The sequence below is a fragment of the Giraffa tippelskirchi genome, chromosome X (assembly GCF_054371585.1).
Source record: "Giraffa tippelskirchi isolate mGirTip1 chromosome X, T2T-mGirTip1v1.2.pri, whole genome shotgun sequence".
Lineage (NCBI taxonomy): Eukaryota > Metazoa > Chordata > Mammalia > Artiodactyla > Giraffidae > Giraffa > Giraffa tippelskirchi.
In genome coordinates, this window is record NC_137289.1 from 102,844,696 (window position 1) to 103,653,462 (window position 808,767).

Sequence of the window (808,767 nt, forward strand, 5' to 3'; positions counted from 1 at the left end):
TGTGTGTGTGAATAGTGGTGATGGTAGTAGGATGTTGGTTGGAAAATACAAAAGCAGTGTTCTCCACAGTTCAGGGTTCCCTGAGTGAGGACTTGATAGGAAAGAATGATTAAAAGTTCCAGTGAGGCAGACTGAATGAAGTAACCAAAAAGCAAGGGACAGCCAGACAAGGGGGACTGAATTTGAAAGCCAGAGGGACTTAACAGAATCTCATGTGATAATGGCAGAACCTGAAATGCTAGAGTCTCCTCTTAGCCCTTGTCCAGCCTCAAATCATCTGTATGTAATCACTCCTTGACAGGCAGTAGGGATGGTTACACACAGGAGTGGAGAAGAAAATGTCTCTCTTTGGATACCCACTCCCCCTCTCTTCAAATTTCATGCCTCCCCAACCATGGCCTCTCTATTCCTCTAATAGAAAAAAGCTAAATGCAGATGTTATTCACACTTCAGTGTGAATTTGTTGGGTGTATTTTTCCTTTTGGAGTGTTTATATTTTCAAAGATCAGTGGATTGTTAACAGTGCCAAACCTACAGGTAGACTTCTGGTGGACTTACAGTTACCCTGAGGCCATGAAGAGAAGTAACTAAGCTTCTCATAAGGCTTAATATCACTTTCTTATGGGTCAGGTGTATGTACCAGTGTAAAACCATTAAAAAGGTCAATCTAATAAACCATACCACTGTCAAGTAAATTGGAAGTACACTGGATGCCAGACCTAACTTTTCAACTAAAGAAATAAATAATAGATTCCTTGTGAGCAGTAATGGAAACTTTATTCTTACCACAAAAGAGGCAGAGCTATCAGAGAAAGCTTTCCCTATAGGAGATGTGGGGGTATAGTCCCCCATAACAGCATTATTCATGGGCTTACAAATTATTTAAGCACTGATATACAAAAATATCTTTAATAAACTTAATCTCCTGAATTTTGAGGCCCATAGTCACCCATCTACAACCCTTTGTTTATTTGCATAGACTGAATAGACAGGGGTTAACAGTATGACTGTTGAATATTGCATAGGCCAGCAACGTTGATCTATTCTACCTGGGGACACCTGAAAGGAAAATACTCCCATAGTGGAGGGAGCACACTCATCCCAAAGGTTATTCCTCAACCTCATCTTGTTGAGGAAGCACAAAATAGACACAGCTTGGGAAATCAAAGACCAGAAACCCCTATTGGCTCCAGGGAAAGTCAAATCAATACTTTAGCAAGGGCAAGAATTGCTTCACTCACAGTTAAAACTCCAACCCCAGGCAGGGTAGGGAGGGGGTGCTCATGTGACTTGTACTGAAATAGGGAAGGAAGGGGAATGTTAGATGAGACTGGGAGTCTCTGTGAGAGATATAAGGAAGAAAAGGAAGTAAGCAAGCACAGACTCTGGAAGCCATCAGGAGTTCATCTTTTTAATATCAGGAGGCTAGAAGAAAGGACAGAAGTGGCTCTGGCTGTGATGGAGCTCTTACTGGGCCTGCTGCTCCTGAGCCACCTACTGGTGGTCATCTATGGTAAAGTAGCAAAACGGGGCCTGTCTGCCACTGTTGGCACATGCAAAAATGGGGGAGTGGGGAGAGGTGGGATTGAATGCCTGCTGAGGAAAGCCTACTCCTGCTAAATGAGTGACTGTTGTCAGCCAATGCTCCAGAGTCTCTCAGCTTTGGGCAGAAGGGAGGGAAGTGGCTGAAGATTATTGAAGAAGCCAGGAGATAAGTTTGGGTAGAAACTGTAAAGGATCCTCTCCTGTAAAACATGCACATTATTTTCTAGTATTTGTTGTATCTCAGGGACATTAAAAATGTGCCCAACACCACTCAATTCCCTTCCCCATTTACTGTCCTTCACCTAAAATTCTACCACTATATGTTTACATCTATGCTCCCTGGTTTGGATCTATGTTAAGATATACAGTCTCTGAATAAGTAATGTTGTTAGGAGCTAGATAGGACCTTAGAAGTAACCTAGACCCACCATTCAGTGTTATGAACAAGGGCTCAGAATATTTGTTCACATACTTGCAGTGACTGAGAATCCACTACCTGTCCAGACCATCTAGTTTATCCAAACAACTGTTAGAAAATTCTTCCTTGTGTTGAACTAAATCAGTTCCCTTGTGGCTTCTATCAAAGAATCCCAGCCCTGTTTTTTGGAGACACAAAGAATATATCTTCTCCATGTTGTGACAGGTCTTTAGAATGCTGTGGACAGAAACCATGTTCCTTTGATTCATCTCTTCTCCAAGCTAAACAGCTTTAGCTCCTTCAACTGTTCTTTACAGGACTTGGTTTCTTACCACTTCCTGGGATGACTCACTTCCCTGTGGACATGGCCCAATTTGTCTGGGGTAATTTGTCCAGCTTAATGCTGGACTTATACACAAAAAGAGGATTAACTATCTCATAGCAACATTATTTTGTGAAATCTTACTGTATCCTCATTTACACACTTGAGAACTGAAATAGCCTTTTAGGAAACTGCTGCTGCTGCTGCTAAATCGCTTCAGTCGTGTCCGACTCTGTGTGACCCCATAGACGGCAGCCCACCAGGCTCCTCTGTCCCTGGAATTCTCCAGGCAAGAATACTGGGAGTGGGTTGCCATTTCCCTCTCCAATGCATGCTAAGTCGCTTCAGTCATGCCCGACTCAGTGACCCATGGACAGCAGCCCACCAGGCTCCTCTGTCCACGGAATTCTCTTAACAAGAATACTACAGTGGGTTGCCATTTCCTTCTCCCTTTAGGAAACTAAGTCTGAATAATAGCTAAGTGAAACTCATGATAAGGTAAAAGGATCCTTGATTCATCCCTGCTTATTCCATATCCTTAGAAGGAGAGACTAGATGAGTGCTAACTTGGTGCTATTTATATGGTTAGAAAGAATCCAACTTTCCATAACTGACTTAGATTAAATCACCTTGTCCTGGGTCTCTATGATCCATCAAATTCTAGAACCGCAGAGTTAGAAGAGACACTGAATTAAATCATCCAAGAAGGAAAATAATTTGCTCCAGGCCACAGAGCATTAGCAGCAGAGTTAATGCTCCTAAAAATTAGTGTTCTTTCTACAACTACAATATTTTCACTCTCTAATACATTTTAGCGGAGAAGGCAATGGCACCCCACTCCAGTACTCTTGCCTGGAAAATCCCATGGACGGAGGAGCCTGGTAGGCTACAGTCCATGGGTCGCTAAGAGTCGGACTGAGCGACTTCACTTTCACTTTTCCCTTTCATGCACTGGAGAAGGAAATGGCAACCCACTCCAGTATTCTTGCCTGGAGAATCCTAGGGATGGCGGAGCCTGGTGGGCTGCCGTCTATGGGATCGCACAGAGTCGGACACGACTGAAGTGACTTAGTAGTAGTAGTAGTAGTAGTAATACATTTTAGAGTGCACCTCTCTACTTTCTCCAAATCAGTTGATTTGAGTTGGGAATTAAAGAGACAGGACTGGAGTTCAGAGGACCATTTTGTAAATGTTAAATTTAAACCATGTATGTGTGTGTGTGTGTGTGTGTGTTGTTCCTTCCACAGCTTGTGGAGGTCATTTAGACCTAGAAGCAGGTCTCTCATTTGTGTGGAGAGTCTTACACCACAGACCTGAGACTGTGAACAAACTGAATGGCTGATAATACCTTCCTTCTCCTTTAATCTCAGTGTCCCCAGCTCATCTGTATAGTGAGGAGATCAGTTTGGCTGATCTCAAAACACCCTACCAAGCTCTGGAGGACTGTGGCTTCACTTCTAAAAAGCCTCTCAATGTAAGACATATGTTGAAATAATAAAAATAAATCCTAACATTTGAGTTTCATAAACACTATAAACATTTTTCAAATATCTATTATGTAAGCTAATCCTCTATTGAGTGAGCATTCTAATAGGGAGAGAGAGGCCAGACACAGATGTTCAGGGTCATCAGAAGACCTCACTGCCTGTTTGATGATGCAAAGATGAAAATTTTAAATGGAGCCCATAATGGATCTCATAAAGGGGAGATCCAGTCAAACCAGGCCTTTCCTTGATTTAGGATCATCACATAAGCCACAGCTCTCTTTACTTTTTAAAGTCCAGGTCCCAGGACTAGTTTGGGCCCCAGTACTAGCCCTTCTTTCTCAACTCAAAACGTTTTCCAACAAAGCCCTTTGAGTCAATGCCCAGCTCTTTTCTTTCCTCTGAAGGGATGAAATATTTGAATAATATTCAATCTCCTGAGGGAGGAGAGCTAAGCTCTGAAGTTCTGGGAAAGATTTCTCAGAAAGCAGTTGGCAGATGAGAGAAATATTTTTTAGGCTGTCAGGAGGATATTTTCCAGCCCTGGGATAGCACTGTTAAACCATATCAAATAGGCCCAGATAACAAGGTGCTGGTTTCAGTTGTGGCTGGTAGATTAATTAGTTTAAAAAGTAAGGAGGCAGTGTGGCATCTGAAAGACTTCATTCTAGTCCTCCAGGCCTGGCTGTGCCCCTACTTTCTGTATCACTTTCTGTATGACTTTGAGTAAGCATCGTTCTTTCACTGATCCTCAGCTTGTCCATATGTACTATGAGGGAATGTGACTAGGTGGATTCTAAAAGCCCTTCTAGCTATGTCATACTGGAAGTCTCCAAATTCCATCCTGCCTGGTACTTCAAACCCTGTTGTACCAAGTACCTCACCATTTGGTGGTTTGCAAGGATCCATAATGGGCAAAGTGTCTCTCCAAGAGTTGGGATTTTCCTGAAATAGATTTTCCCCTACCCAACTTTCCAGGAAAGTGATGAGTATTTCTTAATTTGACCTACATTTCACATTGGCTACCAAGCCGCCTTATTGCTAAAGTGTCCTCTCTAGTTTCCCTACAACCAAGGGATGACTATTACCTGTCCATAACTTGGTAGGTCCCAGCAGGTTGTAAAGGAACTGTACTAGAGTCTCTGTTTAGGGCACAGGCCAAAGGCTAGACTTTAGCGTTCCCATTGGTAGAAGCCCTGGTATTTGGCAATACTTTCTGGGAGCTAGAACACATGCCCCCACTCTATCTTTCATCTGTTTGATTAAAGCCTGGGAATCTCAGGGTATATAAAAATCTTTTATTTGGTAAGTGTTTCCCTGGTGGCTCAGATGGTAAAGAATCTGTCTGCAATGCAGGGGACTTGGGTTTGATCCCTGGGTCAGGAACATCCCCTGGAAAAGGGAATGGCTACCCACCCCAGGATCCTTATCTGGAGAATTCTGTGGACAGAGGAGCATGGTGGGCTATACTCCATGGAGCTGCAAAGAGTCAGATACAACTGAGCGACTAACTCTTTTACTTTCTACACTTTGAAACTACCTCTCCTAAGAGAGATATAAAGACATATCTAAATACAATCCCTCATTCCTGACTCCAGTTAAATAAAACACAAAATCCTCAAGATATGAGCTTATGAATGGAAATTGTTGATGGAAGGTGGTGTCTCTCTCAACACCCCCAAATTTCCCTCCTTAGTTTCCTTTCCCAGCAAGCCAAGAAATAATCACCCTTTGGCCTTACCACCATTCCTACCACAATCAGCTTTAGGATTATACTCAGAACCTTTTCCCTTCCAGACATTTTCCTCTCCATTCCTCCTCAGGATGAAATTTTCCAATGTACTTTTGCTGAGAACTCAGAGAAACCAAAAAGAAGATAAATAAAGGATAGAAATCAGAAAAAATGTCAAGCTTACAAATTGCCTGTTTTTAATATTTAACAATAACTAATGATTTTTCCAAACAGAAATGCATCTTATAGAAGTTTCCACTCTGAGAATTGTCCTTTGCCTGCCTCTTTCTTCCCTTCCAGAATATGATTTTAGTGCAAGGACCCAATCACTGAGCCTTTCTGAGGGAGCAGTGAGGAATAAGCAGGGTAGATAGTCCTTTCTTTCTGAACTCTGAAGCCACCGCATTTCTCCAAGTGCATAATTACATGCAGTAAAATAGCTCAGACCCCATTGCTCAGCGTTTGCTCCCATACTTTTGGAAAATGTTGAAAGAGGTTTTTTTTTAAGGATTTACAGAATATTAGAGTTTTTAGGATCCTTAGAGATCATTCCATTCAGAATTTCTACATAGTATATGAAGATAGTAGGTCCACCATGGTGTAAATTGACTTACACGGGGTCACTTCAAAGCAAGGCAGTGACAGGAAAAGAACTTGAAACTCACAAGTGCTAAAAAAAAAAAAAAAAAAAAAACACTTTAGAACTTTCCTTCTAAGGACTGGTTCTGATTGATGAGAGAGCTGGCAGAGAACAAAAGAGCATGGGAAATCTGAATGTATGAGTTAAGGGTGTGTTTCTCAGAACCCTCTTGAAGCCTGCCACTGCCATCTTAGCTCTCAGATGAGTGTACCATCTGTGTCTTCTTCCTTCTTCTGTTCCCCCCTCTTCAGGACATCCCATCCTGGAAGTGCCTGAGAGTGTGACAGGGCCTTGGAAAGGGGATGTAAATATTCCCTGTACCTATGGTCCTCTGCAAGGCTATACACAAGTCTTAGTAAAGTGGCTGGTAGAACGTGGATCTGACTCAGTCACCATTTTTCTACGTGACTCCTCTGGAGACCATATCCAGCAAGCAAAGTACCGGGGCCGCCTACATGTAAATCATGAGGTTCCAGGAGATGTGTCCCTCCAACTGAATACCCTGGAGATGGATGACCGGAGCCACTACACATGTGAAGTCACTTGGCAGACCCCTGAAGGCAACCAAGTTGTGAGAGATAAGATCATTGAACTCCGGGTCCAGAAACGTGAGTCACTGTGGGTGTTAAGAAAGTACTGGTAAGCAAAGACCCAATAAAGGACTGTAATCCTAGAAAATCCTGAGAAACCCAGAGACCTTAGTTTACCTCTACATAGTCTCTCTTCAGTTATATGTGCTAATCAGAGGTAGTGAACAGGATATTCTCAGGGTTATCACTCTCATGGCAGAATTTAATAAATGTTGGGAAGGCTTTCTGGCCTTCAAATCTCTACTCCTTCAAGTGTCCCAGAAATTCCAGCACCCATAGCCTGATTGTATCCTTGGACTCTCTTAAAACTCATAAAAATAAGTATATTGGATCAGGTTATCAGAGAATGGATAAATGTTGGCAGAGAAACTCTGGGGAAGGGTATGCATGGATTAGTCAAGATAAGCTTAGCTAGCTTGACAATTTTACAAAAGTCTGACCCCTGGTAATCCAAAACTTCAGAGAAACCAAAAACTCCGAACAAAAACAAGCAAACAAAGCAAAATGAAAACCAAACCAAAACAAAAAATCTGTTTGGGCTTTGTTTTAGTCAGTTGATTTTTTTTTTTAACTCCAAATAGCACAAATCCCCAAATAACACAAAATGACACCTACTCTTTCAAAGGAAATTCTTTTTATTTAAATTGTCTTATTTCTTTTTGTTCCCCACATCAGCAGCCTTTTTTAGTTCCCTTTGCAAAGATATTCATAACTGTAGACTCAACATGGATGACAGCCTTGTGTTCTCATATCCTTGTAACTTCCCAGAGTCTCCTCTTTTGTCTTGACTGGCAGTGGCTATGGCTTCACGGTACCCAAAGGAATGAGGGTTAGCCTTCAATGCCAGGCTTGGGGTTCTCCTCCCATCAGTTATGTTTGGTACAAGGAATAGACTAACAACCAAGTACCCAACAAAGTAGGAATCTTCAGTATCTTACTCTTGAAGCCTGCAGTGGTAGATGACTCAGGTTCCTATTTCTGTACTATCAAGGGATGGTTAGGCTCTGAGCAGCAGTGACACTGTGAAATTTGTGGTCAAAGGTGAGCAACATTCTTTCTTGGTGAGAATCTCAGTGGATTACCTTGTTCCAGAGATATATCAACATAATGCCCTTATCTCCAAGAAAATAGATTGGGGCAGAGTGGGGAAGGGAGTCCTGGGTTGTTCAATTACTAAAGAAAAATTCTGACTGGTGCAATAACACTGGAGACATTGCCTGTCATGTTGTAGGTTAAGTAGATGAAGATGGTAAAGGGAAAAGTAACATTTACTAAGTACCCTTTTTGCCATATACAATGCACAAGAAGTTGGCACATGTTTTCTCATTGAATCCTACAATTATTTCATGATATAGCTATCATTCCCCTTATTTTACAGAAGAAGAAACTACAAGTCAGAAAGGGAAATCTACTTGTCCAAGGGCTTACTGCTTGGAAGTTCAAGGCAGAATTTGTACTCAGATTTCATGTTCTTCCACTATGTCTGATTGCCTCTCATGATTGAACCTATACCAGTTCCTGGGCACCCTTTGGGGTACTTTTTATTAGTTTGTTTTTGCTGTGCTTTGGTGTTTGTTTTTTTTTTTTTTTTGCTGTTGTTGTTTTTTTGTTGGTTGATTGTTCAGTTTTGCTTTATGAAATGAAGCCCAGGTCTCTGCACAGTTTCTTTAAATCTCCCCTCTTTTTCCCTAAAGCCAAATGCAAGTTCTGGTTGAAGTTTAATCAAGGTCTGAATGTTTATTATAGAATTATTTGAAAACACTGCAAACAGTGTACATAAAGATTGTAGACTGGGATTTAAATGAATAGCCCAGCAGTGATATGTCCAAATGAATCTTGTTACCCTTCAAGAAATCTCCTTGGAAGCAAAGATACTTATTCCAAGAAGGTTTTTATTTCCCAAAACACATCGAGGGATAACTTCCTTTAGGAGATTATCCTCAGAGCCTCCTGAAAATTTTTATCCTCAGAGGATATCTCTGTGTAACAAAAGTAAGCAAACTGTCTCCTTCCACTTGGGTTAGGAGGCTGATATTGGTTTGAGACTCCTGTTTGGCCTGCAGGGATTTGTTTGCCAAAGTTTAGATGTAGTGAGGATGTGTGTGCTGTAAGTTTTGATCTGTTAGTTTAGGAAAGAATAAGGGCAGTCTCATCCTGAGAAAAATTTATGGACACTGATCCATTTCTTTGAGAGATGACAATCTTGTCAAGCAGAGAGAGAAAGACATGGCCAGAAAGTGGAAAAAAAAGTGTACTTCATAAAGAGACAAGTTTATCATTCTCACCTTTTTATAAGTGTGTTTCTAGCCCATTTGGGCATGACCTTGCTCACAACCAATCAGCCTGTCTATTCCTTTTCCAGTCCATGTTTACAGGTAATAAAACTGTTAGGTAGTGCTCACAACTGACCTCTACTGACGAATAAGGAAATTGAGGCCCAGAGAAGTGACATCCTTTCCTGCTCTCTGATCCGAGTTACTTTCTCTTGGCTTCCTCTACCTGCCTTCTCTTCCACCTCAACATGGTTCCTTAAGTCTGGTCACCTGATTCATCTCTGTCCTACATATACGTTACACTCTATGTTATTCCCCAATTCTGGAAAAAGTACAGAGATGTATTGGCCCCACTTTAGTTTCATACTCTGTGTCATCTACCGCCTGTCCCTGGCCTGTTTGTCAATCAATTTGATCATCTATGTCCCATTCCTTATAGCAGCTATTCAGAACAATTTCTGCCTTATTTCATGTTTCAACCATGCTCCCAGAAGATGAGGTCACCTTCTCCTTACTTGAGAAGATCCAGATCCTCACCCTCAGTTGTTAATTCTATCAAGCACCCTCTCTGCTTCGACATTCCCCTGCTCATTTCCTCTTGGCTCAGAGTAAGATATATCTTATTCTCCACAGAAAAATCCTCTACCTCAGCTCGTAACCTCAACTACTCTAACTCCCTGCTTCACCCATTATCCTCTACCTAAGCCTAATATATATACATATATATATATGCATAATAGATGTATATGTGTATTATGTAAGCCTAATGTACATATATATGTAAATATCATCCACAGTGGCTCAGATGGTAAAGAATCTGCCCGCAATGCAGACAGAGAGATCTGGGTTCAATCTCTGGGTTGGGAAGATCCCCTGAAAGAGGACATGGCAACTCACTCCAGTATTCTTGCCTGGAGAATCCCATGGACAGAGGAGCCTGGCCGGCTACAATCCATGGGGTCGCTGAGAGTTGGACACGACTGAGCGACTTCACTTTCACTTTTCCCTTTCATGCACTGGAGAAGGAAATGGCAACCCACTCCAGTATTCTTGCCTGGAGAATCCCAGGGGTGGCGGAGCCTGGTGGGCTGCCGTCTATGGGGTCGCACAGAGTCGGACACGACTGAAGTGACTTAGCAGCAGCAGTATTTAATCTGTAGATTGTTTTGTGTAGTATAGATATTTTAAAAATATTAATTTTTCCAATCAAGAAAAATGGGATATCTCCTTATTTCTTTGTGTTTTCAATTTCTTTTGTCAGTGTCTTACAATTTTCATTGTACATGTCTTTTACCATCTTGGTTAAATTTATTTCTAAGTATTTTAATTTTTAATACAATTATAAATTGGATTATTTTCTTCACTTATCTTTCTGAGAGTTATTAGTATATAGGAATGCCACAAATTTCTGTATATTGATTTTGTATTTTATTATTTTACTGAATTCATTTATTAATTTTAAAAGATTTTTGGTTGTCTTTAGGATTGTCTTTATATAGTATCATGTCTCTTTTCAAATAGTGAGAATTTTACTTCTTCCTTTCCAATTTGGGTACCATGTTATTTTCAAAATTGTTTCCCTTATTTTATTTTTGGGTTGTTCATTGCTAGGGTGCAGAAGTACAACTGATATTTGTATATTGATCTTATATCCTACAGTTTTGCTAAACATTTATTCTCTCTAATCATTGTTTTGTAGATTCTTTAGGTTTTTCTATATATGATTTTGTCATCTGAAAATAGAAATAATTTTATTCCTTTCTTTCCAATTTGGATGCCTTTTATTTGTTATTCTGGCACAATTTCTCTGACTAGTACCTACAGTAAAATGGTGAAAAAAGCATGGCAAGAATGGAAATCATGGTCTTCTTTCTGATCTTACAAGAAAATATTCTTTCTTTCAACATTAAATATGATGACAGATGCCTTTATTTTGGTAAATGCTCCTTGGGTTGAGAACATTTCCTTATTCCTAGCTTTTTGAGTGTTTTATAATCAAAAGGTATTGAATCATGTCAAGTCATGTTCTGTGTCTATTGAAATGATTGTGTATTTCTGTCCTTTATTTTATTAAGAGAGTGTATTATCTTGACTCATTTTCAAATGTTGAAGCAATCTGCATTCCTGGAATAAATTGATCATGGAACAGAATCCTTTTAATATGCTGCTAGATTTGATTTGCTAGTATTTTGTTATGGAGTTTTGCATCTATATTCATAAGGAATATTGGTTCTTAGTTTTCTTTTGTTTTGATGTCATTATACAATTTCATGTGATGTGATAAAAATGGTCTCATATACTGAGTTAGGAGGTGCTACCATACCCATTTTTTGAAAGAATTAGTGAAGAGTTGGCATTATTAAAAAAAAAGGTTTATAGAATTCACCAGTGAAACCACACCTGGGCCTAATCTTTACTTTATATGAAGTTGTTTGATTAGCAGTCTAATCTTTTTACTCATTAAAAATCTGCCTTTTTGATTTCCTATTTCTTCTGTGCTCAGTTTCAGTAGATTGTGAATTTCTAGGAATTTACTGTTTGTATCTTAGTTAATCCATTGTCATACAGTTATTCATAGTATTCTCTTGTCATTCTTTTTACTTCTACAATGTTAGTAGATATGTCCCCACTTCCATCAAAGATTTTAATAATTTGAGCCTTCTTTCTTTCTTTCTTTTTTAGTTTGGTCTTGCTAAAGGCTTGCCAATTATGTTGATCTTTTTCAACAATCAGACTTTGTTTTTGTTGATTTTCTTTATTTATTTCAATTTTCTATTTCATTTATCTCTGCTAAATATTTGATTTCTTCAATATGCTTATTTTCTGCTTAGTTTTCTCTTCTAGTTTTAATTTTCTTTTTAAGGTGGAAGATTAAGTTATTAATCAGAATTTTTTTATTTTTTGGTGTAGGTATTTATAGCTAAGTACTATTAGCTATAGTACCTAAGTAGTACCAAAATACTATTTTCACTGTGTCCAATAAGTTTTGATATGCTGTGTTTTTATCTTCAATAATTTTCAAGCATTTTCTAATTTCTTAATGATTTCTTATTTAACCCATTGGTTATTTAGAAGTGTTTAACTTCCACATATGTTTGAATCTCCCTAATTTCCTTCTGCTATTTTTTTCTAATTTTATTTTATTATGTTGCATTATTACAATTTCTTCAAATTTATTGAGACTTATTTTATGGCTTAACATATATGGTCTATTCTGGATAATGTTCCATAGCACTTAAAAGCATGTGTATTCTGCTGTTGTATTGTGGAGTGTCCTGTACATGTCTTTGGGTCTATTGGTTAACAGTAGCTTTCAAGTCTTTGAAGTCCTTGCTGATCTTTTATCTAGGTATTCTAGCCATAGTTAAAAATGTTGTATTCAAATTTCAAGCTATTATTTTTTAATCATCTACTTCTCCCTAAAATGCACTCACTGTTTGATTCATGTGTTTGGGAGCTTTGTTGTTAAAAGCATATATGTTTATAATTGTAGTGTCATTGATTGACTGATCCTTTTATAATTATAAAATATGATTCTTTGTCTCTAATAACAATTTTTTGCCTTTAAGTCTATTTTGTTTGATAGTAGTATAGCTACTCTGGCTCTATTTTGTTTACTGTTTACATGGCATATTTTTTCCATTCTTTTAATAACAAATCACTTGTGTCTTTTGAATCCTAAATACACATAGCTTGTAGTTAAATTATGTTCCTTATTCATTCTGTGAATCTCTGCCTTTAAATTTGAGAATTTAATCTGTTTACATTTAATGTAAGTTCTGATAAGATAGAGTTTATGTCTGTAGATGTGCTATATATCTTGTCTTTTCTCATCCCTTTATTCCTTCATTACTTCTGTTTTTGGTTTTAAATAATATAGTGTACTATGCAATTCCTTTTGTTGTTTCTCCCATATATATTTTGTAACTTTCTTGGTGGTTGTCATGGGGATTACCATTAATTCTTAATTTACTACAATCTAGTTTGAATTCTTGCCAACTTAATTTCAATAGCATATACAACTTTGTTTCTACATAATTCCATTCTCCCTCTTTATGCTGTTATTGTAACAAATTACAACTTTATGTATTATAACCATATTAGCATAGGCTTTTAATTATTGTTCCTGTACTTGTCTTTTAAATCAGATAGAAAAAAGTGGTTACAAACAAAAAAATATATTTATACTCTCTCTACATTTACTTAGATAATTACCTTTATTTGTGCTTTATTTCTTAGCTTTGATTCAAGTTACCATCTACTGTCCTTACATTTCATCCTGAAGAATACCTTTAGGATTTCCCACAGTACAGATTTGCTGGTGACACATTCTCCCTGTTATTGTTTATCTTGGAATGTTTTAGTTCTGCTTCATTTTTGAAGGATAATTTTGCTAAATATAGAACTATTGATTGATAGAATATGTACTTTGAATGGGGCTTCTCAGTTGGCACTAGTGGTGAAGAACCCGCCTGCCAATGCAGGAGACATAAGAAATGAGAGTTTGATCCCTGGGTCTGGAAAATCTCCTGGAGGAGAGCATTGCAACTCACTCCAGTATTTCTTCCTGTAGACTCACATGGACAGAAAAGCCTGGCAGGCTACTGTCCACAGGGTCGCAAAAAACTGGACACAACTGAAGCAACTTAGCATGCACATACTTTGACTATGTAAGCCCTCTGCTTCATGACCTACATTGTTTGCAATAAGAAATCATTTACTGATTTTTTTTATGGTTGCTAATATTTTATTTATGATTTTTGCATTGATTTTATTGTGGTATATTTGGTGTACAATATTAAGCTTCTGGTGTACAATGTAGTGATTCACAAATTTTAAAGGTTTACTCCCTTTACAGTTGCTATGAAATAGTGGCTATATATTTGGGGTTCTACCATATATCCTTGTAGCTTATACATTTTATACATAGTAGCTTGTATCTCTTAATTATCTAACCCTTCTTGCCCTTTCCTCTCCCCATTCACATATTCTTTAATCCATTTATCTGATGATGGTCACTTAGGTTCTTATCATGTCTTTGCAATTGTAAATGGTGCTGCAATAAAAATTGGAGTGCAATTTTTCTTTTTTTCAAATGCCCAGGAGTAGAATTGTTGGGTCATGTGATAGTTTTATTTAGTTTTTTTGAGAAACTCCCAGTTTTCCACAGTGGCTGTAAAACTTTTACATTCCCTTCAAGAGTGTTCTACAGTACCCCTTTCTCCATATCATCATCAACACTTGCTATTTGCGATCTTCTTGATGATGCACATTCTGATAGGCATGAAGTGATATCTAAATGTGGTTCTAATTTCCATTTCTGGGATGATTAAAGATGCTGAGCCACTTCTCATGGGACTGTTAGCCATCTGTATACTTCTTTGGGAAAAAAAAGACCATTCAGATCTTCTGAAGGGAATGGCAAACCACTTCAGTATTCTTGCCTTCAGAAACCCATGAACAGTATGAAAAGGCAAAAAGATAGGACACTGAAAGATGAACTCCCCAGGTTGGTAGGTGCCTAATATGCTACAGGAGAAGAGTGGAGAAACAACTCCAGAAAGAATGAAGAGATGGAGCCAAAGGAAAAACAACACCCAGTTGTGGATGTGACTGGTGATGGAAGTAAAGTCCGATGCTGTAAAGAGTAATATTGACCCAGCAATCCCACTGCTGGGCATATACACCGAGGAAACCAGAATTGAAAGAGATGCGTGTACCCCAATGTTCATCGCAGCACTGTTTACAATAGCCAGGACATGGAAGCGACCTAGATGTCCATCAGCAGACGAATGGATAAGGAAGCTGTGGTACATATACACAATGGAATATTACTCAGCCATTAAAAAAAATACATTTGAATCGGTTCTACTGAGATGGATGAAACTGGAGCCCATTATACAGAGTGAAGTCAGCCAGAAAGAAAAACAACAATACAGTATACTAATGCATATATATGGAATTTGAAAGATGGTAACGATAACCCTATATGCGAGACAGAATAAGAGACACAGATGCATGGAACAATTTTATGGACTCTGAGGGAGAAGGTGAGGGTGGGACGTTCCGGGAGAATAGCATTGAAACATGTATGTTGTCATATGTGAAACAGAACACCATTCCATGTTCGATACATGTGACAAGGGCTCAGGGCCGGGGCAATGGGATGATCCAGAAGGATGGGATGGGGAGGGAGGTGGGTGGGGGGTCCAGGAAGGGGAACACATGTAAACCCATGGCTGATTCATGTCAATGTATGGCAAAAACTATTACAATATTGTAAAGTAATTAGCCCCCAACTAAAATAAATAAATTTATAAAAAAAAAAAAAAAAAAAACAGAAGGGCTTAGAACTAACCCAGTCAAAATACTTCATGAGAGCTAAGCTAGAGGCCAGTTCCACCATTTACAAGTCCTGTGGCAGAGGGCAAAGACTTTAGTACAAGTCTCATTTTCTTCATATGTAAAGTCGAGGTAACACCTTGGACCAAGTTATGAAGATTGAATAAAAAAGTACATCTCAAAACAAAAAAAAAAAAAAAAGAGTAATATTGCATAGGAACCTGGAATGTTAGGTCCATGAATCAAGGCAAATTGGAAGTGGTCAAACAGGAGATGGCATGAGTGAGTACGGACATTTTAGAATCAGCGAACTAAAATGCACTGGAATGGTGAATTTAATTCACATAACCATTATATCTACTACTGTGGGCATGAATCCCTTAGAAGAAATGGAGGAGTCATCCTAGTCAAAAAAAGAGTCTGAAATGCAGTACTTGAATGGGATCTCAAAAACGACAAAATGATTTCTGTCCGTTTCCAAGGCAAACCATTCAATATCACAGTAATACAAGTCTATGTGCTGACCAGTAATGCTGAAGAAGCTGAAGTTGAATGGATCTATGAAGACCTACAAGACCTTCTAGAACTAACACTCAAAAAAGATGTCCTTTTCCTTATAGGGAGCTGGAATGTAAAAATAGGAAGTCAAGAAATACCTGCAGTAATAGGAAAATATGGCCTTGGAGAACAGAATGAAGCAGGGCAAAGGCTAATAGAGTTTTGCCAAGAGAATGCACTGGTCACAGCAAACACCCTCTTCCAATAACACAAGAGATAACTCTACACATGGACATAATCAGATGGTCAATACCGAAATCAGATCGATTATATTCTTTGCAGCCAAAGATGGAGAAGCTCTATACAGTCAGCAAAAACAAGACAAGGAGTTTACTGTGGCTAAGTACATGCCCTATTTATTGGCAAATTCAGACTTACACTGAAGAAAGTAGGGAAAGCCATTAGACCATTCATGTATGACCTAATTCAAATCCCTTATGACTCTACAGTGGAAGTGAGAAATAGATTCAAGGGATTAGATCTGATAGACAGAGTGCCTCAAGAACTTGGACGGGGGTTTGTGACATTGTACAGGAAGCAGGGATCAAGACCACCCCAAGGAAAATAAATACAAAAAGGCAGAATGTTTGTCTGAGGAGGCCTTACTAATAGCTGTGAAAAGAAGAGACGTGAAAGGCAGATGACAAAAGGGAAAACATACCCATGTGAATGCAGAGTTCCAAAGAAGAGCAAGGAGAGATAAGAAAGCCTTCCTCAGCGATCAGTGCAAAGAAATAGAGGAAAACAATAGAATGGGAAAGACTAGAGACTCCTTCAACAAAATTAGAGATACCAAGGGCACATTTCATGCAAAGATGGGCTCGATAAAGGACAGAAATGGTATGGATCCAACAGAAGCAGCAGATATTAAGAAGAGGTATCAAGAATACACAGAAGAACTATACTAAAAAGATCTTCACATCCCAGATAATCACGATGGTGTGACCACTCACCTAGAGCCAGACATCCTGGAATGTGAAGTCAAGTGGGCCATAGGAAGCATCACTATGGAAAAAGCTAGTGGAGTTGATGGAATTCCAGTTGAGCTATTCCAAATCCTAAAAGATGATACTGTGAAAGTGCTGCACTCAATATGCCAGCTAATTTGGAAAACTCAGCAGTGGCCACAGGGCTGGAAAAGGTCAGTTTTCATGCCAATCCCAAACAAAGGGAATGCCAAAGAATGCTCAAAGTACCAAAGAATTGCACACATTTCACAACCTAGTAAAGTAATGCTAAAAATTCTCCAAGCCAGGCTTCAACCGTACATGAACCATGAAGTTTCACATGTTCAAGCTGGTTTTAGAAAAGGCAGAGGAATCAGATTTCAAATTGCCAACATGCACTGGATCATTGAAAAAGAAAGAGAGTTCCAGAAAAAAATTCATTTCTGATTAATTGACTATGCCAAAGCCTATGACTGTGTGGACCACAACAAACTCTGGAAAATTCTTAAAGAGATAGGAATACCAGACCACCTGAACTGCCTCTTGAGAAATCTGTATGCAGGTCAGGAATCAACAGTTAGAACTAGACATGGAAGGAGAGACTTGTTCCAAATCGGGAAGGAAGTATGTCAAGGCTGTATATTGTCACCCTGCTTATTTAATTTATATGCAGAGTCAGTTCAGTTCAGTCATTAAGTCGTGTCCGACTCTTTGCGACCCCATGAAGCGCAGCATGCCAGGCCTCCCTGTCCATCACCAACTCACAGAGTCTACCCAAACCCATGTCCATCTAGTCAGTGATGCCATCCAGCCATCTCATCCACTGTTGTCCCCTTCTCCTCCTGCCCCCAATCATTCCCAGCATTAGGGACTTTTCCAGTGAGTCAGCTCTTCGCATGAGGTAGCCAAAGTATTAGAGTTTCAGCTTCAACATCAGTCCTTCCAATGAACACCCAGGACTGATCTCCTTTAGGATGGACTGGTTTGCTCTTCTTGCAGTCCAAGGGACTCTCAAGAGTCTTCTCCAACACCACAGTTCAAAAGCATCAATTCTTCGGTGCTCAGTTTCCTTCACCGTCCAACTCTCATCTCCTTACACGACTGCTAGAAAAACCATAGCCTTGACTAGACGGACCTTTGTTGGCAAAGTAATGTCTCTGCTTTTGCTACCTATCTAGGTTGGTCATAACCTTCCTTCCAAGGAGTAAGTGTCTTTTAATGTCATGGCTGCAATCACCATTAGCAGTGATTTGGAGACCAAAAAAAAATAAAGTCTGTCACTGTTTCCACTATTTCCCCATCGATTTGCCATGAAGTGAAGGGACCAGATGCCATGATCTTAGTTTTCTGAATGCTAAGCTTTAAGCCAACTTTTTCACTCTCCTCTTTCACTTTCATCAAGAGGCTCTTTAGTTCTTCTTCACTTTCTGCCATAAGGGTGGTGTCATCTGCATATCTGAGGTTATTGATATTTCTCCTGGCAATCTTGATTCCAGCTTATGTTTCCTCCAGCCCAGCATGTCTCATGATGTACTCTGCATATAAGTTAAATAAACAGGTGACATTATACAGCCTTGACGTACTCCTTTTCCTATTGGAACCAGTCTGTTGTTCCATGTCCAGTTCTAACTGTTTCTTCCTGACCTGCATACAGGTTTCTCAAGAGGCAGTTCAGATGGTCTGATATTCCCATCTCATTCAGAATTTTCCACACATTATTGTTATCCACACAGTCAAAGGCTTTGGCATAATCAATAAAGCAGAAATAGATGTTTTTCTGGAACTCTCTTGCTTTTTCGATGATCCAGCAGATGTTCGCAATTTGATCTCTGGTTCCTCTGCCTTTTCTAAAACCAGCTTGAACATCTGGAAGTTCACGGTTCACGTATTGCTGAAGCCTGGCTTGGAGAATTTTGAGCATTACTTTACTAGCGTGTGAGATGAGTGCAAATATGCGGTAGTGTGAGCATTCTTTGGCATTGCCTTTCTTTGGGACTGGAATGAAAACTGACCTTTTCCAGTCCTGTGGCCACTGCTGAGTTTTCCAGATTTACTGGCATATTGAGTGCAGCACTTTCACAGCATCATCTTTCAGGATTTGAAATAGCTCTACTGGAATTCCATAATCTCCATTAGCTTTGTTCATAGTGATGCTTCCTAAGGCCCACTTGACTTCACATTCCAGGATGTCTGGCTCTAGGTGAGTGATCACACCATTGTGATTATCTGGGTCGTGAAGATCTTTTTTGTACAGTTCTTCTGTGTGTTCTTGCCACCTCTTCTTAATATCTTCTGCTTCTTTTAGGTCCATACCATTTCTGTCCTTTATCTAGCCTATCTTTGCATGAAATGTTCCTTTGGTATCTCTAATTTTCTTGAAGAGATCTCTAGTCTTTCCCATCCTGTTGTTTTCCTCTATTTCTTTGCATTGATCGCTGAGGAAGGGTTTCTTATCTCTCCTTGCTATTCTTTGGAACTCTGCATTCAGATGGGAATATATTTTCTTTTCTCCTTTGCTTTTTGCTTTTCTTCTTTTCACAGCTATTTGTAAGGCCTCCTCAGACAGCCATTTTGCTTTTTTGCATTTCATTTCCTGGAGATAGTCTTGATCCCTGTCTCCTGTACAATGTCACGAACCTCTGTCCATAGTTCATCAGACACTGTGTCTATCAGATCTAGTCCCTTAAATCTATTTGTCACTTCCACTGTATAATCATAAGGGATTTGATTTAGGTCATACCTGAATGGTCTAGTGTTTTCCCCTACTTTCTTCAATTTAAGTCTGAATTTGGCAATAAGAAGTTCATGATCTGAGCCACAGTCTGCTCCTTGTCTTGTTTTTGCTGACTGTATAGAGCTTCTCCATCTTTGGCTGCAAAGAATATAATCAATCTGATTCTGGTGTTGACCATCTGGTGATGTCATGTGTAGAGTCTTCTCTTGTCTTGTTGTAAGAGGGTATTTGCTGTGACCAGTGCATTCTCTTGACCAAACTCTATTAGCCTTTGCCCTGCTTCATTCTGTACTCCAAGGCCAAATTTGCCTGTTACTCCAGGTGTTTCCTGACATCCTACTTTTGCATTCCAGTCCCCAATAGTGAAAAGGACATCTTTTTTGGGTGTTAGTTCTGAAAGATCTTGTAGGTCTTCATAGAAACGTTCAAGCTCAGCTTCGTCAGTGTTACTGGTCGGGGCATAGACTTGGATTACCGTGATATTGAATGGTTTGCCTTGGAAACGAACAGAGATCATTCTGTTGTTTTTGAGATTGCACCCAAGTACTGCATTTTGGACTCATTTGTTGACCATGATGGCTACTCCATTTCTTCTAAGGGATTCCTGCCCACAGTAGTAGATATAATGGTCATCTGAGTTAAATGCACCCATTCCAATCCATCTTAGTTCACTGATTCCTAGAATGTCAACGTTCATTCTTGCCATCTCCTGTTTGACCACTTCCAATTTCCCTTGATTCATGGACCTAACATTCCAGGTTCCTATGCAATATTGCTCTTTACAGCATCAGACTTTGCTTCTATCACTAGTCACATCCACAACTGTGTATTGTTTTTGCTTTGACTCCATCCCATCATCTTTCTGGAGTTATTTCTCCACTGATCTCCAGTAGCATATTTGGCACCTATTGACCTGGGAAGTTCATCTTTCAGTGTCCTATCTTTTTGCCTTTTAATACTGTTCATGGGGTTCTCAAAGCAAGAATACTGAAGTGGTTTGCCATGCCCTTCTCCAGTGGACCACATTCTGTCAGACCTCTCCATCATGACCCGTCCGTCTTGGGTGGCCCCACAAGGCATGGCTTCATTTCATTGAGATAGACAAGGCTGCGGTCCATGTGATCAGATTGGCTAGTTTTCTGTGATTATAGTTTCAGTGTGTCTGCCCTCTGATGCCCTCTCGCAACACCTGCCGTCTTACTTGGTTTTCTCTTACCTTGTAAGTGGGGCATCACTTCACGGCTGCTCCAGCAAAGTGCAGCTGCTGCTCCTTACCTTGGACAAGGGGTATCTACTCATGGCATCCCCTCCTGACTTTGAATGTGGAATAACTCCTCTCGGCCCTCTTGTGCCCACGCAGCCGCTGCTCCTTGGACATGGGGTAACTCCTTTCGGCCACTCCCCCCGGCCTCTGGCGCGGGGTAGCTCCTCTCGGCTGCTGCCCCCGGCTTCAGGCGTGGGGTAGCTCCTCTCGGCCATCATGACAAACGCTGGGCTGGATGAAGCACAAGCTAGAATCAAGATTGCCAGGAGAAATATCAATAAGCTCAGATATGCAGATGGCACCACCTATATGACAGAAAGTGAAGAAGAACTAAAAAGCCTCTTGATGAAAGTGAAAGAGGAGAGTGAAAAAGTTGGCTTAAATCTCAACATTCAGAAAACTAAGATCATGTTATCTTGTCCCATCACTTCAGGGCAAACAGAATGGGAAACAGTGGAAATAGTGAGAGACTTTATTTTTTGTGGGCTCCAAAATCACTGCAGATGGTGACTGTAGCCATGAAATTAAAAGACACTTACTCCTTGGAAGAAAAGTTATGACCCACCTAGACAGCATATTAAAAAGGAGAGACATTATTTTGCCAACAAATGTCCATCTAGTCAAAGCTATGGTTTTTCCAGTATTCATGTATGGATGTGAGAGTTGGACTACAAAGAAAGCTGAGCACCGAAGAATTGATGCTTTTGAACTGTGGTGTTGGAGAAGACTCTTGAGAATCCCGTGGACTGCAAGGAGTTCCATCCAGTCCATCCTAAAGGAAATCAGTCCTGAATATTCATTGGAAGGACTGATCCTGAAGCTGAAACTCCAATTCTTTGGCCACCTGATGCGAAGGACTGACTCACTTGGAAAGACCCTGATACTGGGAGAGATTGAAGGCGGGAGGAGAAGGGGACGACAGAAGATGAGATGGTTGGATGGCATCACTGATGCAAAGGACATGAGTTTGAGTAAACTCCAGGTATTGGTGATGGACAGGGAGGCCTGGAGTGCTACAGTACATGGGGATGCAAAGAGTCAGACTTGACTGAGCGCCTGAACTGAACTGACCATTTTCCAGTCATGTTATTTATTGTTTTTTTTTTGTTATATTGACTTATATGAGCTTTCTATGTATTTGGGGTATTAGCACTTTATCATTCTTATTTGCAAATATTTACTCTCATTCATTAGACAGTCTTTTGTTTCATTCATGGGTTATTTTGCTGTACAAAAGGATTTAATTAGGTCCCGTTTGTTTATTTTTACTTCTTTTTTTTAGGAGACTGATGGAAAATAATGCTGCTATGTTGTTGTTCAGTTGCTAAGTCATGTCTGACTCTTTGCAATGAGACTCCATGAATTGCAGAATACCAATCACCCCTGTCCTTCACTATTACCTGGAGTTTGCTCAAACTCATGTCCATCGGGTCGGTGATGCTATCTAACCATCTCACCCTCAGCCACTAGCTTCTCTTTTTGCCTTCAATCTTTCCCAGCATCAGAATCTTCCAATGAGTCATCTTTTCACATGGGGTGGGCAAAGTATTGGAGCTTCAGTGTAAGCATCAGTCATTCCAATGAATATTCAGAGCTGATTTCCTTTACGATTGACTGGTTTGATCGCTTTGCAGTCCTAGGGACTCTCAAGAGTCTTCTCCAGTACTACAATTTGAAAGCATCAGTTTTTCGGCACTCAGCATTCTTTATAGTTCAACTTTCATATTTGTACATGACTACAGGAAAAACAGTAGTTTTGACTATACAGAACTTTGTCGGCAAACTGATGTCTCTATTTTTTAATATGCTCTCTAGGGTTGTCATAGCTTTCCTTCCAAGGAGCTAGTGTCTTTTAATTTCATGGCTGCAGTCACCATCACCAGTAATTTTGGAGCCCAAGAAAATAAAATCTGCAACTGCTTATACTTTTCCCCCTTCTAATTCCCATGAAGTTATGGGACCAGATGCCATGATCTTTGTTTTTTGAATGTTGAGTATTAGGCCAGGTTTTTCATTCTTCTCTTTCACCTTCATCAAGAGGCTTTTTAATTCCTCTTTGCTTTCTGCCATTACAGTGGTATCACCTTTGTCAGTATAGTGATGTCTCTGTATTTTAACACATTGTATGTGTATTTATTTAATGTCTATGCAGAGCACATCATGTGAAATCCCAGGCTGGATGAATAATGAAATGGAATCGAGATTGCCAGGAGAAACATCAACAACCTCAAATATGCAGGCAATATCACCCTAATGGCAGAAAGCAAAGAGGAAATAAAGAACCTATTGATGAAGAGGAGAGTGAAAGAGCTAGCTTAAAACTCGGTATGAAAAAAAATGAAAATCATGACATCCAGTCCCACTACTTCATGGCAAATAGATGGGCAAACAATGGAAACAGTGACATATTTTATTTTCTTGGGCTCCAAAATCACTGTGGATGGCAATTGCTGTCATGAAATTAAGACATTCTCTCCTTTGAAGGAAAGCTCTGACAAACCTAGACAGTGTGTTAAAAAGCAGAGACGTTACTTTGCCTACAAAAGTCTTTTTAGTCAAAGCTATCATTTTTCCAATAGTTATGTATAGATGTGAGAGTTGGACCATAAGGAAGACTGAGCGCCAAAGAATTGATGGTTTTGAACGGTTGTGTTATAAAAGACTCTTGAGAATTCTTTAGACAGCAAGGAAATCAAACCAGTCAATCCTAAAGGAAATCCATCCCAAATATTCATTGGAAGGGTTGGTGCTGAAGCTGAAGCTCCAATACTTTGGCCAAGAAGACTCATTGGAAAAGATCCAGATGCTGAGAAAGATTGAGAGCAGGAGGAGAAAGGGGTGACAGAGGGTGAGATGTTTGGATGACATCATGGACTCAATGGACATGAGTTTGAGCAAGCTCAGGGAGATAGCGAAGGACAGAGAAGCCTTGTGTGCTACAGTCAATGGGCTGCAAAGAGTCGGTTGGGGCTGCAGTCATTGGAGTTGCAAAGAGTTAGACACAACTGAACAAGAATAAAAAAGTAATAAAAATTAAAATGTCAATAAAAATTAAAATGTCAACAGTTTTTTGACATTACATAGCATTTTAAAATATTTTGTCTATACTTTTCTATCCTCTCCTGTAACTTCCATTATGTGTATATTGGTACATTTAATGGTGCCCTGCAGTTCTCTGAGGTGCTGGTCATTTTTCTTCATTCACTTTCCTTTCTGTTTCTCTAATCTGCCAATTTCAATTGTCACCAGTTTTACTGATTCTTTCTTCTGCCTGTTTAAATCTTCTTTAGTTAATTTTTCTTTTTAGTGGGTTTTATTCTTTCAGTTGGGGCTTCCCAGGTGTTGGAAGTGGTGAAGAACCCAACTGTCAATGCAGGAGACGTAAGAGATGCCAGTTTGATTCCTGGATCAGGAAGATCCCTTGGAGGAGGACATGCCTACCCACTCCAGTATTCTTGCCTGGAAAATCTTATAGAGGGAGGAACCTGACAGGCTACAGTCCATAGGATTGCAAAGAGTCATAAATGACTGAAGCAACTTAGCATGCATGCATTTTTTCAGTTATTGTATCTTTCATCTCCAGGATTTCTAGTTTGTCCCTGTTTTATAATTTTTGTTTAATGACATTTTCTACTTGGTTTGAGGTTTGTAACGTTGCACAGGAGGAAGTGACCAAAACTATCCCAAAGAAAAAGAAATGCAAGAAGGCAAAATGTTTGTCTGAGGAGGCTTTCCAAATAGCTGAGGGAAGAAGAGAATTGAAAGGCATGGGAGAAAGGGAAAGATATACCCAACTGAATGCAGAGTTCCAGAGAATAGCAAGGAGAGATAAGAAGGTCTTTTTAAATGAAAAATGCAAAGAAGTAGAAGATGACAATAGAGTGGGAAAGACTAGAGATTTCTTCAAGAAAATTGGAGAGATCAAGGGAATATTTCTTGCAAGGATTGACATGATAGATGACATAAACAGTAGGGAATTAACAGAAACAGAAAAAATTAAGAAGTGGCAGAACTCTACAAAAGAGGTCTTAATGACCCATATAACTCTGATGGTGTGGTCACTCACCTAGAGCCAGACATTCTGGAGTGTGAAGTCATGTGGGCCTTAAGAACATGACCACAAACACAGCTAATAATATGATGGGATTCTAGCTGAGTTATTTAAAATCCTAAAAGATGATGCTGTAAAAGTTCTGCACTCGATATGTCAGCAAATATAGAAAACTCAGCAGTGGCCACAGGACAGGAAAGGCCAGTTTTCATTCCAATCCCAAAGAAGGGCAATGCCAAAGAATGTTCAAACTACCATACAGTTGCACTCATTTCACATGCTAGTAAGGTTATGATCAAAATCCTGCAAGCTAGACTTCAGCAGTACATGAATTGATAACATCCAGATGTACAAGCTGGGTTTAGAAAAGGCAGAGTAACCAGAGATTAAATTGCCAACATTTGTTGGATCACAGAGAAAGCAAAGGAATTCCATGAAAATATCTACTTCTGCTTCATCGACTACACTAAAGCCTTTGACTGTGTGCATCACCACAAAATGTGGAAAATACTTCAAGTAATGGGAATATTCATTGGAAGAACTGATGCTGAAGCTTCAGTACTTTGGCTATCTGATGGGAAGAGCAGACTCATTGGGAAAGACCCTAATGCTGGGGAAATTTTGAAGAGAAAAGGATAAGAGCATTTCAGCAGTTGAGATGGTTAGATAGCATCACTGACTCAATGCACATGTATTTGAGCAAACTCTGGGAGACAGTGAAGGATAGGGAAATCTGCCCTTGGGGTCACAAAGAGTCACACACGACTGAGTGACAGAACAACAACTTGGTTTGAATTGCACTCATTATTTTAGTTTTTTGGACATAGATTCCTTTGATTTCTTTTTTTTTTAAATAACAAATTTAGTTGATTTAAAGTCTTTTTTTCTAATGAGTCCAGTATCCGTACTTCCTCAGAGAAAATTTCTATTCATTGCTTTTTTTTAACATGTTTATGGACTATATTTTCTAGTTTCTTTTTTTAAATTTTAATAAATTTATTGATTTTTAAATTAAACAAAGATGAATATTTTTAAAGATAAAAAGTACATTTCACAAAGACAGATATCATAAACCATGAGATACCTAACAACAAAGAAACAAACATACATAAAGCAAAAATCTCAGAAAAAATAAAAGGGAAAAGAAAAAATATATAATCATAGTGAGGAATATTAACATTTCTCTGAGAATATGTTATCAAATGCAGAAAAAATAAGAATAGGAGCATCTTGATGATGTAATCAATAATTTAAATGCACTTGATTTCTATTTATATGAATTTACATTAACTTTATATCATACAAAATGTATTTAAAATTTTATATCTCATATGTTGCTATTAGATGTCCATAGGACATTTAGAAAAACTGGTAAACAATACTAAATTTCAAAACATAGAATATTTTTGTGTGATTCAGTTATACATATATGCATATATTATCTTTGAAATTATTTTCCATTATAGGATAATATAAGATATTGACTATATTTCCCTGTGCTATACAATAAACCTCTGCTGCTTCTTGCCTATCTATTTTTTTAATTGTAAATCTAGCATTCTATTCATACTAAGTCAAATAAATGAAATCAAACTCACAATTTTTGTTTTAGTTAGGCAAAAGTTCATAAGTTTTCTAAAATATATATACTATGCATATTATTTATATATATGCATGCAAGAGCTTTTCTACTAAGTTTGATAAAGTCTTGAGATAGAACATGAAAAAAAAGAAGAGATGGAGAAATTAGAAAACATAAACTAGATGAAATGGGAGCACTGAATATGAAATAGAAAAAGTGAAACAAACTAGATAAAAGTAAAAAATCCTCATATAGTCCAATTGTTTTAAAACATGGTTACTCATTAGAAGCATATCTGAAGCCCTGGCCAAAAAAAAGCAATATCTGGACATTTGTATTTTTCAAAAAAATTTCAGTATAATTCTGATGTGAATCTTGGTTTTAAAAAGTGATTACAGGTTTTTCTGTGAAACGGTTTTATATGTTTATATTCAGTTGCTCAGTCACGTCTGACTCTTTGTGACACCTTGGACTGCAGCACATCAGGCTTCCCTGTCCTTCACCATCTTCCAGAGTTTGCTCAAACTTATATTCATTGAATTGGTGATGCCATCCAACCATCTCATCCTCTGTCGTCCCCTTCTCCTGCTGCCTTCAATCTTGCCCAGCATCAGGATCTTTTCTAATTAGTCAGCTCTTCACATCAAGTGGCCAAAAATATTGGAGCTTCAGCTTCAGCTGAATGAATGCTTCCAATGAATATCCAGGATTGATCTCCTTTAGGATTGATTGGTTTGATCCCCTTGCTGTCCAAGGGATTCTCAAGCATCTTCTCCAGCACCACAGTTCAAAAGCATCAGTTCTGTGCACTCAGCTTTCTTTATGGCCCAACTCTTACATCCATACATGACTACTGGAAAAACCATAGCTTTGACTATATGGACTTTTTCAGCAAAGTGATGTATCTACTTTTTAATATATTGTCTAGGTTTGTCATAACTTTTCTTCCAAGGAGTAAGTGCCATTTAATTTAATGGCTGCAGTCACCATCCACACTGATTTAGCCCAAGAAAATAAAATCTGTCACTGTTTTCATTTTTTTCCCCATCTATTTGCATGAAGCTATGGGGCCAAATGTGATGATCTTAGTTTTTTTGTGTGTGGTATAGAATTCTATTATTTTTCTGTTGAAAGATCATGATACAATGGTATTAAGTGAGTAATAGTTGCATAATCACAATAGTGAAAGATGTTTATCAGTTTTCAGAATCAATAGCCAGACCAAAAAAAAAAAAAAGATAATTGCAATTGCAAGCCATAATGGGAACATGATTAGCCTAAAAATATAAAATAATTACGTACAACTCAGGGGAGAGGATCAAGCAAAGTGATAAGTGGAAGTGCATACATGCACATATTTTCATCTACTCAGGCCGTCTATGTCTTTTGTTTGGCGCATTTAATTCATTTGCATTTAAGGTATTTACCCTTTACAGTTTTCATGTTTTGGGTTCATTTTCTGTAGGTAGATCTTTTCCTTCTCTTGCTTCCTGCTTGGAGAAGTTCCTTTAGCATTTGTTGTAAATCTGGTTTGGTAGTGCTGAATTCTCTTAACTTTTGCTTATCTGGAAAGCTTTTGATTTCTCCATCAAATCTTAAGGAGAGAGTCTTGCCGGGTAGAGTATTCTTGGTTGTAGGTTCTTCCCTTTCATCACTTTAAATATATCATGCCATTCCCTTCTGGCTTGTAGAGTTTCTGTTGAGAAATGAGCTGATAGCCTGATGAGAGTCCCTTGTATGTTGTCATTTTTCCCTTGTTGTTTTTAATATTTTATCTCTGTCTTTAATTTTTATCAATTTGATTACTATGTGTCTTGGTGTGTTCCTTCTTGGGTTTATCCTGCCTGGGACTCTCTGCCCTTCCTGGTCTTGGTTGACTATTTCCTTTCCCATGTTAAGGAAGCTTTCAGCTATTATCTCTTCAAATATTTTCTCAGATCCTTTCTCTCTCTGTTCTCCTTCTGGGACCCCTATAATGTGAATGTTGGTGGGCTTAACAGGCTCTGTGGTCTGGTTAATGGCAACCCAAGAGTATTTACACCAAGGGGGCCTTCCCAGACTGATGTTGCCAGTACCCCCATCCCTGTGGTGATCCCCTGCAGACCCACACCTCCACAGGAGACCCTCCAACACTAACAAGTAGTTTTGATTCAGTCTCCTGTGTGCTCACTGCTCCCTTCCTCTGAGTCTTAGTGCACATAAGCTTTTGTTTGTGTCCTCTAAGACTGGAGTCTGTTTCTCCCAGTCCTGTGGAAGTCTTATAATAAAATTCTGCTGGCCTTCAAGGTCAGATTCTCCGGGTATTCCCAGTCTGTTTGTTGGGTCTCCAGGCTCAGGAATCTGACATGGGGTTCAGAATCTTAAGAACAGTGGGAAAAGTTCTTTGGTATGATTTTTCTTCAGATTGTGGGTCACTCACCCAGTGGGTAAGGGATTTGATTTTATTCTGATTGTGCCCTTCCTCCCATCTTGGTATGGCTTCTTTATCTTTGGATGTGGGGTGTCTTTTTTTGGTAGGTTCCAGAATCCTCCTGTTGATGATTGTTCAACAGCTAGTTTCGATTTTGGTTCTCTCGCAGAAGGAGATGGTACTCTACTCTGCCATCTTGAACCAGAAGCTCCATACTTTCTAGTTTTTTTGCATGTCTCTGTCTCTCTTTCCAGGGCTTGCTTTTCTCACTGCTTTCTGTACTAATTGCTATTTGTTTGTTCAATAACTGTCTGGCTAATTCTATGTAGTCTCTTGTATTCTTTGTCATGGATTACCACTGAAGCCTCTGATCAATTTAGTGGTCAACGATTGATTGGACAGATATTTCTGTAAATACTTGGAATCAATAAAACTCCAAGGGTTCTGTTGCCTGTTTAACTGTTTTCAATGCTTACCCAGGAAGTTTATAACTGTGCTGTAGCCTTCATTTCCTGCTAATGCAGAGCCTCGAGGCTAGCCAGAGATAAGAACATATGACATTCTCATGTATTTCCTGAGCATGCACAGAATCCTATCTATGCATGTCTGTGGCTTTCTGGATTCCAGGAACATGTCAGAGATTTTCAAAATCTCTGAACATTTAATTACTTTTTTTTTCTTTTAAGCTTTTTGGCAAATCTTTTGTTTACCTCAGTTGTCTAATGTTCAAGTCATCTGTCTGACAAATACACCCCTTCCCTGGCAAGAGTTTTAGCACTGGACGATCAATAAAGACAAGACTTTTGAATCAGGTCTTTCAGGGAATTGCCACAGAAGTCAAATAATGACAATTTTTCAAGGAATTAAATCTGTTCTGTTCAGCCTAGCACCTTGAACAAGGCTTATTTTCAAGGCTACTACTGGCCTGGGACAGGGTAATAGAGCTGGGGTAAATTAAAATGCAACAATACTTGCTGTACTTAACAAGACTGGAGTGTTTTTCTTCCATAAATGCTACCTGGATTGATTCAAATCTTTGGCTATTTTTCCAAAATCTTAAAGAAAAAAAAATTACGAAAAAATTTTGCCAGTCATTTCACTGCTTTTGTGAAGAAGTAAGTATTTAGAGGTTATTACTCTATTATCTTTACTAACTCACCACAGCCACCTTCTTTGTAATACTTCTAAGACCCTCTCAAGAGAATAAGTAGCTAAATTTCAATTGGAAGTTAGCTAAAACAAAATGTTTTCCCTATCCAGATTAATTAAGTATCTAACTGGCCATTACTTATTTCCCATTTTTTTCCTAAAACATTCAATTTTTCACTCAGTAGTGCCAGGGCCCTTGAATGGATTCCCTTTTCCTTGCAGATTTCTCAAAGCCACTTGAGACCAAGACTAAGTCACTTCCAACCATGCAAACCCCCTTGGAAGGTGAGTTTTACTGGGGTTCTGTGGAAATAGGGAAAGTCTGAAATTGTGTCATGGAAGCCAAGGGAGGAGGCTCAATGCCATTAGACAGATAATAAGAGGTCACTGGGTTCTTCAGAAGGAACATAGTAATAAAGACATGGAAATAAAAAGACTTAAGGGTCATGAAGAAGTGAATCATATATATATATACATATATATATGATTTTGTGAAAATGTCTGAGGCAAAAAGGAGATAATTTGAATAACCCTATAGGAAAAGTGGGAAAAGAAAACTGACTTCTGCTCTGCTCCTAGTCTGAATTGCTATGGGCCTTTAGGTATATTTTCTCTCCTCTATGGGCCTTCTTCCCACCAACAGTAAAAAAAATAAAATAAAATAAAATAAAATAAAATAAGCTATCACATTATTGTATTGAATTGGCCAAAAAGTTCAATCAAGTTTTTCTGTAAGATATTATGGAAAAACCCAAATGAACGATTTGGCCAACTCAATAATAGTGTTCAATAATACGGCTAGGAATTCTGTAAATCTTAGCACAGATACCCATAGAAGAACTGCAATCTTTGTAGCCACCCTCCATCTTGAAAGTTCCTATCTGTAAGAGAGGCCTCTGACCCTAATAATCCTGTTGTTATAGCAACATCCACAGCGAATACATCGTGGGGCAGAATAACTGAAGTGGATGGTTATATTGGAAAGACAAGTGCTGGACAAGGTAAGGGAAATGTTAACACTTCTATTCTTCCTTTTTGGCTCTTAACTTTGCAACAGAAACTTTCCACTATACACACTATTCTATGTCATTCTACTCTGCAAACTGTTACCTCCTATGTGCCAGGCTATGATCAAAGGTCCTAGAGACAGAAACTAAGGTATTAGTCAAAAATCTGATTAAAATCACTGTACTTATTCTTCTATGACTTCTGTGTATTTAGCCTTCTAGGACTGCTAAAAAAAAAACACCCCATACTTAGCACCTTAAAATAACACAAATGTATTATCCTATACTTCTGGACATCAGAAGTCTGACACACTGGGCTAAAATCAAGGTATAATTGGGCTTTGTTCTTTTTGGAGGCTGGGGATAATCAGTTTCTTTGTCCTCCTTTCAGTTCCTAGAGGTTACCTTCTTTCCTTGGCTTCTGGTTACCTTCCACCATTTTCAAAACTAGCAATGTAGCATCTTCAAATATCTCATTATCATCCCCTCTTCTGTTTCCTTCTTCTACTTTTAGGAGACCTTTGAGATTCCATTGAGCCCACCCAGATATTTCAAGATAATCTCCCCACTTCAAAGTCAATGAATTAACAACCTTAAATATATCTGCAACCTTAATTCTTCCCTACAATGTAAACTAACATACTGGGGATATGAATATGAACATCTTTAGAGGACCCTTATTCTGCCTACCACAGTCACACAGCAAATAAATAACAGATCCAGGACCGGAAGCCTAGTCCAGGGGTTTCCTTCAACTTGTAGGCATGATTTAGATAGGTAACCCAGGAGACTCAGTGGAAATATGTTTTGAGGATTAAGAAACCTGAATACTTGGACAGAGTGTTTGAATAAAAGAATCATTGTGACTAGAAGTAATTGATCATAATCCCAATAAGGTAGTATTTTTGTGAAGCTGGGAAGCACTTTCTCCTAAGAAAATATGAAAAAGGTCTTGTCTTGGCCCCACGGAAAGCATGGAGTACTGGTTCAGATGCCCAGGCCAATCAGTCATCAATGAGTGGATCTGAAATAACTTGCATATACATGGAGTCTCTAGCTTCTCTCAAGTCTTTCTTATGGATCCAGGGTTTTGTTATTCTCTCTGGTTAGCTAAGAAAGGTAGGAGAAGATGGAAAAGAAAGAACTGTGAGCTAGTCTGGACTGATCCTTGGAGTCTCTGTCTCTGGACTGTTTTCAACCAGTTACCACTTGGTCTTGTTTTGCCCCCTAGGAAAAGGCCTGTCTATCTTTGCCATAATTCTCCTCATCTCCTTGTGCTGTATAGTGGTCATCACCGTGACTTATATCATGGTCTGCCGGAACACATTCCAACAGGGTGAGTGATGAATATGAATGGGTGGCTTTTGCTTATTCTTTCATTCAGCAGTACAGTTGAGCATAAACTCTGTATCAAGCACTAAGTTAGGTACTTCAAAGGGTCCCCATCCTATCCTGAAAGTGAGGATAGGGAATTCATGGAGACAGACATGCAATAAGAATACAACATATGAAAGTTAATTCACAAATCTTTTTACTCAACCTGGCACAGCATTTACATAGTGGATTTTTTAATGAGGATGCAAGAGAAGGAGAGGTCACAATTACTTGCCTCAAGTTATTTACAGTTTAATTAACGGAATCAAGGTAGAGTCATGGAGTTTATCAATAACAATACATATCTATTAAGGCTGTGAACTCAAAGCTTGGAGAAGATAATCAATGCTAAAGGGACCCAAAGGATAGGAGAATCAGTTAGGGGTAGAACAGTTATCAAGGGCTTTTAGAAGGAGGTGGGACTTAGACCATACCTTGGGGGATGAAAGCCAATGAAAGGGGGCAATATTCTACAAATACATGAAATTACATGAATAAAGGGATGAAATTGTAAAAGATAAATGCAAGTGGAGTCATCAATAGAGAAAATTCATGTAGCCAAGCAATAGAGAAATACAAAGGAAAAGAAAAGTTCATTCCTGATTCTAGAAAGTCTTGAATGACAGGTTAAGGAATTTGGAATTTCTTCTCTAAGCCTTGCATTAAAAATCACTTTAAAAATTTAAGCTAGGCAGTGACATGACTACAGTGTAGTTGTCAGGGTCATTTAACATCTGTTGGCCAACAGAGGAAAAAGAGAATCTTAATGTTTATTTCTAAGTAAAGCCTAACTACACCTCAATTCTTTTTGCACTAGTCATTTTAACTAGCATTTGCGTGTGTCTTCTTTTGAAGTAGCTCCTACTCCCTAATAGTCTGATTTCTACCATAGGTGTCTCCAACCCAAAAAGAGGAGGAAGCCTTGAGTTTCTCCTTCTCCTGGGTTTCAAGTATAAACTCTTGTCTTGGCCAATTACCATGGCTATGATCCATGAGGCTATACTTGGAAGTGGAGATATCTTAAGTTTCCACAAATCCTAGGAGTACTGAAAGGAAAACATTCATCATACTCTCCATAAGACTGAGTATGAACTATAACCATATTAGATTATTTCCCTTTCAAAAACAGTACAGGGCTCCCCATGACTCAGAGGGCAGAGGTCAAAACGTAGCATCCCATTGAAGGCCCTCTGTAATGTGGCTCTGGCCTATCTTGTCAACCCCCACCATTCTCTTAGACCTAATTTCATTCCCAGTCACTGGAGTCAAACAGGCAAATAGGTGACTCATGTCTTTATACTTTTTCCTTCCTGGATTGCCTTTCCAGAATTCCTGTATTCTATCTCCCTATAAGGGAGACAGCCTCAGGGCATCATCTCAATTTAACATGTAGCTTCTGAGTACCTACTGTGTACCATGCACTAGGCATATAAAAATGAAAAAGATCCTACAGTATGAAAGCTGCTGGGCCAATCAGGGAGGTAAGACATGGAAATGTAAGGCTTTATCACAAAACAAAAGACCTGCAGCATTCTGTTTTTGCTTTGTTGTGGTTTAATGTATACATTCCCAGTTGCATCTCTGAAAGATTACAAACACCTAGAGGGCAGTACTAAGAGACATCCATCTTTGCACCAGGCTGTAGAGCTTTTAAGCCTCCATGGAATGTAGATACTTCTCCACAGACACTAGGGGGCAATGGTGACTTATTCCAAGATCTTTCCTGGATGCAGGATGGGGATAAGTGCACTTGAGAATGACTCAAGCTATAGTCCCGGGCATCAGACTGATAATTCAGGCCCTTTTGTCTGGGCTCTTAATGGCTGCCAAGTTTTCCATAAGGACTCCCTGGAGGATCTTTGGCAAGATTCCTGGGTGGAGAGTGGATCCAGTTCCAGTGTCCCTCCCCCCATCACACCAAGCTCTAGCCCAATGTCCAGAGTCAGAGTGTGCCAAAGATGACAGTGATCAAGTGTGCTTCCTTTTCCTTTCCTGGATAAATCTGCATCTGTTGAAAAACAGGTAAATCTGTATTTCAACCCACCTTCCTAACAGCTCCTATTTGTTGGAAGGCTGAGACATATTGAGATCCCCCTTTCTGTCTCCTCTTCCCTTTTCTTTTCACAAGGACTCGTGTTTGGCCCTTACCCATTCCCTATGGAGACTTCTGACCTGACTCTTCTTTTTTTTTTTTTCTAGATCATGTCTATGAAGTGGCCAGGTAAGATAGCTTCTCATCTTCTATCTTCTGACCTGTTCCTTGTCCTTGAGTTTGTTGGTTATTGTCATAGAGGCAAGGGGGTTTGGTAGAGACCCAATATTAAGCCCAGAGGCCTTCAAGGTCAGGGCATAACTTTCTTCCCTCTCAGAAGCACCTCCTGTGGTACTGTCCTTACCCAGTGAACACACAAAATAATCCAAGTCCACTAGCCCTCTGTTCCCAGAATCCTTGGATGGCAAGTGCCTGATGGTCAGTTGTCAATAATTGGGGCAGAAAAGTGGGAAACCAAGGTACCAGATTCAAGTTTCTTCTCATGGGTGGTGGGCTCTTGGACCACAGGTTTCATGACAAGGAAGCCAGTGACTCTGGTGAAACAATGAGGGTGGCCCTCTTCGCAAGTGGTTGCTCCAATGAAGAGCCAGCTTCCCAGACTCTGGGCAATGACTACTCTGATGAGCCTTGCCTGGGCCCGGATTACCAGATCATCACCCAGATCAACAGTGACTATGCTTGTCTGCTGCATACAGATCCCCTGGACTACGAGCTTCTAGCTACCAAGGGCAAGAATGTCTGCTAAAAACATCCTACTGGGCTGGTGTCTATTGACCTAATTGCCTATTCAGCCCAGGCATTCTGCATGGCCCCTTCCCCTGCTGTTTCTTCCTGGTTAGTCCAACATGTCTTCCTTGCCAACAATGGGGTTGCTAAGAGTAACTGGTTTTGCCAAAGAAGTTGCCATATGTACCTCAAACAAGCCTGCTGCTGAGTCGTGCCCTAGACCCTTCTAGTATTCCTGCCTACAGCTTCCATTGCTTTTCTCCAAACACCAGAAGAAAGTGGCCATAGCACTAGGACTTGGTCACCATGCCTCCAGATGCCACTCAACTTTGGCCTCTTACCACTGAATGACCAGAGAGAGGCTCAGCTCTGCCAGCTCAGAGGATGAGTTGGGTTCAGGGTCACTTCCCTTTCTCTAGTGCCAGATAGCTTTGAATCAAGATTATCATGAAACAGACCAGGGTTCAGTTCTGCTCCTGTACTTTGATCCTAGTGCTCTGGTATTCTTTTGATGCTCAATAAATATCTAAGCATAATAACAACATTGGTCATATTGGTCCTCTCTCAAGTACCTACCAAGAGTGATTAAAGTGAGACTAGTTGAGATAGTTGAGGCCCTGGGAGTATGGCTAGAACCTTTGTTTTTTTGGTTTTTCTTCCCTCACACCCATGCTATCCTTACTTCATTTCAGCAGTGAGCTCACTGAAACACAATAAATCTTTGGTAAAAGAGTATTCAACTGCCTTCTATTCTCCTCTTAATCATCCTGCCAGCTCCACCTGGGTGACTCTTCCCAGGTTAATTGGAAACCGTAAAAAAAAAAGGGAGTCTTTCTTCTGCCTTGGGGGCTGTGGATGCACAAATAAAGAGCTCTCCTTCTTTCCAAACTATGGATGCATCACCCTCAGGGATTTTTACCTTCTAGATTCCTGAAATCTTTGGAGAAGTTATATTTTTCATAGGTCATCTTTATCTCCTGACCCCTTCTTACAATGTGGGGTGAAGGTTACAGCATGGAAGTCTTTCTTCTTAAGCAGGAATAGAAACTAGGAGTGTGAGCATTCATGTGTGTGTGTGTGTGTGTGTGTATCTTTCTGAATATGTGCACACGCAATGTACTTTTGAAATCATTCTCCTCAGTGAAGACCTGTTCTGGGCAAGTTCAACTTTTCCTCAGGTAATTCATGTCAAATCAACTTCTTCACCCTCTATGGAAGCTGACATGTACCACTTTTGATTACAGTGCAAATCCAAGGTCATTTCAGATTTAACCAGCAGCTGCCCCCCCCATACACTGATTACAAAAGTCAAAATTATACACAAAAGTGAACAAGGAGCCCTTTGTTTTACAGGAAGGAAAGTAATGAATCAAGGAGCACTCCCATCCCCAGGGCCTGTATGCCTTTTGTTGTTGCTACATAAATTGTTCCAGAGTAGAAAAAAATGAAAGTAAACATCTAAATTATTTTAATGATGCCAATTAACATGGATACTACAAGTTGATTAAATGTCACACAAAAGATAAAATTACAGACCTGAGATCATATATGTATTACAGCAGGAAACTTACAGAGATCATCTTTGTCCAAAACCTGATAATCTTGTACATACAAAATAAGTCAGTAAGAAAGTCCTAAGCATAGACCTAGCCCAAATATACAGGATAAGCTGAACAAAAATGATGTGATAACATTGGACCTGTCTTAGGCAAGTAGCTGGTTGGGAAAAAGATAAGATCTCCAGAAGAGAGGAAAAATATAAAGTTCCTCTAAGGTAGTTTCTCAAATTTTGTTCCATGAAATACAAGACCCAGGAAATGGCCCACAGAAAAAATTTCCATAATCAGATAGGCATAGGAAATGTTTCACCCTATGGCTTTCTCTTGGAGATTCCCAAGCAATATTTCAATATTAAAGTCTCTGAAAAATCCTGCAATAAAGTATCTATATAACTTTTTGCTACCAAGTGATTCGAAAACTTACTTGCTCTCTGAGTCTACTTTTTTACCTCCTCCTCTGACTCTTGACCCTATTTCTCAGGGATAAAACCCTCCATGTTGGCAGTTACCTCACACACCCTATAGCATTGTGGTCACCAAAGCTTAATTGCTTTTTCACAAAATTCCTGGGTAGCATTTGACCCAAAGGCCCAAAGCTAAGGGACTAGTGGAAAATATTTCAATCAATAAGCATTTATTAAATATTTTCTGTAACTAGAGTACTGTGCTGAGATTGGAGTAGGGATGGAATAGGGAAAGAGCAATCACAGAAATAGTATTGTTCTCTAGGAGTTCACAATCTAGTGGGGGATTAAAAAATACCCCCCTTAGAAGTTCACTAACAATTCAAAAGGTATCATTGGGCAGTAAGAGATAAATGGGTACATACAGGCACCCAGGCAAGGAGTGTGTTGAAAAATGAAGCAGGAAAGAATATAAGTTAACTTTCAAATGTCTTTGGAGATGCTGGACTTTGACTGAGCCAGGAAGTATGGGAAAGAATTGGATGAGAAGAGAGAAATAAAGAAGGTGTTCTCAGGAGGAGAAAGAGCATGAGGAAAAGGAGAGAGATAAGTAAGATCAAAGTGTGTTTAGAAGTCAAGATTAAGTGTCAAGAAATTGGGTGCCTAAGTCCTGATGTCATTGTTAGGTGACTCTGGGAGGGGAATGTGAAGGAAGAAAGTATGAATCAAAGAACATTTACATCCCTTGAAAATGCCCAAATGCCTTTTCAAGACTATTGTGTCCCCCTAGGGCTCCCACTGTGTGTAGCAGAGCTTCTTGATTTTTCTCCCACACCTTCATGTATAATGGTTTATTTCCCTCAAAGTCACCGAAAATAACTTCTGAGAACTTAGTTGGTATTTGCTGAGTGTTCTTGTATCCAACTGTCTCTCTTCTGTTGTATCTCAAGTGTCCCGGCCTGGAGCTGCTAGGCATATGCCGCACTTGGGGTATTTGACAAACTGACACTACTACATGGAGTGTCCAACTCAGCTTGTCAAATACACGGAGTGTGGCACTGCAGGAGGCTGGGCCAGGGGCTTCAATGGGGAGGCGAGGTCTTCCTGGAAGAGGTGACCTTGGAGGGAAAGAGAGAGAAAGGAGTCACACCCTGAGCACCAGGGAAACTGCAGAGGCTGTAGGGACTAGGTGAATCACCAGAATAAGGAAGTGAACAATACAGGCAATAAGGTTTCTAACCAGAAGAAGGATCTTTATGGTATATGTGGAAGGCCAAGTTGATACTCCAGGTGAAGTCCCAGTGCCCAGTTGGGGTGTACTCAGGCCTGAGTCCTATAGCTATGGCATTTCTAGGGGTCCTGAGCTACAGTGAGGTTCTCTGTGCAGGAAAGGACCAGGTCCCAGAGTTAATGTCCATGTCCCACCTTCCTATGGTTCTCATAGTTCACACAGTGTTCAATGCTATGTGTGCTATGTGTGCTACTCAGCGTGTTATGTTGTCACAGGGTTATGGCTTTGAACAAAGGCTTTTAGGCCAAGTGTGGGCATGAATTCTGGCTCTTGATTAAGTAGCTGAGAAATCTTGGGTAAATCATTCCATCTCTTAACTCTAGTTTTCCACATCCACAAAATGGGTGTAAGTATTGTTGGCAGTGGACTTGGCAGTCAGGTATTGGGATCATTCAATGCAGTCATCAGAAAAATAAAGAAGCTACCAGGAGCATGATCATGCACGCCTGGAACTTCTGAGAGAATTCCCTTAGCAATGCCCAAATGCTGTTGCTAAAAGTTCCGGGGTGTCTGTGTCAAATTCTTCCCCTTCCTGGGTGTGGTAGTTGATCTATGAGAAAGTAACTGGCTTATGTTAAATACTGGCATGAAAATTGCAAACATTCCAAGGAATATAAAACCGCCCCATGAGGCCAGAAGGCCTTATCCCAGATAAGACGAGGCAGAGGGACTTCTCTGTCAATAAAACAGCAGAGTGCATTTTTGTTAAAAAAAAAAAAAAAAAAAAACCTTAATTCTTTCAGTTGAATATATGTTGGTAAGGGAGTGATGTGTGTGCATGCATGCTATGTTGCTCAGTTGAGTCTGACTCTTTGCAACCCTGTGGACTCTAACCCACCAGGCTCCTCTGTCCATGGGATTCTCCAGGCAAGAATATTGGAGTGGGTTGCCATGCCCTCCTCCAGGGGATCATCTACCCCATGGATCGAACCCACATCTCATGTCTCCTGCATTGGCAGGCAGGTTCTTTACCACTAGCACCACCAGGATGCCTCAAAGAGGTGACACACTCCTCCAATTTGATATCTGAGAGTGACTTCAAACTTAAAGCTCTAAACAGTATTTTCCACACTCTACCTCTCTACCTACCCAATCATTTCCCTCTCTACCTACCCAATCCATTCCAAGTGACCCAGAAGTGTGGCTTTTTCAGCCAAAACAATAATCATGATCACCAGATATGCCATAGTGGAAAGAATCAGACAAATTTTGATTTTAACACTGCTGTGGGCACCAACTAGCCAACCATGGCTTTGGGAAAGTTTTCCCTTAGGCTTCAGTTGTCCTTTGAGCTTCAGTTGTCTCCCCTGAAAATGAGAACAAGAAAACTTACCTGGCAAAAATTGTTGTAAAAGTGTCTGGTGAGCTTTCCAGAGCCTTTTGTATAGGAGCTCATGGACACCTTAGCTCAGTCCCTGGAGAAGCCAGCCAAAGAAGCTGATTAATAGAGTTTGAGTTCAGGGTGGCAGGAGAGAGAGAACTGTACTGATGCCCTTCTTCTATTATCATTCTTATTGACTACCAGCTTCTGTGAGAAGACCTGGATAAACTGGAGGTGCCCACAGCCTTCTTAACACCCTTTCTGACTTCATCAAAAAGGAAGAGAGATATTAAGAGGTTAAAGATTCTTTTTTAGTGCATGAAATTTAAGAGCCTTATAGACCATTTTCGGAGACGGCAATGGCACCCCACTCCAGTACTCTTGCCTAGAAAATCCCATGGATGGAGGAGCCTGGTAGGCTACAGTCCATGGGGTCGCTAAGAGTCGGACACGACTGAGCGACTTCACTTTCACTTTTCCCTTTCATGCACTGGAGAAGGAAATGGCAACCCACTCCAGTATTCTTGCCTGGAGAATCCCAGGGATGGCAGAGCCTGGTGGGCTGCCGTCTATGGGGTCGCACAGAGTCGGACACGACTGAAGCGACTTAGCAGCAGCAGCAGCAGCAGCATAGACCATTTTACCCCAGTATTAATGGAAAGAGTCAGTAGTTGAGCTGAAACTATATTGGTTTTATTTCCACTTTTGGTGTTCTAGTCCATGCCTCTCCCACAGAGTATAACTAAAGCAAGTATAGCTGAGAAAGGCTGGCCAAACCCATAGGAAGAAGAGGTGGATATCTGGAAGAAGAGGTGGATATCTACATGGAGTCGTATTGAGGGACACTGAAAGCTTTTCTCTTGGTCTGTTACACTACATAAAATATCTGTTCTCTGCCTACCCTGGGAAGTCTAACACACCAAGTAGTTAAGACTTGCCCTGCAACTGACCCAGCTGGGCCTCCTCATACTGGGAGCAGTATGGATTTTTTTCAAGCATAGTTAAACCCCCTGCTTGGCCCCGCCCAGAGATATTTACTCAGCATCACTCTCACATCCCTTCTCAACAGAGGGCTGACAACCATCAAATAAGAAATATAAAAACTAAAAGAACCTCTGGACACAATTCATCTAATCCTCCCCCTCCTCTTTTTTGCAGAAGAGGCCAAAAATATGTGTCCTAGAATAGAGAAAGGACTTGTTCAAAGATACATAATGGGTAAACGGAAAAACCAGAACTGCTATTCAAATATCCTGACTTCTGGTTCCAGAGAACATTCCACTCCCACTTGGCTGTCTCCTAAACTGTCTGTTTGGGGAGGAAATTTCATCCTCCTTTATTATCATTTTAGGCTTCAGGACAGAAGGGGACAAATGGGACCCTTCTTCTCCCCCACCCTTGATCCAAGATTCATGAGAAGTGTCCAAAGAGAATAAGATGAGTAGATCTAAGCCACCTTTAGTAGCCATGGACACTGCCCCAGTTTGGGAACTCAAACAGAGAGGGCAAGTGGATACTATACCTGTTACTGAATTGGTGCCTTCATCTTGTAGGAGGCATAGGTTCCCTGGTGATGAGCCATCCTGCAGAAGTCAGAGGGAACTGAGCTCTATGCTTTGAGGAGGAGGGTCCTATGTTTTGAAGGGCCTTTGGTGTCTTCAAGAGGAAACAGAAATGAGGAAGATAAGGCTGAGGTTAGCCAACGGAAATCTGGGTGCAAAATGACAAAACAGTGTCGTTGTGAAAGGGTCTCCTACTGCAGCAACAGTCCCCACTGCCATGTCCTTGCCCACTGCCACTGAACTCCACCAGGTACTAACTCCTCAAGCTTCAGAAAGTCAGAGTAGAGAGCTCTGGCTGCTCTAGGTTCTGCCTATGGCCAGAGAGGTTTCCTCAGAATTATTGAAGGAGTCCTGAAATGTCAAAGCTGAGACATTGTCAGATGAAAATGTCCATTGTCAAAATTGAGAAACTGATCCTCTGAAGGATAAAAGGAAGTGTCTGATATAGAAAAGCAAATTAGTGGCATACATAGAACTTGAATCTATTTCTGTCAACTCCAAATTATGTGTTCTCTCACCCTGTTGGAATATTTCCTGTTCTTGAAACATTCATCTTAACTTCATTGGCACAAAACATGATTTACAGGGGTAAATTTACAGGTACAAAATGAAGAGCTCCTTGTTAAAAAAAAATCAAGATGGTGACAGCAGAACATTAAGCTAAATTTGGGGTCTTTTTAAGCATGAGGCCCTGTGAAACTACAGATCACATACCTTTGAAGCTGGCCTTGCTAGCACAGTTCTGCCCACAGGTTGCATTCTGGCATCTAGGGAACTTAAGACAGAATGAAAAAAGAAAATTCACACCTACAAAGCATTTATTATATGTTTTGCATAATGCTTTTATTATGTGTTTTACATGTGTTATTTAATCAACAACCACCTGGTATGGTATTATCATTATTCCTATTTATAGATGAGGAAACTGAGACACAGAAGTAAAGTGGCTTGCCTAAAGAAACAAAACTGGGAAATAATTGAGAAGGCAGAATTTGTACTCAGGTCTTTCTGATTCCAAATATTAGTCTTTTTCTACTCTCTCATGTTGATTACGAAGAAAGTAGTTGACCTTGAGAAGGAAAAGATAATGCCAGACCCTTAAGTTCAACGGTGACCTTCAGGATTCATGAGGAACATGATAGTTATGAGAATAAAGTAAATGGTTTCCTAGATCCTCTTGTTTGCAATCCTTGGGAAGTCCCCATTCACAGCCAGGAAGACTGAATTCCCATTATGCAGGACACTACATCATGAAACCTGATGACACGGCAGATGACATGTCATAGAGGCAATTCCTGCTATGCTTTCGGCTATATTTGCATGATCACTCTTAATGATTGCAGTGCCCAAATCTCAGTCTTTAGTCTACAGAGCAGAAATAGGATTCTTTGCAGTACTCCAGACTCAGTGAATAATCTATCCAAGCCACATACAGTAGTATAAATTCAGGTTCAAGAGAAAAAAAAAAATCCTGGGAGCCAGGAGTTTTGTGTCCTACTCCCAGATCTGTCAGCTCTGTTCCCTCCCTTAATCTCAGTTTCCCATTTAACCAACCGAGATTGAACTAGATGATCTTGGTGGCCTTTCCAACTCAAACATTCCCTGGTTCCTTTATAACCCCTTTCATTGCTGCCCTTCTCTCACCATGGTCTTCTCTGCATATGCAGGGCCTAGAGGCTCTAGGGGATAGCTTGAATAGGGATTCATTCACATTCACACTGCTCTGTAGAAAACTTTCTTCTACCAGAATAATTTGTTGGCTTAGTCCTTGAGACTAGTTTCCCCAGATCTATCTTCTAGAAAGATTCAGTTCCTTTTTTTGTTTGTTTGTTTCTTACTAAAACTTGGGGTGGAGTCAGGGTTGTCCCTTGAACACTATCCTGGGGAGGGACCCTTCCTCTCTACTCATAGCCTAGAGATCAAGTAATTTCAGCTACCCACTCTTTTTTCTCATCTATCAGTTAAGGTACTCTTCTAGATTTTTGACAGGGACCCTCTGGAAACAACATCTTCAATTAAAGTAGCAATTGTTGTTATTGAGTTGCTAACTCATGTTTGACTCTTTGCTGTCCCATGGACTGCAGCATGACAGGCTTTCCTGTCCTTCACTATCTCTTGTAGTTTGCTCAGATTCATGTCCATTGAGTCAGTGATGCTATCTAACCATCTCATCCTCTGCTGCCCCCTTCTTATTTTGCCTTCATTCTTTCCCATCAGAGTCTTTTCCAATGAGTCAGCTCTTCACATCAGGTGGGGAAGTATTAGAGCTTCAGCTTCAGCATCAGCCTTTCCAATGAATATCCAGGGTTGATTTCCTTCACGATTGGCTGGTTTGATCTCCTTGCTGCTCAAGGGACTTTCGAGAGCCTTCTCCAGCACCACAATTTGGAAGCATCAGTTCTTCAGCACTCAACCTTCTTTATGGTCCAACTCTCACTTCCATACACGACTACTGGGAAAACCATAGCTTTGACTATACAGACCTTTGTTGACAAAGAGTTGTCTCTGCTTTTTAATGCTGTCTAGGTTTGTCATAGCTTTCTTCCCAAGGAGCAAATGTCTTTTAATTTCCTGGTTGTAGTCACCATCCACAGTAATTTTGGAGCCTAAGAAAATAAAATCTGTCACTGCTTCCACTTTTATCCCTTATATTTGCCATGAAGTGATAGGACTGGATGCCATAATTTTAGTTTTTTGAATGTTAAGTTTTAAGCTAACTTTTTCACTCTCCTTTTTCACTCTCATCAAGAGGCTCTTTGGTTCCTCTTCACTTTCTGCCATTAGAGTGATATCATCTACGTGTCTGAGGTTGTTGATATCTCTCCCAGCAATCTTGATTCCAGCTTTTGATTCATCCAGCTTGGAATTTCATATGATGTACTCTTCATGATGGCAAATTTGAGCTTCATAGTAGGTCCATGAAAAAAGAGTGTTCAGAGTCAGGAGGATCTACAACTCATGCCTACTTTGCAAAAGGTCTGAATTACAGCAAATAGCATGGGGCTCCTCAGAGCCTCTTTTTACCTCACAAACACAAAGCATGCTGGGAAGGGCCAAATTTGCAGCAATACACAAAAGGGACTTTTTCTTTAGGTCTGTTGTCCAACCAAAAGACATAGAATTCTTTCATTTTGGATATTCTTTGGCTTGACTATACTTTTGAGACAAGATATGGGGGACAAGAGGTGGGTAAGGGGAGCAGGCAGACAGTGCTGGAGTCTCACACTGTAGACACATTCATTTATTCACTCAGTGCTGGAATGAAAAAATAAAAAAACACTGAGTTTTGAGTTAGAATTCCTATGTCTTAGATGCTGTATTATAGCCACTAGGTTATAGATTCAGCTCTGAAACTCAATAATTATATATCCTTGAAAAATCATGCACATCTTGTTTGAGCACCAGCCACCACATCACATTAAGGAATTCTCAAGCTAGAGAGGAGAGGGATGTAGGCATGCATCCAAGGAAATAAACATTTCTACAGTATGAGACAAGTTATTTGATGAAGGTACAAAGTGCTATCAGAAGAGTGAGTGAGAAAACCATGATTCTTCCAGGGCAGGGAGTGAGAAGGTGGTGGTGATTAGAAAGGTTCTTAGAAAAGAAGGATTTTACCTATGTTTTTAAAGATGGAGAGAGAAAGTAGTGATGATTACCGCCCTTGGAAAGCCTTCTGTGACCACCCACCTCTTGACAAAATTAATTGCTCCTGGCTTTGCCTGCCTCTTTGCCAGACCAAGAACTGCTAAATACAGACTGTGTCTGATCCCTTCCTTTCTTCACAGGACCAAGAATGAAATAGATGCTCTATAACTGTGAGTTGAATAAGTGAATGCATCAGTGCATAAGCAAATGAAGGAGCCCAAGATAAACACATTCCTTAGCCCACTTCACCCTCATAAAAGAAATGAGAAGCCCCTCTCAACACTGAGTTCAACTCCCTGCTCATTTACCCCCACTCACTATAGGAAGCCTGTCAAGAAAAAGGCCCCAGGGACAATTGCAATGCTGAGGCCACTTCCTGTGCAAGAAGCCAGTGTCCACACACTCCACCTCAACCTTGGTGATTGTTGTGTATATGATTGCACTGGGGCTTCCTCTGAAAGGAAACCCAAAGGCTGATGCAATGCATAGGGCACCCTCAGGCCAAGATTGAAGAACTTCATGTACTCATAAGCTTGAGGGCAGAGGGTTCACCGTGAGGTTCCCCAAAACCCAGTGAGACTGACAAGAAACATGACAACAATTAATATACCAACTATAGCTCAAGTTTATTCAACATGCGTGTGTCGAGTACTTATCAGCTGCAAAGCTCTATAGTTGGTAACAAGGGAAAAAAATATATATATATATACACAACAGAGCAGTAGTATACATCTAATAGAAATATAACATAAGCCACAAATTTTCTAATAGCCACATTAGAAATTTGAAAAAATAAATAGATGAAAGCAATTTTGGTAGTATATTTTATTTAGCCCAATGCATCCAAGATGTTTTCTTAACCAGTAAGCAATGAAACCATGTTTTAATGAGGTATTCTACACTCTAAAATGTTGTGTGCGTTTTAAACTTACATTTCATGACAATTTGAACTAGCCGTGTTTCCAGTATTCAATCACCACATGTAGCTAGTAGCTACCACAATTGGACAGCAAAAGTACAAGATGTAGTCCCTGCCCTCAAGGAATTTTCAGCCTATCCTAGGGTCCAGATTAATACAAAGAACAAGTACTATAGTGGAGTGAATATAAGGAAAAGAGCACCTGAAGTCAGGAGACCTAGACTACAGTCTTCTCTGCCACTGATTCTTTATGTGACCTTGAGTAAAACCCTCTCCCTCTATGAGCCATATCTAAAATGAGGCTGGACTAGATTCATTCACTCAACAAATATGTTTTTTTTTTTTAATGTCAAGCATGATGCAAGGTACTCAGAATACAGAGAACAAGACACATACGATGCCTCCCTTCTTGGCACTTTCAGTGTGGTGAAAAACAGTTGTTGAACAAATAGTTACAGGTAAATATAACAAGAAAGGGGAAATCTCAGAAAGTTAGAACACAGGGAACCTAATCCACAAGGCTTGGATATGTCAAGAAAACCTCTCAGAGGAAGTAACTTTTGAAGTGAGACTGAAGAATGAGAAGGAATGAGCCAAGCAAACAATTGGTGAAAAGCTATTCTAGACAGAAGCAACAGCTTATGTAAAAGCTCTAAGGTGGGAAAATATGTGGCATATTCCAAGAAGATAAGGAGGTTGGTGTGGTCTAGAATAGAGTAAGGGAAGGAAAGAATAGCTCAAAGCAATGTAAGAGAAGTACAGAGGAGATCAAACTGAAGAAGCCCTTGTATACTGTTGAGAGTGTGAAACTTACCCAATGAGACATGAGAAACCAGAGAAGGTACAGGTGGTGCAGTGCTCTTTTTTCTTCAAGACAAGAAACTCTAGAGTCAAGGGTGTGGAAAGAAAAATTAATTCCAACTGCTTGGACTAGAGACTTCACAGAAGAGGCAGCATTTAAAAAGAGCCTTGAAAGATAATAAGATCAGTAGTCAAAGAAGGACATTCCAGGTAGAAAGAAGAACACAAGTAAAATTGCAGAGGTAAAAAAGAACATGGTGAGCTTGTATGAATGGAGGGACCACTGATACAACAGGGTAAATATAGCCTAAGAATATCTTTGAATATCTATAGATGTACTAGAATAAGAGCAGCCCCAAAGCCTGTCCAACTCACCAAACGTGTTCTGGGAGAAACAAGGCAAAGGCCTTTTACTTATCAAGAAAATTTACTAAGTGCCAGGCACTATCTAAAGCCCTTTGTGTGTATTAGTTTATGCAATATCCTCACAACAACCTTATGATAAAGATACTAAAATTAACCTCATATGACATATGAAGAGCTGAAGTTCAAGGAGGTCATGTCACTTGCCCAAAAGCTGTGCAACAATTTATAAAGGGTGAGATTTTTAAAGCAATCTACAAAAATATTTAATATGGCTCTGGTTAACAAAGAGCAAACTCAAGTCAGTTATCATGTCAGTCTACAAGCGTAGTCTTATCCAGAAAAATCTCAATTAATTTCCAATTTATGACTATTAGAGGGTCTGAGCTGATCTTTGCTTAGTTTCTTGGAAAGAAAAAATTAAATGTATGAATGGAAATTCCCTGATTGTCTGGTGGTTAGGACTCCATGCTTTCACTGACTAGGGCACAGGTTCAATGCCTGAAAAGGTAACTAACACTCCACGAGTCAAGCAGTGCAGCCAAAAAAAGTAAATAAGATAGGAGTTCTAGAGAGTTGTTTAAAGACTTAGAAAAGCAAGTTGGTTGTCTTCTTCACTTCTTCTTTTTAAAATTAATTAATTTATTTAATTGGTGGATAATTATTTTACATTATTGTGATGATACCTTACCACCAATCAGAGTTCTTCAGAAGCTTCCATTTATGCCAGAACTAACTGAAGAAATAACTAGCCAAATACTCCAATCTATTTCCTACAATGGTTCACCTAAAGGTAAAAACCCCTAGGCAACAGTTGTGGACAGTGAAGGAAGGAAGGAGGAAGAACTTGTCACAGCCCATTGCATATATTTGGAAGGAATAACATTGCGTTTCTTTAAAATATATAGTCTCTAAATTCAGACTGGGATGGGTGCCCTTGGTATCACTGACTTGGCGTGCAAACCATGTTCATCCCATTTTCATCTTCCTAGTGTTTCCTCTGACTAAAAAAAGGGCAAGAATGGTGCATTTGTGGGGACAAAAAAAGAATTTAGGCCAAACCCTTGTGCTTACACCACAGCTAATAATCACCAGGAACTCTTTTCCTTAATGTTCCTGTCCTATATTGACATGTTAGTTTCCACAGACTCATCTAAGGACTGTCAGCAATTAGTATGGCAATAGGTAGCTCAGAATCTCCAATGAATATCCTGAACTTTTCTAATCCCTAAGAAGGTACTAAAATGTAGATGGTCAAATGTCTCTTGCTAATAGTGTTACAGTTAGATTAAGTGACAAATAACAAAGATGCTAAAAGCAGGCACTCGATTGGTGGCAGGCATTGCAGATTGTCACCTAAAGCCTTGTACTATAGTGACAAGAGCATTGAGTTTGAAGTTCAAAGACCTGGATCTGAACTTCAGTTTGCCACTTTACAGCTGTGGGTAAATTACTAAAGTTTCTGACTATGCATTTCCCCATCTCAAAATGGAACTAATAAATAGGTACTTCATGGGATTCAGCAGAATGACATAGCTGAGAATTCCTTCAAAAATTAGTTAAATATTTGTGGAAGAATAGGCACTGCTCCTCTATTCTCAGTTCTAGATAGAGTGATATGTGGGAAATGGAAGGAAAAAAAAGTATTCTTGAGTGCTTATTATATACTTCATACTCTCACATCTATTTTATCACTCCTCTCAACAAACTTGTAAAATTAGAATTATTCCCTGTTCACAAAATGAGGACACAGAAGCTCAAAAAAATTAGGCAATTTCCCTTAGAGTCACATATCTAGTAAGTAACAGAGCTGAGATTTAGACTCCTATTAGATGTGTACCTAAGAAAGCATGAGAAGGGCTACACAAAGCTCACCATCCCCTTTGGTCTCGTAAAACCATGCAGTACAGCCACTCTCCCTAACCTTTGAGAAAAGGGGGGTTCACCCACTAGATTACAAGTTCCATGAGGTCAAGAACCATCTCTGTAATATCCACTTTTCTATAAAGTTGCTGATTTATTTTTCCTGTGGTTGAGAGTTCTTTGTATATTAGATAGATTTCTCCCTTTGTACATAATAAGAATTGCAAATGTGTTCACTAGTTTACCATCTGTCTTTTGACCTTGCTTCTAACATTTTATATTTTTGTTCATTGTATGTGTCTTCTACCAAACTCCAGGAGGGCAGTTATTTTAACTTATTCACAGCTATAACTCTAGTGTCTTGCTTATAGTAAGTGTTCAATAAATATTTGTTAATGAAAAATAATTATTCCTGTTGTACAGGCCTGAAAATGATGTGACATGTAAATACTGAATGTCTTGACCATCCCTTGACCCTGGTTCCTAATGACCTGGGATCTTAATTAATCAAGATTAAAGATTCATTGAAGAAAGCCCTGGACACAGTGGCAGGAGAGCTGAGTTCCAGGCTCAACTATGCCATGGCTTATAATATGAACTTGGGGAATTCCCTTCTTTGCTCTTTTTTATAAATTTGGTAGACTAGATGATCTTCAGGGCTTCCCTGGTGGCTCATTCAGTAAAGAATCTGCCTGCAATGCTGGAGACCTGGATTTGATTTCTGGATTGGGAAGATCCCCTGGAGGAAGGCATGGCAACTCACTCCAGTATTCTTGCCTGGAGAATCCCCATGAACAGAGGAGCCTGGCGGGCTACAGTCCACAGGGTCGCAAAAAGTCCGGCACGACTGAGCAACTAAGCACAGATGGTCTTCAAGAACCCTCTTTTCTCATTTATGAATTTGTCAAATTGTCTGAGTTATAGAGATACCAAAGATAATACAGTTGACCAGGACACTACACTTCCAGAATTCTTGCTCTAGTGAGAGAAAACGGTACTCACCAAACAATCTCACAGTAAAAAATTAAGATTTATGTAGGAAAAATATAGAGCCTTATAAGAGAAAATAATAGTAAATCTAATTTTGCATGAGTTTAGGTAAGTCTTCCTTCCAAACTGTCTAAAACTGAGATCTCGAGGATGACCCAGACTAAAGTTCTCTGGGTTTTGTTTATTTAATATATATGCGTGTATGTGTTCAGCTTCTCAGTCATATCTGACTCTTTGCAACCCTGTGGACTGTAGACTGCCAGACTCCTCTGTCCATGAGATTCTCCAGGCAAGAATACTGGAGTGGATTGCCATTTCCTCCACTAGGGGATCTTCCTGACCCAGGGATCAAACTGGCATCTCCTGTGTCTCCTGCATTGGCAGGAGGATTCTTTTACCACTGAGCCCCCTTGCAAGTCCTTATTTAATACACACATATACATTAAAATTAATTATTTCATGTATGTATTGTATTCATTACTATATATATTTATTATATAATTTATAATTTTATTATAAACAATATTTATATTAAACACAAACATATACACATAAATCCTAACCAAACTTGTGAAATAAGTTTTCTAAACTGTAAAATGATACTATGAATGTGAGGGACGACATTTTTCATGTGGCTGGGAATTTCTCTGAACCTGTTTTGGGACTTTACTCTAGGACCCTTTGAGGCTGAACCTGAGCCTGAACCTGAGTCTCCCTGAGACTTGTAGGGGGATCTACTGTTACTTTTAGTAGTGTAAAGCAAATGCCATCTGTCTGACAGGGAAAGACCTGTTCAGAAGCCTGAGAGTCTCTAACTATTAATTAGGCCCACTTCTCTGACCCACTGATACTATCAGACATCTTGGAAAGCTGTCTGGTTTGTCTCAGTGCTTGGTAAAGGAGGTGGGATGAGAGGTGCTCTGTGGGCCCCTCTGGACAGTTTGACTCTATCCGAGACATCTCAGCTCTTGTACATTGTGGCATGGATTCCCAGCATCCACAGGTTTTCTCATATTTTGATTATCTATTAAGTATAAATAGGAAGAAGAAAGGGGGAGCAGTATCTGGAGACTCAAGCACACTGTGTTGATAGGACTAGGGAAACAGAGGAAGTGGGGGAAGGGAGCTAACAGTTGGCTAATGCCTATTATGTCTGAGGTGCTGTGCTGGATGCTTTATGCACATCCTCTCTTGTAACCTTCACAACCATTCTAGGAGGTAGGAGTTGTTCTTCCTTTTCCACAAATGAGAAAAATGAAGTTCAGAGTGCTCAAAATGATTCATGTCAAGTCATTTAGTTAGCAGCTGAGTACTTGAAGATCAAATCAATTCTCTTACTTTCTTCTATACCAAATGCCACTTGGAAGAGCCATTTTAGTAACTTCTGTAACTTCTACTGCCTCCAGGCTGGATAGTAACACTTTTTATTGCAAAGTATAGGGAGAATTATTTATAAATTTTGGGAAGGGATTGGAAATATAGAGTTTCTCTCACTTCTCTTGCTATGAGCTATGCTCCACTGGCAGGAAGTTGATCCTCTCATCTCATCTGAACCATGCCTGTTGCGGTTTAAGTCAACTTCCTCTCCTTATCCTACTTCTCCTCCAAATATTTGTCCCTGTGTTGCAAGCCTCCAACTCCTTATGCCCTTTTGAACCTCCCACTTTGACTCCTAAGCCAAAGAAAGTGGTTTCTGAACTCAGATTAAGGCCACTCTCACTTCACCTGCTTCCATTACTCCACTGGCTCTGCTTACACAAAGCTTACCAACCCAATGGCCTCTTCTCAGATGTCATTCTATTTGGTGTTTCATATGTTGATCACAGTCAACTTTTTTTTTTAATAAATTTATTTATTTTAGTTGGGGGCTAATTACTTTACAATATTGTAGTGGTTTTTGCCATACATTGACATGAATCAGCCATGGGTTTACATGTGTTCCCCATCCTGAAGCCCCCTCCCACCTCCCTCCCCATCCCATCCCTCTGGGTCATCCCATTGCCCCAGCCCTGAGCATTTGTCTCATGCATCGAACCTGAAATGGTGTTCTGTTTCACATATGATAATATACATGTTTCAATGCTATTCTCCCAGAACGTCCCACCCTCACCTTCTCCCTCAGAGTCCATAAGACTGTTCTATGAATTCGTGTCTCTTATTCTGTCTCACATATAGGGTTATTGTTGCCATCTTTGAAATTCCATATATATGCATTAGTATACTGTATTGGTGTTTTTCTTTCTGGCTTACTTCACTCTGTATAATGGGCTCCAGTTTCATCCATCTCAATAGAACTGATTCAAATGTATTCTTTTTAATGGCTGAGTAATATTCCATTGTGTATATGTACCACCGCTTCCTTATCCATTTGTCTGCTGATGGACATCTAGGTTGCTTCCATGTCCTGGCTATTGTAAACAGTGCTGCGATGAATATTGGGGTACACACGTCTCTTTCAATTCTGATTTCCTCAGTGTGTATGCCCAGCAGTGGGATTGCTAGGTCATATGGCAGTTCTATTCCCAGTTTTTTAAGGAATCTCCACACTGTTCTCCATAGTGGCTGTACTAGTTTGCATTTCCACCAACAGTGTAAGAGGGTTGCCTTTTCTCCACACCCTCTCCAGCATTTATTGCTTGTAGACTTTTGGATAGCAGCCATTCTGACTGGCATGAAATGGTACCTCATTGTGGTTTTGATTTGCATTTCTCTAATAATGAGTGATGCTCAACACAGTCAACTTTTAAAAAACACTCACCTCATCATTCTTCACTTTACACAAAGTTTTTTTTTAAAGTAGTTTTTAAAAATTGTCTCATTGTTTACTTTCCTAATTCACCATAACTTAACTTTTTCTTTTCTATCGCCATTTCTGCACTGACCCTGTTGTCTGGTGTCACCAAATTACCATGAATGCTTTCTCAACAAAGCCAAAAGCCTCTCTACTAGCTCCCATTCCCTTCAATGTCTCCGGAACTGATGACGCTGTCAGCCATCCCTTTCTTCTCAAGTTCCTGTGGTTTATAAGTTAACCTCCTTCTTCAAAATGAATTCTGTCATCAAAGTCACACAAGCATGGTTCAGATGAGATGTAAAGATCAACTTTCTGCCCGAAGATCATAGATTATGGCAGTCACTGTCCTCTTCATTTGTTTCCCTACTGCCTAACACAGCACCCAATCCAGAGTAGTGTTCAATGAGAATAGTTGAATTGGCATGCCTACTTTTCTCTGATTTATCTTCCTGACCACTCTTTTTGGTTTTCTTTATAAATTCCTTTATTTTCCTGCTCCTTATTACATGTTAAGTGTTTCCTTGAGTGCTGTATCTTTCTATGTGTGTATGTTTCTGTGTCTACAGCTTACTCACTCTATATCTCCCCCACATCCACGTTAGTAGATTCAATTGCATATTGAGCATATCTCCCTGAATACCAAAGTCCTCATATCCCTGACCCTATACCTCAAACCTTTTCATAATCCTGAAGGGAATCCATATCCCCATGAAAGGGAATCCGAGATAGAGAGATCAGTCATCTTTGACTACCATTATAAATTTTTATTAATACTCATTAGAACACTTCTTTTTATCATAACATTTCATGCCCCTGCCTTTCTCTCATTATAGCCTGGAGTTCCTTCAAGGACAAGGGTCTCTTGGATAATTCATGTATCCTCAGTTTGAGGCATAAAGTAAGTTACTATTTGGGAGATGTTATCTGGTAATGAGGTCAGCTCCCATAGTGCCTGTTTAAGGGGGGGATAATTTTGTTCTTAATGATTAAGATGAAAATGAATATATATATATATATATATATATATGAATATGATGCTTATTTTCAGTCAATGATGTGTTTCTTCTTAAAGTTTGGAATTTATTGTCAGGAGGGTCTTTTAGTCCAGTGCTTAAAAAGGATCAGTGGCTCTCCATTGCCTGAAGCTAAAAGTTGAAAATTACCCAACCAGTTAGCCAGGACCCTTCAAAATTTGTCCACAACCTATGTCTTCATCCTTTATCCACCTATCCTGTATTCCAACTACAATATCACATCCCCTATACTCTAGCAGTACATCTCTGACCTATCTATATGCCTCTCTATAGACCTGGAAAGTTTCCTGGCCCCTTCGCATATATCCTGAAAGGTGACCTTGTGTTTGTTCTTCAGGCTCAGCTCAATTATCATCTCTAGGAAACCACTGCTGGCTCCATAGACAAAGTCTCCTATACTACATATTCTTGTTCAGTCACTAAGTCATGTCTGACTCTTGCAACCCCATGAACAGCATTACAACAGGCTCTCTTGTCCTTCATTATTTTCCAGAGTTTGCCTGCTGCCCTCTTCTCCTTTTGCATTCAAACTTTCCAAGCATCAGGGTTTTTTCCAATGAGTCAGCTCTTTGCATCTTGTGGCCATGGTATTGGAGTTTCAACCTCAGCATCAGTCCTTCCAAAGAATATTCAAGGTTGCTTTCCTTTAGGATCGACTGGTTTGATCTTGCAGTTATTGCCTGATCACATTTCATTTAAGCTATCTGTTAACGTAGCTATGATGAAATCAGTCAGGGATCTTGATTTATTTGCTTTGGGATTCCCAGAAACTTAGGGTAAGTCTGCTTCAGACTTTCTGAAAATTCTTGTTAAATCTGATTAAAATACCGATTGAAAGATCCTTTCCACACATGTTCAGTTTCCAACTCCAATCCTACCCCAGTCAAAAATCTCTTCAGATAGCAGTTCAGTTCAGTTCAGTTCAGTTGCTCAGTCGTGTCCGACCCTTTATGACCCCATGACTCACAGCACGTCAGGCCTCCCTGTCCGTCACCAACTCCCGGAGTCCACCCAAACCCATGTGCATCGAGCCGGTGATCCCATCCAACCATCTCGTCCTATGTCCTCCCCTTCTTCTCCTGCCCTCAATCTTTCCCAGCATCAGGGTGTTTTCCAATGAGTCAACTCTTCGCGTGAGGTGGCCAAAGTATTGGAGTTTCAGCTTCAACATCATTCCTTCCAATGAACACCCAGGCCTGATCTCCTTTAGGATGGACTGGTTGGATCTCCTTGCAGTCGAAGGGACGTTCAAGAGTCTTCTCCAGCATCACAGTTCAAAAGCATCAATTCTTCGGCACTCAGCTTTCTTCACAGTCCAACTCTCACATCCATACATGACCACTGGAAAAACCATAGCCTTGACTAGACAGACCTTTGTTGGCAAAGTAATGTCTCTGCTTTTTAATATGCAGTCTAGGTTGGTCATAAGTTTCCTTCCAAGGAGTAAGCATCTTTTAATTTCATGGCTGCAATCACCACCTGCAGTGATTTTGAGAAGACTCTACATATGGACATCACCAGATGGTTGACACTGAAATCAGATTGATTATATTCTTTGCAGCCAAAGATGAAGAAGCTGTATACAGTCAGCAAAAATAAGACCGGGAGGTGACTGTGGCTCAGATCATGAATTCCTTATTGCCAAATTCAAACTGAAGTTGAAGAAAGTGGAGAAAACCACTAGACCATTCAGGTAAGACCTAAATCAAATCCCTTATGACTAAACAGTGGAAGTTAGAAATATATTTAAGAGACTAGATCTGATAGACACAGTGCTTGATGAACTATGGATGGACGTTTGTGATATTGTACAGGAGACAGGAATCAAGACCAAACTCAAGGAAAAGAAATGCACAAAAGCAAAATGGCTGTCTGAGAAGGCCTTACAAATACCTGTGAAAAGAAAGGAAGTGAAAATCAAAGGAGAAAAGGAAAGATATACCCATTTGAATGCCGACTTCCAAAGAATAGCAAGGAGAGATAAGAAAGCCTTCCTCAGTGATCAGAGCAAAGAAATAGAGGAAAACAATAGAATGAGAAAGACTAGAGATCTCTTCGAGAAAATTAGAGATACAAAGGGAATATTTTATTCAAAGATGGGCTCAAAAAAGGACAGAAATGGTAGGGACCTAACAGAAGCTAAAGATATTAAGAAGAGGTGGCAAGAATACACAGAAGAACTGTATAAAAAAGATCTTCACGACCCAGATAATCATGATGGTGTAATCACTCACATAGAGCCAGACATCATGGAATGTGCAGTGAAGTGGACCTTAGGAAGCATCACTACAAACAAAGCTAGTGGAGGTGATGGAATTCCAGTTGAGCTATTTCAAATCCTGAAAGATGATGCTGTCAAAGTGCTGCACTCAATATGCCAGCAAATTCGGAAAACTCAGCAGTGGCCATAAGACTGGAAAAGGTCAGTTTTCATTCCAATCCCAAAGAAAGGCAATGCCAAAGAATGCTCAAACTACTGCACAATTGCACTCATCTCACACGCTAGTAAATTAATACTCAAAATTCCCCAAGTAGGGCTTCAGCAATACGTGAACCATGAACTTCCAGATGTTCTAGCTGGTTTTAGAAAAGACCGAGGAACCAGAGATCAAATTGCCAACATCTGCTGGATCATCGAAAAAGCAAGAGAGTTCCAGAGAATCATCTATCTCTGCTTAATTGACTATGCCAAAGCCTTTGACTGTGTGAATCACAATAAACTGGAAAATTCTTAAAGAGATGGGAATACCAGACCACCTGACCTGCGTCTTGAGAAACCTGTATGCAGGTCAGAAAGCAACAGTTAAAACTGGACCTGGAACAACAGACTGGTTCCAATAGGAAAAGCAGTACGTCAAGGCTGTGTATTGTCATTCTGCTTATTTAACTTATATGCAGAGTACATCATGAGATACGCTGGGCTGGAAGAAGCACAAGCTGGAATCAAGATTGCCGGGAGAAATATCAATAACCTCAGATATGTAGACGATACCACCCTTATGGCAGAAATAGAAGAAGAACTAAAAAGCCTTATGATGAAAGTGAAAGAGGAGAGTGAAAAAGTTGGCTTGAAACTCAACATTCAGAAAACTAAGGTCATGTCATCTGGTCCCATCGCTTCATGGCAAAGAGATGTGGAAACAGTGGCTGACTTTATTTCTCTTTATGGTCTAACTCTCACATCCATACTTGACTACTGGAAAAATCATAGCTTTGACTAGACTAGCCTTTGTCAGTAAAATAATGTCTCTGCCTTTTAATATGTTGTCTAGGTTTGTCATAGCTTTTCTTAAAGGAGCAAGCAACTTTTAATTTCATGACTGCAGTCACCTTCTTCAGTGATTTTAGAGCCCAAGAAAATAAAGCCTGTCACTGTTTCCATCGTTTCCTCATCTATTTGCCATGAAGTGATGGGACTGGAAGTCATTATCATAGTTTTTTGAATGTTGAGCTTTAAGACAACTTTTTCACTCTCTTCTTTCACTTTAGTCAAGAAGCTCTTTAGTTCCTCTTCACTTTCTGCCATAAGGGTGGCATCATCTACATACCTGAGATTATTGAAATTTCTCTCTGCAGTCTTGATTCCAACTTGTGCTTTATCCTTCCCAGCATTTCACATAATGTACTCTGCATATAATAAGTTAAATAAGCAGGGTGACAATATAGAACCTTGATGTACTCCTTTCCCAATTTGGAACTAGTCCTTTGCTCCAAGTCCAGTTCTAACTGTTACTTTTTGACCTGCATACATTTTTCTCAGGAGTCAGGTAAGGTGGTCTGGTATTCCCATCTCTTGAAGAATTTTCAGCGGTTTGTTGTGATCCACACAGTCAAAGGCTTTAACGTAGTCAATGAAGCAGAAGATGTTTTTCTGGAATTCTCTTGCTTTTTCTATGATCCAGTGAATGTTAGCAATTTGATCTCTGCTTCCTCGGCCTTTTCTGAGTCCAGCTTGAACATCTGGAAGTTCTTGGTTCACATACTTTTGAAGCCTAGCTTGGAGGATTTTAAGCATTATCTTGCTAGTATGTGAAATTAGGGCAACTGTGTGGTAGTTTGAACATTCTTTGGCATTGCCTTTCTTTGGGAATGGAATGAAAATTGACCTTTTCCAGTCTTGTGGCCACTGCTGAGTTTTCCAATTTGCTGGCATATTGAGTGACGCACTCTAACAACCTCATCTTTTAGGATTTGAAATAACTCAACTGGAATTCCACCACCTCCACTAGCTTTGTTCGTAGTGATGCTTCCTAAGGCCCACTTGACTTCACATTCCAGGATGTCTGGCTCTAGGTATGTGATCACACTACCGTGGTTATCTAGGTATTTAAGATATTTTTTTTGTATATTTTTTCTGTTTATTCTTGCCACCCCTTCTTTTTTTTTTTTAATAAATTTATTTATTTTAGTTGGGGGCTAATTACTTTACAATATTGTAATAGTTTTTGCCATACATTGACATGAATCAGCCATGGGTTTACATGTGTTCCCCTTCCTGGACCCCCCACCCACCTCCCTCCCCATCCCATCCCTCTGGGTCATCCCATTGCCCCGGCCCTGAGCCCTTGTCTCATGCATCGAACATGGAATGGTGTTCTGTTTCACATATGATAATATACATGTTTCAATGCTATTCTCCCAGAACGTCCCACCCTCACCTTCTCCCTCAGAGTCCATAATTGCCACCCCTTCTTATAATCTTCTGCTTATGTTAGATCCATACCATTTCTGCCCTTTATTGTGCCCACCTTGACATGAATCATTCCCTTGGTGTCTCTCATTTTCTTGAAGAGATCTCTAGTCTTTCTCATTCTAATGTTTTCCTCTATTTCTTTGCATTGATCACTTAGGAGGGCTCCCTTATCTCTCCTTGCTATTGTTTGAAACTCTGCTTTCAGATGGATATATCTTTCCTTTTGTCCTTTGTTTTTCACTTCTCCTCTTTCCTCAGCTATTTGTAAGGCTTTCTCAGACAACCATTTTGCCTTTTTGCATTTCTTCTTCTTGGGGATGGTTTTGATCACTGCTTCCTCTATAATGTTACAAACCTCTGTCCATAGTTCTTCAGGCACTCTATCATACTTAGTCCCTTGAATGTATTTGTCACTTCCACTGTATAATTGTAAGGGATTTTATTTAGGTCATACCCAAATGGTCTAGTGATTTTCTTTACTTTCTTCAATTTAAGTCTGAATCTGGCAATAAGGAGTTCATGTTCTGAGCCACAGCCAGCTCCTGGTCTTATTTTTGCTGACCGTATAGAGCTTCTCCATCTTTGTCTGCAAACAATATAATCAGTCGGGTTTTGCTCTTGACCATCTGCTGATGTCCATGTATAGAGCCATCTCTTGTGTTTTTGAAAGAGGATGTTTTCTGGCATATGGTAAGAGATATCAAATAATACCTGGTGAATAAATGGCTGCTGTTCCTGACACAACATAAATCAAGATGAGAGAAGTTGACATTGCTGGGGTTAGTATTATGGTTATGCTGAATCAGAGACGTTGAAGGCAGGAAATTCCAAAGAGCTATTAAGTTGGATAGACAAAAGGCTCCAGCAAGAGCAGAGCTGAACCTCTTGGATGGAGGAATCATTAGGTGAGTGTAATTTAGCAGTTTAATAAAGAAAGAGGCTACCTAATGGGCCACTTCTCTGGTGCTCATTAATACAATATGTATAAGCTATATTAGTGTATGCATAATATAATGTGTAATATAGTATATATATAAACACCAATGGCAACATCCTCAAATGTAAAACAAAGGTCATAATCTTTGCCCTGCCTACATTGCAGGACTGCTGTAAGATCTGATGTAATAATAGATGTGAAGGAGGAAAGTAGGATGGGGTGGGAACTCACAAGTGGGTGGCTTATCAGTCACCACCCCTAGTCCAGGCTTTGCCTGAGGTGGCCTCTGTAACTGTCTCCCCAGCGGTTACTCGTTGCAGAGTCATTGTGAAAAGGAAGTCCCAGAAACAACAGTCTGGACTTCTAACCCATACCTCCTCAGTTGCTCAAGAATGGCAGTTGGCTTTTGCATCAGTCCCTCTGTATCATTCTTCCTCCACCCTAACCCCTATACTACCTCCCCAAAGCCTATATGTGGCAATTTCCAAGCTAGTATTTCCCCACTACTGTGGCAATATTCTGGTTTCTCAGAGTCTTAAGGACCCTGGGTTGGGGACCTCAGGAGATGGAGGTAGGAGGAATCAGGTTTTCTGAACCCCTCAGCATGACACCTGGTCTGTCAGGGAAAATATCTGTCAGGCCATCCTGCTTTCTCCTCAACTACTTATACTTTTTGGAGTTTAGGTTAATTTGACAACTTGGATTGGTCTTCATAGGGCCCAACACTGGTAATTCAGCTTAGATCAGAGCAGATCCCATAACTGGTAAACAGGTTAAAAGCCGAAGTTTAGCTATTCCTAGTTCTACCTCACTCCCATATCATTATCTTAATCACAAAAATCATATTGATCATGTTGGAGGGTGAGAAAGCAGAGACACACATCCTTGGCAATGTCCTTTTCATATTTTTATATTTACTAATTTAACAAACACATGAGTACTTACTCTGAGTCAGGTACCTGTCTAGTGAGAAAGATAGCCAAATTATCAAACTGACTCAATTAGACCCAAGTGTTCATCACTATGATATATAGCATAGTTTTTACATGTAACATAATATGTATGAGCTATACTATAGTATATACAATATAATAAGTAATATAGTATGTGTAAACTACGATGGCAAAACATGAGTGATCAACTTTCTGAGGAGGGCAGAAGCAGCTTCACAGAGAAGAATTTAAATGAGACTTGAAAGATAAATAAGATGATAGCAGGAAGTTTGCAGATAGTGGTAGAAAGAAGGGCATCATAGGCATTCTTTCTAGAAAAGTATCCTAAAATACACGTGCAGACATATATATATAAAACAGGTAATTTGGAGTGATTAAAATTCTGTGTGGTTTTATCACAGAATTTATGTTGAGGAGGGGCAGGAGATGAAACTGTATAGATGTGCAAGTCCACATCACTGGGGACCTAGAATGTTATGCTGAGTTTAGAATCTGTTCCCCAAATAATGGAAACTTATTGAAGGGAATACAAAAATTTATTTAGCAACTCCTTGAAGTATATTTTCTGAATGCAGATTCAAACAGTCTAACAAATGAGCATGTAATTATGAAAGCAATAAGACCAGAGTTTTAGATCTGAAACTATTTTAGGAAATCTGAAATCTATGTCTACCACATTTATGATTATCACTGCCTAAAGATAGAATGTCCAAAAGAAAAAGAAAAAAAAGATAGAATGTCCATTTTTGGATCAAAGGTCTATAAATACAGACCAAATTTTAATTTTGTATACTTGTTTCCAGAAAGCCAAGAGCCCAAACTTTCTCAAAGGATCAAATATTAGCCAAAAAAGGGAAAAGAGTTCAGCAAGAAAAATAAGATTCTGCCAGCAAGAGAACAACAAGAGGTTGCCAAGAAACCTTGAAATTCTAGGTTTGGGGTGAAATAATTGGAACCTGGGGGAATAGATATAAATACTAAATGACAATCAATATCTTGACCCCTCTCACCACACATCCTTCTTCTCAAGAATATCCTATTTACATGTCACTTTATGCAACTGTTCTCTATTTATTGAAAACTAAAAGGAGAACTAGATTCAGTCCAAGCTCTGAGAAACAGAGTACAGTGTCAAGGGCTGGGCTGCATACTCCAAAAATTCATATGTTGAACTCACAGTACCTCAGAATGTGATAATTGTATTTGCATATAAGGCCTTTAATGAGACAATTAACTTAAAATTTGGTCATTATGATGGGCCCTAATCCAATCTTACTGGTGTCCTTATAAAAAGAGGAAATTTAGACACTAAAAGAGACACCAGGAATGTGTACATGTGGAGTAAAGACCCTGTGAGGACACAGTGAGAAGTTAGCCACCTCCAGGCCAAGAGAGAGGCCTCAGGAGAAACCAAATCTGCTGACATCTTAAAGTTCTAGCTTTCTGATCTGTAAGAAAGACTTTTTTTTTTGGTCACCCAGTCTGTGTTATTATGGCAACCCTAGAAAACTAATCTGCAGAGACTGATTTTATTATATATATATATTTTTTTGGTCCACTGTCCACTGATGCCTTTCTCATGGCATTATGAGTCTCTGGAAAAGGAAGTCCTTCTTAGTAGTCTGCTAAAATCTCTTCCTCTTTTAACTACTATGACCAGGTCACCTCACTGGCAGCAGCACCTAAGCAATTAATCCAGTTTCCTGTATCTTCTACTTCAAGTCTGGTCAAGGTACCAAGTGATTTTGTCACTGGCATATTTTGTCTCCTCTGTGAGGTCCCCAGAAATAGTCAGAAACAGGATAGTCATGGCAAGAGTAGCATAGATCAGAGATCTCATCAATTTTTAGGTAAAGCCAAATGGAAAGGCAGAAGATTTCTGCATTTTTAGTTAAGAGAGTTTCTGTGTTCAGCTCTGCTCATAACTAGTTATGTAACTCTTAAACACAACCTTTAATCTCTCTAAACCTTGGCTTTCTCATCAGTAAAAAGGTGGCAACATGTATCTTATTGGACTCTTATAATGACTAAATGAAATGATATGCGAGAGCTGATTATTTTTAAATCTAGAGTAGTTGAATTTTGGATATTCATCCTGAAGCTGTGCCACAGCTCACAAGGATCACATCCTCCTTCCAACTCCACATCCTCTACTTGCTCATATAGAGACCAGATTAGACCAAATTTGATTATGTTTGGAAAATGAACCAAACATAATCAGCAAGAAACATAAGAGCTTAGACTTTTGCAGAAAGAATTGAGCCTAAAAAATAATTTGAACACATATTACTGGTATGAAAGTAAATTGAATGTGTCCCAAGTCTCAATCAAGAGACCAGGTTGTGTCCCAAGTCCAGTGATGAGGAAGATGCAGCAGGAATGGAATTTGATATACAGAAAACAGTAACTTATTCAATTATGTGTAATTTGGCTGAAGTTTCTGTTGTGTTGTGACAACAGAGAGGAGGTTGAGGGGAATTGTCTCCCTGGAGGCTAGAGAAAGAGGAGATAAAAACAAATGAATGGGTTGATGTGCTACTGGCGCTATCCACAAAGGGCCACTGAAGAGATGCGATTTAGAAACAGCATGTGTAATACAGCTTTGAGATTTCAGTGGACAGTGAGCTCAATATACGTCAATTGTGAAATGTGATGGCCAAAACCTAAAGCTGTCTTTGGCTGTATTTACAAAAATACAGTATCCAGAACAAGGGAGGTGACACTCTTGTTCTACTTAACACTGCTTAGACCACTGAATGTTTTCCCTTATGGGCACGACACAGTGGGACAGTTGAGGCCCCCATATTTCCCTGAAGTAGCTATGGGTTTAAACATTCCCCTGGAGCAGCCCTACCTCCAAGCTCACTATAGCCAAGCCCTGATCACAGACTAACTTCAAGCCATATTGTAAAGCTTTCATCAGCCAGAGAGCCATACGTCCTGGAGAATTTGAAGTCTTATATTCATCAGCTTCTTAAGCTTTTCAGTCTTAAAAGAATGAGTCAATTCAACTAAAGATCATTCTATTTTGTTATAAAGCATTATAAATAGAAACTATTTAGGCCGCTGCCACCTACCATGACACAAACTGTTTTCTGTGTTAGGAAGACTTTCCTAGGTCCCAAGCCTAGATGGGTTTCTCAGTAAAGCATGGAAAGGGTGGAAATGTGGGCACATAGGTCAGATAAAATGGACTACTTTTAAAAACATTTTGGACTTCCTCATATAACCGTTAGGAGTATTTCTTGCTCAGGATTGTGGTTTTTATCTCAAAGTGGATGGTGTCTCTCCAATGGATCATTGGAGTTTGATGGATCACACTCTAGGGCCACACTTAATCCTCCATTCCATGTTTCTTGAGGTTGAAGGTGGTTTCTTACTGCAGAGCATACAGAAGAGGCAAGCATCCTTGGGTATGATCTTACTGTCTTCTTGAAAGAGTAAGCACAAAAAAGTCTGAGGTGCTCTTATTATTCTCTGTCCTTACACTGCCTGTTGATGTGATTAATGTTGTTCTTGTTGATACTGATGCTCTTGTTTTCATGGATCTGGATATTCTTGCTACTGCTCTGAGTTTTGATGTTGCTAATATTATCGGTCTTGCTCGTGTTGATAATGCTATAATGGAGTGCACAGTTCAGCTGGATTCCCATAAGCAACAGTTTCCCTAGCTTCTTAAGAATATACTTGATCTACTCATTACCTATTTCTGCTGGTTTTCCTAGAAGGATTCTGGTAGTGGACTTGTCCTGGGGATATAGAGGATAGTCTCTGCCTCATTTTTGGCCAAAGATTAATAATTAAGTGCTAGATTATTCAGTTCAGTTCAGTTCAGTTCAGTTCAGTCACTCAGTTGTGTCTGACTCTTTGCAACACCATGAATCGCAGCATGCCAGGCCCCCCTGTCCATCACCAACTCCTGGGGTTTAACCAAACTCATGTCCATCTATTCGGTGATGCCATCCAGACATCTCATCCTCTGTCGTCCCCTTCTCCTCCTGCCCCCAATCCTTCCCAGCATCAGGGTCTTACCCAATGAGTCAACTCTTCGCATGAGGTGGCCAAAGTATTGGAGTTTCAGCTTCAACATCAGTCCTTCCAATGAACACCAAGGACTGATCTCCCTTAGGATGGACTGGTTGGATCTCCTTGCAGTCCAAGGGACTCTCAAGAGTTTTCAACGCCACAGTTCAAAAGCATCAATTCTTCGGCTCTCAGCCTTCTTCACAGTCCAACTCTCACATCCATACATGGCTATTGGAAAAAAAAAATAGCCTTGACTAGACGGACCTTTGTTGACAAAGTAATGTCTCTGCTTTTAAATATACTATCTAGGATGGTCACAACTTTTCTTCCAAGGAGTAAGCATCTTTTAATTTCATGCCTGCAATCACCATCTGCAGTGATTTTGGAGCCCCCCCAAATTAAGTCAGCCACTGTTTCCCCATCTATTTCCCATGAAGTGATGAGACCAGATGCCATGATCTTAGTTTTCTGAATCTTGAGTTTCAAGCCAACTTTTTCACTCTCCTCTTTCACTTTCATCAAGAGGCTTTTTAGTTCCTCTTCACTTTCTGCCATAAGGATGGTGGCATCTGCATATCTGAGGTTATTGATATTTCTCCCGGCAATCTTGATTCCAGCTTGTGCTTCTTCCAGCCCATCGTGTCTCATGATGTACTCGGCATATAAGTTAAATAAGCAAGGTGACAATATACAGCCTTGATGTACTCCTTTTCCTATTGGAACCAGTCTGTTGTTCCAGGTCCAGTTCTAACTCTTGCTTCCTCACCTGTATACAGGTTTCTCAAGAGGCAGGTCAGGTGGTCTGGTATTCCCATCTCTTTCAGAATTTTCCACACTTTATTGTGATCCACACAGTCAAAGGCTTTGGCATAGTCAATTAAGCAGAAATACATGCTTTTCTGGAACTCTCTTGCTTTTTCGATGATCCAGCAAATGTTGGCAATTTGATCTCTGGTTCCTCTGCCTTTTCTAAAACCAGCTTGAACATCTGGAAGTTCACAGTATGTATTGCTGAAGCCTGGCTTGCAGAAGTTGTCCCACAGGAATGAGTTCTAAGCCCCACATCAGGCTCCCCAACCTGGAGTCTGAAATCAAGAGGAGGAGCTTCCAGAGCATTTGGCTTTGAAGTTCAGTGAAGCTTGGTAGCAGGAACTCAACAGGACTGGGCAAGTAGAAACTCCACTCTTGGAGAGTGCACACAAAGTCTCATGTGCCCTGAAACCCAGGGGAAAAGTAGTGACTTCATAAAATCCTTGGCCAGACCTACATGGTGAACTTGGAGGATTTCCTAGGGATTAGCGGGTAGCTGTGGCTCACTGCAGGGACAAGGACACTGGTGGCAGAGATACTGGAGAGCACTTGCTGCTGTGAACTATACTGGAGGCTGTCATTTTGTTTCCTAGACCTGGCCCCACCCAATAGCCTATAGGTTCCAGTGCTGAGGGCTTCCCTGGTGGCTCAGATGGTAAAGAATCTGCTTGCAATGCAGGAGACCCAGTTCAATCCCTGGATTGGGGAGATCCACTGGAGAAGGAAATGGCAACCCACTCCAGTATTCTTGCCTGGAGAATCTGGTGGACAGAGAAGTCTGGCAGGCTACAGTCTCTGGGGTCACAAAGAGTCAGGCATGACTGAGCAACTAACACTAGAGATTAAGCTCCAGTGCTGGGATGCCTCAGGCCAAACAATCAATAGGGCAGGGATATAGCCCCACTCATTGTCAGACAGGCTGCTTAAAGTTTTCCTGAGCCCACAGCTGTCTCTAAACACCACTTGATGTTGCCCTGCCCACCAGAGAGACAAGACCCAGCTCCACTCACCAGTGGGAAGGCACCAGTCCCTCCCAACCAGGAGGCCTGCACAAACCTCTTAGACCAGTCTCATCCACTGGAGTGAAGACATCAGATGCAAGAGAAACTATTATCCTGAAGCCTGGGACTGAAAACTCAGAAAGTTAGACAAAATGAAACAGTAGAGGAATATGTTACAGATGAAGGAACAAGATAAAACCCCAGAAGAGTATCTAACTGAAGTAGAGATGGACCATCTACCAGAAAAAGAATTCAGAGTAATTATAGTAAAGATGATTCAAGATCTTGGGAAAAGATGGAGACACAGACTGAGAAGATACAAGAAATGTTTAATTAAGAGCTAGAAGACATAAAGGACAAACAAAGAGAGTTGAAGAATACAATAACTAAAATGAAAAATACCCTAAAAGGAATGATAGCTAAATAAATGAGGAACAAGCTGGAAGACAAAATGGGAGAAATCACTGCAGTGGAACAGATTTTTTTTTTTAAAAGAGTGTAATAGCTAATAGTTAATTCATGCTGTTGTATGACAGAAATCAAATCAATATTGTAAAGTAATCATCAATCAATTAAAAGTAAATAATTTTTCAAAAAGAAAAAAATATAAAGAAATGACGATAGTTCGAGAGTCCTCTAGGACAACATTAAATACACAAACAAATATATGAAAAGATATTTCATATGAAAACATGAAAATGGGCAATTTTACTACTAATCTGGGAAATACAAATTAAAACAATAATAAAATACTACTTCTGATCACCAAAATTTTAAAGTTTGATAATTTCAAGTTTGGCAAAGTTGTTGAAAATGATCTCAAGCACTGCTGATGAGAATTTAAATTGGTTCAGTTATTTTGGAGGGAAGTTTTCAGTATATACTAAATGTTAAAATAGTCATCCAAATTATATAATTCACTTTAAAATAATGTAATATATGTGGGGAAATGGAGTATAAATGAAACCAGTTTGGCCATGTGTTAATTATTGAAGCTGAGGGCTATGCATTCCATGACATACTAATTACTCTACTCATATCTATCCTAAAGGAACATATGTATACATGTGCCAAGCATATTTATTTCAGTGCTGTTTGTAACAGTGAAAGATTGAAGGAGTGTGGCGGCTGCAATGGCACAGGAGCGTGGCGGCTGTGACGGTACAAGAGCGGCTGAGAGGAGCTACCCTACATCCAAGGTCAGGAGCAGCAGCTGCGCTTTGCTGGAGCAGCCGTGAAGAGATACCCCACATCCAAGGTAAGAGAAACCCAAGCAAGATGGTAAGTGCTGAGAGAGGGCATCAGAGGGTAGACAGACTGAAACCACAATCACAGACAACTAGCCAATCTGATTACATGGACCACAGCCTTGTCTGACTCAGTGAAACTAAGCCATGCTGTGTGGGGCCACTCAAGATGGATGGGTCATGGTGGAGAGGTCTGGCAGATTGTGGTTCACTGGAGAAGGGAATGGGAAACCACTTCAATATTCTTGCCTTGAGAACCCCATGAACAGTATGAAAAGGCAAAAAGGACACTGAAAGATGAACTCCCTAGGTCAGTAGGTGTTACTGAAAGTCAGTGAAGAAATAACTCCAGAAAGAATGAAGGGATGGAGACCAAACAAAAACAACACCCAGTTGTGGATGGAACTGGTGATAGAAAAAAGGTCTGATGCTATAAAGAGCAATATTGCATAGGAACCTGGAATGTTAGGTCCATGAATCAAGGGAAATTGGAAGTGGTCAAACAGGAGATGGCAAGTGTGAACATCGACATTCTAGGAATCAGCAAACTAAGATGGACTGGAATGGGTGAATTTAACTCAGATGACCATTATATCTACTACTGTGGGCAGGAATCCCTTAGAAGAAATGGAGTAGCCATCATAGTAAACAAAAGAGTCCAAAATGCATTACTTGGATGCAATCTCAAAAACGACAGCATGATCTCTGTTCGTTTCCAAGGCAAACCATTCAATATCACAGTAATCCAAGTCTATGCCCCAACCAGTAACACTAAAGAAGCTGAAGTTGAAAGGTTCTATGAAGACCTACAAGACCTTTTAGAACTAACACCTAAAAAAGATGTCCTTTTCATTATAGGGGACTGGAATGCAAAAGTAGGAAGTCAAGAAACACCTGGCGTAACAGGCAAATTTGGCCTTGGAGGACAGAATGAAGCAGGACAAAGGCTAATAGAGTTCTGCCAAGAGAACGCACTGGTCATAGCAAACACTTTCTTTCAACAACACAAGAGAAGACTCTACACATGGACATCACCAGATGGTCAACACCGAAATCAGATTGATTATATTCATTGCAGCCAAAGATGGAGAAGCTCTACACAGTCAGCCAAAACAAGACCGGGAGCTGACTGTGGCTCAAATCACGAACTCCTTATTGCCAAATTCAGACTTAAATTGAAGAAAGTGGGGAAAATCACTAGACCATTCACGTATGACCTAAATCAAATCCCTTATGACTATACAGTGGAAGTGAGAAATAGATTTAAGAGACTAGATCTTATAGACACAGTGCCTGATGAACTATGAACAGAGGTTCATGACATTGTACAGGAGACAGGAATCAAAACCATACCCAAGAAAAAGAAATGCAAAAAAGCAAAATGGCTGTCTGAGAAGGCCTTACAAATAGCTGTGAAATGAAGAAATATGAAAAGCAAAGGAGAAAAGGAAAGATATACCCGTTTTAATGCAGAGTTCCAAAGAATAGCAAGGAAAGATAAGAAAGCCTTCCTCAGCGATCAGTGCAAAGAAATAGAGGAAAACAACAGAATGGGAAAGACTAGAGATATCTTCAAGAAAATTAGAGATACCAAGGGAACATTTCATGCAAAGATGGGCACAATAAAGGACAGAAATAGTATGGGCCTAACAAAAGCAGAAGATATAAAGAAGAGGTAGCAAGAATACACAGAAGAATTGTACATAAAAGATCTTCACAACCGAGGTAATCATGTTGGTGTGATCACTCAAACTCACCTAGAGGCAGACATCATGGAATGTGAAGTCAAGTGGGCCTTAGGAAGCATCACTATGAACAAAGCTAGTGGAGGTGATGGAATTCCAATTGAGCTATTTCAAATCCTGAAATATGATGCTGTGAAAATGCTGCACTCGATATGCCAGCAAAATTGGAAAACTCAGCAGTGGCCACAGGACTGGAAAAGGTCAGTTTTCATTCCAATCCCAAAGAAAGGCAATGCCAAAGAATGCTCAAGCTATTGCACAATTGCACTCATCTCACACATTACTAAAGTAATGCTCAAAATTCTCCAACCCAAGCTTCAGTAATACGTGAACCATGAATTTCCAGATGTTCAAGCTAGTTTTAGAAAAGGCAGAGGAACCAAAGATCAAATTGCCAACATCCGCTGGATCATCGAAAAAGCAAGAGAGTTTCAGAAAAGCATGTATTTCTGCTTAATTGACTATGCCAAAGCCTTTGACTGTGTGAATCACAATAAAGTGTGGAAAATTCTGAAAGAGATGGGAATACCAGACCACCTGACCTGCCTCTTTAGAAACCTGTATGCAGGTCAGGAAGCAACAGTTAGAACTGGACCTGGAACAACAGACTGGTTCCAAATAGGAAAAGGAGTATGTTAAGGCTGTATATTGTCACTCTGTTTATTTAACTTTTATGCAGAGTACATCATGAGAAGCGCTAAGCTAGATGAAGCACAGGCTGTAATCAAGATTGCTGGAATAAATATCAATAACCTCAGATATGCAGATGCCACCATCCTTATGGCAGAAAGTGAAGAAAAACTAAAGAGCCTCTTGATGAAAATGAAAGAGGAGAGTTAAAAAGTTGGCTTAAAGCTCAACATTCAAAAAACTGAGATCATGCCATCTGGTCCCATCACTTCATGGCAAAGAGATGGGAAAACAGTGGAAACAGTGGCTGACTTTATTTTTCTGGGCTCCAAAATCTCTGCTGATGGTGCTTGCAGCCATGGAATTAAAAGACGCTCACCTCTATGAAGGAAAGTTATGTCCAACCTATGCAGCATATTAAAAAGCAGAGACATTACTTTTTCAACAAAGGTCTTTCTAGTCAAGGCTATGGTTTTTCCAGTGGTCGTGTACGGATGTGAAAGTTGGAGTATAAAGAAAGCTGAGCACTGAAGAATTGATGCTTCTGAATTGTGGTGTTGCAGATCACTCTTGAGAGTCCCTTGGACTGCAAGGAGATCCAACCAGTCCATCCTAAAGGAGATCGGTCCTGGGTGTTCATTGGAAGGACTGATGTTGAAGCTGAAACTCCAATACTTTGGCCACCTCATGTGAAGAGGTGACTCATTTGAAAAAACCCTGATTCTGGGAAAGATTGAGGGGAAGAGGTAAGGGTACGACAGAGGATGGGATGGTTGGATGGCATCGCCAACTCGATGGACATGGGTTTGGGTGGACTCCGGGAGTTGGTGATGGACAAGGAAGCCTGGCATACCATGGTTCATGGAGTCACGGAGTGTCGGACACGACTGAGTGACTGAACTGAACTGAAAACAACTTAAACTCACATCAATAAGTGTCATAGTTGAATAAACAATGGTGCATCTCTACTACATGATACCACTAATCAGCTTAATGAAATGAGATGTGTTTATATATCCAAGTCATGATATTGAGTGAAAAAATTAATTGCAGACTAATATGTACAGTATGTCACAATTTATGTAGATAATAAACACCATGTATATCATCAAAATAATGTCTTACATATAAATCTCTAGAGAACCACCTGTAAGAACATACTATATACATACTATGATAATAGTGGTTATTTCTGAGGGGTGGGGGGAGGGGACCAAGACTTAGATAAGATGGGACTGCTGGTTAATGAAGATATTAATCTTATCTGTAAATTTTATATACTTCAGTTTTTAAAAGAACAATACATTAAAATATTATGTGAGTAGCTGAAAGCAATTTTTAACAGATCCAGAAATAAAAATATTCAATAACCTGAAAAGTTGTTTGTATTAAATTGCTAAGTGAAAAGACATGGTTACAAAACACATAATTGAATTATAAGGATAAATATACACAGAGAAAGATGTCTGGAAAGATGTACACTGAAATATTTATGGGGTTATCTTTAGGTGGTGGTGGTATTTTAGGTAGTTTTATTTTACCTCTTTTGTAGATTTACTTACCTGCATTTTTTCATTTGCCTATAATAAATGTACAATATTTATATAATGAAAAATAAGCTAAAAATAAAATATGATAGCCACTGAATTTGCCTTTATAAAGATTCAGGCTCCTTTAAAACAGAAGAAGTCAGTGATGTAAAAGAAAAGCCTAGATGGAAATCTTTAGGTAGAAGGGCCTCGATCTCTGCCACTCAAAGGTCCACTCAAAAAACACTGAAACACTGAGCAGTTTATTCTGTGTTAGGCCTATTGCAGGGCCGTGGGATTGGGAGTGGGAGTGGAAGGACTAAAACCAAATTCCTGCTCTAAGGTTGAATTTGTACTTGAGACTCCTTCACTGTACCTCCCACTGCTACTGCTCTGCACATGACCCCTCTCCTCCAACTCCCACCATTATAGAACATATCAACATAGGAAATTTGCTTCCAATACAGACACTTCAGGTTCTAATTTCCTCCTGAAAACCAACAAAGGAGCACTAATTCTTCTAAATAATTACTCCCATCTTTCAATAGGCTATCTTAACCTTGACTGCATTCCTTCTCTTCTAGCTCCTTGTCCCTCTAGCTGAAAGAACCATTTATTTTCCTTATCTTTCATTGGTGTTCTTCTATCCCCACTCCCAAGCAAACATACACATACAAACCTTCTTTTTTGTAAAACACTTTTTCTTTGTTATCATAAAAGTAAAACATGTTCAGAATAGAAATCTTTAAAAGTGCAGAGAATTAAATATATGCAAAGGAAAAAAAAATCCACAATTTTATCATCAAGAGGTAACCACAGCTAAATTTTTTAATACATTTTTTTGCCTGTCCTTTTCCTGTGTGTGTGCAATGGTTGTTTTTCTTAATTGGGATTATAAGCTCATACTGTGTTGTGTCTTCTTTTATTCACTTAACACCAAAAAAGTGACATTTTCCCATCTTACTAAATATTCTTTAAAATTATGAATTTTAATGGCTGCATAGCATCTCTTATAGCTATATCATATTTATTTAGACACTCCCCAGAACATTTAATGTGGCCTATTATAAATATTCATCTCTGTCTATAGATATCTAGATATAGATATCTACATCAGTTCAGTTCAAATCAGTTCAGTAGCTCAGTCATGTCTGACCCTTTGTGACCCCATGAACCGCAGCACGCCAGGACTCCCTGTCCATCACCAACTCCCGGAGTCCACCCAAACCCATGTCCATTGAGTTGGTGATGCCATCCAACCATCTCATCCTCTGTCGTCCCCTTCTCCTCCTGCCCTCAATCTTTCCCAGCATCAGGGTCTTTTCAAATCAGTCAGCTTTTCACATGTAAATATCTAGATATCTATTTATAATCTATCAAGTATCTATTCAAGCATGAATTTCAGTAAATCCACAAATGTGTGTGAACAGGAAAAATAACTTTTTTTTTATAATTGTATTTCTATTTCCAGTCTCCAGTCTGCTGAATTGGCAAAAATATAACCTCTGCAGCAATGAATATTCTTGTACATACATCTTTGTCAGATTAGTTCTTTAGGATAGAATCCTAGAAATGGAAATATAGAGTCAAAGGGCATGAACTTCTTTAAGGATCCTCATCTCTATATAGATATAGCTATAAATATGGATATAGATGTAAATATAGGTATATATGACCTCCCTGGTCTCTTCTCTGGTGGCTCAGAGAGTAAAGAATCTGCCTGTAATGTGGGAGATCTGGGTTCAATCCCTGGGTTGAGAAGATCCCCTGGAGAAGGGAATGGTAATCCACTTTGGCATTCTTACCTGGAGAATCCCATGGACAGAGGAGCCTGGTGAGCTACAGTCCATGGGGTTGCAAAGAGTCAGACATGACTGAGTGACTAACACACACATAGATATATATAGTATATATTCTTATATATACAGGTATAGCTAGCTAATTGACTATAAAACACTTTTTTAAAAACCCAAGCCCTTTTACTGATTTCACATTAAAGAGATTACCCTAAGTTTCCCTACCTATCTTTGTTCTAATTTATAATAAGGCACTGACTAAGTCTGTAGACCTTTTGGAAGAAAAGGGCACAAAACCCTGGCACTACTGAGAGAATTCAACTCTGCCCTGCTTTGGATATTTCTCATCAAAGATTGATCCTGGGTGAGACCCTCCTCCATGGGAAGTGCCCTGGCATGTAACAATGATTTTTTAATGGAAGTCTTAAGGATTATCTCATTCTGTAAGTGGGAAGTTATTCTCAGGGCTGCTGTGAAAATTATATGAGAAGGGTATGTGACATTTCCCAGTTCAGTACTTGGCACATAGTATGTACTCAATACCATAGCTCAATCTGTTTCAGTGAATTGTAGCTTCTTGCCCTGTCACAGAAATAACTCAGAGACCAGACAGGGAGGTCAAGAAAGTAAAGTGAGGATTTATTTAAGCAAGAATATGCCCTCAGAGGGAGAACAGGCAGACAGAGAGTAGCTGCCCTGGGTTTCTTTGGTAAGCTGGTTGTGTGAACCTGTGTGCATGCTCAGTCACTGAGTTGTTTCCAACTCTTTGTGCCCCATGGACTGTAGCCCACCAGGCTTCCCTGTGTTGGTGCACAATTAGTAGGTACTTCTTGTCTGCAAGGCTAATTTTAGTGTAATGAACAACAGATTCTATTATGACACAGGAGATTCCTGACTTTCTTCTAGGACACTCATCACCCAAAATGTATGGTTTCTTGTCGGTATGGAGGTTCCTGCTTCTGTCTGCCCAGGGATCCCTGTTGTTTATAAGATGCATGTTTTCCTGCTACCTGTCCCCTGACCCCTTTTCTCTGCTCATATCTAGCTACCTGTCTACTCTAACAGATCTGTTAATATTTTGATAAACATGAGATAATTACCTGATAAGGCAATTGATTATTTAATTGACCATTGATTCAATTATTTATTCCACAAGCTAAAGTCTACCTTGTGGGCTGGCATCATTCATTCCAGATTCAAGTAATTTGACCTGTTGTCAAACAGGTATTTGCTTAGATTTGGAAAATCAGTTCACTAGAAGTGTATATCTAAGTGTTGTGCTAAAACTGTGTGACTACCACTGGAGAAGTGTATCTGCTCTTGAAAAAAGTTAAGATAAAATTGAAAAGATATCTATCTCTGAATACTAAATGATCAGTGAAAAGACATTCTAAGATTCCATACTAACTGCAATCATGTTTTTCTGTATCCTGGAGTGCTTAAGGAAGACTTTGTGGAGAACTTAGGACTTCAAATTAATCTTCCAAATACCTGTATAGGTGCAGAGAAATGAAAAGAGGATGGTGTTAGTAGCGGGGGGAGCAGCTTAAATGAAGATATCGTCGACATTAAAAAACATATAATGTGAGAATTGCGAGTTAAGTTTTATTTGAGGCAAAATAGGACTGTAGCCTGGGAGATAGTACCTCAGATAGCTCTGAGAAACTGCTCCAAAAAAGGTAGGGGGAAAGGTCAGTATATATGTGATTTTGATGAAGAAGAAATACGTGCAATCAAGCACATATTTTTCCAGAAGGTTTCTACTAGTCTCATGAAACTCTACTAATCACAAGGAACAGTGTCACCATGAAGGATTTTAGTGCTTTTCTAGATATGAAAGCACCTGGCTCATAAAATCAGCTCCTGAAAATATCTAACTATCTAAAGACTTATCTTGCCAGTTTACTGGAGCACAGAGAGTGCCTCATTTGATCTCCTGTGGCCTCAGCCTGCAATGGCTTGGAGAGGGGCTTGGATTGCCAGCCAGAGATTGGGCTAGGTTGCAGCAGTGAAAGCACCAGATCTTAGCCACTAGACCAGTGGTCAGTGACAAAGGCCCTGGCCCTTTGGCTTTGCAGAAAAGAATTTCCACAAAGATGGAAAGTAGTGAAGATCGTAAAGTACTTAATAAGAGGAAAAAAGTACAATACATGTGGATAGGCACATGGGTTAATTCAGTGAGAGAAAGTCACTGAGTTGTGCCCTTGTGGTAGTTTCAATTACTTTTATGGAGCATATCTTCTGGGTTTCATTTGGCCAATCATTTTGATTTGCCTGATTCACAGTCCATATTTGGTATATCTCAGTGTTGACTAAAAAATATAGTCACAACCTGAAATTAAAGAGTTATTTTATTTGGTGGGAATGTTTAGGACTCTGAGCCCAGAAAACTGCTCCAAAGAGGAAGGAGAGGGAGCCAAGTTAGTTTGTAACAGAGGGGGCAGGCAGTCTGAACATCAAAGATCAGGTATCAAGTTAAGGAAGTCGGCATTCTATGTATGGGAAGATACAAGTCTCTGGGCTCACTAAATTCATTCCTTTCATATGTACCTCAGCTATCTGGGGCCAAACCTGTTTCCTTGTTTTCCCTGCTTCTTGCATTCCCCCAGCTCCTCAGCAATCACCATGGGCGGGGAGGGGTGGTGGTGGTGGCAGCATTTGCTGGATAACAGTTTTGGGAGCCCTCATTCACATTTGGAGACCAGAAATCGCTGATGGCTGTGACATGTCTTGTTTATTAATATGGCAGGAGATATTTTCATTTCACATCAGGATCCTCTCATCTGTGTGCATGCATCTCTTAGCCAAGGTGGATTTTACTGAAAAGGCATCTGGGTAGAACATCTCTTGACATAATTCCCCTTTGGCTTCCAAGGAGCCTTTCTGTGCATGCATGGTCAAGGAGGTCTCCTGACTTCAAGAACAAGAAATACATGGTCTGGGCAGGGCGTAGCCTCCTCTCATAATTATCCTGCTATTCTTGTCTTAGAGTTTTGGTCCATAAGGAATGAATCTCCAATTGCTTTAACGGGGGTGGGGGAGCACTTCTGTCTCCTGCCTCAATTTCTGTTCTCCACCCTGAACTCCTTTCAGGGGTATTGAATGTCAGGAGCTTCATCAGCATATGAATTAATCCTTATAGAAGTTGATGGCAAGTGCCCATTGCAACTGCCAATTTGTATTTGACAAGATAAAGGTTAACCTGGGATAACAGACTGGGACAAGGAGTGAAAGCAAGAGGTAAGAGGCCCTAAATTCTGAAATTAAAAGCAAGATAGCATGGATAGTGCTTTAGTATACAGCCTCTATCTACTAACTGAATGCAAATCTTGCATTTCTAAACAGTTTGACTTTTGGAAAAATAACCTTAGTATTTTGTAAGTATTTATAAGAAATGTATAAATGTTTATAGTTTGGTACCACCTGAGGATATGTGGGAGTCGCAGCAGAGAGGGGAGATCTTTCTTAGAGACAGAAACACACATAGAGTGATAGAGATGCAAGACACAAAAAGAAAGAACATTTAGAGAAGAACAATAGCAGATCCCTAAGGTCTATGCCTGAGGTCAAGAAGTACAAACAGAAAAGTCAGTTATCAAAGAGAAGCATCTAAAGGCAGAAGAATGCCTAAAGGTCATTGAATAAGGAACACTTCCAAACACATTCTACGTGACCATCATCACCCTGATACCAAAACCAGACAAGGACAACGCAAAAAAGAAAACTACAGGCTAATAACACTGATGAACATATATGCAAAATTCCTCAACAAAATTTTAGCAAATAGAATTCAGCAACACATCAAAAAGCTCGTACATCATGATCAAGTTGGGTTTATACCAGGAATGCAAGGATTCTTCAATATATGCAAGTCAAACAGTGTGATACACCATATTAACAAATTGAAAGATAAAAATCATATGATCATCTCAATAGATGGAGAAAAAACCTTTGACAAAATTCAGCACCCATTTATGATTAAAACTTCAAAAATGGGTGTAGAAGGAACCTAATTCAATATACTAAAGGTCATGTATGAGAAGCCTACAGCAAACATTATTCTCAATGGTGAAAAACTGAAAGCATGCCCCCTAAGATCAGGAACAAGATAAGGGTGTCCACTTTCATCACTATTATTCAACATCGTTCTGAAAGTCCTAGCTACAGCAATCAGAGAAGGGAAAAAAAAAAGAATCCAGATTGGAAAAGAAGAAGTAAAGCTCTCACTATTTGCAGATGACATGATACTATACATAGAAAACCCTAAAGATGCTATCAGAAAATTACTAGAGCTAATCAGTGAATTTAGCAGAGTTGCAGGATACGAAATCAATACACAGAAATCAAGTGCATTTATATATACTAACAATGAAAAATCAGGAAGAGAAATTAAGGAATGAATCCCATTCACCATTACAACAAAAAGAATTAAATATCTAGGAATAAACTTACCTACGGAGACAAAAGGACTATACACAGAAAATCATAATACACTGATGAAAGAAATCACAGATGACATAAACAGATGGAAAGATATTCCATGTTGCTTGGTAGAAAGAATCAATATTTTGAAAATGACTCTGCTATGAAAGGCAATCTACAGATTCAATGCGATCCCTGAAAATTACCAATGACATTTTTCACAGAATTAGAACAAAATATTTCACAATTCACATGGAAACACAAAATATCTTGAATAGTCAAATCAGTCTTGAGAAATAAGAATGGAGCTGGAGGAATCAACCTTCCTAACTTCAGATTATACTACAAAGCTGCAGTCATCAAGAGTATATGGAACTGGCACAAAAACAGAAATATAGACCAATGGAACAAGATAGAAAGCCTAGAAATAAACCCATGAACCTATGGGTACCTTATTGTTGACAAAGGAGGCAACAATATACAATGTGGCAAAGACAGCTTCTTCAATAAATGGTGCTGGGAAAACTGGACAGCTACATGTAAAAGAATGAAACTGCAACATTTCCTAATACCATACACAAAGATAAACTCAAAATGGATTAAAGACCTAAATGTAAGATGAGAAACTATAAAACTCTTAGAAGAAAACATAGGCAGAACACTCAATGACATAAATCAAAGCAAGATCCTCTCTGACCCACCTCCTAGAGTAATGGAAATAAAAACAAAAGTAAACAAGTGGGACCTGATTAAACTTAAAAGCTTTTTCACAGCAAAGAAAACTATAGACAAGGTAAAAAGCCATCAGAATGGGAGAAAATAATGCAAATGAAACAACTGACAAAGGGTTAATTTCCAAAATACACAAGCAGTTCATACAACTCAATGCCAGAAAAACAAACAACCCAATCAAAAAGTGGTAAAAAGACCTAAACATACATTTCTCCAAAGAACACATACAGATGGCTAACAAACACATGAAAATATGCTAATTATTGCTCGTTATTTAAAAATGCAAATCAGGGGGCGGTCTTAACATGGCAGAGGAATAGAACAGGGAGACCACTTTCTCCCCCACAAATTCGTGGAAAGATGATTTGAATGCTGAGCAAATTCCACAAAACAACTTCTGAACGCTGGCGGAGGACACCAGGCACCCAGAAAGGCAGCCCATTCGCTTCGAAAGGAGGAAGGACAAAATATAAATGATAAAAAGAGAGACAAAAGAGTTAGGGATGGAGACCTGTCCTGGGGAGGGAGTCATGAAGGAGGAGAAGTTTCCAAACACCAGGAAACCCTCTCGCTGGAAGGTCTGTGAAGAGTTTTGGAATCTCAGAGGGAAACATAACTGGGAGGAAAAAAAATCCCACAGATTACACACCTAGCCGCAACTTCCAGCAAAGAGGTAGCCCAGATGCTCGAATCTGCCAGCAGTGAGCGGGGGCTGAACAGGGAGGTGTGGGCTGCCTGACTAGGGTGGGCACTGGGCCTTAACGTGCTGAGGACAATCTGAGGGAGCTAAGGTGAGATAGCAACCCAAACTGTGGGATAGCCAGAGGGGGGAGAAAAAAAAGAAAGAGAGAGAGAACTTTCCTGCAACAGCCTGGCCCACTCACAGAACAAAGGATTGAGCGAACACCAGAGGAGAGCTAGCCGGCTGCACACCAGCCCCTTCCCCCACCTGAGGCAGAGAGGCAGGCAGGCTGTAGCCAGAGCCAGAAGGCAGAGGCAATCTAGGCCCCAGAGACGGCATACTCCACCAAACTGTGAGCAGGCTCCCAGTTACTAACCAGTCTTCCTGGGATCCTGGACAGTTGACATCCTCCAGGATGGTGGCAATCAGAGATCAGTCCCCCAAAGAAGACACATGGCACACCTGAGACGGCGCTCTCATGGTACACCCAGGAAACCGAGGGGCTGGGACCAGGGAGGTGATAAGATGCACCACCAAACTGGGAGAGTGAGGTCGCCAAGGACCTGGTCACCTGAGCTGCTTGGACCTGGGAAGGACACAAAACTCAGGCCCAACCGAGTCTGTGCCTTTCTGGAGTACCCGAGAAACTGAGTGGCTTAGGACTGGGAAGAGCACCCAACCCAGGGCCCACTTTAGACAGTTCCCCTGCAGAACAATCTGGAGCCTGAGCAGTGCAGACCTGGAAAGCACATATGCTGAGAGAGGGGGCAATCCCAGTGTGGCCCAGACACTGCGAGCACTCCCCCACACACACCAGTGATATTTGTTTGCAGGGTTCCTCCCTCCCCACAGCACAACTGTACAAGTTAGCCTAAATAAGTGACCACCTTCGCCCCCTTGTGTCAGGACAGAAATTAGACATTGAGCAGACTTGCAAACAGAGGAAGCCAAAATAAACAAAGAGGGAACTGCTATGGAAGTGACAGGTGCAACAGATTGAAACCCTGCAGTTAGCACTGACTACACTGGAAGGGGCCTATAGACCTTGAGAAGAAGTATAACCTGGAACAAGGAACTATCTGAAACCAAACTGACACAACACTGCCCTCAAAAGCTCCAGAGAAATTCCTAGATATATGTTATTATTATCATTTTTTAATTTAATTTTTTAAATTTTAAATTATTACTCCTTTAATTTTCATTTTTATAACTTACTATTACCTTGAAAAAAATACCTTATTTTTAAAGCAAATTTCCCATATATTTTTTTATAATTTCTGTGATTGGTTTTGTTTTGTATTTTTAATATTGTATTTTTGGGAATCTAACCTCTACTCTAGATTTTTAATCTTTACTTTTTGTTTTTTGTTATCAATTTTGTACCTTTAAGAATCCTATCTTTAGTACCCATTTTTACTTAGGAGTGTGATTACTGGCTTGATTGCTCTCTCCACCTGTTGACTCTCCTTTTTCTCCCCCAGGTCACCTCTATCTCCTCCTTCCCTCTTCTCTTCCCTACCCAACTCTGTGAATCTTTTTGGGTGTTCTGGGCTGTGGAGAACACTTAGGGAACTTATTACTGGTTAGATCTGTCTCTCTCCTTTTGACTCCCCCTCTTCTCCTGGTCACCTCTATCTCCTTCCTCCCTCTTCTCTTCTCTATGTAACTCTGTGAATCTCTCTGAGTGTTCCAGATGGTGGAGAGAATATAGGGAATTGCTTACTGGCTAGGTTGCTCTCTCCCTGCTTGATTCTCTGTCTTCTACTCTTGGTCACCTTTCTCTCCCTCCTCCTTCTTCTCTCCTCCATGTAACTCTGTGAACCTTTCTAGGTGTCCCTCACTGTTGAGAATCTTTTCACCATTAACCTACATGTTTCATCATTGGTGCTGTATGGATGGAGAAGTCTTGAGACTACTATAAGAATAAGACTGAAAGCCAGAGGCAGAAGGCTTAAATCCCAAACTTGAGAACTCCAGAAAACTCCTGACTCCAGGGAACATTAATCGATGAGAGCTCATCCAAAAGCCTCCATACCTACACTAAAACCAAGCTCCACCCAAGAGCCAACAAGTTTCAGAGCAAGACATACCGAACTAATTCTCCAAAAATGCAAGAACATAACCATGAGCATTAAAATACAGGCGGCCAAAAGTTACACCAAACACACAGACACCTCAAAACTCACTCCTGGACATTTCATTGCACTCTAGAGAGAAGAGATCTAGCTCCACTCACCAGAACACCAACACAAGCTTCCCTAACCAGGAAACCTTGACAAACCACTCGTCCAACGCCACCCACAGGGAGCAACCTCCACAATAAAGAGGAACCACAAACTGACAGCATACAGAAAGGCCACCCCAAACACAGTAATCTCAACAAGATGAAAAGGCAGAGAAATATTCAGCAGGTAAAGGAACATAATAAATGCCTATAAACCAAACAAAAGAGGAGGAGATAGGGAGTCTACCTGAAAAAGAATTCAGAATAATGATAGTAAAAATTATCCAAAATCTTGAAAGCAGAATGGAGTTACAGATAAATAGTCTGGTGACAAGGATTGAGAAGATGCAAGAAATATTTAACAAGGATTCCGAAGAAATAAAAAAGAGTCAATCAATAATAAACAATGCAATAACTAAGATCAAAAACACTCTGGAAGGAACCAAGAGCAGAATAACTGAGGCAGAAGATAGGATAAGTGAGGTGGAAGATAGAATGGTGAAAATAAATGAAGCAGAGAGGAAAAAAGAAAACAGGATTAAAAGAAATGAGGAATACCTCAGAGACCTCTGTGACAATGTTAAACGCCCCAACATTTGAATCATAGGAGTCCCAGAAGAAGAAGACAAAAATAAAGGCCATGAGAAAATACTTGAGGAGATAACAGTTGAAAACTTCCCTAAAATGGGGAAGGAAATAGGCACCCAAATCCAAGAAACCCAGAGAGTCCCAAACAGGATAAACCCAAGGTGAAACACCACAAGAGACATATTAATCAAATTAATGAAGTTCAAACACAGAGTAAATATTAAAATCAGCAATATAAAAAGCAACAAATAACATACCAGGGGATTCACATAAGGATAACAGCTGATCTTTTAATAGAAACTCGTCAGGCCAGAAGGGAATGGCAGGACATACTTAAAGTGATGAAAGAGAAAAACCTACAACCCAGATTACTGTACCTAGCAAGGATCTCATTCAAATATGAAGGAGAAATCAAAAGCTTTACAGACAAGCAAAAGCTGAGAGGATTCAGCACCACCAAACCAGCTCTTCAACAAGTGCTAAAGGATCTTCTCTAGACAGGAAACACAGAAAAGGTTTAAAAACTTGAAACCAAAACAACAAAGAAAATGGCAACAAGATCACACTTATCAATAATTACCTTAAATGTAAATGGGTCGAATACCCTAACCAGAAGACAAAGACTGGCTGAATGGGTACAAAAACAAGATCCCTATGTATGCTGTCTACAAGAGTCCCACCTCAAAACAAGGGACACATACAGACTAAAAGTGAAGGGTTGAAAAAGATGTTTCATGTAAATAGAGACCAAAAGAAAGCAGGAGTGGCAATACTCATATCAGATAAAATAGACTTTGAAATAAAGGCAGTGGAAACAGACAAAGAAGGACACTACATAATCATCAAAGGATCAATCCAAGAAGAATATATAACAATTACAGATATATATGCACTCAATGTAGGATCCCCACAATATGTAGGCAAATGCTAACAAGTATCAAAGGGGAAATTAACAGTAACACAAAAATAGTGGGAGACTTTAATGCCCCACTCACATCTATGGACGGATCAACTAAACAGAAAATTAGCAACGAAACACAAACTTTAAATGATACAATGGACCAGTTAGTCCTAATTGATTTCTATAGGACAATTCACCACTAAGCAATGCATTTCACCTTTTTCTCAAGTGCACACAGAAGCTTCTCCAGGATAGACCACATACTGGGCCATCAATCTAGCCCAGGATAGATCACATCCTGGGCCATATATCCAGCCCAAAATTTTGAATTTTTGTAAATTCAAAAAAAATTGAAATCATTCCAAGCATCTTGTCTGATCACAATGTGGTCAGATTAGATGTCAACTACAGGAAAAACTATTAAAAATACAAACATATGGAGGCTAAACAACACGCTTCTGAATAACCAACAAATCACAGAAGAAGTCAAAAAGAAATCAAAATACACATAGAAACGAAAGAAAATGAAAACACAACAACACAAAACTTACGGAATGCAGTAAAAGCAGTGTGAAGGGGAAGGTTCAGAGCAATACAAGCTTACCTCAAGAAACAAGAGATAAATCAAATAAATAACCTAACTTTACATGTAAAGCAACTAGAAAAAGAAGAAATGAAGCACCCCAGGTTTAGTAGAAGGAAAGAAATCAGAAAAAGTAGGGCAGAAATAAATGAAAAAGAAACAAAGGAGACCATAGCAAAAATCAACAAAGCTAAAAGCTGGTTCTTTGAGAAGATAAATAAAACAGACAAACCATTAGGCAGACTCATCAGGAAACAAAAGGAGAAGACTCTAATCAGCAAAGTTAGAAATGAAAATGGAGAAATCACAACAGACAACACAGAAATACAAAGGATCATAAGAGACTACTATCAGCAGCTATATACCAATAAAATGGACAACTTGGAAGAAATGGACAAATTCTTAGAAAAGTATAACTTTCCAAAACTGAACCAGGAAGAAATAGAAAATCTTAACAGACCTACCACAAACATAGAAATCGAAACTTTAATCAGAAATCTTTCAACAAACAAAAGCCCAGGACCAGATGGCTTCAGAGCTGAATTCTACCAAAAATTTAGAGAAGAGCTAATACCTATCCTACTCAAACTCTCCCAGAAAATTGCAGAGGAAGGTAAACATCCAAACTGATTCTATGATGCCACCATCACCCTAATGCCAAAACCAGACAAAGATGCCACAAAACACAGAAAACGACAGGCCAGTATTACTGATGAACATAGATGCAAAAATACTTAACAAAATTCTAGCAAACAGAATCCAACAACATATTTAAAAGATCATACATCATGACCAATTGGGCTTTATCCCAGGGATGCAAGGATTCTTCAACATTCGCAAATCAATCACTGTGAGACATCACATTAACAAATTGAAAGATAAAAACCGTATGGTTATCTCAATAGATGCAGAGAAAGCCTTTGACAAAATTCAACATCCATTTATGATAAAAACCTTCCAGGAAGCAGGCATAGAAGGAACATACCTCAACATATTAAAAGCCATACATGATAAACCCACAGCAAACATTATCCTCAATGGTGAAAAATTGAAAGTATTTCCCCTAAAATCAGGAACAAGACAAGGATGCCCACTCTCACCACTACTATTCAACATAGTTTTGGAAGATTTGGCTGGAGCAATCAGAGCAGAAAAAGAAAAAAAAAGGAATCTAGATTGGAAAAGAAGTAAAATTCTCACTGTCTGCAGATAACATGATCCTCTACGTAGAAAATCCTAAAGACTCCAACAGAAAATTGCTAGACCTAATCAGTAAATACAGTAAAGTTGCAGGATATAAAATTTACACACAGAAATCCCTTGCATTCCTATACAGTAACAATGAGAAAACAGAAAGCAAAATTGAGGAAACAATTTCATTCACCATTGCAATGCACTGAATAAAATACTTAGGAATAAATCTACCTAAGGAAACAAGAGACCTATATATAGAAAACTATGAAACACTGATGAAAGAAATAAAAAAAATGAATCAAATAGATGAAGAAATATACCATGTTCATGGATCAGAAGAATCATTATAGTGCAAATGAGTATACTACCCAAAGCAATCTATAGATTCAATGCAATCCTTACCAAGCGACCAGTGGTATTTTTCAGAGAACTAGAGCAAATAATTTCACAATTTGCATGGAAATACAAAAAAACCTCGAATAGCCAAAGCAATCTTGAGAAAGAAGAATGGAACTGGAGGAATCAACCTGTCTGACTTCAGACTATACTACAAAGCTACAGTCATCAAGACAGTATGTTACTGGCACAAAGACAAAAAAAAAATAGATCAATGGAACAAAATAGAAAGCCCAGGGATAAATCCATGCACCTATGGGCACCTTACCTTTGACAAAGGAAGCAAGAATATACAATGGAAAAAAGGCAATCTCTTTAACAAGTGGTGCTGTGAAACCTGGTCAACCACCTGTAAAAGAATGCAACTAGAACACTTTCTAACACCATACACAAAAATAAACTCAAAATGGATTAAAGATTTAAATATAAGACCAGAAACGATATGTTCATCGCAGCACTGTTTATAATAGCCAGGACATGGAAGCAACGTAGATGTCCACATCAGCAGACGAATGGATAAGGAAGCTGTGGTACATATACACAGTGGAATATTACTCAGCCATTAAAAAGAATGCATTTGAATCAGTTCTATTGAGATGGGTGAAACTGGAGCCCATTATACAGAGTAAAGTAAGCCTGAAAGAAAAACACCAATACAGTATACTAATGCATATATATGGAATTTGAAAGATGGTAACGATAACCCTATATGCGAGACAGAAAAAGAGACACAGGTGTATAGAACAGTCTTAAGGACTCTAAGGGAGAAGGTGAAGGTGGGACAATCTGAGAGAATAGCATTGAAACATGTATATTACCATATGTGCAATAGAACGCCAGCCCAGGTTCGATGCATGAGACAAGTGCTCAGGACTGGTGAAATGGGATGACCCAGAGGGATAGGATGGGGAGGGAGGTGGATGGGTTCAGGATGGGGAACACATGTAAACCCATGGCTGATTCATTTCAATGTATGGCAAAAAACACTACTATATTGTAAAGTAACTAGCCTCCAAATAAAATAAATAAATTAATAATAATAAAAAAAAACTCCTAGAGTTTTCCTAGAGGAAAACATAGGCAAAACATTCTCTGACATAAATCACAGCAGGATCCTCTATGACCCACCTCCCAGAGTATTGGAAATAAAAGCAAAAATAAACAAATGGGACCTAATTAAACTTAAAAACTTTTGCACAAAGAAGGAAACTCTAAGCAAGGTGAAAAGACAGCTTTCAGAATGGGAGTTCAGTTCAGTTCAGTCGCTCAGTCGTGTCCGACTCTCTGCGACCCCATGAACTGCAGCACGCCAGGCCTCTCTGTCCATCACCAACTCCCGGAGTCTACCCAAACCCATGTTCATCGAGTCGGTGATGCCATCCAACCATCTCATCCTCTGTAAGCAAACGAAGCAACTGACAAAGAATTAATCTCAAAAATATACAAGCAACTCCTGCAGCTCAATTTCAGAAAAATGAACAACCCAGTCAAAAATTGGGCCAAAGAACTAAACATACATTTCTCCAAAGAAGACATACAGATGGCTAACAAACACATGAAAATATGCTCAACATCACTCATTATCAGAGAAATGCAAATCCAAACCACAGTGAGGTACCATCTCATGCCGGTAAAAATGGCTGGTGTCAAAACGTCTACAAACAATAAATGCTGAAGAGGGTGCGGAGAAAAGGACACCCTCTTACACTGTTGGTGGGAATGCAAACTAGTACAGCCATTATGGAGAACAGTATGGAGATTCCTTAAAAAACTGGAAATAGAACTGACATACGCCCCAGCAATCCCACTGCTGGGCATACACATCGAGGAAACCAGAACTGATAGGGACACATGTACCCCAGTGTTCATCGCAGCACTGTTTACAATAGCCAGGACATGGAAGCAACCTAGACGTCCATTGGCAGATGAATGGATAAGAAAGCCATGGTGCATATACACAATGGAATATTACTCGGCCATTAAAAAGAATGCATTTGAATCAGTTCTAATGAGGTGGGTGAAACTGGAGCCTATTATACAGAGTGAAGTAAGTCAGAAAGAAAAACACAAATACAGCATATTAACACATATATATGGAATTTAGAAAGATGGTGACGATGACCCTATATACGAGACAGCAAAAGAGACACAGATGTAAAGGACAGACTTTTGGGTTCTGTGGGAGAAGGCGAGAGTGGAATGATTTGAGAGAATAGCATTGAACCATGTATATTATCATATGTGAAATAGATCGCCAGTCCAGGTTTGATGCATGAGACAGGGTGCTCAGGGCTGATGCACTGGGATGAACCTGAGGGATGGGATGGGGAGGGAGGTGGGAATGGGATTCAGGATGGGGAACACATGTACACCCATGGCTGATTCATGCCAATATATGGCAAAACCACTACAATATTGTAAAGTAATTAACCTCCAATTAAAATAAGTAAATTTTTAAAAAAAGAAAAAAATGCAAATCAAAACTATAATGAGATATCACCTCACACTAGTCAGAATGGCCATCATCAAAGAGTCTACAAACAAGAAATCCTGGCGAGGGTGTGGAGAAAATGAAATGTTCTTGCACTATTGTTGGGAATGTAAATTGATACAGTCAGTATTGAAGATGGTATGGAGATTCCTTGAAGAAACTCGGAATAAAAGCACCATATGACCCAGCAATCTCACTCCTAGGCATATACCCTGAGTAAACCAAAATGAAAAAGACACATTTATGCCTTTGTTCATTGCAACACTGTTTGCAATAGCTAGGACATGGAAGCAACCTAGATGTCCACTGGCAGATGAATGTTTAAGGAACTTGTGGTACATATACACAATGGAATATTACTCAGCTATAACAAGGAACACACTTGAGTCAGTTCTAATGAGGTAGATAAAACTGGAACCTATTATACAGAGTGAAGTAAGTCAGAAAGAGAAACACAAATACTGTATATTAACTCATATATATGGAATTTAGAAAATGGTAACAATGATTATATATGCAAGGCAGCAAAAGAGACAAAGATGTAAAAAACAGACTTTTGGACTCTGTGGGAGAAGGCGAGGGTGGGATGATTTGAGAGAATAGCATTGAAACATGTATATTACCATATGTAAATTAGATGGCCAGTGAAAGTTCCATGTGTGAAGCAGGGCACTCAAAATCAGTGCTCTGGGACAACCCAGAGGGATAGAGTGGGGAGGGAGGTGGAAGGGGGAGGTTCAGGATGGAGAAACACAAATACACCTATGGCTGATTCATGTCGATGTATAGCAAAAACCATCAAATATTGTAAATTAATCATTGTCCAATTAAAATAAATTAATTTTAAGAAAGCATTATAAAGCAACTATCCTCCAATTAAATATAAGTTTAAAAATAAAAAAAATAATCTTAATGAGTGAAAAAAAAAAAGAAACCCACTAGACTGAAGTGGTTTGAATGATTTAGGAATCTGTGTAAACAAACCAAAGCCTAAGCCTGTAATGTCTCAAGGATAACAAACTGAAACCTAAGGACAATGCATCACAAATAGTCAAGTAATGCAACTGCTTAAACTATAGCCAAGTAATGTTTTTCTTTACTTATGCCTGCCTCTTCTCTATAAAGTCTTTCCTTTAGCTCCTGTTAATGGAGCACTCTTAACCATTTTCAGTCCAGTACTGCCCGATTCCAACTAAGTTTTGCTCAAATAAGCTCAACGTTTGTAATATGCCTCAGTTTATCTTTTAATACTTCCATGCTTCAAAAACTCCAATTCTTTCCATTGTGATTAAGGTAAAATCTGAACTTCTCACCTATAATAATATGGTTCTGCCTACCTCTCCAGTTTTATTTTCTATGACACTCTCCTTCATATACTTTGCTATAATAACAATGTCCTCTTTACATCTCTTGAAAATGTTAATCTTGCTTCTGTCCCAGTGCCTTTGAAGGCTATTTCTTCTACCTGAAGTGCTTTTTGCTCAGAATTTTGCATGGTTGACAACTTTGTTCCATTCAGGTCTCAGTTCAAATATTATCTCTTGGTAGTTATTCTCCAAACATGATTCCCCAAGGAATCGCACTCCTTCATTATTCTTACTCTTGTATATCTCACCTCTTTAAATCTGGGATGGTCCTATACCTTCCTTGCAACTAATAGAATGTGACAGATGTGATGTTATATAACTTGTGAGGCTGTATCAGAAGAATATTTATAGCAAGTGTGTGGGACAGTGCTTTGCACAGAGTAGGTCCTCAGTATCTGTTCAACTAATGAGTTGCCACACTGGTCTATTGGAATGCTTATTTTGGGTGAAGCTAACCACTGAGTTAAGATGGCTGATTACCCTAAGATCACCATGCTATGAAGAAGCCCATGCTAGTCATGTGGAGAAGTCACAGGAAGAGAGAGAGAGATCTGTGAAGCCAGTGTGTCTAGCCATCCCATTTTGAGTCCTTTTAGTTTATCTATGGCCCCAGATTAAATACCATCCATGCAAGTAAAATCCTGGACATTTTACTTTCTTCATAGTATGTATCACCATTGAAACTACTATTGTTTACTAATTATTTTTCATTTCTATTGTATATCTTGTCCTACTAGTATGTAACATCTATGAGAACAAAAATCTTTGTATACTATTATATTCCCAGCAACTAAATCATGCATCTCAGACTTTTTGTGTGTACAAATCACCTGGTGATCTTTAAATGTGGATTCTGATTCAAAAGGTCTGAAATGGGGCCTAAAATTTCAGAATTTCTAAAAGGCTCTTAGGTGGTACAGATACTGCTGGTCTACAGACCATGCACTGAATAACATGACAATAGAGAGCTCTAGGTAGAAGTCAGTGAATGGGATCCATCTGAAAGAATTTGTTCTCTTCTGTGTGAACCTCTGGCTTTCTAGCTTCTCCTGAAAAATCAGAAAATTTAGCATCCCTCGGCTAACATTTCCACCTTGCAATAGTCAACTGGAGCTGGGTGCAGCTGCTCTCTTTTAGGGACATAGAACCTACCCTGTAGCTCCTGCTTAGCCCCAGCAGACATCTGAATGGTGACTTCTACTCTTCAGGACTCTCTGACCTTCATTTTTATTCTAACTCCACAATTCCAGGAGATCAAAACCAAAAATGTCTTCTCCTTCAAACAATTTTTTTCCTCTAAAAATGAAAATATTTGTACATTGTATAATATATTTCAGGAATGTGGTCTATCTAGAGTAGTGTTTCTAAAACTTTAATGTCCATTGATATTTTTTGTAAAAATAAACATTTTGATTAAGTGGTGAGATTGGTATTCTGTTATGTCAATACCATCAGTATGAACCACACTTTGAGGAGCAAGGACCTGAAGCAATTCCTACCGCAGAAAAGGACCTCAATATTTGTTGGACAAGTTAATGTGTTTCATATAATGACCCTATTACAATAAGGTTGCCTCAATTTTATAGACAAGGTAACTGAGATTCACAAAATTGAATAACACATCTAAGGTCACACAGTATGTAACAGAGTCTACACTCAAATTGATCCATCTGATAGTAAAGCCAACTTCTAATTTTCTAAAATCTCACCTGGACAACTTTATAATTGGGTATAGTATGATTTTTATAGACAGCGTGTGGACCATCAGATTCTCAAACCCCTCACTTCCCTAGAATTTCTTATATAGGCTATAAAATTGCTAACCCCAAGACTGAGATTTGAATGCAAAAACTTAGAGAAGTTAAGGCCTGTTAGAGAAGCAAGATAACCATGAACATGTCAGGATCACAAATAGTCAGTTATATCATAAAACATTGGGCACAGATAAGAGTAATATTCAAAATATTTAACAAATGTATGGCAATGGCCCCCAAATATCTGAATAAATATAAGTCTGTGATGTTAAAACAAGATTCAAGAAACATTACACCTTTATTTGCTATATTCTAGGAAAGATTAGGTGTTCCAGGTAAGGGATTAGTTCAGTAAGGGATATGTAGGGAGCTTAGGGTAGTGACTATTTACCAGCTGGTATAGAAAAATTTCAATATTTAAGAGATGATATAACTTTGAATTTCCTGAATATTAGCCCTGAGTATCAGAAAGTGGAGGGCTTCCCAGGTGTCTCAGTAGTAACGAATCCTCCTGCCAATGTAGGAGAAGCAGATTTGATCCCTGGGTCAGGAAGACCCCCTGAAGTAGGAAATGGAAACCCACTCCAGTATACTTGCCTGTAAAATTCTATGGAGAGAAGAGCCTAGCGAGCTACAGTCCATGAGGTTGCAAAGAGTCTGACATGTCTGTGCACATACACATGCAAGACCCAGATTCATCCACAGAGCAAGACCCAGATTTCCCCACAGCCAGTCTCTCCCATCAGGAAGCTTCCACAAGCCTCTTGTCCTTATCGATCAGAGGGAAGACAGAATGAAAACCACAATTATAGAAAGCTAACCAAACTTATGACAGCCTTGTCAAACTCAGTGAAACTATGAGCCATGCCATGTAGGGCCACTCAAGATGGACGGGCCATGGTGGAGAGTTTTGAAAAATGTGGTCCACTGGAGAAGGGAATGGCAAACTACTTCAGTATTCTTTCCTTGAGAAACCCATGAACAGTATGGAAAGGCAAAAAGATATGACACTGAAAGATGAACTCCCCAGATTGGTAGTACCCAATATGCTACAGAAGAACAGTAGAGAAATAACTCCAGAAAGAATGAAGAGATGGAGCCAAAGCAAAAACAACACCCATTTGTGAATGTGACTGGTAATGGAAGCAAAGTCTAATGTTGTAAAGAACAATATTGCATAGGAACCTGGAATGTTAGGTCCATGCATCAAGGTAAATTGGAAGTGGTCAAGCAGGAGATGGCAAGAGTGAACACTGACATTTTAGGAATCAGTGAATTAAAATGGACCAGAATGTGTGAATTTAATTCAGATGCACATTATGTCTACTACCTTGGGCAAGAATGACTTAGAAGAAATGGAGTAGCCCTCATGGTCAACAAAAGAGTCCAAAATGCAGTACTTGGGGGCAATCTCAAAAATGACAGAATGATCTCTGGTCATTTCCAAGACAAACCATTCAGTATCACAGTAATCCAAGTCTATGCCCCAACCACCAACACCAAAGAAGCTTGAGTTGAGCAGTTCTATGAAGACCTACAAGAGCTTCTAGAACTAACACCAAAAAAAAAAATGTCCTTTTCATCATGGGGGCTAGAATGCAAAAGTAGGAAGTCAAGAGATACCTGGAGTAACAGGTAAATTTGGCCTTGGAACACAGAATGAAGCAGGGTAAAGGTTTACACAATTTTGCCAAGAGAATGCACTGGTTATAGCAAATACCCTCTTCCAACAACACAAGAGATGACTCTACACATGGACATCTCCAGATGGTCAATACCAAAATCAGGTAGATCATATTCCTTGCAGTCAAAGATGAAGAAGTTCTATACAGTCAGCAAAACCAAGACCGGGAGCTGACAGTGGCTCAGATCATGAACTCCGTATTGCAAAATTCAGACTTAAATTGAAGAAAGTAGAGAAAACCACAAGACCATTCAGATATGGCCTAAATCAAATCCCTTATGATTATACAGTTGAAGTGACAGATTCAAGGGATTAAGTCTGATAGACAGAGTGCCTGAAGAACTATGGATGGAGGTTCACAACATTGTACAGGAGGCTGTGATCAAAACCACCCCCAAGAAACAAAAAATGCAAAAAAGGCAAAATGGTTGTGTAAGGAGGCTTTACAAATAGCTAAGAAAAGAAGAGAGGCAAAAGACAAAGGAAAAGGGAAACATATATCCATCTGAATGCAGAGTTCCAAAGAATAGCAAGGAGAGATAAGAAAGCCTTCCTCAGTGATCAATGCAAAGAAATAGAGGAAAACAACAGAATGTGAAAGACTAGAGATCTCTTCAAGAAAATTAGAGATACCAAGGGAACATTTCATGCCAATATAGGCACAACAAAACAGAAATGGTATGGACCTAACAGAAACAGACGATATTAAGAAGAGGTGCCAAGAACACAAAGAAGAACTATACAAAAAATACTCTAGAAGGAATCAATAGCAGAACAAATAAGTTAACAGGAAGATAGACTAGTGGAAATAACCTCTGAAGAGCAGAATAAAGGGAAAACAGTGGGAAGAACTGAGGATAGTCTCAGAGACACCTGGGAAAATGTTAAATGCACCAATATTCAACTTATAGCAGTCTCAGAAGAAGAGAATAAGAAAGGTCTGAGAAAAGTTTAGAAGAGATTATAGTGCAAAACACACCTAATATGAAAAAGGAGATAGTCAAGTCCAAGAAGCGCAGAGTCACGTACAGGATAAACCCAAGGAGAAACATGCCAAGACACATAGTAATTAAACTAACCAAAATTAAAAGCAAAAAGTATTAACAGAAGCAAGGGGAAAACATCAACTAACATACAAGGTAATCACAATATTAACACCTGATCTTTCAGCACAAACTCTGTAGGCCATTAGGTAGTGGCAGGATATTTTTAAAATATTGAAAGGGAAAAACCTACAATCAAGATTACTCTACCCAGCAAGGATCTCATTCAAAATTAATAAAGAATCCAAAAACTTCACAGACAAAAATTAAGAGAATTCAGCATAACCAAACCAGTTTTTTAAAATATAATTTTTTTTAATTGGAGGCTAATTACTTTATAATATTGTAGTGGTTTTGCCATACATTGAAATGAATCCACCACAGGTGTACATGTGTTCCCCATCCTGAACCCCCCTCCCACCCCCTCCCCATTCCATCCCTCTGGGTCATCCGAGTACACCAGCCTGGAGCACCCTGTCTCATGCATCAAACCTGGACTGGTGATTCATTTCACATATGGAAATATAAATGTTTCAATGCCATTCTCCCAAATCATCCCACCTCGCCCTCTCTCACAGAGTCCAAAAGATTGTTCTATACATCGGTGTCTCTTTTGTTGTCTCACATACAGGGTTATCGTTACCATCTTTCTAAATCCCATATACATGCGTTAATATACTGTATTGGTGTTTTTCTTTCTGGCTTACTTCACTTTGTATAATAGGCTCCAGTTTCATCCACTTCATTAGAACTGATTCAAATGCATTATTTTTAATGGCTGAGTAATATTCCATTGTGTATATGTACCACAGCTTTCTTATCCATTCGTCTGCTGAAGGACATCTAGATTGCCTCCATATCCTGGCTATTATAAACAGTGTTGCGATGAACATTGGGGTACACGTGTCTCTTTCAATTCTGGTTTCCTCGGTGTGTATGCCCAGTAGTGGGATTGCTGGGTCATATGGCAGTTCTATTTCTAGTTTTTTAAGGAATCTCTACACTGTTCTCCATAGTGACTGTACTAGTTTGCATTCCCACCGACAGTGTAAGAGGGTTCCGTTTTCTCCACACCCTCTCCAGCATTTATTGCTTGTAGACTTTTGGATAACAGCCATTCTGACTGGCGTGAAGTGGTACCTCATTGTGGTTTTGATTTGCATTTCTCTGATAATGAGTGATGTTGAGCATCTTTTCATGTGTTTGTTAGCCCTCTGTATGTCTTCTTTGGAGAAATGTCTGTTTAGTTCTTTGGCCCATTTTTTGATTGGGTCATTCATTTTTCTGGAATTGAGCTGCAGGAGTTGCTTGTATATTTTTGAGATTAATTCTTTGTCAGTTGCTTCGTTTGCTATTCTTTACTCCCATTCTGAAAGCTGTCTTTTTTCCTTGCTGCAATCATACATACATACCCTGGACAGGGATGCAAGTCCCCTAGAAAGCACAGCAGCTGGAAGCTGGAGTGTAGGGACTGGAGAGGAAATCCCAGGGTGAGGTGTGCTGTTGGCTGCAGGGAGATGCCCCAAGGGAATATGAAGGAGGAGATCATGGTTGAAAATGACTGTGAAGGAAAACCAGGCAGCCATGAAGGCAAAGTGATACTGTTGAGTCATGTACAGGGTGGGGAGCCAACACTGTAGCCTCTCTCTCCCACACACCAGCACCAGCAACTGAACAATAGAGAAAGACCCCAGACAGGCTGACCCTTTAAACTTCTGATGGGCCGAACAACAGAGAAGGACTTCAGCCAGGAGGGCCTTTTAAGTGCCTGATCAGGCCAAGCAAAAAGAAGGACCAGCCAAAGAGCCCCTCTGATCACCAGCTGCCAGAGGCTAGAAAAAGACTCTGACTGGGTCATAGCTCCTGCTGTTGAGGCAGTCAGTGTCCCTACACACTTGGTGCTTCCAGGGTCTCTGTGATCCAAGCAGCTGTGTCACCTCTATACTCAACACTTGCTGGGGCAGAGCTGCCAGAAGCTAGAAAAAACCCTAGGGTACCACATTTCGTGCTGCCCTAGCTGGTGGCTCCTGAGTACCTGGTGCTGTTGGGGCCCTTGTGATCCAAGCAACTGTGCCACCCTCACACCTGGTCCTCACTGAGGCAGACCCAGGTCCTCTAGGGCAGACTCAAGAGCAAAACCTTGTGGATGACTCACATACAGAAGTGGAGATAAAACCTCAATTGAAACACAAGAACAGTGTGGCTAAGGAAGGGGACCCAAATGCTTCCCACCAGCTATACAAGTGGCAGGTTAAATCCAGATGATCAACTGGGCTGACTGTGTCCTATGGGATGTATAAATGGACAATGAAAGTGCCCACAAAAGAAAATGAACTGGCTCTGGCACCTGGAGGTGTACATTGGAGGCAAGAACACACGGGAGTCAGACCAGATTAGAGTCTGAACTGCCACCACAGCAGGTCCAGAGACCAGTCCAATATTGGAGGGCATCCTGGGGAGGAGAGGTGGACTGTGACCACAAAGAGGGAAAAGATACTGACAGCTGAGATTCAAAAAATATATATTTATTATTCTTATATTTTGACTTTTTTTGCAGTTGTTTCTTGATTTTTCCCCCACTGTTGCTATATTTGTTGATTTTATTAGTACTATTAAATTCATTTAACCTTTTGATAATTTTTAATCATACTTTTTAATTCTTTTATATTCTTCTGCCTCTACAGTGGCCTTTTGCAGTTCTGTGGTATATATTTTTCTTTTTTTCTTTTTACAAAATTTTAAAGTTTATTTTTATTATTTTACTACATTTATTCTTCTGTTTGTTTTTCTTATTGTTATTTTCCTGTTGTAGTTGCTCTAATATATATAAATCTTTATCTACCTCTTTTAACTATGATTTTATATTCTTTTTCTCATCATATTGGTTATTTTGTTTTGTTTTCATTGCTTTATTCCCCAGTTGACACCTTGCTTTGGTTTCGTATTCCAGCTTGTACCTTAGTTTTGTTGTAAATGGTTGATATTATTTTTGATTTCTTTTACTCGCCAAGTCAATCTCTTGAACTTTATTTTTTTGAGGGGGGCTGTTTCCATTTTGTTTATGGGTGTATATGTGTATGTTATACACATATGTTCCATTATTTTTGTTATTATTTGTCTGATTTTGTATTTGCCATTTGTCTGGGTATCCCCTTTTGATTCTTGTTTTTGGCTTTTGTGTGTTTGTTTTGATCCCCTATAATGCCATAACAAACAACCTGTGAAATCTGCATTCCCTGGCCCTAAATCAGGCCCTGAGCCTTTGAAGTGTGACTGCTGACACTAAGACACTAGATTGACAGAGAGCTCCTAACCCCAGGGAGTACGAATCAGTGAAAACTCCCACAAAGACATCCACCAGTGTATAAAACCCAACTGCCAGAAGAACTCTGTGCAGGAGTTCTGCTATCACCCAACTGCCAGCAGAACTCTGTGCAGGACACCTCACCCAAACAACAAGAAAAAGCACAGACCAAATCATCAGCAGACAGGATTACCACCTCACAGAGCCCCACCCATCAGAGGAAAAAATAAATAAAAACAAAAACTCATGTCCTTCCACCAAACACAAGCACAAGTCACATTGAACGTGAAGCCTACACAAACAATTAGACCAACCTTACCCACCAAGTGCAGAAACCAAAAGGAAAAAGGAATTCAACTTCAAAGCCTGGGAAAAGGAAATCTCAAACACAATAAGTTAATAAAAAAGAAAATGCAGAGACATATTGGTAAAATGAAGGAACAAGAAAGAAACACAAAACCAAATAAACAAAAAAGAAATAGGCAAACTATCTTAAAAACAATTCAAAGTAATGATTATAAAGATGATCCAAAACCCCAAAAACAGAATGGAGAAAATGCAAGAATCAATTAATACATTTAACAAAGACCTAGAAGAAATAAAGAATAAACAGAGACAGACAACACAATCACTGAAATTAAAAATATTCTAAAACGAACAATAGCATAATATCTGAAGCAGAAGAATGGATAAATGAGCTGGAAGATGGTGGTTTGGTGGTTTAGTCGCTAAGTCGTGTCCGACTCTTGCAATTCCATGGACAGAGGAGCCTGGTAGGCTACAGCCCTTGAGATTCTCCAGTAAAGAATACTGGAGTGGGTTGCCATTTCCTTCTCCAGGGGATCTTCCCAACCCAGGAATCGAACCCTGGTCTCCTGCATTGTAGGCGGGATTCATTACCAACTGAGCTATGGAAATAACTGCTGAGGAGCAGAATAAAGAAAAAGAATGGAAGTAACTGAGTATAGTCTCAGAAACTTCTGGGGCAATATTAAATGCACCACCAATGAGATTATAAGGGTCACAGAAGAAGATAAAAAGAAGGGTTTGAGAAAAATTTTGAAGAGATTATAGTCAAAAATTTCTCCAGCGTTGGAAAGGAAACAGTCAGTCAATTTCACAAAGCACAGAGAGTCTCATACAGGGTAAACCCAAAGAGAAACACAGTTAGACACATACTAACCAAACTAACAAGGACTAAATACAAAGAAAGAATATTAAAAGGCAACAAGGGAAAAACAACAAGTAACATACAAGGGAAACCCCATACAATTAACAGCTGATCTTTCAGCAGAAACTCTGCAGGCCGGAAGGGAATGGCAGGATATATTTAAAGTACTGAAAAGGAAAAATCTACAATCAAGATTATTCTACCTGGCAAGGATCTCATTCAAAACTGATGGAGAAATTAAAAGCTTTACAGACAAGCAAAAGTTAAGAGAATTTAGTACTACCAAACCAGCTTCACAACAAATGTTAAAGGGACTTATTTAGACAGGAAACACAAAAGATGGAAAATACCTATAAAAACTACCCAAAATAATTAAGAAAATGCCAATAAGAACATATATATCAACAATTACTTTAAATGAAAATGGATTAAATGCTCCAACCAAAAGATGCAGACTGGCTGAATGGATGCAAAAACAAGACCCATATATATGCTGTCTTAAAGAGACCCACTTCAGACCTAGAGACACATACAGACTGAAACTTAGAGGAAGGAAAATGATACTTCATGCAAATGGAAATCAAAAGAAATCCAGAGTAGCAATCCTCGTATCTGACAAAATAAACCTTAAAATAAAGAAGATTACAAGAGATAAGGAAGGACACTACATAATAATCAAGGGATCAATCCAAGAGGAAGATATAACAGTTGTAGATATCTGTGCACCCAACATAGGAGCACCTCAATACATAAGACAAACACTAACACACAGAGAAGGAGAAACTGACAGTAGCACAGTAATAGTAGGGAAATTTAACACTTCATTTACATCGATGGACAGATCATCAAAACATAAAATCAATAAGGAAACACAAGCCTTAAATGACACATTAGGCCAGATGGTTCTAACTGATATCTTCAGGGCTTTCCATCCAAATGCAGACATATACACCTTCTGCTCAAATGCACATGGAACATTCTCCAGGATAGACCACATCATGGGTCACAAACCATACCTCAGTAAATTTAAGAAAATTGAAATCATGTCAAGCATCTTTTCTGACCACAATGCTATGAGACTAGATATCAATTACAGGAAAAACATTGTAAAAACACAAACACATGAAGATAAAAAAAATGTTTCTAAATAACAAAGAAATTACTGAAGAAATCAAAAGGGAAATCAAAAAATGTCTAGAACAAAATGACAATGAAAACAGGACAACTCAAAACCTGTGGGATACAGCAAAAGCAGTTCTAAGAGGGAGTTTATAGCAATACAATCCTACCTCAAGAAACAAGAAAAACATCAAATAGACAACCTAACTTTACTCCTAAAACAACTGGAGAAAGAAGAACAAAAAACCCCCAAAGTTAGCAGGAGGAAAGAAATCATAAATATCAGAGCAGAAATGAATGAAAATGAAATGAAGGAAATATTAAAGATTAATAAAACTAAAAGCAAATTCTTTGAGAAAATAAACAATATTGACAAACTTTTAGCCAGACTTATCAAGAAAAAATATGGAGAATAATCAAATCAATAAAATTGGTAATGAAAAAGGAGAGTTTACAACAGACAATGCAGAAATACAAAGAATCATAAGAGATGATTATGACCAACTATATGCCAATAAACTGGACAACATGAAAGAAATAGATTCTTAGAAAAGTTCATTCTCTCAAGATTGAACCAGGAAGAAATAGAATTTATGAACAAGTCAATTACAAGCACTTAAATTGAAACTGTGAATAAAAAAAAAAAAATCTCCCGTAAAACAATAGCCCAGGGACAGTTGACTTCCCAGGGGAATTCTATCAAACATTTAGAGAAGAGCTAATGCCTGTCAGAAAACTAAGATCATGGCATCCGGTCCAATCACTTCATGGCAAATAGATGGGGAAACAATGAGAGACTTTATTTTGGGGGGCTCCAAAATCACTGCTATGGTGACTGCAGCCATGAAATTAAAATATGCTCGCTCCTTGGAAGGAAAGCTATGATCAACCTAGACAGCATATTAAAAAGCAGAGACATTCCTTTGCCAGCAATGGTCCATATGGTCAAAACTATGGTTTTTCTAGTAGTCATGTATGGATGTGAGAGTTGGACTATAAAGAAAGCTGAGTGCTGAAGAATTGATGCTTTTGAACTGTGGTGTTGGAGAAGAATCTTGAGAGTCCCTTGGATTGCAAGGAGATCCAACCAGTCCATTCTAAAGGAAATCAGTCCTGAATATTCACTGGAAAGGCTGATGCTGAAGCTGAAACTCCAATATTTGGCCACCTGATGCAAAGAACTGACTCACTAGAAAAGACCCTGATGCTGGGAAAGATTGAAGGCAGAAGGAGAAGGGGATGACAGAGGATGAGATGGTTGGATGGCATCACTGACTTGATGGATATGAGTTTGAGTGAGCTCCAGGAGTTGGTGATGGACAGGGAAGCCTGGAGTGCTGCAGTCCATGGGGTTGCAAAGAGTCAGACTCGACTGACTGACTGAACTGAACTGAATGCCTATCCTTCTAAGACTCTTTGAAAAACATTGCAGATGAAGGAACACTTCCAAACTCATTCTATGAGGGCATCACCCTGATGCCAAAATCAGATAAAGATTGCACAAAAAACAAAATTGCATACCAATATCACCAACAAATATAGATGCAAAACTCCTCAACAAAATTCTTGCAAACACAATCCAACAGCACACTGAAAGAATCTTACACCATGATCAAGTGAGGTTTATCCCAGTGATGCAATGATTCTTCAATATATGCAAATCAATCAATGTGATGGACCATATTAACAAATTGAAAGATAAATACCATATAACCCATTCAATAAATGCAGAGAAAGCTTTTGACAAAATTCAACATCCATTTATGAAAAACTCCTGAGAATACGGGTATAGAAGGAAGCTACCTCATCATAGTATGGGCTATATATGACAAATCCACAGCAAACATTATTCTCAATGGTGAAAAACTGAAAGCATTTCCTCTAAGATCAGGAACAAGCCAAGGGTGCCCACTCTCATCACTATTATTCAACATAGCTTTAGAAGTCCTAGAGAAGAAAAGGAGTTAAAAGAAATCCAGACTGGGAATGAAGAAGTAAAACTCTCACTGTTTGCAGATGATGTGATACTATAAATTTGTGCATGCACGTGTGTGTGCTTAGTTGCTCAGCCGTGTGTGACTCTTTGGGAATCTGTGGACTGTAGCCCACCAGACTCCGATACTATAAATTTGTGCATGCACGTGTGTGTGCTTAGTTGCTCAGTCGTGTGTGACTCTTTGGGAATCTGTGGACTGTAGCCCACCAGACTCCTCTGCCCATGGGATTATTCTGGCAAGAATACTGGAGTGGGTTACCATTTCCTTCTCCAGGGAATCTTGTCGATCCAGGGATTGAACCCACATATCCTGCAGCTCCTGCATTGACAGGCAGATTCTTTACCAATGAGCCACTTGGGAATCCAAATATTATACATTAAAAATAAAGATATCATCAGAAAATTACTAGATCTAATCAATGAATTTAGTAGTCACAGGATACAAAATTAATAGAGAAATCTCATTCTCTCCTATACAATAAAAATGAAAAAAATAGAAATCAAGGAAACAGTCCCATTCACCATTGCCACAAAAGAATAAAATACACAGGAGTAAACCAACATAAGGAGACAAAATACCTGTATGCAGAAAACTACAAGAGACTGATGAAAAAAATCAAAGACAAAAACTATAAATATATCATGTTCTTGGATTCGAAGAATCAATATTTTGAAAACGACTTTCCTACACAAAGCAATCTACAGAGTCAATGCAGTAGTCAAATTACTACTAGAATATTCACAGAACTAGAACCAAAGATATCACAATTTGTATGGAAGCATAAAAGACCCCAAATAGCCAAAGCTTTCTTGAGAAAGAAATATGGAGCTTCAGGAATTAACCTTCATGACTTTAAACTATACTACAAAGGTACAATAATAAAGGCAGTATGGTATTGATACCAAAACAGATCAATGGAACAAGATAAAAAAAACTCTTAGATAAAACCACTCATCTACTGGTACCTTATCTTTGACAAAGAATTCAAGAATATAGAATGGAGAAAAGACAATCTCTTCAATAAGTGGTGCTAGGAAAAGTAAACAGCTACCTGTAAAAGAATGAAATTAGAACTCTTCCTAACACCATAGATGAAAATAAACTCGAAAGGTTTAAAGACCTAAATGCAAGGCCAAAAACTATAAAACTGATAGAGGAAAATTTAGGCAGAACACCGTTCAACTCAAATTGCATCAAGACCTTCTTTGACCCATCTCCTAGAATAATGGAAATATAAACAAAAAGAAATAAATGGTACCTAATCGAACTTAAAAGCTTTTGCACAGCAAAGGAAACTATAAACAAGATGAGAAGACAGCCCTCAGAATGGGAGAAAATAATTGCAAATGAAGCAGCTAACAAAGGATTAATATATACATAATATACAAGCTATTCAAGCAGGTAAATGTCAGAAAAACAACCTAATCAAGAAATGGACAGAGGACCTAAACAAACATTCGTATAATACAAAGAAGACATACAGATGACTAATAAATACATGAAAACATGCTCAACATCACTCATTATTAGAGAAATGCAAATCAAAACTACACTGAGGTATCATTTCACATTAGTCAGAATGGCCATCATCAAAAAATCTACAAACAATAAATGCTAGAAAAGATATAGAGAAACGCAAACCTTGCATTGTTGGTGGGAATGTAAATTGATATAGCCACTAGGGAGAACAGTATGGACATCCCTTAAAAGCTAGGAATAAAACTACCATATGACCCAGCAATCCCACTACTGGGCATATGCCCTGAGAAAAACAATTCTAAAAAGCACATGTACCCTCAATGTTTATTACAGCACTATTTACAATAGCTAGGACATAGAAACAACCTAGATGTCGATCAACAGACGGATGGATAAAGAAGCTGTGATACATATATCCAATGGAATGTTATGTAGCCATAGAAAGGAACACATTTGAGTCAGTTGTGGTGAGGTGGATGAACCTAGAGCCTCTTATACAGAGTGAAGTAATTCAGAAGGAGAAAAACAAATATTGTATATTAATACATATATATTGAATCTAGGAAAGTGTACTGATGAATCTATTTTCAGGGCAGGAATAGAGACCCAGACATAGAGACAAGTATATTCGGGGGAAGGAGAGGGTGAGATGAATTGAGAGTCACATTGAAACATATAGATTACCATATGTAAAATATAGGTAGTAGGAAGTTGCTTTATAAATAGGAAACTCAACCTGGTGTTCTGTGATAATCTAGAGGGGTAGGATAGAGTGCAGGGTGGGAGAGAGATTCAAGACCGGGTATATATACTTATGGCAGATTCATGTTGTTGTATGGCAGAAACCAACACAACTTTGTAAGGTAATTTTCCTACAATTAAAAATAAAAAATAAATAAATTAAAAAAAAATAAAAATAGGGGACATGACCAGACATGGGTAGGAAGTGGTGGGTTAAAATTAAGCTCAATTTTGCTTATTTTTGTCCCATGTTTTTTTAAGCTATATTCAACTTATTATTTACTAAAGTAATAAATTCAGAAACACAAAATTCAAAAACACAGAGGCCTTCCAGTACCTCTAGGTAGATCTTGGGACCTGCTGTCAACACTGTGAGGCCAGGTCAGACTGACCTGGCCCAATTCCTACATGTATTTGTCTCCTAATTCCATTGCTGCAAAGGGTAGACCAGTCTCAATTGTGGGAACAGAAGGAGGCTTACTCAAAGACTTTCAGTGAGATGGTAAGAGGCTAAATTTAGAATCACTTCACTTTCAGTTGAGCTCTTTCCATTGCTCTTTGAAGAAAAGCAATGCACAGAGTAGAACAGGGTCAGGTTTTATTCAGATATTCCACAGACACAGGATTTACCAAGCTGATCTCAGGGATTAAATTCATGACTTGTGCAGATGCATGGAAAGATTTCTGTTCTTCCTTAGTTTCACTGCCCCTGGGACCCAGCTTTGGTTTTGACCCCACTTCTGAATGTGCACCACCCTCAGGTGTTTGTTCCCTACCCAGACAAGAGGCAGAAAAAGCAACCCCCGCTTGGGGCACGCTTATTCACTCAGACTGGGGTATGCATGAGTTGCCTGTGGTAGCAGGAACTGTCAGTCAGTTGTAACCAACTGTGACAGCTCGGTCTGGTGGGAGTCCCTCCCAGTGTCTGTAGAGGCAGGAGTTGACATATGGGAGTGGTGGGAGCCATGCCCTCCTTATGCCTTGCCACAGTGGCAAATTTCCAGGCAGATCACGCTTACTCTAGGGACATTCCTGGCCCACACATCCCCTACCTCCAGTCCCATCTGCTGTATCAGCAGAGCCAACAGTGTTCTTCTCCCCAGATCAGTTCTCTCAACTCTACACTTTAGCACTCAGCCCTGGCCAGCATTGGTGGACTCTCATGTCAGGCAGGGGTGCCAAGGGCTGACTCCCAAGGAGACTTTGATATAGGTGGCATTCAAGCCTCTAGAAGCCTCATGGGCAGAAGAGATCCCAGCCTGAGGGGCAGGAGGACTCTGCTCAGAATGGAGCCCCTCCCAGTGGAGTGTAGGGTCTTTAAAAGCAAGGGCCATATCTTATCTCCCTAACTCTGTGGCCCACCAAAAGTCTTGACAGAGAGAAGGCTTCCCAATGAATGTTTGTTAGATGAATGAATGAAAGGATAGATGCATGATAAAACTTAATAGTGTAGTGTAGTGGGGAAAAAATAGTTTTTAGAGTTAGAAAGAGCTGGCTTCTAGTCTGCCTCGGACTAGCTATGTGACCTTGAACAAGTTATTTGACCTCTTTGAGCTTCAGTTTACTCATACCCATAAAGAAAACATTATCGACCTTTCAGAGTGAAGCTCAAATGAGATAACAGAAAATACTTCACAGACCATGAAGAGTTATGCATATGTTAAATGTTATTACTATTATCAGAGGAGAGCACAAAACTCGGGCAGGAACAGAAGGAGGCTTACTCAAAGACATGCAAAGAGACGAGAAGGGGCTAAATTTAAAATCACTTCACTTTCAGTTGAGCTACTTCCATTGCTCTTTGAAGAAAAGCAATGCAGAGTAGAACAGGGTCATGGTTGTTGTTCTACTCCATTGGCTCAAGGAGGAAAAAGTTTTTTAATTTGAAATTTGTATTGTGGTAATTGTGGATTCACATGTAGTTGTAAGAAATAATACAGATTCCTTGTAGACTTTGCCCTGTTTTTCCTAACGGCAACATTTTACAAAACTATAGGATGGTATCACAACAAAGATATTGATATTGATTTAACTCACAGATCATATTCATATTTCCCAATTTTATTTGTAATCATTGTGTGTGTCTCTGTGTGTTATGTGTATCCAGCCTCAAATAATTTTATCACATGTAGGTTTGTGTGACCAACACAACAGTTAAGTCACAGAACTGTTCCATCACCACAAGGATATATTATATTACCATTTTAGAACCATAGATTCCTTCTGTTACCCTTTTATAGCCACCTCTATCTTGCTGCCCTTCCCTCTCCTAACTTCTGGAATTGGGAAGTATGAGTTGGTGTTAATTATACTGTAAATATTTGGTAGAATTCTTGAGTGAAACACCCTAGTCCAAGCAGTTTATTTTTCCAAAGATTTTAATACATTTCTTTAATGATTGTAAAACTATTCAGATAACCTATTTCATCTTGGGTGAGTTTCAGCAGCTTGTGGCTTTCAAAGAATTGTCTATTTGTATTAAGTTGTCAAGTTTATGAGTGTAAGACATCCTGCCTCTGGGATATTCCTCAAAGTCTAGAGTTTCAAACCAGTTAGCCTTTTCTTACTACCTTCCAGGGCTCTCCTTTCTTGCCTCTTGTCATTATTTCTAGGGCTTGCGGTTTTCCTTAGGAGGGAAAAGCAGAGAGAATACCATCTTGTCTGATCTATGCCATCTTTTCTGGACCAGAAGTCTGAGGGGGGTATTTTTATGCCACGTTAGGCAAAAACATTCAGCCATTTGGAGTTTCTCAGGGCTCCATCCTAATGCAGCCATTCTACCATACCAGGAGCTTAGACAGAAAGAAGCAGGGGTAGAATTGATTATCCAAAAAGGTCAAGCCCGGGGCCTGAATTTCTTAGCATTTTAACATGTATGGACATGTTGTTAAGGCTCTGAGGCTGGATCTAAGCTCCCATCCAGAAGCATTTTGGGCTATGGAAGACTGCAGTTTGAGTCCCCATCCATTCCCATGAATCTTTTTCTTCTTTAGAAAGGCCCAAGAAGGCCCTCATCTAGAATGTTCCAGGTTTCTTTGGCTTTTTATCTGGGAGTTTCAGCTCTGTATTTTTAGCCATCACCTGGCCTTTAAGCCCACAGGCTAGGATTCCAGGTCTTTGAAACAGTCACTAGCCAGCATTTTCCATATTTCCAAACCATTTGGAGATAAAGGGGTTTGCTGGACCACAAGAGAAAAGTTATTCTGCTCAGGCATTCCTACCATAAAGCCAGGTCTTCATTCTCCATCTGGGTCTACTCTTTTGTCTTAGATTCAAGGACTTTTCTAGCTTAGAGAGTATTCACAATTCATACTGTCTATTCTTTTCTTTTTTTTGTATAACCAGAGAAGAGTAGAGAAGAGAAGGAACCCACCTGAAATTACCGAGTAATGCAGTGATAAAGATGAGGCTAAGACTTAGTTCTCCTGACTTTTAAATCTCTTCCCACCAAACTAAATATTAATAGGCATAGATTTTTAGTGTGATAGGATTTGGTGTAAGGAGATTTTGTAGTAACATGGGAAAACCAGATTATGTCCAAAAGGGATTAAACAGTCTGGGTAAGGGGCTTCTAATAAGGACCATGACTACTTTTGAAGGGAAAAAAAAAAAAAAAACTATTTAGTTTCTGGAGAACAGATTAGGGAGACATGTTCTCTATCTTTAAATCTTTAAAAGACCATCATGGGAGGAGGGAGCAGATGGGCTCTGGATGGTACTAGGTGATAAAGCTAAGGGCTATGAGTGAAAGCCACAGGGAGATAAAGTTCAGCTTAACAGAAAAATTAAATATCTAATGGTAGAGTTGTTCAGAGATGGATTGGTCTGTCTCAGAAAGAAGCAAGCTCTCCGTCATTGAAAGTATAGAGGACAGATAAGAAAACATTTGTAAGGGTTGCTGTAGAAGTGATTCAAGGCTTAAATGGGTGTGGTAGACAGATTGAACCAACAGATATTTGGAGTCATCTCCAACTATTTGTCTACAAATCTGTCATCCTGACTAAATTGTCTATTTATGTGATCTGAAGCAAATTACTTAACCTTTTTGGGATTCTATCACACTATCCTATTCCTCCAAATGAAGAAGATAACTGTATCAGGAGGAAACAATTGGCAATCCCTGAAAGAGAAAATTTCTTTCCATTGTACTTGGGAAAAAAAAAGCCTGGGTTCCTTTTGAGAACTATGCCTCCTCTTCAAGAATTTGACTGAATTTGAGGTCAAATGAGCCCTGGACTGACTGAAATTCTGGAAGTAGCAGACCACAAACAGACATCATCCTGTACGTGGTGAATCTATGCTTCTGGGAACTCAAAGGTGCTTCTGCAGAATGCAAAATCATTCCCCAGGGTAAGAGGGACACAGGAAGAATGGTTAATCCCTTTATTGAACTTGGAATTTGATTCTCAAAGAACTAACTGGTCATTTCAGACTTAACATTACATATAAATCTCCCCTCTAGAATCTGATCCCAGCTGAGTTTTGCACTTTTATCTCCTACTAACTCTTAATTATCACAAAGAGGTGCTCCTTTCTTGACATCTCCCTCTGGTGGCCTGACTGAAAGCTTCAGGACAACAGAAGGCTTTTTTTTTTTTTTCATCCCTGCGTTCCTCTCAGGACCCAACACACAGTGAAAACAGCTTTGATTGAATGTCTTGTCTCACTCCAGAGGTTACCCTTACCTTATATCTGATATCTGTGCACACAGCTTGGTATTGGGGCACATTCCTGAACCTCCTTGAATGTGTTATCCTGAGTTCTCCAACAGGAGTTATCCATTCTGCTGAGTGAGAAGACATGAGAGTGAGCTTTGCTGAATGCTTTCTATGTGTTAGAGACCACTCTGAGCACTTAAGCAGCAACTCCTAAATTCCTCTCAAACAATCTCCATTTGACAGATGAGAAAAAAAAGTGAGACACAGAGAGGTGAAATGACTTGCCCAAGGTCATTTTGGAACAAAGAAACTGGCAGAAGTTGTCTTTTAACTACAGTAACTGGCTCCAAAGAATCTTCTAAAAAATATTTTGTAAACTTTTCTCATTAAAAATAGAAAAAATAGTATAACTGCTAAATATAGCTGATGGATATATGGGATTTATTATTTTTTATTTTATTTTTTAATTGGTGGAGAATTGGTTTACAATGTTGTGTTGGTTTCTCTCTTACAGCAATTCAAATCAGTAATAACTATATATATCCTCTCCCTCTTGAGCTCCCTCCCCTCCCACCCCTCTGGGTCGTAACAGAATGCCTGGTCTGCCCATGCTATCTATTTCTGTGATCAAAAATCTTCCAACAAACACAGCCCAAGGCTAGATGGCTTCACAGGTGAATTCTATCAAACTTTCAGAGAAAAACTAACATCTATCCTGCTCAAACTTTTCCAAAAGATTGCAGAGAGAGGAAAACTCCCAAAGTCATTCTATGAGTCCATCGTCACTCTGATACCAAAACCAGACATAGATATAACAAAAAACCAAAATGATTGGCCAATGTCACTGATGAACATAGATGCAAAAATCCTCAACAAAGTTCTAGCAAACAGAATCCGATATCACATTAAAAAGATCATAAACCATGATCAAGTGGGGTTTATCCCAGGGATGCAGGAATTATTCAATATACACAAATCAATCAATATTATACATCATACTAACAAATTGAAAGATAAAAAGCATGTGATCATCTCAAGAGACACAGAAAAATCTTTTGACAAAAGTCAACACCCATTTATGATAAAAACAAAATACTCTCCAGAAAATCAGCATAGAAGTAATCTACCTCAAGATAATAAAGGCCATATATGACAAACCCACAGCAAACATAATTCTCACTGGTGAAAAACTGAAAGCATTTTCTCTAAGATCAGGAACAAGACAAGAGTGTATATTCTCATCACTATTATTCAATATGCTTTTGGAAGTCTTAGCCATGGCAATCAGAGAAGAAAAAGAAATAAAATTAATCTAGATTGGAAATGATAAAGTAAAACTCTGTTTACAGATGAAATGATAATATTCGTAGAAAACCCTAAAAATGCCACCAAAATACTACTAGAACTAATCAGTGAATTTAGTAAAGTTGCAGGTTACCAAATCAATACACAGAAATCCCTTTCATTCCTACACACTTACAATGAAAAATCAGAAAGAAAAAAGAGCACTTATGAATGTATTTCCAAGCTTGCTTCATCTTTCTTTGTGAAATTTTTGAAACTACAGGCATACTGACATTTCACCTCTTTTAGAATACATCTCAAAAAATTAGGACATTTTCCCACATATGCACCCAGAAAAACTAAGCATAATTTCTTAATATTTATTACATAGTTCGTATTAAGATTTTTCAAATTGGTTTTCCAAAATGTTTATTTTGAACCAGAATCTAATTAAAGTCTATACAATGCATTTGGTTGTTAGACCTCTTAAGTATCTTAATTTCCACCCTCCTTTTTAAATTATGCGACTAAATGGCAACCCACTCCAGTATTCTTGCCTGGAGAATCCCAGGGACACAGGAGCCTGGCGTCCTATAGACCATGGGGTCATAATGAGTCTGACATGACTTAGAGACTAAACAACAACAAATGACTTGTTGAAAAGACTGGGGAAATTGTTCTTGTAAAATGCTGCATCTTTTGTTAGCAGTCTAATTGCAGACTCCCCCCTTAATTGCCAACCCATGCAACTTTCCCATCCTCTTCTTGTCTTGACTTATTGTTTGGATGTTTTATTCCCCCAATAACAGGACAGAGATACTTTGATAACTTCCCAGCACTGTTAGCCTTAAATAATGCCTGTTGAGTATGCCCAAGGTGCTGACATGTCTTTCATTTTTCCAGTAATCCACACCCACCGCACCCCCATGCCTTTCATACCTTTCTTCTCATCTCTGCATCTTATCTTCCTGTCTTCTCCCTAGACCAATAGTTCTCAAGCTTAGTTATACATTAGAAACACCTAGAAAGCTTTAATATGATTTCTTTGATTGTCCAGTGGTTATAACTCCATGTTCCCAATGCAGAGGTCACAGGATCGATTCCTGGTTAGGGAACTAAGATCCTACATGCTTCACAGTGAGACTAAAGACTACATTGGGTCTTAGTTGTGGCATATGGGATCTTCATTGCATCATGCAGGATCCTTTGTTGTGGTGCATGGGCTCTCTAGTTGTGGGGCGGGGACTTAGTAGCTGTGGCACATGGAGTCCAGAATGCATGGATTACAGAGTGCTGGCATCAGTAGTTGCAGCACATGGGCTCTTTAGTTGTGGCATGCAGGCTTATTTGCTCCATGGCATATAGGATCTTAGTTCCTTGACCAGGTATGGAACCTGTGTCCACTGCATTGCAAGGTGGATTCTTAACCACTGGAATGCCAGGTAAGTCCTCCACCCATGAAATTTTAATAACAGAGTTTTATAGTATAACTCTTCATAAAACTATGATCACTTAGAGGGCCATAAGCCAGTGTAATAGCTAACATCTTCCCCTCAGCTTCCTAAAAGGTAATTTTCACCTGTTTGAGGACTATAAAACCCTAGTTGAGAATGCATGCTAACAACTTACTAATCAAAGTGTGGTCTTAAATCAGTAGTATTGGCCTCACTTGGAATTTGTTACAAATTCAGAATCTCAGGCCCCACTGCTCCATATAACTTCTCCCCCCTCCCATAAAACTGACTATTTCCAGTATGATTACTAGAAGCAGTAACATCCACACAGATTCAAACCTCAGGACTGAGATAGAAGTTACAGATATCTAGTCCAACCCTCTGTCATATCCTTTGAGTCTTTCCCCAAAAGCCCTGCCGTGTAGTCATCCAGACACTGATGGAAAACCTCTGATGATGGGAAATTCACTATTACTCCAGGTAGATCTTTCCAAGAATTTTCTTTTTTTTTTAAATTGAAGTACAGTTGATTTACAATATTATGTTAGTTTCAGGGTTACAACATAATGATTCAGTAATCTTGTAGATTACTCTCCATTGTAGGTTATTACAAGATAATTGATATAATTCTTGTGTTATACAGTATATCCTTTACTGGTCCTTAGCTATTGTAAATAGTGCTACTATGAACATTCAGGTGCACATAACTTCTCAAATTAGTGATTTCATTTTTTTTCTGGATATATATACACTATAGTGGAATTGCTGGCTCATATTGTAGTTTTAGTTTCAGTTTTTTTTAAGAAACCTCCATACTGTTTTCCATAGTGGTTGCACAAATTTGCATTCCCACCAACAATGTACAAAGGTTCGTTTTTCCCCACATCTTCTCTATAATTTGTTATTTGTAGACTTTTGATGATAGCCATCTGGCAGGTGTGAGATTATACCACAATTTTGTTTTGATTTTCATTTCTCTAACAATTAATGATGTTGAGCAGCTTTTCACATGACTGTTAGCCATTTGTATGTCTTCTTTGGGAAAACATCTATTCAGGTCTTCTGACCATTTTTTGATTGAGTTCTTTGCTGTTTTGACATTGGGTTGTAAGAGCTGATTATTTACTTTAGATATTAACCCTTTGTCAGACACATGGTTAGCAAATATTTTCTCCTATTCCATAGGTTGTTTTTGAGTTCATGATTTCCTTTGCTGTACAAAATCTTCTAAAAGTTTAATTAGATCCCATTATTTTTACTTTTATTTCTTTTACCTTAGGAGACTGATCCAAGAACATATTGCTACAATTTATGTAAAAGAATGTTATGCTTATGTTCTCTTCTAGGATTTTTACAAGTCAAGTCTTGCATTTAGATTTTTAAACTATTTTCAGCTTATTTTGTATATAATTGAGGGAAAGTTCTAATCTCTATTTTATATGTGACTTATTCCCAGTACCACTTACTGAAGAGACTGTCTTTTCTCCATTGTATAGTCTGGCCTCCTTTTCCTCCTTGTAGATTAATTTAACCTAGGTGTATGGGTTTATTTATAGGCTCTTTATTCTGTTTCATTGATTTATGTGTATGTTTTTACACCAATGCCATGCTGCTTTGGTAACTGTAGCTTTGCACTATAGTCTGAAACCTGAGAGTGTTATACCTTTACCTTTGTTATTTTCTCTTATGATTGCTTTGGCAATTCAGTGTCTCTTGTAGTTCCATATGAATTTTAGAATTATTTGTTCTAGTTCTGTGAAAACTGTCCTGGGCAATTTAATAGATATTGCATTAAATTGGTAGATTTCTTTGGGTGATATGGCCATTTTGCTGTTGTTGTTGTTCAGTCACTAAGTCATATCTGACTTTTTGTGACCCCGTGAGCTGCAGCACACCAGGCTTCCCTGTCCTTCATTATCTGCAAGAGTTTATTCAAACTCATATCCATTGAATCAGTGATGCCATCCAACCATTTCATCCTCTGTCACTCCCTTCTCCTCTTGCCCTCAATCTTTCCCAGTATCAGTCTTTTCTAATGAATTGGTTCTTTGCATCTGGTAGCCAAAGAACTGGAGCTTCAACTTCAGCATCAATCCTTCCAATTAATATTCAGAGTTGATTTCCTTTAGGACTGACTGGTTTGATTGCCTTACAGTCCAAGCGACTCTCAAAAGTCTTCTCCAGCACCACAGTTCAAAACCATCAATTTCTTTGGTGTTCAGCCTTCTTTATAGTCCAGCTTTCACATCTGTACATGACCACTGGAAAAACCATAGCTTTGACTGTATGAACATTTGTTGGCAAAGAGATGTCTCTGCTTTTTAACATGGTCTTTTTAACAATATTAAATATTTCAATCTAAGAGCATGGACTATATTTCTATTTCTTTGAATCATATTCAATTTCTTTCATCAATATTGTACAGTTTTCAGAGTATAGGTCTTCCATCTCCTTGATTAAGTTTATTTCTAGGTATGTTTTTATGTAATTTTATTGTAATAGCTTTTTTCACTTTTTCTGATATTTCATTATGAGCATCAATAGATAGAAACTCAACAGATTTGCATATTGCTGAGTTTATTTATTAATTCTAATAATTTTTATGTGGAGACTTTCAATTCTCTATATAAAGTATCATGTCACTCTATATAAAGTATCTGCAAAAATTGAGAGTTTATTTCTTCACTTCCAATTTGGATACCATTTATTTCTTTTTCTTGTCTGATTGCCATGGCTAGGATTTTCAATATTATGTTATATAAAAGTGGTGAGAGTTGGCATCCTTGTCTTTTTTTCTGAATTTGACAAGAAGGCTTTCTGCTTTTCACCATTGAGTATTATGTTGGCTACAAATTTGGCATAAATGGTCTTTATTGTGTTGAAATATGTTCCCTGCATAACCACTTTGGTGGAAGTTTTATCATGAATAGATGTTAAATTTTGTCAAATGCTTTCTCTGCATCTATTGAAATGATCGTGTGATTTTTATCCTTCCTTTTATGACCGTGGTGTGTCATATTGATTGATTTGCAAATGTTGAACCATCCTGGTGGCTCAGTGATAAAGAATCCACCTGCAATGCAGGAGACACAGGTTAGATCCTTGGATTGGGAAGATCCCTTGGAAGAGGGTATGGCAATGCCCTCCAGTATTCTTGCCTGAAAATTCCCATGGACAGAGGAGCCTTGTGGGTTGCAAAGAGTCAGACATGATTGAAGCATCTGAGCACGATATGATGAGACTGGAATAAATCCAAATTTTTCATAATGTATTGTTGGATTTGGTTTGCTAGAATTTTGTTGAGGATTTTTGCATCTATATTTACCAAAAATACTGGTAATATCATCACCAAGATATTCATCAAGATATTTCCTTTTTTTTTTTCTAGTGCCTTGTCTATTTTTTGTATCAAGGTAATGGTAGCCCATACAATGAATTTGGGAATTTTCCCTCCTCTTCTATTTTTGGAATTGTTTGAAAAAGACAGGTATTAGTTTTTCTTTATGTTTGATATAGGTCCTCTGTGAAGTCATTTTGTCCTGGACTTTCAATTGCTGGAAGGTTTTTTTTTGGTTGTTTGTTTTTTAAGTGTTATAAATTAATTTCTCTTCAAGTAATTGGTTTGTTCAAATTGTCTGTTTCTTCTTGACTCAGGCTTAGGAGGCTATATGTTTCTAAAATTTGTCCATTTCTGTATGTTATTCAATTTTTTGGTATATAACTGTTCATAGTACTCTCGTATAATGTTTTGTATCTCTATGGTATCAGTAGTTATTTCTCTTCTTTCATTTCTTATTTTCTTTATTTGGGTCCTCTTTTCTTCCTGGTGGGCTTAGTTTTTCAATTTCATTTATTTTTTCAAAGAAATTGACTCTTGTATTCATTGATGTTTACTATTGATTTTTTGGTCTCTATTTTATTTACCCCCTGACCTTGATTATTTCCTTTCTTCTGCTGACTTTTAGCTTTGTTTGTTCTTTTTCTGATTCTATTAGGTGGCAGGAGAGGTTGTTTGAGTTTTTCCTTGTTTCCTGAGGAAGGCCTGTATCACTATGAACTTCCCTCTTAGAACTCCTTTTGCTGCTTCCCATAGATTTTGGAAAGTTGCGTTATTTTCACTTGTATGCAGGTATTTTCTGATTTCCTCTTTGCTTTCTTCATCGACCCATTGTTTTGTTAGTAGCATGTTGTTTAGTCTCCACTTGTTCTTATCCAATTTCTCTTTCCGTAGTTAATTTCTGTTTTATACTGTTGTGGTTTGGGGAAAAAGCTTGATATAATTTCTATCCTCTTATGTGATCTATCCCAGAGAATGCTTCATATGCAATTGAGTGTGTATTCAACTGTTTTTGGATGTAATGTTCTGAAGATATCTATGAAATCTAACTGGTCTATTTTGTCATTTAAGACCACTGTTGCCTTATTTGATTTTCTGTCTGGATTATCTGTCCATTTATGAGTGGAATGCAAATATCCTACTATTATTGTATTATTGCCAACTTTTCACTTTATGCCTGTTACTATTTGCTTCATATATTTAGGTCCTCCTGTGTTGGGTGTGTATATGATAATTTATCATTATATAATGTTCTTCTTTGTCTTCTGTTATAGTTTTCATTTTAAAGTCTTTTTTGCCTGACTTGTGTATTGTTACCCTTGCATCATTGTCATTTCCATAAGATATCCTTTTTCATCCCCTCACTTTCATTCTGTATGTGTCTTTAGTGAGTCTCTTGTAGGCAGTATATTGAAGGATCATGCTTTTTTTTTAATCAATTAGCTACCCTTTGTCTTCATTGGAGCATTTAGTCCGTTTGACATTTAAAGTAATTATTGATAGATATGTGTGCTAAGTCACTCAGTTGTCTCCAACTCTCTGTGACCCCATGGACTGTAGCCTACCAGGCTCCTCTGTCCATGGGATTCTTCAGGCAAGAATACTGGAGTGGGCTGCCATTTCCTCCTCCAAGGGATCTTCCTGACCCAGGGATCAAGCCTGTGTCCCAATGCAGGGGGCCTGCGTTTGATCCCTGGTCAGCAAACTAGATCCTACATGCTGCAACTAAAGATCCCACATGCCGCAACTAAGCCCTGGTGTGGTCAAATAATTTTTTTAAAAAAATTCAAGTAACACTAAATTCAACGCTATACTTTAAAAACAGCATGTGCAGATTGAGTCTACTCCTGTTACAGTCACTCTATCTATGTAGCTCTCTATCCATCCTTCTATCTGTATTTGTTATAATGGTGTTCACCAACTGTGGATATTTGTAGTATTTCTGTGATCATAAAATCAGGATGATTTGAACTTAGGGAAAAAAAAGAAGAGACACCAAGAGATTGCTTGCTCTCTCTCTCTCTCCCCCTCCCACCATCTCCCTCGCTTTTTCCCCCTGCAAAGTCACCCAGGAAAGACCATATGAGCACACACTAAAAAGGCAACCCAAATGGAGCTCTCAGCAGACATCCACCCTGTCAACACCTGGGTCTCTACTTACTGACATTTTATTGTTTTCCAGTTTCTTTGTAGTTCTCTTTTCATTTCTACTTTTTGCTTCTCTTGTTTTGGTTTGATAATTTTCTTTTGTAGCTGGGTTCCTTTCTCTCTCTTTTTTGTACCTATTGTAGGTGCTTGATATGTGGTTACCATCAGGTTTATATATGTTGATTTATAATTAAATCTACTTGATATAAACTGATAGTCACTTAAGTTTAACTACATTCTAAAAGATCAACATTTTTACTCCCATCCCCCATATTTTGTATTTTTATCTCATATTTCACACCTTCATGCTTATCCCTTTATTGTTTATTGTAGTTACAGTTGCTTTTACATTTGTTTTGTTTTTAATCTATGTAGTTAAGTGATCTTCAATCCTTACTATACACTTGCCTTTCCTATTGGAATTTTCTCTTTCCTATAGATTCTTATTCCTTTCCCATTTAGAGAAGAGTCTTCAATATATTTTGGGGATGAGTTTTGAATTAATGAATTGTTTTAATTTTTGCTTGATTGAGAAGTTCTTTTATGTTGACTTTTACTCTAAATTATAATCTTGCTGAGTAGAGAACTTAAGTTGCATTTTTTTCCCTTTTAGAACTTCAAATACCATGATGCTCTGCAATGATTCTGCAGAAAAATAGCTGATAGCCTTATGGGGGCTGTCTTTTATAAGACTGTTTTTATCTTGCTGCCTATAGAATTCTCTTTTTAACTTTTGCCATTTTAATTATGATATGTTTGATAATTTTGATAGTCTCTCTTCTCCTTCTGGAACTGTATAATGCAAATGTTGGCACAGTTAATGTTATTCCACAGATACCATTTGTTGCTTTTTCTTCCATTTGTCTTTCTGTCTGCTGTTCTGCCTGGGTGGCTTCCTTTATTCCATCTTCCAGATCACTTATGCATTCTTTTGTGTCATTTAGTCTGCTCTTCATTGCTTCTAGTGAGCTTTCTAGCTCAGATATTGAATAAACTATTTTGATTTATTCTTCGTTATATTTTCTAGTTTTTTTCTTAAAACTATCTGTATTTAGACCAATTCTCTTTCCTAATTCAATTAGTATTTTTAATACTGATTCTCTGAATTCTTTGCCTGGTGGAGTGATTATTTCTGTTACATCACTTATTTTTTCATAGGTTTTCTCTTGCTCTTTCTATTTAGACATGACTTAGAGACTAACACTTTCACTTTTCTACTTGGAACAGTTCCTCTACCTTTTCATTTTACCTAACTTTGTATCTATGAAATCAGGTGAAACAGTTTCCTATTGTGGTTTTGAAGAGATGTTCTTAGGTAGGAGCAACCCTATGTAGACTGCATTTGCCAAATACCTTTGATGGGAAGGATAGATTTTATGCGAATGCCAGTCATATTTTTCCTAAGGGTGTGCTGGCCAATGTCACCTTGGTAAAGGGTGTGGCTGGTGATGGAGGAGCTAGTTTCTGCACAGGATATAACATGGGACTTCCTCTCTGCTAAGGGGCCATCACTGCCTTGTAAAGGGTCTGTTCCCAAGTTGCTGGAGTGGAAGCCCTGAGTTTCAGGCTCAGGCTGGCTTCATTCCCTTTCTGTGATTTTCCTTCTCCATGAACTAGGACTTTTGCCACAAAGGAGGAAAGTGTGGCAGCAAGTGTGGCCTCTGCATTTACAGAGGTCTCATGTGCTGCCTGTGTAGGCATCTGAGATTTCATTCAGTTGCAGGCAGTGGTAGCATCTTTTCCCATGTTGTGGCCACCACAGATCTAATTCTAAGTTGTGAGGTGAAGTAGGTGGGGCTGGAGCACTTACCCTGCTTGAGCTGGGGTATACAGTAAGGCAATCACAGGAATTCTGGCAGTCATGCTGCTGTCCAAAGTCTAAGCTGTTTAAGTAAATGCCAACTATGGCTGCTGCTGGCCTACACCCCAGGCTCCTGGGTTGCCTCTGTGTACCTCAATTAGTTCTTTGCTCTGATCCTGGCTGCCCTAGGTCCGGGGCCAAGCTGTGACATGTAGTAAGTGGAAGTTCATTTGCTCAGCTAGGGTGACAGGCTAGCACCTGTGCACTCCTCAGCATTGGAATTAGGCTTCTCCAGACTTTTTAATCTGTCCTAGTAGTTCCCCAGCCAAGAGACCTTGTCTCCTATGTGTAGAACTGGAGAAATTGCAAGCCTAATTTTTGACTCAACACTCTCCAGGGGGAGTGTTCATCTGTGTGAACCCCCTTTTCCTCTTATTCCCCTCCAGGGGGCACAGGTTCCAACCCAATGCTTTCTTTCCATCCTACCCAATTACATGGGTCAGCCTTGGCTGTATAGGAGACCTCTGCCAGTTTTAAGTTAGTTTTCTGTAAGAATTGTTCTGCATGTAGATGTATTTTTTATTAATTAATGCTGAGCTTCATTCCCTTTTACTCTACCATCTTGATCTCCCCCTCCCTAGATTTCCTTTAGAGAGAGATTCCTTGTATTAAACTGAAATGGTTCTTCCTGTGGCATTAGATTCTGTATTCTGCTCTACCCTCTGGGACCAACAAGAATGTATGCACTCAGTTCCATGACCATTCCAAGCTCTGAATACAGAGATCTAACTACCTAAGTCTTCTGTTCTTCTAGGCTCATTCAGCCGTTCTTTATAAAGTAGATTTCCTCTTAGTTCTCTGGACTTCTAACTTTCTTCTAGACACATATTATTCTTTCTGGGCCACTACTAAGGGACTGGGACTCTCAGTAGATGCAAGCTATATCCCTGGTATAGATTAATTAAAGACACTCATTTCCTTATCTAAGCCACGTTTAATACAGTTTACCAGAATTTGTCTAAATAAGGAGACTTAGGGCATGCCACTTGAGAGCAGCTGCAGCAACATAATTATATGAGGGAGAAAAAATAAAACAGCTTGAGAATTAAGAAATCTTATTTACAATATCCATTCTCTTTATGTCTGTGGCCTTAAGCAAATAACTAACATTTTCTGGATCTCCTTTTCTATATCTGTAAAATGAGCTGAGAAAGAGATTTAACTAAGTAATTTCTGAGATATTTTCAAACTCTAAGGTATTTTGAATGTGGGCTTTGAGGGCATTGATGGACCAGGAGAAAGCTGACAAAATTGTTATGCCATGTGACAGATAGAAGGATGAATAGATATTTGATAAAGTATAGTAAAATGTTTAAGATATAATCTAGGTGGAGGGCATGGAGATGTTCACTATAAAATTCTTTTAACTCTTGTATACATGAATATTTTAATAACAAAATTAGGGGTTGATAATCCAACAAGTAAGAGAAATACATTTTTTTCTTTGACATTGATGGTCACCTATTTATTGTTCTTAAAATCCTATGATTCCAAGAAAACATAGGTAGAAGACTATGACATAAATCACAAAAAGATCCTTCATGACCCACCTCCTAGAATAATGGAAATAAAACAAAAAATAAACAAATGTAACCTAATTAAACTGAAAAGATTTTGCACAGCAAAGGAAACTATAAGCAAGGTGAAATGACAGCCCTCAGAATGGAAGAAAATAATAGCAAATGAAACAACTGATGAGATTAATCTCCAAAATATACAAGCAGCTCATGCAACTCAATACCAGAAAAACAAACCACCCAATGAAAAAGTGGGCAAAAGACCTAAACAGACATTTCTCTAAAGAAGACATATAGTTGGGTGTTAAACACTTGAAAAGATGGTCAACGTTGCTCATTGTTAGAGAAATGCAAATCAAATCTACAATGAGGTATCACCTAACACTGGTCAGAATGGCCATCATCAAAAAATCTACAAACAATAAATGCTGAAGTGGGTGTGGACAAAAGGGAACATTCTTGCACAGTTGGTGGGAATGTAAATTGACACAGCCACTATGGAGAACAGTAAGGCGATTCCTTGAAAAATAGGCATAAAACTACCATATGACTCAAAAATCCCACTGTCACACATATATCCTCAGAACAACATAACTGAAAAAGATATATATACCCTAATGTTCATTGCAGCACTATTTACAATCCCTAGAACATGGAAACAACCTAGATGTCCATTGACAGATGAATGGATAAAGAAGCTGTGGCATATATTTACAATGGAATATTACTCAGCCATATGAAAGTCCACAAGCAACAAGTGCTGGAGAGGGTGTGGAGAAATGGGAACTCTCTTGTGCTGTTGGTGGGAATGTAAATTGATACAACCAATATGGAAGGCAGTACATAAATTTCTTTAAAAACTAGGCATAAAACTATTATATGATCCAGCAATCCCACTACTAGGCATATACCCTGAGGAAACCAAAATTGAAAAAGACACATGTACCTCAATGTTCATTGCAGCACTCTTTACAATGGCTAGGACACGGAAGCAACCTAGATGTCCATTGACAGATGAATGGATAAATAAGCTGTGGTACATATATATAGTGGAATATTACTCAGCCATAAAAAGGAACACATCTGAGTCAGTTCTAATGAGGTGGATGAACCTAGAGCCTGTTATACAGAGTGAAGTAAAACAAAAAGAGAAAAATAAATATCATATGTTAAATAATATATATGGAATCTACAAACATGGTACTGATGAACCTATTTGCAGAGCAGCAATGGAGATGCAGATATGGAGAACAGACTTATGGATATGGGAAGTGGGGAGGAAGGAGAGGGTTGGACGAGTGAAGAGAGTAGCCTGGAAACATATACACTATTATATGTAAAATAGATAGTCAATGAGAATTTGCTGTATGACTCAGGGAATTCAAAACAGGGCTCTGTAGCTATCTAGAGGGGTCAGAAGTAAAAGGGATTTTCAAGAGGGAAGGGACATATGTTGATGTATGGCAAAAACTAATGCAATATTGTAAAGCAGTTATCCGTCAATTAAAAATAAATAAAATTTTAAATAATCCTTCCTATTACTTCCAGTTCAGTGTACAGCTTTTCCTTTCCCTTGGTAGTGGTATATCAAATCTTCTCCACCACTTGGACATTCATATTAAAATAACTACTGACAACCAAAGGAGCAATGAAAGAAACTAAATACTCCAAGAATGGATGAAGAATAGGAATTTTCCAGATGGCTTTTGAGTGAAACCTGCCAGCAGTGGGTAAAATAGTGATTGAAATATTAAATCTAGCTCAATTCAGAACAACAAACATTTAAGATACATTTTCTGTGTACCAGGCACTCCGCTACATCTGGGAACCCTAAGATAAAAAAAGTATATTTGGCCCTTGACCTAGAGAAGCTCTAGCTATAACTGATCAAACTGATACATAAACAGATAATTTGACTTCAATATTATTTCAGCCTAACTATAAGAAAATAACTTCAAAATAATATGTGTTTTCTGCTTTACACTGCTGCTGTTGTGCTGATGATAAAATGAAAATGTAAAAAAGATTGTATCATGTAAAATGAGGCCAAACTGACAGTGAAATGTTCATTGAAAATTCATTGGCTAGAGAACTTAAAGAAAAGTGTTAATGCTCCATATAAACTAGTTTACATTTCAGCGTGACTTGTCTTATGAATAACAAGCAACAGTGATTCTAAAGCCACTGGTTTCATAATTCACTTCATTCAGATTTCCTTTATATCACAGCAAGAACAAAACAAGAAAGAAAACATAATTCAAACAGTACTTCAATGAAATACTTCAGTAAAATAAGACTCTCTCAAACCTCCTTAGGATTGGAATACAAGACACTAACAAATAGAATCGTTTTGTAATATGACCCATTCTATTCATTCATTAAGAAAAAAATATAATCAATAATGTATCAGTTAGTGAACACTTGTTATGTACTAAACAATGCTCCTTCTCTGTACTTGCATTGGTCCATAAAATCCACCTAACCTACTTAAAAGTTAGAAAGATAGATATCATCTCTACTTTTTTGAATGAAGAAAGTGGAGCACAAGGACATTAAGATCTTGCCCATTGTTACATAGCTAGTAAGTATTTGACAAGTGATTTGAACCTACTCTGCCTAATCCCAGACTCCAACCCTTAACCAGTGTCTCAAATCAAATTTTACTTATTTTTACATTATTTGAATTCCCCTCACAGGTAAGAGGGACTTCCCAATTGGTGCTACTGGTAAAGAACCCACCTGCCAATGCAGAAGACCCAAGAGATACAGGTTTGATCCCAGCGTTGGGAAGATCCCCTGGAGGAGGGCATGGTAACCCACTCCAATATTCTTGCCTGGAGAATCCCATGTACAGAGGAGCCTGGCTGGCAGGCTACAGTCCATAGGGTCACAAAGAGTCAGACACCACTGAAGAAACTTAGCACACATGTAAGCACAGGTAAGCTGGGGCTGAGATGGGTAGTCTACACTTTTAAGAAAATACTGAACGATTTTGGGAGGTGGAGCCAGGAGAGCATATTAAAGGTAGAGGTACTTTGTAGAAAACACACTTCATAGGTTGCTTGTCAACATCATCAGGAACTTGAGATAATTTTTGTTGCTGTTGTTCAGTCACCAAGTCATGTCCGACTTTTCATGACCCCATGGACTGCAGCACACCAGGTTTCCCTGTCCCTCACCATCTCCCAGAGTTTGCCCAAGTTCGTGTCCATTGAATCAGTGATACCATCATTTGTCACCTTCTTCTCCTTCTGCCTTCCATCTTCTCCAGCATCAGGGTATTTTCCAATGAGTTGGCTCTTTGCATCAGGTGGCCAAAGTACTGGAGCCTCAGCTTCAACATCAGTACTTCCAAAGAATATTCATGGTTGATTTTCTTTAAGATTGACTGGTTTGATCTCCTTGCTATCAAAGGGATTCTCACAAGTTTTCTCCAGCACCACAGTTCAAAAGCATCCATTTTGCTCTGCCTTCTTTACAGTCCAGCTCTCACATCCGTACATGAGTACTGGAAAGATGATAGCCTTGACTATACAGACTTGTTGACAAAGTGATGTCTTTGCTTTTTAACACATTGTCCAGATTTTTCATGTTTTTCCTGACAAGAAGAAAACTTCTTCAAATTTCATGGCTTCAGTCACCATCTGCAGTGATTTCAAAGACCAAGAAAAGGAAAGCTGTCACTGCTTCCACATTTTCCCTTTCTACTTGCCATGAAGTGATGGGACCAGATGTCATAATCTTACTCTTTTTAATATTGAGTTTTAAGCCGGCTTTTTTCAATCTCCTCCTTCATGCTCAACAACAGGTTCGTTAGTTCTTCTTCACTTTCTGCCATTAGAGTGGTATCATCCATATATCTGAGACTGTGAATATTTCTCCCAGCAATCTTGATTCCAGCTTGTAACTCATCCAGCCTGGAATTTCGCATGATGTGCTCTGCATATAAATTCACAGTTGAAAAGCATCAATTATTCAGTGCTCAGCTTTCTTTATAGTCCAACTCTCACATCCATACATGACTACTGGAAAAACAATAGCCTTGACTAGATGGACCTTTGTAGGCAAAGTTTTTTAATATGCTGTCTAGATTAGTCATAATTTTTCTTCCAAGGAGCAAGCGTCTTTTAATTTCATGGCTGCAGTAACCATCTGCAGTGATTTTGAAGCCCCTCAAAATAAAGTAGGCCACTGTGTCCACTGTTTCCCCATCTATTTCCCACGAAGTGATGGGACCAGATGCCATGACCTTGGTTTTCTGAATGTTGAGCTTTAAGCTAACTTTTTCACTCTCCTCTTTCACTTTCACCAAGAGGCTCTTTAGTTCTTCTTTGCCTTCTGCCGTAAGGGTCGTGTCATCTGCATATCTGAGGTTATTGATATTTCTCCCGGCAATCTTGATTCCAGCTTGTGCTTCATCCAGCCCAGTGTTTCTCATGATGTACTCTGCATATAAGTTAAATAAGCAGGGTGACAATATACAGCCTTTATGTACTCCTTTCCCGATTTGGAACCAGTCTGTTGTTCCATGTCCATTTCTAATTGTTACTTCCTGACCTGCATACAGATTTCTCAAGAGGCAGGTCAGGTGGTTTGGTATTCCCATCTCTTGCAGAATTTTCTACAGTTTGTGGTGATCCACACAGTCAACGGCTTTGACACAGTCAATAAAGCAGAATTAGATGTTTTCCTGGAACTCTCTTGCTTTTTGGATAATCCAATGGATGTTGGCAATTTGATCTCTGGTTCCTCTACCCTTTCTAAAACCAGCTTGAACATCTGGAAGTTCATGGTTCATGTACTATCAAAGCCTGTCTTGGAGAATTTTGAGCATTACTTTACTAGTGTGAGAGATGAGTACAATTGTGTAGTAGTTTGCACATTCTTTGGCATTGCCTTTCTTTGGGATTGGAATGAAAACTGACATTTTCCAGTCCTGTGGCCACTGCTGAGTTTTCCAAATTTGCTGACATATTGAGTGCAGCACTTTCACAGTATCATCTTTTAGGATTTGAAATAGCTCAACTGGAATTCCATCACCTCCACTAGCTTTGTTCATAGTGATGCTTCCTACACACACAGTATTAGTGGGGGACTTTAACAACCTACTTTAATCAATGGACAGATCATCCAGACAATCAATAAGGAAACACAGGCTTTAAATGACACATTGGACCAGAAGGACTTAATATTTATAGAGCATTCCATTCAAAAGCAGCAAAATACATATTTTTATAAGAGCACACAGAAAATTCTCACGAATTTGCCATATGCTTGACCATAAGGCAAGTATCAGTAATTTAAGAAAATTGAAATCATATTATACATCTTTTCTGATCACAATGCTATGAGATTAAAAATAAAAGAAAAAGAGTATAACACACATGAATGTGTGGAGACTAAACACTATGCTACTGAACAACCAATGGATCACCAAAGAAATCAAAGAGGAAATTAAAAAAAATACCAAGATTAAAAACGAAAATGAAATCACAGCAACCTGAAACCTATGGGATTCAGCAAAAGCAGTTCTAAAAGGGAAGATTATAGCAATACAATCTTAACTCAGGAAACAACCTAACCCTTGTAGTTGTTCAGTCACTCAGTCGAGTCCGATCTTTGCGACCCCATGGACTGCAACACACCAGGCTTCCCTGTCCTTCACCATCTCCCAGAGCTTGTTCAAACTTATGTCCATTGAGTCGGTGATTCCATCCAACATACTCACCCTCTATCATCCACTTCTTCTGACTTCAAGCTTTCCCAGCTGCAGGGTCTTTTCTAATGAGTAGGCTCTTCACATCAGGTGGCCAAAGTTTTGGATCTTCAAGTTCAGCATCAGTCCTTCCAATGAATATTCAGGAATGTTTTACTTTATTTTTTTTTAATAAATTTATTTATTTTAGTTGAGGGCTAATTACTTTACAATATTGTAATAGTTTTTGCCATACATTGACATGAATCAGCCATGGGTTTACATGTGTTCCCCTTCCTGGACCCCCCACCCACCTCCTTCCCCATCCCATCCCTCTGGGTCATCCCATTGCCCCGGCCCTGAGCCCTTGTCTCATGCATCGAACATGGAGTGGTGTTCTGTTTCACATATGATAATATACATGTTTCAATGCTATTCTCCCAGAACGTCCCACCCTCACCTTCTCCCTCAGAGTCCATAAGATTGTTCTATGCATCTGTGTCTCTTATTCTGTCTCGCATATAGGGTTATCATTACCATCTTTCAAATTCCATATATATGCATTAGTATACTGTATTGTTGTTTTTCTTTCTGGCTTACTTCACTCTGTATAATGGGCTCCAGTTTCATCCATCTCAGTAGAACTGATTCAAATGTATTTTTTTAATGGCTGAGTAATATTCCATTGTGTATATGTACCACAGCTTCCTTATCCATTCGTCTGCTGATGGACATCTAGGTTGCTTCCATGTCCTGGCTATTGTAAACAGTGCTGCGATGAACATTGGGGTACACGCGTCTCTTTCAATTCTGGTTTCCTCGGTGTATATGCCCAGCAGTGGGATTGCTGGATCATATGGCAGTTCTATCCCCAGTTTTTTAAGGAATCTCCACACTGTTCTCCATAGTGGCTGTACTAGTTTGCATTCCCACCAACAGTGTAAGAGGGTTCCCTTTTCTCCACACCCTCTCCAGCATTTATTGCTTGTAGACTTTTGGATAGCAGCCATTCTGACTGGTGTGAAATGATACCTCATTGTGGTTTTGATTTGCATTTCTCTAATAATGAGTGATGTTGAGCATCTTTTCATGTGTTTGTTAGCCATCTGTATGTCTTCTTTGGAGAAATGTCTGTTTAGTTCTTTGGCCCATTTTTTGTTGGAAGAATTAATATAGTGAAAATGAGTATACTACCCAAAGCAATCTATAGATTCAATGCAATCCCTATCAAGCTACCAATGGTATTTTTCACAGAACTAGAACAAATGATTTACTTTATGGTTGACTGGTTTGAAATTCTGGCAGGCCAAAGGACTCTCAAGAGCCTTCTCCAAAACCAAGCTCAAAAGCATCAGTTTTTCGGGGTTCAGAACTCTTTATGCTCAAACTCACATCCATACATGACTACTGGAAAAAACATAGCTTTGACTATACAGACCTTTATAGGCAAAGTAATGTCTCTGCTTTTTAATACACTGTCTAGGTTTGTCATAGCTTTTCTTCCAAGAAGAAAGCATGTTTTAATTTCATGGCTGCAGTCACCATCTACAGTGATTTTGGAGCCCAAGGAAATCAAGTTCTGTCACTGTTTCCATTGTCTCCCAATCTATTTGCCATGAAATGGTGGGATCAGATACCATGATCTTCAGTTTTTGATTGTTGAGTTTAAGCCAGCTTTTTCACTCTACTCTTTCACTTTCATCAAGAGGCTCTTTAGTTCTTCTTCACTTTCTGCCATAAGGGTAATGTCATCTGCATATCTTATGTTATTAATATTTGTCCTGGCAATTTTGATTCCGGCTTCTGCTTCATCCAGGCAGGCATTTCGTATGATGTACTCTGCATATAAGTTAAATACCAGGGTGACAATATACAGCCTTGCCATACTCCTTTCCCAATTTGGAACTAGTCTATTGTTCAAATGTCCGGTTCTAACTATTGCTTCTTGATCTGCACACAGTTTTCTCACAAGGCAGGTCAGGTGGTCTGGTATTCCCATTTCTTTAAGAATTTTCCACAGTTAATTGTGATCCACACAGTCAAAGGCTTTAGCATATTCAAGGAAGTAGAAGTAGATTTTTTTTTCTGGAACTCTCTTGCCTTTTCTAGGATCCAACAGATGTTGGCAATTTGATATCTGGTTCCTCTGCCTTTTCTAAATCCAGCTTGAACGTCTGAAATATCTCGGTTCACATACTGTTGAAGCCTGGCTTGGAGAATTTTGAGCATAACTTTGCTAGCATGTGAAAAGAATGCAATGTGCAGTAGTTTGAGCATTCTTTGGCATTTCTTTTCATTGGGATTGGAATGAAAACTGACCTTTTCCCATTCTGTTGCCACTGCTGAGTTTTCCAAATTTGCTGGCATATTGAGTGCAGCACTTTAGCAACATCATCCTTTAGGATTTGAGAAACCTCAGCTGGAATTCCATCATCTCCACTAGCTTTGGTTGTAGTGATGCTTCCTAAGGCCCACTTGACTTTGCACTCCAGAATGTCTGGCTTTAGCTAAGTGATCACACCATTCTGGTTATCCAGGTTATTAAGATTTCCTTTGTATAGTCCTTCCGTGTATTCTTGCCACCTCTTCTTAAATTCTTCTGCTTCCATTAGGTCCACACCATTTCTGTCCTTTATTGTGCCCATCTTTGCATGAAATGTTCCCTTGGTATCTCAAATTTTCTTGAAAAGATCTCTAGTGTTTCACATTCTATTGTTTTCCTCTATTTCTTTGCATTGTTCACTTAGGAAGCCTTTCTTATTTCCCCTTGCTATTCTTTGGAACTCTGCATTCAAATGGATATATATTTCCTTATCTCCTTTGCTTTTAGTTTCTCTTCTTTTCTCAGCTATTTGTAAGGCCTCCTCAGACAACCATTTTGCCTTTTTGTATTCCGTTTTTGGGGGGATGGTTCTGATCATCACCTCCTGTACAGTATCATTAACCTCGTTCGTAGTTCTTCAGGTACTCTATCAGATCTAATCCCTTGAATCTATTTGTCACTTTTACTGTATAGTCATAAGGGATTTGATTTAGGTCATAGCTGAATGGTCTAGTGGTTCCCCCTACTTTTTTCAATGTAAGTTTGAATTTGGCAATAAGGAACTCATGTTCTAAGCCACAGTCAGCCCCTGGTCTTGTTTTTGCTGACTGTATAGAGCTGTTCCATCTTCGACCACAAATAATATAATCAATATGGTTTCAGTGTTGATCACCTGGTGATGTCCACGTGTGGAGTCTTCTCTTGTGTTGTTGGAAGAGGGTGTTTACTATGCCTAGTGTGTTCTCTTGGCTAAACTCTGATAATCTTTGCCCTGCTTTATTTTGTCCTCTAAGACCAAACTTGCTTGTTACTCCAGGTATCTCTTGACTTTCTACTTTTACATTCTAGTCCTCTATGATGAAAAGGACATCTTTTTTTTTTTAATGCTAGTTCTAGAAGGTCATGTAGGTCTTCATATAACCATTCACTCCAGCTCTTTGGCATTAGGGGTTGGGACATAGATTTTGATTACTGTGATATTCAATGATTTGCCTTGGAAACGAACAGAAATCATTCTGTCATTTTTGAGGTTACACCCAAGTACTTCATTTTTGACTCTTGTTGACTGTGAGGTCTACTCCATTTCTTCTAAGGGATTCTTGCCCACAATAACAGATATAATAGTCATTATATTCAATTCGCCCATTCCAGATCACTGGTTCCTTAAATGTGGATGCTCACTCTTGCCATCCCCTGTTTTAACACTTCCAATTTACCTTGACTTAACATTTCAGTTTGTGCTTAGTCCTCAGTTGTGTCCAACTCTTGCAACCCCATAGACCGTAGCTTGCCAGGCTCCTTTGTCCATGGGATTCTCCATGCAAGAATACTGGAACGGGTTGCCATTTCCTTCTCCAGAGGATCTTTCTGGGCTAGGAATCGAACCCAGATCTCCTGCATTGCATTGCAGGCAGACTCTTTACCGACTGAGCTATGAGGGAAGCCTTAACATTCCAGATTCCTATGCAACATTGTTAATGATTCCTATGCAATATAGTTCTTTATACCATTGGACTTTACTTTCTCCATCAGACACACTCATTACTGGGCACTGTTTCCTCTTTGGCTTCTTCATTCCTTCTGGAGCTATTTTTCCCGCTCTTCTCCAGTAGCATATTGGACACCTACTTGACCTGGGGAGTTTATCTTTCAGTGTCATATCTTTTTGCCTTTTCATACTGTTCATGGGGTTCTCAAGGCTACAATGCTGAAGTGGTTTTCCATTCCCTTCTCCAGTGGGCCACATTTTGGCAGAATTCTCCACCATGATTCATCTGTCTTGAGTTGCCCTAAGCAGCATGGCTCATAATTTCACTGAGTTACACAAGATTTTGATCCATGTGATCAGTTTGGTTAGTTTTCTGTGATTGTGGTTTTCATTCTGTCTGCCCTCTGATGGATGAGGATAAGAGGCTTGTGGAAGCTTCCTGGTGAGAGGGACTGGCTATGGGTAAAAGTGGGTCTTTCTCTGGTCAGCAGGGCCATGCTCGGTAAATTTTTAATCCAATTTTTTAAACTTACACCTAAACAAACTAGAGAAGGACTAAATAAAATCTCATGTTAGTAGAAGGAAGAAATCATAAAGATCAGAGAAAAAATAATAAAACAGAGACAAAGAAACAATAGCAAAAATCAATGAAAATAATACCAGTTCTTAGTGAAGATAGACATAATTGATAAAAATTTGGCCAAACTTATAAAGAAAAAAGCGAGAAGAATTAAGTCAGTAAAGTTAGAAATGAAAAAAGAGAAGCTACAATGGACACAATAGAAATAGAAAAGATCATAAGAGGCTTGTGATCATAAGATCACAAGTAACTATGGGCTTCCCTGATGGTTCAGATATTTTTTTTCTTTCTTTTTTTAATTTTTTTAAAAAATTAATTTATTTATTTTAATTGGAGGCTAATTATTTTACAATATTGTAATGATTTTTGCCACACATTGACATGAATCAGCCTTGGGTGTACATGTGTTCCCCATCCAGAATCCTAGGAAGACTTGGTTAACAACTGGGAGCCTGCTCACAGTTTGGTGAAGGATGCCATCTCTGGCCGAGATTGCCCCTTGCCTTCTGGCTCTGGCTGTTGCAGGCCTGCCTCTCTGCCTCTGGTGCGGGGTTGGGCAGCTATCTCTCCTTTGGTATTCGCTCAATCCTTTATCCTGTGAGCGGACCAGGCTGCACCTTAGGTTAGAGCTTTTCATGGGAAACTTCTCTCTCTCTCTCTCTCTTTTTTCTCCCTCTGCCTATCCCACAGTTTGGGTTGCTATCTCATGTTAGCTCCTTCAGATTGTCCTCAGGGCATTCAGGCCCAGTCCTTACCAACTAAGCATGCAACCTGTGCCTCCCTTTCAGCCCCCACTCGCTTGTGGCAGACGCAAGTGTCTGGGCTACATCTCTGCTGGGAGTTCCGGTTAGGCGCATATTCTGTTAGTTTTTTTCCCCCCTCCGGGTTATGTTGCCCTCTGAGATTCCAAAACTCCCCACAGACCTGCTGGTGAGAGTGTTTCCTGCTGTTTGGAAACTTCTCCTCCTTCATGACTCCCTCCCCGGGACAGGTCTCCATCCCTAACTCTTTTGTCTCTTTGTCTTTAGTATTTTGTCCTACTTCCTTTTGAAGAGAATGGACTGCCTTTCTGAGTGCCTGGTGTCCTCTGCCAGGATTCAGAAGATGTTTTGTGGAAGTTTCTCAGCATTCAAATGATCTTTTGATGAATTTGTGGGGGAGAAAGTGGTATCCCCATCCTATTCCTCCGCCATTTGGTGGTTCAGATTTTAAAGAATCCACCTGCAATTCAGGGGACCTGGGTTCGATTGCTGGGTAGGGAAGATCCCCTGGAGAAGGGGACAATTACTGACTCCAGTATTCTTGCCTAGAGAATTCCATGCACAAAGGAAGCTAGCAGGCTACAGACTATGGGGTAGCAAAGAGTCAGACACAACTGTAGGACTTTCACTTTTCACAAGCAACTATATGCCAATAAAATGGACAGCCTAGAAGAAATGGGCAAACCTTTAGACAGACACAACATTCCCAGGCTAAACTGGGAAGAAATTTTTAAAATGGTAACAGGTCAATCACAAACAGTGAAATTGAAATTGTGATTTAAAAACTTCCAACAACCAAGGTCCAGGACGTGATGGCTTCACAGGTGAATTCCATCAAATGTTTAGAGAAAAGCTAACACCTATTCTTCTGAAACATTTCCAAAAATTGCAGAAGAAAGAAAACTCCCTAACTTATTCTATGAGGCAAGTATAGCCTTGATACCAAAACCAGACACAGATATCACAAAAAAGGAAAATTAGAAGATCAGGAAGAAGACAAGAATATCCACTCTTGCCACTTTTATTTAACAAAGTTTTGGAAGTGCAAGTTAAGGAAATCAGAGAAGAAAAAGAAATAAAAGAAATTAAAATTGGGAAAGAAGAAGTTAAACTGTCACTGTTTGCAGATGACATGATAGAAAATATTAAAGACACACCATAAAACTACTAGAGCTCATCAATGAATTTGGTAAATTTGTGGGATAAAAAATTAATAAACAGAAATCTGTTGTATTTCTACACACTAACAATGAAATATCAGAAAGATGAATTAAGAAAGTGATACTATATACCATTGCAAAATAAAAATAAAACACCTAGGCACAAATAAGTGATCACCTTCGCCCCCTTGTGTCAGGGCGAAAATTAAACACTGGAGAGACTTGCAAACAGAGGAAGCCAAAATAAACAAAGAAGAGGGAACCTCTCTGGAAGTGACAGGTGAAACAGATTAAAACCCTGCAGTTAACATTGACTAAGCATTGGAAGGGGCCTATAGACCTTCAGAAGAACTATAAGCTAAAACAAGGAACTATCTGAAACTGAACTGACCCCACTGCCCTCAACAGCTCCAGAGAAAATCTTAGATATATTTTTCCTATTCTTTTTTTAATTTTTAAGTTCTTTATTACTCCTTACTTTTCATTTTTATAACCTACTATTAGCTTTCAAAAAAAGACCCTAAGTTAAAGCAAATTTCATATATATATATTTTTTATATATAATTTTTGTGATGATTTTGTTTTGTATTTTTGAGAGTCTAATCTTTACTCTAGATTTTTAATCTCTGCTTTTTGGTATTTGTTATCAATTTTGAACCTTTAAGAATCTAATCTCCAATAACCAATTTTACTTGGCAGTGTGATTACTGGTTTGATTGCTCTCTCCCCTTTTGTCTCTCCCTTTTCTCCCCCAGGTCACCTCTACCTCCTCCCTCCCCTTCTCTTCTCTACTTAACTCTGTGAATCTCCCTGGGTGTTCCAGGCTCTGGAGAACACTTAGGGAACTGATTACTGGCTCAACTGATCTCTCCCCTTTTGACTCCCCCTCTTCTTCTCCTGGTCACTTGTATCTCCCTCCTCCCTCTTCTCTTCTCCATGTAACTCTGGGAACCTCTCTGGGTGTCCCTCACTGTGTAGAATCTTTTCACCATTAACCTTGATGTTTTATCATATGTCCTGTGTGGATGGAGAAGTCTTGAGGCCACTGTAAGAATAAGACTGAATGCCAGAGGCAGGAGGCTTAAATCCAAAACTGAGAACACCAGAAAACTCCTGACTCCAGGAACATTAATCAGCAAGAGCTCATCCAAAAGCTTCCATAACTACACTGAAACCAAGCTCCACCTAAGGGCTAACAAATTCCAGAACAATACATACCATGCTAATTCTCCAGCAAAGCAGGAACATAGCCCTGAGCATTAAAATACAGGCTGCCCAAAGTCACACCAAACCCATAGACACCTCAAAACTCACTATTGGACACTTCATTGCACTCCAGAGAGAAGAGATCCAGCTCCACCCACCAGAACACCGATGCAAGCTTCACTAACCAGATAACCTTGACAATCCACTCGTCCAACCCCACCCACAGGGAGCAATGTCCACAATAAAGAGGAGCCACAAACTTCCAGCATACAGAAAGGCCAGCCCAAATACAGCAATCTAAACAAAATGAAAAGGCACAGAAGTATTCAGCAGAAAAAGGAACATAATAAATGCACACCAAAACAAACAAAAGAGGAGGAGATAGGGAGTCTACCTGAAAAAGAATTCAGAATAATGATAGCAAAGATGATCCAAAATCTTGAAAACAAAATGGATTTACAGATAAATAGATTACAGACAAGGATTGAAAAGATGCAAGAAATGTTTAACAAGGATCTGGAAGATTTTAAAAAGTCAATAAATAATAAATAATGCAATAACTGAGATCAAAAGCACTCTGGAGGGAAAGAATGGTAGAATAACTGAGGCAGAAGATAGGATAAGTGAGGTGGAAGATAGAATGTTGGAAATAAATGAATCAGAGAGGGAAAAAGAGAAAACAATTAAAAGAAATGAGGAATACCTCAGAGATCTCTGGGACAACGTCAAACATCTCAACATTCGAATCCTAGGAGTCCCAGAAGAAGAAGACAAAAAGAAAGCCTTTGAGAAAATACTTGAGTAGATATTAGTGGAAAATTTCCCTAAAATGGGGAAGGAAATAGTCACCAAAGCCCAAGAAACCCAGAGAGTCCCAAGGCGAAACACCCCAAGAGACATATTAATCAAATTAATGAAGAGCAAACACAGAGCAAATATTAAAAGCAGCAAGGGGAAAGCAACAAATAACACACAAGGAGATTCCCATAAGGATAATAGCTGATCTTTCAATAGAAACTCTTCAGGCCAGAAGGGAATGGCAGGATATACTTAAAGTGATGAAAGAGAAAAACCTACAATCCAGATTACTGTACCCAGCAAGGATCTCATTCAAATATGAAGGAGAAATAAAAAGCTTTACAGACAAGCAAAAGCTCAGAGAATTCAGCACCACCAAACCAGCTCTCCAACAAGTGCTAAAGGAACTTCTCTAGACAGGAAACACAGAAATGGTTTAAAAACTCGAACCCAAAACAACAACAAAGTAAGTGGCAATGGGATCATACTTATCAATAATTGCCTTAAATGTAAATGGGTTGAATGCCCCAACCAAAAGACGAAGACTGGCTGAATGGATACAAAAACAGGACCCCTATATATGCTGTCTACAAGAGACCCACCTCAAAACAAGGGACACATACAGACTGAAAGGGAAGGGCTGGAAAAAGATATTTCACCCAAATGGAGATGAAAAGAAAGCAGGAGTAGCGATACTCATATCAGATAAAATAGACTTTGGAAAGAGACAAAGAAGAACACTACATAATGATCAAAGGATCAATCCAAGAAGAAAGGGGAAATTAACAGTAACACAATAATAGTGGGGGACCTTAATACCGCACTCACACCTATGGATAGATCAACTAAACAGAAAACTAACAATGAAACACAAACTTTAAATTATACAATGGACCAGTTAGACCTCGGAGAAGGCAATGACAACCCACTCCAGTCCTCTTGCCTGGAGAATCCCAGGGATGGCGGAGCCTGACGGGCTGCTGTTTATGGGATCGCACAGAGTCGGGCACGACTGAAGTGACTTAGCAGCAGCAGCAGCAATTAGACCTAATTGATATCTATAGGACATTTCACCCCAAAACAATGAATTTCAACTTTTTCTCAAGTGCACATGGAACATTCTCCAGGATAGATCACATCCAGGGCCATAAACCTAGCCTTGGTAATTTCAAAAAAATTGAAATCATTGCAAGCATCTTTTCTTATCAAAATGCGGTAAGAATAGACGTCAACTACAGGAAAAAAAATATTAAAAATACAAATATATGGAGGCTAAACAACACACTTCAAAATGCCCAACAAAACCAGAAGAAATAATAAAAGAAATAAAAATATGCATAAATGTATGAAAATGAAAACACGACAACCAAAAACCTAGGAGATTCAGTAAAAGCAGTGCTGAGGGGAAGGTCCATAGCAATACAAGCTTACCTCAAGAAACATAAGAGAAACCAAATAAATAACCTAAATTTACACCTAAAGCAACTAGAAGAAGAAATGAAAAACTCGAGGGTCAGTACAAGGAAAGAAATCATAAAAATTAGGGCAGAAATAAATGAAAAAGAAACAAAGGAGACTATAGCAAAAATCAACAAAACTAAAAGGTGGATCTTTGAGAAGATAAATAAAAAAGACAAACCATTAGCCAGACTCACCAAGAAAAAAAGGGAGAATCAAATCAACAAAATTTGAAATGAAATTGGATAAATCACAACAGACAGCACAGAAATACAGAGAAATAAGAGAATGCTATCAGCAACCATATGACCATAAAATGGACACCTTGGAAGAAATGAATGAATTCATAGAAAAGTATAGCCTTCCAAAACTGAACCAGGAAGAAATAGAAAATCTTAACAGACCCACCAAAAGCACAGAAATCGAAACTGTAATAAAAAATATTCCAACAAATAAAAGCCCAGGACCAAATGGCTTCACAGCTGAATTCTACCAAAAATTTAGAGAAGAGCTAACACCTATCCTACTCAAACTCTTCCAGAAAATTGCAGAGGAAGGTAAAGTGCCAAACTCACTCTATGAGGCGACCATCACCCTAATACCAAAACCAGACAAAGATGCCAAAAGAAAAGAAAAGTACAGGCCAATATCACTGATGAACATAGATGCAAAAATCTTCAACAAAATTCTAGCAAAAAGATTCCAACAACATATTAAAAAGATCATACATCATGACCAAGTGGGCTTCATGCCAGAGATGCAAGAATTCTTCAATATTCGCAAAGGAATCAATGTGATACACCACATTAACAAATTGAAAGATGAAAACCATATGATTATCTCAATAGATGCAGAGAAAGCCTTTGACAAAATTCAACATCCATTCATGATAAAAACCCTCCAGAAAGCAGGCATAGAAGAAACATACCTCAACATAATAAAAGCTATATATGATAAACCCACAGCAAACATTATCCTCAATGGTGAAAAACTGAAAGCATTTCCCCTAAAGTCAGGAACAAGGCAAGGGTGCCCATTCTCACCACTACTATTCAACATAGTTTTGGAAGTTTTAGCCACAACAATCAGAGAAGAAAAAGAAACAAAAAGAATCCAGATTGGAAAAGAAGAAGTAAAACTCTCACTGTTTGCAGATGACATAATCCTCTACATAGAAAACCCTAAATACAACATCAGAAAATTACTAGAGCTAATCAATGAATATAGTAAAGTTGCAGGATATAAAATTAGCACAGAGAAACCCCTTTCATTTCTATACACTAACAATGAGAAAACATAAAGAGAAATTAAGGGAACAATTCCACTCACCATTGCAACGAAAAGAATAAAATACTTAGGAATATATCTACCTAAAAAAACAAAAGACCTATATATAGAAAACTATAAACAATGATGAAAGAAATCAAAGATGCCACAGATAGATGGAGAAATATACCATGTTCATGGATCGAAAGAATCAATATAGTGAAAATGAGTATAATACCCAAAGCAATCTATAGATTCAATGCAATCCCTATCAAGTTACCAAGGGTATTTTTCAGAGAACTAGAGCAAATAATTTCACAATTTGTATGGAAATACAAAAAAACCTCGAATAGCCAAAGCAATCTTGAAAAAGAAGAATGGAAGTGGAACAATCAACCTGCCTGACTTCAGACTATACTACAAAGCTGCAGTCATCAAGACTGTATGGTACTGGCACTAAGACAGAAATATAGATCAACGGAACAAAATAGGAAGCCCAGAGATAAATCCACACACCTATGGACACCTTATCTTTGACAAAGGAGGCAAGAATATACAATGGAGAAAAGACAATCTCTTTAACAAGTGGATCTGGGAAAACTAGTCGACCACTTCTCTAAGAATGAAACTAGAACACTTTCTAACACCATACACAAAAATAAACTCAAAATGGATTAAAGATCTGAATGTAAGACCAGAAACTATAAAACTCCTAGAGGAAAATATAGGCAAAACACTCTCTGACATAAATCACAATAGGATCCTCTACGATCCACCTCACAGAGTAATGAAAATAAAAGCAAAAATAAACAAATGGGACCTAATTAAACTTAAAAGCTTTTGCACAGCGAAGGAAACTATAAGGAAGGTGAAAAGACAGCCTTCAGAATGGGAGAAAATAATAGCAAAGGAAGCAACTGAAAAATAATTAATCTCAAAAATATACAAGCAGCTCCTGCAGCTCAATTCCATAAAAACAAACGACCCAATTAAAAAAATGGACCAAAGGGAGGACAAGACCCTGATGATGTACGTTACCCTTGTGTCTAATTACGCAGGGAAGAAAACGTACTCACCAGTTGACTGACTGTAATCCTGAGACTACTCATGTTCCATTTGACAAAATTCAACAACAACAACTTTGGCAAACTTGCTTATCATGGCAGGTTGCCCTTGCTGATTTTGTGGGCATTTTAGACAATCACCCTCCTGCACATAAATTGTTACAATTTATTTCCCTAACTCCCTTTGTGTGGCCCAGAGTTACTAAGGCCACACCTATTTCAGGTGCTCTTACTTATTGTACAGGTTGCTCTAACAATGGCAAAGCAGGCATTACCGGTCCTGAGGAATGAGAAACTTGAGTTACTCCCTATACCCCAGCTCAGCGGGTGGAACTAGTAGCAGTAATTACAGCACTTGGTTCTAAAGATAAGGACCCTGTTAATATCGTTAGTGACTGCCTACGTTTTTGGAATGGCCAAGTCTATTGAGACTGCAAAAATTGAACATGTTAATTCTGAGGAATTATTCCTCCTATTTCTCCAGCTTCAAAAGGCCATTTGTTCCCATTCCTTTCCTTTCTTTATTACATATATTCGAGCTCACTCCCCTCTCCCAGGGCCTCTCACCCTTGGAAATTCTCAGGCTGATCTTTTAACGATGTCCATTTTTAAACAGGCTTACCAGTCTCATCAACTTCTTCATCAATCTGCCCTTTCCCTTAGACATCAGTTTAACATTACTAAATCCCAAGCAACACAGATTAATCAAGCCTGTCCTTCCTGTCAACAGGTCAGCGCTTATCAACCTCCATCACCTGGAGTTAACCCCCGAGGGCTTACTCCAAATGAAATTTGGCAGATGGATGTATGTTTCTATCGATACTTATTCTCACATGCTTTGGACTTCTGCTCATCCCGGTGAAACCACCATTCATGCCCAATGCCATTTATTAGCTGCTTTTGCTCATATGGGCATTCCAAATAAACTTAAAACTGACAATGAGCCCATTTACACCAGTAAAGCTTTTAAAGCCTTTTGCTATCTCTGGTCTACTAGTCACTCTACAGGTATCCCCTATAATCCAACTGGCCAAGCTATCATTGAACGAGCACATTATGCTCTGAAAAATCAACTTTTAAAACAAAAAGGAGAAATAGCAGGGAAATCTCCACCTGCATGCCTGCATTTAGTGCTCCTAACCTTAAATTTTTTCACAACAGATGACCAAAAGTCAACCCCTTATGAGAAACACCATTCACATACTCCTTCAGTGCAGCATCCACATGTCTGGTGGAAGGCACCAGAAGGTGGTCCATGGGAAGGACCAACCCCCCCTACTAACATGGGAACGAGGATATGGTTGTGTCTCAACAGATCAAGGCCCTTGCTGGATACCAAGCAGGTGCATCAAGCCATAACATGAACCCCCCATTTGCGCCACAGGAGATGTGGGATCCCACAGTGAGTGTGGTGACGGTGACACAGAAAGTTCAGAGGCTATGCCTGGTGGGTCTCCCTGAGCGAGAACCACGACCACACATTCATCAGGCACCTCCTATGACCAGGGGACGACTGAAGAGCTTCAGTCAGAAGAGCGAACAGATGCTCCTCTGCACTCAAACACCTAAAACTCCTGAGACCATGCTGCTGGCTATGGTGGCATTGGTATCCTATGTGGTAACTGGGGCAGATGCTGATTTGTATTGGGCTTATGTTCCAAATCCTCCATTAGCTAGACCCTTAACTTGGATTGATCCTTCCCCTTCAGCTCGGGCCAACGATTCTCACTGGTTCCCTGATCCTAACAGGGTGCCTCCAGATTTAGCACAAAAAGGAGCCTTATATAATTATTCTGGATTAACCTCCTTTTTGCCACTTTGTATAGGCAATGACTCTAATTGCCTTAATGCCCATACTCAAACTTGGATAAATATTGTGTCCTAACATAATAATCAAACAGCTCAAATATATATGATATTGGCTGGAAGTATTATAAAAGGCAGGACTACTCGACCTGTAGTCTCTATCCTCGGATCCACCTGTAGGCAACATAAATTATGGGATCCATTTGAACAGGTGCTGCATTGGGAGGACTGTATGGTCCCTCATCCTCATCAGATTCGTACTGCCAATCTCACATTTTATGATTGGGGACCTCATGGTCGAGCCCTAGGATGCAACTCTATAACCTTGAAATGCAGTCTGTGCATGTGCAAAATAAGACACAAGTACTTGTTCAAAATTCTGGTCCCATTGTTCAACATGAAGGAGGAATGTCTGCTCCTAAGATACAATATATTGATACTATACTAAAAAAAATTGGGTCCTTTACACATGTATACATGGAAGATAGCTCTCCCCTTCTATCCAGTATTTCTACTGGGAATTACTCTGAAAACAAGGATAACTACACTCTTACAGTGATTGAGAGTCAGACCTTAGAAGTCACTGTATGTGCCTTTCAGCTACAAGTATTCTTAGTAGGGAATCCTCATATTAAAAATGAAAATAATATATGGAATGTAACATGTATATCTCGCAGATTGTATCATTGCATAAATCATGCTGTAATATGGCACAATTCTGTGCTTGTCCTTCAATGCATGCCCGCTGCCTGGCTCCTGGTTAACTTAACTGAACCTTGGGAGACAACATCCGGCATGCATCCAATTATCCAGGCACTTATTCCCAGGTGCATCGCACTAAACACTTTCTAGGAATGTTGATTGCAAGAATTATATCCCTTGTAGTTCTATTGACTGTTACTGCTGTTGCAACTACCGCCCTGGTGGGGACCATGCAAACAACAATTTGTCAATGACTGGGTACAAAATGCTTCCCATATGTAAAACAACTCAGTTAAGAATTGACACCCAATTAGAATCTGAGTTAGCTGCAACTGAGAACACACTGCTATGGATGGGAGAACAGATACGGAGCCTACAGTTACACCAACAGCTTGTTTGACACTGGAATGTTACTCATTATTGTGCCACTCATCTTAAATATAACCAGACTGCACATGCCTGGGATTTAGTAAAAAGTCACCTCCTAGGAGCTTGGGGCAATGTGTCACTAGACATTGCCCATCTCCCGGAACAGGTTACTATTACCAGTCAAGCCCACCTTCAGGCCACCTCAGCCTCAGAAGTTCTGACTAAAATTGGAAATTCATTCCAAAAACTTAACCCTTTGAATGTAATCTCTTTCAGAATTTTCCACAGTTTATTGTTATCCACACAGTCAAAGGCTTTGGCATAGTCAATAAAGCAGAAATAGATGTTTTTCTGGAACTCTCTTGCTTTTTTCATGATCCAGCAGATATTGGCAATTTGATCTCTGGTTCCTCTGCCTTTTCTAAAAACAGCTTGAACATATGGAAGTTCACGGTTCACGTATTGCTGAAGCCTGGCTTGGAGAATTTTGAGCATTACTTTACTAGCATTTGAGATGAGTGCAATTGTGCAGTAGTTTGAGCATTCTTTGGCATTGCCTTTCTTTGAGATTGGAACGAAAACTGACCTTTTCCAGTCCTGTGGCCACTGCTGAGTTTTCCAAATTTGCTGGCATATTGAGTGCAGCACTTTCACAGCATCATCTTTCAGGATTTGAAATAGCTCCACTGGAATTCCATCACCTCCACTAGCTTTGTTTGTAGTGATGCTTTCTAAGGCCCACTTGACTTCACATTCCAGGATGTCTGGCTTTAGGTGACTGATCACACCATCGTGATTATCTGGGTCATGAAGATCTTTTTTGTACAGTTCTTCTGTGTATTCTTGCCACCTCTTCTTAATATCTTCTGCTTCTGTTAGGTCCATACCATTTCCGTCCTTTATCGAGCCTATCTTTGCATGAAATGTTCCTTTGGTATCTCTAATTTTCTTGAAGAGATCTCTAGTCTTTCCCATCCTGTTGTTTTCCTCTATTTCTTTGCATTGATCGCTGAGGAAGGCTTTCTTATCTCTCCTTGCTATTCTTTGGAACTCTGCATTCAGATGGGAATATCTTTCCTTTTCTCCTTTGCTTTTCACTTCTCTTATCTTCCCAGCTATCTGTAAGGCCTTCTCAGACAGCCATTTTGCTTTTTCGCATTTCTTTTCCATGGGGATGGTCTTGATCCCTGTCTCCTGTACAATGTCACAAACCTCTGTCCATAGTTCATCAGGCACTCTGTCTATCAGATCTAGTCCCTTAAATCTATTTGTCACTTCTACTGTATATTCATAAGGAATTTGATCTAGGTCATACCTGAATGGATTAGTGGTTTTCCCCACTTTCTTCAATTTAAGTCTGAATTTGGCAATAAGCAGTTTATGATCTGAGCCACAGTCTGCTCACAGTCTTGCTTTTGCTGACTGTATAGAGCTTCTCCATCTTTGGCTGCAAAGAATATAATCAATCTGATGTCAGTGTTGACCATCTGGTGACGTCCACGTGTAGAGTCTTCTCTTGTGTTGTTGGAAGAGGGTGTTTGCTATGATCAGGAGATGGGAATACCAGACCTTCTGACCTGTCTCTTGAGAAACCTGTATGCAGGTCAGGAAGCAACAGTTAGAACTGGACCTGGAACAACAGACGGGTTCCAAATAGGAAAAGGAGTACGTTAACGCTGTATATCGTCACCCTGCTTATTTAACTTATATGCAGAGTACCTCATGAGAAATGCTGGGCTGGAAGAAACACAAGCTGGAATCAAGATTGCCAGGAGAAATATCAATAACCTCAGATATGCAGATGACACCACCCTTATGGCAGAAAGTGAAGAAGAACTAAAGAGCCTCTTGATGAAAGAGAAAGAGGAGAGTGAAAACGTTGGCTTAAAGCTCAACGTTGGGAAAACTAAGATCCTGGCATCTGGTCCCATCACTTCATGGGAAATAGATGGGGAAACAGTGGAAACAGTGTCAGACTTTAGTTTTTTGGGCTCCAAAATCACTGCTGATGGTGATTGCAGCCATGAAATTAAAAGACGCTTACTCCTTGGAAGGAAAGTTATGACTAACCTAGATAGCATATTTAAAAGCAGAGACATTACTTTGCCAACAAAGGTCCATCTAGTCAAGGCTATGGTTTTTCCAGTGGTCATGTATGGATGTGAGATTTGGACTGTGAATAAAGCTGAGTGCTGAAGAATTGATGCTTTTGAACTGTGGTGTTGGAGAAGACTCTTGAGAGTCCCTTGGACTGCAAGGAGATCCAACCAGTCCATCCTAAAGGAGATCAGTCCTGGGTGTTCATTGGAAGGACTGATGTTGAAGCTGAAACGCCGATACTTTGGCCACCTCATGAGAAGAGTTGACTCATTGGAAAAGACCCTAATGCTGGGTCGGATTGGGGGCAGGAGGAGAAGGGGATGACAGAGGATGAGATGGTTGGATGGCATCACTGACTCGATGGACATGGGTTTGGGTAAACTCCGGGAGTTGGTTATGGACAGGGAGGCCTGGCGTGCTGCAATTCATGGGGTCGCAAAGAGTCGGACACGACTGAGTGACTGAACTGAACTTGAATGTAATCAAAGCCCCCAGAGGAGGTCTGTGGGGAACCTTAATACTAATGCTTCTTTGTGTTTTACTCCTTATAGTCTGCGGATTCAGCTTCAAATCAATAAGAGAATTCACTGAGACCCATCCATTATTGACCATGATGGCCTTGAAATCAAAACAAAAAGGGGGAGATGTTGCAGCCTGGCTGAGCAGAGACCAGAGCCTGCCCATGACTTGAGGATGCAGCAAACTGCGTCCTCGTGACTGTCCTAGTAAGCATGCCAAACGGACATCTTGGGGCGGGGTGTGCTCTCTGCTCTGCTTCACTGCCTACTCCTGCGTCCATCTCAATGGAAACAAAACAAGATATTCCTGATCAACAGCAGAGCTTGCTCCAATCAAACTCACCAGTATAGCTATTCCCTAATGATCTCATATGACTTCTGCCAATAAAAGTGCAGGCTTAAAGGAGCCATTTTGTCTTCCTGCCATGGAGAGCAGGAGGGCCCCCTCACTCCCCATTTGCCAAATTATATGTTTGTCTTTTCATTACGTACTCGCTCCTGTTTCAGCTCTTTCTCATCTGCTGTGCTGGACACGCACCCACAGAGGTTAATATGCATGCCTTCATTAAATTGGGAATTGAGGACTAGGATAACCTTAGAATCTATGCGTCATAAAAGCTCATTCTTAGGTGCTTACATCTGGGATGGCAGGTAGGGAGCATGAGTTCCCATGCCCATACCCAAGGCAGATATCACAAATCAGTTGTGGTACTATTTCCCTCTGAGTCTATGCATGGCTTCAGAATCCTTCTCTACACAGCCTTCCAGATAGGTGCTATTCAGTTATCAGAGACAGTAAATGAAGGGAAATCTTTAGCCATATATTTAGAGAGAACTCTGTCATTCATGAATGTTTGAACTGGATAGAGGAGACACCAGAAAGGAAACAGTAGATAGTCAAAGACTGGGTGCCCTAATGCTGGGGTAAAAGGTAAATATCTCTCTTTCCCTTCTAGGCCATGATAGCCTGTATAGGATTTCTGAAACCAACCTGTACCACATTTCCCAGAATACCACCCCCCTGGACCATTACAGACTCCATTGACCTCACATCTCTGAGTCTAATGCCATAAACAAGAAGTAGCAATTCATCTTAAGGCATAAGAGTGAACTACCTGGTGTACTGGAGAGAAATGAGAGTTGGACCACTGGTGCCAAGCTCTGTGTGTCCGTTAGGAATCCAGAAGCAATATCCGGGTCCTTTTCTCCAGCCCCTCCCTTCTCCTCTCTCTTTGGTGTCCTCAGCTTTCCCCATGTTCCCACTCCCCTGCCGCAAGTATTCCAATGACTGCCACCTACTCCTTCAACTTCTTTTGCAGTAGTACCAATCCTTTGTGTCCTGATTGGCTTCTTTCCCACCTTTCTACCCATAGAACTTAGAAGAAAAGCCTGAAGAAAAGGAAATTCCTCTTGTACTGGGCCCTGTGAAAAACCCTAATCTAGCTTTACAAAACTCCATGGTACAATTACCAGAGGAACAGAATGATCACAACCCCCTTGACTTGTACCTGTCTACATTGCACCCAACTGACCACCAGCTCAAGTCCATCATGGTAAGTCACATTTCATCAAAGCCATACAAGGAAATAAAGGAGAAGCAAAATTCTGAAGTTTGGGTGTCTATGATTAGAGAGTAAGTGTCTGTGGTTGTATCTGTCTTGAATACAATTCTCAGTGAAGACCCTTCCTCTACTCCTAGTCAAGACACATGGCTCTGAATCATGTCAACCACAGATTGCTCAGAGCTACTAATGTGGAAAGACAGCCACATTCATCATTGCCTGAACTAAGCTTTAGATCCCCAGGTGGCAGAGGGTGGGGATGCTAGACAGTACTAAATCAGGGGGAAGCATGGGCCCAAAGGGCATCCATTTATCATTAGCTGTTCCCCTAATGTGTATGGACCTAAGCCCAAGAGATGTGAATTTCACTCAGGAATTTCTACACAGTATTCCTAACAGTGTTCTGTCCTTAGGAGTCACAGCCAGTGGATGGCAGCCATGGAAGAACACAGAAGAAAGTCTAGTCTCTACAGAGGTAAGGTCATCATTCAAGACTCATTTCTGGGAGTTGGAAATGGGGCTATAAACCGTTCTACAGATGAAAAAATGGAAGAAATTGGGAGAGAAGGTCAGTTTTCAATATTTTAGATATTTTCCAACCAAAGTTCTTCATGCAAAGTGTATATTTCTATTTCAAGCTCTGCCTCAATCTGGCTGTGTGCCCTTGAACAAGTGCCTTTCTTCCTCCGAGCTTCAATGTCCTCAATCACTGTACACCAGTAGAGGATGAAGAGATGCTGTGGGTTTTCACACAAAACTAGTGCTCTGTCATTAGCCAAACACTAGGGGGAAGTACCTTAGCCAGCTGTCTCTCACACCACTCCCCACAGAGCTCCCACAAACATACACATTAAACTGAGCTTCCTCTTTCCTAGATCATCCTCCACCCTCTACACTCCATTTCCCACTGACTGGCAAGACTGGTAGTTAGCTGCCTAAAGGTCACCACATGTTACTAAACTACATCTTTGGCATTCTGAGTCATATTATGGCCAACTCTGAGGAGAACCATATGACAGCCTTCAACTTACCCAACATGCTGTGGTTGCCCAATCCCAAAAGGTCAAAGGATAAGAGCTAGACTATGGGCAAGCTAAGGAGTCCACAGTTCCTCTTCCCACTGCATCCCACAAGACATCTGTCTTCTCTCTATTAGACCTCCACAGACTATGTCATGAAAAGAGCACAAGCTGGGCCTAGGATCAATTCCAGCATTGTCACCTCACTAGCTGTTGTGAATTCTGGTATATCCTGTGACCTCACTGAGCCTTCATTTCCTCACCTCTAAAATGGAACATATAACAAGACCTATTGGAAGGGGAAAAGATGCCAGGTGTAAAAGGACGTCTGTTTCTCAAGCTACAAAACACAGAAAAAATATAAGGACAGGTGTATTTTTGTCTCCCTTACTGCACTATGAATCTCCTGAAGCCAGGGACCTTGTCTTACTCAGACTTTCACTTGGCAGCAGACACAGAGCAGATACTTCTTAATTTTCAACAGATAAAGGAATACATGTTATATAGCAATTTCATGGCTACAATCACTATCTGCAGTGATTTTGGAGCCCAAGAAAAACAAGTCTGTCACTGTTTCCAACTTTCCCCCTTCTATTTGCTATGAAGTGATGGAACCGGATGCCATGATCTTCATTTTTTGAATATTGAGTTTTAAGCCAGCTTTTTTACTGTCCTCTTTCACCTTCATCAAGAGGCTCCTTCAGTTCAGTTCAGCCAATCAGTCGTGTCTGACTCTTTGCGACCCCATGGACTGCAGTGCGCCAGGCTTCCCTGTCCATCACCATCTCCCAGAGCTTGCTCAAACTCATGTTAATTGAGTCCGTGATGCCATCCAACCATCTCATCTTCTGTCGTCCCTTTCGCCTCCCGCCTTCAATCTTCCCCAGCATCAGGGTCTTTTCAAATGACTCAGTTCTTTACATCAGATGGCCAAAGTATTGGAGCTCCAGCTTCAGCATCAGTCCTTCCAATAAATATTTAGGACTGATTTCCATTAGGATGAACTGGTTGGATCTCCTTGCAGTCCAAGAAACTCTCAAGAGTCTTCTCCAACACCACAAGTCAAAAGCACCAATTCTTCACCACTCAGCTTTCTTTATAGTCCAACTCTCACATCCATACATGACTACTGGAAAAACCATAGCTTTGACTAGATGGACCTTTGTTGGCAAAGTAATGTCTCTGCTTTTTAATATGCTGTCTAGGTTGGTCATTGTTTTTCTTCCAAAGAGCAGGTGTCTTTTAATTTCATAGCTGCAGTCACCATCTGCAGTGATTTTGGAGCCCAAGAAAATAAAGTTTGTCACTGTTTCCATTGTTTCTCCATCTATTTGCCATGGAGTGATGGGACTAGATGCCATGATCTTAGTTTTTTGAATGATGAGTTTTAAGCCAAATTTTTCACTCTCCTCTTTCACTTTCATCAAGAGACTCTCTAGTTCTTCTTCACTTTCTACCATAATGGTGGTGTCATCTGCATATCTGAGGTTATTGATATTTCTCCCGACAATCTTGATTTCAGTTTGTGCTTCCTCCAGCCCAGCGTTTCTCATGATGTACTCTGCATATAAGTTAAATAAACAGGGTGACAATACACAGCCTTTACGTACTTCTTTCCCAATTTGGAAGCAGTTTCTTTTTCCATGTCCAGTTCTAACTGTTGCTTCTTGACCTGCATACAGATTTCTCAGGAGGCAGGTCAGGTGGTCTGGTATTCCCATCTCTTGAAGAGATTTCCACAGTTTGTTGTTATCTACACAGTCGAACGCTTTGGACTAATCAATAAAGCAGAAGTAGATATTTTTCTGGAATTCTCTTGCTTTTTCAATGATCCAACAGATGGTGGCAATTTGATCGCTGGTTCCTCTGCCATTTCTAAATCCAGCTTGAACATCTGGAAGTTCACGGTTCACATACTGTTGAAGCCTGTCTTGGAGAATTTTGAGCATTACTTTGCTAGTGTATGAGTGTGTGCAATTGTGTCGTAGTTTGAACTCTTTTGTTATGATTTATATTTCTCTAATAATCAGTAGTGGACACAGGCCTGAAAAAGGTCTGTTTTCATTTGAATCTCCATAAAGGGCAATGTCAAAGAATGTTCAAACTACCATACAATTGCTCTCATTTCACATACTAGTAAGGTTATGCTAAAAATCCTTCAAGCTAGGATTCAATAGTATGTGAACTAAGAACTTCCAGATGTACAAGCTGGGCTCAGAAAAGACAGAGGACCCAGAGATCAAATTGCCAACAATCATTGGATAATAGAGAAAACAAGGGAATTCCAGAGAAACATCTGTTTCATTGACTGTGCTAAAGCCTTTGACTGAATAGATCACAACAAACTGTGGAAAATTATTAACGTGATGGAAATACCAGACCACCTTACCTGTCTCCTGAGAAGCCTGTATGCGAGTCAGGAAACAATAGTTAGAACCAGACAGGGAATGACTGACTGGCTCCAAATGGGAAAACAGTGTGTCGAGGCTGTATATCATCACCCTGCTTATTTAACTTATATGCAGTTAACTTATTAAACATCATGCAAAATGCTGGGCTGGATGACTCACATGCTGGAATCAAGGTTGCTGGGAGAAACATCAACAACCTCAGATACACAGATGATACCACGCTAATGCCAGAAATTGAGGAGAAACTAAAGAGACTCTTGATGAGTGTGAAAGAGGAGAGTGAAAAAGCTGTTTTGAAACTCAACATTCAAAAAAATCTAAAATCATGGCATCTGGTCCCATCACTTTATAGCAAATAGATGGGGAAAAATTGGAAACAGTGATAGATTTTATTTCTTAGGCTGCAAAATCACTGCAGATAGTGACTGCAGACACAAAATTAAAAGACAATTGCTCCTTGGAAGAAAAGCTATGACAAACCTAGACAGCATATTTAAAGGCAGTTAATTTTTGTGTGTGGTATTAGAGAATGTTGTAAGTTCATTCATTCCCATGCAGCTGTCCAGTTTTCCCAGCATTGTTTTTTGAAGAGACTGTCTTTTCTCCATTGTATATTCTTGTCTCCTTTGTCATACGTTAGTTGACCATAGATGTGTGGGTTTATTTCTGGGCTTTCTATCATGTTCCATTTATCTATAAGCCTGTCTTTGTGTCAGTCCTAACTGTTATGATGACTGTAGCTTTGAAGTCAGGGAGCCTGATTCCTTCAGTTCCGTTCTTCTTTCTCAAAATTCCTTTGGCTACTCAGGGTCTTTCATGTTTCCATACAAATTTTGAGAGCTTTTTGTTCTAGACCTGCAAAAAATGTCATTGGTAATTTGGTAGGGATTGCATTGAATCTGTAGATTATCTTGTCATTTTGAAAGTATATAATCACTTTGAAAATATTACATTTTGAAAATTATATAGTCTTTTTTAAAAAACTTTTTTTTTATTTTGTATTGGAATATAGCTGATTAACAAATAACAAACGTCTGTCTAGTCAAAGGTATGGTTTTTTCAGTAGTCATGTATGGATGTGAGAGTTGGACTATAAAGAAAGCTGAGTGCTGCAGAATTGATGCTTTTTAACTGTGGTGTTGAAGAAGCCTCTTGAGAGTCCCTTGGACTGCAAGGTGATCAAACCAGACAGTCCTAAAAGGAAATCAGTCTTGAATATTCATTGGAAGGACTGATGCTGAAGCTGAAACTCAAATACATTGGCCACCTGATGTGAAGAACTGACTCCTTAGAAAAGACCCTGATGCTGGGAAAGATTGAAGGCAGGAAGAGAACGGGACAACAGAAGATGAGATGGTTGGATGGCACCACAGACTCGATGAACATGAGTTTGAGCAAGGTCTGAGAGTTGGTGATGGACAGGGAAGCCTGGCATGCTGCAGTCCACGGGGTCACAAAGAGTCAGACACAACTGAGTGACTGAACTGAACGAATAATGTTGTGATAGTTTTAGTTGAGCAGCGAAGGAGATGTATCCATTCTCCCCCAAAAGCCCCTCTCATCCTGGTTGCCACATAACATTGAGCAGAATTCCATGCATTATACAGTAGATCCTTGTTGATTATCCATTTTAAATGTAGTAGTATGTACATGTCCACCCCAAACTCCCTAACTATCCCCCCATCCTTTTTTCCAGGCAATCATAAGCTTGTTCTCTAAGTCTATGAGTCTGTTTCTGTTTTGAAAGTTTATTTGTATCATTTATTTTTCTATTCCACATACAAGAGATGTCATACAATATTTCTCCTCTATCTGACTTACTTTACTCAGTATGACACTCTCTAGGTCCATCCATGTTGCTGCAAATGGCATTATTTCATGCTTTTAAAAAACTGGGTAGTATTCCATTGTATATATGTACCACTTCTTTTTTATCCAGTCCTCTGTCGATGGACATTTAGATTGCTTCCATGTCTTGACTATTGTAAACAGAGCTACAGTGAACATTCGAGTGCATGTATTCTTTCAGACCATGTTTTTCTCCAGATATATGTCCTGGAATGGGATTGCTGGATCATATGGTAGCTCTGTTTTTAGTTTTTTAAAGAACCTCCATATTGTTCTCCATAGTGGCTGTACCAGTTTACATTCTCACCAAAAGTGTAGAAGGATTCCCTTCTCTCCACACCCTCTCCAGCATGTATTGTTTGTAAATTCTTTGCTGATAGCCTTTCTGACCGGTGTGAAGTGATCTCGCTGTAGTTCTGATTTGCATTTCCCTAATGATTAGCAATGTTAAACATCCTCTCAAATGCCTATTGCCCATCTGTATGTTTTCTTCGGAAAAACATCTATTTAGATCTTCTGCCATATTTTGAATGGGTTGCTTGTTTTGATGCTATTGAGCATCATGAGCTGTCTGTAAATTTTGGAGAATAATCCCTTATTAGTCACATCATTTGCAAATATTTTCTCCAAATATTTGACTTCTCTTTTTTGTTTGTTTGTTTGTTTATTGTTTCCTTTGCTGTGCAAAACCTTTTGAGTCTAAGTAGTTTCCACTTACTTATTTTTGTGTTTATTTCCATTATTCTGGGAGACAGATTGAAAAAGATATTGTTGCAATTTACGTCAGATATTTTTCTGCCTATGTTTTCCTCTAGGAGTTTTATAGTGTTCAGTCTCACATTTAGGTCTTTAATTCATTTTGAACTTATTTTTGTGTACAGAGTTAAAGAATGATCTAATTTCATTTTTTTACATCTACCTGCCCAGTTTTTCCAGCACTATTTGTTGAAAAGACTGTCTTTCCAACATTATCTAGTCTTGCCTCCTTTGTCATAGATTTATTGACCACAGGTGCATGGACTTGTTTCTGGGTTTTCTACCCTGTTCCATTGATCTATATTTCTATTTTTGTCCCAGTACCACACGGTTTTGATGACTGTAGCTTTGTAGTATACTCTGAAGCCAGGGAGCCTGATTCTTCCAGCTTCGTTTTTCTTTCTCAACATTCTCTTGGTTTTTCAAGGTCTTTTGTGTTCCCATATAAATTTTACATTTTTTTTCTAGACCTGCCAAAACTGCTACTGGTAATTTGGTAGGGATTGCATTGACTCTGTAGATTATATTGTCATTTTGAAGTTACACAGTCACTTTGAAAATATTACATTTTTTAAATTATATAGCAATTTTGAAAATAATTGATTTTTTTCAACTCCAAAATGTGGTATATCTTTCTATATGTTTGTGTCATTTTCAGTTTCTTTCATCAGCTTCTTATAGTTTGGGTGGTACAGTTCTTTTCCTTCTTAGGTGCATTTTTATTCTTAGGTGTTTTATTTTATTTTATTTTTTGATGTGATAGTAAATGGAATTATTTCCTCAATTTCTCTTTCTGATCTTTTGTTGTTAATGTATAGAAACAGAACAGATTTCTGTGTGTTAATTCTGTATTCTGCAGCTTTACCAGATTCACTGATGAGCTCTAGAAGTTTTCTGGTAGCATCATTAGGATTTTCTATGTATAGTATCATACAGTATCATATCATCTGCAAAGAATGACAGTTTTACTTGTTTACCAACTTTGATTCCTTTTTATCTTTTTCCTCTGATTGCCAGGGCCAGGACTTCCAAAACTATGTTGAATAAAAGTGGTGAGAATTGACATCCTTGTCTTCTTGATCTTAGAGGAAATGCTTTCAGGCTTTCACCATTGATAATGCTGTTTGCTGTGGGTTTGTCATATATGGCCTTTATCATGTTGAGGTAGGTTCCCTCTATGCCCATTTTCTGGAGAGATTTTTTTGTATCAGAAATGAGTGTTGAGTTTTGTTAGATGCTTTTTCTGCATCTATTGAGATGATCATACATTTTTTATTGTTCAGTGTGTTAATTTGTTGTAACACATGGATTGGAAAATCCTTACATCTCTAGAATAAACTACACTTGATCATGATGTGTAAAACTTTTATTGTTGCATTCTGTTGCTAGAATTTTGCCGAGCATTTTTGTGTCTATGCTCATCAGAGACATTGGCCTGACCTATAATTTTCTTTTTTTGTGTGGTATCTTTGTCTAGTTTTGACATCAAGGTGATGGAGGCCTCTTTGGAAGTGCTCCTTCTGCAATTTTTTGAAATAGTTTCATAAGTATAGGTGTCAACTCTTCTCTAAATATTAGGTAGAATACGCCTCTGCAGCTATCTCATCCTGGACTTTTGTTATGGGGGAGTTTCTTAATCATAGTTTCAATTTCAGTGCCTGTGATTGGTCTGTTCATAACTTCTATTTCATCATGGTTCAGTTTTAATTTTTTCCATTTCTACTAGATTATCCACTTTCTTGACATATAGTTGCTTATAGGGAGAAGGGAATGGCAACCCACTCCAGTATTCTTGCCTAGAGAATCCTGTGGACGGAGAAGCCTGGTGGGCTACTGCCCATAGGGTCGCACAGAATCAGACACGACTGAAGCGACTTAGCATGCATGCATGCATTGGAGAAGGAAATGGCAACCCACTCCAGTATTCTTGCCTGGAGAATCCCAGGAACGGAGGAGCCTGGTGGGCTGCCGTCTATGGGATCACACAGAGTCGGACATGACTGAAGCGACTTAGCAGCAGCAGCCGCAGCAGTTGCTTATAGTAATCTCTTGTGATCCTTTGTATTTCTGTGGTGTCAATTGTAGCTTCTCCTTTTTCGATTTTGATTTCATTGGTTTGAGCTCTCACTCATTTTCTTAAGGAGGCTTGCTAAAGGTTTGTCAGGTTTTTTTTTATCTCCTAAAAGAACCAGCTTTTAGTTTCATTGATCTTTGCTATTGCTATCTTCATTTCTATTTTGCTTATGCTCTGATCTATGATTTCATTCCTTCTGCTAACTTTGGGTTTTGTTCATTCTTCTTTCTCTGCTTACTTTAGAGGCAGGGTTAGATTGCTTATTTGGAATCATTTGCTTCCTGAGGTAAATTGTATTGCTATAAACTTTCCTCTTAGAACTGCTTTTGCAGTGTCCCATATATTTTGGATCATTGTGTTTTATTTTCATTTGTTTATAGGTATTATTTGATTTCTTCAGTGATCCTTTTGTTGTCTAATAGCATATTGCTGCTGCTGCTAAGTTGCTTCAGTCGTGTCCGACTCTGTGGGACCCCATAGATGGCAGCCCACCAGGCTCCCCCGTCCCTGGGATTTTCCAGGCAAGAACACTGGAGTGGGTTGCCATTGCCTTCTCCAATGCATGAAAGTGAAAAGTGAAAGTGAAGTCACTCAGTTGTGTCTGACTCTTCGCAACCCCATGGACTGCAGCCTACCAGGCTCCTCCATCCATGGGATTTTCCAGGCAAGAGTACTGGAGTGGGGTGCCATCACCTTCTCCGAGTAGCATATCGGTTAGCCTCTATGTGTTTCTGTTCTTTACAGCTTTTTTCTTGTAGTTGATTACTAACCTTATAACATTGTGGTCGAAAAAGATGCTTGATATGATTTCAATTTTTAAAAATCCACTGAGGCTTGCTTTATCGCCCAGCTTGTAACCTTTCCTGTAGAATGCTCCTTGTGGACTTGAAAAGAATGCATATTCTGCTACATTTGCATGGAATGCTCTATAAATATCAAGTAAATCCACCCGGTCTAGTGTGACATTTAAGGCCTGTGTTTCCTTACTGATTTTCTGTCTGGATGATCTATCCATTGATGTCGTAGGGTATTAAAGCTCCCAACTATAATTGAGGACTTTTTTTATTTCTCCTTTTAAGACTCTTAGCATTTGCCTTATATATTGAAGTACTTTTATGTTGGGTGCATTTATATTTACAATTGTTCTATCTTCTTCTGAGATTAATCCTTTGATCATTAAACAGTACCAAAGGGAAATCCAGATCTCCTAAAAGGAATGAAGGACTCCAGAAATGGTCAATATATGTATGCATTGTGTTTGTGCAGACTCAATCGTGTTTGACTCTTTGGGACCACATGAACTGTGACCCAGCAGGATCCTCTGTCCATGGAGTTTTTCAAGCAACAATACTGGAGTGAGTTGTCATTGCCCACTCCAGGGGTTCTTCCCAACTCAGGGACTGAACCCACATCTCCTGCACTGTAGGCCAATTCTTTACCACTAGTGCCACCTGGGAAGCCAAATACATGTATAAATACAAGTAATACGATTTCTATGTCAAAAAACAAACAAACAAAGGGTCTTCTCCAACACTACAGTTCAAAAGCATCAATTCTTCAGTGCTCAGCTTTCTTTACGGTCCAATGATAAACCTTAGTCTTGACTAGACAGACCTTTGTTGGTAAAGTAATGTCTCTGTTTTTTAATATACTGTCTAGGTTAGTCATAGTTTTTTGCCCCCCCCCCCCCGCCAAGGAGCAAGCGTCTTTTAATTTCATGGCTGCAGTCACCATCTACAGTGATTTTGGAGCCCAAGAAAATAAAGTCTGTCACTGTTTCCACTGTCTCCCCATCTATTTGCCATGAAATGATGGGACAGGATGCCATGATCTTCATTTTTTGAATGTTGAGTTTTTTCACGCTCCTCTTTCACTTTCATCAAGAGTCTCTTTAGTTCCTCTTTGCTTTCTGCCTTAACGATGATGTCATCTGCATATATGAGGTTATTGATATTTCTCCCTGCAATCTTGATTCCAGTTTGTGCTTCTTCCAGTCTGGTATTTCACATGATGTACACTGCATATAAGTTAAATAATCAAGTTGACAATATATAACCTTGACATACTCCTTTCCTAATTTGGAACCAGCCAATTGTTCCATGTCTGGTTCTAACTCTTGCTTCTTGACTTGCATACAGATTTCATAGGAGGCAGGTAAGGTGGTCTGGCATTCCCATCTCTTTAAGAATTTTCCACAGTTTTTTGTGATCCACACAGTCAAAGGCTTAAGCATAGTTGATGAAGTAGAAGTTGATGTTTTTCTGGAATTCTCTTGCTTTTTCTATGTTCCAACTAGGTTGCCATTACCCCTACCATAGTATGGCCTCAGGCCAAACTACAGGGAAGAAACACAGCCCAACTCATCAGCAGAAAGTTGGATTAAAGATTTAATGAGCATGGCCCCACCCATCAGAGCAAGACCCAGATTCTCCCACAGCAAGTTCCTCCCATCAGGAAGCTTCCACAGGCCTCTTATTCTTATCCATCAGAAGGCAGACAGAATGGAAACCACAATTATAGAAAACTAACCAAACCGATCACTTGGATCACAGCCTTATCTAACTCAGTGAAACTATGAGCCATGCCGTGTAGGGCCACCCAAGACGGAAGGTCATGGTGGAGAGTTTTGACAAAATGTGTCCACTGGAGAAGGGAATGGCAAACCACTTCAGTATTCTTGACTCGACAACCCGATGAACAGTATGAATAATACACAATTTGTTACATTTACCTCATTGTTTTTTTTAATATTATTTACTTAATTTTTGCCATTTTAAAGACAATATGTGTTGGCATTAAGCCTCTTTGTGTTAATCCTGTTTGGGAGCCTTTGTGCCTCCTGGATGATCTGGGTGTCTGTTTCCTTTCCCAAGTTAAGAAAGTTTTCAGCTACTATACCTTCAAATATGTTCTCTGTACATTTCTCTCACTTTTTGCTTTCTGAGACACTTTTGAGATGAATGTTAACACGCCTTATGTTTTCCCAGTGGTCTATTGAACAGTTCTCATGTCTTTCCTTTTTTTTTTTTATTTTCTATTCAGCTTCAGTGATTTCCACTACTTTGTCTTCCAGTTTGGTTATCTGTTCCTCTGTATCATCTAATCTACATACCTTTTATTTCAACTATTCAGTTATATACTTTCAACTCTGGTTATTTTATGACTCTTTATTAAAAAGTTCAAATTCTCACTCTTCATTAAATCTTCTCCAAAGGTCTTTGAACATCTTTACAATCATTACTTTGAACTCTTTTTTGTTTAGATTGCTTATCTATACTTCAAGTAGTTCTCTTAAGGTTTTATCTTCTTCCTTCATTTTTAATATATCCTTCTATCACCTCATGTTTCTTAATTTACTGGTTTTTATTTCTATATATTTGGTAGGTTGGTTATGTTTTCTTACTTTAGACAAGTGTGTTTTTTTAAATATAAGCCCAAACTTTTTATTATTAGATTCAACAGACAAAATGACATTTCAGTAAACAATAGCAAACATAGTATAGGAAAAAAAAGAAGAAAATTACAAAAGTTACAGGGCTGATGAAATGTTGCTTGTAAGGCATAATGTCTACCTAAAGTGCTTTAGGTTTTGATTTGATAACACTCATAGTAGAGAAACCATTCTTGCAGAGGCTATGTCAATAGGAAAGGAAGAACAGATTTTTAAAGCAGTTTTAGCAAGCTCAGGATATTTATTTAAATCTTTTAATCAAAGTGAAGCAAGTCATCCTATTATTTTCAAACTAATCTTCCATCTTTTATCAGTCACTGATTTCAACAATTCTCTAGTATAGAATTTGCCTCTTAAAGAAAGAAATGATTTCTGAGTTTTATACACTGTTGGGTTATAGTTGATCACAAGTGTGAAAGTGTTAATATGTTGTGATGTAGACCTAGTGTATATTCCTGGCATGCAGCTGTGCCACACGTGACCCTGCCCATTAGTTTGATGGTACCCTAACTTGTCTATGACTTGTCCAATGAGAAAAGTCCACTGACTACAAGCTTGGATGTCAGGGCACTGTCAAGATGCTAGAAAAGTTTCTAACTGCTTACTTCCATTTCTGTACTTATCTTATAGACCAGTAGCAAACCACTGGCCAATAATCTTCAAGTATTATTCTTGAATAATATACATTCTTCAAGTATTATTCTATCTATCTGTTGTATGATTTATTCTTTTCTTCTGTGCCTATCCAAATCCTCCTTGGTAAGCCAGTCTCTCAGAATCTCATTTTTGTAACTTCTTACTATGTTCATTTGTTCTATACATAGACAAGTGTTTTTTTGTTTTTGTAGGAGACCGCCTATGCATCCCAGAAGCATACTCCCCCCTGGTCACCAGAACTATGTTCTCTAGGAGTGTCCCCTATTTGGTCTTCATGAGTCTTTCTGTTGTAGTGAGTAGACTACTGTGAGTAGTCTGGTGGGCATGGCTGCTCTGGTTGGTTGCTAAGCCTCACCTTATATAAAGGCTGCTCATCACTTGTGTTTGGGGAAGGGTGTCACAAGGCCACTGGATTCAGAGCCCTAGAGGCTCCTGAAGCTAGTGCTGGTCCAGGGGTATGTGAGCCAATTTCTGGATTGGGCGTTTGTGGGGATAGGGGTCCATGATCTAGCACCAGCTTGTCACAACTGGCTGCAGGATGTGGGGTGCCCCAAAGCTGGTGTAAGTTCCCTGGTGGGGCTGGATCCCAGAGTGATTGGCTGAGGGCCCCATGGTATGCCAAAGTTTGTGTTGGCCTGCAATAAGGAAGGACCAGGGCCCAGAGGTGGCTTGGGGATGGTGCCCACCTAATGATAGGTGGGCTGCATCTTGAGGGTACTGCTGGCTCTCTGGTGAATGGAGCCAGGTCATGAGGTCTCTGGTTGCAGGGCCCAGGAGTCCCAGAACTGATGTAAACTCATTGTGGGTGGAACTGAATCCCAGGCAATCTTGAAGCCGGTGCCCACCCAGTGGGGCATGAGGCCAGATCCTAGGACTAGTGCCAGCTCATTGGTAGGCAGAGCTGGGTTCAAGGATCTCCAACTCTTGGGCCCTGAGTGTCCCAGGGCTACTGCTGGTGCACTCACTGGTATGCACAGCTTGGTTCTGACCCTTATGGTGGATAAGGCTGTGGCCCAGGGATGTTGTGAATACAGATGGTACAAAGGCATCAGGCCTCCTAGTGGGTGGAACTGCATCTCCACTCAGTGCTTGGTCTGAGGCATCCCAATACTGGTGAAGAAAGGCTGATGGATGAGGTCAGGCCCTGGCACTAATAAGATAAATGGAGAATTCTAAAATAGTGCCTGCCAGCACCAGAATACACATGGTAGAACAAGCTCTCAAAAATTACTGCCACCAGTGTCTATGTTCCCAGCATGAGCTCCAGTTATATCCTGTCTCCAGGAGGCTCTCCAAGATCACCAAGTGGGTCTGACTGAGGCTTCTTTCAAGTTACTCCTTCTCCGAGTCCCGGAGTTTGTGACAGTCTATATGCACTCTTAAAGAATGGAGTCTCTCTTTTCCACAGCCCTCTCACTATCCCCAAAGTAAGTTCCATTGACCTTCAAAGCAAAACATACTAGAGATTCATCTTTCTGGTGCAAGACACCTGGACTGGGGAGCCCAATGAGGGACTCAGACCACTTGTTCCTTGGGGAGAAACTGAGATTGTAATTATCCTCCCAATTGTGAGTTGCCCACCCTAAGATATGTGTCTTGACTTTGTCACATCTCAGCCCCTCTTACCCATCTCATTATGATTCCTTCTTTATATTTTTAGTTGTAAAAGACCTTTCCTGCTCATCTTTCTGTTTTTCTGGTCAATAGTTTCTCTGTAAACAGTTGTAATTTTGGTATGACCATATGAGGAGGTGAGCTCAGGGTTTCCCTACACCACAATCTTGGCCACTCTCCCCCCATTCTTCCTTAAAAAGTCATTTTATTGTGATAAATTATGTATAGTATAAAATATAAATTTTACCATTGTGACCATTACTAAATATCCAAATCAAGTATATTCACAATGTGTATAACAATCACTACTGTCCGTTACCCCAAACTGAAACCCTATAATTAGGCAATAACTCTTTATTCTCCTTTACCCTCAGCCTCTGGTAAGCTCTATTCTACTTTTTTGTCTGTATTAATTCACCTGTTCTAAATATGTCATATAAGTGGAATCATATAATATGTTTCCTTTTCTGTTTGACTTTTATCACCACAATATTTTCAAGGTTCATTCATATTGTAGCACATATCAGAACTTCATTTGTTTTTATGACTGAATAATATTCTATTCTGTGTATACACCACATTTTGTTTATCCATTCATCTGTTGATGGAACCTTGGCCTGTTTTCACATTTTAGCTATTGTAAACAATGTTGCTATGAACATTGGTGTACATGTCCTGTTCTTAAGCAAATCCCAGCCTGGACTGAAGGTGTTGGATCAATGACCCCAGATATTATTCGGACTGTGACTTAGCCTTAGAATGTTATTAGAGTGAATTATGAGCAACTTCGACGTATCTGAATCACAGATACCTTCCCTCCATTGGCCCACACTGGACTCCTGCCTCAATGTCCCTACTTGGCATGTCTTCAGATTTGAAGGATGGTTATTATATAATTAGAAATTATAAAGGGCCAGGGCAGCAACCTGTCAAGAAAGCAAACTGATCATAGAACTGGAGCAGGGTTATGAAAACTCGCCTGCTAGTCCAGGTGTAAATCTTTTAGTTGCTGATTGTGGGAAAGTCCTGAAAGAGAGACTAGAGTAACCAGGGCAATGTTAGGGAGAATAAAGACCATGACCATTTGCTTACTGGCATCAAAGTGTTTCAATATTTAAACAGTTAATATGGATTTACTACTAAATTGTGCCTAATTGTCAGTCTTGTACATCCTGGAGTCCTAGATTACTAAACCTGATGCCATTCACAATCTCTTCCAAAAAACTAATGAGGCCACAGTCCCCAACTCATTCTATGAGGCCAGCATTACAATGATAGCAAAATCAGACAAAAAAAAATCACAAGGAAAGAAAGCTAGGGATCAATATCCTTTCTGATTATAGATAAAAAATCTCTCAATAAAATACTAGCAAACAGAACCATCAACAGATAAAAAGAATTTACATACCACAAATAAGTGAGATTTATCTCAGTAATACAAGGCTGACTCATCATATGAAAATCAACCAATGTAATGCACAGTATTAATAGAACAAAGAAACAAATCACATGATCATCTTAATAGATTCAAATATAAAATTTTTCAAAATTCCTTTCATGATAAATAAAAAAAACATGAAACACACTAGGAATAGAAGGGGACTTCCTCGGGCATCTACAAAAAAAAATAATAATAACAATAACAGCTAATATCATACTTCATCATGAAACTGAAAGCATTCACACTAAAATTAGTAACAAGACAATGAAGTCAGCTCTTGTCACTTCAGTTTAGCATTTTGCTGGAGATTCTAGCCAGGGAAAGTAGGCAATTAAAATGAATAAAATTTATTCAGTTTAAATAGTAAGAAATAAAACTATCTCTGCCTGCAAATGATTTGATCTTGCATATGGAAAATTCTGAGGAATTCTCCTCAAAATGTAAACATGCCGTATGATCCAGAAATTACACTCCAAGATAAATAAAAATATATGTTCATACAAAATTTTGTACATGAATGGTGATAGTAGCATTATTTATAATATCAAAAAGTATTTAAAAACTCAAATTGCCACTAATTAATGATTAGATAAATAAACTGTAGTATACCAATAAAATGGACTATTCATTCATCCAAAGAGTAAAATAGGATTCATGAAAAAATATGTATGAACATTGAAAATACTGTCGTAAATGAATGAAGCCAGATACAAAACATCATATATTATATGATTTCATCTATGTAAAATATCTAGAATAGGCAAATATAGAAAGACAGAAAACAGGTTAGTGGTTGCAGGGATTTGTGGAGGCAGAAGTAGAGAAGTGGAGCGAGACTGCTAACAGTTCTGAGGTTTTCTTTGGGGATTATGAAAATGTTCCAGAATTAGATAGTGGTAATGTTTGCATTACCTTATGAATATAATAAAATCCATTGAATTATTAGAAGGCATTTCTGGTAAGTGAATTTTATCACAGTAAGAAAAATTACAATAAAAATGAAGAAAAAAATAATGACAATGTCTTATCAAACACAGAACATCAATAAAATGAAATGAAAAATGAAAATTCTAAGGTTACAATAACAGTAACTTACAGGTTCTGTGAAAAACAATATAGTGGTTCCTCAAAAAAGTAAACATATATTACCATACAATACGCCAGATTCATCTCTGAGTATACAACCAAAAGAATTGAAAGCAGAGACTTGAACAGATATTTATGTGCTCATCTTCAGAACATTATTCACAACAGCCAAAAGGTGGAAACAATACAAATGTTATTCAATATATAAATGTGTCAACAAAATGTGGTATATGCATGCAATGAAATCTTGTTTAGCCTTAAAAGAAGTGAAATTCTGATACATGGTACAACATGGATGAACCTTGAAGACGTGCCAATAGAAATAAGCCAACACAAAAATACAGATATTGCATGATTCCACTCATATGAGGTACTTAGAAAAGTCAAACTCATAAAAATAGAGGGCATAACAGGGGTTACTAGGGTTAAGAGGAGAGGATACTGGGGAGCTCTTGCTTAATGGTTATGGGGTTTCAGTTTGAGATGATGAAAAATTTCTAGAGATATATAGTGGTGATGGATTTACCACAGTGTGCATGTACTTGATACAACTGAAGTGTATGCTAAAAATTGTTATAATAGTTGTTTTATATTATGTACAGTTTCCCAAAATTAAATATATATATATAATGAAAACTTCATTAGAGATGCATATAATAGATGTGAACTGACAATGAAGAGCAAGTAAACTTGAAAATGAACTGATAGATATTATGAAATCCAAAGAACAGAGAGAAATAAAGAATGAAGAAAAACAGTCTCAGAAAAACGTTAGACACCATTAAACCACTAAACTACACTAGTGAAAATACCAAATGAGAGACAAGAGAAAGAAAAGTATTTGAAGAAATAATTATTGAAACTTGTCAAATTTGATAATAAAGCATTAACTTATCCATCCAACAATCTCAATCAACTAGGTCCATCCATGTTGCTGCAAATGGCATTATTTCATCCCTTTTACTGGTTGAGTAATATTCTACTGTATATATGTACCACACCTTCTTATCCATCCTCTGCTGATGGACAAACATTTAGGTTGCTTCCATGTCCTGGCTATTATAAATAGTGCTGCAATGAACATTGGAGTGCATGTATCTTTTCAAATTATGGTTTTCTCCAGAAATATGTCCAGCAGTGTTATTGCTGGATCAGATGGTAACTCTATTTTTACTTTTTAAGAAACTTCCATACTGTTCTCAGTAATGGCTGTGCGAATTACATTCCCACCAACACTGTAAAAGGGTTCCTTTTTCCCTACAGTCTGTTCAGCATGTGTTGTTTATAGATTTTTGATGATAGTTAGTCTGACCAGTGTGAGATGATACCTCATTGTAGTTTTGATTTGCATTTCTCTAATAATGCATGACAATCATCTTTTCATGTGCTTATTTGCCATCTGTATATCATCTTTGGTGAAATGTCTATTTAGAACTTCTGTGTATTTTTTGATTGGGTTGTTTATTTTTTATATTGGGCTGCGTGAGCTGTTTGTATATTTTGGAAATTAATCAATCGTCAGTTGCTTTCTTTCCAAGCATTTTCTCCCATTCTGAAGCTTGTCTTTTCATTTTTTATGGCTTCCTTTGCTATGAAAAGACTTTAATTTTAATTAAGTCCCATTTATTTATTTATTTATTACTCTACAGGGTGGATCAAAAACGATCTTGCTTCAATTTATGTAAGACAGCATTCTCTCTATGTTTTCCTCTAAGAGTTTTATAGTATCCAGACTTATATTTAGTACTTCAATTCATCTTGAGTTTATTTTTGTGCATGGTGTTAGAGTGTGTTCTAACTTCATTCTTTTACATGTAACTGTCCAGTTTTCCCAGCACCACTTATTGAAGAGACAGTCCACTGTTTATTCCTGCCTCCTTTGTCGTATATTAGGTGACCGTAAGTGTGTGGGCCTGTCTCTGGGCTTTCTATCCTGTTCCATTGATCTATATTTCTGTTTTTGTTCCAGTACCATACTGTCTTGATGACTGCAGCTTTGTAGTATAGTCTGAAGTCAGGAAGCCTGATTTTTTCAGCTCTACTTTTCTTTCTCAACCTTGCTCTGACTATTTGTGGTCTTTTCTGTTTCCATACAAACTGTAAAATTTTTGAGGAGAAGGTTCAAAATGGCTAGGTAGAAGGACATGGACACATCTCCTGCAAGATCACCAAAATCACAACAAGCTGTTGAAAAACCATCAATAGGAGGATGCTGGAAGCCACCAAAAAAAAAAAAAAAGACATCACATCCAAATCACATCCAAGGACAAAGGAGAAGCCACAATGAGATGGTAGGAGGAGCGTAGTCATGATAAAATCAAACCCCATACCAACCAAGTGGTATACCCACAAACTGGAGAACAATAATACCAAAGAAGTTCTCCCACTATTGTAAAGTTTCCAGGCCCTGCATCAGACTTCTTAGGCTGGGAATCTGACAAAGGGACTGGGAACCCCCGAGGAATCTGACTTTGAAGGCCAGTGGGACTTGATTGGGACTTCCACAGAATTAGAGGAAACAGAGACTTCACACTTGGAGGGCACAAACAAAACCTTGTGCACACCAGGACCCAAAGGAAAGGAGCAGCGAACCCGCAGGAGACTGAACCAGGCCTTCTTGTGAGTGTTTGAGGGTCTCCTGCAGAGGTATGGGGTAGCAGTGGCCTGTCTTGGAGACAGGAGCACTGGCAGCAGCAGTCCTAAGAAGCACATGTTGGCATAAGTCCTTTTGGAGGACATTAGCCCTACCTGGGTTTCCCTGGTAGCTCAGTTGGTAAAGAATCTGCCTGCAGTGCAAGAAATCTTGGTGCAATCCCTGGATTGGGAAGATCTCTTGGAGTAGGGCATGGCAATCCACTCCAGTATTCTTGCCTGGAGAATCCCCATGGACAGAGGAGTCTGGCAGGCTACAGTCCATGAGGTTGCAAAGAGTGACTAAGCACATACATTAGGCTTCAGGACTAGGTTGCCTCAGGTCAAACAACTAGCAGGGAGGGAGCACAGCCTCACCCATCAGCAGAAAATTGGATTAAAGATTTACTGAGCATAGCTGAGAGTCCCTTGAACAGCAAGGAAATCAAACCAGTCAATAGTCAAGGAAATTAGTCCTGAATATTTATTAGATGGACTGATGCTGAAGCTGAAGCTCCAATACTTTGGCCACTTGATGCAAAGAACTGACTCATTGGAAAAGACCCTAATGCTTGGAAAAATTGAAGGTAGGAGGAGAAGGGGTTGACAGAGGATGATATGGTTGGATGGCATCACTGACTTGATGGACATGAGTTGGAGCAAGCTCCAGGAGTTGGTGATGGACAGGGAAGCCTGGTGTTCTGCAGTCCATGGGGCCACAAAGAGTTGGATACGACTGAGTGACTAAACTGAACTGAACTCAGCATGGCCCTAACCACCAGAGCAAGACTCAGTTTTCCCCACTGCCAGTCCCTCCCATCAGGAAGCTTCAGTTCAGTTGATTCAGTCGCTCAGTCATGTCTGAATCTTTACAACCCCATGACTTGCAGCACACCAGGCCTACATGTCCATCACCAAATCGCAGAGTTTACCCAAATTCATGTCCATCGAGTCGGTAATGCCATCCAGCCATCTCATCCTCTGTCGTCCCCTTCTCCTCCTGTCCCCAATCCTTCCCATCATCAGGGTCTTTTCCAATGAGTCAACACTTTGCATGAGGTGGCCAAAGTATTGGAGTTTCAGCTTCAACATCAGTCCTTCCAATGAACACTCAGGATTGATCTCCTTTAGGATGGACTGGTTGGATCTCCTTGCAGTCCAAGGGACTCTCAAGAGTCTTCTCCAACACCACAGTTCAAAAGCATCTATTCTTCGGTGCTCAGCTTTCTTCACAGTCCAACTCTCACGTCCATACATGACCACTGGAAAAACCATAGCCTTGACTAGACCGACCTTTGTTGGCAAAGTAACGTCTCTGCTTTTCAATATGCTGTCTAGGTTGGTCATAACTTTCCTTCCAAGGAGTAAGTGTCTTTTAATTTCATGGCTGCAATCACCATCTGCAGTGATTTTGGAGCCCAGAAAAATAAAGTCAGCCACTGTTTCCCCATCTGTTTCCCATGAAGTGATGGGACCAGATGCCATGATCTTAGTTTTCTGAATGTGGAGCTTTAAGCCAACTTTTTCACTCTCCTCTTTCACTTTCATCAAGAGGCTTTTTAGTTCTTCTTCACTTTCTGCCATAAGGGTGGTGTCATCTGCATATCTGAGGTTATGGATATTTCTCCTGGCAATCTTGATTCCAGCTTGTGCTTCCTCCAGCCCAGCGTGTCTCATGATGTACTCTCCATATAAGTTAAATAAGCAAGGTGACAATATACAGCCTTGATGTACTTACTCCTTTTCCTATTTGGAACCAGTCTGTTGTTCCATGTCCAGTTCTAACTGTTGCTTCCTGACCTGCATACAGGTTTCTCAAGAGGCAGGTCAGGTGGTCTGGTATTCCCATCTCTTTCAGAATTTTCTGCAGTTTATTGTGATCCACACAGTCAAAGGCTTTGGCATAGTCAATAAAGCAGAAATAGATGTTTTCCTGGAACTCTCTTGCTTTTCTGATGATCCATCGGATGTTGGCAATTTGATCTCTGGTTCCTCTGCCTTTTCTAAAACCAGCTTGAACATCTGGAAGTTCACGGTTCACGTATAGCTGAAGCCTGGCTTGGAGAATTTTGAGCATTACTTTACTAGTGTGTGAGATGAGTGTAGTTGTGCATAGTGTGAGCATTCTTTGGCCTTGCCTTTCTTTGGGATTGAGATGTAAACTAACCTTTTCCAGTCCTGTGGCCACTGCTGAGTTTTCCAAATTTGCTTGCATATCAAGTGCAGCACTTTCACAGCATCATCTTTCAGGATTTGAAATTGCTCAGCTGGAATTCCATCACCTCCACTAGCTTTGTTCATAGTGATGCTTCCTAAGGCCCACTTGACTTCACATTCCAGGATGTCTAGCTCTATTCTTTGCAGCCAAAGATGAAGAAGCTCTATATAGTAGCAAAAACAAGACTGGGAGCTGACTGTGGATCACATCATGAACTCCTTATTGCCAAATTCAGACTGAAATTGAAGAAAGTAGGGAAAACCACTAGACCATTCTGGTATGACCTAAATCAAATCCATTATGATTATACAGTGGAAGTGAGAAATAGATTTAAGGGACTAGATCTGATAGACAGAGTGCCTGTTGAACTATGGACGGAGGTTCCCGACATTGTACAGGAGACAGGGATCAAGACCATCCCCATGGAAAAGAAATGCAAAAAAGAAAAATGGCTGTCTGAGGAGGCCTTACAAATAGCTGTGAAAAGAAGAGAAACAAAAAGCAAAGGAGAAAAGGAAAGATATACCCATTTGAATGCAGAGTTTCAAAGAATAGCAAGGAGAGATAAGAAAGCCTTCCCCAGCGATCAATGCAAAGAAATAGAGGAAAACAACAGAATGGGAAAGACTAGAAATCTCTTCAAGAAAATTAGAGATACCAAGGGAACACTTCATACAAAGATGGGCTCAATAAAGGACAGAAGTGGTATGGACCTAACAGAAGCAGAAGATATTAAGAAGAGGTGGCAAGAATACACAGAAGAACTGTACCAAAAAGATCTTCACGACCCAGATAATCACAATGGTGTGATCACTCACCTAGAGCCCGACATCCTGGAATGTGAAGTCAAGTGGGCCTTAGAAAGCATCAGGAAGCTTACACAATCTCTTATCCTCATCCACTAGAGGGCAGACAAGTGTAAAATTTTTCTTCTAATTTTGGGCAAAATGTCATTTATAATTTGAAAGGGATTGCACTGAATCTGTAGACTTCTTTGGATAGAATAATCATTTTGTTAATATTGATTCTTCCTATCAAAGAACATGTTATATCTCTCCATCTGTTTGTGTCATTTTTGATTTCTTTCATCAGTATCTTATAGTTTTTGGAGTACAGGACTTTGATCTCCATAGGTAGGTTTATTCCTAGGTATTTTATCCTTTTTTGATGTGACGATAAATGGGATTGTTTCCTTAACTTGTCTTTCTGATCTGTCATTGCTAGTATCAGGAATGCAAGAAATTTCTGTCTTTTAATTTTGTGTGCTATGACTTTACTAAATTCATTGATGACCTCTAGTAGTTTTCAGGTGGCGTGTCTGGATTTTCTAAATATAGTAGCATGTCATCTGCAAACAGCAACAATTTTGCTTCTTTTCCAGTTTGGATTTGTTTTATTTCTTTTTCTTCTCCAATTCCAAAGGCTAGGACTTCAAAAACTATGTTGAAAAAAAGTGGCAAGAGTGAAAATAAACGTGGCAAGAGTGGATATGCTTATCTTATTCCTGATCTTATAGGAAATACTTTCAGCTTTTTATCATAGAGAATAATGTTACCTGTGGGTTTATCATATGTATGCATATCCTCACTTGAATCTGACTCTTTGCAACCCCATGGACTGTAGCCTGCCAGGCTCCTCTGTCCATGGAATTTTCCAGGCAAGAATATTGGAGTGGGCCATTTCCTTCTCCAGGGGATCTTCCTGAACCAAGGATCAAACTCGTGTCTCTTGCGTCTCTTGCATTGACAGGTGGATTCTTTACCACTGCACCATCTGGGAAGACCATAGATTTGTCATATATAGGCTTTATCATGTTGAGGTAGATTCCCTCTATAAGCCTACTTTCTGGAGAGGTTTTATCATAAATCGATGTTGAATTTTCTCCAAAGTCTTTTTCTACACCTATTGAGATGATCACATAGTTTTTAAATTTGATAAGGTAGTACATCACATTGATTGATTTGAGTATATTGAAGAATCCTTGCATCCCTGGGATAATTCTCACTTGATCATGGCATATGATCCTTTAATATCTTGTTGGACTTAACAGTATTTTGTTGAGTATGGTTGCACCTATATTCATCAGTGATATTGGCCTGTAATTTTTTTTTTTTTTTGTAATATCTGGGTCTGGTTTTCATATCCCAGTGAGGTAGCCTCATAGAATGAGCTTGGGGGGTGTTACTTTTTCTGCAATTATTTGGAAGAGTTTCAGAAGGGTTGGAGGTAATCCTTCTCTAAATGTTTGATAGAATTAACTTGTGAAGCCATCTGCTCCTGGACTTCTGTTAGTGGGAAGTTTTTTTCTCACACTTTCAATTTCAGTGCTTGTGAATGGTCTGTTTTATATATTCAATTTTTTCTGGTTCAGTCTTGAAAGTTTGTACCTTTCTAAGAATTTCTCCATTTCTTCTAGGTTGTTTGGCCTATAGTTGCTTGTAGTAGTCTGTTGTGATCCTTTGATTTCTGTGGTGTCAGTTGTAACTTTTTCATTTTTAATTTTACTCATTTGAGTTTTCTCCCTTTTTCTCATGATGAGTCTGGCTAAAGGTTTATCAATTTTGTTTAACTTCTCAAAGAGTCAGCTTTTAGTTTCATCAGTCTTAGCTTTTATTTTCTTTGTCTCTGTTTTCTTTGTTTCTGCTCTGATATGCATATTTTCTTTTCTTCTACTAACTTTGGGTTTGTTTGTTCCTCTATATCCAGTTGCTTTAGGTGTAAAGTTAGCTTTTTTATTTGAGATTTTTCTTTTTTCCTGAGGTATGATTGTATTGCTATAAACTTCTCTCTTAGAATTGCTTTTGCTGTTTCCCATATGTCTTGGATCATAATGTTTTGGTTGTCATATGTCTCTAGGTATTTTTAGGTTTCCTCTTTGATTTCTTCAGTGATCCATTGGTTGTTCAATAACCTATTGTTTAGCCTCCTTGAACTTTTGTTTTTTACCTCTTTTTTTTCCTGTAATTGATTATTAATTCCGGAGGACACTAGTCAGAAAAGATGCTTGATATGATTCCAATTTCCTTACATTTACCATTGCTTCAACTTCCCTGTTGGTCCAGTGGTTAAGAATCCACCTGCCAATGCAGGGGATTATAGGTTTGTTCCCTGGTCCATGAAGATCCCACAGGCCATGGAGCAACTAAACCCATGCACCACCAAAACTACTAGCCTGCTTGCCTAGAACTTGTGCTCTGCGATAAGAGAAGCCACTGCAATGAGAAGCCCGCACACTGAAACTAGAGGACCTGCTGCTCACCACAACTAGAGCAAACCCATGCACAGCAAAGAAGCCCTAGCACAGCCAAAAGTAAATTAATTAATTAATTAACTTACCAAGGCATGATATGTGACCCAAGATGAGACCTATCCTGGAGAATGTTCCATGTGCACTTTTGTGGAGAAGAAAGTGTATTCTGCTGCTTTCAGATGGAATGTCCTATAAATATCAATTGTCTCTCTGGTATAATGTGTCATATAAGGCTGTATTTCCTTATTAATTTTCTGTCTGGGTAATCTGTTCATTGGTGTCAGTGGGGTGTTAAAACATCCCATTATTGTTGTATTACTGCCAATTTCCCCTATTATGGCTGCTAGGATTTGCCTTATATATTGAGGTGCTCCTATGTTGGATATATATATAATTTTTATGCCTTCTTCTTTCATTGATATCTTGATCACTATGTACTTTCTTTCTGTGTCTCTTGTAACAGTCTTTATCTTCAAGTCTATTTTATCTGATATGAATATTGCTACTCCAGCTTTCTTTTGATTTCTATTTGCATGGGATATCTTTTTGCATTCTCTCACTTTCAGAGTGTATGTGTTCCTAGATCTGAAGTGGGTGTCTTGTGGACACCATATATGCAGGTCTTGTTTTTTATATATATTCTGCCAGTCTGTGTCTTGTTTGGGGCATGAAATTCATTTAAATTTAGCATAGATATCAATATGTATGTTCATTTCAAATCAATATCTATTTTCACTTCCTTACTGTTAGGTCATTTTCTTCTCTTCCTCTTGTTCTCTTTTGGCTCATCTTTGGTGTTGTATTTGTGTTACTTTTTGTTTTATGTGTGTGTATCTATTGTAGTCTTTGGGGGGGGTCCCATTTCCTATGAAGTTTTGATACTGCAGTCTCTTTCTATATGTATATTTTTTAAGTTGCTGGTCTCTTCATTTCAAATGCAGTTCCCATTTCCTGCGTTTGTACTCTCCTCCTCACATGGTTCCTGGTTTTGGTATCACATTCACATATGGATGATTTCCGTCTTTTACTGTTTGTTTGAATCGGGTTTCATTGAGCTTAAGAGTTAGCAGGACTATGTTCCTTCTGGAGGTTCTGGGGGGAGAATCTGCTTCCTTGCCTTCCCCAGTTCTTAGAGGCCACTTGTATTCCTTGGCTTGTGTCCTCTTCATCTGAAAAGCCATCAACATTGCCTCTTCAATTGTTTCTCTGACCCTCTTCCACCTTTTAAAGACCCTTGTAATTACATTGGGCCCACCTGGATAATCTAGAATCATCTCCCAAACTTAAACTCCTTAACTTAATCACATCACCATCCCCAAGTCCCTTTTTGCCACATAAGGTAATATATTCATCTTTGCGGGGGGCCATTATCTTGCCTGCCACATCCATCTTCCTGGAAATCTAAGACCACCTGTCTCCCATATTTGCACATATACAGCCCAACATACACAGCATACAGAAACAGGCATCCTCTGGTTGAAGCTGGAGGGGACCTAGGACTCCTTAACTCCCTAAGGTAACAACATTTGTGAATATCATTAGCAGGTATACCTAAAGCCCCTTACCACACTGATGTTTTAGGGCCCTAGAATTCTATTTGCTGCCTTAGAACTGAAGCTGTGCAAGTACAGTCATCTCTCAGTATCCATAGGGGATTGGTTACAGGTAACTTGTAGATATCAAAATCAGTGCATGCTCAAGTCCCTTTTATAAAATGGTGCAGTATTTGCATATAATCTATGCACATCCTCCTGTAAACTTCAAATCATCTCTAGATTATTTGTAATGCTACATACAATGTAAATGCTATGTAAATAGTTGCCAGGATGCAGCAAATTCAAGGTTAGCTTTTTGGAACTTTCCAGAATTTTTTTCAAATATTTTCGATCCACAGTTGATTGAATCAGAGCATGTAGAATCCATAGATACAGAGAATCAAATGTATCTCCTCTTCGCAGTGCATGTCTGTCCTCCCTCAGGCCCTTGGTGGAAACAGCAGGGGAAAGATATAATGTAGTGATTAAGAGCACAGGCTCATGAACTAGTTTGCCTATGTTCATATCCTGGCTCTATTACTTCTACCTGCAACCTTGGAGAAATTAACTCATCTTATTGGGCCTCCGTTTCTTTATCTGTAAAATAGGATAAAACAGTATATTCTCAGAGGAGTGGTTCCCAAATTTGTCTGTACTTTGGAATAATCAAATATATTGATGCCTGTGTCCCACTACTAGAGATTACAATTTTATCTGCAGAAGTGGTCTAGGCTTTGAAATCTTTACGATTCTAATATGCAGACAAGTTTGAGAGCCACTGCCTCAAAGGGTTGTTGTAAGGTTTTAAAGCTCACATAATACATAATTTGCTTTTCCTTGCACATGTTGGCTCACCAAGAAGGGAACAGGTAAGTGAGAGTATGCCAGGTCCAAGAAAACCTAGAAGGCTTATCTGAGTCTCAGTTTCCTCATCTGTAAAACTGGGACAATCATAGCAAGGCTACAAAATTGACATGTTTTATAAACCATAAAGTACTGCCTAACAGCTTTTGTACATACATATATTCTCCATTCTCATTTCATACTCCACTTCCCACTATCTTCTACAACAGGGTTCAACTCAAGGTAATTTCTCTGACCTTCACTGACACCACAAGAAGTGAGGGTAGCAGGAGGTGAGCAAGCTTGGAGGCATTCCTGACAAGGAGGCAGGAAAGGGCCTGACCACCCCAGGAGGAGTCCAGAGATATAAACCACCCCTTACAAGCAGCCCCAGAGCCAAACAAACCCAGGAGCACCACATGGTCAATGCAGGGCCCATCTACATCGGAAAAATTGGCCTAGGACTATGGAAAGGGCACAGGCTACTAATTCATACAGTCCTGTGTCCTTGGGCAGTTATTCTACTCTTCTATTTTTTCAAGTTCATTCCTTCCTCTATAAAATGAGGATGGATAGTCATATCCGCTCCCAACAGGAATGAAGTGAGAATGAAAAGAGACCAGGGATAGAAAAGTGGTTCATAGAGTGGAAATTACATTAAAGTATCTTACAGTCATCCAATGATGCCGCAAAGAAAGATTAAATCATAGTGAAGTCTTCCTAAATTTTATTGGCACTGAAATAGAACATGGGTTAAGCATAAACCCCTCCAAAAACAAATTTAAAAAAACCCCAAAAGACACACAAAAAACCTGAATATAAAATCTAATTTTCTCCCCAGCTTCCCCCGGTGGGGAGGGGGATGGTGGTGGGGTGGTATACTACCTTTAAGGCAGCTGGATTGCCCCATAATTCCAGGTTTGAATTTAGCAAATATAGGGCACATCACCAAGAGAGTGTCAATATAATACACAGCAATGCACATAAGACTTCCCGAAGTCAAGCAGAACGCAAGGGGATGGAGGGATCAAAGCCATGGGCTCTGGGCTAGGGGCACTGCATAGAAGGACAGTAGGGCCCCTTTGGGGAATGAACTTTGAGAAGAAGGCAGGAAAAAAAGGGAACAATAAAACCAAATACCAAGTACTATAAAAAAGGATTGTATGACCTACAGTGACAGATGATATCATTAATACTGAAAGCTTCTTACATTAATTTTTCTGGCAAAATATGCTTCCTAGGTGTAGGGGTGGTAAAGGAAATGAGGCCAAAATGATCCTGTCCCAAGACTAGTATCTTCTAAGGGTGCATTAGCAAGAAATGCAGAAATCAATGTTGAGTTAGATGCTGCTAAAATATATAACACTGGGAGAAAGAAAAAGAGCACACATGAGACAGAGAGGAAGAGGATGCTGCTCCTGGGTTGAGAGAAAGAGGAGGGGGCGTGAAAGGGACCAGACCAGAACCCCTAACAGCTCTCTGGTTTACAGCTCCAAGGGATAGCACAGCTGGTGGCAAGATCTGGGTTAAAGGTTTATTACACAGAGGCAGGATCCAATCATCACCTTAGAGAGGGGTGATGGGAAGGGGCTGTTAGGCACCTGGTAGGGCTCAAGTAAACTGTAGGATCTGGGCCACGAGCTTCTCTCACTACACTTGGCTTCTTCCACACACTCACCAATTGAGCCAACTGACATCAAGATCCAGGATTCACCAAACCAAGGCCTTAATGACCCTGAAGCAGAAGTTGTGGCCCAACTAGCCCTGAAGGGAGAAGTGGTTTGGGACCCCTGGAGGTGAAAATACTGAAGCCCCATGTGAATATTTCCTCCCCTTGGTAAGAGTCCTAGATGTGGCTGGCTGGGTTTGGGAATAATCATCCCTACTGTTCTACCTGAGGGGATTTGTGGATTGGAGTGGGGAAGGGCAGGTCCCCAAAAGGGAAGAGGAACACAGAATAATAAGTAAGGGATATCTCTGCCCATAGAGCACACCTGAAGTAAGCCTAGGCCCCCATAAAACATAGAGGCATATTCTCTACCCAATCATGTCTGAACAGAAGTGCTAACAGCCTTCCAGGATGTTGGGGAAGCCTCCTGAAGGCATATTCTCCCCCATATCACCTTGAAGAGAAAAACAAGTGCCTAAACTCAGGGACAAGGCTTATTGGGACTGAGTTTGTAACAGGCCCAATCTGGGAGGTAGAGAGAAGAATGACTAAACATCTTTTTAGCCTCCAATCATTACAAAGCCTAAGTAACTCTAGAAGGAATGGACATTGGGAGGCCTAATCCTAGGGCAGTTGACATTCTAGAGCATGTAGCCAGGGCCCTGCCTTCATCTCTAAACCTGTGATGCTTCAATTCTGCAAATCACAAGACCATGAAGATGAAGGCTGTAGTGGGACAGGGGTGAGGGCCAGTTTTCAACCTACTCCACACTTGACTCCTGCAGAGCAGCATTAAATGTGAGGGTATTTCCCAAACCAAGTGGGAAGTGCCTCTGAGCTGAGAAAGTATTCTCTTCTAGCAAGCTAGATCACCAAGGACAGAGGAAAAAGAGGATCTCATTGGCACCACAGTGGCCATATCTCTGCCTAGGGAAGTGAGTAAGGATTGAGGGGCTAGGTTTGGTCCCATGGCTGCACTGAATGCTTGGCGTGACTCCAGGGCTGCTCTAGTTAATGGCTCCAGCACAGTGTGAGTTAGGCAAGAGTATAGGAGTGTGAGAGCAAGGAAGAAGGGAGGAGGGGTCCCTAGGGGCTAGGTGGCCTTTACATAGACTCAAACTCATCAATGCGCTGCTTAGTATTGCCCTGCCGGATCTGGCGCAGGGTCTTGTATTTGTCTCGACCCAGTCGCATGTTCTCAGCATGGATCATGTCATTAGCAGTCTTCTTGGACTCATCACGGGCATTGGCCAGCTCTGAAGAGAGGGCCTGTGAAGGTGCAAGGGGATAAAGGGTTAATGGCTTCCTCTAATTTTACCTCCCCTTATTAACCAAATGTATTTCCTTATTTATCCCCTCCCACCCTCTCCTTCACCTTTCTCTCTCCCCTCCCACTCCACTCCCGCCGCCCCCCGCCTTTATACACACAAACACATACACACATATTTTTTGAGAGCCATTTCCAGCCCTGTTAGAATTGCAGTGGGGCAAGAATAAAACAAAAGACACCAACTGAGTGGATCAATTGATGACAGATATTCTCTGCGAGTAGAGCAATACATCAAAGATTCAGGTAGGAATTGTGTCAACTAAATATTTTCTGAATATAAGAGGTAAATGGAATATGGATGGAGGACAGAGTGAAAAAAAAAAGAGGGGGAAGAGGTAGTTCAGAGTCTGATTTATAAGTGAGAGATCCCTCCATTAAAGCCCTCATTGAGAAATGCTCAAGCTCCCACACAGCACTGAGACAGGTTTTTCTCCTTTTCCCCTACCCCAATGATCTAGGGAAGGCCATGGCTACTAAGTCAATACACATGGTCTCCATGACCCCTTGGGTCTGCCTGGATACCTTCAGGTGCTTCTGCACACGCTCATTCTTTTCTGCCTCAGTGGTACGTTCCTCCTCACTGCGATCCTTGGCCATGGCATCAGCTCGCAGTTCAGCGCTGGCCTCTGCCCCATTCTCATCCTGCTCGTCCTGCTCATTTTCAGCAGGCTCTGCCACATGAGGCGTGCTCATGGCAGTCTTCAGCTCTGCACGGGTCTTCTCCAAGTCTTCTTGTACCATCTGAGCCTGTCCAGTAACAGAGGAAGAGAAGGGCTGGCAGCCAAACCAGGTTAACTTACAGCATCCCTACGTGTGCCTAGAATGGCCCAGAAGAAAGCAGGCACCAGGTAGTTCAAGTCACTTTGCCTGACTGATCCTGAGTTTCTTCAGCTGTATAATAGGAGTAATTGTACCAAATTCCCTGGGGGTATTGGAGAATTCTGGGAAGTATTTGAGAGAGCCTTGAGCTCCTCCCATGATACACACTGTCAAGGAATGATGGAAAAGTGAAGAAACCCAAACCTAAGGAATCCAAGAACTTATACATGATATCCCATCCCACACTGCTTAGTCCTGGGCACTATGTCTTACCTTCTGCTGCCATTCCACAGCCTCACTCTCCTTCTTTTGTCGGGCCATCTCCAGCTGGGAGATCCGAGCTGTCAGCTCTGCCATTTCCAAGGCCTATGGATCAATTGGAAACTTATGAGAAGTGGGCCTTCTGGTCCCCAGGGCCCAAGTGTCTTCAACCCCAGATCCTCTGAGAACTAACAGGGAACTTCCTGTTTCATTTGCATGCTGCTCTGGAGACTCTTTTTACCGCACCTCCTCCAGGAAGCCCAGAGGGAACACTCTCATTCTCAGATCTACTACAGCACCCTATTAACTCCCTGCCTAGACTAGACTATAGACTTGAAGGCAAACAACGTGTCACCTCTGGTTCTTCTTTATGTCACTCTCTCCCCTCTCTTCTCTCTCCCACTGCAGAGTTAGGGCCTCAGTAAAGCTTAGGAGATCACTGTGTCACTGCCTGAAGTGGCAGATCCTTTCCTGTAATCCTACAATGCTCAGGCCTCCACTAAGATCTTCTCAGGACAAGTACAGGAACAACACTCAAGTGTCACAGAGTGATATGACCAAGGGACTAAAGCTTATGCATACCCTAACATCTTAGACAAATCTCCCAGAGGACATTTTCCACTGAAAATTAGGTTTTAGTTTCCTGTACTCCCACTCCAAACAGTACAGAGTAAGAGCATATGTTAAGGAATTTGGGCCACAGGTTCTTAAATTCTGAGTTACAGAACCCTTGGAAATTGTGATGAAAGTACATATGCTCACCCTCCTCCCCTATAAATAATGTATAGACATACAACTTTACACATGATTTAGGGAGCAAACCTTAAAAGAGAAGCAGAAATGACTTCTCATTCTTAGTCACAATTGTGTGACCTATGCAAGTCTTTTCAACCTCTTTGAGCCCTAATTTCACTACCTGGGCATATTATCCCACATGGGTTAATCCCATAGGATTACTAGGAAGAGGAAACAAGAAAGTAAGGAAAAGTGAAAAGTTGCTGGTATAGTTTGTAACACACATAGCTAGTCAGTCAAGTGTGAATCCCTCTACTTCTTTCCTCCCTCTCTACTTTGTCAGGTCATCAGCTCAAGTCCCCACTTGCTAAGAAAAAGAATAAAAGTAAGGGTTAGGGAAGACTATTTGCAAAGTGACTTCTCATCTTGCTTCTGAAGGAACTATCTGCTGGAAGCCTGCAGAGAAGTACTCTGCTAAAAAGAGCCAGATGTGCAAACAGAGGTAGCTGTGAATAAGTAGGTAGAAAGAAGAGAAAATTCAGATCCCATAATCCCATCCCATTTTGTAGCTTTACCAATTGTTCCTGGGTCTTCTTCTGGTCCTGGGAGGCCTGCAACAGGGCCTCCTTGGCCTCTTCAGCTTCTTGACGCTCTTTGGCCAGTTTTTCAGCCTCACTCTGGGCACGCTTTCGCTCCTGTTCAAGTTCAAGAGCCCTGCGGGTCTGTTCTTCCAGTTCTGGGAAGAGAAGGAAGGGGAAAGGTGGTAAAGAGTGCAGAGATTAAAAAGGGACACCTAACTTCCTTCTTGGAAATGCTTCACCCCAGGTACAGATGGCAAAAAGCTCTAGGCCCTCTTCCTTTTGCCTCATCACTCCTCTATTCTTTTAGCCACATCTTGAATATATGTCCCGAGTCTGCAGCTCAGACAGAAGGGTTTCCAGCTCACAGAGTCAGTCAGACTGTGGGAAAATCCAGTCTCCAAGATGACTCCAAGCCTCACCTTGTTGAGCCTTCTTAGTCTGTTCCTCGATTTGCTTCAGCCTCTCCATCAGTTCCTCCTTTTCCCGTTCAATCTTCTCCTTCTCCTTTTCTGCCATCTCACGTTTTTTCTTTTCATTTTCCAGCAGAGCACTAGGAAAGGAGAAAGAAAGGATGGAACAATATAGCAAGGCCACATGGAAGCCTTGGGATCCCCAAGACCTTCTGGCCCTGATCCCTCAGTCCCCACCCATTTAACACACTCGGGGCTTGTGAGGCAAGATCACTCTCCCTTCTCCCTATACTCTTGTCTTCACATCGTAGCCCCACATGGGCTGGTATGCTCAGAGCCCTGCCACTTTGCGCCAGTATCAGGAGATCCAACCTGGACTCTCAACTCATCCACTACCCAGTGAGTAACCAGTGGGTGACCTTAGCTGCATCACTTCTTTGCTCTTGTTCTTAGTAATCCCATGTGTAAGATGGCCAAATAAGTCTTGCCCTGTCTACCTTATGGAGTTAGAGAGAGAAAAGTTTTGACTCTCTGCTGATACACTGTGCTTCAAGTCTGGTGATCCCTATGGCTAGGGCATTAGTTCTCTGCCCTGTGAAGTTAAGCTTTAGGCTCCTTTCTCTCAAAATTTGTTGTAATTCTAAAATAAGTATTGGCTTTTTCTTGCCCCAGCACCTCTTCCAGTAGTCCTTCTTTTCTCCCTTGGTTAGATGTATTTTCTCTCAAAATAGTTGGCCCTATCCTTCTCCATATCCCTCCACCCTGTTATTTTTCTCCATAGTACCTATCATGTCACAGACTATATAATATGCTTATTTGATTTGCCTGTCTCTTCCCACTAGAATGACAGCTTCACAGGAGCAGTGCAGAATTTTTTGTCTTTTTTTCTGCTGCTCAATAAATATATATTGAGTGAATGAATGACACAGCATTGTGCCCTGAATAATTATGCATATACTGTTTTCCCCCTTTCTTCTACTAGACTGTGAGGTCCTGGAGGGCAGGTTCCTGCCAGAACCAGTTCTGTAAACTGCCCCTCATACCATTTTTTTTTTCCAGAATAAATGTGAACCTTGGTGTTTAACCTCTCATACATGGAGTCATTTTCCAGCCTGCTAGATTAGAAGCTTCCTGAGGTTCCAAACTCTTTATGACAGAGTATCTATTAGAGCAGTGCTATCAAATCTTAACATGTACAGGAATCACCTGGGGTCTTATTTTTTTTAATAAATTACTGAGGTGATAATCATATTAATAATATAAAATTAATCATTTAAAGCAAATAATTCAGTGGCATTTAATACATGCACAATATTTCATCATGCCAAAGTAAAATCTCATACCTGGTGTTAAGAAGTTTCTCCACATCTCCCTTCCCTCCAGCCCCTGACAATCATCAATAGGTCATCTGTCTCAGTTGGTTTATCTATTCTGTATATTTCATATAAATGGAATAATACAATATAGGGCCTTTTGAGTCTGCTTTCTTTCACTTAGCATAATGTTTTAGAGATTCATCCACATTATAGTATGTATCAGTATTTTGTTCTTTTTAATGACTGAATAATATTTTGTTGGATAGCTGAACAATTTGTTTATCCATTCATTCAGTGATGGACATTTGGGCTGTTTTCACCTTTTGGCTACTGTGAATTTCACAGCTACGACATGTGTGTGCATATACATGTTTGACCATCTGTTTTCAACTCTTTTTTTCAGCGTATATCTAGGAGGGGAATTGTGGAGTTATACAGTAATTCTACATTTAAGTTTTTGAGGAACTGTCAATTGTTTTCTACAGCAGTTGAACCATTTTACATTCCCAACAGTGAAGAACATGAGTTTCAATCTCTCCACACCCTTGCCGACAGTTGTTATTTTCCGTTTTCATTTATTATATCCATATTAGCGAGTATGAAGTAATACCTCACTGAGGTTTCAATTTGCATTTCCCTAATAACTAAGGGTATTTTCATGCGCCTGCTGGCCATTTGCACATCTTCTTTGAAGAAATGGTTAACTAGGATCTTAAAATGCAGATTTTGAATCAGCACATTTGGGGTAGTTCTCAGATACTGCCTTCCTAAACAGTTTCAAAGTTGATGCTGATGCTGCTAAGCCTTGATGCACTTTGAGTAGCAAAGGGGCCACAGTGCAAAAGGGCTTTGGAAGGAAAAATCTGGTAGCTCTGTCTAATTCCACTCAAAAGATCCTATAGAGTCCAGGTTTAAATGTGCATGGAGCCTTTTGCTACTACCACTATACTGATCAGACAGCCCAGAGCAACCCAGAGTCCACCTAGAAGAGCAATGGCATGAGGGTCATAGATAATGGGGAACTATGAAATGCCCCTCTCTCCTATGAACCTCTGAAATCCTAGGGTTGTAAATGCCTGATTCCTGGGGATGAGGATGTCTGAGATTTAAAGGAAGGGGTGTCACCTCTGTACAGCTCCCTTTCCCCCAGTACCAGGATGACTTCATGTCCTGCCTTTAGCAGGCTTGGCACCTTTGAAAAGCTTCCTTGTCATAGCCCCAGCCCCCACTTCAGTTCCACACCACCTACCGTTCCATCTGCTTCTGGTGCTTCTCCTCCCGGGCCTGTGCCTTCATCTGCTGTACTTCAATGGTGTCGGGCTTGCGACGGCGCATGTATAGCTCATGGTTCCCCATGCATAGAGCCAAGATCCGTTTGTTAATCCGCAGCCGAGGAGCATAGAAAACAAAGTCCTGGTAGAAAACCAGTAGTCAGAAAGAGTATAGAAGGAAAGATGAAGGTGGGCTTCTGCCTTCTGAAAAGCTAAGTTAAAAAGCACTGAAACAATCATATTACAGATGGGAAGACCAATTATCAGAGTGGTGAAGTGATTTTCCCAGGGTCAGATGGCAAGTTAGTGGCAGACCCAGGTCTAGAACCCAGGCTTCTTGACTCCAAAACTAGTGCTCTTCCTACCAAGCCACAATTTCTTTCAACATTTGCTTATGAAAATCATCTTAAAATACCCTCAATCCAGTTGAAAGATAGAAACTGACTACATCTGCTAATTAAATATCCTGCTGGGTCTCAGGAATCTCTCTTAGAGGTACAATAATCTTTAGATAATACCCTGGTGAGTGTAGTATGAGTGGACTGGACTGGTTCTATATCTTCTAAAAGCATATCTTAGAGCCAGTCCCTTCAATCCTATTTGGAATAAGGCAGTGTATTTGTAAATACATACATGAATATGTAAGTCTCCTGAACATCAATTATCCCAGTTGTGGTGTTTTAAATAAGCCCTTGGTCTCAGCTGGCTTTGTTACTTACCTTTTTCTGATGAAAGCTGAGCACAGCAGCAGTTAAAAAACACACACACACAAGAAAATCCAGTGAGCTGGAGTTTGTTACTACAAATACCACTGGACCAAGGTCACCAGCTGATGGGCTAACCACCAGCTCTTCTGCCACTGAACCCAAACTGCTACCATCTCATATAGCTTGGGGTGCAGTAAAAGGAGCACAAGCTCTAGAGGTCAAACAACCTAGGTATAAATCCCAGCTCTACCATTTTAGCTGTGGGATCTTGGGCAAATCACTCCATCCCTCTGAAACTCAATTTCATCACTTATAAAATAGGAATGCCATTACCTACCTGACAATATCATTGAGGGTTTAAGGAGACAATATGCATAAAGTTCTTGGCAGGGAAAGTTCAGAGACCTCAAAGCTAGAAGAAGGTTGAGACCTCATGAGAAGGGTCTGGTTCAGCATGGCCACTGGCCTTTGCTGGACATGAGGAACATCAAAAGAGGAGACTCTCATCACAATTTTCTATCGTATTCCCAATCCCCAGTTTTTCAGTCTTGTCAGCCACAGGCAACTACAGGTGACAGGTGTGGTAATCACGTTAGAGGAATGACTGAACTCAAAGCATTCTTTTGTATTTGGATTGCTCTGGAGACAAGTCTTAAGAGGACAGCAGCAAAGTTATAACAAAAAGAACAACATTTGGATCTGGACTTCTCCTGCCTCTCTCCTTTCTCCACAATTAGAGATAAATCAAGTACATGAACAATTTCTACTTTTTAAGCCTAGAAGCTTTAAAAGATAAGATGTACTCTGTTTCTATCCCAGAGCCTTGGGGAAGTAAAAGACAATGGCTAACAGGCAGAACTTAGACTGCCTGGGGTTCTCCCTAATCCATGCTTCTCCTGAGACACAGTTAGCAGGGTAGCACCAGTTACAGGATGCCTCCTGACCATTTATTGGCATCAACATCCTTTTTCATTGCCAATCACCTTTGGTGCCTCCTATTCCCATCAACATACACAAAAATCCAGAGAAAGGAGAGAAATATCAATGACATGATTGCTTCTAGCATTATGTAGGCCTTGGCCAGTGTGACCATTACCTAGGCCTTGGCCAGTGGGAGGAGTCACTTACCGGGGCTTTTTTGTCAATGGGCTTGATGACAAATTTCTTGTCATTGAAAGAGATGTTCCTGATTTCACTCCAGGGGAAGCCTATCTTAGGAGTCAGCCTGTAAAAATGGATACCAAGAGCATTAGGACAAACGCAAGGCAAGAAGGACATACAGGGTTAGTGCCTTGCCCTCCCCACCACCAACTTCTCCCTTAAGGAGACAGATTCATTGCCAGCTCAGCCAGTATCATCACATGCCACCAGGTCAGCTGCCAGCACTGAGAGTTCACAAAGGACTTTCTGATACTATAATAAACATATCCCTTGTCCCAACAACTAAGGTTTGCTTTGTTTTTTGTTGAGGCATGGACCTTGTAACAATCTCTCAAAGAATCGCCATCCTTACTTCACTGGATCTCTTCTACTCAAGGTTGTAAAATCTGAGAGGACAGTAAATAATGAGTTCCAAGACTCAGAAGTTACACAAAACAATAATATACTGATCTTTATACTCATCAAGAGGAAACCAAGGGAAAAAAAATAAGCTAGTGAGATAAGGCTGTAGCAAGAGGGATTATAGGTCAAAAAGTATTGAATCATCATATGAAGTGAGATTAATTACAAATCCTAACAAGGTGGGTTTTAAACCAGTGCTATCCAACAGAAATATAAATTATCACACATGCAATTTAAAATTTTCTAGTAGCCACATGTAAGTAAAATAAACAGGGTAGAATTAACTATAACAACAGTTCACTTAACCCAGTATATGCAAAATACTATCATGTATTTTGGACATGTAAATGTTCATGAACATGTAAATGAATATTTAAAATACATTAATGAGACATTTTATATTGTTTTTCACACTAAGTCTTCAGTGTAGTTTATACTTATAGCACATCTCAATTTAGACCAGCCACATTTCAAGTGCTCAACAGCTACATGTGGCCAGAAGCTACCACAGTGGACAGTGAAAGTCTACTCAATGCAAGATTTAGAGGCCTGAGGGAGGTTGTGTGATCATCTGGGCTGGTCTAATCTAGGTAGAAAAAAGAATGATACAGGTGGGACCCAGGAAGTATAATCATACTTTGTTAAGTCCTAGGTGTCAAAGTAGCCCAAAAAAGTAAGCAAGCTGAGCAATATCGTATGATATCTTTTAGATGTGGAATCTAAAAAGAAATGATACAAATGAACTTACTTACGAAACAGAAACAGATTCACAGACTTAGAAAATGAACTTATGGTTCTTAGAGGGGAAGGACAGGGGGGAGGGATAGTTAGGGAGTTTGGCATGGACATATACACACTGCTATGTTTGAAATGGATAACCAACAAAGACCTACTGTATAGAACATGGAACTCTGCTCAATGTTATGTGGCATCCTGGATGGGAAAGGAGTTTGGGGGAGAATAAATACATGTATATATATGGCTGAGTCCCTTTACTGCTCACCTGAAAGTATCACAACATTGTTTATTAATTGGTTATACCCTAATACAAAATAAAAAGTTCAAAAGTGAACTCTGAACTATACCTGTCATTCTGCTCATAGATGTTGAGACCCAGGGCATCCACCCCCAGCCATAGCTCTGAGCCTTTCTTGTTCTTGATGCTGAAGTAGTTCACACCATACATCTCCAGATCCTGGGCAATCTTCAGATATTCCAGGACAGCATCCTCCCTAAACAACAGAGCGGAGGTCAGTGCCAGGGGGTGGAAGGGGCAAGTAATAAAGGGGAGGGAGCCTATGAATCAGACCCAGGGAGACAGAAAGCCTACTTGCTCTCCACTTCTGACAAGAATCTTGCCATAAGGGGTTGGAAAGAGGATGGAAGGTGAGCAGATGATGGTTAACACAGCAAAACATGACTTTTGCCAAAACATGCTCACAGGAGCCTAAGGTCTGAGATTCCCAAGGGGAATAAAGGTGGGCTGACTCTTGCTGACCTTTGGCATATTAGCTATCACAGAAGCCTCTTACACAGGCACATTATTAGCAGAGTCCAAACGAGATGGTGATGATAAAATGAAAAGATTCGTTCTTCAATTAGACATCTCCCAAATGGTATGCCATGTTCATAAAGATTCTTCCTCATTTCATTCTTGGAGAGGGGCCCTGGTGACTCAGAAACTCCCTAGGGGAGGGAATCTCAGGATCGCCTGATCTGGGCTATCAGCTCCCATCATCCACAAAAAGCACAATTTTATAATGCCGCTGATTTGCCTTCCATTTCTAATTTCTTCTTGTAAACTGCATTTCTGTCTCTCTCCAACATCCTCCAGTGTTCCTAGCCTCGGCCTCTTCTTCCCTGCTGAACCAACTCTTATTCTCCTTGCAAGGGCATAGTTCCTAGGGTAGGCTTACCTGAGCATGCCCCGGTGCTCCTCATGCCACACCTGGATCCTTTCCTCCCACTGGTCCTTGTTAAGCTTGTGCTGCTCCAGGACCCTAGAAAGACGATGTGGGGTCAGTTACACCAGAAGCAGACTGAAATTACAGCAGGAGGTATTAACTAGACACAGGGAACTGCCTGAGGGGTATGAGACATACAGAATGGGTGACCAAGAAAGACAATGGGAACACCTTCCTTTGTACCTTTAACCAGAAAATCCAATAATGTGCTGTGGTCACCAAGCAAAGCAGTAACATATTAACAGTCTGTGCTGATTTGTGGGACTAAGAGGAGGGATGGGCCTCGTGGAGGCATGCATGCTCTCTCCTAGATCTCTGTGGGGCCAATAGTTTGCATTTGTGAGACTACTGCTCAGGGATAAGATTACATAGCCTGTGGCTATGGAAGAGAGAACTGAGTCCAAATGGTTTAGGGGAAAACTAACAGGTTCAACTGTTATTATCTGTAAAATGGGCCCAGTTGTAATTATATCATTACAATAACTCCCAGATCTACTAGATCATAAACAGGGCTTGCTTTAAATATGCTGTTTCAGACATTATAGCAGTGACTGACTCATGTAGAGTTCCAGGGCACAACCACTATCCCTAATACCTTCAGGTGAGTTGTACATTTGCCATAGCTCCACTGGGAATGAGGTTACTGGAATGAAGCATAATTTTCCTTTCAATTTAAAAGCCTATATAAAATAGTGACTGTATGCAGTAGGGTTTTAAAAAAATCAAGAGACTAGGGTTCCAGGTTGCTGCAAATGAGCTGTGGGAGATTCAGCAGGTCAGAGTGAGTACCTCTGCATCTCTATTTCCTTAGCCAGGAAATAAGGATTATGCCTGCCTTATTCATTCTGTGTGTTGTTGTGATGCTAAAATAAAAATAATCAGAGTTTGAGAATGTTCAGTTTTGAAGCTTACAAATGGAGAAATCTCTGTACACTGGGTATCAATATTAAAAGACTGTTTTGAGCTCCCCATGTCCCTGGTTTAAGTATTTCTCACTCCAATGAACCTCTGATATAAGAGGTCTAAATCAGTGAAAAGGATCAAGAGAATGGAACTGGGGCAAGGAGAAGCAATCCATTTCTGGTTCTCAGTATAAGCACCTGTTTCCAGGGTAATGAAGTCTTGTAATAGGCAAACAGAGGAGGGGAAAAAGTGTTTTATTTTGAGAACCAGAGAAATAAGAACAGTATGGTGCCATATGCAAGTGTGTCTGTCTGAGCATCATAACATGGTCTTCAGACAGATCCTAGTGGAGAGGGACAGATCTGGCAACTCCTATATAACAGGAATCAATCAGCTTTGGGCCAGAGCTCACTCTGACCAGGGCAGATCGCCAGGACACCACCTCACCTCTGTGGCAGCAGCTTGTCCCCAGCCAAGTAGCCAGACTTGTGGACTTCCTTATTGAAGTCACCATACTTGGACTGGACAGCATAGGAGGCCAGCAACACAGCAGTCTCAGGTGGGCAGTAAATATCATCATTGAGAATGCCCTCCTTCACTTGCAGGAAGAATAGTCGCTGTGTGATGTCCTGGATCAACTCTTCAGATACATCCTCAGGGTAGAATTTGGCCCGGAACTTGAAAAGCAGAGGGCTTTCCTTCCGCACATCCTGGGCAGTCACCTAGAAGCAGCAAGGGGTTATGCGGTCTCTAAAAATAGATTTTAGGGGTAGGGGAGTGACTGTAGGGTGAGGAGAAGACACTAGAAAGTCATCAATTTGGATAATCCCAAAGAGTTGGGTAACAATTCTGGTAATTCAGAAAAGAGACATATTACTTTCATTGGGGACCCAAGCCCACATCCATAATTGCCTCCTATTGGGAATTTCTTCTTAAAATAACCTAACACCTACTGATAGTCATAAGCTCTTAAGCCATCATCAGACAATATATCCAACTGCCCCTACATTCTGAGGGTAGGTTTAAGAAACTCTTCTTTTAAGACTCTCCCCCAACTCCACAAATCAACAAAGTAAAGACTAGGATGTATGACTGAGGTCTGGGAATTGACTAGACAACAGCACAAATCAGATTGTCTTTTGAAGCCTGAAACTGGCTACTAATGGCTCCACATTTTCCCAGCAAAAGTCTCCACTCTTTGGGAAAAGAAGACTCTGTCAGCAAAAGTTGGGGCACTCATCCCCTAGACACAATCGGGAAAATAAGCCATAGGACTGTATGGAGACCTCCAAGGACAAAGTCAGACAGTTTGAGGATGATGAGATGGAGAACTGCCATGTTCCTGCAGAGATGCTGCTGGGATGTGGGGAGTTTGAATGGACCTATACTTAAACCATCTCACTTGGGGTCCAATTGAGAAAATTAAGAAAGAAGGACACATCTTTATGGGGCGCAGGCATAAGTTGATAGGCAAGAAAATAGACAAGATTATGAGACTTTCAAGATTCTTTCCAATTCAATAGTCTGTGACTCTCTGTTTAACAAATTTCCTAAAGCCCTTGAGTTTGGAAAGGAAAGAAGGATACCAATTTCCTCTAGAAGAACTATTGATGGCTATGGTCCATAAGTGGGTCCCATCCTCCTTGGACACTGGCCATTTTCGCTGTTACAAATCCAAATGGAGACAGAGCAAGAGCTCTGCCCTTATTCTGATCTAGCGGTTGAGAGACCACCCAGTGAAAAATGGAGCCCTACATACCCTAGATTTGCCAGCTTGCACATTTTACACTCCTGAGCAAAGTCTAGTAGAAGAGTGAATTCCAAATGTGACAGTGGAGTAAGCAATTACCTTCTTATTGAGTTTCAGCCAAGTAGAGAAACCCTTAGTGTCCTGGTACTGCAGACCAAAAAACCAAACTTCCCTTAGGCCGATAGTTTTCACCACCTGAAAGGCAAAACACAAAACAGCCACTGATTGAATGCCTACCCTGTGCCAGGCACAGAGGAAGCAAATGTGGAGCCCATGTGGCCCCTGACCTTAAAGGATATAAGGCACTCAGGTCTGGAAATAAAATACACTTGGGCAGCAGCTAAGAAATAAGGTCAACATCTCTTTGCACCAAATACTTCTGTTGAGGTAGGGACTAGATCAACTATAATCACTACCACACACCAATAACTTGATATCCATTATCTCCTTGAATTTTCACAGTAGCCCTATGATATAATTACAACTAGGCCCATTTTACATATAATAAAAGTAAGGTTCAGTTAGTGAGTAGCAGAGTCAGGACTGTTTAACTCCAAACCCATTCAAATTCAGTGCTTTCTGCCACCACCATCCCACTCAATTATGCTATGCAGCTCCATACTCCCAGGATAGAGTAAAGGCTGAAGATAGAAACTGTTGGTTTAACTCCTGAATCTTGTTCTCCTGGACTCCTTCCTTATGTTTAGCAACTAGAAATAATGCCCATACCCTTCAGGCTAAGTCCTACTTACAATGCCCAAAGTAAAAATGTACTGTGCTATCTATAAACCCCAAACCTGTGCTGTGCTTAGAGGCTAAGATGCTTATTTTCAGCCATGATTAGAGCTCAGTCATGATTCTCCTTTACCACTCACACAGGTTGACAGTGAGAATGAGTATAGTAGCTGAAGGGCCCCATGGTGTTCAACTCCTGGGCGTTTTGGCTGATCAGTGGGCAGGAAAGGAAAGACAGTCAGGAAAAGATAGACAGGGTCTGTTTTCCAGTCCCTAACATTAGCATGTAAATAGTTCTGGCTGGTGGCTCAACCCTAGCATGCCCACCACTGGGGATAGAGGCAATAAAGCCATATCCTAATGAGGTCATGGTGGTATCAGGGAGTCTTCTTTATATTTTCTTCTACTGCGGTGGTAGGGGGGGATTTGAGGTGAAGAAATTTACCTGGAGTTAGAACAGGTAGCAGGGACCGAGGGTTGCTAATGTCTTTCTCTATAGATGAATCATTATCTCCCCCTCAAAACACACATACATGTGCATACACAAACACACACTGCACTGTATCTACAAAGTTTCTACTATGCATCCAAGGCCAGGCCAGACCCATAGTCACTCCCAGAGCTTACAATCTAGAGCTTCAGAAGCCTCAAGGAAAACAGTAGATCATGTTTATTAAGTACCTATTATGTGCCAGGTACCAAACACTGAACAATCATGAGATAGTCATTATCTCCATTTTTTTTTAATAAATTTATTTATTTTAGTTGGGGGCTAATTACTTTATAATATTGTAGTGGTTTTTGCCATACATTGACATGAATCAGCCCTGGTTTTACATGTGTTCCCCATCCTGAACCCCCCTCCCACCTCCCTCCCCATCCCATCCCTCTGGGTCATCCCATTGCCCCAGCCCTGAGCATTTGTCTCATGCATCGAACCTGGAATGGTGTTCTGTTTCACTTATGATAATATACATGTTTCAATGCTATTCTCTCAGAATGTCCCACTCTCACCTTCTCCCTCAGAGTCCATAAGACTGTTCTATGCATCTGTGTCTCTTATTCTGTCTCGCATATAGGGTTATCGTTACCGTCTTTCAAATTCCATATATATGCATTAGTATACTGTACTGGTGTTTTTCTTTCTGGCTTACTTCACTCTGTATAATGGGCTCCAGTTTCATCCATCTCAATAGAACTGATTCAAATGTATTCTTTTTAATGGCTGAGTAATATTCCATTGTGTATATGTATCACAGCTTCCTTATCCATTCGTCTGCTGATGGACATCTAGGTTGCTTCCATGTCCTGGCTATTGTCTCCATTTTATAAATGAGGAAAATAAGGCTTAGAGAGCAATCTGTCTAAAACTGTAGAGTCTAGACTAGAATCCTAATTATATGACTCTAAAAACCTATACCCTTTTTCTCTTGTTTGCTATCTCCTAATGCCAAGGGTTCAAAGGAGCTTAGAAGCTCTAGGGTTCCCAAGTGACTAACTGCCTTGTCTCTCTTTTGGCCCAGATATCCCAGCTAGACAATGAACTTTGACTACCTCTGCATCTACATATAGCTCCTGGCTTTCCCACTAGGTTCAGTCAACAATCACTTTGGAGAGAAGCCATATTGCCAAGTCATTAACCATCATTGCTCACCAGGGTGTTCATGATGATTACCCTCCCCCTTCATAGCTTGAATCAGGTATCAAGAAACCTGAGTGGAAGTCTCACTTCTGTCTCCCACTTTCTGTGTGATGTTAAGGCAATATATTTCCTTCTCTGGACCTCAGTTTCCTCATCTATCCAGCTTCCCCATCTACTATGAGTGGTGTGGCTTAAATGACTTCTTTATGCTCTCAAGTTCTACCAATCTACTAACTAGGTTATTTGTAAATGACCAAGAAATATAGCCCCATTTCCCACATACCTCTTGACAACTTGGGTAACTAGGAACATGCTTAGAAAAAAATAAATGAGGGAAGGTGTAGTATATGAGGAAAGATCAAGACTTCCAGGATTTGATGGAAAGGTGAGTCTCTGAGTCTAAGTCAATAGGCATTACCATCAGGTTTTCGATAGAATACAAAGCAGTCATGTTGAAATGTGATAGTGGCTTTTTTTTATTGCAGAGGATAAAGGGAAAGGATGTGGATAGGAAAGTTTTTTTTTTTAAGCGCCTCTTACATCCTATATCTAAGATAGGGCCTAATCAATGGTTTTCCACAAGGCTGCAGAACATAGTGTGTACAGGTGCAATTGGTGTAAAGAAATAAGTTCCAAGAAACAATGCAGCCCCAGGATAGAAAAAGACCCACTGAAGATGTTGAAAATGGACCATTAGGACAGGATGCTAGGTCATGGCAGGGCAGACTAGGAACAGAACTAGTAGGGTAGCAACTGGCTTTTGCCTGTACCAATGGCCCAGGTGTAGAAACTCAAGAGACACCAGAATTAAAAGGAAGTGAGGCAGGCACAGACTACACAGTCAGTTCTCAGGTCCCAGGAGTGAGTTCCTTAGCCGCTATTTACACCATGTTGTCCGCTTCACTAGTGGTATGGTGAGGAGTATGATGAGAGGAGGATCTTGGGAGCTAAAATAATTCCAGGATCTAGAATATCTCTGAGGATAAAGTAATAGTTAAAGTGATATCAAAAGAAAGATATCAGGATCAGCAGGGTATTTTAATCTCTCTGAGCACTGCCTCTTCCCTATGAACACAAAGAAATCAGATGCATATAAATGTTCTACTTCCTTAGACTGTAGGCTTGGAGAGAGAGCAATGTCTCTTAGCCTCCATTGAAGTCCCAAAGTAAGGAAGTGAGTGTGTTGGGTGAAGGAAATATGGTCTGAAGTCAGAACTGAGACTGAGAAAGAACAAAGGGTAAAACAGATGACCCATGGACCCCAGGCTGTAAGGAAATCTCCAATTAAGGTCCACAGGGTGCTGGGATCATTTGATCAGGCAACTCTTGGCCCCATTTTCAAATCCTGAAATATGGAATGAGGCCAAGCTTAGCTTGCTTCAAGCTTTGCCTCCAGCTGAGAACTTACTTCAGAGGAAAGAGAAACCTCATTTTCTAGTGGGAAAGAGTATCTAGGTTACCAGTTCCGGGAAAACATCTGTGGCTCCAATGAGCAGGTTCTTTACCATTCCACTCTGAGAAGTGGCTGCATCTCTAAGAAAAAAATTATTTCTTTGCTCCCTTTGATTTCAGACAGCAAGCTCATCTGGCCTGAGCTAGTATTTCTCCAAGCTGCCACAGAAGACATTTTTAAGCCACAGAAGATAATGAATGCATATACCCAGGGGATGGGGGTGGTGGTGTGGGGTTGGAAATGTCAGAATACAAGGAGATGGATGGCTGTAAGTCATAATTTCTTTGAAGACTGAAGGTTTAATCTTAATCATTTGTGCAAAATTTACTGTTTACTCCTTAAATATCTATATTTTAACAATAAAATAGATATCTACAAGTACAACTGATGCTCCAAGATACTAAATCACATCTAGCCCACAGATCTGTGAACCTCTTGGAACCTGGCACATTCACCTAGAGGGGGCTAGGACTTCAGTTTGAAAAACACTGGCTGTGGATTCTATTCAGTCACATAATACTAACCCCCAAAACAGACTGGAACATTACAGGATCCAAGCAGCATAAACTAGAAAACTGGGGTCCAGTGAGGGAAAGAGACTTGCTTCTCAGAAAATTGTCACTAATTGCCAGGAGCATCATAAGTAAGAAAGAACTCCTGTTTGCCTCTTTTTTGCATGTGAAGGCTACTTATATCTGAGATCTGGAGAGGGCAGAGAAGATTAGGCCAATTCCAGAACCCAAAGTCCCCTCCCCATATACTCTATGCATCTATCTGAATAAATAAACTAGTGACATAATCAATCACTTCAGAAGCCAAGAGCAGGATTGGGAAGCAAGGCTTGAGCCTTAAGAGAAAAAGTGCATGAGAAATTATGTGCAAAACTGCACCAATGCCCAAATACCCGAGGCCATTATAGGCTTGGCAGCAGCTGCATCAATCACCTACCTGAAAGCAAATCAGTGCACAACTGGAAAGTTCCAGGAGGGGCTGTCACCATCTCTGCTTCTGTTACCCTACACTGACTGTGCCCAAGTGGCCACCTACTCTATAACACAGAGCACATTCATCTAGGGTTCTAAGTATAAGGACCAAACTTTGCTTTTAGAATGGAAACAGGCAAAGAAAGGGGAAGTCACGGAGGACACAGCTGACAAAAGGTACTGGGAAAATTGCAAATGCTATGTGCCTTGATTCAAACCACTATACTATGTCTTAGCTATCTGACCTTAAACAGGTCTTTTCCCCTCTCCAAGCCTCAGTTCCTCATCTATAAGATGGAAATACAACTATTACAATAACAGATATTAGGTATTTTATAAAATAAAAATGGAAAAAGGAGAAGGATTGCTGTCTTCATTGCAGAGTCTACAAATCCTAAGGACTTCACTGAGCCAGAAAAGCCTCTTGATTTTATGGCTCTATTATCTGAACTCCCAGGGGAAATTCCACCCACTTATTTAGCTCTTAATAAGAACAAGCAACATTAGAATGCCTGCTATGCACCAGGCACTTGACTTATTTGAGGATTAAATAAGACTACAAAATCTCTAAAATTGTGTGATTACTATTTTATTGAGAAAAGTAAAGTCCTAAGAGGCTAAACGAGTCATCCAAGGTCACACGGCTAAACAGCCAGACAGAATTTGAACCCAAGGCTGACTCTAAATCCCATGCTCTATATACCACCTCTATGTACAACCTGAGTCTCAAGGATGTTTTTTCATTCGACGTGAGAGGAGAGTTGCATGTATTTTTCTCTGTTTCCAAAGGTGAGTAACTCCAAGTTCCTTAAGGACAGAGATGGCGTCTGATAGGTCTAGAGATCCTTCTCAAGACACAGTAGACCTTCAGTCAATATTGAATCAGTCAGTGAATAGATGAATGAATGGATGGATGCTCTGAGATTTCACCTCTTTTCCACAGCTCAAAACCTTAAGTGGAGGGGACAGGTAGAGCTAGACTAGAGCTAGAGCTTAGAGACCATGGCTGAGGAGGAGACAAGTAGAGGGTTCTTAAAGTGGAACTTACGGCACCTAAGTAATCAAGAGCCCTTGGAAGAACCTCAGGTTTTAGAAGTGGGGCTAAGTGACAAAAATTGCTATAGAAAAATGTTCTCTCTCTTCTCCCTAGCTGTTCTCACTCCTCCACACTCAACAAGAGACAAAGGCAAGTGGGAAGAACTATGGGCCCCATTTCCCTTTCCCACCATGCCTTGGGCCTCTTCAAGCTATGACTTCCCATTGTTGCCTGTTATTTATCACTGGTGCCAAGGAGGGTGCTTCCTCTCCAGTCAGCTTCCTCTCTGGTCATCAGCCAGACAACTGCTGGATTCCAGGATGGCCCCAAAGCTTTTGTCAGTCTCTCCCACGGAGTCCAGCTTCTTCCTCCTAGGCCCCTGATCTCCCTGAAAGAAGGTCAAACATAATGGACTTCCTCCCTTATGCCTCATCAAGTTGGAGAGAGGGAAAAGATCAAACCCCCCAGTGGCCTATGAACATGCACAGGTCTGAGGATTCCCATCCAGACTTGCCTTGGCCCTGAGAGTGCCAGATGCTCAATTCTGTGTCAGAGTTCAAACCTTTTTGTCCTGTAGTTTTCACCTATGGGGTCCCAGCTCTGTTCCTTCTGACATCACAGAGCAGATTGCCCCTTCCTTCCAATGATAGCCCCTCAATGACCTCAAGACAGAGAATACATATCCTCTTGAGTCTTCTCTTAGCCAAACAGGTTCATTCACCCCAGAGTAGCACAGTAGGGAAAAGTATTGTTTTATTTACAGTCAGAGCTATAATTTAAACTCCATATCACAATTTACTAACTATATAACCTAGAGTGTTTTCTTTCACTTCTTATAGGCAGGGTCACTGCAAGGTTTAAAACACTGAGCCAAAGTTAGTCCATAGTTCAGTTCAGTTCAGTTCAGTCTCTCAGTCGTGTCCGACTCTTTGCGACCCCATGAATCGCAGCATGCCAGGCCTCCCTGTCCATCACCAACTCCTGGAGTTTACCCAAACTCATGTCCATCGAGTCAGTGATGCCATCCAACCATCTCATCCTCTGTCGTCCCCTAGTAGGTACCCACTAAATAATTTTTCTCAAAACACTGATCTTCTGGTTGGGAAATCATGAACTCTATGGTTTCCTCCCCTTCCTCTCTCCAACCATACGAAAGATTCAAGCTTCTCAAGAGCTTTTCTGGGGAAGCAGTAGCTTTCAGAACTAGCACACCAATCCAGCCAAGGATCCCTACTATATGGGCTTCCCTCAGAACCACATCCACAGTACGCAAGTCAAACAAGCACTAACAAAGAATTACCTGGCCTTTTGGCTTTTTTAAGTTAATAAACTTCTTTGTTCAAGGATTTTTCTGCCCTAGTCTCTAAATTATACCTTCCTCACCCTCCACAGTTACCCCATCCAATGCAAATGGACAAAGCCCCCAGTGTTGAAGGCAGGGGATGGTGTCATTTACTTGAGAGAGATTAGGCATAGAACCAGAGTTCTGGGAATGAGTCTGGGCAGAGGTCGAGGGAACCTCTGGTTCCCAGCTGGACTATAAAATTCACATTGGCTCATACTCTCCTCTCTATAGCTGCTGCCCAGAATGATATTGCTGTCTGAAGCAAAGGGCCCAACAGCTTACCTATGGTATGCACACCTTCTCCTTTTTGTCCCAGGGACAGTAAGAAGCCTATACAGGAAGAGTTGTCCCTGCTGTCAGGTAGCTTTGCCCTCCCCAACCCGTGGTATATGCCAACTGCAAATCATACTCAACTGAAGCATTTCCCTCCTTTTTACAGAAAGGGGTCATCTGAAATCCAAATAGTGGGGTTAGAAATGGGAAAGAACAAATATGGAGTACAGAAATAAGTGCCATAAATTTCTGAGAGATAACCAGATTTGAGGTATCAGTTAGACACTGTACAGATGGGAAAACTGGGGCCCAAAGAGGGGAAAGGTTTGTGTAAGGTATCAGGAGAGTTAGTGGTAGAGCCAGCCATAAGGCTGAAAATTTCTAACTTTCTATCTAGTGCCCTTTCTAGTTCACTAGGCTATCCATTTATAGGCTTTCCAACATAAAACCTGCATGCAAAGGGAGAAGGCAAAACCTTAGTGTAATCAAAATGCAATGTCATATTCAAGATTAGCATTGTAATAATTTGTGAACTATATGAACGCCAGCATATTAATTGTAGTAAATGTGTGTTTAAATGTTCCTCTAATTTGTCCTTTCTCAAATTAAATATCAATGACTACCTTTCAACATTTGATACAAAACAAACTCCACAGAAGAAGCAAGTTCCAGCTAAATCCAAAGTTACATACACTATGGATCTTCAAGCCAATCTCTCAACTCTAACTGATTAATGAGACAAGAAGTGTCATGGCGTTTGAGAGCTATCATTTATTACATCTCTACTATATGCCAGATGTTTCACATAACACTCAATTCTCTCAGTGCACTTCCTTATAGTCCTTCTCACCTATTTCTAATTTATCCTTTTGAATTTTATATATCCTTACAAGCCACTGGGTAGCCACTGGGTAGCAAGTGATATACAAATAATAGACCCTTTCATAATCTCACAAAAAGCCTGTGAGGTAGACATTAGATGCACTTTGGGGGTGCAGTGGGGGGGGATGAAACTACTAACCCAAAAAGGTTCAATAATTTTCCCAAGGCCTAGCTAAGAATATGAAGATTTTTGTTTCCTCATCTGTAAAATGGGGCCAGTACTAATCCCCACACTCATAGGGCCTTGTGATAGTCAACTGATATGGTATACAAAATGCCTGGCATAGTACCTGACATACAGTAAGCCCTAAATAAAATGTTAACTTCCATCTGTATTAGCCATAGACAGCAATTTTCCTACTCTACCACATAACATCAGGGACTCAGGAGACATGCCCAAACTGTCCCACATTTCTAGCCATACTCTCCTTCTTTTTACATAGAGATCTGAATGGAAAACAGCCTTGTACCATCCCCATCTCCATCCTCTCCCTTCACCAGTCAGAAGTATTCATAGTAATAGAATGATCGTATTTGAATATAATTTCTTTCCTCCTTTCCCTTCCCAAGTATGGGTAAGCTCTCAGACAGCAGAAGTACACAGAGAGCAAAGGAGAAAGGGAAGCAGGAGGGCATGGAAAATCCATTAAGGGGACATGTGGTCCCCACATCCAGGACGATGTCAGACTCTCACCTCACCAGAGGCTGGTGTGGAAATAGGATAATGGCCTGTCTGGAGGGATTCCAGTCTCTAGTAATGAGAGCCCCATTTTTACTCCTGGAAGTCTGGTCACAGAAGGCACATTCCTTTGGCCCCTGGAGAGTCTTTGCATGCTGACAGATTCTATGGCCCCCACCTGGCTGTTATATAGCACATCCTTTCTGACAATGGTGATTCACAACGAAGGGACATTCTTTGGATTGTAGATGGGGATGACTAGTTCAGTATTATCTCCATGTCAGGATTATAGGAGCTGAGGTATCCTCTTATTGCATTCCTCACCCACTGTGGTATCTTAAGTCCCAATATTCCTTGAGGGAAATGTACATAGAGCACACTACTACAGGGAGAATATGTTGGTTTCCTTCTACTGGGAATAAAAACCAAGTGACAGAGGCCATGTTGTACAGTGACAAGAACATGGGGTTCAAATCCCAGCCAGATACCATCTGAGTGCAATAAAATTATTTAATTTCTGAGCCTCATCATTAAAACAGAGAAGAGATCACTTATATCTTTCAGAGTTGAGAGAAGGGCTCTGCCTGCTGACATTTTTAAAGCATCTAGCACAGTCATACTCTGCTCGTTTCTCTTTTCTCCCATGTTTAGCCCCAAGGATAGGACTGATCGGGGCCATCCAAGATATAGGCTGCCAGAGTTAAAGTTTGCCTACTTCATTAAGGCTGAGGCCAGCCTTTGTTTTGACCTCTCCTGGAGGAGTGAGTAGGAGAATAGATTCCTCAAAAGTGGGCATTATAGTGGAAGCTATTGGAAGAAGTGGGAAGCTAAGAAGCAATAAGCCCCTCCCTTACCTGGTCAAACAGCTGCTTGCCAGTGGTGTTGGGCTGGATGGCAAACTCCAACTCAGCGTCCATGGTGGTCACACGCACATTGATCTAGGATGAGATCAAAGGAGATAAGTTAGTTGTTTGGCTCGATGCTCAACAGAGCCTGGGACAAGTCTCTGTCCAACTAGAGGAGAAGGAACTAAGGTGCAGGAACCTATGGAATTTAGATACTGGTGTGAAAGAAGGGAGACCACTGAAACAAACAGTAACCTAGGCCTCTGCTCCCAACCAGTTTACTGAAGACAACCCCCTCCCACAGCTACAAGGCAGTGCTTATCAAGGGGCAAACAAATGAATGCAAATAAACCTACTATCAAAAGGAAACAAATGTTGGCTACACTTCTTCCAGGAAGCCTCCTCCACCTACATCAGCTAGCTCGAAGCCCACAGCATTCTCTTCCCACCTCTGATCTATAGCCTGGACTATCCACAGCACTGGTCTTCATAGAGGCAAGTTAAGGGCAGGATAAAGAACACTGGACTCCAAGCCTAGCGCCACAACTGGCTTACTCTACAACCTTGAATAAATCTTATTCCCTTCCTGCACCTTAGTTCCCTTCACCTGTGCAAGGGCAGGAGTGTGGGAGATGGAGTTTGTCAATTATACTAGGCAATCTCCAACAGCCGTTTCAGTGCTGATGTCTATGGTTCTATATACTGAATTGCATTGTTAACACTTCCTGTATTTATGTCTCATTGGTCTACCTAGGCACAAGAGAAGAAAGGGTCCTCAACAGAGATAGATGTGAGCAGGACAGAGGTGCTACCAAAGCCAAGTAAGCAGAGGGAAAAGGGACAAGGACAGGGACAGGCCCAGATGGAAACACACAGCGTTTCATAGGTACTATAAAAAGTACCCTCTATCCTTAGGAATAGATCACCTAGCCAAAGTCAGTGATAGCTGATATTTCATCAGTAGAGGTAGGTTTCCTTGGCTGAAGACTTGGTAGCAGTGGTAATAGTATTAACAGCAACAATAAGCAGCAGCTTTCATGTATGAAGACTTACTACTCACTAGGCACTTTATATGTACTATCCCAATAATCATAATCACCCTGTGAAGCAGAGAGTATTATCTCCACATTGGGCATGAAGACTTAGATATTTGTCTAAAGTTACATTGCTAGTAAGTGGGGAAGACAGGGTTTGAATTCAGATCTAAGTCCAAGTCTCACAATTTAAGCCAACATGTCAAACCTCTCTTACATCAAAGTGTAAAATGTCTCCATTAAAAGAAACCAAAGATTAAGTTTTTTTATTTATTTATTTTTCTACTGAAGGATAATTGCTTTACAGAATTTTGTTGTTTTCTGTCAAACCTCAACATGAATCCATAGGTACACATATATCCCCTCCCTTTCAAACCTCCAAAGATTAAGTTTTTTAGTTGCTGGACATTTTGCTTAGATAACCTATATGATACAGCCACATGATGGCTTGTTACATGGTAAAATAAAATATTCATAATGACTATTTCATGCCCACATAAAACACCTCAGTAATATTAAGAAAGAGTAACCAACAAGATTTCATGAGCTCAATTTTGTAAAAAGTATTCAAAGAGAGGTTATTGGAACCATACCCAAGTGTCAGTCAGTCTTGGTTTTTGGGTAGTGATCTTATGAGTGCATTTTCCCTTCTTTAAATTAAAAATAAAACTAATCTACATTTCTAGGATGCTCACATATTACTTATTCTATTGGGGGGGATAAAAGTAGAATTGTCAAAGATACAAATCCCCATGGAGTAGCTAAAACATTAAGCCTTATCAGTCTTTAATACCTATGGGCCTTTCCTGAGCACAGGGGTCAGCTAGTGGGGAAGAGGGGGCCAGACAGCAATTTTGCCAGCTAAACAATTCTGATGAGGACCAAGCCTGGGGAATGATTTTGTAAATAAATCTCACCAGGGAGCCAAGGAGGAAATCTATTTCAGGATTGACAATGGGACAGGAAAGGCCATGAAGGCAGGAACAAGTAAGGCAAGTACCCCAGTGGGAGACAGCAGGCAAGATTAGCCACTTTGACTCAGTGTTACCTAGGCTCCTTGCCAATCCAGTGACCTCCATAGAATGGACCCTCATAAGGTAGGGAGAATGAGGCCCAATGGACTAGAATTTGGCTTCAATATCTAGCCTTAAATCACACTTGAGTTGAGTCAGGGGAGCCCTCAAAACACCAATGACTTGGCAGATAAGAAGTAGAAAAGGGACAACAGCCCTTTCAGTATATTGAGAAATTTCATTCTCACTTTGAGGCTTCTGTCTTAATTACTCAGTGGGTACTCACAAGATATTGGCTAAATGAACAGTACTAAGCAAGGAGATACAAGAGATAGATATAGCATAGTATACAGACTCAGAGGCGGGAACATTTAACATCTTGACTTTTTTGTGCCACGGACCTTTCTGAGTAGTATGGTGAGGTCTATGGATTGCCTTCTCAGAAATTTGTAGATGCATGAAATAAAGTAGATACAAAGAGACCAATTATATTGAAATAGTTATCAAAATTTAATATGTACTTCTTCATTATTATATTATACAATTACCTAACACTGGGTCTTATTAGTTATTACTACTGTAATTTCAGCTTTATCTTCAGCATAAATGATATTCTGAAAAATCTATAATAACTAAATTGTAATATAAAAGTATCTTAGATTTCCATTGGTGACAAAGTCACAGGTACTGCCTTTTTTTGGCCTAAATTCATAACTGAAAGAAGGGTTACATTTTAGTGAGAAGTCAGTAAAAACAAATATGTAAATTTTCCTCCATCCATCTTCATAGATCCTTCCCACTTCAAATCATACCCATGGATTTCATGGAGGCCCAAGGACTCTAGGTTAAGGAGCTTTCTATAAATTTATTTCAGTTTTCCCAATATTAATGGAATACTATGTTTACGGAACTATGGTTGCAGTAGAGCTGTAGAACCAGTCCCTGACCCCAAGGTACTTACTGAATAACAAGAAAATTATAACATACAAGGGAAACCCTGAGAAGTACCACACCAGAACAGAAGAAACTTTTTTTGTGGAAATACAGAACCACAGTTCAAAGTGGTATTTGCAGGGTCTCTAAGGATAAGGATTTTGAAAAAGGGAGAATGTGGGAGTTGGGGGGAAGAACACCCAAATGTCCCAGGTAAAGAAAGAGACAATGCAATGGCCCAAAAGGAGACAGAGATGCAAGGATGCAGAGCTCCTCCAGGGTAAATGAGGCCTGCAAGGTGAAGAGTGGGCACAGAGGCCAGGAAGATAGGTGGAAAGGAGTCATACCAATCTACCATCTTCAGGGGCTGGCCCATAACTCCAAATATTTAACTGAAATATTTGTTTATAAATGTTTCTTAAATAAATCAACTGGTAGAAAAGAACTCAGTCTGGATTAGGAATAAGTATGTCAGAGAGGCCAGAACTGTTCATGCTTCCTGTATCATATATAGAGCATTGCCCCAGAATAAGAAAGAGCTCTCCTTCCATCTGAAGCTGTCCAGCTGAAACTAAACTGGAACCTACGTCTCCAGAATTCCTGCTCAGGGTTTCTGTCATTCCACTGTGGCTGCATCTCAAGGGAAAGCAGCCTGTGGTTCCCTGAACTTCACTGTAGAGACAAATAATCTTAGGCTTAAAAAATTAGGAAGAAAAGCAAACACAACACAAAGGGACTTCTATTCTTGCCACCACTCAACTCAGAATAAAATGTGAGCCTTGAAGACAGGATCATGGGTCTGTGTTCTCCTGATTTTTGGTGTGTTGGCGGTAGGGGTAGCAAGAGTAATAGCATGACCAGGGCTGAAGGTGATAGGTATAGGGCAGGAGTGGTGATCAAAGAATATATCTAATTTTCCTTAACAGTAATCTAGGACCCAAATGTGTACAAGGAGCTGCAGGCCCAGATCCACTGCCACACAGGATGCTCACCCAAGTGGGCACCCACTGCCTTCCTTTTGGCCTGGCCTCTTCAATATCAATGAAGAGACGAGGGTAGTCTAGTTGGAAAGGCAAGAACCTGAAAATAAAGCCTCCAAAGTCAGCAGAAAGTTCCCAGGTGGCCCCACAGCTTAGTGGGAAAGGAGGCGCTGGCCTGGGTGAGATAGCATTTCAAGATGTGGTCCCCAGCAAAGAACTAAGGCCCTGTCTAAGCCTGTCCTTGAAAACTGTGTCTCTGGAAAACATTTAGGGTTTAAGGAACAAAAAGAGTCTGGATGTGGTGGGGGGGGGTGTCACTCATATACACTAGCCCACCCACCCCTAGCCCAAGAACAATAAATCCACTGTTATTTATTGAAAAACGGAATACAGACAATTCCCAAGCAAGCTCTTCATTGGTCTATAGCCCATCTCAGTAGTCTGTCATTCAAAGCCCTCAACAAACTGGATCTCTCCTGTGTCCCCAGTTGGCTAGCCTAAAAAAGAAAATAACTATGCCAGATCCTATCTCTGCCTTGACAGCAACAGCTGGGGAACTTTGCCCTCTAGACCTGGCCAACTTCAAATAAGGGACCCTCTCATTTCCTAGGGCCAAGAGTACGCCGATGAGCAGTAGCTGGGCCACAGAGAGGAGATCGGAGCAGTTTCCTCTCATTTGCCCCATGTTACTGAACTACAATATGGCTCTTTACTGGAGAGGAATTTGGTGGATGGCTTCCCAGGTGGCCCAGTGGTAAAGAATCCGCCTGCCAATGCAGGAGATGCAACAGATGTGGGTTCAGTTCCTGGGTCGGGAAGATCCCCTGAAGGAGGAAATGGCAACCCACTCCAATATTCTTGCCTGTAAAATTCCATGGACAATGGAGCCTGGGGGGCTACAGTCACAACTAGTCAAGACACAACTGAGCACGCACACACGCAGAGGACAAAGCAGAGACAGAGTCAAATAATCACAACTGATTTGTCTGAACCATGGACCTATATGTCAGAAGGATCTGGTATTACCAGCCTCACATCATGAATAAGGAAACTGATGAGCAAAGAGGCAGGTAACAGAAAGATGGAAATGAACAAACTGTGTTAACAACAATGTGCCAAGCCCCTTCACTCACAGTCTCGCTTAACATCGTTGAAACCACATTTACTCAGCCAGCAAGTGGTGAAGACAGGCCTTCTGGACATTCCAGAGCACCATCCTTGACTCCACTTACCTCTCTGGTCATGCTGACTTCACTGCTGACTTCAGACAATGCCTTGGCAACTATTTTGGCTAAGGCCCAAACACTCTGGTATAAGGGAACCTGGGCACATCTGGGAAGCATTACTTGGGAAGGCCCCCTCGCCAGGGCAGAGCTTGTGAGTCAGCCCAATTGGGTCTGAGCTCAATGACCTCACCTCTCACCTGCCACCTCCCCATTCTTCAAAGGCCCAAGTCCTCTGGGTTTTCAGTGGCACTGCTGCTATGGAGAAGGCAAAGGTAAGTGCATAAGGGTAGCCAGAGGTAGGATGAGCCCTACTAGGACAACCCCAGAACTTCAGTCTCTTCCACAGACAGAGGGCAGTCACTACATTGTCACTCAAACTGCCTTTCTCCATTATTTAGGCTCTAGCATCCACCATTTCCTGCTGCCAGAACTAGAGCCAGAGCAGGGCAGGGCCTGGTCTGTCTTGGCTCTTGAGATGACAGCACTGACTCAAGCAGCTGTTTTCCATAAGGGGTAAAACAAGGGTTGCTTTGAATCTCTAGCCTAGGAGGCATTCTCCCCCTCTCCCTTCCCCTCCTCCTTCTCCACTGACTCACTCACTTCCCAGCAACTCAGCCTCTTCCCGTGGACTTGGAAGTGGGACTTGGTACAGTTATCTGTTCTGACTTCTTCTTGCCCATTTCCAAACCCTTACTTAACACAAACAACAATACCTGCCTAGGGTTAACCCTTCCTATGCCATGCTTTTCCCCAGTAGGTTCTAGAAAGGAGACCACCTGGACCCCATGCACACCCATAACTTTAATGGGTCAGCAGTAATTCTTTAGTCACTCCAACTGCTGCAAAGGGCATGGGAGACAATGGTCCTCTTTAACTTGCTTTGACCCAGTCACCTTCGCTAAGAATCACTTCAACTGGGAGACAAGGGCATATTGGAGCCTGGGTGTTACTTGCCCAGTTATACTTGGGGGAGTAACCTCAAACAAAACTAACCTCTATTAACAATGAGAACATAATTACATTGTCACTATGTGAGGAGAGCTCAGGACAGAGACCAAAGCTAAAAAGGAGAGAAACAATCAAAAACCTTAGCAAGCTAGAGCTTGCCCATTAATCCAGCCTTAATCGCACAGCCTTTTGCTTAACCTGAGACTGAGGTAGAATCCCCCTCTGCCTCTCAACACATTAAGGTCAGGAAGGAAACTGGCTCCTCACCATTTATACCTAACTCCAGGACTTATTTTCAAAATCAGTTCAGCCAAACCACACCCCAGGAGAAATATCACCCATTCCCCTACCCCCTACCCTAACTCATCTCTCCTCCTAGGCACAGGGTTCTACCCCATAAGCACCTTAGCATGGCCATTCCTCTTTAAATTTCCTCAAGATTTCAATCTACTCATCCTAGAACCTCATCTGGCTCCTTCAGAATAAACCCTTCTAAATTTCTCATCCCTATTCTCCAAGAGAATGAATAATCCAGAATCCCGAACTATCAGACCTGAGATCACTTGATTCAAATTCTACAATATACAGCTGGGGAAACTGAGGTCTAAGGAATGGGAAGCATTGGCCTAGGGTCACACAGCTGCTGGACAGTGTGAAAGCGAGGACTAAAAGCCTTGCTCTTGATCCACTGGCCATAATAAACAATAGAAACACCCTAGCACTTAGAAAACAGTAGACAAATCAGGATGTTGAGCTGAAAAGACTATGTGGAGAAGGCAGAACCAGCTTGCTTCCATTAAAAATTCTAAGTGGACGCTGAATGGAAGTCTAGTTTATGACAGAGGGCAAGCCTAACTTTCAGGCTCTGATACATTCACCATCACTCATTCTAGGGAGACTAAACCTTTTATAACCACAAGGAAGGAAACTAAAAGGTCCCTTGTTTTAGGACAGCTTCTTTTTAAAACTTAAATAGCAACTAATTGGGAAGGTCTCTGACAGCAGGTACAGCCAAGACCCAAGCTGGAGGTGGGGACAGAGCAGGGAGGTACAGAAGGTGAAGACTACGCAACAGGGAAAGAGGCAGGGAATTTGAGGAATGGATTTATATCCATGTAGCCAAGAACAACAGATTCTTCAATTCTCATAAAACTTTGAAGCCGCTGAATTAAAAGGAAAGAGGGCCTATCATTAATAAAATAAGTCTCTCACATGGATTAAGCCTCTCTCTGGGGCCACACCCAGCAGGGCTTCAGTCACTAACATCAGTTTCCTGCTTGACCCAGCTTCCTGCCTACAAGTTTCACAAGAAGTATTTATAGACTGGAAACACAGACCGTTTGCAGCTGCCTGGAGACACCAGTTATGCAGAGTACCAGAAGAGGGCTCTATTCTCTCTGCTCAGAAACACACCACAGCAACCTCCAGCATCCCAGCTCTGAAGGGCACTGGAGCTGACCTAAGCATCAGCTTGGATTCCATCCATTACTCATGGGATTTCTGCCTTGTTCTGTGTTAAAACTGCTGAAGCCAGGATCAGTCAACTATGTAGGGGCAAGAGGAGGCTTCCAGCTAAATAAAAAACTCTATTTTCCAAATTTATGGTTATTAGGAAGGGGTAGAGATAAATTGGGAGATTGGAATTAACATATATACATTACTATATGGGCTTCCCAGGTGGCACAGTAGTAAAGAATCCACCAGCCAATGCAGGAGATGCAACAGATGTGGGTTCAGTTCCTGGGTCAGGAAGATCCTCTGAAGGAGGAAATGGCAACCCACTCCAGTATTCTTCCCTGAAGAATCCTATGGACAGAGGAGCCCGGCGGGCTACAGTCCATCGGGTCGCAAAGAGTCACAACTGAGTGTGAGTGCGCACACACACACACACACACTACTATATATAAAATAGATAACAAATAAGGACCTACTGTACAGCACTGAATACTCTGTAATGACTTATATGGGGAAATAATCTAAAAGAGTGGATACAAGTGATTCACTTTGCTGTACACCTGAAACTAGCACACTGTTATCTATTTTATATATAGTAGTCAACTATACTCCAATATTTAAACAACAACAACAAAAAAAAGCTCTGCTTTCAGTCCCAGAGCTAAGCTATGGTTGGCTTCCTGCCAAGCTTGCTGGTATGCCAACAGTCAAACCTGGCATCTAGGGCACTCACAAAACTGGAGTCCTCATCCTAGAAGTAATGGTCTCAGTTCTTTGAGAAATAAATTTTGCTATAGCTGAAAGATGCTTTAGAGTCTCTCTTACTTTTCTGTTTCTAAAACTCAGTTTTGGGGGCAAACTTTAAAATATGGTTAGATTTCTACTTGGTTAGACAATTTGAAGCCATGCATATCAGGCAGAAACACACACATCCTTGCATTATTTTAAATGCTTTCTCTCTTGGGAAGGATAGGGATTTCCCCCCAAGAAGCAGAGCCTTGAAGTGAGGCAGAATACAACAGAGCACCTAGGCTACCTTATTCTTTTAAAGGATGCCTGCTCTTCTTTTCTCATCCTAGGTTCTGCCTTGCCATTTTCTCTAATTGTGTCCCATTAATATACACAGGTTCCCAGCCCTCCAACACAACCCACCAAAACATCCAAACTCCTTCAGCTGGTATCCAGAAAAATCACAAACTGGGTCTGTAGATAGGCTAATCAGCATCAATTGGGAAAAATTTTTAAAGACAGATTTCCTGGCCTCTCCCACAGAGATCATGATTTATTATTATATAAGAAGTAGGGCCCAGGCATAAGAATTTAAGCACTTCAGATAATTCTAAGGCCCAGCCAAATTTGGGAACCTCTGGCATGGAATACAGCCTCTCAAGGGCTGGTGTCAACAGTCGATATGGGCAGAGGGATGCTCAATTGAAAGGAAACAAAGCCAAGTAGATAGCAGTAACTACAGGGACATCTAGGCCAGTGGGCCTAGTGAATGGTTCTCCAGAGTTAAATGTAACTTATCTCCACAAAAGATCAGGGGCTAAAGTAATTTCTCTACATACTAAAGTAATTCCTCTCTTGTAGAAGGAACATAGCTATGTACTCTAAAAACCTGAGGGCAGGATCAAGCTCTGCCAAAAACAAGCCATGATCTCTCAATCTTCTTAGCTGTAAAATGGACAAAATGACACCCACCTGGCAGAGGATTGTGCAGTGGCAATGTGCTATTTCCCAAACTTAACGGTTGGGAATCATTTGGGGCACTAGTTTAAAAACCTAGATTCCTGGACCCCACTCCAAGCTTACTGAAAAGACACTTCAGTGCTCACTTACGCAGCACATATACTAAAATTGGAACGATACAGAGAAGATTAGCATAGCCCCTGCGCAAGGATGACACGCAAATTCATGAAGCCTTCCATATTTTTAACAAAGGAAACCATAAGCAAGGTGAAAAGACAGCCTTCAGAATGGGAGAAAATAATAGCAAATGAAGCAACAGACAAACAATTAATCTCAAAAATATACAAGCAATTCCTGCAGCTCAATTCCAGAAAAATAAACGACCCAATCAAAATATGGGCCAAAGAACTAAACAGACATTTATCCAAAGAAGACATACAGATGGCTAACAAACACATGAAAAGATGCTCAACATCACTCATTATTAGAGAAATGCAAATCAAAACCACAATGAGGTACCATTTCACACCCGTCAGAATGGCTGCTATCCAAAAGTCTACAAGCAATAAATGCTGGAGAGGGTGTGGAGAAAAGGGAACCCTCTTACACTGTTGATGGAAATGCAAATTAGTACAGCCACTATGGAGAATAGTGTGGAGATTCCTTAAAAAACTGGGAATAGAATTGCCATATGACCCAGCAATCCCACTGCTGGGCATACACACTGAGGAAACCAGAATTGAAAGAGACACGTGTACTCCAATGTTCATCGCAGCATTGTTTATAATAGCCACGACATGGAAGCAACTTAGATGTCCATCATCAGACGAATGGATAAGGAAGCTGTGGTACATATACACAATGGAATATTACTCAGCCATTAAAAAGAATACATTTGAATCAGTTCTATTGAGATGGATGAAACTGGAGCCCATTATACAGAGTGAAGTAAGCCAGAAAGAAAAACACCAATACAGTATACTAATGCATATATATGGAATTTGAAAGACGGTAACGATAACCCTATATGTGAGACAGAATAAGAGACACAGATGCATAGAACAGTCTTATGGACTCTGAGGGAGAAGGTGAGGGTGGGACGTTCTGAGAGAATAGCATTGAAACATGTATATTATCATATGTGAAACAGAATGCCATTCCAGGTTCGATGCATGAGACCAAATGCTCAGGGCTGGGGCAATGGGATGACCCAGAGGGATGGGATGAGGGATGAGATGGGAAGGGGGTTCAGGATGGGGAACACATGTAAACCCATGGCTGATTCATGTCAATGTATGGCAAAAACCACTACAATATTGTAAAGTAATTAGCCCTCAACTAAAATAAATAAATTAATAAAAAACTAACTAAATAAATAAATACAATTTGAAAAAAAAAAAAAAGACACTTCAGAGGAGGAGCTTGGAAAGCAGTAGTTTTGTCCCAGGCAATTCTTATCCTCTGGGAAGTTTAAAGAAACATCACCTGGCATAGATGCTATTGAGATGAGATGAGAGGTCAGACCAGATTTCCGGTCCTCCAAAATTCTTTCTGGCTCAGAGATCCTCATAGTTGGGATCTTCAGGTTAGAACCCAGCAGAGCAGACTCTACAGGCAGGAGAGGGAGGAGAGGCTTTGGGATTTCAAACAGAAAGCTAAGTGCTTTCTGGAATGATCAAACCCTCAGGCCATTGTCCAGAGCCTTCCACTATCTTCCTATCTAGTTAAGAATTAGACAGTGGAAGGAAACAACTGGTACAAATACCTCAGCAGCCCAACAATATTGATCAAAAATACTGTAATTAGAGCCTCAATCAAAATCTTCTCAAGTTCTATGCCCCTTAAACACTCTCTTGGGAGAACTTTCAGGCAAGGAGCAGACCTTAAATGATACTCTCCCTTTCCTAGATGCTCTGGGAACTTAGGGAGCAAGCCTTGTATTTGCATACAGATGTGAATAGGTTGAAGTTGGGGACAGGCTGGGGACTCTAAGATAGGTACGATCAATAACAGTGCACTGGAACCAGCTTACACTAGAGCTGATCTCTGTACAACTCCTCCTTCAAGGACCCCGTGTTGGTAGTTTGAAATCGTCCATTGTGAGAGTTGAACACGACTGAGTGACTGAACAACAACAAGTGGTGAGAGTATTTATATCATTGGGATCGGTAAACAGTACAAATCGTGGCTTCACCTGAGAGTGTGTTGTGAAACATTTATCAGCACATATAAAGGAAGCATCTTTAGGCCCATTTTAAAAATGAGAAAACTGAGTCTCAATGAAGGGAAGCAACTGCCATCTTTTAGTTGCATGACCTTGGACAAGAGCCAGTTCTAACTAGCAACACATCCCAGGCCCTTCCTACCAGCTCCTCAGGGGAGTAAGAAGCCCCTCTTGTCAACAAAAAGGTTGCTGACCCAAAGGGCTCCTCCATCAACTAACAGCCAAACAAGGGCACCTAAGTGCATTTGGTGTATGTACCACCAAGGAAAGCAAGGAGTACAGAGCCCAGGGCTGTGACATGAAGCCAACAAGAGAGGAGAGACACTGGAGTAGAGCAGGGAATGGGTTGGAAAGTCACAAAGGAAACCACAGCACTTTCTTAAGATCTCTTTACAAATATATGATGGACAGTGTGGGCTCTGGAGGGAGTACCTCAATCTCTAGAAGCATCAATTTTCCTCCAAGTAAAGTGGGAGTAACAATGCCTACCTCACAAGATAGTTGTGAGGAACAGCATTATCTCCTTTATTTATACAAAACAACCTGGCTTAGCACCTAGCATGTTTTAGATATTTGATACATTTTGGTACCTTTCTCCTGCAACCTCATTATCAAATGCAGGACTTCTGACTCACCCTTATACAATAAAAATCCTAACCCCATGTGCACAGTGCTTTACAGTTTAAAAGACACTCATGGCCCAAGATAGCAGCCACCATGAAGAAGGTGGTTGCAGATGTCAGTCTTACAATACACAAATTAGCATGGAATACGAGTAGAATCACATAACTTAAGGAAGAAATAGAAGTAAAAAAGAAATAACTCCAAAATTTAGAAGATATTTGTGAGGATATCATGCTTGCAGATGACTGCTTAATGATACCTTACCAGACTGGTAATGTTTTCATTAGCCATTCTCAGGAAGAAACACAAGAAATGTTAGCAGAAGCAAAGAAAAATTTGCAAGAAGAAACTGACACCTTAGAATCCAGAGTGGAATCAATTCAGCAGGTGTTAGCAGATTTGAAAAGTTCAGTTATATGCAAAATTTGGGAGTAACATAAACCTTGAAGGTGATGAAAGTTAAACATTTTATAAAACTTTTAAAAATCTGTTTAATAAAGTTGAATATTGTTTAAAATGATAATTTCCCTTCTTCAAATGATATGGAAAGCAAAACTTTTTTAAAAACTTTCATTCATTTAATGGAAACTTGCCTATTCACGTCTTGCTTATTTATTTTATATTTTTAAAAGAAAACAGTATTCATCTATGTATTTTGCATAACAATTATATCAAGCGTAAGGGCTTTATGTCATGTTATTAAAAGCAATTAAGCAATTAAAAAAGACACTTGTCCACATGCATTCTCTCGCTGAACTCAAGTCTGTACAAAAGGCAGAGTACAGATCAGCACTATTTTATAGACAGGAGAAATGGAGGTTCAGTGAGGTAAATGGCAATTTGTCCAAGTGTGAAGGAGACAGGACTAGAACCCAGGTGCCCCGAACTTGGAACTTTGCCCTCCCAATTTTCTCTTATTTAAGGTTGCAAGAAGGTCCTTCCAAAGGCTTACATGCTATAATTTATTTCATCCAATAAATTTAATGGCCTCTAGCTCTTGTCTCAGGGTGCTACAAGAGGGGCTCTCCTTGGGATGGGAGAAGATCAAGGCAACACAGGGTGGGAACAATCTTTCCCAAAGTTGAGGGAGCCACACTATTAGCTGGAAGCAATCAGCCAAGAACAGTGGGCCAGTGACCTTGAGACAGTCCCCTCCTCTTAGGTCAGAGTGCCCAACTGTACTGGGTAGGTCTTGATCAGTTGTTTTCAACTTTATTACTTTTTTCAGCAGCTTCCTGCCTCTTCACTTTCCCAAACAGAAAATCACATGAAATTTTAAGACATAATGTGCATAAAAGTAGAATTGTTCTGGTTAAAGGAAGGCTACCCCAACCAAGCAGCTTGGCCAAATACAGTTTGCCAACCACTGGACCAGCAGCTTGGGGGAGGGAGGGAGCTTCAGTTCTAACCTTGTAAAATTCTACTCAACTCTGCCATTGATTCCTTAGAGGACTTAAAGACTCCCTGGGGCTCAGTTTCCCTATCTGTGGTATGAGATGGTTGGACCAGTTGGTGCCTAGCCTTGTGGTTCTAGGAAAAGGGAGCCCAGCAATCCTTGTTGGTGGAGAACTGTAAAGAGAGACCAAGAAAAACAAAGCCTCATCCCTATGCCCCAGAGAGCCCCTATGCCTCTGATGACTCTGAACTTAACTCTACAGTCGGTTCCTCAAGCACTGGCAGCTGGGAGGGTGGGCAGACAGGCAGGAAGGCGGGCGCCCCACCCTCCCTTGCACAGGAAGCTAGCTACATCCTCTTTTCCCCACCCCAGGCAGCACATCTCCAAAGGTCCCCAGCAGAAGTAGTGGGGGCAGGGAAAAGAAGAGGACGGGGCCAAAAGGAAACTGAACATTCAAATCACCTCAGTGTGCTAGGGAGCCATCTGTAGGGAGGGGACCAATGAGGGCCTGGGAAGAAGCAACAAAGCAACCACGTTCTCTACTGGAGCCCGGCTCCCTGGACACAACCTTGCCAAAACGGCTTATGGCTACAGTCACAAGGATTGGGCTGGTACAGCAGGCCGCCTGAGCCCACCCACTCCTTGCCACTGAGTTTCTCCAGCCTGAAGTGCTGGTCCTCACTCATAGGTGTTTACAGTTCTTTCTTAGAGTAAGAACACGGACATGTCATGGGTGGGTGGGTGGGTGTACACATGAATTAACACTTGAGAACAGAAGGGCTCTTCATGCCTCTCAAAGCCAAGGAGGCATGCATCAACCCACATGGCCACAATACCAGCCCACTTTCCCGTGCCCGCCCCCATACCCTGTGACTGGGGCCCAGCCCTCCCCACATCCTGTTCTCAGAGAACATGTGGCTGCCTGGGGAAAGATAATGTCATTACCACACTTCCCCTCCCTGGAGGAGGCTTTGCTTGACTAGGGAGGGAGCTGGAGTAATCTGCTTGATCAAGCTGAAAAATCTGCCGTAACCTCCCACTTTCACAGAAAAGGACAGGAAGGGTGACCAGCTAACTATGGGGGCATCTTCCACACTGGAAGATCCATGTCTACAGGAAGATGGTGATGGTCCAAAGTACTTCTGGAAAAATGAATTTTCTTAGGAAACACAAATTGGCAACTTCTACATTTGGAAACAAAGAAAACATGCCAATGCTCTTCCTTGATCAATGAACCAGGAGATGCAAAACTACAGTAAATTTTTTAAAGTCTCCCAAATATCACTGAAGTTTCACTACACATGGATTTTAGATGCCAGTATCAACATTTCTGCTAAAGCAACATGATTTGCACAGGGTCTTAATGAGCCTAGAGTGCTTTGGCCACTGGGCAAAAGAAAATGACTTCAGGCCGATAGAACAGCTCTCCCAACAAGATCAGAGGAAGAAATGGAGAGAGGATACCAGTCTGAGCCCACTCAGTGTTCAATTTCCCTTCACTCCTCTCTAACCAGCTGACACCCTGACTCCTCCTTGTCTTCCCTTCCCAGACTATAAGTAGCAAAGAATGTGGCTGAACATTCCATCTGAATGTTCAGGGAGGGCCTCTTCATTCATACAGGGTGAGAAATCAGAAGGCAGATGCCATTCCACAGCCCTGCCTCACTAAGTGCAGACCTTCAGTGAGTATAATCCCAGGCTAGTTTTATATGGGAGAACTTGGTCAATTACCCCTAAACAAGTCATCCCCAGTCCCAGCCAGCCTGCTGCTTTCTTACACCTAATCTTATAGTCCAATCTAACTCTATCACTCATCAAGGAACAAGATTTATCATGTAGGCCTTATGGAAACACCAACTCTTAGCACCCATTTCCAGTGGATGTGTTACCGGCTGAAGAGTGGCGTCTGATGTCATACTTGCCCTAGGGTACCTCTGTCTGTAGCCACAGTCTTCACTTTTGTTATAGTCACCTTCCTGAAAGCAGAGTTATAGAGAGCCCAAGTAATGCCCTTGAGTTCTGTGCATCTATGACTGTTTTAGAAAAGTTCTAGGGAACAGTGAGCGGAGCAGTCAGTAAAAGAACAGGAACATGACATCCAGCTTATTAGTTATGGTTCCTACACAGTTAACATAACTTCTCTAAAAGCTGGCTTTGTATTTTTTGAGTTGATAAAGCCACATCTTGCCCTCTAAACCACAAGCTCAGCTACTAATTTACTAAGGCCAGTAGAAACTGTTTAACTTTATCCAACCAACAACAATACCAGGGTTTTTAGCACCCCTACCACCAGAAACTTACAAATTTTGTACCCCCTAATGCTAAGGTGAGCATGCATGAAACAACTTACTCCAAACACATACATACATCAGAGTTCTTCAGGTAGAGTAAGAAGCACCCCTACCCTAACTTTGGTTTACTTTCTTTAGATAGCAGCAGGGAAAAGGCCCACTACAATCACTACAGAAATTACCCAGCAGCTTCCCAGGCAATAGATGATGTTCCATGAGTCAAACTGAGCCCAAAACTTTACCTATAATTCTAATAAGGCCTGGAAAAGCAAATAGGGCCAACTCTTACCTACCTCAGGTGTTTCAGAAACGACCTCCACTCCCGACAGTCACATATATACACATGCTTGTTCCACACACCACTAAGTTATAAGACACCCAACATGGACCAGGCCATGAGATGATGATTCTGAAGTTTGCACATGCATATATGTGAAAGTAAGTGAGCAAGCATGTGAGAGTATTTCTTGTAGGGGAGGGGTTGCAAGTAAATGAGGAATTACCATGTTGGACAGGGCTTCCCAGGTGGCTCAGTGGTAAAGAATCCACCTGCCAATGCAGGAGACACAGGAGACGTGAGTTTGATGCCTGTGTTGGGAAGATGGGCTGGAGGAGGAAATGGCAACCCACTCCAGTATTCTTGCCTGGAAAATCCTATGGACAGAGAAGCTTGGCGGGCTACACTCCATGGCGTCACAAAGAGTCAGACATGACAGTGACTGAGTATTAGTATGTACCACATACTCTTGTACAGCAAGAGCAGTGATAGAGGTAATCAGAGGGAACTGTGGAAACATAAAGGGGACCCAGGCTATAATGGAGAAGGCAAGAGAGCAGGTTTCTAGAGAAAAAGCAGACCTGTCCTGAATGATTAAAATATTTTCACAGGGAAAATATGTTAAAGGGAAAGGGAAGCTCAAGGTATTCCAGGTAGACAAACAGCCTGTACAAGGACACAGAGGAAAGAAACATGACGTAGGCCCTTCAAATGCCACAGGAAAATTTACAATTCGTGAAATCCCTCCAAAAAGTACAAAGCTAAGGGTCAAGGCCTCCTTGCCCAGCTCCGCTACCTTCTTGCCAGAAACTATCAGAAAAGAATACACTAGAGACCTTTCCACCACCACAGTATTAAACAGCAGTTCATCAGATGTGGAGAGGGGTGTACCACGAGCAGAGACAGAAACCCCTGAAGACAAAGCCAGACAAGGTGGCCTAATATATAAGATATATGTTGGAAGCTGGCTTTTTTTTCCACACAGTCCCAGTGAGGTACCAGCTTAGCTTAATGAGGACTCCCTACCCTAGCTTCCACAAACCTCGGGGGAACCACTCTCCAGATCTTGAGAGATCCCACTACAACCTACTTTCAGTCCATATAGAAAGCCTGTCTCCTCACAGGCATACCTGGAAGGGTGACCAGACTAAGGCCCTCCCGTACCTTACCACACACACACACACACACACACACACACAAAGAAAGTGAAAGCTACCAGCACAGCAAGGGCTGGGGGTGGGCCTCAGCTATAGCTGCCTGGTTTCTGCAAAGGGGCAGGGACCCGCTGAATTCACAAACTGTTTTGCCTTCTTGAGTAAGGGTTCCTCTAACCATTTTCCCCTCTGTACATTCTCTCTTTTACCCATCCCACAACCATCCTATCTAACCTGGGTGTCATAATACCTCTTCTCCTTTACCCTACTCCCTCATATTGGGACCTTCAAGGCTCCCCAGAGCTGGGGTTCTTTGCAGAGCAAAAGATATACCCACATAAATTCTTATACTGTTTCCCCTCAACAGGCTGCAGTGAAAGATAGTACAGTGCAGGGAGCACATTTACAAATTAGAAGAAAAGCCTAAACTAGGGTCCTAAAATTATTTTATCTCAAATACTTAAAGAGAGCAAAATACAATGAAATAAATTAAGAGAAATAGGGCTTTTATCAAGCACCTTCAATATGCCAGACATCCTGCATGAGCTCTTTTCTCTCTCCTAAATTCCAAGGAAGTGGGTATCATTTTTATCTCCATTTTAAAGATGAAAGACTTCCCTGGTGGTACAATGGATAAGAATGCAAGGGACACGGGTTTGATCCCAGGTCCGGGAAGATTTCACTTGCTATGGAGCAACTAAGCCCATGGGCCACAACTACTGACCCCAGGCTCTAGAGCCCATGTGCTGCAACTACTAAAGCCTGCGCACCTAGAGCCTGTGCTCCACAACAACAGAAGCCACTGCAATGAGAAACCCGTGCACCACATTTGTCCCAACAAGAGAAAACCCCTGAAGAGCAATGAAGACCCATCACAACCAAAAATAAATAAATAAATAACAAAATAAATAAAATTATTTTAAAAATAAAGATGGAAAACTAAAATTCAGAAGGCTAAATACTTTACTCAAGGTCATGTAGCTATAAATAATGGTTGAAAATATTTCTACACAAGTGACCCACTTAATTTATCTTATGGCTACCATCCTCCTTTTTCAAGTCACCTTGAACAATACTGACCAGACACCCTCCCAAAGAAGTCATGATGAAAACATGAGGCAACTCTACTTGGAATGCTCACCATTAACTGTCACCTTAAAACCATTTAAGCTAACCTCATTCACTGACTATTCACAAATATGCTTTAGTCCCTAAGAGTCAGAACATCTTTACACATTCCACAAGTCTTCTATACTATTGGTTAGAGGTGTAGGGCTTTGGGGACAGAAGGGAAGGAGAGAGGAGGAGCAGCCCTGGTTACCCCTCAGGAAGCTTAATGGTTGAGCTGTCCAGGTCTAAAGGAGCATAGACAGGGGAACTACAATCCTAGGTGTGTTTGGAGAAGGGAAGGGGAAGCAGAAGAGAGAAGAGAAAACATTCTAAAGCAGATCTGGTGCAACACCTCTTATAATCCTGACTTTTCCAGGAAAATGACTCAGTCTTGGCACCATACTGTCTCCATTCCCAGGCACTTTGCAAGAATGGGGATGGGTGTCCAAACAGGCATGTACCCACATAAACACACAACAGTTAACACAATTCAAACCTCCAGAACGCTGGATGTAAGGGCTCCAGATGGAGCTTAGAATGCCTCCCTGCTGGATAAGAGCTACACTCTGATATCACCCCTACAACAGATAGTCTCAGTATCTTGTGCTAAGAGTACCTAGGATTCCTTCTGTTCAGGCATAGTCTGGAAAGAACACAAAGGAGGCACCTTCTCAAAAAGTTAGGCTTGATTTTAGGAGGCTAAATAGCCAGGGATGAAGTGTAGTGGGGAGGAGCAGGAAGAGTTAGCCCCAGCTCCAGAATCTCCTGTCGTATTCAACTTTGGACTTTTGTGATTTTGTTTTCAAATCTCTGTAATTACCATCAACAGGAGCTGCTTACTTATAAGATTTGAGGCCATATGAGATGAAAAGCTAAGTCTTACACAGGAACAGAGAGGTTGAGGAGAGCATCATTTGTCAGGTTCTTTGGGCTTCCCTGGTGACTCAGACAGTAAAGCATCTTCCCGCAATGCAGGAGACCTGGGTTCGATCCCTGGGTCGGGAAGATTCCCTGGAGAAGGAAATGGCAACCCACCTCAGTACTCTTGCCTGGAAAACTGCATGGACTGAGGAGCCTGGTAGGCTACAGTCCATGGGGTCTCAAAGAGTCGGACAGGACTGAGCAACTTCACTTTCACTTTCTCCTTCAAGAATACAATTTATGGACTCTGAGGGAGAAGGTGAGGGTGGGACGTTCTGGGAGAATAGCATTGAAACATGTATATTATCATATGTGAAACAGAACACCATTCCATGTTCGATGCATGTGACAAGGGCTCAGGGCCGGGGCAATGGGATGATCCAGAAGGATGGGATGGGGAGGGAGGTGGGTGGGGGGTCCAGGAAGGGGAACACATGTAAACCCATGGCTGATTCATGTCAATGTATGGCAAAAACTATTACAATATTGTAAAGTAATTAGCCCCCAACTAAAATAAATAAATTTATAAAAAAAAAAAAAAAAAAAGAATACAATCCTAAGTCTAACCCCTAGTGACTAAGACACCAAGTATACACCAAAAGGAGATACAGTGGTTTTGTTAGTTAGCATCCAACACAGAAGGGACTAGCTACAACCATCTCAATCATAAATCAAGAGAGTCAAAGGCCTACCACATGCTTGGCTCAAGAAAGAGAAACTATGAGTTTATAAGAAATTAGTGTATAATAAATTAGTAGTATAAAGTACCATGGGTTGGCAAACTGTTTCTATGGGCCACATATGGTCTCTGTTGTATAGTCCTCTTTTTTTATCTTTAACAATGCTTTTAAAACATGAAGCCTATTCTTAAAAAATCAGGCCTCACGGACAAGCTTGCTAATCGCTAGACTAGACTAGTAACTCCATAACTATCTGCAAGACCTCAAACCTGAACCGATAGCTCCTTCACATTCTACTTTCCATAGAAGATGGGCAGCAAGAGTCTTATCTGAAAGTTAACCAAAGAAAACTGGACCAGATCATCATACACAGTAGCCTATTCCCTTCCTAAGTAAGGGTATTGGGGGGGAGGGGAGATAATAAGCTTAGACTACTAACCATCTACTTCTGAAAGGCTCATTCACATACCAGAAGGGCCCTGTGCCAAGCTGAACCCCCTCAATAACAGTCCCCAGACCAGGGGATGAGTCAGTGATAGCTTGATCCCTAGGCCTCTGGCTCAAACATCTGGTCTTGAAGAGCAAGAGGCATGTATGAAGAAGAAACAAGACCTTCCCAGCCAGCCTATTATGGGCTCAACAAACAAAGGGACATATGTGGCTTGCTTCCCTCCCTATCCCCTTAGAAAACATTTGGAGAATAAAAGGAAATCAAGTTGGAGCTGCCAAACTCAGCGGGAGTAAGAGCTAAGAATGAAACTAATGCCAACCACAAAACTCCAAGGATAAAGACCTCCATTAGTGGCCAACATTGCACACAAGCCTTTCTCTTCTGGAGGTCTAGGAACTTCAGGGTCCAGTTAGCACTTCTCTCACAAGGAAGTGGTAAAAAGAAACAGCCATTCAGGAATGTCCACCTTCTAACCTCCCACTCCATGCCCTGACTCCTCATATTTGCCTTCCTGTAGGAAAAACAAACAAACAAACAAACATATATTTGAAAGTATGTGTACCCTAAAAGTCAACTAATACTAAGAACTGTGGGCTTCTGGATACAAGGAATGCCACTGACAGCCGATGTTCAGATACAGCCCTTTCCTCTTCACTAGCTTTCAGATTCTTCCCCCAGAAAACAGAAGGTTTCCAGAGAAACTAGCTTGACGCAAGGGAGGGAACAGGAGAAGAAATGACTTCAAATAAATTCATCAGCTATTAAGCACCTTCAAAGTGTGGGGCAGGGTACTACAGAATATGGAGATTAAGAGAATACAGAGATTCTGACAATCTCTGAGAATGCACAGAATACAGAACTTATGACAAGCCCCTATTTCAAAGGGTTCCCCATCTAGTAGTGAAAAAATGTAATGAGTAGATCTCACAGAATGCAGTGTGTGCTATATTTACCCAAAAGCTCCCAGTCACCATTCTCTTCAAATCAAAAGTTCCTCTGGAGGCTGGGACAGGGAGAAAAGAAACCAAGATATCCTCCAAACGCTGCCTTGTTCTCCACTAAGTACCTTCATGTGCTCCTGGGAAGACTAGGAACAAAGTCCTATTTCTTATCACATAATGAATTTATTCTTTAATTGAGGTACCACATACAAAACAATGGAAAATAATAAAAAAAAACAGACTGTCATATGATGCCAGGGCTTATGACAGAGCTTGGTGTACTCTGAAAGTATAGGAGCAGCAGGGACTGGGACCTAGTCAGATGTAAAGGCCATCCAGCTTAAGCAGGAAGTAGAGAATCAGCAGTCTTCAGTTCCAAAGCACCTTACCTTGGACACAGGGCAGGGTCCCAGCCCAGCACTTCTATATGTAACTGAGGAGTGAGGTCACCACGTCCTTGGGCTCTTACTCACCAACTCCCTGTAATGTTCCCACTAACTGAATGCCTTGGTGCCCACAACATTACTCACTTTCCATCCTGTCCTATCCACACCACCACCAGTATGCACATGCCCAGACACTGAATTTGAGCTCTAAAGAGAGCTGCTTACCTCCCTGGGGTCCAGTTAGTTTTTTTAACCTCATCCCTTCCTCTAGTACTTGGGGCAGGTGGCATGGTGCATAACTCCCATCTCATCCAGGCCCCAAACCAAGTTTAGAAGATGCCTGAATGAGCTGTTTGGGTCACCTTTACTTCCAGCTACAAATGGAGTGGAAAGAGCCCTAGACAGTCTCAGCTCAGCTCAGCTATATTCATGCTGCGGGGGCACCAGTATGGACCTCCATTTCTCAGGCTCGGTTTTCTCAGATGTAACATGGAGAGGCTTCAAAATTAGAATATCCTAGGGGAGCTCTTAAAAAAATACTGATGCCCAAAGCCCTAAAGCAAGACCTGAGTTTACAACATGCTTCCACGAGCTGGCCAAGACCAACTAACTGTATAGGCAAGCTGGACTTTCCCACTGGATCAGAAGGCTGGTCCCATGAAGAACTCAATACTCTACTATAAGGAAGGCAGCCCTAACAGTTAAACTCCACCTTCATTCTAGCCCTTAGGGCCACTAGGGTCATGAGTTCAAATTCCCCACTTTTCCTAACCTTGCTTCAAATCCACAAGGAAAAAAAAAACTAAAATGTATCAACACTAGTAAATTCAACCTCACATGCTTTGACATTAAGTAAGCATTATGAATTTTCCTTCTTTTGAAGGATTGGGCCTATCTGCCATTACAAAACGGGTTTTTCCATTTGCCAAGAACCTCACACTACACAATAGGGATGGTAACAAAGGAAAGCTGTTTCTCCTGTTTCCACAGCCTTTAACTGCTCTAGTGACATATTTCCTAGTGACAGTGTCACATTCCTGAGGGCTTACCAACTACCTGTGACCAGGGACTACACTAAACTGTCTACCTCATGATATCATCCTACTGACTGTTTCTGGTGGGCTCCCCAAGAACTACCTTTCCAGAGCACCTCTTCCCTTCTTACCCAGATCAGGCCATGTCTGACTCTTGCCACCCTTGCCTGCCTAACCCTACACCCAATTATACTCCATAACATTTCCAAAGCCTTTCTATGAAGGTTTCTCCTCTAAAGCCAGGTGTAGCTGATCACTCTCAACCTCTCAGAGCGAGTAGAATTGCCATTTGGCCCAGTATCACATAGAATGACAGCATATCTAAGATGTGTGCCACAAACCCCCTACCCAAGGTGGGGCAGACCAGGTGCAATTACTGAGGGAATGTAACATCTTTGAATAAATCACAGCCTTTCAGAGCAGGAATGGCTCTCAGACATTAGCCAAACCAATTCTTTGTAGAATACACCATAGTCCCAAAAGGGCAAAGGTCTGGCCAAGATTCCTCTGGGAAGCTAGCAGCAGAGCTCAGACTAAACTCCAGAAGAGTGCTCTTTTCACAATTCCCCAATACCTCTTCCACTCAACAAGCTGAACCAATGCTCATGTTCCCACCAAGGCCCAAACAAGACCCTGTGTTAGCTAGGCCTAAGCAATCCTCAAACAATTCTCACTTTCTAACAAGCAACATCTATGTGTCCAAGAGTAAAGCAAGTCATGTAAATTATTGGCCCAATCAGCTGGAAAGCTCAACCAGCCCTGAAGACAGTGGTCTGATATCAGCAAGAAGGGTGACAGAAAGCTAGCTGCAAAACAAGTGTCAGGCCAGGCCCCAAGCAGGCAGAACATGAACAAATGACAGGTGGTCATCCACTCAGAGACCCCAACTACTGTAATTCTCTCTAAATTTTATTCTTCACTCATGATATTTTGTTGTTGTTGTTTAGTCACTAAGTCATGCCCGACTCTTTTGCAACCCCATGGACTGTAGCCCGACAGGCTCCTCTGTCCATGGGATTCTCCAGACAAGAATATTGGCGTGGGTTGTCATTTCCTCCTTCAGGGGATCTTCCTGACCCAGGAATCGAACCCACATCTCTTGCATCTCCTGCATTAGTGGGCAGATTCTTTACCACTGAGCCACCAAGTAAGCCCCATGGTATTTCAGGAGAGACTACTTAACAGCAGCAAAGGGAGGTTTACCAACTATTAGAACAGGGAAAGGGCCTAATGCTTAAAGCTGCAACTTCTTTTCTAGCCTCAGAACTCTGGCTTAATCATGACTAGGGCTTAAGTCCAGGCCTTTATGAAACAATACTCATTTCCCCGTTCTACGCCCTCTACACCACGCAGTCTAAAGTCAAAGTCTTCCATCTCCCACTCAAGTCCTGTTTCCCCATTAGCTGAGTGCTTTCTGCAGTCACTTAACCTCTCTGAGCCTCAGTTTCCCCATATAAAAAGCAAGGTTAATCATTTCTAACTTGCTAACTGGAGAGAGTTAATGAGTGTCAAATGACATAATAATTATAGTGGTAAAAAGGGTTTTGGCAACAATGCATATCACAAATGTAAAGAATTATCAGTATTTGGGTTAGGGGCTTTCATTCTTTTGGTCCATAGCTAGGAACATTGAAAAGTAATTTCAGAACAATGCCAGCCAACCTATAAAGGAATTCCTTCAATTCATATCTGATAAGGCTGTTTTAAACAGGGAACTACTTGGAAAGCAGACAGCTACTCCCTAAACTCAGCAGTAGCTATCTAACCACTTTAAGAATTTTTTTGGAAATATTTACATAACTATGTCTTGTTTGGACTATTAGAAGAGCCAAGGGAGTTTGCATTCCCTGGGCTCATATGGCTTAGGTAAGGCAGTCCACACATAGCTAGGAGAAGAATGTTTTTGTTATGGATAGTTGAGAGCTGATTATATGGCAATACATCATCGGTCCCAAATGGTCTATAAATGATCTGTTCTATAGAAGTGAAGTTTTCCTGATAACTGAGGCTTACTCTTTTAAGGATCAGAACCATTCTTAACGGTGAAGTGAAAGTCTTTTATCCATTGATCACGTTTTACTGCCTTTGTCAACAGAGGGTGTAAAAATATGATTTATGCTTCTCTGAGCACCTGAATCCTATATGCTTGCTTTTCTACAGAACTAACATTCATGGGCTTTTTAATGTTATTCAAGTTTTACATCAACACTGAGGATTATCATCCCTACTTTATCAATGAAGAATGGTAGGTTCAAAGAGGTTAAGGGACTTCCAAAAGGTCACATAACCAATAAATGTTGAAAACACAGATCTTCCTACAAGGCTGGAGTACAATAAATGCCTAAAGATACTTTGTATCCAAGCCTTCTCAAGTAGCCCTAGAAATTCTTTAAAATGTCATTCCCTTTCCCTTTTTAGAATATGACCTCAGACCCTTGCTCTCCCTGCCCCACGAGGATTCAGAAAGCTCCAATCACTCAGTTTGCAGGCAGCTTCCTGTTTGTCTAAAGGGAAAGGCAATAATGCCTGTGGTGGCCTGTAGTAGGCCTGGTCTAGTCAAGGTCAACCTCTGATGGCAGAGCCTCCAGGATTGAAAGCTGGGCAAGCATAAGCTCTGCTCCACCCACTGTGAAAGTCTGGGAACTAAGTAGACAAGAGAAGGGTGGGGCATGTCAGGAGTGGGCAGAAAAGAGCCTGCATTTCTGGTAATCCTGCTTCTCCTTGCCTGGCCTGGCTTCTTCAACATGATCAATACCCTCAAACTAGCAAGCTTCTAAGAACAGGAATGGTCACTGGGCTAGACTTTTTTTTTTTTTAATGTACTGTGTACAGTTGACCCTGAACAACATGGCTTTGAACTGTGCTGGTCCACTTAATAAGCATATATTTTTTCAATAAATACATACTACAGTACCACACAATCTGTGGTTGGCTGAACCTGTGGTTGGTTGGTTGAATATGCGGGTGTAGAACCAAGGATATTGAGGGCCAACTGTAAAGTTATACGGATAATTTCAACTGGCAGTACACGTGTGGGGGAGGGGGTGCCCTGACCTCCCTATTGTTCGAAGGTCAACTGTATTTATTTGCATTTCAAAAATCACTCTATCTCAACTCTTCAATTAGATACCTCAGCTACAGAGGAACATTGCAAAATTCTACTTTGCTGCCACCTGGACAAGATCCCTGGTTAAGTATGGGAAGAGCAGATTCTAATCCAACTTCATTATTCTTCTCTGGGGAAGACTAGAAAGGCATGTGCACACCAACAAAGTGCGCACGTGTGCACGCGCGCACACACACACACACACGCACACACACACAGCTTCTTTCCTCAACCCCAGATAGCTACAGCAGCCCATAGGTGGTCTGAGGAACAGGGTTCTCCGTCATGTACTGTTTGGAATCAAACTACTCCAAATTGGCAAAACCACAGAAAAGGGAGGGAGGCTACGTTAAGCACAGGGAAGTGGTTTACCCTACTGTTCCCGGCAAATCTGAGGTTCCTGATATCATGTCACAGATAGAATTCAGTGACAAACTTATAGATAAGAAGTGGATTTATTTAAAGAAAAACACACTCCACAGACAAAGAATGAGCCATCTCAGAAAGCAAGAGAGCCCTGAAATATGGCAGTTCGTTTTTACGCACTAGGTAATTTCTTAGGCTACCGAGTAGGAGGATTATCCCAATTATTTTGGGGAAGGGATGGGGATTTCCAGGAACTGGGCCACCGCTGACTTTTTGGCCTTTTATGCTTAGCCTCAGAACAGTCAGACTTTATTGTCTTGGGCCCCCCAAAAATCACTGAAGATGGTGACTACAGCCATGAAATTAAAAGACACTTGCTCCTTGGAAGAAAAGCTATGACAAACATAGATAGCATATTAAAAAGCAGAAACATTACTTTGCCATCAAAGGTCTATATAGTCAAAGCTACGATTTTTCAGTAGTCATGTATGTATGTGAGAGTTGGACCATAAAGAAGGCTAAACGCTGAAGAATTGATGCTTTTGGGCTGTAGTGTTGGAGAAGACTCTTGAGAGTCCCTTGGACTGCAAGGAGATCAAACCAGTCAATCCTAAAGGAAATCATCCCTGAATATTAATTAGAAAGACTGATGCTGAAGCTCCAATACTTCGGCCACCTGATGGGAAGAGCAAACTCATTAGAAAAGACCCTGATGCTGGGAAAGATTGAGGGCAGGAACAGAAGGGGAAAACAGAGGACAAGATGGTTGGATGGCATCACTAACTCAATGGACATGAATTTGAGCAAGCTCTGGGAGATGGTGAAGGACAGGGAAACCTGGCGTGCTACTGTCCATGGGGCTGCAAGGGTTAGACACAACTGAGAGACTGAACAACAACAACAGAACTGTCATGTTGTTGGTGGATGTGTCATTTAGCATGCTAATGTATTGCAATGAGTAATGATGACACTCAAGATCTACTGGAAAGCAAATCTTCCACCATCCTGGACCTAGTTGGTTCTAACCAGTTTTTGTCATGTCCTATGGCTATATCATCCTTTTATAGATTGTGCCCTTCCACCTTCCCTCTTGTTTCACTACCACCAATCACTCCACTAAGATAACTTAAGCACGGGTGAAATCACAGCAATCTCTAAAAGTGGGGTCTACAGAGCTTGAAAAGGGGAACAGCTATCATCATCTTATTCTTTATCCCAACAAAAGCATCCACAACTCCTACCTTCTCCAGAAATCCTTCTCTCTCAGGTCTCAGGTAGGCAAACACTTACAATGTTCTCTTTATTTTCTATTCAATGAAAAATATGAGCCCTTTTCATTTGTGAAAAACTTTTAAATGCTTTTAAGTGTTCTACTCACTTGATAAATCGATTATTAATGGGCCCACACAGATGCTAAAATCTGATATGATATGAAAAGATGCGCACCACGTGGTAAGTTTAAAAAACAAGTTGTTGAACAGTATGGATTTGTATTATGTATGTATTTAAAGTTCTATGTCTATAAATGCATTTAAAAGGGAGTCTAAGTTCACATTAACTAACTAGTTCACATAAATGTTGGTTGTCTCTGGAGAATAGTCAGGGAAGAAGACAGAGGATTTTAGATTTTTCAGTGCTATTTTATTTCCACAGCAAATACATATCAGTTTCATAATGAAAAAGCAAATCAAAAATTGTAAAATAAAGTCTGATTTTATTTGTCTGCCCTACCAAAAAGCACAGATTGTGTCTGTTAATATTCTTCATATAGTGTCTAGCTCAGCACTATAAGAACAGATGGAAAAAGTCCTTTAAAGACTAGATGACCCTCAAAGGCTCTTGCTATTTTAGGCCACCCAATCCTATCTAGTAGGCCTACTCCTGTATCTCTCAAATGCTGGCCATACTCCTCTTTCAGGGAATGGGTGGGAGAAAAAGTACCTCCTATTGCTCCTCAAATTAGCCTATCTTTACTAAAACAGAAGAGCCTACCTTTACCAAATCTGCAAAGATGGGCAGTCTGGGACCTAAGGCAGCCTGGATGATGGTGGTGGCAGTAGTGGTGACAACAGGAACAACAGCAGAATATAGCTGCTGGGTGCCCCAACATGATGATCTATAGGATTTCCCTGCTCTCCTCCCGGAACTATGTCTGGCTCTATCCATCTCTTAGCAGAGAAACCAACTCAATCCTTAAACCTCAGGAGCACAAACTTCTCAAGATTAGATTACCCAATGCAGTCCTGCCTGCTGGCCATGCCACAATGAGCAGTTGTTGTTGTTCAGTTGCTCAGTTGTGTCCAACTCTTTGTGACCCCATGGACTAGAGCACGCCAGGTTTCCCTGTCCTTCACCATCTCCCAGAGCTTGCTCAAACTCATGTCCATAGAGTCGGTGATGCCATCCAACCGTCTTGCCCTCTGTCATCCACTTCTCCTGCCTTCAATCTTTCCCAGCATCAGGGTCTTTTCTAATGAGTCGGCTCTTGCCTGAGAGAGAGTGGCCACCAATTTCATCAGGTGGCCAAAGTATTGGAGCTTCAGCTTCATCATCAGTCCTTCCGGAGAATGTTCAGGACTGATTTCCTTTAGGATGGGCTGGTTGGATCTCCTTGCAGTCCAAGGGACTCTCAAGAGTCTTCTCCAACACCACAGTTCAAAAGTATCAATTCTTTGGCACTCAGCCTTCTTTATGGTCCAACTCTCACATCCATACATGACTAATGGAAAAACCATAGTTTTGACCATATGGACCATTGCTGGCAAAGTAATGTCTCTGCTTTATAATATGCTATCTATGTTTGTCATAGCTTTTCTTCCAAGGAGCAAGCGTCTTTTAATTTCATGGCTGCAGTTACCATCTGCTGTGATTTTGGAGCCCAAGAAAATAAAGTCTGTCACTGTTTCCATTGTTTCCCCATCTATTTGAAATGAAGTGATGGGACCAGATGCCATGATCTTAGTTTTTTGAATGTTGAGTTTTAATCTAGCTTTTTCACTCTCCTCTTTCACTTTCATCAAGAAGCTCTTTACTTCCTCTTCGGCTTCTGCCATAAGAGTGGTGTCATGAGCAGTACACATACAAAAAAGTAAAAATTTTAAAAAGCTGGGTAATGCTTGGTATTCCAGGGCCAAATTCTGGGTTTCTTCACAAAGACATATAAAAATGCTTACATAGCTACCTGTTAGACTCCACTAAAAACTTTGATTTAAATATTCTCCCTTGGTGTGAACACTACTGTATCGTGTGAAGACATGGGAAAAGGGAATGGAAATTAGTTATGAACAAGCTAGCCACTCACAGAGAAACAGGTTCTTCAAGGTACACAAAAGGGAAAAATCCCTCCCCATTTCTTGGCACTATTTATCTCCATTCTGCCACGGCCCAGCTAGGTTCACATTAGGTAATTTCCAGTGGGCCCCTGAAACTGTTGTTTGGCTTTCTAGTAGACCTAAACAAAGGAGTCTGTGCAAGACAATTCCAATTTGACAATAGTAGCTATTAATGTATTTATTGAACAAATTATTAGTGAGCTAAGCTGATAGAAGGGGGAGACAGAGGATGAGGTGGTTGAATGGCACCACTAACTCAATGGACATGAGTTTAAGCAAACTGCAGGAGATAGTGAAGGAAAGGGAAGCCAGGCATGCTGCAGTTCATGGGGTCACAAAGAGTCAGATTCAACTTAGCAACTTAACAACAAGCTGATAGAATGAAAAGAATACACTCCTGAGAGTCTTGGCTTAAAGACTGGCTTCTGCCCCTGACTCACTGCATGACCTTGAGCAAGTCTCTTCCCCTTGTTGTGTTTTATAGTTGACCAGCAGATCTTCCATAGGTTCAGGTAATTTGCTTCCTTTATAAAACATACAATTCTGTGGTGGATTCAGGGTTTTCAGATGGCCAGGACAGCAGGAAGGAGACATGGGTAGTACGTGGAGAAAACAAAAACCACACTAGATGGAGGGGAAAAGAAAGTGAAATTGCTCAGTTGTGTCCGACCTTTTGTGACCCCATGGACTGTAGCCTACCAGGCTCCTCTCTCCATGGGATTCTCCAGGCAAGAATACTGGAGCGGGTTGCCATTTCCTTCTCCAGAGGATCTTCCTGACCCAGGGATCGAACCCAGGTCTCCTGCATTGCAGGCAGATGCTTTAACCTCTGAGCCACCAGGGAACTTCTATCCAAAGACCTTAAAGCTCCCCATGAGCTGTTTGCACAAGATAGGTGGGATGGGTAGGCCTCTGAAGAGCATATGAAGACATGAGTTCTGTCCTTCTAACAGTACTTGGCTGATTTGAGGCCAGAAGGCCTGAAAGGTGATCAGTTTTACTATAGCTTCTATAAATACTTACACCTCCAGCTGAAGAGATGTTAGAAGACCCTCTACACTAGTACCACCCATTTCTTGCTGAAGAGAAGATGGTACCTCCCTCCCCAGCTACTTGTGGCCATTTTTGAGTAGGGTTGTGCTGGGGCCAATTGGAGCCATGTTGCCCAGGTAAGTGGGGAGATGGCACTTTCCTACATACATCCTACTAAAAGCACCAGGTTGTGGGGCACCTATGGGAATGCTTGCTCAGGGAAATTATAGCACCTGACATTATGGGCTCAGAAGCTTGTGAATAACTACACAGAGAGAACATACACAGAGGCCAACTGGAACAAAAATTATGGAGTGCCCTAGCTCTACCCTTCCTCTCCTGTGTCCCATACCTCACAGAGCACCTCCAGATGCATTAGTGCCTGAATATTTACCCATAACCCAAGGAGTAGGGTGCTATTACTCTTTCCATTTTATAGGTGGGAAATGGAGAACTGGAATGGTTTGAGACATTTGCATTGGTGGGTCAAGGCCAGACAGACTCTCTCAGGCCTCTCCTCCTTAAAGGTGCTAATGTACCCTACCCTTCTCCAAGGTGTATTTTCTCTATTATTGGTGCCTATAGTATGTCCTACCAAGTGGTCATCCAACACTGGATCCCTTGCATATATTATTGCTGCACATATTACCCTTCTCCATGTCTGTCACTGACTATGTGCTCTCCAAAGGCCTGCCCATCCCTAACCATCTCTACCTGAACAACAGCCCCTTCTTGAGGTAAGAAGAACTAGAAACTTCCAAATCCACAGTTTTGCTAAAGGAGAAAGAATGAGAGCCCAGATGGCTGCAATACCATATGGTAAGTATCATAACAGAAATTCTTACAAAGTACAGTGGGCACACAGAAGATACTGCTACTAATACTACAGGGAGTATTAAAGCATCCAGTGGAGATGTCACAGAGTAGGTGGAGGTGAGGAAGATACACTTGACATTTCAAGTTGAAAGAAAAAACATATGCTAAAGGTGAAAGATATAAGAGGTATGGCTTAGGGAAATGATCTCACAAAGCTACAGCATAATTAGTGTACATGTGGGGACAAGTGGCACCTGACTCTAGACAGAGAGCTAGGATGTAGCCAGGTATCAAAGGGCTCTCCATATATACCACACTAACGGTTTTAGATTTTCTCTTATTCACGTTCACTGCAGTGTTATAAATACTGGCAAATGCTGGGAGTAATTTAAATGCCCACGAAAAGGGGAATGGTTAGTAAATTATGACATAGTCATTGGATGGAATTTTGTAAAGGTATTAAAATGCTCGTTTTTAAAAACTAAAGTGCATTTACCTAAGCTTTCAGTGATTTTTTTTATGTACAGTATGATTATACCATGGAAAACTAAGGTACATATGTGATGAGACATACACATAGTAATAATTGCTATGTTAAAATGGTGGATTTATGGAAGATGTCTCCCTCTATTTGCTAAACTCTGTCATATGCCATGTTGGGTTTTATAAAAAGGGGAAGTATAAAAATAACGCTCTTCTTCTGTCTGATTCCTCTTTCCTTCTCCCCATCTCTCTCTCCTCTATCAGCTTTCCTATTCTCCCTCACCAACAGCGTTTCTAATCTACCACCTGCAACGGGAAACCTTAACACATGGAAGGCTCCTAAGAAGGAAAGGCTGCAAGCAAGGTGGCTGCTCCAAGCAGCAAGCTCCTGCATGGGCCAGAGGCCATTCCAGCTCAATGCTGGAGAAGAATCTTCCACCCAAAAGCATTGTCCAGTTTTACCCAACTGAGCCTTCTCTGCCCTAGGAACTTGTTCCCAAAGGAAAGAAGACAGAAACAAAGAAGACTTCTATCTTGCCGTCACTTCAGAAGGTTCAGAGCAGGTAAAGAGTATGTTCATGGCCAACTCCTAGGTGGCTGAGATACAGCCTGGGATCCCTGATCTACAAGCAAGTACTGTACAAAATAGGGCTTCCCCGGTGGCTCAGTGGTAAAGAATCTGCCTGCAATTCAGGAGATGAAGGAGGCATGGGTTCGATTCCTGGGTCAGGAAGATTCTGCCTGAAGGAGGGCACAGCAACCTACTCCAGTATTCTTGCCTGGAGAATCCCACAGACAAAGGAGCCTGACGGGCCATAGTCCATGGGTTGCGAAGAGTCAGACATGACTGAAGCGACTGAGCATGCACATATACACTGTACAAAATTTCAGTAAGGAGGAAGAAGGGTAAAAATAGATCCAGGCAAGGGTATACCATCTCCAGTGAACCTCTTATGCCTCATAAGCCCATCACTCCCTCACAGGAAATTCACAGATCCCTCCCCTTTCATCTACAGATGTAAGACCACTGGAAGCCATATTCACAAAATGCAGGATAAGTTGAAGGCTGAACACTAGGCCTGAGGCAATCTCCCTCACTAGAAATTTCTCCCCTTCACTCCAACCAAGACCACATCACCTAGCTCTCCTGATCCAAGGGAAACAAAGGCATCAATGACTCAGACAGAAGAAGGGGAAGGGAAGCTTAGCAATTTAAGATGTAGCCAAAAGCAATTTCATAATCCTAAGGAGAGGGATGTTGTAGGGGAAGGGAGTAGAGGAAGTCAGATTTCATTTGCATTTCAGTTTTGGTTTGTTTCTCGGTCTTCCCCTTCCCTACTGGAACAATGACCAATTCAAGGGTCTTCTATTCTTCTTGGAGTCACCAAGGACCCAAAATAGCCAGCGACTGTACTTTGCAGGCTGAACTCCAAGGCCCCACACCCATGGCTCTCAGTTAACAGTCGTCTTTCCAAGTGAGGATATTCACGGCAAGCTCTGTCATAGGTTGATCCTATACATTTAAGCAGAGCTCACTGAAACAGAGAGGGCTAGTTACACACTGATAGCTGGGAGCGGGGTCGGGGGGAATGACATCCCCAATACCATTCTAAAGAAGAAAGAGCAGCTTCATCAAATAGTCTTTGTTCTTTGTTCTGTTACACTCTTTCCATGAACTTCTTATCATCTTCTTAAAGACTAGGCACAAGTAACCAGAATGTCAGAAAAAGCCAATGATCTCATTTTACAGATAGGAAAACTAAGGCCCGTAAAAGTGACTTGCCCAAGGTCACACAGATTGAGACTAAAAACCATAAATTCTGATTCAGTCTGTTAGTCTTTTCAATGTACCATTTCTACTCAAAAGCATTTAAAAAAAAAAGACAAGTGCTTGAAGCTGTGTCAAAAGCTCAGCTCTTCTAAGCTGGGGTGAGACAGCTCAGGACTGGAGATAAGACTAAGAAGGATGCTGGATCCAGCCCACTCAGAAAAGCCAAATGAGAAGCCTAGGCATACAAAAGGCACATATAAAGAATTTAGCAACTGGATGGTGTGATCACTCACCTAGAGCCAGACATCCTGGAATACGAAGTCGAGTGGGCCTTAGGAAGCATCACTATGAACAAAGCTAGTGGAGGTGATAGAATTACAGTTGAGACATTTCAAATCCTAAGAGATGATGCTGTGAAAGTGCTGCACTCAATATGCCAGCAAATTTGGAAAACTCAGCAGTGGCCACAAGACTGGAAAAGGTCAGTTTTCATTCAAATTCCAAAGAAAGACAATGTCAAAGAATGCTCAAACTACTGCACAATTGCACTCATCTCACACTCCAGTAAAGTAATGCCCAAAATTCTCCAAGCCAGGCTTCAACAGTAGGTGAACCGTCAAATTCCAGATATTCAGGCTGGATTTAGAAATGGCAGAGGAGCCAGAGATCAAATTGCCAGCATCCACTGGATCATTGAAAAAGCGAGAGAGTTCCAGAAAGACATCCACTTCTGCTTTATTGACTATGCCAAAGCCTTTGACTGTGTGGATCACAACAAACTGTGGAAAATTCTGAAAGAGATGGGAATACCAGACCACCTGACCTGCCTCTTGAGAAATCTGTATGCAGGTCAGGAAGCAACAGTTAGAACTGGACATGGAACAACAGACTGGTTCCAAATCGGGAAAGGAGTATCAAGGCTGTATATTGTCACCCTGCTTATTTAACTTATATGGAGAGTACATCATGAGAAACGCTGGGCTGGAGGAAGCACAAGCTGGAATCAAGATTGCCGGGAGAAATATCAATAACCTCAGATATGCCTATAACACCACCCTTATGGCAGAAAGCGAAGAAGAACTAAAGAGCCTCTTGATGAAAGTGAAAGAGGAGAGTGAAAAAGTTGGCTTAAAGCTCAACATTCAGAAAACTAAGATCATGGCATCTGGTCCCATCACTTCATGGCAAATAGATGGGGAAACAGTGGAAACTGACAGACTTTGTTTTTTTTGGCTCCAAAATCACTGCAGATGGTGATTGCAGCCATGTAATTAAAAGACGCTTGCTCTTTGGAAGAAAAGTTATGACCAACCTAGACAGCTTATTAAAAAGCAGAGACATTACTTTGCCAACAAAGGCCCATCTAGTCAAAGATATGGTTTTTCCAGTAGTCATGTATGGATGTGAGAGTTGGATTATAAAGAAAGCTGAGCACTGAAGAATTGATGCTTTTGAACTGTGGTGTTGGAGAAGACTCTTGAGAGTCCCTTGGACTGTAAGGAGATCCAACCGGTCCATCCTAAAGGAAATCAGTCCTGATATTCATTAGAAGGACTGATGCTGAAGCTGAAATTCCAATACTTTGGCCACCTGATGCAAAGAACTGACTCATTGGAAAAGACCCTGATGCTGGGAAATATTGAAGGTGGGAAAAGGGGATGACAGAGGATGAGATGGTTGGATGGCATCCCCAACTCAATAGACATGAGTTTGAGTAAACTCTGGGAGTTGGTGATGAACAGAGAGGCCTGACGTGCTGCAGTCCATGGGGTCACAAAGAGTCAGACACAACTGAGTGAGTGAACTGAACTTAACTGAAGGCTTTACCTACTCCAAAGAAGTAGTTTCAGATGCTGAGAGCCCAACCTGGCCCTACCGTGCCCCCACACCCTGAGCCTTTTCAGGCCATGCAAAACTACTCTTAGACTATCAGAGATCTAGGTAAGAAGCTAGAGAGAGGTGATCAGGCAGGGCTGAGGAGGACAAGAAAAGATAAGAAAGCAAGGTGGAGAAATCAGTCATTCCAGAGCTCTCTCATCTTCCTCTCTCCTTTCTTACTGGTCCCCACCCTGGCCCCAACAAAGGGGCCACCTCCTGCTCTAAACAAGAAAAAAAGAAAAGTTTGTAGGTGGCACTATACAAACATGAGGAAGGTATTCCCTGTACCGAAGAAGAACAAGACACTAGTTGAGGTGGCAAAAGCATTTCGGGGGGAAAATATAGCCAAATAAGGCATACTTGACTGGTAGAGAATCATCAGGAAAGATTCCAGAAGCTGACGTCGCAGGGAGGAAGCCTTTAGTCATTGGTTTCCTCTGGCAACTGGCCTAAGGCCAGGCAGCAAACTCCCAACCTTAGGAAAATGCCCGGGTTATGGCAGAGAGAAAAGCAACTAAATCTAAATTTTCCCTAGGCCCTCTTCAGGTCCTGCTGGAGCACCTCTCCAAGTATCAGCAAAGAGGTATAGTGTAACCCTGAAGCAAACTGGCAAATGTTCTCACCAATTATATGCTAGATCCACCATGGCCCCGGTGCCAAGAAGAGTAAGGAACCTGAAGAAAAGGGCTCTATTTCAGTTATATATTTCTGTTATTGTTGATACTTTCAAGATAAAGAAAAATTAAAAGGTAAAAATGACTTCTGCTCTCAACAAGGGAACTTCTGTGGATTAGTCAACCTCCCAGGAATATCTGCAAGTATATTTGGAGAGAAGATTAGCTCACTTAAAACCTTTGAAAATACCAAAGGTTTGTACAGCTTAGCTAATGACACCCAAATGGGCTATTACTTTGACCCCCACCCTCCAACTCTATACCACAGATTAATCAACCCCAGTCAGACTTTACAACAGGTTAGAACTTCTTGGTATTCTTATCTAACTTCCAGGCTGAGATTTCTGAAAAAGGATAGGGAGGTGGGAGGGGTAAGAGGCAGATTACACCAAGACAGTAAGATCAGGAACCTTATCTATACATACTTCACTGGAGGAAAATGAGCCTTAACCTTTCCCAGGTATTTAAGGGAGGCCAAGACTAAAGATAGGAAAGAAATGCTGACAAGCCTGATAGTTATGCCTTATTCCCTCTCCTATCTGCCAAATAAATATACAGGAAAAGATTTCTCAGGATTATACTTTGTTATTGTTACATATGATCAAATGCCCACACCTCAATTTTTCACTCATTATACTCTGATTAATATCCTGGCCATACAAAGTATCTATCAAATTCCCACAAAGGAGAAGGGCCACCAGGCAAAGGAAGAAACTTCAACCTTTGAAGTCACCAATCATAGTAGCTACCTTGCAAAACATAAACTAAACTAACACAGTGGTAGGTCACCATACCATTGGCCTAGGAACTATGTCAACACTAACCTTATACCACGACAAGCCCACTGATAGGAGCATCCAATCTGCTTTTATCATCAGGCACAAGCAAAGAGCTATTTTTTGAAAGTCACCCAAAAGATCCTTTTTCCAAGTTTAAAGGCCCAGATACTACAGCTGAGTCCTCACCAGAAAATGACACACTTTTCAATCTACCACGATCACAACACAAAGGAATCCTCCCCTCACTGCTATCCTTTCTCAAATACCTATCTCATAGCAAAGCCACTGAGAGAATTAAAAGCTGTCTTTAGGTTGCTGACCTTAAGAGTAATCACTAAGCTCTATTCCTTGGTTTAGCTCACCTGGAAACATGAAGGAAGGAGCCACTCACATACCCAACCACATGCTGCTGCTGCTGCTAAGTCGCTTCAGTCGTGTCCGACTCTGTGCGACCCCATAGATGGCAGCCCACCAGGCTCCACCATCCCTGGGATTCTCCAGGCAAGAATACTGGAGTGGGTTGCCATTTCCTTCTCCAGTGCATGAACGGGAAAAGTGAAAGTGAAGTCGCTCAAGCGTGTCCGACTCTTAGCGACCCCATGGACTATAGCCTACCAGGCTCCTCCGTCCATGGGATTTTACCCAACCACATACCCAGGCAACAAAGACAACAAAATGTTCTTAGTTAATTCACCTAATGCTGGAAAACCCAAGGTACAGTCTCCCAGAACAGACCCCTTCATATGGTGTTTGCCAATTGAAACAGGACTGTTTGTTGGCTCCAGATGACCCTAGAAAGAGCAACTTGGTCTATGCTTACATGTACTCTGTGGCTTCCCTTGAAACAATCAGCACATCAAGCCTTCCTTCATTTCAGGCAAACTCATTTTCAAGAGAACAGTGTGGCCTAGGGCCACTTGGTTTACACTTACATATGGAAACTGTCACTGTCCCACTCAGAACAGCCACTGCCCCCGAGGGTACACACCCTTCAAGGCCCTGTTTTATGTCCCAATAAACTCCCTTCTCAAAATCTATAGAAAATGCCATGTATACATTTTTTTCAAATTGTGATTTAGTGAGTTCACCCTAAATCTCCAGTTAAATAGATCTATGAAGGCAGCAACTGTATCCTCCATTCGTTTATTTGTATCCCTTAAGACTTCCCTGGTGGCTCAGATGGTAAAGCAACTGTCTACAATGTGGGAGACCTGGGTTCGATCCCTGGGTCGGGGAGATTACCTGGAGAAGGAAATGGCAATCCACTCCAGTACTCTTGCCTAGAAAATCCCATGGACGGAGAAGCCTGGTGTCCATGGGGTCACAAAGAGTCGGACACGACTGAGCGATTTAACTTTCACTTTCACTTTCATAGTAAATAAGTACCTAGTAACATGGTGAGAATTCAAGCTGCCTGCCTTCATTCTTAACCATCTTACCTAGCAGAGGGTTAGTTCCATAAATAATAACATTTGCATAGCACTGATTAGATACTAGCCACAGTTCTAAGCCCTTTATAGAAACTTATCCCATTTAATCCTTAAACAACCCTACCAGATAGGTATCTTCAACTTTACAGCTGAGGAAAAGGAAGCACAGAAGTTAAGCAACTTGCCCAAGGTTACAAAACTATTAACAGTTGGTCACAGAGCTGGGATCTGAATCCAAGCAATCTGGTTCCAGAGTTTGTGTTTTTCACCAATACTCTATATTTCCCTAATACTCTATATTTCCCTTTCTATAAAGGCCTTAAAAGTCCTTTTTGGGCTAGCTACCATCACTGGGGGGCTTCCTAGGTGGTGCAGCAGTAAAAAATTTGCCTGCCAATGTAGGAGATGCAAGAGATAGGGGTTTGATCCCTGGGTCAGGAAGATCTCCTGGAGTAGGAAATGGAAACTCACTCTAGTATTCTTGCCTGGAAAATTCCATGGACAGAGGAGCCTGGCAGGCTACAGTTCACAGGGTCACAAAGAGTTGGACATGACTGAGCACGCACGCACTTTCATTGGGTCTGGCCTATAAAACCTAGAGATAAGTAGTAGGAGTTGAGGTCAGGAGACTCCAGTTTGTATTCAAATATTGTCACCAAAGTGGAAGAAAGTACCATAATATTCTCCTAACTCAAGGAACAAGTCAAGCTGGCCCACTGAGTCAGAATCAAAGAGGTCAGAGATCGAAATGTTAAATGGTGAAGAGAAAGTGGGGAATTTGAGTGAGGGGCAGGCAGGAAGAGAAAAAAGTCATTTTGAGGCCCCAGAAGAACTGAGTTACCCACTGACTGAAACCTGCTACAGCAGAAGCTATTTAGGGGAACTCCATTGTGGCATTGTGGCCATACTGTTAACGTAATCACCACAGAGCCAATTCTCTGGATGTCGGTATCCCATGAGTGAAGAGTCATCTTCCTTTCAAGTCAGGCAAGTCCAGTGAGAGACCACTAACTTGGGAATCAGGAAAGTCAAGTTCTCCTTTCAATACTGTTAACAAACTTCATGTGACCCTGAACAAGCTGGCTAACCTTTTCAGCTATGAATATGGGAAAGAAATAACTCTACTCAGTAAAGCCTCTTAGGACAGTGAAGCCTAGTCGCAAGCAGGAAAACATAGCTAGTCTTCTCTCCTTACCTCCCTTCTGTGCACCTATCTACTTTCTACCACCCTTCACAGTCAAAGCAAAACACTTACCTTCCTGGGAAGTGCTACAAAGAATCCCAAAAGCAAGGTCAGAGTCTGAACCATCTGGATTATCTCCATACAAAGTAACCTTTGAGATAAGCACTACATACACAGAAGGACTTGCTCTCAGGACCATTTTAACACTACGGTCAAGTGACTCGTCATCCGTAGCACAAAAGAAGAAAATGCTGAGCATCTTGCAGTGAGTACCATTTAAAAGGCAGACATTCAATATTTCCCCTCTATCTGGGGTCAGACAAGTTGAATTTTAGTCCACAGCCCTATTACCAATTCATTCAAATCACTTCTCTTTCCTGGGCTTTGGTATCCCCATCTAAAATATAAACTAAACTTAAACTAATAAGTTTTAAGGCCAGCTCATTTACTCTGTGATTCAAGACACTTCTGTGAGAAACCCAGACCACTCAGAACAATCAGCTAAAAGGGAAACAACTTAAGGCTAAGGAAGCTCTGGGTCATCCTAAGAACAGATGCATTTGAAATGCTGCACCCCACAATAGCCAGCACTCAGTGCACTGGTGGTAGATACCTTAAGTGGTTGGTTTATGCCCACCACCTCCTCACTGTCTACCAGAATATCTAACTACCACACTCGAGGTTAAAGTAAACTTGAAACATAACTCAGTAGCTTCCTAGCCTCTCAGCAGAACTCGGGGTGTGGGGGTAGGGCGGGAGAGAGGCAGGGAGGAGCTATGCTTTGGGCAGGCAGTGAGAAGAGGGGAAATCCATCAAGTTTTCAGTGTTTGTCTGAGGCTCCTCAGTCAACCCCAGTCTTTACAATATACTCTCAGTTGGTTTTTCTTGTTCCCTACATAGATATAGCCCCTTCCCCTCCATAGAATCAAGAAGAAATGGCCCAGAACACTCATGACAGTGTTCATGGCAGAGCTAATAATGAGACAAACTAATTCCAACGCTAGAAACTCTATTCTGAACCCAGTACCCAGGAAGAAACAACACTCCAGAGGTGTAGGGGGACAAGAAGATACCTTTTAGCAACTGCTCTTCAACTGTATTCTCAGCATAGCCTAGCACACTTCCTGGTACAAAGAAGGCACTCAAATTTTAAGGAAAGAATGTCTGAAGGAAGAAGACATAAAAATGGGAGGCTTGAGGGCAGCACCATCAAGGCTTTCAAGAACATCAGTAGGGGCTTTCCTGGTGGTTCAGATGGTAAAGAATCTGCCTGCAATGTGGGAGACCTGGGTTCAATCCCTGGATCAAAAAGATCCCCTGGAGAAGGGAATGGCTACCCACTCCAGTGTTCTTGTCTGGAGAATTCCATGGACAGATGTACTTACAAAAAGAAAATAAGATCAAACTGAGGGAGTTACTTAATTTATGATAAATATTTCTCTATAATAAATGACAACATCCAAAGAAATTTCTCAACTTATAAAAGAACATCAGTACTAGAAGGGCCCCTACAGTGTATCTATTACTAGTACAGTTCTCTCATGACAAGTTGGAGAGACTGAGGGCCTGAAGAAAGAACTTGCATAAAGGCCTACTGCATTTGGATCACTTAACTAAGGTCAGGGAAGATGTCCTTCTTGCATGGAAAAAGAAGGAAAACTATCAAGTCAGTGTTACCTGCCATTTTCCAACACTCACCTTCCAAATTAATGCAGTCCTAAGCTAACCCTCCAAGTGACTGCTCCTATAACACAAATCAGAACCTGGAACTGAAAACTTTTTCAGCTCTATCAAGTATGAAATAGGAGGAAGGATGAACAGCAAAACCAGTCAATCATAATAAGACTACCTCTTTCACTTGACCAACAGACTGCACCAAAAGAGACTACCTTTATACCATTTTTTCTTTGGGGGCAGAAGAATAGAGTGGGGTAGCAGGGAGAAAATATCCCGAGTTGGGAAAGATACACATGATAAACTCAGTTCTATCTTTGAAATATAAGAACTGACTGCTCCCAATCTGTAATGATGCCAATTTTCACCAGCTTAAACAGGAAAGACCCAATCTGAGTAGTGTTGGTAGTCAGATATTCTCCCTTCTAAGGACCTTAAGTCTTGGAATTCTAGTGAGGGGGACTCCCAGAAGACACAAAGGGACCTAGGTATACTGTTGCCAGGTAACACTGTTAAAATAATTTCAGAGTAAATCTAGCTGTCAACAGATCCTATCCAGAGAAAACTGGAATTGGAGTCAGAGAAATAGAACAAATGACCTCTAAATGTCCTTTCCAGCTCTATTATTCAGTACAGCAATCTCCTGAGAGGAGAAAGAAAGAGAAAGGGGAAAACACCCTTAAAACAAGCTATTGTTACAGGCAGCTAGATTATAATCGAGAGTTAGTAGTCCTGTGATCCATACCATCTCTGTCACCCACTCACAGAGCAGCCTTCCTTTCCCCAAGCCTAAGATGATAGAATATAGATTAGTTGGTACCTTTGAGGGTCCCACAAAGGCTCTCCTGTCCCACTAGCCCATCTCTGTCCAGAGAGATATTCAAGAAAAAGCCTAAAGGAAATCTCCAAGATGGTTTCTTCTCTACCATCTAAACTTTCACAGAGGGCTAAGTGAACTGGAGAACCAAAGAAGTGGACAGATAGATGCAGGATCCAAACAGTCAGTCTCTCACACAACCTCCATTCCTGATTCCTTGTCCACCCCTGAAGTCTACAGGCAGGGATGATTCAAGGGTTAAAAGACTGATATTCTGCCTTCTATTCACCAAGTACCACTTTAGTGCCACTTGAGTGGCTCAAGCAATGCCAGGAATGGCAGGAGAATAAACAGTCCACACACCCTTGTTAAAGTTTAGCTGAATGCAGACCCTGAAGCCCTCAAACACTTTAATGAGCTGGGTTCTTTACATCTGCTCACATGGATGGTTCCATCAATGACCATTTGATGACCTTTCCCTTGACCCGTTGAGCTAGAGCTAAAAACTCAACAAACTTAAGAGGTTTTACTAAGAATGATCCTGCAACTAAGTCACAGATTTAAATCTTAACCTCTCTACTGACTTACTGCATCATTCTAGGTCAGTCCATCCTATTTGTGGGTCTCACTTTTGCCATCTATACAATGAGAACAATAAACCAAAAACTCAGGAACACCTTGAAAATTCAAAACAATCATTTTTAGGGAATACAGAGTCCCAAAGACTTTGTGATCTAAGAAAAAGTTAAAGAAAAAGTTAAAGAGGGTAGAGAGGGGAGAAAACTTTTTTTTTTTTTACAACTGTCTTATCATCACCAAAGTATAGATGGCAGTTAATAAGCTTCTGTATTCTGGCTACTTAAAGTAGACTCAGGAAACTGGCAAGTAGAGGCACAGAATACAAGAGTTGGTTGGGGGCGGGGATGCAGAAAGGCATGTTTTAACAGATTTAAAGGGAGCTAGGTGACTAAGGGAGAAAATGGGCTGTAAAAGTGAAACCAACCCTGGATAGACTGTAGACATGGTTCATATGAATTAATGAATTGATTTTTCCACTATCTTCCTTATCTGTCATGCTCCAAAAGTAGCCTAAAGCACACTAGCGAAGTAGGCTTCCCAGATGGCTCAGTGGTAAAAGAATCTTCCTGCCAATGAGGGGGACAGAGGAGATGTGGGTTTGATCTCTGGGTTGGGAATATCCCCTAGAGGAGGAAATGGCAACCTACTCCAGTATTCTTGCCTGAAAAATTCCATGGACAGAGGAGTCTGGCAGGCTACAGTCCATGGGGTTGCAAAGAGTCGGACATGACTTAGTGACCGAGTATGCACACACACACTAGTGAAGAAGGAATGGAAAATAAGGAATTTTCTCCCTTCATTAAAGTTACTAGCTGGTATGCAGTGAACTAGAAGTGTGCCCCTGGATACCTCAACACTGGGATAAGGAATGAGAAAAGTAACAGGAGGCACGTTGTGACACCTGGAACTCTCACCAGGAGACCACACAAATGCCAACATTAGTTACTCTGCCTAAATCATCCACTTCCTTTTATCTAAGGACCAGAAAGTCCTGAAAATAAAGGTCAATTTGCTTTGAGCAAGAGAAGGGGCTCAACTTCAAGAATACCTCATTGAGTGAGAATAGAAGGTCAATGGGATGAGCATCAAGAAGCATGGACCCCAATCTTAGTTCTGTCATCATGTGCCCTTAGGTGGTAGGTCTTTTCCTGTTAGGCCTAAATATCCTCATTAGTTGAGAGAGAGAGAGATCTACTAGATAGTGTGTGAGATCCCTTTCAGGTTAAGATTCCATGGTCTTAACAGGCATAATATAGTTGTTTCTCCTAAGTTTACCTTTCTTTGAAGTGAAAAGCATGGGAAATTCTCCAAAGCTTCCAGTCTATCAAAATTTAGCTCTCTCCTTCCAGGATGATTCAAGTTTCAGTCAGTCTGTGTAAAAATACTTTCACTACCCTAGGCCTGACCTCCAACAGCTCATACTCCAATCTCTCTCCACAGCAGGAAAAAGATCACCATGCTGTCTTCTTTACCACTTTTCACTGAGATATGGTGGTTTAGATAACTTTGAAATCATTTCCAGGCCCATTAAAGTTGCATTTAAATGAGAGATATTTCAGAACTGAGGATAAGTGATGCCACACGTGTTGCAGGGCACAGTCAATTCCCAAAGATCCACACACCTATTTAGGCGAAGACCACCTGAAGAAGAGTCAAGGAGTCAATCAGAGATAAAACCAAAGAAGGGGTCCTGGAAGGATTTTTATAATCCTCTGTGAGGCAGAGACTGTTCCCCTACTCCCTCTTTTTTCAAAACCATTCTCTCTCACTTTGTGTATATGTGGGATGGGGGTGGGGAGCGTGTGGAAAAGCCCCATGCCATAAAACCATGAGCAATGAAACTTGCTGTTTCTGAAAGACAGGGTTCTGGAAAGGAAAGAATCACTTGGCAGTAAGGCTGGAACACAGCAACGTGGCAACCAAAGCTCAGCACACACCCAAAGTACTGCCCCCCACCTTTTTCTTTCAGGGACCCTCAGTACTTCCCACAGCTACTAGTCACTATCTCAGTTCTACAAGGCTCAGGCTGTCCTCAGAAGAAGGGTCCAGCAGAACTGCATAGCCTAAGCCAGTGCAACAAGCTGCTTGGCCTAAGAGACTCAAGCCAGGGTGGTCACCCAGCCTTCCAGAGCAAGGGAAGGGCCTCAGCAGCCATTTGGCATGACTTGCACAAAAGCAAGCAGGGCTCATTATTCAGGCACATCCCTCCCCTCTCCCTCCTGGGCATCCGGCCCCCCTAGGCCCCACTCCCAGGAGGCTTCTTCTCTTCTCAAAACAGTGGGGTGGAGACCAGATCCTAGAAGCTACCACCACTCTAGAAAGGTGTGGCCCCACGGAAGAGTCCACACCTCACAGAACAGTCTGGAGAAGACAAGAGGAAATAGCCAGTGAGTAATGGGAAAGGCAGGGATTTGGCGAGTGAAGAAAAGGAAAAAACCAGTCTTCTTCTCAAAGTCTTCTTCCCTCCCTTCAGAATGGTGTCTAGTGAAGTGTTAGTGCTCCTGGGCAAGAGTAAGCAGCCTTGATGAGTCCATCCACAACTCTCCTCTCCTAGTGGGCAACAGCTGAAGCTGCCTGGGGAGGCTGTGGGAAAGGTGAGTGGGGGTGCGGGATCCGCCCTGAGCAGCTCCCACCCTCCTACTTGCTTCTCGGTTCCCATGTCCCATCCTGGTCTGAGGCAGCCTGGCCCCATAAAAGCGCCAATTCCTGGACTGAGGTAACTGTTTTCCTCCGGATCAGAATTCTCTCCCCTGCGCCCAGGGTCCATCGGGGGTAAAAAGATAGTTTGGGCCCTTAAGGAAACCTTCCCTACTATGGCATTCCAGACACAAGGAACTAGAATCTGAGAAAGAGGCCGGCCCCGCCCGGCCCACACTTCTACCCCGAGACCCCTCTACACTACAGGACGCGCCAGAGCTGAACTCCGTCCCTAGCCCTCCCAGCTCCAGGCCTCGGGCGAGGGCACGGCGGCGCGACCCGACGCGTAGCTGGCCAAGCCCCCGGCCATCGGCAAAGCGCTACGAGGGTCAGCAAGAGCTCCCAGGGCCGGCAGCGCCCACCCCAGACACTCACCGTCTTGGGCATGGTGGCGACAAAGGCAGCCGAGTTGGCGAAGTTTGGCCGGGAGCTGTCGGACGGCGCTGAGCACGCAGTACACACGGCTGACTCCGGGGACTGGGGGCTCGGATTGGGTCTCTCTCTAGTGTCGGGACGACTGCTCGGCTTCCTGCTAACGGGCCACGACTTCACAAACCCCACCCAGGAAAGAGCCGCCCCCGTCGCACCGCCCGCTCCTTTATGTGGCCGGGCTTCCGCGCCGCTCCCCGCCCTCGCGCCCGCCTTCTAGCCGGCCGACAGCCTCGCCCCGCCCAGCCCACCCCTGTCCGGCCACACCAGCTACTTGGGGGCCTGGCTGAGCCTGGGCGCCTCAGTGGGGGCTCCCAGCCCTCACCCGGGCCTGCCCGCCCGCTCTCCCACTCCCTTCACAGCCCTTGGCCCTTAGCATCCGGGCCATCCGGCCCCACCTCCCAAGCAGGGCTGGGCCCTAGGCCGCACCCTGGAAAGAGGCTTACAGCCCTGACTGCAACTTTACACCAATGGGAGTTCACTACCTGTCAAAAGGGCTCTGACTCTCTGAAAGTTCTTCCTGCGTGTACCTGAACTCTTCTGTGGTTCTGCCTATGGATCTCAACCGAGGCCACACCAATCTACTATTCTCCCAAACAACTCCTCAGAGATCTGAAGATCCCATGTCCCTCTGAAACTTCTCTTCTCTTGGCTAACCTGCCTCAGCTTCTCCAACGCTTCATCGGTTCTATTCTGTAGAACTTTGTATCACTTTTCCCATCATAGTCTGTCCTCATCCTTGCTCAATCCTCATTTTTGTCAAAAGTGGGCTCCTTTTTCCTATATCTGTCCTCTATTCACTTTCCTTCCTTCAAACCCAGTCTCCAACTTTTTGAAATCCTGATCCTGTAGCCCCACTGCAACACATTTACTGATATCTGATTCACTTTCTGATAATTCCACCAGGTTAGATGCACTCCAGTCCATTCCTTTGAGATATGTCTGCCAGAACCCTTCCTGCTTCTTGTCAAGGTCACAGAATCCCAGCATAGAGGTGTTCTAGAATGTAACAGTCATCTAGTTAAGTCTGAGCTTTAGTTTGAAAGTGACGGGCCATAGTTATCCTTTCTCATATCCACTGGTAACTGTGTGGAGGCGTGGTCTGAGTATTTTTTGTGAGGTAGGGCAATGTATACCTCTGGGATGATGAGCCAGCTTGGGGCACTGAAAAAGATATTTGGGAGGGATGGTCACGACACCTGGATTTTAGTCATAGCTTTGCCATTAACTCCCTCTCTGACCACTATGTAGCCTTGGGTAAGCCCCCTCCCCTCTCTGGGCTTAAGGTTCCCCTTCTGTAACAAGAAAGGGTTAAACTCTTGGGCTTCCAAGGTCCTTTCCCAGTCTGACATTATAAAAGGATAAGAAAGGAAGTAAACTTCCTAGGACAATAGATGAATCTAGCAGTGTTGCATAAGGACTGGCTTTGCATTTGCTCTCAGAAGTCAGCAGTCCTATTCTCTACTCCTCTGCTTTCCCAGCTCAATGGGGTCCATGTGTCAGTGTGCCTCAGCTTCTCCCACTGCTGTCAAGATTCATTGATAAGTGTTAGGGTAAGCAAAGTTCCCTGTCCAAACCATTTTCTGGAGCTGAGCAGTTGACCCACGGAAGAGCAGCATGCCCCAGAAAGCACTAGCAGCATGGGTAGCAACGACATCAATCACATTCCTTGACATTGCAGTGGCCCTTTTCCTCCAGGAGTTCACTGATTCCTTCATTCATATTCTAGAGCCTACAGGAGCCTAGAACTAGGCTAAGTGCTTAAAAGGCGAGGGGAAGTTGATTGGAAACTCCAACTTTCATTATCCATCCTGGAAAGTGGAAAGTCCCTGTGTGTCATTCCCCACATGCCATGCCCCAAACACACACACACACACACACACACACACACACACACACACACACACACACACACACACACACACATGAGAGAGAGACCTGGTTAGGAAATGTCAAGCATCTGAACACAGTATTAAAAAGGAAAAGAAACACAGGAGTTCAAGTGAGGGGAAGGAAGTCAAAGGGTTAGGACATTAAGGAGGTTGATGGAAAGAGAGGCTGAGAGAGAAGGAGGTGGTTGGCCCCCTGGGGAGGAGAAGGGTGGGAAATGGGAGGAAAATATAGGCTATCAGTGAGTGTTTAGTCTAGCCCCCATTCAGGTCAAGGGAACTGAGGATCCAAAAGAGGAAAGAACTTACTCAAGATCTGGCAACCAGTGTGGAGAATGGATTCAGAAGTAATAGAGAAGACAAAGAACTCAGTTAAGCTGTTTCCATAATACGAGCAAGAATTTTTGAAGACTCAAACCAGAAGAGTAGTGCTGCCCGTACTTTATCAGACAGAAGCTTGGTATGGTGATTACAGTCAAGCAACTGGACATTGTTTGAAGGTTAGACTTGAAACCTTCTGGCTAGGAGGGACCTATATTTGATACCTCCATGTCTCCAAAGCAGAGCAGAGGAAGCTGAGGCGCCCTCTTGTTCTTCAGGATGGCCACTGAAACACACATTTGTTTTTACCTCTTTGTAAAATATGTCATGCCTGTATGGCCAGAACTTCTAATCTCTCCCACCCACCCTGCACCCTACCATGATCCCATGTGAACTGAGTTAGCTCAATCTTCTTGGGGCCAAAGTAATCTCAACAATTAGGTTTAGATATGATGAGGTTTATGCCAGTGTTTGTAGAGAGAAGACGTGGAAATAAGGGCTAAACATCCCCTCATATGTTGGCTGGGTAAGGGAAGTAAGAGGTATGAAGACACCTGGGTTTTAGAAATTCAAAGTTCAAGGAAGAACAGGCAATTTTTTTCAAGCAGTAAAAGTAGATGAGAGGCAGTACAGGGACATTCTGAAAGTGGAATCCAATGAAGCTAGGGTGGAGGTGTCTGAATCAGGAGTAGGAGATACAAAAGGAGAAATTTGACCTGAGCTCTAGGTCCATACATAGAGTCTAGTGCAAAGGCTCAGGATTCCTAGGGGGCTGGGACTGTTCCAGAGCTGCAGCAAGTCTGGATGTGAGAGTTAAGAAATGGCAAGCAGGAACTGCATAAGGCTGATTTATATGAAAGCCTATGTCAAGCTCAAGAGAGAAATGAGATTGAACTTGTAATCACCTCCCACTCAAGATATAAGCTCACTGCAGTAAACAAGCTTCTGCATTCTAAATTGCATTCCTCCTTCGGAGGACACAATAGTGCAGGAGAGGAAATATCAGAGAGTAACTAGGTAGGGAGCAGTCCTGAATGCCAGGAGTACTTTGAATAAAGAAGCACTCCCCGCTCCTCCACCCAGTCCAATGGATGGTAAACAGTTGAAAGTTTCCCATCACTCAGAGGGCTGCTTTTCATTTTCATCACTGTCAGAAAGTCCTTCTTTACATCTAAATTTGATTTTTTCTGCTTAACTCTGCACAATTGCTCTTGGCTGATGCTTGGGTAAGGAATTAACTGAGCCTCTGAGTTGCTCTTCTCCTTCGTTCATAGAAGAGATATGTATCAGAGAGATGAGGACAAACATAAGCTTGAGGCTACACACTCCAAGTCCTTCTCTCTCTCTTAATTCTCTTGGATCAGCAGCCCAAGCATCAGGCTAGCTGTGCCCTCTACACAAACAAGAAAATAACAGAAAAATATACTCTTGTCTCCCCAAAGGGAAGAAGTTCTCTTGGTATAATATGGCTGAGAGTAAAAACTGAGCAGTAGAGAAATATTGCTTTTAACCATCTTCTACTTACTTCTTGGAAAAAAACAAAAACAAAAACAAAAACTAGAGTTTGGGTTGAATATGTATTATTAATCATACTAATGGACCACAATGAGAAGGAAAAACATTTCTCTCTGGCTCTGCTTCTTAGTAGTAAGGCTGGAAGCTTTTTTGAGATCTTCTTCCCCCCAGCCAGCCAATATCAATTCAATTTGAGCCAGTGCCATCTTAGAATATGAAATTAGCCCTGCGGAGAGGGTCTCCCAGTCTCTCAGTGGAGTCACTAGCTCCCAGTCCTGTCTCCCATAGCCAGTGACCAGCAACCACACCTATGTGTCTGGTCTGCCTATGGGCCCCAGAGAGAAAACAGCCCCCTGAGCACATGGCCCTTCTTTCCATGAACAACCTACAATTCAAACTCGATACACTTAAAAGGAAACTATCCATCAGTGCATCCTTCCCATGCCTCCAGTACTGATCAGGCATCTGCTAGGTGCCTGGTTCTCTGTGAGGCTCTGCAAGGGATACTCACCCTCTTCCTCCCCAGGAGCTCTCCTTCTCAGTGGCTCTGTTTCTGTTGGTGGTTTTGCTGTTAGCACTATGCTTTGTGTGCACGATGTCATCATCTTTAACTTTCCTCTGCCTGCCCCCTACCATCTGGTCACCAAGCCCTGCCATCTGTCTGTCTGTTCTTCACAGCTTCTCTCTCTCCCTGTCTCCACTGCCAGTGCCATGTGTCAGCCCTCACTGACTCCCTGGTCTCCCTGACCTCAGGCTTCAGCACCAGGCCATCCTCCACATGGTCACCCTGGTGATCTTCAGAAAGGCAGCCTTCACCTGTGCTCAGAAACATCCAATGACCCCCTCCACCCAACATACACACACCCCCTAACCTTTGGAGGCTTCTCTTGCTCCCACAGCTCCTCAGCAAAGCTCTTCTCCTCGAGCCAGGCTAGTCTCACTGTACACACACAGCCCTGTGCGCTTGCTCTTGTCTCTGCACAAAGCCCTCCCTTGATCTCTCCTGCCCACCTTGTGCTCTCTCTCTCCCCCCAGCTCTTGTAGTGCCCAAGTCTGCAGTGTTTATCTGGCCTCTATCCGACACCCTGCTTTGTCTTGTCAGCAGCTGATTGTTCTCTTTTTTTCCTCCAATCCAGGCTTGACTGTAGTTGCCCCCAGAAAGGGATCACACTTTGTGTTCCATGAGGAAGGAGCACAGCATACTTCCAGGATATCTTTGGAGCTCAGGATAGATTACCAGCTAAAGAGAGAGATCTGGTATTCTATTTCCAACCCTACAGGCCTATCAACTGCTATTATGCTCAGATTCTCCAAAGGCCCAAGTTTCCCCTTACATTGCCTCAAGTTCTCCTGTTAGGAGACAAGACCAATGAACAGAGCCTCCTATTCCTATCTTGTTACTCCTTCTCCCCTCATTCATAGCTCTGTGTGTGTGGAGGAAGTGTGCATGCTTTACTACCACTCTATCTTAGGGAAATACTCTATTGTTCACAAAGAGGCATCTATAAAGACATTTACTGTAAGACTATAATAATCCATCACTATGGGACTGATTATATACATGGTACATCTGTACAACAAGATGTTATTCAGCATTTAAAAGCAGGAACTACTCTGAAAAGCGGTTTTTTACTATTATTATTATTTACTCTGAAATCACAGAAAGATATGAATAGTATGATACCATTTATGAATTAAAATATCTGTATGTTTCTAGATATGTCACCTTGCTTCTTTAACTTATATTCAAAGTACATCATGGGAAATGCCAGGCTGGATGAAGCACAAGCTGGAATCAAGATTGCCGGGAGAAATATCAATAACCTCAGATAGGCAGATGACACCACCCTTATGGCAGAAAGCGAAGAGGAACTAAAGAGCCTCTTAATGAAAGTGAAAGAGGAGAGTGAAAAAGCTGCCTTAAAACTCAACATTCAAAAACATTAAGATCATGGCACCTGGTCCTATCACCTCATTTCAAATAGATGGGGAAACAATGGAAACAGTGACAGACTTTATTTTCATGGGATCCAAAATCACTGCAGATGGGGAATGCAGTCATGAAATTAAAAAGACACCCACTCCTTGGAAGAAAAGCTATGACAAACCTAGATAGCATATTAAAAAGCAGAGACATTACTTTACCGACAAAGGTCCATATAGTCAAAGCTATGGTTCTTCCAATAGTCATATATGGATGTGAGAGCTGGATCATAAGGAAGGCTGAGTGCCAAAAAAATTGATGCTTTTGAACTGTGATGTTGGAGAAGACTCTTGAGAGTCCCTTGGACAGCAAGGAGATCCAACCAGTCCATCCTAAAGGAAATCAGTCCTGAATATTCATTGGAAGGACTGATGCTGAAGCTCCAATGCTTTGACTTCCTGATACGAAGAGCTGACTCATTGGAAAAGACCCTGATGCTGGGAAAGATTGAAGGTGGGAGGAGAAGGGGATGACAGAGGATGAGATGGTTGGATGGCATCACCAACTCAATGGACATGAGTTTGATCAAGCTCCGGGTGATGGTGAAGGACAGGGAGGCCTCGTGTGCTGCACTCCATGGGGTCACAAAGAGTCAGACACAACTGAGCAACTGAACAACAACAAATATGTTTATATTTGTAAGTTTCCAGAAAAGGGGAAAGATGTATAGCAAATTTATACTGGTTGCTACCTCTGGAACAGGTACTGGGATTAGAGTGGAGAGTAAAGGGAGAATTTTTACTTCTTAATGCATATATTTCTATATTAGGAATTCCCTTGTAGCTCAGCTGGTAAAGAGTCTGCCTGCAATGCAGGAGACCCCAGTTCAATTACTGGGACAGGAAGATCCCCTGGAGAAGGGATAGGCTACACATTCCAGTATTCTTGGGCTTTCCTGGTGGCTCAGACGGTAAAGAATCCGCCTGCAAGGCAGGAGACCTGAAGAGCCTGACAGGCTACAGTCCATGGGGTCGCAAAGAGTTGGACATGATTGAGTGACTTTCATTTTTTCTAAATTATTCGATTTTCTCAATGAGCCTGAATTAAATGGCAGAAAAGAAAGAAAGATGAGTAGGAGGAGGAAGAAGAGAAGGAACAGAAAAATATGGGAGAAAATGTGAATAGGTTGGATAGCCAGGATGCAAAAAGTTTATGACAAGCCCGACTTATGGTAAAGATTAAAAGGACAACAGATATAAAGGTTGTGTGTGTGTGTTAGTCACTCAGTCTTGTCCGACTCTATGTGACCCCATTGACTACAGCCTGCCAGGTTCCTCTGTTCATGGGATTCTCCAGGCAAGAATACTAGAGTAGGTAGCCATTCTCTTCTCCAGGGGATGTTAACATCCCAGGGATCGAACCTGGGTCCCCTGCATTGGAGGCAGATTCTTTCACCATCTGAGCCACCAGGGAAGCCCTGTAAAGGGTGTCAGTTCAGTTCAGTCCCTCAGTCATGTCCAACTCTTTGCGACCCCATGGACTACAGCACACAAGGCCTCCCTATCCATCACCAACTCCCAGAGTTTACCCAAACTCATGTCCATTGAGTCGGTGATGCTATCCAACCATCTCATCCTCTGTCATCCCCTTCTCTTTCCACCTTCAATCTTTCCCAGTATCAGGGTCTTTTCCAATGAGTCAGTTCTTCACATCAGGTAGCCAAAATGTTGGAGTTTCAGTTTCAGCATTATTCCTTCCAATGAATATTCAGGACTGATTTCCTTTAGGATGGACCGGTTGGACCTCCTTGCTGTCCAAGGGACTCTCAAGAGTGTTATCCAACGCCACAGTTCAAAAGCATCATTTCTTTGGCACTCAGCTTTCTTTATAGTCCAACTCTCACAACCATACATGACTACTGGAAAAACCAAAGCTTTGACTAGACAGACCTTTGTTGTTGGCAAAGTAATTTCTCTGCTTTTTAATAAGATGTCTAGGTTGGTTATAACTTTTCTTCCAAGGAGTAAGCATCTTTTAATTTCATGGTTGCAGTCACCATCTGCAGTGATTTTGGAGCCCAAAAAAACAAAGTCTGACACTGTTTCCACTGTTTCCCCATCCATTTGCCATGAAGTGATGGGACCAGATGCCATGATCTTAGTTTTCTGAATGTTGAGTTTTAAGCCAACTTTTTCACTCTCCTCTTTCACTTTCATCACGAGGCTCTTTAGTTCTTCTTCACTTTCTGCCATAAGGGTTGTGTCATCTGCCTATCTGAGGTTATTGATATTTCTCCCAGCAATCTTGATTCCAGCTTGTGCTTCATCCAGCCCAGCATTTCTCATGATGTACTTTGCATACAAGTTAAATAAGCAGGGTGACAATATACAGCCTTGACGTACTCCTTTCTCGATTTGGAACCAGTCTGCTGTTCCATGTCCAATTCTAACTGTTGCTTCTTGACCTGCATATAGATTTATCAAGAGGCAGGTCAGGTGGTCTAGTATTCCCATCTCTTTAAGAATTCCACAGTTTGTTGTGCTTGGGTCCAAATAATCAACCGCATGAGGAAAAGATGGTAAAGATGTGACTTAGCAGCAGTATGGCTAAAAAGACATTCTTTTATCTGAGAAATGCAAGTCTCAAACATCCCTAACTATATTTCAAGAGTGCTTCCCCTTCTTCTCACTCCTCCCCACAAGGCACTTTGCTTATGTTCGACCCAGCCATGTGTATACATGCAGATGAGAGCACTTATGCAGATATTTCTCAGTGAAGAAAATGCAGGGCCTGCCTTCCACTGGGTTGGACATACCTCTCAGAATCAGACATGTCATATGCTTCTGGACACCTCCCCTCAAGCGGCACTAGAGGATGGGCTGCTGGTGGGTGTAATGCCTCAGGGGAAAAGGAGGAGCTATTCTCCACTTCCCCTCACACACATACCACTCACCAACCTTTTCAGCCTCTCCTCTCCAAGGTTTTGGGATTGGGGGCTTGAAAGTTCTGGCTCTACCTTCCTCAGATCTGCGAAGCCTCAAATGTGCCGCCAGATGTCCCAAGACCTCCAGTCAATTATTGTGAGTTTCAGAGTGTTTGGGAGAAGCGAGAGAGCCCTGTGTTTAGCTACAGAAACACTGAATATTAAAACTGGCTTGGGCCTTCATCATTGCCTTATGCCTCCTCTCTCACATCCTTGTGAAAGGATGAAAGCAAATCAGAATCCTGAAATATCACATCTTTAACATCATCTAGGCTACATGTCCCCATTTTATATGTGAGAACATAAAGGCCAAGAGAAGTGAATGAACTTGCTCAAGGAAAAACCTAGCTCTCCTGACTCCCAGGCCAGTGTTCTTTCTGCTGGATCTCCAAACTCAAGAGTGATAAGGATCAAACAAGTCAGTAAGAAAGAGGAAAGATCCTACAGTTCTGTTGCTTTGGAGACATCTCCTGGAAATAGAAGCTGAGTGGTTCTTGGGGAGGGGAATAAAAGTACAGAAGCAGGCTTATGAGTCTCCCTGCAGACAGTAAAACTGGACAAAGTACCTACTATGGCTCAGGGCAGTATCTGAAACCCAGGAAAAATGTGGGCTCTCTTGTCTAGCAGCTGATCTGGAAACTAAGTAGGTCTTATTCCTCCCAGGATATGAATTGCAGATCTCCAGCCAAAACTCCTGAAGTCAAAGTTTATGACTTGGATTCTCTCCTGATCTCCCAGAAACTTGCCCAGCTCTAGGCCTTCTGATTGATGATGCTTGCCGTAGAGATGAGACCATCCTGGCTTCCTGGGCAAAGGCCTTTGTCTGGATCCATCCTTGAGCTGCAAGTACATTGGCCCTTGGGTGCTCCACATTCTCATTGTCCTCACCTTCAAGGGAGTTGAATCAGCAGGGCTCACGGGGTGGCCTGCTGGACTAGAGGCTCTGCTTCTCATCCCTGTGACTCTTACCTCACAGACCACATGGAGAATGGAGATGGAGGTAATGAAACCCCTTCACCTCATTATTTTTATTTAATTTACTTCTATGACGTTCTCTGCTCCTACTTGAGCTCTCCCACTCTGTAGAAAAGGCTGGACTTGGGCTACTTCCACTTACCATTCAGTGTCATACTTTTTCCACTTTGGGGTCTTTGCACATGCTGTTCCTTCTGCCTGGTAAACTCTTCCTGGAACACTCTTCCTCTAGCTCATAGCTGGCTCCTTCCTGTACTTTAGATCTCAGCTTAAATATAATTTCTTTCTTTTGTCTGTTATTTCTAAAAGAGAATGACCTCTGTCCTCATCCACCCCAAAATCTTTTCTTCTCAATCTCAGAGATTTGTTTCCTCAACACTTATTATAGTCTTCAATAATATACTTTATCTATATTTATTTGTTTAATGTCTACCTCTCTCTGTAGTAGGAAGAATAACAGAATAATGCTCCCCCCAAAGATGTCCACATCCTAATCACCTGTGAATATTTTATGTTTTTGCTAAGTTGCTTCAGTCGTGTCTGACTCTTTGCTACCCAATGGACCATATCCCTCCAGGCTCCTCTGTTCATGGGATTCTCCAGGCAAGAATACTTGAGTGGGTTGCCGTGCTCACCTTTAGGAGATCTTCCCAACCCAGGGATTGAACCTGTGTCTCTTACATCTGCATTGGCAGGTGGGTTCTTTATCACTAGCACCACCTGGGAAACCTGCGAATATGTTATATTTTATGAGAAAGAGGAATTAAGGTTGCAGATAGAATTAAAGTTGCTAATCAGCTGACACTGAGATGAGGAGATTACCCTGGATTATTTAAGTGAGCCTAATGTCATCACAAGGGTCCTTGTAAATGGAAGAGTGGAAGAGGAAGGCATGAGAGGACATCATCAATGATTTGATAAGGATTCAACCTGCCATTACTGGCTTTGGAGACAGAGGAAGGGATCACAACTCAAGGAATACAGGCAATCTCAAGAAATTGGGAGAAAACAAGGAAATGGATTCTCCTCCAGAGTCTCAAGAGGAATGTAGTCTTGCTGACCCATTTTAGATTTCTGACCTCCAGAACTGCAAGAGAATAAACTAGTGTTGTTTTAAGTCATTAAGTTTGTACTAATTTGTTATAGTAGCCATAAAAAACTCTTACACTCCCCATTAGACCATAATTTTGATGAGGACAGAAACTAGGTTCTGTTTACCATCATAGCGCCAGCATGCAGTATAGTGCCTGGCACAGAGTAGGATCTCAATTAATATTGGTTGGTTCAGATAAATGAATGGAGCCTGAGCATGCCTTATGCTCTACACACTCTCCCTCTCTCAGTGTGAGGTGGCATTCCATCCAAGGGGCTGAACCCAAAAGAAGCCAATAACTTCCCAGCCAGTGTTTGGTAGGAGAAAGAAGCTAGAAGCCTGGGAACACTTACATCTTTTAGTTCTCAGAAAAGGAGTCCTGTATATCAGCCACCTGTCTATCCACACATGAATATACAGATATTCTTTTTCATAGTTTCATATATACAGATATTGATTTTCTTTCAAGAACCTCTTCTGGAGCACCTGCTCTGTGCCATGTTCAGTGTTAGCAATGTTGCTCATTGCTATTTGTGGATGGTAGTGGTGATGGTCTGTTTTCCCACATGCCAATCTTATTATCTCATTTACTCCTTGTTTTGACAAGAGATTTCCAGCCCTACTGTGAAAAATCTCAGAAGATATGAGCCTTGCACAAAACCACACAACCAGTGAGTATGAGCTGAAACTAGAATCCAGCTCAACAGACACTATACACAGTACTAACTTTAATTTTTTTAACTACTGCCTACCTCCACCATTCCTTTATATGCTGCACCTATATGCTATATATTCTGCACATATATCCTATATGCTGCATCTGTCTTATTTATTCCCTTAGACCACATCCTGAACATTCCACCATCTCCCTGCTGAAATGATATACACTGACTTTTAGCAACCACTTTTTTTTTCCATTTTCCTTCTAGTGAAAGAAAGTGTTAGATTGAGTAGAAAGGTCATAGAATTTGGGATCCTGGCCTAGGTGTGAGTACTCACTTGGTGACTTACGAAGAGTGTGATTATTGGCACCCTCTCCCTGTCCATAGCGAGGCCCTGTACCTTTCATTTCCAAACTCATCTCTTCCTTTAAATGCAGCTGTATTTCTATATCAGGCTGGTATCTTCTTTGCCCATGCCTACCCCAACCACCCACCACACACACACAGACACCCAACAACAATAAATATGATCAATCTTAATTGCTTATTATTTATCAGATGCTTTTCTAAGTGCTAGATATGCATTAATATCTCATTTAATCATCACAACAACTACAAATCATGTTTTATTATCTTTGGGTTATAGACAAGGAAGCTGAAGAGATTTAAGTAACTTGTCCAATGTCGTTGATGCCTGAAGATGACAAGATATAAACCCAGATGCTCTGACATAGGACACACAGTTTTAACTACTGCACTCACTTGGTTATTCTATATTCACACACACACACGCACACATCCTGCACATTCACACCTTAGAGACATTATTCTATTCTAGTTTCACCCCTTAGAGACTCCTCCCTCCTGGAAAGTGGGGATGAGGATGAGAGAGTAATTAAAGTGGTGCATCAGACAGAAGGAACAGGATCTATAAAGTCAAGAAAGCAAGAGAAATCACAAAAATTTAGAGATCTGCAAGCAGGTTGATAAGGCTGGAGCAATGGGTCATGTGGCAGAGACTCTACCTCACAGATTCCTCTAATGCAACATTTCTAAAAGGTGGATCCCTTCTGATCTTCCCTCTCAAATCTGTCCCCCTCCAGAAACCTGAGTCATTTTTAACATCTCTTTCTTCTTTACCCCTACCATTTCAGCCCATTGGCAACTTCTATCAATGGGCCTCATAAATAGCTCTCAAATCTGCTCACTTCTCCCTGTCTCCACCGTTACTACCCTGGTCCCACTTGAGTCAAATGGACAACTGCAGCAGGTTCCTGACTGATCTCCCCACATCCTTTCTGGCTCTCCTCCAATCTATTCTCCACAAAGCAGTCAGTACACAAATCTGATCCTATCCTCTGCAGTTTAAAAAACTTCAGTGGCTTCTTACCTTAGTTCTTATGATGAAGAACAGAATCTTTGTGATGGCTTTTAAAAGCCCTTTTGGTCTGGCTCTTGTCTACCACTATAACCTCTCAAACAACTTTTTTTGTTGCTATTTACACTCCAGTTACATTAGCTTTCTTTCTGTTTCTAAAATGTATCACATTTCTTCCAATCCATCCCCTACAAAGATCTTTGCATACTATTTATTCTGCAGGGGCTACATACTCCCTCCCAAACACACACACACAATTCACCTAGTTAACACCAACCTATTTCTTCTTTCAGATCAAATACTACTTCTTGTGGAAGTTTCCAAAATTTAGGACCCCTGCCATATATCCTCAGAGAACTAGCCACCTTCTTCCAGAGAATTAACCACAGTTTGTAAGCATACATTCATTTGAGTCTTGAGCTGGTTAATGTCTGTCTCCCCAAATAGATTGTAAGTTCTATGAGGGCAGGAACAGTACATATTTTTTTATTATTTTTAATTGGAGGATATTTGCTTTACAATGTTGTGTTGGTTTCTGACATACAACAACATGAATCAGCCCGAAGTATACGTATGTTCCCTTCCTCTTGAAACTCCCTCCCACCCCCAACTCCATCCTACTCCTCTAGGTTGTCACAGAGATTGGAGTTGAGCTGGGTTGTTCAGAAACTTCCCACTAGCAATCTGTTTTACATATGGTAATGTACTCGTTTCAATGCTACTGTCTCAATTTGTCCCACTCTCTCCTTCCCCCACTGTGTCCACAAGTCTATTCTCTATGTCTGTGTCTCTATTCCTACTCTGCAGGTAGGTTCATCAGTACCATCTTTTTAGATTCCATATATATGCGTTAATACACAATATTTTTTTCTGACTTACTTTGTATAATAAGCTCTAGGTTCATCCACCTTAGTAGAGCTGACTCAAATTAGTTCCTTTTTATGGCTGAGTAATATTCCATTATATATATATATACCACAGCTTCTTTATCCATTCATCTGTTGATGGACATCTAGGTTGCTTCCATGTCTTGGTTATTATATATAGTACTGCAATGAACATTGGGATACATGTGTCTTTTAGAATTGTGGTTTTCTCAGGGTATATGCCCAGTAGTGGAATTGCTGGGTCATATGGTAGTTTTTGGCTTCCCTGGTGGCTCAGACAGTAAAGCATCTGCCTGCAATGTGGGAGACTGGGATTTGATCCCTTAGTTGGGAAGATCCCCTGGAGAAAGGAATGGCTACCCACTCCAGTATTCTTGCCTGGGGAATTCCATGGACAGAGGAATCTGGTGGGCTACAGTCCAGGGGGTTGCAAAGAGTTGGATATGACTGAGTGACTCACACTCACACACACACACACACACACACACACACGGTAGTTTTATTCCTAGTTATTTTAGAAGAAATCTCCATACTGTTCTTGATAGTGGCTGTATCAGTTTACATTCCTACCAACTGTGCAAGACAATTCTCTTTTCTCACATCCTTTCCAGCATTTATTGTTTGTAGATTTTTTGATGATGGCCATTCTGACTGGTGTGAGGTGATACCTCACTGTAGTTTTGATTTGTATTTCTCTAATAATGTGCAATGTTGAGCTTTTTTTTTTTCATGTGTTTATTGGATATATTCTTTGGAGAAATGTCTTGTTAGGTCTTCTGCCCATTTTTTGATTGGGTTGTTTGTTTTTCTGGTATCGAGCTACATGAGCTACTTGTATATTTTGGAGATCAATCCTCTGTCAGTTGCTTCATTTGCAATTATTGCGTCTCATTCTGAGGGTTTTCTTTTAATCTTGTTTATGGTTTTCTTTGCTGTGAAAAGCATTTAAGTTTAATTAGGTCCCACTTGTTTATTTTTGTTTTTATTTCCATTACTCTAGTAGGTGGGTCATAGAGAATCACTGCAATTTATATCACAGAGTGTTCTGCCTATCTTTTCCACTGAGTCTTGTAGTTTTTGCTCTTACATTTAGGTCTTGAATCCATTTTGAGTTTATATATAGCATTAGAAAGTGTTCTAATTTCATTATTTTACATGTAGCTGTCCAGTTTTCTCAGCACCACTTATTTGAGAGAATGTCTTTTCTCCATTGTATATTCTTGCCTCCCTTGTCAAAAATAAGGTGCCCATAGATGCATGGGTTTTTCTCTGGACTTTCTATCTTGTTCCATTGGTCTGTATTTCTGTTTTTGTGCCAGTACCATATGGAACAGTACATTATTTTTGATCACTATTGAATGCCAGTGCCCAGCACAGTATTTAGCACATAGTATAACTGGTATTCAATAAGTACAATAAATGAGAGGTGGTAAGTTTGAAAAGTGGTTTGCAACTCACATTAAGGGTTTTTAATGTTATCCTCAGGGCAATGAAGAAGTGCTGTTGATTTTAAAGCAAGCAGATGTCTTGATCAGGATTTGCTTCTAGAAAGAATTATGTTGCAGGCCAGAAGAAGACAAATTGGAGGGGATGAGATAGAGGTGTAAGATATAGAACTCAGTTTGGAAGCCATTGTAATAGTGCAGGTGAAAATAATGAAGATCTGGCATATTTTATCTCCTGTGGGCCAATCATCTGTCAGTTCATCCAGCTCTCAACTCATTCCAAAAATGATCTGAGGTAACTTACCACAGAAAAATTATAAATAAATAAATGCAATTTTAAAATCCTGATGACAGACATTAGAATCAGAAAGACAAAATTAAGGAATTAGCTAACTGTTCATGGTGAGAGAAGGATAAATTAGTAAGAAGAGAGGACGGGTATGGAAGCCACTAGTGCTGACACAGTTGAGCTGAGAATTTGGCTCTGAGCATCCTGTAGTCTGGGAAGATCCCTTGGAGAAGGAAATGGCAACCTGCTCCAGTATTCTTGCCTGGAAAATTTCCCATGGACAGGGGAGCCTGGCGGACTATAGTCCACAGAGTCGCAAAGAATTAGCAACTTAACAACAACTACAAGAATCCTGTGGTCCATATGAAAAGAAAAGACATGATCAGTCACATAATTTTCTTTGTAGAAAGGGAAAAGTTATATTAATTCTTCAGTACTGAACTAGGTCTGCTTTTGGTATGATTTTCCCACTGCCTAAAATGCCCTTTCTTTGCTGATTTCCCTCACCCCCTACACCCCTGTTTACCTGAATAGCTGTTACTTTCCTTCTAGCCTCAGCTCATCTTACCTGAGAGGGTTCCCCTGTCTTGAACACCAATAGTCCCTTCAACTTCCTTTTCTCTTTATAATCAGCATTTGTGGTGGTATTAGAAACAGAGAGAAGAGGATAAGTTACAGAGAGATTGAAGAGGTAGAATTACTAGGACTCATTGATGAGAAACTTTAGAAGAGGACCAGTTTATCGGGCAAAAGATGAAGATTTTGGACATAGTGAGTTTGAGGTACCCATGAACCATTGGGTGGAAAGGCCTAGGAGGCAGTTGAGCAATCTTATCTCAACATTTCCTCCTACATTCTCTGCCCTCTCCAGCACCATCATGCATTTCCTTTATGCTGGAACCACACCTAATCATTCCCAGGTAAGTTCAAAGCTCTATTCCTTTAAGCCTATTGCTCCTTCACTTTTATAATCCTTTTCTCCCTGACTAACCCCTAACAACCTTTACATCTCAAGCCAAATGTCATTTTTCCCTGGAAAGCTGCCTCCCCCACCACAGAAATTCCTTTCCTTCCCTGTGTTACAACTATGCTTTGGACACCCAGCTCTCCCACTGTTCTATAATTATTTTCATCTGCCTTCCTCATTAGACTGTCAGTAAATGAACATGCTTCAGGGAAACTCCGTGGGGGAGAAAGAAAGAACCTTGTGCTATAGAGAACGGAATTGAAGAAGTCATTATATGAAGCCCAGAATACAAATAGGGAACACTCCACCAATGCAGACTGAAACAATCAGAGCAGAGATCTTGGGTGATGTATTTATTGCCAGGGGGCAGAACTGCTAGGGGTAAAGGGGCCCAGAGCCCCTAGTCCCCTTGTCCCAGAGTAACCTGGAAAGCATACTCTTTGAGGCACAGCCTGAAGACCAGACAGCCTGGGCCCAGAGTCTACCTGGCTCAGCCTAAACTCAGCCCAGACAGGGGAGGTTGGGGCTGAGGGGCTGAACCTCCACACAGGACCTGGGCCTCCTCCCAGCCCTGTATTCCAGGGGTGAGTAGGGGTTAGGTATCATTCCATTACTCAGCAACTTGGGCCAGGAAAGTGAGTGTCTTGTTCTGAGATTGAGGATAATGCTAACTATCACATTGTTTTTTATTAATCCCTCTCTATTCATCCTGGAGTTACAATTGGTTAAAGAGAGTTAATTACCTGACCCAAGTTTAAAACTGAAGAGTGGTGTTCTGACATCTACAGCTAAAGTTAAAACCCCTTAGCAGGGTATATATGACCAGTCTCATCTGTCTAGCTACTGATTACCATGCTTTCTAGTCATAGCAACCACTGGACAATTCTGATTCCTCTGGGCTATTAGGTCTGCTTTTCCCACTGCCTAAAATGCCCTTTCCCTGGTGGCTTCCCTCACCTCCTACACCCCTGTTTACCTGAAGAGCTATTACTTTTCTTCTAGTCTCAGCTCATCTTATCTGAGAGAGTTCCCCTGTCTTGAACTCCCATAGTCCCTTGAGCTTCCTTTTCTCTTTGTACTCAGTGTTTGTAGGAAAAATTAAACACAGTGCCCTCAAAAAGGACATATGGACTTAGGAGGGGTCAGGGAAGTTGTTGGGCAATGTCATGTAACTCTGGAATAAAAGGACTGGGCGTCATGGTATTCTGAGTTTGAATCCCAGCTCTGGCATTGGATGATGATCTTGGATCAGTCATTTTACCTCCTAGGTCTCTGTCTCTCCAGCTGTTTAGTGGTGGTATAGGACTGAAAGGTGTCTGAAGTACTTTCCACCTCTGATATCCTAGACTTTTTTAAATGTTGAAGGAAGAGGTAAAGAAATCCATGGGGGAGAAGAAAAGGATAAACGAGAGCCAGCCCATCACCACAATGTACATAACAGATTTAACTGGCAAGAATCTTATGACCTTTACAATCTGGCAGGTAGTGCTATTATTTATAACATTTCATCCAGTAGTGTGTGGAATGCTTTACAGATCACTGGGCCCTTTCACTAACATTATTTCATTTTACAACAGCCAGTGAGAGAGTCAATATAAGCATTCAAAGGCTAGCCTTGTTTCACAGAAGAGAAAACTGAGGGACAGAAAGTAATGGTTATCTCAGTCTGTGCTCATATAAGTGACTTAAGGTTTAAATACTTTCATTCAGCCTGTGTAGGGTGACCAGCCTTTCCAATTTTCTGGGGATGTGGGACTTTCAGTTTTAAAACCAAAAAAGTCCCAGGAAAACCAGAAAGTTTGGTCATCTATACAAGAAACTAGCCCACCTGCCTCTAATCACCCTTGAGGCAAGGGGCATAGCTGGGGAGCAGAGAGCTAGTACTTTCCCCTCTCCATGGTTTTATATTACTGAGAACCAGGAGGCAGATCTAACCCTGTTTGTTCTCTCCCACACTAGATTATATCTGACAGGGCTCTTCTTAACTTGGTTCACAGTCCTGGCTGCTTATTAGAATCACTTGGGAAGATTTGCAAAAATAAATATGCTTGCACCCCACCCTAGACCAATTAAGTCAGAATCTTCTGTGCTTGAGTGAAATCTGGGCATCAGTAATTTTAAAAGTTCTCTGGGTGATTCTAATGTGCAGCCAGGCCTAGGAGCTACTGAGTCTAGCTCTTCTAAGCTTTAACCGCATAGTAGATCGGGCCCGTGGATAGAAAAATTTCTCCTCAAAGTCCTCTTCTCCTCTTCTGCTTTGCTTAGCTTCCCAGTGTACAAAACTTCTCTAGACACTCAGAAGAGGCTCTCTGCAGAATGCAGAAGCCCTTCCCCCCTCCCCTTTTCCTGGCAGCTTAAGGTGATCCCCTTCCCGGAATTATTGGCATTTTTGCAAAGGAACTTTGGAAAGCATTCAAGATTCAAAGGACAAAGCACTAATGGTGAAAACTCAGACATTGGGGAGGTCTCTTAAAACAAGAGAATCTGCCTAGTGCCCTTGGGATCACACCACCTAGGTAACAGCCTACCTATTCAGCCTAACAATGGAGCCAATTAAACTCTCTGACCCCAAAGTCTCGATGGACATGAGTGTGAGCAAGCTCCGGGAGTTGGTGATGGACAGGGAAGCCTGGTGTACTGCAGTCCATGGGGTTGCAAAGAGTCAGACACGACTGAGCAACTGAACTGAACTGAATTGACCCCAAGGAGGGAAGAGCTGTAGGAGTTCCATTCTCCTTGTGGGATGCCCTACAGTTCCCACTGGTCAGATGCTGTAGAAAAAAAGAGGGGCTGGTGGGGAGGAGAGGCCTGGAGAGGTAAGGGGAGATCTCTCCAAGGGTCGGGGGCTGGGAAACCAGGTTGATCATGGTCTTTGCTCTAACTCACTGCAAATCCCATTAGGCTTAATTCTCAGGGTCTCCTGCCCTTGCCTTTCCCATCAGTCTCAGGCAAGTACTGCAGGTCCACAACATTTGTCAGGTCTGAGATTCTCAAAAACTAGAAGAGAACTGACTTGAAAGCCATCTGACTCCCTAACCCTCTTCTTACATACCTCCAGTGGTGAGAAGCTCACTTCCCATCCCTAGCTAGACATCCTGCTCAATCACAAGAGAACTAGGGCATTTGAAGAGTTTCTTTTATTTAAACCAGAATCAGTTTCCCTGGAATTTTTATCCTCTCTGTTTCCAGAACCTTCACCTAATTTCCCTGAGTTGTGTCCCTTCTAACCTACTTATGTCCCTCTGGATAGACTCTAATTTATCATTTGTCTGTGTGCCTGTTAACATACCATGTCCTAAGCTGGACCCTAGAGGACTCTGCCCAATGTACAGATGAATTTCTTCTAAAAATAATATTTCTCTTAATATAGTCCAGTATATATATATATATATATATATATATATATATATGTATAATATATATAATACATATATATGTATGTATTGTATTATATATATATATATGCATGTGTGTATATATGTGTCTATGTGTATATATATGTATATACATATATATAAATATATAATAAATTTGTAGTGCCTTGCACAATGATCAGAAGGCTCATGTGTCTGTGACAAAGGAGATAGACAAAAGTCTGTTTAGTCAAAGCTATGGTTTTTCCAGTAGTCATGTATGGATGTGAGAGTTGGACCATAAAGAAGGCTGAGTGACAAAGAATTGATGCTTTTGAACTGTGGTGTTAGAGATGAGTCTTGAGAGCCCTTTGGACTGCAAGGAGACCAAATCAGTCAATCTTAAAGGAAATCAGTCCTGAATACGCATTGGAAGGACTGATGCTGAAGCTGAAACTCCAATACTTTGGCCACCTGATGGGAAGAGCTGACTCATTAGAAAAGGCCCTGATGCTGGGAAAGATTGAAAGCAGGAGGAGAAGGGGACAACAGAGGACAAGATGGTTGGATGGCATCACTAACTCAATGGACATGAGTTTGAGCAAACTCTGGGAGATGGTGAAGGACAGGGAAACCCTGGCATGCTGCAGACCATGGGGTCGCAAAGAGTCGGACACGACTGAATAACAAACACAACGCTAGAGAGAGAGAGGTATGTACACACACCAACCATAATTTACACTCTCTACATGATAATTTATAATTTGCCTTTTTTTTCACTCAAAAGTATTTCATGGGCATCTTTTTATGTCAACTAATATAAATCTATTTCACCATTTTTAAGTGGTTATATTATGTTTCATTGCATGATGTACCATAGTTTATTTGCACATTCTGGTATCAAAGGGCACTTGGGTTGTTTTCCATTTTATACTATCAAACAACATTGTAATGAATAACCTTATGCATATAACTCTACAGTCTAGTCCACATTTATTCCTCACTGAGTCAAAAGGTAAGCAAATTTAAAATTTTGATACATGTCACCAAATAATCTTCAGAGATTGTTCTAACTTTCATTTCATGAGCAGTGCATGTGAGTACTTTTATCCTCACATGCTTACCAAGACTGGGTATCAGTCAATTTAATCTTTGCCAATATGCTAGACAAAAAACATTCCCTTCATCTTTATTTTCATTTACATAATTACTAGTGAGGTTGAGCATCTTTTCATGTTGTTAGTCATTTATGTTTCTTCTTTTATAAATTGATTCATTTCCTTTGTTTAATTTTCCCTGAGGTGTTTTCTTTTTATTACTGATTTAGAAAATTTATCGTTTAAGGGTATCACCCCCTTATATGTCAAATATCTTACAAATATGTCATCAGTTTTTCCTTTGTCTTTTGACTTTAATTTTTCACAATGCAATTTTTTTCTATTGTCAACCTTCTCAATATCTGTTTCATTATTTCTGTTTTATCCTGTCAAGGTTATAAAAATTTTAATCTATATTTGCTTCTGATACATTTAAGCTCTCATTCTGACTACTATACCTTTCTTCTGCCTTCCATAAGAATTCAGCATCTGGCACCCACTTTCCTCTGTTTCCTTCTAGGTGACTGCTACATTGAAGCTCATAAATTGAGAAGTGCTATGTGTTCTCAGGCTTCTAGGTATGCTGTCTTGACACATTAATAGGGGATTCTTGGAAGCAAATGCTACTGCACAAGAGTACTTTTCTAATGGAGTAATAATTTTGGGAGCTAAGTTAGGTAGGTGAAGGAAATGATTTGGAGGCAGCAGGATCAGGTAGGTAGGTAGTAGAAATAGTGAAAATAGTACCAAAGTTAAAGTTAGCATTTGGGATCAAATTTTCATTTGGGATCTCAGTACTAGCTGTGTGTTGTGGCCAAATCATATTCTCTGTCTGAGACCCAGTTTCCTAATCCATAAAATGAGAGGACTACCATTTGTTCTTTATGTTCATTACCTATTTGCCACCTGTATCCTCCCCCTCTGGTCTCATTCACTGTACACTCCCAGCACCCAGCACAATGCCTGACAGAAAGTAGGTATTCGGTAAGCTATTTTAATTTCTACCTGTAGAAATGTGTTAACTTTTTTGGGGGGAGGGGCAGATGTTGGGAGAGGGGAAAGAGAGAATCTCAGGTTAGGAGAATATGGAAAGTGGCAGGGAGTTTGAACATTCCAAAGGGAAGCATGACAAGTAAGAGAATAATTTAGAAAGGTAAGTGGGGGCTAACAAACAGAGTTAGGCTTATATGTCTTGCTAAGGAATTTTGGATTTTATCCAATAGGTACTGGGGAGCAGGTGAAGGCTTTAAGCAGGTGTGACACACTCCTGCAATCCCACCTCAACCCCAAATTATGATAAGCTTTTCTGGCAAATAAGGAGGCTAGATTGCCCAGAGAGAGTCTAGAAGCAGAAAAACTAAGCTATTGCAACAATCTATGACAAAGATAGTAAGCTAGGGCAGAGGTGACAGAAATGGATCTAAGAGATTTCTTTTTTCTCCCTTCTTTTAAAAGAAATATTAATAGTACCCCTTCCAGTCTTCCCCATGTATACATATCAAGGGAGCAAGACCAGCTCATCTCTAGGATACCTTCCAGATGGGATACTTTAGCATCTTGGGGTTTGAGGTGCTGTATCACCTCCATCGTGCTCCCTGGCTATCTCATCATGAGTTGCCACTACTCTCCTCTCTCTCCATGACACCCCACTCTGGGGCAGTGATTATTGTTTTCTCAGGGCTAGTCAGAGCTCAGCAAAGACAGAAGGCAAGCCTCAGTTCTTCTATCATCAATGAATCCTCTGACAGCCCAGGCTGATTGGAAAGGGTAGGAGCCTTCTGGGAGATTTTGAAAGCTTCCAAAAATAGCCTCAAGGCCTCAGTCAGAGAGCACAGGGCCAGGACACTGACTGAACGTTGGAACTCACAGTCTTTGCCAAGTTCCCACCCCAGCCTCCATTCTATTACTGAATAAGCCAGTTTTCCCTCCTGCTTTAGTTTTCTCCTTGGAGGGCCCAATCCACGCCTGAAAAGTTCAAATTTAGCCCTAAGTCTCCATCCCTAACTCCTCTAGACAGAAAGCCCAGGATATAGCAACTTATCCTCTTTAAAAGTCCCTGTGGGCTCAGGGATGGGAAAGAAAATAAGAGAAAGACGGAGATGATGAGACCAAGACACACATACACAGAGATCAAAAAGCAAAGGAAGAAAGAATGGGATATGAGGAAAATAGAGAAATACAGATGGCAAGGAAAGAGACAGAAAAGATAAAAGAAAAGGATAAAGAGTCTGAGAGACTAGGGCAAAGAAGGAGAAATACTCAGATATGAATAAATAGGGAGGACAAGAACAAAGCAAAGAGAAAGAGGGAAAAGGATATATATAGTCAGAAACAGGCAGAGAAAAAAAGAGTGGGAGCCAGGGAAAAGAGTGAACCTCAGTCCCTGGACCTCTCCTAAACTCCTGCATCAAGCCAACAGTTTGTGGCTAGAAGCCTGAACTGAGAGCTGGAGGCAGTCCCTACAAAATCCAGTTCTTCAGGGTGGGAACTTACAGGGCCTCCCAGAGGCCATGACAGACAGAAGGACCAAGGCAAGCTTGGCAGTCAGCCCAAATAGGCCTCATATTTGCACACTACTGTCATCAGGAACTCATACCTACCATGTACTGCAGATGGACCAATAAATAGTCACCCTCAAAGCCAGTGCACAAAAAAAAAATGACCTCTAAAATGAGAACACTTTCCTATTTGATATTTAAAAACACTCCAGATATTAATGAACTTCTGTACAGTGATTTCAACACCTTATTGTTTTTATTTTGAATTACATATTGGCAAGGGGACCACAATTTGTTCAACATTTGAGGCCTTTAAAAGTTTTCCCCTGATGTGCCACCATGTATCTAGGGGCTAGTGTACAGTGATGAAATGACATGCTTTCCTTCTGGACCTGTTTGGATGCCTCTCTGACTGCCCATTTTCAATCATTTTGTCAGAGTCCTTGGACAAGAGGTAGAAACTTTCAAGCCAAAGCCTGTCCTTTGGGGGTTGCAAGGACCAGTAGGGAGAGAAAAAGGAGATTTGGCCAAGAAGGTGAAGAGGGGGCGTCTAATCTACTAGTAAGGCATTGGACCACATAGGCTTAAGGCCCAACTTTGCCCTAAAAACAGTGTGAACTTCAGTATGTGACTTTATCCTTCTGAAATTCAGCATCCTTTTTGATAAAATAGAGCTAATATCCATCTTGCCAGAGTACTCATGATGTTGACAAGAGAATAAACCATTAGAAACTACAAGCATTTCTAATACCCTGGTGGTTCAGTGGTCAAGACTGTTGTTGTTAAGTTGTATCCGACTCTTTGTGACTCCACAGACTTCAGTACACCAGGCTGCTCTGTCCTCCACTGTCTCCCAGAGTTTGTTTAAATTCATGTCCATTGAGTTGGCAATGCTATTTAACCTTATCTCATCTTCTGCAATCTCCCCTTCTCCTTTTGCCTTCAATCTTTCCCAGCATCACGGTCTTTTTCATTGAGTCGGCTCTTCACATCTAGTGGCTGAAGTATTGGAGCTTCAGCTTCAGCAACAGTGGTTAAGAATCTCCCTGCCAAAGCGTGGATTTGATCCCTGGTCTTAGAAGATTCCACATGCTGTGAGGCAGCTAAGCCCATCTACCACAACTACTGAAGCCTATGTGCCCTAGAGCCCATACTCTACAACAAGTGAAGCTACCACAAGGAGAAGCCTTGAGAGAAGCCCCTGCTCACTGCAACTAGAAGAAGCCTGTGCACAGCAACGAAGACCCAGAACAGTCAATAAATTAAAAAAAATAAATTAAAAGAAAAGAAAGAATCTATAAGTGTGAGAAGAGTTTCAATTATTACAAATAATGCCAGACCATTAAAGCAAACACACTTCCTGGTACAGATGAGGCAACCCAGACTTTTTGAATTTTGCTAGGGCAGGAACAGGAGGAGAAAGCAAGAAAGCCTGAAAGAAGCCTGGGGAAAAATGGGAAACTGGAACAGGGGGTTAAAAATGGAAACCTTTTTGCTTTTATTTCCAATATTCTGGGAGGTGGGTCATGGAGGATCCTGCTGTGATTTATGTCGGAGAGTGTTTTGCCTATGTTTTCCTCTAGGAGTTTTATTGTTTCTGGTCTTACGTTTAGATCTTTAATCCATTTTGAGTTTATTTTTGTGTACGGTGTTAGGAAGTGTTCTAGTTTCATTCTTTTACAAGTGGTTGACCAGTTTTCCCAGCACCACTTGTTAAAGAGATTGTCTTTTCTCCATTGTATATTCTGGCCTCCTTTGTCGAAGATAAGGTGTCCATATGTGCGTGGGTTTATCTCTGGGCTTTCTATTTTGTTCCATTGATCTATATTTCTATCTTTGTGCCAGTACCATACTGTCTTGATGACTGTGGCTTTGTAGTAGAGTCTGAAGTCAGGCAGGTTGATTCCTCCAGTTCCATTCTTCTTCCTCAAGATTGCTTTGGCTATTCGAGGTTTCTTATATTTCCATACAAATTGTGAGATGATTTGTTCTAGTTCTGTGAAAAATACCATTGGTAGCTTGATAGGGATTGCATTGAATCTGTAGATTGCTTTGGGTAGAATACTCATTTTCACTATATTAATTCTTCCAATCCATGAACACGGTATATTTCTCCATGGGACCTAATTAAAATTAAAAGCTTTTGCACAACAAAGGAAACTATAAACAAGGTGAAAAGACAGCCTTCAGAATGGGAGAAAATAATAGCAAATGAAGCAACAGACAAACAATTAATCTCAAAAATATACAAGCAACTTCTGCAGCTGAATTCCCGAAAAATAAATGACCCAATCAAAAAATGGGCCAAAGAACTAAACAGACATTTCTCCAAAGAAGACATACAGATGGCTAACAAACACATGAAAAGATGCTCAACATCACTCATTATTAGAGAAATGCAAATCAAAACCACAATGAGGTATCATTTCACACCAGTCAGAATGGCTGCTATCCAAAAGTCTACAAGCAATAAATGCTGGAGAGGGTGTGGAGAAAAGGGAACCCTCTTACACTGTTGGTGGGAATGCAAACTAGTACAGCCACTATGGAGAACAGTGTGGAGATTCCTTAAAAAACTGGGAATAGAACTGCCATATGACCCAGCAATCCCACTGCTGGGCATATACACCGAGGAAACCAGAATTGAAAGAGACGCGTGTACCCCAATGTTCATCGCAGCACTGTTTACAATAGCCAGGACATGGAAGCAACCTAGATGTCCATCAGCAGATGAATGGATAAGGAAGCTGTGGTACATATACACAATGGAATATTACTCAGCCATTAAAAAAAATACATTTGAACCGGTTCTACTGAGATGGATGAAACTGGAGCCCATTATACAGAGTGAAGTAAGCCAGAAAGAAAAACAACAATACAGTATACTAATGCATATATATGGAATCTGAAAGATGGTAACGATAACCCTATATGCGGGACAGAATGAGAGACACAGATGCATGGAACAATTTTATGGACTCTGAGGGAGAAGGTGAGGGTGGGCCGTTCTGGGAGAATGGCATTGAGACATGTGTATTGTCATATGTGAAACAGAGCACCATTCCATGTTCGATGCATGTGACAAGGGCTCGGGGCCGGGGCAGAGGGATGATCCAGAGGGATGGGAGGTGGAGGGAGGTGGGTGGGGGGTTCGGGAAGGGGAACACATGTAAACCCATGGCTGATTCTTGTCAATGTATGGCAAAAACTATTACAATATTGTAAAGTAATTAGCCCCCAAGTAAAATAAATAAATTTATAAAAAAAAAAAAAAAAAAAATGGAAACCTATGTTTATTGCCTTAATAAGAACTGAGATGTGATTAATGATGTGTTTATGGCCATGTTTGGGCTTTGTTTGGTGATTGGTTGGGGAGGAATTATAAATATGTCTAATATGTAGAGAGGTTTTTGTAAGAAACCATTGAAAAGTGAGCATGGCCAGCCTGTCAGAGACACAGAAATTAGCCAGTTCCTTGACAGCAAGAATCTGAGCAAGAAGCCTTAGGAGATGAAGGGCACCATAAAAGTCTCCAATCTGGCCAAATGTCACTCCTGGAGATTTCATAGCTCCCCATTACCTATGAGATTAATTCTAACCTCCATTTTGTAGTGAGTCCCTGCTTGATCCCTCACTGCTTTCCCCCAGCCTCATCTCTGACTTTTCTTCACTGCAATCTCATATATCATAGCCATATTAAACTTCTGACCACCATACTCCATATGTGCTATCTATCGGAAATACATCCATGCCACTCCTCCCTTTGCTTAGCTAAACTAACTTGTTCTTCAGAATTTAGCTAAAAATCACCTTTCCTAGGAAATCTTCCCCAATCATCTTTTATCCCCAGTCTGGGATCTCATAATTTCTGGTTAATGCCACCTCCATTTAATGTCATCTGGATTAATATTGTTTGTTTGACATTATGTGTTCCCATGTCTTTTTCTCCCATAAGATAATGATGATTTTGAGGGTAAGGACTATATAATTGACATTTTTGTGATAATTATAGGTGGCATTACATAGCTATGCTATACACTTTACACACATGAACTCTCACATGAACTCCATTGAGGTGGACACTATGAAAAATCTCAGGTCATACAAGGAGATGTCACTATAAACCCACCAAAATGTCTAAAATAAAAAAATGACAGCACCAAATGCTGATAATGATGAAGAAACTGAATCACTCATACATTGCTGGTATGAATTCAAAATGGCATAGCTCTGAAAGACAGTTTTGCAGTTTCTTATACAATTAAAAATGCAACTACCATGTGACCCAGCAATTACACTTGGGCATTTATCTCAGATAAGTGAAAATTTCTGTTCACACAAAAACCTGTGCATGAAAGTTCATAATGCCTTTGTTCATAGTAGCCCCAAATTGGAAACCAACCAAATGTCCTTCAGTGGACGAATGGTTGAACAAACTATGGTGCATCCATAACATGGAATACAACTCAGCAATAAAAAGGGAATGGACTATTAAGACACCAACAACAATGTATGAACCTCAACAACAGAAGAATTATGCTGAGTGAAAAAAGGCTCCAAAGCTACAATTGTAAAATTATATTCACTTAACATTCCTGAAAAGACAAAATTATATATATGGAAAACAGATAAGAGGCTACCAGAGATTAAGAATGGAGTGGAAGTAGGAGAGTGGTGAGTGTGGCTATAATATAACAGGACAACATGAGGGGTCCTTGTAGTAATGGAAATATTCTGTACTTTAACTGTATCAATGTCAACATACTGGTTGTGATATTGAACTATAGTTGTAGGTAACTAGGAAAATACTGCAGAGGACACTCCTGTCTTATTTCCTATAACTGCATGTGAATCTACCACTATCTCAAAATTAAGAGTTAATTTTTTTTTTTTAGAAGGAATAGAGCCCTGATACATATTATGGCATGGATGAGCCATGTAAAAATTATACCAAGTGAAAGAAGTCAGTAACAAAAGACCACATAATGCATGGTTCTATTTACATGAAATATTCAGAAAAGACAAATCCATAGAGGCAGAAATTGGACTAGTCATTGCCTAGAGCTGGAGGAGGGGTGGAATGGGAAGTGACTGATGAAGTCACTTTTTATGGTGATGAAAATGTTTGAAATTAAGATAATGATGATAATTGCAAAACTCTGTGATATACTAAAGCCCACTGAATTGTACATTTTAAAAGGTAAAGTTGATAGTACCTGAGTATTTTTCAATAAAGCTATTTAAAAAATTATAGATCATGTAACAAAACAACAGAGTAGAAAATTCCAAGCTCTCATTTCTCCACAGAAACATCAAAAAATAAGCAGAAACTGTCAGAGCCAACTTTGTCAGAGCTCTGAAAATCAGTCAAATATTTCCAGCAATCAAGTGGACACTAAATCAAGAAAAAGACAACTGCAAATAGGAGAGTTTTGTGGTGCATTTGCATGCCCTTGCACCACCCATTCCTGAATATTGTGGCAGCTTTTTTCTTTCTTTGACCTTTGAGTTTTTATTTTATTTTATTTCCTTTACAGTGAAGGACTCTTGCTTTCAACTTAAACAGAAATTTAAGTCTGTAACAGGTTGCAGCTCAAGTAAGATACCATGCACAACATTTGATTACTTCAAAACAGTAAGAACACACAGGCTGAAGTGAATGGTCAAATAGGGCTTACTGTTCTCAAAAATTAGGTATAACAGCAAAAACATTACCATCCAGAGTTAAAGTTATTCCTCCAGCCCTAGCTTGTGAGGCAGATAATAAAAGCATCAATTACTGGTAGATGAAGTAGGGTTTCTTAAAATTTATCAGTTTAATCAATAAAAAAGTTTCTTTTTTTAAGTTACTTTTTTGTGTCAGTTCCACCAATGAAAGTCATTTGACTTGTACTTTAAAATCTATTATTCCACTTAAAGAGCATGAAAATATGTTTATGCAGGACAATGATGGACTTCAGATCAGACTGCATCTCTTTAAATTCTTCCAACGTGTGTATGTGTCATACAAAAGCATCTTGACCCACAGCACACCATTTCCCAAAGGAATATCAAGTGGGCAGCTGACATGCCACCACCTCACTTCAGTTCAGTTCAGTCACTCAATCATGTCCGACTCTTTGCAACCCCATGGACTGCAGCACGCGAGGCTTCTCTGTCCATCGCCAAATTCCGGAGCTTTCTCAAGCTCATGTCCATTGAGTCAGTGATGCTATCCAACCATCTCATCCTCTGTCCTCCCCTTCTCCTCTCACCTTCAATCATTCCCAACATCAGGGTCTTTTCAAATGAGCCAGTTCTTTGCATCAGGTGGCCAAAATATTGGAGTTTCAGCTTCAGCATCAGTCCTTCCAATGAATATTCAGGACTGACTTCCTTTAGGATGGGCTGGTTGGATCTCCTTGCAGTCCAAGGGACTCTCAAGAGTCTTCTCTAACACCACAGTTCAAAAGCATCAATTCTTGGGTGCTTAGTTTTCTTTATAGTCTAACTTTCACATCCATACATGACTACTGGAAAAACCAAAGCTTTTACTATACGAACCTTTGTTGGCAAAGTAATGTCTCTGCTTTTAAATATGTTGTAAAGGTTGATCATAATTTTTCTTCCAAGGCACAAACATCTTTTAATTTCATAGCTGCAGTCACCATCTGCAGTGATTTTGGAGCCCCAAAAAAATAAAGTCTGTCACTGTTTCCATTGTTTCCCCTTCTATTTGCCATGAAGTGATGGGATCAGATGCCACGATTTTAGTTTTCTGAATGTTGAGCTTTAAGCCAACTTTTTCACTCTCCTCTTTCACTTTCATCAAGAGGCTCTTTAGTTCTTCTTCACTTTCTGCCATAAGGGTGGTGTCATCTGCACATCTGAGGTTATTGATATTTCTCCCAGCAATCTTGATTCCAGCTTGTGCTTCATCCAGCCCAACATTCCTCATGATGTACTCTGCATATAAGTTAAATAAGCAGGGTGACAATATACAGCCTTGACGTACTCCTTTCCTGATTTGGAACCAGTCTGTTGTTCCATGTCCAGTTCTAACTGTTGCTTCCTGACCTGCATACAGGTTTCTCAAGAGGCAGGTCAGGTGGTCTGGTATTCCCATCTCTTGAAGAATTTTCCACAGTTTGTTGTTATCCACACAGTCAAAGGCTTTAGCATAGTCAATAAAGCAGAAGTAGATGTTTCTCTGGAACTCTCTTTTTCTTTTTTGATGATCCAACAGATGTTGGCAATTTGATGTCCGGTTCCTCTGCCTTTTCTAAATCCAGTTTGAATATCTAGAAGTTCATGGTTCACATACTGTTGAAGCCTGGCTTGGAGAATTTTGAGCATTACTTTGCTAGCGTGTGAGATGAGTGTAATTGTGCGGTAGTTTGAGCATTCATTGGCATTGCTTTTCTTTGGGTTTGGGATGAAAACTGACCTTTTCCAGTCCTGTGGCCACTGCTGAGTTTTTCATATTTGCTGGCATATTGAGTGCAGTACTTTTATATCATCATCTTTTAGGATCTGAAATAGCTCAACTGGAATTCCATCACCTCCACTAGCTTTCTTAATAGTTATGCTTCCTAAGGCCCACTTGGCTTCACATTCCAGGATGTCTGGCTCTAGGTGAGTGATCACACCATCGTGGTTATCTGGGTCATAAAGATCTTTTTTGTATAGTTCTTCTGTGTATTTTTGCCACCTCTTCTTAATATCTTCTGCTTCTGTTAGGTCCATACCATTTCTGTCCTTTATTGTGCCCGTCTTTACATGAAATGTTCCCTTGGTATCTCTAATTTTCTTGACGAGATCTCTATCTTTCCCATTCTATTGTTTTCCTCTGTTTCTTTGCATTGATCACTGAGGAAGGTTTTTTTTTTTTTTTAATCTCTCCTTGCTATTCTCTGGAATAGCAAAGCCACCACCTCAAAATATTCTAAACTGGATACTACATTTGTCAGCATGTGGCACCAGGGAACAGGGAAAATAGGGTAGTTGATGTTGTTAAAGGAGAATTTTAGAACAGTTTAGGAAATCATATGCCTTTATAGTCCATGTGATTACTGACTTTTGGCATTTGCAGAGTGATTGAGACATGGGTTACTTTAGAAGCATCAAAACAAGGGGGCATGTATGTTTTGGAGCCTTTTGTAGTTGTTGTTCTTGTCATTTGGTAGCCATCTGGTGGTGCTTCATATTGAATGTGGGAAAGATGCTGCACTCAATTGAACTCAAAAATAAATTATTTTGTTTGAAGGTTGGCTGTTGGATCAAAATTGTAAGTAACTCCTTGTGTTGCTTCAGGAATGAGGCTAGGATTTTCACCAATATCGTTGCCAGAGAAATACTGATCTATGATTTCAAATGCTAAATATATGTCTTCATCTTCATATTGCTGTAAAACTTCTCCAACCCACTGCATTCTTTATTGTTTCAGCTATCGTGCTTGCTTCATCACTAGCCATTATAGACCATCTAAAACTATCTGAACATCTTGAGAATCTTTTTTTTTTTTAATAAATTTATTTATTTTAGTTGGGGGCTAATTACTTTACAATATTGTAATAGTTTTTGCCATACATTGACATGAATCAGCCATGGGTTTACATGTGTTCCCCTTCTTGGACCCCCCACCCACCTCCCTCCCCATCCCATTCCTCTAGGTCATCCTACTGCCCCGGCCCTGAGCCCTTGTCTCATGCATCGAACATGGAATGGTGTTCTGTTTCACATATGATAATATACATGTTTCAATGCTATTCTCCCAGAACGTCCCACCCTCACCTTCTCCCACAGAGTCCATAAAATTGTTCTATGCATCTGTGTCTCTTATTCTGTCTTGCATATAGGGTTATCGTTATCTTTTACTGAAAGTAAATTAGAGAATGGTGGTACTGTGCTGTACAAGGTACTCAACTTGATATTTTTTGCCACTTATCGTTAAGTTGCTAATTGCCCCAAAAGCTTCCTTTTGTGTTCCAAAGTTCCCTTTAGCAAGCTGATAAATAATTATAGAATTAATCCAGCATCTATTACAGCTTGAACTTGTTGCTGGTTGCCTGCTGTAATGTTGGAAAGGAATCACACTGCTTCCTCATTTATCTTCTCCTTTTGATGTGATAAGAGATTTGGGAAGCATGACAGGACATTGCAGTTGAGAACAACCTGGGTCTGCTCGTTGGTACCTGTCACTATGTTGCCAACTGCTCTGAGTGCTGCTGTTTGAACTTTCATTTCCTGATGGCTCAGAAGGGGCACAAGAAATGGCACAGCCCCTGAATCAATAACCATCTGTATCTGCTCTTTAACTCCATCTATCAGATGTGACAGCACCCAAACAGTACCCACAAGAATGTTTATGTCCATATGGTAATGTTAGGACACACAATGGTGGCAAAATCTCCAGACTGTCTCCATAGGTGATGGAGGCAGTCCTTATTTCTGCTGAGACTGAAAATAATCCATGAGATATTCCAAAAGAAGGCAATAGGAATGGAGGTACTGAGGAAAGACAGAAGAGTTTTGACAACTCCCAGTGAACATGACATAATCTCTACACTGAGGATCATCACCTACAACATTTCCCAAAGCCCATACTGCTTGCTCACAAACATTTTGATGTGGTTGAAAGGAGAAGTCTTAGAAAAAGAGGTACAGCATTAAACTGTATGATAGTTTGAGTCTGTGCAGAAGTTCCTGATGCTATATTAGTTAACACTTATACAGCTTCAAACTGTAATGAAGGATTATCACCCCTTTCTAGGCACTTCACTAGAATTGGTAAAATCCAAGATTTTATTAGGTCATCACCTGGTGGATTTCTGTCACTGGATAAAAGTTTTCTTGCAACCTGTATAGCACTCAACTGGGCCACTGGGTATTTATCACTTGTGGCATTCTGCATTATAGCTTCTAGTATTACATTGTGCTCTTTAAAATCAGCATCACTATCTGAATCTTCTAAATTTTCTTCTTGGGGAACATTTCTTTTTTTCAGTAATTGTTCATCTCTTTTGTTCTTTTGCAGTTGAACAGTCATTTCATTTCTGTATCTTCACATTGCCTCCACATCGTGGCCCTTATTCTTAAAGCTCTTGATGAGGTGGTTTTCCAAGCTGGGGTTCTCAGCCATGGCTATATGTTGGCTCCAGCTGCAGCTGTGGCACAGCAGTAGTGGAGGCAGTGAGTCTCGGTAAGGGAGGGGGAGGTGGAGAGTGAAAGGGGAAGAGAGGGGAAGGGGGAGAGGAGCACATGTTACTCTGTGCTGCCAAGCGCTGGTAGCAGTCTTAGAGTGGTAAAAACTCATGCTCCCACTGTGGGATCCTGGTCCCTGGTTCTAGAGGGAGCAGAGAAGACCTTATTTGTAAACTATTGTATGCATCTGTTCTAAGTTTTCTGAGGTCTACTTGAAGGACTAATGCAAGGAACTTGTCTCTATTTTGCCTTAGAATTCATATCACACTAAGTTTCACCACAGGCTTAGCGTAAACCTGACTAAGTGTTAGGTTGCCCCAGCACAAAACCAATCTGTAAGGACTCCAAGAGGTGTTTAGGGTTTTGTTTTGTTTTGAGAGAGGCTGCTTTTCTTTTTTCTTCTTCTTTTTAAAAATATTTATTTAGCTGCATTAGGTCTTAGTTGCAGCACACAGGATCTTCCTTGTGTCATGCAGGAACTTTTGGTGTGGCATATGAACTCTGTAGTTGTGCCATGCACAGGCTCAGTATTTGTGGCATACAAGCTTAGTTTCTTTATGGCATGTGGGATTTTAGTTCCCTGACCAGTGGTCAAACCCGTGTCTCCTGCATTGTAAGGCAGATTCTTTTTTTTTTTTTTTTTAATATTTATTTATTTATTAGCTGTGCTGGCTCTTTGTTGTTGCTTGTGGGTTTTCTTTAGTTGTGGCAAGCATGGGCTTCTCATTGTGGTGACTTCTGTTGTGGCAGAGCACAGGCTCTAGACACACAGGCTTCAGTAGTTGTGGCACACAGGCTTAGTTTACCGAGGCATGTAGGATCTCCTTAGACCGGGGTTTGAACCAGTATCTCCTGCATTGCAAGGAGGATTCTTAACCACTGGACCACCAGGAGAGTCCTGAGGGTGCTTTTCTTTTATTATTGGTATTTAATTTTGTTTTTAGCTCCTAGCATTCAAGGAAATCCATGTCAAAACATTAGTCAAACAAGAGCTAAAGGAATAGAGACTTCAGAGACCATTCATGACAAGGAATACAATCTTTTCAAAAATAGCTTTGAGTACTCACTGAACATATGGATTACTCCAGCCTTCCAACAAAGGCTGCAACAACACAGCAAACTCTGAGAAAGATTTCCAGAGTTACCATATTACAACAATCAAACGTTCAGTTTTTAGCAACAACAAAATCACAGGATATACAAAGCAATGGGAAAGTATGGCTTATTCAAAAGAATAAAATTGATGGATAGAAATGAAGTTAAGATATGAGATTTACTAGACAAAGACTTCAACACAGCTGTATTAAATATGCTCAAAATGCTAAAGGAAAACATGGAGAAAAAAACTAAAGAAAATCAGGAAGAAAATGTAATCAAAATGTTTTGAACATCAGTAAACAGAAATTATTAAAAAGAACTAAATAGAAATTCTGGAGCTAAAAAGCAGAGTAACTGAAAAACAATTCAACTGAGGGATTCAATAGCATATTTATTCAGGGAGAAATAAGAGTCAGTGAATTAAATGTAGGCCAATTGAAATTTATAAAGTGTGAAATTTATAAAATGGAAAGAAAAACTGATAATGAAAAGTGAACAGAACCTAAGGGACCTGAAGTAAATCAAGTAACCAACATACACATTATGGGAATCTTAGAGGGAGAAATGAGAGACAAAGGGGAAGAAAGAATACTGGAAGAAATAGTGTTCAAAAACTTCCCAAATCTAATGAAAGACATGAGTTTACAAATCAAGAATCTTGACAAATTCCAACTACAGTAAATTCAAAGATATCCACAGTTTTCTTTCACGTTGGGGCTACTTCTTTTAGGGCACAAAGGAACGGCTTCAAAAGGGGGAATTTACCCAGCCGAGAATGGGGAATCTTCCCCCAGCACACACATGTGACACGCCCATTGCACTGCATCCTGCAAAAACACAGGTTTGATCCCTGGTCCAGGAAGATCCAACCTGCCACGAAGCAACTAACCCTGTGTGCCACAACTGTTGAGCCTGTGCTCTAGAACCTGGGAGCCACAACTACTGAAGCCTGCACACTGGAGAGTTCATTCCCCACAACAAGAAAAGCCATCACAAGGAGAAGCCCACGCACTGCAAGGAGAGTACCCTCCACTTGCTGCAACTAGAGAAAAGCCCATGTAGCAAAAATGACCCAGCACAGCCAAAAAAAAAAAAAAAAAAACACAGGACAATCATTCATATACAGACTGTGTCACTTGGATACTTCCTTTTTTATTCCATTCAACCAGCATAGCAGGGTTTTAAGAACAGTATTTATAAATTTCAAGAGATCAAGCCCTGAGCTTTTGGAGTGGGAGCACTGATTCCAAGACCTTAGACTACCAGAGAACTAACCCTAGGGGGTATCAAATAGTGAGAACTCACACAAAGGAAATCACTTGAACAAGACCTGGCATCACCTGACCACCAGTAGCAACCTGTGCACTATGCCTCATCTAAACAACAAACAAAACAAAAATACAAACCCAGTCATCAGCAGACAGGATTACCACCTCACTCAGCCTTGCCCATCAGAGGAAAACCACACAAACAATCACACAAACAAAAAAACTCAGCACAAATCTCACCCTATACAAGGCTTACACAAACCACTGGACCAAACTTAGGAGGGCAGAAACCAAAAGGAAGAAAAAATTCAACCTTGAAGCCTGGGAAAAGGAGACCTCAAACACAATAAGTTAAAAAAAAAGATACTGAAAAGGCAGAGAAATACTAAACAAATGAAGGAACAAACTAGAAACATAGAAGTCCAAATAAATGAAGAGGAAATAAGCAAATTACCTGAAAAAGAATTCAGAATAATGATAGCAAAGATAATCAAAAACCTTGAAAACAAAATGGAGAAAATGCAAGAATCAATTAACAAAGACCTAGAACAATTAAAAAACAGACATACAGAGATAAACAACACGATTACTGAAACTAAAAACACTCTAGAAGGAATCAATAGCAGAATGTCTGAAGCAGAAGAACAAATCAGTGAGCTGGAAGACAAAATGCTGGAAATGACTTCTGAAGAGAAGAATAAAGTAAAAATAAGGAAAAAACTGAGGATAGTCTCAGAGACTTCTCGGACAATATGAAACACAACATTTGAATTATAGAGGTCCCATAGAAGAAGAGAAAAAGAAAAGGTATGAGAAATTTTTTGAAGAGATTAAGTTGAAAATTTCCCCAACATGAAAAGGAAATAGTCAATCGAGTCCAAGAGGCACAAAGAGTCCCATACAGGATAAACCCAAGGAGAAACATGCCAAGACACATACTAATAAAACTAACAAAGACTAAACACAAAGAAAGAATATTAAAAGCAGCAAGGGACAAGCAACAAGTAACATACAAGGGAAACCCCATACACTTAACAGCTGATATTTCAACAGAAACTCTTCAGGCCACAAGGGAATGGCAGGATATATTTACAGCACTGAAAAGGAAAAATCTACAACCAAGATTACCCGGCAAGGACCTCATTCAAAATTGTTGGAGAAATAAAAACTTTTCAGACAAGCAAAAGTTAAGAGAATTCAGTACCACCAAACCAGCTTTACAACAAATGTTAATGGGACTTATATAGTCAAGAAATACAAGAGAAGAAAAAAGATCTACAAAATCAACCCCAAAGAAGTGGAAAATGGCAATAGGAACATATATATCAATAATTACTTTAAACGTAAATGCATTAAATGCTCCAACCAAAAGACACAGACTGGCTGAATGAATACAGAAACAAGACCCATATATATGCTCTCTACAAGAAACCCATTTCAGACCTCAAGATACATATAGAATGAAAGTGAGAGAATGGAAAAATATATTCCATGCAAATGGGAAGTAAAAGAAAGTTGGAGTAGCAATCCTCATATCAGATAAAATGGACCTTAAAATAAAGATTACAAGAGATAAGGAAGAACACTACATAATAATCAAGGGATTAATCAAAGAGGAAGACATAACAATTGTAAATATCTATGCACACAATATAGGAGCACCTCAATACATAAGACAAACACTAACAGACATAAAAGGAGAAACTGACAGTAACACAATCATAGTAGGAGACTTTAACACCCCACCAACACCAAAGGACAGATCATCAAAACAGAAAATTAATAAGGAAACACAAGTCTTAAATGATACATTAGATGAGATGGATCTCATTGATATCTTCAGGACATTCCATCCAAATGCAGAACACTACACCTTCCTTTCAAGTGCACATGGAGCAATCTGTAGGATAGACCACATTGTGGGTCACAAATCAAACCTCAGTAAATTTAAGAAAATTTAAATCATACCAAGCATCTTCTCTGACTACAACACTATGAGACTATATATCAATTACAACAAAAAAAAATTGTAAGAAACACAAACACATGGAGATTAAACAACACGTTTCTAAATAAACAACAGGATATTGATGAAATTAAAGGGAAATTTAAAAAAATCTAGAAACAAATGACAATGAAAACGACAACTCAAAACATATGGGAAGCACTAAAAGCGGTTCTAACAGGGAAGTTTATAGCAATACAATCCTACCTCAAGAAACAAGAAAACCATCGAAGAGACAACCTAACTTTACACCTAAAACAACTGGAAAAAGAACAAAAAAAAAAGCCCCAAATTAGTAGAAGGAGAGGTATCATAAAGATCCAAGCAGAAATAAATGAAAAAAAAATGGAAAGAAACAATAGTGAAGATTAATAAAAATAAAAGCTGGTTCTTTGAGAAGATAAACAAAATCGACAAACCTTTAGCCAGGCTCATCAAGAAAAAAAAGAGAGAAGAACCAGATAAACAAAATTAGAAATGAAAAAGGAGAGGTTATAACAGACAATGCAGAAATACAAAGGATTATAAGAGACTATTATGAACAACTATATGGCAATAAAATGGATAAACTGGAAGAAATGGACAAGTTCTTAGAAAAGTTCAATCTTCCATGATTGAACCAAGAAGAAATAGAAATTATGAACAACCTAATTACAAACACTGAAATTGAAGCTGTGATCAAAAATCTCCCAAAAAACAAAAGCCCAAGACCAGAGGGGTTCACAGAAGAATTCTATAAAACACTTAGAGACGAGCTAATGCCTATCTTTCTAAAACTCTCAAAAAATTACAAAGGAAAGAACACTTTGAAATTCATTCTATGAGGCCACCATCACCCTGATACCAAAACCAGACAAAGACAACACAAAAAGAGAAAACTACAGGACAATATCATTGATGAACATAGAGACACAAATCCTAAACAAAAGTTTAGCAAACAGAATTCAGCAACACATCAAAAAGCTCATACACCATAATCAAGTTGAGTTTATTCCAGGGATGCAAGTATTCTTCAATATATGCAAATCAATCAATGTGATACACCATATTAACAAATTGAAAGATAAAAACCATATGATCATCTCAAGAGATGCAGAAAAAGGCTTTGACGAAATTCACTACCCATTTATTATTAAAACTCTTCAAAAAACGGGCATAGAAGGAACCTACCTCAACATAGTAAAGGTCACATATGATAAGCCTACAGCAAACATTATTCTCAATGGTGAAATACTGAAATCATTCTCCCTAAGATCAGGAACAAGAAGTGTGTCCACTCTTACCACTATTATTCAACATAGTTCTGGAAGCCCTAGCTACAGCAATCAGAGAAGAAAAAGAAATAAAAGGAATCCAGATAAGAAAAGGAGAAGTAAAGCTCTCATTGTTTGCAGATGACATGATACTGTATATAGAAAATCCTAAAGATAATATCAGAAAATTGCTACAGCTAATCTATGAAATTAGCAAAGTTGCAGGATACAAAATCAATACACAGAAATCACTTGCATTTCTATATACTAACAATGAAAAATCAGAAAGACATATAAAGGAAACAATCCCATTCACTGCTGCAACAAAAGCATGAAATATCTAGGAATAAACTTACCTAAGCAAACAAAAGAAATGTACACAGAAAATTATAAGACACTGATGAAAGAAGTCATAGATGACATAAACAGATGGAGAGATATTCCATGTTCCTGGGTAGGAGGAGTCAATATTATGAAAATGACTATACTACCAAACACAATCTACAGATTCAATGTGATCCCTATAAAACTACCATTGACATTTTTCACAGAACTAGAACAAAAAATTTCACAATTCATATGGAAACACAAGAGACCCTGAATAGCCAAAGCAGTCTTGAGAAAGAATGGAGCTGGAGGAATCAACTTTCCTGATTTCAGATTATACTACAAAGCAACAGTCATCAAGAAAGTATGGTACAAAAATAGAAATATAGACTAATGGAACAAGATAGAAGCTCAGAAATAAACCCATGCACCTATGGGTACCTTATTTTTGACAAAGGAGGCAGGATTATTCAATGGGGTCAAAAACAGTCTCTTCAGCAAATGGTGCTGGGAAAACTGGACAGCTACATATGAAAAAATGAAATTGGAACACTTTCTAACACCATCAGTTCAGTTCAGTCGCTGAGTCGGGTCCGACTCTTTGTGACCCCATGCATTCCAGCACGCCAGGCCTCCCTGTCCATCATCAACTCCCGGAGTCTACCCAAACTCATGTCCATCGAGTCGGTGATGCCATCCAGCCATCTCATCCTCTGTCGTCGCCTTCTCCTGCCCCCAGTCTTTCCCAGCATCAGGGTCTTTTCCAATGAGTCAACTCTTCGCATCAGCTGGCCAAAGTATTGGAGTTTCAGCTTCAACATCAGTCCTTCCAATGAACACCCAGGGCTGATCGCCTTTAGGATGGACTGGTTGGATCTCCTTGCAGTCCAAGGGCCTCTCAAGAGTCTTCTCCAACACCACAGTTCAAAAGCATCAATTCTTCGGCACTCAGCTTTCTTCACAGTCCAACTCTCACATCCATACATGACTACTGGAAAAACCATAGCCTTGACTAGACGGACCTTTGTTGGCCAAGTAATGTCTGTGCTTTTTAATATGCTATCTAGGTTGGTCATAACTTTCCTTCCAAGGAGTAAGGTCATGGCTGCAATCACCATCTGCAGTGATTTTGGAGCCCCCCAAAATAAAGTCTGACACTGTTTCCACTGTATCCCCATCTATTTACCATGAAGTGATGGGATCAGATGCCATAATCTTAGTTTTCTGAATGTTCAGCTTTAAGCCAACCTTTCCACTCTCCTCTTTCACTTTCATCAAGAGGCTTTTTAGTTCCTCTTCACTTTCTGCCATAAGGGTGGTGTCATCTGCATATCTGAGCTTATTGATATTTCTCCTGGCAATCTTGATTCCAGCTTGTGCTTCCTCCAGCCCAGCGTTTCTCATGATGTACTCTCCATATAAGTTAAATAAGCAGGGTGACAATATACAGCCTTGACATATTCCTTTTCATAGTTGGAATCAGTCTGTTGTTCCATATCCAGTTCTAACTGTTGTTTCCTGACCTGCATACAGGTTTCTCAAGAGGCAGGTCAGGTGGTCTGGTATTCCCATCTCTTTCAGAATTTTCCACAGTTTATTGTGATACACACAACCAAAGGATTTGGCATAGTCAATAAAGCAGAAATAGATGTTTTTCTGGAACTCACTTGCTTTTTCGATGATCTAGTGGATGTTGGCAACTTGATCTCTAGTTCCTCTGCCTTTTCTAAAACCAGCTGGAACATCTGGAAGTTCATGGTTCACGTATTGCTGAAGTCTGGCTGGGAGAATTTTGAGCCATTACTTTACTAGCGTGTGAGATGAGTGCAATTGTGCGGTAGTTTGAGCATTATTTGGCATTGCCTTTCTTTGGGACTGGGATGAAAACTGACCTTTTCCAGTCTTGTGGCCACTGCTGAGTTTTTCAAATTTGCTGGCATATTGAGTGCAGCACTTTCACAGCATCATTTTTCAGGATTTGAAATAGCTCACCTGGAATTCCATCACCTCCACTAGCTTTGTTCGTAGTAATGCTTCCTGAGGCCCACTTGACTTCACGTTCTAGGATGTCTGACTCTAGGTGAGTGAGCACTCCATTGTGATTATCTGGGTCGTGTAGATGTTATTTTGTACAGTTCTTCTGTGTATTCTTTCTACCTCTTCTTAATATCTTCAGCTTCTGTTAGGTCTATACCATTTCTGTCCTTTATTGAGCCCATCTTTGCATGAAGTGTTCCCTCCGTATCTCTAAACTTCTTGAAGGGATCTCTAGTCTTTCCCATTCTGTTGTTTTCCTCTGTTTCTTTGCATTGATCGCTGAGGAAGGCTTTCTTATCTCTCCTTGCTATTTTTTGGAACTCTGCATTCAAATGAGAATATCTTTCTTTTTCTCCTTTGCTTTTGGCTTCTCTTCTTTTCACAGCTATTTGTAAGGCCTCCTCAGACAGCCATTTTGCTTTTTTGCATTTCTTTTCCATGAGGATGGTCTTGATCCCTGTCTCCCGTACAATGTCAGGAACCTCCATCCATAGTTCATCAGGCACTCTGTCTATCAGATTTAGTCCCTTAAATCTATTTCTCAGTTCCACTGTATAATTATAAAGGATTTGATTTACATCATACCTGAATGGGCTAGTGGTTTTCCCTACTTTCTTCAATTTAAGTCTGAATTTGGCAATAAGGAGTTCATGATCTGAGCCACAGTCAGCTCCCAGTCTTGTTTTTGCTGACTGTATAGAGCTTCTCTATCTTTGGCTGCAAAGAATATAATCAATCTGATTTCAGTGTTGACCATCTGGTGATGTCCATGTGTAGAGTCTTCTCTTGTGTTGTTGGAAGAGGGTGTTTGCTATGACCAGTGTGTTCTCTTGGCAGAACTCTATTAGCCTTTCCCTGCTTCATTCTGTACTCCAAGGCCAAATTTGCCTGTTACTCCAGGTGTTCCTTGACTTCCTACTTTTGCATTCCAGTCCCCTATAATGAAAACGACATCTTTTTGGGGTGTTAGTTTAAAAGGTCTTGTAGGTCTTCATAGAACTGTTCAACTTCAGCTTCTTCAGCGTTACTGGTCGGGGCATAGACTTGGATTACCGTGATGTTGAATGGTTTGCCTTGGAAACGAACAGAGATCATTCTGTCATTTTTGAGATTGCATCCAAGTACTGCATTTTGGATTCTTTTGTTGACCATGATGGCTACTTCATTTCTTCTAAGGGATTCCTGCCCACAGTAGTAGATATAATGGTCATCTGAGTTAAATTCACCCATTCCAGTCTATCTTAGTTCGCTGATTCCTAGAATGTCGACGTTCACTCTTGCCATCTCCTCTTTGACCACTTCCAATTTGCCTTGATTCATGGACCTAACATTCCAGGTTCCTATGCAATATTGCTCTTTACAGCTTCGGACCTTGCTTCTATCCCAGTCACATCCACAACTGGGTATTGTTTTTGCTTTGGCTACATCCCATCATTCTTTCTGGAGTTATTTCTCCACTGATCTCCAGTAGCATATTGGGCACCTACCGACCTGGGGAGTTCCTCTTTCAGTATTTTATCATTTTGCCTTTTCATACTGTTCATGGGGTTCTCAAGGCAAGAATACTGAGATGGTTTGCCATTCTCTTCTCCAGTGGACCACATTCTGTCAGACCTCTCCACCATGACCCGTCTGTCTTGGGTGGCCCCACACGGCATGGCTTAGTTTCATTGAGTTAGACAAGGCTGTGGTCCGTGTGATCAGATTGGCTAGTTTTCTGTGATTATGGTTTCAGTGTGTCTGCCCTCTGATGCCCTCTCATAACACCTGCCATCTTATTTGGGTTTCTCTTACCTTGGACGTGGGGGTATCTCTTCATGCCTGCTCCAGCAAAGTGCAGCCACTGCTCCTTATCTTGCACGAGAGGTATCTCCTCATGGTTGCCCCTCCTGACCTTGAACGTGGTGTAGCTCCTCTTGGCCCTCCTGCGCTCATGCAGCTGCCGCTCCTTGGATGTGTGGTTGGGCCTCTCGACTGCCGCCCCTGACCTCGGACGTGGGGTAGCTCCTCTCGGCCGCTGCCCCTAACCTCGGACTGAAAATGGATAAAAGACCTAAATGTAAGACCAGAGGGTATAAAACTCTTAGAGGAAAAGAGGCAGAACACTCGATTACATAAATCAAATCAAGATCCTCTATGACCCACCTCCTAGAGTAATAGAAATAAAAACAAAAGTAAACAGGTGTGGCTTGATTAAACTTAAAAGCTTTTTCACAGCAAAGGAAACTATGCTGCTGCTGCTGCTAAGTTGCTTCAGTCGTGTCCAACTCCTAGCGACCCCATGGACTGTAGCCCACCAGGCTCCTCCCTCCATGGGATTTTCTAGGCAAGAGTACTGGAGTGGGGTGCCATTGCCTTCTCTGAAGGAAACTATAAGCAAGGTGAAAAGACAAGTCTCACAATGGGAGAAAATAATAATAAGGGCAACAACAGACAAAGGATTAATTTCCAAAATATACAAGCAGCTCATACAACTCAGTACCAGAAAAACAAACAACCTAACGAAATAGTGGGAAAAAGACCTAAACAGACATTTCTCCAAAGAAGATATACAGATGGCTAACAAACACATGAAAAGATGCTCAACATCGTTCATTATTAGAGAAATGCAAATCAAAACTGCAATGAGATATCACCTAACACTGGTCAGAATGGACCTCATCAAAAAGTCAACAAACAGTGAATGCCAGAAAGGATGTGGAGAAAAGGGAACACTCTTGCACTGTTGATGGGAATGTAAATTGATACAGCCACTATGGAAGATGGTATGGAGATTCCTTAAAAAAATTAGGAATAAAACCACCATATGACCCAGCAATCCCACTCCTAGGCATATACCCTGAGGAAACCAAAATTGAAAGAGACATGTGTAATCCATTGTTCATTGCAGCAGTTTTTACAATAGCTAGAACATGGAAGCAACCATCAGCAGATGAATGGATAAAGAAGTCGAGGTACATATAAACAATGGAATATTACTCGGGCATAAAAGGAGCACCTTTGAGTCAGTCCTAATGAGGTGGATGAACCTAGAATCTATTATACAGAATGAAGGAAGTCAGAATAAGAAAGATAAATATGGTATTCTAATGCATACATACAGAATCTAGAAAAATGGTAGAAGAATTTATTTACAGGGAAACAATGGAGAAGCAGACACATTGAATCGACTTATGGACATGGGGAAAGGGGAAGATAGGGCGAGAGGAATGGAAAGAGTAACACTGAAGCTTACATTACCAAATGTAAAATAGATAGCCAACCGGGAATTTGCTGTATGGCTCAGGAAACTCAAACAGGGGCTCTGTATCAACCTAGAGGAGTGGGATGGGGAGGGAGATGGGAGGGAGTTTCAAACGGGAGGGGATATATGTATACCTAAAGCTGACTCAGGCTGAAGTTTGACAGAAATGACAAAATTCATTAAAGCAATTATCCTTGAATAAAAAAAATAAATTGATTAAAAAAAGATATCCACATAAAGACATATGATTGAACTGTTGAAAGGCGAAGAATCTTAAAAGCAGTAGGAGAGAAAAGTGATTCATCATATACATGGTATTCTGAAGAAGATTAACAGCTGATTTGTCATCACCAACCACTGGGGACAGAACATATTGAGATGATATATTTAGAGTGCTGAAAGCATAAGACAAAAACAAAAAAACTCTCAGCCAAGAATTCTGTATCTGGTAAAGCTCTTCTTCAAAAACAAGGGTGAAATTGAGGCATTTCTAGATAAACAATAGCTGAGGGAATTTGTTAACACTGGATCTGCCCTACAAGAAATGCTAAAGTGCATCTTTCTGGTTGAAATGAAAGGACACTAGACAGTAACTAGAAGCCATATGAAGAAATATAGATTACTGATAAAGGTCCATAGATAAGTAAGCATGAAAGCCAATACTATTGCATTTTTAGTTTTCAATTTTTATTTCCTGCATTATTTAGAAGACATATGAGTAAAAGCAATTATAAAATGTTATTGGACACACAACATATAAAGTTATAATTTGTGAAACAATAACATAAAAAAGACTGGGCTACAGTAGCAGAGTTTTTGTATGCTAGTGAAGTTAAGTTTTTAATAATTCAAATTAGATTGTTAAAAACATAATATGCTATTAGCATATACATATGTTAAACATAATCCCTATGGTAACCATAAAAAATCTAAATAATATACACATAAAGAAAAGAGAAAGGACTCAAAAAGTTTCCCTTGAAAAAAAATAAACACAAGAGTAGGCAGTAATGGAGAATGTGAGGGACAAAAAGAATACAAAGTAAAAATAGTAAAAGGGTAAAGTAAGTCTTTACTTGTCAGTGACCTTTTAAAATGTAAATGGATTAAACTGATTAATCAAAAGTCAGAGACTGATGAAGTGGTTAAAAAACATGACCTAACTACATACTGTCTACAAGAGACTCACTTTGTATCCAAAAAATACAAATAGATTGAAAAATGAAAGGATGGAAAAAGATTACCCATGGAAATAGTAACCAAAAGTAGCTGGGTGGCTATATGCATAGCAGACAAAATAAACTTTAAGTCAAAATGTTACAAGACACATAAAAGGAAATTATATATTGGCAAAGTGTCAATGCAACCAGAATATATAATCATTAGAAATATATATGCACCAAACAAGCGAGTACCCCAAAAACGATGTAAGTATTGACAAAATTGAAGGAGAAATAGATAATTGCAAAAAATAGTGGAAAATTCAATATCCCACTTTCCATAATAAATAAAATATCTATACATAAGATAAATAAGAAAGTAGAGAACTTAAATAGGACTGTAAACCAGCTAGACCTAACAGATACATATCGAACACTCTACCCAACAACTGAATGCATTCTTCTCAAGTGTATGTGGTGCATTCTCCAGGATAGATCACATCTTAAGTCACAAAACAAGTCCCAATAATTCAATGTTTTAAAAAATTGAAATTATACAAAGTGTCTTCTTCAACCACAGTGGAATGAAGATAGAAGTCACTAACAAAAAGAAAATGATGCAAATATGTGGAAATTAAACATCATACTCTTAAAAGACCAATGGATCAAAAAATGAATCACAGGGGAAATTAGGACATACTTAAATATAAATTAAAATAAAAAAGCAACAAACCAAAGCTTTTGAGATGAAGTGAAAACAGTTATCAGGAAGAAATTTATAGCTGTCAATACCTATATGTAAAAAGAAGAGAAATCCCTAATCAGTACCCTAAATTTACACCTTGAGGAACTATAAAAAGATGAACAGATGAACACACTAAATCCAAAGGTGGCAGAATAAAAGAAGAAAAATTAGACTAAAAACAAGAAAAACAGAGAAAAGAAAACCAATAGAGAAAATTGCTGAAACCAGAAGTTGATTCTTTGAAAAGATCAATCACACTGATATATCTTTAGCTAGAATGACAAAGAAAAAGAGAGAGAAGCCACATGAAACTAAAGGCAGAAATGACAGCAGGGACATTACTACCAACCTTACAGAAATAGAAAGGATTATAAGAGAATATTATGAAAAATTATACACTAACAAATTAAATAACTTAGATGAAATGGAAAATTCCTAGACACATGCAAATTATGTGACTCAAGAAGAAATAAAAATCCTTAACAGACTTATAATAAGTAAAGAGATTAAGTCAGTAGTGAAAAACCTCCCAAAAAAGGAAAATCTAGGACCAGGTAGTTTCACTGATGAATTCAACTAAATAGTTAATGAAGAATTGCCATTACTGGCATTATTAGATATGACACCAAAAGCAAGAAAGAAAAACCTGGATGATTTGGACTTCATGAAAATTAAAAAAAAAAACACTTCTGTGTATCAAAAGACATTACCAATAAACTGAAAACATGACCTACACAATGAGAGAAGGCATTTGAAGATTTTATATATATATATATATATATATATATGTTAAGGGTTTAATATCTAGACTATGTAAAAAAACTCATACAAGTCAAAAACAAAAATGCAGAAGATTCAATTTTTAAAATGAGCAAAGAATTTGAATAGAGACAAAGGAAATTGACATCATGATCGAGGGATCAATACAAGAAGATATAATAATTGTATATATGTATGCATCCAACATAAGGCCACTTAAATATATAAAGCACATATTAAGAGACATGAAGGGCAAATTGACACTAACACAATAATTGTAGGAGACTTTAACATCCCCACTTAAATCAATGGGCAGATCATCCAGACAGAAATTCAGTAAGGAAAAAGTGGCCTTAAATGACATTAGATCAAATGGACTTTATATATATATATATAACATTCTATCCAAAAGCAATAGAATACACATTCTTCACAAGCATGGAACATTCTCCAGGATAGATCACATGCTAGGCCACAAAACAAGCCTTGGCAAATTAAGAAAATTGAATGCAGTCAAGCATCTTTTCTGACTACAACACTATGAGACTAGAAATCAACTATGAGGAAAAAATGCAAACAACAACAACAACAAAAACAAACACATGGTTACTAAACAAGATACTGCTAAGCAACCAATGGATCACTAAAGTAGTCAAAGAAGAAATACAAAAAATACTTGGAAACAAATGAAAAAGAAAATACAATGATCCAAAATCAATGGGATGCAGGAAAAACAGTTCTAAGAGGGAAGATTAAGTGATACAAACTTACCTCAGGAAACAAGAAAAATCACAAATAAACAATCTAACCATACATCTAAAGGAACTGGACGAACACACAAAACGTAAAATTAGTAGAAGGAAAGAAATCATAAAGGTCGGAGCAGAAATAAATGAAATAGAGGATATTAAAACATTAAAAAAATCACTGAAACTCAAAATTAATTGAAGACTTAAGTGTAAGACCAGAAACAATAAAACTCCTAGAAGAAAACATGGACAGAGCATTATTTGACAAAAATTGTAGCAATATTATTTGAATCTATCTTTTAAGGCAAAGACAACAAACACAAAAATAAACAAATGGAACCAAATTAAACTTAAAAGTTTTTGCATATCAAAGAAAACCATCGACAAAGTGAAAAGACAGCTCGTTGAATGGGAGAAAATATATGCAAATGATATGACCAACAAGGGACTGATATACAAAATAAATTTACAGCTAATACAACTCAGTGTCAAAAAAAAAAAAAACTCAGCTGCAAACAGGAAGCATTAGAACAAATGCTACTGGGTCATAAATTGCTTCATTCGTTAAAAAAAAAAGAGAGAGAGAAAAATGAGCAGAAGACCAGAATAGACATTTCTCATTTCTTAATCTTTATTAAAATATAGCTGATTTATAATGCATTAATTTCAGGTGTACTGCAAAGTTGCTCAATCATATATACATATATGTGTGTGTGTGTGTGTGTGTGTGTGTGTGTGTGTGTGTATGTATGTACAAAACATTCCTTCTTACATTCTCTTCTCTGGTAGCTTATTTTAAGATATTGAGTATATTTCCCTGTGCTATGCAATAGGTCTTTGCTGGTTATCTATTTTATATATAGTAGTATGTATATTTTAATCCCAAACTCGCAATGTGTCCCTCCCATGATCCCTTTTGGTAACCATATTCTTTTCTATGTCTGTGAGTCTATTTCTATTTTGTATATAAATTCGTTTTTACAGTTTTTTAAAGATTTCACATATAAGCAATATCATATGATATTTGTTTTTCTCGATCTTGTTCAATTCATTGTAAATGACATTATTTCCTTCTTTTTCATGAAAGAAAGTGAAAGTGAAGTCGCTCAGTCGTGTCCGACTCTGCGACCCCATGGACTGTAGCCTACCAGGCTCCTCTGTCCATGGGATTTTCCAGGCAAGAATACTGGAGTGGGTTGCCATTTCCTTCTCCAGGAGATTTTCCCCACCCGGGGATCAAACCTGGGTCTCCTGCATTGTAGACAGATGTTTTACCATCTGAACCACCAGGAAAGTCTCATGGCTGAGTAATAGTTCATTATATATACATATACATGCACCACATCTTCTTTATCCATTCATCTGTTGACGGACACGTAGGTTGTTTCCATGTCTAAGCTACTGCATGCAAATAGTGGTGCTATGAACATTGGACTGCATGTATCTTTTTAAATTATGGTTTTCTCCAGATATATGCCTAAGAGTGGGATTTCAGGATCATATGTTAGCTTTATTTTTAGTTTTTTAAGGAACCTTCATACTGTTCTCCATAGTGGTTATACCAATTTACATTCCCACCAACAGTGTAGGAGGATTTTTCTTCCGCATCTTCTCCAGCATTTATTTTTTGTAGACTCTTTGATATTGATCACTTTGGCTGCTGGGAGATGATACCTCTTTGTAGTTTTGACTTGCATTTCACTAATAGTGATATTGAGCATCTTTTCATGTGCTTTTTAGCCATCTGTATGTCATCTTTGGAGAAATGTCTATTTACATCTTCTACCCATTATTGACTGGATTGTTTGTTTTTTGTGATATTGCTCTGTATGACCTGTTTGTATATTTTGCATAATAATCCCTTATGAGTCATTTTTGTTTGCAAATATTTTCTCTCACAGACAGACTGTTATTCAGTGACTGTTATTCAGTCACTAAGTCATGTCCAACTCTTTGTGACTTTATGGACTGTAGTGCATCAGACTTCCCTTTCTTTCACTATCTCTTGAAGTTTGCTCAAACTTATGTCCAACATTTCAAATGGAAGAAAATATTTCCAAATGAAGCAACCAACAAGAGAAATCTCCAAAATATACAAACAGCTCATGCATATCAATATAAAAAAAATCAAACAACACAATCAAAAAAATGGGTAGAAGATCTAAATAGACATTTCTCCAAAGAGAACATATAGATGGCTAAAAAGCACATGAAAAGATGCTCAACATCTTTCATTATTAGAGGAATGCAAATCAAAACTATGATGAGGTATCATCTCATACTGGTCAAAATGGCCATCATCTAAAAAATCTACAAACAATAAGTGCTAGAGAAGGTGTAGAGAAAAGGGCACTTTTCTGCACTGTTTGTGGGAATGTATATTGGTACAGCCATTAAGGAGGTTCTTTTAAAAACTAAAAATAGAACTAACATATGATCCTGCAATCCCGTTCCTGGTATATATCTAAAGAAAACCATAATTTGAAAAGATATATGCATCCCAATGTTCATTGCAACTCTGTTTACAATAGCCAGGATATGGAAGCAACAACCTAAGTGTCCATCAACAGATGAATGGATAAAGAAGATGTGGTATATATATAATATACTATATATATATATATATATATATACACTATATATATATATATATAATGGAATATTACTCAGCCATAAGAAGAAGGAAATAATGCCATTTATAGTGACACAATGGACCTAGAGATTCTCATACTGAGTGAAATAAGTCAGACAAAGACAAATAACATATGATATCACTTATATATGGAATCTAGAAAAGGGTACAAATGAACTTATCTACAGAACAGAAATAGAGTTACAGATGTAGAAATCAAACATGGTTACCAGAGGCCAAGCAGGGGAGGGATAAATTGGGAGACTGGGGTTGACATATGCACACTACTATGTATAAAATGGATAACTAATAAGAACCTACTGCATAGTACAGGGAACACTACTCAACACTCTGCAATGTTCTATACAAGAGAAGAATCTAAAAATGAGTGGATATATGTGTGTGTGTATATATATATATATATATATATATATATATAACTGATTTTCTGCTGTACATTTGAAACTAATACAACATTGTAAATAAACTCTTATTCTAATAGAAACTTTTAAAAATTAAAATAAAGTACCTACAGTAAAAATAAACAAATAAAAATAGAACTAGTGAATGCAACCCAAAAGAGATAGACTTACAAATATAGAGAGCAAACTACTGGGGACCAGTGGGGAGATGGTAGGGGGAAGGAGCAAGATAGAAGTAGAGGTTTAAGAGGTACAAATTACTATGCATAAAATAAACTACAAGGATATATTGTAAAGCACAAAGAATACAGCCAATATTTTTAATACCATAAATAGAATATAATATATAAAAAAATTTGAATCACTATGCTCTTCACCAGAAACTAATATAATATTATAATTCAACTTTACTTCAATTTTAGAAAATAAAATAAGTAAACTATAGACAAATATTTAAAAAATGCATAATGTGCACACAGTGGAATATTACTCAGCTTTATAAAAAGAAGGAAATTCTGATATATGCTATAATACGGATGAAACTTGAGGACATTACACTAAGTGAAATAAACCAGTCACAAAAAGAGAAATAGTGCATGATTCCATATATATGAGGTATCTAGAGTAATCAAATTCACTGAGACAGAAAGTAGAAGGTGATTTTCAGGGACTGGAGGAAGGTGAAAATAAGAAATTATTGTTAATGGGTATAGAGTTTCAGTTTTGCAAGATGAAGAATTCGGTAGATTGTCTGCACAACAATGTGAATGCATTTAACACTACTGAACACTTTAAATTTTCTAAGATTGTAAACATTGCTTTATGTGTTTCACCATAATTTAAAGTAAATAAATAAATATAAATAAATATCAAAAGCTTAAAAAAAAAGAATGGAAATTAAGGGTTGGCAAATTGTGGAGAAATGTGGACCCTCCTATATTGCTGAGGGAATGTTAAATAGTGCAGCCACTGCAGAAAACAATTTGTTAGTTCCTCTAAAAGATAAACATTGAATTACATATGACCCAGCAATTCTTTTCATACTGTTCATGGGGTTTTCAAGGCAAGAATGCTGAAGTGGTTTGCGTTTCCTTCTCCAGTGGACCATGTTTTGTCAGAACTCTCCACTGTGACCCATCTGTCTTGGGTGGCCCTACATGGCATGACTCATAGATTCATTAAGTTACACAAAGCTGTGATTCATTTGATCATTTTGGTTAGATTTCTGTGATTGTGGAAGACTCTGATGCTGGGAAAGATTAAGGGCAGGAGGAGAAGGGGATGAAAGAGAATGAGATAGTTGGATGGCATCATCAACTCAATGGGCATGAGTCTGAGCAAACTCTGGGAGAGAGTGAAGGACAAGGAAGCCTGGCGTGCAGCAGTCCGTGGGGTCGCAAAAAATCAGACACGACTAAGGCACTGAATAACAACAATAGCAATTCTACTTCTATGTATATACCCAAAAGAATTGAAAAGAGACTCAAATAGACATTTGTATGCTAATGTTAATTGTTGTATTATCCACAATAGCCAAATGTGGAAACAACCCAAGTACTCATGAATGAATGAATAGATAAATAAAGTGGGTACATACATACAATAGAAACTTATTCAGTCATTAAAAGGAATGAAACTTGATACAAGCCAATAATACATGGATGAACCTTGAAAACACGCTAAGTGAAACAAATCAGAAACTAAAGGACAAGTATTGTATGCTTCCACATACATGAAATATCCAGAATAGGAAAATTCACAAACAGAAAGTAGATTGTGGACTACCAGGGGCTAGAGGTGGGAGGAAAGTAAAGAATTATTAATTAATGGTTACAGTTTCTATTTGGGATAATGGAAAAGTTTCAGAAATATTAATAGATAGGTGGTAATGTTTGTACAACACTGAATACAATAATGCCATTGAAGTGCACACTTCAAAATGGTTAAATTGGCAAGTGTTATATTATACACATTTTATCACAGTAAAATATGTCCAAAAAAGAGGGGGAAGTGAGAAATAACACCTACAAGTACCACTCTTGTGATCTAGTGTAACCATTTGTTTTACCTCCTCCATGCCAGGTACTATTTTAGGTCCTGGGGAAACAGTTGTGAAGAACTGTGAGAAAAAAACAGATGATATATAAACAAACAAGGAGTCAGGAAACCTAATTTATAGCCCAACACTGTTATGACTCTGACACTATGTGATTTCTGTTCTCCATGACCACTTCATGAGCTCCTGCCTTGGGCCAGACTGTAGAGACCTAGGTTGTAGAACTATGCTTGGCATATGGTCAAGTTCATGGCAATGAGTAGCTACTCTGCAAGCAGTTTTGCCCCTCTGCTTTCTAGGTGGCCAGTTTTACCTTGTACGGGAAGGAACTGAGCCTCAAACTCAAGAGCTCCCTTGGAATAACAGAACTCAGGCCAGACCTGGAGAATTTAGATGTTTCTTACCCTTCACAATATTCCCTTGAGTCTTGGCACCTCACTGCCTTCACCTCTCTTTGAATCAATTCTTTCAGTGCCTGGACAGCTCCTGGCACTGTCCCTTTCCCTGTTTTGTTGCCAAGGCCTGGCTGATTGACTTCAATCATCTCCTAACTTCCTCATCTCATCCACCATGGACTTTGAAAGTCCAGGGCTCCAGCTCCAGGGCTCTGAACATAGACGAAATAAGAGTCCAATTCAAGACTGAATTTAGTTATCAACTGAATGCTTGGTGTCAAATAAGCAAAACCAAACCAAAGTCATTCATTCCTTAATTTGACAAATATTTAAAGAGCCCCTGCTCTGACCCAGATGTTAGCAACTTCACTTTGCAACCAGAATAATGGTAATAACCATTTTTTGAGCATGTATTATGTGCTAGCTATGTCCCATGGATAATCTCACTGACTTTTCATACAACCGTGTGTAGGGGTGGGGGTTAGCCCCATTTTTCAGCAGAGAAGCTGAGGTTCAAAATGACCTGGCTAAGGTCACTGAAGGGCCTGATGCACCTAAATGATTCCACAGTTGATGCGTTATCCACACAGCCAGTGCACCATGCACTCTCCAACACCTTACTTTTCAATGTACCTCTACAACCCACAGCACACACTGCTCACTTCACCCACGTTTCTCTTGCATTGTTGTTTTTCAGTTGCTAAGGCATGTCCAACTCTTTGTGACCCCATGGACTGAAGTATACCAGGCTTCCCTGTCCTTCACTATCTCCCGCAGCTTGCCCAAACACATGTCCATTGAGTCGATGATGCCATCCAACTGTTTCATCCTCTGTTGCTCCTTTCTCCTTGTTAGAGAAATTAAATAGATAATCTTATTTAGGCTTTGAAAACAAAGCAGAGCAGGCTTCTGACCTTACTTCTAACCTGCCTGGTCCTGACTATGAGTGCCCTGATTGCCTGCTGTGAGTGCAAGACTTGCAGCACCATAGATAAGATAGGGGACAAATCTTGAGATTGTTGAGTTCCTTGAAAGGGTCTGGCACATGATGCCCTGGGCTTAACAACATTCCAAGTTTTACAAGACAAAACAAACAACATTAACATGAATCCAGAGCTGCAACTTGCTCACAGACTGATGACATCTCAATTTATGTCCTGGGATTATAATTATAAGCAGAACACAAACTGCAATTTTTGAAGTTTCATCCACAGAGCGGATGCCCTGCCTGGGGCCTTTTCCCAATTGGGACTTCAGATGTGCTGTGTCAAGGGACTTCCCAGCACTGTTTAAGTCTGGATGTTAGTCAAAATCCATTTTGGTGAGGTATCCTTTGCTATTTCTATTTCTCTTTTTTTTAATGTTAGTATATTGAAAGTAAAACTATATAATTCTATAATATTGGCATTATTTATTCATATATAATGAGTGGCTTACTTTGTTAAAAAATCTTTCAACCTGAGGGGCTTCCCTGGTAGCTCAGCTGGTAAAGAATCCGCCTGCAAGGCGGGAGACCTGTGTTCGATTCCTGGGTCAGGAAGATCTGCTGGAAAATTAGGCTACCCACACCAGTATTCTGGCCTGGAAAATTCCATAGACTGTATAGTCCATGGGGTCGCAAAGAGTCGGACATGACTCAGCGACTTTCACTTCACTTCAACCTGAGATGAAAGTGAAAACTTTCTGTAAAACACTCCTCCTGTTCTCAATCTTTCCCAGCTTTAGGGTCCTTCCAGTGAACATTCATGGTTGACTTCCTTTAGGATTGACTGGTTTGATCCTCTTGCAGTCCAGGGGGATCTCAAGAGTCTTCTCCAGCATCACAATTCAAAAGTATCAATTCTTCAGTGTTCAGGCTTCTTTATGGTCCAACTCTCACATCCATACATGATTACTGGGAAAGCCATAGCTTTAAATATATGGACCTTTGTCAGCAAAGTGATGTCTCTGCTTTTTAATACACTCTCTAGGTTTGTCATAGCTTTTCTTCCAAGGGCAAGTGTCTTTTAATTTCATGGCTGCAGTCACTGCCTGCAGTGATTTTGGAGCCCAAGAAAATAGTCTGTCACTGTTTCCATTTCTTCCCTTTCTATTTGCCATGAAGTGATGGGACCAGATGCCATGATCTTAGTTTTTTGAATGTTGAGTTTTAAGCCAGCTTTTTTACTCTCCTCTTTCACTTTCATCAAGAGGCTCTTTAGTTCCTCTTTGCTTTTTGCCATTAGAGTGGTATTATTTGTATATCTGAGGTTGTTGATATTCCTCCTGGAAATCTTGATATCAGCTTCTGATTCATCAAGCCTAATATTTTTCATGATGTACTCTGCATATAATAAGCAGGGTGACAATATACAGCCTTTCATTGTCATTTCCCAATTTTGAACCAGTCTGTTGTTCCATGTCCAGTTCTAACTGTTGCTTCTTGATTTGCATACAGGTTTCTCAGGAGATAGGTAAGGTGAACTGGTATACCCATCTCTTTAAGAATTGTTACAGTTTGTTGTGATCCATACAAAGTCTTTAGCATAGTCAATGAAGTAGAAGTAGATGTCTTTCTGGATTTCCCTTGCTTTCTCTCTCTTAGACATACTGTCTATACCTAGCATTTGTTCAATACCACACAGAAACCGACATGTAATCCATACAGACAGATTTTACAAAGACACTGGTACAACTCCTCTTCCCCTTGCACTTTACACATATACTTGCATAGGCCATGAAAAGGATAAGTCCTGCCTCCTTCCAACCCACCCAAGTATGAACGTGTCTCTCAGAAACAGACAATCACTCTGTGCTCTGACAATAAAACTAGGCAGAGATTCTTCACTTACTACTGAACTTACCACTTGCCACACCACCCTCTGAATCTCCTCCCTTCCCAGACCAGGTCTATCTCCATGCCAAGTTGCCTTCATTTTACCCACAAACTGACCCCACTCACAGGCTTATACTGATAGGCCCTGCCCAGGTCACACTCAGGGGCTGCCAACTCCTCCCCTATTTTCTTTGTTTGTCTCCCTGACACTGTAGATTGGGAATCACTTAGCAGAAGGTGGGTATGCAGACAAAGCTCTGTCCTAGACCTTAGGGAAGACCAGTCTGATAGGGTTATGCCCCCTTCTACCTGTTCTTGCATCTTACCCCCACTTTCAGTGTTGGAGTCCTTTCCTTACATCTGCCTTTATAGTAGTAGAAGATGAACCACTGAACCATTTCCTCTGGCTCTTATCTTCCAGATACTTGGCCCAGGGTAAGGAGGAATTGGAGATCAGTGCTCATATAAAGGTGAGGTCTTCCCTAGGAGTTGAGGTTTTAGAGTGACAATAAGTCATTGTTCTATAACTACCACTGCCTTCTCCTTTCCTGGAGTTAACCCTCTGTGTCCTATTTTATGGGTCTTAAATGAAAGAATACCAGAGTCTTTCTTCTCAGTCAATATGCCTTTAGGTGACTCCTTCCCTGACTCTCTCTCTATTTCCCCCATCTGCCCAATAGAAACCAATTGTGAGGTCTACCCTATCACTCTGAGAGGTGGAGAATGCAAAAGGAGCCATATCTAGACTGGAAGTTTTCTGTGTGCCTAAATTTTCTCAAGGTCTCCTTCTGGGTCAGCAACCCTGGGGGGTTCTTGTGTATCATTTTAGGCCCAAAACTGACATGTCAAAAGTAGCCTGCTACGTTGTGACGAGTAAGCTATCAGGCCTTGTGGCTAAATTGCCTGCACTTACAAGTTATTTGACCTAAGATGTGTTGCTAAATCATTCTGACTTCAGTTACTCTGTCCTAGAAATAAGATTCATGATGGTATCTCTTTCATAGGAGTATTTTGAGGATTAAATGAAAGGATGCAAAATTCTCTGATCAGTAGATATTTGTTGAATAAATGAATAAACTAAGTGATACAGTTTCTATTCTGGTTCAGGATCACAGATCCAATAAATACCAAATATAATACCTGCCACTCACTGTGTGTCCCTCTGTAATGCAAGCTTCATGAGGGCAGAGGCTTTATGTCTGTTTTGTTCCCCAACCTTCTAGAGCAGGGCCTGAGAAATAATAAGGGCTTGATAAATGTATTTCTTGAATGAATGAATGAGAAAATGAATGAATACTATATTCAAGTACTGTGTTAGGCATATGGGACAGAGTTCTAAGACAGACAATATCTGTCCTCACAGAATTTGCAATCTAATCATTAAATTGATATGTGCTTAGTTACTCAGTCATGTCAAACTTTTTGCGACCCCATAGACTGTAGCCTGCTAGGCTCCTGTGTCCATGGGATTCTCCAGGCAGAAATACTGGAGTGGGTTGCCATGTCCTCCTCCAGGGGATCTTCCCAGCCCAGGGATCAAACCCAGGTCTCCTGCACTGCAGACATTCTTTACCACCTGAGCCACCAAGGAATCACAACAATAATTGAAACTGGGATAAATACTGTGAAAGAAAAGGGGAGGATTCTGCCTCAGTGATACACAGAAGGAATTTCCGAGTCTGGGAGGTTAGAGGGAGTCTCCCAGGGCCAGTACCATCTGAACCTGAAGAAGGAGGGAATCAGATGACATGTAAAGAGGAGAATATGGCAATGAGCATGGATCACTCAAAGATCAGAAAATGGCCAGCATGGCTGGATTGTGGTAAGAAAGGGAATGAGTAACAGGAAGTAGGATTGGAGAGCCTGGAAGAGGCCAGATTATGTAGGGCTTTGTGGATCATGGTAAAAAATTTGTCTTGTTGTCCTCATGTGATAGGAAAACACTGGAGGCTTTTGAGCAGGGTAAAGACATAATCTATGTTTTAAAAACATTCTTCTGGGTTCCTTGTGGAGAATGAGCTGTAGGGGGCAATGATGCAAACAAGGGGACCTGTTAGGATTCTAGGGCAGCTGTCAAGGTGAGAGGTGATTGGGACTAAGGTCTGACAGTTGGAAGTAAATGAGGAGAGAGGTAGATATATTAGGGATATATTCTGACTATAACAAGACTTGCTGATAGACTGGATAATGAGGGATGATAGAAAAGAGGAGACAAAAATAACTTAAGTGTCTGACTTGTCACGTGGGTATATAGTGATGCCATCTTTCTTTGATAAGAACAGGCTTTGAGATGGAAGGAAGCAGTTCTGGTTCAGTTGTCTTTGGTTTACCAGCAAGACATACAAATGGAGATATTAAACATGAGCTTGGAGCCCAAGAGAGGGGCTGGACATCTTTTTAAAAAAATAATTTATCTATTTTAATTGGAGGATAATTACTTTACAATACTGTGATAGTTTTTGCCATATATCAACATGAATCAGCCATAGGTATACATGTGCCCCCCCCCGAACCCCCTCCCATATCCCTTTCCACTGTATCCCTCTAGGTTGTTCCAGAGCACTGGCTTTGAGTGCCCTGCTTCATGCATCGAACTTGCACTGGTCATCTATTTTACACATGGTAATGCGTATGTTTCAATGCTGTTCTCTCAAAACATCCCACCCTCGCCTTCTCCCACTGAGTCCAAAAATCTGTTCTTTACATCTGTGTCTCCTTTGCTGCCCTGCATGTAGGATCATCAATATCATCTTTCTAAATTCCATATATATATATATGTGTGTGTGTGTGTGTGTGTTAATATACAGTATTTGTCTTTCTCTTTCTGACTTACTTCACTCTGTATAATAGGCTTGACGTTCATCCATCTCATTAGAACTAACTCAAATGCATTCCTTTTTATAGTTTAGTAATATTCCATTGTGTATATGTACTACAACTTCCTTATCCATTCATCTGTCAGTGGACATCTAGGCTGCTTCCATGTTCTAGCTATTGTAAATAGTGCTTCAATGAACATTGGGATACATAGGTCTTTTTCAATTCTGGTTTCCTTGAGGTATATGCCCAGCAGTGGGTTTGCTGTGTCGTATGCAGATGACACCACCCTTATGGCAGAAAGTGAAGAAGAACTAAAAGGTCTCTTGATGAAAGTGAGAGAGGAGAGTGAAAAAGTTGGTTTAAAGCTCAACATCCAGAAAACTAAGATCATGGCATCTGGTCGCATCACTTCATGGCAAAAACAGTGTCAGACTTTATTTTGGGGGGCTCCAAAATCACTGCAGATGGTGATTACAGCCATGAAATTAAAAGACGCTTACTCGGAGGCGGGGCTAAGATGGCGGAGGAATAGGACGGGGAGACCACTCTCTCCTCCACAAATTTATTGAAAGAACATCTGAACGCTGAGCAAATTTCACAAAACTACTTCTGAAGGCTGGCAGAGGACATCAGGCTTCCACAAAGACAGCGCATTATCTTCAAAAGAGGTAGGAGAAATTATAAAAGATAAAAAGAGAGACAAAAGAGGTAGGGACGGAGACCCGTCCCGGGGAGGGAGTCGTAAAAGAGGAGCAATTTCCAAGCACCAGGAAACCCTCTCACCAGCGGGTGTGGGGGAAGATTTCTTATCTCGGAGGGCAACGTAACTGGGAGAAAAAATAAATAAAACCCACAGATTACGTGCCTAAAGCAACTCCCAGCAAAGAACTCCAGACGCTCGCATCATCCGCCACCAGCAAGTGGGGGCTGAACGGAGAGGAGCGGACGGCACTGCTTAGGGTAAGGACCGGGCCCGAGTGCCCTGAGGGCAATCTGAGGGAGCTAACGTGAGATAGTAACCTAAACTGTGGGACAGCCAGAGAGAGAGAACTATCCCGCGAAAAGCCCAACTCTAAGGCTCTGCCGGCCTGCTCACAGAACAAAGGACTGAGCGATACCAGAGGAGAGCTAGCCGGCTGCGGACCGCCCCATCCCCCGCCAGACACAGCAGGCAGGCGGGGCCAGCCAGAGCCGGAAAGGGGCAAACTCGGCCCCAGAGAGGGCACCCCCTACCAAACTGCAAACAGGCTCCCAGTTTCTAAGCAAAGACTGCCTGAGATCCCGGAGGGTTGACAGCCGCCGGGAGGGTCGCAGCCAGAGACCAGCTCCCCAGAACCGACACAAAGCACACCGGAGCCGGGCGCCCCGGTAAACCGAGGCGGGGACCAGGGAGGTGATAAGCCGCACCGCCCCAACAGGGGAGAGTGCGCTCGCCAAACTCCTGGCCACCTGAGCAGCTCCGACCGGGAACGGCACAAGCCGCGGGCGAAACTGAGTCTGCGCCTTTGTGGAGTAACCGGGAGCCTGAACCTGAGCGGCTTAGACCTGGGAAGTGCACGCATCTCAGGGCCCACTCCCTGGCCGAGTAACCTGAAGCCTGAGCAGGGTAGACGGGGAAAGCATACACACCGTGAGCGGGGGGCGAACCCAGTGCGGCCGAGACACTGCGAGCTCACCACACACACGCCAGGTTTGCAGTGTTCCTCCCTCCCCACAGCACGACTGAACAAGCGAACCTAAAGAGACCACCTCCACCCCTTTGTTGCAGGGCGGAAATTAGATACTGAAGAGACCTCCAAACAGAAGCCAAATAAACAGAGGGAAGTGCCTTGGAAGTGACAGGCCAACAGATTAAAATCCCTGTAGTTAATACCGACTGCATTGAAAGGGATCTATAGATCTTGAAAAGTATAAGCAGGAACAAGGATCTATCTGAAACTGAGCAGACCCCACACTGCTCACAACAGCTCCAGAGAAAGTCCGGGATATATATTTTTTTACTATTATTAATTTTTTTTAAAATTTTTTTCTCTTCTTTCCTTTTTATTCAAGTCCTCTATTACACCTTTAACTTTCATTTTCATAACCCAATATTAACTTGCAAAAAACCCACAAAACCCTATTTTTGAAGCAAACTGCATACATATATCTTATACCTTTTGTGTTTTCTTTTTTTACTGTTTTTTTTCCTGTTTTACTTTTTTTACTGTTTCTTTTTTTTACTGTTTTACTGTTTTATTTTCTTTTTACACTGTTTCCTTTTTTCTTTTTTTTTATATTGTAAGTTTTATAAGAGTCTAACCTCTACTCTAGATTTTTAACCTTTGTTTTACATATTTGATATCAATTTTGTACATTTAAGAACCCAATCTTTAGGACCCATTTTTACTCAGGAGTGTGATCACTGGCCTGATTACTCTCTCCCCCTATTGATGCTCTTTCTTCTCCCCCAGGGAACCTCTATCTCCCACCCTCCTCCTTCTCTTCTCAACCCAATTCTGTGAATCTCTGAGGGTTTTCTGGGTACCGGAGAACACTTCAGGAACAGGATACTGCCCAGATCTCTCTCTCTCCTCTTGATTCCTCCCTTTCTACTCATGTTCACCTCTATTACCTTCCTTCCCCCTCTCTATGTATCTCTGTGAACCATTCTGAGGGTTCCAGACTGTGGAAAGCACAGAGGGAAGTGCTTACTGGCTAGATTGCTCTCTCCACATTTGAATTCCCCTCTTCCCCTCCTGGTCACCTCAACCCCCACCCCCACCTCATTTCTCCATGTAACTCAGTGAACCTTTCTGGGTATCCCTCACTGTGGAGAATCTTTTCACCATTAACCTAAAAGTTTTATTATTGATGCTGTATGGATGGAGAAGTCTTGAGGCTACTGCAAGAATAAGACCGAAAGCCAGGGGAAACATTAATTAATAAGAGACCATCCAATAGCCTCCACATATACACTGAAACCAAGCCCCACCCAAGAGCCAATAAGTTCCAGAGCAAGACATACCACACAAATTCTCCAGCAACGCAGGAACATAGCCCTGAGCATCAATATACAGGGTGCCCAGAGGCACACCAAATCCATAGACATCTCAAAAATTAATACTGGTCACTCCATTGCACTCTAGAGAGAAGAAATCCAGCTCCACCCACCAGAACACCGACACAAGCTCCCCCAACCAGGAAGCCTTGACAAGCCACCTGTCCAACCCCACCCACAGTGAGGAACCTCCACAATAAAGAGGAACTTCATACTACTAGAATACAGAAAGGCCACGACTAACACAGCAATCTAAACAAGATGAAAAGGCAGAGAAATACTCAGCAAGTAAAGGAAAATGAGAAATGCCCACCAAACCAAACAAAAGAGGAGGAGATGGGGAATCTATCTGAAAAAGAATTTAGAATAATGATAATAAAAATGATCCAAAATCTTGAAAGCAAAATGGAGTTACAGATAAACAGCCTGGAGACAAGGATTGAGAAGATGCAAGAAATGTTTATCAAGGACTTAGAAGAAATAAAAAGGAGTCAATATAGAATGAATAATGAAATAAAGGAGATAAAAGACACTCTGGAGGGAACCAACAGTAGAATAACGGAGGCAGAAGATAGGATAAGTGAGGTAGAAGATAGAATGATGGAAATAAATGAAGCAGAGAGGAAAAAAGAAAAAAGAATCAAAAGAAATGAGGAAAACCTCAGGGACCTCTGGGAAAATATGAAACGCCCCAACATTCGAATCATAGGAGTCCCAGAAGAAGAAGATAAAAGGAAAGGCCATGAAAAAATACTCGAGGAGATAATAGTTGAAAATTTCCCTAAAATGAGGAAAGAAATAGTCACAGAAGTCCAAGAAACCCAGAGAGTTCCAAACAGGATAAACCCAAGGCGAAACACCCCAAGACACATATTAACCAAATTAACAAAGATCAAACACAAAGAACAAATATTAAAAGCAGCAAGGGAAAAACAACAAATAACACACAAGGGGATCCCCATAAGGATAACAGCTGATCTTTCAATAGAAACCCTTCAGGCTAGAAGGGAAAGGCAGGACATACTTAAAGTAATGAAAGAGAATAATCTACAACCCAGATGACTGTACCCAGCAAGGATCTCATTCAGATATGAAGGAGAATTCAAAAGCTTTACAGACAAGCAAGAGCTGAGGGAATTCAGCACCACCAAACCAGCTCTCCAACAAATGCTAAAGGATCTTCTCTAAACAGGAAACACAGAAAGGATGTTTCAACACGAACTCAAAATAACAAAGTAAATGGCAAAGGGATCATGCTTATCAATAATTACCTTAAATGTAAATGGGTTGAATGCCCCAACCAAAAGACAAAGGCTGGCTGAATGGATACAAAAACAAGACCCCCATATATGCTGTCTACAAGAGACCCACCTCAAAACTAGGGACACACACAGGCTGAAAGTGAAGGGATGGAAAAACATATTTCATGCAAACGGAGACCAAAAGAAAGCAGGAGTCGCAATACTCATTTCAGATAAAATAGACTTTAAAATAAAGGCTGTGAAAAGGGACAGAGAAGGACACTACATAAAGATCAAAGGATCAATTCAAGAAGAAGACGTAACAATCATGAATATATATGCACCTGGCATAGGAGCACCACAATCTATAAGGCAAATACTAACAAGCATGAAAGGGGAAATTAACAATAACACAATAATAGTGGGAGACTTTAATACTCCACTCACGCATATGGATAGATCAACTAAACAGAAAATTAACAAGGAAACACAAACTTTAAATGATACAATAGACAAATTAGATTTAATTGATATTTACAGGACTTTTCACCCCAAAACAATCAATTTTACCTGTTTCTCAAGTGCACATGGAACTTTCTCCAGGATAGATCACATCCTGGGCCATAAATCTAGCCTTGGTAAATTCAAAAAAATTGAAATCATCCCAGCCATCTTCTCTGACCACAATGCAGTAAGATTAGACCTCAATTACAGGAAAAAAACTATTAAAAATTCCAACATATGGAGGCTAAACAACACGCTTCTGAATAACCAACAAATCACAGAAGAAATCAAAAAAGAAATCAAATTATGCATAGAAACGAATGAAAATGAAAACACGACAACCCAAAACCTATGGGACACTGTAAAAGCAATACTAAGGGGAAGGTTCATAGCAATACAGGCGTACCTCAAGAAACAAGAAAAAAATCAAATAAATCAACTAACTCTACACCTAAAGCAACTAGAGAAGGAAGAAATGAAAAACCCCAGGGTCAGTAGAAGGAAAGAAATCTTAAAAATTAGGGCAGAAATAAATGCAAAAGAAACAAAAGAGACCATAGCAAAAATCAACAAAACTAAAAGCTGGTTTTTCGAGAAGATAAACAAAATTGACAAGCCATTAGCCAGACTCATCAAGAAACAACGGGAGAAGAATCAGATCAACAAAATTAGAAATGAAAATGGAGAGATCACAACAGACTCCACAGAAATACAAAGGATCATACGAGACTACTACCAACAGCTATATGCCAATAAAATGGACAACTTGGAAGAAATGGACAAATTCTTAGAAAAGTATAACTTTCCAAAACTGAACCAGGAAGAAATAGAAGATCTTAACAGACCCATCACAAGCACGGAAATCGAAACTGTAATCAGAAATCTTCCAGCAAACAAAAGCCCAGGACCAGACGGCTTCACAGCGGAATTCTACCAAAAATTTAGAGAAGAGCTAACACCTATCCTACTCAAACTCTTCCAGAAAATTGCAGAAGATGGTAAACTTCCAAACTCATTCTATGAGGCCACCATCACCCTAATTCCAAAACCAGACAAAGATGTCACAAAAAAGGAAAACTACAGGCCAATATCACTGATGAACATAGATGCAAAAATCCTTAATAAAATTCTAGCAAACAGAATCCAACATCATATTAAAAAGATCATACATCATGACCAAGTGGGCTTTATCCCAGGAATGCAAGGTTTTTTTAACATCCGCAAATCAATCAATGTAATACACCACATTAACAAATTGAAAGAAAAAAACCATATGGTTATCTCAATAGATGCAGAAAAAGCCTTTGACAAAATTCAGCATCCATTTATGATAAAAACCCTCCAGAAAGCAGGAATAGAAGGAACATATCTCAACATAATAAAAGCTATATATGACAAACCCACAGCAAACATTATCCTCAATGGTGAAAAATTGAAAGCATTTCCCCTAAAGTCAGGAACAAGGCAAGGATGCCCACTCTCACCACTACTATTCAACATAGTTTTGGAAGTTTTGGCCACAGCAATCAGAGCTGAAAAAGAAATAAAAGGAATACAGATAGGAAAAGAAGAAGTAAAACTCTCACTGTTTGCAGATGACATGATCCTCTACATAGAAAACCCTAAAGACTCTACTAGAAAATTACTAGAGTTGATCAATGAATATAGTAAAGTTGCAGGATATAAAATTAACACACAGAAATCCCTTGCATTCTTATACTCCAATAATGAGAAAACAGAAAGAGAAATTAAGGAAACAATACCATTCACCATTGCAACAAAAAGAATAAAATACTTAGGAATATATCTACCTAAAGAAACAAAAGACTTATATATAGAAAACTATAAAACACTGATGAAAGAAATCAAAGAGGACACAATCAGATGGAGAAATATACCGTGTTCATGGATTGGAAGAATTAATATATTGAAAATGAGTATACTACCCAAAGCAATCTATAGATTCAATGCAATCCCTATCAAGCTACCAATGGTATTTTTCACAGAACTAGAACAAATCATCTCACAATTTGTATGGAAATATAAGAAACCTCGAATAGCCAAAGCAATCTTGAGGAAGAAGAATGGAACTGGAGGAATCAACCTGCCTGACTTCAGGCTCTACTACAAAGCCACTGTCATCAAGACAGTATGGTACTGGCACAAAGATAGAAATATAGATCAATGGAACAAAATAGAAAGCCCAGAGATAAACCCACGCACATATGGACACCTTATCTTCGACAAAGGAGGCAAGAGTATACAATGGAGAAAAGACAATCTCTTTAACAAGTGGTGCTGGGAAAACTGGTCAACCACTTGTAAAAGAATGAAACTAGAACACTTCCTAACACCGTACACAAAAATAAACTCAAAATGGATTAAAGATCTAAACGTAAGACCAGAAACTATAAAACTCCTAGAGGAAAACATAGGCAAAACACTCTCCGACATAAATCACAGCAGGATCCTCCATGACCCACCTCCCAGAATATTGGAAATAAAAGCAAAAATAAACAAATGGGACCTAATTAAAATTAAAAGCTTTTGCACAACAAAGGAAACTATAAGCAAGGTGAAAAGACAGCCTTCAGAATGGGAGAAAATAATAGCAAACGAAGCAACAGACAAACAATTAATCTCAAAAATACACAAGCAACTTCTGCAGCTGAATTCCAGAAAAATAAACGACCCAATCAAAAAATGGGCCAAAGAACTAAACAGATATTTCTCCAAAGAAGACATACAGATGGCTAACAAACACATGAAAAGATGCTCAACATCACTCATTATTAGAGAAATGCAAATCAAAACCACAATGAGGTATCATTTCACACCGGTCAGAATGGCTGCTATCCAAAAGTCTACAAGCAATAAATGCTGGAGAGGGTGTGGAGAAAAGGGAACCCTCTTACACTGTTGGTGGGAATGCAAACTAGTACAGCCACTATGGAGAACAGTGTGGAGATTCCTTAAAAAACTGGGAATAGAACTGCCATATGACCCAGCAATCCCACTGCTGGGCATATACACCGAGGAAACCAGAATTGAAAGAGACACGTGTACCCCAATGTTCATCGCAGCACTGTTTACAATAGCCAGGACATGGAAGCAACCAAGATGTCCATCAGCAGACGAGTGGATAAGGAAGCTGTGGTACATATACACAATGGAATATTACTCAGCCATTAAAAAAAATACATTTGAATCGGTTCTACTGAGATGGATGAAACTGGAGCCCATTATACAGAGTGAAGTAAGCCAGAAAGAAAAACAACAATACAGTATACTAATGCATATATATATGGAATTTGAAAGATGGTAACGATAACCCTATATGCGAGTCAGAATAACAGACACAGATGCATGGAACAATTTTATGGACTCTGAGGGAGAAGGTGAGGGTGGGACGTTCTGGGAGAATAGCATTGAAACATGTATATTATCGTATGTGAAACAGAACACCATTCCATGTTCGATGCATGAGACAAGGGCTCAGGGCCGGGCCAATGGGATAACACAGAGGGATGGGATGGGGAGGGAGGTGGGTGGGGGGTCCAGGAAGGGGAACACATGTAAACTCATGGCTGATTCATGTCAATGTATGGCAAAACCTATTACAATATTGTAAAGTAATTAGCCCCCAACTGAAATAAATAAATTTATTAAAAAAAAATTAACACACAGAAATCCCTTGCATTCCTATATTCCAATAATGAGAAAACAGAAAGAGAAATTAAGGAAACAATACCATTCACCATTGCAACGAAAAGAATAAAATACTTAGGAATATATCTACCTAAAGAAACAAAAGACTTATATATAGAAAACTATAAAACACTGATGAAAGAAATCAAAGAGGACACAAACAGATGGAGAAATATACCGTGTTCATGGATTGGAAGAATTAATATAGTGAAAATGAGTATACTACCCAAAGCAATCTATAGATTCAATGCAATCCCTATCAAGCTACCAATGGTATTTTTCACAGAACTAGAACAAATCATCTCACAATTTGTATGGAAATATAAGAAACCTCGAATAGCCAAAGCAATCTTGAGGAAGAAGAATGGAACTGGAGGAATCAACCTGCCTGACTTCAGGCTCTAGTACAAAGCCACTGTCATCAAGACAGTATGGTACTGGCACAAAGATAGAAATATAGATCAATGGAACAAAATAGAAAGCCCAGAGATAAACCCACGCACCTATGGACACCTTATCTTCGATAAAGGAGGCAAGAATATACAATGGAGAAAAGACAATCTCTTTAACAAGTGGGGCTGGGAAAACTGGTCAACCACTTGTAAAAGAATGAAACTAGAACACATCCTAACACCATACACAAAAATAAACTCAAAATGGATTAAAGATCTAAACATAAGACCAGAAACTATAAAACTCCTAGAGGAAAACATAGGCAAAACACTCTCCGACATAAATCACAGCAGGATCCTCCATGACTCACCTCCCAGAATATTGGAAATAAAAGCAAAAATAAACAAATGGGACCTAATTAAAATTAAAAGCTTTTGCACAATAAAGGAAACTATAAGCAAGGTGAAAAGACAGCCTTCAGAATGGGAGAAAATAATAGCAAACGAAGCAACAGACAAACAATTAATCTCAAAAATATACAAGCAACTTCTGCAGCTGAATTCCAGAAAAATAAACGACCCAATCAAAAAATGGGCCAAAGAACGAAACAGACATTTCTCCAAAGAAGACATACAGATGGCTAACAAACACATGAAAAGATGCTCAACATCACTCATTATTAGAGAAATGCAAATCAAAACCACAATGAGGTATCATTTCACACCAGTCAGAATGGCTGCCATCCAAAAGTCTACAAGCAATAAATGCTGGAGAGGGTGTGGAGAAAAGGGAACCCTCTTACACTGTTGGTGGGAATGCAAACTAGTACAGCCACTATGGAGAACAGTGTGGAGATTCCTTTAAAAACTGGGAATAGAACTGCCATATGATCCAGCAATCCCACTGCTGGGCATACACACCGAAGAAACCAGAATTGAAAGAGACGCTTGTACCCCAATGTTCATCGCAGCACTGTTTACAATAGCCAGGACATGGAAGCAACCTAGATGTCCATCAGCAGACGAATGGATAAGGAAGCTGTGGTACATATACACAATGGAATATTACTCAGCCATTAAAAAAAATACATTGGAATCGGTTCTACTGAGATGGATGAAACTGGAGCCCATTATACAGAGTGAAGTAAGCCAGAAAGAAAAACAACAATACAGTATACTAATGCATATATATGGAATTTGAAAGATGGTAACGATAACCCTATATGCGAGACAGAATAAGAGACACAGATGCATAGAACAATTTTATGGACTCTGAGGGAGAAGGTGAGGGTGGGACATTCTGGGAGAATAGCATTGAAACATGTATATTATCGTGTGTGAAACAGAACACCATTCCATGTTCGATGCATGAGACAAAGGCTCAGGGCCGGGGCAATGGGATGACCCAGAGGGATGGGATTGGGAGGGAGGTGGGTGGGGGGTCCAGGAAGGGGAACACATGTAAACTCATGGCTGATTCATGTCAATGTATGGCAAAAACTATTACAATATTGTAAAGTAATTAGCCCCCAACTAAAATAAATAAATTTATTAAAAAAAAACAAAACAAAACTGGGAATAGAACTGCCATATGACCCAGCAATCCCACTGCTGGGCATACACACCGAGGAAACCAGAATTGAAAGAGACGCGTGTACCCCAATGTTCATCGCAGCACTGTTTACAATAGCCAGGACATGGAAGCAACCTAGATGTCCATCAGCAGACGAATGGATAAGGAAGCTGTGGTACATATACACAATGGAATATTACTCAGCCATTAAAAAAAATACATTGGAATCGGTTCTACTGAGATGGATGAAACTGGAGCCCATTATACAGAGTGAAGTAAGCCAGAAAGAAAAACACCAATACAGTATACTAATGCATATATATGGAATTTGAAAGATGGTAACGATAACCCTATATGCGAGACAGAATAAGAGACACAGATGCATAGAACAATCTTATGGACTCTGAGGGAGAAGGTGAGGGTGGGACGTTCTGGGAGAATAGCATTGAAACATGTATATTATCATATGTGAAACAGAACACCATTCCATGTTCGATGCATGAGACAAATGCTCAGGGCCAGCGCAATGGGATGACCCAGAGGGATGGGATGGGGAGGGAGGTGGGTGGGGGGTCCAGGAGGGGGAACACATGTAAACCCATGGCTGATTCACGTCAATGTATGGCAAAAACTATTACAATATTGTAAAGTAATTAGCCCCCAACTAAAATAAATAAATTTATTAAAAAAAAACAAAACAAAACTGGGAATAGAACTGCCATATGACCCAGCAATCCCACTGCTGGGCATACACACCGAGGAAACCAGAATTGAAAGAGACGCGTGTACCCCAATGTTCATCGCAGCACTGTTTACAATAGCCAGGACATGGAAGCAACCTAGATGTCCATCAGCAGACGAATGGATAAGGAAGCTGTGGTACATATACACAATGGAATATTACTCAGCCATTAAAAAAAATACATTGGAATCGGTTCTACTGAGATGGATGAAACTGGAGCCCATTATACAGAGTGAAGTAAGCCAGAAAGAAAAACACCAATACAGTATACTAATGCATATATATGGAATTTGAAAGATGGTAACGATAACCCTATATGCGAGACAGAATAAGAGACACAGATGCATAGAACAATCTTATGGACTCTGAGGGAGAAGGTGAGGGTGGGACGTTCTGGGAGAATAGCATTGAAACATGTATATTATCATATGTGAAACAGAACACCATTCCATGTTCGATGCATGAGACAAATGCTCAGGGCCAGCGCAATGGGATGACCCAGAGGGATGGGATGGGGAGGGAGGTGGGTGGGGGGTCCAGGAGGGGGAACACATGTAAACCCATGGCTGATTCACGTCAATGTATGGCAAAAACTATTACAATATTGTAAAGTAATTAGCCCCCAACTAAAATAAATAAATTTATATTAAAAAAAAAAAGACGCTTACTCCTTGGAAGGAAAGTTATGACCAACCTAGATAGCATATTAAAAAGTAGAGACATTACTTTGCCAACAAAGGTCCATCTAGTCAAAGCTATGGTTTTTCCAGTAGTCATGTATGGATGTGAGAGTTGGACTGTGAAGAAAGCTGCTGCTGCTGCAGCTGCTGCTAAGTCGCTTCAGTCGTGTCTGACTCTGTGCAACCCCATAGACCGCAGCCCACCAAGCTCCACCATCCCTGGGATTCTCCAGGCAAGAATACTGGAGTGGATTGCCATTTCCTTCTCCAGTGCATGAAAATGAAAAGTGAAAGTGAAGTCGCTCAGTCGTGTCCAACTCTTAGCGACCCCATGGCTGTAGCCTACCAGGCTTCTCCGTCCATGGGATTTTCCAGGCAAGAGTACTGGAATAGGGTGCCATTGCCTTCTCTGGAAGAAAGCTGAGTGACGAAGAATTGATGCTTTTGAACTGTGGTGTTGGAGAAGACTCTTGAGAGTCCCTTGGACTGCAAGGAGATCCAACCAGTCCATCCTGAAGGAGATCAGTCCTGGGCGTTCATTGGAAGGACTGATATTGAAGCTGAAACTCCAATACTTTCACCACCTGATGCGAAGAGCTGACTCATTTGAAAAGACCCTGATGCTGGGAAGGATTGGAGGCAGGAGGAGAAGGGGACGACAGAGGATGAGATGGCTGGATGGCATCACCTGATCGATGGACATGGGTTTGGGTAAACTCCGGGAGTCGGTGATGGACATGGAGGCCTGGCATGCAGCGGTTCATGGGATCGCAAAGAGTCAGACACAACTGAGCAACTGAACTGATGGCGTTCTATTCCCAGTTTTTAAAGGAATTTCCACACTCTTCTCCATAGTGGCTGTACCAGTTTGCATTCCCACCAGCAGTGCACCCTCTCCAGCATTTATTGTTTGTAGGCTTTTTATAAAATTCAACAGTAACAATTTATTTTCTGAAGATTATCATTTTTACAAAACAGAACAAAAAGCAGGTATCAAAAACAGCAAAGAGTTTACAGAATTTCTGCACCAGTTTTCACACAGGTTAGTGCTTATGAAACTGGCGTTGAATGTAAATACTAGATATAGTCTGATTTCCCACTTGGTCATAAGCATTCAGGTGGTTTGTTTTAGAGCTACTGAATAATAACTTTTCATAAACACTGGTCATTTTTTTGAGAACCCATTAGATTTGTCCAACAAAGGAAACATTTTTTGATGTGTGGCATTTTCTTTAAAAAACAAAAACAAAACACTGAGCTAAACACACAATATGTATGTGTTTGGATCTGGACCAAATCTTTTGAGGTCCCATTTACCCTGAAGAACACTGAAGGCATTTATAGGATATACTAAATACTAGTTATATACCTCATAATGTCAAAGGCAGCTACTACAATTCTAAAGAAAATATTTCTTCATTCAGAGGGTGCCCAGAGTTTGAACTACACCATAGTTTCTACATCTTTCCTGATTTGGAGTAGTTTCCCAAAATAGGTCATATTATTGGAAAACAAAATTTATGCTTATGCCAAACAGGCTCTAGCATTTTATAGATACATTTGTGCACAGCAAGAATCCTTGCTCTGTACACTGGGTGACCACAGAGAAATCAAGAGGCCATGATTACTAGTGGTGAGAGGAAGAAACATACTTAAAACTCACATAATCTGGAGGCAAGCAGAAACAGAGGTGGACTTGGTCGTGGTTTTCAGCCACCATTTGTTCCAGAAACACATTTCTTTTAAATAAGGGAAGTTTGGTCCAGTTTTGCAATGTTAATAGCTCCCAGTCTCTCAAACTTTTTTTTTTTTTTATAAGGATCATTTCCTGGCTAGCAATGAGTTAAGAAGCTGACCTCCAATTCTGATCAAATTTCTCACCATTAGTCAAAAACAAAACAAAACAAACAAACAAGCAAAAACCCTCCCCAAACAAACAACAAACAAACAAAAACCCCACACCAGCCAATAGAAGTTAGCGATTGCACAATTAAAGTTGAATGTAAATTATGCTATGTACAGACTGGTATACCCATAACTGAAATCATTCTGAGATTGTGATACACTTCTGTTGAAACATTTCCTCTATTTTATACCAATTTTCATTAAAGGAAAACTGATATGTAATTTTCTTCTTTATAGATATGAAAAGGAAGCAAGAAGGCAAAGATGGGAGAAACAGATGCTACCCGAATAGCAGCAGTGCCATTTGCCTGTTTTGGTCTTTGTACCAGCAACTCCCACACCATGGGGGAAATCCAGTTCCCGCCAGACTACACGATTTTCCTTGTAGTCAAGACTCACACAATGGACCCCACTCCTTTTCATGCCACTGCAATAACACAGACTGCTATTGTCAGGGGGACTTTCAAAGCCTCTATAAATATACTTCATTAGGAGATCCATACCATTCTTATCCAAGGATTGGACTGCCTTTTCAATATCATTAGCTTTAAATGAGAGGAGCACCTTCAAGACAATGCTGCCTGCTGGATCCTTCACTGCCTGACTCTTGGTGTTGATGTGGGCAGTTCAGAGTGCCTGTGTGGCAGCTGTCATTTTTCTTTGCTGCAGGAAGGAGTCCACCTCGTCCTGGTTGGGCTTGGCCTGCCCATTACCCCTGTCTTCCTCATCTGGGAACTTCTTCTCATCATTCTCATCCAAGTCCACTTTCTGGAAGCAGGCTGAGGACACTGTTCTTTGACATCCCCCATCCGGACCAGTGGTGAAGGCCTCCTCTCGATTCTCCCTTTACCTTAGCAAGCCCAGCCCAGCTGGATTCCACAGATTTGTGCCTCCCTGTTTGTAGACTTTTTGATGATGTCCATTCTGACAGGCATGAGATGATTCCTTGCTGTGGTTTTGATTTGCATTTCTCTAATAATGAGTGATGTTGAGCATCTTTTCATGTGTTTATTAACCATCTGTATGTCTTCTTTGGAGAAAAGTCTGTTTAGGTCTTTTGACCACTTTTTGATTGGGTTGTTTGTTTTTCTAGTATTGAACTTCATGAGCTGTTGTATATTTTGGAGATTAATCCTTTGCCAGTTGTTTCATTTGCTATTATTTTCTCCCATTCTGGACGTTGTCTTTTCACCTTGCTTAGAGTTTCCTTCATTGTGCTAAAGCTTTTAAGTTTAATTAGATCCCATTTGTTTATTTTTGTTTTTATTTCCATTACTCTGAGAGGTGGGTCATAGAGGATCTTGCTGTGATTTATGTCAGAGAGTGTTCTGCCTATGTTTTCTTCTAAGAGTTTTATAGTTTCTGGTCTTACATTAAGTCTTTAACCTGTTCTGAGTTTATTTTGGGGGATGGTGTTAGAAAGTGTTCTAGTTTCATTCTTTTACATTTAGTTGACCAGTTTTCCCAGCATCACTTGTTGAAGGGACTGTCTTTTCTTCATTGTATATTTTTGCCTCCTTTGTCAAAGATAAGGTGTCCATAGGTGTGTGGATTCATCTCTGGACTTTCTATTTTGTTCCATTGATCTATATTTCTGCCTTTGTGCCAGTACCATACTGACTTGATAATTGTAGCTTTGTAGTATAGTCTGAAGTCAGGCAGGTTGAATCCTCCAGTTCCATTCTTCTTTCTCAAGATTGCTTTGGCTATTCTGGGTCTTCTGTGTGCTAGACATCTTTAACAGAATTATAAATCCTGGGTGTGAGGCAGAGCCATGGGCAGTTGTGAGCAAAGGAGCAATATGAACTAACTTTTGTTTTAACATTATCATTCTGGATGCTGGGTTGATAACTGATTGTAAGGGCTGACTATAAGAACCAACTATAAGTAAGACCAAGAAGGAGGCTATTTCAGTCTTATGGGAGAAAAATAATGGTAGCTTAGACAAGGGAAATGGAGATGAGGGCAAGTGGTCAAGTTCAGAATATATTTTGGAAAAAGAGCCAACAGACCTTGATAATAGATTGGATATGATAGGTGAGGGAGAAGGAAAAGTCGAAGATGACCCCCACGTTTGGGATTTGCATGATTTGCAAAAAGTTATGTTCATGATGGAGCCATAGTCTGAGCTAGAGACCACTAAGTAAGCATAGGTTTTGGGGAAAGACATTCACACTGGGGGAACACAGAGAAGATTCCCCTACAGGGGAAAAGGTTCAGTTTCTTGTTTCTTTATTTTTTTCTTGCCTATCTGCAACAAGCTTCAAAAGAAGTTCATACATTCTACATCAAATTCCACTATCAGAGAATCTCTCCTTCATGTTGAATCATAGTATTTTCTGGCCTTTGTTAATAGTACAAATTATACCTGGGAAATCACATCTACTCCTATGACTTCAATTACCATTATTATTCTGAAGACGTTCAATGTTCTATCTATAGCTCTGCACACTTCTCTGAGCTCCAGACCCACATGGCCAACCATCTACTGGATATCTTCCCCTGGACATCTTACAGGCAACACAACCCTGCTATGAACCAAACCAAAGTCTTCATATTGCACCCTGTACATCTGTTCCTCTGCCCCAGTGTTCCCTAGGTGCGTGTGTCCTACTGGATATCCAGAGTCCCCTGACCAAAAAAAAACAAAGTCATCTTTGATTAAGATGAGCCCCACATCTCACCCAACACTGAGTCCCACAGATACTATCATCTTCTGCATAATGTAGACTGGTGGCTAAGATCGGGTTCTAATGCTGGCTTTTCTTGGCTTATATCCTGGCTCTGCAACTTACTAGTCACTTAAATTTTCTGTGCCTCAGTGCCTTCACCTGAAAAGTGGCAATGATAACAGTATTTATATCTACTTTATAAGGTTGTGAGTTAATCCGCATAGAGCACTTAGAACAGTTCCCTCTCACATAGGAAGTATTTAATGCCTGTTGGCTATCTGTCATAATGGCTATTATAATGATTTCTCAAATATCCCTCTTGACTGTCACTGCCATAGTATAGACCTCCTTCTTGCCTGAATCACAAGATCCTCCTAACTTTGCTGAATTCGAACTTAATATATGTGTCATGCACTGTGCAGGGCACTGCCATGACACAAGTTTATTAAATATGATTCCTATCCTTCTGGAGCCTGGAGAAGCAGGATAGCCTACATGTTCTCTGTCCAACATGGTAGCCACTAGCTTCAAGTGGCTATTAAACTTTAACTTTAGATTTAATAATATAAATTAATAAATATTAAAATAAATATATTTTAATATAACATCAAAAATTGAATTCCTTCTGCTCAATGTTATGTGGCAGTCTGGATGGGAGGGGAGTTTGGGGGAGAATGGATACACGTATATGTATGGCTGAGTCCCTTTGCCATTCACTCAAAGCTATTACAACATTGTTAATTGGCTATGTGTGTTAGTTGCTCAGTTGTATCTGACTCTTTGTGACTCCATGGACTGTAGCCCACTAGGCTCCTCTGTCCATGGAATTCTCCAGGCAACAATACTTCAGTGAGTTGCCATTCCCGTCTCCAGGGGGTCTTCCTAGCCCAGAGGTTGAACCTGGGTCTCCCACATTGCAGGCAGATTCTTTACCTTCTGAGCCACCAGGGAAACCTGCTATACACCAATACAAATTAAAAAAAAAAATTCCTTAGTAAGAGTAATCACATTTTAAGTGCTCATCAATCTGAAGTCAGGTTACTTGAAGTCAAGTGCTCATCAACTCAAAGTCAGGTAATAGGCTACTATTTACATCCCGGACCTGTCATTTCTAGCATTGTAACCTTGGGCAAAACATACAACCTATCAGAGCCTATCTTTTCATCTATTAAATGGGTCTAATAATAATAGTACCTACCTTAAAGGGTTGTTGTAAGGATGAAATGAGTTGATACTTACAAAGTGTTCATAATAATGTTTGATAAAGTTATTATTGTAGTTTAGCAGTAGTGATACTACACAAACACACACACATAAATACACACATCATCTCAGAGTAAAGCAGTATTACAGTTGATGAATCTTAAGGGCTAAGGGTTTAGTCTAGCAGTTGGTGCTGTATAAGTTCAGCATGGTGCACTGGAACCATTGTTAAGCTAGGATTCTGGAGAATCCAAGTTTGAGTTCTAGTAGTGGTTTTAGCCATGATTATAGAATATGTTTTCTATGTAACCTTGGGCACATTTTTTTCCCCTCACTGGCCTCAGTGGGTGATTGGACAGCTCTAGGTGGTATCTCTGCCCTACCAGTTGAAGTGGGCTTTAAGAGAAAGGATCCTGTTTCAAACAGCATAAAGAAGCTAAGATAGATAAAAAAAAAAAAAAAATTGGTACATCTGTCCATCAGCAGATGAACAGATAAGGAACTTGTGGTACATATATGCAATGGAATATTACACAGCTATTAAAAAGAACACATTTGAGTCAGTTCTAATGAGGTGAAGGAAACTGGAGTATATTATACAGAGTGAAGCAAATCAGAAAGAGAAACACCAACACAGTATATTAACACATATATATGGAATTTAGAAAGACTGTAACTATGATCCCATACGCAAGGCCACAAAAGAGACATAGATATAAAAATCAGACTTTTGGACTATGTGGGAGAAGGAGAGGGTGGGATGATTTGAGAGAATAGCATTGAAACGTGTATATTACCATATGTAAAATAGATGACCAGTGCAAGTTCAATACATGAAGCTGGGCACTCAAAGCCAGTGCTCTGGGACAACCCAGAGGGATGGAGTGGGGAGGGAGGTGGGAGGGGAGTTCAGGATAGGGGGCACATGTGCACTGGTGGCTGATTCGTGTCAATATATGGCAAAAACCACCACAATATTGTAAAGTAATTATCCTTCAACTAAAATAAATTTTAAAAACTTGGTATATCTGAGGGATAGTAATTAAAATCACCATTTATCAAGTGTTAACTCTGCACTGGACATCATATATGCACAAGCTGAAATCAAGATTGCCTGGAGAAATATCAATAACCTCAGATATGCAGGTGACACCACCCTTATGGCAGAAAGTGAAGAGGAACTAAAAAGCCTCTTGATGAAAGTGAAAGAGGAGAGTGAAAAAGTTGGTTTAAAGCTCAACATTCAGAAAACTAAGATCATGGAATCTGGTCCCATCACTTCATGGCAAATAGATGGGGAAACAGTGGAAACAGTGTCAGACTTTATTTTTTGGGGCTCCAAAATCACTGCAGATGGTGATCGCAGCCATGAAATTAAAAGATGCTTACTCCTTGGAAGGAAAGTTATGACCAATCTAGATAGCATATTTAAAAGCAGAGACATTACTTTGCCAACAAAAGTCAATCTAGTCAAGGCTATGGTTTTTCCAGTAGTCATGTACGGATGTGAGAGTTGGACCGTGAAGAAAGCTGAGTGCCAAAGAATTGATGCTTGTCAACTGTGGTGTTGGAGAAGACTCTTGAGAGTCCCTTGGACCTCTAGGAGATCCAACCAGTCCATCCTAAAGGAGATCAGCCCTGGGTGTTCATTGGAAGGACTAATGTTGAAGCTGAAATTCCAATACTTTGGCCACCTCATGTAAAGAGTTGACTTATTGGAAAAGACCCTGATTCTGGGAAGGATTAGGGGCAGGAGGAGAAGGGGAAAACAGAGGATGAGATGGCTGGATGGCATCACCGACTCGATGGAGATGAGTTTGTGTAAGCTCCGGGAGTTGGTGATGGACAGGGAGGCCTGGCATGCTGTGATTCATGGGGTCGCAAAGAGTCGGACACTACTGAGCAATTGAACTGAACTGAGCTGATTTCATTTAATTCTCAGAACAGCCCTGTGCCTTAGTTTTTATCCTCATTCAGCTAATGAAGAAACTGAGGCTAGAGAATCAAGGGTTTGGAAAAGCAAAGCCACTGTTCACTTTCAAATAGCCAGTGGTGAGTGGTAAGGTAGACATTCAAACTCAGGTCTGCCTGGCACCAAGACCACATTCTGAACCATTCTGTCATACTGCCTAGGAGCTTAATGAAAGTGAGGGGGGCTGGAGAGGTGGGACAGAGCCACTTCAGTATAAGGCATGGGAGGGGAAAAGAACGGAAATAGAGACCTGTTAAAAGTCTGTTGCATTATTGATTGACTCTTCTTTATTTCTTCTGTGTGTGTGTGTGTTTGTCACACAATCGTGTCTGACTCTTTGTGACCCCATGGACTGTATAGACTTTAGCCTGCCAGGCTTTTCTGTCCATGGAATTCTCCAGGCAAGAATACTGGAGTGGGTTGCCATTTCCTTCTCCAGGGGATCTTCCTGCCACAGGGATCAAACCCAGGTCTCCTGCATTCTAGGCAGATTCTTTACTGTCTGAGCTATCAGAGAATTTCTTCTATGTCCTTGTTAAACATTTCTTGCATTTTCTCAATCCTTGTCTCTAGTCTATTTATCTGTGATTCCATTTTGTTTTCAAGATTTTGGATCATTTTTATTATCATTATTCTGAATTCTTTTTTCAGGTAGACTCCCTATCTCTTCTGGAGAGGGTGTGGAGAAAAGGGAACCCTCTTACACTGTTGGTGGGAATGCAAACTAGTACAGCCACTATGGAGAACAGTGTGGAGATTCCTTAAAAAACTGGAAATAGAACTGCCATACGACCCAGCAATCCCACTGCTGGGCATACACACCGAGGAAACCAGAATTGAAAGAGACACGTGTACCCTAACATTCATTGCAGCACTGTTTGCAATAGCTAGGACATAGAAGCGACCTAGATGTCTATCAGCAGACAAATGGATAAGGAAGTTGTAGTACATATACACAATGGAATATTACTCAGCTATAAAAAAGAACACATTTGAGTCAGTTCTAATGAGGTGGATGAAACTGGAGCCTATTATACAGAGTGAAGTAAGTCAGAAAGAATAACACCAACACAGTATACTAACACATATATATGGAATTTATAAAGATGGTAATGATGACCCTATACACAAGACAGCAAAAGAGACACAGATGCAAAGAACAGACTTTTGGACTCTGTGGGAGAAGGCAAGGGTGGGATGATTTGAGAGGTAGCATTGAAACATGTATATTACCATATGTAAAATAGATGACCAATCCAAGATCGATGTATGAAGCAGGGCACTCAAAGCCAGTGCTCTGGGACAACCAGAGGGATGGGGTGGGGATGGAGGTGGGAGGGGGTTCAGAATGGGGGGGACACACGTACACCTGTGGCTGATTGATGTCGATGTATGACAAAAACCACCACAATATTGTAAAGTAATTAGCCTCCAATTATCTAATTAAAATAAATAAATTAATTAAAAAAATACTGCTGCATGCAGGTGGGAAGTGATAGGGGCCCTGAACTGGTGGAAAAAACCGAGGGATGAAAGAACAAAACAGATGGAGGAAATCCCACTGCCACTATATCACTCTATCATCAATTGTTGAGGGTAAGGACTATCTTTTCCATCTTTGTATCCCATATAGACACACACACAGCACAGCACAGCACTTAGCACACAAATTCGCTGTTGATTAAATGGATTCAATTCAGTTGAATTCACAAGACTTGGTGATTGATTTGATCTAAGAAGAAGACCAAGATGGCTTCCAGGTTTATAACTTAAGTCCTAGGAAGAATTCTGAAGTTCTTCTCTGCGGAGTTGCAGAGCACTCAGAGCATATTCTAACTACCTTGCTTCCCCTCCTAAGGTCTGTCCTTGGCAGGGCCCCATCTAGAGTAATGCTCGCCTTCTCTCCCAATCATCTAGCCCTCTGGGCTGGGAAGAAGGCTGTTTCTTCTGAGGTCCTCCCTTCCGCTTTTCCTGGCCTGGGCAGTGAGTCCCTCTTCATAGTATTTGAATCAGAGGAAACAGATAGACTGAGGAAGTGAAGAAAAAACAGGCTGCCTGGGCTCTACAAGCCAATGTAAACACTCAGTGGTTTCCTGTTGTTGCAGCCCAAAGCGTCCCATGACATCATTCCTGTCCTTTCCAGAACACACTGGCTTGGCCCAGTCTGCCAATCTGCCCAGGGCTGAGTGGCAGTCGCTCCCCTTCCCCACCAGGATTATATCCTCCGGAACTGGAGAACTTCTCTGAGCCAATCATTTCCCACCTGCCCAGCCAGTCATTTAGGTCTTTCTAGCCCTATAAGGTTTTGGAGGCTACAGGCCGGACATGCTGTCCCACTTCCCAGAGGCCCAGTAGCTTTTGGGTCAGAGTAAGATTTCCTAAACTGGAAAAGTTATTTTACTTCTTTTAATGGAGATTTGGAGTCAGGAGAAGGGGGAGGGGTGTAACACACAGACTGTGAGACAGGCCCTAACTGCTTCCTCCCCTCTCTACTTCACCAAAGAGCATACAAGTTTCTGTTCTCAGTGTTGGTCACAAATTCCTAGGAACAGAATTGTAAAGGCCCATTTAAGACCTCATAGTCTAATCTTTCCATGGTAAAGATGAGAGCACTAAGGCCCAGAGAGGGAATAGGAACCGGTCCCAGTCACGTCATTGGTCAGTGCAGCGTAAGCCATTCACTCCAGAGGTCTGAACCTGAGCTATCTCAATCCTGAGCAGCATAATGTGGTTACAAGAGCTCTTGACAGGAAATTCAGAAACCAGGGTTCAAGTTCTCATTCCGTTATGAGACCTTAGATAAATTTCTTTCTTTTTTTTTTTTTTTTTGATCCTTGGCTTATTTCAATTCAAGGCAACACAAACCTATTGACAGCCTACTCGGCATGGTGGAACTGATGACTCCTGGGGATGAGAACAAAGCATGATGAGAAGACTCCACATTTCACAGGTTGAAATGAAAAGAAAATGAAGTAGATGATATAAACTCTAAGTGACGTAAAGCCTGTGGACTCCATGCTTCTGTCTCGAGGCATAATCAAACCATAATCAGGGGTCTGGGGTCCTTCAGGGCTGCAGCCCCCTCCTCACTTCATTCAAGGCATCAGAGTACCCTCATTGAGCTGGGGTTTCATTTGCAAAAAATCTCCCAGTTATGGTCTCATTTAGCTGGAAACATTTGCATAGATAGGTGGTAAGGCCCTAAATTCTTGTCTGGAAATTAAGCCAAACACATTATGGTAATTCCTACAGCCAGCAGTAATTTGATTTCAAGCTGTTGCTATGCCATGGAGCTCAGGAAATTTGAAATACCTGTTTTAATCAATCAATGTCATCAGAGTCTAGATTAACAAGTAGAATACAGAAGCACATATAGGGAAAAGGATGACTATTCCTGCACCCAAAATTGCATAAGACAATGTTAAGTCATTCTGTTAGTCAACAATTTAACCTCAGCGTGGATTAGACAAAACACAGAAAACATAGACTCATTTAGATGACTGGAGACACACATCCATACACAGATGCAGGAAACTGCACAGGCATATTGGGAAACACAAAGTAACACACATACACACACTCTCAGAGCAACAGACACACAGGAAAAAAAAAAAAAAGACATGCACATATACATGTGCATGTGCAAGCTTGCACTCCAATGGGAAAATACAAAAAAAGACACCTGTCTGGGAGTTCTGGGGGGCTACTTCCTTAATCTCTTATTCATCTTTATCCTTCCTCCCACAATTGTCCTAATTTAAATCCTATAAGTGTATTTTTTCCAAAGAAGCCTTAGAAAGCATCATCTCATCACCACATCCATAGCCATTTCCACTCCACTGCATCAGATTCTCATTACTCGTCTATCATTGGACAACAGCAAAGATCTTCTATCAAGGTTCCCTGAGGCCAGCATCTTTCCACTAATACATTTTCCCAGAGGTTGCCTGCCGGAGGGAATCTTTCTACAGCTCAGCCCTTTTGTTGTCTCATCTCTGCTCAAAAATCCTTCCTTTTCTCCCCACTGTCAGCACAAGCCAACCCAGGCACCTGACATTCATGGAGTGAACAAAACCTGGAGCTCCTTGTCTCTGTTCATGCCCTCTGACCTCCATAAAGCAGATGGCACTTTGCCCAGCCCCTTACCCATGCCCACACTAAGCTGTCCTGTCCTTTGTGTTATTCACTTGAACTAGAACCACTCTCTCTGCACTTATTAAAATATTATTCACATTAGATTTTCCTGGGTTGTTTGAAGTTTTCAGAAGGATGACTCCAATTTTGCCATTACAAATTTTTTTTTAATGTTTTCACCCTTTAAGGTCCAACCATCAAGTAACCTTTTCCATAAAGTCTGCCTCCAAAATCACCCAAAAGCACTGTATAAGAGAACTTACCCCATTCAGCTTTCATGGATATGTGTGTCTTAGTCCTCAGAGGAAAGCTGATGGGGGAGAAGGACAAAATTCCCTCATGCTTGTGCCTCCTCTGGGGCAAAGGATGTGCTGGCACTCTTCTTGTGTTGCTGCATTACCCACAGTCCAGCAAATACAGACTGACAAAGCCCAGGCCTCTGGAGTATCATTTCAGTCTCTTTTTGAATTACCTTAACTCAAAAAGACTCATGGGTTTGCGTCTTGACCCTGCCACTAGCTTGTTGTGTGACTATGTGCCTTGGGCTTAGTCACTCAGTCATGTCTGACTCTTTGCGACCCCCATGGACTGTAGCCCACCAGGATTCTCTGTCCGTGGAGATTCTCCAGGCAAGCATACTGGGGCGGGTGAATCGAACCTGGGTCTCCTGTATTGCAGGCAGATTCTTTACCAGCTGAGCTATCAAGGAAGCCCAGTCTCAAGCCCTCTCCAGCCTCATTTTCTTCAAGAATACTTCCAGTTCTGGATTCTATTATTGCAAGATGCAGGATTTTATCCAGCTACTCTCATGAGGACATCAGGGACCAGGTATGTCCTGTATCATTCTCTCTTTCTCTGCCACCTCCCCCTATCCCCACTTCTGCCTGTCTCTCTCTCCTCTCTGTTCCCCATTTTCCTTTCTCCTTTCTGTCCCCCTCTCTTCTCTGTATTTTTGTCTCTTTCTCTCTCTCTCTGGCTTTCTCTCTCCTTCCCTTTCCCTCTCTCTCCCCTTTAATCTTTGTTTCTTTTTCTTCTCTCTTCCTCTCTCCCCTCTCCGCCCTTCTTTCTCCTCCCTCTTTGTTTCTCTGCCTCTCCCTTTCCACCTCTCTTCTGTCCCTCTGTTTCTGATTCTGTCTCTCTATCTCTGCCACACCGCTGACCCCAGAGAGTGAATCTGGCTGAATAGCTTCTAACTCAAAACAGCTCTGATACTTCCTGAGTGTTGCTGGTGGGTAGAGGTAGAAATGAGATCCCTCCAAGGGCTCAGGATACTCACATTCCTCACCTCTCCCCTCGGAAAGTTCTCACAGAGCTAAGGCAGGCAGCAGGATGACGGGTCTCATAGCAAACTTAGCCGACTCCTACCCTCCAGCTTTTCACCCAAACAGAGGGCATTGCCCACGGACCACAAAGGATCCTCATCTCCTAGATGATCTGAACCAGAGGTTCTTAACACCCAAATGCTCCATATTCCCATTCCCCAGCCCTATCACTTTTAAAAATTTATTTATTTTTAATTGAAGGATAATTGCTTTACAGAATTTTGTTGGTTTCTGCCAAACAGCAATATGAATCAGCCTAGGTATACATATGTCCTCTCCCTTTAGAACCTCTCTCCCATCTCCCTCCCCATCCCACCCCTCTAGGTTGTTACAGAGGCCTATTGGAGTTCCCTGAGTCATACAGCAAATTACTATTGGAAGAATACTGGAGTGGGTTGCCATGCCCTCCTCCAGGGGATCTTCCAGACCCAGGGATTGAAACTGCATCTCTTATGTCTCCTGCTTTCACAGGCAGGTTTTTTACCACTAGCGCCACCTGGGAAGCCCCTATCATTTTACAGATGTGAAAATGAAGGCCCACAGACAACAGGGAAGGAATAGCCCAGCACTCCACAGTAAAGTAATGAAAGAACTGGAACTAGAATGCTGGTCTCCTGAAGCCTAATCAAGCGCCCTGAAAAAATTATAAAATTGATTCAACACCATCAGTTGAAAGCCACTTTTCAGAGCATTTTGCTAGAAGAGAAGGCTGAGGATAATGATGGGTGGACTGGAGACTTGATAGATATTCAGATTGTGAATATTCAAAGACAGGGTCCAGATCTTCATCTCCAATGAAAATTCAATACAGTGTCTGATACTGATGAATAAATGAGGAAGGGAGCTGCCATCAGGGCAGTTGGGGGCTGCTTCTTCTGGGGCTCTGGGTGTTTATGTGGGAAACTCCAGAAACTTGGAAATCAAAGAACCAAAGGATTTAGTCTCAGTCTATTCTAAACATGTTCAGTCAAGAGTTCCCCCCTCATCAATCCCCATAAATCAGTTTCTCTTTGTAAAAGGAGTATATCTGCCTCATCTGGCTCCCTGGGGCTTGGAGCAGTTACAATGAAAGAAAAACCATAGATAAAAACTTGACAAAAACAAGACAGCACCCTACAAATGTGATGGCTGGGTGCTATGGTGATGTCCCAGCTAGCAGTTATGTTCTAAGTGGGGGCAACTCTAGGTGCCAAATGAGTCATCCTCACACTCTCAAAGCCAGAGGCCTTGAAAGGGGAGAAATGAGGTAAGCCTTTCGTTAGGTTTTTTTTTTTTTTTTTTTCCATGAAGAGGAGCTGGAACAAAGATGGACAGAGCCCACCCTCCTCCAACACACAAATATACTGTGCCCCAGATTCCAGGCTTCTAGGGATTAAATGTCCAGCTGAAGCAGGTATCTGCTATATAATTCAGAGATACCAAGTCCCCAAGCCACTGGGGCTTCTGAGAGACTACAAGTCAGAATCCTCAAATTCTCCTCAGTCTCTATCCTACAGCCAGCCTTGGACTCTAGTTCTGATTGTAATTAATTTATTCTGTGACATTAGGAGGATTGCATTCCCTTTCTGAGCCCTTTTCATCTATAACATACAGGATAATCTAGATGCCTAACATTATCTTTCAAGGGTCCCGAAATAGAATTTAGAATATCTGGGTTGCAGTCCTCACTCTGTCACAACAACTGTATGACTTCAGACAAGTTCTTTCCTAGACCTCAGTTTCTGCAACTATAAAATGAGGCATTTGGATTAAAGGCTTAGTTCTGTGTTTCAAGAGTTCTGGACAGAGATTCAGAAAATCTGAGTTCTAAATCTAATTGCCAGACCAAATCATTGTCTGAGTTTAAACTGGTCTCATCCTTTCACTGGAACTGAATTTCCCCTATCTATATCAGAAAAGGATTCAAATATAAGTTGTCTAAACACACTCTGATTTTTTTTTTTTTCATGCCATGCAACATTTGGGATCTCAGTTCCTCCACCAGGGAACAAACCCGTGCCCCATGCAGTGGAAACACCAAGTCTTAACCACTAAACTACCAGGGAAGTCTCATACACTCTGATTATTATAGCCTAACAGTGGTTTTAGAATTTTTCAAATGCTAAAAATGAATTGAAGGGAGGAGACCACGCCCTGAATAATTTTTCATAAATTAGCAGTGGCTGCCCTCTATAGGTCATACTTGAAAGCACAGGCCCAACCATTTCTTGACCTGCAGAGGCTAACTCTGCCAAAGAGCTGAGGCAGAAGTGGGACACAAGAAAACCAGATGCTTCACTAGCAAAAGCCAGACACATAAACTAGGGTTGGCCGGCAGACTTTCTAGTCTCACCCTAATGAGAGGGATCCAGACAGAAGTGTGTGCTGGGAGATTGTACCTTCCTTGATAGCCACCAGTAGCAAGAGCCTTTCCAGCTGTACAGAGGCCATGGCCAGTGGGATCTCTGCCATGGATAAAGTAGGTAGATTTGAGAGAATGTGGCTCATGTGTTTGGGGGTAGACTGTGACTGTGAAGTAAGGATGAGTATAAGTTAATTCTGTGACTGAGAAGTTTTTGTACTTCTCAGTCAGCAAAGAACTCTTCTTAACATATAGGAGCTGCAAAAATTAAAGTGTTTAGCATCCCCATCTACTTCTTGCTCTTCTCAGAGTAGAAGTATTTCATGCATTTGAAGAACACCCAGTATGACCTTAGCACATAAGTGAGAATCTAAATAATAAGGAGAATAAATACTGAAAAATGCTCAGTATTGGGGAGAAAGCCCTAAAGTTCAAAGAATTTATGGTCTTCGTTTTAGAGTTTTGCTACATTTGGGACAATCTGTGGACTCATTCTTGCAGGGCATTATGTGCTGGAGGCTTAGGAAAAATTCAGATATATGGTTCTGCTACAGAAATAGGCACACACTAAATCTTTTATTGCTGTCATTCTATGTTTCATTATAGAAGTACTAGGCAAGTCACAAAACCCTATACTCCCTTCCCCCTATCTTGGTTAAAAAGTGTGACCATCCAATGTAGATGCAAGAGTGAAAACGAAGATGGTGTTCTCCTGTGAAAGAGGTGGTTGCAGCTCTAGTTCTGCTCTTAACTCACAATATAAACCAGGTCAAGTCCCACTCCCTCTCTCTGGGTCTCAGTTTCTCCATCTGAAACAGGAGGAGGTTGGACTTGATGAGCCCCAGACTTCTCCCAGCACTGACATTTTATTTGCCTCTTTTTACAATGTTCTGTGACATTTTCTTAGCCAAATATAATCCAGCCATTCCCTAAGGTCTTCCAAAGTTCTCCTAACATCTTAAAAGATGTAAATCCTACCTCAATCCCATCATCCCATTTCTACCACTGTTGCTGCCTATGACGGGATACAGTCTTCTCTACTTTCAGTTGGAAATTCTAATCATCCACTTCTGATGCTAGTGAGTTAACAAAGATTGATACAGTATTCCTCTGAAGTGCAGAACTCTCAGCTCTGCCACTACTTCTGCATGCCTTTTGGAAAATCGCCTCCCTTTGCTACACCTCATTTTTCCCATTCTTAACTTAAGGGCGATGGACTAGAAGGGTCTCTGAAAGCAGTTAACTGTTCTAAAAATCTTTCACATAAATCACAGCAGGATCCTCCATGACTCACCTCCCAGAATATTGGAAAGAAAAGCAAAACTAAACAAATGGGACCTAATTAAAATTAAAAGCTTTTGCACAACAAAGAAAACTATAAGAAAGATGAAAAGACAGTCTTCAGAAGGGGAGAAAATAATAGCAAACGAAGCAACAGACAAACAATTAATCTCAAAAATATACAAGCAACTTCTGCAGCTGAATTCCAGAAAAATAAACCACCCAATCAAAATATGCGCCAAAGAACTAAACAGACATTTATCCAAAGAAGACATACAGATGGCTAACAAACACATGAAAAGATGCTCAACATCACTCATTATTAGAGAAATGCAAATCAAAACCACAATGAGGTATCATTTCACGCCAGTCAGAATGGCTGCTATCCAAAAGCCTACAAGCAATAAATGCTGGAGAGGGTGTGGAGAAAAGGGAACCCTCTTACACTGTTGATGGGAATGCAAACTAGTACAGCCACTATGGAGAACGGTGTGGAGATTCCTTAAAGAACTGGGAATAGAACTGCCATATGACCCAGCAATCCCACTGCTGGGCATACACACCGAGGAAACCAGAATTGAAAGAGACGCGTGTACCCCAATGTTCATCACAGCACTGTTTATAATAGCCAGGACATGGAAGCAACCTAGATGTCCATCATCAGACGAATGGATAAGGAAGCTGTGGTGCATATACACAATGGAATATTACTCAGCCATTAAAAAGAATACATTTGAATCAGTTCTATTGAGATGGATGAAACTGGAGCCCATTATACAGAATGAAGTAAGCCAGAAAGTAAAACACCAATACTGTATACTAATGCATATATATGGAATTTGAAAGATGGTAATGATAACCCTATATGCGAGACAGAATAAGAGACACAGATGCATAGAACAGTCTTATGGACTCTGAGGGAGAAGGTGAGGGTGGGACGTTCTGAGAGAATAGCATTGAAGCATGTATATTATCATATGTGAAACGGAACACCATTCCAGGTATGATGCATGAGACAAGTGTTTGGGGCTGGGGCAGTGGGATGGCTCAGAGGGGTGGAATGGGGGGTGGGGGGTGGGAGGGGGGTTTGGGATGGGGAGCATATGTGGGCCCATGGCTGATTCATGTCAATGTGTGGCAAAAACCACCACAATGTTGTGGAGTGGTTAGCCCCCAACTAAAATAAATAAATTTATTTAAAAAAATTAAAATATAATAAATAAATAAGAATCTTTCACTTCTAGGTAGTGAGAAGGTGGAGATTGTCTTTGATTGTTTTGTCATACTCTTGATCTTTTAATTCATTGCTTCTTTTAAAATTAATTAATTAATTTTAATTGGAGTCTAATTACTTTACAATATTTTAGTGGTTTTTGCCAAACATCGATATGTTAAATGGAAACCTCTGCCCCATCAACCTCATACCTATGATAAGAGTTTCCACCACCATGCCCTAAACAGGAAAGTCAGAGTTCCATTGTTGTGTTGTGTGTGTGTGCTCAGTCATGTCTGACTCTTTGCAGCTCCATGGACTGCAGCACAATAGGCTTCCCTGTTCATCACCAACTCCCAGAGCTTGCTCAAACTCATGTCCATCGAGTCGGTGATGCCATCCAACCATCTCATCCTCTGTTGTTCCCTTCTCCTCTTGCCTTCAATCTTTCCCAGCATCAGGGTCTTTTCAAATGAGTCAGTTCTTCGCATCAGGTGGCCAAAGTATTAGAGTTTCAGCTTCAGCATCAGTCCTTCCAGTGAATACTCAGGGTTGATTTCCTTTAGGATGGACTTGTTGGATCTCCTTGAAGTCCAAGGGACTCTTCAAGAGTCTTCTCCAACACCACAGTTTAAAAATATCAATTCTTCGGCCCTCAGCTTTCTTTATAGTCCAACTCTCACATCCATACACGACTATTGGAAAAACCATAGCTTTGACTAGACGGACCTTTGTTGGCAAAGTTATTTCTCTGCTTTTCAATATGCTGTCTAGGTTGATCATAACTTTTCTTCCAAGGAGCAAGTGACTTTTAATTGCATGGCTGCAGTCCCCATCTGCAGTGATTTTGGAGTCCAAAAAAATAGTCTCTCACTGTTTCCATTGTTTCCCCATCTACTTGCCTTGAAGTGATGGAACCAGATACCATGATTTTAGTTTTCTAAATGTTGAGTTTTAAGCCAACTTTTTCACTCTCCTCTTTCACTTTCATCAAGAGGCTCTTTAGTTCTTCTTCGTTTTCTGCCATAAGAGTGGTGTCTTCTGCGTATCTGAGGTTATTGATATTTCTCCTGGCAATCTTGATTCCAGCTTGTGCTTCATCCAGTCCAGTATTTCTCATTATGTACTCTGCATATAAGTTAAATAAGCAGCCTTCCATTACACTAACTCAATTCCTGGACCTGTCTCCTTCCCTTCCCAATCCTGTTCCCACACCAAACAAAAAGTTCTTTCCTCGTCAAGGTGTCTGTAAGTGATAATAGTTTATTGTGTGGAACACCACAATAAAGATAAAAAATTACTTTTTATCTTATCAAATGATTTGCCCACACATCTTGTCAATTAGTTTAGTACACTACCCCTATCCCTGTCGATACCCATAATCTACTGTCAGAAAAACAACAGATGGACCCTGGAATGGGGACTTCAAAGGATATTTTATTTAAAAGCTTTGTGTAAACAGAATTATGCCCACAGCTTCAGCAACTGTGAAAATTCAGTTCAGCCTCCCAGCTTAGCCTAGTTGCCTGGGGTACTTCCTTAGACACCTCTGCAGCTTCACCTGAAGTCAGACCTAAGGGAGTCCCTTCTCTCCTTCCTGGAAGCCTGTTCCAATAGAGGTGTGTGGTTGTGGGCACCACAGGAAAAGCCAGGAGGGAAGAGCATGCAATAGTAGAAAGAGAAGGAGGGGGGAAGGAGAAGGAGAAGAAAAGGTAGGAAGGTGGGAATATTCAATAGTAGCAAGGATTGAAGGCAGACCCGTTGTTAGTACTGAAAAGTGTTTGGAAGAAATAAAAAACAAAAAGAATTGTAAATGAGTAAAAGTCCAAAATTATGTAAAAAATCTTGAAGTGGAAATCACTTGCCTATTCTTATAAACTCCTTCATGGATCACAGGATGCCATGGTGAAGGCGTTGCATAACTCAATGAAGATATATATGTGCCATGCTGTGCAGGGCCACCAAAGACAGATGGGTCACAGTAAAGAGTTCTGACAAAATATGGTCCACTGGAGAAGGAAACAGCAGAACCCCACGGACAGTATCAAAAGGTAAAAAGATATAATGCCAGAATATGAGCCCTCCAGGTTGGAAGGTATCCAACATGCTGCTGGGGAAAAGTGGAGGGCAATTACTAATAGCTCCAGGAAGAATGAAGCGGTTGGGCCAAAGTGGAAATGGCACTCAGCTGTGGATGTGTCTGGTGGTGAAAGTAAAGTTTGATGCTGTAAAAAAGCAATATTGCATAGGAACCTAGAATGTTAGGTCCATGAATCAAGGTAAATAGGACATGGTCAAGCAGGAGATGGCAAGACTGAACATCAATATCTTAGGAATCAGTGAACTAAAATGGACAGGAATGGGAGAATTTAATTCAGATTACCATTATATCTACTACTATGGGCAAGAATCCCTTAGAAGAAATAGAAAAACCCCCTCATAGTCAACACAGAGTCTGAAATGCAGTACTTGGGTGCAATCTCAAAAACAACAGAATGACCTCCATTCATTTCCAAGGCAAACCATTCAATATGACAATAATCCAACTCTATGCCCCAACCACTGATGCTGAAGAAGCTGAAGTTGAACAGTTCTATGAAGACCTACAAGATATTCTAGAACTAACACCAAAAAATATGTCTTTTTCACCATAGAGGATTGGAATACAAAAGTAGGAAGTCAGAATCTAGAAGAACAGGCAAGTTTGGCCTTGGAGTACAAAGTGAAGCAGTGTATGTGCTAAGTCACTTCAGCTGTGTCCAATTGTTTGCAACTCTATGGACTGTAGCCTGCCAGGCTCCCCTATCCATGGGGATACTCCACACAAGAACACTGGAGTGGGTTTCCATGCCCTCCTCCAGGGGATCTTCCCCACCCAGGGATCAAACCTGCATCTCTTACAACTCTTGCACTGACAGGCAGTTTCTTTACCACTAGTGCCACCTAGGAAGCTCCAAAATGAAGCAGGGCAGAGGCTAACAGTTTTGTCAAGAGAACATGCTGGTCATAGCAAACACCCTTTTCCAACAACCCAAAAGATGACTCTACACATGAACATGGCCAGGTGGTTAATACTGAAATCAGATTGATTATGTTCTTTGCAGACAAAGATGGAAAAGTTCTATACAGTCAGTAAGAACAAGACTGGAGCTGACTGTGGCTCAGATCACGAATTCCTTATTGCAAAATTCAGACTTAAATTGAAGAAAGTAGGGAAAACCACTAGGCCATTCAGGTATGACCTAAATAAAATCCCTTCTGATTATACAAGGGAGGTGATAAATAGATTCAAAGGATTAGATCTGGTACACAGAGTGCCTGAAGGACTATGGACCAAGATTCATAACACTGTACAGGAGGCACTGACCAGAACTATCCAAAAGAAAAAGAAACGAAAGAAGGCAAAATCGTTGTCTGAGGAAGCTTTACAAATAGTTGAGGAAAGAAGACATGTGAAAGGCAAGGGAAAAAGGGAAAGATATATCCAACTGAATTCAGAGTTACAGAGAATAGTAAGGGGAGATAAGAAGACCTTCTTAAATGAACAATGAAAACTAGAATCAGAAAGACTAGAGATCTTTTCAAGAAGATTGGAGATATCAAAGGAACATTTCATGAACAGACAGGCAAAAACAGTAAAGACTTAACAGAAGCAGAAGAGATTAAGAAGAGATGGTAAGAAACAAAGAACTATACAAGAAAGGTCTTAATGACCTGGATAACCACGATGATGTGGTCACTCACCTAGAGCCAGATATCTTCAAGTGTGAAGTCAAGTGGGCCTTGGGAAGCATTACTACAAACAAAGCTAGTGGAGGTGATGGAATTCCAGCTAGCTATTTCAAATCCTAAAGGATGATGTTGTTAAAGTGCTGCACTCAGTATATTAGCAAATGTGGAAAACTCATCAGTGGCCACAGGACTGGAAAAGGTAAGTTTTCATTCCAATTCCAAAGAAAAGCAACGCTAAAGCATGTTCAAACTACCATACAATTGCACTCATTTCACATGCTAGCAAGGTTATCCACAGAATCCCTCAAGCTAGGCTTCAACAGTACAGGAACTGAGAACTTCCAGATGTACAAGCTGGGTTTTGAAGAGGCAGAGGAACCAGAGATCAAATTGCCAACATCCGTTGGATCATTGAAAAAGCAAGAGAGTTCCAGAAAAACATCTACTTCTGCGTCATTGACTATGCTAAAGCTTTTGGCTGTGTGGGTCACAACAATCTGTGGAAAATTCTTAAAGTGATGGGAATACCAGACCACCTTACCTGTCTCCTGAGAAACCTGTATGCAGATCAAGAAGCAACAGTTACAAATAGACATAGAATGACTGACTGTTTCAAGTTGAGGAAAGAGTACAAGACGGGTTCATATTGTCACCCTGCTTATTTAAGTTATATGCAGCATACATTATGAGAAATGCCATGCCAGATGATTCACAAGCTGGAATCAAGGTTGCCAGCAGAAATATCAAGAACCTTAGATATGCAGATGATACCAGTCTAATGGCAGAAAGCAAAGAGGAACCAAAGAGTCTCTTGATGACAGTGAAAGAGGAGAGTAAAAAAGCTGGCTTAAAACTCAACACTCAAAAAACAAAGGTTGTGGCATCTGGTCCCATTACTTCATGGCGGTTAGAAGGGGAAAAAGTGGAAGCAGTGAAATATTTTGTTTTCTTGAGCTCAAAAATCACTGCAGACAGTGACTGCAGCCATGAAATTGAAAGATGCTTGATCCTTGGAAAGAAAGCTATGACAAACCTACACAACATATTAAAAAGCAGAGAAGGAATGGAGACACAGATGTAGAGAATTCACTTGTTGACACAGTGAGGGAGGGAGTGGGACAAATGGAGAAAGTAGACATTGTAAAGCAATTTTACTCCAATTAAAAAATAAATATATAAAAAGAAAATTAAAAAAATAATATATATTTTTTAAAAAGCAGAGACATCACTTTGCAGACAAAGGTTCTTATAGTCAAAGTTGTGGTTTTTCCAGTAGTCATGTATGGATGTGAGAGTTGGACATAAAGAAGGCTGAGCACCAAGGAATTAATGCTTTTGAATTGTGGTGCTGGAAAAACCCTCTTTGGAGTCCCTTGGATAGCAAGGAGATCAAATCAGTCAATCTTAAAGGAAATCAACCCTGAATATTCATTGGAAGGACTGATGCTAAAGTTGAAGTTCCAATACTTTGGCCATTTGATCCAAAGAGCTGACTCACTGGAAATGACCCTGTTGCAAAAGATTGAAGGCAAGAGCAGATGGGGTGACAGAGGGTGAAATGGCTGGATGGCATCACTGACTCAATGGACATGAGTTTGAGCAAACTCCAGGACATAGTGAAGGACAGGGAAGCCAGCGTGCTGCAGTCCATGGGGTTGCAAAGAGTCGGACATGACTTAGCGAATAAACAACAACAACAACCCACCTAGAGGGGGTTTTAATATCTGCAAAATAGCTTAAATATTCAAAGGCCCCTTTATGATTCTAAGGAGCATTTGTGCCAGGAGCAGTACAGAGAGCAATGGTATAATCTGGCTATGCCTGAGCACTACTGGTGCTGTTCACCCACAACAAATTAGAAATCCTTAGCCAATCACCATTAATATCCATAGGTGACTGATACTGATATTTTATTCCCAACACCACTCCTAATTCCCCCATCTAGACCACTGTCTAGTTAGGGCATTGGGATTAGGTGATGGGAATGGAGAATGTGTTGAGAGGGGGATATAACACCAATTTAGAAAGAACTATCCTCTATCCTTCCTGGTCACTCTAGAATTAAAAGAAAAGCCTAAGGTGGGGTGGGGGGAAGCTGAAGCCTAGCTGGCCTTGTCCCTAAGCTTCCTCCTTCAGGATGCCCCCCCCATCCCCAATGATGGAGAGGAGTCTACCCTTCAGGCCATGGCTAGCTGATCCTGATTAGCAGGGATTGCCATGATCTGGGACTACTCTTGAAGGATTCTTTGCCACATCCAAAGCTAGAAACTCTCATCTGTAACCAAAAACTGACAAGAGGAAGGAAAAGAAACTAGGATACAACCTTCTAGATCACTGGACTATCACAGGTTCCCACTGGGTCTTGGTTTCTGGCAAGCCAGGGTTACAGCAGAATAGCTCTGAAAGCAGGCGAGGAGCACAGGCACCAGCAAGACACTGGTGTACATGCCAACAATGGCAGTGACAGCAGCACTGAGCTGGCCCAGAGTAGAGAGAGGGTCAACTTCTCCATAGACAACAGCGGTGAGAGTTATGACAGTCCACCAGAGACATAAAGATGTCTCCAAAACAAGGCTTACACTGCCCCAGGGTAGACATACACACGCACTCCCCATAGAGGAAGAGTAAGCCAAAGAATAAGATCCCAGCCACCCAAATCAGGAGAAAGGCACACATCTACCTCCAGGAGGAACAGAGTGTATGAACCAGGAACTCAATGGCCAGGAACTTGTCAAAGAAGCCCAGGAGATGAACCAGCTTGAGGACATAGAGAGAATGCATGGCCTTGAGCATTAGGCTGAGACAGGGTTGCCGTTCAGTTTTATTATCCAATACCCATTCCACCAACACAGGGAACAGGCAGAAGATGTCAGCTAGATTGAGAAGACTACACAGGAAGCATACCTTTTCAGGACAGGAAATGGCATAGGCAAAGAGTTCAACTCCAAACCAAAGGGCACAGAGTAGTTTCAGGTAGAGCAAGTGGGGGGCATGATGATAAATGAGACCATTTTTCTGCTGCTGCTGCTCCCATCCATGTCTCATAGGAGGGAAGTTGCCAGAGAAGTAATCCAGCTGAACCCCTGTCTCCTGGAAGAAGATGACCAGAGGACACATGAGAAAATGTGGAGATCATGGAAAGGCACTGGGGAAAAACAAGCATGTCAGAAGTACCCCCATATACCAACCATCCTACCTCTCCATCTAGACCCCCAAACTTCTTCCCTCCCAAATTTTTGTCTTGGGCATCTGTTCGATTCAGGGCCCAAATACCGTGTCAATTGTGTAGCCATTGTGGCAACTTGGCAGGGTTCCTTAGGAGTACAAGAGTCTAGCATGGCACCACACACTGAGTTACCTTGGCCCCTAGAGAAGAAGGGGGTTGGTCAAGAAGCACCCAGAGCCATGGCTTCCAAACATTCCACAGTCTGGCCTGCAGTGGGGTTCTGCTGAAGGAGTTCATCCTTGTGGGCATTCTCAGAGGCCTCCCAAGGCAGGAAGTCCTGGGTTTGAATGTCCTTGCCACTCAGCTTGAGCCAGCAGCAAGCTGCCATCAGTGCTTCTGCTAGGCCCCAATAAGCCAGCTCCTCCTCTAGTATACTCTGACAAATGTTAGCAGGGCAGCACAGCTGCTGAGTACAATAGTAGCCCAGGCACATAACCAAAGAGCTCAGGATTTTGGTCAAAGAGAAATTCTTGAACCAGCGGACCCTGAGTAGCTGAGGTGCCAGGTGGGGGTGGCTCAGTCGGCTTGTACAGGCTGGTGCCTGGAAAAGCCTGCACAGTGCTATGTAGGTCTCGTGATATTTGCCCACCACATTTTGGATCAGTTTATCATCCGAGCCTTCCATGCAAACCATGAGCCTCCTTCTTGACTGGCTCATATCTGCTAGCAAGAGGAGGGATGACAGGGATTGGGATGGGGTCCTCCTGCCTTCCTCTCCCTTCCCAGGCTTGGCCAGATCAGGGAGGGGGCTGAGGGTCGCAGAAATGATGTGGTAGCTCAGGCATCCAAGAGAAGCTACCCTAGGCAGGAAGCTGCAAGTGTCTTTTCCTCCTGGGTCTTTATGAATCAGGGGGACAGCCAGCTCTCAGGTGCGGTCACAGTGACTAACTAGAATCTCTCCTGGGCACAGCAATTCCAGGAGAAAAACCAGACTAGCATGGAAATAGATGTCTTTCAGATGCTCTTGGGGGATGCAGAGTAAATCACAGACTGGCAAATGCAGAGTAAATAGCCAAGATGGAGACAGAGATGTCTCTCAGTCTTCTGTCATTCACTTTGAAAACTTGAGACAGGAGTGGAGTAGGGGAGGGAATAAAAAGAGGAGCACTGAGGGAGGCTAAGTGCAGGGAATGTGGAGTGGAGATGGGGGTGATAGGGGAAGCTGGAGGACCTTAGAGATCCCTAAGCCTCTACAGAGAGTAGAAAGTGCCTGACTTGAGAAATTGGCTAGGGGCTAGGCAGGCCTAACAATGATGATTTTTGACTCCAACTCCCCTGGTACCCAGTCCTAGGCATTCCTCAGCAGCACTGCCAGTATCACCAGCACTAGCAGCAGAAGCAGCAGCCTCTGCGGATCTCTACTGGGTACCGTAAAGTTGGTTTGAGCTTAATGAGTTCCTTGCAGGGGAACAGAAAAGAGTAAGAACAGAGTGAGAGGAGACAGGGAGAAGGGATACAAGAGAGAGAGAGGGTAGGAGGAGTATAGAAAGGCAAACCAAAGGAGTCAAAACACCTGCAGAGATCAAAATTTCAGTGTTCCTTACCCTCTGACAGGCAGCCTTCTGGGGCCTCCTGTGTTTGTCCCTGAAGGCATAAAAAAGGGCAAGGACAGCCACCTGTAGTTTGGGAACCTCACACTCCCTACCCACTACTTTCCCCACTCTTTGGTCAGCCTTTGCTCACTCACTTGGTTGTTTTGTGTGGTCCATGAATACTGGCAGTGAAGGGACTGGCAGCTGACTGGGCTCTGGGGCCAGTGGTGCTGGGATGAGTGGTGTAGCCAGCATTGCCGCCACCTCTGGAGTTTGTGACAGCTCCTGCATGGAGAGATAACAGGCCCCAGGACCAGAGTGTGCTCACAGAAAAGTTGGAGAGGAGTCTCTTGTTCCTGCTGTGGCCAGAGGAGAAAGTACTGAGAGGTAACAATCTGGTTCAAAGTTGTATGTATTACTGCCTGCTTGCTTAAGGAGGCTGTCCTGGCCCCCAGCCTGCCGGGAAAGAGACAACAGACACAGTCCAACTTTGCTGGTCCTTCTTCCTCCCCCAGGCTCAGTTCCAGTCCAGAGCAGAGGGAGGGTAGGAGGCAGTTGGAAGGAAAAACAGGAAGTTAGGTGGTCAGGCTATAGCCAAAAGGCCACCTCACAAGACCAGTTAATATTTCAAACACCTCTCTCTCCCAATTCCAACCAACCCAGTCCCGTTTCAAGAGTTTTTACAACTTTCTCCTTCTCTCCTCCTCCCTCTACCTCCATTATAGTTCTCCTGTTAGAAGCTTGTGAAGGAGAAAGGGGTGTTGGGGGAGGGAGATGTGAGGGCCAGAAGACAGGCTGGGAGGCCAGATGTGTTCCTGGATATATCAGCTGTCCCCCCACCACCACTCATATTTCTTCCCTTTTCTCCAGAGGTCCTGATTCCAAGAATGAGGGTAGCAGTGGGAGAAGGGAAAGGGCACAGGAGCAAGCCACCTCAGAGAGAAGCTTGATTGCCTCTGGCCTGTAGGATTCACAGGGGCTTCCTCCCCTTGGGACAAGCCTTGTCTCCCTGCCTTCTCTCACAATCTCTGCCTCCAGGAATTTTCCCTGAGAATTGAGCCAGTCTCTTATTTTGCTGCTGGTGAGTTTGCCAGTGGAGCCCCCAGATGATCCTAAATTCCGAGATAGCCTTCACCCCCACTCCTTGGCCCAGCCTCCATGCCTCTCTCCCATCACCAGATCAGAAATTCCTAGGAGAAATGAAGATTCTTACCACAATCCAATACCCTCCTCAACTCTTCCTTTTCAGCCTAACCCTCAGAACCAGGGTCTTTTTGAATTGAGAGTTTCAAGACATGGGTTCCCTCCTTCCTCTTGGTCACTGTCTTGCTGTGAGGCGCTATGAGGAGGGTCCCCTCAGTAGACTTTCTGGTGAGAATGGAGAGAGGAGAGAGTGGTGGTTACAAACACAACTGTGTCAGGCCCTAGTTCTACAAAGCTGAATTCTTACCTCAGCCAAAGAGGGCAGAAAATAATTTGGGCATTTTCCAAGTGGGAAGGGTAGCAGCAGCAGCTTTCTTTCTCACTCTATCCATCCCCGCCCCTTTCCCCTCAAACATCCTGCCCTTCATCCACACTAGCCCATTTGCCTTTTGATTCCCCAAACCAGCCAGTCTTGGGACTTCCCTGGAAGTCCAGTGACTAAGATTCTGTGCTTCCACTGCAGAGGGCATGGGTTCAATCCCTGGTCAGGGAACTAAGATCCTGCATGCCACAGGATAATAACAACAAAAAAAAATCTAAACCAGCCAGTCTCTTAATGACTGTCTAATCCTCTCCAACTATCTATCAACAAGACCACTTATTCTTCCATAGTCATTTTCAATGCCACCTATTTCGGGAAGCCTTCTCTGAATCCTACCTAATACAAGGTCCTGTCCTCTGCATTCTCCAAATCTGCTTTGGGATTGTTTTCTAGAGCACTTTTCATACTAGAACATAATTATGTGTGTCTCCATTGCTCCATTGTATTAGTTTTCTAATTGCTGCTGTAACAAATTGCCACATACTTAGTGGTTTAAAACAATGTAAATGTATTACCTTTCAGTTCTATATCAGAGATCTGACAATAGTCTCAGTGGACTACAATCGAAGTGTTGGCAAGACTCCATTCTCTGGAGGTTATAACAGAATCTGTTTCCTTGACTTTTCCAGTTTCTAGAGGCCACTTACATTCTTTGGCTCGTAGTCCCATTACTCTCTATCTTCAAAGCTAACAACAGCAAGTGGAGTCCTCAAACCTCATAATTCTGATCTCCTTTTCTTCTTCCTTTCTCCACTTACAAAGACTCTGTGATGACACTGGGCCCATGGGGATAATCCAGGAAAAATTTTCCTATTGTAGGATCATCTGATTAGCAAACTTGATTCCATCTGCAACTTTAATTTCCCCTTGCCATGTAATATAATATATTCACAAGTTCAGGGATTAGGACATGAAAGTCTCTGGGGGCCCATTGTTCTACCTACCATATCCATCTCAACTATGAATTCCCCAAGGGGTAAGCCATGTCTGATTTATCTTTGCAATCCCTGACCCTGCACTCCTCCCTACAGCTATGTCTCTGGGCCAAAGTGGGCACTCATCAGTAATTGAGCAAACATGTTTACCTGTCATGTTTACCAGATCTTTCACTTCTCAGAGACTTGAACCTTCTATAAGTCTAACCTAAATTTTACCTGCTTTGTTACCATAATTGGACTAATACCAAGCCCTGTGGTGCCTCAATCCTTTTGCTATTTGTCCCTGTCTAGTGAGATCTAACTGGAAAAAAAAAAAAAACCTGGCAACTAGCTCTGCCAATGAGGCCATAGCAGAGAAAGGTAGCCAGGTCTCCTAGGATGGTCATCCCATTCTTGAGACAAGGTTTCTTCCTGTTCCTCATAGGTTAGGTCTTTAAAGCCTCTGCCATCTGTGTTGCAGGGGAAAGTAGGAGAGTGAATACTCCCCACAGGAACACCATCCTCCTTGAGGGGGCCTCCCAGGCACCCCCTCCTTTGAGGCCTGCCTGCCCCATTCACCCAACAGTTCCTTGGTGGCCTTCTATATGTGTGAGGGAATGGGCCTTGTCTTCTCCAAGCTAGAGAACTAGTACCATACCCACATCTTGGGAGTCTGTCTCTTACACGCTGTACAGAACTGGGCATGTGAAAAAAGCTCTGTAAACCCAAAATCTGGCCCCAAACTAGTTTTTCAAGCTCTATTCCTCCTATCACCTGAGACTACTCTCTATTTCCTTAAAAAGGCATAAATGAATTCATCACCTTGTCTTTCCCTAAGCTATTTCTTCTGCTAAGAATGCCTGCCTTTCCCTCCCCATACTGCTCTCCCTTCCTCAAACTACATAAACATCACCACCACCACCACCAAATCTATTTATCTTTCAAAGCTCAGCCAAAATGGTTCCTTCTCTGTGTGATATTCCTTACCATTATGTTGAAATTTACCCCTCCTTCTTTTCCATCCTCTCAGCAGTTCATAATTCTATTTACCATGGACTCCATTCTCCCTTGGTGCTAGTTGTTTGCTTACTTATCTACTTTCCTACTGGTTGGTGGATACTTTTTGGGTTTATTTACTTCGGTGTCCTGCCCATCACCCTAGCATTCCCTTCATCACATAGAGCCTGACACCAAATTTGTGGTCAGTCAGTGTTTACTCAGCAAATGAATGTCTCTCTCATCTTTTCCTTGGTACCATGGAAAGCTCAGGACAAGTCTTGGTCCATGTGTTGCAAAGTCCTCCTGCTTTCATGACCCCTGTCCTTCTCACTCCGAATTCCACACACATACTTTGGCCCTTGTGCCCTTTTCTATACTCATCCTCTGTTTGGCCCAAAATTGCACCGCTCAGATGACTATTAGAGATTACTCATATATGCCAAGTAATGAAGTTAGAAGAGATTTTAGGGAACCCCCTTTCTGCTTCCCAGTTCATAAAAGGAACTAAGAAAGTGAAACTCCCAGAGAGCAAGGGATTTGCCTAAGCACCTTCATTGTATTTGTAACCAAGTTGGAAGTAAATCCCTGAAAAGCTTTCAGATTTTTTTTTTTTTTTTTTTTTTATAAATTTATTTATTTTAGTTGGGGGCTAATTACTTTACAATATTGTAATAGTTTTTGCCATACATTGACATGAATCAGCCATGGGTTTACATGTGTTCCCCTTCCTGGACCCCCCACCCACCTCCCTCCCCATCCCATCCTTCTGGATCATCCCATTGCCCCGGCCCTGAGCCCTTGTCACATGCATCGAACATGGAATGGTGTTCTGTTTCACATATGATAATATACATGTTTCAATGCTATTCTCCCAGAACGTCCCACCCTCACCTTCTCCCTCAGAGTCCATAAAATTGTTCCATGCATCTGTGTCTCTTATTCTGTCTCGCATATAGGGTTATCGTTACCATCTTTCAAATTCCATATATATGCATTAGTATACTGTATTGTTGTTTTTCTTTCTGGCTGACTTCACTCTGTATAATGGGCTCCAGTTTCATCCATCTCAGTAGAACCGATTCAAATGTATTTTTTTTAATGGCTGAGTAATATTCCATTGTGTATATGTACCACAGCTTCCTTATCCATTCGTCTGCTGATGGACATCTAGGTTGCTTCCATGTCCTGGCTATTGTAAACAGTGCTGCGATGAACATTGGGGTACACGCGTCTCTTTCAATTCTGGTTTCCTCGGTGTATATGCCCAGCAGTGGGATTGCTGGGTCATATGGCAGTTCTATTCCCAGTTTTTTAAGGAATCTCCACACTGTTCTCCATAGTGGCTGTACTAGTTTGCATTCCCACCAACAGTGTAAGAGGGTTCCCTTTTCTCCACACCCTCTCCAGCATTTATTGCTTGTAGACTTTTGGATAGCAGCCATTCTGACAGGTGTGAAATGATACCTCATTGTGGTTTTGATTTGCATTTCTCTAATAATGTGTGATGTTGAGCATCTTTTCATGTGTTTGTCAGCCATCTGTATGTCTTCTTTGGAGAAATGTCTGTTTAGTTCTTTGGCCCATTTTTTGATTGGGTCGTTTATTTTTCGGGAATTCAGCTGCAGAAGTTGCTTGTATATTTTTGATATTAATTGTTTGTCTGTTGCTTCATTTGCTATTATTTTCTCCCATTCTGAAGGCTGTCTTTTCACCTTGTTTATAGTTTCCTTTGTTGTGCAAAAGCTTTCAATTTTAATTAGGTCCCATTTGTTTATTTTTGCTTTTATTTCCAATATTCTGGGAGGTGGGTCATGGAGGATCCTGCTGTGATTTATGTCGGAGAGTGTTTTGCCTATGTTTTCCTCTAGGAGTTTTATTGTTTCTGGTCTTACGTTTAGATCTTTAATCCATTTTGAGTTTATTTTTGTGTACGGTGTTAGGAAGTGTTCTAGTTTCATTCTTTTACAAGTGGTTGACCAGTTTTCCCAGCACCACTTGTTAAAGAGATTGTCTTTTCTCCATTGTATATTCTTGCCTCCTTTGTCGAAGATAAGGTGTCCATAGGTGCGTGGGTTTATCTCTGGGCTTTCTATTTTGTTCCATTGATCTATATTTCTATCTTTGTGCCAGTACCATACTGTCTTGATGACTGTGGCTTTGTAGTAGAGCCTGAAGTCAGGCAGGTTGATTCCTCCAGTTCCATTCTTCTTCCTCAAGATTGCTTTGGCTATTCGAGGTTTCTTATATTTCCATACAAATTGTGAGATGATTTGTTCTAGTTCTGTGAAAAATACCATTGGTAGCTTGATAGGGATTGCATTGAATCTATAGATTGCTTTGGGTAGTATACTCATTTTCACTATATTAATTCTTCCAATCCATGAACACGGTATATTTCTCCATCTGTTTGTGTCCTCTTTGATTTCTTTCATCAGTGTTTTATAGCTTTCAGATTTTTAAGTTTAGTTTGCTTTGCACACAGCTGCTATCCCTTAGCCTTGCATGGAAAAGTGGGTAAATGGTGCCACACAGTGGCTGAGAGGCTTTGCTTCATCTATCAACCTTGTTCCTCAAAAGTGAAATTCCCAACCACATCCTGCTCTTCCTTTCTTTCCTGAAGGATGAGGGGACAGAGAGGTCACCTTCCAGGAATAATTCACAGTATATCCACATAGCCTTACCTTCTTCGGGCAAGGAATAGGACCCAAACCTAATTTCATATATTTACCAGGAAAGGTGGGGAAGTGGAGACAGCAAGTAGCTTGGGAGCTAGAAGTAGGTCTTCCTGGAGGGATTTGGAAGAGGGAATTCAGACCTTCCTTCCCTGAACCAGCTCTGAAAACTGATCCCAGGGCTTGTGCTGCTGGTCTGGCTGTTAACCAAATGTTTCTTTGCTACATCTGGACTGCTAAAGATTGGCTTCATATCTTGGCATAGGACTTCCTATCCAGAATTCCAGAATTTGCAGATTTGAAGATTCAGAGCTGGAGAGGTGGACATTCCCAAATTGATTCTTTCTTTCTTTCTTTCTCTGTCCTTCTCCTTTTCTCTCTCTTTCTTTCATTGAAGTATAAATGACTTAAAATATTATATTACTTTCAGGTGTACAACATAGTGACTTATACTTTTATACTTTACAAAAATGATCATTACAATAATTCCAGTTATCATCTGTCAGCATACAAAGTTGTTATAATATTATTGACTATATTCCCAATCTTGATTTATGTATTTTATAAATGGAAGTTTGTACCTGTTAATCTTCCCCATCTATTTCACTTATATCCCCATACCCCTCCTCTCTGGCAACCATCAGTTTGTTCTCTGTATCTCTAAGTCTAGTTTGTTATGTTTGTTCGTTTTTTTGTATATGAGATTCCCCCTATAAGTGAAATCATGTGGTGTTTGTCTTTCTCTGACTTATTTCACTTAGCATTATACCTTCAACATATATTAATGTTTTCACAAATGGCAATGTTTCATTTTTTTAATGACTGAGTAATAGTCCATCTCTCTCTCTCTCACACACACACACACACACATATCACATCTTCTTTATCCATCTACCTATTGTTGGACACTTAGGTTGCTTCCATACCTTGGCTATTATAAATAATGCTGCTATCAATATGAGTAAATATATATACACACACACACACACATATATATATACTTTTGGAATTAGTGAATACCCAGAGGTGAAATACATGGTAGTTCTATTTTTATTTTATGGAGGAAACTCCATACTGTTTTCCACAGTGGCTATACCAATCTATAATCCTTGCAACAGTGCACAAGGGCTCCCTTTTCCCCACATCCAATACTTTTTGTTTGTGGTCTTTTTGAGGATCAGAGAAGGCAATGGCAACCCACTCCAGTGTTCTTGCCTGGAAAATCCCAGGAACGGGGGGCCTGGTAGGCTGCCGTCTATGGGGTCGCACAGAGTCGGACACGACTGAAGCAACTTAGGAGCAGCAGCAGCAGCAGTTTTTGAGGATAGTCATTCTGACAGGTGTGAGGTTGCATTTCACTGTGGTTTTGACTTGTACTTACCTGATGCTTAGTGATGTTGAACATCTTTTTATGTGTCTGTTGGCCATCTGTATGTCTTTTTTTGGGAAAAAAATGTCTATTCAAGTCCTCTGCCTATTGTTTTAATTAGGTTGCTCATTTTTCTGATGTTGAGTTACATGAGTTCTTTGTATATTTTGGATATTAACTTGTTTTCAGATATATTGTTTACAAATATCTTCTCTTATTCATCAGGCTTCCCTGGTGGCTGAGGCAGTAAGGAATCTGCCTGGAATGCAGGAGACCCAGGTTCAATCCCTGGGTCAGGAAGATCCCCTGGAGAAGGGAATGGCTACTCACTCCAGTATTCTTGCCTGGAGAATTCTATGGAGAGAGGAGGCTGGCAGGCTACAATCCACGGGGTTGCAAAGAGCCAACTGAATGAATTTTACTTTCACTTTTTCCTATTCATTAAACTGCCTTTTTGTTTTGTTGGTTATTTCCTTCACTGTGCAAAAGCTTTCTAACTTGATGTAGTCCCACTAGTCTATTTTTGCTTTTGTTTCCCTTGCTTGAGGACACATATGCAAAAAATATTGCTAAGACCAAAGTCTCCTTCTAAGAGTTTTATGGTTTCAGGTCTTACATTTAAGTCTTTAATTCATTTTGAGTTTCTGCTTGCATATGGTGTGAGAAAGTAGTCCCAGATTCTTTCAATAAGTTTTTTTTTTTTAAAGCATATATTTATTTTTGGCTGCAGTAAGTCTTCATTGCTGTGCACAGGCTTTCTCTGGTTGTGGTGAGTGGGGGCTACTCTCTAGTTGTGGTACATGGGCTTCTCATTGTTGTGGCTTCTCTTGCTGTAGAGCACAGGCTCTAGGGCATGCGGGCTTCAGTAGTTGTGGTGCACAGGATTAGTTGCTCTGTGGCGTGTGGAATCTTCCTGTGCCAGGGATCAAACCCACGTCCCCTGCATTGGCAGGTGGATTCTTAACCACTGGACAGCCAGGGAAGTCCTCAGTAAGGGTCTAAACAAGCTACTTTAGAGGTTAAAAAAAACAAAACAAAACAGTCCTTTCCTCCGTTGGACACAGAACTATATCTTACTTAACCTCCCAAATCCTTCTTGGTCCAGTTCCTAGCACAAATCTTCTACATTATAAGTCAAAAGAAAGGGAGGTTTAGTTTCAGGCAGAAGAGGGGGGAGGGGACAGGTTTTGTGTCCTCTGCCAAGAACTTACAGCATGCCTCATCTGGGAATGGAGATTCTAGGAAGTTTAAGAAACAAGAAGCTTCTTCGGATTGAACTTAGGCCCGGGCCACCTACTTGGCCCCTCTAATGAGCCATCATCCTTGACCCTCAGCTGGCCTATGGCTGGATTCCTGGGTGGAAGGAAAGATGGGGGCAGTTGAACTGCTAGGAAAATGAGGTTTGACTTAGCCTAGTTCCAGAATGAAATTAGGGGAAAATACCTATAAATCAGGCAGGAGCTCAGGGATAAATGAATGTTTCTTCATTTCTCTCTCTTCTGAGTTTCAAGTTCCAGAAACCTGCCCAAAGTATAGGATCCTGAGTAAGCTGATTGTTGGCAGTCTAGGGAAAAGAAGGGGTGCTGAGAAAGATGAGTTGGGGCATAAACAATAATATTTGGATGGAAAGTGGAGAGCACTTGGCTGTGACAGGGGCTTACGCATGGGGTGAAGCATATTCCATGGGCTGGGGTGAAAGTTATGCAGCCAGATGATGTTTAAATTAAATGAAAATTGATTTCCTGAAAATCATAGGAATGGAAAATTCTAGGAAAAGAGCAGGACCATTCCCCAAGCCAAGGAATCAGACCACAATTTCCTCTTCCATCTATCTCCTCAGGTCCAGAGCACAAAATGTCATTTTCCCCTGGAGTTGTCCCTTCACCCCAGAGAAGTGCTGATTCTGGAGATGGGATGATTCTAATACCTTGTCTAAGCCTTTTATATCCATGGAATATTCCATGTATTTTAACTGCCTTTCAAAATCTGACACTCACTTAGAACACAAGAGTAATTTGACCACGACAAGTTACCACCCAGATGGTCATCTAATTAACACCCCATAGTTCTGTGATGTTGGCAAGACAGGGAGAGTTATCTCCATTTTACAGATGAGGAAATTGAGATTCAAAGAGATGAAGCTAATTGACTCAGAATCTTAGTGCTGGAGGGATCTAACATTACTCTAGTCAAAATCACCTTTTGATGCTCAACACCCTACTCCACCCTCCACACCCTACTCCCAGCCAATGTCCATGTCCAATAACTTGGTAGCAGTACTTCATTCCAGGACCGTGCAGATGCTGCAATTCTGGGGCCTGAATACCTCTATCAACTTGTAAATAACTCTTATCTGAGTTGAGACAGGTTTTGTCCAAAGGCCACAGCCTATTAATGTGGGGTCTGAAGTAGGATCCCAGAGTTTAGGCCGAGTTTAGAGAAGAGTTTGCAGATACTTGCTTTTTCCCAAGCTGGGGGTCTCTTATGCATATTTAGCTGGTTTCCATCAGGTATCCTCTTATGTTGTAGTGAAATTAAGACTGAAGCAGAGAGAGAGGCAAACCCACCTGAGCAAAGAGAAGAAATAACAAACCATGGAGTACTGAAAATAAGCCTTTATTCTGAGCCAGGATGAGGATGGGAGGTGCCGGGTGAGGCTGGTATGGGGTGGGGGAAAGGAAGTCTAGCCAACTCCATGGCACCTAGATAGTCTGAGATTAGGAGTTTGAGTGCTGTGGCAGCATGGGGGTCTGATTCCAATTTGATGTGCTAAACTAGTGTGCCACTTTGTGAAGACCACCTTGGTTAGCAACTGCCATGTTGCAGATAAATATCTCCTTACTCTTTGTCAGAATGTTAAAGATTGAAATACAAATGAAGACTCTAGCTCCCTTCTAGCACTGAACTAATTTTGGAGTTGGAGGTAGGGATGGGGTCATCCAGAACCAGAGAGGCTAAGCCCTAGAAATGATTTTATTAGTGTTGTTATTATATAATATTATATATGCTGTTATGTAAGTAATAGTTACCATTCATAGAACTACTATTAATAGGAAAACCAGGGCCTAGAGAGAAGTTATTATCTATGTTAACATTACAACTAAGCACAGTATTTGGTCAGTTTGGGTTAGTTTGATTTACCTGATTAACTCAGTGGAAAACAATTAGCTAGTAGAGCTTCCTGGCATGAAGCTGACCAAATAAACCATTGCTCTGACTGAAGTTTTTGTTTTCCCATCCTTTATTTTTGATTTATGAAGACACTATGTCTGGGCTTCTCTTAGTTTTCAGTCTTCTCACCTCACCTGCATGCTCAGAGCACAGAGAAAACAAGTACTCTTGTGTCTATCACATGACCATAGTTATTCTCTGCCCATTCTACCTTTGCCAAGCCTGGATCACCTCCAAGCAAGAAAAGGAGACTATGGAAAATAGCTTGGAGCCTCTCTCTCAACTCTTCTTCTTCCTTTCCTTCTTAACCTCTCTACTATGGGCCTATGAAAGGTTCTGTACTCCTAACCCAGGGACCAGCCCTCTATACACTGCTTCCCCTCTGCTAGTAGGGGTTCTATCTTTTCCAGCCATTTTATCCACCCATCACCCACTCACTGGTTTTGGCAGTAGTTATCTCTCCCTGAGGAGACCCAAGGAAGCAGAGGAAATGGAAATGATTTTCCTTTCCTTCTATTTTTTAAAAAATAATTTTATCTGTTTATTTGTTTTTGGCTATGTTGGATCTTTGTTGCTGCGCAGGCTTTCTCTAGTTTTGGTGAGTGGGGTCTACTCTCTAGTTGCGGTGCACAGGTTTCTTTCTCATTGTGGTGGCTTCTCTTTGCAGAGCACAGGCTCTAGGCACACAGGCTTCAGTAGTGGCAGCATGTGGGCTCAGTAGTTGTGGCTCCTGGTCTCTAGAGCACAGGATCAGTAGCTGCTCCACAGCATGTGGGGTCTTCCCAGATCAGGGATCGAACCCATGTCACCTGCATTGGAAGGTGAATTCTTTACCACTGAGCCACGAGGAAACCCCTCCTTTCCTTCTCTTGACTTAAGAAAACACTGGGGGAAAGGAGAATTATTTGCATGCTGTGGAAAGCACCTCTCTAGTTCCTCATACTGCTTCCCTCTTGGAAGGCACCTTCTGGTGAAGAAGTCTTTGTTGAAGTTGAAGGAAAACAAAGGATGTTCTAAGGAGCAGGAACAGAGAAGTGAAAGGAAAGAGAAAAGAAATGGAGGCTAGTCAGCTTGATCCCTAGATTCTCATTGGGACCTTGGTTGAGTCTGGAGACCCTGGGAACAGTGAATTACTCTACACCTGTATTCTCTCCTCCTTGCTTGGTTCTCCAACCCCTCCCCCTCTGGAGTTAGAGAGCCATCTTTTGTACAGCTGATGTAATTGAATATACTTGTCAGTGCTCATTTTGGGTGCTTAGGGTCAGGGTGTGACAGGGAGGAAGCTGAACAATGAAAGAATGGTGGGAAGAGTCATTGGGGAAGGAAAGGGGTAACAGTAAAGGAACAAAAATAGTTAAGGGAGCAAAAGGGGAGGAGCTGAGCAGAGGAAGCTAAAAGGAAAGCATGGGGTGGGCTTCCCCAGTGGCTCAGTGGTAAAGAATCTGCCTGACAATGCAGGAGACACCGGTTATATTGATCCCTGATCGGGGAAGATCCCACAGGCTGTGGAGTAACTAAGCCTGTGCCCATATGCCACACTATTGAGCCTGTGCTCTAGAGCCTGGCAGATGTGCCTACTGAAGCCTGCACAACCTTAGAGCCCATGCTCCACAACAAGAACAGCGATCACAATGAAAAGCCTGTGCACTGAAACTAGAGAGTAGCCCTTACTCACAGCAACCAGAGAAAAGCCTATGCAGCAACAAAGACCCAGCACAGCCAAAAATAAATAAATTTTTAAAAATTTAAAAAGAAAGAAAGAAAACAAAAGCATGGGGTTGAACCTGCAGCAAGCCATTCCCCCATCTCTTGTGTGGCTGGATCTAGTCTAACTAGATGGTACCTCAACAACTAGATTGATAGTTCCTACCTCCTCAGTGAGTAAGGGCCCAAAATGTGAAGATTCTTTTCTAATTTCCATGAAACCTCCATCCCAAGAGAACATCTAATAAATACAGCCCTGCTGAAAAATATGAATTACCATATGTAAAATGATGACCAGTGAAAGTTCGATGCATGAAGCAGGGCACTCAAAGCTGGTGCTCTGGGACAACCCAGAGGGATGGGGTGGGGAGGAAGATGGGGGGAGGAAGATGGGTAGGGGGTTCAGGAAGGTAGGACACATGTACCCCCATGGCTGATTCATGTCGATGTATGGCAAAAAACACCACAATATTGTAAGGTAATTAACTTCCAATTAAAATAAATAAATTAATTTTAAAAATATGAATTAGTAAGATAGACTCTTATTACTGGAAAAGGGACCTTAGTAACCCTTTAGCCCATCACCCTTCTCTCCACCACTGCCAACACAGAGCTAAAGAAACCTAAAGAGAAGGTACACCAACAAGTTAGCCATAGCTATATTCCCCTAACTTTGGGGAAAAAGGGAGAAAAAGGCTACCAGTGGCTTTCTGTAACCATGAGTCCTTAACACAAAGGAACACTTCCTGAGAGTAGATTTTCAGGAACTCCTCTATTAGGTTAGTAGAGGATAGATTGGGGAAAAAGGGCCCTTTCAGTACTCCTCTAGCTCCTTCAGAGGATGCTGGAGTAGACTGCTTTAAGGAACAGAACCACAATTTTCAAGGGAGCCTTAAAAAACAAGCCCTCTTGTCCCCATCCCAGTAATCCAGGTTACCCACTGCTCAGGGCTTAACTCCAAACAGGAAGCCATACCCTTTCTATCCAGAACCCTGGGAACAGCACAGGACAGCAAGTTGACAATATGTTTGAAAAAATAAATACATAAAAATAAGAAAGGAAAAGGCTTAGTCAAACCTCAAGCTAGAGGTTATCAGATGTTGCTTGAGCAATCAGAGCCAGCTTCAAAAGCCCAAAGAATGCAATAAAAATTACAGAACATGCTTAGGGTTTGAACTAGAGATTTCCCTTAAAAGGCAATGTGCTGTGAGCAGAGCTGTATGGAATATTTCAAAAATTCAACTCTGTGGCCAGCTCAAGACCAAAGCAGTCATTTGCATATTGCCCTGCAAGTAGATCCACCATCCAAACGCATCATTCAGAGCTCTGATTTCTACCCATTTTTCCAGGAATCCAGGCCTACAGGTCATCTAGTTTATTTTTGCATATAGACATGCCTATACACAACCCTGAAAGACCCTCTCCTTTCAACTTCCTTAGAAAGAGGACAGGACGAGTTACAATAAATCAGTTTTACCACTGGAGGAATTGGGCCACAGTGGCAAAGAGATTTAAGGAGGCAGAATTGGGGAGTACTTACATGCTTCAAACTTCCAAGTCAGTGCTCTATCCCCTATATTTTCACTCCTATCATAGAGGCCGAGGAATTTGAAACCACCCAGAACTTGGATCCAACCCAAAGAATAGGAGAAGGAGGATTGTGGGTGTCAGGGCCTGAAAGGTGGAGGTAGTGTCAAGGAGAAAAACCTTGGCCTTGTCTACCTATGTATGTATAAGACTGCAGCTCTGTGTAAAATCAGCTGCCTGAAATGGATTTAGTTGATGGCCTGGGAAAGGAAAATATCTACTTTGCAGAACATGTTCTCCATCTACAGGAAGGAAACAAGATAAGCTTGAACTCACAGTTAAAGCCCAGTTACCTTTGAACCAATCTATGGTGTCAGCTGCCATGCCATGGGTCTCTGCCTATGTGAAATAATCCAAAGTTCTGGCTCTTACCAAAAGTCTTGTCTCAACCATTAAATTTACCATTACAAAGTACTTGCAAACATTTTACAAAGACCACAGATCCATATACCAGGCCATCTGGTGAAGGAGCTTCTGGAGCTCTGATCACTAAAGGAAAATGGCATAGTGGAAGCAAGTGAGTTTGGCATTTGTACAGCAAGTAAAGGGGGCCAAAGTGGGGGAGGTGGACAACTGCTGTGGCTCCAGGTTACAAGACTCCTCAAACAATCTCTCCCTAGATACACACAAACCTCCTCCCCCATTCTGGGGGTAAGGGGTAAGGTGTGTGTCTAGCCCAGGCTTAACCAGGGAAGTGAGAAGGGGAGAGAAGAAAAGGAGTGGTATGGGACAGGAGGTCTTTGGATCCTGGAGAACAGTGAGACTCAGTTAGGTGGACCTCAGACAACTTAGGTTTTCATTGAGGAATTTATCGAACTGACTGAGCCCCAGAAGGAGGAGTGAGCTCTTCTTGGGCTTCTTCCCAACCCTACACCAGCCTTCCCAGATTGAAGAAACCGACTGCATGCCACCATGGGAAACAAAGCACCCAGTGACTCTAGAGGCCAACTTGGAGTTTGCTGCTAATAGACACTTGGGGTGTTGCTAGGAGGAGAAAGGGTCAAGAAGAAGAAAGCATAGGGAGGGCTGTGAGCTCACCTTTACCACCTCCTTATTTTTATCCATGAGATTGAAGAGCAAGGGAATGAGGCTGCAGCAAACCTATTTGTGGAGGAAGGCAATGTTCTTCTTGTCCTCCTGACTACCAACAAAGTTTCAAACATAGTGATAGTTTACACAGACACAGCCTCACTCCTATGAGAAATAAGGGCTGTGTGTCCAGGAGCTTTGAGTGCCTCAGCTCCAGCACAGCCATGCTAGCTCACTTCCATAGCACTCAACCTCTTCCCACCAGTCCAGAGGAAGAGGACATGGTATCCTTAGGCTCACTGCCTTGAGTGACAACATTCTCCTGGCATGCATACACATTGAGTCATCCAAATTTACCATCACATACTGATATGTAATACTGCTCCTTGATCGCACACATACACCCTTCAGATGTGTGTGTATGTGTGTGCAATATGTGTGTCCATATATAGAATCATAAAATATCCACAATCACACATCCCTGGACATACAAATTCTCACACAACTATATATGCATATACATACTTAAACTTGTACATGCACATCAACCACTCACAGCGCTTACATTCTTCCCCTTTAGGCATAAACATGACCATAATCTGTCACCTCCTTTGTGTACACACACAACTATAACACTATATACACCTACAGGTTGATCTACATATGCAAAGACACACAACTCCCATTCACACAGACTTTCACCCTCTGTGCTTACCTACACATACTCGACAGTACCTTTGCATATACTCAAAATAATGATTTGCAAATACTAGTGTTTTACATTGTTTTCTAAGCACTTATAGGTCTTTTGCATGACATTCTTGTTTCCTGTTTCCTGCTGCTTGTCTTGGACATTTTTTCTTGTTCTTTTTAAAAACTTTTGTATGTAGGAGTGGTGGTCCTAAGATGGCAGAGGAATAGGACAGGGAGACAACTTTCTCCCCCACAAATTCATCAAAAGATCATTTGAATGTTGAGCAACTTCCACAAAGCAACTTCTGAATGCTGGTGGAGGACACCAGGCACCCAGAAAGGCAGCCCATTCTCTTTGAAAGGAGGTAAGACAAAATATAAAAGACAAAAAGAGAGATAACAGAGTCAGGGATGGAGACCCCTCCTGGGAAGGGAGTTGTAAAGGAGGAGAAGTTTCCGAACACCAGGAAATCCCCCCACTGGCGGGTCTGTGAGAAGTTTTGGAATCTCAGAGGGCAACATGACCAGGAGGGGGAAAAAAACCCATAGAATACGTGCCTAACCACAACTACAGGGAAGTAGCCCAGACCCTCGCGTCCGCCACCAGCAAGTGGGGGCTGAACAGGTTGAACAGGGAGGCATGGGTTGCATGCTTAGGGTAAGGACCAGGCCTGAATGCCCTGAGGACAATCTGAAGAAGCTAAAATGAGATAGCAACCCAAACTGTGGGATAGCCAGAGAGAGTGAAAGAAAAAAATATATAAAGAGAGAACTTTCCCACAAAAAGCTCTAACCTAAAACACAGCCTGACTTGCTCACAGAACAAAGGATTGAGTGAATACCAAACGAGAGCTAGCTGGCTGCGTACCAGGCAGAGAGGCAGGCAACAGCCAGAGCCAGAAGGCAAGAGGCAATCTCGGCCCCAGAGACAGCATCCTCCACCAAACTGTAAGCAGGCTCCCAGTTGCTAACCAAGTCTTCCTGGGATCCTGGACAGTTGACATCTGCCAGGAGGGTAGCAGTCAGAGATCAGCTCCCCAGAGGAGACACACAGCACACCTGAGATGGTGCTCTTGAGGTGCACCCAGGAAACTGAGCGGCTGGGACCGGGGATGTGATTAAGATGCACAGCCCACCTGGGACAGTGCGTTCGCCAAGCACCCCATCGCCTGAGCTGCTCAGACCTGGGAAGGGCACAAAACGCATACCCAACTGAGTCTGTGCCTTTGTGGAGTACCCAAGAACCTGAACCTGAGCAGCTAAGACCTGGAAAGTGCACAAAACCCAGGGCCTGCTTTGGACAGCTCCCTGGCAGAGCAACCTGGAGTCTGAGCAGTGTAGACTGGGAAAGCACATGCCCCGTGAACTGGGGCAAACCCAGTGTAGTCCGTACACTGTGAGCACTCCCCACACACACCAGTGATATTTGTTTGCTGTGTTCCTCTCTCCTCACACCACAACTGAACAAGTAAGCCTAAAAAAGTGACCACTTTGCCCCCTTGTGTCAGGACGGAAATTGCACACTGAAAAGACTTGCAAACAGAAGAAGTCAAAATAAACAAAGAAGAGAGAACAGCTTTGGAAGTGACAGGTGCAACAGATTAAAACACTGTAGTTAGCATTGATTACATTGGAAGGGGCTTATAGACCTTGAGAAGAAGTATAAGCTGGAACAAGGAACTATCTGAAACTGAACAGACCCCACACTGCCATCAATAGCTCCAGAGAAACTCCTAGATATATTTTACTATTATCATTGTTTATTTTTTTAATTTTTTAATTTAAATTCTTTATTACTCCTTTAATTTTCATTTTTATAACCTACTGTTACCTTGCAAAAAAAGACCCTATTTTTAAAGCAAATTTCATATATATATTTTTTATAATTTTTGTGATTGATTTTGTTTTGTATTTTTAATATTGTATTTTAGAGTCTAACCTCTACTCTAGATTTTTAATCTTTGCTTTTTGGTATTTGTTATCAATTTTGTACTTTACTCAGCCATTAAAAAGAATACATTCGAATCAGTTCTAATGAGGTGGATGAAACTGGAGCCTATTATACAGAGTGAAGTAAGCCAGAAAGAAAAACACCAATACAGTATACTAACACATATATATGGTATTTAGTCAATCGGTAAGGATAACCCTATATGCGAGACATCAAAAGAGACACAGATAAATAGAACAGTATTATGGACTCTATGGGAGAGGGCAAGGGTGGGATGATATGGGAGAATGGCATGGAAGCATGTAAATTATCATATGTGAAATGAGTCGCCAGTCCAGGTTCAATGCATGATACAGGGTGCTCGGGGCTGGTGCACCGGGATGACCCGGAGGGATGGGGAGGGAGGTGGAAGGGGGGTTCTGGAAGGGGAACACATGTACACCCATGGGGGATTCATGTCAATATATGGCAAAACCAATACAATATTGTAAAGTTAAAATATAGAAAATAAACTAATTAAAAAAAAAACAATTACCAATATATTTCCACTCAACATAGGAGCACCACAATATGTAAGGCAAATGCTAACAAGTATGAAAGGGGAAATTAACAGCAACACAATAGGAGTGGGAGACGTTAATACCCCACTGATACTGATGCGTAGATAAACTAGACAGAAAATTAGCAAGGAAACACAAACTTTAAATGATGCAATGGACCAGTTAGACCTAATTGATATTTATAGGACATTTCACCCCAAACAATGAATTTCACCTTTTTCTCAAGTGCATATGGAACAATCTCCAGGATAGATCACATCTTGGGCCATAAATCTAACCTTGGTAAATTCAAAAAAAATTGAGATCATTCCAACCATCTTTTCTGATCACAATGCAATAAGATTTGATGTCAACTACAGGAAAAAAAAAACTACTAAAATATAAACATATGGAGGCTAAAATACATGCTTTTGAATAACCAACAAATCACAGAAGAAATCAAAATTTACATAGAAACATATGAAAATGAAAACATGAAAACCCAAAACCTATGGGATTCAGTAAAAGCAGTTTTAAGGGGAAGGTTCACAGCAGTACAAGTTTACCTCAAGAAGCAAGAGAAAAATCAAATAAATAACCTAACTTTACACCTAAAACAACTAGAAAAAGAAGAAATGAAGAACCTCAGGGTGAGTAGAAGGAAACAAATCATAAGATTTAGGGCAGAAATAAATGAAAAAGAAACAAAGGAGACTAGAAAAATCAACAAAGCTAAAAGCTGGTTCTTTGAGAAGATAAATAAAATAGACAAATCATTAGCCAGACTCATCAAGAACAAAAAGGGAGAAGAATCACATCAACAAAATTAGAAATGAAAATGGAGAAATCACAAAAGAAAACACAGAAATACAAAGGATCATAAGAGACTACTCTCAGCAACTGTATGAAAATAAAATGGACAACTTGGAAGAAATGGACAAATTCTTAGAAAAGTATAGCTTTCAAAAACTGAACCAGGAAGAAATAGAAAATCTTAACAGATACATCAGAAGCACGGAAATCAAAACTGTAATGAAAAATCATTCAACAAACAAAAGCCTAGGACAAGGTGGTTTCAGAGGTGAATTCTATCAAAAATTTATGCTACTCAAACTCTTCCAGAAAATTGCAGATGAAGGTAAACTGCCAAAGTCATTCTAGGAGTCCACCATCACCCTATTACCAAAACCAGACAAATATGCTACACACAAAAAGGAAAACTACAGGCCAATATCACTGATGAACATAGATGCAAAAATCCTGAACAAAATTCTAGCAATCAGAATCCAACGGCATATTAAAAATTTTATACATCATTACCAAGTGGGCTTTATCCCAGGGATGCAAGGATTCTTTAATATTTGCAAATTAATCAATGTGATATACCACATTAACAAATTGAAAGATAAAAAACATATAACAATAGATGCAGAGAAAACCTTTGACAAAATTCAACATCCATTTATGATAAAAAAAAAAACCCTCCAGAAAGCAGGCATAGAAGGAACATACCTCAACATAATAAAAGCCATATATGATAAACCCAGAGCAGACATTATCCTCAATGGTGAAAAATTGAAAGCATTTTCTCTAAAGCCAGGAACAAGGCAAAGGTGCCACTCTCACCACTACTATTCAACATAGTTTTGGAAGTTTTAGCCATAGCAATCAGAGAAGAAAATGAAATAAAAGGAATCCAGATTGGAAAAGAAGTAGTAAAACTCACTGTTTGCAGATGGCATGATCCTCTACATAGAAAACCCTAAAGGCACCAGCAGAAAACTACTAGAGCTAGTCAATGAACATAGTAAAATGGCAGGATATAAAATTAACACACAGAAATCCCTTGCATTCCTGTACACTAACAATGAGAAAACAGAAAGAGAAATTAAGGAAACAATTCCATTTACCATTGCAATGAAAAGAATAAAATACTTAGGAATAAACCTACCTAAAGAAACTAAAGACCTGTATATAGAAAATTATAAAACAATGATGAAAGAAATCAAAGATGACACAAATAGATGGAGAAATATACCTTGTTAATGGATTGGAAGAATCAATATAGTGAAAATGAGTATACTACCCAAAGCAATGTATAGATTCAATGCAATCCCTATCAAGCTACCAACAATATTTTTCAGAGAACTAGAATTAGTAATTATGCAATTTGTATGGAAATACAAAAAACCTGGAATAACCAAAGCAATCTTGTGAAAGAAGAATCAAACTGGAGGAATCAACCTGCCTGACTTCAGGCTCTACTACAAAGCTACAGTCATCAAGACAGTATGGTACTGGCACAAAGGCAGAAATATAATCAATGGAACAAAATAGAAAGCCCAGAGATAAATGCATGCAGCTATGGACACCTTATCTTTGACAAAGGAGGCAAGAATATACAATGGAGAAAAGACAATCTCTTTAACAAGTGGTGCTGGGAAAACTGGTCAACCACTTGTAAAAGAATGAAACTAGAACACTTTCTAACACCATGCACAAAAATAAACTCAAAATGGATTAAAGATCTAAATGAAAGACCAGAAACTATAAAACTCCTAGAAGAAAACATAGGCAAAACACTCTCTGACATAAATCACAGCAGGATCCTCTATGACCCATCTCCCAGAGTAATGGAAATAAAAGCAAAAATAAACACACGGGACCTAATTAAACTTAAAAGCTTTTGCACAATGAAGGAAACCATAAGCAAGGTGAAAAAACAGCCTTCAGAATGGGAGAAAATAGCAAACGAAGCAACTGACAAAGAATTAATCTCAAAAATATGCAAGCAGCTCATGCAGCTCAATTCCAGAAAAATAAAGGACCCATTCAAAAAATGGGCCAAAGAAGTAAATAGACATTTCTCCAACGAAGATATACAGATGGCTAACAAACACATGAAAAGATGCTCAACATCACTCATTATCAGAGAAATGCAAATCAAAACCACAATGAGATATCATTTCATGCCGGTCAGAATGGCTGCTATCAAAAAGTCTACAAGCAATAAATGCTGGAGGAGGTGTGGAGAAAAGGGAACCCTCTTACACTGTTGGTGAGAATGCAAACTAGTACAGCCACTATGGAGAACACTGTGGACATTCCTTAAAAACTGGAAATATAACTGCCATACGACCCAGCAATCCCACTGCTGGGCATACACACCGAGGATACCAGAATTGAAGGAGACACGTGTACCCCAATGTTCGTCGCAGCCCTGTTTACAATAGCTAAGACATGAAATCAACCTATATGTCCATCGGCAGACGAATGGATAAGAAAACTGTATTACATATACACAATGGAATATTACTTAGCTACTAAAAAGAATGCATTTGAATCAGTTCAAATGAGATGGATGAAACTGGAGCCTATTATACAGAGTGAAGTAAGTCAGAAAGAAAAACACCAATACAGTATATTGACACATATATATGGAATTTAGGAAGATGGTAATGATGACCCTATATGCGAGACAGTAAAAGAGACACAGATGTAAAGAACAGACTTTTGGACTCTATGGGATAAGGCGAGGATGGGATGATTTAAGAGATAGCATTGAAACGTGTATATTACCATATGTGAAATAGATCACCAGTCCAGTTTCAATGCATGAGACAGGGTGCTCAGGACCAGTGCACTGGGATAACCCTGAGGGATGGGATTAGGAGGGAGGTGGGAGGGGGGTTCAGGATGGGGAACACATGTATACCTATGGCTGATTCATGTCAATGTGTTACAAAATCCACTACAATATTATAAAGTAATTAGCCTCCGATTAAAGTAAATTAATTAATAAAAACAACTTTTTTATGTAGAAAAATTCAAAAGTACAAAAGTAATGAAGTAAAATGCGCCTTGTGAATTCATTACCCATCTTTAACAATTACTTAGATGTGTTTTTAAGTTCAACAGTTCAACAGACATTTGCATGCCAGTACTCTGCATGTGTCTGCTGTTGGGATATAGTAGGGGGCTAAAGACATAGTATGTGTTTAATAAATATCTATTAACTTGACAATTTTCATGCACTGTGCTGGTCTTTGGGATTAAAGAAATCATGAACAAGTCACTGTCCCTGCCCTTGGTCTGGTAGAAATGACAAAATGCCTGTAATTCATACGGCTCAGTGTTATATTAGAACAGAAGTTGGCAAATTACAAACCAGGTGCCAAGTTCATCTGGTCACGAGTTTGTGGAATTAAAGTTTTATTGGCACATAGCCATGCCCATGTATTTACATATTGTCTGTGGCTGCTTTCGCTCTGTAACAGCAGAGTTGAGCAGCTGCAGTAGAGATCATATAGCCCACAAAGACTAAACTATTTACTATCTGGCCTTTTCCAGAAAATGTTTGACTACGCCTACACTAGAAGACTGGGAAAAGGACTCTGCAAGCTAATTTAACTCAGCCTGGGGAGGGGGTGGTAGTGGAGACAGATGAAGCTACCTAGAGTGCCAAAGGGACCTGCATCTCAGAGGCGGAGTGTGAGTCTCTATCTCTCTACTGTGGCCACGTTCTGCACGTTTGGGCCTTTGGGCAAGTGCTAGTTCACTCATCTACAACCTCCACAGAACATACTCAGAGAGCTCCCTGAACCTCCATGTACACACACAGTCGCTATTTTTCCACATTTTTTTCATATCAAAGAGCAACCTTACAGAGAGAGAGATGTCAAGGACCAGGTGCCCATGCCATATTCACCCAATTGGTAGAGTATGTCTGACAAGGCACTCATGCTGATCCCAAATCACCTTCTTATTGGTCTCAAAGAGTGCATTCAGGAAGGCTGGCAGCTAGGCATGAAGGAGATCACACTGGGTTGCCACACACAGATGTGTTACATCAGGAAGGCCCCTCAGAGATCCGTGGGTCTAAATGCATCCATCTACATTTACATATGGGAAAACTGAGGCCAAAAGAGAGAGAGATTTTCTCAAGTTCACACAACAAACTGATGGCTGAATAGGGACGATATCCTAGGTGTCTTGGTTCTTGAAACAAAGTGCCAGACATCTAGTACGAACCTTTTACAGATGGAGAAAATAAGTTTCAGGGAGGGGAAGAGACTTGCTCACACTCACACTGTATGTTAGGGACAGATTTGGGACAAGAATTCAGGATGACTAAATCCTAGACCAGTGTTCTTTTAAGACAGTGTTAGACATCTAACCCAGTGCTCAGAGAGAGGTCTGTCTAAGGTCCCCCAGGTCTTAATGAAAAAGCCAGAGGTCTTTTCATTAAGCCATACTGCCTATCAAGAATCACTCTAGTGTACCCCTGCCCAACACCTGCCTATCTCAGCCTCATCAGTCCCAGAGAATGGCCTATGTCAAGAGGGGACTGGGGTTGTGTGCTAGAGCAACCCTCCCTTCCTCTGTCTGCTTTGCTCCCCACTCCACATTTGGGACATCTGCACTCACCTTCTCCATGGTGTAGAAGATGTTGCTGAAGCCATGCAAGCTCACCACCTTTACCATCAGACTCCAGTTAAACATGCCTTTACACAGGTAGCACAACTCCAGATCTCAAGACAAAAACTTAGACATCAGAGAGCTTTCAAAAAAAGTTGGAAGAATCAATCCCTGAGGTCTCTTGCCTCACTGCCACCTTTGTCAGTTTCCTTCACTCAGATCTCTGTTCCTGTCTTGATTTTTAAATTTTTGCCCAGGAGACATAGATCTCAACTTAGATTGTAAAAATCAGGTAGTACAGTGTGGGAATGTGCAGGTCTCCTCTGAATAGAGAACCTTGGGAAAAGGAAAGAGAACTGGTTCTAGAGTCAGCAGACTTGAGTTCTAGTCCAGACTCTGCCACTGAGTCCCTTAGTGATCTGAGCAAGACACTTTCTCTCTCTGGTTAACCCTAACCTATAGAAGACATCTCCCTCCCTTTATCCTTCATCCTTCTATGGTGCCCATTGACCAGCCAGTTGGCCACCAAGTATCTTATCCTACCTATCAGGCCAGGGATACAATTTTGGGACTTTATTAAGTCCCTCAGAGGGAAGAAGCCATCCAGAACATTGAGCTCAAAGATGCAATGAATCTGGTGGGAGTGTGTGTGTCAGAGTAAGGATGTTGAAAAGTACATACTTTTCATGGTTTCTTGGTACTCTAGGACAATGATAATCTCAAACATGGTGTTCATGGCCATGAGACAGATAATCAGAAGAATGAGGCAGTCTCCCTGACCTGGTGGAGTGAGGGCTTCCTGGGCTGGGAAGCAGAAATGTAGGTGGTATCTTTGTGGGTTACATGTTTTGAGCAAAACACCTAATTTCTCTGATCTTCTTTGTATCCAGGAAGAGTGGTTGCTGCCTACTGTGTCCTAGCTTTTCAGATTCTTACACAGAGTGGGAAAATGACATCTATAAAGAGCTTGGAGGTCAGACAAGGGAAAGTCTGGTTGGAATAAGAGGAGCTGGCCCAGATACAGGATCTTTCTTCCTCCATAGGCTCCCTGGTTTCTGTCAGAGCTCAAGTATCTTTCTTCTCCATTGTACGGGAGGAAATTTCTCCCTTTACCCTTCTAAGTTCTTTTGCTTGGTCTAATAATCAGTTATAAAAGACAGATTACAGGAAGGAAAAAAACAAACAAACAAAAAAAAAACAAGCACATTCAATTTCGTACATACTGAGGGCCCATAGGTATAGAGGTCTTCCCTGGTGGCTCAGCTGGTAAAGAATCCACCTGCAATGTGGGAGACCTGGGTTCAGTCCCTGGGTTGGGAAGACCCCTGAGAAGGAAATGGCTACCCACTCCAGTATTCTGGCCTGAAGAATTCCATTGACTGTGTGTATAGTCCATGGGGTCTCAAAGAGTTGGACACGACTGAGCGACTTTCACTTTCACATAGGTATAGAACCTAAGAACTAACTGAAGCAGACTCTTTATACACCTTTTTAGACAAAAAATAAATTATTTGTGAACATTTGACAAAAAAGAAAAGGGTTTTGCTTACAGTGGTAAATTAATGGAAAAGTAACAGAGTTTGTTTATACAGCTTTCTTGGCCTCAAATTCCCTATCGCTGGTGATAAGAATGCCTATCCTCCCAGCATAGAGAAGATACTTTCTCATGGAAGATTTGTTTCTTGTTTTCAGGGGAACAAAGGAAGATCAGAGTATTCTTTTTGTACTGACTGTTTCTCAAATAATTTTAATTCAAAATAATCAGTATGCTACCTTGGCATATTTGGAGGCCAGCCCCATCACCATCAACTTTTATTCCCCTAGGAGTTAGCCCTTTTTGCCCAAGCAAAAGAGAGCATTGGCAGCAACTCAAAGCAAGAGATTCTGAATAGGTTCTCTTGGCATCCTAGATCTTCTCCAGGGATAGCCTCTTCTTCAGTTTCTCCAGCAGAAGCTGGAATATCTTGAACAGACCCAGGAGATGATATCCACTGCCTTTCTCAGCTCTATCTACAGTTACCGTGGGAGTCAGTAGCACTGTTCAGTAAGTTTGGGCCAGGTCCAGTGAGCACCCAGAACCACACTTAGGCTTTAGGACATTATTAGTTTAGTTTCTAACTAATCCATTCCACAAGCATTCCCAGAGCTCCTACTCTTGAGTTAGACACTGTGCCCACCATCAGGGACGCAGTGGAGACTAAGACCCAGTCTCTACCAGAGGAATGCTGACACTTATGAAAAAATTATCACAATACCCTCCATATCATTGTCACATGTCTTTTTGGGAATGTGACAGTGTTTGAATTATTTCATACTATATGGAATACGCATATGTAAATATGTGTTCTGTTAGAGGTATGCACAGAGTGCTAATGAAGTTTAAAAAAAGGGGAAGCAGACCAGGTCTCAGAGACAAGGAGACATTTGAACTGGGACTTAAAGGATGCATAGTTTTCCAGGAAAGCCAGATAAAGGGAAATCCAAGTGGAGGAAATGCCACATGAAAAAGCAGGCATGGAGGCATGAAAAGGGATGGTGTTTTCCAGAATAACAAAGGATTTCATGGAGCTAAAATATCAAAGAGTGCAGACATAGGGGGCTAAGGTTGAAAGGAATGGTAGAGGCTTGATTATGAAGGGCCTTGAATGCTGTGCTAAATTTGTATTTTTTTCTGATAATAGCAAGGAACCAATGGAAAAAAATTATTTAGTTTGGTTTTTAAAGCAAAGAATCCTTAAGCAAAGGGATTCCAGGGTCTTTAATCAAGACTGAATTCTTAAGCCACCTTGGGAGCAATGTTTCTCAAACTACAGTGAGTTCTGAAATAGACTTTTAAAAGGCCAGGTTTTTTAAAAAATGAAATAGAAAAGAATAGATAGATAAGTTCAGAGTACATCACACATGGTAAGAGTAGATGAAACTTTTGTTTAAGGTGTATATGTGCGTGTGTGTGTGTGTGTGTGCGCGCACATGCATGCACGTCCTCATACCCATGAAGGGGGGTGGTATGTGAAATGTATTTCTTAGTGAGGGTCTTTGTCAAAAAGTTTGAATACCCTAACCCTAGACGTCTAGGCTCTGAGGTATGAGGAATTCCAGCCCCATTCCTAAGGGGACTTTTCCCATCATTCTCAGATGTCTCTGATCTAACTCTTTCCAGGAAGTCTGCTCAAACAGGTTGTGGCCAGTCAGACGCCAAGCCCAATACCTGGTACCGGGAAAACTCCAGAAAGGTAGGGGAAAATTCCTGTACATGGTACCAAGCCAGATGAGAGATGGCCTGTAGTGCAGTCTCCTTCACTTTGATGATGTGGATGAGGGAGAATTATTGGTAAATCCACTTGTCTATGCCAGTCACTTGGAAGGGACATATGATCTGGAAATGAGCTGAGTTTGAGGGAGATGCTCATCACCAGCCACCTTCAGTCTTGCAGTTCTCTGAGAAAAACCACATGAATAGGATTTTTAAATATACTTTGTGTGACAGACGGGGGTGAATAGACAGAGCACAGAGGGTTTTAGGGCAGTGAAAATACTAAGTATGTTACTATAATGATGAATACATGTTATTATATGTTTGTCCAAACCCATGTGCAACACCAAAAGTGAACCCTAAGGTAAACTACTGACCTTGGGTGATTGTGGTGTGTTGATGTTATATCATTCTTGGTAAAAGAATGTACAATTCTGGTGAGTGATATTGATATGGTGGAACCTATTCATGTGTGAGGACTGGGGATATGTGGGAAATCTCTGTAAATTCCTCTCAGTTTTTTGTGAGCCTAAAATTGCTCTTAAAAAAATGAAGTCCTTTTAAAACAGCTCTTTTCCACTCCTTCAGGAGAGCATGGGCCCCTTGTGCCACCACTGCAAACAGTGACTGCAATTGTACAAAAAGGCTGTGTTCAGAGGCTTGGCCCCCGTGATCACACCCTGCCTCTGCAGAGTATTTTTTGTGCTGAATGGACTCTTGTCCTTTGTTACTTTGTTGTGCAATCTCTGGTTTGCTGTGCATTATGCAGCCAGAGGACATCTTGGTGTATTTAAGTATGGCTCGCATAAATAACTTTCTTCTGATTTTAAACAGGTTCCAACTTTACTTAGGTTTAGGAGTTTGGGTATTTTTAAATGCAAATGACAATGAAAACTAGCTATTGAAAGTGGTGGCCACAGCCAGTAGACTGAATTCTGAATTACACTAAAATTCAACAAGAAGGAAATATTCTTGGGATGCCAGATCACTATCCAAAACAAATCTAGCAGCCCCTTGATGACCCAGCTCTCTGAATACCAGTCACTCTTGAGTACTGATACCAGCCACCTTGCTCACCACTGCCACGGAAGCCACTAATCACCCTCACCTCAGAACCCAGCTTCTGTGAGGCATACTCATCCACTGCAAGAAAGGGCATTCAGAAGAAAGCATTGTCTCTGCAGAGCACTTATGGCTGAAGCCCACGTACTCCAGGTCAACTGGACCAAGAGCAGGAAAGGAAATTCTCAAGCAGGAGTCTGGAACTGAAGGACTTGGAAAGTAGGAATGAAAAGCCACACTATGAGACTTCCCTGGGTGGTCCAGTGGCTAAGACGCCGTGCTCCCAGTGCAAGAGGCCTGGGTTCAATCCCTGATCAAGAGATTAGATCCCACATACTGAAACTAAGAGTTCAGTTTCATTTATTCACTTATTTCATTAAATAAATGAAAATAAATATTAAAAAAAAATAAAGAAAAGCCACACTATGCAATTCAAAAATAAAAGGGATTTTTTTTTGGGGGGGGGAATTTTCATTTATCACTCACCTTAGGTGGTGAGACCATTCCAGGCTCATATGAAAAGAAATCCCCATTTGGGAATGAAATCTTAGAGTCTGTGTTTTATGATACTGGTTAGCTGGCCACTGATATGATTTTATAGGATTTTCAGTTTTAGAAGCCCAACTTGGTGACTGTACATGGGGGAATCCCATCTTTGACTCAGAGGTTTTGAAAATCAGAGCAAAGCAGCCATCTTGATGCTCAGAACCAAGGGTCACTCGGACCAGAGACTGTGGAGTCAGCCATCCACGTATACAAAACATTTGCCCAAAAGGTACTTTCCAATAGAACCTTGGGTAAGTTTTTCTGTTTTCATTGTGACTCTTCCAAGGAAACAAGAAAGACTGAGTTAATAATGCCTTTATTCACTTAAGCACTTTTTCAAAATAATAAAGTACATCTTTAAATTTGGGAAGGCATCTCTAATAAAAAGGCTTCCTTAAAATCTTAAGACAAATATTATTCAGAGACGCTCCTGCCCATGGTGGCTACAGAGCAACAGTGAACCCTCAGTTGGGTGGCTTCCAAATCAGGACTGCACTTTAATTGACTAATTCTCAATTCTTGCACCCTTACAGGATAGCGGGTCTGGGAAACTATCTTTTTGTCACCTGCCAAAGAATTAAAAAGAAGCACATCAAATGCCAACACTCCACCTGCACAGTGAGGGTGAAGAAATTTTGTTCCCTCAAACATATTCCTTATAGTGTCTACTACACCATTTGGAAATGTTTTATTTTAACCTCAGAATTTAAACAAGCACTATGAAATTGAAAAATAAGACAGCTCTTTCTGTGAAAATGTAAGGTTTTGTTTGTTTTTTTTTTCCTGGAGAAAATTTTTTATTAAAAACTCCTAGCATAAACTGAGATTGGCAGGATTCTATGCTTACTGTCAGAAGCAACTTTTTGAGAGTGGCTAGTTCCAAAGAGAATTAATCAGGAAGAGTTAACTTCTTACAAGATCTAGCTAAGGAAGTGAAAGAGGAACAGTCTGACTCAAAGATAATGTTTCAGGGAGAGGTTGAAAGAATCCTTAAGTTCAGGTGCTAATAGTTAAAAGATTTATGAGGAAGGTACTAGGGCTTGGTACTTTTTGCACACATTCTTCATATTTCTGTACACACTCTTCATATATTCCTTACAAAATACTGATGTTAGTGCAAATATCAACTCATTAAACTGTCTTAAACTAATATTTCAGAAAATTAGAGATGCCAAGGGAACATTTCATACAAAGATGGGCACAATAAAGGAGAGAAACATTATGGACCTAACAGAAGCAGAAGATACTACGAAGAGGTAGCAAGAATACACACAAGAACTATACAGAAAAGATCCTAATGACTTAGATAACTACGATGGTGTGATCACTCATCTAGAGGCAGACATCGTGGAAGGTGATGTCAAGTGGGCCTTAGGAAGCATCACTACGAACAAAGCTAGTGGAGGTGATGAAATCCAGTTGAGCTATTTCAAATCCTAAAAGATGATGCTGTGAAAATGCTGCACTCAATATGCCAGCAAATTTGGAAAACTCAGCAGTGGACACAGGACTGGAAAAGGTCAGTTTTCATTTCAATCCCAAAGAAAGGCAATGCCAAAGAACATTCAAATTGCCACACAATTGCAGTCACCTCACACGCTAGCAAAGTAATGCTCAAAATCCTCCAAGCCAGGCTTCAACAGTACATGAACCGTGAACTTCCAGATGTTCAAGCTGGATTTAGAAAAGGCAGAGGAACCAGAGATCAAATTGCCAACATCTGTTGGATCATCAAAAAATCAAGAGAGTTCCAGAAAAACATCTACTGTTTTATTGACTATGCTAAAGCCATTGACTGTGTGTATCACAACAAACTGTGGGAAATTCTTCAAGAGATGGGAATACCAGACCACCTAACCTGCCTCCTGAGAAATCTCTATGCAGGTCAAGAAGCAACAGTTAGAACTGGACATGGAACAACAGACTGGTTCCAAATTGGGAAAGAAGTACCTCAAGGATGTATATTGTAACACTGCTTATTTAACTTATATGCAGATTGCATCATGTGAAATGTCGGGTTGCATGGACACGCTGGAATCAAGATTGCCAGGATAAATATCAATAACCTCAGATATGCAGATGACATCACCCTTATGGCAGAAAGTGAAGAGGAACTAAAGAGCCTCTTGATGAAGGTGAAAGAGGAGAGTGAAAAAGCTGGCTTAAAACTCAACATTCAGAAAACAAAGATCATGGCATCTGGTCCCATCACTTCATGGCAAATAGATGGGGAAACGATGGAAACAGTGACAGACTTTATTTTGGGGGACTACAGAATAACTCCAGATGGTGACTGCAGCCATGAAATTAAAAGATGTTTCCTCCTTGGAAGAAAAGCTATGACCAACCTAGATAGCATATTTAAAAAACATAGATATTACTTTGGCAACAGAGGTCATCTAGTCAAAGCTATGGTTTTTCCAGTAGTCATGTACAGATGTGAGGGTTGGACCATAAAGAAAGCTGAGTGCTGAAGAATTGATGCTTTTGAACTGTGGTGTTGGAGAAGACTCTTGAGAGTTCCTTGAACAGCAAGGAGACCCAACCAGTTCATCCTAAAGGAAATCAGTCCTGAGTATTCATTGGAAGGACTGATGCTGAAGCTGAAGCTCCAATACTTTGGCCCTCTGATGTGAAGAACTGACTCATCGGAAAAGTTCCTGATGCTGGGAAAGATTGAAGGTAGGAGGAGAAGGGGATTACCGAGGATGAGATGGTTGGATGGCATCACCAACTCAATGGACATAAGTTTGAGCAAGCTCTGGGTGTTGGTGATGGACAGGGAAGCCTGGTGTGCTGCACTCCATGCAGTCACAAAGAGTCAGGCATGACTGAGCAACTGAACAACAATATCAATACCTTCATTAAAAAGAATGAAGTAAATATGTTTGTACAGATATGGAAAGCTGTCCAAATACAGTTAAGTAAACAAAGCAAGGTGTTATGAGTCCATTTGTGTAAAAAAAATGTTCTGTATAAGCCATTAATATTTTCTGAAAGAAACACATGATAAATTGTTACCACTGGGTAACCCTAGGGAGTGAACTTGGCACTCTGGCTGCTTTCAGTGTTTAAATGCTTTGCTTTGTGCACATACTGCTTTTATTTTTTTTTTTAAAGCTAAGTAATTTAAAAATAACTTTTACCTACTGCAAGAAAGATTTATAGTGAGTACTGTCATGCCAAAGTGTTTCAGCGATTGTTTTTTCCACTTCTACTGGAAAATGGAACGGCTTGAATTCTAGGTGTGAATGTACCTTTGTCAAACCCAAACTGTACCTTGGTCAAATTTTCTTGCCAGTGTCAACCAGTGTAATTTAGCAGGGGCTGGAGGCAGAGCACTGCACTTAATATCCTTGTGAATACATTCTAAAAGTCATGAAAATCTTGTTTTTCTGGATCTCACTCATGGTGGCACAGATGCACAACACTACCACTGAACTCCTTGCCCTATGTGATGCCACCCTTTATAGTGAAGGGATCTCTAAAGACAATGTCTCACCCCACCCAGTGGCCCCAATATACCTCAAAGATGCTGCCTAGCATCTCAGCATCTCTGTGAGTATAGAAGTTCAAGCTGTCCAGATTATCAAACAAGGTTTTCATGAAGCTCCTTAGTTTTAACTAGATGAAGTGTTCTCCTAAAGCCTGGGACAGACAGGAATGTTGGTTATATGTGAGGAAGCAGGACTAGCTGAGGTCTAGGGAGAATCGAGATCAGTAAGCTATCCCTTGGGAAGAAGAGGTGAAGGAAGTAATCTCTCAGGCTTAACTGGCCCTAACCCTAAGAAACAAGGTTGCAGGATGAAGGTTGGAAGGCAGATACTGGTCTGTTTCCCTACACTCCCGCATCCCCACTGACACAGAGACTCAGAATGTCAGAGAGGCAAGGACCATGGAGTCCACTTTCTCATGTTTTAGAGGTCAGATAAAGGAAGAAATTTGCCCATGTCACACAGTAAGTTAGTGGCAGAGCTGGAGCTAGAGTGCAGAACTTCTGGCTCCAAGTGTACTGTTCTCTTCATATTATGAAGCTGCACTAGCAGCTCAAAAGAAGACAGAGAGAGTGTCCCATTAGCTTTCAAGGGAGTCTGGCTGAGATTCCATGGTTCCATCAAAGAAGGGAGATGAAACTGGATCACTCCAGCATTCCCAAACCCTCATCCTAGCAAGTTATGCTTATAATCACTAATTTCACAATCTGGGTGCTGTTTGTGAATAACTTCCTAGAACATTCTGTGATCTCCTGCTTTACTTTTTTTTTTGATCCATTCCTTTCACTCTAAACTTTAAAAAAAATTATTTATTTTAATTGGAGGCTAATTACTTTACAATATTTTGGTGATTTTTGCCATACATAGACATGAATCAGTCATGGATGTGCCACCGCTGACTGTCTACAACTATGATGAGGCTTTTTTCTCTGTTTCTCTCTCTCATTTTGAGCTCAGCGTTCCAGAAAACCCCTGCTAAATAGCCCCAAGAGTGCTGAAATTCTGATGCTGACTTCACCCTTCACTCAGGTCCTGCTAAACCCTGAGGCTTGGAATCAATAGCTTGCCTTGAAATCTCCCATTATTTCTCTTGGCCCAAGTTCCCATTAAGGAGCCCCCACCACAAGAAAGGCTCTGCCCCTTTCTCTCCTTGATATACCACCCAATGAGAGATGAGGGGAGACAAGGGACTGGAGATAAGGAGCTGTGGACAGGGCTGTGCCCCTCAATCAAGTAACAAGAGGCAGCCTACTCTGGCTTCCTTGCCCAAAGATGACTCACATCTGAACTCTGAGAAAGAAAAGGAGGTGGGATAGAACAGATTCCAGGGTCAAGAGAGACTCCTGTGAGGGAGATGGATGTGTCTTCTAACTTAACAACCACTGTTCAAGTTCCTTTCTGCCTCCCAGGAGAGGTTTTCACAGACCATTGAACTATCCAACTCCTTATATGACAGAGAGATGAGTGAAGCCCACCAAGGGTGAGTATGTAGCTAAGCCCAGACTGAAATATGACCTCTATGCTATACCATAATGGTATAAACATAAAACACTCCTTCCAAGGCATATTATAGATGAGTGTCTTCCTCGGGATCCTCAGAGAGCATGCCTCAAGCAGCCACCAGGTACCTTATCTTGACGAACACCACAGTATACTAAAGAGGAGAGAGGAGCTCTTGATTTCAAAGTGGCAGGATTTTTGAGACCCTACAATTGAACACTGGAATTTCCTTAGAGAAACCAAGTTGGGTGTTTGGGGAGGAGATCAGCATTCTTACATGTGTAGAATTAGACTATGGATGTAGGCATTATATATTGGGGACTAATATTTGGGTGGCATGCACAGGTAGAGCTGTACAGGTTGTCAAAATACTGAAAAACATCTGTACTGACTGGTATCACCCTTCACTCCCACTACACCACCATGAACCCTCCCTTGGGACAACACCTCCCTCAGACCTCCTAATACAATCCAACAACCAAAAGGCAAATTCTTGGCCTACAAAGGGCCTCTGAGACTACTCTAGTACTAAGGCCACTAAGGTTTGAGCCCGGTCAGAGTCCCTGCCAGCTGTTAATTATTTTAAATATGATCTTTGATTATCTCCATTTACTCTGGGGAGAAACAGAGATTCAGAGGGTGAAATGACTTGGCCAAAGTCACACAGCTAGTGTTATGTGCTGAGATGCATTCTCTCAAAATTCATATCTGAAACCTTAACCCTTAGTACCTCAGAATGTGAGAGTATTTGAAGAGGTGATTAAGTTAGAATGAGGCCTTTAGGGTGGGTCCTAGTCTGATCTGATTGGTGTCCTTATAAGAGGAAATTTGGACACAGAGACACCTGGGATGCATGTGCACAAAGAAAAGACCATGTGAGGACACAAAAAGAATGTGGCCACCTGCAAGCCAAAGAAAGAGATCTCACAAGAAACTAAACCTTTCAACACCTCAATATTGGACTTGTGGCCTCCAGAACTATGAGAAAACAAGTGTCTGTTGTTTAAGCCACCTAGCCTGTGGTGTTTTGTTAATGGCTACCCTAGAAAACTAATACAACTAGGAAAGAGCAGAGCCAGGAATTCACCCTCCACTCCCTCCCTCAGACTATTTGCTTCTAAAACTCCAGTTATGAGCAGCTCTTGCTTCCTCTGCTCATATAATAAACTCTTAAGAGAATGCAATGAGAGAAAGGGATGTGGGACAGTGTCAAGAGATATGACTCCTCAGAAGTCATTGCTCTGCCAGGAGCAATTTAAGAGCTGTGCCTTGTATCATAGTAAGTATTCATGGAATGTGTGTGGAACTAAATGAGGGTGTCCTTTGGCACAGGGCCTGAGAGAAGAAATAACAGTTTTCTTAAACCTAGAGTGCCCAAATCCCAGAGAATGGTGCTGAAAGGAATTCAAAGGAAGGCTTTCACTGAGCAGTATAGACTAAGGGGTATAACTGGGGCTACCCAAGTAACCTCCCATTAATTCACTCTCCATACCCACACACTCACATAAAGTTCAGTTTCTCTGTACACCAGTACCAAATAAAATCTTGGAGACAGAGTTTTGGGTGAAGTAGAAAAAGATAGTTTTATTACTTTGTCAGGCAAAGGGGGTCACAGTGGGCTAATGCCTTCAAAGGAATGTGTCCCAACTTTGGGAAGATAGTGAGAAGTTTTACAGAAATTGTTCAAATGGGTGAGATAATATTGTGGATATTCTTCTGTTGGGTTGATGGTGAGGTAAGTAGGAATCAGCATCACCAACCTTCAGGTCTAGCCGGTCTGGGGCCTACATGCTTGTAGGCAGCATACCATCGTTAATCTTTGTTAACTTCTCCCAACTGAAAAACACTAGGAAAAGGCAGAAAGATATGACATCAGATAATGAGCCCTCCAGGTAGGAGGGTGTCAAATATGCTGCTGGTAAAGAGTGGAGAGATAGCTCCAGAAAGAATGAAAAGCCTGGGCTAAAGTAGAAACTGCACTCAGTTGTGGATTTGTCTGGTGGTGAAAGTAAAGTCCAATGCTATAAAGAATAATACTGTATAGGGACCTGAATGTTAGGTCCATGAATCAAGGTAAATTGGACATTGTCAAGCAGAAGATGGCAAGAGTAAACATCGACATCTTAGGAATCAGTGAATTCAAATGGATAGGGATGGGCAAATTTAATTCAGATGACCATTATATCTACTGCTGTGGGCAAGAATTCCTTAGAAGAAATGGAGTAACCTTCATAGTTAAAGAAAGAGTACAAAATGCAGTACTTGGATGCAATCTTAGAAACAACAAAATGATCTTCATTCTTTTCCAATGAAAGCCATTCAAAATCAGAGTAATCCAAGTCTATGTCTCAACTAGTAATGCCAAAGAAGCGGAAGTTGAATGGTTCTATGAAGACCTACAAGACCTTCTAGAACTAACACCAAAAAAAGATGTCCATTTCATCATGGGGGACTGGAATGAAGAAGTAGGAAGTCAAGAGATACTTGAGTACAGGCAAGTTTGACCTTGGAGTACAAAATGAATCAGGGCAAAGGTTAACAGAGTTTTGCCAAGAGAATACACTGGTCATAGCAAACACCCTCTTCCAACAACACAAAAGACAACTCTACACATCATCACCAGATGGTCAATGCCAAAATCAAATTGCTTATATTCTTTGCAGTCAAAGATGGAGAAGATCTAGAGTCAGCAAACAAGACCGGGAGTTGACTGTGGCTCAGATCATCAGCTCCTTACTGCAAAATTCAGGCTTAAATTGAAGAAAGTATAGAAAACCACTAAGCCATTCAGGTATGATTACGGAGGTGACGAATAGATTCAAGGAATTAGATCTGGTAGACAGAGTACCTAAAGAACTATAGATGGAGGGTGCAACATTGTACAAGAGGTGGTGACCAAAACCATCTCAAAGAAATAGAAATGCAAGAAAGCAAAGTGGTTTCCTGAGGAGACCTTACAAATAGCTGAGAAAAGAAGACTCAAAAGGCAAAGAAGAAAGGGAAAGATATATCCAATTGAATACAGTTGGATAGAGTTTGCCTAGAGTTTGGATACAGTTTGCCTAGAGTTCCAAAGAATAGCAAGGAGAGATAAGAAAGCCTTCTTAAATCAATAATACAGAAAAATAGAGGAAAACAATAGAATGAGAAAGACTAGAGATCTCTTCAAGAAACTTGGAGATACAAAGGGAATATTTCATGCAAAAATGGGTACAATAAAGGACAAAAATGGCAAGGATCTAACAGAAGCAGAAGAGATTAAGAAGAGGTGGCAAGAATACACATAACATGATGGTGTGGTCACTCACCTAGAGCCAGAAATCCTGGAGTGTGAAGTCAACTGGGCCTTAGGAAGCATTTCTGCAAACAAGGCTAGTGGAGGTGAGCTATTTCAAATCCCAAAAGATGATGCTGTTAAACTGCTGCACTCAATATGTCAGCAAATGTGGAAAACTCAGCAGTGGCCAAAGGACTGGAAAAGGTCAGTTTTCATTCCAGTCCCAAAGAAAGGCAATGCCAGGGAATGTTCAAAGTACTGTACAATTATGTTCACTTCACAGGTTAGCAAGGTAATGCTCAAAATCCTTCAAGGTAGGTTTCAACATTATGTGAACCGAGAACCTCCAGATATACAAGCGGGATTTAGGAAAGGCAGAGGAACCAGAGATCAAATTGCCAACATCTGTGTTGTTTCATAGAAAAAATCAAGGGAGTCCCAGAAAAGCATCTACTTCTACTTCATTGACTAGCTAAAGCCTTTGACTGTGTGGATCACAACAAACTGTGAATAATTCTTAAAGAGATGGGAGTACCAGACCACCTTATCTGTCTCCTGAGAAACCTGTATGCATGTCAAGAAGGAACAGTTAGAACTGGACATGGAACAATGGACTGGTTCCAAATTATGAAAGGAGTATATCAAGGCTGTATATTATCACCCTGCTTATTTAACTTCTATGCAGAGTACATCATGAGAAACGCTGGGCTGGATGAAGCACAAGCTGGAATCAAGATTGTTGGGAGAAATATGAAGAACCTCAGATATGCAGATGATACCTCTCTAATGGCAGAAAGTAAGGAGAAACTAAAGATCCTTTTGATGAAGGTGAGAGAGGAAAGTGAAAAAGTTGGCTTATAACTCAACGTTCAAAAAATTAAGATCATGTAATCAGGTCCCATTGCTTCCAGGCAAATAGATGGGGGAAAAGTGTAAACGGTGACAGATTTTTTTACTTGGGCTCCAAAATCACTGCGGACAGTGACTGCAGGCAAGAAATTAAAAGACACATGCTCCTTGGAAGAAAAGCTGTGACAAACCTAGAGAGCATATTAAAAAGCAGGGAGAGCTCTTTGTCAACAAAGGTCCATAGAGTCAAAACTATGGTTTTTCCAGTAGTCATGTGAGAGTTGGATTATATAGAAGGCTGAGTGCTGAAAAATTAATTGTGGTGCGGGAGAAGAATCTTGAGAGTCCTTTGGACAGCAAGGAGATCAAACCAGTCAATTCTTAAGGGAATCAATCCTGAATATTCATTGGAAGGACTGATGCTGAAGCTGAAGCTGAAGCTCCAGTAGTTTGGCCACCTGATGAGAAGAGCAGATTAATTGGAAAAGACCCTGATGCTGGGAAATATTGAGGGCAGGAGGTGAAGGGGGTGACAAAGGATGAGATGGTTGGATGGCATCACTGACTCAATGGACGTGAGTTTGAGCAAACTCCGGGAGATAGTGATGGACAGGGAAGCCTGATATGCTACAGCCCACAAGGTCGCAAAGAGTTGAACAGGACTTATCAACTAAACAACAGCAACTCCCCTGGAGGGTATCTGCAAAATAGCTTAAATATATTGTTGTGTATATCTGTTGATGGGGAAACAGGACCTTGCCCCAAGGCTGCTCTTGATTGTTTCTCCTATGTCTCAATACCCTCCCTTCCATAATTAACAGCTGCTTGAATCTGCCCATTAGAATTCAGGGGAGGTCATGGAGGCTTAATGAAGGCTATTTTCTATAATCAAAGAAATGGGGGTTACAGAAGGGTTTTATGCTCAGGAGCCCCACGGGGCCCTCCACAGTATCAACATGTTTTCCCTTCACTGCGTCTCTGCACATACTCACCTCAAACTCTCACATGTACTCTCACTCACATGCTGATATGCTCAAAGCATACATGATCTCCCATAGGCACATCTAGTCCACTCTTCAACACATATTCCCCCATAGTCTTGCTCCCAAAACTTTGATACAAATGCTTTCTCTCAGACACCACAATCTCCATCCATTCACATATATTCCACATACAAACATATCCACTACAGACTCCCATAATTTCACTGGCCCATGAAAAGTGGGTGAATTTTCTATATTGACTTCAATCTTTTCCTTATCATTTGATTTTTTTCCCAGTGAACATGTATTTCTTCTATAATTAAAAATATATGGCATGGTCAAAGTAATTCAAAATAATTTAAACTCCTAGAGTAGCATTTCAGGACCTGTAAGATATGGCACCTACCTATACTTAAAAATCCGTATACAAAAAACCCCAAGTCTATATCCCTCATATATATTTATTTAACTTACTTGATCCTAGCAACACCCCCTGGAGACAGGGCAGGAATCATTTTCCCCAAGATCAATCTCAAACTTCCTGATCCTGGAGCTTCTCTGGTGGCTCAGTGGTAAGGAATCTAACTGCCAATTCAGAACACACAGTCTCAATCCCTGATCCAGTAAGATCCCACGTGCCATGGAGCAACTAAGCCCCTGTGCCACAACTATTGAGCCTGTGCTCTAGAGCTCAGAAGCTGCAACTACTGAGCCCATGTACTGCAACTATTGAAGCCTGTGTGCCCTAGAGCTCATGTTCCCCAACAAGAGAAGCCAGTGCAATGAAAAACCCATGCACCACAAATGGTTAGTAGCTCCTACTCATGGCAACTAGAGAAAAAGCCCATGCAAAAATGAAGAGCTAATGCAGCCAAAAATAAATAAATAAATAATCAAACTCTCTGATCATATTGAAACAGGAGGGAAGCAGTCAGGGCACAACATTTAAAAGAATGATAATAACCATTGGACATGGCAAAGACTACTTATAACCAACTGGGCCCAAGATGGCAGAATATTTGACTTCCAGTAGACCTTGAGCCCGGAGAAGGCAATGGCACCCCACTCCAGTACTCTTGCCTGGAAAATCCCATGGACGGAGAAGCCTGGTAGGCTGCAGTCCATGGGGTCGCTAAGAGTCAGACACGACCGAGCGACTTCACTTTCACTTTTCCCTTTCATGCATTAGAGAAGGAAATGGCAACCCACTCCAGTATTCTTGCCTGGAGAATCCCAGGGACAGCGGAGCCTGGTGGGCTGCCGTCTATGGGGTCGCACAGAGTCGGACACGACTGAAGTGACTTAGCAGCAGCAGCAGAACTTGAGCCTCATTATATGCTCAGTATAATACATTAGTGGGCTTCCCTGGTGGCTCAGACAGTAAAGAATCCACCTGCAATGCGGAAGGCCTGGGTCCGATCCCTGGATTGGGAAGATCTCCTGGAGGAGGGCATGGCAACCCTCTCCAGTATTCTTGCCTGGAGATTCTCCATGGACAGAGGAGCCTGGTGGGCTACAGTCCATAGGGTCGCAAAGGGTCGGACATGACTGAGCAACTAAGCACAGAACAATACATTAGTACACTAAATGACACCCACCAGCACCTTGACAGCTCTGAGGCCAACCACAAAAAGCCAAAAAGTGGGTGGTGGCACAACTCCTGGAAATTTTCCCCCTTTTCCCCAAAATAATTAGGATAAAAATAATAATCCTGTTCATTAGCCTATGAAATTACTCAGCCCATAAAAACTAACCACACCATACTGAGAAGCCCTCTCTCTCTCTTTCTTTCTCTCTCATGTGCTCATGCATACATACCCCTTCAGAGATATCCCACACTCTGTCTGTGGAGTGTGCTTCTCTTAAGCTCTCTCTTGCCTCTGAGAAGGCTCACACTCTCTCTGTGAAGTGTGCTGTTTTCTAAATAAATCTACGTCTTACCTATCACTTCATCTCCAAATTATTTCCAGATGAAGAAAGTACCTTAAATTCACCTATGATTCCAATTCTCTATCCACTTCTCCTCCTTCATCATGCTTTCCTACTACTTATTCTTTAATTTGTGGAATTTAATTCTCAATTTTACCCATTATTTAAGGTCTACTTAAAATACCACTTCTTTCATGAAACCTCTGACTTTCAGACACAGAACTGATCTTTCTGAGTTTTTTTCTTTTTTTTTTTTTTTTGGCATTCTTTTGGCCTCTCTTATGGCACTTATATTCTATCTTGAATTCTAGTTATGTAGGAAGCAAGGCCCAGAAATGTTAAATGACTTCCCAAGAACACATTGTTAATAAGAGGCAAAGGCTTAGGTGGGAAGGGTACTTATCTCATTGAGGGCAGGGATTCCATCTGATCCATTTATTTTCTTAGTGCTCAGCTCAAAATTTGGCACATATAATGGGCTCAGCATATGCTTTTTGACTGAATGAAAAAGAAAGAGAGAGAGAGGTTTGAGAGGATAGGAAAACTTATTTCTGGACTGAGCTTGACATTAGGCCTTCTGTGCCTGTTTCTCTAGCATTATGCCAGGCTCCAGGGAGAGAACTGGCAAACAGAAGAACACTTGGCAAAGGATCATGAATCAGACAACATCAAGGCATCCCCATTACAATAAAATTCAGCAAGTCAAGGAGAAGGAGGCAGCGAAGCAAAGTGGAGGAGATTCTGAAAGAAGTGGAAGGGCCCAGAAGGGCCTGAGAATGATGAAAAAACAGAAAGAAACCTGAAGTGCAAAGACAGCCGAGAAACAGACCAGGATAGGGAAAGGGGGATCAAAAGTAGGAAAGGGCAAAGGCTCAGATAGATTCACATTAGAGCTTAAGTGTTCCATGACAGGCTTGAAAAGGAGGGCACCAGCCAAGACATCCTGCTGGCACTCAAGGGAGTGCAGAACTCAACGTTTTCAGTTGCTCAAAGTGAAGGGAAAGAGAATCAGGGTGCGGGCAAAAGAGTGAACTTCCCAATGTCTTAGGCCCTGGCCAGGTCAATGCAAACAACTCAGGCCTGTCTGGTACCCTGCAGCAGCTGGGGCCAAGTGGTAACTAGCAAAGGCACAGAGGACATTTAACCCAAATAATGAAAAGCTTGAGACAGGCTCGAAGGACATGGTCAACTCTCAATTATTCTTGTTCTAAGAATCAGTGGATTATTCCAGAAAGTTTTTTGTTGTTTGTTTTTAACTCAAACCTAGTTTTAAAATTCTACACCCCATCTCCCTCCTCTTCCTATCATCTCTGCTAGGTAGCCAACGTCCCTGGGGAGTCTAATTGTGACTCCTTCTGGGTCAGGGAGCCCTTGTCAGACCTGAATTGGCACCAGGGTTCTCAGAGGAGCCATGGAGCACCTGACCCAAGGCCTGCATCATCTACTTATCAAGAATCTGACAGGGAAATAAGATGAATGAGCAAGGTAATGGCTGGGACCTAAGGCTCTGAGTGGAGTAACCCTAGATATGGGGTGGGATAAGAGCACAGAAAGAAAAGGGAAGGGAATGCTAAGTTATTGAGTTCCTGTCAGATGCCACACATACATTTTCTATTTTCAAGTTTTTCTCACAAACCACCCTAAAAGTCAGTGTGTATTAACCCCATTTTACAAAGAAACTGAGACTTAGAAGAGGAAGTAATTTCAGCCAAAGTAATATAGCATTTAAATGGGAAGTGAATTCTAAACACAAGTTTCTCTGAGTTTCAAGTTAATGTTCTTGCCAGTATATTTGCTGTCTCTCAAAGGACTTTGAAATTACAGAGAAATCTCTCTTCAATTAATTTACCAGCCAATTTCTACTATTTCTTTTTTTTTTGCCCTTTTCTTTTTTTCTCCTTATTTTCCCAACCTTTAAATTTTTCCATCTACTATTTTTCCCCTTCTTGCCTGCCTTCCATCTGTCTTCTTTCCTCTCTTATTTTACATTTACATTCATTTCTTACTATAGCCAAGCCTGCTATAAGAACTCTGGAGATCAAGCAGCTCATATACCCTGTTCTCCAGAAGTTCCTAGTGTAGTGCCCACAGATATATTTCCACATGTTCAAAGAATCACATGAGATAGAAATATATATATAAGCATAGCATAGTGAAAAGAGAATGTGAGATGGAAATCTGTAAACTGAGGGTCTCTGTCCCTGCTTTATTACTTACATTATGATCTTGGGAAAATCACATAACTCTCTTCAGCTTATCTAGAAATCTTTACCTAGAAAATGGAGAAAATAAAACAGTCTTTATGCTTCAGAAGCAGAAAATAACAGATGTCAAAGTCCTTTGTAATCCATGAAGTTCTATCAAGTTATAAGGCCTGGCTTTACATATATATGTATAGACTAGAGATCCCTTCAAAAAAATTAGAGATAGCAAGGGAACATTTCATGCAAAGATGGGCTTGATAAAGGACAGAAATGGTATGGACCTAACAGAAGCAGAAGATATTAAGAAGAGGTGGCAAGAATACACAGAAGAACTCTACAAAAAAGATCTTCATGACCCAGATTATCACAGTGGTGTGATCACTCACCTAGAGGCAGACATCCTGGAACGTGAAGTCAAGTGGGCCTTAGAAAGCATCAATACAAACAAAGCTAGTGGAGGTGATGGAATTCCAGGTGAGCTATTTCAAATCCTCAAAGGTGATGCTGTGAAAGTGCTGCACTCAATATGCCAGCATAACTGGAAAACTCAGCAGTGGCCACAGGACTGGAAAAGGTCAGTTTTCATTCCAATCTCAAACAAAAGCAATGCCAAAGAATGCTCAAATTACGACGCAATTGCACTCATATCACACACTAGTAAAGTAATGCTCAAAATATTCCAAGCCAGGCTTCAACAATACATGATCTGTGAACTTCCAGATGTTCAAGCTGGTTTTAGAAAAGGCAGAGGAACCAGAGATCAAATTGCCAACATCTGCTGGATCATCAAAAAAGCAAGAGAATTCCAGAAAAACATCTCTTTCTGCTGTACTGACTATGCCAAAGCCTTTGACTGTGTGGATCACAACAAACTGTGGAAAATTCTGAAAGAGATGGGAATACCAGACCACCTGATTGCCCCTTGAGAAATCTGTATGCAGGTCAGGAAGCAACAGTTAGAACTGGACATGAAGCAACAGACTTGTTCCAAATCGGGAAAGGAGTACATCAAGGCTGTATATTGTCACCTTGCTTATTTAACTTATATGCAGAGTACATCATGAGAAATGCTGGGCTAAAGCTGGAATCAAGATTGTTAGGAGAAATATCAATAAGCTCAGATATGTAGATGACACCACCCTTATGGCAGAAAGTGAAGAAGAACTAAAGAGCCTCCTGATGAAAGTGAAAGAGGAGAGTGAAAAAGTTGGCTTAAAGCTCAACATTCAGAAAATTAATATCATGGCATCCGGTCCCATCACTTCATGGCAAATAGATGGAGAATCAGTGGCTGACTTTATTTTGTGGGGCTCCAAAATCACTGCAGATGGTGACTGCAGCCATAGAATTAAAAGAAACTTACTCCTTGGAAGAAAATTTATGATCATCCTAGACAGCATATTAAAAAGCAGAGACATTACTTTGCCAACAAAGGTCCATCTAGTCAAGACTATTGTTTTTCTAATAGTCATGTATGGATGTGAGAGTTGGACTATAAAGAAAGCTGAGTGCTGAAGAATTGATGCTTTTGAACTGTGCTGTTGGAGAAGACTCTTGACAGTTCCTTGAACAGCAAGGAGATCCGACCAGTCTATTGTAAAAGAAAACTGTCCTGAATATTCATTGGAAGGACTGATGTTAAAGCTGAAACTCCAATACTTTGGCCACCTGATGCCAAGAACTGACTCATTTGAAAAGAGTCTGATGCTGGGGAAGATTGAAGGTAGGAGGAGAAGGGGAATACAGAGGGTGAGATTGTTGGATGGCATCACCAACTCAATGCACATGAATTTGAGTAAGCTCTGGGGATTGGTGATGGACAGGGAGGCCTGGCACGCTGCAGATTGTGGAGTCACAAAGAGCTGGACACCACTGAGCAACTGAACTGAACTGAAGAATGTATATTATGGGAGTAAGTCTGGTAGAATCTTTCTATTGTTAAGTTCTAATCCTGTTATCCTAAAATGTAAATTGTGGGAGTGGGTCTGGTAAAATTTTTACAACATTCTTTTGATTTATCTTAATAACTAATTTAAAAAGTATATAATTATCTTGCTAAGGACTGGCAAATGGGGCTCTCTCCATCCCCCTTCTGATGTCTATGTCAGAAGCTTTCTCTGTCCCTTTTCATAGTTTAATAAAACTCTGCTATACAAAAGCTCCGAGCGATCAAGCCTAGTCCCTGGTCCCAAAGCTGAATCTTCTTCTTCGGAGATCACGAATCCGACATTGTTCACCATAAGCTATCATAACGGGGGCTCGTCTGGGATCTTCAGGAAAGGGTAAGAACACTCAGAGGTCTAGCCTCTCTGCTTTCTCAGTATACAGGTTTTCTGCTTTACTTTACTCTTTAGTGTGCTTGTGTGAATGAATGACACGTCCTGCATGAAGCAAGTGATGAGCCCTGTCCTGTGGTTTTGCAGTGCCTCATAATGACTTAAGGCCACCCCCAAAAGGAGAGCCTTGTCGGGGGTTTATACCAACCTGCCAATGCCAAGAGACACCCAAGTTCCCTGCGAGGGGAGCAACCAGAAATGGGGGAAGGGTGTGGACCAAACTTTCCTTTCTCGGTCACCTTTTCCTGGTCTCTTTGACCATTTCATAATTGTGTGGGAAATTAGAATTACTAACCTAATCTGTCAAATCATAGACTTTAAATGGACTTGTAATTCATGCTGTTACTATGTACTTTTACTTAGACTCCAAGCTTGATAGTCTTAGGAACCCAGACTCGCTAGGAGCGTGTTTAGGAACTAAGTGGAACTAGTGAGTCCTTGTTGTAGCTGTGCCTCCAATCTATATGGATAGAAGCACTGCTAGCGAGCATGAGGTTTGTAAGAACATAGGTCAGGAATTTCAGTTTGGGAGGTCAGTGGGCTTCTTCCTTTGGTAGTACTAGCTGTTAGCAGACTAGATAAAGCTTTCCAATGGCTTTTTGATGTGGCAATGATTCATCATTTCTACTGCAGTCAGGACTGTACTCAGGAATGTGAATGGACACATGGAAGATGGATGCTTCCCCTGGTAGTACTAGCCTGGGAAACATTCCAGGAAACTACTCTGGCAAATCAAAGCTGTGGTGGTATGGAACTAGAAATCAATTCGGGATGTCATCAGGTCTACCCCTGGTGCATCACCATCCTGTCTCAGTGGTAGAACTGGGAAAGACGAGTAAGGTGCCTGTGTCAGTAAGGGACAGACTAAGTCCAGCCAGGGAAAGGAAGCTTCGGTGGAAAGTCTGTCTACACTCCCATCTAGAGCAGGGAGGGATGCCTCTGATGGAAGGAAGCAAAGGTGCTGGTCGCTGCTTTTTTTTCTCTCTTACAGATGGGATCTACTCAAAGTTCCAGATTCGCACCCTTGGATTGAGTCCTGAAAACTGGGATAAGTTTGACCCCCAGAGTTTAAGAAGACACACCTGACTTTCTTTTGCAAATCTGCATGGCCACAATATCCATTGGAGGGTGGCAGACAATGGGTGGTTGAAAGGTCTCTTAATTACGATACTGTTTTACAAATAGACCAGTTCTGTAGAAGACAAGGGAAATAGGTAGAAGTGTCGTATGTGTTACTCTTTTTCTCTCTGCAAGATATGCCAGACTTATGTCCTAAGCGTACAGATTTGGGTGTAAAGCCTTCAGCTCCCTCCTGTTCTCTTACTCTGCCTCTGTCTCTGAATCTGGAGATCACAACTGAGCAAGCTGAGGATCAAGGAATCCCTTCAGGAAGGGTTGCCTCAGTCTCAATAGAAGTTCAAACAACCCCAGTTCCAACGCAGCCTCAGACTACTTTGGTTTCAATAGGAACTCAGACAGTCAAAGTAGAGGATGCACAGACAACCAAAACTAAGGATGAGACAGAGGACAAGAAAGAGGATGTGGATGAGAAAAAGCAGGTTTCTCTAATCCATCCCTAGGAACACATGTGAAGGATAGCTAGAGGGGCTGAGGAACAGCCACACAACTTACTGCCTCTTCAGGAGCCCCTCACTGGGAAACATAACCAATCCATAAAAATCCATAAGCCCTTTTCTTACCCAGAGGTACAATAGATAACGAGAGATCTGGGAGACTATCTAGAAATCCAGAAAAGTACATAGAAGCCTGTATGTGACTAACTTTATTTTACGAGCTTACTTGGAGAGATGTAATGTATGTCTGGGACAGATGCTGACTCCTGATTAGAGAGCTCGAGTTTGGGGGGAAGCTACTGCTTTTGGAGATGAATGGTTTGAGTGTGAGGCAAGGGGAAAGAGGGAACATGAAATAGCTCTCCTCCCTATGGGGAGCCAAGTGGTTCCCATAGCAGAGCCAGATTGGGATTATCACAAAGAGAAAGGGATATGGGAGCAGACCCATTTCATCAATTGCATTATTGAAGAGCTTAAGAAAGCTCAAAGTAAGCCTCTAAATTATGCTAAGTTGGTTGACACAGAACAAGGAGAGAAGGCAGATTCCTAGAGAGACTTTGCATAGGCTTTCGAAAGTTCACTAATAGTTCTCCTGAGAGTGCAGAGGGAGAGACGATCCTAAAAGATAAATTTCTCACTCAGTAAGCTCCAGATATCCACCATAAGTTACAAAAACAGGTGTTCAGACAGAATCAGTCTTTAAAAAAACTGTTGCAGCTGGGTCAGATAGTATATTACAGTAGAGAATATGAGGAGGAAAATAAGAGACAAATAAGAACCAGGCAAAACACTGAAGCCCCAACAATACCTGTTATACCTGCTCTGAAAGAGCCTGAGGAAAAATGCCCAAAGGAACCCAAGTGAAAAGGGATGGACTTGCTACTACTGTGGAAAGGAGGGGGATCTCAAGTGAAGCTGTTCTCCAGTGTCTAAGCCACCCCTAGCTCCCTGCCCAGTCTGTAAAGGACCACACTGGAAGAGAGACTGCCCCAAAGGTGTGGGCCCCGGGGGTTGGGATCTCAGGACAATCAGGTCTGAAGGTGCCCAGGGGTCCCCACGCAAGCTCCCATCCTAATAACACCTGAGGAACTCTGGGTATTAGTACCTGTGGGGGGCAAAGCAGTCGATTTTCTTTTGGACACTGAGGCAACTTTCTCTGTGCTCACTGAAGCCCCTGGTCCACTTTCCTTCCAATCCACTCCTGTAATGGGACTGTCAGGATGAGCCAAACACCATAATTTCACTCATCCCTTAAGCTGCAACTGGGACTCTGTGCTGTTTTCTCACGAGTTTCTGATCATGTCGGAATCTCCCTCACCCCTCTGGGGAGGGATATACTGAGGAAAATCCAGGCCTCTGTTTTCATGAATATGGAGCCTGCTCTTTCTCTCCCATTAACTGAACAAAATGTAAATTCTAAAGTGTGGGCTGATGGAAAAACGGTGGGTCGAGCACAAAATGCTGTTCTTGTCATTATCAAGCTCAAAGACCCTCACTTATTTCCACATCAAAAGAACTACCCACTAAAGCCTGAGGTTAATGAAGGGTTAAAACCCATCATTGAGATTTTAAAGGAGCAGGGTTTATTAATTCCCTGTAATAGTCCCTGCGATACTCCTATTTTGGTTGTGAAGAAGTCAAATGATAAATGGAGACTAGTTCAAGTTTTACAAATAATAAATGAGCTTGTGGTTCCTTTACACACCATGGTGCCTAATCCTTATACTTTATTGTTTGCAATTCCTGCACGGGAAAAAATATTTCTCAGTAATTGATTTAAAAGATGCCTCCTATTCTGCACCTTTGGCAGAGGAAAGTCAATTTCTATTTCCCTTTGAGGATCCTACTCAGCCAGCTTCTCAGTTAACCTGGACAGTTTTGCCACAGGGATTTTGTGACAGCTCTCATCTATTTGGGCAAAGTTTGACACAGGATCTACAAAACTTTAACAGCTCCGAGGCAGTGGTACTACAATACAATATGTAGATGATATTCTACTCTGTGCTGAGACAGAGGAAGCTTGCTCACAAGCCTCAGATTTCTTAAATTTTCTGGCAGGCTGTGGTTATAAAGCATGAATGGAAAAGGCTCAGCTTTGTCAATAATCTGTTAAATATTTGGGCCTAATCATATCAGAAGGGACTAGGGCCATAGGCTCCGAGAGAACTAAGTCTATACTAAATCATCCCCTACCTATGACTTTCAGACAACTGAGAGGATTTTGGGGAATCATAGGCTACTGCTGCATTTGGATTCAGGGTTATGGGAAACTTGCCCGGCTTTTATATAAACTTATAACTGAACCTCAGCAGGCCAAAACTGACAAACTGGTTTGGTCTCCAGATACTCAAAGGCTTTTACGTCTCTTCAGACTGCTCTCCTGCAAGCTCCTACTTTGAGTTTTCCCACAGGGTCAGAATTTAATTTGTTTGTCATTGAAAGAAAAGGTATGGCCTTGGGAGATTTGACACAACCCAGAGGGCCTCACCAGCAAACTATAGCTTACCTGAGAGAGAATTAGATGTAGTGTCACGTGAGTGGCCACATTATCTAAGAGTAATTGCATTGACTGCTTTATTAACACCTGAAGCCCTCAAAATAATTAATGGGCAAAATCTTACTGTACTGACTTCTCATGATGTGAGTGGAATCTTAAAATCTAAGGTTAATACTTGGATGACAGCCAGCTTCTTAAATATCAGTCATTGGTGTTAGAAGGACCAATATCTAAGCTTAAAATTTGTGGAAACTTAAATCCTGCCACTTTCCTTCCTGAAAAGGAGATGAAACACCTGGTCATGATTGTTCCCAATTTCTAACTTTAAACTATGTAGCCAGGGAAGAGCCAATGGATACTCTATTAGACAATTCTGACATGGATATATTTACAGATGACAGTTCTTTTGTTTGGGATGGGAAGCGGAAAGCAGGTTATGCTGTGGTTACGTCTGAACAGGTTTTAGAGGTAAAGTCTCTTCCCCCTGGTACAAGTGCCCAATTGCCAGAGCTTGTTGCTTTGACCCGAGCCCTAGAGTTAAGCAAAGGATAGTGAGTAAATATCTACACTGATTCGAAGTACACTTATTTGACTTTACATGCTCATGCTGCAATATGGAAAGAGAGACAATTTAAAACAACAACAGGAGAAACTGTTAAACATTTCAAAGAGATTGAGAGACTTTTAACTGTTGCACATTGGACCTAACAGAAGCAGAAGATATTAAGAAGAGGTGGCAAGAATACACAGAAGAACTGTACAAAAAAGATCTTCACGACCCAGATAATCACGATGGTGTGATCACTCACCTAGAGCCAGACATCCTGGAATGTGAAGTCAAGTGGGCCTTAGAAAGCAACACTACGAACAAAGCTAGTGGAGGTGATGGAATTCCAGTTGAGCTATTTCAAATCCTCAAAGGTGATGCTGTGAAAGTGCTGCACTCAATATGCCAGCAAATTTGGAAAACTCAGCAGTGGCCACAGGACTGGAAAAGGTCAGTTTTCGTTCCAACCCCAAAGAAAGGCAATGCCAAAGAATGCTCAAACTACTGCACAATTGCACTCATCTCACATGCTAGTAAAGTAATGCTCAAAATTCTCCAAGCCAGGCTTCAGCAATACATGCACCGTGAACTTCCAGATGTTCAAGCTGGTTTTAGAAAAGGCAGAGGAACCAGAGATCAAATTGCCAATATCCGCTGGATCATCGAAAATGCAAGAGAGTTCCAGAAAAACATCTATTTCTGCTTTATTGACTCTGTCAAAGCCTTTGACTGTGTGGATCACAATAAACTGTGGAAAATTCTGAAAGAGATGGGAATACCAGACCATCTGACCTGTCTCTTGAGAAACCTGTATGCAGGTCAGGAAGCAACAGTTAGAACTGGACATGGAACAACAGACTGGTTCCAACTAGGAAAAGGAGTATGTCAAGGCTGTATATTGTCACCCCGCTTATTTAACTTACATGCAGAGTACATCATGAGAAACGCTGGGCTGGAAGAAACACAAGCTGGAATCAAGATTGCTGGGAGAAATATCAATAACCTCAGATATGCAGATGACACCACCCTTATGGCAGAGAGTGAAGAAGAACTAAAGAGCCTCTTGATGAAGGTGAAGGAGGAGAGCGAAAAAGTTGGCTTCAAGCTCAACGTTCAGAAAACTAAGATCATGGCATCTGGTCCCATCACTCCATGGGAAATAGATGGGGAAACAGTGGAAACAGTGTCAGACTTTATTGTTTTGGGCTCCAGAATCACTGCTGATGGTGACTGCAGCCATGAAATTAAAAGACGCTTACTCCTTGGAAGGAAGGTTATGGCCAACCTAAATAGGATATTTAAAAGCAGAGACATTACTTTGCCAACAAAAGTACGTCTAGTCAAGGCTATGGTTTTTCCAGTGGTCATGTATGGATGTGAGAGTTGGACGGTGAAGAAAGCTGAGCATCGCAGAATTGATGCTTTTGAACTGTGGTGTTGGAGAAGACTCTTGAGAGTCCCTTGGACTGCAAGGAGATCCAATCAATCCATCCTAAAAGAGATCAATCCTGGGTGTTCATTGGAAGGTCTGATGTTGAAGCTGAAACTCCAATACTTTGGCCACCTCATGTGAAGGGTTGACTCATTGGAAAAGACCCTAATGCTGGGTAGGATTGGGGGCGGGAGGAGAAGGGGACGACAGAGGATGAGATGGTTGGATGACATCACCGACTCGATGAACATGGGTTTGGGTAGACTCCGGGAGTTGCTGATGGACAGGGAGGCCTGGCATGCTGCAATTCATGGGGTTGCAGAGAGTCGGACACGACTGAGCGACTGAACTGAACTGAACATTGTCCTAAAGAAGTAGCTGTTCTACACTGCAAAGGGCACAGCAGGGACGGGAGAAAAGTAGCTGAGGGAAATCAGTTGGCTGATTCCTAAGGCAGAAAAACAGCGCTTTATGAATTCCCTCTCCTACAAATGCTCTTAGTCTGGACAGGTCCTGCTGAACAGGAAAAACCACAATATGCTGAAGAAGAATTACAAAGATATGAGAAAAGAGGAGGAAAAATCACTGATAAAGATTGGTTACAGTCTGAAGATGGACTATTAATAATTCCTGAAAATGTTCAGTGGAAAATTCTTAAGGGTTTACACCAGAGTTTTCATTTACATGTTGAGGGCACTTACCAGATGGGCCTGATAATCTATGTGGGCCTGCTTCTGCTGACTCCAAAAGTCCCCAGTCTGCCGTTCGAACATCAAGACAATGCCTTCCTGCCCTGGGCTCATTCTTACACTGCATTCCACAATCTGTCTAATTGCTGGGCCTATGGAGCTCTCCCCTCTTCACCAGTTGAAGGCTTCCCATGGTGGATTTCTCCATCTCAAAGAAAAGACTTTCTTCAACTCTGTGACATATATACCAGATATGAGTACTAATGTTACTCAGTTTACTAAACACATGGACAAGATGATTCAGGCTATGGATTCTCCTGGAGCCTCAGTCACCTCACTTTGGGAAATGTTAACTAGCTCCCCGTGGAGGAAAACTATCTTAATCATAATAATTCTAATTGTTCTGTTTTTACTGTTTGCTCCCTGCATCTGTAACTGTGTAACCGGATTTCTTTCTAACCATCTGAAAGCTTTTAATTTACAAATGGTTGTCCAGGCTCCTCCGAGTGCCGCAGACTCCTCCAACTATTATCTAGGGGCCCTGGATCAGAGATCCTCAATATGAGGGTTAGGAGAATATGTTGCCTCAACAATTTAGGGACAACACCCTTCAACAGCAGGAAGTAGTTATGGAATGAAAACGACTCCCCTTTCCCTCGGCAACATAATTCTCCTAAAAGAAAAGGGGGGAATGAGAGAATTCCTAGGCAGGCTGGTAAGAAGCCTGGGGGTCCCGGAGGAGAGAGGGGTCTGGAATTCTCAAAGAGGAGGAAAGGAAAAACTTTTTTAAATTTTTTCTCTACATTCCTTAGTCTTAGTCACATAAAACTTTTTTTTTTTTCCTTTAAGCCTGGAACTGATGATTACGCAACAAACAACTCAGTTTAAACTCTGTACTAGGGATCATATAACGACAATGTATCCTGCTTGAGGACAGTTTCTCCTTCCTGAAAATCTTCTGACTAATCCTGATATCTTAAAATGTATATTATGGGAGTGGGTCTGGTAGGATCTTTCTATCTTTAAGTTCTAATCTTGTTACCCTTAATGTAAATTGTGGGAGTGGTTCTGGTAAAAGTTTTACAACCTTGAGACATTCTTTTGATTTATTGTAATAACTAATTTAAAAAGTATATAATTCTGTTGCTAAAGACTAGTGAGTGGGGCACTCTCCATCCCCCTTCTGATGTCTATGTCAGAAGCTTTCTCTGTGCCTTTTCATACTTTAATAAAACTCTGCTATATAAAAGCTCTTGAGTGATCAAGCCTGGTCCCTGGTCCCGAGACCAGGGACCTTCTTCAGAGATCACAAATCTGACATTATTCACGGTAAGATATCAAGATCCCACAAGCCATGTAGTGTGGCCAAAAAACAAAAACAAAAAAACAGCAGTGCTAATAAATCCTGACCTTTGATCAAAAGATATTCATGGAAAGAATTCAGCACCTTAGATTCTACTGTAGATACTAGGGGCAAATGCAAGTCTGTTTTCAAGTTGCTAAGCCTAGGGACATCAAAACGCAGGCAAGGAGGGTAGAAGAGACAGACAGCATACTTTCCAGCAATTAACAGAGAAAGCCCCAGACTTCCCTAAAGAAAATTCCCCATCCCAGAAAAGAAAGCTTTCTTCCAAAAGGCCTGGCAATAGCTTATGACGTAAGACCATTAAGCAGACTTTTCCAGGGGCAGAACTTTATTTCGGTAGAAGTTTGGGTAGAGTGTTGAGGATTCCTGGGAAATGATGGTGCACTGAGGAAAGTAAGTCCCAGAATGTAAGTCCCAGAATGGCACACTGAATTTGCTATCTCTTTTCTCCTGTTACCCCATTCACCTCTCCTATCCCACCTCCTCCTACTCAAGGATAATGTCTCAAGAGAAGCCAAGACAATCTTACAGATGCCTCTCCCTGGGCCCCCCGAATTCCTTATTATGATCTCTTTGTCTTTGGAGATGATTTTCCTGATGAAGAGTCTATTCTGAGGAGGTTAGTTCAAGTCCACTTCATGCTGAAGGCTTTGGGCATGATATGTTCAAAATCATATATCCATGCTCTCATTATCAAGTTCCTGACTGCATCTTGGGCCAAGTACTCAGAGATAATAGACCCCAGAGTGAGGTAGAAGGGAGTCTGGATCATCCCACTGGGTTTTTGGAAGGCCTGAAGCCATTTCACCTCATTTTCCCAAATGCCTGTGTCTAGCCCATCCTACTCTACTGAGTCTTGGTTACCTATCCAAGGAAATAAAGATATTACTTTTACAAAAACTATAATAAACAGAAACCTCAATTAAATGGAGTCAGGAGAACAGAAGAGGGAGTTCTCACACCCTATGACATAGCAGAGCCCAACAGGAAGAAGAAAGACTCTCTCTCCTTGCCCAGCACGAGTTCAGCCAATGAGAGCCAGTCACAACCCAGCCAACGAAAAGCCATGGACTGTTTGTTTACTACAGCCCTCTCAATTTCCTGTCTCCCTCTATAAAACAGTTCTCACCATTTTTTTTTTTTTTTTTTTTTTGCTGTAGACTTGCATGTGGCTCACCATGGCTGTACATTCCAAGTTGCAATTCTTTGCTGATCTGGAATAAACTCTTTTTTTTTTTGCCAGAGAAATAACTGGCAGTCTATTTGTTTTGAATCAACATATTTGCCACAGGTCTGTTTGCCAGGATTGAGCAATGTGTGTAAAGCACCTAACACAATGCCTGGCATAGTATATACTGGTGGTGACTTTTTAAACTAGAGTGACAATCTGATTTGCCCAAGACTTTTCTGGTTTTAGCACTGAAAGTCTCACATTGTGGGAAACTCCCTGAGTTCTAGCAGTCTGCGATGGTTGGTTACCCTATTTTCAATCCTCTCTTCTCAACACTCCAAAGGAAAGTACAGTCTAATCATCTAACATTCTCACTTGTTTGATTCACAAACCAATCTACTTCTGTATTTCTCTAATCAAAATTCTAAAATTTTGTAAAAAAGAATACATAGATTGAACAAATTCCAATGTGCTTCTAATGTCCATTCCTCCTAACAACTCTGTTACTGGACAGTGCGTCTCAACTAAGGTGATTTTACCCACAGGGGATATTTGGCATGTCTTCAGGCATTTCATGTCACAACCTGAGAGGAGAAGAATGCAAACTGGCATCTACTGGGTGAAGTCCAGGGATGCTGCTAAACAGTCCACAATGCGCAACTCCAACAATAAATTAAAAAGGATTCCCTGATAGCTCCATTGGTAAAGAATTTGCCTGCAATGCAGGAGACCCCGGTTCTATTCCTGGATCTGGAAAATCCGCTGGAGAAGGGATAGGCTACCCACTTCAGCATTCTTGGACTTCCCTTGTGGCTCAGCTGGTAAAGAATCTGCCTGCAATGCGGGAGACCTGGGTTCAATCTCTGGGTTGGGAAGATCCCCTGGAGAAGGGAAAGACTGGGAAGATCCCCTGGAGAAGGGAAAGACTACCTACTCCAGTATTCTGGCCTAGAGAATTTCATGGACTGTGTAGTCCATGGGGTCACAAGGAGTCGGACATGACAAACAATAAATTATTTCGATCAAAATGTTAATGGTGCTGAGGTTGAGAAACCCTGGTCTAGTGGATATTATTAGCTCAATAGTGCTATAAATGAAGTCTCTGAGGCTAAGTAAGAGAAGTAGCTCAAGGTCAAAATGCTGTGAATTGGTACATACAGTATCAAAATCCAGACTGGCTGACTCTGAATCCAGTTCATTTGTTACAATATTGCAACACTTCTAAGAAATGTTTTGTTTCTCACCTCATTTGGGTTTATTGCATCCTGGCATGATAAGACACAACCCTTGTTAGAGATGAGAAGGCAGAGTCTCCAAAACTCAGATTGTTAGCTTTTCAATCAAGTTTAGCTTGTACCCTGCACCCTTTCCTCCCCCCCCACCCCCCACACGGCATAGAATATGATGGCAGTGAGGATTTGGTCACTGACTGGGGCCCCTGAGAGGCCTAGATGTGAGTAAATGCTGGTGACCAGGGTCATGGTGCACAGGGAAGACTGAAAAGTCCATCCTTGCCACAATAGTAATCAGTTATGGGGAAGCAGCAAATCCATCCCTCCAGCCTCTTAGCATGCTCAAGAATGCCTTCAGTCACTGATTCCAAAACCAATTCTCAAGAAAGGCCATACCTTGCACTATTGAGCTTATAGATGTGGTTTATTGATATAATCTAGCCCAAATCTCTCATTTTATAGAGAGAAAAAAATGAAGTCCTTAGAAAGGTCTGGCTCACTATTTTGAAGAGGAAGAGGACAGGAATATTAGGGTGCCCTGCCACCTAGTGCAGAGCTTATGTCACTACATTCTCTGGAATCAGGCTTGCAGGCCAAGCAGGCACTTCTACTTTAGTGCTAAGTGTAGGCCAATATAACACCTCTCACCTTTGTGTCCTTAATTCTCACCCAGTAGACTCTCTTAATAAACTAGCATTTGAGGATCCTGAGGTAGATGTTAGGGTGTAGACATGGAGGAATATTAGAAATGAAGGGGGCTGTAGATCTTTCCCCTGCCCTTTTTGACATTTCTTTTACACTGTGGTCCTGGACTGCTGATTCTCTTTCATCTCAATCCTGTCTCCTGGCCTCACTACCTAGCTCTCATTCTCATAGTGCCCTTAATCTTGGTCAATTTGTCCTTTTTTAAAGCTTCTAAATATCAAAACAAAGGATTAACCTTAAATATAACATTTTCTATGCTGTAGCTAGCCAGTACACATATGTCTATTATCTGCCAGGCCCCAACAAGCATCTGAATTTAGGACTTCACTCTATTCTGAGCCTTTATTCCCTAAGTCGCTCAGTCAAATTGAGTATTCCAGCCATGTATTTTTTTCTCACAGAGAAAACACCTAGTTTTCTCTATACTAGTAGTTCTTGAAAGATGGTCTCTAAGTCAACAACGTCACCACTATCTGGGACTTAGTTAGACGTGAAAATAAAAAAAGGGCCCCACCCCAGATCTACAGAATCAGTCTCTGAAGTTGAAGCCCAATAATCTTGGTTTTAATCAGCAGCCCAAATAATTCTGTTATGTGCTGAACTATGAGAACTTTTGCCCAGTACCCTTAGGTTAGTCTTACAAAGCAGCAGAAAGCGAAGTTGCTCTTCCTGTCCGACTCTTTCCGACCCCATGGACCGTAACCTACCAGGCTCCTCTGTCCATGGGATTTTCTAGGCAAGAGTACTGGAGTGGGTTGCCATTTCCTTCTTCAGGGGATCTCCCCAATCCAGCGATAGAACCCAGGTCTCCCACATTGCAGGCAGACACTTTACCATCTGAGCCACCAGGGAAGCCACTAGAAAGCAACAGAATGGTATCATTTTAGGGTACAAAGAAGTATGGCCACTGAGATCAGTTAAGCATTGCACAACTCCAGAAGCTACCTGTTATGTAGATGTGAATGGTGCCATACAGAATTGTACGGTGCAGACCTGATAGTAAGGATGCTATTCCTGATAGTAAGGATGCTATTCCTCTTCCTGCCACCGAAAGAAGTTAACAAATGAAAAGTCAAGAACAGAATACCACATCTCCTATTAGTCCTCACAGTGATGTTCTAAAGCTGGTTCATAGAAGCTAGAGCCAATTGTGTACATCTCTTTCCAGTTCTGCACTTAGTGATTTTACATTGGTAGCTTGAAACAGGCTATGGTGAAAGTATTTAAACCACAGAAATCAGCAAACAGCACAATTCAGGGTTAAACATTTTTTTTTTTTTTAAAGATCATCTTTATCTCTCCTAGCAGGGCCTCCAGGTATAGCCATGTAAGTTTTGTACCACAATGCCACCTCTCCAGCAAATATATACAAGAATATTATTGTATCATAGTTTTTAGCTGTGAAATGTTGGTAACAAAGTGAATGCCCAGATATAGGGAATGGTTGAAGAAATTACAGTCCATTCTCAACAGAGAATATTATGCAACCATTAAAAAGACATATTTGTAGCTGTATCAGATGACTTGAGGAGGCTTTAATGAGGAATTGTTGAAGGCAATATGTAGAAAAGTCTTTATGACATAGTCCTATTTTGGAAAACAAATGATATTTTGTTATGTGCAGGGACAGACATATAATAGCATATCAACATGGATTATGGGAATGATAGGAAGGAGAATTCTCATGAAAAAGACTGTTCTAAATATCCCCAATATTTATATGCTCAGATTTACATAGCTAATGACAGTTTATATATTCCATAAATATAAATGTATTTAGAAGAATATAATTAAAACAATAAAAAATTGGGAGGTGGGGAGGTGATAGTGGGGCTTTCTAGGTGGCTCTAGTGGTAAAGAATCCATCTGCTAATGCAGGAGACATAAGAGATTCTGGTTCAATCCCTGGGTTGGGAAGATCCCTTGGAGAAGGGCATGACAACCCACTCCAGTATTCTTGCCTGGAGAATCCCATGGACAGAGGAGCTTGGCAGACTACAGTCCACAGGGTTGCAAAAAGTTGGACATGACTGAAGTGACATAGCACACATGCAGGAGGTGATACCAGGCAGGGCATAGTGTAAAGAATCCATCTGGGGTCGCATTCCCCTAAGTGGAGCAGTACCTAACAAGAAACGTATCAACCATCTCCTAGATTGGGAACAATCCTAGGGAGTACGGATGCCCAGGATCAAGGTCAGCATACTGAGAACCCCTTCAGAAAAGCCTAGTGTGCCAGGAATGCTGACATCAACGAAGGCCTTGTCTTCTGCCACTGGCTCAGTACAGCACAGCCAGCTCTCAGCTAAGCTACTGATAAAGGGAAAGGAAATGAGGTCAGGAAATGAGGTCCCGGTCAGTAGAGGATCAGGATTTGACAATTCTTGGGCTTGATGCCCAACCCCTAAGCTCTGGTTTTCCAACCTAATATATAGTTCAACTGCTGAGCAACGTACGGAACAGATGGGTCATTTAACAGATGTAAAATGAGACAACGTGATCAACTAGAAACCAGCTATGATATTTTGACTCTAACAGCACAAGCCCAGCCCAGACAGGTGCTTTACTCACTTCACTCACTCCTCATACTTCTTCTATGCCCTTAGGATGTCAGAAATTCTTCCACCAGGGTAACTAAAGAAACTTGTGTCTGGAGCTTTGGAGGAACTTTCATTCTACTCTCCCTACAATACCTGTGCAGCCACGTTTCAGACCCTTAGAATAGGTTCTTTTTATCATATCTGTGTGGTAAAATTCATTTTAAAATTATTTAAGAAATTTGCAAAGACAGACAAAAGTAACTTTAATAATTATCAACGTATAATCAGTCTTGTTGCATCTATACCCTCAACTCTTACCCACCTCTTTTATAATTTTTCACAGCTTTATTGCGGTATAATTTTCATAGAATAAATTGCAAATATTTAAATTGCAAAATTTGATGAGTTTTGGTATATGTATACACTCATGAAACAATGGCCACAAAAAATATAATGAACATGTTAATGAGCCCCAAAGTTAGATTAGTGGTTTTTTAACTGCAGGTTGCAACCCAATAGTCATTAGTGGAATCACTTCTGGGATGATCAATGAGAGACAATTATGGATAGCCCTGGGGCCTCATTTCCTTTCCCTTTATCAGTAGCTTAGCTGAGAGCTGGCTGTGCTGTACTGAGCCAGTTGCAGAAGACAAGGCCTTTGTTGATGTCAGCATTCCTGGCACACTAGGCTTTTCTGAAGGGGTTCTCAGTATGCTGACCTTGACCCTGGGCATCCATACTCCCTAGGATTGTTCCCAATCTAGGAGATGGTTGATACATTTCTTGTTACTTAGTGAAACTAGGTGTCACCTTAGCCCCCTTTCCCAGTGTGGAGGCAGAGCTTGTGTTCTTTGGGACTGCCCACAGTGACACATTCAACATACAGTCCAAGCAGATCCTTCTTTGCTGGAACTTCAGCCTTGGGGTATCAGAACATCTGCGACTGGCCTGGGCCACAGGACAAGGAGCGTTTGGGAGACTGCGTGTGCTCTACTACTTCTTGGCTTGCTTGTAAGTTTTTCCCCAATAAACCCCTTGTTTGTCTGTATCCTACAGCATATTGAAAGCTAGTTCCCCAAATATTACCTACACAACCTATTGATGAGACCAAACTGAGTTCAGTGGAGATGTCTCAGAGGGAAGGAAGGCAAGGTTAGAACTAAAGAACTGCAAGTTTAATTTGAGGTAGGTCTTTCAATACAGAGATTTGATTAGAATTAGGTAAGGTGTATAATAAAATAACCAAAGATTGGTAGAAATAGCAAGAAAAGGATTTTTGAGGTGAAGAATTTAAAGAATCTTAGGGCATTTCAAAATCTGCTGTTGTATTCCATTAGGGAATTCATTGTTGGGATTTTCAGGATGTTCCTGTAACGAACCATTTGCCGAGGCAGAGGGGAGTCCTGGAAAAATAAAGTTATGCTAATGAAGACAGTAGACTAGCAAGATCATGTATAGACAGTAAGGTGTGGTTTTAGTTCTCAATGTTGACAGGCTAAGTATGGGAATAGAAGGTTTTGGTTCTCAGGTATTTGTGGTGTATGCTTATGACCCCTTTATGGGACAGTGATGACCAGCATTTTTCCAAACATGAGCCTAAATAAACTACAGCTGAATTGTATCTAGTAAGGATGAGAATTGCTTTGCAGAAATTTTGTATCACTTATACATGTGTATGTGTGAAATGAGTCATGAAATGAAATGTGTCTCTTACAATAGGTCTGGGTCCAGAAATATTAGAAAGCTACTGCCTTAGAGAAATCCCTGAAAGGGATGATCCCCTCTGTCAGCCAGTTTGCATTGCTCCCATTTAACTTTTCATGCTAATAGTAGAAGAGCATCTACTTTTACTAGGGAGAAATATATCATCTAAAAATTGGACTCTGAGGGAGAAGGTGAGGGTGGGACGTTCTGGGAGAATGGCATTGAGACATGTGTATTGTCATATGTGAAACAGAGCACCACTCCATGTTCGATGCATGTGACAAGGGCTCAGGGCCGGGGCAATGGGATGATCCAGAAGGATGGGATGGGGAGGGAGGTGGGTGGGGGGTCCGGGAAGGGGAACACATGTAAACCCATGGCTGATTCATGTCAATGTATGGCAAAAACTATTACAATATTGTAAAGTAATTAGCCCCCAACTAAAATAAATAAATTTATTAAAAAAAAAAAATAAAATAAAAATAAAAATTGGAACAGAGGCCCTGTCCAGGCAGATTAAAAGTTGAGTAGGAAATTTGAATCTATACGGCTATCCACCATTTTGGCAGAGAGCTGAAAGAAGCCAAGTTGCTACTGCAGTACAAAGATGCAGGCTAGACACGAATAACAGCTTCCTATCATGAGAATTGTTGCTTCCCAAGTGGTGACAGCGGTAAAGAACCTGCCTGCCAATGCAGGAGACATAAGAAATGCGGGTTCGATCCCTAGGTTAGGAAGATCCCCTGGAGGAGGGCATGGCAACCCATTCCAGTATTCTTGCCTAGAGAATCCCAATGGATAGAGGAGCCTGGTGGGCTACAGTCCATAGGGTCACAAAGAGTTGGACACAACTGAAGCGACTTAGCATTGTGAGAATTGTTAGGGTTTAAAACTAATCCTTAAGCAGGTATAGGCTCCCATTTGACTGAGGTACAATCTATATAATCAGGTTACTGGATAAGATGAACTATGGGGGTTCCCTTTAGTGGGAAGATATTATGATTCTAGAGTCTTACAATAGAAGCAGGCAGTTAACCTGAGATGTTTTCTCTGGTTGTTACTTCCCAGCACCTGATTCTGAGTATTACTGGATACAATAAATGTAACACAGTTTGTCAATGAAGGGCTGCCATTCTCAAGTGAGTTATCTACTTCTCTGAGGAAATTCTATCACTTTATGGCTTTAGAAGACTGGAAATTTTAGAAGGGACATTAGCCCCCTCACACTCTGCCCTGAAATTCATCAGAAGTTTCCAATCCATTGGATAAGGCACTATTATTTCCATTAAAAAGGCATATTCTTGTTTGCGTCAGAAGTTTAACCTTTCAATTTGTTTGTCTGACTTATCAAAAAGAGTCTTGGGTTAAAAACAACATTTGAGAAAAACTACAATACTACCTTAGTAGGAGTTGATGTGGTTTATTCAGGAATTCATTCAGCAAACAAGGCTTAGGATGATTGGAGTCCTGGATTTCCCCACTTCTGAAGCTTTTGTGGTCTGAAGCAGATCTATAAACAGGTTAAGTTATAGCCCATGTCTGATTTTATGGGAAGCCTGGACTTCAGAGCCATATATACCTGGGAAGGAATTGCATTCCCTACTTTTTAAATTTTTTTAATTGAAGAATAATTGCTTTACAGAATTTTGTTGTTTTCTGCCAAATATCAACATGAATCAGTCATAGGTATACATATGTTCCCTCCCTCTTGAACCTCCCTCCCATCTCCCTCCCTATCCCACACCTCTAGGTTGTTACAGAGTCCCTGTTTGGGTTCCCTGAGTCATATAGCAAATTCCCATTGGCTATGTATTTTACATATGGTGATGTAAGTTTCCATGTTACTCTCTTCATGCATCTCACCCTCTCCTTCCTCCCCCTCCCCCACCCCAGGTCCATAACCTACTTTCTTTTAAAAAATTATGTATTTTTTAATTGAAGGATAATTGCTTTACAGAATTGTGTTGTTTTCTGTCAAACCTCAACATGAATCAGCCATGGGTATACATACCCCCACCTTTTGAACTTCTCTCCCATCTCCCTCCCCCTCTAGGTTGATACAGAGCCCCTGTTTGAGTTTCCTGAGACATACAGCAAATTCCCATTGGCTATCTACTTTACATAAGGTAATCTAAGTTTTCATGTTACTCTCTCCATACATCTTACTCTCTCCTTCCTCTCCTCCCCAACCCCATGTCCATAACCTACTTTCTTAATGGTACCACCTTAGGCCATGCAGCTGAGTTTTGGTTTTCTTATCTGAAACTGATTAGAATAAAACCAACTTCATAGAATTGTGAGGACTATGTGAAAGATAAAAAGAAAAGGACAATTAAGGAGATGATTTTATTCAGGCTATATAGACATAAGAAGGCTTAAAGAAAAGAAAGTAAATTTAGAATTTTATAGAGGCAAGTTAACAACGGAGTCACTGCAAGTCTATGAGATCATGAGGAACTATGAAGAGGGTCTGATCTCAGAATATGCCAGGTCATTGTGTTATTTTACAATTATCATTTTTTAGAACAAGAAAGAGCGAGCGAGTTTCTCAACTGTGGCTGCTTTCTTGGAGCTCAGAGATCAGATAAAGTTTAATGTTATCAAGCACTCAGCATAGGGCCTGGCCCATGGTAAGCATACAGCAAGTGTTTCTTTGCTTCTCTTCCTTCACTAGAAGAATGTACAAAGTAGTGTGGTGGTTCAGAGATGTGCCTTATGGATTTACTCTGCTTCAGAGAACTAGATTTGACAAAGGATGTTGAATCTTAAAGGATGAATAGTGGTTTGCCAAAAAGATGGAAGAAAGAAGAACATTCTAGTGTAGTGCTAATGTAATAGACAAAGGCTTAGAGGCTTACAGGAGATTTGCCTGTTCAGAGACCAGGCAATGTGGTATAGGGAGTAACTGGATATAAGGTAGGTTAGAATCAGATTGTAAAAACCCTTCAAAAGTCATTTAATGCTGTTTCAGGAAAATAGTCCAGGAATTTATAATTATAACAAGATTAAGTTCCAGTTTACGAGAACTCCTTCCCTGCTGTGTAAGGGATGGAGGCAGGGAGACCAGTTATGAAGGTAGTACATGATCCAAAGAGGATCAAGGCCTGAACTAGAGCAATAACCATGAGGATGTCTAGGAGAGGACTGAATTTAAAAATAGTAGGGAAGATTCCCTGAAGCAGGGCATGCAACCCACTCCAGTATTCTTGCCTGGTGGGCTACAGTCCATGGGGTTGCAAAGAATCAGATGCAACTGAAGCAATTTAGCATGCATGCATGCAAGTAAAATTTACTGAACAGATTATGTAATTTTGGGGAAGGTCAGCATGGAGATGAGGAAGTGGAATAGTGGAGGATGATACTGTTAAAAGCAGTATAAGCTAAAATGTCAAGTGCTTACAATGTGCTGAGCACAGTTCTAACGGCTTTACACTTATCTCTTTTAATCCACATAAGCATCCTATGAAGTAAGTGTTCTTTTTCCATCCATTTTTAAATGAAGAAAATGAGGCATGTAGAAGTTAAATAACTTGCTCAAGTTTTTACAGATAGTAGGTGCTGAAGCAAGAATTCAAGCCGAAGTTGTTTAAGGCAGAGATTTAAGTTTGGATGGCTGTGTGAATAGTGTCACCATTTAGGATTGAAGAATATTGGACGGGGAAAGACATATGGGGAAAATATTTTAGTTTTGGAGTGGTTGATATTGAGTGTAATGATTAAATGGGTCTGGAGCTCCAGAGAAAGATTAGGATCAGAGCTGGAAACTCAAAGGGCATCAGCCTATAGGTAGGTGCTCAGTAGGGGACTTAGGACTTCATTCAGTGAGTGGGATACACAAAAGTGAAAGTAGGTAGAGGAAGGGAAATGGTGAAACATATAAGGGGAAGCAGTAGCTTGAAGACAAATTGGATCCACTTTAAGATATTTACAATGACTTAGACATGGACAGTGCTCATTTAATTAAAGTCCACTGATACAGTTAGAGGTGTCCTGCAGCATCAAATGTCTAGGGATTTTTAGGATTCTTTTTTAAAATTTTTTCATTTAATTGGAGAATAATTACTTTAAAATATTGTGATGGCTTTTTGCCACACATTAATATGAATCAGCCATAGGCATACATGTGTCCCCTCCATCCTGAATGGGCTTCCCTTTGGATCAGCTGGTAAAGAATCTGCTTGCAGTACAGGAGACCTGGGTTCAATCCCTGGGTTGGGAAGATCCCCTGGAGAAGAGAAAGGCTACCCACTCCAGTATTCTGGCCTGGAGAATTCCATGGACTATACAGAACATGGGGTTGCAAAGAGTCGAACACGACTGAGAGACTTTCACTTCACTTCACTTTCCATCCTGAACATCCCTCCCACCTTCCTCCCCACGCCATTCCTCCAGGTTGTCACAGAGTACCAGTTCTGAGTGCCCTGTGTCATACATCAAAGTTGCACTGGTTATCTATTTTACATATGGTAAATGCATATGTTTCAATGCTATTCTCTTAAATCATCCCACCCTCTCCTTCCACTGAGTCCAAAAGTCTGTTCTTTACATCTGTGTCTCCTTTGCTGCTCTGCATGTAGGATAGTTGGTAGCATCTTTGTAAATTCCATATATATGCTTTAATATATGATATCTGTCTTTCTCTTTCTGACTTACTTCACTATGTATAATAGGCTGGCCATTATAAGAAAAATCTACAAACAATAAATGCTGGAGAGGGTGTGGAAAAAAGGGGACCCTCTTACACTGTTGGTGGGAATGGAAACTGATACAACCACTATGGAGAACAGTATGGAGATTACTCAAAAAACTAGGAATAAGGCTACCATATGGCCCAACAATCCCACTACCGGGCATATATCCTGAAGAAACCAGAATTGAACAAGAAAAAACATGTACCCCAATGTTCATTGCAGCACTATTTACAATAGCTAGTGAAAGGTTGTTGCTGACCCACGAAAAGACACCGGGATTCTTGGCCTCCAAAAGAGAAGAATTCAATCCAGGGCCAGATACGAGGCTTGATTGCTCAGAGCTTTTGTGCAATAGAGTTTTATTGAAGTATAAAAGGGACAGAGAAAGCTTCTGACATAGACATCAGAAGGGGGCAGAAAGAGTACCCCCTTGCTAGTGTTAGTAATGGAGTTATATACCTTTTAATTAGTTATTACAATGAATCAAAAGAATGTCTCAAGTTTGTGAACATTTTACCAGACCTACTCCCACAATTTACATTTTAGGATAACAAGATTAGAATTTAACAATAGAAAGATACTCCAGACCCACTCCCATAATATACATTCTAAGATATCAGGATTAGTCAGAAGGTTTTCAGGAAGGAGAAACTGCCCTCCAGCTGGATACATTGTTGTTGTATAATCCCTAGTACAGAGTTTAAACTGAGTTGTGTAATTGACTAAGACTAAGGAGTGCAGAGGGAAAAAAAAGTTTGTCCTTTTCTCCTCCTTGAGAATTCCAGACCCCCAATCTCCACTTCGAGAGCCCCAGACCCCTTTCTCCTCCTTGGGGACCCTGAACTTCTTATCAGTCTGCCTAGGAATTGACTCTCACACTAGGGCATGGAGGCAACCTAGATGTCCATCAGCAGATGAATGGATAAGAAAGTTGTGGTATATATATACAATGGAATATTACTCAGCTATAAAAAAGAACACATTTGAGTCAGCTCTAATGAAGTGAATGAATGTAGATTCTTAGGATTATTGAGCCAGGATAGATTCCATAGTGCTTGTGGTAGGCTGAATCTCCTCCCCCATGCAAAGACATCCACATCCTAATCCCGGACACCTGAGAATATTACTTTACATGGTAAAGTAAATGAAAGAAAGCTATTTTACCTAGTAAAATAAAACTTAAAAATAAATTTAATTGCAGATATAATTAAAGATCTTAAAATGGGGAGATTACCCTGGATTATCCAGATGGGCCCTAAATTTAATCAGATGCAGTAGAAGGAAGTAGAGACAGATCTTACACACATCAAGAACAGGTGAAGTGAAGACGAAGCGGAGAGACATTTGAAGATGCTTCTCTTGAAGACTGAAGTGATGTGGCTATAACCCCAGGAATGCCAGTAGCCTCCAGAAGCTGGAAAACACAAGGAGTGGATTTTCCCATAGAGCAGCCAGAGGGACTATAGTCCTCCCAGCATCTTGATTTCAGCCAAATAATATTGACTTCTGACTTCCAGAACTGTGAGATAATTTCTGTTGTTTTAAGCCACCAAGTTTGTGGAAGATTGTTATAGCCATCACAGGAAACTAGTACGGTGCCTCCTCAAAGCTATCACTACTTAACAGACTTGATCCAGTAATTTCTAATTCTCAATAGATCTCAGGCCACATTTTCCATATACTAGACATGGTACTCTTCTTAAATGCTTTGGTCAAGTTTTCTTGGAACACATTGTTCTTCGGGTTCATGGAGAAGGAATAGGGAAGGATAGGGCCCTTTACCTGAAAAGTACTATAGAGTACCCCATGAACTATACAGTAAATAGAATTCTCCAGGCCAGAATACTAGAGTCGGTAGCCTTTCCCTTCTCCAGGGGATCTTCCTAAACCAGGGATCGAACCCAGGTCTCCCACATTGTAGGCAGACTCGTTATTTGCTGAGCCACCAGAGAAGCCCTACCCGAAAAGTACTACCCAAAAATAACCTCTAAACCACCAAAATGTTCATGAATGAGTTCTGAAGACCTGGCAGCTCTTCTCACTGGATTGGATCTTAAGGGGTCATAGAAGCCATCTACCCATCTTTGTCTGCACACAGCTAAGATCCTGAACATGTCAAGGGTATCTGGTTTCTGGAAGACGCTTGGGCTGCTCAGAACAGAGTAACTATCATTCAAGAACTATGGGCAGACTAGATCTTAAGAGAAGCTGGCTGGAGAAAGCAGCACGTAGAAAATGGATTGGAATTTATTGCTATAAAATGAAAAAGAATTACTCCCAGCAATGCTGCTGGTGTGTTAGCAACAGTTCTCACTCAAGTGTTAGATTGGGAAATACATTCTGTGAAAAAAGATTAGAACAGAGTCTTGAACACATTTTAACCAGCCTGTAAAATTCAACCCTGAATATTCATTGGAAGGACTGTTGCTGAAGCTCCAATACTTTGGCCACCTAATGGGAAGAGCCAGTCCATTGGAAACCACCCTGATGCTGGCAAGTTAGAAGGCCAAAGGAGAAGAGGGCAGCATAGCATGAGATAGTTCGATAGACTGCATAACCGGACTCAATGGACATGAATTTCAGCAAACTCTGGGAGATAGTGGAGAACAGAGAAGACTGGTATGCCACAGTCAATGGGGTTACAGAGTTGGACTCAGTGACTGAACAACAACAACAACAACAAAAGTAGAAGGGCTTCATAATATTGCTTTCCCCTCCAGAACGCTGGAATCCCAAGGAACTGTGCAGAAAAACTAAGTATACCTTTGTGGATGTGGTAACCAACATAGCAGTGGAATGCTGGCAGAATAAAATCCTACAATTTTCAGCTAAAGAAAAGAACCTAGAAATTACCCAATCTAAACTCCTCAGTGTACGGATGTGAAAACCCAGCAGACTTTTTTAACCCAATTTTAGATATTTAGATACTAGATGATATTTGCTGTGCAGTCTTGCTTTACTGTCCACAGTGTTTTACTGGGTCAGGTGCTGATTCGTGGCAATAAAAACAGAAGCGCATTTCCAGTACCCTGAACGACCATAATCCCGCCGCCGCCCGCCAAGGAGTTCAAACTAAAATTCCTCTCGCCGTCCAGACACGTCCCGCCGCCGCCCGCCAAGGAGCTCAAATTAAAATTCCTCCCGCCGTCCAGACACGTCCCGCCGCCGCCCGCCAAGGAGCTCAAATTAAAATTCCTCCCGCCGTCCAGACACGTCCCGCCGCCGCCCGCCAAGGAGCTCAAACTAAAATTCCTCCTGCCGTCCAGACACGTCCCGCCGGGCATGGGACAGAAGCCTGTTGCTAATACTGCTAAGTCACTTCAGTCGTGTCCGACTCTGTGCAACCCCATAGACGGCAGCCCACGAGGCTCCGCTGTCCCTGGGATTCCCCAGGCAAGAACACTGGAGTGGGTTGCCATTTCCTTCTCCAATGCATGAAAGTGAAAAGTGAAAGTGAAGTCGCTCAGTCGTGTCTGATTCTGCGAGACCCCATGGACTGCAGCCTACCGGGCTCCTCCATCCATGGGATTTTCCAGGCGAGAGTACTGGAGTGGGTCCCGCCGCCGCCCGCCAAGGAGCTCAAATTAAAATTCCTCCCGCCGTCCAGACATGTCCCGCCGCCGCCCGCCAAGGAGCTCAAACTAAAATTCCTCCTGCCGTCCAGACACGTCCCGCCGGGTAGGGGACCGAAGCCTGTTAGCAACCAGGAAATTAGCGGAACGTTGAGGTTGAACGCTTGCGGTTAGAACGACTGCTTTGACGAAAGAACACTTCCGGTTGGCGAGGCCTTTCCCTCAGCTTGTGGTTTGGGCAGCCTTTAGATCTCGCGTTTCGATTTGCTACGCTAACGCTGGGAGGCGGGGTTACGTCGGGGTCACGCTCTCCCATTGGCTGCTGGTGCGGCGGCGGTTTGGAGTGAGAGCAGCACGTTGAGATGGAGTCCGATCATGAGATGGAGGCTGATCTTCAGTGCGGCGGCACAAGGCCTGAGCTCGATCTTGAGCCCGTTGAGCCCGATGTTGAGCCCGATGTTGAACCCGATGTCCGGTCGGAATCAGAGATTGAGCCAGGTCTGGGTCCCCGGGGAATGGATCTTGTGTGGAGTGCGTGGTGCGGGAAGTGCGTCAAAGAGAAAGGGTCGTCGCCACTCTGGGCCCAGCGCATCGTGGTCGCCTGGCTCAGCAGGGCCGAGTGGGATCAGGTGATGGTGTATCTGTTCAGTGACGACTATAAATTGCAGCGGTACGCGCTGAACCGCATCACGGTGTGGAGGAGCAGGTAAGGCGGTTGGCTTAGCCCTCCTGCCTGCGTGCTGGTGGCACTTCACTTCTTCCTCTATAGGATTTCTTAAGGCCTTACTATCTAGTCTTCTCCTAAATGCTTAATGGTTCCCCCACGCGTGGTTTGGGCATTGCTTGTCTCAGTGTGCCTGGGGGAAAGTCGCAGCAAAGCTCTTGCACTAATCCCATTTGCGGAAAGAAACGGGTGTGCCTCAACAGCCCTTTTGTCAAATCTGTGAGCTTTAACCCTTACTTTCTCTCATCTTGGGGTGGGTGCTGAAGGAACTGCTGTGGCTGAGCCAGGCAGGACTTAAGGAGTAGCACTCTAGGGTGGATTTCTATTCGAATTAGAAAGGGTGGTGGGAGCTTGCCTGAAAAATCCATGTTTGAATGGGGCGCTTCAGTCTAGTTGGTGAGATTGAGTTGGGAGCAGACAAGGGACGCGTGTCTCCAAGAATAAGGTTTTTTTTTCCTAGCTGAATGAGTTGAGGGTGAAAGGGGTGTGTCCACACTTAACTGTTGATTGGTTGTGTAGCAGTTAGGTATCCTGTATACTGTTGGATCCCAGGGACATTACCTACCCACCCACCCCCACCCCCATCTTCCCAGCTTCTTGATTTGTGTCTGTTAACACACTCTTTAGCCAGTATATAATTGGAATAACCTACAGAAAGCTAGATTCTGAGGTGGAGGGTGGGCCAGTGTAAAGGACCTTTATGATGGTGCTGGACTGTGGCCCTTTAGGTTAGGCAACGAACTCCCCCTGGCAGTGGCTTCTACTGCTGACCTGGTACGCTGTAAGCTCATGGATGTAACTGGTGGCTTGGGCACTGATGAACTTAGACTGCTCTATGGCATGGCATTGGTCAGGTAAGACCTACATGGGTAGGGGTGTGTGGGGGGTGGTTTTGAGGGTGGGGGGCATGGGGCTTGCACGATAAGCCGAGTTTGGCTTTGGGTGCTCCCTGAACCAAAATGCCTTGTGTGTCCTTGTGTATGGGTCACCCTGTGATTGCTTAACTTGACAGCTTTTGGTAACACCCTGTTAACACACATTCCTCTTTTTTCCTGAGAGCCTTCTCTCCTCCGTTTTTCTTCCCCTCTCTTTGAAATATAGGGTGAGGGTGATTTAGACCAAATGGTCTCTTTGGGGCTCTTCCAGCCTTTACAGCTCGATTTATTTTCTCCCTTTTACTCTTTTACCTAGAGGAACCTTTCTGAATGCTTCGATGTTCTTGACCATGATTTAATGTGGTTTTTCTAATCCTACCCTTGTCTACACCTTTATCCTATTCGCTTCACGAACACTGAAAGGTTGCTGAGTTGTGGAAACCGAGATGTGGGCCAGGAGTTCCTGACTTACAGAGTGGCTCAGAGTGGGTCTAGCTGTCTCATGTACATCAAGAAAAAGGTTGCCTCTGAGTTTTTCATCTGTCAAAGTTTTTGCTTAGCTCATACTGTTTCCCTTGTTTGCCTTAAGGTCCTCCTTAGCTCTTCTTACCTTATCCATTGTTTGTGCTCCCCATATCGTTTGATGTAGTCATTTGTTCTAGCATTTATAACATATTATGTCCTAGCATAATATGTTATATTATGTCATGATTATTTATCCTAGACTGAACTCTTCAAGGCCAGAGCAGTGTCTTGTTCATCTGTATGGCTTCAGTATAGAGCAGACTCTCAGTAATGTTGGACTGGATGGAACCATTCCTGCTCTGGCTGACACCAACCATAAGAACAGGGTAGAACAGTCATTGGAAAGGTTGTGGAAATGCAAGGTGTCAGTAACTCAGCAAGGTGTTTTGAAGCCCCACTGGTTTGAATAAAGCAGTTACTTGGGCTCTGCTACTTATTTCTCCCCCAAACTCAGGTTTGTGAACCTTATCTCGGAGAGGAAGACAAAGTTTGCCAAGCTCCCTCTCAAATTCCTGGCTCAGGAGGTGTGTATGATAAAGTGGCCTTGCTCAATTCTCTCTCCTCAGAAGGGCTCACTAAATGGGGCATTTAGTGGGTACAGTCAGACTAGCTTATCCCACCACTGTCAGCCAAGCCCAGCAAGAACCCCAGAGCCTCAGCTTTCAGCTTGAAAGAAGCAGACTTGCTTCCTTGCTCATGGCTGCTGTCTTCAGTGGGCTTGGCCGGCCCAGCTTGCTGGGAATGGCCCAGGTGAAGCTGAGGCACCCCAGTGCCCCACTGGGTGGGGACAGGAAAGAGGTGTCAGTTAAAGTGCCTGCCCTCTGGCTGTTGACAGTCTGAGGGAGGAGACAAATCCAGCCAAGCTGCGTGAAAATGTAAGACATTCCTGCTTTGAGTGAGTGTATGAGGTGTGTAGAGACTCAGACGGCAGACAGGTTCTCAGCCATCAAGAGAAGCTTCCTGGAGGAAGTCTGGGAGGGAAGGAGGAAGGAAGGGAGAAAGAGAAGGGTAGAGGGTACCCTGGGAGAGGAACTGGTACAGGCAGGGCAAAAGGAGGCTGAAGAAGGTGATTGTTAATGCTCATTCACAGGAATCTTCTTCATTGGAGGAGGGTAGTTGGTGGTTGGGGGAGGCAAGTATCTTCTGATTTTCAGGATCACCTCCACAGAGCCTAAAGAGAATCAGGAGACCTGGTTTCTAATCTTGGCTTTGCCGCTAAGACCAGAACCTCCTCTTAGGACCTCCATTTCTCTATCTGTAAAATGGGGAGAAGCCAGGCTAATTCATCTCTGTGGCCCTTTCTGCTTTAATATTTTCTAATTTCTGCGCGCACACCCTCCTCCACAATCAGGTGAACATTCCGGATTGGATTGTTGAACTTCGCCATGAGTTAACCCACAAGAAAATGCCCCATATAAATGACTGCCGTAGGGGTGAGTCCCCAGGGAGTATACATATCACAGTTAAGCCCAGAAGCCTGGGCTGGGTGGCACTGTGGGGAGAGAGAGAGGGAGGAGGGTCTTCACCTGGGGTCAGAGCTGAGACTAGGGTGAGGCAAGTGAAGCATTCACCTTGGACACAAACTTTAAGGGGATGTCAAAAGCTCAGTAATCAAGATAAATAACATTTTAATATAGAAAAACTTAAGATGATTAAAATACCAAACATTTTGAATAAAGATAGGATTAATATTACTGATTTCTCCTTTTGCTTTAGGCTCCAATATAGTGTGGCAGGGCACTCTTCTGATCCTGTTTTGTTGTCTCAATTACTGAGTTTTTTGGCATCCCCTTAAATTTTGTGCCTGAGGAGGGGAATGGGGAGTGGGTTGAGAGGTGTGAGCCATCAAATATCATGAATCCAGGAGTTCTTTGCACATCCCGTTCCAACTAAGAACCCCTGATTCAGCCTAACCCCTTCATGTTGGGGAAACAGATCTAGAAAAGGGAAGAGACCTGATTGGCTAAGGCTATGTAACTAGCTAGTGGGGCTGGGTCTCTGTTCTTCCACTTGCTAGCCCCATTCCATTTTTGGTGTCCCATCTTCAAGTGTGGTATTAGTTTTTTTCTAGGAAATGTGCAGGTGAGTGGGAGGAAGCAAACAACAAGGGGATAACCCAGAGCAAGAGGGGCTGTTTCTGGATATGTGAGATTTGTGTCTTCTTGGAGCCAAGCCTCTTTCCCTGGGGCTTTCCCATAATGTTTGTAAGATGAGACTGGGGGCCTGCTGAGGAGCTGCTTGCCTATGACTGTTACTATGGCACTGCTTTCCTTCCTCCCCTCCTTTAGGCTGTTATTTTGTCCTGGATTGGCTCCAGAACACCTATTGGTGCCGCCAAATGGAGAACAGCCTGAAAGAGACCTGGGAGTTGGAGGAGGAGAGGGAAGAGACAGATGAAGAAAACCAAGAGGAAGATAAGAAAATTGTTGTTGATGACATCACAGAACAGAATCCAGAGCCTAAGGATGAGGAGAAAGGTGTAGAGCTGAATGTCAAGGCTGATGGAGACCGCGAAGGCAACAAAGACAGCAAAGAGGTTGATCCGCTTTTACAAAAGACTCTGAGACATAAACAGTTGTATGGTAAGTGTCTGGTGCAGAAAGGGGCTCGTGAGCTTAGAAGACTCAGGCTTATGATTGACTGGTTATTTCACTGGTTCGGTATTTCCTTTGGGGTTGTGGTGAGGCTTAGCTTAAAAAAATTACTGTCACAAACCATCTTCATTGAGCCCTGTGAAGCAAGAGGGCCAAGAATTCTAATTCCTAATTTACAACTCAGGAAGTGAGGTGAGGGGGCTCAAAATTCCATCAGGAGTAGGGCACAGGGTTGGCTGCTCTATCTGTTCCCCTATTCTATTTTCAGAAAGAGCCCGAGAACTGCTGGTATCCTATGAAGAGGAGCAGTTTAAGGTAAGAATGTGCTCTTGACTTGGCCTGTTTTCACCTGCCCTAGCCGTTTCTTCCCTCTTGCCAGCTACCTGAGAGAAGTCCTGAGAAGGAAATTGAAAGAAAAGTGGCAAAGCTTGAGGGAACTTCTTAGAAATGCAGATGGGGGGAGTAGGAACCAGACAAGAGGAGCAGAGTCCAGTTGGCTGATCTTCCACATCAATGGAAAGGAGCAGATGATGGAAGTTTGTCGATAATTGGCCCCACTGGGTGGTAGGGAACAACCGGGTGTAGGTGGTTGCACAGACGTACTGTATTGCAGCTGATCAGCAAATGGCGTCCAGGAGCCTTCCTAGATCAGGTGAGCTTATGGGGTGCTATTTTAGCAGGAAGGGAGGTAGCTTACAAACCATTCAGCTCAACCCTTCCTTTTCACAGATGAAGAAATTGAAGCCATGGATGAGTGAAGGGACTGGCCCAAGGTCACATATGCAGTTAGTGATAAAACCAGGACAAGAACCTGGGTCTCCTGATTCACTTTCTTCCATAACTCATTGCTTCCTCTCATCCCTTATTCCAAGGGTCTCTGCCAAACTCCAACCAAATACCCCTATTGGATATCTATGTATTGGATTATCTGGTTATTGGGAGCTGCAGGGAATTTGGGGGTTGGGGAGGGAGGAAGAGGAAGAAGAGAAAATCTGGAACTTGAGGGTCAGGATATTTTTAGTTGCAGAGCCAGTAGGGACATTGTCAGCTCACCCCTGCATACCCTGCCACATCCCCTGAAAGGAAGTGCTAAGAGGTCCTATGAGAAGGAATCCTGGAGGGATGGGGGAGGGTTACCTGGCTGAACTAGCCTTCTGATGGGACCCTCTTTGCTGGCAGGTGCTGGAGAAATATAGGCATTTACCTCCGGCCATTAAAGCGTGGAATAACCTGTCCCCACCTGTAGAATGCATCCTGGCAGAGCTCAAGGGCATTACATTCGAGAACAGGTGTGTAACTAGGTAATCAGGGGCTGCTACTCTTCTAGGGTAGAGCGTAGCAGCTCCCTGAAATTGGTTGTCATATCCCAGCTTGCCAGCCTCTGCTGTAGGAAATTCCAGGGATAATCCTGATCCCCCACCGGTGACCCGGTATTTCACATGATCCACTTTCTTAAGCCCTGCAAGCTACCAGGTGTGGTTTGCCTACTCTGAGTCACTGAAATAGCTAGAGGCAGTAATGTTGACTGTCATGCGTCCCCTGGCCAGTTTTGTTTCTCTGTGTCCAGTGGTACATGAAACTCTTGGCAACTAGGAAGAGCCCTGAATCTTTTGCTTTTTCACTGCCTATCTCTTATCTGAGTTTGAGGTAAAAGATATATGGTAGGCACTGCTGGTCTCTTAAACTGCTATGAGAGGGTATCAGCATCCCCTGGATAGTTGTGGTTGAGAGGATAGTGGAGGGGCCTTCCCAAGGCCTGGATCCTTGAAAGACTAAGTTTCCACTGACCCACCCATTATGGCCATGAGCCTTATTTTCCCCCCAAAGTAGTACTCAGTTCAACCAGAGCAGACAGTGTCTGTCCATTCCTTGCCTCCCTGGCTCTTTGGGGCTTGCTACCTAAATTCAGCTGGAAAGGGCTTTGGGAAGAGGTTGGAAAGAATCTAGGATGAAGCTGACAGTATAGGAAGGTGGTGTAGGTGACAGAGTGGGCCTGGGTAGCAGGCACTACCTATAGTGCAGATAGGATTGTTGCTGATGTCTTTATTCCTAGGACACTAATAGTTCAGACGGTGTTTTTATCAGTGTCTGCCCAGCCTAGGCTTCTTAGCTGTACCCATCAGGAAAGAGGTGAGTGCTGACTACCTCAGTAGCTGGGAAAACTATCATTATGCTATACAGTAGTGTCTGCATAATCATGCTGAGCAGGCAACTGGTTGACTGTTTTAAGTGCTATTCCTGGATATTGACCTGAGGAGACGGGAGATGGATAGAAGGACAACTGTTTCCTCCTTGAGCCTGAGCATGACAGCCCTCCAGACATTGAGACATCTTGAGAGCTCTTGTTCCCCTTCGGCCCAGTCAGCTAGGAGAGACTCCCTTAGGGAACTTCTAGCTTCGAAGGAGACAGCTGATGCTGATTTTGGTTTGAGCTAGATGGGGATGAGAGATTACCCCTATTGCTTAGGCTTCAACCTCTGTATCTTAGTTCTGGGTTCTTGCAGTCCATAGGAATGAGAATAATATTTGGTCCAGCAATTGAGTCCCCAAAGTTTCTGCTTCTAAGCTTTGAATGAAGGCAACCAGGGAGAAAGGGAGGGATAGGAGACTGGACAACTGTCAAGAGAAAGACTGAGCAGGACCTTGACCCTATTACCGCAGGCATTTAACTCCTTTGTGGGCCTGGGACTTTCCTTCATCTGTGCTTTTGGGCTTGTTCAGCTACTGCTGCCCTTATTATGGGCCTTAGATTAGTATGTGCTTGGTAGATGGTTGTTCAAAACCCACTGATCCCAGTTTTTGACTCAGCCCTTGACCCAGGAGGCAGGGGCCTGAAAGCCTATTGTCAGCTGCCTTCCTTTTTCCCCATGCTGGTTTGGCCTTTGAGTCAGAGGCATTGGCAGCCTTGGGAGTGGGTAGGGGAGTAGAAGGGGGTCTTCTGACTGCTTCAGTTTACTTAATTTAGTGTCCTCTTGCTCCAGGGAGGCTGTGCTAGATGCTTTTCTGGATGACGGCTTTCTCATCCCGACGTTTGAACAGTTGGCAGCTTTGCAGATAGAGTATGAAGGTAGGGTCCTGGAGACTCACTACAGCCTTAGGGTACAGTGTATCCTGGACAAGAACACCAGGGGTGGGCTGAGTGGCCCTGGACGGGGGGTAAGGGCTGTTTCCTGCCATTCCATAGCTACTGGAAGCCCCTCCTGGCGGAGCAGAATGTAGCCCCACTGAAAAGTAGTTGTTGGTTTGGGCTATTCTTAGGTGGCTTGGAATTGGGTGGGGTGAGGTGGGGTGGATTGGGATTGGGGTGGGGGTCTTAATGCCATTATTTTGCTATATTAATTGTGATTTAGCCACTTGCTAGAGAGCTAGAACAACAGAACTGGAAGGGCCTTGTAAGGTCATGTAGTGCAACATCCTCATGTTACAGATGGGCAGACTGAGGTCCAGAGAGGGGAAGGTACTGATCCAAAGTCACACAGTGAGTTATTGACAAAGATGAAGCTAGAACCAGAGCTCTCTTTGTTTTGTACTGTTTTGAGTCAGTTGTTGTTTTCCAGATACTAACTGGTTTCTCTCCCTGCTGTTCTGCTCTCATGTTTCTTTTTGTTCTGCGGTGGCAACTCTGTTATTGTTGTTGGGGCCCCCTTTTCTTTGCCCTTTCTCTGCTGGATTTCTTCCCTTCCTTCTCTCTCTCCCTCTTTTCTCCTCCTCTTCTTCCCTCTCCCTCCCTGCCTCCCCTTTTCCTGCCAATGGATGTTTCTCACAAACCAGAAAACGTGAACTTGGATGACGTCCTGGTGCCAAAGCCGTTCTCTCAATTCTGGCAGCCCCTGCTCAGGGGCCTGCACTCCCAGACCTTCACGCAGGCCCTGTTGGAGAGGATGCTCTCTGAGCTGCCAGCCTTGGGGAACACTGGGATCCGGCCCACCTACATCCTCAGATGGACCACTGAACTGATTGTGGCTAACACCAAGACTGGTGAGGAAGACTAGTCCTATCCCCAGGGCTTAATGCAGCCCAGGCAAGAGCATCTGCTACTGTCCTCATCTCTCAACTGAGTAGCACCGGGCAGATGCATCCCGTGTTAGAGGCTAAACTTTTAAGGTCATCCCCAAAGGGCCCTGCAGCAGCAGTGGACAAATCTCCCTTCACCTTTTTCTTCTCAGAGCCAAGTAAACTGGGCTGGGGCAAAGGGTTCTGAATGCTTTGAGCAATGGGGAGGTTTAGAATGAGGAGTTGAAGTCTGGGGTGACAGGAAGGGACAGCTAAACTTTTTAGATGCAAGATTGGGTGGGGGCTTTCTCTTTCCTTCTTCTCAGGCCCTGTCTTCTTTCTCAGGACGGAATGCCCGCCGGTTTTCTGCCAGCCAGTGGGAAGCGAGAAAGAACTGGAGGCTGTTCAACTGCTCTGCCTCCCTTGACTGGCCCCAGGTGGTTGAGTCCTGCTTGGGCTCACCTTGCTGGGCCAGCCCCCAACTCCTTCAGCTGTAAGTCTTTTGAATACCATCCGGTAAGAGGGTGAGACCCTGCAGGCCTCAGGGCCACAGGCCTAGAATGGCAGAGTTGGTTGAGCCCTTGCAAAGACCCCCCTCCTTGCAAAGATCTCTCCTCTAGATGAGAGAATTATTCCGAGTACCAGAGAGGGAAGGGGTAGGATATATTCCTGCCTAAGATCACAGAGATTAAGAAGTGCCTGAACTGAGTCCAGTATGAAAATGGACAAGATACCCTCCTACAGTGCTTAGCACAGTGGCCTGTACAGAGTAAGTGCACAATAAATGGTAGCTGCTGTTGATTATTGAACCCATTTCTCTGACTCTGTGCCCAGTGCTGTCTCTATTATCTTCCCGAAATGTACCTCTCATAGGTGCTTAACAACCTTCAGTGGCTCCTTATTGCTTTCCTGATGAAGACTAGGCTTCTTAGCCTGACATTCAAAGATCTCTCTGCTTCTGCTCCAACTTACTGTGATAATCCTTGACTCCCCTTTGCCCAGTCTACTCTGAGCGCTATGGTCAAAATGAATATTGCACTGGTTCTGTAGATACCTGTGGTTGTCCTTTTTTCTGTCATTTCCTGACCCCTCGCCACTCCCCTCATACTCATGGAAGGCTTTAGGACCCAATTCTCTTCCTGCTTTCTGGAGCAGTATTTGTTTCATTTGAGTGATCCATCTGGCACTGCAGTTGCTCAACTTCAGTGACCTTCATCCTCCACTACACTCAGCAACTCATTTCCATCACTCAAAGCTGTTCCACCTCTGGAAGCTTACATCCCAGCATCCCACTTTGTGACCACCACCTCTTGTCCTACCAGTTCTCACCCTTGCATCCCACAGCATCTGTTCTTTGCCTGCATCCAGACCTCCATCCCTCCATTTCTTACCTGCCTCAATCTTGCTTCTCCTCAGTCCTGTCTTTGGTTGATCACTTCAGTCACCCAGCATCAGCACCCTCCACTCTGCCCATCCTTTGGCATATCTGACTTAACAAACCGCCAAGCTGGAATTGATCCTTCCCAGTCTGCTTCTCCCACTCCTCAGCCCAGGTAGCTGAGCTCTGCTGGAGAAAACCACATAGCCCTGCGGATTGCTGCCACTGCAGAGGTATGATTTTTTATCTCAGGCCAGGTCTCAGTTTGGCTTGTCTGAGCTTTTACTTGTTTTCTGCCCACTTTCTCTCCTGTTCCCTGGCTGTTCTAAACCCTTATCAGTCACCTCAAACCCCTCCCCCATTTCACCCTAGCTTCCTCGAGCACATGGAGGCCCCTGGCAGGGCCCCCTCTACCTGAGGTCCAAACCTCGTGAGCTGATCTGCGGCTACGCTCAGCATTGTCGCCAGTCTCAAGATGAGGTGGCCTTACCCAACCTCAAAGCCTACTCCTCCACCTGTTATTTGGAGCTACCTCTGCCAGCACCACTGGGACCTCACCCCAGCCTCTCCCTTGCTCTACTGGCTCTTGCTTTTCAACCTGTGAACAGTTTCTGAATTTTTCTTATCTTAAAACAACAATCACAGCAACACAAGCCAAATCTCCTTTGACCCTGCATCCCTCTATTGGGTTATCAGCAACTTATCACTCCTTTTTCTCCTGTCAAAACATCCCAGAAAAGTAGTCTACATTCAGCAGTCTCAATTTCCTCACTACTTTCTTACTCCTCAACCTGCTGCAATCTGGCATTCACCCCTAGAGCTGCTTTGACCTAATTACCAAATCCAGTGGGCCCTTGTCCATTGCCTGTCTGCTGCATTGATACTGTTTGCTACTCCTTCCTTGAAATGCCTGTGCTTTTTTTTTTTTTAAACTAGTTCCTGTGCTCGCTTCGGCAGCACACATACTAAAATTGGAACGATACAGAGAAGATTAGCATGGCCCCTGTGCAAGGATGACATGCAAATTTGTGATGCATTCCATATTAAAAAAAAACAAAAAACAAAACAACTAGTTCCTGTAAAGTACCAAGGCCCAAATCTCTTTATCTAACTCAGGCCTTTCCCCAGAAATTCAACCTCCTGTATTTGACTACGTGCCAGATATTTCCCCTTGGATGGCCTCTAGGCACCTTACTGTGACTGAAAGAGCATTAGTTGTCTTACTCCCCATTCCAGCCTCAAAGTGATATTCCTCCTCTGCTCCCTGTCTCACTTGGTGGCAGCAGTATCTACCCTGTCATTTTGATTCTCTCAAGTGCGTCTCAAATCTGAGATTTTCTCTTGTCATGTCTATTTCCCCTGGTGTCTCCTTCCCTCTATCAGACTAAGCTTTTCAAGGGAAAGGGCTCTGTATTAGCCATCTGTGCCCCAGCACACTTGCAAGTCCAGGCTCCAAACAAACCTCAGCAAATATTGTTGAACTAAATTATACTCTGCTGTCATTGCCAGCAGTGCTCTCTTTGGTGGGAGTTGAAGAATAAATGAAGTGAGAGTCTGGATGCTTAGACCGTTTTAGCCCTCCTTATCCTCTCCCCATGGAGTCAGAAAGTCTTTCTTGAATCCTAATGACATTTGGGTCACAGATGTATCTTATAAGTAACTTAAAAGAGAAAAAAGTAGCCTTGTTGACAAAGTTATCGAGTGCAAGACCTCCAGGAGATGGGACTGAACCAAACAGCTAAATCTCCAGATTTGTCTGCTATAGACTGAAAATGATACAAATGGGTGGGAAACTGGGAGGAGAACCAGAAGGTCCTAGAGGAATTTGAGCAATTCCAGCAAGAGAAAAAATAAAGGAAATAAAGTTATGAAGGAATATGGCATGTGTATGTAATGGGGGAGGGAATGAAAAGAGCAGCATGGAGAGGTTTGGATAGGTAGCCTTTAAAGTACTATCCAGTCCTAAGTGCCTGCAGAGTGGAAGCTGCTGGTCTTGGAAAAGTCTGGACCACGGAGATCTTCTCCCAATCCAAGCATACCAGAGGGATGCAATACATGCCAGCAGTAATAGCGGCTCACTTGTGTATGATTTCTTGTACACAGATCCTGCCTTTCCTAGATAATCAGTGAGTCGAGTCCTAATCACACCATTACACAGGTTGGGAAATGGGATTTCCTCAGGTATTATGCTGCAAGTCAGTAGTAAGCCTTCAGGTCAGAGCTGGGACCAGAATCCAGATACACTGTTCTTCCTCCTGTGTTCTTTCTACAGTGTTCCATTAGATTGCACATATAGAACATGACTTTTGTTTTCTCCAGAGGAAAAATAAAATATACCATTGGCATACTTGTGTCAGACAAGTATGTTGTGTTTGTAGAAGCTTTTTCATTTGACACAGCAATCTTTTGGAGTCAGAGATATTATAGACACTGAATTTAATAGATAAGAAAGACACTGAGGCTCTGAATAGAGTGAAGTGACTTATCTAAAAGTCATACAATTTGTTGATGGTGGGACAGGGATTTGGGCCCAGGGCTTATGAGTCCAGAGTTCACCTTACTTCCACCATTGTGATCTGTGACCTTCTCAGTCCCTAGATGTGACCAGGCAAACCTAAGGAAGGAGATGGATTTTAAGATTCTTATCACCCCTATACCTCAGTGGTCAGACTAGACAGCTTAAGGGGTAATAATAAACAGTAGTTATATGGTGTCTTGCCAAGATCAAATGCCTAAGAATATTTATTATTAATCGTACTAATGGACCACAATGAGAGGGAAGAAAATTTCTCTCTGGCTCTGCTTCTTAGTAAGGCTGGAAGATTTTTTGAGAGCTTTCCCCCCCCAGCCAGCCAGTATCAATTCAATTTGAGCCAGTGCCATCTTAGAATATGAAATTAGCCCTGCAGAGAGGGTCTCCCAGTGGAATCACTAGCTCCCAGCCCTGTCTCCCGCAGCCAGTGACCAGCAACCACACTTATGTGGCTGGTCTGCCTATGGGCCCCAGAGAGAAAACAGCCCCCTGAGCACATGGCCCTTCCTTTCATGAACAACCTACAATTCAAACTTGATACATTTAGAAGGAAACTATGCATCTGTGCATCCTTCCCGTGCCTCCAGCACTGATCAGGCATCTGCTAGGTGCCTGGTTCTCTGTGAGGCTCTGCAAGGGATACTCACCCTCTTCCTCCCCAGGAGCTCTCCTCAGTGGCTCTGTATCTGTTAGTGGTTTTGCTGTTAGCACTATCCTTTGTGTGCACGATGTCATCATCTTTAACTTTCCTCTGCCTGCCCCCTACCATCTGGTCACCAAGTCCTGCTATCTGTCTGTCTGTTCTTCACAGCTTCTCTCTCTCCCCGTCTCCACTGCCAGTGCCATGTGTCAGCCCTCACTGACTCCCTGGTCTCCCTGACTTCAGGCTGCCCCACCCAGGCCATTATCCACATGGTCACCCTGGCAATCTTCAGAAAGGCAGCCTTTACCTGTTCTCAGAAACATCTGATGACCCCCTCCACCCAACATATATACACCCTAACCTTTGCAGGCTTCTCTTGCTCCCACAGCTCCTCAGCAAAGCTCTACTCCTTGAGCCAGGCTAGTCTCACTGTACACACACAGCCCTGTGCGCTTGCTCTTGTCTCTGCACAAAGCCCTCCCTTGATCTCTCCTGCCCACCTTGTGCTCTCTGCCTCCCCCCAGCTCTTGTAGTGCCCAAGTCTGCAGTGCTCATCTGGCCTCCCTCCCACACCCTGCTTTGTCTTGTCAGCTGCTGCTTTTTCTCCATTCCAGGCTGGGCTGTAGTTGTTCCCAGAAAGGGATCACACTGTGTTTTCCATGAGGAAGGAGCACAGCATACTTCCAGTATATCTTTGGAGCTCAGGATAGATTGCCTAGCTAAAGAAAGGGATCTGCCATTTTTATGTCCAGCCCTGTAGGCATGTTGGCTAATTTGTATATTTATATAGCATTTCAGTATGATTAATAGCTATCATTTATTGCTTGCTCACAATGTGCCAGGCACTCTATGTGAGCTATCCTATTTACTTCTTTCAACAACCCTTTAAGTTAGGTACCATTATTGTCCTCATTTTACTGAGAATGGAAGTGAACCACAAAGATGAATTATAGAGCTTGTTCAGGGTCCATGGTCCTGTGTTCTGTCTGCTCTTCTGAACTGCCTTTCAGGGGAGGTCTGGAAGCTCAGAGACCAAATTCAAACTGGAATTTTGGTATGAAGTGACTTGAGATTTTGAATCTGTCTTACTCCATTCCTCCCTTTGCTTAGCATCTTCAAAGCCATGGGGCAGTTCCTGCCAGACGAGGAGCAGGAGAAGCTGCTACGCATCTGTTCCATCTATACCCAGAGCGGAGAAAACCTGGTGCAGGAGAGTTCAGAGGCTTCCCCCATTGGGAAGTCTCCGTACACAGTGGAGAACCTGTATTTGATCCTCAAACCAGCAGGCTCAAGCTCTGGGCCTGAAGGAGAAGCCCAGCAACAGGAGGAGCAGGGTAGCCTGAATGATGTCAAGGAAGATGAGAAGGAGAACAAAGAAGCCGTGGAAGACCAGGTAGAAGAGGGTGAAGAAGAGGAAGAGGAAAATGATCACCAGAAGTGGGAAGAAGAGGCGGAAGATAATGGTGACAATGACAACAATGATGAAGATGCGGAGGAAGACAGGATGGAGGTGGGACCTTTCTCTATGGAGGAAGAGTCCCCCACTGCCGAGAATGTCCAGAAAACAGGAGCTTTGCAGGACTCTGCATGGCAACTTAGCTCAGGTAAGAAGCCTGTTAACCACTTCTCCCCACATCTATCTTCCCTCTCTGGCTAGCTCTTGAAGCTTCCCTTCACCCTCAAGAAAGGATGGAAAGTTACAGGAAGTAGCCAGCATGAGGCAGCCTGGTATGTGGATGACAGCTGATTTTCCTCCCCCTTAGGATGGAACATGTGAGCATCAGGGACCTTAGCACTGTCATGCTGCCAGCTGCCCCATGCAGAGAGCGCATTCAGAGGAGTTGGTGTGGATGTAGGCACTGGGCAGCAAAACACAGAAAGTGACAAGTTGGGGGTGGATAAATGTATGATTTTGCATGCAGTGATTAGGTGCAGGGAGCCAAAGTATAGTGGTGTCTGTGTATAAGTGAATGTATATGGACATGTGGAGGCTGAGTGGACAGGATTTTGCTCTATGTATTGAGAAAGAAGGAACCCAGAGGTATTCAGTTAGAGGAAGTGGAAATGAGATCAGAAGGGGGAGAATAAGGAACGGGACAGTTCTTTGGTGAGCGTACACGTTAGTGAGACAAAGCCAGTAGGGAGCAGGGGACTTGGATGATAGGTGGGGGGAACATGAATCTGCTCCTGAGGGTAGTGAATGTCCTCGTTTGGGCTGGGGAGCAGGGACCTTAAGGCAGGGGGATGCCAAAGGAATGAAAAGTCTGAGGTGTGCACATAGGCATGTGTGTATGTGTACACACCTGAGGCAGGGGTAAATGTTGGGCACAGCCTGTGTGATGGAGCCTGGGGGAGGGAGGGAAGGAAAACAGCTGCGACTGGGTGTGGTATGGGGTAGACATGGTAGATTATAGAGGGAGAGAGGGTATGCAGTGAAGAAGCTTAGGGTAAAGATGAAGTCTTTGCTTTTACATGGATGGAAGGGCTGGGGCCCTGAGTGCTAGGGACCGGGGAACATGTTTATGTTTGCGTGTATGCGCATGGGTGTGTACCTACATGTGCTGGACACACCAAGGCACAGTGACAGAGAACTGTTTTAGGATAGGGAGGACTGTGCTTGAAAATATCTAAAGGGAGGGGCAGTGACTGAGGAGAATGTGTGTGTGAGAGAGAGAGAGAGAGTAAGGTTTGTAAAAAGAGAAGGTGTGAAGTGGGCTGTAGGTGCATCTGTGCACACATGGTCATATATGTTTTTGGAAAAGGAGACAGGGTTACCAAGACCCATGGGGACCAGGAGGCATATGTATGTGGGAGAGAAATGGAAGCAATATAGGGGGAGTGATATGGAAAGGCCTGAGAACAGGCAGTGAGACAGCCATCCATAGATGGCCTGTGTGGTCTGTGCTATCACTGAGGGGACATGTACAAGGGTATAGGGCTAGAGGAGCGGGGGCAATGATGTAGACAGAATTGGGAGCATTAGTGATGGGGAGGGAGGGAGGATGGCCAGGTCAGTGACAGACATGGAGGGAGTGGTCCCTGTGTACAGAGGTATCTTTGTATGCATAGGGCAATGCAGTCACAAATTCCTTCTTGTAAGAGAACCAGGGGTTAGGGGATGGGCAGGCAGAGGTACATCCTTTCCTGAGGGAGTACTTTGAGTAACATAAAAGTTTGTAGTCCTGGGTTGATACTTTCCAGAATGCCAGGGGAGAATTCTTTGGGTACCAGGGAGATGCAAGAGGCCAGAAACCTGGATCTGAGATCTGAGTTGGAGCTCACCAGTGAAGGCTTTGCTTGCAAACATTGAATGCACTAGTGTAAGGATGGGGAAGGGATTTGGGGGGGGTGGGATTTAACATAATACTGTGTGAAACGTACTTAAATGATAGGACATAATAGGTGGGGAGTGCCTAACATCATCCATTCCTAAGTGGAGTATGGGGGGCTGGGCCACGGGGTGGTGGTGGTGTTGTGAACGGAGAAAGGCTAGGGCATTGAAATCTTTCCCTCTCCCCCTTGCTGTTGCTTCCCCTGTATGTGTATATACGTATGTGGGGATGCAGGGACATTAAGATTACTGGTTTGTGTATGAGAGGCAGAGAGTAAAACTGGAAACATTGAGTGGAGGGTTAGGTCTGTGTGCTTATGTATTATATTTAGGCATCTGTAGGGCATGGGATATGCAGTGAAACAGCCCTTCCTTAGAGAAGGGATGCTCTTTGTGTATGCATCTGGGGGCAATAGGACCTTGCAGTGGGGAGGGAGAGCATGATACATCTGAGAGAATATTCACCTTGAGGTAGTATGTGGGCCTGTATATGTATCTTATATGTATCTCTCAAGGCAAGGCCACTAAGAAATGGTGTGGCTCTCAGACATATTGGGGGGACATATGTATGTAGGATATCTAGGTTATTCAGATATACAGAGATATCTGGTTTTGAGGAGGAGATGCTGTAGGAATTCTGTTTGTGTAGGGACATGTTTGAGGAAATGGAAGAAGAAGAGCAGAGAGGAACAAAAATGTCTATAGTTGTGTACGTGGTATGCAGGGGGTGGGCTGTGGTGAGGGTGCTGCTTGTGAATGCACAGAACAGCCATGAAGAGTGTATGGGGTACTATGGAAGAGATAGGGAGTGCTAGGGTGGAGAAAAGCTCATGAGAAATGATGCATAGAGGAGTGGGGTTGGAGTTACACACAGAACCTGTGCTAAGTGGGGAAGTAAAGTGGGTAGATGGACAGAATAGGTGGGCTTGTGCACCCATCAGAGAACTAGCTCATCAGTCTTCTCTTGCCTCCTCCTTTTGCTCCACAGAAGATGTGCGATGGGACACTTTCCCCTTAGGTCGAATGCCAGGTCAGACCGAGGACCCAGCAGAGCTTATGCTGGAGAATTATGACACCATGTATCTTTTGGACCAGCCTGTGTTAGAGCAGCGGCTGGAACCCCCGGCATGCAAGACTGGGTGAGTGCCCATGGCAGCAGGATTTCTCACCCCTTTCTTTGCCTCCTGCAGGAGGGAGGAAGGGAGGGAGGGAAGAACATAGAATGGGGTGGATGGGGGAGGTAACTGTCCCCAGTCAGGATCTAAATGAATGAAATATAAGCTCCAGCCCCTGGCTGGGCCCTTGCCGAGACTCCCAGCCCCTAATGTGTAGGGCCAGTGAGGCAGCCCCACACAAAACTGGCTTGGCATCCTTCTCAGAAGTGTCTGGTTTGTGTGTGCATATGTGCGTGTGTGTGTATGTTTGTATGTATGTGTGTGTCTGTATTTTGGGAAGGGTCCATAGCTTTCAACAGATTCTCTAAAGGGATCCACTACTCCTAAAAAGTCAAGAACACCCGGGCGCTCTAATTCAACTCTTCATGTTCCTGAGGCGAAAACTGAGGCCCAGAAAAGGGTAGGGATTTGAGCAAAGGTGCACAGAGTAATCAGTAGGCCTCCCTGCACTGTCCAGGCATCTTGGTAGCAAGGCCTATGCAGGGCTCCATGCTGTCCTTCGAAACTCACCTCTGGATCACAAGTGTAGGAGCCCTTGGGTCATCAGGGAGCCAGGAACCAAGCATCCCTTGCTGAGGGGTTCTGCTGGTAACACAAAGGAGCCCATCCAGAGGGCTTATACATTCTGGAATGTGGGGCTGTTGTGACCAGGACAATCCTGTGAGTACCAGACGGAGACCTCTGTGGGCCCCTGAAACAATCTGTCCCTGTGCCACCTGCCCACTTCATAGGAGATGAGCCCCTCTTCCTCTAGACATTCAGAGAGAGGGCTATGGAACCCAGGGACCCCAGCAGCATGCCAGGCCCAAGGCAGTGTCGTGGACTCTGTTGTAGGCCGGGGCAGCAGGCCTCTTGGAGAGGAGAGGAAGCAGCTGGGGAAGCCAGGTGGTCTGTAGTTGGGAGTGGGTCCCATATGTCTTGCGAGAGAGACCTCCTCTCCCTTGGATAAGGCTGTCTTGATGAACATCAAGTTATCAATGGTGAAATGTGGGCAGGTAGAGCTATTAAATCCAGAAGGAGGCCCAGTCCTACATCCCTTGTAATAGGGAGAATTCTTTAGCTGGGGCTGGCATGCCCACTCTTGCTCCTTGTCTCAGATCTACTCTGACTTGTCTGTGTGACCTTGAGCAAGTCCCTTCTCATCTCTGAGCCTCAGTTCCCTTGTCTGTGAGATGGTGAGTGATGGGAGGGGATGAGGCTAGATCATCTCTAAGGGTTTTTCAGCTACATTAGTGTAACCATGGGTCTGCCTGAGAGGAAGGATGATGGCTTTGCTCTTAACTTTCACCCTTATCTACCTGGAATGACTTGACCTGCAGGAAGAAGGGGAAGCAAAGAGTATTCTGAGCAGGGCCAGGGAAGGGGAAGGCAGTCTTCTCCCTAGGGTAATTTTGCAATCCTAGGATGGGAGCTGGGCCAAGCCTTGCAGCCTGGCTGTGGACCCCTTAACCAGCTATTGGAGTGGGAGGGATCCAGCCCACTGTCCTCTGGGCCCCCAAGATCTAGCACCTTAGAAGAAAGCCTTTTAAGGCAGCCACTTTCAATACCTCCCTGGGAGTGGGGTGGTGTGGTCTTCCTTTCCTACTTCAACCCAAATAGCTCTGCTTTAATCTGATTTATATACTGGGGTTCTAGATAAAGTTTCATTTGAAAAGTTCTATTCCTTTCCCTCTTCCTTCAACTGAGGGGAAGGCAGAGCCACCCCTGGGGCCCATCTTGAAGTGATTTCTCAGATATATTCCAGTCTCTTTGTAAAGCCAGGCAAGAGGGGAGGTCCTTCCCACAGACACACACATCAAGCACCCTTAACCCCTCCAGAGCCTAAAACTGCCTCCTTCCCTGACTGACCACTCTTCTCCCCTCTCTCTGTAGCACCCTAGGCCTGAGCTGCAACAGTGGCAGCAATGACAGTGGCAACTTGGACCAACTTCTCTGGAGCCAGGAGGAGCTTCATATGCTCAAAACTAACGTACAGCTCTTCTGATGACTGCCCTGGTATAGGTGTTCATTAAGTGTCAGTGGGCCAATAGCCTACCCTCCTTTGCTCCCTCAGTGTACCTACCTAATGATCCAGAAAACAACCTGGGAGATAGCCTATATCAGCTCAGCTTTCCATCACAGTAGAATTTTGAATATATGTTGTTTTGTTTTATTTTGAAAAACAATAAACAGGCCACTGTTGTTTTGATGTTTGTGAGATCCGGGGTTGTGTGCTTCTCCCTTTATTCTAGGGGCTCCCGAGATGGTGGGATCATAACAGCAGAAGTGAGTCTACTGCCCCTTTTAAGCCTTTTTTCTGACTCAAACCATTTTTACTCCTTCACTCAAATGTAGTGTGGGGCCAGCTCACTAAGAAGCATCAAACCTCGGAAGAGACATTGGTCATAAAGCCCAGCCAGCATCAGGGGAATCAGCTCAGAACCTCCGTGACAGCTGGAAGATCCAGGTCTTCCTGTTGCTACCCAGCATGCTTCTGACCCATTTCCCTGCCTTCCCTCACTGGGCACCAAACAATAGTTGAAAGCCAAAGAGAAATATTCCTTTGTCACTTTTCTACTCCTTTTGCCTTGAAAAGATAAAATGGACCTCCCTGTGGTGGGCACTGGAACAGAGAAATGTCCTAGCGACTGACCCAGCTTTTCTGTGGTCACCCAGTTCCTTCAGACCCTCAATGCCTACCCTGTTAGCCCTGAGCTGTCAAGAGATAGGGATGAATAAATTATGTTCTCACCCCTCAGAGCCCTCTGCCCAGTGAAAAAGAACAAAGTCCACCAATTATGATAACCTGATTCCTTTGTTAAGTGTCTTAAGACAGCCCTAGTGTACACAAGTTCTTTGTTTTTCTCAGGTGATATTTCCAGGGTGGTGGTTGGCTGAAGTTAAGATTGACTGTAATATCCCCCACCCCAACTCAGGAGAGTGATAGCTGGCTGAAAGAGTAGGCACCTGTGGGGCCAGGTTGGGCCTGCCCAAGGTGAAACAAGGGACAGAACCAGGTCATATTCTAGCCAAGACGCTCGCTCCGTAAATGACTAAGCCAAGGAATGATGAAGAGGGGAAGGCATATGCTATAAAATGCTAAGTAGAAATTGAATGGAAGTGTCCTGCCAGAGACCAGTCAAGGTTTTAAACTTGAGTTAGGTCACTAGGGAGTACACACATCTCTTAGAAGATATCCTGAATATCTTTGTGGGTATGTGTATGTAATCATTTTTCTAGAGCTAGTTAACAGATTTAATCAGATTATTGAAGGGATCCATGAGCCCAACAGCCCCGAAGGTTAAGATTTCCTGTGCTGTGTGGACCCAACCATCGGGCGTGGGCAGAGCAGTCTGCACCGGTTAATGCAAAGTAAATTTCCCTCCAACTCTTCCGTCTCCTCCGAAATGCTGTCTTAGCGGCCAGAAATGTCAGAAGAGAGCCCTCGAGCATCTAGGCCACATCTTGTCAAGAGATTTGCAAATATATATTCTGGGACGCAGCCTCAGCATCTGCCCTGGGCTGCTGAAAACCCTTGGTTCCTCTCCAGCACTTCTATAAAGCACCCTGGATTTTTATTGTGAGTGTATTGGTATCATATATAAAATTGCTATTTTTTCAAAATGGGCTTTGATGCTAAAAAAAAAGTGTGGAAATCTGCTGCTGCTGCTGCTAAGTCGCTTCAGTCGTGTCCGACTCTGTGCGACCCTATAGATGGCAGCCCACCAGGCTCCGCCGTCCCTAGGATTCTCCAGGCAAGAATACTGGAGTGGGTTGCCATTTCCTTCTCCAATGCATGAGAGTGAAAAGTGAAAGTGAAGTCACTCAGTCGTGTCCGACTCTTAGCGACCCCATGGACTATAGCCTACCAGGCTCCTCCGTCCATGGGATTTTCCAGGCAAGAGTACTGGAGTGGGGTGCCATTGCCTTCTCCGTTGGAAATCTAGTCCCCTAATTTAATACAGTGAGACATTAATTCAGAGAAAAAGGGTAGGGGTTTGCCCAAGGACACAGGTTAACAGTTTGGTGTAGATCCAAGTTTCTGGTAATATCAGTACCACCTGGTTAATTGTGGTTAGGTACTAAGTTGTGTCTGACACTGCGACCCCATGGACTGCTGCATGCCAGGCTTCCCTATCTCCTGGAGTTTGCTCAAACGCATGTCCATTGGGTTGGTAATGCCATCCAACCATCCCATCCTCTGTCCGCCCCTTCTGCCTTCAATCTTTCCCAGCATCAAGATCTTTTCCAATGAGTTGGCTCTTTGCATCAGGTGGCCAAAGTATTGGAGCTTCAGCTTCAGCATCAGTCCTTCCAATGAATATTCAGGGTTGATTTCCTTTATGATTGACTGGTTTGATCTCCTTCCTGTCCAAGGGATGCTCAAGAGTCTTCTCCAATACCATGGTTCAAAATCATCAATTCTTCGGTGCTCAGCCTTCTTTATGGTCCAACTCATCCAAATATGATGACTGGAAAAATCATAGCTTTGACTATATAGACCTTTATCAGCAGGGTGATGTGTCTGCCTTTTTTAAATGCTGTTTATGTTTGCCATAGCTTTTCTTCCAAGGAGCAAGTGTCTTTTAACTTAATGGCTGCATTCATTGTCCCCAGTGAGTTTGGAGCCCGAGAAAATAAAGTCTGTCACTGTTTCCATAGTTTGCCCATCTATTTACCATGAAGTAATGGGACCAGATGCCATGATCTTCTTTTTTTTGAGTTTTAAGCCAGTTTTATCTCTCTCCTCTTTCATATTCATCAAGAGGCTCTTTAGTTCTTTCTCACTTTCTGCCATTAAGGCAGTATCTGCATATCTGAGGTTGTTCATATTCCTCCTGGCAGTCATGAATCCAGCTTGTGATTGATTCATGCAGCCTGGCATTTCACATGATGTACTCTGCATAGAAGTTAAACAAGCAGGGTGACAATAGATAGCCATGATATACTTCTTTCCCAATTTGGAACAATTCCATTGTTCATGTCTAGTTCTAACTGTTGCTTCTTGACCTGCGTATAGGTTTCTCAGGAGACAGGTTAGGTGGTCTGGTATTCCAATCTCTTTAAGAACTGTCCACAGTTTGTTGTCATCCACACAGTCGAAGGCTTTAGTATAGTCAATGAAGCAGATGTTTTTCTGGAATTCTCTTGCTTTCTCTATGATCCAACAGATGTTGGCAATTTGATCTCTGGTTCCTCTGCCTTTTCTAAATGCAGCTTGTATATCTGGAAAGTTCTCAGTTCATGTACTGTTGAAGCCTAGCTTGAAGGATTTTGAGCATTACCTTGCTAGCGTGTGAAATGAGCTCAATTGTACAATAGTTTGAACATTCTTTGGCATTGCCCTTCTTTTAGATTGGAATGAAAGCCGACCTTTTACAGTCCTGTGGCCACTGCTGAGTTTTCCACATTTGCTGACATACTGAGTGCAGCACTTTCACAGCATCATCTTTTAGGGTTTGAAATAGCTCATCTGGAATACCATCACCTCCACTAGCTTTGTTTGTAGTAATGCTTCCTAAGGCCCACTTGACTTCACACTCCAGGATGTCTGGCTCTAGGTGAGTGACCACACCATCAAGATTATCCAGGTCATTAAGATCTTTTTTTGTACAGTTCTTGTGTGTATTCTTGCCACTTCTTAATGTCTTCTGTTAAGTCCTTGCCATTTCTGTCCTTTATTGTGCCCATCTTTGCATGAAATTTTTCCTTGGTATCTCCAATTTTCTTGAAGAAGTCTCTAATCTTTCCCATTTTATTGTTTCCCTCTATTTCTTTGCATTGTTCATTTAAGAAGGCTTTTTTATCTCTCCTTGCTATTTGGAACTCTACATTCAGTTGGATATATCTTTCCCTTTCTCCTTTGCCTTTTGAGTCTCTTCTTTTCTCAGTTATTTGTAAAGCCTCCTCAGACAACCATTTTGCCTTCTTGGATTTCTCTTTCTTTAAGATGGTTTTGGTTACCACCTCCTGTACAATGTTAACAAACCTCCATCTATAGTTCTTCAGGCACTCTTATCAGATCTAATCCCTTGAATCTATTTCACACTTCCACTGTATAATCGTAAGGGGTTTGATTTAGTTCATACCTGAATGGTCTAGTGGTTTTCCCTACTCTCTTCAATTTATGTCTTAATTTTGCAATAAGAAGTTCATAATCTGAGCCATAGTCAGCTCCACATCTCATTTTTTTCTGACTGTATAGTGCTTCTTCATCTTCGGCTGCAAAGAACAGAATCAATCTGATTTCATTACTGACCATCTGGTGATGTCCATGTGTATAGTCATCTCTTGTGTGGTTGGAAGAGCGTGTTTGCTATGACCAGTGTGTTCTCTTGACAAAACTGTTAGCCTTTGTCCTGCTTCATTTTGTGCTCCAAGGCCAAACTTGCCTGTTACTCCAGGTATCTCTTGTCTTCCTACTTTGTATTCCAATCCCCTGTGAAGGAAAGGACATCTTTTTTTGGTGTTAGTACTTGTTAGACATACAAATTACTGAACCTCACTCCTGATCTACATCAGAATGGTTGACAGTGGCCAGCAATCTGGTTTAACAAGCCCTGCAGATAATTCTGAAGCACACTAAAGTCTGAGTTGCTCTGGTGTAGAGGAAGAAGTACCCAAAAATATAGGTTCCAGGCCTTGGAAGAAAAAAGCTGTGATGAACCTAGACAGCAAATTAAAAAGCAGAGGCATCACTTTGCTGACAAAGGTCCATATAGTCGAAGTTACAGTTTTTCAAGTAGTCATGTATGGATGTGAGAGTTGGACCATAAAGAAGGCTGAGCACTGAAGAATTGCTGCCAACCCTGAATATTCTTTGGAAGGACTGATACTGAAGCTGAAGCTCCAATACTTTGGCCATCTGTTGCGAAGAGCCAACTCATTGGAAAAAACCCTAATGCTAGGAATGATTGAGTGCTGGATGAGAAGGCGGTGACAGAGGATGAGATGGTTGGATGGCATCACCGACTCAATGGACATGAATTTGAGCAAACTCTGGGAGATAGTGAAGTACAGGGAAGCCAGGTGTGCTGCAGTCCATGGGGTTGCAGAGTTGGACACGACTGAGCGACTGAACAACAACACACTCTACCACTTAATGAGAACAATCTTGGGCAAATCATGCCACAGTTTCTTCATTTGTAGAAGGAGGATATTTGCCTCATGGGCTTGTAACGATCGAAAAGATCATAGATACGAAGTTTCTCTTAAAGCTTTGTATGTGCGATTTCTGTGGATTCATGCCAGGGTTGGTAGCCTTGAACTCAGGACTCAAGTCTTCATATAACCCAGGAAAAAGTGCTCTTCCGTAGCCCTCAAAGACTGACCTAAAGATGAGAAGTAGGCTATTGAAGCCCATTTCTAATCCAGGTCCATGGAGAGTAACAACCAAGGGTCGTTGTTGGTTGGAGTCCTCCTGAAACTTGAGATTTCTGAAGCCAGGTTCATGGGAAGGGCTGCTTTAGATGGCGGGGGCTGGGGATAGGAAGTGAAGGAGGGGGATAGGGGAGGACAGGCCAGGAAGCAACCTTAGCCCAGTTAACTTAGACCTTTTCCTTATGACTAGAGACCAGAGGCTGATTAGAAAGTCTTTGCATACATTTAACTGAGAAACAAGGGTTGGGGGTGCAAGGGAAGGGAGCACTGATTATATTGCTATTCTGCAACAATAATTGATTAACCCTTCTGATAGGAGATAATTCATCAGTGATGAAGAACAGGGCTCCTGCCCCTAAGGAACTTCCTATTTTTTTATGGAATCTACATAACCAACATGATTATAACAGAATGGCAAGTGCTAGAATAGAGGTATTGTTCAAGATGTCTGCAAGGCCCCTGCTGGGGAAGGACTAACAATGTCTGGACAAGGAGGTGAGACAGTTTAATAGAAGAGGTGACTTTAGCAGTGAATCTTCAAAGGCAAGCATTTACTAGTCAAAAGAGTAGAAGGAAGGTAAAAGTCTAGAGGGGGATAAGAAAGATCATGGCATGTTAGGGCACCAGTGAAGGTTCTAGGATAATCGGAATATGGGTTAAGTGAAGAACATGAGGGGTCATGAGGCCAGAGAGGTAAGCTAGAGAGAGATGGTCAGACTAGTTGATTTTCCACCTATGATTAGCAGCATTGGACATTGAATTGTTCCTTCTTGGAATTCTAATTGTTCCTATCACTTCCCCTGTCTTCACACTGTTACTGTCCTTTAAGAAAGGGAATTAACTTATTCTCATAGCTTGTTTCATTTCCTTACTCCAGTGCAAGTTCCAGGAAACAAGAGCTGTTTCCTCCTCCTCAGTCTATCCCTTGCTCAGTATAGGCCAAGCCCCTATTTGGTACTCAGTAAGAATCTGATGTATGTATGTCTGAGAAATGTGAGGGGAGACAGCAGGAGTAAAGAGAAAGAAGCAGAAAATGATGGGGAGAGATGAGCACTCTTAGTCCCAAGAAGAATGATAATGATAAAAGAAATAAAGAGATACTTTCTCTGATTCACAAATACTAGCCCTTTCTGAAGCCTCCTAGGCTGGGCTCCCCTGCAGCCACCATGTCCACCTTTGCCTTTAGAATGGGGCTGGCCTATTGTGTCAGGGTGGGGGGAGGGGGAGGGCAGGAATGAAGGCCTAAGGGGAGAGCAGACAACACTGTGATAAAGGGCTCACTGGCTTGAAAGCAATGAGGCCTGGGGTTCCAGTCTTGGCCCTGTTCAGCCTCAATCAAATCTCTTCAGTTCTTGGTGCCTCAGTTCTCATACCTATACCTTGATGGAGTCCATGCAGCTGAGCACTCCCCACACTCCCCACGTGACTTCTCTATGAACTGTAGGGTTCTCTAGGCTGCTTCTAGCTCTGATATTCTGGCTAAGGCTCAGCAGATGATGTCTCTGTGGACCTGAGGCTATTCAGCAGGGAAACAGTAGGTCGTTTAGAGAAATAAGCCTGAGCCCTGGTCCCTCCACCAGGTTCTAACCCACCCATTGGAGGCCTGGTCCAGCCTAGCCCTGTTGGAAAAGCCAATTGATTTGCACTTATAGCTGTGTTAGTATTAAAAAAAAATTAGAGGACATATATTTACTGTGAGGGCTTCCCTGGTGGGTCAGTGGTAAAGAATCTACTTGCCAATGCAGGAGACACAGGTTTACTCCCTGGGTCGGGAAGATCCCCTGGAGAAGGAAATGGCAATGCACTCCAGTATTGTTACCTAGAGAATCCCATGGACAGAGGAGCCTGGCAGGCTACAGTCCATAAGGTCGCAAAAGAGTCGGATATGACTTAGCGACTAAACAAAAATAATGTTTACTGTGACAAAATTCAGATGAACTCATTTGGGGAGATCCCTCCTCTTGTTGCTTATCTCAAGATACAAATCTAAGGACAGAATTCTAAATTTTTAGAAGCTGACTGTGTATTTGTAGGTGTGGTATGGCTTTTGTTAGTGATATTTGTAAAGAAACAGAGCCATTAGTGGTTAGTAAACAAAAAAGTTTATGCAGTAATTAAATGTAGTTACAGTTCATTGTTGTCAAGGATACAGCATTTTCCATCATGATTATAAGTGAAACAAAACCTCATGAAGTAGGCAGCACATTCATGCTAGTGAGAACATATTGCAAAGCATTGCACATGCGTTTCAGGTGCAGACAAAACTGGGAACAGGATATATTTCACTCACCTCTGGTTAGCTTTGTGCACTTTGTCATTAAGACTTACATTATGTTTGGGTCAAACAAAGAACCCAAAGATATTTTATAAAAGCTTACAGCCATTATACAGTATCATTTAATCCCACAAATGGATAAAGCAAACTTCTATAGCTCAATGATATGCAAAACAGGACTAAAAGTAGTCAATCTGCCTATGTATATAGCTAGCTACACTATGATAGATATGGAATATGCTGAGTCTTTTGGCATCAACTATTTAGACAAGCAAGTTCCCAAAATATACTGGTTTGATTTCCAATGAGAACTAGTGTAGTGCCATTTTAGTTGCAGATTATGCACACCTCAGTGTCAGACCTGAGGAGAAACCAACTAGGAGAAGGTAGAGAAGGGTTGGAAGGACACCTGAGCAGGACTCTTTGGACAACTTGACATTACTTTCCCTGTGCAGCTCCAGACCTGGTTCCCAGAGTTAAACAAAGTGTATTGAAATTGTTGGCCCTCAAAAAGGGTGTTTATACAAAGTCCCATACTTAAAGCATACATAAAACAGTAACTGAGTGCCTCTCAAAATGAGCTCTTCTATATAAGAAGAATTGGAGAAGGAAATGGCAACCCACTCCAGTGTTCTTGCCTGGAGAATCCCAGGGACGGCAGAGCCTGCTGGGCTGCCATCTATGGGGTCGCACAGAGTCAGACATGACTGAGGTGACTTAGCATATAAGAAGAAAACCCAGTGCCAAGAGTTAATGGATGTAAGTGTTTGAATTACTGTATAAAGATAATTTATTCTAAAATAGAAAAAATGGATTTAGAAGTATTCTCCTGGAAACTAGGAGAGAGTGTATATATATATCCACATTTCATTACTTAGAAGAAAAGTTTTGTATACCATTTCCATAAGGCATGTGTCATCCCCCTTCCATTTCTTGGACCTTAAAAGAACATGCAATGGCTATATGTTACCTTTGGAAAGGCTCCTTTTCCTTTGAGCCGTCTTACAGAAATGGTGCCCTGGATTGACTATGCCACTCCAGAGTCACACTTCTTCAGGTTGAAATAAAAATAACAACAAAACAGACAACAAAATCACAAAAAGAAAAAAAAAATCACAAAATCTACAAAATCTAAGGCCTAAACAAGCACAAACTTGCTATGAGTTCAGAAACTCAGTGAAAGAATTAAAATTACAAAGCACCTTTTGCAAAATATACTTCTTGAAAACCACACAAAACACTGTGCAGTAACCCCTACTTAGTACTTGGAGGTAAGAATTCTGAAGAACACACACTTAGCCCCAGGATGGAAGCTTGATTTCATTATCAAGGAAGCCAAAGGGGTTTCAATGTTTCTTTGTATTTGCTGTTTTATAATTGCAGACAAAATGGAACAGTCAAGAAGTGTGCAGACCTCAATATAAACAAGCTCAATTTATGCATTCATAGTTGTACAGCTCCATTTATAGATTCTTACAGATAAGCAACTAACACTGACAATTTTGTACACAAAATCTCTTTTGCAAGGACATATTAAATTTAATAGGCTAAAGAGAAACTTATGCCATATAGTGCTTGAAACTGTATGCACAATATTTGTTGCACAGAGTAATCAAGAAGCCTTGAAAAATTGTCTTTGTCTATAAACTACTGCCCTTTGTAAATAAAAGCTCCCTTGTGATCCTGGGCTACTCCCTTGTGACACACAGTGCCACAAACATAATGAAAAGTCAGTACCAAACCTAGTTTAAGATGAGTTTTGTACATTTGTTTCTATACAGTCAGGAGAAAAAGAGATACAATTTGTATCAACAGAAGGTCATTTCTGGTTATTTGAGGCATTGCTCCTAGCTGCTTTGATTCATACACATTTTATGAGAAGAATGACAATTGTTTTTAGGAAATAAATACATATGCTGCCTTAAAAAATATTTCCTGTATGGAGCTTACAATTTTTTTTGAGTGATGAACATAAACGTGTTCCAGATGAACTGCAGCCGAGATTAATCTTGTGCTTCCCTGTACAGTGTGCAGCTAGTGGATACTGTGGTACCATTGATGGTTTTTGTAGGAAGGTAAACTAACTGGCACAAAGGCAATAGGGTCATCTAAGATTGTCACATACCCTGACTTAGACATGGGACAGATTTAGAAGGTCCAAGAAGTTGAAGGTATGGAATGGTGTTTGTGTGAAACAGCAAGCACTTCACTCTTTATGGACCTACCTGGCAGAAAATACTTTCACTCCTCAGTACACTGGGAGATAGAAAAATCAAAGGGTAGAAGATGAATGTGAACTGTGGTAAACTGAAGAGAAACACCGAGAGGAAGTTTTGATCAACCAGGACAGAGACAGAAAGCCAGAAAGCAGCATGCAAGCCATTATCAAACCACCAGAAATAACCCTGACTACAGTCTCACGTTCGGAGTGTTTCACAGTAAGAAACATTTATAGGCAGTGTCACACCTTCTCATGAAGAAACAAAAGGCCAAGACCAGGCCTTCTCAACTTTCATGAAAAAAACTACCATAGAAATTAGCAAGTTCCAGCTCAAGAAATAGTGAGCTGGTCATGGTTCAAAATGTTGCAATATACAATGGATTCAAAAAGGGGGTTATTTAGTGCAGCTGTTTAAAACAACAAAAACAATAAACGCCTCTTCTAGAGGCATTTAGCTACAAAGGTTCCCACCCTGAGCAAGATACAAGTTGCCCATATAGTGCTGTCAACCCAAAGTCCTGCCTTCCTTAGTAATCCATTTAAGAATTACCTAAGGTCAAGTGCACCCTCTGCATGCATTTGAAGTATGTACCTGAGCCAGCTATTAGCAAAGATGTAGTATCCCCTTTTGGAAGCTTTTTCCACCTAGAAAATCCCCTGATTTTGTTTCCTAAAGAAGTTCTGCTCCACCAATGATCAACCTTATTGCCCAAAGGTTAGATGGCAGGAGAAAGTGGATTACACGACGGTGCACTGTCCTTCAATGCATTTCATCCTGTGATGTTGAATACTGCATAGGTCAGAAGTCCAAAGAGCATCCATTGGACCCCCCTTGAATGCAGCTTTTTGTGTTCATCATTTAATTCCAAATGAGTTTGGACATCTCTCCTGGGATTAAGGGAAGCAAATTCTGGTAGTAAATCCCTTGGTCCTGGTCCAACTCTTCTGTGCTTGTCTAGCACACACAACTACTATGCTTGGAACTTGAGAGTATCAACTTGGAACTATCCATCACTTCTTCTGCAGAAGAAGGCTTCAATCTGATCCCTAATTTACTAAGGTGAAGAGACTTAAAAGTGAAGAACTCCCATAAATGTTGACAAGTAAAAAGCAGGAAATAGAGCCAGTTTGCTCTGGTGCCTAAGAAAGCAATATTCAAATATTGGGATGTAGTTTCACTTTCAAAACTAGTTGAAACTATGAAATATGATGTAAAATCATCAAGTCAGATTTGTGATCTATATGGCTATAGACTAAGGACTGTGCAAAGTCTGTCTTTTTATCACCACTATACAAAAGGTTATATAGAGATACACACGCACACACACCTCAAACTAAATACATACAGTCATACATGCAATATAATTGCTAATAATAGGTTTGAAATATAGCTCTAGAAACTTCAATGTGACCCTATATCTCAGTTAATAAAGGTATTGAATGGTCAGATATCCATGCAATAAAGTATGTGTTTACTTTTAAATAGATTTAAATATTCTTATTAAAAATCCTAAATGGTTAATTCAACATATGGATTGATCCTGATGCTCTTGCTCTCTAAATTAGATATGTCATTGATACTTCATAATGTAGAATGTGTGACTAAGAAAACAGTTGGTAATGGAATCCCTTGGGGTCTCTTGCATTTAGGCCTTCCCCCTGGGTTTTGTCTTCCATTACCTGCATGGTGCAGTGCAAAAGGGTATAGGACTTGGAGTCAGAGGACTTGGGTGTGAGTCTTGACTTGGTCACTTGCTAGCAGTGTGACCTCAGCAAGTCACTTTTAATCTCACTGAGCTTCAGTTTCCTCGTCTAGAAAACAAGACATTAGTAAGACTTACCTCACAGGGTTGTTATGCACTTCAATGACATAAACAGTCTATAACTTGTAAAGCGTAACACAAAACTATTAGTTACTATTATCATAGTGCATTATTGATATTCATATTTATATAAAGAAATAAGTCCTATGTCATGTCACCGTGCAGCCCTAAGCTTAGAAACAATCAAGGCTGCTAGTTGCTGGGCATCTGCTGTGTGGGGATTCTTCTCCATCACTGCAAGAACAATGTTTGAAGGGAAAATATTGCAGAGGTTCTTGTAGGTCTGATACTGGTGCTCTGGGATCATTTGCTCCCTGGAATCATTGCACATTCCAACCCAAGGATTCATCCAAAGCTGCTCCATCTTTTCAGGCACACTCCGTACCATGACTGGCTCATAGCATGGTTGCATGAGGCTGTTACTCAAGGGATAGGAGTGGTAGCCATAGGAGTCAGTTGCACAGGGCAGTGGGTCCCAGCTGGCATGCTGTTCCCGACACAGAGGAGGACGTCTTTGCCTCATGGGATTGTTCTCATATAGGCGAGAATCAGAAATGCTGTCCATCCGAGTCATCACCAGGGCACGTCCCGGCTGGGGGGTTGCCCCAGGATGGATATTAGGAGGCATGGGATAGTCTCCAGGACAGCTGGAGCGTGTTCCAGTTGTTGGGTGCTGGGCATGCAGAACTAAGTGGGGGACTGATTGCTTGTGGGGGGCTTGCTTAGAGTCTTCTGGGCCATAGCTCTGCACTCGCGTTAAGGCTTCATGGTAACCATGAGGAAAAGGTTGAAGATGGTTCTGAGATGCTGAGCGATGCAGCTTTAAACTGCCTTCAGGATGAGTATCAGCTACAGCCAAGTACAGGTTGTTGTAAGAAGAATAGTTGTCACTCCTGGTATGGCTCATACGATTGTCAGGACAGAGGTTGGGATTCCGGGCATACAACCCCCGGTCTGCTTCAGCCATGTAGTACTCTCGATTATGCATGCTGTTGATGTTCAGTTTGGAGAAGTCACCTAACACTGAATAGTAGCTGTGGTCCCCTAAGGGCTCAAACTTTGGGTATTGCTCAGCATAGCTAATAGGGGTCCCATGGCTATTGGTAACCAGGATGGGCGGGTACTGCATGCTGGTCATGTGCTCCAATGAGGACTTCTGGTGGGAGAAATGAGAGGATCCTGGCACTGGGCTGCTGGCTGAACGGGTGTTGAGGGCACCCACTGCATGGCTTTTGGGGGGTGGGATTGTGGGGACACTTAAAGCAGTCACAAGTGAAGGGACAGAGCTGGCCTCAGGCTTACGGGCAATGGACAGCCATTCCTCAGGCTCCACAGCCACGGACCGAATGCTGGGATCCGATTGACGCTTGGGGGTCACGCGTTTGACTTCTGAGGTTATGTCACCTTTGGCACTAGACAGCCCTGTGCCACACTTGGCCAGGGTGCCTTCACTCATGGTTTTTACTGTGGACAGTTTGGCACTGATGCGGAGCTCATCAGCCACCGAACGCTGCGGTTGGTTGGCCCGCTCCGGATGGTAGTATTTGCACTTGTGGCCGTAGGTGCATTTTTTGCCTGAAAAATAATGCCCCGGGGTAAGACTCTCTCTCACAGTGGTGCAACTCTCTGTGCCAGAGGCTGTTTTAACAATCTGGTCACTCAGGTTAGAGTTTTACTTTTGGGGGTTAAGACAGAAAATTAACTGTTCTTAAAGACGGGAGACAGACAACACTATGGTGGCATCACACACTGAGTGGAGAGGGAAGAAGTGGAAACCTAGGGAGGAAACTGCAGTGTGAAAGGTAAGAGTTGTAACTGAACAGCCTTCATTTTCCTGTAATTCACAGCTTTGTCTAGGCATAACCTGCATGCTGAGGCAGTGTAGAGCAGTAGCAGGCAGGGTGGTTCAGTGCAAAGAGCACTGGCCTGGAGGCTGGTCAGATCTGAGCTTTAATTCCAGCTATGTCACTTAGTAGCTATGTGACCTTGGTAAGTGATTTTTAATTTCTGTGCCTCATTTTCCTATTCTGTAAATAAGGTTCATAATAATGCCTTTATTATAAGGTCATTGTGAGGATTAAATGAAGATAGTGAACATGAAATACTCTATGATATGAATAAATGATAGTTGAGAACAAACACCTAGATGTCTTATAAATAAATGATTATTCAAAAACAGTGGACATTCAAATTTGCCTCAGACCAGGCAGCATATGTCTTACTGTTAGGCTTACAAACTTTGTGTCACAGGGACTTGGGTAAGATCATGAAAGCACTCTAGAAAACTATATTTATTTATTTATTTTATTTTATTTTAAATTAATTTATTTATTTTAATTGGAGGCTAATTACTTTACAATATTGTAGTGGTTTTTGCCATACATTGACATGAATCAGCCATGGGTGTAGGAAACTATATTTAAAATAGGAAATGAAGATAAAGTTTGGAAGCAAACTGGAAAATGCAGATTGGAAGAAAAGAGTAATATTGACAGAGGGTGCAGTCACCTGCCTGAAAGACACATCCTTCTTGGGGCCAAACGCAGTTTGTCATTGCCCTTTCTTCTTCTACAGATCAAGTAAGTTTCTGCACTTCCCTGCCCCCAATAACACTCTCAGGACAGAGACAGAACACATGAATCATTTTAACTAGTGACAATTATTCTTTCCTTCAATTCTAGTTACCTGTTTCTCGGGAAATTTCTAGGATGGTTCTTTAAATGCCTAATTGAAAATATATAAAGACATAGACTTTAACTCACAGAGAGTGGACAAGCCAGGATTTTCCCTTTGAAAGGGAATCCTTGAAGAGAAAAGTATTCACAGACTTCTTCAGTTTTGCACATAGGTACTCACCATAAGGACATGGTTGCTTCTTGTGTTCAGGAACAACAGGTCTCTTTCTTAAGAAATTTTCAAGGCTTGGGCCATGACGTCCTAAAGGATCATCTGGAGGCATAAATCTGAAAGCAAGCAAGCAAGAGGTAAACTATCCCTTATCAGGAGTTCAGACCTTCATTACATGTTGCTTATACTATTGTCATAGCCTTCTAATAGCCCTTTCTGCCTCAAGTCTATCTTCTGCTAAGTCAGCAGTTCTTCCCTCTGTTTCCACTTGAACACAAGAAAGGAATGATTTTTCCTATACATCATTCTTCTATGGATTATAAATTCCAACCATACTGACATGTCTGCCGGTTCCCCCAACGTGCAACACATTTTCACATATTTATAGCTTTATTCATGATGTTCTCTTTACCTATAATGCCCAGAAGCCCTCTTTCCTCTGTCTGTAAACTTCATCTCAAATGTTATTTCCTCTGTGAGACTTTTTCATATCATTTCACATAGACAAAGCAATTAAAAAAAATTCTAACCATAGAGTTTATCCCAACACATTGTGGGAATCTCTTCTCTAAGTATACTTTGAGCTTCTTAAGGGTGAGTCTTGTTACTTATTCAGCCTTTTATTCCCATGGTGACCAGCATAATGCACAATATACAGTAAGTGTTCAGTAAATGTTTATTGAAGTGAAATGAAATCTATCCTTAGTGGTAATTTGGATTTAGGCTATTCAGAACCTATAGGAAAGAAACGTACTTGTCATTCACAAAAGAATACATCAGCAAGCGCTCCTCTATAAACTTCTTCCATTCTGGCTTTTCGACTTGAAGGTCTCGGTAGTTATCATTGGATACAATGATGCCATCAGAATCAAAAGCCAGTTTGACTATGAACCGGTCATCATAGCAAACAACTCTCCTGCCCTGGACTCTTCGGGATGGTGTGAAGACAAGAATCTTTTCCTTCTCCAGTTTACGTAGGATATCTTGATCTGTTGAAATATGGATGATATGCCACAGAATAGAAATCATCTTTGGAAATTAACAGAATTATTCCCATATTAAAAATATAAAAGTTGGCAGTAGATTAATGTATTATTTGCTCTTAGAGAAAATACGGCCACTATTCCTGGCTATGGCACCAATTGGACTGTGATTTTAGGCAAGTTGCTTTCCCCTTTCCACTCCAGTTTTCTTTCTGATAAAATAAAGGAAATAGATTAAATGACATCTAAGTTTTTAAAAACTAGCATGGATAGTAAGAAATAACATTGATATCCTAACATTTTTGAGGCTTATTTTGCCCTTTGGCTGCAGCACCAGGTTTTGGTTGCTGAAGAAACCAGGGAAGTATGATGAGGATGCGTCTCCCAGGAGGAAAAGAATGTATCTTTCTTAGGGACTAACATTTTTGTCTTCTGCCTGAAGGAAAGCCACGACTAAGGAAAAACATTAAGTGGTAGCATATGAATACTGACCCCCTTTCCTTTTTGCTTCTTTATTATTGAAGAAAGAAGTTTGAGTAGGGCCAGGATCCACTCTCAGACTGAGGCTGGGAGCCTGTTCAGCAGCTGGCAGACAGCCCCATGACACTGAACCTTCAGTCATTCACTGAACCTTCTCATTTTGTACATAAGGCAAGACCTGATACTCAGAGAATTGGGGTATTGATGTTCTCAAATGCTGTTAAGAGCTAGCTTTATATACTATTATAAGTGAATATAGTGATCCTCCTGCCAATAGGGCCACATCATAACTTTTGTGGACTTTAGGCACTTTTGCCTTCATGGGTCTTTTCTTCCATAAAGAAATATTAAATCTATACTTTACAACTATGTTGGTATAAACACAAATAATCCAGTTAGGTACATTATTATATGTTTATTGTTATATTCAATTTTCCTCTCTGATGTTAAAAAGCTAATAAAATTAAACCATTTACATGGGATCCTAAAAGTACATATTATGAACCCTAGGCACTTGGTCTACTGTGCTTCATGGATAAATTAGCTCTGAATGCCATGGGCCTTTTCTCTTTTTCTATTCTAACCCCTAATTTGCAAATCCCACAATAACTTATCTGCTACAGGATGAGATCCATTGTCTATGGTGGTTTCTTTAGTATTTTGGAAAACTCAGTCATGTTCATAACCAGATTCATCCCCCTTTTTGTCTGAAGCTTATGGTCAAATAGAACAAACACTCTTTTTTTTCAACTATGCGCTTTATTTTTTGCTTGAAATTGAAGTCTCTATTTAACTGCTCTGTGCCACATCACAACAGATTATTTGGATCAGGAAAAATCTGCTTTAAAATAGACTTAATAAAAAAACATTTTAACTGTACTTAATAGATTTAGAAAAGTACTTATCTAATTTGGGAGCATTGAGCTCTCCCCAAACTATCTTGCCAGCTTTGCTTCTGGATAGGAAGAAATGTCTTAATTGAATTAGTACCTGTAATTGGTGCATCAGGGCGGGATTGCTCCTTTCTCCATGCAGGCACAAATACAGTAATATCTTTATGGCCTTTATCTAGGAACCAATCCACAGCAAGTTGTATTCCTCTGCAAGAGAACTCTTCTTTATTCCCATGGCTTCAGGAAGATAGGGAATGAGAGTAGAGAGTATTGATAACAAGTAACAAAGAAATACTCCAAATAGGCTACGCTTTTTCTTAGTGTGAAGACATTAACAACAGATATATTGTTTTTTGAGGATGCCAAAAATGTATTTTTTAAGGAACAAATCAAATTATTTAAAAAATTCCATTATTACAAATATTGCCATTATTATTACACATTCATTCAAGGCCACAGATGCTTAATGACAACTCTCAAAGTATAGCAGCCCTAGTGGCTGTTTCCTATCATTATTTCCATTTTCTCTCATCTCTTTCTGTTTCTATTACCATCTCCTTTTCAAAGATTCTGATATTTATCAGATGAAAAAAGAAGTGCCACCAGAGGTTTGGATAAAGTTTATAGAGAATTAGTTGGAAATGAATTTTAAGTACATGTAGTAAGCTTAAAAAATATCATTGATAACAAAAAAGATACACTGATAATTATTTTTAAATCTCTTATTAAAAAAATATCCATAAATTAAAAAAAAAGATACACTGAAATGCTGACTGAAAATAGTTATCACAATTAATTAAATACAATTGCCAACAAAAATTACAGTCTTGAAAATTTTACAATGTGGGAATTGCTCACAATATAATGTTAAAAGAGAAAAGAAAGGATTTGGACTACATATAATGTAATCCAAATTTTATAGAAAAAGTCTATGTACACTATTTTTTCCTTATTTGGTTTCATGATGCACATTTTCATTTAATGATTGTTCAAAAACATTAAATGGAAAAATCCAGAACTAAGCAATTCATAAGTTTTAAATTATGCACCATTCTGAGTAGAGTGATGAAATCTGGTGCCATCCCATTCCATCCTGCCTGAGGTGAATCATCCCTTTGTCCAGCATACCCCACCCATAAGTCACTTAGTAGTATCCCTTGTTATCAGGTTGACTGTTTCATATCACAGGATTTGAGTTCAGGTAACTCATTTTACTTAATAATGGTTCCAAAGCACAAAAATAGTGGTACTGGCAATTTGGATATACTGAAAAGACTGTTAAGTGAAAAGGTGAAAGTTCTTAATTAAGGAAAGAAAAAAAGCTCGTATGCTGAGGTTGCTAAGATCTACTGTAAGAATGAATCTTCTCTTCACAAAATTGTGAAGAAAGAAAAAGATAGTGTAAAGAACAATATTGCATAGGAACCTGGAATGTTAGGTCCATGAGTCAAGGTAAATTGGAAGTGGTCAAACAGGAGAAGGCAAGAGTGAACATTTTAGCAATCAATGAACTCAAATAGATGGGAATGGGTGAATTTAATTCAGATGGCCATTATATCTACTACTGTGGGCAAGAATCCCTTAGAAGGAATGGAGTAGCCCTCATACACAAGAGCCCAAAATACAGTACTTGGGTGCAATCTCAAAAACGACAGAATGATCTTGATTCATTTCCAAGGCAAGCCATTCAACATCACAGAAATCCAAGTCTATGCCCCAACCACTAATGCCAAGAAAAATGAGTTTGAAAGGTTCTATGAAGACCTACAAAATCTTCTAGAACTAACATCAAAAAAGATGTCCATTTCATAATAGGGGACTGGAATGCAAAAGTAGGAAGTCAAGAGATACCTGAGTAACAAGTAAGTTTGGCCTTGAAGTACAAAATGAAGCAGGGCAAAGGTGAACAGAGTTTTGCCAAGAGATCACACTGGTCATAGCAAACACTCTCTTCCAACAACACAAGAGATGACTCTACACATGGACACCAAATGGTCAATGCTCAAATCAGATTGATTATATTCTTTGTAGCCAGAGATGGAGAAGTTCTATGGAGTCAGCAAAACCAGGAGCTGATTGTGCCTCAGATCATGAATCCCTTATTGTAAAATTCAGACTTAAATTGAAGAAAAGAGGGAAAACCAGTAGGCCATTCAGGTATGACCTAAATCAAATCCCTTACAATTATACAGTAGAAGTGACAAATAGGTTTAAGGGATTAGATCTGATAGAATGCCAGAAGAACTATGGACAGAGGTGTGCAACATTGTACAGGAGGCAGGCATCAAAACCATTCTCAAGAAAAAGAAATGTGAAAAGGCAAAATGGTTGTCTGAGGAGGTCTTACAAATAACTGAGAAAAGACAAGAAGCAAAAGGCAAAGGAGAAAAGGAACGATATATCCATCTGAATGCAGAGTTCCAAAGAATAGAAAGGAGAGATAAGAAAGTCTTCCTACGTGGCCAGTGCAAATAAATAGAGGAAAACAATAAAACGGAAAAGACTAGAGATCTCCTCAAGAAAATTAGAGATACCAAGGGAACATTTCCTGAAAAAATAGGCACAATAAAGGACAGAAACAGTAGGGACCTAACAGAAGCAGAAGATACTAAGAAGAGGTGGCAAGAATACACACAAGAACTACACAAAAAAGGTCTTAATGACTTGGATGACCATGATGGAATGGTCAGTCACCTAGAGCCATACATCCTGGAGTGTGAAGTCAAGTGGACCTTAGGAAGCATTATTATGAATAAATTAGTGGAGGTGATGGAATTCCAGATGAGCTATTTCAAATCCTAAAAGATGATGCTGTTAAAGTGCTGCACTCAATGTGTCAGCAAATGTGGAAAACTCAGCAGTGGCCACAGGACAGTAAAAGGTCAGCTTTCATTCTAATCTCAAAGATGGGCAATGCCAAAGAATGTTCAAACTATTGTACAATTGCGTTCATTTCACATGCTAGCAAGGTAATGCTCAAAATCCTTCAAGCTAGGCTTTAACAGTACATGAACTGGGGACTTCCAGATATACAAGCTGAATTTAGAAAAGGCAGAGGAACTAGAGATCAAATTGCCAACATCTGTTGGATCATCGAAAAAGCATGAAAGTTTCAGAAATACATCTACTTCTGCTTCATTGACTATGCTAAAGCCTTTGACTGTGTGAATAATATTAAATTGTTGAAAATTTTTAGAGATGGGAATACCAGACCACCTTAACTGCCTCCTAGGAAACCTGTATGAAGCAACAGTTAGAACCGGACATGGAACAATGGACTGGTTCAAAATTGGGAAAGGAGTACATCAAGGCTGTATATTTTCACACTCCTTATTTAACTTACATGCAGAGTACATCATGAAAATTGCCTGGCTTGATAAAGCTCAAGCTGGAATCAAGATTGCCAGGAGAAATATCAGTAGCCTCAGATATGCAGATAATACCACCCTAATGGCAGAAAGTGCAGAGGAACTAAAGAGCCTCTTGATGAAAGTGAAAGAGGAGAGTGAAAAAGCTGGCTTAAAACTCAACATTCAAAAAACTAAGATCATGGTATCCAGTCCCATCACTAGCATGGCAAATAGATGGGGAAAAATGGCAACAGTGACAGACTATTTTCTTGGTCTCCAAAATTACTGTGGATAAGGACTGCAGCCACAAAATTAAAAGATGCTTGCTCCTTGGAAGAAAAGCAACGACAAACCTAGACAGTGTATTGAAAATCAGAGACATCTCTTGCCAAAAAAGCCCATCTGGTGAAAGCTATGTTTTTTCCATTCATCATGTATGAAATAGAGCATACATAAAGAAGCTTGAGCACCAAAGAATTGATGCTTTCAAACTGTGGTGCTGGAGAAGACTCTTGAGAGTCCCTTTGGGCAGCATTGAGATCAAACTCAACCTTGAATATTCACTAGAAGGACTGATGCTGAAGCTGAAGCTCCATTACTTTGACCACCTGATGCTAAGATTCGACTCATTGGACAAGACCCTGATGCTGGGAAAGATTCAAGGCAGGAGGAGAAGGAGACAACAAAAGATTAGATAGTTGGATGGCATCATTAGTTCAATGAACATGAGTTTGATCAAACTCCAGGAGACAGTGAAGGGTAGGGAAGCCTGGAGTGCTGCAGTCCATTGGGTCGTAAAGAGTTGGACATGACTGAGGGACTGAACAACAACAATGATGGCAACAACAACAACAAGAAATTGCTTGAAGCTATAATCAGAACTAAAAAAGGCTGCTAGCACTGACTCTGCCTCTCCCTCTACTCTTCCCATATATCCTCTTCTATTTGAACTGTCTGGATCAGACACTTTTTCTCTTCCAACTCTTCTTCCTTCTGCTGCTTCCCTTTGCCCAGAAAAAGGAGGATTAAAAAAAAACCAGAAATGATTACAGCTCCCTTAAGGAGAAATCTATTACAGGGAAAAATGAATTGTCCTTGTTGCTTTCCTAAACATCCAGGATGCAAGCAGGACTTAGAGCCTTAACTAAGAAATTTCCCAGTCCAACTCAGAATACATTGGGATTTGCTGAAAATTTTGAATTAACCATCTGGACTTACGAGCCTTTCAGACCCATATCAACTAATACAACTGTTAATTTCTGAAAGCAAAGCAAGGGAATGAATAGAGAAAGCAGGATGGAAATGACCCTTAGTGGAATTTTGGTCACATAGTCCAGAGGCTTGCACTGAATGAATTAACTTAGAAATTACTCAAACCTATCCCAGAGCTTTCTCCAAAAACCATAAAGTGGACAAAGATTCAGCAATAACTTCAAAACCATTAAAAGGAAAGAAAAAGAGGTATCTATGAAAATTATGAACCTTCATTTGCACCAAGTTAAGTACATAATGCCAGTTTAAGGTTAACCAGCCCCCAACCAGTTTAATTCCCAAACAGTAGAGAAAGTTTCAAGGAAAAAAAAATCTCCTTAGAATTCTTGCCCAGAGAGAATAACTCCTACTAAGAGAAACTGATTTTCCCTCCCTATGCCTTGAGACCAGAGCTCTCTGGATAACTTATCTAGACCATCTCTAATTCCTAAAACTGAGTGGGGGAAAAAAGAGAATGAAGCCTTTTTTTCTTTTTTTTTTCTTTTTTTTTTTTTTGAGAATGAAGCCTTTTAAAATTTTCTTATTCCAATTGGTATTTACAATTAGTAAGTTTTATATTGTGATATCTGATTCATGACTATGTTTAAAAAAGGAAGCTAGATCTCACATTGTGTCTGTTTGGATATGTGTATTTCTCAGCATGTGTCTTTGTCTTTAGCTAATATTGCTGAGGTTAATTTGTGAATGAGCTCTAATCTAATTGGTCTAAAGAAAAGTAAGTGCTTACAAATCAAACAATTCTAAATACAAGAGAAATTAACCTAAATGTATTTCAGGTTCACATGAACTGGGAAATATTCAGTATTAAATACTTGGCATTAATATCTGTTCATCAAATTAATGTAGACATGTCTGAGTCATTAATATTAAGCATAGCATTTTCATTGTGCCTAGGTTTAATATAAGTTATATCTGTCACAAGTTTGTCAACAAGGAAATTAACTTGAGTGAGGAAACTTTTAAGGAAAGAAAATGTAAATGAGATAGGAGCTTCTAGATAAATACTATTAAGAATAAAATATATTTTAGGGTTGTCTGTCTAAAATAGTCTTTCCAGATTTGGGTAACTTTAATTTCTAGGTTTGTGTTAAACTAAGTGATGCAAGTTTATTGAATAGCTAGGTCATTTCCAAATAAAATAAGATTCCAAAACATTAATTACTGAACACTAACTTCCTCTTACAGAGAAACTAAAGAGATTTTGCACTATTAATGAATAATGTTTGGTGCCATATTGAGATATTCTCTATAAGAAAGTAAGTGTTTTTAGAGATTATCATTGGTATTTACATTCACCAATCTACAGAATGCCAATACAACGGACAATTCATGGTTGCTTAAGGAAAGTAGGATGTGTGTTTTCAGTAACGAAGGTGTGAGGAAGGAAATTGCATTTTGTTAAGGGAAAAGGAAGTAGGTCTGGCTTACAGGTGTCTATTTCTGAATGGGAAAATAAATTTTGTTTGGAGCATTTAATGCATTTACATTTAAATAAATTATTGAGATATATATATATATCTCAATAATTTCTTTATGTGTTCCTATTGCCATTTTCTTAATTGTTTGGGGTTGATCTCGTAGATCTTCTCCTTCTCTTGTATTTCTTGACTATATAAGCCCCCTTAACATTTGTTGTAAAGCTGGTTTGGTGGTACTGAATTCTCTTAACTTTTGCTTGTCTGAAAAGCTTTTTATTTCTCCATCAATTTTGAATGAGATCCTTGACAGGTAGAGTAATCTTGATTGTTGATTTTTCCCTTTCAGTGCTTTAAATATATCCTGCCGTTCCCTTCTGGCCTGCCATGTTTCTGCTGAAAGATCTGCTGTTAAACGTATGGAGTTTCCCTTGTATGTTACTTGTCGTTTTTCTCTTGCTGCTTTTAATACTCTTTCTTTGTGTTTAACCTTTATTAGTTTTATTAGTATGTGTCTTAGAGTCTTTCTCTTTGGGTTTATCCTGTATGGAACTCTTTGCACCCCTTGGACTTGATTATTTACTTTTCCATGTTGGGAGAATTTTCAACTATTAGTCTCTTCAAAAATTTTCTCATACCCTTTCTTTTTATCTTCTTCTTCTGGGACCCCTATAATTCATATGTTGGTCTGTGTAATATTGTTGCAGAGGCCTCTGAGACTATCCTTAGTTCCTTCCATTCTTTTTACTTTATTCTTCTTTTCAGCAGTTATTTCCACCGTTTTATCTTCCAGCTCACAGATATTCTGCTATTAATTCATTCTAGAGTATTTTCAATTTCAGTAATTGTGTTGTTTGTCTCTGTATGCTTATTCTTTAATTCTTCTAGGTCTTTGTTAATTGATTCTTGCATTTTCTCCATTCTATTTTCAAGTTTTTTGTTCAGCTTTACTGTCATTATTCTGAATTCTTTTTCAGGTAGTTTGTCTATTTCCTCTTCATTTATTTGGACTTGTGTATATAGTTTGTTCCTTCATTTGTGCAGTATTTCTCTGCCTTTTCATTATTTTTTTTAACTTATTGTGTTTGAAGTCTCCTTTTTCCAAGCTTCAAGGTTGAATTCTTTCTTCCTTTTGATTTCTGTCCCCATAAAGGTTGGTCCAGTGGTTTCTGTAAGCTTCATGTATGGTGAGATTTGTGCTGAGTTTTTTTTTTTTTCCCTCCGTAGGCTGAGTGAGGTGGTAATCCTGTCTGCTGATGATTTGGTTTGTATTTTTGTCTTGTTTGTTGTTTGGATGAGGCGTCCTGCACAGGGTGCTCCTTCTAGTTGGGTAATGACAGGTCTTGTATACGAGTGGTTGCCTTTGTGGGAGTTCTCACTATTTGATACTTCCTAGGGTTAGGTGTCTTCTGGTAGTCTAGGGTCTTGGAGTCAGCACTCCCATTGCAAGGTCTAGGGGCTTCATCTCTGTCCAGGAATGGGGATTCCACAGGTGGTTTGTTATGGCATTAGATGGGGTTAATACAAATACCCAGAAACGAGAAACCAAAGATGAACTTCAGACAAGTTACAGTTACAAAACTAGGTAAATAATCATTAAAATAATGGAATATACACCCATATATACACACATATATATAAACCCATAAGCAAATTCAAACAGTCCAACAAAAATAAAGATTGACATGGTGAACAAAGGAAACCAAAAATTATATCCACAAGTTAAGAGCAAAACTAACTAAAGCACAAACTAGAAAACAAAACTAAAGCAAGGTGCCAACTGGGGAATAAAGCAATGAAATCAAAAGTAATAAATGTGTTGAGAAAAAGAAAGGTAATAAAGAAAAAATAGAAATGTGAAATTAAATAGAGGTAGACAAAGAAGACATATATGTTAAAAATTAGCTTCAATGGGAAAAGAACAGTAGGAAAAGCAAACAAAGGAATAAATGTAGAAAAATAATAATAGGTTTAAAAATTTAACATTTAAAATTAAAAAAAGGAGAAGAAGAACAAAAAGAAAACAGGAGAAAAAAAGAAGGAAGGAAAAAAAAAAAAGAAAGAAAACTCCACAGAACTGCAAAAAGCCACCCTAGAGGCAGAGGTTTATAACAGCAAGAAAACGTGTGATTGAAAAAAAAAAAAAAAACAAAACTCAAAAACATAATTAGATTTCATAGTGCTATTAAAATTGACAACTACAACAGAGGATAAAAAAGTAATAAATAAAAAGTGAAAGAAAAAATCCAAAAGAAACTACAGAGCAAATCAACATATACGAACAATACATGTCTCTCTTGAGTCTCTGCTGTCAGCCTCCTTTCCCTCACTGGGGGTCACAGTCCACCTCACCTCCCTAGGATGCCCTCCAACACTACCCTGGTCTCTGGACCTGCTGTGGGGTCCAGACTCTAATCTGGTCCTACCCCTGTGTGTTCTTACCTCCAATGTCCACAGGTATCAGAGCTAGTGCTTTTTCTTTTTGGGAGCTCTCAAGGTCCTTCTATATATTCCTTAGACACAGAGTCTACCTAGTTGATCATGTGGATTTAATCTGCAGCTTGTACAGCCAGTGGGAAGATTTTGGGTCTTCTCCCTTAGTCACACTGCCCCTGGGTTTCAATTGTGGTTTTATTTCCACCTCTGCATGTGGCTCGTCCACTGGGGTTTGCTCCTGAGGCTGGCTGGAGGATTTGGGTCTGCCCCAGTGAGGGCCAGGAGTGGAGGTGGTGCAGCTCCTTTGGTTGCAGGGGCTCTGGCACAACCAGGTACTCAGGGGAGTTGGTGGCTAGGGCAGCAGGAAATACAGTGCTCTAGAAGGGTATGGCAACCCACTCCAGTATTCTTGCCTGGAGAACCTCACTGACAGAGAAGCTTGGCAGCCCACAAGGTTTCAAAGAATTGGACATGACCGAAGTGACCTTGCGTGCATAGATGCAAGACTTTTTTTTTTTTTTTGCCTGTGGCAACTCTGCCCCAGTGAGTGTTGAGCATGAAAGTGGTGCAATTGCTTGGGTTACAGGGACCCTGAAGGCGTCAAGTGTGCAGGGTCATGGACTGCCTCAGTTACAGGAGTTATGACCCTATCAGAGTCTTTTTTCAAGCCTCTGGTATCTGGTGATCAGAAGGCCTTTTTGGCTAGTCTTTCTCCATAGCTCTTCTCATTCAGGCACTTAGAGGGCTCCCTTGCCTGAGGTTCTTCTCTGTTGTTTGGCACGTCAAGCACATAGAGGGCCCACCTCCCCACCCCCAACCCCCGCCCCTGGTTGGGGTCCTACTCTGTAGATCAGTGCATCAGGCACTTAAAGGGGCACCCTAGGTGGGGTCCTACTCTGTTGTTCCAGGTACCAGGCACTTGATGGGCCAGACTTTCTGTTGTTCAGCTGAGGATGCTGACATGTGGGGAGAGAGAGGCTATGGTGATGGCTCCAACCCTGTGCATGACTCAGCAGGATTGCCTTGCTTCCATGGCTGCCTGACTTTCTTCCACAGGCATTTCCCACCAGTCTCCTCCCTCACATCCCCTCAATCCATCTCTCCACAGTCAACAGCAGCCCTTCTTCTGGGATTGCTCCACAATCCCTGTGCTCCAGCTCCCAGCCACTGCACCTTCTAGGGGACCTGCATCCCTGTCTGGAATACCTATGGCTGTGGCAAGGACTGTCTGATTCTCATTCCATTTAGGCTGCCACTAATCAGCTGCTTCACTCTCAGCCTTAAATATTTCTCCTCTGATCCAGACAATTGTCCTGATATGGGAATCAGACACCTATTTCAGTTCCCCCACCTGCCAAGGGCAGGTCAAGTCCTACTAACACGCCTGTTTTTCCCCCTACTTCCTTCATCCTACAGAGCTTTGCATGGTTCTTTCCCACTGGTCAGGTACTCCTGTTCGTTCTCAGCTGGTGTTCTGCCTATAATAATAATTTTTTTAACATAGTGAGAATAGTTGTGTTAAGAAAAAGTGTAAGACACCTATGATATTCCATTGAGAATATATTAAAATCACACCATTGGAGTATCCCATGTTGTTAGTGGCTAAGTCGTGTCTGACTCTTTCGCGATGCCATGGAGTATAGCCCACCAGGCTTCTCTGTTCATGGGATTTCCCAGGCAAGAATATTGGAGTGTGTTACCATTTCTTTCTCCAGGAGCATCCCACAAATCGCACCAAATGCCCAATAGGAGTTTCAAGGTCGCAATGAAGTCCTACAAAAGGGCCTAGTATGCAGAGTTTAGGGCTCAGTAAATCTTTAAGGAATAAATAAATGAAAAATGGTAACTTTCTTAGTCAGACAAGGGAAGAGATGCTAACAAGGACACAGTTGGCAATTAGAAAAAAAATCATGTGACCCATTATGCACTATTTTAACATGTTCCTAAAAATAAGGTTGAGTGCTAATTTGTTTGCTTTATTTAAATTGTGTGAGGTAGCTTTAATATAGCAAATCAGCTACTACAAATTGCAAAATTTCATCTTCTTGTACTTTCCTGATAGTCCAGTGGTTAAGACTTTGCTTTCCAATGCGGGAGGTGTGGGTTCAATCTCTGGTGGGCAAGTTAAGATCTTACATGCCTCATGGCCAAATAACCAGAACATAAACAATAGAAGCAATATTATAATAAATTCAATAAAGACCTCAAAAAATAGTCCACATAAAACTTTAAAAAAAGAAGTTCATTTTCCTATCAGCATGACAGTCTACTACAATCACAGACTAGATGTATTGAAACTAATTACCTTGGTAATTAATCTCTTCATTATTCCTTACAAAGCAAAATAACTATAAAGTATCCTTTATAATCAGTAATCCTTTAACATAACTCCAAAGACAAGGCAGATCTTATATCACCATGAAGTCAAAGTTCTCAAAGAAGTTTTGGGATCTTCTCATCCTCACCTCCAAAGCACAAAACACTTAAAGAAAAGAGACCATAGCAAAAATCAGCAAAGCCAAAAGCTGGTTATTTGAGAAGATAAATAAAATTGACAAGCCATTAGCCAGACTCATCAAGAAACAAAGGGAGAAGAATCAAATCAGCAAAATTAGACGGAGAGATCACAACAGACAACACAGAAATGCAAAGGATCATAAGAGACTATTATCAGCAACTATATGCAAATAAAATGGACAACTTGGAAGAAATGGATAAATTCTTAGAAAAGTACGACTTCCAAAAACTGAACCAGGAAGAAATAGAAAATCTAAACAGACCCATCACAAGCACGGAAATTGAAACTGTAATCAGAAATCTTCCAGCAAACAAAAGCCCAGGACCAGGTGGCTTCACAGCTGAATTCTACCAAAAATTTAGAGAAGAGCTTACACCTATGCTACTCAAACTCTTCCAGAAAATTGCAGAGGAAGGTAAACTTCCAAACTCATTCTATGAGGCCACCATCACTCTAATACCAAAGCCTGACAAAGATGCCACAAAAAAGAAAACTACAGGCCAATATCACTGATGAACATAGATGCAAAAATCCTTAACAAAATCCTAGCAAACAGAATCCAACAACATATTAAAAAGATCATATATCATGAACAAGTGGGCTTTATCCCAGGGATGCAAGGATTCTTCAATATTTGCAAATCAATCAATGTGATATACCACATTAATCAACTGAAAGATAAAACCATATGATTATCTCTATAGATGCAGAGAAAGCCTTTGACAAAATTCAATATCCATTTATGATAAAAACCCTCCAGAAAGCAGGCATACAGGGAACATACCTCAACATAATAAAAGACATATATGATAAACCCTCAGCAAACATCCTCAATGGTGAAAATTTGAAAGCATTTCCCCTAAAGTCAGGAACAAGACAAGGGTGCCCACTCTCACCACTACTATTCAACATAGTTTTGAAAGTTTTAGCCATAGCAATCAGAGAAGAAAAAGAAATAAAAGAAACCCAGATTGGAAAAGAAGAAGTAAAACTCTCACTGTTTGCACATGACATGATCCTCTACATAGAAAACCCTAAGATATCACCAGAAAACTACTAGAGCTAACCAATGAATATGGTAAAGTTGCAGGATATAAAATTAATACACAGGATTCCCTTGCATTCCTATACACTAACAATGAGAAAACAGAAAGAGAATTAAGGAAAAAATTCCATTCACCATTGCAACGAAAAGAATAAAATAGGAATAAACCTACCTAAAGAAACAAAAGACCTATACATAGAAAACTATAAAACACTGATGAAGGATATCAAAGATGACACAGATAGACGGAGAATTATGCCTTGTTCATGGATCGGAAGAATCAATATAGTGAAAATGAGTATACTACCCAAAGCAATCGATAGATTCAATGCAATCCCTATGAAGCTACCAATGGTGTTTTTCAGAGAACCAGAACAAATAATTTCACAATTTGTATGGAAACAGAAAAAACCTCGAAGAGCCAAAGCAATCTTGAGAAAGAAGAACGGAACTGGAGGAATCAACCTGCCTGACTTCGGGCTACACTACAAAGCTACAATTATCAAGGCAGTATGGTACTGGCACAAAGACAGAAATATAGATCACTCGAACAAAATAGAAAGTCCAGACATAAATCCACACACCTATGGACACCTTATCTTTGACAAAGGAGGCAAGAATATACAATGGAGAAAAGACAATCTCTTTTAACAAGTGATGCTGGGAAAACTGACGAACCGCTTGTAAAAGAATGAAACTAGAACACTTTCTAACATCACGCACAAAAATAAACTCAAAATGGATTAAAGATCTAAACGTAAGACCAGAAACTACAAAACTCCTAGAGGAAAACATAGGCAAAACACTCTCTGACATAAATCACAGCAGGATCCTCTATGATCCATCTCCCAGAGTAATGGAAATAAAAGCAAAAATAAACATGTGGGACCTAATTAAAGTTAAAAGCTTTTGCACAACGAAGGAAACCATAAGCAAAGTGAAAAGACAGCCTTCAGAATGGGAGAAAATAATAACAAACGAAACAACTGACAAAGAATTAATCTCAAAAATATACAAGCAGTTCCTGCAGCTAAAGTCCAGAAAAATTAATGACCCAATCAAAAAATGGGCCAAAGAACTAAACAGGCATTTTTCCAAAGAAGACATACAGATAGATAACAAACCCATGAAAAGATGCTCAACATCACTCATCATCAGAGAAATGCAAATCAAAACCACAATGAGGTACCATCTCATGCCAGTCAGAATGGCTGCCATCAAAAAGTCTACAAACAACACTGTTTATAATAGCCTGGACATGGAAGCACCCTAGATGCCCATCAGCAGACAAATGGATAAGGAAGCTGTGGTTTATATACACAATGGAATATTACTCAGCCATTAAAAAGAATACATTCAATTCAGTTCTAGTGAGGTGGATGAAACTGGAGCCTATTATACAGAGTGAAGTAAGCCGGAAAGAAAAACACCAATACAGTATACTAACACATATATATGGAATTTAGTAAATCGGTAAAGATAACCCTGTATGCAAGACAGCAAAAGAGACAGATATATATAGAACAGTATTATGGACTCTGTGGGAGAGGGCGAGGGCAGGATGATATGGGAGAATGCCACTGAAGCATGTAAGTTATCATATGTGAAAGGAATCTCCAGTCCAGGTTCGATGCACGATACAGGGTGCTCAAGGCTGGTGCACCGGGATGACCCAGAGGGATGGGATGGGGAGGGAGCTGGGAGGGGGTTTTGGAAGGGGAACACATGTACACCCATGGTGGATTCATGTCAAAGTATGGCAAAACCAATACAATATTGTAAAGTTTAAAAAATAGATAAATAAACTAATTTAAAATAAATAAATGCTGGAGAGGGTGCGAAGAAAAGGGAACCCTCTTACACTGTTGATGGAAATGCAAACTAGTACAGCCACTATGGAAAACAGTGTGGAGATTCCTTAAAAACCTGGAAATAGAACTGCCATATGATTCAGGAATCTCACTGCTGGGCAGACACACCAAAGAAACCAGAATTGAAAGAGACACATGTACCCCAGTTTTCATCGCAGCACTGTTTACAATAGCCAGGACACAGAAGCAACTTAGATGTCCATTGGCAGACGAATAGATAAGAAAGCTGTGGTACATATATACAGTGGAATATTACTCGGCTATTAAAAAGAATGCATTTGAATCAGTTCTATTGAGGTAGATGAAACTGGAGCCTATTATACAGATTGAAGTAAGTCTGAAAGAAAAACACCAATACAGTATACTAACTCATATATATGGAATTTAGAAAGATGGTAATGATGACCCCAAAAGAGACACAGATGTAAAGAACAGACTTTTGGACTCTGTGGGAGAAGGTGAGGGTGGGATGATTTGAGAGAATAGCATTGAAACATGTATATTATCATATGTGAAATAGAGCACCAGTCCAGGTTTGATGCATGAGACAAGGTGCTCAGGGCTAGTGCACTGGGATGACCCTGAGGGATGGGATGGGGAGGGAGGTGGGAAGGGGGTTCATGATGGCGACTACGTGTACACCCATGGCTGATTCATGTCAATGCATGGCAAAAATCACTGCAGTATTGTAAAGTAATTAGCATCCCATTAAAATAAATTAATTAATTTTAAATAAAAATGATTCTAAAATAATATTAAAAATAAAAATATGTATAAAAGCAAGTGCATATAGTTACATGTCAATATATACAAACCCCATGGTAACCTCAAATCAAAAACTTATAATAGATACACAAAAATATAGAAAGGAACACAAGGACACCACTGAAAAATCATCAAACTACAAGAAGACAGAAATAGAGAAGAACTATAGAAATAACCAGAAAACAAGTAACAATATTGGAATAAGTACATACCTACCAATAATCACTTTAAATGTTAATGGATTAATGCTCTAAATCAAAAGATACTATATATACAAAAGATTAAATTCTCCAGAAAAAAACTACTAGAATTAATAAATATATTCAGTAATGTTACAGGATACAAAAATTAATATAAAACATCCTTTGCATTTCTATACACTTACAATGAACTTTCAGAAAGAGAAATTAAGGAAACAATCCCACTCACCATCTAGTCAAAAAGAATAAAATAGTTAGAGATAAAACTACCTAAGTGGGTAAATGCCATGTACTCAGAAAACTGTAAGATGATGAAAGAAATAGAGGAAAACACAAACAGATTGAAAGATACACCCTATTTTTGAATTGGAAGAATTAATATTTTTAAAATGACTATAATACCCAATGTAATCTACAGATTCAGTGCAGTTGCTATCAATATACCAAAGGAATTTTTCACAGAACTAAAACAAATAATTTAAAAATTTGTATGAAAAAAAAAATCTCAAATAGCCAAAGAACTTGAGGAAGAACAAAGCTGAGAAGTCATGCACTCTGGCTTCAGAATATGCTACAAAGCTACAATGATCAAAACAGGATGGTACTGGTTCAAAAACAGACACATAGCTTAATGGAACAGAATAAAGAGCCCAGAAAAAAATCCCCATACACTTATGGTCAATTAATCTACAATAAAGGAGGCAATGTATATGCAATGGAGAAAAGACAGTCTCTTCAATAAGTGATGCTGGGAAATCTGGACAGCTATATGTAAGAAAATGAAATTAAAGCATTCTCTAATACCATAAACAATCAGAGCAACTTATACTAGCAAGTTTTTCATTTGATTATCCCATTGTATGTGAGGGCAGGACCTTGTTTAATGTGTCCCTAGTTTTTCCCACAGCACATAGCACAGTACTGTATGTTTCCACATGTCTGGGAATGGGGGCAAGTGTTTTGAGCCATACGTGGAATATTTAGCAGGAATTGTTTAGCAGGCTATCTAGAGGTACATTTTAATATATAGTTCTGTATAATCTTCATAAAAACTATTCTACAGATGAGAAAACTAGAGTTCAGCAAGGTTAAATGACTTGGGAACACTTGTTACAGATAATATGTACAAAGTGAGAACTTAAGTTTTCTGACTTCAGATGAATAAAATGAAACTAATATTTATAATCTGTTCTGTGCCAAATACTTTGCATATTGTGATGTAGCCTGCAGGTGAGCAGAGATTGAGTTCGGAGATTGAATAACTGCCCAAGGCCACACAAGTAATAAATGACAGTTTGTACTAAAATCTGACTCCAGTGCTCCTGCAATATAGTTTGTGGCCATTAGTGTTATTAAGAACATTTGACATAATAGCAGAAATATATTTACAGAATCCTTTCTTCAAATATTATATATTTTTTATTTTTATTAAAGTACAGTTGATTTACAATATTATATTAGTTTCAGGTGTACAGCATAGCCATTCAATAGAGAGGATCAGTGACTCAATGGACATGAATTTGAGCCAATTCCAGGAGATAGCGAAGGACAGGGAAGCCTGGTGTGCTGCGGTCTGTGGGGTTGCAAAAAGTTGGACATGACTTAGTGACTGAACAACAGGAAAGTTGTTTTTTTTTTTTTTAATAATATATTGACTATCCTTTTCTGTGCTGTAAAATATATCCTTGTATGTTATTTATTTTATACATAGTACTAAGTACCTCTCAATATCCTAACCCTATTTGGCCTCTCCTCCATCTTTCTTCACAGTAGTAACCACTAGTGTGTTCTTTATATACTTGAGTCTGTTTCCATTTTGTTAGATTTCATTTTATTTTTTAGATTCCACATATAAGTGATAGCATATAGTATTTTCGTTTTTCTGTCTGACTTTTTCACTAAGCATAATACACTCTAGATTCACCCATACTGTTACAAATAGTCAATTTTCATTCTTTTTTGGGCTGAGTAATATTTCATTGAATATATACCACAGCTCCTTTATCCAGTAATTATCTTATGGACACTAAGTTTGCTTCCATATTTTGGGTATTGTAAATAATGCTACTGTGAATATTGGGGTATATATATATATATATATATATATATATATATATTTTCCAAATCAGTGTTTTTGTTCCCTTCAGATATATACACAGGAGTGGAATAGTTGGATCATATAGTAGTTCTATTTTTACTCTCTTGAAAAATATCCTCACTCTTTTTATAATGGCTACACCAGTTTACATTCTCACCAACAGTACAGTAGGGCTCCCTTTTCTCCACATCTTCACCAACACACTTATTATTTTTTGTGGTCTATTTGACAATAGCAATTCTGCCATGTGTGAGGTGATGTCTCACCATAGTTTTGATTTGCATTTCCCTGATTATTAGCAATGTTGAGCATCCTTTCATGTGCCTGTTGGCCATCTGTATGTCTTCTTTGGAAAAACATCTATTCAAGTTTTATGCTCATTTTTAAATTGAGTTGTTTGGCTTTTTAAAATATTGAATTGTATGAGTTGTTTATGCATTTTGGACATTAATCCTAACAGTCATATCACTAGCAAATATTTTCTTCTATTCAGTAGGTTTTCTTTTCATTTTATCAAAGGTTTCCTTTGTTGTGCAATAGCTTTTAAGTCTAATTTGGTGCCATTTGTTTACTTTTGCTTTTATTTCCTTTGCTTTAGGAGACAGGTTTAAAAGCATATTGCTATGATTTATGTCAAAGAGTGTTCTGCCTATGTTTTCCTTTAGAAATTTTATGGTTTATGGTCTTACATTTAGGTATTTAATTCATTTTTACTTTATTTTTGCATGTGGTATCAGGTAGCTCAGTTGGTAAAGAATCTGCCTGCAATGCAGGAGACCCCACTTTGATTCCTGGGTCAGGAAGATCCCCTGGAGAAGGGGTCTAACCCACTTCAGTATTCTTGGGCTTCCTTTGTGGCTCAGCTGGTAAAGAATCTGCCTGTAATGCAGGGGACCTGAGTTCGATCCCTGGGTTGAGAAGATCCCCTGTAGAAGGGAAAGGATACCCACTCCAGTATTCTTGCCTGGAGAATTTCATGGACTGTATAGTCCATGGGGTCACCAAGACTCGGACATGACTGAGCAACTTTCACTCACTGTCTCAGGAGATAAAGAATCTGCCTGCAATGCAGGGGACACAGGAGATGCAGGTTCATTCCTTGGGTCAAGAAGATCCCTGGGTTGAGAATACTCTCAAATATTGAGAACATTCCAGTATTTTTGCCTGAAAAATCAAGATATTGGCAAGGCTGTGTTCTTTCTGCATGCTGCAGAGAAGAATACTTCCCTTAACTTCTTCAGTTTCTAGAGGCTGCTCACATTCCTTGGCTCACGGTCTCTTTCTTACATCTCTCCAACTTATTTCTGTCATCAAATCACCTACTATTCATTCTGGTCCTGTTGTCTCCCTCCCTCTTATAAGGACCCTTGAGGTTACATTGAGCCCACCATAATAATACAGGATAATTTCCCCCACGTCAAGATCATTAGCTTAATCATATTTGCAAAGTGCCTTTTTATCATGTAAGAAAATATATTCTCAGATTCTAAGGATTAGGATGTGGACATCATTAGGGGACTATTATTCAGTGTACCATGTTACTTCAGCTCAGAGACTATCATTGGGATGAGAAAAGTCAGAATGGTACTTGCAGTGGTAATACAACTTGAAGGGTATAGAGATAAGGAGGTGATCACTCCTAGGCTGGAAAATGACATAAACCCATGTAGTGGGGATAGGAATCATCACAATTTACATGGAGTTTGTTAAAGAGATTAATATAAATACAGTACGCGTGAGAGATGCAATCAAGTGGAAGGAGGGAAAGATCAAATCACAAAGTCAAGCAAAGTAATCCAAATTTGAGGTAGGCTTGGAAATTTTGAATTACTGAAAGTTCCCAAGTAAGTCCCCAAGTGACATTATAAAAGCACTATTTTCAGGATGATTTGTTTAGCCAAGTAGAGGTGGGAGAGGGGACCTCAAGAGAAACCAGGGCTGATTGGCCACATATCCTCTGAAGTATCACTGATGTCTAAGGTGCTTTCAGAACACCTGAAAACAAGATTAAGGCAACAATTTCAAAAGGCCAGTCAGGATCATTTTAGCATCTGTCCATCAAGAGGAGCACAAATCACAGACAACTAAGGGCCTCCCATATTGTAAAGGAAGCCAATTTCTATGAGATCAAGGCAGTTTTAAAGAAAGAGAAAGAAAATATACCAGTCTTACCTCATTGCCACATTACTTCCATCTATGACAACTGGCCTCAAATTGTCACTGTTGTCTATTTCATCTTCAAGAGACAGCTCAGGGCTTGCAATCTCTCTGGAGCTGGGCCCCCGAGGCCCTAACAGACTCAAGTTGACTTGCCCTTCCAAATCACCTTTGTTCCCAAGTCTGACAAGCTCTGCCAATACATCATTAATAAGCGATTCTGGACCCAGCTTGTTCAGCACTGATTGGATCTGTTCCTCTGCATAACCCAACTTTAAAGCAAAATCCATCTTGGTTTGGTATTCTTTTTCCAAGTTAAGCTTCCCATCATGTAGAATGCTGCTCTGGGAGAAGCTTGGATGATCTAGGCAGGGTGATCTACATAGCTGGCGGTGTGGCTTAGAAAGGATCTCCTTTTTATTCAATTGAACATCTCCCAGTTGGCAGCTATTGTCATTGTTGCTGTTTTTAAGGCTCATTTGTTCAGGATCACTCTCAGAGCCCAGCCACTCTTCAGAATCAGCATTGCTCTGCTCTGTATTCTCTTGCTTAGACTGCTGCTTCTCTTCCTTGGAGGCACTCTTCTTCATTTTTGGTGTTTCCACTGCAGCGGTGGCTGTCATCCCGTTCAGTGGGCAGTCTAAGGTCTAATCAGCTTTTTTTTTTTTCTTTATAGCCTGCTTGGAATTCATGTGCATTGGCATTCCTTTGCATAAAATGTGGTGGCAGTGGTGTCACAAGAGTTTGCCTGTTTGGTTTGTTATGTTTAGATGTTACCAGTTCCTACAAATAAACACACATATCATAATCATGTTTAGTAAATTTATGGAAAATTATTTTATAATATGGTGCTTTCTTCCTAAGAAACTACAGGCTGTCTGATATATTTTTCTGCTTAAAATTATTGGACTCAAAATAATATCAAATGTCTTTTCAGATTACAACAGTATGAGACTATAAAATCAACTACAAGAAAAACAACTAAAAGAAAAAAAATTAAAAAATGTGGAGTCTAAACAGCATGCTACTAAACCACCAATGGGTCATTGAAGAAATCAAAGATAAAATAAAAAAAAAATCTTGGGATAAAAATGTAAACACAGTGACACAGAAATCTGCAGGAAAGTAGTTCTAAGAGGGAAGTTTAACTATAAAGTGATGCAAGCCTACCTCAGGAAACAAGAAAAATCTCAAACAAACCAAGCTAACTTAAAGGAACTAGAAAAAGAAAAACAAACAAAACCCAGAGTTAGTAGAAGGAAATAAATAATAAATATTAAAGCAGAAATAAATGAAATATAGGCTAAAAAGCAATAGGAAAGATTAACGAAAGTTAAGAGCTGGTTCTTTGAAAAGATATACAAAATTGAAAAACCGTTAGCCAGAACTAATAAAAAAGAGGGTTTCCCCAATGGCTCAGATGGTAAAGAATCTGCCTACAATGTGGAAGACCCAGGTTCAATCCCTGGGTCAGGAAGATCCCCTGGAAAATGGACTGGCTACCCACTCCAGTATTCTTGCCTAGAGAATCACATGGACAGAGGAGCCTGGTGTACATGGGGACAGAGGGCTAGAGTACATGGGGTCTCAAAAAGTTGGACACGACTGAGTGACTAACAGACACATCAAAAAGAGAGAGGGCCTAGATAAATAAAATCAGAAATGAAAAGAAAAATTTACAACTGACAGCACAGAAACATAAAGAATTATAAGAAAATTACTATAAACATCTATATGCTCCAAAAAAGGGGAACCTAAAAGAAATGGATAAATTCTTAGAAATACTGTCTCCCAAGACTAATCATGAAGAAATAAATAAAAATACAAACAAACCAATTGCCAGGAATGAAATTAAATCTGTAATTTAAGACTTCTCAACAAAGAAAAGTCTAACACCAGATGGCTTCACCGATAAATTCTACCAAACATTTTAAAAAGAGCTACTGCCTCTCCTCCTCAAACTATTCCAAAAATTGAAGAGGATAAAATGCTTTCAAGCCAGTACTACCTTAATTTAAAAAGAAAAAATTAGACAAAGATAATCTAAAAAAGAAAATTGTAGGCAAACATCACTGATAAACATAAATGGAAAAACACTCAACAAAGTATTACCAAACTAAATTCAACAGTAAGTTAGAAGGTTCACATACCATGATTCAGTAGTGTTTATCAAAGGGATGCAAAGATCTTTCAATATCAGCAAATCATTATGAAACATCACATTAACAAATTGAATAAAATCATATGGTCTCTTCAATTGATGCAGAAAAAGCTTTTGACAAAATCTAGCATTTGTTTATAATAAAACCTCTCCAGAAAGTGGGTATAGAAGTAACACACCTAAACATAATAAAGGCTTTATATGCCCCTACAACCAACAATATACTCAATTGTGAAATTCAGAAAACACTTCCTCTAAGATCAGGAACAAGATAAGTTTGCCCACTCTCACCGCCTTTATTCAACAGAGTATTGAAAATTCTAATCACAACAATTATACAAGAAAAAGAAATGAAAGTAATCCAAATTAGAAAGAAAGAAGTCAAACTTCTTGCAAACTTCTTACATGATACTATATGCAGAAACCCTAAAGACTCCACCAGAAAAACAACTATTATATCTGGAAATGAATTCACTAAAGTTACTGGATACAAAATTAATATACAGAAATCTGTAGTTTTTCTATACAACAAAAACCATCTATCAGAAAGAAAAATTAACAACCCCACTTATAATTGCATCAAAAAGAATCAAATACCTAGGAATAAATTTAACTGGGGTGGTGAAAAGCCTGTACTCTGAACAGGATAAGACATTGACAAAAGAAATTGAAGAACATACAAACAAATAGAAGATATACCTTGCTCATGGATTAGAAGAATTAATATTGTTAAAACATCCATATTACACAAAGTGATTTAGAGATTCAATGCAATCTCTATCAAAGCATCAATGGCAATTTTCACAGGACTAGAACAAATAATTCTAAAGTTTATATAGAACCATGAAAGGCACTGGATAGCCAAAGCAATTTTGAGGGGAAAAAAAAAAAAAAAAAACCAAAGCTGGAGGTATCAGACTCCTTTACTTGAAACCTTACTACAAAGCTATAGTAATTAAACCAGCATGTAACTTGGTACAAAAAGACACATACATCAATGGGAGAGAGCCCCCAAATAAGCCAATGCCTTGGAAGGAAGGTTATGACCAACCTAGATAGCATATTTAAAAGCAGAGACATTACTTTGCCAGCAAATGTCCGTCTAGTCAGGGCTATGGTTTTTCCAGTGGTCATGTATGGATGTGAGAGTTGGATGGTGAAGAAAGCTGAGCATCGAAGAATTGATGCTTGTAAATGGTGTTGGAGAAGACTCTTGAGAGTCCCTTGGACTGCAAGGAGATCCAACCAGTCCATCCTAAAGGAGATCAGTCCTGGGTGTTCATTGGAAGGACTGATGTTGAAGCTGAAACTCCAATACTTTGGTCACCTCATGCGAAGAGTTGACTCATTGGAAAAGACCCTAATGCTGGGAAGGATTGGGGGCAGGAGGAGAAGGGGACGACAGAGGATGAGATGGTTGGATGGCATCACCGACTCGATGGACATGGGTTTGGGTAAACTCTGGGAGTTGGTGATGGACAGGGAGGCCTGGCGTGCTGCGATTCATGGGGTCACAAAGAGTCGGACACGACTGAGCGACTGAACTGAACTGAACTGATAGGATCAATTAATTTATGACAAAGGAGGCAAGAATATACAATGGGGAAAAGAGAGCTTCTTTAATAAATGGTGTTGGGGAGGAGATAGTGGGATGAATTGAGAAGGCAGCACTGACATATGCACAATACCAAGTGCAAAATAGATAGCAAGTGGAAAGCAGTTGTATCGCACAGGGAACACAGCTCAGTGCTCTGTGATGACCTAGAGGGCTGGGATTGGGGCGAGGTGGAGGGAGGCTCAAGAGGGAGAAGATACACTTATAGCTGATTCATATTGTTCTGTAGCAGAAACCAACACAACATGGTAAAGCAACTATACTCCAATTAAAAATAAATTAAAAAATGGTGTTGGGAAAAATTGAATACTTGTATGTAAAAGAACCAAACTGGATGAAATTCTTATACTATATACAAAAATAAATTCAAAATGGATTAAAGTGTAAGGCCTGAAACCATAGAACGCTTAAAAGCAAACAGGCAGTATGTTCTTTGCCATCAGTCTTAGCGACACTTTTTTTTTTATTTGTGTCCTTACAATCCCGTAACAAAAGAAAAAAAAAAAAAATGAGGCTACGTCAGATTAAAAAGTGCTTACACAGTGAAGGAAATTATCAACAAAAGAAAAGCAACCTACTAAATAGGATAAGAGATTTGAAAATAATATGTTTGATAAAGGCTTAATATCCAAAATATATAAAGAACTCATACAACTCAATAGCAAAAAAACCCCAAGCTTTCTGATTAAATAATGATCAGAGGACCTGAGTAGACATTTCTCCAAAGAAGACATACAAATGGCCAATCTCTGACACATGAAAAGATGCTTAACTTCATTAATCATCAGCAAAATGCATCAAAACAATATCACTTCCCACCTGTCAGAATGGCTATCATTGAACAGACAACACATAACAAGTGTTGGTGAGGATGTGGAGAAAAGGGAATCCTCTTGCACTATTGGTGTCAATGTAAATTGTCACAGGCAATATGGAAAATAGCATGCAGGTTCTTTAAAAAATTAAAAATAAAACTACCAGTGTTCCCACTTGTGGATATAAAGTAAGCAAAAATACCAACTCAAAAAGATATATGCACCCCTATGTTCATTGCAGCATTATTTACAGTAACCAAGATATGAAATAAATTTAAGTATCCATCAATAGATGAATGGATACAAATATCTGGGAGATATATATATGTATACACACACAAACAATGGAATATTATTCAGCTATAAAAATGAAAGAAATCTTGCTTTTTGAGACAACATGAATGGACCTAGAAGGTATTATGTTTTGTTTGTTTTTGCCTTGCAGTGCAGCTTGTGGGATCTTAGTTCCCCAACCAGGAATCAAACCTGGGCCCTTGGCAGTGAAAATGCAGAATTCTAACCACTGTACCTCCAGGGAATTCCCTAGAGGGTATTAAGTGAAATAAGTCAGACAGAGAAAGACAAAAACTGTAAATTTCCCTTATATGTAGAATCTGAAAAACAAAACAAATGAATAAACATAACAACACAGAAACAGAATTATAGATCAGAGAACAAACTGGTGGTTGCTGCTTGGGGTGGGGTTGTGGGAGTGAGAGGTTGGGTGAAATAGGTGAAGTGGATTAAGCTTTATTATTTATTATTATTTATTAGATTTATTATTCCAACAATAAAATAAATAAGTCACAGAGATCAAATATACAGCATAAGGAATATAACTAATAATACTGTAATAATTTTGTATGGTGTCAAATGGTTACTAGAATTTTTAGGGTGATCATTTTGTAATGTATTTAGATATCAGATCACTCTGATCTGATATCTAAATATGTTGGAAGCCTGAAACTAATAATATTGCACATCAACTATATTTCAATAAAAAAATGTTTGCACTCACCTTATGTAAAAAATATAGTCTCTAGAAGTCCAAAGTGCTATCCATTGTGTTACAGAGACTCCTAAGAATCTCTGTTTCTCTACTAATTCTAGACACAATATTTTCAGTGATGGTCATAGTGCTTTTAATTTCTCCCCTCTCCAACAAAAATCATAGCCAAATATAACTGCTTATCACAAAAACTTGAATGAAGAGAAACATGGCATTTCAACAGGGTACAGAAACATATACATCCTTCAAAGAACTTTTTCTTCCTTTATGTCAGGTAGTGTTAGTTGCTCAGTCATGTCCGACTCTTTGTAACCCCATGGACTGTAGCTTGCCAGGCTCCTCTGTCTGTGGGATTCTCCAGGCAAGAATACTGGAATGGACTTCTGTTCCCTTCTCCTGAGGATTTTCCTGACCCAGGGATCGAGCCCGGGTCTCCTGCATTGCCTCTTTACTGTTTGAACTACAGGGAAGTCCGTGTCAGGTAAAATTTCCAAATATCACACCATATTCTTCTTGGGCTTCCCTGGTGGCTCAGACAGTAAGGAATCTGCCTGCAATGCACGAGATCTGGGTTCCATCCCTGGGTTGGGAAGATTCCCTGGAGAAGGGAATGGCAATCCACTCTAGTATTCTTGCCTGGAGAATTCTGTGACAGAGGAGCCTGGTGGGCTACAGTCCATGGGGTCACAAAGAGTTGGACATGACTGACTAACACACACACACACACACACACACACACACACATATTCTTACTAAAGCTGAGCTCCACTCCTGAAGAGGACAACTTCTCTAGCATTACATTTTTTTGCAAAATATCAGTGTCCCTATCTACTGGATACGATGGAAAATCACTAAAATTGTTTTCAAGCAATTGAAGATGGTTATAAGGGTCACAAATAGAGATGCGTGCTCCAGTTAAGGAAAAAGTCGTGTGCATACTCATGAATTGTATCTGTACCCTATTTTATCTATTGTAATTGTATTTATTATATTGTAAAAAGGATAAAATCAACTCAATTTGCATGAGAAATTAGAATATTTTAAAATAACATTAATTACAGAAGTGAATTAGGGTCAAGGGGCAATTTTATTTCTAAACTTCTTTCACCTACATCATCTGTCCCCTTTGGTTTGAGTTGTAACCTGGTTAAGGTGTTTCACTTACCTTGAGCCTCAGTTTCCTTATATATGAATTGAGGATATGGATAGTTACTTCACAGAACAAGAATTGCATCAAATGAGTAAGGAAAGAGCTTAGAAAAGTGAATATAACATAGTAGGTTCTCAGTATATGTAAAGAGCACAACAGACACCACCAGAAGGTTGGTTTTAAAAAAAGGAAAGAAGATACTGACAGTGAGGCGAGACTATATAGACCTGTGAGCACTGAAAAGCTCTTCAGATAGTAGCTGTGCTCACTAATTTAAACCAGACTATCTGTAACTGGTGTACTAGGATTTTCCAGTAACATTTCAATACTGCAAATATAAACAAGAAGAAAAAGTCACCAGCAGCTTTATCTAAGAATAATATGGATAACTGCATATCTTAGTAGAGTCACATTTGGAAACAACACATGCACACAGAATTGGCATCTCAGAACTGACATTTAGGCAGCATATAGTGAATTCTCTAAAGATTATATTACCACTCATTTCTCCTAATTTTTTGCTTAATGTTTATATGCCGTAGACATCCATTTCACTGTTACATCTCCATTCATCTACTGTTATGACTTTTAAAGCCTACTTGCTTTATAAGTTCCATGTTTACTACCGACTTACTCTCTTGAAAATAATTTCTAGTGTACATGGGGAATTGAAAAATTTTCCCCTGAATTTATTCAAAGCTCCAAAGACATTTAAAAGCAACAGTTTATACGACTAAATGTATATTTTTCCTGGCAAATGAAAGGTACCTGTAAAAGATAAACTTGACTGCTGTTAGCTAGCAGATCAAATGTCTAGTTATTATTGTGAGTTTCCTACTCAATAATCTAAGGTAGAAGAGAAATAAATGACTTGGTAGACATAAACTTTGATTACCTTTTAAAACTTGAAGCAACTTTTTAAGAGAAATGCTGATTATGTGTCTTAAAACTCATGTAGGTGTGTAAGTGTCATGTGATTTCTGTGTTTATTTTGTCTTACAATTTAAACTTCTTAAGGCAAAGAGCAGGAAAGTGTTTTCATTTAAAAGAATAGTCAATGGTTGACAGGCACTGTGATAAGCCCCAGGTCTAGAAGGAGAGATCAGAACTGATCCTGCCCTCAAAGAACCCTTAAACTAATTTTAAAAATTGCTGAAAGTGGCTCTAGGAAATGCTGAAACACAATTCTATAGAGGGAGATCATCTCAAATATAGTCCAGGTTGGGACACTTTTGAGAATGAAGAAGCATCACTGATAATTATCTCAGGACAATAGGCATGAACTGAAGATGTCCCAGGCAAACATAGATGTATTTTGGTCCTTCAAGTTACTTGAAATTTTTCATTGATATACAGAAGAAGGAATGTTCAATTTTATCAGTAGGGTGGGAGATAAGGGTGGTGGTTAAAGGGATTATGAAGAATTCAAGAAAGATATAATACTTGGAGTAATTTTCAGACTAATTAATTAATTAGCATCTATGTGCCAGGAGGCATGTTAGCTGCTGGAATGTAAAAACAGACAAGAATTCTGATCTTAGGGTGCTTATAGTGGTGCTGGTGGGAGTGGAGATAGAAAATAATTGAATAATTACGTAGTTAATAATTACAAACTGTAACAAGTGATTAACTGTTAAAAAGTATAGGGGAACATAAGTTGAGTTTTAAAGGAAAGAGTGACAATTTACTGAGTAGGGAAAAACTTTTAAAGTTGTAAGTATATGAAGATAAATGTGATAATATGCCTTAATTAATGGCTCATGCTTAACATTACTGGTGAAGATGGCTGAAGGAAAATAGTTACTTTTGTTGAAAAAGCGAGGTGACGGGGAGAAAGAGAATGTTCCAGCTGCTATTTACAACAGGTTTTTAAATGAATTTTTATCTTTTGTTATTATTTATGGAAAAAGATCATAAATACTGACACTGGAAAAATCACATTAATCAGAAGAAATTATAGGACTGGATGTAATTTGTTTTAAAAATTTAAAAGCTTTCAATAAGCAAATGATTGCAAAGTTGCATTTGAATCTAAAAAAGCAGAGAAACAAATGCAGGCAAAAGCTTTCAAGATTGACAAGGGATTTCTACCAAGGGAAAAAAGTCTCAACCTTACCATTCAGTCAGCTCACTCCATTTCTCCTTACACTCCTCCCCCAGCCTTTTATCATGAAATACAATTCATTCATTTTGCATTTGCAACAGAGTAAATTTCCAATATCAATCAGGTTCCAATACAAACCCTACTTCATCTTTTCCAAAATCTGCCAAACAACACCCTGTATGGAGACAGAAATACCTGGCCATGTCTACTGAGCCAAAATCATTGGAAATGTTCAAAAAAGTCTAATGGTCATGTAGAACAGAGTCATCAAGCAGTACCCAAGTCAAGAAGAGAAGAGTAAATTCTCAATTATCTATATGTGCCTAAGCACCTTTATTATTTGTGTAGCTGTTAAATCTCAAGTTGTGATCCGAGAAGACATGGTTTGAGAGGGACTTAGGGATACCTAATGAGAGTGTTAATAGCCTTGGTAGGGAGCTGCAGACATCCCAAAAGCAGCAGGAGGAAATAAAACTGCAAGGGACAGACTTTTTTTTTTCCTTTTCTTTTAAAATTCTTTGTTGTCATGATGACGCCTGGTTCCACCTGAACTTAACTTTATCTCAAACCTTGAGCTAACCAATGCTTCATGGGAATGTCTTCCTTAAGCTATGTTAATGAACTATGTATTTCCTTGGAAATCTGCCTTTCTTCAAGATTCATGTGAATTGTTTTATGTCCTGAGATGACTCAGCTTATGCCAATGCTATTTCAAAATGCATGTTGTGGGTGAGGGACCTGGTGGAACTCTCTGTTTTGAGGCATTTCCTTTCTCTTATTAGCAGCTTGCTAATAGATATATAAATCCCTGGTAAAAACTAGCAAGGGGGCACTCTTTCTGTCCCCTTCTGATGCCTATGTCATAAGCTTTCTCTGTTTCTTTTATACTTTAATAAAACTTTATTACACAAAAACTCTGAGTGATCAAGCTTCATCACTAGCCCCAGATCTAATTACTCTCTCCTGGAGACCAAGAATCTCGGCATTGTTTATGGCTTGTAGCAGCAACCTTTCATCTTGGGGTCTCATCTGGGATTCTTCATGACAAGGTAAAGATGCTCAGAGCTTTAGTTCTTTGTTCTCCTAGTAAACACGTTTTTTTGCTTTATTAACTCTACAGTATGCCTGTGTTTGTGATTGATTGAAAGAGATGCACAAACAAGTGTGAAGCAAGAGTTGTGTCCTAATCTATGGTTCTGTGTTGACGTCATATGGCTTATGGCAAAAACCCTGTCGGGGAATGATACCAACATGGTAACGTCAAGAGGCACCCAATGTCTCCTCCGGGGGAGTGGCCAGAGATGGAAGAAGGGTGTGGACCTAACTCTCCTTTCTCTTTCAAACTTTCTGGTCTCTTTGACCATTTCACAACTGCCTGGGAATTAGAACTACTAACCTAATCTGTCAGATCATAGACTTTCAAGGGACTTGTAATCCATGCTGTTACTATGTACTTTTACTTAGACTCCAAGTATGGAAACGCCTAGCCTTGCTAGGAGCCAAAAAATTATGACAACATGATCGGAAGTGAGGAGGAGATCTAGCTACAGGAACATCTTTAAGGCTAGAGGTCTTTCTCTTGGCTGCCTGCCTCAGGGGCCAACAGCATGAAAGTGAGTCTTTATCATGGCTGTGCCCCCGATCTATGTGGATAGAAGCACTGCTGGTGACCATGAGGTTTTTGAGGACACAGATTATGAATTCTAGGATCTAGTCAGATTGGAAGTGCAAAGGGCTTCTTTTGGTAGCACTAGCTCTTACTGGACCAGAGTAAACTCTCTGGTGGCTTTTGTCTCAACTCCTTAGATATTGTTTTTGTGGAATCTGAGGCAATGAATTGGACGGATTTGCCTAAATAGTTTGAGGACAAAAATCACATTTTCCTCACTGGCCAGCCCTTCATGACCCCTTTGGCTACACTCAGAAGGGACATCTTGGTTGTTGTTCATCCTTTTATGACTCACCACCTCTACTGTGGTCAGGACTGTGCTCAGGAATGTGCACAGGCACACGGAAGATGGATGCTTCCCCTAGTAGTGAAAGGTTGCTACTGAACCACAAAAGACGACGGGATTTTTGGCCTCTGGAGCAGAAGAATTAAATCCGGGGCCAGTGACAAGGCTTGATCGCTCAGAGCTTTTGTGTAATAAAGTTTTATTCAAGTATAAAAGAGATAGAGAAAACTTATGACATAGACATCAGAAGGGGGCAGAAAGAGTACCCCCCTGCTAGTCTTTAGCTGGATGTTATATAGCTACTAGCAGTCTGCTAATTAAAGAAAGGAAATATCTCAAAGCTCAGAGAATGGCACCAGGCCGCTCACCTACAACATGCATTTTGAGATAACACTGGCACCAAGTGAGTCATCCCGGGCCATAAAACGATTGACATGAATCTTTAAGAAAGACAGATTTCCATACAAATATATAGTTTCATTAACATAGATTAAGAGAACAATGCATGAGTATAATATACCGTTTGTCAAGTAGGTTCGGAGCCTTTAGGCGGAACCGACTTGAAGACAGAGTCTAGGGTAAACGCATAGTACATTAACATAGTTTAAGACAGACATTTCCATAAGAAAAATGCATTGGTTAGCTCAAGGTTTGAGAAAAGTTAGGTTCAGGTGGAGCCAGGTGTCATTATGGCAACACAGAATTTTAAGAGAAACCTCTTTTTAAATTTGTATAGAGAAGTGGAAAAAATATAACACTAGCTTGTTTCCTCCCACCGCTTAAGAGAGATAAAAAATGTCTGACACTTGCAGCCTATTTCCTCCGTTTGGAGAACCGTGGCCTTCCTGCCTGCTACCCTCTCAGTAGTCCTAGCTTGGGAGGCATTCAGGAAGGCTACTCTGTTGCACTCTGGGTGGCATCCGAGGAAGAACAGAAATCAGACAAAGGTCTTAATGGTGAGGAACTGGACATCAATCTGGGATGCCATCAGGTCTACCTATGCTGCATCTCCACCCTGCCTTGGTGGTAGAACCGAGAGGGATGAGTAAGGCACCTGTGTCACTAAGGAACAGACTAAGTCCGACCAGGGAAGGAAAGCTTTGGTGGAAAGTCTGTGTCCACTCCAATCTAGAGCAAGGAGGGTCCCCTCTGGTAGAAAAAAGCCACAGCTGTAGATGCTGCTTTTTTCTCCGTTAAAAATGGGACCTAGCAGTTCCAGAACCACCCCCTTTAAAGTGTATTTTAAAACATATCTGGGACAAGTTTGATCCTCAGAGTTTAAAAAAGACATGCCTGATCTTCTGTGATACTGAATGGCCACAGTGTTATTTGGAAGATGGAGAATGCTGGCTGGTTGAAGGGTCTCTTAATTATAATATTGTTTCACAGTTAGACTGGTTCTATAGAAAACAAGAAAAATGGGTAGAAGTACCATATGTGTTGCTCTTTGTCTCTCTGCAAGACATGCCAGACTTACGTCCTAAGAGTGCAGATTTGGGCGTGAAACCTTCAGCTCCCTCCTGTCCTCTTACTTTGCCCTGGTATCCAGGGCTCCCAACTGAACAGGCTGAGAGTCAGGACACTCTTCTAGGAGGGGTTGCCTCAGTCTCAGTAGAAATTCAAACAGTCCCAATTATCGTCGAGACTAGACTATATATATAGAAGCCTTTATGGGACAAACTTTACTTTATGACCTTCTTGGCGAGATGTAATGTATGTCTTGGGCCAGATGCTAACTCCTTACTCAAAAACTTGAGTTTCGGGGGAAAGCTGTTGCCTATGGAGATGAATAGCTTGGTAATGAATCAGCAGAAAAGGGAGAGAGTGAGATAGCTGTCTTCCCTACTGGGAATCAGACAGTCCCCACAACAGAGTCAGACAGGGACTATAACAAGGTTAAAGGGAGATGGGGACCAGAGTCACTTTGTCAGATGTGTTCTTGAAGGACTCAAGTTAGTGTGCACTAAGACTTTAAACTATGCCAAGTTGGCAAATGGAACAAGAGAGAAGGATACTCCTGGTAAATTATGGGAGACGCTCTACAAATTACTGATGTTGATCCCTAAAAGGCAGAGGGAGGAACGATCTTAAAAGGTAGATTTCTCACTTATTCAGTTCCAGATATCAGCTGTAAGCTACTAAAACAGGTGTACAGACCAAATCAGTCTTAGATAACCTGTGCAACTGGCTCAGTTTATTATGGCAGGGAGGAGGAGAAGAGGCAGAAAAAGACCAAGAAAGACTGAAACCTTAACAATGCCTTTCTGATCCACTCTGAAACAGCCAGAGAAAAATGCTCAGAGGACCCAGATGAAAACAGATGGACTTGCTGTTACTGTGGAAATAAGGGGCAACTCAAGCAGGATTACTCTCAGGTGTCTAAGCCACCACTAGTTCCATGTCCAGTCTGCAAACGACCACATTAGAGAGGAGACTGTCCTCCGAGGCATAGGTCTCAGGGGTCTGACTCTCAAGACAATCAGAACTGAAGGTGCCCAGGGGTCCCCACTCAAGCTCCCATCCTAATTACACCTGAGGAACCCTGGGTATTGATAATTGTGGGGGCTGATCAGTCGATTTCTTTTTAGACACCAGGGCAACTTACTCTATGCTTACTGAAGCCCCTGGCCCACTTTCTCCCTGATCCATTTCTGTAATGGGTCTGTCTGGATGAGCCAAACGTTATTATTTCAGTTGTCCTCTAAGCTGCAACTGAGACTTTGCTATTTTCACATGAGTTTATGATTGTGCCAGAGTCTCCCTCACTCCTATGGGGAGGGATATACTGAGCAAGGTCCATGCCTCTGTTTTCATGAATAAGGATCCCTCTCTGTATCTCCCATTAATTGAACAAAATGTAAATGCTAGAGTGCGATCTCATGAAAAAACTGTGGGTTGAGCACAAAATGCTATTCCTGTCGCCATCAAACTCAAAGACCCTCACCTACTTCCACATCAAAAACAGTATCCACTGAAACCGAGGTTAAGAAAGGGGCTGAAATCCACCAATGAGAATTTAAAGAATCAGGGGCTATTAATTTCCTTTAACACTCCATGCAACACTTCTATTTTGGGTGTAAAAAATGTCAAATGATAAATGGAGACTACTTCAAGTTTTTACTACTAATACATGAGGCTGTGATTCCTTTACACTCCATGGTGCCTAATCTTTATACTCTATTTCCTGAAATTCTTGAACTAGCCAAATATTTTTCAGTCATTGATTTGAAAAATGCTTTCTTATCTAGAAGGGATGAGGGCCATAGGCGCCAAGAGAATTAAGCCTATAATAAATCACCCCCTACCTATGACTTTAAGACAATTGAGATTTTGAGGCATCACAGGCTATTGTCACATTTGGATTCTGGGTTATGGGGAACTTGCCTGGAACCTTTATATAAACTTATAACTGAAACTCAACAAGCCCAAACCGACAAGCTGATTTGGTCTCCAGAGGATCAAAAGGCTTTTAAGCCTCTTCAAACTGCTCTCTTACAGGCTCCAGCTTTGAGCTTGCCCACAGGATCAGAGTTTAGTTTCTTTGTTACTGGAAAAAAAAAAGTCTATGGCCACATTGCTTAAGGGTAATTGCTACTATTGTTTTGGTAATGCCTAAAGCTCTTAAGTTTACTAGTGGGCAATATCTTACTGTACTGACTTCTCATGATGTGAGTGAAATCTTAAACTGTAAAGTTAATGTTTGGATGACAGATAGTTGGCTTCTTAAATATTAGTCATTGCTGTCAGAAGGACTGATAACTAAGCTTAAATTTTGTGGAAACTTAAATCCTGCCACTTTCCTTCCTGAGAAAGAAAATGAAACACCCTATTACAACTTTTTCCAATTTCTAAATTTAAACTAGGCAGCTCAGGAAGATTTAATGGATGCCGCATTAGACAATTCTGACATGGAAATATTTACAGATGGCAGTTCCTTTGTTCAGTATGGGAAACGGAGAAAAAGTTATGCCATGGTGACAGCTAGACAGGTTTCAGAAACAGTCTCTCGCCATGGGAATGAGTGTTCAACTAATGGAGCCTCTGTTTCTGACCCAAATTCTAAAGATAAGCGCAAGTCAGTGAGTAAATATCTACACTGATTCTAAATATGTTTATTTGACTTTACATGCTTATGCTACAATATGGAAAGAAAGACAGTTTGAAGCAGCAACAGGAGAACCTATTAAGCATTTCAAACTTTCAAAAAGATTGAAAGACTTTTGATGACTGCATATTTCCCTTAAAAAATAGCTGTTATACATTGCAAAGGGCACAGAAGGGCCGGGAGTAAAGCAGCCGAGGGTAATCAGTTGAATGACTGCCAAGTCAGAAAAGAGGAACTTTACTAAACCCCCTCTTCATTACAGATGCCCTTGGTCAGGACATGTCCTGTTGAACGGGAAAAACCACAGTATACTGAGGAAAATTAAAGCAATATTTAAAAAAGGAGCAAAGATTACTGATAAAGGGTGATTACAGTCTGAAGACAGTTAATAATTTCTGAAAATGCTCAATGAAAAATTCTTAAAGGCTTACACGAGTTTTCCTAAAGCCTTGGAATTAACTATGTAACTCAACTTTTAGCTTTTCAGTGGGGGCCTTACAGGAACTCAGGGAAGTAACTCCTGACCCAGCCTCTGAGTCAAACAAGCTGCTGTTTGACCCAGGAACCGAGATCCTGATAAGGATATTGGGATCTGTGGGACAATATCTAGAGCCCCTCTGGGAAAGCCCTTATCAGGATATTTTTTCTTCTCCCACAGCTGTCAACATGCCAGAAATTGATTTGTGGGTACATCCTGACCCAAACTTAGTGATGTCATTTTATGTCTTTATTCTCTATGCTTTTACTTTTTCACTTTTCAGATGGGCCTGATAATCTATGAGGGCCTTCTGCTGACTCCAAAAATCCTGAGTCTGCCATTTGACTCTCAAGACAATGCTTTCCTGTCCTGGGCCCATTCACAAGCCACATTCCACAGTCAGGTCTAATTGCTGGGTCTGCAGGGTGCTCCCCCTCTTCATCAATGGAAGGCTTCCCATACTGGGCATCCCCATTTCAGGGAAAGGACATTCTCCAAGTCTCGAACTACCTTCACCAACAACAATCATATGTGATGCCTCTGATGGATCTGATGACATCTAACAATCCTGAGATGGACTGGTGTAACACTTTCTACCTTAACTATCAACATAATGTGACTTTTAACTTTGCTGATTGTTCTGTTCTTGCTGTTTGCTCCCTACATCTGTAACTGTGCAGCTGGATTTGTTTCTAGCTACGTGAAGGCTTTTAAGTTACAAACGGTTGTTCAGGCTCCTACAAGTGCTACAGCCTCTTTCAACTATTACTTGAGGCCCCTGGATCAGAGACCCTCAATATGAGGGTTAGGAGAATATGTTGCCTCAACAATTTAGGGACAACACCCCTTACCATCTCAGAAGCAGTCATGAAATGAGAATGTCACCCCTTTCCCTTGGCAACATAATTCTAAAAGAAAATGGAGGAACGAGAGTGTTAATAGCCTTGGTAGGGAGGCCAGAGGTCCCCAAGCAGCAGGAGGAAATAAAACTGCAAGGGACAGACTTTTTTTTCTTTTCTTTTAATATTCTGTGTTGTCATGATGACACCTGGTTCTGCCTGAACTTAACTTTATCTCAAACCTTGGGCTAACCAATGCTTTTTTCTCATGGAAATGTCTTCCTTAAGCTAAGTCAATCAAGTATGTATTTGCTTGGAAATCTGCCTTTCTTCAAGATTCACGTGAATTGTTTTATGGCCTGAGATGACTCACCTTGTGCCAATGCTATTTCAAAATTCATGTTGTGGGTGAGGGGCCTGGTGCAACTCTCTCAGTTTTGAGGCATTTCCTTTTGAGAGGGTAACAGGCAGAAAGGCCAGGGGTCACCAAACGGAGGAAATAGGCTGCAAGTGTCAGACATTTTTTATCTCTCTCTTAAGTGGCAGGAGGAAACAAACTAGTGTTATATTTTTTTCCCCTTCTCTATAAAAATTTTAAAAGGGGTTTCTCTTAAAATACTGTGTTACAATGATGACACCTAGTTCCACCTGAACTAACTTTTCTCAAATTTTGAGTTAACCAATGCATTTTTCTTATGGAAATGTTTGTCTTAAGCTATGTTAATGTACTGGGCATTTACCCCAAAATCTGTCTTCAAGTTGGTTCCACCTAAAGGCTCAGAACTGACTTGACAAAGCAGTATGTTATACTCAGACATTGTTCCCCTAATCTATGTAAACGGAACTATTGTATGGTAATCTGCCTTTCTACAAGATTCAAGTCAATTGTTTCATAGCCAGGGATGACTCGCCTGGTACCAACATTATCCCAAAATATATCTTGTGGGTGAGTGGCCTGGTGCCATTGTTTGAGTTTTGAGACATTGTTTGTTTTCATTAACAGACTGCTAGTAAGTATATAATATCCAGCTAAAAACTAGCAGGTGGGTATTCTTTCTGCCCCCTTCTGATGTCTATGTCAGACGCTTTCTCTATGTTCCTTATACTTAAATAAAACTTTATTACACAAAACCTCTGAGCAATCAAGCCTCATCTCTGGCCCCGGATTGAATTCTTTTCCTCCAAAGGCCAAGAATCCCCGTGTGTTTCATGGTTCAGCAACAACCTTTCACTTTCTCTTATTAGCAGCTTGCTAATAAGTATATAATTCCTTGGTAAAAACTATCAAGGGGGGGGGGGACTCTTTCTGTCCCCTTCTGATGTCTATGTCATAAGCTTTTTTTGTTTCTTTTATACTTTAATAAAACTTTATTACAAAAAAAGCTCTGAGTGATCAAGCTTCATCACTAGCCCCAGATCGAATTCCTCTTTCCTGAAGACCAAGAATTCTGGCATTGTTCATGGCTCGTAGCAGCAACCTTTCATCTTGGGATCCCATCCAGGATTCTTCAGGAAAAGGTAAAGATGCTCGGAGAACAGTATGGCAATTCCTTAAAAACAAACAAACAAAAAAAAAAAACTATGAATAAAACTAATGTGTGTGAGTGTTCGATCACTCAGTTGTATCTGTCTCTTTGTGACCCCATAGACTGTAGCCCTCCAAGCTCCTCTGTCCATGGGATTTCCTAGGCAAGAATACTGGAGTGGGTTACCATTTCCTTCTCAAGGAGATCTTTCCAACCCAGGGATCACACCCACATCTCCTGCACTGGCAGGCTGATTCTTTACCACTGAAGCACCAGGGAAGCCCCAAATGGAATATTTTGCTAAGTTGCTTCACTTGTGTCTGACTCTTTGTGACCCTATGAACCATAGCCCACCAGGCTCCTCTGTCCATAGGATTCTCCAGACAATACTAGAGTGCATTGCTATGCCTTTCTCCAGGGGATTTTCCTGACCCAGGGATAGAAACCGAATACCTTATATCTGCATTGCAGGCAGAGTCTTTACCACTGGGCTACCAGGGAAGCCCAGAAATAGAATATTACTCAGCCACAAAAAGAACTAATGTGAATCATTTGAACTGAGGTGGATGAACTCAAGCCTGTTTATAGGTTAAGTAAATCAATGAGAAAAACAAATCATATTAACTCAGGTATCTGGAATATATAAAAATGGTACTGATGAACTTATTGGCAGGGCAAAAATCGAGATGCAGGTGTAGAGAATGTACTTATGGACATGGTGGAGAAGGAGACAGTGGGACGAGTTCAGAGAGTAGCACTGACATATAAACACTACCATGTGTAAAATAGATAGCTAGTGGAAAGCTTCTATATAACATAGGGAGCCCAGCTCCCTGCTCTGTGGAATATGGAGGTGGGAGGGAGGGTCAAGAGGGAGGGTTGTTATGTATATCTATATGTGTGTATAGATATAGTTATGACTACATTTATATATATATATATATAACTATATATATAGTTGTGACCGATTTGCATTGCTGTACTGCAGAAACCAGTACAACATTGTAAAGCTATTATCCTCTAATTTAAAGCAATAAATAATTTTTTAAAAGTACCTAGGAATAAATCTTTCTGACAGTAGGGGGCGGTCCAAAGATGGCAGAGGAATAGGACAGGGAAACCACTTTCTCCCCAACAAATTAACCAAAAGATCATTTCAATGTTGAGCAACTTCCACAAACAACTTCTGAACGCTGGTGGAGGACACCAGGCACCCAGAAAGGCAGTCCAATCTCTTGGAGAGGAGGTAGGACAAACCATGAAAGACAAAAACTGAGACAAAAGTTTAGGGATGGAGACCTGTCCTGGGGAGGGAGTCAGGAAGGAAGAGAAGTCTCCACACAGTAGGAAACTCTCTCACAAGCATGTCTGTGGGGAGTTTTGGAGTCTCAGAGGGCAACATAACCTGGAGGAAAAAAAAATAAAAACACAGAATAAATGCCTAACTACAACTGCCAGTGGAGAAGTGGCCCAGATGCTCATATATACCACCAGCAAGTGGGGATTGGGCAGAGAGGCATGGGTTACATCATCGGTCCTTAGGGTACGGACTGGGCCTGAATTCCTGGAGGACAATCTGAGGGAGCTAATATGAGATAGACACCCAAACTGTGGAATTGCCAGAGAGACATAAAAAGACCTCTCCCAAGAAAGGCTCTATCGCCAAACGGTGACCCCTGGTGTGCTCACAGAACAAGGGATTGAGCAAATACCAAAGGAGAACCCTCCTTCCCCAGAGGCAGAGAGGCAGGCATGTGACAGCCAGAGCCAGAAGACAAAGGGCTGCTGCAATCTCGGCCCCAGAGACCACTGCTGCTGCTACTGCTGCTAAGTCACTTCAGTCATGTCTGACTCTTCGTGACCCCATGGACTGCAGCCTACTAGGCTCTTCCACCCATGGGATTTTCCAGGCAAGAGTACCGGAGTGGAGTGCCATTGCCTTCTCCGCCAGAGTCCGCATCTTACACCAAACTGTGAGCAGGGTCCCAGTTGCTAACCTCCTCTTTCTGAGCACCTCGATGGTTGACATCTGCCAGGATTGTCACAACCTGAGATCAGCTCCCAAGAGGAGACACACGGCACACCTGGGACTCTGCTCTTACAGCACACCTGGGAAACCAAGCGGTGGGGACTGGGCAGGTGAATAAGACACATGGGAAAGGTGTGCTCACATGTTCCACCTGGGACAGTATGCTCACAAGGCATCTGGTTGCCTGGGCTGCTTGGACCTGGGAAGGGCACAAAATACACAGCCCATCTGGGTCTCTGCCCCTGTGGAACACCCAAGAACCTGGGCGGCATAGACCTGGGAAGTACATGAAATGCAGGGCCCACTTAGAACAGTGCCCTTGCAGGGCACCCTGAAGACTAAGCAGTGTAGATCTGGGAATCACATACCGCCTTGGGCTGTGGCAAACCCAGTGTGGTCCATCCACTGTGAGCACTCCCCACAAATGCCAGCAGTATTTGTTTGCACTGTACATCCCTCCCCACAACACAACTGAACAAGTGAGCATAACAAATGGTCACCTTTGCCCCATTGCATCAGGGCAGAAATTAGACACTGAAGAGACTTGCAAACAGAGGAAGCCAAAATAAACAAATCAGGGGGAAGCACTCTGGAAGTAACAGGTGCAACAGATTAAAACCCTGCATTTAATACTGGAGACATTTGAGGGCACCTATAGACCTTGAGAACAAGCAGAAGCTGGAACAAGGGACTATCTGACACTGAAATAACCCCACACTGCCCACAACAGCACCAGAGAAATTCCTAGATATATTTTTACTATTATCACTTTTAAATATATTTTTTAATTTAGTTCTTTATTGTTCCTTTAACTTTCATTTTTATAGCCTACTATTACCTTTCCAAAAAAACCCCTATTTTGTTTAAAAAAAGCAAATACCATATATATTTTTAAATTATTGTGATTGATTATGTTTTGTATTTATTATATTGTATTTTGAGAGTCTAACCTCTACTTTAGGTTTCTAACATTTGCTTTTTGATATTTGTTATCAATTTTGTACCTCTAAGAATCTAATCTTCAGTATCCATTTTCACTTAGGGATTAGATTACTGGCTAGATTGCACTCTCCCCTTTTGGCTCTCCCTCTGCTCTTCCAGGTAACCTCTATCTCCTTTCTCCCTCTTCTCTATTTAACTCTATGAATCTCTCTGGGTGTTCTGGGCTGAGGAGAGCGCTTAGGGATTTGATTACTGGCTAGATTGCTCTCTCCCCTTTTGACTTACCCTTTTCTCCTCCTAGTCACTTCTATTTCCCTCCTCCTTCTTCTCTTATCTATATAATTCTGTGAAGCTCTCTGGGTTTTCTTGGCTGTGGAGAATTGTTTCACCAATAAACCTAGGGCTTTTATCTTCTATGCTGTATGGATGGAGAAGTCTTGAGGCTACTATAAGAGAAGGACCAAAAGCCAGAGCGAGGGGGCTTAATGCCAGGACTCAGAACATCAGAGGACTCTGGACTCCAGGGAACATTAACAGAAAAGAGCTCACCCCCAAAGTCTCCATACCTACACTGAAATCAAGCTCAACCCAAGAGCCAACAAGATCCAGTGCAAGACAAACCACAATAATTCTCTAGCAAAACAGGAACACAATGCTGAACATAAAAAGACAGGCTGCTCAACACTATGATAAACCCATAGACACCCCAAAACTCACTACTGGGTACTTCATTGCACTCCAGAGAGAAGAGATCCAGTTCCACACACCAGAACGCAGACACAAGCTCCCCAAACCAGGAAACCTTGACAAGCCATTAGTCCAAATCCCACCCACAGGGAGCAGACTCCACAATTAAGGGGAACCAAGAACTTCCTGCGTTCAGAAAGGGCACCCCAAACACAGGAATCTAAACAAAATGAAAAGGCATAGAACTATTCAGCTGGTGAAGGAACATGATAAAAACCCACCAAATCAAACAAAAGATAGGAAATCTACCTGAAAAAGAATTCAGAATAATGAGAGCAAAGATGATCCAAAATCTTGAAAACAAAATGGAGTTACAGATAAATAGACTAGAGACAAGGATTGAGAAGATGCAACAAATGTTTAACAAGGACCTATATGAAATAAAGAAGAGTCGATCAATAATGAACAATGCAATAACTGAGACGAAAAGCACTCTGGAGGGAGCCAAGAGTAGAATAACTGAGGCAGAAAAGAGGATAAGTGAGTTGGAAGATGGAATCATGGAAATAAATTAAGCAGAAAAGAAAAAAGAAAAAAAGAATGGAAAGAAATGAGGACAACCTCAGAGACTTCTGGGACAATGCCATCACTTCACAGCAAATAGATGGCAAACTATGAAAACAGTGACAGACTTTATTTTCTTGGGCTCCAAAATCACTGTAGACTGTGATTGCTGCCATAAAATTAAAAGACACTTGTTCCTTGGAAGAAAAGCTATGACAAACCTCAGTTCAGTTCAGTTCATTTCAGTCTCTCAGTCGCGTCCGACTCTTTGCGATCCTATGAACTGCAGCATGCCAGGCCTCCCTGTCCATCATTAACTCCCAGAGTTTACCCAAACTCATGTCCATCGAGTCAGTGATGCCATCCAGCCATCTCATCCTATGTTGTCGCCTTCTCCTCCTGCCCCCAACCCTTCCCAGCATCAGGGTCTTTTCCAATGAGTCAACTCTTCACATGAGGTGGTCAAAGTATTGGAGTTTCAGCTTCAACATCAGTCCTTCCAATGAACACCCAGGGCTGATCTCCCCTAGCATGGACTGATTGGATCTCCTTGCAGTCCAAGGGGCTCTCAAGAGTCTTCTCCAACACCACAGCTCAAAAGCATCAATTCCTCTGCGCTCAGCTTTCTTCACAGTCCAACTCTCACATCCATACATGACACTGGAAAAACCATAGCCTTGACTAAACGGACCTTTGTTGGCAAAGTGATGTCTCTGCTTTTTAATATGCTATCTAGGTTGGTCATAACTTTCCTTCCAAGGAGTAAGCGTCTTTTAATTTTATGGCTGCAATCACCATCTGCAGTGATCTTGGAGCCCCCCAAAATAAAGTCTGACACTGTTTCCACTGTTTCCCCATCTATTTTCAATGAAGTGATGGGACCAGATGCCATGATCTTAGTTTTCTGAATGTTGAGCTTTAAGCCAACTTTTTCACTCTCCTCTTTCACTTTCAAGAGGCTTTTTAGTTCTTCTTCACTTCCTGCCATAAGGGTGGTGTCATCTACATATCTGAGGTTATTGATATTTCTCCCGGCAATCTTGATTTCAGCTTGTGCTTCCTCCAGTGCAGTGTTTCTCATGATGTACTCTGCATATAAGTTAAATAAGCAGGGTGATAATATACAGCCTTGATGTACTCCTTTTCCTATTTGGAACCAGTCTGTTGTTCCATGTCCAGTTCTAACTGTTGCTTCCTGACCTGCATACAGGTTTCTCAAGAGGCAGGTCAGGTGGTCTGATATTCCCATCTCTTTCAGAATTTTCCACAGTTTATTGTGATCCACACAGTCAAAGGCTTTGGCATAGTCAATAAAGGAGAAATAGGTGTTTTTCTGGAACTCTCTTGCTTTTCTGATGATCCAGCGGATGTTGGCAATTTAATCTCTGGTTCCTCTGCCTTTTCTAAAACCAGCTTGAACATCTGGAAGTTCACAGTTCACGTATTGCTGGCAAACCTAGACAGCATATAAAAAGCAGAGACTTGGAGGTGGTAGAAGATGGTACAGGGGTAAGATGGGGAAATCGCCAGCCTTCCCAAAAATATGTCAAAAACTCATCAGACTCCTACAAAACAACCTATAGGTGACAGCAGAAGACCCCCAGCCTCCAGGGGGACAGGCTAAGCTCCCTAAAATGAGGTAGGAGAGAGAATGGAGACATAAAAAGAGAAAAGATGGTGAACTTCTGGGCAGGAGCATGTGCATCAAGGGAGGGAGGGAGTTCTTAAACAGGTGAAGTTCTGGTGCACAGGGAAGCTCCCTCACAGGTGGGCCCAAGGGGGAGCTGTGGAGTCTCAGCAAACTGAGCAAAGGAGGGACTTAGAGGGCAGAAAACAGAGAAAGCTGCACTTCTCAGCCCATTAACAGTTCTCCGATTGCGGCTGCAACCAGACGGCGGCCTTGGGGAACCAAGAATGAGTAGGCATACAATCCTAGCCAGCACACACAACACTTGCAGTACAGAGGGCGGGCCCAGGTAGCCTAGTGTGGCATGGCATACAAACCCCGGGAGCACACACACTTGTGGCACAAAGGAGGGCCTGGGGTGCTGAGAGAGGGGAGGTGTACAAACTTGAGTAGTGCACACAACATTTGCAGCACAGCTGAAAGAAGAACATATAAGCCTCAAGACAAAGAGGGCAGGCGGTGAGACGAACAAGTGCACACAAATCCGTTGACACAGAGGGCTTGCCTCAGGAAGTGAGACAAGTGCACACAAGCCCCGCAACACAGAGGGTGTGCTCAGGTGGCTGAGGGCAGCCCACACAAGTCTCTGCAATGCAGAGGACACAGAAAAGATCCACAAAAGCCCCCTAGCAATCTTTGGCCAGCAGTGCAGCGCAGGCCAGGGGAACAGAAGCAGTGGCAATGATCACAGAAACAAGTAGGGTGCTGACGGCAGTGAAGATATGCTGAGAGGGCCACTTTGAAGTGGCTGCAGAAATAGACGCATCTAACACTGCCAAAGCGAGAAGGACTGCCCAAAGGCATACTGAACCCATAGACACACCAAAACCTACTACTGGACACTGCACTGCCCTTCAGAAAGATGAGATTTTGCTCCATCAACCAGAACACAGGCACAAGCTCCCCCAACCAGGAGAATATCACAGAACACTAATCCAACCTAAGCGACAGGGCAGCCTCCATCCACAACCAAGAAGAAGTACGACCTGAAGAACCTTTTTTTTTTTTTTGCTTACAAATCACATTGTTTATTTCTCCTACATATTTTCACCTTCACATTAGACTTTTGTGGTGCTATGGAGTTTTCCTCTCTGCTTTGCTTGTTAAAAAAAAATCATTTTAATCATTTTCTTCTTTTTTTCTTATAAATCACACTGTTTAGTCCCCCTACATATTTCTACCTTCACATTAGCCTTTTCTGATGCTATAGAGTTTTCCTCTCTGGTTTGCTTGTTAAAAATTATTTTAAGATTTTTTTTCTTTTTTTTCTTATAAATCACAGTGTTTATTCCCTCTACATATTTCCACCTTTGTATTAGACTTTTGTGGTGCTGTGGCGTTTTCCTCTTTGTGTTTCTTTTGGTTTCCCTTGTTCATCAAGCCAATATCCTGTACCCTTTTCTTTTGAACACTTTGGTTATAACTGTATGTGTGGAAGTGTGTGTATATACCCCATTATTTCTGTAATTACTTCTTGATTTGCTTGATTTCCTCCCACTAGAACACAGGAACAAGTCACCCTTAACAAGAAATCAACACAAACCACCCAATCAACATTTCCCTCCAAGGGCAAAAACCAAAAGGAAGAAGAAATACAACCATAAAGTCTGGGAAGAGGAGACCTCAAGTGGAGCAAGTTAGAAAAAAAATGATGAAAATATAGAGAAATAGAGCACAAATGAAAGAGCGAGGTGAAACTCACAAGACCAAATAAATGAAGAGGAAATAAGCAATATACCTGAAAGATAATTCAGAATAGTGATAGTAAAGGTGCTCCAAAGACTTGAAAATAGAATGGAGAAAATGCAAGAAACATTTAACACAGTAATACAGTCACCAAGGACATATAAGAAACAAATAATAACCAAACAGAGATGAATAACACAATTACTGAAATTAAAAATACTCTAGAAGGAACCAATAGCAGAATAACTAAGGGAGAGGAAAAGATAAGTGAGCTGGAGGAAAGAATGGTGGAAGTAACTGCTGAAGAGCAGAATAAACGGAAAGGAATGAAAAGAACTTTGGACAGTCTCAGGCCTTTGGGACAATATTAAACACACCAACATTCGAGTTATAGGGGTCCCAGAGGAAAAAAGAAAGGCACTGAGACAATTTTTGAAGAAATTATAGTTGAAAACTTCCCTAACATGGGAAAGAAAATAGTCAATTAAGTCCAAGAAGCACAGAGAGTTCTTTACAGGATAAACCCAAGGAGAAACACATTGAGACACATATTAATCAAGCTAACAGAGATTAGGCACAAAGAAAAAATACTAAAAACAGCAAGGGAAAAGCATCAAGTAACATACAAGGGAAAACCCATACTAGTAACAGGGAATCTTTCAGCAGAAACTCTGAAGGCCAGAAGAGAATTGCAGAATATATTTGAAGTACTGAAAGAGAAAAAAATCTACAACCAAGATTACTAGACCTGCCAAAAATCTCATTCAAAATTGATAGAGAAATCAAAATATTTACAAACAAGCAGAAGATAATTCAGCACCACCAAACCAGCCTTGTAACTAATACTAAAGGAACTTAAATAGCCAGTAAACACAAGAGAAAGGAAAGACCTACAAAAACAAACTCAAACAATCAAGAAAATGCCAACAGGAATGTACATATCAGTAATTACCTTAAATGTAAACTGATTAAATGCACCAACCAAAAGATACAGACTGACTGAATGGATACAAAAGCAAGACCCATATATACGCTGCCTTCAGGAGACCCACTTTAGACCTAGAGACACATACAGACTGAAAGGATAATGATGGAAAAAGATATTTCATGTGAATGGAAAACAAAAGAAATCTTGAGTGGCAATCCTTAATTCAGACAAAATAGATTTTAAAATAAGAAAAAATATTATAAGAGACAAAGAAGGACACTACATAATGATCAAGGTATCAATCCAAGAAGAAGACATAATAATTCTAAATATTTATGCACCCAACATAGGAGCACCTCAATACATAAGGCAAATACTAACAGGCATAAGAGGGAAAATCAGCAACAACACAATAATAGTAGGGGACTTTAACATCCCACTTACACCAATGGACATATCATCAAAACAGAGAATCGATATGGAAACACACACTTTCAATGAAACGTTAGACCAAATGGACTTAACTGATATTTTCAGGACTTTCCATCCAAATGCAGAATAAAACACTTTCTTCTCTAGTTCACATGGAACATTCTCCAGAATAGACCACATCTTGGGCCACAAATCAAGCCTCATTAAATTTAAGAGAATTGAAATTGTATCAAGTATCTCCTCTGACCAAAACACTATAAGACTAGATATAAGCTACAGGAAAAAAAAAAAAAAACCCTGCAAAAAACATAAACTCATGGAGATTAAACAGTACATTACTAAATAATGAAGAGGTTACTGATGAAGTAAGAAAGGAAATCAAAAGATTCCTAGAAACAAATGAAAATGAAAACACAACAATCCAAAACCTATGGGATTCAGCAAAAGCATTTCTAAGAGGGAAGTTTATACTGATACAATCATACCTCAAGAAACAAGAAAAACATTGAATAGACAACGTAACTCTAAAAGCAGATGGAAAAAGAAGAACAAACCCCCCTCAAAGTCAGCAGAAGGAAAGGAATCATAAAAATCATAGCAGAAATAAGTGAAAAAGAAATGAAGGAAATAATACGAAAGATTAATAAAAATAAAAGCTGGTTCTTTGAGAAGATAAACAAAATTAACAAATCACTAACCAGACTATCAAGAAAAAAAGGGAGAAAAATCAAATCAACAAAATTAGAAAAGAAAAAGGAGAGGTTACAACATACAACACAGAAATACAAAGGATCGTAGAGAATACTAGAGCTAATCAATGAATATAGTAAAGTTTCAGGATATAAAATTTACACACAGAAATCCCTTGCATTCCTATACACTAACAATGACAAAACAGAAAGAGAAATTAAGGAAACAATCCCATTCATCATTGCAATGAAAAGAATAAAATACTCAGGAATAAATCTACCTAAAGAAACAAAAGACCTATATACAGAAAACTATAAAACACTGATGAAAGAAATAAAAGGTGACACAAATAGATGGAGAAATATACCATGTTCATGGGTCAGAAGAATCAATATAGAGAAAATGAGTATACTACCCAAAGCAATCTGTAGATTCAATGCAATCCCTATCAAGCCACGAACAATATTTTTCAGAGAACTAGAACAAATAATTTCACATTTAGTATGGAAATATAAAAAAACTCGTATAGCCAAAGCAATCTTGAGAAAGAAGAATCAAACTGGAGGAATCAAGCTGCCTGACTTCAGAGTATACTACAAAGCTACAGTCACCAAGACAGTATGATACTGGCACAAAGACAGAAATATAGATCAATGGAACAAAATAGAAAGCCCAGAGATAAACCCACACAGCTATGGACACCTTATTTTTGACAAAGGAGACAAGAATATACAATGGAGAAAAGACAATCTCTTTAACAAGTGGTGCTGGGAAAACTGGTCAACCACATGTAAAACAATGAAACTAGAACACTTTCTAACACCATAGACAAAAATAAACTCAGAATGGATTAAAGATCTCAAAGTAGGACCAGAAACTATAAAACTCCTAGAGGAAAACATAGGTAAAACACTCTCTGACATAAATCACAGCAGGGTCCTCTATGACCCACCTCCCAGAGTAATGGACATAACGGCAAAAAAGAAACAAATGTGATCTAATAAAACTTAAAAGCTTTTGCACAGGGAAGGAAGCTATAAGCAAGGTGAAACTACAGCCTTCAGAATGGGAGAAAATAATAGCAAATGAAGCAACTGACAAAGAATTAATCTCAAAAATATATAAGCAACTCATGCAGCTCAATTCCAGAAAAATAAACGACCCAATCAAAAAATGGGCCAAAGATCTAAACAGACATTTCTCCAAAGAAGACATACAGATGGCTGAGAAACACATGAAAAGATGCTCAGCATCACTCACTATCAGAGAAATGCAAATCAAAACCACAGTGAGGTAACATCTCATGCTGGTCAGAATGGTTGCTATCAAAATGTCTACAAACAATAAATGCTGGAGAGGGTGTGGAGAAAAGGGAACTCTCTTACACTGTTGGTGGGAAAGCAAACTAGTACAGCCACTATGGAGAACAGTGTGGAGATTCCTTAAAAAACTAGAAATAGAACTGCCATACGACTCAACAATCCCAATGGTGGACATACACACAGAAGAAACCAGAATTGAAAGAGACACGTGTTCCCCAATGTTCATCGCAGCACTGTTTACAATAGCCAGGACATGGAAACAACCTAGATGTCCATTGGCAGATGAATGGATTAGAAAGCTTTGGTACATATACACAATGGAATATTACTTGGCTGTTCAAAAGAATGCATTTTAATCAGTTCTAATGAGGTGGATGAAACTGGAGCCTATTATACAGGGTGAAGTAAGTAAGTAATACACCAATACAGTGTATTAACGCATATATGTGGAATTTAGAAAGATGGTAACGATGACCCTATATACATGACATCAAAAGAGACACAGATATAAATAATAGACTTTGGGACTCTGTGGGAGAAGGTGAGAGTGGGATGATTTTAGAGAATAGCACTGACACATGTATATTTTCATATGTGAAATAGATTTCCAGTCCAGGTTCGATGCATGAGACAGGATGCTCAGGGCTGGTTTCACTGGGATGACCCTGCGGGTTGGGATGGGGAGGAAGGTGGGAGGAGAGTTCAGGATGTGAAACACATGTACACCGATAGCTGATTCATGTCAATGTATGGCAAAAACCATTACAATATTGTAAAGTAATTAGCCTCCAATTAAAATATATAAATTTTAAAAAACATATTGGACTCTCAAACTTAAAAATATCTGAGCATTGAAGGACACAATCAGCAGAGTTAAAAGGCAACCTGTTGAATAGAATAAAATGTTTGTAAAACACATGTCTAAGAACATATTAATAGCCAGAATATATATATATATATATATAATTTTAAATCTCCACAGAAAACAACTAAAAATGGGCAAAATATGTGAATATGAATTTCCTCAAAGATATAGATGTGACCAATAAGCACAAAAAGATGCTTCAGTATCACATCATTAGGGAAATGAAAATCAAAGCCACAATCAGAGACCATCTCACACTCATTAAGATGGCTACTATAAAAAACAAACAAACAAACAAAACCCCCACACATGCACACACATAGAAAATAGCAAGAGTTGACAAGGATGCCGAGATCTTGTAAGTCTGTGCACTGTTTCTGAAAATCTAAACCAGTACAGCCACCATGGAAAACAGTATGTAGGCTTCCCCCAAAATTGAAAAAAAAAAAAAAAAGGAGAATTATCATATAATCCGGTAATTCCACTTCTGGGCTTATACCCCAAAGAATTGAAAGCAGGCTCTCAAAGACACATTTGTACACCCATGTTCATGGCAGCATTCTCATGGTAGCCAAAAATTGAAAGCAACTAAAGTGACCATCACTGAATGAATGGAGAAGAAAATTTTGGTATACACATACAGTGGAAGGGAAGAAAATTCTGACATCTGCTACAATCTGGATGAATTTTGAGGACATTATGCTAAATGAAACAAGGCATTAACAAAAAGCCAAATACTTCAGAATTCCATCTATATAAGGTGTCTAAAATAGACAAACTCTTTGATACAGGAAATAGAATGGTGGTTGCCAAGGGCTGGGGAAAGGGAGAAAAAGGGATTTATTGTTCAATGGATGTAGTTTCAGTTTTGCAGAATGAACAGTTTCAAGAATTTCTCTATTCTTATTCTATTCTTTATTACTTTCCACTATTTTTTAAATTTTATTATTATCTTTATTGCTTTATTTCTTCTTCCTGCTTTTGGCTTAGTTTGCTGTTTTTCTGCAGTGACTTGATATGAGATTTTTCCTTTTTACTATGGGACTTAAGCATATAATTTCCCATCTAAACAGTGTTTTAGCTGCATCCCTTAGGTTTTGGTATTTTGTGTCTTCCTTTTCATTCACTTCAAAGCACTTTCTGATTTCCCTTTATATTTCTTCATTAACTCATTGGTTGTTTGAGCCTGTTGTTTAATTTTTACATATTTGTGAGTTTCTCAATTTTTTCTTGTTATTGGTTTTTAATTTTATCCCTTTGTGTTCAGAGAACATACTTTGTATTATTGTTTACGGCCCCAAATAAAGTCTATCCTGAAGAATGTTTCATATGCAGTTGAGAATAATGTATATTATGTTGTTCTTGGGTGAAGTGATCTATAAATGTCTTCTAGGTCTAGTTCATTTTTTATGTTCATCAAGTATTTGGTTTCCTTACTGATCTTCTGTCTACTTGTTCTACCTTAATTGAAAGCAAGGTAGACTTTTAAAATTTCTTCTTTCATTTCTTTTTAAGATTTGTTGCTGTTCAGTCACTTAGTCGTGTCTGACTCTGCCACCCCATGGACTACAGCACTCCAAGCTACCTCCTGGAGTTGGTTCAAACTCATGTCCACTGAGTTGGTGATGTCATCCAACCATCTCATCCTCTGCCATCCCCTTCTCCTCCTGCCCTCAATCTTTCCCAGCATCAGGGTCTTTTCCATTGAGTTGGCTCATCACATCAGGTGGCCAAAGTTTTGGAGCTTTAGCATCAATCCTTCCAATGGATATTCAGCTTTGGTTTCCTTTAGGATTGACTGGTTTGATCTCCTTGCTGTCCAAGGGACTCTCAAGAGTCTTCTCCAGCACCACAGTTTGAAAGCATTAATTCTTTGGCACTTAGCCTTCTTTATGGCCCAAATCTCATATCTGTTCATTACTTTCTGGAAAATCACAGCTTTGACTATATGGAACTTTGTTGGGAAAGTGATATCTCTGCTTTTTAATATGCTGTCTAGGTTGGTCATAGTTTTTCTTCCAAAGAGCAAGCTTTTTTTAATTTCATGGCTGCAGTCACCGCCTGCAGTGATTCTGGAGCCCAAGAAAAGAAAGTCTGTCACTGCTTCCAATTTTTCTCCATCTATTTGCCTTGATGTGATGGGACCAGATGCCATAATCTTCATTTTTTGAATGTTGAGTTTTAAATCAACTTTTTCACTCTCCTCTTTCACCCTCATCAAGAGTTTCCTTTGTTCCTCTTTGCTGTCATTAGGGTGGTATCATCTGCATATCTGAGATTATTGATATTTCTCCCAGAAATTTGATTCCAGCTTGTGATTCATCTAGCCTGGCATGTCACATGATATATTTGCATAGAAGTTAAATAAGCAGGGTGATAATATATAGCTTTGGCCTACTCCTTTTCCTATTTTGAACCAGTCCTTTATTCCATGTCTGGTTCTAACTGTTGATTCTTGACCTGCACACACGTTTCTCAGTAGGCAGGTAAGGTGGTCTGTTATTCCCATTTCTTTAAGAATTTTCCACAGTTTGTTGTCATTCACACAGTCAAAGGCATTAGCATGTCAATGAAACAAAAGTAGATGTATCTTCTGAAATTCTCTTGCTTTTTCTATGATCCAATGGATATAGGCAATTTGATCAGTGGTTCCTCTGCTTTTTCTAAATCCAACTTGTACATCTGGAAGTTCTTGGTTCACATTCTGTTGAAATCTACTTTTAACGATTTTGAGCATTACCTTGCTAGCATGTGAAAGGAGCACAATTGTGCGGTAGTTTGAACATTATTTGGCATTGCCCTTCTTTGGGGTTGGAACAAAAACTGACTTTTTCCACCCTGTGGCCACTGCTGAGTTTTCCAAATTTGCTGGCATATTGAGTGCAACACTTTAACTGGTTCATTTTTCAGGATTTGAAATAGCTCAGGTGAATTCTGTCACCTCCATTAGCTTTGTTCTTAGTAATGCTTCCTAAGACCCACTTGACTTCATACTCCAGAATGTCTGGCTCTAGGTAAGTGACCACACCATCATGGTTATCCGGGTCACTAAGACATTTTGTACAGTTCTTTTGTGTATTCTTGCTACCTCTTCTTAATCTCTTCTGCTTCTGTTAGGTCCTTGCCATTTCTTTCCTTTATTGTGCCCATCTTTGCATGAAATATTCCCTTGGTATCTCTAATTTTCTTGAAGAGGTCTCTTGTCTTTCCCTTTTTATTGTGTTCCTCTGTTTCTTTGCATTGTTCACTAAAGAAGACTTTCTTATACTCAAGTTATGCTGTTAGGTGCATATATGTTTATAATTGTTATATCTTCCTAATGGATTGATACTTTCATCATTATAAAATGTCTCTCTTTACCTCTAGTAACCTTTTGTAAACCTTTTTAAAAGTTTGTATTTTATTATATTATTATAAACATTCAAGTTTCTCTGTGGTACTGCTTATTTGAAATATCTTTTTACTTCAAACTATTTGTCTTTAAAATGTGTTTCCTGTTGTTAATAATTTAAGCATGTATTTTTCTCTAGTATATCTCTGCCTTTCAATTGGATTGCTTAATTCATATACCTGTAATGATTATTGATATAGTTGTATCAATATTTACATTTGCCATTTTACTTATTGTTTTCTATATGTCTCATGATCTTTTTTTCTTTCTTTACTACTCCTTTACTGCTTTCTTTTGTATTTATTGAATATTTTTAAAAGTAGCAGTTAAATATCATTAATGATTTTTCACAATTTTAAAATTTACATTTTTAGTGTCTGTTCTAGGGCATACGTATCTTTACTTATCATAATAAGCTTCAGATCTAAACTAGTGTATGATCAGTGGTATAGAAATTTATACTTTTCTTCTTTTGTTGGTAACATTGTTATATATATTATGTCTATAAATGTTGCAAACTAAACAATACATTGCTGTAGTTATTACTTTACTATTAGTATTTATTTCCTTTTCTACCACTCACCTCCTCTGCACTGTTATTGGCAAATATACCACATATATATTATATTTGTATTTGTTATAGGCCCAACAATACATTCTATATATACGATTTATACTTTTGCATTTTAGTCAGCTACGAGAAGAATGGAGAAAACTTTATAGTGTGTTTTATAATTACAATTACTTTTACTAGTGTTCCTTGCTTTCAACCTGAAAAAGTTCCTTTAGTATTTCTTATAAGGTAGGTTTCCTAATAACAAATTCTTAGCTTTTATTTCTCTGAGCAAGTTTTTAATTTCTCTTTCCTTTTGGAATGATAGCTTTGTTGGATATGATTCTTGGTTGATTCTTTTTTTATTTGATCAATTTAAATATGTGATACCACTGCATCCCAATCTCTCCTGCTGAAAAGTAAGCCATAAATCTTACTAGGTTTCTTTTGTTCTGATGTGTCATTTTTCTCTCAATGTTTTCAACATTTGCTGCTTTGACATTCAGCAATTTTAGTATAATGTGTTAGTTTATGGGTCTTTTTTTGTTTATCCTTTTAGAAACTTATTGAGTTTCTTGGATTTGTAGGTTATCATCTTTCAATAAATTTGGAAACTTTTCAGTCAGTACCTATTTGATTATTTTTTCTTCTCCTTTTAATTCTGTCTCCACTCTTTCAGTACTCCCATTATATTTAATATAGTGTGTTTAATGATCCACATTTCTTTCAAGGTCTGTCCATTTTTCTTCATTATTTTTGTTCTTTGTTTTTAGCTTGCATAATCTCTACTGATCTATTTTCAAGTTTGATAATTTTTCTTCTACTAGTTCAAATCTATTGTGCTGCTTTAGTGATTTTTATTACAATAATTTTACTTTTAAACCCATACTATTCTTTTTTCAAATAATTTCTATCTTTGTTGTTTACCTTACTTCTTTAATCATGCTCTTCTTTATTTCTTTGAACATATTTATAAAGATGTGTTAGTTTCCTTTGGCTGCTGTAACAGAGTATAATAAATAGAGTTACTTAAACAATAAAAATTTGTGGTTTACACTTATGAAGTCTAGAAGTCTAAGATTAAGGTGTCAGCAGGACCATGTTTTCTTTGAAGGTGCCATGTTTGGATCTGTTCCAGGTCTCTCTACTATCTTTGATAGTTCCTTGGTTTCTGATAGCATAACTCCAGTGTTCACATGGAATTCTTCTTGAATGCCTTGTGTCTCTGTCAAACCTTCCAATTTTTATAAGGACATGAAACATATTGGATTTGGAATCCACCTTACTTTTGTATGATCTCATCTAAAATAATTTCGCCTTTAATGGCTCTATTTCCAAATAGTCACATTAAGAGGTGCTAAGGATTAGGACTTCAACATATGAATTTTGGGGAACAAAATTTAACTCTTAACAAATGGCTACTTTGAAATATTTTTTTCTGTTCAATTCAATGTCTGATTGCTCTTACTGGGAGTTTTTGTTTCTTGATTTTTGGGTGGAGTGTCTGGATCATATTTTTCTTTGTATGCTTCATATTTTTTTTTTTTGCATCTGGACATTTCAGATAATATATTATAGCAACTCTGGATAAGATTCCTTCTCCAGGAGCTTTCATTATTTCCTTCTTTATTAACTGGCTGGATTATTTTAGTGAAGTCTATCCTCACGCCATTCCCAATTTCAAGCCTCTGATATTATTCTTCAGGTAGGCACATCTTTTGGTACATCTATAGTCATCCTGGGATGCCAGTGGTACTTGCAGGGTTCTCTTCTCCTCTTTCTCTGACAACATACACAGTGGTTGGACTCCATTAGTTGCTGGCTGATTGTCCTATTGTTTTCAACAGTACACTGAGGTATAAACAATTTTATAAAATAATCCAATCAAATTGTAGCTCAGTTGATGTAACAGTGTCTGAGGTCAGTGTTTGACATTTGTTCTCAAGCTAACAGGTCTCATTATAGCTGTCTTACTCCCTGTTTTCCTCCTATGAGGTTTCTGGCCTACAGTGTGACCTAAATTTTCATTAGATCTATACATTTCCTTCTAGTTGTCTTTCACCAACTTCTACTTTTGTTGAGGTTACCCTCAGGATTAAACTTCTCATTCTGTTGCAAATATAGTTAGCTCCTTCAGGAAAATATTGCAAGCTATTTATGTTATGATAAATCTCTTTGCCAGGGCTGTGGAACTGGAGATGGGAAAAAAGGGAAAAATTCTTTCTGAATGACATTCTTACTCAGTGGTGGTGAGGCAGGAGACTGAGGTCTGTTTGGCTTGCTTCAAATGGCTATGAGAACCCCAATATTATTAGTGCCCTGTGTCCAGTGAAAAACTTCTGTTCCATGAGTGGAGTAGGGAAGAAGGGGAGCTCCTTTCTTTTTTATTGTACTTGCTTAGGACTTAACCTCAACAGTGAGTAGCTGAGGGAAGTGTGGGAAACAATGAGTTCCTGCTTTGTCTGTGAGGAGAGCCCTCTGGCTGGAAACTGGGGGAGAGGGAGTCCTGTGTTCTTGGTTGCAGCAATTTGGAGTAATCTCTGCTTCAATGAGCTGGGAGAAGAAAGGGAGAAAGGAGTCTTGGATCAAATATCACAGAAACTCTCATGTTTCTTAATATATTTTAATAGATTTTCTTGATTTGCTTCTTGCACTTAGGACCATTTCCAGAAGCTTTAAATGGTTGTTTTCAAAATGTTTTTACCATTTTCACTGGGAAGGTCAACAGAGCTGCTCATGCTTTTATGCTGGGGTTTATTTCCTTAATATTCAATCTTGTTTCCCGTGTACTAAAGTGGTTATTTTCTTATATATCTTGAGACTATGCTAAAGTGCCTAGTAGAACTCCTTCATCATCTATTCTTTTACACCTTAACAACAAAGTACATCCAATGAACTTGCTTTATAATGAAAAATTATGTTTTTCAACTGTAAAAGATAACTTTTGAAACTAAAAATTTGGACTTATTATTGATTAGATTTTTCTTGTGAGTGTTAGGAGCTGTCCTCCTTGTTTTTAATTAATTTATTTTAATTGCAGGATAATTAATTTACAATATTGTGGTGGTTTTTGCCATACAACTACATGAATTGGCAATAGCTAAACATGTGTCCCCACCATCCTGAATCCCCCTCCTGACTCCCTCCTTACCCTATCCCTCTATGTTGTCACAGAGTACCAGCTTTGTGTGCCCTGTTTCACGCATCAAACTCGCACTGATCATCTGTTTTACATATGGTAATGTATATGTTTCAATGCTATTATCTCAAATCATCCCACTCTACCCCTCTTCCAGTGAGTCTAAAAGTCTGTTCTTTACATCTGGGTCTCCTTTGCTGCCCTGTACATAGGATCATTGGTACCATAATTATAGATACCATATATATGCATTAATATACAGTATTTGTCTTTCTCTTTCTGACTTACTTCAATCTGTATAATAGGCTCCAGGTTCATCCACTGCATTAGAACTGACTCAAATGCTTCTTTTTATAGCTGACTAATATTCAACTGTATACATGTATCACAACTTCCTTATCCATTCATTCACAGTGGACACCTAGGTTGTTTCCATGTACTAGTTATTGAACATAGTGCTGCATGAACATTGGGGTACATGTGTCTCTTTCAGTTCTGGCTTCCATGGGGTATATGCCCAGCAGTGGAATTGGTGGGTCTTATGGCAGTTCTATTCCAAGGTTTTTAAGGAATCTCCACAATGTTTGCCACTCTGTCTGTACCAGTTTGCATTCTCACCAACAGTGTAAGAGAGTTCCCTTTTCTCCACACCCTTTCCAGCATTTATTGCTTGTAGACTTTTTGTTGATGGCCATTCTGACTAGTGTGAGATGATACCTCACTGTGGTTTTGATTTGCAATTTTCTAATAATGTGTGATGTTGAGCATCTTTTCATGTGTTTATTAGCCATCTGTATGTACTCTTTGGAGAAATATTGTTTAGTTTTTTTGTTTATTTTTTGATTGGTTTGTTCATGTTTCTGGTTTTGAGCTTCATGGGCTGTTTGTATGTTTCGTAGATTAATTCCTTGTCAGTTATTTGCTATCACTTTCTCAAATTCTGAGGAATTTTCACCTTGATTACAGTTTGCTTTGTTGTGCAAAACTTTTAAGTTTAATTAGTTCTCATTTGTTTATTTTTGTTTTTATTTCCATTATGCTGGGAAGTGGGTCATAGAGGATCTTCCTGTGATTTATGTCATAGAGTGCTCTGCCTATGATTATTTCTAAGAGTTTTATAGTTTTTGGTCTTATATTTAGGTCTTTCAATCATTTTGAGTTTATTTTTGTGTATGGTATTAAAAAGTGTCTTGTTTCATTCTTTTACACATAGTTGACCAGTTTTCCCAGCATCACTTGTTGAAGAGACTGTCTTCTCCATTGTATATTTTTACCTCCTTTGTCAAAGATAAGGTGTCCATAGGTGTGTGGATTTATCTCTGGACTTTTTATTTTGTTCCATTGATCTATACTCCTATCTTTTTGCCAGTATCATATTGTTTCGATGACCATAACTTTGGGGTATAGTCTGAAGTCAAGCAGGTTGATTCATCCAGTTCCATTCTTCTTTCTCAAGATTGCTGTGGCTATTCAGGATCCTCTGTGTTTCCATACAAATTGTGAAATGATTTGCTCTAGTTCTGTCAAAAATACTATTGTTAGTTTGATAAGGATTGAATTGAATCCATTCAGCCAGTCTTTGTCTTTTGGTTGGGGCATTCAACCCATTTACATTTAAGGTAATTATTGAAAAGTATGATCCCGTTGCCATTTACTTTGCTGTTTTGGGTTCTAGTTTATAAACCTTTTCTGTGTTTCCTGTCTAGAGAAGATCTTTAGCATTTGGGTAGTATAATCATATTCACTACCTTGATTCTTCCAATCAAAGAACATGGTATGTTTTTCCATCTCTTTGTGTCATCTGTGATTTCTTTCATCAATATTTTATAGTTTTCTGAATACAGAGTTTTTTTGTCTCTTTAAATGCATTCCTAAGTATTTTATTCTTTTTGTTTCAATGGTGAATGAGATTGCTTCCTTAAATTTTCTCTCTGAAATTTCATTTTCAGTGTATAGGAATGCAAGTGACTTCTATGTATTAATTTTATATTCTGCAACTTTATTATGTTCACTGATTAGCTCTAGTCATTTTCTGGTGGCATTTAGGGTTTTCTATAAAGGATCATGTTATCTGCAAACAGTGAGAGATTTGGTTTTTTTCCAATCTGGGAATTCCTTTTATTTCTTTTTCTTCTCATATTGCTGTGGTTAGGACTTCTAAAACTATGCTGAATAGTAGTGGTGAGAGTGGGCACACTTTCCTTGTTCCTTATTTTAGAGGAAATGCTTTCAATTTTCTGCCATTGTGGATATTGTTGCTGTGGGTTTGTCATATATGACTTTTAATATGTTGAGTTATGTTCCTTCTATGCCTACTTTCTGGAGAGCCTTTGTCATAAATGCGTGTTGAATTTTGTCAAAGGCTTTCTCTGCATCTATTTTAATAATCATATGGTTGTATCTTTCAATTGATAATACATAGATTGATTTTTGAATATTGATGAATCCTTGCATCCCTGGAATAAAGCCCAGTTGATCATGATGTATGATCTTTTTAATATGTTATTGGATTCTGTTTGCTAGAATTTTGTTGAGGATTTTTGCATTTATGTTCATTAATCATATTGGCCTACACTTTTCTTTTTTTTTTTTGTGGCATATTTGTCTGGCTTTGGTATCAGGGTGAGGATGGCCATATAGAAAGAGGCTGGGAATTTTCCTTTCTTGGCAATTTTAAGGAAGACTTTGAGTAGGATAGGTGTTAGCTCTTCTCTAAATTTTTGGCAGAATTCACCCGTGAATCCGTCTGGTCCTGGGCTTTTATTTCTAGGAAGATTTCCCATTACAGTGTTGATTTCTGTGCTTATGATTGGTCTGTTCATATTTTCTACTTCTTCCTGGCTCAGTTGTGGAAGGTTATACTTTTTAAGAATTTGTCCATTTCTTCCAAATTGTCCATTTTATTGTCATATATTTGCTCATAGCTGTCTTTTATGATCTTTTGTATTTCTGTGCTGTTTATTATAATTTTTCCATTTTCATTTTTAAATTTATTGATTTGAGACTGCTCCCTTTTTTACCTGGTGAGTATGGCAATGGTTTGTCTATTTTGTTTATCTTCTCAGAGAACCAGCTTTTAGTTTTAGTGATCTTTGCTATTTTCACCCTCATTCCTTTTTAATTTATTTCTGCTCTGATTTTTATGACTTCTTTCCTCCTGCTAACTTTGGGGTTTTTTTTTTGTTATTGTGTTTGTTGTTCTTTTTCTAGTTGCTTTAGGTGTAAAGTTCTTTATTTGATATTTCTCTTGTTTCTTGAGGTAGGCTTATATCACTATGAACTTTCCTCTTAGCCCTGCTTTTATTGAATCCTATACTTTTTTGGGTTGTTATGTTTCATTATCATTTGTTTCTATGCATATTTTGATTCCCTTTTTTATTTCTTCATTTATGTATTGGTTATTCAGAATAATATTGTTTAGCCTCCATGAGTTTGTGGTTTTTATATTCTTTTTTCCTGTTCAGTTCAGTCTCTCAGTCGTGTCCAACTCTTTGCAACCCCATGGACTGCAGCACGTCAGGCTTCCCTGTCAGTCACCAACTCCAGGAGCTTGCTCAAACTCATGTCCATTGAGTCAATGATGCTATCTAACCATCTCATCCTCTGTCGTTCCCTTCTCCAGCCTTCAACCTTTCCCAGCATCAGGATCTTTTCTAATGAGTCAGTTCTTCATATCAGGTGGCAAAATTATTGGAGCTTCAGCTTCAGCATCAGTCCTTCCAATGAATATTCAGGATTGATTTCCTTTAGGATTGACTGGATTGATCTCCTTACAGTCCAAGGGATTCTCAAGAGTCTTCTCCAGCAACACAGTTCAAAAGCATCAATTCTTCGGTGCTCAGCTTTCTTTACAGTCCAACTTTCACATCCATACACGACTACTGGAAAAACCATAGCTTTGACTAGATGCATCTTTGTTGGCAAAGTAATGTCTCTTCTTTTTAATATGCTGTCTAGTTTGGTCATAGCTTTTCCTCCAAGGACCAAGCTTCTTTTAATTTTATGGCTGCAGTCACCATCTGCAGTGATTATGGAGTCCATGAAAAGAAAGTCTGTCACTGTTTCCTTTGTTTGCTGATCTATTTGCTATGAAGTTATGGGCCGAGGCCATGATCAAAGTTTTTTGAATGTTGAACTTTAAGCTAGCTTTTTCACTCTCCTCTTTTACTTTCATTAAGAGGCTCTTTAGTTCCTCTTCACTTTCTGCTATAAGGGTGGTGTCATCTGCATATCTGAGGTTATTGATATTTCTCCCAGCAATCTCAATTTTAGCTTGTGCTTCATCCAGCCCAGCATTCATATGAGGTACTCTGCCCAAAATTTAAATAAGCAGGGTGACAATATGCAGCCTTGACATTGTCCTTTCTCAATTTGGAACCAGTCCATTGTCCATGTGCATTTCCATTTGTTCCTTTTTGATCTGCATATAGATTTCTCAGGAGGCAAGTAAGGTGTTCTGGTATTCTAATGTCTTTAAGAATTTTCCACAGTTTGTTGTGATCCACACAGTCAAAGGCTTTGGTGTAGTCAGTGAAACAGAAGTAGGTATTTTTCTGGAATTCTCTTGCTTAGTTGATATCTAATCTTACAACATTTTTTTTCCTGTAGCTAATATCTAATCTTATAACATTGTGATCATAAAAGATGCTGAAATGATTTCATTTTTTAAAATTTACTAAGGGTTTGTTGATTTGTTATTCAGGATGTGATCTATCCTGGAGAATGTTCCATGTCCACTTGAGAGAAAAGGTAAAATCCATTGTTTTTGGGTGAAATGCCCTGTAGATATCAATTAGGTCCAACTGGTCTAAGATATTGTTTAAAATGATTTTCTCCTTGTTAATTTTCTGTCTGTATGATCTGTCCATTGGTGTTAGTGGCATATTAATGCCCCCCACTATTATTATGTTACTGTCAATTTCCCTTTTAATAGTTGTTAGCATTTGCCTTACATATTCATGTGCTTCTGTATTGCATGCATATATATATTTAATTGTTGTGACTTGAATTGATCCCTTGATCGTTATGTAGTGTCCTTCTTTGTCTTTTATAATGGTCTTTATTTTAAAGTCTATTTTATCTGATATGAATATTGCTATTCCCACTTTTTTTGGTCTCTATTTGCATGAAATATATTTTTACAGTCCCTATCTTTCTGTCTGTATGTGTCCCTAGGTTTAAGGTGGGTCTCTTGTAGACAGCATATATGGATCTTGATTTTGTATCCATTTGGTCAGTCTTTGTCTTTTGGTTGGAGCATTTAAATCATTTACATTGAAGGTGATTATTGATAAGGATGATCCTGTTACCATTTACTTTATTGTTTTCGGTTGTTTTTATAAACCTTTTCTGTGTTTCCTTTCTAGAGAAGTTCCTTTAGGATTTATTGAAGAGCTGGTTTGGTGGTGCTGAATTTTCTTAGTTTTTGCTTGTCTGTAAAGCTTTTGATTTATTCTTCCAATCTGAATGAGATCCTTGGTGAGTCACCTAATCTTGGTTGTAGATTTTTCCCTTTCATCACTTTAAGTGTACCCTGCCATTCCCTTCTGGCCTGCAGAATTTCTGTTGAACGATCATCTGTAATCCTTATGGGGATCCTCTTGTATATTATTTGTTGCTTTCCCCTTGCTGCTTTTAATGTTTGCTTTTTGTGCTTAATTTTTGTTAGTTTTATTAATGCCTCATGGTGTGTTTCTCCTTGGGTTTATCTTCTATGGACACTCTTGACTTCTTGGAATTGGGTGGCTATTTCCTTCCCCATTTTAGGGAAGGTTTTCTCTATTATCTCCTCAAATATTTCCTCATGTCTTTGCTTTTGTCTTCTGGTATGCCTATGATTTGAATGTTGGGGTGGTTAACATTGTCCTAGATGTCTCGGAGGCTGTCCTCATTTCTTTTTATTCTCTTTTCTTTATTCTGCTCTGCTTCATTTATTTCCACCATTCTATCTTCCAGCTCATTTATCCATTCTTTTGCCCCAGTTCCTCACTGTTAGTTACTTCCAGAGTGTTTTTAATCTCAGTTATTGCATTGTTCATTGCTGATTGACTGTGGGTGGGGTTGGACCGTTGGCTTGTGAAGGTTTCCTGGTTGGGGGAACTTGTTCTGTGTTCTGGTGGATAGAGCTCGATTTCATCTCTCTGGATGGTAGTAAAGTGTTCAGTAGTGAGTTTTGGGGTATCCATGGGTTTGTTATGGTTTTGGGCAGACTTTCTGTTAATGTCAGGGTCGTGTTTCAGTTTTTCTGAGAGATTAGCATAGGGTATCTTTCACTGAAGCTTTCTGGCTCTTGGGTGGTACTTAATCTCAGTGTAGGTATGGAGGCTTTTGGGTGGGCTCTCGCATATTAATGTTCCCTGGGATCAGGAGTTCTATGATGGCACAACATTCAGGAGTTGAGCCTCCTGCCTCTGGGTTTCAGTCTCGACTTCTTACAGTATCAGAAAGATTTCTCTGTCCAAACAGCACAGAAGATAGAATCCCTAGATTACTTGTGAAACAACTCTTCAGAACCAGGAACACCCAAAGAGATCCATAGAGTTATATAGAGAAAAGAAGAAGGAGAAAGGAGAAAGAGATGACCAGGAGGAAAAAAAGGGAGACTCAAAAGGGAAAAGAACAATCAAGCCAATAATAAAATCCCTAAGTGAAAATGGATACTCAAAATTAGACTCTTAAAGATACAAAATCAGTAACATAAGATCAAAAAACAAAAACTAAAAGACTGGAATAAAAGTTACACTCTCAAAATTACAATATAAAAAATAAAATTTAACACAAAATTTAAAATATCGAATTTATTTTAAAAATACTTTTTTTTAAAGAAAGGTAAAAGTAGGTAATAAAAAATAAAAGTTAAAGGAGTAATAAAGAACCATATTAGAGCAGTATGATGGAAAAAAGAAAAAGCAGAGGGGAAAAAGGAAAACAGAGAAAGAAAAAATGGAATAAAAATTAAAACAAATTTCAAAAAATAATATTTTTTTTATAAACTAAAAAATAATAAAGAAAAAAATTATAGTAGGCATGGGGATATATACAGTGGTAGTGAGATGAATGCCCATGTGATTCCTCTGTTTTCCTGATCCAGTTGAGTTTCCTATTCAGAAGGTCCTCCAATATATCTAGCAATGTCTCTGGAGCTGTTGTGGGCAGTGTGGAAACAGTTCAGTGTCAGAGATCCCCTTGTTCAGGCTCGTACTTGTTCTCAATGTCTACAGTTGCCCCTCAAATGCACAGTCTCAGCTTAACTGCAGGATTTTAATCTATCGAACCTGCCACTTCTGGGGTGCCTCCCCCCTTCTTTTCTTTGCTTAGGTTCACCTCCTCTGCTTGCAAGTCTCTCTTCAGTGTCTGATCTCCACCCTGACAGGAAGGGAATGAAAGTGGCCACTTATTTGTTCTCATTTGCTCAGTTGTGGTGTTGAGAGAGAGGGACACTGAATACAAATTTTGTTGATGTGTGTAGGGAGAGCACACAGTGGATGGACCACATGAGGGTTGCCACAGCCCAAGGTGATGTGCAGATCTCAGGTCCTAGCCACTTGGGCTCCTGGGTGTGACATGAGATCACAGTCCCAGGTGGGCTGTGTTTCTCCTCAGGAGACCTGGTCTCAGTCTGTGACACTCTTGGCAGATCTGAGCCATCCAGGATCCCAGGAAGATTTAGGTAGTGACTGGCAGCCCACTCACTGCTTGGCGGGAGGTGCAGTCTCTGGGGCCAAGATCGCAAAAGCCCCTTACCTTCCAACTCTGGCTGTTGCACACCTGCCCCTCTGCTTCCAGGGAGGGCCATAAATGGCAGCCGGTTTGCCCTCCTTTGATATTTGCTAGGGTGAGATCCTTTGTTCTGTGAATGAGCAAGGGGTCAGAGTGTGGCTTTAGACCCTTCCTACAGGAATGATTCTTTGTATCTCTGGTGATCCAATGGTTTGGACTTTCCCTCTTCTGTCTGTGCTATGTCAAATCAGTCCCCTCAGAGTGTCCTCATGGCCTTCAACCCTGGTCCTTTCCCTAAGGACCAATGACACAGCCTGCACCTCTGCACCTAGCCCTGACTTGCTATAGGCAGGCGTGTGAGCAGCTTCTTGGCTGATAATTGCTGTTCAGTGCCATTTCTGTGGGGCATTTTTTCAGTTATGTTCCCTTCTTATGTCCCTAAGTTCCCCACTGACCTCACCTATGAGAGGATTTCCTACTGTGTGGAAAGTTCTCCTTCACGACTCCCTCCCCAGGATGGATCTCTGTCCTGAAATCCTTTGTCTCCCTTTTCATCTTTATCCTTTGTCCTACCTCATTCCAAAGAGACTGGTTTGCCTTTTTAAGTATCTGGGGTCCTCCATCAGTGTTCAGAAATTGTTCTATGGAAGTTGCTCCACATGCAGATGATTTTTTGATGTATTTGTGTGAAGAAAGTGGTCTCCCTGTCCTATTCCTCTACCATCTTGGGAGTGCCCCCACTGTCTTCCTTTTAATAACAAAAATATCAATAGATTTGTAGAAAGCTTCAAAGCAGGCTTAGCCCTTAAGGATAATCTAGTTAGGATCAGAAGAAGATTAGAATCCAGGTGTTTAGATGCTCATCCTTGTGCTCTTTGTAGGTAAACATAATGTATGTCAAACAACAGTGGACAAATTGTGCACACTTCAGAATTTATTAAACATTTGTATCTATGTTATGTGATCTTCACAACAACCCAGGAATGGGATTTAGGCAGTATACTATTATTTTCATTTCACAGATGAGGAAACTGTAATTTAAATATCCAATCAGTTCAGTTCAGTCACTCAGTCATGTCCGACTCTTTGCAACCCCATGGACTGAAGCACGCCAGCCCTCCCTGTCCACATCACCAACTCCCGGAGTTTACTCAAACTCATATACATTGAGTCAGTGATGCCATCCAACCATCTCATACTCTGTCATCCCCTTCCCCTCCTGCCTTCACTCTTTCCCAGCATCAGGGTCTTTTCAAATGAGTCAGTTCTTCGCATCAGGTGGCCAAAGTATTAGAGTTTCAGCTTCAGCATCAGTCCTTCCAATGAATACTCAGGACTGATTTCCTTTAGGATGGACTGCTTTGACCTTGCAGTCCAAGGGACTCTCAAGAGTCTTCTCCAACACCACAGTTCAAAAGCATCAATTCTTCAGTGCTCAGCTTTCTTTGTAGCCCAACTCTCAAATCTATACATGGCTACTGGAAAAACCATAGCTTTGACTAGACGGACCTTTGTTGGCAAAGTAATGTCTCTGCTTTTTAATATGCTGTCTAGGTTGGTCATAACGTTCCTTCCAATACAGAGGTAAAGTAAGTTACATGGTTATATGACTCAAATATCCTGTTGTTTCCATCATACCAGGCTTCAAATGAGGTACCCAAGTTGGAACGCAAGCCCTCAACCTTGAGAATAAGAGTCTCACATTTCTACTACTAGTATTGACACTAAATCAGAGTCATAAGCTAAACTCAGAAATTTGACACTTGGGGCAAGAATTTTTGACCATGTTCTCGCCAAGACCCTGCCACTTATGACCTGATGCTTACCTCTTCTTTCTTCCATCCCTCCTCCGATTGATATTCCATATTTTTCTATGTCTCCTTTGTTACATAAAAGTAGAGTCATTGAGGTAGTTCCATCCTTGGGAGATTTGTATCAAGTCATAAAGCATACACTTGGTTTCTTGATGATTCCCTACTGGAGCCACCTCACTGGTGTACAAGCCTTTTGTCTACTTGGAGAGCCAAAATATTAAAATATGCCATCTTGGAACTCAACATGTTTTCTTGGAAATAGATTACAAACAACTATGTAAATATACTGCAAAGGAAGAAAGTAGTTTGACTTTAATATGCTCAGTATGTTTCTCACTGTTATCACATCTTGCTATAGAAGCAAATCCTAATGCACAGTTTTGTGAAATGGTTTAAAAAACAACTCAAAACAGCTGGATAAAAAATAACTTAGCTTTTCACATACACATGAATCTTTTTCTTTCCTTAACTCAATATTTGCATTATTTTGATTCATATAAACCCTGATTCAAATTTTGAATCTGACACTTGCTACCTGTGTGATCTGTAGCTTTAGGCTCCTCATCTGCAAATGGGAATAATAAAACTTACATGAGTGTTCTTGCGAGAAGAAAATGAGATGTCTATGAAGGAATTAGCACTTTGACTAGAACACTATAGACATTCAGTAGATTTTTTTTTCCCTTTTAAATAATCATAGTGAAGAAATTAGGAATCCTGAAGCTCTCAGAGAACAATTCTATCTACTTTATAGTATTAATTTTATGTAGGAAACATTCAGAAAAGGCAGATCAGTGAGAAGACTTCAGTGATCAGGGAAGTCTTCCTGAAGACAGTGAAATTTGAAAATCTCTTTAATGGATAGTGTAGTGTATCTCAAAATCTTCCATTCGAGCACTGAGATTCTGAACAATGGGCCATGGTGCTCCACTATTTAGCTAAAATAATAGTAATCATTTCTCAATTTTCAAAACAGTTAATATTCTCTCAATTTGAAATTTCCCTTCTGCACATTTCTTCACTTCTTTCACACTTGCTACAGCTTTTCTAAATTAAATACAGAATATGATAGTAATGAGTTTAGCGGAATCACATAGTTAGCTATTTTATGTTTAATAAAGTTATTTTGTGATATTCTATGGAGATAATTATGACTTAAAGGTGCTCTGCTGTCTGAAGACATTTGAGATTCACTCTGATGGGTGAAAAAGATGAAGCAATGAGGAATAGCATAAAGATAGCAAAAAAACAAAAGTATTCCATGGTACAGTGAGCAGACCCACTTGAGTGGACAGTATGTGTTCTGGATTAATAGAAAATAATAGTTAGGCAACAATAAGAGATAGTATTATCCTGAGTATAGTAATTTACAATTTGCAAATAGTTTGCACATATCTGAACTTATCCTCATAAAAAAAATGTGAAATAAAGAGGGCAGGTAATAATATTACCATCAGTAGTGATGGTCTCTAATGATTGAGCACTTACTGTTTACCAGACATCATTGTTAGATGCTTTGCATATATTATCCCTAATGCTCACAACAACCCTGTGATTATAGGTGCTATTATCTAATTTTACAGTTGAGTAAACTAAGACTCAGAAAGTGTAAGTAATTTGCCAAGGTTATATACTTAGAAAAGAACACATTCTTAAATTGGAATCTTAGGTCTGATTCCAGCTCCACTAGACTATTATAACAGTATGAAAATAAGAGAGGAAAGAAGTAAAAAGGGAGAGTGTAGTAACAAGTGCATGATATTATAGCTTATGTACAACCACCCTAATGTTGGATTGTCCATAAAATAAACTAAAATAATTTTTGAAGTCCATTTTATAAAAATAGCTATAGTTCTGTCAATCATGAATATCAACAGACTCTATTTTGGGAGGCCCAACTGCCATAATGAAGTATTTTGGGGGTAACAGCTTCACTTCAGAACTCAAGATTTGGAGTCATCTATATAACTCCAAGGGCTTCCCTGGTAGCTCAACTGGTAAAGAATCCACCTGCAAGGCAGGAGACCCCAGTTTGATTCCTGGGTTGGGAAGATCCCCTGGAGAAGGGATAGGCTACCCACTCCAGATTTCTTGGGCTTCCCTGGTGGCTCAGATTGTAAAGAATCTGGCTGCAATGCAGGAGACCTGGGTTTGGTCTCTGGGTTGGGAAGATTCCCCAGAGGAGGGCATGGCAACCTACTCCAGTACTCTTCCCTTGAGAGTTTCCCATGGACAGAGGAAACTGGTGGACTATAGTTCATGGAGTCGCAGAGTCGGACACAACTGAACAACTAAGCTTAGCATAGCATCCAATTCCAAATGAGAGAAACAAAAATCTAGATTAACATCCTTTACCATTTATTTACTTTTCCTCCTGGTGGAGATGCCTGAAACTAACACAAGCTCCCTTTGTGGGAACATTTAAAGTAATCCACAAAGTGAAGCATAAGGAGTTTCCATAACCGGCTCTTTACCAAGGCACTTTCTTTACACAGGAGAGGTTCAGAGATTGCCAAAGCCAGGGATCAGCACAAAAGCCTGCCTCAGAGGCTCATTCTCTCTTGAAAGGATGAGACATTCAAGATGCTTATTCAAAAGTAATGATTGGTTTCACTTGTGGGAAAAGGCTTGGATTGTCAATCAATACTCTTCAGCGAGGAGACAAATGCTGACACTAGAGCTTAGACTAGAGAAAGGGCAGCATCTGTCTTAGCTCCAAAGAGAATGATGTGATCGGTCATCGAATTTTGACCTTCATGGCAGGGAAGCTTTGCCACCCCTTTCCTCCTGAAGGTATACTTAAAACACAGAAGGATAGAGTAAAAACTCTCTGAGAAGCCTGCAAAGATGACACTGAGTCTAGAAATCAAAACTCATAGAACTTTATTCATAAGTTCCATTCTGTACTTAAAGCCAACTAACTCGTATTGTATAATTAAAACAAATCATTTATTAAATTTATAAATAAATACACTTGAAAAATGTTTTAAAGAAAATTGTATCTTTTGCCTTTTTATACTGTTCAAGGGGTTCTCGTGGCAAGAATATTGGCGTGGTTTGCCTTTCCCTTCTCCAGTGGACCACGTTTTTGTCAGAACTCTCCACTATGCCCCATCTGTCTTGGGCGGCCCTGGCACGGCATGGCTTATAGCTTCATTGAGTTATGCAAGCCCCTATAACATATGTAGTCAAAGCTATTGCTTTTCCGGGAGTCATGTACGGATGTGAGAGTTGGACCATAAAGAAAGCTGAGCGCTGAAGAATTTATGCTTTTGAACTGTGGTGTTGGAGAAGACTCTTGAGAGTCCCTTGGACTGCAGGAAGATCAAATCTGTCAATCCTAAAGGAAATCAGTCCTGAATATTCATTGGAAGGACTGTTGCCAAAGCTGAAGTTTCAAAACTTTGGCCACCAATGCAAATAGCCGACTCATTAGAAAAGACCCTGATGCTGGGAAAAACTGAAGGCAAAAGGAGAAGGGGACGTCAGGGGATGAAATAGTTAGATAGCATCACCAACTCAATGGACATGAACTTGAGCAAATTCTAGGAGACAGTGAAGGACAGAGATGCCTGGCATGTTACAGTCCATGGGGTTGCAAAGAGTCAGACATGACTTGGCAACTGAACAACAACAAAATATCTTTTGCAAAAACAAGGAAGACATACCATTTTTATTTGTAGAAAAATTCTAGTTAAAGCATTCAAAAACAAAGTAAAATAAGAGCACTTATAAAGCACCTACTAGATAAGGTTCCGGAGAAGGCAATGGCACCCCACTCCAGTACTCTTGCCTGGAAAATTCCATGGACGGAGGATCCTGGTAGGCTACAGTCCATGGGGTCGCTAAAAGTCGGACACGACTGAGCGACTTCACTTTCACTTTTCCCTTTCATGCACTGGTGAAGGAAATGGCAACCCACTCCAGTACTCTTGCCTGGAGAATCCCAGGGGCGGCGGAGCCTGATGGGCTGCCGTCTATGGGGTCGCACAGAGTTGGACACAACTGAAGTGACTTAGCAGCAGCAGCAGCAGATAAGGTTCTAGGGACTTACTACTCAAACATGGTCTATTAGTCAACAGTATAGTTTTCACCTGGGAGCCCATTAAAATGCTGAACCCTAGACCTATTAAATCAGAATATGCATTTTAACAAAATCCATAAGATTGAGAAGTACTGGTTTAGGATAGGGAAATATTTGTCTAAGTGTGTCTTTTGATTATTTTCATCAGAATAATCTATGTTATTGGTTAAAATATTAAGGCTCTTGGGCTATACCCTAGACCTACTAAATCATCTCTCTCAGAGTGGGACCTGGAGTGTGCATTATTAACAAGTGTAGTAGGGAAGTAAATCTTAAACTTAATTACTTGGAAGGCCTGTTAAAAAAACAGATTGCTGCGATCTATCCCAGAGTTCTCTGATTCACTAAGTCTGGAGTGGGTCCAGAGAGTTTGTATTTCTAACTTGTTTCTCAGTGATGCTGATACTGGTCCAAGGACCACAATGGGAGAACCACTGCTTGAACATAATTTTAACAAGCTTAGTTATCTGGCTTTCCCATCTAGATTAGCAGGAACAATTACAAGGGGAGTAGTCAGAGGTATTATACCCATAGCAGCAAGAACCAGCATCTGACAGGTTGAGAATGAGGGGAAAATAGTAACTGTAAAAGAGAGATATAAGAAACAAATAAACATATTTTTCTAAGTGTTAGTGCCAAAACCTTTATGTGTCTCACTCCCATCCCTCTTCCATGACTACCAGTATCCTATTTCTGGAGGGTTATTGCATCTTATATGATAGCAATATAAGATGGTCATTAATAATGACCCCTAGTTATTGAGAAGATGCTTAATTCTGTTTGGTTTAACATTTAAGCAGACATAGAATTATAGATAATATGTTTTAGAAATATTTCCATCTAGGGTCAACTTTTAAACACTAATGCTTAAATTGTCTAATAAGTTTACTTTTGAAAACCACTCTAAAATGATGCAAGATAGATGAATATTATATAACACTAGAGTTCAGGCAATCCCAAGGCAATAATGACAATATCTAACATTTAAAAAGAAAATTAATTTTCTTCATGTAATACTCACAATAATACTTTGAAGCACATTATCATCGTTTCTTAGAGGATGACTATCTAAACTAAGATTCAGTTACATGAATCAAGATCACACAGGTAGTTAACTGGTTAAGTTCAGTCGCTCAGTCATGTCCGATTCTTTGTGACCCCATGGAGTGCCACATGACAGGCTTCTCTGTCCATCACCAACTCCAGTTAACTTGTTGTGGGACTACATTTCAACTATGTCTATCTGGCTATTTCTTTATGATACTCTGCTTTCTTTTTAGGGGAAAAAGTCTCAGACTGAGAAACTGGATATGTAAACAGTTCTCTTGGGTTTCTACAGGACGTATTTCTCATAGAGCTTCCTGTAAGAGAGGCATTCGAACTTTATTAGCATTCACAGTTTCTTTAATTTATAGAAACCACAAGAACTCCCTTAATGCTTCTGTGTGTCATAACTTAAAACATTCTGTTTCTCCTTTATCACTTTGGATTTCACTGTTACCTGGAGCCACGTCTACTTCTTCCTACACTTAATATTTCTTGCCCCAGGTTCCACTTCTTCTGTGAAATCACAGAGGGTCTACTGGCAGATAAGAGAGACAATCAGGGACAAGGAAAAAGAAAGCCTTTTTGGCCTGTATAGCTGTTTCTCCTCTCCCATTCCCCCATTTATCCAGTGCTCGGGCTGATCTTCAAATTTCTCACAGCCTTGTCATGCTCCAGTGATAAGTGTCTCAAATGCTGAGGCTGGTCCTCTGGAATGCAAATGTTCATTTATTTTTCAAAGAATTCAGCCCCCACTATTCAGGACTGATTTCCTTTAGGATGTATTAGTTTGATCTTCTTGCAGTCCAAGGGACTCTCAAGAGTCTTCTCCAACACCACAGTTCAAAAACATCAATCCTTCAGTGCTCAGCTTTCTTTATGGTCCAACTCTCACATCCATACGTGACTACTGGAAAAACCATAGCTTTGACTAGAAATGAACCTTTGTTGGCAAAGTAATATCTCTGCATTTTAATATGCTGTCTAGGTTGGTCATAGATTTTCTTCCAAGGAGCAAGTATCTTTTAATTTCATGACTGCAGGCACCATCTGAAGTGACTTTGGAGCCCAAGAAAATAAAGCCTGTCACTGTTTCCATTGTTTCCCCATCTATTTGCCATGTAGTGATGGGACCCGATGCCATGATCTTAGCATCACATTAAAATCATATTAAGCATTTTTTTCTGACCACAACACTATGAGATCAGAAACAGACTCTAAGAAAAATCTCTGAAAAATGAAAACACCTGGTGGCTAAACAGGATGCTACTAAACAGCCAATGTATCAGTGAAGAGATCAGAGGAAATAAAAAAAAATACCTAGAGACAAATAAAAATGGAAGCACAACAGTCCAAAACTTATAATATGCAGCAAATGCAGTTCTAAGAGGGAAGTTTATAGTAATACAATCCACCTCAAGAAACAAAACTCTCTCAAATAAACCTAAGCTTGCATCTAAAAGAACTAGCAAAAGAAGAACAAAGAAAACCTAAAGTTAGTAGAGGGAAAGCAATAATAAATACCAGAGCAAAATAAATGAAATAGAGACAAAGAAAACAATTTCAAGATCAATGAAACTAAAAGTAGTTTCTTTGAAAAGATAAACAAAATTGATAAACCTTCTGACAGTCTTATCATAAAATAACAGGGAGAGGATCCAATGCAATACAGTTAGAAATGTAAAGGGAAAAGTTACAAGTAACTTCACAGAAATGCTGAGGATAATAAGAGACTCTATGAAAAACTATATGGCAATGAAATGGACAACCTAGAAGAAATAGACAAATTCTTAGAAAGGTTCAGTCTCCCTAGACTGTACCAAGAAGAAAGGGAAAATATACACAGATCAAGCACAAGCACTGATACTGAAACTGTGATTAAAAGCCTCTCAACAAACAAAAGTCCAGACCCTAATGTCTTCACAGGTGAGTTTTTTCCAAACATTTAGAGAAGAGCTAACACCAGTCTTTATGAAACTTTTCCCAAGAATTGCATAGGAAGGACAACTTCCAAACTCACTTTATGATGCCACCATCACCCTGATACTAAAACCAGACAAAGATACCATAAAAATAAAATTATAGGCCAATATCACTGATGATCAGTGGAGAAATAACTCCAGAAAGAATGAAGGGATGGAGCCAAAGCAAAAACAACACCCAGTTGTGGATGGGACTGGTGATAAGAAGCAAGGTTCAATGCTGTAAAGAGCAATATTGCGTAGGAACCTGAAATGTTAGGTCCATGAATCAGGGCAAATTGGAAGTGGTCAAATAAGAGATGGCAAGAGTGAACATCGACATTCTAGGAATCAGCGAACTAAGATGGACTGGAATGGGTGAATTTAACTCAGATGACCATTTTATCTACTACTGTGGGCAGGAATCCCTTAGAAGAAATGGATTAGCCTTCATAGTCAACAAAAGAGTACGAAATGCAGTACTTGGTTGCAATCTCCAAAACGACAGAATGATCTCTGTTCGTTTCCAAGGCAAACCATTCAATATCACAGTAATCCAAGTCTGTGCCCCAACCAGTAATGCTGAAGAAGCTGAAGTTGAACGGTTCTATGAAGACATACAAGACCTTCTAGAACTAACACTCAAAAAAGATGTCCTTTTCATTATAGGGGACTGGAATGCAAAAATAGGAATTCAAGAAACACCTGGAGTAACAGGCAAATTTGGCCTTGGAGTACAGAATGAGGCAGGGCAAAGACTAATAGAATTCTGCCAAGAGAACACACTGGTCATAGGAAACACCCTCTTCCAACAACACAAGAGAAGACTCTACACATGGACATAACCAGATGGTCAACACTGAAATCAGATTGATTATAGTCTTTGCAGCCAAAGATGGAGAAGTTCTATACAGTCAGCAAAAACAAGAACAGGAGCTGACTGTGGCTCAGATTGTGAACTCCTTATTGCCAAATTCAAACTTAAATTGAAGAAAGTAGGGAAAACCACTAGCCCATTCAGATATGACTTAAATCAAATCCCTTATGAAAGAAAAGAACTCCATGGACTCAGTCTTGGACGACATGCTGCAGGCTCCCCAGTTGTGGCTTCATCAAGGGGTTTTCTGCGGCCACCAGGAGACTTGTGAGAGGGTAACAGGCAGGAAGGCCAGGGGTCTCCAAACGGAGAAAATAAGCTGCAAGTGTCAGACATTTTTTATCTCTCTTAAGCAGCAGGAGGAAACAAACTAGTGCTATATTTTTTCCCCTTCTCTATACCAATTAAAAAAAAAAAAGGTTTCTCTTAAAATACTGTGTTGCCATAATGATACCTGGTTCCACCTGAACTTAACTATTCTCAAAACTTGAGTTAACCAATGCATTTTTCTTATGGAAATGTTTGTCTTAAGCTATGTTAATGTATTTACCCCAGACTCGGTCTTCAAGTCGGTTCTGCCTAATGGCTCAGAACCTACTTGACAAGCCAGTATGTTATACTCAGACATTGTTCCCCTAATCTATGTAAACGAAACTATTTGTATGGTAATCTGCCTTTCTACAAGATTCAAGTCAATTGTTTTATGGTCCAGGATGACTCCTCTGGTGTCAAAATTATCCCAAAATACATCTTACGGATGAGGGGCCTAGTGCCCTTCTCTGAGGTTTTTTTTTTTTAATAAATTTATTTATTTTAGTTGGGGGCTAATTACTTTACCATATTGTAATAGTTTTTGCCATACATTGACATGAATCAGCCATGGGTTTACATGTGTTCCCCTTCCTGGACCCCCCACCCACCTCCCTCCCCATCCCATCCTTCTGGATCATCCCATTGCCCTGGCCCTGAGCCCTTGTCACATGCATCGAACATGGAATGGTGTTCTGTTTCACATATGATAATATACATGTTTCAATGCTATTCTCCCAGAACGTCCCACCCTCACCTTCTACCTCAGAGTCCATAAAATTGTTCCATGCATCTGTGTCTCTTATTCTGTCTCGCATATAGGGTTATCGTTACCATCTTTCAAATTCCATATATATGCATTAGTATACTGTATTGTTGTTTTTCTTTCTGGCTTACTTCACTCTGTATAATGGGCTCCAGTTTCATCCATCTCAGTAGAACTGATTCAAATGTATTTTTTTTAATGGCTGAGTAATATTCCATTGTGTATATGTACCACAGCTTCCTTATCCATTTGTCTGCTGATGGACATCTAGGTTGCCTTCTCTGAGTTTTAAGACATTCCTTTCTTTCATTAACAGACTGCTAGCAAGTATATAATATCCAGCTAAAAACTAGCAGGCGGGTATTCTTTCTGCCCGCTTCTGATGCCTATGTCAGAAGCTTTCTCTATCTCCTTTATACTTTAATAAAACTGTATTACACAAAAGCTCTGAGTGATCAAGCCTCATCTCTGGCCCCAGATTGAATTCTTCTCCTCCAGAGGCCAAGAATCCCAGCGTCTTTTCGTGGTTCAGCAAAAACCTTTCATCTTGGGGGCTCATTCAGGATTCTTCAGGACAAGGTAAGGATGCTTGGAGCTCTAGTTCTTTGTTCTCCTAGTGAACACGTTTTCTGCTGTACTTTACTAACTCTATGGTGTGCTTGTGTGAATGAATGACATGCCCTGTGCGAAGCAAGTGAGGAGCCCTACTCTGCTGTTCTGTGGTGACCTCATACGGCTTATGGCAGAAACCTGTCGGGGGTTTATACTGACCTGCCAATGCCAAGAGGCACCCAATGTCTCCTTCAGGGACTGACCAGAAATGGGCCAATCGTGTGGACCGAACTCTCCTTTCTCGGTCAAACTTTTTGGTCTCTGTGACCATTTTATAACTCCTTGGCAATTAGAAGTACTAACCTAATCTGTCAGATCATAGACTTTCAAGGAACTTGTGATGTATGCTGTTACTGTGTACTGTAATTAGGTCCTAAACTTGGATTGGTAGTCAGGAAGCACCTAGCCTCACTAGGAATCAAAAGTTCAGAAGCTAAATGGAGCTCTAGCTCCAAGAGCATCTCTGAGGTTAAAGGTTACTCAGATTGGAACTGCAATGGGTTTTTTTCCTTTGGCAACACGAGCTCTTAGTGGATCAGAGGAGGCTCTTATACTGGTGTGGTGACACTTGGAAGGAACATCTTAGTTTTATGTTCATATAAGTCTTATTGTGGTCAGGAATATACTCAGGGTCGTGCACAGGCACTCAGGTGATGATGTTTCCTCCAGCTACTTAGCCTGAGAGACATTCCAGAAGGTTACTCTAATTGCACCCTGGGTGGCATCAGAGGCAAGCAAGGTTTTAATGGCGAGGAGCTGGACATCAGTCAGGGATGCCATCAAGTCTACTCCTGGTGCATCTCCAACCCATCTCAGTGGTAGAACCGGGAGGGACGAGTATGGCACCTGCGTCAATAAGGGACAGACTAAGTCCTACCAGGAAAGAAAAGCTTTGGTGTAAAGGCTGTCTACACCTGCATCTAAAGCAGTGAGGGACGCCTCCGGTAGAAAGATGGCGCTGGTCGCTTTTTGTCTCTCTTACACATGGGAGCTAACAATTCTAGCCTCACTCCTTTGAACTGTATTCTGCAAAACTGGGATATATAGGATCCCCAGAGCTTAAAGAAGACACACCTGGTCTTCCTATGTGATACTGCATGGCCACAGTATCCATTGGAGGATGGCAAACAGTGGCCGGTTGGAGGGTCTCTTAATTATAATACTGTTTTACAATTAGACCGGTTCTGTAGAAAACAAGGGAAGTGGGTAGAAGTAGCATATGTTTTGCCCTTTTTCTCTCTGCAAAATATGCCATACTTTTGTCCTAAGGGTATAGATTTGGGTGTGAAACCTTCAGCTCCCTCCTATCCTCCTACTTTGCCCCTGTACCTGGGGCTCCAAACTGAGCAAACTGAAAGTCAGAGACCCCCCCCCAAGAAGGGTTGCTTTGATCTCAGTAGAAACCCAAACTGAGATTCAAACTGCCCAAGTAGAGGTCCAAACAACAGGACCTCAGACTACTGTGGTTTCAATAAAAATTCAGACCATCGAAGTAAGAGATGAAATGGAGGACAGGGGACAAAGAGATAAAGAAAAGCAGGTTTCTTCAATCTATCCCTAGGATCATAAGCGCAGAGTAGCCAGAGAGGCTGAGGAACAGCCACACAAGCTGTTGCCTCTTCATGAAGCACCCACCAGGAGAAATAATCAGTCTATGAGAATTAATAAGCCGTTTTCTTATCAAAAAATACAAAGAATCAAGGAGGATCTGGGAGACTATTTAGAGGACCCAGAAAAATATATTAGAGCTTTTAAAGGTGTTACTCTGCTTTATGACCTTACTTGGAAGGATGTGATGTATATCTTGGGACAAATTCTGACTCCAAACTCAAAAACTCGAGTTTTGGGAAAAGCAGTTGCTTATGGAGATGAATGGCTTGGTAATGAATCAGTAGGGAAGAGGGACGATGAGATAGCCGCCCTCCCCACTGGGAATCAGGCAGTCCAAACTATAGAACCAGACTGGGACTATAACACAGCTAAAGGAAAATGGGATCAGAGTCATTTTGTCAAATGTATTCTTGAAGGACTCAGGCAAGAACATGCTAAGACTTGAAACTATGCCAAATTGGCAAACATAGAACAGGAGAAGGAAGCTCCTGGTAAATTCCGAGATAGACTGAGAGAAGCCCTTTGCAGATTCACTGAGATGGATCGCAAAAGTGAAGAGGGAATAGTGATATTAAAAGATAGATTTCTCACTCAGTCGGCTCCAGATATCCGCCATAAGCTATTAAAACGGGCGTATGGACCAAATCAGTCTTTAGATAATCTGTTACAACTGGCTTAGACAGTCTATTATGGTAGGGAATATAGGAAAATAAAGAGAGGCAGAAAAAAGACAAAGGAACAGGCAGAAGCCCTCGCAATGGCTGTAAGAACTGTTCTTAAACAGCCTGAGAAAAATGCCAAGAGGGACCCAGGTGAAAAGGGATGGGCTTGATATTACTGTGGAAAGGAGGGGCACCACAAGTGGGATTGCCCTCAGGCATCTAAGCTGCCCTCAGCTCCATGTCCGGTCTGCAAGGGACCACACTGGAGGAGAGGCTGCCCCCAGAGGCGTAGGTTTCAGGGGTCAGACTCTCAAGACAATCACGACTGAAGGTGCCCAGGGGTCCCCACACAAGCTCCCATCCTAATTACACCAGAGGAACCCCGGGTATTAATAACTGTGGGGGGCCAATCCATTGATATCCTTTTAGATACTGGGGCAACTTACTCTGTGCTTACTGAAGCCCCTGGCCCACTTTCTTCCCAATCCACTTCTGTAATGGGACTGTCTGGACGAACCAAAAGGTATTACTTCAGTTCTTCTGTAAGTTGTAACTGGGACTACGCTATTTTCACACGAGTTTCTGATCGTGCCAGAGTCTCCCTCACCCGTTTTGAGGAGGGATATACTGAGCAAGGTCCATGCCTCTGTTTTCATGAATATGGAGCCCTCTCTTTCTCTCCCTTTAATTGAACAAAATGTAAATCCTAGAGTGTGGGCTGATGGAAAATCTGTGGGTCGAGCACAAAATGCTATTCCTGTAGTTGTCAAACTCAAGGATTAGCACTTCTTTTCACGTAAGAAGCAGTATCCACTGAAACCTGAGGTTCAGTTCAGTCACTCAGTCATGTCCAACTCTTTGCGACCCCATGAATCACAGCACACCAGGCCTCCTCGTCCATCACCAACTCTTGGAGTCTACCCAAACCCATGTCCATCGAGTCGGTGATGCCATCCAACCATCTCATCCTCTGTCGTCCCCTTCTCCTCCTGTCCCCAATCCTTCCCAGCATTAGGGCCTTTTCCAATGAGTCAACTCTTCGCATGAGGTGGCCAAAGTATTAGAGTTTCAGCTTCAACATCAGTCCTTCCAATGAACAACCAGGACTGATCTCCTTTAGGATGAACTGGTTGGATCTTCTTGCAGTCCAAGGGACTCTCAAGAGTCTTCTCTAACACCACAGTTCAAAAGCATCAATTCTTCGGTGCTCAGCTTTCTTCACAGTCCAACTCTCACATCCATACATGACCAATAGAAAATTGGCAAATTAATGTCTCTGCTTTTAAATATGCTATCTAGGTTGGTCATAACCTTCTTTCTAAGGAGTAAGCATCTTTTAATTTCATGGCTGCAATCACCATCTGCGGTGATTTTGGAGCCCCAAAAAATAAACTCTGACACTGTTTTCACTGTTTCGCCATCTATTTGCCATGAAGTGATTGGACCAGATGGCATGATCTTAGTTTTCCGAATGCTGAGCTTTAAGCCAACTTTTTCACTGTCCTCTTTCACTTTCATCAAGAGGCTCTTTAGTTCTTGTTCACTTTCTGCCATAAGGGTGGTGTCATCTGCATATCTGAGATTATTGATATTTCTCCTGGCAGTCTTGATTCCAGGTTGCGCTTCATCCAGCCCAGTGTTTCTCATGATGTACTCTGCATATAAGTTAAATAAGCAGGGTGACAATATACAGCCTTTACGTACTCATTTTCCTATTTGGAACCAGTCTGTTGTTCCATGTCCAGTTCTAAATGTTGCTTCCTGACCTGCATACAGGTTTCTCAAGAGACAGGTCAGATGGTCTGGTATTTCCATCTCTTTAAGAATTTTCCACAGTTTATTGTGATTCACACAGTCAAAGGCTTTGTCATAGTCAATAAAGCAGAAATAGATGTTTGTCTGGAACTCTCTTGCTTTTTCAATGATCCAGCAGATGTTGGCAATTTGATCTCTGGTTCCTCTGCCTTTTCCAAAACCAGCTTGAACATCTGGAAGTTCACGGTTCACGTATTGCTGAAGCCTGGCTTGTTGCATTTTCAGCATTACTTTACTAGCGTGTGAGATGAGTGCAATTGTGTGGTAGTTTGAGCATTTTTTGGCATTGCCTTTCTTTGGGATTGGAATGAAAACTGACCTTTTCCAGTCCTGTGGCCACCGCTGAGTTTTCCAGATTTGCTGGCATATTGAGTGCAGCACTTTCACAGCATCATCTTTCAGGATTTGAAATAGCTCAACTGGAATTCCATCACCTCCACTGGCTTTGTTCGTACTGATGTTTTCTAAGGCCCACTTGACTTCACATCCCAGGATGTCTGGCTCTAGGTGAGTTATCACACCATCGTGATTATTTGGGTCGTGAAGATCTTTTTTGTAGAGTTCTTCTGTGTATTCTTGCCACCTCTTCTTAATATCTTCTGCTTCTGTTAGGTCCATACCATTTCTGTCCTTTATTGAGCCCATCTTTGCGTGAAGTGTTCCCTTGGTATCTCTAATTTTCTTGAAGAGATCTCTATTCTTTCCCATTCTGTTGTTTTCCTCTATTTCTTTGCATTGATCGCTGAGGAAGGCTTTCTTATCTCTCCTTGTTATTCTTTGGAACTCTGAATTCAGATGGGAATATCTTTCCTTTTTTCCTTTGCTTTTCACTTCTCCTCTTTTCCCAGCTATTTGTAAGGCCTCGGAAGGGGTAAAACCCTTCATCGAGAATTTAAAGGAACAGGGGCTATTAATTCCCTGTAACAGTCCATGCAACACTCCTATTTTGGGTATAAAGAAATCAATTGGTAAATGGAGACTAGTTCAAGATTTACAAATAATAAATGAGGCTGTAGTTCCTTTACACCCCGTGGTGCCTAATCCTAATACTCTATTGTCTGAAATTCCTGAACGAGCCAAATATTTCTCAGTAATTGATTTGAAAGATGCTTTCTATTCAGTGCCTCTGGCGGAGGAAAGTCAATTTCTATTTGCCTTTGAGGACCCTATGCAGCCAACTTCTCAGTTAACCTGGACACTTTCGCCCCAGGTATTTTTTGACAATCCTCATTTATTTGGACAAAGTTTGTCACAGGATCTACGAAACTTTAATGGCTCTGAAGCAGTGGTACTACAATACGTAGATGATATTCTGCTCTGTGCTGAGACAGAGGAAGCTTGTTCATGAGCTTCAGAAGATTTCTTAAACTTTCTGGCAGGCTCCGGATACAAAGCATCAAGAGAAAAGGCTCAGCTTTGTCAACAGTCTGTTAGACATCTGAGCCTAATCATATCAGAAGGGACTAGGGCCACAGGCCCAGAGAGAATTAAACCTATACTAAATCATCCCCTACATATGACTTTAAGACAATTGAGAGGATGTTTGGGAAATCACAAGCTACTGTTGCATTTGGATTCCGGGTTATGGGGAACTTGCCCGGCCTTTATATAAACTTATAGCAGAGACTCAGCAGGCCAAAACCGACAAACTGGTTTGGTCTCCAGATACTCAAAAGGCTTTTTTTTAAAAAAATAAATTTATTTATTTTAGTTGGGGGCTAATTACTTTACAATATTGTAATAGTTTTTGCCATACATTGACATTCTTCAGACTGCTCTCCTGCAAGCTCCAGCTTTGAGCTTGCCCACAGGGTCAGAATTTAATTTAATTGTCACTGAAAGAAAAGGTATGGCCTTGGGAGTTTTGACACAACCCCAAGGGCCTCACCAGTAACCTATTGCTTATCTAAGCAGAGAATTAGATGTAATTTCATGTGGATGGCCCCACTCCCTAAAAGCAATTGGGGCAATGGCTTCATTAACAGCTGAAGCTTTAAAAATAATTAATGCATGAAATCTTACTGTACTGACTTCTCATGATGTGAGTGGAATCTTAAATTCTACGGTTAATACTTGGATGACAGACAGTAGGCTTCTTAAATATCAGTCATTGTTTTTAGCAGGACGAGTACCTAAGCTTAAAGTTTGTGGAAATTTAAATCCTGCCACTTTCGTTACTGAGAAGGAAAATGCAACACGTGATCACGATTTTTCCCAGTTTCTAACTTTAAACTATGCAGCTTGGGAAGATCTAATGGATACCCCATTAGACAATCCTGACATGGAAATATTTACAGTTCTTTTTTTTTTAAATTAGTTTGTTTTCTATTTTTTAACTTTATAATATTGTATTTGCTTTGCCATACATTGACATGAATCCACCATGGGTGTACATGTTTTCAGATGGCAGTTCTTTTGTTAGGGATGGAAGGCATAAAGCAGGTTACGCCATGGTGACTGCTGAACAGGTTTTAGAAGCAAAATCTCTCCCCGGGGAACCAGTGCTCAGTTAGAAGAGCTTGTGGCTCTGACCTGAGCTCTAGAGTTAAGCAAAAGGCAGCTAGTAAATATCTACACTAATTCTAAGTATGCTTATTTGACTTTACATGCTCTTGCTGCAATATGGAAAGAAAGACAGTTTAAAGCAGCAACAGGAGAACCTATTAAGCATTTCAGAGAGATCAGGAGACTTTTAATTGCTATATATTGTCCTAAAGAAGTAGCTGTTATTCATTGCAAAGGACACAGCAGGGATGGGAGTAAAGTAGCTGAAGTTAATCAGCTGGCTGACTGTCAAGCCAGAAAAGCAGCACTTTAAGAAACCCCTTCACTGTAGACTCCTTTGATCTGGACAGGTCCTGTGGAACAGGAAAAACCACAATATACTGAGGACGAATTAGAAAGATATGAGAAAAGAGGAGCAAAGTTTACTGATAAAGGATGATTACAGTCTGAAGATGGATGATTAATAATTCCTGAAAATGCTCAATGGAAAATCCTTAAGGGTTTACAACAGAGTTTTCATTTGGGTGCAGAGAGTACTTACCAGATGGCTTCTCGTTTGTTTGAATGTAAAAATGTAATGAAAACTTTAAAGAACATTATCAAAAGGTGTGAGGTTTTTCAGAAAAATAACCCAAAGACTGAAAAGCTAGAAAAATCTGTATTACAACGAAGTGGAAAGTATCCTGGAGAGGACTGGGAAATTGATTTTACTCACATGTCAAAAGCTAATGGATATTCTTGCTTATAAGTTTGGGTGGATACTTTTACTGGATGGATTTAGGCTTTTCCCTGTCATAGTGAACAGGCTAAGGAGGTTAAAAGGATTTTAATCCATGAAATTATCCCCAGGTTTGGGCTGCCATGGAGCCTTCAGAGTGACAATGGCTCTGCCTTTAAAGCTGCTGTAACTCAGGAGGTGTCTAAAGCTCTAGGAATAGAATATCACTTACACTGTTCCTGGAGACCCCAATCCTCAGGAAAGGTTGAAAAAGCTAATGAAATTATCAAAAGACATCGGCGCAAATTAACTCAAGAGATGCAGGAAAAGTGGATTAAAGTTCTACCAATAGCTTTAATGAGGGCTAGGACTGCCCCCAAAAAGGAGGAACTGTCCCCCTTTGAATGTATTTATGGAAGGTCTTTCTTATGCATAGGCACAGACATGGTTATAGACTCTGAAGACTTGGAATTAACTAATTATATAACTCAGCTCTCAGCTTTTCAACAGGCATTAACGGAACTCCGGGAGATGACTCCTGAACCAGCCTCTGAGTCAAACAAGCCTCTAATTGAGCCAGGAACTGAGGTCCTGATAAAAACATTGAGGTCGGGGGCCCCATCCCTCGAGCCCCTCTGGGAAGGCCCTTACCAGGTTATTTTTTCTTCTCCCACAGCTGTCAAAGTGCCAGGAATTTATTCGTGGGTACATCACACTCAAGTTAAGAGGAGGCACCCTGACCAGAACTAAGTGATGTCATTTTATGTCTTTACTTTCTATGCTCTGACTTTGTACTTTTCAGATGGGCCTGATAATCTATGTGAGCCTGCTTCTGCTGACTCCAAAAATCCTGAGTCTGCCATTTGATCCTCAAGACAATGCCTTTCTGTCCTGGGCTCACTCTTACATTGCATTCCATAATTGGTCTAACTGCTGGGTCTGCAGAGTGCTCTCCTCTTCATCAGTGGAAGGCTTCCAGTGGTGGACATCTCCACTTCAAGGAAAAGACTTTCTCCAAGTCTGTGAATACCTTTGACAACAATCATATGTGATGTCTCTTCTTCATCTGATGACATCTAACAACCCTAAAATGGACTGGTGCAACACTGTACCTTAACTATGGGCATAATGTGACTTTTAATTTTGATTATACATTGTCTCAGTTTAATGACATTTTGCTACACATAAGGCAAATGGGTCTAGATCTAATGGGTTTTTTTACCCGACATTTATCAAATATGGGATGAGGTTATATGGCTAACTTCTGAAAAAAATATGCCTAACATCTACTGCCCCTATATGCTGGGAACCAACAGAGCCATCCCCAAAAGTTAGCCAACAATTTAATTATAATGACTGGAAACAACTGGGATTTTTGCCTCGAGAAATGCACTGTGTAATTATTCCTGTGTTTTCTAACCCCAGTTCAGGTCCTCCCTTTGCCTGGCCAGGCACTGATTGGGACTGGATATCTCAGTCACTCTGGCTTGCTCCAAATGATACCTATTGGATATGTGGCTCTTGCCTATGGGCATGGCTTCCCCCGGTTGGATAGAGAGATGCACCCTAGGTCTAGATTTTGCTCACGGCTTTATATTTTCAGAGCTTCCAGAAAAGCCTGCTAAATTATGCCATCTTGAAACTTGGTGGGCAAGGCCTGTATTTCACTGGTATGATTATTTGGCTGCAGTGTTTGTTCCCTCTTTGGGAACTACAGATGTTATGCTACGGGTGGATGCTTTGACTAATTTTAGTCAACAGGAATTGCAAGATTCTCAATTCTTAATGAGAAGATTAAGATTTCAAGATTTCAACTCTTAATGATGAACAGGCACAAATTAGAAAGGTGGTTTTACAAAACAGATTGGCTTTAGATATTCTGACAGCTGCACAAGGAGGAACTTGTGTCATTATTCATACCCAATGCTGTACATATATACCAGCATTATATGTATGATATGAGCACTAATGTTACTCATTTTACTAAACACATGAACAAGATGATTGAGGCTATGGATACTCCTAAAGCCTCAATTGTCTCACTTTTGGAGATGTTAACTAGTTCCCCATGGTGGAAAACTGTCTTAGTTACAATAATTCTGATTATTCTGTTTTTGCTGTTTGCTCCCTGCATCTGTAACTGTGTAACTGGATTTGTTCCTAGTCGCATGAAGGGTTTTAAGTTACAAATGGTTGCTCAAACTCCTGCTACTGCTGCAGCTTCCTCCAACTACTACTTGGGGCCCCTGGATCAGAAACCCTCAATATGAGGGTTAGGAGAATATGTTGCCTCACCAATTTAGGGACAACTCCCCTTGTCAGCTTGGAAGCAGTTATGGAACGAGACGATGCCCCTTTCCATAGGCAACATAATTCTCCTAAAGAAAAGGGGGGAATGAGAGGGTAACAGACAGGAAGGCCAGGGGTCTCCAAACAGAGGAAATAGGCTGCAAGTGTCAGACATTTTTTATCTCTCTTAAGCAGCAGGAGGAAACAAACTAGTGTTAAACTTTTTCCCCTTCTCTATACTAGTTTAAAAATAGGTTTCTCTTAAAATACTGTGTTGCCATAATGACACCTGGTTTCACCTGAACGTAACTATTCTCAAAACTTGAGTTAACCAATGCATTTTTCTTATGGAAATGTTTGTCTTAAGCTATGTTAATGTACTATGCATTTACCCCAGACTCTGTCTTCAAGTTGGTTCTGCCTAATGGCTCAGAACCTACTTGACAAGCCAGTATGTTATACTCAGACATTGTTCCCCCAATCTATGTAAACGAAACTATTTGTATGGTAATCTGCCTTTCTACAAGATTCAAATCAATCATTTTATGGCCTGGGATGACTCATCTGGTGCCAAGATTATCCCAAAATACATCTTATGGATGAGAGGTCTAGTGCCATTCTCTGAGTTTTAAGACATTCCTTTCTTTCATTAACAGACTGCTAGTAACTATATAACATCCAGCTAAAAACTAGCAGACGGGTATTCTTTCTGCCCCCTTCTGATGCCTATGTCAGACGCTTTCTCTATCTCCTTTATACTTTAATAAAACTTTATTACACAAAAGCTCTGAGCAATCAAGCCTCTTCTCTGGCCCCGGATTGAATTCTTCTCCTCCAGAGGCCAAGAATTCCAGAGTCTTTTCGTGGTTCAGCAACAACCTTTTACTTGGGGGGATCTTCTGAGGGTGGGTAACTCTCCCATCCCACCCATGCACACTTGCCAAGTTTAAACTCCAGTTCAGTGCCCATAGCCAGAGAGGGGAGAGGGAGGTGGCTCAGGCTGCCCAGCATGGCTATCCTCTGGAGGCAGGCACTCCCTCCCCCATTCCCTGACTAGAATGGACATGCTGACCACAGGCGTCCTGCAGCTTTCTCTGCCTGGCCAAGGTGTGGGGGTGTATTTCTGAGAACAGAAGCAACTGGTTACACTGAGTGGGGCGTGTGATTCCCCAAGCTACACTGAGTCCCCAACAGCCATACAAAAAGTCTGAACCTATTGAGGATATCGTGTAACATAAATGTATGGTTTTATTTGGAAAAAAAAAATATAGAAGACCAAGAAATAAACCCATGCACCTATAGTCAATTAACCTTTGACAAAGGAGCCAAGAATATTAAATGGGAAAAAGACAGTCTCTTAAGCAAATCGTGTTGGGAAAATTGGACTGCTACATGTAAATCAGTGAAGTTAGAACACATCCTCACAGCATGCACAAAAATAAGTTGGAAGTTAGAAAAGTGGTACAGAGGTAAATATGACAAGACACTATAAAATTCCCAGACGAGAACATAAGCAAAACATTCTCTGACATAAATCATACCAACGTTTTCTTAGGTCAGTCTCTGAAGGCAATAGAAATAAAAGCAAAAATAAATGGGACCTAATCCAACTTACAAGCTTTTTCACAGCAAAGAAAACCGTAAACAAAATGAAAAGACAACCTATGGAGTGGGTGAAAATCTTTGCAAATGATATGACTGACAAACGTTTAATTTCCAAAATATACAAACAGTTCATACGATCCAATAACATTAACAAAAGAACAACCTAATCAAAAAATGGGCAGAAGACGTAAATAGACATTTCTCCAAAGAAGACCTACAGATGGTCAAAATGCACATGAAAAGATGCTTAACACTACTTATTATTAGAGAAATGCAAATAAAATCTACAGTGAAGTACCATCCCACACCAGTCAGAATGCTCATCATTAAAGTCTACAAATGACAAATGTTGGAGAGGGTGTGGAGAAAAGGGAATCCTCCTACACTGTTTGTGGGGTTGTAAGTTAATGCGGCCACTATGGAAAATAGTATGAGGATTCCTAAGAAAACTAAAAATAGAATTAACAATACAATATGATCCATCAATCCTACTTTTGGGCATATATCTGGGCAAAGCTATAATTCAAAAAGATAGATGCACTCCTATGTTCATAGCAGCACTACTCACAATAGTCAAGACATAGAAACTCACTAAATGTCCATCACCAGATGAATAGAAAAAGTTGTATTAGATATATACAGTGGAATAGTATTCAGCCACAAAAAGAATGAAATAATGTCATTTGCAGCAACACAAAGGCAACTTAGAGAGTATCACACTAAGTGAAGAAAGTCAGAAAGTGAAAGATATCATATGTTATCACTAATATATGGAATCTAAACCATAAAACAAATAAATCTATCTATGAAGCAGAACCAGAATCACAGACATAGAGAACAGACTTGTGTTTGCCATGGGGGAGGAGGGTGAGAGGAGTCAGACTAGGAGTTTTGTGTTAGTAGGTGCAAACTATCACATATAGAAAGAATGGACACCAAGATCCTACTGTGTAGCACAGGGAACTATATTCAATACCCTGAAATAAACCATAATGGAAAAGAATATAATATATGTGCATATAAACATGTGTGTGTATAACTGAGTCACTTTGCTATACAGCAGAAATAAACATAATCTTGTAAATCAATTTTTAAAAAGTAATCTTAATAATTCAGGGAAACACTCAGACAACAGAAATTATTGAATAATTATATTTACTGCCCATATTCACCCAATAAAAGTCAATCCTCTTACTATTAATTTTAAGAAGGAAAATGAAAATATGTGGTAGTCCACCTTCTGTAATAAAAATATGAAATGAGAAAAAAATTGTTTCTATTTTATTATGTGAATTTCATCTCAATAAATCATTAAAATATACACATAATATATGCTTGCTATAGAAAGAGTTTAAAAAAGAAAAGCATGTAAAGAAGAAAATAAATGCCATGTGTTTTTCCCTTTTAAACATAATTCCTTTGAATGTTTTGGTTCACTATCATTATAATGTTTTTTACTTGGAAACTATGTTTAGAGTTATAAAAGCAATAACTAGCATTACCTTAGTAATTAACCATGTATACTGAAGACTGCCTTGAAATAATTACCTAGTATAAAATCCAACCTGATTTGAATTAGTGGTACGCTTTTCTCTGAGATGAACTAGCATCCAAATAGAGATTCACATCCAGATTAAGTGAGCTGAAAGATGAACTGTACATTCTTCTCTCTTTTCTGTGCTACAGGATAGAACATCTACCCCCAAGAAATCGTTTTTCTTTTTTTAAATTTATGAATGCAAATACCCTGGACACTACTTTTAGGAGCACAATTAAGAAACAATTATTGGAACTAAAGAGACTGCCTTCCTATCTTCCAGTTTCCATATTTTTGGAAGGTGGTAATTAGAAAAACAAGGAAGACTCTGCATTGTAATACATACAACACTTCTATTGCAAACATTATTAAAATCTTTAAAAGTAAAAGAAAATGTGAGTTCAAGTAAACATAATATTGATGAAAAGATCTGCAATGCTATTGCTTAAAATTAATAGAATTTTGGAGGAAAATGATTATACCAAGATATAGATAAGTCCCTTTAAGAGACTCCAGACCTTTTTTTTTTTTTCTTCCAGGTTTCTTTTTTTAACACAGGAGGTAGATCTGATGACCTTTGAGGTCCCTCCCAACTCCAAGATTTTATAATTCTCTAAGTTGGTAATTGGGGAGTTGTCCATCCTTAAAATGCTGTCCTCTCTGTCAGCTCTATCTACACACATCACATGCATTTCCACTTTCATACTTTAGCAAGTAACAATAACAGTTTGCATTGCTTATTGCTCTGTAATTTGCTAAATTCTCTTCATATGCTATCTTATTCAACCCTAGCAATGATACTATGGGGTATATGGCATCATCTCTGTTTTAAAAAGAAAGAAATAGACCCAGAGAGAGTCATTCATTCTGTTTTCTCTACTTAGACTATCTACGAGACCCACCTTTGATATATATCTTTGGGGCAGAAAACAGACTGATTAAGATCTAACTTGAATTCAGATTATACTTCTCTAAATTCCTATTGTGGTTAAAGTATGTTCTATACGTTTTTCTACTATAGTGTTATTTGTCTATCTTATCCTGTGTGTTTTGCAAAGGAATGTACAAATTTTGCAATCAGTGGGCTTGAATCTTGACTTTGCCACATACTAGTTGTGTGACTTTGAGCAAGTTGCCTAAGTTCTCTGAATCTGAGTCCCTCTATCTGTAAGATGAGGAAAACAATCCTTACCTCACAAGATAGTTTTGCTTATCATATAAGATAATGGATAAAAAAGTATATTTCTACGTCCCCCATGAGGGTATAAGCCCAAGAACAGCAGTACTTCATCTTAAACCTCTGTAGCTTTCCCAACAGAATTGAATTAATAGTAAATATTTGAAATCTACTTCTCCATGGACTAGAAAGTCTTGGTGTGCATGTGTGGGAAACAGATGGCTACCTCATAATGCATATAGCTCATATTCCAGTGTCTTTGGTTTTAATTACCAAAATCTCTTTTGCTGGATTTGATTAAACTTTTAATATGCTAATTAGTAGATTAATAGCTTCCACATTTACAAACCATCATCAGATAAATGGAATCTCTTTAATTTTAATGCATTGGCTCCAGGGAAACTACACATTTTCTGAAATCATTCTTAGTAATGATTTTAGATACTTAAGGAGAACAGAATACATGACCCCAAGTTATGCCAGGTTGGCATGTGGATTATTTTGAACTGAAGGCTATCAAGACCCAGCTGACTTAAGAAAAACTTTTCAGCTCAGTTCAGTTGTTCAGTCGTGTCCGACTCTTTGTGACCCCATGGACTGCAGCACGCCAGGCTTCCTTGTCCATCGCCAACTCCCAGCACTTACTCAAATTCATGTCCATTGAGTCGGTGATGGCATCCAACCATCTGATTCTCCACCGTCCCCTTCTCCTCCTGTCTTCAATCTTCCCAGCATCAGGGTCTTTTCCAATTAGTAAGTTCTTCCTATCTGGGAGCCAAAATATTGGAGGTTCAGCTTCAGCATCAGTCCTTCCAATGAATATTCAGGACTGATTTCCTTTAAGATGGACTGATTGGATCTCCTTGCAGTCCAAGGGACTCTCTAGAGTCTTCTCCATCACCACAGTTCAAAAGCATCGATTCTTCCACGCTCAGCTTTCTTTATACTCCAACTCTCACATCCATACATGACTACTGGAAAAACCATAGCCTTGACTAGATGGACATTTGTTGGCAAAGTAATGTCTCTGCTTTTTAATATGCTGTCTAGGTTGGTCATATATTTTCTTCCAAGGAGAAAGTGTCTTTTAAAATCATGGCTGTAGTCACCACCTGCAGTGATTTTGGAGCCCCCAAAATTAAACTCTCTCGCTGTTTCCATTGTTTCCCCATCTATTTGCCATGAAGTGATGAAAAGCTTTTACTTGTTCCTTAACTACCTAAAATTAATTAAGAGGCTGGTTCAGAGAAAGAGCTATTGTAAGAGGTAAGTTTTGTTTGTATGTATAGACAAGTATCTAATTACCAAACATTTGTTTTTCTTACTGTCCTATGAATTACCCTCCTTCCCTTTGAAGCTCTAGGCCCCTGACCCATTCTTTAGCTCTGGATGGTATATAAGCCTCAACAGTCATACTTGCTTTTGAGTCCTATGTTTTTATGGGACTCTCATGCATATATAATTATATTTGTTTTTCTCTTGTTAATATGTCTTATATCAATTTAATTACTAGACCAGTCAATAGAACCAAGAAGTTTACAGGAAATATTCTTCCTGCCCTACAACATAAACTCTCTATTGGTGGCTTTTGTTGTTGCTGTGACAACAATAACAAAGAGTCACTCTACTCATTGACAGAGATAACTTGCTTTAAACTCCTTAAAGCCTGATTATATTTACTGTGGGGGAAACCGATGAAAGAAGCATGTAAAAGTTAAAGTAAGGAATACAGTAGTTGTCACAATGGTCTATATTAATGGAGTGAATGTCATAGATGATCCTTAAATAAATGGATATTTTCTTGTATACCATTCTTTGTTCTTTCTCTCTCTGTTACACACCTGAGAGTGAGAGCTCTAAATATTATATTTAAATACCCATTTTGTCCAGTGATCATAAAGTGATTGAATGTAGTTAGCAAATTCAGTTTCAAATGTTAATATTTTAAAAAACATATAATGTTTATGAAATATTTTAATTTTACTATCTATAAAATTAATTTCTTTAAATTAATTGTCTAGATGAGTTTAACTTATTTGAAGCCTAGATAAACTCACCTAGACAGCTTGGGAAGAAAGTAGGGAAAACCACTAGACCATTCAGATATGACCTAAATCAAATCCCTAAGGATTATACAGTGGAAGTGACAAATAAATTCAAGGGATTAGATCTGATAGACAAAGTGCCTGAAGAACTGTGGATGGAGTTTCATGACATTGTACAGGAGACAGTGATCAAGACCATCCCAAAGAAAAAGAAATGCAAAAAGGCCAAATGATTGTCTGAGGAGGCCTTACAAACAGCTGTGAAAAGAAGAGAAGCTAAAGGCAAAGGAGAAAAGGAAAGATATACCAATTTGAATGCAGAGTTCCAAAGATTAGGAAGGAGAGATAAGAAAGTTTTCCTCAGTGACCAATGCAAAAAATACAGGGAAATTATAGAATGGGAAAGACTAGAGATTGCTTCAAGAAAGTTAGAGATACCAAGGGAACATTTCATGCAAAGATGGGCACAATTAAGGACAGAAATGATATGGACCTAACAGAAGTAGAAGATACTAAGAAGAAGTTGCAAGAATGCACAGAACTGTTCAAAAAAGATCTTCATGACCCAGATAACCATGATGGTGTGATCACTCACATACAGCCAGACATCCTGGGATGCAAAGTCAAGTGGGCCTTAGGAAGCATCACTATGAAGAAAGCTAGTGGACGTGATGGGATTCCAGTTGAGCTATTTAAAACCCTAAAAGCTGAGGCTGCTAAAGTGCTGGACTCAACATGCCAGCAAATTTGGAAAACTCAGCAGTGGCCACAGGGCGGGAAAAGGTCAGTTTTCATTCCAATCCCAAAGAAAGGCAATGCCAAAGAATCTTCAAACTACCCTACAATTGCATTCATCTCACACGCTAGCAAAGTAATGCTCAAAATTCTCCAAGCTAGGCTTCAGCAGTACGTGAACCATGAATTTCCAGGTGTCCAAGCTGGATTTAGAAAAGGCAGAGGAACCATAGATCAAATTGCCAATATCCATTGGATCATCAAAAAAGAAAGAGAATTCCAGAAAAGCATCTACTTCTGCTTTATTGACTATGCCAAAGCCTTTGTGTGGATCATAAAAAACTGTGGAAAAATCTTAAAGAAATGGGAATTCCAGACCACCTTACCTGCCTCCTGAGAAACTTGTATGCAGGTTAAGAAGCAACAGTTAGAACTGGACATGGAACAACAGACTGGTTCCAAATCAGGAAAGGAGTACGTCAAGGAGATATGTTGTCACCCTGCTTATTTAACTTATATGCAGAGTACATCATGCAAAATACCAGACTGGATGAAGCACAAGCTGGAATCAAGATTGCTGGGAGAAATATCAATACCCTCAGATATGCAGGTGACATCACTCTTATGGCAGAAAGCAAAGAAGAACTAAAGAGCCTCTTGATGAAAGTGAAAGAAGAGAGTGAAAACGTTCACTTAAACTCAGCATCAAAAAAGCTACAATCATGGCATCTGGTCCCATCACTTCATGGCAAACAAATGGCGAAACAAAGGAAAAAGTGACAGACTGTATTTTTTGGGCTCCCAAATCACTGCAGATGGTGATTGCAGCCATGAAATTAAAAGATGCTTGCTCCTTGGAAGAAAACATATGACCAACCTAGACAGCATATTAAAAAGATGAGACATTACTTTGCTGACAAAGGTCCGTCTAGTCAAAGCTGTGGTTTTTCCAGTTGTCATGTATAAATATGAGAGTTGGACTATAAAGAAAGCTGAGCGCCAAAGAATTGATGCTTTTGAACTCCAGTGTTGGAGAAGACTCTAGAGAGTCCCTTGGACTGCAAGATCGAACCAGTCAATTCTGAATGAAATCAGTCCTGGATATTCATTGGAAGGACTGATGCTGAAACTACCCTCCAATACTTTGGTCACCTGATGGTAAGAACTGACCCATTTGAAAAGATCCTGATGCTGGGAATGATTGAATGCAGGAGGAGAAGGGGACGACGGAGGATGAGATGGCTGGATGGCATCATCACCTCGATGGACATGAGTTTGAGCAAACTCCGGGAATTGTTGACGGACAGGGAAGTCTGATGTGCTGGAGTCCATGGGGTCGCAACTAGTCGGACATGACTGAGGAAGTGAACTAAACTGAGACAGCTTGGTGTAGTGAAAAAAAAAAAAAGATTTGACTTAGAGACAGACAGACCAGAGTTGGATTTCTGGATCTATCATATAATACTATATGTGTGCTGTGCTCAGTCGCTCAGTCATATTCAATTCTTTGCTACCCCAGGCTCCTCTGTCCATGGGGATCTCCAGACAAGCCTACTTGGGTGGGTTGCCATGCCCTCTTCTAATAGCTATCTGATTTTGTGCAAACTTCTGAGAGTCATTTTCTGAATTTATTATGTGAGAATAAATCATGGAATGCCATTATTTTCAGGCTTAAATGAGATGTTATATATTAAGATACTTTGAAAATGTAAAAGTTTGCATTAATTATATCCCCATAAATCTACTAATGTAATTGAATGTTTATTATAACAATGCAGAAACAGTTTTAGTAATTGTTCTTTTCCTTTTGAGGTATAAAATGGCATCCTAAAATCTATACAATTTCAATATTTTTATTCTAATTAAAAATAGGATCATAGAATGTCAATGTTTAAATAGACTTTAGAGCTAACCTGGTTCATCACTGTATAGAGAGAAGCTTTGAATCCACGAGGGAAAGGGACTTGCCTTAGGTTATGAAATTAGCAGTGAAACCAAAATTGGAATTCTGGTCCCTTTCTTCCAGGCTAGGCCCTTTCTACTCGACTACAATTCTTCATTGCAATGGTGTTTAAGTTTTGTTATGAAACTATTGTCCATCCTCAAATTTCCCTTTATTTCCCTGAATCAAGATATTTATATGCATTGTTAGGCAGGATTATCCTTGAGGAACGATCACTTTACATGAAGAAAATAACCTAGGAGGCAATTCTTCCATACATCTTTAAAATCTTCCTGCTAGTGTCTTGGCAACTACTGCATAGATCCTGGATCAATAGGTAGGAAAGTCAAGAAATGTGATCCAGCTGCTGCTGCTGCTGCTGCTGCGTCGCGTCAGTCGTGTCCGACTCTGTGCGACCCCATAGACGGCAGCCCAACAGGCTTCTCTGTCCCTGAGATTCTCCAGGCAAGAACACCGGAGTGGGTTGCCCTTTCCTTCTCCAATGCATGAAAGTGAAAAATGAAAGTGAAGTCGCTCAGTCGTGTCCGACTCTTCTCGACCCCATGGACTGTAGCCTACCAGGCTCCTCCATCCATAGGATTTTCCAGGCAAGAGTACTGGAGTGGGGTGCCATTGCCTTCTCCAGTGATCCAGCTGAGGGGCATGCTATTCTTTCTCAGGGATATTCAGATCTTGGCCTTTTGGGGAGCAACAAAGAGAAAATGTTACCAACTAGCACGGTGGTAAGTGTTCCTTTAGTGTTCATCTGATTCTTTCCCCCCTGGCACTGCCATAGAATTTTATTATCTACAAAGTAGGTTTACATTTATTACCTCAAATTATCCTCACAACTACATGAAGTAATGATTATTATTCCCATATTACAAATGAGAAAATTGAAACTCAGATAGATTAATGAATTACTCAAAGTTACATGGTAAATAAGAGGCAGAACTTTCAATTCAAATTCTGTCTTCAAATCAAAATATCTTGCCCATATACCATAGTTGTCTATAATTTTGGCATACTTAATGAATTCTGAAAATATTATTAAAGATGCAATTAAAAGTTAATGAATACATGTGGAAAAAGTTCTAAAAGGCTGTAATTTAAAATAGACAAATATTTCCACCTCTCTGAAACTACATAAACATTTATCAATTATAAAAATAAAAGAGCTTTAAATTCATTAGACTGATCAAGTGTCCAAAACTATGTGACACAAATCTAGAATCAGTCAGAACAAACTGCACTGTTGCTTTAGCTAAATAAAAATATCTCATAATGGAAGTCTTAATTTCTACATGTAACAGGACATATTTGCTCTGGAAAACTTGGTTTCTATTTACATAATCTATAGAAAAAATTCAGAAGAAAAAAGGGAAAATTCATAGTCACAGCTTTTTCACTACTGAGAATGATTGCTTCTTTCTGTAGTGCTAGTTTTTCTTTGGTTGCATATATTTGGATTGCTAAGCAGTTTTTGAATATACTATGTGAAAAACTTTCCTGGAAAACTAAAATTAAGTAGAGGTACAATTCTTCATGAGCAAACCATGAAATGATAAAGGCATAGTTTTCTCTTAGATATTTATTCCTATTTAAATACAGTGTTACAAATCAGAGAGACCTGGATCTAAAACACAACCCAGAATTTAATAATTACATGACCTTAGGCAAGTCAAGTAATCTGTTCAAGACTGTTTTCTATGTGTAAAGTAGAGATGGTCATAGTATGTACACTGTTAGATTGTTATGAGGATTAAATGAGATAACATATGTAAAGCTCTTGGTACTTGCTAAAGCTCAATAAATTATAGTGCCTTTAATCTCACTCCCTCCTCTTGCTCCCTCCTATGGTGATTTCCTATTGCAAAAGCCTACTTTCTTCAACCTAAGAAGATAATCCTTTTAGCTGTGTTCTTCAAGTTTTCACTATTGCTTTGATGGCTCAACATTTCTGAAAGGTTAACTTATAAAAGTCGTCTCAGCTTCTTATATTATACAGAGCATGATAATATTCTCACTATATTTTTTCCAACACACACACATACACTCACCTCAACAACAATAAACACCAAAGTACTCACCTCTTAACATCTTAGACATTTACAATATCTGACACAGATTCTCAGCAAGCTCAATTCTTCTTTGGAAGCATGTAGTCCACATCTGTATTTCTTACTTGTGTGGCTTATCCATTACACCATGGCTTTTATCCTCTGTTGCTGAGGCAGGAACGTCGAGTTCAAAGCCTTAGGAAAGGGAGATTCCAATAGACTTACATGAGCAGAAGGCAAATCTATGCTGAGAACTCAATAAGTTATCCTCTGAAACACATTTTACCCTTTTAAAGTTCAGTACTATAGTCAGGGCAGCAAGAGATTTGGATCTCAAAAGATTATAGTTCTTTTCAATAATTGTGTTACTCTGAGGTATAGCACTCTTACTCTCATATATATTGACACGCAGAATCTTACACAGGTCTACAGAACTTATCTCATGACTGTGGATAAGACTCAGTCTTAAAAAGAAAGTAGCTGAATTATATACACACATGTGCACATATGTATATATTTAAAAAGGAAAATCAGAGATGAATAGTGATTAAAAAATACTTTATCTAGACTTTTCATTGAATAACAGAATGTTTCCAGATAGATCCTATGTACAATTTGCAGATTAGGTATGACTATATCCTCTTGTTATTAATCCCCACAAAACAAAATAAGGTAATAAATCTTAGAGGATCACAATTTAGAATAAACATCAATCCCCCAATGACTCAAAGTATATCAAATTTCTACCTTGAAGAGCTTTTCTATCTTCTAGTTGGCTCACAGTCCAATTAGCAAAAAGACACAGATGCAATTTATAAAGTTGACAAAAATAAGAAAAACACTTGGATAAGACTAGTTTTGAAACTTCTACCTATTTCCTTCTACCTCACCTCAAAATAAATGAATGAATAATCTTTTTGGAAAATTTAAAATGCTAAGTCATTACACTAACAGCAAATTGAAAGTGAAGTGAAAGTGTTAGTTGCTCAGTCATGTCTGACTCTTTGCAACCCCATGGACTGTAGCCTGCCAGGCTCCTCTGTCCATGGAATTCTCCAGGCAAGAATACTGAAGTGGGTAGCCATTTCTTTCTCCAGAGGATCTTCCCAACCCAGGGTTCAAACCCAGGTCTCCTGAATTACAGACAGATTCTTTACTATTTGAGCCACCATTATCTAATTTCAAGTAGGGGCTCCCCTGGTGGCTCAGCAGTAAAGAACCCACCTGCCAATGCAGTAGACGTGGCTTCTAGCCCTGGGAAGATCTCCTGGAGAAGGAAAATGGCAACCCATTCCAGTATTCTTGCCTAGTAAATCCCAGGAACAGAGGAGTCTGGTGGGCTACAGTCCATGGAGTCGCAAAGAGTCAGATACGACTTAGCGACTAAAACAACAAAAACAATTTTACATAGTTCAAAACATGTTTCCCATCTAAGAGTTAGATCATTAAATCAGGAGCCAAGTATGGTCTGACAAAGGTTTGTGGATATTCTTAACATTATCCTCACTTCCTAACTTTGGGTATTTACCATTTCCTGAATATGAGTAGTGTGTGTGACTATATTTTTCAAACTCCAAATCAGGCCATAAGATGTGATAAATGATGTTTTTGTGTTACTTCTAGGTGCCAGATGCAATCCAGGAGATGTAACTTTGATTTGAAAAATTGAGACTTCCTGGGACACTGTCATGGTTTGGAAGGCTACTAGGAAATAACCTTTGAAATTTAGAATGTCTTGGAAATTTTGGTTACTGTATAAATAGTCATGCAGTCATTAGTCATTGACTCAGGCACCTGATAGGTAAAAAAAAAAAGCAATTTAAAGTCAAGATATGAGAAACTGGTAATAATATTTAACCTCAAATCATTAGAGAATATATTCAACATTTCATTTGAACATATATGAACTTCAAGAAAATGGCATGTATTGTAGATTTATTCAAATAAGCCCCAAAACTTTATAAGATATGAAATATGTTCAAGAGTGAGACACTGTTCTTGGATTGATAACTCTTGTGTATATTATCAGGATCTTAGGGTTACTGCAGACAGTAATCTGATATCACCTATTTGTGGGAAAATATATTCTCATGAGGTGCTGCCATTTGAGCTGGCCATATCAGCAAATATGTTGTTAGGTGTAGTTCCTTGTTGCCACATTTATGATGATGAAAGGATCAACCTTGTTTACCCACATCTGCCCCTTCTGATTTTACATTTTTGATGATTTAGAGATTTAATAATACTACATTTGTGGGCAGCCAAAAAAAAGCTCACAGTCTGCCTCTGGAATCTAGAAGGACAATAAGAAGGATGTTCTTAGTAGCTTTCATTCTCCTATGCTATTTCTTGAAGACAGGATGATTTTTATTCATCCCTAAGTCCCCTGTGCTGAGCCTTACATGTAATAGATGCCCCACAAATATCTGCTAAATAGCTCACAAAATCCCCAAGGAATAAAGCATTTTCCCCATATTCCAAGCTTTTTTGTTTCTCTTCATCACTGAATAGTAGCTATATCCTTGAGGTGACTGTCATCTTTTAGGCAACTGAGATAGGAATCAATGTTTTGAGGCACAAGTAATCATTATTCACACAAAAGTGCAAATGTGGATATGTATCTTAGAGGAGCTGGTCAGTTCAGTTCAGTTCAGTCACTCAGTCGTGTCCGACTCTGTGACCCCATGAATTGCAGCACGCCGGGCCTCCCTGTCCATCACCAACTCCCAGAGTCTACCCAAACCCATGTCCATAGAGTCGGTGATGCCATCCAGCCATCTCATCCTCTGTCGTCCCCTTCTCCTCCTGCCCCCAATCTTTCCCAGCATTAGGGTCTTTTCCAATGAGTCAACTCTTCGCATGAGGTGGCCATAGTATTGGAGTTTCAGCTTCAACATCAGTCCTTCCAATGAAAACCCAGGACTGATCTCCTTTAGGATGGACTGGTTGGATCTCCTTGCAGTCCAAGGGACTCACAAGAGTCTTCTCCAACACCATAGTTCAAAGGCATCAATTCTTTGGCACTCAGCTTTCTTCACCGTCCAACTCTCATATCCATACTTGTTTACTTCCCTGTGTGCCCAGGATGAAGGAAATACATGGCGTACTCCCAAGTGCCATCTGTGAAACTCATGATCCTTAAAAGAAGCAGTAGTATGTTGCAACTTGGCTATTTAAGCTAATTCTTTGTAGTGGGTTAAGAAACACAATTGGTGACTATTAACTACATATCCCCCTCAGAGTGAAATCTTTCTAGAGTACAGAAGGTGGTGAAGAAGGTTAAGAAAGCATGTCAGTCTTTGCTAGCTTTCCAGAAATCTAATCTTCACAATGGTTTGACTGAAGAGAGAGAGAGGCATTGGGAGGGAGACAGAGAGAAAATCAAATCAAAATAAATATGATCAAACAATAGCAAAGAACAAATACATATACAACAGAATCACAAGAATTTTCCAAATTCCATGAGTAAGTTAGAGGGCTACATATTAGAACAGATGGCTCCCATAAGAAAGAAACAAGTCTCTATTAGAAAAAGCAGTCAAATTGTAGACTTGTTTCCTATTTCTTACCATTTGGAAAGAAGAATAATTTCCCTTTGTAAAGCTGATGAGTCATAAATCGATTTTTTTCCCTTGATGGGAAAAAAAAAAACTTTCCCTTGCTCAAATATAATATATATATTTTACATATGCATATACAAATATGCACGTGTGCTCAGTTGCTTCAGTCATGTCTGACTCTTTGCAACCCTATGGACTGCAGCCTGCCAGGCTGCTCTGTCCATGAGATTCTCCAAGCAAGAATACTGGAGTGGGTTGCCATGGCCTCCTCCCAGAGATCTTTCCAACCAAGGGGTCAAACACACATCTCATGTATACACACACACACACACACACACACACACACACACACACACACACACATATGGATAAATAGATAGATATCAACATATATTGAGGAACATATCACTGTAATAGACAGTCCATATATAGTAAACCATTAATTTAGGTTAAGCCAATAAGAGCCAAACAGAACTCTCTAATAAGAGACTATTAAGTAGTCCAGTGTTTGACTTACTTTTGTGTATTTTCTTAATCTGGAATTAGATTTGTACAGTTTGTTATATGATCTTGCACAAATATTGCTACACAAAACAGAAAGATGAAATCTGCACAATTTTGGAGCCCAACTTGCATGAATAAGTGGTAATCATGTTTTTTTCCCCCAAAAATATATGCTCTAATTGGAAGACTTTGAGTTTGGCCATGCAAGTGTAACAGATGGGCTGGATATTTTAGTGCCTCAAATCTCTTAAGTCCAGAAGCCAAGCAATAGGATTCAAAGACTGAGCATAAATATTGTTGATGTGCTAAAAGTATACTGTTCTGATGATATACTAGTCACCTCTTATCAAACACATATCGCTTTCCAAGAATGTCAAATTATCAATTTTTACTTAGCACTTAAAGAAGCTCTCAGGCTATAGCCTTCTTTAATATGCAAAACATTAAAGAAAATAAATTTTCTGAAAATATATTTTCATAGATTCAATCACAAAAAGAAGCTAAAAAGTGAATAAAAATTCCAAATATTTATCTCACTTGAATTTTAGAACCAACATATTAAATTTAAAAAGGTAAATATTATTTTCCCCATTACCTAAGTATTTCCCCCATCTATCTGTCATGAAATGATGGGACCAGATGCCATGATTTTAGTTTTTTGAATGTTGAGTTTAAGCCAGCTTTTTCTTTTTCTTTTTCTTTTTTTAAATAAACTTATTTATTTTAGTTAGGGGCTAATTACTTTACAATATTGTGGTAGGTTTTGCCATACATTGACATGAATCAGCCATGGGTTTACATGTGTTCCCCTTCCTGGACCCCCCTCCCACCTCCCTCCCCATCCCATCCCTCTGGGTCATCCTATTGCCCCAGCCCTGAGCATTTGTCTCATGCATCGAACATGGGATGGTGTTCTGTTTCACATATGATAATATACATGTTTCAATGCTATTCTCCCAGAACGTCCCACCCTCACCTTCTCCCTCAGAGTCCATAAGACTGTTCTATGCATCTGTGTCTCTTATTCTGTCTTGCATATAGGGTTATCGTTACCATTTTTCAAATTCCATATATATTAAGCCAGCTTTTTCATTCCCTTCTTTCACCTTCATCAAGAGGCACTTTAGTTCCTCTTTGCTCTCTGCCATTAGGGTGGTGTCATCTGCATATCTGAGGTTATTGATATTTCTCCAGGCAATCTGGATTTCAGCTTGTGGTTCACCAACCTGGTATTTTGCATAATGTACTCTGCATGTAAGTTAAATAAGCAGAGTGACAATATACATCCTTGACGTACTCCTTTCTCAATTTGGAACCAGTCCATTCTTCCATCTCTGGTTCTGACTGTTGCATCTTGATCTGCATACAGGATTCTCAGGAGGCAGGTAAGGTGATCTGGTATTTCCATCTCTTTAAGAATTTTCCACAGTTTGTTGTGATCCACATAGTCAAAGGGTTTAGCATAGTCAATGAAGCAGAACTAGTTGGTTTTCTGGAATTCTTTTCCTTTTCTATGATCCAATGAAGGTTGGCAAATTTGATCTCTAGTTCCTCTTCCTTTTCTAAATTCAACTTGTATGTCTGGAAGTTCTTGGTTCACAAACTGTTGAAGCCTAGCTTGAAAGATTTTGAACATTACTTTGATAACATGTGAAATGAGTGTAATTGGCATGGTTAGGTTTTCTTTTTAAAAAAATTTAGTCATTCTGGAGGCGGGGCTAAGATGGCGGAGGAATAGGACGGGGAGACCACTCTCTCCTCCACAAATTTATCGAAAGAACATCTGAACGCTGACCAAACTTCACAAAACTACTTCTGAAGGCTGGCTGAGGACGTCAGGCTTTCACAAAAACTGCGCATTATCTTCAAAAGAGGTAGGAGAAATTATAAAAGATAAAAAGAGAGACAAAAGAGTTAGGGACGGAGACCCGTCCCGGGGAGGGAGTCGTAAAAGAGGAGGAATTTCCAAGCACCAGGAAACCCTCTCACCGGCGGGTGTGGGGGAGGATTTTTTATCTCGGAGGGCAACGTAACTGGGAGGAAAAAATAAATAAAATCCACAGATTACGTGCCTAAAGCAACTCCCAGCAAAGAACCCCAGACGCTCGCATCATCCGCCACCAGCAAGTGGGGGCTGAACGGAGAGGAGCGGGCGGCATTGCCTAGGGTAAGGACCGGGCCCGAGTGCCCCGAGGGCAATCTGAGGGAGCTAACGTGAGATAGTAACCTAAACTGTGGGACAGCGAGAGAGAGAGAACTATCCCGCGAAAAGCCCAACTCTAAGGCACTGCCGGCCCGCTCACAGAACAAAGGACTGAGCGATACCAGAGGAGAGCTAGCCGGCTGCGGATCGCCCCATCCCCCGCGGGACACAGCGGGCAGGCGGGGCCCGCCAGAGCCGGAAAGGGGCAAACTCGGCTCCAGAGAGGGCACCCCCTACCAAACTGCAAATAGGCTCCCAGTTTCTAAGCAAAGACTGCCTGAGATCCCGGAGGGTCGACAGCCGCCGGGAGGGTCGCAGCCAGAGACCAGCTCCCCAGAACCGACACAAAGCACACCGGAGCCGGGCGCGCCCGTAAACCGAGGCGGGGACCAGGGAGGTGATAAGCTGCACCGCCCCAACAGGGGACAGCGCCCTCGCCAAACTCCTGGCCGCCTGGGCAGCTCCGACCGGGAACGGCACAAGCCGCCGGCGAAACCGAGTCTGCGCCCTTGTGGAGTAACCGGGAGCCTGAACCTGAGCGGCTTAGTCCTGGGAAGTGCACGCAGCTCAGGGCCCGCTCCCCGGCCGAGTAACCTGAAGCCTGAGCAGGGTAGACGGGGAAAGCACACACGCCGTGAGCGGGGGCGAACCCAGTGCGGCCGAGACACTGCGAGCTTACCACACACACGCCAGAATTGCAGTGTTCCTTCCTCCCCACAGCACGATTGAACAAGCGAACCTAAAGAGATCACCTCCACCGCTTTGTTGCAGGGCGGAAATTAGATACTGAAGAGATCTCCAAACAGAAGCCAAATAAACAGAGGGAAGCGCTTTGGAAGGGACAGGCCAACAGATTAAGATCCCTGTAGTTAATACCGACTGCATTAAAAAGGACCTATAGATCTTGAAAAGTATAAGCAGGAATAAGGATCTATCTAAAACTGAGCAGATCCCACACTGCTCACAACAGCTCCAGAGAAAGTCCGGGATATATATATTTTTTACTATTATTATTTTATTTTATTTTTTTAATTTTTTTTTTGTTTTTAATTAAAAAAAAAAAAAAAAAATTTTTTTTTCTCTTCTTTCCTTTTTCTTCAAGTCCTCTATTACACCTTTAACTTTCATCTTCATAACCCACTATTAACTTGCAAAAAAAAAAAAAAAAAACCCCTATTTTTGAAGCAAACTACATACATATATCTTATACCTTTTGTGTTTTCTTTTTTTTTAATGTTTTTTTCCTGTTCTACATTTTTTTACTGTTTCTTTTTTTACTGTTTTACTGTTTTTTTTTTCTTTTTACACTGTTTCCTTTTTTCTTTTTTTTTTTTAGATTGTAAGTTTTATAAGAGTCTAACCTCTACTCTAGATTTTTAATCTTTGTTTTACATATTTGATATCAACTTTGTACATTTAAGAACCCAATCTTTAGGACCCATTTTTACTCAGGAGTGTGATCACTGGCCTGATCACTCTCTCCCCCTATTGATGCTCTTTCTTCTCCCCCAGGGAACCTCTATCTCCCACCCTCCTCCTTCTCTTCTCAACCCAATTCTGTGAATCTCTGAGGGTGTTCTGGGTACCAGAGAACACTTCAGGAACAGGATACTGCCCAGATCTCTCTCTCCCCTCTCAATTCCTCCCTTTCTACTCATGCTCACCTCTGTTACCTTCCTCCCCCCCCTCTATGTATCTCTGTGAATCACTCTGAGGGTTCCAAACTGTGGAAAGCACAGAGGGAAGTGCTTACTGGCTAGATTGCTCTCTCCACATTTGAATTCCCCTCTTCCCCTCCTGGTCACCTCAACCCACCCACCCCCACCTCATCTCTCCATGTAACTCAGTGAACCTTTCTGGGTATCCCTCACTGTGGAGAATCTTTTCACCATTAACCTAAAAGTTTTATTATTGAGGCTGTATGGAAGGAGAAGTCTTGAGGCTACTGCAAGAATAAGACTGAAAGCCAGGGGAAACATTAATTAATAAGAGGCCATCCAATAGCCTCCATAAATTCACTGAAACCAAGCTCCACCCAAGAGACAATAAGTTCCAGAGCAAGACATACCACGCAAATTCTCCAACAACGCAGGAACATAGACCTGAGCATCAATATACAGGCTGCCCAGAGGCACACCAAATCCATAGACATCTCAAAAATTAATACTGGTCACTCCATTACACTCTAGAGAGCAGAAATCCAGCTCCACCCACCAGAACACCGACACAAGCTCCCCCAACCAGGAAACCTTGACAAGCCACCTGTCCAACCCCAACCGCAGTGAGGAACCTCCACAACAAAGAGGAACTTCATACTACCAGAATACAGAAGGGCCACGCCTGACACAGCAATCTAAACAAGATGAAAAGGCAGAGAAATACTCAGCAAGTAAAGGAAAATGAGAAATGCCCACAAAGCCAAACAAAAGAGGAGGAGATAGGGAATCTATCTGAAAAAGAATTTAGAATAAGGATAATAAAAATGATCCAAAATCTTGAAAGCAAAATGGAGTTACAGATAAATAGCCTGGAGACAAAGATTGAGAAGATGCAAGAAATGTTTATCAAGGACTTAGAAGAAATAAAAAGGAATCAATATAGAATGAATAATGAAATAAAGGAGATAAAAGACACTCTGGAGGGAACCAACAGTAGAATAACGGAGGCAGAAGATAGGATAAGTGAGGTAGAAGATAGAATGATGGAAATAAACGAAGCAGAGAGGAAAAAAGAAAAAAGAATCAAAAGAAATGAGGAAAACCTCCGGGACCTCTGGGACAATATGAAACGCCCCAACATTCGAATCATAGGAGTCCCAGAAGAAGAAGATAAAAGGAAAGGCCATGAAAAAATACTCGAGGAGATAATAGTTGAGAATTTCCCTAAATTGAGGAAAGAAATAGTCACAGAAGTTCAAGAAACCCAGAGAGTTCCAAACAGGATAAACCCAAGGCGAAACACCCCAAGACACATATTAATCAAATTAACAAAGATCAAACACAAAGAACAAATATTAAAAGCAGCAAGGGAAAAACAACAAATAACACACAAGGGGATCCCCATAAGGATAACAGCTGATCTTTCAATAGAAACCCTTCAGGCTAGAAGGGAATGGCAGGACATACTTAAAGTAATGAAAGAGAATAATCTACAACCCAGATTACTGTACCCAGCAAGGATCTCATTCAGATATGAAGGAGAATTCAAAAGCTTTACAGACAAGCAAGAGCTGAGGGAATTCAGCACCACCAAACCAGCTCTCCAGCAAATGCTAAAGGATCTTCTCTAAACAGGAAACACAGAAAGGATGTTTCAACACGAACTCAAAACAACAAAGTAAATGGCAACGGGATCATACTTATCAATAATTACCTTAAATGTAAATGGGTTGAATGCCCCAACCAAAAGACAAAGGGTTGCTGAATGGATACAAAAACAAGACCCCTATATATGCTGTCTACAAGAGACCCACCTCAAAACTAGGGACACACACAGGCTGAAAGTGAAAGGATGGAAAAACATATTCCATGCAAACGGAGACCAAAAGAAAGCAGGAGTCGCAATACTCATTTCAGATAAAATAGACTTTAAAATAAAGGATGTGAAAAGGGACAAAGAAGGACACTACATAAAGATCAAAGGATCAATTCAAGAAGAAGACGTAACAATCATAAATATATATGCACCCAACATTGGAGCACCACAATATATAAGGCAAATACTAACAAGTATGAAAGGGGAAATTAACAATAACACAATAATAGTGGGAGACTTTAATACTCCACTCACGCATATGGATAGATCAACTAAACAGAAAATTAACAAGGAAACACAAACTTTAAATGATACAATAGACAAATTAGATTTAATTGATATTTACAGGAGTTTCCACCCCAAAACAATCAATTTTACCTTTTTCTCAAGTGCACATGGAACTTTCTCCAGGATAGATCACATCCTGGGCCATAAATCTAGCCTTGGTAAATTCAAAAAAATTGAAATCATCCCAGCCATCTTCTCTGACCACAATGCAGTAAGATTAGACCTCAATTACAGGAAAAAAACTATTAAAAGTTCCAACATATGGAGGCTAAACAACACGCTTCTGAATAACCAACAAATCACAGAAGAAATCAAAAAAGAAATCAAATTATGCATAGAAACGAATGAAAATGAAAACACAACAACCCAAAACCTATGGGACACTGTAAAAGCAATACTAAGGGGAAGGTTCATAGCAATACAGGCGTACCTCAAGAAACAAGAAAAAAATCAAATAAATCAACTAACTCTACACCTAAAGCAACTAGAGAAGGAAGAAATGAAGAACCCCAGGGTCAGTAGAAGGAAAGAAATCTTAAAAATTAGGGCAGAAATAAATGCAAAAGAAACAAAAGAGACCATAGCAAAAATCAACAAAACTAAAAGCTGGTTTTTCGAGAAGATAAACAAAATTGATAAGCCATTAGCCAGACTCATCAAGAAACAAAGGGAGAAGAATCAGATCAACAAAATTAGAAATGAAAATGGAGAGATCACAACAGACTCCACAGAAATACAAAGGATCATAAGAGACTACTACCAACAGCTATATGCCAATAAAATGGACAACTTGGAAGAAATGGACAAATTCTTAGAAAAGTATAACTTTCCAAAACTGAACCAGGAAGAAATAGAAGATCTTAACAGACCCATCACAAGCACGGAAATCGAAACTGTAATCAGAAATCTTCCAGCAAACAAAAGCCCAGGACCAGACGGCTTCACAGCGGAATTCTACCAAAAATTTAGAGAAGAGCTAACACCTATCCTACTCAAACTCTTCCAGAAAATTGCAGAAGATGGTAAACTTCCAAACTCATTCTATGAGGCCACCATCACCCTAATTCCAAAACCGGACAAAGATGTCACAAAAAAGGAAAACTACAGGCCAATATCACTGATGAACATAGATGCAAAAATCCTTAATAAAATTCTAGCAAACAGAATCCAACATCATATTAAAAAGATCATACATCATGACCAAGTGGGCTTTATCCCAGGAATGCAAGGTTTTTTTAACATCCGCAAATCAATCAATGTAATACACCACATTAACAAATTGAAAGAAAAAAACCATATGGTTATCTCAATAGATGCAGAAAAAGCCTTTGACAAAATTCAGCATCCATTTATGATTAAAACCCTCCAGAAAGCAGGAATAGAAGGAACATATCTCAACATAATAAAAGCTATATATGACAAACCCACAGCAAACATTATCCTCAATGGTGAAAAATTGAAAGCATTTCCCCTAAAGTCAGGAACAAGGCAAGGATGCCCACTTTCACCACTACTATTCAACATAGTTTTGGAAGTTTTGGCCACAGCAATCAGAGCTGAAAAAGAAATAAAAGGAATACAGATAGGAAAAGAAGAAGTAAAACTCTCACTGTTTGCAGATGACATGATCCTCTACATAGAAAACCCTAAAGACTCTACTAGAAAATTACTAGAGTTGATCAATGAATATAGTAAAGTTGCAGGATATAAAATTAACACACAGAAATCCCTTGCATTCCTATACTCCAATAATGAGAAAACAGAAAGAGAAATTAAGGAAACAATACCATTCACCATTGCATCAAAAAGAATAAAATACTTAGGAATATATCTACCTAAAGAAACAAAAGACTTATATATAGAAAACTATAAAACACTGATGAAAGAAATCAAAGAGGACACAAACAGATGGAGAAATATACCGTGTTCATGGATTGGAAGAATTAATATAGTGAAAATGAGTATTCTACCCAAAGCAATCTACAGATTCAATGCAATCCCTATCAAGCTACCAATGGTATTTTTCACAGAACTAGAACAAATCATCTCACAATTTGTATGGAAATATAAGAAACCTCGAATAGCCAAAGCAATTTTGAGGAAGAAGAATGGAACTGGAGGAATCAACCTGCCTGACTTCAGGCTCTACTACAAAGCCACAGTCATCAAGACAGTATGGTATTGGCACAAGGATAGAAATATAGATCAATGGAACAAAATAGAAAGCCCAGAGATAAACCCACGCACATATGGACACCTTATCTTCGACAAAGGAGGCAAGAATATACAATGGAGAAAAGACAATCTCTTTAACAAGTGGTGCTGGGAAAACTGGTCAACCACTTGTAAAAGAATGAAACTAGAACACTTCCTAACACCGTACACAAAAATAAACTCAAAATGGATTAAAGATCTAAACGTAAGACCAGAAACAATAAAACTCCTAGAGGAAAACATAGGCAAAACACTCTCCGACATAAATCACAGCAGGATCCTCCATGACCCACCTCCCAGAATATTGGAAATAAAAGCAAAAATAAACAAATGGGACCTAATTAAAATTAAAAGCTTTTGCACAACAAAGGAAACTATAAACAAGGTGAAAAGACAGCCTTCAGAATGGGAGAAAATAATAGCAAATGAAGCAACAGACAAACAATTAATCTCAAAAATATACAAGCAACTTCTGCAGCTGAATTCCCGAAAAATAAACGACCCAATCAAAAAATGGGCCAAAGAACTAAACAGACATTTCTCCAAAGAAGACATACAGATGGCTAACAAACACATGAAAAGATGCTCAACATCACTCATTATTAGAGAAATGCAAATCAAAACCTCAATGAGGTATCATTTCACACCAGTCAGAATGGCTGCTATCCAAAAGTCTACAAGCAATAAATGCTGGAGAGGGTGTGGAGAAAAGGGAACCCTCTTACACTGTTGGTGGGAATGCAAACTAGTACAGCCACTATGGAGAACAGTGTGGAGATTCCTTAAAAAACTGGGAATAGAACTGCCATATGACCCAGCAATCCCACTGCTGGGCATATACACCGAGGAAACCAGAATTGAAAGAGACGCGTGTACCCCAATGTTCATCGCAGCACTGTTTACAATAGCCAGGACATGGAAGCAACCTAGATGTCCATCAGCAGACGAATGGATAAGGAAGCTGTGGTACATATACACAATGGAATATTACTCAGCCATTAAAAAAAATACATTTGAATCGGTTCTACTGAGATGGATGAAACTGGAGCCCATTATACAGAGTGAAGTAAGCCAGAAAGAAAAACAACAATACAGTATACTAATGCATATATATGGAATTTGAAAGATGGTAACGATAACCCTACATGCGAGACAGAATAAGAGACACAGATGCATGGAACAATTTTATGGACTCTGAGGGAGAAGGTGAGGGTGGGACGTTCTGGGAGAATGGCATTGAGACATGTGTATTGTCATATGTGAAACAGAGCACCATTCCATGTTCGATGCATGTGACAAGGGCTCAGGGCCGGGGCAATGGGATGATCCAGAAGGATGGGATGGGGAGGGAGGTGGGTGGGGGGTCCGGGAAGGGGAACACATGTAAACCCATGGCTGATTCATGTCAATGTATGGCAAAAACTATTACAATATTGTAAAGTAATTAGCCCCCAACTAAAATAAATAAATTTATAAAAAAAAAAAAAAAAAAAAAAAAAAAAAAAAAATTTAGTCATTCTAATTGATATGTAGTAATATTTCATTGTGGTTTTAATTTGAATTTCTCTAATGATTAATGATATTGAACATCTATTCCTTTGCTTATTTGAAACTGCTATTTCTTTTATGGTGAAATGTCTTTTCATATATTTTACCCTTTTTAAAATTTATTTTTTTTAAGGCAAGAGTAAATCATACTTTAGTTCAACGATTTTACAAACTGTTGTGGGGGGGACTATAAATCTAAAACTATTACTCTAGATGATGGGAGCTATGCACTACTATCTCAATTTATACATGATGAAATCAAGTGATGATAATAATAATGAAAGCAAACCAAAGATCCTCAAACAACCAAAATTGAAAGTACATGAGCAAAGCAATGTTTGGTTTGTGCCTAAAAATAGATATGTTCCAAAAGATATTTTTAAGTGTTAGGATGAAGGGCACAGTTTGAAATAATTGGAGTTCAGTTAGAAATATATCCTTCCTACTACACAATCAGTATAGAATCTGAAAGAATTTATTTTTGCTGGTGGGCAAAATAAACAATTTTATAAGAATGTAAAACTACACTCAACTCAGAAACATCTAGATTTTTCTTAAGATAGCACATTCTAAAAAAATTAAATACTACTTTGCCTTCATTTATAATTAACTTTTCTCTAGTTGACACAGTATTCATTTTATATTTGGATAGTAATATATTTAATTTTCTTTAAAGAAAATTCAGCATTTACCAGTAGAAAGCACTCTGTCAGACAACTCTGCACATTATTTCACTTAAAATTCCCAACAATCCTGCAAGCGATTCAGTCATTTTTAGTTTAATTACATTTAAAAATTCTTTTCACTTTGCCTTGTTTTGGTTTAATTTTCATTTTTAATTTTTATATCATTTTAATGATCATTTAATATTTATAGTTATTATAAAACATTTCCTATATCCTCCATGTTGAATAGTACTATATTTTCATTGAAAGTATATGCCAATGGTTTATATCAGGCTGATAAATGTATTTAACATTTATATATTATATAAATTTATATTTATTTACATTTGACATGACAAAACATTCTTACATTTGAACTATATCCAATATTTAGTTTCATAGTTTTTTAAATGATGATTTATTAACAATAAGAAAATACTGCTATATATACTAAAAAAGTGAAAGTGACGGTGTTAGTCACTCAGTTGTGTCCGACTCTTTGTGACCCCATTGGCTGTAGCCCACCAGGCTCCTCAGTCCATGGAATTCTCCAGGCAAGAATACCGGAGTGGCTAGCATTCCTTTCTCCAGGGACTCTTCAAGACCTAGGGATCAAATCTGGTTCTCCTATATTGCAGGCAGATTCTTTACCATCTGAGCCACCAGGGAAATGAATGTGAAATAAATATGGAATTACAGAGCTTTTAAGGAAGAGTTTATTGAGAAATCATTCACATACCATACAATTCATCCATTTAAAGTATAAAATTCAGTGAATTTTAGTATATGTTACATAGCTCTGCAACCATTACTGCTGTCTAATTTCAAAAAGATTTCATTTCAAAAAGAAACTCAGTATTCATTAACTGTCATTCCCTTTATGATTAAGTTGTGATAATTCCTTATATATTTCATGCCTAAGTTCTTTATAAGTTATTTGTGAATATTTTCAGTCAATCTGTGGCTTGTCTTTTCATTCTCATCATAGTGTTTTTGAAGAGTAGAAGTTCTTAAGTTTAACAAAGTTCAGTTTAACAATTTTTTCTTTTATAGTTGAGCTTTTGCTGGTACTTCTTAGAAATCTTTTGTTAGCCCAAAGACTTCATCAAAAGATTTCTCCTTGCTGAAATCTTATAGTTTTAGTATTTACATTTTTGTTTATTGTATAAACAAAAGAGTCAGGGTCCTTTTCTTTAGTTTTTTTGTTTTGTTTTGCATATAGATGTTTCAATTATTTCAGCAACTTGTGTTGAGATTTTTTTTCCTTAAATAGACTTTGCATCTTTATAGAAAAAATCAATATGAGGGCCTGTTTCTGTACTCTTTAATCTGTCCTATTGACTTACTTTCACCATTGATTTACTTTCACTATATTCCTTACTGAAGCTTTATAGTAAGTCTTGAAATCAGGTAGTAAGTCTCCAGGTTTTCTTCAAAAAAGTATTCTTTATGTTTTCATTTACTTATATTGTATTTTAATTTTTTATTGCTGGTGAGATTTTTTTACATTTTAGTGAAATATAACTGAGTTACAATATTATATTAGTTTCAGATGTACAGTATAGCTTTTCTATATTTTTCACATTATAAAATAATTACCACTATAAGTCTAGTTACTGTCTGTCACCATATGCATTATTACAATATTATTGACTATATCCTCTATGCTATACATTATATCCCTGTGATAAGGGTTCGGGAAGGGGAACACATGTAAACCCATGGCTGATTCTTGTCAATGTATGGCAAAAACTATTACAATATTGTAAAGTAATTAGCCCCCAAGTAAAATAAATAAATTTATAAAAAAAAAAAAAAACTCTAAGTTGGTACCTCTTTTAAATTTAATTAATTAATTTTTGTCCACTCTAGGTTTCCATTTGTGTGTGGGGACTTTCTCTAGTTGCAGAGAGTGGGGGCTGCTCTTTGATTCAATGTGTGGGCTTCTAATTGAGGTGGCTTCTCTTGTTGCAGACTACAGACTCCAGGGCATTGCAGGCTCAGTAGTTGTGGTACATGGATATAGCTGTCCCACCGTATGTGGAATCTTCCCAGAGCAGGAATAGAACCTGTGTATCCTGCATTGGCAGGTGAATTGTTAACCACTGGATGACAAAGGAAGTCCAAGTTGGCACCTCTTAATCTCCTTAATATTTTCCTTCATCCTCACACCTCCATTCCCTCTGGCAATTACGGGGTTTTTTTTGTTTTTTTGTGTGTGTATGAGTCTGTTTCTGTTGTTATGCTTGTTTCTTTTATTTGTTTCATAGATTTCATCTCTAAGTTCAATCATAAGATATATATCTTTCTCTAGCATTTCACTAGGTATAATTAATAACTTTCAGGTCCGTCCATGTTGTCACAAAAGGCAAAATTTCATTCTTTTTATGGCTGAGTACTATTCCATTGTGTGTGCATATGCCTATGTATCTATGTGTATATATGTATGTATATATACACACAAATATATGCACATGAATATGTATACATATATATTTATGTATATATAAATATGTATACACACATATACACATATATGTACAAATGCAACATCTCTTTATTCATCCATTCATGGACATGTAGGTTGCTTCTATATCATGGCTGTTGTAAATAATGCTGCAATGAACATAGGAGTATGAGCTTTTAATTTTTAAAAAAATGTTTAAATTTTAATTTTTGGCTGCACCACTTGGCATGTGGGATTCCATGCCCCCTGCACTGGAAGTTTGGAGTCTCAACCACTGAACCACCAGGGAATTCCTCACATAATTATTTTTGAATAGGTGTTTCTTTGAGTATATATTCAGAAGTGAAATTGCTAGATGCTATGGTAGTTCTAGTCTTCATTTTTTCAATAAACCATAATGTATTCTTGCACAAATTTTCATTCCCACCAAGAGTACCCCAGATTTCTTTCTTTTCATTTCTACATGCATGTGATAACTTTCTGCATTCCCTCACTTTCAGTCTGTGTATTCATTTAGAAGTGAAGTGAGCCTCTTGTAGGTAGCTTATCTATGGGTCTGTGTTTAATTTATTCAGCCTTTCTATGCCTTTTGAATGAAGTGTTTACTCTATTTATATTTAATTATTGATAGGGATTACTTATGCAATTTTCTTAATTCTTTATTGGTTATTTTTGTTGTTATCTATCCTTTTTCTTTCAGTTTCTTTGTTTGTGGTTTGATAATTTTCATTGTTACTAAAGAATATTTAATTTAAAATCCGTTAGTTTCAAGAGTACAGCAAAGTGATTCAGATATATATGAATATAATATATAATGTACTATATATATATGTGTGTGTGTATTCCTTTTAAGTGTCCATTATAGGTTATTATGAGATATTGAGTATAGTTCCCTAAGCTACACAGTTCAGTTCAGTTCAGTTGCTAAGTCGTGTCCAACTCTTTGCGACCCCATGTACTGCAGCACATCAGGTCTCCCTGTCCACCAACAACTCCCGGGGTTTATTCAAACTCATGTCCATTGAGTCAGTGATGCCATCCAGCCATCTCATCCTCTGTCATCCCCTTCTCCTCCAGCCTTCAATCTTTTCCAACATCAGGGTCTTTTCAAATGTGTCAGCTCTTCGCATCAGGTGGCCAAAGTATTGGATTTTCAACTTCAGCATCAGACCTTCCAATGAGTATTCAGGACTGATTTCCTTTAGGATGGACTAGTTGAATCTCTTGGAGTCCAAGGGATTCTCAAGAGTCTTTTCCAACACCATAGTTCAAAAGCATCAATTCTTCAGCCCTCAGCTTTTTTATGTTCCAACTCTCACATCCATACATGACTACTGGAAAAACTATATATTTGACTAGATGGGCCTTTGTTGGCAAAGTGTATGTTGCTGCTTTTTAATATGCTGTCTAGGTTGGTCATAACTTTTCTTCCAAGTAGCAAGTGTCTTTTAATTTCATTGCTGCAGTCACCATCTGCAGTGATGTTGGAGCCTCCAAAAATAAAGTCTGCCACTGTTTTCACTGTTTTCCCATTTATTTGCAATGAAGTGGTGGGGCCAGATGCCATGATCTTAATTTTCTGAATGTTGAGCTTTAAGCCAACATTTTCACTCTCCTCTTTCACTTTCATCAAGAGGTTCTTTAGTTGTTCTTTGCTTTCTGCCATAAGGGTGGTGTCATCTGCATATCTGAGGTTATTGATATTTCTCTCGGCAATCCTGATTCCAGCTTGTGCTTCATCCAGCACAGCGTTGCTCATGATGTACTCTGAATATAAGTTAAATAAGCAGGGTGACAGCCTTGACATACACCTTTTCCTATTGGGAACCAGTCTGTTGTTCCATGTCCAGTTCTAACTGTTGCTTCCTGACCTGCATACAGGTTTCTCAAGAGACAGGTCAGATGGTCTGGTATTCCCATCTCTTTCAGAATTTTCCACAGTTTATTGTGATCCACACGGTCAAAGGCTTTGGCATAGTCAATAAAGCAGAAATAGATGTTTTTCTGGAACTCTCTTGCTTTCTCGATGATCCAGCGGATATTGGCAATTTGTTCTCTGGTTCCTCTGCCTTTTCTAAAACCAGATTGAACATCTGGAAGTCATGGTTCATATATTGTTGAAGCCTGGCTTGGAGCATTTTGAGCATCACTTTACTAGCGTGTGAGATGAGTGCAATTGTGCGGTAGTCTGAGCATTCTTTGGCATTACCTTTCTTTGGGATTGGAATGAAAACTGAGTTTTCCAATCCTGTGGCCACTGCTGAGTTTTCCAAAATTTGCTGGCATATTGAGTGCAGCACTTTCATAGCATCATCTTTCAGGATTTGAAATAGCTCAACTGGAAGTCCATCACATCCACTAGTTTTGTTCATAGTGATGCTTCCTAAGGCCCACTTGACTTCACATTCCAAGATGTCTGGCTCTAGGTGAGTGATCACACCATCGTAATTATCTGAGTTATGAAGATCTTTTTAATATATTTCTGTGTATTCTTGCCACCTCTTCTTAATATCTTCTGCTTCTGTTGGGTCCATACCATTTCTGTCCTTTATTGAGCCTATCTTTGCATGAAATGTTCCCTTGGTATCTCTAGTTTCCTTGAAGAGATCTCTAGTCTTTCCCATTCTATTGTTTTCCTCTATTTCTTTGCACTGATAACTGAGGAAGGTTTTCTGTATCTCTCCTTGCTATTCTTTGGAACTCTGCATTCAAATGGGTGTATCTTTCCTTTTCGCCTTTGCTTTTAATGTCTCTTCTTTTCACAGCTATTTGTAAGGCTTCCTCAGTCAGCCATTTTGCTTTTTTGCATTTCTTTTTCTTGATCCCTGCTCAGGTCTTGATCCCTGTCTCCTGTACAATGTCATGAACCTCTGTTCATAGTTCATCAGGCATACTATCATTTCTAGTCCCTTGAATCTGTTTCTCACTTCCACTGTATAATCATAAGGGATTTGATTTAGGTAATACCTGAATGGCTATTCGTTTTCCCTACTTTTTTCAACTTATGTCTGAATTTGGCAATAAGAAGTTCATGATCTGAGCCACAGTCAGCTCCCAGTCTTGTTTTTGCTGACTGACTTGTTTTTGCTTCTGCACCTTTGCTGCAAAGAATATAATCAATCTGATTTCAGTGTTGACTATCTGGTGATGTCCATGTGTAGACTCTTCTATTGTGTTGTTGGAAGAGGGTGTTTCCTATGAGCAGTGTGTTCTCTTGGCAAATCTCTATTAGTCTTTCTCATGCTTTATTCTGTACTCCAAAGCCAAATTTGCCTGTTATTCCAGGTGTTTCTTGACTTCCTACTTTTGCATTCCAGTCCCCTGTAATGAAAAGGACATCTTTTTTGGGTGTTAGTTCTAGAAGGTCTTGTAGGTCTTCATAGAACCGTTCAACTTCAGCTTCTTCAGCATTACTAGTCGGGGCATAGACTTGGATTACTGTGATATTGAATGGTTTGCCTTGGAAACTAACAGAGATCATTCTGTTGTTTTTGAGATTGCATCCAAGTATTGCATTTCGGATTCTTCTGTTGACTATGAAGGCTACTCCATTTCTTCTAAGGGATTCCTGCCCGCAGTAGTAGACATAATGGTCATCTGAGTTAAATTCACCCATTCCAGTCCATTTTAGTTCACTGATTCCTAAAATTCGACATTCACTCTTGCACCTCCTGGCAAGCATTGGACCTTGCTTCCATCACCAGTCACATCCACAACTGGGTGTTGTTTTTGCTTTGGCTCTATCTCTTCATTCTTTATGGAGTTATTTCTCCACTAATCTCCAGTAGCATATTGGGCACCTACCGACCTGGGTAGTTCATCTTTCAATGTCATATCTTTTTGCCTTTTCATACTGTTCATGGTGTTCTGAAGGCAAGAATACTGAAGTGGTTTGCCATTCCCTTCTCTGGTGGACCACATTTTGTCAGAACTCTCTACCGTGATCTGTCCATCTTGGGGAAGCTACACAGTAGGTCCTATTTTATATATGGCAGTGTGTATTTATATACATATTAAAAACTGCCAATTTATCTCCCTGCTGCTACCTCTTTTGATAACTTTAAGCTTTTTTCTATGTCTTTGAGTCTATTTCTATCTTATAAATAGGTTCACTTGTATCATTTATTGATTCCACATATAAGTGATATCATATAACATTTGTCTTTGTGTGACTTACTTTATTCCGTATGACGATCTCTAGGTCTATCCATGTTGCTTCAAACGGCATTATTTCATTCTTATTTTATGGCTGAGTAATATTCCACGTGTATATGCATTTTCTTTATCCATTCATCTGTTGATGAATACTTAGGCTGTTTTCGTGTAATGGCTATTGTAAATAATGCTGCTGGAGTGCATGTATCTTTTTGAATTATGGTTTTCTCTGGATATATGCCCAGGAATGGGATTCTAGGATCATAAGGTAGCTATATGTTTAGTTTTTTTAAGGAACCACCTTACTGTTCTCCATAGTGGATGCACAAATTTACGTTCCCCACAACAGTGTAGGAGGGTTCCTTTTTCTTCACATCCTATCCAGTATCTATTATTTGTAGACTTTTTAATGATGGCCATTCTGACTGGTGTGAGGTGATACTTCATTGTCATTTTGATTTGCATTTCTTTAATAATTTTCTTTATGTTATGCTTGTGTTCCTCTCTTTCTACTTTTTGTGTATCTATTGTCACTTTATGATTTGTGGTTACAGTGGGGTTCATGTATAACAAGTAAAAATATACATGGCAAAGTTTATTTTTTAAGTTCAAATGCACTCTAACAACTCTGCATTTTTACTCCCCTCTATGTTTTCTGTTTTTGACATCATCTTTTACATGTTTTTTGTTTTGTGCATCCCTCAACTAATTATTATATATATGGTTTAGTCACTAAGTCATGTCTGACTCTTGTGACCCTGTGGACTGTAGCCCACCAGTCTCCTCTGTCCGTAGAATTTTCCAGGCAAGAATACTGGAGTGGGTTGCCATTTCCTTCTCCAAATTATGTATATAGATGACTTCAATACTTTTGTCTTTTAATCTTTCTACCAGATTTATATGTGACTGATCTACTACATTTACAAATGAGATTTTGCCTTTAATAATTTTTATATTTCTAGTTGTGATCTTTTCTTTGATTTCCCTATAGTTCTGAACTGCCCCCACCCCCACCCCTACTCCATGCACACACCATTTTCTCTTTTGGTAGCCATGAATTGCTTTTCTATGTCTGTGAGTCTGTATCTGTTATTGTAAATAAGTTCATTTGTATCATTTTTTTAAGATTCTATTTAAGTGATGTCATATAGTATTTGTCTTTCTCTGACTTAGTGTGATAAACTCTAGGCCCAAACATAGTGTTGCAAATAGCAATATTCCATTCTTTTTCATGACTAGTATTCCATTGTATATACATATCACATCTTCTTTATCCATTCATCTGTTGATGGACACAGGTGGCTTCCATGTCTTGGGTATTGTATGTAGTGTTGCTATGAATATTGTGGTTCATTTATATTTTTGAATCAGAGTTTTTATCTTTCTCAGATATGTGTCCAGGAGTGGGATTGATTGCTGGGTCATATGGTAACTCTATTTTTAGTTTTTTAAGGAACCTCCATACTCTTCTCCATACTGGCTATACCAATTTACATTCCCATCACAGTGTAGGGAGGGTTCCCTTTTTTGCACACCCTCTCTAGCATTGATTAAATGTAGAATTTTTAATGTTGGCCATTTTGACTGGTGTGAGGTGACAACTCACTGTATGTTTGATTTGAATTTCTCTAACAATTGATGACGTTGAGCATATTTTCATGTGCCTGTTGGCCATCTGTATACTTTCTTGGAGGAATACCTATTTAGATCTTCTGCCTGTTTTGTGATTGGGTTGTATTTGCTTGTTTTATATTGAACTGTATATATTGTTTGTATATTTTGGAAATTAACCTCTTGTTGGTTGTATCATTTGCAAATATTTTCTTCCAGTTTGGAAGTTGTCTTTTCATTTTGTTTATGGTTTACTTCGCTGATTTAAAGCTTTTAAGTTTGATTAGGTCACATTTGTTTAATTTTCCTTTCATTTTTTTGCCTTGGAAGATTATCTAAGAAAATATTCTTATGATTTCTAGTTTCAAACTGTAATGATCAGAAAAGATGCTTGAAGTAAATTTGTTGATGCTTTTTTGTTTGGTTGTTTCCTAGTATGTGATCTATCCTAAAGAATTTTCTATATTAGCTTGAAAAAAGTGTATATTCTGGGTTTTTTAGATGTAGTGTCTTGTAGATATCAAGTAAGTCCAAACTGTTCTATTGTGTTATTTACAATCTATGTTGCTTTATTGATTTTCTGTCCAGAAGAATTGTTCATTGATGTCAGTGGGGCATTAAAGTCTCCTACTTCCTTTGTATTCCTGTCAATTTTTCCCTTTATGTCTCTTAGAATTGTTTTATGTTGTAGGAGCTGTTATATTGGGTGCATATATGTTAATGAGCGCAATATCTTCTTTTTGTATCAATACTTTTATTATTATATAATGCCTCTTCTTATTGCAAGGGATTGAGGTAAGCATGCAGGTATATTATCAAACAAGAATCAAAGTGGGGAAATGTGAGTCCTCACTACAAAACCGAATAGATTCTTTTTCTATAATAATACAGGATGGAAGGCAACTGATATTTATTGAGTGCCTACTATGAGGCACTAAGCTAGCCACTTTCCTACATACTATATCTTCTCAAGAATCCTTTGATATAAGTATTTTTAGCTTCAATTTCAGATGGAGATATATGAGTATTTGTATGAGTATTTATATGAGTATAAGTAAGCTAATAAGACATATCTTCAAACTGACTTTTAAACACTTGTTCAGTGCTTATTTATAGGTGAGACTGAATGCTGTATGGGGAAGAGAAAAGAACTGCTGGCAGCATGTACTTTTTTATTTATGTAAATAGATATTGAGTACCTACTAAGTACAATTCCTGTCTTTATGTAGAATACATAGATTAAATTCTGGAACTCAATTACAGTTAACACTTGAACAACATGGATTTGATTATGTGGGTACGCTTATACTCTTTTTTTCCCCAAAACTGCATAATATAGAATTAAATGATCCATGGTTGTTTGATGTGGAACCAAGAAAATGTTGTACAGATGTGGAACCAAGGAAATGGTGGGCCAATAGTTATGTTATATGCTAGTTTTTGGTTGTTGTTTTTTTTTGCTGTATTGAAGTTAAGCAACCCTACCTCCCACATATTACAAGTATCAACTGTACTTTTAATGTTACAGGCACTTCAGATCTGATACACAAACTATCAGAACTCCCCTCTCCCTTTACCATACAAACCTGTCCTTTGCAACCCACCACCACCATCAACTAACTTATTAAAGTATTTTTTCCAACCTCTCACATAATGCTCTCTCTGAGAAGAAAATTCAGACAACACAATTGTTTCTACCTCATTATATTTCTAGTGATTTAGAAAGTCATGTTTGTACCATATTTAGCCAGTAACTAGTCCAAACATCATTGATTCTCTTCATTTCACAAGTGAAAAAGTTGAGCCTCATAAGGTTTAATAACTCGCTCTTGCTACATAGCTAAATCTTTAAAGCTGAATTAACTCTCTTTGGAAAATAAGTCCTTGGCTCTGTTCAGTACAGCAGAGTTGCTTTTCAATATAAAGTGCAAGATGCCCCAGATATGCTTCTATTCTGTCTAATATGAATATTGCTACCTTTGCTTTCTTATTTCTCTTAGCATGAAATATCTTTTCCAACCCCCTCACTTTCAATTTATGTTGGTCTTTCACCTTAAAGTCCATCTTTTGTCAGCAGCATATTACAGGTTCTTGGTTTTTTTTAATTTAATCCAATCTGCCTTTATACATATTCCAATGAAGCATCTATTCCATTGATATTTAAAGTAATTATTGATAAGTATATATTTATTGCCATTTTAAACCTTATTTTCCAGTTGATTTTGTAGTTCTTCTTTGATCTTTTCATTTTGTTTTTCCTTTGTAGTTTGATAGTTTTCTTTCACTTTATGCTTAATTTCCTTTCTTTTTGTTTTTTGTGAGGTTATTGTATGTTTTTGATTTATGGTTACCCTGGTTTCAAATATGCTGACCCATGATTGTACCTACTTGCTTTAATCTGATAGTCATAAGATCAGACACATTCTGAAAGATCTATATTTTTTTCTCCCCTCCTCCACATTTAGTGATTTTGATGTTCTATTTTACATTTCCATGTTTATTCTTTTCCTATTGTCACGCGAGTATATGCTCCTCAGTTCTATCTCATCACAACAAAGATTTGGAGTGATGCTATTAATTATAGTTATCATTGCTTTTACAAAATTTTTAATGTTTTAAATCTATGTACTGGCTTACATGATATATTCAATACTTTTATATAGTTGCCTTTCCTTTTGTGTTTTTCCCTTTTCTATAGATTCTTGTTTCTTTTTATTTAGAGAAAGCTTTTCAGTATTTCTTAGATTAGGTTTAGTATTAGTGTATTCTGTTAATTTTTTCATGTCTGAGAAATTTTTTTAACCTCTCGTTGTATTCTAAATGATAATATGTTTTGCTGTGGGTTTATTTAGATTCACTTTATTTGGGAACTTCTGTGCTTCCTGTTTCTGGATATCTGTTTTCTTCTTTGGGTTTGGGAAGTTTTTGGCCATACTTTCTTCAAATACATTTTGATACCATTTTCTCTTTCTTTTCTAGCTGGGAACACTATTATATGTGGGTTGGCATAGTTTATATTATCCCATAGATCTCATATGTTGCGTTCATGTTTTTTTCATTTGTCTTTCTGTCTGCTGTTCTAATTGGGTGATTTCTATTATTCTGTCTTCTGGACCACTTATTCATTCTTCTGCATTATTTTCTGCTATTTATTGCCTTTTTGTTGTTGTTTCGTTGCTAAGTTGTGTCTGACTCTTTTGCAACACCATGGCCTGTAGCTTGCCAGGTTCCTTTGCCCATGGGATTTTCCAGGCAAGAATACCAGAGTGGTTTGCCATTTCCTTCTCCAGGGGGGTCTTCCCAACCCAGGGATCGAAGCCAAATCCCCTGCATTGGCAGGTGGATTCTTTACCACTGAGCCACCTAGGAAGCCCCTTTATTGCTCTTAGTTTGCTTTTTATCTCAGCAATTGAGTTGTCTAATTTTGATTTGTTCCTCTTTATTGTTTCTACTTCCTTGTTACAGTGATCTGCATTTCTATTGCTTGCCATTGTTCAGTCGCTCAGCCATGTCCAGCTCTTTGTGACCCCATGGACTGCAGCACACCAGGCTTCCCTTTCCCTCACCATCTCCCAGAGTTTGCTCAAATTCATTTCCACTGAGTCAGTGATGCCATCCAACCATCTCATCCTCTATCATCCCCTTCTCCTTCTGCCTTCAATCTTTCCAAGCATCAGAGTCTTTTTCAATGAGTCAGCTCTTCACTTCAGGTAGGCAAAGTATTGGAGTTTCAGCTTCAGCATCAGTCCTTCCAGTGAATATTCAGAGTTGATTTCCTCTAGGATGGACTGGTTGGATCTCCTTGCAGTCCAAGGAACTCTCAAGTGTCTCCTCCAGCACCACAAATGTCCGTATAGTCAAAGCATTTTTATTGATAATCTTTATTAATTCTTTTAGCATTTAGAAGAAAATATTTTATCCCATCATTCCCTCAATGATTTTGGGGGTCTTTCTGAACAATTGCCCACTCAAACTCTCAATCTCCCAGACCCAGGGAAATTGCATAAATTTATACAAGTTTTAAAGCAAGCTTTGGCTAATTGCGTAGGTTATTTGTTTCACATGTTATCATTAACACATGTATAGGGATTAGTAAGAATATGAGTCCCACTTTTTAAATTTGTTATGACTACTTTTTCCAGTCCTAATAATATGATTATTTTCCAGAACTATAACTCCTGATAGTCAGCAACAAATTACAAATAACCTTGAACCTAATTTGCTCAGAAGGAACACAGGCCAGGAAAAACTGAGTCATCTCTTTATGAAAAGTGCCACTGAAATTACTTTTCACTTCCAAAACCCATTGGAAAGGAGCAGGAAATATCATGAACTCAAACCAAGGTCAAATGACTATATCCCTAGCTCATTAAACATAAACTCAATCCGCAGCTGACTGGGAAATACTTACAAAGCCTTTCAGGTTAACCACACAGAATCTGGGCTTTTGTTTTGAAAATGACCAGCATGCAGGACTATAAAGAACAGCTGCTGTGAATGATTAATAAGAGAACATTTTAAGGATAGACTACTTATTTTACAAAACAGAAACTTTAAAATATGAAAATTTTATGAAATAATAAAGAAACTTCACTTATACTCAAGTATAGAAGTATCTGTAATTTTTCTAAATTGCTTTTGAGAAGCTTAAATAATTTTTAATTAGCTAGTAAGATAATTCAGGACAATATAGAGGCATATTAGAAAAAACAGACTCTAAATCTGATTGTTTATTTCACCTGTAATAAACATGCCTACATTCTATCTTTAGTGAGAAAGGGCTTATTAACTGACTAAGAGATATAGTTTATAATATATTTATCATAGATCTTCCATAGGTTTGTATACTTGTACTCAATTGCTGTTCTAAGCTAAGAAAATATTTTAGATTGGTAACATACAACTAGATTTGCTGTGGTACATGGCGCTTATTTCCATGTATTCTTTGGTGCAGTGAAATGCTGCAGTTGAAACAGAAAACAATATCAAAAGTGGTATAAATACACTAAAATTTCATTAGGCTTTTGCTTATAAGTACTATTGATAAAAATAATGGAGCTTTCCTCTAATTATTAGTTGGGGGGGACAGAAAGAAGATCTATTAATAGAGAGAAAGCGCTATAGTATTCACCAAGGGAGAACAATTAATTTGTTAAGTAACTGTTGGTTAGAAAACTGGGATATAAAAGGCAATCCAAGAGGATATGGAAAAATTTATAGTAGAACTTTTTACATTTTTATGTTATTTCATTCTTTGAACAATTCTATTTTTCATATGTTTTATGATAACCATGATATAATAGTATGGCAGTGCATGTCTACAACTTTTACATAAATAAACACACACATATATATATACATATATAAATATGTATGTATATTTATAAATATGCATTAGTATTTATATATATACATAAAAGTAAATATTAAGATACATGTCAAACATTTTCTAGAATTTTTATTTTAAAAACTCTATTAAAATATCTATGACATACAGAACTGTTTATATGTGTTCCACTACTTGGGGCTTTCCAGGTAGTGCTAGTTGTAAGGAATCTGCCTGCAATGCCAGAGATCTGGATTCATTCCCTGAGTTGGGAAGATTCCCTGGAGGAGGGCATGGCAACCCACTCCAGTATCCTTTCCTGGAGAATCTCCATGGACAGAGGAGTCTGGTGGGCTACAGTTCATAGGGTCTCAAAGAGTCGGACACGACTGAATTGACTGAGTATACATGCACACATTACAGTGTTTGTGACAACATGGATGAATCTGGAGGACATATGATAAATGAAATAATCCAGACAGAAAGACAAATACTGAAAGATCTCACTTATATGTGTCCATCTCTCCAACATTCTTCATTTAGAAAACTGCACACCCTTCAAGTCCCAGTTCAAATGTTCTTTTTCCATCACTCTTTACTCAACTCTATCCAAACAGAGTTAATAACTCCTTCCTCTGTTTTCTCACAGTATTTTTTCCTGCCTCTTCTAGACCACATACTGTGTTGGTGTGAGTGGTCTAGTTGGGGTGAATGAATCCAGATATAAAAAGCTGAAGAGAACACTGACCCCACAGAACCTGGACATTTCCTTCATGCATGCATGCCTGCTAAATCGTTTCAGACATGTCCGATTTTTTTCAACACTATGGACTGTAGCCCACCAGGCTTCTCTGTCCATGGAGTTTTCCAGGCAAGACTACTGGAGTGGGTTGCCATGCTGTCCTCCAGGGGATCTTCCCAACCCAGGGATCGAAACCCATGTCTCTTGGACCACCTACATTGGCTGGCGGATTCTTACCACTAGCCCCACCTGGGAAGACTGGACCTTTCCTTCATGGCCCTGGTATTAGGAGTGTTTTTCACTGCAAGACCTTGAGGGAGGCATCAGTAGCAATTATGCTTAACGAACAGGGACCTTGGTTTTTCTCACTCTGTAATGGCCCTACATTCTGGTTCATAATTATCCTAAGTATTTGAGGACTCTATATTGGTAAATTTACCTGTTGTTCAGTCACTAAGTCATGTCCAAATCGTTGCGACCCCATGGGTTGTAACACAACAGTCTCCTCTGTCCTCCACTATCTCCTGGAGTTAACTAAAATTCATGTCTATTGAGTTGGTGATGCAAACTAACTATCTCATTCTCTGCCACCCCTTTCTCCTTTTGTCTTCAAACTTTGCCAGCATTAGGATCTTGTCCAATGAGTGAGTTGGCTCTTTGCATAAAGTGGTCAAAGTATTCAGCTTCAGCAACAGTTTTTCCAATGAATATTCAGGGTTGATTTCCTTTAGGATTGACAGGTTTGATCTCCTTGCAGTCTAAGGGACGCTCAAGAGTCTTCTCTAAGAGTGCAGTTTGAAAGCATCAATTCTAAGCTTCTCAGCCTTCTTTATTGTTCAACTCTCACATTCATATATCAGTTCAGTACTGTTCAGTTGCTCAGTCGTGTCTGACTCTTTGCGACCTTATGGATTGCAGCAAGCTGGGCTTTCCTATCCATCATCAACTCCTGGAGCTTGCTCAAACTCATGTCCATCGAGTTGGTGATGCCATCCAACCATCTCATCACCTGTCATCCCCTTCTCCTCCTGCCTTCAATCTTACCTCATATCAAGGTCTTTTCCAAGGAGTCAGTTCTTTACATCAGGTGGACAAAGAGTTGGAGCTATAGCTTCAGCATCAGTCCTTCCAATAAATATTCAAGACTGATTTCCTTTAGGATTGACTAGTTGGATGCCCTTGCAGTCCAAGGGACTCTCAAGAGTCTTCTCCAGCACCACAGTTCAAAAGCATCAATTTTTTGGTGCTCAGGTTTCTTTATAGTCCAACTCTCATATCCATACATGACTACTAGAAAAACCATAACTTTGACTAGATGGACCTTTGTCAGCAAAGTAATGTCTCTGCTTTTTAATATGCTGTCTAGGTTGGTTATAGCTTTTCTTCCAAGGAGCAAGTGTCTTTTAAATTCATGGCTGTAATCACCATCTGCAGTGATTCTGGAGACCAAGAAAATAAAGTCTGTCAGTGTTTCCATTGTTTCCCCATATATTTGTCATGAAGTGATGGGACTGGATGCCATGATCTAAGTTTTCAGAATGTTTAGTTTTAAGTCAGCTTTTTTCATTCTCCTCTTTCACTTTCATCAAGAGGCTCTATAGTTCCTCTTCACTTTCTGCCATAAGGGTGGTGTCATCTGCATATCTGAGGTTATTGATATTTCTCCTGGCAGTCTTGATTCCAGCTTGTGTTTTATTCAGTCTGGTATTTCATATGATGTACTCTGCATATAAGTTAAATAAGCAGAGTGACAATACACAGCCTTGACGTACTCCTTTCCCAATTTGGAAATAGTCCATTGTCCATGCCCAGTTCTGTTGCTTCTTGATCTGCATCCAGATTTCTCAGGAGGCAGGTAAGGTGGTCTGGTATTCCCATGTCTTTAAGAATTTTCCAGTTTGTTGTGATCCACACAGTCAAAAACTTTAACATCATCAATGAAGCAGAAGTAGATGTTTTTCTGGAATTCTCTTTTTCTGTGATCCAGCAGATGTTGGAAATTTGAACTCTGTTCCTCTACCTTTTTAAAGTCCAGCTTGAACATCTGGAAGTTCTCAGTTCACATACTGTTGAAGGCTGGCTTGGAGAATTTTGAGCATTACTTTGCTAGCATGTGAGAGGAGTGCAATTGTGCAGTAGTTAGAACATTCTTTGGCATTGCCTTTCTTCGGGATTGGAAAGAAAACTGACTTTTCCAGTCCTGTGGCCACTGCTGAGTTTTCCAAATTTGCTGGCATGTTGAGTGCAGCACTTTAATACACTTTAATAGCATCATCTTTAAGGATTTGAAATAATTCACCTAGAATTCCATTACTTCCCCTAGCTTTTTTCATAGTGATGTTTCCTATGGCCCACTTGAGTTCACACTCCAGGTTGTATGGCTCTAGGTAAGTGATCACACCATCATGGTTATCTGGGTCATTAAGATCTTTTTTGTATAGTTCTTCTGTGTACTCTTGCCACCTCTTCTTAATATCTTCTGCTTCTGTTAGTTCCATACTGTTTCTGTCCTTTATTGTGCTCATCTTTGCATGAAATATTCCCTTGGTATCTCTAATTTTCTTGAAGAGATCTCTAGTCTTTCCCATTCTGTTGTTTTCCTCTATTTATTTGCATTGTTCACTTAGGAAGTCTTTATCTCTCCTTGCTTTTCTTTGGAACACTGCATTCTGATGGATATATTTTTACTTTTCTCCTTTGCCTTTTGCTTCTCTTCTTTTCTCAGCTGTTTGTAAGGCATCCTTAGACAATCATTTGCCTTTTTGGAAATTACTTTTTCTTGGATATGGTTTTGATCAACGCTTCCTGAACAATGCTACAATCCTCTGTCCATATTTCTTCAGTTACTCTATCAGATCTAATCCCTTGAATCTATTGGCCCCTTTCATTGCACAATTGTAAGAGATTTGATTTAGTCATACCTGAATGGTCTAGTGGTTTTTCCTACTTTCTTAATGTAAGTCTGAATTTGGCAATAAGGAATTCATGATCTGAGCCACAAGCCCCATCTTGTTTGCTAACTGTATAGAACTTTTCCATCTTCGGTTGCTAAGAATATAATCAATCTGATTTTGGTGTTGACCATCTGGTGATGTCCATGTGTAGAATTGTCTCTTATGTTTGTGGAAGAAGGTGTCTTCTATGACCAGTGTGTTCTCTTGGCAAAGCTCTGTTAGCCTTTGGCCTGCTTCATTCTGTACTCCAAGGCCAAAATTACCTGTTAATCTATGTATCTCTTGACTTCCTCCTTTTGCATTCCAGTTCCCTATGAAGAAAAAGACATGTTTCTGGGGGTTTTTTTGGTGTTAGTTATAGAAGGTCTTGTAGGTCTTCATAGAACCATTCAACCTCAGCTTCTTCAGCATTACTGGTTGGGGCATATACTTGGATTACTGTGCTTTTTGAATGGTTTGCCTTGGAAATGAACAGACATCATTCTGTCGTTTTTGTGATTTCACCCGAGACTGCCTTTCAGACTATTTTGTTGACTGTGAGAGCTACTCCATTTCTTCTAAGGAGTTCTTGCCCACAGTAGTAGATATAATGGTCATCTGAATTAAATTTGCCCATTCAGATCCATTTTAGTTCACTGATTCCTAAAATGTCGATATTCACTCTTGCCATCTCCTGTTTGACCACTTCCAATTTACCTTGATTCATGGGCCTAACATTCCAGGCTCCTATGCAGTAGTATTCTTTACAGCATCGGACTTTACATCCATCATCAGTCCCATCTGCAACTCGGCATTGTTTTCACTGTGGCTCAGCCTCATCATTCTTTCTGGAGCTATTTCTCCAGTCTGCTCCAATAGCATTTTGGACATCTACCATCCTGGTGAATTCATCTTTCAGTGTCATATCTTTTTACCTTTTCATACTCTTCATGGAATTCTCAAGGTGAGAATACTGAAGTGGTTTTCCATTCTCTTCCCCAGTGGACCACGTTTTTTCAGAACTCTCCACCAAGACTTCCGTCTTGGATGGTCCTACACGGCATGGCTCATAGTTTCATTGAGTTAAACAAGGCTGTGATCCAAGTGATAAGTTTGGTCAGTTTTCTGTAACTGTGGCTTCCATTTTGTCTGCCCTCTGAGGGATAATGATAAGAGGCTTGTGGAAGCTTCCTGATGGGAGAGTCTGGCTGTAGGGGGATCTGGGTCTTGCTCTGTTGGGTGGGGCCATGCTTAGTAAATATTTAATCCAACTTTACAGGGCTCCGTTCCCTCCCTGTAATTTGGCCTGAGGTCAAACTATGGTAGGGGTAATGGCAACCTCCTTCAAAAGGTCTTATGCCAGGACTGTTGTATTCAGTGCCCCTGATTCCATGGCAGGCCTCTGTAGACTCACGTCTCCACCAGAGACTCCTGCTCACTCACAGGCAAGTCTGGCTCAGTCTCTTGTGGGGTCACTGCTCTTTTCTCTTTGGTCCTGTTGTGTACAAGGTTTTGCTTGTGCCCTCAAAGAGTATGTTTCCCCAGTCCTGTGGAAATTCTGTAATTAAATCTCATTGGCCTTCAAAGTCAATTTTCCTGGGGGTTCTCAGCCTCTTTGTCAGATCCCAAGATTGGGAAATCTGTTGTGGTTCCTAGAACTGTCCCAACAGTGTGACAACTTCTTTGATATCATTGTTCTCCAGTTTGTGGGTTGTCTGCTTGGTGAGTCTACAGTGGGTCTCCCACACTGTGCCTCCCAGGTCTCCTGCAGCCAGAGCCCTTGTCCCCACAGCAGGCCATTGCTGTCCCATGCCTCTGCATGAGACACTCAAACACTGAAAGGCAGGCCTGGCTCAATTTTTTGTGGGGTCTCTGGGTCCTAGTACACACAGAGTTTTGTACATCCATGCATGACTACTGGAAAAACCATAGCTTTGACTATAAGTACCTCTGTCAGCAAAATGATGGCTCTGCTTTTTAATATACTGTCTAGGTTTGCCATAGCTTTTCTTCCAAGGAGCAAACATCTTTCAATTTCATGGTGGCAGTCACCATCCACAGTGATTTTGGAGCCCAAGAAAATAAAATATGTTACTGCTTCCACTTTTTCCCCTTCTATTTTCCATGAAGTGATGGGACAGGTTGCCATGATCTTAGTTTTTTTTTTTGTTTTTTTTTTTTAATGTTGTTTCAAGCCAGCTACTCACTAAAATTTGCCTACTCACTAAAATTTATTTGTAAACCCAACATAAATACTTGCAGCAATTTTGCAGTCAATTTCAGGCTGAGCAGCAATAATTTTGAGAAGTCTGATGTGCCTGTTTCCAGCTGAAGTTGAACAAGGAAACATTCTGCCTTTTTCATTCAGTCCCCATACTCTAAGTAAACATGGCCTATATAGTGCCACATTTTGCACATTTTTGTTCTTTTGTGGGATCAAAGTTGTCCAAGTATAGTGCTGCATTGTTGCTTATTGTTTCTCATTGCAAAAACGTTTTAATGTACCTTATGGAGAAAATATGTATGTTAGATGAGTTTTCCTCAGGCATGTTGTTGGCTGTGAGTGTAATATTGTTGAACAAATTATATATATTAAATAAGGCATGTTAAAAAATATTAAGTAAGATTAGGTATTAATTGGGGGCTGAAAATGCTGTGACTAGAGGCTTGCAGAAACCCAACCCTTTATTTCTTCTAGGATCAGTGTTTTAGTATTCATTAATTTGGTGTTCACACTGGCTTCATAGAATAGAACTACTGCAGGTAATGACTATTGGCCATCCTTCTCTATTATTGAAACAATTTAGTAGAGTTAATCCAGCCAGCTTGGCTTGACAGTGATTTCTAACATTAAAGGTACATGTTGTGAATGCATTTTCTTGCAATTGTTTTTTAATAGCATGATTTTTCAATGAACAATCATGCATTTTATTTCTTATTTGCTTTGCAATATTTATTGAGCTATAGATGATTTACAATATTATATTAGTTTCAGGTGTATAACATAGTGTTTCAAAATCTTTGTACATTTTACTGTATTTAAAGTTGGTACAAAATATTGGCTATAATTCCTGTGTTATATAATATATCCTTGTAATTTATTTTATACATAGGAGTTTATACCTCTTAATTCCCTAGTTTGATCTTCTCCTCCCCCACTTTCCTCTCTCTACTGGTAACCACTACTTTGTTCTCTATATCCATGAATCTATTTTTCTTGTATTCATTGCTTATTTTTATTTTTTAGATTCCACATATACGTGACAAAACACAGTATTGCCTTTCCATGTCTGACTTAGTTTAATAAGCATAATGCCATCAAGATCCATCCAAGTTCTTGAAAATGACAGAATTTCATGCTTTTGTGGCTGAGTAATATTTCCATATATATATATATCACATATTATTTATCCATTACTATGTTGATGGCAGATAAGTTGCTTACATGTCTTGGCTATTGTAAATAATGCAGGTATAAACATAAGTGTGCATTTCTCTTTTCAAATTGATGTTTTCATTTTCTTCATATATATGCCCTACAGTATAATTGCTGGTAGTTCTATCTTTAGTTTTTTGAAGAACCTCCATTCTGTTTTCTATAGTGTCTGCATCAATTTACAGTCCATCTTAAAGGGTATCACAGTTTCATATTCTCATATTCTGCATAACCTCACCAACACTTGCTATTTGTAGACTTTTTTTTTTTTTTGGCCATGCCACCCAGTCTGTGGGATCTTAGCTTGTAGACCAGGGGTTAAACCTGGAACATGACAGTGGAAACACTGAGTCCCATCCACTGGACTGCCAGGGAATTCCCTGTAGACTTTTTGATGGTAGCCATTCTAATAGGTGTGAGATGATATTTAATTGTAGTTTTGTGTTTATATGATTAGTGATAAGATATTTTAATGTGGTTGTTAGCCATATGTGTATCTCCTCTGGAAAAACATCAGTTCAAGTCTTCTGCCTATTTTTTATATGGGTATTTTTTATTGTCATTGAATTGTACAAGCTGCTAATGTGTTTTTGATAATAACATATTCGTCATATCATTTGCAAATATTTTTTCCATTAAGTAGGTTATCATTTCATTTTGTCAAAGGTTTCATTTGCTGTGCAAAAGCTTTTAAGCTTGAGTAGGAACCATTTGTTTATTTTTCCTTTTGTTTCTTTGCCTCAGAAGACTGATCTAAAAAATAGTGCTACAATTTATATTAAAGAGTGTTCTGTCTAGGCTCCCTTCACAGAGAACCAGTGTCACATTTAGGTTTTTAAAAGATTTTGAGTTTACTTTTCAATGTGATATAAGGAAATATTTTAATCTCATTCTTTTACGTGTAGCTGTCCTGTTTCCTCAGCACCATATATTAAAGAGATTGTCTTTTCTCCATTGTATATTCTTGCCCCCTTTATCATAGATTAATTGGCCATAAGTGTGTGGGTTTATTTCTGGACTCTCTTTTCTGTTCCATTGATCTGTTTGTCTGTTTTTTGCCAGTACCATACTATTTTGGCTCCTCCCAAGAGTAGTTTAGCTGGTAAAGAATCTGCCTGCAATGCAGGAGACCCCAGTTCAATTCCTGGGTTGGGAAGTTCCCCTGGAGAAGGGATAGGCAACCCACTCCAGTATTCTCGGGCTTCCCTTGTGGCTCAGCTGGTAAAGAATCTGCCTGCAATGTGGGAAACCTGAATTCGATCCCTAGGTTGGGAAGATCCACTGGAGGAGGGCATGGCAACCCACTCCAGTATTCTTGCCTGGAGAATCCCCATGAACAGAGGAGCCTGACCGTCTATAGTCCATGGGATCACAAAGAGTCAGACACAACTGAGTGACTAAGCACAGCACATATTATTTTAAGTACCGTAGCTTTGCAATACAGTCTGAAGTAAAGGAGCATGCTATCTCCAACTTTTTGTTTTCCTCAAAATTGTTTTGGTTATTTGAGGTCTTTTGTGGTTCTACAAATTTTAAAATTATTTGTTCTAGTTCTGTGAAAAATGTCATGGGCATTTTGTTAGGGATTTCATTAAATTTGTAGACCATTATGGGTAGTATGGACATTTTATGAATAATGTCTTCCAATACATGAACATGGAATATCTTTGCATTTATTTCTATCATCTTCAACCTTCTTTATCAGTGTTTTTAGTTTATAGGTAGATCTTTAATCTCCTTGGTTAACTTTATTTCCATGGCTTTTAATCTTTTTTAATACAATTGCAAATGACATGACTTTCTTGAATTCTCTTTCATTATTAGTTTATAGAAATGTAACACATTTCTGTATATTAATCTTGTATCCTGAAAATTTACTGAATATATTTATTACTTTTAATAGTTTTTTTGTGGACACTTTAATGTTTTATTTATATATATATATATTAATAGTATTATGTCATCTGCAAAGAGTGACAGTTTCACTTTTCCCTTCCAATTTGGAGGGTTTTTTTATTTCTTCTTCTTTTCTGATTGCTGTGATTAGGACTTCCTATACTATATTAAATAGAAGTGCTGACAATGGGCATCCTTGACCTTTCACAATTTTAGAGGAAAAGTTTTCAGCTATTCATTGTTTAGTATGAAGTTAGCTGTGTTCAGTTCAGTTCAGTCTCTCAGTCGTGTCCGACTCTTTGTGACCCCATGGACTGAAGCACACCAGGCCTCCCTGTCCATCAACAACTCCCGGAGTTTACTCAAACTCATGTCCATTGAGTCGGTGATGCCATCCAACCATCTCACCCTCTGTTGTCCCATTCTCCTCCTGCCTTGAATCTTTCCCAGCATCAAGGTCGTCTCAAAAGAATCAGTTCTTTGCATCAGGTGGCCAAAGTATTGGAGTTTCAGCTTCACCACCAATCCTCCCAAAGAATATTCAGGACTGATTTCCTGTAGGATGGACTGGTTGGATCTCCTTGCAGTCCTAGGGACTCTCAAGAGTCTTCTCCAACACCACAGTTTGAAAGCACAGCATTCTGCATATAAGTTAAGTAAGCAGGTTGACAATATACAACCTTGAAGTACTCCTTTCCCAATTTTAAATCCATCTGTTGTTCCATGTCCAGTAGCAACTGTTGCTTCTTTTCTTGAATATAGCTTTCTCAGCAGGCAGGTAAGGTGGTTGGGTATTCCCATCTCTAAGAATATTCCACAGTTTGTTGTGCTTCATACAGTCAAAGGCTTTAGTGTAGTCAATGAAATAGAAGTAGAAATTTTTATGGAGTTACCTTGCTTTTGCTGCGATCCAGCAGATGTTGGCAATTTGCTCTCTGGTTGTTCTGCCTTTTGTAAATCCAGCTTGTTTATCTGGAAGTTCTTGGTTCACGTACTGTTGAAGCCTAGCTTGAAGGATTTTGAGCATAATTCTGCTAGCATGTGAAATGACTGCAATTGTGTGGTAATTTGAACATTCTTTGGTATTGCCTTTCTTTGGAATTGGAATGAAAATTGAGCTTTTTCAGTCCTGTGGCCACTGCTGAATTTTCCAGATTTGCTGGCATATTGAGTGCAGCACTTTCACAGGATCATCTTTTAGGGTTTAAAATAGCTCAACTGGAATTCCATTACCTCCACTAGCTGTGTTCATAGTAATTCTTCCTAAGGCCCACTTGACTTCACACTCCAGGAAGTCTGCCTCACCATCGTCATTATCCAGGGCATTAAGACATTTTCTGTACCGTTCTTCTGTGTATTCTTGCCACTGCTTCTTAATCTCTTCTGCTTCTGTTAGGTTCTTGATGTTTTTGTCCTTTATTGTGCCCATCTTTGCATGAAATGTTCCCTTGGTATCTCTAATTTTCTTGAAGAGATCTCTAGTCTTTTCCATTCTATTGTTTTCCTCTATTTCTTTGCATTGGTCACTTAAGAAGGCTTTCTTATTTCTCGTTGCTATTCTGTTGATCTCTGCATTCAGTTGAGTATACCTTTCCCTTTTTCCTTTGCCTTTCACTTCTCTTTTTTCTCAGCTACTTGGAAAGCCTCCTCAGACAATCATTTTGCCTTTTTGCATTTCTTTTTTTTTCCTTGGGGACAGTTTTGGTCACAGCCTCCTATACAATGTTATGAACCTCCATCCAAAGTTCTTCAGGGTTTCTGTCTACCAGATCTAATACCTTAAATCTATTTGTCACTTCCACTGTATAATCATAAGAGATATGATTTAGGTCACATCTGAATGGTTTAGTGGTTTTCTATATTTTCTTCAATTTGAGCCTGAATTTTGCAATAAGGAGCTGATGATCTGAGCCACAGTCAACTTCAGGTCTTGCTTTTGCTGACTGTACAGAGCTTCTCCATCTTCAGCTGCAAAGAATACAGTCAATCTGATTTCAGTATCAACCATCTGGTGATGTCCATATGTAGAGTGGTCTCTTGTGTTGTTGAAAGAGGGTGTTTGCTATGACCAGTGCATTCTCTTGGCAAAACCCGGTTAGCCTTTGTACTGCTTCATTTTGTACTTCAAGGCCAAACTTGCCTGTTACTCCAGGTACCTCTTGACTTCCTACTCTTGCATTCCAGTCCCTTATGGTGAAAAGGACAACTTTTTTTGGTGTTTATTCTAGAAGGTGTTGTAGGTCTTCCTAGAACCGGTCAACATCAGTTTCTGTGGCATCAATAGTTGGGGCATAGACTCGGATTACTGTGATGTTGAATGGCTTGCTTTGGATACAAACTGAGATTATTCTGTCATTTTTGAGAGTGCAGCCATGCTTGATTGAACTTTCTGCATATCAGACTCTTGTTCACTGTGAGGGCAACTGCATTCCCTCTAAGGAATTCTTGCCCATAGTAGTAGATATAATTGTTATCTGAATTAAATATACCCATTCCTGTCCACTTTATTTCACTGATTCCTAAAACGTAGATGTTCAGTCTTACTATTTCCTGTTTAACCACATCCAATTTACCTTGATCCATGAAGATAACACTCCAGGTTCCTATTCAGTATTGTTCTTTATAGCATCAGACTTTACTTTTACTTCCAGACACGTTCAAAACTGGGTGTCCTTTCAGCTTTGGCTCAGCCTCTTCATTCTCTCTGGGGATAAGTTCTCTGCTCTTCCCCGGTAGCTTATTGGACACCTACTGACCTGGGGTGCTCATCTTTTCATTTCATATCTTTTTGACATAGTATTCATTTAAGATTTTTTGTAGCTCTGTGATATTGGTTGTTACTTTTCCTCTTTATTTCTATTTTGTCTTCTTTGGACCTCTCTCTTTTTTTCTTGATGAGTCTGGCTAAAGGCTTATAATTTTTTTATATTTTTATTACTTTTTCTTTTCTATTTTTTAAAAATTGATCAATTTATTTTAATTGGAGGTTAATTACTTTACAATATTGTGGTGGTTTTTGCCATACATGGACATGAATCAACCATGGGTGTACACATTTTTGAAAAACAAGCTCTTGGTTTCATGGGAATATTTTATTGTTATTTATTTATTTATTTGTTTATTTTTTGGTATCTAATTTAATTCCTCTCAGATTTGGTCTTTGTTCTTATTCTAATTTATTACATGGTAGGTTAGATTGTTTATTTGAGACTGTTCCTTTTTCCTTGAAATAGGCTTGTATAATTATAAACTGTCCTTTTAAAACTACTTTTACCACATCCCCCAAATCTTGGAAAATTATGTTTTTATTTTTATTTGTCTTGAGGTCTATTTATATTTCTTCTTTGATTTCTTTATTGACCAACTGGTTTCTTAGTAGTATGTTTTTTATTCTCCACATGTTTGTGTTTTTCTTATTTTCTTCCTGTAATTGATTCTTGTTGTTTAGTTGCTGAGTCATGTCTGAATCTTTTGTGACCCCATGGACTGTAGACCATCAGGCCCCTCTATCCATAGGATTTCCCAGGTAAGAATACTGGAGTCAGTTTCCATTTCATTCTCCAGGGGATCTTTCTGACCCAGGGAACGAAGCTCTGTCTCTTCCATTGGCAGGAGGATTCTTTACCTCTAAGCCATGAAGGAAGCCTAGTGATAATCGATTCCTAGTATACTATTGTGTTAGAAAAAAATGTTTGATATAATTTTTACGCACTGAAATCTGTTGAGACTTGATTTTTGACTGAGCATATGATCTATCTTAAAGAATGTTTAATGTACTCTTTTTTCCTTAAGGTCACTTGGTGGCTCAGACAGTAAAGCATCTTGCTTACAATGCGGGAGACCTGTGTTTGATCCCTGGGTTGGGAAGATCCTCTGGAGAAGGAAATAGCAACCCACTCCAGTACTCTTGCCTGGAAAATCCCATGGACAGAGGAGCCTGGTAGGCTACAGTCCATGGGGTCGCACAGAGTTGGACACGACTGAGCGACTTCACTTTCACTTCACTTTTTTCCTTAAAAAGTATTTTACTATCCTTCCCTCTCATAGCAATTTATAATAATTTATTTCCCTAGGAGCTCAGTACTGAATGCATACAATAAGAAAGAAAAATACTGTCTGAAAATTTAAAAAGGAGATACATTATCAAAGTCCTTAAATCAGGGGTTGTGTGCTCATATATAAATTCATGAGCTATCTCATTACACAAAAGAAGTCTTGTAAACTGCAAAAAATGTTTTGTTTCAATACACCAATCACATGCATTAATTGCTCAGTGTTATCACTTGAAGCACAATTAATTTGATATTCTACAAATGCCTATATGCTTTTGTTTTGCTATCTTTAACTACTTCAGGGCACTGTGCCAAACATTCCTTATATTTTTATCCTCTGTTGTAGAGGTGCACACTGGAGAGGCTGACATTAGTGCAGAAAAAAATTGTCAAATATGGTTCATCGTGTTCTGTAATTAAACATGTTCTGTAATTAAACATAGGACTCCATTTTAAATCTTTTGCTACTAAAAATCTATTTATTTGTTTTTTTTTTAATTTTATATTGGCGTATAGTTGACTAACAATGTTTTCTTAGTTTCAGTTGTAAAACAAAGTGATTAAGCTATACATATACATGTATCTGGGCTTCCCTGGTAGCTCAGCTGGTAAAGAATCTGTCTGCAATGCAGGAGACCTGGGTTCAATCCCTGAGTTGGGAAGATCCCTTGGAGGAGGGCATGGCAACCCACTCCAGTATTCTTGCCTGGAGAATACCCATGGACAGAGGAGCCTGATGGGCTACAGTCCATGGGGTCGCAAAGAGTTGGACAAGACTGAGCAACTAAGCACAGCACACAACACAGCATACATGTATCTACTCTTTTTCAGATTCATTTTCCATTTAGGTTGTTACACAATACTGAGCAGAGTTCCCTGTTCTATATAGTAGGTCTTGTTGGTTATCATTTTAAATTCAGCAATATGTACATGTCCATTACAAACTCCCAATCTATCCCAATCTATCTGTCCCCAACAATGCTTTCCCCTTGGTACCCATACGTTCATTCTCTAGGTTTGTGAGTCTATTTCTGTTTTGTAAATAAGTTCATTGGTATCAGGGCTTCCATTGTGGCTCAGCTGGTAAAGAATCCACCTGCAATGTGGGAGTCCTGGGTTTGATCCCTGGGTTGGGAAGATCCCCTGGAGAAGGGAAAGGCTACCCACTATAGTATTCTGCCCTAGAGAATTCCATAGTCCATGGGGTCGCAAAGAGTTGGACATGACTGAGTGACTTTCACTCTCATTTGTATCATTTTTTTTGTAGATTTCTCATTTTAATGATATCATACTGTATTTCACTTTCTCTGTCTGACTTCCTTCACTCATTGTGACAATCTCTAGGTCCATCTATGTTGCTTAAAATGTCATTATTTAATTGTTTTTATGATTGAATAAGATTCCATCATATATATATATATATATATATATATATATATATATATATACACACACACACACACAACATCCTTCTATATCCATTCTTCTGTTGATGAACATTTAGGTTGCTTCCATGTCTTGGCTATTGTAAACAGCACTGAAATGAAAACTGAAGTGCATGTATCTTTCCAGATTATTGTTTTCTCTTGATAGATGCTCAGGAGCAGGATTGCAGGATCATATGTTAGTTTTATTTTTAGTTTTTTTAAGGACTCTACACACTGTGCTCCACAGTTGCTGTCCCACCGACAGTATATGAAGGTTCCCTTTTCTTCGCACTCTCTTCAGCATGTATTGCTTGGAGACATTTTGATTTTGGCCATTCTGACTGCTGAGAGGTGATAACCATTTTAATTTTGATTCACATTTATCTAACAGTTAGTGATATTAAGCATCTATTCATGTGCCTCATGGCCATCTGTGTGTCTTTTTGGAGAAATATCTATTTAGATTTTCTACTCTCTTTTTTTTTTTTTTTTTTGGTGAGTAATTGCTACACAATGATGTGGTGGTCTCTGCTGTACATCAAAACGAATCAGTCATAATTATATATGTATATCCCCTCCCTCTTCAATCTCCCTCTCCCTCTGATTCCACCCCTCTGGGTCATCACAGAGTGCCAGACTGAGGTCGGTCCCTGTGTTATACAGCAGCTTTCTGCTAGTTATCTATTTAACACATAATAGTGTTTATATGCCAATACTACTTTCTCAATTTCTTCTAGCTTCTACTTCCCCAGCTATGTCCACAAGTCCATTCTCTACATCTGCATCTCCATTTCTTTTCTGTAAATAAGTTAATCAGTACTATTTTTTCTACATTCCATATGTATGTGTTAGTATATGGTATTTGTTTTTCTCTTTCTTACTTCACTCTTTATAACAGTCTCTAGACCCATCCACCTCACTACAACTGACTCTAATTTGTTCTTTTTTATGACTGAGTAGTATTCCATTGTGTATATGTACCACATCTTCTTTTTCTGTCAGTGGACATCTAGGCTGCTGCCATGTCCTGGCTATTATTGTAAATAGTGCTGCAGTGAACGTTGGAATGCATGCTTCTTTTTGAATATTGAATCTCAGGGCATATACCCAGTAGTGGGATTTCTGGGTCATATGATAGTTTTATTCCTGGTTTGTTAAGGAATCTCCATACTATTCTCTATAGTGGCTATACCAGTTTTCTATACCTAGAAAAGTGCAGTGGGGTCCCCTTTTCTCAACATCCTCTCCAGCATTTATTATTTGTAGAGTTTTTTTTTTTTTAATGCTGACCACTCTGATTGGTGTCAGGTGACACCTCATTGTAGTTTTCATTTGCGTTTCTCTGATAATGAGCAATATTGGGCATCTTTTCACGTGATTGTTAGCATTTGGATGTCTTCTTTGGAGAAATGTCTGTTTAGGTCGTCTGCCCATTTCGTTTTCTTTCGTTTTTTAATTAATTAATTAATTTTAATTGGAGGACAATTACTTTATGATATTGTGATGGTTTTTGTCATACATCAACATGAATTGGCCACAGGTATACAATTCCTGATTGAGTTGTTTGTTTTGATGATATTAAGCTATATGAGCCATTTGTAAATTTTGGAGATTAGTTCCCTGTCGGCCACATGGTTTGCAAATATTTTCTTCCATATTATGAATTGTCTTTTAACCTTATTTATGGTATCCTTTGCTGTGCAAAAGGTTTTGAGTTTAATTATGTCCAATTTGCTTATTTTTGTTTTTATTTCCATTACTCTGGGAGACAGACTGAAAAAAGTATTGCTGTGAAAGTTTTTTTGCCTATGTTTTCCTCTAAGAGTTTTATGCACTCTGGTCTCATATTTAGGTCTTCAATCCAGTTTGAGTGTAATTTCGTGTATAGTATTAAAGAATATTCTATTTTTATTCTTTACATATAGTTGTCCATTTTTTCCCAGGGCAATTTATTGAAGAGACTCCTTTCTCCCTTGTATAGTCTTAACCTCTTTAATTGACTATAGGTGCATGGATTTATTTCTGGTCTTTTAGTTTTGTTCCATTGATTTATATTTTTATTTTTGTGCCAGTACCATACTATTTTGAGACAATAGCTTTGTATTACAGCCTGAAGTCAGGGAGCCTAATTCTTTTAGCCCTATTTTTCTTGCTCAAGATTGCCTTTGCTCTTTGGTGTCTATTTTGTCTCCATACAAGTTTTAAGAATTTTTGTTCTAGTTCTGTAAAACATGCCATTGGCAAGTTGATAGGGATTGCATTGAATATGTAGACTGACTGGGTTTGTATAACAGTTTTCACAATATTGATTCTTCCAATATAAGAACATGGAATATTTTCCCACATGGGTCATCTATTTATTTAATCAACATCTTACAGTTTTTGCAGTACAGGTCTTTTCTCTCACTAGGTAGGTTTATTCCTAGGTATTTTATTGTTTTGCTGCCATGATAAATGGCATTGTTTCCTTAATTTCTTTTCCTGATATATCATTGATAGTGTATAGGAATGAAAGTGATTTCTGTGTATTAATTTTGTTACCTGCAACTTTACCAATTTCATTGATGAGCTCTAGTACTTTTCTGGTAGCATCTTAAGCATTTTATATGTATACTTTCATGTCATCTGCAGGAAGTGACATTTTTACTTTTTCTTTTCCAATTTGGATAGCTTTTGATTTTTTCTTAATCTCTGATTGCTATCGTGGGGATTCCCAAAACAATGTTGAATTAAAGTGATGAGAGCAGACAGCCTTGTCTTGCCCTGATCTTAAAGGAAATTCTTTCAAATTTCACCATTGAGTATTAGGTTAGCTGTAGGTTTGCTGTATATGGCCTTAATTATGTTGAAGTATCTTACTTATTTTTTAAACATTTTGTTTGTCTTTCTATGCCCACTTTCTGGAGATTTTTTAACCTGAATGGGTGTTGAATTTTGTAAAAACAAAACAAAACAAACTTTTTCCTGCATCTATTGAGATGATCATATGTTTTTTTTTTTTCCTTCAATTGGTTAATGTGGTTCATCACATTGATTATTTGTGGATATTGAAGAATCCTTGCATCTCTGGGATAAATCCCACTTGATTATGGTGTTTGAACCTTTTAATATATTGTTGGATTCAGAGTGCTACTATTTTGTTGAAGATTTTGTGTCTATGTTCATCAGTTACATTGGCCTGTATTTTTCTTTTTGTTTGTCATATCTTTGTCTGGTTTTGGTATCAGGATGAGAGTGGCATCATAGGATGAGCTTGGGAGTTTTCTTTCCTCTGCAATTGTTTGGATAAGCTTCAGGAAGATGGGTGCTAGCTCTTCCTTAAATGTTTGCTAAAATTTGCCTGTGGAGCCATCAGTTCCTGGACTTTTGTTAGTTGGAAGTTTTTAAATCACAGTTTCAACTTGAGTACTTGTGATTGGTCTAGTCTTATTTTGTATTTCTTCCTGGTTTAGTGTTGGGGAATTGTACCATTTTAAAAATTTGTGCATTTCTTCCAAGTTATCCATTTTATCAGCATACAGTTGCTTACAGTAGTCTTTCATGATCCTTTGTATTTCTGTGGTGCCAGTTGTAATTACTTTTTTATTTCTAATTTTATTGATTTGAAACCTGTCCTTTTTTTTTCTTGATGAGTCTTGCTAAAAGTTTATCAATTTTGTTTATGTTTTCCAAGATGTATATTTTAGTTTCATTGATTTTTGCTGTCGTTTTCTTTATCTCTATTTCATCTATTTTTGCTCTCATCTTTATGATTTCTTCTACAAACTTTGCATTTTGTTCATTTTTTCTCTAGTTGCTTTTGAGGTAAGTTTAGGTTGTTTATTTGATATTTTTCTTGTTTCCTGTGGTAAGATTGGCTTGCTATAAACTTCCTTCTTAGAACTGCTTTTGCTGCCTTTCATAAGTTTTGGATCATTGTGCTTTTGTTTTAATTTTTCTCTAGTTATTTATTGATTTCCTCAGTTCTCCATTGGTTGTACAGTAGCATATTATTTGGCCTCTGCATTTTAGTGATTTTTAGAGTTGTTTCTTTTAGTTTATTTCTAATCTTATAGCGTTCTGGTCAGAAGAAATATTGGATATGATTTTAATTTTCTTAAATTTACCGAGGCTCACTTTGTGGCCCAGAATGTGGACAATCCTGGAGAATGTTCCATGTGCTCATGAGAAGAATATGCATTGTTCTTCTTTGGGATGAAATGCTCTATAAATATCAATTGAATCCATATGTGTCATGTAAGGCCTGTGTTTCCTTATTGATTCTCTTTCTGGATAATCTATCCATTGATGAAAGGTGTATTAACACCCTCTACTATTACTGTGTTACTGTTGATTTCTCCCTTTATGGTTGTTAGTATTTGCATAATATATTGAGATGCTTCTATTCTGGGTGCACATATATTTACAATTGTTATATCTTCTTTTTGGAAAGACCTCTTTATCAATATGTAGTATCCATCTTTGTCTCTTATTTTAAAGTCTATTTTGTCTTATATGAGTATTTCTTACTCCAACTTTCTTTTGATCTCCATTTGCATGGAATATCTTTTTCCATACCTTCACTTTCAGTCTGTATGTGTCTCTAGGTCTAAAGTGGTTCACTTATAAAAGCATATGTATGTTTTATTTATTCATATATATTTTTGGTATTCATTCAATCAGTCCATATCTTTTGGTTGGAGCATTTAATTCATCTGCATTTAAAGTAATTGTTGATATATATGTTTCTATTGCCATTTCTTAATTGTCTTCAGTTTTGTTTTTGTTTTTGCAGGGGTAAGTTTTTTTTTTCTGTCCTTTTCCATCCTGTTCTCTTTTCTTGTATTTTAATGACCATCTTTAGTGTTGTGTTTGCATTACTTTTTCATTTTTCCATATTTTTGTGTCTCTGTCTATTGCTGTTTGGGGTTTTCTCTTCCCATGAGGTTTTGATATAGCAGTCTATATATATATTCTTGTTGTTTAGTCACTAACTTGTGTCCAACTCTTTTGTGACCCTATGAATTGTAACCCACCAGGGTCCTTTGTCTATGGAATTTCCCAGGCAAGATTACTGAAGTGGGTCGCCATTTTCCTCTTTCAGGGGATCTTCCAGACCCAGTAGTTGAACCCACATCTCTTGTGTCACCTGCACTGGTGGACAGATTATTTACCACTGAGCTGCATGGGAAGTCTATATATATACAGGGTAGTTTTAAGTTGGTTTCTTTTCTCATCAAGAGAAGTTCCTTTAGCATTTGTTGTGAAGCTTGTCTGGTCATACTTAATTCTCTTAACTTTTCTTTTTATGTGAAGGTTTTAATTTTTCTTTTGAATCTGAAAGAAAGCATTGCTGTTTAGAATATTTTTGGTTGTAGATTTTCTCCTTTCATCACTTTGAATATATCATGCTACTTACTTCTGGTCTGCAGTTTCTGCTGAAAAATCATCTGTTAACCTTATAGGAGTTCCTTTGTATGTTATTTGCCATTTTCATTCCCTGTGTATTTTTAATATTTTGTGTTTCTCTTTATTTTTTTTCAGCTTGAATACTAGGTGTCTCAGGATGTTCCTCCTTGTGTTTATCCTGCCTGGCACTTTCTTTGCTTCCTGGGTCTGGATGACTGTGTACTTCCCCATGTTAAGGAGGTTTCAGCTCTTATCTCTTCAAATATTTTCTCAGGTCCTTTCTCCCTCTCTTCCTTTTCTAAGACCTCTATACTGCAAATGTTGGTTCATTTAATCTTGTCCTAAAGATCTCTGAAACTTTGTTTCTTTTCATTTTGTTTCTTTATGCTGTTCTGCAGCAGTGACTTCCACCATTCTGTCTTCCCAGTCACTTATCCATTCTTATTCATCAGTTATTCTGCTATTGATTACTTATACTGTATTTTCCATTTCAGTTTTTTGCATTGTTCATTTCTAGGTTTGTTTATTTTTTAGTTTTTCTTCATCTTTTTTAAACATTTCTTGAATCTTTTTGATCCTTCCCTCCTTTTTTTTTAATCCAAGATTCTTGATCATCTTCACTATTGTTATTCTGAAATCTTTTTCTGGAAAGTTGACTATCCCCACTTCACTTAGTTGTTTCTCTGGGATTTTATCTTATACTTTCACCTCTGACATATTTCTCTGCTACTTCCTTGCCTAATTTTCTATGATTGTTGTTTCCATTCCACAGGCTGCAGGATTGTAGTTCCTCATGCTTCTGCTGTCTACCTTTTGGTAGATGAGGCTATGTAAGTGGTTTGTGCATGCTTCCTATTGGGAGGAACTTCTGGTGGGTGGATCTGTATCTTGTTCCTTTGGTGCACATGACTTTGCTCAGGAAAATTTTAATCCACTTTTATGTTGATGGATGTGGGCTTTGTTCCCACTCTGCTAGTTGTTTGGCCTGAAGTGACCCAGCACTGGAGCCTACAGACTGTTTTCTGGGGCTAATGGTGGCCTCTGAGAGGGCTTACACTGATGAGTACATCCCAGAATCTCTACTGCCATTGTCTTTGCCCCTTCACTAAGCCACAGCTACTCCCCTGCCTCTGCAGGAGCCCCTCACCCACAAAACACTATCAGGTAGGTCCGGCCTAGTCTTTCATGGGGTCACTGCTTGCTTCTCTTGGGTGCTAATGTACATGAGATTCTGTGTGCCCTCCTAGAGTGGAGTTTATGTTTTCCCCAGTCCCATGGAAATCCTATGATCACATACTGCTGTCTTTCAAATCCAGATTCCCTAGGGATTTCTTCTCTAGCTGCCAGACCCCCAGGCCAGGAAGCCTGATGTGTAGCCCAGAACTTTCAGACCTATGATATAACATCTGTGAAATAATTATCTTCCATTTTGTGGATAACCCAGAACTTTCACTCCTGTTATATAACATCTGTGGTATAATTGCATTTCATGTTGTGGATTTCCCATCTAGTGTGTATGGGATTTGATTTTGTTATGATTGTGCCCCTCCCAGCATCTCATTGTGACCTATTGCTTTTATTTAGATATATGGTGCCTTTTTTGGTGTGTAGTATCCAACTTTGCTGTTGTTGTTGTTCATGATTGTTCAACAGTTAGTTGTGACTTTGGTGCTCTCACAAGAAAGGGGTAAGCTCATGTCCTTGCACTTCACACCGTCTTGAGCTAATTTCATTAAGCTCTTGTAAAGAATGTGTGTGTATGTGTTATTCACTCAGATTTGTCTGACTCTTTGTGATCCCATGGACTGTAGCCCACTAGGCTCCTCTGTCCATGGAATTCTCCATGTAAGAATACTTCCTGACCCAGGGGTTCTTCCTGACCCAGGGATTGAACCCCAGGTCCCCCACATTGCAGGCATATTCTTTACCATTGGAACCACTAGAGAAGTCCACAAAGAATGTCTATTTAGATGTGTTTAGGAAAAAAATGTTTCTAGATGTCTATTATGTCCAACTAGTTTATTGTGGGCTTAAGAACACTGTTGTATTATAAAATTTCTATATGGAAAGTATTTCCATTGATTCAGTGGGGGTGTAAATGTCCCTGGCTATAATTGTATTGCTAGTTTCTAACTTTATGACTGTTAATATTTGCTTTATACATTTAGGTGTTCCTCCACATTAACACATTGAAAGATAAAAAACATTATCTCAATAGATACAGAGAAAGCCTTTGACAAAATTCAACATCCATTTATGATAAAAACTCTTTAGAAAGCAGGCATAGAAGGAACATACCTCAACATAATAAAAGCCATATATGATAAAGAAACAGCAAACATTATCCTCAATGGTGAAAAATCGAAAGCATTTCCTCTAAAGTCAGGAACAATACAGGGGTGCCAACTCTAACCACTACTATTCAACATAGTTTTGGAAGGTTTAGCCATGTCAATCAGATAAGAAAAGAAAATAAAAGCAATCCAAATTGGAAAAGTAGAAGTAAAACTCTCACTGTTCACCAATGACTTGATCCTCTACATAGAAAACCCTAAAAACTCCACCAGAAAATTACTAGAGCTAATCAGTGAATATAGTAAGGTTGCAGGAAATAAAATTAACACACAGAAATCCCTTGCATTCCTATACACTAACAGTGAGAAAACAGAAAGAGAAATTAAGGAAACAATACCTTTCACCATTGCAATGAAAATAATAAAATACTTAGGAATAAATTTACCTAAAGAAACAAAATATCTATATATAGAAACCTATAAAATACTGATGAAAGAAATCAAAGATGACACAAATAGATGGAGAAATATACCATGTTCATGGAACGGAAGAATCAATATAGTGAAAATAAGCATACTACCCAAAGCAATCTATAGATTCAATGCAATCCCTAATAAGCTACCAATGGTACTTTTCACAGAACTAGAACAAATAATTTCACAATTTGTATGGAAATACAATAAACCACGAATAGCCAAAGCAATCTTGAGAAAGAAGAATGGAACTGGAAGAACCAACCTGCCTCACTTCAGACTATACTACAAAGCTACAGACATCAATACAGTATGGTTCTGGCACAAAGATAGAAATATAGATCAATGCAACAAAATACAAAACCTAGAGATAAGTCTATGCAGCTATGGACAACTTATCTTTGCCAAAGGAGGCAAGAATATACAATGGAGAAAAGACAATCTCTTTAACAAGTGGTGCTTGGAAAATTGGTCAACCACTTGCAAAAGAAGAAACTAGAACACTTTCTAACACCATACACAAAAATAAACTCAAAATGGTTTAAAGATCTAAATGTAAGACCAGAAACTCTAAAATTTCTAGAGGAAAACTTAGGCTGAATATTCTCTGACATAAATAACAGCAGGATCCTCTATGACCCACCTCCCAGAATAATGGAAATAAAAGCAAAAATAAACAAATAGGACCTAATTAAACTTAAAAGCTTTTGCACAACGAAGGAAAAAAGATAGCCTTCAGAATGGGAGAAAATAATAGCAAATGAAACAGCTGACAAAGAATTAATCTCAAAAATATACAAGCAGCTCTTGCAGCTCAATTCTAGTAAAATAAGCAACCCAATCAAAAAATGAGCCAAAGAACTAAACAGACATTTCTCCAAAGAAGACATACATATGGCTAACAAACACATGAAAAGATGCTCAACATCACTCATTATCAGAGAAATGCAAATCAAAACCACAGTGAGGTACCATCTCATGCCGGTCAGAATGACTGCTATCAAAAAGTCTACAAACAGTAAATGCTGGAGAGGATGTGGAAAAAGGGGAACCCTGTTACACTCTTGGAGGGAATGCAAACTAATACAGCCACTATGGAGAACAGTGTGGAGATCCCTTAAAAATACTGGAAATAGAACTTCCATATGACCCAGCAACCCTACTGCTGGGTGTACACACAGAAGAAACCAGAATTGAAAGAGACACGTGTACCTAATGTTCATCGCAGCCTTGTTTACAATAGCTAGGACATGGAAGCAACCTAGATTTCCATCCGCAGATGAATGGAAAAGAAAGTTGTGGTACATATACACAACGGAATATTACTCAGCTATTAAAAAGAACACAGAGTCAGTTCTAATGAGGTGGATGAAACTGGAGCCTATTATACAGGGTGAAGTAAGTCAGAAAGAAAAACACCAATACAGTACATTAACACATATATATGGAATTTACAAATATGGTAATGATGACCCTATATGCAAGACAGAAAAAGAGACACAGATATAAAGAACAGACTTTTGGACTCTGTGGGAGATGAGGGTGGGATGATTTGAGAGAATAGCACTGAACCATGTATATTACCATATGTGAAATAGATGACCAGTCCAAGTTTGATGCATGAAACAAGGCACTCAAAGCCAGTGCACTGGGACAACTCAGAGAGATGGGATGGGGAGGAAAGTGAGAAGGGCTTTTGGGTCAGGGGAACACATGTACACCCATGTCTAATTCATGTCAATGTATGGCAAAAACCACCACAATATTGTAAAGTAATTAGCCTCCAATTAAAATAAATTTTAAAAAATTTAGTTGTTCCTTTAACAAGTGCATGAGTATAAATATCATTAATGAGTATAATATCTTCTTGTATTGATTATTTTACCATTATTTAATGTTCTTCTTTGTCTTTTTCTTTAGAAGTTTTTTTAAAGGCTATTTTGTACCGTATGAGTATTCCTATCCCCACTTTCTGGTTATTTCCATTTTCATTACTCTCTTTTCCCTTCCCCTCACTCACAGTCTGTGTGTGTCTTTTGCCCTGTATTGAGTCTCTTTTAGAGAGCATATTAAAAGGTCTTGTTCTATATTTTATCTTATCAGCCATCCTATGTCTTTTCATGGAGTATTTAGTTCACTGACATTTAAAGCGATTACTGACAGGTATGTACATCTTGCCATTTTGTTACTTGTTTCCTGGTTGTTTTGATAGTTCTTCTCTGTCCTTTTCTTCTTCTTTATCTCGTGTGTGTGTGTGTGTGTGTGTGTGTGTTTTCTATGCTTGTGTTCTTTCTCTCTTGTTTCTGTATATCTATTGTAAGTTTTTGATTTGTTGTCACTATGAGGTTCATATATTTTGACCTATATCTATATCTATTCATTTAAAAAAGATGTTCAACATATTCTAAAATATCTATATTTCTTGCTGGGATTTAAGATTTTGATGTCATACTTTACATCTTCATGTTTATTTCTTCACTCTTAATTTAGTTTTAGTTGATTTTATACCTTGTTCTTTTAATCTTCACATTAGCTTTTTTAGTGGTTGTCTCACAGACTTTACCATATATTTTCTCTTACTAGTGGAGTACTTCCCTTCCTGTAGATTTTTATTTCTCATCATAGTGTTCTCTTTTCCACTTAATGAAGCTCCTTTAGCATTTCTTTTAGGGTGGATTTGGTATTGAGTAAATACCTTAAAGTTTTGTTTGTCTGAGGAATATTTAAAATGTCTCCTAATAGTAAATGATAATGTTGCTGCATAGAGTATCCTAAATTTCAGATTTTTGACTATCAGCTCTTACTTATATCATACAACTCCATCTTGTCTTGCAAAGTTTTTGCAGCAAGATCAGTGGATAGCCTTATGGGTAAGTCTTGTATGTGACACTTTTTCTCGTGCTCCTTTACACGTCTCTCTTTAATTTTTTTACCATTTTGATTGTGATATATCTTGGTGTGGATCTGTTTGTGTTCATCTCATTTGGGAGTCTCTACGATACATGTTTTTCTCTGAGAGTTCAGTAACTTTCCTGCCATAATTTAATGAAATAAATATTTGACTCTTTTCTCTCTTTCTTCTCCTTCTGAGATCCTATAATTTAATTGTTGTATGCTTTATGTTGCTCCATATATCCCTTAATCTGTTCTCATTTTCAACATTATTTACCATTTTAATTGTCTGAATGAGTGAATTCCATTATTCTATGTTCCAGATTACTTCAGCAGTCTTATGTTTCACCTTTATGTTGTTCATTCTTTCCAATTTGTTTTTTACTTTAGTTATTGTATTTTATGTTCTTTTGCATATTTTCTAGTTTCTTGTTACCATTCTCACTGTATTCATTTATTCTTTTCTTTAATTCAGTTAGCAATCTTATTACAGATGCTTTGAATTCTTTATCTAGAAAATTATTCATTTCTGTTTCATTAGTTGCTTTTTCAGAGGTTTTCTCTTAGTCTTTCAATTGAGAGAAATTTTTTCTGTCTTCTTGTTTTGCTTAACTTTCTCTGTCTTTATGGAATTGGGTGAAACAGTTACCTCTTGCTGTCTTGAAGTGCTGTCCTTTTGGGTGAGCAAAGTTATACACCCTGTATATGCCCAGCAGATTTGGTGGTAAAGCTGGATCTGAGGTAAGCATGAGAGACATCTCCATGGGATCTTAGTAGTTATTACCATGGTAGAAAATGTGTCTGGAGGTAGAGTTTGGGGCTAGAGCTAGGTGTTAGCTGGGGCTTCTACTCTGCTTAGAGGCCAGAACTACTCTATCAGGGGCAAGGGTAGATCTCAAGTTGCTTAAGGAGAAAGAAGACTTGAGGTTTGGATCTCAGATGATTCTTTCAGCCATGTTGTGTTTTCTACCTCTTCCCAGTATGAAAATTTTGGTGCCCAAGTCCTGGGGTCTACATCAGGGAATAAAAATCCCCCTGTCTCGTAGAGAGGCCAGAGGGACTAACAGGAGTGCCATGGAAAGTGTGGACTCCACTTCCACATGCTTCACATACTCGCTTACTCTAAAGATAGGGTGGAGAGAGTGGATTTAATCTGCACAAGATGCTGGCTTGTTTTCTGCAACTTCCCCTGCATATGCTTCAGCTTGAGCCAAGCACCTGCCTACTTCATGAGACAGTGGCACATTTGGGCCACTGGGAACACATGCAGTGTATATGAATACTTTCAAGTAACTACACCCTTTCAAGACTACAATAGATTATTTTTTCACTTAATTTATAAAGGCAGAGAAGTTTAAGCAAAATGAGAAGATGGAGGAATTTACTTCAACTAAAACAATGAGAGAAAATCCTTAAAATCAACTATTGAAACAGAGATTAGTTTATCAGATAAAGAATTCAAAGCAGTTTTAATATGATTGCTAACTGAATTAAGGAAAAGAATAGATGAAAACAGTGAGAATGGTTGTCTGAGGAGCCCTTACAAAATAGCTGAGAAAAGAAGAGAAACAAAAGGCAAAGGAGAAAAGGAAAGATATACCCATCTGAATGCAGAGTTCCAAAGAACAGCAAGGAGAGATAAGAAAGCCTTCTTAAGTGAACAATGCAAAGAAATAGAGGAAAACAATGGAATGGGAAAGACTAGAGATTTCTCCAAGAAAATCAGAGATACCAAGGGAATATTTCATGTAAGGAGGAGCACAATAAAGGACAGAAATTATATGGACCTAACAAAAGCTGAAGATATTAAGAAGAGGTAGCAAGAATATACAGAAGAACTATACAAAAAAAGATCTTAATGACCCAGATAACCATGATGGTGTGATCACTCACCTAGATCCAGACATCCTGCAGTGTGATGCCAACTGGGCCTTATGAAGCAATACTAAGAACAAAGCTAGTGGAGGTGATGGAATTTCAGCTGAGCCATTTCAATTCCAAAAGACAATGCTGTGAAAGTGCTGCATACAGCATGCCATCAAATTCAGAAAATTCAGCGGTGGCCATGGGACCGGAAAAGGTCGGTTTTCACTCCAATCTCAAAAAAGGGCAATGCAAAAGAATGTTCAAACTACTGCACAATTGCATTCATTTCACATGATAGCAAGGTAACACTCAGTATTCTTCAAGCTGGGCTTCAGCAATATGTTAACCGAGAACTTCAGGATATACAAGCTGGGATTTAGAAAAGGCAGAGCAACCACAAATCAAATTACCAGCATCTGTTGGATCATAGAAAAAGCAAGCGCATTCCAGAAAAATTTCTGCTTCATTGACTACGCCAAAGCCTTTGACTGTGTGAATCACAACAAACTGTGGAAAATTCTTAAAGAGATTAGAATACCAGACCATTTTACCTGCCTCCTGAGAAACCTGTATGCAGGTCAAGAAGCAACAATTATAAGACATGGAACACCAGACTGGTTCCAAATTGGGAAAGGAGTACCCCAAGGCTGTATATTGTCACCTTCCTTATTTAACTTATATCCAGAGTACATCATGTGAAATGCTGCCCTGGATAAATCACAAGCTGGAATCAAGATTTCCACGAGAAATATCAATAACCTCAGATATGCAGGTGACATTACCCTAATGGCAGAAAGAAAAGAGGAACTAAAGATCTGCTTGATGAAGATGAAAGAGGAGAGTGCAAAAGCTGGCTTAAAACTCAGTTCAAAACACTCAGATCATAGCATCCAGTTCCATCATTTCATGGCAAATATATGGGCAAAAATGGAAACAGTGACAGACTATTTTATTGGCTCCAAAATCACTGCAGACAGTGACTGTAGCCGTGAAAATGGGGGGAAAAAAAGTTGACTTCTTTGAAGAAAAGCTATGACAAACCTAGACAGCATATTAAAAAGCAGAGACATCACTTTGTGACAAAGTTCCATCCAGTCAAAGCTATGGTTTTACCAGCAGTCATGTACCGATGTAAGAGTTGCATCATAAAGAAGGCTGAGTGCTGAAGAATTGAGGGTTTTGAACTGTGGTGCTGGAGAAAACTCTTGAGAGTCCCTTGGACAGCAGTGAGATTAAACCAGTCAATCCTAAAGGAAATCAACTCTGAATATACATTGGAAGGACTGATGCTGAAGCTGAAACTCCTACACTTTGGCCACCTGATGTGAAGAGCTGACTTATTGGAAAAGACGTTGGTGCTGGGAAAGATTGAGGGCAGGAGGACAAGGGGACGACAGAGGATTAGATGGTTGGATGGTATGATAGACTTAATGGACATGAGTTTGAGAAAACTCAGCGAGAAAATAAAAAACAGGAACCCTGCTGTGTTTCTGTCCACGGGGCCGCAAATAGTTGGACACGACTGAGCAACTGAACAACAGAAGGAGAAGAAGAGAGAAAGGACCCAAGAATAAATTTGAAGAGATAACAGCTGAAAACGTACCTAACATGGGAATGGAAACAGTCGACCAAGTCCGTGAAGCACAGGGCATTGCAGGCAGGATAAACCCAAGAAGGAAGATGTTGAGATATATAGTAATCAAACACAAAAATTATAGACAAAGATACAATATTAAAAGCTATAGAGGAAAAACAACAAATAAATTACAAAGGGACTTCCTTAAAGTTAATATCTGATTTCTCATCAGGAACTCTACAAGCTAGAAAGGAATAGTACAATACAGTTAAAGTGATGAAAGAGAAAAAAACAAATTACAACCAAAATTACACTACACAATGAAGCTCTCAATCAGATTTGATGGAGAAATCAAAAGCTTTATAGGCAGTCAAAAGTTAAGAAGCTTCAGTACTACCAACCCATTCTTAAAAGAAACACCAAAGGAACTCCCCCAGCCAGGAAAGATAAAAGAAGGAAATGATCTAAAAACAAACAAACAAAAAACAATTGAGCAAATGGTAATAGGAATATACATATTGATAATTACTTTAGATGTAAATGGATTAAATGCACCAACCAAAAGACATAGACTGGCTGAGAAAATGTAAAAATAAGACCCATATATGTGCTGTCTACAAGAGGCCCACCTCAGACCTAGGAACACATAGAGACTGAAAGTGAGGGGATGGAAAAAGGAATTCCACACAAATAGAACGGAGATGGCAATGGCAGCCCACTCCAGTACTCTTGCCTGGAAAATCCCATGGATGGAGGAGCCTGGTAGGCTGCAGTCCATGGGCTCGCTCAGAGTCGGGCACGACTGAGCGACTTCACTTTCACTTTTCCCTTTCATGCATTGGAGAAGGAAATGGCAACCCACTCCAGTTTTCTTGCCTGGAGAATCCCAGGGACGGGGGAGCCTGGTGGGCTGCCGTCATGGGGTCGCACAGAGTCAGACACGACTGAAGCGACTTAGAAGCAGCACAAATAGAAACCAAAAGAAATCTGGAGTAGCAATATTCATATCAGACAAAATAGACTTTAAAACAAAGACTGTTATAAGAGACAAAGAATGGCACTACATAATGAACAAGAGATTGATCCAAGAAGAAGATATACAAATTGCAAAAATATATGCACCAAACATTGGAGCACCTCAATATATAAGGCAAATACTAACTACCATAAAAAGAGAAATCAACAATAACACAATAATATTGGAGATTTTAACACCTCACTTATGCCACTCGATAGACTATTCAGACAGAAAATTGATAAGGAAACACAGGCCTTAAAGTGACACATTAAACCAGATGGAGTTTGATATTTATAAAGCATTCCAATGAAAAGTAGCAAAACAAATTATTCTCAAGTGCACACAGATCAGTTTGAAGGGTTGACCAAATGCTGAGCCACAAGATAAGCCTTGGTAAATTTAAGAAAATTGCAATCATATCAAGCATCTTTTCGGATCTCAATGCTATGACTTTAGTAATAAACTAGGGGGGAAAAAACATAAAAATCCAAAAACATGGTGGCTAAACACTATGCTACTAAACAACCAAAGTATCATTGGAGAAATCAAAGAGGAAATAAAATACTTACCTAGAGACAAATGAAAATGAAAGTACAATGACCCAAAAGCCGTGAGATACAGCAAAAGCAGTTATAAGAAGGAAGTTTATAGCAATACACTCTTATCTCAATAAACAAGAAAAATCTGAAATGAACAACTTAACTTTACACCTAAAATAAAGAAGAAACAAAACCTAAAGTTACCAGAAGGAAGAATCATAAACATCAGAGGAGAAATAAATGAAATGGAGACAAAGAAAACAGCAAAGATCAGTGAAACTAAGAGCTGGTTCTTTGACAAAGTAAAAAAAAAAAAAAAGATAAACATTTAGCTAGATTCGTCATGAAAAAAGCAAGAGAACTCAAATCAATAAAATTAGAAATGAAAAAGGAAAATTTACTACTGACATCACAGAAATATGAAGGATCACAAGAGACTACTATAAGCAACTGTATGTCAACAAAATGGGCAACCTGAAATGGACACATTTTTTAAAAGGTACAATCTCCCAAGATTGAACCAGAAAGAAACAGGACATATGAACAGGCCAATCAAAAGCACTGAAATTGAAACTCTGATTAAAAAGCTTTCAACAAACAGAAGTCCAGGACATGATAGCTTACATGTGAGTTATATCAAACATTTAGAGAAGAGCTAACACCTACCTTCTGAAACACTTCCAAAAAACTGCAGAGGAAGGAATATTCCAAAATTCATTCTATGGGGCCACAACCACTCTAATAACAAAACCAGACAAAGGTACCGCAAAAAAAGAAACTTGTAGGCCAAAAAACACTGGTGAACATACATGCAAATATTCTCAACAAAACGCTAGCAATTCAAATCCAACAACATATTAAAAAGATCAAACAGCATGATCAAGTGAGATTTATCCCAGGGATGCAAGTGTTTTTCAATACCCAGAAATCAATCAGTATGGTACACCTCATCAACAAATTGAGGAATAAAAACCATTTGATCATCCCAATAAAAGCAGAAACAGCTTTGTTTTTTGTTTCTTTTTTTATGAAATTCAGCACTCATTTAGGGTAAAAACTCTCTAAAAAGGGGGCAGAGAGGGAACTTACTTCAACATAATAGAGACCACATATGACAAACCTACAGCTAGCATCATACTCAATGTTGAAAAGCTGAAAGCATTTCCCCTAAGATCAGGAATAAAACAAGGATGTACACTGTCACTACTTTTATTCAACATAGTTTTGGAATTCCTAGCTACAACAGTCAGAGAAGAAAAAGAAAGAAAGTGAATCCAAACTGGAAAAAAGGCTTAAAGCTCAACATTCAAAAAACTAACATCATGGCATCCGGTCCCATCACTTCATGGCAAGTAGATGGGGAAAAAAATGGAAACAATGGCAGACTTTATTTTGGGGGGCTCCAAAATTACTGCAGATGTTGACTGCAGCCATGAAATTAAAAGACACTTGCTCCTTGGGAGAAAAGCTATGACAAAACTAGACAGTGTATTAAGAAGCAGAGACATCACTTTGCCCATAAAGTCTGTATAGTCAAAGCTATGGTTTTACCAGTAGTCATGTACAGATGTGAGAGTGAGACCATAAAGAAGGCTGAACTTCGAAGAATTAATGCTTTTGAACTGTTGTGTTGGAAAAGACTCTTGAGAGTCCTTTGGACAGCAAGGAGCTTGATCGTGTCAGTCCTAAAGGAAATCAACTCTGAGTATTCATTGGAAGGACTGATGCTGAAGATGAAGCTCCAACATTTTGACCACCTGATGCAAAGGGTTGACTCATTGGAAAAGACCCTGATGCTGGGAAAGATGAAGGCAAGAGGAGAAGGGGCGACAGATGATGAGATTGTTGGATGGCATCATCAACTCAGTAGACATGAGTTTGAGCAAGCTCCAGGAGAGACTGAAGGACAGGAAAGCCTGGTGTGCTGCAGTCCATGGAGTTGCAGAGTCGGGCATGACTAAGTGACTAAAACAAAACAACAAATTGGAAAAGAAGTTAAACTGTCAATGCTTGCAGATGACATGATACTTTACATAGAAGATCTTAAAGGTGCTACCAGAAAATTACTAGAGTTCATCAATGAATCTGTTAATGTTGCAGGTTACAAAATTAACACAGAGAAATCTGTTGCATTCCTAAACACTAACAATGAAAGATCAGAAAGAGAAATCCAAGAAACAGTTATTTTACCATAACATCAGAAGGAATAAACTACCTAGGAATAAACCTACCTAAGGAGACAAAAGACCAGTACTCGGAAAATTATAAGATGCTGATGAAAGAAATCAAAGAAGATACAAACAGATGGATAGATGCTTCTGGATTGGAAGAATCAATATTGTCAAAATGACTATACTAACAAAGGCAGTCTACAGATTCAGTGCAATTTCTATCAAGTTACCAATGGCATTTTTCACAGAATCAGGACAAAAAAACTTAAAGTTTGTATGGAGACACAAAAGATCCCAAACAGCCAAAGCAATCTTGAGAAAGAAAATCTGAGCTGGTAGAATCAGGTTCCCTGTCTTCAAACTATACTAAAAAGTTATAGTCATGAAGACATTATGGTACTGGCACACAAAAATGTAAATATAGATGAGTGGAATAGGATATAAAGCCTCAAAATAAAGTATATAGTCAATTAATCTGTGACAAGGGTCCCGTCCCAGATTACATCTCCAAAATCTACAAACAACTCACAAAGCTCAACAACAGCAGAACAATAACCCAATCCAAAAATGGGCAGAAGACCTAAATAGACACTTCTCCAAAGAAGACATAAAGATGGCCAAGAGGCACAAGAATAGTTTTTCAACATCACTAATTATTAGAGAAATGAAAATAAAAACTAAAATGAGATATCACACTAACCAGTCAAAAGGACTATCATTTTAAAAATCCACAAAAAATAAATGCTAAAGAGGGTATGGAGAAAAGGGAACTCTCCTACACTATTGGTGAGAATGTAAGTTGGTACAGCCACTGCAGAACAGTATGAAGGTTCCTATAAAAAGTAAAAATAGAGCTAACAGATGACCCTGCAACCCCCCTCCTTGGCATATATCCAGAGAAAAACATGGCCTGAAAGGATATATGGACCACAATATTAATTGCAGCTCTGTTTGCAATGGCCAAAACATGGAAGCAACTTAAATGTCCCTTGACAGAAGAATGGATAACGAGACGTGGCCTATATTTACAATGGAATATTACACAGCCATTAAAAAGAATGAAATAATGACATTTGGAGCAACATAAATTGACCTAGAGATTGCCATATTGAGTGAAGAAAATCAGAGATCATAAATATTGTATGACATCCCTTACACATGAAATCTAAAAAGACACAATACAAACAAACTTTATTAAAAAACATAAACAAATACAATATTGTAAAGTTAAAAAATAGATAAATAAACTAATTAAAAAAACATAAACAGATTCACAGACTGATGAACTTGTGGTTGCTGGAAGAAAGGTTGAGGGTAAGGGACAGGTAGGGAGTCTAGGATGGAGATGTACACACTGCTATATTTAAAATGGATAACAAACAAGGACCTACTGTATTGCACAAGGAAATCTGCTCAGTGTTATGTGGAAACTTGGGTGGGAGGGAGTTTCGGGGGAGAATTGATACATGTATATGCATGACTGAGTCCCTTAGCTGCCCACCTGAAACAATCACAACATTCTCAATCAGCTATACTTCAAAAAAAAAAAGTTTAATGAAATAAGGAACTGCTAGACTGTCCTCTAAAATTGGATATCAGTTCAGTCACTCAGTTGTGCCGGACTCTTTGTTACTCCATGGACTGCAGCATGCCAGGCTTCCCTGTCCATCAACAACTCCTGGAGCCTAAACAAACTCATGTCCATCGAGTCAGTGATTTCATCCAAACGTCTCATACTCTGTCATCCCTTCCTCTTGCCCCCTTTGATATCTCCCAGCATCAGGGTCTTTTCCAATGAGATCTTGCATCAGGTGGCCAAAGTATTAGAGCTTCAGCACCAGTCCTTCCAATGAATATTCAGGACTGATTTCATTTAGGATTGACTGGCTTGATCTCTTTGCAGTCCAAGGCACCCTCAAGAGTCTTCCCCAGCACCACAGTTCAAAAGCATCAATTCTTCAGTGCTCAGATTTCCTTATAGTCCAAATCTCACATCCATATATGACTACTGGAAAAATCATAGCTTTGACTAGATGGACCTTTTTTGGCTAAGTAATGTCTCAGCTTTTTAATATGCTGCCTAGGTTTGTCATAGCTTTTCTACCAAGCAGCAAATGTTTTTTTAATTTCATGGCTGGAGTTGCCATCTGCAGTGATTTTGGAGCCCCTCAAAATAAAGTCTGTCACTCTTTCCATTGTTTCCCCATCATTTTGCCATGAAGTGATGGGACCAGATGCCATGATCTTAGTTTTCTTAATGTTGAGTTTTAAGCAAACTTTTTCACTCTCCTCTTTCAGTTTCATCAAGAGGCTCTTTAGTTCTTTGCTTTCTGCCATAGGTTTGTGTCATCTGCATATCTGAGATTATTGATATTTCTCCCGGCATTCTTGATTCCAGGTTGTGCTTCATCCAGCCCGGCATTTCATATGATGTACTCTGATGTGAAAGTTGGACTATAAAGAGGGCTGAGCGCAGAAGAATTGATGCTTTTGAACTGTGGTGTTGGAGAAGACTCTTGAGAGCCCCTTGGACTGCAAGGAGATCCAACCAGTCATTCTTAAGGGAAATTGGTCCTGGGTGTTCATTGGAAGGACTGATGTTAAAGCTGAAACTCCAGTATTTTGGCCACCTGATGCAAAGAACTGACTCATTTGAAAAGACTCTGATGTTTGAAAAGATTGAAGGCAGGAGGAGAAGGGGATGACAGAGGATGAGATGGATGGATGGCATCACTGACTCCATGGACATGAATTTGGATAAACTCCAGGAGTTGGTGATGGACAGGGAGGCCTGGCGTGCTGTGGTTCATGGAGTCGGAAAGAGTCCGACATGACTGAGTGACTGAACTGAACTGAACTGAACTGAATGCTGCATATAAGTTAAATAAGCAGGGTGACAATATACAGCCTTGACGTACTCCTTTCCTGATTTGGAACCAGTCTGTTGTTTCATGTGCAGTTCTAACTGTTTCTTCTTGACCTGAATACAGATTTCACAGGAGACAGGTAAGGTGTTATGGAATTCCCATCTCTTGAAGAATTTTCCACAGTTGGTTGTGATACACACAGTCAAAGGCTTTGGCGTTGTCAATAAAGCAGAAGTAGATGTTTTTCTGGACCTCTTGCTTTTTCCATGATCCAACAGATGTTAGCAATTTGATCGCTGGTTCCTCTGCCTTTTCTAAAGCCAGCTTGAACATCTGGAAGTTCATGGTTCATGTACCTTTGAAGCCCGGCTTGGATAATTTTGAGCATTACTTTGGTAGCGTGTGAGATGAGTGTAATTGTGTGGTAGTTTGAACATTCTTTGGCATTGCCTTTCTTTGGGATTGGAATGAAAACTGACCTTTTCCAGTCCTGTGGCCACTGCTGAGTTTTCCGAAATTGCTGACATATTGATTGCAGCACTTTCACATCATCATCTTTTAGGATTTGAAAGAGCTAAAGTGGAATTCCATCATCACCACTAGCTTTGTCCGTAGTGATGCTTTCTAAGGCCCACTTGACTTCACATTCCAGGATTCTGGCTCTAGGTGAGGATTCACACCATCGTGGTTATCTGAGTCATGAAGATCTTTATTGTATAGTTCTTTTGTGTAATCTTGCCACCTCTTCTTAATATCTTCTGCTTCTGTTAGATCCATACCATTTCTGTCCGTTATTGTGCCCATCTTTGCATGAAATATTCCCTTGGAATCTCTAATTTTCATGAACATATCTCTTGTCTTTCCCATTCTATCATTTTCCTCTATTTCTTTGTATCGATCACTGAGGAAGGCTTTCTTATCTCTCTTTGCTCTTCTTTGGAACTCTGCATTCAAATGGGTATGTCTTTCCTTTTCTCCTTTGCCTTTAGCTTCTCTTATTTTCTCAGCTATCTGTATGGCTTCATCAGACAGCCATTTTGCCTTTTTGCATTTCTTTTTCTTGCGGAGGGTCTTGATCACTGCCTCCTGTACAATGTCATGAACCTCTGTATATAGTTCTTCAGGCACTCTGTCTATCAAATCTAATCCCTTGAATCTATTTGTCACTTCCACTGTATAATTGTAAGAGATTTGTTGGGTCATACCTGAATGGTCTAGTGGTTTTCCCTACTTTCTTCAATTTAAGTCTGAATTTCTTCAATAAGGAGTTCATTATTTGAGCCACACTCAACTCCCGGTCTTGTTTTTGCTGACTGTATAGAGCTTCTCCATCTTTGGCTGCAAGGTATATAATCAATCTGATTTCGATATTTACCATCTGGTGATGTCCATGTGTAGAGTCTTCTGTTGTGTTTTTGGAAGCAGGTGTTTTGCTATGGCCAGTGTGTTTTCTTGGCAAAACTGTTAGCCATTACCCTGCTTCATTCTTTACTCCAAGGCCAAATTTGCCTGTTACTCCAGATATTTCTTGATTTCCTACTTTTGCATTCCAATCCTCTGTGATGAAAAGATCTTTTTCGGGTGTTAGTTCTAGAAGGTCTTGTAGGTCTTCATAGAACCGTTCAACTTCAGCTTCTTCAGCATTACTAGTTGGGACATAGACTTGGATTACTGTGATATTGAATACTTTGCCTTGGAAACAAACAGAGATCATTCTTTTGTTTTTGAGATTTCACCCAAGTACTGCATTTCACACTTTTTTGTTAACTAGGAAGGCTACTGCATTTCTTCTAAGGCATTCTTGCCCACAGTAGTAGCTATAATGGTCATCTGAATTTAATTCCTCCATTCCTGTCCATTTTAGTTCACTGATTCCTAAAATGTCAATGTTCACTCTTGCCATCTCCTGTTTGACCACTTCCAATTTGCCTTGATTCATGGACCTAACATTCCAGGTTTCTATGCCATATTTTTCTCTACAGCATCAGACTTTACTTCCGTCACCAGAAAAGGAAAAGAAAAGAAAGTGAAGTTGCTCAGGCGTGTCCGACTCTTTGCGACCCCATGGACTGTAGCCTACCAGGCTCCTCCCTCCATGGGATTTTCCAGGCAAGAACACTGGAGTGGGTTGCCATTTCCTTCTCCAGGAGATCTTCCCGACCAGGGATTGAACCCGGGTCTCCTGCATTGTAAGCAGACGGTTTACCGTCTGACCCACCAGGGAAGTCCACGTTCTTTCTTTTCTTCACTGTTTCTGGAGTTATTACTCCACTGTTCTCCAGTAGCATACTGGGCACATACTGACCTGGGGAGTTCATCTTTCAGTCTCCTGTCTTTTTGCCTTTTCATACTCTTCATGGGATTCTCAAGGCATGAATACTGAAGTAGTTTGCCATTCCCTTCTCCAGTGGACCACATTTTGTTAGAACTCCCCACCATGTCCTGTCCGTCTTGGGTGGCCCGAGTGGGCATGGCTCATGGTTTCATTGAATTAGACAAGGCTGTGGTCTAGGTGATCAGTTTGATTAGTTTTCTGTGATTGTGGTTTTCATTCTGTCTACCCTCTGATGGATAAGGATAAGAGGCTTATGGAAGCTTCCTGATGGGAGTGACTGACTGAGGAGGAAACTGTGTCTTGTTCTGATGGGCAGGGCCATGCTCAGTAAATTTTTAACCCAATTTTCTGTTGATGGGTGGGGCTGTGTTCCCACTCTGCTGTTTGACCTGAAGCCAAACTATGGTGGAGGTAATGAAGATAATGGCGACCTCCTTCAAAAGGTCCTGTACAGTCACTGCTGCACTCAGTGCCCTAATCGTGCACCAGGCCACCTCCGACCCATACCTCTGCCAGAGACTCCTGGCCATTCATGGGAAAGTCTGGGTCAGTCTCTTGTGGAGTCACTGCTCCTTTCTCCTGGGTCCTGGTGTGCACAAGGTTTTGCTTGTGCCCTCCAAGAGGATATAATTGGGTATACCATCTTGCATTTTCATTTGCAGTGAACAATATTTACTTTGGGTTCACACAGCTGCCTACATTTGCTGCTGGTGGTGTTTTGGAGTTTAGATATTCTAACAAATATTTAGTATTGTCTTATTATTGTTTCAATTTGCAATTTCCTAATGATACCTAATAGTGACTATCTTCATATGCTTATAGCCATCTGTGAGTTTATCTTCTTGGTGAGGTGTCTGTTCAGAACTTTTAATCATTTTGTAATAGGTTGTTTTTTAATTGATTAGTTTTGGAGTTATTTTTATATTTTGAACATATATGTCCTTTATCATATATGAAGGTTACAATATCTTTTTACAATATATAGCTTCTCTCTTCTTTCTTTTAACAGTATTTATCACAGCAGAATTTTGTAATTTTATTATAGTTTAACATTATTTTTTTAATTTATTTATTTTCAATTGAAGGACAATTTATTTACAATATTTGTTTGATTTCTGCCATATTTCAACATGAATTAGCCATAGATGTACATGTGTCCCCTCTCTCATGAATCTTCCTCCCACCTCCCACCCTTCTAGGTTGTTGAAGAGCTCCAGTTTGAGTTCCCTGAGTCATACAGCAAATTTCCATTGGCTATATATTCTACTTCATAAGTCATGCTTTTGTTGCTATACCTAAAAATCATTGCAAAGTGCATGGTCACATAGATTTTCTCCTATTCTACTTTACAGTAATGTAATGGTTTTTGCCATACATCAACATGAATAAGCCATAGGCATACATGTGTCCCCCGCCCCGCTGACACCCTCTCCCACATCCCTCCCCAACCCATCCCTCCAGGTTGTCACAGAGCACTGGCTTTGGCTAGCCTGGATCATACATCTTATTCACACTGGTTATCTAGTTTACATATTATAATGTATATGTTTTGATGTTATTCTCTCAAATCATCTCACCTTCTCCTTCTCCCACTGAGTCTAAATGTCTGTTCTTTATGTCTGTGTCTCTTTTGTTTCCCTGCATGTAGGGTTGTCAGTATCATTTTTCTAGAGTTCATATATATGCATTAATATACAATATTTGGGCTTCCCTGGTGGTAAAGAATCTCTCTGCAATGTGGGAGACCTGAGTTCGATCCCTGGGTTGGGAAGATCCCCTGGAGAAGGGAACAGCTACCCACTCCAGTATTCTGATATGGATAAATCCATGGACAGAGGAGCCTGGTAGGCTACAGTCCATGGGGTTGCAAAGAGTCAGACATGACTAAGCAACTTTCACATCACAGAATATGATATTTGTCTTTCTCTTTCTGACTTACTTCACTCTGTATAATAGGCTCTAGGTTCATCCACCTCATTAAAACTGACTCAAATGCATTCCTTTTTATAGTTGAGTAGTATTTCATTGTGTATATATGCCACACTTCCTTTTCCATTCACCTGCTGATGGACATCTAGGTTGTTTTCACATCCTAGGTATTGTAAATAGCACTGCCATGAACATTGGGGTACATGTGTCTTTTTCAGTTCTGGTTTCCTCAGGGTAGATGTCCAGTGGTGGGACTGCTGGGTCATTTGGTAGTTTTATTCCTAGTGATGCCCATTCTGACTGGTGTGAGATGGTATCTCATTGTGGTTTTGATTTGCATTTCTCTAATAGTCAGCAATGTTGAGCATCTTTTCATGTATGTATTAGTCATCTGTAGGTCTTTGGGAAAATATCTGTTTAGGTCTTCTGCCCACTTTTTGTTGGTTTGTTTGTTTTTTGATATTGAGCTTCATGAGCTGCTTCTATATTTTGGAGATTAAGGTATAAAGTCTGGGTCTCAATTCATTCTTTTGTTTAGGGATGTATAGTTGTTCCACTATCATTTGTTAAACATAATTTTCAATTGTCATTTCCTTCCTCCACTCTTTCAACTTCATTCCTTCATCTTTGCTCCTTTTTCAGTGACCAGTGAGTTATGTTTTTGTGGGTCAATTTTGGGGCTATTTTGTTCCATTGTTCTATTTGTCTGCATTTTTGCTCATATTACATTGTCCTGAACAGTGTAGTTTTATAATAAGGCTTCAGATTAAGTATGCCAGTCCTCCATCTTTTATTGTTTTTCAGAGTTTTCCCATCAGTGGATACATCAGTGGATGATGCAATAAACGAAATATAGTCTATTCATATAGTGGAATATTAGTCATCCATTAAAAATGGATAAAGTACTGATACATGCTCCACTATGTATATAGATCTTGAAAGAAGCCAGGTACAAAAAGTCTGGTATGATACCACTTTTCTAATAATACTAGAATAGGCCAACCCATAGAGACATAAAGTGATTACCAAAATTGGTAGGACACAGCAATCAGGAATGACTGCTTAACGGATATGGGATTCAGTTTTTAGTAAGTAAACTATTGTGGAATTAGATGTAGTATTGTCACACACCATTGTGTATTGGGATTGGAGTATATATATAACTGAATTACTTTACTGCACATCTGAAAGTAACAAAACATTGTAAATCAACTATAATTCAATAAAAGTTTGCTTAATTTGAAAAAAAAATCAGCTGGAGTTTTGCAGACAACATAGTGGAGTGGAAGGAACTTGAGCTCATCTCCTTTCACAAGAATACCAAAATCATAACTTATGAAAAGCCACTGATAAAAGAAGTTTTAAAGAATTCTTTAAGAAGAATATTTACTTTAAAATATATAATATATCTAAAATATAAGAAGAACTCCAATAGGATGGTCAGAGGGGTGCACTTGCAATATAGACAAATCACATACCCTCTGATGGGCAACCCACAAACTGCAGAATAATTATATCATGGAGATTCTCCCACAGGAGTGAGAGAACTGAACTTCATGTCAGGCTCCACAGCCTGGGGCTCTGGCCTTGGAAGGAGGATAGCCCAGAGAATTTGGCTTTGAAGGCCAGTGGAGGTCAACTGAAGGATCTCCATAGTACTGGGAAAAACAAAGACTCCACTCCTAGCACAAAAGGTGTCCTGAAAACTGGGACCCAGGGTGAAAGCAATAACTTTATAGGAACCTGGGCCAGACCTACATGCTAATAATCATGGAGGGTCTCCTGAGGAGCCAGGGGGTGTCTGTTGCTCTCTCTGTGGTCACGAAATCTGGTGGTAGAAATATCAGGGGGCATTAATCTACTTGATGTCCTATTGGAAGCAGACACCTTGTTTGGGTAATTAACACCAAGATCTGGCCCAAAGGACCAGCCTACAGGCTCCAGTGTTAGGATGCCTCAGGCCAAACAACCAACAAGGTGGGAACACAAGCCCATCCATCAGCAGACAATCTGCCTCAGTACTTCCTGAACCCACCACTAGCTCCACATATGCCCCTTGGCACATTCCTATCTACCAGAGGGTAAGACCCAGCTCCAGCCATGAATGAGTAGGCACTGGCCCCTCCCACCAAGAAGCCTGCACAAGCCTCTAGACCTGTCTCACCAACCAGATGCAAGAAAGCTATAATACTTCAGCCTGCAGAATCAGGTCCACAAATTCAGGTCAGAACCTACCTTGGATCCAGCTGCTTGCATGATGAGAGGGAAGTGTACTGCTGTGACACAGAATACCCCTTACAGAAGGCCACTTCTCCAAGGTTGAGAAGCATAAATAGCCTTCCACATACGTAAAAATGCAAATAGAAATTTAGACAACGTGAGACAACAGAGGAATATGTTCCTGAAAAACAAACAAGATAAAACTCCAGAATAAAAACTAAGTGACATGGAGATAGGCAATCTATCCAAGAAATGATCAGAGTAATGATCATAAAGATGATCCAAGAACTCAAGAGAATTGATGCAGAGCAAGCAATTACAAGAAGTTTTAAACAAAGAGTTAAAAAAATAAAATGAACAATCAAACAGAGTTCAATAACATAATAACTGAAATGAAATATACACTGGAAGGAATCAATAACAAAATAATGAAGCAGAAGTAAAGAATTAGTGAGCTGGAAGATAGAGTGGTGGAAATCACAGCCATGAAACAGAATAAAGAAAAAAGAATTGAAAGAAATAAGGACAGTTTAAGATACCTCTGGGACAATGTCAAATGCACCAACATTCACATGACAGAGGTGCCACAAGTGAGAAAGAAAGAACTCAATAAAATATTTTAAGGAATAATAGCTGAAAACTTTCCTAACATAGGAAAGGAAGCAGTCTCCCAAGTCCAGGAAGCAGAGAGTTTCATACAGGATTTAAACAAAGGAGGAACATTCTGAGACATGTATAAATCAAATTAATAAAAAATAAATATAAAAAGAAAACGTTAAAATCAACAAGGGAAAAACAACAAATAATATAGAAGGGAATCCCTATACAGTTACTAGGCAATCCCTATACAGAAACTCTTCAGCCTAGAAAGGAGGGGTATGATATATGCAAGTGATAAAAGTGAAAAACATACAACCAAGAATACTATACCCAGCAAGGCTCTTGTTCAGATTGACAGAGAAATCAAAAGCTTTACAGACAAGCAAGACCTGAAAGAATTCAGCACCACTAAACAAGTTTTACAAGAACTGCTAAAGAAACTTCTTTAGGCAGAAAAAAAAATGACCACAAATATAAACATGAAAATTAGGAAATGGGAAAGCTCACTAGTAAAAACAAACATACAGTAAGGGTTGAAATCATCCACGCAAAAATATGATATTTTAGCCAGTAGTTTTGACAAGTTATTGTTGTTCAATCACCAAGTCATGTCCAACTCTTTGTGACTACATGGACTGCAGCATGTTAGGGTCCTCTGTCCTTCACTGTCTCTTGGATATTGCTCAAATTCATGTTCATTGAATTAGTGATGCTATCTAACCATCTCATCCTCTGCCACCCCTTTCTCATTGTGCCTTCAATCTTTCCAAGCACTGAGGTCTTTTCCAATGAGTCAGCTCTTTACATCAGGTGGCCAAAGTATTGGAGCTTCAAATTGTGGGAGGAGGAGAGTATGAATTCAAGATATTGAAAAAGCATTTGAAATGAATAAAACAGCAACTTCAAAAAATTATACATATATAGACTTCCTATCAAAAACTCATGGTAACTGCAAACCAAAAATTTATAATAGATTCATACACACACAAGGAATTCAAACACAACATTAAACAAAGTCCTCAGATCATAACTAAAAAGAACAAAGTAAGAAAGGAAGATAAGACCTACAAAACAATCCAGAAAACAAAAGAAAACTCGAGAGTAGCAATAATCATATCAGACAAAATCAAACTTTCTCCAGAATAGATTGCATACAAGGTCACAAAGCAGCTTTACTTACCACAATACTATGAAAGTTAATTACAAGGAAAAAAAGGCAAGAAAGAAAAACGTGGAGGCTACAAAATATGCCACTAAACAACCAATAGATCACTGAAGAATTTAAAGAGGAAAGAAAAAAGGTAGAGAGATTCAGTTCAGTTCAGTTGCTCAGTCGTGTCCGACTCTTTGTGACCCCATGAATCGCAGCACGCCAGGCCTCCCTGTCCATCACCAACTCCCGGAGTCTACCCAAACCCATGTCCATCAAGTCAGTGATGCCATCCAGCCATCTCATCCTCTGTCACCCCCTTCTCCTCCCGCCCCTAATCCTTCCCAGCATCAGGGTCTTTTCCAATGAGTCAACTCTTCGCATGAGGTGGCCAAAGTATCGGAGTTTCAGCTTCAACATCAGTCCTTCCAATGAACACCCAGGACTGATCTCCTTTAGGATGGACTGGTTGGATCTCCTTGCAGTCCAAGGGACTCTCAAGAGTTTTCTCCAACACCACAGTTCAAAAGCATCAATTCTTTGGTGCTCAGCTTTCTTCACCGTCCAACTCTCACATCCATACATGACTACTGGAAAAACCATAGCCTTGACTAGACGGACCTTTGTTGGCAAAGTAATGTCTCTGCTTTTAAATATGCTATCTAGGTTGGTCATAACCTTCCTTCCAAGGAGTAAGCGTCTTTTAATTTCATGGCTGCAATCACCATCAGCAGTGATTTTGGAGCCCCCCCAAATAAAGTCTGACACTGTTTCTACTGTTTCCCCATCTATTTGCCATGAAGTGATGGGAACAGATGGCATGATCTTAGTTTTCTGAATGTTGAGCTTTAAGCCAACTTTTTCACTCTCCTCTCTCATTTTCATCAAGAGGCTCTTTAGTTCTTCTTCACTTTCTGCCATAAGGGTGGTGTCATCTGCACATCTCAGGTTATCGATATTTCTCCTGGCAATGTTGATTGCAGCTTGTGTTTCTTCCAGCCCAGCGTTTCTCATGATGTACTCTGCATTTAAGTTAAATAAGCAGGGTGACAATATACAGCCTTGATGTACTCCCTTTCCTATTTGGAACCAGTCTGTTGTTCCATGTCCAGTTCTAACTGTTGCTTCCTGACCTGCATACAGGTTTCTCAAGAGACAGGTCAGATGGTCTGGTATTCCCATCTCTTTCAGAATTTTCCACAGTTTATTGTGATCCACACAGTCAAAACCTTTGGCATAGTCAATAAAGCAGAAAAACTAAACTATGAAACTCAAGAGAGCAAAATTAGTCATAAGAATGAAGTTTATAGAAATATAGCCTTCAGCAAAAAATGAAAAATCTCAAGTAAACAACTTAACCTTATAGTGAAAGCAACTAGATAAAAACAAACAGAACTCAAATTTAGTAGAAGAAAAGAAATCATAAAGATCAGAGCAGAAATAAGTGAAATAGAGACTAAGAAAAGAGTAAAAAAGATGAAAGTATAAGTTAGTTCTTAGAAAAGGTAAACAAAATTGATTAAACATTAGCTAAACTCAACAAGAGAAAAGAAAGGGCTCAAATAAATAAAATTAGAAATGAAAAAGAAGTTATAATTGACACCAGAGAAATACAAAAGAGTATAAGAGGCTATCAGAAGCAACTGTATGCCAGTAAATGAATAACCTAGAAGAAATGGCCAAATTCATAGAAAAGTACAATCTCCCAAGATTGAACTGAGAAGAAATTTTTAAAAAATGAACATACCAATTACAAGCACTGATTGAATTTGTGATGAAAAACTCCCAACAAAGAAAAATGCAGAACCTGATGGATTCACAGGCAAACTCTATTATTCATTTAGAAAGGAGTTAACACCTATATTTCTGAAAATATTTCCCAAAATTGCAGTGAAAGAAAACTTCCAAACTCATTCTATGAGAACACAGTCACCCTGATACCAAAACCAGAAAAAGACACAACAAAACATAAAATTACATGCAAATATGACGAACACACACATAAAAATCTTCAACAATGTACTAGCAAACCAACTCCAACAATTCATGAAAAAGATCGTGCACCATGATCAAGTGGAACTTAGAGATGTAAAGATTTCTCAGTATCTGCAAATCAATCATCATGATATCCACATTAACATAATGAAGGAAAAAAAACCCAAATGATCATTTGGATAGATCCAAAAAAAGTTTTTGAAAAATTCAACATTCATTTATGACAAAAAAAACTCCCCAGAATGTGGGTATAGAAGGAATCTAAGTCAACATAATAAAAGCCACATATGAAAAATCTACAGCTAACATCATACTCAATGGTGAAAAACTGAAAAGAATTTTCTCAAAGATCAGGAGCAAGGTAAGGATGCCCACTCTTTCCACCTTTATTCAACATGGTTTTGGAAGTCCTAGCCTCAGAAACCATAAAAAAAAAACAAAAAACAGGGATCCAAATTGGAAAAGAAGAAATAAAATTGTCATTGATTGCAGATGACATGATACTATACATAGAAGATCATAAAGATGCTACCAGAAAACTAAGAGTTAATCCATGAAAATTTGGTAAAGTTGCAGGATAAAAAATTAATACACAGATATAGCTCACACATCTATACACTAATGACAAAAGAGAAAGAGAAAAAAAAAAAACAATACCATTTACCATTTCATCAAAAAGAATTAAAATATCTAGGAATAAATTTACCTAAGGATGCAAAATGTTGTACTCTGAAAACTTTAAGACACTGATTAATGAAATCGAAGGTGACACAACAGATGGAAAGATATACTGTGTTCTTGGATTGAAAGAATCATTGTAAAACTGACTATACTACTGAAAACAATCTATAGATCAATGAAACGTATATGAAATTACCAATGGTATTTTTCACAGACCTGAACAAAATTTTTTACAATTTGTATGGAAACACAAAAGACCCTGAAGAGTCAAAGCAATTTTGAGTAAAACATACAAAGATGGATTCCTCAATCAGGCTTCCTGAATTCAGATTATAGCACTGGGCTATTGTTATCAAAACAGTATGGTACTGGCACAAAAACAGAAATTTAGACCAAGGGACCAGGATAGAAAGTCCAAAGGTAAACCCATACAACTATGGTCATCTAATCTCCAACAAACAAGACAAAACATACAATGGAGAAAACAGTCTCTTCATTATGTGGTGCTGTGAAAACTGCTACATATAAAAGAATAAAATTAGACCATTCTCTAACACCATAAACAAAAAATAAACTCAAAATGGAGTAAAGACTCAAATGTAAAACCGGATACTATGAAGCTCCTAGAGGAAAATTTAGGCAGGATACTTTGATATAAATCACAGTAATGTCTTTTTGGATCCGTTTTCTAAAGGAATAGCAATAAAAACAAAAATAAATAAATGGAAAATAAATTAATTAGGTTATTAAGTTCAGGAGAGTTTTCCATAGTAAAGGAAACTTTAATCAAAATGAAAAGGCAACATACAGAATGGGAGAAAATATTTGTAAATGATGAGCCTGACAAGGGATTAATCTTCAAAATATACAAGAAACTTATGAAGCTCAATATGAAAACAACAACAACAACAACCATAAAATGGACATAAGATCTAAATACACTTTTCTCCAAAGAGATATCAATAGCCAAAAGACACATGAAAAGATGCTAAGTGTTGCTAATCATTAGAGAAATGTAAATAAAAACTACAATGAGATATCACCTCACATCAGCCAGTCATAATACCCATCATCAAAAGTCTACAAATAATAAATGCTGGAGAGAGTGTGGGGAAACAGAAATCCTCCTACTTTGTTGATGGAACTGTATTGATAAATTGTTATAGCCAGTATGGAGAACAGTATGGAGGTTCCTTCAAAAACTGAAAAGAGCCAACATAAGATCTTTCAATCACACTCCTAGGCATATGTCTGGACAAAATGATAATTTGAAAATATACCCAGCAATCCCACTGCTGGGCATATACACCGAGGAAACCAGAATTGAAAGAGACGCGTGTACCCCAATGTTCATCGCAGCACTGTTTACAATAGCCAGGACATGGAAGCAACCTAGATGTCCATCAGCAGACGAATGGATAAGGAAGCTGTGGTACATATACACAATGGAATATTACTCAGCCATTAAAAAAATACATTTGAACCGGTTCTACTGAGATGGATGAAACTGGAGCCCATTATACAGAGTGAAGTAAGCCAGAAAGAAAAACAACAATACAGTATACTAATGCATATATATGGAATTTGAAAGATGGTAACGATAACCCTATATGCGAGACAGAATAAGAGACACAGATGCATAGAACAATTTTATGGACTCTGAGGGAGAAGGTGAGGGTGGGACATTCTGGGAGAATGGCATTGAGACATGTGTATTGTCATATGTGAAACAGAGCACCATTCCATGTTCGATGCATGTGACAAGGGCTCAGGGCCGGGGCAATGGGATGATCCAGAAGGATGGGAGGGGGAGGGAGGTGGGTGGGGGGTCCGGGAAGGGGAACACATGTAAACCCATGGCTGATTCATGTCAATGTATGGCAAAAACTATTACAATATTGTAAAGTAATTAGCCCCCAACTAAAATAAATAAATTTATAAAAAAAAATAAAAATAAATAAATAAATAAATAAATAAATAAAAGAAAATATACATGTAGCCCCAATATTCATTGCAGCACTATTTACAACATCCAAGACATGGAAGCAATTTATATGTCCATCAACAGAAAAATGGATAGAGGAGATGTGGTATCAATATATACATAATGGAATATCACTCAGCCATAAAAAAGAATGAAATAATGTCATCTGCAGCAACATAGATGGACTTAGAGGTTATCATACGAAATGAAGTAACTCAGACAAAGTAAATATAATATGGTATGATATCACTTGTATATGGAATCTAAAGCTGATACAAATGAACTTATATTTAAAAAATGATATAGAGATTTACAAGATGGCAGAGGACTAAGATTGGGAGATCACCTTCAAACCCACAAATATCATCAAAAATACTCCTATAGAGCACCTTCTGAACACTGGCAGAAGATGCCAGACTTCCAAAAAGAGAAGCAAATCACCTAAGAATGAGGCAAGGCAAAAGATAAAGAAAAAGAAAGTAGACAAAGGATTTTGCGATTGGCATTTGCACCCTGGGGAGGGAGTCTTGAAGGAGGAAAGGTTTCCACACACTCAGAAAACCCCTCACAGGTGGGGTCGGGTGGAACTACCAAATCTCAGAGGAGAACACAGCAACAGGTACTTGGAAGGCAAAATGGAGAGAATTCACCACAGAGGTCATTGCCAAACAGCACTTTCCAGCCAAGAAATGGCTTTCATACCCATGAAGAGTGAGGAGTGGGTGCTGAGGCTCAGGCTTGGGGTGTGGGGTTGGACCCCAAGGAGAGGACTGGGACTGAATGCCATGAAGATACTCTGAGAGAGCTAGTACAACACAGCTGAGGGAGTCCAGGGAAAAGACTGGGTCTCCCAGAGAGGCAATAGATCATTGCTGTGAGGACCGTCTATCTTTGAGCACTTGGAGACAATGGCTGTGTTCCCCAGTGGTTACCAAAGCCAGCAGGAGTGCCAGTGGCAGAATTAGACGCGACTGCAGTTTATGATCGCAGTGAGGGAAACAAGCCAGGGAGAGTGCCTGAGGCAGCAGTTAAAATGCCACCACTGTGGTCCTGACCCCAGAGGTGGCAGTCACCACCAAGCTGTGACTGCCCACACCTTACTGGGAGCCTAAGCAGTTTGACTCTTCCTAGGAACCCATGACAGGGACCAATTCCTCTTGGAGAGCCACGACTCCCTTCAGACTGTAGCAATATCCTGAAGGTGTCTACCACTGCAGGCACTCCCTGGTACTTCTTAATTTTGGCTAACATAATCCATCCTCTCCCCAGCCCAACAGAGCACATGAGCCTTAATAAGCATCATCCCTTGTCCCCTCTTGTCTGGGTGGGGAACAGACATCAGAAGGCAATCTACAAACAAAGGCAGGCCCCAAACCAAAGCAGAACACTATGACTCTGTGACCAAATAAGAGGAAGGAAATGACCTCCTTCAGGTGCAGGTACAATAGATTTGTTATTGTTCAGTCACTGAGTCATGTCCAAAACTTTGCAACCCCATGGACTGAAGCACACCAGCCCTCCCTGTCCTTTACTATCTCCTGGAGTTTGCTCAAACTCATGCCCATTGAGTCGATGATGCCATCCAACCATCTCATCCTCTGTCGTCCCCTTTTCTTCCTGCCTTCAATCTTTCCCAACATTAGGGTCTTTTCCAATGAGTCGGCTCTTTGCATCAGGTGGCCAAGGTATTGGACCTTCAGCATCAATCCTTCCAATGAATATTCAGTGTTGATTTCCTTTAGAATTGATGGGTTTGATCCTAGTTCCTTTTAATTGTGGAGTCTCCCTCCCAAGGGTGGGTTGGGCCAGTGCCTGGAAGGTTTCCTGGTTGGAGGAACTTGTTCCTGTGTTATGGTAGATGGAACTGGAATTTTTTCTCACTGAAGTAGTGTGTTTTGGAGTATCTGTGAGCTTGGTATGGCTTTGGGCAGCCTACCTGCTAATGAAGAGGGTTGTGTTCCTAAATTACTGAAGGTTTGGCATGAGGTACCCAGATCAATGCAAAGAAATAGAAGAAAACAACAGAATGGGAAAGACTAGAGATCTCTTCAAGAAAATTAGAGATACAAAGGGAACATTTCATGCAAAGATGGGCTCGATAAAGGACAGAAATGGAATGGACCTAACAGAAGCAGAAGATATTAAGAAGAGGTGGCAAGAATACACAGAAGAACTGTACAAAAAAGATATTCATGACCCAGATAATCACGATGGTGTGATCACTTACCTAGAGCCAGACATCCTGGAATGTGAAGTCAAGTGGGCCTTAGAAAGCATCACCATGGACAAAGCTAGTGGAGGTGATGGAATTCCAGTTGAGCTATTTCAAATCCTGAAAGATGATGCTGTGAAAGTGCTGCACTCAATATGCCAGCAAATTTGCAAAACTCAGCAGTGGCCACAGGACTGGAAAAGGTCAGTTTTTATTCCAATCCCAAAGAAAGGCAATGCCAAAGGATACTCAAACTACTGTACAATTGCACTCAACTCACATGCTAGTAAAGTAATGCTCAAAATTCTCCAAGCCATGCTTCAGCAATACATGAACTGGGAAATTCCAGATGTTCAAGCTGGATTTAGAAAAGTCAGAGGAACCAGAGATCAAATTGCCAACATCCACTGGATCATCGAAAAAGCAAGAGAGTTCCAGAAAAACATCTATTTCTGCTTTACTGACTATGCCAAAGCCTTTGACTGTGTGGATCACAATAAACTGTGGAAAATTCTGAAAGAGATGGGAATACCAGACCACATGACCCGCCTCTTGAGAAACCTGTATGCAGGTCAGGAAACAACAGTTAGAACTGGACATGGAACAACAGACTGGTTCCAACTAAGAAAAGGAGCACGTCAAGGCTGTATATTGTCACCCTGCTTATTTAACTTATATGTAGAGTACATCATGAAAAACACTGGGCTGGAAGAAGCACAAGCTGGAATCAAGATTGCTGGGAGAAATATCAATAACCTCAGATATGCAGATGACACCACCCTTATGGCAGAAAGTGAAGAAGAACTAGAAAGCCTCTTGATGAAAGTGAGAGAGGAAAGTGAAAAAGTTGGCTTAAAGCTCAACATTCAGAAAACTAAGATCATGGCATCTGGTCCCATCACTTCGTGGGAAATAGAAGGGGAAACAGTGGAAACAGAGTCAGACTTTATTTTGGGGGGCTCCAAAATCACTGCAGATGGTAATTGCAGCAATGAAATTAAAAGATGCTTACTCCTTGGAAGGAAAGTTATGACCAACCTAGACAGCATATTAAAAAGCAGAGACATTACTTTGCCAACAAAGGTCTGTCTAGTCAAGGATATGGTTTTTCCAGTAGTCATGTATGGATGTGAGAGTTGGACTGTGAAGTACGCTGAGTGCCGAAGAATTGATGCTTTTGAACTGTGGTGTTAGAGAAGACTCTTGAGACTCCCTTGGACTGCAAGGAGATCCAATCAGTCCATCCTAAAGGAGATCAGTCCTGGGTGTTCATTGGAAGCACTGATGTTGAAGCTGAAACTCCAATACTTTGGCCACCTCATGCAAAGAGTTGACTCATTGGAAAAGACCCTGATGCTGGGAAGGATTGGGGGCAGGAGGAGAAGGAGACGACAGAGGATGAGATGGCTGGATGGCATCACTGACTCGATGGACATGAGTTTGGGTATACTCCGGGAGTTGGTTATGGACAGGGAGGCCTGGCGTGCTGTGATTCATGAGGTTGCAAGGAGTCAAACACGACTGAGTGACTGAGCTGAACTGAACTGAACCCAGCACTGGATCTTGCTGGCCTTTGGGTAGAGCTTGATCTTAGTGTTGAGATGGAGGACTTTGAGAGAACTCTTGTCAATTAATTCTCCATGTGTTGGGAGTTTTTTGATTGTCCAAAGTCCTTTGATTGTCCAAAGTCCTAGAATCAGGTCTCCCACCTTGAACATTCAGGTCCAATTCCTTGCTGTAACACCAAGACTTTACAGGACACACAGCACAGGAAACAAACCCTAAGACTAATGGTGCAGGCAACAGTCCAGAACACCCAAAGAAACTCGCACACTTACAAAGAGTAAAGAAGAGGTGAAAAAGTTTTAAAAAAGGATAAAAACAGGGTCAAAAAAGAGAGAGCACTCAAGGCAGGAAACAAACCTTTAAGTGAAAATTAACACTGAAAACTGGACTAGCAAAAATACAAAATCAAGAACATGGACAAAATGCAACATAACTAAAGAGTACTGTAAAAATAGGAAAAAATAAAATGAAATGCATTCCTCTATAATGTAAAGCATGATGAATATAATTAACACTGCCATATATTTTATATGAAAGTCAAGAGACTAAATCCTAAGCATTCTCATCAAAAGGAAAATACTTTTATTTTATTTTTTACTTATATGAGATAATGGATGTTCACTAAACTTGTGATAATTATTGCATAAGGTATGTATGTCAAATCACTAAGTGTATACCTTAAGCTTAACAGTTCTATATGTTAACCATATCCCTCCAAAAAAAACTGGAATAAAAAATAACATTCACTGTATTTCAGTAGTATTACAAAACCAATGATACTCTAATACTGGTAGCTGATACCAAGAGCAAAGCATTTTTGTTGTTGTCGTTTTTAAACTGCTTCTTTAGGAGAAAAATCTCTTCTAAAGTTGTGGATGACTTCATTGAAGAAAATAGGTGTGATTTAACAGCACATTGCAGCACCAATTACATTTTTTTCTAAAGAACATATGTGTTTCATGTATAAACATAAAAAGCAACACAATAATAACGAGGCACTTTGCTTTCATAAGCATGTAAGGTCTTAGGTAATGACTGTATGTATCAGTATTATCACGGCATTTGTTTTGTAGTAAGCATACAGAAAATACAGATTGTTGGAAAAATAATGTTTTTATTCCCTGGAATTTTTATTAATTGAAAAAATATATTAACATTTTCAAAGCAGCTTATAAGTCAAATTTAGAGGGCATTATCTAGAATTTAATATCAAGAAAACTAACAGATACAGAAATTAATGTCACATTCTCTTTCATTTCTGATCATCATTTCTGTTTTTCTTCTTTTTGTATATACCAAATAAAGCTATGTCTTTTCATTCATTTATTCAGGATCCATCCACTAAGCACTTATTTCATCCGATATGTTAACTATTAAGGAAGCAGAGATGAATAAGAACCAAGTCTGTCTTGCAACATTTTTTCTTTCTCCTTTCTTCCTTAGCAATATTTTTTATTTCATGCCCTTAACAGCGATCTACATGTGAAGACATTCACTAGCTCTGATACTTTTCACAAGTCTCAGGAGAGTTTCAATCCTGCATTTCCAATATGTACTTCCTCAAAATGGAATTCATCATATATCCCACTATATATTTTTTAATTAAAAATTGTAGTAAAACATACATAACATAAAATCTACAACTTTAACAATTTTAGGTGTATATTAATAGTTCAGTAGCTAAGTCATGTTTGACTCTTTGCAACCCCGTGGACTCCAGCACGCCAGGCCTCACTGTCCTTCATTATCTCCCAGAGTTTGCTCAAACTCATATCCATTGAATCAGTGATATTATCCAACCATCTCATCCTCTGTCACCCCTTTCTCCTCCTGCCCTCAATCTTTCCTAGCATCAGGGTCATTTCCAATGAGCCGACTCTTTGGTGGCCAAAGTATTGGAGCTTCAGCATCAGTACTTCCAATGAATATTCAGGATTGACTTCCTGTAGAATTGACTGGTTTGATCTCTTTGCTGTACAAGGGACTCTCAAGAGTCTTCTCCAGCACCACAGTTTGAAAGCATCAGTTCTTTGGTGCTTAGCCTTCCTTATGGCCTAACTCTCACATCCATACATGACTACTGGAAAAACCATAGATTTGACTATACAGACCTTTGTTAGCAAAGTTATGCCTAGGTTTGTCATAGCCTTCCTTCCAAGAAGCAAGCATCTTCTAATTCCATGGCTCCAATCACTATCTGCAGTGATTTGGGAGCCCAAGAAGAGGAAATCTCTCTGTTTCCACTTTTCCCGCTTTTATTTGCCATGAAGTGATCTTAGTTTTTTGAATGTTGAGTTTTAAGCCAGTTGATTTTTATCTCCTTCACCATCATCAAGAGGTTCTTTAGTTCCTCTCAGTTTCTGCCATTAAGTGGTATCATCTGCATATCTGAGGTTGTTGATGTTTCTCCCAGCAATCTCGATTCCAGCTTGTAATTCATCCAGTCTGGCATTTCACATGATGTAATCTGAATACAAGTTAAGTAAACAGGGTGACAATGTACAGCCTTGTCATACTCCTTTCCCACTTTTTGAACCAATCTGATGTTTCATGTAAGGTTATAGCTGTTGCTTCTTGACCGCATACAGATTTCTCGGGAGACAGGTAAGATGGTCTTGTTTTCCCATCTCTTTAAGAATGTTCCAGTTTGCTGCGATCCAAGGAAATGGCAACCCACTCCAGTATTCTTGCCTAGAGAATCCTGTGGACAGAGGAGCCTGTCCATGGGTCCTAGCTGTGGTCCATGGGGTTGCACAGTTGGACACTACTGAAGCAACTTAGCATGCATGCATGCATTGGAGAAAGAAATGGCGACCCTCTCCAGTATTCTTGCCTGGAGAATCCCAGGGACAGAGGAGCCTGGTGGGCTGCCATCTATGGGGTCGCACAGAGTCAGACACAACTGAAGTGACTTAGCAGCAGCAGCAGCAACACAGTCAAAAGCTTTAGCACAGTCAATGAAACAGAAGTAGATGTTTTTCTGGAATTCCCTTGGTTTCTCTATGATCCAACAAAAATCGGCAATTTGATTTCTGGTTCATGTCACAAGCCCCTTTGTTGCGACAAGGCAGTGATCCATGAAGGGGAATATTATAGCTACTCTAGCACTATTTTGGTTATGATTTGCAGAGAATATGTTTGTCTACTCTTTAAATTTCTATTTATTTATGTTTTAGAATCTAAAGTGACATTCTTGTAGACAGGATACAGTTGGATCATAATTTATTCATTCTATCAATCTGAGCCATTTAATTTGTGACTTTGATTCATTGCTAGTTAAAGTAACTATTTACATGCAAGAATTCAGTCATTTTACTCTTTGTTTCCTAAATCTCTAATAACTTTACTCCTCAATTTTTCTATTACTTCCTTGCTTTCTGCTTAATTATTTTTCAAGTGCGCTTGCTTTATTTTTAGTTTTTTTATGTATTTTGGTTATTTCTTAGAGTTTGCCCCCAAATTAAAAATGACATCTTATTATAAATATGTACCTTAAATTAAAACCAACTTTTCTTCAACTGTATATAAAATATAAGTTTCTATACATCTCTCTCCTTCTACATTTTATGTTTTTATTGTTCGATATTGCATGGTTATGTATTGCATACCCGTTAACATAGTTTCATAAGTATCATTTTATGTATTTGTTTTTTACATTATATAGGAACAAAAAGCCCTGGAGGAGGAAATGGCAACCCACTCCAGTATTCTTGCCGGGATAATTACATGGACAGAGGAGCCTGGAGGGCTATTGTCCATGGGGTTGCATAGAGTCGGACATGACTGAGCGACTGAGCAGGCATGCAGGAACAAAAAGAGAAGTTAAAAACTAAAAATTAAATTCTACTGGCTTTTATATGTACCTTTGTATTTATCTTTACTGTTTTTCTTTATTTAACCATTTGGTTTGAGTTACTCTATATTACCCTTTCATTCCAACCTCAGTGCCGCCATATAGAGTATGTAACTTATGTCTACTAATAATGAACAATCCCCAAACCCAAGTTTTGATTTATCTGGGAATTTCTGTTGTAACTTTTTAATTTTTTTTTAGTTTTTAATTGAAGTACAGTTGATTTACAATATTGTGTTAGTTTCAAATGTACAGCACAGTGATTCAGTATTTTTGCAGATTGTATTTCATTTAGGTTATTAAAAGATAATGGGTATAGTTCTGTTGGTATAGTTAAATTTTGGGATTTATCTATTTTTTAACTTTTGTTTTATATTGGAGTATAGTTGATTAATAATGTGTTAATTTCAGGTGTACAGCAAAGTGATTTAGTTATGCATATACATACACCTGTTGTTTTTCAAATTCTTTTTTACATTTAGGTTGGTGCTTATCTATTTTATTTATAGCAGTTTGTATCTGTTAACACCATACCCCTAATTTTTCCCTCCTCTCTTCTCTAACCCCTTTATAACCATTAAATTACTTTCTATTTATGTGAATTTGTTTCTTTTTGTATATGTATTCATTTGTATTATTTTTAAGATTCCACATATAAATGATATCATATAGTATTTGTCATTCTCTGACTTATTTCACTAAGCGTAGTATCTCTTGGCCAATTCACATTCCTACAAATGGAAATATTTCAGTGTTTTTCACAGATGAGTGTTGTTTTCTTGTATATATACAATTGCCCCCAAACTTCGAGTTTTTCTGTAAGATATTATGGAAAAATCTGAACAAACATTTTGGTCAATCCTATATATGTGTATATATATATCACATATTTTTAGTCCTATAATCTGTTGATGGGCACTTGGGTTGCTTCCATGTCTTGACCATTGTAAATAATGCTAGTATAAACATTGGAGTGCAAACATATTTTCAAATTGGTGGTTTTTTAAATTTTTTCTGGAATTATTTTTTAGTGGAATTGCAAGTAGTTCTATTGTTAGTTTTTAAGGAGACTCCATAATTTTTTTTTCATAGAGACTGCATCAATTTACATTCCCAACAACTGTGTACAAGGGTTTCATTTTCCCACAATCCTCTCCAGTATTTATTATTTGTGAACTTTTTGATGACTGCCATTCTGACTGATGTGAAGTGATAGTGGTATTTCTCTAATAATAAGTGATGTTGAACATCTTTACATGTACCTGTTGGATATCTATATGTCTTCTGCGGAGAAATGTCTATTCATGTCTTCTGTCCATTTTGGATTGGGTTGTTTTGTTTTCTGATATTGATCTGTATGAGCTGTTGGTATAATTTGTATATTAATTCTTTGTTGATTGCATCATTTGAGAATATTTGCTTCCATTCCAGAGGTTGTCGTTTTGTTTGTTTATGGTTTTCTCTGTTGTGTAAATGCTTTCAAGTTAAATTAGGCCCCATGTATTTATTTTTGCTTTTATTTCCACTACTCTAGAAGGCAAATTCAAAAAAAAAAAAAAGCATTCCTTCCATTTATGTCAAAATATGTTCTGCCTATTTTCCTCTAGAAGTTTTATAGTCTCCAGTCTTACATTTATATCTCTAATGCATTTCAAGTTTATTTTTATGGATGGTATTAGAGAATGTTCTAATTTCATTCTTTAACATGTGACTGTCTAGTTTTTCCAATATCACATGTTGAAAAGACAGTGTTTTCCCCATTGTATATTGTCTCATTTGTTGCAGATTAATTAACATGCCTGTATGAGTTTTTTTTTTTTTTTTTCTTTTCCCCCTGTGCTCTCTATCCTGTTCCATTAGTTTAGGTGAAAATATCACACACTCTTGGTAACTGTAGCTTTGTTGTAAATTATGATGTCTTGGAGAATTATAGATCCAACTTTCATCTTTTTTTTCCCCCCTCAGGATTTCTTTGACAACCCAGGTCTCTTGTGGTCCCATATAATTTTTAGGAATTTTTTCCAGTCCTGTGAAAAATGTCCTCAGTATTTTGATATGGTTTGAATTAAATCTGTAGGTTTCTTTTGATAATATATCCATTTAAGTAATATTGATTCTTTCAACCCAAGAGTATAGATTTTTTTTTCATTTCTATGAGTCATCTTCAATTTCTTTTATCAATGCTTGTGGTTTTCAGTGTACACCTCCTTAGTTAAGTTTATTTCATGTATATTTTTATGTGATTTAGAAATTGTCCTTTTTAAAATTTCCCTTTCTGATAATTCATTATTAGTGTATACAAACACAACAATTTCTGTATATTAATTTTATATCCTGAAACCTTGTTGAGTTCATTTATTCGTTCTAATAGTATTCTGGTAGAAACATTAAGGTTTCTATACAGAATATCATGTCATCTGCAAATAGTGAAATTTTTACCTCTTGTCTTCCAATTTGAGCCATTTTATTTCTTATTCTTGTTTGATTGCTGTGGCTGGGACTTCCCATACTTTGTTAAATGAAAACAGTGAACGTGAATGTTCTTGCCTTGTTCCTGAATTCAATAAGTCTTTCAGCATTTCACCATTGATTATTGAGTTGGTTATGGGGCTTATTGCATGTGCCCTTGATTATGTTGATATATTCCCTTTATAACTACTTGGAAGAGAGTTTTTATTGTGAACGGAGGTTGAGTTTTCTCAAATTCTTTTTCTGCACCTATTGAGATGATAATGTGATTTTTATCCTTCTTTTTGTTACTGTAATATATCGCATTGATTTCTGGATATTGTACAATGCTTGCATCACTAGGATAAATCCCACTTGATCACAGTGTATGATCCTTTATATATATTGCTGAATGTAGTTTGCCAATATTTGGTTGAGGATTTTTGCATTTATATTCTTCAGAGATATTTGCTTGCAAACTTTTTTTTGCACTGTCTTTGTCTGGTTTTGTTATCAGGGTGATGGTGGATCCATAGAATACATTTAAATATGTTCCTTCCACTTCAATTTTTTGGATTGGATTAGTATGAGAATGATATGTATGAGTTCTCCTTAATATATTTGGTGGTATTCCCCCGTGGAGCCATCTCATCCTGGAATTTCATTTCCAGGAAGTTTAATTTTGACTAGAGATGTTATTTCACTTCTAATGATCAGTCTGTTCAAATTATCTATTGCTTCTTGACTCAGTGTTGGAAGACTGTATGATTCTAGAAATCTGTTCATTTCTCTAGGTTGTCCAATTTGTTGTCACATAAAAGTTCTTACAATTTTCCTATGATTTTTTTGTATTGCTGTCTTATTGGTGGTTATTTCTCCTTTTCCATTTCTTATTTTATTTTGGACACTTGTCCTTGGGAGGGATCTAGATTTGTACAGAATGGTTTGTCAATTTTATCTTTTCTTTAAAAAAAGCTCTTAGAAGATGGCAGAGGAGTAAGACGGGGGTATCACTTTCCTCCCCACAAATACAACAAAAATACATCTGCATGTGGAACTGAGAGGACAACAGGTAGGAAGGCCATAGGTTTGCAAGTGGCAGACTTTTTTCCTTCTCTACACAAAATTAAAAGAGGTTTCTTTTAATTCTATGCTGATGACATCTGATTCTGCCTTGAGGTAACCAATGTGGTTTTCTTATGGAAATGCTTTTCTTGAGCTACATTAATGAACCTATGTATTTCTTTGGAATTTGCCTTTCTTCAAAGTGGTTTCACCTAAGACTAACTTTTTTTTTCTTTTCTCAAACCTTGGGTTGATAATGGCTCAACAAATCAGTATTCATGTCAATTGTTTTATACCAGGGGGATGACACACCTCATGCCATCATACCTCAAAAATGCATATTGTGGGAGAGGGGCCTGGTGAAACTCCCTCAGCCTTGAGGTGTCTCTCTTATCTGATTAATAGCTTTCTAACAAACATAAAGCACCTTGCTAAAAACTAGTGAGAGGGCACTCTTCCTGTCCCCTTCTGATGTCTATGTCAGAAGCTTTCCCTATGTCTATTATTCTTTAATAAAATTTTGCTACACAAAACTCCAAGTGGTCAAGCCTCATCTCTGGCCCCAGATCAAATTCCTCTCCTCCAGAGGCCATGAATCCCTGCGTAACACACAGATTGCAGTAGCAACTTTTCATCTCAGGGGACTCATCTGGGATCTTCAAGACAAGGTAAGGACGCTTTGAGCTCTAGTTCTCTGCTCTCCTAGTAAACACATTTTCTGCTGTGCTTTACTAACTCTATGGTGTGCCTGTCTGTGTGAAAGCAGCATGAATGAGACTTGGAATTGGCCATGAAGCAATCACTGAGCCATGCTCTGCGATTTTGCGATGCCTCATAATGGCTGAAAGCAGACCCAAGGGGAGCCTTGTTGGGGGTTTGTACTGCCCTGCCAATGCCAAGAGGCACCCAATGTTCCTGCAAGAGGAGCAGCCAGAAATGGGCAAAATGTGTGGACTGAACTTTTCTTTCCTGGTCACTTTTCCTGGTCTCTTTGACCACTTCATAACTGCCTGAGGAATTAGAACTACTAACCAAGCCTGTTGGATCACAGACTTTCAAGGGACTTGGAATCCATGCTGTTGGATGTTTTATCATGCACTGCAGACAAGAGCTGGAGAAGGCAATGGCACCCCACTCCAGTACTCTTGCCTGGAAAATCCCATGGATGGAGGAGCCTGGTGGGCTGCAGTCCATGGGGTCGCTAAGGGTTGGACATGACTGAGCAACTTCACTTTCACTTTTCACTTTCATGCACTGGAGAAGGAAATGGCAACCCACTCCAGTGTTCTTGCCTGGAGAATCCCAGGGACGGAGGAGCCTGGTGGGCTGCCGTCTATGGAGTCGCACAGAGTCGGACACGACTGAAGCGACTTAGCAGCAGACAAGAGCACGTTCAGTAGCTAGGTGGAGCTCTAGCTCCAAGAATGTCTCTCAGGCTAGAAGTCACTCTCTAAACTGCCTGCCTCAGTGGCTAGTGACATGAAAGTGGGTCTTTATCACAGCTGAGCCTCCAATCTATGTGGATAGGAGCACTGCTGCTGACCATGAGGTTTTTGAGGACACAGATCGGGAATCCCAGGATCTGGTCAGGTTGGAAGTGCAATGGGCTTCTTCCTTTGGTAACACTAGCTCTTAGTGGACCAGAGGGGGCTTTGGAAGGATTGGCCCTAATAGCTTGAGGACAAAAATCACTTTTCCCTCACTGGCCAGACATTCACCACCTCTTTTGCTAGCACATATACTGGTGTGGTGACACTCAAAAGGAACATCTTAGGTTTTATGTTTGTCCTTTTGTGATTTACCCATTCTATTGTGGTCAGGAATATACTCAGGACTGTGCAGAGGCATGCAGCAGATGGATGTTTTCTCTAGAAGTCTTAGCTTGGGAGGAATTCTGGAAGGCTACTCTGTTGCACCCCAGGTAGTATCAGAGGAGGAGCAGAAATCAGACAAAGGGTTTAATGGTGAGGAACTAGACATCAATCTGGGATGCCACCAGGTCTACCCCTGGTGCATCTCCACCCTGCCTCAGTGGTAGAATGGGGAGGGAAAGTAGTGGGACACATGCTTCAGTAAGGGACAAGTTAATTCCGGCCAGGGAAGGAAGCTTAGATGGAAGACCTATTGCCACCACCATCTAAAGCAGGGAGACATGCCTCTGGTAGAAAAGGCCACTGGACGCTGCTTTTCTCCCTTACAGATGGACGCTAACAATTTCAGCCTCACTGCCTTGAACTGCATCCTGAAAAACTGGGATAGATTTGACCCCTAGAGGTTAAAGAAGACATGCCTGATCTTCCTATGTGATACTGCATGTCCGTAGTATCCATTGGAGGATGGTGAACAGTGGACAGTTGGAGGGTCTCATAATTATAATACTGTCTTACAATTAGACTGGTTCTGCAGAAAGCAAGGGAAATGGTTAGAAATAACATATGTGTTGCCTTTTATTTCTCTCTGTGAGACATACCAGATTTATATCCTAAGGATATACATTTGGGTGTGAAACCTTTAGCTACCTTCTGTCCTCCTACTTTGCCCCCATATCCAGGGTTTCCAACTGAGCAAACTGAAAGTCAGGGCATCCCTCAAGAGAGGGTTTCTTCAGTCTTGGTAGAAAATCAAACTGAAATTCAAACTGCTCCAGTCTCAGTAGAAGTCTAAACTCCAGTCTCATTACGACCTCAGACTACTTTGTTTTCAATTGAAACTCAGACAATCGAAGTAAGAGAAGCTCAGACAGCTAAAACTAAGGGTGAAATACAGGATGAGACAGAGGACAGGAGACAAAGAGGTAAGGAAAAACAGGCTTCTCCAATCTATCCCTGTGAACATATGCAAAGGGCAGCCAGAGAGGCTTGAGGAACAGCCACACAAGCTGTTGCCTCTCCATGAAGCAACTAACAAGAAAAATAATCAATCTATGTGAGTTAATAAGCCCTTTTCTTATCAAGAAATACAAAGAATCAAGGAAGGTCTGGGAGACTATTTGGAGGGCCCATAAAATATATTAGACCCTTTAAGTGTGTTACTCCGCTTTGTGACCTTACTTGGAAGGATGTGATATATATCCTGGGGCAGACACTAACTCTTGACTCAGAAACTCGAGTTTTAGAGAAAGCTATTGCCTATGGAGATGAATGGCTTGGTAATGAATCAGCAGGAAAGAGGGAGGATGAGATAGCCACCCTTCCTACTGAGAAACAGGGGGTCCCAACTATAGAACCAGGCTGGAAATATAACACGGCTAAAGGAAGGTGGGATCCGAGTAATTTTTTCAGATGAATTCTTGAAGGACTCAGGCGAGCACGTGCTAAGACTTTAAACTATGCAAATTGGCAAACATAGAACAGGAAAAGAAGGAAGCACCTGGTAAATTCCTACGTAGACTGTGAGAAGCCCTTCGCAGATTCACTGAGATTGATCCTGAAAGTGAAGAGGGAAGATCGATCTTAAAGAATAGATTTATCACTCAGTTGGGAACAGATATCCACTGTAAGCTACTAAAACAAGCATATGGACGAAATCAGTCTTTAGATAATTTGTTGCAACTAGATCAGACAGTTCATTATCCGAACTGTTCTGAGACAGCCTGAGAAAAGTGCCCAGAGGAACCCAGATGGAAAGGGATGGATTTGCTATTACTGTGGAAAGGAGGGGCACCACAAGTGGGATTGTCCTCAGGCTTCTAAGCTGCCCCCAGGTCCATGTCCAGTCTGTAAAGGACCACACTGGAGGAGAGACTGCCCCCAGATGCATAGGCCCCAGAAGTTGGGCTCTCAGGACAATCAGGACTGAAGCTGGCCAGGGATCCCCATACAAGTTCCTATCCTAATTACTCCTGAGGAATGACAGATATTAATAACGGGTGGGCAGTCAGTCGATTTCCTTTTGGACACTGAGGTAACTTACTCTGTGCTAACTGAAGCCCCCGGTCCACTTTCTCCCTGATCTACTACTGTAATGGGTCCGTCTGGATGAGCCAAACATTATTATTCCAGTTGTCCTCTAAGCTGCAACTGGGACTCTGTGCTGTTTTCACATGAGTTTCTGATCGTGCCAGAGTCTCCCTCACCCCTTCTGGGGAGGGATATACTGAGCAAGCTGCATGCCTCTGTTTTGATGAATATTCTCTTTCTCCCCCATTAGTTGGACAAAATATAAATCCTAGAGTGTGGGCTAATGTAAAAACTGGGTGGAACACAAAATGCTATTCCTGTTGATGTCAAGCTCAAAGACCCACACATATTTCCACATCAAAAGTAATATCCTGTAAAACCCGAGGTTAAGGAATGGTTAAAACCTATCATTGAAAATTTAAAGGAGCAGGGTCAATTAACTCCCTGTAACAGTTCATGCAACACTCCTATTTTGGGTGTGAAAATGTCTAATGATAAATGGAGACTAGCTCAAGATTTATGAATAATAAATAAGGCTGTGGTCACTTTACATCCCGTGGTGCCTAATCCTTGAAATTCCTAAACCAGCCAAATAATATTCAGTAATTGATTTAAATGATGCTTTCTAGTCTATACCATTGGTGGAGGAAAGCAAACTTTTATTTGCCTTTGAAGACCCTACCCAGCCAGCTTCTCAGTTAAGCTGGAGAGTTTTATTCAGACAGAGTTTGTCACGGGATCTACAAAAAATAACCCCGAGCCAGTAGTGTTACAATAAATAGATGATATTCTGCTCTGTGCTGAGGCAGAGAAAGCTTGCTCACAAGCCTCAGATGACTTTGTAAACTTTTTGGCTTGCTGCGGTTATAAGGCATCAAGGGAAAAGGCTCAGCTTTGTTAACAATCTATTAAATATCTGGGCCTAATCATATCTGATGGAGAGGGCGATGGCACCCCACTCCAGTACTCTTGCCTGGAAAATCCCATGGACAGAGGAGCATGGTAGGCTGCAGTCCATGGGGTCGCGAAGAGTCAGACACGACTGACCGACTTCACTTTCACTTTTCACTTTCATGCATTGGAGGAGGACATGGCAACCCACTCCAGTGTTCTTGCCTGGAGAATCCCAGGGATGGGGGAGCCTAGTGGGCCGCCATCTATAGGGTCACACAGAGTTGGACATGACTGAAGTGACACAGCAGCTGCAGCAGCAATCATATCAGAAGAGACAAGGGCCATAGGCCCTAAGAGAATTAAGCCTACACTAAATCATCCCCTACTTATGTAGCTCAGCTGATAAAGAATCTGCCTGCAGTGTGGGAGACATGGGTTTAATCCATGGGTTGGGAAGATCCCCTGGAAAAGGGAACGGCTGCCCACTCCAGTATTCTTGCTTGCAGAATTCCATGGACTGTACAGTCCATGGGGTCACAAAGAGTTGGATATAACTGAGCGACTTTCATTTTCACCTATGACTTTAAGATAATTGAGAGGATTATCTTAAAGCTACTGCCACATTTGGATTCTGGGTTATGGGGAAATTGCCCAGCCTTTATATATCATTATAACTGAAATTCAACAAGCCCAAACTGACAAGCTGGTTTGGTGTCCAGATACTCAAAAGGCTTTTAAGGCTCTTCAAACTGCGCTACTGCAAGCTCCTGTTTTGAGCTTGCCCACAGGGTCAGAGTTTAATTTGTTTATCACTGAAAGAAGAGGTATGGCCTTGGGAGTTATGACACAGCCCGATGGGCCTCACGAGGAAACCTAAAGGATACCTGAATAGAGAATTAGACATAGTGGCACATTGTCTAAAAGTAATTCCTGATATTGCCTTATTAGTGCCTGAAGCTCTTAAGTTCATTAACGGGTGAAATCTTACTGTTACTGACTTCTCATGATGTGAGTGGAATCTTAAACTCTAAAGTTAATATTTGGATGACAGACAGTCGGTTTCTTAAATATCAGTCATTGTTGTTATAAGGACCAATAACTAAGCTTAAAGTTTGTGGCAGCTTTCAGCTTTCCAACAGATATTATGGAAACTCTGGGAGTTGACTCCTGACCCAGCCTCTGAGTCAAACGAGCTGCTGTTTGAGCCAAGAACCAAGGTTCTGATAAAGACATTGGGATCTGGGGTCAATCTCTCAAGCCTCTCTGGGAAGGCCCTTACCAGGTTATTCTTTCTTCTCTCACAGCTGTCAAGGTGTCAGGAATTGATTCATGGGTGCATCCTGACCCAGTCATTTTATGGTTTTATTCTCTATGCTTTTAATTTTTATTTCAGATGGGCCTGATAATCTATGTGAGCTTGCTGTTGCTGACTCCAAAAATCCTGAGTCTGCCATTTGACTCTCATGACAATGCCTTCCTATCCTGAGCTCATTCCTAAGCCACATTCCACAATCAGTCTAATTGCTGTGTCTGTGGAACACGCTTCTCCTCATCAGTGGAAGGCTTCCTATCATAGGTGTCTCCACTTCAGGGAAAGAACTTTTTCCAAGTCTGTGACTACCTTCGACAACAACAATCATATGTGATGCCTCTTCTTAATCTGATGACATCTAACAACCCTAAAATGGACTGGTGTAACACTTTATATATTAACTATGGACATAATGTGACTTTTAACTTTGATCATACTTTGTCTTGGTTTAATGACTATTTTGCTGCACATAAGAAGACAAACGGATCTAGATCTGATGGTTTTTTACCCGATGTTTGTCAAATATGAGATGAGGTCATACGGCTAACTCCTGAAATGGATGCCTAATGTCCAGTTCCCCCATATGCTGGGAACAAATAGAGCCATTCCCAGAAGTTAGCCCACAACTTAATTATAATGACTGGAAACAACTGGGATTTTTGCCTCAAGAAATACACAGTGTAATTATTCCTGTGTTTTCTAACCCCAGTTCAGGTCCTCCTTTTGCCTGGCCAGGCACCTATTGTGACTGGATCCCTCAGTCACACTTGCTTGCTCCAAACAGGACCTACTGGATATGTGGCTCTTACCTATGGGCATTGCTTCCCCTGGCTGGATAGGGAGTGCACCCTAGGTCTAGTTTTTACTCATGGCTTCATATTTTCAGAGCTTCCAGAGATGCCTGCTATTTTGCCACTTCTTAGAACTCATTGGACCAGGTCTCTATTTAACTGGTATGATTATTTGGCTGCAATTTTCGTTCCCTATCTCTGGGAGTTACAGATGTTATACTACAAGTTGATGCTCTGACTAACTACTCAACAGGCTTTATAAGATTTTCAAAAAACTATTTCAGCCCTTAATTCTGAACAAATACAAATCAGAAAGGTGTTTACAAAACAGATTGGCTTTAGATATTCTGACAACTGCACAAGGAGGAACTTGCGCCATTATTCATGCCCAATGCTGTACATACATACCTGATATGAGCACTAATGTTACTCACTTTACTAAGTACATGAACAAGATGACTCAAGCTATGGATACTCCTGAAGCCTCAGTCACTTCACTTTGGGATGGTTAACTAGTTCCCCGTGGTGGAAAACTATCTTAATTGTAATAATTCTGATTGTTCTACTTTTGCTGTTTGCTCCCTGCATCTGCAACAGTGTACTTGGATTTGTTTCTAGCTACATAAAGCTTTTAAGGTACAAATGGTTGTCCAAACTCCTACGAGTGCTACAGCTTCTTCCAACTACTACTTGGGACCTCTGGATCAGAGACCTCTCAATATGAGGGTTAGGAGAATATGTTGCCTCATCAATTTAGGGACAATGTCCCTTATCAGTTCAGAAGCAGTTATGGAATGAGAATGCTGCCCCTTTCCCTAGGCAACATAATTATCCTAAAAGAAAGAGGGGGGGGGTGAGAGGATAACAGGCAGGAAGGCCCAAGGTCCCCAAGCAGCAGGAGGAAATAAAGTGCAAAAGGCAGACTTTTTTTTTTTCCTTCTCTACACAAAATTAAAAGAAGCTTCTATTAATTCTGTGTTGATGACACCTGGTTCTACCTTGAGGTAACCAATGTGTTTTTCTTATGGAAATGCTTTCCTTAAGCTATGTTAATGAAACTATGTATTTGCTTTGGAATCTGCTTTTCTTCAAAATGGTTCCACCTAAGACTAACTTTTTGTTCTTTTCTCAAATCTTGGGTTGATAATGGCTCAACAAACCAGTATTCACGTCAATTGTTTTATGCCCAGGGGATGACACATCTCATGCCATCCTAACTCAAAAATGCATATTGTGGGAGAGGGGCCTGATGAAACACCCTCAGCCTTGAAGTATCTCTCTTATCTGATTAATAGCTTTCCAACAGAAATAAAGCACTTGCTAAATACTAGCAAGGGGGCACTATTTTTGTCCCCTTCTGATGTCTATGTCAGAAGCTTTTCCTATCTCTATTATACCTAAATAAAATTTTGCTACACAAAAGCTCCAAGTGGTCAAGCCTCATCTCTGGCCCCAGATCGAATACCTCTCCTCCAGAGGCCATGAATCCTGGCCTAACACATGGTTCTCAGCATCAACCTTTCAGAACAACAACTACAGAACACCTTCTGAACACTGGCATACGTGCTAAGTCACTTCAGTCGTGTCTGACTCTTTGTGACCCTATGGACTGTAGCCCTCCGGGCTCCTTTGTCCATGGGATTCTCCAGGCAAGAATACTGGAGTGGGTTGCTGTGCCCTCCTTCAGGGGATATTCTTGACCAAGGGATTGAGCCCATGTCTCCTGTGGCTCTTGGCAATACAGGCAGATTCTTTACTGCTGAGCCACCTGGGAACCTCCTGAACACTGGTAGAAGACCCCAGACTGCAAAAATGCAAGCTAATCTCTACAAAACAAAGTACAGCAAAAGATATAAGAAAAGAGACATGAAGGAGGAAGTTTCCACATGCTCAGAAACCCCCTCACATGGGGACAAGGGAGCTATGGGACCTCAGAGGGAAATGCAGCAAAGGGTGCTCACAAGGCAAACATGAGAGAATTGGCCACAGGGATCTTGTCAACTAACACTTCCCAGTTGACATGCTGTTTGCCTGCTGCCCAAGGCAGCAAGAGGCGCTGGGTGCTGAGGCTCATGTTTGGGGAGTTGGACCCCAGGAAGAGGACTGGGGTTGACTTATATGAAGATACTCTGATGGAACTAGTATAACACAGCTGAGGGAGTCCAGGGAAAAGCCTGGGCCCACCAGAGAGGCAAAAAAATTATTGCCATGGGAGCAGTATAACTCTATTCACTCATAGACTTCACGACCCCACTTTCATGAGTACCATAGGTGGGATGAGCTGCAGCTGTGGAATGTGAACCCAGAGGTAGAAAAAAGCCAAAGCCAGTGTGATTACTAGAGGCTGGACTAGCTACAAATGCAGTTTTCAATCCCAAGGTGGGGCAGTGTGGGCCACTTTGTTGCTACCAGCGCTGGTGAGGGTGCCAGAGGAAGAGGTCATGAGGCTGCTGCAGTCCCAGTCCCAGGGGTTTCGGCTGCTGTCAAGTGTTAAGCAGGTACAGGTCACTGCCCACACATTTCTAGGAGCCTGTGTAGCTTGGCTCTGCCAATGGAACCACAGCCTGGGACAGAATCCTCAGGGGAGGCCCACAAACCACCTCAGACTGTGACGACTTTGCATAGCACTTGGCTGTAGAGGGCACTCACCACACACCCCAATTGTGTCTGTCATACCCTTCTTTCTCCTCAGCCCAATTGAGCAAGTGAGCCCTAATAAGCCCCTACTTTTCCCCCCTTTGTCTGGGTGGGGAACAGACATCAGAAGGTAGCCTAAAACATAGGCAGGTCCACAACCAAAGCTGATCACCAGGGGCTATGTGACCAAAGAAGTGGAAGGGAATTCACTCCTGTAGTTGCAGGTACAGCAGATTGAATCTCCACAATTAGCCTGAGATTGTGGACTTTGTAGGCCATTGTGGACTTTGTAGGCCATTGTGGACTTTGGAAGCAAGTATAAGCTGGAGTAAGGCCAGATCTGAGTCTGAGCTGACTGTACAATGCCAACAGCAGGTCCAGGGACCTTTCTAGAAATATCAGAGGACTTCCTGAGTAGGCAGATTGACTGGTGTTAACCGTGTGGCAAGGGCAACAGAAGACACAGGAGGACATTTTTATTACCACTCTCCCCCCACTTTCTCTCTCTCTCTCTCTCTCTCTCTCTCTATATATATATATATATATATATACACACACACACACACACACACATAGTCTTTTATCTTTTTCATATTGTTTTATTGTTCCTTATTATTCCTTCAACAATTTTTAACTCACTTTATCCTGCTTTAAAAGCTTTATTCTATTTTTCCTATTTTTATAATACTCTTTTATATTGCATTTTTCCCCATGTTTTTGATTTTGTATTTTTGCTACATAAGTTTTTAGTATTCATTTTCACATACAGGTTCATCTGTTGGCTTTATTGCTATCTTCTTTTTTGGTCCTTGCTTTTTTTTTTCTTTCTACTTTTTTCCTCCTCATTTTTTTCCTTTCTTTTCTCATTGTAAATGTGTGAGTTTCTTAGAGTGTTCTTGTCTGCTGAATGCTGCTTACACCAATTGTCTCGGGGTCTTGTCTGTCCATTCTTTTTTTGTTTGTACATTTGTTTGACTTCCTCTTTTTTCTTTTTTCTTTCTTTTTCTCTTCTGTGCTGTGTGGCTTGTAAAGTCTTGGTGCTACAGTAAGGGGTCAAATCAGAACCTCTGTGGTAGGAATCTGAGTCCAGGATGTTGGACCAACAGAGAGCACTTGGCCCCTTGGAACAATAATTAGTGAGAGCTCTCCCAAAGGCCTACATCTCAACACGAAGACCTAGCCCACTCAAAGGCCAGCAAGCTACAGCACCAGATGTCTCTCACCAAATCATCAGTAAAACAGGAATAAACCCTGCCCATTAGCATATAGGCAGCCCACAGCTATCTCAAGCCCACAAACACCCCAAAAACACACCACTGGATGCAGCAATGCCTTTCAGAGAGTCAAGATCCAGCTCCACCCACAAGAAGGTAGGCGGCAGTCCTCCCAATCAGGAAATCTTCATAAGACATTGGTATATCCCCATCCACTGGGAGCAGAATCCACAAATAAGAGGAACTATGACCCGGCAAGCTTCAGAAAGAAGACTTCAAATAGTAAATCAAACTAAATGAAAAGACAGAGAAACATACAGCAGATGAAGGAACATGGCAAAAACACACAAGACCAAACAAATAAAGAGGAAAGAGGCAATCTACCTGAAAAAGTATTCAGAGTAATGACAGTAAAGAGAAGAGGGAGAGGAAGTGGGAGATGGTAGAGTTGAAGGATAAACAGCAATAGGAGATGCAGGGCAAGTTTTAATTTCACTTATGCCTGATGGTGATGGTACAGGTTCCTTGCTGGATTCAATTCTATCTACCCTCTTCAAAAAATGATACAGTGGTGTCTTGGTATTAGCTCTTTTTTCTCATCATAGATGACATGATAACACTGGATTGTATTCTGAACAGCTGCTGTAACCTTAATGTACCATTCTATGTTCAAGTCCTGTGCCTCAAAAACTAACAGTGCCTCCTCAAATAATGAAAATACCCTTGCCATTTCCTGCATCATGAATCTCTTGTTTTTCAGTTATTACATCTTCCTCTTGTCTCGCTTCGTCTTTTTACTGAGCCTCCAATTCCATCAGGTCTTCATTAGTAAACTTCATATATTGCATACCAAGGAGTTCAGTGAAGTTGTCCTCTTGCAGATCTAGCTCCAGATTCTCACTGAGGGCCACTAAGTTGCTGAAAACCTCTTTGGGTTCCTCATCCACATTCACACATCTCAAAACTGTGTGCAAGGATTCTTCCAAACCTGTTCATGGTGATGCCCATTACCTCATGCCAAGCAAAGTCAATGTCTTTCATGACTTTGTAGAGGTTATTGTTCCAAAATTATTGCAACATTGTTCCTAACTCATCATTCACTTTTACTGCCTGATGAAAAGTGTGATGTAAATAACATTTCTTGAATGTCGCATAACTCCTTGGTCTATAGATTGGATGAGCAATGTAGTATTCAGCGGCAGATGCACTACTTTGATGTTGGGATGAAAGTCATCAGTGAATGTGGGGTGGGGTGGGGTTGCCTGGAGCATTGTCAAGCAGCAAAAGAATGTTGAATGGGATGTCCTTCTCCAAGCGGTATTTCTCTACCTCTGGCATAAAGTGGTGGAAAAACCAGTCCTGGAAAATGTCCAGTGTAACCCAGGCTTTGGGGTTACTCTTCCACATAATAGAAAGAGAGGCTTTGGCTATATTTTAAGGGCTTCTTTGAATGATTGACTAAGAGACACTTCAGCTTCATATTGTCAGAAGCATTGCTACCAAACAAAAGAGTTAGCCAATCCTTTGCTGATTTATAGCCTGGCATCAAATTTCCTCCTTACTGATGTAACTTCAGTCTGGCATACTCTTCCAGTACAGTTCTGTCTCATCTACATTAAAAGCTTGCTCAGCTTAATATTCACCTTCATCAATAATTTCTCGAAGCATTTCAGGAAATTCCAGGCAGCAATCATATCTGCATTTGCTGCATTGCCACTTACTTTTACATTGTGAAGGTTGGCTCTAGCCTTGAACAAATGAAATCAGTCATGGCTGGCATTAAAAAGTTCCCCCTCTAATTCCTCATTGTGATTCTTCTTCAATTCTTCATAAAGGCTTTAAACTTTCTCTTGAATCAGCATTAAGCTGAGCAGGATTTGATGCTTATGCTGATCCTGTATCCACACATCAAGAAGTTTCTCCTCCTCCTCCGTTACATTTCAAAGCTTCTTCAATATCATTGTCAACATCATTGACACAGCAGACTTCACATGCTCCATGATCTTGTCCTTGTTCATTAGAATCATGCCAATGGATGAACAATTAATGTTATAAGACTGAACAACATCTACCATCTTTTTGCCTCTCTCCACTCTCTTTTCTTTTTTTCACTTTTGTTACTATTGTTATCACTTGGCACTTCTTAGCAGTACCAGCTATATCATCACTGCTTTTATGCTTGCTTCCAGAGAGCCTGGGATGAAATAAAGATACTGAAATACTGTACTCTATACAGTACTGTACAGTAAAATACACAAAAGCACAACCACTTATAGAGAATGTATTCAAGTGACAATATAGCCAGACATGTGATTGAACATGCAGATGCATGTTTGTATCTTTGAAAGATCACATCTTGAACATTTATATGTAGGGGACTTACTGCAATAAAAGAAGATAGTCCATGCAAGTGTAAATGGAAAGAAAATGCAGATAATCATACCAAACAAAATGGACTTTAAGCCAAAAATGCTAACAATAAACAAGGCTATATATAATGATAAATGGACATATATCAAGATAACATAACAATCATAAATATATATGCACCTATCAGAGCACTTAAATATGTTAAGCAAATACTAACAGATCTAAAGGGAGAAATAGACACAATACAAAAATAGTAGGGGACTTCATATCCAATTATCAACAACTGATAGATTATCCACTCATAAAATCAACAAAGAAATGTTGGAATTGAACCATAATTTAGACCAACTGGATTTAGACATATATAGACTACTCCATAAAGCAGCATCAAAGTACACACTCTTCTCAAGTGCACATGGAACACTCTCCAGTAAAGGTCATGTGATAGAACACAAAACAAGTCTTAGCAAATTTAAGAAGAAGAAATTCATACCAACAATATTTTCTGACCACAATGATATAAAACTAGAAATCAACAAGAGAAAAGATAGAAAATCTACACATATGTGGAAACTAAAATAACACTTCTAAAGAACAATGGGTCAAAGAAGAAATCAAAAGGGAAATATAAAACTATTTCAGTCTGCCCATGGACCACTGACAGTCACACAGGAGGGGTAGGGCATGGCCTGTAGGCTTGGGGACTTTCCTTATCCCAGTGTTGGATAAAGCAGCCTCTTGCTTGCCAAGAAGCTTGTATGGCAGGGACCTGGCCCATGAGTTATGTATAGCAATCCAGGGTTGCAGCAAGAGCCCTCAGGGTGGGTTTGCCTTGCTGGGCCAGGAATTGGCCCTGTATCTAGGGCTGTAGGCATGTGTGCTGAGTGGTGCCTGTGCCCATTCTTAAGTGCAGAGTGAATGAGCAGCTGTAGCTTCCAGTGAGGATGGGACTCAGGCTTCTTAGGGTGAGTGTGCTCCTAGAAAATGCTGAGGAACCTGGAGGGTTGCATAAGTCATTGTTGCTTTTGAACTAGAAATGCCTTCCTTGGCATTAGATGGAACAGGGAGAATAATGATTATCTCATAGGACCAGAGTGGCTGCTCCAGTAATAGAAAAATTCTTTTGAGATGTTCGTGATACACAGATGGACTTGGAGCTTGTTACTGGTGGAGTTCTTTGGGCTGAACAGCAAATGAGAGAAAAGGAAGAGTCAAGATGGCAGAATAGGAGAATGTGAAATTCACTTTATCTCACAAGTAGATCAAGAATACATCTACAAATGGAACAATTCTTACAGAGCACCTGCTGAACATTAGTGGAAAACTTTGGACAACTAAAAATCCCCTTGCAACCAGGTAGGATGAAAGAAATAAAAGAGGAATCAAAAAAAAGAACGGTAACCCTGGCAGAAAGCTGAATGCAAGGAGAGGCCCCCACGCTGAGAAAAATCCCCTCACAGTGGGGAAATCAGCTGGGACAGAAAGGGATCTTCAGGGGATCAAAGGAGAACACAGCAGACAGTCTGTGGAAGGCAGGACAAAGTAAGAACTGCACACCTGGTCTGTGTCACAGCCCTGTGCACCCCAGCCCGAGTCCTGTGTCTCCTGTTGTGGAGGGGGACTGCATACTGAAAAGTGAAGTTTGGAGCATGGACCCAGGGAGGGAATGTTGCCACCAAAAAAAGTAGGAATGAGGTTTTTTCTCTCCTGAGAACAAGGAAAATAAAGGGGACAGTGAACAGGCTAGAGAAGAAACATAAACAGGCCTGAAAGAGTTAATCATTCCTAATTTATTTTAACTGTTACTAATCTGTAGAGTTTGTAACTAAATTTGTACTTCACAAAGCTAACCTATGACTCATTGACACTATGTAAATCATATTCTGCACCCATTACCGGCTAAGACTGTGTGAGTTACATCCTGCACCTATCACCCTTTAACTTTATGCACATTATAACCTATACCTGTGTTTACAATCCCTGCAGTCTTTTGTAACAGACCACCCCTTGTAGCTTGTTGCATTTCAGAAAAAATGTCACAGGTGATAAACCAGAGACAAAGAAACCCAATTACCAGGCTGCTGGACCCAATAACCAGGCTACTGTATGTCACTTTTGAATGTTTTGAAATAATGAAAGAAGAAGAAAAATGCAAGACCCTCACTACTTTGTTCCTTATCATATCCCCTGGACTGTGAGTCCTACCTCTAAGATTCTCTCTGATTTCCTGGGAAGGAGGTCACATTCCTTGAGGTGCTAGCCTGCTGTGTTTTCCCCTGTGCCTTGGAGAAGAGTAAAGTCATCTCTCTCTTCTCTTCTCATAAATTTTTTTCTTATTTCTGTTTGGCATTGGTGCACAGGGTGCCAATATTTTGGTGTCAGGGACAGCTGTTGGCTGTGAAAAGACACCCTGAGATTATAGGAGTAAGGAGCTCCACAATGAAAAAAGTTTGTGGAAAAAGCCAAGGACACCATAGAAGCAAGGCATCATTGTTGAGTGGCATGCAAGGGGCTTGGCCACAACTGTAACTCCCTTCCTGACCCACTGATTTGTTTAGCTTCCTTGGGCACTGATGGGGCACCCATCTGAGTGGGCTTGCCCGCCCCTCAAGCCAAGGCCTCCTCTGCCTGCATAGGCCCCAGGGTCCTGAGAGTCACTCATCACAAATCTTCCTGGGGAGTCAGCCCTGGGTGCTACTGCCTGAGATGGGAATCAGCCAATGCTGGTGGGAATGAACTGTTAAAGCATAGGGTTAAGGGAGAAGGCCAGGAAAGAGGACTGCTGTTGGCTATGTGGATACGTTGGAGGGGATAAGAGTGAGGGGCTACACAGATGAGAATCACCCTAGAGGAAATGTGGTCTGCCTGGAAAATGAGGTGCCATTTTTAGTGATGTAAAAGGAGTAGAGTTGTTGCTGCCCCCCATATGCCAGCTTCTGTCTTTTTAGGCACTGAGATGAACTCTTACCTAAGCATGTGTGACCAAGTCTGTTTTGACTGCCTGTTGGTCTTTGCTGCCACGAGTAGTGCACATACACACTAGTTGTGGCTGCCATGTCCCTTCCTGGCCTGAGTGAGTAAGTGTGCCCAAATCAGCTGCCACTTTTGCTCCCTCTTGCCTGGGGAGGGAACAGATGCCTGAAGGTGAAGGCACAGAAGTGGGGTCAAAACCAAAACTGAGCACCAGGGGTGGAGCAATTAAGGAAGATGAACAAAAATCTCTCCAAGAAACTTCTCGAGGTGGGAAACACAAGAGAAGAAAAATCCGACACAAACAAACCCCCCAAATAAGAAAATGGTACTAGAAACATATGTATCAATAACTACCTTAAAGGTAAATGGATTAAATGCTCTCACCAAAAGATACAAATGGCTGAATGGATACAAAAACAAGTAAAGTATATTTGTGGTATTCAACAGACCCAGCTAAGACGACCTAGGGACACATACAGATTGAAAGTGAAAGGATGGAAAAAGATACTCAATGTAAATGGAAATAGAAATGAAACATGAAGTAGCGATACACATATCAGAAAATATAGACATTAAAATAGACTACTTCAAGAGACAAAGGACACTACAGAATCATAGAGGGATCAATTCAGAAAGAAGAAGAATGACATTTGTAGATATTTATGAACTCAACTTAGGAGCACCTCAATACATAAGATGAATGCTAACAACCATAAAAGGAGAACTCAATAGCAACATAGTAACAGTGGGGGAATTTAACACCCCACTTGTATCACTGGATGGATCATCCAGACACAAAATAAGTAAACACAAGCCTGACGTGATACATTACACCAGAAATTCTTAATACATATTAGAGGACAAAAAATCTAAAAAGAGGAAGCCTTACAAATAGCTGAGAAAAGGAGAGAAGCAAAAGGCAAAGGAGAAAAGGAAATATATACCCATTTGAATGCAGAGCTTCAAAGAATAGCAAGGAGAGATAAGAAAGCCTTCCTCAGTGATCAATGCAAAGAAATAGAGGAAAATAATAGAATGGGAAAAACTGGAGATGTGAGAAAATCAGAGATACCAAGGGAACATTTCATGCAAAGATGGACACAAAAAAGGACAGAAAAGCTATGGACCTAACAGAAGCAGAAGATATTAAGAAGAGGTGGCAAGAATACACAGAAGAACTATACAAGAAAGATCTTCATGACCCAGATAACCGCAATGGTATGATCATTCACCTAGAGCCAGACATCCTGGAATGTAAAGTCAAGTGGGCTCTAGGAAGCATCACTAGGAACAAAGCTAGTGGAGGTGATGGAATTCCAGTTGAGCTATTTCAAATCCTAAAATATGATGCTGTGAAAGTGCTGCACTCAATATGTCAGCAAATTTGGAAACTCAGCAGTGGCCATAGGACTGGAAAATGACTGTTTTCATACCAATCCCAAAGAAAAGCAAGGCCAAAGAATGCTAAAACTACCGCACAATTGCACTCATCTCACTCGCTACCAATGTAATGCTCAAAATTCTCAAAGCTAGGCATCAAAAGTACGTGAACTGTGAACTTCCAGATGTCCAAGATGGATTTAGAAAAGTCAGAGGAACCAGAGATCAAATTGCCGACATCCATTGGATCACTGAAAAAGCAAAGAGTTCCAGAAAAACGTTTGCTTCTGTGTTATTTACTACACCAAAGTCTTTGACTGTGTGAATCACAACAAACTGTGGAAAATTCTTAAAGAGATGGGAGTACCAGACCACCTGACCTGCCTCCTGAGAAATCTGTGTGGAGGTCAAGAAGCAACAATTAGAACTCAACATGGAACATCAGACTGGTTCCAAATGAGGAAAGGAGTATGTCAAGGCTGTATACTGTCACTCTGCTTATTTAACATATATGCAGAGTACATCATGTGAAAAGCCAGGCTGGATGAAGCACAAGCTGGAGTCAACATTGCCAGGAGAAATAACAATAACCTCAGATATGCAGATGACACCACCCTTTTGGCAGAAAGTGAAGAGGAACTAAAGAGACTCTTGAAGAAAGTGGAAGAGGAGAGTGAAAAACATGGCTTAAAGCTCAACGTTCAGAAAACTAAGATCATGGCATTTGGCCCCATCACTTCATGGGAAATAGATGGGGAAACAATGAAAACTGTGACAGGCTTTATGTTTTGGGGCTCCAAAATCACTGCAGATGGTGATTGCAACCATGAAATTAAATGACGCTTACTCCTTGGAAGGAAAGTTATGACCAACCTAGGCAGAATATTAAAAAGCAGAGATATTACTTTGCCAACAAAGGTCCATCTAGTCAAAGCTATGGTTTTTCCAGGGGTCATGTATGGATGTGAGAGTTGGACTATAAAGAAAGTTGAGCACAGAAGAATTATTGCTTTTGAACTATGGTGTTGGAGAAGACTCTTGAGCGTCCCTTGACTCTTGAGCAAGGAGATCCGACCTGTCCATCCTAAAGGAAATCAGTCCTGAATATTCATTGGAAGGACTGATGCTGAAGCTGAAGCTCCAATACTTTGGTCGCCTGATGTAAAAAAAACTGACTCATTTAAAAGACCCTGATGCTTGGAAAGATTGAAGCTGGGAGGAGAAGGGGAAGACAGAGGATGAGATGGTTGGATGGCATCACTGACTTGATGAACATGAGTTTGAGTAAGCTCTGGGAGTTGGTGATGGACTGGGAAGCCTGGCGTGCTGCAGTACATGGGGTCACAAAGTGTTGGACACGACTGAGCGACTGAACTGAACTGATAGGATCAATTCCATCCAAAAGCAGGAGAATACACTTTCTTCTCACAGCAAATGGAACATTCTCCAAGCTAGATCCCATCTTGGGCCACAAGATAAGCCCTGGTAAATTGAAGAAAATTGAAATCATATTAAGCTTCTTTTCTGACCACAATGCTATGAGATTAGAAATCAACTATAGGACAAAAACTGGAAAAATCACAAACACATGGAAGCTAAACACTATGATACTAAATAACCAAGAGATAACTGAAGAAATCAAGAACGAAAGAAAAAAATACCAGAAAAAAATGACAATGAAAACATGATCCTCCTAAAACCTATGGGATGCATCAAAAGGAGTTTTAAGATGAAAGTTCACAGTCATAGAATCTTACCTGAAGAAACCAAAAAAGTTTCAAATATACAGCCTAAACTTACATTGAAGCAGCTAGGGAAAAAAGAACAAATAAAACCCAAATTTAGTAGAAGGAGAGAAATCATAATAATCAGAGCAGAAACAAATGATATAGGAATGAAGAGTGAAGTAAGTCAGAAAGAAAAACACCAATACATTATATTAATGCATATATATGAAATTTAGAAAGATGGTAATGATGACCCTGTATCTGAGAAAGCAAAAGAGACACAGATGTAAAGAACAAACTGTTGAACTCTGTGAGAGAAGGTGAAGGTTGGATGATTTGAGAGAATAGCATTGAAACATGTATATTATCATATGTGAAATAGATCTCCAGTCCAGGTTCAATGCATGAGGCAGGGTGCTCAAGGCTGGTGCACTGGGATGACCCTGAGGGATGGGATGGGGAGGGAGGTGGGAGGGGCGTCAGGATGGGGAACATATGTACACCCACGGCTGATTCATGTGAATGTATGGCAAAAATCACCACAATATTGTAAAGTAATTATCATCCAATTAAAATTTTAAAAAAAATTAAAAAAGAAAAAACACGGGGGGAAACCAAGCCTTTCCAGCTGGGACCCACAATATGCCTGAGTTAAGGAGCTATAACTCTGAGTTTAAGAATACAAAAATATCCAGTTTCCAAAAAGGTAAAATTCACCATTTCTGCATCCAATCAAAACTTAACAAGTATATTAGTTTGCTAGGGTTCGGGTAATTAATAACACCAACTGGTTGTCTTAAGTAACAGAAATTTATTGTCTCACAATTCTGAGGCTAGAAATCTGAGATTAAGATGTTGGCAGAGTTGGTTCCTTCTAAGGAATGAAAGGATGTTTCAGGTCTTCTTTCTTGACTTGTAGGTGTCCACTTTCTCCCTGTGTTTCTTCACTTGACTAATTACGTATGTGTCTCTAAATTCCCCCTTTTGGGAAGAACATCAGTCATATTTGGTTAGGGCCACCCTAATGACTTCTTTCTAACTTGACCAACCCTGTTTTAACCCTATCTCCAAATAAAACCACATTCTGAGGTACTAGGGGTTAGAAGGAGGGGAAAGAGTGTACACAATTCAATCTATAACACCAAGTGTGCAAATAAACTGTAAAATATACACCATACTGGGAAAAGTCAATCAATTGAAATGAAACAATAGGGACAATAGAATTAGTATTTGATAAAACCATTAGAAGAATTACTAAAAAACTGTATTCCACTTGTTTAAGAAGTTAGAAGAAAGTGGTATGATTTTTACATAGACTTGGAAAATATAAAAGGACTCAATTGAAACTTCTAGAGATGTAAAAATATAATATGTGAGATGAAAAATACACTAGAAGGAATTAATAGCAGATTAAACAAAGAAGACATAATAATTACTGAACTTGAAAACACTGCAACAGAAATTATCAAAAGTGAAACTCAGAAGAAAAAAGACTGGGGAAAAATGAGCAGAGTATCAGTGGTCTGTGGGACAGCTTCAAGCAGCCTAATATCTGGGTAAATAAACTGCCAAAAGAGAAGTGAGAGAGAAAAAAATTTTAAGAAAGGAATAAAGAAAACTATAGCAAAGATCAATGAAACTAAACATTGTTTTTTAAAGAAGATAAACAAAATTAATAAAACTTTAGCCAGACTCATCAAGAAATAAGGGATATAACCCAAATCAATATAATCATAAATGAAAAAGGAGAAGTCAAAATGGACATACAGAAATAAAAAGGATAATAAGAGACTGTTACAAATAATTATAGATCAATGACATGGCAGAAATGGACAAGTTATTAGAAAAGTACAGCTCGCAAGACTGAACCAGGAAGAAATTGAAAATATGAACCAAACAATGACAACCACTAAAATTGAACATGTGATTAAAAAAAAAAAAAAGCTTCCATTAAAAAAAAACAAAAAAACAGGGCCAGATGGCTTCGCAGGGAAATTCTCTCAAACATTTAGAGAAGACCAAACACCTGTCCTTCTCAAATTCTTCCAAAATCTTTCAGAGGGAGGAACACTCCTAAACTCACTCTACAGTACTGTCATCACAATGATACCAAAACCAAAGACAACACAAAAATTAAAAAAAAAAAAGATTAAAGGGTAATATTACTGATCAAACCAGCAATCCTAACGGAAATCAATCCTGAATATTCACTGAAAGGACTGATGCTGAAGCTGAAGCTCCAATACTTTGCCCACCTGATGCAAAGAACTGATTCAATAGAAAAGACCTTGATGCTGGGAAAGACTGAAGGCAGAAGAAGGGGATGACAGAAGATGAGATGGTTGGATGGCATCACCAACTTGACAGGCATGAGTTTGAGCATGTTCCATGAGTTGGTGATGGACAGGGAAGTCTGGCATGCTGCAGTCCATGGGGTCACAAAGAGTCGGACATGACTGAGTAACTGAACTGAACTGAATATCACTGATGAACAAAGAAGCAAAAATCTTCAACAAAATACTAGCAAACTGAATATTTTTTATTTTATTCAGTTCAGTCGCTCAGTTGATAACACATTAAAAGGATCGTAACAGGCAAATTTGGCCTTGGAGTACAGAAAGAAGCAGGGCAAAGGCTAATAGAGTTTTGCCAAGAGAACGTACTGGTAATAGCAAACACCCTATTCCAACAACACAAGAGAAGACTCTACACGTGGACATCACCAGATGGTCAACATTGAAATCAGATTTATTATATTCTTTGCAGCTAAAGATGGAGAAGCTCTATACAGTCAGTAAAAACAAGACCGGGAGCAGACTGTGGCTCAGATCATGAACTGCTTATTGCCAAATTCAGACTTAAATTGAAGAAATTAGGGAAAACCACTAGTCCATTCAGGTATGACCTAGATCAAATCCCTTATGAGTATACAGTAGAGGTGACAAATTGATTTAAGGGACTAGATCTGATAGACAGAGTGCCTGATGAACTATGGACAGAGGTTCGTGACATTGTACAGCAGAAAGGGATCAAGACAATCCCCATGTACAAGAAATGCAAAAAAGCAAAATGGCTGTCTGAGGAGGCCTTACAGATAGCCGGGAAGAGAAGAGAAGCAAAAAGCAAAGGAGAAAAGGAAAGATATTCCCATCTGAATACAGAGTTCCAAAGAATAGCAAGGAGAGATAAGAAAGCCTTCCTCAGCGATAAGTGCAAAGAAATAGAGGAAAACAACAGATTGGGAAAGACTAGAGATCTCTTCAAGAAAATTAGAGATATCAAAGGAACACTTCATGCAAAGATAGGCTCAATAAAGGACAGAAATGGAATGGATCTAACAGAAGCAGAAGATACTAAGAAGAGGTGGAAAGAATACACAGAAGACCTGTACAAAAAAGATCTTCATGACCCAGATAATCACGGTGGTGTGATCACTCACCTAGAGACAGACATCCTGGAATGTGAAGTCAAGTGGGCCTTAGAAAGCATCACTATGAACAAAGCTAGTGGAGGTGATGGAATTCCAGTTGAGCTATTTCAAATCCTTAAAGGTGATGCTGTGAAAGTGCTGCACTCGATATGCCAGCAAATCTGGAAGATTCAGCAGTGGCCACAGAACTGGAAAAGGTCAGTTTTCATCCCAATCCCAAAGAAAGGCAATGCCAAAGAATGCTCAAACTACCACACAATTGCACTCACCTCACATGCTAGTAAAGTAATGCTCAAAATTCTCCAAGACAGGCTTCAGCAATACGTGAACCGTGAACTTCCAGATGTTCAAGCTGGTTTTAGAAAAGGCAGAGGGACCAGAGATCAAATTGCCTATATCCGCTGGATCATCGAGAAAGCAAGAGACTTCCAGGAAAACATCTATTTCTGCTTTATTGACTATGCCAAAGCCTTTGACTGTGTGGATCACAATAAACTGTGGAAAATTCTGAAAGAGATGGGAATACCAGACCATCTGACCTGTCTCTTGAGAAACCTGTATGCAGGTCAGGAAGCAACAGTTAGAACTGGACATGGAACAACAGACTGGTTCCAAATAGGAAAAGGAGTCCGTCAAGGCTGTATATTGTCACCCTGCTTATTTAACTTATATGCAGAGTACATCATGAGAAATGCTGGGCTGCAAGAAACACAAGCTGGAATCAAGATTGCTGGGAGAAATATCAATAACCTCAGATATGTGGATGACACCACCCTTATGGCAGAAAGTAAAGAAGAACTAAAGAGCCTCTTGATGAAAGTGCAAGAGGAGAGTGAAAAAGCTGGCTTAAAGCTCAACGTTCAGAAAACTAAGATCCTGGCATCTGGCCCCATCACTCCATGGGAAATAGATGGGGAAACAGTGGAAACAGTGTCAGACTTTATTTTTTTGGGCTCCAAAATCACTGCTGATGGTGATTGCAGCCATGAAATTAAAAGACGCTTACTCCTTGGAAGGCAGGTTATGGCCAACCTAGATAGCATATTTAAAAGCAGAGACATTACTTTGCCAACAAAGGTCCATCTAGTCAAGGCTATGGTTTTTCCAGTGGTCATGTATGGATGTGAGAGTTGGATGGTGAAGAAAGCTGAGCGCCGCAGAATTGATGCTTTTGAACTGTGGTGTTGGAGAAGGCTCTTGAGAGTCCCTTGGACTGCAAGGAGATCCAATCAATCCATCCTAAAAGAGATCAATCCTGGGTGTTCATCGGAAGGTCTGATGTTGAAGCTGAAACTCCAATACTTTGGCCACCTCATGCAAAGAGTTGACTCATTGGAAAAGACCCTGATGCTAGGTAGGATTGGGGACGTGAGGAGAAGGGGATGACAGAGGATGAGATGGTTGGATGGCATCACCGACTCGATGGACATGGGTTTGGATGGACTCTGGGAGTTGGTGATGGACAGAGAGGCCTGGCGTGCTGCAGTTCATGGGGTCACAGAGAGTTGGATATGACTGAGTGACTGAACTGAACTGAACTGAACACCACGATCAAACAGGATTTCTCTGAGAAATGCAAGGATTCTCAATACATGCAAGTAACTAAATATGGCATACCATATTAAAAAACTGAAATGCAAATAACATGATCATCTCTACAGACGCAGAGAAAGTTTTCAACAAAATTCAACACCCATTTATTATCAAATTTCTCTAGAGAATGGGATTAGAAGGAACCTATCTCAAAATAATAATGTCCATATATGACGAACACACTCTGAACATTATTCTCAATGGTGAAAGAATGAAAGCATTTCCTCTAAGATCAAGAATAAGATAAGGTAAAAAAAAAAAAAAGAATAAGATAAGGTTACTTACTCTTGTCACTATTACTCAATGTAGTATTGGAAGTCCTAACCATGGCAATCAGAAAAGAAAAAGGAATAAAAGGAATCCAGATTGGAAAAGAAGAAATAAAACACTGTTTGAAGATGACATGATACTGTACATAAAAATAAACCCTAAAAACGCCACCAGAGAGTTACTAGAGGTAATGAATATAGGAAGCTAATGAAGCAAGGAATTTAGTAAAGTTGCAGAATATAAAATTGATGCACAGAAATCCCTTTTATTCCTATTCAATAACAACGAAAAACCCGAAAAGTAAATTAAAGAAATGTGCCATTCATCATTGCAACAAAAATTATAAAATACTTAAGAATAAACCTACCTAAAGAGACCAAAGACCTGTATGCAGAAAACTATAAAACAATGATGAGAGAAATCAAAGATGACACAAACATAGGAAGAAGTTTACCAAGTTCTTGAATTGGAAGAATCACTACTGTGAAAATAACTGTATTACCCAAAGCAATGTACAGGTTTAATGCAATATCTATCAAAGTCCCAATGGCATTTTTCACAGAACTAGAACTAAAAATTTTTTACAATTTGTATGGAAAGACAAAAAACCCTGAATAGACGAAGCAAACTTGAGAAAATACAGAGCTGGAGGAATCAACTTTCCTGACTTCAGACTGTAGTACAAAGTTACAGTCATCAAGATAGTATGGGGTTTCTGGTTTAAGATGGTGGAGTAGAAGGACGTGTGCTCATCGCTTCCTGTGAGAGCATCAAAATTGTAACTAGCTGTTGAACAACCATCAACAGAAGGATGCTGGAACCCAACAACAACAAAAAATCCCATGTCCAAAAACAAAGAAGATGCAACAAGACAGTACGAAGGGCACAATCATAATAAAATCAAATCCTATATCCACCAGGTGGGCAACCCACAGACTGGAGAACAATAATACCAAAGCAGTTCTATCACTGTTGTAAAGGTTCTGAGACTGACATCAGGCTTCCTAGCCTGGGGATCCAGCAAAGGGAATGGGTACCCAGGGAATCTGACCTTCAAGGCCAGCAGGATTTTATTACCAGACTTTCACAGGATTGTGAAAAACAGAAACTTCAGTCTTGGAGGACACAAACAAAACCTTGTGTGCACCAATTTCCAGGGAGAAGGAGAAGTGACCCTACAGGAGACTAAATCAGACCTAACTGCTAGTGTTAAAGGATCACCTGTTGAGGTGTGGGTTGGCAATGGGATCCGAGCTCTGGCAGCAGCAGTCCTGAAAGGCATCCCCCTTGGCATAAGTCCTCTTGGAGGTCATCATTAACCCTACCACAGAGCCCATAGACCCTAGGGATAAGTCGCCTCACAGTGCCACCCCACCCACCTTTAGATAATTGGATTAAAGCTTTACTGAGCACAGTCATGCCCACCAGAGCAAGACCCACTTTTTCCAAACACCAACCCTCCATCAGGAAGTTTACACAAGCATCAGCCTCATCCACCAGTGGGCAGGCAGAATAGCAAGAAGAAAAAAATCCCACAGTGACTAAAATGAAAACCACATTACAGGAAGTTAATCAGGATGAAAAAGCAGAGGGCTTTGTCCCACCTGATAGGACAAGATAAAATCCCAGAAAATCAACTACGTGAAGTGGAGAGAGGCAAGCTTCCAGAAAATGAATTCAGAACAGTGCTAGTGAAGATGATCCAGGATTCTGGAAAAAGAATGGAGGCAAAGATTGAAGAAGAAAGAAATGTTTACCAAAGACCTAGAAGAATTAAGAACAAACAAACAGAGGTGAACAATACACTGTACAGAATTAATAGAAGAATAACTGAATAAGAAGAATGAATAAATGATTTGGAAGACAGAATGTTGGAAATCACTCCTTCAAAACAGAATATAGAAAAAAGAATGGAAAAAAATATGAAAACGGCCTAAGACCTCTGGGACAACATTAAATGCACCAGCATTCGCATTATAGGGGAACCAGGAGAAGAGAGAAAGAGAAGACCTGAGAAAATATTTGAAAAATTCCCCAACATGGAAAAGGAAATAGTCAACCAAGTGCAGAGAGTCTCAGGCAGGATAAACCTAAGGAGGAACACGGCAAGACAGATAGTAATCAAGCTGACAAAATTGAAGACAAAGATAAAATATTAAAAGCAACAAGGGGAAAATGACAAATTACAAGGGTACCCCCATAAGTTTATCAGCTGATCTCTCAGCAGAAACTTTACCAGCCAGAAGGGAATGGCATGATACAGTTAAAGTAATGAAAGGGAAGAACCTACAACCAAGAATACTCTACCCAGCAAAACTCTTGTTCAGATTGGATGGAGAAATCAAAAGCTTTTCAGACAAGTGAAAGTTAAGATAATTCAGTCCCACAAAACCAACATTACAACAAATCCTAAAGGAACTTCTCTAGGGAGCAAACACAAGAGAAGGAAAAGATCCATACAAAATAAACCCAAAACAATTAAGAAAATGGTAATAGGATCATACATGTTGACAGTTAATTTAAATGTAAATGGATTAAATGCACCAATCAAAATACAGACTGGCTGGGCAGATGAAAACATGTACATGTACACACTTTCACTTACCACACCATTCTACTTATATGTAATTATTGCATATTATAGAGTTAATCATATTTCCAATATGGTTTGCAGCTATAATTATATTTTATTTTTTGTGTGGCTATTGATGGTGAAAATGGATAAACATATTTTGCTATTGTGATTATGTAACTATCATTCACCTAACACCATAGTATCATAATTGGTCAACAGAAAATAATAGAATTCAATACCACTAAAACTACCATCTAATAGAAAACCCTGTAATCACTTTTATTTATTTTTTTCACTTTATTTCTTTTTTTCTTTTTAAATTAGTTTATTTTCTTTTTTTAACTTTACAATATTGTATTTGTTTTGCCATACCTTGACATGAATCCACTATGGGTGTACATGTTTTCCCCTTTTAAATTAGTTTATTTATCTATTTTTTAACTTTACAATATTATATTTGTTTTGCCATACATTGACATGAATCCACCATGGGTGTACATGTTTTCCCCTTCCAGAACCCCCCTCCCACCTCCCTCCCCATCCCATCGCTCCGGGTCATCCCAGTGTACCAGCCCCGAGCGCCCCTTTTAAAATCCAGATGTATATTAGAATTATTTTGATTTTTTTGAAAAATGCAAATGCCCAGGTATTTATTTCTTTTTCCCCAAAGCTCCAGATGTGTTTCTAACGAGCAGTCATGTTTAAAAACAACTCGACTATTTGGTGATCTTTTACTTTTATCTAGTTTGATTCACTTTTTCTATTTCATATTCACTGCTCCATTTCACTTAGTTTATGTTATCCAACTTCTTCATTTCTTCTTTTTTTGATGTTCCTTTTCATACCTTTATCAAGCATAGTAGAAAATATTTTGCATACATACATACATATGTATATATATATAATGTATAATACATATATTTTAGAAAACTTACTAATTTTTTCCTAGCTGAAAACTTTATGACATTTTGATTCCACTTGTTTGACTTAGATGAATAGAATACTAGATTTCTAATTTAAAAAATAGAAACACAATAAGCAACAAAGCTTTACTGTATAGCACAGAGAACTAGAGCAAATATCTTGGAATAAACTATAATTGAAAATAATCTGAAAAATAATATATAAGTATATTTATAATTGAATCACCTTGCTGTGCATCTGAAATATTGCAAGTCAACAATACTTCAATAAAATATATATGATAATATATGTTTTTTTTTTTTTAAATTTTGATAATGGCCCAAAAAACAGAAATATATACCAATGGAACAAGATAGAAAGTCCAGAGGTAAACCCACACACCTATGGGCAATTTATTTTTGACAAAGGATGCAAGAATATACAGTGATGAAACGAAAACCTCTTCAATAAGTGGTGCTCATAAAACTGGACAGCTAAGTATAAAAGAATGAAATTAGAATACTTCTTAATACCATACATAAAAAGAAATTCAAAATGGATTAAATACTTAAATATAAGGTCAGAAACTGTAAAACTCTTAGAGGAAAACATAGGCAGAACACTCTTTGACATAAATCACAGCAAGATCCTCTTTGACAGACCTCTTAGAGTAATGAAAATAAAAATAAATCAATGGGACCTAATCAAACTTAAGAGCTTTTGCACAGCAAAGGAAACTAAAGATGAAATGACAACTCTCAGAACTGGAGAAAATAATTGCAAGTAAAGCAACTAACAAAGGATTAATCTCCAAATATACAAGCAGCTCATGTAGCTCAATATCAGAAAAACAACCCAAACAAAAAAATGGGCAGAAAACCTTAACAGACATTTCTCCAAAGGAGACATACAGTTGGCTAATAAACACATGAAAAGATGCTCAAAATTTCTCATTATTAGAGAAATGCAAATCAAAACCACAATGAAGTATCACCCCACACCAGTCAGAATGGCCATTAACTAAAAAAATCTACAAAACTAAATGCTGAAGAAATTGTGGAGCAAAGAGAACCCTTTTGCACTGTTGGTAGGATGTAAATTGATACAACCACTATGGAGAACAGCATGGAGATTCCTTTAAAAACTAGGAATAAAAGTACCATATGACCCAGAAATCCCGCTACTGGACATATACTCCGAGAAAAATCACAATTCAAAAGACATATGTACCCCAATGTTCGTTGTAGCACTATTTAAAATAGCCAGGGCATGGAAGCAACCTAGATTTTCATTGACAGATGAATGGATAAAGCATCGGTGGGGTGTGTGTCTGTATAAATGGAATATTATTCAGCCATAAAAAGAACACATGTGAATCAATTTAACTGATGTGGATGAACCTAGAGTCTGTTATAGAGAGTGAAGTAAGTCAGAAATGTAAAAATAACTATCATATATTAATACATACATATGGAATGCATAAAAATTTATAGGGAAGGAGTGGAGATGTAGACATAGAGAATGGACTCATGGACACTATGAGGGAAGGAGAGGGTGGAAAGAATTGAGAGTAGTATCCAAACTTATATATTTCCATATGTGTAATACATAGCTAGTGGGAAGTTTCTGTAAAACACAGGAAGCTCAGTCCAGTGCTCAGGACACCATAGAGTGATTGGATAAGGAAAGTGGATGGGAACTTCAGGAGGGAGTGGACAGATGTGTACTTACGGTTAATTCACGTTGTTTTACGCTGAAAATATTTCTGTCCATTATTGAGCCCATCTTTGCATGAAATGTTCTCTTGGAATCTCTAATTTTCTTGAAGAGATATCTAGTCTTTCCTATTCTATTGTTTTCCTTTATTTCTTTGCATTGATCCCTGAGGAAGGCTTTCTTATCGCTCCTTGCTATTCTTTGGAACTCTGCATTCAAATGGGTATATCTTTCTTTTTCTCCTTTGCTTTTCTCTTCTCTTCTTTTCTCAGCTATTTGTAAGGCCTCCTCAGACAGCCGTTTTGCTTTTTTGTATTTATTTTTCTTGGGGATGGTCTTGATCCCTGTCTCCTGTACAGTGTCATCAACCTCTGTCCATAGTTCATCAGGCGCTCTGTCTATCATATCTAGTCCCTTAAATCTATTTCTCACATCCACTGTATAATCATAAGGGATTTGATATAGGTCATACCTGAATGGTCTAGTGGTTTTCTCCACTTTCTTCAATTTCAGTCTGAATTTGGCATTAAAGAGTTCATGATCTGAGCCACAGTCTGCTCCCGGTCTTGTTTTTGCTGACTGTATAGAGCTTCTCCATCTTTGGCTGCAAAGAATATAATCAATCTGATTTTGGTGTTGACCACCTGATAATGTCCATGTGTAGAGCCTTCTCTTGTGTTGTTGGAAGAGAATCTTTGCTATGACCAGTGCATTCTCTTGAGAAAACTCTATTAGCCTTTGCCCTGCTTCATACTGTACTCCAAGGCCAAATTTGCCTGTCACTTCAGGGATTTCTTGACTTCCTACTTTTGCATTCCAGTGCCCTATAATGAAAAGGACATCTTTTTTGGGTGTTAGTTCTAGAAGATCTTGTATGTCTTCACAGAACCGTTCAACTTCAGCTTCTTCAGCATTACTGGTCAGGGCATAGACGTGGATTACTGTGATATTGAACGGTTAGCCTTGGAAACGAACAGAGATCACTCTGTCATTTTTGAGATTGCATCCAAGTACTGCATTTCGAACTCTTTGGTTGACTATGATGGCTACTCCATTTCTTCTAAGGGATTCCTGCCCGCAGTAGTAGACATAATGGTCACCTGAGTTAAATTCACCCATTCCAGTCCATCTTAGTTCGCTGATTCCTAGAATGTCGACGTTTACTCTTGCCATCTCCTGTTTGGCCACTTTCAATTTGCCTTGATTCATGGACCTAACATTCCAGGTACCTATGCAATATTGCTCTCCACAGCAGCAGACCTTGCTTCTATCACCAGTCACATCCACAACTGGGTGTTGTTTTTGCTTTGGCTCCACCCCTTCATTCTTTCTGGAGTTATTTCTCCATTGATCTCCAGTAGCATGTTGGGCACCGACTGACCTGCGGAGCTCATCTTTCAGTGTCCTATCTTTTTGCCTTATCACACTGTAAATGGGGTTGTGATCACTCACCTAGAGCCAGACATCCTGGAATGTGAAGTCAAGTGGGCCTTAGGTAGTATCACTACAAACAAAGCTAGTGGAGGTGATGGAATTCCAGTTGAGCTATTTCAAAGCCTTAAAGATGATGCTGTGAAAGTTCTGCACTCAGTATGTCAGCAAATTTGGAAAACTCAGCAGTGGCTGCAGGACTGGAAAAGGTCACTTTTCATTCCAACCCCAAAGAAAGGAGACGCCAAAGGATACTCAAACTACCGCACAATTGAACTCATCTCACTTGCTAGTAAAGTGATGCTCAAAATTCTCCAAGCCAGGCTTCAACAATACATGAAATGTGAACTTCCAGATGTTCAAGCTGGCTTTAGAAAAGGCAGAGAAACAAGAGATCAAATTGCCAACATCTACGGGATCATCGAAAAAGCAAGAGAGTTCCATAAAAAACATCTATTTCTGTTTTATTGACTATGCCAAAGCCTTTGACTGTGTGGATCACAATAAACTGTGGAAAATCCTGAAAGAGATGGGAATACCAGACCCACCTGACCTGCCTCTTGAGAAACCTGTATGAAGATCAGGAAGCAACAGTTAGAACTGGACATGGAACAACAGACTGGTTCCCAATAGGAAAAGGAGTCCGTCAAGGCTGTTTATTGTCACCCTGCTTATTTAACTTATATGCAAAGTACATCATGAGAAACGCTGAGCTGGAAGAAGCACAAGCTGGAATCAAGATTGCTGGGAGAAATATCAATAACCTCAGATATGCAGATGACACCACCCTTATTGCAGAAAGTGAAGAAGAACTAAAGAGCCTCTTGATGAAAGTGAAAGAGGAGAGTGAAAAAGTTAGCTTAAAGCTCAACATTCAGAAAACTAACATCATGCCATTTCGTCCCATCACTTCATGGCAAATAGATGTGGAAACAGTGGCTCACTTTACTTTTCTGTGCTCCAAAATCACTGCAGATGGTGATTGCAGCCACAAAATTAAAAGACGCTTACTCCTTGGAAGGAAAGTTATGACCAACCTAGACAGCATATTAAAAAGCAGAGACATTACTTTGCCAGCAAAGGTCCATCTAGTCAAGGCTATGGTTTTTCCAGTAGTCATGTATGGATGTGAGAGTTGGAGTATAAAGAAAGCTGAGCACAGAAGAATTGTTGCTTTTGAACTGTGGTGTTGGAGAAGACTCTTGAGAGTCCCTTGGACTGCAAGGAGATCCAACTAGTCTATCCTACAGGAAATCAATCCTGAGTGTTCGTTGGAAGGACTGATGTTGAAGCTGAAACCTCAATATTTTGGCCATCTGATGCGAGGAGCTGACACATTTGAAAAGAACCTGATGTTGGGAAAGATTGAAGGCAGGAGGAGAAGGGGACGACAGAGGATGAGATGGTTAGATGGCATCACCGACTCAATGGACATGAGTTTGGGTATACTCCGGGAGTTGGTGATGGGCAGGGAGGCCTGGCGTGCTGCAGTTCATGGGATTGCAGAGTCAGACATGACTGAACAACTGAACTGAACTATGCAGAAACCAATACAACATTGTAAAGAAATTATCCTCTAATTAAAAATAAATTTTAAAATAGATGCAGAAAAAGTTTTTGAAAAAAAATTGAACAACCATTTATGATAAAAAGTCTTCATAATGTGGACAAAGAGGGAAACTACCTCAACATAGTAAAGACCATGCATGACAAACCCACTGCAAACATTAAACCCAATGTTGAAAACCTGAAATTATTTCCTTTAAGATCAGAAACAAGACAAGGTGTCCACTCTCACCACTATTATTCAACATAATTTTGGAAATTCTAGTCAGGAGATCAGAGAAGAAAAAGTAATACAAGAATCCAAACTACAAAAGAAGTAAAACTGCCACTGCAGATGACATGATACTATATATAGAACATCCTAAAGAAGCCAACAGAAAACTACTAGAGCTAATCAATTACTTTGATAAAGTCGCAGGATACAAAATTATCACACAAGTATGTCTTGCATTTCTATACAATAACAACAAAAGATAAGCATGAGAAATGAAGACTATAATCCCATTTTCAATTGAAGTAAAAATTATAGAATATCTCAGAATAAACCTACCTAAGGAAGCAAAAGAATTGTACTCAGAAAACTGTAAGGTACTGATGAAAGAAACCAAAGGTGACAGAAACAGATGGATAGATATACAATGTTCTTGGATTCAAAGTATTCATATTGTGTGAATGATTGTACTGCCCAAAGCAATTTACAGACTCAATGCACTCCTTATCAAATTACCAATGGCATTGTTCACAAAATTAGAACAACAACAACAAAAAATTTATACTTTGTATGGAAACAGGAAAGTCCTTGATTAACCAAAGCAATCTTGAGGGATAAAAAAGGACCTGGAGGAGTCAATCTACCTGACTTCAGATTATACTACAAAGCTATAGTAATTAAGACAGTATGGTACTGGCACAAAAACAGAAATATAGATAAATGGAACGAAATAGAAGGCCCAGAGATAAACCCATGCACCTATGGTCACCTAATCTTAAAAAAGGGGGCAAATGTATACAATGGAGAAAAGATATTCTCTTTAATAAGTGGTGCTGCGAAAACTGGAACAAAATATGTTAAAGAAAGAAATTAGAACACTCCCTAACACTATACACAAAATAACCTCAAAATGGATTGAATACATAAATGTAAGCCAGACATTATAAAACTCTTAGAGGAAAACATAGGCAGACATAATTTGTACAAATATATTTTTCAATCCACCTCCTAGAGTAATGAAAATGAAAACAAAAATAAACAAATGGGACCTAATTAACCTTAGAGGCCTTTGTATAGCAAACAAAACCTTAAACAAGATATAAAGACAATCCTCAGAATAGGATAAAATACTTGCAAAAATGGCAAGTGCAAAGAATTAATCTCCAATATATACAAACAGCTCATGCAGATTAATGTCCAAAAAAACAAACAAACAACCCAATCTAAAAATGGGCAGAAGATCTAAATAGGCATTTCTCGAAAGAAGACATACATGTGGCCAACAAACACATGAAAACTTTTTCATTAGTGATCAACGTCACTAATGATAAAGAAATATAAATGAAAACTACAATGAGGTATAACCTCACACAAATCAGAATGACTACCATCAAAAACATCTACAAACAACATATGCTGGGGAGGGTGTGGAGAAAAGGGAATGCTCTTTCACTGTCGATAGTAATATAAATTGGTACAGCCTCTATGGAGAATACCATTCAGGCATGACCTAGATCAAATCCCTTAAGAGTATACAGTGGAAGTGACAAATAGATTTAAGGGACTAGACCTGATAGACAGAGTGCCTGATGAACTATGGACAGAGGTTCGTGACATTGTACAGGAGACAGGGATCAAGAACATGCCCATGGAAAAGAAATGCAAAAAAGCAAAATGGCTGTCTGAGGAGGCCTTACAGATAGCTGGGAAGAGAAGAGAAGTGAAAAGCAAAGGAGAAAAGGAAAGATATTCCCATCTGAATGCAGAGTTCCAAAGAATAGCAAGGAGAGATAAGAAAGCCTTCCTCAGCGATCAGTGCAAAGAAATAGAGGAAAACAACAGATTGGGAAAGACTAGAGATCTCTTCAAGAAAATTAGAGATACCAAAGGAACATTTCATGCAAAGATAGGCTCGATAAAGGACAGAAATGGTATGGACCTAACAGAAGCAGAAGATATTAAGAAGAGGCGGAAAGAATACACAGAAGAACTGTACAAAAAAGATCTTCACGACCCAGATAATCACGGTGGTGTGATCACTCACCTAGAGCCAGACATCCTGGAATGTGAAGTCAAGTGGGCCATAGAAAGCATCACTACGAACAAAGCTAGTGGAGGCGATGGAATTCCAGTTGAGCTATTTCAAATCCTCAAAGGTGATGCTGTGAAAGTGCTGCACTTGATATGCCAGCAAATCTGGAAAACTCAGCATTGGCCACAGGACTGGAAAAGGTCAGTTTTCGTTCCAATCCCAAAGAAAGGCAATGCCAAAGAACGCTCAAACTACCGCACAATTGCACTCATCTCACATGCTAGTAAAGTAATGCTCAAAATTCTCCAAGACAGGCTTCAGCAATACGTGAACTATGAACTTCCAGATGTTCAAGCTGGTTTTAGAAACAGCAGAGGAACCAGAGATCAAATTGCCAATATCCGCTGGATCATCGAAAAAGCAAGAGAGTTCCAGGAAAACATCTATTTCTGCTTTATTGACTATGCCAAAGCCTTTGACTGTGTGGATCACAATAAACTGTGGAAAATTCTGAAAGAGATGGGAATACCAGACCATCTGACCTGTCTCTTGAGAAACCTGTATGCAGGTCAGGAAGCAACAGTTAGAACTGGACATGGAACAACAGACTGGTTCCAAATAGGAAAAGGAGTCCGTCAAGGCTGTATATTGTCACTCTGCTTATTTAACTTATATGTAGAGTACATCATGAGAAATGCTGGGCTGCAAGAAACACAAGCTGGAGTCAAGATTGCCGGGAGAAATATCAATAACCTCAGATATGCGGATGACACCACCCTTATGGCAGAGAGTGAAGAAGAACTGAAGAGCCTCTTGATGAAGGTGAAGCAGGAGAGTGAAAAAGTTTGCTTAAAGCCCAACGTTCAGAAAACTGAGGTCATGGCATCTGGTCCCATCACTCCATGAGAAATAGATGGGGAAACAGTGGAAACAGTGTCAGACTTTACTTTTTTGGGCTCCAGAATCACTGCTGATGGTGACTGCAGCCATGAAATTAAAAGACGCTTACTCCTTGGAAGGCAGGTTATGGCCAACCTAGATAGCATATTTAAAAGCAGAGACATTACTTTGCCAACAAAAGTCCGTCTAGTTGAGGCTATGGTTTTTCCAGTGGTCATGTATGGATGTAAGAGTTGGACGGTGAAGAAAGCTGAGCGCCGCAGAATTGATGCTTTTGAACTGTGGTGTTGGAGAAGACTCTTGAGAGTCCCTTGGACTGCAAGGAGATCCAATCAATCCATCCTAAAAGAGATCAATCCTGGGTATTCATCGGAAGGTCTGATGTTGAAGCTGAAACTCCAATACTTTGGCCACCTCATGCGAGGGGTTGACTCATTGGAAAGGACCCTAATGCTGGGTAGGATTGGGGGCGGGAGGAGAAGGGGACGACAGAGGATGAGATGGTTGGATGGCATCACCGACTCGATGAACATGGGTTTGGGTAGACTCCGGGAGTTGGTGATGGACAGGGAGGCCTGGCGTGCTGCAGTTCATGGGGTCGCAGAGAGTCGGACATGACTGAGCGACTGAATTGAATTGAACTCTGGAGAAGAGTATATAGGTTCCTTAGAATCTAAAATTAGAACTACCATATATGACCCAGCAATCCCCCTTCGGGCAGATATCTAGAGAAAATTATACTTCAAAAAATATATATACATGCACCACAATGTTTATTGTAGCACTAATAACAATAGCCAGGACATGGAGTCAACCTAAATGTCCATCAAGATAGGAACGTTTGAAGAAGATGTGGCACATTTATAAAATGGAATATTATTTAGCCATAAGAAGGAATGAAATTGTGCCATTTGCAGAGACATGGATGGACTTACAGACTGTCATACAGAGTGAAGTAAGTTAGAAAGAGAAAAACAAACATCATATATTAATGCATATATGTGGAATCTAGTAAAGTGATATAGACAATCTTATTTACAAAATAGAAATAGAGACGTGGATGTAGAGAGCAGATATATGGATATCAAGGGGAAAGAGGAGGGTGGGAAGAATTTGGAGATTCGGACTGACATATATAAACTATCCATACTGTGTATAAAATTGATAGCTAATGAGAACATACTGTATAGCACAAGGAACTCTGCCCAATACTCTTTGGTGACCTAAATTGGAAGGAAATCCAAAAAAAGATGGGATATATGTAAACATAGAACTGACTAACGTTGAAGTACAACAGAAAGGAACAAACAACTTAAGGGCAAACAAAAATATCAAATAAATGCTTTCAAAGTGCTGTGAATGGGGTGATGTCAACAAGGTGGTGGACTAAGAAAAGAAAGTCCAGATCCTTGTTCCCCCATAGAGACACTAAGTTAAAAAATATAAGAACTGAACTACCTTTGCGATAACTCTAGAAACCAGTCAAGGACCTTCAGCACACAAGCAGATGCAAGACCAAAAAAACCTGCACCAAAAGGGTATAAAATTCACAGCATTTTGCTACCTGTGCCCCTCCCCCTACCCAGTTCAGCACTGCATAACTGGTAGTAAACTTCTTAGTTCACGAATCACTCTTTTTTTTTAATTTATTTATTTATTTTAATTGAAGGCTAATTACTTCACAATATTGTAGTGGTTTTTGCCATACATTGGCATGAATCAGCCACAGGTGTACATGTGTCCCCCCATCCTGAAACCCTCTCCCACCTCCCTCCCCACCCCAACCCTCTGGGTTGTCCCAGAGCACCAGCTTTGAGTGGTCTGCTTAATGAATCGAACTTCCACTGGTCACCTGTTTTACATATGGTAATATACATGTCTCAATGCTATTCTCTCAAATCATCTCACCCTCACCTTCACTCACATAGTCCAAAAGTCTGTTATTTATATCTGTTTCTCTTTTGCTGTCTTGCATATAGGTTTGTCATTATTGTTTTTCTAAATCCCATATATATGTGTTAATATACTGTATTGGTGTTTCTCTTTCTGACTTACTTCACTCTGTGTAATAGGCTCCGGTTTCATCGACCTCATCAGAATGGACTCAAATGCATTCTTTTTAACAGCTGAGTAACCATTGTGTATATGTACCACAACTTCCTTATCCATTTGTCTGCTGATGGACATCTAAGTTGCTTCCATGTCCTTGCTATTGTAAACAGTGCTATAATGAACACTGGGGCACATGTATCTCTTTGAATTCTAGTTTCCTCAGTGTGTATGCCCAGCAGTGGGACTGCTGGATTGTATAGCAGTTCTATTTTCAGTTTTTTAAGGAATCTCCACAGTTTTCTATAGTGGCTGTTCTAGTTTGCATTCCCACCAACAGTGTAAGAGAGTTACTGCTCCAGCATTTATTGTTTGTAGACTTTGTGATGGCAACATGGATCACTCTTGAGATGTAAAGAGTAGAACTTGTGTCCACATTTCTGACTTGTCTGTGGTTTCCAAAGGCCTATTTTATCTTCTGACTGAATTGGAGCACTAGTGAGAACAGCAGCATTGTTTGAATACCAGGGTAAGGGCTGATGAAAACAAAAGTAAACATAGGGGCATATTACAGCAACAATATGCCAGAAGTTCAGCAGGTAGGTGTCAGATGAGCAACAGATTACAGGCAAAGAAATATAATAGAAATTTAAACCAATATCTCCTGAGAAGAAGTAGGGGTGAGACTCTCAGGGAAATTAAGAAAGATAAAAGAAGGTGTGTACAATGTAACAAAAATGTATGCACAAGTCCATTGGGGATATATCCCTAGAAAGGGTTGGAGAGATCCCAGAATCTCTAGCTGGGCTGACTTCAGAAACTCTCTACTTGTACAAAACCAATCTGTAAAGGATGGGAGAGGTGGAGGTTTTTAAAAATGCCAAAATCTCAACAAAAGATTACAAGGTAAAGAGAGAGGGAAAGGGTCCAATCAAAGGAATGCAATTACTCTCCAGAAACTGATCCTAAAGAACAACAAATTTTTGATTTACCTGACAAAGAATTTAAAAGAGCCATCTTAAAAATGCTTAATGAGCTAGGAGAATGCTGATAGAAGGCTAAATGAAATGAGGAGAATGATACATGAACAAAATAAGAATATCAACAAAGAGATAGAAATGATAAAATGGAACCAAATAGAATTCTGGAGCTAAAAATATAATTGAATTGAAATTTTATTTGGTATTCAAAAGAAGGTTTGCTTAGTCAGAAGAAAGAACCAGCAAACTTGAAGAAAGGTTACTTAATATTAAGTCAGGAGTGAGAAAAAAAAAAAAAAACAGAATGAAATACTGCAAAAGAGCCTAAGGAACATATACAAAACCATCAAGAGGACTGATACATTCAGTATGGGAGTCCCAGAAGGAGAGAAGAGTGCAAAAGGAGCACAGAATTTGTTTGAAGCAGTAATGCACAAGAATGTCCCAAACTCGAGGAAAGAAATGCACATAAGAATTCAATAAGTTCAACAAACTCCAACCAGGATAGACTCAAAGAGACTCACACCAAGACACATAATCATACTGTCAAAAGTCAAAGCCAAACAGAGAATCTTGAAAGCAGCAAGGGAAAAGCAATTTGCCACATAAAAGGGGGCATCTCTCTAAGATTTTCAGAGGATTTCTCAGGAGAAATCTCGCAGGCCAGAAGTCAGTGAAACAATATATTCAAAGGGCGAAAAAAAAAATGCTGACCCAAAATACCATATTAGGCAAAGCTGTCCTTCAAAAATGAAGGAGAAATGAAGACGTTGCAAGAAAAATAAAAGTTAGACATGCAATAGAAAAAGTGATAAAAGGAGTCCTTCACATTGAAAGGAAATGACCCTAGTCAGCAACATGAAGCCATATGAAAATATAATGTTCTCCAGTGAAAGTAAATACATGACAAACATAAATACCTATATTATTATAATTTTGATATATAATTCTAGTTTAAATTATTTTACAGAATTTAAAGATAAAGTCATAAAAATATAAGTCTATATTAATGGATACAAATTCATATAACTATTTGAAAATATAATATATAATTTTAATTGTATTTTTAAATTGGAGTATAATTGCAATATTTTGATGGATTCTGTATTTTTTACATCACTAAAGTAGGGGGCAGAGCTTTAAAGGAGTAGAGTTTTGTATGTAGGTGAAGTTAACTTGATACCACTTTCAAATAGATTGTTATAATTTTTAAATGTTTTACATAACCTATATGGTAACTGCAAAGAAATTATCTATAAAATATACACACTAAAAATGAGGAGAAGAAATGGGTAAAACAGACAAAATATATACAGAAAAATATTAACTAAGTGGCAATAGTGAGCCCTTCCCTATCAAAGCTTAAATCTAAATGAATTAAACTCCCCAAACAAAACACACAGATTAACCGAATGGATAAAAACAGGATCCAAAAATATGCTGCCTACAAGAGACTCACTTTAGTTCTAACGATATATATAGGCTGATGGTGAAATAGATATTCCACGTAATTTGTAAGTAAAAGAGAGCAGAGGTGGCTAAACGAATAGTAGATAAAATAGATAAATAGACAAAATAGATTTTTAAGTAAAAAATTGTTACAAGAAAGATGTATAATGATAAAAGTTTCTTTTCACCAGGAATGTATAGTCATAAAAATATATGCACCAAATATTACAGTGCCTGAATATATAAAATAAACAGTAGTAATTAATTCATGCAGAAAGCCACTAAATTGATGGTTGCCTAGGGCTATGGGGATGTATCAATAAATGTGATACATCACTTAAACAAAAGATTAGAATCATATGATCATCTAAATAGATGCAGAAAAAGAATTGGACAAAATTCAATACCTTTTCATGATAAATATTCTTAACAAGTTATGCATAGATGGAATGTACCTCAACATAATAAAGGTTGTGTGTGACAAGATCAGAGGTAAGATCATATTCAAGTATTCCAGCTTTCTGGCCAGGATCAAAAACAAGATAACACTGTCCACTCTCACTACTTGCATTTGACATAGTAGTGAAGTCTTAGCTAGAGCAATTAGAAATAAAAGGTATCTTTATTGAAAAGGGTTAAGTAAAACTGTCTCTATTGTCATATGACATGTCCTCATACATGGAAAACTTGAAAGATTCCATCTAAAAACATAGAACTTATCAATTAATTTGGTAAAGTCACAGAACACAGAATCAATATACAAAATTCAGTTGTGTCTCCATAATCTAATAACAAACTACCTAAAAATGAAATCGAGATTTCCCTGCTGGTGGTCCAGTGGTTAAGACTTTGTGCTTCCACTGCAGAGGGCATGGGTTCAATCCCTGGTCAGAAACTATTCTATGGTGTGGCCAATAAATAAATAAGTATAAAGAGAGAAACCATATAGCTAGAAAAAGTTAAAATTAAAATATGAATGAAATTAGGAAACAATCACATTTACAAATGCAAAACTGAACTCAATTGCTTACCTCAATGCCCACTGATTGATGAATGGCTAAAGAAAATTATATATATATATATATATATATATATAAAATACATATAATAACAATGCATATAGTGATAATATATAATAATCATAATGTGCATAATATATATGATACAATATATTATATATGCGTATATATATACTCAGTCACATGTATGAATATATATGGAAGACTACTCAGCCATTAAAAATGAAATATTGCTATTTGCAACAGCATGGATGTACCAAGTGAAATTGGTCAAAGAAGGAGAAATATCATAGGATTTCACTTATAGGAGGAATCTGAAAAACAAAACAAGTGAACAAACAGGAACAAAATCATAGATACAAAGAAAAAACAGGTGGTTGCCAGATGGAAAAGCTGAAGGATAAATGAGACAGGTGAAGGAAATTAAGAGGTACAAACTACTTCCAGTAAGAAAATAAGTCAGTTACAGACATATAATGTACACTGTGGGAGAAATATAGTTAATAACAATGTTATATCTTTGTATGGTGACAGATGGTAACTAGACAGTGTGATGGTGATAATCATTTTATAATGTATGTAAATATCAAATCAGTATGTTGTGCACTAAAAATTGACATAGTGTTGAGTGTCAACTGTACTTCAAAAAAATCTAACAAACAAACTCATAGAAAAATAGATCATATTTGTGGTTACCAGAGGCAGGGGAAGGGGTGGAGGAAATTGAATGAAGATATCCCAAAGGAAAAAACTTAAAGTTTTAAGAAAAATAAGTATTAGGGATAAAACTTACATGATTGATATATTAACACTCAGTCAGTCAGTTCAGTCACTCGGTCCTCTGCGACCCATAGACTACAGCAAGCCAGGTCTCCCTGTCCATCACCAACTCCCGGAGTTTACACAAACTCATGTCCATTGAGTTGGTTATGCCATCAAACCACCTGATCCTCTGTCATCCCCTTCTGCTCCTGCCTTCAATCTTTCCCAGCATCAGGGTCTTTTCAAATGAGTCAGTTCTTTGCATCAGGTGGCCAAAGTATTGGAGTTTCAGCATCAGCATCAGTCCTTCCAAAGAATATTCAGGACTGATTTCCATTAGGATGGACTGGTTGGAACTCCTTGCAGTCCAAGGGACTCTCTAGAATCTTCTCCAACACCACAGTTCAAAAGCATCAATTCTTCAGCACTCAGTTTTCTTTATAGTCCAACTCTCACATCCATACATGACTACTGGAAAAACCAGAGCTTTGACCAGATAGACCTTTGTTGGCAAGGTAATGTCTCTGATTTTTAGCATGCTGTCTAGATTGGTCATAACTTGTCTATGAACTTTGCTACAACTCTATGAACTCTAGCTAATAATAATGTATTATTATTGGTTCATCAATTATAACAAATGTACCACACTAAGGGAAGATGTTAATAACAGGGGGAAATGTATGGACAGGAAGAAGGGAGAATACGGGCAACCTCTGTACCAAAAAAGTAGCTAAGAAAAGTAGAATGGGTGTTCAAGACAAGGTGAATGACATGTTCAAGCGTACAGTCTTTATTCTGGGTACAGGAGGATTCAAGTTTTCCCTAGTGGCTCAGAGGTAAAGAATCCACCTGCTAATACCGGATATGTGGGTTCTATCCCTAGGTCAGGAAGATCCCCTGGAGAAGGAAATGGCAACCCACTCCAGTATTCTTACCTGAGAAATCTCATGGACAGAGGAGTCTAGTCCACAGCTACAGTCCATGGGATCACAAAGAGTCAGACATGACTTGGAGACTGAATGACAATGTTGCCAACTGGAGGGTTCATGTAGACCAAAATGATGATGAGAGAGATTAGATATGAAGTTCGAGGCCAGATTGTGGAAGTTCTCTGATATTGAGAAAAGGGAATTATAGCTTTATTTTGTAGGTGTTAGGGATTTAAAATATAATTTGTGATTATAAATTTCTTCTATGAGGATAGTGTCCTTTTGAAATCTTAAATTATTTAATTCAGACTATATTCCATACACTATCAAATGGATCAATAAAAGACATAAACACAATATTACATGTAAAAAATACTTAAAATAAGGTTACTAGGAAACTGTTTTTCCTAAGCCTAAAAATAAAGCTCTACTTATATCATCTGTGAACTCAAAATTTCTCAGTGAAATGGCTGTGAGAAATTCCTATTTTTAAAAGCAACAAATATCATCAAGCATTTTTGCTGCTGCTTGTAACAATCTTGTTTAACTTTTCCATAGGCTGTACAATGGTAAAAGTTAATTCAATTTAGATTTTTATTTTACAATACTCTACTCATTCCTCAATACCACATGCAACGACCTTCCAGGTTAGCCTCAGTTTACCATAAGACATTCCTCAAACATTTCATGACATTTTAACAACTTTAAACAGAATTTCCTTAAGATCAAGCTTTGCTCATTCCTTCATGTTCTCCATTTCCACTCCAGGATATTGCTTGGCCCAGCTTAGGTCACATGCTCAATACTAAACTAATCACCAGCCAAGCAAATGGAGTACCCTAATCAGACGTTTGCATCAAGTATCTGCTCTTTTAGCATGGAGAAAAGTGGGATGGGTTCTATCAAAGTCATATGGAAGACTCCAGGAGACTGAAAAAGGATGGTGGAGGAGTAAGACAGGGAAATCGCCTGTCTCCCCACAAATACATAAAAAATTCATCAGGATATAGTACAACTCCTACAGAACAACTTCTATATGACAGCAGAAGACCCCAAACCATCAAAAAGGCAAGCCAATCTCCTTAGAATGAGGTAGGACAAAAGACAAAGGTATAAAAAAAAGACAAAGAATTTCAGGACAGGATCTTGGGCCACAAGGGAGGGAGGGAGTTGTAAAGGAGGAAAAGTTTTCAAGCAGTAGGAAACGCACTCCCCCTACTCCACAGGCTGGACCAAAGGGGAGCTACAGAACCTGAGTGCCATGCAATAGCAGGGACTCAGAGGGCAAAGCACAGAGAAAATTCACCACAGAAATCAATGCAGCTGCCAAACAACATTTCTCAGCCCATAAGCAGCTCACAAGCCTCAGCCCTGACCAGAGGGTGGGGATGAGAAGTCAAGAGCAGCAGCATACAAGCCTCTGCCCAAGCAGAGGGTGGGGGCAGGGTGCCAAGGCTCTAGCAAAGATCCAAAGGAGAGGTAGGGGGCTGGCAGCCATGAGGATATGCTGAGAGGGCTACTGCAACACAGCTGTGGAATAGATGTGGTTGCCACTGCCAAAGCTGAGGAAGGTGACTGAGGCAGTGGACAAAAACACCACTGATGTGATCCTGACCCCAGTGATGGCAGCTACCACCAGGCTTTGAGCAGACACAGGTTACTGCCTGCAACTTTCTGGGAGCTTAAACAGCTTGGCTCTTCCTAGGGACCCATGAATTGGGCCTTTTTTTCTTCTGGGAGAACTCACAATCTGCTTCAGACTGCAACAGCATCCAACAGGTCTCTATTGCCCCACGCACTACCTGATACATCACAGTTGTTGCTGCCATATCCCTCATGTCCAGACAGGGAACAGACTGTGGGCTTTAGGGGCAACTGTTAACTTTATTTTTTTAATTTATTTATTTTAATTGGAGGCTAATTACTTTACAATATTGTAGTGGGTTTTGCCATATATTGACACTATTAACTTTAGAAGCAAATACAAGCTGGAATAAGGCCAGATCTGAGAATGAACTGACCTAACACTGCCTACAACAGGTCCAGAGAACTTCCTAGAAATATTAGAAGACATTGGTATAAGTCTCAGTGGGTGTTTGGGGTTGTTGAGTGCTGCCTTCACCAAGAGTCTTGGGGACTTGTCTTCTGCACTTTGTGGTTTGTGAGGTCTTGGAGCTACAGCAGAGAATGAGTCTGAACCCCTGAGGTGGGAGACTCAAGCCCAAGACTATGATCCACCAGAGAACTGTTGAACTGGAACATTAATGGGCAAGAGCCCTCCAAAAGACCTCCATCTCAACACCAAAACCAAGCCCACCCAAAGGCCAGAAAGCCCCAGTGCCTAGATGCCCCATGCCAATCCTTCAAGAAAACAGAAACACAATGCTGCACATTAGCAGAAAGGTTGCCCAAAGCCATACTGAACCCATATATACCCCAAAACTCACTACTGGACACATTGGCCCTTCAGAGAGACAAGATCCAGCTCCATTGACCAGAACACACAGGCACAAGACCACCCTCCCACACACTCAGGAAACAATCACAAGGCACTGTTCCAAACCCACCCACAGGGGAGACTCCAAAATTAAGAGGAACTGCAACATTGAGAACTTTTGTTAAATCATACTTTTTATTTCTTTTATATACTTCTATCCTTACATTGGCCTTTTTGCAGTGCTGTGGGGCTGTATTGTTTATTTTTTGATTTCTAAAAAGTTTTTTTTCCTTTGTTTGACTCTTCTTCTTGTTCTTTTCCTGCTGTAGTTATATATATATGCTTCTATTTAACTTCTCTTTTCTATTTTTCCTTCTTTACTTTTCTTCCTTTTTCCTTCTTTTCTTCACCATGTTTGTTAGTTGGTTTTGTTTTCTTTGGTGTTTTCCCCAGTCAACACTGCTTTGGTTTTGCTGTCCACTTTCTGTTTTAGTTAGCTTTGTTTTTAATCTGATGATATCATTTTTGGTTTTCTTTGCTTACCAGGTCACTCTCTTGTACTTTCTTTTCTTTGGACTGTTTTGGGTGTGTGTGTGTGTCTGTGTGTGTGTGTGTGTGTGTGTGTGTGTGCATGTTCCATCATTTTTGTTATTTGATTTTGTATTTACCATTTGCCTGGGTTCATCTTTTGTTTCTTGTGTTTGTTTTAATCTCCTTTAATGCCATAACAAATGACTTGTGGAATCTCTGTTCCCCAGCCAGAGACCTGACTCTTTGGGGTGGGAGCACTGAATCCAAGATCCTAGAATGCCAGAGAACTCTTAAGCTCAGGAAGTATTAACTAGTGAGAACTCCCACGAAGGCCTCCAGCTGTATACAAGACCCAGCATCACACAACTGCCGGAAGCACCCAGTGCAGGACACTTCACCCAAGCAACAAGAAAGACAAGAACACAAACCCAATCATCAGCAGTCAGGATTCTTACAGACATCCCAAAATATACCACCTCATGCAGCCTTACCCATCAGAAAAAAAAAAAAAAAGAAACTCAGCTCATCTCACCATAATGCAGGCACAAGTCATCCCCAACACAAAGCCAACACAAACCACTGGATCAACCTTACCCACTGAGGGCACAAACCAAAAGGAAGAAGGAATATGACCCTAAATCTTGGGAAAAGGAGACCTCAAACACAGTAATTTAGAAAAAGTGAAAAGATGGAGAAATAATGTGCAGATGAAGGAAAAAGGTACAAGCTCACAAGAACAAATAAAGGGAGAGGAAATAGGCAAACTACCTGAAAAAGAATTCAGAGTAATGATATTAACGATGATTCAAAAACCTCAAAAATAGAATGGATAAAATAGAAGAATCAATGAACACATTTAACAAGGACATAGAAGAAATAAGGAGTAAGCAAACAGATGAACAACAAAGTTACTGAAATTAGAAACACTCTAGAAGGAACCAATACCAGAATAACTGAGGCAGAAGTACAGATAAGTGACCTGGAAAATAGAATGGTGGAAATAATTGCTGAACAGCAGAATAAAGGACAAAGAATGAAAAGAATTGAGGATAGTCTCAGAGACCTCTAGGACAATATTAAATGCACTAACATTTGAATTATAGGAATTCCAGAGGAAGAAGAGATAAAGAAAGGGTCTGAGAAAATTTTTGAAGAGATTATAGTCTAAAATGTCCCCAACATGGGAAAAGAAATAGTCAATCAAGTCCAAGAAGCACAGAGAGTCTCATACAGGGTAAACCCAAGGAGAAACACGCTGAGACACATACTAATCAAACTAACAAAGATTAAACAAAGAATATTAAAAGCAGCACTGGAAAAGCAACAATTTACATACAAAGGAAATTCTATAAGATTAACAGTTGATTTTTCAGCAGAAACTCTGAACACAAGAAGGGAATGGCAGGTTATACTTAAAGTATTGAAAGGAAAAAATCTACAACCAAGATTACTCAAACTGGCAAGGATCTCATTCAAAATTGATGGAGAAATCAAAAGCTTTGCAGACAAGCAAAAGTTAAGAGAATGTACCACTACCAAATCAGCTTTACAACAAAAGTTAAAGGGACTTCTATAGGCAGGAAACACAAGAGAAGGAAAAGACCTACAAAAACAAACCCAAAACAATTAAGAAAGTGTCAATAGGAACATATATATCAATAATTAGTTTAAATGTAAATGAATTAAATGCTCCAGCCGAAAGACACAGACTGGCTGAATGGATACAAAAATATACCCATATATTTATTGTGTACAACAGCACCATTTCAGACTGAGAGACACATATAAACTGAAAGTGGGAGGATAGAAAAAATATACTCTATACAAGTGGAAACCAAAATAAAGCTGGAGTGGCAGATCTCATATCAGACAAAATAGACCATAAAATAAAGAATATTACAAGAGATAAGGGCAGTACATAATGTTCAAGGTATCAATGGAAGAAGAAAAAATAGCAATTGTTAATAGTTATGGACTCAACATAGGAGCACCTGAATACATAAGGCAAACACTAACAGACATAAGAGGGGAAACTGACAGAAAAACAATAATAGCAGGGGACTTTAGTACCCCACTCACACCAATGGACAGATCATCAAAACAGAAAATTAATAAAGAAACTCAGCTTTAGATGAGACATTTGATCCAGATGGACCTAATTAATATCTTCAGGATATTCCATCAAAATGCAGAAGAATACACTTTCTTCTCAAGTGCACATGGAACATTCTCCGGGACAGACCACATCTTGGGTCACAAAAAAGCATCAGTAAATTGAAGAAAATTGAAATCTTATCAAGAATCTTTTCTGACCAAACACTATGAGACTAGGTAATAATTACACAGGAAAAAACTGTAGAAAATAGAAACACATTGAGATTAAACAATATATTTCTAAATAACAAACAGGTTACAGAAGAAATAAAAAGAGAAATCAAAAAGTTCCTAGAAACAAACAAAAATGAAAACATGACCCAAAACATATAGGATGCACTAAAAGTAGTTCTAAGAGGGAAGTTTATAGCAATACAATCCTACCTCAAGAAACAATAAAAATATCGAATAGAGAACCTAACTTTATACCTGAAACCATTGGAAAAGAAGAACAAAACCCTCCCAAAGTTAGTAGAAGGAAGGAAATCATAAAGATTGGAGCAGAAAGAAATGAAAAACAACTGAAGGAAACAATAGTAAAGATTAATAAAAACTAAAAGGTGTTTTTTTTAAGAAGATAAACAAAATTGACAAACCATTAGCCAGACTCATCAAGGAAAAAAGGGAGAAGAATCAAATGAAAAAAATTAGAAATGAAAAAGGAGATGTTACAGCAGACAATGCAGAAACAAAGGATCATAAGAGACTATTATGAGCAACTATATGCCAATAAAATGGGCATCCTTAAGAAATGGACAGTTCAACCTTAGGAAAGTTCAACCTTCTAAGACTGAACCAGAAAGAAATACAACTATGAACAAGCCAGTTACAAGCACTGAAATAGAAACTGTGATCAAAAATATCCCAGAAAAAAAAAAGAAAAGCCCAGGGCCAGATGACTCTACAGGTGAATTCTATCAAACAGTTAGAGACGAGTTAATGCCTATCCTTCTGAAAATCTTTCCAAAAAATTGCAGATGAAAGAATACTTCCAAACTAATTATATGAGGCCACCACCACCCTGAAACCAAAACCAGACATAAACATCACAAAAAGGAAATTATAGGCTAATGTCGCTGATGAACATTGATGCAAAAATCTTCAATAAAATTCTAGCAAACAGAATTTAAAAACACATGAAAAAAAATCATACACCATGATCAAGTTGGGTTTATCTCAGGGATGCAAGGACTCTTCAAAATGTGCAAATCTATTGCCCCACCAATGTGACACACATATTAACAAGTTGAAGGATGAAAACCATATGATAATTTCAATAGATACAGGAAAAATTGCAGCAAAATTCAGCACATCTTTATAATAAAAACTTCTCAAAAATGGGCTTAGAAGGAATCTACCTCAATAAAATAAAGGTCACATACAACAAGCTCACAACAAACACTATCCTCATCAATAAAAATTGAAAGCATTCCTTCTAGGATAATGAACAAGGATGCTCACTCTTTCCACTAATATGCAATGCTGTTTTGGAAGTCCAAGCTATGGTAATCAGAGAAGAAAAGAAATAAAAGGAATCCAGATTGGAAGAGAGGAAATAAAACTCTTACTATTTACAAATGACATATTATACATAGAAAACCCTAAAGACACTATCTCCAAGTTACTAGAGGTAATCAGTAGATTTAGTGAGTTGCAAGATACAAAACTAATACACAGAAATCACCTGTATTTTTATGTACTAACAATGAAAAAATAGAAAGAGAAATTAAGGAATCAAGACCATTTGCCATTGCAACAAAAAGATTAAAATACCTAGGAATAAATCTACCTATGGAAATGAAAATCTTTTATATGAAAATTGTAAGACATGGATGAAAGATGATGTAAACAGACGAAGAGATATTCCATGCACCTGGATTGGAAGAATCAATATTGTGAAGATGACTAAAATGACAAAATGCAATCTACAGATTCAGAGAAATTCCTATCAAATCATCAGTGGCATTCTTCACAGAACTAGAAGGAAAAATTTCACAATTTGTATAGAATAGCCAAAGCAATCTTGAAAATGAAGAATGGAACTAGAGGAATCAACTTTCTGACTTTAGACTATACCACAAAGCTGCAGTCATCAAGACAGTATGATACTGGCACAAAAACAGAAATATAGACCATTGGAACAAGATAGAAAGCCCAGATATAAACCTACACACCTATGGGCACCTTATCTTTGACAATGGAGGCAGGAATATACAATGGGGAAATGATAGACTTTTCAGTAAGTGGTACTGGGAAAACTGGACAGGTATGTGTAAAAGAATGAAATTAGAACACTTCCTCACACCATACACAAAGATAAACTCATAATAGATTAAAGACCTAAATGTAAGACCAGAAACTATGAAACTCTTAGAGGAAAACATAGGCAGACACTCTCTGACATAAGAACAGTAAGATCCTCTATAATCCACCTCCCAGAGTAATTAAAATAAAAATGAAAATAAAAAATGGGACCTAATGAAAATTAAAATATTTTGCAGAGCAAAGGAAATTATAAACAAGGTGAAAAGACAACCCTCAGAATGGGAGAAAATAATAGCAAATGAAACAACTGTCAAAGCATTAATTTCCAAAATATACAAGCAGCTCATTCAGTTCCATACCAGAAAAACAAACAACCCAATCAAAAAAAAAAAAAAAAGTGGGCAAATGACCTAAACAGACATTTCTCCAAAGAACACATACAGATGGCTAATAAACACATGAAAAAATGTTCAACATCACTCATAATTAGAGAAATGCAAATCAAAACTACAATGAGATATCACCTTGCAGTGATCAGAATTGCCATCATCAAAAAATCCACAAACAATAAATGATGGAGAGGGTGTGGATGAAAGGGAACATTTTTGCACTATTTGTGAGAATGTAACTAGATACAGCCACTATGGAAGAGAGTATACAGACTCCTTTAAGAAAAAAAAAAAAGGAATAAAAAAATACCAAAATACCAGCAACCCCACTACTAGGAATATACCCTGAGAAAACCAAAACTGAAAAAGACACATGTACCTCAATGTTCACCGCAGTATTATTTACAATAGCTAGGACATGGAAGCAACCTAGATATCCATTGACATATGAATGGATAAAGAAGCTGTGGTGCATATACACAATGGGATAAAATTCATCCGTGAATGGAAAATATTTAAGTCAGTTCTAATGAGGTGGATGAACCTAGAGCTTATTATACAGAGTGAAGTAAGTCAGAAAGAGAAAAACAGATATCAGATCAGTTCAATTCATTTCAGTACAATCCATCAGTTGTGTCCAATTCTTTGTGACTCCATGGAATATGGCACGCCAGGCTTCCCTGTCATTTAAATCTCCCAGAGTTCGCTCAAACTCATGTTCATTGAGTCAGTGACGCCATTCAACCCTCTCCTCATCTGTCACCCTCTTCTTCTCATGCCCTCAATCTTTCCCAGCATCTGGGTCTTTTCCAATGAGTTGGCCTTTTGCATCAGTTGGCCAAAGTTTTGGAGTTTCAGCTTTGGCATCAGTCCTTCCAATGAATATTAAGGGTTTATTCCCTTTAAGATTGACTGGTATGATCCCCTTGCAGTCCAAGGGACTCTCAAGACTCTTCTCTATCTCCACACTCAAAAAACATCACTTCTTCTGCACTTAGCCTTCTTTATAGCCCAGCTCTCACATCCGTACATGACTATTGGAAAAAACACAGCTTTGACTACAGAGACCTTTGTCAGCAAGGTGATGACTGTTTCCTAATACACTCTCTACGTTCATCATAGATTTTTCCCTAAGGAGCAAGCGTCTTTTAATTTCATAGCTGTAGTCACCATCTGCAGTGATTTTGGAGCCCAAGAAAATAAAATCTGTCACTGTTTCTATTTTCCCCCATCTATTTGCTATGATGTGATGGGACGAGATGCCATGATGTTAGTTTTTTGAATGTTGAGTTTAAGCCAGCTTTTTCAATCTCCTCTTTCACCTTCATCAAGAGGCTCTTTAGTTCTTCTTTGCTTTCTGCCATAAGGGTGTTGTCATCTGCATATCTGAGGTTATCCTGGCAATCTTGATTTCAGCTTGTGGTTACAAAAGCATTTTGCATGAAGCACTATGCATATAAGTCAAATAAGCAGGGTGACAATGTACAGCCTTGACATTCTCCATTCCCAATTTTGAACCAGCCTGTTGTTCCATGTCGGGTTCTAACTGTTGCTTCTTGACCTTCACACAGGTTTTTCATGGGGCAGGTAAGGTGGTCTGGTATTTCCATCTCTTTAAGAATTTTCCAGTTTGCTGTGATCCACAAAATCAAAGGCTTTAGTGTAGTCAATGAAGCGGAAGTAGATGTTTTTCTGGAATCCCCTTGCTGTCTCTATGACCCAGCAGATGTTGGCAATTAGATCTGTGGTTTCCCTGCCTTTTCTAAATCAAGCTTGCACATATGCAAGTTCTCAGTGCATGTACTTTGAAGCCCAGCTTGAAGGATTTCGAACATTAACTTGTTAGCATTTTGAAATGAGCCACACTTCTTTGGGATTGGATTGAAAGCTGAAATTTTCCAGTCCTGTGGCCACTAATGAGTTTTGTGGATTTGCTGGCATATTGAGTGAAGCACTTTAACAGTATCATCTTTTCAGTTCAGTTCAATCACTCAGCTGTGTCTGATTCTGAGATCCCATGGACTACAGCACACCAGGTTTCCCTGTCCATCACCAATTCCCAGAACTTGCTCAAATTCATGTCCATTGAGTCAGTGATGCCATTCAACCAGCTCATCCTCTATCATCCCCTTCTCCTCCTGCCTTCAAACTTTTCCAGCTCAGGACCTTTTCTAATGAGTCAGCCCTTCACATTAGGTGGACCGAGTATTGGAGCTTCAACTTCAGCATTAGTCCTTCCAATGAATATTCAGGACTGATTTCCTTTAGGATTGACTGGTTTAATCTCCTTGCAGTCCAAGGAACTCTCAAGAGTCTTCTCCAGCACCACAGTTCAAAAGCATCAATTCTATGGTCCAACACTCACATTCATACATGACTACTGGAAAAACCATAGATTTTACTATACAGACCTTTGTCAGCAAAGTAACTTCTCTGCTTTTTAATATGCTGTCTAGGTTTGTCATAGCTTTTCTTCCCAGGAGCAAGCATCTTTTAATTTCATGGCTGCAGTCACCATCTGAAGTGATTTTGGAGCCCAAGAAAATAAAGTATGTCACTGTTTCCATTTTTTCCCATCTATTTGCCATGAAGTGAAGGGAAAAGATACCATGATGTTAGTTTGCTGAATATTGAGTTTTAAGCCAATTTTTTCACTCTCCTCTTTCACCTTAATCAAGAGGCTCTTTAGTTCCTCTTTTCTTTCTGACATAAGGGTGGTGTCATCTGCATATCTGAGGTTGTTGATATTTCTCCTGCCGATCTTGATTCCAGCTTGAGCTTCATCTAGCCTGGGATTTCCCATGATATACTCTGCATATAAGTTAAATAAGTAGAGTGACAATATACAGCCTTGACGTACTCCTTTCCCAATTTGAAATCAGTCCTTGGTTCCATACCCAGTTCTAACTGTTGCTTCTTGACTTGCATACAGGTTTTTCAGGAGGCAGGTAAGGTGGTCTGGTAGTCCCACCTCTTTAAAAATTTTCCACAGTTTGCTTTTATCCACACAGTCAAAGGCTTTAGCATTCTCAGTGAATCAGAAGTAGATTTTTTTTTCCTGGAATTCTCTTGCTTTTTCTATGATCCAACAGATGTTGGCAATTTGATATATGGTTCTTCTGCCTTTTCTAAATGCATTTTGAACATCTGGAAGTTCTCAATTCACGTACTGTTGAAGCCTGCCTTGCAGAATTTTGAGCATTTCTTTGCTAGTGTGTGAAATGAGTTCAATCGTGCAGTAGTTTGACCATTATTTGGCATTGTCTTTCTTTGGGATTGGAATGAAAACTGATCTTTTCCAGCAATCTGAATCCTGGGCATATACCCAGAGAAAATAATAATTCAAAAATATGCATGCAATTCAATGTTCACTGCAGCACTATTTACAATAACCAAGATATAAAGCAACCTAAATATCTCTTGCTGAAAAAGGTCCTTTGCTGACAAAGGTCCTTTTCCAACAAAGGTCAGTATAGTCAAAACTATGGTTTTACCAGTAGTCATATACAGATGTGAGAGTTGGACCATAAAGAAGACTGAGCAATGAATAATTGATGTTTTCAAGCTGTAATGCTGGAGAAGACTTTTGAGAGCCCCTTGGACAACAAGGAGACCAAACCAGTCAATCCTAAAGGAAATCAGCCCTGAATATTCATTGGAAGGACTGATACTGAAGCTGAAACTTCAATACTTCGTTCACCTCATGCAAAGAGCTGATACATTGGAAAAGATTCTGATGCTGAGAAAGATTGAGGGCAGAGGAGAAGGGGGTGACAGAGGATGAGATGGCTGGGTAGCATCATCAGTTCAATGGACATGAGTTTGAGAAAACTCAGAGAGAGAGTAAAGACAGGAAAATCTGGCGTACTGCAGTCCATGGGGTCGCAAAGAGTCAGACACGACTGAGCGACTAAACAACAGCAAAATACCTATTGACAGATGAATGGATAAAGATGGTATGATATATTTATACAATGGAGCATAAAAAAGGAAAAAATAATAAGAAAGAAATAATGCCATTTGCAGCGCCATGGTTAGAACTGGAGATTATCATAAGCAAAGTAAGTTGGAGAAAGACAACCTTCTATGATATCACTTATATGAGGAATCGAAAAAAAATTTACACAAACCACTTATTTACAAAACATAGACAGACTAATAGATTTAGAGAATAAATTTATGTTTACCTGGGGAAGGGTAAGGATAGATTGGGAGTTTGGTATTTTCATATACACACTGCTTTATTAAAATAGATAACCAATAAGGACCTATTGTATAGTACAGAGAACACTTCGCAATATTCTGTAGTAACCTAAATGGTAAAAGAATTTGGAAAATAATACACACACAGACACACAGACACACACACACACACATATATATAACTGAATCAGTTTGCTGTGTATCTGAAACTAACACAACATTGTTAATCTACTATACTTCAATGTAAAAGTAAAGATGTACTTTATTATCAAAGTTCATATATACAATAAAATATTATTGACCATAGCGACCATACTGTGTATTACTTCTCCATGACTTATTTATTTTATAACTAGCAGTTTGTACCTCTTGACACCCTTCAGCCATTCACTAATCCTCACACTTTTTCTCCCCTCTGGCAGCCATCAATGTGTTCTCTGTATCTACTAGTTTGATTTTGTTTTGATTTCTAGGGTAGTTTGATTTATAGATTCTGCATATTAGTGAAATCATGTGATATTTGTACTTTCTCTACATGTGAAGTATTTCACTTAGCATAATACCCTTTAGGTCCATCCTTATTGTTGCATATTGTTGCCCTACTTATTTAACTTATATGCAGAGTACATCATGCAAAATGCCAGGCTGGATGAATTACAAGCTTGAGTCAAGATTGCTGGGAGAAATATCAACAGCCTCAGATATGTAGATGATACCAGCCTAATCACAGAAAACAAAGAGGAAATAAAAGCCTCTTGATGAAGGTGAAAAAGGAGAATGAAAACACTGGCTTAAAACTCAACATTCTTAAAACAATGATCATGGCATCCAGTCCATCATTTCATGGCAAATAGATGGGGAAAAATGAAAATAGTGAGAAACTATCACTGCAGATGGTGACTTCAGCCAAAAAAATAAAAGACACTTGTTCCTTAGAAGAAAAGCTATGACAAAACTAGACAATGTATTAAAAAGCAGAGACATCACTTTGCTGACAAAGGTCTGCATAGCTGAAGCAACGGTTTTCCAGTAGTTATATACAGATGTGAGAGTTGGACCATAAAGAAGGCTGAGCACTGAAGAATTGATATTTTTGAACTGTGGTGCTGGAGAAGACTCTTGAGAGTCCTTTGGACAGCAAGGAGATCAAACCAGTCAATCCTAAAGGAAATCAACCATGAACATTCATTGAAAGGACTGATGCTGAAGCTGAAGCTTCAATACTTTGGCCACTTGATGTGAAGAGCCAACTCTTTGGAAAAAGATCCTGATGCTGGGAAAGATTGAGAGCAGGAGAAGGGGTAGACTGAGGATGAGATGTTTGGATGGCATCACCAACTCAATGGTTATGAATTTGAGCAAACTCTGGGAGATAATAAAGGACAGGGAATCCTGGCATGTGGCAGTCCATGGGGTTGCAGAGTCAGACATGACATAGAGGCTGAACAACAACAAAATCTTGTTGTAAATAGAAACATTTCATTCTTTTATGGATGAGTAATATTCCATTGTTTGGTTTGTGTGTGTGTGTGTGCACATGTGTGCATGCACATAAGAGAGAGAGAGAGAGAGATCAATCACATATTCTTTATCTATTTGTCAATAGATTGGCATTTAGGCTGCTTCCCTATCTTGGCTATTATAAATAATGCCAGTGTACACAGAGGTACATATATCTTTTCAAATTAGTGTCTTCCTCTTCCTCATGTAAATACTCAGGAGTGTTTCTTGAGTAATCTCCATACTGTTTTCCATACTGGTTGCACCAGTTTACATTTCCACCAACAGTGCACAAGAGTTCTCTTTTTTCCACATCCACACCATCCCTTGTTATTTGTTGCCTTTTGTATAATAGCTATTCTGACATGTGTGAGGTGACATTTCATCTTGTTTTTGATTTGTATTTCCCTGATGATCAGTGATGTTGAGTATCTTTTCATGTGCCTGCTGGCTATCTGTATGTCTCCTTAGAAAAATGTTTATTCCAGCCCTCTTCCTATTTTTAAATTGGGTTGTCCTTTATAAAATTTTGAGTTGTATGAATTGTTTGTGTATTTTGGATATTAACCCCTTACTGGATATATCATTCACGAATATTTCTCCCATTCAGTATGTAGCCTTTTCATTTTGTTCAGTGCTTCCTTTGCTGTGTAAAAGATTTTTAATTTGGTGCAGTGCCATCTGTTTATTCATGCTTTTGCTTACCTTATCTAAGAAGATACATCCAGAAAAAAATTCTAAGAATTCTGTCAAAGATCATACTGCCTATGTTTTCCTCTAGAAGTTTTATGACCTTAGGTCTTACATTTAAGTCTTTAATATAACTTTTAGTGTATTTTTCAGTTTGTATCGCCTGTTGCCTTATTGATTCTATTTAGAAGATCTGTCCATTGATATGAGTGGAGTGTTAAATTCTCCTACGATTATTGTATTCCTGTCAGTTTCTTTCCTTATGTCTGTTACTATTTGTTTTATGTATTTGGGTCTTTCTATATTAGGTGCACATATATTAACAAGATATATATTATATATATTAACATAACTCAATGGGCATGAGTTTAAGTAAACACCAAGAGTTGGTGATGGACAGGGAGGCCTGGCATGCTGCAGTCCATGGGGTTGCAAAGAGTTGGATACGACTGAGCAACTGAACTGACTGATACTAACAAGTGTAAAATCCCCTTCTTGTATGGATCCTTTTATTATTATATAGTGTCCTTTTTTATCTTTCTCTTGATATTTTAATTGGGAGTGGTTCCTCTGCCTCTCCATTTTACTTATATTCTCTTATTCTGTGACTTTAGGAGAAATAATTATCTACTGTTGTCTTGGAGGGGTATTTATATGTGGGGGCATCCTTGTGTAGGTTTAATATATTTGGTGTGAGGACTGTTTTTAGTATGGACGCTTGTCACCTCTTTCCTCAGTGTGTTAGTTGTTATCCCCTTGATAGGAGGTGTGCAGATATGGCAGCTTTTCCCTGGTCCTGAGGTTCTCAGAGGCAGGGGTGGCTCAGGCACAACCCTGAAGGTGGTTCCTGACCACTTCTGGAGACTGTGAGGGTGGTGATGGCATCTTGGGACCACTCTTGGTGTCTGAGTGGGCAGTAGAGGGGTGGGTCATGAATACTCCTAGGCTCCAGGAGGGAGGCAGCAGGGGCTCACAAACACTCCAGGCATCTGGGTGGGTAGTGGTGGCAGCTTGAGACCACCCCTGGAGACTGTACAGGCAGTGTCCGGTCCTCTGTGAGTGCACTCACTGGGAAAAAGGCTACAATCAAGAGTCCCTCCTGTCTCTTCATGCAACCCCCAAACAGTGGTGACTAGCCTTTAAGTAACCCAGGCTTCCTCCGTGTACACCCTCAGTTGTGGTCATAATGGATTCCAGCAACCCCCACACTGAGGCTGTTTCCACACAGCCAACTGCAGACCTCTTCCCAGTTCTGATCTCCTAACTCTTGAGTTCCAGCATCCAGACCCTGATCACAGTGGTGGTAGTGTATTTCAGGCTGGGGAGTGCAGGGCAGTGGCACTGACTGTTCTGTTCTTCCTCTGGTCTTGCTGCCACAAATCAGCTGCTGTATTCTCCTTTCATGCTCTGAAGCTTCCCTTCTGTCCTGGCTGATCTCCCCACCAGTGAAGGGCCTTCCAGGATTCAGGAACCTTTATTCTCTCACAGCTCCTTCCTAGGGGCACAGGTTCTGTCCTGATTATTTTTTCTTTTTGCCTACTCAGTTACATGGAGATTGCTTGCCCTTTCAGCAGTCTGAGGTCTTCTGCCAGTGTTCAGTAGATACCTCATGAGAACTGTTCTACATATAGATGTATTTTTCATGTATCTGGCGGTGGGGGAAGGTGAGCTTCACATCCTACTTAGTCTGATGTCTTGATTACTCTGATGGTATATTTAAATGTATAAGATAGTTGTATAAGATAGTTACCTCTCTTTTGCCTAATTATATTGTGTGATAGACATTATGTTTCCCTGGAGATTCTTTGTCCTGCCTGGTATTATGCTGCTGCTGCTGCTGCTAAGTCACTTCAGTCATGTCCGACTCTGTGTGACCTCATAGATGGCAGCCCACCAGGCTTCCCCGTCCATGGGATTTTCCAGGCAAGAGTACTGGAGTGGGGTGCCAGTGCCTTCTCCAGCCTGGTATTATAAGACAGGACATATAAATCTGCCCGTCAGGCAATAATAATTAAACATACACAAAGAAACCAACAGGTTACCCAAACCCACACAGTATAAAATAAAAATTGGGAGCTAATATTCAGAGGTTAATACAGTCAGTAATGGAGATTTTCTTTGCCCCTATGGTAAACTGCTCTGGGTTTAACTTGTACACTCAGAAAGAGGGCCTTTGTTGAATGCCTTGTGCAAACTTTTGAAGGCATGGTAAATTAAACTTTAAAATTCTAGAACATAGAATTCTTGATTTCCATTTTAGTTGAATATCTCACTGATACAAAAAGGCAAATTAAACACAATGTAGGGCAAATCAATCTTTGATATCATTTTGGTAGCTGATTAGTTTTGGAGGTAATGAAAAGTAACTGTCTTTGTCTTGCATATATCTACAAGTTAGAAATATAAATACAGCCCAAAATGACCTGAGATTAAGCCTAATTAGCTCAGTCAAGTAGAACCTGAAACCAAAAAGAAAAAAGGGAGAGAAAGAAGCTTTTTAAAAACTGCTTACCTTCTCCCTCAGAGTCCATAAGACTGTTCTATGCATCTGTGTCTCTTATTCTGTCTCACATATAGAGTTACAATTACCATCTTTCAAATTCCATATATATGCATTAGTATAGTGTATTGGTGTTTTTCTTTCTGGTTTACTTCACTCTGTTTAATGGGCTACAGTTTCATCCATCTCAGGAGAAGGTGAGGGTGGGACGTTCTGGGAGAATAACATTGAAACATGTATATTATCATATGTGAAACAGAACACCATTCCAGGTTCGATGCATGAGACAAATGCTCAGGGCTGGGGCAATGGGATGACCCAGAGGGATGGGATGGGGAGGGAGGTGGGAGGGGGGTTCAGGATGGGGAACACATGTAAACCCATGGCTGATTCATGTCAATGTATGGCAAAAATCACTACAATATTGTAAAGTAATTAGCCCCCAACTAAAATAAATAAATTTAAAAAAATAAAAAATAATAAAAACTGCTTAAAGAATATGAGAACAGAGTTTCTAAAAGATATATGCAACCTTATGTTCATTGCAGTATTATTTACAATAATTAAGATATAGAAACAACCTAAGTAGAATATAATGTTGTATACTTGAAACTCATGCAATGCTCTAAATCAATGCTACTTCAATAAAAAATAAATTTGAAATAATATTGCCCAAATATCTAGGGTCTTCAAGAAAATCACTTCAAATATAGTGAGTTAAAAGTAAAAGGATGGAAAAAATGATACAACATGGAAACAGTACTGAAAGGAAAGCAGGAGTGTCTGTGTTTGATATCAGATGAAGTAGACATCAGAGCAAAGAAAATACCAGAGGCAAAAAGGAAAATAATGTAGTTATAGCAAGACACAACAACCTTAAATATCAAAAATATCAATGCACCAAAAAATAGAGCTTCTAAATATGTGGAGACTTCCCTGATGGTCCAGTGGTTAAGAATGTGCCTTACAATGCAGAGGACACAGGTTCAATCTCTGATCAGAGAACTAAGATTCCACGTGTAGTGGAGCAACTAAGCCTGCACACCACAACTACTGAAACCCAGGTGTTCTGGAACCCTTGAGTCACAACTAGAGAGTCTATGAGTTGAAACAGAAGATCCTGCATACCCCAACTAAGACCTGACACAGATAAATAAATAAAATAATTTTTAAAATTATTAGTTGGTGATGGACAGGGAAGCCTGGTGTGCTGCTGTTCATGAGGTCGCAAAGAGTTGGACATGACTGAGTGACTAAACTGAACTGAACTGAAATACGTGAAGGAAATACTAACAGATCTGAAATGAGAAACAGACAAATCCACAATTATGGCTCAAAAGTTCAAAAATCCTCTTGCAACCAATGAGACAGACAACAAGGATATAGAAGAATGCAAAAAAAAAAAAATCTATCAACCAATAGGAATTAATTCACATGTATTTAGAACAGTACACTCAAAAACAGAAGACTGTACATTCTTTTGAGGTGCCTACAAAATATGTCAAGGTAGACTATATCTTAGTTCAAAGGCAAACTTCAAATTGTTTAAGAGAACTGAAATAATATCAACTGTGTTTACCAATCACAATGAAATCAAACTAGAAAGCAATAACAGAAAGATAACAAAAGACTATATAAACAGTTGAACATTAAGTGATAAACTTACTCAACATTCATGGGCCAAAAATAAATTTCAAAGAAATGAAAGATACATTGAACTGAATGAAAATAAATACATACCATTAAAATTAATGACACACAACTAACACAAGGCTGAGGCGAAAATTTATAGCACTGACTATATCCTTTAGAAAAATAGAAACAGAATTCTATTTGACATAATTCATAGCAATATTTTTTTAAATCTGTCTCCTAAGGCAAAGGAAATAAAAGCAAAAATAAATAAATGGGTCCTAAGTAAAATTAAAAGTTTTTGCACAGCAAAGGAAAGTACCAACAAAACAATAAGACAATCTACCGAATTGGAGAAAATATTTGCAAACAACATGACTGATTGGGGCTTAATATTAAAAAATATCTGAATAGCTCATAAAACTCAACATCAAAAAACAACCTGATTTAAAAATGGGCAGATCTAAATAGACATTTTTACAATAGGACATGCAGATAGCCAACAGGCACATAAAATGATGCTATACATCACAAAAATGTGTGACTTACTTGTGTCTATGTATGGCAAAAACCACCACAATATTGTAAACTAATTAGCCTCTAATTCAAATAAGTAAATTACTTTAAAAACACAATAAGCTATCATCTCACACTTCTCAGAAAGGCTATCATAAAAAAGAACAAAAACAACAAATTTTGGTGAGGATGTGAAGAAAATGGAACCTCATACACCATTGGTGGATGTATTAGTTGATGAAGCCACTGTGGAAATCACTATGGCGTTTTCTCAAAAAACTAAAAATTGAATTACCATATGACCCAGAAATTCAATTGGGTATGCATTGTCAAAACAAAAAGCACTAATATGAAAAGATACATGCCCCCCAATGTTCATAGCAGCATTATTTACAATGGCCAAAATACAGATGCAACCTAAATGTCCATCAATACACTCTGGAATACTATTTAGCTGTAAAAAAAAGAAAATGAAAATTTTGCCATTTGCAAAATCATTGATGGACTCGAAGGGTACTGTATGCTATCACATATATGTGGAGTCTGAAAAATCAGTGAATATAACAAAAAGAAGCAGAGTCACAGACAGAGAGAACAAACTGTGTTTACCAGGGGGAAGAGAGAAGGGGAGGGGGTAAGATAGGGGTAAGAGATTAAGAGGTATAAACTATTATGTACAAAAAATAAGCTAAAAGAATGTGTTTGTACAAAACAGGGAATATAGCCAGTATTTTGTAGTAACAATTAACGGAATATAACCTCTAAAAATTGTGAATCGCTGTGTTGAATAATGTAACATATAATAGCCTGAGACTGTGGACTTTAGCGGCAACTATAGACTCTGAGAGCGAGTGCAAGTTGCAGCAAAGCAAGATCTGAGTGTGAGCTGACCCCACAATGTCCACAACAGGTCCAGAGACCTTCCTAGATATACTGGAGGACTTTCTGAATAGGCATATCGACTGTAGCTGAAAAAAGAGGACTCACTTGGACATTTCCTCTCACTACCACTCTACTTGTTGTTAAGTTGATTCAGTCGTGTCGGAATCTTTGCATCCTCATGGACTGTAGCACGCCAGGCTTCCCTGTCCTTCAGTATCTCCTGGAGTTTACTGAAACTCATCTCCATAGAGTCGGTGATGTAATCCAACCATCTCTTCCTCTGTTGTCCACTCCTCCTCCTGCCTTCAATCCTTCCCAGCATCAGGGTATTTTCCATTGAGTCAGCTCTTTGCATCAGGAGGCCAAAGTATTGGAGCTTCAGCTTCAACATCAGTTCTTCCAAAGAATATATAGGGTTGATTTCCTTTAGAATTGCCTGGTTTGACCCCCTTGCAGTCAAAGGGACTCTCAAGAGTCTTCTCCAACACCACAGTTCGAAAGCATCAATTCTTTGGCACTCAGCCTTCTTTATGGTCCAGTTCTCACATCCATACATGACTACTGGGAAAACCATAGCTTTGACTATATGGACTGTTGTTGCAATGTAATGTCTCTGATTTTTAATACGCTTCTTAGGTTTGTCATTGCTTTTCTTCTAAGTAGCAAGCATTTTTAATTTCATGCCTGCAGTCATCATCCACAGTGATTTTGGAGCCCAAGAAAATAAAGTCTGTAATTGTTTCCATTGTTTCCCATAAATTAGCCATGAAATGATGGGACCAGATTCCATGATCTTAGTTTTTCGAATGTTCAGTTTTAAACCAGCCTTTTAACTCTCCTCTTTCACCTTCATCAAGAGGTTCTTTAGATCCTCTTCGCTTTCTGCCATAAAGTTGGTATCATCTACATATCTGAGGTTATGGATATTTTTCCTGGCAAACTTGATTTATGCTTGTGGCTCATCAAGCCTGGCATTTAGCATGATGTACTCTGCATAGAAAACTAAGATCATGGCACCTGATCCCATCACTTCATCACAAATAGATGGGGAAACAATGGAAACAGTGACAGACTTTATTTTTTTTGGCTCCAAAATCACTGCAGCCAGTGACTGCAGTCATGAAATTAAAAGACGATTGCTCCTTGGAAGAAAAGTTATGACCAACCTAGACAGCACATTATAAAGCAGAGACAATACTTTGTCAACAAAGGTCTGTCTAGTCAAAGCTATAGTTTTTCCAGTATTCATGTATGTATGCGAGAGTTGGACTATAAAGAAAGCCGAGCACTGAAGAATTGATGCTTTTGAACTGCGGCACTGGAGAAGATTCTTGAGAGTCCCTTGGACTGCAAGAAGATCCAAGCAGTCCATCCTAAAGGAAATCAGTCCTGAATATTCATTGGAAGGACTGATGTTGAAGCTGAAACTCCAATACTTTGGCCACCTGATGTGAAGAACTGACTCATTGGAAAAGACCTTGATGCTTGGAAAGATTGAAGGTGGGAGGAGAAGGGGATGAGATGGTTGGATGGCATCAGCGACTCGATGGACACGAGTTTGAGTAAGCTCTGGGAGTTGGTGATGGACAGGGAAGCCTGGCGTGCTGCAGTCCATGGGGTCGCAAACAGTCAGACACGACTGAGCAAATAAACTGAACTGAACTCTGCATAGAAGTTAAATAAGCAGGGTAACAATATACAGCCTTGACATACTCCTTTCTCAATTTTCAACCAGCCCATTGTTCCAGGTCTGGTTCTGTTGCTTCTCGACCTGCATACAGGCATTTCAGGAGGAAGGTAAGATTATCTGGCATTCCCATCTCTTTAAGAATTTTCCACATTTTTTTTTTTTTTTGTGATACACACAGTCAAAGGCTTCAGCATAGTAAATGAAGCAGAAGCAGATGTTTTTCTGGAATTCCCTTGATTTTTTTATGAACCAACAGATATTGAAAATTTGATTCCTGGTTCCTCTGCCTTTTCTAAATCCAGCTTGTACATCTGGAAATTCTTGGTTCACATACTGTTGAAGCCTAGCTTGAAGGATTTTGAGCATTATCTTAACATGTGAAATGTGTGACTCTGTGTCATAGTTGGAACATTCTTTGGCATTGCCATTCTTTGGGATTGGAATGAAAACTGACATTTTTCAGTCCTGTGGCCACTGCCAAGTATTCAAATTTTACTGGCATATTGAGTGCAGCACTTTCACAGCATCATTGTTTAGGGTTTGAAATAGCTCAGCTAGAATTCCATCACCTCCACCTGCTTTGTTCAGAGTGATGCTTCCTAAGGCCCACTTGACTTTGCACTCCAGGATGTCTGACTCTACGTGAGTGATCACACCAGCATGGTTATCCATGTGATTAAGATCTTTTCTGTACAGTTCTTATGTCTATTCTTGCCACCCCTTCTTAATATCTTCTGCTTATGTTAGGTCCATACTATTTCTAGACTTTATTGTGCACATCTTTGTATGCAATATTCCCTTGGTATCTTTAATTTTCTTTTATTTTTTATTTAATTCTTTTATTTTTCTTTTAGAAAACATCAGATATTATGAACAAAATTATACTGTTCACTATAGTTACACATTCTTATTTGTTTTATATGTTATACTGAAGCAGATAAAATTCACTTAAGTAAATTAGACATATTCCAGAACTCTGACATTTACTTTTCTAACTGAGGACAAAAGAAAGCTTATCAGATTCCCTAAGAAATTAGCATCATACAGCAAACTAAACTAGTATATGCTGAGAGTCCCTTGGACTGCAAGGAGATCCAACCAGTCCATCCTAAAGGAAATCAGTCCTGAATATTCATTGGAAGGACTGATGCTGAAGCTGAAGCTCCAATACTTTGGCCACCTGATGTGAAGAACTGACTAATTTGAAAAGACCCTGATGTTGGGAAAGATTGAAGGCTGGAGAAGGGGACAACAGAGGATGAGATGGTTGGATGGCATTACTGATTCAGTGGACATGAGTTTGAGTAAACTACGGGAGTTGGTGATGAACAAGGATGCCTGGCGTGCTGTAGTCCATGGGGTCACAGAGTCGGACACGACTGAGTGACTGAACTGAACTGAACATCTGCCATTTTTCAGACTTTAATTTTAGGTTACAGCTAAAATAATTTTTATCTCAAGTATTATGAAAGAACAGAGGCTGAAACATGCAAATCCTGTTTGTAATCATATTGGCCATTTAAAAATAAAAAATATACCTTTAATCAAGAAAATTATACCACCCTGCTAGAAAAAAAATAGCTACCTATAAGTTATTTTTACAATAATTATAGTTGGAATTTACAATAACAACTTCACTGTATCTTGGTTTATTGCTTAATGCTTCTCTTTTAATTTTAAAGTAACAGATTACCTACCCCCCACACTGCAAAAAATCCAGATCCAGCATTACAAAACAAGTGGCCTTAAGAACATATTTTGTTTAGCAGCCAGAATTATGTTTGTATATAACTTAAAAAGATGCAGCAGATTATTGCTTTCCTAATTCATTGATTATTCCTTGCTATTTCTCAACTTCAGAATTGTTGTGACATCATTTCTTGATTATCCTAACTATAAATTTTTATCTTCTTTGTTGTACTTTCTCCATCACTACTCAGCTGCTTTGCTTTCCTTGCAGCCTTTACCACTAAGAAATAGTTATTAGCTTCTCTTATTCTTTAACTTGTGCAAATTGAAGGAGTAGCAATGTAAAAGGGTCCAAGACCAAATTTACTTCAAATTCTTCTTCTTCTCCAATTTGTCTTATAAGGTCTCTCTTTTTGCTTCATTCTCTAGGATTAGGGAAAGCCTTTGTTACTTGCTATTTTATTAGCCATGTTAATTTCATCTTTCCTCAAATATTTAAGAATATTTGTTTCAAATGTTTGGGAATTTTTATGTCATATATATATATATATATAGATAGATAGATAGATAGATATAGATCTGAAAACTACTGTTGAGTCAAGACTGTATAATAAAATCAGTTTTCAGTTGAATGATTTTCCAAATCAGACTTTAGGTTATTTATAAAAATATTTTAAGATAGTACACCCATATGTACAAATGTGTGTGATAATTTGTTATGTAAGGGGTTTTATGATAATGAGACCTTTTTGGTTTGATCTGTTTTTCTCAAATAAGAAGTAACTAGTAATATTTTATATCAAGTTTATGTAAAGTTTGAATTTTTTCTCCATGAATGCAACTAATTTTTCTAAGTAAATACTGGGTTTTATGAGCTTCCCCAGTGGCTCAGTGGTAAAGAATCCACCTGCCATTTCCTATTACAGGGGATTTTCCTGACCCAGGGATCAAACATGTGTCTCCACATCTCCTGTATTGCAGGTGGATTCTTTACCAGCTGAGCCACAGAGGAAGCCCAGATATATGCGTACCTATGGCTGATTCATATTGTTGTACGGCAGAAACCAACACAACATTGTAAAGAAATTATTCGCCAATTAAAAATAATTTTTTAAAAAATGTCACAGGATTAATCCCATCAACAGCCATGTTACTGCAATCAAGTTATTTATAAATATTAATTAAATTTGCTATCACCATCACGACATTATTGCAATGTCAAAGAGGCTGAGTCATTTCACTTCTTCAAGAAAAATTACATTGATATGGTTACTGAAAGCTTTCAGTAATAAGGAGAAAAGCAATTTAACAATTTCAACACAGAATAGAATGTTCAGAATCTTATATTTAATAAAAATATCAACAATAAGGGTACTATCTTGGTCTATAAATGATATTCTCCACAAAGAACTTGCAAGTGTTTTTAAAACACCATTAAGGGGACATCAGTTAAAGTTTCTCTGTGACACATTTTTTTAAAACCTATTAGTAACTTTGCCATAAAACTGATTTAAGATAGTTGTGTTTTTTCAGAAACACTGAGAATAATCCAATATTACGTATTAATACTCAAATCAGCACACTGACATAATAGCAACATTTTATAGACTAGCTGAAATTTTCAGTAGCTGTGTTCACCAATTGTGTAACAGAATTGTAGTGTTCTCCTAAGCCATATGCATGTCTCATATAAACAAGTATTAATAGGTCTTCTGGATATTCTTCACCAACTACAATAGGAGGAGAATCTGCCTGTATTATCTCTATTGGTATTCTTAAAATGTGAGACAGGGCTCTTAGCTCAAGTTAACCCCCCTCCCCCATGAAGCTGTGTTTACAATATCATCACAGTACTTTCCAAACTCGTCTGGAGTATACATAGCTCCCATATTAGGATTTGTTGAAAATGGCAGAAAGCCTTCCACATGACTTTGTATATAGTTAGCAGTTAGACATCTTAAGGCAGCCACAGTCAGAATGCAGTTCTGTTCTTTCAGTTGATCTTCAATGGCTCTATACATACAGTGGCCATCAGATGGAATCTGTTTAATTTCCAGCTGTCTAGCTGCCAATATTTGAGCAAGTTTTTCACTTTCTACATGTCTAGGTCTGTTTAAGTTTTCAATTTCAGCTTCGGCTATCCTTTCTTCCCACTCCTTTTCCAATGTAGCTTTTTTGTCTTTACTCTCTTTAGAAGTCAACTTCAACTGATCCAGCTCCTCTCTATGTTTCTGTTCCATTTCTGCTTCTAACTTAGCAACATCTTCTGTAAGTTGCTTCCTCCTCTTTTTGCCATTCCTGGGAAAAGCATTCTGCATACACTGTATTTTGGCTTGCAACTCTTTCTTCTTTTCGCAATGCCTTCTCACCAGCTGTTCCTCTTCATCAAGCTCCTCGGTCAAGACTGCCTCCATGACGACCAGGTCTATCTTTAATTTTCTTAAAGAGATCTCTAGTCTTTCCCACTCTATTGTTTTCTTCTGTGTCTTTGCACTGTTCACATAGGAAGGCTTTCTTATCCCTCCTTGCTATTCTTTGGAACTCTACACTTAGATGGGTATATCTTTCCTTTTCTTCTTTGCCTTTCACATCTCTTCTTTTCTCAGCTATTTGTAAGACCTTCTCAGACAACCATTTTGCCTTTGTGCAGTTTTTTTCCTTGGTGATGGCTTTGCCTACTATTGCCTCCTGTACAATAGTAGCTTCCTTGATAGCTCAGTTGGTAAAGAATCTGCCTGCAATGCAGGAGACCCCAGTTTGATTCCTGGGTTGGGAAGATCTGCTGGAGGAGGGATAGGCTACCCACTCCAGTATTCTTGGGCTTCCCTTGAGGCTCAGCTGGTAAAGAATATACCTGTGATGCAGGAGACCTGGGTTTGATCCCGGGGTTGGGAAGATCCCCTGGAGAAGGGAAAGGCTATGCACTCCAGTATTCTAGCCTGGAGAATTCCATGGACTGTATAGTCCATGGGGTTGCAAAGAGTCAGATACAACTGGGTGACTTTTACTTTCACTTCCTGTACAGTGTTATGAAACTCCATCCATAGTTCTTCAGGCACTCTGTCTAACAGATCTAATCCCTTAAATCTATTTGTCACTACCACTGTATCATCTTAAGGGATTTGATTTAGGTCATACCTGAATGGCCCAGTGGTTTTCCCTACTTTCTTTAAGTCTGAATTTTGCAATAAAGGAGTTCATGACCTGAGCCAGAGTCATCTCCCGGTCTTGTTTTCTTGTTTCTGCTGACTGTATGGAGCTTCTCCGTCTCTGGCTGCAAAGAATACAATCAATCTGATTTAAGTATTAACCATTTGGTGATGTTCATGTGTAGAGTCGTCTCTTATGTTTCTAGAAGAGGGTGTTTGCTACGACTGGTGTGTTCTCTTGGCAAACCTCTGTTAATGTTTGCCCTGCTTGGTTTTGTACTCCAAGGCATAATTTGCCTGTTACTCCAGGTATCTTTTTGAGTTCCTACTTTTGCATTCCAGTCCCCTATGATGCAATGGACATCTTTTTTTGGTCTTGGTTTTGAAAGGTCTTGTAGCTATTCACAGAACCATTCAACTTCAGGTTCTTTGGCATTAGTGGTTAGGGCATAGGCTTGAATTACTGTGATAATGAATGGTTTGCTTTGGAAAAAGAACCGAGATCATTCTGTCATTTTTGTAATTGCACCCAAGTACTGCATTTTGGACTACACATTGACTATGAGGGCTACTCCATTTATTCTAAGACATTCTGGCTCACAGTATCAGATATAATGAACAGTCTTTGGAATTAAATTCACCCATTCCCATCCATTTTAGTTCACTGATCCCTAAAATGTCAACGTTCACCTTTGCCATCTCCTATTTGACTACTTCCAATTTACCTTGATTCATGGACCTTGGAAGAAAAGTTATGACCAACATAGACAGCTTATTAAAAAGCAAAGACATTACTTTGCCAACAAAGGTCTGTCTAGTCAAAGCTATGGTTTTTCCAGTAGTCATGTCTGGATGTGAGAGTTGGGCTATAAAGAAAGCTGAGCACTGAAGAATTGATACTTTTGAACTGTGGTGTTGGAGAAGATTCTTGAGAGTCCCTTGGAATGCAAGGAGATCCAACCAGTCAATCCTAAAGGAAATCAGTCCTGAATATTCATTGGAAGGACTGATGCTGAAGCTGAAACTCCAATCCTTTGGCCACCTGATGTGAAGAATTGACTCATTGGAAAAGACCCTGATGCTGGGAAAGATTGAAGGTGGGAGGAGAAGGGGATGACAGATGATGAGATGGTTGGATGGCATCACCAACTCGATGGACATGAGTTTGGGTAGGCTACAGGAGTTGGTGATGGACAGGGAAGCCTGGTGTGCTGCAGTCCCTGGGGTCGCAAACAGCTGGACACAACTGAGCGAATGAACTGAACTGAAATGATGGACCTAACATTCCAGGCTCCTATGCAATACTGTTCTTTGCAGCATCAGACTTCACTTTCACTGTCAGACATATCCACAACTGGGTATTGTTTCTGTTTTGCTTCAGCCTCTTCATTCCTTCTGGAGCTATTTCTCCACTCTTCTCCAATAGCATTTTGGGCACCTATTGACCTAGGGAATTCATCTTTCAGTATCATCTTTTTGCCTTTTCACATTGTTCATGGGGTTCTCAAGGCAAGAATCCTGAAGTGGTTTGCCATCTCCTTCTCCAGTGGACCACCTTTTGTCAGAACTCTCCACCATGATGTGTCCATCTTAGGCAGCCCTACACAGCATGGCTCATAGTTTCATTAAGTTAGACAAAGCTATGATCCATGTAATCAGTTTGATTCTGTATATATCTGACTCTTTATTTCTGTCCCCCCTGATATTGGCCTAATGTGATTCTATTGCTACTTTAATTTTTAGTTTTTGTAACCTACTTTATTCCTTTTTAAAAAAATCTTATTTTTAAATAGGTTCAATGATTTTAATTTTTCTTTTTGTGTTTTGTTTTTGATTTTGTATTTTTGAGGGTCTAATTTTGAATATCCATTTTCACTTAGGCATTTGATTGTTGGCCTGATTGCTCTCTTCTCTTTTACATTTGTTTTTCTTTTTCTTCTATGTTCCCTCCCCTTTCCTCTATATAAGTGTGTGAGTCTCTTTGGTTGGTCTTGCCTGTTTCGTATTGTTTCACCATTAGTCTAGGGGGTTTGTCTTCTGTGCTGTGGGGCCTGTGAAATCTTGGTACTACAGTAAGGGGTCAGGCCTGAACCCCAGAGGCAGGAGACTAGACTCTAGGGCTTTGGACCTCCAGCAAACTACCAAAGCCATGGAACATTAACAGGCAAGAGGCCTCACAAAGCCCCCTATCTCAACACTAAGACCAAACCAAACACAAAAGCAAGCAATGTCTAGTACCACACACCCCTTGCCACTTTTTCAGCAAACCAGGAAAACAACACTGCACATTAGTAGACAGGCTGCCCAAAGCCATACAAAATTCATAGACACCCTAAAACACACTACAGAACATGGCACTGTCCTTCAGAGTGACAAGATCCAACACCAGAGCACAGGCACAGCCCCCCAACCAGGAAAACTTCACAAGGTGCTGGTCCAACCCCATCCATGGGGGAAGAAGACTTCACAATTTAGATCACAATCTTTCAGCACAATTACAATTTTTTAGCTTGCAGAAAGGACAGAAAATTAAACAAAATGAAAAGATAGAGAATCATGCAGCAGATGAAGAAATATGGTAAAAACCCAGAAGACCAAATAAATGAAGAGAAAATAGACAGTCTACCTAAAAAAAAATTCAGAGTAATGATAGTAAAGATGATCCATAATTTTGAAAATAAAATGGATGCACAGATAAATAGACTGGAGGCACAGAACAAGAAGATCCAAAAAAATGTTGAATGAGAACCTAGAGGAAATAAATAATAAACAAACAACAATGAGCAACACAATAAGAGATTTCAATACACTGGAGGGAACCAACAGCAGAGTAACCGAGGCAGAAGAATGGATAAGTGAGCTGGAAGGTAGAAGAGTGGAAATAACTGAAGCAGAACACAAGAAAGAAAAAAAAAGTTATGAGCACAGTCTCAGAGACTTCTGAGACCACATAAGCATAACAATATTCAAATCATAGGAGTCCCTGAAGAAGAAGACAAAAGGAAATGGCATGAGAAAATACTTAAGGAGATTATAGATTAAATAAATCTATAAATTATCAATTATAAATAAATCAATCAATCTAAACTGTCCTAAAAAATGAGAAAGGAAATAGTCACCCAAGTCCAGGAAGACCAGAGAATCCCACACAGGATATACCCAAGGAAAAACACACCAAGACACATATTAATCAAACTAACAAAAGTAAACACAAAGAGAAAATATTAAAATCAGCAAAGGAAAAGGAAAAAATAACATATAAGGGATTCCCCTAAGGTTAACAGCTGATCTTTCAACAGAAACTCTGAAGAACACAAGAGAGTGGCAGGATATACTTAAAGTGATGAAAGGGAAACAACCTACAACCAAGAATACTCTATCCAGCAAGGATCTCATTCAGATTTGAAAGAAAAATCAAAAGCTTTACAGACAAGCAAAAGTTAAGAGAATTCAGCACCACCAAACCAGCTCTACAACAAATCCTAAAGGAACTTCTCTAAACAGGAAACACAGAAAGAAAAGGCCTACAAAAACAAACTCAAAACAATAAAGTAAATGGTAACAGGATCATGCGTGCATGCATACTAAGTTGCTTCAGTCATGTCTGACTCTTTGCAACCTTATGGACTGTAGACTGCTCAGCCCCCTCTGTCCTTGGGATTCTCCAGGCAAGAATACTGGAGTGGATTGCCATGCTCTCCTCCAGGTGATCTTCCTGATTCAGGGTCCAAACCAGTGTCTGTTACATCTCCTGCACTGGCAAGTGGGTTCTTTACCACTAGTGCCACCTGGGAAGCCCAATAGGATCATATATATCAACAATTACCTTTAATGTAAATGAACTGAATGCTCCAAATAAAAGACATAGATTGACTCAATGAATACAAAAACAAGACTCTTACATATACTGTCTGCAAGAGAATCACTTCAGACTTAGGGACATATACAGACTGAAAGTGAGAGGCTGGAAAAAGTTATTCCATGCAAATAGAAACCAAAAGAAAGTGTGAGAGGTAATACTCATACCAGATAAAATCAACTTGGATATAAACACCACTACAAGAGACAAAGAACGACACTACATAATGATCAAAGGATCAATCAAAGAGAAAAATATAACAATTATATATGCTTCCAACATAAGAGCACCTCAATACATAAGGCAAATGCTAAAAACTGTAAAAGGGGAAATTAACAGTAACACAATAATAGTGAGGGATTTTAATACTCTACTCACACCAATGGAGAGATCATCTAGACAGAAAATTAATAAGGATACACAAATGTTGAATGATACATTGGAACAGTTGGACCTAATTGATATCTACAGGGCATTTAATCCAAAAACAACAGATTTTACTTTTTTCTCAAGTGCACATGGAATATTCTCCAGGAGAGATCACATCTTAGGCCACAAATCAAGGATAGCATATTAAAAAAAAAAAAAACAAAACTGAAATCATTCCAAGCAAGTTTTCTGACCACAACACTTTAGGATTAGATATCAATTACAGGAAAAAACTATAAAAAAACATGAACATATGGAGGCTAAACAATACTCTTCTTAATGACCAACAGATCACTGAAGAAATAAAAAAGAAAATAAAAATAGGCCTAGAAAAAAATAACTATGAAACATGACAACTCAAAACCTATGGGATACAGTGAAAGTGGTGTTAAGAGGGAAGTTTATAGAAATACAAGTCTACCTCAAGAAACAAATACATGTATGCACAGTAAGTCACCTCAGGCATGTCCAACTCTTTGTTACCCTATAGACCATAGCCCGCCAGGTTCCTCTGTCCATGAGATTCTCCAGGAAAGAATATTAGAGTGGGTTGCCATTTCCTGCTCCAGGGAGTTTTCCCAATGCAGGCATTGAACCCACATCTCTTATGTCTCCTACATTGCTAGTGGGTTCTTTACCACTAGCAACACCTGAGAAGCTCCAAAAAATAAGACAGACATGAAATAAACAACCTAACTTTACACCTAAAACAAGTAGATAAGAAGAACAAAAATCTCTAAAGTTAGTGGAAGAAAAGCAATCATAAAGACCAGAGCAGAAATAAAGGAAAAAGAAATGAAAGAGACAATAGCAAAGATCAATAAAACTAAAAGTTTGTTCTTTGAGAAGATTAAAAAAAAATACTAATTATTAGCCAGACTCATCAAGAAAAAAAGGGAGAAGACTCAAATCAATAAAATTAGAAATGAAAAAGGAGAATTTACAACAGACAACACAGAAAAACAAAAGGATCATAAGAAACTATGATGAGCAACTATATGCCAATAAAATGGATAATCTGGAAGAAACCTACAAATTCTTAGAAAAGTATAATCTTCCAAAACTGAGCCAGGAAGAAGTAGAAAATATGAACAGACCAATCACAAACATGGATATCAAAACAATAATCAAAATTCTTCCAACAAATAATAGCCCAGTGTCAGAAGGTTTCACAGGCTAATTATACCAGAAGGTTAGAGAAGAGCTAACATTTATCCTGCAAAAACTCTCAAAGAAAATTGCAGAGGAATGAAAACTCTCAAACTCATTCTATGAGGCCACCATCACCCTGATACAAAAATCAGACAAAGATGCCACAAAAAAATGAAAAGTATAGGCCAATACCACTAATGAACACAGATGCGAAAATGCTCAACAAAATTCTAGCAAACAAAATAAAAAAACACCATACAAAGATCTTAAATCATGATCAAGTGGACTTTATTGCAGGAATGCAAGGACTCTTCAACATATGCAAATCAATCAATGTGATACACCATATTAACAAGTTGAAAGATAAAAACCATATGATCATCTCAATAGATGCAGAGAAAGCCTTTGACAAAATTCAAAATCCATTTATGATTAAAAAAAAAACAAACTTCTGAAAGTAGGCACAGAAGGAACATTTGTTGTTGTTCAATCACTAAGTCATGTGCAACCCCATGAACTGCAGCATGTCACGTTTCCCTGTCCACTATATCCCTGAGTTTGTTCAAACTCACGTCCACTGAGTCAGTGATGCCATCCAATCATCTCATCCTCTGTCGTCCCCTTCTCTCTTGCCCTCAATCATTTCCAGCATCAAGATATTTTCCAATGAATCAGCTCTTTGCATCAGGTGGCCAAAGTATTGGAGCTACAGCTTCAGCATCAGTCCTCCCAATGAATATTCAGGGTCGATTTCCTTTAGGATTCACTGGTTTGATCTTGCTGTCCAGGGGACTCTGAAGAGTCTTCTCCTGCACCACAGTTCGAAAGCATTAATTTTTCAGAACTCAGCCTTCTTTATGGTCCACATCTCACATCCGTACATGACTACTGTGAAAACCATAGCTTTGACTATACAGACCTTTGTCAGCAAAGTGATGTTTCTGCTTTTTATTTTATTTTTTTTTATTTTTTATAAATTTATTTATTTTAGTTGGGGGCTAATTACTTTACAATATTGTAATAGTTTTTGTCATACATTGACATGAATCAGCCATGGGTTTACATGTGTTCCCCTTCCTGGACCCCCCACCTACCTCCCTCCCCATCCCATCCCTCTGGGTCATCCCATTGCCCCGGCCCTGAGCCCTTGTCTCATGCATGTTTCTGCTTTTTAATATGCTGTCTAGGTTTCTCATTGCTTTTCTCCCATGGAGAAAGCATCTTTTAATTTCATGGCTCCAGTCACCATCCACAGTGATTTTGGGGCCCAAGAAAATAAAATCTGTCATTGTTTCCACTTTTTACCCATCTATTTGCCATGAAGTGATGGGACCAGATGCCGTGATCTTTGTTTTTTGAATGTTGAATTTTAAGCCAGCTTTTTCACCCTTCTTTTTTACCTTCATCAAAGGCTCTTTAGTTCCTCTTCACTTTCTGTCATTAAAGTGGTATCATCTGCATATCTGAGGTTGTTATATCTCTCAGCAGTCTTGACTCCAGCTTGTGCTTCATCCAGCCCCTCATTTTGCATGATATACTCTGCATAGAAGTTTAAGAAGCAGGGTGACAATATATAGCCTTGACGTACTCCTTTCCCAATTTTCAACCAGTCCATTGTTCCATGTCCAGTTCTAACTGTTGCTTCTTGACCTTCACACAGGTTTCTCAGGAGGCAGGTAAGGTGGTCTAGTATTTCCATTTCTTTAAGAATTTTCCACAGTTTGTTATTATCCAGACAGTCAAAAGTTTTAGGGCAGTCAATAAGGCAGAAGTATATGCTTTCCTGGAATTCCCTTGATTTTTCTATCATCGAACAAATGTCGGAAATGATCTCTGGTTCCTCTGCCTTTTCTAATTCCAGCTTGTACATCTGGAAGTTTTGGTTCACATACTGTTGAAGTCTTACTTGAAGGATTTTGAGCATTACTTTGCTAGCATATTAAATAAGCACACCAGATAAAGATATCCTATGTCCAAGCACAAAGGAGAAGCACCAACGAGATGGTAGGAGGGAAACAATCCTGTTAAATCAAATCTCACAGCTGCCAGAGACTCTTGGAGAGCACAAACAAAACCTTGTGCTTACCAAGAGCCAGGGAAAGGAGCAGTGACTCCCATAAGAGACTGAGCCACACTTGCCTGTGACCCAACTCCTACAGTGGGCATATACCCTGAGGAAACCATAATTGAGACAGACACATGTACTCCAGTGTTCATTGCAGTAATATTTACAATATTCTGGACATGGAAACAATTTAAAATGTCCATCAACAGTTGAATGGATAAAGAAGTTGTGGTACATATACACAATGGAATATTACTCAGTTATAAAAAGGAACACATTTGATTCTGTTCTAATGAGGTTGATGAATGAAAAGCCTTTTATACAGAGTGAAGAAAGTCAGAAAAAGAAAGACTAATGTCGTATATTAATATGTATATGGAATCTAGCATGTATATGGAATGTAGAAAGATGGTATTTATGATTCTGTTTGCTGGGCAGCAAAGGAGATACAGATATAAAAGACAGGCTTTATGGACTTGGTGGTGGAAAGAGAGGGTGGGATGATTTGAGAGAGTAGCAATGAAACATATACATATGTAAAATACATAGCTAGTGAGAATTTGCTATATTACAAAAGGAATCCAAAGCTGCTGCTCTGACAACTTAGAGGAGTGGGTTGGGGAGGGAGGTCAGACGAGGTCCAAGAGGGTACAGATACATGTATACCTATGGTTAATTCATGTTGATGTATGGCAGAAACCATCATAATATCGTAAAGTAATTATCCTCCAATTATAAATAAAATAAAATTTTTAAAAGATAAAACTAAAATAAACAAAATTAGAAGAGAAAGAAGAGACATTACATGTGATGGAACAAAAAAATTAGACTATTATGAAAATTTATACACTAACAAATTAGATAACTTAGTAGAAATTGGTACATTCCTAGTATATACTCTAATTACTAAATCATGAAGGAATGAAAAACCTAAACATATTCATAAGTCATATGGAGTTTGAATCAGTAATGAAATATTCCCAATAAAAATCACAGGACCAGATGGTTTCACTTGTGAATTCTGCCAAATATTTAAATAAGAAATAATGCAATCCTTCTTAAACTCTTTCAAAAAATCAAAGAGCAAGGAACACTTACAAGCTTATTTTATAAAATCAGCATTATTTTGATATTAAAGGCCAGAACTACAAGTCAATATCTCTGAGGAATACAGGTGCAAAAATCCCCAACAAAATAGTAGCAAACTGAATCCAACCACACTTTAAAAGGAGCATATACTATGATAAATTAGATTTATCTTTGGGATGCAAGGATCATTTCATATAGGAAAACAAATTGATATGATAAACATATCAAAAGAATAAAGGATAAAAATCGCATAATCTCAATAGATAAAAAAAATTGGTAATATTCAACACACTTTCAGGAAAAGAAATTCTCAACAAACTAGATAGAAGGAAAACACTTCAACATAATAAAAGCCATCTAACCCCACTGAGTATCATACTCAATGGTGAAAAAATATAAATTTTTCTTCTAAATTAAGGAATAAGGTAAGGATATTCACTCTTGCCATCTCTAACATTGCACTGGATATCTTAGCAATTAGGAAGGAAAAGAAATGAAAGGTATTGGAAAGAAAGAAGAAGAATTACCCTTATTTGCATATGATATGATCATATATGTGAAAATAAGACTCCATTAAAAAACTGTTAGAAGTGATCAGCTACTTCAATAAACTTGCAGGAAAAAAATTCAGCATGTGAAAGTCAGTTGCTTTTCTATACACTAATTACAAAGTATCTGAAAAAGGAACTTAGGAAAACAACCCATTTAAAATAGCACCAAAAACTATGAATGCTTAGGAATAATCTTAACTAAGAGTAAAAGATTTCTGTGCTGAAAATTTTTTTAAAAAGTTGATAAAAGAAATTGAAAAGACACAAACAAGTGGAATAACATCCCACAATCATGTGCAAGAAGACCAAATATTGTTAAAATGTATGTCAAATTTCCAATGGCTTTTTTTACAGAAACAGAAAAAACAACTCTACAGTTTATATAGAACTATGAAAGACCACAAATAGCTAAATGAATCCCAAGAAAGAACAAAGCTGGAAGCAATACATTTTCTGATTTCAAAATATATTAGGATAGTGACTTATTAAGATGGTGACATAATCATTCATTTCACTCTGTTTCACAAGAAGACCAACTAGCAACTATTTATAAAAAAGACACTATTTTTAAATCCAATAACATGATGGTGACAATGAAGTACTCCTTCAGATCTTAGAATCTGCAACAGACCACATTAGAAAGGTAAGAGGAATGGCTATATGCTTACCACACTGCCCCTCTTCCAGCCAAGAGGGCTCCCGTACAAGAGAGCCCAAGGTAAACATCTTGCTCCACCAATATTATAGGATGTTTTCCAGCAGGCCCACCTGGGTCTCACCTTATGGAGATCACAAGAGGATTCTGTATGGCTGACCGTAAAGATCAGATTGAAACAGACAAACGGTTTGCTGAATCCAGCATTGGAATCATGGCAGACCGAGTTCCTCCTCACAGCAGCACTCAAGTAAAGATACTAACCAGCTTCTTTGCCTACAAAATTAAGCAGGGCAAAGGCTAACAGAGTTTTGCCAAGAGAATGCACTGGTCATAGCAACAGTCTCTTCAAACAACACAAGAGATGACTCGACACATGAGCATCACCAGATAGTCAATACCAAAATCAGAGTGACTATATTCTTTGCAGCCAAAGATGGAGGAGCTCTATACAGTCAGCAAAAAATAAGTTTGGGAGCTGACTATGGCTCAGATCATGAATTCCTTATTGTCAAATTCAGATGTAAATTGAAGAAACTAGGGAAAGCCACTAGACCATTCAGGTATGACCTAAATCAAATTCCTTATGAAGATACAGTGGAAGTGACAAATAGATTGAAGGGATTAAATCTGATAGACAGACTGCCTGAAGAACTATGGATGGAGGTTTGTGACATTGTACAGGAGGCAGTGATCAAGACCATCCCCAAGAAATATAAATGCAAAAAGGCAAAATGGTTGTTTGAAGAGGTCTTATGAATAGCTGTGAAAAGAAGAGAAGCTAAAGGCAAAGGAGAAAAGGAAAGATATACCCATCTGAAAGTACAGTTACAAAGAATAGCAAGGGGAGATATGAAAGCCTTCCTCAGTGATCAGTGCAAAGAAATAGAGGAAAACAATAGAATGGGAAAAACTAGAGATCTCTTCAAGGAAATTAGTGATATCAAGGATACATTTCATGCACAGATGGGCAAAATAAAGGACAGAGTGGTATGGACCTAACAGAAGTAGAAGATATTAAGAAGTAATATCTTCTTAATACACAGTAGAACTATAGTTCTATAGTCTATAGTTCTATACTCTGTAAAGTAATACACAGAAGAACTATACAAAAATGATCTTAATGACCCAAATAACCATGAAGGTGTGATCACTCACCTAGAGCCAGACATCCTGGAAAGGAAAATGAAGTGGGCCTTAGGAAGCATCACTACGAACAAAGCTAGTAGAGGTGATGGAATTCCAGCTAAGCTAGAACAGTCAGTTTTTATTTCAATCCTAAAGAACGGCAATGCCAAAGAATGTTCAAACTACCATACAATTGCACTCACCTCACACGCTAGCATAGTAATGCTCAAAATTCTCCAAGCTAGGTTTCAACAGTATATGAAAGGAGAACATCCAGATGTTCAAGCTGTATTTAGAAAAGGATAAGGAACCAGAGATCAAATTGCAAAAATCTGTTGAAAAAGCAAAAGAATTACAGAAGACTTCTGCTTTATTGACTACTCCAAAGTTTTGACTGTGTGGATCACAACAAACTGTGGAAAATTCTTAAAGACATGGGAATACTAGACCACCTTACCTGCCTCCTGAGAAATCTGTACACAGGTGAAGAAGTAACAGTTAGAAGCAGACATGTAACAATGGACTTGTTCCAAATTCAGAAAGGAGAATGTCAAGGTTGTATACTGTCACCCTGCTTATTTAACTTTTATGCAGAGTATATCATTCGAAACGCGAGGCTGGATGAAGCACAAGCTGGAATCAAGATTGCCAGGAGAAATATCAGTTCAGTTCAGTCGCTCAGCCGTGTCCGACTCTTTGCGAACCCATGAACTGCAGCACGCCAGGCCTCCCTGTCCATCACCAACTCCCAGAGTCCACCCAAACCCATGTCCATTGAGTCAATGATGCCATCCAACCATCTCATCCTCTGTTGTCCCCTTCTCCTCCTTCCCTCAATCTTTCCCAGCATCAGGGTCCTTTCCAATGAGTCAGCTCTTCACATCAGGTAGCCAAAGTATTGGAGTTTCAGCTTCAACATCAGTCCTTCCAATGAACACTCAGGACTGATCTCCTTTAGGATGGACTGGTTGGATCTCCTTGCAGTCCAAGGGACTCTCAAGAGTCTTCTCCAGCACCACAGTTCAAAAGCATCAATTTTTCTACACTCAGCTTTCTTTATACTCCAACTCTCACATCCGTACATGACTACTGGAAAAACCATAGCCTTGACTAGATGGACCTGTGTTGACAAAGTAATGTCTCTGCTTTTCAATATGTTATCTAGGTTGGTCATAACTTTCTTTCAAAAGAGTAAGCGTCTTTTAATTTCACAGCTGCAATCACCATCTGCAGTGATTTTGGAGCCCAGAAAAATAAAGTCAGCCACTGTTTCCACTGTTACATCATCTATTTGCCATGAAGTGATGGGACCGGATGCCATGATCTTAGTTTTCTGAATGTGGAGCTTTAAGCCAACTTTTTCACTCTCCTCTTTCACTTTCATCAAGAGGCTCTTTAGTTCTTCTTCACTTTCTGCAATAAGGGTGGTGTCATCTGCATATCTGAGGTTATTGATATTTCTCCTGGAAATCTTGATTCCAGCTTGTGCTTCATCCAGTCCAGCGTTTCTCGTGATGTGCTCTGCATATACGTTAAATAAGCAGGGTGACAATATACAGCCTTGACGTACTCCTTTCCCGATTTGGAACCAGTCTGTTGTTCCATGTCCAGTTCTAAATGTTGCTTCCTGACCTGCATACAGTTTTCTCAAGAGGCAGGTCAGGTGGTCTGGTATTACCATCTCTTTCAGAATTTTCCACAGTTTATTGTGATACACACAGTAAAAAGGCTTTGTCATAGTCAATAAAGCAGAAATAGATGTTTTTCTGGAACTCTTTTGCTTTTTCGATGATCCAGTGGATGTTGGCAATTTGATCTCTGGTTCCTCTGCCTTTTCTAAAACCAGCTTGAACATCTGGAAGCTCATGGTTCATGTATTGCTGAAGCCTGGCTTGGAGAATTTTAAGCATTACTTTACTAGCGTGTGAGATGAATGCAAATGTGCGGTAGTTTGAGCATTCTTTGACATTGCCTTTCTTTGGGGATGGAATGAAAACTGACCTTTTCCAGTTCTGTGGCCACTGCTGAGTTTTCCAAATTTTCTGGCATATTGAGTGCATCACTTTCATAGCATCATCTTTCAGGATTTCAAATAGTTCAACTAGAATTCCATCACCTCCACTAGCTTATGAAATATCAGTAACCTCAGATATAGATGACACCATCCTTGTGGCAGAATGCTAAGAGGAACTGAAGAGCCTCTTGATGAAAGTGAAAGAGGAGATAGAAAAAGCTGGCTTGAAACTCAATATCAGAAAACTGAGATCATGGCAACCAGTCTCATCACTTCATGGCAAATAGATGGGGAAACAATGGAAGAGTGATAGACTACTTTCTTGGGCTCCAAAATCACTGTAGATGTTGACTGCAGACATAAAATTAAAGATGCTTGCTACTTGGGAAAAAAAAATCTATGAGCAACCTAAACAGCATATGAAAAAGCAGAGACATTACTCTCCCAACAAAGGTCTGTCTAGTCAAGCTATGGTTTTTCCAGTAGTCATGTGTGGATGTAAGAATTGGACCATAAAGAAAGCTGATTGCCAAAGAACTGGTGCTTTTGAACTGTGGTGTTGGAGAAGTCTCTTGAGAGTCCTTTGGACTGCTAGGAGATCAAATCTGTCAATCATAAAGGAAGTCAGTCTTGAATATTCATGGGAAGGACTGATGCTGAAGCTCCAATACTTTGGCCACCTGATGTGAAGAACTGACTCTTTGGAAAAGATCCTGATGCTGTGAAAGACTGAAAGCAGGAGGAAAGGCGGATGACAGAGGATGTGATGGTTGGATGGCATGACTGACTCGATGGACATGAGTTTGAGCAAGCTCCAGGAGCTGGGGATGGACAGAGGAGGCTGACTTAGAAAACAGACTTGTGGGAGCGGGGCTAAAATGGCGGAGGAATAGGACGGGGAGACCACTCTCTCCCCAACAAATTTATCAAAAGAACATCTGAACGCTGAGCAAACTTCACAAAACAACTTCTGAACGCTGGCAGAGGACATCAGGCATCCAGAAAAACAGTGCATTATCTTTGAAAGGAGGTAGGAGAAAATATAAAGATAAAAAGAGAGACAAAAGAGTTAGGGATGGAGACTCATCCTGGGGAGGGAGTCGTGAAAGAGGAGAAGTTTCCAAATACCAGGAAACCCTCTCACCGGTGGGTTTGGGGGAAGATTTTGAATCTCAGAGGGCAACATAACCGGGAGGAAAAATAAATAAAACCCACAGATTACGTGCCTAAAGGCAACTCCCAGCAAAGAACCCCAGACGCTCGCATCCACTACCAGCAAGTGGGGGCTGAACGGAGAGGAGTGGGCGGCACTGCTTAGGGTAAGGACTGGGCCGAATGCCCTGAGGGCAATCTGAGGGAGCTAACGCGAGATATAGCAACCTAAACTGTGGGACAGTCAGAGAGAGAGAACTATCCCATGAAAAGCCCAAATCTAAGGCACTGCCAGCCCGCTCACAGAACAAAGGACTGAGCAATACCAGAGGAGAGCTAGCCGGCTGTGGACTGCCCCATCCCCCACCGGACACAGTGGGCAGGCAGAGCCAGCCAGAGCCGGAAAGGGGCAAACTCGGCCCCAGAGATGGCACCCCCTACCAAACTGCAAACAGGCTTCCAGTTTCTAAGCAAAGACTGCCTGAGATCCCGGAGGGTCAACAGCCACTGGGAGGGTCTCAGCCAGAGACCAGCTCCCCAGAACTAACACAAAGCACACCGGAGCCGGGCGCGCCCGTAAACTGAGGCAGGGACCAGGGAGGTGATAAGCTGCACTGCCCCAACAGGGGAGAGTGCGCTTGCCAAACTCCTGGCTGCCTGAGCTGCTCCGACGGGGAACGGCACAAACCGCGGGCCCAACCGAGTCTGCGCCTTTGTGGAGTACCTGGGAACCTGAACCTGAGCGGCTTAGACCTGGGGAGTGCACGCATCTCAGGGCCCACTCCCCAGCCGAGTAACCTGAAGCCTGAGCAGGGTAGACTGGGAAAGCATACACGCCGTGAGCGGGGGCGAACCCAGTGCGGCCGAGACAGTACGAGATCTCCACACACACGCCGGTGATATTGGTTTGCAGTGTTCCTCCCTCCCCACAGCACGACTGAACAAGCGAACCTAAAGAGACAACCTCCGCCCCTTTGTGGCAGGGCGGAAATTAGACACTGAAGAGACCTGCAAACAGAAGCAAAATAAACAGAGGGAAGCGCTTTAGAAGTGACAGGCCAACAGATTAAAATCACTGTAGTTAACACCGACTGCATTGAAAGGGGCCTATAGATCTTGAAAAGTATAAGCAGGAACAAGGATCTATCTGAAACTGAACTGACCCCACACTGCTCACAACAGCTCCAGAGAAAGTCCTGGATATATTCTTACTATTATCATTTTTTTTTCTTTTTAATTAAAAAAAAATTTTTATTTTACTTTTTTCTTTAATTCCTCTATTACACCTTTAATTTTCATTTTTATAACCCACTATTTCCTTGCAAAAAAAAAAAACACAACAAACCCTATTTTTAAAGCAAACTGCATACATATATCTTATACTTTTTGTGATTTGGTTTTCTTTTTTTCTTTTTTTTATATTGCATTTTTCTAAGAATCTAACCTCTACTCTAGATTTTTAATCTTTGTTTTACATATTTGATATCAATTTTGTACACTTAAGAACCCAATCTTTAGTACCTATTTTTACTCAGGAGTGGGATTACTGGCTTGATTACTCTCTCCCTCTACTGACGCTCTTTCTTCTCCCCCAAGGAACCTCTATCTCCCACCCTCCTCCTTCTCTTCTCAACCCAATTCTGTGAATCTCTGAGGGTGTTCTGGGCACCGGAGAACACTTCGGGAACAGAACACTGCCCTGATCTCTCTCTCACCTCTTGATTCCTCCCTTTCTACTCATGCTCACCTTTATTACCTTCCTCCCCACTCTCTATGCATCTCTGTGAACCTCTCTGAGGGTTCCAGACTGTGGAGAGCACAGAGGGAAGTGATTACTGGCTAGACTGCTCTCTTCACGTTTGAGTCCCCCTCTTCTCCTCCTGGTCACCTCAACCCACCCCCGCTTCACCTCTTCATGTAACTCAGTGAACCTCTCTGGGTATCCCTCACTGTGGAGAATCTTTTCACCATTAACCTAAAAGTTTTATTATCGATGCTGTATGGATGGAGAAGTCTTGAGGCTACTGCAAGAATAAGACTGAAAGCCAGAGGAAACATTAATTAATAAGAGATCATACAAAAGCCTCCACATATACATTGAAACCAAGCTCCACCCAAGAGCCAATAAGTTCCAGACCAAGACATACCACACAAATTCTCCAGCAACGCAGGAACATAGCCCTGGGCATCAATATACAGGCTGCCCAGAGGCATATCAAATCCACAGACATGTCAAAACTCAATACTGTGCACTCCATTGCACTCTAGAGAGAAGAAATCCAGATCCACCCACCAGAACACCGACACAAGCTCCCCCAACCAGGAAGCCTTGACAAGCCACCCGTCCAACCCCACCCACAGTGAGGAACCTCCACAATAAAGAGGAACTTCAACCTACCAGAATACAGAAATGCTATGCCAAACACAGCAATCTAAACAAGATGAAAAGGCAGAGAAATACTCAGCAAGTAAAGGAAAATTATAAACGCCCACCAAACCAAACAAAAGAGGAGGAGATAGGGAATCTATCTGAAAAAGAATTTAGAATAATGATAATAAAAATGATCCAAAATCTTGAAAACAAAATGGAGTTACAGATCAATAGCCTGGAGACAAGGATTGAGAAGATGCAAGAAATGTTTATCAAGGACCTAGAAGAAATAAAAAGGAGTCAATATATAATGAATAATGAAATAAAGGAGATAAAAGACACTGGAGGGAACCAACAGTAGAATAACGGAAGAAGAAGATAGGATAAGTGAGGTAGAAGATAGAATGGTGGAAATAAACGAAGCAGAGAGGAAAAAGGAAAAAAGAATCAAAAGAAATGAAGAAAACCTCAGGGACATCTGGGACAAAATGAAAAGCCCCAACATTCGAATCATAGGAGTCCCAGAAGAAGAAGATAAAAGGAAAGGCCATGAAAAAATACACGAGGAGATAATAGTTGAAAATTTCCCTAAAATGGGGAAGGAAATAGTCACAGAAGTCCAAGAAACCCAGAGAGTCCCAAACAGGATAAACCCAAGGCGAAACACCCCAAGACACATATTAATCAAATTAACAAAGATCAAACACAAAGAACAAATATTAAAAGCAGCAAGGGAAAAACAACAAATAACACACAAGGGGATCCCCATAAGGATAACAGCTGATCTTTCAATAGAAACTCTTCAGGCTAGAAGGGAATGGCAGGACATACTTAAAGTAATGAAAGAGAATAATCTACAACCCAGATTACTGTACCCAGCAAGGATCTCATTCAGATATGAAGGAGAATTCAAAAGCTTTACAGACAAGCAAGAGCTGAGGGAATTCAGCACCACCAAACCAGCTCTCCAACAAATGCTAAAGGATCTTCTCTAAACAGGAAACACAGAAAGGATGTTTCAACACGAACTCAAAACAACAAAGTAAATGGCAACGGGACCATACTTAACAATAATTACCTTAAATGTATATGGGTTGAATGCCCTAACCAAAATACAAAGACTGGCTGAATGGATACAACAACAAGCCCCTTATATATGCTGTCTACAAGAGACCCACCTCAAAACTAGGGACACATACAGACTGAAAGGGAAGGGATGGAAAAACATATATCATGCAAACGGAGACCAAAAGAAAGCAGGAGTCGCAATACTCATTTCAGATAAAATAGACTTTAAAATAAAGGCTGTGAAAAGAGACAAAGAAGGATACTACATAATGATCAAAGTATCAATCCAAGAAGAAGATATAACAATTATAAATATATATCCACCCAACATAGGAGCACTACAATATATAAGGCAAATACTAACAAGTATGAAAGGGGAAAATAACAATAACACAATAATAGTGGGAGACTTTAATACTCCACTCACACATATGGATAGATCAACTAAACAGAAAGTTAACAAGGAAACACAAACTTTAAATGATACAATGGAAAAGTTAGATTTAATTGATATTTACAGGACTTTCCACCCCAAAACAATCAATTTCACCTTTTTCTCAAGTGCACACGGAACTTTCTTCAGGATAGATCACATCCTGGGCCATAAATCTAGCCTTGGTAAATTCAAAAAAATTGAAATCATCCAAGGCATCTTCTCTGACTACAATGCAGTAAGATTAGACCTCAATTACAGGAAAAAAAACTATTAAAAATTCCAACATATGGAGGCTAAACAACACGCTTCTGAATAACCAACAAATCAGAGAAGAAATCGAGAAAGAAATCAAAATATGCATAGAAACGAATGAAAATGAAAACACAACAACCCAAAACCTATGGGACACTGTAAAAGCAATGCTAAGGGGAAGGTTCATAGCAATACAGGCGTACCTCAAGAAACATGAAAAAAATCAAATAAATAACCTAACTGTACACCTAAAGCAACTAGAGAAGGAAGAAATGAAGAACCCCAGGGTTAGTAGAAGGAAAGAAATCTGAAAAATTAGGGCAGAAATAAATGCTAAAGAAACAAAAGAGACCATAGCAAAAATCAACAAAACTAAAAGCTGGATTTTTGAGAAGATAAACAAAATTGACAAACCATTAGCCAGACTCATCAAGAAACAAAGGGAGAAGAATCAGATCAACAAAATTAGAAATGAAAATGGAGAGATCACAACAGACTACACAGAAATACAAAGGATCATTAGAGACTACTACCAACAGCTATATGCCAATAAAATGGACAACTTGGAAGAAATGGACAAATTCTTAAAAAAGTATAACTTTCCAAAACTGAACCAGGAAGAAATAGAAGATCTTAACAGACCCATCAGAAGCACAGAAATCAAAACTGTAATCAGAAATCTTTCAGCAAACAAAAGCCCAGGACCACACGGCTTCACAGCTGAATTCTACCAAAAATTTAGAGAAGAGCTAACACCTATCCTACTCAAACTCTTCTAGAAAATTGCAGAAGATGGTAAACTTCCAAACTCATCCTATGAAGCCCCCCTCACCCTAATTCCAAAACCAGACAAAGATACCACAAAAAAAGAAAACTACAGGCCAATATCATTGATGAGCATAGATGCAAAAATCCTTAATAAAATTCTAGCTAACAGAATCCAACATCATATTAAAAAGATCATACATCATGACCAAGTGGGCTTTATCTAAGGAATGCAAGGTTTCTTTAACATCTGCAAATCAATCCATGTAATACAGCACATTAACAAATTGAAAAATAAAAACCATATGATTATCTCAATAGATGCAGAAAAAGCCTTTGACAAAATTCAACATCCATTTATGATAAAAACCCTCCAGAAAGCAGGAATATAAGGAACATACCTCAACATAATAAAGGTATATAAGACAAACCCACAGCAAACATTATCCTCAATGGTGAAAAATTGAAAGCATTTCCCCTAAAGTCAGGAACAAGGCAAGGATTCCCACTTTCACCACTACTATTCAACATAGTTTTGGAAGTTTTGGCCACAGCAATCAGAGCTGAAAAAGAAATAAAAGGAATCCAGATAGGAAAAGAAGAAGTAAAACTCTCACTGTTTGCAGATGATATGATCCTCTACATAGAAAACCCCAAAGATTCTACCAGAAAATTACTAGAGCTAATCAATGAATATAGTCAGTTGCAGGATATAAAATTAACACACAGAAATCCCTTGCATTCCTATACCCCAATAATGAGAAAACAGAAAGAGAAATTAAGGAAATAATACCATTCACCATTGCAACAAAAAGAATAAAATACTTAGAAATATATCTACCTAAAGAAACAAAAGACTTCTATATAGAAAACTATAAAACACTGACGAAAGAAATCAAAGAGGACACAAATAAATGGAGAAATATACCGTGTTCATGGATTGGAAGAATTAATATAGTGAAAATGAGTATACTACCCAAAGCAATCTATAGATTCAATGCAATCCCTATCAAGCTACCAACGGTATTTTTCACAGAACTAGAACAAATCATCTCACAATTTGTATGGAAATATAAGAAACCTCGAATAGCCAAAGCAATCTTGAGAAAGAAGAATGGAACTGGAGGAATCAACCTGCTTGACTTCAGGCTCTACTACAAAGCCACAGTCATCAAGACAGTATGGTACTGGCACAAAGATAGAAATATAGATCAATGGAACAAAATAGAAAGCCCAGAGATAAATCCACACACCTATGGACACCTTATCTTCAACAAAGGAGGCAAGAATATACAATGGAGAAAAGACAATCTCTTTAACAAGTGGTGCTGGGAAAACTGGTCAACCACTTCTAAAAGAATGAAATTAGAACACTTTCTAACACCATACACAAAAATAAACTCAAAATGGATTAAAGATCTAAACGTAAGACCAGAAACTATAAAACTCCTAGAGGAAAACATAGGCAAAACACTCTCCGACATAAATCACAGCAGGATCCTCCATGACCCACCTCCCAGAATATTGGAAATAAAAGCAAAAATAAACAAATGGGACCTAATTAAAATTAAAAGCTTTTGCACAATAAAGGAAACTATAAGCAAGGTGAAAAGACAGCCTTCAGAATGGGAGAAAATGATAGCAAACGAAGCAACAGACAAACAATTAATCTCAAAAATATACAAGCAACTCCTGCAGCTGAATTCCAGAAAAATAAACGACCCAATCACAAAATAGGCCAAAGAACTAAACAGACATTTCTCCAAAGAAGACATACAGATGGCTATAAAACACATGAAAATATGCTCAACATCACTCATTATTAGAGAAATGCAAATCAAAACCACAATGAGGTACCATTTCACACCAGTCAGAATGGCTGCTATCCAAAAGTCTACAAGCAATAAATGCTGGAGAGGGTGTGGAGAAAAGGGAACCCTCGCACACTGTTGGTGGGAATGCAAACTAGTACAGCCACTATGGAGAACAGTGTGGAGATTCCTTAAAAAACTGGAAATAGAACTGCCACATGACCCAGCAATCCCACTGCTGGGCATACACACTGAGGAAATCAGAATTGAAAGAGACACGTGTACCCCATTGTTCATCGCAGCACTGTTTATAATAGCCAGGACATGGAAGCAACCTAGATGTCCATCAGAAGACGAGTGGATAAGGAAGCTGTGGTACATATACACAATGGAATATTACTCAGCCATTAAAAAGAATACATTTGAATCAGTTCTACTGAGATGGATGAAACTGGAGCCCATTATACAGAGTGAAGTAAGCCAGAAAGAAAAACACCAATACAGTATACTAATGCATATGTATGGAATTTGAAAGATGGTAATGATAACCCTATATGCAAGACAGAATAAGAGACACAGATGCATAGAACAGTCTTATGGACTCTGAGGCAGAAGGTGAGGGTGGGACGTTCTGGGAGAATAGCATTGAAACATGTATATTATCATATGTGAAACAGAACACCATTCCAGGTTCGATGCATGAGACAAATGCTCAGGGCTGGGGCAATGGGATGACCCAGAGGGATGGGATGGGGAGGGAGGTGGGAGGGGGATTCAGGATGGGGAACACATGTAAACCCATGGCTGATTCATGTCAATGTATGGCAAAAACCACTACAATACTGTAATGTAATTAGCCCCCAACTAAAATAAATACATTTATTAAAAAAAATTTAAAAAAAGGATTCACTAAAAAAAAAAAAAAAAAGAAAACAGACTTGTGGTTTACCAAAGGGGAAGTGAGAGGAGGATAAATATGGAGTTTGGGATTAACATAAACACTATTACATATGAAACAGATAACCCTCACTTATCTCCTGCATAGCAAAGGAAACTATACTCAATATTTTGAAATAACCAACAATAGAAAATAATCTGAAAAATATAGATATACAGGTATGTGTAACTGATTCACTTTGTTGAACACCTGAAACTCACAAAAAATTGTACAACTAATACTTCAATGAAAATTGATTTTTAAAAATCTGCAATGAGATATTGCCCCAAACCTGATACAAACGCTATTATAAAAAGAAAATAGACAACCGGTGCTAATGAGGATGTGGAGAAAAGTGAATCCTAGTTCACTGTTGGTAGGAATATAAATTTGTACAGCCACTATGAAAAACAGCATTCCTCAAAAAAACCACATTCCTCCAAAAAAATAAAAATACAAGTACCATATGATCCAGCAATTCCACTTTTGGGAATATATCAATAGGAAACAAAATGACTAATTAAAAAAGATATATGCATCCCAATGTTCATAGTAGCATTATTCACAACAGCCAACGGACGTAAATAACCTAAGTGCCCATCAACCAATGAATAAAGAAGCTGTAATATATACTGGATGGTGTTTTGCCTAGTGAAATAAGTCAGACAGACAAAGCCAAATACTGTATGTTTTCACTTACATCTTGAATCTAAACAATAAAAAGAATGAAGATAACAAAACAGGAACAGATTCATAGATACAGTGAACGTTTAAATTAGTGGTTAGTATTAATGAGGGGGATGGGGGAGGGGCAAAATATAGAAGGAGATTAAGAGGTACATAGTATTAGGTAAAAAATAAATAAGTTACAAGGATGCAATGTATAGCACAGGGAATATAGCTAATATTTTATAACTTTGAAAGTGAAAGTTGCTCAGTCGTGTCCAACTCTTTGCCCCATGGACTATACAGTCCATGGAATTCTCCAGGCCAGAATACTGGAGCGAGTAGCCTTTCCCATCTCCAGGGGATCTTTCCAACCCAGGGGTTGAACCCGGGTCTCCTGCATTGCAGGTTAATGGAGTATAATCTATAAAAATATAGAATTACTAGGTTGAAGCTAATATAGCATTATAAATCAACTATAATTCAATTAAAAATAAATAAAATAAGACGGTTTGAAAATTTTTTTAAAAGACATGATTTGGGGACAGGTGACTATCCACATGTAAAAGAATGCAATTGGACCCTTCTCTTATATCATATACAAAATCATGTATATGGATTAAGTAAAGAAGTTAATCATAAAATGAAAAAAATAATCATAAAATGGATTAAAGAGTAAAATATAAAACCAGAAACTTTAAAATTCCTCAATGAAAACATAGGGGATGGGGGACTTTCAAGATGGTGAAGTAGTAACACAGGGAAATCACTCCCCCCAACAAATACATCAAAAATACATCTGCATATAAAACAACTCCTACAGAACACCTTCTGAACACTGGCAGAAGACCATAGACTTCCAAAAAGACAAACCAATCTCCTCAGAATGAGGTGGAGTAAAACATAAAGATAAAAGAGACAAAAGATTTGGGGATGGGGATCTGTGCCCTGGAGAGGGAGTTGTGAAGGAAGAAAAGTCTCTGCACGCTCTCAGAAACCCTTTCATGGATGGGAACAGGAAGGAGCTTCAGAACCTCAGAGGGGAAAACAGCAACAGGTGCTCAGAAGGCAAAGCGGAGAGAAATCACCACAGAGATCATTGACAAACAACACTTGCCAGCCGAGAAGCAGCTTGAACACCTGCCATGGCTAGTGGGGGTGGGGTGCTAAGGCTCAGGCTTTGGGGGTCCTGGGGTTGACTGCCATGAAGATACTCTGAGGGGATGAGTATGACACAGCTGAAGGAGTCCAGGGAAAAGACTGGGCCTCCCAGAGAGGAAAGAGATCATTGTTGCAGGAACCCTCTAACACTGAGTGCTTGCAGACCACAGGAACCTTCCTTCAAGAACGTCAGAGAGGTGGGACAAGAAGTGGCTGCAAACTGCCTGACCCCAGAGGTAAAAATGCATGGCCACCACCAGAGGTGGCATGAGTGAAAAAGGTGAAAACAGATGTGACTGCAGTTTACAATCCAGGAGGGAGAAATGCAAGCTGACTTGGAACTGCCAAATGGCGAGTACCTGAGGCAGGGAACAAAACACCACTGCTGTGGTCCTGATGCCAGAGGTAGCAGCTGCCACCAAGCCATGAGCAGGCATAGGTTATTTTCCTCGGAGCCTATGCAGCTTGGCTATGCTGAGGGAAACGTGACCCCTAGCCAGTTCCCCTTGGAGAGCACACTACTTGCATCAGAGTGTAGCAACTTCCTGCAGGTCTCAGTCGCAGGGGGCGCTCCCCAAACACCCCAATGATGGTTGCCATACCTCTCCCTTTCTGAAGCCGAACTGAACAAGTGAAGTGAAAGTAGCTCAGTCGTGTCCAACTCTTTGCGACCCCATGGACTGTATTATAGAGTACATGGAATTCTCTAGGCCAGAATACTGGAGTGGGTAGCCTTTCCCTTCTCCAGGGAATCGTCCCAACCCAGGGATCGAACCCAGGTCTCCCGCACTGCAGGTGGATTCTCTACCAGCTGAGTCACAAGGGAAGCCCAAGGATACTGGAGTGGGTAGCCTATCCCTTTTCCAGCAGACCTTCCTGATCCAGGAACTGAACCTGGGTCTCCTGCATTGCAGGCGGATTCTTTATCAACCGAACAAGTGAGCCCTAATAAGCTGCTAGAGTCACCGCTCTGGTCTTGGTGGGGAACAGACACCCGAGGGCAGTTTACAAGTAGAGGTGGGCCCAAAATCAAAGCAGAGCACCAGGGGCTGTATAAGCAAAGAAGAGGAAGGGAATTCGCACCTGTAGCCACATGTGCAGCAGATTAAATCGCCCCAATTAGCCTGAGAATGTGGACTTTGGGGGCAACTGTGGATTTCAAAGCAAGTACAAACTGAAGTAAGGCTAGATAGGGTAGCTGGCTGTGAACTGCCTGACCCCAGAGGTAAATATGCCTGGCGACCACCAAAGGCAGCATGAGCACCAGAGGTGAAAACAGAGACAACTGCAGTTTACAATCCAAGAGGGAGAAACGCAAGCTGACTTGGCACTGCCAAAGCCAAGTATGAGCTGACCCTATAGCACCTATAGCATGTCCAGAGACCTTCCTAGAAATATTGGAGCACTACCTGAGTAGGCAGATTAGCTGGTGCTCACTGTGTGAGAAGACAATAGAGGACTCAGGAGGACAGTCTACTTACTATAACTCTCTGCATATATATATAGAGTTTCTCTTTTTATGTTATTTTTCTTCTTCATATTGTTCTAATGTTGTTCTTTATTATTCCTTTAATTTTTGTTTTTTTGTTTTTTCTTTTTTTTTTAACTTTGCTGTTGTTGTTTAGTCACTAAATTGCATCCAACTCTTTTGTGACCCCATGGACTATAGCCTGCCCGGCTCCTCTGTCCATGGGATTTCCCAGACAAGAATACTGGAGTGTGTTGCCATTTCTTTCTCTAGGGGATTTTCCCGACCCAGGGATTGAATCCAGATCTCTTGCATGGCAGGTAGACTCTTTACCACTGAGCCATCAGGGAATCCCAATATAACCTACTGTTTTTTAAATAAATTAATTTTCATTTTCCTATCTTTATAGTACCCTTTATTTATATTGCATATTTTCCATGCTTTTCATTTTGTAGTTTTGCTAGTCTAGTTTTTAGCATTCATTTTCATCTATGGGTTGGTTCATTGGCTTGATTGCTTCCCTGGTAGCTCAGCTGGTAAAGAATCCACCTGCAATGCAGGAGACCCCAGTTTGATTCCTGTGTTGGGAAGATCTGCTGGAGGATGGATAGGCTACCCACTCCAGTATTCTTGGGCTTCCCTGGTGGCTCAGCTGGTAAAGAATCTGCCTGCACTATTGGAGACCTGGGTTCAATCCCTGGGTTGGGAAGATCCCCAGAGAAGGAAAGGCTACCCACTCCAGTATTGTGGCCTGGAGAATTCCACGGACTGTATGGGGTCACAAAGACATGACTGAGTGACTTTCACATTCATTTATTGGCTTGATTGCTCTCTTCTTTTTGATTCCTGTTTTTATTCTTATTTTCTCTTTATTCAACCCTTTTCATCAGTATGTGTGTCTCTCTGGGTGTTCTTGGCTGTAGAATGTTGATTTCAGCATCTGCCTTGAAGTTTTGTCTTCTGTGCTGTGACTTGTGCAGTCTTGGTGCTACAGTAAGTCTGAATCTCTGAGGTGGGAGACCCGAGGCTAGGACTTTGGCTCACCAGAGAACCCCAGACCCAGTGGAGCATTAATTGGTCGGATCTCTCAAAGGCCTTCATCTCAACACTAAGGCCAGTCCCCACCCAAAGGCCAGTAGGCTCCAGTGCCAGATGCCTCACGGCAAACCATCAGTAAAACAGGAACACAACCCTGCCCATTAGTAGAGACAGACTGTCCAAAGCCAAACAAAGCCAATAGAAACCCCCAAAACACATTACTGAATACAGCACTGCCCGTCAGAGAGACAAGATCCAGCTTCATTCACCAGAACACAGACATAAGTCCCCCCAACCAGGAAACCTTCACAAGGCACTGGTCCAACGCCACCCACAGGGGGAAGATTCCACAATTAACAGGAACTATGACTTTCCAGCCTACATAAAGGAAACCCCAAACACAGTAAATTAAACAAAATGAAAAGACAGATAAACATGCAGCAGATGAAGCAACATGGTAAAACTCCACAAGACCAAACAAATGAAGAGAAAACAGGCAGTCCATCAGAAAAAGAATTCAGAGTTATGATAGCTAAAATGATCCAAAATCTTGAAAATAAAATGAGGCACAGATAAATAGAGTGGAGGCATGGATCAAGAATATACAAGAAATGTTTAACAAAGAACTAGAAGAAATAAACAATCAGCAATAAGCAACACAATAACTGAGATTACAAATATACTAAAAGGAACCAATAGCAGATACCTGAGGAAGAAGAATGGGTAAGTGAGCTGGAAGATGGAATGGTGGAAATAACTGAAGCAGAACAGAATAAAGGGAGGGGGGGAGAAAAGAAATGAGAACAGTCTCAGAGAGTGCTGGGACAACATTAAGCGCATCAACATTCAAATTATACAGGTCCCAAAAGAAGAAGCGAAAAAGAAAGGATATGAGAAAATATTTGAGGAAATTACAGTTGAAAACCTCCCTTACATGGGAAAGGTAATAGTCACTCAAGTCCAGGGAGTTCAGAGCATCCCATACATGATAAATCCAAAGAGAAATACACCAAGAGGCATATTAATCAAACTAATGAAAATTAAACACAAAGAAAAAAATATTAACAGCTGCAAGGGAAAAGCAACAAATAACATATAAGAGGATTCCCATAAGGCTAACAGCTGATCTTTCAACAGAAACTCTGCAGGCCAGAAGGGAGTGGAAGCATATACTTAAAGTGATGAAAGGAAAACACCTACAACCATGGTTACTCTACCCAGCAAGGATTGAGAGGGTAACAGGCAGGAAGGCCAGGGGTCTCCAAATGGAGGAAATAGGCTAAAGGTGTCAGACATTGTTTTCTCTCTCTCAAGTGGCAGGAGGAAACAAAGTAGTGTTATATTTTTTCCCCTTCTCTATACAAATTTAAAAAGAGGTTTCTCTTAAAATTCTGTGTTGCCATAATGACACCTGGTTCCACCCGAACTTAACTTTTCTCAAACCTTGAGCTAACTAATGCATTTTTCTTATGGAAATGTTTGTCTTAAGCTAAGTTAATGTAATATGTATTTATATGGAAATCTGCCCTTCTTCAAGATTCATGTCAATTGTTTTATGGCCCAGGATGACTCACCTGGTGTCAATGTTATCTCAAAATTCATGTTGTGGGTGAGGGGCCTGGTGCCATTCTCTGAGTTTTGAGATATTTCCTTCCTTTAATTAGCAGACTGCTAGTAGCTATATAACATCTGGCTAATTCTAGCAGGGGGGCATTCTCTCTGCCCCCTTCTGATGTCTATGTCAGAAGCTTTCTCTATCTCTTTTACACTTTAATAAAACTTTAATACACAAAAGTTCTGAGTGATCAAGACTCGTCACTGGCCCTGGATTGTATTCTTCTCTTCCAGAGACCAAGAATTTGGTCGTCTTTCATGGTTTACCAACAACCTTTCATCTTAGGGCCTCGTCCGAGATTCCTCAGGACAAGATAAGGATGCTTGGAGCTCTAGTTCTTTGTTCTACCAAACACGTTTTCTGCTGTACTTTACTAACTCTACAGTGTGCTTGTGTGAATGAATGACATGCCCTGTGAGAAGCAAGTGAGGAGCCCTGCTCTGCGGTTCTGTGGTGACCTCATACAGCTTATGGCAGAAACCTGTCGGGGGATTATACCAACCTGCCAATGCCAAGAGGCACCCAAAGTCTCCTTCAGGGAGCAGCCAGAAATGAGCAAAGCGTGTGGACCGAAATCTCCTTTCTTGGTCAAACTTTCTGGTCTCTTGGCCATTTCATAACTTCCTGGGAATTAGAACTACTAACCTAATCTGTCGGATCATTGATTTTCAAGGGACTTGTGATCTATGCTGATACTGTGTACTGTTACTTAGGTCCCAAACTTGGATTGGTAGTCAGGAAACACCTAGCCTCGCTAGGAGTTGAAAGTTTGGAAGCCAGATGGAGCTCTAGCTCCAAGAGCATCTCTGAGGTTAAAAGTTACTCAGGTTGGAAGTGCAATGGTCTTCTTCCTTTGGTAACGCTAGCTTTTAGTGGATCAGAGGAGGCTTTCCAGTGGCGTTTGTCCAAACCCCTTAGACATTCTTTCTGTGGAATCTGTGGGAATGAATGGAAGGACTGGCCCTAATAACTCAAGGAAAAAATCACTTTTTCCTCACTGGCCAGCCCTTCACCATCTCTTTTGCTATTGCTTATACTGGTGTGGTGAAGCTTGGAAGGAACATCTTGATTTTATGTTCATGCCAATCTTATTGTGGTCAGGAATATACTCACGGTCATGCACAGGCACTCAGGTGACGAATGTTTCCCCCAGCAGTCTTAGCTTGCGAGGCATTCTGGAAGGGTACTCTGATTGCACCCTGGGTGGCATCAGAGGCAAGCAAGGTTTTCATGGTGAGAAACTGGACATCAGTCCGGGATGCCATCAAGTCTACCCCTGGTGCATCTCCACCCTACCTCGGTGGTAGAACCAGGAGGGTATGGCACCTACGTCAGTAAAGGACAGACTAAGTCCGATCAGGGAAGGAAAGCTTTGCTGTAAAGTCTGTCTACACCCCCATTTAGAGCAGGGAGGGACACCTCTGGTAGAAAGATGGCGCTGGTCACTTTTTTTTCTCTCTTACCGATGGGAGCTAACAATTCCAGCCTCACTTCTTTGAACTGTATCCTGAAAAACTGGGATATATTTGATCCCCAGAGCTTAAAGAAGACACACCTAATCTTCCTGTGTGATACTTCATGGCCATGGTATCCATTGGAGGACGGCAAACGGTGGCCGGTTGGAGGGTCTCTTAATTATAATACTCTTTTACAATTAGACTGGTTCTGTAGAAAACAAGGGAAATGGGTAGAAGTAGCATACATATGTTGCCTTTTTTCTCTCTGCGAGATATGCCAGACTTATGTCCTAAGGGTACAGATTTAGGTATAAAACCTTCAGCTCCCTCCTGTCCTACTTTGCCCCCATACCCGGGGCTCCAAACTGAGCAAACTGAAAGTATCCCCCCTCCCCAGGAAGGGTTGTCTTGGTCTCATTAAAAACCCAAATTGAGATTCAAACTGCCCACATAGAGGTCCAAACAACCCCTGTCTCAGTACAACCTCAGACTACTCTGGTTTCAATAAAGACTCAGAAAATCAAAGTAAGAGAAGCTCAGAAAGCAAAAACTAAGGGTGAAATACAGGATGAGATGGAGGACAGGAGACAAAGAGATAAAGAAAAGTAGGTTTCTCCAATCTTCCCTGGGATCATATGCACAGGGCAGCCAAAGAGGCTGAGGAACATCCACACAAGCTGTTGCCTCTTCATGAAGCACCCACCAGGAGAAATAATCAGTCTATGAGAGTTAATAAGCCCTTTTCTTATCAAGAAATACAAAGAATCAAGGAGGATCTGGGAGACTATTTAGAGGACCCAGAAAAATATATGAGAGATTTTAAGGGTGTTACTCTGCTTTATGACCTTACTTGGAAGGATGTGATGTATATCTTGGGACAAACACTGACTCCTGACTCAAAAACTCGAGTTTTGAGGAAAGCAGTTGCCTATGGAAGATGAATGGCTTGGCAATGAATCAGTAGGGAAGAGGGAGGATGAGATAGCTGTCCACCCCACTGGGAATCAGGCAGTCCCAACTATAGAACCAGATTGGGACTATAACATGGCTAAAGGAAGATGGGATCAGCGTCATTTTGTCAGATGTAGTCTTGAAGGACTCAGGCAAGTACATGCTAAGACTTTAAACTGTGCCAAATTGGCAAACATAGAACAGGAGGAGAAGGAAGCTCCTGGTAAATTCCTAGATAGACTGAGAGAAGCCCTTTGCAGATTCACTGAGATGGATCCCGAAAGTGAAGAGGGAAGAGTGATCTTAAAAGATAGATTTCTCACTCAGTTGGCTCCAGATATGTGCCGTAAGCTATTAAAACAGGCGTATAGACCAAATCAGTCTTTAGATAATCTGTTGCAACTGGCTCAGACAGTCTATTAGGGTAGAGAATATGAAGAATAGAAAGAAAGGCAGAAAAAGACGAAGGAACAGGCTGAAGCCTTTGTAATGGCTGTAGAACCATTCTTTTTTTTTTTTTTTATAAATTTATTTATTTTAGTTGGGGGCTAATTACTTTACAATATTGTAATAGTTTTTGCCATACATTGACATGAATCAGCCATGGGTTTACATGTGTTCCCCTTCCTGGACCCCCCCCACCTCCCTCCCCATCCCATCCCTCTGGGTCATCCCATTGCCCCGGCCCTAACCATTCTTAAACAGCCTGAGAAAAATGCCCAGAGGGGCCCAGGTGAAAAGGTATGGGCATGCTATTACTGTGGAAAGGAGGGCATTCTCTCTGCCCCCTTCTGATGTCTATGTTAGAAGGTTTCTCTATCTCTTTGATACTTTAATAAAACTTTATTACACAAAAGCTCTGAGCGATCAAGCCTCATCATTGGCCCTGGATTGAATTATTCTCCTCTGGAGGCCAAGAATCCAGCATCTTTCATGGTTCAGCAACAACATTTCAGGATCTCATTCAGATTCGAAGAAGAAACAAAAATTTTTAAAGATAAACAAAAGGAAAGATAATTCAGTACCACCAAACCAGCTTTAAAACAAATGCTAGAGGAACTTCTCTAGACAGGAAAAACATGAGAAAGAAAAGGCCTACAGAAACAAACCCAAAACAACAAAATAAACGGTAATAGGATCATGCATATATGCTCAGTCGCTAAGTCATGTCAAACTCCTTGCAATTCCATAGATGCAGCCCACCAGGCTCCCTGTCCATGGGATTTTCCAGGCAAAAATACTGGAGTGGTTTGCCATTTCTTTCTCCAGGGGATCTTCCTGATCCAGGGATCGAACTGGCATCTCCTGCATCAGTAGGCATCTTCTTTATCTCATACATATCAATAATTGCCTTAAATGTAAATGGATTAAGTTCTAACCAAAAGACACAGATTGGCTGAATGGATACAAAAACAAGACCCCTATAAATACTGTGTATAAGAGACTCACTTCTGATGTAGGGACACATACAGACAGAAAGTGAGGGGCTGGAAAAGATATTCAATAAATGGAAATCAAAAGAAAGCAGGACTAGCAAAACTCATATCAGATAATATACATTTTAAAATAAAGACCGTTACAAGAGACAAGGAATAACACTACATAATGATCAAGGGATCAATCCAAGAAGAATATAGAATAATTATAAATGTATATGCACCCAATATTGGACTAACTCAATAATAAGGTAAACGGTAACAACTATTAAATGGGAAATCAACCATAACACAATAATGGTGGGGGATGTTAATACCCGACTCACATCAATGGACAGATCATCCAGACAAAAAATTAACAAGGAAACAGAAGTTTTAAATGAGACACCAGATGGACCTAATTGATATCTACTGGGCATTTCATAAAAAAAAAAAAGAATAGATTTCACATTTTTCTCAAGTTCACTTAGAACATTCTCCAGGATATATCACATTATGGGTCACAAATTAAGCTTTGGTAAATTTTAAAATATTGAATTCAGAGAGGACAAGATGGCAAAGGAGTAGGTGGCTGTTGAGTCCATCTCTCTTCAAAGATGCATCAGGAATACACCTTCAGACACAGAAGATCTCACATAACACTAGCTGAGAGTGGGCAGGAGTCTCTGACCATCAGAAGGGAATATATAGATCCATGGAAAACCCAGTAGGATGAAGGAATGAGAGGAAAAAGAGGACAGTGAGCAGGACTGGACCTGCACATGGGGGTTTGGGGAACTTAGGCATGAGTCAGATGCTCACATCAAGGCAATTGTTTGGAACAGTGGAGAAGCATTTGAGGCTGTTGGAGAATGCAGCAGCTTATCTGTGACAGTCTGAATGGAATGAGAACCACACAGACAAACCTTGCCACAGCCCTATGTAACCTGGACAGGGATGCAAGTCCCCTGGAATGTGTGGCGGCTGGGAACTGGAGTATAGAGTTTGGACAGCAATCCCAGGGCAATGCCTGCTGCTGACTACAGGGAGAGAGCCTGAGGGGATGTGACAGAGAAGCTCCTGGTGGGAAATGCTTTTGGAGGGAAGTAGAGGCCAGGGAGGCAAGGAGATAATGCTCAGTCATATGCTGGGGGTGGAGCCATCACTGTAGCCTCTCTCTTCCCACACACAATCACCAGTAGTTCATCAATAAAGACCCCAGAGAGGGTGGACATTTAAGTGCCTGACATGCTGAGCAATAGAGAAGGACCACAGCCGGGGGGGGTGGGCTTTAAGTGCTTGACACACCAGGTAACAGAGAAGAACCAGTCAAAGAGGTCCTTTGACATCAGCTGCCAGAGGCTAGAGAAAGACTAACACTGTCATAGCTCCTGTGGCTGAGATGGCCAGTGTCCCTACATACTTGGCACCATGAGGGCCCCTGAGATCCAAGCAGCTGCACCACCTCCCTGTTCAATTCTCACTGGGTCAGAGCTGCTAGACACTAGAAAAAGCCCTAACAGTGCCATATCTCCTGTGCCAAAGGTTGTTGGCTCCCCTGCATACTTGGCATTGCCAGGGTCCCTGTGACCTAAGAAATTGCACCACCTCCATGCTTGATCCTCACTGGGGCAGAGCTGCCAGAGACTAAGGCAAAAACACTAAGAGCATTATATCCCCTGCTCCACTGCCTGCAGGCTCCCCTGCATACCTGGCACTGCTTGAGTCCCTGTGACCCAAGCAGCTGTGCCACCTCCACACCCGGTCCTCATAAGGGCAGGACCAAATCCTCCAGGGAAGCCTCAGAAGCAAACTGCTGTGGACGACACACATGTAGAGATGGAGAAAAAAACACAGATGAACCCCAAGAGCTGTGTGGCTAAGGAAGAGGACTGAAAGCCTTCCCACCAGCTGTGCAAGCTGCAGATTAAATCCACATGATTAACTAGGCAGACTCGGTGTCTATGGAATATATAAAAGGACAATGAGAGTTCCCATAAAAGAAAACACACTAGCTCTGGCAGCTGTGGACTTTAGAGACAAAAACGTGCAGGAGTAGGACCAGATTAGAGTCTAACCTGTCCCCAAAACAAGTCCAGAGACCAGCCGAGTATTGGAGGGCATCCTAGGGAGGGGTTAATGGACTGTGACTCAGTGAAGGAAAGGACACTTACAGTTGAGATCTGAGAAAAAAAAGTTATTATTATTATTATTATATTTTGATTTGTTCTATACTTGGTTCTGGATCTTTTTCTCTGTCTTCCCCCTCAGTCACTGAGGTTGTTGATTTTACTATTATTATTAACACTATTTAAGCTTTAGAGAAAAATTTTTTAACCACACCTTTTATTTCCTTTATATATTCCTACCTCTACATTGGCCTTTTGCAGTTCAGTGGGGTAATTTTTAATCTTTTTATATTGTTTTTTAAAATTTTTGCTTGTTTTATTTGATAGTTTTTCTTATTGTTTGGTGCCTGCTGTAGCTATTCTTTTAACATATATAAATCTTTTTATATACTTGTATTTAATTTTGCTTTTCTATATATTTTCTAGTTTCTTTTCTTCCTTTTCTTCACCATGTTTCTTAGTTTGTTTTGTTTTCTTTGCTCTGCTTTCGTTTTATTTTCTCATTTGTGTTTTAGTAACTTTTGTCTCTATTTTGATATTTTTGGTATCATTTGCTCACCAGGTCACTCTGTTGTACTTTCTTTTCTTTGGACTGTTTAGGTTTTGTGCATGTGTGTGTGTGTGTGTGTGTGTGTGTGTGTGTGTTCCATTGTTTTAGTTATTATTTGTCTAATTTTGTATTTACCATTTGTCTCGGTTTGCCTTTTGTTTCTTATGCATTGTTTGTTTGTTCTCGTGTGTTTGTTTTAACCCCCTTTGTGCATGCATGCATGTGTGCTAAGTCGCTTCATTCTTGTTCAACTCTTTGTGACCATATGGACTATAGCCTGCCAGGTTCCCCTGTCCATGGCATTCTCCAGGCAAGCCTACTGGAGTGGGTTGCCATGAACTCTTCCAGGAGAAATTCCTGACTCGGGAAATGAATCCACGTGTCTTACATCTCCTGCATTTCCAGGCCGGTTCTTTACCACTATGGTCATCTGAGAGGTGCTTAATCCCGTTTATTGTCATAAAAAAATGACGTGTGAAATCTCGGTTCTCCAGCCAGCAATCCAGACTGACCCTTTGGAGTGGGGGCGCAGAACCCAGACCCTAGACTACCAGAGAACTCTTACCCCAGGGAGTATTAATTCGTGAGTGCTCCCATGTAGGCCTCCACCTATATATAAGACCAAGAAACACCCAATTGCCAGAAGCACATAATACAGATGTGTCACCCAAACAGCAAGCAAGAAAAAAAAAATCATCAGCAGACAGGATTCTTACAGACACCCCAAAATATAACACCTCACACAGCCCTGCTCATCAGAGAGGGGGAAAAAACTGACCTTCTCCCACAAGAACGCAGACACAAGTCACTCCCAATCAAAGCCTACACAAACCACTTCAGTTCAGTTCAGCCGCTCAGTCATGTCTGACTCTTTGTGACCCCACGAACCACAGCACGCCAGGCCTCCCTGTCCATCACCAACTCCCTGAGTCCACCCAAACCCATCTCCATCGAGTAGGTGATGCCATCCAGCCATCTCATCCTCTTTCATCCCCTTCTCCTCCTTCCCTCAATCTTTCCCAGCATCAGGGTCCTTTCCAATAAGCCAGCTCTTCACATGAGGTGGCCAAAGTATTGGAGTTTAAGCTTCAACACCAGTCCTTCTAATGAACACCCAGGACTGATCTCCTTTAGGATGGACTGGTTGGATCTCCTTGCAGTCCAAGGCACTCTCAAGAGTCTTCACCAACAGCACAGTTCAAAAGCATCAATTCTTCAGCGCTCAGTTTTCTTTATACTCCAAATCTCACATCCATACATGACCACTGGAAAAAACCATAGCCTTGACTAGACGGACCTTTGTTGCAAAGTAATGTCTCCACTTCTTAACATGCTATCTAGGTTAGTCATAACTTTCCTTCCAAGGAGTAAGCGTTTGTTTTTTTTTTTTTAATTTCATGGTTGCAGTCACCATCGGCAGTGATTTTGGAGCCCAGAAAAATAAAGTCAGCCACTGTTTCCACTGTTTCCCCATCTATCTGCCATGAAGTGATGGGACTGGATGCCATGATCTTAGTTTTCTGAATGTTGAGCTTTAAGCCAACTTTTTAACTCTCTTCTTTCACTGTCATCAAGAGGCTCTTTAGTTCTTCTTCACTTTCTGCAATAAGGGTGGTATTATCTGTATATCTGAGGTTATTGATATTTCTCCCGGCAATCTTGATTCCTGTTTGTGGTTCATCCAGCCCAGCGTTTCTCGTGAGGTACTCTGCATATAGGTTAAATAAGCAGGGTGACAATATACAGCCTTGACGTACTCCTTTTCCTATTTGGAAAAAGTCTGTTGTTCCGTGTCCAGTTCTAACTGTTGCTTCCTGAACTGCACACAGGTTTCTCAGGAGGCAGGTCAGGTGGTATGGTATTCCCATCTCTTTCAGGATTTTCCACAGTTTATTGTGATCCACACAGTCAAAGGCTTTGGCATAGTCAATAAAGCAGAAATAGATGTTTTCCTGGTACTCTCTTGCATTTTCGATGATCCAGCGGATGTTGGCAATCTGATCTCTGGTTCCTCTGGTTTTCTAAAACCAGCTTGAACATCTGCAAGTTCACAGTTCACGTACTGCTGAAGTCTGGCTTGGAGAATTTTAAGCATTACTTTACTAGCGTGTGAGATGAGTGCAAATGTGCGGTAGTTTGAGCATTCTTTGGCATTGCCTTTCTTTCGGATTGGAATGAAAACTGACCTTTTCCAGTCCTGTGGCTACTGCTGAGTTTTCCATATTTGCTGGCATATTGAGTGCAGCACTTTCACAGCATCATCTTTCAGGATTTGAAATAGCTCAAATGGAATTCCAACACCTCCACTAGCTTTGTTCGTAGTGATGCTTCCTAAGGCCCACTTGACTTCACATTCCAGAATGTCTGGCTCTAGGTGAGTGATAACACCACCGTGATTGTCTGGGTCGTGAAGAACTTTTTTGCACAGTTCTTCTGTGTATTCTTGCCACCTCTTCTTAATATCTTCTGCTTCTGTTAGGTCCCTACCATTTCTGCCCTTTATTGAGCCCATCTTCGCATAAAATGTTCCCTTGGTATCTCTCATTTTCTTGAAGATCTCTCGTCTTTCTCATTCTATTGTTTTCATCTATTTGTTTGCACTGATCCCTAAGGAAGGCTTTCTTATCTCTCCTTGCTATTCTTTGGAGCTCTGCATTCAAATGGGTATATCTTTCCTTTTCTCCTCTGCTTTTTGCTTCTCTTCTTTTCACAGCTATTTGTAAGGCCTCCTCAGACAGCCATTTTGCTTTTTTGCATTTCTTTTCCATGGGCATATTCTTGATCCCTGTCTCCTGTACAATGTCACAAACCTCCATCCATAGTTCATCAGGGACTCTGTCTATCATATCTAGTCCCTTAAATCTATTTGTCACTTCCACTGTATAGTCATAAGGGATTGGATTTAGGTCATACCTGAATGGTCTAGTGGTTTTCTCCACTTTCCTCAATTTCAGTCTGAATTTGGCAATAAGGAGTTCATGATGTGAGCCACAGTCAGCTCCCAGTCTTGTTTTTGCTGACTGTATAGAGATTCTCCATCTTTGGCTGCAAAGAGTATAATGAATTTGATTTCGGTGTTGACCATCTGGTGATGTCCATGTGTAGAGTCTTCTCTTGTGTTGTTGCATTTCCTCTATGATTTTTTTTTAATTTATTTTTAAGTGGAGGAAAATTGCTTTATAATTTTGTGCCCATTTCTGCTGAACAGAAGTGCAAATTAGCCATAATTATTCATATAACTTCTCCATCTTCAGCCTCTATCTCTCCCCCATACCCCCCTCTAAGGCATCACAGAGTGCCAGGCCAAGTAATGGAATATTACTCGGCCATAAAAAAGAGCCAATTTCCATCAGTTCTTGTAAAGTGGATAAACCTAGAGCTTATAATATAGGATGAAGTAAGTCAGAAAAACAAAGATTGCATATATATAGAATTTATGAAAATTATATTGATGAATGTATTTCCAGGGAAGTCATGGAGATGTAGATGCAGATAATGGACTTGTGGATACCATGGGGGAAAGAGAGAGTGGGCCAAAAGGAGAAAGTAGCAGTGACAATATACAGTAACATGTGTAAAATATATAGCTGGTGAGAAGTTGCCATATAACACAGTGAGCCCAGCCTGGCACTCTGATGCCTTAAAAGGGGGTATAGGGGAGACAGAGAGGCTCATGATGGAGAGGCTATATGAATAATTATGGCTGATTTGCACTCTTGTTCAGCAAAAATGAACACAAAATTATAAAGCATTTTTCCTCCACTTAAAAAATGAATTCAAAAAAATCATAGAGGAAATGCTTCATGACATTGGTCTTGGCAATAACTTTTGGGGACATGATACATAAATCACAGGTGACAAGAAAAAAATAGACAAGAGAGATTACATCAAGCTAAAAATCTTATGTACAGGAAAGTAAGCCATCAACAGTGAAAAAAGCAACGTTTGGACTGAGTGACTAACAGCCGTGTCTGACTCTTGGCAACACCATAGATTGTAACCCGCTAGGCTCCTCTGTCCATGGAATTCTCCATGCAAGAATACTGGAGTGTGTTGCCATTCCCTTCTCCAGGGGATCTTCCCCACCCAGGGATCAAACCCAGTTCTGCATTGCAGGCAGAATCTTTACCATCTGGAGCCACCAGGGAAGCAAATATTTTCAAACCACATATCTGATGAAGGGTTAATCTCCAAAATATATAATGATCTTCTATAGCTCAATAAAAAACCCACACATCACCCAAATCTAAAGGGGCCAAGGAGAGGCCGTCCTAAATGGTGAAGCAATAAGACAGGAAGACCTCTTTCCCCCCCACAAATTCATCAAGAGATCATTTGAACGCTGAACAAATTCCACAAAACAACTTCTGAACACTGACGGAGGACACCAGGCACCCAGAAAGGCAGCCCATTCTCTTCGAAGGGAGGTAGGACAAAATATAAAAGATAAAAATAGAGACAAAAGAGTTAGGGATGGAGACCCATCCAGGGGGAACTCATGAAGGAGGAGAAGTTTCCAAACACCAGGAAACCCTCTCACCAGGGCATCTGTGGGGAGTTTTGGAATCTCAGAGGGAAACATAACCGGGAGGAAAAAAAAAATCCACAGATTATGTGCCTAACCACAACTCCCAGCAGAGAAGTAGCCCAGACACTCGCGTCTGCCAGTAGCGAGTGGGGACTGAACAGGGAGGCGCAGGCTGCATGCTTAGGGTAAGGACCGGGCCTGAATGCCCTGAGGACAATCCGAGGGAGCTATTGTGAGACAGCAACCCAAACCGTGGGATAGTCAGAGAGGGGGCAAAAAAAAAAAAAAAAGAGGGGGAGAGAGAGAGACGTTCCCGTGAATAGCTATAAGGCACAACCTGGCCCGCTCAGAAAACAAAGGACTGAGCAAATATCAGAGGAGAGCTAGCCGGCTGCAGACCGGTCCCTCTCCCCACAGGAGGCAGAGAGGCAGGTGGGCAACAGCCAGAGCCATAAGGTGAGGGGCAATCTTGGCCCCAGAGATGGCAATCTCCACCAAACTGCAAGCAGGCTCCCAATTGCTAACCAAGTCTTCCTGGGATCATGGATGGTTGACATCCACCAGGAGGGTCTCAGTCAGAGATCAGCTCCCCAGAGGAGACATATGGCACACCAGAGATGGTGCTCACGCTGCATACCCAGGAAACTGAGGGGCTGGGAGCGGGGAGGTGATAAGACGCACTGCTAACCTGGGGAGAGTGTGCTCACCAAGCACCTGGTCGCCTGAGCTTCTCAGACCTGGGAAGGGCACAAAACGCAGGTGCAACCGAGTCTGTGCCTTTGTGGACTACCCAACAACCTGAACCTGAGTGGCTTAGACCTGGGAAGTGCGTGAAACCCAGGGCCTGCTTAGGACAGTTCCCCAGCAGAGCAACACGGAGCCAGAGCAGTGTAGACTGGGAATGCACACATGTTGAGAAAAGGGGCAAGCCCAGTGTGGCCCAGACACTGCGAGCACTCCACACACACGCCAGTGATATTTGTTTGCAGTGTTCCTCCCTCCCCATAGCACAACTGAACAAATGAGCCTAAATAAGTGACCACTTTCGCCCCCTTGTGTCAGGGCAGAAATTAGACACTGAAGAGACTTGCAATAAGAGGAAGCCAAAACAAACAAAGAAGAGGGAACTGCTCTGGAAGCGACAGGTGCAATAGATTACAACCCTGTAGTTAGCACTGACTACATTGGAAGGGGCCAATAGAACTTGAAAAGAAGTATAAGCTGGAACAAGGAAATATCTGAAACTGAACTGACCCCACAATGCCCTCAACAGCTTCAGAGAAATTCCTAGATATATGTGATTATTATCATTTTTTAATTTTTTTTAAAATTTTAAGTTCTTTGTTACTTCTTTAATTTTCATTTTTATAACCCACTATTACCTTGCTAAAAAGACCCTATTTTAAAAGCAAATTTCATATTTAAAAAAAAAATTGTGATTTTGTTTTGTTTTTTTTAATATTGTATTTTTGAGAGTCTATCCTCTACTCTAGATTTTTAATCTTTGCATTTTAGTATCTGCTATCAATTTTGTACCTTTAAGAATCCAATCTTTAGTACCCATTTTTACTTAGGAGTGTGATTACTGGCTTGATTGCTCTCTCCATTTTTACTCTCCCTTTTCTCCCCCAGGTCACCGCTACCTCCTCCCTCCCCCTTCTCCACTGTACCCAACTCTGTGAAACTCCTTGGGTGTTCCAGGCTGTGGAGAACACTTAGAGAACTGATTACTTGCTAGATCTGTCTCTCTCCTTTTGACACCCCCTTTTCTCCTGGTTACCTCTATCTCCTTCCTCCCTCTTCTCTTCCCTATGTAAATCCATGAACCTCTCTGAGTATTCCAGATTGTGGATAGCACATAGAGAATTGATTACTGGCTAGACTGTTATCTCCCCTTTTGATTCCCCCTTTTCTCCTCCTAGTTACCTCTATCTTGCTCTTCCCCCTTCTCTTCTCTTCTCCATGTAACTCTGCAAACTTCTCTAGGTGTCCTTCAATGTGGACAATCTTGTCACCATTAATCTAGATATTTTATCATCTGTGCTGTATGGATGGAGAAGTTGTGAGCCCACTGTAAGAATAAGACTGAAAGCCAGAGGCAAGAGGCTTAAATCCAAAACGTGAGAAGAGCAGAAAAGTCCTGACATCAGGGAAATTTAATTGACAAGAGCTCATCCCAAAGCCTCCATACCAACGCTGAAACAAAGCTCCCCCCAAGAGTCAACAAGTTTCAGAGCAAGACATACAATGCTAATTCTCCAACAACGCAGGACTATAACCCTGAGCACTAAAATACAGGCAGCTAAAAGTCACACCAAACCTATAGACACGTCAAAACTGACTATTGGACACTTCATTGCACTCCAGAGAGAAGAGATCCAGCTCCACCCACAAGAACACCGTCACAAGCTTCCCTAAAGGAAACCTTGGCAAGCCCTCATCCAACCCCACCCACATGGAGGAACCTCCACAATAAAGAGGAATCACAAACTTCCAGCTTACACAAAGGCCACCTCAAACACAGCTATCTAAACAAGATGAAAAGGCAGAGAAATATTCACCAGATAAAAGGAACATGATAAATGCCCATCAAACCAAACAAAAGAGGAGGAGAGAGGGAGTCTACCTGAAAAAGAATTCAGAATAATGATAGTAAAAAAGATCCAAAATCTTGAAAATAAAATAGAGTTACAGATAAATAGTCTAGAGACAAGGATTGAGAAGATGCAAGAAATGTTTAACAAGGACCTAGAAGAAACAAAAAAAGAGTCAATCAATAATGAATAATGCAATAACTGAGATCAAAAGCACTCTGGAGGGAACCAACTGTAGAATAACTGAGGCAGAAGATAGGATAAGTGAGGTAGAAAATAGAATGGTGGAAAAAAAAGAAGCAGAGAGGAAAAAAGAATGAAAAGAAATGAGGAGAACCTCATAGACCTTTGGGACAATGTCAAACGCCCAACATTCGAATCATAGGAGTCCCAGAAGAAGAAGACAAAAAGAAAGGCCATGAGAAAATACTTGAGTTGATAATAGTGGAAAAATTTCATAAAATGGGGAAGGAAATAGCCACTCAAGTCCAAGAAGCGCAGAGAGTCCCAAAAGGATAGACCCAAGGCGAAACACCCCAAGACACTTATTAATCAAATTAAGAAAGATCAAACACAAAGAACAAATATTAAAGCACCAAGGGGAAAACAACAAATAACACACAAGGGGATTCCCATAAGGATAACAGCTGATCTTGCAATAGAAACTCTTCAGGCCAGAAGGGAATGGCAGGACATACTTAAAGTGATGAAAGAGAAAAACCTACAACCCAGATTATTGTACCCAGCAAGGATCTCATTCAAATATGAAGGAGAAATCAAAAGCTTTACAGACAAGCAAAAGCTGAGAGAATTCAGCACCACCAAAACAGCTCTTCAACAAATGCTAAAGGATCTTCTCTAGACAGGAAACACAGAAAAGGTGTATAAACTTGAACCCAAAATAACAAAGTAAATGGCAATGGGATCATACTTATCAATAATTACCTTAAATGTAAATAGGTTGAATGTCCCATCCAAAAGACAAAGATTGGCTGAATGGATACAAAAACAAGATGCCTATATAAGCTGTCTACAAGAAACCCACCTCAAAACAAGGGACACATACAGACTGAAAGTGAAGGGCTGGAAAAAGACATTGCAAGCAAATGGAGACCAAAAGAAAGCAGGAGTAGCAATACTCATATCAGATAAAATAGACTTTGAAATAAAGGCAGTGAAAAGAGACAAAGAAGGACACTACATAATGATCAAAGAATCAATCCCAGAAGAAGATATAACAATTGTGTGTGTGTGTGTGTGTGTGTATGTGTGTGTGTGTGTATATGTATAGCTCTGCAATACATAAGGCAAATGCTAAGAAGTATGAATGGGGAAATAACCAATAACACAATAATAATGGGAGACTTTAATACTCCACTCACACCTATGGATATATCAACAAAACAGAAAATTAGCAAGGAAACAGAAGACTTTAATTGAGACAATGGATCAGTTAAACCTAATTGATATCTATAGGACATTTCACCCCAAGACAATGAATTTCATATTTTTTCTCAAGTGCACATGGAACCTTCTCCAGGATAGATCACATCCTGGGCGATAAATCTTCCCTTGGTAAATCCAAAAACACTGAAATCATTTCAAGCATATTCTCTGATCACAATGCAAAAAGATTAGATGTCAACAACAGGGAAAAAAACTACTAAAAATACAAACATGTGGAGGCTAAACAACATGCTTCTGAATAACCAACACATCACAGAAAAAATTTAAAAAAAGAAATCAAAATATGCATAGAAACGAATGAAAATGAAAACACAACAAGCCAAAACCTATGGGATTCAGTAAAAGCAGGGCTAAGGGGAAGTTTTATAGCAATACAAACTTACCTCAAGAAACAAGAGAAAAATCAAATAAATGACCTAACTCTACACCTAAAGCAACTAGAAAAGGAAAAAATGAAGAACTCCAGTGTTAGTAGATAGAAAAAAATCACAAAAATTAGGGCAGAAATAAATGAAAAAGAAACAAAGGAGACAATAGCAAAAAAATCAACAAAGCTAAAAGCTGGTTCTTTGAGAAGATAAATAAAATAGATATACCATTAGCCAGACTCATCAAGAAGCAAAGGGAGAAAAATCAAATCAACAAAATTAGAAATGAAAATGGAGAAATCACAACAGACAACACAGAAATAGAAAGGATCATAAGAGACTACCATCATCAACTATATGGCAATAAAATGGACAACTTGGAAGAAACGGATGAATTCTTAGAAAAGTATAACTTTCCAAAATTGAACCAGGAAGAAATAGAAAATCTTAACAGATACATCACAAGCACGGAAATCAAAACTGTAATCAAAAATCTTCCAACAAACAAAAGCCCAGGACCAGATGGCTTCACAGGTGAATTCTACCAAAAATTGAGAGAAGAGCTAACACCTATCCCACTCAAATTCTAGAAAATTGCAGAGGGAAGTAAACTTCCAAACTCATTCTATGAGGCCACCATCACCCTAATACCAAAACCAGACAAAGATGCCACAAAACAAGAAAACTACAGGCCAATATCACTGATGAACATAGATGCAAAAATCCTTAACAAAATTCTAGCAAACAGAATCCAACAACATATGAAAAAGATCATACATCATGGCCAGTGGGTTTTATACCAGGGATGCAAGGATTCTTCAATATTCGCAAATCAATCAATGTGATACACCACATTAACAAATTGAAAGATAAAAACTATATGATTATCTCAAATGATGCAGAGAAAACCTTTGACAAAATTCAACATCCATTTATGATAAAAACCCTCCAGAAAGCAGGCATAGAAGGAACATACCTCAACATAATAAACATCATATATGATAAAACCACAGAAAACATTATCCTAAATGGTGAAAAATTGAAAGCATTTCCTCTAAAGTCAGGAACAAGACAAGGACGCCCACTCTCACCACTACTATTCTACATAGTTTTGGAAGTTTTAGCAACAGCAATCAGAGAAGAAAAAGAAATAAAAAGAATCCAGATTGGAAGGAAGAACTAAAACTCTCACTGTTCTATGATGCTCTACATAGAAAACCCTGAAGACTCCACCGGAAAATTACTAGAGCTAATCAATGAATATAGTAAAGTTTCAGCATATAAAATTAACACCCAGAAATCCCTTGCATTCCTATACACTAACAATGAGAAAACAGAAAGAGAAATTAAGAGAACAGTTCCATTCACCATTACAACCAAAAGAATAAAATACTTAGGAATAAATCTACCTAGAGAAACAAAAGACCTATATATAGAAAACTATAAAACACTAAGGCAAGAAATCAAAGATGACACAAATAGGTGGAGAAATATACCATGTTTATGGATCGGAAGAGTCAATATATTGAAAATGGTTATGCTACCGAAAGCAACGTATAGATTCAATGCAATCCCTATCAAGCTACCAATGGTATTTTTCAGAGACATAGAACAAATCATTTCACAATTTCTATGGAAATACAGATAAACTCGAATAGCCAAAGCAATCTTGAGAAAGAAGAATGGAACTGGAAGAATCAACCTGCTTGACATCAGGCTATACTACAAAGCTATCATTATCAAGACAGTACGGTACTGGCACAAAAATAGAAATATAGATCAATGGAACAAAATAGAAAGCCCAGAGGTAAATCCACGCAGTATGGACAACTTATCTTTGACAAAGGAGGCAAGAATACACAATGGAGAAAAGACAATCACTTTAACAATGGTGCTGGGAAAAGTGGTCAACCACTTGCAAAAGAATGAAACTAGAACACTTTCTAACACCATACACAAAAATAGACTCAAAATGGATTAAAGATCTAAATGTAAGATCAGAAACTATAAAACTCCTAGAGGAAAACTTAGGCAAAACACTCTGACATAAATCACAACAGGATCCTCTATGACCCACCTCCTAGGGTAATGGAAATAAAAGCAAAAATAAACAAATGGGGCCTAATTAGACTTAAAAGCTTTTGCACAACGAAGGAAAGTATAAGCAAGGTGAAAAGACAGCCTTCAGAGTGGGAGATAATAATAGCAAACGAAGCAACTGACAAAGAATTAGTCTCAAAAATATACAAGCAACTCCTGCAGCTCAATTCCAGAAAAACAAACAACCCAATCAAAAAATGAGATGAATGGATAAGGAAGCTGTGGTACATATACACAATGGAATATTACTCAGCCATTAAAAAAAATACATTTGAATCGGTTCTACTGAGATGGATGAAACTGGAGCCCATTATACAGAGTGAAAGAAAGAAAGAAAAGAAAAGAAAGAAAGAAAGCCAGAAAGAAAAGTAGCCAGAAAGAAAAACAACAATACAGTATACTAATGCATATATATGGAATTTGAAAGATGGTAACGATAACCCTATATGCGAGACAGAATAAGAGACACAGATGCATAGAACAATTTTATGGACTCTGAGGGAGAAGGTGAGGGTGGGACGTTCTGGGGGAATAGCATTGAAACATGTATATTATCATATGTGAAACAGAACACCATTCCATGTTCGATGCATGAGACAAAGGCTCAGGGCCGGGGCAATGGGATGACCCAGAGGGATGGGATGGGGAGGGAGGTGGGTGAGGGGTCCAGGAAGTGGAACACATGTAAACTCATGGCTGATTCATGTCAATGTATGGCAAAAACTATTACAATATTGTAAAGTAATTAGCCCCCAACTAAAATAAATAAATTTATTAAAAAAAAAAATGAGCCAAAGAACTAAACAGATTTTTCTCCAAATAAGACATACAGATGGCTAAAAAACACATGAAAAGATGTCCAACATCACTCATTATCAGAGAAACTCAAATCAAAACCACAATGAGGTACCATCTCACGCCAGTCACAATGGCTGTTATCAAAAAGTCTACAAACAATAAATGCTGGAGACGGTGCAGAGAAAAGGGAACCCTCTTGCACTGTTGGTGGGAATACAAACTAGTACAGCCACTGTTGAGAACAGTGTGGAGATTCCTTAAAAAACTGGAAATAGAACTGCCATACAACCCAGCAATCCCACTGCTGGGCATGCACACTGAGGAAACCAGAATTGAAGGTGACATGTGTATCCCATTGTTCATCGCACCACTGTTTACAACAGCCAGGACATGGAAGCAACCTAGATGTCCATTGGCAGACGAATGGATAAGGAATTTTGGTACATATACACAGTAGAGTATTAGTCAGCTATTTAAAAGAATGCATTTGAATCAGTTCCAATGAGTTGGATGAATCTGGAGCCTATTGTACAGAGTGAAGAAAGTCAGAAAGAAAAACACCAATACTGTACATTAATGCATATATGTGGAATTTAGAAAGATGGTAATGATGACCCTATATGCGAGACAGCAAAAGAGACAATGATGTAAAGAACAGACTTTTGGACTCCATGGGAGAAGACAAGGGTAGGATGATTTGAGAGAATAGCATTGAAACATGTATATTACCATATGTGAAATAGATCGGCAGTCCAGGTTTGATGCATGAGACAGGGTGCTCAGGGCTGGTGCATTAGGATGACCCTGTTGGCTTGGATGGGGAGGGAGGTGGGAGAGGGGTTCAGGATGGGGAACACATGTACTCCCATGGCTGATTCATACCAATATATGGCAAAACTATACAATATTGTAAAGTAATTAGCCTCCAATTACAAAAAATAAATTAATTTTAAAAAATTCTAGGGAATATTGAATGGTTTTGGCTCCAGGGTTTTTAGAAAATGCTCAACTCATGCTTATTAAACATTGTGAAACAAAACAAAAAAATATTTGCAAACTAAAAATTGGGGAGGTTCATTATCATAATTAATGGATCTATAGAAATATAGAAGGAATAATGAATAATGATAAAAGTCATCATATATAATAACTGTACTTGCAAAAAAAAACTCTAATAAAGTGATTAAAATACAAAAAGATAAAAATAAAAAATAAAGGGGCCAAGGGCTTGAATAGACATTTCTGCAAAGAAGATATGCAAATAGAGAACAGGTAAGTGAAAGAGGACTCGTCATCACTAATCATTCATTCAGTCAGTCAGTTCAGTTGCTCAGTCATGTCCAACTCTTTATGACCCCATGGACTGCAGCATGCCAGGCTTCCCCGTCCATCACCAACTCCCAGAACTTGCTCAAACTCATGTCCATTGAGTTTGTGATGCCATCCAGTCATCTCATCCTCTGTTGTCCCCTTCTCCTCCTGCCTTCAATCTTTCCCAGCATCAGAGTCTTTTCCAATGAGTTGGTTCTTAGCATCAGGTGGCCAAAATATTGCAGCTTCAACTTCAGCATCAGTCCTTCCAATCAATATTCAGGATTGACTGGTTTGATCTCCTTGCTGTCAAGGGACTCTCAAGAGTCTTCTCCAATACCACAGTTCAAAAGCATCAATTCTTCAGTGCTCAGGTTTCTTTATGGTCCAACTCTCACATCCATACATGACTACTGGAAAAACCATAGCTTTGACCAGACAGACCTTTGCCAGCAAAGTAATGCCTCTGCTTTTTAATATGCTGCCTAGGTTTGTCATAACTTTTCTTCCAAGGGGCAAGCATTATTCCTAGGAGTAAGCATCATTAGAGAAATGCAAATCAAAAACCCAATAAGATATCATTTCACAATTGTCAGAATGGTTATATTAAAAAAAAAATGTTGGTGGTGATATGGAGAAATTGGAACCCTTGCACACTGTTAATGGGACTGTAAAATTGTGCAACTGTTATGGAAAACTTTATGGAGGTGTGGCCAGGCCATTAGAACTAAAGCAGGATAAGGAAGGTATGCATGCTAGAAGGGGTCTGGCATGGGATGTTAGAGCAAATACAGGGTGAAGTAGGTGCCCATGTGCGTGGAGGGGAGTGACCTAGAATGGGGAGTCAGAGCCTGAGCAAGATTAGGAGATCATCCCGACTAGGAAGGGAATGGTGGTGGAAATGGGAGTCTCGTTACAAATGGATTGCTCCATTAAGGATAATGGAAGCTAGGTTTCTTGTTATTACAAATAAAGGGAGAAAATTAGAATAAATCCTGTGGTATTAGATTGACTTTAGTATTCATGGGTTTTAATATTTATATATAGAGAAATATAGATATAAAAACTTTGCAATTTTTGAAAGTGTCAAGATAATAAAAGTTAAGAAAAGAGTAGGGAACTATTCCAAACTGAAGAAGACTAAAGATAGGTGACAGTTAAAAGCAACACAAGACTGTGAACTGTGTTTTTTTCCCCCACAAAGAACAATTTTGAGATAATTTTTGGAACATGAATGAGCTCTAAGGATTTGATTGCAGTATAATATCATTGTTATTTTTTTTTATATTTTGCTGGATGCTTTGTGGTCATATAGGAGAATGTCCTTGTTTATAGGAAGCATATGTGAAAGTATTTAGGGGTTACATGGTGCAACTTTACTATCAAATGGTAATTTTAAAAAGTTATTTACACTATACATCCAGCTTCTGTCTAAATCTATGATTGTATTCAAAATTTTAAGAATGAAAATGAAACTCACAAAACCATGGTAATTTTGTTTCACTTTAAAACCACAAGCTTGAAATGGGCAATCAGTGCTATACAACAGTCCTATTCTCTTTCACTAGTTGGTTCACTCTCCCACTTGTTGAGATTGCCACTTTATATTGCCTCTCTCTTTCAACACCTCCCTCCCTCTGATTCTAAGCTGATTACCTTGCTTCTAGTTTCAGAAAAACAAAATCTATCAAAAGAGAATTTTCTTATCCCTTCAACATGAGTTTTTTACCCTACCTGCACCTATAATGATATACTCTGCCTCCCCACCTGTTACTATGGATAATTTTTCCTTCTCCTAAGACCAATCTTTTACGTATACACTGGATTTCATTCTTCTTGCTCCTGTACCATCAATAGTTTTCCTCTCTATTAAATATTTCCCACTAGCATTCAAATGTACTCTTGGATCTCCCATTATAAAGACAAAACTACAGTAAAAGTACATTTCTTTGCTCACAATTTTAGAAAAGGCCTCCAAAAAATTCTATTCTCCCTGCATCCACTTCATTCCCTGTCATCCTCTCGGACCCACCACAATCAATCTTTTGATCTCAGGGTTCCATTAAAATATCTCTCACTAAGGTCACCAATAATCTTCATATTACCAAATCTCCAGTAGTCATCTTGATCTCTAAGCAGCATTTGTTACAATTAATCATTCTCTCTTTCTGAAAACATTTGTTTTATTTGGCTTTAATGGCAACAAGTTGTCCTTATTTTCCTCCTACCACACTATTTCTTTTGTCTCCTTTACTAGATTTCCTACTTCCCCAACACTAAACATAGGATTATACCAGTGCTGGTCTTTGAACTTACACTCTTCTTTATCTACACTCATTCCCTATATGATTTTATTGAGTTTTGTGGTTGTAAATACAATTTCTGATCTGATGAATTTATATTTCCATGTCTGAAATCCAAATTTCTGAATCAAACTATGTACTTGTTATTAATAAAATCACTTGAATATCTCAAATTTAACATTCTACAACAGAATGCTTAATTCCCATTTACAGCTCCACAAAATCTGGTATTTTCCTCTTTAATGATACCATTCACTTTATTGCTTAGGCTAAACTCCTTGGAACCACCCTTGTTTCTCTTTCTCTCACACCCAGAACACAACCCCTGAGCAAAATGTGTTAGTTTGGCCTTTAAAATATATCTAGAATCTCTAGAAAAGATAATGTAGATTCAAATTTCCCTGTCCCTTTACTCTAAATACTTTGGAAATTATTAACAAAAAGGATAAAAGATTTTGTAGTATGGCAAGAACGTAGACAGTACAGGGACATCACATTTCAAAGAACAACAATGCTGTGAGTTCTCTGAGTTTTCCTTTTATCTCCAAAATATTCAAAGTTGGGCACCTGAAGGTCTGCAATTCTGAACTGCAAATAGGAATAGAAAAAAATAAATAAATAAAAACAGCTTTCTTTGGCCAAGGTATTAAGCAAAGGGAAGTTCAATAGAGGACCTAGTGAGGAGCTCCCACCTCTGCTTCACAACTGGACCATCAGAGGATGATTTGATCAGGACACAGAGGCAGCTGCAAAGCCTCCAGCAGACCAACATCCATTCCAAAACCAGGACATGAGCATGTAGGCTGATAGGCCCATAGTAGAAGCTTCAAAACCCCAGTGGGCCATCCAACCTCCTACTTCACCAAAAGCAGACCAATTTAACTACAGCTCAACACTGATTGCAACTGCAGACTGACCTGCCTACAGTGGAAGCAGTAAACCATTAGGCTGACACGATTCCTGTTCCATATCTGGGCACCACCGTCTCCAAGTCCTCTATCCAGCAGCATGGAGAAGATGCAGTCATAGTGGCTTCTGTCTCAACCCCTTCAGGAGAAGGTGGCCCAATGATACCAGTGGCCTAGGAAAAAGTTTAATGCTCTGGAAAGTGGTGCCAATGTAGAATGAACAGGAGCTTCAGCAGCATTAAAAGAAGGAAACAGATCATAGTAGCACAGAAATGATTGAAAATTAACATAGGACCTAAAGTCCACACAAGTAGGCAAAAAACCATATTCTAAACTTAAATAGGATGTTGTTGTTCAGTCACTAAGTTGTGTCCATGACTCTTTGCCACCCCATAGACTGTAGCACATCAGGCTTTCCTGTCCTTCACTATATCCTGGAGTTTGCTCAAATTCATGTCCATTGAATTGGTGATGCTATCTAGCCATCTCATCCTCTGCCACTCTCTGCTCCTTCTGCCTTCAATCTTTTCCCAGCATCAGGGTCTTTTCCAGTGTGTCAGCTCTTCAAATCAGGTGGCCAAGTACTGGAGCTTCAGCTTCAGCATCAGTCCTCAATGAATATTCAAGGTTGATTTCCTTTAGGATTGACTGGTAGGCTCTCCTTGCAATCCAAGGGACTCTCAAGAGTCTTCTCCAACACCACAGTTCAAAAGCATCAATTCTTCAGTGCCCAGCTTTCTTTATAGCCCAACTCTCACATCCACACATGACTACTGGAAAAACCATAGCTTTGACTATACATACGAACCTTTGTTGGCAAAGTGTTATCTCTGCTTTTTGCTTTTTAATGTGCCATCTAGGTTCATCATAGCTTTTCTTCCAAGGAGTAAGCGTCTTTTAATTTCATGGCTGCAGTCACTGTCCACAGTGATTTTGGAGTGCAAGACGACAAAATCAGTGTCTGCTTGCACTCTTTTCCCTTCTATTTGCCATGAAGTGATGGAACTGGATGCCATGATTTTAGTTTTTTGAATGTTGAGTTTTAAGCCACCTTTTTCACTCTTCTCTTTCACCCTCATCAAGAGGCTGTTTAGTTCTTCAATTCTGCCATTAAAGTGGCATCTTCTGTGTATCTGAGGTTGTTGATAAATACAATGACGGCCTGCTAAAGTAGAAGATTTGAAAAGCATCAAGAGACCCCTAAAATAGTAACTAAACTGCCCAAGATGCAATAAAAATCACTCTTCATACTAAGAACAACAACAACAACAACAAAAACCCACACACACAATTCAAATAAAAAAAACACAATTAACTGACACCATTACAGTTATCTGACAACAATTTCAAGGTTGCTATCATAAAAATGCCTCAAAAGACAATTTAGAATTATCTTAAAAAAATCATAAATTTAACCATAGAAAAACGACTTGTTTTTAAAAGAACCAAATGGAAAATATGGAACTGAAAAAAAAAATGGTCAAAAATTGTTTAAATTGCTAGATGGATGCAGTACTAGAGTATAGATGAGAGAGAACAGAATCAGTAAAACTGAAGACAGATCACAGTCTTCAACTGACCCAGTCTGAACAAAGAAAAAACAGAGTGGGGAAAAAAAAGGAAAAAGCAAAGGCTCAGAGATCAGTAGAACAATAACAACAACAACAAAAATTAAGATCTATATCACTTGAGACCCAGAAGGACATGAAAAAGAATTTGGAGCTGAAAGGGTATTTGATGAGGAAAGGAAAACAGAGGGAAAAAACAGAAAACAAATAATAAAATTAGACACTGATTATGTCAACAGGATGGTGGAACAGGAAATCCTAGACTCTCCTTCTCAGAGAAGCGCTGATTCAAAAATACAAAGGTAATTACACTTTGTGAGAAATCCACAAACCATTTAAAGTTTCCTGCGCCTAGCTTAGTGTGAAATCAGTTGCATCAAACCCAGTAATAAAATATGTGGCTCTCATTTACCATCGTCCTTCTCACTGTCTCAGGGTACTGCACTTGGTAAAAAGTTCCCAGGTTTTGGCTTCTTCCTAGGGAGGGAAAGAAGGCAGAAACACATGTGTAATCTTCAGACTTTTCACTGAACTGCCCAGGGAACCGGTCTCTTTCTTGCCTGAATTTGAGTACTGGTAGGAGTACACATCATATTGGGGGATACTGAGAACAAGGGTTAAGTTTGAAGTAGTATGCATTTACTTGTCATAGTCCCCCCACCTACCCAGTTCAACACAGAATAAGGAGAGAAAATCCAAAACTTCTGGCTTCTCACTGAGGAGGAAAAGATTCAGAGCATGTATCCATCATTCAGGTTTTGAAGGGGCTGGTCACTAGTTCACCTGTCTCAGAATGCTGACAGGACCTGGCATACTCTAGATGCCTGCAGGCCTCTGATAACAAAGGAGAACTGGAAGTTTTGCTGCTATTCCAGAGGCACACAGTATAGCAAACAGGTTGATATAGCTCAGAGGTTCTCCCTTGGGGAGGGGAAAGGGAGAGAGACGATTGGAGCACATAATACTCTGGCTTTTGGGAACAAGAGGATGCTGCCCAAGAAACTGGTTTCTGTCTCACCAGACTCAGAATATTGACAGGACCCAGGATACTATACAAGATTGGGGCCATTGAGAACAAAAGAGAGCTGGACAGCTTACTGCAGCTCTACAAAACCTTTAGAGAGTACCACAGATAGACATTAGAGGGAGAAAGAAATTATTAACTCCTGAAAAAAAAATAACCAAGCAAATATCTCTAAAATAGGGAATTTACAAATTCAGAGAAAATATATTCACAGAAAATATTTGAGAGACTACCAGGACCTCTAGCTGAGATGATTGATAAAGGTCTTTCACTGTATAAAGTCAATAGGTGAAGGAGAGGTGGCTGTTTTGTCAAACGTACATATCCCAATACAAAAATTATAAAGGCACATGAAGAAACAGCAGAACACAGCCCAATCAAATGAAAAAAAACTCCAGAAAATGACCCAAAAGAAAAATATTTATATGAATCCTGACAAGGAATTCAAAATAACCATCATAAAGATGTTTAATAAGCTCAGGAAATGATGCATAAATAAAATTAGAATACCAACAAAGAGAAAATATAGAAATAAAATAAACAGAAACTTTGGAACTGAAAAATATAATACCTGAACAAAAAATTCACCAGAGGTGTTAATGAGCACACTTGATCAGTCAGAAGAAAAAATCAGTAAACAAAGAAAAGTCACATAAAATTAACCAGAGAATCATAAAGAAAAAAAAGTGAGGAAAGCCTAAGGGACATATATAACAACATCAAATGAATTCAAAAATGCATGATGGGAATCCCAGACAGAGAAGAGGGAGATAAAAGGGCAGAAATCTTATTTAAAGAAAGAATGACAAAATTTCTCAAACCTAAGGAAGAAAATGGACATCTACATTCAGAAGACCAGTTCAGTTCACTTCAGTCACTCAGTTGTGTCTGACTTTTTGAAACCCAATAGACTGCAGCACACCAGGCCTCCCTGTCTATCACCAATTCCAAGTGGTTACTCAAACTTAGGTCCATTGAGTAGGTGATGCCATGCAACCATCTAATCCTCTGTCATCCCCTTCTCCTCCTGCCTTCAATCTTTCACAGCATCAGGGTCTTTTCCAATGAGTCAGCTCTTTGCATCAGGTGGCCAAAGTACTGGAGTTTCAGCTTCAACATCAGTCCTTCCAATGAATATTCAGGACTGATTTCCTTTAGGATGGACTGGTTGGGTCTCCTTGCAGTCCAAGGGACACTCAAGAGTCTTCTCCAACACCACAGTTCAAAAGCATCAATTCTTCGGTGCTCAGCTTTCCTTATAGTCCAACTCTCACATCGATACATAACAACTGGAAAAACCATGGCCATGATTAGACGGACCGTTCTTGGCAAAGTAATGTCTCTGCTTTTTAATATGCTGTCTAGGTCGGTCGTAATTTTGCTTCCAAGGAGTAAGCATCTTTTAATTTCATGGATGCAGTCAAAATCTTCAGTGATTTTGGAGCCAAAAAAAAAAAAAAAAGAAGTCTGCCACTGTTTCCACTGTTTTTCCATCTATTTGCCATGGAGTGATGGGTCCACATGCCATGATCTTAGTTTTCTGAATGTTGAGCTTTAAGCCAATTTTTTCACTCTCCTCTTTCACTTTCATCAAGAGATTCTTTAGTTTTTCTTCACTTTCTGCCACAAAGGTAGTGTCATCTGCATATCTGAGGTTATTGATATTTCTCCCAGCAATCTTGATTCCAGCTTGTGCTTCATACAGCCCAGCGTTTCTCATGATGTACTCTGCATGTAAGTTAAATAAGCAGGGAGACAATACACAGCCTTGACATACTCCTTTCCCGACGTGGAAATAGTCTGTTGTTCTATGTCCAGTTCTAACTGCTGCTTCCTGACCTGCATATAGATTTCTCAAGAGGCAGGTCAGGTGGTCTGGTATTCCCATCTCTTTCAGAATTTTCCACAGTTTATTGTGATCCACAAAGTCAAAGGCTTTGGCATAGCCAATAAAGCAGAAATAGATGCTTTTCTGGAACTCTCCTGTTTTGCGATGATCTAACAGATGTTTTTTATGACCAGTGAGTTCTCTTGGCAAAGCTATATTAGCCTTTGCCCTGCTTCATTCTGTACTCCAAAGCCAAAATTGCCTGTTACTCCAGGTGTTTCTGACCTCCTACTTTTGCATTCCAGTCCCGTATAATGAAAAGGACATCTTTTTGGGGTCTTAGTTCTAAAAGATCTTGTAGGTCCTCATAGAACCATTCAAGTTCAGCTTCTTCAGCGATACTGGTCAGGGTATAGACTTGGATTACTGTGATATTGAATGGTTTCCCTTGGAAACCAACAGAGATCATTCTGTCCATTTTGAGATTGCATTCAAGTACTGCATTTTGGACTCTTTTGTTGACTGTGCTGGCTACTCCATTTCTTCTAAGGGATTCCTGCAAACAGTAGTAGATATAATGGTTATCTGAGTTAAATTCACCCATTCCAGTCCATTTTAGTTTGCTAATTCCTAGAACGTCGATGTTCACTCTTGCCATCTCCTGTTTGACCACTTCCAATTTGCCTTGATTCATGGACCTAACATTCCAGGTTCCTATGCAATATTGCTCTTTACAGCAATAGACTTTGCTTCTATCACAAGTCATATCCAGAGCTGGGTACTGTTTTTGCTTTGGCTCCATCCCATCATTCTTTCTGGAGTTATTTCTCCACTGATCTCCAGTAGCATATTGGGAACCTACCGACCTGGGGAGTTCATCTTTCAGCATCCTATCTTTTTGCCTTTTCATACTGTTCATGGGGTTCTCAAGGCAAGAATACTGAAGAGATTTGCCATGCCCTTCTCCAGTGGACAACAGTCTGTCAGACCTCTCCACCATGACCCGTTCGTCTTGGGTGGCCCCACACGGCATGGCTTAGTTTCATTGAGATAGAAAATGCTGTGGTCCATGTGATCAGATTGGCTAGTTTTCTGTGATTATAGTTTCAGTGTGTCTGCCCTCTGATGCCCTCTCACAACACCTACCATCTTACTTGGGTTTCTCTTACCTTGGACGTGGGGTATATCTTCACGGCTGCTCCAGCAAAGTGCAGCTGCTGCTCCTTACTTTAGACAAGGTGTATCTACTCACGGTGGCCCCTCCTGAGCTTGAATGTGGAGTAACTGCTCTCAGCCGTTCTGTGCCCGAAATCAGATTGATTATATTCTTTGCAGCCAAAGATGGAGAAGCTCTCTACAGTCAGCAAAAACAACCGGAAGCGGACTGTGTATCAGATCATGAACTCCTTATTGCCACATTCAGACTTAAATTGAAGAAAATAGGGAAAACCACTAGACCATTCAGGTATGACCTAAATCAAATCTCTTATGATTATACAGTGGAAGTGAAAAATAGATTTAAGGGACTAGATCTGATAGACAGAGTGCCTGATGAACTATGGACAGAGGTTCGTGACATTGTACAGGAGACAGGGATCAAGAACATGCCCATGGAAAAGAAATGCAAAAAAGCAAAATGGCTGTCTGAGGAGGCCTTACAGATAGCTGTGAAAAGAAGAGAAGCAAAAGACAAGGGAGAAAAGGAAAGATATTCCCATCTGAATGCAGAGTTTCAAAGAATAGCAAGGAGAGATAAGAAAGCCTTCCTCAGCAATCAATGCAAAGAAATAGAGGAAAACAACAGAATGGGAAAGACTAGAGAGCTCTTCAAGAAAATTAGAGATACCAAGGGAATATTTCATGCAAACACGGGCTCGATAAAGGACAGAAAGGGTATGGACCTAACAGAAGCAGAAGATATTAAGAAGAGGTGCAAGAATACACAGAAGAACTGTACAAAAAAGATCTTCACGACCCAGATAATCACGATGGTGTGATCACTCACCTAGAGCCAGACATCCTGGAATGTGAAGTCAAGTGGGCCCTGGAAAGCATCACCACGAACAAAGCTAGTGGAGGTGATGGAATTCCCGTTGAGCTATTTCAAATCCTGAAAGATGATGCTGTGAAAGTGCTGCACTCAATATGCCAGCAAATATGGAAAACTCAGCAGTAGCCACAGGACTGGAAAAGGTCAGTTTTCATTCCAATCCCAAAGAAAGGTAATGCCAAAGAATGCTCAAACTACTGCACATTTGCACTCATCTCACACGCTAGTAAAGCAATGCTCAAAATTCTCCAAGCCAGGCTCCAACAATACGTGAACCGTGAACTTCCAGATATTCAAGCTGGTTTTAGAAAAGGCAGAGGAACCAGTGATCAAACTGCCAACATCCGGTGGATCATTGAAAAAGCAAGAGAGGTCCAGAAAAACAGCTATTTCTGCTTTATTGACTATGCCAAAGCCTTTGACTGTGTGGATCACAAGAAACTGTGGAAAATTCTGAAAGAGATGGGAATACCAGACCATCTGACCTGTCTCTTGAGAAACCCGTATGCAGGCCAGGAGGCAACAGTTAGAATTGGACATGGAACAACAGACTGGTTCCAAATAGGAAAAGGAGTACGTCAAGGCTGTATATTGTCACCCTGCTTATTTAACTTCTATGCAGAGTACATCATGAGAAATGCTGGGCTGGAAGAAACACAAGCTGGAATCAAGATTGCCGGGAGTAATGTCAATAACCTCAGATATGCAGATGACACCACCATTATGGCAGAAAGTGAAGAACTAAAGAGCCTCCTGATGAAAGTGCAAGAGGAGAGTGGAAAAGTTGGCTTAAAGCTCAACATTCAGAAAACTAAGATAATGGCATCTGGTCCCATCCCCTCATGGGAGATAGATGAGGAAAGAGTAGAAACAGTGTCAGACTTTGTTTTTTTGGGCTCCAAAATCACTGCTGATGGTGATTGCAGCCATGAAATTAAAAGACATTTACTCGTTGGAAGGAACGTTATGACCAACCTAAACAGCATATTGAAAAGCAGAGGCATTACTCTGCCAACAAAGGTTCGTCTAGTCAAGGTTATGGTTTTTCTAGTAGTCACGTATGGATGTGAGAGTTGGACGGTAAAGAAAGCTGAGCACCGAAGAATTGATGCTTTTGAACCGTGGTGTTGGAGAAGACTCTTGAGAGTCCCTTGGACTGCAAGGAGACCCAACCAGTCCATCCTAAAGGAGATCAGTCCTGGGTGTTCATCAGAAGGACTGATGTTGAAGCTGAAACTCCAATACTTTGGCTACCTCATGCGAAGAGTTGACTCATTGGAAAAGACCCTATTGCTGGGAAGGATTCGGGGCAGGAGAAGGGGACGACAGAGAATGAGATGGCTGGATGGCATCACCGACTCGATGGACATGGGTTTGGGTAGACTCTAGGAGTTGGTGATGGACAGGGAGGCCTGGCATGGTGCGATTCATGGGGTCGCAAAGAGTCGGACACGACTGACCTACTGAACTTACTGAAGAGATGTTGGCAACTTGATCTCTGGTTCTTCTGCCTTTACTAAATTCTGCTTGAACATCTGGAAGTTCACGGTTCACGTACTGTTGAAGCCTGGCTTGGAGAATTTTGAGCATTACTTTGCTAGCGTGTGAGATGAGTGCAATTGTGGGGTAGATTGAGCATTCTTTGGCATTGCCTTTCTTTGGGATTCGAATGAAAACTGACCTTTTCCAGTTCTGTGGCCACGCCTGAGTTTTCCAAAATTGCTGACATATTGATTGCAGCACTTTCACAGCATCATCTTTTAGGATTTGAAATAGCTCAACGGGAATTCCATCACCTCCACTAGCTTTGCTCATAGTGATGCTTCCTAAGGCCCACTTGACTTCACATTCCAGAATGTCTGGCTCTAGGTGAGTGATCACAGCATCGTGATTATCTGGGGCGTGAAGATCTTTTTTTGGACAGTTCTTCTGTGTATTCTTGCCACCTCTTCTTAATATCTTCTGTTTCTGTTAGGTCCATACCATTTCTGTCCTTTATTGAGCCCATCTTTGCATGAAATGTTCTCTTGCTATCTTTAATTTTCTTGAAGAGATCTTTAGTCTTTCCCATTCTATTGTTTTCCTCTATTTCTTTACACTGATCACTGAGGAAGGCTTTCGTTTCTTTGCTTGATATTCTTTGGAACTCTGTATTCAAATGTGTGTATCTTTCCTTTTCTCCTTTGCTTTTCTCTTCCCTTCTTTTCACAGCTATTTGTAAGGCATCCTCAGCTAGCCATTTTGCTTTTTTGTGTTTCTTTTTCTTGGGGATGGTCTTGATCCCTCTCCCCTGTACAATGCCATGAACCTCCATCCGTAGTTCATCAGGCACACTGTCTATCAGATCTAGTCCCTTAAATATATTTCTCACTTCCAGTTTATAATCCTAAGGGATTTGATTTAGGTCATAGCTGATTGGTCTAGTGGTTTTCCCCACTTTCTTCAATTTCAGTCTGAATTTGGCAATAAGGAGTTCATGATCTGAGCCACAGTCAGCTCCCGGTCTTGTTTTCACTGACTGTATAAAGCTTCTCCATCTTTGGCTGCAACAACATAATCAGTCTGACTTCGGTGTTGACCATCTGGTGATGTCCATGTGTAGAGTCTTCTCTTGTGTTGTTGGAAAAAGGTGTTTGCTATGACCAGTACGTTCTCTTGGCAGAACTCTATTAGTCTTTGCCTTGCTTCATTCTGTACTCCAAGGCCAAATTTCCCATTTATTCCAGGTTTTTCTTGACTTCCTACTTTTGCATTTCGGTCCCCTATAATGAAAAGGACACATTTTGGGGGTGTTAGTTCTAAAAGGTCTTGTAGGTCCTCATAGAACCGTTCAACTTCAGCTTCTTCTTCTGTGATATTGAATGGTTTGCCTCGGAAACGAACAGAGATCAATCTGTCGTTTTTGATATTGCATCCAAGTACTGCATTTCGGACTCTTTTGTTGACTATGATGGCTATTCCATTTCTTCTAAGGGATTCTTGCCCATAGTAGTAGATATAATGGTCATCTGAGTTAGATTTACCCATTCCAGTCCATTTTAGTTCACTGATTCCTAAAATGTCGACGTTCACTTTTGCCATCTCCTGTTTGACCACATCCAATTTGCCTTGATTAATGGACTTAACTTTCCAAGTTCCTATGCAATATTGCGCTTACAGCAACAGACCTGGCTTCCATCACCAGTCACACTCACAACTGGGTGTTATTTTTGCTTTGGCTCCGTCTCTTCATTCTTTCTGGAGTTATTTCTCCTCTGATTTCTAGTAACATCAGAAGACCAGTGAATTCCAATTATGATAAACAAAGTAATCTACCCTGAGACACATTATAATCAAATTGTCAAATATCAAAAAGACAAATATTTTTGAAATCTTCAAGAGAAAAGAGACTCAGCCAAAGGGAATTCTTATAAAACTATCAGTGGATTTGTCAGCAGAAATCTTGCTGAACAAGAGGGAGTAGGATGATGTATTCAAAGTGCTAAAAGGGAAAATCTGCCAAATAAGAATATTATTTTTGGAAAAACGTTCCTCAAAAAAAGGAAGGATAAAGACTTTCCTGGATAAACAAAGGATGAGGGATTTCATTACCACTATACTTCCCTTAGAATAAACAATAGAGGGAGTCCTTCAATATGACACATAAGGATGATAGAAAGCAACATGAAAGCATAAATTTCACTGGTAAAGGTAAATATATAAACAAAACAATATTATAATACTCTAATGGTGGTGCATTAATTCTGCTATAGAAGCTAAAAGACCAAAGTATAAAAATATAACTATTATAAAATGTGCTCTTGGATACTGCAATTGAAATCATTATGGACATAAAATAGATTGTTAGAACTATAAGGTATTTTATATAATTCCCATGTAAATCCCCCCAAAAAATAACTATAAAAATACACAAAAGAAAATTGGAAAAGAATGAAAGCATGTTGCTACAAAAATCAAGGAAACACAAAGAAAGATAGCAAGAGGAAAAGAGGGACAAAAGAGCTACAAACTAAACAGAAAACAATGAACAAAATGGCAATAATAATTTCTTCCCTATTAATAACTACATTAAATATATATGGATTTAACTCTCCAATCAAAATAATGCAGTGACTGAATGCATTTAAAAAAACCAAAATCTAATATATACTATCTAGAAAAGATTCATTTTAATTTTTATTGGAATATAGTTGCTTTACAATGCTGTGTTAGTTTCTGCTGTACAGCAATGTGAATCAGCTATATGTGTGTGTGTATATACATATATATATATATATATATATATATATATATATATATATTCTTTCCTTTTTGGATTTCCTTCCCATTTAAGTCATCACAAAGCATGGAGTATTTTCCTATGCTATGTAGTCAGTTCTCATTAGTTATCTATTTTATACATAGTCGTGTGTGTGTGTGTGTGTGTGTGTGTGTGTGTGTGTGTGTGTGTGTGTGTGTGTGTATCCCAATCTCCCAATCCATCCTACTCCTGTTCCTGCTTTAGTATCTGTACATTTGTTCTCTATGTCTGTGTCTCTACTTCTGCTTTGCAAATAAGTTCATCTGTACCATTTTTCAAGAGTCCACATATGTGTATGGTGTGTATGTTAGTTGCTCAGTCATGTATGCATTAATATATATATTTTTTTGTTTTTCTCTTTCTGATTTAGTCTCTAGGTCCATCCACATCTCTGAAAATGGCACGATTTTGTGCTTTTTTATGGCTAATATTCCATCGAATATATGTACCACATCTTCTTTCTCCATTCCTATGTTGATGGACATTTTGGTTAATTCCATATCTCGGAACAATGTTGCAATGAACATTGGGGGGCATGTATCTTTTTGAGTTATGTTTTTTTCTGGGTAAATGCCCAGGAGTGGGACGGCTGGATCATACGGTAGTTTTATTTTTAGGTTTTAAAGGAACCTACATATTGTTCTCAATAGTGGCTGTACCAATTTAAACTCTCACCAGTAGTGTAGGAGGGTTCTTTTCCTCCACATCCTCTCCAGGATTTATTGTTTGTAGATTTTTTTTCATGATGACCATTCTAACTGGTGTGAGCTGATATTTCATTGTAGTTTTGATTTGCATTTCTATAATAATTAGGGATGTTGAGCATCTTTTCATGCGTTTGTGTTTTCTTTGGATAAATGCTTATTTAGGGATTCTGCCCATTTTTTAATTGGGTTGTTTGGGTTTTTTTGATATTGAGCTTCATGAGCTGTTCATATATTTTGAAGATTAATCCCTTGTCAGTTGCGTTGTTTACAAATATTTTTTTCCCCATTCTGAGCGTTGTCTTTTTGTCTTTTTTATGGTTTATTTAACTGTGCAAAATCTTATAAGTCTAATTAGGTCTCACTGTTTATTTTTGTTTTTATTGTCACTACTCTAGGAGATGGATCAAAAAAGACATTGCTGTGATTTATATCAAAGAGTCTTCTGCCTATGTTTTCCTTATCAGTTTTATAGTATCCAGCCTTACTCTCGGTCTTTAATCCATTTTGAGTTTATTTTTGGTAACGGTGTTGGGGAGTGTTCTAATTTCATTATTTTTTAAAAAAATTAGTTTATTTATCTATTTTTTTTAACTTTACAATATTGTATTTGTTTTGCCATACATTGACATGAATCCACCATGGGTGTACATGTTTTCCCCCATAGAGCTGTCCAGTTTTCCCAGCACTACTTATTGAAGAAACTATCTTTTCTCCATGGCATATTCTTGTCTCCTTTGTCATAGATTAGGTGACCATAGGTGCATGGGTTTATCTCTGGGTTTTCTATCTAGTTCCATTGCTCTATTTTTCTGATTTTTGAACTAGTATGATACTGTCTTGATGACTGTAGTTTTGTAGTACAGAAGAGACTAATTTTATATTTAAGGCCACATATAGGCTGAAAGTGAAAGAATAAAATAAAAAATATATTCCATCCAAATGGAATAGAACAAAAGGAGTAGAGGTAGCCATATGTGTAGGAAACAAAACAGACTTTAAGTTCAAAATGTTCACAAGAGACAAAGAAGGATATTTATAATGACAAAAGGATCAGTTCAACAGAAAAATACAATGAGTATAAATATATATGAACTCAAAATCAGAGCACTCAAATATGTTAAGCAAATGCTGACAGAAGTAAAAGGAGATTAATTCTTTGTCAGTTCTTCTCTTTGCCATTATTTTCTCCCATTCTGAGGGCTGTCTTTTCACCTTGCTTATACTTTCCTTCTATGTCATCTAATATCAAGAAATCATTACATTGTAAACCAGCTAAAAGGTAGTCCTTAAGATCCATCTCTTCCTAAATGATCTAAGAGAAGTGTCACTATTCATTATTGCCACTTCCAAATCATAGTGGGGTACATATGGAGAGGTATTTTTATAAAATCAAAATACACCTGAAGTAGGAAAAGATCAACCCAAGTAAATAATATGCAAGCAGAAAGGAATTATTTGTTATTAATAACATAAATAATTCATGACTATAGTTATTCTCTATGGTATTGTTGTTCAGTCGCTAAGTCGTGTCCAACTCTTTGTGACCCCATGGACTGCAGTATGCCAAGCTCCCCTGACCTTCACTATCTCCCAGAATTTGCTCAGATACATGTCCATTGAGTCAGTGATGCTATCACTATCTAAATATCTCATCTTCTGCTGCCCCTTTCTCCTTTTGCCTTCAAACTTCATTAGGTATTCAAGTACTGTTTTTCGTAATTAAAAACATCTGAATTAGTATAAAGATGAAAAATATGAATCTGTATTGCTATAAATGTGATTAAATGGATATGGCTTTCTTAAAGAAAAAAATATAATTGATTATTGGAGGTGAAATCTGCATTTTAATCACTTTTAACACACATGAATATCTTTTAAATTCAATACTGATTCATTATAAAAGCCTTGATTAAACATTTGTTGAACACTCCAAAAAAACACCTAAAAAGAGAAACAGACATCAACAAAACAATAGAAGGATTTTTCAATACTAATGAATAGAACATCCACACATGAGATCAATAGGAAACAGAGAACCTGAACAACACCATAGGCCACTTTAGAACACTGTGGACCTGTCAGAGATAATATTCACATGGAATATTATCTGAGGTAAATCATATTTTAAGTGACAAAACACATCTTAATAAGTTGGAGACTGAAACTGTACCAGGTATCTATTCTTTCCACAATGGAATGAAACGAGAGAAGAATAAGAGAAACTGGAAAATTCACAAATATATAGACATCAACCACCCAAAAAAAGATGTCCTTTTCTTTATAGGGGAATGGAATGCAAAAGTAGGAAGTCAAGAAACACCTGGAATAACAGGCAAACTTGGCCTGGGAGTACAGAATGAAGCAGGGCAAAGGCTAATAGAGTTTTGCCAAGAGAACGCACTGGTCATAGCAAACACCTTCTTCCAACAACAAAAGAGAAGACTCTACACATGGACATCACCAGATGGTCAACACAAAAATCAGATTGATTATATTCTTTGCAGCCAAAGATGGAGAATCTCTATACAGTCAGCAAAAACAAGACTGGGAGCTGACTGTGGCTCAGATCATGAACTCCTTATTGCCAAATTCAGACTGAAATTGAAGAAAGTGGGGAAAACCACTAGACCATTCAGGTATGATGTAAATCAAATCCCTTATGATTATACACTGGAAGTGAGAAATAGATTTAAGGGAATAGATCTGATAGACAGGCAGCCTGATGAACTATGGATGGAGGTTCATGACATTGAAAAGGAGGCAGTGATCAAGACAGTCCCCAAGAAAAATAAATGCAAAAAACCAAAATGGCTATCTGAGGATGCCTTAAAAATAGCTGTGAAAAGAAGGGAAGAGAAAAGCAAAGGAGAAAAGGAAAGATATTCCCATCTGAATGCAGAGTTCCAAAGAATAGCAAGGAGAGACAAGAAAGCCTTCCTCAGCGAACAATGCAAAGAAGTAGATGAAAACAATAGAATGGTAAAGACTAGAGATCTCTTCAAGAAAATTAGAGATACCAAGGGAATATTTCATGCAAAGATGGGCTCAATAAAGGACAGAAATGGTATGGACCTAACAGAAGCAGAAGATATTAAGAACAGATGGCAAGAATACACAGAAGAACTGTACAAAAAAGATCTTCACAAACCATATAATCACGATAGTGTGATCACCTAGAGCCAGACATTCTGGAATGTGAAATCAAGTGGGCCTTAGGAAGCATCACTATGAGCAAAGCTAGTGGAGGTGATGGAATTCCCGTTGAGCTATTTCAAATCCTAAAAGATGATGCTGTGAAAGTGCTGCACTCAATATGCCAGCAAATTTGGAAAACTCAGCAGTGGCCACAGGACTGGAAAAAGTTGGTTTTCATTCCAATTCCAAAGAAAGGTAATGCCAAAGAATGCTCAAACTACTGCATAATTGCACTCATCTCAGATGCTAGCAAAGTAATGCTCTAAATTCTCCAAGCCAGGCTTCAACAATATGTGAACCGTCAACTTCCAGATGTTCAAGCTGGTTGTAGAAAAGGCAGAGGAACCAGAGATCAAATTGCCAACATCCAGTGGATCATCAAAAAAGCAAGAGAGTTCCAGAAAGACATCTATTTCTGCTTTATTGACTATGCCAAAGCCTTTGACTGTGTGGATCACAAGAAACTGTGGAAAATTCTGAAAGAGATGGGAATACCAGACCACCTGACCTGTCTCTTGAGAAACCTGTATGTAGGTATGGAGCAACAGTTAGAACTGGATGTAGAACAACAGACTGGTTCCAAATAGGAAAAGGAGTACGTCAAGGCTGTATATTGTCACCCTGTTTATTTAACTTATATGCAGAGTACATCATGAGAAACACTGGGCTGGAGGAAGCACAGCTGGAATCAAGATTGCCAGGAGAAATATCAATAACCTCAGATATGCAATTGACACCACCCTTATGGCAGAAAACAAAGAAGAACTAAAGAGCCTCTTGATGAAAGTGAAAGAGGAGAGTGAAAAAGTTGGCTTAAATTTCAACATTCAGAAAACTAAGATCACGGCATCCGGTCCCATCACTTCATGGCAAATAGATGGGGAAACAGTGATATCAGTGGCTGACTTTATTTGGGGGGCTCCAAAATCACTGCAGATGGTGATTGCAGCCATGAAATTAAAAGACGTTTACTCCTTGGAAGGAAAGTTATGACCAACCTAGACAGCATATTGAACAGCAGAGACATTACTTTGTCAACACAGGTCCATTTAGTCAAGGCTATTGTTTTACCAGTGGTCGTGTATGGACGTGAGAGTTGGACGGTGAAGAAAGCTGAGCGCCGAAGAATAGATGCTTTTGAGCCGTGGTGTTGGAGAAGACTCTTGAGAGTCCCTTGGACTGCAAGGAGATCCAACCAGTCCATCCTAAAGGAGATCAGTCCTGGGTGTTCTTTGGAAGAACTAATGTTGAAGCTGAAACTCCAATACTTTTGCCACCTGATGTGAAGAGCTGAATCATTTGAAAAGATCCTGATGCTGGGAAAGACTGAGGGCAGGAGGAGAAGGGGATGATACAGGATGAGATGGTTGGATGGCATCACTGTCTCAAAGGACGTGAGTTTGGGTAAACTCTGGGAGTTGGTGATGGACAGGGAAGCCTGTCATGCTGCAGTTCATGAGGTCACAAAGAGTAGGACACGACTGAGCAACTGAACTGAACTGAACAACCAGCACACTCTTGAACAACCAAGTGTCAAAGAGTAAGTGAAAGGAGAAATTAGAGCATGATGTGGTGTAAGACATTCTTCTTTTTAATCCCTCTTTCTGACAATGAATTAGACGTCTCTTGATGAACAAAAGAATTCTTGTGGGATATAACACCATATACAAATGGACTGGCAGGAGTCTGTGTATCTGGTAATAGGCAGACTGACCTCAGTACAAGCTTTCGAACCGCAGAATGAGAAAACAGCAAACCTGCTCACATTCCTCTCACCATATTTAGGAAAAAACAGACTCCCTCTCACAAGAGAGAATTTTCAGAAGTCCATCCTTCCTGAGGGGAGATTCCAGCATAGCATTGGGCAGAAAAACGTTCCCCACACCAAGGATATACTGCATGGGGTTGATTTAACTGGCTGCAGTGATTTTTCCTTCAGGGTAAAAGGAGAGCTGGTGAAACATTTTATCCAGGAGCACCCAAAGTACTGAGCTGAGACTGAGGGGAGGAAGGATACTGGGAAAGAGGTATATAAGAATTTCCAAGGGCAGTAAAGGGATTGAGATCAGCAGGAAGTCTACCCATGAGCCTCTGAGAATACCATACCCAGGGATCTCTCTTCTGGATCTGCAGCCGCCTCAACACCCTGATTGCTAAACCCATAGCTCCTCTCATTCTGAGGCCAGATGCTGTGTGTGCCTTTGTGTGTGGCACATGATAGATAGCTCCAATAGACAAGGGAGGATACACAGACAACAAGCTCAAGTCTATGGGCAAGGGAGAGAACAAAAACCTGAGCTATAGTGCCACTTTCTGGAAAATAAAAGAGGTTTCCAGTAGTCAGCCTGTTGACTTGTAAGAGCCAGAGAAGACATAAAGCTTAAGAATTCTGCCATAAGAGGGAATAAGAAGAGTAGTACAGTGGTACAGATATAATGATACAGGTTTTTGGCAACGAAAACACAAGACAGACAAAATACCACCATCAAACAGATACCTCACACTGAAGGTAATTAGTAAAGATTTAAGAAGGTATATTCTACTTCAAATGCAAAAGCAGCAATAAAAAATTAAAAGGAATGTGAAAAACCAAAGAAATATATCATCACAAAAGGAAAATAATAATTCACCAACAACAGAACTCAAAAGCATGATATTTTTCAATCTAGTTGGTGAAGAATTCAAAATTGAAATTTTGAAGAAACTCAATGAGCTACAAGAAAACTGAGAAAGACGATTCAACAAGATCCTGAAAAAAACACTTGATCAAAACGAGATTTTTTTTTTTAACCAATGAGCTAGGAATCATATTAAAGAACCAAACAGAAAATCTGCCACTGAAGTACACAGTAAATGAAATTAAAAACACAATAGAGAGCATCTGCAGTATGGTAGAGAAAATGAAAGATTGAATAAGAGAGTTAGAGGATAGGACTTTTCAAATAACCCAGTTTTGCTGTTGTTTTTCAGTTGTTCAGTCATGTCTGACTCTTTGAGACCCATGGAGTGCAACACGCCAGGTTTCCCTGTCCTTTACTATCTCCCGGAGCTTGCTCAAACTCATGTCCTTTGAGTCGATGATGCCCTCCAACCATCTTGCCCTCTGTCGTCCCCTTGTCCTCCTGCCTTCAATCTTTCCCAGCATCAGGGTCTTTTCAAATGAGTCAGCTCTTCGCATCAGGTGGCCAAAGTACTGGAATTTCAGCTTCAGCATCATTCCTTCCAATGAATATTCAGGATTGATTTCCTTTAGGATTAACTGGCTTGATCTCCTTGCAGTCCAAGGGACTCTCAAGAGTCTTCTCCAACACCACAGTTCAAAAGCATCAATTCTTCAGTGTTCAGCCTTCTTTATGGCCCAACTCTCACATTCATACATGACCACTGGAAAAACCATAGCTCTGACTAGACAGACCTTTGTCAGCAAAGTAATATCTGTGCCTTTTAATATGCTGTCTAGGTTTGCCATAGCTTTTCTTCCAAGGAGAAAGTGTCTTTTACTTTCATGGTCACATCACCAACTGCAGTGATTTTGGAGTCCCCAAAATAAAGTCAGTCACTGTTTTCACTGTTTCCCCATCCATATTGCCATGAAGTGATGGGACTGGATGCCATGATCTTAGTTTTCTGAATGTTGAGTTTTAAGCCAGCTTTTTCACTCTTCTTTTACCTTCAACAAGAGACTCTTTAGTTCCTATTTACTTTCTGCCATTAAAATAGTTTCATCTGCATATCTCAGGTTGTTGATATCACTCCTGGAAATCTTGATTCCAGTTTGTGATTCATCCAGCCCAGCATTTCTCATAATGTACTCGGCATATCAGTTAAATAAGCAGGGTGACAATATACAGCTTTGACATATCTTTCCCAATTTGGAACCATTCTGTTCTTCCATGTCCAGTTCTAACTGCTGCTTCTTGACCTGCATACAGGTTTCTCAGGAGGCACGTAAGGTGGTCTAGTATTCCCATCTCTTTAAGAATTTTCCAGTTTGTTGTTCACCAGTTATAGGTGAACAAAGAAAAAAAGAATGAAAAAGACCAAATAAAGCCTACTCGGTTCATTGAATTCCAATAAAGAACAAGTATTAGGATAACCAAGAAATGTAAGAAGTGAGGAAGAAGGGAGCACAATATATGTTTAAAGAAATAATAGTCGAAAACTTACCAAACCTTGGGAGAACTGGACACCCAAATACATAAAATGAATACAGGCATGCCTCATTTTATTGTGCTTCACTTTACACCTCTTCATCATTACTATGTAGTATAAAAACTGAGGTTCTGTGGTAATCCTGCATTGAGCAGGTCTATTGGCGCCATTTTCCCAACAGCATTTTCCGACTTTGTTTCTCTGTGCCACATTTTTTTACCAAAATTTTTTACTAAAATATCACATTTCGATAATTCTTGCAATTTTTCAAACTTTTCATGATTATTATATTTGTTATGGTGATCTGTGATCAGGGATTTTTTATGTTACTCTTGTTAATTGTTCTGGATCACCACAAACTGCACACATATAAGGCAGAGAACTTAACTGATAACTGTTATGTGTGTTCTGACTGCTTTACCATGCAGCCATTCCCTCATTGCTCTTCCTTTCCTCAGGCCTCCCTATTCCTTGAGATATATCAATATTTAAATCAGGCAAATTAATAACCCTACAATGACCTCTAAGTGATAGGAAGAGTCACACATCTCTCTCTATAAATCAAAAGCTAGAAATGATTAAGCTTAGTGAGGAAGGCAGGTTGAAAGCTGAGATAGGCCAAAAGCTAGGCCTTTTTGTGCCAAACAGCTAGCCAACTTGTGAATGTGAAGGAAAAATTCTTGAAGCAAATTAAAACTGTTACTCCACTGAACACATGAATGATAAGTGAAATAGCCTTATTGTTGATACGGGAAAAAAATTCCTAAGCCAAAGCCTAACCAGAGCAAGGCCCTAACTCTCTACAATTCTAAGAATGCTGAGAGAGATAAGGAAGCCACAGAAGAAAATTTTGAAGCTTGCAGAGTTTAGTTCATGAAGTTTAAGGAAAGAAGTCATCTACATAACATCGAAATACAAGTGCTGATGTAGAAGCTGCAGCAAGTTATCTAGAAGGTCTAGTTAAGATGCTTAATAAAAGTAACAGATTTTCAATACAAACCAAAATAACCCCTATATTAGAAGCTGTCATCTAGGACTTTTGTAGCTTGATAGGAAAAGTCAATGTCTGATGTCAAAGATGCAAAGAATAAGGACTTCCTTGATGATCCAGTGGCTAAGACTCCATGTTCCCAATGCAGGGGACCCAGGTTCCATCCTTGGTCAGGGAACTAGATCCCGCATGCTGCAACTAAAGGTCTTGTGTGCCACAACTAAGGTTCAACACAGCCAAAATTCTAAAAAGTTAAAATAATAAATATTTTAAACGTTAAAAAAATAATTCAAAGAACAGGCTGACTATTGTTATGGCATAATATTGCTGATGACTTTAAGTTGAAGCCATTCCCAAAATTCTAGTGCCCTTAAGAATTATGCTAAATCTACTCGGCCAGTACTCTATAAATGGAACAACAAAGTCAGGATGAGAGCACATCTGTTCAACATTATTTACTAAATACTTTTAGACCAATGTTAAGACACAGTAATCAGGAAAAAAAAAAAAGACTACTGACAATGCACCTGGTCACCCAAGAGACCTGCTGGAGATGTACAATGAGATTAATGTTGTTTTCATGCCTGCTAAAATACAATATCTGTTTTGCATCCCATGGTTTAAGGAGTAATTTCAACTTTCAAATTTGTTATATAAGAAATATATTTCATAAGTTTATAGCTAACATAGATAGTGATTCCTCTGATGGAACTAAGAAACATCAATTGAAAACCCTCTGGAAAGGATTCACCATTCTAAGTGTCATTAAGAACATCCATGATTTATGGGAAGAGGTCAGATATCAAAATTAACAGGATCTTGGAAGATGTTGATTCCAACCCACATGGATAACTTTGAGGGGTTTGAGATTTCAGTAGATGAAGTAACTGCAGCTGTAATGGAAATAGAACTAGGACTAGAAGTGGAGCTGGAAGATGTGACTGAATCACTGTAATCTCATGGTAAAACTTTAACGGATGAGGAGTTGCTTCTTATGAATAAGCAAAGAAAATGTTTTTTGGAGATAGAATATATTCCTGGTAAAGATGTTGTGATGACTGTTTAAATGACAAAAAAATAGAATATCACATAAACTTAGTTGGTAAAGGGTTTAAGAGGATTGACTCCAATTCTGAAAGAAGTTCTATTGTGGGAATAATGGTACCAAACAGCTTTGCTTGCTACAAAGAAATTTTCATGAAAGAAAGAGTCAATCAATGTGGCAAACTTCACTGTTATTTTACTTTAGAAACTGCCAAAGTCACTCCAAACATCAGCAACCACCATAAGGAAAAAGAAACAATGGAAGTATAAATAACCAGAAAACAACTAATAAGATGGAATTAACGAAGTCCTCACATATCTCTAATAACTCTAAATGTAAATGGATTAAACTTACCAATCAAATGCCACAGAGTAGCTGGATGAATGGGTCAACTCATCAATAAGATAATAATTATAAATAAATAAGCACATAATATTGAAACACCTAAATATATTAAGCAAATACTAACAAACCTGAAGGGAAGTTAAGAAACAGTAAAATAATAGTAGTGGACTTCAATACTCCACTGTCAACAATGGATAGATCATTCAGACAGAAAATCCACAAGAAAATGATGGACTTGAATTATACATTAAACCAAATGGACCTAACAGACATTTATAGAACATATCATCCTACAAAAGCAGAACACCTTTTCTTCTCAAATGCACACAAAACATTCTCTAGGATACTACTATGATATGACACAGAATAAGCCTCAGAAAACTTAAGACTGGAATCATACCAAATACCTATTCTGACTGTATGGTATGAAACTGGAAAAAGACAGTAATAGAAAAACTAGATATACAAATATGTAGAAATTAAAACACACTTCTGAACAACCAATGGGTCAAAGAAGGAATAAAAAAATAAAACAAAAATATCTCAAAAGAAATGAAAATGTAACTACAACACACCAAACCTATGTGATGCTACAAAAGCCGTTTTGAGAGATAGGCTTACTGTGATAAATGCTTGCATTAAGAAAAGAGAAAGGTCACAAATAAATTCCCTAGGGGATTCCTTGGCAGTCCAGTGGTTAGGACTCTGCACTCTCACTGCCAAGGGCCTGTGTTCCATCCCTGGTTAGAGAACTAATATATCCCTAAGACATGTGGTGTAGCTGAAAACAAACAAACTATATACATCAAGAGACTATACAAAGAAATAACTAAGCTCAAATTTAGCAAAATATTACAGCAGATATAAATGAAACGGACCTGAAAAACAATAGAAAAAACACAATGAAACAGCTATTTTTTGAAAAACAAAAAAAATTCACAGACCTTATCTAAACTAATAAAAAAAAGAAGATTCAAATAAATAAAATCAAAAATGAAAGAGGAGATATTCAACTGATATTCAACTGATATTACAGAAATACATAGGATCATAAGAGACTACTATGAACAGTATATGCCAAAGCTTGGAGAAGTTATAAGAAATGGATAAATTTTCCAAAATATACAGCCTACCAAGACTGACTAAGGAAGAAATAGAAAAGATAAGCAGACCAATAATGAGTAGGAGATTGAATCAGTAATCAAAAACCTCCAAACATGGAAAACCCCAGGACCAGATGGCATCATGAATGAATTCTACTAAACATTAAAATAAAAATTAATATCAATCCTTCTTATACCCTTTCAAAAAACAAAGCTGAAGAAACACTTTTAAATTCATTTTACAAGGCCAGCATTACTCCAATACCAAAGTCAGATTAGGACTCTACAAGAAAACTATAGACCAATATCCCTGATGAACACAGACACAAAAATTCTCAACAAAATATCAGCAAACTGATCTCAACAATATATTAAAAGAATTATATATCATAACCAACTGGGATTAATCCATGGAATGCAAGGATGGTTCAGTTAGGCAAGTGAATAAACGTGATACACCATATTAACAGAAAAAATAGAATTATATGATTATCTTGAAAGAGCAGAAAAAAGCACCTGTTGAATTATAATACCTATTTTTAATTAAAATCTTCAGTGAGCTGAATATAGAAGGAACATACATCTATAGAATAAAGGTCATATGATAAACCCACAGCTAACACTACACTAAATGGTGAAAATTTAAAAGCTTTTCATTTAAGATCAAGACAGCAAAAGAGACACAGATGTATAGAACAGTATTATGGACTCTATGAGAGAGGGTGAGGGCAGGATGATATGGGAGAATGCCAGTGAAGCATGTAAATTATCATATGTGAAATGAATCACCTGTTCAGGTTCGATGCATGATACAGGGTGCTCAGGGCTAGTGCACCGGGATGACCCAGAGGGACGGGATGGGGAGGGAGGTGGGAGGGGGGTTCTGGAAGGGGAACACACATATATCCATGGCGGATTCATGTCAATGTATGGCAAAACCAATACAATACTGTAAAGTTAAAAAATAGATAAATAAACTAACCAAAAAAAAAAAAGATCAGGAAAAAGCCAAGGATGCCCACTCAAACCACTCTTACTCAATATACTACTGTTAGTCCTCCCTATAAAACAATTAGACAAGACAAAAATAAATATAAATGGAGGGGATTGGTTCAAGATGGTGGAGTAGAAGGACGTGCACTCATTTTCTCCTGCAAGAACACTGAAAACAAAACTATCTACTGAACAACCATCAGCAGGAGAATACTGGATCCCACCAAAAAAGATATCCCATGTCCAAAGACAAAGGAGAAGAAGCAACAAGTTGGTAGGAGGAGTGCAATCACAAAAAATAAAATCTTATACCCACCAGGTGGCAACCCACAAACTGGATAACAATAATACCAAAGAAGTCTTCCCACTGTTGTAAAGGTACTGAGCCCTACATCAGGCCTCCCAGCCTGGGGATCCAGCAAAGGGACTAGGAATCCCCAGAGAATTTGACTTTGACGGCCAGTGGGATTTGACTACAGGACTTCTACAGTACTGGGAGAAACAGAGACTCCACTCTTTTTAGAGGGCACAAACAAAATGTTTTGTGCACCAGGACCCAAGGAAAATGATCAGTGACCCCACAGAAAACTGAACCAGAACTACCTGATAGTGTTAGAGGGTCTCCTGCAGAGGTGTGGGTCAGCAGTGGCTTGCCATGTGGATGGGGGCACTGGCAGCAGCAGTCCTGGGAGGTGCTCCTTGGCATGAGCCCTCTTGGAGGTCAACATTAACCCTACCATAGAGCCTGTAGACTCCAGGGTTAGGTTGCCTCAGGCCAAACAACTAACAGAGAAGGAGCACAGCCCCACCCATCAGCAGACAATCAGATTACAGTTTATTGGACAGGGCTCTGTCCACCAGAGTAAGACCCAGTTTTTCCCACTGCCAACCCCTTATACAAGCCTCTTAGCTGCATCCACTACAGAGCAGACAGAGGAAGCAAGAAGAACTACAATCCAACAGCTGTAGCCATCAAAACAAAAACCACATCACAGAAAGTTAATCAAAATGAAAAGGCAGATGATTATGTCTCAGATGAAGGTAAAAGATAAAACCCCAGAAAAACAAATAAATGAAGTGGAGATAGGCAACCATTCAGAAAAACAACTCATAATAATGATAGTGAAGATATTCCAGAATCTTGGAAAAAGAATGGAAGAGATGCAAGAAATGTTTACCAAAGACCTAGAGGAAATAAAGAACAAGCAAACAGAGATGAACAATACACTAGAAGGAATCAGTAGCAGACTAACTGAGGCAGAAGAACAGATAAGTGACCTGGAAGGAAGAAAGAATGATGGGAATCACTGCTGAAAAACAGAATATAGAGAAAAGATTGAAAAAAATGAAAACTGCCTAAGAGACCTCTGGGACAACATTAAATGCACCAACATTCACATCACTGGTGTCCCAGAAAAAGAGACTGAGAGAGGACCAGAGAGAATTTGAAAAGATAATAGCTGGAAACTTCCCTAACATGGTAAAGGAAATAGTCAGCCAAGTTCAGGAAACACAGATACTCTCAGGCAGGATGAACCCAAAGAGGAATCACTGAGACACACGGTAATCAAACTGACAAAAATTAAAGACAAAGATAAAATAGTAAAAGCAACAAGGGAAAAACAACAAATAACATACATGCAAACTCCCATAAGGTTATCAGCTGATTTCTCAACAGAAACTATACAAGCCAGAATGAAATGGCACGATACATTTAAAATGATGAAAGGGAAGAATTTACAACCAAGAATACTCTACACAGCAAGACTCTCCTTCAGATTTGATGGAGAAATCAAAAGCTTTCCAGGCAAGTAAAAGTTAAGAGAAGTCAGCACCACCAAATCAGCTTTCCAACAAGTGCTAAAGGAACTTCTCTAGGCAAGAAACACAAGAGAAAAGGCCTACAAAAAATAAGCCCAAAACAATTAAGAAAATGGTAATAGGATCATAGAAAGTGATTGTTTGGGGGTTACAATATAATATGTATATTTTATAAAACATGAACTTTTGCTTAGCTGAAAAATGTATGATATTTTGGTTCTACTTGTTTGACTAAGTATGAACAAAATGCTAGATTTCTAATTTATATTCACTCAACATTTTGATATAGTTCCATGTATTCTGGCATCTACTATTACTGCTAAAAGTCTAAAATACTTATTATTTTAGTGATTTAAAAAAAATTGAATGAGATTTGAAACCTCTAATCCAGTTCCAAGAATATAAAGAAATATTATGTTGTTTAAAAAATAACAACAGGAAAATAACATGTGATACAGTATTACTAACTAAAGTACAGATTTTGTTCAAGTTTCACAAAATTTTCTGCTAGTGTCCATTATTTGTTTTCATGCCTTTTTAAATATTCCACATTGTATTTATTTGCATTGAGAAGTTTCAGATGCAAGGAACAAATTCTAATAAATTTTCTTTATATTTTTATTCTATTAAAAATATTTTCTAATTTTCCTTGTTATGGCTTCTTAGATACACTCATCATTTAAAAGTAGGTATTTAATTTCAAAATACACAGGGTTTTAAAAGTATCTTAAGTATTAATTTCTCATTTTGATATTAATTTCTCATTTGAATACTTTCTTCCCTGCATTCACCCTCTGTATTTTCAGTCTTTTAACTTTATTGAGGCTTTCAATGGCTAAGTCAAAGATCTTTCTTGGTAAGTATCACACTGCACTTGAAAATATGAGAGTTATTTTCAAATATCTTCTGATATTGATTTCTAACATAACTCCACAGTTCTAAGAGTACAGATTCTGTATGATTTCCAGACCTTGAGACCATGAAATTTCTGCACTTTGTGTTATGTCCCTGGATATGTTCCAGTGTCTCCTGGTTTACAGTTTATGGTAATTTAAATAGAATCTGTATCCTGATGTTGTGTGAAAATTGTATAAATTGTAATTATGTTGAATTGGTTCATAGTGCTTTTCAGGTCTACTATATCATTTTTCCTTGTAGCTCAGTTGGTAAAGAATCTGCCTGCAATGCAGAAGATTCATGTTTGATTCCTGGGTTGGGGAGATCCCCTGGAGAAGGAAATGGCAACCCACTCCAGTATTCTTGCCTGGAGAATTCCATGAACAGAGGAGCCTGGCCGGCTACATACAGCCCATGGGGTCGCAAAGTGTCGGACATGGCTTAGCAACTAAACCACCACCATCATATCATTTTACTTTTCTGTCTATTCATTATTTTTATTTTTGAGAGTTTAATATTAAAACTCCAACTAAAAATCTTATATTATCTACATAAATACAAGTGTAATATATACTGGAACAATATGTAACCTTGTTCTGTATTTGCCAAGTCTCCCATCAATGTGTTATAATATTTTCATAATTTAAAAAATAAAAAAGAGAGAAAATAAAAGGAATCTAAATTGGAAAGGAAAAAGGAAAATTATGATTTTCTATTCATATTTTTTATTCATTCTTTTTATTTTTGAGAGTTTAATATTAAAACTCCAACTAAAAATCTTAAATTATCTACATAAATACAAGTGTAATATATACTGGAACAATATGTAACCTTGTTCTGTATTTGCCAAGTCTCCTATCAATGTGTTATAATATTTTCATAATTTAAAAAATAAAAAAGAGAGAAAATAAAAGGAATCTAAATTGGAAAGGAAAAAGGAAAATTATGATTTTCTGCAGATGATATGATCTCGTACTTAGAAAAATTCTAAAGAGTCAGCCACAAAATTATTGGACCTAATCAACAAATTCAGTGAAGTCGTAGGATACAAAATCAACATATAAAATCAGTTTCATTTCTATACACTAACAACAAAACATCTGAAAAAAAGATAACCCATTTACAACATTATCAAAAGCAGTGAAATACAGTTGGCCCTTGAACAACATGGGGTTGTGGTACTGATGCCCTGTGCAGCCAAAAGCCTGCATATAGCTTATAGATGTATGTCCTCCATGTATGTTGTTCCTCTGTAACCCCATGTTCCACCTCCATGGATTCAACCAATTGTAGATTATGTTGTATTGTAGCATTTATTATTAAAAAAATTCATGTATGTGGATCTGCACAGTTCAAACTCACATTTTTCAAGGGTCAACTCTCTTTAGGAAACATACGTACAATGAAAACTATAAGACCTTAATGAAAGCAATTGAAAAGACAGAAACAAATGGAAAGATATCTATCCTGTGTTCATGGATTGGAAGAATTAAGAGTGTTAAAATGCCCAAGTATCCAAAGCCATCTGTAGATTAAATATAATCTCTATCAAAATTCCAATGACATTTTTGACAGAAGTAGAAAAAAATCATAACATTTTTGTGGAACCACAAAAGACTCTAAATAGCCAAAACAATCATAAGAAAAAAGAACAAAGATGAAATAATCACACTTCCTAATTTCAAACTATACTACAAAGTTACAGTAATCAAAATGGTATGAGACTGGCATAACGTAGACACACAGACCAATAGAATAGAATTGAGAGCCCAGAAATAAACTCCACATATATGATCAACCAATATTTGACACAGGTTCCAAAAACACTCAATGAAGAAAGAAAGTATGGTCAGCAAATTTTATTAGGAAAATTAAATTGGGTCCCTATCTTATACCACTCATAAAAATTAACTTGAAATAGGGTAAAAAATTAAACATAAGACCTGATACCCTGAAACTCTTAGAAGAAAACATAGGGAAGAAACTCCTTAATATTGGACTGGGCAGTGATTTTGGTATGACACTAAAAGCACAAGCAATAAAAACAGACATCAACAAGTAGAACTACATCATATTTAAAAACTACACAGGAAAAGTAACAATTTAAAAAATTCAAAGGCAACCTATGGAATGGGAGGAAATATTTGCAAAGCATATACCAAAGCATGGATAAATGAAACAAACAATAGAAAATATTGTTTGTTCTTTTGAAATGAAAATAAAATTTTAAAACCTTCAGCCAGAGTAACTAAGGAAAATAGAAGAATAAAATTATAAAAAAAGAAATTCTAGAGGAGATATTACAACCAAAACTGATGTCACATAAATTAAAATTATAGGAGATAATAGATAGCTGGTGAGAAGTTGCTATATAACACAGGGAGCCCAGAATGGTGCTCTGTGATGATCTATAGGGGTAGGATGAGGGGAGGCGAGGGAGGCTCAAGAGGGAGGGGATACAAGTATAATTATGGATGATTCAGTTATTGTACAGAAGAAACCAACACACTATTGTGAAGTTGTAAAGGGACTCCTGAAAGTCCCTTGGATAGCAAGGAGACCAAACCAGTCAATCTTAAGGGCAATCAACCCTGAAGTCATTGGAAGAACTGATGCTGAAGCTGAAACTTCAGTATTTTGGTCATCTGATGCGAACAGCCAACTCACTGGAAAAAACCCTGATGCTGAAAAAGATTGAGGGCAGAAGAGAAGAGGGCATCAGAGGATGAGATGGCTGGATGGTATCACCAATGCAATGGACATGAACTTGGGCAAACTTTGGAAGATGGTGAGGGACAGGGAGGCCTGGTGTGCTGCAGTCCATGGAGTTGCAAAGAGTCAGACATGACTGGGTGACTGAACAACAAACAATGGCTGATCCGGTTGTTGTACGGCAGAAATCAACACAATATTAGGAAGCAATTATCTTTCAATTAAAAATAAATAAATTTTTTAAAAACAAAACAAAAAAGAGATCATAAAGGGCTACTAAGAACAATTACATGCCAACAATCTCGATAACCTGGAAGAAATGGATAAATTGCTAAAAAGAAAAAATATAACCTACCAAGACTAAATCAGGAATAAACTGATAATTTGAACAGACCTATAACTAGTAAGGAGATTAAATGAATAATCAAAAAATGTTCCAACAACAACTTCCTATGCATCTGAAATTATTTCAAATATATATATATATATATATGTTTACATGTGTGTATATGTATATATGTATTTTATATATGTGTATATATATATATATATATATATATACATATATATATATATATATATATATATGTTTACATGTATATGGCACTTCCCTGATGTTTCAGTGATAAAGAATCCACCTGCCAAGGCAGGAGACGTGGGTTCAATCCCTGGGCCGGGAAGATCCCCTGAAGAAAGAAATGGCAATCCACTCCAGTTTTGTTGCCTGGGAAATCCCATTGGGCACTACAGTCCGTGGGGTCACAAAAGAGTTGGAAATGACTTAGCAACTAAACAACAACAACAATACATGTATATACACATATACACACTATTACATTGGTCTCCTTGCTGTTTCCTGAACATGTCAAGCAAGCTCCCACATCAGGGCCTTTCACATTCTGTTCTGTCTAAAATGCTCTTCTTCTTGAAATTCACATGCCCTCCTTCATTCAAGTCTTTGCTCAATATCACCTCATCAAAGGTATGTTTCCTGATCAGTGTTATTTATTTATTCTTTATCCCCCCCTCTTTTTTTAAGTTTAGCTCACGAACTAAATTTATCCCCTTTTTTTATCTTGGTTCATCAGCCTCACAGCCCTTATTATTCTGACGTTATACATTATTTATTTATTTATTCACTGCTTGCATCATCCTCTAGAATGCAAACTCCATTGAGAGCAGGAACTTTGTTCTGTTCACCACTGTATCCCCAGTGCCTAAAACATGACTGAGCACATGAAAGATGTTCAATAAATAAACATTAAATGAATGAATAGATCAAAAGGGGAAAAACAGATTCAGTTTATGATCTAGATTTCCCAGTAGGCAAAATATCATATTTATATGACTGTTTCTGCCTAATAACATTAAACCATATAGTCCATTTATTTGCTCTTCAAAATCACCCTCTGTTTTTATGCTTCTTTTAAAAAGTTACTTTATTAAAAAAAAAAAAAAAAGGATGTAACCCATGGACTTTTGGTGTCTTCTGCTTCACTGAAATGACAAGAGAGTATTATTTTGATTTTCTTCTATATTTATTTTGCTTAGACAAAATAGCAATCAAATATTACCTTATATTGTATGCATTTTAAAGTATATTACAATTTTATTAGATACTCTGGTTACACGGCTGGTAGCATTTAGGAAAAAACTATTAATAGAAACCAAAAACTTAGGATTCAGTCATAACTTCTCATGTGACCTTCAATAATTTTTAAAAATCATCTCTAGGCCTCAAATTTCTTCTCCCTAATATGAAGAGACTAGATAATATGATATCTTGTTCTATGAATGAAGTTAAGCATATGGCAAATGTTCTATACACCTGATTATACTCCATGGTAGATACCATTTGATAATCTGTTCAGCCTACAACCTTCCTTGCTGTAGGAACTTTATGTCCTTTCACAGGGAGGGGGCCTAATAGCTATGTGTATACCTCATAATCTCGCCCCTCCTAGTAGTAGATAATCAAATTCTGGGTTGACATCTGGCCCAAACTGGGTCAATCAGAACTGGGAATTAGAATTCAGAAATGCTGCTGCTGCTGCTGCTGCTAAGTCGCTTCAGTCATGTCTGACTCTGTGCGACCCCGTAGACTGCAGCCCACCAGGCTCCCCCGTCCCTGGGATTCTCTAGGCAAGAACACTCTGATTGCCTACATTTAGAATATGTAAACTTGGGAGCTCTAGGATAATCCCTATTTGGCTAGGTGCTGAGGGAGTGAGAAGAATAAAGCATATAAGTTGAAAGAAACTGATAAAAACTGGAGACCCTTTGGTTCCAGGGATGGGGAAGGAGAAAAGAAGGTGGAAAACTCCCATGGCCATTGTCAGCTTTTCATTCCTAGTTATTCTCTCTCATGTGCCTGGGCTATATTTTTTGCCCTTGAGTTCCATGAGAACCTCTTATATCTTTAACATAAATTACTGTTTTGTTTTCACTTAGTTTGCAGTAGATCTTTGTTATTTGCAACCAAAAATCCTTAATCAAGACAGACACAACTGGATCAGTGGTCAACAAACAACATTTTGCACAAATTAAAGCTCTAGACATGTTATGCAAAGTATCCTTGTCCCAGTTTTATTATATACTTGAATTAATCTGTAGTTAATTAGAAAAATCATTAACCAAGATATTCTATTCAATAGCTTTTAGTTAACTAAAGTCTCTGGGACTACCTGGATTAGAAACATTCATTAATGGAAATACAACATTTACCTTCCAAAAATCAAATGGTTTTATTTTTTTTTCTAAGCTTCTGCCCCCTTTTGTTAGTGAAAACTATTAATCATTAAACAGATTTCACTAATTCCCATTATGCATTGGATGTTTGGCTATGTTTGCATAGAATACTCTGTCTCTCTTCCTTTCATCCATAATGGCAAAGGGGGTGGGAGATGAGAGTTCTAATTAATTAAAAAATTCCAGAGAGCTATTTTTTTTTAATTCTAGTTGATCCAATGAACTCTGTGTTACTGCTTCCTTTGCTCTTACTCTGAAAATCTAACATCCATAAGTGAAGAGCAATGAATTACACAATAGAGACAAACTGTCATTACTGTAAAAGGCACTGAAGCAGAGAATTAGCTTTTTTCCCTTCCCCAAAAGACTCAATAGCAAATAAGAAACCCCTAACAACTCCATTATTAGGGAGTTGCTCAGTCTTGGTTAACTTTGACACTCATTCCAGCTTCTTGTTGGAAGGATTTCATTTCTAAATGCAAAATATGCTGTTTTTTTACAGCTTATTGCATCATAACATAAACAGAACAAATCTGTATCAATTCACATGTATGCATTTATAATTATTAATTCAGAACTGGTGAAGGAGTTCCTGAAGTTTTACTATTTTCAGAGTTATTATAATGCCATTAGCATATCTAAACTACTCAGTGTAACTTTTAAATAAACACTACTTTCTTAATCTGATGGATTAATAAGAAGAATTTATAAAATCACAGAATTTACATTCAAATAATACTGCCACTGTAGTTTTTAAAACATATGAAACCAGTCCACTGTAACTATTACCCTAATTTCGTTCAAATTGTTAACTGAGATTCAATTCCCTTTTCTTTAAAGAGTTGAATGCAATTAATATCCTAACTCTTACATATTCAATAGAGCACTTAGAAGACATTTTTAAATACATAAAATCTAGATGTTCCAACATTTATCCATCTCAGCACTTATTTGAATTAAATATAAATGTTTTAATAGCCAGTAAAAAAAAAATGCTATTTCCTAATCTCTGATAGGATTCTGGCTGATTCTCCATGGAGTAAACACCCTTAAAAATATATTTTTAGCATGACTACAATAACCAGGCTATAACAAATTTTGACTGGGGTTCTGAATTAAGGAAATTTTGTTTTATTGTAACTGAGACCCCAGTGATTCAGAATTTGTGATAATTCAGAAAGGGGCTGAGACTAAATCAACCTTAGTATTATTTAAGAAGAGTGATAAGCAAATAAATAGTGTAAACAAGATAGAGAAGATATAAAATTACTTCAAAGAAAAAGTGCTTCCAACCACATTTAAATACTTTATGAATATCTCATAACATATAATTCACTGATATACTAGCTACAAACCACTCCCATCTATTTAATAAAGCAAAATTCCTAAGGGTAATACTTTGTTTAACCTAGTTCTAGTTACTATGTGCACAAGTTATGCACAATTGCACAGCTGCAGTTCATAAAAATATTCTAAAATTCAAAACTTCAATCATTTTAGGACTATTCTTATTACAAATTAAGAAAATTTTGAAACACAGAAAATCTAATACTCATTTATTATACCCTTACTTCTTCCCTTAGGGAATCACAGACATGTGTACCAATACAGTAGCAATAATAACACAACCCATATAAGCAAAAACAACCCAGATTATAATGATAGCCTTGAAAGTACACAGGAAAAGTAACAGAAAAGCCTGTGTACACATTTAAACTCAATAACAATTAAATGAATTAGTATACTATATATGCCTAGCCCTGCAAAAAGCAAACAGCAACTAATAAGTGATGAGACTAGCTTATGTATGACTTGTGGTATCAAACTTATTACTTGTGTCACACCTGATTATGCCAACTAGTTTTCAATTTGAAAGAAAAATAAAAGTAGCTCCAAATGAATGATAACAAATGTCACAAAATGTAAAAGGAATGCTTTTAATTTCTCAGTTGAAAGATACTGTATAAACATAAAATCTAGCAATAAGACAGAATGGAAAAATAGAGAAGATATACCTTTTAATTTTAAATTAGAAAAAACGTATCTATATGATTAAAATGTAATGTTTAGATTATAAAAATGCAATGAAGAACTTGGAATCATCATCTGAATGAAAGGATCCATAATTTTAATCTGGAAGTAACTAACTTCTGACTTTTTCCTTCATACAATAAAGGAAATTATTTTTGAAGTAAACATACAGGCAATTCAAAAGTTGCCTGAGTTAGATACAGTATTTTAAAATAACTTGGGCTAGTCTTCTTGGCTCCTTCCAGTTAAATCATCCAGTTTCAAGTGCAGTTTATCTGACATGGATCCAGCCTTTGAGACTATGACAGAAAATCTTTCCTAAATAACATTTTAAAAATATAAATGTATTTTGTAAAACTCACTTAGGAGCTAAAAAAGCAGCTCATAATTGAGAGTGAAAACAAACCAATATATGCAATGGTTAGGAAAAGTGGAAATGAGATACAGAAAGTGAACATAATAAGGAGACATAATTCAGGACTCTGAAAGGTTATGAAGATTACTGATATCATACAAAATATTTTAATGAAGATTGTTAGAATACATTCATTTTCCTCATTATTAATCATATCAAAATTCAATTTCAGGTTTTCAGTTAACATTTACTGCATTTTAAAATTGCTACAAAAAGCTTATCTTTCAGTAACAAAGTTTCACCATCAAATTCCTGAGGTATATTAAGAAAACAGGAATGACTTAATAACGTGGAATCTTTTGGGTGCCAACAGTTCAAAGACAGTTAACAATTCATAATATAAGCTATGATACTAAAAGAATGATAACTATATGTGAGACAGTTCCTGTGAATATTTGTTTACATCTTATATATGAAGATTTTCTTTTATTTCATTTGTAGGTACCATACTTTAAGAAGAAACTCTAATCGTCACTTTTCTTCCTATACTGAATTGGCTGTGGGTATTTTTCACTTTGTGAAAAAGGTTATGTTCCAGAAAATATACTCCAAAATTAAATTCTTGGGTAAAAGCCATTTTCCCATAAGCTTCCACAATAAAATATAGAGATGTACTCAGCTGGGAAATTTTTCAATCCATTGACATAATAAAGATCATACTTAATAATATGATAGCAGTTTAAAAACTACATATTTAAAGAAAATTATAACTTACGGATACACTATTGGTACTCAGTGCTCTACCTTCAGACTCAGTAGCAGAGTGATAAAAATATCAAGACTTGTCTATTATACAGTAACAAAACTAACAATTCCATACCCTATTTCACATACAGCTACCACATTTAGCAATATAACTAAGATATGTACCTGCCTTAAACCACCATAGTACTTAGAACTTGGCATATGAAGTAATTCTAACTTTCTCAACAGTTTCTCTATCATTTAGATTTACCAGTTCTCTTTCCAAAGATCTTCCCTTTTGATATCAGCATAAGCAGCTAAGAACAGAAATGTGCAATAGTGCTTAGCAAAGGAGACCCCAATGCCTTCTGAAAATATTTTGCTATCTACTAGCTTGTTAATCTCCAACAATGATCAGTATTCATTGACTGTGTCTGTGTGGGCCATTCTGTTCTCTAGTAACTATTTAGAAGTCATAAGCTATTGTTTATTTAACTAACAGCTGACATCTTAAGCAGAGGATCCTCAAAAGAATTATATTTGTTGAAATTATTAGATACCTTAAATTAGGGTTTATCAGTAATAACTACAATCAGAGAAAACTATTACTGGTAGCCAAAAGATACCAAATGAAAGATATATGATGATATATAGAAGCTCCTTGGAAGGAAAGCTATGACAAACCTAGACAGCATATTAAAAAGCAGAGACATCACTTTGCTGACATAGGTCCATATAGTCAAAGCTATGGTTTTTCCAGTAGTCAAGCACAGATGTGAGAGTTGGACCATGAAGAAGGCTGAGCACCAAAAAATTGATGCCTTTGAATTGCAGTGCTGGAAAAGACTCTTGAGAGTCCCTTGGGCTGCAAGGAGATCAAGCCAGCCAATCCTAAAGGAAACCAACCCTAAATAGTCATTGGAAGGACTGATGCTGAAGCTGAAGCTCCAATACTTTGGCCACCTGATGCGAAGAGCTGACTCATTGGAAAAGACCCTGATGCTGGCAAAGATTGAAGGCAAAAGGAGAAGGAGGCGGCAGAGGATGAGATTGTTAGCCAGCATCACAGGCTCAATGGACATGAATTTTAGCAAACCTGAGAGATGGTGGAGGACAGAGGAGCCTGGCATGCTATAGTCCACGTGGTCACAAAGAACCGAACACCAACAGCATAGAAGCCTCAAAAAAATATCAAGTTTGGGTACATTTTACCTTAGAGTAAATCTGTGAATTAACTGGAAAATTCTTCGTATTTAGAATTCTAATATGCAAGTTTCTGTTTGTGGGGTGCATACTTCTTTCTTGATGTAACAATTACACCATATTATCTTGTTTTATACACACACACACACACACACACACACACAGACATCAACTTACAATGGCTGACAAAAACCCAGAAGACTAGTCATGTAACTGATTCTCAACACAGCGGCAGTGGTTAGAAAAACACTGTAAGTGTTGCAGAGGTTTATATTTGGAGTTTAAACACTGATGTTAATCACTGATTGGAGCTTCCCTGGTGGCTCAGATGGTAAAAAAAAAAAAAAAAAAAAAATATATGCCTGCAATGCAGGAGACACAGATTCGAGTCCTGGGTTGGGAACATCCCCTGGAGAAGGAAATGGCAACCCACCCCAGTATTCTTGCTGGAAAAATCCCATGGACAGAGGTGCCTGGCAGGCTACAGTTCATGGGGTCGCAAAGAGTCAGCCATGACTGAACAACTAACACACACTAGTCACCGATTATTAATGACATCATTTTAAAACTTTGACAGACATCAATTTTCAGGACTCTGACATATTCCCCTTGTTTTTAGAAAACAGTAGAAATAGTAGTGTTAATGAGCTGTACTAAAAATTAAGCTATCATGTGTTTTAATGGACCAAAATTTATGTTGTTTATAGAATTTCCCCAATTTACTTTATTACTAATCTAAAGTTGACTAATCAGGTCAATCTTGTACAAAACACTTATATTTTAACAGTCTTAGGAGACAGTGAAAAGTTTGCCCAAGGAAATAGGATTATGTTAAGTCTGACTTCTATAGTGTATACATTTGAAAAAGTATTGACATTTAATTTAATAAAGGTATGTAATTTGACATAAAACTATGCCCACTACAATGCAGTTAATTGCCACTGACAATCCCCTCCTCCACCTTTAAGGTTTATCCAGGAGAACAATTTGCACAAAGATTTGAAAATCAAGTGTCTTAGCTCATGCTGTGCTGAACTCCTCCCTTTCCAACAGTCTACACTTACAATAAAACAAATCAAGACTTTCTCTATAATGCCTTCTCAGACAAGCACTGGTCTCCAAAGATCTCCTGTTACTCTTAATCCTTTTAGTTCTTATTCTGTACTATTCTATGCTCCATTTGTTGATCATGATAACTCATGTATGTCTTTTCTTTCTCCAATGGGTAAGCAACTTATCTCCCAGAACCTGTTTCTGTTCTGTTCTCCACAGTACCTAGTATAGTAATGGGCACTCATAGAAAAGGAAAACTTGTTCAAAGTCAATCTAAAAAAAATTCATTCTAGAGTTCACTGGTCAAAAGCCTGGCAAAATGAACTGTTACTATTATCTTATAAAGTGGCTATGACAACACAGATAGATAGATAGATACTCTTGAGTATGTGGTGCCTTCATAGCCATACTCATTACAATAGAATTTTAAGTTAGATTCAAATTACTGCCTGTTTCTAACAGTAGGTGATGATGAACAGCAAGTATCCACGTGGTACATTATTGTTTCAAATAATTCAGATTGAATTCATCAAGAACTTTTCCAAAACAAAAATATTTCTAACGTTGGAATCTATTAATAGCACCAAGAAGCACATCAGTTTGCCAATTCATGCATAAAATAAACAATACTAGCTGAGGTCCAAGATTATTTTGCACTGATACTCAGAATTACATCCTGTTTTAACCCCTACCCAAGAGAACTTGAAACAACATGAAAGCTTCCAAAGAAAAGCATTTTACCCAAAACTATAGGAGATGTCAGTCTTGACTGATTCTCTAAAGTTACCTAATCACAAATGACATCTATATCCTTTTAAAAAATCTTTTAGCTTTTACCCAAAACTAAATTTAGCATTTTTATTATTGCATTTCTTTTTCAAATAAAAGAAACCTGGAATGGCTTAAAAATCAGCAGGGAGGGAAGAGAGCCAAATAAAAGAAGGAACCCATCTTTCATTGTCTGCACACAGAAGTACCTTATAATAAAAATTACTAGTTAATCTAAATTCAGTCTGCTTTTGAAAGGGGTCAACTGAGAACTGTAATTTTTTTCAACCATTTGCTCTTAAAGAAACAACTTCACTGCTCAAAGATAATATCATTTTTTTTGAAGTACCGACAACTTTAGATCCTCATCTAATTACTCTGTCCAAAATATCACTTCAGGTTCCTCATATCAATGTTTTTTGGAGTAACAATTCTCAACCACAGGCTACCTCAAGAAGAACAGATATATCATAATACAACCTCACTTTTATTAGGGACATTTTAGGTTTCTTAATCATACTTATTTTTATATAAATATGTCATTCTGGATAAAAAGTAGTTTGTAAAGCTTGTTTGTCCTGTTATCAGTCACTCTTCGTCTCCTTTTCTTCAAGTTTGATGCCACTCTGGAAGTCAAGTGGGGTATGTGTTTGCTAGTTTGTTTTATTAGTATTATTTAACATAAGTACTGTTTTCCTAACTTGTACACATCAGAAGCCAGAAGCCAGGCACAAGGCTTTTAAAGGCTCTCACCTCAAAAGTAGCAAGAAAACTGAAAAGTAAGGGGCCATGCCAGCTGCCTGTTCAAGCCTTGAGGCATGGAGCCACAGCAGCCTGAGAATTGGCTCCAGAGAAGCCTGAGGTTAGACAGCCTCCTGAGAGGAAGAGTGAGGGAAAGGGGCAAGCATAGCACTGGAAACATCTGTCCCCGAATTAGGGACCAGGCTGCATGATTGTACGTAGATTTATCAGCATCCACAGCATCTAAGAAGCAAAGCCAGGCCTTAAGCACCGACCTCTCGTTCCTGGACGCCCAGGTTTAGACCAGAAAGTGATGCTTTTTGGAAGGAAAACTACCTCGAAGGGAATAGGTAACCGCGAGCAGATACGTAGCAGAGGCATCAGAAGCGTCTGCAGGAGAAAGCAGCGCTTCAGTCTCTTCCCGGGGCCCCGGAGGCCAGAAAGGTGCCCCAGCACCGGGCGAGTGCGGTGCTACTACTCACCCCTACTCTCCTACGGTCCCCGTCGTCGCCCAGCTGACACAGCCCCTGCAGGGGGAGCCCCTCCCCCGCCCGCCGCCAGGGGTGGGCTCAGCGGGCTAGAGGAGGCGGCGGCGCAGGTGTCCGACAGCCGGGGCGAGAGATGTGCCCCAAGAGGAACTGGGTTCAAGGGAGGCAGCCTGGTGCCTTGCGCTCCCTGGCGCTGACAACTTCACCACCATCGACGTGGAGGGGCGAGGGGAGGCAATGGGGGGAGGCCCTCGCCCAGTGGCCCGGACCCCCCCGCGGTACTAGGCCCGAGCTCGGGCGGGACCGCTGCCCCGCGCCCCCTCAGGGACGCGATCCCCAGGCCTGATTCCCGTCCCTCAGCCCTGGCGACCACAGAGCAGCAGCGGCTCCCTCTCGGGGCCGCGGTCGCAGCGGCATCCTCGTGCTCCTCCTTCTCTGGCGCTGCTGCCTACACACACAGCCGCTGCACCCCCGAATGCTGTCGCCTAGCAACCGCGCGCATGCGCCCCGCCTCCGCCGTCGACCGCCGTCACTGCTGGCGCCGCTTTCGGAGCTCAGTCTGCGACCTAGAAAAGTACGCAAAAACACGTTTCCTAGGGCCCAGATAGAACGATGTCAAGGTAGGGGTGGGAGAAGGAAATGGCATCCCACTCCAGTATTCTTGCCTAGAGAATCCCGTGGCCAGAAGAGCCTGCTGGGCTGCTGTCCATGGGGTCGCACAAAGTCGGACACGACTGAAGCGACTTAGCATGCATGGATGCATTGGAGAAGGAAATGGCAACCCATTCCAGTATTTTTGCCTGGAGAATCCCAGGAACAGAGGAGCCTGGTGGGCTGCCGTCTATGAGGTAGCACAAAATCGGACACGACTGAAGCGACTTAGCAGCAGCAGCAGCAGCAAGGTAGGGGTGAAGTGGGGAGAGGTGCAGAATGCTCTGCAAATCTAAAGAGGCTGGAGGATCTAGGTTATGACCGTCTCCTGGCCCCTCCACAGGCACATTGATGGTTGAGACTGACAGTCCCGAGAATCTCCTAACTTATTCTTCAGAAGCGCTCTTTGCCATCTGATCCTTCATAAGGGCTTCCGGAGGAATTTTCTAAATAGCTTCTCTGACCATGTCACTCATCTGCATAACTCCAATGATTAATGGACAGTCTGCTGAATAGGCCTTAACTGTTCTTGACTACTATATTAGCATCCTCTCTGGTCTCCCTACCTTTAGACTTGTCTTTCTGAAATCCGTTCTCATATTTCTACCATATTGATTTTTGTAAAACATAAATCTACTCTCACTTCCCTCTGGTTTAGAGACTGAATGGGCTTTGAAGTTAGAGCCAGTATTTAAATTATGCCTCACCCACTGAGTAGATATATTTTCTTGAGCTATGGTGCTTAACTTCTCTGAATATATTTCCTCATGGAGATAATTATAGCACCTATAGACTAGTTTTTAGGATTAAATGAGAGAGTACATATAACGTACATAATATACATAACTTATTCTGGCACAGAGTAAGCATTCAGTAAAAATTAGAGCTATTTGTCAGTAGGTCTTGTTGCCTATAATAAAATACAAACTCCCTAGCTTAGCATTAAAAGTCTTCTAAGATCTTGCCTCTATTTTTCTAGTCCTAGCTACTTTTCAACCCCTCCTGGGCACCTAGCAACAGACAAGTACTTTTTGAGATATACCTGGATCAATGAAGTACTTGGATATATTTCCTCAAGGTTCATTTGGGGAAGAATTCTGTTTAAACTCTCCAATTAGTGAACATGTAAGTATCAGTGGTCCTTCCCAAATCACACATGTTAATATTAATATATTTACACTGAGAATTGACATGTAGGTAGTGACTACAAAAATTTTTTCTGGGGGTTTATTTACTTGATCTTTTTGAAATTAGGCTTAGAGATTCTATAAGGTGTAATGAAAAAATGTCACCAATTTTGAACTTAATACAATAGATAAACATATTTACCAACAACCTGTGCCCTTCTGGCTGTTTAATAAAAGTTTTAAACATTTTAGGAAGTGTAAAAAAGGGTGGGGGGGTTTTCCCTGATGGCTTATTGGTAAAGAATCCTTCTGCAATGCCGGAGTTGCAGGAGATGCAAGTTCGATCCCTGGGCCAGGAAGATCCCCTGGAGGCGGGCATGGCAACCTCCAATATTTTTGCCTGGAGAATCCCATGAACAGAGGACTGGTGGGCTACAGTCCATAGAGTCAGACATGATTGAAGTGACTTAGCACACACCATGCATGCACATGTGTAAGAAGTTTGAGAAACACCAGAATTGCTAATGAAACATTAGTGTAATCTCAAATGGAATATAAAACTAAAATGAAACTTTATGAGGACCAGACAGCCAGAAAATATTGGAGAAATAGAAGAACAATTGGAAAGGTGCAAAAGGATGAATCACTCTGAAACTAATTAAATGGAAGTACTAGATGGAAATAATCAACAAACTAACCAACAGGGAAGATCATAACATAGAGAATATTTATTATAACTGTGAATATAGCAGTGGGCTTGGATGGAGTTTTCTCACAGATCATACCTTTCCTTTTGTATGATATAGAAATGTCCTTCAGTTTGAAAAGAAGACAACTGTTTAGCATTCAGCCTTTTGCAAAGGCCATCAACAGCTCACAGGAGTAGACTTCTAAGAGAACTTGCTTGGATCTTCTAAAATCTCTATTTAGTTACATAAAATCTTTATTCCCTATTTACTTATTGAACTCATAATATTCTATAGCACACGTTTATTATGTTTATAGTAAAACAGAGGAATAAAGAATCACCCTTAAGTCTCCCATATACTTCTGGATATAGAACTGTGTCACTGGTTCACTTACACTCTCTCAATACTTTTCCTGGGGTTTCAGTATAAAATCTGAGCTCCTTTGCACACAGCAGTGTATCTGCCTCTATTATGGTGGTGAAGGAAAAACTGCTATCAACAAAGAGAGATCTATCCACATCTATATGGAAAAAATAAAACATTTATTATTAAGTGCAACACAGTACATGCATAAGGGTAAACCTTAAGAGACTGCAAAGTCAGGATAAAGTTCCACACAACTTATAATAAAGCAAATACAAAGTTTACTTGGAAATTGAGGTAGTTATTTGTTTAGTTAATTTACTTCCTCCAAAAGAAGAATAAAACTTCCATTATCTCCCCAAAAGACACCTTGAAACTTCCAGAAAGGCAAATGGTTACACCTGGAGATGGACTCCCATGCTAACTCTGTCTTTACATTTCTAAAGGGAATATGGCTCATGACCTTGGAAACATGTCTACATTATAAAACTGGAGACAGACATTTTAGTTCTGGAAAGATAGAAGATTCAGGTTCACTATGTCTCCTCAAAAGACACTCTAAGAAGTGAAGGGAAGGAAAATAATCTCTTTGTCCTTTACTCACCTTTATTTACCTTTCCAATTCAATGAGTTCTTCAAAAACAGAACTCCATGTTGGTACAGTAGATAGCACCTAGAAGACCATGGAGAAGTTTTTCTTAAATGAGAAAGTCACAAAAGAGATAGTATTGTTGTGGGTGTTGATGAATGAGTAAGAGTTTTCCAGAAGGGGATAAAAATAGTCCATGCAAAGGAAAAAGTATATTCAGAGGTCCAGAGAATGTGAAAGTGTATGGTATGCTCAGTTTGACTTACACGTACTATGTATCTATATTTAGGAGATGAGCACCATAAGGCTGTAATGGAGTTGAGTATAGAGAAGTAAGTTGGGGATAGATCGTGAAATGCCTCTAATGCCATGTCAAAGAATTTAGAAAAGGTCTATATCTGATGGTTAAAATAGGATAATGTTCTAATACTTGTTAAGGAGTCTGGCATAAATATTAGATAGTACTGGAGCCCCAAAGAGCTTATAATCTAACAGATGCAAGAAGGCAAAGTAGCAATTAACATAAATGAAACACCGTAAGTTGACATTGACAGAAGTATTTTAGGTGAATAGATTTGGAATAGACTTTGGATAAATTTTCTGAGAAAGTGCCTTGGAGACTCCATCTTGACCTATAATATAAAGTGTCTCCTTTATTGGAACTCCAAATACTTGAACCCTGTGTATCCATATACTATAGTTCTACCCCCCCACCTCTGTTCTGTTTCCATTCCAGCTTTTCTGAAGATAATCACTCTGACCTTTTAGTGTCAACTGATATTGAACAGACTTAGTTTCTTAACTCACTACTTGGCACCACTTGGCAATCCTTTAACTTTTTCTTGGTCAGTCCCTCTCCAATTTTCCTCAGCTGTCATTCTAAACCCTAACCATTCTCCACTGTAACTGACATACTTCACCCACCCATCAAACCCACCACCCAACTTATTACTTCATCACCTACATTCCTTACAAAATGGAAGCTATTAGGTGTTTTTCTCACCTACAGCCTGCATGTGCTCCCATATTGTACTTCAGGTCTTTCAGCTTCACACAGACTGTGTAAAACTACATCTTCCATCTGAGCTCCCGAACCTTGTCTCACCCAGCTCCTCAGAGACCTTGTTTATCACTGTTTCTGTCTTTATTATCTTAGATCTCTCCCTCTCTGCCATTCTCCTCAACCTATAAACATACTCAAGGTTTTTCTATCCTTAAAAGAAACACTTTCCCTTTATCCTGGAGCTTCTTCTCATTTCCTTGAAGTGTCTCCTTTATCTTATTACCTTTCCTTATGACACAGAGGTCTCAAAGGTGGTCATCTACATTTACTGTCTCTATTCCTTCACTTCCTATTCACCTTTAAACCATTGATTCCACCTATATGTCTCTACTGAAACCTCTTTTCATAAGTATAACAATTACTCATAAGTTTCTCTGTGCCATGGGTACTTTCTTGTGGACCTCACCACTACATCAATAGTGTTGACTATTTTGATTTGCTTGAAATGATCTATTTGCTTGACTTCCAAACACACACTCTTTTCTTTTCCTTCCTTTTTAGCTTTCTCACTTTTGTAATCTTCATGTATTATTCTTTTTCTACCTATCTCTTAAATGTTTATGTTCTTATATGGTTATGTCCATGGCCTATTTCTTTTGTTCTACTCTCCACATTCTATTACTTATACATGGATGACTTTCAAATCTGTAATGTTAGTTCAGACCTCCCTCCTGATCTAACCATCTACTAGACATCATCACCTGGATGACCCCCAAACAATTCATTTTGTCCATAACTGAATTCATCATCTTCCCACGCTAAATATTCTTCTTGCTTGTTAAGGGAGATTCCAAAAAAAAAAAAAAAACTCACCACAGAGAGACCCTGTTATTACAACACAATAATTCTATCTTCCTGCAGAAACAAATGAAATGACTAGATTATGGCCATTTTTTGTGAGTTATGTCAAGATAGCTCTACGTTTTCCTGAAAATAGATTGCATATATGTACCAAGGAATAATAAGTTGTGTCACTCAAAAGGAAGTTCCATGAGGACAGAGATTTTTGTCTGTTTTGTTCACTGCTGTATCTCCAGTGCTTAGAATAGTACCTGGGACATAGTAAGACCTCAATAAATAAAGGAATGCACATATCCTCTGCTTAAGGAACTTTCATTTAGGAATTCTACTAGACTGTAGCAGAATACATATGTCCACAGATTATGGATGAATGTATTCTTTTTGCATCGGAAATAAGATGAAAGGAAATTACAGCTGCATTTCACCCAGATTTCTGCCCATGGGGAGTAAAGAGAAAGGATCAGGAAGGATAAAAACATTCATGTATCACCTGGAACAGCCAATTGGCAGTTCGTGCTTCCAGGATCTCAGATATCTGCTATTGACAAAACTCCTCTGAGGTTTGCCTCCAGTTCCAGAGTGAACAATGCCAGCTCACCTCCAAGAAGACTGGAAGGATTGTGGGTCTTGTCTAGATCTTGTTTGGCATTGTATTCAATGGTGAATAAAGAACATGTGAAACCCTTTGCCTTGTCTTCTGAGTCAGAAACTTAGAAGTTCGACTCTCTCTTTTACCTCCCTACGCCCACCACATCTAATTAATAAACCCTGTCAATTCTATCTCCTAAATATCTCTCATATTCCTCTCTCCTTTATACTTGCACTGCCACCAGTTTTGCCTTAGTTTAGGCACTGACCTCTTTTTAGGACTATTTCAACAACTTTCTAATTGGGCTCCTTGCCTTCTCCAAACCATCTTCCACACTGCTTCTTGAATGAGTTATCTAAAATTCAAACCTTACAAAATTCCTCCTGCTTAAAATATTGCAAACCTATCCCTAGTGCCTATTGAATACACTCCAAGCTACATAATTCTTTATAACCTATCTCTTCTCCAGCCTTATTTCCTACTATTCTGTGCATTCCATTCCATGCACAGGAATATACTACTTGCAATTCTCCTTTGAAAAATATCCTCTTTCTTCTGGGAGCTTCTCTTCCCACCAGTTTATCTTAATGTTACTATAGAGCTTTCAGATTATGTGACCCCTTAATCACAGTTGACCAATCAAGGTCTGTCATATTCCTTCCTGGGAAAATTGAAATCAAGCCTAAGAGATTTCTGCCCACTCTGGCTGCTTTATTATGTTGAGTAGTATATACTCCAGAGCTGTTGGCAGCAGCAATTTTTATGCCGTATGGTCTGTGAAAAAGAAAAACCTGGTCTGCTATGATAGATGGAAAAGATACACAGAGAGATTCAGAGATAAGAAAAGGGAGAATTTAGATAACAGTTGAGTCCCTGGACTCCAGCTTACTCCTTTAAGCCCACCTGCCTTATTATTCTTGGGTTCCCTATGACACTCTATCTTCATGTTAAATTGTTTTTGTTGCTCAAGATAGTTAGAATTGAATTTCTCTTCCTTGCAAAAAAATACTACTCTATCATATCAAGCTATTTAACACTCCTATGTCTTTGATTATTCTTTTGCCCTTTAACTAAAAAATTGTTGCTCTTCCCATGACTATTTTATCTGAATAATTCCTATTTTAGTAGAGAAGGTAGCACTCAGACCATTCACCTGTACTGGAAAGATACCTACCTTTCTACCCTGGCTTTTAATTCCTCCCAAGGAAAGGGAATACTGATAAGTCAGATTGCATGACCATGATTAGGTCAGACTTAATAGTGGATTGTATCATTATCTACAAATAAGTCCCATGGTTATGTATGGCCCTTCCTTTTCTGTTCCTCCACATCTCTGTTGTAGGTATTGTTAGAAAGCCAGAGCCTACATTCCAGAAATCCGTCTGTCCCTCTCTTTCTCTCTGTCTCTCCACCTAAAAATATCGGCATTCATTCAGATTTCTGTGCCTTGTGACTACCCAGAGAACACATTTGGATTTGAGATTAGGAACAAGAGTGTCATTAGCGGACGTCACTTGGGTTTTAAGTGAGCCACATTTCAACCACATTTTTCCATCTTGTTCTACCAGGGAATACTTTGTGCAGTCCCTTATATTTATTCATCACAGTTGTAGCTGGTATTAGGAGGAAAAGAGATTCTATCCTGAAGTAGGAGATCCTTTGTGGAATGTAGATTGAAGAGACAGCTGCACTTCTGCTGAAGCTAGATTAGAAGGCAGAGTTCCACATGGAGAAAGGAAAGCACTCCTTATGATCAGCCAGGAAAGGACTTTTTAGACAGAATTTTGGTGCACATGCCTTTAGTCATTGATTGGAGTGACAGTATCTTGCTGTCCTCCTTCCCACCTTGAGCAATGCACTAGCTCCCCAAGAGAAGTTACATCCTGCTGTGGCAAGAAAATTTGGATGGTAGAAGAAAAATTTTGTTTCTGTTTAGGTAACCAAAGTGTTATTGTTGTTTTTTAGTCACTTAGTCATGTCCAGCTGTTTTGCAACCCCATAGACTGTAGCCCACAGGCTCGTCTGTCCATGGAATCCTCCAGGCCAGAATACTGGAGTGGGTTGCCATTTGCTTCTCCAGGGGAGTTTCCCGACCCAAGGATCAAACCTGTATCTACTGCACTGGCAGGTGGATTCTTTACCAATGAGCCACTAGGAAAGCCCAAAAGGCCTAGTTAACCAAAGTGTGGAGAATTCAAATACTGAGGGAAAACAATACTTCCATAGGTCCATATTTGATAAGTGCCAATAGTCACAGCAAAGAGCCAATAAATATTTGAGAGGCTTTTAGTAAATAAATATGGATGCTGACTTGATCTTTTGACAGGCAGTTTCTCAATTGAATTTTTTAAATTGATGGAACATTGCTTTACAATTTTGTGCTGGTTTCTGCTATTGTTGTTCAGTCACCCGGTCATGTCCGACTCTTTGTAACCCCATGAACTGCAGTACACCAGGCCTCGCTGTCCCTCACCTTCTCCTGTCTCATGTCCATTGAATCGGTGATACCATCCAGCCATCTCATCCTCTGACTGGTTTCTGCCATACAATGATGCAAATCAGTCATAATTTTGAGCCTCCTTCCCCTATCCCCATCGCACCCTTCTATGTCATCATAGAGCACCAGACTGGGTTTTCTGTGTTATTTGGCAACTTCCCACTAACTATCTTTGGGCTTCCCTTGTGGCTCAGCTGGTAAAGAATCTGCCTGCAATGCAGGAGACCTGGGTTCAATCTCTGGGTTGGGAAGATCCCCTGGAGAAGGGAAAGGTTACCCACTCCAGTATTCTGGCCTGGAGAATTCCAGGGACTGTATGTCAATGAGGTCACAAAGAGTCGGACATGACTGAGTGATTCTCACTTTCACTAACTATCTTATTACATGATAGTGTGTGTGTGTGTGTGTGTGTGTGTGTATGTTACTTTCTCAGTTCATCCCACCCTCACCTCCCCTCGCTGTGTCCACAAGTCTGTTCTCTACTAGATTCATCAGTACCATTTTTCTAGTTTCCATATATATGCATTAATGTATGATACTTATTTTTCTCTTTATGACTTACTTCACTTTGTATAACAGGCTCTAGGTTCATTCACCTCACTACAACTGTCTCAAATTCATTCTTTTTATGGGTAATATTCCACTGTATAAATGTACCACAACTTCTTTATCCATTCATTTGTTGATGGACATCTAGGTTGCTTCCATGTCTTGGCTATCATAAATAGTGCTGCAATGAACCTTGTGTTACACATATCTTTTAGAACAATAATTTTCTCAGGGTATATGCCCAGTAGTGGGATAGCTGGGTCATATGGAAGATTTATTCCAAGTTTTTAAAGGAATTTCCATACTGTTTTCCATAATGGCTGTATCAGTTTACCTTCCTACCAACAGTGTAGGAGGGTTCCATTTTCTCCACATCCTCTCCAGCATTTACTATTTGTAGATTTTTGTTGATGACCATTCTGACTGGTTTGAGGTGATACTTCATTGTAGTTTTTATTTGTTTTTCTCTAATAATGAGCAATGTTGAGCATCTTCTAATGTGTTTATTGGCCATCTGTATGTCTTCTTTGGAGAATTGTCTGTTTAGGTCTTCTGCCCATTTTTTTATCGTGTTGTTTGTTTTTCTGATATTAAGCTATATTAACTGCTTATATATTTTGGAGATTTAATCATTTTTGAGTTATGTCATTTGCAAATATTTTCTCTCATTCTGAGGGATGTCTTTTCATATTGTTTATAGTTTCATTTGCTGTGCAAAGCTTTTATGTTTAATTATATCCCACTTGTTTATTTTTGTTTTTATTTTCATTAATCTACGAGGTGGATCAGAGAGAATCTTGCTGTGATTTATGTCAGAGTGTACTGCCTATGTTTTCCTCTAAGAGCTTTATAGTATCTGCCTTACATTTAAGTCTTTAATCCATTTTTAGTTTATTTTTGTGTTTGGTGTTAGGAAGTGTTCTAATTTAGTTCTTTTACATGTAGCTGTCCAGTTTTACCAGCACTACTTACTGAAGAGGCTGTCTTTACTCCACTGTATATTCTTGCCTCTTTTGTCAAAGATAACTTGCCCATAGGTGTGTGGGTTTATCTCTGAGTTTTCTACCTTGTTCCATTGATCTATATTTCTGCTGTTGTGTCAGTACCATACTGTCTTGATGACTGTAGCTTTGTGGTATAATCTGAAGTCAGGAAGATTGATTCCTCCAACTCCATTTTTCTTTCTCAAGATTGCTTTGGCTATTCAGGGTATTTTGTGCGTCCATAAAGATTGTGAAATTTTTTGTTCTAGTGAAAAGTGCCACTGATAATTTTATAGGTATTGCATTGAATCTATATTGCTTCAGGTAGTATAACCATTTTCACAATATTGATCCTTCCAATCCAAGAACAGGGTATATCTCTCCATCTGTTTGTGTCATCTTTGATTTCTTTCATCAGTGTATATAGTTTTCTGCATCTAGGTTATTTGTCTCTTTAAGTAGGTTTATTCCTAGGTATTTTATTCTTTTTGTTGCAATAGTGAATGGGATTGATGTCTTAATTTCTATTTCTGATTTTTTATTGTTACTGTATAGGAATGCAAGGGATTTCTGTGTATTACTTGTATATCCCATGAGTTTACTAAATTTATTGATTAGCTCTAGTAGTTTTTTAGTGGTGTTTTTAGGGTTTTCTATGTATAGCATCATAACATCTTCAAACAGTGAGAGTTTAACTTCTTTTCTAATCTGGATTCCTTTTATTTATTTTTCTTCTCTGATTGCTGTGACTAGGACTTCCAAAATTATATTGAATAATAATGGTGAGATTGGGCACCCTTGTCATGTTCCTGATCTTAAAGGAAATACTTTCAGTTTTTCATCATTGAGAATAATGTTTGCTGTAGGTTTGTCATGTATGGTGTTTATTATGTTGAGGTGGTTTCCTTCTATACAAATTTTCTGGAGAGTTTTTTTTATCGTAAGTGGGTGTTGAATTTTGTCAAATATTTCTCTGTATCTATTGAGGTAATCATATGTTTTTTATCTTTCAATTTGTTAATATGGTGTATCACATCGATTGACTTGTGTATATTGAAGAATCCTTGCAACTATGGGATAAACCCCATTTTGTCATGGTGTACAATTTTATTGTGTTTTTGGATTGTTTACTAGTACATTGTTGAGGATTTTTGCATTTATGTTCATCAGTTATATTGGCCTGAAATTTTCTCTCAGTTGAATTTTGTGTAATAGATTATAGACACTGCACAGATAGTACAAGTTTACAGGCATACAGGTAAAGTTAAAACCAAGATTTTGGCTTTTTTCTATTTGCTTTCTAACCTTGTTCCATAAGCATTAAGGCTGCTAGAAGCAATATGTGAAACATTATTTTTTCTTAAGACTGTCATGAGCACTGGTCTTACATTTTATGAGTGTGGGACTGAAACTTGAAAAAAGAGTGACCATGGGAGGCATGAAGTTGTATCAGTACAACTTCAGAAGTGTTAGAAGAGTTACAACCCCAGTGAAATGGAGCCAATTCTGTAGCTACTGAAAAATACTAAGCTCCACCCCATAGGGCTTCCATGGTGGCTCAGACAGTAAAGAATCTGCCTGCAATGCAGGAGACACAGGTTCGATACCTGGGTTGGGAAGATCCTCTGGAGGAGGGAATGGCTACCCACTTCAGTATTCTTGCCTGGAGAATTCCATGGACAGAGGAGCCTAGTAGGCTACATACAGTCCATGTGTTCGCAAAGAGTCAGACACCACTGAGCAACTAACACATTCACTTTTCAAACACCACCCAGGCAACTGGGTGTACCTACTCTGGTTGAGATAAAAAAAAAAAAATCAGACATTAGAGATAAGATAATTTTTGACTTTAACTTATTTGGCAGTTTAATTTCTATATACAAAATAAACAAGTTTCCATATGTGACTCTATCTTTGTGGAAACAATCTTCGAGGGAGTTCATATTGTTCAAATGTAGGACATTATATTGCTGGGCTGGTGTTTCATTATCTGGACTATTGATACCATGTAGTATTATTCATTGAACCAGATTGGGCAATTGTAGATAAGCATAATTTGAGATGTAAAGTAAAATATTAGATAAATTTCTGGCCTGCTGTGCAGCTGTGGTACTGGGAAGGTAAATAAAAGAATAACGAATGTCTTGGAGATGGTATCACAAAAGAAATAGTAGAACTTACCTGATATTCTATGGGTCTTCTCCCACAAAAGGTGACTACCATCATAGATGACCATCATCTTGACTGTTAAGGCCAAAGAGTTAATAGAGAATAAAATGTAGAGGAGTATAAAGGGAGAAGAGCTCTCAGTCCCTCTCCTCACACTTGAAATCTCGCTAACAGATGGTTTCCACATGCTTTCCTACTCTTCTTTTCTCTTCCTAAACATGAGGGATCAGATGTCAAGACACTTTGTGGGGCTCATTTTCTTGTGAACTGAGGAACTGGAGTCACTAAAGACCAGGCAGGTGAACATGGCCTTGCTCTCAGCTGCTCCTCCTTCCATTCCTCTGGGATCATCAAAGTTCTTTCTCTCCACCTAAGGTTCCTGCCATGGAAGTTATAAAATGGTGGTAATATGTTTCTCCATACCAAGTTGGGGATGTAGCAACCTCTTTTAGGCTTCAAATTTCTGTCACTCATGCACTTCAAATCAGGTTTATCAGAACTTTGTATTGGACATATAAGACCCAGATCTAACTGATAATAATAACATGGTGCTCTGTTTGCCTTTTTTTATTTGTTCTGCCTTAAGGGAACAATTAAAGGGGAAGTGTTAGGCAAAATTCGGAGAAGGCAATGGCACCCCACTCCAGTACTCTTGCCTGGAAAATCCCATGGATGGAGGAGCCTGGTAGGCTGCAGTCCATGGGGTCGCTAAGAGTCAGACACAACTGAGCGACTTCACATTCACTTTTCCCTTTCATGCACTGGAGAAGGAAATGGCAACCCACTCCAGTATTCTTGCCTGGAGAAGCCCAGGGACGGCGGAGCCTGGTGGCTGCCATCTATGGGGTCGCACAGAGTTGGACACGACTGAAGCGACTTAGCAGCAGCAGCAGTTAGGCAAAATTAAGGCATTCTTAGGTAGTCTAGCCAATACCAACAAAATCTCTTCATGCCCTCAGTACTACTCATCTTCTTAACTTTTTTTCATGAGATGCCTATGGGGTTGTTTACTAGAAAACTCTCACTAGGAATTCTGACCCACTTACCCTGTTCCTCCACCCCACCATCTACATTAAGAGAGAATAACATGTAGAGGAGTATAAAGATGGAAGAGATTTTTGTCCCTCTCCTCGTGACTACCCCCATGACTATAATAAGGGTTGCTATATTATTACATTGTTGCCATAACTCTTAACCATAGTTGATCAGACCAGGGGTGAAGACGTTATTTCAGATGGACATTTTCCTTTGTTTTTTTCAAGGTGAGATGGCAGGACCAGCTCCATCTGTGCCTTTTATTAGGATTAAAAAAAAGCTTTCCTGGGATCCTTGCAGGCTGATTCCCCCTTATGATCATTGACCAAACCTGGACGCATTTGCTACTCTGGCTTTAAGGAAGCCAGAAAGTGAACATTTTGCCTGGGAGCTTCTCATATTGCCTCCCAGAACAAACTTAGGGGTCTGCTGGCAAGGGAAAAAGTGGGGAATCAGTATTGGGAATATAGTTAACAAGGTCCACTACACTAACACATTTCTGTACAGATTTAGTACAAAAATACATATAAACATAACTGCCTTTGCCAGGAAAGTGATCCATTTTACAGGGAGGCTTTACTTTTATTCAGCATAGTTTTGGAAGTCCTAGCCATGGCTATCAGAGAAGAAAAAGAAATAAAAGGGATCCAAATTGGGAAAGAAGTAAAATTGTCACCGTTTGCAGGTTACACGATACCCTACATAGAAAATCCTAAAGATGCTACCAGAAAACTACAAGAGCTCATCAATGAATTTGGTGAAGTTGCAGGATACAAATTATTACACAAAAATCTCTTGCATTCCTATACACTAAGAACAAAAGATCAGAAAGAAAGATTAAGGAAACAACCCCATTTATCACTGCATTAAGAAGAATAAAATATCTAGGCATAAATCTACCTAAGGAGACAAAAGACCTGTACTCAGGAACATATAAAAGACTGATGAAACCAACAAAAGATGACACAAACAAATGGAGATAGACCATGTTGTTGAATTAGAAGAATCAATATTATTAAATGACTATATTACCCAGAGCAATCTACAGATTCAATACAAATCTTATCAAATTACCAATGGCATTTTTCACAGAATTAAAACAAAAATTGACAATTTATATGAAAATACACACACCCCAAATAGCCAAAGCAATGTTTAGAAATTAAAACAGGCCTGGAGGAATTCAGCACCATGACTTCAGACTATACTAAAAAGCTATAGTCATCAAAACAGTATGACACTAGAACAAAAAGAAAAATATTGATCAATGAGAGATAAACCCATGCAGTTATGGTCACCTAATCTATAACAAAGCAGGCAAGAATATACAACAGAGAAAAGACAGTCTTTTCAATAAGTGGTGCTGGGAAAACTAGACAGCTACATGTAAAAGAATGAAATTAGAACACTCCAAAACTATACAAAAAAATAAACTCAAAATGGATTAAAAGCCTAAATGTAAGACCAGATACTATAAAACTCTTAGAGCAAAAGATATGTAGAGCAATCTCTGACATAAAATGCAGCAAGATATTTTTAATCCAGTTCCTACAGTAATTAAAAATAAACAAATCAGACTGAATTAAACTTAAAAGCAAAGGAAACCATAAACAAGTTGAAATGACAGCCCTCAGAATAGGAGAAAGTATTTACAAAGAATCCAACAAGGGATTAATCTCCAAAATATACCAACAGCTTATGCTGCTCAATATCAAAAAGCCAAACAACCCAATTAAAAAAAAATGGGCAGAATATCCAAATAGACATTTCTCCAAGAAGATATATATATGGTTAAAAACACATGAAAAGATGCTCAACATCACTAATTATCAGAGAAATGAAAATCAAAACTACAATGAAATATCACCTCACACCAATCAGACTGACCATCATCAAAAAATCTACAAACAATAAATACTGGAGAGGGTGTGTTGAAAAGAGAACCTTCCTACACTGTTGGGGGGAATGCAAACCGATAGAGCCACTATGGAGAACAGTATACAAGTTCCTTACAAACTGAAAATAGAGCTACTATATGATCCAGCAATCCCACTCCTGAGCATATATCCAGAAGAAAACATAATTCAAAAAGATACATGCACCCCAATGTTCACTGCAGTACTATTCACAATAGCCAGGACATGGAAGCAATCCAAATGTCTATAAACAGAGGAATGAATAAGGAAGTTGTGATTAGTCTATGAAACAGAATATTACTAATCCACTGAAAAGAATGAAATAATGTCATTTGCAGCAACATGGATGGACCTAGAGATTCTCACACTTAGTGAAGTAAGTCAGACAAAGACAAATATCATATGATAAAACTTATATGTGGAATCTAAAAAAGGCTACAAATGAACTTATCTACAAAACCTAAGTAGAGTTACAGATATGGAAAATAAATTTATTGTTACCAGAGGTTAAGTGAGGGAGGAGGGATAAATCAGAGACTGAAGCTGACATTTTCACACTACTATGTATAAAATAGATACTAATAAGGACCTACTGTATAGCACAGGGAACTCTACTCAATACTCTGTAATGGCCCATATGGAAAAAAGAATCTAAAAAAGAGTGGATATATGTCTTTGTAAAACAGATTCACTTTCCTGTTCACCTGAAATTAACACAATATTGTAAATCAACTATACTCCAATAAAAAATTTTAAATAAAAAATTAAAAAAATAAAAAGGAAGCTCTTTGTTTAGCTGCATATCTTTTATGGGTTGGGGTAGGAAAGCTAGTAAGGAAAAGCCAGAGGGACAGATGTGCTCTGCATAATAGAGGAAGAAGTGTTTGGAACTAAGAGAGCAGTCTGGGAGGGAGAAGGATATAAGATGATATGAGAAGAGGAAAAAGAAGATGGCTGAAAGCCACATATTCTGTGTTCTGAGCTTTCCCTGTTACCTCCAAATCTTTAATGAAGTCTAGAACTCATGAAAGGATTTTTGTTGATGGATTTCTTGTGAAAACTAATGAAGGGTTGAGCTCTGTGTGTAAATTGTATTGGAGTAAAACACAGACAGCATGTATATATACAGTTGCTATAGGCCAGAGCCTGAGGAAAGCAAGAATGTGTAAGCCCCACAGGTGATCACAGAAATCATGAGGAGAATCAGGAGTTCATATATCATGGAACAACAGAGGCCAAAAACAATTTTTCCAAGATCTCTGCAAAATAAAGAAGGCCCAGCCAACATCTGTGATGTGTATATTCCTTGTCTCCATTAAGTAGTGAGCTCCTTGAGGACTGGAATAACATTTTATTCATCATTGTATCCTAGGATTTAGCCAGATGCCTGGTACATGGTATATAGTCTGTAAATTCTTATTGAATTAAATTGAACTGACCTGCCCTATATTGTAATTCTCAATATAACTATCTTAGTCCTTTAGTAAATTGGAATCTCTATGATGAGTGTGTCTGATTCACCTTTTCATTAAATAAGTTGCCGTGAACATAGTAGGTGATAAAAGATACATTTTCAGAGCTCTGCCTTCATGGAGAGGGATAAAGTTTTCGGCAATATGAGTCCCATTCCTAGTGTGCTCTGTAATACAAGCCCTGATTTCTCAGCAGCTTGTTTCTCTTAAGCCAGTATGAAAATGAATTTCAAACAATATTAATTCATGGCAGGGAAAGGAAGCACATGCACGTGCTATGTGGCAGAAGGAAACTGGTTTGGAATTTTAATTTGCCATCAATGATCCACAAAGAGTCTAGCAGACAATCAAGGGATGGCAGTATATAGTCATTAATCACAATTATAAATTACAGTCAGTTTATTGTAAGTATAACTGGGTGTATAATTAACACTGGAGTGATATGCACTGTAATGTTGACTGTGAAAATCTTTACAAAGTGAAATTATGGGTGATTTTTTTCTTTTTTATCCTTTTATGCAATTTATAAACTGCAGGATATGTTCATAAATGCTCTCTAAAATAAATTCAGTTTATTTTTGTCCAGCAGAATAGAATTAACATTCATTGCATGCCTATTTGCCTATTATGTGTTGATCCCTATACCAGGCACGTTATAAATATTACATCATTTAATCCTTGGTAATGCCTTATTCAGCCAAATTTATGGATGATGTAACTGAGTTCCGGCATATAGTTAGAAAGTTCAAGTGTAAAGATTTAAACTCAAGTTTTGTCTGGAAAGTTTGGTGAAACATGGATTGCTGGGCCTCAACCCCAGAGTTCCTGATTAAGCAGATTTAGAGTGGGACTAAGAGTTTGCATTCTGTTTTCAGGTTATGTGATCCTCAGGAATCATACCATGGAAACTATTGCTCTAGAGAATCCAACTATTGTGAAAACCTTAAGTCATCTAATCCTGAGCTTTCAAATTAGTGGATAAAAGCACAGGGGTGTGCCACAAATGAATGACAGGTATTCAGAGATACTTAACCACTTTTACCCTCAAGATGATTGATTAACTAGTAACCTTTGACCACATTCTTGTTTATACCCAATATACCATAAATGTAAAAAAGAGTCAGAAAGCACTGATCTGGTATAACTACTCATATGATGCCTGAATCCTTCCCACAAAATCTCTAATAGATGGTCATGTAACTCTTGGTTGAATACCACCAGAGAAGGAGAACTCATTCTCCTATCTTTATTCAGTTCCATTTTTAGACTTCTTTAAAGTGCTTCCTCTACACAAACAGACAGCTGGGAAAGGGAAAGTAGATGAGAAAATATCTGAATCATTAGTTGGTAGTCCATGGCAGAAAATTTGATGTTCTAGACATGTCCATCCTTTCCTTCTTGTATCATTTTTTTTTTTTTTGCTATACAAATTGCCTTCCAAATCTGGCAACTTAAAACAGTTCACATGTGTTATCTCACAGTTTCTGTAGTTCAGGAATCCAGGCACAGCTTGATTGGGTCTACCACTTCAGGGTTTCTCAGAGGCAATTATCAAAGTTTTATCTAGGCTGTAGCCATCTCAAGGTTGGACTGAAGTGAGGGTGCCCCATTTCCTTGTGTTACCCAGATATTGCTCTCAGTTACTTGCTACATGAACTTTTTCAGCATGACAGCATGTTTCATCAAAGCTGCAATCTAAGAAGTCAATAGAGCCTGCCAGCAGGATATAAGTGACAATCTTTTATAATCTAATATTGGAACAGACATCTCATGATTCTGACCATATTCTATTCTTCAGAAGTAAATTACTTGGACAAGCCTACACTCAAAAGGAGGGGGATACACAAGAAAATGGATACCAGGAGGCAGGGATCATTGATGGTCCTCTTAGAAGTCTACCTACTACATAGACCCTTCTATATTCCCTCTTATATTCCCTATCCACAGCCCGAGCAAACTGGCCATTCTCACTATGTTTCCTTATCTCCCTGGCTTGTACAATGGTTTAGATTAGGCTGAACAAAGATTGGGTTGCATACTTCAGGGAGCTGAGCTAGCAGGACATAGTAGCAGAGATTTAGCTGCAATATAGTATCCATTTTCATACTCTTCTTTGCTAGCAGAACTGAAATTTTATTCAGTGCAATAATGTGCCTGGCTCACTTGCCAAGTTTCCTTCGTAGCTAGGGGTGGGCATAAGACTTAGTTCTGGCCAATAAAATGTAAGGACAACTTTGATAAGCATTTTGGGGGATGCTTTGCTTTCCGGATGAAGAGAGGCAAAAATAGCACTTTCTTCTTCCCTTTTCCCAATTTTCTTGCCATGATTATGGCTAAGATGGCTGGCACTCAAGCCACAGCTATCTTGCAACCATGTGAAGAAGATCACTGAAATTTTGGCTCTAATAACCCTCTACATCTACATTTGTTAGATGAAAAAAATTTATTTGTTTAAATCAATATAGTTGGATTTCCTGTTTGTGTGTGTGTGAATCACTCAGTTGTATCTTACTCTTTGAAACACAATGCACTATAGCCCACCAGGCTCCTATGTCCATGGAATTCTCCATGTGAGAGTACTGGAGTGGGTAGCCATTCCCTTCTCCAGGGAATCTTCCCAACATAGGGAGTGAACCCAGGTCTCCTGCATCGCAGGCAGATTCTTTACTGCCTGAACTACCAGGGAAGCCCAGATTTCTTGCTTATTGCTGCTAAAATCATGTCTACCTGGTACAGTCAGTCATGTAGACTGAAGTACTAAAACTTTCATTTTTGAATAGCTATTATCAGTTATGAAAAATTGATCAGCTCTGATAAATAAGAGGAAACTGGTTTGTAAGAAGTAGAATTTTTGAGCAGATGTTTTCAGAGAATGGGCCATACTTGAGTTTCCCCAGTTGGATTCCACAAGATTCTCTACTATCTCATTACAATAACCTCTCTTTACTTGAGTTAACTTCTGTAACTGGCGACCAAATATATCTTTGCATGAGCACATATTATTTAAAAAAGACAGGACTGATTTGTCTTGTTTTATGGCAGAAATCATCACAACACTGTAAAGCAATTTTTCTCCAGTTAAAAAATAAATTTAAAAAAGGAGGAGACTGAAAGATTGCAATTAATCTAGTACACTACATGGCTTCTATAACTCTAGTGCCATCTATGACTGGAGTGTAACACAGGGCCACAACTTACAGGCCTCACAAAGATGGCATATTTTATCCCTTGCCTCTCAAAAATGGCATATTTTATCCCCTGAATCTGATTCTCACTAGCCCCAGTTACTGACTCAACAGGGAATTCTTTAGCCACCATAGAATATGCAGTCCCTTGATGCCCATTTTTGGGTCTCAATTTGTTTTCCTGATCTGTAGGGGTATCACTTTTTTTTTAAAATTGAAGTATAATTGCTTTACAGAATTTTGTTGTTTTCTGTCAAACCTCAACATGAATCAGCCATAGGTATACATATATCCCCTAGTGAAGGACAGGGAAGCCTGACATGCTGCTGTCCATGCAGTCACGAAGAGTCAGCCATGGCATAGTGACTGAACAACAATGAAGCAGTGAAAGTATTCTCACAGGATTCAGTTTATGATTGTCAGACCAAGGCCATAAACTGAATCCTGTGAGAATACTTTCACTGCTTCATTGACATTCAGTCACTATGTCATATCTGACTCTTTGTGACTACATGGACAGCAGCATGCCAGGCTTCCCTGTCCTTCACTATTTCTCAGAGCTTGCTCAAACTCATGCCCATTGAGTTGGTGATGCAATCCAATGATCTTGTCCTCTGTCACCCACTTCCCCTGCTCTCAATCTTTCCCAGCATCAGGGTCTTTTCCAATGAGCTGACTCTTTGTATCAGGTGGCCAAAGTATTAGAACTTCAGCATCAGTCCTTCCAATGAATATTCAGGGTTGATTTCCTTTAGGATTGACTGATTTGATTTCCTTGCTGTCCAAGAGATTCTAAAGAGTCTTCTCCAGCACCACAATTCAAAAGCATCAATTCTTCAGTGCTCACCCTTCTTTATGATCCAAATCTCACATCTGTACATGACTGCCAGGAAAACCATGGCTTTGACTATACAGACCTTTATTGGCAAAGTGATGTATCTGGTTTTTAATATGTTGTCTAGTTTTGTCATAGTTTTTCTTCCAAGGAGCAAGAGTCTTTAAATTTCCTGACTGCAGTCACAGGCCACAGTGATTTTGGAGCCCAAGAAAATAAAGGACAGAAATGGCAAGGACCTAAAACAAGCAGAAGAGATTACAAGAATACAAAGAGCAGAATAAAAAATTCCTTAATGACCTGGATAATTATGATGGTGGGTTCACTCACCAAGAGCCAGACATCCTGGAGTGTGAAGTCAAGTGAGCCTTAGGAAGCATGACTATGAACAAAGCTAGTGGAGGTGATAGAATTCCAGCTGGCCAGCTGAGCTATTTCAAATCCTAAAAGATGGTGCTGTTAAATTGCTGCACTCAATATGCCACTGAATTTGTAAAACTCAGCAATTGCCAGGACAGGAAAAGGTCATTTTTCATTCTAATCCCGAAGAAGGGCAATGCCAAAAAATATTCAAACTGCTGTACAATTGGGTTCATTTTCACATGCTAGCAAGATAATGCTCAAAAGGTTTTAAGGTGATCTTCAACAGTACAAGAACCAAGAACTTCCAGATGTACAAGCTGGATTTAGAAAAGGCAGAGGAACCAGAGATCAAATTGCTAAGATCCATTGGATGTATCCATTGTATCTGTTTGAGTAAACTCCAGGATTCGCTGATGGACAGGGAGGCCTGGCATGCTGCAGTCCATGGGGTCACAATGAGTCAGACATGACTGAGCAACTGAACTGAACTGAACTGAAGTAATAAAACAACAAGATCAAGAGCGGCAGCCGTGAGGAGATACCCCACATCCAAGGTAAGGAGCAGCGCCTGTGTTTTGCTGGAGCAGCCGTGAAGAGATACCCCACATCTAAGGTAAGAGAAATCCAAGTAAGACAGTAGGTGCTGAGAGAGGGCATCAGAGGGCAGACAGACTGAAACAACAGTCACAGACAACTAGCCA

At 39.9% G+C, this 808,767-nt stretch overlaps 4 protein-coding genes, 1 long non-coding RNA gene, 2 other non-coding genes and 4 pseudogenes across 36 annotated transcripts; 5 read left to right on the top strand and 6 right to left on the bottom strand.

Annotated features, from left to right (window-relative positions):
• Nucleotides 1–1,378: 1,378 nt before the first annotated feature.
• VSIG4 (V-set and immunoglobulin domain containing 4) lies at nt 1,379–35,934 on the top strand. Its single transcript, XM_081565542.1, has 7 exons — nt 1,379–1,513; nt 6,393–6,749; nt 30,264–30,326; nt 30,965–31,042; nt 32,280–32,384; nt 34,622–34,643; nt 34,983–35,934. Exons 1-7 carry the CDS (start codon nt 1,459–1,461, stop codon nt 35,218–35,220), a joined length of 918 nt encoding a protein of 305 aa, XP_081421668.1. The 5' UTR covers nt 1,379–1,458; the 3' UTR covers nt 35,221–35,934.
• Nucleotides 35,935–171,868: 135,934 nt separating this feature from the next.
• MSN (moesin) lies at nt 171,869–242,268 on the bottom strand. Of its 2 annotated transcripts, XM_081565543.1 has the most exons (13): nt 242,070–242,268; nt 196,320–196,403; nt 186,537–186,632; nt 185,135–185,409; nt 183,737–183,820; nt 182,906–183,052; nt 181,386–181,482; nt 179,529–179,692; nt 176,973–177,103; nt 176,548–176,708; nt 175,250–175,342; nt 174,680–174,904; nt 171,869–174,096 (listed from the first exon to the last, which is right to left on the bottom strand). In XM_081565543.1, exons 1-13 carry the CDS (start codon nt 242,079–242,081, stop codon nt 173,932–173,934), a joined length of 1,734 nt encoding a protein of 577 aa, XP_081421669.1. In that variant the 5' UTR covers nt 242,082–242,268; the 3' UTR covers nt 171,869–173,931. The 2 variants fall into 2 exon arrangements, with proteins under 2 accessions (XP_081421669.1, XP_081421670.1); XM_081565544.1 differs by lacking the exon at nt 186,537–186,632.
• On the top strand, nt 205,727–205,833 carry LOC145537329 (U6 spliceosomal RNA). The gene has a single exon (XR_014076349.1). It is a non-coding gene; the product is annotated as a U6 spliceosomal RNA (small nuclear RNA).
• Nucleotides 208,524–208,899, top strand: LOC145536361 (prefoldin subunit 4 pseudogene; annotated as a pseudogene).
• Nucleotides 242,269–273,629: 31,361 nt separating the features above from the next.
• LOC145536244 (importin subunit alpha-4-like) lies at nt 273,630–275,519 on the bottom strand (annotated as a pseudogene).
• An 8,411-nt stretch (nt 275,520–283,930) lies between these two features.
• LOC145536365 (uncharacterized) lies at nt 283,931–408,655 on the bottom strand. The gene is made up of 2 exons (XR_014075805.1): nt 408,442–408,655; nt 283,931–285,603 (listed from the first exon to the last, which is right to left on the bottom strand). It is a non-coding gene; the product is annotated as an uncharacterized LOC145536365 (long non-coding RNA).
• Nucleotides 315,520–337,802, bottom strand: LOC145536488 (actin-related protein 2/3 complex subunit 5 pseudogene; annotated as a pseudogene).
• On the top strand, nt 399,470–428,465 carry LAS1L (LAS1 like ribosome biogenesis factor). 29 transcript variants are annotated; one of them, XR_014075801.1, is made up of 16 exons: nt 408,847–409,212; nt 409,959–410,084; nt 411,085–411,154; nt 411,982–412,063; nt 412,919–413,212; nt 413,493–413,539; nt 414,404–414,513; nt 416,206–416,291; nt 416,652–416,702; nt 416,996–417,202; nt 417,563–417,710; nt 417,838–417,986; nt 418,634–418,828; nt 422,882–423,375; nt 426,091–426,241; nt 428,150–428,465. XR_014075801.1 is itself a non-coding variant. In XM_081565557.1 (15 exons), the coding sequence occupies exons 3-15, from the start codon at nt 410,020–410,022 to the stop codon at nt 428,259–428,261; spliced, it is 1,917 nt and encodes a 638-aa protein (XP_081421683.1). In that variant the 5' UTR covers nt 399,470–399,550; nt 402,297–402,369; nt 409,959–410,019; the 3' UTR covers nt 428,262–428,465. The 29 variants fall into 29 exon arrangements, 23 of the variants coding, with proteins under 23 accessions (XP_081421683.1, XP_081421684.1, XP_081421686.1 ...); XM_081565557.1 differs by lacking the exons at nt 408,847–409,212; nt 417,838–417,986; nt 418,634–418,828 and adding exons at nt 399,470–399,550; nt 402,297–402,369; XR_014075799.1 differs by lacking the exon at nt 417,838–417,986.
• Nucleotides 419,537–419,643, top strand: LOC145537350 (U6 spliceosomal RNA). The gene has a single exon (XR_014076369.1). It is a non-coding gene; the product is annotated as a U6 spliceosomal RNA (small nuclear RNA).
• Nucleotides 428,466–436,682: 8,217 nt separating the features above from the next.
• On the bottom strand, nt 436,683–787,670 carry ZC3H12B (zinc finger CCCH-type containing 12B). Its single transcript, XM_081565546.1, has 8 exons — nt 787,185–787,670; nt 671,547–671,722; nt 540,875–541,039; nt 464,301–465,068; nt 445,256–445,395; nt 443,557–443,791; nt 442,812–442,918; nt 436,683–441,530 (listed from the first exon to the last, which is right to left on the bottom strand). The coding sequence occupies exons 4-8, from the start codon at nt 464,906–464,908 to the stop codon at nt 440,110–440,112; spliced, it is 2,511 nt and encodes an 836-aa protein (XP_081421672.1). The 5' UTR covers nt 464,909–465,068; nt 540,875–541,039; nt 671,547–671,722; nt 787,185–787,670; the 3' UTR covers nt 436,683–440,109.
• LOC145535878 (deubiquitinase OTUD6B pseudogene) lies at nt 696,227–697,032 on the bottom strand (annotated as a pseudogene).
• Nucleotides 787,671–808,767: the final 21,097 nt, after the last annotated feature.

Excerpts from the sequence above, each read along its gene's own strand:
- VSIG4 (XM_081565542.1), top strand. The coding sequence starts at position 1,459 with ATGGAGCTCTTACTGGGCCTGCTGCTCCTGAGCCACCTACTGGTGGTC. Across the intron at positions 1,514-6,392 it reads CCTACTGGTGGTCATCTATG|GACATCCCATCCTGGAAGTG; the intron begins GTAAAGTAGCAA and ends CCCCCTCTTCAG. Across the intron at positions 32,385-34,621 it reads CCGGAACACATTCCAACAGG|ATCATGTCTATGAAGTGGCC; the intron begins GTGAGTGATGAA and ends TTTTTTTTCTAG.
- MSN (XM_081565543.1), bottom strand. Across the intron at positions 181,483-182,905 it reads ATCTATGAGCAGAATGACAG|GCTGACTCCTAAGATAGGCT; the intron begins GTATAGTTCAGA and ends CCATTTTTACAG. Across the intron at positions 179,693-181,385 it reads CCATTGACAAAAAAGCCCCG|GACTTTGTTTTCTATGCTCC; the intron begins GTAAGTGACTCC and ends GTTTTCTACCAG.
- LAS1L (XM_081565547.1), top strand. The coding sequence starts at position 408,869 with ATGGAGTCCGATCATGAGATGGAGGCTGATCTTCAGTGCGGCGGCACA. Across the intron at positions 409,213-409,958 it reads ATCACGGTGTGGAGGAGCAG|GTTAGGCAACGAACTCCCCC; the intron begins GTAAGGCGGTTG and ends GTGGCCCTTTAG. Across the intron at positions 417,203-417,562 it reads TGTGGCTAACACCAAGACTG|GACGGAATGCCCGCCGGTTT; the intron begins GTGAGGAAGACT and ends CTTCTTTCTCAG.
- ZC3H12B (XM_081565546.1), bottom strand. The coding sequence starts at position 464,908 with ATGACAGCCACCGCTGCAGTGGAAACACCAAAAATGAAGAAGAGTGCC. Across the intron at positions 443,792-445,255 it reads CCCTGATGCACCAATTACAG|ATCAAGATATCCTACGTAAA; the intron begins GTACTAATTCAA and ends ATATTTCAACAG. Across the intron at positions 442,919-443,556 it reads TATTCTTTTGTGAATGACAA|ATTTATGCCTCCAGATGATC; the intron begins GTACGTTTCTTT and ends GCTTGCTTTCAG.